General features: G+C 39.3%; 3 protein-coding genes and 1 long non-coding RNA gene across 14 annotated transcripts; 2 read left to right on the top strand and 2 right to left on the bottom strand.

The window, feature by feature from the left end:
• Positions 1-1079: 1079 nt before the first annotated feature.
• NT5C3A (5'-nucleotidase, cytosolic IIIA) lies at positions 1080-58791 on the bottom strand. 6 transcript variants are annotated; one of them, XM_049894071.1, is made up of 11 exons: positions 20739-21386; positions 19908-20002; positions 16502-16556; positions 10363-10461; positions 8900-8969; positions 7461-7507; positions 6646-6731; positions 5092-5181; positions 3763-3925; positions 2933-3133; positions 1080-2282 (listed from the first exon to the last, which is right to left on the bottom strand). In XM_049894071.1, exons 3-11 carry the CDS (start codon positions 16535-16537, stop codon positions 2181-2183), a joined length of 894 nt encoding a protein of 297 aa, XP_049750028.1. In that variant the 5' UTR covers positions 16538-16556; positions 19908-20002; positions 20739-21386; the 3' UTR covers positions 1080-2180. The 6 variants fall into 6 exon arrangements, with proteins under 6 accessions (XP_049750028.1, XP_049750025.1, XP_049750029.1 ...); XM_049894068.1 differs by having other exon boundaries at positions 19908-20005; XM_049894072.1 differs by lacking the exons at positions 19908-20002; positions 20739-21386 and adding an exon at positions 58527-58612.
• Positions 58792-66788: 7997 nt separating this feature from the next.
• LOC126081896 (uncharacterized) lies at positions 66789-78419 on the top strand. Its single transcript, XR_007518464.1, has 3 exons — positions 66789-68361; positions 69033-69185; positions 78240-78419. It is a non-coding gene; the product is annotated as an uncharacterized LOC126081896 (long non-coding RNA).
• Positions 71561-111347, bottom strand: RP9 (RP9 pre-mRNA splicing factor). 4 transcript variants are annotated; one of them, XM_049894074.1, is made up of 6 exons: positions 100669-100862; positions 94671-94701; positions 93386-93515; positions 90649-90740; positions 88911-88972; positions 71561-74555 (listed from the first exon to the last, which is right to left on the bottom strand). In XM_049894074.1, exons 1-6 carry the CDS (start codon positions 100818-100820, stop codon positions 74318-74320), a joined length of 705 nt encoding a protein of 234 aa, XP_049750031.1. In that variant the 5' UTR covers positions 100821-100862; the 3' UTR covers positions 71561-74317. The 4 variants fall into 4 exon arrangements, with proteins under 4 accessions (XP_049750031.1, XP_049750034.1, XP_049750035.1 ...); XM_049894076.1 differs by lacking the exon at positions 71561-74555 and adding an exon at positions 87046-88060; XM_049894077.1 differs by lacking the exons at positions 90649-90740; positions 100669-100862 and adding an exon at positions 111123-111347.
• A 346-nt stretch (positions 111348-111693) lies between these two features.
• On the top strand, positions 111694-622879 carry BBS9 (Bardet-Biedl syndrome 9). 3 transcript variants are annotated; one of them, XM_049894336.1, is made up of 23 exons: positions 111694-112200; positions 124429-124551; positions 130985-131135; positions 134721-134785; positions 140057-140170; positions 231514-231688; positions 241828-241912; positions 249319-249502; positions 250148-250277; positions 299193-299374; positions 304331-304407; positions 307295-307348; positions 313390-313492; positions 315129-315233; positions 317579-317593; positions 322919-323059; positions 345161-345256; positions 370327-370499; positions 372012-372164; positions 506898-507080; positions 538532-538754; positions 622133-622243; positions 622466-622879. In XM_049894336.1, the coding sequence occupies exons 2-23, from the start codon at positions 124440-124442 to the stop codon at positions 622495-622497; spliced, it is 2664 nt and encodes an 887-aa protein (XP_049750293.1). In that variant the 5' UTR covers positions 111694-112200; positions 124429-124439; the 3' UTR covers positions 622498-622879. The 3 variants fall into 3 exon arrangements, with proteins under 3 accessions (XP_049750293.1, XP_049750294.1, XP_049750295.1); XM_049894337.1 differs by lacking the exon at positions 317579-317593; XM_049894338.1 differs by lacking the exons at positions 506898-507080; positions 538532-538754; positions 622133-622243; positions 622466-622879 and adding an exon at positions 506314-506391 and having other exon boundaries at positions 111695-112200.
• Positions 622880-1028541: the final 405662 nt, after the last annotated feature.

Below are 1028541 nucleotides of genomic sequence, written 5' to 3' on the forward strand. Positions count from 1 at the left end.
CTCTTTTGCTTTCTTGCAGCGTTGGCTTGATAACTGATGGTTCTCATGGTACTGGCTAGAAAGCACTTTACAGAGTGCATGCTCTCAAGGCCTTCATTCTGAAGCTCTGGGGCTGAGCCAAGAACGCAGGTCATAACTTTAGTATGCTTTACATTTCTACCATGCAGCCTTATTTATGGAAGCGTATTATAAATTCCCTAGGGGAATCTTTGGAAAGAATTTCAAGAAGCTCTGCTGGCAGGGGTAGAGCGCTATCATTAGATCAGTGTTTCCCAACTGGTCTTCCTAAGTAGAAAATTGCTCCAGGTAATTCTGATATTCACATGCCGTGCTATCTGGTTTAATGCAAGGAGTTTGGCTTTGAGCTTGATTTTGAGATTACCTAAGTATGGAATAGGCTACTTTTTGCTACTGCATACTTTCATTATTTACTTTACATAGAAAGAAGTAGTAGAGAATATAGATGTTCTGCTGTAGGGAAAAAAGGTTTGTCATGTGACCTTGCCTTCTTGTCACATCTGATTAAACTAAAAATGGTTGACTAAATGACCAGACCAATCAGATCATGTGTGTATCACAGTTCAGTAGCCATAAGAAAACCAGTTAGTTGCTAATAGGCTCTAGAGCTCAAGGATTAGAGTCAGGGTCAAATTTAGCACAATGGCAAGTCTAAGCCTTGTGCAAACCAATTATGGGGCTGCATAAATTCAGAATGGGAAGTTCGACTGCAGAGGGGAACGTTAGTTCCATGTGAACCAACTACACTTTGTTTCCTGACTGTGGCTGTTTCTGAAACTCTGCTAGACTTAAACAATAAAGTCCCCTATCTTACTGATGTATTTTCAGTGTGGGAAAATTTTTACTGGCCCCAATATTTTCTAAAGGGTAGATTAAATTTTCTCTGCAAATTATCTTTTTATCCTTAACCTTGATAATGTATAGATTTTGAAAATATTTAGTCTAAACAGCCATTACAAGGACATTATGATTTATATATCACCAAAAAGAAAGGAAAGAAAAACATGAAAGGTGCTCAATAAATATTTGTTGAATGAATAATGACAGTCTTAACAGTAGGATTAAAAAGATTTTCCATTTCATGTTTATTATCAGTGCTTCAGTATAGAACATTTGTAATGATTAGTGACATGTGGACACCAACAGTTTTTTCACCAAACACCAAGTGCCAGTCTTTTCTGGTAAATATTGATTTTCCCCAAACAAAATAACCAAACGTAATTTCAGAAGATGGTGATACCATCAGCATAATTCACTCAAATCATGCACATTATCTGACCATTTCACAAAATTTTTTAAAACTCCCACAAACCTTCCCAGTGTAAAAAGGACTCTTAAAAAATGCATGATAAAATTAAAGTACAAAATCTACTTTGGAAAAGTAGGGAGTTATTTTTCTAGTTTTGCTTTTAAGATTTTTTTTTTTTTAAATCTGTTAAAAAATATGATGGGGAGTGTGTTGAGAGAAGCGGAGAAAAAAAGGGCTTCCAGTTGATGGAGCTTTGAATTATGGTATTGGGAAAGAATACTGAATATACCATGGACTGCCAGAAGAATGAACAGATCTGTCCTGGAAGAAGTACAGCCAGAATGCTCCTTACAAGCAAGGATGGCAAACTTCATCTCACTGGATATTATCAGGAGCAAATAGTTTAAAGCTCAGCTGCTAACCAAAAGGTCGGCAGTTCGAATCCACTAGCTGCTCCTTGGAAACCCTATGGGGCAGTTCTACTCTGTCCTACAGGATTGCTACGAGTCAGAATCGACTTGACCACAACAGGAGAGGAAGGATCAGTTCCTGGAAGAGGATATCACACTTGGTAAAGCAGAGAGTCAGCAAAAAAAGAGGAAGACCCTCAACAAGATGGGCTGACACAGTGGCTGCAACAATGGGCTCAAACGCAGCAATGATTGTGAGGATGGTGCAGGCTGTGGCAGTGTTTCTTTTTGTTGTACATGGGGTTGCTATGAGCCGGAAGTGACTCAACTGCATCATAAAACAACAATTGATGGATTCGACATGTCTGAAAATACTTATGTAAAGGAAAACTTTAAAAGCAAGGGTATATTATAAATAAGATTCTTTCAGAGCAAGATGAACAAATAACAGTTTTTGAATCAACTGCTCCCATGGGAGAGAGATCTTCCTGATGAATGCTTATTTATAGAACCTTCTGTAAGATAGAGTTGGCTATGTCCAAGGATTCGTCTTTTACTAAAACAATATCGTAAGAGTCCATGTACTTTTCTAAAAGTTCATCCACCTAATCAACAGAAAACAAAAGTGAAATTAACACACAGGCAGGAGAAGCAGCAAATAATTTCAGTATCAATCTTACTGTTACGTTAGATCTGTTGGGCAAAATGTAGTACATTTAATTTAAAAAAACATTTGAAATGAAGAAATACTTACAAACTTTCAAGGCTCATTGACATAACAATTTTCCCGAAATGATTTCTCTCTAGTCCAGTTGTTCTCAACTGGGGTAATTTTGTCCCCCAAGGAACATCTGGCAATGTCTAGAGACCTTTTTGCTTCTTACGAATGCGGGGTGCTACTGACATCTAGTGAGTAGAGGCCAGGGATGCTGCTAAACATCCTACAATGCACACAGGACAGCTCCCCACAACAAAGAATTATCTGGGTCAAAATGTCAATAGTGCCAAGGCTGAGAAACTCTCTTCTACTCTAATCTCCACAATGGACTTTGCTGAGAGGCCTCATATAGAGTGTGCACCCTCTCTCTGTCCAATACTTACAGCATGCTTGTATACATAACCAAAGTAAAGGAGGAAAGAGAATCAAAATATCTCTAGACTAACTACTTTCTTAAAGGGCTTTGGCAAAAATTACCTATCAAGTTTCACATTAATTTTTCCTTAAAAGAAAATTAAGTGGCAGATCTGCACTTACTCTGTCATTTAGATATCCAATTTTCAAAATATGTTCAACATTGGTTACTCCATCTGCCATTCTTAAGTCTCCTTGGGAGTCTCCCAACAGAATTATGTTGCTGTTGTCTTTGAGTTGACTGAAATATTCTGTGTTTTTCAAGGCACCATCATGTTTGTTAAATACATGAATTAATTCTCCTTTAAATCCTCTGAGTACCCCCTATTAAAAAAAAAAAAAATCATTTGAAATAATAGCTTTTAACAATGTATCTTCATATTTTGGCATTCTCATCTTAACAGATGGCACTATTATTATCAACATATTTATAAATTTATAGTGATCGCAAAAGCACTTAAATCCAAAACATTCACAATAAGTAAAAAGGGCTCTAAGAGAAAATGGATTTCTAGAGACTTCTTTAAATGATAAAACACAATGAATTGAAAATCCAATTTTAAACATTCATTTTATTCCTAAAAAAATGATCCCACTTTATATATTCTATAACATACTATCTTGACTAGCAAAATTCATACTTTAATAATAGTTCTAATTCACTTCCTTTTCCCCTCATGGATGTTAAGTTTTCAGAGTTACTCTATTAAATTGCTATAAAAGAAGCTTTACTAATTTTAATATTATTCTATAGCTAGCAGAACAAAAGTTTAAGAAAGAGTGTATTATTTTTAAAACTTGGGTATAAAATGGGAAAGATAATGAGTCCCTGAGTAGCCTATCAACTTGGTCTAATTTAATGAATACATTAAACACTAAGTAACAAATACATTTACATGATTAAAATATTTTCAGGTTACATGTCATTATAAAGAATGATTTGGTATTCTTACATTTTCATCAAAATCCATGAAATTGGACACTACTTTGACATTTGGATGATAAACACCAGCTTGACGGATAACTTCCTCTAGTACATCACCAATCCCAGCCGAAAATATGAACACCGGGACGCTGTATTGTTGGAGCTTATCAAAGAAATTTTCATATCCTTCCCTGCAACGTGGAGGTACAAACTTATCATTAAAGAGCAAGATATATCTCCTTTTTACTTAGAAGCTAAATATTTCTACCCAGTTCTATGGCTTATTTATATTCTTATTTCAAAGGACTGTCCAAGAGGGCTCTTACTGATATCTATGATATTATTAGTAGAAGCTTTTCACAACTGTTAACTCTTTGTCAAATTCAATCAACCGAGCAGTCTTTAAACTCACAGTGAATATGGATATAAGCCTACAGTTCAGAATTTACACCACTTAACAGAAAATAATTAAACCACATCTTAAGAAACCCATTTCGGGGAGAGCCTGCTTATCTATTCTGTACTGTTTCCTACTGTGAGGAAAGCAGACCAGCAGGGATTTAGCTGTGTTCTCTCTACATTTGGCATCGTCCTTCCTAAGATCTGGGAGCTGGAGTGATCTTAAAATTTTTTCTTTATTTTTTTACTCTTCCTGGGAACTAAGTAAAGCTGTTGCTGCCTACAAAGGAATGAAATACTGTCCTTACACTCTGAGAATTTAATTAATGCTTTCCTACTTAGAAACAGATCATCTTAAAATGCAGCATCATCGTATTCGCCTAAGAAGATGAAAATTTTAAAAGGTGGTAAAGAGTACTTAAATAAGTCTGAAGATTTTTACATCTTATACATTCATGCATTATGAATATTTTAATTATTTGTTAAAACACATTCACCTTCCTAGAGATAGTTTTCAAGGAAGTTTGAGAATTCAGAAAAGTAGATTCATGTAATTTTGCAAAAGAGTAGATGGGTAAATTCTTTTCTATGGTTTATAAACATTCCTTCCATATTTCATGTCTTACACAAAAGTACTCTGCAAGAAAATTTGAAAATCATCTTGGCTTCATAAATCCGTAAATTAGTCTTAAAATGTTGACTCTAAAGAAAGGAAATGCAAATGAGTACTTAAATCTCATATGTCTCTTATTCCCTACACCAAGATCTAACGTTATTCTAAATGCCTTATCTCACCACTATCTATTTGGTAATAAGTGGCATACTTTGGATGTGTTTTTAGGTGGCATAGTGTTATAGATTATTTTAACAAAAATACATATTTGTATTCATATATAACAACAAAAAAAATTGTTCAAGTTTATAGATGACGACAACAAAAAACACCCAACAAACTTACTTGAGCATAACGTCAGATTCTTCCACAATTTCTTTAAGTTTAGCTTTTGGTAAAGCTTGTTCAACAAGCAAACCATGTGACTTAGTATACCTGGAGTTTATGACCAAAGAAAAAAAGAATATCAATTAAAGCAAACTAAAACTACTATCTTTATTACAATGTATTTTTCAGTGTGAAAAATGCAGTGTTATATTCATCATGTGTATTTCTGGATTTAAATTTTAGAGACTTAAATTCATAACTAATGAATGTATACGTACCCAGGTATCTCAAAGTGTGATATGGAAATTCTTACTGTATTTCCCAGTTCTCCTGAACTCTGACTTTGCTTAAATATGTTCATAATGTAATGAAAGAAAGATAACTCTAAACCTGTTCTTGGTCTACAGATACGAACTGAGTCTGACGTAGGACAACATTAACCATTTCTCTGATTAAGATAAAAAGAATTAGAGCAAAGCCATTTTTTTCCATCTGTGTGCAGTATGTATTTTCAAGAACTGCCTAAATACTCAAGATACTGCCAAGTAAGAAAGAAGAATCCTCGTTATGGGAAGTCTGAAATATAGGTTACCCTGCTTTACAATTACTTAAAAGCATCTATAACCAAAGCATCCCAGTGTAACAGGCCTTCAGAACCTAACTCTCCACTGGATACCTAACAGTCCCCCTGTAAGATCCCTAAGCGGGAGATCTCCCTCCTCTGCCTGGGTCAGCTCCCATCATGTCCATGAGCTCATTCTCCCAGAGAAACTGATTTCACTGCCAGAAAACTCTAATCCTTAGGTAGTCCTTTCTTCTGTCACATTGGAATCAATCTTCTTAAGCCTTCTGACTCTAGTTCCAGTTCTGCCTCTACAGACATGTAGACTAACATCTCCTCGACATTTAATAGCATAACACTGATTAAGTGTGCAAGCTACCTGTTAGATGATAGGATAATGAAGATAAATAACATCATTCCTGGTCTCTAAGATTTAAAACCCACAAGTTGTTGCTTCTCGAAGCTAAGCATTCCCTAGTCCTTGAAATGTTCCTCAAATGGGTAACTCTAATTTCTCTGATCATCCTGGTAGACTCCCTCTATGCACTCTTACGTTTGTCAACATTTCTCTTAATGACATCCACCCAGAACTCAACACCTCAACACAATGCTGTCATGCAACTAACACCAATAGTCACTGATTTATATAACATTAAGTTCAAATAAATTCAGAGTCAATTAAAAATCCTAGTTCTTTTTCTATAAATATTTACCTACATCTTATCAATACAACTTTTTTTTTTTTTTAATATACATGTTTTTATTGAAGACTTAGTGCAGGATTTTTAATTTATTCCTACTGAACTTCATCTTAACACAAACAAAAAAATCCCAGACTGTTAGAGTGACTGGAGAATTGAGTTCATTTTCTTATATTTAATTCATTACTCTAACTCACTGGATAATTTTTGAATCTATTTATATATAGGAGGAGAAAGCAAATCCTTTGTTGTAACTGTAATGTTATTTTATTGTATTTCTAACCCTCCTGCCCCGCAATACACACTTACCATTCTACCATGTAAGGGTACTTCTCTTCTATGGTAAGAACAGGATCAATTTCAATAGCATAATATTTTTCCTTTAGTTGGAATAACTAGAAATAAATGAATAACTTCATCATGAATGAGATGGCACAGTTTTGTCATTAATCTGCTTAGTCTTACAGAAAGCCAAACAGTGTAAACAAGTGTTCTCCATAAACTGCTTTACAGGTAAAGATTAGATCATCAGTGCTTAGCTAATGCATATATTGAAGAGATCTTTGTTGATCTTACGTTTACACGTAATTAAATATACCTGCAGAAAGCTACCTTTTTTTTCTTTAAGTACTTTCAGGCCAGCAATCTGTTGAAACCATCAAATAGCCAAATTATCACATACAAAAAAACAACTTAAGTCCTCATAAAAGTATTAAATTTGATTCACATTTTGAATATTATTTTAAGGTTTATACAGATAGACGCATACTAAGCAAAACAGATCAATTTAAGGGACTGAAGCCTACATAAAACCAAAGTACTTTTGTTTTAATTTTTCAGTTAACAGAAGGACACCAGAGTATTTTGCAAATTGTTTTAAAAATTTTAAAGTATTTTTTTCTGATTGTTGTTAAAAAGTTACTGCTAATTTTTACTTTAACATATGTTGAGCGTATATCACGCATACAGCAATCAACCCAGCATTTATGGACTGCTTACTATGTGTCACGGATGGTTATAAGCATTTGACATACGCTCTTGTTTGTGGGAATACCCTGAAGAAATTCTCAGGCAAAAAGGGTAATGAAGTCTTTGAGTAACTCTGGATTACTGTTAGTGTTTACCTTTTTTCGACATTCATCTGTAACCAGTTTACAGTTGTCAATGATATCTAAAGAAAGAAAGCAAAATAGGTATTAAAATAAACACTGTAACTGGTGATATCACTACAGTCAATAATTTACTATTTTTCTTTTAAGTTTAAATGCAAAGTCGACTAGCATGGTAATTACAACTTTTGGTTTTAATGCTATAATAATTTATATGCCATTGCTAGAGAAGTTAATGGTTTAAAATCTGAGGTTTAATGAGTGCTCCTTTATACCGCTGGCTAGACAACTCCAAGTCTTTAAAGACTGTGAATTGTGTTCTGACTGTTCCCATTTTCACCCTTCTTTTTAATAGGAGTATATCTTTGAAATACACTTTTTCTTAATAAAAAGATAAGAGATGCTTAATGTGAAAATCCAGAAAACACATTACTGTAAAAAAGGAAACAAAAAGTACTCAAAATCTTAACATTCGATAATATATTTTAGTGTATTTCGTATCAGTCTTAGAATTCTAGAATATCATTTAGAGAAGAGATTATACCAGATCTATAAATTTGAATTGTTTTCTTTTTTTAATTTTACATTATAGCCTAGATTTTCCCATGTAATGAAAAGCTCTCCGTAAATATCATTCATAATGGTTACATATGCTGTCTTATGTGGGTATGACATAATTTACACCATTTTCCCTAGTGTTAAACTTTTCAGGTTGTTTCCAAGCTTTTGCTATTATAAATAATTTTATGTTGAGCTTAATTACCACTATTTTTATGAATAAAGCCTTTTTCCTACATTTAGGACTACATGCTTAGAAATTTTCCGAAAAGGAATAACTGGGTCAGAAGTTATTAAGATTTTTACCAGTTTTTATACAAGTTATCAAACCGATTTCTCAATCTATAGATGGACCAATAGTAAATGAAAGGGCACTTTTCACTGCTTGTCAAGTTGACAAGTATTATTAAAAAACCCACAGCCAATTTGGAATATACAAAAGGCATATTTTCCTAGCAATACATTTTAACTGGGAATCTATTTAATCATTGACCTTTTTTTTAACTTAATTTACACATACACAACATAAAAATTTGGTAGAATTCCTAGAAAACACAAAGTTTTTGATAAATGCTGTTTCCTTAGGTTAATGCAAAATTTAAAATTCATTTAAATATTTCTTGAATAATCAAGAGGCCACACTTAGAAAAAATTTCAGAAGTCTTCATTCCTTTTGTAACTAAAACCATATATACAAATAGCCATTTTATACAATACAAGGCAAACAAATCCTCAAAATATAATCAAGAAAAAGCAGGTCCTTTCTTTCCCAGATCCCATTACTTTCAATGTCCAAAAAGAATAAAAAAATCAGTAATCTCTCAGGTAATACAAGTCAAAGAATCTTAAAATAATGGTTACTTTATGAATAAGTTGTTTCAGAATGTCACACTTACTATGACAAGTTGGGCATCTCTTCCCTTTGTAGGAAAATCTACTTAGTGTCATATCAAAGTCTGTTATTATCTGTAAGGAAAGGGAGAACGGCATTACATAAACACAGCCACCAGGGCAGAGGTCTTGTGTGCTCCCCACATGCGTACTGCACGCTTCCTAAAGGTACTCACTGTGCTTGGTCCTGGCCCCTAGTGCAGAGGTTATTCTCTGTATCTGAGTTTTCAAATGCAGCTCATGTATAAAGTTCTGGGAATGATCCTAGCTACAAGGTGATACCTTACGTGCCCTAGCCCTGTCACCAAATAAAATCTGAATAATCAGTATAGAAACTTCCAATTATAGGTGATATGGTTACTATTCTTTTTAGAATAAAGCATTGCATAATTTCAACCCACTTGGGTCAATGTACAAAAACACAGAGGAAGCAATTAAACTCTCTTAGTTACTCACAGTGGTACTTTATTTAAGGAACCCTGATGGCATAGTGGTTAAGAGCTACAGCTGCTAACCAAAACGTTGGGAGTTCGAGTCCACCAAGCACTCCTTGGAAACTCTATGGGGCAGTTCTACTCTGTCCTATAGAGTCACTATGAGTTGGAATCGACTGGACGGCAACGGGTTTGGTTTTTTTTTAATACCAATGAATGAACAACACATGAAAATAGTTTGCCAGCTCTTAAAGCTCATTTTTTCAAAAATGTTTAAAAAAAAGCAATATTTTTTACTGAATATCCAGATTGTCCTGGTTTTATTTATATTTAAAACATTCTTTTAAAAAAGGAGAATTAAAAAAAAAAATCAGCTACCCTCTAATCAGATTATATCTTAATTTGAACTATAATGATTTACTTAATTAAAAGATGGAAGAACAACTTGAGAGTGTATACTTTTTAGTATTATTCTTAAAATGATTTAATACTTGTGCACAGCAGTTTTATACTTTAGTCTGAAGAATAAGATTATTTCAAGTCTTAATTTTTTTGTCTTATTGTGGTAAAATAAATATATATACATATACATACATACATATGTAAAACATCTGCCAATTCAACATTTCTTCCATGTACAGTTCAGTGACATTGATATACAACTACCATCAATATCCGTTTCCAAAGTATTCCACCACCATTAACAGAACCTCAGTGCCCCCGAAGCAATGACTTTCCCTTTCTCCCTCTCTCCTGGCCCCTGGTAAGCACTAATACACTTGGTCTCTATACATTTGCCTAATCAGGATATTTCACATAACTGGGATCATTTAATATTTAAGGCTATTAATTTTTGTGTTTCCAATGGGGTATTTTGTATATTTTAGACCAACTCTAGATATATCTTTTAGATTTTGGGTTCTGGAAGGATAGGCAAAGCTTATCTAAATTTACTTTACTTGGATTTTAACAAAATATGGTATAAATAAGCCTGATTGAATATTAACAATAAAGGATTCTTGATAATTATTCACCTGAAGTTTGGCAGCTCCTCCTTTGATAAGACCACAGATAATTTCTTCTACTCTTGCAGGGTTCTTGATGCGAACAGAACCTTTCTGGAATTCTGGCATCTAAAAAATAAAAGGAAATTAATTAACTTTTTAATTCCTTTTTTTCCCAGATTCCTCTGATTACCCAAACAGAAGCCTGTACTATGTAAAGATGTAATGTACATTATATCTTGTGTATAAATTACCACTCACACAGAAAAAGTCTACAGCACATCCGCGGTTTGCATACAGATTAGGATATAACCACATTTATAACTCATTTACTTGATCAGAAAGGGTACTTTTTTCTAATTAGAAAAATAATGCATGCTTACCACAAAAATTACAGAAAGTATAAAAAAGAAAAGTCACCTAGAATCCTACTACCTCAAAATAAAACAAGTAAACATTTTAGTTTATTTCCCATTAGTCTCGTTTCTATGATTACACACACCCAAGTATATGCAGTTTTAACTCATTCTTGTTACATGCTTTTGTGTCTGGCTTTGTAAAATTAATGTTATTACATACGTAGTTAAGAAAATATGTTTTCTCAGAATTCATTAATCAAAGCAGAACGCCAGAACTAAACAGAGATTAATATTTGAACTTTGTGATAAAGTGCCTTTCTACTTAAGATTCGGCTTATATCCATATTTACATATGGATTTCTATTTCCGAACAGAAAGTGAATAAATATTACATGATTATTCCCCATAAGTTTACATCTTTGTACAAATCACTAAAATATATTTAAAACGTTTTAAAATTTGACGAGCTGCTTCAAGATATTTGTTTCTTTGTGGTTGTTGTTAGATGTTGTCAAGTCGGCGCTGACTCATGGTAACTTTATGTGTAACAGAACCAAACGCTGCCCGGTTCTGTGCTGTCTTCATGATTGCTGGTATGTTGGCGTCCACCGCTGGAGTTACTGTGTCAATCCATCTCATTGACGGTTTCCCTTGTTTCTTTTGGCCCTCTACCAAACGTGATGCCGTCTTCTAGCAATTGGTCTTTCATGATGACATGTTACAAAGTAAGTGAACTAATGTCTTGCCATCCTCACTTCTAAGGAACATTCTGGTTTTATTTCTTCTAAGACTGATTTGTTTGTTCTTTTGGCAGTCCATGCTATATTCAATATTCTTTGCCAACACCACAGTTCAAATGCATCAATTCTTCTTCGGTCTTCCTTTTTCACTATCTAACTTTCACATGCATATGAGGCGACTAAAAAGACCAAGGCTATGTCAGGCACATCTAGCCATCAAAGTGACATCTTTCCTTTTGAAAACTTTAAAGAGATCTTTTGCAGCAAAAAGTTTTGTCCAATGCAAAAAGTTGTTTGCTTTTCTGACTGCTGCTTTCATGGATGATTGTTGACCCAAGGAGAATGAAATTCTTGACAACTTCAATTTCTTCTCCATTTATCATAATATTGTTTACCGGTCCAGTTGTGAGGACATAATTTTTATATGCATCCTTTTCATGGTACTATGTCCCAAATAATTTGTTCATTGTTCTTGGCATAAATTTTATGACAGATTTATTTCAAGTTAAGACAACTGCCCAAAAGTAGTAGACCACCTGGGTTTAGGCTGTTAACTGGGCTAGTTTATATAGAGGGCTTTAGAGTTACTCAACAATCTAATGTTAAATATTGTTTCTTATTTCTACCCTATCACTAATACGATCACTGAAAAATCAGTACAAGCAACACAGTGTTCTCACAGCACATCTATAAGAAGCCTGGGAGGAGGAAACTATGGATCACTTTATAATCAGTTCAGCAGTACAGACAACAGCAGCACCTCAGATCAAGGTTCTATATTGTTTGTACCAGGTAATCTTTGTTTATTTTCAAGTTTTTATTCTGGGTATGTTACTGCCAATACTAATATATTTCATTAGTATTATGGACACAGTTATGAAAAATTCCCTAAAGTGTCTATCTCTGCCTATAAGATAATCTGACCAGGTAAGTCTATCAAGTCCTATATTTTTCCTATATAGCAGACAAAAGTAGAAAACCAGAAAAAGGTTAGAATGTTTTCCAAAGACCGGAAGATGAAAACAGAAATGTAGAGGAAAGATAAGTTATGACATTCATTAACCTATTATTTGTGAAACAAATATCTGCCAAGTGTCTGCTTTGTGCGAAACGTTCTTGCTAGTTGCTAGGGATATGGTGATGAGCAGCACTTACAGCTTTCCTGTTATGTTTTGGGGACCACTGCTCTTTTGGAATATCACTTCTGTAACCCCCTTTATAGATACTTCAGCTAGTAAGTTCATCTCTTAACAACTAATGTCTGTTCTTACCTCGCCTTAACTGACAAATGGACAGTAATCAGCATACCCTTGGTTCAATAATTAACGTACTACACGCTGGAAGCAATGGAGGATATATGCTGCTGACTATTTTTACCAAGAAAATTAAGCATTTTACTTCCGTGTATTCATTCTGGGTAAGATGTCCTCCCTCAAGCAAATCAGATCAGAAAAGCAACAGGACCATCTCGGGGTATACTGGTTTTTGCTAGGCCAACAACTATTAGATTGGTTTATTCTAAATTACTGAGGCCTGAAAGAGAACCAGTGGCTACAGGCATATGTATCTCTGCTTCTGCACATCATACAACCATTCATTTTCAGGTAAATAAGTAGTGAATACCCAAATAGCACTAGAATGAAATAACAGTGATGAAAATAGTAAATGCCAGAGCAGCTACTTTCCCCAGAGAATACATTAAATTGGAGGGGGGGGCATAGGTGTAAAAAATATAAAAATGATATTATACGTGCCTTGGATTATATAATATACTACACCCTCCCTCACACAATATCCATACAATGACACTGCAATGTATGACAAATACATCTCAGGAATTTGAGATACTGAGCATTTTACTCAAATATTTTAGACTGTGGCATAGGCGATCTAATCAAAGGATACCGTATGAAATATGTCAAAAACACCAGAATATCAGAACATTAAGCAGCATACTGCAAGAGTATGCCCTTCATCATCCATCATCCTTTTGTTACCTCCCCAAACCCTTTCTTCAATTGCTTGTGTTGTGACACATAAAAATAACAATACTTCAAATGTGAAGGGCAGCATAAAACAAAATGAGACTAAAAGGGCACACTAGCCCAAGGGCAAGAACAAGAAGGCAAGAGGTGACAGGAAAGGTGGTAATAGGGAAACCAAGACTGAGAAGGAGGGAGTGCTGGCATGTCATGGGGTTGGCAACCAATGTCACAAAACAATATGTGTACTAATTGTTTAATGAGAAGCTAGTTTGTTCCGTAAACTTTCATCTAAACTACAATAAAAAGAAAAAGGGTTAAAAAAATGTGAAGGGCAAAATGTTTTGAGTTGTCTGAAGACTTTTCAGTTTGATTTTCAGTCTAAGGATAATAAACAAAAGGCCAAAACTTTCTACCATTTGTGATAAAAAGAAAACCATTTTATAATAAGGCTGTAATGTAAAATTTTGGGGGAGGAACAAGGCGTTCCTGACAAGAATCAGGGTTCGTTGGATGACTGGCACCTAATCTGAATCAACACTAAAGATGATCAATTTGGATTACAAAATGAAAGATAATAATACATAAATGCATACTTTTTATACTAATAGACTGTTATTCTTAAGTGAAAACAAATCACAAATTAAGGGTTAGTATTTTTTTATAGGCAGTATAATTCATATTCTAAACACAGACAAAAAAAGTACTTATACTTTGAATTTATATATGTGCTCATTTCCCTAAGTTTTAATTACTTTAATATTACCCTAATAATGTTTACCTGTATTTTTCTAAAACTGACCCACATCAAAATTAGCTTAAATCACTTGAGAATCTTGGTCAGAAGCTCTTAGGAGAAATACTCTTTCTTGGTTTTCCAGAGTTCACATTTTGTATTGGCAAAAGACCCCACTAGTGCACTGGTACAAAAGAGCTGGCACCTCAACAACAGGGTGAGCAGGATGGGACTACAGAAAAAGTATGGACTTAAAGTTACATATTCAGGCAGGCACATTTACTCACGTATATAGATGACTACGTGATTATTTGGAACGTTACGCATTCCTAAGTTTTAGTAACAGCCATCTCCCCCTGCCTACCAATTATCTCCCCATTAAGGTAGTGTAGGCCAAATTCTTTCATTCATTCACCAGATATTTATTAAGTGGAAGGCACAGTATTAAATGGCTCTGTAAGGGATACAACACTTTTAGTACAATATACATCTTACCCTTAAGATACACATTCTCTAACATGGACTGTAGTAGAGGAACCCAAGTAATAAATACACGTCCAGATAAAATTCAAGGAGAACTCAGTTTTTCTGAGATAACTTCTGCTGGGGCCAAAGGAAGAGCAGCTAACTTAGCCAGGCTTTGGGGGAGAAGCAGGGTTTGGATAAATTAAAATTGGGGGAAAAGAAAGAAAGGAAGGGACTGAAGTACAAGATTAATGCGGGGAAAAGATAAACAGCTGTGTTTGTCTGGGACACAAGAAGTGTGTAAAAGGTTTGGAAGGGGAGATTTAAAGCCAGACTATTAGAAGTTAAGAACAACATCCTAAGGAGCTGTCAGTCTAAAATAGTATCAATAATTTAGAAAAGCAACCCCATGGTAAAAATTGTCTAAATTAATGCAATGATAGTAAAAAACAAAAACCAATCTTTTGGCTTATTTCCCTTCAACAGTCTGAACAATTGTGGGTCGACTACATTGAGACTTGCTTCTGAAAGAGACACATACTAAAGAGAGGGTTCTAGGACCCAAGTGACAACAAACTACCTAAATTAGGGTAACCATTACATTACATTGTTTTCGTGGTACGGAATTCTTACACACTTGTATTCATTTTGGTTAAAATAAAAAATCAACTAAAGCAAGAAAATAAGTTTTAGGTGGGCTTAATTCTACATATCAGAGAAAAATGCTCTAGCCTGATGAACCAAACGGTAATTACACAATGGATGCAAAGATCATGTCTATGTATTATGTCAAACCATTTGAAACTGCTGATACTAAAATATATTTGACCTATAAAAATGGCAATTTCATATGTTTCAACCTAACGGCAATAACTAAACTGATGACTTAACAGCACTTTGAATCAGCTTTTACCTTCACTCATGCACTGGTTGAGGGAAGGTAAGATGAACAAGAAATTTATTAATTGTGCCACAAAGCTATCTGGTTGCTAAGTTATGTTCTGGTTTATAAGCTCAAACCAGAATAAGAGAAAGAGAAAGAAAGGGGTGAGAGGAGTGGGAGAAAGAAGGATAAAAAAATAAAAAGAGGAGAAGAAGAATACAAAAATAAGAAGAAATCTCAGGGACAGTTGTCCTCTTTAAAAAGAAAGGGAAAAACTATGATTTTTAAGATTCTGTCATCACAGTAAACAGAATGGGTATATTTTCTCCCCACATGTACCAATAAATATGCTGCCTAAATGGTTAAAACATTTACTAACATAATACACAATAATACTCAGCAGACTAACATTTACTGAGTGCTTACTATGTGCTATTAAAAACTTTACCTACTTTTCATTAGATATGAATAAGAACAACACGGTGGTTTCATATCCCATGTCTTTCATATCCAAGAGTATTACCTTTCTTCAAGGGTATCACAGATACCTTTGAGTTGAGATCTGAAGCCATTATGACCCCTAAGCCTATATTTTTCCCTACCATATCCTAGCATCTTTAACGCAATGAACTCTACTGTCCTACAAGATGTATTTTTTTAAAAATTGAATCCTTGTCATTTTATTCCAAAGGCCTAAGATAAAATATCTTACACTGTATTGTTACTGAGCAATGAAAATTCAGCATTAAAAGGAATAAGGTAACAATTTTATATGGTGAGAAATACATAATGCACACTGTATTTTTAGCAAAAAAAAAAAAATACAAAGGTAAGTTGAAATTCAATTCAACAAATATTTAAGGTTTCGTTGTGTTGTGTCAAGCACTGGGAAGAAAGACCTGTATAAAGTTATGGTCCCATAATTAATTACCTGGTTACAGACAGATTAAAGTGGTGAAGAGTCACCATTAATAAATGGAACTGGAAATATTTCAAATACCCACCATTTTCACATGTACAGCAGACTCTTGATTAGTCATTTCTTGGTTATCCAATCTTCTGGATTTTCCCAGGTGATGTCACAGCAAAAGAGGGGAAAAAAAAAGGTACATGTGACATGCATACATTTCAGGCTCTTCATGTATGTTGATACACATTAAGGTGGTAACTGGTATGATTTAAATACCAAGTTACTGTACGCATCTTTTTTTTTTTCTTTCCTAAGAAGCTCATCAAAGGTTTTATTCTATCTGGCAAAATTTTGGGTTAAAAATTTTATATGGGGAATTGGAAGTCTCCCATAACAACTCATATTGTGTGGATAAAGAGTTAAAGTACATATTTGTAAGAAAATGCTTTATTGAAGAAACATTTTATCAACTTTTTTCTACATGTAAGAATGAAGTTTATGGGAAAACTATATATTACTACTATTAAATCAATATAAATCGAGCAAAGTAAGGAGAAATAATACATGAGTTCAATTTTTCCTTAAAATTTCTAATTTTGTGAAATGATGTGACTAAGATCTCAGTTGTACATGAATCTACCAGGAAGTCTAGCACACAGCGGGAGTGTGATAGTGTCTGTCATATGAATGAGCATTTTAGGGGTTTGGGTGAAGTTCATTCATTGTTATTCATTAAATCAAAAAAAGTAGTTTCTAAAACATCTTTCATCATTATTTAAATTTTTTTTAGTAGGGAAAATCACTTATTTTTCTTCCATATGACTTTACATTTAAATTTATTCTAAGAAAGTAAAATCTTATAATCAAAGCACAATCAAAAAAAAGGCAACCTATTTGAAGGGAAAAAAATCTTTTTTTTTTTTTCTTAAACTCAAGTAACAGAAATTGGACATAAGATTGTGTTCTTTATGATTAAACATATTACAGCAGAAATACCAAAGCTTCTCAGATTCTAAAAACCAGCCACCTCCTCTTCCATTTTAAAGTCTGAGAAATTTGGAAACGTCTTATAAAACGTATTTTATCCCCTTTCCTGTAAGAGCTGCTAGTAAGTTGATGGCCTTATAATTGAGGGCATCTTAGAGCTGAATAAGCATAGTGTTTCCAAATGGTAATATGATACTTCCAATTTTTCACATCTGAAAAATAATGTGATGTCTATAAAAGTACCTATCTATCTGCACTCTATCGGCTTCATAAACATTTGATCACCACTCCAAAAGTGAAATCATAATGGTAGCTGGGATTCAGCAATCTTTTGTTGAGATGATTACAGCTAAGTAAAACTTTACTTGGTCTAACTTCTTTCTGTCATAGTCATCTATCTTTAACAAAGAAGAAGATATCATAAACTGCTTGCGAATCCATTTCTTTTACAGAAAGTAAAACATACAATATTAAATGTTTATGGCTTTTCTTTGATGTTTAATATCTGAAAAGGAGACTAGATTTCTCAGATAGTACTAAATAAAATCATTTTATTAACCTGAAAAAGAGGAAGAAGAGTGTGGAAAAGTACAGTAGTTTATAAAAACACCACATAATCTATGCACCATTTGAAAAGCCCAAAGGAAAAGAGTTCATGCAGTGATGAATATATTTTGTATCTGGCAATCCACGATCTTTTTGTTGCACACAGCCAGGCAGCACACAATTTCTCTACACTTCCCCCCAAGTATGGTTTTTTTTTGAACTTTAATTTTTTAGTTAACAACATCAACAACAAAAAAAATCAAGCCAGTGCTGGTAGGTTAAAGAATATTCTTGCTCATGGTCTCTTCTAATTTTATTTAAACAAAACAAAAACAAAAAAGTTATCAGAAATTTGATAACGGTCAACTTTAGCAGGGCATTATTTTTGATAAGTAAACCCAAATGCTCATGGATAGAATGCAAATTTCAACTAAAAGTCTTTTATTTCTTCTGCATCTTCAATGGCAATCTGACCAGCATTTATCTGTGGTTAAAGATAATCTCAAATAAAGTGATACTATAGTCCTTATACAAAAATTACTTCTAGGTCTACATCATTATGAAAGTATAAAGACTAAGGCATAATAAATGTCAGCATTCTGGCATTATACTAAAGAAGACACTGAAATTTAGGGCGAGTTATTTTTAAACTAATAGACTTGTAAACCTATACTTGGTATATAAAGTTCTGGCTTGCTTTGCCAACAGTCATCTGTTGCAGATGCTTTATTTAAGAGAAGAGTTGTTGGAAAAAACACATCAGGGGTAGAAGACTTTTTCAAAAATAGAAAATACTACCCTTGAACTATGAACTCTCTTCAAAGGAAGTTTTAAGTCTTTGGAATCCTTAAATGTGGACTACCACATCTTTGAAACTGGAAAACAATTATTTTGTATGCTTTCGGATAAGGTTAAGGTCTCTACTACAGCAGTGTTCATTACAAGGAACATGTAGGACAAGGCTAAAGACCAAACAGGAGGTAAGAACTTCATTTAAATAGCAGAACCTTGATAACAGAAAGTTTTAGCTATCATGTTATTTCATTTTCAGATGAGTAACTTTATTTTAAAAATATAGTTTACAAATTAAGGAAAATTTGTGTGTCTACATGAAAAACTTACTTACTTTAAAACAAGTTTTAAAGTATCTGAAGAGAATTAAATACTTTTAAAGGCTCGTTTGATTTCGTCTCAGGAAAAGTAGAAAAAAAAAGATTAAATTCATTAACATGTCTTCAAAAGTTGTGTCTCTGCTTTTGATACCTGTAGAAACATTTATACTACACGATACTACACGAGGTAATGATATTTTGAATGGTAAGCTGTTTACTATTTAATTAAGAAAAGGCATGTATTACTATAATGTGGACAGGGGTCTCAGCAACAGTACTAAATTTTTACATTTGTACTTTTCCAGCAACCTGTAATACTTATACTAAGCTTGGGTTTTAAAAAATGTCACTATCTTAAGGTGATGAGGGGCTGGGATTGAGAAGTTACACTTCCACACATGGAAAATCAAACTGTAAGTTCAAGGTTATTTCGGTAAGGGTTGTAAATCAGCTTCTTCCGGCATTTAAATAACTTCCCTAATTAGATTTTCAGCACTGCAGTGGAAAAAAAAAAGTCAAAACACAACACTGGAAAGTGAAACTTTCTCGATAAGGACAGAAAAAAAAAAAAGCGAAACTGAGTAGCAAAAGGTGGGAGGGGAAGATGAGGAAGGAAGAAAGAAAAATAGATTTCAAAGGCTAGTTATTTAAAAATTGACAATTTATACCAATTGTCTTTAATAATACCACCTGGCTTCTCAGTCAGAAGTTTATGAATACTAATGAAAATAGAGAATTTCAGAGCTGGTAAACTTCAGATACTTAGTCATCTACCCTGCCTTCAATATCCAAACTGTTTTTCAAAGATGAAGAAACTAAGGCACATGGCAATTGCAATCATTTAATACTGATTACCCTTAAGGCACTTTGAGTTCTTCTGTCCTTGTTTTGTCCTAGAACAACAGCACAGGTGGCAAGCAATACCCAGAGACGGAGGGCTTGGATACAGGCTGCTAATAAAAAACCAAGCAAACTGCTTTAAGAAATGGTCTGCTGCATTATCTAACTTTTCTGACTTAAAGAAGATAAAACTATACAAAATACGAAGAATTCAATGATCTAAATCCAACTTAGTCATAAGCTTAGTTCTAGGCTTTTACTGTAATATGCATGTTTGAATCTTAATTTTCAATACACAATTTGTTATAAGTCTTAGGGGTAGTAATCCATCTTTTATCAAGTCAGAAAAATACTCGTGTAATCCCATTCCGTGATATCCTGGGCAAAACTCAAAGGCACAAAATTAAATTTAATCATTTTCATTACTAGCGGTAATAAACAGTTGCCAATCCTAGGGCACAAAGCATGTGGCTATCACAACAAAGCTGAGTTACATAGCAACTGAATGAACAACAAAATTGGATCTTATAGTTTTGCTTTGTTTTTCTCCCCTCGAAAAGAGATTTCTGAGGGTACTTTGCTTTTTCTTAACATTAACATGTCAAACAAAAAGTCCTTAAAATTAGATCCTTTAATTATAATTTCTAAGACCTAAGATACTCTAAAGTTTCATACATTCATTTATTTGCAAACTAAAGACACTTTTACACAATACTGGATCATTCCACTTTCATTTCCTAAATTGGTATTTTTAAACGCCTGAAATTTCAACAAGATCATCAAATAGGAATCATTTGAAGTTAAACAAGAGAAGCTCATGTGTTTACATGAACTGTATATACTTACCCAAAGGTAACCGGACCAGCTACGCCAGGGAAAGAAAATTCTTCCTGTCTGAGAAGTACTAATATAGCACAAGGTGCAACTAAGGGCGGTTCCAGAAGCCTTGACTAAGCTCTATGCAAAGTCAGCCTAGTGACGCCTCGCTACACAGTGCTGTGTTATGCCCTGGACTATAGCCTTGCTAGCTCTCAGCCAGTTACTAGTCTACAGAACATTATCGGTAGAAATAACTGATGGCTCGGGGCAGTAGGATTTCAAGTGATTTTATATCTTTCTTTGTATTTTTCTATATTGTTGGTTCATTTTAATAGAAGCATGCATGGATTTACAACTAACATCTGGAATTTTTTTTTTTTAAATAAAGTTCCTTTCTTGTTAGATGTTAAGAGCAGTGAAACTGCTGTTGAAGAAAAGTACTTTTATCTTTTCCAGAGAGCTAGTTTTGCCTTTAACCTGAGTAGTAGGAAGGCAGTAAGCTAATACGAAGGTCAGGACCTGGTAGATAAGTTAGGCTACGGGCTCTGGGAAGCTTTATCATTAAGGACATGGGTGAACTACATTTATGTAAATACATTTTTATATCAGCCTTCTCTCTACTGTGCTGAGGAGAAATCTAACCCAGGCAGTATTTCAGTAGTCAAAGTTTGTAAAGTAGTATTTTCTATTAAAAATAAAACAAACAAAAAATTTTAAAAGGCCATTAACAAATTAACCAATCTGGTTCCTATTAAGTATGAAGAATGTGGCACTGCTACCTTATTTTAATATGATTAGAAGATTCATAACCAAACATTCTTCTAAGAGGAAAACTTAAATTCTAAGAAGTAATGGAGGATATAGGTAGAGTAAGAGAATTATGGCTCAAGAGCAGCCAGGTGCTCCATTTTGAAAATCATGTATGAAAATGATGACAATAACTGTCCTGTAATATATTCATATAGCTAAGAAAAGAATTTTAAATATATCACTTTGAAAGATGACTCAAGACAAACTGCCTTCAACAACAAAGAGTGTTAAGCGTTAGGGTTTCACAACCCTTTTCGGAGGGCTATTTATTCAGTAATACTAAAATCGTCAGTGGTGATTACACACATGATTGATGTAACTGTACAAGCGAAAAATGTGGAATTGGCAAATGTGTTCTTTATTTATAGCAATGTGGCAGCTAGCTTCCATAAAGATTACAGCCTATAGAAACTCCACGGAGCAGGTCTACTCTGTCCTACAGGGGTTGCTGTGAGTCAGAACAGACTTCACGGCACACAACAACAACCTTCTTTGGAGCAGACTGCCAGGTCTTTCTCCCATGGAGCCACTTGGTGGTTAGAACTGCCAATCTTTCGGTTAGCAGCTGAACATGAAACCGTTGTGCCGCCAAGACTCCTATACAGCCCTTAAGGATGATTATAAACAGCTAAAATTTATTATACTTTTTACTATGTGCCAGATACTTCTGAGCACTTGCCATTCCTCATCGTGGATAATATAAAAACCCTAAGAAGTATATGCTATTATTATCCTTATTTTACAGGTGAGTAAATTAAGGCTTGAAGCTAGTAAGTGGCAGAAATGGATTCCAACTCAGATCTCTAACTCCAGGATTCATGATTGTAACAATAGAACAATACTGCTCCTCAAGATCAGTATTTACAAATGTTTACTCACTACTATTGAGTGAAAAAAGTTATGAGCTTATCTATAATAAAAGTTCAATTTTTGGGGGGGGAACCCATCTTCATATACAAGCATAGAAAAATCTGAAGTAGAATACGTAAGACAACCGGTGATGGGATTTAGGGGTCATTTTTATTTTCTGAGCTTTATAAAATAAATGAGATCTTTGGGGAATAAAAATGGCCAGTTAAAAAAGTTACAGTGTAGCATCTATGGTGTCCATAATCAGAAAAAAGAAAAAAAGTTAGCAACAATAAAACAAGCAGAATCAGTCAGTGTCACATAAATGGATTCTGTAATATAGTGTTTCTAAAGGAGAAAGCAAGGAACTCAGCCTGCTTACTCTATGCTAAAACAAAATAAAAACTTTATGGCATGAAAAGAAATTTGGCTAGTATCATATCAAGACAGGTATTTTGGTTTCTAAGGGAAGAATATGGTTTGAGCTCTGCTGGTGTTCGTACAAATTAGCCAACAAGAAACCTCTTTGCCTTTTAATTCCACCCAGTAAGTATATGTATGTGGTGGGGGCTTCGGGGTAGGGATGGGGTACCTGGTGAAGTGCCCCTCAAAGAGGGACTAAAATTTACTATGCACTGTCTTAGCCTGTATGTCAGCACCCCAGAAGGATGAAAAGGCCCTTTATAAAATATACACTCTAATTTAATCAGTGTAACGTTAAGAGAAAGGTAATAGTTTTCTTATGTAGATAAAGAACCTGACATCCTGAGAAGTTACTAATTACTTATATGACCCTGTACAAGGGTCAGAACACTGGTGTGTCTCTCTTTTTTTTTTTTACTGTATCATGCTGTCTGTAGGTGATATTCCAAAAATTGGAAGTGAGAAGGCTAGAGACATTTATAAGTAAATAATGTTATGAAATCGTGTCACAGAAAAAGAACAAGGACACAGCAAAAGACTGAATAAAAGTAGCTGAAAATTTTGTTTCAAAGAGCTCCAGGGCACTTTTTGAGAAGGGATATAAAGGATCTAGAAGTGAGAAGCAGCATAATGGACTTTCATCTCTGTACACAATCACTGGGCCCTGTTGCCTTGCAGTTTCTTTTCTCGCTGTCATAGAAACAGAAACCACTCATATCCTAACGGCAAAATCTAGATCTGAAACACATATGCCAAAGAGCAGAGAACTTTTCATTAAGGGCTCAAGTCTGTGGAAGATTATTTTTCTCCTTTTATAATATTAGACATCGGATGTCTTTATCAGTGGAGAAAAGAATACTCTTCGGTATTTCTGAAGAGCTAGATAGAACATTTGAGATTCTGTCAATTGTTCAATCAACTTGAAAAGCTAAAAAGTATCCCTTCATTTTTTACCATCAGTAATCATTCTTCTGTACATAAGTTTGCTATGAGTCAGGACTAACTCAATGGCACCTAACAACAACAACAACCAAGTTTCACAAACACTTAGGTGCTCGTTAAGCGCTTGGCTGCTAACTGAAAGGTTAGAGTTTTGACTCCACCTAGAGGCACCCTGGAAGAAAGGCCTGGACATCTATTTCCAAAAGGTCACAGCCATTGAAAACCCTATGAAATGCAGATCTACTCTGATACACGTGGGGTCATCATGAGTGGGAATCCACTAGATGGCAACAGTGTTTTTTTTTTTTTAAGCTTCCCAGAAATTAATGGAAAAAACAAAAATCCCACAAGAATCAATCTATCAATTTAAATCTTAATAATTTATTAATTGATGGATTTGGCCTTTAATACTGGAGCAGGGAAGTAAAGGGAATAAAGGTATTTCATTAATACTTGCATACAGTCACAGAGAGAAATTGATAGCAGATATCTTGCTTTTGAGTTTTTTGTTTAAATCACAAAATAAAATACTCACTTTAAAGAAATTCCTGACCAAAATTAATCTGACGGTGGCTTTTCTTTCACCTAAAGTTGCAAATCCTTTCTTTCCTATTCAAAGCCAGGTTTACTAAATTTGAATTTCAAAATATATAGCTGAGTGGAGGGGCAGAGACCATCTTGTAACCTGACAACAGTTTGATCTCAGTAAAAGGGGGAGGACAGGGTTCAATCACGTTAAATTTAGCCAATGGTTGATCTTCTATATTTCTTCCCTCCTCTTTATGCCCCTCATTGTACCTTAGCTTCTTTCAGCCATTTACTTTTTCCAGAATCAAAAAGGTCTCCTTCTATGCATACAGAACAACTGTTCAGAATAAACTTTATGTTCAAATTTCACCGAGTTTTATTTTTAACAACACGAAAGAAATCACTTATAATACCACATAAAAACTGTAGTAAATATAATTATTTCTCAATAATACAATCTAAGATTTAGCCACTAACTCATAGTTATCAATTACCATTTGGCTATGGAATGTATTTTTAAACTTAAACTTAAATCTAAATGTATTTTTAAACTTAAATCTGAATAGAAGTTGACTGATGCTCTAGGAAGTTATTCCAAACAAAACAATGAAGCCATTAAAGACAGAATTCATAGTAGGTGAGACGCAATTCTCTCTCATAGCAGCTCTTGTGAAACTTGTTCCTAATTGCTTCCTGCATGCTGTAAATAGGGGATTTCCTTAAACACACACATCATCAGCCTGGGCATTTGACTTCTGTGAAAACTTCCCTGAAGAAAACAACAGTCAACTGTCTGCAATATTGTGACTGTTCAAAATAGAGCTGAAACAAGATGCTACAAATGTTTGTCTGAATATGGGGTTAGTTTTTTAAATAAGGATCAAAAACAGAGATGAAACAATGATTACATTTTTGGAAAATAAAAGGAAAACAGATTTTCTTGTAAGTTTTTCTCATTTAAAGTTGTTCTAAAAATTTATCCTAGTAGGTGACTCTTAGTGAACTTGACTGCTGCCTTTATGAATTTACAGACATGAAACTGAGGAAAACCTGTGATTCCAATCTTCATGCAGTTCTTAAGAAGTCTGGGCAAAAATCTAGGATTGAAGTAACTTAATTTTCAGAAAATGAAACGAAATTCTCAAACACACCCTATACTTCATTTACGTCAAATTCTGTAGCTTAAGCTTCTTTAGAGGAAATTGCATTTATGTTCCAATAGGTAGGGCAGGTTCAAGAAAATAGGATGTAAAACAACATCAAGGCTTTCCTTTCAAAGGTACTGTGTTTTAATACGTATATCAAGGTGCTTAGCGCTGAAACTGTTATTTCCATTTTATTACAGCTCGGTCTCTGCTTGAAATGGAAGATGACAAACCTTCTGTTTTAATTTTGGACTCCTTCTACATTACACAGTTGATATTCTGTCTGGTGAAAAGTAACAGTGTTGTTTAGAATTTCTATTTTGTTATGGTTATATATTAAAATTGGCAAAAAAGGTTATGCAACTTAAGCCTTTATCACTGGTGCCTTATATCAGCACATCTAAATGGAGCACAGTACCAAGTTAGACTTACCTTACTAGCCCCCCTTTTTGCTATACCAGATAAACTCATTTTTATTAAGAAAGGAAGGAAGGAAGGAGGGAGGGAGGGAGGGAGGGATGGAAAGAGAGAGAGAGAAAGAAAGAAAGGAAGAAAATGATATGGAAAATTATTTAGAAAGAGACTCAAGTTCATAAACTAATAACTAGCAGTGAAGGATTATTTGAAATGTTATGGAAATCACTGGGTAGTAACTTGAGCTTAAAAACCCTACAAATAGAAGAAACCAGAAAACAGAGCCCTTTCTTTTCCTCTACTATTAAACCAAAAGTTTACTCATTACATTGAAGCAAGAAATGTGAGTTCATCAGGATAGAACCTACAAAAGAAAGTTTTATCAGAGTATGGCCTTCTTGGTGAGATTTTATTCTGGTGAGCGCCTTCAGACTTAAAGAACAGACTGGCTCCCCTGCTAGACACACTGTTCAACAATACATGAAAAGATGTCAAGCTATCTACTTCCATTTAATTAATATAAAACCCTGAAACACAAACCTGACAAAGATAGGATAAATAGAGGAAGCATATCTAATTTCACTTATGAATACAGATACAAAAGTCTGAAATAAATCAGCAACAAACCAAATTCAATGATGTAATTAAAAAAAATTTTTTTTTTGATAATACAAGCATCTAACACGACAAATCAAATATGTTCCAAGAATACATGGAAATTCATTAATGGTGGTCACAGAGGCATAATAGGATAACATGGAACTGCATTTTCTTCTTCATATTCTTTGACATTTTCTAAATCTTCTGTAATGTCTTACTCTTATATCCAGGAGAAAATAAACACAATTATCTTTTAAAAACGGTTACAATACTTTGTTGTATTTCTCAAAATACAACCAAGTGAAGTGTATATAATGCTACTAATCTTTAGAAGATGACAAGTTAACTCATGTTTATGAAGGTAAAATGAAAATAATCTCCTGGAACAAAGTCGTGCCTTGCTATTTCTTTTTACAACTGCCTTCCATTCTATAGCTGGAAGGATACACAAGCTAATCAAACAATATACTGTATTATCCTCCCACTCTGACTATAGACTGATTGAAGTCATAATGTATAAATGAGAAGTCATGTGCAAATTAAGTCCAGTAAAACATTCTAAAGACGGAATTAACACACTGGTTTAAAGAAGTCATTCAGAGGTCTGAAAAGGAGAGTTACATTTCAAAAAAAAACAAACCCATTAAGTTGATTCTGACTCATGGTGACCTTATAGGACAGAGGAGACCTGCTCCCAGGTTCCCAAGGCTGCAATCTTTATGGAGGCAGACTGCCACATCTTTCTCCCAAGGAGCGGATGGTGGGTTTCAACCGCTGACCTCTCAGTTAGCAGCCGTGCGCTTCAACCACTGAACCACCAGGCTCCTTCAGAGTTACATTTAGGATGCTAGAAGATGGAAGCAAAACAAAAAACTTGGAAAAATATATTCCCAACATACTCTAACAGTTAAAATCTTTTAAATCAAGAAAAAGAACCCAGATAATTCAGAAAAGAAAATAAATGGCCAATTATTTAGAAAAAAGCTCAACTTCAAAAGTAATATGAAATACTTAAACAAAAAAAACCCCGAACTATCACTTGGCAAAGATTAAAAAAAGAATGAGAGACCAGAAAAAGAAACGGAAACAGGTGCTACTGGTGGAAATGTAAATTGGTAGAACCTTTCTAGACGGAAACCCTGGCGGCGTAGTGGTTAAGTGCTATAGCTGCTAACCAAAGGGTCAGCAGTTCGAATCTGCCAGGCGCTCCTTGGAAACTCTATGGGGCAGTTCTACTCTGTCCTATAGGGTCACTATGAGTTGGAATCGACTTGACGGCACTGGGTTTCTAGGTTCTAGGTGGCAATTTGGCAGCACATTCAAAAGCCTCGTTTGTGCCTGCCCCTTTGACCCAGCAATTCCATTTAAACAATCAAGGACATGCACAGACAATACAAGGATGTTCACGGATCCCTTACTTATTGTAATGAGAAACTGGAAAATATCTAAATGCTCAACAACGAAGAACTCACTAAAGCGATATAAGGATAGCCATTAAAATGCAAGTATAAATTCATTATTAAGGACAAATGTTTAGGATAAATTAACAAGTGAATAATTATGTTAAATGTTACAGCAGGATTTCATTTTGGGAAAAATTATGTTTATATGAATAGAAAAAGAAAAGAACTTACTAAAAAATTATTTTCTCTAGGTGATGAAATATATATTACCTCTTGTTCTGGAAACCCTGGTGGCATAATGGTTAAGTGCTATGGCTGCTGACAAGAGGTCGGCAGTTCAAATCCGCCAGGCACTCCTTGGAAACTCTATGGGGCAGTTCTACTCTGTCCTATAGGGTTGCTATGAGTCGGAATCGACTCGACGGCAGTGGGTTTGGTTTTCTGGTTCCTTACCTAGATTCACTAATTTTTATATCAATATGTATTATCTGAGAAATAAAAAGAGAATCAAGGAAGAATGCAGCTAAAAAATAGGTAAATAATTAGGAATGGGCAAATTCCTTACCAAGAGCTGATCTTAATTCAGGTACTCACGAGTCCTTAATTATTCAAACCTCCCTAAGGCTGAGTTACACAATCAGAAATCCATGTTTGCAGATCCCAGGAGTAAATTTTTTGAAATCAATAGTGAATCACAAGATTTAAAAGTAAGTCAAGCACATATGGAAGCTTTGTCCTTTATAAGAGCCCAGGTTTCTTGTATAATTTCAGTGAAATTAAATTTCCACAGCTTGAAATGACATAATTATACAGCCAAGCCTCCAAATGTGCTACACCAATGAGTCTAACCATCCCCAATGATTATGCAGACATGCGAGAAGGGGCCCTGTTCTCTAGAGTGCCAGGTGCTCAGATTAAAAACTATTGTTCAGGATTTACTGGACATCTCCCTATACCCAATCTTCCTAACTTTAAGATGCATGATATACCTAGACATTCTTCTTTTCTCTCCATATCTGAGGGCTCAAACGGAATATTGTTTAGAGATAATTTTTTTTAATGCACTTAATTGAACCTATAAGAGAACATCACGTCTTCAAAGAATATAATCGTCAATGAACTGTACATGTAGAAACTGCTGAATTGGTGTATGTTTTTCTGTGTATATTCTCAACAACAAAAAATAAACCATACATAAAAAAAGAGAACATCATGTCTAAAACAAAGTTGGACAAAGAATGGCTTTGTTTATTAATAGAAAGGGAGAAAGTAAGAGAATTAACATTTGTTGTTGAGTAACTACTATGTAGTAAACACTGGCATTTTATGTACATTATCTCTTCTTCAATCTTAATAACCTAGGAAGACATTTAGAAATAGTGTACAGTTGGAGTTTTCTCAAAGTAACTATCTGAAACACCAGCTGAAATAAAATACAAACACAAAGGCAGAAGATATTTGCAAGATAATACCCTGAAGAAAGAAAAGGGCAGATTACTTAGGTGAATCATTTCACTATAGAGAACTGGAAGCCGAACCTTAGAAAAGTAACCTGGTGAAACCATTAGATTATGGCAGTGCTGAGATTTGAACCCAGGATTTACCATTAGAACTCTTAAACATTATATACCACCCCATTCTCTTAAAGATTGTCTAGTGTCCAAACCATAGATTACAGCACTTATTAAAGAAAGAAAATACTGTATGTATATCATTACTAGATAAGGCATAATACTTGTAAGAACACACACAGAATTACAGAATAATTATGGAGCCCTAGATAGGTTTCCCTATCCTACCAAAGGAAACCCTGGTGGCGTAGTGGTTAAGTACTACTGCTAATCAAGAGGTTGGCAGTTCGAATCTGCCAGGCGCTCCTTGGAAACTGCATCGGGCAGTTCTACTCTGTCCTATAGGGTCGCTATGAGTCAGAATTGACTCGACGGCATTGTTTTTTTTTTTTTTTTTTTTATCCTACCAAAGCTAGGCACCCAAACTCTAATGTCAAGTTGATTCCTTCTCAGAGGGCCCCTACAGGACAAAGTAGAACTACCCTACAGGGTATCCAAGGCTGTATATTTTTGTAGAAGGAGACTGCTACATCTTTCTCCTGTGGAGCGGCTGGTGGGTTTGAACTACCGACCTTTTTGCTTAGCAGCTGAATGCTTTAATCACTTGCCACCAGGCTCCTGAAACTAGGCACTCATGTGACAAAATCACGTACATAATGTGTTATACTGGACACCTCCCTATACCCAATCTTCCTAACTTTAAGAAAGATGCATGGAATACCTCAGACGTTCTTCTTTTGTCTCCAAACCTGAGGGCTCAAATGGAATATTGTTTAGAGATAAACTTTTTAAACACACTTAATTGAACCTATAAGAGAACATCGCGTCTTCAAAGAATGTAATCAAAGTCACTGAATTGTACACGTAGAAACTGCTGAATTGGTGTATGTTTTTCTGTGTATATTCTCAACAACAAAAAAGTTATATATAAAGAGATAATATCATGCATAAAAGGAAGTTGGACAAAGAATGGCTTTGTTTATTAACAGAAAGGGAGAAATGGTTATATACGAAACATAATATCAAATCAGGTACCTAATTAGAAAGTCATAAAATTTTTAAAGATCAGCAACACAATGACGTTTTACTAAAGAAAAAGTAATTCTCATTTCTGATTGGGAGGTATGCTTTACCCAAAAGCTTCAGAGAGCTAGAATCAGATTTGAATGCTGTCTCTGCTACTTACTGGCTAGCTTCTAAGCTAGCTGAAAGACAACTATGACAATCGCTACCTGCTGGTGTGTTTTAAGGATTAAATAAAGTAAAAATGTAGGGTGCAGTTGGACAGGGGTATGTACCCAAGCGTTAGTTCCTTTTCCCTGGTTACAGAATAATAGGGCAGTGCCAAATTAACCCAAACGGGAAATCAGTTTCCAACTGTTTTCCCAGTGTAGCCTCTTTAAGGTAACTTTAGACTAAGACAGACTAGAAAGAATGGCCTGGCCATTTACTTCCAAAAATTGGTAAATGAAAACCCTATGGATCACAACAGAATACTGCCTGAAAAAGTTCTGGACAATGAGCCCCCTAGGTTGAGGGGAAAAAAAAAACTAAACCCATTGCCCGATTCTGACTCATAGCGGCCCTATGAGCCACTCAAACGGTGGCTGCAATAATGCACTCAAGCATACTGACAATCATGAAGACGGTGCAGAAATGGGCCACACTTCCTTCTGTACAACAGAGCTGGTGCTGAAAGGAACGGCAATTAACAACAACTTCAGGGCCTTCTATCCACTCGACGGCAGTGGGTTTGATTTTTTTATACTTAGTTCTCAAACTTTTACTGTCTCCTCCCATCAAAATTTATCTAGTATCTCATTCCCTTAAACCCTGACCATTTGACACAGAAAAACTGACCAACTGATCTCTGTTAATGGAGGGAGCTGCATAAGAACCATCATTTTTTAATGATGGTGTCCTGAAACCAATCCCTAACCTTAATACCAATGATGAGAAATCTGAGGGAAGGTAAATGACAGGGCTGTGTGAGGACAAGGCTGCAGAGAAGATACACTGATGGGGGCAGGAAGGATCTTGCAGGCATCCACATCATGTCAAGTATGTGACTATCTACTTCCACCCACTTACGAGAAGGAACTTGCCAAACAAATTAAGCAACCCTGTAATCAACTACTTGTGGGGTAGTGGTTAAGTGCTACGGTTGCTAACCAAGAGTTCGGCAGTTTGAATCCGCCAGGCGCTTCCTGGAAACTCTATGGGGCAGTTCTACTCCGTCCTATAGGGTCACTAAGAGTTGGAATCAACTTGATGGCACTGGGTTTGGTTTTTGGTTTTTGTAATCAACTACTACTACCAGTGTTTTGAAAATGAGGAAGATAAAAAACATGTATAGGGAAAAAACACACAAAATGGCAAGTAAGTCCGTAATGGCAGAAGACTGTCATATTTGGTTTAAATTTTACAGATTAATGGTTTAAGCAATGCTGACAAAGTCAACATAAAAGGGCATAATGCCGAAAGGTAATTTTGAAATGTAGTACCCTGGGTTTTTTTTCTGGGTAGTACTGTAGCGTAAAGAGAAGTCCGCCACCTGCTGACAGAAAAACTAAATTGTGCAGATTTCCCTGATGCTGCTTTAAGAGGAAAACAGGTTGGTATCAGGTAGGCTTTATGACGGAGTCCCTGAGTGGTGAAAATGTTTAGCACACTGAGCTGCTAACCAATGGCTGGGGGTTCAAATCCACCCTGAGGCACCGGAAGAAAGGCCTTGCAATCTGTTTTGGAATTATCAGCCACTGAAAAAACCCTATGAAGCACGGTTCTACTCTGGCACACGTGGGGTCGCCATGAGTAAGAATCAACTTGATGGCTGCTGGTAAGATTTATGACATTAGATTTCAAATAAATCGTTATACTGTACATATACATTACAATCTCTAATTTAAAAGAAAATTAAAAAAATAGTATTTAAGGCTCTTATGCATCTTAATTCAGTAACGCTAAGTAATGTGCTGGAGCCCTGGTGGCGCAGTGGTTAAGAACTACAGCAAGCTACGGCTGCTAACCAAAAGGTTGGCAGCTGGAATCCACCAGTCGCTCCTTGAAAACCCTATGGGGCAGTTCTACTCTGCCCTATAGTGTTGCTATAGGGTCACTATATGTTAGAATAGACCTGACGGCAAGAGGTTTGGTTTTTTGTTTAAGTAATGTGCTACTTAAATTATTTTTAAAGCAAACAAATGAAGAAACTATGGAAATGATTCAAAATAGACTACAGGAAAAATTCAAACTATTATGAAAAATTAAGGATAATCCGAAACCCTTTACAAAAATTAGCAAGTTCTACAGATTCCACCTTTGTAACCCATCTCTTTTCTGTCTTCCTTTTTAGTCCTCCTATTAAAGTTTAGGACTTCATCATCTTTTACACAGGCTTATTTTCATACTTGCTCCCCACCTCCAGTTTTTAGTCATGCTAAATTAGCCTATGCTCAGCTAGCAGATTAACTGTACTAATATGCATCCCAGATCATATCACTTGCTTATTTAAAACAAACACACTCAAAGGCTCCTTAGTAAATTAATTACAATCACCGTCTACTGATAAAGTGGCCCCAACACACTTTAACAGCTGCATAATACTTTACTATGCAAATGCATCATAATTTATTTAATCAACATATACTACCTCCAACAGAGTAAATGAAAATGCCCGTTCTCAGACATCCTCATCAACCTTCTGCTTTCTCTCTCAATATAACAATTGTTTGGCAGCCCCAATTTTGACTATTTGTAAGAAAGTAACTCCGACATTTTGTGACATGTAAAATTAGTAATTTTGCTGTGGGTAAGAATTTGAATTGTGTATTTATTTCAATGGTTCTCAAACTTTAGCATGCATCAGAATCATCCGGAGGGCTTGTTAAAACACCGATTACTGGGTCTCACCCTCACAGTTTCTGATTCAGTAGGTCTGGAATGAGGCTTGAGAGTTTGCATATCTAACAATTCTCCACACCACTGGTGGACTTCAACACTAGTACGTGGGATCCTACGCTTTTAAAAGTTTTGCTCTCTATTTGTTACGGTTTATACAGCCAGCTCTTATGAGGTTATAAAAAGCTGCTCTTTTGCGTGGAAAAAATACCTACCCCGACCCCCACCCCAAAATCAGTGGCTAGTGTCACTAATGCAAGTGAAGAAAGAAAAATGATCTAAAAATGTGATGGCTTTTAGCCAGAAAAGAGAATTTCTGGATAGACAACAAACCCAAAAAACTCAGCGCCGTCAAGTGGATTCCGACTCATAGTGGCAACAAAAGGAATAAGAAAAAAAAAAAAAAAAAAACTACAACTGCTACAGGAAGTATTCTAGCCTACAAAAACAGCCCATTAGATAAGAAATCAAACTTTTCGTTCAATTTAAAATGTGGTTAACTTGTGGCATGAGGATAAAACACAGGAAACACATGACAAGTGTGATTTGAAAGGACAAAGTCATGTGCCTGGTACAAATATTTCCATATTTGTAAAACTTGAGATTCAATAAGATCTTCTTGCCAATGTTAAGAGTTTAATGTATTTCCCTTCTTTTATTTATACTTGATTCAAACTGGGCCAATCTTACCTCTCAAATACCACCACATCCATGAAACATTACCCAGTGTCATCTCCTATTCCTTTGAACTCCACATAACTCTTTGTTGATTCTCTCTAATAACATTTATATTCATTCATTCCTGGAGTACTGTTAGGATGCTAGTTTTTCAAGTTAGTTGGGAAATAATCGGAAGACTGCTTCTAAATCTCATCAGAATGTATGAAGGCTGGGGCCATGTTTCCATTTAAAACTAGATATTTCTGAATGAATAAATCTTTACTCTTGGGCTGAGCAGAAGGTAAAAGCTATTTTGACTTCGCGTTCTCACTGCTGTGTTACTGAATACCTGGAAGAGTTGGAATGCTCTAGTTTTTGACAGCCCAATGATCACCAAGAATATTCGATTATATGTATGTGTTTTCATCTGAATCAAATATCCATATTTACTGAATGGCAAATTATATGAAAAAAAAAAACAAAACAGGTACTTAGAGGAGTGTGGCAGACTGCTAATTACCTAATTAATACTCTCCACTTTTTCCTTACTAATAGACTCTCAATTTTATTGGAGAGTTGGCAACGTGCTCATCTAAGACAACATTCTTCACACCTTCACTTACAGTTAGGGTGGTCATTTAACACTGTTTCTTCTAATAACATCTAAGCAAAAAGCTCTGCTTTCCTGAAATAGGTGACCCCTCCCTACTTCCTTCTTTCTGTTGCTTGGAACATGGATGTGCTGTTCACAACTGCAGCAGCTAGCCTGTGACCATAAGGAAGACAAAAGGAACTGATATTCTTGTACCCCTTAATTAACACCATTAACATTCTACCTTTTGGGACGTCTTATTACATTAGTAGTTAACAGTGGTTCAGTGGCAAAATTTTTACTTTCCACACAAAGACCTGGGTTCGATTCCCAGTCAGCACACCTCACGCACAGGCACAGCGATGCTCGTTTAAAGCTATGGTACTGAATAGGTTTTACTATTTTATCTTGCTGGTGAGAACATACACCAATTCAACAGTTTCTACATGTACAATTCAGTGACATCGATTATATTCTTCAAGTTGTACAACCATTCTTACCCTCCTTTTCTGAGTTGTTCTTCCCCATTAACATAAACTCACTGCCCCCTAAATTTCCTATTTAATCTTTTGAGTTCTGTCATTAATTTGATTTCATATAGATAGATATTAAAACAGCCCAATGCTCAAGGCAGACATTTTTTACTAGGTAAGCCAGACTACTGTTTGGTTTTAAGAAGACTTCAAAGGGATTTTTTTGGTTTAAAAATTATCACAAGGCAATAGTTTCAGGTGTTCATCCAGCCTCCACAGCTCCAAGAAGTCTACAGTCCATGAGCATTTGAAATTCTATTCTGCATTTTCCCCCTTTTGATCAGGATTCTTCTATAGAATCCAGGATCAAAATATTTAGTAATGGTAGCTGAGTACCACCCAGTTCTTCCAGTCTCGTGACAAAAGAGGCAGTTATTCACGCAGGCAATTAGCCATGAATTCCAATTCCTCTACCTATTCCTGATTCTCCTTCTTCCTCTGTTGCTCCAGGCGAACAGAGATCAATTGTTGTGCTTTGGACAGCTGCTTGCAAGCTTTTAAGACCCCAGGCACTATGCAACAAACTAGAGGTAAAACAGAAGCACTAAACGTTATGAGGCTAATTAACTGGGATATCCCATGAAACCATGACCCTAAACCTCTACATCAAGGAATCAAATCCCATGAGGTATTTGGTTGTGCAAAAGCAGCCTCAGCAGCTACTTTTTTTTTTTTTTTGGTCATTGTTGTAAATATATCTATCATACAACCTTTGCCAATTCAACTTTTTATAGATATACAATTCATTGACAGCAATTACATTAATTGGTTGTGCAACCCTAGCCTTAATTCGATTTTTCCATCACCATAAACTGAAACTCAGTATTCCATAAGCAATCACCTCTCCCTCTTTTCCCCTCTCTCCCACCCCTGGTAACCACTAAGAAATTTTGGTCTCTATACATTTGTCTGTTCTTGTCTTTTTATACAAGTGAGATCGTATAATAGTTGTCCTTTTGTGACTGACTTATTTCACTAAGCATAATATCTTCAAGCTCCATCCATACTGTAGCATGTATCAAGACTTAATTTCTCTTCTGGGTGAGTAACATTGCATTCTATGTATGTACCACATTTTGTTTATCCATTCATCGATGGACATTTAGGTTGTTTCCACCTTTTGGCTATTGTGAATAGTGCTGCAACGGACACTGGTGTAATGTATAAGTATGAGTATCTGTTCGAATGTCTGCTTCAAGTCTTTTGAGTATATACCTAGGAATGTTACTGCTGGGTCATATGGTAATTCTATTTTTAGTTTTTTGAGGAACCGCCACACTGTTTTCCACAACGGCTGTACCATTTTGCATTCCGACCAGCAATGGATAAGGGTTCCAATGTCCCCACATCCTTGCCAACATATGTTATTTTCTGTTTTTTTTTTAAATCTCAGCCATTCTAGTGGGAGTGAAATGGTATCTCATTGTGGTTTTGATTTGCATCTCTCTGATGGCTAATGACATTGAGCATCTTTTCATATGTTTGATGGCTATTTGAATGTCTTCTTTGGTGAAATGTCTATTCAAATTCTTTGCCCATTTTATGATTGGGTGGGAATAATTTGGGAAAAGGATAGTGATAATGGTTGCACGATATGAAGAATGTAATTAACCTCACTCAATTTTACATGTAGAAGTTGTTGAGTTAGTGAATTGCTTTGTGTGTATAATTTCACCACAAAAAAAAAAAAAAACTTTGGAAGAATGAAAAATGAATAAATAACTTAAAAAAATCTACGGATCACAACAGTTCGATCTACAACTGATTCTATATAGGGATGGCACAGGACTAGGCAGTGCATCATTCCTTTTTGCATGGGGTCACCATGAATTGGGGGCCTGACTCAACGGCAGCTAACGACAACAACAGCAGTATGAAGTAGGTATTTCTATTATCTCTCGGAGAGGTTAAGTGACTTGCCTAAGATCATAAGGGCTGTTAAGTGAGGAAGTCTGATTCAAAGCTGGTTTATGTGGCTCCAGAGTCTGTGCTGCCAGGGAGTCCTGTTGATTTTATCTCTGAAATGTTTATCCCCTGATTTCTCACTTCCATCCCTATTGCTGGTGGCCTAGTTTAGACTCTAATCATCTTTCAAGAGGAATACTGTCAACGTCCTCCTAAATGATTTCCCTCTATCCAGGCTCTCCCCTTCCAATTCTACTTGTCTAAGTTATCTTTACAAAACATAGATTTAATCATACAACAAAATAAAGGACAAATAAACTCCTTAGAATGGCTTTACAAGAGTCCTTTAAAATCTGGACTCTTAAAAAAAAAATTTTGGCTTCTTTATCCATCTCTCCATCTCTTCCCTCCAAATATACACCTTTATGCTACAGCCACACAGAACTTTCTGTAGGCTAGCCCTTCTGCCTAAAATGTCCCTCCCTCTTTGTCTTCCTGTTACTCATGTTTGCAGGTCCTGCTTAACTGCCACTACAATTTTGCAGCATTACATGTATAGTCTAGGTAGAATTAAGTGTGTCCTTTATTTGTGCTTCACGGCACTTTCTACATATTTCTATTGAGCTCTGTGGATAAGAGCACTGGCTCTGGAGTTAGGGAGACCTAGTCTGAACATGGCTTTCCTTCTCACTAGCTGTGTGACAATGGACAAGTTCTAGTTACTTGAATTCTTGGAGTCTCATTTCAACATCTATAAAATGGAGGTGGGGGTGTAGTGGCTTGTGATAACAATCATGCCTATCTCAGAGAACCGCTGTGAAGAGTAAATGACATTGGCATATAACACATTAGACCTAGGTTTTGGTAACATATGAAGTCCTTAATAAATATTAATTATTATTATTGTTTTAGTTACTCGCCTGTCTTCTATCCTACACTGTAAGCTCTTTTAGGTTGGGACTGTGTTTTATTCAACTTTATATCCCAAAAGTGGTAACCACAGTAACCACCCAACCAATGTTCGTTAACTGAATAATGTATTTTTAATTGAATAATGCATATCTCATCTGAATATATAAGTGGCCACATCTGTATCTGCCAGTTTTCAAAGCAGTATATGAAAATTTACAAGTTTTTAACCTAACATCTCTTCTTATTCAAAAATCACAATGCCCCACAGAAACAGCAAAAAAGTACCTGTATCTCCCTCAAAAAAACCCAAAATAACAACAACAAAAGCTTCACCTTGAGAATAAAATCACAAAATACCTGTTAGATAAGTCAAATGATCCAAGGTTTTTAAAACACACTCTTAAACCTACACGCTATAGTTTGGCCAAATAACTTCTGAGATATAAGTTCAGAGAACAAAGTATGGTTAAGTCATATCCTTGTTCAGTGGGTAGAAAGTACCTATAACTTGCTGGACAACGCAATGATTCTGGTTAAGATGTTGTCTTAGCTATACACTGCTGCCACAGCAGAAATACCACAAATGGATGGCCCTAACAAACAGAAATTCATTTTCTCACAGTTTAAAAACCCACCCACTGCCATCAAGTTGATTCTGACTCACAGTGACCCCTACAGGTCAAAGTAGGAATGCCCTATAGAGCTTCCAAGGAGCACCTGGTAGATTCAAACCGCTGACCTTTTTGGTTAGCAACCATAGCTCTTAACCACTCTCAGAGTTTAGGAGGCTAGAAATCTGAATTCAGGGCACCAGCTCCTGGAGAAGGCTCTCTCTCTCTGTCACCTCTGGGGAAAGTTCCTTGTCATCAATCTTCCCCTAGTCTAGGAGCCTCTCAGTGTAGGGATCCCAGGTCCAAAGGATACGCTCCTCTCTAGGTACTTCTTTCTTGGTGGCATGAAGTCCCCCATCTCCCTGCTTGCTTCTCTCTTTTATATCTCAAAAGAGATAGACTCAAGGTACAACCTAATCCTATAAAGTCCTGTGTCATTAACATAACTGCCTTTAATCTCGCCTCATTAAGAAATAGAAGTTAGGATTTACAACACATATGGAAATTACATCAAATCACAAAATGGAGGACAACCACACAATACTGGGAATCATGGCCTAGCCAAGTTGACACACATTTTGGGGGGACACAATTCAATCCATAACAGATGTGAAGGTTTCCAAATGAAATAAATCATCTGTGTCAAAGGATGGTCTTGCTCTAGAAATCCTGACCCAGAATCAAAACAGTATGTTGAAATAAAATCACTAAGACAAACAAAAACAAGAAGATAACTCCTAAAATGAATTTGAAACAAATTTAATAACTCACTACATCTTTAGTCATGAGTCTGTATTATTCTGACTCTTCTACTTCATATAAAGAACTAAGCATAAAGTCTCGCTGTACAGAATATACAGAAGGTTTACCATCCACAGTTCAAAACGCTATGGTTAATGCAATGGAAGTTGAGATGTCATGTGTTAAACATTTGTAAGATTCGTCAATTATACCATGAACGTCCCTTTATCACAAATTAATTTTGCCAGTGTTAGCAGCCATGATCGTAGGGCAAGATTTTTAACTAATAGAATACCAACCATGATTATGTTTTATCATATTTTATCCTTTCAATTTCTTGATGTCTTAAAATTGTTATATGTGAATATACCAAATCTCACTGTTTTTTTTTTTTTTGGCCACTTCTAAAAATGCAGGGGGAAGCTCTTTCCAGAACATCACTGCCACCTCAAGCACCATAACAGGAATAGTAAAAGGATAACTAGAAGTAAACAGTCACTTCACTCTTAGCAGAGTACCAAAACCAAAACCAAACCCAGTGCCGTCGAGTCAATTCCGACTCATAGCAACCCTATAGGACAGAGCAGAACTGCCCCATAGAGTTTCCAAGGAGCACCCAGCAGATTTGAACTGCTGACCCCTTGGCTAGCAGCCATAGCACTTAACCACCACACCACCAGGGCTTCCCTTAGCAGAGTGCATTAGGGAAAAAATAAACAAATAAAAGCTTGCATTATCCTAAAAGTACAGTAAGATTTTATATATTATATTCTTAAAAATTACAATGTGAATTAATTTTTTTTAATTACTGGTAATTCAACACACAATTACAACTTATAGTCACAATCACATTTAAAAGTATAATGACAATTTATATTTTATACAAATCAGGAATATCAGACCCTTTTCTAATATTTTCAACTTTTTCTTCTGGGGAGAAAAGAATTTTTGCTTGATTCTGGCTTTCCCTGATTACTGCCCCCTCTTCCTTCTGTCTCTCTCTCTCTCTCTCCCACACACACACGAAATCTCAAATGAGCAGTCTACAGTGGCCACCCTACTACCAACCCACTCCACTAAAACTTCTGATTCACTAAATCTCATGACGTCGCACCCCACTATTCTCTTCCAAAGAAGCCCTGGTGACATAGTGTTAAGCGCTCAGCTGCTAACCAAAACATTGGTGGTGTGAACTTACCTGGGACTCCATGAGATAAAGATGTGGCAGTCTGCTTCTGTAAAGATTTATAGCCTTGGAAATCCTATGGGGCAGGTCTACTCTGTCCTATAGTATCACTATGAGTTGGAATAGACTCCATGGCAATGGGGTTTGGATTTTCTTCCATCTTGACTTTGGTAAAGCTATCCACACTTCTGAAACTCTTAAATCCATGCTTCTCCCTTCAACTATAATTTTTCTTCAGCCCCTTAACTGAGAAGTTTCTACAAAATTCAGCCCTGGCCTTCAGTTCTCTCCTTTTCAGAACTCATCCTGGACTCTTTAAATTTTAACTTCTATCTAAGTGACTCCCCAAACGCTTATCTCCATTTCTTCCTAGCACAGTCCTCTCATGGCCATTTCCACCTGAATGTCATGCTGTCACCTTAAACCCAGTATGTCTGAAAACAAACTCCTCTTCTGCACAAAACTGGCTCTCCCTCACCTGTTTCTGTCAATTCTATCTTGTCACTCAGAGACAAAGAGAGATTTTAGAATCATCCTTGAACCTCACTTTTACCTGTCTCCACATCAGTCAAGTAGAATTTATAAAATGTTAACTTTGATGAGCAACTCTCCATTAAATACAAGACAAAAATTACAAGCATGGTATTAAAAGCTCTCTGAAATCTGACTCCAAATTGCTTTCAAACTTTCTTTCCTACCACCCCTTAACATTTAACAGGCATCTTTTATTCCAACCAGTTTTGACTACTCTTTACCTCCACGGCTTTGCTCACTTTACCAGGCACCTCAAAGCTCTCTCATGTCTTTTATTCTCCGAATTTCACTTAACCTTTATGGCCCAGCTAAACGCTGCTTCTCCCAATTTCCCTAAAATTATTAATTAATTCTCCTTTCTCTGACCATCCCCAACCCCAAGCACCATGAAGGCAAGGAGTCTTGTCATGTTCTTAATTGCTGTACCCAAAAGGCTAGAACATGCCGGCATACAAAGGACAGGAAAATAAATATTGGTTGAATGAACAAATGAATTTTTATAGACTTGTCTTACATACATGCTCATGTACTATCTTACTCTGCTATTTAACTTCTCGTGTTTATAAATGCCTGTCTCCTCAAAGGCAAGGGCTTATGCATTGTGATAGATTGCTTTTATACGGCTTTTCTCACTATGGCCTTGTAACTCCCACCAAACGACTGGGTGGGACTATATAAATGACGTGCTTGTGACCCACCAAGAGGATTGGATAGCTTGCTAATAATGCAAATAAGGCACCCTTGTGGGGGTGGGACCATGCAAATAAAGTGTATGGAACACTAATGAGGAGATTGGTCAGTTTTGGCATCCTGCTACATTAAAAATGAGCCATCCCAGAGGCAGAGAGAGGAGACCTCACTACCAGCAAGAAGCAGAGACAGGAGCGGAACATATCCTTTGGATCCAGGGTCCCAATGCTGAGAACCTCCTAGACTGAGGATACAGACAGAGAGAGGAAAAAAGCTGTAACACCGGAGATGGCACAAGACAGTGAGAAGCAGCGGCAAAGAAACGGCAGTAGCAGAACCAGGAGACCAGCAGGAGATGGCACAGTGGGCTTCCTGGCCCATGGAGCAAGGTGGTTACAGTGGGTGTGTCAACTCATGGAGCAAGACAGCTGAGGGCCTTCAGGGTACTTAGTGGCAGAGCTAAACAGCTTTGTAACACTTGCCTAAACAGGACAGAGGCCAGGCCAAGGGGCCGAGAACCCAAGGGGGAGGCCTACCTTCAGGCACAGCTAAGAGGCTGTCCTGACCAAAGAAATGTATCCTGAGTCATTCCTGAACCTGAATTGTAACCTGTTACTTCCCTACTAAACCCGTAACTGTGAGTATGGTCTGTGGGTTCTATACGGCCACTGCAACAAATGACCAAACCCAGCAAAGAAGCAGAGACTGCCCTGGAAGGGATAGTTGGTGTGAGAATTGGTAAAAAGGTTAGAGAGAAAAAGGCATGTCTGACTCGTCCTCATAGGAATCAGCCTTGGGGTATTGATCTTGAATTCTCCTTCCCCCTTGTGAAGTCAGACGCCCCCGACACGCCATTTTTACAGCTTAAAATTCCTCCTTAGTGTTTCTTACATTTTTTCTTTTCCTAACTGCTACAGAGAGTGGGACCCTTTCTGCTGCATTTTCCAATTTGATTTTGCTATATTAGGAAGCTACAGATGTTTGTATTTCAGTTTTGGTTTCCAGTCACTAAAGAACTTCTACTAATTCTAAAAATTTTTTTTTTTTTTTTAGTTTGTTCCTTCGGATTGTCTAGGTAGACAATTATGTCTGTAATTAGGAAATTTAGTCTCTTCCTTTCAAGCATGTATACTTATTTCTTTTTGATTAAGGTACTGGCTAGATTAGTGTTAACATTCTTTACACATCATAAGGCATAAGCAAGGTGCCAATCATATGTTAAGTACTCAATAAATAAGCTACATAACACAGTGGTCATCATATTGTGCTGCAAATAAAGAGTATCTGATAAGCAATTTTAAAACAAGCTTCTCAAATCATTCTCAAACTCATTTTAATTTGCAAGCCACTGATACAAAGAGTGTATAGAAAATATACTTTACAGCTTTCATTGTTTCTGAGGTAGAACTTATTTTCCTTACATTGTACATAAAACATATCTAGCTTTCTAAACGCAGACAGTGGAAAGATTGATTTTTTAAGTGCTAAATATTGTGTCTGGGGAAGGGTAACTTTAAAAGTTTCCTTTTGGAAAAAAGAGTGATGATATATGTTCTAATAAGAAATAAAGTCAAATACATCTGCGAACCCCTTTAAACAAACAGAAAACAGGTATCATCTAAAAAAAAATTCATAGAATGTTAGATTTACATAAACTCACCAAACTAAACCCACTGCTATCAAGTTGATTTCAACTCATAGCGACCCTACAAGACAGAGGAGAACTGTTCCATAGGGTTTCCAAGGCTGTAAATCTTTACCGAAGCAATCTGCCACGTCTTTCTTCCATGGAGCAGCTGGTAGGTTCGAACTACTGACCTTTCACTTTAGCCACTGCACTGCCAGGGCTCCTTAGACCTATGCAACAGGTTGTTAAATTTAATTACGGTTCTTCTGGAATGATGAGAAAGTTTTGAACCCAGAGAGAGGTGGTGGTCGTACAACACCGTGAACGCACTAAATGGCACTGAACCGTATGCTTCAAAACGGTTAACAGTTTCATAGAATTGTACATATGAAAAATGTTGAATTGGCAAATGTGTTCTTCGTATTTTTAAAAACCCCCAAACCAAACCCATAGCTGTCTAGTCGATTCTGACTCATAGGCACCCTACAGGACAGAGCAGAACTGCCCTGTAGGGATTCCGAGGCTGTAAACCTTTATGGAAGCAGGCTGCCCGAAATTTCTCCCTTGGGGTGGCTGGCGTGTTCAAACCACCAACTTTTCAGCTGGCAGCTGAATGTTTTAACCATTTGTGTCACCAGGGCTCCCTTCTTTATATTTTTATAGCAATAAAGATAAAACGGTTAATGGTATGTTATGCGAATTTCACCTCAATTTAAAAAATTAAATTAGGAATCTTCCTGGTTCAGTTTTAATACAAGAACCAATATGACAGATATCAGATATAAGGTGAGGGTGAGTCAAACCCCTGTGTACATTCTTTATCTGCCTTCAAGGGTTGGGTGTACTACTTGCTACCTTCTCCTCACCAAGCTAGCAAGAGGAGCCCTTCATGAAGCCAATGGGAGAACTTGAAGTGTGTTTGCTACAGAGGACTGATGCCTCAGAAACGGCCCCAGGATGGAAGTGGCTCTGTTGGAATGGCCTGTACTCCTGGAGTTTGTCAGAGCTAAGGATGAGTGAATGTTTCTCATAGACTGGATATGTGCCATACAGAAACGAGAACCAGCCTGGGTCAATTTATGTCCTGCCCCAAAGAGCCACCTAGGAGGGATGGACTTTTAAAACAAGGGCCTGAATGGACTGGATTGCTAAAAAAAAAAAAATCAAGGGCTGAGAGGGAGTAGGGAGCCCAAGAAAATGCACTGCCCCTATCAAACGGCTGCAATGAAGGACAACACCCAAACAGCACAAATCTATTCAGTCAAATAACTATCTTGTTTCTTCCTTGATACTGTCCCCTCTCTCTACCCTGTTGTCCTGGAGTCTGAATCAATGGCTAACAGGGGAACGAAGAGGAATAGGGAACAGAAAAGTTGAGCATGACCTCTTCCTCCTTCCCAGATCACCTGCTACCACATTAGTTAGGGAGGGGAGAAGCCACCTATAGTAAGCCATAGCTTGGGTTTGGTGAAGAAGTCTGTAGTAGGGTAGGTTATGGAGCAATAACAAGAAAATCTGAGTGCCTAACACCAGTTTCTTCCTCATTTGCACAAACTCTGCCATGGGTCCAGATGATTCTCCAGGTCAGCTATCTTCCATGCACTGGCTCAACATCCTAGGCTGCCTGGATATTGTTTGTCGCTTCCATACCAGTAAGAAGTTATGGGTTCTGCCCTGGCTGGAGAACAGAATATGGACAACTGTGCACCTGCCCTTGATGATGTTAGCCCAGAAGTAACTGCATTATCTCTGAACACAGTCTGTTGGTCAGAATTAGTTACGAACTCCTGCCCAACTGCAGTGAAGGCTGGGATACATACTCTATCCAAGAAGGGGAGAACTTAAAATATTGGTGAGCACTAGTAATGTCCACCTCAAAGTTTTAACTTTGATTTCAATTAATACTGAAATCATGAATAATATATAAAACGGGCTATTTTTATTTATAGAAATGATACTACTTGTGATTTAAAATGAAAGACTGTCTTTTGCCTGAGCTTGAGCAAAAATGTCATGGGCTTATTAGAGCTTTCACCGGGGGTAGGGATGATCATCACCACTGAAGAAATTTTAAAGGGGCCAAAAAAGAGACAAATAAAATTGTATTTTATTTGTATCTCTTGTGTCATGCCTGTTCAACATAGCAATCACATTTGGAGGAAATCTTAGAAATCATCTAATTTAATTCTTTCATTTCATAGATAAACTCTGAACTGCTCTCTAGTTAAAAATGTGTAATTATATTCCCCTCAGTAAATAGGTGAGGTTGGAAATGTTTGTTTTCAAACGTTTGCAGCTCTTCTTGTCCACTGAACAGTACAGCAAATGAAGTAATTCTTTTCTGTAAATGTAATTTAGTTTGGGATCCCATATTTATTTTAGCTTTTAAGTTCCTAAAGGGAAAGGCTGGGTCCTCTCACTTTAACAGCACTCAGAAGAATGCCATACATGGAAGGGTCTTAAATTTAAAAGTCAGTTTTAGAGCTTTCTTTCAACACTTTGGATTTAAAAATAAAATATTCTCAGCCTACTAGAACAACTTCAAAAGCACAAATTAAGCATACGAAATTTTAAACAACTGAAAAATCTGACTGGGCATCAGTATTTTAAGCATATTATATTTTCTGTCCTATGTTATGCCACGTTTTCTGGAACGAATACAACAAAACACCAAATTCTAAGTTGGTTTACTGAGAGATACTGAGGAGGATGGGAGGTTGAGCTCTGTGGAGGATGATAACTGCAGCATAGGAAAGATTTGTTTATCTATGAATGACTGGCAAAAACCCTTGCAAGAATTCTACTACCATAATCCAGAAAGAATAAGACCAATTCTTATAGTGTATATGTGTACTTTTTTAAAAGTGTTTTCACTTTAAAATATATTTCCTGTTGCAGATGATTACATCTTATCCAGAAAACAGGAAGGAGTTTCACTAACACAGTCTCCAGTCCCTTATGGCTAACCACATGAACTTTTAAGTAGTGTAAAGATTCTCACAGCTGCCCTTCCTAGAAGATACATTTAATACTTAAATTCGTACATTGCTGTCTTTTTAATCACTGATCAAATACTAGGTTTTTCTTTTATAAGAAAAAAATAACAGTTCCTACTATTTCCCTAGGAGCCCTAGTGGCGTAGTGGTTAAGAGCTCAGCTGCTAACCAAAAGGTCAGCAGTTCAAATCCACCAGCTGCTCCTTGGAAATCCTACGGGGCAGTTCTACTCTGTCCTATAGGGTTGCTATGAGTAGGAATCTGTTTCCCTAAAAGTTTGTTATTGTTAATGCATTTATATTTAGGTCAAATTACTTTGAAAAGCAGATAAATTCTTTCTGGAAGCAATGTTCATGAATAAAAACCAACTGAGTAAAAATAAAAACACTAGTTGTTATGTATCATTCAACATCAAAATTACATTTTTGTCTTTCAAAGTCTAACCTCTGTGTTGGAGCCAGTTTCCCTCTGCCTGGCAAGAAACTTCCAATCAGTGCTCAAGCTTTGTCTTGGAATCTGTTTTCACCAAGAGAGTAGAAATTCCTGGCTGATAAGGGTACAGAGAGAAGAGGTCAAGTCTTAGGTTTTCTAGAGAATCAAAACCAGTAAAGCACATAAATATATATAGACAGAGATTTATATCAAGGAAATGGTTCACGTGGTTGTAGAGGCTGGAATGTCCCAAGTCCATGGGTCAGGATAGAAGCTTCTCCTGATTCAAGTAGCAGGCTGGTGAACCCAAGATTGGCAGGTCAGAGAGCAGGGCTCTTGCTCACAGGCTGTGAAGATCAATGAATCCCAAGATCAGCAGGCAAGACCACAGGTAAGCTGCTAGCTCAAGTCCCAAGAACTGGAGGTCAGACAAACAGCAGCAAGCTGCAGGGTCCAGAATAAGCAAAAGCCCTGCTCATACCACCAAGAAAGTAGTACCAGAAGCAGAGCACATCCTTTGTACTTAGGGTCCTTGCACTGAGAAGCTCCTAGACCAGAAGATTGACGACAAGGATCTTCCTGCAGAGCTGACAGAGAAAGAAAGCCTACTGCTGGAGCTGGCACCTTGAATTTGGACTTCCAGCTTCCTAGACTGTGAGAGAATAAATTTCTCTTTGTTAAAGGCATCCACTTGTGGCGCTTCTGTTACAGCAGCACTAGATGACTAAGACGGAATGTGGTACTGGGAATGGGGCACAGCTCTAACAGATACCTAAAATGTAGAAGCAGTGTTGAAACTGTGAATGGATAGAGGCTGAAGGAGTTTTAAAGTGTCTAATAGTAAAAGCCTAGATTGCCTTGAAGAGGCTGTTGGTGGAATTATGAACATCAAAGACAATTCTGATGAGAACTCCGAAGGAAATGAGGAGAGCTGTTACACTGGAGATGGTGCGGATGGTGAGAAGCAGCAGCAAAACCAGAAAACCTGTGAGAGACATTACTGGAGCCAACCCACAGAGCAAGAGACCTGAGTGCCTTTGTGCAGGAGGCTTCCTGGTGGAGTGGGGTGCCTCCAGGCACTTATCGGTGGAGCTGAAGAGCTTTGGAACACTTGCCCCAGCAGGGCAGATGCAGGTGATGAGGCCCAAAAGGCCGAGAGGTCAAGGAACCAGGAAGCTGAAGCTAAAGAGACAAAAAACACAGGTAAGCAGAGCCATCTCAGTCTCAAAGTGTAGGACCATGACCTCTGGGGTCTCAAAGGGTAGAGCAGCCACTCAGATGGACTAGAAGAATGGGGCCCACCCAAAGCCAAGGGAGCAGAGTGGCCATTCCAGTGTGCCTGGAAGATGGAGCTGAAGCCCAGGGCCAAGGGGCCTCCACCCAGAATCCAGAGAGTGTGGACAATACCCAGTGTCTGGAGGGTAAGGCCATTGTGTAAATGGTCTCAGAGAAGAGATTATTTTCAGGCCTTGAAGGCTAATGTAATGTGTTTTGCTGACTTGCTTAGTGCCTGTTATCCCTTCTTCCCCCCAATTTTTCCTATTTATAATGGAAATGTCTACTTTGTGCTTGTTCCACCATTATACTTTGGAAGCAAGTTAACTTGTAGATTTTACAGATATGAGGAATTTTTGCATTTTGGACTAGGAGTTGATTTAAGCCTTTGGTTATGATATGATGGGCTGAATATGTTTTACATGTGGCAAGACATGAATTTTTGGGGTCCAAAGGGTGGAATGTTATGGATTGAACTGTGTCCCCCAAGAACATGTGTAAACTTGGCTAGGCCATGATTCCTGGTTTTGTGTTACTGTCTACCATTTTGTCATATCATGTGATTTCCCTATGAGTTGTAAATCCTACCTCTATCATGTTAATGAGCTGGGATGAGAGGTAGTTATGTTAATGAGACAGGATTCAATCTACAAGATTAAGTTGTGTCTTAAATCAATCTCTTTTGAGATATAAAAAAGGAGCAGGAAGAGAAATAGAGGGGCCTCATACCACCAAAATGTAGTGCCAGGAGCAGAGTGTGTCCTTTGGACCTGGGGTCCCTGCATTAAAAAGCTTCTAGACCAGGAGATTAATGACAATGACCTTCCTACAGAGTTAACAGAGAGAGAAAGCCTTCCCCCAGAGCTGGCACCCTGAATTCAGACTTCTAGCCTCCTAGACTGTCAGAGAAAAAATTTCTCTTTGTTAAAGTCATCCACTTGTGGTGTTTCTGTTACAGCAACACTAGATAACCATAACAGGTCATGCCTAAGGAGGCATGCTTGACTGGACTGGTGAGTAAAAAATGAGTAGAGTAAAAAAATGATGGTCATTAGATATGAGAGAGAACTTGAAACTGCAGGAATCCAAGAGAAGCTGGGGGGTAGGGAGGAATCCAGGCTCAAAATTATATTGTAATTATGTCATCATTCATCCCCAGCCATCACTAGTTTAATTTATACAAAATCCTTCTATATGTATATAAGCATATATACACTATACATATATACACGTTTGGCAACCTTTATGTTTTTGGTTCCAGTTTATGGAAACTGCAAGTCCACCCTACTGGGATAATTACAAAAACTAGGAACACAGAGTTTGGGCAGGAAATATTAAATGGATGGTTAAAGAAAGAGTAGAGTTTTTACAATGAAATCTCGAGAAAGATAAAGAAAGATGACAGAAAATAAGACCAGGGTTTAAAAAATTATGTCCCACTAGAAGTCCCTGGGTCCCTAGACTACTAACCTAAAGGTTGGCAGTTCGAATCCACGCAGTGGCTTCGTGGAAGAAAGACCTGGTGATTTGTTTTGTAAAGATTTCGGCCTAGAAAACCCTACAGAGAAGTCCCACTCTGTAACACAGAGAATTGCCATGAGTCAGAATTGACACAGCAGCAATGGGATTGGCATTTTGGAGGACAGGAGTCCCTGGGTGATGTAAATCATTAATTTGCTTGGGTGCTAACCAAAAGGTTGTAGGTTCAAGTCCACCCAGTGGCACCCTAAAAGGCCTGAACATCTACTTTTGAAAAAAAATCAGCCATTCAATACCCTACAGAGTACCGTTCCACTTTGATACACATGGGGTCGTCATGAGTCAGAACCGACTTAACAGCAACTAGTTCACTATTAAACAGTTGCTATTTTTTTTTTTTATGGACCAGATGAGAGGAGCCCTGGTGGCACAGTGGCTAAGTGCTTGGCTCCTAACTGAAAGGTTGGTGGTTTGAACCGACCAGCCGTTCCACAGGAGAAAGATGTGGCAGTCTGCTCCTGTAAAGATTACAGACTTGGAAATCTTTTAGGGCAGTTCTACTCCATTCTACAGGGTTGCTGTTATGGATTGAATTGTGTCCCCCCCCGCCCCACCCCCAAAGTTGTGTCAACTTGGTCAGGCCATGATTCCCAGTATTGTGTGACTGTCCACCATTTTGTGATCCGATGTGATTTTCCCGTATGTTGTAAATCCTCCTTTTGTGATGCTGATGAGGCAGGATTAGAGGCAGTTATGTTAAAGACGCAGGACTCAACCTAAAAGATTAGGTTATATCTTGAGTTAATCTCTTTTTGAGATATAAGAGAGAAGTGAGCAGAGAGACACAGGGACGTTCTACTACCAAGAATGAAGAGCCAGGAGGGGAGCACATCCTTTGGACCCAGGGTGCCTGTGCTGAGAAGCTCCTAGACCAGGGGAAGACTGATAACAAGGACCTTCCCCCACAGCCGACAGAGAAAGAAAGCAATGGTTAAGAGCTACAGCTGCTAACCAAAAGGTTTCAGTTCGAATCCAACAGGTACTCCTTGGAAACTCTATGGGGCAGTTCTACTCTGTCCTATAGGGTCACTATGATTCGGAATCAACTTGACAGCAATGGGTTTGGTTTTTTGGCTTTTGGAGTTGGTGCCCTGAATTCAGACTTTTGGCCTCCTAGACAGTAAGAGAATAAATTTCTGTTTGTTAGAGTCATCCACTTGTGGTATTTCTATTATAGTAGCACTAGATAACTAAGACAGTTGCTATGAGTTGGAATCGAGATGATGGCAATGGGTTTAGTTTTGGCTATGGCCCAGATATTGCTACATGTTTTACATGCTTTAGTTCATTTTGTACTCACAATCCAAGGTAGATATTAGCATTTACCATTTTATAGACACAGTAAATAAACCGAGGCTTAGAGAGGTTAAGTGACTGTTCAAGGTTAATAGATAGGCAAGGGTTTGAAGCCAGGTCTGTCTGACTCAAGAGCTCACAACATTCTTAATTACTGAACTTCAAAGGGGCATCCTCCGCCTTCCTTTTTTTTTTTTTTTTTTACCTTTCAATACTTTATGTATTTATATTTTGCCAAGCTTATATATGAAAAAAGCATAGTTTTAATTGGTAGTTTCAGCTAACCATCTGTCTTATTAATTTTTAGTAACTTTTTTCTTAGAGATATTATTTGTTGGATATTATGTATTACAAATATTCTATTTATCATTTCTTTTGCACCATTTAAACTAAATTGCCAAGTACATGATTCAAGTGTTTTATACAGTTATATTTGTCTTTTTTTCCTTAGGTATATTCTCTATGCTCTTGTTAAAAAATATTTTTGTTTTTTATATTCATCTCTTTAATTTCTATTTTTTTTAATAATTTTTATTGAGCTTTAAGTGAACGTTTACAAATCAAGTCAGTCTGTCACATATAAGCTTATATACACCTTACTCCATACTCCCACTTACTCTCCCCCTAATGAGTCAGCCTTTCCAGTCTCTCCTTTTGTGACAATTTTGCCAGTTTCTAAGTGTCCACCTGATACAAGTAGCTTACTCTTCATCAGCATCTCTCTCCAACCCATTGTCCAGTCCCTTCCATGTCTGATGAGTTGTCTTCGGGAATGGTTCCTGTTCTGGGCCAACAGAAGGTTTGGGGACCATGACCGCCGGGATTCCTCTAGTCTCAGTCAGACCATTAAGTCTGGTCTTTTTATGAGAATCTGCGGTCTGCATCCCACTGATCTCCTGTTCCCTCAGGAGTTCTCTGCTGTGCTCCCTGTCAGGGCAGTCATCGGTTGTGGCCGGGCACCATCTAGTTCTTCTGGTCTCAGGATGATGTAAGTCTCTAGTTCATGTGGCCCTTTCTGTCTGTTGGGCTCATAGTTATTGTGTGACCTTGGTGTTCTTCATTCTCCTTTGACCCAGGTGGGTTGAGACCAATTGATGCATCTTAGATGGCCGCTTGTTAGCATTTAACATCCCAGATGCCACATTTCAAAGTGGGATGCAGAATGTTTTCATAATAGTACTATTTTGCCAATTCACTTAGAAGTCCCCTTAAGCCATAGTCCCCAAACCCCCGCCCTTGCTTCGCTGACCTTTGAAGCATTCAGTTTATCCCGGAAACTTCTTTGCTTTTGGTCCAGTCCAGTTGAGCTGACCTTCCGTGTATTGAGTATTGTCCTTCCCTTCATCTAAAGTAGTTCTTATCTGCTAACGAATCAGTAAATAACCCTCTCCCACCCTCCCTTCCCCTCCCCCTGTAACCATAAAAGTATGTGTTCTTCTCAGTTTATACTATTTCTCAAGATCTTATAACAGTGGTCTTATATAATATCTGTCCTTTTGCCTTTGACTAATTTCACTCAGCATAATGCCTTCCAGGTTCCTCCATGTTATGAAATGTTTCACAGATTCGTCACTGTTCTTTATCGATGCGTAGTATTCCATTGTGTGAATATACCACGTTTAACCATTCATCCGTTGATGGACACCTTGGTTGCTTCCAGCTTTTTGCTATTGTAAACAGAGCTGCGATAAACATGGTTCCTCCACCTTCTTAGAACATCAATTTTACCCAAAGTATTTTTTGGGGGAGGGGGTGGGGGCACAGTTTTAGAAATATGAAAAAAAATCTAGTCTGATAATCCCAGTTTAGAGGGCAAACTCTAAATGAATTTTAAAGCTAAAACAGGGTACTTTGAAAAAATGTGTATGAAGTAGTCTATTTTGTTTGGGTTGTACGGTTAGACTTTACAGGTATAAGGGTTCACTCTCCTCTGCTGCTGAGGTTAAGAGTTCATTTAGTGGAAAATTTCAAGAAGCACTACCTGGAGAGTACTGCCATGTGCAACCACAGACACCAGGGAATGACCCTGGGAAATGTCTGAATGTAAAAGTTACTATGAATATTATTACATAATAATGAATATGTAGTAATCTGTTAAAAGGATGTTTTAACCAACGCCTGAGCATAAGATGTGGAACTGACAAAAAGTAATATCTATGGTCACTAGGGGGCAGTTCTACTCTGTCCTGTAGGCTCGCTGTAAGTCGGAATTGACTCGACGGCACTGGGTTTTTTGGGTTAGTTTACTGACAGTTCACAGAGCACTTCCAGAGTCTTTGTGACTGATTATCTATGCTCACCAAGCAATCATTTTGTTACATAAGTTTATTAGGTTCCTTGATCTTGGAAAAATGGTGCTCTGGACATAGTATTACGGGCATTATAAATTTAAAAATTGGAATTCTGATCCAAATTCCAATTGCTGTGTATTCCATTAACATAAATCTGTGACAGATAATAACCAGATTTTAAATCTTTAAAGCAGCAACCAGGCCCTGAATCAGAGAACAAACTATTGACACCTTGTAAAGCTCTGAATATCCAACAAATCTTTCTCTATGACATTTCTATTTATGATGTAATTTTAGTTACACGTCTTTATAACAAACAAAATACGGTTAAAATAGAAGCATTCACACTTCACTTCATAGACTAAAACTTTGGTCTAGAATGCTTATACATATAAATTGCTTGTTTGAGTATACCTTCTGCTTTCCCCAACCAGATATAAAATTTTAGGTAGGAATCTATCTACTAATCCAGGGGTCGGCAAAATTTTTCGGTAAAGGGCCAGTCAGTATTTTAGGTTATGCAGGCCAAGTGGCAAATTTGAGGATATTATATAGGTACTTGTAAACAAGAGGAAACCCTGGCGGCACAGTAGTTAAGAATTCAGCTACTAACCAAAAGTGTGGCAGTTCGAATCCACCAGGTGTTCCTTGGAAATCCTATGGGGCAGTTCTACCCGGTCGTATAACGTCGCTATCAGTTGGAATCGACTTGACAGCAATGGGTTTGGTTTTTATGGTTTTTATAAACAAGAGAGGAAGTCCTGGTAGCACAATGATTAAGCACTTAACTTCTAACTGAAAGACTGGAGTTCGAATCATTCAGTAGCTTCACAGGAGAACGATCTGGTGATCAACTTCCATAAAGATTGTTGCTGTTAAGTAGTGTTGAGTTGGTTCTGACTCATGGCAACCCTCTGTACAACAGAATTAAACACTGCCCAATCCTGCATCACCCTCACAATCATTGCCATGTTTGAGCCCACTGTTGTAGCCACTGTGTCAACCCATCTTGTTGAGTGAGGGTCCTTCAGCCTAGAAAATACCATGGGGCAATTCTACTCTGTCACATGGAATCCCTATGAGTTGAAAATTGACTTGACAACACCCCAAACAATACATAACAAGGAGAAAACAAATTTTCACAACTCTTCGATGAATTAGAAATATAATAATAATAATGTACAATTTTGGGGGAGGTAATTCAGGTCTACTAATAAGAAGCATGGAATTCTTTTTTGGATAACATTTCACTTAATTGGGGTTCGGAATTACATCAAATTGACTACAAGTGCTCATTTGTAATGCTGATCTGTAGTAAGATATTATGTGTCCCATCTTTGAAAATGTCTTTTCAAACAGATAGGTAATACCAGTAGTACTTGAAAAGCTGTCAAGTTTTAACTGCGTCAGTGTGATTTGTAACGCATTCAGAAGCAGTGTGAAGGGATAAGTGTTGCTTGCATATGGTCAACTACTCAATTTTGCTCTTGCAGCAAGAAAGCAGCCGGAGACAATATGTAAATGAACAGGCCTAGCTAGCCGTCTTACAGTGTTCACTCAGGAACACTGAAATTTAAATTTTATATAATTTTCACGTGTCATCAAACAGTATTATCCTTTTGGTTTTTTTTCAACTATTTAAAAATAAAAAAACCATTAGCTCGTGACCATACAAAAACAGGCTGTGGGATGGACCTGGCCCACCAGCCACAGTTTACAGACCTGTTTTCTAACCCTTTTCATTCTCACAGTGTCATATGCCTGGCATCTGTCATGGACTGAATTCTGTCCTTCCAAAATATGTGTCAGCTTGGCTAGGCCATGATTGCCAGTATTGTGTAGTTGTTCTTTTTGTGATTTGATGTAATTTCCCTATGTGTGATAAATCCTAACCTCTATGATGTTAAGGAGGCAGGATTAGAGGCAGTTATATTAATTAGGTAGGACTCAGTCTACAGGATTAGGTTGTACTTTGCGTCAATCTCTTTGGAGATATGAAAGTGAGCAGAGAGATTGGGGATTCATGCCACCAAGAAAGAAGTACCCAGAGTGGAATGTGTCCTTTGGATCTGAGGTACCTACACTGAGAGAAGCTCCTAGACCAAGGGAAGACTGATGTCAGGGACCTTCTCCCAGAGCCAACAGAGAGAGAAAGCCTACTCCTGGAGCTGGCACCCTGAATTTGGACTTCTAGCCTACTGGACTGCGAAAGAATAAATTTCTGTTTGCTAAAGCCATCCTCTTGCAGTATTTCTGTTATAGCAACACTAGATAACTAAGACAGCACTTAATGCTTCATTCTTAGTTGGTAACAATCTGTTAAAAAGAAAAAAAGGGGAAAAAATGTCTACTGAGATGACCGAGGTATGTCACAGGAAGAGAAGTCAACTGAAAGAACATCCAATGGCCAAAACTGAACAACTGCAGCAGCAAATAAACTAGCCCTGGATTATAACGCAAAGTATAAAATAAGTATCCATGAGTCCATAGTGATATAAGTAAATGATTGAAAAAATAAATGAGCATAATAGACAAATTTCCCATATAGATGAATTCCAAGTAATTTATGTAGATACTTCACTCTCAAGGATACAGGGCTTAACTCCCCACTCCTTGGGTGCGGTCTACACGTAATAACTTTCTTCCGAAGAGTACAGTAGGGAAACAGCAATTAAAGAGTAACTTTTTTTTTACAGTGAAACCTGATAAGCACTACCTCAGCCAAGTGATCAAGGCCAACACAGCAGTCATAAATCAAGCTGACAGTATATACTCTTTGTGATGTGATAAGAATGACACTTTACCTCTGTGGTCTTCTTCCTCAAAAATCTAAAACCTGTTAATCATGAGAAAAATATCAGACAAATTCCAACTGTGGAACATTCTACAAAACATCTGACCAGTACTCCTCAAAACATCCAAGGTCATCAAAAACAAAGAAAGTCTGAAATTGTCACTCCTTAACCAAGAGGAGCTAAGGACACATGACAACTAAATGTAACGTGGTATCCTGGACAGGATCCTGAGACACAAAAGAACATTAGGTGAAAACTAAGAAAATCAGAATAAAATATAAATTTATTTAATAATTATATATCGATACTGGTTGGTTAATTATAACAAATGTACCATACTAGTATAAAACATTAGTAATAGGGGAAACTGGATCTGGAGTATATGGGAACTCTCTGTACTATCTTTGCAATTTTTCTGTAAATCTAAAACTGTTCAAAAATAAAACGTTCATTTAAAAATAAAATCTACTATGAAATTTAATTAGTAATCTTAAAGACTCTGTTTGCAAGGAAATCTACCCAAACCAGTTTCCTTAATTAAAAGGTGAAGGTGGTTGTTATAGAGTCTCAGGGAACACACAAAAGTATGAATAACTAGGCTTGGAAAGACACAAACAGCAACTCTGAAATAGCTCCTTTTCTCTCTGCTGCGCTGAACCTCTCCAGTCTGTTTTCTCTGTATATTTATCTTGCTGCCCCACAAGACATTTCAGCTCTAGCATCCACAACTCACTAGCAACACCATCTCCACCTCTGTGTCTCTTAATTAAAAACTCTTGAAAGATAGCATATCATTTTGAGCCAAGTCCCAGAAATCATTTGTGTTCTTGGCCTGTTACGGATAGGCCCATGGAGGTGAGGTAGTTACCTCTAATTCCATTAGCTGTGACCAGTGTCTGCTATGCCCACTGGACATCAATGGACTTGTACAAATTCTCTAAGGTAGGGTGGGGATAGAGGTATAGGGTAGAGCAGGGTTCCTAAAACAGGCTATTATAAAGAGATAGAAAGCAGGATTTGAACCCAGGTCTTCTGATTCTCAATCAAATGCTTCCCCCATTTGAGGAAGTAATCTATTAAAAGTAAAAAAGGAAAAAATATGAACCTGTCTTCACTTTTCCATTTAAAAGCTACTAGCTTTTTTTTTTAGCAGCCTGTACATATATTACAATCTGAATTAAGGTATGTACAGAAATAAGGAAAGCTGGTCTTCCTGATGGGTATTCGTTATTTTTCACAACAATGACCAAAATGTTCCTATGACGGTAGCATTGTGAGATTCTGTAAAAGCATTAATTTTTAGTCCTACCTGGTTTAGAGCAAAAGTGATAAAACAGACCATCCCCCAGTTTAAGTACATGTAAGAGAGTATGGCCATTAGTTTCCTTTCACATATGTATTAAAAACTCATGGAGTTTTCAAAGCAGGGCAGCAATATGAACAAAATGAAACTTCTCAGACAAAAACATTTGCTGCTGTGGGTATACAAGTAGAGAATAAAGCTTATAATAAGATAAGAATAATTTTAACAACAATTAATTCAAAACCTAGGAATATTTTTGGAATATGAGACGCGGGAGTTAGTTTCTTTTCCATTTAATTATGCAAATATTTTGGTAGTCAACCTGTAGCCAACAGCAACCAAAAGACAAATAGTATCTTTGATTAGTGTGAATCCATGACTGTGAATGAACCAGTCTAAGTATGATAATCTAAAATGTTACTATTTAGTATAGTGGCAGATTCTCAATTTATTTCTGTCGTAAGTATTTGATCCCAGCACAATATCGGGAGGACATTCAGGGTTATGCATGCCAGTGAATACATTAAGATGCGAGTCAGTCTTGTCTTACCCAGTCTGCTCGAATTAGAAAACAAAACTAAACAAAACATCCCCAACTCTGGAACAACAAATTACTTATAATGTACCTCAAATAGAATTTTTTGAAGTTCACTTGTTCAGTACGAAAATAAACGTCTTCTAAAACAACGTTATGCAAGAGCTTTGGAAGAAAATGAACACAAGGAAACTTCTTGGCAGTTTGAAACAAGAAGGTAGTAACATTCAAATACACGATAAGCTATTCTGCACTCCCACGGGGCCGAACGGCATTCTTTGAAATCACTGAAGAAACGGCATCTTTTAATAATCTGCCTTATATCTGCTGCGCTCACAAAAAAAAAAAAAAAAAAGAAAGAAACTGTGTGGGTTTGACGCGGGATGGGGATTGGGGGGAGCCACCTGCCCAGGACCTGCAGTTAGTCACTCGAGGAACGAGTTTTGCAGCGCAAGGTAGTTTCAGAATTATCTATTTGTTGCCTGGCTATTTCAAATGGCGCCATAACAAAGGCGACTGGAACCCGAGTGCCCGTTGGGCATCCAGACCGGTCACGGATTCCGCAAGGTCGCCGCACGTGGGCCAGCCGAATCCGCAAGCCGTGCGCCCCTCGCCCACCGGACCCCACCCGACAGGCGACGCCACCGGCTCCTCCTCGCTTCCAAACAGCGGCCCAGCGCGGGAGAGCGAGGCCGGGCGGGCGCTCCCCAGACCCGCAGCCCGCTCGCCCCCGCCAGCCCCTCACGCGCTTCAGGCGCGCCGAGCCTCCGCACTCACCATCTCGATGATCTTAGTTTTCCGCCCCGTCTTCCTCTTCAACGTGAATATGTACTGGGCCAGCACCACCCCCGCCACCAAGGCGCACACGCTGGCGCTCGCTACCGCTCCAACCCTCACCACGGCCGCCCGGTCCATGGACAGGGCCCTTACGCGCCTCCCCAACACCAAATTAAAAGGCCACTCTCGGCGCTGCGAGACTCGGAAGCTCGGGACCCGAGCGCGCGCTACGATGAAGCCGCAAGGGCCCGCTCCGCTACCGCTCTGCGCGAGCCCCGCCCCCGAGGAAAGCCCAGCCTGTGAGCGCCGGGGGGCGGAGCCAGGAGGGCGGAGGGGCGGGGCCCTCGTCGGGGCCGGAGCGGGAGGTGGGCCTTCCACAGAGCCTGGGTCTGAGGAACTGGTCCGAGGGCGGGAAAGAGGATTATAGTGCTCTCTGCTAAAGACCACTACGGAGTAGCTCATTCCAGCCCCGTCCCGGAAGAAATCTGATTCCATCAGCGGCCCAAATTCCAACTCAGATGTAGTTCTCCGCCGCCCAGTCTCCGGAGGCACCCTGGACTACCACCCCCAGAAGGCGTCGCGGAGCAGCCGTGTGACCTGCGCAGTAGCGTGCCTTGGAAAGTGCTTTGACAACGGGGCGAAGATGGCTCGGGGCTGTGCTGGGATGGGGAATGTCCCTTCGGAGCCGCTGCTGTCCGTTTTCTACAAGATCCCAGTCACCGCCTCCTGCATCATTTCCTCCTCTTCTTGAGCAGCAGGACTTGCCGCTGCTCCCGCCTGCCTGGTTTCTTTCAAGGGATGAATGCCGTTTCCCTGCTTTATCTCCTGGGGGACAGAAAGGCGGTGCAGGGAGCTTCTTGGAGGGTCGCTCCAGCTCTGCGGAGCTAGTGGTGCTCCCTATGTCCGTGACCTGGAGTAAATTCGAGCAGGAGAAGAGGGATTAGTGAAGTTATGTGTTGCCTTTCTCTGTATTCTTCATTCTTACTCCTGCTCCCGCCCAGGGATCCTCGGCAAGCCTTCCTACAGGGATGTCTGGGGAAAGAGGGTATGTAGAAAGATGGGTAGGACCCATCTGATTCAGCATCGGGTAAGAAAGAATGTCCGGAATTGAACTTCGGGTGTCTGCGTGCCCTCTTCATGTTTTGTGAGCAAGACTGATCCTCTAATGCCATGTAACTAATGGTTTTGTGGATGTAGAGTCATCACTTTCTTAGGAAGGATGTTTACATTAAAAAAAAAAAAACACAACGTGTGTGAGTCCTCTTGTGACGGACACTTTAACAGGCCTCGAGCAAATGGTAAAGCAAATTTCAGCCTGTGATTGAAGTAGGGTGCTTGTACTAAAAAAAACCCATTGCCGTCCAGTCGATTCCGACTCGTAGTAACTCCGTAAGATAGAGTAGAACTGCACACAGGGTTTCCAAAGCTGTAACTCTTTATGGAAGGAGTCTCCCCCCAGCGGACTGGCTGGTGGGTTCAGTTAGCAGTCCAGCGGTTAACCGCTCCATTGTGCTTGTACTTAACCTACTGCCATCAAGCCGATTCCGACTCATAGCGACCCTATAGGACAGAGTAGGGTTTCCAAAGCTGTAACTGTTTAAGGAATCAGTCTCTCCTGCTCCCCGCGGAGAGGCTGGTGGGTTTGACTTTTCCGTTAGCCGCCGAGAGCTTAACCACTGCCCCACTGGGGCTCCTGGGCATTCCTACTTGGGATAGGATTATTGCTGCTGCTTATTTACGTAATTGGCAGACCACAGCGGTTTAATTTAACTAATTTTAAGACTAGAATTAAGTAAAAAAAAAAAAAACGAATTATACACAAACGTATTAGGAACACAATTGTTGGGTGCAAGGAGAAATTGTTTTGTAGGTGTGTTTGCTTTGTTTTAGTAGAAGGATTGTGTCTCTCTCCCTGCTACAAAGATCCTTTCGAAGCCAAAAAGGGAAAGAAACTCCTTGAAACCTATCGTCCTGCAGCTTAAGTCATCATTTTAAAATCTATCAATTTTTTAGAAAAGGAAATTAGTGGCATGCAATTTTTCCACAAATGAGACGTTGTGGTTTCTGTCTTTTAAGTCTTTGGCAGAATTGGGAAACACATGGTGGCTACTGACCATCAGTCCAAATGATTGGTTTTCCTATTCTTTAGTTCTTTAAAGGCGTAAGACCTTATATTTGAATAAATTATTGTCCACAGTGGTACATGAGACCAGCTGGAACAGGGGGACCAGTAGGCAGGAATTCGATGTAATGGAATTTATGAAATTTTGCTATGCATTACATTCCGTGTTGCTGTGGTATGATAACTGAATAGCATTGTTGGAGGTAGTTAAGTAGTGATATTGTGAGGAAGAGCTATTTGATGGACCTAGGTTTACATCTGCCACACTAACACTCCTGTTACAAATTAAAAGAAAACAAAGCAAAACTAAAAATGCACCACTGACAGTTGCTTTCTTGGTTTTTTGTTTGTTTGTTTTTTTATATTAAATTCTGGGGTGGTAGCAGCCTTATAAGAGGAGGGACTAGAGACCAGGGAGAGGGTATGGAGAAGCGAGGTTCTGCCTTAGCTGTGTGACTTCCGGGAGCCATAGAACCACTCTGGGCCTCCTCTTCCTATCCTGTAAAATGAAAGGAAGCTGTACGTAGACCAAGAGGAAGTTGTTTAAACAGAACAAGGGGATACTGTGTGGTTTAAAATTGGAAAAGTGTGCGTCAGTGTTGTATTCTTTCACCATACTTAATCAATCTGTATGCTGAGCAAATAATCTGAGAAACTGGACTATATGAAGAAGAATGCAGCATCAGGACTGGAGGAAGACTCATTAACAACCTGCAATATGCAGGTAACACAGCCTTGCTTGCAGAAAGTGAAGAGGAAGCACTTACTGATGAAGATCAAAGACTACAGCCTTCAGTATGGATTACACCTAAACATAAAGAAAACAAAAATCCTCACAACTGGACCGATAAGCCACATCATGATAAATGGAGAAAATATTGAAGTCGTCAAGGATTTCATTTTACTTGGATCTACAATCAATGCCCATGGAAGCAGCAGTCAAGAAATCAAACGATGTATGGCATTGGGCAAACATGCTGCAAAAACCTCTTTAAAGTGTTAAAAAGCAGAGAAGTCATTTTGATGACTTAGGTGCACCTGACACAAGCCATGGTATTTTCAGTTTCTCAAATGGATGTGAAAGCTGGACAATGAATAAGGAAGACCGAAGAAGGATTAATGCCTTTGAATTATGGCATTGGTGAAGAATATTGAATATATCATGAACTGACAGAAAAACGAACAAATCTGTGTCGGAAGAAGTAAAGCCAGAATGGTGAGGATGGCGAGACTTAGTCTCATGTACTTTGGACATGTTATCAGGAGGGACCAATCCCTGGAGAAGGATATCATGCTTGTTAAAGTAGAGGATCAGCGAAGAAGAGGAAGACCCTCAGTGAGATAGACTGTCACAGTGGCTGCAACAATGGGCTCAAACACAGCAACAATTGTGAGAATGTGCAGGACTCGGCAACATTTTGTTCTGTTACACGTAAGGTAACTATTGAGTCAGAACTGACTCAAAGGCTCCTAACAACAACATGCAAGGACCTAGTGATCGATGGGCACCTTCTAGCTGATAAAGCTCTTTGATTAAAAAGTAATTGTCTTTTTCATGTCCTGGAAAGGTAACTGGTGGCAGAGGTCCTAGGAAAAGGAAAAGGGAATGTAGAGCCATGGTATAAGAAAACATCCACCTAGATTTTCAAATACAGTTAAACCTATACTTCTCAAGATTTAAGGTGCTTTGGAATCATCTGGGATCATGTCTGAGCACGTTAGAGAGTCTCCATTTTTCCAAGTTCTGGATGACTGATGCTTCTCATCCAGGAACTACACTTTGAGTAGCAAGGAGCTAAACTGTGAAAGGGGCGTTTTAAGGAGCTAACTATGTGTGGTTTGAATAAAGAGAATTGATAGAACAGCAGAAAAAAGGAAGGAATTAAATGTTGCCAATGTTATTTTGGGACCGGCCCCAAGAGATTTTCTCTTCTGCCTGCATGAGGCAGAAAAAAGAACCTTTCATGTGTTGACCAGATCTTCCCCTTCCTATTTTTCCTGCTTGAGATTCCTTTTGGGCTGGACTGATACAGAACATAGGCAGAGGATCACTTACTCTTTGGTTAGTCTATTGGATTCTGTTCTTGGCTGTCTCCAAACGGAGCTTGTTCCCCGAAGTCTTCATCTTTTACGATATATCAGCCCCATTTTATATAGCTGGCCACTCTCTCCTACTAGATACACTTTTTTCACTTGGCTTCCAGATAACTCATGCTTGATTTTCCTTAGATCTCATTGGATGGCCATTTTCAGTTTCTGGTGGGTTCTTCCTCTTCTCTCTGACCTCTGGAGCACCCCAGGGCCCAATTCTTCTACCTCTTCGTTTCTCTATGTCTCCCTCCCTTAGAGATCTCCTCCTGTCTTATGACTTTAAATATCATGTATATGCTAATGACTCTCAAATTTTTCTCTTTCCGAAAGAAGGAAACCAAAGTTTCAGAGAAGAAGTCTACAGAGCTAATAGCCTGTATGAGCCACAGCCTCACCTACCCTGAGACCGCAAGAACTAGGTGGTGCCTGGCTCCCACTACTGACTATTTTGATTAGGACCATAATAGATGAAACCTGATGGGGGAGAAAAAAGTGGAACAGAATTTGAATCTTTAAAAAAATCCAGACTTCCCAGACCAATTGAGACCAGAGGACTCCCTGAGACTATTGCTCTGAAATACTCTTTAAACCTTTAACCGAAACTATCCCCTAGACCACCTTTTAGCAAAATAACAAAGTGGCACACAAAACTAAGGACATTACCTGTGAGTATGGTAAAAAAACCCCACTGCCATCGAGTCGATTCCGACTCATAGTGACCCTATAGGACAGAGTAGAACTGCCCCATAGAGTTTCCAAGGAGCGCCTGGCAGATTCAAACTGCTGACCTTTTGGTTAGCAACTGTAGCACTTAACCACTAGGCCACCATCTATTAAAAAAACTATTTGAGACCAAGAGGTCAGCAATTACTCTGCAGCAAAGATGAGAAGCCAATGGGGCAGGGAAACTAGAGTACCAGAAATGGAACAAATAGAAAGAAATGACATAAAATGTTGACTCATTGTGAAAAATGTAACTAATGTCACTGAACAAATGATAGAGAAATTATCAAATGGGAGCCTAATTTACTGTGTAAATTTTCACTGAAAACACAATATTTAAAAAATTGTCTCTTTTCCAGAGCTGCATCCTGCACTACACACCAGTATATCCAACATTCTCTTCCACTTGGATGTCTACCTGTCCTATTGCTCAGGCCCAAAACCTTGGAGTCATTCTTTTTTTTTTTTTAATTTTTATTGTGCTTTAAGTGGAAGTTTACAAATCAAGTCAGTCTCTCATACAAAAACTTATACACACCTTGCTATATACTCCTAGTTGCTCTCCCCCTAATGAGGCAGCACGCTACTCTCCACCCTGTATTTCTGTGTCCATTCAGCCAGATTCTTTCCCCCTCTTCCTTCACATCTCCCCTCCAGGCAGGAGCTGCCCACATAGTCCATGTGTCTACTTGATCCAAGAGGCTCACCCCTCACCAGTATCATTTTCTGTCTTACAGTCCAGTCTGATCTGTGTCTGAAGAGTTGGCTTTGGAACGGTTCCTGTCTTGGGCTAACAGAAGGTCTGGGGACAGTGACCTTCAGGGTCCTTCTAGTCTCAGTCAGACTATTAAGTGTGATCTTTTTACAATAATTTGAGGACTGCATCCACTGTTCTCCTCCTTCAGGGATTCTCTGTTGTGTTCCGTCATGGCAGCCACTGGTTGTAGCCAGGCACCATCTAGTTCTTCTGGTCTCATGCTGATGTAGCCTCTGACTTATGTGGCCATTTCTGTCTCTTGGGCTCATAATTACCTTGTGTCTTTGGTGTTCTTCATTCTCCATTGCTCCATGTGGGTTGAGACTGATGCATCTTAAGTGGCCAATGCCACTCTTGGAGTCATTCTTTTTTTTATTTTTTAATAATTTTTGTTGTGCTTTAAGTGAAAGTTTACAAATCAAGTCAGTCTCTCACACAGAAACCCATATACACCTTGCTACACACTCCCAAAAAAAAAATTTTTTTTTTTTTTTTAACGAGACAGCCTGCTCTCTCCTTCCACTCTCTCTTTTCGTGTCCATTTTGCCACCTTCTAACCCCCTCCACCCCCTCATCTCCCCTCCAGGCAGGAGATGCCAACATAGTCTCAACTGTCCACCTGATCCAAGAAGCTCACTCCTCACCAGCATCCCTCTCCACCCATTGTCCAGGCCAGTTCATGTCTGAAGAGTCGGCTTCGGGAATGGTTCCTGTCCTGGGGTAACAGAAGGTCTGGGGGCCATGACCACCGGGGTCCTTCTAGTCTCAGTCAGACCATTAAGTCTGGTCTTATGAGAATTTGGGGTCTGCATCCCACTGCTCTCCTGCTCTTGGAGTCATTCTTGACCTCTCTCTCACACACACTATATTGATCAAAAATATATCCAGAATATGACCACTTCTTATGGCCTACTGTAGTCTAATCCACCATTTTCTCTTGCCTGAATTGTTACAGTAGTTTTATAATTTGTCCCCCAAAAATCTGCCCTTGTCCACTGTGATGATTAAGCTTTTGTATCAAATTGGCTGGGCCATGATTCTCACTGACTTGGCAGTTACATAATGATGTACTTTGGCAGTAATGTAATGATGTAATTTGGCAGATATGTAATGGTGTAGTTATCTTCCATGATGTGATCTGACATGATCAGCCAATCAGTTGTAAGGGGAGTTTCCCCGGGGGTGTGACCTGCATCCAATATGTATATGGACATTCTAGCAAAGCTCACTTGCTTGCTCTGGATCCTGCATCCTGTTCTCGGAGCTTGAACCAGTGGCCTGCTGTACTGCCTGTTGATCTTGCGATTCATCAGCCTCCGCAGCCTGTGAGCCAGCAGCCTGCTGTCTTACCTGCTGATCTTGTATTCGTCAGCCCCACAGCTGTGTGACTCAGGAGAAACCTCCAGCCTCACATCTGACTCATGGACGTGGGACTTGCCAGCATCTACAACCATGTGAGCCATTTCCTTGATATAAATCTCTTTGTATATATACATATATATATATATGTGTGTGTGTGTGTGTGTGCTGTGTATATATATATATATATATATATATATATATACACTTCACTAGGTTTGCTTCTCTAGAAAATTCAGCCTAAGTCATTTGATACTAACAGTGGTTCTAGGGAAACAAAATCATAAGGATGAATTTTCTAAATTGGTTCTCAAGTCTAACTAGTCTTAAAGGCACTGATGACTCCACCTCCAGTAATAAAGAGGGTGCTGCTAATCCATGGTGTGAGGTGGCAATATTAATACGCAAAATATCACCACCAATAGTCAAGTATTGGTGAGAAGCAAGGCTCTGGATGATCACGTCTGATACTTTTCTACAATTTTGTCAGAAGTATAGGGAAGCTGGTTGGTTAGTTCTACTTTCGCTAGACAAAGTGTGAAAGAAAGAGATGAGCTCAGGGCTTCAGAGTTACAGGTCAAACCTTGCATAAAAGATCTCAAAGTTGCCACTTGTACCCTGAAAGAAAGCCTTACTTCTTGTAGTAACAGAGCTGATATTGTCAAAAACCAAACCCAGAGTCTTATTGTAAGACTGGCTGAATTACAATGTCAACTGAATTTGCAAACTTGAAGGTGATCTGAAGTTAAAGTGAGGACATTGATTGGAAAGAAATGAGATCCTGAAACTTGGGATGGGGAGAAATGGGTAGATAATCAGGAAGATAGGGAAACTGAACCACTAAATTCCACTGAATCACTCCTACCAACAGATGCGGCAAACATCATTGCTGTCTTATCTTAAGATATTGCCATGGCCACCCTAACTTTCAGCAACCACCCCCCTGATCAGTCAGCAGCATTCAACACTGAGGCAAGACCATACACCAGTAAAAAGATTATGACTTGCTGAAGGCCGAGTTAATGGTTAGTATTTTTTAGCAATAAAGTATTTTCTTATTAAGATGTGTATTTTGTTTTTTAGACATAATGCTATTGCACACTTAATAGACTACAATAGAGTATAAACATAATTTTATATGCACTGAGAAACCAAAAAATTCGTGTGACTCACTTTATTGTGATATTTGCATTAGTGTGGTGGTCTGGAACTATACCCGCAATATCTCCAATGTATGCCTGTATTTGGTTGGTTTGCTGAAACATGGATTATGTGGTGACTTACACTAAATCAAGTAGAAGTACCAGACTTTTCTTGGTATAATGTTGAAGAAGGTATCCAAAGGCTTAGGGATATTGGCATGATAGAGTGAATTTATTGTGTTAGACCCACAGACCTACATATAGAGTGCCCAGAAGACACACCTTTTACCACACGGTGAGGAACAAATTTGTGAATGGAGCCCCAGCACCCTTGAAGATTGCTGTGATTGCTACTTTATGTAAGTCAGATTTGACAGTGGGAACTGTCCTAACTTAATTAAGACACCTAATTGCAGTGGTGCTGATTAGATCTGGTGGTGGTAGGGGCCAAGTGGCTGCACTCAACTTATAAAGACAAGGTGGGTATGGTTACCATAATGGACAGCGGAGTCAAAGCAGTAATCAAGATAGACCGACTCACGGGCTTATGGCATTGGTTCCTCAGTGGCTATTAAGTGGTGTTTAAAGTAAGGAAATATGTGTGTCAGAATTGTATACCTTTACCATACTTATTGAGTCTGTATACTGAGCAAATACTCCCAAACAATGTTCTGCTGCTATCCATAATGTTTTTACTGGCCAAAGTTTTCAGAAGTAGATCAACAGTCCTTCTCCCGGTCTGAGTCTGGAAGCTCAGCTGAAAGCTGTCCACCGTGGGTGACCCTGGTGATATCTGAAATGCTAGTGACATAGCTTCCAGTATCACAGCAACACGCAAGCCAGCACAGTACAACAAACTGACAGAGGACCAACAAGCAGGCCACCACAGTACAACGAACTGAGAGAGGAGCAACACGCAGGCCACCACAGTACAACAAACTGAGAGAGGAGCAACATGCAGGCCACCACAGCACAACAAACTGACAGAGGAGCAACACGCAGGCCGCCACAGCACAACAAACTGACAGAGGAGCAACACGCAGGCCGCCACAGCACAACAAACTGAGAGAGGAGCAACACGCAGGCCGCCACAGCACAACAAACTGAGAGAGGAGGAACACGCAGGCCGCCACAGTACAACAAACTGACAGAGGAGCAACACGCACGCCACCACAGTACAACAGAGAGACAAGCGGCAGCTTCAGACACTAACGCACTTACATATCTGCAGTTGGTACTGAATGCCCCTTCCTCTTCTGTCCAAAGCAAATCCTGGTATGCACGCTTGGCTACTTTGCCCTTCTGCCTCCTCAGAACATCAGCCCTAACACGTCTTACCTCCCCATGTTCTGTACTTTCCCTGTCTCTCCCTTTGGGAGATTAAAAATACCTGAATCTCTATGTTTAAAAGACAACAGGAGCAACAGCAAAAACCCTTTTCAGAATCGCAGACTCCCTTTAGCTACTGTCACATGCGAACAAAGAGTAGTCTGTATTTGCACCTCCTCAGACGATTACTTAAGTGGTTGTCGGCCCCCTTCACTTTCCCCAACCAACAGCTTCCAAACTGCCAGGGAACTGCCTGGTCCTCTGGAGGAGCCAATATCCAAGGTGGGCGGCGGAAGTGTCTACACACACCAGGTACGGCCTCAGGAGGGAAAACTCCGCATTGCCTTGGGGCGGGGTGCACAGGCCCACCTCCCACCCGGGTACTCAGGGAGCGTTTTGAACGGCAGGCGGAGCGCCCCGGCCTCGTCCCGCCCACGCGCGTGCGCACTGAGAGGGGCGGAGCCGGGGCAACAGGCCGCACGTGCTGGCGGCCGCGCCTACAAATGCGCTCGGTGTGGCGACGGTGCGGATTCTGCACCCACGGGTAGGTCTTTGGGTTTCGGATCGAGGCTTGGGGCGGAGACAGCGAAGCTAGGCCGGAGTGGGGGTCGCCCTGGGACTAGGAAAGGCTTCAGCCTGCGGGGAGGTTGGTGAGGTCTCGCCAGTGCTGGAGAGCCTGATTCAACCTGGGGAGGCTGCGAGCGGGTTTCCCTGGGGGTAAGAGGTGGCAGGCGAGACGGCCGCGGCTGTGCTTGGCCCCCTTGGGTTTGGGGTTGGAGGGCGTCAATTTTCCACAGCGCCGCTGTCTGGGGAGGGAGGGGAGACCTGCCAGGGCCGCTCCCTCGACCGGACTTAACGCAGCGGCTTTGGGCAGCCCAGGGCGGTGCTCTGTCTCACCATCCCAGGCCACTGGAGGCCTTGTCAAGAGTTTCGCACAGCAGAATGCGGCTTTCTTTTGCTTAATGTGGGAACCTGTCTTTCAGCCTAGAAAATGAACCCTTCTTAAGAAAACAACACACATTTTGAGAGCAGCAGCACCAGACCTTTTCTTTATGGGCAGCCCACAGCCCAGCAGCCTTACCCGGGCCCGTGGTACCTGAGTCCTGTCCATAATCCTTTCTGCGTCCTTGGGGCAGGTAAGGACTTCTGTAAGCAGACGCTTGAACGTTGTCTGATAACGTTTCTCCATTGTCTCCCTTCTCTTACCCTGCATCTGAAGCAAGCTGGATTGTGGCAGCAGATGGGGGCGGTGTTTGAGGTTAAGGTTAATAGCTAAAGTTTGAATGCTAGCTATATGGCAGTTGACTGAGTACTTGGCATGGATTCTCTCATTTGATCCTCACAGCAATTCCATGAGATAGGTATTATTGCACCCTCGTTTCACAAGTGAGGAATATGAAGTTTGGAGAGTCACTTGTCCCAGGTCATACAATAGTAAAGCCGAGAATCTCATCCTTATGTTCTGTGATTAGCCTGGGTGGGAGAGGCAACTTATTGAAATTTAGAGTCCCTGAATGGTGCCAACGGTTAAGTGTTTGGCTACTACCCCAAAGGTTGGCACTTGGAACCCACACAGACAGGCCTAGTTATATGCTTCTGAAAGGTCATTAAAAACCCTATGGAACGGTTCTACTATGAGTCAGAATCTACTAGATAGCAACTAACAACAACAAAGCCTAAAGCTTTGAATCCTTTCAGCAAAGCCTAGAGATTTGAAAGCTTCTATATGGAGGTCAAAAAAAGTCTTTAGGGTGATTGGATAACCAAGACTTTTTAAGATGTTTGAAGGTGAGCTTTATATTTAGAATTTTTTTTTCCGTACAATAACTTGCTGTAACGGGAAAGGGCTTCATAGAGAGATGGTGGCAAGCAGAGAGGGAGATGAAAGGAAGAGGTTACCAGAGGAGCCCCAGGGACATAAATAGTGATCTTTCTTTCTCACTTTTCCGGTAGCAAACCAGCTGCTGTCATGTCGAGTCTAACTTATGGTGAGTCCATGTGTATCAGAGTAGACCTGTGCTCCAGAGAGTTTTCAGTGGCTGATTTTTCAGAAGTAGCTTGCCAGGCACCTTTGGGTGGATTTGAACCTCCAACTTTTTGGTTAGCAGCTAAACCCGTTAACTGTTCTGCTACCCAGGGATACCTCCAGTAGCAAAAATAATGTTAAACTTAATATTCTGTGAGCCCAGCTGTAGATAAAAGCATGTTGTATGGTTTATGTAACTTTTCCAAGAAAACTAACTTACGATACGGAGTGTTGTTGAGATGATAGTCACAGTTCCCAGCTGGGAATTGGAATTCTTAAGTCCTGAGTAAGGAGCTGTTTGGGGCAGCTGTGACTGCTGTTTTGAGCAGAGGAAGGAATTGCATGAGGGAAGCTCTTATAGAGCGGGGAAATAACTGAAAGAAGTATACATATTATATCTTAAGCATTCTTTGAATTAAAAAAAATCAAACCCATTGCCTTCGAGTTGATTCTGACTTATAGTGACACTACAGGATAGAGCAGAACTGCTGCATAGGGTTTCCAGGGAGCAGCTGGTGGATTCGAACTGCCTGCCTTTTGGTTAGCAGCCCAACTCTTAACCACTGTACCACCAGGGATCCTTCTTTGAATTAAAGGGGTAGAATTTTTTTTCTCTCTGCTGTTGTTCTAACTAACCTTCCTATTCTATTCTACCCCAAGTTTTTAAAATATAATTTGTCTTTAGAGTTCTGGTTTATGGAGAATTGAAAAAACAAAACATAAGAACTAGGAGTTGGAATGCTTTCTGTATTAGATCCTTTTTTAATTGCATGTGACAGCAGCCTAACTCAAACTGATTTAAATGACAAATGGAATTAATAGGATTAACTGACTTGAAAGTCCAGGAGTGCAGTGACTTCAGGTTGGCTAGATATAGGGACTCAAGTGGAGTTTCCATTTCTAGTTCTGATTTCCTTTGATTTGGCCTCATTCTCAGCCATCATCTCATGGTGGCAAAGATGGTCCTAGCAGTTCCAAGCATGTACTGATCTTATAAAGGACCCCTGGTAGTGCAGTGATAAAGCACTTGGCTGCTTAACTGAAAGGTCGGTGGTTTGAACCCACCAGTCACACCATAGGAGAAAGATGTGGGAGTCTGGTTCCAAAAAGAGACAGCCTTGGAAACCTTATGCGGCAGTTCTACTCTATCTTTTAGGGTTGCTATGAGTTGGAATTGACTTGATGACAATGAGTTTTCGGTTGAGACTGATATTCTGGGTAGCGATCCCAGAGAAGGGCCCTCTCTTCCAGTAGTCCTAACGAGAGTTCCAGAGTCCCTCCCTGAACTGATTACCAAAGCCAGGAAGATGGGTTAATCTCATTGGCCAGTCTAGGATTTGTGCCCACATTTGGAGGTGGTGTGAGCCTACCCCATACCACTTGGAAAGAGATTGCGTTTCTTCTCTCAAAGGACACTTGCGGTGAGGAACCATTATTACCAAAGGAAGATAGAAAAGATGGTAGGTATAAAAAAAAAGTGTTCAGTATAGATTTATTGCTGTTAAATTACCTTGTTACTTTTAGATAGAGTTAGTGACTAGCTAATGAGAGGAATGTATTAGAAGTTGATCCATAGCTTGATGAAATTGAGTATTAAACAGCATGACAGTGTCATGGGCAAGATGTGGAGATGTGGTCTACGTGATTATACTACTACATGAGTTCACAGTTGGGCAAGTATGCTGGCTGGTATTAACCTAAAGGGCAGTTTCTTGCGACTTAGTTTGTTCCTAGTCACTTTGACTAGGAATTTTTCAGAACTGGAGGCATAACTGATTTCTGACACAAACAACATCTTTCCAGTTGAAATTGCATTTTTCTAAATTGAAAAGTAACCAAATGCAAATGGTTAAAAATTAAAATAGTATAGAATCATATATGTTTCCTTCTAAATCCCAGTTTTTCCAGTCTTCCAGTATCCTCCCCATTGACTAACACCGTTCCCAGTTTCTTGGGTATCTTTTCAGGTACAGTCTATGCACATCTACATCTTTTTAAAAAAGTTAATTGGAAATACAAAACACAGTGCAGCAAGATAAAAATAAGAGGACAAAGTACACATTTTTATAATAGGTTGCTTTGTATAAATATTAACGTTTCTGTGCTTCAGTTTTCTCCTTTGTAGAAAGAGCTGAATTAGATTTTGAAAGAAGCTGGGGAGGAGAGCAGGGAGGGAGGGTGACCCAGAGGAGGGCAGATCATGAGACAGCTTGACAGTCTACTGGAGGAACCTCACCTAGGCCTAGAACCTAGGATCTTGGTTAGAGACTGGTGAGATGTTAAAGTGAGAAACAAAGTAATGGCATCTCAGAACAGATGCCGGCTGTAGTGCTGGCAAAGTTCTGGAGGCCCCTTGTGCCTCTTATTGCATCTTTATTTGCTGAATCCTGGAGCTATCCAAGGAGGCCACCAGGAGGAACTGGGGACATTAGCCAGTTACCAGATAAAATGGAAGTAATTCAGTAGTTTAACAACTGGTGTGTACTGCTGGTTATCGGTACTGGCTTCCCAACCCAAAACCCATTGTCGTCAAGTTGATTCCGACTCATAGGGACCCTGTAGGACAGAGTAGAACTGTCCTATAAGAGTTTCGAAGTAGCATCTGGTGGATTCAAACTGCTGACCTTTTGCCTGCAGGTGTCATGAAGTGGCTAACTAAGTTATATACCCTCTCTAGGTTTCAGAAATGGAAATCCACATTTTCCATACTATTCACTGGCACTGAGTGAGTATCCTGGCTTTGTTGTGCCACAGTCTCCAGTGCCTTCCAGAGTTAACTGAAGACCTCCATTCCTTGTGTATCATCATACAGCACAATTCTGGCACTATAATGGCCTTGGTAAAAAAATGAAAACCAAAGGGACTCAAGCTGATCCTCAAAAGCCTGAAAACAAATACAGGAAACAAGATATCCACTCAGAAGCCAACAGCCACGAAATAGATAGTGTGGCTAGTGTTCCCACTACTACTGTTGAAACAGAAACTGGCAACGCCCCTGAAAAACAAATGGGGCTTTATCTTCTGTTGCTCAGGAGAGGGAGCTATACCCTAAGAGCCCTTGGAATACTACTCCTTATAGAAATACACCTCCAGGAAGCTATGCCTCTGAGAAGGAGGACATGAGGAGCGAATATGGCAGTGGATCCCCTGCAATACAGTCCTCAGAGACTTTTAAAGAAACTGTCCCTCCGTATGACTTGGCCTGTGGCACAGCCATGTCAGAGGACAAGGAACAGCATAGTCTGATTTCAGGGAGTTCTGGTGAAAGCATGGCTGGTGTGCACTATAACCGTCCAGAGGGTAAGGATGACATTACGTACATAGATGAGCAGAGAGCCTCTAGGGTGTTGGAGCAGTGTCCTGAAGGAGTACGAGACAAGGAGTCAGGATCTGGCATGGAGATGAGCTTGGATAAAGAAAAAATACTGTACAGGGCTGTTTTCAGAATCCTGTCACCACCAGTTAAAGTAGAAGCTGCAGATGATGGCCAGTCGATTGAAAACCAGAATACCCCAAGGTCAGAACTGTGCAAGTCTCCTGAAGATGTGAATGAGCTCCAGCAGGGGAGTCCACTCTGCTCCAACAAGAAAGCTGTTAATGACCTGAGCCTGCAGTCCAGCGCCCAGAACCCCCTCAGTGATGGGAAAAGAGTCCCGGACGTCAGTTTTGTCTCCCCTGAGACAGTGCCTCTTCCTTCCCCTTCCTCGCTGGCCCGGTGCAAGCACGTTGATGAAGCAATCTCTTGTGATATGTCCCGGTTCTCATGGAATGATCCTCTGACTTTATTTGAGGAAACATCCAATCAAGAAACAGTTTTGGATGAGGAATTTAAGGCAGCTTGTTACAAGGACTTTAGTAAATTTATGGAGTGTCTCCATCATCGAAGAAAGTATAAACTAAAAAAAGGCAAGAACCCAGACTTTGAAAAGGAGAAAGGCAGGAAGCCAGAGTATGAAAAGGAGAAAGGCAGGAAGTCTGAAGCCCCTACTAACTCTCCAAATCGAAGGACAGCTTATACGTTAAAGAAAAATGGTGCCTTGGACAGCTCGCTTTCTGAGGATTCAGAAGACTGGGAAATAGAAGAGGAAGGTGAAAATGATGATAGGGAGATGTATGAGGTAGAATGTCTTTTTCAAGAAGTTTGTCCACAGGGTTGTCAGAATCCTTCCAAAAGCAGGCTTTATCAAGAGGTTGGCAGGAGAATAATCTGGAAGCCTTCCGAGAGCTCTCTCTCTCCCCAGCTCATCCTCTGGCCCACCAGAAATAAGCTGAAGTTGAAGCTTGGTGCATATGAGAGCATCCCTCTGGTATACAAGGTGAAGGAGCAGGAAGGCTGTGAAACCATTTATGGAAGGCACCAGAAGAAACATAGCATGGACAGGCAGGAGTCAAAGAGAGCTTCTCATAGGTCTCCAGAAAGTAAGCGACTAACGGGCTAAGGTATCCTACTTGGTTGTCTGTAGGTGTTCCACACTGGGACCTGGAAGAGAAGGCAGCCTTGGGTTAATGCCATGTTTCTCAGTTTTGAAAATAAGTTCTCACTTAAGCCACAAGTGCCCATAACTAGGGGGCATACAGATAGGATTTCAAGTTAGGGTTCCTGCCTTCTAGGAGGTTGTAATATAGTTTGAGACAAAGAGCCCAGATAGGTGATGGTACAGAGCTGTGTGATGGTGGTAAATGAGTGCTGGGTTCAGGTGTTCTGAAAAGGACAGAGACACAGATGTAGCTGGGGTTGCTGAGCAGAGGCAGTCCACATGAAGGCAGTGACTGGTATGGACTTTGGAGATGTGGTTTGGAGTGGAAAGGATGAGAAGTGGGAATGGAGACAGTAGCAGGCGTGAAATGGGCAGCCTGGGCAGGGCAAGTGTGTTCCAGGGTTCAGCCTGAGACCAGCCGGCCAGAGGGGAGACTTGTGGTGAGGGGTTGGGATAGAAGCAAGGCCAAGCAGAATTCTCCTTTACTTCTATGGAGTTCTATACTGTAGGTAATAAAGGGCCAGTACAAGTAGGGAAGTGACACAAGGAAATGTGCTTTAGGAGTTTAAACTGGCCGTATTATTTAGGAGGGATTAGAATGGAGAGTGCCTGTATGCCTGGACCTTGTAGAATTCTGTTGGATTAATTGGATATAAGTTGATGAGAGTCCTAACTCAGAGTAGATAGAAGATATAGACAGCATGTGCCAGGAGGCTGGAGCACAGCTGTTTGAAGCTTTGATACTGAGTGGGGATGGCTCAGAGTAGAGCTTTGGGGCGGGGGAGTGCGGTGATCACATCTGAGGTGCACCAGATGAAGACCTGCCAGCCAGCACGGGAGGCACAGGGTGTATAAGAGCCCTAAAACAAGCAAACAAAAAATCCCAAACCCATTGTCTTTGAGTCAGTTCTGACTCATGGTGATCCCATGTGTTACAGTAGAACTGAGCTCCATAGCATTGCTAGGTTGTGATCATTATGGGAGCAAATCACTAGGCCCTTTCTTCTGTGGTTCTGCTGGGTGAGTTTGAACCACCAGCCTTTTGGTTAGCAGCTGAGTGCAAACCATTTATACCACCTAGGAACCATCATAAGGATCCTAGAGAGATTTTAATTAGGTTCTAGTACCAGCAACAAAAACTTCAGCTATTTGCCTACCTGTTCTAGTTCTTGAACTGGTTTTTCCTCTTAAGAGAAATGCTGTTTATGTTCCTTGTTTGTGTTTTTGGCGATTTCTGTGTCCAAAGATGCAGAAACTGCTCTATGGGAGTTTGGGCAAGTTTGTAAAGTTTTATTGCATTTGCTTCATGGTATGGGTCACAGCTAAGGATGAACTTAAGGAATTCAGAGACCACAGTCCCAGGGGAAGTCAGACTATTGTTAAATAGTTAAACTCTTGGCTGTTAGTTGTCATGACTTTGATTTATCCCCATTGATTTAGAAGGGACTTTTCAAAAATGCAGACTTCAGTATATGAACCAGAGTTGGTTTTTTTTTTTTTTTGGCTTTTGCTTGATTAAAACCCAAAAAACCAAACCCCATGCCGTCAAGTCTATTCCGACTCATAGTGACCCTATAGGACAGAGTAGAACTGCCCCACAGAGTTTCCAAGGAGCGCCTGCCAGATCTGAACTGCTGACCCTTTGGTTAGCAGCTGTAGCACTTAACCAGTACGCCACCAGGGTTTCCTTTGCTTGATTACTCTCTGCTTATAAGGAAGAAGGAAGGCAAAAAGGATCAATGTTCTGGCCACTATTTGGGGAGATGACTCCTGCACAATAAATGGAAGCATTTTCCATTGGGAAATATTTGTAAATCCTGGTACCCAATAGTTTACATCATAAAAATAAATAGAAACTTCTTTAATTACTACTTAAAATGGAAACGCTGTCCACCCTCTTTACCCTTGGTCTTCTCAAAATCTTCTTTGCCTCTGCTGGCTTTCTCAGTGTGTTTGAATGATTTTTCATAATTGGAGAATGTCATTGGTTCGTAGCTTTATTCTCTGTACTACCTTAATACTGCAATTTAGTATCTTCAGCATTTTCTTCCTTGGCTGTGTCTGAAAGAACATAGTCTTATCAAATAGCATTAACCTGGCTGTCAGTGAAGGATTGCGTGTTGTTATGATGCCAGATAGGTTTCAGCAGACCTTCCAGACTTAAAGGTACTAGGAAAAAAGGCCTGCCAATCTACTTCCAAAAATCAGCCAGTGAAAACCCTGTGGATCACAGTGGTCCAATCCACAACCAATCACGGGGATGGTGCAGGACTGGGCAGCATTTCGTACCGTCATGCGTAAGGTCGACAACAGTGTGCTGGTAGTTTCAGTTATATATATTTTTTTATTATATAATTATATTTATTTTGTTGTTGAGAATATACACAGCAAAACATACACCAATTCAACAGTTTGTACAGGTACCATTTAGTGGCATTGATTATATTCTTTGAATTGTGTAACCATTCTCACCCTCCTTTTCTGAATTGTTACTCCCCCAGTAACATAAATTACCGTCCCCTAAGGTTCCTATCTCATCTTTTGAGTGTTGTCAGCTTGATCCCATATAGATAGTTATTAAAAGAGCATAAAATTTCAGTTATATTTTCATTGAATCCTCACAGTAGCCCTGGGAAGAAGATACCAGGAACTGAGGTCAAAGTTAAAAAATTTACTCAAAATTACACAGTCAAAGATTTTATTTCCAGGTCTTTAGTTTCTCTTCCCCAGATAACGTCTATTAAGTAGTTATTCAGTTTCTGTCAAGTGAAAGTTTTCGATGCTAGGGCTGTAGGATGGAATATGAAGATAGAAAAATATCTTGAAAAAGTCATTTTCTTAATGTTTGTTTTTAAATTTTTTTCCCCTTTGAGCTTTAAATAACTTCTTTCAGGTAACTCTGTGAGATCAAATAGGAAAGTGCACTGTAGGGCAACAGATAAATCAGAGCTTTAAGGCTGACGCAGTGGAAGTTGGGGACATACATAGCCGATAACAGAGGTTGGTATCTAGCTTATATTAAATTTTGCTATTTTTAGGTTTATGTTTAGGACATCATTTGCTTGGTTCCTACCCAGTGTGCATTCTGCCTTCCAAATCTAGCATGGTTGTGATCAATACGCGGCAGCATTCTAATTAGGTAATAGACCTACCTGTAAACAGACCCTAAATAGCTTACCAGAAGGTTGCGTTAAAAACCAAAGCCTTTAATTACTGTCGAATACCCAGTGAGTTTTTTCTACTGGTTTCTCACATTTGATTCTGGATGCTGATAAGGATACTAAGTTGTGAGTTAAATGAGATTTTGCAAGTTATCCTGGTGTTTTTGCTATGGAAATGTTCCAGTTTAGAGATTGGGAGCTTAGCATAGCCCTTTAGACAGTAACATGAAAGGCCTCCCTTAGCACTGAGGCTTGACAGTGAGGATCCCTGCCTCGCCCCCAAACCCTAACCCTGGGGCATTAGGGCAGTGCTCCTGGAGTAGCAGTCCTTGATTGTAAAGTCCACTCTACCTGCAGTCATCAGAAAGGTAAGACTAAGCTCAGGTGAAATGATAAGACCTTTTGCATTATACTAAAGGTAGAAACTAAAGGTATATTGATAATGATTCTTTGCTTAACTTATATCTTGAGTGTTTTACAGCAGAATAAAGGACATGTTTTATTTGTTCCATTACTATTTCATAGGAAACAAATTTGATGTGCTTCAGCTACAAAGAAGAGCTTAACATTGCATGTGACCTGATGGGAAAGAACCTGTGATCTTTTTCTCTGTTGGACCTAATACTCTTATTTATTAAGTTAATAAAACGTGGCACATAAAGCCTTTTGAATTATAAGTTGTAAAATTGTTAATAAATGGAATTGCATGTGTGTGTGTGTGTTTTTTTAATTTTGGTGAAAGTGCACAACCAAAGATACACCGTTTCAACAATTTCTACATGTAAAATTCAGTGACACTGACTACATTCTGCAAGTTGTGCTACCATTCTCTCTATCCGTTTTCAAATTTTTCTACCACCACTGTCTTCAACTGATTGCCTCCTAAGCTTCTCATCCAACCTTTCGAGTTGCCATGGTCCGTTTGATCTCATATAGATAATTCTTTAAAAGACCACAATATTCAAAGCAGATTACTTAAGATATGCTATTTCTTGATTCAGAGAAGACTTTAGGGGATAATTTTGGTTTAAAGTTTAAAGATTATCTCAGGGCAGTAGTTCATCCAGCCTTATTGACTCCAGAATGTCTGGATTCCATTGAGAATTTGCAATTCTTTTCTGTGTTTTCCCGTTTTTGATCAGAGTTCTTGTATAGAATTTTCATCAAAACATTCAGTAATGGTAGCTGGGCACCATCCAGTTCTTCTGGTCTCATGGCAAAGGAGGCAATTGTTCATGAAGGTAACCAGAAACACATTTGATTTCCTCCTCTAATTCCTGATTCTCCTTGCTCTGTTGCTTCAGGTGAATGGAGACCAATTGTACCTTGGATGGCTGCTTGCTAGCTTTTAAGACCCAGGCACTATACGACAAACTAGAAGGTTGAAAAACCAACCAAACCCACTGCTGTCGAGTCCATTCTGACTCATAGTGACCCTATAGGACAGAGTAGAACTGCACCATAGAGTTTCCAAGGAGCCTGGTGGATTTGAACTGCTGACCTCTTGGTTAGCAGCCGTAGCACTTAACCACTACGCCACCAGGGTTTCCAGAAGGTAGAACAGAACCACTAAACATGTTTAGGCCAATTGACTGGGATGTCCCTCAAAACCATGACCCTAAACCTCCAAACCTAATCCTGTGAGGTTTTTGGTTGTACATAATCAGCCTCAGTAGCTACTCTTTTTGCTGTTGGAAATGTATCTATTACCCAACTTTTGCCAATTCAACCTTATACAGGTATACATACCACTTATTGACAACAATTACAGTAATCAGCTGTGCAACCCCTACCCTTAACACGTGATTCTTAAGCATTCTTAAGTGTCACCACCAATAGTGTGGATGAAGGTAGGTGCCCCATTCAGTTTGCTGTGTGTACTTCTGTCTTCTCATTTCGAGAGAAATTGATGGTGAAACTGAGGACAATAAATAGACTTAATGATTTCCCAGAGATTGGAACTGCCCTGGGGATAGGGACGATGTCTTAAATCATTTTTATAAATAATGACTAGGCACATAGTAGGTCCTTGATAATAACACTGATGGTTGTGATAAGGGGCAGGGGCGACACCTCATAGCCCTGCGCTGACTGGTCATTGTGATGCAGGGTGCCCCTGGCGACAGGGCATTATGTTGAGTGGCTCTCTTCAGGAAATGTCTATCCCTGGAAAGGAAAAGTCAGTTGTAAGCTGTCAACTGTCCACACTCAGCACTTGGGAGAGTGAATACTTCAGTCCTGAAGTTGGGGCGGTGGCGGAGAGGGTGAGTGCTACGCTTGGGAAAGGGTAAATACGGATGGTGCAACACAGGATATACCTCAACTTGCAAACCATGTTCTGAGTGAAGAGTCTATTCAATAAATTTGTGTTGAACGCTACTATGTGTCATTATAGGAAACCCTGGTGGTGTAGTGGTTAAGTGCTATGGCTGCTAACTAAAGGGTCAGCAGTTTGAATTTGCCACGTGCTCCTTGGCAACTCAATGGGGCAATTCTACTCTGTCCTATAGGGTCTCTATGCATCGGAATCGATGACACTGGTTTTTTTTAATGTGTCATTGTAGTGAAATGAGTTCCTTTATGTGGCCTTTTGCCTTGGTTCTTTGGAAAAACAGCTTGAGAGAGATTTTCCCTCTAAGCCCCGAGTTAACTTTACTCTAGTTTTTAAGAGAAGCAACTTGCTGAGAAGGCTCCTGGTTGTTTTCTACCCCAGATGGTTTGTTATATTTGTCCAAGTTGATTGACATTTCCTGGGTAGGGTGTAAACAACTTGATGGCTTGATACTTTTTGTCTAGCCATGGGCTGCAGTTTGCCATGTGATTAGTCAGTTTACTATGTGAATTGAATGGCTTGTAGTCCACCAAGGAGATTGGTCAGTGTGTGGGAGAGCCATGCTTTTGAAATTAACAAGGAGATTGCTTATATAAGCAGCCAACCCTGCAGAGGTTTTAGAGAGGTGAGGAGAGGAGATAAGAGGAGGTGAGGTAAGGTGAGGCGAGGAACCTTCTAAAAGAGATGTAACGTGTGTCAAGGGCTGTAACACTGAAGACTGCAAGAAGCCTGGAAGGGACCCTGTAGCAGAGTCATCATGATGGCAGAAATCTGCTGCTAGGTAGCTCAGAGAGCTGAGCAATTTGCTACACTGGCCATGAGCTAGGCCAGTCAGCAGTGGAGAGGCTGACAGCAAGGAAGGCCCAAGGCAGAGAAACGTGCACAGCTGAGAGGGTGCAGTGTACAGTTAAGAGGAGGCATACACAGCTGAGAGCAGGTATGCATGGCAGAGAAGGGCCTGCCTGCTTGCACAGCAGAGAGAAGAGCCTGCTTGCTTGCACAGCTGAGAGGAACTGAGAGAGCTGTCCTGCACTAAAGAAGGGATTTTTTTTTCCCACTTTGGGGAGGACTTCTAGAGTTTGCCTACGTGCCTCCCAACCCTGATTCCAAGTTGTAGCCTGTTGATCCCAGGTTGCACCTTGTTAATTCCTTAATAAACCACTTAACCGTAAGTACAATTTGTGAGTTCCTTGAGATGTTGCAGTGAATTGCCGGACCCACATGGGAGAGGGAAAAGGGCTGACGAGAGGGGGATGAGTGGTGTCAGATATCGACTGGCACAGCAGCTTGGAAAAGTTGGAAATCTGGGATATATTTGACCTCTGCCTCAAAGGAATCAGCTTTGTGTTGATTCTTGTATTTGAAACATTATCAGACAACACAGTCATGTACTGAACGAGATGTTCTCTGTCCCTCAAGAAGCTTCCAGATTATTAGGTAGTTAGGTAAGGAAACAGTTGCAATAGAGTGTTGTGATGGTTAAGGTTGGGCTATGATTCTCAGTGGTTTGGCAGTTATGTAATGATGTAATCTGGCAATTATGTGATGATGTAGTTATCCTCCATTTTGTGATATAATGTAATCACCTCCATGATGTGATCTGATGTGATTGGCCAATCAGTTGAAAGGGAACTTTCCTTGGGGGTGTAGCCTGCATCCTATATATATATATATATATAGATGTTCTGACAAAGCTCACTGATTTTTGCTTGCTCTGGATCCTGCATCTGACTCATTATCACCTGACCCCTGTGGTTCTTGGGACTTGAGCCAGTGGCCTGCCATGTTGCCTGCTGATCTTGGGATTCATCAGTCTCCGCAGCCTATGAGCCAGCAGCCTGACGTCTGACTTGCTCATCTTGGGTTCGTCAGCCTCTGCAGCTACATGAGTCAGGAAAATCCTCCAGACTGATGCCTGACCCACGGACTTTGGACTTGCCAGCCTCTACAACTGTGTGAGCCATTTCCTTGAGATAAATCTGTTTCTGTCTCTCTATATATACATAAATATATGCTTCACTGATTTTTCTTCTCTAGGGAACCCAGCCTCAGACAAGTGTGATGGATGTTCTGGTTGCAACAAGCTCCAGATGTTGGGAAAGCTTAGAAGACAAGTGCCTTACAGCTTCTGGGAGGTATCAAGCTAGGGTTCTGACTCAACCACTGAGGTGGCTAGTGGTGCAATTTGCAGAAGAAAGGAATACTAACAGCATTAGGTTTGTGAGAGGTGAATGGTGATTAGTTCAGTTTCAGACTAATGGAGTTTATAGTGTCCATGGGACAATTAAGTGGATAAATCTATGGCTCAAGAGAGAGGTCTGGATTGGCATCATTGGAATGTTGATGGTGTCTGATGCCATACAAGTTGATGAGATTACCAAAGAGTAAAGAGAAGGCATAGGCCAGAACTGTGAGAAACATCAATGTTTAAAGGACATGGAACAAGAGTCTGAAAGGAGTGAGAAAGAGCAGTCAGTGAGCTACTTAAGTGGAGAATATGGAGAGGGGTGTCTTGAAATCCAGTGGAAAGGATGTTTCAAGAAAAAGTGGTCGATGTTGTCAAATGCTAGAAAACTCAAGAAAAGGACTGAGAAGAATTTGTTAGATTTGATAACAGTGAGGTCACTGGTGGTCCTTAGGAAGAGCACTTTCAGCGAAGCTGTAGGGGTGGAAGCCAGAGCCCAGTGGACAAAAAGGGACAGAAGCTAATTAAGTAAAGACCGCAAACACAGGCAACTCTTTCAAGAAGGCTTGCTGTAAAGCAGTGATTCTTGACTGTGAATGATTTTGCCCCCCGCCCCAGGGGACATATGGCCATTTCTGGAGGTATTTTTCATTATCACAACTGGGGAGTGCTAGTGGTATATAGTGGGTAGAGGTAGGGATGTTACTGAACATCCTACAGTTCACACAATATTGATGTTTTTACATGCTGTTGACTTGACTCTGACTCACAGAGACCCTGTGGGACAGAGCAGAACTGCTCCATAGGATTTTCTATGCTGAAATCTTCATGGGAGCAGATCACCAGGTCTTTTCTACCACAGATTCGCGGTAGGTTTGACCTGCAGATCTTTTGGTTAGCAGCCAAGTGCTTAACAATTGTGTCACCAGACCTACTTCACAAGAGAATAAACCCACTGCTGTCGAGTCGATACCGACTCATAGTAACCCTAGAGGGCAGAATAGAACGGCCATGTAGGGTTTCCAAGGCTGTAAATCTTTACAGAAGCACACTGCCACATCTATCTCCCACGGAGTGGCTGGCGGGTTCAAACCATTGACCTTTCAGTTAGCAGCCATGAGGTTTTAACCACTGTGCCATCAGGGCTCTCTTCACAATAGAATAGACCTTTAAAACTATGAATTATCCAGTCCAAAAAGCAAATAGGGCTACAGCTGAGAAATACTGTTAGAAATGAGAGGAAACAGCTAGAGAGAGAGAGAGATGGGATCAAGGTAGGATTTTTTTTTTTTAAGAGGGACTTGAGCTTGTTTAAATGCTGTTGATTAGGGGAATGGACCCCTTCATATACAATAAGAAGATATGTAAATTGGTACAGTTTTTTTTGGACGGTAATTTGGTAGGATACATGAAAATTAAAAATATGTAATTCCACTATTAGGGTCTATGCTATTGGAATACTTGAACGGTGTTGTTTGCATAGTCAAAAAAAAAAAACAAGAAACCAAACCCATTGTCATCAAGGCAATTCCGACTCATACCGACCCCACAGGACAGAGTAGAGCTGCCCTATAAGGTTTCCAAGGATTCAAACCGCTGACCTTTTGGTTAGCCGTAGCTCTTAACCACTAAGTCACCAGGGTTTCTGTTTGCATAATAAAGCCTGCAAAACCCAGAACCTGTGTAAGGCAGAAACCTATCAGAAGGAAAGCTCAAATATTTCCCACTACTAGAGAGCGATAGAAAAGTGGTATGACTGCATCCTGTCAAAGGCGGAAAACTTTTGAGACCTGGAAAAACAAGGCAGTCTCATCAAGTTCCAGCTCTTACAGGTTTCACTGCAGTAGTGACAAGCTGGAAACAACCAAATTGTGATTAACGAATTATGGCACATTCAAACCAAGGAATCTGCAACCATACAACCATGCAGTAAATTTATGGAAAGATTAATGGTATAGTAAGTGAAAAAGGCACAGAACAATATTCATAGTGTTATTCAGTTATGTAAAATAAAAAAACTATGGGTGTGATATGTTTGGTAATGCATTTTAAAAAAGATTTGAAAGGTTATACCAAACTACTATAAGTAGACCCCCTTTTCTCTTTTTACTCTATGGCTCTGAACTGTGAACTTGTTGAGCATGTATTATTATTTATAATTTTAAAACAATTTTTAAATGCTGATGGCAAGATAGCAGTAGACAGGAAGGAGTTTGAAGACATGAGTGAGATGGGATAATGAAGAGAGACACTTGAATAAGTGGGAGTAGACAATGATGATAATACAGTAATAGTAGCAGGAGCAGCTAACATTCATTTAGCACTTAAAATGTGCCACTTTCTGTTCTAAATGTTTTACAAGTATCAAGTCACTTAGTTCTCATAGTGACCCTATGAGGTAAATATTATCTCTGTTTTACAGTTAAGGAAATGGAAGTACGGGGAGATCAAGTAACTTGCCCAGTCTTTCGGCTAGTAAATGGTGCAGCAGGGATTGAAACCAGTCTGGATCCAGATCCCCTACTGCTGGCTGATAGTCAGGGTCCAAAGCATAGGTGGATTGGCTTGACAGGAAGAGGGAAACCTGCTTAAACCGCTGTATTAGTTTTCTATCCGCTGTGTAACAAACTACTACACACTTAGAGTGGTTTAAAACAACAGCCATTTATTATCTTAGAAATTTGTGCAGGCTCAACTGGGTTTCTTGCTTAGTGTCTCACAAGGTTAAAATCAAGGTGTAGGCAGGGCTGGGCTGTTATCTGGAATCTGTTGAGAAAAATACACTTCTAAGGTTATTGAGGTTGCTTGGCAGAATTCAGTTTCTTATGGCTGTAGGCCTGAGGTCCCCATTTCATTGCTGGCTGTCAGCCAGAGGCTAAGTCTCAGCTCTTACAGGACGTCACATTCCTTGTCAGGTGGGCTCTTTATCTTTAAAGCTCACAACGGCATGTTAAATCTTTCTCATGATTGGACTCTTTCTGACTTGCTCTTTTGCCAACAGCCAGAGAAAACTCTGGTTTTAAAAGGGCTCATGTGATTTAGTTAAGTCCACACAGATACTCTCCTTTCGGTGAGGTCAACTGTGGTGTAATATAATATAATCATGGAGTAAAATTCATAATATTAACAGGCCTGGAGATTAGGAAGAGGAGCCCTGGTAGCGCAGTGGTTAAGCACTAGGCTGCTAACTGGAAGGTTGGCTGTTCGAACCTATCAGCTATTCCTTGGGAGAAAGGTATGGCAGTCTGCTTCCTTAAAAATTCACAGCCTCGGAAATCCTATGGGGCAGTTCTACTCTGTCCTATGCTATGAGTTGAAATTTACTCGAAGGGACTGGGTTATGTTTTGGGGAATTAGGAGGTGAAATCTTGGGAGGCCGATTTATAATTCCAACCACCACAACCATGTCGGTGTCGGGCTGGTCGGAGTCTTGGTGAAGGGAGGCCTGAGGGCTTATGTTGCTCTCCAGGATCGGAGTGGAGAGTACTGAGCCCGAGGGAAGAGTTTTGAGGATTGAACAAGGTTTGGATAGATGATTAGAAAACTGGTTTGCTTGTCAGCTTTATGGGGTCAGTTGAGTTTGGAGATGATGAATTCATATGGCCACCAATCTACACGGCAGAGAGATTTTCTCCAAACGTCTGGATTTAGGAGCAGAGAGCGAAGAGTTTGGCTTGAAGTTCTTATGTGTTAGCTGAGCAAAAGGACCACTGGTCAAGGGTGATGACAGGCAGAAGAGATGGACCATGGAATGTAGGCCAGAAACAGAAAACAGATAAAATTGGAGTGAGGGGGAAGGGAGATTACTTACAAGGGGATGGTCAGATTCCAGTTAAGGCAGTAAGTGGAGAAAGGCTTCAGTTAGAGGTTAAAGAAATAGAGCAGTAGTTTCCCAAGTGTGGTCCCCAGACCAGCTGCATCAGCATCGTATGGGGAACTTGTTGGAAATGCAAATTCCTAGGCCCAGACATACTGACTCAGAAACTGTGGGAGTGGGACCAGTAATTTGTATTTTAACAAGCCTTCCAGATGACTTTCATGTTCCAAAAGTTTGAGAATCAGTGATTCAGATTTTTCTTCACTGTAGCAGAACATGTTTATAACACAACATGGTTCCAGAGGGAATGGTAGAAAAGTTTCGGAAGAACAAGAGAGGCTCGGACTAGGTAGGATACAGAGATTTACGGGAGAGGACAAATGGCCTGAGGGGCTACGTCTTGCCTGCTGGGTCAGGATGACAAGACATAACTGAATGAACTTAAGGTTTTCAGAAATAAGTCCTGACAATTCCAGTCTCTGGACCGACTGTGTACCTGAGGTAGTACTGTAAGAGCAAGACTGGGGGAGTTTTTACTGATAAGTTGGAGAAGGTGTCAACCTGGGCCTGGATTGGTTATTCTTTAAAGAGGGGTGACTCCAACCCTTGGGAAATGAGGCAGGAAATGGGAGTAGTAAATTCCTAGGATTCTGACCAGGTGCTGAAAGCAGCAACAGTCCCTGCTAAATAACGAGGGACACGTGCTTATAAGCAAGAACCAGCTCTACTTTGGCTCAGGGGAGAACTGACTTACAGTCTCCTGGCTCCAGGCACCAACTCTCACCTGCTGAGCTACATCTGCTGTGGCAAAGTCAGAGCTTGAATAGCACAGGTGATGTGCTCTGCCAACTGGAAGTGAGGGATGTATTTAAACTGTGGGTAGCTGACCCAGTTCAGTAATACTTATATTTTTATAATTTTTCTCAATCACTCTTGGAAAATCTTGGGACTCTGGCAGTAAGGTCCAAGCACGTTCAATAGTGTGGAGGCACACAAGATTTCTCATTGTTATTACAAGACATGCACCCCCTCAAAATTATTTTGAGCCAATTATGCTAGGTGTTTTTAAAAAGACCTTTGGTATGTGGCAAGGCCCAATGTGCTTTATATTACGTTACACTCTTGGGTTAACAACAATAATGTGCGGACAAATGTGTAAAGTATGCTACCATTTGCATAAAAAAGGAGAAAAAAACCCTTGTATTTGTGGTACATAAAATATTTCTGGAAGACTTCACCAGAAACTGATATTGGTAACCATTGGGGTAGAGAACTGTGTTGCCAGGAGAGAGAGAAAAAAGGAAGATTTTTCATGATTAAACCTTATGTACCTTTTTAATTTGGACCATGTGAGTGTATTATTATTCAAACATAAAATTAAAAAAAAATTTTTTAAATAAATAAAATAATCAGCTTTTATTATCCTCAACATCAGAGAAAACATAAAATTTGTGGGAATTAACTAGCCTCACTAAGGCAGGGGAAAGCCACAGAAGAGCTTCCTCAGGGATTCCGAGAGTCCTGCCACCCTGGAGGAGGCCTTACAAGTGAATCACAAACTTCAGTGGTCAGCCGAAAGGAGGACACTGAATCAGCCTTCTGACTGGAATCAGTCACTGTCCAGAACTAGCACCTGAAGAGACAACTCCCTCTCCTGTGGGTGGCATCCTTAGTGGAAGGCAGGTGAGAATTCACAGCCTTGATGTCTCTTGGTTTCTCTCTCTCCCATGTCTTCTCCAATTGCCTCTTCCTCTGTTCTTTGGCCACAATGTTTAATTTTTGAGAAGAAAACGTTGAACAAGTCAAGTCCTTGTCAGTCTGAGTCTGAACTCTCATTTGACTTGGAAGACTTGTGCTTTCGTTTTTTCTTCTTTTTCTTTTCTTTCTTTCTTTTCTTATGCTTTTCTTTCTTCTTCTTTTTCTTGTGTTTCTCTTTACATTCTGAGGAACTGGAGCTGCTGCCATCTTCATCCGAGGTGGAATCCTCCAGTAACTGTTTTAACTGCTGTATCCTAAACATATAAAATTGGTCAAAGAACCATGCTTTTTAAATTTTAAACATTTTCTTTTTTAGGACGTAAGAGCAGTGTTGAGGTAAAAAAAAAAAAAATGTCATCACTAAACATAGTACTTAATTTATTTTTGCGTATTTTGCCATTTTTGTCCATATGCATGCCTCCTTCACATGACAAACCTGTGTTCAAGCTGTTTTATATTCTTTTCATGTTCCTAACTACTTCTGCATGTTCCGATAGTCCTTACAATTAAAACTTCTAACAGATGCCCAATTTCCTAAGTCCTTCTCTCATTGCTAAATTTTATAATAGATAATATACCTCTTCAATAATTACAAAAACTTCTAACAGATGCCCAATTTCCTAAGTCCTTCTCTCATTGCTCAATTTTATAATAGATAATATACCTCTTCAATGATTACAACCCAATGCAAACAATTGAAAAATACCCCCCCCCCATTTTTTCACCCTATCTTCAGTTCTAAGAATTAACAAAAACTCAGATCCTTAAAGACATCGGAGAAAATAAACTAAGTCACAGGAAAGATAATCAGATGTACAATAGAACCCGCCACAAGAAGGAGGGTGGCCAGTGTCAGCTGTCAGTGGTGTGTCTGGGCTGGGCCAAGTCCACTGCATTAAGCTAACCCAAGGAGAACGAGGCTTGCATGCTCTTTGCCACACACGACTCCTTCCTCACACACAGCGTCTTCACTGATTACTCTTATTCTCCAAATATTTCAAATTAGAGAACCATGTTTACTAAACCATTTCCTAGTATTGGACAGTTATTTCCAATTTTATATAATTTAAAAATTTGAGTATACTGTTATCAGGATGACCTCACCTTACATCCTTTTCATGTCTTTTATTCTCTCGTATGATGTCATACATGGGATCTTCATGTGCCTTGGGGGTCAGAGAAAGTTGAGGTTTGATTAGGCCTCACAGACCGTTAGTTAAAAACTAAATCCTTATTTTACTGAAACTGGTTAGTTTTTTCTCATTTGATGTAGCATGATGTTCAAAATGTTCTATTCGTTTCTAAGGGTCACCATCACAGCAAGCTCAGTGAGGCCGTAAAAAGGATTTTCTGATTATAAAAATACAGCAAATTAAGTATCCTTTATGAGAAAATAACTACATAAACCATGGCACAGTCATACTATGAAATACTACTCAGGGTTACTAGTAAAGTAGTAATTTGTTTTATGTGGATATTAATAAGCAAAACAACTGAGTTTCAAAATGATATATAAGAATGATTCATTTTAGGTACACAAAAATATATATAAGTACCTATCAAACTGCTTACTGCAAACTCCCTTTGGGGAGGGAGGCAAGATTGGGCTCGGTGGTTTAGTTTTCTTTAATAAGGTAAATGTATTTTTGTATTATTTGTATAACTTAAAATGACTTAAATGAATAGTATGTGAATTATCTCACTAAAAAAAGATGTTAACTGTACAAATTTTAGATATTACAGAAAAAAATTTAAAAAAATCTATTATTTTAACACCCAAGGATAACTACTACTAACATTTTAGTGTTTTTCTCTCAGTCGGTATTCATAATTTATGAAAAATTTTAATCATATTATATATACTAAGTTACTCTTTTTTTCACTTATGTTTTCATAAACATTTTTCCATGACATTACATATTCTTCTAGAACATAATTCTTAGAGACTATATAATTTCTATGTTATAGTAATTTATACTAGTATGTTGGACATCTGTTTCCTGTTTTTCTTTAGTTTCTATTTTTTCAGCAACATAAATAATTCTTAAAGTTACCTTATACATACATAAAAATTTCTGCATGCTGATATTCTACTATATTCTTAGGATATATTTTTAGTATTGGGATTTCTGAATTAAAAAATATGAATATGTTTAAATATTTTGGCGTTTATCATCAAAGCATCTTCTATAGTAGCTATAAAAACTGACATTTCATCTAGCAGTGCTTGATTCAGAATTATTTTTTGTTTTTAAAATGAAAACACAATATTTAAAATGTCTTAAAACTCTTAAGCAATGTCTGTAGACCCTAGTTTGCTATATGCTTATAATTTGAATATATCCAGACAGCAGCATTTTTAATTTGGCAGAAGCATATACTGAGCAGTGAATTAATACTAGTAAAGTGAGGAAGTGACAGATTTATCTTACCATCATCTAATGAGAATATGTAAGTTATATACACAGTTCTAGCTTATAATAGAAAGACATCTAATCATTAGGTTAAAACTGCGAAAATCCTAATTTTAGTGATGAAATAGGATTCTTTATGTAATAAATTTGAAAAGTGATAGAAAAGAACACAATATGTGCTTCAGAAAAAAGAATTACTGTCCCAAAACATAAGTAAATAACACTTTAAAAAGTTAGGTTTCTTTGGTAAAGAACTAATCTGTCAAACAAATGCCATTTAATACAGATGGCCATTAACATCAGGTGCTTTGGCCAGAAGGCTTCTGGGAATGTATTTTCTGTGAACCTTCAGTTCACTGACGACTGTTGATTGATCAACATTCACCATCTCTGATCAATGTAAATTGAGAGTGTGGGGTTTTACTTACTACTCTGAACTGTTCTAACTTTTGGTTGCCTTTGATAAAGAAAGGGCATTCTTTGTCGCCTGTTCGGTGACCATACCGTTTACAACGCCAACCTAAAAACAAAGAAAAAGGAAAATATTTCTGTTATTTTCCATTAAACTCCAATTATAAAAGCAAATGGAATCAATGGATGAACCACATAGGATCCCCGAAAAATAGAAGGAAACTAACTGCTTCCTAAGCATCTTTTAATCTTGGAGTCTCAGAAATGACTATTGCATCAACAAGCACTACTGAGCAATCGCATTTTTTAAATGTGTGTCTTACTGTATTTTTCAAAGAGTAAATCTTTTTCATTTATCAAATGGTATGTCCTCATTTATAAATTAGACACTAGAGCAAATAGCATCTTTCTCGGGCTGAGTCAACCACTGTACTAATCCCTTACCTTTAACTAAACGAAAATCACAGGTTCTCTTAGAATGTCAGTGACATAGAACCTTAATACGACTTCATCTGCTGCACAAGAAAACTGTCCTATTTAAAGAGTTTTATTATTAGAAGCACCAGAAGGCCCTGATGAGGAGCTGGGGAGACACAAGAAAAGTGCAGGTATATATCCCAGGGCAACAGAAGGAAACATACATGTTCCTGGAATTTCTGTGAGCATGAACTCACCTTTAGGCTGTTGAAATAGGGGAAAAAACAAGTAGTAGTAGGCAAAACAGGAATAGATGAGATTCTGTTACTTAACCTCTTTCACCTGCTTGCATATTCTCAGAACCATCTGGATTTGAGGCATATCAGGAAATTCTAAGTGAGACCCTGTATTTGGACATTAAGCAACTCCAATCAAGGAAATCAGGAAGCACAAAGAGGGACTATAGCTAAGATCTGCTAGTTTTGCTCCAAGCTGGCAGCTACTGAAAATATGTAGCGAAAGAAAAAGTTGATCCCTTTTTTTTTTGAGAGTTGGAAGGAGAATACCGTTGGAAGTCCACTATATGAATAGGATTGCAAATGCAGAGGGGAGAAAACAACTTGTAAAATTTCAGAACACTGGGACAAACAGATGATCTTCTAAGCTTCTAGAAAGGAAAAATAAAAAACAAAAAGCAGTAACAACAAAACCAGGGTACACCAAAGGATCAGGATTCTGAATTGCTTTGGATTACTCACCAGCAACTCTAGAAATAGAAGGTAATGGAGCAATGCCTTCAAAGTTCTAAAGGGAGATGATTTTTAACTGAGAATTCTATACCCTGGCAAATGGAAAATCTGTAAAATAGAGAGTTTCCAGAAAAAGAAGTTCTCAAAATATTTTATCTCCCATAAACCCATTTCTTGGGAAGCTACCAGAGGATGTGCTCCACCGTAACAAGAGAACATAACAAAGAAGATATGAGATATAGGAAATGGACGATCCAGTGCAGGAGAGAGCCTAAGGGAAACCACAGAATCATGGTGACAGGAGATCCCTGGATAATTAGCATGGGAGCATCCATCTTCAGAAAGATGAAATTGATAGAGTACCTCAAGCACCTGCAGGTCTTGAACAAGTGATCACTACACAGAAAACAAGGCAATAACGACAAAAGCACAATGGTTAATTGCCGGGAAAACAAAACTTGCACAGTGCATGAAAAGAAATTTAATCAGTTTACTAGATTTTAAAGATTTTTTAAGCTAAATTATGATACAACTATTATCAGGAAAATGGGAGGAAGAGAACGTGTGTGGTGGGGGCAGAAAAAAGAGTTGAATTTTAATTTTCCATAGCAAGGTCACTATGAGTCGGAATCGACTCTACAGCAATGGGCTTGGGTTATAGCAAGAAGTCAAAAGATAATGACTAAACTCGAAAAATCAAGGAACAGGAATACAATCACGGTAAACATCAAGATAACCGCCACCTTAAAAGAGGTTCAAGTATTTACCTTTGAGGTTAGGAGAATGGGGAAAAGGGGCTGCTATTTTAATTATGTACATGAATAATCTTTGTACAAATCAATGTTTTTAAAAAAGAGGCAGTATCCCTTCTTCAAATGCCATCTGAAATGCTCAGGGTGAAGGTGTTGCTGCTCTGATGGGGTGGGGGCTCCAGACCCACTCCTGTGGCGGACGCTCCTCTCACTCCGGTTACATGGATAAAAGTTCAAAGCAGTTACAAACCCATGGCCCTTGAGTTAATTCTGATGTACAGAAACCCTACAGGACAGAGTAGAAGTGCCCTGTAGGGTTTCCAAGGCGGTAAATCTTTATGGACACAGATTGCCACATCTTTCTCCCATGGAGCAGCACATGGGTTTGAACTGCCGACCTTTTGGTTAGCAGTTAAGCGCTTAACCACTGTGCCACCAGGGCTCCTCGAAGCATCCATAGAGGGTGATAACCTGGAATGATCCACTGAGGTATAACCCTAGGAGACCTGCATTGCAGTGTACTCCTTGCCTTCCCCATGGCACTGCTACCACAGAACATCCTTTGTGCTACAGGAATGTTACTGAAGATTGTACACCAAAGGCAGCTATGGAAAGACCGCTGGACTTGTAGTTGGGAGCTCTGGATTCAAAGCTTTGCTCTACCCATTATACCTTGGACAACTTACTAACATCTGTGAGTCTGCTTTCTTATCTATAAAATGGATCTTTAATAAGACTGTTTGAGAATGAAATAAATAAGGAAGTATGCATCGTTAATCATGTTTTATAACTGTACATATGTTGGGTGGTGTTACTTGAAACTCTTCCACACTCACACTGCATAACTTTGACTTCTTTCCCCAGTGGCATCCACAGTCCTTTAGTAGGTGCGTGAGCCAGAAATTCCCTGGCATGTTCATTGCCTGGTACATCTGGTATACAGTCTTCTGGCTTAGTCTCATCTTCCTAAACAAGGGAAACAATGTGTAAACAATAACGCAAAAAAAGCACTGGAATTCTCTCCTGCCTGCTTTGGAATGCACTACTGCCTGACTTTCTCATGGGCTGCAGATCCTAATATCACTGTCAACTACCCTGTCAGAGAATTACAAAGACACAGACACGCTATATCTGACCCCCCCCAAAAAAAGGAAATAAATATACCAGAAGAACTACATTAGAAAAAATTACTAGTGTTCTTCACGTAGGAATGATCTGTGAGCTCCAAGTTCTGGTGTTAATTAGACTCTAAGATCACAAATGGTTTTTACTACCTTGAAATCTTTGTGGAATGTGGCAAAATTTAAGGAATTAAACAAGTTAGCTCTTCTGGAGTAATAAAAATAGCAATGTTATAAAAAAAATAGCTTATTATACCTTGAAGGCCCCGTCACGTTTTTTATAGTCACACAAGCTGTGTCTTTGAAATGCATTTTCACCAATGAAGAGCTGCACTTATAACTAAGGTGCTATTTTTTTCTCCTGATTTTTTTTTTTAAGTTTCCATGAATATTAAACTTATAATGGAATAATGTGTTTTAAAAATTGATTTTTCTTTAAAGTTATCAAACAACTCTTTTGGCCTTTAGAAAAAAAAAATAACTGCTATTTATTCTATCTAAGTCTCAAATGCACAGAAAGACATGGACACTCTGCCAGGATGCTGGAGCGGGGGTGCCTGCACCGGGGAGGCTGGGCTGGATAAGTGCTCGTCTCCTCAGACGCTCCTGCTCTCTGAACTGAGGATAACTCAGGACACCAGGAGTGACCGGCAGGGCACAGGATGTACTGAGGGCTGAGTTGGCAAATCAGGCGAAATGAAAGAGCAGAGCTTTAAGATGCATTCGCACATGAGAGAGAAAGAAGGGGAGCAACTGCTAAGCAACACATGGGGGCCTGCACTGGTTCCTTGGGGAACAGAAATACTGCTGATTTAAGTTCTCATAATGGGACAGGCTGTGACAAAGCCAAAAATGTATGAATTGTCTGGCATCTGCAGGGAAGAAACAGGCTAATTAAAAAAGGAGGTTCAAAAGCCTTATGTGACTCTTCTGTACAACAAGCTACTAAGTTTGCACGGATGTCTAATGGAATAACCAAGAGTACAGAATTCATACTAACCTTGATAAGCCCAGGAGGAGGTTTTTCATAACTAGAAAGAAAAAAAAAATCCATCAACCATTTTAACAGGAACATAATAAATTTTAATGAGCAAAAGGCAGCTTCAGAACAAAATAAAAATATCCTCGGGAAAAAACTTAAAACTACATCACATCTAAAACAGTTAATACAACATGCGCCACAGTCACATATAAATAAGCTGATGTATCACCCTCTCCAGAGAGCTAGAACTTAAATTCATAGAAATACTAACTTGTTTTAGCAAAATAATTTTTTGGGGGGAAAAGGGAAAATACGAGAATACAAGGGAAATGTCAGGTAAAAGATGACCCGTGGGCTAATTAAAGACCTACGGGTATCTGGAAGGGAGTGCAGTGGTAGAGTCTAGGTAAATACCCAACAATCCATCCTCTGAGCCACAAGAATTGTACAAACAACATATGGCCAACTAAATTGAGATCCAGATTCCTGAAAAATATGTAACTGTTCTTGCCAAGAATGAAAAGGGGTGTGATAGGACTGCACATTTGGAAATCTATTGTTATTAGCAATGGGATTTCCTAAAAAGTCCGTTTTACAACTTTTTGCACAAGTTTAAAGGAAGATGATCGTTTTTTTTTTCTCTAGGGTCAAACAACTAGTTTATTTACTATATTTAAAAGGGTAATCCTCAAAGTTTAAAGTAATATTCAACAACGAGATTAACAGATTTGGCAAAGGGGTGTGTTTATTGTGCCGTCTGGCTTTTGTGTTGTTGTAACAGTTGAGAAACCTGCGTTTATCTTTCTAGTTAATTCCTAGAATTAAAAAAAAAAAGGCCGTGGAGGCCCATTTTTTTGTACCATCTGTGAAGCCTTGCTGTTAAATCATTCAGACTATAAATTGCTCTGAGCAGTACGTAGACTAAATTTAGGTAAGAGGGAGGAAACGTCTTTCCAAGGTATGGGGCAAGAAACCTTTATTTTGCCCAGTATTTTGAATTACTCTTTTTGAGTGCTGGGTGGCATTTCTTTTAGAAGTGGCCTTTTTCATGTAAGTATACTCCATTTCACAAAATTGTTCTTACAGTTGGTTCCTATAGGACTGGAAGGCAGAGATGAAACTGACACACGTGTATAATCTTTAGGTTTTGCCAAGCAGCCTAGGTGCTTTGGAAAGGGAAAAGGGAAGAAAGGGGAGAGGGAGAGGTGAGAGACAGCACTAGCTCGGTAGAGCACAGGGGCTAGATTCAGATGCCTTCAGGGGCCCGGTAGGTATGGTTAAACAGATCAGTAGAGACAGAGAAAACTTCAAGAGGGCATGTCCAGGGTAAAAGGATTTTAATTCAACTTAAAAAACCACTGTGGGGGCTTCTCATTTAACATGGAAGACTGACCACCCAGACTCCCTTCCAAAAAAAACCCAACTTGTTGCTGCTGAGTCGATTCTGACTCTTGGCGACCGCACGTTACAGGGTAGAACTGCCCCATAGGATTTTTTTGGCTATAATCTTTATGGAAGCAGATCGCCAGGCCTTTCTTCTGTGAGGCCACTGCGTGGTTTCAAACCACCAATCTTTAGTAGCCAAGAGCAAACCATTTGCTCCACGCAGGGACCTCTTGAATGCCTTAAAATGACATTAAAGGAATTAAAAGTTAAGAAGTCCTTTTGAAGAAATTTAAAAATCCTGAGAGGAGATAAAAGCAGACAATAATTTCAACAAATTTGGGAAGACAGAGAAATGTGTAAAGAAGTAGTAACTGACTTCTTCAGGTAGAGGAAGTTACAACTCTTGGAAGATGAGGGTTGGGAATATGGACACTGAGTGGCTGAAATCACCAGTACTTTCCTCCTCCTCCAGGGCCAGAAGACTCTGCCTGTCCTGTCCTTGAAGGAAACTGCCGGTTTGGTCCTCTATGAAACATAACGGCACGGGCCCTAAACATGCAGGATTACTGGCATAGCTGAAGAGGAGAAATAGGATAAACTCTGGCTGAAAACAGGTGTTGAATGTTAGTCTGAACACTAGGTTGCTCAGCTCTCTCCCTCCCTACTGTCCTGAGAACACAGACCACTGGGAGGCATTTATCTCTGGCCCCCAGGCCAGAGACTAGAAGCTTCTTCTTTAGAGAAACTAAACAGGCCCCAGAGAAAAATTCTGCCTACTGACTTGTGGAAGACTCTTGATAAAAAGAGATCACGATCTTATCTCCCTACAGCAAAATTTACCAGTCAACAAACCAGCACCTTCTGGTGTGCTCTCTTTCACCAAAAAAACTAAAACCAAACCCATTGCTATCGAGTCGATTCTGACTTATAGCAACCCTTTAGGACAGGGTAGATCTACCCCACAGGGTTTCCAAGGCTGTAATCTTTACAGAAGCAGGCTGTCACATCCTTCTTGCAAGGAATGGCTGGTGGGCTTGAACTGCTGACTTTTCCTTCAGCAGCCGAGCGCTTAACCCACTGTGCCCCTTCAAAACAGCTTTATAGTGCTTCACTCTTAATTAGGAGAAATCCAAGGATTCCCACACAATAGAAAAAAACTTGCAATAAGACAAGATCAAAAGAAAAGGTAAACAAGAAACAGAGTTAATGAAGGGATTAGAAGAAAGCAACAACAAAAAAAGAAAAACTGAGTATCTTCAAAGAGAAGAGGAGTTATTTCATTGATGAAACAAGAAGGGAACGCTATAAAATAAGACTTCTCAGAACAAGAAAAAGCTCTTGAAAATAGAGTAACTGAAAGTTACAAAAAGTGTGGTGGAAAGATTGGCAGATAAATCTTTCAGAAAGTAGAATAAAAGGACAAAGACACAGAAAATAGAAAAGGTAATTAGAGAACCAACAAAAAGTCCAAGAAAAAGAAAAAACCAAAATGGAGGGAGAAAATGAAAACACAAATTCACGTATGCATTTAACATACTCATGAAGTATCAAGAAAAAAAAAAAATGAAGTGAGAAAAGATCCACATCATCCTCAAATTCAGAAAACCAGGGATAAAGGAGACCTTGATTAAAGCTTCCAAAGGTGGGCTGAGGGAGTGCAGGTAACACATAAGATAAAGGCACTCAAGGCGGCATCAGACTCCTCAGCAATCCTGTAAGCTTGAAGGTGGCACGCTACCTTTGAAATTTGAGTGAAAATAACTTTTAACCTAAAATTCTAACCTAGCCAAATTACCTATCAAGTTTGAAGGGAGAATAAAGATGTCAAATCTGCAGACTCAAAACTGCCCCTATTGCACTCGTTCATAGGAAGTTACAGAATGTGCTTCAGAAAAATGAGGTAGTAAAGACAGAAAGGAAGAAGCCTTGGTGGTGCAGTGGTTAAATGCTCGGCTGCTAACTGACAGGCCAGCGATTCCGACATACCTACTGCTTTGCGGGAGGAAGGTGTGGTAGTCAGCTTCCACAAATATTACAGCCTTGAAAACCCTATGTGGCAGTTCTCCTCTGTCCTATAGCGTCACTATGAGTCGGAATAGACTCCATGGCAAAGAACAAAGAAAGAGAAAGACATGGGATCCAGGATATGGGATCCAGGACGGGAGAAGGGAGATGCAGTTCCAGCAGGGCTGCTGCATACCAGGCCTAGAAAGCAACCAGTGTCTACTGGAGAACAGGAGATTCTAGGTAAAAAATGAACTGACAGATTATCTACTAAGTAGTAAAATGTGGGAAGAGTGCTCTCAGCTTTTGGAGCTTTTAGGGAGAAAAAAAATAGCAGCTAGTAATAGAAAATTAAGCAAATGAAAAAAATGTAGGCTCTTATTAACTACTGGAAAAACAAGGGTTGTACTAGAAAGCAAGAGATCATAGAATATTATTTAGCTCGAAAGTGAGCAATACTACACAGTTATAATAATAACGTTAATACTATTGATTTAACAAAATTATTATAAGTCAGCTATATTGGAAGGATAGAAGAGTAGGGAATGAAAACTAAACCCTTACCTACTATGACATGAAGTAATAATGTCTAAAATTGACTCAAGCAAGCTAACAAACTACGTAAGCATATAATTTAAAAATAAAGGAGTTAAATCCCAGACGCAGTACTAAGAGTTTGCTCATGGGAGCCCTGTTTTGGGTGGGGAGTTGGGGTGGCAGGGAGTGTGTGGGATGATAAGTGTCCAGCAGCAAACCACTATTTATTGAAATCAGCCTTTTAGTACTATTTGAGTTTTTTTAAGTACATGAAAATAGTGTGGTATGAATAAAATTTAATTATAAAAACAAAAAAGAGTCTGAACTAGCCAAACCATGCATGTCAACAGTCCTGCCAGTTTTAAATCTCTGTACTGGGAAAACCCCACTTGTCTGGGACTCAGACACCTGGGTTTGGCTCTCGGACTCCTAGTTTACAGGTCAGTGTATCATTGATCACGCTCCTGAACGGCTGAACCTCCATTTTCTCTCTGCAAAAGGAAGTTATAATCTCTCTCTTGTCTGTGAGCCACAAAATAAATGTGTGGTATTAACCACTGTCTGACCTCCTACTGGGGGCAGAGCAGGGCCTGCCTGAGCCTATGTCAGGGGAAGATATTTGAACGTTTCACTTGCACAGGAGGCTGAGAGAGCCACAGAGTGCCTTGAAGCCTTCAGGGCTGACCATTAACAGTTTTCACCAATGCAGGACGGCATCCCGCAAGCACTACCTTGCAGAGGTAGGAAGTCATTCAGCTCTTGGGCCACCGAGAAAAGAGCAGGCCAGGTCCCAAGAAAGGAATGCATTTTGCATGAAAACATCCAGGTTAGTTATGAGGATGTTAACCCTTTGAGGACCTGCTCCTTACATGAGCAACCTAGCATAAGTACCTATAAGGAGCTGAAACAGATGAATTATTTGTTGAATAACTCAGTGAACTTGACACTTAGAAATGTTTGAATTCTACAGCTAATTATAGGATCACAGAATCTCGGAAAAGAACCTGGTCATTAGTCCAACCTCCCACCTGGTCTGTTAATCTCCTTTACATCTCCTTCTCCCAGTGGTTATCTGGAATCTCCTTGAACCCTCTGGCTGAAAACAAACTGAACCTTTAGGATAGAGTGACCCTTTAGGACAGATTAGAACTGTCCCATAGGGTTTCCAAGGAGCAGCTGGTGGATTCGACCTGTGGACCTTTTGGTTAGCAGCCTGAGCTCTTTACTAGGCCAGCAGGGCTCCAGGGTGGGGGAGCATAGTGCTTCGGAAATCAGGCCATGCTGACCACGACAAGTATAGGACTCTAACCCTAAGTTCTCCATGTTTAGTTGGAATTGGCCTCACTATAGCTTCCATCTGGGATGCTGGCTGGTAAAAATTCTCAGGCCTAGAGAGAACAAGTCTACACTCTTAGGGACAACTCTCTGCCTAGTCCCTCACCCCAATCTATATTTTTTGCTTCCTCACCACTAACATCACACGACTGGGTTTTCTCTTCCATTTTTAACAGCAGAGGATGAAAAGGATGCAGTTTTCCCCCATTTCATAGTGGACCCTTTGAACTGAAACCTGAAATGACCAAAGGGCTCAGCCGAACTTCTGATTTATTCTGTCCATAAATACTCATTGAGCGTCTAATAATGCCAAAACTAAACACAAAACTGGCAGCACAAGGACTAAAAAACTGTCTTCAGGAAGAGCCAAACCCACCGCTCCACGTGCACCTCGGAGGAGCTGCCCGGGGTGGAGCCTCCATTTCCCCCTCCCAGGCCGAGGCCGGGCGCCGAGGACGCCGAGGGAAGGGAACCTTTCTCTCCACCGAGGACGAAAGGTGAAAGGTGAAGTCAAAGGGCCGCGACACCCGGGCACCAGTAAACGGCGGCTAGGTTACCGCTGGGGTCCGACGGGGAGAGCGAGGGTGAGACTGCAAGGGGAACAGGCGGGCGGCCGGGCCCACCCGCCCACCCGCAGGGGTCCCCGAGGACCCCCACCTAACGCACCAACACGGAGCCCGGGCGACCCCCAGGCCCCACGCGGGAAGCCGACTGCAGGCCCGGATTCCTTCCAGAAGGTCGGGCGGGGACTCACAAGGACTCCAGGTGCTTGAGCTGCTGCAGCTGCTGCGCGTCGTGGCGCCGCCGTTTCTGCTCCCGGCGCCGCTGCAGCTCCTGCTCGGGCGGCTCCCGTGGCCGCCGCGCGCCCCCAGCCGCCGCGTCGTCGCGCCCCGGCCGAGAGGACATCGCGGCCTGCGCGGCGCTCGGCGGCCCCTCCAGGAGGCGCGGCTGAAGCGGCGGCTGCGGCGATGAAGACGGCACTTCCTTCGCACGGCGCCCGTTCGGCCCCGCAGCGCCCCCTCCCGCCGCCGTCCCGCGGCCCGCCCGGGCAGATGCCGGCCACTCAGCCGAGGCCGCGCGACCCCCCGCCTCCCCGGCAGGCCGGCCCAGCCGCCTCCCCGCGGCGGAGCCCCCAAGTCCCTGCCCTGAACGTCCGGCGCCCCCCGCCGCCCGGCCCGCTGGTCCCGGAGGTCGGTGTGCGACCCCTGGCGGCGGCCCAGAACGGCATTCGCAGCCCGCGGGCCCCGGAGCCCTTCCCAGCGCGCCTGGGCCTACCTGTCCCGCCACACCCACTTCTTTGAGCCGGTACTGCAGCTTTCTGGACACCCAGCCCTGGAAGGGGAGGGGAAGGAACCCTGTTCATAATCTCCAGCGGCCACACACACAGGAGCAGCTCAATACCTGTTAGTAGGATTCATTCATTTTTGGAAGAAAGCAGTATTCACCATATAGATTCTTCAGTTTTCCAGAATGTGGGAACTACGGTTAAAACACAGCCAACGTACATTGTACTTCGACAAGCTTTGGGTGCTGGCAACCAAAATAGAAGCTAACTGAGGACTTACTATGTGCCAGTCCTGGAATCTTCAGAAACTTTATAAGTACTATTACTACTCATATTTATCATCCATATTTTATAGAGGAGGAGAAGGCCTAGAGAGTTAAGTGATGGAGCCAGGATTCAAAGGTGTAACTTAACTAGGTCGTATTTATAAAATGTACCTGATTTGTGGATTTAACATGATAAAAACTTTGAAATAATGCTTTAACTTCAAATAATGTTTTATCTTTTAAATAGTGGATGAAACCACAAAAAGTAAAAATAACAGCATAGGGAAAATATTAGCCTCGAAATGTCACATTCAACATGGTTAATATCTTTATGAGGAGCTCATTCAAATTTATTGGAGAATATCTACATAGACAAACACAATAAGGCTATGAACAGACATAGCAAGTTACACTGAGGTGTTCCAGAACTTGGAAATACAATTTCCCTCTGAGAGTGAAGCCAGGAATAATCAGTGCATGAAGGGAGGATCCAGCCGTTCATGGAAGTTACATGAGCCATACAGTCTAGATGAACTATATAGTCTTGGGAAGATGTGATTGAAAGGAAAAGAAAATGTAACAATTTCAGAAGATAGTCTACAGAATCAAGAAAAGGAGAGGGGGGAAAAAAAATCAGGCATCATGTCCAGCGTTGTCCAGCGGTGACACAAACACACATGAGTGTTCTGGTCACTAGAGAAATGTGCACTATTTGGAGAAAGGGGTAAAATTGACTAGACTTGTCCACAACTTACGGAGATATCTTTCAGGACTAGCCAAGTCTGTGTGCTCTGATTCCACTCTCATATAGCAACGTTCTCATGGCCATATCTCATATCCTGATATGACGAGAAAGGTTCTGGTTGTGTTTGAGTACCAGGATTACTGGAACAGTGGGTTCCTACTAAAAATTAGCAACAACATTGTCATTCATAAGTTAGTCTCTGGTGACTGTAATTATTGTGGCAGATTGTATTTTCCAAAATAGTTGCAATAATATTTCCCATCCCACTTATTCTTCTACAATGTGACCTTGACACTCCTCCCATGGAGAGGTGGAGTCTACAATCCTTTCTTTGAATCTGGCCCACACTTAATGACTTGCTCTGAACCAGCTGAAAGCAGAAGTAATGCTGCATGATCTCTGAGGCTAGATCAGAAAAGGTCATATAACTTCTACCTGATTTTCTTGGATATTCGTTCCTGAATCCTTTAGGGTCAAGGTAAACTGTTCAACTGCCTTGAGGCCACCATGCTGTGAGGAAGCCCAAATTAATCCATGGAGAGAGATTACATGGAAAATCCCAGACACGAAATAAAGACAAAGATGCCAGGCCAGTTCCCAGCTGCCTAACTCCCCCACCTCCCATTGCAGGAAAGAGCTCCAGTCAGAGCTGATAAGCCCTTCCTGAATTCCTGATCCACAGAAACTGAGATAAAAAAATGCTCATTGTTTCACGCCATTAGGTTTGGGGTGGCTGTTACGCCTGTGAAGCCAAGGACCAGATCCTGAACAATGGTGTCCCCTTTGCAGCTACTGGGTAGACAGATGACTTCCCTAACATCTCTATTTCCTTGCTCTTCAGCCTTAACACAGAAATGCAAATTACAGTAAGATTAATGTACAAAATCACATCTGTTGAACGACAACATTTTAATCTTCAATTATTATACCCAATAATGACGACGCAGTAGTGCAATTGTTATATTCACATATTGTTGGCATATTTTGGGAATGAAGATATTTATATCTTTCCAGCTAATAGCTTTCATCCCTTAGGATAATCTAAAAGGAGAAAGAATTTATATACGCAAAGATTATTGTCTTAGTTACCTGTTGTTAGGTGCTGTTGAGTTGGCTCTGACTCATAGCAACCCTACAGGATAGAGTAGAACTGCCCCATAGGGTTTGCAAAGAGTGGCTGGTGGATTTGAACTGTTGACCTTCTGGTTGGCAGCTGAGCCCTTAACTGCTATGCTACCAGGGCTCCTACAGGATTCTTAGTGCTGGTATACCAGAAATACCACAAGTAGATGGCTTTAACAAAGACATTTATTCTCTCAGTCTAGGAGGCTATAAGTCCGAATTCAGGGCACCAGCTCCAGGGTAAGGCTTTCTCTGTTTTGTGAAAAGTGTCTTTGTCATCAATCTTCCCCTGGTCTAGAAGCTTCTCAGGGCAGGGAGCCCAGGTCCAAAGGACATGCTATTCTCCTGGCTCTTGTTTCTAGGTGGTATGAGGTCCCCTCTCCTTTCTGCTTGATTCTCTTTTATATCTCAAAAGAGACTGACTTAAGAGACAACCTAATCCTATAGATTGGGTCCTGCCTCATTAACATAACTGCCTCAGATCCTGCCTCATTAATATCATAGGGGTTAGGATTTAAAACACAGGATAATCACATCAGATCACAAAATGGTGGACAACTGCACAATACTGGGAATCATGGCCTAGTCAAGTTGACACACATTTTTGGGGGACACAATTCAATCCATAACATTCTGGCCTTTGGCCCCCCCAAAATTCATCCTTGCCACATGTAAAACACATTCACCCCATCATATCATCCCAAAAGTCTTAAATCAACTCCAAGTCCAAATTCCATCCTGGCGCAAAATTCCTCTTTATCTCTGAGATCTAGAATACAAGTTACCTGCTTCCAAAGTACAATGGTGGAACAGGCACAAGGCAGATATTCCCATTACAAATCAGAGAAATTGGAGGAAAAGAAGTGATAACAGGTACCAAACAAGTCATCGGAACACATTACATTAGCTCTCAAGGCTTGAAAATTATCCTCTGTTCTCAGAGACCATTTAGGCAATGCCTCTGACCTCCAGATTCTGGGTATCAGCCACACTCTCCTGATTCTGGGTGGAGGCCCCTTGGCCCTGGGCTTCAGCTCTGACTTCCAGGTCCACTGGGGCAGCAACTCTGTTCCCTCGGATCTGGGCAGCTACGTTCTCCTAGTCCACCTGAGATGCAACCCTAACCCCTCGGCCCCAGCAGGCCCTGTTCTTCTGTACCTTGGACATGGCAGCCCTGCCCTCTCAGCTTTGGGCAGTGGATCTGGCCCATCGCCCTGGCAGTTGTGAATGGCAGCCCCATACTCTGGAACCGAGTTGGTAAAGATCTCTTTAAAACCTAGGAGACCGTGGCCCCATCCTTTGAGGCCTCAGAAGTTGTAGCCCTACCCTTTGAGACTGAGGCAGCTCTGCTTCCTGTGTTCCTTGTCTCTTCAGCTTCTGCTTCCAGGTTCCTTGGCCTCTCAGCCTCTCAGGCCCTTTGGCCTGCCCTGCATCTGCCCTGCTGAGACAAGTGTTCCAAAGCTCTTTAGCTCTACAAATAAGTACCTGGAGGCACCCCACTCCACTAATAAACCTTGACCACAAGGCGCTCAGCTCTCTTGCTCCATGAGTCGGCAATCCTAGCTTCTGATAAGTGCCTAGAGGCACTCCACTCTACCAGGAAGCCTTCTACACTAAGGCATTCAACTCTCTCCATCTGTGGGTTGGCTCCTGGGTTGTCTTGCACCAGTCTCCTGGTTCTACTGCCACTGTTACTCTGCTCTTCTTCTTGCCATCTGCACTGTCTCCAGTGTTACAGCTCTCCTCACTTCCTTCTAAGTCCTCATCAGAATGGTCTTTGATGTCTCTTCAAGGCAATCTAGGCCCTTACTATTACCCATTACCCACTGCTGTTGAGTCAATGCTAACTCATAGTGACCCTATAGGACAGAATAGAACTGCCCCGTAGGATTTCCAAAGAGCGCCCAGTGGATTTGAACAGCCAACCCTTTGTTTAGCAGCCATAGTACTTAACCACTATGCCACCAGGGTTTCCACCACTATTAGGCACTTTAAAACTCTTCCAACCTCTACCCGTTACTCAATTCCAAAATCACTTCCACACTGTGGTTATCTGCTAGAGCAGCATCCCACTCTCGGTACGAAATTGTCTTAGTTATCTAGTGCTGCTATAAGAGAAATACTACAAGTGGAAGGCAAACAAAAATTTATTCTTTCACAGTCTAGGAGGCTAGAAGTCCACAAATTCAGGGTGCCAGCTCCTGGGGAATGCTTTCTATCTCTGTCATTTCTAGGGGAAGGTCCTTGTCATCAGTCTTCCCCTGGTTTAGAAGCTTCTCAGTGCAGGGACCTCACACCACCAAGAAAGTGCTAGGAGTGGAGCGTGGCCTTTGGGCCCAGGGTCCCTGTGCTAAGAAGCTCCTAAACCAGGGGAAGATTGATGGCAAGGACTTTCTCCTAGAACTGACAGACAAAGCATTCCCCCGGAGCTGGCACCCTGAATTCAGACTTCTAGCCTCCTAGATTGTCAGAGGACAAATTTCTGTTTGTTAAAAGCCATCTACTTGTGGTATTTCTGTGATAGCAGCACTAGAAAACTAAGACAGATATTTATTGCAGCAATATTTATAAACTAGAATTAACAAATACCTAAAATTTGGGGAATGCTTGAGTAAATATGGACCATATCCTGATGGAATATTATGGAGTCATTAAATATCATAAATCCATAACAATACTGACAAAATACTAAGTAAAAAGGTGGAATACCAAAATACACAGAATTGTTGTTGTTGTTTTTAGTTGCCATTGAGTTGCCTCTGATTCATAGTGACATTATGAATAACAGAATGAAATGCTGCCTGGTCCTGTGCCATCTTCATGATTGTTGCTATGTTTGAGTCCATTGTTTTGGCCACTGAGTCAATCCATTTCACCAAGGGCTTCCCTTGCCTTTGCTGACCCTCCACTTTACCAAACATGGATTTTCTTTTCTAGTGATTGGTCTTTCCTGATGACATGTCCAAAGTAAGCAAGCTAAAGTCTTGCTATCCTGGCTTCTGTCTAGGATTAAATTTCTAAAAATATCAATGAATTAAACACACTGGAAAACTGAATATAAAACAAATATACATCATTGCTTTAGGGTAGTGGATTAGGGGTATTTATCTTGTAAATTTATTTAAAAATACAGCATTTTGTTTATACTGAAAAATTTTTAAAGAACAAAAGTGAATATACTTTATTTCTATAAAAACATAAAAATACAATCTAGTCACTCATCATTTTAGAAGTTGTGACAGGCAATAGAGGTGAAAATGAAATTTTAATACCTGTAGATTGGCTCATTCAACACCCACTCCAGTCCTAGTTTAGCTAGGTTAGAAAGATAAAAACATTTTTCAGACTCCCTTGTAGCCTATGTTCTACATGTGACCCAGGTTCTACCAAGCAAAAGTACCCCCAAGGGACTAAGAGGTGGCAGCTGCATGGCTGATGTTGGCAAGCACAGAGGTGCTGTCTTGTTCTTTTGGGCAACGGTGGAAGTTTCCAACGTCCAGTCCCTCAAATCCTAACGTTCTAGTGGAGATGGCATCAGCAGTGGTTTTCCATGGAACAGCCCCACAGTGACTAGGTGTTTCTCCTGGCTGCACCACCCTGGCTGCATTTTTCCTGGGGCTCCCAGAGATTCAGTGAGCTACCTAATTTCCTTTAAACTAGCTGGAGTTTCTGTTTAGCTAGAGTACATCCCGTTGTCTATGACTAAGAACTCTGTCAGATGACATTTGGTTGCAAAGTTAGTTTTTTAAATCAATCTTCTTAGATTTCCTGATGCTAAAGGGAAAAGAAAAATGATAGTGTAATTCACTATTTGAAGGAGCCCTGGTGGTGCAATGGTTAAGTGCTCAGCTGCTAACCAAAAGGCTGGCGGTTCGAATCCACCAGCCGTTCCTTGGGAGCAAAGACCTGGAGATGTGCTCCCCTAAGGATTTCAGCCTAGAAAACCCTATGGGGAAGTTCTACTGTGTCATACAGGGTCACTAGGACTCAGAACCAACTTGACAGCAAACAACTCACTATTTAGAAATATAAGGTTTCCTCTTAATACACTGTAACCTTCAACAGTATCACCTGTGGGGAGGTGCAGTGCTTGAGTCTCATCTGCTCAGGCATCTGAGTGGTGGAATCCCTGGTCCCAATCTGTGTCTGGGCCAAGGCTGCTGGTGGCATTCCACGTTTCAGCATGTCTGGCTGACTTCTGAGGTGGACCCTCCAGGACCCTGGCCAAGAATCCACCCTAAGAGCAGTGGGCATCAGCTGTGGAAAATAAACTTTTCAGGCCGCAAATGGGAAAAAACTTAGGTTTTCCAGCAAATAGTGTTCTTCATACTATACCACACTGTAACTAACAAAGGTTGAATCTGACATCACAGTTTGCAGAAACTTCCCTGGTCCCAGGAATTTTTAAAAATAAGCAGTTGTATTTCTTACATGGTTGTACTATTAATAACTCAAGACAATTTTCACTTATTTCAAATACAATATTTTATTTTATTCTATTATAGAACTTTTATCCTAATTACAACAGTGATATATGGCAATGCATAAAAACTGGAAAACAGAAAAATGCAAAGGAAAATTTATTCACTCACAAGTCCACATAATAAAAAAAAAAAGCCACTGTTAATATTTTAGTGAAAATATTTCTAATATTTTTTTCCAAGTTTTGTCTTTATAAAATTGATGTCAAATGGCGTATGGTGTTTTAGATGTTTCTTCATCTATAAGTATATCAGAAACATTTTTTCAAATAAAAAATATTCCAATAACTTGAATGTTAATGGTTGAATAATATTTTTTTCCTAATGTGCTTCAGCTCCTATTATTGGCAATCCATGTAATTTCCATTTTTCTTTTATAATCCATGTGTGATGGTTTAATAATACCAAAGTATTAAGAACTAAGGGTTTTGATGATTTTCATGACAGTCTTCTTTTATCTTTAACAAATGTAATAATTCAGAATTATATTTTCTATTGGGAATGTGGATTGGTGGTAAAAAACAGGATATTTGAAGTCTAAGGTAGAATCTAGTGAGAAAAGCAAGAACAAAAACAAAAATTTCAAGGCTGGTGACTGACAGGATATTATCCCTACACTGAATCTGAAAGTAAAAAAGAAAAAAAAAAATCAAAGTTAACAAAAAAACCCAAAACCAAACAATTGGCATTATGTTGTGAAGTTAAATATTTGAATACTCTATAAACTAGCAAATCCACTCTAAGTATATACTAAAGATAACACTTAGAACATGTGTATCAGGAGATAACTACCAGCAGTTTTACAGCAGCACTGCTTCCATTAGGAATAAAGGCAAACAGAAACCAGAAATTGTTCAAAATGCTCCCAAAGAGGATTTTAACAGTCAAGGGTGGTCGTTAGGAAAGGGGCTCAGGAATCCACAGAAGGCGTGGCCCCATGAAGTGGAAAGGTGGCTATGGCCTTTGGTTTTTAGTAATGATAAAAGCCTGGGTGAGAAGATGGGGGTTTTCCAAAGAATGCTGGAACCAGCTTTGGTCAGTATTCTTGTGAGCTATTTTCATGAGGGTTTTTTTTTTTCTTAAACAGTGAAACAAATTTACACTTAGAGAAAAGTAGTAAGACCAGTACAATGGACTCTCCTCCCCACCACAGCAGAGTAGGTGGCCAACGTGATATTCCATCACCCCTGAAAACTCAGGTGTGCATTTCATGAAAACAAAAATTCTCCTACATAACTCAATTGTTAGGTGCCATCCTGTCAGTTCCGACTCATAGCAACCCTATGCACAACGGAACGAAACGCTGCCCGGTGCCACACCATCCTTACAACGTTGTTATGCTTAAGCCAATTGTTGCAGCCACTGTGTCAGTCCATCTCATTGAAGGTCTTCCTCTTTTTCGCTGACCCTCTACTTTATCAAGCATGATGTCCTTCTCTAGGGAGTGATCCCTCCTGATAACATGTCCAAAGTACATGACACGAAGTCTTGCCATGCTTGCTTCTAAGGAGCACTCTGGCTATACTTCTTCCAAGGCAGATTTGCTCGTTCTTCTGCCAGTCCATGTAAACTCAATATTCTTGGCCAATGCCATAATTCAAAAGCATTAATTCTTCGGTCTTCCTTATTTGTAGTTCAGCTTTCATATGCATATGAGGCGAATGAAAATATCATGGCATCTTAGTCCTCAAAGTGACAGCTTCGCTTTTCAATATTTTAAAGAGGTCTTTTGCAGCAGATTTGCCCAATGCAATGTGTTGTTTGATTTCCTGACTGCTGCTTCCATGGGCACTGACTATGGATCCAAGTAAAATGAAATCCTTCACGACTTCAATATTTTCTTCATTTATAGTGATGCTGCTTATTGGTCCAGTTATAAGGATTTTCATTTTCTTTATGTTGAGGTGTAATCCATACTGAAGGCTGTAGTCTTTGATCTTCATCAGTAAGTGCTTCAACTCCTCTTGGATTTCAGCAAGCAGGATTGTATCATCTGCATATCGCAGGTCATTAGTGAGTCTCCCACCAACCCTTGATGCTTCTTTCTTCATATAGTCCAGCTTCTCGGATTCTTTGCTCAACATACAGATTGAATAAGTATGGTGAAAGGATACAACCCTCATGTACACCACTCCTGACTTTAAACCACGCCATATTCCCTCGTTCTGTTCAAACAGCTGTGTCTTGGTCTATGTACAGGTTCCTTATGTGCATAATTAAGTGTTCTGGAATTGCCATTCTTTCCAATGTTATCCATAATTTGTTATGATCCACACAGTTGAATGCCTTTGCATAGTCACTAAAACACAGGTAAACAACTTTCTGGTATTCTCTGCTTTCAGCCATGATCCACCTGACATAAGCAATGATATCCTTATTCCACATCCTCTTCTGAATCCAAGTTGAATTTCTGGCAGCTCCTTGTTGATGTACTGCTGCAACCATTTTTGATTTATCTTCAGAAAAATTCTACTTGCATGTGATATTAATGATATTGTTTGATAATTTCCACAGCCTGTTAGATCCCTTTGCTTTGGAATGGACACAGTTATGGATCTCTTCTATTAAAATCAGGAAGTTAACATTAATACCTTACTGTCATCTTGAGATCCCTCTTAAGTTTTGCCAAATATTCCCATTCTCTGGAACAGCACCTCAGCCTTTCCTTTCACGACCTTGATACCTTTGGAGATTACAGGTTGATTGTTGTGCAAAATAACCCTCAGTTTAGGTTTATCCAATGTTTCCTCATGATTGGAATGAACTCACCCATCTTTGGCAGAAGTATCACAGAAGGGATGTTGTGGTCTTCCAATGAGAATACTCTCAAGTGCCGATGGGTTGATGACCTCAATCAGGCACTCTTCTCTTTCATTTTAAAGTGGAATTTAGGCAAAATGTATATTGTTTTGCGGCCTGGACAGGTCGTGTTGGGAACAGATACGGGTCTGAGAGAGACGTGCAATAGAGAAAAATGTGATCATTCCGCCCCAGCTGGGCTATGGGGAGGCTGGTATAGTTAAAAGGTGTTTGGCGCACATTCACCATCTGAATTTTGTGGTTTTTAGAATGTCATATTTAGAACCACAATATACTTTTTAAATTTAAAACCAACAGTTCGTAGTTTTAAATTTTTAAAGTATCTACCTTTTTTGTTTTAAAGACCCGTGTGAATTCAGGGTAGCATGTTAACGCTCCAATGCTTTATTGAGATAGAAGAGATTTAGGTGCAATAAACCTTGGATCTTCAAACCCACGTGTGGGAAACGATCCTTAAGCGCTCCAGGCGCGCTGAGCCTTCACACTCACCATCTCGATGATCTTCGTCTTCCGCCGCCCCGTCTTCCTCTTCAAGGTGAATATACACTGGACCAGCACCACCCCCACCACCAGGGAGCAGACGCTGACGTTCGCCACCCCGCCGATCCTCGCCAAGGCCGCCCGGTCCACGGACAGGGCCTTCCTTCGCCTCCAGACCACGAAAATAAGAAACCATCGGCAGCGGCTGCGAGGCTCAGATGCGCTTCGCCAGAAAGGGCGCCGCAGAGAAGCCGCAAACGCCCCGCCCCTCTGTGGCTCTCCGCGAGCCCCGCCCCTGCTGAAAGCCCAGCCCGCCAGAGCGGGGGGCGGGGCCTTTGTCAGGCGCAGGAGCGGGAGGCGGGCCTTCCCCAGAGCCCGAGTCTGGGGAACTGCATCAGGGACAGAAAAGGGAATTGTATTAACTGTCTTTCTCTGCCAGCGAGAACTACGGAGTGGTTCATTCCAGCCCTGTCCCAGAAGAAATCTGATTGCAACCACGGCCCACTCAGAAAGCATTCTCCACCTCCCACTCTCTCGTCATTCTGGACTACAACTCCCAGAAGTCGTCGCGGCGCAGCCCTGTGACCTGCGCAGTAGAGTTGGTTGTAAAGTGCTATGACAACAGGGCGAAGATGGCTTGGAGTTAGGTTGGAGTGGGGAGGTGCCCTTTCCGCCGCTGCTGTCCGTTTTCGGCTACATCCCAGTCACCGCCTCCTCCATCATTTCCTCCTCGTTTTGAGCAGCAAGACTTGCTAATGCTTCCGCCTGGCTGGTCTCTTCCAAGGGATTGATGCTGTTTCTCTTGTTTGTCTCCGGGGGTGACAGTCAGGAGAGTGCAGGGGGAAGCTTCTTAGGGTAATCCTTCCAACTCTGTGGAGCTGGTGCTGTTGGCTAGTGGGACTGTCTTTTGGCCCGGGACCTGGAGCAAGTTCCAGCAGGAGGACAACAGGGAGTAGTGAAGCTAAGGGTAGTTTTCCCCTGCACCCCCTGTTCTTGTTTCCTCTGCTCCAGCCCCGGGACCCTGGGGAAATCTGCGGAAAGAGGGTTCGCAGAAAGGTAGGGCAGGTCCCACCTGACCCGGCATCAGGTAAGAAAGAAAATATGTCCGAAATTAAACTTCGGGTGCATGCATGCCCTTTCCGTGTTTTGTTTTGTGGGCAGGACTGATCCTCTGATGCCGTGTAATTGTTTTGTGGATGTAGGGCCATCAGTTTCTGAGGAAGGATGTTTGCATTAAAACAAAAACCAAAAACGAGCGCAATGTGTGTAAAAATCCTGTAAACATCTTCGAGAATTGGGTGACAAGAATTTTTAAGGATTCCATTAGGAATGTCACGTGGTGCATGTCAACAGGTCCTGTGAGCAAATGGTCAAAGCGAATCTCAGCCTATGAGTGAAGTAGGATACATGTAGTACTAATACCCCCTAATTCCTTCTTGAAATAGGATTATTGCTTTTCCTTCTTTCTTTACTTTGCAGACCACAGCAGTTTAGATGAACACAGTAGTAGCACCGTTCTCCGTTAATCAAATACTGTAATTAACTTCAATTTCTTGAAGAAATTCATAGCTTGTTGCTATTTCACTTTAAAAATGAAACCACCTCTCACAAGTACACATACGTTACATGTACGCATACATACATAGTTAGAAAGATGCTGGGGGGGAAAGTATGGGTCTGAACTAAAGCTGGCTTGCATTCAGAGAGGGTAAGATTTTCTAACTTGTTAGCAAATTGTAAAAAGAATAATTGCTGAGATTTTTCTTTTGGTGAATAGACAACCATTGTTTTTAAGAATTAAAAAAAGATACTTTTTTAAATTTTGCAAAATTTACAAATTATTTGTGAGGCTTAAAGAATTTTTCAGTAACTTATGCTTAAATTGTAACTACACACTTATGTTTATGGTACAGCTTGTTGATGGGAACATTCATGGAAGAGAAAATATTCAATAGCATATAGTAATTTTAAAGTTTTTCTTCTTCAATGCATGTATCAAGTCTTATCCCTTAATCCCTTAGAATAGTCCAAATCCATTGCTGTTGAGTTGATTCCAGCTCATAGTGATTCTGACTCAGAGTGGAACTTAATAGAGTTTCCAAGGAGTGGATGGTGGATTTGAACTGCTGACTTTTGGTTAGCAGCCAGAGCTCTTAACCACTGCACTACCAGAGCTCCAATTTTCAGAAAACTGTTGCAACACATGAAGTTATTATAAAACATCTTTGCTCATTAACAACATTTCCTTTAAAGATTACTAACAGTTTTTTTTTTTTTTAAATAATATTGTGTTTTCGGTGAAGGTTTATATAACATTTTTGGTTTCCATTCAACAATTTCTACACAAATTGTTCAGTGATGTTGGTTACACTTTTTACAATGCTTGAGCATTTGCATTATTTTTGTTCTGGTTGTTCCATTTCCATTAACCTAGTTTCCCTCCCCCCTTCTAGGAGTCCAGGTGGCACAGTAGTTAAGCGCTCGGCTGCTAACCGAAAGGTTAGTGGTATAAACCCACTAGTTGTTCCATAGGAGAAAAATGTGGCAATCTGCTTCTGTAAAGATTACAGCCTTCGAAACCCTATAGAACAGTTCTCTTTTGACCTGTAGGGTCACTATGAGTTGGAATCAATTCAATAGCAAAGGATTTGGTTTGGTTTTGGTTGCCTCCTTATACTCTCATCTTTGTTTTAAAGTAGCCGTTGACTGTTTGGTCTGCTATAGGTGAATTTTGAAGGAAACAGTACTTATATTCATTATTTTTTGAGCCAATCTGTTATTTAGCTACAAGGTGACCTCAGGAGTTAATTTTGTTTCAAGGTTTGAATAGTATTAGGACAGTAGTCTTAGGGATTTCTCCACTCTCAACCAGTCTAGTAGGTCTTTTTTTTTTTAAGAGTTTGAGGTTCTGTTCCACATTCTTCTCCCATTCTATCAGGATCCAGCTATGTGGCACTGATTACAACGGCTGGTAGTGGTAGCTGGGCATCATCCGATTCTTCTGGTTTCAGGGTAGATGAGGCCACCACCTCATTGTTCTGGTTTCAGGGTAGGTGAAGCTGTGGTTCGTGTAGACTTTTGTCCTGTAGACTAGTTTTTTCTTTGAGCCTTTGTCTTCCTTCACTTTCTTTTGCTCTGAACTAGTAGAGACCAATAAATGTATCCAAGATGACCTCACACAAGCTTTTAAGATCCCAGACATTACTCACCAAACTAAGATGTAGAATATAACTTCTTAAAGTTATTATGTCATTTGACTTAGACGTCCCACGAGATAATGGTCCTAATCCTTCAAACACAGAAATCCAATCCCACAAGGTGTTTGGTTATGTATAGGAAGTATCCATAACTGTGCTCTCTATGTGCTTTATTATGTAAATGAGTATATGTGCATATAGTCCCATAGATACATATACATATGCATACACCTATATATACACCTCTGTGTTCCTTCTAGCAAGGTCCACATGTATAGTTTTCGTTAATGTTGTTGAAAAAGGGAATCAGCAATGAATAAGTCGTTGGACTTGAAAAATTCTGTCATGTGATTTCTGGCATAATTTCTATCACTATGGCCATATTTTCCAACTACCAACCCTTCTTTGTTTCCAGCTTTCACCAGTAATTATCAACTCATTTTGATTCCATGTTTGATCAATTTTAGACTGCAGAAGTTGGTAAATATCTTCAGTTTCTTCTTTCATTGCAAATCTTCAACTTCTTTCATTGCAGATACGTTTTTTTTAACAATATAAATGGTGACCATACAGGTGGTCCCCAGCAGATGGAATACACAAAAATCAAATTGACTGCATCTATGGAAAGAGACGACGAAAAAGCTCCATATCATCAGTCAGAGCAAGGCCAGGGGCCAAATGTGGAACAGACCATCAATTGCTCATATGCAAGTTTAATTTGAAGCTGAAAAAAATTAAAGGAGGGCTACGAGAGCCAAAGTACAACCTTGAGTAAATCCAACCTGAATTTAGAGACCATTTCGAGAAAAGATTTGATACACTGAACACTGATGTTCAAAGACGAAACAAGTTGTGGATGACATCAGGGACATCATACATGAAGAAAGCAAAGGTCGTTAAAAAGACAGGAAAGAAAAGACCAAAATGGATGTCAGAAGAGTCTCTGAAACTTGCTCTTGAACATAGAATAGCTGAAGCAAATGGAAGAAATGATGAAGTAAAATAGTAGAATAGAAGATTTCAAAGGGCAGCTTGAGAAGACAAAGTAAATTATTGTAATGAATTGTGCAAAGACCTGGAGTTAGAAAACCAAAAGAGAAGAACATGCTCAGCATTTCTCAAGCTGAAAGAACTGAGGGAAAAATTCAAGCCTCGATTTGCAATGTTGAAGGATTCTATGGGCAAAATATTGACCAAAGCAGGAAGCATCAAAAGAAGATGAAAGGAATACATAGAGTCACTGTACCAAAAAGAATTGGTCGACTTTCAACCAGTTCAGGAGGTAGCAACGGTCAAGAACCAATGGTATTGAAGGAAGAAGTCCAAGCTGCACTGAAGGCATTGGTGAAAAACAAGGCTGCAGGAATTGACGGAATACCAATTGAGATGTTTCAACAAACGATTGTAATGCTGGAAGGGCTCACTTGTGTATGCCAGGAAATTTGGAAGATAGCTACCTAGCCAGCCAACTGGAAGAGATCCATATTTGTGTCCATTCCAAAGAAAGGTGATCCAACAGAATGCAAAAATTATCAAACAATATCGTTAATATCACACAGAAGTAAAATTTTGCTGAAGATAATTCAAAAGCAATTGCAGCAGTACATAGACAAGGAACTACCAGAAATTCAACATTCAGGAGAGAATGTGGAATGAGGATATCATTGCTGATGTTAGATGGATCTTGGCTGAAAGCAGAGAATACCAGAAAGTTGTTTATCTGTGTTTTATTTACTATGCAAAGGCATTTGACTATGTGGATCATAACAAATTAGAGATAACATTGTGAAGAATGGGAATTCCAGAACACTTCATTGTGCTAGGGAGAACCTGAATGTAGACCAAGAGGCAGTCATTCAAACAGAGTAAGGGGATACTGCGTCAGTTAAAATTAGGAAAGGTGTGTATCAGGGTTGTATCCTTTCATCGTACTTATTCAATCTGTATGGTGAGCAAATAATCCGAGAAGCTGGACTTCATGAAGAACTTGGCATCAGGATTGGAGGAAGACTCATTAACAATCTGCGATATGCAGATAACACAACCTTGCTTGTGGAAAGCAAAGAGGATTTGAAGCATGTAGTGATGAAAATCAAAGACTGCAATATGGATTATGCCTCAGTCTAAGAAAAACAAAAATCCTCACAACTGGACCAATAGCAACATCATGAGGAATGGAGAAAATACTGAAGTTGTCAGGGATTTAATTTTACTTGAATCTACAGTCAGCACCCATGGAAGCGGCAGTCAAGAAATCAAATGACATATTGCAGAGGGGAAATCTTTTGGAAGAGACCTCTTTAAAGTGTTAAAAAGCAAAGATGTCACTTTGAGGATTAAGGTGAGCCTGTTTCAAGCCATGGTATTTTCAATTGCCTCATATGCATGCGAAAGCTGGACAATGAATAAGGAAGACTGAAGAATTGATGCCTTTGAATTATGGTGTTGGTGAAGAATATTGAATATACCATAGACTGCCAGAAAAACGAACAAATCTGTCTTGGAAGAAGTACAACCAGAATGCTCCTTAGAAGCAAGGATGGCGAGACTTTGTGTCACATACTTTGGACGTGTTATCAAAAGGGACCGGTCCCTGGAGAAGGGCATCGTGCTCGGTGTAGTAGAGGGTTAGCAAAAGAGAGGAAGACCCTCAGCGAGATGGACTGATGCAGAGGCAGTAATAATAGGCTCAGGCATAGCAAAGATTGTGAGAATGGCGTAGGACCTGGCAGTGTTTTGTTTTGTTGTACATAGGGTCGCTATGACTCAGAACTGACTCAGCAGCACCTAACAATACTCATATATGTCTACATACATACATATATTCCTGCATATACATTTTTGGTTGTTTTTGCTGTAGTTTCAAAATAATATGTGCCATAGCAATTACACACACCTATATTGTACTTTTTAGTGACATCATTTTACCTTCATCAAGCTGTATACACTTCACCCTCATTCTCTGTTACCTTTCCCATCACCAAAAATGATAGATGTCTACTATCTACAGTGTGAACCACTCCACCCGTAACCACTAATAATTTTTTGTTCGTGTCATTTCATAAAAGAACATAAAATAATTTTTTTGTTGACGTATTTAATTCAACATAATGTCCTCCAGGTTTATCCATGTTCCAGAATGTTTTGGGAACTCATTTTTTTTTTTTTAACTGGTGAGTAGAATTCCATTGTATTTATGTACCACATTTTACTTATCTATTCATTTGTTGATGACACTTAGGTTGTTTTCAACTTTTTGCTATTTTGAATAGTGCTGTGATGAACATAGGTGTGCGTATGTCTGTTCATGTCACTTTTATTGGATCTTTAGGGTATACACCTAGGAGAGGCATCGCAGGGTCATTTGGCATCTCTGCTTGTAGTTTTTGGGGGAACCACTAGACTGTTTTCCACAGTGTCTGTACCATTTTGCATTCCCATCGGCAGTGGATGAGGGTTCCAGTTTCTCCACATCTCCTCGACACTTGTTATTTTCTGTTTTTTTTTTTCTTTTAATCTTGGTGATCCTAGTGGAAGTGAAATGGTATCTCATCGTGGTTGTGATTTATATTTCTCTGATGGGTAATGATGTTAAACATCTTTTCATGTGTTTGATGACCATTATAATATCCTCTTTGGTAAAGTGTCTGTTCATGTCCTTTGTCCAGTTTTTGATTGGGTTGTCTTTTGTTGTTAAGTTGGAGAGTTTTTCTATGTATTTTAGGTATTAGACCCTTATCATTTTTATTGTTCCCAATTTTTTTTTCCTACTCTCTAGGTTGTGTTTTTACTTTCTTGATAAAGTCTTTTGATAAACATAAGTATTTAACTTTCCTGAGGTCCCAGTTATCTATTTTGCTTTCTGTTGCTCGTGCATTTGTTGTTGTGTTTGATAATCTATCATTTAAAAAATTTAGATCCCAAAGCTTTGCTCCTATATTTTCTTTCTTTGTGGTCCTAGATATAACATTTACTTCCTTGATCCATTTTGAATTACTTTTTGTGTATGAGGTTTGGATCTTTTTTCATTTTTCTGCATGCGGAAATCCAGTTTTGCCAGCACCATTTGCTGAAGAGACTGTTTCTTCCCCATTGAATGGATTTGGCACCCTTGTCGAAAATCAGTTAATCATAGATGTCTGGATTTATTTCTGGATTTTCTATTACTACCAGTTTTTGAAGGTCTTGTTTAAATCTTCAGTCCAGAGGGTGAGGTTGACATTTGTAATTCTGGTTTGCTCAGAACACACCACTACCACTGGTGCTGCTACTACTATTATTCCTACTAGGTTTCTACTGACATTTATTGAGTGCTTGCTATGGGTTGGGCATTAGGCTAAGCAGTTACATGTGTTAGACCATTTTATCCTCCTTTTTTTTTATCCTGGAGAAAAATGAGAAAAGTAGAGTGTGAGGGACTTGTCTAAGATCATATAGCTGGAGTTCAGAAAGTGAACCTAGGTCTGTCTAACTCCATGCTTTTTTGGCTTTTGTGTTTTTTTAATGAAAAATCCAACACTGAACCCTTTTAATGTTGCCCCCTGTCCTAGTTATCTAGTGCTGCTATACCACAAGTGGATGGCTTTAACAAAGAGGAGTTCATTCTCTCACAGTCTAGGAGGCTAGACGTCCAAATTCAGGGTGCCAGCCCCAGGGGAGGACTTTCTCTCTCTGTCAGCCCTGGGAGAAAGTCCTTGTCATCAATCTTCCCTGGTTGAGGAGCTTCTTAGCGCAGGGACCCAGGATTCAAAGGACATGCTATTCTCTTTTGTTTCTTGGTGGTATGAGATCCCTGTGTCTCTCTGCTCGCTTCTCTCCTTTATATCTTAAGAAATTGGCTTAAAACACAACCTAATCTTGTAGTTTGAGTCCTGCTTCATTAACATAATTGTCCCTAATCCCACCTCATTAACATCATAGAGGTAGGATTTATAACACATAGGAAAAATCACATCAGATGACTAAACGGTGGACAGTCACATAATGCTGGGAATCATGTACTAGCCAAGTTGACACACATGTTTTTGTGCGACACAATTCAATCCATAACACCCCCCAAAGCTACATTATTCTGATTCTGCATGCGTATGTCTTCTCTCAGGACTGGAAGCCCTGACTCCTCCTTTCCTAAATTTTAGGCACTATTAGCATAACCTGGACAAAGCAAAGGTCCAAATTTCAACAATGATAGCTGCAGGATTTTATCCTCATAATTCCAGAATCTACTTTTGAACCCACATATTCCTCCTACTGAATTTTTTTGGATTATCACTGCCACAAACAGCCTTCTACATATCCTTCTATGTCGTAGGACTAGGCTAATGAGGTGTTAAAAACAACCACTTCTTAATTGAAACCTAAATCTGAGTAAGCTTAGAGTGGAAAATAATATGTATAACTATTAAAAACAAAAAAGAAAATATCAAGTGTGGCAAAGAATTTCTGAAGCTTAGAGGATAAAGAGATTATGTTTCATTCATTATTCTAATAAGGCTTTAGAAGTGGATGTTTTGTGTCTGTTGATAGGAATGCCCCTGTAAAAGCTGCATGTTGTTTTCTAATCATCCTCTAAAAAAGTTAATTAAATCTGTGGAGTACTTTCCTACAGTATGAACACTGCTGTTATTAGAATTAATATTAGCAGTTATAGCTTTTATGGTCTATGTGGGATGGCTGCATAGTCTATTGTTTAGGCTTTTGGAGTAGATGGCCTGGGTTTGGGTGCCACATCTGCACTTACTGGTTGTGACCACGTGGGCAGATCTTAACTTCCCTGTATTCAGGGATACCTGAATAATAGTACTTATGATTTACTTCATAGGATCTATTGTGAAGATTAAAATAGAATACTTCCAAAGAGCTTAGAATACTGCCTGGGACTTAGTAAGTGATTAATAAATGGTAGCTATTACTCTCCTTTTCAGTGAAGGGAGATGATAGCCATTGAAAACATGTTTTTTTTGGTGTGTGTGTGATTTTTTTTCCCTTACAAAAGAAAACTACTGAGGAAACCAGGAATCAAAATTGAATCACTAGGGGTAAAATGTAAACCCTAGCATATAAAAAAAACAAACCTCTTGCTGTGGAGTTGAGTTCAACTCATAGTGACCCTATAGGACAGAATAGAACTGCCTCATAGGGCTTCCAAGGAGCAGCTGGTAGATTTGAACTACTGACCTTTTGGTTAGTAGCCGATCTCATATAAAAACCAAACCCAGTGCTGTCGAGTCGATTCCGACTCATAGCGACCATATAGGTCAGAGTAGAACTGCCCCACAGAGTTTCCAAGGAGCGCCTGGTGGATTTGAACTACTGACCCTTTGGTTAGCAGCCGTAGCGCTTAACCACTATGCCAGCAGGGTTTCCGATCTCATATAGTAGGTACTCAATAAATATTTTTTGAGTGAATAAATAAGGTATACTAGTACATTTTGGCACAGTGCCGTAGATTGGATGTGTATGGCTGAACTTAGGTAGGCATCATATTCTCCCATTATAATTTGTTACTGGGTTTCTTGTATCTGAATGAAATGAAACCAGTTGAACAGTACATCGGAAGAGTAAATTGGTAACCTGATGGTCTTTGGATACACATGCCGTCAATAGGCATGTTGACTAAAATTTTTTATCTACTTGCCTGCTTTTTCTAATGTCTAATTTCAGCTCATTTCTGCTTTGTCTTATTTACTTTTTCTGGCCATTTCATTATTTATGATTTTTTTGTCTCTACCTGGGTAATGTCTTGGAGAACCTTTGAACTGGGAGCTTAGTGGCTGTCAGATTCTCAAACTTTGGTTGGAATGGGTTTAGTGATTCTGTTCCAATTTGAAGCTGTCCTATAATAGACCAGGTGATTTGAAACAGGTCCGGGGAAAACATGAGAATATCTAGGTTGATTCTGGGTCAGCAGAGGATTTGGAGTGGTCCACTAGTGTGGCACATTACAATTTCCTATGTATCTGGAGTACATAAATGAGAATATATGGCATTTATTAAATAATGTTACTTCCTACTCAAACAAATCCAATAAGAGTACAATAAAAGGGTTTATTACATTTCTTTAAGACTTGATGCCAGATTTTAAAGTTTAGTCATCTGCCGATTTGTATGGTTATATAGTGCCATTAGTAATAATTAATGATGCAGATGTTTTCAGAAACCATCCCATATATGTTACAGTTTATCATACATTTATTTACAATGTGTTTTTCCTTCATTTCCATCAAGACCCTGCCTTTATCTAATTTCTTTTTTCTTAGCATAAAGACAGGATCATAGATGGAGGCTTTTCTCTTTCCTCCCTCGCTCCCTTTGTCCATCTCTTTCTCTCTCTCTTTTTTTAAGCTTTTCATTTTGAATTAATTTTAGACTCCCATAGAAGTTGCAAAAATAGTACAGAGAGCTGTACTGTTCACCCAGCTTCCTGCAGTGATAGCATTTTCAGAACCCACCCAGTACAATTATTAACACCATTAAATTGACATTAGTATAATACCATAACTAAACTACAGATGTTGTTTGGATTTCACCAGATTCTAACATTACATATACCCTTTTTTTTTGTATACAGTTCTGAGAAATTAAGTTTAGTCATGTGAAACTACCACCAGAGTTAGGATACAGAACCGTTCCATAATTCCAAAGAAACTTCCTTGTACTGCCCTTTTACTGCCCCACTTTCCCCAGCCCTAACCCCTGGCAATCTCTGTTCTCTCTCCATTAGTAGAATTTTATCATTTTGAGAAAGTTTTAATAATGAGATTCTATAATATATGATGTTTTGGGATTGGATTTTTTGTTTTTACTCAGTATAATGCCCTTGAGATTCATCCAAGTTGTATCAGTACTTAATTATTTTTTATTGTTGAGTTGTATTCCATGGTATGAGTATACAACAGGTTGTTTAACCACTTGCACATTGAAGTACATGGGGTTTTTCCTGAATGTAGGTTTTATCGAAAGTCATAAAAAGAAATAAAAACTATGGCAACAACTAACTTTTACTGGGTGCTTATTAAGTCCCAGGTTTTGTACTAAGTGCTTCTACTGCATTCTTCTTTAATCCCTACAAGACCACTCTTATCTCTCTTTTACGGATGAGAAAGCTGTGGTATAGGGAGGGCTAGTAACTTTTAGTAATTTGCTGCTGGTTGTGTGGTTAGTATGTGGTGTGGAGCAGGGATTCAAACCGCTGGTTCCAGAGCCTGCACTTTTCTTTTTTCTTTTTGGTGAAGATATACATAGCAAAATACACATGAATTCAACAATTTCTACGTGTACAATTCAGTGCCATTGGTTACATTCTTCAAGTTGTGCCACCATTTTCCATATCCTTTTCTGACTTGTTTTGAATCATCAGAACAAACTCACTGCCTCCTAAACATCTCACCCAACTGTTTGAGTTGCTGTTGTCTATTTGATCTCATATAAATAATTCTTTAAAAGAACACAATGCTCAAAGCAGACATTCTTTTCTAATTAAGCTAAACTACTGTTTGGTTTGAAGATGACTTTAGGGCATAGTTTCGGTTTAAGCTTTAAAGATTTCCTCAGAGCAGAGTTTCGGAAGTCATCCAGCCTCAGTGCAGAGCCTGAACTTTTCACACCATATTATTCTCGGCTAATTTCTTGGCCAACTTCGTATGAAAGCAGGAGGCCTGGGTGTTTATGCTTAGCTCATGTTGAAGGTCTCATGTTGAGAAACAGGTGGACCTACATTAAAAAAGAAAAATCTTCTACTGACCATTTAAGTCAGTGTAGCATGAAGGAAAACCTCATTTATGTAAGATAAATGAGCTCTTTTAAGATCTCAGGCATGTGACGTTTGTATTGTGATTTCAGAGGTCCAGCGTGCTTTGACATGCACCATGTAGGTAACTCAGTGGAAGATACCAAACCCATTGCTGTTGAATTGATCGATTCCGACTCACAGTGACCCTATAGGATAGGGCAGAACTGCCTCATGGAGTTCCAAGGCTGTAATCTTTACAGAAGCAGACTGCCACATCTTTCTTCCACAGAGCAGCTGGTGGATTCCAACTGCCGACCTTTCCAGTTAGCAGCTGAGCACTTAACCACTGTGCCACCAGGGCTCCTTCAGTGGAAGATAAGGCTGGCATATCCTCATTCTAGACGAGGAATCAAAGCGCAGAAAGGTTATGTGGGCTGCCTAAGGACACATAGGTAGTTAGTGGCTTAAATGGACCTGTAATCCAGTTCTTCTGGTTCTTTATAGTATGACTGCCTCTCCTCCATCTTGCCTTTCCACAGCTGAGAACAGGGAGAGGCAATGAATGGTTGGGATGTGCCATTTTGGGCACTAGACATTTGACACGTTTCATTTCATTTGCTCTTCATGGCAACTCTTGAAACAGGAGATACTGTATTCTTTCCAAAGACAAAACTGAAGGGAAGTGAGGTAGTTTGGTAAGGATGTATGTGCTAAATATTACTGGTAGAATTTGAATCTTGACCCTTTAAAGAAAATACATACACATACAGAAAAACCTGTTGCTGTTGAGTTGATTCTGACTCATGGTGACCCTATAGGACAGAGTAGAACTGCTCCATCGGGTTTCCAAGGAGCAGCTGATAGATTCAAACTGCTGACCTTTTGGTTAGCAGCTGTAGCTCTTAATTACTGTGCCACCAGGGCTCCAACATATATACAACATAAAAAAACAAAAAACCTCTAACCATAGAGTTGATTCCGACTCATAGTGACCCTATAGAACTGCCCTATATGGTTTCCAAGGAGTGCCTAGTGGATTCAAACCGACAACCTCTTGGTTAGCAGCTGAAGCTCTTAACCACTATGCCACCAGGGTTTCCATATATATAGTTTGTGCAGTTGTCTCCTAAATATCCCAGAAAAGAGAATTAGCCCAATTTAAAAGTAGAATTTTCAGCCTGGCTTGCCAGTGGCATTTATAAGTGTGTTATAAATGTTTCCAGCCATTTGGATTTGTAGTTCCACATATGTCTACAAAATGCAGATATATAAAGCTAATACAGAATGGTTCTTTTGAAGATGTCTGAATTATTTTGGTATAGCAGCATTAAGAGATAATTCATGGTATGAAATGGATTTTTATTATAAATAAATGCTTTCTTTTTAGAGTGAAAGAAAATGTCTTTATTTAAAGCCCGTGATTGGTGGTCTACTGTTCTGGGAGAGAAAGAAGAATTTGATCAAGGCTGTTTGTGTTTGGCTGATGTTGACAATAGTGGAAATGGGCAAGGTAAGTAGCTTAAAAAAAAAAAAAAATGTATTTTGGAGCAAAGCTTTCCAGAGATGAATAAAAAAAATGCTTTCCCTTTTTAAATGTTTACTTTATAGAACTTAAGTGAACTGTCATAATTTTGGAAACCCTAGTGGCTTAGTGGTTAAGTGCTACAGCTGCTAACCAAAAGGTCGGCAGTTTGAATCCGCCAGGCGCTCCTTGGAAACTCTACGGGGCAGTTCTACTCTGTCCTATAGGGTCTCTATGAGTTGGAATTTACTCGACGGCAGTGGGTTTTTGGTGGATCTTAATTTTGCCCTAATTTCTCTAGTGAGGTATAGTTTTGAGTTGATTCTGCCATATTTGCTGGAATTCACAGAAAAATATTATAAAGTATTACTTTATTTGTTTTAATTTGTTGCAACATTAGGTTTCATAGGATATGTCTAGTAAAAATATTTTAAATTTTGAAAATTTTTCTTTTTAGAAATTACGTGACAGAAAAATTGTATATGTATTTTTATTGGATTGGAAAGCTACTCATCCCAGAGTGCAGAAATTATGTTAGCTCTATTCGTTGGTTGAAAACAATTGTTAAATCATTGCTTTCTTTTTCACATTATGATATTAAATACAACATCCTATCTTATAATTGTATTATTTTCTCTTCTGTGTATCATTTCTTTGCTTTTTTAAAGTGGTCTTTAAAACATTTCGGTTCTATGTTATTGCTATTTGAAATTTGTATTTGGTTTTAAAAATCCACAGTCATGACTTTTTGTAGTCCAGATAGTCTTTGACCTCTTAACAAGAAAACTTCTTACAACTATTCTTTTGTTCACTTTATGTAAAAATTGTCCCTTTACATTTTTCTTTATTCTATTTCTTTTGCCTATAATAAAAACAGCCCACCAGTAGAATCTGGGAAAAGAAAGTGAAATGGGAAAATGATTTTGGGAAAGAATAAGAGTGGGAGGTACTAATCTGCATTGAGCCCCTACTAAATTGTTTCTAAGGAAACTCTGGGCCCTCCCCGCTGGAGGAGGTAGGAAGGCCTTCTATTCAGAGGATGTCCTTAGGAGGTTTCTCAGAGATTGTCATCTGTGCCTCCAGCCCAACTCTTTTTTAAAGCTTATGGTTCCCCTATCATTTAACAACATAAAAGAGTCGTACCTGTCAGAGAGAACAATTCAAACCTACCTAATGTAGTTAAACCTCAGTGTGGTTGGACACTAGACTGCTTGTTCACCATCCGTTTCTATTAGAGCTCCCTAACTGGTGTAAGTGAGCCACCCATGGGTTACTGATATGCTGAGATGTTGCCTCCTCCCTAATTTGTGGCCAGCTGTGGGCAACTTCTTCTTTTTTCCTAAATATGTTATGCAAAAATCATTATGTGTGTGTATACCAACAAGAAAAAAAACAGTGACCATTATTTCCAAAAGCCTGGACCACTTGCATCAGAATTACCTAGTGTGATTATTATATGTGAAGATTTCCTTCCGAGACCTATAATAACCTAAAAGTTCATATTCTCTGGGGGTAGGGCTTAGAAGTATGCATTTTTGATGATCTCCAGAGCTGAATGGTATGCACACTAAAGTTTGAGAATTACTGTTCTTGATTTTATGGAATGGAAGATGATCAAGAGCAGTTTTGGACATATTCTGTTTGAAATAGAAATGTCTTACAGAACAGAGATACAGAGATTTGGAGGTGAGCAGTAAACAGATTGTATTTGAAGCCCTGAACATGGATAAACATACAAAGGGCAAGGAGGTGGAATAAAAGGGAAGGGAGTTTAGGACTGTAACCTGGAGAATCAAAACATTAAAGGGGGATGTTTGGGAAGAGGAGCCAATAAGAAATTCTGAGAAGGAACAGCAGAGAGGCAGGAGAACCACTTGGGCTGGCCCTGGGAGGCAAGGTTTAGTGATTTTTAGTAGTAAAAAATTTCCATGCCATTTAGCACCAAGTGGCTCGTTAGTGTCCTTGATGAGGCTGTTTTGCAGGCGCAATGGTAACAAAATCCAGATTTGCAGTCAGTGAAGGAGTGAGTGGGAGGTGAGGAAGACTGAGTATTTTATCACTCTTTTAAGAAGCTTAACTGTGAAGGGAAGGTTAGAGAATGATGATTTGAGGACGACATAAGGTAAAGTGAAGTGGGAAATGTCAATGTATATGATACAGGATATAATTGATGGGATTCAGGGAAGCCAGTTGAGATGGGATCAGATATGCAGATGGAGAGTTAACCTTGAACAGGTGTGGAAACACTTTTTTTCTGTGGTAGAAGGCAAAAAGGGAAGAATGGATACAGATGGAGAGAAGTTTTTAGGTTGGGTTGGGAAGTTAAGACAATAATGGCAGTTGACCCATCCTTACTTTCTTTGAGGTGATCAGAGAGTGAAAGGGAGGTTTGTAGGCATGTTGAAATTTTTTCAGGAGAAACTGACTTGTACATAAAAGAATTCCTGGCTCACCTTGAGAGCCCAGCTAAAACTGGCCAACATGTATTTAAAGTGGTACTTACTTTTCCTGATTTTATCAACTTAAGATTCAGATGAGAGAGATTGAGAGAACGAATGAATGAATGAATTAATATGAATCTGAATGGTCCATCTTAGATTACATATTAATCTGTCCAGGGGGCAGAGTTCATACTAAAACTGGAGTAGAAAATACATAAGGTTAACTAAAAATACAGCTCTTACATTTCTCTCTAAGCTACTAAGCATTTATGCCTCACCTAGGGCAACCATCCCTTGTACAACTTCACATACGTGTGTGCACATACACATGTCCTCACCCCTTTGCTCTGGGTGATAACTATGTTCGCGTCCCGCTTCAGAGGATTTCATGGAGCCCCTGCTCTGTGAAGCTAGGCTTTTTCTGGATGATGTCCACTTTTCTTGTTGTGTAGTCATTATCCCATTCCAACATTCTGTTCCCTCAAGACAAAGTGGAACCTAAAATCAATATTCATACATCCTGTATGTAATAGTTGAGACAGGGAAGAAGTGAAGAAAGAAATTTAAATTTAACTTGAATGAGTAGTAAAAATTGTATGTAGCTTAAGGAAGTCATGTTGGGAACTTCATTCCTCATTTTTTCGACTAGTTACCAGGCTGTATAACTACAGTACTACTATTGTCGTTATTGTTTGCCTTTGACCAGCCTGATATCTGTTGGGGTTCGTTCATGGTCCAGGGTGGGAGATGAGGAGACCGGGGATATGATCTAGTCCATCTTTCTTGAGGGATCTGGACCGTTGATGGTTGCCTGAAGAGGCTTACAGTAGTTTTATTTACCACTGGGCCAGGCAATATGGTGAGGGGCCATATGGATTTCACTCATATTTCCCCAGCCCCCGATGTGTATGAGCTGTGCTATTTTGTCTTTTTACAGTCAGACACCCAGCCAATACGTTTTCCTTTAACCTAGTAACATGAGGAGACAAAAATGTCATTGTGGGATTTTCAGCTTTCCATTTGGGGAACTATCATCATATCTTCTGGACACATTCTCCCAGTATCAGGAGTTTTAAAAATGGGTCGTTAAGTGTAATGGTGACAGGTGCTGCCTCTACATTCACCCCTTGCATTCTGAATTTGTATATATGCTTGTGTATTACATATGCTACATTTTAAAGACAAGAACCCAGCTTCCCAGCAAGTGATGTCATTGATCTTTCTAGAGATCATTCTTCCATTATATAGAGTTAGTTGATTCTGGGTGATGGGGGTGTATGGTTAGACTGGTGAATCCCCTGGACATCACTGCCTTTTTCAGTGTAAAATGAGTTCCTTGGTCAGAAGCTGTGATGTGTGAGCTTATATGATGGCATATAATGGCACTAAACACCATGAATCATGGTATTGGCTTGATGGCTTGGGGAAAGGAAATCTAGAATATGTGTTTTATCCAACAAAGGTAAATATCACCCCTTCCCTAATTGAGGGACTCTAAAGTAGTTGATTTGCTATCAGGTAGAAACCCTGGTGGTGCAGAGGTTAAGAGCTGTGGCTGTTAACCAAAAGGGTGGCAGTTCAAATCCACTGGGCATGCCTTGGAAACTCTATGGGACAGTTCTACTCTGTCCTATAGGGTCGCTGTCAGAATCAACATGATGGCAATGGGTAGAGTCCGTAAATAATTCAGGAATTGTTCCTTAAAAGGTGTATAATTTTCTGTTAAAAGAACAAGGCTCTATTCCGAAACTTTCAGCGGCACTCCCTGTCATTCTCATCTTGGGACTTTCCATACACTATCTGAGTTTACTGTGAAAGCCAAAAAACCCAAACCCATTGCTGTTAATTCTGACTCATAGCAACCCTATAGTATGGAGTAGAGCTGCATCATAGGGTTTCCAAAGCTATGATCTCTATAGAAACAGATTGTCACATCTCTGTCCTGTAGAGTGGATGGTGGGTTTGAACCACCAACCTTTAGTTAGCAGCCGAGTGCTTAACCACTGTGTCACCAGAGCGCCACAGTTTACCATAATCCAAACCAAACCCATTGCTGTCAAGTCAATTTCAACTCATATTAACCCTATAGGACCAGGTAGAACTGTCCCATAAGGTTTGCACGGCTGTAACCTTTACAGAAGCAGACTGCCACATCTTTCTGTCATGGAGCAGCTGGTGGGTTCGAACCACTGATCTTTCGGTTAGCAGTCTAATGCTTAAGCACTGTGCTGCCAGGGTCCCTACCATAGACACTTAAAAAAATATTAGATCTGCTAAGTCATAAAGGCCTATTGAGAGTACTTTAAACTGTACCAACTGGAAAGCCTTCTCTTGGTCTGAGCATTCAAAACTGTCAGGTTTTTGGGTCACGTGGTCAAAGTGCTAGAGTGTGTTCCACTTGGGATATGCTAGGTTATGTGGTCATAGAAAACAATCCCAAAATCTCAGTGGCTTATCGCAATACAAAAAAAAATTTTTTTTAATTCAGCAGGTGTTTATTGAGCACATGTGCCAGGCATGTTCTGCACGTGGTTTTACATGGTTGCATTTAGAACTTGCATACTCTTTTGTAGCCTGCCTTTTGACTTACTGTAGCATAAGCAACATTTTCCTCAATGTGTTTTGCTGAGCACAAGCTGCCCCATGACAAAAAGTTTCCATGGCCAAGAAGGCAGGTTACAGCCCTTTTTTTTGGCAGTTCACAACTCAGTTTCTTTTCTTGGTTCTTCTTCCTCTACCTGATGTCTAAATATTGGACAGCTCCAGGGCTCATCCTGGGCCATCTTCTCTTCTTCATTTATACTCACCCCCAGTTGAATTTATCTAGTCTCATGGACTTTAAACCCTCGATATTCTAAGGACCCCCACATTTCTGTGTCCAGCCCTAACCTGCCCTGAGCTGCAGTTCCAAATATCCAACATTCTTCTTGGCATTGCCCCTTGGATGTCTAACAGGCAGCTCAGACTTGATGTGTAAAAAACAGAGCCACTGATTCTTCTGTCCCTCCTAGGCTTACGCTTTCTCAAATCTTTGCCATCTTAATAAGTGGTACTACTATCCTTGTAGCTGCTGAAGCCGAAAACCTACGAATTATTATATATATATTTTTTAAATCAACATAAATTTATTATCTTATAGTTCTGAAGTTCAGAAGTTTGCAGTGGGTCTTACTGGGGTAAAATCGAAGTATCTGCAGGGCTGTGTACTCTTCTGGATGCTCTAGAGAGAATCTGTTTTCTTGTCATTTGCGGCTTCTAGAGGCTGTCCTCTTTCCTTGGCCCATGCCCCTTCTTCCATCTTCAAAGCCATCAACATCTGGCTGCTGTCATTTCTCTGGCATTTCTTTTTTGCCTCCCTTTTCTACTTTTTTTTTTTTCTCAAAAGAATTTTTTTTTAATTGTGGTAAATATTTGATAACAAAACAGTTGCCATTTCAACAATTTTCACATGTACAGTTCAGTGACATTAGGTTTGTTCTGTTGTTCAACCATCACCATTAACAGTTACCAAATTCTTCTGTCACCCCTAACAGAAGTTCAGTGTTCCCTAAGCGTTGTGTCTTCCTTTCCTTCTCCCTCCTGCCTGCCCCTAAAAAAAAAAAAAAAAAGTAACCACTAATAAACTTTGATCTCTATATACTTACCTTTTCTAGATATTTCATGTAAGTGGGATCATAGAATATTTGTTCTTTAGTGTCTGACTTATTTCACTCAGCATAATGTTTTCAAGGTTCATTCCTATTGTAGCATGTATCAGAACTTCATTTCTCTTTATTATGGCTGAATAATAGGAATCCTTTTTAATATAGCATTTTATTTAATTACATCTGCTATTGGCAGAGTGATCTTTATACATGAAGTAAGACAGGATTCTTTTAATTTTTAGATTTCTCTTTTAGGCATTAGAAAGATTATTTCCAAGGAATTTTTGTCACTAATGTTGGTTTCTTCTACCTTTAAAAAAAAAAATCTCTCTACAGATAAAATAATTGTGGGTAGCTTCATGGGATACCTAAGAATCTTTAGTCCTCATCCTGTAAAAACAGGCGATGGAGCTCAAGCTGAAGATTTGCTTCTAGAAGTGCATTTACGAGAGCCAATACTTCAAGTGGAAGTAGGGAAATTTGTTTCGTAAGTATATTCCACTAATTCTAGTACTTTATTTTATTTGAAGCATTTAAACTCTTACTGTGTCACTTTTGTGGAGTCTTCAAAGAAGAAAAGACTATCCGTAAATCAAATATATTTTCTAGATACTATCGCCGAGATGTTCCCTATGTGTTGAAAGCTTTTTATGTGGAAATCTGTACCTTTAAGATAAAACAATTTAGGGCCTTTTTATGGTAATAGAGACCTAAGTTGCCTGATGTATCAGAAGCATAAAGGAAAAAAGATAAGCTTCTGAAAATAACCAAATAAAGAAATAGAAAGTATTCGCTTACCTAAAGAACTAATGGCCCAAGGTATATAAATGTCTGTTTAAATAATTATAGACAAAGAAGCAGATAACCTTTACTTTTCGGCTCATAACTTTGAAGTTTTAAACAAATTACTTATTCCTACTATAGTTTCTGGAAAGAAGCCAGCTCAGCCCACAGAATGTTCTCCTTACAAGAACTTTGTTTCAAAGTACTTTGCTTTCAAACCTAGTTTATTTTAGAAAATCTTGTTAGTTTGCATTTCGTGTATATGTCTGCTTTTTATTTACTGTTGATATTGCTGATTTTATCTTATTTTCCTACATGAATTTTCTTAAAATCAAGCTTGTTGTTGTAATCCTTCAAAAATATTAACTGTGAAAAGGCTTGCACATAAAAAGAAGATATATTTGATGGTTATGAGGGAGGGGAGGAGTGGGGAAGGAAGAACATTAACTAGACAACAGATAAATGGTAACTTTTATCTAGATAAATGGGGAAGCCAGCACAACTTGACCAAGGCAAGGTCATGGACTCTACATAGACACATCCAGACTCCCTGAGGGACCAAATTAGTGGATTGAAGGCTGGGGACCATGGTCTTGGGGGACATCTAGCTCAATTAGCTTAACATAGTTTTTAAAGAAAATGTTCTATATCCTACTTTGGTGAGTAATGTCTGGGGTCTTAAAAGCTTGTGAGCGGCCATCTAAGATACTCCCCTGGTCCCACCCCATCTGGAGCAAAGGAGAATGAAGAAAAACAAAGACACAAGGGAAAGATTAATCCACAACTACCACAACCTCCACCAGACTGAGTCCAGCACAACTAGGTGGTGCCCAGCTATCACCACTGACTGCTCTGACAGGGATCAGAATAGAGGGTTCTAGACAGAGCTGGAGAAAAATGTAGAACAAAATTCTAACTCACACACACAAAAAAAACTAGACTTACTGGCCTGACAGAGACTGGAGACACCCCCGAGAGTATGGCCCCTGGACACCCTTTTAACTCAGTACTGAAGTCATTCCTGAGGTACACTCTTCAGTCAAAGATTAGACAGGGCCATAAAACAAAATGATACTAAACGGGCACACCAACCCAAGGGCAAGGATGAGAGTGCAGGAAGGGACAGGAAAGCTGATAATGGGCAACCCAAGGTCCAGAAGGGGGACAACCAATGTCACAAAACAATTAGTGTATTACTTGTTTAATGACAAACTAATTTGCGCTGTAAACCTTCATCCAAAGCACAATAAAAAAAAAAATATTAACTGTGAAAGTTATTATGTAAGGAGAGTTGGTCTTGTTTTCCTCGACCTCTTCTTTTTGAGCTCTCTTTTCTCTGCAGGAAGGTTCCTGGGTGGCACAAATGGTTTGTGCTTGACTATTATTAGCCCAAAGGTTGGTAGTTTGAACCCACTCAGTAGCACTGTGGAAGAAAGCCTTGGTGATCTGCTTCTGTATAGATTACAGCCAAGGAAACCCTGTGGAGCAGTTCTACTCTGGAGCAGTTCTACTCTGCACACATGGGGTAGCTATGAGTTGGAATCGACTTGACCGCAATGGCTTTTTTTTTTCCTCTTGTAGGCAATAAGTGTCCTCTAGAGTCAGAGCAATGCTCTGTGCACTGGATTCTGGCTCACCCCATTTGCCCATCATGGCCTATTGACCCCAAGTGCCATTTTTTAGAACCTTGTTTTCTTCCAGCAAACTGAACAACCGCTCATGAGTGTTAACTCTCTTCTAGCTTCATTCTGATGGGAAGTTGAAGTTGCAGCCTGAATGCGTTAGGCCTCAGGGTATGAGATGGGACTTTTATGCTGTGACAGGCTGGATGGAAGAGATTTTATGACTGATGTGGTTGGGAAATACCTACTCCATCTAAAAACACATAATGATTACGTGCCCATTGTATACCTAGCACATTAGGCATAATGGATTTATAAAGAGACCAAAGGATTCTTGCCTCTAAATAGCATTTTACTTTCCTGTTTTTTAAAAGTATGATGCCCTCAGAGTTCCAGCTGTGACTGTCAGCTGTGTGGTCACTAGTTGGAAGGGGAAGAGGTTAACATGAATGAGTGGATACCATTCTAGGCCCTTTGTAAATACCATCTCATTAATCTTATCTATAAGGTAGATATGACCTGCGTTTAAGATAAGGAGAGTAGAACTCAGAGTGTCAGGTCACACAGCCAGCATTCAGACCCAGATCTATTTAATTCCATGGTTTACCGTCTCTCCATGACATCATATTCCTTTCCTGATGGAAGAAAAAAAGTTGTTTTGAGGATCCAGGGTACATATAAAAAATTCTTTTGAAGGCAGTACAAAAAATGTGATGTTTTTACATATTTGTATTTTCTGGAGATGAATATATATCCATTGTAACAATGTTTTACAGGTATTCAATATTGCAGTTATTATCTAATATAATTCTTTTCTAAATGAGAAAGTAATGCTCTGAGAGATTAAATGAATTAACAAGGTGTAGAATCGGAACCCTAATCCAGGTCTTCAGGCTTCAGTTATAGCCCTGGTAGTTTAGATTTATATCACAGGTTGTACACTGGAGGCTTGCCTGGAGATGTGGATTAATCTCGAACAGGAATAAACTGCTAATATCACCACTACACTTCCTAGCCCATCCAGTGGTTTCTAGAGACAGCAGCATGGTATAATCTAGAAATCCCAAATCCAAAGTCTCCAAGGGTCAATTAGGTGGATGTAAATGAGTAAAGGGTGTCAATGGCTGTGATCAATTGAAGACTTGGGGCCAGACGAAAGGAGGCAGCTACTATTCAGTTCTGGGCTTGTGGCCAGATCTCTACATTTTAAAGGAAAAGCCAGAGAGCAGGGATTTTTATGGGAAGTTTCTTGTTTCTTAAATGTTGGCAAATCTTTAAATTTGAAACCTCTTATTTTCCAGCTGGGAAACAGGCTCAGAGAGATTAAGTGATTTGCCCAAGGTCCCAGGTTAATTAGTCAGAAAGCTAGGACCAGCCCTTGGATCTCTTTATTGTGGGAGAGCACTCATGAAGGGGCCTCAGATATGACTCTTCCTGCAGGCACCATTGACTTCAACCTGAAGGCAGCTCTTTGAGGTGGACTATTGACCCTTTGGGATTACCTAACTGGCTGTTTATTGTTAAATATATTTTTAAGTTCAGAATGTTATCTGTGAATTGTTTAGTTTTACCCACAGTAGGCTGAAGTTGTGATGTCTTTTTAAAATTATTTAAATTTTTTTTCATTATATCTGAAACTAAATTTAAAAACTTTTCTCATTTTTCAGAGGTACTGAAATGCTTCATTTGGCTGTTTTACATTCTAGAAAACTATGTGTCTATGCTGTCTCAGGTAAGAAACATTTTTTTCTAATGTAGAAATACTATTAGAAACTGCAATTCTAAGAAAGTATACTCTTTAACGTTGACTTGACAGAACACAGAACATTTGGCTGAAGATTTTCTTGTTCTTGGTTAGCACTTTCCCATTGTTCATTTATTCTTTCAGATACTTTGGCTATTACTTTTTCTGGGTCTGCTATTTTAGTGCATACTTGTATTTTTGGTAGAGTGTTCCATATAATCTCCCCCCTTCCAGGAATTTTGCCCATAATTGCCTATGGCTAATAGAGGCCAATTCTGAGTACTTAGGACAGTTAAGTCTTAAGAAACATTCAACAACAACATCAAAATTCATTAGATGCTGAGTCACAGTGATTTAAAGTATATTTTCTTTGGTGAACCTCAAGTGTTTTCTCTTTACAGTTCTGTTTTCTTGGCTTATAGTTGTCTTCACTGAACCAAATTTCAAGGCTCTTAGTTTGAGGTTTTGTCAGGTTTCGTCTGCTAACATGGCTCTCTGGATACAAGTATGATAGTTAATTGTGGTTTGGTTTCAGCATTTCGACCCGTATTAAATGTAAAAGGTAATCTTTTTGTTCTGTTTCAGTTATTAGATAAATGTTAATTCAAGTTAGGAAAGTTATTTTTGTGGATGTCAGTGTTGAGAAAAATTTTTATGGGCACAATAAAGTATCTGTGGCATGATATTTTATGTAAAAGATAGTTTCCTTTGGAGCTTGCCATAAGTATTAGCTTCTAGGATTTGGATTTCTCAGACTCATTCTCTTGATTTGGGCTTTCTTTGTGCTTTGCTTTTAGGTTTGAATAATGATTCATATTTATTGTCACTGAGCTGAATATTTGTAGGTTAGTCTCTTTTTTGTGTAAAGATCTATTAGATACCTAAGGTAGTGTTGGTAACCTGGGCTACGGTATATGGTGGGCATCTAGGAAATACTCATTGATTGAATGAGTGAATGGGTAGTAGTGGCTCTTTATTGCTCTCGACCATGTGCTGTTTTCTTCTTTTCCTTTTCTCTGACCACTATCATTTTCTTTTCTACTCTATTTGTATCACAGGGCTGATGTAGTGCCTCTCACTGTTATTGTTAAACATTCTTACTGGTTTCCTGGTAAGTGATATTGCTCCTCCACGTGATAGGGGAAGTATTTAGTGTTCCAGAATAAAAGGAAAAGGTATAATATAGGCTGCTTTATTACATATATCTCGTTGTTCCTCTATTTTTTGATCATAAGCCTGTTAACTGCAAGTGATATTTATACTAACTGGGCTACACAGGCCGTGAGGGAGGAGAACTTGACCCTAGTTACGCCTGAATACTCTGGAGAATTGGTCCCTTCTGGACGTTCCGTGGGGGTTCTACGCAGGACAGAGGAGGTAGACATCTTAGGAACTGGAAAGTAGGTTAGACTCTTGGCCTTCTCTGGTCCTGTTTGAATTATGGCCCAGAAAACAGAAGCCTCTAGAGTTCCATTGGGGCTTAGGGATAAATGTTTTTCAAAAAAGCCTAGTAAAAGAAACTGGCATGTTTGGTCACAACTTGTTTATGGGGCATTTGTATGCTCTTTCAAATTAGTGTTGAAAATGGAAGTTATTGGCCATGGGAATGGTGATTTTATTACTCTTTTATTCTTATTCATTTAAAAGATTTGTATTCTCTGGGGACTAGGAGTTGTCCAGACTACATTCCCTTATGCCCCACCTCACTTCCCTTCTTTGTCTCTCATTTCTTCGGCCTCTTATGATATTTGTAGGCTGATAATTTGTATTATTTTTCCTGGCTTGGCTTAAATTGAGAAGCATGGGAACTGAATGTTTTTGTTCTCCTGAATATGTTTTCTGAGGTTCCAGGCTGAACATTTACTGTAACAGGGAAGGCTGAAAATGTTCTTGTGTAAGTGAAACCACTGGTGTCAGCAGATGAAAGTATTAGCTGAACTTGACATCTCCCCCACTAAAAAAAAACTACCCCCCTCCAAATATTCTTTTTTTTTCTTTTATGCTGTGTGTGCTTCTAAGAGAGATTTGAGTTAAACTAGAGGAGACCTTTTAAAGTCATCCTCCTGGACATACCAAAAAACCCTTAATAGTCAGAGGCTACTGTGCTGACTTGTGTTTGGTGGCTAATAAGTCATCAAATGCATGCTCATATAGAGAACAGCAGGGTTTTGGTGACCTGCAGTTAGCCCATCTTAGCATACTCCGGTAAAGGGAAAGCGTCACATGGCATCTCAAATTCCTTTCTGGTAAATGGTTACAGATGTGTGACTTAAGCCATACTGATTATGTTCCCTTAAATTTTTTTTTTCCCCCAAAATCTTGTACTTCTAAACAAGCATTTACTAAGCATTTGACATATTTATAGAATTTTAATGGTTGCCATGAGAGAGACAAAAAAGATGTGGTTCTTTACTTTTGACAGGCTTACGATCTAATTTGGTTTTTTGATACAATGAACCTTTTAACTTACTCTGTAATGGCTTTGATTTCATTTAACATCGTTAGATTGCTCAGCAGTTACCTAAAATTGCACTGAAAGCTGTTGTCAAGGTGACCTTTGATTTTTCAGAGAATTTTTTTGTTTAAATTAGATCTTGTTTAAATAAAGACAACAATATAAATGTTCTAATATCCATTTACTTTCTAATTGATGAAACTTTTTTATTAACTTTAGTTATATATCCAAAATATAGACTATAATTATATATATTTACTTACTATACCAAGCCCAAAAAGCAAACCCATTGCCGTTGAGTTCAATTCCAACTCATAGTGGCCTACAGGACAGAGTAGAACTGCCTTGCAGTATTTCCAAGGCCGTAAATCTTTATGGAAGCAGACTGTCATATGTTTCTTCCATGGAGCGGCTGGTGGGTTTGAACCACCGACCATTTGGTTAGCAACCAAGGGCTATAACCACTGTGGCACCAGGGTTCCTATATTTACTATATTCAGTCTGTATATCCAAGGGATAAAACCTATGTAAGCAATTCTAATCTTACGTCGATGATGCTTCCAGAAAAATGCTCAGAATTTTTAGATCAGATATTACCTTTATTTCCAGATATTATCTAAGGAAAATAATTTTGCCTTTTGTTCTCATAGCTGTATGATCAAGTTGTAAAGTGACATAACCTGAAATTTTAAAATTTACCAGTGCATTTGTAGTTTTTAAGGAACATAAGTCTTAGTGTCTTTTCACACCAAGTTTGTTTAAATACTGCCTGCTGACTCCTGCCCTCACTGACCGAGTTCCTGGTGCCCCTGCCCATCAGTCAGCTAGCAGGCATGCTTATGTGCATTCTTTATTCAGGGGGGTACTCTGGTTTTAGGACTCCTGGGCAGCTCTACTCTGTCCTGTAGGACCACTATGAGTCAGAATTGACTCGATGGCAATGGGTTTTACGGGGTTTGGGTTAGCATGAATGGTTAAACATTTGGCTACAACTGAAAACCCCGTGGAGCACAGTTCTACTCTGAAACACATGAGTCAAAATTGACTTGATGGCAGCTATATTTTTTCTCTCTGGTTTTAGGTATTGTGTCAAGCTTATGATATCTGTAGGACAAACCAGGTACCTCTCGTAGCTTCTTTTTCTGATTTCTTGGAGGCTTGAGCTCTCCTCAGGTTAATGTTGTGATTACCTGGCTTTTTTTTTCCATGTGGCTGATTTGGTTGTGATTACCCCTTGGATTTTCTGGACCTCACTGATTTTAATACCTTTTCGAATCACAAAAGCCTTAGTCTCCTAGCAGAGTTAGCTGGCAAATTTGAGTCTTTCTCTTTGTTTTTTATTCTGTTGGTATGTGAAGTCTATTGTTACCATTCTCAGGGGCATAGAACTGAGTAGAAGTGATTCTCCTCCGAGACATCCTCCTCTGTCAGTTTTTCTCTTTCAGCCCTCCACCTCCTAAATGAGGAAGGGAAGGCCAGGCTGAGAAAGGTGGAGGTCGAAATGGCTTGTTATTGATGCTGCTTTCTTTTGGGAAGCGGTCATTGGCATACCAGGGGCAGGACAATCTTTACTGGGGTCAGGACCAAGTTTTCTCAAAGGCTGTTAAAACAGTGAACTGATGGACAACCAGGCACTAAAGTGTATAGTGCCTGACTCTCAAGACCTGATTTGAGTCCCGTGTCCTTTACCAGCTGTGTGATTTGGGGGAAGTTTCTTAATTTTTTATGAACTTAAGGTGTCACAGTTCTAAAATGGAGGTAAAAATAACTGTTTTTATAACTTCAGTACCTGTTGTTAAATCATTTTGGACCGCCAGCACCACCACAACACAGTAGCAACAACAACAAAAACCCAAACAAATAAGTGTTCATATGTAATTATATACACACATACCAAAAATTGAGGTTGTTTTAATGATCTAGTGCTATCTTCAGTTTGATAGTATTTCATTTTTTTAATGATACTTAAATTTTTTTTTTTTAGCTTTTGTATTTTTGAATGAAAAAGATGCTTCTTTATGGAATGTGTTGCTTTCTGAATCCTTTTTCTTTCCGACACCTATTTTAGCCATAATGTTCTTGCCCGGTCACTAGAATATAGCTCTACCTTTAATTTTTCTAGCAAGCCTATTACCAGGGAGTGAAGTACGGATAAAGAATCTTTTCTCATTTGGGAAGAACTAGAAACTGATTGTAGCATATATGATCTATGAAATGCAGGGTTACAATTTTTCTTTGTTTTGAAGGAGATTCTTCTCAACAGACTTCAAATAAAAAAAAACATTGGCTTGTTTACTTCCTAAGGAAAGCTTAGAAATCTCGCCATTAAATTAAAATATAATATACTAGGGGCTTTAGTATTTTGAGAGTTGGGGCAGGAAGTTGAATTGTATGAAAGTGTGGGAACTTGTCTTTTTTCTAAGACACATTGAGTCATTCCTTGGCTTTATTAATGTTTATAAGTATAAGGAATTTAACCTCATTTGTTTTAGAACTGAAATTTTGTTGTTATTTAAATAATTAAGCTTTACTCAGACATAATCTGTTTTACGAAAATAGATAATAAAATGTCACCAAGGGTAGTATTTCGTCTAATTGTGTAATCTATCTGAGACTTAAATTGTGTTAACTTCGCCAGCATTCTGTCTTTAGTATGCAAATTATTCATAATACGTAACGTTTTAGTGCTTTGACATTTTAAGTTTCAGTAAAATTCAATTACTTAGAATTGGTGTGGAGGATAAGAAGAAGTTTATGTTTTATAATGTAAACAAATACGAAACAATCCTTTTTTATTCCCTTAGGAACATTGGGTAATGTGGAACATGGGAACCAATATCAGATCAAATTGATGTATGAACATAATCTTCAGAGGACAGCCTGCAATATGACCTATGGATCGTTCGGTGGTGTGAAAGGTAATTTGAATGTAATTATGAGTGTGCAATTGCAGATTTAGAATATTTGGCTATATGTAAATGATTATGTGGTGTGAACATGAGAGTTAAAACAAATATTTTATTGAAAATTTTATATCCAAATACCCAAGCAAAATAATAAGAATAAAAAAGAAAACTTTAAGTAGTGAATATGTTTGATTTTCATGGAACCAACACTTTTGTATGGTCTAGAGAGATATTTCCAGAACTACCTTTTCTATAAATTTTGTCTTTTGTATATGAGTTATTTTTTGAGCTTTCTCGTGGTGGAACTGTGTGTCTGCCTCTCTCACTGGAAGAAGAGTTGACCTACCTCCTGGCAGGTAGTCTCTAGTATTCCTCCACACCGCCCACCTCTAGGGCTGCTACCTAGAGTTGTGCAGGTTGTTTCTGTACAAGGGTGCATGGTCGAGGGGGCAAGCAGGGGCTGAAATCCAGTCTTGCTCCCGCTTGTCAAACCATGCTCCCTGGCCTGGAGTAAATCCACCTAGAGGAAGGGGGCTTTTTCTAAATTTTGCAAAGACACCACATTTACCAAGGACTGGGTCAGTGAGGCTGGGTTCCTTCCACTCTGGGGGTGTATTTTTTAATTAGCATAAGGACAAGGTGCCTACTCTAGTCCCAGAGCTTCCAGAATTACCCAGGTTTGTTGCTTTCTTATATATACTGTTGTTATCGGTGTGGGAGTGTTTTTATTTTCAACCCAGCTCCTCTCACTGTACCGTGATAGGGTGGTAGAGGGGCTGGTGGTGCTGGGTTGAGGACAGGAAGCCAGGTGGTGATTCTTACCTCTATGATTTTGTCTCTGCATGTGTGTGTCCTACAGAAAGTATAATTAGGGATTTTAAAATGTTTTAGCTCTTTTAGGGCTCACATTTTTATGAGTTTTTTATTTAACATTTGCCTTAAAAAGTAGGCTACCTATATGAGATTTTTCTTTAGTGAGATGAGGAAAAGACTTTATTTGGAAATATCACTCAATCATGTGAACTCAGTGTTTTTGTACCTAGAGGTAAAGAAAAGGAGTGGAAGAATTTGGGTCCTTATAACTGCTTCAGTACCAAATAGCCATAAGGGTCATTTCTTGTGTGATGTACAAATAAACATTTTGTATAACTAAGGTGATATAAAAATATTTGATTGAAGCACTGCTTAATTTGAGTAACAGGAATGCTTGAATTATTTGAGGGATATGGGAGATGTCTAGAGTTAGATGAAGAGGGGAGAGAAAGAGCTAAGATTTAGATGAGGGGCTAACTTCCCTCCATCTTCTGCTTTTATAACCGATTTCCACCATTAAAAAAAATGTTTGACATGACTGGAGGAACTAGATCTCCCTAATTGAACTACCTTTTTTTCAATTTTGTTTCTAGTATCAAATCCCAAAAAGCAAATTACTAAATTCTATATATATACAAAACCTGTTGTTGTCAAGTTGATTCTGACTCGTAGTACAGAGTAGAACTGCCCCATAGGGTTTCTAAGGAGTGGCTAGGGGATTTGAACTGTCAACTTTTTGATTAGCAGCCGAGCTCTTAACCTGTGCTCCCAGAGCTCCTCTCTAAATATGGAGCCCCTAACATTATGACATTAGAAAAAAGTGCTTTGGCTTAATGAAAGTTAGGTTTGTTTGTTTTTGTGTTTTTGTTTTGGCAGATAGCATCAAGACAGCTCTTTATATTACATATTAAATGTTATTTATATAAATTGAATTATACTTTTTATTCTATTATCAGATCATGGTAACCCAATTAAAATAAATAAGTTCCTTGTTCTTGTGTGACATTCTTGCTGGATTTTGTAATGGACTTCCAAAGTAATGATACTTGCTAATAGCTTTTATAAGCACAGATATTTTTGTACTTATGTGATATCTTTTCATCTCTTAGCTTTTAAGTGATGGCTTTGTATAAAAAAGGTAACTTTTGGAAAAACATGAGGCCATTCTGACGTGTTTTGCTTTCCTGTGGTTAAGGAGCGGAAAATTTCACAATTTAGAACAGAGAAATATCAGAGTAGCAGAAGGAGTCATTTTATTTCATGCCTTTGAAACAATTATGTAATGCCACTGAGGTATCTACAAGAAAACATGAAAAAACAGTAGGGGGATCTATTAGTAAAAATAAGCCACATTGTGAGGAGGGAACAGGGAGACACTGCTAATGGCTACAAGGTTTCTTTTTGGGATGATGAAAGTATTCTAAAATTAGATTATGGCAAGGGGTTGTACAACTTTGTAAATACACTGACAACTGTTGAGTTTTTTTGTTGTTGTTTGGCCTTTAGATGAAGGTTTACAGAGTAGATTAGTTTCTTATTAAGCAACTAACATACATATTGTTTTGTGACATTGGTTGGCAACCCTGTGACATTGTCAGCACTCTCCCTTTCTTGACCCTGAGTTCCTCATTTCCATTCGTCCAGCCTCCTGTCCCCTCCTGCCTTCTCATCATTGCTCCTGGGCTTGTGCGCCCATTTAGGCTTATATACATAGTTGAGCTATGTGTATTATTGTTTATTATATGGGCCTGCCTAATCTTTGGCTGAAGGGTAAACCTTAGGAGTGACTTCAGTACTGAGTTAAAAGGGTATCCGGGGGCCATACTCTCAGGGTTTCTCCAGTTTCTGTCAGACCAGTAAGCCTGGTTTTTTTTGTGAGCTAGAATTGTGTTCTACATTTTTCTCTAGCTCTGTCCAGAACCCTCTATTGTGATCCCTGTCAGAGCAGTTGGTGTTGGTAGCTGGGCACCATCTAGTTGTGCTGGCTTAGCCTGGTGGAGGGTGTGGTAGCTGTGGTCCATTAGTCCTTTGGGCTCATCTTTCCCTTGTGTCTTTGGTTTTCTTCATTCTCCCTTGGTCCAGATGGGGTGAGACCAGTGGAGTATCTTAGATGGCCACTCATGAGTTGTATATTTTAAAGGGGTGGATGTTATGGTATATACATTATATCTCCATAAAACTGTTTAAAAAAATTAGCCATGGTATAAAACCTGAAACTGGAGAGGCAACAGTACAGTCTATACTATCATACACTGCTCATGGCTGGGTAAAATGCTACAACATTCTCGTAAGGCAGACTGTCGGTTAAAAACCATGTAAATGTTGTTGGTTTGGTTTTGGTTAAACATCGTTGGATGCCATATTAGGACTTATGGGAATGTATATTAAGAAATGATTCAAAACATGTAAAAGTCACACTGAATTGCCATTTATTTATTTCATTCCTCTTTCTGTCCCCCCTTCTGTATGCACATATATGTATTTATTTGTAATACAGAAAAATTAGAAGTTATCTAAATGAGTAATAGAGAAAAATGATTAAGTAAGTTCTAAAGCGTTGATTCACTGGAATATTATGAAGCTACTAAAATTAAGTTTTGTTTGCTGAAATGAATATCTTTGTATATAAATCTTTGTCCATATTTTTGATTATTTCCTTAGGATAGGATTTATTTTTTCCCAGTATGAAAGTAGCCCCATCCCTAATTACAATACACATAAATTTGTAAAAAGAACAGAGTTTAGGAAGAGAAAGTAAAAATCACCCCAAGATATGTACATTTCATAGGAAAGCCCATTTTCTAAGGTTGATGTCTCCAGCGCGCATCTAATGTGCCGTTCTTCTCATTTGAAAACTTCTGTAGAGTTGATCTGAGTTCAGCAAAGAAAACTTAAAAATCCTTGTCTTTACCTTTCACTTTTTTTAGAATGCCTTCCTGTGGAATTATTAAGTCAAGCATTGATGTCAGTAATTCTCAGGAAAGGAATTAAGCAAAAAGAAAATCTGGCATGATTTTTTTAAAAATTGTGTTTTAGGTAAAAGTTTACAGCTCAAGTTAGTTTCTCATATAAAAATTTATACACATATTGTTACGTGACCCTAGTTGTTCTCCATATAATGTGACAGCACACTCCTCCTTTGTACCCCAGATTTCCCCTGTCCATTCAACCAGCTCCTATCCCCTTCTGCCTTCTCATCTCGCCTGCAGACAGGAGCTGCCCATTTAGTCCAGTGTATCTACTTGAACTAAGAAACACACCCTTCATGAGTATCATTTTATGTCTTACAGTCCAGTCTAATCTTTGTCTGAAGAGTTGGCTTTGGGAATGGTTTTAGTTCTGGGTTAAAAGAGAGTGTAGGGACCGTGTCTTCTGGGGTTCCTTCAGTCTCAGTCAGACCGTTTAGTCTGGTCTTTTTATGTAAATTTGAGTTCTGCACCTCACTTTTTTCCCACTCCATCAGGGACTCTCTGTTGTGTTCTCTGTCAGGGCTGTCATTGATGGTAGTTGGGCACCTTCTAGCTCTGGTCTCAGGCTGAAGGAGTCTCTGGTTTATGTGACCCTTTTTGTCTCTTGGGCTGATATTTTCCCTGTCTTTGGTGTTCTTCATTCTCCTTTGTTCCAGGTGGGTTAGGACCAATTGATGCATCTTAGATGGCCGCTTGCTAGCTTTTAAAACTCTAGACGCCACTAACCAAAGTGGGATGCAGAACATTTTCTTAATAAACTTTGTCAGTTGACCTAGATGTCCCCTGAAACTATGGTCCCCCGACCCATGCCCCTGCTACTCTGTCCCTTGGAGAGTTTGGTTGTGTTCAGGAAACTTCTTACCTTTTGGTATAGTCCAGTTGCTGGCACGGTTTTTAACAAATGTGTTTAAAATATGGGAAGGCGGTGAGAGGTTTGTTTGTAAGTGTAGCAGGACAAACTGCCACTAGATGGCAGTCCTCTACAACCTTGGGTCTTGGTGCTGCCTTTGAAAGAGGTACCTTAAGAGGAGGATTTTTGATTCCAAAATTATGCTTTACCTTTTTCTAAAAAAAATTTAACTTTTTCTTCATGTTGAACTTAGAACACTGCCTGGTGCCGAATAAGCACTAAATGAACAGCAAAGTAACAGAAGTTTTTTTTTTTTTTTTTTTTTAATTATCTAACTGTAATAGCTGACATAATAGAATGTAATGTCAAAGTGCTTCCTAGCTGTGCTTCCTAGCTGCACTTCTCAAACTTTATTTTGCATTTGAATCATCAAGGATCACGTTAAAAATGCAGGTCTGATTCAGTAAATCTGGGGTTGGACCTAAGAGTCTGAATTTCTGACAATCTTCTTGGTGATGCCAAGTAGGAAAGGTCTAGAGGTGTGCTGCCGCCCTTTTGTCTTCTGTGCTTTTTCTGCACCAGGCAGTGTTCGAAGCGCCTGACAGGCGGAATAACTTGACGAAGGTATACTTAGTAAATGGTGGAGGAGGGATTCTGTCCTAGGTTCCCTGCTTCCAGAAGCTTGTGTTGTTAACCACACTAAACTGCCCTCCTATCTGGGCTGTGAGTAAATTGGCCATCTTCCTCATTCAGAACAGGAAGGGGTGTACCTTAGTTCGGCCAAAGTTAGTGCATAGCTTTGATTCTTCACAAACTGTGAAAAACATGTTGTGTAACTTCTGGGTTAGATATTTGCCTTTTCAATTTAATTTTTTTGGTTAGTGTTTTGGCTTACAAGAAACCCCCTCCCCCCAATTCATAAAACAATGTGGTAGGGTAATATATTATTTGAAACTTGAAAAAGAGTACTATTTTTTTAAAAAACTTTTTTGTTTGTTAAGAAAACCTTTCAAAAAATCTTAGGTATAATCATTTAATTCAGTAAAATTTGAAATTTGGCTTCATTTCAAGTGACGGGAAGATAGCTGTTAATGAGAAAGAAGAAATGATAAGAAATCTGGTTTTATAAAAACTAGTTGAAGAATATTTGCCCAGTATCTTCCATCATTCAAACTGTGTTTGTATAAAAATGTTAGTTTATTTTTGCTTTGTATTGGGGTTGTTTGGAGCCCTGGTGGTGCAGTAGTTAAGAACTTGGCTGCTAACCACAAGGCTGGCAGTGCAAATCCACCAGATGCTCCTTGGAAACCCTATGGGGCAATTCTACTCTGTTCTATAGGGTCGTTATGAGTCGGAATTGACTCAACAGCGACAGATTTGTTTTTTTAGTTTATTGTTGTTCTTAACTGTAGCCCAGTTGACCCTTACTCATATACAATGGAAAGAAATGCTGCCCAGCCCTGTGCCATCTCCATGATCCATTTTGGATTGGACCTTGCTTTCCAATTACAAATGAATGTATGCAAATTTAGTGGGCATCATAAGCATGGGCAATCAAGTTACAATTTGGAAATATACTAAATCAGTCTTGAAAAGGTGGATTTGAATTGATTTAAAAATATGTTAGTAAAATTGGTGGAATTTATTTGGTTTGATAATTTGAACTCTACTTGTTTTTGAAAAAAGGAACAAATGATATTTCTGCCAAATTTTCCTCTGCTTTTATTTCATTGTGTTATTATAATCTGCAATGGTTGTTGACATGGTGCTTTACCTAGTTAAGATAAGCTTGCCATTTCAAAATAGTATTCATGAAAGGACGGCATTAATATTTACTGACAGAAAGATAGTGATGGAGTGAAAAATGAATGTTAACATTTTAAGGTCAACAGCTACATACAGTTAGCTTTGTAAAATAAGATGCTTTATGTAGTCTATGTAATATATCTGGCTACTGTCAATAATTTGAGCTAGAATTTTCTTTACTCATAATCTGTCTTTCAGGCCCTATAGTTAGTTACACCTGCAGTCACCCAAAATTTACCCTATAGCACTGTGACAGGATGATCACCCCTATAATGTATAGGAATCTTCCACGTGTGCAACAGGGACATTGGGGAAGAATTGCTGATTTGTTGGAGGTTTATGGGGAGTTTCAGGAACTGAAGCAAGTCTGGTATGTTAGTTGTACCTTGTATGATCTGTCTTTCTATGCATGCATCCATTGTACTTTTACTGAGTGTTTCCTGAGTTTCCAGGCACTGTGCTAGCCCTGGTGGCACAGTGGTTAAGAGCTCAGCTGCTAACCAAAAGATCAGCAGTTTGAATCCACCAGCTGCTCCTTGGAAACCCTACGGGGCGGTTCTGCTCTGTCCTATAGGGTCACTATAAGTCGGAATCGACTTGATGGCAATGGACTTGGTTTTTGGTTTGGTGCTAGTTTCTTGGAGTAGAAAGATCAACAAAGGACAGTTTACGTTCTCAAGAGCTCACAATCTAGGGGGCAATAAAGACTAAGACTCAACTATAATATGAGGTGAATCATAATAGAGATGGATATGTATAAAGTTCTCCTGGAACCCTGAGGATAGAGCAGCTCTCTGCAGGGTGCATGAATATGTGTGTGTACGTATGTACATGCCAGGAGAGAGGAGTATGTAGAACCGGGGGAGTATGCTGTCTTTTTTTGTTTGTTCGTTTTAAAATTCCAGCGCTTCATTTCTATAAACTTTAATATGGAGGTTACTAATCCCAATTTCCTATAAATGAGTCTTCTAGAGAGGATTATTTTTCAGATTTCAGAGCACTTTCGTTATCACTTTGCTTTAAAAAACCTTGCTATTTTTAGCCTGCCAAATTGACTTTCTTTGCCCTTGGAAAGGCAAGATTATCTTCTTTAGCTACCAGTTGATTTTTAGTGGAAAAGGATATGGTACTCTTCAAGAGTACCATGACTATGTTGAGAACTACAAATTTAAGGGTAGGGATAGGAAGAGGAACTGACACAGGAGATTAAGAGATATAGATGGAGAGGCCGGACAGCATGGTGTCATGGGAGGGGAGGGAAAAGAGTCAAGAGGTAGGGAAAAGAGTCAAGAGGTAGGGAAGTGGTCAGGAGTACCAGAAGTTAAGCACTTGGAATGTTCAAAATTAAATGCTGGATTGGCCATTGGAGGTAATTGGTAATCATAGGGAGAGTAGTTTTAACAGAGGGCAGGAGCATTGGTCAAGTTACCCGAAGTGAGGAATCCATAGACAGGAAATGGAATCCCAAGTGAAAGCTGTTTTGTGAAGAAGTTTGGCCATGGAGTGTAGAAGAAAGATAAAGCCATAGCTAGAGGGGAAAGATTTTATAAGCAGGGTGAAGTACTTGAGGACTCTGGGTAAAATCTTGATCTGATGAACAAAATGTCTTATATAATATTTTGCTGAAAATGTTAAGTTGAATACATTGTTATTTTAAAAATACGCTGTTTGGATTACGAGGTACCAGTTTTGTTCCTTAAAATTTTGTTTCTCATCACATAATTTGTGCTTTATAGTCATGCTGAATTATTGCCTTCTTTTCATAATGAGTTTGTGGTTTATGGAAAAATAGGCTCTTTGTATACTTCACTAGAGATTATCACCACCATCTGGTTCTTTCTTCAGTTTTTACTCTTCCACAACATGTTTCGCTTACTTACTCTAATTTTTAAAATTAGTTTTCTTGATCATAAATCTTTGTTTTACACAAAACCCGTTGCCGTTGAGTCAATTCCGACTCATAGCGACCCTATAGGACAGAGTAGAACTGCCCCATAGGGTTTCTAAGGAGCACCTGGTGAATTCAAACTGCTTACCTTTTGGTTAGAAGTCTAGCTCTTATTCTAACCACTGTGCCACCAGGGCTCCTTGTTATACATGGCGATATTTATATTTTGAACTTGCCTGGTAACAGACAATTTAAACCCTTTCGAGATCCAAATATTTTCTTCTTTGCATTTTTTGATGATACTGTTTTCACTAATGAGGGCATGCTGATTAAAGGACCAATTCAGAAATTTTGTTATGAGTTATGGATTTCAATACCTATTATCTGGGATCAGATGTATCCGAGTGGACTGTGGGTGATGTAAATCTTGCTGATATGAGTCAATGATAAAATCTTTTTTTTCAATTAAAAAAATGTTATTTCTTGAAATTTTGTAAAACATGAGGTAAAACATGAAGGCACCTGGCAATGACTGCATATACATTTAATTCTAGCCTCCTTCTTCTTAGCCTTTTTATTGTTTTTCATGAAACTTTTCAAAACATGATACAATGCATTCTTCCTTACTGCAAAAGCAGTACTTACAGCCTAAATAAATAAAGCCATCATTTTTTACTTTATTTTTTTATCATAGAAAATTACCACTACTATGTATTCTTCATTATAACAGAAGCAGTACTAACAACTAGGAGCCCTGGTGGTGTACTGGTTAAGCATTTGGCTGCTAACCAAAAGTTTGGCATTTCAAATCCACTGGGCACTCCTTGGAAACCCTGTGGGATAGTTCTGTCTGTCATAATGGGTTACCATGAGTTGGAATTGATTTGATGGCAACAGGCTTTTTGGTTTTACTAACAGCTAAGAAGCAGGAACAGCCGCCCTGAAATACTGCAGAACTGTTCACAGTGGTGCGTTCCACCTGCTACGCATGGAAGCAATGATTGGGCCCTAAGATTGAATGCAGGGTAAGAATAATTGTAGGAGTTCCAACCTCTTGAAAAGTGCCACAGCAATGCATTATTCCTTATTGGAAAGGCATTATTTACTGTTCAGAAGCTAGAAAAGAAGGGAGCCAGTAACACCTGGAAACAATGAATGGTGTAAAGAAGAAAATGTCCACTATGATTGAATGAGGACTGGCAATAGCTTATCTTCATGACGTGTACATTCTCATGAGAGCATACTAACTGGGAAACATAGTGAGGAGGCTTATCTCACAGAAATAAAGGCAAACCTGTCAAAAGTTTAGAAAATGCACACATCTGGGTGGGATCACCGAAAACACTGCTCAATCTACACAAAAATGAGGCCCCTACTCAGAATTTTTGAGTTTTGCACATTTTAAAAGGTTCCCACCTTGAGGCTAAATGCGTTAAAAATGGGCTACCCCCTTTCTAAGTAACTCTACAGGCATAAAAAGTGAATGAAATACCGTATGTCCCATGGGTCTTGAAACAGTTTTAAGACAACTTAAGACTTAAAGAAATTTAAGATTTGACTATCAAAAACCCAAACCTCCCAATTTCTGCTTAGGCCACGATTCTGCTTTCCATTTGAATTTGGCTGTTCTTCTGTTCTCTTTCTAACCCTGCCTTTGGTACAAGAATTCTTTTGATTCTTTTGGTTGCAGCTGACAGCTGGCTTAAGCAAGAGCCGGAAATTTATTGGCCAACGTCATTAGGGTCTCCAGTGTTATCAGACCTCATTTCTTTTCATCTCTTGGATCTGCTTCCTTAGGTTATTTCCTTCTGTTTACAAGATGGCTATAGAAGCTCCAATCTTCTCAGAATCTATTCCATGTGAAAGAATGCCTGTTTTTCTCCCTGGAGACCCAACAAAAGTCTCTTTCCAACTCACTGGCTCTGGTTGGGCCATCTCTGAACCAATCACTGTCATGAAAGGAATTCCATTAAACTTGAGCCTGAATTACCTGTGCGGAAGGGTCAATTGAGGGGGTTGTGTTAGTGTGGTTCTCTAGGAGAATTACCAAAGGATAGTGAAATAAGTACTAGGTGACAAAAAATTGCAAATGTCCATTTTCCCTTTGATTTCACTTTCTCTCCTAGAGTCTCCCTGGGATGCTGCTTTAGCACTGAAAGGAGAGGCAAGCCGTGGTGATTTGAGAGTGTGCCATAGGTGTGTGTGTAGGATGAAGCAGTCAGGGTATAGGATGTGTTGTGTTCTGGGCTGCATACTCTCATTCTGGCTATGTTGTGGGAGAATAATTGCTCCAAATGTTTATTCACATTTAGAGATTTGTTGTAATTCAATTAAAAAAATTTTTTTGTTGTTGTTATTGAGAATATACACAGGAAAACATATCATTCAACAGTTTGTACATGTACAATTCAGTGACATTGATTACATTCTTTGAGTTGTGCAACCAATCTCACCCTCTTTTTCTGAGTGTTCCTCCTCTATTAATATAAAATCACTGCCCCCTAAGGTTCTTATCTAATCATTTGAGTTGCTGTTGTCAATTTGATCCAATATAGGTAGTTCTTACAAGAGCATAATGCTCAAGGCAGACATTTTTTATTACTTAAGCTTAACTGTAGTTTGGTGTTAAGAAGACTTCAGGGGATAATTTTGGTTTAAGGTTTAAAGATTTTCTCAGAGTAACAGTTTCATGGGTTCATTCACCCTCCATGGTTCCAGAAAGTCTAGAATCCAAGAGGCTTTGAAATTCTGTTCTACATTTTCCCCCTTTTGATCAGGATTCTTCTATGAAATCTTTGATCAAAATGTTCAGTAATGGTAGCTGGGTACCATCCAGTTCTGGTCTCATGGCGAAGGAGGCAGTTGTTCATGAAGGCAGTTAGCCGCACGTTCCATTCCATATCCTGCTCCTATTCCTGAGTCTCCTTCCTCCTCTCTTGTTTCAGGTGAGTAGAGACAAATTGTTGTGCCTTGGATGGCCACTTGCAAGCTTTTAAGACCCAGGCACTATGCAGCGAACTTGGAGCACTAAATGTGTTATTAGGCCAATAACTGGGATGTCCCATGAAACCATGACCCTAAACTTCAAAACCAAGCAACCAAATCCCATGAGGTGTTTGATAGTGCATAAGCAGTCTCAGCAGCTACTTTTTTTTCTTGTCATCATTGTAAATATAACTATCACACAACTTTTGCCCATTCAACTTTTACAGTGTACAGCTTATTGACAGTACTTAGAATAATCAGCTGTACAACCCTACCCTTAATCAGTGCTGTTTTCCATCACCTTAAACTGAGACTCAGTTTTCTATAAGCAATAACTCCCCTTTTTCCCTCCCTCTTGCCCCTGGTAACCAGTAATAAACTTTGGTCTCTATACATTTGCTTTTTCTTGTCTTTTTATGTGAGGTCATACAACATTTGTCCTTTTATAATTGATTTATTTCACTCAGCATAATGTCTTCAAGCTCCATCCATATGGTAGCATGTATCAAGACTTCATTTCTCCTATGCCATTGTATTTTTATGGACCACATTTTGTTCATCCACTCGTCTGCTGATGGGCATTTAGGTTGTTGTTGTTAGGTGCCGTCGAGTCGGTTCCGACTCATAGAGACCCTGTGTACAACAGAACAAAACACTGCCCAGTCCTGTGCCAGCCTTACAATCATTGTTATGCTTGAGCTCATGTTGCAGCCACTGTGTCAGTCCACCTCGTTGAAGGTCTTCCTCTTTTCCACTGACCCTGTACTTTGCCAAGCATGATGTCCTTCTCCAGGGGACTGATCCCTTTTGACAACATGTCCACAGTTTGTAAGATGCAGTCTCGCCATCCGTGCTTCTAAGGAGCATTCTGGTTGCACTTCTTCCAAGACAGATTTGTTCGTTCTTTTGACAGTCCATGCTATATTCAATATTCTTCGCAGACACCACAATTCAAAGGTGTCAGTTCTTCCTCGGTCTTCCTTATTCATTGTCCAGCTTTTGCATGCATATGATGCAATTGAAAATACCATGGCTTGGGTCAGGCGCACCTTAGCCTTCAAGGTGACATCTTTGGTTTTCAACACTTTAAAGAGATCCTTTGCAGCAAATTTACCCCATGCAACGCGTCTTTTGATTTCTTGACTGCTGCTTCCACGTCTGTTCGTTGTGGATCCAAGTAAAATGAAATCCTTGACGTCTTCAGTCTTTTCTCCATTTATCATGATGTTGCTTATAGGTGAGGATTTTTGTTTTCTTTATGTTGAGGTGCAATCCATACTGAAAACTGTGATCTCTGATCTTCATTAGTAAGTGCTGCAAGTCCTCTTCACTTTCAGTAAGCAAGGTTGTGTCATTTGCATAAGGCAGGTTGTTAGTGAGTCTTTCTCCAGCCCTGATACCTCATTCTTCTTCATATAGTCCAGTTTCTCATTATTTGCTTAGCATACAGATTGAATAGGTATGGTGAAGTGATACAACCCTGACGCACACCTTTCCTGACTTTAATCCCCAATGTATCTGTCAGTTTGTCGTACTGTGGGGACTTGTGTGTTGCTGTGATGCTGGAAGCTATGCTACCGGTATTCAGATACTAGCAGGGTCATCCATGGAGGACAGGTTTCAGCTGAGCTTCCAGACTAAGACAGTCTAGGAAGAAGGACCCGGTAGTCTACTTCTGAAAAGCATTAGCCAGTGAAAACCTTATGAATAGCAGCAGGACACTGTCTGATATAGTGCTGAAAGATGAGCCCCCCAGGTTGGAAGGCACTCAAAAGATGACTGGGGAAGAGCTGCTTCCTCAAAGTAGAGTTGACCTTAATGATGTGAATGGAGTACAGCTTTTGGAACCTTCATTTGCTGATGTGGCATGACTCAAAATGAGAAGAAACAGCTACAAATATCCGTTAAGAATTGGAACCTGGAATGTATGAAGTATGAATCTAGAAAAATTGGAAATCGTCAAAAATGAAATGGAATGCATAAACATCGATATCCTAGGCGTTAGTGAGCTGAAATGGACTGGTATTGGCCATTTCGAATCGGACAATCATATAGTCTACTATACTGGGAATGACAACTTGAAGAGGAATGGTGTTGCATTCATTGTCAAAAAGATCTATTTCTGATGTACAATGCTGTCAGTGATAGGATAATATCTATACGCCCACAAGGAAGACCAGTTAATATGACTGTTAATCAAATTTACGCACCAACCACTGAGGCCAAAGATGAAGAAATAGAAGATTTTTATCAGCTGCTACGGTCTGAAATTGATCAAACATGCAATCAGGATGCATTGATAATTACTGGTGATTGGAATGCAAAAGTTGGAAACGAAGAAGGATTAGTATTTGGAAAATATGGCCTTGGCGATAGAAACAGTGCTGGAGATTAAATGATAGAATTTTGCAAGACCAACGACTTCTTCATTGCAAACACCTTCTTTCACTAACATAAACAGCGATATGCACATGGACCTCGCCAAATGGAACACACAGAAATCAAATTGATGACATCTGTGGAAAGAGATGATGGAAAAGCTCAATATCATCAGCCAGAACAAGGCCAGGGGCTGACTGTGGAACAGACCATCAATTGCTCATATGCAAGTTCAAGCTGAAGCTGAAGAAAATCAGAGCAAGTCCACAAGAGCCAAAATATGACCTTGAGTATATCCCACTTGAATTTAGAGACCATCTGAAGAATAGATTTGGCGCATTGAACACTAGTGACTGAAGACCGACGAGCTGAGGAATGACATCAAGGAAATCATACATGAAGAAAGCAAGAGGCATTTAGATAATTTCCATGTTTTGGCTATTGTGAATAGTGCTACAGTGAGCATTAGTGTACAAGTCTCTATTTTGAGTCTCTGCTTTCAAGTCTTTTGGGTATATACCTAGGAGTGGAATTATTCGGTCCTGTGGTAGTTCTATTTTTATCCTATTGAGAAACCACCACACTGTTTTCCACAACAGCCAAACCATTTCACATTCCCACTTGTAATTCAATTCAATTAAATGCTTTGCAAGACCATCTATCATGTTTTTAGTACAGGTGGTGTTATGGATTGAATTGTGTCCCCTGATAATGTTTATCAACTTGGCTAGGCCATGATTCCCAGTATTATGTAGTTGTCTTCCATTTTGTGATCTGATGTGATTATCCTCTGTGTTATAAATCCCAACCTCTATGATGTTAATGAGGCAGGATTAAAGGCATTTATGTTAATGAGGCAGGACTCAATCTGCAGGGTTGGGTTGTATGTTGAGTCAGTCTCTTTTGAAATATGAAAGAGAGAATCGACTGGAGAGGAGAGGGACATCATGTTACCAAGAAAGAAGCGCCGGGAGTGGAGTGCGTCCTTTGGACCCAGCGTCTCTGTGCTGTGAAGCTCTAACCAGGGGAAGATTGTCCACAAGGACCTTCCCCAAGAACTGACAGAGAGAGAAAGCTTTCCCCTGGAGCTGGTGACCTGAATTCGGACTTCTAGTGTTCTAAACTGAGAGAATAAATTTCTGCTTGTTAAAGCCGTTCACTTGTGGTATTTCTGTTATAGCAGCACTAGATAACTAAGACAGGTGGCCATAGATATTTTAAATTTTGGGACACATCCCAAATTTTTCATAGATTGAAACTTGAAATAATTTTAGACATGATTTTTTACTTCTTCTTTTCTTCTCTTTTAATTCTCTCCACACCAAAATGTGTATATTTTTATTATGAAAGTAATCATGTTCACAAAGGAATATTAAACATAGTTTAGTGCCATATTCCAAGCACAGCCACTCGTCGGTGTACAGTAGAATGTAACCCAGAATGTTCCAACCTGAGATAACCCAAGGTAATTGCATATTTCTGTAACTTAGTTATCTCACCACCAAAAGGGCACAATGTTTGAAAAAATTTGTTTATCATGTAAAAAGTCTGGTACTGCATGATAGGAGAAGAAAGCAAGGTATGGCAATAAATATGTCAGATGGATATATTTCTTATAAAAGCTTTTACTTCATATGAGTATAGCATGAAGTCAATTGCATGTTGTTGTTATGCTCTGTCAATTTGATTCCGACTCATAGTGATCTTGTGTACAACAGAATGAAACATTGCCGGGTCCGTGCCATCCTCACAATCATTGTTATGTTTGAGCCCATTGTTGCAGCCGCTGTTGTCAGTCTGTCTTGTTGAGGGTCTTCCTCTTTTTCACTGACCCTCTGCTTTACCAAGCATGACTTCCTTTTCCAGGGCCTGGTCCCTCCTGAAAACATGTCTAAAGTATGTGAGATGAAGTCTTGCCATCCTTACTTCTAAGGAGCATTCCAGCTATACTTTTTCAAAGACAGATTTATTTGTTGTTCAGTGTTCTTCACCAACACCACAACTCTAAGGCATCAGTTCTTCTGTGGTCTTTCTTATCAATTGTCCAGCTTTTGCATGCATATGAGGCAATTGAAAAGACCATGACTTGGGTCAGGGGCAACTTAGTCCTTAAAGTAACATGTTTGTTTTTTAACGCTTTAAAGAGGTCTTTTGCAGATTTGTCCAATGAAGTCAACTGTAGAATTTATTAAATATTGGTACTTTTTCTATCAATTGAAAACATATGCATTTACTAGAAAACAGAAAAAAAAATTAAACATTACTTGGGTTTATCTGCATACAGAAAAAATAACATGTTGTATGATTTTCCTAAATACTTGGTGGTTACATTTCCTAGTCAGTTCTTGGCTCCCCACCCCCAATTTTGCATTTCCTTTAAAAAGTTTCTTTAAAAATTTTCATTTCTCCAATTGGAAAAAAATTTCATGAAATAATTAAAAAAAATACACACTTCGTATTCTAAGAAATTAAATAATTATTTGATAAATAATTAAAGTCAAACTAAAAATCCTTTTTTTTTGGCCCATCAGATTAACAAAAGGGGTAAGTTATTAAATATTGGTCCTGAGAAATTCCTGTTGAGATGCACATAGAGTGTGACCAAATCATGGATCAGGATCTCTCTCTTTTTTTTTGCAACATACTTTAAATTTTTTAAACAATAATTTTAAAAGTAATACATGCTAGTTAGCACAAATTTTGAATATTATAGAAATACATAATGGAGCAGGTGAGGGCCCCTGTCTGATAGGTCTGACAGATAATTAACAATTTTGGATAGCATTAAAAAAAAAAATTTTTTTTTTTCCAAAATAGGATATTATACATACTTATTTACACCTTGTTTTTACTTAGTTTATTTTGAGTATCTTTATCCATATAGGGTCACTTTGAGTCAGAATCAACTCGACGGCACTGGGTTTTTTTTTTTATCCATTAGAGTTTATTGCCTATTTATTATCTTTTAATGCCTACATATTATTTCCTTTATATGAATATTAAAAAAATATGAACATAGCATAGCTTATTTAGCCAATCCCTTACTGATGGAGAAATGGGACACTTCCACTTTTGTTCTACTATAAGTAATGGTGTTATGAGTGTCTTTGAACATTTATCTTTATATACTTAGAGGAATATTTCTAAAGAATTTGTTCCTAGAAGTAGAAATGTTATTAAAATTTTGATATCTTCAAATTGCCCTTTATAACAAAATTTGTGGTCAACTTCCCCCTTTTGTTAATCTGATGGGCCGAAAAAAAAAAAAAAAAGACTTTTAGTTTGAATTTAATTATGAAGGTGAGGTATCATTTCATTTCATGTATTTCTGAATTATATTTCTTCTGAGTAGTAGCCTATTCGTAGCTTTTTCTTTCTTTCTCTCTCTTTTTTTTTTGTTACAGTCTTTATTCTTAATAACTAGGAAGTTTAAAATTTTTTTTATGTATGCCAATCTGGCTTGCTTTTTAAAAATTAATCATTTATTATTAATTACATTGCATGGCATTAAACTTTCCCTTATAATACCACTTCTGTTGACGCTTATTTTGTAATGTAGTTTATCTACTTGGATGCTAAGTTTCCTATTTTTTCTCTATAAACAACAGTGTAATGAATATCTTTGATAAGTATTATCTTTTGAATACATCTGTGTATCCTTTGGATACGTTCTTAGAAATGGCATTGCTGTGATCAAGAGGTATAAAAAGTTTTAAGGCTTTTGTCCTGTGTCTTAGTCATCTAGTGGTGCTGTAACAGACATGCTACAAGTGAATGACTTTAACAAACAGAAGTTTGTTCTCTCACAGTCTACTAGACTGGAAGTCCAAATTCAGGGCGTCAGCTCCAGGGAAGGCTTTCTCTGTTGGCTCTGGAGGAAGGTCCTTTCATCAGTCGTTGCTGGACTGCTTCTCTGCGCAGGAACCCTAGGTCCAAAGGATATTTTCTGCTCCTGGTGCTGCTTTCTTGGTGATATGAGGTTCCCCCATTTCTCTACTCCCTTCTCTCTTTTATATTTCTAAAGAGATTGGCTCAAGACACAATCCAATCTTGTAGATTAAGTCCTGCCTCATTAACATAACTGCTGCCTATCCCACTTCATTAATACCATAGAGGTAGGATTTACGACACATAGGAAAGTCACATCAGATGACAAAATGGTGGACAATTACATAATACTGGGAATCACGGCCTAGCCAGACTGATACACATATTTTTGGGAGATACAGTTCAATCCATGACATTCCACCTTTTGGCCCTCCAAAATTCATGTCCTTGCCACATGTAAAACATATTCACCCTGTCATATCATAGCAAAAGTCTTAACTACAAGTCCAGAATCCAAAAAATCCTTTTCATCTATGAAATCTAAATAAAAGTTATCTGCTTCCAAAGGTACAATGGGAGAACAGGCACAAGCTAGACATTTCCATTACAAGTGGGAGAAACTGGAGGGAAAGAAGGGATAACAGGCATCAAGCAAGTCAGTAGTAGAACACATTACATTAGCTCTCAGGGCTTTGAAATTAATCCTCTCTTCTCTGAGACAATTTACACAATGGCCCTGTATTCTAGACTCTAGGTATTGGCTGCACTTTCTGGATTCTGAGCAGATGCCCCTCAGCTCTGGGCTTCAGCTTCGCCTTCAGGCCCACGGGAATGACAACTGCGTTCCCTTGGCTTTAGGTGCACCATTCTCCTAGTCCATCTGAGTGGTGACTCTAACCTTAGAAACACCAGAGGCCATGGCTCCACCCTTTGAAACCCCAGAGGTTGTGGCCATAACCTTCGAGACTGAGGCAGCTCAGCTTCCTGTGTTCCTTGTCTTTTCAGCTTCTGCTTCCTGGTTTCGTGGCCTCTCGGCCGCTCAGGCCTCATGTCTGCATCTACCCTGCTGGGGCAAGTGATTCAACGCTCTATAGCTCTACCGATAAGTGCCTAGAGGCACCCCGCTGCACCAGTAAACTTTGGCTGGAAGGCACTTAGCTCTCTTGCTCCGTGAGTCAGCAAGCCCAGCTCCACTGATTAGTGCCTGGGGGCACCCCATTCCACCAGGAGGCCTCCTGCACAAGGGCACTCAGCTCTCTCATCCTATGGGTTGGCTCCAGCGCTGTCTGGCACCCGCGTCCTGGTTCTGCTGCTAGTTCTCTGCTGCTGCCGGTTCTCTGCTGCTGCTTCTCACCATCTGCGCTGTCTCCAGTGTTTACAGTTCTCCTCACTCCTTCTGAGTCCTCTATCCATTCACAGTTTCAAACCACTTCCACATTTTAGGTATCTGTTAGAACAGCATCCCACTCTCTCGGTACCAAATTCTGTCTTAGTCATCTAGTGCTGCTGTAATAGAAATACCACAAGTGGATGGCTTTAAAAAACAGAAGTTTATTCTCTCATAGCCTAGGAGGCTAGAAGTCTAAATTCAGGACATCAGGTCCAGGGCAAGGCTTTGTGTGACGGCTCTGGGGGAAGTTCCTTGTCATCAATCTTCCCCTGGACTAGGAGCTTCTCTGCGCAGGAACACCAGGTCCAAAGGACATTCTCTACTCCTCGTGCTGCTTTCTTGGTGGTATGAGGTTCCCTGGATCAGGGTCTCTTGTAACAGTGTTTGCAGGTACTGACGGGATTATGCAAAACAGCAAGTGTGTGAACAGCCCTGTGCTAGTTCTTGCTACCTTGCCTGTTCAGGTTCCTATTTCAGTCTATATTCTGGGAGAATCACTTGTATATGACTTCTCTTCCATGAAATTTGAGATTTCCTCACATTAAACTGTCTCTGACAGTCACTTTAAATCTGTTCCTTTTACATCCTGCCCATGCTATGTGGATTTGGGCTGCTGTGAGCTTACTCACTGATCGTCTGAGATTTGGTAGGTGACACTGTGACAATGTCTCACCTGTTGGCAAATTTCCCCTCAATTATTACAATGTTTATATATATATATATATATATATATAACCACAAAAACCAAACCCAGTGCTGTTGAGTTGATTCTGACTCATAGCAACCCTATAGGATAGAGTAGGACTGCCCTATAGAGCTTCCAAGGAGTGCCTGGCAGATACGAACTGCTGACCCTTTGGTTAGCAACCATAGCACTTAACCACTACCCCACCCGGGTTTCCTATGTGTGTATATCTGTATCTGTATCTATATGGAGCCTGGTTGTGCAGTGGTTAAAACACTCAGCTTCTAACCAAAAGGTTGGCGTTTTGAACCCACAAGCCACTGTACAGGTGAAAGATGTGGCAGCCTGCTTCTGTAAAAATTTATAGCCTTGGAGCTTTGAAAACCCTATGGGGCAGTTCTACTCTGTCCTATAGGGTCACTGTGAGTTGGAATTGACTCGATGGCACAAAACAACAACAACAAAGATGTGGTACAGTGAATGGGTTATGGTAGTCACTGTCTCGCATAGTGGTGAAAGTGTGGATGATTACTTGGGCCTCCTGGGCTTACCTTTACTCAAATTATTTCTCAATATTTCAGTGATGCAGTACCTGTACAAGCCAAGCTTACCAATAGAAATAACTTGAGTTTCCTCATCTACTCGCAGGTGTGTTTGTATACAGTATTCAGCTTTTTGTTATTCCTATATTCTTCAGCATAAAATTTGGTATTCAGAAGTATTGAATATCTGTGATACTGTTAAACAATTCTGAAGCTTTTAATTAAAAAAATTAGTTTTAAAAATATTTAGTATAAAAAACATTTCTTCTTCTCTTTAATCCTTTCATTTTTTTCTGTCTGAATTGTATAACTCATTTTTATTTAACTCTTCCAGTTGTTTTCTTTTACTTTGATTTTTTTTTTAGTCAAATGGAGCCTCAGAAAAGTAGAATTTTTATCAAGAAAAGTTTAAAGTCAGAGTCAGAGACCTAATATGGGCATGGTACAGATTATCAAGGTCTGACAGCACAGTAGTCCCACGTTTGCGACTGAAGTGAAAAGAAAATAGTACATATAAACCATTCACTATGTTTGGAATATAAGTCTTAGTAAAAGGAGAGAACAGAATTTTACCGATAATATATATGAGCATGGTGGAATATTTTAAAATCATAAAATGACTTCTGTAAGCTTGTGTGGGATTATATTGTCACATAAATAAAAATTCATGAATTCTTTGGAATAAAAAGCCCGCCAAAGAAAACAGTGAACTGAAGAATAACCAGGCCGCCTTCTGCTTCATCTTAAGGCAACTCTAGACAATCAGATTCTCAGCCTTCAGATAACTTCTAATTGTCTAAACTGGGGCCTTTTGCTTGTCTGCCAAGGAAATGTGTTAGTGGCCACATGCAGTTGCTGAGAGGCTGTGCTTCCCAAAGCTGTCTGGATTCTTTGATTGCTATCCAGAGGGAGAACTGATATTCTCAGCTGGGGTGAACTAACAGCCAGAACGCAGCCTTGCTTTTTTGTGTGGGGGTGTTAGTGCTAATAAAAGATTAACCCTGTTTTCCTCATAGGGAGTCATGTTTTGATAGCCTTTGTCTCTACGTGAACCATATGGCCCCTATTTTCTAATAGATACGGTTGAAACATTGGAGAATAATGTTAAAGAAGAATCTATATGGTGCACTGGCTTCTGTTCCTTGCCTAGGTATTAAAGTGTAGGTGTTTTATAATATTGGAGAACTTCCCTCATTTGTTTTTAAGATCCTTTATGGATCCACAGTGAGAAGCCGGAAGATCAAGGGGATAATGGGATTGATTCTCATCCTGTACTGGGTTTTCTCATATATATGGCATTCATTTATAAAATCTCTGATCCAAGACCCATAAAGCAATGTTACTTTCAAGTAGCGTCTTCCTGTATGTTGTATAAAACCTTTGGTTCCTGGGGGAAGGTTATAAAGAAGGTTCCCTGTAGTCTGCAAATTTGTTTTTTACATGATCATTTACAAGTTGTTACTGAAAGGTGAACTCTGATTCCTTCTATACATAGCTCTATAGGAATTTAGTGGTTAAATGCCTCCTTGCCTGTTATTGCTAAGAGGGGGAAGGACTAAAAAGAATGTTTGAAGTTTCTTGGTGTTGTTTTAAAAAAAATAATTTCTCTCATGGTGGCTGAATGCCAAGGCTGGAAAAGTGTTAGTAACGTCTGTGGTCAGGACTGCTTTTGACAAGAGAATGGTTAAATATGGCAGTCTTGATAGGATTGGACAGCCATTTTTGATCTATATATATGTTTAAGCATGGTCCCCTTTTTAACAGTGGAAATAGCTGAGCTATTACATATTTCACTCAGTTGAAAAGGAAAATGATTACCATAAAACTACTTTTTTTTTTTTTAAATTCAGATGACACTGTGACATAAAGGGTTCCAACAGTTTCAGAATTTCATGTACAAAACCCATTGCCATGGGAAATGTGTAGTCTCTTCTCCCTCCCCCAATCTCTCTTGAATTAAGTTGATTCAGCAGTACTTTTCCATTTACATGGAAACTCTTGCTTGCAGATTTAAATTCCAAAGCACAAGGTAGAGATCCATGTTCATGTTTAATACGAAAAACAAATGTTTACATTGCCTACTACCATGTTAAAGATATCTTCAACGTGTATTAGGATTCTGTATAGAGGATAGATATACCTTGTAAATTTTAAATACATTATCCTTTTGATGGACCTCTGGGTGGTTTCCAGTTTTGGGCTCAAATGAATAAAGCTGCTATGAACATCTTTGGCTTTATGTGGACAGTACAAAAATAAAAATGCCGTGCAAATCTAGGGTGATTTTTTTTTCATTATATAATACTGTTAAAACAACTTTCCCAATTCTTTTTGCCATTATAAAATGCTAACGCACCCAGGAATATTGAGTTCTAATATTAGTAGGCATGAAAGAATGGAATTGTATTTGTTTACCTCTTAAACTTTAAATATACGAAATTTGTATTGTCAGTATTTCATCTAGCAGATAGTTTAAGTCACTTCTTGTTGAGTTAGAATACCAGAAATGGTTAAGCTTGGCATATCAAAATAAGTTCCTCCATATTATATTAATACTTGAACTGTATTTCTGCCTAAGTTAAAAATGAACTGGATTTTGAAACGAATTGCCTTGCTTTGAAATTTGTGAATAAGAACTTTTCAAAAAGCGACATTTCTAGATCTTTGCTAAAATAAGACAGTGCTATTTAATATGGAAACAATAACTGAGAAATATTCCTGATTCTCATTTGGAAAGTTATATTCATGATTTTAGGGGACTGTGAACATTAAAATGTGTGAGAGGAAAATTAAGATTTCATATGGCTTTTTGCAGCTGGTTGATTAAGTCGTATGCAGTTCATTGTCCTAAAGACGAAATTTGTACAAGGCTTTGGAAGGCAGGCGTTGTGTATTAAGAGTGCTTGTTTCCAAGGTGGTACAAACTGATTTTAACAATCTATCATCTTTCATTTACAAAAGGAAATATGTACAAAGAAAAGGACAATCTTCAACAAGAAGAAAATGTTGAGATGATGAAAAGCTATAAGGAAAGAAAAAAGACTTTAGAAAGACTACTAAAAAGAAACTAACTTTTTTTCCTCGACAACCTGTCTGAACTCATTTTGCTTTCATTATGTATCTAGCCTGGAGGCAAAGTATGTTGAGTATTACAACAAAGAAGGTGTTATGAGAAGGACTTTTTTTTTCAATAATAAAGTATAACATATGTGTAAACCATGCAACCTTGTAACAGGAAACTTTATAATAAGGGAGGACTGTGCTTAGCTTTTCCACAATTTTGGAAGAATGAGTTTTATTAGGTGTTACACAAAGAAATTATCAACTGACTTTTATGCTCTAAGGTTGAAGGATTTGTTATGACCATTTCTAGACCTTAGCAGTGGTTTTAATGTGGGTCCTGATGTATTAGGAACAGTGCCTAACACCATTAATATGTCTACTGTTGCTAGTTCTAAGGAATATGATGTTTAATTTTTGCCTTTCAATGAAAGATTTTTCAAAATTCTGTTACTCTGTGGTTTTCTTAGCAGTATAAGGCTGTTCTTGAATTGATCAACACATAATCTAATTTGGGAACCCAATCAGTGGTTCTTTCCTTTTTGAAAGACAGTGACAAATGCTTTTGAAACTTGGGAAATTGGCTCCATCATTCATGCCTTATTTTTTTCTTTGCTTCTTCTGCTTAACTTCTTGAAAACCATACTGTTTTAATGTCAATATGTAGAATAGATTATCTGTTGTAGAAGCATTGTGGATTAATTATGCTGGAATAAATGTAAGCTTGACAAATGATATAGGTTATTAGGTTTTGGTCTAATGATTACTCAGTTAATGAGGATGCAAAAATTAGAAACCTCTAATATCCCTGAAACATATTTCCTGTAAATTGTCTCCAGTTTCGAGATTAACTGGCAATGACTATGTTTTTTTGGCTTTTAAAGGCTAATATATAATGGTAGAGTTTTAGGATTTATATAGTGCTTTTTATAGAACAGTTATTGAAGTGAACTAGGAAAAGTGTCGAAGTCAGCCCTCTACCTTCTGGCATTTCAACAAGCTATTATTTTTTATATCACACTTACTCTTCCTCTCTTCCCTCTCCCAGTTAAAAGTTATTTCATACTATGCACATTTATGTACTATTTTAAATGAAGGTGAGGGCATTTAAAGACACCCTTTAATATGGGTGAATGCACTGTGTAGGGCTTTTCAAAAATTAGAGATGAAGTTCCAAGGTTTAGGTGGGAGATGTTAGGAGTATGTTAGCAAGGTGTATTATTACATCTTAAAAAATAGATCATTTAAAATTTAAACCCTGCAAGATCACAGAGGCCTCAAAACAACTTTTAACCATTGTACAATTAATTTGATAAAAATAGAAAGTCCAGTAGTACAGACAAGTTTATGAAGGACTTGTCTCCCTACTCCATGCCTCTATTCTCTAATACGATTCCTTTCTATCTTTATTCTTTCTGGCGTTAACTCCTTATATCCAAATAATATGAGTACACCACTATTTTTTGACTCATCAGATTTAGATTTTGTCTATTGATGTGCCACAGTGATAGATGAAGGTTTTTATTTATTCTTATCCCAGTTGATCACTATTTTCATTTCTGTCGCTGGTCATCTCTGCACCCTCCAACAGCAGACTTAACTCTTATTTCTTGTCCCATCAGCTTTCAGTCCTTTTATTCCACGTTGTATAAAATGAGGACATTGACTGTCTTTACTATTTCTCCCCCACCTTAAGTCTCTCAACTTCCATTGGCTCTACTTTTATTTTTATGTTGTTAAGGTTAATAATATTTGCATATTGGTGTGTAATTATAACTAAATCTTCCATCATTTATCGATACATACTTTGTTTGGCCTATATAAATATTGTTTAATAAAATGTACCAGGATCACATAGTCTTCTTTATGAACCCAATATCAAAATACCTGTGCTACTCAAAGGAATGTGTTCCTAGTGGATTCTTTTTTTTAAAAAAACACGTATTTCTTTATATTGGCTTTTAATTCCTCAAGGTTTTCCAGGCTTTCAGTCATACTACTGAATCTGTCAAATTCCTTCTATTTCCCTGAGAACCTTCCCGTTATCTTGGAGGTATGGGTTTTTTTTTTCTTCCTAATTCTTTTATCCTTTTTGAATAATCTCACTTTATTCTGGAGTAATTCTTTTTTTTTTTTTCTTGGCCTTTTCTTATTGCAGGCTTTCCTCAAATATCTGGTTCTCAGTTTGTATTTAAGAGTGAGTTAATAGAAAGGCTGGATGCTGTGAAAGTGGGTTGGGCTTTTTGACTATTTATATATATATATATACGTATATATCTTTATGGAGATATAATTTATATACCATATAATTTGCCCATTTTAAAGTATATAGTCAATGATTTTTAGTTTATTCATGGAGTTGTGCAGCCATTATCACAATTAACTTTAGAATATTTTTATCACCCCCAAAATAAACCCATAACCATTGACACTTACTCCTTGTTCCCCCTTAACCCTTCCCCCTCCATCCTGAGCAACCACTAATCCACTCTCAGTTTCTATGTATTTTTCTATCCAGGACATTTTACATACATGGAATCATACTAGCTTCTTTCATTTAGCATAATGTTTTTAAGGGTCGTCCGTGTTGTAGCATGTATTAGTACTTCATTCCTTTTTACTGCAGAATAATATTCCATTGTATGGATATACCACATATTATTTATCCATTTATCAATTGATGGATATTTGAGTTATTTCTACTTTTTGGCTATGATGAAAAGTGCTGCTATGAGCATTTGTGTACATATTTTTGTACACTTATGTTTTCATTTCTTTTGAGTATATACCTAGGAGTAAAATTACTGGGTTGTATGATTTAAAAAAAAAAAAAAATTTTTTTTTTATGATAACTCCGAGGAGTCCCTAGGTAGTGCAAATGGTTAAGTGCTGGACTACCAACTGAGAGATTGGCAGTTTAAACTCACCCAAAGATGCCTCAGAAGTAAGGCCAGGTGATCTTCTTCTGAAAGGTCACAGTCTTGAAAACACTATGCAATGCAATTCTACTCTGCATACATGGGGTCACTGTGAGCCAAAATCAACTCCATGGTGGCTGACAACAGCAACGTGATCACTCTGCGTTTAAACTTTTGAGGAACTGCTAGACTGTTTTCCACAGTGGTTACACCATTTTACATTCCTATAGCAATTCATGAGGATATTAATTTCTCCATATCCTTGCTAACTTTTTATTGTCTGTCTTTTTTTTCTTCTAAATTTTATTTATTTTGTTGTCGAGAATACACACAACAAAACATACGCCAGTTCAACAGTTTCTACATATACAATTTAATGACACTGATTACTGTCTATGAGTTGTGCAATCATTCTCACCCTCCTTTTCTGAATTTTCCTCCCCTCATTAACATAAACTCACTGCACCCTAAGGTTCCTATTTAATCTTTCAAGTTGCCGTTTTCAATTTGATTCCATATAGACAGTTCTTAAAAAAGCATAATGCTCAAGGCAGACCTTTTATACTAGTTAAGCTAAACTATTGTTTGGTTTTATTATGACTTCAGAGGATATTTTTGGCTTAAGGTTTTAAAGATTATCTCAGGGCAGTAGTTTCAGGGGTTCACCTACCCTCATGGTTCCAGAAATCTAGAGTCCATGAGAATTCAAAATTCTGTTCTGTGTATTCCTCTTTTTATTAGGATTCTTCTATGGAATCTTTGATCAAAACATTCAATAATTTTAGCTGGGCACCATCCAGTTCTTCTGGTCTTATTGCAAAGGAAGCAGTTGTTTATGGAGGCAATTAGTCATACATTCCATATCCTCCTTCTATTCCTGACTTTCCTTCTTCCTCTATTGCTCCGGGTGAGTAGAGACCAGTAGTGCCTTGGATGGCTGCACAACGAACTAGGAGCACTAAACATGTTAGTAGGCGAATTAACTGCAGTGTCCCACGAAGCCATGGTCCTAAACCTCAAAACCAAGGAACCAAATCCCATGAGGTGTATGGTATCAGCCTCAGCAGCTACTTTTTTTTTTTTGTGTGTGTGTGTGTCACTGTTGTAAATATATCTGTCACAATTTTTGCCAATTCAACTTTTTACAAGTGTACAACTTATTGACAGCAATTACAATAATTGGTTGTGCAACTCTACCCTTAGTGTGACTTTTCCATCATATTTTACTCCCCCCTTCCCTCCCTTCCGCCCCTGATAACCAATAATAAATTTTGGTCTCTATACGTTTGTTTTCTCTTGTATTTTTATATAAGTGAGGTCATACAATATTTGTCCTTTTGCGATTGGCTTATTTCACTCAGTATAACGTTTTCAAGCTCCATTTATACGTTTGTTTTCTCTTGTATTTTTATATAAGTGAGGTCATAACAATATTTGTCCTTTTGCGATTGGCTTATTTCACTCAGTATAACGTTTTCAAGCTCCATCCATACTGTAGCATGTATCAAGACTTCATTTCTCCTACTGAACGAGGGATATTATTGCCCGTCTTTTTGATTATCACCATCCTAGTGGGTGTGAGGAAACCCTGGTGGCGTAGTGGTTAAGTGCTATAGCTGCTAACCAAAGGGCCGGCAGTTCGAATCCACCAGGCGCTCCTTGGAAACTCTATGGGGCAGTTCTACTCTGTCCTATAGGGTCTCTATGAGTTGGGATTGACTCAAGGGCACTGGGTTTGGTTTTTTGTTTAGTGGGTGTGAAGTGGTATCACATTGTGATTTGGATTTGCATTTCTGTGGTGGCTGATGATGTTGAACATCTTTTCATGTGTGTATTGGCTATCCATTTATATTCAACAATAAAACATTTAAGGCTGACTGCAAGCTGTGTGTCTCTGGGGACAAGGGCTAGTCTTGTCAAATGGTGGGCTTCACTTTAGGGGAGTTAGGGGGCTACCTGGCTGTTTTATTGGGAACTCAAGTATCAATAGCTGTGGATCTTTTGTCCAAAGGTGATTTTCTTTTTCTAGAGATGTTTCTTTCACTTGTGTCTGGGGAGCATGAACCTAGTTGTGTGTATTATATAGCTGTGTGGAGAAGGGGATTGGAGGGTTGACCGTCCAGGGCTTAGACTTCTTCTTCATGTACATATTTTCAGGTGCTTGCCCCATTTCCATGCTCTTCTGTGCTTGATTTTCTCCTGACTTTGGAGTTCCTTGTCTGGTTCAACCTCTCCAGAGACTGTACTTTCTCTCTCCTGTGGAGTGGAGACAGGGGTATCTAGTTATTACTTACAGAGACTTTTAAACAACTTCCCTTTTTTCAGATCTCACCTCAACCAACTTTCTGTGGTACCAGTTCTCTCTTCCTGAGCCTTGTCAGAATTCTGTGGGGGCGAATCAGTATATTTCTGTCTAGGCATTTATATTTGACCTTGCCGTGTTCTTCTGTGCTGTTTACCTTTTGTCTTTTCACTTTCCATCTTCATAGATTGTGGTTAGGATTTGCCACAGGCCTTCTGGTTTCTTTGAAGGAGTTTATGTTTGTTTCTTTTACTCTTTTTTTTTTAGAGGAAAAGGGGACATAAAGATTTTTTTTTTAATTGTGCTTTCGATGAAGGTTTACAGAACAAATTCGTTTCTCATTAAACAATTAATATACATGTTGTTTTGTGACATTGGTTGCCAACCCTATGACGTGTCAACATTCTCCCCTTCTCGACTTTGGGTTCCCTGTTACAAGCTTTCCTGTCCCCTCCTGCCTTCTCGTCCTTGCCCCTGGGCTGGTATGCCCCTTTAGTCTCATTTTGTTTTATGGGTCTGTCTAATCTTTGGCTGAAAGGTAAACCTCAGGAGTAACTTCAGTATTGAGTTAAAAGGGTGTTGGGGCCATACTCTCAGGGGTTTCTCCAGTCTCTGTCAGATCAATAAATCTGGTATTTTTTTGTGAGTTAGAATTTTGTTCTACATTTTTGTCCAGCTCTGTCCGGGACCTTATATTGTGATCCCTGTCAGAGCAGTTGGTGGTAGTAGCTGGGCGCCATCTAGTTGTGCTGGACTCAATCTGGTGGAGGCGTGGCAGTTGTGGTCCATTAGTCCTTTGGGCCAGTCTTTGCCTTGTGTCTTTGGCCTTCCTCATTCTCCCTTGCTCCCGATGGGGTGGGACTAGTGGAGTATCTTAGATGGCCACCCACAACCTTTTAAGACCCCAGAGGCTACTCACCAAAGTAGGATGTAGAACATTTTCTTTATAAACTATGTTATACCAGTTGAACTAGAAGGGACATAAAGATGTTTAATTTATCAACGTTAAACAGGAAGTCATGCTTGCTCTTTTGCTATAATGTTTTAAATAAAATATTGGGGAAGAAACTTTTTCTTCTGGTAACCAGAAAGGTAAAAGAAAATATAATTGACTGTCTCCACAGGCTTTTAATTTCTGTCCTGAATGAAATAATAAAGGGGGTCAAAAATGTTGCCAGATCATGATTACAGAAGCTTGACTGTAAGCCTTAGGCAGAAAGATCTGTTGTCTGCAGGGCTTTGAACCATAATTTTTTCCATTCTAGTTGTTGTTCCAGTTCACCAAAATTTAAAAAATTTGATTCTGTGCTGGCTTTGCTTTGTCGATCATGTCTAAACCAACTTGAACTGGTTTAAACCTGTTTTTCACTCTCTGACTTCAAATTTATATTCTGTAAGTGGATAACCAGAAGCAATTAATATTGTGTTTTTTTGTTAACTTGAATTTTGTTCATCCCAAGGTTTTATAATAAATTTTAAAAGTAGCAATATTAAACTGTTTGTTTCTTCACATTCATTAATAATTAAATCGAAAGTGACAGTGATGTTCGAGTGGAGCACTGGTGGCATAGTAGTTAAGAGCTCAGGCTGCTAACCGAAAGGTCAGCAGTTCAGATTCACCAGTGCTTTCTTGGAAACCCTGTGGTGTGATTCTGCACTGTTCTGTAGGGTCACTCTGAGTTGGAATCAACTTGATGGCAACAGGTTTAGCATCTTGGAAACCTTGGTGGTGTAGTAGTCAGGTGCTATAGCTGCTAACCAAAAGATCGACGGTTTGAATGCACCAGTTGCTCCTTGGAAACTCTATGGGGCAGTTCTACTCTGTCCTGTGGGGTTGCTATGAGTTGGAATCGACTCGACGACACTGGGTTTGTTTTTTTTTTTCATCTCAAAACATTTCAATACAAAGAAAAAGGCAATGTAAAGTGTATACTTAAAAAAATTATATTAAAAAATATACTAGAATTTGCTGCAGCATTGAGTCACTTTAAAAATGGTGTTGTGATAAAAATGCTAACATACTGTATAAATATTAAATTGAATATTCCAAATACTTTTTTAGTGGGATATTCTCAACTTAATACTATAAAATACACTGAAAACAAACTTAATTTTGATGTAGACAGCATTTCACTACTAATATTTAAGTTAAAAAACCCGTCATCATCAAGTCGATTCCAACTCATAGTGACCCTATAGAACAGAGTAGAACTGCCCCATGTGGTTTACAAGTAGCACCTGGTGGATTCGAACTGCTGCCCTTTTAGTTAGCAGCATAGCTCTTAACCAGTACACCACCAGGGTTTCCCTAATACTTAATAGTCACGTAAAATTGATAAGAATTTGTTCATGACATACTCAAAATACAAAGTGTGCTATCATACCTAATATATCAATACATATAAAGGCAAAGAAAGGGCAATAAAATATTTAATACTTACCATAACATTGCATAAAATAAACATTTTATTACAAATATAGATTTAATTCATATGCAACTATACAGTTCACTTACAAAACATCATTGCAATAAATCATAATTATATCTAATTAAAAGAATGTCTTTTTGTATTTTTTCATTTAAGCTATCCCTATTGTCTTGCAAGATGAATTTCAAACCTGAGAAGCTCTCTTAACACTGACCAGAGTAGCTGGTGCACCCAAAACTACCCTAGCAATTTCATATAACTGGGGGTATTGTGAACAGTTTGCTTTCTGAAATTCAAGAATACCTTTTCTTTTCTTCTCAACTCTTTGTACACCATCAAAGCTTGTTAATGTAAAGTATTAACAGTAGAGTTGTTTGATCTCAACTTAACTTTTTTTTCCTTTCATTTTGACAAATAATTGCATCTCATCAACATTTGAAACCAGGGTTATTTCCTGAGGTGCTTTCCTTTGTTACACTTTGAGTATTGCTCCTTTTCATATTTCCTATCATTTCTCAAATGCTTTTTAAATGTAACATGGCTTTCGCCTGAAGTTTAAAACTAAGTAGAATTTGATAACGAGGATCTAAACTGCTCCTAATATGCTATTATTTTCAATAACTTTTTCCTTGACGTTAAATTTTTCAGTGTGTTTCCAAATGTATTATTAAGAGTTCTTAATTTTAGCTTAGTTTCCACCCACATACCAAAAACATCAGTCATGTTCACTTTGCAGTCTTTCCGTAACTTTCTTTAAAGGTTTTAAAGTTTTCCAGAATTAAGTTGACATATGCCCATTTGTCATTAGAAAAGTAATATTTCATATTATTCTCAGCTAATACATCGCAGAGATTTTTGCATCTTAGTAAGGTTTCTAACATTGTGTATAAACTGTTCTAACTTTTTGGGCAATCCAATACAGATTTTCTTATTTTCTGAAAATTTGGTAGACAATATTGGAATACAAAGTAGTCGAAAGAGTTCATGACATTCTCCTAAAAATTCTTCCAGTTCAGCACCCTTTACTGTGTCTTTAATAACTAATTGAAGTGTGTGTGCATCACGTGTCATATCAGTCAGTCTTTTCTTATAAACCTTGCACTAAGTTGGAGTCTTCAAAGTTGTCAGTTTGCCTTGACGTTTGCCGTTTAATTTCCCTATCATTTCTGAGCAAATCAACAAGTTTGATCGTATCAGAGCCATTATCTGTGGTTACAGAAAAAAATCTGTTGTAAATCAATGTCATACTTATCTAAAATTTGATACATCGTGTTTTTTATGTACAGACCTGTGTGTCTTTTTTTTCATTCTTTCATTCCCAGTGTCAACATATGCATTTTACCGTCTTGTGCAAACTAAGAGTTAATTTCTAGAATTTCTAGAATTGACCAACTCAATCTATTGGCAACATTCACTTTTAAAAAGTATATTTGTTTTTCTAGATTACTGCTAATTTTGGAGCTAAGTTTTAAGGACAGGCGAAGTATCATTTTCCTAATATTCTCTAAGTTGATTGAAAAATCTTGACAAATTGAAGGAATATTTGGATTTAAAATTTTACAGAATCCTGAATATTCAGGATAATCATTCACAGTAACTAATTCAACACATGCATCGACAATTGTTTGTTTATCTAATTTCACATTAAGGCATTTTGGAATGGCAGACTTGTCTGATATTTTTTTGTTGTGTACTCGGAGCACTTCTGACACTTTCTTTAATCTTTGTCTCCTTGCTTTGCACTGCATTGTATTCACCTGTATGGTGACGCTTCAGGTGTCTTCCTAACTTTACTGCATGGTCTCCAACCATATCTATGTTGCAAATTTTACACATGCTTTTTTTTTTTTTTTAAATAATTTTTATTGTGCTTTAAGTGAAAGTTTACAGATCAAGTCAGTCTGTCACATATAAGCTTATATACACCTTACTACATACTCCCATTTACTCTCCCCCTAATGAGTCAGTCCGTTCCCTCCTTCCAGTCTCTCCTTTCGTGACCGTTTTGCCAGTTTCTAACCCTCTCTACCCTCCCATCTCCCCTCCAGACAGGAGATGCCAACACAGTCTCAAGTGTCCCCCTGATATAAGTAGCTCACTCTTCGTCAGCATCTCTCTCCAACCCACTGTCCAGTCCCTTCCATGTCTGATGAGTTGTCTTCGGGAATGGTTCCTGTCCTGGGCCAACAAGGTTTGGGGAGCATGACCGCCGGGATTCTTCTAGTCTCAGTCAGACCATTAAGTCTGGTCTTTTTATGAGAATTTGGGGTCTGCATCCCACTGTTCTCCTGCACCCTCAGGAGTTCTCTGTTGTGCTCCCTGTCAGGGCAGTCATCGGTTGTGGCCGGGCACCATCTAGTTCTTCTGGTCTCAGGATGATGTAAGTCTCTAGTTCATGTGGCCCTTTCTGTTTCTTGGGCTCATAGTTACCGTGTGACCTTGGTGTTCTTCATTCTCCTTTGATCCAGGTGGGCTGAGACCAATTGATGCATCTTAGATGGCCGCTTGTTAGCATTTAACACCCCAGATGCCATACTTCAAGGTGGGATGCAGAATGTTTTCATAATAGAATTTATTTTGCTAATTGACTTACGAGTCCCCTTAAGCCATAGTCCGCAAACCCCCACCTTTGCTCCGCTGACCTTTGAAGCATTCTGTTTATCCCGGAAACTACTTTGCTTTTGGTCCAGTCCAGTTGAGCTGACCTTCCATGTATTGAGTATTGTCCTTCCCTTCACCTAAAGTAGTTCTTATCTACTAACTAATCAGTAAATAACCCTCTCCCACCCTTCCTCCCTCCCCCCTCTCATAACCACAAAAGAATGTGTTCTTCTCAGTTTATACTATTTCTCAAGATCTTATAATAGTGGCCTTATACAATATTTGTCCTTTTGCATCTGACTAATTTCACTCAGCATTATGCCTTCCAGGTTCCTCCATGTTATGAAATGTTTCACAGATTCGTCACTGTTCTTCATCGATGCGTAGTATTCCATTGTGTGAATATACCATAATTTATTTAACCATTCATCTGTTGATGGACACCTTGGTTGCTTCCAGCTTTTTGCTATTGTAAACAGTGCTGCAGTAAACATGGGTGTGCATATATTTGTTCGTGTGAAGGCTCTTATTTCTCTAGGGTATATTTCGAGGAATGGGATTTCTGGGTTGCATGGTAGTTCTATTTCTAACTTTTTAAGAAAATGCCAGATAGATTTCCAAAGTGGTTGTACCTTTTTACATTCCTACCAGCAGTGTATAAGGGTTCCAATCTCTCCGCAGCCTCTCCAACATTTATTATTTTGTGTTTTTTGGATTAATGCCAGCCTTGTTGGAGCGAGATGGAATCTCATCGTAGTTTTAATTTGCATTTCTCTAATGGCTAATGATCGAGAGCATTTTCTCATATATCTGTTAGCTGCCTGAATATCTTCTTTAGTGAAGTGCGTGTTCATATCCTTTGCCCACTTTTTGATTGGGTTGTTTGTCTTTTTGTGGTTGAGTTTTAACAGAATCATACAGATTTTAGAGATCAGGTGCTGGTTGGAGATGTCATAGCTGAAAATTTTTTTCCCAATCTGTAGGTGGTCTTTTTACTCTTTAGGTGAAGTCTTTAGATGAGCATAGGTGTTTTATTTTTAGGAGCTCCCAGTTATCTGGTTTCTCTTCATCATTTTTAGTAATGTTTTGTATTCTGTTTATGCCTTGTGTTAGGGCTCCTAACGTTTACACATGCTTTTATTTTCAAACTTGAAAAATTCTTGACATGAATTTTCTCTGGTTTGTCCCATACTAGAATTCAAATGATAATATTAACATTAGGGCATATTTTATAGTCACTAAATTACATTAGACTGGTATTGGCCATTTTGAATCGGACAATCATATAGTCTACTATGCTGGGAATGACAGCTCGAAGAGGAATGGTGTTGCATTCATCGTCAAAAAGAACGTTTCAAGATCTATCTTGAAGTACAATGCTGTCAGTGACAGGAAAATATCCGTATGCCTACAAGAAAGACGAGTTAATACGAGTATTATTCAAATTTACGCACCAACCACTAGGGCCAAAGATGAAGAAATAGTGGATACAGTCTGAAATTGATCGAACATGCAATCAAGATGCACTGATAATTACTGATGATTTGAATGCAAAAGTTGGAAACAGAGAAGAAGGATCAGTAGTTGGAAAATATGGCCTTGGTGATAGAAACAATGCCAGAGATCAAATGATAGAATTTTGCAAGACCAACAACTTCTTCATTGCAAATACCTTCTTTTACCAACATAAATGCTGACTATACACATGGACCTCGCCAGATGAAACACACAGAAATCAAATTGACTACATCTGTGGAAACAGACAATGGAAAAGCTCAATATCATCAGTCAGAACAAGGCCAGGGGCCAACTGTGGAACAGACCATCAGTTGCTCATATGCAAATTCAAGCTGAAACTGAAGAAAATCAGAGCAAGTCCACGAGAGCCAAAATATGACCTTGAGTATATCCCACTTGAATTTAGAGACCATCTGAAGAATAGATTTGACTCATTGAACACTAGTGACCAAAGACCAGACGGGTTGTGGAATGACATCAAGGACATCATCCATGAAGAAAGCAAGAGGTCACTGAAAAGACAGGAAAGAAAGAAAAGACCAAGATGGATGTCAGAGGAGACTCTGAAACTTGCTTTTGAGCATCGAGCAGCTAAAGCAAAAGGAAGAATTCCTGAAGTAAAAGAACTGAACAGAAGAGTTCAAAGGGCCTCTCGAGAAGACAAAATAAAATATTATAATGACATGTGCAAAGAGCTGGAGATGGAAAACCAAAGGGAAGAACACGCTCGGTGTTTCTCAAGCTGAAAGAACTGAAGAAAAAATTCAAGCCTTGAGTTGCAGTACTGAAGGATTCCATGGGGAAAATATTAAATGATGCAGGAAGCATCAAAAGAAGATGGAAGGAATACACAGAGTCATTATACCAAACAGAATTAGTTGATATTCAACCATTTCAAGAGGTGGCATATGATCAGGAACCGATGGTACTGAAGGAAGAAGTCCAAGCTGCTCTGAAGGCATTGGCGAAAAACAAGGCTCCAGGAATTGATGGAATATCAATTGAAATTTTTCAACAAACAGATGCAGCGCTGGAGGTGCTCACTTGTCTATGCCAAGAAATATGGAAGACAGCTTCCTGGCCAACTGACTGGAAGAGATCCATATTTATGCCTATTCCTAAGAAAGGTGATCCAACCGAATGTGGAAATTATAGAACAATATCATTAATATCACACGCAAGCAAAATTCTGCTGAAGATCATTCAAAAATGGCTGCAGCAGTATATCGACAGGGAACTGCCAGAAATTCATGCTGGTTTCAGAAGAGGACGTGGAACCAGGGATATCATTGCTGATGTCAGCTGGATCCTGGCTGAAAGCAGAGAATACCAGAAGGATGTTTACCTGTGTTTTATTGACTATGCAAAGGCATTCGACTGTGTGGATCATAACAAACTATGGATAACAGTGCGAAGAATGGGAGTTCCAGAACACTTAATTTTGCTCCTGAGGAACCTTTACATAGATGAAGAGTCAGTTGTTCAGGCAGAACAAGGGGATACTGATTGGTTTAAAGTCAGGAAAGGTGTGTGTAAGGGTTGTATTCTTTCACCATACCTATTTAATCTGTATGCTGAACAAGTAATCCGAGAAGCTGGACTATATGAAGAAGAACAGGGCATCAGGGTTGGAGGAAGACTCATTAACAACCTGTGTTATGCAGATGACACAACCTTGCTTGCTGAAAGTGAAGAGGATATGAAGCACTTACTAATGAAGATCAAAGACCACAGCCTTCAGTATGGATTATGCCTCAACATAAATAACACAAAAATCCTCACAACTGGACCAATGAGCAACATCATGATAAATGGAGAAAAGATTGAAGTTGTCAAGGGTTTCATTTTACATAGATCCACAATCAAAAGCCATGGAAGCAGCAGTCAAAAAATCAAAAGACGCATTGCATTGGGCAAATCTGCTGCAAAGAACCTCTTCAAAGTGTTGAAGAGCAAAGATGTCACCCTGAAGACTAAGGTGCAGCTGACCCAAGCCATGGTATTTTCAATCGCATCATGTGGATGTGAAAGCTGGACAATGAATAAGGAGGACCGAAGAAGATTTGATGCCTTTGAATTGTGGTGTTGGCGAAGAATATTGAATATACTATGGACTGCCAAAAGAATGAACAAATCTGTCTTAGAAGAAGTACAACCAGAATGCTGCTTACAAGCGAGGATGGAGAGACCGCGTCTTACGTACTTTGGGCGTGTTGTCAGGAGGGATCAGTCCCTGGAGAAGGACAGCATGCTTGGCAGAGTACAGGGTCAACGGAAAAGAGGAAGACCCTCAACGAAGTGGATTGACACAGTGACTGCAACAAAGAGTGCAAGCATAACAACGATTGTAAGGATGGCACAGGACCGGGCAGTGTTTCGTTCTGTTGTGCATAGGGCCGCTATGAGTCAGAACTTACTTGACGGCACCTAAGAACAACAACAACAAATTACATTATGTAGCCCTGTTGGCACAGTGGATAAGAGCTTGGCTGCTAATGAAAAGGTCAGCAGTTCAAATCCACCAGCTGCTCCTTGGAAACTCTATCGAACAGTTCCACTCTGTCCTGTAGGGTTGCTATGAGTTGGAATAGACTTGATGCAACAGGTTTTTTTTTTATATTGCATTATAGTAAAATCAAGTCTTAGACTTTGATAACAAAGAGAATAGAATGCATAAATACATTTGTAGAAATGAATTAGAACCAGTACATTTTAAAATGCTTCTAGCCATATATCGTCAATATATTAGAAAAACTGAAATGACTTCTATTTGACATTCACAGGGTTTGTGGATTTCTTCCATCTGAAGTCCTTCTTTATAACGTTGTGTATTTATCTAGCACCTTTTGAAGAAAAATCTCACTTCATAGTGATGCCACCATGTTGTTTTCAGTGAAATGAAATCTTAATTTTCTTCCACTAGTTGCTGATGTTTGTTAACATTTCAATTTGTGTGGTAAATATCAAATTTAAACAAAGGATGATACCCAAAAAGCAAACCAAACCCATTGCCGATGAGTCGATTCCGACTCATAGAAGCCCTATAGGACAGAATAGAACCGCCCAATAGAGTTTCCAAGGAGCGCCTGGTGGATTTGAACTGCTGACCTTTTGGTTAGCAGCCATAGTACTTAACCACTACACCACCAGGGTTTTCAGTATATGAAAGTACATTTAAATTGAGATCAAATATAAGAATGTAATCATCAAAAAGTTATACTCTATTTTCTATTTCTTGAATTTAAATATCACACTTAAAAATGTGAATAATGTACATATAAATGTTTATGCTCATCTGACTACTTTTCTAAGTTTCCATATATATTTTGTATTAGTATCTCAGGTGGAAATCTCAAATGAAGAGATTTTAATATGAAGGTAGTATTGACTGAGGTGTAGTCAGGGTTAAGGGAACAAATAGGGAAGCACCCAAAGATTACCAGCAGTGGAAGCTGTTACCACTTCTAGGGCTAAAGGGACAAGAAGAGGAAATAGTATTATTTCCAGCTTATTAAAAGCTGGAGACATGGAGAAGCCATGGAGCCTCCTCTTAAGCTTTATCAGATGAAAATCTCTTAACCCCAACCTGAAAAAAAGAGGAGACGCAAATTCCCATCAGTCACCTTATTGTCACAGGGTGCTATTTCAATCATATTCCTATCTGAAACCAAAACTCCAATATAGCCATCACTAGTACCCTTCACACAAAATAGCAGGGAAAGGGGTGGGATGTGGGAAGAAATAATTGATTAATATAAAATATGCTTAGCCTTAACAGTCTTCACCTTTGTGGCTGGTTGAGGGGCCGAAGTAGGTAATCATAACTTTCTTTTCCGCCATCCATTTCATGTTCCTTTAATATTCTTCCAGCACCTTGGCTGGTCAAGATTGTTTACCTTAGTATACTAAAATATCTGAGTCCTTAGTGGTTCTGTGTTTATTGGGTTGCCGTAATTTTCCGTTGACTTTTATTAGTAGACATGAGAATACTAAGGGGCAGCCCAGTGAATTCCCTGGATTTTAGACATAACCTATCTGTTCCTGTTGTGCAGCAGCCACCTGATTTCCTCTCAGTAGTACGGTTCAATCATTCTGTCAGTACATTAACTCCTTCCTCTGCCTGTCACTTCTATAGAATCCCAACTAGGGGTAGTCTTAGCTTCCAACTTAGTGAAACCATAGCTGTGTTCCTTGGCGGAAGCATTCTTTCCTGGGAACTAGGAGCTCCAATGTATTCACAATTTTGAGAAGTCCTTCAACATACCTCCTCCTTAGTCCTCTGTTTTACCAACATTTCAATCTTATTCTTTCCAAGTCATTGACCTCTCAATGTATCAATGTAAATTTGAATCTAAGGCCATCTTGCACTCCCGGTAAAGTGATCACCAGATGTACGGCTCAAAGTTATACCCACTGGCAAGATTTTCCTTTATTACTGTTTTTCAAGGAGAAACTGATATTTCAGCTAATCACTGGTGTCAGCATATCATGTAGCCTCATCTGCAAACCTGGTCTATGATTTCTCTTTTTCTGTTCTTTGATCACAGTGAGCACCCCATGAGATCATGGGAGAGGCAGTGAAGCAGCAGGAGTAGGGAATATGGGAGTTTGAGCCACTTGCTCATTTAGTTTATACCTCCTTAGCCTATTCTTATATTTAATTTCTGTTTAAATAAGAGATATGTATCATGTTTTTGGATTAGAAGATTCAGAATTACCGCATTTTTATGTAAATAGTGTGCACCTTCTATGTTTGCTTGTCAACTGTGCCTTCTCCCCAACAAGATTTTTTTGTAAGCACCGCTATGCCAATTTTTTTGCATGTTATTGTAAAAAATTAGCATAGCATGCTTATGGAAATTAATTTATACATTCAACTGCATTCCCAATTAAATTTCAGAATTTTTTTTTTATAGAAATTGACAAGCTGATTCTAAAATTTATATGGGAAAAGCAAAGGACCTCAAACTACCAAAACGATTTAAAAAATGAAGAAAAAAATGGGATTAATCATACTGCCTGATTTCAAGTTGACGAAAAACTACAGAAATCAAGATAGTGTAAAAAAAACCCAAAATGTTAGGTATATAGTCAATAGAATAGAGATTCCTGAAATGGACTTGCACATAATGTGAAGTGATTTTCAACAAACGTGCCAAAGTAATTCAATAGATTTTTTCAATAGCCATGGTCTTTTTCAATAGCCATAGTCTTTTTCAAGGAATGGTGCTCAAACAGTTGTATATCCATTTGGAAACAAATGAACTTCCACCCCTATGTCATATGATACCCAAAAGTTAACTCTAAATGTATCATAGTCCTAAATGTCCTAAAATGTATCATAGTTCTAGAAGTTTTATAGCTTATGCTTTTAAAATGAGCTTGTAGAATGAAAAAAATAGGATACAATCTTGATGACCTTGAGGTAGGTAAAGATTTCTTTGGGAACAAAAACCACTAACCATACAAGAAAGAAAATGATAAATTAGACTTTATCAAAATGAAAACCTTCTGGTCATAGAAAGACAACTGTTAAGAAAATGAAAAGGCAAACCTCAGATTGGGAGAAGATATTTACAATGCATATAGCTGACAAATAAGTTGTATCCAGAAGATATAGTAATGAACTCTTATAACTCAATAATAAGAAAGCAGACAATCCAAGTTTTTAAAAATGGGCAAAGGTTTGAAGAGACACATCACAAAAAAAGATACACAGATGGCCCGATAAGGATGTGAAAAGATGTTCATTAGCCTTAGAGAAATTCAAATTAAAATTGCAATGAAATACCGAAGAGTTAAAATTGACAGACTAAAAATACAAAGTTCTGTGAACTGGCTGATTACCTTGAACTTGTGATGCCTTGATTTTACATTTTCTTAGTTGGGGAATCTGTGGAAAGTCAAAAATATTTCCTAGGGCCCCCTGACTTGGGGTCTCTCATTTCCCAAACTCTATCTTCACTTGTTTTAGGCTTTGTTAGGGTGGGTCTAGACCAGGCCTTACTCGGGGGCATGGTCCTTACTTTTAAGTTATTCTTCTGGAGGTTCGTAATACCCAGGATATTGACAAGGTGTTGATGAAGTCTTTCCGCTTTATCTGGGCCAGACCTTTACCATCCCCCAGCACTGCTGGGCCTTGATATCTCTTCCATTTTAGGGCCTGTAGCATCCCTTCTCTGATAAACCTTGTACAGTCTCACCATGTACATACACAGCTCAGTGCTCAATCTAGGACTCACTGGGAACCCTCTCTAGGCCTTCTGTGTCCCCCACTACGTAGCTTCCTTTTCCTGGTGCCCTCCCCACAGATTTCAGGCTCTGCAGCTTTTCTGAACTCTGATTTCTATCCCCTCCTTGGGCCACTGTACTCCGCTTGAACTCCAGCTTGCTGTGCTGAGTCAGAAATTGCATCTTGACAGAGAGCTTAGGCAATGGTGGGGCTCACCTTATGAGTTTCCCTTCTCCTGAGGATCATAGTCAAATCCCTGAAGACAGTAACCTGATAAATTTTGTCCAGTTTATGGTAGCTAATGGAGGGAGAGCTAGTTATGCTGTCTTAGCTGGAAGTTGAAGTGTTCTAAAGAGCCTGGACTTTATGATACCTGGAGAATGAGATTATTCATGGTTTCTTGAGAAAGAATAGAAAGCTATAGCATCTGCCCTAGATCTCATCCAGGAGCAGGGAATTCTACAAAGCAGCTCTGAAGGAGCAGTGCTGAGAAAGAATAAAGTCATTTACTGCTTGTACACTGCCTAGTCCAGGTCATCTAGTAAAGTGTTTATATCTGTGTGGAGGGAAGAGGAACCACCAACACTTGCCGAATAAATTCTTTTTCTCCAATAGTTCCCTAATGAATTCTTAGTCTCCTCCTATAAGCTGAGAGGTGGATGATGGGCTAATGATAGAAGAATCAGTTTTGGACCACCTCTTTCAATCTTGCAGAGATGGTAGCACTTTGCTTTAGAATGTGAGAGTATGTGGCATTATTTTATGCTTTGGTAGTGCAGTTAAAACTTTGCGACAGGAAAAGTCCAACTGGAACACACTGTTACACAAACACGTGCATATGACCTAGTTTTTCCTGACATGTGTAGAATTTTTAGGAATTCTTGATTTTAAACAGGAGTGGAGATCAGAGGCCATGATTTTGCACCTTTCATTTATCCAACTTGGTAATACAGATACATGTTCACAAATCTATTCCCAGTCCTGAAATCCGTTAGAGCTCCTCAGAATAGTAGATCATTGAAATTCTTAAAAATAATAGATTTTAGAATGTGCAGGTTCATTTATTCAAATAATTACTTATGATATAATAGAGCTACGGTGAGCTACGGTGGCTAACCAAAAGGTCGGCAGTTTGAACCCACCAGCCACTCCTTGGAAACCCTGTGGGGCAGTTCTGCTCTGTCCTATAGGATCACTATGAGTCGGAATCGACTCGATGGCAACAGGGTTTTTTTTTTTTTTTTAATTACTTATGTTAGCCACATTAAAAAATTGCTTTTTAAAAGCACATTACTGTGAGATTCAATGGTTTTAAAGTATTAAGAATATGGTTTTACACTTACTTTTCTGTCAGGGAAGTTGTTAGAATGACATGCAAATGATTAAATTTGTTGTCTCTGCTCTATAGCAGTGATAATCAACATCTCCATTATATAAATTTAGTGACCTGCCAATTGCATAGTTAGATATTTTTTGTAAGTTATATGGCAGTGATTTGATTTTTCTCTTTCATGGTTGTTAGGTGCCATTGTGTTGATTTCGATACATAGTGACCTCATGTGACAGACTAGAACTGCCCCATAGGATTTTCTTGGCTGTGATCCTTACAGAAGCAGATTGTCAGGTCTTTCTCTTGCAGAGCTGCTGGGTGGGTTTGAACTGTCATCCTTTTGGTTAACAGCCAAGCACTTAACTGTTTGTGCCACCAGGGCTCCCTTGGAGATACGTTTGTATGTGTCAGGAGACTTTAGAATCTGGAGTGTCTCCCTTGGGTTTATATTTAGGAGAAGGGAAGAAATCCTTTGACTAACTGCCCTTTAGAGCTACATTTTTGATTTGGATAAAGACCTTAACAAACTTTTTGGGTGTACTGGGACATTCCTGTAGTGAGTTTGAGGTGGGTGTTTAGGTAATTTTGAGTAAGTCCTCATTATTTTGAGTGATTAAAAAAAACCATATCCGTTGCCATTGAGTTGATTTTGATTCATAGTGACCCTATAGGACAGAGCAGAGCTGCCCCGTAGGGTTTCCAAGGAGCGGCTGGTGAATTTAAACTGTTGACTTTTTGGTTAGCAGCTGAGCGCTTAACCATTGTGCCACCAGGGTTCCATTTTTAGTGATTACTAACCTACTATTTCTTATATTTCTCCTGAATAATTGTGATTTTTGCATAGTTGTGTAGCAGTTATGGAGGAAGATTGCTTTTTCCCTACCCTTGGCTTTTTAGAAACTCTTGGGGCAGTTCTACTCTGTCCTGTAGGGTCGCTGTGAGTTGGAATCGACTTGATGGCAGTGGGTTTTAGATTTGGAATTTTCCACATGTTTTTGCTTATATTCACACTAATACAAGAACAAAAAGCTCTTCTCCTTCTGATAATAAGCATTTTATAGATAGTTTTGTTTTTCTATTAAATCTTAGGTGCTCTGAATTAGGTCAATTATAAGCTTTGGTTCCTGAACCGCCTGTATCATTGGTCTGTGTATAACCCTATTCTGTATTTGTTTGAAAGTGGTTTTATATGTATGAATATGTGTATTTAGAAAAAATAATATCATAAACACTTCTGAAATTGCCACTGAACAGAAGAACTAGGATATTATCAGAAAATCACATCATCTTTTCATTAAAAAGTAAAAAAGCAAGTTACAAAGTAGGAAAAAAACATTTGCAACACATTTAGCCTAGAGTGTATTAGTATTAAGAATGTATAAGGAATTCTTAGAAATCAATAAGGAAAGCACAAAAAGCCCGTAATAAATGGGTGAAAGCTATGAACAGGTATTTCTGAGAAGACATACATATGATCAATAACCATATGAAAAGGTATTCAGGCTTATTAGTGATCAGCAGAGTACAAATCAAGACCACAACGAAACACCATTTACATAGGCAAAACTTACAAAGCTTGTCTAACGGAGAAGTTGCTTAGTAAAATCTCTTATACCCTCCCTGGGTGAGTGTAAATTGGTATAACCGCTTTGTAGAACAGTTTGGTATTGTCTTGAAAAGTTGAACATTCACATACTTAATGACCCAGTAATTCTATTTTGATATATGTATCCAAGAGATACTCTTATATGCAAGGAGACACATATAAGAATGTTTATTTAAGTCCTTAATCTGTATTTAACTTTGACCAACATTTTCTTGGACTTCGTAATTGTCAGCTTTTCTGGTAACAAACAAATCACAAGCCTTAGTAGTTTTCAAAACCAACGTTTATATCTTGCTCCTGTTTCAGATAGATTGCAGGTGGGTTATGGCAGTGCGACAACCTGGGCCTCTGCGCCAGGCAGTGTCTGTGCTCCAGGCTATAGCTCTGTTCCAGGCAACAGCTCTCCTTCCCATGTCTTCTTATTCAGGACCCAGCTGAAGGAGCAGCCTCTAGAAGGACATACCCTTTTTTGTGACGGGGGAAAGAGCAAACTAGCTTGTGACGCCTGTTAAAATTTCTAGTCATCACATTTGCTCACATTCCCTTGACCTAAGCATGGCCACACTCAAAGTAAAAAAAAAAAAAAAAAGTAAATAAGGCGAGGTCATATACTTTTTCTGTAGAAGCCATGGCAAGTCAACTAGCAGTGAGTGAAACTATGTAATCCCCTTAAAGAGAAAGGAAGGAGATAAGAGGTAGTGAATAATTGCAAGCAATAATACAATCCAAATTGTGTGAATTTATTAATACAACATCTATTTGAGTCCCTGTCATGTGCTGCAAATACATCAGAGACAAGAACATAAAAAACTTCCTGCCCGTTGAAGCTTACATTCTAGAAAAAGCTTTCATGAGGAGGTCAGTTACAGACAAATACACAAAAATTAGTAGCTTCCCTAGACACCGGCACAGCTAATGGAAATCCAACTAATGAATTGGCAAAAAGATTTCAGTCACAAAATTCTTAAGAAAGAAAAATCTGTCTATATGAAGAAAACTTAAAAATATTATTGAAATGCATGGTCCTCAAAGAGAGATTCAATATTGTAAAGACTTAATTTTCTGTGGTATTAATGTAAATGCAGTACATATCCTATCAAAATTCTAAGGAGAAAATTTGATATATTACATCTAAAGTTCTTAAAACTCAACAAAGCTAGGAAGTGGAAATGAGAGTAGGAGGGGGGAGAATTTACCTTTTCATTTGCTTCTTTTCTGACTGTTCAATTTTATTATTTGATTAATTTTGTAGTTTAAAATGGTTAAAAACAAACCAAGTTTAATAAAAAGAGTAAATGCCTGAAAATAGGCCTACCCCGGAAATGTAGACCCTCACATGTAACATGATTGGCTTCTATGATTTTAAAGGTGATTTTCAGCTAGTTCTTTGATAAGCACTAATAATTATGTTTATATAATGCAAGTGTTATACAAACACTACGTAACTTCAGCAAAAACAAAAGAGATACTAATTTGAAATCTTTGTATTAGACTTCTGGCAATCTTAGCTACTTCCCATCCAAGAAGTAACCTACTTAGTCAATTAAAATGAAAACATATGATGTGCTGACTAAGAATATATAAACATTGGAGCTCATAGGCTTCATAAGCTTCTTCATTATTTATTTTTAACATTAACATGATTAATGGTGGTTACAATTCATAGAGTATAGTTTGAAGTACTGTTCTAGTCGCTTTGTAATCCTATTTATATACATTTAAGAAATAGGTATCCATAAGAAACATCACCCCAATTTTTCATATGAGAAAATTCAGAGAGGTTAAGTAATATCATCAAAGTTACCAAGTTAATAAATGGCAGAGCCGAGATCTAACCTTTAGCTGAGTCCAGTGTTGTGCTTGGGGACTCTGGGTGGCACTGGATAATAGAATGGTGGTTAAGTTCCTAGTACAGGTAGTCCCCAACTTATGACGGGTTTCTGTTCTGATTACTCCATCATAAGTTGGTTCTGATATAAGTAGAATACATCATTTTTTTTAGTTTTCTTTGTTATTGCCTTTTATTAACAACATCTTTATAAATCATAACATTGAACATCTGCCAGTAAGCATCAGCAAATTACACGCTGCAACATCATACGTAGTGCATATTACTTATGATAAGATGTACAATAAACAAAAACAGACGGACGTAAGTGCAGTTCCTTGTAACTCTAATATGTTGTAAGTTGACAACTACCTGTACTTTCCTTTTAAAGTAGAAAAGAATGATATGGGAAGTTCAGGATGCTGTGTATCTAAACTGGTTTAGGGAGTCAGGGTGGGCTTCCAAGAAGGTACTCAAAGCTGGCATGCGAAAGAAGGGTAAAAGGATATAGGGGAAGGGGTAGGGGATGAAGATTATATTCAGAGAGAGGAACAACAGTCAAATTCAGGAGGCAAGACAGAGTCTATTTCTTTGGGAAGGATGATTTCTCAGAAACTTGATTTCAATGGACTTGTCTAAAGTTGAGTTTCCCAAAGTATGCTCTGCTGAATGCTGATTCAGCAGTGAGCTAATAGGTATTCCTTGACCAAAGAAATCTGGGAAATCCTGGTTTAACAAAGTTATATAAGAGTTCTTAGGGCCATTAATATGCTCAAATGTTTATCTTGACTCCCGGAGGGGTATAGGATATGCTGTTTCCCACATCGTAATGAACATGGAACTCTTGTTTTTCGCTGAGTTTTTTTTTTTTTTTGCTGTAGCTGAAAGTTCACAGCTCAAGTTAATTTCTCATACGAAAATTTATACACATATTGTTATGTGACCCTCGTTGCAATCCCTATAATGTGACAGCACACTCCCCCTTTCCACCCTGGATTTCCTGTGTCCAGTCAACCAGCTCCTATCCCTTTCTGCATTCTTATTCTGCCTCTGGACAGGAGCTGCCCATTTAGTCTCATGTATCTACTTGAACTAAGAAGCATACTCTTCACGAGTATTATTTTATGTTTTATAGTCCCGTCTAATCTTTGTCTGAAGAGTTGGCTTCAGGAATGGTTTTAGTTCTGGGTTAACAGATGATCCGGGGGCCATGTCTTCTGGGGTTCCTCTACTCTTAGTCAGACCATTGAGTCTGGTCTTTTTACGTGCATTTGATTTCTGCACCACACTTTCCTCCTGCTCCATCAGGGACTCTCCATTGTGTTCCCTGTCAGGGCAGTCATTGGTGGTAGCCGGGCACCATCTAGTTCTTCTGGTCTCAGGCTGATGGAGTCTCTGGTTTATGTGGCCCTTTTGTCTCTTGGGCTAATATTTTCCTTGTGTCGTTGGTGTTCTTCATTCTCCTTTGCTCCAGGTGGGTTGGGACCGGTTGACACATCTTAGATGGCTGCTTGCAAGCTTTTAAGACCCCAGAAGTTACTCACCAAAGTGGCATGCAGAACATTTTCTTAATAAACTTTGTTATACCAATTGACCTAGATGTCCCCTGAAACTATGGTCCCGGACCCCTGCCCCTGCTACTCTGTCCCTCAAAGTGTTTGGTTGTGTTCAGGGAACTTCTTAGCTTTAAGTTTAGTCCAGTTGTACAGACTTCCACTATATTGTGTGTTGTCCTTCCCTTCACCGAAGATAGTTCTTGTCTACTATCTAGTTAGTGAATTCCCTTCTCCCTCCCTCCCTCCCTCCCTCCCCTCATAACCATTAAAGAATGTTTCTTCTGTGTTTAAACCTTTTCTTGAGTTCTTATAATAGTGGTCTCATACGATATCCTTTTGCGGCTGACTGATTTCACTTAGCATTATGCCTTCCAGATTCAGCCATGTTGTGAGATGTTTCATGGATTCATCATTGTTCTTTATCATTGTGTAGTATTCCATTGTGTGAATATGCCATAATTTGTTTATCCATTTGTCTGTTAATGGGCACCTAGGTTGTTTCCATCTTTTTGCTATTGTGAACAGTGCTGCAGTGAACACGGGTGTGAGGGCTCTTTTTTATCTACGATATAGTCTAAGGAGTAGGATTACTGGATTGTATGGTAGTTCTATTTCTAGCTTTTTAAGGAAGTACCAAATCAATTTCCAAAGTTGTACCATTTTACATTTTTTTTTTTTACCAGCAGTGTATAAGTGTTCCAGTCTCTCTACAACCTCTCCAACATTTATTGTTTTGTGTTTTTTGGATTAATGCCAGCCTTGTTGAGGTGAGATAGTATCTCATTGTAGTTTTGGTTTGCATTTCTCTAATGGCTAATGACTGAGAGCATTTCCTCATGTATCTGTTAACACCTGAATGTCTTCTTTGGTGAAGTGCCTCATTAAGATTTTTGAGACTCGTGTTTCAAAGTACAAATTTTTGAGAAACCAGTTAAAAGAATTTTATCTTCCCTACATGTCATATCAGAATGTCAATAGAAAATCATATATAATCATTGCAATTTTTATATGGGATGTTTTTAGTGCCCTATAGGTGCACAGTGGAGCACTGGGGCACAGTGGTTAAGAGTTTGGCTGGTAACCAAAATGTTGGCAGATCGAATCCACCAACTACCTCTTGGAAATCCTGTGGGGCAACTCTACTCTGTCCTATAGGGTCACTATGAGTCAGAATCTACTCAAAGGCAACAAGTATATGCACCGTATCCCCCTAATTATGTTTGAGTTGTGTTCCAAAAATTTATTCCTTAGTTACTTTTTTGGCATTTTGATATAATTCTCGTAGATATATTACTAGTGATGATTAGATTCCACAAAAACTCAATCTATAATGAACCCAGAGTATATGTGTATTAATCAATATTTATAATGTGATTTCTATGAAGAAATGTCTTCTGAATTCTAACTTGGAATGTAGGAGCATAGTTATAAACATCAGAAGGTGAGTGTTTATAAGCTAAATGACAGCGTTACATAAATCAAGATACTTCTGTACATGATATTGTTTAAGATAAATGGTTCTTTAGGTCAGTGCTTTTCTACCTCTTTAGAACTGGGAGCAAATATTAATTGTCCCCAAGAGGACATGAGTTCCTTGCCTCAGGATCAGTTATGTATTACTGGACTCTAGGTAAATAAGAAGGTACTTGTATTTTTCATTTTGGTCTATTTACAGTGTCTTGACTTGGAAGAATAAAAATACCCGAATCGTAACATTTATTCAGATCTTTAACTCTTATGAGAGATATTAGGAAAAGAATAAAAGGGTGATTAAGTGGGTAGATTACCACTATTCCATATAGGAGGAAGTGAAGATAAAAATAGCATCAAACTACAAAATAAAATTTCTCTTCTTTGATCAGTTTGATAAAAACCACCTTCCCTTCCCAGTAGTTATGCAGATATTTAGAAAGATGGTTTTTTTCTTTGTTTTTGGAATTGCATTAATGGTAGAAAATTTAACACAGAGATTTTAAATTACATACTTGTTAATTGAGTTTTTTTCTCCTTATTTTCTTGTTTTTGTTATTATGGATTGAATTGCGTCTCCTGAAAAGATATGTTGAAATCCTAACCTCTGGACCTATGGATGTGACCTTGTTTGGAAATAGGGCCTTTGAAGATGTTATTAGTTATGTTAACATCAGGCCATACTGGAGTAGGGTGGGTTCTAATTCTGTATAACTGGTGTCCTTATAAAAGAGAAGAAGATACACAGAGCCTGAGAGACAGGAAGGATACTGTGCAACCCTGCAGTTGCAAGCCAAGGAATACTTGGAGCCACCAGAAAAAAAAAAAAAAATTTTTTTTTTTTTTTTTTTTTTACCAGAAGCTAGGGAAAAGGCCTGGAACAATTTTTCTCAAGTCGATTCTGACTCATAGTGACCCTGTAGGACAGAGGAAACTGCCTCATAGGGTTTCCAAGGCTATAAATTTCTATGGAAGCAGACTGCCACATCTTTTTCCTTCAGAGCAACTGGTGAGATTGAACTGCCAGCCTTTCAGTTAGCAGCCGAGCACTTTAACCACTGTGCCACCAGGGCTCCTTGGGATGCTTGACAAAAGGAAATAAAATTACTTTGAGGGTCTGGCATATCCAACTCAAGCGATACTAACAAAACTACATCTCTAAGTTTGATCCCTTTATTGGCTAGTTAAATGTGCCTGTTCAGCCTTCTTGTCCATTTTTGCCACGTGGGGATTAAGTAAAAGGCTATGAGTTATTCCATAGAAACTTATCCTCACGGTAAGAAAACAGTTCAGAATGCATTTATTATTGACTGGATCCATATTCTCATATTCATATGTGAAGAGAGGTATCTCTTCTGAAATAAGTGGTCTTAAGAGCCCCAGTTTGCTATAGCTTCCACTCTCCCATTTGGGTAAGAAAATTAATTTGGCATTTTTCTCTCACATTTGTTGGCTCCAACATGGTGAACCAATAGATGCTGTTGAAGTTGGATGAGAGGAGAAGCTCTACAACCATTAGATTCATTAATTAAAAACCAAACTGGTTGCCATCAAGTTGGTTCCGACTCATAGCGACCGTGTAGGACAGAGTAGAACTGCCCTCATAGGGTTTCCAAGGAGTGCCTGGTGGATTTGAAGTGCAACCTTTTGGTTAGCAGCTGTAGCACTTAACCACTATGCTACCAGGGTTTCTTATTCTTTAATTAGATTAGTTAAATATATGTAAATATAGATTATGAGGTATTTTCTCTTTGATTTGTGTGGTCTTTTTCCTTGATTTTTTTTCTATCCTAGAAAATTTAGTTTTAGGAAACTAACATAAAAGGAAGGAAAGATCTGAATGCTAATTCCTGAAGTAGGTAGGGAAGGAGTTGCTATTACCATCTGTAGTTCATCATTATTGGTTTCCTCATTCTTGCCCATTTGAGGATCAAAGACTATGTTTAATGTCCTTGAACTCTTATCCCTTACAAGGCAGTGCACACTCCTGACACTAGGCCACTTAGCCTTCTGCGTTCTTGTTAAAAATACAATGTCATAATGTATGCTGTGTTCTTTTGGCTAGTATAATGACATTGTCTATGCCAGGAAATTTTTTTTTGAACGTTTTGTTATGCTTTAGGTGAAAGTTTACACAGCAGATTGGCTTCCCATTCAACAATTGATGTACAAATTGTTCTGTCACATTGGTTGCTATCCCTGCAATATGTAGCACTCTCCCCATTTCCACCCTGTCTTCCCTGCTTTCATTCCTCCAGTTTCTCTGCCCCTCCTTGCCTTCTTATCTCTGCTTTTGGGCAAATGTTGCCTGTTTGGTCTCGTTTAGTTGATTGTTCTAAGGAGCATATTCCTTCTGGGTGTTATTGTTTATTTTATATGCCAATCGATTGTTTTGCTGAAGGGTGACCAGTTGTGGAGTGGCTTCAGTTTCAGGTTGAAAGGGTGTTTTAGAGTAATAGTTTTGGGGGTTCCTCTAGTCTCTATCATTCCAGTAATTCTGGTCTTTTTTTTTTTTTTTTATGAATTTGGGTTTTGTTCTACATTTTTCTTCCATACTAACTGGGGCCTTTATCATTAATTATTATAATTTTTTTTTTTTTGCTTTAGGTGAAAGTTTGCAGCTCAAGTTAATTTCTCATACAAAAATTTATATGCGTACTGTTATGTGACATTAGTTGCAATCCCTGTAATGTGACAACACATTCCCCCTTTCTACCCCAGGTTTCTTTTGTCCATTCAACCAGTTCCTGTCCCTTCATGCCTTCTCCATCCCTGCCTCCAGACAGGAGCCACCCATTTGGTCTTGTGTATCTGCTTGAACTAAGAAGCACACTCTTCACTAGTATTATTTTATGTTTTATAGCCCAGTCTAATCTTTGTCTGAAGAGTGGGCTTTGGAATATGCCAAGAAATTTGGAAGACAGCTATGTGGTCAAACTACTGGAAAAAGTCCACATTTGTGTCCATTCCAAAGAAAGGGGATCCAACAGAATGCAGAAATCATTGAATAATATCATTTATTAGTGTTGCCCAAATGATTAGGATGCTTGATCCCAAAACCCAAACCCATTGCCATCATACAAGTAAAATTTTGCTGGAGATAATTCAAAAATGGTTGTAACAGTATATCAGCAGGGAACTGCCAGGAATTTAAGCTGGATTCAGAAGAGGACATGGAGTGAGGGATATCACTGCTGATGTCAAATGGATCTTGGCTGAAACCAGAGAAAGATATTTATCTATGTTTTATTGACTATGCAAAGGCATTTGACTGTGTGGATAATAACAAATTATGGATGACGTTGCAAAGAATGGGAATTCCAGAATACTTACTTGTGTTCGTGAGGAACGTGGTGCATAGAACAAGAGGCAGTTGTTCGAACAGAACAAGGGATTCTGTGTGGTTAAAATCAGAAAAGGTGTGCGTCAGGATTGTATCCTTTTACCATACTTCTTCAATCTATGTGCTGAGCAAATAATCAGAGAAACTGGACTAATATGAAGAAGAACGTGGCATCAGAATTAGAGGAAGACTCATTAACAGCTGTGATATGCAACCTTTCCTGCTGAAAGGGAAGAGGACTTGAAGCACTTGACGAAGATCAAAGACTACAGCCTTTAGTATGGGCTGCACCTCTACATAAAGAAAACAAAAATCTTCACAGCAGGACCAATAACCAACATCGTGATAAAAGGAGAAAAAATTGAAGTTGTCAAGGATTTCATTTTACTTGGATCCACAATCAACATCCATAAAAGCAGCAGTCAAGAAATGAAACACATTTTTGCATTGGGCAAATCTGCTGCAAAAGACCTCTTTAAAGTGTTAAAAAGCAAAGGTGTCACCTTGAGGACTAAGGTGCGCCTGACCCAAGTCATGGCATTTTCATTTGCCTCATATGCATGCAAAAGCTGGACAGTGAATAAGAAAGACTTAAGAAGAATTGATGCATTTGAATTATGATTTGGCAGGAATATTCAATATACCATGGACTGCCAGAAGAAAGAACAAATCTGCCTTGGAAGAAGTACAGCCAGAATGCTCCTTAGAAGTGAGGATGGTGAGACTTCATCTTAGGTACTTAGAACATGTTGTCAGGAGGGACCAGTCCCTGGAGAAGCACATCATGCTTGGTAAAGTAGAGAGTCAAAGAAAAAGAGGAAGACCCTCAACAGGATGGAATGACATAGTGGTTGCAACAATGGGCTCAAACATAGCAATAATTGTAGGGGTGGCATAGGACTGGATGGTGTTCATTCTGTTGTACATAGGGTCGCTATGAGTTGGAACCGACTTGAAGGCACCTAACAACAACAGTGGCATCTACACTTCTGCTTTTAATAACACCTTTCTAAAAATTGCCATTAAAAATAGAATGTTTCTGCTATTAATAGCAGTTCTTTACTGGTGGTTGGCACACAGCTGTTTGGTTCCCAAATTTAGGCCTCGGTCTTATCCTTGGGGAAAAAACAAACCAAACTTTGTGTTTTCTGTTTACCAAAGGAAGAGATTAACATCTCTCTGTACAAGGAAAAGCAATTCTTTTTCATACAAGAAAAGTGTAGGTTCTGTGATCTATTCAAGTAAACAAACTACTGGGTGGGGGAAAGACTTGCCTTTTAATAGTGAAAACAGCCACTGATGTTTTAAAAAAGAATCTTTAAAAAAAAAAAAAAGAATGTATGAGGTGTATGAAGGCAATCAGGTCATAAGCCAAAAAAAAATCACTTATTGGATCAGTGAAGTTTACTATGCATGGCCTCTTCATAGCGCCATGGTTTGTGGAGAACTTTGACTGTATTTGTTGTAGCAGATCCATGTGTTTGCTTAGCCTATTGATATGGTATGAAAGAGTCTCTTCAATGGATCAAATCGCCTTTTTTAAAAAAAATCATTGATTTGTAGAGTTGAGATTGCTTTTCTTTTTAAAACAATCAACCAACAAAAAATGCAACCCTTGGAAAAACAAGAAAGATATCTGGTGAAAGTTGACTTTTTTTTTTTTTAATAATTGAATGTTTCTCATACATTGATGTCTTTGTGATAATTTTTACTAAAAAGGCTGTAGATATTTGTTATGTGACTGAAAAGAGCATAATTTAGGATTCTTTGCAGTTTCTAGTTTTTAACACCAAAGATACTTTTTTTTGGACATTGAACATTTCTGTTTACATGAGCCGTTATTTTACGTGTGAAACATTTTGGGCTTAAATGAATTTTGAAAACAGAGGAAATAATTAACATTAAACTATAGCTCTCCAGTACTACCTGCTAGTTATTTAAATTTTATATTGACTCCATATAATGTTCATTGTGCAAATATATTCCAATTTTATTTTGATTCATAATAAAGTTCGTAATTCTCAGAATGGACATGTATTTCAACTATGCTGAGATAACACTAGTGTTCAAACAACAGTAGCTGGTCTGACATTTAAAAGAAACACTTGCTGTCCAAAGGACATTCCTTTTGAGGCATGGACTGGAAACCATGTTGAGTACGTTAAGTGATTCCATCTGATCTGCAGAAAATCACTATGGGTTACATTTTCACTTTGCACATATGTCACTGACAAAGCCAACTGGCTGGAGTAAGCTTTTTGAAATGGACATTTCTGGCTGAGCTCTTGGAAGACTGCATTTTTTAAAGTGAAACATAAAAAACCACTATTCACTGGTTGCACGTTAAAAGCAAATGGCCAAGGGAAACAAGATGAACTATAAAAAGCATGTAGGATGAAAATGTTAAGTTTTGTGTACTATTTTAATTTATTCTATTTGCGGTAGGTTTTAAAAATAAGTATGCTTAATATAATAAGCCAACCTCCCTAAGACAGCAAAAGATTTAAAATAGACCTCAGACATTACAGATAAGAATACACTGGTATGGCTTAATAAAGAAAAGATTTGACATTGTTCTTTTTGTAAATGTTTAATCATAACTGTGTATAGACTGCATATTTACTGAGTGAAGTCTTGGACAATTCATATGAATCAGTGTACTTTGTCCTTTGAGGAAATGCAGTCTGGATTGGAACTCAACTTGAGGCAAATTTTTCTGAGTCCCTGCTTTGCTTTTGGCTAACTTTGTCAGTATAAAATGATACTCTTTTAGCCCTATATTTCCCTCAAAATTTTGTTGTATATTTCTTCATCCTGCCATTGTCAGTAATGAACTGATACCTAGAAGTGGCTTAAGCTCTGGGTAGGAAAGCCGTTTTTGTAAATTTGGGGTATTATTTTTATAGTGTGTAATAACTGAAATGGCCAAGCCAGAGTTTAGGAACTGCGTGTGGTATTGGGGAGATCCATGGGTATTCAGAAATAAACACAAACTTTTTAATTAGTTAGGGTTTACCATGGGCTTCTTTCATGAAGCTCTTTGCTAGGCACTGTTGGAATTATAAGATAAATACATGATAGTGTACCAGCCCTAAGGAAAGAAAGAAACCAATGTAAGAAATGAACATGAATTAAATGCTGATTTGTGCCAAGTACTATACAGGTGATTTGACATATACAGTATTGTCTTATATAATCAACAATATTAGTTGAAGACCTCTCAACAGCATTTTACTGAGTGCTTACTATATACCTAGCATTGTGCTAAGAGTCTTATCTTATTGTTTTTGTTACTTGCTGTTGGCTTAGCTGCTACTCATGGCAACCTTAGGTATAACAGAACAACATATTACCTGGTCCTGTGCCATCCTCATGATCATTGTCTGTTGGAGTCCATTGTTGCGCCTATTGTGTCAAACCATCTCATGGAGGCTTTCCCTCATTTTAGCTGACTCTCTACTTTGCCAAGCATGGTGTATTTTCCTAGCAATTGATCTTTCCCGATGACGTGTCCAAAGTAGGTGAACTGAAGTCTTGCCATCCTCCTTTCTAAGGAGCATTCTGGTTGTATTTCTTATAAGATGGATTTGTTTGTTCTTCTGGCAGTTAGTGGTATATTCAATATTCTTTACTAACATCACAATTCGAAGGCATCAGTTCTTCTGTCTTCCTTTTTTATTGTCCAGCTTTCACATACACATGAGGCTGTTGAAAAGATGATGGCACACCTTAGTTATCAAAGTGACATCTTTGCTTTTTAAAAATTTAAAGAGGGCTTTTGCAGCAGATTTGTGCAATGTAATACATCACTTGATTTCTTGTCTGCTGCTTCCATGGACATTGATTATTGACCCAAGTAGAATAAAATCATGGACAACTTCATTTTTTCTCCATTTATCATGATGTTGTCTTTTGGTGCAGTTGTGAGGGGTTTTGAGTGTTATAAGTGCAGTTTATTTTATAGATGAGGAAACTAAGGCTTAAAGAATTTGCCTAAAGATATGTAGCTGATAAGTGGCAGAGCCCACATTTCACATCTGTGTTGCCTCACAGTTAGTAGCAACAGATCTTTATGGGAAATGATGAGAAGAGTTTGAAAGTTAAGTGTGATGATACAGTTAAAAAAAAAAAAAGCAAATTTTCATGGTCAGAGCGGGGTGCCACTGATTCTTTATAACTGATCCTATGTTGCCAGACTCTCTAGGATTGGGATGTTGGGGCTGTTACCAATTGACCTGCACTTGGGATTTGTTTTGGTGTTTGCTGGAGTCTAATTACTATTAGATTGAGTGTCACTGTTGTGGTGATTCCTGTTATACATAAAAATACTTCATCTGTACATAATTGTGTCTGTTAGGCTAGATTAAAGCAGGTTTGAGCACACTCAGATTTATGAAATGTGAAGATAATAGATTCTCAGGTGGACACACTGTAATTTTATTAGTTAAGAAATCAGTTCTACATGATACCTTCCTTTATACATATATGCCTATTAATTTATCCAATTCATGCATTTATTAATTTATATTTAATCTCACACTGACTGGTATTGAAGGAACGTCGATATCCATCTTAGTTCTGAAACTAGCATGAAGAAATAATAATAAAATGAAACACTCCAAGTCCACCTTTTAAACAGAAGTTATAAAATTTCACTTGGCTAAGGATAAGGGGAAAGAAATAATGTTTTATGGTTTTGATTTATACTAAAAAATTTGTTTTACAACTGGAGAATTAAAGCCATGTACCTTTCTAAAGTATAAGAGAAAAATCTAAAGCATCTCTTAGAAGTTGAGCTTTTTGTACATGCGGCTTTTGCCCCATTGCCTTTACTGAACGATGGCCCGTCAACAGCAGCCAGTGCCTCCTCTCGTGTCCAGTTCCAATGGTGTCACTTTCTCTGTGAAGCTTTCCTGGTCTGCCCCCATGAGGTGGTTGTTCTTGCTTCTTTAGTCCTACAGAATTTGTGTCCCACAAAATTTGTGTACAGACAGAATTTGTTTACAATTATTGCATGCATGAAGTTATACTGCAGTGATTTGTTTTAGTATTTTTCCATCCTAGCATTTCTTTCTGGAGATCAGAGACCATATTTTATTCATGTTTTTAATCTCTACTGCATAGCCCAGTTCCAGACATGTAACAAGTACTCAGTGTCTGGAATGAAGAATATGCTAATTATATTTTGATTCTTAAAAATTATGTATAAGTTTGAAAATGCCAAGTTCTGTGAACTCCACACAAAAGTGTTTATTTTGAAGACAGCTTGTTCAATTTGGAATTAAAATGATTTTTCTTTTGGTTATTTCATTTTAATAAGGAAAGAAAAAAATTAGGGAAAACCGCTTTCTACTGTGGGAGGTTATGTCCTTGATTGGAATAATTCCCTTGCTTTTAAATTACCCACTTTGTTGCTAGACAGAAATTGTAGAGCGTTGTATTTTTGGAATAAATTTAGAGTGCTTCAGGCAATTCATGTAACTGAAGACAAAGATTTTGTGCAGTTCATGTATCAGAGTGAATTTTTAATTGCTTATAACCTCTTTAAAAAATTTTAATAACCCTGCAAACCTTGACATAGTTTCTGTTTTCATTGAGATATGTGGCAAGTATGAATTTGGAAGTGCATTTGATTTTTAATTTTAAATAAGGAATGTTCTTAAGAAAGGAAAATCATGTTTACATTTAAAGAACTTGGAAAAGACAAATAAAAAAAACCCAATATTGATATATATTTAAAAGAAGTACCCTTGGTTAAAGACCAGATACAGTATAGGAACTTTAACCCTAAAAGAAAAATATTATGATTTATACACAGTGAAATCAGGAGATCTTTGTGAATTAATGGAAGCCAGTGTGTACCATGCTATGGCTACTAACCAAAGGGTTGGCAGTTCGAATCCAGCAGGTGCTCCTTGGAAACTCTATCGGGCAGTTCTGCTCTGTCCTATAGGGTCATATGAGTTGGAATCAACTCGGCTGCATTGGGTTTGGTTTTTGGTTTTTTGGTTCAGTGTGTAATTAGCAATAGCAGACACTGTGATACTTTTTAATATATTTTGGCCTCTTGTCTATATAGCATGAATTCTATTGAAAATTGTTTTTTTTCCCTTATTTCATATTGTATGTATGTGTGTCCAAGACGTCAATGACTCTTCATGCACATGAATTTCTTTTTTTTTATTGTATTTTTAGATGAAGGTTTACAGAGCAAATTAGTTTCTCATTAAGTAATTAATAAACATATTGTTTTGTAACACCGGTTGCCAACCCCACTCTCCCCTTCTCAACCTTGGGTTCCTCATTACCAGCTTTCCTGTCCCCTTCTACTCCTTGCCACTGGGCTGGTGTGCCCCTTTAGTCTTATTTTGGTTTATGGGCCTGTCTAATCTCTGACTGAGGGGTGAATCTCAGGAGTGACTTCAGTACTGAGTTAAAAGGGTATCTGGGGGCCATACTCTTGGGGATTTCTTCAGTCTCTTTTTTTTTTTTTTTGCTGCACACAACTTTTGATGGGAATGATAGAGATTATATGGGGTTCTGCCTTTTAAAATTTTCCATCTTCCTCTTTTTTGCTGGGCCTCTGCTTTACCAAGCATGATGTCCTTCTCTGAGGACTGATCCCTCCAGACAACATGTCCAAAGTATGAAAGACTCAGTCTTGCCATCCTTGCTTCTAAGGAGCATTCTGGTTGTACTTCTTCCAAGACAGATTTGTTTGTTCTTTTGGTAGTGCATGGTATATTCAATATTCTTCACCAACACCACAATTCAAAGGTGTCAGTTCTTCTTCGGTCTTCCTTATTCATTGTCCAGCTTTCACAATCATATGATGTGATGGAAAATACCATGACCTGGGTCAGGCACACCTTAGGCTTCAAGGTGGTATCTTTGCTTTTCAACACTTTAAAGAGGTCCTTTGCAGCAGATTTATCTGCTGCTTTAAGGTAATCTTTTCGAAGCACAAATCTGGTCATGTCTGCCTGCTTAAAATTTCTCATATGTCCCATTACTTGTAAGAAGAATAAACCAGTTGCCATTGAATTGACTTCAGCTCATTTGTGATCTCAAGTGCGTCATAGTAGAACTGTGTTCCATGGGGTTTCAGTGGCTGATTTTGGGAAGTAGATTGGTAGGCCTTTCTTCTGAGGTGCCTTGGAACAGGTTCAAACTTCAGTCTTTCAATTAGCAGTAGAGCAAGATAACCATTTGTACCACCAGGGACTCCAAGAAGAGTTAACAGGGCTTGTATAAAGCTCTAGCTCTGCTCTGGCCCTGCTAAGCTCTCTGGTCTGATCTCACGTTAGGCCCCAATTCAAAACAATACTTTCTAATGCTTGTGTGTATATTCAATAGAATATACTTTTCCTTAGTTCTTCATCTAACCAACTCCTACTCTTCCTTCTAAATTTAATTCAGGCTTCATTTTTGGGGGGAAGAGAGCTTTGAAATCAATTACACCTATCTTCCTACCCCACCCTGACCCCTGTTCTTGTTTAGGTATGGCTTTTGTGTGAAACTGTAAGACCCTTTCTGTGCTCCCATCATATCACTTACCACATGGTCTTATGATTTTTTTTATCCATACGTTTCTTTCATAAGACTATGAATTCCTCCAGATCAAGGACTTGTTTTATCCCCTCATCTATGATGCCTGATGTAATTTCCATTTGATGAATGGATGAATGTTGTTGTTGTAGTTGTTAGTTGCCACTGAGTAGGCTTTGACTCATAGCAATCTTATGTATAACAGAACTGAATCATTGCCAGATCCTGTGCCATCTTCATAATTGTTGCTGTGTTTGAGTCCATTGTTTCCACCACTGTCTTCATTCATCTCACTGAGGGTCTCTCTTGTCTTTGCCAACCCTCCACTTTGCCAACCATGATGTGCTTTTCTAGCAATTGGCCTTTCCTGATGATACATCTAAAATAAGTGAGTCAAAATCTCACCATCCTCACTTCCAAGGACCATTCTGGCTATATTTCTTCTAAGACTGAATTGAATAAATGGGATGAATGAATAGTGTTATGGATTGAATTGTGTTCCCCAAAAATGTGTGTCAGTTTGGCTAGGCCATGATTCCCAGTATTGTGTGATTGTCCACCATTTTGTCATCTGATGTGATTTTCTTGTGTTTGGTAAATCCTACCTATATGATGTTAATGAGGCAGGATTTGAGGTAGTTATGTTAAAGAGGCAGGACTCAATCTACAAGATTAGTTGTATATTGAGTCAATCTCTTTTGGGATATAAATGAGAGAAGCAAGCAGAGAAGAGAGGGGGAACTCCTACCACCAAGAATGAAGAACCATGAAGGGAATGCGTCCTTTGGACCTGGGGTCCTTGTGCCGAGAAGCTCCTAGCTCAGGGGAAGATTGATGACAAGGACCTTCACCCGGAGATAACAGAGAGAGAAAGCTTTCCCCTGGAGCCGGCACCCTGAATTCAGACTTCTAGCCTCCTAGACTGTGAGAGAATCAGTTTCTCTTTGTTAAAGCCATCCACTTGTGGTATTTTCTGTTATAGCAGCACCAGGTAACTAAGATAAATGAACAGATCCCTAAAAACTCAAAGGTTAATTTTTGTTACATTTTAGTCTATTTTGCCGATAGCTACTGGTCAAAGGCTAGTGCCACACTGTACTAAGACAAGTAGTAACAGTTGTTTATTTGATTTACTAACTTCTTAATTTAGGTTGGCGAATGTTTGCCCTTATAGATTTAAAGTTGACTGAGAATATTTAAACATTAATTTTTCCCTCTTTGATGTTTTTTTAAATGGGCTTAGTGTGTGTGAATGTGGTGAGTGTGATATTTATTTTAGAATAGGAGGTTTGTGATTATTCAGATTTGTATTTTTAGAGTTCTGACACGAGACATTTATTATTAATACTACTACTAGTAATAGCTACATTTATTGAGCATCTTTAAATGAGTGACTTGTGCTAAGTTCTTCACATACAATATTTTATTCAGTTGTTAAAACAGTCCTGTCAGTGTGATTTGCCTCAAATTTTACAGATGGGGAAATTGATGATTATGGAAGTAAAATTACTTGCTTGAGTTGACACAGCTACTAAGTGCAGAGCTGAGATTTGAACATAGGTGGGCCTGACTTTGTAGCCTGAGGTCTTAACTATTGTATGTCTCCCAGGTGCATTTATGATAGTAATTGGGATTAATAATTTGAAAGCTGTAAGTTTATTTCCAGGTAAAAAAAATTCCTACAGCAAACTTTTCAATTAGGCTTAACCTGAGAGTACTGTGGTAAAATAAGTTTGATTTGCTTTTTACTCCTATAAAATATGTTAGTAGGTTAAAGTAGGTTCTCTCTTTGCTCTCTCTGTTTGTAATTTGTTTATTGAAAAGTCGTTTTGTTTGTCCTGAGTTTCCCAGTCTGGATTTTACTGACTGCATCCCTTTTAGATGTGTTCTTTTGGATGTGTTTCTCTGTCCTTCATATTTGCTGTAAATTTGTAGTTCTAGAGGCTGGATCAGATTCAGATTTGAATTTTTGGCAAGACAATTTCATAGCTGGTGGTGTGTACATTTATCAAAACCTCTTTCTGTAAAGTCAATTCCGACTCATAGCAACCCTATAGGACAGAGTAGAACTGCCCCGTAGGGTTTCCAAGGCTGTAATCTTTAAGGAAGCAGATTGCCACATCTTTCTCCATGGAGTGACTGGTGGGTTTGAACTGCTGACTTTTTGGTTAGCAGCCGAGTGCTTTTACCACGGCGCCATCAGGGCTTATATGTATCAAGAGGCTCACAGTGCCTGGTTGTCTCTTTTTGTGATGTCATCAGCCATTGGTGATCATTGCCTCTAAACCTAAAAAACCAAACTGTTGCTGTGGAGTCAATTCTGACTTATAGTGACCCTATAGGACAGAGTGGAACTGCCCATACGGTTTCCAACGTTGTAAATCTTTATGGAAGCAGACTGCCACATATTTCTCCCAAGGAACAGCTGGTGGATTTGAACCACTGACCTTTCATTAGCAGCTGAGCACTTAACCACTGTCCCACCAGGGCTCCTTTTTGACCATGGCCTGGAGATTATTATTTCTTTAGGGATTGCAAAATTATTACATTCTTTTTCTGTCATTCCTTTATTATGTATCAGCTGAAATACATCTAAAAGGAGAAATCTTCCTTTATCACCTGTTTGGTTACTCAGAGATGCATTTCATACAGGAAAGTAGGGATACATGCTTGCTTCTTTCCCTTTGTTTTCAAAGTCCAGGGTTGGTTGCTTAGCGTCCTTCCAAAGGTGACAAATTTGTTGTTGCTGATATTGTTTGCATATTATTATGAATTCATGGATTTAAATATTTGATTTATTTCAATTCATTGAAATTATTATTTTTATTAATGCTTAAATTGTCACTTTTGTGTCCAAGGGAGCTTTTCAAGTTGACTCCCGAGCCCTCTTGATATAGCATCAGTTGTCTTTGTTAGCTTTTTGCTTTCTGCTATAAGATATTAAAGCCTCATCTTTTACCTTTCTTCTCCCTGAATGGAAGTCAGTTGTTTCTTTAAGGAGCTGGTTCTTTCTTTGTGGGAAATAGTATTTGAAGGTCACAATCTGGGTGCCAGTGGTGTTCACTCCTCCTGGTGGGTCATTGCTTTTGGGCTGCTTGGATGGATAGAGCTGGGAAATACCTATAAGTAATTTTTAAAATATTATTAATGTTGTTCTGATGATTGTAACCAAAAAATAAGGAAGGAAATCAAAATAAGAATTATAACAACTAATAAGGAAAAAAATCACTGTTGGGGATTATAAAATTGAATATATAGAAAACCTATTTGAGGAAACTGATCGGTTACAGATTTAGAAAGATAAATGAAAAAATTAAAATATGTCAAAATCATATAAAAATAGTTTTTAAAGGTAAACATCTTTATCATGGGTTTCTATCGCTACTTACAATTCATGATCAGGACTATAGGAATATTACTTACCTTCACTGTTCTTGCATACATATATGTATGTGTATATGTTTATTTATTTGTATATTTATTTGCTAGAAGCTTCATTTTTAATAAGCACCTTAGGTGGTTTATGAACTACTTTGGGAAACATTGTCCTTGTCATTGGTTCTCACCTTTTTTTCTTTCCCAGCAACGTCCAAGGGATATAGCACACTCTTTTTAGTAATAATAGTACGATGGTAGTGATTCTTATTCTCAAAGGAAAAAAGAGACAGAGGGGGAGACTGTAAATTCTCACTGGTGGGTGCATGGCAGTGCAGTTTGAAAAAAAAAAAAAAAAACCTTACCCTCACCTCCTTGTGAATTCATAACCCAGAAGAGAAAAATAAATTCGATAGTCTCCAAAATCAGATTTTTTTAAAGGAGTAATTTGCATTTTCGCATCCTGTTGCCATTGAGTCAATTCTGACTCACAGCGACCCTATAGGGCAGAGTAGTACTGCCCCATAGGGTTTCCAAGGAGTGACTGGTGGATTCGAATGACCAATCTTTTGGTTAGCAGCTGAGCTCTTAACCACTGTACCACTAGGGCTTTGCATGTTAGCATAGGAGACCATTTTAAATGGATTTTTAACTGTCAGATTATGATCAGCTTTAGAGTTTAAACAAATTCACAGGTCTTCTTTTGTTAGACTTCTTGTGATCTTAGAGGTGTACCTTGTAGGTGTATCTTGTGTATTTTTTTTGATAGGTGTAAGATAACTACTGCTGGATTAAAGAAATCTCTTCCCCCCCCCCACTGTAAACATTACGCAGAACAAAGAAGAGGATGTAAGATCCATGTGAAATATATATTTATGTTATCAAGAGCAAATGAATAAATTTCAAAAAGTTGTGATAGAAATGATATTATAACATGTAGTTTGTTTAGAGTCCTTGAAGCCTCCAATTTTTTTCAATACTGTTGAATTAATTCTACAGTATTTGGGATAATTTTTCAAAATACAAATTTTATTTATTTGAAGCAGTTAAAAATAAAATAAATATTAATTTGAAATAAAAATACTAATAGCTGGATTCAGTGATCTTTGCTCAAATTCAGACATTTTTCATATCCCTGCTTCCAGAAGGTATAGTCACAAAAGGAAGAGGGGAAGACTTCCTGTCTAGGTATACAGGTCTCTCAATACAAAGGTATCATTGATTTTGGGTTAAGAGTATGTTGAAGGAGATGAGAGTAGATTATTAAAATTGAGAATGAAGGAAGAATTAGATTGTATTTAAGAACATAATCTTTAAGAAGTAGATTGTTTATATGCTTGGAAAATCTGAATTACTCTATCTTTTAAAAGAAGCAGAAATGATTTGGAAAGCTTTTTTTTCTTAATTGTGGCAAAATATGTATAACATAAAATCTGCCATTTTAGCATTTTAAGTATACAATTTAGTGGCATTAATTATATTCCCAATGTTACACCCATTACTACTATTCATTTCTAAAACCTTTTCATCACCCCAAACAGGAACCCTGTACCCATAAAGCAGTTACTCCCCATTCCTGCTAGAAAGACTTTAAAATTAATCACCACTGTTTATAATTGAAACGCAAGAGATATTTTCCTTTACATGAAGGTTTCTTAACCTTGGAACTATTGACATTTTGGGGCAGATAATTCTTTGTTATAGGGGCTGTCCTGTGCGTTGCAGGATGCTTAACAGTATCCCTGCCATCTGTCTTCTAGATGTCACAAGCACCCCCACATTCAGTTGTGACAACCACTGGGCAATATCATCCCTACTGATCTACATTATAGGACCCATATTAACAAAATTAGGGATTGTTAGGTATAAGGAGTCCTGGTGGCACAGTGGTTAAGTGCTCGGCTGCTAACAAAAAGGTCAGTGATTCGAGCTCACCAGTCATTCCATGGGAGGAAGATGTGGCAATCAGCTTATGTAAAGATTAACAGCCTTAGAAACCCTATGGGGCAGTTCTCTCCTGCCCTATAGGGTCACTATGAGTTGGAATCGACACAACGGCAATGGATTATGGGTATGTTAGCTATAACTGATACCTCTCTTTGCTGCTTCTATTACAAATCTTACATCTGAATTATAATTTATGTCCCTTTTGAAAGAATCCTGAGAAGCCATAAATTTTTAGATTAGCCTTTTGATATTGTTACACTTTTTTTTTGTTGAGAGAGGATAACTCACATCAATACCAGGCTTTCTGATTTATATTTTATACACAAATGTTTTAATTCTTGCCTTCAAATTATTTCCTTTTAAATTATAAAAGCCACACTTAGTTTGTAGAAAATTTGGAAAAATACGGAAAGTTATTAAGAAAATTAAAATCACCTTTTTGGGTTTTATCGTAATATTTAGATTTAAACAAAAATACGTGTACTTTTAATTCAAGTATTGATGAAAAATACAGTGCGATTTTGGTGAACACTTACAGACTTTCTAGATTAAAATGGAATCCTCCCTTTCTGGGTTAAAAATGACAAAAAAGTGATTGTAAACAATTCCTGATAAAAAAGTAAAGTGCTAGAGCTCACCAATATTTTCACTTAATTATGACCAAATTCTATAAAGAATTGTGATAGGAAGCACTAAGCTATCTGTGAGATTAAGGAGGTCTTGTTTATGAAAGAATTATTCATTTGAGAGATTAATGTTAATTTCTTCACGTGTGTAAAGTGGCTTCGTATATGACACATTAAACCTTTCAACTGTTCATATACAAAATATGGCTTAGGTGTATATGTTTATATATGTGTATGTAGATATCTATATATGTGTATCTGTTTCTAATTTTATAAACAATAAAATTTAGGTTTGAACAGAAGCCATAGTCTTTGCTATATAATTGAAAAAACATGTGTTTCGGTGTAGGCAAACCTAAGGAAGGTCGTAACTCTTTAACAATTCGTCTGTTTAGAAAATGCTTTCAGGACTTTACATGTTAAACCCATAATTCTATTACAATTATTGAATTTTGTAATGAGAAGCATTTGTTCATTGACTTAAACTTTTAACAGAATTTAACAATTAGAAGTTTCCCAGAATGATGCATGCTGTGTCTATTGGAGAAATAGAGGGTATTGAGAAATGAACCATTGTCTGGAAAACTGAAATAATCTTGTAGGTTAAACATGAATCTTGGCACTGATGGTTTGGGTAGCTATTGAAGATGCTGAAATGTTAATTTATTTTTGTCTTATTATTTTCTCTTTAGAATGTGTCATAGCAAGTTTCACTGATTCCAAGTTGCTAGCAAAATGTTACTAGATCACAAATACATTTTTATAAATTATAAATAATCTGTTCAGAGTCTCAGTTATTTTAACTAGGAGAGGGTGGCTTTTCATTGTTAATGTTTTGCTGAGTTACTATTTGGAGCCATTAGAAATTTGTGGATTAATGGCATTTTACTTTATATGATATTTATTAAAGGATATAGACTTTCTACAAGGAGGAAGAATGTTGTGCTTCACACATTAATTCATGTTATTGTTAACCCAAGCATCTTTTTTTTTGTATTGAAACTAATGGTATTGTATAAATGGTATCCCAAAATGTGAAGCAAGAACTGTTAAAATATCTTAGATGGAAAGTGTATTTGGTTTAAGAAGAAAAAAACCAGGGCAACTACAGTTGTTATTTCTTTTTCTTTTGTTAAAGATATCTGAATAAAAGTTATTAGCTTTTAAAATTTCTATTGTCTTTCCAAAACCTAAGAAAAATAAACATTTTTATTGACTGCAGGTTATGTGTCTGGGACTGTGCCAGATGCCTTCACATATGTTTCCATTTAATTCTTACAACAACTTCAAAGTAGGTATTATCCCCATTTTACAGATGAGGGAATTGACAGCTGGAAATAGGTAGAGTCAGAATTTAAACTTGGGCATGACAACAAAGACCACAATTGTTCCATCTCACATGTTGTTTTATAACAACATGTCTGTTTAGTATATGTATATTTAGTATGAAGGAGTCCTGTTGGCGCAGTGGTTAAGTGCTGGGCTACTAACCAAAAGGTCAGCCATTCGAATCCACCAGCTGCTCCGTGGGAGGATGATGTGGCAGTTGGCTTCTGTAAAGATTTTGTTATTGTTGTTGTTAGGTATGGGTTGAGTTAATTCTGACTCATAATGATGCTATGTACAGGAGAACGAAACACACGGCCTTGGAAATGTTACAGGGCAGTTCTGCTCTGTCCTACAGGGTCTCTATGAGTTGGAATTGACTCAAAGGCAATGGATTATTCTCTGTCTCTGAGACAGGATTTAGATCTGAGGTCTTTTGAAAGTCCGCCTGAGGTAGGTCATGAAGGACTTCACTTTTTCTTCAGCAGGAGGTGGCAATCTTAGCACATTTACTTCTAATTAAAACCAGAACCCAATGTTTCACTAGGGAATTTATTATTACTTTTAAGCAATGAGAGTTTTGAATTTGGGAGCAGAGTTTTATATTATAAACCTTACAGTGCATTAGGGCCTCAGCATTTTAAAAAAGCTGTTGACTGCCCATTGTGGACTGAAAAGGTTAAAAGTCATCATTTTAAGAGTTAGTTTTGTGGCATTCTCTTTCATTGTAATGCCTGTTTTATAGGCCTTGTAAAGGTGCATTAAAATTCAACAGCTTCTGTTGGGATGATGTTAGATTAAGTTCTTGGCTTTATTGGCGACTTTTTGTCCTTGACAAAATTGATTGGACTTTCAAACTTAAGCGCATAACTGAAGATGAAAATATTTGTGCATTGACATATGTAAAGTAACTGAAGTTATGTGTGTACAGGTATAGGAAGTAAAGTGGACAAGCAGAGTTGCGGTTCACACTCTGCTGCCTTTATCTGAAATCCTTGACTATTGTCCTTAAACTTTTTGTTGGTTTAAATTATGTAAGTAATCTCTTTTATTCTTCAGTCTTAAAAAACTGACTTAAGATTTATACATCTGTGAACTTCAACTAGATAGCTCTTTTTTAATGTAATGAAACTACTTTAAGAGGTATTTTTTCCTTATCATACTACTAATATATCTCAATTGTTTATAAATTAGAGAATACAGTTACATGAAATAAAAAAGCAATCATAATAGTAGTTACTGTGAAATTTTATGACTTATTTTGATTATTCATTCAGACTTTTGTATGTTCATTTATACACACATGCATATTTTAAATAAAATGGGATGCTACTATATATACTGTTTGTTACTGTTTTTTTTTTTTTTTGCCTATTAAAATATTGGTAATATCTTTCCATGTCAATAAATATAGATTCACCTCATAATTTTTAGTGGGGTAAAATTTGTGTTTTGTGGTTACGTATACAACATAATTTCACCAGTCTTCTGTTGCAATATTTTTTCTTTTTGTAAATCATCAAACTGATTTTTAATCCTTTATATTTTTGTTTAAAAAAAAAACCAGAAGACTAATACATTCTTATTAAAAAAGACAAACAACTGAAAGTTTCTTTCATTTCCCTCCTACTAATGAAATCTCATTTTGAGGAAATAGTCTGGTGAGCAACCATGCTTAAATGTAGTCAATGCATTTACAAACATATTTAGTTTGGTTTAATTTTGTTTTGCATAAATGTGATCATTCTATACATATTATCCTCTGACTTGTTCAATTTATTTACATGGACATCCTTTTGTGTCCAAACACATAGACTCATCTCATTCTTGTATGGGTTACACAGCATTTCATATTTCATAATTCATTTAACCATTGAGATTTTTTTCCGAAATTTGCTGTTGTGGAAATCTCTTTTTGCATTGGTTCACTCTGCTCTGATATACAGGCTCAGAGTGAAGCCCACAGGTGACTGTCCCACTGGTCTGACTGTGACAAGTGTTTTAGCATTTACATTTTATTTTGCTTAGGTACAGTTGTATTTGTTGATATTATGCTGGAGAATAGAGGCAGTCGACAGAACATTTTAGAAGGTTTTTAGAGAGCTTGATCAAATAACCTGAATGCAGGAGGTTCCTCACTTCTGCTTTACCACGTCCATCTAGTACATTCTTTAACAATCGTTTTAATTAACGTTTTCACCAAAAGCCCATTCGAATAATAGAAAAGTCCCAGAAGGGTACTGCAGAAAAAAATAACAAATTAGTGAGAATAGAAAACGAACAAGATTCAGTTAGACAAGTATTTTTTGAATGCGTGTTATTTCCTTCCCAAGGATCTTCCCATAAGGCTGTGGAGATGATAGTAACATACTTAAATCTGATGTGATACAGAACAGTAGAAGTCATCTTGTGCTATTTTCTGCTGATTAGTTTTTGAGCCTAATCTTTTCAGGAGGAGCTGGTAGAATTTAGCACACTTAGGCCCAGTTATTCTGCTGTTGGGTACCTTTAAACTCTAGCATCTTCTAGAGAAATAGGATTACATAAGTTGTTTTCTGACTTTTGTTGACTTCACTCTGTGAAAAGATACTGATAAACGTTCTAGATGTATCAGCTCTCTCTAGGTAGGCTTCTCAGTAATTGATGCTAATTCAGACTTTTTTGTAAACATCAAGATCAGTAGGAGTGGCCTCTTGATGGCTCAGATGACGATTTACAGTGGGTAGCTATAGGCCTTCTCTAGAAGTTGTCTCAACTACTTTCTGATGAGGTGAATGCATGTCCCCTCTTTTCTCTCCTCTTGGTCTCTTCCTCTCCCTCCTCCTCATCTGAAAATAGGACGGTATTTCATATACAAAGGGCATTGTTTTATTTCATGAAATAAGATATTTCAGGGCTGTTTGTTGTATAATTACTTCTTGACAAACCAACAAAAAAACAAACCAAACCCATTGCCCTCGAGTTGATTCCAACTCATAGTGATCCTACAGGACAGAGAACTGCCCCGAAGGGTTTCCGTAAATCTTTATGGAAGCAGACTGCCCCGTTTTTCTCCTGTGGAGCTGGCTGGTGATTTGGAACTGTGGAACTTCTGGTTAGCAGTCGAGTGCTTTAACTACTGCACCACAGGGTTGGCTGTTTAAAAATTTAAATTACCATCTTTGCCACAAGTCTTTTAACATATTTGCCTTCTTGTCAAAGTTCAATTTATTGATGTTTGAACCTTGATATTTGGATACGTGGTATTATTTTTGTTTGCCTAAGCTTTTTTTTTTGTGTGTGTGCGTGTGTGAAAATGTACACAATAAAACATATACCAATTCAACAATTTCTACATGTACAATTCGGTGACATTGGGTACATTCTTCAAGTTGTGCCACCTTTCTTGATATTTTTTTCTAAATTATTTCACCATCATTAGCACAAACTCACCGCCCCAGACTTCTCATCTAACCTTTAGAGTTACTGTTATCAATTTGATCACACATAGATAATTCTTTAAAATAGCACAATGCTCATACAGACATTCTTTTCTTATTAAGCTAAACTGTTTTGTTTGGTTTAAAGATGACTTCAGGGGATAGTTTCTGTTTAAGGTTTAAAGATTTCCTTAGGGCAATAATTTTAGAAGGGGGGTCATCCATCCTCCATGGCTCCAGAAAGTCTGGATTTCGTGAGAACTTGAAATTCTGTTCCACATTTTTACTCCTTTTGGTAAGGATTCTTCTGTAGAATCTTTGATGAAAACATTCGGTAATAGTAACTGGGCATCACTCAGTTCTCTGGTCTCATGGCAAAGGAGACGGTTGTTCGTGGAGGCACTTAGATAAGCATTCCAGTTCCTCCCATGATTCCTGACTCCCCCTTTTCTTCTGCTGCTCCAGGTGAATAGAGACCACTTGTTGTACCTTGGATGACCACTCTTTGTTTGCCTTAACTTTGATCTTCATAACCCATATCAGAGCCAGTCATTGGTGTGGCCTGAGCTTCAGGAATAGTGAGGAGTTTGATGGATCCATGCTCTTCTACACAAATGCTTTTTCTTTGTTTTAATATACATAACGTGTTCATTGTAGAAAACTGGGGATATATAGAATTCTGAGGTGAGAAATTAAAATAATCTTTGCCACTGAGAGCTAACTAATCATTATGAATATTTTAGTGTATTTTTATTTTTTTACTTTTACTTGTAGTCTTTTTACTCTGAATGTATATGCTGGAAAATTGGATTCATATTGTATTTATTCTTTCAAGGTATTTTTCTCACTTGAGAATATTGTGACCATTTTCTCATATCAGTAAATATTCTATTGCAATATAATTCTAAGTGGTTGCAGAGAATTCCATAATATACCCCTGTTGATAGAATTGTTTCCAATATTTTACTTTTGAAAGCACTATGGCCATAAATTTACCTGTATTTGAATCTCTGTGAGTGCTCATCTCTTATATTTCTTTAGGATAAAATCCCAGGACTGTATAACTGGGTCAAAAAACTTTTGATACATGTTTTAAAATTGTCTTCCCTCAGAGAGATGGGTCCAATTTACCCTTTCATCAGCTATGTATAATATTATGTTCAAAATTTCCATTTGGTGTGCAAAAGTGATATTTTGTTTTATTTTGATAATTTATAATGATAGTAAAACCAAAACCAAACACATTGCCACTGAGTTGATTTCCAACTCATAGTGACCTTATAGGACACAATAGAACTGCCCCAGAGTGTTTCCAAGGCTGTAATCCCTACGAATGCAGACCGCCACATCTTTCTCTCATGAAGCAGCTGTTGGGTTTGAACTGCCGACCTTCAGTGAGCAGCTGAGTACTTAACTACTATGTCACCAGGGCCCCTCCTATAATGATAGTAACCAATGTTTATTGAGCACTAAAAAAAAAAAAAAAAAATTTTTTTTTTTTACTAGCTGCTACCACCTAACACTATGTTAAGAACAACCTGAACTTTATCGTTTAATCCTTATAGCAACCCTGCGAAACAGATCATTACTCTAATGAGAAAATTTAGGGTTAGAAAGAGAATAAGCAATGTGCTCAAGGCCACACAGTCGAGTGGTGGAGTTGAGACTCAAACCCAGATCTGACTGACTACAAAACCCATATATTTAACTACTTAAGCTATACTGGTTAGTAAGTTAATCTAAAAATTTTCACCTAATTTTTGTATTTCTCCTTTTCTGAATTACCTCTTTGCCTAGTTCTTATTTTTATAGCTGTTGTTTTGGGGGTGGGGATTTGTTGTCAGATTCATTTGTTATCCTTAATTTATCGTCTAACTTGGATCTTGCATCCAATTTATTCACAAGTCCTCTGGGTTTTAGCTTCAAAACATAAATGGAATTCAGCTATATCTCACCACCCCAACTAGCACTAACGTGGTCCAAGCTACTGTCATCTCTTTCTTGGGCACAGTGCTTAAGAGTTTGGCTGTTAACCAAAAGGTCGGCAGTTTGAATCCACCAGCCACTCCTTGGAACTGCTGTGGGGCAGTTCTACTCTGTCGTATAGGGTCTCTATGAGTTGGAATCGACCTGGTGGCAACTGTTGTTTTTTTTTTTTTTTTTTTTTTTACTGGTTTTGGGCTACTGCAGTACCCTCTTAACTAGTCTTTGAATTTCTACTCTTACTCCATATAGTCAATTCTCTACTCAGGTTGTGGCAAAGGAAATGTAAATCATATCATGTCACTCACCGCTCTAGATCCATTATACTTAGACCAAAATCCAAAGTCCTCTCCATGGCCCATAACGGGTTCCATAATTTGGCTCCAGTTACTGCTCCACCTCCATTTTCTACTATTCTTTTTTCCCTTACACAGCCAGGCCACCCACAATGAGATTCATCCATGTTGTGGGTTGCAGTAGTTTATTTATTTTCACTGCTGTATAGTGTTCCATTCTGTTATTGAAAGACATGTGGATTGTTTAATAATCACTTTCTTGTAGTTGGTATTTGTCTGTTTTGGCTTTGACTTCCCATCTTTTTGTGTCCTTAGGTATGTATCTTGTAAATTGTGTTTTAACTCTAGAGTTTAGTCTATTACATACATTATTATTGACATAATTTAATTCCCACATTTTATTATGTGCTGTTGGTCCTTCCTTTTCCATTATTTTTTTTTCCTCTTTTCGTGACATCTTTTGAATTGAGTTTTTTTTTTTCCTCCTTTCTTCTCCTTCAATATATTTCTGTCCAGTTATTTGGAATTTTTTAGTTTGTTTCCAGTTTCTTGTATTATAAACAGTGTTGTAGTTAACAACTTTGAACGTACATCTTTTGTGTACATGTGTGAGTATTTCTGAAGGATAGAGTCCTAGTATTGGGTCAAATGCTATACACATTTTACATGTAGATAATGTCAAATTGTTTTCCAGAAGCATTGTACCAATCGACTTCCATTTCCACCAGCCATGTATAGTGCCCTTTTCCACAGCCTCACAACAGTGCGATCCTTTAAATTTTTATTTTCTCTCAATATTAGTTGAACATAATATATTGTTTATTTTGTTAGGGAGTTGACTCATATCCTTTGACAATTAAAAAAGTATTTTTCTTTTACTTTTTGATTAGTAGGAACTCTTTATGTATTCTAGTAATTATATTTTTCTTTTTTCTCCTCTTAAGGATATTTTATGAATTATTTTTTTTCCAGGTTGTGGGCTATTTTTGTCTTTTTTAAACTTTGCTCATTTGTTGTACAGATGTTTTAAATTTTTATGATGTTAAATATTTTAATCTCTTTCGTTATGACTTCTGATCCTTGTGTCTTGCTTATGAAGTCCTTTTCTACACTAATATTCTAAAAATATTTGTATATCTTTTCTTAAAAGCATATTGTGGTTTTTATATTTAGTTCTTTAATTCATCTGGAATTTATTTTTAGATATGGTACATAGTAGGGCTCTATTTTGTTTTCCAAATGTGTATCCAGTTGTTCAAGCACCATTTGTTGAAATCTTTTTTTTTTGTAATTTGAAATGCCATCTTTCTCATATTTTAAATTCCCATGTAATCTAATTTACTTTTAGATCCTTTGTATTGTCTATAGAGAATGCCAATACCACATTAAAAAAAAAAATGTGATATGTGGGAGGACTTCTTCATTGTTCTTCCTTTTTCAAAAATCTCTAGGTTCTTTTTGTTCTTCTTCCTCCTGAACTTTAAAAATAGTTCATTGAGTTCCATGAAAAAATAATGCTTTTTTTTTGTTTGACATTGTATTAACTCTATAGATTATTTTGATGTGTTACTAATGTATTTATGATATTGAATCTTTCCATCCAGGAATACAATGTCTTACTGTTTATTCAGGGTAAATTTAGAATCAGAAAAGGATTTAGGTATTATGTCATTAAGTACCTATATGCATAGCACTCAGTTGGAAACACAATGTGAAGATTAGAAAACATGAGGTTGAATTCTGGCTTTGCTACTTACGAACTCTGTGTCCTTTTAAACATCATTGAACTTTCCTTAGCTTTAGTTCTCTCTATAGTCAAATGAGGACAATAGTTCTTGCCCTTCCCAGGTTACAATATAGTTGCTAGAGTTGGATGAACTAATAATGTATGGACAGTGCTTGGAAATTGCTATTGTATTAATTTTGAAGTCTTTAATTGGGTTCTACTAATCTCATGGGATTTCTGTGAGACAAAGTCATCAGTGTGTTCATAGATTACTACCTTTTCCTGCATAACCTCTTATAACTCACCTAAATTCTTTAGCCTTCCTTGTTTTGATTTTTTCTTTGTATGACATTGTAGGTCAGTTAACTTTTAGAGCATAGAACAGAAGTCAAGAAATTTGAAAGCTACTTTAGGAAGATTTATTGGAATATTTTTTTTTTTTTATAAGGAGCGTTATCTAGTTAGATATGTCTTTCACATTCATATTGATGGCACTATATTCCAGTGTTTTAAGGCATAAAGAAAAACCAGTCTTTGATAGGGAACAGAAAAAGCTCATGCAGTATCCATTAGTATTGGGAAGATTTTTTTTTAAAAAAATCAATTGCCTTTTGATAGGAATGGATTCTTTGTCTATTTGTCAGCAGAGGGAGCCTTTGCCTAAGTTTTTGATCCTACAAGTCTAACTGTGGTGCATTTGTAAAGAACTAATGTATTTGTGTAAAATGCTTGTTTTCTCACCTAGGCTTGAATAAATTTTTCCTTTGTTCCTGGACAGGAAAACTTCTTGTGCTTGATTTCTGAGTTCTTTATCATGGTGGTTCTCAAATGCTGTTGTGGGGAGTTCTTTAATAGTGGTTAATACTAGGCTATAGTAGTGGTTTCAAATACTGCCCTCTGTTAAAATTTTGAATGATCTCAAGGCAGTGAGAAAAAATATACCTAATGTAGTAAGTTTTTCATAAAATTTTTCTAAAATTTGTTGAGTTAAAAGGCTATACTTAGTGCAGACATTATCTACTTCCGACTTATTTGTAGGAGTATTTTAAAATGTGTTGGATGATGTTAGTCTATTAAAAAAAAAATTCTCCTTATTGGGTAGCTCACAAAATTGAGAACCTGAAGGTGCTACTCAATAGTTTTTGATGTTTTACAGGTCAGTGAAATTCAGAAGCCTGGGAATCACTGCTTTAGCAAGTGCTTTAGCAAATAAAGATAGAAATTTCTGAACCAAACCATTCCCAGCTTAATCTTTTGTCCTAATTTTCCTCTGAGATATTTCTATCCTTTGATACCTAAGGAGTGAGGCTTAATGGCCAAAGTACCATATATGCAAGATATAGATACGTATAGGCACTAGGGGACACTGGTTTGATTTTTTTTTTTAAAGCATGTCTTTATTACTTGACTCTGATACCATGTTAAGATTGGAATTAAGATTGGCTTTAATTTTTGCTATGTTCTAGTACTACACTGTGCAGTTTATGTACATTTCCTCCTTTAATTCTCACGGCACTCTAATGGTTACAGAAGTTGTGGTGAGGTTTATTTTATACTTGAAGAAGCAGACTGAATGAAATTAAACAGAGTACCCAGGTCATACATTTAGTATGTCTCAGAGCCAGGATTCAAAACTTTATCTCATCTCGTCCTTCTGATTCAAAATCATTGCTCCTTCCACTACTTATTGATACTTTAATCTACATTTGAAACTTTCCCCCATATGCTCAATTCGTTCTTTTATGATATATCATCCTGCCCTTGGAGTAAGGAACAGCCAGAAGAGTATCTAATCAGTGCACTTTGTTGGAGTGCTTTGCCTGCTGGTATTAATCCCTTGTTTTGTGTTGCCCAGAAAAAGACTTTATACCCAGGGCTCTAATAATTAATAAAGCTTGAAGGTTTAATTTGTGTATGTTTTTGAAGCTAGATTTTTATGAAATACTGATGAATCTAAAGTATCATTCTGGTCCTTGAGCACCTTTCCTGTTTCTACAATTAATTCATTGTGGTTGAGTGATTTTCCCTCTTGTTTATATATTTTATTTGTGTGGCCTTCCCCCTCCACCTTTATTTCCTATGTATTTTTTAATACTGTCTTTCTATTTGACTTTATCTTTCTTAAGAGCAGAATTATTTTTAACCTTTTCCCTCTCTTCTTATTTCTTACTGTTTCTGGGGTTGGGGATGAAACAAGTACTTAATGTTTTGGCTTACTTCTATGTTTTGAAAGCCCTGAAATAACTTTGAACCTACATTTCATATGTGTCATATACTAAAAGTAATTATTTCAGGACTTGAACTTTTAATGCTAGTCGTTCATCATACTCTGATGCTATTCACTCATTTATTCACTTAAATATTTTTTGAGCTTCTGCTGTATACTAGGGAGGGGACATGTGATGAATAAAACATAGTGCCATCCCTCAAGGGGTTTTCATGTTAAAAATCTCAATCCACTTGATGATCATTGGCATTACAGTTCGACGTGGTTTCTTACTTTCATAAGGATTCAGTTTAATTGAACAGGTATTTCTAGAGCATCGCCATTTTATTGCCGTGAGCCAGACAATAAAACAAAATAGGCTTCTTCAAGGGGTTTATGATTGACTTGTAGAAGTTGGAGAGGGGAGAGAAAGTTACCAAATTTAGCTGTATCACCAAGAAAAATATTATAAGTACTAGTAGGGAAAGAGGTGAATGTATTGTGAAAGAACAGAGGGCGAGTGAGTTATTTATGCCTGGCAGGGTTTGGGGAAGTCTTCATAGAAGTGGTGGTGTTGGAGCTGTGAATTGAGGATGTATAGAATGATTCTTTGAAGCTGATATGGGGGAATGGCACCTATAGCGAATCGAACTAGACTACCAAAGGAGGAACATTTAGGGCAGGCTTATTTTACCTTGAGTATTTGGCAGGTAGGACTGGATGAGAGAGAGTAGTTAAAAGTTTATTTAGAATAATAGGCAGCAGCCACATTGAAGAGTTCTTCAGATGTTAATTCTGTAGACACTGGAGTACCTTTGAAGATTTTTGAGAGGGTTGATAACACAATTACATCTGTATATTAAAATGATTACAATGGTAGAAGTATGAGAGACTGGTAACTTAAGTGACTACTGTAATAGTCAAAGTAGGTGATAGTGGAGACCCCAACAAGGAAAGTTGCTGTGGGAACCAAAGGAGGGAACCAAAGTAAGTAGAGTTAGTAGGCCCTTTTGACTGGGAAGATGGCTTTCAAGATGACTTCTTGGTTTTGAGTTCAGCACTGAGAAGGTGCTGAAATTATTTTTATTATCTGTTTTCTTCACTGGACTGACTTCTTTAAATTCCAGCACAGTGCCTTGCACGTAGGTAGCACCTTAAATGTTTGCATAAATGCACAAATAGAGTAATGGTTGCAGAGGGAGGAAGATGATATTAAAAAAGATTGAGAATTCAGGGCAAGAAAGAAGAGTATAGAAAAGGAGGGAATGTCTTTAATGCTTCTTAGTATTGCATGGACCAGGAATCTGGTAGTCTGAATGACAGTCTCAGCTGTCGTTCTAACTAGCTTCAAAACTTTTGGTAAGTGGTTAAACCTTTTGGGGACTCAATTTCCTAATAGAAAAAAAGAGGATTGTTGTCTCTGAGCCTGATTCTTACTAGGATGTTTTTTTTTTTTTCTGTTACTCGATTATATTTTAATATTGACTGTATTTTGTTTTCCTTGCTGATATAAATACATGTTTAGGGGTGCTAAATTTTTAATACTAAATTTTTGATGCTATCTTCTGTTCTTTATAGGCATGGTCTTTGGTTATTAGGTATACTTTCATACATGTTGGGTAATACATTTATATACCATATCACCTTCCTTCTTCTCCCTCTCACTTAACTGAAGTGATGGTTTCATGAATGTGTGATTCAAGCTCAAGAAATAAGCAGCTTGGTCTAAGCAACTAGGTAACTTGCTTTAAATATGGATGGCCTTTATGCATCAAGTTGTATTGCTGTATCATTAAAATACTGTACTTATATTTCAGGTAAGGATGAGTGTTGGAGTGGCTTTCATTTAGATTCATGTTACAGTAAAATTATGACAGTCCAGGACATTTTATTAAATGGAAGTCAATTCATCTTCTTTTCTAGGTGTCACACACACACACATTTGTTTTATGACTTTTATTAAAGTTTGGTATTTTAACTGCTTCCTTTAGAAGAATCCAAAGAAATTTAATAGATTAAATAATGGTTAAATAGCACATTGAACTCTGTGATAGGAATTGACAATTCAGGAAGTTTAAACTTACCTCTAACTCACATTGCTTTGCCTTTTAAAATTGCGTGAGTTTAGATGAAGTTGAAGCTCAGCTGAGAATTTCTTGGCTTTAATTTTTTTGTTTGCAATTTTTAATTGTTTTGTTTGCAATCTTCATTTGGTTATAGTGAGTTCAGTGTAGACTATAACTTTTCCTTGTTCATTCTTTTGATATTCTCTAGATTTTAGGATTAAGAGGATTAACAATATTTAGCTTTTGGAGTCATTGCTCTACGGGACTAATATTATTGCAAATGAGAAATATTTGCACAAAATGAAGAAACATTTTAAAAATGTTCCATTTTTAAATACTTTTGGGGAGAATTCTCTGGATTCCTTTTCATGATTGGTTATTGCCTTTTTGGGAAATTTATATTCCCACTTTGAAGCTATTTTTTTTTTTTTTTTAACTCTACCTCCAACATTGCACTCACTGTTTTAAGAATTTTTGTTTTGGATGAGAAAGAAGGAAGGAATGCTAAATACATCGGCTCTTCTGTATGATATCATCTGTCTTTCTTATGCTACTCAGGGTCATCCTGCAAAAAACATCAATAAAATCTAGAAAGAATGAGAAGACAGAGAGAGAAGAGAATGTGTGTGTGTGTTGGGGGAGGAGTGGAGGCAGAGACAGCTCATTCTCAAATAGGGCTTTTTGGCACACTCACAATATACTTCTTGGGAGGTTTAAATAGTTATGTTAGGGAAATTTCTGTTCTAAAGAGAGTGAAACTTAAAATGTGTAGAAAATCTTGAACAGCAACAGTTCACAGAGAACTAAATTCTGAGAGATTTTCCATAGTTCTTAAAGCCTTTAAAACCCTTTTTTTGCTTTGGCAAAAATGATGAATTTTTGTTTGTGTGCGTGTGCTCCTTATCCCGTTAAATTTTATCCTTTTTCCTCTAAATAATTTTTTCCTCAATTTTAAGTTTTTTTTTTTTTTTTAACGTAGTCTGATCTTCAGGAACAGGGTAATCCAGTTGTATTAGTTATCTGGGGCTGCTATAACAAGGCACCACAAACTGGGTAGCTTATAAAAATACATTTATTGTCTCACAGTTGTAGAGAGTAGGAGTCTGAATTCAGGGTGTCAGTGGGGTCATGTTCTCCTTGAAGTCTCTAGGGGAAGATCCTTTCTTGTCTCTCTCAGCTTCTGGTAGACCCAGGTGTTCCTGGGCTGCTGTTGTAGTGTAGGTCCATTGTCAACATAGCCATCTTCCCTCCCTCTCTCTGTGTCTCTTCTCCTCTTTCATAAGGACAGCACTCAGATTGGATTAGGTCCCACCCTACACTGGTATGACCTCATGTTAACCTAACTGATCACATCTTCAAAGACTCTATTTCCAAACATGGTCGTGTTTGCAGCTACTAGGGACATGTATATTTGTGGGAGACACAATGCAATCCATAATACCTGGTACCAGGCAGTATGTATTTTTTTTTAATCATTTTTAATCCTTAAAAGAGCATCATGTAATATTCTTCTAATACCACTGTTTTGCAGATGAGGAAAATGATAAAGCTCTCAGGGCTAAAGTTAGGATGCAGCTAACCTGAGCTCAAGTTGCAGCTTTGCCCTCACTTCTCGCTAGTATGCTGTCTTCATCAGTAGTGTCTCCCTCTACCCAGTGCCCTCCAAAGTTCAGAGATCTTCCTACTCCGCTCCAAACATGCTAACTCTTTCATAATCCATATCTCTGTGCATGGTGTTCCCTCTGCTTTTGCTTCTCTGATTACCTGGCAATCTTCCTTAGCCTTCAGCAGCCAAGTGTTTTTTTTTGTTGTTGTTATGAAGCTTTTCCTATTTTCTCCAGACACTGTTAATCATGCTCCCACATAGCCTTTATTTCCTCTTTTTTAAAAAAAACTTGTTGTAGAAATATATATAACAAAACATTTGCCAGCTGAACATTTTTCATGTGTACAATTTTGTGACACCAGTTACATCAATCATGATTATTTTAATATAGCCCTGTTTTTACATTTTTGTAATATTTAATTGTTGAGCTCCCATATTTACTGAACTTTCTGAGGGAAGAGACTATGTCTCTCCTTGCACATACTAGATATACAGTGGAATTTGTTGAATGAATGTGAGTTCTGGAGAATGTAATCAAATCTTTCATGATCATTGCACCAATATTTTGTGGATACCAGTGACAATATAATGTTTAGGGCCTTCTTTTAAACTCTAACATTGTACTTGTATTGAATCCATCACATATAATGCTAATTTAATGAATGGTTATAATTTCTTCATAATATGTTATTAACCTTGTTCACAGTTCAGGGGAAAAGATTGTGATAAATAGCTTGGTAGAACACACAGTAGTGCTCTTTGTAAGGCTATTAAAAAGGGGCACATTAAAATGTCAAAAGGCAAGTTCATAAGAAGAGTTAGTGCATAGACCCAATTTCGATTTTCTTGGGTCTTAAAGTAATTAGTCTCAAGAAGTTATTTATTAGGGCAACACTCTGATAATAGTTGAGAATTTGTGTAATTTTTCCCTGGTACATAATTTAAAATATTAGCTATTTAGCTCAACACATGTATTCTATTTATTAATTTCCTCTGTTAGGTTAGGGTTTAAAAAATTACTTATTTATCTCAGTTTTGAAAATTAGAATCTACGTGGACATTTTAGTGTCAAACACTAATTATTTTTAGAATTCTCAAACTAAAAAGCAGTTGAGAGAGTGGTAATAAGAAAGAAGCTAACTTTTTTCATTCAGCTGAGGCTAATTATTAATTTTTAAGCAGAGCCAAATTTTAGTGTGTATCTCAAAACAATGTGGTAGTTTTATTTGTATGAAGATATAAATGAAAAAGTGCCAAAATGATATTTAATGGAGAATTTACCATCCTGCAAGCTCTGGAAACCATCCACCGTTAGCTTTTAAGAGTTATCTGTTGGAATTCTACTCTGAATGTTTTTATGCCCTTGCTCATAGCAAACTTGTTGCATCATTTTTGAGTTAGGTTTGCAATAAAAATTAATGAGTTAGTGTTTCAATTTTTCTGTAACAACAACAAAAATTTTTTCCATGCGTGAGTAAAATGAACGGAAGTTCCACAGACTTTTGGACTCTTTTGGTCTTATGTATCAGTCTCTTGATGTTTCTTGTCTGCCTTTTTGACTACCTATACAGCTGTTTTTCATGTGTTTTTCAGACTTGGAGAAAAACCAAACATTTTTGAGAGCTGCATGTTGAAGTGCAATATATGCTTGGCCACAGGTCACGTTTGCATTTCTTCACTTGTATTTTAACTTAATGTATAAAAGAAATATGAGCATAGAGAGATTCAGAAAACGTGTAGCATGCTGAGTAATGGTAGTCTGCTTTCATGTGTGCCACTCCACTTGCTATGCTGCAGAGATTCCACAGGAAGAGAAAGACAGCAGAAAAATGGAGGAAATGGCATTGAGGAGTGCCCTCAACGGGGCCCTTGTTGCCATAATAATGAATGATGGAAAATGCTCTGGATCACGCAAGGTAGAAAGAACGTCTAAGCATAGAGATATGCGTGTGTGCACATACATGCATGCACACGCACACAATTTCTGTCTTCTACACACCATTTTTAGTGAATAGACTATAATTTAGTGGAGAAAACTGTTAATCCAGCAGCCACTTAAACATGTCATTGGTTACTGGTTTACACAGCATGTTAAAGCTTTGACTACATGATATTTTAACACCAGGAAATGAGACACACTATTCAATAAATATTCATTTCATGACACTGCCATAATGGAACTTTCCTGCCTCCATCTCCCAACCTCCACAGGCACAAAATTTTTTCCTTGCCTCTGAAAATGCAAAATATGGATTTTCAAAAGCCCCTTCAAAATGGTCTTGGTAGGTCTGTTCTTAGTTTATTGCCAAACCTTGCAAACAGATTTGAACTCACAATGGTTATTTTTCTCTCTTCATGGTCATATTTAATGAAAGATATGAGATTTAAAATTTTGAGGAAATTTCCAAACTGCCTCATGATTTTGACTTAAGAAATACTTTATTATTATTTTATTTCTGTGTAGTTCAGGTGTAATTTTTCAGGAAGCATCATTAAGGCATTGTTATCTTTTCAGTCTGTTGGTTTTATGTTTCATGCTCTGTGAATCAAGTCTGACTGTCTGTGTATCTTCTTCTAATGTGTTCCTTTTCTCTCCCAGAAATTCCTGTACTTTTTCCTTTGATCTTATTTATTCTACCCATTCTTCAGAGTTTAGGACACATCCTACCTCTATCATGAAACTTCCCAGGAAGTTTACTCTAGTGAAGCTCTTTGATTTTCTGTACCACTTATAGTCTGTTTTATAACACTTAGGTTTTGTATAATTACTTGTGCTTTTTTAAAAATAGACCTAAGTTATGCCTCTTGGAAAACAATGTGGTATAATAGAGCCAGATCCAGATTTGAGTACGGGCTGTCATTTTTCTAATTTTTTGACCCTAGACAAATTGTAGCTCTGTGGGGTTCAGTCTTCTCATCTATAAATGGGACTATTGTTCACCTTTTAGGGTTATTGAAGATTTTAGCTAATTTGTTGATTAAATATTTTGTACAAGGATAGGAATATAATAGGTACTTAGTAAATGGCAGTAGTAATTATTGCTGTTGTTCTATATTTCTTACAGCTCCTATTATAATATTGAGCATGTGGTAAGGACTTATTGAGTATGAGTTCATGGCTAGGTCATTAAAATAGCTTCTGAAATCCCATTGCTTTCATGAAGGTTTCCTGTTGGCTCTGTCCTATCAGAACTACAAAACTTTCACCGCTTCTGGCAGACTGTTCTTTTTGTTCCCATTATCTGCAAGGAGAGTCTTTGGTATGTATTCTGAACTGGCTTCCAAAACAGTGATTTGAAGGATTTATTTATTTATTTTTTGGAGTAATGTTTTGGATTGATCCCTACATTTTTTCTAAACACCAGCAGCCAGGATTGTAATAAATAAAGCATTTTTTACATACTTCAGATACAGTGTGAAACACATAGAAAAAAACTCAGCCAATCTAAGCTGCAGATGAATAAATTATTTTTCCCAGCTTACTTCAGCTCAACAGACATTTATTATGTATCTTTTATGTGCCAGGCAGTCTATAGGTGCCACATTTACAAAGATGAATAAGATACGGTTCCTTTTAGTCCTGGACAAACAACAGATTCAAAACCAGGTAATATGTGATGACTAGCTCTAAGGTGGAGGTAATGAGGGGCTGTATGGAATCATAGACGGAGGGTAACTGAGGGGGAAGGGAAGACTTCTGGGAAGATGTAAGCATCAGCCAGTGATGATGCTTAGAGGAAAAATAAGGTTGATCCGTTTGATTCAGGGACAGCGACCTCAACTCAGGTGGCTTCAATAATCTATTGGCTGCAAAAATTCAGAGAGAGAATTAGCTCCAGGTGAGGCTCAAACAGTGCCTTCCAAAATCCTTTTACTGATGACTCTAGACCTTAATCTTTCTCACACATGACTCTCCAGGAGAAGAAAAAATTTTTCTCTAGCGCTAGCACCGGTCTAGGGATTTAGTTTCTTTCTTTGGCTGTAATAATACCTGTCTCTGAACCAATCACTGTGACTAGTGGAATACTAATTGGTTTACGTAAGTGAGGATCTGCTCTCAAGCTTAGAATGGGGTCAGTCTCAGACGTCTTGGCTAAGGACGGGAGGAAAGGAAAATGGATGATCAGGAGGCAGCCAACATTTGTTCAGTCTACCAGGGGAAGAAAAGTGAAGGAGTTTTTTGGAGAAAGGAAATACTATAAGCAAAAACAAAGAATGCACATCGTGGTGTATGTTGGAAACAATAGGTAGTTAAACATTAATACGGCATTCAGCATGAGGCTTAGAAAATAATTATGAAAATAATAATGTGACTACTACCTGATAGATGCAATTTGCGTACATTACTTCACTTAGTTTTCACAACTTACTGAGAAAGGTGTGTCATCTTGCAGATAAAGAAACTTGAGCTTATGTAGCTAATAGTTGGTGGAGCTCAACTTCAAACCCAGATTATCTGGATCTAGAGCTAGCTGATGTAAATACTAAAGCATGTTAAGCACTCTTCTCTATATTGTTAGAGTTTCAGGAAATAGGACCTTGTCCAGAATGCTCCATAGAAGCAAGGATGGAAAGACTTCATCTCACATACTTTGGTCACATTATCAGGAGGGACCAGTCCCTGGGGAAAGACATCATGCTTGGTAAAGTAGAGGGTCAGTGAAAAAGAGGAAGACCCTCAATGAGATGGATTGACACAGTGGCTGTAACAGGGGGCTCAAACAGCAACGATTGTGAGGATGGTGCAGGACTGGGCAGTGTTTTGTTCTGTTGTACTTTGGGTCACTGTGAGTCAGAACTGACTCTATGGCACCTAACAACAACAAACATACCATGCTAAAGAGCCAAGTTTTCTCTGTGGCTCAGGTTTTCTTCAAACCTTAATTCCTTATAATACCAAGCTAAGACAGTGGTTCTCAAAGCATGAATTAGAATAGCCTCCAGAGCCTGTTAAAACCTTGAATTGCTGGGCCTTACCCCTAGAGTTTTTGATTCAGTATGTCTGCAGCAGGGCCCTAGACTTAGCATTTTAAAGAAGTTCTTTAGTGATGGTGATGCTGGCCCAGGGACTACACTTGGAGAACCACTTCATTAAGGTGATCCAGCTTTGGAAGACTGAAGATTCATGGCTCAATGATACCAAATATTGAAGTGAACACAAATTTTATTGGTATCTCTGCTTCTTAGAAGTGCACATGCTCTGACCTCACGTTCTTTAATAATACTGATATCAGAAGTATATTTTGATTATAGCAATATCAGTATTACAGTTATAGTAATACAGTCAAGGTTCTTGCTCAGGTGTTTTATTGATTGAATTTCTTCTATCTCTGACTGTGACTTAATGAGATTAAATCAATTGGTCTACCCTCAGGTCTGCTCAATTCCCTAAAGGTCAATTCTTTCCTTGATTGTTAAAAAAAGTACATCTATATACAAAATGCGTATATTGAAACATTTTATTTTTCTACATTTTTATTATGAAAACTTTCAAATACACAGAAGAAGTAACATGAATACCCATTGTTCACCATCTAGAGTCTATAGTTATAAATGCCTATTTGTATGTATGCACACACAGATTTTGATGAACCATTTGAAAGTAAGTTATGGACCTTGTGCCACTTTATCTGTAAATACTTCAGCATTCACCTTCCAATAAGGACATTCTCTTGCATAACCACATTACTATGATTACACTTAAGAAATTTAACAATAATTCGTTAATGTTATTCAACATGTGCTTGTATTCAAATTTCTCTGGTTGTCCCAATATGTCTTCTATAGCTGGTTGTTTTCTGGAACCAATAAGCATCTGATGAAGGAAACTAAGTTTTAAGAGGCAACAATGCTAGGTGGGTCTTCTGGCTCAGTATTGTGTTATTTAAAGAACAAGTCTGATTGCTTTATCACTCAGCTTAAATTATGGCTTAAATAAGAAGCATGTATAGTTCTCTCTCATTTAAGCTCCTGGATGTAAGGTGAGCCTGGGTTGGTAGGGTGACTCTGTTGTCCTCAGTATGTGGCTTCCATCTCTGAGGCCAACATCACTACTCTACCCCTACCATTATGCTGGGGAGAGGAGCAGGGGAGTGCATACTTGGTCCTTTTAAGGGTGTATCTGGAAGTTATACACATCGCCTCTGCTCCCATTCTATTGGAAAAAACAACCACATGGTTACATGTACCTGATGGAGCCCTGGTGGCACAGTGGTTAAAGCACTCGGCTGCTAACCCAAGAGATCTGCAGTTTGAACCCACCGGCTGCTCCATGGGAGAAGGATGTGGCTTCTGCTTCTGTGAAAATTTACAGCCTTGGAAACCCTATGGGACAGTTCTACTCTGTCCTCTAGTGTCCCTATAGGGTCGTTAGGAGTTAGAATCGACTTGATGGCATGGAAGCATGTATTTGTGATTAAAAAAAAAAAACAAAAAGCCAGTTGCTGTCAAGTTGATTTCTGACTCATGACGACCCTGTGTGTGTCAGAGTAGAATTATGCTTCAAAGCGTTTTCAGTGGCTGATTTTTCAGCAGTATATTGCCAGACCTTTCTTCTGTGTCACCTTTGGGTAGACTTGAACCTCCAACATTTTGGTTATCAGCCAAGGACATTGACTGTTTGCACTATCCAGGAAATATATGTGATAAAAAAAAAAGGTCTGGAAATGTGAGGTTTATTCTGTATGGCCATAATTCACGGCTTCTGGTACTAAAGAAAGACTGATTACTGAGGGAGCAGTTAGTATATCTGCCATAGGTTCTTTTTGGCAAAGGAATGAGTTATACCAAACTGTATTCAATCCAGTTTTTTTTTTTTTTTAACCAGCATATTATAACATGACATTTCTCTGTTTGAGGTAAATAGGGCTAATTGTAGCTACACTCACTGAGCCCAGACAGTTGTTCCTTTCTGAATTATTTTTTTTATTTTATATAGATTTCTGACTTCTTCCTTTTGTTAGGGTTCCAGCTGTCACTATTTGCAGCTGTCAGTGTCTTCCCCCCTCCTTTCTAATTTGTTGCTTTCTTTTCCTTAGACTGGGGAAGCAGGCAACAATAACCATCATAAAAGTGTTTTTATTATGTGATTTATGTGTGTCATACAGTGCGTCTTGGTTATCTAGTGCTACTATTACAGAAATACAACAAGTGAATGGTTTTAACAAAGAAAATTTTATTCTGTTGTAGTCTAGTAGGCTAGAAGTCCAAATTCAGGGTGTCAACTCCAGGGGAAGGCTTTCTGTCTTGGCTCTGGAGGAAAGTCCTTGTCATCAGTCTTTCCCTGGACTAGGAACTTCTCTGTGCAGGAACCCCAGATCCAAAGGGCACACTCTGCTCCTGGTGCTTCTTTCTTGGTGGTGTGAGGTTCTCCCCCTCTGCTCGTTTTCCTTTCCTTTTATCTCTTGTAAGATAAAAGGTGGTACAGGCCACACTGCAGGGAAACTCCCCTTACACGTTGGATCAGGGATGTGACCTTAGTAAGGGTGTTACAATCCCACTCTAATCCTCTTTAACATAAAATTACAATTACAAAATGAAGGCCAGCCACACAATACTGGGAATCATGGCCTAACCAAGTTGACACATATTTTTGGGGGACAGAATTCAATCCATGACACAATGTTAGGGATTTTTATGTCTTTAACTTTGGACCTCTTCTACAAATATACTCATTTTTCAAATGATAGCTTCAGGAGTATCAGTAACTTGTTTATGAAAAGTACAATTGTTAGAGCTATAGCTAAAATAAGAATATATGTTTCCCAAGTGAGACCTGGGACTCTTACCTGTAAAATGTTTGCATGATCTTCATTCTAAAGACCTTGTGGCATCTATTTTGATACTTAGAGGCATTATTATACTTTTTCATCTTTGCTGGTATGCAGGCCAGTAGAATTGCCAAATAGCTAATTTCTGGCTAGGTGAGGTACTCTTTGTATAAGTGTATATCTCAATGCACATGTATAGTGTGCACACGCGTAACAATGTGCATATGAACTCACTCATACATTTTTGAAACCTTCAGTAGTGCAGCCAGTCGCCACCCAGGGGCTCCTGACGTGGGATCCCGTGGGTGTCAGAGTGGAGCTGTGCTCTGCAGGGCTTTCAGTGGCTGATGTGGGAGGAGTAGATTGCCAGAGCCTTCTTCCAAGGCACCTCTGGGTGGAGCGAAACACCCAACGTTTTGGTTAGCAGCTGGGCGTGTTAGCCATTTGCACCACTCAGGGAGTCCTTTAATAACACAGTAGATAAGTGTTAGATTGAAAAAAACCCAGCTTAAAACAGTGACTGCAAGACCTGCTGTGCATTATGAAAGACTCTGAGCATGGGAGAAAACTTTTTAAAACAGCATTAATATGAACAGTACTTTTCTTTTTTTATTGTACTTTAGATGAAGGTTTACAGAACAAACCAGTTTCTCATCGAACAGTTAGTACACACATTGTTGTACCACATTGATTAACAACCCCACGACGTGTCAACACTCTCCCTTCTCAACCCTGGCTTCCCTATTACCAGCTTTCCTGTTCCCTCCGGCTTTCTAGTCCCAGACCCCAGGGTAGGTGTGCCCCTTTAGTCTTGTTTTGTTCCATGGGCCTGTCCAATCTGTGGCTGAAGGGTGAACCTCAGGAATGACCTCATTACTGAGCTGAAAGGGTGTCCGGGGCCATACTCTCAGGGTTTCTCCAGTCCCTAATTATTCTACCTCCAATGAGACAGCATAGTTCTTCCCTCCACTCTCTCTCCTCGTGTCCATTTGGGTAGCTTCTGACCCCCTCTGCCCTCTCATCTGCCCCTCCAGACAGGAGATGCCAACATAGTCTCATGTGTCCACTTGATCCAAGAAGCTCATTCTTCATCAGCATCATTTTCCATCCCCTATTCCAGTCCAATCCCTGTCTGAAGAGTTGGCTTTGGGAATGGTTTCTGTCCTGGGCTAACAGAAGGTCTGGGGACCATGGCCTCTGGGGCCCCTCCAGTACCAGTCTGACGATTAAGTCTAGTCTTTTTACGAGAATTTGGGGTCTGCATCCCACTGCTCTCCTGCTCCCGCAGGGTTTCTCTGCTGAGTTCCTTGTCAGGGCAGTCATTGGTTGTGGCCAGGTACCATCTAGTTCTTCTGGTCTCAGGCTGATACAGTGTCTAGTTTATGTGGTCCTTTCTGTCTCTTAGGCTCATAATTACCTTGTGTCTTTGGTGAACAGTCCTTTTCTAAAGAGATTCCGGAATGGTTCAGATGTATGTTTAGTGAATACTCATGTGCTGAGACGGTATTCAACCTACAGCATCTCACAGACTCTTTAAGACTGGTAAACCTGTTGTATCAGTCAGGATGGGCTAGAATATGTTGCAGTGATAATTTCAGTATGTTTTGTTTTTTGGAAAACCTCATTGCAGTATGTTTTCTTTTTAAAAATTGCCCAACAATATGAGTGTCCTTATTCACATATACAAATAAGAATATCATCCATTTTTATGCAGTTTGATTTCTTTTTGTGCAAAGTAACTTTTTAAATTTCAAACTAAGTATACTATACATAAGATTGGGACTGATATCCGGGGTAATATGAAATAGTTTCTTAAGGACTTACTGCATATATGGGTTAATATGGGCTGAAGATGTGAAGTTGATTAGAGTGGTGACCTTTGATTTATTCCCTTAATGAGTAGCTTAATTTTTCTCTGACATAGTTGCTTCATAAATAATAAATTATAGGATATGCTAATCAAAATAACAGAAAATGAAAAATTATAGCTACAAGATGTTTCTCAATTTAGGGACACTGTGTTGTTGTTATGAGGAACCTTGGTGGTGCAGTGGTTAAGAGCTATGCCTTGTGACCAAAAGGTTGGCAGTTTGGATCCACCAAGTGCTCCTTGGAAACCCTACAGGGCAGTTCTACTCTGTCCTGTAGGGTTGCTATGAGTCGGAATCGACTTGACGGCATCAGGTTATGTTGTTGTTGATAGGTGCCATCGAGTTGGTTCCAACTCATAGTGACCCTGTATACAACAGAATGAAACATTGCCCAGTCCTGTGCCATACTCAAAGTCACTGTTGCATCCACTCTGTCAACCATCTATCTCATTGAGGGTCTTCCCCTATTACTCTGACCTTCTACTTTAACCAAGCATGATGTCTTTCTCCAGGGACTGATCCCTCCTTATAACATGTCCAAAGTATAAGAGACGAAGTCTAGCCATCCTTGCTTCTAATGAGCATTCTGGCTGTATCATAAAAATAATCATTGTTATCATCATTTCAGTATATTTTAAGAACTATGACTATCATAGTTAATACAGATAGACTGATAGAAGATACTTCAAAATCAATCTATAGATTAGGGCAATGAATGGTAAGTATTTTCCAGGGATGTAAAACTTCCAACAGTGCTTAGCACAGTGATTTGTATGAAACTGGTACCTAATATAGGCCTATGGGTTTGGTCTGTTATGTTGACTGATGTCTAAGTCACTTAACTTTTGAGGCCCACATTTGAAAGTACAAGGCTGACATACTAAGAAGACAATAAGCCCCATGAGGAACAGGTTTTGTTATATTTTTATATTTGGAAAAATGGCATCTTAGAAGGAGTTATGTTTGTTCACAGGAATTATCATGAGTTAGGAGATATTTTTTTTTTAGGAGATATTAGCATGCAGTAAGTGAAAATAAATGTACTTAAAATTATTGACATCGTCTGAGTAATCTGACGGTTGGGAGATGTATGTATACTGATGTACAATAACATGATAGCTTCATCAATTTATAATTTAAAATGTAAACTACTCATTTTTCCCCTTGGGAAAAAACCAACCACCCATTTTTGTGGGGAGAAGTGATAAATTAAAACTATTGTTTATAAAACAATATCATCTAATTCCTCTAATGTTTCTTTAGGTCGAGATTTAATTTGTATACAGTCCATGGATGGGATGCTTATGGTGTTTGAGCAGGAAAGCTATGCTTTTGGGAGATTTCTGCCTGGGTCCCTTCTGCCTGGCCCTCTCGCTTACAGTTCTCGTACAGATTCCTTCATTACTGTCTCTTCCTGCCGACAAGTGGAAAGTTACAAGTAAGTTTGGATGTTAAATCTTTGGAATCATTATGATTTTTTTTTTATTGTACTTTAGATGAAGATTTACAGAACAAACTAGTTTCTAATCAAACATTTAGTATACCCGTTGTTGTATGACATTGGTTAATAACCCCATGACATGTCAACACTCTTGTTCTCAACCCTGGGTTCCTTGTTGCCGGCTTTCCTCTTCCCTCCTACCTTTCAGTCCCTGCCCCAGGGCTTGTATGCCCCTTTAGCCTGTTTTTTCCATGGACCCGTTCAATCTTTGGCTGAAGGGTGAACCTCAAGAGTGACCTCGTTACTGAGCTGGAAGGGTGTTCAGTTGGCCATACTCTCAGGGTTTCTCCAGTCTCTGTCAGGCCAGCAAGCCTGTTCTTTCTTTTTTAGTTAGAATTTTGTTCTACGTTTTTCTCCAGCTCTGCCCAGGACCCTCTATTGTGATCCGTGTCAGAGCAGTCAGTGGTGGTAGCCGGCACCATCTGGTTGTACTGGACTCAGTCTGGTGGAGGCCGTGGTAGATGTGGTCCGTTAGTCCTCTGGACTAATCTCTCCCTTGTATCTTTAGTTTTCTTCATTCTCCCTTGCTCCCGAAGGGGTGAGACCAGTGGAGTATCCTAGATGGCTGCTCACAGGCTTTTAAGACTCCAGACGCTACTCACCAAAGTAGAATGTAGAGCATATTCTTTATAATCATTATGATTTTTGGTGTGTGTGTTGCTGATTCATTCTTTTTCACAACAAGCTAGAATATTACAAATGAAAAAAGCGTGGTTTCTTTGAGAAAATATAATTCTGGTGACTTAGGGCATCATTGATGTATCAAAACATATTTGAAAGACAGTGTAATGTAACGATTTGAGAAAGCAGAGATTTTGGGGAGAGAAAGACCTGGGTTAGAATCCTGTTTTTAGTACTATAGCTGTGTGGTGGTCAATGTCCTCATCCAGCCTGTAAAACCAAAAAACCAAACTAGTTGCCATCAAGTTGCTTCTTCCAAGGTGCCTCTAAATGGCTTTGAACCTCCAACCTTTTGGATAATAGCCATGTGCCAAGTGTTTGTACCACCCAGGGACTCCTCTGGTTATGAACCCGGATAATAATGTCTGTTTTGATAAGTCTGTTACCTGGATTAAATGAGATAATGTATGTCAAGTTGCTCGGCCCGCCCAGTGGCTAGCCCACAGAAAATGCTCAGTATTTACTGTGACTGGTCCCCTGATACCATAAATAATAAAATACAAGGTTGAGTGAGGAAAGCCAGATACGAAGAGGCATATATAGAATGATTTTATAATGAAAAAGAATGTATGTGGCATAGGAAGACTCCTGGCAAGAAATACAAGTGTTGTTATGAATGTCTATTATTATTATTTTTTTGGTTAGGTTTGCATAAAGGGAGCTTTATTTTCTTCCCTCATTGCCCCAAAGCTTCCATCTCTTTTAAATCTTTTGAATATATAATTTAAGAAGGAATTGATTGTTACATGTCAGGCCTAGTATATGTATAATTTTACAAAGAAGTCCTATAGGTTTAATAATATTTTTAAAATCTAATGAATCTTCTCCATTGATTTACAGTCACTGGAAACCAAAACAGCATTTTGAATATAATTTATAGATAATGCTTACTTAAGCTATTTCTCTGGTTTAGATGTCACAGACAACTTGAAAAAGTGTATTCATCTGTGTATGTATACCTCACTTTGTAAAATCAGATGTACTAACTTGGACCTGGGAGGGGACAGTCTGAATTATTGAAACGTTTGAGTTACAAGACATTTCAAAAAATTACAATTTTTCATGTACCTTCAGTAACCCTTGTTTTCTCAGGTGGGTTAAATCAGCTCACCTACCAGTTAGGTGTTGCAAATTCATTTTTGCTGGGTAGTACAAAGTTTTCCTCATTTTGTCTGTGAAGCTGCAAGACGAAATCCTTTATAATAAGGGCTTAATAGATCCACTTTAAAAAGACAACAGTATGTTAATTTTGTAAAAAGACAATTCATAGTAGAGGTAAAGTGTGAAAATGATCCTTTGAAAACAGTTTCTAGTTTCTGCTGGAAATTCTTATTGATCTTGGTGACTTGTGTTTGAGAGAGATCTTTTTTCCTCCACCAGCTAAATTTCAATACATTTAAGGTTTTGAGTTGTTGAAGGGTGTGTTTTTTGTTGGAAGAGAGGATGGGCAAAAGAAAATAAAAACCAGCGCTGGGACACCTGAAGCACAATAAAAAAAGGAAAAAAAAATCAATGCTGGGAAAAGAAATAGACTTGGAAGGTTTCAGTATATGCAGTAATGTTATTGTTGTTATCTTACTGATGGCACCATTTCAAATTTAAACATTTAAGCAACACATCATTACAGCTTTTCAGTATTATTTTTGGCCACATGATTTTTCCCAAGGCAGGAAGAAAATATATATTCATCATGCAACAGCCGTAAATTTTTATCTTCAGTTTTCAATATTGAATGTATAACCAGTTAATGCAGTTTCTTCCTTTGTAGGTGGCAACCCCCCTTTTGTGAATTATTGTCAAGGCATCTAGGGTTCAAAACTCTGAAAATAAGCAACTGTTTATGACTACCCACCAAGTGTTAATTGATGGCAGTAGTGTATCATCATGTCATAATCCTTCTAGGACTCTTACGGCTCTTGTTCTCCAAAGGAGATGAATGGGTTTTGACAACGCTACTGGTAATAAATAAAATATTATGCTTATTTTGAGAGTTTGGGAAAAATATCTGTATAAAATACTCATGCCTGCCAAAACTTCAGCAGTATTGAGGAGATCTGCTTTTCAGCTTTCCACGCAGTTCTGTGCCTTCCTCCTGCCAAGTAGTGATATTGGCAGTGCTACCTGAGGGGTCACAATACAAAGATATGAATGCTCCATTACTTACTCTTTGAAATATGTGCATTGGAATTAATTTGGTAATAACTCCAGCGGTGATTGGATCAGGAAGCAATGTGGAGGTTTCCTTAATGGTTGTGAGTTTAATCTCACAGAAGCCCACACTGTTTTAACTGTGGTAGTTCTCCAACATACGAATCTATTAAATTCATCTCCATATAAGGACTAAAAAATGCACCCTTTATCCATCATGTGGATCTTTTTAAATGGTAAAAATGCATGGGATATGTGATTATTATGAAATGATCACAATCAAGGGGATTTATCACATTAAATAGTATGTCATACTTATATATGCTTTCAAGTTTAATAGATTAAATGATAATTACCGGTGCAATTTAGGATGGGAGAAAGCATGAAAAACGTAGTTTTGATCTTTTGAGCCTTCGTTAAATCTCTCTATATTCAGTTAATAGAATATAATCAGTTAATTTGATATTAATATTTAATTACTTTAAAACTAGCTCAATTGTACTCAAATAGGAACTAGCTAAGGCTGTGGAAGTCAAGCTTTAGTGTGCATAAGAATCATCTGGGCAGCCTGTTATAAAATGCACATTTGCAGATTTCTACCAGGTTTTGATTTAATAGATTTGGGGATAAGACCCATAAATTGCCATTGTAAACACACACTCTTGGCAACCCTAATTCAGGGGCACGCTTTGAGTGTTGTTTTTCTGTTGAAGTGAGAGAATCAGTGGCCTCACTAAGGTTGGTATCACCCAGGGTGGTAACTCATGGTGTCACCTCCCCGCCACGGACCTCCTCCATACCAGACTGTACAAAATACTTTGTAATGTTTTTTGTGCTTTACTTGTAAATTGTAATTCCCAAATATTGCTCCTTCTTTTCCTTTAATTACTACTTCATTCTCAAAAAAGTCATTAACATAGGCTCACAAATACTAATTACCACAATATTGTAAATAAAACATTAGAAATTTTGACAAAATTAGCAACTATAAAAAAGTAATGAAAACAACAGCACCTGATTGTAGTGCATTCAGATGAAACCACATGATTCAAAGTATGGTTGTAATTGGGTAATAATGACAGCTCTGACGGAGGGCATTAGAAGGTTCTAAAAGTAAATTAGCATAGAACTTTAGCCTTATAGGTATGTAAAAATGGTTTGGGGACAGTGGCAGACCTCCTCTAACTTCACAAGGGGAAAGGAGACTCAAGATCAATAGCCCAAGGCTGTCTTTACTAATTCTGACACCAACCATCCCTCCCTCGGCACTCTCTACTTCTCTGCTGGGTTTGATAATTCATCGCAATGGACGCACAGAACTCACAGACAATTCTCATGATTATGGGGTTTATTGGGGAAGTAGCAGGTTACAATTTAGGTTCAGGAACACTCAAGGATACAGTTCTTCCATCAGGACAGCCTCTGCTGTGCTTGCAGGCACACCTCTCCCTGGCCCTAGGCCTCTGCCCAGTGGCGCTCAGCTTTCTCTTTCCGTGGGCCAAGAAGCCCACCATGCCATCTCCTGCTGCCAGGTCTTTCCTGCCACTGCTTCTCAGCATCTTCAGGGTTACAGCTCTCTCTCTTTCTCTCTCCTACTTCCAGGAGCTTCTCGGCCCAGGGACCCTCGGTCCAAAGGATGTGCTGGATCCTAGCTGTTCTTCCTTGGTTGTGGTGGTTTCCTCTCTCTTTCCCGCCTCTGGGTTGCTCATTTAAAGCCCAGTGGGATGGCAAAACTGACCAGTCCCTTTTGTGGGCCACAGGTACCCTATCACATAGTACTGCCCAATCACTTTGGTGGGATTTACAAGACTATGGTTAGCGAGGCCACACACAAGTAATCAATCACACCGAAAGGTATACTGACACATGTAAGTTGTGGTTACGAAAAATGTTTTTTGTGCTATAACTATCAGGATATTTTTATAAAAAATAATAAATTTCTGCTAAACACTGCACAAAAATTTTATAGACAATCATTTTGGTGTCATGCCTTCTGATGGTGTCACCTGGTATGGTCTCACCCCCTGTACCCCCTTGGTGATACCCTGGAGAGAATTGTCTGTCTTTCTTTGCAGGGGGAGGCTTTGGTACCATCACTTTCTTGGGCTGTATGTGTCCAAAGTTTGAATCATCTTCTATTCTCTTTTTCTTTCCTTTGCCTGCCAGAGTTATTTAGTCAGTAAATCCTGCCCTCTACCTTTAACTTTCTTATTCAGTCTTTGCCTCCCCTTCCCACTGGTTCAGGTCTTTATCTTTTCACTTGGATTTCTCATTTTCTTATCTCTAATCTAGATGTTGAAGAGTACTTTACATTAAAACACTTCTTTAAGCCAGAATAAATATTATTGTCCATTAACAAATATAGAACTTCTTATTTTGTACGTTCAGGGCCTTTTATAATCAAGTTTCACTTTACCTCTATGATGGATAGGGACTTTCAGATTTGGAAGGCACTTTTAAAGTTAACTAGCTCAACTGTCAACCTTTCTTCACCTCCTAGATATATTTCATGAGTTGAAATCGACTCCATGGCAACCAACAACAACAATAACAAGAAGATACATTATTGTTTATAACACTGGTTTTTGCCCAATACCATATATTGCTTTCTTGTGTTGTATCAAAATATTACAGAGTGTGCCTTATGATATCAGGTTCCTGAGAGCAGAATTTCAGTCTTAAACCTCTGTTCACTGACTGAATAGTTAATTTATTTAACCGCTCAGTCATTCATTCAGCAAACATTTTTTTCAAGAGTCTTCTTCTCTGTGCCACTGTGGTACTGAAAATGCGAAGTCAAATAAGATCTGTCTGTTGTCCTCCAGCAGTCTCCCAGCAAGTGTGCGAGGCAGCAAATCAAATAGCTCTCTCAGTCCATTGTGATACAGGCTACAGCAGAGCTTTACCTGGGATATTGAGGCGGCCTAGAGGCAGGATCTCTACATTAGACTTGAATTTAGGGAGGCTTCCTGAAGAAGTAGAAACCTTGGTGGTATAGTGGTTAAGAGCTACAGCTGCTAACTGAAAGGTCGGCAGTTCAAATCCACCAGGTGCTCCTGGAATCCCTAGAATATGAGTCGGAATCAACTCGATGGCAACGGGTTTGGTTTGGTTGGTTTGTTCCTGAAGAAGTAGATTGGCTACAATTTTTTTTGTTTCTTTCTTTGTGTTACAAACCTCTTCTGCATCCCTGTAGCTTCTAATACATTGCTAAGCAAATAACAGTCTTTAAATAAGGATTTTAACATTTATTTCTTTAATTTAATTGATAAGTCTGTTTAGAAAAAACAAGTCTTATGCTCCAGCCAAATTGAAATTTTTGATGTTCTCCATGTGTGTTAAGGGCTTTTTTTCTTGCTCTCTTCTTTTGCTCATGCTGTACACTATGTCTGAAATGCTGTTCCCTCCTTCTCTGCATATGAACATGTTTGAAGCCTTCCTGCTCCTCTTCAGTTCTTCCCTGATCTAGCTGTACAATATCTCTTCCTTCTTGATTCTAATAGTACAATTCACACTTTCACTGATATTAAATATTTACTTGTTTACTTTTCTCCTTGACTAGGCTAATTGCTCCATGAGGGTAGGAATTTTGTATCCCCGAAAGTACCTAGCTCTGTAGAGTAGGTCTATAATAAGGACTTGTTGAAGGAGTGAAAAGTTTGTTGCTGGCACCCTTCACTAAAAATGACTCTCCTATGTGTAATCAAGAATATTTTAGCTATAGTTGAAATGAACGTGGTAATGCTTTGTGTCCAGAACTTCCATTTCTTGTAAAGTTCTCCAGGTTAAATATCAAGATTCCAAAATTTTCTGGTACCCCGTTGAGGTGACAATTATGTTCATTTGAAAATAAATGACTTTGGAGGATTTACTTTGGTGCTCCGTGGCACCTCAATCCATATTTTAGTCATTTGGTGCTATTTTTACGATGTGATATGGAAGAGCATTAAATTATGTGGTAGAGTTTGTCATTGGTGCTCCACAGGACCTGTGGTTTTAAACATTTGTGGTTCTTGGGTCAAAAAGCACCACTGTTCACGCGAATGTGCTGTATTTGTGATTAGCGCATTTCTGTTCTGAGAAACACCTATGGCACTCTTTCATAAGTTCTTATTACACTGAGCCTAATTATTCTTTCAGCAATCTCAACGAGGGAATTTTATTCTTTAGCTTGTATCACTGAACACTTAAGTGTTTTTTTTTTTTTTTTTTTTAAGATCCAAGTGTTTTCTTTATTTCAGAATTTCCAAGTCAGCTTGAGGTTGTTTGGTTTTGGATATAGATTTTCATGTACATTATTGGTCACAGTTAAAAGGAGTTAAGGAAGAACCCTAAAAGAGATGCTATTGTAAGTTTGTTGTCATCTGAATTTACTGTCAATTATGTTTGGATAATAAAATACTCTTCTGAGTTGTCTTCCAGGAAGAGAAATGGCCTGGATTTGGAAATCAGGAGTCACTTTTGGCTTTGTCTCTGCAGGGTGTCTTGATGCTAATGAGGCACTTTAGGGACTCACTTATTCCTCAGATGAAATAGTACTCTTTGTAGTTACGTAAGAAGCTTGAAACAACCCAAGGAGCTTTGGATTTTTGCAGTGATCTCATTAATCTCCATATCATCTCCCAGGGGGTTGGTGTCATTAATTGCCTGAAGTTAGATCCATAGCAGGACCACCTTTGGGCTGAAGTTCTTGTCATCAGTGCATGCTCTGTTACTTTGTACTAGGAATATGCAACAATGCAATTTGGAGGTTGGCACTTGGGGAGACTTTGAGATTTTGAAGGTCAGTCTCAGATAGTATTGAGACATTTGCTGCAGTTGCCTATGGAATTTTTTAGCATGGTTTTACAAGGCTGTTTGAGATCTTTGCCCTTCTACCCTTTTCATCTTATTTCACATGACTCTCCCCCTCTCTCATGCGTCTGCCCTGGCCTTTCGTGTCTCTTTTAATGCTTCATGCTTTTGCAAGTGCTATTTGCTTTGCCCATAATGAGTTTTCCCTCTTTACCAGCATGATGAATTCTCACTCATTCTTTAAAATCTAGCTTTTTCCTTCTGAACACATACCAAGAGCATATCTCCTCCACCCCAGTTACTTGTTTCTGCCACTGTGTTCCCTTGGTACTAAACCAACCAACCAACCAAACAAACAAACAAAAGAAAGAAAACCAAACCCATTGCCATCGAGTTGATTCTAACTCCTAGTGACCCTATAGGACAGAGCAGAACTCCCCCATAGGGTTTCCAAGGAGCAGCTGGTAGATTCCAACTGCCGACCTTTTGATCAGCAGCCAATCTCTTAAACACTGGGCCACCAGGGCTCCTCCCTTGATTAAAAAAAGCCCTATTGTTGTCCAGTTGATATTGACTTATAGCAACCCCATAGGGTCCTTTGGTACTAGATACCAAAAAACAAAACAAATCAAAAAAATCCAAGCCAGCTGTTATAGAGTCAGTTTTGACTCATGGTGATCCCATGTGTCAGAGTAAAGCTACACTCCATAGGGTTTTCAATGGCTGATTTTTTTGGAAGTGGATTGCCAGCCTTTTTTCCAAGGTGCCTCTTGGTGGGCTCAAACTTCTTTAGCAGCCAAGCTAACAGTTTGCATTACCCAAGAACCCCCTGGAACTATGTACATACCCTCTATTAGTACAGGGCACCCTGAGTTACATTGTTTTGTTTGCAAATTAATCTCCATAACTAGTTTGGGAGCTCCTGAGGAGTACAGACCATGGAGTAGTTTTTTTTTCTTTTTTCCCATTTTTCCCTTTGTCAGTTAGAGCCATAGTGATGTTTATTGAATGAATGAATGGAATTGATATATGTTAAGTTTTCAAATTAATGATAAGACTAATTTTCATGAATGCTTGGCAAAATCTGTCTTAATTCATAGTCATTCTGTATCCAACTGAAATTTGATGTTTTTCTAAATAAACTATTACAGATTGAGATAGGAAAAGCATGATTTTAGAGTTGGTATGTGACACTTGAATATCACTGCACATTTCAGTTCTTATTTAGATATTCCACATTGCCTTCATTCATGCAGGTCCCTGGTTTTTATACTGTCAGACATTCTTCTCTTAGGCAATATGAGATGTCTGAATATATTTACTTACTGATTTTTCTATTAGCTATGGGAAAACAATGCAAGGTGTTTTGATTCAATAAGAAACATGTGAGCCTGAAGTTAGAGTGAGATTATTATTATAATAATATATCATTAACCTGTAAACATAACCCATTGCTGTGAAGTTGATTCTGACTCATAGTGACCCTATAGGGTAGAGTAGAACTGCCCCATAGGGTTTTCAAGGAGTGGCCAGTGGATTCGAACTGCAGACCTTTTGGTTGGCATCCCTAGCTCTTAACCACTATGCCACCATATCATTAATTAATATGGCATTAGTTATGGGAATATTTCATAGGCTAAATTAATCATTTCTGGATTGAATGATATTTAGAATTGTTGGTAAGAATGATTTGAGCTGAATTTTATTATTGAAATAGAAGCTGGAAAATGCTTATAGAAAGTCCTAATATCCCTTGAGAATTTATTATATACTCTGGATAAACTAGTAGGTGGTTGATACTTATCTGTGTATGAATCTCTATCTGCCTGTCTGTTTATCTGTCAATCTATTAATCAGTAGTTAAGCATGTAATATATACCAGCTACTATACTAGGTACTTTTTATACATTATTTAAAAATTTTAACAATATTTGGGTTACAGATTATTATTCTCATTTTATAGATGAGGAAAATAAGATGCAGTGATTAATTTGCCAAAATTCACCAGTTAGTAGGTGGTTTAGCTGGGGATTAAACTCAGGTTTTGTTGTTCCCAAAGCTTATGTATTCATAATTCCTATTACGTTAGGCTGTCTTGCATTGTTCAACTTTTTTTTTTTCTATATCTTTGATGTTTAGGTGCTAGATAGTTCTTGAATACTGAGTATTGATGTTTATTATGTAAAATTCTATTGGGAATGCTTTGATAGTGTGCAGAGCTACTTTCTCAATATTGATTAGTTGGGACATATGGTTTTAATTTCTTTATCATGTCAGTTTTGCAGTCTTATGTCACAGTATCTTTCAATAAGAATGCAATTAAATTTTACAGTTTTTAAGAGACAAGAAGAAGTGATTCAAAAGGTTTATAGCTTATGTGCTTTTAAAGTTTAAAATAATTTATACATTTTAAATTTAAAGTCACTTATAATTTTCCCATATTTTTCAAATAGATATCAAGTACTTGCTTTTGCGACGGATGCGGATAAAAGGCAAGAGACTGAACAGCAAAAACTTGGTTCTGGAAAAAGACTAGTGGTAAGGCCCTTTATAGATAAAAGTTTCCGTAATGTCATATCTCATCACAGATGTTCAGAATAAGAATTCCTGAGGAGAAAATTAAAAAAACAAAACAAAACATATATGTATATATTTTTTCAACCGTTTTCTTTTCTATGTTGTTATTATATCAATGATCAGAGAATTTAGTTGATTATTGTTGAACAGTGGAGACACATGTCTGATCATGATCAAAACACATCAGATGATAAAATTATACCAGTAGAACTGTAGATGTCCAGATGATATCACTTGTAACTGAAGAAATTATGTACTAACACATTGAAAAAAGAAAAAAATTAAAAACATCCCTTCAAAAATAACATTGCTACTAGTGGACATGTGAAAAATACATGTTGTTGTTGTCAGGCACCAACAATTTGGTTCCAACTCATAGTGGCCCTGTGTACGACAGAATGAAACACTGTGCAGTCCTGCACCATCCTCATAATTGTTTTGCTTAAGCCGGTTATTGCAGCCACTGTGTCAGTTCATCTCATTGAGGGTCTTTCTCTTTTTTGCTGACCCTCTGCTTTACCAAACATGATGTCCTTCTCAGGGACTGATCCCTCCTGACAACATGTCCAAAGTACCTGAGACATAGTCTTGCCATCCTTGCTTCTAAGGAGCATTCTGTCTGTACTTCTTCCAAGACAGATTTGTTCATTCTTTTGGCAGTCCATAGTATATTCAATATTCTACTCCAATACCACATTTCAAAGGCGTCAGTTCTTCTTTGGTCTTCCTTATTCATCGTTCAGCTCTCGCATGCATAGGAGGCGATTGAAAACACCATGGCTTGGGTCAGGCACACCTTAGTCTTCAAGGTGACATCTTTGCTTTTTGACCCCTGTGAAGAGGTCCTTTGGAGCAGATTTGCTCAATGCAGTGCGTCTTTTGACTTCTCGACTGCTGTTTCCAGGGGTGTTGATTATGCATCCAAGTAAAATGAAATCCGTGATAACTTCAGTCTTTTCCTGGTTTATCATGATGTTGCTTATTGGTCCAGTTGTGAGGATTTTTGTTTTCCTTATGTTGAGGTGTAATCCATACTGAAGGGTGTGGTCTTTGATCTTCATCAGTAAGGGCTTCAAGTCCTCTTCACTTTCAGGAGGCAAGATTGTGTCATCTGCATAACACATGTTGTTAATGAGTCTCCCTCCAATCCTGATGCTCTGTTCTTCACGTAGTCCAGCTTCTCGTATTATTTGCTCAGCATACAGATTGAATAGGTATGGTGAAAGAATACAACCCTGATGCACACCTTTCCTGACTTTAAACCAAGCAGTATCCCCTTGTTCTGTTTGAATGACTGCCTCTTGATCTATGTACAGGTTCCTCATGAGCACAATTAAGTGTTCTGGAATTCCCATTCTTCGTGATGTTATCCATAATTTGTTATGATCCACACAGTTGAATGCCTTTGCATAGTCAATAAAACACAAGTAAACATCTTTCTGGTATTCTGTTCTTTTCAGCCAGGATCCAGCTGACATCAGCAATGACACCTCTGGTTCCACGTCCTTTTCTGAATCCAGCTCGAATTTCTGGCAGTTACCTGTTGATACGCTGCCACAGCCGCTTTTGAATGATCTTCAGTAAAATCTTACTTGCATGCGATATTAATGATATTGTTCAATAATTTCCACATTCGATGGGACCACCTTTCTTGGGAATAGGCATAAATACAGATCTCTTCCTGTTGGTTGGCTAGATAGCTGTCTTCCAAATTTCTTGGTATAGACGAGTGAGTACTTCCAGTGCCACCTTCGTTTGTTGAAACATATCAATTGTTATTCTGTAAATTTCTGGAGCCTTGTTTTTTGTCAATACCTTCAGTGCAGCTTGGTGTTCTTCCTTCAGTAATATTGGTTCCTGCTCGTATGGTATCTCCTGAAGTGGTTGAATGTTGACCAATTCTTTTTGGCATAGTGACTCTGTGTTCTCCTATCTTCTTTTGATCCTTCTTGTATCATTTAATATTTTCCCCTTTGGATCCTTCAGTATTGCAACTCAAGGCTTGGATTTTTTCTTCAGTTCTTTCAGCTTATGAAATGCAGAGCGTATTCTTCCCTTTTGGTTTTCTATTGCCAGGTCTTTGCACATGTCATTATAATACCCTACTTTGTCTTTTTGAGCCACCCTTTGAAATCTTCTGTTCAGCTCTTTTACTTCATCGTTTCTTCCTTTTGCTTTAGCTACTTGATGGTCAAGAGCAAGTTTCAGAGTCTCTTCTGACATACCTTTTGGTCTTTTCTTTCTTTTCTGGGTTTTTAATGACCTCTTGCTTTCTTCGTGTATGATGTCTTTGATGTCCTTCCACAACTTGCCCGGTCTTCGGTCATTAGTGTTCAACATGTCAAATCTCTTCTTGAGTTTGTCTCTAAACTCAGATGTGATATACCCAAAGTCGTAGTTTGGTTCTCCTTAACTTGTTCTAATTTTCTTCAGTTTCAACTTGAACTTGCATATGAGCAATTGATAGTCTGTTCCACAGTCAGCCCTGGCCTTGTTCTGACTAATGATATGGAGCTTTTCCATTTTCTCTTCCCACAGATGTAGTCAATTTGACTCCTGTGTATTCCTTCTGGCTAGGTTCATGTGGGTAGTCACTGTTTATGTTGGTGGAAAAAGGTATTTACAGTGAAGGAGTTGTTGTTCTTACAAAATTCTATCATGCGACCTCTGGCATCATTTATATCACCAAGGCTATGTTTTCCAACTACCGATCCTTCTTCTTTATTTCCAACTTTCATATTCTAGTCTCCAGTAGTTATCAGCACATCCTAATTACACGTTTGATCAATTTCAGACTGTAGAAGTTGGTAAAAATCTTCAATTTCTTCATCTTTGGTCTTAGCGGTTGGTTTGTAAATTTGAATAATAGTTATATTAACTGGTCTTATTTGTAGATATATGCATAGTATCCTATCACTGACAGCATTGTACTTCAGGATAGATCTTGAATGTTCTTTTTGACGATGAATGTAATGCCATTCCTCTTAAAGTTGTTGTTCCTGGCATAGTAGACCTTATGATTGTTTGATTCAAAATGACCAATATCAGTCCATTTCAGCTCACTAATTCCTAGAATATCAATGTTTATACATTCCATTTTATTTTTGATGACTTCCAGTTTTCCTGGATTCATACTTCGTACATTCCAAACCAAAGAAAGCCCAGTGCCGTTGAGTTGATTCTGACTCATACCGACCCTATAGGACAGAGTAGAACTGCCCCATAGAGTTTCCAAGGAACACCTGGCAGATTTGAACGGCCAACCCTTTGGTTAGCAGCCATAGCACTTAACCACTACGCCACCAGGGTTTCCTTGTACATTCCAGGTTCCGATTATTAATGGATGTTTGTGGCTGTTTCTTCTCATTTTGAGTCGTGGTACATCTGCAAATGGAGGTCCCGAAAGCTTGACTCTATCCAAGTCATTAAGGTCAACTCTACTTTGAGGAGGCAGTCTTTCTCCAGTAGTCTTTTGAGTGCTTTCCAACCTGAGGGGCTCATCTTCTGGCACCATATCAAACAATGTTCTCTTGCTATTCATAAGGTTTTCATTGGCTAAATCTTTTTAGAATTAGAATGCTGGGTATTTCTTCCTAGCCTTTCTTAGTCTGGAGGCTCAGCTGGAACCTGTCTGCCATGGGTGACCCTGCTGGTATTTGAATACTGGTGGCTTAGGTTCCAGCATCACAACAACATGCAAGCCCCCACAGTATGACAAACTGACAGACACATCAGGGGGCGAATATATAGGAAATAAAAATTCATAGCCCACAAAGATGAAATTAGCTCAGAGACAAGGATGAAAGCTTTAGAACTTGAAAAAAAAAAAGTTTAAAGAATAATTGTTAATGATAATTTCTCAGTTTGGAAACTGGGGAATAGGTGATGATTGTGAATTCATCTTTATCCTGATAACCTCCATGGACAACAAGGCAAGAAATAGAAGGAACTGAGAATTACGGTGGAAACAGTGAAGTGGATTTGAGAAGGACACAGACAAAGGAAACTAAATGAAGAAATATGTAGAATTTAGAATACTATGGAAATAAAATGTTAGAGAAGATGATATAGAATTTTCTGTATTAATAAAAACATGACAGTTTTATATAGAATTTGGAGGTACCATAATGATGATTAAAGTGTAGACTTTGGAGTCAGACCTTGATTCCTAACTATATTTATGGCTTATTTTGAGCGGGTTTGTTAACCTTGCTAAGGCTTCGTTTTCTCATTTGCAAAATAGTGATAAAACCTTTTTTAGAATGTTGCCATTAGAAAAAAATGCATGTAAAGCATTTAGCACAATTTCTAGATGATGATGATAGTGATAATGGTGATCAAATTGACCTTGACCTCCTCTTCAATAGTAGTCTTCTGATTGTTCCTTATAGGCATTATTCTGGATATTCCATGGCTTTTCTTGATTCTAGGCTTCTGCGTATGATTTTCCTTCTATTTTGAATATCCTTCACTCATTCATTTGGTGATATTTATTGATATCAGGGATATCAATAAATCATATCAGGGATATATTCTGAAGGCAATTACAGTTGAGTAAAGATTGAGTATAATTGATCCAGTTGAGTACAGGGAAACCATTCTCCTTTACCTCTTCCCTGTGCTGTCTCTATTGACGTATAAAGTAAGAAATAGCAGTAAAACTTCTGTTTATTACACCACAGACACTTTGTAAGACTGTGATGCCATGGAGCATCAGAAATTATCCAGTGAAATGCTTTTAATAAGGTTGTTGTGGGAAGGCAGTTAATAACTACCTATGTTACTCATAGCTGCCTTTTACTATTTGTGGATTTCTAATTTAATTCCATTGTGGTCAGAGAATATACTGTGTATGTCTTAAATTCTTTCACATTTATTGAGATATGTTTTATGGCCTAGAATATGGTCTGTCTTTTTAAATATTCAGTGTGTACTTGAAAAGAATGTATATTTTTTGCTGTTGTTGTGGAGTATTCTACAAATGTCAATTAGGTTAAGTCATGTGATAGTGTTATATAAATCTTCTATACTTTTATTGGAAACCCTGGTGGCATAGTGGTTAAAAGCTACGGCTGCTAACCAAAAGGTAGACAGTTCGAATCCACTAGGCGCTCCTTGGAAACTCTATGGGGGTGTTCTACTCTGTCTGTCCTATAAGGTTGCTATGAGTTGGAATTGACTTGATGGCAAGAGGTTTTTTTTTTTTTTTTAATACCTTTGTTAATTTTCTCCGTACTTGTTCTACCAATGTTGAGAGAGGAATATTGAAGTCCTGACTATAACTGTGAATTTATCTAATCTTCCTTGCCATTTTATCAGTTTTTTGCTACATATGTTTTGAATCGTTATGTCTTATCATGAAGTGACCCCTTTTTCCTTATGAGGTGACTTTCTTTTTCCCTTTGATCTGAAACCTACCTAATCCGTTACTAATATAGCTACTGTAGATTAGTGTTATCCTGATACATCTTTTTCCGTGTACTTCATTTTAATGAGTTTGTGTCTTTATACTGGAAACTGTGGTGGTGTAGTGGTTAAGTGGTATGGCTCCTAACTAAAAGGTCGGCAGTTCGAAGCCACCAGGCGCTTCTTGGAAACTCTACGGGGCAGTTCTACTCTATCCTATAGGGTTGCTGTGAGTTGGAATCGACTCGGTGGCAGTGGGTTTGGTTTTGTCTTTATACTTAAATTGCATCACTTGTAAGCAGCATATAGTTGGGTCTTTTTTTTTGATATAATATGATATTCCCTGTCTTTTAATTGAGGTTTTTAGACCATTTACATTTCATGTGATTATTGATATGGTTAGGTTTAAATCTATTATCTGGACATTTGTTTTCTATTTTCCCATCTGTTCTGTTTCCTTTTTCCACTTTTGTGCCTTCTTTCGGATTAAGTCAGTATTTGTTATGATTTCATTTTTATCTTCTTTGCTTATTAGCTTTATCTTTTGGTTTTGATACTTTAGTGTATGGACATTATGTATCTTTTATTTATGACGGTCTACCTTCATGTGATATTATACCACTTCATGTATAGTATAAGAACCGTACTTCTATTTTCTCCCTCCAGCCTTTGTGCTGTCGTGGTCATACATTTTAATTTCACATATACTATAAACTCCATATTACATTGTTATTATTTTAATTTTAGTCAATTATCTTTTAATGAGGTTTAAATCAGAAGAAAACAATCTCATGTATTTACCCATGTAGTTAACATTTCTAAGGCTCTTCTTTACTTTGTGTAGATCATTAATTCAAATGTGTTGTGTTTCTCTAAGGGGAGGCCAGAGAGAGTGGCACTCAATACTTAGTGAATTGAAAGTATTTAGTGGCTGGATATCAGCCTGTGGCTTCAGAAACTTGATTTGCTTGTCAGCTCTGAATGAACCATCATCTCTTAGAGTCAGACATACATCAGCCAAAGTTACAGATGTGACATATAATGCTAGAATGTCAACATGTGTCCTGTGCAGTCTTTTTAGATAGGTGGGATACATTTGAACCAAATGGCAATTGAATAATTTCTTGGTGTTGACTCCTAATTTAGATTTACATAGTTGGATGCATCTACCTATATTCGCTGTGCTGTCCCCCTCTTCCAGATGATTCATACACAGACACACACACAGACACACTGATGATATTTGCCTTTTTGACCAGCTGTCTAGATTTCATACTTTCTTCAGAAATTTTAATGTCTTTTTGTTTAAATAGATGGATAATGTCTTATGGCCTGTCTTGATGGCCAGAAATCTTGATTTAGAAATATTAATAGCTTGGAGGTTGAAATATGAAAAACTATTACTTTACATGCCCCTTTTAAATTCATTCCTTCATTATGTTAAGAAGTGTTTATTGATCGTCAACCGTGTTACAGAGACATGAAGGTGCCCTGGAGGAGCTCCTGTGTGCAGAGGATCCCAAGTATATGACTATATCAGCTTGGTGACTGCTCTGTATATGACTATTGATATGTTTTTTAATCATTTTGTATTAAAACATTATAGTTCCAACAATATTGGCTATAGGTTTTACAGATTGTTAAATTATATTTTCAAAGTAAACATAATAGGTTTTCTATGGAACTTTTCAGTGAAGTTAATAACTTTTTATGAGTACTTTTTTTTGAACCACTGAATAGCTAATACCATTTGGAAGAAGATAGAGCAACCAGGGTTTCCCCAAAACTTGCTAGAATCTATAAAATATTAGAAATACAGTTGTAGCCAAAAAAAAAAGTAAGTGAAGGAGGAGAGAGTACGACTCTTTATGTTTCTGCTCTATGGTAAAGCCATTTCTTAATTGGATTTATTTGAAAGTGGCTGAAAAACAGTTAAATTGATCTTGGGTTTTGCTTTGCAGGTAGATTGGACTCTAAATATTGGAGAGCAAGCCCTTGACATATGTATTGTCTCTTTCAATCAGTCAGCATCTTCTGTTTTTGTTCTTGGTGAGAGAAACTTTTATTGCCTTAAGGATAATGGACAAATTCGGTTCATGAAGAAACTTGATTGTAGCCCAAGTTGTTTCCTCCCCTATTGCTCAGGTGTGTATAAAGAAGCTCTTTTATCTTTTCCATATGTGAAGCATATGTTATGTGCATCAGAAAAAAACTACACTCATACACATATTTTCTAAACATCTAGAGAAATCGTTTAATACTTAACATGTAATGGAAATTTTAACTTTTAAAATTTGAACAGAAGTTTGATACAAAGGACACATTTGGTTTTATCAATCATTTTACTTTGTACAAAATGACTTGTACAGTTGTCCTTGAGTATACTTTAATGCCTTCTATAATGTAGCTGCTCAAAAGGCTTCCAAGAGAACATCAGCCTCTTTTAGAAGCAGAATGGGGCATAGTAATGTCGAATAGAATGACTTATCTGTAGTGAATGCCCAGTAAATCATTAGCTTAAATATGTTAAATATTAATGAAATTCATGCTTTCTAGATGAAATGCAAAAATGTTGGCCACTGTCTAGTTATAGTTTCCAAGTCTAAACTGCTTTTCGCTTTGTGATCCTGGCAGCTTGATGTTGAAAAATAATGTCTTATTACTTAAAAATCTTTATGCATTAAAGTCAAGATATTAGAATAATTTTGTGTAATAAATCCCCTGAAAGAAATATAACGTATTGTTGCGAATGACTGTTTTCTCACTCTTCTCTGTATCTTTAACCTATAGTTTCTGAAGGAACAATAAATACATTGATTGGAAACCATAATAACATGTTGCATATTTATCAGGATGTGACACTGAAATGGGCCACTCAACTTCCCCACATTCCTGTAGCAGTAAAAGTGGGCTGTTTGCAGTAAGTGATATAACACATTTTTTTAAGAAGAAGATCTTAGTCAAGGAATTCTCTAGAAGTTTTACTAAACAACAGCAAGTAATTTTATTAAAAAATGGCTAGTGATGTGGTACTCAGAATGTCAATAGTAGAAATAAAAAATTTTATTGGAAATGAAGCATATAGGAAAACTTAATTAGTGCCATTAATCATCTTTATGTAGTATTTCTAACAAGATAGCCTTTGTTAATTAAAAATGAAAGCTTTTGAGGTTTCAAGAAAATGGTTTTTCTGTTAGATTATTTTCTTCAAAAAAAATGGATTTCTTCAAGCATTTGATGGGTCCCATTTAAAGATGATTTGTTGATGGACTGTGAGAATATTACACTTCAGAACTTATTTCACACCTTATATCAAGTGGTGCAGAATCGCTAATGATCATAAGGCTACCTTGCATTTAAAATGAAAGACAAAATCCATATCCTAACTTTACACTTACAGAGAAATGAAATGAGATAGAAATGAAACTTCTAAGTGTATAATATTTCTAGGTCATTGGTATAAAAGGGAGGATCCTGACAAACTCTTTAACATCTCAGTTTATGTTTAAGAATTGAAACTCTAAGCGGATATATGAAAACACAACTTTCTGTAGAGCTTCATAGGTTTCCAGAGCTATTCAGTCCTGCTTATTTAGGTCATTTTATTGCATATTTAAACATCAGATATACAGTTCTTTAATGACACCTAGAATGTCTGATCAGAACGAGTTTTACCTCCAAAATAACAGGTCATGTGCATAATATTATTGTGGAAGCTCTAGGAAGGGCATCCACGTTTAATATAAAGCCTGAATTAAAAGAAAAATGGAAACGGTGTTTTGAAAACATTGAGTATTTTTAAAAGAAGTTGTTTCCTAATATTTTCTGAAAAAAGATCATCATATAATTAAAATTACTAAGCATTTAATATAAATTATGGCTATTTTGCATCTGAAGAATAATTTAAAAATTTTGAGATTTGTTTTTGCAATGCCAACTATTTGGACTCATCAGATTGCATCATATTTATTTAGCAGGATTTAGAATAGGCAAAATAGCTTGCCAATAGGGCATCGTAAAGCATTTCTTTTCTTGGAGAGTAATTTTTGTAACATTCCATATATCCGTTCAATAGCTGTTCTGTTTGGCTCCCCCAAGTGATAGCTCAGATGCAAGAAGACAGATCCACACTGGTGGGTATGTGGTCCAACTTGGCTTGTAATTTCCAGGTTCCTCAGGAGCCAATATCTTTAAATACTTAAAAGTCGTTCTGGTTCTTGTATGTATGTGGAGTGTTCCAGACTGATGGGTAGAAAGACCTTACTGAGCAGCTAGTTGAAATATTTGTATTACCCATATATTATTTACAAGGGACATGCCCAATTTCAAGAGTAACCACACTCACAGAAGATCAAAGGTATGGCCTCTCAGCAGATATTTATTGTTTCTTGTCCAGATGCAACTTACCAATAAATGATCCAATAGTTGTTGTAAATATTATAAGTAAATACTCTAGTTTTCATGTAGTGTGCATCACGATGTTTATCTTCCTAAGTAGCCCATCACATCTTTTCTTAGGTACTTGTGAATGAAGTTTCCTATTTCTCATAGCTTTTTCAAGATGATGATTAAAAACAGATACAAATATCACCATTAGTGTTTTCCACAGTTAATTAATATGTAGCAGTAAATTCTAATTATTCAATTTATGATTTTTCTTATTTTTATATACTTTAAAAATATAAGGATAACCTATATTTGAAACAATTTCATTATAATTTTTATTAGAATTTTAAAAGTGGTTATCACTGATTTAGCTGTAACATTTATATTTAGAAGTTATTTGAAATTAAGAGCACTGAAATAATTTTCCTCCTGCTTCTTTTTATCTTTAGTATTAAACCTTTGGTAGATGCTTCCTTGGCTGAATGCATTTATTTGTAAAGGAAATTGCTGCTATTTTAATATGTTTCTTTTCAATGAATAAGAAATATGGATTTGGATCAAGTTGATGCAGTTTTACTTAAGAGCAGCATTTTGTTCAGAAACTGAGATGCGTTATTCCTCCCACTTCCCCCCATTTGGCAGTCATAGTCATCTCTACCTTGTTTATTATAAACCAGTTCTAAATCTTTCTGTGTTTTCTTCTTTCTTTTCAGAGTAAATATCATTCTTGATTAGATAGTATTGCTTTAGTTTATTTTAATTTTAGTGAATTAGACTATGGGGATGTGAAATAGTCATAGAGGTTACAGAATCAGTAGAGCTTGAATGTGATAATGGTCTTTAAATTTCTTAGCTATTACTGCTTTTCTCTTATTGCACAAAGTAGCCACGGGGCCTGGCCGAGTATCTTACCTCTACTGTGGTCAGTTTCCCAAATGACCAATAAAGATGATCATATATCAGAAATGCTACTCTCTCTAGAGATACCAAATCTACCTCAATGTGGTAGCCTATTGGAATGAAAGTTCAAAATGATGAGAACCTTTCCAAGCTCTAGCTGGTAGCCCACAACATAGTGCTTGAAAATCTTGTTGCAGCTCATTTTTTAGTGTAAACAATTTGGTCTCTTTCATGTTTTTCTTCCTAAGCTATTTCTACAATAATCACTTATTGTAACTTCAATATTACATTTTATTCTTTAGCTTTCATTGTTACAGTGACCTTGACCATAGTGTTTCCCCCATTTTTCCTTTGCCTTCTCAAAGCTCTTCTATCTTTAAGGCCTAACTCAAGTCGATAAATAAGCCTTCTGTCCCTACCCTGATCTCCGCTTCTGACTTTATATAACATTTCTAATTAAGTTGGTGACTACTGTTTGATTTTCTTAACTCCCCAACTGGATCATACACTCCTTTAATGTAGGAGTGTATGATCTTTTTGCATCCAACATGGAATAATCAGTCAGAAAGCTAAACATATGGTATATGTTTGATAAAATTGAGACTCATAGAAAGGACATTTCTTCTTTGAAAGCAAAACGATTAGGAGAGTATTTTTAATTTCAAATTGACCTTTTTTTTGTTTAATTTTGGTGCCAATTTGTCTTTTTTTTTTTTTGCACTGTAGAAAGAGAATGTGGGCCTACACATTTTGCTGTGTTTTATTATAAAGGATTTTCTCTGTGACTTCTTGTTGTTAGGTGCTGTCGAGTAAGTTCTGACTCATACCGTGACCCTGTGTACAAGAGAATGAAACACTGCCCAGTCCTGTGCCATCCTCATAATCATTGCTATGCTTCAGCCCATTGTGGCAGCCACCGGGTCAATCCACCCCGTTGAGGGTCTACCTCTTTTTCGCCGACCCTCTACTTTACCAAGCATGATGTCTTTCTCCAGGGCCTGGGCCCTCCTGATAATATGTCCAAAGTACGTGAGACAAAGTCTCGCCATTCTTGCTCCTAAGGAACATTCTGTCTGTACTTCTTCCAAGACAGATTTGTTTGTTCTTCTGGCAGTCCAGGATATAGTCAGTATTCTTTGCCAACACCATAGTTTAAAGGCATCAGTTCTTCTTCAGTCTTCTTTATTCATTGGGTAGCTTTTGCATGCATATGAGGCAATTGAAAATACCATGATTTGAGTCAGGTGCACCTGAATCCTCAAAGTGACATCTTTGGTTTTTAACACATTAAAGAGGTCATTTCCAGATTTGCCCAATGCAATGCATCTTTTGATTTCTTGACTGCTGCTTCCATGGGCATTGATTGTGGATCCAAGTAAAATGAAATCCTTTACAATCTCAATATTTTCTCTCTGTATCATGCTGTTGGTTATTGGTCCATATGTGAGAATTTTTGTTTTCTTTATGTTGAAGTGTAATCCATACTGAAGGTTGTAGTTTTTGATCTTCATCAGTAAGTGCTTCAAGTCCTCTTCACTTTCAGCCAGCAGAGTTGTGTCATCTGTATATTACAAGTTGTTAATGAGTCTTCCACCAATCCTGATGCCACTTTCTTCTTTATGTAGTCCAGCTTCTCGGATTATTTGCTCAGCATACAGATTGAATAAGTTTGATGAAAGGTTACATCCTTGATGCACACCTTTCTTAACTTTAAACTACATGGTATACCCTTGTTCTGATTGAATGACTGCCTCTTGGTCTAAGTACAGGTTCCTCATGAGCATGATTAAGTGTTCTGTAATTTCCATTCTTCACAGTGTTATCCATAATTTGTTATTATCCACACAGTCAAATGCCTTTGCATAGTCAATAAAACACAGGTAAACATTTTTCTGGTATTCTCTGCTTTCAGCCATGATCCATCTGACATCAGCAGTGATATCCTTGTTCCATGTCATCTTCTGATTCTAGCTTGAATTTCTGGCAGTTTCCTGTTGATGTACTGCTGCAACTGCTTTTAAATGATCTTCAGCACAATTTTACTTGTGTGTGATATTAATGATGCTGTTTGATAATTTCTACATTCTGTTGGGTCACCTTTCTTTGGAATAGGCACAAATATGAATCTTTTCGGTCGGTTCACCAGGTAGCTGTCTTCCAAATTTCTTGGCATAGACGAGTGAGCTCTTCCAGTGCTGCACTCGTTTATTGAAACATCTCAATTGCTATTCTGTCAGTTCCTGGAGGTTTTCTGCCAATGCCTTTAGTACAGCCTGGATTTCTTCCTTTAGTGCCATAGGTTCTTGATCATATGCTACTTCCTGAAATGATTGAACCTTGACCAACTCTTTTTGGTACAATGACTCTGTGTATTCTTTTCATCTTCCTTTGTTGCTTCTTGTGTTGGTTAATGTTTTCCCCATAGAATCTTCAGTATTGCAACTCAAGACTTGAATTTTTTCTTCAGTTCTTTCAGCTTAAGAAATGTCCAGTGTTTTCTTCTGTTTTTGTTTTCTATCTCACAGGTCTTTGCACATTTCTTTATAATACTTTACTTTGTCTTCTTGAACCGCCCTTTGAAATATTCTGTTGCACTCTTTTACTTCATCATTTCTTTCTTTCGCTTTAGCTACTCGATGTTCAAGAGCAAATTTCAGAGTCTCTTCTGACATCCATTTTGGTCTTTTCTTTCTTTCCTGTCTTTTTAATAACCTGTTGCTTTCTTCTTGTATGTTATCCTTGATGTCATTCCACAACTTGTCTGGTCTTCTGTCATTAGTGTTCAATGCATCAAATCTATTCTTGAGATGGTCTCTAAATTCTGGTGGGATATGCCCAAGGTTGTACTTTGGCTGTCATGGACTTGTTCTAATTTTCTTAACTTCAACTTGAACTCGCATATGAGCAGCTGATGATTTGTTCCACAGTTGGCCCCTGGCTTTGTTCTGACTAATAATATTGAGCTTTTCCATTGTCTCTTTCCACAGATGTAGTCCATTTGATTCCTGTGTAGAGTGCTGTTTATGTTGTTGAAAAAAGGTACTTGCAATGAAGAAGTCTTTGGTCTTGCAAAATTATATCGTGCAATCTACGATCTCATTTCTATCACCAAGGCCATATTTTCCAACTACCAGTCCTTCTTTGTTTCCAACTTCTCATTCCAATTGCCAGTTATTATCAATGCATCTTAATTGCGTGTTTTATCAATTTGTGACTGCAGGAGTTGGTAAATATTTTCAGTTTCTTCATGATTGGCCTTAGTGGTGGTTGTGTAAATTTGAATAATAGTCATATTAACTGATCTTCCTTATAGGCATATGGCTATTATCCTATCACTGACAGCATTGTACTTCAGGATGAATCTAGAAATGTTCTTTTTGACGCTGTGTGTGACGCCATTCGTCTTCATTTTGTCATTCTTGGCATAGTAGATCATATGATCGTCTGATTCAAAATGGCCAATACCAGTCCATTTCAGCCCACGAATGGTTAGAATTTCAATTTTTATGTGTTCCATTTCATTTTTGATGGCTTCTAATTTTCCTAGATTCGTACTTCATACATTCCACGTTCCTATTACTAATGGATGTCTGCAGCTGTTTCTTCTCATTTTGTGTTGTATCACATCTGCAGATGAAGGTCCCAAAAGCTTGACTTCATCCACATCATTAAAGTTGACTCTACTTTGAGGAGACAGCTCTTCCCCAGTTGTATTTTGAGTGCCTTCCAACCTGAGGGGCTCATCTTCCGGCACCATATCAGACAATGTTCTGCTGTTATTTTAAGTTTTTCACTGGCAAATTTTTTTCGGAAGTAGACTGCCAGGTTCTTCTTCCTAGTCTGTCTTAGTCTGGAAGCTCCGCTGAAACCTATCCACCAGGGGTGACCCTGCTGATGTTTGAAATGCCAGTGGTAAAGCTTTCAGTATCACAGCAACGCTCAAGCAGCCACAGTATGACAAACTGAGAGACAAATGGTGGTCTGTGACTTAACTGTCTATATAAAATTTTTAAATCTTATTTGGAATTATAGAGAATAAAATATAAATTCTGATTTTCATCACTTCTGCGTTTTTGCCTGTGTTTTCCTTTGTTAATCTGTGTAGATCAAGAGTAGAATGTTAGTCTTTCATCATCATATTTTTCTCTTGTGTATCTAAGCATTTTTAATTTATATATTTTGTTCTGTGTTATCCAGGTCATAAGTATGATAGTTATTTTATTTTTTTAATGAATTTTAAAAAGTTATCAATATAAATTGAACTTTTTTTGGGTTCCATTTCACATTTTTATACTTTCTTCTTTGTTTTATTTTGTTTACTTTTTTATTAGTTATATTTTGCTGTTGTGTGTGCGTTTTCTTTTAACCTGTTACTTTCTTTTGACTGTATCTCTTGTAGTCAACATTTGGTTGTATTTTTCAATCTGTTCTGAAGAAGATTATCTTTTAAATAGCCCATTTACATTTGTTGTTATAATTGATATATTTGGCCATTTTTATTCTGGTGGCATAGCTCCTGGCATCACAGCAACACATAAGCCACCACAGTACGACAAACTATGCCACTGATATTCCAAATAGCTGTCATTCATGGTGCACAGGTTTCGTGGAGCTTCCAGAATAAGATAGACTAGGAGGAAGGACCTGGTGGTCTACTTCTTAAAGAATTGGCCAGTGAAAACCTTGTGAATAGCAGTGGATTGTTATCTGATATAGTGTTAGAAAATAAACCCCTCAGGTTGGAAAGGAGTCAAAATATGACTGGGCAAGAGTTGCTACCTCAAATTTGAGTTAACCTTAATGAATTGGGCAAATCTGCTGGAAAAGACCTCTTTAAAGTGTTAAAAAGCAAAGATATCACTTTGAAGACTAAGGTGCACTTTAACCTAAGCCATGATATTTTCAGTCACCTCATATGCATATGAAAGTCAAACAATGAGTAAGGAAGACTGAGGAAGAATTGATACCTTTGAATTATGGCATTGGCGGAGAATATTGAATATACCATGGACTGCCAGAAGAACGAACAAATCTGTCTTGGACGAAGTACAGCCAGCATGCTCCTTAGAAGTGAGGATGGTGAGACTTCTTCTCAAGTACTTTGGAAATATTATCAGAAGAGACCAGTCCTTGGAGAAGGATATTATGCTTGGTAAAGTAGAGGGTCAGTGAAAAATGGGAAGAACCTCAATGCGATGGATTGACACGGTGGCTACCATGATGGGCTCAAGCATAGCAATGATTGTAAGGGTGGTGCAAGACCTGGCAGTGTTTCATTCTGTTGTACATAGGGTCACGATGAGTTGGAACTGACTCGATGGCACCTAACAACAGTAATAGTCATTTTTAATCTTGTACGATGTTGTCTACTTTTTATGCTACTTCATTATTTCCTTTGGTTCCTGAATTTTGCATATGACCTGAGGTTATTTGTACATATGTAGAATTCTCCAATGTGTTGCATGGCACACGTATCTATGTCTTGTGTTTATTTCAGTTTTGCCAGAATTGAAGAATGAAATGGATCTGTTCCTCATGATAGGCAGTGTTTTGTCTTTCTTCTTTCCTATTTTCTTACTGCCACCTTCCTACCACACACAAACATGGGTGTATACATGTGTTTTTGCACAAGTGCACACACACACACACTTTCTCTCTCTCTTACTTTTTGTCCTTTATCATAGTAACATAGGGTTTTCATTATAGGTTATTATTATTAAATTATTTTATGCTTTTTTTCCAAAAATAAGTTTTGAAATCTGCACTTCATTTTTTTAATCTATGCTGATTTATGGTTATTTTTCGGTATCAGTTGAAGATTGCAAATCTTTTTATATCATGATTTCTTATTTTTTTAACATCTTAATTCTGCTTTATCTCTTAGTAAAAAACAAACAAACAAACAACAAAGAAACCAGTTGCCATTGAGTTGATTCTGACTCAGAATGACTTCATGTGCTTCAGAGTAGAATTACACTCATAGATTTTTCTCTTAGTAGGTTGGTTTAATTTCCCCTGGAATGATATAGGGTGTTATATTTTTTGGTGAAAATGTATTTTACATTTAATCCCTGAAACTGTATTGATTTTCCTCAACTCTGTTATTTGTTTTTAAAATATTCTTTTGTGGAAAAGTATAACTGTGAAATTTGTAAAAAGCATAGAACTGTGGTATTAAAAACTCAACCATTATATAAAAGTGCAGAGAAGAAAACAAAAGAGAAAACTAACAACCCCTCCACCAAAGTTGTCTTAATCTTACCATCCAGAATTAACACCTGTTAGTACTTGTTGAACATCAAGCCTGATATTTTTGTTTTTTAATATGCAAATTTAGGCATAGAATAAAATATACAAAACAGGATCATGGATTTTAAATGTAAATTTACTTTATTATCTTCTAACAGAAAAAAGAAACATGAAATAGAAGGGATAAATGAACTTTACATAAATGTATTTTAGTTTTTAAAAGGTTCCTTTAAGAAAGAATAATAAAAAAAAAACAAACCAGTAAAAGGTTGAGATTTTTCTCTTTTTTAAGTTACATTTCAACTTCTGGTGGTGTCTGTTGCTTTAAGGGTTGTTGCCATATTGAATAAACATTTCAGAGGAGGCTTCCCATCATATTATTAAATTGCAGAAAAATCTAGTTGAGATTTGGATTATCATAGTACTAAATTTAGGGTTTTTTTTTTGAGAAATTGGCATCTTTTTCATTCTAATTATCTCTTAATTTCCAAAAATAATTTTTGCTTAAGGTAGGGATTGAGCGATGTAGTTTTTTTTTTGGAAAAAAATAAAAAATAAAATTTTAACATCTTTAGTAAGGTTGAAATTGGTACTTGAATAGCTGCTTAGCTTTTGATTTCATATAGCAAATATTGTCGTCTTTAGTAATTGGACCTCCCATTGTCCCCCCTGCCCAGTTAATATTTGGCTTTATTTTGTGCAGCATTTCCTGTAGCTAAATTATAATTCCCTGAGGGAATTTGGATATCTTCATGAAATTTGACACAGTGGATTTTGACATTAAAGTGATCATTTCCCTACCCCCCCCAAAAAAAAATTATGATGTACTTTTATGCTTTTGGTGATTAAAAAAAAAAGTGTTTCAGATTAGAACTGATGCTTTGGGCATTGTAATTAAATTTTAATTTGGCTCATTTTACTGTGTTTAAATGTAGTGAGTTTCAACGATGTCACCTTTATTTTTTCCTGAGAAACCCACCTCCCTACTCATGTTTTTGTGTGTGTGTGTGTGTGTTTTCATTCTGTTTTAAGAAGTCAAAAATATCTTCTCTCTTTGTTTATTAATAGTGATAAATCAGCTTTTAGAAACACACTACGTGGCATAAGATTATAATTTGTGTTTGTAGTCAGGAATCTTAGAAAGGCTGAGAGAGCCTGTGGCTTTAATGGGCTCCTACTAGTAAAACCCTGGTGGCATAGTGGTTAAGCATTTGACTGCTAACCAGAAGGTCTGCAGTTGGGATCTACCAGGCACTCCTTAGACAGCCTATGGGGCAGTTCTACTCTGTCCTACAGGGTTGCTGTGAGTTGGAATTGACTCAGCAGCAATGGGTTTGGTTCTGGTTTTTGACTAGTAAAAGGGGACTTCAGTTTGGGGCCTAGTGAGCCCGTTAGTGTAACGTGATAGACTATAACATAACACAAGGAGTTGTGAGGGATGAAAATGCAGAATTATATCGTATTTGGGACTTTTTTCTTCCTGTTAGTGTTGGTACTTTAGTAACCATGATTTGGACATACTGTATATGTCAATCTCGCTGAAGTATTTTGGGGTAAAATGTGTTGTGTTATTTTTGGTGGTCCTCTTTACTCTCATGTATTTCCATCGTGTGAAATCAAAGGTCTTTAATGAGGTGATCTCTAGACTTTTTATTTCTAGATTTTGTATCGACTGAGCTTAAACTCGAAAAGCACACACACGTGGCTAAGTCATAGTTGACAGATGGACAGTTATTTGGCATGCTACAGTTTTAAACTATGGTATATTCTTTAAAAAGTGTTTTATTCACATGAAAAAGACTTTCAGTAATCTTATAAATAAATTAAAAAGCAATGTCTTTATTGTTATTTGTAGTTGGGGTTATAACCCTCAGAAAAACTCTCCGTAAGAGAGTAAGAAATCTGCTTGGTCTCATGTTTTCATTATCATTGTATTTTTTATGTAGTAATGTAAAACACAGCATCCTCTACTCTCATGAAGAGTGTAATAGTAATTACAGTTCCAGATTGTTTGACTTTGCTACATTCCATAGTAAATCTGTTTAATTTGCCTGCCAGAGGTTTGAGAAACACTGAATACCAAGGGTAGGGAGGTGTACTTACAATGCTAGTTGGGTTTGTACCTTTCTGTTTTATAAATTAAAGGTTTTAATGGTAGAACTCTACTTATTACAATGTATTTCCACTGAAAAACTTCTTTAGATGTACTGTCATTGAGACTGTGAATGTCTTTTAAAAATGAAGCTCTCTATCTTAAAGAAAATAATCTGTACTGGTGGAAAAAGTGCCTTTGTGTGTTGTCTTCCTGATTCTCAGTCCTTAAAGGATATAGGAGTTCATTTCGTAGTGACTAGGTGGAGGTGGGTCATTTGTTCAGTAGGGTATTAACCAGCAGGAAAGCGTTTTGCTTTTCACAATTATGGTGGGTTTTGCTATTCACTAAGCACACACCTCCTGGACCCTTTGGTACTGGAGATCATTTTGGTATAACGTTGGTAACTTAGCTTTTATCCTTCCTGGGAAATGTATTTAATTTTACAACTTCTCTTCTTTCAAATACTGGACTCTTCTGATACCTGTAGTTTGACCCTCTGGTTTCACCGCTAAACCAGTTGCAGTGGGGTCAGCTCTGACTCATGGCGACCCCATGTGTGTCAGAGTAGAAAGAACCGTGCTGTGTAGGGTTTTCACTGGCTGATGTTTTGGAGTTAAATGTCAGGCCTTTCTTCTGAGGCACTCCAGGGTGGACTTGAACCGCCAACCTTTTGCTTAACAACTGAGTGTGTTAACCGTTTCCGCTACCCAGAGACTCCAATTTAATAAAAAAAAAAACTTTTTTTTTTTTTTTTTTTATAGACAGAATGAATTTATGTTTTTTCTGTATGTCTGTTTCCCAGAGGAAAATACATTTTCTTAGTTGCTCACTAAGGGAAACGAAGTGATTATTTGTAACATTAGGTTCATAGCCTGCAAATTCTTCTGCAGACAATTTAGAACTTTGAATTTAGAGCACTGAATGGACTTATTTTTTTTACTGTGTTAGCTAGTATATGGCTTATACTTCAGAACTAGATTTGGAATATAAATCTGGGTTATTAACAAAATAAAATAAGTGTTTATGAATATATAAATCTTAGCATATAGACTAAAGTTGCATGACTTAAAATAGAATTAACTGTTACCTGAAAGGAAATTCAGCAATATTTATTGCTTGCTGTGCACTGGCATAAACTCTGTGGTTTTTGGTGCACTGGCATTATTGTATCTTTAGAATCTTATATTCTAAAAAGAGCTGTATTGAGAGCTCATTCAAAAACTTTTAAAGTGTGTTCAGATTTAGTAGTTTAGAAACCTGCACTAACTCCCTACAGCTTGAAAAAACAGATTTGGGAGAGTGATGGTACATTTTTTCATTTCAAGAGAATGGAATATTAATTAAATTGCTATAAAGGGAATTGAAAAATGTAATCAAATAATGATGTTGTCATTTAAATCCTCTTTATTTCTTTAACTTAAAAATTTTAAGTAAATTAATTCTCACCTGGTAAAATATGGACTTTAACTTTTAGTCCCTGGGTAGTGCAAATGGTCAACATGCTTGGCTGCTAACCAAAAGGCTGGAGGTTCAAGTTCACCCAGCGGTACCTTGGAAGAAAGGCCTGGAGGTCTATTTCTAAAAAAAATCAGCCATCGAAAACCTTACGGAGCACGGTTCTACTTTGACACACACGGGGTAACTGTAAGTTGAAGTTGACTCAATGGCAACTGGTTTGGTGATTCACAGGATCTGCCACGGTACAGACAGGAGGGTTCTCACACGGTCTCACATGGAAAACTGTGTTCAGTGGTTTCCTGCAGTTTACTCCTTAAAATTAAGTATAAAATGGAGTTACTACCTGCTTTATTGATGTCCTAAAAGGAGGTAGATACCCATATATACGTATAATATTTAAAATCATAGAGGAAAACTATACTTGTTCAAAGTTAAAGTGTTTTTATTTTAATTGTCTGCTAGCTAACAAAACGTCATTTTTAAGATTAAGTCATCAATTTAGAACCTATGTTCAAACTAGAACTTATGTTCTAATCTTAATAAGTTTTGGTTAAATAAAAATGATTTTGCTTAGTGCAAGAAAGAAACATTAATTATCCTTTTTTTCTTGTAGTTCATCAAAAAATTATCTTTAATTTTCAAATGTTTTTAGAGTGAGAGCATTTTAATATTTATGGATAGGTTGCATGTATTGTTCCTGGGTGGTGCAAATGGTTAATGTGCTTGGCTCCAACTGAAAGGTTGGAGGTTTGAATCCAACCAGAGGTGCCTCGGAAGGAAGGCCTGGTGATCCACTTCCAAAAAATCAGCCAGCGAAAACCCTGTGGAGCACAGTTCTACTCTGACACATGAGTTTCAGTCCATTTGAAAACAACAGGTAAATTTTTAGCATGTATTATGTGTTATAAAGATGTTTTATGAGCATACTTGTATTGGCTATTAGTAAAATGTTCTTTCTCCATAAACTGTTCTGGGAATCCATATAATGGTAATAGCTAATATTGTATCACTTCTATGTGCCAGGCATTATTTGAAGTGCTTTGCACATAACGACTCATTTAATTCTTATAAGAATAAAACAACCAAACACCTGCTGCCATCAAGCTGATTTCGACTCATAGTGACTCCATAGGGTCACAGAGGCAGTAGTCTCAGAGAGTCCTCCAGTCTCAACCGATTCAGTAAATCGGTTTTTTTTTTTTTTAGGAATTTGAAGTTCTCCTCTACATTTTTCTCCCATTCTATCAGGGTCCATCTATTGTGTCCTGATTAGAATGGTCAGTAGTGGTAGCTGGGCGCCATCTAGTTCTTCTGGTCTCAGGGTGGATGAGGCCATGGTTCATGTAGACTATTTGTCCTGTAGGCAGATTATTAAATATTTTAATTGAGAAGAAAATGTTGTAAAAAACTTTAACTTTTCATTTAAAGGAAAAATTGTGATTTAAGAATTAGAAATTACTAGTATCTCAGTAATTAAGATACGATGAAAAAGTATAGCACCCTTTGCTTTTAGATATGGCATTTGAGAATGCTACCCTTATCTTTCATTAATATTTATTTCCAACGTGATTTTTTTCATCATTTCACCTTGTTACCTTCATATTTTTAAATCAGTAGATACAGTTTATGTTACTTGAACTTTTTTTTTTATATAGGTTTCTTAGAAGGAAAATTATCCTATTTTGAGCATTTACAATTTACATTTAGGAACGAATCTTGCAATAACTTTGAAGGTTTAGGATTGTAAAAATTCTTCTTATAAAAATTCCACATCCCTTATTAAAAAATGTGTTAATGATGGAGTAAGCAAATATGTATCTGTCAAGGGCTACAGTTGGAAAAAAATACCGCCTACTTTTGAAAGCCTCAGCTATGTCCATACTGTGTGAATGCAGCATGGTGCTCATGTGGGAGCAAGCAAGCAGCAGGGACACTGTTTCTGTGGAAATGATTTCCAGGTCCTTAAAGTTTAACAGAATTATATACAAAATTAAGACAGAATTGCGTTGGGAGTAATGGAGGGATGGAGTTTAAAAAGTCATAGCACTGCTTTTTCGATCTCTGCGGGCTTCCAGATGGTAGGAAATGCTTTGTTCTTCCCTCCAAACCATCCGTTGTTCTTTAGTGTAACTGACATCACCATGACTACTGCAACTGTTAAAGCATCACCATGTAAAAATGGCAAAATTTAGAACTTATTACACAGTTTTATGGAAAGAAAATTATAAGAATCATAGTTTGTTGAAAGATTTGCTCTTTTTAAATTAAAAAAAATTTTTTTGGGTGTGTGGTATAGTGGTATGATAGAACTAATGCCTAGGAATGATGCACTCTCAGAATAGAACAGATTTCTCTTTATTTGAATTGATAATAGATTTTTTTTTTTTTTTTACAATTTAGAATTTAACATAGGGATTTCTTTATGTATCATTGAAATAAATTACTTTTTAGTAAGATATACATTATAGGTGATCCATTAAATGTATGTGTTTGTTTTAGTCCCTTTTTTTTCAGACTGTTTTATCTTTGTCAAAAATGGAAGTATGTATTAAGATTTTATTCTCAAATATTACTTTCAAGAAAATAGTGTTAGTTATTTGTGCCAATTTAAGTTCAGCAAATGTGCCATTTTTATAGTTTTTTAAAAAAATAGGGTGCTAAGCAAAATAACTTTCTCTTTAAATAATATAAAATATTATAAACTAATTTTTTATTTATTGGTACTTGCCTAAAGGCAGATAAATACTATTTGTTGCTGTTTTGGTGCTTTTGTCTGACAGAACTAGTGTTTACCAGTATAAGAATTTAGATATTCAAATCTTACTCTTAATAAACAAAGTCACAATCCTTAGGGTAATTTTGGATTGATTATTTATCTTAACTCTCTTTCTCTTCCATTCCTTAATTACTCAGTGTCTGAAACTTAGCCTTTTAAGGAAAATTAAATAAAGTTTTATTAAAATCAGAATAATTTTTTCTATGGATGATGGAATTTGTGGAAACATATTTATGTTTGGGTCAAACATTTTACTAACCTTTTTTTATTCTGTCAGACATAGATGAATAGTTCATGAAGAGTTTTAGATCCATATTTCATAAAAAGCATGATTGCAACTTGAATTTCTTATAAGCATAATTAATGTTTACTCTGCTGAGTGTATCTTTACTCTTACCTTAGACATTGTATTGTTCAAAATTGTTAGAACATAATACAAGTATTGTAGAAAGGAAATTTCAAACAAATTATGTTTTCGTTGGCATTAACTTTATTTTATGTCAGCAGTTATGGATGCAAGTATTTGAAAGGTACAAAATTTCTCATACTACTTTCAGGAAAGCAGATTTGGTTATCTTCTAACAGATTATGCCAAAATTTCATTCATGTATTATTTTACATAAAATATATTATTATCAAACTTGTATATATACATATCAACACTGATCACTTGACATGTCATTATTAGATAGTAAAAATAGAAGAGGTTATAACAGAAAAAAAAAAAAAGATATCAGAAGTATACAAGTACCCCGTATGCTCTTTGGAAAAACCTCAGACTTTTAATGGTGAAATGGATAAGCAAAGGACTCACAGTCACAGAAAAATAGATCTATAATTTGTGGTAAGACAGGAGATGAATAAACACAGGTCAGAGTATGTATAGATTTCTACCTTGGCACTGAGCAACTTCATACCTTATAATGGAAACTTTTATTATTTCTACTGAAATACTGCTTTTTGAGATCACATAATATTGTCTAGGAAACAGTGTAAATATAGCAAATTTATAGTAAAATTAAATAACTTGTAGAATAGATAAGACCAAGTGTAGTTGTCCATGATTTCTTTCCATTTACTCTCTTCTGTCTAAATAGCATTGTGTCTTAATTGATCAGTAGGTAGAATTGAGGCATATAAACTACTCAGCCATAGTAATTCATATTTAAAAAAAAGAAAAAACCAAACCCACTGCCGTCGACTTGATTCCGACTCATAGCAACCCTATAGGACGGAATAGAACTGCTCCATAGAGTTTCCAAGAAGCTCCTGACGACCTTTTGGTTGGCAGCTGTAGCACTTAACCACTATGCCACCAGGGTTTCCAGTAATTCATATATTTTCCTTTTTTTAAAAATTCTTATAAAATATATGTTAACACATTTGACAATTCAATATTTTTCACATGTACAATTAAATACCAGTTTACATCAGTCATGTTGTGCGACCATGAGAAGTAGTTATTGCCAAAACTTCTGTCGTCATAAACAGAAACTCAGTGCTTCCTAAAAATTGCTACAATTATTAATGAGTAATGTACTTCACTTTGCTTCATTAACTCCTTTCATTTTTCATTATATACCACTTCATTTAATCACATTCTGCTTCTGGAAGACTTGGTTAGTTTTTTATCTACATGAAAAAGCCTGAACAAAATTTTGTGTGTGTCTTTAATGTGACTGCTGGAAATATATTTATGTTACTTCATTTCTCAATGTAGCACAAGTTACACTGCCCTTTTGTGAGGATTTCTTTTTTTTTTCCTTCGTTATGGTAAATATATATGTAACACAACATTTGCCATTTTATTTTGTGTGTGTACATTCAGTGACGTTAATGTTAATCATGCTCAAACATCACCACTATCTGTTGCCAGATTTTTCCATCGCCCTTAGCAGAAGCTCACTGTCCCCTAAGAAATGATCTCCTTTTCTCCTTTGGTCCCACCTGCCCCTGGTAACCACTAACTAACTTTGGTTTCTATACACTTAGCTATTCTAGATATTTCATGTAAGTGGGCTTGTACAGTATTTGTCTTTTGGTGTCTGATTTATTTTATGCCGTATAACATTTTCAAGGTTCATTCATGTAGTAGCAAGCATCAGAACTTCGTTTCCCTTTATGGCTGCATAATATTCCATTGTATGTATATGCCACATTTTATTTATTCATCTTTCGATGGCCAGTTAGGCTGTTTTCACCTTTTGGCACTTGTGACTAGTGCTGCAGTGCACCTTGATATACAAGTATCTGTTGGCATTCTTGCTTTTAGTTCTTTGGGGAATATATCTAGGAGTGGAATTCCTGGCTCACATGGTAGCTCTTTGTTTAACTTTTTGAGGAACCTCCAAATTGTTTTCCACAGCAGCGGTACCATTTTACAGTTTAACTAGCAAAGGATGAGGGGTCACATCCGTGCCAACACCCGTTGTTTCCTGTTTTTTTTTTTTTTCTTTTAATATTAATGGGTGTTGTCTTAGTTATCTAGTGTTGTATAACAGAAATACCACAAGTGGATGGCTTTAACATAGAGAAATTAATTTTCTCACAGTCTAGTAGGCTAGAAGTCCAAATTCAGGGCGTCAGATCCAGGGGAAAGCTTTCTCTGTCTGTTGGCTCTGGAGGAAGGTCCTTGTCATCAATCTTCCCCTGGACTAGGAGCTTCTCTGCTCAAGAACCCTGGGTCCAAAGAACTCGGTCTATTCTTGGCATTGCTTTCTTGGTGGTATGAGGTCCTGCTGTCTTTGCTTGCTTCCCTCTTTTATATCTCGAAAGACATTGGCTCATGACACAGTCCAATCTTGTAGATTGAGTCCTGACGCGTTAACTGCTCTCTATCCCACTTCATTAACATAATTGCCACCTATCCCACCTCATAGAGGTAGGATTTACCACACACGGGAAAATCACATCAGATGACAAAAATGGTGGAGATTACACAATACTGGAAATCATGGCCTAGCCAAATTGATACACATATTTTCGGGAAACACAGTTCAATCCATGACAGGTGTGAAATGATATCTCATTTTGGTTTTGATTTTCATTTTCTTAATGACTGATGATGTTGAGCATATCTTCATGCACTTATTGGCCATTCGTATATCTTCTTTGGTGAAATGTCTATTTTTTTGCCCATTTTTTGATTGGATTGTTTGTCTTTTTGTTGTTAAGTTGTAGGAGTTCTTTATATATCCTGGATATTAAACCTTTATCAGATATACAATTCTCAAAGTTTTTTTCCAAATCTGTAGGTTATCTCTTTACTTTGTTGATAAAATCCTTTGATGCAAAAAAGTTTTTAATTTTAACAACGTCTTATTTATCTGTTTTGTCTTTTGCTGCTTGTATTTTTGGTGTCATAGCTAAGAATCCATTGTTAAAAATGAGGTCCAAAGCATTACCCCCATGTTTTCTTTTAAGAATTTTATGGTGTTAGCTCTCACATTTAGGTCTTTGATCCATTTGGAATTAATTTGCCTATACGGTTTGAGGTGTGACTTTTGTGTGTTGACTTTGTATCCTGCCACTTTGCCAAATTCATTTATTAACTCTAGTAGCATTCTTGTGGATTCGTGGAGTTTCCTATATAAGGGATCATGTCATCTGTGAAAAGGGATAATTATACTTTTCTCCTTCCAAATTTGGACACTTTTTATTTCTTTTTCTCGCCTAATTGCTGTGGTTAGAACTTCCAGTACACTATCGAATTGCAGTGGCCAGAACAGGTGTCCCTATCATGTTCCTGAGCCTAAGGAGAAACATCTCAGAATTTCCCTATTGGATATGATGTTAGCAGCGTTTTTCATAAAAACCTCCCTAGTCATATTGAAGGATTTCCCTTCTTTTCTTACATTGTTGAGTGTTTTTATCATGAAAGAATGTTGGGTTTTGTAGAATGCCTTCTCTGTTAATTGAGAGGATCATGTTTTTTTTTCCCCTTTTTTCTACTAATGTGGTGTACTACACTGATGGATTTTCTACAGTTGAACCACCTTTGCATTCCTGGGATAAACCTCACTTAGTTGTGGTGTGTAATCTTTTTAATATGCTTTTGGATTCAGTTTGCTAGGACAGTAAAACCTGCAAAAGCTAGAACCTGTGGAAGGTGAAAACCTGTCAGAAAAGGAAAACTCAAATATTTTCCATTAGAGAGCAATAGAAAAGTGGTGACACTGCACCCTGTCAAAGGCAGAAAACTTGTCAGACCAGGAAAAACAAGGCAGTCCCATTGAGTTCTAGCTTTCACAGATTTCACTGTATTTTGGGGAGGATTTTTACATCTATATTCATAATTTTTTTTTTTTTTATTCATAAGGGATGTTGGTCTATAGTTTTCTTGTGGTGTCTTTACCTAGCTTTTGTGTCAGAGTAATTATAGACTCATACAATGAGTTAGGAAGTATTCCCTCCCCTTCTATTTTTTGGAAAAGTTTAAGAAAGATTAGTATCACTTCCTTGGTCAACGTCTGGTAGAATGTCTAATTATTCAATTTGCAAAGTTATGTTATTGAGTCATGATCTTTTTCATTTTTTAATATAGGCAGTTACAACTATAAATTTCCCTCTGAGCACTGCTTTTACTGCGTCCCATGATATGTTGTACTTTCATTTTCATTCAACTCAAGTATTTTCTGATTTTTCTTTTGGTTTGTCCCTTGACCCTCTAGTTGTTAAGTAGTGTGTTGTTTAATTTCTATAATTTGTGTATTTTTAGTTTTCTTTCTGGTATTAATTTCTAATTTCAGTGAAGCCATCTGGTTTAGGACTTTTCTTTGTTGGGAGGCTTTTTTTGATTATTGATTCAATTTCTGCACTTGTTTATGGGTCTGTTAAGAGCTATCTCTTCATGAGTCAATTGAGGTAGTGTATGTGTTTCTAGGAGTTTGTTCATTTTATCTAGATTACCAAATTTGTTGGCATTCAGTTTTTCATAGTATTCTCTTATGAACCTTTTTATTTCTGTTGGGTCAATTGTGATGTTCCTACTTTCATTTCTGATTTTAGATATTTACATCTTCTCTCTTTTTTTCTTTGTCAGTTTAGCTAAGTTTTGTTGACTTATTGGTCTTTTCAGAAAATGACTTCTGGTTTTATTCTCTATTTTTCTTTTCTGTATTTTCTTTTATCTCTGTTCTGATCTCTATTATTTCCTTTCTTCTGGTTGCTTTGGGTTTGGTTTGCTCTTCTTTTTCTAATTACATTGCAAAGTTATGTTATTTGCAATCTTTTAATATAGGTGTTTACAACTATAAATTTCCTGCTGAGCACTGCTTTTACTATGTCCCGTACGTTTGATACTTTGTGCTTTCATTTTTTAAAAAAAAATTTTTTTTAAATAATTTTTATTGAGCTTTAAGTGAACGTTTACAAATCAAGTCAGTCTGTCACATATAAGCTTATATACACCTTACTCCATACTCCCACTTACTCTCCCCCTAATGAGTCAGCCCTTCCAGTCTCTCCTTTCGTGACAATTTTGCCAGTTTCTAACCCTCTCTACCCTCCTATCTCCCCTCTAGACAGGAGATGCCAACACAGTGTCAAGTGTCCACCTGATACAAGTAGCTCACTCTTCGTCAGCATCTCTCTCCAACCCTTTGTCCAGTCCCTTCCATGTCAGATGAGTTGTCTTCGGGAATGGTTCCTGTCCTGGGCCAACAGGAGGTTTGGGGACCATGACTGCCGGGATTCCTCTAGTCTCAGTCAGATCATTAAGTCTGGTCTTTTTATGAGAATTTGGGGTCTGCATCCCACTGATCTCCTGCTGCCTCAGGGGTTCTCTGTTGTGCTCCCTGTCAGGGCAGTCATCGGTTGTGGCCGGGCACCATCTAGTTCTTCTGGTCTCAGGATGATGTAAGTCTCTGGTTGTGCTTTCATTTTTATTTGACTCAAGTATTTTCTAATTTATCTTTTGATTTGTTGCTTGACCCTGTTTAATAGCGTATTTTTAAATTTCCATATTTTCTAGTTTTTTTTCTGTTATTAATTTCTAATTTTACTGTGGTCAGAGAAAAAAACTTTCAATCTTTTAAAATTTGATTTTAGTCAAATTCAGTCTTTGTTTTAAGTCTTTTAAAATGTATTGAGATTTGCTTTATGACCTATCATGTGGTCTATCCTGGAGAATGATCCGTGTGCACTGGAGAAGAATGTATATTGTGCTGTCGTTGGCTGGAGTGTTCTATATATGTCTGTTAGGTCTAACTGGCTCATTGTGTCATTCAGGTTCTCTATTTTCTTACTGACCTTCTTTCTAGATGCTCTGTCCATTGTTGAAAGTGGCGTATTGAAGTTGCCAGCTATTATTGTAGAGCTGTCTATTTCTCCCTTCAGTTCTATCGGTGTTTGCTTTATATAGTTAGGAGCTCCAGTATATTTAAAATTGTTATATCTTCTTGATGGATTGACTCTTTTATCATTTTATAATTACTCTTTTTCTCTTCTAACAGATTTAAAATTGCCACACCAGCTCTCTTTTGGTTATTATTTTGCATGGAATATTTTTTCTATCTTTTCACTTTAAGCCTGTTTGTGTCTTTGTGACTAAGGTGTGTCTCTTGTAGATAGCATATGCTTGGATGATGTTTTTTTATCCATTTTGCCACTCTCTGCCTTTTGATTAGGGCACTTAGTTCATTTATGTTCAGTGTATTACTGATAATGAAGGGCTCACTTTTGCCATTTTGTTATTTGTTTTTTGTGTGGCTTAAACCTTCTTTTTGGTACAGAGTAACAGTACTAAAAAGAATTGGGCAATGTTCAACCATTTCAAGAGGTGTCATATGATCAAGAACCGATGGTATTGAAGGAAGAAGTCCAAGCTGCACTGAAGGCATTGCTGAAAAACAAGGCTCCAGGAATTGATGAAATACCAGTTGAGATGTTTCAACAAATGGATGTAGCACTAGAGGCGCCAAGAAATTTGGAAGACAGCTAGCTACCTGGCCAACCAACTGGAAGAGATCCATATTTGTGCCCATTCCACAGAAAGGTGATCTGATAGAACGTGGAAATCATTGGACAGTATCATTAATATCACATGCGAGTAAAATTTTGCTGAAGATAATTCAGAAATGGTTGCAGCAGTACATTGACAGGGAACTGCCAGAAATTCAAGCTGGATTCAGAAGACAGCATAAAGTGAGGGATATCATTGTTGATGTCAGATGGACCTTGGCTGAAAGCAGAGAATACCAAAAAGATGTTTACCTGTGTTTTAGTGACTCTGCAAAGGCATCTGACTGTGTGGATCATAACAAATTATGGATAACATTTGAACCATGGGAATTCCAGAATACTTAATTATGGTCATGAGGAACCTGTACATACACCAAGAGGCGATCGTTTGGAAAGAACAAGGGGATACTGTGTGGTGCAAAATCAGGAGGGTATGTGTCAGGGTTGTAGCCTTTCACCATACTTATGGAATCTGTATACTGACCAAATAATCGTAGAAGCTGGACTGTATAAAGAAGGTGACATCAGGATTGGAGGGAGACTCATTAACAACCTGCGATATGCAAATGACACAACCTTGCTTGCTGAAAATGAAAAGGACTTGAAGCAATTACTGATGAACATCAAAGACTACAGCCTTCAGTATAGATTATACCTCAACGTAAAACAAAAACCCTTACAACTAGACCAATAAGCAACGTCATGATAATCAGAGAAAAGATCAAAGTTGTGAAGGATTTCATTTTACTTGGATCCACAATCAACTCCCATGGAAGCAGCAGTCAAGAAATGAAATACTGTATTACATTGGGCAAATCTGCTGAAAAATACCTTTTTAAAGTGTTAAAAGGTGAAGATGTCGCCTTGAGGACTAAGGTGCGCCTGAGCCAAGCCTTGGTATTTTCAGTTGCCTCATATGCACGTGCATGTGAAAGCTGGACAATGAATAAGGAAGACGGAAGAAGAATTAATGCCTTTCAATTATGGTGTTAACGAAGAATATTGAATATACTATGGACTGACAGAAGGATGAACAAATCTGTCTTGGAAGAATTACAGCCAGAATGCTCCTTAGAAGCAAGGATGGCGAGACTTCGTTTCACGTATTTTGGACATGTTATGAGGAGGGACCAGTCCCTGGAGAAGGGACTTTATCATGTTTGATAAAGTAGAGGGTTAGTGAAAGAGAGGAAGACCCTCACTGAGACAAATTGATAGAGTGGCTGCAGTGATGGGCTCAAGCATAGCAACGATTGTGAGGCTGGTGCAGGACCAGGCAGTGTTTTGCTCTGTCGTACATAAGCTTGCTATGAGTTGGAACAGACTTGATGGCACCCAGCAACAACATACCTTCTTTGTCTCTTATTTCCTCTATTACTGCCAACATTTATTTATTTATTTATTTATTAATATGTAGTGAGATCTGTCCTATTTATTTCGGAGCCAGAGCTCAGGGCTTTTCCTTGTGCACTGGCAAGCCCTGCACAGGCTGGGGGAGCAGCAGGCTGTATGGTAGCTGTCGGTGCATGCCGCTGTAGCAGTCCTGGGCAGCAGACTCTGCCAAGCGGGAAGGTGTGGGCTGAGGACAGTGGAAGAAACACCTTTCCTATAATGTGAGGCTCACCATTGTCTTGGTTCCATCTGCTGCTCCTTGCTGCTGTCATCTGATTCAGAGTCCCACAGGTCTACAGCACAGACGTATCACTGCATTTCTTGGTGTATGTCTAGTGAGGGTCGAGAACCTAGACCCGCTTATGCTACCATCTTCCCAGAATGCCCCTATTTCTTAAAGACTTTTTTCCCTTTGCTCTCAGACTGAACTAAATGCACGGAAGCATAAAATTTGCAAGTCTTAGTTTAATATATACTTTTATCTGGTCAGTTAGTAGCACGAACACTACTTGTAAGTATTTTTCCATTTGGAAATGTTTAGTACTATCAGCAGCAGCACCCCTCTCTGCCCCCCCGCCCACATACAACTTTCATTCGTTCATTCATGCATTTATTTACATGTTTATCATTCCTCCTCTTCCCAGTTGATGGGGTGTGGGCGTGGGTGGTTTGTGGGAGAGGGGAGGTGGAAGGAGGCCTTGGCTGCAGGCTGCTGCTGATTTAAGGCAGTGGGTATTATTAATAAGCAGGATCTGTGCTCTCATTTCTGGTAATGCAGCTGACCCTTTTAGCTGCTGGATATCCAAGCTGTAAGTGGCAGTCTTTAATGTGACACCGTAGAGTTATGTTCTTACTTAATAAATTGCCTTTAGAAGCTTTTGTACAATCATTATCATTGTATAAGAAAAAGCCTAAACATGATAAACATTAAAAATAAATAATTCATATTCATGAAGCCAAATTTGATTTTCCAAGTAATGACCAATTCATCTGGAAATTCAGATAGTTGCTTTTACTGTTCCTCTATGTAAACTGATATAATAAAAAAATGGTAACTATTCTGTTATGCTCTGTGGTATCTTGAAAGGTTTTCTTAAGGATATATTTCTAAATTTAAAAAAATAGTCTCTTTTTTCTTAAGTAGTTGCTCTAGTTGGAAATAACCTAAATGAGTATGTTTATTGTTATAATGAGACCAATATCATCTTTTATTTAGTTGGCAGCTTTTTATTTAGCTAGTACCACCTGAGTGGACATTGAAGATCTGAAATATAATTCTAGATTAAGGGATGTACAGACACATTATTTAATCTTACTTGTACTTAAAGCAAACAGCATTGAAATCTGTACTTAAATGTTACTGGATCTAAAATAGGATCCAAAGGGTAGACATTCAGAAGGATTTTGTTCTGCCTAAGTCAGAATGTTAGATTGACAGATATGAGTTGTCTTTGATTTTTAAGAGAGAAATTCTTAACTGTAATGGGGATTTTCTGATTTTTTCTTTTGTATCATTCTCTTAATATTCATATACAGCTTTTGGTATTTAGATTTGAAATGGGAAATTGCTAAAAGGCATTTTTAATATTGAATCTTAAAGACTACTACAGACTACATAGTTAAAATTTTAGTTATTTAAAAAAAGGAATGATGTGGGCAAAATTAATAATTTTTTTTTAGAGAAACCGACATTTCATATAGTACTTAAACTTTAAACTCTTTCAGGTCTGCTTTCATTCCTTAATTACATATCTAATTTTTTTGTTTGTTTTACTCCTACGTTTTTTGCCTTTCTACAACAATCCACCCCTCTCCCCCAAATCTAGATCTCTTTTTAAAAGTCTGTGAATACTTTAGTTTGTAGAATTAAAACAAAACAAAATACATAGTCTCAGAATGTATTTGAATGAGGCTGCTTTCTATTTCAGAAAACACTGACATTGAAGAAAACACAGGAGAATTTAAAACACTGTGATAGTAGGTAAATCAATCAAGGACAGTTTACCTGTATTGACAAGTGTTTAATGTGGACTGTTGACAAATTTCCCCGAAAATATTATCATTGAATTTTCTTTTTTGTTCATTGGCCACTTTTGATGGTAGTTTTCTGAACTTATCTTGGACTTGGTTAGAAGTTTAATATAAATACTAAAATGACATATATATATAATTTGTGAGTAGATGACATTTGATCCTATTTTGATAAAATTTTGTTGATATTATAAACAAACTGCATGCCCAGTTAATTTAAAGCAATTCTTTTATATTTACAAATTGCATTATTTGGCATGCTTTCATTTTTTGTTTATAATTTGGAAAGTCTTTTAAGTCAGGGAATGATCACCTGCTTTGTTGAGACCATGGTAATCTAAAAGAGTAAGCTTGAACTCCTAGTTAAATTAGACCCCTGACCCAAACTTGGCAGTTCTCTCAGCTTGCCAGGGAAAACACTTGCAGGGTTCATTACTTTCTTCCGTCATCTTAAGGGATTCTACCCCATTTTTCTCCTCCATTGACTAACCTTTGACTTCCCAGGCCTGCGTTTCTTTCCAACAGAGGTGAGTAAACATTCTTGGTATGTGAAGATTAAAGGACCATGGGCCCTGCAGGTGCCCTCCAGCAAGTTTGTTCTGAATTAATTTGGCACCTCCCATTGTGGTTTGTTTAGGATAGGAAACCAGATAGAATTCAATAGTGTGTCTTGGTTCTTTGGGCTTAGTACTTTTGTTACAAACAACAGAAAGAAAAAAAGAAAAGAAAAAAACAATGACCAAGTGCCAGTAACATTTACTCTTCAAAGGAAAGTTCTTGTCTTTCTGGGCCTGGTTATCTTCAAGAGTTGCAGAGTAAAAAAGAAAATTTCAGTGGAAGTATATTTGTGCCTCTGATAGAAAAGGCCTTTAAAAGAGTCATTGTTGACATGAAAGGAAAACATTCTGATTTTCTGGGATGTAAGCCCTAGAAAACAAGCCAAAGTAAAAGAACATGTAGAAATGAAAAACTTATGGCTCCAGGAGGTGACCTGTTGTGAATTATTTTAAAATCCAGTGGGTATCTCAGATGATGGGCTTTTCTCTGTATCTTTTCTCTGTATCAGCTCCTCTGAACTTACTTACCTTACCGAGTTAGGCTTCAGCTTTGTTTTACACTGAATATGTCTGTAATGAATACCACCGTTCTGAATACATAAACTAGTTTCTACAAAATGTACTACAAAGAACAAAATACGTTTCTATATGACTAAAAAATAAAAAGAAACATTTCTCTAAGAAATTATAACCCTTGATTGGTCCTTAGTAGAGGGTGACTTGGCTTATAGATTTTAGAATATAGAAGGCATTTTTCTAATTGCAATAAGGTGATTCTGGCATCAGATGTAGTAATCTGGAAGCAATAGAGGAATTAGGAAGCAGAGAAGCAAGAAGGAATAGATCCATTCTTAGGCACAAACTTTCCACGTTTTCCTAAAATGAAATGGGCAAAAAAGAGATACTACCGATGCAGCTGACTCCTAGAGGTTAGTTGATTATATTCCATTTAGGAACAGAAGCAGCTAAAAGCAGGCATCTGATAATAGTTTTGTGTAAGGCTGAAAAAATAAGTACGTACAGAATCATGAATGGATATTTCTCTTTAAAAATTGAGCATAGGGCAGAATGAACAAAAATATCATCTTGTTATTGAAAATTTAATGAATATTTAGGTACCTTATAAATAGTTATCAAAGGCAATCTTCCAGTCCTCTATACTTTCACCATAGAGAACCTTTTGAAATTTCATTGGCTAGAAATGTTATTACAGCCTTCTCTTTCCTAGGAGAGAGATACTCAGTTCTCTTATTCGTTTGTACAAATAATCTTTGAACTGTTAATTTGTAAGTAAATAGAAGAGATAGGGGAGATTGGAGTCACAGCCCTGGTTCAGGAGTATCAAGAAAAACCATATTTGTAGTCATGGGGATATAATGGCTAAAGAGAGAACTCTGGACTGTATGCTTACTAGCTTGCTCACTAGCTCTGAGACCCTGGGCAAGCTATTTAAATTCTCTGTACCTCAGTACCCTTTTCTTTAAAATGGAGCTAATTCTAGAACCTACCTAATGGGGTTGTTATGAGGATTAACATAAGCACTTAGAAGAGTGCGTAGCACATAGCACTGTGTGTATTTTAGCCAAAATTATTATTAGTTTTGGTGCATTTGCCAATTTGCTCACTTTGTTATTATTTTACTTAGAGAGCCTTTAACTATTGAATGAAATCCTTTGCCGAAATAGAGTTGTCTCTGAATTATATCTCTGTTAGAAGCCGAGGCACAAGATGGGAAAGCTGGGCAAAGAGCTAGGAGCTAAGTTTTTCCTGGTAAATATGTAATGGGTCACTTAGTCAGCAACACCATTTAGTAACATTGTGTGCCGAGTTCTGTTTTAGCCTCCTCTATCTGCTGGATTACATCAAGTTCAAACAGCTTAAATCAGAGGAAGTTGGAAATTGTGTTTCTTAGAGGGATTTGATTTAGGAAGGCAGCTAGTTATGGTCTCTAAGATCAAGGACTTGAACTGCACTCCACTTGGAAGCCAGGTTCATCTGGTACCTTGATGCCGTACCAAGGAACAAGTCATATTTTCCTTCCTATCTATTGAATCTGTACCACTACCAACCTGGAAAAAAAATTTTGTTTGTGGTTTGAATAACAGTCAGCATAGTCTTTTATTGTTGTTGATACCACTTTTCACTTAGAGAAAATTTGGAAGACGGTTATCTGTTTAGTACTGCCAAATATATTATTATGCATACCCTGAAGGCAGCAGCTGCAGTTGTTTTCCAAGGGACATGCAACCAATCTAGCTATCATGCACCCAGCTTTCGTATTGCTGGTTATATTTGGTCTTTTTACTCACACTTGCATGCATACTAAGCAACACTTTCAGTTACAACATTAAAATTGAAGGTTGGGTACTGTATTTTGATGGTCTTTATCTCTCATCTGTTTTTGGGTTTAGTCCTCAAATTACTGTGATAATTCTTGAGCATTTCTGATCATAAGTATACATTCTATTTCTATCTAATATTACTTTTTTTTGGGTTCAGGTCAGTTATATAAGTATGTGAGGTACTGAAATGATTTGCTTTGACTTGACCCAGTTAGGATTTACTTTAGCCCTGAGCCAGCTGAAATAAGATTGAGCTAATTTATGCCACTATTTTTTCCAGTAATGGTGAACTGGAGCAGAACCACTTATTGTGCTAATACACTCTTCTAAAACATACAGATGCTTATTTACATAGACAGAGGAATCATGCACACTAGTGGCATTTTAATCTTGTAGTAAGCAATGTAGAGTGTTGTAAAAGGCATTGTTTGCCTCTTTGACATGGTTTTCTGGTAGAAACTTGATCTGTTAAATATTAATCAAAATAAAAAGCTGGAATGAGATGGATATATGCACCCTATAATTTACAGTGATGTAGTCAATTTTTTTCCATACTTATAAAGTTTAGAATGCTAATGATAATAATAATAATGACAATAATAATAATATTTATTTAACCCTTACTTTGTACAAGCCACTGGGCTAAAATCTTTAATAATTCACCATAAACAATAATTTTATGAAGCAGGTACTACTGTTATTTTCATTTTACAGATGAGAAAAGAGAGAGATGTTAGCAAACCATTCCAAGGTCACACACACAGCTACTGAGTTTTCAAGCAGAGATCCAGTTATAGTTGTTTCTGATTTTAGACTCTAAACTCTTAGTCTCTGTCCTGTTTTTATTACCTTACCATGTTATAAATTGGCATGCAGATTGTATAAGTCAGAGTCTCAGCAGCAAATAGACAGCACACTCAAATGGGATAGTTGAGAGAGTGGGTCTGGAAAAGAATAAGGAACACTAACAGGGGATGGTGAAGCATCTTGGAACTAGCAACAGTGGGAAACTATTATCTCTAAATCTGAAGGGGCAAAAGAACGAGTTGATTGTTGGATCCTAAAGAGTGTAGCTGTATCCATAAGAAAGGCCATCTGACAGGAGCTGTTGCTTTCACTTGAGTGACACAACCAACCTTGTTGAACAAGCCAGGAGAGAGCTGAGGGAATACATACCCCAGCCTCATATTCCTTTCTCCTTTCAGCCTCTTGCAAGTGCTTCTCATGGACCAAATTCAACTGGGAGCCACAAAAAAATGGGTCCTTTGATGCAGCACATACAGGTCCGGTTCTTTCAGGACACAGCAGATTGGAAAGAGGTGGAAAGTTTGCAGGGGCAAATGGAAAATATCCGGTTCACAGATGCACTACCAAGAAAATAGTTTCTCAATGTCAAAGCATCAGTGAAACTAAGATTTTTTACTTCTGACTCTAATCATTTGACCTGCTTATTTATAATTTTTTGATTATCTTTTTAATTACAGATTTCGGAAACAGCATGGATTGATTGGTAGGGAGAATGTGGACTAAGATTATTTCTTTCCAGTTGCTAGCTAGGATTACCCTTAGGATTTTGGACAAATTATTTTAGATACGCTTCTCATTTTCTTCTTCTTTCTTGAAATATGACTAACAGTATTAGTAATATCTCTGTTTCGGGTATAGTGAGGGGTCTTGAGATAGTAATGAACTTAGGAAAGTTAATATTCATTTAGATATATCTACATTTTTTTTTTACATTTTAACCTTTTTCCTTAGTTTTTTTCCTTCCTGTGTCTTCAAGATTCTAAGACCCGTTTTCATTTGCCTAAAGAATACCCTTTACTATTTCTTCTATTACGAGTCTGCTGGTAACTAAGTCTTTCAGTTTTGGTTTTTCTTGAAAGACTTTATGTTACATTCATTTTGGAAGGATACTTTTGTCGGGTATAGAATTCTAGGTTAGCAGTTATTTCGGCACTTTGAAAATACCAATCTGTCGATCATCTGCCTTTGATAGATTCTGTTGAGAAGTTAGCTATGTCATTCTACTTGTTGCTTCTGTGAAGGTAGTCTGCCCTTTCAGGGCTGCTTTTAAATTTTTCTTCTTTTGATTTTAAGCAATATTACTATGATGAGTTAAGGTTATGAATTTATTCACAACTTTCTTCTCTTCAAATGACTTATTCTAAGTGGACAAAAAAGTTGGGATACTAATTAATTTTCTATTTTTTAATGATAAAAGAAAGATAGTGGGGGTTGATGTTAGGTAAATTAACAAGTTCCTCTTTTAGATACTTTTATGTGTTTCTTCTTAACACCACAGAAAAATGATAGTAGCACAGGAAGTCAGGAAAGGTCAAAGAGAATCTAACAAGGTTCCCACTTTCCGTTATCTAACGCCAGGAAAGTAGGAGAAGAGAAGGAAAGAGTAGATTTTTTTCTTTAATCTAGGCTTCCAGGAAAGAAGATAGAAGAGAGCCAGTGATTGTTAGAGATCTTATTGCTTTGACTGTATAATATAGACTTGTTAGCATTCTTTTTTTGTCTTTGTCACTTCATGATGAAATAACACATTTTGAAGGGACAAATGCTTTTAAATAAAATTATATCAATTCAGAAGCATTATACAGAGTTAAAGTTCTTGAAAATGTATGTTGTTTATTGTAAAGGACAAATTATTTTATCCAATGAATGTTAATCTATAGTGAAGACCATCATGTTACTGAATTATTTTTTCTTCCACACACCAAATTTGTTTTATGTTAGGATCAATAAAATGTTCCATAGCCAATCCTGTTACTCAGGATAAGAAAATGTAGCAAAAGGAAAACAAGAAGTTTTATGATTTAAGATATAAAAGGCTTCTTACAGTCACTAAACTGTGTTAAAGATGATGAAATGCTTTTCTTTTGATAGGAATCTGAAAAAGTTTGTGTACTGAATCCTGTAAGCCAGGTATTTCAGTTATTGGATTGATATTGCATGATGGAAAGTATCTGAAGCATTTTGATTCCTTGAAAGGTTATGTTGTGAAAAATTTGTTTTGTAAGACTAGATGTACAAAAAGCATATGCCATTGTTATTACCTAGAATCCAATAAAAGATAGTTTTTGCAAATTATTACCACATGTGTGTAGGAGTTGCTTTCACAGTTAGGTTATTTTAGATACCAGAGTAATTTGTTACATATTTTGAGCATTTTGTTATTGAAAATGCTCCTTCAAATTCAGTATCCCTGTGACTCTAGAATGATATATGTAATAGAAATAGCACAGAATAAAATATTTTGGCAGATAATTGAAATTACAAATTCTATGGACAATCTTGGAATGAATAATGATAATTGCAGGCATACTGTATGAATACAGTATCTGTGAGGAATTTACCCTAAAAGCTATTAAATGTAAAGACTTCTGTCTTTAACCACATAATTAAAAAGGGCAAGAACACAAAGCAAACTAATGGAATGACAAGTAATTCACTGGTGAATGCAGTACAGTGTAATTTTCAATTTTTGATGTGCATTTACCCTTAAAGTACCACTTAGCTGTGTATATGTAGTAATGAAATTAGGATTTTTTTTTTCTTGTGGTCTGCATTTATTGGATTTTAAGTGATGGCAAAATTCTGAAGTCTTTTGAACCCAAAGGGAATTTACAGCAGCAACAGCAGCAGTAATTAGTAACCATGAAGATGGCTGTCCTCATTTCTCACTCAAAAGATTGCATACTTTGTGCAGTCTATTACTATAGATGACTTGTCACAGGCCAACTCCAATTTTTCAAGATTTCCCCATTAGTAATGAAATGTGTTAAAGATGGCAGTCTAGTTTATAAGTACAATTTTTACACTCTTTGTATATTTTTTACTAGTGATTTCCCATATGTATGGGCTAATAGAAATTGCAAGAATATTTGGCTCTTTTAACTTAAAGATCTTACAAATTTGGGCTAAATTCCAATAGATTTGGATAAACTGTTTATTGCTAAGTATGACTGCAAATAAGTAAGATCTGTAGGCCCAAAGGAAACCCTGGTGGCGTAGTGGTTAAGTGCTACGGCTGCTAACCAAAGGGTCGGCAGTTTGAATCTGCCAGGCCCTCCCTGGAAACTCTGTGGGGCAGTTCTACTCTGTCCTATAGGGTCGCTATGAGTCGGAATCGACTCCACGGCACTGTGTTTTTTGGATAGGCCCAAAAGAGGGAGACAGAATTGTTTCTCTTTTGGTTTCATAAAATGAAACCATTTGATGCTGTTCAAATCGTATTATATTTTGTTATGTTATTGTCACTTTATACTCTTCTCTAAATGAAGTTCTAAAACAAACCAATTGTTAGATGTTGTTAGCAGGTCTGCACAGTGGTCTCAATCACTGAATGAGAAAAAATCAAAAGCCAGGTGGAAATGAAGTGATACTAGTTTATTGGAGAGTGCATGTGACGGAGATGAGTCAATATCATCTTCTGACTGACAAAAGGTGGGTAGGTAGGATGTTAATAGTTTGCTATTCCCAGCAGCTCATTCAGTTAACTGACTGTATGCCTCAAAACGAACACATTAGTGGGAAGCAAAGCAAGAAATAGTCTGCAGCATCACCTAAGAAGCAAGGCATCAAGCTAGGAAGGATTGGAGTTGGAGGAGACAGTTCATTGCAGAACCCTCTGGCCACCTTTGAAGGAGCGCTGGCGACACAATGGCTAAGGGCTCAGCTGCTAATTGAAAGGTTGGCTTCTCAACCCCCCTGGCAGCCCCCCAGGACAAAGACCTTGCAGTCTGTAAAGATTACAGCCAAAAAAATCCTATGGGGCATTTCTCCTCGGTCACGTGGGTTCACTATGAGTCAAAAATTGACAGCACCTAACAACAACAACAACAACCACTACTACTACTGTCCTTAGAGAAGTTAGTAAGGCCAGAATTAAGGGCTAAGTTGCCCAATGGGAATTGTGAGAGCATGTTTAGACTGAGGTTGTTTGTCAAGGTTAGCCTAAACTGTCAGGCAGGAGTCCACTAGACCAGAAAATAGACATCAGTGAGTTTCTGAATTTTTTGATTTAACTGGACTGTAATAAAGAATTATCATTGCTGAGGTATTCACTAAAGGCCTGAAGTTTGGCAGCTTGTATTTATAGAAAGCACCATGCATTACCATATTGAATTTAGAAATAGTCTTTCCCTTCTGAATTTGGTACCATTCTGATTCTCCATCTCAGTCAGTTGACAGTGTGTCCAAAATTGTGGTGGCAATTTTCAAGAGATAAATAGATTTTTCCTTGAAAATTTGAACAAATCAAATCAGCGTTTTATGAGAGGTGTTTTTAACGATAGACTTTGCACTTCCTGTGCTGTCAGTCCCTATTGTAGTATTTATGGGGGAAGTCAGAAGACTCCATCTCTGACCTTTGGCCTGTTAGGCTACACTAGCCATACACTCATGGGGAAAAGTAAGCACAAAAAAGCAAGATAAAGTAAGTATTACATCAGTTGATATACATTGTATGTTTAAATATCAGTTGCTTTTTTTGGCAAAGTGAAAGAATATGGACTTTGAAATCAGAGACCTCTTAATTCATTTACTAGTTATGAAAACTTGTACTAATCTTGTCACTTTTCTGAGCCTGTTTCCTTATCTGCAAGATGGAGGTGATAATAATGAGGGCTTAGACGTGTGTTTCTCAGTCTTGGCAACATGTTAAAATCACTGGGGGACATCTTTAAATGACTGATTCCTGGGCCCCAGAAGGACCCACATATCAGTGTTTTTTAGAAGACCCAAGTGATTCTAAAGGGCTGTTAGTATTGTGAATCACTAGCCTACACTAAGGTAGTGGTGAATTAATCCAAGAAGAATTTTCAGGATTTAGAATCCTAGCACTTTTACACTAGAAGGAGCATTAGATCATCTGGATTAACTGCTTCATTTTGCAAATAAGAAAACTCAGACCCAAGTAAGTTAATTGATTTGGTGGCTTTTTATATAGAGGCATGGAGATAGAAAGAATTATGGTCATTATTTAGAAGATGGGTGATGGGGTTAATTGTAGTGGTATTTGAAAGAGATGAAAAGTTTGGAAAAGGGATCAGATTTATAAGAAAGAAACGTTTTGTTTAATTTAAGGCGATTGAGGTAAATAGAAATAAATGCATGTTAAAATCCTTTTTAAACTGGAAAAGATCTGTACACATGTCCATTGATATAATTCAAGTGGAAATACTCAGAAGTGAGCAGGCCACAAGGTATTCAAGGTTATAGAGGAAGGGTCAGGTTGGCAGTTTTCGGCATTGAGGTAACAGCTAATACAGCTTTGAATTCTCAGAGTCAGATGAGAGTGAAAAGAAGAAAGGCGTGATTAGTGTTTAGGGAGACTTTTTTTTTTTTATAATTCAGAGTCAGGAAGAAGAGCCCTTGAAGAAAACCGAAGAGTAGTTAGAGAAGTAAGAGAAGGACAGCAGTGTTGGAACAAAAGGAGCAGTGTATCATGACAGAGATATGTATGTCTACTAGACCTGTGTCCCAAATGTTTGGTGGGTACCACCTGGGTGTTGAGAAGGTACCTCAAGATCCAAGCTTGCTTTTTTACCTCCTCATCCACCCCATAAAATCCAAGCCTCCTCCTGCTGTATATCTAATCTTGATAGATGGCTTCATACCTAGATCTCCGAGGCTAAAGCTTAGGAATCTTTGACTTCTTTCCCTCTCTTTTTCTACATTAACTTGATCATCATGTACTGTTGTTCATTCTATCTCTGCTATATTTCTTCTGTCCACTGTCATACTATTTCTACTAATTATAAAGTTGAGTATATTTTTTAAAAAATTAGAAAAATTTCTTGGAAATAATGTTAATGCTATCATTCCTTCTATGTTGTAAGCAAAACCATGGTCATTGTGTACATGAAAGTTCACTCTTTCTGGACAAGAGAACCCATAAGGACACATTCAGATAGGCTATAGGTAGGATGACAATAAAAGTTATCATTCAAACTTTTGAGAGTGAAAGGGGGTGCTGATAACAATTTCACCAGGACAATGGGCATAAATAGGGATTGTCCTGTACAAACCAGGGAATATGGTCCCCCCGTAACTCAGTGATTCTCAGTGACGAGTGATTCTGGCAATGTCTGGAGACATTTCTGGCTGTCATAACTGGGAAGGGGCGATACTGGTATTTAGTGGGTACAGGCTAGAGATGTTGCTAAACATCCTACAATGCATGGGGTAGCTCCCGCAGAAACCCTGCCTTAGCTACAGGACATCGTCACTGTGCCGTTGCCTGGTCATATCTTTACTAGACCATTGAAAAATCCTCCCAGCTGGGTTTCCTTATTTAATCAATTCAGCAAGTATTTTTTAGTTTCCTTTTCTGTGCCAGGTACTGTGCTAGGTTCTGGGGATACATTTATGAGTAAAGCAGTCATGGTCACTGAATTCATGGAGCCTCTAGTGGGAGAGACTAAATACATAATTGCACAAATGAATGGAACCTCTAGTGGGGGAGAGATTAAATACACAAGTGCACAAATAAATATATCATTCCAACAGGGAAAAATAGTACAAAGGAATAATATCTGACCCTTTGGGAACATGTAACAGGGGGCCTGACCTAGATTGTGTGATCAGGGCAAAGTTTTCCTGGCACTTGAGTTGAAGTCTGAAGGTTGAGTAGGCCTGAACTAGACATGGATCCTATTTAAGGGGAGGGGAGGAAGAGCATGCCAGGTACCCAAGGGCATGGAGAATGACAATTTCAGAGAGTTGGAAGAGGGCCAGTGAGCCCCGACAGAGAGGGAAGGGGGAGGTAACTAGACAAGACCCGTGAGGTAAGCAGGGGTCCAATCATAACTTTGATGAAAATGTTTTGATTTTTAAATGGGTAGCCATTTGGGGTTTTTAATAAGGGAGTGATGTGATCAGATTTGCTTTTAAAAGAAAATCCCATTTCTAGAACATCATCTAATTGTGTTACTCCCTTGCTTGAAAGAGTGCTCACAGCATCAAGACCTGTCATGGTCTGGCTCATTTGCATTGGCAGCCTCCTCTGGCCACGTACACTCTCCTCACATACCCACCTTGCTTACTAGATGACCTGTTGGTAAGCTGCCTTGATTTTTCTTCTCAAAAATGTCTACGTATTGACATTTCAGTGGCTATAAAATATTGGCATTTTTTTTCCCCCACTGACATTCTTCTATTCAATGGAATGCTAACCTAAATTTGTAAGAAATGTATTTTCCCCCAGGAGGCATATTAAAAGCTGTTTTAGTTTTGAAAGAAAAACGTTGTGGTCCAGAACCATTTGTATTTTTCCTGGATTGACTCTCATACAAAATAGATTTCTCTCTATATATTGTATGATTCCATTTATATGAAATGTCCAGAATAGGCAAATCCATAGAGACAGAAAGCAGAGTGGTGCTTGTCAGGGGCTGAAGGTGGTGGGGGGTGGGGGGAGAAGGAGAATGGGAAGTGACTGGTAATGGGTATGGGGTTTCTTTTGGGGTGATGAAAATGTTCTAGAATTAGATAGTGGTAACGGTTGCACAACTTTGTGAATGTACTAAGTGCCACTGAATTGCACGCTTCAAAATGGCTAAAATTGTAAATTTTATGTTATGTGTATTTTACCTAAATTTAAAGAAAAGTGTTCCTTCAAACCCTGTCATGCTACTTTTCCATCTGAAATGTTTTCTTCTATCTCTTTTTGTTTAAATACTAGTTTTTTCAAGGCCAAGTTCAAATCCTCCATGAAGCCTTTCTTGCTGTTGTGAGATTCGCCTACCTTTTTTATTATTGTTGAAATACACAGCAAAACATAACCAACTGCATAATTTTTACATATACAATTCAGTGACATCGATTATCTTCTTCAAGTTGTGCAACCATTCTCACCTTCCTTTTCTGAATTGTTCCTTCCTCTTTAACATAAACTCACTGTCCCCTAAGTTTACCATTTGACCTTTCAAGTTGGTGTTGTCAGTTTTATCCCATATAGATGGTTCATTAAAAGAACATGATTCTCAAGGCAAACATTCTTTACTAATTAAGCTAACCTATTGTTTGTTTTAAAGAAGACTTTAGGGGATAGTTTCGTTTTCAGATTTAAAGTTTAAAGACTACTTCAGGGCAATAGTTTTGGGTGCTCATCCTGCCTGTATGGCTCCAGAAAGTCTGGATTCCATGAGAATGTGAGATTCTGCTCCTCATTTCACCACCCTTTGATCAAGATTCTTCTATAGGTTCTTAGATCAAAATGTTCTGTAATGGTAGCCAGGCACCATCCATTTCTACTGGTCTCATGGCAAAGGAGTCAGTTGTTCATGGAGGCAATAAGCCACATGTTCCATTTCCTCCTGCTATTTCTGACTCTCCTTCTTCCTCTGTTGCTCCAGGTGTCAGAAGGTTTTTTACAATGTCCGTTTCTATGATACTTCTGAACTTTGTTCATCCTTTGTATTACTTGGCACATGTGTGTTATGTTATCTAGAATCAGATATAGGTATCTGTCTTCCTTGGTGGCTGGAGATGGTCCACATCTCTGCAGCCTTTATGACATTTAATTTGTGTCCCTTGAAAAATATTCTATCTAACACAGTGTCATGTAGCTGCACAGTGAATGCTTGTTGAATGAGCACATGAGAAGACCATGGTTTACACTGTCAATACCACATAGAAGTTGAGGATGACTGAGGGAATATATTGTTTCTGCTTCATTGGGTTCTTTCCTTGGTCTACCGTTACTTGTAGGTGAAGTCTACAACCTTTTGCTTGTTTTTCAAAGCCCTTGTATACCTTTAATTTTTATGACCAGCTACTTCTCTATTTGAATCCTCTTGGGAGAAATAGGTTTTTCTGGCTGATAGAAACACATCTGTCTTAATGCTTATGCCCATGCTATTCCACTCTTCTGGAATGGCCTCCCAGGTTTAATATCTATGCAAATCCTACTTTTCCTTTGAGGTCCAGTTTGACTCATAATTTACCTGCTTAATTTTTCTCCACATCGTTTGTCCCCTTTGAGTGTGTGATATGCCTCATCATTTTTCTCTTCTCTATAGAATGTGGGCTTCTTGAGGGCAGAGATTTTTGTGTGATTTCTTCACTGATAGCCTCACCCTCTGGCACATCATCAGTAATCAGTAGATATTTGTTGAATGAATGGTTCTTGCCCTTCCCGGAATGTGGGGGATGTGTGTGTGTGTGTGTGTGTGTGTACGTGTGTGCAAACAAGTGCATACATGTACAGTTGTACCTCTTGGTGACTGCTTTGCTAGGATGCCCTACTCCCCTCTTATCTAATTCCTGCTTGTGTCATGTCCTGGAGGAAGCATTCTCTCCCCTCACTATCTGGTTTGATGTTCTTTCTCTTCGTTTCTGCAGTGCCCCTTGCTTATGTACATCTAAGTGTGCCTTATACTTTCTTGATTTACATATCTGTATTACCACCTGTACTTTAAGTTCCTTGAGAGAAAACACCAGTGTAACCTGTCTATCTTTAGCATCTAGAGTAATGCCTGAACATTAAAAACAAACAAAACCAAAAACCTATTGCTGTCGAGTTAATTCTGACTCACAGCAACCATATAGGACAGAGTAGAACTGCCCCATAGGGATTCCAAGGTTGTAATTGTTATGGAAGCAGACTGCCACATCTTTCTCCAGTGGAGTGACTGGTAGATTTGAACCACTGACCTTTCACTTAGCAGCTGAGCATTAACCACTGTGCTCCTGGGGCTCCTTGCCTGAACATAGTAGGTGCTAAATAATACATTTTTTTAAATGGTGAGAGATGTTATAATTGAGCCAGATCCTTATAAATATGTTTTGCTTCCTGAGTGCAAAATAGGAACTTCTAAAAGTTGTATCATTCTTTTTTTTTGGTAAGCAATTTACTTGTTTAGTCTGTGAACATAATTAGTCAGATTTAGTAGTCTTGTGTTAACTTTCTAGCAAGAGTTAGTTTTAAAAGAACAAGCTAAACCCTGATGTCTTCATGTGTAGAATTTCTATACTACAAAAGGTATTTTGTTCAGTCTCCCCACCAAAACTTCTGTAATTTGTGTAATTTGCTGTGACAACTGCTTGTTGCAGAGTTCTTGCTACTTTGATATGTTTGGAAGCTGGCCTTGGCACCCCATTTTACTTGTCCTTTTTTTTTTTGGACTGCTTAATTGCCACGTCTCTCCCATTAAACAATCCAGTTCTTGATTATTGAGGGTAATTGTGAGTATCAGTAATAACTGGAAGCCATTTAAGCAAATCTCAAATTTCACTTAAAAAAAAATAGGTTTAAATTTTCTGTTTTTGGGAAGGCAACATGGAGTGGTGGACAGAAAACACCTCAGTAGGAATCAGGAAACGTGATTCCTCCTGGCTCACAGATTTTTGTGTTCAGTGTGAACTACATATGTTAAAATGTATTGATGTGAAACTTTGCCAGAGACATGATCATGCAAGAAAGGACGAAGGCATAGTTATTTAAAAAAAATTACAAAATTAACTCCTTAATACATACGTTCTCTGATTTGCTTGATGCCTCACTTAATTCTAGTAAGGGAAAATTCTGGCCCAGAATCATGTCTTCTTTTAGACATCAGACAAAGGCTCCAATATCTAGTTTGCTTTATGAAAAGATGCATTGCCTTGAACTCCTGCTTTAGAAAAAGCAACTTTCTTTTTTCCTTTGGGAGAGGATATACCTTCACACCAGCTTTCTTGGCATGTGTACATTCAAGATGTGATTATATTTGCTGCTGGATTTTTAATGCCCTTAATTTTTTTAATATGAAAATTTTCAAATGTATACAAAATAAGTGGATAATATAATAAACTTTCATGTATTCAACACTCAACTTCAACAATTATTGGTATTTTGGCATTTTTACTTTTTCCATGTATCTACCTACTCCCATTTTTATTCTTTTTTTAGGTAAAATTTACATAATTGAAAGGCACAAATTTTAATTGTGCAGTTTTGACAAGTGGATATACCTGTTTAACCCACACGTCTGACAAGTTATAGAACATTTTTCATTACCCTATAAAGTTTCTTTGTGTTCCTTTCCCATGAAAAAACCCTCTCTCTTGCACCCCTAGATCACCACTGTTCTGATTTCTTTCTTTTTTTTTTTTTTTACAGTAGATTAATTTTGGTTATTCTAGAACTTTAAAAAAAAAAAATAAAACTTTAGGTAAATAAAATTATACAGTATGTACTTTTTTTATGTCTGACTTATTTCATTCAGCATAATATTTTTAAAAAATATTCATCTGTGTGGTTGCCTTTAGCAGTAGTTCATTCTTTACTGCTGAGTAGTGTTCCATTAAGTAAATATACCGTAATTTGTTTACTCATTCTTCTGTACAAGTCTTTTTGTTTTCATTCCTCTTTGGTAAATAACTAGGAGTAAAATTCCAGGCCAAAGTGTTGTTTGTATGTTTAATCTTGTAAGAAACTGCCAAACCTTTTTCCTAGGTGGTTTTTACCAATTTATACTCCCACCGTCATTGTGTGAGATTTCTGGTACCGTCACGTCTTTTTCAACATTGGTGCTGTCAATCTTGTTAATTTTAGCCATTATAATGGAGTGTTGTTGTTAGTTGCCATTGAGTCAACTCAGACTCATGATGAATGAATGTACAACAGAACAAAATGTTGCCTGGTCTTGCATCATGACCCTCACAGTAACCAGCACGTTTGAGTCCATTATTGCAGCTTCTGTGCCAATCCATCTCACTGAGGGTCTGTCACACCCTCGTTGGGCCCCTTCCAAATACAATGTTCTCCTCTAGCAATCAATTCCTCCTGATGATATCCAAAGCAAGGGAGTCAGATATTGTTCTGTTGTGATCTCTAAAGTTTTCATTGACTAATCTTTGGAAGTAGATCATTGGGCCTTTTTTCTTAGTCTGTCTTAGTCTGAAAGCTCTGCTGAAACCTGTCCACCATGGGTGACCCTGATGGTATTCAAAATAATGATGGGATACCTTCCAGCATCGTGGCCACACGTAAGCTACCACAGTATGACAAGCTGACAGATAGGTGATGGAATGGAGTGTAGTGGTATCTGATTGTGATTTTAATTTGCATTTCCTTGATGAATAAATGCTATTGAGCATTTTTCATAGCTTTTGGTCATTTGTATACCTTACTCTGTGAAATGTCTGTTCTTCTTGCCAGTTAAAAAACTTTTTTGTGTGTGTTGTTTTGGCATTTGGTATAAAAACCCCAAAATGAAACCCATTGCCATTGATTCGATTCCGACTCATAGTGACCCCGTAGTACAGAGTAGAACTGCCTCATAGGATTTCCAAGGAGTGGCTGGTGGATTTGAACTGCAGACATTTTGGTTAGCAGCTGAGCTCTTAACATTGCCACACCAGAGCTCCAGTATTTGGTATAGGAGTTCTTTATATACAAAGCATATGAGTTCTATGTCAGAAATTTGTTTTGCGAATATATTCTCCTAGTCTTTTGTTTACCTATTCGTTTTCTTAACAATGTGTTTTGATGAGCAGAAGTTTTAATATTTGAATAAGTCCAATTTATCTTTTTATTTTATGAGTGTTCCCTTTTATATCCTAAAGAATCTTTGTTTATCCCAGGTCGTGAAGATAATCGCTTTATGTTTTCTTTAAAACGTTTTATAAATTTAGCTCTTATATTTAGGTCTGTGATCAAACTTGAATTAATTAAAAAAATTTTTTTTTTTTGTTTTAGATGGAAGTTTATAGAGCAGATTAGTTTCCCATTCAACAAATTGTACACAAAGTGTGCCATGACATTGTTTGCAATCCTCACACTGTGTCAACATGCTCCTCATTTTTGCCTTGGATTTCCCATTTCCTTTCGTCTGGTTTTCCTACACCTTCCTACCTTCATATCTTTACTTTTGGGCAAATGTTACCCTTTTGGTCTCGTATAATTGTTTGTTCTATATACCAAAAAGATTGGGTGTTATTATTTATTTTATAGGCCTGTATATTGCTTGGCTGGAAGGTGGTTTCCAGGAATGGCTGCAGTTCCAAGTCAGAGGGATGTCTTAGGGCCATAGTCTCAGGTGTTCCTTCAGTCTCTATCAGTCTAGTAATTTTTTTTTTTTTTTTTTTTTTATGAATTTGACTTTTTGGTCTAGAATTTTTTTTCTGCTTTGTCCGGGACCCACTGTTGTGATCTTTGTTAGAGCGGTTGGTAGTGGTAGCCGGGTACCATCTAGTTCTTCTGGTCTCAGTGTTGTGTAGACTGTGGTACATATGGTCCTTTAGTCCTTTGGACTAATTGCTCCCTTGAGTCTTTGGTTTTCTTTACCCTCCTTTGCTCCGGATGGTGTGAGACTGCTGGATGTATCTTAGATGGCCACTTGTAAGCTTTTAAGACCCCAGATGCTACTCACCAGTGTAGGATGTGGAACATTGTTTTTATGTACTATGTTATGCCAGTTGACATAAATGTCCCCCGAGTCTATGGTTCTTAGCCTTTGAGCTTAGTATCTTCATCCTGGGAGGCATTTGGTTGTGCATAAGAAGTTTCCATGACTGTGCCCTGTGTGTGTTCTATTGTCTGTATTAGTATATATTGGAACATCTACAAATATGTATGTAGAAATATCGATAGCCTAAGCTATAGGGTCGCTAGGAGTCGAAATCGACTCAATGGCAACGGGTTTTTTTAAAGCTGTATTTGCATCAAATTAATTTTTGTGTATAGTGTGAGGTTTCTTTTTTCCCTTATGGATATCCAGTTTTTCCAGCACCATTTATTAAAAAAATTTTTCATTTCCCTGTTGAATCACTCTGGTATCTTTATTAATGATCAATTGACCGTATGAATGTGCATTTGTTTCTGGAGTCTCTATTTTCCATTGATCTATTTATCCTCATGCCAATCCCACCACTGTCTTGATTACTGGAGGTTATATTAAGTATGGAAGTTAGTTCTTGAAAGGAATCTCTTTTCTTGTTTCAAGATTGCTTCGCTCTTCTAGATTTTTTGCATTTTGATGTAAATTGTGGAAATCAACTTGCTGGTTTCTACAAAAAATGTCTGTTAGGGTTGTTTTCATTGGGATTGTGTTGCATCTATGTATAATTTTGGTGAAAAATCAACATTTTTAACAATACTGAGTCTTCCAGGATATATTTTTTAAAGCAGATTTCTGCTTATCTCAGTCATCAGCTCAAAAGCCTTCACTGGTTGTACAGTTACTTAGAATAAAGATTGAGATCTTTAGGGACTTTACAGCCCTCCTGTATTTATTCCCAACAACCTCATTCTTCTTTTTTACTTACTGCATGTTGTATCCAGGCTGCTTGATCTTTCTCAGACATATTCTAAACTTTTCTCCCTTCATGCTTTTGTTTTTTCAGGACCTTCACTCTGGATGTTCTTCAAACCTACTTTCGAAGTCCCCAGGCTCACACATTATGGCATTTTTACTATAATAAATTATAAATTAACAATTATAGGGGTTTTAAGAAAAAATAGTATTGGAGGAGATTACTCAAAATTTATATAACTTTTTCAATCAGAGCGCCAAAAAAAGCAAGCAAAGCAGAACCAAAACAAATACATACTTGTCCTTTGATCTCTTTCTGTTGTAACATAATGTTATTTTCATTGATTTGTAAGAGTTCTTTGCTTATTAGGTAAAACATATGATAAAATGGTTTTTATAAGTAGAAGATATCAGCAACTTTAAATGGATCAACCTAAGATTATGTATTTTATATTGGTTGCCAATATTTTTCCAGTTTGTTTGCCTTTTGTTCTTTTTACTGTGTGGTCTTCATAATCATATAACACGTTTAAAATTTTTATGTGGTTTAATTTAGAGATCCTTTACTTTGTAGTTTCCTCCATTGCTTTCTTGCTGCAAAAGTTCTTCCCATCTTAAAGGTAGATAAATATTTTTGTAGTTTCATATTTTAAAACTTGACTTTTAAGTCCATCGGGAAATTTGGTTTAATGTACTGTTAAGTCAAGAATCTGTTTACTGAGTGATGAAACAATTACTTTCAGATTCCTGAGCAAACTCTATTGTTTGATTTCATGCCTCATTGCTAAAATCAGAGAATAATTATGTATCCTGGGAATATAACATCCTTGACCTTGAATCTTCATAAAGTACATTATTTTGGTGCTTTGGATTAGCCGATGTATTTCAGGGACCCAGTAATAACCCAGAAACTTTACTTTTGGCAATGTTAACTATACATTAAAGATGGGAGCAATAGGATACACAATGGCAGGTCTAATTGATGGCTCCTTCCAGTAAAAATTTTATCATTCACAGAATCTTATACATTTGCCCATGTGGACAATATTGTTAAGATTTTTTAAAAAACTTCGTCAATCGTATATTATTTTTCCTCTTCATACTTAGATTGGGTTTAAGTTAAATTAGTTTAGAAGTAATGTCTATCTATCTATATCTATGTCTGTGTCTATATATGTATATCTATATGTATCCGAACACCTAGATCTATATCATCTCCTTGATTTGCTCTTTTCATTGATGTGCTGAGTAATGACATTACTTGTTAAGTAGCACTCTAGACTTGACTCAAAGTCCCGCTTCCATATATGTGTTTTAGGCAGAAATTCCACTCATTTATCCTAGCGTTTTCAGAGGTAGTCTTTGTGCTCCTGTGAAATAAAAAATGTAATGTTAAATGAATTCATCTGCAGCCTAACTTTCTGTTATTTGATCTAAATTATATGCAGTGTTTTTTTTTTTATATGCAGTGGCTCTGATGACATTGATAAGAAAAAAGTAAATTGTTTAAGGTTTGTAATTACTTTAACCATCAAGACATTCTGGTGATATTTTGCAAGTTCTTTCAGTGAGGGAAAATCCTGGTTCCTCCCTTCCTGGTTTGGACACCTGAAGCACCTGTAAAGAGGTTTTTTTTTTTTTTTTTTTTGAGTCTTAAGAAATGCATGTATCCCCCACTATCCAGACTTTTGCTATCTGAACTCAAAAACTTAATAGGTTTAGATAGACTTTTGAATAAATTCCTTCTATCTAATTTATAGCTGTTTCCTGTCTAAAACAGAAGAATGAAATGGATTCATAACAAGCTATTCCAACTCAAAGACTAAAACATTTGCATGGGGAAGGATATTTTTATTGGGTTATGCTAGGCTTTTTATAATGTGGACCACTCAAAGGGTAGAGATGAGATGGTAGAAATGAGGTGCAATCCACAATGAAGGCTGCAGTCTTTGATCTTCATCAGTAAGTGCTTCAAGTCCTCTTCACTTTCAGCAAGGAAGATTGTGGATGACTCCCACATTTTTTGACAAACCAACTAAATATCTCCCCTTTAGTACTCTAGAGTTTCCTGAGGACTCACTGGGTTCTCAGACCTTAGTGGGGTTGGGTGGGATAGAGAATGGGGAACTGACTACAGACCACCTTCCCAACTCAGTAGGAATTTTTTGCTCTCTGAAAATGAGATCATCAGAGCTGGGAGTTAGAATTTCCATAGCCACTAGGTGGCTACACTTGCCTGCAAAGAAAGGGTCAAGACCAAAGGTACTATGGGGTTGCTTTTCATACTTTATTTTATGAAAATAATATCACTTTGGGAGTATTTATTTTCTGAGCTATATGACAGAACCAATTCATAAAACTTAAGGACCTTTGAGAATTATCTAGTCTAACTTTCTCATTTTAGAGGTAAAGAACATTTAGGAAGAGTTTTCCAAGTTGACTCAGCTATAAAAGGGCAGAGTCAGAGCTAGAACCCAAGTCCCAGACTCTTAGTCTTATTCTTTACTTGTTGGATCAGTGGTCCTAATCTAGTTTTTATTTCTCTGAAATCATACCACCGGATTGATTACGTGGCACTGACCATGCCTAAGCCCTCAAGAAGGTATATATAGGAATGTTTTGGTTAAGGTAGGTGGTGGAATAGATGGTAGTGACCACTTTATGGGAAGGATTGAGTAGTATCTTCTCTAATCTCACATCAGTTGAGTGTTAAAATTAGCTAGCTGATCACATGTCATGACTCAAGAGTTGGGAAGTTTTAAAAATCCTTATTCATCCTGGATAAGGCCTAAACTTCTGTTATATACCTTATCTCCCTTTCACTTCTTCAGATGTATAGTACCATTTTTTTTCCCATGATCTTTTGTAGTATTTCTGTTGATTGTAGATCCAAGTAAAATGAAATCTTTGACAGCTTCAGTCTTTTCTCCATTTATCATAATGTTGCTTATTGGTCCAGTTGTGGGTATTTTTGTTTTCTTTATGTTGAGGTTCAATCCATACTGAAGGCTGCAGTCTTTGATCTTCATCAGAGAGTTCTTTAAATCTTCTTCACTTTTAGCAAGCAAGGTTGTGTCATCTGCATAATGCAGGTTGTTTATGAGTCTTCCTCCAGTCCTGATGTCACATTCTTCTTCATATAGTCCAGCTTCTCAGATTATTTCCTCAGCATACAGATTGAATGAGTGCGGTGAAAGGATACAACCCTGATGCACACCTTTCCTAACTTTAAACCACACAGTATCCCTTGTTTTGTTCTAAGGGCTGCTTCTTGGCCTATGTGTAGATTCCTCATGAGCACAATTAAGTGTTCTGGAATTCCCATTCTTCACAATGTTATCCATAATTTGTTTTGATCCACATAGTCAAATGCCTTTGCATAGTCAATAAAACAGAGGTAAACATCTTTCTGGTATTCTCTGCTCTTGGCCAAGATCCGTCTGGTCTCAGCAATGATGTATTTCATTCCATGTCTTCTTCTGAGCCTGGCTTGAATTTCTGATAGTTCTCTGTCAGTGTATTGCTGCAACTGCTTTTGAATTGTTTTCAGCAAAATTGTACTTGTGTATGACATTAATGATATTGTTTGATAATTTCTGCATTCTATTAGATCACCTTTCTTTGGAGTGGGCATAAATATGGACCTCTTCCAGTTGGTTGGCTAGGCAGCTGTCATCCAAGTTTCTTGGCATAGACGAGTGAGTGCCTCCGGAGCTGCATCTATTTGCTCAAACATCTCAGTTGGTATTCCTTCAGTTCCTGGAGGGTTGTTTTTCACCAATGCCTTCAGTGCAGCTTGGACTTCTTCCTTTACTACCACAAGTTCTTAATCATATGCTACCTCCTGAAATGGTTGAATGTTGACCAATTCTTTTTGGTACAATGACTTAGTGTATATCTTCCATCTTCTTTTTGTGCTTCCTGAATTTTTCAATATTTTCCACATAGAATTCTTCAATATTGCAACTCGAGGCTTGAGTTTTTTCTTCAGTTTTTTCAGCTTCGGAAATCCCAAGCATCTTCTTTACTTTTGGTTTTCTAGTTCCAGGTCTTTGCACATTTCATTATAATATTTTACTTTGTCTTCTTGAGCCACCCTTTGAAATTTTCTGTTCAGCTCTTTTACCTCATCATTTCTTCCGTTTGCTGACCCTGCTTTGTTTCCAACTTTCGCATTCCAATCACCAGTAGTTATCAATGCATCTTGATTGCATGTTTAATCAATTTTAGACTGCAGAAGTTGGTAAAAATCTTTAAGTTCTTCATCTTTGGCCTCAGTGGTTGGTGAGTTAATTTGAATAATAGTCATATTATCTGATCTTCTTTGTAGGCGTGTGGATATTATCCTATCACTGACAGTGTTATACTTTAAGATAGCTCTTGAAACTTTTTTTTGATGATGAATGCAACACCTTTCCTCTTCAAGTTGTCATTCTCAGCATAATAGACCATATGATTGTCTGATTTAAAATGACCAGTACCAGTCCATTTCAGCTCACTAATGCTTAGGATATCGATCCTTATATGTTCCATTTCATTTTTGACAACTTCCAGTTTTTCTAGATTCATACATTCTACATTCCATGTTCCAATTATTAATGGATGTTTGCAGCTGTTTTTTCTCATTTTGAATCATGCCACGTCAATGAATGAAGATCCCAAAAGCTTGACTTCATCCATGTCATTAAGGTCAACTCTACTTTGAGGAGACAACTCTACCCCAGTCGTATTTTGAGTGCCTTCCAACCTGAGAGGCTCATCTTCTGGCACTATATCAAATAATATTCTGCTGCTATTCATAAGGTTTTCACTGGCCAATTTTTTTTCAGATGTAGACCTCCAGGTCCTTCTTCCTAGCCTGTCTTAGTCTGGAAGCACTGCTTAAATGGTACAGTACTTGAAAAGCTCTAGAGCAGTATTAGCCATGTAGTTAGGTTTCAATAGAACCAGTTGCTGTGAAGGTGATTCCAACTCATGGCAACCTCTTGTGTTTCATAGTAGAACTATGCTCCAGAGGGTTTTCACTGGTTGATTTTTCAGAAATAAATCATGAGATCTTTATTCTGAGGTGCCTCTGGAGGGGCTTGAATCTCCGACCTTTAGGTTTAGCAGCTAAGCATCATAATTTTTCCACTACTTGGGAACTCCTAGGTTCTGATACGTGGTAGCTATTATGATTGCTAGGGGGATTGTTTTTTTTCTTCTGTAATAAACATTGGAAGCACTTCTATAAGTATAAATTATGTTGAAACGTTTGAATCGAGTCTTTGAAGTAAAATTTTCAAACTAGATATAAATAATTACAAACGGATATTATAAATATATAATCTTTCTCTTTATGATATCTTGAAGCTGAGTTGAGTAAAAATGTAGTTGGTTAAGACTAAATCCACCTAAATTTTTAATTATGTCTCTTTTTCTCTTCCTTTATGTAGTGATTTAAAGGGAGTAATAGTCACTCTGAGTGATAATGGTCACTTGCAGTGTTCATACCTGGGGACAGACCCTTCACTGTTCCAAGCTCCAAAAGTTGAATCTAGAGAACTAAACTATGATGAACTTGATGTGGAACTGAAGGAGCTTCAGAAAATTATCAGAGATGTTAACAAAACACAAGGTATGTCATTTGCAGCGTTTTTATCATTTGATTTTTATCAGTATTTGTTGCAAAATTCACATTGTCTTTTTGTATATGAATATAACATTTTGTACATAGTTATTTTTCTTCTTAGAGTTAATTAAAATCACGTTTGTAAAAAGTGTCGCTCATTAGCACACAAGGCCTTAATTTGCATGGGATAGCTTCTGAAAAATATGTTGTATTTAAGACAATGCTTTTGTAGTGTGCTTTAGAGTTAGCACTACCTTGTGTTTTTCTTTAAATGTTGAAGAAAGGAACAAGTACTCCTTTTGGTAATGGTTTTAGGTCTTGAGAAGAGCATTAATGCTTAGAGTGATATCCTTGAGAAATTTTTAGTGGCGTCTTTTAAAAAGATACCAAAGCAGTACACAGTACATGAATTACCATTTGTTATTAAAAACGTAGTCATTTACAGCTCAGTGATATGATTTATGTTTGTAGTTAATTAGCTGTCCAAATGGAGTGTAGCCTTTGGTGTTCTGATATCTGGTGACTCAGAGACTGATGATATTTTCAGTTCCTGAATTTTGAATAACCCAATGTTATCTTACTTTGGGATTCACAAGGGCATAATTTTATTGTAAATTAAAAGGAGAAACAAAACACCAACCCTGCAGTTTGAGTTGGACATGTGAAAAGCATTACTTTAAGTTCCCTTTTCAGGGTCAGGTAAAAGTATTTTTTTAATGAGAAAAAATATGGACTATTTTCACATAAAAGAAATGTAAAACAAGTAGGAATAATAAAAGAAGCACAGCATTAAAGCCAACCAAAGCAGCATGGCCAATCTGAATCCTGATCCAGTCACTTTACGGGATTTATGTATTTTTTTGAGACTGTTACCAAGATTGTATTCCTCTGATCCTGAGAAATTTAGATAATATATTTTAAAATTGTGAATTTTAAAATAAAATTATTATACTTTGGCTTCACACTTTCTTTTAGAAAGTTTTGAAAGTAAACTAGTGAACTTAGGTCTCAAGTATTTTCAATTACTTAAAAACCTTTTTGATGTCATCACCCCCATGTCAAGTAGAGAATGGTTAAAATTTGATGTGTCCTATTACAATATACAGATTTTTCCCATTTTCGGTGCTACTATTTGTGGGATTAATGAAGTTAAAAATCTCATTTTGTCACTTAAAAATATAATCAAGGGAAGAGTGGCATACATATGAAACATGAAATTTACAAGGTTCATTTAACAAAGCCATTGTGGCTTTTCACTCCAGATTTTGTGTCTTGAGATTTTTCCCTTTCCATAAACAATGTGCTAATGATATTTTGATTAATTGTGTATAAAGTTTCTCAGAAAATCACTTACAGCTAAAAGTAGTTTCTTGGGTGAGAAGGTTAAGGCTGTTTTACTTGTCATTATCTTGATCCGTATGTGTGTCTTGAAATAACTGCTAATTAAGCTAGGGATGTACCCACAGACTTGGGTGCAGAGTTCATTATTTACATAACCTCAAATTTCAGTTAATATTTGGAGTTCACTGCCCATTTCATACTGCTGTCATTTGGTTTTATTCCTGAAAAAGAGACAGAGAAACGTTTGAAAAAGGGAGGCTTTTAAAATATTTTATTTCCCAATATGAAAAAAAAGTTAGTATTCTGTACTCAAATAAAACTGTACATTTAAAAAATTAAAATATCTGTAATTATATAAAAATACCACATTATTTCATTACAGCAGATTATGAGAGTTAAAACTCTGAACTTTTTGATTACCTTATTATTCATATCAATGGCACTTATTTTAGTACAGTGTCTTTAACTTGCAAGAATAGTTCATAGTCTTGTGGGTTATGTTCAGTACTTTAAGCTTTTTTTTTTTTCAAAGCAAGAGTCTCAACAAAATTTAAAGCCAATTTAAAGAGTACATTTTGTTGTACACATGGTGAATATTATCTACTGTAATAAAAGTTTTTTTGAAGCTGATTTTATGTGTTTAAGTTATATAAGGAATGCATGCCATAGACATGAAATTATAGTAGTAATTCCTGTATGGATCATGGATCCTGAAGCTTTTCGCATTCAACTTATTAGTGTGAATCCTGCCTAGCAGTTTTGTTACCAGTAGTCAACAAAATATGCTGGTAGGCACTCACAGATGGAGTTTCCTTAAGATTTAAACAGTTGGTCATGTTCTCTACCTGGGGAATGCATGAAGGAATGGGTGCAGTGATGAGATAGACTCCGGCACAGTTGTGTCGTCAAGAAGAGAGAGCGGTAAGACATGGGGCATATGAATAAAAATCTGTGTCCTAGTGGGAATAATGTTTGGGGTAACTAAGTTGCCTCTAACTTTTGAGTATTAGAAACATTTGTACTTGGTCACCTTGTTGGAAGATATGTCATTTAGGATTATGTTTGGCCACATATAACAGAATATCCAAGTAAGGTAGCTTAAACAAACCAAAAAAATCAAACTTGTTGCCATTAAGTCGATTCTGCCTCATTGTGACCCTGTAGGACAGAGTAGAATTGCTCCATCGGGTTTCCAAGGAGTGGCTGGTGGATTGGAACTGCTGATTTTTCAGTTAGCAGCTGAGCTCTTAACCATTACACCACTAGCACCAGGTCTCCAGCTTAAACAAGGGAGAGGTTAATTTCTTTCTCATGTAAAGGACGTCCAAAGGTGGGGAGTGTAAGGTTGATTTGCCAGCTCCGCAGTCATCAGGGACTCAGATTCCTTCTTCTTTAGGGTCATCATTCGGTCAGGATAGCTTCTGGTGATCCTGTCATCACATCTACAGCTGTGTCAACCCCGTTAAGGAGCCACTCTCTGGGCAACTTCCACTCACATCTCAATGGCCATTCCAAGCTGCAAAAAGGACTGGGAAATTACACGTTATAGCTAAGCACTTTGTTGCTCATTATAAAATGGAGGTTCTTTTAGAAAAGAAAAATGGTTATTGGGAGAGCAGTGAGCAACTTTTTATATTCTTTCTAACCAAATTATAGAAATTCCCATTCCAAATCTTACAGTATTGGTGGGAATGTTGTTGTTAGGTACCGTCAAGTTGGTTCCGACTTATAGTGACTCATAGTTCCCTATGAGAATGAAACATTGCCTGGTTCTGTGCCATCCCCACAATCTTTGCTATGCTTGAGCCCATTATTTCAGCCACTGTTTCAATCCATTTCGTTCAGGGTCTTCCCCTTTTATCGCTGACCCCGCCCACTTTACCGAGCATAATGTCCTTCTTCAGGGACTGGTCCCTCCTGATAACATGTCCAGAGTCCATGAGATGAAGTCTCACCATCCTTGCATTCCAGGAGTGTTCTGACTGTGCTTCTTCCAAGACAGATTTGTTGTTCTTCTGGCAGTTCATGGTATATTAAGTATCCTTCGTCAAGACCATAATTCAAAGCTGTCAATTCTTCTTTGGTCTTTCTGTTTCATTGTCCAGCTTTCACATGCATATAAGGTGATTGAAAATATCATGGCTTGGGCCAGGCGCTTCTTAGTCCTCACCTAAGTCCTGATGGCAATTGTAGGTGATCCTTGTTTTTGTGAGGCAGCTAATTCATGTGGCATCATCCAAGTGCTTTCCATATTTTTCGTCAGCCATCATCATCATGTAGGGAATCTTCCCTCTCACAGTCACAGGATGACTTCAGCAGTTCCAGGCATTATGTGCAGATACTGACTTCCAGGGAAGAGAAATATATCCTGGGTCTTCCTTTTTATTAAGGAGGGATAGTTTTCCCAGAAGCATATGCCGCCCCCCCCACTCGGAACTTCCCTTATATCCCATTTGCCAGGATTTAGTCACATGCTCATCCCTAAAACAATAAAGGGTCTGGAGAATGGAATCACCATGATTGGGTTTGACCAGTTGGGATACTCCTGTGGGACCTTGCAGAGATAGCTTTCCCTGAGATGAAGATGAATACCTCAGCAAAATCAGGATTCTGCCAACAAAGGAGTAGGGAAGAATGACTGTTGGGTAGGTAGCCAATCGTGTGTCACATACACACACATATATGTGTATAAATACTATTTATGTTTCTTTTTTTCTTTAGGATCTCTGTCACTTGTTCAAAATATCTTATATGCATAAACATTTTTAAAATTGTAAAAATAACATGTATGTGATAAAAATAATTCAAGTAGTGCTAAAAGAGTAAACAATGAAAAACAAATTTCCCTTCAACCCCAAGTCTTAGTGCTACTCCTTATAGGCTATTCCTATCAGGTATTTTTGGGTAGTCTTCTACATGTATATGAATTTTTTGTGTTTATTAACTTTTTACACAAGTATGTACATACTGGACACATTGTTCTATATCTTACTTTACAAAAAAATTAATGAGCATATCTTGGAGTTCTTTTCACATCAGTGGTATAAAGATTGACAGTGCTTTCATTTACAGCTTTGGACCATTGCACAGTAGGAATATTCCATCATTTTAGTTAACAATTTCCCTATTAGGGGACATATAGCTATTTAAGTTGTATTCAGTTTTCTTTTTTTAAAATTTTTTGTTTAACAACTACCAACAGTATTGCAGTGAACCTCCTTGGGTATGTTTGAATATTAGATAAATTTTTGGGAGTAGAATTGTTAGGTTGCAGGTTGATATGTATCTTTTGCATTTTAGTTATAGCCAAACTACTGTGAAAAGAGTTGTACTAATTTGGACTTCCATCAGTAGTTCAGGAGAGTACATTATTCCCCACTACTGATCAATCCCTAGGTCACACCCTAGCGAATATTTTTGAAGACAATTTTCCCTTACAAAATTATTGAGGACAAGAATTAGCATCAAGTTTCTAAATCTGTAGTTCATTAGGGTTTTCAACTTGTGATTATGTCTCTTTTTTTTTAATTTAAAATATGGTATAAATAAAGTTTTAGAAAAAAACTATACATTGCAGGTTAATTTAAATATATTCTTTTTTTTTTTTTTTTTTAACTACAGGTGTTTGGCCCATGACTGAGAGAGAAGACGACTTGACAGTTTCTGCCGTGGTTTTGCCTAATTTTGATTCAGTGTCTGTAGGTGTATTTGCACATATTAAAGGAGTTTATGATAGTAGTGGACTCTGGTGAACTGAAATCACAGTATCAGTTTAAATTCTGGGCCTCCAAATAGAAACTTCTGGGTGGATAAAAAATTGTAGGCTTTGTTACTTTCTAGATAAAAACGTTTCTAGCATCTTAGATCTCTTAGGAGATCCTTGGGGAGAATTTCTATTTATGGGTGAGCAAGAAAAAGGGGAGGAGGAACAGGAGCAAAAGAGATTCTTGCCTTGTTCTGATTCTATATTGTGTTAATATATATATTTTAAACTTTCTTAATTCTACAATGTTAAGTTAATCCTAATCCAGATGAGTAATACTGACCTCACAAGGATTTTTTCAGATTCATTGACACATTTATGAACAACCTAGCTCAGGGATTGATAAATTAGTCCTTAATACATTATTGGGTAGTGGGGGAGTAGTTAGTTGGTCCAGGCACTATTTTTTGCCCACTTTGTGTGACTCAGAGCAAGTTACTTGAATTTCTTAGTCTCAATGCTCTCTTCTGTAAAATGGGAATAGTAAAAGAATCCACTTTTTAAAATTGTTATGATAATTAATAATCATCATCACATCTTATTTCTTCTAACATTATCATCACTATCTACATCCCAATACTTGTCTTGTTCATTGCCATGTTCTTAGTGCCTGTCACACAGTGGGCACTCAATATGTATTTATTCTATGAATGAATGAATAAACTGAGAAACAAGAGGAATGAAAGGAGGACTGTTCTTGGTTATATTACCCCATTTCCTTGTTTACTTTTCTGTAACTATGTTTGGCTATGGTTGATTGTATCTTATTGCTTACAGTTTGGGCAAAATCTATTGTTCATCTGTGTCTCTACCAAAAGTTGATCAACGTAGGCAAGGGCTTGAATTCACTGGTTTTGCTGTATTTGGAGTTCATATCGTATAATTCTGCCTGGGACATGACTTCAATATTTGGGCATCAGAGCATACTATAATGACTGGCTGTCATGAGTTTTTTTAGAGATTTATCTTAGTATAAACAGCCAAACTGAGTTGTGATAAAAATTATGTTACCATTGCCATAGTATAGTAAATTGGGTACAGTTAAAAAAAAAAAAAGGGCTATATATGAAAGAAACATTCACCCAGCTGAGTCACATAGTAGAAGCACTGTTTTAAACGTTGGCCATTCAGCACACACCATTTCTCACTCTACCTGAAGGGTGTAGCCTGAGTGGAACATTTCTGCTTAGTTAGCTGACAAATGTACACACGTTTTCTTGCCTTGGAAATGATTATCTTTTTCCTTTGGGCAGCTTATATAGTTTTTTCTAGATTCTGTTAATCATAGGCTATTTGGAATAAGGAATTCCCTTTCTGTTTTTTAGAAACTTTTGGTCTTTAAAGGAAAGGACCTTATATAGTAGCATTAAGCATTATATTGTAGCATATATTTCCCTATTGGTAACCTGGAGTGCTGTTTCCTCTCAAACTAGGTATCTCTTTCCAGCTTCATTTTCTGTGTCTTACTATTTTTCTTTTTTAAGAGATTTCTTGAGAATATCATATTCATCCCATTAGAAAACGTTAACCCAATGATTTATGTGTCTAAGGTGCCATAGTAGCTTCTTATGGCCATTTCTCTCTGGCTATAATTTTATGTTCCAAAGAACTTCTGTTCTTGAAGTATCTAGGTGTTTAGAAGTGGGCAGAGAAGAGCAGGAAACAGGAGATGTTGGTTTCTCTTCTAGATCTGTGGATGGCTAAGTGTAAACCATTTCCTGGATTTTAGGTAATACTAGCATAGGAAGTCTGGCTTAATATTTATTTTGAATCATTATTATGAAAGCACACATCTCAAGAAAGTAATGTAATTTATATTAGAATGGAGTCTTTTACACAGAAGACAAGCATTGCTATCCTATCTCCCTCATTGAGACACTGGATCAGAGTCCGAATACTGTTTCCTGTGGAGCCATAAATAAAATATGAATTGCCCATCTCTTAATTTTGGTGATGCCCATTACAGCATAGTGATCCTTATTGCTTAAAGTGCTTAGTTTTTCTGAGTAAGAAAAATTCCAAACAGATTAATTTAAAGCCTAAAGGACTTGATTTCATTTAGTTTGATAGGGACTTTATGGGAATTCATATAGGTATTAGTAGAAAATATGTTACTCCTTGGTCTTATTCTGTTCTAGAGAGAGCATTCCCCCCCTCAATCTACCACTCTGAAAAAAACCATTAAAAGCTATAAGGAAATATTTGTTTTATTATATTATTCTTGGGCTTTACTGTGAGTTCTTTAAGAGGAAAGATCATGTCTTATTCTTCTTGGTAACTGAAGCTGATTCTCAAAGGATGCTTATTAAATTAGTTTATGATATGCACTAGTAAAAAAAAAAGGCTCCTATTTTAAACTTATTTTCTAGGTAAGGGCACTCAATCCCTATATCATTGTATGTCATTAATCAGAATAAAACATACGTTTGGAAAGTTGAAAATACAAGGGTCTGAAAGAGTGGCATTATCCTTATCTGGGAAATATCAGGGGGCCTTCTTCTATAAATGTAAAGAACAAGTTAATAGAAATAATTTGTTTCAACATTTAAGTAAATTTGGAAATAAAGTGGTTTGATAAAACATGTGACCTTTGCTTCGCTTCTTATGGGGTGGCTGTTTTAAATATTAGTGCATGACTTTCCAGGTAAAGGTACCCAAAGTCACATTGACTCTTTTAGTCTGTCATCACAGTGATAAATTCTTTATAGTTAGTTTCCTGTTTTTTGGGTGGAAAGTATATATTGCACCCATTGCGTTCACTCATAATGTATAATATTGAAATCACTCTTTCCTGCTTTCCCTTCTTGATTCTGTGTTTACAGCAAGCCACCAATGTTGAAGTGGGAACTGACCTTGTCCCTTCAGTCACAGTGAAGGTATTGTACCATGGTTTTAGACTGTAATATGCAAACACTAATACATATAATATCTCATCTGTCACTCTTGTCACACTCTAAGTAGCTTATGGAAATGCAAAATAAACACTTGAAAAGTCTATGTTTTCCTCAGCCTTGGATAGTGAGTAGATAACCTTTATTGTTACCTACATATCTAAAACTGATAATTGCATTTATAGCGATATGTATGTAAGCATTTATTATGACTTATTCCTACCATTATTTAAATGCTTTGCATGATCCAGAGCCTTTTTTTCTAGAAAGAGAATTAATGTTTTAAATCTGCTAAAGGAATTGTCTTGTTACCATTCATAATAGACCAGCTGGTTGATTACAGCATTATAAATAGTACTCTGTGAAATGATATTGAAGATTGTATAAATGCTAATAGTACATTCTTCTATGTATGATTGTGTGTTTGTTTGAAAAGAACTCCTAGTCTTCTATCTGCCATAATATTAGCTTTAAATGGATATATTTATAGCAAGAATATGTTAAATGAAGAAGCCACAAAGTGGAGTAGTGACAAATTGATAGCACTGGAATAATAGAATATGAAGGATGTGGTTTTGGTTAAGATTTTTAGTCCTGTCATTGTAGAATTTTAGAACTAGAAGTCAAATGTAGAACTCTCTTAAGGCATTTAGATTAAAGTGTGGTAATCAGTCAGCACATTATTAAGCCGAAAATATTTATCCCTGCCCAGACCTTGGAAGCCAGGAAAAGTTGTGGATTTTGGCGATTCACTTAGTCAAAACTTGGACGGGGCTTTATATTTTGTTAGATTATGGGTTGCTGTCCTTGGAGGAGCTTGACAGGGAACTAGACTTTACCAATTGTGTTCGCTTACACTGGATCCAGCGGGTGGCCCAAGCGTGGAGATCTTTGGTAGAAGTTGAAGGGAACCCAATCTTATAACAGTTTCCTAAGCTAATTTTTTTGGATTCTTGCCACTGGAAACAAGGGTGGTCTTTCCCCAGTCCCCCTTCCCCTATCCAATCAAAGCCTCTATCTCATTAATACTTTTGAGTCTGGAAAAGCATTAGTGGCAAGAAATCAAACACTTACGGGGAAAAAAAAAATAACCGCTGAGTTCCAGGAATGATCTATAGACTTTTGTGTAGGGAAACCTCTTTTATACCTGTCTAAATTTTTTTTTTTTTAATGATATTGTTCAGACACATACACATAACAGTTCAGAAATACACTGTAAATTGCAAAAAGAAATCTTGTACCTAAACCAGATAACATTGCTCATGCTAATTTTTTTCCTGACCATAAATTATTGCTATAAATAAATACACCTTCCCTCCTATGCGTTCTTAGGCTTCCACGTGTAATAGCCACCTTAAAAGGATGGCATGACACTCCTGGAAAATTCTCCTTCGTAGTGGAATTTACCGTATTTGAGAATGACTGACTCACATCTCTCTTTATCATTGCCGCTTTAATGCCCAAGAAAGTATGCAACACACAAGAGTTGCACAAAATCGGCTGGACTTACACAGCAGACACAATGACTTCCTGATTCTGTCTGACAGTTTCTATACAAATTTCTGCTATAAATCTCTCCTTATGGCCTTTTATAAAAACAGAGGCCAAGATATATAACCATGCAAGTTTCCATCATAATAAATCCTGTTAATTGAGAAAATTTTTCCATCCGTTCCAAGTGAATGAAGATGTGGCTACCTTGAGTTTGTGAGCATGATGCGTGACCATCTATTCCAGGCAACGAGGCAGAGTGGTTGTTCATACCTGACCTTTGGAGTCATATTTATATATCTAGCATAAAACTTAAAATTGTATTTCCAAAGGATCATGTTTCATTTTGTTAGAAGCCGAAAATCGCATGGAAAATTCTCAAATTAGTGTTTTATATTTTCCTCTTAATATTCTATAATTATTTTTCTCTTAAAATATGACGTTTATGATGTAGCCAAGTCTTTAACTCTTTTCTTGGCTCAAACACAACTATTCTTTGTTACTGCAGTTATTTTCATCACATGCCTCCTTGATTCACATTTTGAAAAGGCCTTGCCCATTGTTGGGGTTTAATAAATCTGTGTATGAGAGAGATCTTGATCATGCATCTAAACCAAATGCAAACCCTCCTTACTTGTAAAAATGTCAAATTGTGTGATCCTTGTCTAAATAGGTATCGCTATGCCAGGCAGAGTCAGAATGTCTGCTGTTTGACAAACAGCTTATTACTAGTTTAAGGCTTTTTCATTTTCACTTTTAAAACTAAGCTCTCATGAGATGGGCCTGGTCACAATTTTCAACTGTAGCACTTATTGGCTCTATGGTCTTGGACATGTTATTTAACTTTTCTAAACCTCTCTTTCCTAAACTGTAAAATGGGGATGCTTTTTTCAGTTGCAGGGTTATTTTGAGACTTAACCATAGTAGGTTAAGTGCATGGGTTCTGGATTCCTACGAACCACATTTAAATTGTGGTTCTTCTGCTTATAATCAGAGTGGCTTTGGGCAAATTACTTAGCCTCTCTGAGCTCCAGTTTTCCATTCTGTAAAATAGTGTATAATGGCAGTACCTGTTTTATACTCTTCTGAAGATTAAATGAGAAAATGCACACAAATCATTTATTACCATGGTTCCACAATTATAAGAAACCTCTAATGGCTGTTACCATTAATATTATTTTAAAATAAATATGCCTACTAGCATCATATTATCATTAGTATCAAAATACTTAAATTGCTTCCTGTTTACTTAGTGGGCTAGCTATCTGAAAGGAAATTGTCTGTGGAGCTTTCATAGTTTTTTCTTCCAATAAGTACCATCATGGTTTTATTAAAAAGGTAATAAATATGTCACTTAATCATTGTCAGACATCACTGAGGAAGCTTTGTTTGTTGCATACCTATTTCCCATGTATTCCCAGTGTTTACAGAGTGAAAATTGAGGCTTCATTGTTCGCTTGCTGTGGTTATCCAATTTATTTGCATAAATAGCTGTCTTTACAAAATTTTACTCTGCAAGTAAAAAAATTTGTTTATTTTTAAATCGTACAGAATACCCACATACCTAAAATTAATATAAGACATTTACTCAGTGTAATTCTATATATAATTAAGGAATGATGCATGCCTTTTGCATAAGAAAAAATTCAAAACCACTTTTATTAAAAGTAGGTATCCATTACAAGGGCAAATATTACGTCAGTTAATAATGAAATGTATCTGTCTAATATACTAGAGTCTGGTAAACTAGACTGAACTATTCCATAGGAAGGTACCATATAGAAGAATAGTTCTCAGTTCCTGTACAGAGGAATCACTTGAGGGGCTATTAAAAAATACCAGTGTCCATGTCTATCCCAGAGATTCCGACTTGATTACTCTAGCAACCCTTTGTAGGTAGGAGATTGTACCAAGTCTTCACCAACCATGGGGGATGAGGTCATCCAAAAGAGACCGTTCAAAGACCTGAAACTACAGGAAACCAAATCTAAAGGGAGAACATGCCCCATGGGAGCTGGGTCTTTAAGCTTTTTCTTTGATAACCTGAGAATGGCACCCCTTAGCACTATGGCCCAGTAAAAATCCTTGGGCCTGTTGTTTTCTACTGACACTCCTTCTCAGGGAGAAGTAAGAAAAGTCCTGGCCTTTTCTACTCAAACCCACCCAATCTGCCAGGCAAACTGTTATCCCAAAGTTCTTAGCTATTGGTTCTTATTGGGTTGGGAGGGCTTTCTTAGTGTCATCAAGAAAGAGCACCAGTTCGGAAATATAGCCAGCTTGGCAATGCAGCAGTCAGTATTGACATTCTTTGATATTTTCTAGAATTAGCAGTATCATATGTTTTCATGTTAAACCATGGAAGAAAATACACTGCTTTGATATTTATCTAGACTACTGTCCATCCTTCATTAGTAAGTGCTAATGAAGATCAAAGACCACAGCCTTCAGTATAGATTACACCTCAACATAAAGAAAACAATAATCCTCACAACTGGACCAATGAGCAACATCATGATAAACGGAGAAAAGATTGAAGTTGTCAAGGATTTCATTTTACTTGGATCCACAATCAACAGCCACGGAAGCAGCAGTCAAGAAATCAAAAGACACATTGCATTGGGTAAATCTGCTGCAAAGGACCTCTTCAAAGTGTTGAAGAGCAAAAATGTCACCCTGAAGACTAAGGTGCGCCTGACCCAAGCCATGGTATTTTCAATTGCATCATATGCATGTGAAAGCTGGACAATGAATAAGGAAGACTGAAGAACAACTGACACCTCTGAATTGTGGTGTTGGTGAAGGATATTGACTATACCATGGACTGCCAAAAGAACAAACAAATCTGTCTTAGAAGAAGTACAACCAGAATGCTCCATAGAGGCAAGGATGGCGAGACTGCTTTTTACATACTTTGGACGTGTTGTCAGGAGGGATCAGTCCCTGAAGAAGGACATAATGCTTGGCAGAGTACAGGGTCAGTGGAAAAGAGGAAGACCCTCAATGAGGTGGATTGACGCAGTGGCTGCAACAATGAGATCAAGCATAACAACGATTGTAAGGATGGCGCAGAACCAGGCAATGTTTTGTTCTGTTGTGCATGGGGTTGCTATGAGTCGGAACCGACTCGATGGCACCTAACAGCAACACAACACTATACATCCACCTAGATACATCATTGGTAAATAAAGCTTTAGAAAATAATTAACTTGTATAAAAGGAAATATACTGATACTGGAAAAGATTAGTAATTCATTATAGTTCTATTACTGTAGGTGAGAAAAAGAATGAATATATATATATATAATCTTTCATGATGTGGTTATTCAACAGCCATGAGGGCAGATAGCATACATTTTGCTTTTGATAGAACAGGTTTAATTCACATACTATACGGTACCATTCACTCATTTAAAGTATGCAATTTAATGCTTTTTAGTATATTCACAGGGCTGTGCAATCTAATTTTAGAACATTTTTGTACCCTTTAAAAGAAACCCCATACCCATTAGCTGTCACTTCCCATTTCGTCCCCAACACTCACCCTTTATAGGCCTAAGGAAATGCTAATCTACTCTCTATTGATTTGCTTGTTCTGAACATTTTCTATAAATGTACATTACACATTTTGTAGTCTTTTGTCGCTGCCTTTTTTTGCTTAATATAATGTTTTCAAGGTTCATTCATGTTATAGCTTGTATCAGTACATAATTTCTTTTATTGCTGAATGAGATACCATTGTAAGGATATAATACATTTTGTTTATCCATTCATCAGTTGATGGATATTTGAGTTGTTTCTACTTTTTGGCTGTTATAATGCTGCTGTGAACATTTGTGTACAAGCTTTTTGTGTAGACATGTTTTTGTTTCTCTTGGACGTATACCTAGGAGTGGAATTGCAGGGTCGTGTGGTAAATTTATATTTAACTTTTTAAGAAACTGACAAACTATTTTCTTTAGTGGTTGTTACCATTTTAAATTCCCATCAGCCGTATATCAGGTGTCTAGTTTCTCCATATCCTCACCAGTCTGTCCTTTTGATTATAGCTATCTTGGTGATATATAGCGGTATCTCACTGTGGTTTTAATTTACATCTTCCTATTGACTAATGGGAGCCCTGGTGGCACAGTAGTTAAGAGCTCGGTTGCTAACTAAAAGGTCAGCAGTTGGATTCTAACCAGCTGCTCCTTGGAAATCCTTTGGGGCAGTTCTGCTCTGTCCTATAGAGTCATTGTGAGTCCGAATCTACTCACTGGCAACAGGTGTTAAAGACTAATGATGTTGAGCATCTTTTCATGTGCTTATTAGCCATTCGTATATCTTCTTTGGAGAAGCATTCATTGAACTACTTAACCAATTTTTAACTGAGTGGGACATTTTAATCCACTACTTATGTTACACATTTTGTGGCTGTTCATTTTCCCTCAGGTGATTTTTTTCCTAATTATATGCCAGTGATCTTTTAAGTAGCTGTGATATTCTGTCAACTTGGATAAGATGTCCTTTTCTGTTACTTACAATCTGTGTTTCCTTAGGTCACACTGCAGAGTCGACTGGCATTGCAAAAAGCCAAATTATCACTTTATGTGCAACCACCGTTAGTACTGACCTGCGATCAGTTTACCTTTGAATTTATGGGTAAGGCCTTTGTTTTAGCTTAAAGTTTATCATGGTGTGAGCCTTTTTTATTAGTGCTTTTTTTTTTTTTTTTTCCCATGACTGTATTTCCTGTCTGAATAGTGAGACTGGGAGTTTCCTGAAATCAATGCTTGTGTTATGTTTTGCTTGTATTTTTTCTCTAAGCATCAAGCCTGAGCATTCAATCTGTAGCTGCTGAGTCCAATTAGTTTTTTAGGATTATAGATTTCCAAGTGCTTTCTTTAACTAGTTGGATCTGTAATTAATACAACATTATAGTTTGAAAGGCTTTCTTTTTCTGTTTGTCTCTAGTGACCTATTTAGTGAATCAGTAAGGGTTTGAGGAAAGACTATTGGCTTTGGAGTCTGAACTGAATTTGAATTCTGGCTCTGATGCTCACATGATATGTAACCTTGGGCACATTACTTAGTAATTATTCAGTATTTACTTGGGGCCTCAGTTTTTTTAATATGCAAAAAGGTCATAATAATATCTGTCTTATAGGCTATTTTGAAGACTCAGTTAGGTAATATATCTATGTAAGATATCTGTGATAATGCCTAAAATAGTAGACACTTCATAAATGGCAACTTTTGGTAAGATTTCTTTGTTTAGACTCCCTCATCCCCAACTGCTTATATCCAGGTTATCATCAAGTCCTGTTAAAACGATCTCTGAATTCTCTTTCCAGTCTTTTTCTTTTTTGTTTACTGCTGATGTGCAGTTGAGACTTTTCTTATTTATGAAGTTAAGAACTGCCCCGTCTTTTCATCTCCGTAGCTGAGTATCTTGCATTATCCAAGTTGATAGACCATCACAACTCCTTAAGAAAATCACTGGCATGTATTTAGAAAAAAAATCATCTGAGGAAAAATGAGTAGCCACAAAATATGTAACATAAGTAGTAGATTAATATGTTCTACCCAGTTAAAAATGGCCTAAGGAGTTGAATAAACATTTTTCCAAATGGACAATAAATACTCATTGAATGAGTGAATGGTTGAATGACTGAATGACGTAACCTTGTAGGTGATTCCCTACCATTGGTTTTTTACTTTATGTTCTGATTTCTCACAATACTTCCCAATTTATCTTTCTAAAGGATATTCTGAACAATTCATATTTCTAGTTAAAAATCTCGTGTGGCCCTCTGAATCAGGTTAGAGGCCAAATACCTTAACATAGAAGGCCAGTCACAATCTGCTAAATCATTATACCCAGAAAAAAAAAATCACTATAGCTAAATACATTTCAAAGCCCCTGTTCCATTATCCCTTGCAGCCTTTTTTCTAGGCATGATAAAGTAATATTTTTTTGCTATTACCTTGCTCTTTTGTATACCTGTTTCTTTGTTCATTCTGCCTCTTCATCTGAGTAAAGAAAATTCAGTGCAGCAGAGTGTCAGGTGTCCTTGTTCTGGAGTCAGTTGCCCAGCTCTGATACTAGCTATATGACCTTGGACAAGCTTTTATAACTCTCTGTTCCAGTGTCCTCATGGGTAAAGAATGGGGACCATAATAGTACCTACCTCATGGAGGACAGTATCTGGCATGCAAGGAGTACTTAATACATTTTTACTGTTGTTAATAAAATTAGCCAAAATTGTGTAACCTGTTACTTTTGCATTGCTTATAGCACCAGAGATGACTAGAACAGTAGCCTTTTCTGTTTATCTGAAAGGAAGTTATATACCATCTGAATTGGAAGGAAATGCTGTTGTTTCATATTCCAGACCAACAGGTAAACATAAAATTGTTCATGAGTTTACAAGCCTAATTACTCATTTTAAATTATTGGAGATATGAGTTAAATGTTTAAGTGTTTAAGATGGAAAAACACATTGTAAAATATTAAATAAAAAAATTCTTTTCTAGTTTTAAATAAAATTGCATGTCCGCGTTATTGTTATGTGTTATGAGTAATTAGCTATTTAGCTGATTTCCATATATAATGTTTGATTTCATCTTTGCAGTTAATTGCAAATTTTATATATTTTTATTCCTATTAGAAGAATGGTACCTAGTCAGACTTAATTTATTTGAACTAAAGAGAAAAAGGCTAGTCTGAGTTAGTGAAAAAGAATATGATTACTCTAAAATTAAGGCATTCAAAGTTTGAGATGCTGTTTTAGTTACTAGATAAAACTCTTTAGAATCTTAAATGTTAAAATATTTAAGAACAGATATTTAAGCAGATCTACTAAAATTTGGTCTGTTTTTCTTAAAGCTCTTTTTTGGATTATAAAAGGTTATTTTTAGTTCAGTTGAGATTTGATTATTGCAAATTTCAACTTAGTTGAGTCTAATTTTATGGTCCTTTTTATTTCCATATAAAAACAAAACACCAAACCCGTTGCCATGGAGTCAATTCCGACTCATAGCGACCCTTTAGGACAGAGTAGAACTGCCCCATAGGATTTCCAAGGAGCGGCTGGTGGATTTGATCTGCCGATCTTTTGGTTAGCAACCGAGCTCTTAACTACTGTACCACCAGGGCCCCATGTTTCCATATAGTGAATTCTTTATGCTAACAGTCTGATAATCAGTTGATTGGTAGAAAATAAGAATTATTAGTTACTGCTTTAAAAAAAAAAACAAAAGCAAACTTTTTATTTTTTTAGTTGCTATATCACATGGCACTTCTATTAAAAGCAAGCTTTCTAATGTAGTGATACTTGATAGCATATTTCAGCAAATTTGTATTTGTGTTTTTTTTCCTTAGTTTTTAAATCTTTTAGAATCTTATTTATTCTCCATTTATGCCTACTTTGTTTATTTGGCAGTGTTTTTAATAATTGAAAAAAATATTTTCTTAGTCTAAGTGAATTTTCTGACTTTTGCATTGACAACTCCATATGCTCTGAGTTGATTTTATACCTTTGGTACATACTTTGAAAATCGATTTCTTCTGCTTTGTAAGATATTTTGCTTTGAATTAAAAAAAATAATTTTTAGCTGGAAGTGACCACTCTATTTACCTATATTTTCAACAATTTGGGTTATATAAATATTTTTCTGTTTAAAAAGCTTTGGTAAAGCTGGCTTCATAAAGAAATTCAAAACTTCTGTAGGGGATTAAGGAATGATGGACATTTTGGTTGGATATTCCTGAAGAGAACATTGATATTTTTAATGTTATTTTCACTTTGAGTTATAAAATAAAAGAATGAGAAACGTTTGTCTAAAATCTTAAGATGATTTATCATTAATTGAGCGTTTAATAGTCATAGGTATTTGTATACCTTTTCCCCTTGTTACATTACCAATACAGGGTTGTAGATAGTGCCAATACCTTAATTTGGCTGTTTTATTCTTTCTCAAGGAAAACTAGTGACATTGATTGTAAATAAATTTAAAAGAGAAAAATGGGTAACAGAAAGTGAACAAATGCTTAAAAATACATTATAGAGTTGTAAAATAAGTCTGTGAATTTATGGTTGCAGATAGCATTTTTGGATGCTTTTCTGTAGACAGAATTTAAAAGGTTATGAATCGTTGCCAAACTAGCAGAGTGTAGGCATTAATTGGTTCAAAGTGAACTCATAATTAAAGTTGAAGAAAGTCTGTAAAGTTAAAATATAGTAAGACAAGCAAGAAAGGGGGGTGGGAGAGACGTTATCCCATAGTAGCATCCATGTAAGTTACAATATTTTAAACAAGAGTGTCTGGAAATATTAATATTCTGTAATCTGGCATTTCACTCCAGTTTTTTCTGTTTGTTTTTAACTAATTCATTTAGTGCTCTCAATGTCATTTACATACTGAGTCTGATTTGTGCTTAGGCTCGATCAATTCCCTTTTCCTCCTTTTGCTGCATTTACGCTTGACTGACACTCATGAAGATCTTCTGAGAAAGGAAGTGCAAATACATTGTTGGCTTTCATCGGTTCATGTTACTTTTTGATTGTGATTTGAGTTCACTTGTGTTTGATCTGGTTGCCATTGAAACCATCCATGGGGATCTTGAAAATTTTAATTTATGTTTTAAAATAGGTGTGTTAAATTTGTGTTGTAATTTTACTGCAGATAATTTGTTGCCTTGCATTCCCTTTCCCCTACCCATTTTGCATCGCTTCTGATGGATAGACCGAAATCCTGATGGTAAGTGAAAAGATAATTTAGGAAAAAATGAATCTCAATTCATTTAAAGTGAAATTTGGTCAGTAAATTGAATTTGTATTATACCGTAAATGTGCTCCTTATGTGCTGCTTTTTTATCTATAGAAACGTCCTTAGGATGGTATAGTGTCTTGATCTGGCTATGAAGAGGAAGATAGATGTTTCCTCTTCATAGAGACTGGTCAGCATTAGTTTGTTCAGAATCATGAGAAGGAATGAAGCTAGGAATAGGAACAGAATGACTTCTGAAAAAAATTCAAAGGTATCATTGACAACTTATTTCTGTAAGTTGTTGATTATTTACCTGTATGCTCTGTTTTCTAATTTTACTTAAAGAATAAGAAAAAAAAAAGTTTGTCATTGAATTCTAAATTATTTATTTTCTACATGCCCCAACAGATCCACCTCTCTCTGATAAAAATGCTACATATACTCACTCTGTGGGCCTATCCGTTGACTGGTTTAGAATTTGTGAGGGACTAGCATCAAAAGTCTGACCCTTTGAATTTACCTGGGTCAGTGTTAATTGTTACTCATTTTGTTTTCCCTAACCCATTTGTTTATTCCTCTGCTATAATACTTATAATATGAATTTCAGTAAGTTGTCTCTTAGGTTTCTCAAGTAGATTTTGAGCTCTTTAAATGAGGAGATTGAATTTTGCAGTGCCCAGTTCACTGTCAGTGTACATAGCTTACCAGTTGCTATTGAGTGGATCCCAACTCACTGAGACCCCACGTGTGTCAGAGTAGAATTGCGCTTCGTAGGGCTCTCAATGGCTGATTTTTCGAAAGTAGGTTGCTAGGCCTTTCTCCCATGGCACCTCTGGGTGGACTTGACATCCAACCTTTTGGCTATCAGTCAAGCACGTTAATAACCATTTGTACCACCCAGGAAGTCGGGTATATAGCAGGCCCTCTAAAAGTATCTCTTTGATTTTATTTCCCTTCCTAGACAGAGCCCTGGTGCACAGTGGTTAAAGCACTTGGCTGCGAACCGAAAGGTTGGCTGTTCGAATCCATCCAGCGGCTCTGCAGGAGAAAAGATCTGGCGATCTGCTCCTGTAAAGATTACAGCCTAGGAAACCTTATGGAACAGTTGTATTCTGTCACGTGGGGTCTCTATGAGTTGCAATCGACTTGACGACAATGGGGTTTGGTTTTTTTTGTAGACATAGACTGATAGAAAAACAATTTTTTTATTAATGTGGTGTTTTTTTTGTTTATTAGCTATTTTAAGATAAATTTTAGACATTATAACATCAGTTAATAAGGATTAAATAGATAAAAAGTAAAATGCTTTAAAAAATTACGGGTGTTGACTCATACAGTTTTCGTGATGTCAGCAACCTGAGTTACATAGCACGTATCATCTTGATTTCTGGGAGGTGAAAATGTGCTTGTATGAGAAATATTTTAATAGAAGTAAGCATTTAACTTAATAACATGAAGTACAGTTGTCAAATTAGAATTTGGGTCATTAAAAATAACCTGGTATTAATAATGAATACTTATTTACATGTAACTGTTAAGATTTTAGACTAAATTTTGTAAAGTACCATATTACCATTAAATGATTTGTTTTAATTAAAAAAAAATTAGTAAAGAGCATTGTTAAAATAATTTTTTTTTCTTAATTGTAAATTCAGCCCAAACCATGAGAAACAAAAATCACAATATATGGGAATTTTAGTATTCCAATTCAAAGCTAAAGCTGGTTTTAATCATCTCTTATTATATATTTTAAAATTATAATGAAGCTTTAGGGAGTAGAGTTTAAATATTCAGCCTCACCTAGTAGGCAGGAAAATAATATGTTGCCGCTTAGGTCCTACATACACATGAGGCTTCAGATTTCAAAGGCTGATTCATTTTACTGGCCTGATCTGTTCACGCTGTATCGCAGATAAGCAGTTCTGCTTTTACGTGTGGAAAAAGGGAAGCAAAAGAGGTTTTATGTTGTCCCATAAGAGTTAGTCTCCATTATTTCTGCATTAAAGTTACATGACATGGGCCGTGTAAAACACGAGTGCAGATGCAGCACAGTACGTCGCCAGACATAACAGGAAGGGATCAAGGAAGTTCTGGCTCCCAGACATTGCTACTGCTTTGGGGTTCCTTGTTTTCAATATGAAATGACTCTAGCAGACCCCTGGAAAGAGTTATAAAAGCATTATATAGATGTGTAATATATAGATACAGTTATTCTACTCTAATATACGTTTACTTTTTTCCTTTTCTTTTTTTAACACATTTTGGCTTCCCACTTGACAGTGATACTGGGCTCTCAGGTGTGCCAGGTGTAATTAGTATTCTCTTCCCGGAAAAAATGTTCTGCCAGGAATGGTTTTGATGTGAGTTTTCTAAGTGTTAAAGAATTTTGTGATTAATCGTACCATAGTAGTTGCAACTATCCGTTTCCCCTTGTAGACTAGGAAAGGAAGTGTTTGAAGGAGAGGTGATTATATTGGGTGAAAAACAGCAGAACAGTTAGTCTGATGAGTGAGTGGCCAATATTTGAGTAAAATAAATGACAACTTTTTTTTTTTCTTATTTCTTAGGATAGCCTTCAGAGAGTTGAATAAGCCAGGTGTAGAGGCTGTTTTGTCAACTCTGTAGAGAAAATATTGCTGATGGTAGGCAAAGTTTGGACCAATTAGACTCTTTCAACTAAGTTGAAAGCTTTTCTCTTGGCAACCTTGAAAGGCCTTTAAGTAGATGTAATTCTTTCCTTCCTTATTTCGGACATACACGCATACACCCACACACACCTCTGTTTGTCTTTGGTTTCAAGTTCTTAGATACAGTTATAGTGTCTGAAGAGTAATTGGTAGCCAAATTTACATTTGAAATTTCTCAAGAAAATATAAATCCCCATAGAAATGTGCCTTTGATAAGCACTGTGCCTAAATAATTGAGGTTGTATTTTGAAATGCTTGACTTTTAATTTGATGGGAAGTACTATAAGATATGGGTATTCTAATTTTTCTTTTTAAAGGTAAAGGTTTCTTAAACTGGTTTCTAAAGAATTTCATACTCTTTTTTTTTCCCCTAATGGTAAAACTTTTCAAGCTGCCATCATTTAAAAAATAGCTGTAATAATTTTATTAAGTATAAGTGTCATCATTTTTCAAAGTAATTTTTTCCAAATGTCCTATGAAACAGGTTCACAATTCCTGGAGAGAAAATTCTGGAAGGGTTCTACAAATCTTAGCAACAAGAGACTGTTGCCCTAGTGTGTGATATTGTTGTTAACTGACCCTGACTGAATTGTGAATTGAGTTATAATGTTTTTCCCTTCTGGTATTTATTAGTGCATGCGATCCATTTGTTTTGATTTCTGAAAACATTTGTATCCCCCCAGTTTCGTTTTTTTGAGATTTTGGGTAATAATCTTTAAATGTATAGACTCAGCAATATAGGACCAGTGCTGGTCACATTGTTTTGTTTTTTTTCCTACCAGAAGTTCAGTCAGCAGCTGGTCCAAGCAAAGTAGAGGTCACAGTATGGTTTTAGCAGAACATTTACAGCCAAATTTTGTTTGAACAATTAGCTCAGTCTTTGGTTGAAAGGATATAGAGGACAGCTTCCCTTTGCGCGCATAGAGTTGTCATACAATGAAGCATTTCCCCCCCATTATTCTGTGTATTAAAAATGAAAGAAAAGGAACCAGGTTTCAGTTTTCTTGTTCTTCCCAGACTGTACCTATTAATTGAGCCTGTAATTTATGTATTGTAAAGAAACATAGTCAGTGAGAAGAGTTCCATAATTTGGAGATGTATAGAATATATGGAAATTTTCCCGAAGTTGAAAAACTGGTGCTTTATAATATTTTGTGGTGATATTGATAGTTGCGGTTTGGGCAGTAGCTTAGATCATATTACCATAATATTTTGAGTCAAAACATTTCATCATTGTAAAGCACAAATACATATGCTTCTAAAAACCTTGCAGAATGTCAGGAAATAATACCCTGGGACTTTTCTTAAGAGGCACCAGTTATAATTTGCATCTAGGATTCCAGGAGAAGTGAATTTAACATCTGTTGGTTATAAGCAAAAAATGAGCTGTGTTAAATTTGATGGATAATAGATTATGTTGAAGAGAATGACAAATATGCTCCACATGCTCTGAAAAAGCATTTAATTAGCCTCATATATCAATATGCTTGCCGTTGTTGAGTATCTCTCACTATCCTAGCGAATAAATGGTACAGAGAAGTGTACTCTCAGTTTGAATGTGGTGTAAGCCATACAACTCCAGCTGGCTTTAACAAATACATTGCTGAGTAGAACATTTTGAGTTTTCCATTTCTCTACAGAAGTATGCTGAGATGTAGTCTTCTTTATACTATCTTTCATCTTATCCAGTGAAAAACAGAGTCCTAGAATAAAAAAAAAAAGAATAAAAGGGAGAGAAAAACAAGGTTGTAGTGTTGCTTTTCTAGATTTTTAAGCAGAGAGCCTTAATTTGCTTTGGTTTCAATTTCATCCTTTGTAAAAATATTGAAAGGAATGATTTAAAAAACAAAAAATTCTGACACAAAACTCTTCATTGTTATTGTTTATTTAAGTACCTATACCAATATGCATGTATGTGTTGAAAAAATTTTACATTTGAGTAACTATGTAAGCCTTTGAAAATGCCGTTAACAGCGGTATGTAAAGTTAAATGGCTTCGGAAAAATTTAATTCATATAACAGCCATATTCTTAATATTAATGTGTAAAATGGACGTGAACTTCAGTAGGGCAAATTCTGCTTCGTGTTCATAATTTATTGAAAATTGTTAATGTAATTTGAATCTGAAATAAGTAAAAAGGCTAAAGATTTAAAATATTTTTGAGTAGAGAAATTATTAGATATGGTGATATAGAGTCTTAATGATATAAGCTTCATATTCTTTGCTCATTGTAGATGATGGTCTTGGATTAGGGCTAGGGCTTTGAAGGTCTTAGTTTAAAGACAATTCAGTAATTGAATATAACTGTTGTGTTTTATATAGTGTCCCAATGTGATTATTTAAAAAATATGATATTAACTTTAAAGGCAGATCTCATGCCTGTGTGCCTTTTAAGATTTTATTTTTGCCTTGTACTTTTTGACAATAATATAAAAATATAAATTATGAGAATACTTCACAGTTATTTCAGTTAGATAAATGATATGAACGGGCAACAAAGTTTTAAACTAATATGTTGCTATCGAAACTATTAGTTGTCCAGCTTTTTTTTTTTTTTTTCTGCCATATTATTTATCAAGTCTATGAGTCTTTTTTATGAGTCTACTTTTTTCCTTCTTTGTATTTCAGGTATCCCTCGAGTTATCCAATGTAAATTTAGACTTCCCCTGAAATTAATCTGCCTACCAGGTCAGCCTTCAAAAACTGCAAGCCACAAATTAACTATTGATACCAACAAATCTCCAGTCAGCCTTCTCAGTCTCTTCCCAGGTAGGACTTTTGAAGTAACATGCCTGTAGCATCAGAAATGTGAGGAATTTAGAATCAAATCCTTCATCAGCAGGTAATGATGGGGTAATTATCAGATAATTGTTAAGTGAGAATATAAAAATGCCTCAAGGATTTTCCCCTCTTGTTTGCCTGTTCAAAGGCGAATAGCTTATATCAACAAGGTAATAAGACGCACCTTTTAAGTTTGATTAAAATTATTATAATCATTATTTTGCTTCAGTATTCAGAAATGAAAACATCAAATGTTTCTTTTTAGACTATGGAATTTTTTGACTTGGAATGTAAATATTTATTATTCACCTTTATTGTAGGTTTTTGGATATATTCCTTTTCTAAGTATATAAATATTTTATTATTTATCTTCACTGTCAGTGTTTGGATATGTACTTTTGAAAAAATGTGTTCGTATGCCCCTGATAAGTAATCTCATAAGTAGGTGCTCTTTTTGGTTCTCTTGTCCCCAGCAGCTGGAGTGGGCAAATGTTCGTTCTTTGGCCCTGGCTGTTTAGAGGGGCTTCATATTTAAGGCTTGACTATCACAGTGAACATTGGGGGTAATCTGTGAAGGTGTGACTTTCTCCAGGTGTTAGTTTTTCTTCTAAGTAGCTTGGAAAATAGAGAGGCTTTCGCTGGATGAAACATCTTTAGTAGACAAGGTTTCTAATGTGTTAACGCTTATTAACTTTCTTGGTGATGGGGTGAGATTAAAAAAAAAAAAAAAGCTGGGGATTAAACCAACTCTTTTAAATCCTTTATTAAAAATCAGCACTGTTGGCTATGACATGCATCCTCAACCTTGCATTAGTGGATAGGATTTAGAATACAAAGAATATTTCCCACAAGGTTTAGAAATTTATGGTAAGTCAACTTTTGTGTTATTAACTACTTAAAGTGCTTAAAATTTATTTTTCATTAGTTTGAAGTGTTTAAAAGTTTATTTATATATAACTCTGAAAAATCTCTGAAACTGAATGCTTTTTATTACAATTTTTTCTATTCTTTAGTTTAATTGAGTTTGGGTATATTCATATGTATGTTGTGAACAAATAATTTTGTACCTTTTTTTCTCTCTCTTCCATTCCCTTCTTTCTCTCACTTCACTTCATGTCACTACCTCACTTCCTTCTACTTCTTCCTTAGTAAAGTTTCTTATGACAAATTTGGATTATAAAAAAGACAGAAAGAGTTACTACTTTTGTAACATTGCCCACAAACTTAACTTAGTTCCTAGGGCCTTCTATATTACCCTGGGAGTGGAGTTGGGAATTACTTGTTGAACGCCGAATTTATTGATGCCTTTGAAAAATGTTAAAGCACCCATCTTTGCTGTAGATGGGTGAAGCCCAATTAGAGATTGACTAAAAATATATTCCTTAGACAAAAGAGGTTGTCTTTGTAAAATATGGATTGGATAAGACATGTTAAGGAAAGCTTAGATAACTCATCGATTTTCCTCCTGATTTTGGGCTCAAATGTCTTGACATCCTGGATATCTTAGCATACATTTGCTTCTTATCCACTTTAGAAATGGGACTCATAACAAATTAAAAAATAAAATTGGAAGACCAATGACTAAGTTAAAGTGTAACACATTTGAAAACTTGGTTCAAATACCAAACTGTCTTCCAGAAAAATTGCCCTAGTTTACACTCGCAACATCAGGGTTCGTGCCCAGGGTAGCAGCTGGGTTGTTAAATCTTTTTTAATTTTTGACATTGCTAGGTTAAAAATGACATTTTGTTTGCATTTCTAAATTATTTATTAGTATGGACTTTTTATTATCTTTATTAACTATTTGCATTCCTTGTTTTAACATGTAAGATTTATAATTTTATATAGAACAATCTTCTCTATTCTAAGATTGTGAAATATGTATATTTTTTTCCAGTACTTTAAAAAATATATTCTTTTACTCTCAAACTTAGCTTCACTGCATTTTTTTTTCAAAACAGCTTTATTGAAGTGCAGTTTACATGTAATAAATGGTACATGTTTAAAGTGTACAATTTGGTAAGTTTTACAATTTGCATATACCTGTGAAACAATCACTGTAATCAAGATGCTGAACATACCCATCACTCCTAAATGGTTCCTCGTGTTCTTTTTAATACCGCTGATCCCCAGACAACCACTGATCTACTTTGTCACTACAGATTAGTTTGTATTTTCTAGAATTTTATAAAGTGGAATTGTGCAGTATGCCCCCTTTTGTCAGGCCTCAGTCACTCCTTTACCAAATATGTGATTTGTAAATATTTTCTCCCTGTCTGTGGCATGTTTTTGCATTTTCTTAACGGTCTTTGAAAAAATGGAATTCTTAATTTTGATAAAGCCTTATTTATCAATTTTTTCTTTTATGTGTCATGCTTTTAGAGTTGTATCTTAGAAATCTTTGCCTAACCCAAGGTTACAAAGTTTTTCTCCAATTTTCTTCCTAGAAGTTTTCTAGTTTTATGTTTTATATTCAGGTTTGTTATTCATTTTAAGTTGATATTTATGTGTGGTGCAAGGTATGAATAAAATTCATGTTTTTGCATATAAATATCTAGTTTCTGCACCATTTTTTGAAAAGACTATTTTCTACTTAATTGTCTTTTGCATGTGGGTCTATTTCTGTTCTCTTTATTTATAGAGTCTTAAAATCAAGTAATGTAACCGTTGTTCTTAGGTGCCGTTGAGTTGGTTCCAACTCATAGCTACCCTATGCACAACAGAATGAAACACTGCCCAGTCTTGCGCCATGTCCACAATTGTTGTTATGCTTGAGCCCATTGTTGCAGCCACTATGTCAATCCATCTCATTGAGGGTCTTCCTCTTTTTCACTGACTCTCTACTTTACTGATTATGATGTCCTCCTCCAGAGACTGGTCCCTCCTGATAACATGTCCAAAGTATGTAAGATGTAGACTCGCCATCCTTGCTTCTAAGGAGCATTCTGGTTGTACTTCTTCCAAGACAGATATGTTTGTTCTTTTGGCAGCCCATGGTATATTCAATATTCTTCGCCAACACCACAATTCAGAGGTGTCAGTTCTTCTTCTCTCGTCCTTATTTATTGTCCAGCTTTCGCATGCATATGATGCAATTGAAAATACCATGGCTTGGATCAGGCACACCTTAGTCTTCAAGGTGACATCTTTGCTCTGCAACACTTTAAAGAGGTCTTTTATAGCAGATTTGTCAACTAAAATATGTCGTTTGATGTCCTGACTGCTGCTGCCATGGGCACGGATTGTGGATCCAAGTAAAATGAAATCCTTGACAATGTCAATTTTTTCTCCATTTATCATGATGTTGTTTATTGGTCAAGTTATGAGGATTTTTGTTGTCTTTATGTTGAGGTGTAATCCATACTAAAGGTTGTAGTCTTTGATCTTTATCAGTAAGTGCTTCAAATCCTCTTCACTTTCAGCTAGCAAGGTTGTGTCATCTGCATAATGCAGGTTGTTAATCAGTCTTCTACCAATCCTGATGCCACATTCTTCTTTATATAGTCTAGCTTCTAGGATTATTTGCTCAGCGTACAGATTGGATAAGTATGGTGAAAGGATACAACCCTGACGCACACCTGTCTTGATTTGAAACCATGCAATATCCCCTTGTTCTGTTTGAATGACTGCCTCTTGGTCTGTGTACAAGTTTTTCATGAGCACAGTTAAGTGTTCTGGAATTCTCTTTTTCATTATGTTACCCATAATTTGTTATTATCCACACAGTTGAATGCCTTTGCATAGTCAATAAAACTCAGGTAAATATCTTTCTGGTATTTTCTGCTTTCAGCCAAGATCCATCCGACAATAGCAATGATATCCCTTGTTGCACATTCTCTTCCGAGTCTGGCTTGAATTACTGATAGTTCCCACTTTTGAATGACCTTCAGCAAATTTTTTCTTTCATGTGATATTAATGATACTGTTCAATAATCTCTGCATTCTGTTGGTTCACTTTTCTTTGGAATGGGCACAAATATCGATGTCTTCCAGTTGGTTGGCCAGGTAGCTGTTTTCCAAATTTCTTGACATAGACAAGTAAGCACCTCCAGTGCTGCATCCCTTTGTTGAAACATCTCAATTGTATTTCATCAATTCCTGGAGCCCTGTTTTTTGCCAATGCCTCCAGTACAGCTTGGGCTTCAATACCATTGGCTCTCGACAATATGCTACCTCCTGAAATGGTTGAATGTTGACGAATTCTTTTGGGTTCAATGACCCTGTATATTTCTTCCATCTTCTTTTGCTGCTTCCTGTGTCATTCAATATTTTACCCATAGAATCCTTCAAAATTGCAACTTGAGGCTTAAACTTTTTTGTCAGTTTTTTCAGCTTGAGAAATGCCAAGCATATTCTTCCCTTTTTGTTTTCTAACTCCAGGTCTTTGCACGTTTTATTGTAATATTTTACTTTGTCTTCTCAAGCCTACCTTTGAAATCTTATGTCCAGTTCTTTTACTTCATCATTTTTTCCTTTAGCTTTAGCTCGTCTGTGTTCAAGAGCAAGTTTCAGAGTCTTTTCTGACATCCGTTTTGGTCCTTTCTTTCCTGTCTTTTTAACGACCCTTTGTTTTCTTCATGAATGATGTCTTCCCACAGCTCGTCTGGTCTTTGGTCATTAGTGTTCAATGCATCAAATCTATCCTTGAGATAATCTCAAAATTCAGGTGGGATATACCCAAGGTAGTACTTCAACTCTTGTGGGCTTGTTTTAATTTTCTTCAGCTTCAACCTGAACTTGCATGTGAGCAATTGATGGTCTTTTCTGCAGTTGGCCACTGGCCTTGTTCTGATGGATATTGAGCTTTTCCATCGCCTTTTTCCACAGATGTAATAGATTTGATTCTTGTATTTTCCATCATGTGTATAGTTGCCATTTATGTTGTTGAAAAAAGTATTTGCAATGAAGAAGTCATTAGTCTTGCAAAATTCTGTCATTCGACCTTTGGTGTTGTTTCTATCACCAAGTCCATTTATATATATATATATGTATGTATATCTTTTTTAAATGTATATATATATATATATTTAATTGTACTTTAGATGAAGTTTTACAGAACAAACCAGTTTCTCATCAAAAGTTAGTACATACATTGTTGTATTACATTGGTTAACAACCCCACAATATGTCAACACTCTCTCTTCTCAACCCTGGATTCTGTATTACCAGCTTTCCTGTTCCCTCCTGCCTTCCAGTTCCTGCCCCAGGGCTGGTGCGCCCCTTTAGTCTTGTTTTGTTCCATGTGCCTCTTCAATCTTTGGCTGAAGGGTGAACCTCAGGAGTGGACTCATTACTGAGCTGAAAGGGTGCCCAGTGGCCATACTCTCAAGGTTTCTCCAGTCTGTGTCAGGCGAGCAAGTCTGGTCTTCCTTTTTGAGTTAGAATTTTGTTCTACATTTTTCACCAGCTCTGTCTAGGACCCTCTATTGTGATCCCTGTGAGAGCAGCCAGTGGTGGTAGCTGGGCATTATCTAGTTGTCCTGGACTGAGTCTGATGGAGGCCATGGTAGATGTTGTCCATTAGTCCTTTGGACTAATCTTTGTCTTGTATCTTTAGTTTTCTTCTTTCTTCCTTGTTCCCGAAGGGGTAAGACCAGTGGAGTGTCCTGGGTAGCCGCTCACAGGCTTTTAAGACCCCAGATATTACTCACCAAAGTAGAATGTAGAACATTTTCTTTATAAACTCTGTTATACCAGTTAAGCTAGATGTTCCCCGAGACCATAGTTCCCACAGCCCTTAGCCCAGCAGTTTGGTCCCTCAGGGAGTTTGGATGTGTCTATGGAGCTACCATGACCTTGCCTTGTACAGGTTGTGCTGGCTTCCCCAGTATTGTGTACTGTCTTATCTTTCACCAAAGTTACCACTTATCTATTGCCTATTTAGTGTTTTTTCCATCCCCACCCCTTCCCTCTCTCATAACCATCAATGATTGTTTCTTTCTGTGTGTAAACCTTTTCGTGTGTTTTTATAGTAGTGGTCTCATAAGATATTTGTCCTTTTGTGATTGACTTATTTCGCTCAGTATAATGCCCTCCAGATTCATCCATGTTATGAAATGCTTCACAGATTCATTGTTGTTCTTTATTGTTGAGTAATAATACTCCATGGTGTATATGTACCACAGTTTGTTTATCCATTCACCTGTTGATGGGCAATTAGGTTGTTTCCACGTTTTTGCTATTGTGCACAGTGCTCTAGTGAACATGGCTGTGCATATGTCTATTCGTGTGACGACTCTAACTTCTCTAGGATATATTTCTAGGAGTGGGATTGCTGGATCATATGGTATTTCTATTCCTAGCTTTCCAAGAAGCGCCATATCGTTTTCCAAAATTTTTGCATTCCCAGCAGCAGTGCATAAGAGTGCCGATCTCCCTGCAGCCTCTCCAACATTTGTTATTTCCCGTTTTATTTATTCATGCCACTGATGCTGGGGTGAGATTGTATCTCATTGTGGTTTTGATTTGCATTTCTCTGGTTGCTAGAGATCGTGAGCATTTCCTCTTGTGTCTTTTGGCCACTTGAATGTCTCCTTTGGTAAAGTGTCTTTTCTTTTCCTTTGTCCATTTTTTAGTTGGATTATTTGTCTTTTTGTTGTAGACGTGTTGGATTTTTTTGTAGATTTTAGAGATTAGACTCTTGTCTGATTTGTAATAAAAATTTTTCCCAGCCTGTGGGTTCTCTTTTTACTCTTTTGGTGAAGTCTTTCGATGAGCATAAGTGTTTAATTTTTAGAAGATCCCAGTTATCTAGCTTATCCTCTGGAGCTTGTGTGTTGTTGATTGTGGTTTGTATCCTGTTAATGCTGTGTATTAGAGCCTCTAGCGTTGATACTATTTTTTCTTCTACGAACTTCATTGTTTTTGGCCTTATGTTCAGGTGTTTGCTCCATTTTGAGCTAGTTTTTGTATATGATGAGAGATATGGGTCCTGTTTCATTTTTTTGCAGAAGGACATCCAGTTTTGTTGGAAACACTGCCTTTTGATGGACTTTGGACCCTTGTCAAATATCAGGTGACCATAGATGGATGGTATCACCAAAGCCATATTTTCCAACCACCGATCCTTTTTCGTTTCCAACTTTTGCCCTCTAATCACCAGTAATTGTCAACGCATCCTGATTGCATGTTTAGTCAATTTCAGGCTGTAGAAGTTAGTAAAAATCTTCATTTTTCTCAGAGTTGGCCTTAGTGATTGGTGTGTAAATTTGAATAATAATAGTGATAGTACTGGTCTCCCTTGTAGGCGAATGGATATTATCCTGTCAGTGACAGCGTTGTACTTCCACATCTTGAGATGTTCTTTTTGACGATGAACGTGATGCCATTTCTCTTCAATTTGTCATTCCTGGCATAGTAGACCATACGTGTTTTATTCTTTTGGGGGCTATTGTAAATGGTGCTGTTTTCTTGATTTCCTTTTCAGAGTTCTCCTTGTTACGATATAGGAACCCAACTGATTTTAGCATGTTGATCTTGGACCCTGCCACTTTGCTGAATTCTTGTATTAGATCCAGTGTTTTTCTTGTGGAATCTCTGGGATTTTCTATGTGAAGATTCATGTCATCTGCAAATAGAGATAATTTTACTTCTCCCATTCCAATTGTTGATACCCTTTATTTCCCTTCCTCAAATTATTGTTTTGGATAGTTCTTCCAGTATAATAATGTATAAAAGTGGTGATAGTGGTCATCCTTGTGTCTTACCCATTCTCAGGCAGAAGGATCTCAGTGTTCATCTTTTGAGAATAATGTTGGCTGTTGGTTTTGCCTATATCCCCTTAATTATGTTGAGGAATTTCCAGCTATTTCTATTTTGTTAAGAGTTTTTATTAGGAAAAGGTGTTGGATTTTATCAAATGCCTTTTCTGCATTAATTGAGATGATTGTGTGATTCTTTGTTTTATTTATGTGGTGAATTAACATTAACTGATTTTTGCATGATGAACCGTCTTGTATTCCTGGTGTGAGTTGTACCTGATCATGATGTTTGGTTTTTTTGATATGCAGTTGAATTCTGTGGGCTAGAATTTTGTTGAGAATTTTTACGTCTATATGGATGAGGGATATTGGTCTGTAATTTTCCTTTTTTTGTAGTGTCTTTTCCTGATTTTGGTATCAGGGTGATGCTGGCCTCATAGAACGAATCGGGGAGTATTCTTTCGGTTTCTCTGTTTTGGAAGCATTTGAGTAGAATTGATGTCAGCTCTTCTCTGAATGTTTGGTAAAATTCCCCACTGAAGTGATCTGGGCTAGAATTTGTTGTTGTTGCTGGGAGTTTTTTGATGACATCTTCAATCTCTTCCTTTCTTATGAGTCTATTTAGACTTTCTACCTCTTCATGTTAGTTTAGGTAGTGTGAACATTAAGGTTGTGTGTGAACTTGGCTGGGCCATGATTCTCAGTGTTTTGGCAGTTATGGTGTATTTTAGCAGGCATATAATGATTAATCACCTCCATATTGAGATCTGATATAATGTAATCATCTCCATGATGGAATCTGCTGTGTGTAGCCAATCAACTGAAAGAGAGCTTCCTTGGGGGTGTAGACTGCCTCCAACATAGGTGGACTTTCTGGCAAGGCTCGTGGACTTCTGTTCCCACAGGATCCTGCAGCTGGCTCCTGTTCATCTGACCTCTGTTTCTTGGGACTTGAGCTAGCAGCTTACCTGGAGATCTTGGGTTCATCAGCCCCTGCAGCTAAGTGAGTCACGGGATGCCTCCAGCCTGACCCACAGACTTGGGACTTCCGAGCCTCTACAACCTCATGAGCCATTTCCTTGATATAAATCTCTCTCTTTCTCTATCTCTGTCTATATATATATCACTGGGTTTGCTTCTCTAGAGAATCCAGCCTAAGACAGGTAGGTATTATGTTTGTAGAAAATTGTCCATATATTCTAGATTTTCAGATTTGTTGGAATAAAATTTTTCATGATATTCTGTTATGATCTTCTTTGTCTTAGCTGGATCTGTTTTAATGTTTTCACCTTCATTTCTTATTGTGGTTATTTACATCCTCTGATTTTTTTCCTTTGTCAGTTTGGCCAGTGGTTTGCCTATTGTATTGATCTTTTCAAAGAAGCAGCTTCTAGTCTTGTGGATTCTTCCTAATGTTTTTTCTGATCTCTATTTCATTTATTTCTGCTCTGGTTTTTATTATTTCCTTTCTTCTCCCGGATTGGTTTTCTTTTGCTCTTCCTTTTCTACTTGTTTGAGTTGTTGACTTAAGTTATTTATTTTGGACCTTTCTTTTTTAATATATGCATGCATTGCTATATGTTTGTCTCTGAACACAGCTTTTGCTGTGTACCAGTGACTTTGGTATGTTATGTTTTCATTCTCATTTAGTTCTAAGTATTTTTTTTAAGTTCACCTTTGATTTATTCTACCTAGTAAAAAAAAAAATTTTTTTTTTTTTTTTTTAGTTTTTTAGTAATGTGTTGTTTAGTTGCCATGTATTTAATTTTTTCCCTTGTTCTTTCTGTAATTGATTTCTCGTTTCATACTATTATGGTCAGAGAAGATTGTTTGCATAATTTCAGTGTTTTTAAAGGCTTGCTTTATTTATTGAGGTTTGCTTTATGTCCTAAAATATGATCTATTCTAGAGAAGAATGTGTATTTTTCTGCTGTTGGGTGGTATGTTCTATATATGTCTGTGAGGTCAAGTTGGTTGATAGCGTTATGTCTTCTGTACCTTTGTTGATTTTCTCCCTAGTTGTTCTGTCCATTGTTGAAAGTTGTGTGTTAAAATCTCCTACCATTATTGCAGATCTTCAATTCTGTTAGAGTTTGCTTTATAAACCTTGGTGTTCTGGCATTGGGTGCATAAATATTTATAATTGTTATGTCTCTTTGGAGCCTTAAATTATTATATGGTATCCTTCTTTGTCTCATATAATGCATTTTGACATTTTGTCAGGTATTGATATTGCCACTCCTACTCTCTTTTGGTTACTGTTTGCTGGGTGTATATTTTTTATATCCTTTGATTTTTAACCTGTTTGTCTTTTGTGTCTAAGGAAAGTCCCTTGTAAACAATATATTGATGGATCTTGCTTTAAATACATTCTGCCACTCTCTGCATCTTCACTGGTGCATTTAACCCATTTACACTTAGTGTGATTATTGGTAAGTATGAATTTACTGCTGCTGTTTTGTTGTACTTTTTTTGTGGTGTTCATGGATTTTTGTTTTGTTCTTCTTTACTTGCTGTGATGAGTTCTTTTTGTTCTTGGATTTTCTTTTCCTTTCATTTCTTTTCTTTTTTTTATTGCACTTTAGATGAGTAGTTACAGAACAAATTAGTTTCTCATTAAACAGTTAATACACATATTGTTTTGTCACATTGGTTACCAACCCCATGACATATCAACATTCTCCCCTTCTCGACCTTGGTTTCCCCATTACCAGCTTTCTTGTTCCCTTCTTTTTTTTTCTTTCTGCCTTCTTGTCCCTGCCCCTGAGCTGGTGTCCCCCTTTAGTCTCGTTTTGTTTTATGGGCCTATCTAATCTTTGACTGAAGGGTGAACCTCAAGAGTGACTTCAGTACTGAGTTAAAAGGGTGTCTGAGGGCCATACTCTTGGGGTTTCTGCAGTCTCTGTCAGACCAGTAAGTCTGGTCTTTTTTTGTAAGTTAGAATTTTGTTCTACATTTTTCTCCAGCTCTGTCTGGGACCCTCTATTGTGATCCTTGTCAGAGCAGTCGGTGGTGGTAGCTGGGTACCATCTAGTTGTGCTGAACTCAGCCTGGTGGAGGCTTTGGTACTTGTGGTCTGTTAGTCCTTTGAACCAACCTTCCCCTTGTGTCTTTGGTTTTCCTCATTCTCCCTTGCTCCAGACAGGGTGGGACCAGTGGAGTATCTTAGATGGCTGCTCACAAGCTTTTAAGACCCCAGCTGCTACACACCAAAGTAGGGTGTAGAACATTTTGTTTATAAACTATGTCATGCCAATTGAGGTAAATGTCCTCTGAGACCATTGTCCCCAGCCCTCAGCGTAGTAATTCAGTCCCTCAGGGAGTTTAGATGTGTCTATGAAGTTTCCATGACCTTGCTTTGGTCAAGTTGTGCTGACTTCCCCAGAATTGTGTACTGTCTTACCCTTCACCAAAGTTACCACTTATCCATTGTCCAGTTAGTGTTTTTTCCTCCCCTCCTTAGTAACCATCAAAGATTGTTTCTTTCTGTGTGTAAATCTTTGCATGAGTTTTTATAATAGTGGTCTCATACAGTATTCACCCTTTTGTGATTGACTTATTTCACTCAGCATAATGCCCTTCAGATTCACCCATGTTTGAGATGTTTCACAAATTCATCATTATTCTTTATTGTTGCATAATATTCCATTGTATGTATGTACCATAGTTTGTTTATCCATTTGCCTGTTGTTGGGTACTTACATTGTTTCCATCCTTTTGATATTGTGAATAATGCTACAGTGAACATGGGTGTGCATGTGTCTATTCATGTAATGGGTCTTATTTCCCTAGGATATATTCCTATGCATAGGATTGCTGAATTGTATGGTATTTTTATTTCTAGCTTTTTAAGGAAGCGCCATATCATTTTCCAAAATGGTTGTACCATTTTACATTCTCACCAGCAGTGTGTAAGAATCCCATGCTCCCTGTAGCCTTTCCAACATTTATTATCTTCTGTTTTTTTGATCCATACCAGTAATGTCAGGGTGAGATGACACCTCACTGTAATTTTGATTTGCATTTCTCTTTTTAACAGCCACTGATCTCAAGCGTTTCCTCGTGTGTCTGTCAGCCACCTGAATGTCGTCTTTGGTGAAGTGTCAGTTCATATCTTCGCCCATTTTTTAATTGGATTATTTGTCTTTTTGTTGTAGAGTTGTTGGATTTTCCTATATATTTTAGATATTAGATCTTCTTCAGATTTGTCATGGCCAATTTTTTTTTTCCCAGTTTGCAGATTCTCTTTTTACTCTTTTGGTGAAGTCTTTTGATGAGTATAAATGTTTAATTTTTAGAAGATCCAGTTATCTAGCTTATCTTCTGGTGTTTGTGTATTATTAAGTTATGGTTTTTATGCTATTTATGCTGTGTATTAGGACCTCTAGTTTTGATCCTATTTTTTCTTCTATTTAGAGTTTTTGGTTTTGTGTTTAGGTCTTTTATCTATTTTAAATTAGTTTTTTTGTACAGTGTGAGGCGTGGGTCCTGTTTTTTTTTTTTTTAACAGATGGGCATTCAGTTTTACCTGTGCTATTTGTTAAAGACTGTCTATTCCCCATTTAATGAATTGTGGGCCTTTGTTAAAGATCAGGTGTCTAGGTGGATGGATTTACATCTGGGTTCTCAATTCTGTTCCCCTTTCATTTGTTAATTGTTTTTGTGTTTGCTGAGTCTTTTTGGTTTTCTTCGTTTGGTGTGTAAATTTTTACTTTTCTTTGTTGTTACTTTGAAATTTATATTTATCACGGTAATTTTAAAACAACCTGTTATATCTTGAGATCTCCCTGACTCCCTCTCCATATGGAAGTTCTATAACTACATCATTCATTCCCCCTTTTGTTTTGATGTTGTTGTTTACTTTTTAATATCTCTTGATTCCCTTTAATCTATTTTGTAGCTTTGTTTTACTTTTTTTGAAGTCTGCTTGGGTTGTTATCTGGGCGATGCTGTCTTGTGTCTTTATCTCAGGTAGTAATGTGATGACGTTGGTTTTCTATCCAAAGCCAAAAAGAAAGAAAAAACCAAACCTGTTGCTGTTGAGCTGATTTTCACTCATAGTGCCCCTATAGAATAGAGTAGAACTGCCCCATAGAGTTTCCAAGGAGTGGCTGGTGGATTTGAACTGCTGAATTTTCCATTAGCAGCCATAGTTCCTAACCACTGTGCCACCAGGGGTCCTTCTATCCAAAGAACCCCCTTTGATATTTATTGTAGGGCTGGTCTGGTGGTTACAAATTCATTTTAATTTTTGCCTATCTAGGAATGTCCTAGTTTCTCCTTCATTTTTGAAAAACAGTTCTGCTGGATATATAATTCTTGGATTGCTGTTCCTTTCTTTCGGGGCTTTGTGTATGTCATCCCATTGCCTTCTGGATTGCATGCCTTCTGATGCAAAATCAGTGCTTCATCTTATTGAAGCACTCTTATAGGTGCTATTTTGCTTTTCTCATGCTGCTTTTGAAATTCTTTCAGTATATATGATTCTGCAAAGTTTGATTATGATATGTCTTGGTGAATTTCTTTTGAAGTCTATCCTCTGTGGGGTTTGTTGTGCTTTTTGGATGGAAATCTCGTCTTTCATGATTTTTGGGAAGTTTTCTGCCATTATGTCTTCAAAAATTCTCTCTACCTACCAGAAGAAAGGAAATAAAAAAAAGATCAGAGGAGAAATAAATGAAATTGACATCAGAAAAACAATAGAAAGAATCAGTAAAACCAGAAGTTGGTTCTTGGAAAAGATCAATAAAATTAACAAACATCGAGCTAGACTGACAATGAAAAGAAGAGAAAAGATGTAAATAACCAAAATAAAAAATGAAAGAGACATTACAACTGACCTGATAGAAACGAAGAGAATTATGACAGATTATTATAGACAAGTATGTGGCAGCAATCTGAGTAACCTAGATGAAATGGACAAATTCTTAGAAATACACAACCTACCCAAACTCACTCAAGAGGAAAACGGTAGTCTCAACAGACCCATAACAACTGAAGATATTGAATCAGTGATCAAAACCTCCCAACAACAAAAAAAAAGTCCTGGACCAGATGGTTTCACAGAAGAATTCTATCAAATGTGTAGAGGAAAATTGACTTCAACACTGTTGAAACTCTTCCAAAAGGTAGAGAAGGTGGAATATTCCCTAACTGATTCTATGAAGCAAACATAACCCTGATGCCCAAACCAAACAAATACACCACAAGAAAAGAAAGCTACAGGCCAATATCTCTTATGAATATAGATGTAAAAATCCTCAATAGAATACTAGCAAACAGAATCCAATATCATATTAAAAGTGTCATGCACCATAATGAAGTGTGATTTATTCCAGGAATTGCAGGGATGTTTCAACATTAGACAATAAACATAATACACCACATCAATAGAACTAAGGAAAAGAACCACACGATCATCTCTATGGATGAGAAAAAGCATTTGATAAAATCGAACACCCTTTCTTGATGAAAACCATAAGGAGGATTGGAATAGAGGGGAAATTCCTCAATGTGATTCAGGGCATATATGAAAAGCCTACAGCCAACATTATATATAACGGAGAATGATTGAGAGCTTTTTCCTTGTAATCAGGAATAAGATAAAGGGTACCTGCTGTCACCACTTCTATTCAGTATTGTATTAGAAATCCTAGTCAGAGCAAGAGGACAAGAAAAAAAAGAAACAAAAAGTATTCCTATTGGAAAAGAAATTATCTGTATTCATGGATGATATGATCCTACCTATAGAAAATCATTACATAACTGCTAAACCACTGAGAATCATGGCCCAGCCAAGTTGACACACAACCTTAACCATCACGGTCCACCCCATGTCAGCTTTGCACCTGTACACATCTCCTTAAACCATACACAATCTCTAAATAAAGACAATTACAAAGTCATACTTGCTCCTAACATGCTACAACTATCATGTGTACAACTGAAAGCACACTAGCCCTGTTTACATCTTATATTTTATGAGTGAAGAAAACAAAAAATATTTGATGCACAAATACAAGGAAGGAATACTCATAACAATTGGAGTCCTTGTTTCTGCACCTGGTCACATGGATGTAACTGGTATTTAGATTACCTTCTTCCACCATCCATTCTGTATTCCCCTTGCCCTCAGCAAGCACCTCAGCTGGTCATGGTTCTTTGGCTGGTGGGGTGACACAAACCTTCATTCCTGAAGGGTCTGGGCCATTAGTAGTCATGTTAGAAATGGGCCGTTGTAGTTTTCCATTGACTTTAATCACTGGGCATGGTAGTCTTGAGAGGCATCCTAGGGGATCTCCTGTATTCCAGACATACTCTTCTTTACCTCCATTATGTAATATCAATCCAATTTCCCTTTGGTAATCAGGATCAATCATACCAGCCAGTACAGTAACTCCCTTCTTTGCCTGTTGATCTAGAGTCATGAAGAGCCCAAAGGTGGCCAGGTGGCATTCTTATCTTCCAGTTCAATGGAATCAGTGTTGTGTCTCCTGGTGAGAGCACTCCTGTCTTTGGAATTAAGATCTGTAGAACTGCAGAGCATAGTGTCATGGGGACAGGAGACAGAAATTTTGTGAGTGGGTCACTAGGGGTAATAGCGAGTACTGCCACTTCCATTTCCACACTTTGCTTCCTGAAACCATGAATCCTGGCTATGGGAGAAACGGCACCACATATTCGACACTGGTTTAGAGCATATACAGCCTCCTGGAGAATATTGTTCAAATCTGCAAAGTATTGCCACGTTGCTTGTGCTGTAATTATGTCTTCAGAAGGCCATTCCATTGTTCTATCAAGCTAGCTGTTTCAGGCTGATTGGGAATATGGTAAGTCCAGTGAATTCCATGAGCATGGGCCTAATGCTGCACTTTGTTTGCTGTGAAGTGCATTCCTTGATTTGAGATGGTGCTATATGGGATACCATGATGGTGAATAAGGCATTCTGTAAGTCCACGGATTGTAGTTTTGGCATTAGCATTGTGTGAAATTCAGGGAACGCAAATCCATATCCAGAGTAAATGTCTATTCCAGTAAGAACAAAACACTGCCCTTTTCATGATGAAAGTGGTCCAATGTAGTCAACCTGCCACCAGGTTGCTGGCTGATCACCTTGAGGAATGGTGCCCTATCCAGGACTCAGTGTTGGTCAGCGCTGGCAGATTGGGCACTCAGTAGTGGATATAGCCAAGTCAGCCTTGGTAAGTGGAAGTCCACATTGCTGAGCCCATGCATAACCTCCAGCCCTGCCACCATTGCCACTTTTTTAATGAGCCCATCGGGCAATGACGGGAGTGACTGGGGAAAGACGATGACTGGTTTCCACAGAATGCATCATCCTATCCACTTGATTGTTAAAATCCTCCTGCTGAGGTCACCGTTGGTTGAGAATTCACATGAGGTACAAATATCTTCACTTCTTTGACCCATTCAGAGAGGTCTGCCCACATACTTTTTCCCATATCTCCTTGTTTGCAATTTTTCAATCCTGTTCCAAGTCGCTGACCATCCAACCAATCCATTGGCCACATGCCATGAATCGATACACAATCACACATCTGGCCATTTTTTCTTCTAAGCAAAGCGAACAACCAGGTGCAGTGCTCGAAGTTCTGCCCATTGAGAGGATTTCACTTCACCACTATCCTTCAGGGAGTTCCCACAAAGGGGCTGTATGTAGTGCTGCCACTTTCCACTTTTGAGTGATGTTTGCATATCTTGACTTGGTCTGCCTGTGCTTCAGGGTACATGGTAAAGCATATGGCAGGTGTGTCTAGGAAGGGAGGGGAGTGAAGAAGAGTTTAGTAGGGACAGAAGGGGATGACTGCCTGCACAGGACTGATTCTGGTGAGGGTGGGTTCCAGTTGTCACTGTGTGGGTTGACTCCTCTCTGGGTTTCTCCTGTATAAATGGCCAGGTGCCTCTACTGGCAGTTCCTGCACTAATTCCTAGCTTGCTCCCTTCTTGCACTTAGCAGAGGGGCTGGAGCTCTCTTATACCCTCTGTTCCTCCCCTACATGCCACTGCAAACGTGCACTTCCTGTCTATAGTTTCTTCATAAGGCTCTGCTGACTCAGTCTGTCTCACTTTGCTCCAGATGCACTTCCCCTGGTATTGAAGTTATACCACTCCTGTGGTTCCCCTCTCAGAGGTGCCCCATCCTTGGCCACATCCTGCCAACCTTCTCTGATGAGAAAACAAAAAAATTTTTTTCTTCCATTTTTTAAATGATTTTCCCTGCTTACTTTGGGCTTAATTTTCTTTTTCCTTGTTTCCTAAAGTGAAAACAGAGATTTCTTATTGTTAATATAATTGGTTAGTGCTATAAATTTCTATGTAAATACTGCTTTAGATGCTTTCCACAAATTATGAAATGTTGTGTTTTCACTTTCATTCAGTTCAAAGCACATTTTTTATTTTGGTAAATATGTAGCAAAACACTTGCCATTCCATCTATATTAACGTGTACAGTTTAGTGACATTAATTATGTTCATTATGTTGTTCAACCATCGCCCTTATCCATTCTCAGATTTTACCATAACCCTTAATAGATACTCAGTGTCCCCTTAGTATTGAGTTCTCCTTTCACTCTTTCTCCTGTCTGCCCCTGGTGACCACTAATAAACTTTGGTCTTTATACATTTGCGTGTTCTAGATATTTCATATAAGCTGGACAATATTTGTCCTTTTGCAACTTACTTATTTCACTCAGCATAATGTCTTCAAGGATCATCCATGTTGTAGCATATTTCAGGATGTCATTTCTATTTATGCCAGAGTAGTAATATTTCACAGTATTGGTGCAGTGGTTAAGTGTTCGGCTGCTAACCAAAGGTCGGCAGTTTGAATCCACCAGCTGCTTCTTGGAAACCCTTTGGGGCAGTTCTACTCTGTCCTGTAGGGTCGCTGTGAGTCAGAATCCATTCAACGGCATCTGGTTTGAATGTACTACATTTTATTTATCCATTCATCTGTTAATGGACATTTAAGTTGTTTCCATCTTTTGTTTGTTGTGAATAGTGCTGCAGCGAACATTGGTGTACAAGTATCTGTTTGTGTTTCTGCTTTCAATTTTTTGTGTATATGCCTAGGAGTGGAAACCCTGGTGGCGTAGTGGTTAAGTGCTACGGCTGCTAACCAAAGGGCCGGCAGTTCGAATCCGCCAGGTGCCCCTTGGAAACTCTATGGGGCAGTTCTGCCCTGTCCTATAGGGTTGCTATGAGTCGGAATCGACTCGACGGCACTGGGGGCACCGGGGGGGTATGCCTAGGAGTGGAATTGCTGAATCATATGGTAATTTTGTGATCTACCTCCAAACTATTTTCCGCAGTAGGCATACCATTTTATAATCCCACCAGCAGTGGAGTTCCTATTTCTCCATATGCTTGCCAACACCTATTGTTTTCTTTTTTAATCATAGCCATTCTAGTGGGTGTCAAGTGGTATCTTATTAAAGTTTTGATTTGCATTTCCTGAATGACTAATGATATAAAGCATCTTTCCATGTGCTTTATTTGAGAGATTTATTTATTTATTTGTATTTCTTTATTTGAGAGATGTCTACTCAAGTCCTTTGGGCAATTTTCCGATAGAGTTCTCTGTCTTTTTTTGTGAAGTTACAAGAGTTCTTTATATATTTTGGATATTAGCCCCTTATCTGATACATTGTTTTGAAAAATTTTCTCCTGATCTGTAGGTTGTCCCTTCATTTTGTTGATAAAGTCCTTTGATGAACAAAAGTTTTTAATTTTGATGAGGTCCCATTTATCTCTTTTGTCTTTTGTTGCTCAAAAGATTTACAATTTTTCTTTTTGTTTCTTTTTTGACCTCAGTGTTGCTTAGAAGTGTAGTATGTAGCTTAGAAGCGAGGATGGCAAGATTTTATCTCACTTACTTTGGATATGTTATCAAGAGGGATCAATCCCTGGAGAAGGACATCATGCTTGGTAAAGTAGAGGGTCAGTGAAAAAGAGAAAGACCCTCAACGAGATGGATTGATGCAGTGGCTGCAACAGTGGGCTCAAAAAACATACCTAATATTGTGAAGATGGTATAGGAGTGGGCAGTGTTTCATTCTGTTATATGTGGGGTCCTATGAGTTGGAACTGACACAACAGCATCTAACAACAAACAACAACAGGTAGTTTCCAAACGCTCGGGGATTTTTCATGGATTTTTTTCTTATTGATTTATAATTCAATTCCATTGTGGTTGGAGAATATGTTTTTATGACATGAATCTTTTAAATTTATTAAGAATTATTTATGGCCCCGGGTTGGAACTGTGTTGGTAAATGTTCTATGTGTGTGTAAAAAGAACAGGTATTCTGATTTTGTCGTATAGTGTTTTATATAAATGTCAATTAGGGCAAGTTTGCTGGTAGTGGTTTTTTTTTTTTTATTGTGGTTAAATATATATAACAAAAATTTCCATTCTAAGCTTTTTTATGTGTACAATTCAATGACATCAATTACATTCATAATGTTGTGCAACTGTCATCATTATCCATTTCCAAAACTTTTCCATCACCCCAAACAGAAACTCTGTGATCTTGTTATCAGTGTTTTTTAAGTTTTCTGTCTTTACTGATTTTCTGTCTACTACTATCAATTATTGGATAGTAGGGTGTTGAAATATCTGGCTGTATATTTTTTTCCAATTTCTGCTTTATATATTTTAAATCTCTGTTAAGTGTATTAAAGTTCACGATTGTTATGTCCTCTTATTATGAAATAATCCTCTTTATTCTTATTAATATTTTTTGCCCTTAAATCCCCTTTAATAATTTGACATAGCCTCCTCAGCTTTCTTTTCACTAGTGTTACAATTTTATGTATACATTTCCTTTTAAGTTATTATGGTTCTTTATATTTAAAATAGGCTTGTTGTAGGTAGTATAGAGTTGGGTCTTGCTTCTTTTACACAGTCTGATAGTAAAAATGTCATGTTGTGACCTTTTACATTTTATGGGGTTGGGCTTAAATCTGCTATCTTGCTCTAGGTTTTTATTTGTTCTGTTTATTTTTTATTCTTAAAAAAATTTTTTTTTTGCATCCTTCGGTATTGAGTATATTTTATGATTCCATTTTATGACCTTTGTTGGCTCATTGTTGTTTTAGTTGTTTGTTTTGGTTGTTTTTAAGTTTACAACAGTGTTTCTCAACTTTTTTTTATTATTGCCTGCCCCCCAGGAAGGCTATATAGACATCTCCATAAATTTTTAATAATGCAGATATATTCTATATCTATTTATATTTTGTATGAGTATCTGTGCTTTACAGATAAAAATAGTAAGATTTTTTTTTTACCCCATCAAGAATCTATTTTTGCTTCTGTGGGGACAGTATTTCCCATTGAAAATATGTGGTTTACAGTATATATCTCTAACTTCTTGCAGTCTATCTTTAGGTGATATTATAGCAACTCACTCGTAGCATAAAAACCATACAGTAGCCTACTTTCATTTGTCCTGTCCTGGCCTTTGTCCTATTGTTGTCATATATTTTATATCTATATATGCTATAAACCCCACTACATATTTGTTATTAAATGCTCTTTAAATAGTTGATTATCTTTCTAAGAGATAATAATGATGATAATTTTATATATTTATGCTTGGAGTTACATTTTTTACTGCTAGTCATTCACTTCCAAAGTGAAAGTCTCCAATGTTATGATTTTTATTTGTTTGTTTTTGAGTTAAATGTGATTCACTTATTGCAATTTTTTGACCCAATTTTAGTCTCTCTCTCTCCCTTTTTAAAATGTTTCCTCCTTCATCTGTCTCTGTCTTTTTAAATGGCAGTTTATTTGTTGAAGGGTACTGTGAGAAACTCTTGTGAGTTTCCCACAGCCTGAATTTTGCTGATTACATCCCTGAAATGTTGTTTAATATTTTCTTCTGTCCCTTGTGTTGTCTGTGGATTGGCAGTTGTTTCTAGAGTTAATAGAGTCAGATTTGATTATTTTGACCAGGCTACTTCATGTGTGGTAGTATACAGTTTTTACAGGGGGCATGTTATATCTGTTTGTCTTCTCTTTTTTCTTTCGTGATGGTAGCAGCCATTGATGTTCAATGCTGAGCCCCACTTGTTTATTAGTGGTTGCAAAATGGTAATATTCTGTTTATTTTGATCTTCGTTTATTAGCTGGAATATTTTTACACTGAGACCTTTCCTTTATCTACTGTTGATTACATAGTGTAGTTTGAGTAGGGACAACAGGATGATGTTTGTTTCTTTCTTTTTAGGACCAGTTTTTGAAATAATGAGTTAATTCTAGAGGATAATCCAATAATGACCATTTGTTTTTTGGTTTTGCTTTGATTTTATTGTCAGTATTAATTCATGCCACTAAATGTATTTTATGTATTTCATTTCATTGCAGTTATCATCATTTTTTTTAATAACTTGTATTAAGCTTCAAGTGAACGTTTACAAATCCAATCAGTCTGTCACATATAAGTTTACATACATCTCACTCCCTACTCCCACTTGCTCTCCCCCTCTTGAGTCAGCCCTTTCAGTCTCTCCTTTCTTGACAATTTTGCCTGCTTCCCTCTCTCTCTATCCTCCCATCCCCCCTCCAGACAAGAGTTGCCAACACAATCTCAAGTGTCCACCTGATATAATTAGCTCACTCTTCATCAGCGTCTCTCTCCCACCCGCTGACCAGTCCCTTTCATGTCTGATGAGTTGTCTTCGGGGATGGTTCCTGTCCTGTGCCAACAGAAGGTCTGGGGAGCATGGCCGCCGGGATTCCTCCAGTCTCAGTCAGACCATTAAGTTTGGTCTTTTTATGAGAATTTGGGGTCTGTATCCCACTGATCTCCTGCTCCCTCAGGGGTCCTCTGCTGTGCTCCCTGTGAGGGCAGTCATCGATTGTGGCCGGGCACCAACTAGTTCTTCTGGTCTCAGGATAATGTAGGTCTCTGGTTCATGTGGCCCTTTCTATCATCATTTTTGATGCTCAAATATTTTTGTCTAGCCAGTGGTAGCTTCTTTAAGTTGACCCTTAAGTCCTTTTCATATAACCCTAATAATTATTGATAGCTTCCTTGTTATCTGTATGACAAGATATTCTGGGTTCATCCTTTATGTTTCCTGCCTCAGATCTGAAATCAACCAGGTCTGATAATAGAAGAAAGAAAATTAAATGATTCTAGAACTATATTGTAAGTCAAAAATTTTAGCAATTGGAAGCTACTAAGGAAATGAAGTTAACATAGCATTGTTCATACATATGGGCTGTAATCATGACTACTGAATTTAAAAAAACAAACAACAAAACCCCCCAAAAAACTGGTTATTCAGCTAAGCTTCCTATTTCCAATGTAGGCAGTTAATCTGCCTTGTGTTTATGTAACATGATTCTTTTTTTTCTTCGTAGGCTTTGCCAATCAGTCAGATGATGATCAGGTGAATGTAATGGGCTTTCGCTTCTTGGGAGGCTCCCGAGTTACTCTTCTTGCTTCCAAAACCTCTCGTAAGTAAAACCGTGTTACTGTTGCTTTTGAAGTTTTCTACGGAGGACTAAACATTGCAAAGCACCATTACATCAAGAATTTCTGGGAAGGGTGATTATCAGTTTGATACTGCAAATTAAAAGCCATGGTGTTAAGTATATAAAAAACCCAAAACCCGTTGCCGTTGAGTCGGTTCCTACTCATAGTGACCCTATAGGACAGAGTACAAGTGCTCCATAGAGTTTCCAAGGAGCAGCTAGTGTATTCAAACCGCTGACCTTTTGGTTAGCAGCTGAGCTCTTAGTCGTTGTGCCACCAGGGCTCTGTTAAAATGTATATAAGGTATAGAAATTATGAAGATTGAATCCTGTTTTGTTAGAGATATGTACCTTCAGTTTGAAAATGAGTAGAGTTTGAGAGAGGATTTATAGAACTGAAAAAATGTTTTTGAGATAGGTATATGGTGAACTAGTTTTTATGGTTAACTAGAAATTGGGATTGATTTTTTTTTTTTTTGTAAATACGTTCTTGTAGCTATCTGTTCCTGTAAAGGTTACAGCCTAGGAAACCCTGTGGGGCAGTTCTACTTTGTCCTGTAGGGTTGCTATGAGTCAGAATTGACTTGATAGCATGCAACAACAACAACAACAACAAGGGTACTGGGAGAAAAAGTGTATGTCCATACATACATTGAAAAAGTCTGGCTGGGTACATTTCAATTTTTTTTTTTTTTAAATCTCCGTAGTTTTTGCAATGATCTTTTACTTTCTACTTTATGTACTTACAGTTTTAGCTGATTATTAATAGTGAAAAATAGTAAAATAAGGCTATCCTCTTTGAAAAATAAAGCTGTTGTATACATCCCTTATTTCTCATAACTGTAATTATGTTTCTCTGGCTAAGATCATAATGACTTCTAGAATATGTAGATTGGTGACTGGTGAAAAATATTAGAACACAACTAAAGAGTCTAGAATAAGGCACTTGAATCAAAGATAATTCAGAGAAAAATGAAAGAATTTTGTGTTTTTCATGGTCTTTGCAATTGGTCAAGATTTCTGTCTTTACATTGGCACCATTTTATTTTTATTAACTTTAATCTTCAAAGGGTGATGGAATCATTTTGGTGCATTTCTCTTAGTTAAAATATTCCCTTTAGTTATACTAAAAAAAAGTCACATTTCTTTGGAAAGTGGTACACATCTTTTGAGTTTGCTTGATGCGATAAAATGAATCTGCAATTGAGACCACTAAAAAGAAAGGCAAAATGTTATTCTTTGTGCAAATGGGGATGTTTGTATCCTAATGATAAATTGTTAAAAAAGCAAAGATGTCACTTTGAGGACTAAAGTGCATCTGACCCAAGCCATGGTATTTTCAATTGCCTCATATGCACCCAAAATCTGGACAGAGAATAAGGAAGACTGAAGAAGAATTGATGCCTTCAATTATAGTTTTGGTGAAGAATATTGAATATACCGTGGAATCCCAGAAGAAGGAACAAATCTGTCTTGGAAGAAGTACAGCCAGAATGCTTCTTAGAAGAGAGGATGGTGAAACTTCGTCTCACATACTTCAGACATGTTATCAGGAAGGACCAATTCCTGGAGAAGGACATCATGCTTGGTAAAGTAGAGGGTCAGCAAAAGAGAGGAAGACCCTCAATGAGATGGACTGACACGGTGGCTGCAACAATGGGCTCAAACTTAGCAAAGATTGTGAGGATGGCACAGGATTGGACAGTGTTTCATTCTTTCGTACATAGGGTAGCTATGAGTCAGAACTGACTTGATGGAACCTGAGAACAACAACATATCCTAATGAATGAATTATATTTATTCTTTTTAAGATAAAGTAACTCTTAGAGCATTGATATGACCCATGACTACCTTACCTATATCTAAATTTCGCCAAATATCTACGAATGTAACTGATTTATTCGTATTAATCTGAATATACAGCAATGCCTTGTCAGAGCCATAGTGTGGGTGTGGTAGCCCCCCAAAAACCCCATTGCTATCGAGTCAATTCTGTGTGGGTAGAAAGACTAACTAATGGAATAGGACAGGACCTTTTAAATACACAAATGATCCATGCTAACTAAAACCTAAAGAGTAAACCATCACACTGCCTTCAGGTTTTTTTGGCTGTAGTGACACAGAGACTTTTACCTAGGAAATGCCCTTGTACTAAAGGCAGGAGAATCTGGGGAGAAAGCAGTTTTCTGGGGATGAGGCAGATGTTGGTGCTCCCTATTACTCTATCAGAGTAAGAAGGAAATGAAGTAATTTACACTCAACCTGTCTTTGATTTTTTTTCTTTTTTTTTGTGAAGTGCATATAAGCTTAACTCTAGAAATTTGGATTGACGGAAAAATTCTACATGTGGAAAGAACCCAGTAGTCCTTCCATAGTAAACAATCAAATGCTTCGTAAGTCACATAGAGTTGCTCTTGGTTCTTGGGTGTTATTTTCCGTGGGCTCTAGATATTCATCTCTTTTTAAAACCTCCTTGATATTCAACCAAGGCTTCAAATGTGCCGTACGGTAATTTAAATTCAATTTCTTGACTCAGTAAAGATCAGTCAAAGCAAGCAAGAGGAGAGTGAGCACAGCTCATTGTCTCAGATTTCAAGTCACATCCTCTGGGGAAGTGAATAGCTTTTAATTTTCAGAAAGGGGAGTAGTGCTTCAGTGCAATTATAATTTAGTATGTGAATTCTGAGAAAAAAATGAAACATTTCAGATAAATACATCTAGGAAAAATATTTTGCCCTGGCAAAATATCTGAAAATTTTTATCACAGTCCTAAATTGATAGTAGTAAAACAGGTCCAATTTTATGAGATTAAATATTTTTATAATTAGTACTGTAAACTATTTCTATATTTAAAAAACCCATTACAAACCCCTTGCTGTCAATTCTGAGTAATAGCTACCCTATAGGACAGAGTAGAACTGCCCCATAGAGTTTCCGAGAAGCACCTGTTGGATTCAAACTGCCGACCTTTTGGTTGCAGCTGTAGCACTTAACCACTACACCACCAGGGTTTCCATTTCTATATAGAACCTATTTATTTTGAGTGATTGGTAGGATTTCAGCAAGAAATATGTTGATGCCTAAATACATAGGCATTCCTCCCACACCCCCTTTTAAGATCCACATCCTCATAGTGATTTTCTACCTCACACAATGGACACTGACACCTATTTCTCCCCATTCCACCACCCCCATCAGTCTCTATTTTCCTTTTCTATTTCCATTTTTGTCTTTATCTCTATCCATATCTATTTCTATCTTGTCTTGTTCTACTTGTTCCTCAGAGGATTTAAAATGGTTTATAAAATTAACCAAAATATGAAAGGAGAAAATAGTTGAAAGAAACAGGGAGAGAAAATAAGGGCAGCAAATTAATAAAGGTAAAAATAATATTAACACAGAAATGGAGACTGTACAATTGGTAAGGTGCTAGTGGCCTTAAAAAAAAAAAAAAGAGAGCATTTTAGTTTCATTCTTCAGAATGTTAAAAAATATAAAATAAAACCATTTGTTTAGGGGATTCATAGGTTTTTCCTGATGCCGAGTCCAGGATGAAATTTCTCTTGAATATTCACAAAGACAACACCAACACTGTCTCTATATTATATAATTCTCTTTTATAGTGAAAAATTTCATAGAGCTTTTTTAAAAAAGGAAACAACTTTAGTAAATATAATTCTATCAGAGACCAGGTTAGTGCAGTCTATGCTGCAGCTTATCCGAGGATAAATTTAGCATATCTAGCATTTCAAGTTTTCAGTATCTAGTGTTTTCATTGAGGATTGGACAACAGAATTCAGTAATTCAGAAGTGAGAGATAACTGGAAAGATTATTTTTTTTTTTTTTAATTTATTTACTGTGGTAAAAAATATATATAACAAAACATGTGTCAGCTCAACAGTTTTTACATGTACAAATAAGTGACATTGATTACATTCATCATGTTGTGCAACCATCACCACTATCCTTTCCCAGATTATTTTGTCACCATTAATGGGGTTTGTTTTTAAATGAGCAATATGAGAACATATTTGAATACTAATTGAAATGATGATGTTCAGTAGAGAGTCTGATGATCAAGAAAAAGAAGCAATCACAAAGCAGTGAAGTCCTTGAGGAGAAAGAATGGGATGCAGAGCCCAAGGGAAGAGATTGAGGGATAGACCTTTGTATAAAGAGAAACACTTCTTCCACTTTGTCTAATTGGACAGAGGTCAAGAGAGATTTTCTAGATTTGTTGGTAAAAAGATAAGGGAACTCTAATAATGTCTAAATTTGAAAAAAATTAAAAAAAAAAAAAGGTTGACATTGGTATTTTGTTGAACAAGAAAGCAAACTCATGAGGTGATGAGGCAGTGTTGAGTTCCCATTTGAGGTGTGAGAATTTTGAAGTGAAACCAGTCATCCTCTTTAGGTGATTTTCCCTAGAAGTATTTTCAGCACCCAAACAACTAAAGCCAGGTTGGGATTTTGATGCAGAGAACTGCAGATAGTGTGTTTTAATGAGAGTGATTATAATAATGGACCGTAATGATAAGGAGAGAAGTAAAGATTAAAGAGAACTGATGGATGGTGAAAAATTAATAGAGTCAAAGGATCAGAAGTCTACATAAGGTTGAAGAAGTGAAGTACAAGGATTTCTGGAGCAAGTGAACTAGAAGGACAACAAGTAGTAGTCAGAAACAATGGAATGTTGATGTCAAGAGTTCAGAGAGGCTTCAGATTCTGAAAATGACAAGCTCATCAGACCAAGTGTGACCTTGGAGGAGTTGGTGGCTAAGACAAAGAGGAGACCAATGACCATAAAGATTTCAAGGAAATAAGATGTCACAGTTGTGGGTATTGAAAGAGCCTGCTCGAATACTTAGCACATTGAATAAGAAAAAGAAACACACTCAGACACATCCCTATGACGTTTCAGAAGGCTGAGGATCAGGAACATATACTCAGAGATTAGAAAGGAAAAGCAAGTTACCGAAGGAAGAGGAATTAAGATAAAAGGATAACATTTAATTTTTTTTTATCAAGGTCATTGGATGCTAAAGGACATTGGAGGAATTTCCCTGAAATTCAAGGGAAAATGATTTTCAAGTTGTAGTTCTTTACTCTGCTAAATTTATAATCAGCAATGAGTGTTGGATTAACACTAAACTCTCAGTATTATGGATAGGACTAGGCATTTGCAAAATAGAAATTTTGTGTAGCTTCAGGTAGGCCTTTGAAAAATGGAAAAGATCATTAATATACTACATGTTTCAAAACTCTGAAATATTTAACATACTGGAAATATTTGCTGAATAGAATAAGGTCGAGTTTGCTTGTCCATTTTAATTGTCTTTGGTTTCAGGCATAATGAAAAAATTGTAGTCATACATGTGATAAAAGCTTGGGCCTTGAAAAATGTTCTTTTTGCAACTGCCAAAAGAAAGCATATGGGATCCTGAGCTGTGTTAATCAAAGATGCCTTCAGAACAAGCAAAGTGAGAGTCTTGCTCTACTCTGTTCTGGGAAGACTATGCTTTTGTTCACTCATTGATTCAACAGATAACATTAGGTATAAAGGCTGTTGTGACTCTCGTGGAGTTCCTGGAGCAACGAGAGAGACGAACGTGTGGAGAACCGGTGATAGACTGCTGCATGTACTGACAGAAGCAGGCTTTAAGTGCCACCAAATCTGAAAGGAGTGAGGCTCCATAAGATTTTATTTGTAAAGGGTCTTGAGGAGTGAGTAGGAGATACTAGGTGAAGGCATTCCAGGGAGAGGGGACGGTATCTGCAGATGTACAAAAAAGCACGGTTTTTTAGTAGTCATTGTCTTGTGTGTCTGGAGGTTCTTAAAGTGGGGGCTCTGCGATAGTCCTTTAACGAAGCCAAGAAATTTAGGACAAGCATAATGATCAAATCAAAAGTCATCAGATGCCTACCCATATAAGTGGTTTAATGTGCACACTGATTCATCAGTATAATATTACTCTAATATTTATTTTAGAATTTTTTAGCAATATTATCAAGAGACAATGAGAATATTACATAAATCCAGCTTGGAAAAAAGCCTTCTGAAAAATAAATTTAGAGGAACTGTTCATAAAAAAAAAGAAGCTTCATAGACACATCCAAACTTCCTGAGGGACAGAGTTACTGGGCTGAGGGCTGGGGACCATGGTCTCGGGATCATGATCTGAGGGGACATCTAGCTCAATTGGCATAACATAGTTCATAAAGAAAATATTCTACATCCTACTGTGGTGAGCAGCGTCTGGGGTCTTAGAAGCCTGCAAGCAGCCATCTAAGATACATCCCAGCTAGAGCAAAAGAGAATGAAGAAAGCCAAGGACACAAGGGCTAGATTAATCCAAAGTACTAATGGACTGTTCATAGTTTCCATTTATATTGAAGAGGTTATATACTCAGTATATTATGACAGACTTCTACTGAAATTGTTTACATTATTTCTTCCAACTTTTTGGTTTAAAAAAAATCATCTGTTTTTCTATGTCACATTTTAAAATCTCAACATAAGTTACACAAATGTGTTGTTTATGATATGAATACAGTCACTATTTATATTGATGAACCCAAAATGTTCTGATGTGAGTAGAGACTGATGTGTGGTGCTTTTTTTGTGTCCTGGTTAATTAAATATATTCTTTCTCCATTTGTAGTAGCGGGGAATGGCAACTGACATGGCTTCAGTCATCCAGATATATTTCATTTGGAAGCTGAAACGGCTGTATCCACTGAACTGCTATTACAAGATCCAGAGAAAAGAGATGAACAGAAATAGATTGAATGTTCATTTTGGCAACTATTTTGATTACTAATATTTTAGGGGGTATTTTAAAATACGAGTTTCTTCTTTCATGTTATATTATCAATAGAATTTGTCTTTTCTCCTTTCCATGAAATGTATACCCTGGAAAGTCTCCAGGGCCAACGTTAACCATCCTGGAGTTCTAATCCTGAGAAAATGTTTAGTAATCAAAATAATGCCTTATGAATCTTTGAGTCATTGATTCTTGTTGATCTTTGGTAATCTGAAAAAGTCAACTTAAAAATATAGTGTTTATCTTTCTAAATCCCAAGCCTAATTGCAAATTTTTCAGTGCAGAAAAATTTAGTTTTTTTTTTTTTCCCTGCATGTGTTGATGAAAATAAGAAAAAATAGAAGCTAAACCGACCAGCTGCTCTGGGAGAAAGATGTGGCAATCTTCTTTTGTAAGCCTTGGAAACCTTGTGGGGCAATTCTACTCTGTTTTATTGGGTCGCTATGAGTCAGAATCTATTTGACGGCAAGGCGTTAAAGTTTTAAAATTACAGAAAATACCACACGTGTTTTAATGTTTATTATGATTGTTAAATTTCTGTTATTTGGTGACATTCATATGTACTTGATCACAGAAAAGAACCTATTAGATATCTAGAATTTTACTTATATTTGAGTTTTTCATTGTTATAGATTTTTCACTGATTTCCCTCTACACTTTTTTTTTTTAAATAATTTTTATTGAGCTTTAAGTGAACGTTTACAAATTAAGTCAGTCTGTCACGTATAAACTTATATACACCTTACTCCATACTCCCACTTACTCTCCCCCTAATGAGTCAGCCCTTCCGGTCTCTCCTTTTGTAACAATTTTGCCAGTTTCTAACCCTCTCTACCCTCCCATCTCCCCTCCAGACAGATGCCAACACAGTCTCAAGTGTCCACCTGATAGAAGTAGCTTGCTCTTCATCAACATCTCTCTCCAACCCATTGTTCAGTCCCTTCCATGTCTGATGAGTTGTCTTCGGGAATGGTTCCTATCCTGGGCCAACAGAAGGTTTGGGGACCATGACCGCCGGGATTCCTCTAGTCTCAGTCAGACCGTTAAGTCTGGTCTTTTTATGAGAATTTGGGGTCTGCATCCCACTGATCTCCTGCACCCTCAGGGGTTCTCTGTTGTGCTCCCTGTCAGGGCAGTTATCAGTTGTGGCCGGACACCATCTAGTTCTTCTGGTCTCAGGATGATGTAAGTCTCTGGTTCATGTGGCCCTTTCTGTCTCTTGGGCTCATAGTTGTCGTGTGACCTTGGTGTTCTTCATTTTCCTTTGCTCCAGGTGGGTTGAGACCAATTGATGCATCTTAGATGGCCGCTTGTTAGCATTTAAGACCCCAGATGCCACATTTCAAAGTAGGATGCAGAATGTTTTCATAATAGTATTATTTTGCCAATTGACTTAGAAGTCCCCTTAAACCATAGTCCCCAAACCCCCGCCCTTGCTTCGCTGACCTTTGAAGCATTCAGTTTATCCCGGAAACTTCTTTGCTTTTGGTCCAGTCCATTTGAGCTGACCTTCTGTGTATTGAGTATTGTCCTTCCCTTCACCTAAAGTAGTTCTTATCTACTAACTAATCAGTAAAAAACCCTCTCCCACCCTCCCTCCCTCCCCCCCTCGTAACCACAAAAGTATGTGTTCTTCTCAGTTTATACTGTTTCTCAAGATCTTATAATAGTGGTCTTATACAATATTTGTCCTTTTGCCTCTGACTAATTTCGCTCAGCATAATGCCTTCCAGGTTCCTCCATGTTATGAAATGTTCCACAGATTCATCACTGTTCTTCATCGATGCGTAGTATTCCATTGTGTGAATATACCACAATTTATTTAACCATTCATCCGTTGATGGACACCTTGGTTGCTTCCAGCTTTTTGCTATTGTAAACAGTGCTGCAATAAACATGGGTGTGCATATATCTGTTTGTGTGAAGGCTCTTATTTCTCTAGGGTATATTCCGAGGAGTGGGGTTTCTGGGTTGTATGGTAGTTCTATTTCTAACTGTTTAAGATAACGCCAGATAGATTTCCAAAGTGGTTGTACCATTTTACATTCCCACCAGCAGTGTATAAGAGTTCCAATCTCTCCGCAGCCTCTCCAACATTTATTGTGTTTTTGGATTAATGCCAGCCTTGTTGGAGTGAGATGGAATCTCATCGTAGTTTTAATTTGCATTTCTCTAATGGCTAATGATCGAGAGCATTTTCTCATATATCTGTTAGCTGCCTGAATATCTTCTTTAGTGAAGAGTGTGTTCATATCCTTTGCCCACTTCTTGATTGGGTTGTTTGTCTTTTTGTGGTTGAGTTTTGACAGAATCATATCGATTTTAGAGATCAGGCGCTGGTCGGAGATGTCGTAGCTGAAAATTCTTTCCCAGTCTGTAGGTGGTCTTTTTACTCTTTTGGTGAAGTCTTTAGATGAGCATAGGTGTTTGATTTTTAGGAGCTCCCAGTTATCTGGTTTCTCTTTGTCATTTTTGGTAATGTTTTGTATTCTGTTTATGCCTTGTATTAGGGCTCCTAATGTTGTCCCTATTTTTTCTTCCATGATCTTTATCGTTTTAGTCTTTATGTTTAGGTCTTTGATTCACTTGGAGTTAGTTTTTGTGCATGGTGTGAGGTATGGGTCCTGTTTCATTTTTTTGCAAATGGATATCCAGTTATGCCAGCACCATTTGTTAAAAAGACTATCTTTTCCCCAATTAACTGACCCTGGGCCTTTGTCAAATATCAGCTGCTCATATGTGGATGGATTTATATCTGGGTTCTCAATTCTGTTCCACTGGTCTATGTGCCTGTTGTTGTACCAGTACCAGGCTGTTTTGACTACTGTGGCTGTATTATAGGTTCTGAAATCAGGTAAAGTGAGGCCTCCCACTTTCTTCTTCTTTTTCAGTAATACTTTGCTTATCCGAGGCTTCTTTCCCTTCCATATGAAGTTGGTGATTTGTTTCTCTATCACCTTAAAAAATGACTTTGGAATTTGGATCGGAAATGCATTGTGTGTATAGATGGCTTTTGGTAGAATAGACATTTTTACTATGTTAAGTCTTCCTATCCATGAGCAAGGTATGTTTTTCCACTTAAGTATGTCCTTTTTAATTTCTTGTAGTAGAGCTTTGTAGTTTCCTTTCTATAGGTCTTTTACATCCTTGGTAAGATTTAAAGTATTTTATCTTCTTGGGGGCTACTGTGAATGGTATTGATTTGGGTATTTCCTCTTCGATGTTCTTTTTGTTGATGTAGAGGAATCCAAGTGATTTTTGTATGTTTATCTTATAACCTGAGACTCTGCCAAACTCTTCTATTAGTTTCAGTAGTTTTCTGGAGGATTCCTTGGGGTTTTCTGCGTATATGATCATGTCATCTGCAAATAGAGATAATTTTACTTCCTCTTTGCCAATCCAGATGCCCTTTATTTCTTTGTCTAGCCTAATTGCTCTGGCTAGGACTTCAAGCACAATGTTGAGTAAGAGCGGTGATAAAGGGCATCCTTGTCTGGTTCCCGTTCTCAAGGGAAATGCTTTCAGGTTCTCTCCATTTAGAGTGATGTTGGCTGTTGGCTTTGCATAGATGCCCTTTATTATGTTGAGGAATTTTCCTTCAATTCCTATTTTGGTGAGAGTTTTTATCATAAGTGGGTGTTGGACTTTGTCAAATGCCTTTTCTGCATCAATTGATAAGGTCATGTGGTTTTTGTCTTTTGTTTTATTAATATGGTGGATTACATTAATGGTTTTTCTAATATTAAACCAGCCTTGCATAAAAAAAAAGCCTTGCATACCTGGTATAAATCCCACTTGATCGTGGTGAATTATTTTTTTGATATGTTGTTGAATTCTATTGGCTAGAATTTTGTTGAGGATTTTTGCATCTATGTTCATGAGGGATATAGGTCTGTAATTTTCTTTTTTTGTGATGTCTTTACCTGGTTTTGGTATCAGGGAGATGGTGGCTTCATAGAATGAGTTGGGTAGTATTCCATCACTTTCTATGCTTTGAAGTACCTTTAGTAGTAGTAGTGTTAACTCTTCTCTGAAAGTTTGGTAGAACTCTGCAGTGAAGCCGTCCGGGCCAGGGCTTTTTTTTGTTGGGAGTTTTTGGATTACCGTTTCAATCTCTTTTTTTGTTATGGGTCCATTTAGTTGTTCTACTTCTGAATGTGTTAGTTTAGGTAGGTAGTGTTTTTCCAGGAATTCATCCATTTTTTCTAGGTTTGCAAATTTGTTAGAGTACAATTTTTCATAATAATCTGATATGATTCTTTTAATTTCAGTTGGTTCTGTTGTGATGTGGCCCTTCTCATTTCTTATTCGGGTTTTTTTTTCCTTTCCTGTATTTCTTTAGTCAGTCTGGCCAATGGTTTATCAATTTTGTTAATTTTTTCAAAGAACCAGCTTTTGGCTTTGTTAATTCTTTCAATTGTTTTTCTGTTCTCTAATTCATTTAGTTCAGCTCTAATTTTTATTATTTGTTTTCTTCTGGTGCCTGATGGATTCTTTTGTTGCTCACTTTCTATTTGTTCAAGTTGTAGGGACAGTTCTCTGATTTTGGCTCTTTCTTCTTTTTGTATGTGTGCATTTATCGATATAAATTGGCCTCTGAGCACTGCTTTTGCTGTGTCCCAGAGGTTTTGATAGGAAGTATTTTCATTCTCACTGCATTCTATGAATTTCCTTATTCCCTCCTTGATGTCTTCTATAACCCAGTCTTTTTTCAGGAGGGTATTGTTCAGTTTCCAAGTATTTGATTTCTTTTCCCTACTTTTTCTGTTATTAATTTCTAGTTTTATTGCCTTGTGGTCTGAGAAGATGCTTTGTAATATTTCGATGTTTTGGATTCTGCAAAGGTTTGTTTTATGACCTAATATGTGGTCTATTCTAGAGAATGTTCCATGTGCGCTAGAAAAAAAAGTATACTTTGCAGCAGTTGGGTGGAGAGTTCTGTATAAGTTAATGAAGTCAAGTTGGTTGATTTTTGTAATTAGGTCTTCCGTGTCTCTATTGAGCTTCTTACTGGATGTCCTGTCCTTCTCCGAAAGTGGTGTGTTGAAGTCTCCTACTATAATTGTGGAGGTGTCTATCTCACTTTTCAGTTCTGTTAAAATTTGATTTATGTATCTTGCAGCCCTGTCATTGGGTGCATAAATATTTAATATGGTTATATCTTCCTGATCAATTGTCCCTTTTATCATTATGTAGTGTCCTTCTTTATCCTTTGTGGTGGATTTAAGTTTAAAGTCTATTTTGTCAGAAATTAATATTGCTACTCCTTTTTTGCTTATTGTTTGCTTGATATATTTTTTTCCATCCTTTGAGTTTTAGTTTGTTTGTGTCTCTAAGTCTAAGGTGTGTCTCTTGTAGGCAGCATATAGACGGATTGTGTTTCTTTATCTAGTCCGAGACTCTCTGTCTCTTTATTGGTGCATTTAGTCCATTTACATTCAGCGTAATTATAGATAAATAAGTGTTTAGTGTTGTCATTTTGATGCCTTTTTATGTGTGTTGTTGACAATTTCATTTTTCCACTTACTTTTTTGTGCTGAGACGTTTTTCTTTGTAAATTTTGAGATCCTCATTTTCATAGTATTTGACTTTATGTTTGTTGAGTCGTTACTTTTTTTTGGCTTTTATCTTGAGTTATGGAGTTGTTATACCTCTTTATGTTTACCTTAGTATTTACCCCCACTTTTCTAAGTAAAAACCTAACTTGTAGTGTCCTATATCGCCTTGTATCACTCTCCATATGGCAGTTGTATGCCAACTCTATTTAGTCCCTCTTTTTGATTATTGTGATCTTTTACGTATTGACTTCAATGATTCCGCCATGAGCTTTTTTTTTTTTTTTTTAATCTTAATTTGTTTTTGTGATTTCCCTATTTGAGTTGATATCAGGATGTTCTGTTTTGTGACCTTGCGTTGTGCTGGTATCTGATATTATTTGTTTTCTGACCAAACAATTTCCTTTAGTATTTCTTGTAGCTTTGGTTTGGTTTTTGCAAATTCTCTAAACTTGTGTTTATCTGTAAATATCTTAATTTCTCCTCCATATTTCAGAGAGAGTTTTGCTGGATATATGATCCTTGGCTGGCAGTTTTTCTCCTTCAGTGCTCTGTATATGTCATCCCATTGCCTTCTTGCCTGCATGGTTTCTGCTGAGTAGTCTGAACTTATTCTTATTGATTCTCCCTTGAAGGAGACCTTTCTTTTCTCCCTGGCTGCTTTTAAAATTTTCTCTTTATCTTTGGTTTTGGCAAGTTTGATGATAATATGTCTTGGTGTTTTTCTTTTTGGATCAGTCTTAAATGGGGTTCGATGAGCATCTTGGATGGATATCCTTTCGTCTTTCATGATGTCAGGGAAGTTTTCTGTCAGCAGATCTCCAACTATTTTCTCTGTGTTTTCTGTCCTCCCTCCCTGTTCTGGGACTCCAATCACATACAAGTTATCCTTTTTGGTAGAGTCCCACATGATTCTTAGGGTTTCTTCTTTTTTTAAATTCTTTTATCTGATTTTTTTTCAGCTATGTTGGTGTTAATTTTCTGGTCCTCCAGATGTCCCAGTCTGCATTCTAATTGCTGGAGTCTGCTACTTTGACTTCCTATTGCGTTGTCTAATTCTGTAATTTTATTGTTAATCTTTTGGATTTCTGCATGCTGTCTCTCTATGGATTCTTGCAACTTATTAATTTTTCCACTATGTTCTTGAATAATCTTTTTGAGTTCTTCAACTGTTTTATCAGTGTGTTCCTTGGCTTTTTCTGCGGTTTGCCTTATTTCATTTCTGAGGTCATCCCTGATGTCTTGAAGCATTCTGTAAATTAGTTTTTTATATTCTGTATCTGATAATTCCAGGATTGTATCTTCATTTGGGAAAGATTTTGATTCTTTTGTTTGGGGGGTTGTAGAAGCTGTCATGGTCTGCTTCTTTATGTGGTTTGATATCGACTGCTATCTCCAAGCCATCACTAAGATATAAAAAAAATAGTAGTGGTTTATTCTATAATTGCTCACTGAGTCTTATCTTGTTTTGTTTTCTTTCAATATATGTGGATGGGCTACTAGATTGTGCTGTCTTGTTTGTTGTAGCCCTTGACTTACTTATGACCTATTACCAGCTGGTTTGGGCTGTTGCCAGATATATATGCCTGAGTCTATTCACTATTCTTGAGTAGAATCTGATTTTGGGTCATCAAGTGCGTGCTGCACCCTAATACCTATCCACCTCGAGAAGTAGTGGTGATAGTTGTGTGCACCAGATTCTGTTAGCAGCTGGGGTTCACACTCCAGGGGGGGCAGGATGCTGACAGGCTTCCCCCAAGTGTCAGTGAGGTAGGTGTGTCTCTATTCATATAGCACCTTGGTGGGAGGGCACTGCAGCTGTACCTTAGGCCTCCAATGTAAGTACCTCTACTGATTGGTAGGTGTCACCCTCCTTAGACCCCTAAGGTAAGAGGCTAGGTGGTCTGGGGGAAGCTTCAGCCCTCAGTTCCCTGTTGTGGGTCAGTTAGGACTCTGTTGAATAAGCAGAGATATCAGACCTGGGAAACTTGTTTTTCCAGTAAATCCGCTAAAAAAAAAAAAAAATGCAGTCAGATCCCTATCAGAACTGCCTTTGGATTATAACCGCCACTTTGTTGCCTGTAAGGATGAAAGCCCGAGATTTGGATCATATATGCTTGGCTGGAGCTGATTCTGTGTTTTTAGTCCAATTAGGGAAGGATTTTTGGTCTCTGGGTTTTTTGTGGTTGCTTCTCTCAGGCCGGAAGAATGGGTTAGGAAGAGACCAAAAAAAAAAGGGAAAAGCAAAGCTGCTGCGGAGCCAGAGCCGTTCTCCCTCTGGCTCAGGAAATTCCAATGTTAATGAAGTCGCCTGGGAAGGGAAGGGGGGGTGATTCAGAAAAACAGGAGGGTAGCACCCCGGAACATAGCCAAAGTTGCTTATCTTGCTTGGGATGACTATTTTATCTGTCGCCTATATGTGCTGGCTGTGTGGAGATTGCCCCCGAGGGTCTGGCCCACTAAAGCCGCGGTCAGATCCTCCGCTGCCAGTCCAAAGCCCAGCGTCAAGGTTCCCCTGCTGGGACGCTGCACTCCCGGCTCCAAAGCCAGTCACTGCCTCCCGGGGACTTCTCGTCCCGCCAGCCGCGTCGCTGCGCCGCCTCCACGGACCAGCTGTGCCCCCTCCCGGGGTTAGTTTAGGGGAGTAGGGCTGCGCCCCGTGTTTGTGCCATGAGTAGATGCCGTGTTCAGCTCCCCTGCGGCCAGTCCAAAGCCCGGCGCCAAGGTTCCCTGGCTGGGGCACTGCACTCTCAGCTCCAAAACCAGTCACTGCCTCCGGGGGACTTCTTCCATCAGCTGCGTCGCCACGCTGTCCACGGGGACTGGCTGGGCCCCCTCCCGGGGTCAGTTCAGTGGGGTAGGGCTGTGCCCCTTGTTTGCGCCCTCACAAGATTTTGTGTTCAGCTCTCCTGGGCCCAGTCCTAAGCCTGGCGCTAAGGTTACCTGACTGGGACGCTGGCTCCAGGCTCTGAAAACAGTCGCTGCTTCCCAGTATTTGTTTGTTCTCCTTCTCTGTCATTCAGGTCAACTCTTTAAATCTGTGTTTGTTGTTCAGGGTTCGTAGATTGTTATGTATGTGATCGATTCACTTGTTTTTCCGAGTCTTTGTTGCAAGAGGGATACGAGGTAGCATCTACCTAGTCAGCCATCTTGGCCCCGCCTCCTCCCTCTACACTTTTTGAATCAGTTTTCGTTTTTTCAACCAATATTTTTTGATCATCTAATTTTGTTTGATCTAAATTTTAATGATACGAAGACAAGCTGCATTTGTATAGTCTTTCTCATTCAGTATTATATTTGATCTCCATAATAATCTTGTGAAGTACGTTTTATTTTCTTCTTTGTGTAGATGAGAAAATAGAAGATTGGATAGTTTATTCTTACTGAAGTTACAGATTTAAAACTTAACTAGATTTTAAGATTTGTCCAGATGATAAGACAAGAAAACTAGAAATTTCCTGTCTAACCTGATGCTCTTAATTGCTATGTATGCCACCAGTACCCTCTCTTGTATCATGGTTGTAACGTCCTGACCCTAAGTCCGTTCTTTGCCTTTTCCAATTCATTTTTAACTTAGCAGCTCTCGTAAGCAAAAATAAACAAATAAACAATTGCAAATCATGTCATGTCACCTCCAGTTTAAAATCCTTTGTGTTTGTAGTAATATCTGAACTGTTCCCCAGCCTTACAGGCCTCCCTGTGTGTTCTGGCATCAGCCTAGCATGCAGTCTCATCCAATGGCACTCTCTCCCTCACTCCCTTCTGTCTGCTTTGACCTTCTCCCTCTTCCTAGTACATTCTCACTTTGTCTGCCTTGAGGTTTTTGCACTTGCCATTCCCTCTAACTGGATGATCTTCCCATCCTAAGGTCCAGGCTTTATCCACAGAACAATTAGGAATGTGGAGTCTAGACTTAAATTAATAGTTTAGATTTCAGCTCTGGCTTACAGTTCATCTGAATGACTTTGGAAAAATTACTTAACCACTTTAAACCTGCTTTTTCATCTATAAAATAGTATAATATCAATAATAGGTTGTCGGAATCATTGAGATAATCCTTTAAAAAGCACATAACAAATTCCTTGTGCATTGTAAGTACTAGATAAATTTTAGCTGCTAATATAATTTTCATTATTATTACAGTTAGTACTACCACTGAAGTCACCCTCTTAGGGGGGCTTTCTCTCTCCACAATATCTCAAGAAGGTTACCCATTAGTCTTTCTCACAACACCCTTTATATCTGCATCAGAGCCCTTTCAAAATTTCTGTTTTCTTTGTTTATTTACTTGTTTATTTTCTGCCCTTCCCGCTAGAATAAGAGCCAGGGCCATGTATGTGTTGTTCACCATTGTCTTCCTAGCACTTATTGCCTAACAATATTTTTTGAATGAATGGATGTAGTGTTACCTTGAATCTTATTGAGACTATAAAATAAGATAGTCTTGAATTACCTCCCATTCACTAGAGGAATTGCATTTCATTTCTCTGATTTGTCCCTTTCTTTTGAACCTACCATACCTGACTTTTGTCTGTTACTTTATATTTAGAGATAAGTAACAGAATTCTTTGTTTGCGCGATATGGAGAGGCTTAGATGGGTCTGTCTTAGAGTTCATAGACCCCTGTTTGGATAATTCAGACCTGAAGAAAAGGAGAAGGGAAAAGGTGAGACTTGCTCACATTTAATTTTTTCAGATTAGAGTTTTTTTTGTCTGCCAGGAGTGAGGAAGGAGCTCTAGCTGTAGGCCTTTGGGACAGATTGCTTTGTCTCTCTGCAGAAAGGGCTCAGGGCACTGCTGCCTTTCTTGGCCAACTCCTAACATTCCCTGCTTTCCTTAACACAACATCAAAGAAGGAGATGTAACCCAGTGTAAACTGTGAATGAGGAGTAAGGCCAGTACTCCCTAGGAGGCATCTGGGTAGGTGCTAATTGAGTTTGTCTTGGCCTCTGACCATCTGACCTTGGTGGTACAATTGGTGTCCTGCTGAGAATCCTGCCCAAGTTTTCCCCAGTGGTCAATTCTAGTAATTTTCACACTATCCTTTGGTGGACAGGCTTGCCTGGATATACTTGAACGTGCCTCGTTCCCAGATTTTCTTGTACTGTCTTCATGGGTGATTTAACAGAAACTGGTATAAAATCTTGTTATTAAAAACAAAACAAACAAACAAAAAAACAAACCCATTGCCACTGAGACAATTCCAACTCATAGCGACCCTATAGGACGGAGTAGAACTGCCCCATAGGGTTTCCAAGGCTGCAATCTTTATGGAAGCAGACTGCCACATATGTCTCCTATGGAGAGGCTGGTGGGTTTGAACTGCTGACCTTTCAGTTTGCAGCCAAGTGCTTAACCATTGTGCCACCAGAGCTTCTTAAATCTTTTATAGCACAGGACAAAAATTATTCAGTCTGTTTTAGCCATGCTGGCCTCTCCAGTGCTCCTAAAAGCACGTTCCTGCCTCAGGGCCCTTGTACTTACAGGTCTTTGGCTTGGAATGTTCTTCCCACAGATATCCCAATGGCTTGCTCCTTCACTTACCTTGAAAGCATATTTTTTACATCTTGGACCAGATGGTATAGCTCTTTTAAATATGTCATAATAATGCCAGTTGTTCATGTGCATGTCTTTTAAGATGTGTAAATTGTGATAAATTTTTATCGAAAAGTTGTAGTTGAATAGAATAACTTTTCCTCTGTAGTTTCATTTAATTTCATGTATAAGAAATTTTATCTTTAATATATATTGAGGCTATGGCCCAGATTAAATTCTGTTTGCACTGTGGCAGCTTAGTCAAAATACAACCTAGAATGAATTAAATTTTCTTTGAAATATTAGCACTGTAATATTTTCATGAAAGTTTATAGCTGTATCTAAAATAACAGTAAAATCTATGCTAAGGAAAACATACTTCATTAGAGAAAAAAACCTTTTTGTTGTTATCTGGTATATGACAGTTACTTGGTTAGTTAGGTGCTATGTGGGTCTAAAAAAGTTTATGATGGAATCCCTGCCTTTTGGTTTACTATAAAAACCCAAAACCAAACCCATTGCCATCGAGTTGGTTCTGACTCATAGCGACCCTAGGTGCTATGTGGGTCTAAAAAAGTTTATGATGGAATCCCTGCCTTTTGGTTTACTATAAAAACCCAAAACCAAACCCATTGCCATCGAGTTGGTTCTGACTCATAGCGACCCTATAGGACAGAGTAGAACTGCCCCATAGATTTTCCAAGGAGCGCCTGGTGGATTTGAACTGCCAGCCTTTTGGTTCGCAGCTGTAGCACTTAACCAGTACGCCACCAGGGTTTCCTTGGTTTACTATATCCTTGGGGAAATAATGGCAATAACAATGATGTAAGTAATATTTATTGAGTACTTAATATATGCCAAGCACCATCTTAAGTACTGTATTAAAAGATAGCATCTTATGCGTGTGAAAGCTGGACAATTAATAAGGAAGACCAAAGAATAATTTATGCCTTTGAATTGTGGTGTTGGTGAAAAATATTAGATATACCATGGATTGTGAAAAGATTGAACAAATCTGTCTTGGAAGAAGTACAACCAGAATGCTCCTTAGAAGCAAGCCTGGCCACACTTCATCTTACTTACTTTGGACATGTTATCAGGAGTGAGTAGTCCCTGGCAAAGGACATCATGCTTGGTAGAGCACAGGGACAGCAAAAAAGAGGAAGACCCTCAACAAGATGGATTGACACAGTGGCTGCAACAATGGGTTTAAGCATAACAAGGATTATGAGCATGGCGAAGGACCGGGCAGTGTTTTGTTCTGTAGTACATAGGATCCCTATGATTTGGAACTGCCTCGACGGCACATAACAACAACAACGTTAAAAGATACACACACACACACACACACAAAACACACACATCATAGACATAGATATAGATTATAGGTATAGGTATAGATATAGATACATGGAAATGAGCACATTTAGGCAGTGTGTCTTTTCAGAATCTCAGAATATGGGAGTCGTAAAGGATCTTAGCAGTTGTAAAGGATCTTGTTTAGCCTTATGAACCCTGGTGGAGCTTTCTTTAGTGTTCTTGATGGGAATTCCTATAGGTTCTCCTTAAGCACTTCCAATGATAGGAAGCGACCTACCTTCTGAGGCAGTTAACTGTTTTATGAACATCTGTAATTATTTACATAGTCCCAAACAGTTAAGTGCTCACCTGCTCACCAAAAGGTTGGAGGTTTGAGTCCTCCCACAAGTGCCTTGGAAGAAAGGCCTAGTAATCTACTTCTGAAAAACCAGCTACTGAAAGCCCCGTGAAGCACAGTTCTACTCTGACACACATGGGGTTGCCATGAGTCAGAATAGACTTGACAGTAATTGGCTTTTAATTATTTGAAATTCTAATTTTGACTTTCTCTGGGGTTCCTTTGCTGTTGTCTGATTCTTCTGCTACATGATAAGCCTTCATATTCTTGAAAATAGTTATCTATTTCTTGTGGGGAAAGTCTTGGCAACACTGTGGCAAGGTCAACTCTAATGGGGTAGCTACTATGAGTTCCTTGAGGTTATAAATCCTTGGCTTATCGTGGTTTTATCCTCAGCATCTTTCACTGAATTACATAAGTGAAGAAAAGAGTAAATAAATACCAGTCTGGGTTTAGGATATTGGATCCCAACCTTAGCTTGGATAACACTCTAGATTTAGGGAATTCAAATACTATACTTTGTCATCATCATTCTCCCTCTACTATTCTACCCCTATCTCACAGTAATTATGTTTTCTCTACTCTTCTGCTAAAGGATAAAATCGTCAGTAACATTTATAAAGAAATATAAAGGCTGTTATCTCTGACCTTGGTTCTAATAGCTTTAATGGGGAGAAATGAAGAAAAAAATCTGATCAGCAACTTGGGCAGAAACCAGTGTCAAGAATAATTAGATCGAAAATAAGATTTTGATTAAAGATTCTACAGAAGAATCCTGATCAAAAGGGGGAAATGCAGAACAGAATTTAAAATTCTCATGGAATCTAGACTTTCTGGAGCCATTGAGGCTGGATGAACCCCTGAAATTATTGCCCTGATAAAATCTTTAAACGTTAAACCAAAAGTATCCCCTGAAGTCTCCTTAGTAAAACCCAATTATTTTCTCTTTTGAATTTTTGTCCATACTATGTGTTTTCACTAATGAAGGCATGCTGATTAAAAGACCAATTCAGAATTTTTGTTATGAGCTATGAATTTTGATACCCGTTATCTGGGATCCCATGTGTCCCAGTGGCCTCTGGATGACGTGAATCCTGCCAATATGAGTCGATGATAAAATCAGTTAAAAAAATTTATTTATGGAAGATTTGCAAAACATGAGGTAAAACATGAAGGCACCTGGCAGTGACTACACATATATTTTATTCTAGTCTCCTTCTTCTTGGCCTTTTTATTTTTCATGAAACTTTTTAAAGCATGGTACAATGCACTCTTCCTTACTGCAGAAGCAGTACTTACAGCCCAAATAAATAAAGCCAAGGGATTTTTTTTTATCCAGGAAAATTACCTCTACAGGGCATTTTTCATCACTGGAAAAGCAGTACTAACAGACCAAATAAATAAAACTAAAGGAATTTGAATCTCAGGAAAATTATCACTACTATATATTCTTCATTATAACAAAAAACCAAAAAAAAAACAAAAACAAAAACACCAAACCCAGTGCCATTGAGTCGATTCCGACTCATAGTGACCCTATAGCGACCAGGAGTACTAATAGTTAAGAAGCAGCTGCCCTGGAATATTGCAGAACTGCTCATAGCGGTGGATTCCACCTGCTACACGTGGAAGCAATGACTGGGCCCTAAGATTGAATGCGGAGTCAGAATAACTTATAGGAACTCCAGCCTTTTGAAAAGCACCACTGCGATGCGTTATTCCTTATTGGAAAGGCATTATTTACTGTTCAGAAGCTAGAAAAGTAGGGAGCCAGCAACACCTGGACAGTGAATGGCATATAAACGAGAAAATGACCAGTATGACTGAATGAAGACCGGCAATAGTTTATTCTCATGATAAGTACATTCTTACGAAAAAAAAAGAACATAGTAATTGGGAAACATAGTGAGGAGGTTTATCTCACAGAAATAAAGGCAAACCTGCCAAACGTTTAGAAATTCACACATCGGGGAGGTGTTGCCTTAGACAACGCTCAATCTACACAAAAAATGAGGTTCTCCCAGGATTTTGAGTTTCACACCTTTCAACAGGCTCCCACCTTAAGACTAAATGTGTTAAAATTGGGCTACCTACTTTCCAAAGAACTCCAGAGGTATAAAAAGTGGGTGGCACTCCTCGGAATATACCCTAGAGAAACAAGAGCCTTCACACAAACAGATATATGCACACTCATGTTTATTGCAGCTCTGTTTACAATAGCAAAAAGCTGGAAGCAACCAAGGTGTCCATCTATGGATGAATGGGTAAATAAATTGTGGTATATTCACACAATGGAATACTACGCATCGATAAAGAACAGTGATGAATCTGTGAAACATTTCATAACATGGAGGAACCTGGAAGGCATTACGCTGAGCGAAATCAGTCAGAAGCAAAAGGACAAATATTGTATAAGACCACTATTATAAGATCTTGAGAAACAGTATAAACTGAGAAGAACACATACTTTTGTGGTTACAATGGGGGGAGGGAGGGAAGGAGGGAGAGGGTTTTTTACTGATTAATTAGCTGAAAAGAACTGCTTTAGGTGAAGGGAAGGACAACACTCAATACATAGAAGGTCAGCTCAACTGGACTGGACTGGACCAAAAGCAAAGAAGTTTCCGGGATAAACTGAATACTTCAAAGGTCAGCGGAGCAAGGGCGGGGGGTTGCAAACCATGGTTTGAGGGGACTTCTAAGTCAATTGGCAAAATAATTCTATTATGAAAACATTCTGCATCCCACTTTGAAATGTGGCGTCTGGGGTCTTAAAAGCTAACAAGTGGCCATCTAAGATGCATTAATTGGTCTCAACCCACCTGGATCAAAGGAGAATGAAGAACACCAAGGTCACATGACAACTAAGAGCCCAAGAGACAGAAAGGGCCACATGAACCAGAGACCTACATTATCCTGAGACCAGAAGAACTAGTTGGTGCCCGGCCACAATCGATGACTGCCCTCACAGGGAGCACAATAGATAGCCCCTGAGGGAGCAGGAGATCAGTGGGATGCAGACCCCAAATTCTCATAAAAAGACCATACTTAATGGTCTGGATGTGACTAGAGGAATCCCGGCGGTCATGGTCCCCAAACCTTCTGTTGGCCCAGGACAGGAACCATCCCTGAAGACAACTCATAAGACATGAAAGGGACTGGACAGTGGGTAGGAGAGAGATGCTGATGAAGAGCGAGCTACTTCTATCAGGTGGACACTTGAGACTGTGTTGGCATCACCTGTCTGGAGGGGGGATGGGAGGATAGAGAGAGTTGGAAGCTGGCAAAATTGTCATGAAAGGAGAGACTGGAAGGGCTGACTCATTAGGGGGAGAGCAAGTGGGAGTACGGAGTAAGGTGTATATTAACTTATATGTGACAGACTGACTTGATTTGTAAACGTTCACTTGAAGCTCAATAAAAGTTAATAAGAAAAAAAAAGTGGGTGGGACACTGTATGTCCCATAGGCCTTGAAAGGGTTAAAACCAAACAGCAGTTTAGTTTAACTAGTAAAAAATGTCTGTCTTGAGCGTTGTACTCTTTTCAAGTCTATGTAGGATAAAACTGACAACAGTAGCTTGAAAGATTAGATAGAAAACTTAGGAGGCAGGGAGTTTATGTTAACGGGGAAGGAACAATTTGGAAAAGGAGGGTGAGAATGGTAGCACACCTCAAAGAATGTAATCATTGTCACTGAATTGGACATGTAGAAATTGCTGAATTGGTGTATGTTCTGCTATATATATATAATATATATATATAATATATATATTATATATATATATTATATATATATTCTCAGTCTTAGAATAAGATTGGGGTGAATGGAAGGCTGGGGGAGCCCTAGAGGAATGGCTCAAGATATCAATTGAAGTTTTGATATCCAATTTGAACATTTAGTAATACAGTTATAGAATTTGCCAAGGTATTGTGGGGAATATAAAGAAATATTGCGCGTATCTATGTGTCATGTTACTCTAGCTAGACTGGAGGCTCTTTATAATCAAGAAAAGTGAGTTCATCTTTGACTGTCAACATTTCTTCTTTTAGGATATTGTACATAATAGGTGATGAATAAATGGTGAGTAGAATAGAATTGAGATTCTAGGTCTCAAAAAAGTATATAATTCCTTTGAAGGGACTAAATATTATCATCTGGCAAGATAAATAATAATACATGGTTTTATGTGGTTAAGTGCCTAGTGAATTGTAGACATCCTAAGTCTCTAAAAATTCAGAGAGATGCAGTATTGTGAAGTGGTTAAGAGAAATAGCTAGACTTTGAATTAATAGCAAGAGTTCCAATCCCTTATCTGTAACTGACTGGTTAGATGATCTTACAACTCACTTAAACCCTTCTATGAATGGATTCCCTCTGCTGTAAGTGGGGAATAACAATATTTTCCTCATAGGGCTGTTGAGGTTTAAGTGAGAGAGTGTATGTAAAGTGTTCAAGACAGTGCCTGGAACATATTAGGCTTCTATTTTTTTTTTTTTTATAGGTGGTAGAGAAATAAAAGATTCTTGGGATAGGAGAGATTGAAGCCAGGTCTTGTAAGAATGGGTAGAATTTAGACAGGTGGGGAAGAGGGACATATATCATGAATTGAATTCCTAATTCTGACATTTATTTTGCTTCGTGACCTTTGACAAGTCACTGAAATCCTCTGTACCTTGTTTACCTTATTTATTAAAAAGGGATTTTAGCAATCAGTGCTTGGTAGTTGGTGCTCAATAAATGACAGTTGCTCTTATAAGTATTGCTATTGCTGCAGCCTTTATCATTGTCATCTTCATCATCAGGGTAGGGGTGGTCTGGACTCTGGCTTTTGTGGAGCTGAGGTTTCAGATTTAGGATTGGAAGGAAATGAGGTTTATATTTAGGGAAGGATCTGATTATAAAATCATTCTTCAAATAAAAGAACTATTATGAAATTTTGATCATGATTAAATTTTTATGAGGATTTAAGCTGGCTATAGTACCCCAGGATGTGGGGCTTTCTATAGAATGAATTTTCTTTCACATCAATATTCTGAAATAAACCATGATTCCAGATTGTACTTTTGCAGAGGTTTTCTTTCTAAGTAATTTTTTTTAAAGGACCCAAAATCAGGCATTTTTATTATACTGAAACCTCTTATAGGATTAAAAAAAAAAATTTTATTATAGGATAACCCCCCCCAAAAAAAACCCATACATAGTAAAAAAAGAACATGCCACTACAGCATGCCACTGTGACCATATAGCTTTGAAATTCGATTTGAAATGTTAAGCGATTGATGCATAAAACAGCAATAAAGTAGTGGAAGTATGTTTTCTAGAGCCAGTAGAAATCATGTCTGTATTACAGAAAAGAAATCATTGTAGCTTTTGTCCTTTTAGTTTTGGTATTCATGTCAGGGTTAATGATAGTTCATGTCGTTGCAACTAGTAATTGTGTTAATAAGCATTTATCCTTCATTATTTTTTCTCTTGTAGAACGATATCGCATTCAGAGTGAACAATTTGAAGATCTTTGGCTCATAACAAATGAGCTTATTCTCCGCCTCCAAGAATATTTTGAAAAACAGGGAATCAAAGACTTTGCATGTTCTTTTTCTGGATCTATGCCCCTTCAAGAATATTTTGAATTAATTGATCATCATTTTGAGGTATATTATGATCATAACCTACATTGTCTGTTATTTTTCAGTATGTGAGAGAGAAGTTATTGCATAGACCCACCAGAAGAATTCTACTGTAGTGTGCATGGGATTTGAGTTGTTATTCTTATCTGGATGGTGGATTTTGTGCATCAGTTCCTGTTCTCTTGCCCAGTTTGTGATCAGTTGCAGGCATTTAGAGAGTGGCTGCCTGGAGCTAAGCATGTGGTCTGGCCTTGTAATAGCTGATTTAATTCTCCCACATGGGGATTTAACCCTTGACCCCAATAACCCAGTGTTAAAACTATTTGAGCTTATCGGCAGCCATTTGGCTAACTAATTCTAGCACGCCATAAATGAGGTGTGATTATGAAGCAAAGTGATTTTTCTTTTTTTTTTAACAAGCACACCAGAACTTCTACATCTGAATGAGGGTTAACCGCTTAAAATACTCCCCAGTACCTGGCACAGTGGATGCTTAGTAAATGCTGAGTGATTAAATGTCTAAATAAATGAGACCTGACAGGGACTTTGTTGCTCTGAATATTTCCGCATTTCCTCTTTGGAAATTCCTTCAGCGGCTGTGTGAGATTCTGTTGAGTATCTCTATGGTGTCAAATCTTCATCCTTCCAGGACTGATTTGATCTTTGGAAATAGCCAATAGTCATATTTTGTGAATGGATTAGACAATGACAGTCATTGTTTAAAAAGCCCTAATATGTTAAAACAAAGTCACCAGGCCCACTTACTTACTCATTTGCCTTATAAAGAGACTCTGTAGACCATTATAAAAGGGAAATTTCAAAAGAATTTTGAACATCATTCCAGTGAACATTGGTTCCCTAGAGTGACTGCTTTTTAAGGAATCAATACACATTTCAGTCCAGAAGCTATGCTTGTGTATGTTTGTGTGTATATGTATGTGAGAGAAAGAGAATATCACTCACCTCACTTGCCTACCACCCCCTGAACATTCTAAGAGTATTGACTTTCACTTATTAAGACTAATTTTTTTAATGCAGTGTTAATTAAAGGGACAATTTCAGGTGACAAAATCCAATTAAGAATAATCCTGCCATTATCAATTGACATTATTTGGATTTTCCCTCATCTTTGTATGCACATTTTTTTTTTGCAAGCACATCTTTGGGATAAATTCCTACACAGGTATTGCTACGTCAAATAGTTATTTGTATTAACTTTGCGGCAGAGAATGGGAGAAATTCCTATTCATTTTTTCCTCTAGCTATTTAATCAGTTATCCTACAAACATTCATTAAATAATCTAGCTTTTCCTTAGCGATACTGTCATTTTTACATTTCCACTTGATCTTTTCTGCTGTACTATCCATGTATTCATGTACCAGTACCACACTGTTTTAATTATGAAACATATTAATTTAAATAATATGTTTAACTCTCTTCATTACTCTTTTTCAAACTTTTATTGTCATTGCCTGTATCTTTGAGCACGTTTCATTATACACATTTAATCTGAATTTAAGAAATCTTCTTTGTAGCTGCGGATAAATGGTGAAAAATTAGAAGAACTGTTATCTGAAAGAGCTGTACAGTTTCGGGCCATTCAAAGACGACTGTTAACAAGGTTCAAAGATAAAACACCTGCCCCACTCCAACACTTGGACACCTTGCTAGATGGAACTTATAAGCAGGTCAGAGTAATTTTAATGATATTTTCCCACTACTGGATATAATTTTTTTTTTCTCACCCTAGAGTCAGGTACGAGAATATCAAGATAAGGTATTTCTTTCCTGTGCAGTATAGAACAGTATCTTTCAGATTGTTGTGAGGATTTCTGATCATGCATGTAAAGCAACTAGGCACGTAGTACATGCTTGTAAATAGTAACGATTAGGTTGAAAATGGAAGCTGTTGTGATGAAAATTATTAGAATGAAAATAAATTATTAGACAGTTTTTTTGAACATTTTATTGTGCTTTAGGTGAAAGTTTACATAGCAAATTAGTTTTCCAATCAATTCATGCACAGATTGTTCCATGACGTTGGTAGTAATCCCTGCAATATGTCATTACTCTCCCCATTTACCCCCTCCGTCCCTCCCTGCCTTCTCATTTTTGGTTTTGGGCAAATGTTGCCCTTTGTGTCCGTATAGTTGATTGTTCCAGGAGGCACATACTTCACCAGTGTTACTGTTTATTCTACAGCCGTATCTAATTATTTGGCTGAAAGGTGGCCTCTGGGAGTATTTTCAGTTTCAAGGTAGAAGGTTGTCTCAGGCCCATAGTCTTGGGGGTTCCTCCAGTCTCTGTCAGACCAGTAAGTCTGGTCTTTTATTTGCCCTTGAATTTGAATTTTGTTCCACATTTTTTACCCATTCTCACCAGAGCCTTCTACGGTAATCCCAGTAGTGGTAGCCGGGCACCATCTAGTTCTTTTGGTAACAGATTAGAAGAGGCTGTGATTTATATGGGCCATTATTAGACAATTCTTACTGCATCCCATAATTATCACCATAATTCTCTGATTGTCTTGTTGAACTGCTGGTTTATACTTCTAGTATTAAATCATTTGATATTTGCAGATGAAATTCTTAGGCAGCCCTTTGTCCTAGTACAAAGATTTTTTTCTTCCTCTTCCTGACTTTCTTTCTACTTAGGTCTTATGATTTGCATGACTAGGGTTATCTGGAGGCCACTTTTAAGACATTATCTCCAAAGCTATTCAAAATTATTATCTCTGGGTTGAAATTATAATTTAAAATTTTTTAATTTTATGGAAAATGTCTCACTATAATGAAATCTGCTTTGAATGACTATATAATATGTTCCCATATGTGTGCATATCACTATCCTGTTTCAAAATTGGTGGTGTGAATGTTCTGTTGATTTTTTAAATGAACTAAGTATTGAGATAATTTCACATTCATATGCAGTTGAAGCTAACAATACAGAGAGATCCTGTGAATCCTTTACGCACTTTCTCCAAAAAGGTAACATTTTGCAAAACTATGGTACAATATCACAACTAGGAGATCTGAAATCCATAGATTTTATTTTATTCAGATTTCCTGGTAGTACAGTGGTTAAGAGCTTGGCTGCTAACCAAAAGGTCAGCAGTTCGAATCCACCCGCAGCTCTTTGGAAACCCTACGGGACAGTTCTACTCTGTCCTATAGGGTTGCTATGAGTCGTAATGGACTCCATAGCAATGGGTTTGGTTGTTTTGGTTTCATTCAGATTTCCAGTTTTACTTGTAGTATGTGTGTGTATATAATAAGTTCTATACAATTTTACCACATGTGTAGGTTCGTGTACACCACCACCACCGTCAGGGTACTGAACAGTTCCAAGACCACAAGGCTTCCTCGTGCTGCCCTTTAATTACCATGTCCTCCTTCCTACTGCCCGCCCCCACTCCATTCTGTTGATTTTGAAAGGTTAAATTAGACTTTTTTTTTCCTAGAGTTAGTTTTCCCAGAGGGGGAAAAGAAGTAGCTTACGATGTTTATATTGATAATATATTTGTCTTGGTATTTTCATGGTTATTTGAAACTTATTAACAATTTGAGGGACAGTCTGTAGCAGCAGTGGCACATTGGAAAGAACTTTGGGCTTGAAGTTCAAATATCTCAGTTCTGTCACGTATTAGCTTTGTGGCTTTTGGCAATTCCCTACTCTCTCAGAGCTTCAGTTTCTTTCCATAAAATGGGATTGATACTCACTATATTGCTATGAGGAGCTGTGGTGATGAAGTGATTAACAGCTTGGCTGCTAACCTGTGGCAGATCGAATCCACCAGCCGCTCCTTGGAAACCCTATAGGGCAGCTCTGTCCTGTCCTATAGGGTTGCTGTGAGTTGGAATTGACTCGACGACAACAGGTTTGGTTTTTTATATTGTTATGAAGATTGTATTCTGTAATATATGTGGAAATACTTAGTAAATTGTTGTCCAAAAATAATCTGCCAATTTCTTTTGTTCTGGAGTGATTATATGATTCCTAGTTCAGTAGACACTGATGCCCTTTCTGCTCCACAGCCCCTTCTCTCTTTAGTATACTTTTTGTTTTAGTTTGCTCCCCCTTCACCCCTCGTACTTCTTTGATCAGTTGTCTATTTCATTCTTAGGCCTACTGCTATACCTGTATGCAAAGCTGTTGGCCTTTGGGGCTAAAGAGATACTGAACCTTATCTTTAATGATTCTGTATCTTTTTGTAGATACAATGGCAGGCGGGCATCTAATACTTGATTTAATGTTTTCCAAATTTTCTGTATAGTAAGACTTCCTTTGTATTATATGCAATTAAAGTGCTGTTTTTATTTTTTCCTATCAGTACCTAGTAGTTCTGCAAAATATTCTTCTTTAGTTAGCCAGTTCCCCTATTGAAAGGCATTCCCCTACTGATTGTAAATAATATTTTACTATAATAACAATAGGACAAATAATTCTATAATGACTATCCTTGTATGTACATTACTTTTTTGCAAGCGCATCTTTAGGATAAATTCCAAAGGGTTGGAATTTTCCATGATTTGTAATGTTATAGACAAGATGATCCAAACCATATGTTTTCACTTGAATGTATATTTTTAGATCCTCACTTTTTTTAGATTAAAAATAATGAACACACTTTTGAAAGGAAAACATAAATGCAATAAGGAATTTGACTTAGCTTTAATGTTTTGTTTTAACTCACCATTCAGTTTTATTGTATATATTGATGCTATTATAGTGAGAAAGATGTTGATTGTTCACTTAGTTTCTCCAGCATAATAAAGACAATTTTAATTCTTTTTAGTTAGTTTTTAATAAAATGGTTAATACATGAATATAATTTCCCTATAGAAAATTACAACATTCTAGATAATGCTAAATCACCATTTGGTCTCTTATCTTCTGAGAAGTATAATCATCATTCTTATCTGTTTTTGTCTTTCTAGACCTTTTTTTTTTTTTTTTAGTTTAGAAATGAGATATTGTATTCTGATGTTAAAAAAAACAAAAACATAAAGTTTCATACAGTTTATATTAGTTTATCTTTTTCTCCTAATGGTATATGTTGGAACTCTTTCCATGTTAATGTGTAGATCTGCTTCTCTGTTGGCAGTGGTTGCATGGTATTCTATAATACGGATGTTCTGTAGTGTGGACAAACCATAGTTTATTAATGGACAGATCTTAATAACATAGTTGTAAAGTTGAGTCTGACACTGAAAAACTCCTTTTTAGACAACTTACTGTGACCAAAGAGGCACATCTCGTAGCTCCCTAACACATACCTTCTGTTTAGTGTAAGTTTTTCTTATGTCATTATACTATACATGGATAGGGCACATGACCCTTGGTGGATTCGTCAAGCCTATGAAATAATGAGCCATGCTGTTTCCTAATGTTCCAATTTAAAATTAGTTTTGCTACCTCTTTGGTGTTCTTGTTTTCTCATGTGTGGGGAGCTTTTCATTTTTCTTTTGGTCCTTCTGTGGGTCTTCCAAAACCCAGTGCTGTCAAGTTGATCCCGACTCATAGTGACCCTATAGGACAGAGTAGAACTGCCCCACAGAGTTTCCAAGGAGCGCTTGGCGGATTCAAAATGCCAACCCTTTGGTTAGTAGCACTTGACCGCTACGCCACCAGGGTTTCCTCTGTGGGTCTTAGTGCCACTTAAGTTCTACCAGGAGCAGTAAGATAAGCATGCTGAGCTGTGCGATCAAAGATTTTCGTTTTTTCCCTCTTGTCACCATGCACCTGGAAAATTCTATATTGTCACCATTTAAGGAAGCAATGATAATTGGTTTATGTGAGAATATAGGCAGAATCCAGTATCCTCCTAAAACTAGAATGTAAATGCTATTAAGGCAGGGACTTTTTTTTTTTTTTTAATCTTATTTACCACTATATTCTCAGCACTTAATATACTTCTTGGTACATAGTAGGTGCTTAGTAAGTATTTGTTCTATGAATGAACACTATTTCCACTAGCTATGGTAATTTCTTGAAACTGTGTGTCTCTGATAAGGATGACACCACAAACAACAGAGCAGCAGAGAATTCTTTCAGTCCAGGCTCAAGAATCGTTGGATGACTTATTCTATGCTCAAAAGCTACTACAAAATGGAAACTCTCTTCTCTCTTCCTAAATAATATAGTTGGAGGACTCAGGCAAACTGTCATAGCCAGGAATGTTTTATAGCTGAAAAATTCATGACTGAGAAATCTTTTCTTTTTTTTTTGTGAGTGCGTTTGTACATGCTGAAGTTAAATACAGAACAATCATTTCTCGAAACACCTGTATGCAATAGATAGTTGTTGGGGTGGAATTCATCAGAGTCTTACTGGCATGAGAATTAATTGGGCCTTTTCAGTATTAACACATGTCCATGAGCATGAGAAAAAAGTTGATTCTCTTCTTTTCCTACTTAGAGAATTTTTGAGCTCTTCTTCTTGGAAGGCAAAATTTCTTTCTTAAAACATACCGTTTGAGCAGCTAGAACAAGGTATAGAAATGTAGGACTGGAGGGAGTTTGGGAGTCTCGTGGGTCCTAGACGTTCCAGAAACTGCCATGAATTCCAGTAAAGTCCTTATGACAAACTGAAAGTGAAGCCCAAGGTCCTTTGTGTAGGAATGCTTAGGCACTGATTAGTTGGCTGTCATGTGTAATAGAGCTAGCTCATGGTATGTTTGCAGGTTCTGGGGTCAAAATTTGGTTTACTAGCTCTTCAGTCAGTAATGGTAGCTATTATTACTTAGGCACCAAAAGGTCAGTTTACCAGGTACAGAGGTAACTAAAGGGCAGTGAGGGCAGTATGGGATCTTTGCCCTTGGTGTTAAGCAGTAACTCTGGGTACCACTAGCTTATATAGCAAGAGAGTGAAGTAGGTCTCTAATCCCTGAATGACCTACGGTTTAGGTGCCTTTGATTCTGACCCAGCAAGAGCCTCTTAGAAAAAGCTACTGTTTCTAAGGTTGCGGTAGGAGATTCAACATTGATTCCTTGAAATTAATGCTAATAAATGCTCTAGGGTTTGAAGTGGCACATCTGACGTATTATAGTGTAATGATTACTCTAGAGTCAGATTGCCTGGGTTCCAGTCCTGACTTTGCCACTTGTTAGCTGTGTGGCCTTGTGCAAACTATTTAAGCAGGCAAACAGAAAACAAAACCCTCTCCAAGTGTCAGTGTCCCCACCTGGAGAATAATAATTATGGCTTCCTGCGTGGGATTGTTGTGAGAGTCAAATGGAGTAAACACATAAACCACCCAGAATATGGCAGTAAGTGAACTCTCAGCAAATGTTAACTACAATTCTTGGGAATATTCTCCATCTTTATTTGACCAATAAGTTATGCCATCTCAAACGTGATTCTATGAATTGATCAGTCAAAAGAGGTTATAATAATATATTATCTCCCTGAAACTGTTATCTGGTAACCTTACAAATCTAGAGCTCAGCTAAGAACCAGGAATATCCTGTGTCCTCAGGTACATCCCTCAAACTACTTTAGCCTACCTGCTTTGTATTTTGTTTAGTTCCAGAGAAGATATCAAAAGAGAAGGGGCATCAGGACCATGAGCTCAAGTGGTCATCTTCCCAGAATCCCTGATTGTTTCATTTGAATATAGTCCTAGAAAGAAAATTGCCTAACCAAAAAATATTTTATATACACGACTTCTGAGATTATATATATATGCATGCACATATACATATATACATATATTATGTGGGTTTATGTATATATACATATATATCCTTCCGGAAATGTTGTATCAAATTGTAGTTGTACCAGCAGTATGTGAAAATGTCTGTTTTTCTAAGTATTATTACTTGTTTTGACTTTTAACTGGTAAGATAATATTATTGCTGTTTACTCTTCATTTCTTTGCTTGCCAGTGAGGTTGAGAATTTTTCACAATTATCTTTTTCTTCTTTTGTGATTTACAAATGTATGTTGTTTGTTCAATATTCTTCCAAGTTCTTCATCTTTTTCATGTTATTTTGTGTATATTAGGAATGATAATCTTTTATCCTACTTTTTTATATATAAAAATGCTTTGTGTATATTAGGAATGTAATCTCTCATCATATAGAAAAAAAGTTTTACCCAACTTATCATTTGCCTTTTATTTTTATTTATAGTAGTTTTCTGACATAAAAAGTTTTGTTCATATTTACATAGTAAAATCTATCAATCTTTTTCCTTTAGATTTCTCTGCCTAGAAAAGCCTTACCTATGCCAAGTATACATGAAAATCAACCTGTAATTTATTTTAACATTTTTATGCTATAATTCTTTATATATATATATGTGTGTGTGTGTGTGTGTGTGTATTTTAATGCACCTGGAGTTTATTATGCAGTTTAGTGAAAATCTAATCTCCCGCCAAAAATGGTGAGAGCTGTTTATCTGAGCCTCTGCTTATTGCATAATCCATTCTTTCCCTACTGAACTAAAATGCTACCTGTATCATTTAACACTTTCACTGTACATACAGCAAACCATCCCAAAGCTTGGTGACTTAACATAACAACATTTATTATTGTTCTTGAGTCTCTGGATCAGTTGGGCAGTTCTACTGATCTGGGCCATAGTTGGCTGATCTCAGCTGGGCTCACTCGTATGTTTGTGGTCAACTGGTGGCCCAGCTGGGGACTGGATGGCCTAAGATGAACTCACTTTTCTGGCAGTTTGTTCACAATTAGCTGAGGTTGATTGGGTCACATTTACCTCATGGTCCAGCAGGCTACCCTGGGCTTGTTCTCATGGTAGTTATGGGTCCCACTGCATAAACCCTTTACAAGGCTCCACTTGTGTCATATTCCTAATGTCCCATTGACTTTGGCCAACCCAGATTATAAAAAGGGGTAGGGAAATGGACTTTGCCTCTTTATTGGAGAAGTAGAGTATTGTAGGTATTTTTATAATCTATGCTACTTCTTTTTAACATATACCAAATTAATGATATGCTTAAAATGAAAATATTTTTAAAACTTTTCTTTTTTAAACTTCCCTAACCCTTGAACTTAGATTTTCTGTATTGATGGAAGTCTTATCTCCTGTATTCTTGACTTTCAAATCTAAGTTTTTATTGTTATTAAAACCTTATTTCACTCACTGTCACAATCACTTGTGGTCTATGGACTCTAAAATAATTTATCCTACAATTAATTATGTTTGTAAAGAGTTGTTTACAAGCAAATAGCGTCTATGGTGTCCCCAGGGTAGTGAGACTGTCCAAGTACTTGCCCACATGCTTAATTACGGTCATTTGCTTTAGAGATGAAATCTGTTATCCAGCCTCCTTGTAGGTCCCAGCCTTAAACCTGTCTAGGACTGGCTTCATGGGCATGTGACCTGTGTAGATGCACAGAGCCTCATGCTGGATTTGATTCTCTGCAGTGGCTATCTTGAAATTCTTATTAATTTTTAAGCAATTAAAAAAAAAAAACACAAACTCACTGCTGTCGAGACAATTCCTACTCATAGCCACCCTACAGGACAGAATAGAACTGCCCCATAGTGTTTCCAAGGCTGTAAATATTTATATAAATGGACTTCCATATCTTTCTCCCACAGAGTAGCTGTTGGGTTTGAACCAGTGACTTTTTGGTTAGCAGCCGAGCGCTGTGCCAGCAATGGGCCCCACATTTTTATTTTGCGCTGGGTCCCACAAATTATGTGGTTGATCTTGGCCCTGCCAGGATGCCAACTGATTTCCTTCCTTCCTTCTTTCTTTCTTTTTCTTACTTCCACTCTCTCTTTCTCTCTCCCTGTTTCTGTCATCCGTGTCGCTCTCTGTTTCTGTGTCTCTCTCTGACTGTTCTCTCTTTCCCCTCCCTCCCTCCCTTCCTTCTTTTTCTTTTTAAAGAGTGTATATATTTCACCAAATAAGTAATTGATAACAGAAGCCAACTCTTCCGACAGGGATTGGACTGGACTATAAGATAGAAGTGGGATACTAGTGAGGAGTGAGCTTCTTGGATCAAGTAGACGCATGAAACTATATGGGCGTCTCCTGTCTGGAGGGGAGATGAGGAGGCAAAGGGGGTCAGAAGCTGGCTGAATGGACATGGAAATAGAGGGTGGAGAGAAGGAGTGTGCTGTTTCATTAGGGGAGAGCAACTAGGAGTAGGTAGCAAGGTATGTATAAATTTTTGTATGAGAAACTGACTTGATTTGTAAACTTTCACTTAAAGCACAATAAAAAAAAAAAAGAATTGACAACAGATATATCAGAGATCAACCTTATATACCACTTAATTTCTGATGAGTACAAGAAGACAGCTGGGAGACCCAGGATTCAAATACAGAAGAGCTTTATTCCCACTACGCGAACACCACATGGACTTTTTCTAAAAGATCAGAAAAAGTAGATACAGTGGGCATCAGGGAGAGTTCTTCTCTTGACAGCCCAAGGGCATCTTTCTGGAGAAGGCATCTTAGTTAACTGGCAAGGAAGCAACCATCCACAAACGGATACCTTATTTGGGAACATTATACTGCAACCAGGACTCCTTAGATCATCTCTGGGTGGCAGCCTCCTTTTAGACTTTCTGCAAGATGGGTCACTGGCTTTACTATGCATCAGCAATCCATATGTGTTTTGATGCACTACTGGGTCAGCCAACCATTTTTCTCCTATTTACAACTTTAAGCCATTTCCTGTATCCTGTATCTTTGATATAAGAAAGGGAGGTAAGGAAAGAAAGGAGAAAAATCCATGTTTATTGAGCATCTGTTGAGTCTAAGGTGAATTTCATTAATTGTTTCATTTAATCTTCATAATCATCATGTGAGAGTGGCATTATTGCTCCTATTTTATGGAGCAAGAAACTGAGCCTTTGAGCAAGGTTAAGAAACTTGCTCAGCGTTGCATAAATATTAAGCAATCTGTTCCAAAGCCCATGCTTTACAATATCATGTGGCATTTTTAGTTTAATCATTTCCAGGTGGGGCATAGACAGCCTAGGTTTTCTTTGGCAAAACAGTGGTCAGGTTATAGAAAAAGGAGATGCACACGAACTATGTGTACATATTCATGGTGTGAACGTGTATATTCATGATTACATAAGAGTCATCGTGTATACACCTATCAGAAAGGTAACAGGATCTTCTGGACAGTTACCCAAAGTCTGATCTTACATCCGGAACTTGAGTTTCCGAGGAAGAGGTTGCTTCATTCATTTGTTAACTTATCCTGAAGTTCACTTTCTTTGTCACCAAATGCTAATGCTTATTGCATTTGGCAGAAGAGCTTTGGAAAATACATTCACTTTCATGTCATGAAATTTTCACGTCCATTTGTTAGTTGAAGCAAGACTGATTGGTTGAGTAAGTTGAGAGAGGGGAAATTAGACTTACTCTAACGGTTTGGCCCGTGTTTTGATGCTTTTATGTGTGCTGGGATTTCTTCCCCTCTCCCCGCCAATTTGAACACTAACCCTCTGTTGTAGCAGAGAGGAAATGTTTACTGATCTAAAAGTTTAATTGTGTCAGATGACATATGTGTGATGTAATGACTGACAGTCATTAATGGTTGAGAAAGGCACTTGGCTGATTTTTCTCTTCTGCAAAACAGAGGCTGTATTAGGCATAATTTTAAACAGAGATCCTGTGGTTTGGAGTTTGCTATTTGTTACTTTTTCTGTACTTAAGACTTCCTTCCACTCTGTTTATTTGTATGGTATTGATATATAAAAAATCATTTTAAGTCACGCAGAAGTCTGAGAGCTTTTTGGTCCATGGCTTTTTAAATGAGCATGCTTTTGGCTGATATCACAAAGGAATATGGTCTGATGGAACTGTTCAGAGGCCAGCTGTGCTCATTGCCATTGCAAGTAAAAACAGCATGCTGCAGATTGAGAAGGTGCTATCAGGGATGTAGCGATATTGGTGGCTTTGTTTTCCTTAGGACCATTGAAGGGCTGAAACCATGTTCTCTCCCTGAAGGATATAGAATAAACAGGTGAGAAAGAGAGGGTGCAGAAATTTGCAGCCATATGTTTAGGGATTAACGAAGGTGGCGAGTTAAAGAAAAAGAGTGGAGTGGCAATAAAAAAATGGAGTATGACAAAAAAAGGTTTGTATGCTCTTACACCAGAATTCTACTCTTGGATATTTAAGAAAATAGTTCTCAATTAAAAAAAAAAAAATCATGAAGGTATTCATTTATAATATTAATTACCTTTGCAAAAAATTGCAAACCAGCTTTCTATAGTTGGAAAATTATTAGGTTTATTGCAGTACTACCGTTTGATATGAGGTAAGTGAGGGAGCCCTGGAGGCACAGTGGCTAACCTCTCAGCTGCTAACCGAAAGGCCGACAGTTTAAATGCACCAGCCACTTCGAGGGAGGAAGATGTGGAAGTCTGCTTCAGTAAAGAGTAGAGCCTTGGAAACCCTTTGGGGAATTCTGTTCTGTCCTGTGGGGTTGCCATGAGTCGGAATCGACTAGACGACAGTGGATTTTGGTTTTGGGTCTAATTATAAGTGACTGTTATTTTTAAAAGTGGAATAGTGTAAAACTTTTCATATAATTTTTTTAAAAAGCAGATTATGAAATAGTGCATATTAAATTACAGAAAATGAAATAAATGTTTCTATAATAGATGAGCATACAAAGATTTGAGAAAGGAATAGAAAAAAAATTCAAGATGGTGTACATTTGTTGGAGAAGACTTTTAAATTCTTAAGTACTTTTCTTTAATGTTCTGATAGTAATTTGATGAGCATAAAAATGTTAACTCTTTAAAATATGGGATGTGGCTTCCTGGCCTTCTTTGGGCTTTTCTGATCCAAATTGATGTGATTCTCTCTTTTGTATATATCCTGTAAACTCGTTTATTTACTCTCAGAATGTTTAGAGCTTTGGATTATCATTCCATATATGAGTTAGTTTATTTCTATTCACAGAAAAGAGAGCAATTAGATAACTGAATGGTATGCCTGAGTGATATGTGATATGTGAATAAAGGTGGGTGTTCTCTAACCCCACTAGTCTCTCAGCCATACTAGAGAAGGATATAGAGGTCTTTCCAAATTATGTAAATTTTCTAGATCAGAGTCAACCATAATCCACAAAGTGTGTAGGTTACAAGTATGTTCCTAACATATTTAATATATACACGTATATTTTTTATATGGCTATAGGGTCTTGCCCAGTGCAAGCCACAAATGCAATCCACATATGTAATTTTTAGTTTTCTAATGTCCACATTAAAAAGTAAAAAGAAAGAGGTAAAATAAATTTTAATGGTATATATTTTATTTAGCCCATATGTCTAAAATATTATAATTTCAATGTGCAGCCAATATAAAAAATATTAATGAGACATCTTACTTCCTTTTGTATTCAAAATCTGGTGCCTGTTTTACATTCACAGCACATTTGAAGTACTCAGTAGCCACATGTACCTAGTGGGTGCCTTATTGGATACTGCAGTTTTAGAAACAGATGATTTTCAACTCATAATTTTGTATTGTTTCTTACAGTATCTCTTTTCTTTGTTTTCTTCCCTTTAGTCCTTTTAAATTCTTTTTCATGCACAGATTATCACTGACCCAATGATTATCACTATCTGGGATGTGAATAGCAGGCAGTTGGAAAGCATTTTTAGGTGGCCAGTGGGCCACTAGGAATGTTTGCTCCTATAAACTATACTTTCAGGTATTGTTAAAAAAAAAAAAAAAAAAAGATCAAATTTTTTGTTACAAGACTTGGGTCCTAGTCCCAGTTCTTTCTGGCTCTTTGATTATAGGCAACTCACTTCACCTCTTTGATTCTTAGCTTCTTTACCTTCAATGTTGGGCTCCTTAGAACCTGTGCCAGCAGTATCCACCATGGTACTTGTAGTAAAATTCTTGATAAATGTTTATTGCATCTGAATAATAGTTGTGGTAAGAGACTTGGAATCTTACATTTTTATTAGTTCAGCATTTCAGAAACAGATGGGACCTTCATGGTCATCTGGTGCCAGCCCCTAGACTGGGGTGTGGTTGTTGGTCAGTCAGCATGTGTTGGGTAGACTGTAATGATAGTGATCTAAGTTCTAGGACCCTATGAGATGGAATTAGTTTGCAGATGAGATAGGTAAGTACAAATTATTATAACATTGGAGTTATGCTTCCTTGGATTTAGGTACGTAATGCTAATTGACATTAATGGGGGTTATACATAGAGCAAGGAAGAATGGACCTATACTGATAAAATGCATTCTAATTTTAATATCCTTCTGGTATGCTTTACTTGCCTGGGGCATGTGCATTTTTTTGTTTGTAAATTGAATGCATACTTCTTTATCTCCATGCTCTTCAATCAGTATTTGAGTTTTCTGCTTGGTAGTGTTAGCTTGAACAACTGCCTAGATTGTAACTTTACTATTAGGATTTTATCTTGGCAAATTCATCAGATCAGAAATTTGATCATCTGTCTGAAATAAAACATTCTAAGCCAGAAGTAATCAGGGAATACCTTTTTCTGCTAGAATTTCATTCTATTTGTTGTTTGATCTTTAAAAAAAATTAATCCTTTGAGATACACTCAGAAGCAAGATGTTTCTAATATTACAATAAAACTATTAATGGACCCATTATAAGGAAATGAAAAATCTTATCTTTTTGTGTCAGTGATGAGAGAAAAATATATAAGTGGCCTCTAATTATCTGTAATTGCATGAGGTTTTCTTTCATTTATGTTATCTATCTTCCTGTTTAATCCCATCTAGCACAATTATTCCTTTTGTATTAGCTTTCTGTAAATGGAGTTCTGAATGGTTTCAATTGTGAATCAGCAATTATTACAAACCTTACAACCCCACCCTCCGCTATCCTGCCTACCCTCCTTTGTCTCTCTCTCTTTGAATAAAGAAAAACAAAGCCAGTTTTCTAGAGAGGTTATTTTGTAATCTTTCTCAATAAAAGAAAAAGATATACTGTTTTTATAAGAGCATCTGTGAACAGCTGAGAGTTACATCAGTCCTGGTATATGTGTCTCAGAGTATGTTAGTGCTCTGAGTGTCCCTTGAAAGTACCAAATGTAACCAAGGCTGATGTTTCTTCAGAAACGTATTTTTGTGAGACCCAACTGTATGAACAGGAACGAACTAGTAGTAGGTAAAAGGAATTTTATGTAATTAAAAGAAATGAACTTTGAACAACAGACTTTATATGAGAATCATTAGTAAAATTAATAAAATGTAGAGTAAAATCAGCAGCTATCTGATTTCACTGTGCTTTCTGATGGGCCACCTGCATTGTTGTTTTTAAGTTTCCTTTTCCAAATCTCTTATAGCAGGATGCTTACGCCCCTGACCCCCCCGACCCCCCCCCCCCCCCCCCGCCGACCAAATCTGGGACTGGCTTCTCACCAGGACTTAATATTCTTGTTTGGTTGAGTCCCCATTTGAGTTTACCAATCATAGCATGTTACCCTTCGGTTAGAATGGTAGGTTCAGTGGCCATATTCTTTTCACTGGACCATCTCCTTTTCATTCTACCTTTGTGATTCAAGGTAGAGGTGTATAGGAGGGTTGGTCCTGGTAAAGTCTAGGCCCATGGACCAAGAAAGCCCACGGGGCCAGCCATTATGACTTTAACTTTCTACTTCTCTGACATATTATGATAAGACTAGTCTGAATTGGAATTCATTTCTCCCCCCCCATCCTATTCTCATATCTTTAGGGGAGCCCTAAAAAAAAAAAAAAATTTTTTTTTTTTTTTTTATTGTCTATAAGATTAAATTGAGACTTCTTATTCTGGCATTCAAAGGTGTCTAAAAAGTGGTACCCAACTGCTAATTTTACCTCCTACTCTTTATTTCTGCAGAACCTACATGCCAATCAAGCTGTATTATTTTCTTTATTAAAAAAAAAAGCTTTACTGATGTATAATTTGCATACAACAGCAGTCATCCACTGTAAATGTACAGTTCAGTGATTCTTAGTGATTTTATAGAGTTGTTCAATCATCACCAGAATTTAATTTTAGAACATTTTCATTACCCCCAAAGCTCCCTTGTGCCCATTTGCAGTTAATTCCCACTCCCACCCCTGCCTGTTGAAGTTGAGTAGATTCTAACTCATAGCAACCCTATAGGACAGAGTAGAACTGCCCCAGAGAGTTTCCAAGGAGCACCTGGTGCGTTCAGACTGCCGGCCTTTTGGTTAGCAGCCTTAGCTCTTAACCACTACGCCACCAGGGTTTTCGACTCCCACCCCTAGTACTAGGGATTACTGGTCAGCTTTCTGTCTCTATAAAGTGGCCTTTTCTGGACATTTTATATAAGTGGAATCAAATAATATGTAGTCTTTTACATCTGGCTTCTTTCATCTAACATGATGTTTTTGAAGTTCATCCATGTTGTAGCATATATCAGTAGTTCATTAGTTTTTGTTGCTGAATAGTATTCCATTGCATGCATACACCACACTTTTGCTTATTCATTCGTCAGTTGTTGGGCATTTAGATTGCTTCCAGGTTTTAGCCTTTATGAATAATGCAGCTATGAACATTCATGTACACATCTTTGTGGGAACGTGTTTTTATTTCTCATGGTAGATTATTATGAGTAGAATTGCAAGATCATATGGTAAATTTATGTTTAGTTTTTGGAGGAACTGCCCAACTGTTTTCCTTAGTAGCTGTATGCATTTTATATTCCCACCAGCCATGAGGGTTCTGGTTTTTCTATATCCTTGCTAAGCTTTGTTATTGCTTTTTTTTTTTTTTTTAAATTGTACTTTAGATGAAGGTTTACAGAACAAACTGGCTTCTCATTAAACAAGTAGTACACATATTGTTTTGTGACATTGGTTGCCAACCCCATGACATGTTGACACTCTCCCCCTCCTCAGCCTTGGGTTCCCTATTACTGGTTTTCCTGTCCCTTCTGTCTTTTCATCCCAGCCCCTGGACTGGTATGCCCATTTAGTCTTATTTTGTTTTATGGGCCTGTGTAATCTTTGGCTGAAAGGTGAACCACAGGAGTGACTTCATTACTGAGCTAAAAGGGTGTCCGGAGGCCCATACTCTCAGAGTTTCTCCAGTCTCTGTCAGACCAATAAGTTTGGTCTGTTTTTTTTTTTTTTCTTTTTTGTGAGTTAGAATTTTGTTCTACATTTTTATATGATCTGTCTTTTATTATAACTATTCTAATCAGTGTGGAGTGGTATCTCATTGTGGTTTTTAATGTGCATTTCCTTAATGGCTAATGATGTTGAGCCTCTGTTCATGTGTTTATTAGATTATCTCCTCTTTTGACCAATGCACCTTATACATTTCTTCCACCATGCCGTTGCCTGTGCTATTCTCTCTACCTGTATTCTGCCTTTCTTTCCCCATATTCCTTTGTGGAAACATCCCACGAAGTCCATCTTCTCCCTGAAGCCTTTCCTGATTTCATCCTGCCCCTCAAAGTTATCTGTGATCTTTCCCGCCTTGTCATGGACTGCATTGTGTCGCCCAGAAATATGTGTTGGCTTGGTTAGGCCATGACTCCCAGTATTGGATGGTTGTCCTCCATTTTGTGATTGTAATTTTGTGTTAAAAAGGATTAGGATGGAATTGTAACACCACCCTTGCCCAGGTCACATCCCTGATCCAATGTAAAGGGAGTTTCCTTGGGGTATGGCCTGCACCACCTTTTATCTCTCAAGAGATAAAAAGGAAAGGGAAGGGAGTGGAGGGGGAGACCTCATACCACCAAGGAAGAAGCACAGGGAGCAGAGTGCGTCCTTTGGATCTGGGGTTCCTGCACGGAGAAGCTCCTAGTCCAGGGGAAGATTGACAAGAAAGACCTTCCTCCAGAGCAGACAGAGAGAGAAAGCCTTCTCCTGGAGGTGACGCCCTGAATTTGGACTTCTAGCTCATTAGACTGTGAGAAAATGAATTTATCTTTGTTAAAGCCATCCACTTGTGGTATTTCTGTTATAGCAGCACTAGAGAACCTCTCATAGCATTTATATTATTTTGCCTGATATTACAGTTACTTGGGTCTTACCTCTTTTCTCCTAGTGAGCTATATACTCTGGTGACTGGGACTGTTTCTTTGCTTGCCTGTAAGTACACAGCATGGTGAATTGCTTGGAGGAGTACTCCATGGCTGTTTGCCAAATAGACTTGCAGAGAAAGGTGTATGTAAGGAGGCTTCATTAGTTAATAATAAAGGTAGGTAGGCAGAGTGGGTTCAGTTTCCATTCTGCATTAGTGACAGCAGACTACTTCTCCCTTTGTGAGGACCACCCTTCAATTTATTTCTGTGTTCTTTGCTCTCTTTGGGACATGGAATCCAGTACCGATCATCTCAAATGTTTTCTTTCCTATAGCCATGAGTTCCTTGCTCTTTACCTTCCTTTTCTTTGGAAAGCCCAGCCTCATCAGAACACTGTTTGTGTTCTTGCTGCCATTAGAGATTTGTGGCTTTCAAACTTGTTTGCCTAAAATTTCAGCTTCACCTTGGTCTCCCATTTCTGTTAGCCAGTCACCCCCTTCCCTCTTATTCCCAGGAGTCTATTTTTATATCCTATTGTTTTTATTTTGTTTAGTTTAGTTTGGAAGATTGAAACCCTCAAGGTTGATCTCCCTCAATAACTCACCAGCCCCTCTAAACTCTTGTCTATATCCATTCCCAACTCTCCTGCCCTCCTTCCTGTCTTAAAGGATGAGATTCCTTCCTCCTCTTTAAGACCAGACTCCTCTTCCCTTGACCCCTTTCACCCTCCACTAGCTTCTGGAGTACTGATTTATTAGTCAGTTGCTCTTGCTCTTAAGTTTTCCATCTCTCCCTCTCTCTGCTCCTTCTCTGCAGTTTATAAACATGCTGAAGTTTATCCCAACATAGACGTGCCTCCAGATTCTTTTTGTTATTTCTCTAATGTGAACCATCCTTTCTTTTTTCTTTCCACACATCATCTCATAAGAACTGTCTACTTTTATATTCTCTGCTTTCTTACCTCCCACTTCATTTTTCCACCCATGCTTAATGTGACTTTGCCTCAACTGCTCCACTTGACCTTTTGATTGCCAAATCCATGAATATGTTTTGGTTATATTACACTACCTTTCTATCATGTTTGACACTGTTCATTCCTACTTTTTGAAACTCTTGCCTGGATGCCTTAAAACTGTAGCCATTTCTACTACCATTTCTTTGTTCTCCTCAGAGACTACTCCTCCTCCTGCTTTTAAATGTCTGTGTTCTATCTGACCAGTTGATCTCCTCACTTGACATACTTCCACAGTCTAGATAATTTCTAAATGATTCATGTAGTCCCTTGTGTTACATTTTGATGAAAGAACCCTGGTGGCATAGTGGTTAAGCTCTTGACTGCTAACTGAAAGGTTGGCAGTTTGAACCTACCAGCTGCTCCGTGGGATAAAGATGTGGCAGTCTGCTTCCGTAAATATTACAGCCTTGGAAACCCTATGAGGGCAGTTCTACTCTCTCCTATAGAGTCGCCATGAGTCCAAATTGACTAGATGACACACAACAACAACAACACATTTTTGTAACAAAACCTTATTTTAGATAGTGTAGAGGGGGTGATAAAAAATAATCAAATTAGTTCTGCCTTCTTCCATATTCATTGAATATATTTATCTGCACTAGAATATATCAAGTTATGAAAGATAATATGGGCAATGGAGAAATGGAGAAGATTTTTTTATGTAATTTTATTTTGAAGCATATTTTATACACCATATAATTTACACTTTGCAAGTGTTAAATTCAGTGACTTTTAAAAATAAATTTACCAAGTTGTGCAACCATCACCATAAGTCAGCTTTAGTATATTTACAACATTTTGATCATCCCAGTATGATTCCTTATGTCCATTAACTGTTAGTCTTCATTCTTTACTCACACCACCTCAGGAAACCACTACTCTACTTTCTGTCTCTATAAACAACAACAACAAAAAGCCCTAAAGCAATTTCAGTAGTCAGCTTTGACTCTTGGCGACCGCATGTGTTTCAGAGTAGAACTGCACTTCATAGGGTTTTCAATGACTGTGATCTTTCAGAAGTAGATCACCAGGCCTTTCTTCCAAGGCACCTTTGGGTAGATTTGAACTACCAACTTTTCGGTTAATAGCTGAGTGCTTAACCATTTGTGCCACCCAGGCACTCCGTTTGGTCTCTGTAGATTTGCCTTTTTGTATACATGGAAGCAGACAATATGTGGTCTCTTACATAGGGCTTCTTTTATTTAGCATAAAGCTTTTGAGGTTCATCCATGCCATAGCATGTATTAGTACTTCATTCCTTTTAAGGCTGAATAATATCACATTATATGGGTACACCACATTTCATTTATCCTTTTATCATCTGATGGACATTTGAGTTGTTTCTGCTTTGGGGCTATTATGAATAATGCTGCTGTGAGCAGTCATGTACAAGTTTTGTGTGGACCTATGTTTTCATTTCTCTTGAGTGGAATTGCTGGGTCATAGCCAGGCGTTCCTTGGAAACTCTATGGGGCAGTTCTACTCTGCCCTACAGGGTCGCTATGACTCGGAATCGACTCGACAGCACTGGGTTGGGTGGGATGGCAAATTTATGTTTAATTTCTTAAAAAACTGGTAAACTGTTTCCCAAAGTGGCTGCATTATTTTACATTCCCACCGGCAATGTATGAGGGTTCTTGTTTCTTCCCTCACTAACTTTTCCTATTGTCTCTCTTTCTTAGTATAGCCATTCCAGTGAGTGTGAAATGGTATCTTATGTAGTTTTTAATTTGCATTTTCCTAATGACTAATGAGGTTGAACGTCTTTTCATGTACTTATTTTCCATTTGTATATCTTCTGAATGGATAATTTTATATTTAGTGGAATAATTATTAAATAATGGCTTACCTTGTTCAAAAGGAAGTTGCTAGAGCTTTGGGTAGCCACTGCAATGAAAACAGGTTTAGTATACGCTTTTTAAAAGTTCATCTTTTACAGTTCTACAATGAATCACACCCACACAGCTTCTCCTCATTTCCATTATTTCCCTGCTGTTTTCCCTCCTCTTTATTTAGTCTGGGCTTTCCCTTTATGGGATACCTCATTCTGTCTTCTCTTTCCCTCCTGTTCCCCTTTACCCATGGAAGCCCATCTATCTTTCAAGGCCCGTCTTCTGTGTCATTTTCTCTATGAACTTTTACTGTTCCCACTCCTCACATCCTACCTTTTCCACCCTACCTGGGAATGGACCCTGTTTCTCTGAATTCCTATAGAATTGAGTTTATGATTTATTTATGGCCATGATCATATGCTGTATCTTGTAGTTATCAGCCTTTGTGTTTCATTCCTTTATATATTCCTTATTCTATTACTTCATAGTTTGTCAGCTTTTTGTGATCAGAGATTGAACTTGATGTAGCTTTGTGTTCTTGGAGTTCCACATAAAATGCCTTGTATGTTGTAGATGTTGACTATATGTTTACTGAATGAATAAATGAATGAAGGGCATGAAAGAAAATATTCATATTTAATGGAACTAAAGCTTTTAGTAGAAATTATGGTTAATAGTTTCAGAGCTTATTTTGTGATTTTGGGGCATAACCAAAGTCTTCACATTTGTTTTAAAACTGTTCACTAGATATTCACCCAAACTTGAAGACTTCCTCTCTTGCTTAAGTGTCTTAATTAATTCGACCGTCTTCCATATTATTAAGATTTAATACTGCAGGTCTAAGGAGCTTTTTTATAACCCATCCTTCATGTTTTTCAATTCCTTTTCTTTCACCAATTTTATTGTCCAGGTTTTAGAGATAAAGAGGCAGTTTAAATCATGCCCTTCTAGTCCTGGCTGAGTAATCCTGGACATACATGTTTTTTAACTCTCTCTTCTTCACTTTCCTTATCTGTGGAATATGGACAGTCATACCTGTCTATAAATATGTTGTGAGCATTACTTGAGGCAATGTATGTGAACATCCCAAGCATGGTGCCTTCTTAATCAGAAGTACTGAATAAATGTTATTACTACCTGGACCCTGGCTCTGCCATTACTTCATAATCTCTCTCAAGGAACAAATCATTCTTGATAGCTAAAATTGTTTCCTCTTACCTTAAGAATTTACTCTTTTTTCTTTACTCCCACATTTAAAAAGTAATGAACATTTCAGATGAAATCCTTCTAACACACAGGAACAGATATGTAGAACTTTGGCTTTTTAATTATATAAATATAGAAAAATAATTTGACTTTTCCTTGTTGAATCAGGACCATCAAATGAACAATTCTTTGTTCATTTATTGTTTTGATGTCCTCAAGGCCTGGGCGTAGTCAACCAATCTTTATTGGGTGCTTCGTATGTGCCAGGCTCTCCTCTATGTGCTTAAACTTAGCAGTGAACAAAACAGATAGAGGCCCTGCCCATATGGAACTTCTCTTCTAATTGGAGGAGACAAAGAACAAATAAATAAATGAGTAATGTATAATATGTCAGGTGGTGATCAGTGCTATAGAAAAAATAAAGCAGGGTAAGGCCATAGGGCATGCTGGATGGGGTGGGTGGGTTTGGAATGTATTTTATTTAGGGCTGTCAAGGAGGGCTTCACTGATGAGGTGGCATTTCGTTAGAGGTTTGAAGGCAAGTGAAGGGACTAGCTGTGTGGTTTAGGTAAAGAATCTCCCAGGCAGAGGGAGCAGCAAATGCAGAGGCCCTGAAGTGGAAACATGGTTTTCACTTTCTAGTAATAGCAAGGAGTCCAGTGTGGCTGGACTGGAGTGAGTGAAGGGGCCTGTGGAAGGAGATGAAGTCAAAGAGATGGGGAAGGGGTAAGGGAAGGTCATGAAGGGCCTCATAGCCAAGTTCTGGGAGAGATGGGAAGCCACTGGAGAATTTTGAGCAGAGGAGGGACATGACCTGACATTTGTTTATAAAGAATCACTCTGGCTGTTAATTTGAGAATAGACCATAGGGGCTGAGACTAGAGGTAGGAAGGCCAGTTGGAGGCTGGTGTATGGTAGCCACGAAGAGAGTGAGAAGCAGTCGGATTCTGGATGTATTTCAGAAGTAGAGCCTGTAGGAGTTGCTAATGGTTTGGATGTGGATTGTGAATCAGGAATGAGGATGACTTCTTGAGCAACTTGAAGGATGGAACTGTCATTTGCTGAAAAGGAGCTGCAAAGGGGTTGTAGGAGCAGAAGTTTGATTTTGGATATGCTGATTTTGAGAAGGAGATGTAGATTAGGCAGTGGGAGAGGTCAGTCTCAAGTTCAGGTGAGAAGTCCAGGCTGAAAATATGAAATTGGAAGTCAGTAGGGTAGGATGGTATGAAAGCCATGAGGCTGTAGGAGATTACTGGCAGTTTTTAAAACTTTTGACCACTCACTACAGTAAGAAATGTATGTTCTAGTGTGCATACAACACAGAGCAGAAGTTTCACAAAATGATACACGCCCATTTATATGTGACAAACTCTGATATTTTCTATTATAACCTTTCCCATCTGTCCCCTCCTCTCCCATTCCATTAAAAAAAAAAAAAGTTCACAACTTGTTTAGTTGATTTTGCAAACCATTGATGGGTCATGACTCATGGTTTGAGGAGCACTGGGGATTAGGTATGGATAGAGCAGAAAACCAGTCTGAGGACTGAGCTTGGTGGTCCTTCAGCACTTACGGCTCATTAAGTATTGTTTGTCCCTCTGCTGCATGGTCCAGACAAATATGTTATTTAAAATTCTTCTACTTTTAAAAAATATATGACTTCTTGGTTTCTATTGGATTTTTGTGTATTATTTTCTGTTCCTTTATTTTCCTTATTTGTAATCGCCTTGCTGGTTCCTAATTTACTGGCTCTAAGTTTACAAAGTTCCTGGGTAGTGCAAGCACTTAAGTGCTCAGCTTTTTACCAAAAAGCTGTTGGTTCAAGTCCACCTAGAGAAGCCTGGGAAGAAAGGCCTGGCAATCTGCTTCTGAAAGGTCACAGCCTTGTAAGCCCTGTGGAGCACAGTTCTATTCTGCAACACATAGGGTCGCCATGAGTTGGAATCGACTTGAGAGCACCTGGCTTGGCTTTTGGCAAGGGGGTGGAGTTTCGCAGGTTTTGAAAACAAGTTATCAAGTTTGTTTTACATACAAATTAAGAATAGTAGATGCTGAGAAGGGGTCTAAGGCTCTTGTCAGTGACTTACGTGCGTGGGCTTTATTTATGAATCCATTTAGAGAGCTCAGGTGTGTCCTCCCATCTTTCTCTGCCCTTCCCATAATTTTATTATTGTTCTGGATGAACGACATTACAGAAAATTGAGATCCAGGTAGCTGATATTTTACTGAATATATGACACCTTCACACACATTTAGGAAACCCCAGTGGTGTAGTGGTTAAGAGCTATGGCTGCAAACCAAAAAGTCAGCAGTTCAAATCCACCAGGCACTCCTTGGAAACTCTATAGGGCAGTTCTACTCTATCCTATAGCGTTGCTATGAGTCTGTATTGACTCGACGGCAGTGGGTTTGGTTTTGGTTTTGGTTTTCACATGTATTTATGTGCGTAATTATATTCTTTTAGTTTGTTACAAAGGTGTTTACCTTTAGAAAGTAAACTGAAAGCAGTTTCCAAAGTTACACACTACGTAATGCTCCCTTACTGCCACAATGATATTCTTTGCTGGTTCTAAATAAAAGTCCTAGTCAGAAAAAATAATAATAATAAAAAAGTAATATGCTGTGTTAAATAATGTAACGTTAATATAAAATTTGACATCTGATTAGGTGACCCAAGATGAACTAAATTACAACAACCTCCAGCCACAGGCACATATGCTGTGCTAGCCATGTTTTCCACCCTTGAGAATTTCTTCTTCCATTTGTAAGGAGCTTCTGCTGATTGGTAATGAACTTGATCGTTTCTCCTGGAAGCCACTCTTGCTCAGAATGTTTCCCCTGAAATTAGGGGAGCAATGTAAGTAAATAATCTGGCTCAGAATATCTGAATTGTATGTAAGCTTTAGGGCAATATTTGATGATGAAGCTGTGTTGTGTTTGTAATTTTTGGGTAGAACGAAGTGATTTAGGGAGTGCCTTTCACATTTGTACCATTAGGCAGTTTGAAACACCCAAATTAAAAAAAAAAAGATTTGTGTTGGCACGTTTTTAATTTAGTAAAGAAGATAGAATTATGCAGGAGGTTAAATTTAGATTGTGTACATGCAAAAGTGGACCACAGAATTAAAAAGTTTTCTTCTTTCCCTCTGCTTTATGTACTGCTAGTATAATGTAGACCCTATATATGCACATGGGAATAATTAAATACAGAAATGCAGCCTATTTGTTAGCCAGAAAGGATGCCTGGAACATGTGGATAAACTTGAATATTTGTCTAATGTTAATTGGAATATTGGTTTTCAGTTAGAGATGCCAAACCTTCAGAAAAGTAATTGGATTTAGCTTCCTATTTAGCAAACTACTTCAAATCCCTGAAGTATCCCACATCCGAAACTAATTTTTCTTGATTGTCATGAGCAGAACAAGAGTTGACATAGTTTTTTAATATTTAAAATATTTCTTGACAAGATTTCAACACTGCTGCTTGTCCATAAATCTTATTGTTAAGCACAGTAACGACAGATGAAATTTTTGCGTTTAGTGGAACTAGTTTTAAAACTTTGTAAAACTGTCTTCTTGAAATAAACCATGTTTATTCTTTTTTTAATATATATATTTAAATTTGAACTTTGATTTTGATCACATCTCAAGAAACAGCACAAAAATAGTGTATTTCTTGTCACTTTTGATACAAATCAATGAGTACTTAATTTAACTCCTTTAGATTCAGCTTAGGAAATGTATTTTTTAGTTATTCTTGAGTTTTGAACATGTTATTCAATTTATAAATGTTTAATGTGATGTGTCAAAATATTTGGGGATGGGCAGGGGGAACAAAAACTTCTTAGAAAGAGTAGGTTATTTGGCCATTCAAATTCGACTTGATATCAACAGGTTTGGTTCTTTGGCTTACTGTACATTTCAGTTAAAGTGAATTTTCAGTGCTTTTTAGTCTAACTCCAGGGTAAGATTAACTGCCAGACATAATGCTGTTTACTGCTATGCCCCAGTGTGTCAACCTGATGCATAGAGGTGCTTAGTACATATGTATTGAACTCTCGTCCTACCCCGAGGGCATAGTTGGCATTTCTTTAGGGAGCTCCCAAAGGTATGTCTTCTGTCTCTGCCAATAATTTCCTTTGGGACCAGCATATTACCTTGCCAGTGAGATGCGCACTTTATAACTTGCATATTTAGACCTACGTTTATCATTCCTACTCCTGGAGTTGAGCAGTCCTAGGAGGTGCAGTGGGCAGTGCTTCTAAGCCTCCTTTGCTATGGTTGTGCTTTAACTATGGAGTTGCTCGGGGAATCTCTGTTATGTCTTTGTGGAATTTTTACAATCCCTTTGTGTTTAAAAAGCAATGATCACCTTGGAACAAGAGTAGCTCTGTCAACTTTCTGCTGGTGTGTTGCAAGGGTTTATGCTTTATATCATTTGAGGTAAATGATTTTCTACATTCTAATTATGTGTACTGTTCTTTTTTAAACCCATTTTTCATAAGCCTAAATCATAGGGCTAGAAATGACATTTTAAAATACTTCATCTTTCCAAATTTTGATTTCTAGTTTGATAGTATTTTTCCTTGAGTTTAGCTTTTCTTAAAATAAAAATTATTTTCCATAAAATTTTGAAAGCTGATGATTATAATATTTGATATAGTTTACTGGGGATGTTAGGTGACAGTTGGGTACCCAGGATTTAGAAAAAGAGTCAGCTTTTTTTTTTTTTTACTATGAATTAGTTTTTCTGGGCTCTGCAGTCTATGCTAGGTGATAGATTAAATCACGTTTCTTTCAGTCAAATGCTCGTTCAGATGAAATGTTGTTTCAGTAGTTAAAATGTGGAGAAACAGGCACTCCTATAACTCTTGGTGCCCAAGAAACTCTATAAGCTCACTAACTACTCTCAGTCATATTAACTTTCAACTTTGTCTAGGTATAGAGTCCACTGGGACCATGAAGGATAATTTATCATGAAGACTTAGAGTTTGTTTTTTTGTTTCGAACATACTTTTGTTTTTTTCTAAATAAATTTTTTTTTCTTGAAATCTATCCATAGTAGTAATTACAAGGCTAAAGAGTATGAGTATTTTTAAGGCTCATGATCTAAATTATCAGATTACTGCTAATTTTATGAATTGATGGTACTACCAGGAGCTTAGAAAGTACAAGGGAGATTTTTAAAATTATTCTGTCAGTAAGTACATCAGCATCATTGCAGAATACCCTATAAGGATTCACCAACAGAATGTGTCTTCATGGTCCTGTCTTAGAAAACCACCATTGGAGAGACCAAGCAGCCATGTATGATAACAAACATGGAATGCTGACATGAATATCTAGAGATGAGCTGGCTATCAGCCCCTTACTTAAACCAAAACCAAAACCCATTGTGTGTCAATTCTGACTCATCGCGAACCAATGTGACAGCGTAGAGCTGCCCCACAGGGTTTCCAAGGCTGTAATTCTTTAGGGAAGCAGACTGCCACATCTTTCTCCCACGGATCAGCTGTTGGGTTCCAACTGCCAACTTTTTGGTTAGCAGCCAAGTGCCTAACCACTGTACCACCAGGGCTCCTTGGTCCCTTATTTACAGTGAATTGAAAACCAAACTGTCTCAGTCATCTAGTGCTGCCATAACAGAAATACCACAAGTGGATGGCTTTAACAAAGAGAAATTAATTTTCTCACAGTCTAGTGGGTTACAAGTCCAAATTCAGGGCGTCGGCTCCAGGGGAAGGCTTTCTCTCTCTGCCTGCCTTCTCACCAATGTTCACCGGATGAGGAGCTTCTTTACGCAGGGATCCTGGGTCTAAAGGATGCGCTCTGCTCCTGGTGCTTCTTTCTCAGTGGTATGAGGTCCCCAACTCTCTGCTTGCTTCCCTTGTGCAGGCCACACCCCAGGGAGACACCCTTTTACCTTGGATCAGGGAGGTGACCTGAGTGAAGGTGGTGTTACAATCCCACCCTAATCCTCTCAACATAAAATTACAATCACAAAATGGAGGACAACTATACAATACTGGGAATCGTGGCCTAACCAAGTTGGTGCACACATTTTTGGGGGGGACATAACTCAATCCATGACACCAACCAAACAAAAGCCCAGCTTCCCAGAGTGCGCTAAGAAGGAGCCAGCATATGAGTGCCTCTGTAAACCTGTTGCTATCGAGTCGATTCTGACTTGTGGTGACCCGTGTTACAGAGATAGGTGCCAGCCATACCTAGAGGCAGAGTCTTTGATGTGGTAAAAATAATGTGAAATTGTTTGCTGCAGATTAGTAAATAAGCACAAGTAAGCCCATGCTTACCTTGCTTAATGGATAATCTGCACCTGTGGATGGAGGTGGTGGTGGAAGTAGCCAATTGTCTCCTTTTAATGAGTCAAAAATGAAACTGAACTCTTATTATCTCTTTTTCCTTTTATGTGGTTAGAACAGAGTAGGGGTGTTTCCCTGATGCTCTTAGGTTTCCTTCTAGGAAAACATGTCATTTATCTACACTTGCTCCGTAGATATTTATAGGGACACTGGAGTGGGGGGAAAGATACAAAAATTTCTTAGAAGCGGTTTTTCTTCTCAAGTAGTGTTCAGTCTAGTTGGGGAAATGAGGTCTATATACTCCCAGCAGCTACAACAGACACAGTGTTTTAAGTAGTTAGATTTTGGGTCTAGCTCACAAAGCCATTTTAACCACCCATTAATTCTATTATTTTCTACTAGTTTTTTCATTTCACATGTATACAGGTTCAGTTCCATTTTGGCACATTATGAGCTAAAAGTCTTTTGAGGACTAGTTTGAGAAATAAGCATGATGTAATAATAATCTTTTATTATTAATAGTATTGTCTCACTGGGGAAATACCTTCTATGGTTTTAAATACCCTACTAATAAACACATTTTTGGAATACAATAATTCACTTAAGGTGAGTACCTTCTGTTTTTATAATTTCATACTCATAGATTCATGGCATTTAAAGTATTAACACATTTGCTTTTTAATATAATCACCAGTAAACCCAGTGCCGTCGAGTCGGTTCCGACTCATAGCGACCCTATAGGACAGAGTAGAACTGCCCCATAGAGTTTCCAAGGAGCACTGGATTTAATATAATACATTTTCTATTTAAATTCATTGTCACCTATAAGGTTAACTGACCTTAATCATCTAGTCCAACCCTTTATTCAATATAGAAACGTTTTATTTTAATTCAATCTAAGATTATGCTAGCAAATTATTTCATCTCCTTTATGCAAACTCTGATCAATTGATGGCAGCTGCCTAAAGTGCAGAGCTGAGAAGGGTTCTGAGGTTCGATCCAGGTTCTTGGGCAAAGATGACCACAGCTGAGTCTGTTAAGGGCATGGGGATTAGGACTGTTTTAGTATATGCCTGACTATAAGAAAGGAGATTTTCTGGCTATTCAGAGTGAGTTTTCATTGTCAGTCTTTGGAAACAGAAGTTTTAGTACCACTCTCTAACAGCCAGCCTTTTATTCAACCACATTCTTTGGGAGCTTCACCAGTGGACTAAAGCAAAGAGAGTACTTAGTGAAGAGAGATGCTAACAGTGAAGTTTCTCCTGACCTGCTACGTTCACTTTTTGAGTTTGTTTCCATTCCCCTTTAGCAAAGGCGAAGCCAGTAAGTCCTAAGTCCTGTGAGGACAGGGACCACAGCCACCTTGTTCACTCTGCCAAGCATAGTGCCTGGCCTATGATAAGTACCTAAAAGTTTATAGAATGAATGAATACAGTCCCTGACATCTTTGGAGGAAATTTAAGGTTAACATTTAGTGCTCTCAAGAGCAGCAGAATATTTGTTCCTCTGGATACTTAAGCAGGTTTTTGATTATGAATGTGTGTTAATGGCCAGACCCATGTGTTTACTCCTTGCTGGTTGTGATATGACCTTTGAACTTTGTACACTGTGTCCAGGACATACAACAAGTCTTTTCTGTGCAAGGTTGATGGATGCATTTTCACCCCTGATGAGGAGGAATGAAAACTGACTGTGTAAAAGCCCTCTCCCTTGGGAGACTGAGTGTGTGGCCTGTGTCTGACGCTGTGACTTTTTGCCACGCAATTCCAAAGCTTAGGCTCATATTGCATTCCTCTTTTGCCAGGCTTTGGAGCCAGGTCATGAAGGGTCTTTTCACAGTGGAAACCATTTTGCTCAATTAATTGGATAAAAACAAAGGCTGGCCCCATGCCCTGTGGTTATTGCTTTACAAGCAAAAGGCTCAGATTGAATTGCAGGCTCCCTAGGTCGGTGGGGACCTGAATGCCCTGGTGGCACCGCCCCCACAGAGGGGGCTGGGTTTAACAGCATCTTTTTGGTACCTTTCTGGTTGACTTAATAGGGGAGAAGGTGACCTGCAAGAGGAGCTTTTCCCCGTCTAAGGAAGTGTTGAGAAGAAATTCTGGGAACATGGTAACAAAACCTCCTTGAAGGTTTTCCATCTTTTTACCTCTTTTAAAAAGAAACGAGTAACAAAACATGCCAATCCGATGGCAGCATACTGTCTTTGATGTCCCAATGTGGCCATTTACTACAGCATTTCAAAAAACCCACAGCATTTAGTAGGCCAGTAATACGGTTAGCTTGAAGTAGTTAACAGGCATACCTTGCAGTGTTACTTTTATTTTCTGCTCCCTGTAGCACTTAGCAAAACCCCATTATGCAATTGGGTAGTATTAAATGTTAAAAAGTTAATTTGTTCTGCATTCCATTAAAATTGCACTTTTTTTTTCATGTGCATTGGTCCTTACATCTTGTTTAAAACCTATAATTTAAGCTCCCACTGTAGTAAAGTCTTAAGTGACCTTTTGCCCTTGCTAACTTAATTACTCCTCATCACACACATTATTTTAGGAGACTGTGGCAATGGGTTAACTATTTGCTAGTTAATGAAAATATCTGTCATTTAAAAAGCAAAATGTGGACTTGGAGTTTTAATGAAAATTGTACCTCGGTAATGAAATAAAATGTGCCTTCTGTTGAGGAAGAGAGATTTAAAAATACTGTTGCTTTCTTTATGAAATAATCACTCTTTGGTTAGACGAAAAATTGATTAAGAAATCGATGAAAACAGAGATTATTTCCATTTTAAAACATTCACTTTTGGTTTTTAAATGTAATACATTTCCTAATTAAATTCATTGTCACCTATATAAATGCACTTAGAGTTTATGATACCATCATAAAACTGTTGGGAAAACAGTTCTTAATGGCGCTGTGATGAAACGCCGCTCATTATTTGATCCCAAATGTATTAGATAACTTGTTTATTTGGAATTAGGAAATGAGACTTCCTGAAACCATACAAAATATTTAAAATCACTTGGTACTTTCTTTGATCCACTTTTATTTGATAACTAGTATATGCCGTTAAAAATCATCAGGTTCAAAGAGAACATCTCTGATAACTGCAAACTATATACTCAGAAGTAGATTGCCTGACACATGAAGCCCTTAGGATTGCCTTGAATTTTTCCACTTTAGAGAATTTACATCTCTTTATCACATCCAAACTTTTTCTTTTTGAGGTGGATGGGTGGAGAAATACATGAGCAGGTCCTAAGAATATGGACTTTTGGAATTTGAGGAAGTTTTGGAAATTAGGTTCAGTCATTTCATTTCACAGAGAATATAAAGAAGCCCCGAAGACTAAATGTCCTGCAAACACCAGAGATGAGATTGGACAAGAATCAGGCTCTCCAAGGAAGTCTGTTGAACATAAATGAGATTTTGAGGTCAGAAAGATCTGAGTATGGAGCCTGACTTTACCACTGGCTACCTGTTTGATGTTGAGTAAGTTATTGGTGCTCTGAGCCTCAGCTCTCTCTTCTATAAAGTAAGAATAATCCTAAATCTTAGGGTTATTGCTTGATTCCATGAGATAAAGGACTTGAAGGGCTGGCTTCAGGCCTAGTCTCAAAGTGCTTGGTCAGTGTGGACTCCTTTCCCTTTGCCAGCCTGGTGTTTTCTCTACAATACAGTGCTGTCTTGTAGCAAGTCATTTATCCAAAATGAGACTTGATTTTGGCTATGAGGTCTGGGTTTGCTGCCACCCTAGCACCAAACACGGGGGCACTGGTTTGTGATGATGATGCTGTTGGAAGGTTCTGGCAGAGGTCCACACTGAGGCCACTCTGTGCTTTGTACTGTGGCCTATCAGCTCCTGAATTTCCCACCCTTCTTTGATAGAGGAGCAGAGAAATCCACAGAGAGGGAGATAAGGCTGAGGAGGCCTCTGCTTTTATTTTACTCTTTGCAAAAGAAACGCTCCATGGAAACTTTCCCTGTGAACCCTCTTCGAGAGATTTATGCAGATTTTAAATTTAAAAGAAGGGGTCATTCCATACTTTTCTTTCCACGCAAAGAGGCCAAAACATAATTTTAGCAGGTATTAGTAAAAATCGAGAAGTATTTTGTGTATGCTGGGACTCTTGCCAACATCTGTGTTTGCAACTCCCAAGACAGGGCTAAGGTGAAAGTTTTTCCTTACTGCCCTTGGAAGATTGTTGAAACAAACCGGCTACGACTCTTTTCCATTGCGTCTGTGTCACCAAGGCCTCTGCAGACCCTGTTTTGTGGAATCTTTACCCAACACAAATTGATTAACTTTTCAGTGAAAGAGACTCACGCTACATGTTGACTGCAGGTGTGTTTTAGGGGCGGAGTTATAGAGAGTAAAAATTGAGGGATTGGTAGTTAGACAAAGCAGGTGCAAGTCATTTGCAATTTCCCAACAAACTGAAAAACTCCTTTAATTTGGTGAGGATTTTTTTTTTTTTTTAATCTAACAAATGGTTCTACAAATTATGAGTCCAGTTAGGTACATCCAGGGAATTCACAGCAACTTTTACAATGTCAAAGTGTCTAGAAGAGATCTAGCTATGAGGGGATGAAATAAATATTTAAAAACACTATCTGTACCATCCCCCATGTGTCTGTCAGTTTGTCGTACTGTGGGGGCTTGCGTGTTGCTGTGATGCTGGAAGCTATGCCACCAGTATTCAGATACCAGCAGGGTCACCCGTGGAGGACAGGTTTCAGCTGAGCTTCCAGACTAAGACAGGCTAGGAAGAAGGACCTGGCAGTCTACTTCTGAAAAGCATTAGCCAGTGAAAACCTTATGAATAGCAGCGGAACATTGTCTGATATAGTGCTGGAAGATGAGCCCCCCAGGTTGGAAAGCACTCAAAAGACAACTGGGGACGAGCTGCCTCCTCCAAGTAGAGTCAACCTTAATGACGTAGATGGAGTAAAGCTTTCGGGACCTTCATTTGCTGATGTGGCATGACTCAAAATGAGAAGAAACAGCTGCAAACATCCATTAATAATTGGAACCTGGAATGTATGAAGTATGAATCTTGGAAAATTGGAAATTGTCAAAAATGAAATGGAACGCATAAACATCAATATCCTAGGCATTAATGAGCTGAAATGGACTGGTATTGGCCATTTTGAATCAGACATTCATATAGTCTACTATGCTGGGAATGACAACTCGAAGAGGAATGGTGTTGCAGTCATCGTCAAAAAGAATGTTTCAAGATCTATCCTGAAGTACAACACTGTCAGTGATAGGATAATAGCCATATGCCTACAAGGAAGACCAGTTAATATGACTATTATTCAAATTTATGCACCAACCACTAGGGCCAAAGGTGAAGAAATAGAAGATTCTTATCAGCTGCTGCGGTCTGAAATTGATCGAACATGCAATCAAGATGCATTGATAATTACTGGTGATTGGAATGTGAAAGTTGGAAACAAAGAAGAAGGATCAGTAGTTGGAAAATATGGCCTTGGTGATAGAAACAATGCCGGAGATTGAATGTTAGAATTTTGCAAGACCAACGACTTCTTCATTGCAAATACCTTCTTTCACCAACATAAATGGTGGCTATACACATGGACCTCGCCAGATGGAACACACAGAAATCAAATTGACTACATCTGTGGAAAGAGACAATGGAAAAGCTCAATATCATCAGTCAGAACAAGGTCAGAGGCCGACTGTGGAACAGACCATCAATTGCTCATATGCAAGTTCAAGCTGAAACTGAAGAAAATCAGAGCAAGTCCACGAGAGCCAAAATATGACCTTGAGTATATCCCACCTGAATTTAGAGACCATCTGAATAATAGATTTGACGCATTGAACACTAGTGACTGAAGACCAGACGAGTTGTGGAATGACATCAAGGACATCATCCATGAAGAAAGCAAGAGGTCACTGAAAAGACAGAAACTTGCTCTTGAGCATCGAGCAGCTAATGCAAAAGGAAGAATTGATGAAGTAAAACAACTGAATAGAAGATTTCAAAGGGCCTCTCGAGAAGACAAAGTAAAGTATTATAATGACATGTGCAAAGAGCCGGAGGTGGAAAACCAAAAGGGAAGAACATGCTCGGCATTTCTCAAGCTGGAAGAACTGAAGAAAAAATTCAAGCCTCGAGTTGCAATAGTGGAGGATTCCATGGGGGAACATATTAAACGACGCAGGAAGCACCAAAAGAAGATGGAAGGAATACACAGAGTCATTATACCAAAAGGAATTAGTTGATATTTAACCATTTCAAGAGGTGGCATATGATCAGGAACCGATGGTATTGAAGGAAGAAGTCCAAGCTGCTTTGAAGGCATTGGTGAAAAACAAGGCTCCAGGACTTCATGAAATATCAATTGAGATGTTTCAACAAACATATGCAGCGCTGAAGGTGCTCACTCGTCTATGCCCAGAAATATGGAAGACAGCTTCCTGGCCAACTGACTGGAAGAGATCCATATTTATGCCTATTCCTAAGAAAGGTGATCCAACTGAATGTGGAAATTATAGAACAATATCATTAATATCACACTCAAGCAAAATTTTGCTGAGTATCATTCAAAAACGGCTGCAGCAGTATATCAACAGGGAACTGCCAGAAATTCAGGCCGGTTTCAGAAGGGGACGTGGAACCAGGGATATCATTGCTGATGTCAGATGGATCCTGGCTGAAAGCAGAGAATACCAGAAGGTTGTTTTGTGTTTTATTGACTATGCAAAGGCATTCGACTGTGTGAATCATAACAAACTATGGATAACACTGCGAAGAATGGGAATTCCAGAACACTTAATTGTGCTCATGAGGAACCTTTGCATAGATCAAGAGGCAGTTGTTCAGACAGAACAAGGGGATACTGATTGGTTTAAAGTCAGGAAAGGTGTGCGTCCGTATTGTATTCTTTCACCATACCTATTTAATCTGTATGCTGAACAAATAATCCGAGAAGCTGGATTATATGAAGAAGAACAGGGCATCATGGTTGGAGGAAGACTCATTAACAACCTGCATTATGCAGATGACACAACCTTGCTTGCTGAAAGTGAAGAGGACTTGAAGCGCTTACTAATGAAGATCAAAGACCACAGCCTTTAGTATGGATTACACCTCAACATAAAGAAAACAAAAATCCTCACAACCGGAGCAATGAGCAACATCATGATAAATGGAGAAAAGATTGAAGTTGTCAAGGATTTCATTTTACTTGGATCCACAATCAATGCCCATGGAAACAGCAGTCAAGAAATCAAAAGACGCATTGCATTGGGCAAATCTGCTGCAAAGGACCTCCTCAAAGTGTTGAAGAGCAAAGATGTCACCTTGAAGACTAAGGTGCAGCTGACCCAAGCCATGGTATTTTCAGTCTCATCATATGCATGTGAAAGCTGGACAATGAATAAGGAAGACCGAAGAAGAGTTGACGCCTTTGAAATGTGGTGTTGGCAAAGAATATTGAGTATACCATGGACTGCCAAAAGAACGAACAAATCTGTCTTGGAAGAAGTGCAGCCAGAATGCTCCTTAGAGGCAAAGATGACGAGACTGCGTCTTACATACTTTGGACATGTTGTCAGGAGGGATCAGTCCCTGGAGAAGGACATCATGCTTGGCAGAGTATGGGGTCAGCGGAAAAGAGGAAGACCTTCAATGAGGTGGATTGACACAGTGACTGCAACAATGAGCTCAAGCATAACAACGATTGTAAGGATGGTGCAGGACTGGGCAGTGTTTCGTTCTGTTGTGCAGGTGGTCGCTATGAGTCGGAACCGACTCGACGGCACCTAACAACAACAGCAACAACAACATCTGTACCATACTATAAAAATGAGCCCTGTTGGCACGGTGGTTAAGCACTTGGTTACTAACCAAAAGGTCAGCGGTTTGCACCCACCAGCAGAAAGATGTGGCAGTCTGTTTCCATGAAGATTACAGTCTTGGAAACCCTATGGGGCAGTTCTACTCTGTCCTATAGGATTGCTGTGAGTCAGAACAGACTCCTCAGCACACAACAACAAGACCATGCCATAAGTAACTATTGTCTGCATAGCAAATTATTAATATATGGGAGCATCGTGACGTTTGGCTTGTATGTGTGTAAACTGTATCCCACTTACTAGATAAATAGTATTCCTAATTTTCCATAGAAGTGTGTAGAACTTCTACGAGAACTTTTTAACCAGTTGTAGCAAAGACCTAGGCATTTTTATTGATCATTGTGCGCAGAACACCAGGGAATGTTCCAGCAGAGTGCAGCAAAAGCCAATTATTGCAAAACACATCCTTGTCTCTGCTTGGTCAGCGTGGAATGTGGAGACATAGAAGAATTTCAGATTTAAAAAAACCATGGAAACAAACAATAGAGATTCTGGAACAGTGTGCAATGTGCATTTCTTTCTCAGCCCCCAAGCCCTTAGCCTTCTATGAGTAGCCCTCAAACAAGAGACCCTGTCTGTACTTTGTTCAACAACACCGATCTTCCTTTAACAAGGGACATGGTGGTAGCACAGGATAATACTTAAAACAATTGTGTTGTTGTTAGGTGCCACATCAGTTCTGACTCACAGGGACGCTATTAGCACGGTATTTTTTACTTTTTTTTTAAACATAAGTTTTTAAAAGTACTACGTGTTGGGGCAGAATTCTTTGTCAGAAAGTACAGATAAGAGAAGGAAATAAAAATTAGTCTAATCCCACTACCCAGAAAGAGATCTTGTTTTAAATTTAGTGTATATATTTATAGACTTGTGAGTGTGCTGTATAGTGTATAAATATAAATAAAAATATCAAATATTTTTAAGTGGGGTCGTACTGTACATAATGTTGTGAAAGTGATTTTTTCCATGTAAAAAAGTGAATTATTAATAAATTCCACGTTAATATATACTTATAGCTACTATAGTTTTTATTAGGAGTCACGGTGGCACAGCAGTTAAATGCTTGGGTGTTAACCAAAAGGCTGGCAGTTCGAACCCACCAGCATCTCTGTGGGAGAAAGGTGTAGCAGTCTGGTTCTGTAAAGATTTACAAGCCTTGGAAACCCAATGGGGGCAGTTCTACTCTGGCCTGTAGGGTTGCTATGCGTCAGAATTGACTCGATGGCAATGAGTTTGATTTCGGTTTATAGTTTTTATTAAATATGGTTACTCTAGCAGCTAGTCTCAATAATGTTTATATGGTATGCCTCTGTCTTTTGAAAATATGCGGCATACTGCTTCGTAACATGTAATTCATTTCACTTCGTGAATAAATATTATTCTAATGCAGACCACTGTATATTTGATGTGTACCACAAGGAATAAATATTTACTGTTACAGATTAGCTGATTTTTCTTGCTGTTGGTGATTTACTTTAAGAAGCTTCCATTTCTAACATCTAGCCCATTTTTAGAGAGAATGATATTTTTTACTAGTTTATGATTAAAAAAAAAATTTTACATAGTGATAATACTTTAAATTTATTTGGTGATTTTCTAGTATTGGTAAAGTAGGAAAAGAGATGCCTTTTCTTGTTTTCTGTCTGCTAAAATTCAATTATTTTTGATGATCCTACTTAAATCCCAACTTTAAAAGAATTGTAAAAATAATACCGTATGTTTGTAATATGGTAATAGAAGAATCCTAAACTATCATTTCCACAAAGAGAAAAAAGGTGATCACCAGAGAAACAGAGCTATCAGGGTTTTAAAAAAATGTAATTAATAAATTCTAACTATTTGGTTTGTATATTATCACATCTTTTAAAATTTTGTTTGGCCCCTGAATATCCCTGAAGAAATCCTGAGGGGGAGAGCACTTGAGGTGACCAAGCCATGGACCCTCTCAACAGAAATGAGTGCCACTTCCTGAAGAAGCCAAGGTAGTGGTCAAAATGGGTGCCTGGGATCCAGAGACTACCGATTCAATTCAGGATCAAGGAGGTCAGCAAAGTGGGAAGCTGTAACCAAATCAGAGCGATTATGGAAGTCACTGGCCAAGGGGCTGAGGATTTAGCAGTCCCGGCTGAGTGGTGGTGCAGTAGTTAAGCGTTCCGCTGCTAACCAAAAGGTCACCAGTTTGAATCCACCAGCTGCTCCTTGGAAACCCTATGGGGCAGTTCTACTCTGTCCTATAGAGTTGTTATGAGTTGGAATTTACTCAACGGCAGTGGGTTTGATGGTTGGTTTGTCTGTGTGGTAAAACAGGATGCAAAAAGCACAGGTGTGGACCTCATCTCTGGCTCCCCAGAGGCAGGAGTAAGGCTTCACCTGTAGGAATACAGTGGGTGAGGCATGCAGAGCTCGGGCCCACAGGTGGGCACACCCTGTTTGTAGTAGTTAGCAAGAGCTAAAACTAAGGAGTCTTTTATACAGTGTGTAAAGCATATACAAATGTTGTAAACAAAACAACCATAAAAATATTCTGCATTGTTTTGGCAACACATTGCAAAGTCAGTAAACTTCAAAAATTGTACATGCCCCTGGAAATGAATCGAAGGCCCCAAGATAGTCACTTTACAAGAATGAGTATACTAGGGCAATCAGTAACTAGTTTTTATTCTTACTTCAAAGATGAAATTTGAAGCCTTCTTTGAAAACATTTATCTGTTATTGTTAATTACCATTGAGTCGATTCTGACTCATGGTGACCCCGTGTGTGCAGAGTAGAACTGCTCCATAGGGTTTTCAAGGCTGTGACCTTTTGGGAGTAGATTGCTGGACCTGTCTTCTAAGGCACCGCTGCTGGGTCTGAACCGCCAGCCTTTTGGCTAGTGGTAGAACATTTAATCATTTCTGCCACCCAGGGACTACCCGGACTTTGTTTGTTGTTGTTGTTGGGTACTGTGGAGTCATTTTTGACTCCTAGCAAGTCCATACAACAGAGTAGACTGCCCCATATGGTTTTATAGGCTATAATCTTTATGGATGGAGCCTTGGTGGTGCAGTGGTTAATCACTTGGCTGCTAACCAGAAGGTCAGAGGTTTGAACCCACCAGTTGCTCATCGGGAGAAAGATGTGGCAGTCCACTTCCATAAAGATTTATAGCTTTGGAAACTCAATGAGGCAGTTCTACTCTGTCCTATAGGGTCACACTATGAGTTGGAATTGACTGTAGTGGGTTTGGTTGTTTTTATTATTTTTTTAATCTTTATGGGAGGAGATCGTCAGGCCTTTCTCCCTCAGAGCAGCAGGGTAGGTTTGAACCAACAACTTTTCAGTTAGCAGCTGAGCACTTACCTGTTGCACCACCAGGGCTCCTTAGACCTTTGTTTGTTGTTGTTGCTAGGTGCCATCGGCTTGGTTCCGACTCGTAGCAACCCTATATACAACAGAATGAACACTGACTGGTCCGGCACTATCCTCCCAATTGTTGTCATGCTTGAGCCCATTGTTGCAGCCCCTGTGTCAACCCATCTTATCGAGGGTCTTCCCCTTTTTCACTGACCCTCCACTTTACCAAGCGTGCTGTCTTCTTGATAACATGTTCAAAGTATGTATGAGATGTAGTCTCGCCATCTTTGCTTGTAAGGAGCATTTTGGTTGTACTTCTTCCAAGACAGATTTGTTCATTCTTTTAGCAGTCCGTGGTGTAGTCAATATTCTTTGCCAACACCACAATTCAAAGGCGTCAACTCTTCTTTGGTCTTCCTTATTCATTGTCCAGCTTTCGCATGCATAAGATGTGAATGAAAAAACCATGGCTTGGGTCAGGCGCACCTTAGTCTTCAAGGTGACATCTTTGCTTTTCAACCCTTTAAAGAGGTCTTTTGGAGTAGATTTGCCCAATGCAATGCGGTTTTGGTTTCTTGACTGCTGTTTCCATGGGCATTGATTGTGGATCCAAGTAAAATGAAATCCTTGACAACTTCAGTCTTTTCTCCGTTTATCAAGATGTTGCTTATTGGCCCAGTTGTGAGGATTTTTGTTTTCTTTATGTTGAGGTGTAATCCATACTGAAGGCTGTGGTCTTTGATCTTCATTAGTAAGTGCTTCAAGTCCTCTTCACTTTTAGCAAGAAAGGTTGTGTTATCTGCATAATGCAGGTTGTTAATGAGTCTTCCTCCAATCCTGATGCCCTGTTCTTCTTCATATAGTCCAGCTTCTTGGATTATTTGCTCAGCATACAGATTGAATAGGTATGGTGAAAGGATACAACCTTGACGCACACATTTCCGGACTTTTAACCATGCAGTATCCCTTTGTTTAGTTTGAATGACTGCCTCTTGATCTATGTACGGGTTCCTTCTGAGCACAATTAAGTGTTCTGGAATTCCTGTTCCTCACAATGTTATCCATAATTTGTTACGATCCACACAGTCGAATGCCTTGCGTACTCAGTAAAACACAGGTAAACATCTCTCTGGTATTCTCTGCTTTCAGCCAGGATCCACCTGACATCAGCAATGATATCCCTGGTTCCACGTTCTCTTCTGATTCTGACTTGAATTTCTGGCAGTTCTTTGTTGATATACTGCTGCAGCTGCTTTTGAATGATCTTCAGCAGAATTTTACTTGTGTGTGATATTGGTAAAAATATTGTTTGATAGTTTCCGCATTTGACTGGATCACCTTTCTTAGGAATAGGCATAAATGTGGATCTCTTCTAGTCAGTCGGCCAGGTAGCTGTCTTCCAGATTTCTTGGCATAGACAAGTGAGCACTTCTAGCGCTGCATTCGTTTGTTGAAACGTCTCAGTTGGTGTTCTGTCAGTTCCTGGAGTCTTGTTTTTCACCCATGTCTTCAGTGCAGCTTGGAATTTTGTTTAAGGCTTTGTTGAAACCTCTCTCAAAAGCTTCCCAAGCAGCCTGTGGAGTCCCTCGGTGGTGTGAATGGTTAACGTGCTTGGCTGTTAACCAAAAGGCTGGCTGCTCCAGTCCACCCAGAAACATCTTGGAAGAAAGCCCTGGTGATCTACTTCTAAAAAATCAGCCACTGAAAACTCTGTGGAGCACGGTTGTGTTCTGACACTTACAGGGTCTCCATGAGGTGGAACCAACTCAATGGCACTGTTTGTTTTTTAATCCTGTAACTGGGGTTTATAGCCACCAGGGGGCAGCCACAACTTAATTGAAATCACATGTCTGAAAAGGAAATCTTTTTTCCCCAGGTGGTAAAGGACTCCTTTTATTCCGTTTTGAACTAAAACAAATAAAATAAAAGTTCAGTAAAATTTACAAATCTTAATTTCTTAATTTGGTTTCAACGATACATTCTTTTGACTTTTCAGCTACTCAGAGGCATGTTTTTACTTTAGCCACCAGCAGTAGTCTTTTTCTCAGAATTGACATCAATTGGTGATGACCTTTTTCTAATCACCTTGTAGCTAGGAACACACACATACATTTACATGCATATACTTAAAAAAACTGTAATTGTATTGTGGCAGTATGTATATAACAAAAAGTTTGCCACTGTATTTTTTAAGTGTACAAATTCAGTGACATTAATTACTTTCGTCATTTCCAAATGTTTTACATCACCTTAAACAGAATCTCAGTACCTAATCCTTAGGCAATAACTTCTATTCCCTCTTCCTCTAGGCCCCTGGCAACCAGTGATAAACTTTTGCCTCTCTGTACTTGCCTATTCTAGCTATTTCATGCAATATTTATGGGATCATGCCGTATTTGTCCTTTGGTGTCTGACTTGTTTCACTCAGCATAATGTTTCCAAGGTTCATCCATGTTGTCATAGCATGTATCAGAGTTTTATATCGCTGTATGGCTGAAAAATAGACAATGGTATGTGTATACCACATTTTGTTTATCCATTCTTCTGTTAATGGACTCTTCGGTTGTTTCTACATTGCAGCTATTGTGAACGATGGTGCAGTGAACATTGGTGTACAATGCTCTGCTTGTGTTCCTGCTTTCAGGCCTCTTGAGTTTATACTTAGGAGTGGAGTTTTTGTATCATATGGTAATTCTATATTTAACATTTTTGAGGAATCTCCAAATTATTTTCCTCAATAGCTGCACTATTTTACATTCCCACCACCAATGCAGGAGGGTTCCATTTTCTCCACATCTTCCTCAACACTTCCTTTCTGTTAATAGCCATCTTACTAGGTGCGAGGTGCTATCTCATTGTGATTTGGATTTCATTTCCCTAATGACTAATGACTTTGAGCATCTTTTCATGTGCTTATTGGCCATTTATACAAATCTTCTTTGGGGAAATATATATTCAAGTGTTTTGCCCATTTTTAAATTGAATCGTTTGTCCTTTTTTTGTTGAGTTGTAGGAATTCTTATTGTTCATATATTGTTCCCTATATGCATATACCTTTATTTTTTAACTCTCTATTTTGATATTAGACCTGAAGAAAAAGTGGTTACAGCAAGGTGATATGTGGAGGAACACAGGAAGACTCCTTGGCTTATCATTTCAAATGAGATGGTTGCTGTCTACTTTTCTTAAGAAAAGGGTGAGCCATCATCTCTTTTCCAAAGAGCAGTTTTCTGCAGTTTGCTAGATGCTGCTTAAAATGTACATACATGATCCTTTAGTAGTTCCAAAATTTGTGTTGGCTTATGAATCTTTATTTAAAATTTAAAATATATTAGAACGCACTAAAACATACAGATTCCTGAGCCCCACCCTAGATTCACTGAATTTCAAGGGCAAAAGTGTGTTTTTAAAAGTTTACCTGGTGATTCTGATGCAAGGTCTGGGAAAATGCGTGGCAACTTTCTCTCTTGTAACTCATAAGAACTACACAATAAGAGAATTCTTCAGAACTAATGTTTTAAAAAAGTTTGCATTATCAGAAACAGGTATTATAAAATCTTACAAATAGTACATGTGGTAAGGCTTTGTAGCAGAAGTTTTAACACAATTTTGTAGAAAACTTTATTATACAGATATTAAGTATATATTATGTATAAAAATATATAACATTTTAATGAAATTTCTTATTTGTGGGTTTCTTCTTCACACTGATAGCCATATAATTACAAGATTTGTATTTAAATTTTGCAGAGGTAAATGTACTTTCTTGCTTAGCTGCTATTCAAGAAATATCCAGAATGCCAGAGTAATAGATAGCAGTTACTTTTTAAGAGATTTGATGGCTTTTTTTTTTTGAATGGCCCAAGATGACAGCTTAGCCATACCATCCCCCACCCCCCTGCAGTAAAGAACCAAGAAACCAAGTGAAACAGATACAGATGACAATCTGGGAACCCAGAACAGCAAAGGGAAGCTAAAGGAATTAGGTTGAAAACCAAAGGGAAGGAGAGAAACTGAATGAAAACAGTGAATGAGGAGACTTAGGGATTGTAGGCGCCCTGCCAGCCAGCCTGGTGCAGCATGGCCTTGTTGAGACAAAGTGAATAGCACTCTTGGGTGAGGAGCACAGGAAGGAAACTTCACAGAATCCTCAGTAGGAGACAGATTTACTTTGTAGACAAATGTGGAACAAACCAAGGTAAGCAGAGTATGAACTGAATCTAAGGAGAAAAACTGCAACGAGGTGGACGAGAGCCCTAGGGATCCAGGTGACCACAGAGCAGGAAGGGAGTCAGAAAATAGGGACAGGATTATTCACCATCAGCAGTCTCTGCTGGACTGGAGGATCCTTGGAGTGGCGGCTAGAGATTCCCACACAAGCGGACTCTGGACAGCCCTGCCTGCCCATAACAATTAAAATAATATAAAGGAAGAAAGACATTCTAAAAAAAAGGAAAGAAAAATAACTCTGGATACATCAAAATAAAAGAAAGGAAGAAACAAACAAAAAAGCACAAAACAAACATACATACACTCAATAATGAAATAAATAAATAAAGACCTTAATGCCTCAGAAATAGCAGACAATAACAAATCATATGAAAAAACAAGATAAGATGGCTTAAACAAGTCAGCAAAATGAAGAGACAGAAAGCCTTCCTGAGAAGGAAGTGGTAATAGAATTACCTGATAAGGAATTCAAAAGACTTATATATAGATTCTTCAAAGAGGTCAAGGAAAAAATAGATAAAACCCTAGAAGAATTTGTGAAAACAGTATAAAAACAAAATGATAAAATAGACAGAAACCATTAAAAAAAAAACAAAACTGAAAATCCAGAAGATTAACAATAAAATAGCTGAAATAGATAACTCAGTGGAAGGACAGGGAGGTAGAATTGGATCAAGGGAAGAAAATCAGTGAACTAGAGGACTAACCCCTTGGTACTAATTTGTTTGAGGAAAAATCAGAAAAAAGAATTAAGAAAAATGAAAGCCTAAGAATTGTGTGGGAATCACTTATGCTAGGAATTCCAGAAGAGGAGCAGGGGGAAAAAAAGGACAGAGAGAAGTTTTAAAGATTTATTAGCAGAAAACTTCCCTAATATCATGAAAGACAAGAAGGTTTCCATTCAAGAAGCTCAACAAACCCCACACAGGGTAGACCCCAAAAGAAAGTCACCAAGATGTATCATAATCAAAGTTTCCAAAACCAAAGACAAAAAACGAATTCTGAGATCAGCTTGTGATAAATGAAATATCACCTACAATGGGGCGCCAATAAGACTAAGCACTGATTTCTTGGCAGAAACCGTGCAACAAGAAGGCAGTCGTATGACATATATCAAACCCTGAAATAAAAGAATTGCAAACTCTCATGGATTGAATTGGTTCATCCAAAATTATGTGTCGGCTTGGCTAGACCATGATTCCTGGTGTTGTGTGGTTTTCATCCATTTTGTGATCTGTTGTAATTATCCTCCATTTTGTAATGTGTTTTAAATCCTAACTTCCGTGTGTTAATGAGGCAGGATCAGTGTGGGGTGTATGTTGAGATACAGCCTTATGAGATGTGACTGAAGTCACACCCTTTCTCAAGTCATACTCTTCCTCAAGTCAGACCCTTACTTAACTTATACCCTTACTCAAGTCACACTCCTGCTTGAGTCACACTTTTTATCTTACAAGAGATAGAAGAAGAGAAAAGGGAGCAGAGAGGATAGGGACCTCACTACTACCAAGAAAGAAGAGCCAGGAGCAGAGTGTGTTCTTTGGATCTGGGGTTCCTGTACTGAGAACCTCCTGGACCCAGGGGAAGATTAATGCCAAGATATATGGAGATCTCCAAGGAACTCTGGACCCATGGATGTTGAAAGGAGACAACAATCTTCCCCGAGAGCTGACAGAGAAAGTCTTCCTCTAGAGCTGGGACCCTGAATTCGGACATCTAGCCTCCTAAACTGTGAGAGAATAAATTTCAGTTTGTTAATGTCTTCCACTTTTGGTGTTTCAGTTATAGCAGCACTGGACAACTGAGACACCAACCAAGAATCATATATCTAGCAAAATTGTCTCAAATATGATGGCAAAACTAGGACATTCCCAGATAAACAGAAATTAAGGGAATTTGTAGAAACAAGACCAACCTTATGAGAAATACTAAAGAGAGTCTTTTGGACAGAGAACCAGTGACATCAGACAACAACCTGAGAGCAAGACACATGACAGCATCACCCAGATAGCAACCCAGATAAAGAATTCTCAAAAGTAACATAAAGCTGCAAAACTCAAAATGAGGAACCAGGAATGGCTATCTCTAAATGAAGACAACTTTAAAACAAAAAGGAATAAATGGTGTAGTTATAGAACTTCCGTATAGAGAGGAAGTCAAGGTGATATTAAGATAAAACAGACTGTTTTAAACTTAGGAAGATGAAGGTAAATTGTAGGGTAACCACAAAGAATTAATAAATCTACTCATCAAAATGAAGAAAAAAATAAGAAAGACTCAGTAAACACAAAATCAGCAACAAAGAAGCATATGAAAAGAAAATCCATAAACAAAAAGAACTCAGCATAAAAAATTAAAGCAGAACAAAGAAATCATTAACGTCACACACACACAAAATAACAAAATGGCAGGAGTAAATTCATACCTATCAGTTACCACAGTAAATATAAATGGTTTAAATGCACCAGTCAAGAGACAGAGAGTGGCAGAATGGATTAAAAAAAAATCAATATGCCACCTACAAGAGACACACCTTAGACACTAAGACATAGATATGTTAAAGATAAAAGATGAAAAAAATACATCAAGCAAACAGTAAGCAAAAGAGAGCAAGAATGGCAATAATACCCTCTGATAAAATAGACTTTAAGTCAAAATCTACTCTAAAAGACAAAGAAGGACATTATATAATGATTAAAGAGTCAATCCACCAAGAAGACATAACCATTATAAATATTTACACACTCAGTTAAAGAGCTACAGAATACATAAAACAAGCTCTAACAGAACTAAGAAGAGAAATGGACAGTAATAGGAGACTTTAGCACACCACGTTCGATGATGGACATACCAATTAGAATGAAACTAACAAAGATAGAGAAGATCTAAATAACACAGCAAAACAACTGGACCTCATAAACATATACAGAACATACCACGCAATAGCAGCACAGAACACATTCTTCTCCAGCGCACATGAATCATTACCCAGAGTAGACCATATTTTTTTCATTAACAATGTTTTTTTATAATAATTTTATTGTGCTTTGAGTTTACAAATCAAGTCAGTCTCTCACATAAAAACTTACATACAACTTGCTACATATTCCCAATTACTCTCCCCCTCCATGAGACAGCCTGCTCCCTCCTTCCACTCTCTCTTTTCGTGTCCATTTTGCCAGCTTCTAAGACCTTCTACCCTCCCCTCTCCCCGCCAGGCAGGAGATGCCAACATAGTCTCAAGTGTCCACCTGATCCAAGTAGCTCACCCCTCACCGGCGTCCCTCTCCAACCCATTGTCCAGTCCAATCCATGTCTGACGAGTTGGCTTCAGGAATGGTACCTGTCATGGGGCAACAGAAGGTCTGGGGGCCATGACCACTGGGGTCCTTCTAGTCTCAGTCAGACCATTAAGTCTGGTCTTTTTCTGAGAATTTGGGGTCTGCATCCAACTGTTCTCCTGCTCCCTCAGGGGCAGAATAGACCATATTTTAGGCTACAAAACAAGTCTCAATAAATTAAAAAACATCAAAGTAATATAAAGTATCTTCTCTGATCATTACATTATAGAACTAGAAATCAATAATATAAAGAACAAGGAAAAATTTAAATACATGGAAACTGAATAACACCTTATTTAAGAACTATTGGGTAATAGAAGAAGTTAAATATGAAACTAAAAAATTACTAGAATCAAATGAGAATGAAAACACAAGATACCAAAACTTTTGGGAGATAGCAAAAGCAGTGCTCAGATGAGAATTCATAGCAATAAATGTACACATCAAAAAAGAAGAAAGGGGCAAAATGAATAGCTTAACTGTACAACTCAAGCAAATAGAAAAGGAGCAGCAAAAGAAGTCCATAGTCACCAGAAAAAAGGAAATAATAAAGACCAGAGGAGAAATAAATGAAATAGAAAACAAAGACAATAGAAAGAATCAACAAGACTGGAAGTTGGTTCTTTGAGGAGGTCAATAAAATTGACAAACCACTAACTAATTGACTGTGGAAAAAAATGAGAAGATGCAAATAACCAAAATAAGAAATGAGATGGGTGACATTATAACAGAACCAACTGAGATAAAAAGGATCATAACAGAATATCATGAAAAATTGTACTCTAACAAATTTGAAAACCTAGAAGAAATGGAAAGTTTCAAGAAACATATTGATAAACCATTGGCCAAAATGACAAAAGAAAGACTGGAGAGGAAGCAAATAACCTGAATAAGAAATGAGATGGGCGATACTACAACGGACCCAACTGAAATTAAAAGAATCAAGCTAACACAAATAGAGGTAGAAAATTTGAACAGACCCATAACAAAAGAAGAAATTGAAGATGTCGTTTAAAAATTCCTAACAACAACAAAAAGACCCAGCCCAGACAGCTTCACTGGAGAATTCTACCAAACATTCAGAGAAGACTTGACACCAGTTATACTCAAACTGTTCCAGAACATATAAAAGGAAGGAAGAATACTCTCTAATTCATTCTATGAAGCCGGCATAACCATGATATCAAAGCCAGGCAAAGACACCACTAAAAAAGAAAAAGACCAAAATCCCTCATGAATACAGATGCAAAAATTATCAACAGAATTCAACAGCATATCAAAAAAATAATATATCATGATCAGGTGGGATTCATATGAGGGATGCAAGAATGGTTCAACATTAGAAAATCAATCAACATAATTTACTACAAAAATAAAAGAATCACATGGTCATCTTGATACAGAAAAGGCATTTGATAAAATCCAACACTATTGCCTGATAAATACTCTTACCAAAATAGGAATAAAAGGGAAAATCCTCTGTATAATTAAGGGCATATATGCAAAACCAACAGCCAACAGTGTTCTCAATGGAGAAGAATGGAAAGCATTCCCCTTGAGAATGGGAATGAGACAAGGATGCTCTTTATCACCACTCTTATTCAATGTTTTACTGGAAGTTCTAGCTAGAGCAGTAAGGCAAGAAGGGGAAATATAGTCTACCCATATTGGAAAGGAAGAAGTAAAACTATCCTTATTTGCAGAATACATAATCCTATGCATAGAAAACTCCGGAGACTCCACAAGAAAGTTACTGGAACTAATAGAAGGATTCAGCAAAATGGCAGAGTATAAGATCAATACACAAAAAATCAGTTGGGTTCCTCTACACTAATAAGGAGGACTCTGAAAAGGAAATCAAGAAAACAATACCATTTACCGTAGCCCCCCAAAGGATAAAATACCTAGGAATAAACTTAACCGGGGACATAAGAGACTTATACAAGGCAAACTATAAAACACTACTGTAAGAAACTAAAAGAGCTCTAAATAAATGGAAAAAATTCCATGCTCATGGATTGGAAGACTTAACATTGTGAAAATGTCAATACTACCAAAAGTGATCTATAGATGCAATATAATCCTGATCCAAACCCCAACAACCTTCTTTAATGAAATGGAAAAACTAACCTCCAACTTTCTATGGAAAGGAAGGAGACCCCAAATAGCCAAAGCAATATTGAAGAACGAAGTGGGGGGCCTCACGCTTCTCTACCTCTAAACTTACAATACAGCTGCGGTAGTCAGAACAGCCTGGTAATGGTTCAATGGCAGACACATAGACCAATGGAAGAGGATTGAGGACCCAGAAGTAAATCCATCCATCTACTGGCAGCTGATCTTTGACAAAGGGTCGAAGTTCATTCAGTGGGGAAGAAACAGTCTCTTGAACAAATGGTGCCGGCAAAACTCACACCATGCACAAAAACTTAACTCAAAATGGATCTAAATATTAAAGCTAAAACTATAAAGTTCCTGGAAGATAACAAAGGGTCAAAACTAGGGGACCTAATTTTCTGCATAAATACTAAACTTAAAAATAAACCTGCAGGAACAACAGAAGGCATATTAGATAACTGGAACCTCCTCAAAATTAAATACTTAATGCCTATCAAAAGACTTTACTGGGAGAGTAAAAAGAGGACCCACAGAATGGGAAATCTTTGGCAACTACATATCTGATAAGGGTCTAATCTCTAAAATATATAGAAAATCTCAACAACTCAACAACAAAATGACAAACAATTCAATCAAAAAATGAGTAAAGGACATGAACAGACACATCGCCAAAGACTACATTCAGGTGGCCAACAAATACATGAAAAAATGCTCATGATCATTAACCATTAACCAAACCAAAACCAAACCTGTTGCCATCAAGTCAATTCCGACTCATAGTGACCCTATAGGACAGAGTAGAACTGCACCATGGGGCTTCCAAGGGGTGCCTGGTGGATTCAAACTGCCAACCTTTTGGTTAGCAGCTGTAGCTCTTAACCACTATGCCGCCAGGGTTTCCTGCTTAAAAAAAAAAAAAAAAACCACTAGAGACATGCAAATCAAAACTACAATGAGATTCTATTTCATTCCTGCAAAAACGGCAGTGATCACAAAACAAAACAAAACAATAACAACAAATGCTGGTGAGGTTGTGGGGAGATTGGAACCCCGCTCCACTCCTGGTGGAATTGCAAATTGGTTCAATTGCTATGGAAAACAGTATGGCGCTTCCTCAGAAATCTAGAATAGAAATACTCTATGACCCAGCAATCCAACTCCTAGGTATATAACCTAGAGAACTAAAACTACTGACATGGACAATATATGCACGCCTATGTTCACTGCAGCATGATTAACAATCGCAAAAAGATGGAAACAACCTAAGTGCCCATCAGCATATGAATGGATAAACAAATTGTGGTACATACATGCAATGGAAGAGTACACAACTATCAAGAATAATGGGGAGTCCGTGAAACATCTTCTAACATGGATGAATCTGAGGGACACTATGCTGAGTGAAAGAAGTTAATCACAAAAAAGATATTTTATGGTCCCACTATTATAAAAGGTCAAGAATAGATACATATGCAGAAAGCAAAGTTCTTCAATAATTATCAAGGATAGGAGAGAGAGGAAGGGGGAATCACTTTCTAGATGGTGGACACTTGTTACTTTTGGTGATGGGAAAGACTATCCTAAATATGGGTGAAGTCAACACAACTTGACCAAGGTAAATAAAAACTGTAAGAAGTGCACAAGAAAAAGGAACAGTTTTGGTAAATGCTATAACATATACAGTTTTGCCACAACAGTAAAAACAACCAAAAAATATATGTGTGGTTACGTAGGTCGCTACGGATACATATGCACATATAGACAGGCATCTGTGAGTAAACGCACATTCATGCATAGGTGTATCTGTAGACATGTATATACATGTTTGTGTCTGCCACATGCAGATCCACATATATAACAAACCACATAGAGGGCACGGTTATGGAGGCTTCCTAGACATATCCAGACAACTTGTAGGATTGGGTTACTGGGTTAAAATGCTTGGGACCATAGTCTTGGGGAACAACTTGGTCGACTGGTATAACATAGTTCACAAGGACAATGTTCTACATCTAAGTTTGGTGAGTAGCATCTGGCGTCTTAAAAGCTTGCAAGTGACCATCTAAAATAAAACTATTGGTCTCTACTTATATGGAGCAAAAGAGAATAAAGGAAGTCAAAGGCTCAAAGAAGAAACTAGTCCACAGGACTAATAGCCCACACAAACTACAGCGTCTTCTAACCTAAGATGAGAAGAACTAGATGGTACCTGGCTACCACTACTGACTGTTCTGACAAGGAACACAATAGATGGTCCTGGATAGAATGGAAAAAAATAACAAAACTCAAGGCCAAGCCTACTGGACTGATAGAGACTAGAGGAACCCCCAAGACTATCGCCCTAAGATATCCTTTGAACGTGGAATTGAAGCTATTTCTGCAGGTCACCTTTCAGCCAAATAATAGTTTGGCTTCTAAAATAAACAATATCACCCGTGAGTAATGTGCTTATATAGTTAATGAATTAACTATTTGAGACCAAATGGTCAACATTTACCCAAAGGCAAAGATGAGAAGGCAAGGAGGGGAAAGGAATCTAGATCAATGGAAACAAAACAGAATGGACATAATAAGAATACTGACACATTATAAGAATTGTAACCAAAGGCAAGGAACAACTTGTATAAGAATTGTTGATGGGAAACCTAATTTGCTATAAACTTTCACTTAAAATACAATAAAATATCATTAAAAAAAAATTTTGTCTCTCTGAGAGTAACAGATGTGCAAATGGATATTCACTATCATGTTATGGTAAAAAATATTTATTGGATATAAAATTAATATTTTATAAATGTACATTAATCTCTAAACTATGAAATAAACCTAAAACCAAACCAAACCTCTTGCCATCGAGTCAGTTCCAACTCATAGCAACCCCATAGAACAGAGTAGAACTGCCCCATAGGGTTTCCAGGAAGCAGCTGGTTTACCTTGTGGTTAGCAGCTGAGCTCTTAACCACTGTGCCACCAGGGCTCCTACCTATGAAATAAAGGGGGTGTAATCTCATTCTCATTTACAGAGAAGAAACTGAGCAATGAGCAAGGGAAGAAAAGCACTAATCTGAGGACACTGCAGTATATAAAAAAAAATACTCAAGGTAAACTCATAGCAGAGTAATACTAGAGTATTTTGAGTTCCATGTCATTTTGTTTTACCCATCATTCTACTAGTAATTGAAGAAGAAACCCCCTTCTCTCCAGCTGCTGTTGAGTTGATCCTAACTGATGGCAATCCATGTGTGTCAGATTAGAACCGTGCACCATAGGGTTTTCAATGGCTGATTCTTTGGAAAGTAGATTGCCTGGCCTTTCTTCCGAGGAGCCTCTGAGTGGACATGAACCTCCAACTTTTTTGTTAGCAACTGAGCACATCAACCATTTGTACCACCCAGGACCCCCTCTTCTCCATCCCATGTCTAAACTCAAAAATTGGTTATAAGGGCAATTGTTAAGTCTTTCTATATAGACTTCACTTTATCCAGCGTGTTACTGTTGATTTAATTCCAAGCATGATGATAACACAACCAGGCCTGATTTTGAGAGACAGTCTAGTCAGGTGATGGATGCCTTGTAGAAATGGATGCCAGCTTGCCTGCCAGATCTCCCTTTCTCAAAGGGCTCAGAAACTGAAAATACTGTCATGAGAGGAACCAGCAGAAGCAAGGGATTAAGAACCCCGTTTGGGACCTAGTCAAACTAAGTTGACATTGCCTTGGCTTTGAAATACCCAGCAGGCCTCGCTGTCTTTTATTTTGGAGTTGAGGTTCAGATAACTAAGCCAATGTCATCTGCCACTTGCTTATGAGAGCCAGCTTGACCTCACAGTGGCAACCCTGCTAAGGGAGAAAAAACAGAAGGAAGCACAGCACAGAAACTTTGAATTAGTTCTTCTAAACAAACGTTGATCTAATTTTTTTTTTACGTTAAATGAAAACGAAAAGGAAGACTGTCTTTGGGTAACATTTATCAAATTTAGACGAAAATAAACCTAGAAGCTTATAAGGTCCAGTGTGTGGAGTAAAATATTGGCATGAGGAGAATGGAAACATCGCATGTAGGAAAATGTACGGTAGTAGAATTAGAGAGGGAAAAATCACTAGTCATGACCTGATGTTACTACAGCCACACCAACTGACTTATAATAGGAATTCAGTGTGCTACAACAAAGAGGGTTCTGTAAATGCACCATGATAAAAATGCCTAGTACTTATAATAGCTGCTATTTTTTGACCACATACTGTGTGCCAGCTAGTGCTAAGTACTTTAACCTACATTATCTCAATTATTTTTAAGGCTCCTGCTGCACAGAAGGACTCCACGATTTTTTTTTGCCTTTAATAATTTAATACTTTCAAAAAACATTTCTTTATGTAAACACTTCCTTGTGGATTTGAGATTTTAGGAAATAAATGGGAAAATATTAGCTAACCTTGTACAAGAGAGAATGATGGTATTGGGCACATGGTATAAGCTTTCCCCATATTTCCCAAACTGTGATCCAAGGAATATTCCTCTGGGAGATATTAATAGGTGTTCCATGAAAAATGGGTTTTGAAGCACTGCATTCTATATCCCCCTGTTGGAGAGTCACTAAGTCACATTGGGTTTTTAAAGGCTCTGAGAAGTTCTCCTCTAAAGAAACTTCAAAAAAAAAAAAAAAAGCTATGTGTTGTATTTCCCCAGTTTACCTGAGCACAGAACACTCTGTGTGTGTGTGTGTGTGTGTGTGTGTGTGTGTGTGTGTGTGTGTGTATGGGGGGGCACATTCTGTGAATGCCTGGTTGGTGTTGGGAGACAGTTCTACATGAGTGTTGTCATTTCTGCACCTCTTGTGAGCAGATGCACTGACTCTGTTTTGGACTACCTTTACAAGAATATTTTTATAACAAACAGCCTTGGAAGATAGAGTGTCTCCCTCCAGAGCAAGGGGCAAGTACGTTTATAGCTCACTGTAATAGAGACTATGTCTTCTTTCAGGATAGTTCAGGCAAGCTTATTGCCTGTTATAAAAGCTTTGGGTTCCCTAAGCTCAGGGCTCTTCTCCTGTTACACAACCCACTGTGTGTGCAGGTGGCATCTGGCCCTTTTTGTTCCCTGTGGGAATTGAGGCTTGGGGAACCAGAACAAATGCTGACATTCTGGCTACTGCTGTTGCTCTGAGTAATAAAGTTTTTTGTCTCTAACCCAGGAGTCTTGAGCTTACTGCAAGCATCCATGAAACTATGACAGATTAACTTGTTAGCTTCGAAGTAGGAAATGCTGAAATATGTCCTTGGAGATACATGGGTCATCTTTTCAGGTTGAATATACCTACTTCTGACTGTCTGGACTAGAATGGGATAGGGGTGGGAGTAGAGTGGCTGAGGGAAAGGGCTTACAGCTGTAAAGAATAGAAAAAAAAAAAAGTTCAACAACGTATAGCTTCAAATTCAAGTAACTTCTAAACATGGAATATTGAATTTCCTTGTAACTTTTCTCTTCTGAGCCAATTAATCTCTGTTCCTGTTACTTTTCTTTTAGGTTTTATTTTCTAGACATTATCTTTTGCTAAAGATAGTTCTTTACTGAGCTTCATTTTTCCAGGAGTAGAATTTCTACATATATATATAAAAGATGAAACACCAAGTGGTGGTAGTGGATCATGAGCACTGCAAAGACAGTTGCCATTGAGTTGATTTGAGCTCGTGGTGACCCTATGTGTGTGAGAGAGGAACTGTACTCTATAGGGTTTTCAATGACAAATTTTCTGGAAGTAGATTGCCAGGTCTTTCTTCTGAGGTGCCTCTGTGTACATTCAAGCCATGAACTTTTTGGTTAGCAGCCAAGCATGTTAACTGTTTGCATGTTAACTGTTTGCATGATTAGTACTGCAGCTGTTTTAGGAAAGGCAGAATGTATTGTATACTTGGTACTCTTGTTAGGCACTTTACATAGGTTTTCTAATATAGTCTCCTGTATCACTCAGAGTGTTGGTATTATTCTTCCCAATTTAGGTATGAAGAAACTTGGGGCTCTGTGAGATGATTGTTATAATATTCCTAGCTAGCATTTATAGAGAGCTTACTAAACACCAGCTATAGTGCCAAGCATAGGATATTTTCTTATTTAATCCTCATAATGACCCTGAGTAGTTACTATTATTTACCTTATTTTGTGCATGAGGAAACTGAGGACTAGAGAGGAAGTGATCTTCCCAGGGTCAGATAATAAGCAGGCCTATGATTTTTTTTTTTTTTTTATGATTAGAATCAGGAATGTATGTATGATTTCAAAATTTAGCCCCACCCATCAGGTTTTATGAATCCCCCACTTTTGGAGGGGTAGTTTTGCCTTGGGATGTTTATTTATTTATATATATTTTTACTGAATCAGAGCTTCTATTTGTTTATCAAACCTACTCTAAGTCATTAGAATCTGGATCTCTAAATTTTCTTTTTCCTGCCTCCCATGATTTGCTTTGTTCCTTTTTCAGACTTTTTACTTGAATGCTTGCATTGTTTTTATTCATTTAGAAAACTGGGAGGATGTAAGGCTATTGGGTTTGTCTTTGACTACAGCTTTGCCAACATACTACATATAGTGTAGTGACAGTGCAATATGGCATGGTGAAATAGCATAGGCTTGGAGGCAGCTAGACCTTTGTTAGGATCCTGCCACCTATTTCATGACTCTGAGCCTCAGTTTCTGTTTTTATAAAATGGGACTATTAACATTTGGCTTGAGCTCAGGGTGACCATATAGTTACTGTCCTAAATAATAGGGAAAGAGGAATGATTTTAGTAATCACACCAGGACAACAGGTATAAGCCCAGACTATTGTGGAAAACCAGGGTGTGCGGTCACCCTACTATGCACAAAGAAAATACTCAAGTAAATAGTAGTATTGATTTCAGTCATATTTGTACTTCTGATTTTTGACAGTTGTGGTCCTAGGGTGTTATCTCCCATTGAGTCAGTATGTTGAATTCAAATACTTTTAAATATTTTATTGTGCTTTTAAAAGCATTTTATTGCCAAGGTAGAACCACCCTTATTGACAGCTCCAATGTAGATAAAATGGATTACTGCACATCCTTTTCTCACACCTCAGTGTTTTGTGGGTTTCCAGAACTTAGTGCAGTCCAAAGAGGAGGGAATATTTATGACATTTTAAAGCAAAACAGGAGAGCATTACTCTCCTCTCTCTTCCCCCACCTTCTCAAACTGAGGATCATGATTGACTTGGCTTTATAGGGTCCACATTCCTCTTCTAAATGAAACCCAGCTGAGGATGGAAAATTGCAACACTATCTTGTCTTCCCAATGTCAATTGACAAAGGTTGAAATATTTATACTTTGCTTTCTTTGACATTTTCAGTGGTAGTTACAACAAAGAGAGAATAATGCTTAATAAAGTTCTGTAATGACTATGTAGTTTTCTCGCTGTGGTTTATACGGAATTGTTTAATTAGCCTCTGCAGGGCACTATAGTGGTTTTCAATTGATTTTTCTGTATTGTACTAGATTGTTAGATTTTTTGATATCATGTTAGGCTAGCTTTATAAATACTCTTTGTGCGTTTTTTCCATATTGAAGTACATTTTAAGAGTATATTCTGTGAAATTTATCCCATTGTCAAGTAATATCTCTTTTGGAGGTTAAGAATATACTTTACCATGTTAAAGATTAGGAGAGATGTTGGAAGTAACTTGCTGACTTTGTTTAGTCCAGCATTTCCCATACTTAGACACTGAATGCTTTCTTTTCTTTTCTTTTTTTTTTTTTTTCTGTGAAGCATCAATTAAGTTTCTATAGAACATCAGACGCATGCTTTGGAACACGTCACATGTGTAGTTCTCCCTTTTAAAAAAAAATAATTCTTAGGTGTTGGTATATCTCCTGTCTCTCTCCTAATTTCGTGTTGGCCCCCACTTTTTTGGAGAGGTAGTTTTGGCCTTGGGATCTTTTTTTTTTTTTAATTCAATCAGAACTTCTATTTATTTATCAAACCCATTCTTAATTCAGCGCCCTGGTGGTGTGGTGGTTAAAGAGCTTGGCAAAAGATAGGCAGTTCAAATCTACCAGCTGCTCCTTGGAAACCTTATGGGGCTGTTCTGCTTTGTCCTGTAGGGTCGCTAGGAGTTGGAATCCACTCGACAGTAACGGGTTTATTCTTAATTCATTAGAATCTGGTTCTTGAAATTTTCTTTTTCCTGCCTTCCATGATTTGCTTTGTTCCTTTTTCAAACTTTTTACTTGAATGCTTGCATTATTTGTTTTTATTCATTTAGAAAACTGGGAGGGTATAAGGCTATGAATTTGTCTTTGAGTACAGCTTTGCCAACATACTACATTTAGTTTAGTGATGATGCAGTATGGCTTTGTGAAATAGCATAGGCTTGGAGGCAGCTAGACCTTTGTTAGGATCCTCCCACCTATTTGATGAACTTGAGCCTCAATTTCTGTTATTGTAAAATGGGGCTATTAATATTTACCTTTCAGTTTTTAAAAAATGATTTTAATTATATTTTGCCTATGGAATTAATAGCACAGTGCCTGGAACATAGTAGATTGTTGATCAATGGTTATCTAACTTTATTATTTTTGTGATTTTACAAATACTCTGTAATTTCAATTTCGATTTCCCTTTTGATACAATACACAGTAGCTGCTTAGGAGAGTAATTTTACTTGCCAAATTTTTGTTCTTGTTAATGTTGTTAGTTGCTGTTGAGTTAATGGTGACTCACGCGACCCCATATGTGCAGAGTAGAATTGTTCCATAGGATTTTCAAGGCTTTGACCTTTTGGAAGCAGATTACCAGGCCTGTTTTCAGGGGTGTCTCGGTGAGTTGGAACTACCAATCTTTTGGTTAAAGTCAAGTGTTTAACCATTTGCACCACCCAGGGACTCCTCATTAGTTATTAGGGAAGTACCAGATAGCAATACTTAAAAACATATGGTTTTCTTCTTAATTTTTAGTTGTTTTATAAGCTGACGAGAGCACGTGGTCTTTAAAATTTCATTTAAGTAAACCCACATAGGGTGGGGGTAGATGTGACTTCTGCAATAGCTGGGTCCAGGAATTTGAACACCATAAAGGATCTCACATACTCTCTCCTCTGCTTGTCAGTTTCATTTTCTGAGATTAGCTGCTTCATGGAATGAGGGTCTTGTCTCTAGGCAGCTCTGAGACCACATCAGCTTGTGACTCACGAGGAACGTATCTTTTTCCCACAAGATCAAGTCAGTAAAAAATCTAATTGGTGCAGTGTGGGGTTTACTGGTACCAGGGGAAGGTGGTACCATGATTGGCCTAACCGGAGTCATGTGCTCGGCCTGTGGCCAGAATGGTGAGGTCTGTTACCAATAAGCTGAAGAATGTAGGTACTTGGCAGTTAAAAAACAGTCAACATGGCCTCTCTACAATGATTGTGAGGATGGTGCAGGACTGGGCAGTGTTTCGTTCTGTTGCACATAGGGTCATTATAAGTTGGAACGGAGCCTGTAAGAACTAACAATAGCAACAGCAACTAACTGGAATTCACTCATTCATTCATTCAACAAACATACTGAGGGCCTTCTGTATGCCAAGTACCATTCTAGACGCTTGGGATTTATCAGTGAACAAAATGAAGATCCCATCCTTCCTGCAGCTTATGCTTTATGTTGTTATTGTTGGTTGCTGTTGAGTCGGCTCTGGTTCATGGTGACCCCATGTACAACAGAATGAAATGTTGCACTGTCTTCTCAATCACAGGTACGCTCGAGTCCCTTTTTGTGGCTGCTGGGTATTTTGAGTGCTTTCCAAACTAAGGGGCTTATCTTTCAGCACTATACCCAATAATATTCTGTTGTGATCCATAGAGCTTTCATTGGCTAATCTTTGGAAGTAGATTCCAGGCCTTTCTTCCTAGTTTGTCTTAGTGTGAAAGCTCTGCTGAAACCTGTCCACCAAGGGTGACCTTGCTGGTATTTGAAATATTGATGGCATAGCTTCCAATATCATAACGATATGCAAGTATCCACAGCATGACAAACTGACAGACAAGTGGTGGATGTTCAACTTAATGTTCTCCTATTTACTTATTTAGTTGCTTTTTGTGTCTACCCTCACTTGATGCAAGCTCCATGAGATCAGCAGCTTTGTCTTGTTCTCCACTGTATTCTTAAAAAACAAACAAACAAACAAAAAACCAAACCCATTGCTGCCAAGTTGATTCTGATTCATAGCGACCCTATAGGACAGAGTAGAACTGCCCCATGGGGTTTCCAAGGAGTGGCTGGGGGATTTGAACTGCTGAACCTTTGGTTAGCAGCTGAGCTCTTAACCACTGTGCCACCAGGCCCCCACTGTACGCTTAGCACCTAGAAAATAGCTGGCATGCATTAGTACCTGAATAAATGCTTGTTGTGTGAAGAAATCTTGGGGACTCTTCTAGATGAATGGGTGGTCTTAATTTACTTTTATTGCCTGATCAATTAATCCAAACCAAAAACCAAACCTGTTGCTGTCGAGTTGATTCCAACTTATATCGACCCTATAGGACAGAGTAGAACTGCCCCACAGGGTTTCCAAGGAGTGACTAGCGGATTGGAACAGCTGACCTTTTGATTAGCAGCTGAGCGATTAACCACTGTGCCACCAGGGCTCTGCTTGATTAGTGGAGGGAACTTATTTTTTTCTCTGATCCTTTGAAGAACTGTGGTTCTTTATTTGTCAAAAGCAGTGAATGAGAATCCACACATTCTGGAATACACTCTTCATGGCTTTCTCCATCTCTGCCCCTTTCCTTTATCAGTCTCACATGGGGTATAAGTATAAGATCTGGGACAATGTCATTCTTGCTCACCAGTGCCCAGTATATAGTGGAAGTTTAATACATATTTGATGAAAGGGTTTCAAATAATTGAAGCAGTGTATTTTTACCTCTTTCTTGTTGGCCCTGGGGCACAATTGAGATTTGCGTTCCTGAATGTATATGGAAACAGAATTGGTGATGGGTATATTTTTTTTATATGTGAGGGAAAAGACAAGGTTTGAACAAGCAATGGCCACCTGAGAAAGCAGTTTCCATCTAATAAGGGAGTGGCTGTTGGCATTCTGGGCCTGGGTTGCCACAGGTTTTTGCAGTGGAGGTTGGTGGCTATCTTCCCCTTTGAAGGTTCAGTCCCCCCTCTACCTAACCTGATTTTTCTTTTTGGAGCCAGAGCCACGTAGTTATTAGAAATTACTCTTGATATGTGGGGGTCGATTGATGAATATTCTTACTTTGCACTGCTTTTAACTGGGCATCCTTTTTTTGTGCTTTCAAGTTAATTTATATTGAAATAGGAGAAAAGAGCAAATCAAGTACCACTTGCTAGCTACCATCTCAACTGGAAAGCCTCTTACATCCATTTGTCCTTATAAAGATTTCCAAAGAAAAAATAATTTATAATATCACCAAGAAACTTGTTCCAGTTGGTCAAACACTTGTGTCAGGTATTTTTTCTTAAATTTTCTCAAAAATCCTTATTTTGAGTGTGATTCTATTATAATATGATTTTATGTTTTTATTTTATTATAAACACGTTATATTACACATAGGTTTTTCTTTTATATAAAATGAGTCTTTCTTTGATGAGTATACATAGTACATGCATCTTCTTTTCTTTAATGTAAACCTAACGGGTTTCATGGAGAAACTAGCTAATATAATTATATAAAATAATTAGTATAATATAATCAAAGTCAAGGCATTCTTTATGGCAATTATGCTAAAGCGTTAAACTGTTGAGCTGTTTCCTTGTCCTTAATTTATGAGAAAGAATTCAGTAGAAAAATGCTCTTGGAAAATCAAATTTGTGTATTTGATTATTCAGAATGGAGGATGGTTTGAAATAAAAACTGTATCATGTGTATTAGGCCTACCGGAGCATCTCTAAACAATAACACACTTTTCCTTTTTTCCAAGGTATTTTTATGTATCATATGTAGAACCTTCTAGGATTGTAGAGTTAAGGAACCTTTTACCTGCTAGCATCCTCTCTCCCTCATTCTTTCCTAGGGCGCTGGTCTGATCTATAATTCAGACCCTCAGTTGAAAAGGAACTGACACATATGTGAGTAAGAGAGGGCTTATGTAATTCCTTGAGGCATGCTCCATCCATCATCTAGCCACTTTACCTAGAGGCTGAAAACTGTGAATCATTTCCTCTAGTGCCACATGTGAGAAGACCCTTAATTTAGGAATATGGATAATGTGGGTTATAATTAACTCTTTTATATCTGTGTTATTTCTGTTCTTTAACATAGAGTATATAATTTTATACTAACGGAAGAGATGGGCAATTAGAATTTTGCATTTTCTAGTATTGCAGTGAGTTTTTTGTTGATAGTTAATGAAAACACGTGTTTATATATAATGTAAATATATTTAAATAATATAAATGATATATAAATATATAAATGATGTATGTATATAAATATATATATATTTAAAAAATCAGTAATTTACCTTCAATCACAGTCACCTGTAAAATGTCTCTCGTCTCTGATACATCGTGAGTAGAATACAATTGGTGATGAGAAAGCAACAGTTGTTACCGGTTTTGCATTCTTGCATTCTTTTGGCAGAGTTGCAGCAATTCTCCCAGGACCCGGATGCAGTAGAGATATTAGATGGAGTTGTGTGCTGTTTGCATTTGAAATTTCTTCCTCTGTTTTTACTCTGAGTATTTTCCATCAGCTTGTAACATCATAACATTGATTGGTGCAAGCGATGTATTATTCATGCCATTCTGGTTTCATTCCATTAGTGCTCTCAGTGTTCGTATTCTGTCTGAAGAGATACGCGTATGTCAAGAGCTCCCTGGATCAGCATTCGTGGAGGAGACTTCTTTTTTATAGTAGAGTTTTTTTATTTTGTTGGTGTCAAATGGAATGAAATGAGAAGTTACTATGAGGCTGATGTAAATGCCACTTTTTAAATAACCTTTTAAAAATTACAAGTAATCATTGTGAAAAATTTGAAAATTTTGGAAATGTTTAAGGATTAAAAATGAAGCCATCTGTAATTTAATCACTTTATTAGTTGAGACAGTGCCTTGCCTTCTAGTTTTTTATTTCTTAAAAGCTAAAGTAATTTCATGCTGTATAGTTCTGAAGCTGACTTTAGCATTATAACATTATAATGTTTAGCGTTATAATGTACACATTTGCCATGTCGTAATATTTTTGAAAACTTAAGTTTTGGTGTACTTATGCTTGCTCATATGGCTGTATCCTTTTTCAAGCATTCTTAATTTTCAAATAATTTATATTTTTCTGTGGCTTTATTTTTATCAGTAGCGATGCACATAAATCTTTCAGCATATCTCCGATTATTTCTTAGGATAGATTTCTAAAAGTGAAATTATTGGGCCAAAGAATATAAACTTTACAAATAAGTTCTCCAGAAACATTGAACCAAGATCACCTGTTTGGTGAAGACACGTAATCTTCCTGTTTTAACTTACGTTGCTGTAATCATTTTTAATGCAGCATTGTATATCTGTCTTTTCAATAATATATTTATTAAAAGTCAAGATAGGATATCGTTACATCACTAATATAACCAAAGCAACTTTATGGATAGTAGCTTCCTAATACTAAAAGCTGCCTGACAGCTTGGCGGACCATCTTTCATAGGGTGTAATTTTTGATGGCTTAAATTGCTAGATCCTCCAGCTAAATGTATGAACAGAAATATGAGCATTTAGACAGGTAACAACTGTTCTGTAATTTGTTGTGGAAAAGTGAGAGCTGCTATCTACTGCTTCATAAATAATACCTTAGATTTTATTGTTTTACCTAGTTCATAAAACCATTTAGTAACCTAGTTTCTTATTTATAAATATATGAAAATTAGTAGAAAATCTAGGAAATTTAATTAAAACAAGTTGCATTTGAAATAACATACCTACTCATTTACTCACTGGGTCATAAGTAATGTGCAATGATGGTCATGATATAATATTATATAAGTTTAAAGTAATACTGCATTCTCTGACCTCATAAAATATGCAGAAAATACTAAGTTCACAGGAAATGTTTTAGTTAGAGTGCTGTGACTCCATTACTTTATTTTCGTCTTCTATCACAAGACATTTTAAAGACTAGTAGGAAATCTCACCTCCTCTATAAAGACTATGTGAAATGAATAATGATTTCTGTTCCTTTGTCCAAGCTGGCAGGAACACTGTTTTCATTACATTGTAAAGTAACCCTAAAACTTGGGCATGATATAAATACTGACTTTTTGGGGAAGGTTATTTGGTTGATGCTCTTTCTACTTGAGTATTTCCCTTTAGATCCTGTATTGGTAGACTTGTTACGAAAGGAAGTACTGGAATTATCAGAAGACTTGAAGCCGTTTAAAAATTCTCTCTAACATTTACTGGCTGTGAGACATCTGTCAAGTTCTTGACCCTTTCTAAGCCCCAGTTTTCTCACTTGTTTATGAGAAATGACATTACCGTAATCATTTAATAGAATAGTGAGGTAAATGCCCCACTTATAGACCAAACCAAACCCATTGCCATTGAGTCAATTCTGACTCACAGCAGCCCTATAGGACAGGGTGGAACTGCCTCATGGGGTTTCCAAGGCTGTAGTCTTTATGGAAGCAGATTGCCATATCTTTTGTCTGTGGAGTGGCTGGTGGGTTCAAACCACTGACCTTTGGGTTAATAGCTGAGCACTTAACCACTGCACCATCAGGGCTTCTTACCCTGTTTATAGAAAATCCTTAATACAGGTTTGTTCCTTTCTTGTCCTTGTGTGTAAAATATGTGGAAGGTTGGGGCTAGACTGAGGACTTTGTTGAGAGGAACCAAATTCATTAAGCATGCATCGTGCAGCACTCAGAATTGTATTGCCTTCAAAAATGTTTTTGTCTTTTCCTTCTAATACAGATGCATCAAAAGACAGTGAGTTAAATACCAAGCTTAGTCTGTGGGTTAGCAACATTCTATATTGGCAGCTGTAGGAACTGATTTGCCCCATTTGCCAAGAACCATAATTATAAATATGTTATTCACAAAATAGCAATGCATGTTCATTATGGAGACATATTTTCCATAAAAGTCATTAAACTGGTTCCAAGAGAATTTTGTGTGTTCTCTTGTAACACTGAGCTCTTGGTCCCTTGTATTTCTGACCTGTGAAAATGCAGATGCTCGGAATTATCAGGGTGATTCCACCATTCATCACATTACAGCAAGAGATACTATGAAGAATTATTAGGGAATTCTTTCGGGCCAGAGATGGCACCAAGTGTTCATTTGGGGGAGATGGCTTTAGTTTTTCTATGACCCTCATCCACCCTTCCAAATTCTTTAATTTAGAGAGATGGCATATTTGCAGTTTTTTTTAACGTAAAATGATGTGCAAGGGAAGCTTCAAGACAAGCCAGTCCCCTAACTTCCAAACAGATTTATCCCCAATTTTCTTGGAAGATTTTTTTTGACTTTCACATTAATTCTTTAGCTAGACACACAAATTGAATTGTATTGAGAATTACTACATAAAAGAAATGAGAGCTTCTCAGATGGTGGTGTTCATACATTATCATTGTATCTTTAATAATAGCTTTTACACTGTAACTAATAATTCATTCAGTAAGTATCTTTTGCTGGACATGATGTTGGGTTCTGAAATATAGAAATGAAAAAGATACAGATTTTCTTCTTTAAAATTTCTAATCTGCTGGTAGTAAAATGTAAACAAACACATTATAATACCTTGTGATAAGGGCTACAACGCAAGCTTTAATTTCTTGTTTTTTTTAAACTACCACAAAACTAAACTATTCATGTGTAAAAAGAATGCAATTGGATCCTTACCTCACACCATAAATTCTAAAGTAAATTCTAAGTGAATTATATGTGAAAGGGACAGCTTTTATAAGAAAAGAGAGGCATATCTTTATAAACTCAGGTTAGGGAAGGATTTCCTTAACCAGATACAAAAAGGACAACCAGCCCTTAAGAGAAAAGGTTAATAAATTTGACTATATTAAAATACAAAACTTTTTACAACAAGGGTAGCTATGAACAAAATTAAGACATTTCCAGTTCATCCTACCAACAAAAGAATATGTAAAGAAATATATATAAATAAGAAAAACAAATTCATTAGAAAAATGGGCAAAGAATATATGTAGAAAATCCCAGAAAAGGAAAAGTAAGTGCTCCCACCAAAATGTAAAAAGATGCTTAACCCCAGTAATAATCAAAGACATGTAGATGAAAACCACAATGAAATTTCATTTCACACATATCAAACAGAAAAAATTAAAAGATCTGCTAGGATGAAGTGTTAGCAAGAGTATAGAACAATAATTTCTTATACGTTACTTGTGGGGGTACAAATTAGTACAATATTTGAAGAGCAGTTAAAATAAATGAGGTAGGTCTACATATGTAAACATTTAAAAACAATGTAAAAACACAATGTTGAATAAAGAGAATGCAGATGGATACATATGATGTTAACAGCATCCAGAGCAATCACACATATTGTTTAGGGATACATATATAGTAAAAGTATGCAAACATTATATTCAGGATAGTGGTTACCTCCAGAGGAAGAGAGGGTAATGTGATGGGAATGAGGCCCAGAAAAGACTTTGGCTGTATCCGTGATATTTAATTTCTTAAAATGAGTCAAATACAGGGTAATGTTAAAACTTGGCAATGCTAGTTGTTTGTTGTATTATTTTCTGTACTATCTTTTATGTTAAACTAAAGCAAAAGGGAGAAAAAGCAAAGAGAAGAAGGAATTCTCTGTGGGAAGGTCAGGGAAGGCTCCCTGGAATAGGTGACCTTTAAGCTGGTTTTGGAAAACTGGTACAGTGTGTGGAAAGGCATGGGGTTATGAAATAACATTTTGTATTCAGGGACCTATACACAGTTTGGCGTTTCTGCAGTTTCAAGAATGGGATGGGGAAGACAGCAAGGTTATTAGAGATGAGCCTGGAGGATGAGTCAGGGATCAGATCTTCTAACATGATATCCATTTCCCAAAGCAGGTAAATTTTCTCATATGCTGTTATTCTTTATTTCAGTTGGGACAGTCAGTTCATTGAGCCACAATGACTCAAGCTACTGAAGAAGACTTTTATAACCTTAGTTCATAACATTTGGTATGTTCTCACAGGGTTTTGAGCACTCTCCTAGTGCTTTGGTAGATAGGCCATCAAGAATGAAAACAAAGATTTTGAGCTTTGGGATGATTTACAAATTATAGAGTTGAGCAAGCTTGATGAACCAGCCAGTCTTAAAGCCTGGAAGCAACCATTTTGTCTGAGGGACATGTTAGGCATGGCTGTAGTTTTCTTCCCAGGGCCAGTGGGGAAGGACTTTTATACATTCTCTTAATGCCACTCACATGGCCCTGTCAGTCACATATTTGTTCCACCCTTTTAAAATTCATTTGTTTCTTGCCAGAACTTTCTCTTGGGTTTCTCTGGAGTGGAGCGTTTTGGTTTTTTGAGTGACTGCCTGTGTGAGCTCCTATTACTTTTTACTTATACCAAATGGACTTGTCTGAATTTTGAAGAATGCCCTTTCCTATATATTTTTTTTTTTTTGGAAATGCCCTTCTCTTTTCTGTGCCATTATGATTTCATAATTTTTCCTTCTCAGCTTTAACTTTTTCAAACTGAAGCATTCATCTCCATATGGCTGTGCCCCTACCCACTTTCCCTCTTTCTTATCACTTATAAAGGAACGCCTTCCTCTCTAGTTTTTTCCAGTACCTAGAGTAGGGCATAACTGGTTGCAAGGTGGACAAGGCAAGTGAGGGCAACCTTAGTGGTTAGGTTTTGCATGAAGTCCTTGCCTAGAATAGTATATGGTATACCAGGTGAAATTTGATATGAAATAAGAGTGGTTTTGGTGGTATAGTGCAAAAAAGTTAGAGTTTAGAGCTGACTGTTTTATAGCTATGTGATTTTGTAAGTCTTTTAGTATCTCTAAGCCATAGTTACATCCACTGAAGGATGGAAATAATAAACCCTGTCTTATAGAGTTGTATAATTTACTATATTTGAAAGTGCACTGTAAATTATAAAGTACTGTAAAGACGAGGTTATATTGGTGCCATCAATATTCTTCTTAATGATGTCTAATAATATTTTGGCCTTTTTTCACTACATCAATACATAGTGCCAGTGTGCTTATAGCTTGACACACAGTAACTTTCATCCCTATTTTTTTCATGGCCTTTGCTTTATAAAGAGTGGGTTATGTATCTATAAATGGATTGCAGCGGGGTGTATTCCATTTAACACATAAAAATTACTAAATATGGGATAGTGCTGTTTGGGCTGCTGCTTTGTAATACATGTAGGGTCATGGGTCACAGTTCCAGTTTGGGGGTTCTATGGAGACAATGCTCAAGGAAAGCTGCCAGAATTTCTGTATATCCTTCCGCAAAAATGTCATTTTTAAAGAACCTAAAACCTACTGAATTCCAAAGCATTGTGTTATGTTATAGAGGCCTGACAAATTCTTGAATACGGAAAATTTCATCAACATATGATTGCATGACGTAGGTTAAACTCTTGAGAGGAACCCAAGAGGCTTCGAAGAGTAGTTCCATGAAGTAAAGCCATCTCAATCTGACAGTCTAGTGTTTTTGTGTCTAGCTGGAGTGAGAAACAAGAAGGCTTTGGACACAGCGGTATCTTTGAGCTTTAACAGTGCTCAGCACTATGCTGGAGGTTGGAAAAATGGGCAACGTGAATTTTCTGAGAATAAACAAGGAGATTGAATTTTGGAATACAAGTCAGCTCTTTCTTTGTATATATGCAACCTAGGATTGTGGAATGAGCAAAAGAAAAAGGAAGAAATATGTAATGTTGATGTCACCAGTTAGTTGGTAGAGTGATTTTGGGCAAGTCAGTTACTTTTTATATCTTTTGCTCACCTGTCAGTTGAGAATACCACTTACCCCTGCCTATTTCCAAATGCTGTTGAGGAGTGATTGAGATGATTTAAGTGATTTGCCATGGAAATATAAGGGTTAGGATTTAGTGTTTATGTAATTTAGAATAGTTCAGTCATATTCTGAATGATCAAGTTACCTATGTTACCTAATCAAGAGTATGGCCTTTTGTATTAGTACATTGTTTGAAATGTATGTGCTAGACCCATAGATCAACAAGCAGACTTGACCATGAAGGATATGAATCTGGGATCCAGAGAAGCAGAGGAAATTTGAACATTAAAAATACATTAGCAACATCCATGGACCTATGGCATGATGTATACCAATGTGATGGTGATATAATTTATAACTTAAAAAAATGGATATGAACTACCAGGATAAAAATTAGATGAGTGGTTGCTTTGGGAGGAGGGGATTAACTAGAAAAGGAAATGAGGGAATTTTGTAGGGTGATGGAAATGCTGTATATCTTGAGTAGGGTGTTGTTTATACATATATAACAACAACCCAGTAACCCAGTGCCGTCGAGTTGATTCTGACTCATAGCGACCCTATAGGACAATACATTTATCAAAACTCATTGAACTGAAATCTCTGCATTTTCTGTATATAATTATATTTCAACCAAAATAATAAAAGCAGAAAAATGTTTAAATGGGAAGAATTACTAGTTATGAGAACAGTAATCAAGCAGAGATAGATTGTCATAGTACAGGTAAAATATTTAATTGTGCTGGAGAACACAGTGAAAGAACCATCAAAGTCAGTTGGAATGGAGTTAATCCAGGAATGCCCCCTACTTGGTGAGTTCTTGAGCTGGGTTTTGAGGAAAGGATGAATTGTAGATTGGCAGGAAGAAGGGAAAGGCCTTTTAAACCTTGGAAACCATATGTACAAGGGCCCAGAGGGAGCAAAATACAAACTGAGGCAGGACACCAGAATGATTTTCAGAGAACTTATGATGAGGAAATAATGCTTAAAGTATCTATTCATAGACTCAGAATTCTAATAATAGCTTTTGGAAACTTATTTTGATATGTTGCAACATAAATTATATTTATTTCTTTAGAATATTCTTTTTAAGATCTTGAGTATTCCGGTTACTGAAGCCCAAAACCTGAAAAGCCACTTTTGCTTTTATAATACCTCTATTATAACAGGAGGTTAGTGTTTGTAGGGTAATTATCTCATTTAATTGGAACTAATGTATGCTTTGATGATTTTTCTTTTATCTGATTACCTTTTTGATTTGTTTCCTAAGAGTCCATTTTGAGGACTTGGACTGATTTTTTGTGGAGCTCAGAAAGTTAGGATGTATTAAAGGTATTCCTTTTATATGTTAGCTCAATAACATAGGAATATCTCAGTAACATATAAATATTTCAATAGCCTATAAATATCTCAACCTATAGAGGTTGCCTATCAAATTGTAGGGATGTTTTTAACCATCCCTGGCATATACTTCTAAGAAATTTCCACATTTAGCCAGCTTGACAGTTTGAATCCGTGAACTCTTGGTCTAAAAGCCCTTGATACTAATTATTGTATTATGTTCGTCAAAGAACAGGAAAGAGATTAAGATAAAAACAGTTTGCATAATTCAGGCTGCAATATAAAGCCTAGAAAAAGAATATTGTGGTTTGTGGTGGGTAAGCTGTATGCAGAATACAAGTATGAACCCTTTCAAACTAAAAATGTTCTCAAGAAAGTATCAGTGGCATGTATTTGAAGTACTTCAGAGATATTTCATCAAATTATTAAATTTACAGTGGAAACGAAGGGAGTGAGAATTAATAATGTTCGAAAGTTTTTTTTTTTTAATAGCAAGCTAAAGTATTACAATTGATTAAAATGAAAAGCAAGTCTATTTTGACCTGGCAAATTATTTCTTTCTTCTGGTTGGGAAGGAAAAGGTAATTATCACCTCACAAATCAACAGAGATGATGGGAAGCTCCACTGTAAATACACCAAGTTTGAGACTTATGATCCCGCAAAAAAGGTATGCTTTGAGGATGGCAGGATCACTGCTATTTGTCTGTTAGCTTTGATGCTTATCATTATCAGATTTCTATAGTTAACCCCAGGTCTGGTTAGAATTATAAGCTGCTTTCACATGGATTGGTTCTTATCCAGTTTTCACACCGTGTAAATATAGGCAGAAAAAAAAATTATATGAAATAGCTTTGAAAACTAAGGAAGTCTACTGGAAATGTAAAGCACATTTGGCGTCATATATGTCATATATGAAAAGTTAGGGGAGTTGGTTTTTATGACTGACTTATGGAGCAGTCTCATTATTGTGCCATCACACCTTGTATAAGGGTAAATGGGTAGATTAAGTACTCATTTCTAGGGATAATTATGACTGCTTTGTAATAGCACTGCAGTATTATCAAGAATTTATGAATTGGGGATTAGTTTTGCTAAAAATGGACTTTGTCTTAAACCAAATGCCTTTTAACCAAAACCTTTAGGCTAAGTGGTTCACCAGAATTTCTTGATATGGGTTTGATAAAAGGTAGAGATGGGAAAGGAGACTTGCTTGTCATTATGTCTGCTGATTCATAAAGAGAAATATGGACAATTTCATCTCTTTCTGAGGCTTGGCTAGCAAAGGACTAGTTTTGTCGCTTGGATTCTTCTATGCTCCTTACTCCCACCCTGGCAACCCCTATACTATTCTTTCCTATAGACTTCATGCTTTAAAATTTATGTGTCTCCCAAGGATATCATGTCAATTTTTGCATATTTTTATTAATACCATATAAAACTATATATAAGAGTTTCTGATCGTGTGAAATAATCTGTATTTCTACAAAGAAACTTGACATTTTACTTTGCTTTGGAAGTCATAGTATACAAAAACATGTACTTTCTATTTTTTTTATATTGAAAATAACTTGTCGATTCTCCATGTTTGGACTGTAAGGAGTCATGTTGGAGACATTTGTTTATAGACCTATTAGCAAGAATTGAACTGTAATCCAGACAAAATGGGGTCCATATGGCACCAGACCCCTTCTGTGTGAACAATGGATTATAACTTTTTTTTTTAAGTGGCTTTAGTTGAGATAAGTTTAAGGCAATAAAGCGAATGGCTAAGAAAAGAAGTCATCAGCAGAGGTTTATGAGCTACCAAAACAAAGAGCTCAAACCGTGCTTACCACAAGTAGAAGTAGTTTAAAAAATTAGAGGTGTTTCAATTCATGAGCTGGTTGAATTGGCTGTCTGACCTCTGAAATGACCTTTCCCATTATCTCCTCAGGTTTGAAAGATAATGACTCTTCTCTTCTTTCCCCCTAAGGCAGCCCTGGCCAGAATTTGAACTTTTCCTCTTAAAAGGTGTTAAAAATAATCAAAACCCAACAAAATTTGAACATGAGGTTTATTCTGAGCAATTATTCTATTTGTATGTAGGAAGATCATTTTGATTCCAGAAACAGCAAATGGTTCAAAGAAACTAGGTACAAATAGGCATATAAAGAGAAGAGGAAGGAGAAATATAGAAGATCAACCACTGGTTAATGTTAACATGATTGATTGAACCCTGCCCTCCCCGTTTTACAGAGATCAGACTGGTATTGGGTCACAAGATGGTCCCTGTCCCCTGCTCAGCCGTATCTTTTGAAATTCAAATTTCATAAACCTGGCTTAGAACGGGAAAAAGGGATTTGTAACTTTGGGTGAGAGAAAAGCCATTGGTGGGTTAATTTTGGTCAGGAATTTCTTTAAAGTGAATGTTTGATTTTGTGAGTAAGAAAACCCCAAAATCAAAGCAAGATATCTGCTGAGAGTGTCTCTCTTTGACAAGAGTGAAACTTGTGTGTCTTAGTTACTTAGCGCTGCTATAACAAATATGTCAAATGAGTGGCTTTAACAAACAAATTTATTTTCTCACAGTTAGGATTTTTTGGAATTAGATTGCCAGGACTTTCTTCTGAGGTGCCTCTGGGTAGACTCAAACTGGCAACTTTTTGGTTAATAGTCAAGCACATTATTTGATATGATTTGTTGTTGTTTTGTTAGTTGCTGTCAAGTTGATTCTAACTCATAAAAAAAAACTCATAGCTACCCTATATATGCAGAATAGAACTGCTGCATAGGATTTTCAAAGCTGTGACCTTTCAGAAGCAATTCACCAGGCCTGTCTTCTGAGGAGCCACTTGGTGGGTTCGAACTGTCAACCTTTCAGCTAATAGTCAAGTGCTTAACCATTTATGCCATGCAGGCACCTGATATGATATAAAAAACCAAACCCGTTGTTTTCGAGTCAATTCTGACTCATAACCACCCTATAGGAGAGAGTAGAACTGCCCCATAGGGTTTCCAAGGAATGGCTACAAGATTCACACTGCCAACATTTTGATTAGCAGCCAAGCTCTTACTCACTGTGCCACCAGGGCACCTAATATGGTATAGATGTTTTAAGACTTTCTTCTATTTTTTAACATGTCTAACCACTGTCTTGTCATCACAGCACTTCTGAAGTTGCCACAATGAACAGCTTAATCAGGTCATATAAATTTGTTGTACACTGCTGAGGACTTTAATTAGAAATATAATAAATCCCTTAAGTAAGGAGTAGTCATTATAGAAAGCTGATTTGCAATAGCTAAATGTTCACATTATCCTAAAGTGAGTATAAACACTCCTTTGTAACTTGCATGTCATTACAACACACAGATGTCTTGGCTCCAAGAGCACATGCATTAAACGAGTGCTGGCTTGGAGGCCTGCCAGCGTTGAGGATTAGTGATCTTTAGAGCCTAGAACATTGCATGATGGGAGGCCAAGCTAACTGCCTTTTTATTCCTAGAATTCCATTCCATGCTTTGGAGTCTGTCTCTGTGCCTGGTGGAGAGTAGATGTGCAGTACAGTCCGTTCTGCTACACTGTGTTTCAAATGATCAGGGGCAGACTTTCTTACAATTAAAGAGAAATCCTTATCAATACATGAAGCCTTTTAAGATAAAAGTTGGAAATTTTGCAGAAGGCTCTTCCTTTAGGGCAACAAGTGGCTGGGTAGTTGCTTCAAAACTGCTGCCTTTCTTACAATATTTAGCTTTCTGGGGAAGTTGAGAGTGCAAGGGTGCATCTTTCCTTATTTTTTTTTTAAGTGGAGCATGTGTGTGTGTGTGTGTGTGTTGGGGGGGAGGGGATGACTGATTTGTCAGGGAGAGAGGAAGAGGAAGAAGAGTAAGCCTCTACCCTAGGTCAGATCCCTAGGTCAAAATTTTAATTTTGATGAAACTGGTCTCTGATGGGAATGACCAATAACCAGTTGCTGTTGAGTTCATCCCACCTCATGATGATCCCATGTGTGTCAGAGTAGAACTATGCTCCATAAGGTTTTCTTCAATGGCTAATTTTTCTGGAGTAGATGTGTTAGGCTTTTCTTCTGAGGTGCCTCTGGGTGGACTCAAATCTTCAACACTTTGGTTAACAATGGAGAGTGTTAACTGTTTGCACTACCTAAAGACTCCCTAGTGGGAATGAGTACACATAAAGGCATACATTCTATAGGAGGAAGCATGAGTCTGGGCTTAGCACTGACTGACTGCCTGCTGTGTGCAAATGCCAATGGACATTTAAGTGTGCTGGTATTACTGTTGGAGCCCTGGTGGCTCAGTGGTTAAGAGCTGTGCAGCTAACCAAAAGACTGACAGTTTGAACCTTTCCCCCCTGACAAGCCATGCAATTTTGCAGATTGTGAGGTTTTTTCAGTAACACATCCATTGCATTTATAGCAGAAATGCCTGTACACCATGGTCCGTATCTACTCAGTAAAATACTTGTATGTTGATGAATAAAGTTAAATTTTGTAGCAAGACCCCTGTGATCAGAATGAGAAACTGAGGTAAAAAAGTTTGTGCTGTTATCATTTACTTGGAATGTTCTCTGCTGATTAAAATACTCACTGCTTTGCTGAAGCAATTATAACCAATACTAAATGAAATTAATATACTTTTAAACAGATTATGTATAGTTGTATCATCATTCTTTCAAATAATATATTAAGAACTAAAGTCTGAGACTTCTAGTATATGGTTACTTGGGATTAAAACCACACAGATCCACCTATCATGGTGACAGAGTCACAATGATTTATAAGTGAATAATGGAGAGCCAAAAAAAATGCAGTCTTTGTGAACAAAGAGAATAACTTGTATGAACCAAAATTTCTGTGTTCCTGTGTCTAATATTTAGGTATAATTTTGAGTCCACAGTGTTCCTATTGGGTTAGTATATTGAGGTATTAAGGCTATTTTCTTGAAAGAGTCCGAACTTTCCCAACAATGTTAGGTGTCACAACTATCATATCAAATCTAAAACCAGGCAAACATCAGGTATTGGTTGCTGTGTACCAGGATCATATTTGACAAACAGCACAGCTAAAAGAATGTTAAAGCCTTCATTCTTCATTTAAGCTTTCATACGCTTTGGTTTTTTTTTTTCTTTTTTTGCATGAAGCTGAACAAATAACCTGAGAAGCTGGACTTTATGAAAAAGAACACAGCATCAGGATTAGAGGAAGACTCAGTAACAGCCCGTGATATGCAGATGACACAACTTTGCTTGTTGAAAATGAAGACGACTTGAATCGAAGACTACACCTTCAGTATGGATTATGCCTGAACTTGAAGAAAACAAAAATCCTCACAACCACACCAATAAACAACATCATGAGAAATGCAGAAGAAATTGAAGTTGTCAGTGATTTCATTCTACTTGGATCAACAATCACTGCCCATGGAAGCAGCAGTGAAGAAATCAGATGATGTATTGCATGGGGTAAATTTGCAAAGACATCACTTGGATGATTAAAGTGCACCTGACCCAAGCCATGGTCTTTTCAATCACCTCATATGTATTCCAAAGCTGGGCAATGAAAAAGGAAGACAGAAGAAGAATTGATGCATTTGAACTGTGCTGTTGGTGAAGAATATTGATATGCAGTGAACTGCCAGAAGAACAAATGATTCAGTCTTAAAAGAAATACAAACAGAATGTTCTTTAGAAGTGAGGATGGTGAGACTTTAGGTTGCTTACATTGGACACGTCATGAGGAAAGACCAATCTCTAGAAAGGGATGTCATGTTTGGTGAAGTACAGGACCAGCAAAATTGGGGGAAACCCTCAATGAGATGAATTAACACAGTAGTCAAAACAATGAGCTCAAACATATGAATGAAATGGGGCAGGATCAGGCAGTGTTTCATTCTGTTATATATAAGGCCACCATGAATCAAAGCCAACTGGAGAGCAACTAACAACAACAATGTCAATTAATGTTTGTCCCAGTAAAAGAAGAAAGTGAATAAATGAGAAAGTGGCTTAATTTCTGCCTTCTTGTATGCATTTCTCCTATTTCTCAAGAAGATGATACCCTATTTTCTAGCGGGGAGCCTCTCCCTCTTGTGTTGTTGGGGCAAGTGGTGAACAACACTAGTGAGAAGACTTAGGTTGCTTGCCTTTCCAATCTTTCGGTCTGATGCACACCAGTCCGTAGACTGGATCTGGTGCCGAGCATGGTGGAGGCCTTCCAGCTGGCATCCAGGCAAGGCCTGAACATGTGGAGAATATATTCAGTCTGAGTTGACTGCTAAGTAGACCGAGGTAGCAAGTCCTGCTACCAAAAGGAGATTGCTTAGTAGTTTAGGAAAAAAAAAAAAGTCAGACATAGGCAAGAAAGAAGCTAATGAATTTATAAGATGAGCAAAGAAGGATGTCACATTATCAAAGTCAAGGATCAATCCTTAGAAGCCTCTCTCCACTGATCATACGAGTATTTTTAGGATTGTGTTTCTTACATGTTATTATGGAGGAAGAAACAGAACAATAAAGATTGCTAAAGATGTGCAAGAAAAGACACACCGGAATTATTCCACTTTATTCTTAGCCGGCAGGCTTCTTTCTTCACTTCTAGGCCAGATGGTCACGGATTGATATTGTAACATGAGCCTGAGATCTATAATTAAGTGTTGAAGCTACAGGGACACAGTCCATGGTGGGCACCTCACAAAGAAACAGACTTCAGAGGAACAGTGAAACAGACTTCAGAGGGATAGTTTGGTCACACTTGGTATTTCAGAGGATAGACCTCATTATAATTAGCATTTGCAATCCTTAATACACTAAATAAGGACAAACAATAATCTGCATTTTCAGTAGTTATAGCTTGAGTTGCGTTTCAGTGCTCAGACATTTCTTAAATTTGCATATGGAAAATTTAAATCAGATTTGAATGCTTGTTAGAAGGTTAGTGTCTTAGGCTGGGTCCTCTAGAGAAGTAAAACCAGTAAAGAGTGTAAATATATGTAGAGGGAGATTTATATCAAAGGAACAGCTCATGCAATTTTAGAGGCTGGAAAGTCCCAAGTCTATGGATCAGAATAGAGACTTCCCTCAATTCACGTACCTGCAAGGGCTGGCAAACCCAAAATCAGCAGGTTGGAGAGCAGGGCTCTTACTCACAGGCTCTGTGAAAATTGATGAATCCCAAGATTCGCAGGCAAGACTGCAAGGCTTCTTCTGACTCACATAGATGCAGTGGCTGGTGAACCCAAGATCGGCAGGTCAGAGAGCAGGGCTTCCACTCACAGGCTGTGAAGATCGAGGAATCCCAGGATCTGCAGATAAGCTGATAACTGAAGTCCCGCAAACCAGAGGTCAGACAAGCAGGAGGCAGCCGCAGGATCCAGAGCGAGCAAACAGCCAGAATGTCTGCTTATATTCAGATGCAGACCACACCCCCAAGGAAACACCCCTTCAACTGATTGGCCACTCACAGCAGATTCCATTATGGGAGTGATCACGTACAAACACTGAGAATCATGGCCCAGCTTAGCTGACACACAATCTTAACCATCATAGTCATCTAATTGTTTGCCAAAGTGACTTCTCCACAAATATCTTTCATAATTTACTGCTACATATGCTTACCTTTGCTTTAGAGAAATTTATCATTGAGCTCTTAAATATTTGATGTCTGTGGAATGTCTAGGTTAGTGATATGAGATGGTTGCTGTCATGTGTTCAGTGGAGAATTTCAGTGATTTTGGATAACTTTTGCATACATACATACAATATTTCTGGGACTTTCCAAAAATCCTAACTGATTTTAATGAAGAAGGAAAGTGGATAGCTGTTGTTCAGGGACTGCAGGTTGTCTACACATTAACTAGCACCCCCTTCTCTTAACTAGCAGAACTCCAACTTTTTTTTTGGGCAAAAGTATTAATGGTACCTAGTTAAAAAAAAAAAAAAAAACTCCATTTGCTAGCCTCTATTTCAGCTTAGGGTGGACATATACAGTTCTGGCCAGTGAGATGCAAGTGGAAGGCCTCTTGCCTTCTTCAATTTGCATCATTCTGATTCCTGGCTCTCAGGTTTCTGGCTTCTACTTGCCCTGACAATGGTGGTGTTGCCTGCCTTACCAGATACTGGGTGCTTGCTCTAATGCGTGTATGTACCAGGCCCAGACTACTTCTTTGGCTCCCAACCACCCCAGACACAGCTTTACTCAGATCTCCAGTTCTTTGCCCAGCTCAGACCCCTCACCCTCTTGTTTCCTAGCCTTTCTGATGTCATACACATGCCCTCGTAGGCTGAGGTTGTTTTTTTTACGGATTAAGATATAGTCAGAGGGCATTACCTTTGCGTTGACAATTTTCCACTTCGGTTCTTGTGCCTAGTCTGTCATTTGTAGTTATGAAGGCAGCATAAGGTAGGAATCCAGATTAGGTTCTAGACTCAGATAGATTTGTATATGAATGTTGGAAGTTATTTAATCTCCCCATTTCTCATTTCCTGAGCTATAAAGTGAGGATAATGATATCTATGTCATGATATTGTCATGAAGATTAAATGAGATAACATGTATAAGGCAATTGGCTTAATGCCTAGCATGTAGCATGCACTCAGTAGATATTAAATGATTTTATTATAATAATGATTATTATAATAAACCAACAAAAAACATCAAATATAGGTTATTTTCTTCCTTCTAAAGAAAAGGAATCTGAGACAGTTTGGTCATACAGTGAACTGGTCATACAGAACTGGTGCAGATCTGCTAGTCAGAAAGCTCCGTAGGGTGGGAACCATATTAGTCTCATTCACTGCTGTGTCTCTGGTATCTGATGTTGGGCCTGGCATGCAATGATAAGAAAAATAGTTGATTTCTATGATTTTTTTTTACTCTAAATGCTTTACACATACTAACTCATTTTCTCTCACTAAAGTTTAGTTTTACCACTAAAACTTTTGCTGAATAAAATTGGATATTACTGATATCTCTATTATTAGTAGTATCCCTATTTTAGCAATAATCTCAAGCTGAAAGAATTTAAGTAACCTGTCCAAGGTCACATAGCTGTTAACTGGCTGAGCAGAATGCCAGTTGTCTGGCTCCTGAGCTGGTGTTCTTAACTACTTGGCTCTACTGCCTCTCAAGAAATATTAATTGGATGTATGAGAGAAGGAAGGAAGGAGGAGAAGGAAGAAACCGAGGTGTCCTGACTCCTTGTGCTTGAGGTTGGTGGTGGTAGTTGTCACTGTAGAATTGGGTTTTGTTGCTGCTCAGCCAGCGGTATCAACCCTGAATGCAAAGCCTCCTGACTTTGAGGAGAACCATAATACACTGTTTATCCTCTGGAACTTTTGTAAGGTTGACAGTAAAGAAGTGGTAAATGAATCACCAGCCATAGCCAATAGGTCATCAACAAAATGGTGCTGACTACAGGCAGTTCTCAATTTATGGACAATTGGTATCTTAAAATGTGTTCATAATTAGAAACTCAGCATGCTTCATCAATAAATACGTAAGTTAAGCCATAGAATAGGTGGAATTCTAGGGCCAGAAGCCATGCAAAGGCATTGGGGCTGGGTGGATGGAGGCCTCGGTGACAGTCAGGAAACTATCAGTGAGGGCTTGGAACGTCTTCCAGTTGTATTATTTCTGAGAAATTGCTATAAACCTGGTTTAAAGAATATTTGTATCACTGGAGAGTACAGCATGTGTCTATGTTCAAGTGCAAAGACATTTTCAGGACATATTTCTCCATATATAAGTTGGAAAAGAAACATACTTAAGGTGAAACAAGCAGACCCGACTGATTGCATTTCTTCTTATGCCTGTGTCCTGTTTACCATAGGAATTAAGGAAACAAATTGTGTCACATTTGGCTAGTAACAGAAATGTCGTTCTTAAAAAGTAGTTTGTAGAATTGAGGTTGTTTCCAGGTTTCTACTTATACATTACCCTTTATCTTTCTGAAATTTAGCTTGTTTTTTCCTTACTCAAGAGCCACGGTCCTTTGAACAGTTAAAATCATGTTCACAAAGCCTTGGCATTTTTCTTGGAATAAAGCCCTATACATTGTCACTTTGAGCTTTTCCTTTAACAGTTGTCTAACCTTAGAAAGGAGGTCCCTGGGTAGCATAAATGGTTAAGTGCTTGACTGATAGTTGAAAGATTGGTGGTTAAAACTTTCAGAGTCACCCAGAGGTTCCTTGGAAGACAGGCTTGGTGATCTGCTTCCGAAAGATCACAGCTTGGAAAACCCTATGGAGCACAGTACTACTGTGACACACATGGGGTCATCATGAGTCAGAATTGACTCAACAACTATTAACAACACAACAACCTTGGATAAGTTACCCAGCCTATTGGAGCCTCAGTGTTCTCATTTCTCTAGTGGAAATTATGCTATCTCCCTTTGAGTATTAAATGAGATAATGGACAAAAACCCTGAGCGTAAATGGAACATATTAACTGCTCAGTAAATCATATTATTAAATATTATTTAAAATAGTGCATTCTTATATGTTTCATGGAGCTCCAAAATCCAGGAGGACAGATGTAATACATTATGAGGGTAGAGGAGTTATTATGGGAAGGCACTCTCACAACAGTGGGAAGTAACAACTGATAGTGTAATTGAAAGACCCAAGAGCAACAATTGGGCAATAGTTATAACCCGCCATGGAGAATAGGATCAAAAGAGCTTTCCATTTCTCAGTAATTTCTTCCAGCTGAATAAATTTACAGCCTAATACAGTAATTGATGTCCATAATGGTGACTTCTCTGAGTCATCAAGGAATGATTAAATTACATGAAGTGCATTCCATTTAAGAAGGCAGTGGAGTTGGCAGTACAATTTAGAAAGGTTTTTCTCCAATATAGTTCATGTTTTACTGCTAGCTGTAAGAACCCTCAGCTTACCTAGAATTCCCTGTTGTGCCATATGACTCAGATTTTAAAGGACTGGAAATCAGGCTAAGTCTCAACTGCAGTACTAAGTAAAGAATGGCAGTGCCATTAGTTGAGACATGCTCTTTATGCCTTCCAGAGGCTGCCATGTTCTAGAGGATTCAGATTCTCTGACTCCCTTCACACAGCAGCAGAGTTAAAGAGAAGAAGAGACTTAGTGGTCCTTGGCTGAGCCAACAGTGGGAGGCTGGATCTAAATACATGTTACTGTGGATTTAAGCAGGACTTAAGAGATTTTTTGGCTCTTCAGTGGAGAGTAAAGGCTTCCCCTCAATCCCTCCTCCTTTCCCTGCATGGGAGGCAGTATTGTATAGTGGTCAAGAGCATGGGCTTTGAGACCTACTAGCTATAGATGCTTTGGATTGTGCCTAACTGAAACTCAGCTCAGACTGGCTTAAACAATAAGGAAATGTATGCACTCGTATAACTGGAAGTCCAGATTGAGGGTTGTGTTTATCCAGTGGTTCCATTCTGCTTTGCTGTGATTCGCTTGGCTTTTCCTTCCTCCATGATTTGTTTCATTCTCAGGCTGGTAGTAGTGAGATGCCTACAGCACTGCTGGATCCCATAGCTGCCCATGCATCTAGAGGCTTACTCTTAGATGGAGTCAACCCCAAGAAGCCCCCAGCAAATTTTACTCATTTTTCTCTGGCCTAGATTGGGTCACCTAGTCATTTTGGAAACAATCTCTAATGCCAAGTCCCTGAACTACATTGTCAAGGGGGATGGGATTATTATGATCGACTTAGACAAATCATGGCTCACCTTTAGAGCTGCTGTCAAACCACCTACATCACAACGGCTGCTGTGCTGTGGGCAAGTGAATGTTGGGGATAACACTATCCTCTGTAGAGTCAAACAGACTTGTTCTCAAATTTCAGCTCTGCCATTTACTAGTTGCAGTCCCGAGCCTAACATTTATAGGGCCTGAGGGAAGAATACAAATGGTGGCTCACATACTCTTAAGTTTAAATATTCCTTTAAGTTGTAAGTCAAGCTAATTTCTCCCATACTGACAAATAACCCCATTATAATGACTTGGAAGTCCATGTCTGATTTTGAATTTTTGAACTCCTTGGAGTTTTTCCCTGGAAGGTGGCTGCGCAAGGAGAGCAGCCCCAGGCCTTCACCCTGTGCCCACAGCTTGCCCCTGCCTCCATCCCACATTGCAAAGTGATGCCAGCCCATAAGTCCAGGTTCTGTCTTGCCTACCCAAAATGCCCCCCTTGGCCATACGTTGGGCCTAGGCATGTGCACGCCTGCAGTATACTCAGCCCTGGGGAGGGCTGTCTGGGGGAGGAATTTAGTGAAGAGGCCCACAGAGGCCCTGGAAGGAGGCATGGGACAGTTGGGCAGGAAATTCTGAGCTAATCAGGGTACCCCTAGAGCGGAAGCACAGACTCTGAGTAGGAACATCCCCTTAGCCTATAGACTACCCATAGGGAGGGTTCTGCCAGAGTGGGGGCATACCCTGGCCTTTCCAAGCTCAGGGCCCAGGGCAAAGGCTCATCTTCCTGGTGTAAGGGCAATTCTGAAGCAGTTTCCCTGACTCATTTTTCTCCTGTAAAGGGATAATCTTGGTAATCTCCAGTTTATCTAGTCGTGAAGGTTAAGTGAAATGGTACATGCAATGTACTCACTGAATGCTAGCTGCTTGTATTGTCCTTAAGTACCCAGATGCACAGACGTTCCCTGGCTTGACCCTCACTAATGGGAAGATCTTGAGCAAGTCACTTCATTTGCTTACACATCAGTTCCTCACCTGTACAGTGTGGACAGTGATGTGTGCCTCAGAGCTGCTAATGGATGTAATGGGAGGGAGCATGTAGACACACAGCACGGTGCCTGGCACAGGTGGTTGCAGCATTCCCTGCCTCTGTAGCCATCAGAGGCATCAGGTGACCACTGTGTTCCTGAGGAAATAAGGTAGAGATTCTGGGCCATTACTGCCCTGCATATTTTTCCAGATAAAATGTAAGTACTTGACAATCTGCCTCTGACCAGACAATTTGTTTGTATTATACATATATATAAAAAATCAGTTTACTAAACCAGAAAGAAATTCTTGACAAGATATCTGCTTTTTTTTTCCTACTTCAAAATATTGCCTTCACTCTCCACCTGCACCTAATGTAGTCTGATAAGTTAGCCTTGTTTTTTCTAAACTTTATTTCAGCAAGTTATCCTCATAGAAATAATTCATAGGCTACCTGTGGCATTAGAGAGTGTGGAAAACCATCAGTGGTGAATCTTTAAAAAAAGAAAATCAATGGCTGACTTAAAAGAAAAAAAAAAAGGCAATGTCTGAATTGGGGCTCTGACTAAGCCAACAACGGAACCGTGGGAGTGTTGGAAAATCTGGGTTGGCCTCTTTTATGTTCTAACAGCTAGCTGCTAGTGATAAAAAAAAAAAAAAAAAAGTGATAAGTGGTTGCTTATTTGGCTCAACATATTTTGTTACAATATTAAAGAGGAAATCATTTATTTAATTAGTACATTGAGTAAGCCAATATGTCTGCCTTTTATATATTTAATAACAAGTAATTATAGAAAAGTTTGTAATATGTGGAGATAATAAAATTATCGTGCTGGGGAATATTTCACCATCAAAGCAGAAGCATGGGATCAAACACACACACACACACACACACACACACACACACACACACACAGCCCATTAATCCAAGATGTGAGTGTTTATGTGATATCACTGTCCTTTGGTAAACAATTTTTGTTTAATCATAGAAATAACAAATATTTTTAGCTATAGTACACAGAAGGTTTGGGGCTAAATATCTTGGGGTGGTAGCTTTTAAAACTTCTAACTTTAAATCTTTTAAACTGTTAGGTAGCCTCAAATTTCCTGCAGGCTCTGAATTTGATGGTAGGTGCTGGAATTTATTCCATGTCAAAGGAAAAATATGCATTTAATTAAGGAAGCATCATTTTAAAATTGGCAGCTGTAATAATTGCTGTAATGATGAATGCAAGGCAAAATAGATAACCAAAAAAAAAAGATGGTGTCTCCGTGTCTCCACTTCAGAGTCTTGCTTTTAATCACATGCCTGTACTAATTTATATTAGTTCAATACAAAAAGTCATTTTTGAGTTGTAATTGGAAGATTCTCTTTCGCTTTGTTCTAGATGGATTTTATGGCTCTTTATTTTTAAGTTATAAAAGCCAGTTCTTTCCTTGATTTTTTTTTTCCCCTTCTCCCCAGAGTATTTGTTTTCTGTATCTTAAATACCTTAAACGTGTCCTTTCCAAGTAAAACGCAAAGTTTGGGACTGCTATCATGGAAAACAAAACCGTGGATGTGGGATTGAGCTGAGTAATGTCCCTGCATTTCCTACACGGCGTCATGTGGAGCTTTTTGATTAAAAAGTGGCAAGATGAAGCACCATCCCAAAGTTCAGATCTTCAAATAGGAAAAATAGGCCATGTGTAGGAGGATTACTGATTGTCTTTTTATAACTGATTCTGATTATGAGACGATTTTCCTCAATGGAGTATGTTTGTAGAACAAAGGAGTCACACTGATAACAAAGTGGGCTGATGAGGAAGCAGGGCCTAGACCTGTCTCCATGGTGCGCGGTGGAGAATGTGTATGTAACCCCTAAGAGGGGGCCATAGGTGCACTCCAGGATGGTTTTTAAGCCAGTCCTTTGGGAGAGAGATTAGTATTTATCCTCTTGGCTCCTTTTCTGGCTTCTGTGGGCCTCTTCAGACATTGTTTACACAGGGGGTCATCTTTCTGGAAAATCCGTGGGACACACTGATTAATGAGTCGCAGAAGCAATTAGCCTTGTAATACTGAGTGCTATTGGCAAGAGGCCACATATTTTCCTAAGGTACAAGAGTAACGTCAAGAATGAAATAAATTAGCTTATGTCTTCTCAGAGGAGTTTTTGCCTCCACAAAACTAATCTCTTAATACTGATGCACTTTGAGGAATGGAATGGGGCAGATTGTGGAGCTTCTCTTCTGCTTGTCCTGAGGGCAAGGCTTTAATACTGTCTCTGGACCGAAGGATAAAGACTCGTGGAATCTTGGTCAACATTATTGGTTTAATAAGTACTTCCACTTCAACTATAATTGGTCAGTGAGAAATGTTACCATATTCATTTCTATACCTTATGAAATCAGACACCTCTGAAGCTTACTTGTGATGGAGTAAGACAAAATTTTTTTTTTTTTGTACTGAAAATATAGGATATACAGAAAGCAAATATCTTAGGATAAATAGAGTCCTTTGCGTTTTCCTTAGCTAGCTGATAATTTTGAACTCAAGATTAATTTGCCCAGAAACCTGAAAGATTTATCTGTGTAAAAACTTTAGTGAAATTGTGCCTGAAAAGAATTTTATTTAAAATACCTGATATCTCTACCTATTGTTTGAAAGTACAATTTAACTCTTATTTAATGACTTTTAGCCAACACAGCACTCTTAAAGCGTTCCTGCCATAAATTACCGTATCATCTGCCAAAGAGTTGCCATTTCTAGATCAATAAAAGTCCAGAGAGGTTAAGTGACTTGTCAAAACAACATAGCAAGCGGTAGAATCAAAACAAGATTCCAGGCTTTTAATTTCTAGTCTTCTACTCTAAGGCAATTAGCTAGTTCTCCCCTGAGGTCAACAGGAGCCAATTTAGTTGGAGCCTTCAGGTGTGCTTTGTAAAAGGGACAATTGTCTGGTGGCCTGAATGAAACTGTGCATGAATCTATGCCTTTTTTTCTTTTTTTTTTAAGAATAGTACTTGCTATAGAAAATGTCTGGATTTGGGTCAAGTGTTTATGTCACTTTTTATCTAAGAAGGAATGTAAAACTGCTCAGAAAAGTGTGAATTGAGCACATCTGTAAAGTTGATTTTCTGAATTAGAGAAAAATGCAAAAGTTGAAACAAACTTCATTTACCTTAAAAAATGTAACTATCAGAACACTGTGTGTGTGCCTGTTTATTCATTTGATCCATATGTTTCTTCCTGAGAGTATATGACATCAGTGATTATCCTTAGACTTAGACTTACAGATTTAGTCTAATTTAAGACTTTGTGGAATTAGTTTATCATTTAGGAGAGAGTGTTTATGTTAAACTATCCTTTGCCCATTTCTCTTTGTGGAAAGTTCTTCTCTGCTTTCAGGCTACAGTAAGCAACAAGAAGCTAAGGATTGTAGCTAATTATCTAGAACACAAGATTAGAAATCTAATTCTGGCAGGAGCCAAATAAGTTGCACTGAATTTGGCACGGGCTGTAAAAGAAACCGGCCCCTGTTAATGACATGTTCCTGTTTGTTAACAGGTGTTTGCCCAGGGGGAGTACACTTGCACTTCTTTGCAAATGTTTTCAAGAGCGATTCACCGGAATATGTGAATGTTTCTCAATTTCAACCCCCCCCCCGCCCCCGTGCATTCTGTCAATTCTCTTAGTGTTCTGGGATCAGCCAGCTTTTGCTAGCAGGGGAAGAGAGGGGATTCCTGAAACTGTAGCACTCTCATTATTTGGTGTTTCTGAGCCTAACTGGCAGGCTGTTGTCCTGTCTTTAATTAAATTGCTCTTCGGTGCAGTGTCTTTGAAAGATCGCTTTTGTGAAGCATGTTAAGCACCAAAGCTTTTCTCTTTTCTGTCATGAGTCTTGTAAACAGCAGCGGGAATGAAGTTAGGAGACCAGGAGTACAGTGTTAAAATGGTCATTAAAAAGACCTTATTGATGATTGCTGAGGGGGAAAGATCAGGAAGACAAAACCACACTTTTCCCCTGAGATCCTCTGCCCCCCCCCATATTGACTCTTCATACCAGCCAGAATTTCCAAGCATTATTCCATCACTTTTATTTTTTTTAAATCACTGTCAAGTTTTATTTAGTTCTGCCTTCTGGAAGTTTCCCTAGAGCAGTAGTTCTCATAGGAAGTGATTTTGCCACAACCCCCAAGATATTTGGTAATATCTGGAGACATTTTTGGTTGTCACTACGGGCATCTAGAGTGGGTAGAGGCCAGGGATGCTGCTAAACATCCTACAATGCACAGAACAGCCCCCCACAACAAAGAATTATCTGTCCCGAAATGTCCGTAGTGCTGCCATGGAAAAACTCTTCACTAAAAACTTCACTAGGAGAAGAAAATAAAAGGCTTTTGAAAGAACTAGCCTGTGTCTCTGCAGATTCATAGCCAGGATATGCAAACACATGATTGAGATATCCGCTGAAGGCAATGAAGGCACTGAAGTTTTTTTTGTTTGGTTTTTGACCACGTCCTTACTTTCTGGCGCTGTAAGATGCTCCTGGCTCATCATGTACATTTCCTGCCCTCGTCCTAGCATTCCGTAGCCATTTCTCTATGGAATCCTGGTTTCCTTTATTGGTGAATAGGCATAGAAACTAAGATCTGGGTGTGCTAGGTGTGCTTGTTGGCACTGAGTTTTTTAAATTCCATAATCTACACTTAGTTGGTTCATGAGGTCAGTTCCTATACCTTGGTCTTTACCATATAATACATGAGTGTACTTTACAAATACTTTTCGGATGTTTGAGCTTATGTGGAGCGTTCAGATTACCCAAGTAATGTTGAAATTTGAAATGACATCGTTATAAGTTAAATAAAATCTCTAAAAATGTAGTTTGTAATATATAAAAATAAAAATATGTGCATATATATTTATATAACATACTTATGGCATTTGAGACTGTTGCTGCTTTAAGTCAACTTTGTCATCTAACACTTTGACCACATGTAGATTTATTTCATAGTCTCCTACAGCCGTAAGGCACGTAGACCTGCCCTGTCTACATACAGATAATTTGTTCTCAAGTGTGTAAAAATCTGCGTAATGGTGAACCTTGCTACAAGGAGTTCTGCTGTGATTAAACTGAGTTTATTGGATAGTCTTTCATTAGGCAATGTTCATATCTCCATAGAAGCTTTAGGTTTAAATTTTCCTAAGATATTTTCTAACATTTCTTGGGTATACCTAACGCCTTTGCTTATTTCAGAAACTGTCTTCTGTGCCCATGATGGGTCTGCATCACTTGTCAGGGCTTTCTCTTTAAGTGGCATCATAGATTTTTAGAACATTTTAAGTGCAAGTGAAAACAACTTTGGTTTTAAAGCAAAACAGTGCAATGATTTTTAAAAATCATATCTGACTTTATGTCTGTTATGTAAATCAAAATATTAATTTGGAAACACTCTCCTCAATGCTTTGATTTTATTATTAAAAAATAGATAATGTTTCAACATATCTACTACTTTTTCCGAAGTGATTTTTTTTTTTTTTTTTAAGTCTTTGGATAATTCCCATGTTCCTCTCACAAGAGTTTGTAAGACTGTCAGATAAAGATTCAAGGCTTTTAATTTCTTGTTTTTTTGCTCTGATATAATGAGTTAGTTCTCTCCTGAGCTCAGCATAAGCCAGTTTAAATATTCAGGCACAGTATCTACTTTCTGTATGACTCAATTTAAAAAACAAAATGAAACGAAAAACTATACTGGGTATTTAATAACCTTTTATATATTTAAGGAAATAATAAATGTTTTGTTTACTCTGAATAGGAAAAAAGAGATTATCATTTTAAAATGCACCCACAAAATAGAATGTGAATGTTTTCTTCTTTGCTGTGTTGTTGAAGTTTATAAAGATTTGCCTGAAAAGATACTCTGTTGGATTTGACTCATAACTTTGTGCAGCATCTCTCATTACCAAGTGGGTTCAGAAATAATGTGCACATTCGATAGCATTTATTTTTAGCAATGAGTAGTCAATTTGTAGTGTTTTCTAAGTAGCTGATTTATATGAGCCATTTATTCCCAAGACTTAGAAAGGGAAATCAGGGGCCCTGTGTTAGCTTTCTTAGATCATTAAACGATCCAGCATCGTGCTGGCTTAGTACAGATGCTTAATAAATACTTGCTGACCTGAACTGAGGAAACCCTGGTGGTGTAGTGGTGAAGTGCTATGGCTGCTAACCAAAGGGTCAGCAGTTCGATATCTGCCAGGCGCTCCTTGGAAACTCTATGGGGCAGTTGTACTATGTCCTATAGGGTCGCTCTGAGTCAGAATTGACTCAACAGCACTGGGTTTGGTTGGTTTTTTGGACCTGAACTGATGGTAAATGCCCAGACAGGTGACTTCACGAGTGCAGAAAGTGCCTCTGACTGGTTCACGGGTATGTCCTTAGCACCTAGTGCTGTCTCTGCCACATAATAAATACTTATTGCACGAATGAATGACCAAACTCTAATGTACAGCATAAATATTTTCTAAGTAATGTTAAAGAGAAGTTTTCTGAAGCACATTCTTCCCATATAAAAGATCATTTTAATTTTACTTTTCTATCTGTTATCTTTATGATATTCAAACATGAAGATTTTTCCTTGGTATGGGTACACTGGAAATCCTGGTGGCATAGTGGTTAAGTGCTATGGCTGCTAACCAAGAGGTCGGCAGTTCGAATCCACCAGGTGCTCCTTGGAACTCTATGGGGCAGTTCTACTCTGTCCTATAGGGTCACTACGAGTCGGAATCGACTCAACGGCAGTGGGTCTGGTTTTTTTGGTTTATAGGTACACTAGGTTAATTGTTAAAGTAACTCTAAAGATAAAACCTTGACTCTGGTTTGATTACACAAGAACCTACTATTGGGATAAAGCTTAGTTACTTGCTGGTCTCTCCTATTGTGAAATGCTTCCATTCTAATAAATTATTAAAGTATTCCAAATTTGGATAATTGTGGCTGTCTTTTATATTCCAGATATGTTTTGCATTTGCATTTTAAGTATTTGAAGCTTTCCTTGCAGTCATTTCCTTGATTAAGGAAATATTCGAAGTTTCTGACAAGACATGTCAGTGTAGGAAGTGAAGTCATGCAGTTAGTTCCCTTTGGGGCTCGGTACTAGATGTATCAGTACATATAACTCTAAGTTGCCACCATTATTAGATAACCAGAAATATTCTCCTATAGATGTATACACTTTAAAAGAAACCCTAATCTGAAAACACTGTGGGCTGATAGTAAAAATCACTGCAATATACTGGCTTGAAAAATTACAGTAATTCAATTTGAAACTATGAAGGTTTGCATCCAGTTCACGTTATTTCTGGCAATGACAAAAAAGTGATGGTGAGCTCTACTTGCCTTTAATTAAACTTTAAAAAAAAATCTGTGTTTAGGCACATACTTACGTAAAAACATTTAAAGATGCCGAGTGGATTCTTCAAAATCTACTCTACACAAATGAAGATACTACTCAGAACGAATCAGAATGTGATTACCCAGGAAGGATGAAAGGACATGTCTTGGATGGGCAGCTCTTCTTGCAGAAGCGAATGGCTGTCTGGGTTTGGTTCAAGAAATGTCCATGAAACTCATGCCCTGTCCCCTTTTTAAAAATTTTGTTTTGTCAGGAAATAGTTAAAGGAAGGCTGAGTGAGTAGATCAACCACAAACCCATTTTGTGTTTTTGAGGATGTAGGACTGTGGGGACAAAGCCAGGTGAAGAGGGATGATAGAAGGATGTGTGCTTGTGTGTGATGAGTGAAATAGGAGGCTTGGGCCAAACCCAGGCCTGGGGAGCCTGAAGAGTCTGCAGAAAAAGTAATGGATTTGTACTTTGTTGGGATTTGCCAAGATTTCTTAAATGGAATGGTGTGCCCAGGCTTTCCTTGTGTTTAGTTGTCTCTGGCCACAGGATTGAGGCTATGTTGTTCAGTTGAACAGCCAATCAATTATTTGACAAAACCAAACCAAATTGGTTGCTTGGCATCCTGTAGACCAAAACACAGGTATGTGATGGCTTAGATTTTCCCTTTGCAACCAGTTGTGCTGGCCCTGTATACTCAGAAGTGAACGAGCAAAGGGAGTTTCTACATTAGCTTCCCGACATAGGGCTGCTTGAATCTTGCCCTGTAGGTTCAGTTTCAGTTTGGGACTTTGTGAAGGAAAAAAATAGCCATATTGTTTGGAGCAGCGGGCGAAATGGGTTCCAAAGCATTTCCTTGTTACACTGATCCCTCCCAGTTCTAAAAATTCTGTGATTCTAGACCATAAGTTTATAGTGTCTCTGTGAGCCGTGGTGTGCCCTTACCACTGCCCTTAATCTTTTCTTTTTGTTTGAAATAAAATTAATCAAATTCCTCTGTATTGGAGCAAGCTTCGACTAGTACAATGGGGCTGTTGCACCCAGATGTAAACAAAGTTCAAATCATGTTTTTCAAGTATTTTTAGGCTTTTAAGCTATTCTGTTAGCCAAAGCAGAAGAGCGTAATTTATAAAATGAAATCCATCAAATATTACAAATATTGTTGTTGTTAGATGCTGTCCAGTCGATTATTGACCCATAGTGACCCCATGTGACAGAGTAGAACTGCCCCCAGGCTGTAATCTTTATGGAAGCAGGTCTTTCTGCAGAGCCCCTGGGTGGGTTCAAACTGCCACCCTTTTGGTTAGCAGCCGAGAGCTCCTTATACTTGTGCCACCACGGCTCCTTATACAAATGTAAAGATGCTAAATTTACTTATGGAGAGATTAAACTTAAAACTGAAATTTTGATCTCCCTGTAGGCCCAGCCAGGCCTCTCTGAAATTTTGAGTTAATGTTTATGTTATATGGATGTTTGAAAATTTTTACTGTAGAAACATACTTAAATAATTTTCTAAGTGTATCTATTGCTTGTTGTTCAATGAGATTAACAAATACATGGTGTAATGCCTTTAAGTATTTTGACGTGCTAGTTTCATGCTTTTTAAATGGCAATTCTTGTGTTCCGTTAAATTAAAATTATACTGCATTTATAAGATATCCAAATTTGTGTAGTGTTTGATGGGACTCATTCTATAAATCAGGCTATTCTGCTTTGGCAAATAGAATAGTGTAAAAACCTAAAATACTTAAAAAACATGACTTTAACTTTGTTTAACTAGAGGCAGACATCATTATCAGAAAAACTAGGTCGAGATAAAACAAAAAACAAGCCTCATGAAAATGAAGAAACCATTGTTTTAAGCAGCCTGGGGAATGTAAAAAAGTAGGAGATGTGGATTTGGGGTTTATTTTTTGCTTTTCCACTTACTCCCTGACTTAGTTTCCTTTTTTAAAAAATAGGAACAATAATATCTGTTTTCTTTATAGTGGATAGAATGACAACAGTGACTATGTAATGGATATAAAACTCAAAGACTTCTTTACAAATATGTAAAGACTTTTGTGGGGCCAGGAATAGTTTTCTTCCAACTTCAGTTTTTCCCCAGAACTTTCAAAGGTCTTCATTTAGATAATCCAATTGAAAATATAATAACATTCCTTTGGTAATTTTTTCTACATTGAGATACAGGAAGCTACCTTAATTTTTTTAGATTGCTCTAGTAGATTTTAAGAATCTAGATTATTTTTAGATTGCCCTAGTAACAACACAATATTTAATGTTTATAAAGCACTTTCACTAGTTCTTCTTTAATTTTATTTAATTCTCATAATGAGCCTACTACATAACCATTATTATCTCCATTTTACAGATGAGGAAACTGAGGCTTAGAAACTCATTCTGTTTTATTCTTCATTGCTTTCTCTACCAGCCCCAGGTGCCTCTGATAGTAAATGCCAATTGATTAGACTATAATTTGTTAACTATGTAGTTCTTTTAGAGTTTTGCTAGTTTTTCTATAAAATGTAAAGTTCCTGTGTCTTTCTCAGTTATTTGGCAGCAGCTCCATGTAGAGAAGGGATCTGTGGTTAAACCCATTGCCGTCGAGTTGATTCCGACTCATAGTGACCCTATAGGACAAAGTAGAACTGCCCCATAGGGTTTCCAAGGAGTGGCTAGTGGATGCGAACTGCTGACCTTTTAGTTAGCAGCCAAGCTCTTAACCGCTGTGCCACGATTGTGGTTATTACCTGCAGTTTTGCTTCAGGGATGATACTTTCAGTGCCAGAAAGCCACAGTCTGTAGAGGAAAAATAAGTATGAAGTGCTCTGCTTTCTTCAGCTTTTTCCCATTAATGCTTCCATGAGGCATATTCATTTTATGATCCTTATGATACCCTTCCCAATGCGATTCTCTTCTTGGGGTGGGAGGAGTGGTAGGGATGTGGGGGCACTATGAAATGGGCATTGGCCGAGGAAGGCCAGCAGAGGGAAACGTCAATGTTAGTGTGCTTCAGTTAACAAAGTGAAGGGTTGTTCTTTTGGCTGTTTCTCATATTGAAAAGGTGGGATGAACTTTCCATAAATATTTTAATAAGTAATTTCAGTACACTCTTTTTCCATCCAAAATAAGTGATTGGCTTTGAATGATAAATTCCTTTCTGGGACCTGTCTGGGTCCTGGCTCCTGGGTCCTGGCTCTCACTTACTAGCTATGTGTCTTTGGGCACATTGTTGTCTGTATCTCAGTTAATTCATCTGGAAAATGGGGTAATATGAGGACTTATCTCATAAGGTTGTTATGAGTATTAATTGAGTTAAAATAGGCAAAGCACTTAGAACAGTACATGGCACATACTAAATGCTCAATAAATCTTAACTGCTGTTTTTATTACTTTCCTGCTTATAGTTAACTAGACTAGTAACTTTAAGTAATGTCCTTTCTAGAAATGAAAATAATGATTTCTTTTATTACTATATTGATGAATTATAAAAATAAGCCAAGATGATATAAATCAAGGAAGATCATTTAATTAGGAGTAATGGTAGTCTTGAAGGACACTAATTGATTACTAAGTGGTAGAGTAGGAATCATGGCCACACATTCCAGATCCTAAAAAGTCAGAAGAACACTCAGAAAAGAAGGTTAAATGGCCGTTACAGAGAAGGAGTAATTTCACAGCCAGGAAGAAATGGGACAATGCCAAGGGTTGATCAGATATGAAATAAGTCACAGAATCTTGCTGGCATCGTAGTTAAGAGTGCCCAGTTCTTCATTCAGAATTCATTATCTTCCCTCCTCTGGTTATTCTTCTCTCTTCTAAGCATGACTCGTCTGTCTGTCTACATTTTTGTTAAAATATTCATCATTCATTATACTAGCTGAAGACATTTTATTGGTTTCTTTGTGACTTATTACAGGTAACATGGATGACAAAATCCATTAATAGCGTTTTGCCATCAAATTTGCATCTAATTAGGTCAGTGTTATCCTTCTGGGAATTTAATGTAATCCTTAGTCATTTTGAAATTTCTGACTTCTGTTGACACAAAGCAATAGCTGGGACTTATGATATTTTAGCTGTTTCTCCTATTTTGTGATTCTTTAAACTCTTTTTATCACATGGAAAATTCTGTCCTAGACTACAACTCACTGTGTCTAACCCCAAGTGCTGTCCTCCCCCCAAAATCTATTTATCTCTTATACATCCTAAATCAGGGCCCAGGTGCCCAGAAGCCTGTTCTATTTCCCAGTACTTAAGCAGTGAAATGTAATTCAATAATTAAAACCCAGAAGATTTTGAATTGAATCTGTCCAAGATATCTGGTCAAAAAGATTTTTGAGAGTTCTTTTGCATGAACACAAACAAGCAACAGAACATACGTTGCATGTAACATTATAGCATCCTTAGATACTAACCCACTAACCACTGCCATCGAGTCAATTCCGACTCATAGCGACCCTATAGGACAGAGTAGAACTGCCCCCATAAAGTTCCCAAGGAGCGCCTGGCTGATTTGAACTGCTGACCTTTTGGTTAGCAGCCGTAGCACTTAACCACTGCACCACAAGGGTTTCTGTCCTTAGATGGTAGAACTTAAATTGAGAATCAAAATCAGCAGTGTCTTAGTTTCTTAGTGCTGCTGTAACAGAAATGCCACATGTGGGTGGTTTTGAAGAATAAAAATTTATTTTCTCAGAGTTTAGGTATAGGGGTTAGGATTCCAATATGTAGTTTGAAGAGGACACAATTCAATCAATAAAAAGCAGTGAATAAATAGATATTTATTGTGCTAAAGGTAATAAATGATGCTAGACCCTTAATGTGTGGAAACTACTAACAGATTCTGGGTGGCCAGGGCACCTGTGTGAAAGAACGGTGAAGAGAAAACATGACAATTTCTGTTACTGGGGAGAGGACGCAAGTGATAAGGGAAATGAAACCAGTCCTGTGGCTAAAATCTACATATATAGCTACCTGATTGGCTGAATCCCCAACTGAAGAATACGTGGTTGCCTTGAAAAGGATTTTGTCCATCACTTTGCTGATAATTGACCAAACCTCAGACATAATGCTCTGTGATCTAAATGTAGAAGTGGTTGTTCGTATTTAGGAGAAAATGTAGCCATAGGAAGATACGTGTGTTCTTTCACTCTGTGTTAGAGAAAATAGTGGGAGGAGGCAAGATGAGAAGGGAAGTCAGGGAGTGGGTAAAATAGTACATAAGCAGGGACGAGGCCAAGAAAGACTTTTCTAGCATTAATGGGGGCAGTATGGACATAGTGGAGCCCAGGTGGTGCAGTGGTTAAGAGCTCATGTGCCAACCAAAAGGTAAGCATTTTGAATCCACCAGCCACTCCTTGGAAAACCTATGGGGCAATTCTGCTGTGTTCTTTTGGGTTGCTATGAGTCAGAATCAACTCAACGGCAATAAGTTTTGGTTGGTGGACATGGTAGGCCGAATCAAGTTTTCTCAATCCCAAATCTTTTTCAGTACTTTTTGATAAATATTCTAATAGATTCACTTCAATATTCACAATAAAGGTTGACCCCACTAAACGGTCATAAAGGCTTGCATTCTTCACTTCTGATCTGAATTTAAAGGCCACCTATCCGTGATCTTTTATTTGGAGGTTGTAATAATAACTACGGTAACCACATACCACAATGAGATGGATTGGCTGTGCTTTGGTAAGTAGTGTAATTATACCGACTGGTCATCACCCAGTCCAGTGAGTCATTTGTGGAATCCCAGACAGAATAGAGAGACTGGGGAATGCAGTGTTCCCTAACTACCTTAGCACAGAATGGATGAATAGTACATTTACACAAAATGGAATGAGATAATAGACTACCCTTGTCTGGGGTTCCACAAGCTGTAGCTCATGTTGACTTTTTAGCTTGTGTTGATTTTTCTTCCCTAGCTGGGAAGAGTATGCAGATTTCTCTGCAAATTTTTGGACAATGAGATCTTGGACGTTATTTTTAAAGCCTGCTGTTCCAATCAAGACATCAATTTTATTTGGCTAAGTATCTTTGCTATGTACTGTATCACAAAGTCCTATCTCTTTACAGACGTAAGGGATATCATTACCGAATTAAATGAGAAATAATAGAGAAACGGATAAAGAGGGGAAAGATGTTCTTTCAACTAAGATGCGAAATGAGATAGTTGACAAGTGGGAAAATATCTGGAGGGTTAAACAAAGTACAAAAATATGAAGTCTATTTGAAACCCTTTTTATTTTTGCAAAACTAAGCAAAGCCAAAAAATAAGTTTTTTTGGACCAGGCGCCTTACCCCACAACTTTCGCAGCTGTTTAAAGAAAAAAAAAAGAAACAAAGCTGCTTGGCCTGTTGTGGTTCCAGAAAGCAGGTAACCTTGGTTTGTAACTCAAAGCACCCTAGGCTTTTTTCCTTGCTTTCACTTTACCTCATTGGGTGACCTTGGACAAACCAGCTGGCTTTGTTGTCTTGGTTTTCATACAATAATATCTTCTTTTTCTCAAGAGTATACATTTGTGAGCACATTTGAGGCCCCTTTATTTTAATTACCATAACTAGCAGATGAAGGTTTGTTAGATTGGATTAGTTCTGAGAGTCGTTGTTGAACTTGGAACTAGAGTGTAAGCTCCTGGAGGGCAGAGGCCGTATCTTGTTCATCTTTGGAATAGAGACTTTAGCACAATGCCTGGGGCCATGGCAGGCCCTCAAAGAATGCTTGTTGCACTGAGCTGAACTGTGGTACTATCTGCCCTTTCATACTAAACCCAACCCAACCCAACCTGTTGCCATCCTGTAGATTCTGACTCGTAGTGACCCTAAAGGACAGGGTAGAACTGCCCGTGGAGGAGCTGGTACGTTCAAACCACCTACCTCTCAGTTAGCAGCTGAGCGCTTAACCACTGCACGACCAGGGCTCCTTTTTTGCCCTTTCATAACAGCATAGAATTACATGAAATTTTTTTTTTCCCCAAAAAATGTCACATTTATTTTAGCATTAGCTTCCTAGGTCTTCGTAAACAGTGAATACCAGCATCCCTCTTTTCAGATAAATTATTTGATACAGGTCACACAATTAATTGTTTTTTTTATATGGGGAATTAGAACCTACGTTTTTATCATTTCCAGGCCTTTACAAAACATTCCTTTTCTATTGATATCGAGGCTCTACCCCCCCGGATATTCAGGCTCTCCCCCCTGATATTCAGGCTCTCCCCCCAGATATTCAGGCTCTCCCTGCTGATATTCAGGCTCTCCCCCCGATATTCAGGCTCTCTCCCCTGATATTCAGGCTCTGCCCCTGATATTCAGGCTCTCTCCTAAGCTCCTAATTTAAATGATAATCCTTCCCTTTTGCCTTTGTACCACTCGTATTTATTATTCTCCCTTAAATCATCTGTAGTTTTTCATGAAAATAGCAAACTTTTTTCCTTCACTTCTAAGTATGATGCCAGTGCTCAGTAATAGATTAAAAAAAAAAAATACTTCTCTTTAAAGTATTACTGAATGTCTACTGTAGCTTGATAGACCTTGGAACACGTGAAGCCAATGGAGGCAGAAAAATAGCAGTGATTGCATCCTTACCATGGGCTGTGATAAGACATTACTTCTGAAGAATTTAAAATCTTCTATGGAAGAGAAAAGGAGCCCTGGTGGCACAGTAGTTAAGTACTTGCCTGCTAACCAAAAGATTGGTGGTTCGAACCCATCAGTCACTCCGCAGGAGAAAGATGTGGCAGTTTGCATCTACGAAGATTTGCCACTGTGGAAATCTTATGGGGCAGTTCTCCTCTGTCCTTTATAGAGTCACTATGAGTCAGAATGGACTTAATGGCAACAGGTTTGGTTTTTGGTTTTATGGAAGAGAAATCACACACAAGCTCAACAAAGCAACATTTGAAGAATATCCGAGAGTACTTGGACCATCTGTGTTCCTAAGGAGTTTGGAGTGGCTAAATAGACATGCACAAGGAAATGGATCAGGGAGGGTGCTACCGGGTAGAGGGATGGTGGGTTTTGAGTAGGCTTTTCAAAAGAGGGGATGAACATTAATCAGCTGAGAAACATAGCAATGATTCTTAGAAGATTCTATAATGACATCATGCCACATACAGGAATTGGTTGTTATTATCCTGTGGATTATTCGTTCACCAGTTTTCAATGTTACATCTTCACATGTAGAATAGTCTGAATTTTTAGTGGCGCAATGGTTAAGAGCTCAACTGCTAATCAAAAGGTCAACAGTTCAACTCCACCAGCCACTCCTTGGAAACCCTGTGGGGCAGTTCTACTCTGTCCTGTAGGGTTGCTCTGAGTCAGAATCAACTCTACAGCAGCGGGTTTTTTTTTTTTTTAATCACTATAAAGTATGTTTTTCTTCAACATCAATTCAGGCAATTTTTTGTTGGCTAATTATCTAATTGTTGGCTTATCCAAGATTGTTATTTCTTCTTTTACCTGATTTTCAAATGAATAATCCTAGTGGGACAAGAGAAGAAAGCTAGAAATGATTTTTTTTGTTTGTTTATTCTAAAGTTGTGACTTATTTGCTTGTACAGAATTGGTGGAGAAGAAGTTTTAAAAGAGTTGGCTAAAATGAGACGTTGGGGTTGATTTTGGATTTATCAGTGGTATTTCTTTTTTCAGGATAAAAGATGGCAAATTGGCTGTGTATACAGTCAGAGGATCATTCATTAGACTATGAACTCTTTGAGGATGGGGCTTGTGACTTTCTCATCTTTGTATCCCTTGTTACACCTAGAGCCCATAACCAGGCTTAGTAACTGGTTGTGGAATAATTGACTGACCAGATCTAGAAGAGCACTTAGAGACACAGAAACTGAGGTCCAGGAAATTTGAGGGCATTCTCATTAGTAACAGAAGTAGGACTGGTCCTGGTCTCCTTACCTTCCATCCACTGTGCTTTCCATCACACCACATTGCCAGAGGGAATGGCACTGCTCACCCTGTAGAGCCCCAACAGCCAAGTGCAGACTGTGCCCAGGGACAGTAAATCTGAGACAGCTGGGGCGAGAGGGGTTTCTTGCCAAATTTGTAAATGTTGGTTGTCAGCAAACCAGGGCTACAGAGCCATTTTAGAAAATTTCCAGTTAATGTGGAATTTTCAAAACAGTGAACTGCCACCGGGTCAGTGGGGTTGACTTTATGGGAGGCCTGGGTTCTGTACAGATGGTTCCACGGACTGGTAGTGGTGGCTCAGGCGGAGGACTTCTATGAGGGATGATTGCCTCTGACCACAAGTATCTAAAATCACCCACTCCCAGAGATTAAGCTCCCAGTAATTTCTTAGGGTGAAACCTCATTTTCCCTTTAGGGCTTTTCAACTCACAGAACAACTTCCTGGAATCATTTTGTTTCCATGGAGCCATTTATCCATCTCATCTAGAATTAGTAAAGTAAGCTAGAGGATGTTGGAGTGATTGCTCACTGGTAAGTAATGCCCTGTACAGAGAAATGATATTTTTATTCCTTCAGAGTCAATGGGCATATCAAAAGCTCCGTAAAGATGTTCAGGTGAGTTTATTAAGTTTTGAGGGAAAAGAAATAGATGAGGAGCAGATGAGAATCTTGGATGAAGGCCTAGACCTTGATCATGGAGGATTTTATTTATTTTTTGATATTTAGAGTGGATAATAGCAAAGTAAAATTCATAAGCAGGATCATTTCCCAGAAAAAAAAAAATGTAGGACTGAATTTCTTATGCAATACTTGAGAAAATATCTCTCAGAGAAGATTCTGGAACTAGTTCTAGTAAATGGGCCAAATGTAATAAGTAAGCCTGAAGCTGGGTGACCTCTCAGATCTAATAAGATGAGGGTATGATGTTAGATAACCTGGAAGTGAGGTAGCATTTATGGACCAGCTGTCCCTAGCAGGTCTGCCATTAGTTAATTTGAGAGATTCTTTATCAAAGAGGCAATTGCAGAATACATTGAAAAGCAGTTTATAGTTGAAGTTAATGGCATATTTAATTGTGAGAACCCTTTGGGCCAAATGGCCTCTTCTTATCCTGTGGTTTCTTAGGTCCTAGCATTCAGTAGCATTAGTCCCATCCTTTTAACCACTATCACTTTTCTCTTGTAGTGAACATATAAACTTTATTGTTTGTAGAACTCACCACATGATAAACATTGTCAACAGTGTCAGTGACCATAACCACATAACAAATTGCTTCTCCACTTGGTCAGACATGTAACAAAATGATTCATCCCAGATCTCTTCTTTGTGGTGACTTGGTTGGGTATTGATCTAGTTCGTGTTTCACAGGCGAACTCTACCTCGCCTGAGGTCCTGACTTGGCCATGTGGACTCTGGATGGCCCTGCTCAGCTCCAGCTCCAGCTACAGGGATGGAGTATTCTTTGCACTTGGGAAGACTTTGTTATTCATGAAATTGGGTCCTTGGAATGACAGCCTTGAAAGATATCTTCTGTTACTGCTGTACACTGAGAACTTAATGAAGATAAATCTCCAAGTACAATGACCTTTTAGGAAGAACAGTGTATGATAAATCTAGTATTGCCTGTAGACCAATGTATTTTAAATAATGATATTCAAATTAATTTTTCTGTGCAAGCTTTATAGTCCTCTTATGGGACATTTTCCAAATAGTTTCTAAAAGTCTTCACATTTGTATGGTAAATTACAATTTCTACAATATTTTATCACTCCGGACTTTGATTCTTACTAGAATATCTGCCCCTCCCCAGTGTTTCCATAACACTCTCTGCAAACGTCAACAGTATGTTGCCTTCTATACAATGATAATTTATCGTCTTCCTCACCAGACAGAAGCTACTTGAAGGCAAAGGATCATGTCTTCTTTGTTTTTGTGTCTCTAGAACTTAGCGCTGGTGTATTATATGTTATGTAAATATGTGGTGGACTACATTATATTCTGTGGAAAATGAAGTTGTTTCTACTTTGAAGATTTTAAATATCCATTTGGATTTGATGCATCACAAATTCAAATTGATTAAAATCCAAGCTGTGGTCTCTTTAGTTGCTGTTGATTTCTTGGAGAAAATGATTGCAAGTGTAGTGAGCTTGTGCTGTATGTTCTCTGTGGTAAACCTGTGATTATATTTCAGCAACTAATGTGGCCTGTTAGTTTAAATTGCTCTGGTTGTGATGGAAAAGGAAATCGTCACCCTTTACTATTGTCGGGGAAAAATTTAATTTACTTCAAACCAGAATTGTTTTATGTTAGAATTTGAATGGATTGTGCATCCAAACATAAAAAACACAGACTTCAGGTAATTAAAAACCCCTGTTGCTATTTGGTTTGGTGCTTTTTTTTTTTTTTTTGCCTTGGCTTCTCATTTGGCTTTTTGACCCTTAAATTTATTTTTTATTATTACCCAAATAATACAGGCTTAAAGTGGGGAAAATTTTTTTAACATACAGATATCAGAGCTTTTCCATCTCTCACTTCCCTTATATTTGGAGTATTGTTCTTGCCCTCAGCCTGGCCTTCCTTATGGTTGCAAGATGGCTTCTGCAGCTCCAGCTATTACATTCAGACAATATAATATCCAGAGGAAAAGAAAAGAGGACACTCCTGTCGGTCTTTCTTCCTTAGAAATAAGGAATATTTTCCCTCAAGTCTCACCCTTGTTTCCAGCAACATTTCTCTTCCATCCTTTTGATCCTAATGGTCTTTTGCCTTCCTAAGCAATCGACTCCTAAACCCATCACTAACAAGAATATTACCATGATTGGCTCCAGGAGTTGACAGACCTTTTCTTAAAGGGACAAATAGAAAATATCTGGCCTTAATCTAGGCTCTGTTGCAACTACTCAACTCTGCTGTCATAGCAGGTATGTTGTTGTGTGCAGTTGATTCGATTCCAACTCAGAGCGACCCTGCAGGACAGAGTAGAACTGCCCCATAGGGCTTTCTAGGCTGTAATCTTTACAGGAGCAGATCGCGAGGTCTTCTCCCCTGTGGAACCACTGATGGGTTGTTCTAATGGTTAGCAGTTCAGCAACTAACCATTGTACCATCAGGGCTCCTTTGTATGAGGTTGTTGTTGTTGTTGTTAGGTGCCATTGAGTCAATTCTGATTCATAGCAACCCTTTGTACAACACAATGAAACACTGCCTGGTTCTGTGCTATCCTCACAGTTTTTGCTACGTTTGAGCCCATTTTTGCAGCCCCTGTGTCAGTCCATCTTGTTGGGGGTCTTCCTTTCTTTCGATGACCCTCTACCAAGCATAATGTCCTTCTCCAGGGACTGGTCCCTCTTGATAACATGTCCAAAGTACCAGAGACAGAGTCTCATCGTCCTTGCTTCTAAGGAGCATTTTGCCTGTACTTCTTCCAAGACAGATTTGTCCATCTGGCGATCCATGGTATACTCAACATTCTTAACCAAATATCATAATTTAAAGGCATCAGTTCTTCTGGGTCTTCCTTATTTGTTGTCCAGCTTTGGGGTGCGGATATAAACAATATGTGAACAAATGGGTGTGGCTATGCTCCAGTAAAACTTAATTTACAGAAATAGGTGGTAGAACCTACCATCACCATTGTTTGCTAACCAGTGGAGCCTTAGCCTAAAACCTTAGCATGCTACTTGGACTTTGCCTTGATTATTTATGTAGGTAACAAAGCTATGGTAGGAACTTGTGCAGTTACTGAGCCATTCCTTACCCTCCCCAGCTCCCCTCTGTATCCCAGGGGCGTGCAGGCTGCATCTCTCAGGCTCTTTGTCAGCTGGTGGTGGCTCAGGGCGGGGGCACTGGTAGGAGACCAGTAGACAGCAGGAAGGTAGGAATCAGAGTTCCTCCTCTTCCCTCTCTGCCTTGGGCAGTGTCTCAGTAATGGCTGCATCTCCTCCAAGGCTCCAGCCCCCACCACCTCCCAACAAGCTCATCTTTTGTGTCTACCCATTATCCCTCTGGCCAGAGGGGTGGTAGTAGCTTCCTGGTGTTGCTAATCTCTAGGTTACCTTACTACTACCCACTCCTGGCTAGCTTCCCAGCTCGTTTTTTACCTTTTAAACCCCGCATTAAAATTCCTTAATTGTAAATCTCAAAGTGGTTTATGTTTTCCTGATTAAACTCAGACTGTTGAAAAACCCTGGAGTATCTGGATGGTGCAAATGCTCAGCTACTAACCAAAAGGTTGGAGGTTTAAGTCCACCCAGAGGTACCTTGGAAGAAAGGCCTGGCAATTTACTTTGAAAAATCAGCCATTGAAAACAGTTCTATTCTGAAGGCATGGGATCATGATGGCTTGACTCAAAGGGTAGGGTGATGAAAAGCCCACCCCCAACTGTCTTGTCATATAAACATAAAAGATTTATATCTCATCATGAGATTGTTTTTTGGATAAAGTACCTATACCTGTTGTTTTCAGTCATTTCCAACTCATAGTGACCTTGTAGTGATTGTCAATATACTAATTTAAACTCTTGATATGTGTTAGTTTCTGGTTCTTATAAATAGAAACAAAAGTTAAATAGCTGGTAAATTTTTTCATATGGGGACCTGTTGTAGCCTACAGACAAAGAAAGCTAGTTCTGAATTTGGACTTCCAGTGGGCCCTTCCACTTACCAGCTTTGTGGCCTTGACCAAATGACCTAACTTCTCAGTACTTCAGTTTTCCCATCTGTATGATAGCGATAATAATGGTTAACAGATCTCATAGGGAACAACTCATACAGGGTCACTATGAGTTGGAATTTGACTTGACAGCAGTGGCTTGGTTTGGGTTTTGTTTATCAGGTCTCAAAAAGATCGCTGGGAGGATTTAGTGAGTAATACACCAAAAGCACTTTAAGCAGTGTGGTTGGCATATGATGAGCACCCAATGAATGTTAGCCACCATCATGATTGTTGATAGGCTTATCCCAGCCCTAACTGACGGAGTCAGGCTATTACCATGGAAATGAACGATAGGCCATAAAAATGAGTGCCTACATGGAAAAAAGATGAAAATGTGCATCTAAGCAAAAAGTCCATTTGAATGTATGTTCCTCCAAATACCTTTTTCTTTCTAATTTGTTCACTCTGCACCTGACTGCTTTCGAACGTACATAAACACGCACAAACACACCTCTTCATATCTCATTGTTGTTGTTAGGTGCCACTGGGTCATTTTCAACTAACAGTAACCCCATGTGACAGAGTAGAACTGCCCCATAGGGATTTCGGTGCTGTAATCTTTACAAAAGCAGAGAGCCAGGTTTTTGTCCCAAAGAACAGCTGGGTAGGTTCAAATTGCCAGCCTTTTTCTTAGCAGCTGAGTGCTTAACCATTGCACCACCAGGGCTCCTTTAATATCTCACAGTAGGGGTTATTTTTAGAAAAGCTTTTGTGAATGTCAGGACTTTAATTTTAAGGAGACTAAAAAAGAGTCAGTGACGTGGATTTGATTGACCAATGGCAAGTACTGGCTCAGCACGCTCATTCTGTTATTCGCAGTGTCCTGAAGCACTGTGAACCAATCAGCAAGTATAAGTTTAGGTTGTTCACTGTGGACACATTGCTAATCATGGATTGTAAGCACTGGCCTCTAGAAAAATATTGCACATACACACACACCCCCACACAAAAACCAAACCCATAGTCGTCAAGTTGATTCCAAATCATAGCGAACCCTATAGGACAGAGAAGAACTGCCCCATAGGGTTTACCAAGGCTGTAATTTTGGAAGCAGACTGCCACATCTTTCTCCTTGGAGCAATTGGTGGGTTTGAACCACCAACTTTTGGGTTAACAGCCAAGCACTTAACCATTGCACCACCAGGGCTCATTAGAAAAGTGTTAGGTAAGTTATTAAAGTTCGTTTGGTGGCCACAGATTGTGGGAACACAGGAGGAAGTAGATGGAATAGACTTCAGGAATGGAGAGGGATTATCATTTGAAACTTTGCAGGTTTGTTTTTTCTTTTAGAAGAGAGAAGTTGCCAGAGAGAAATGAAAAAAAAAAGTAACTTGCTAATTATTAAAATGGTTATTTAAAAATAAAAGGCTTTTATTTAAGATTTTGATGTATCTATCCATGCATTAGTTCTAAATTTCTCAGATTAAACATTTTACGTGAGATGTGAAAGTTGTTTATCACTTATATTTTGCTTAGTTCCTAAAATGGTTTGGGTCATCTGCTACATTTGTTAAGTAAATTGCCCCAAAGAAAAATAGAAGTAATAAAAAGGTAAAAAAGAAACAATTGCTTAATTTATTTAATATTATACTTATTATATTTGAATTTTAACATTAATTACTATTGTGTAAATTTAAAGAGATTATTATTAGGATTCATGTTACAGCTGAAGATGATCCCATAGGAGTTGGTTCTAGACCTGGTATGGTGTGACATAAAGGGTAATGGAAGGCTGACCTGCCTTAAAATACCCTATTATTCCAGCTTCAGGTGCTTATAATTTCTATCATTAAAGTTATTTATTTTAAGAACTGTCCTTTGGAACATAGCTACCTGGGGGAGATAACCCAGAAACACCCTGCATGAATGTATTTGCCCAAATTAGCTCAAGCAGAGTAACCTTGTGTCCTCAGCTGGTTAGCAGTGCTATCTATCAGCAGCTGAAGATTGGTAAAGCAGATACACCAGGGTGAGCTGGGTCAGTAAGGCCTGGTGGGCTAGGTGATGGAGAGGGAATGTCAAAGAGAGCTTTGTTAGGGATAAGATAGGGCATTTTGAGTGAAGGGAATCGTGTCTCCTGCTTCAAGGCAGCAGGTAGATTTTCTTTGCCAAAAATTCCAGAACTGTGAAATAATAATGGATGTGGGCCATTAAATATGATGAAGGTGATGAAAGGGGAATATTAAAATTATAGTAGTGAACCTCTTTTGAGGTCAGAGACTCCAATGGGACTCTGAAAGCTTTGGGCTCTTTCCCCCAGAAAAATGCATAAAAACAGACAAAATGCTTCTTTCAGTTTCAGGGGGTTTTCAGATCCCTGAAGCCCATTTCTGGGCCCAGGTTACAAATCTCTAGGTCAAAGGGAAAGTTAGGATTCTTAGGACTATGCCAGAGTTTAAGTTACATTATTCATTTGGGAAGCGACTGGGAACCACTTTCTTTTTCTGATGGTGAGATTGGCATGGTCATAGTAACCTTACATTAAAAAAAAAAAGTTCTCTATTAATACTTGATGCAAGGTGGAATAGAGTTAAAAGTAACTGAAAAGGAGCAAGAACTTCAGTATTTCACCAAGGGAAACACAAAAAAGCAAATGTAATTTTACTTTAGGAATGAAAGGTGCTCTTATCAGAAGCCTTGGTCTAGTCAAAATAATTAGGAACATTTGTTAGCAATTTACTTGTAATTTTTTTGACTTGAGAGATGGTTCCAGGCTTTTCATTTGTTTGTTATTTTTCCTTTCATTTTACATTAAAGAGAACATGATTCATTAGAGCCAGATAATCACGACTTGTTGGCAAAACAGTGAATATAGCTTGTTCTTCCAAATAAGCAAGAAAAGCAAAGTTGATATTAATGTTTATGGAGCCATTTAAATATGGTGATCTTGTTCCCCCAAATATAATTTATATTTGATTCATATTGTTACTTTCTTGTCCATTTGCTAATAACTGACATTCCTGAAATCAATATTAGCAGGCCAATCAGTTTGAAAAGTGGAATGGAAAAGACTTGGAGTCTTACTTAAAGATAAAAGCTAAATGGTGAGTTACATATCATATCAAGGTTTTGAACAAGCAAAGTTGGGAGGGATGTGCACTCTGCAACTTGAGACAATTTTTCATGGGAAAATTGACTTATTGATGTCAATATCTTGACATATGGGTAAATATATGAAGCAGCAGCTGGAGTGGTAGCTAGTAGTGAAGCCGGTCTGATAAAGAAGATAGAGTAAGCCAAGGCTGGTGCTACGTTGTGATTTTTCTATCACAGAATTCACTGCTTTTGAAAAAAGAATAGTCTCCTCAATTCTAATGTTTTCTGGAAGAGAACGGGGCAAGTACTATGTGTCCTCATTTTAGGGAACTGAGAAAGCAAGACTGAGGAAAGTGGAGAAAGTTATGTTCAGGTACTTGGTGATGGCAGAGGGAGGGCCTCCCTTTTGGTTGACTACTGTGTTGCCTTTGATGGGAGAAAATATCCATCAGTGGTGCTCATAAATCTCATTGTGATTGGTACTTTGATATAACTCTCTCTTCTTTTCTAATTTAGATATAAAAGGGCTCTGTTTCGCAAAGCCGTGGTGGCCTATTTTTTAAGGTTTAACTAATAACACAGATGAGATGCTATGAAGGATGGCTCAAAATAGGAAATACAATTGTATAATTGAGACAAAAAAGGATATCCTTGAAATAATATTATGTTTAGTAGTAAGTTTTAGAGTTTCTAATTATACTGGTCTTTTCCGTCCCCTGATTACTAATTTTAGAAAATGTTTCTTTCAATTTAAGAGTTAGTCAGCCTTAAATTTGTCTGCTGAAATTATTTTAGAAACCACATTATTTCCAGTTCAGTTGAAATTATATGTTATTAAACCTGTATTATTTCAGGTTCTATACACTTTGGCAGAAATGTTAGGGTTTAAAGCATTGGTACTTTAGTGACTTTCAGAGGTTGTAGCTCTCCTGTTGTTTGGGCCATATACACCTTGCCATTTCTGCTTCCGGGCTGTACTGGAATTCCATTATAAGGATGGGTTAGTAACCCAGATACTAGGTGGAAATTAAGGGGCAGTTTTAAATTTCAATCTCCTAGTTTGAATACATTCATGAATTCTAAATGAAGAATTAACACTTATTTTCTTCTGGGAAATACATAGAGCCTGAAATGTTTGGTAATTGATGACCTGTACTAAAATATTTTGGTCCTTCACCTTGCGCAAAAAATCTTTACGTTCTATAAAAAGTAGTTATCCGTGTGGACCTGGCCTAAAATGGAAAGACTGGGAGCCCTGGTGGTACAGTGGTTAAGAGCTACAGCTGCTAACTAAAAAGGACAGCAGTTCGAATCCACCAGACGCTCCTTGGAAACCCTATGGGGCAGTTGTACTCTGTCTTACAGGGTCGTTATGAGTTGGAATCAACTCGATGACAATCGGTTTTCGTTTTTTGGGGGGCACCCTTCTTGGACTTAGAAATCGCCACACACCAGACTCTGTAGCCATCTTTGTGCTATTCGTTAACTGCTTCCATAATTAAATTTTCCAGAACTGTCTGTCTTACAACGTCTGATTTTGTCACATGAATCTCTTCACTGGCCTCTGAAAACAGTGTCAGTCTTAACTTCTATGCCTTCACTGGCATATACCTTGCCTGGATCACCTCCAATCTTCCACTTCCCTTCCTCAACAGAGCTAATTCAGGTTCTCCACCCTCTGATGAGTCTTTCCTAACAACTATCTCCAGCCTTCATTTATCAATCTCATCAAAATCATTTCTAGGAAACACTTTGAAGTTTACCACTGAATTCAGCACCATGTGATACTTGCCTTTGTTTAATAGATGCTAGTTTGGTTGCAACAACAGACTTCTACTGAGTGTCACCTTTAGAATTCCAAGGACAAGAGCCTTCTTCTTGAGCCAAAATGTTGGGCATACACTAAATAATCAATGAGTATTTTGTATCAGTATTGAGGTGATATGTAGAAAAAGTCCTGAAATGCAACTTTTTGTACTGGCCTGAGACCCAAGTGCTTGCTAATGCTAATTGAGCCGAGTTGAGACTGTCTTTATTGAGCTCAGCCTGGCCTGAGCCACTTAAATCAAACATCTTCAGCAAGAAGTCACCCAAAACCCACTGCCGTCGAGTCGATTCCGACTCATAGCGACCCTATATGGCAGAGTAGAACTGCCCTGTAGAGTTTCCAAGGAGCGCCTGGAGGATTTGAACTGCCGACCTCTTGGTTAGCAGCTGTAGCACTTAACCACTATGCACTCATTAGCAAGCAAGAAGTTATATACCTGCTAATGAGTAGAGTCAGCCCATTAGTACACAGGAATATTGGAAGGAAAAAAAAGGTTATCATCAAAGTATATGTCTCAACAAGCCTCAAGCCGTCTGGATGAAAAAATATTTTTAGTTATTTCTATAAAACACGTAACAACAACAACAACAACATTGCTAGCAGGGGCAGGTCATCCAATAGCCAAGGTAAGCTTTACCTTGCTTACCAGATCATCTGTGGTGAACAATTTCACCTTTTTTTTTTACATCAAATGTTCTGCTTGTAGATAGGCCTGGCATTTGTCTCTCTCCCATGCCCACAGCAACTTCCTACGGTATCACAGCCTCTTCAAATTTACAGCCCCTGGCAGAGGAGGATGATCCAGTAAGCAAGGTAAACACGGGTTTTCTTGTACTTATGTATTAATCTCCAGTGAAATTAGTAATCTTTGATGTGGTTAAACCCATATGAAATTGTATGCTACAGATGATCTGGTTAGCAAGGTAAGCACTGTGCTTACCTTACCTATTGAATAATCCACCCCTGCTTGCTAGACATGGGCTGTAGATTTTACTTCCCTCTAATTAATACAAAGTTAGAATTACAGTCATTTACAAGATAATTAATGTCTTTAGAGAAACAGAGCACACTGCTTTTGGTTTGTTTTTTGCTTTTTGTTTGCTTGGTTTTCAATAAATAGCAGATTGACTTCTAATACTGAGATTTGAGAAGAATTATTCTACTGGGTCTTTATAAAAGTAGGTATTGTATGATATTATGAATAACAACTTTGACAAAAGTGGGAAGATGTGGTCAAAATGGTTGATACATTCAAAGCCAAAATTAAATAGTTGATTAGGTGTGAACCTTAAGAACACCATTGGTTCACTTTATCCAACTCACTCATTTTTGCCAGTTCTTTGCTGCAGTAGAGATAGCCAGTCACCTCCATTAAAGAGGAAAAAAGATGAATTCATTCGCTGATTGAATCCAGTGCCTGACTCATGAGTAAAAAAATGAGTAGTTGGGTGTAATTCTTATGACCACACAATGGTGGGTTGAAGCCTGATTTCCTAACTTTGGAAATTAATCTTCTTTATGCTCTTTCACGAGGAAATTGGGGAATAAAACCAACCAAAGCTTCCTCTGTCCTTTCCAAAATTCAGGGACATAATTTAACCTTATTGTTTAAGACTCCCTGCCAAAGGTGAGCCTGGGGCAGTTTTTTCCCTTAGTCTAAATCATCTAAGCTAAATTTAATTTTCAGCTTACAGTCAGAAGCAATCTTGGAATAGAGGTGCTCTCCACAGCTTCCCAAATTCATAGTATTTAAGTGGGCAGTAAATAGCCGCCTCATGGGTGTGTGTGAGTCCGGGGCAGGCTTGGAGAAAGCCTGTAGGTGAGGAAATGCTGTTCGCGAGGGAGCGGGCTTTCAGAGACTCTCCTGATCACCTGCTTCACAGTTATGCTTCTGAGAAAAAAACCTTAAAGAGATGAAATTTGTTTGAATTAAATTCTATTTTCAGTGCACTTATGGAGTTTCTGAACATAAAAGGAGTCTTGTTAAGAATCACTCTAAAGTGAATAAATCCTTCCAATATTTTAACAGTTTGTATTTTTACATTTCCAAAGATCCTTGGCTAACTTTTTAAAGTGTGGATTTAAGGCCCAGGTTTGTTTCAGCATTGTGAGGTTTGGGGGAGAAAGCAAAGATCCTACTCCTTCCTGACCCAAACTAGAAGCCAACTTATTATATTGTTATTGTTGTTGTTTTGGTAGGTGCTGAAAAATCCCAGGGTTCTTTGCAGTAACTTCTCTCTTTGGGCAGCAAATGGGTTGCCTGCTCAGAGGCAGCCCTGGTAGCCAATCAGGTAAAAAGGAGAATTGTCAGGGGAAAACCTTTTTTCCCTCCTAATAACCTCCAGTTGCTCAAGACAATACCTAATACTCACAGATGCTCTCACTACCCAAGAAAACATATTTCGTTTTCTTAGCTGATAATGTCTTTTCTTGAGCACAAGTCAAGTTTTCGATGCTGGGTAGTGCCTTCTACCATGTCTTCATCACATACAATAACCACATTTTATTGACTGAAATTCGATACTAATATTACAAGTTCTTCCTATGGAATATTTTGGTATTGAAACTTCTTTGATCCTCACTTTGTGATTATTGAATGCCCCCTTTACACCTGTATAATCTGGACACCTTTACTCTTATATAATACCTTTTGTTAAGGACATAAGCCAAAGATTCATTGTAATTCATTTTGGTTTCTCTGTTTTTCAGTAAATTTTTTATAGATGCTATGGCTTTTTTTTTTTTTTCCTGATGAGCTACTAATTTTATACTCTTTCCTTGTAAATTAGTTGAACAGTAGGCCTCAGTTTTGAGGATATTAATTAAGATGATTCGAAGATGTTAAGTTCCTTATTCTTCTAGGATAATAATAACTAACATATTATATATCATAGATAACTAAAAACTCACGTTATTTTAATTGGTTCTCACAAAATAATTTGGTGTGGTAAGTTAGTGTTACTTTGTTATTTTTACATTAGGGGAAAAGAATCTTCTAGAAAAGTAAAATTACTTGTCTGAGGGAAACAGCAAAATTGGGACTCAAACTGTTAAGTCCAAGGCCTGTGCTCTTTCTACCACACCGAACAACTCTTAGGCAGGTTTTGCTTCACATTTTTCCCCCTGCCCATGACCTATATGCCTGTCGCATTTTGCCCCACCCCTCCATCCCAGTAACTCTGGCCAAAATGGCCAGATGTGTCTGGGTCTCTACCCTTTAGGAATTGTGTTATCAACCATGAAAGGAGCTCTCCTCACCCTCACCCGCTTATACCTGTGCCCCCTATATCAGTTTGTTTTCTTGCTATGTTTCCCTTTTTTTTCTATCACTCCCTCTATTTGCACACATGACTGCACTCACTTCCTGCTTCCTAGCCCATGCTTTGTAGGTAAGGAGTGGTATGTTTAAATCCTATGTGCTATAGGAGCAAATGCCCAGGCCAGAAGTCCTAGTCTAATACCCTCTTAATCTGCCACGTGACCTTGGCACATTGTATTTTTTTCCCTCATAAATGGGGATGTAGGCTCTGGCCCTACTTAAGTCCTGAGGTTGCGAATACTTAATAAAACACTGTAGGTAAAATCCTTAAAACAGGTGGGCGGGAGGGGTGTGTGAGGAATTAACCCCGCCTCTTAACGCATAAAAAAAACCTATTGCTGTCGAATCGATTCTGACTCATAGTGACCCTATAGAACAGTGTAGAACTGCCTCACAGAGTTTCCAAGGAGCGGCTGGTAGATTCAACTGCCGACCTCTTGGTTAGCTGCCAAATAATTAATGATTGCGCTACCAGCACCCTACTCTAACGCATAGTATCATCAAAAAATTCAAAGGAGAAAATAATTGGGTCTTGAAAGGGTTGTCTTGAGTTGACTGTTACCAGGTAAGTTCAAAATATAAACATCCCCATGTAAAATAAGGCGCTCTGGTGGTACGGTGGTTAAGAGCTATGGCTGCTAACCAAAAGGTTGGCAGTTTGAATCCACCAGCTACCCCTTGGAAACCCTATGAGGCAGTTCTACTCTGTCCTGTAGGGCCACTATGAGTCGGAGTCAACCCATCAGCAACGGTTTTGGTGTTTTAGTTTGCTAACACTGACCTCCTGTGTGATTTTGGTCAAGTTACTGAACCTTTCTTGGTTTAGAATTGCATGTATAAATATAAGGGGCTTGGGCTAGATGATTTTGGAGGTCCTTTAAAATTCAATTCAGTAAAATTCGGATGAATGTATTGAATATTTACAGTGTAATGAACTGCAAGTAAGGATATAGTCCTTGTTCTCAAAGAACATAAAATCTAGGGAATGGAGACAGAGATATAACTCAATCAATGAGTGTGATGCAGTAAATGCCTTACAATCTAGTCCTGAAATTCCTTTTCTGTGACTGCAAAATTTTTCTCAGCCTCATTGATTTTAGAGCTTATTTCTCTCCAAAGGAAATGAATTTACCAAATACCTAGATACATAGTTTTGATATTAGGGAATGGAAGTTGCTTGGTATTTAGCAGAACATTACTAGTGACTGTTAATACATGTAAGAGGTAAACCTATATGGGGCACCATGTAATATTCAGGATGAACTTGTTTTAATTAAAGTAATTCTGTAATTCTTATCTAGTACATAGGAAAAACTTTTTTGGTAGCTATTCCTAGTAAATATTCTCTTCTTGAAAGAAATTAAATTTAATCTGGATAAGAGTCAGTTAATATAGCTTTGATCTAGTAATTTGGCTTTTTTTTTTCTTTTCTTTTTCTAATTTTATTGTGTTTTAGGTGAAAGTTGATAGCACAAATTAGTTTCTCATTCAAAAAATTGTACACAAATTGTTTTGTGACATTGGTTGCATCCCCACCATGTGTCAACACTCTTCCCCTTTCCCTTTATACCCTGGGTTCCCTGTGTCTGGTCCTCCAAGTTTCCAGTCCCTTCCTGCCTTCTCGTCTTTGCTTTGGGGCAGGTGTTGCCCATTTGGTCTTGTATACTTGGTTGAACTAAGAAGCACATTCCTCATGTGTGTTACTGTTGTTTTATCAACCTGTCTAATCTTTGGCTGAAAGGTGGACTTTAGGAGTTGTTTCTGTTCTGAGTTAGCAGGGTGGCCAGGGGCCATAGCTTCGGAGATTCCTCCAGCCTCTGTCAGACCAGTAAGTCTAGTCTTTTTTGTGTGTGTGTGAATTTGAATTCTGTTTCTACGTTCCCCCCCACCCCCAACTCTGCCCTGAACTCTGTATGGTCATCCCTGTCAGAGTGGTTGATGGTGGTAGCTGGGCACCAACTAGTACCATGTAGGTGGTGCAGGCTGAGGTTCATGTGGTCCATTCATACCTTGGACTAATATTTTCCTTGTGTCTTTGATGCAGATAATCTTAGCTTTTTCATACCCCTGTTGTTTTATGTGTAAAAGATTTATGATTATTGCAGGAGTTCCAAACTCAGATGACTTCAGGGCCAGGCAGCTAGCAGAGATGTAGATAAAAGACAATGTGGAGTAATCTGCAAAACTGGACAGCACTTTTCTGAACTAAAAGTATTAAAATGCAAATTCATTTAAAAGAGGGACTGCCTTGGACTGAATTTTGTCCCCCCCAAATATGCATCAACTTGGTTAGACCATGATTCCTAGTATTGTGTGGTTGTCCTCCATTTTGTGATATAATTTTCCTATGTGTTATAAATCCTCATCTCTGCCTGTGGCTAGTGAGGCAAGATTAGATTATGTTAAAGAGGATTAGGGTGGGGTGTAACACCCTTGCTCAGGTCACATCCCTGATCCAGGGTAAAGGGAGTTTCCCTGCGGTGTGGCCTGCACCACCTTTTATCTTACAAGAGATAAAAGGAAAGGGAAGTGAGCAGAGAGATGGGGGACTTCATACCCCCCAAGAAAGAAGAGCAGGAGTATGCTCCCTTTGGACCGGGGTTCCTGTGCTGAAAAGCTCCTAGACCAGGGGAAGATTGATGACAAGGACCTTCCACCAGAAGCCGACAGAGAAGAGAAAGCCTTCCCGTGGAGCTGACACCCTGAATTTGGACTTGTAGCCTACTAGACTGTGAGAGAATAAATTTCTCTTTGTTACAGTCATCCACTTGTAGTATTTCTATTGTAGCAGTGCTATATGACTAAGACAGGGACAAAAAAAAAAGGAATCTGTGGGCCCTTCATCCCTAGAAAGTCAGGTTGGATGCAGGATGGCTTGTTTATAGGTTTTTCTCACAGTAACTGAGTTTGGTAGTCATATGTATAGTACTTATCGCTTAGTATAAATTGGGGTGTGTGTATGTGTGTATGTCTTAAGAGACAGTGTGGTGGGAAATGCTTGGGCTTTGGAGGTTTTAGACAGTTTTGGTTTGAATCTTAACACTGCTGTGTAACTTTGAACAAGTTGCTTAACCTCTCTGACCATTCGTTTCTTCATCGGTAAAAATAAATATCTAGAGGAGTTGTTGACAAGTTTAGAAATAATATGCATGGAGTTCTCAGGACTGTGCCTGGCACATAGTAGACACATAGCAAGTATTGCTGTTGTTTTTTATTATTTGTACATTTGTTTTTCTTGCTAGGGTGTTACTTCTTTGCAGGCAGCACTTAAGTCACATGTCTCTGCATCACTCAGCACACCGACCTTGGCCAATATGGTCATATACAACTCAAATTATTTTCAGTAAGTAGCAGTGGCCGTCAAAAATCTTGCTGTGGACGAAGATGAACTACTATGCTGTAGCCTGATTATAATGAAAGCGTCACATCAAATTTTGCCACACATGAAGACATTTATTAAATAAACATTTATAAGCAGGCAGACATGAGACAATTCATACAGCCTGTACTATAGGCTAGATAAAGGCCTCTATTTCTTTTAGGTACTAGGACAACACCTTCCTGGGAAGGCTCACTTGAGGCAGATAGAACGGTAATCCCAAACAGGATCCGTTTACCCTCATAATGGACCTCAGGCAACTAGAAATCTTTTGCTCCAAAGGCAGGATACAAAATCATTTAGGCTCAAGTCTTAAACTCCATCCCTTCAGGGCCTTACTGTATTCCTATATCCTATGAGTCAGAATCCACTCCATGGCAACGGGTTTTTTTTTCCCACGCAAAGGAGAGCAGGAGTGCAGAATATTCAGCCAATCCACATATGAATACCATTACACCTACTCCTTACTATCTTGTTATCTGATGTTTTCCATTTACCACAATGGTAAAAAACCTACTATCCTATTATTTCGCACATTGACGACGAATGTCTGGCAGTAATGAACACCAAGGTGCAAGGTGAGGGTAACTCTAGCTGTGGTGGTTAAGATTATGTGTCACCTTGGCTGGGCCATGATTCTCAGTGGCTTGGCAGTTATGTAATGATGTAATTTGGCAGTTATGTAGTGATGTAATCTGGCAGTTATGTAACGATGTAATTTGGCAGTTAATGTAGCCATTCTCCTGCAGTATGATTGATTACTTTTGTATGGCCTTTCTAGCCATGGTCTTGCAACTTCCACCCAGGTGATTGGGCGGAACTGTGTGATAGGGTAATTGTGGCCCACCAAGGGGATTGGTCCGTTTTGCCTTGAAAGAAAGCCAATTCCAGAGCAGAGAGGAGGTTCCTACCACCACCAAGGAAGAACAGCCAGGAGAGGAGAGCACATCCTTTGGACCCAGGATCCTTATGCTGAGAAGCTCCTGGAAGCAGAAGACAGAGAGAGAGTGCAAGCTGTAACCCTGAAGACACTGAGAAGCAGTAGCAGGAGAGACCTGGCATTAGAGACTGGCAGTACGAGATGGCGTGTTGGGCTTCCTGGCCCATGGAGAGAGAAAGCTAGTACCTTTGGGGAGAGGCCTAGGGCCAGGGAGAGGCGTGTCTTCAAGCACAGCTAGAAAGAGGCTATTCTAATGGAATAACTATCCTGCCTGTTCCTGAGCCTGAATTGTAGCTATTACTTCCCTAATAAACCCCATAATCGTGAGTATGGTCTGTGAGTTCTGTAGGGCCATTGCAATGAATTATTAAACCCAGCAGAGAAGTAGAGAATGCTGTGTGAGGGACAGTTGGTGTCAGAATTGGTAAAGATGGGAGAGAGAGGAGGCTTGTCTGGCCCCTACCTCATGGGAGTTAGCCTTGTGCTGTTGATCTTGGTTCTCCTAACCCTTGTGTGCTTGGAGGAGGTCAGACACTGCCCCCACACTATTTTTACACTTCCATTTTGTGATCTGATGTCATCTTCTGTTTTCATATAACACTGATTTTTGCATAACAACCTGGTCTTTAGAACCTAACCACATCGATAAGCGAGGAGTGGGTGTAATTTTGCCAGTGAGTTCCTTTCTAACATCCAAAATGCTGGTTATCAATCTCTAATCTCACCAATGAAAACCTGTTTCTGACAGTTGTTATGGTAATTAGAAACTCTTGTGTTTTGGAAAATATGAAGAGCATAAGGACTTCTGGCAGCCCCTCCACCCCCAGCATATGGGCTTTGCTTCTGTTTAGGATGGCTGTTTTGAACCACGAACTCACTGACTAGAGCAGTGGTTCTCAACCAGGGGCAATTTTGCCCCACTGGAAACATTTGGCAATGCCTGGAGAAATTTTTGGTTGTCACAGCTGGAGGGTGGGACGGTGCCGTTGGCATCTAGTAGGAAGAGGCCAGGGATCCTACTAAACCTCCCGCAGTGCCCAGGACAGTCTTCCACAGCAAAGAATCATCTGGCCCCAAGTGTCAGTAATAAGCAAGTTGAGAAGCCTTGCTCTAGAGTACAGGTTAAAGTGACTCACACACTTACTTCATATGACCGTGTCTGTGCTGATATATTTTAAAGTTAAATCACAGAGTTCATAGTACTCGGGACATAAACTTAGCAGTAAAGACTTGAACAAACTTAGGAGTTCATTGTAATGCAATTCATGTGGAAGGTGTGAATTTAGAGCCTAGTTATTTACCAACTGTGGTAGATCCAGTAAATAACAGAGCCTCCAAAAAGTTTTAAAATCGGCAGGCCTTGGTCATGTTCACCTGGAATGTAGGGATAGGTTTTTTTAAATTACTATCTTAATGGACATCTCCTGGGCTACTGAGTTGTAATGCTGATAATGCCTTTTTGATGTACTTCAGTACAACAAACATGCATTGAATGCCTGCTGTACACCACAGACCGTGGGAGCAGTACAGAGAAAAGTAAAATAGTCTCTTGTCAGAAAAGTTTATGGCACAGTAGAAATTAGGCACAACATATGTTAGCAAGGCCCCTTCCAATTATAATGCCCCAACAGCCTATGATTGTGGGAACATCGACAGTTAACCCTAGTTTCACTCTATAAAGCCTGCTGCTTCACTCCTTGCCTTTTACGTTATTTCTGTGCACAGGCCTGTACATGTCTTGTCAAAGCACTACTAGAGAGTAGTGGTATAACTATGTATTTTATCTAAAAAAGCCAAAGCATACAAAAACCACTAGTGTTCTAGAGAAAAAAAAAAACCAGTTGCTGTGGAGTTGATTCCAACGTGGTGACCCCATGTGTGTCAGAATAGAGTTTTCAGTGGCTGATTTTTTGGAAGTAGGTTGCCAGGTCTTTCTTCTGAGATGCCTCTGGGTGGACTCAAAACCTTCGCCTTTCAGTTAGCACTAAGCATATTAACCGTTTGTACTACCCAGGGACTCCTCAACAGAAATAGACTCTCTGAAAAACTGTATGTCCTAAAAGAAGACATACATAGAAAAAACCTTTATTTTCACTTTATTGTGACAATGTTACTTTCACCATATTAACCTCTGGAACCAAAGAAATGATCGATAGCATCACCACCACTGTTGGGGTCTCCCTTTTTTTTTTTTTTTTTTTTTGATGGGTCATACTTGATTGCTTACATGAAATGATGTGTCTCAGCAGTGCTGCCTTAGCTAAAGGAATGCTCTCAGTACGCCCAGCCAACTGCCCATCTATCCATCATTTCTGTTCATTGTAGATGGCACTCAAGGCTGTGTGGGTGGCTACATAATTACTGACATGTCTGCGTATAGGAATGTGGCCTGAAATATTCTAAACTTAGAAACTATTCAGATCAGACCTGGTGGATGTTGTTCTTGGAGAGTGATAACTGTGGCATTCTCCAGGGCTTGTAAAACGAGTTCTGACATTGCCAACCATAGATTCCAACTTTAATAGCGATCTGTTCAATGAGTAACCTTGGTCCGGAGAACATTCATTCTCCTTTTTACAACTTGGTGCCATTAATTATTTTTTTCAAATTGGGGTTTCACTTGGCTATAGGTAGGTAATTTTATGGGAAGGGGTAAAAATTTGGTCAGCCAGGGAGAAAAAAGGTAAAAATAGTAATCGGGTTTGAGATCAGTTGTATTTTTAGCATTATACTAGCCACACATTACACTAGCTGATAGTTTTCCTTTCAGCTGATTAAGTTACATGTCTGTTTGGTGAACAAACTTTGTAGAAATAGCAAAATTTGTCTCTGTGTCACTTGTAAATGAATTATTATCTTTCTCATTTAACATTTTTATGTATCCAATGGTATATATTTTCAAAATCCCAGCCAAAGTCTGTATTCCAGCACTGCCTACCTTTTATATTCTTCTGGGCAGAACATTAAAAAAAAAAAAAAAAAAAAGAGGCCCCTACAGTATATAGTATAAAGAAATTGCTTGGGAATAATTTTTTTTCTAAAACTAGCTTTATATGAATTCTCAAGGTGTTTGGCAAGTATAAACTGATGTCAAGGAAAATTATAATTCTAGAACACAATAGCCATCACCACTTACAAGAGTCACAACTGTCATATCTTGATGTTCCGAAGCATCAGGTAATTTAGCCAAGTAGCAGATCTCTTTTTATGAAAACAAAGTCACTTATATGACTGAATTTTTTTTTTTGCCAAATGGGTACACTTTTCCTGTTGTTTTAGTAGCTACCTAAAATGGTACCAAGGTTAAAAATGTCTTCTAATCCTGAATTTGCTTTAGGAATTTAGGCTAAATGCATATTATGGGAGAATTTTAGGCATTTGCACCACGCGAGGCACAATAGAATGTAATCCAGTCCCTCGCCCAAACATACAAAATATCGTGGTAGCAAAAGAAGCTCTAATTAGATTTTTGCTAGGCCTTGGAAGTAAAAACCCAAGGGTCTCTTATATCTAGCTGTTATTATTTATTATCTATGTTCAGCCCATAGGTAGTTATAAGCTTGTTACCCAAACACTTCTGTAATCGACTGACATTTAAATTGTCTTCAGTGCCCTTTCTCTTTTAACTTGAACCTTATTTCATTGTTTTTTTTGTAAAAGAACAATTCTTTTGGATATAAATTGGATCCTTTCAGCCAAAGTAAAAGTTTAGACCTGGTAAGCTTACTTATTGCAAGGGCTCTGCCATGTTGGAGTCTGAAGCAAATACCATCGCAAATAACATCATTGAGTGGTAAGCATGCCCTGTTTCTTGCCAGCTTCCAAACCTCTCCTAGACTGAAAGCATGTGTTTCTAAGCAAAGGGCTGCCATCTGAAGAATAAATTAATTTCAGCAGTCATTAGAGCCATCTGTAGCTTGGTGTTGGGCAGCTGTGGCTAAAGGTGAAATGGAGCAATTTTTTTTTTTTCTTTTTTAAGTAGATGACAGATATATTGAGGTGGGCTTGTTGTTTCTATGTGACATCACTTGGGTTCCATTCAAACTGGAAGCCTGACAGTGCCTTATTCAGAGTGTCTGGGATTTAAGAGCCAGTTTAGAATGGCTCTGAGTTGTGCTGGGTTTTAAGCGGACTGCAGTTGAGGTACATCAATTCAGCCAGCATTTATGCGGCACCCACTGTGTACCTAGTACTAGAAAATTGAGAGCATATTGGGAATTCATTGATTGCTCTTTTTATGCTGCTGTTTTCTGGACTTTCTAAGTATGAGTTTTGTTTTCCCTCTGTCTTGTCTTAAAAAAAAAAAATTTTTTTTGTCTTAGTGCCACATCTTATTCAAACTACCAAACTTTCTGTTATTTTCAATAAGGCACCAAAGAAAATCAAGCAATATCTAACTCCATGAGTAACAAACCTCAGAGGATTTCTAGAGAACAAATCATCCCAGGCAAAGTTGTGTGTCTGTGTGTGCACATTTTAATAGAAGTGCTAAGAGTGGAGAAAGGGAATCCAGTAACTATAAGTCATGTAGTTTTTAATAAGATATTTGATACAGGGTCTTATGATATTTTACTTTGAAACTTAATTAAATTTGGCTACAAAACAAGCAGTGTCACATTGAGTGACCACAGAGAGAAGGCCAGAGAACAGAGTGAAGGATCAGCTGTCCTGGGTCACATTGGGAGGTGGTGCTTGGTAGCATGTTTTAAGTACCAGCAGAAGGGCCCTTCTTTAATGTAATTGTCAACCTAATAGAAAAAGCAGAATTTACCAGATGTTACCAAATTGAAATAAGGCCTAAACTGGAGGGAGTATTAAGAAATATCCATGATCCGAGCATGACTAACGAGTAGAAGGAATTTTTCACTAGCTTTTGTTGAGTATTATTTTATAGGCGAGAAAACTAAGACTTAGGGAGGTAAAGTAACTAAGCAAAGGTTGTACAGATAGTAAATAGCATTCCCAGTATTCATACTTAGAGCTGATTGACTCCAAAGTCACATGATTGTTCCACTATCCACAATGCCCGCAAGCCCTGATTATAATATAACCATTAATATATTAAAGTTGTTGCCTAAATAAAGGTGACTTTACTTGTGTTAATTTAGCTACATTACACGAACTATAATATGTAAGTATTTCCTGCATTGGAATGGTACTATGTAGTACTTTCTAACTACTTTTTACCTCTCTTAGTTTCAAGTCAGTTCCTCATACAAAAATTTATACACACATTGTTATGTGACCCTAGTTGTTCTCCCTGTAATGTGACAGCACACTCCTCCTTTCTACCCTGTATTTCCTGTGTCCATTCAACTAGTTCTTGTCCCTCTGTCATCTCATCTTGCCTCCAGACAGGGGCTGCCCATTTAGTCTCATGTATCTACTTGTTGAGCTCAGAAGCTTACTCTTCACAAGTAAATTGTTTTATGTCTCATAGTATAGCCTAATCTTTGTCTGAAGAGTTGGCATTGGGAATGGTTTAGCTTTGGGCTAACAGAGAGGTGAGGGGCCATGTCTTCTGGGGTCCCTCCAGCCTCAGGCAGACTGTTAAGTCTGGTCTTTTTACTAGAATTTGAGTTTTACACCAAAATTTTCCCCAGCTCCACCAAGGATTCTCTGTTGTGTTCTGTGTCAGGGTGGTCATTGGTGGTAGCTGGGCACCATCTAGTTCTTCTGGTCTCAGACTGATGGAGTATCAGGTTTATGTGGCCCTTTCTGTCTCTTAGGCTTGTATTTTCCTTGTGTCTTTGGTGTTCTTCATTCTTCTTTGCTCCAGGGGGGTTGGGACCAATTGATGCATTTTAGATGGCTGCTTGCTAGCTTTTAAGACCCCAAATGCCACTCACCAAAGTGGGATGCAGACCATTTTCTTAATAAACTTTGTTATGCCAGTTGACTTAGATGTTTCCTGGAACCATGGTCCCCAGACCCCTGCCCCTGCTTCTCTGTCCCTTGAAATGTTTGGTTGTATTCAGAAAACTTTTTAGTTTTTGGTATAGTCCAGTTGTACTGACTTACCCTGTATTGTGTGTTGTCCTTCCCTTCACCTAAGGTAATTCTTGTCTACTATCTAGTTTTTTTTTTTTTTATATCTGGTTAGTGAATACCCCTCTCCCTGCCTCCCCACCTTTGTAACCATCAAAGAATGTTTTCTTCTGTATTTAAAACTTTTCTTGAGTTCTTATAATAGTGGTCTCAAACAATATTTGTCCTTTTTGTGACTGACTAATTTCACTCAGCATAATGCCTTCCAGATTCATCCATGTTATGAGATGCTTTGTGGATTCATCACTGTTCTTTATCATTGCATAGTATTCCATTGTGTGAATATACCATAATTTGTTTATCTATTCACCCATCGATGGGCACCTAGATTGTTTCCGTATTTTTACTACTGTGAATAGTGCTGCAGTGAACATGGGTGGGTGCAATGTTTTGTCTTCCCATCCATGAGCAAAGTATGTTTTTCCACTTATGTAGGTCTCTTTTGGTTTCTTGCAGTAGTGTCTTGTAGTTTTCTTTGTATAGGTCTTTTACCTCTCTGATTAGATTTATTCCTAAGTATTTTATCTTCTTGGGGGCTATTATAAATGGTATTGATTTGGTGATTTCCTCTTCAAAGTTCTCTTTGTTGCTGTAGAGAAATCCAACTGATTTTTGTATGCTCATCCTATACCTGATAGTTTGCTAAAATTTTCTAATAGTTTGAGTTTTCTTACGGATTCCTTGGGGTTTTCTGTGTATAAGATCATATCTGCAAATAGAGACACTTTTACTTCTTCCTACCAATCTGGATGCCCTTTATTTCTTTTTCTAGCCTAATTATTATTTTTTTAATTACTCTGGTTGGACCTCCAGCACAATGTTAAATAAGAGTGGTGAAAAAGGACATCCTTGATAGTTCCTGTTCTCAAGGGAAATGCTTTTGGACTCTCTCCATTTAGGATGTTGTTGGCTGTTGGCTTTGTCTAAATGTCCCTTATTATGTTGAAGAATTTTCTTTCGATTCCTATTTTGCTGAGAATTTTTATCATGAATGGGTGTTGGACTTTGTCAAATGCCTTTTCTGCATCAATTGATAAGATCATGTGGTCCTTTTGTTTTATTTATGTGAAGGATTACACTGATGTATTTTCTAATGTTGAACCATCCCTGCACACCTGGTATAAATCCCACTTGGTCGTGGTGGATTATTTTTTTGATATGTTGTTGAATTCTATTGGCTAGAATTTTGTTGTGGATTTTTGTGTCTAAGTTCGTGAGGGATATTGGTCTGTAATTTTCTTCTTTTGTGATGTCTTTACTTGGTTTTGGTATCAGGGTTATGCTGGCTTCATAGAATGAGTTTTTGAGAATTCTATCCTATTCTATTCTCTGAAATACCTTTAGTAGCAGTGTTGTTAACTCTTCTCTGAAAGTTTGGTAGAATTCTCCAGTGAAGCTGTCGGGGCCAGGGCTTTTTTTTTGTTGTTGGGAGTTTTTTAATTACCTTTTCAATCTCTTCTTTTGTTATGGGTTTATTTAATTGTTCTACCTCTGTTTATGTTAGTTTAGGTAGGTAGTGAGTTTCTAGAAATTCATCCATTTCTTCTAGGTTTTCAAATTTGTTAGAGTACAGTTTTTCATAGTATTCTACTATAATTCTTTTAATTTCAGTTGGGTCTGTGTGATATCACCCAACTCACTTCTTATTCAGGTTGTTTGCTTCCTCTCCTGTTTTTCATTTGTCAGTTTGGCCAGTGATTTATTGATTTTGTTGATCTTTTCAAAGCACCAGCTTTTGGTCTTGTTAACTCTTTCAATTGTTTTCCTATTCTCTGTTTCATTTAATATTCCTCTGATTTTTATTATTTGCTTTCTTCTGGTGCCTGAGGGCTTCTTTTGCTGCTCTCTATTTGTTTGAATTGTAGGGTTAATATTTTGATTTTGTTTTTTTTTACTGCTGTAAAATGACCTCTGAGCATTGCTTTTGCTGTGTCCCAAAGGCTCTGGTAGGATGTGTTTTCATTCTCATTTGTTTCTGGGAATTTCTTTATTCCATCCTTAATCTATAACCCAGTAGGTTTTGAGCAAGGTGTTGTTCTGTTTCCATGTGTTTGATTTTTTTTTTACTTGCTTTTTCTGTTATTGATTTTGACTTCTTTGGTTTTATGGTCAAAAGAGATGCTTTGTAATATTTTGATGCTTTGGATTCTGTTAAGACTTGCTTTATAGCCTAATATGGGGCCTGTTCTAGAGAATGTTCCGTGTGCATTGGAAAAAAAAGTATACTTGGCTGCTGTTGGGTGGAGTATTTTGTATATGCCTATGAGGTCAAGTTGGTTGATTGTGGCATTTAGATCTTCCATGTCTTTTTTGAGCTTCTTTCTGGATGTAATGTCCCTTACCAAAAGTGGTGTGTTGAAGTCTCCTGCTATGATTGTGAAGCTGTCTGTCTCTCTTTTCAATGCCGTTAGAGTTTGTTTTTGTTATTTTGGAGCCCTGTCATTGGGTGTGTACATATTTATTATGGTTATGTCCTCCTTTAATCATTATATGTTGTCCTTCCTTATCCTTTGAGGTGGATTTTACTTTAAAGTCTCTTTTGTTAGAGATTAATGTTGCCACTCCTGCTTTATTTTGATTATTGTTTGCTTGATATTTTTTTTTTCTATCTTTTGAGTTTTTGTTTGTTTGTGTCTTTAAGTCTAAGGTGTGTCTCTTGTAGGCAGCATATAGATGGATTGTGTTTTTTGTTTTCCATTCTGCCACTCTCTGTTTCTTTAGTCCATCTACATTCAGTGTAATTATTGATAGGTACGAGTTTAGTGCTTCATTTTGATGTCTTTTTTTATGTTGTTGACAGTTTCTTTTTTCCACTTAATTTTCTGTGCTAAGTCATTTTTCTTTATATATTGTCTTTCCCTCTTTTTCATTATTGTTGCTTTTGTATTTGCTGAATCTTTATGTTTTTCTTGTTTTTTATTTTGATGTTTGGGATTGTTAGTTTCCTTTGAGGTTACCTTAATATTTACCCTTATTTTTCTAAGTGTAATCCAATCTTTTATTTCTTTATATCACCTTGACTTCCTCTCCATATGAAAGATCTATGACTACATTTTTTAGTTCTTCTTTTTTGTTTTAACATTGTCGTCTTTTACATATTGACATATCTGTTTTTTCTATTTTCAGTGTTTTAGCTTTGTTTTATTTTTGTGACTTCCCTATCTGGGTTGCTATCTGGTTGCTCTGTTCTGTGTTCTTGGCTTGGGTTGTTATCCAATGTTACTGATTTTCTAACCAGAGGACTCCCTTTAGTATTTCCTGTAATTTTGATTTGGTTTTTGCAAATTCCCTAAGTTTCTGTTTATCTGGTAATGCCCTAATTTTGCCATCATGTTTGAGAGACAGTTTTGCTGGATACATAATTCTTGACTGGCAGTTTTTTTCTTTCAAGGATTTGTGTATGTCATCCGATTGGCTTCTTGCCTTCATGGTTTCTGCTGAGTAGTCTGAGCTTAGTCTTATTGACTCACCTTTGTAGATGACTTTTTGTTTATCCCTAGCCTCTCTTAAAATTCTCTCCTTATCTTTTGTTTTGGTTAGTTTGGTTATAATACATCTTGGAGATTTTCTTTTAGGATCTACTTTGTGTGGGGCTCCATGAGCATCTTGGATAGATACCTTCTTATCTTTCATGATATCAGGGAAGTTTTTTTTTTTTTTAATTTTTATTGTGCTTTAAGTGAAAGTTTACCAATCAAGTCAGTCTCTCACACAAAAACTTATATACACCTTGCTACATACTCCCAATTGCTCTCCCCCTAGTGAGACAGCCCACTCCCTCCCTCCACTCTCTCTTTTCGTGTCCATTTCACCAGCTTCTAACCCCCTCTACCCTCTCATCTCCCCTCCAGGCAGGAGATGCCAACATAGTCTCAAGTGTCCACCTGATCCAAGAAGCTCACTCCTCACCAGCATCCCTCTCCAATCCATTGTCCAGTCCAATCCCTGTCTGAAGAGTTGGCTTCAGGAATGCTTCCTGTCCTGGGCCAACAGAAGGTCTGGGGGCTGTGACCACCGGGGTCCTTCTAGCCTCAGTCAGACCATTAAGTCTGATCTTTTATGAGAATTTGGGGCCTGCAACCCACTGCCCTCGTGGTCCCTCAGGGGTTCTCTGTTGCATTTCCTGTCAGGGCACTCATTGGTTGTAGCCGGGCACCATATAGTTCTTCTGGTTTCAGGCTGATGTAGTTTCTGGTTTATGTGGACTTTTCTGTAAATTACCTTGTGTCCTTGGTGTTCTTCATTCTCCTTTGATCCAGGTGGATTTAGACCAATTGATGCATCTTAGATGGCCGCTTGCTGGTGTTTAAGACCCCAGATGCCTCTCTCCAAAGTGGGATGCAGAATGTTGTCTTTAAGATTTTATTATGCCAATTGACTTAGATGTCCCCTGAAACCATGGTCCCCAACCCCCCCGCTACGCTGGCCTTTGAAGCATTCAGTTTATTCAGGAAACTTCTTTGCTTTTGGTTTAGTTCAGCTCTGCTGACCTCGCCTATCAGGGAATAAGTCTTCAACAAATTCTGTCTGTATTTTCTGTTATCCATCCCTGTTCTGGTGCTCCAATCACTTTAAGGTTTTTGCACTTGATAGAGCCCCACAAAATTCTTATCTGATTTTTCCTCAAAGAAGTTGGTGTCAAGTGCTTTATCTCACTAATTCTGACTTCAGTTACCTCAGTTCTGCTCCCCTGACTTTCTATTTAGTTATCTAATTCTGAGATTTTATTGTTAATCTTCTGGATTTCTGTTTGCTGACTCTCTATGGATTCTTGCAGCCTGTTAAATTTGTCATTATGCTTTTCTATAATCTTTTTAAGTTCCCCTGTTGCTTTGTCTCTGTGTTCCTTGGCTTGTTCTGCATTTTGCCTGATGTCCTTCCTTATCTCTTGAAGAGTTCTGTATATTAATCTTGTATTCTAACTCTGTCAATCCCAGGAAGTTCTCTTCTGTTGGAAGATTTCTTGAATCTTTGTTTTGGGAGCTTGCTGAAGCCATCATGGTCTACCTCTTTACATGATTTATTATTGACTGTTGTCTCTGAACCATCAATAAGTTATTATATTTATTTTATGTTTGTTACTGTGTTTTAGCTTCTTGTTTTGATATGCCCAAATGGGTTGCTCCTGGGAGCTAGTGTGATTATTGGCACTTTTGAAGTCACCAGGTGGTTATATCTGTTACTAGGTATAGGAGCCCAGGAGTCCATTTACTTTTCTTGTGTGGATTTAGCTCAGATGTTTTGTCCAGGTAGTCAGTCACGAAGTGTGTGGTGCAGGCCCTCACCTACAGTCCTAGATGGGCAGGTGTGATTGGAGTAGGCACAGGTATCTGGCTTTAGTAGGGGTCAAGTGCTGAGCAAGGCAGGGTGTTGACAGCTGCCCCTGAGTGTCTGAGAGGAAAGTGTGTCCCTGTTCCCCTCAGGGCATAGGTGGGTGAGTTTTGCAGCCAGACTATGGGCACCCAGTGCAGTTGGCTGTAAGGACTGGGAGTCATCACTTATTCCTGGGCCCCTGTCACAGGTGGCTAGGCAGTGTGAGTGGAGCCGGTAGTCCTCAAGCCCCTGATGTCGGTAGGTGAGGATCCTGCTTAATAGGCAGAGCAGTGCCAAATATCACAAACCTGTCATTCCACCATATAACTGAAATAGTTGAAGTTAGCCTTCAGGTATATACCTTGTTGTACTGTGTTAATGACGGCCTATGCTGCTGAAATGGGTCCACACATGTGTATGCAGGGGTGGAAGCATTCAAAATCCATGGCACTGTATGTCTGTGCCTAGGCAAGGGAGCTGTGCCTGCCCTGAGTTCCTGGCTTAGGGGAGCTGGCAGATATTTTTCCTGTTTGTTAATTTGTTTCCTCTCCAAAGCCGGGAGATTGGCTCAGGGCGTGTGACAGGTCCTACTTCCAGCCCAGGAATTGCAGCAATCTCTGCAGCTGTCTTGGGTCCCGATGCAGAGCAGGAAGGGGGCAGGTAAATCGGAGAGAGATTTTTCCCAAAGGGGTGTTTTTTGATCCAGTTGGTAGGTTAGACCCAAGTACTTATATTTTGCCAATTGAGCTCCACTTTTCACTGATCTTGGAGGCTTGAGTAGACTCTCCATCTCTCCTGATGTGGAAAACGCATCCTGAGCACCACTACTTGCCTCACCTCTACCGCCAGCTGATCCGGCCTGCAGGGTGCTGGTTCCTGCTGTGCCAGGTCTGGCGACTCCTTGCTGCTTCTGAGACATCTCTTCCTTCCCCTGCTGCTCAGTCCTATTCCTCAGCTTTGCCTTTGATGTTCAGGGCTCCTAGGTGTTCATATATAATCGATTCACTTGTTTTTTTTTCAGGTCTGTGTTGTAAGAGGGACCACAGGAAGTGTCTGACTACTCCGCCATCTTGGCCCTGCCTCTCAAAAGATCTCTCTTAGTTTTTTAATAGTTTTTTTTTTTTTTGAGATAATTTACATACTATACCATTCACCCATTTAGAGTGTGCATTCAGCATTTTTTGGTCTATTCACAGTGTTGTGCGATGATCACCACAATCTAATTTTGAATATTTTCATCTCAAAAGAAATCCTGTGCTCATTAACTGTCACTCCTCTTTATTTCCATCTGCCACTCATCCCCAGCCCTAAGAAAACACTAATCTATTATTTACTGTGTTTATGGATTTGTTGGCTCTGGACATTTCATTTAATGGAGTCATGTAATACGTGATATTTTGTGACTGACTTCTTTTGTTTAGCATAATGTTTTCAAGGTTTATCCATGTTGTAGCATGTATATGTACTTCATTTCTTTTCATGGCTGAATAATATTCCATTATATGGATATACTACCTTTTATTTATCCATTGTTGGGCATTTGAGTCATTTCTACTTTTTTAGCTAATATGAATAATGCTGCTATAAATATTCATGTTTAAGTTTTTATGTAGACTTATGTTTCCATTTCTTTTGGGCATATACCTAGGAAAGGAATTACTGGGTTATACGGTAACTTTATGTTTAAATTTGAGGGACTGTCAGACTGTTTTCCAAAGCGACTGTACCATTTTACATTCTCAGTAGCAATGTGTAAGGGTTCCAGTTGCTCCTCATCCTTGGCAACACTTTTCAGTGTCCATCTTTTTCCTTCTCTCATTTAATTCTTATAACCCGATTAATTAGCCAAAGAAGAATATTGTTACTGTTGTTTTAAAGATGAAAACTCTAAGTCAATGGACAGATTAAATTAAATGAGATACCTAGCATTTATGTATATACAGGCGAAAGCTGGATAATGAGTAAGGAAGAACAAAGAAGAATTGATGCCTTTGAATTATGGTGTTGGTGAAGAATATTGAATATGCCCTGAACTGCCAGAAGAACAAACACATCTGTCTTGAAAGAAGTACAACCAGAATGCTCCTTAGAAGCGAGGATGGCGAGGCTTCGTCTCATGTACTTTGAATGTGTTATCAGGAGTGACCAGTCCCTGGAGAAGGACATCATGCTTGGTAAAGTAGAGGGTCAGCAAAAAAGAGGACGGCCCTAGAGAAGATGGATTGACACAGTGGATGCAACAACGGGCTCAAGCATAGCAATGATTGTGAGGACATGCAGGACCAGCCAGTGTTTCGTTCTGTTGTACATAGGGTCACTTTGAGTTGGAACTGACTTGAAGGCACCTAACAACAATAAAAGCATGTATGTGAATAAAACTAAATTGGCATAGGTAGTTCAAGATGACAAATCATCGAAAAGTAATTTAAAAGTTTTTGATTCAGACACTCAACTATGTTGGATGCTAGAGATCGTATTTCCCACCCCCTACATTTTAAAGGTGATGAAACTAGAGCCCAGAAAAGAGGAAATAAATTGAACACAGTCATAAAGCTGCTTGATAGCAAAGCCAGAATTAGAAGCCCTATCTCCTTGGCTGTTCCAGCACAGCCTATTGCATTCTGCCTTAGGGGATAAATAAACTCATCCATATCATTAGAACTCCATTTTCTTAACTCGTTCATTCATACCGGCCTTCTATTAAAATAAACCTATCTTAATTCGTATAGGGTATTGGAAGGTCAGTAAAGCGGAACCTCCGGTTGGGAAGCTTCTGATAGAATTTGTTCCACGTATTGCCTGTAATGAAACTGAGGTGGAGGCAGAAAATTAATGCCGACAGTGTTTCATGGTGACATTTCTTAGGTCAGATTACTTGAGTTTGAATTCTGGCTCTACCACTTACTATTTGACCCTTTCTGTAATTCCGTTGTATTTTTAAAATGGGAACAATAATAGTCTCTACTTCATAGAATTGTTTTGAGAATTAAATGAAATAACTCATGTAAAGAGGTTAGTACAGGCTTCTAGAAACCCTTAATAAATGTTGACAATTGTCATTATAGAACATCAACTTGCTCAGACCACTGAAAACATTATAATCTGATAGTTATAGAAAATAAATCAATTATCCCTATTTTAAAAATAACTTCACTGAAGGAGCAGGCCTAGGAAATAGCTATTTTCTAAAGTCTATAATTTAGCATACGGAACCTAATAAAATTCTTTGTTAAGAGAAAGAACTTACTATGTTAACTTTCCATCCTTTACAAATTATGAACTAATTTTTATACTGTAACTTTGGGCAGAGATCTACCTGGAAATTTCAGCTCAAGTTAAACTCATGTTAAAAGCCCCAGCAGTCAGAAAACTAAAGCATATATGCCTCTGCTGGATAGAATACATTAGTTGTGTTGTTCCTTATTATCTTTTTTTGATTGTGAAGATAAAAATCCACTGGATTATTCTGTGGGCCAGTGTAGAAGAAAGGGGAATCAGAAGACAGGGTTGGAATTCCGGCGCACCGCTGCCCTAGTTCATGGCCATGGGCAGTGTGCTTGGACTTCTCTAAGCTCTTATTTCCTCCTTAGGCAGTGGGGGCAGACGGGCCCAGAGATTCCTATCTTACACAGTTGTCATGAGGACCAAATGATAGTCTGAGCGTAACAGCACTGAGCATAGTGCCAGGTCCACAGTTGGGCCTGTGTAAATAATAGTTAAACAGCGATGTTGTGATTTTCCATGCACCACACAATGAGATTTGGAGGCAGATTCAACAGTAAGTTTAGGTGAAGAAATTGGACATTTCCGTGTTCACATAGCATGATTCATGTCTACTCTGTTGTTGTTGCTGCTGCTGCCGCCGCTTTTCTGTAACCAATTTTAGAGCCTATCTTGGCAGCTGGAAGTATTTGAGATTAATTTTACACTTTATGAGTTGAGCATTTTCCTGCAAGCAGCTCCCTGGGTCTCTGCCTCATTATTTTGGCATCAACTGATATGGCAGTTGGACAGAGGAATGTCCTTTGGGGTCTCCATTTTATTTGGAAACCTTCAATTTGAAAAAGCAAAACAAAGGCCATCAACACATTGTGCTTGAAATCGTTAGCATTTATTGTTTCCTAAACCTCTCCCTTTGTGTAGTTGTGTGAACACCAGGGAACACACATCTTGCCCAGCCAGCAATGAGCACTGAACCATCCCCCTTCCTCAAATAAGTTCTAGCAGCTGGTTGGCCTCATTTCTCCACTCCAGGTGAGCTGCAGGATCGTCTAGGCCTCAGTCAAACAGATCTGAATCTTGATAGGTCTAGGTTTTCCAGCTCTTTTTAGTATGTTAATTCTGTTAAATTCATTTGGCGCTCTTGGAGAACAGTGTAAACTTGGCTGTTACATGTAAAACTAAATTGAGAACATGGAGATCTGGTTAGTATTTCACGCTGGCCAGTAGGTCAGGAAGATTTTCCTTGGAGGTAATTTACATCAGGAATTGTTTATCCCATTTCTTTCCAATTTCTGTGACCATTTGGGGATAGTGGACTCTTTCCACAATGGCAGAGAGAGATATACAGTAAGACTGAAACTTAGAGGGATGATGCATCTCCTGGATTGATATATTTTGGGCCTTGCTCAGGAAAGATCTTGTGGCTTGTGCTGCTGTCTAACTGAGAAGTCATTTTTCCACCACAGCTGTGTTTAGCAAGTTGGATGGGGTCATGAATTGACATGCCTTTACGCTTAGTCAGAAGTTTCCTTTGATAGTGAAGAACATGCATAAAAAGCTCACTTAAGTCCCAGCAAGTGTCGCAAATGTTTATGTGCTCAGATAGCTGCCTTGAGTGCCACTTCCATCAGGAAACTCCCAAGCTCAGACTACTCAGTGGCTCCCCAGTGCCTACAGAATTAAGTGTGTGATCTTTACCCTGCCATTACGGTTCCTCTACAACATCGGCCCAGCTTACCTTATCAAATGCTGTTCCTCAACTGGAATATTTGCTTTTCCCTGAACAACCAACCTCAACTTTTCTGCTTTAGTATATTTGCTCAAGTTATTTCCTTCACTGTTTTATTTTGGTGGTAAAATATACATAAGATTTGCCATTTCAACCATTTCTAAGTATAATAAGAAAAAAAAATGCAGTGACATTAATCTCACTCACAGTGTTGTGGAACCATTACCATTATGTTTCTAAAACTTTTTATCACCTCCAAACACAAACTCTAGAATTATTAAGCAATAACTTCCCATTCCCCCCTCCTCTTAGCCCATGATAACCACCAGTTTACTTTTAAGATCCATTTTCTGTCTCCATGAATTTGTCTATTCTGTATATTTCGTATAAATGGGATTATATAATATTTGTCCTCCTGTGTCTGGCTTATTTCCTGTACCATACTGTTTTCAAGGCTCATTCATGTTGTAGCATGTATTAGAACGTTATGTCTTTTTATGGTGGAATAATATTCCATTGTACCTATATACCACATTTTGTTCAGTTATCTGTTGATGGACACTTGAGTTGTTTCTACCTTTTGGCTATTATAAATAATGCTGCCATGAACGTTGGTGTACAAGTATCTGTTAGAGTCCCTGCTTTCAATTCTTTTGGATATATACCCAGGAGTGGAATTTCTGCATATGGCAATTCTATGTTTTCTCCACTTTTAAAGCCCCCTACCCAATATCTGGAAACCCTGGTGGCGTAGTGGTTAAGTGCTACAGCTGCTAACCAAGAGGTCGGCAGTTCGAATCCACCAGGTGCTCCTTGGAAACTCTATGGGGCAGTTCTACTCTGTCCTATAGGGTCGCTATGAGTCAGAATCGACTCGACGGCACTGGGTTTGGTTTTTGGTACCCAATATCTAGTCTTAGTACAGATTGCAGGTGCCTCTTCTCAGAGGTGTGCTGGTAAATGTTTAACAACTGGTTCTGTAGAGGTGGAGGAGAAGCCTGGCTTTGTATCATTTGATTTCCATGTTGTAAGTACTTCCACTATGGCCAATTTCAGCCTACCAATGCGAGGTCACTGAATGCAGAATTGAGAAGAGATGGGCAGTAGCCCTCCATTACAAAGTATTGCCAACATGCAGATACAATAGATACAACCTCAAGAGCCCAAAGACAATGAGGAAGCAATGAGTTTTAAGTATTTGTTACCATTGTCTTTAATATAACTTATTTAATTATAACTTTATACAATTTGATTTTTAGAAATGGCTGTGTTTAACAATTGGCTTGCAAAATTCCTAAAAATTGGCTCTCTCAAGCTGATTGGAGCTGACTAAGCCAGCTCTAGCACACTACTGCTTCTTTTCCCACTTTTTCTTTCCTAAGGCCCTCCACACTTCATTTTTAAGCTAGTAGTGGTTACACTAATCCCTGTACCTGCAAGGTGCTTAAGATCTCATGCAGGTTTGGAGTCATTTACTAGGTATATGGTCAGGGCCTACTACATAATACGTAGGACCCAATGCACAACAAAAATGTGAGGCCCCTTGTTAAAAGAAGAACAAGAAAGTGCTGTTAATTGTACTAAACTATAATTTTCTTCCTTTCTTCAGCATCTCTCTTTTGCAAGTTCTCCTGGTGTTTTTTATTGGTCATTTCATGTCATTCCAAGTAAAAAAAATTAAAATTTTATATTATTTAGCATGAATTTTACCGTTAATCTTTATATCATGCAATGCCAGTTTTAAATGCAAGTATGTTGTTGTTAGTTGCAGTCAAGTTGATTCTGACGTATGGCAACCCCGTGTATGCAGAGTAGAAATGCTATGACCTTTCAGAAGCAAATTGCCAGGCCTGTTTTCTGAGGTATCTGGGGGTGTGTTTGAACCACCAGCTTTCGGCTAGTAGTCCCACGCTTAACAGTTTAAGAACATTTAACTCGTATGAGTTAATGCATGTATCTCCTCTGATTATGTGTGTGCTCTATTGTCCCATCAGATTTCACTTCCGAAATACAAATTCAAAGATAAAATTACTAAGGATTTCAATACAGGAGGGCATTCAACCAAGTGCAGGGCCTTTCTGAGTGTGGGTTCTTGTGTGATTGCCCAGTTCACATGTCCTGTGTGCAGTACTGGGGAAGTCACTTTTGTTGAGCCTCAAGGTCCTCATCTGTAAAGTAGGGATAGTGCCTAAGTTATTTCAGTTATCTCAGTCACCGAGGAGCTGTGGGGATTGAAAGCACTGATACCTGTATGGCGCAGAACATGGTGCTGGACACACAGTCTATGCTTAGCTATTTGGAGAAATTACTATTAATGTAATAATCATCATGTTAATGGCACTGGATTTATAGTTATATGGCTTACATTGTATTGCCAACATTTGCCTCCTTGACTTATTTTCCTGTCTGCATTTTAATCTCTTTGCAGGCAGAGATTAGATCTTAGACACCATGGAGTTCCCTGCAATACTTCCCAAAAATTCTTACAGATACCTGGCACCCAGTAGGTGTTTATAATTTTGGTCTTTGCCTGATTCGGACTTCTTGATGATAAGCATCTGTGTCATAATATGATGGCCTTCACGACAAGGCTTAATTGGTAACATTCACAGGAAGAAAAAGAGTATAAACTAAGACTTTAACAGGAGTCAATTGTAATCATGGTGAGGGTAGGGGAAGTAGATGATTCCAGGTGTTTTGGTTAAAGGAATGTGGCCTCTCTTTATCTCTTTGTGGGGGCCGCTTTATGAAATGGGGAAGGGATGAATTCCAAGTCTCATTTTAGCAGAAGAGGCCTTAGGGATATTAACTCTGGCCCATAGTAATCCGTGCCTTTGCTAACTTCTTTCACACTTACTTTCTGTTCTGCACAATTAGGACGTTATTATAGTAATGCTTTTTCCACTAATTGGTTGTATATGTGTGTTTTCTTTCCAACAAATTATAAGATCCTCGTGAGAGATATTATGTACTTCTATTGAACTGAAATGGAAGGTAGCACGGTGCTAGACACATAGTAAGCAATGCATTTTATTGTAATTCTGGCCTTGGTCCAAATTCCCATGGATCCATGGAGATCTGGATGTGAATTGTGATTGTCTTTTACAGCCCCTGCAAGACCTCAGCCAAGTGGCAAAGAAGCCTGGTCTGCCCCAGCATTTTTCAGGAGAGGAACTTCAGTTGCTTTTTCTTTCCCTAACTTACATCTTTTTTTCCAGTGTCTCCCATCCTGAGGAGTGTCCCCTACTAACTGTCTTCCCGCCTGGAATTTGGAACACCACACATCCATAGACTCTGCTCATTTAAATGATGATTTTTGAATAAGCCCTTTGGGCTAGTATCAGTAGGCCATGAAATATCACCAAATGGACCATCTGCACCAGATTTCTGAAGCTCATCTGAGCTTAGTCCCTCAAGCTGGTGAGAACTTGTAGAAAGGAGATCACGATGTTGCCCTGCCTTTTGCTATTCTTTTCTGGGGACTGTCCAGATGCCTTGAGCCTCTGGAGCAGTCAGTTCATTACTTTTAATGAGCACAGACTTCACCAAGACATTAAAATAAAATAAAACACCAGTGGGCAGTCTTGGATATTACTTCCAATTGTTGCTTTAATTCTTTTTCCACAGGATTATTCAAAACGATGGGGGAAAAAAAAAAGGCCAATTTTACTCACTCCTGCCAATTTTATCTCAAATAGATTTGGCATTGTAAAGTTAATACACCCTGAACTTTTTTTCTTTCAGATCCCTGACGTTTGTGTTAAAAATGACATTATTCAACTGATCATATGTTTGAACATTCTCTAACTTTTGGATATAATAAAGAACTAGTGAATACCCCGATATTATGTAACATATAAAGACTAATGTCCAAGGAAGACAGTTATTTTTTGAAAAGGGTAAAGTTGTTATTTTAAATTATAAGACAAATACAGTAACTTTGATAAGAATTTTTTAATTGATAGAGCTACATGGCATAGACTGTGAGAACTTTATTAGGGGTTATTACTTATATTACCATATATCGTAGAAGGTCAGTCGATGGTGAAGCAGACACTGAACAATGTCCCCACTAAGCTGATTCGTGGCTATTTTCATCTCCTGGCCATATGGATTTGGAATTACTTTGGGCAGTTTTTTTTTTTTTTTTTTAAAGAAGGAAGTGAGCAGATGAATGATAACTCTTTTATTACTCAACATAGCTTGTGTTTGTGGAAGACAAAGTTCATCAAGTTGTTTTAAAGAAAAACTAGAATGTGCCAAACATAATTTGTTGAGGGCTCAAGAATTGTGAAATTGTCCCTAACCGAGGTTTGTAATTCTTGCAGGTAATAGCTCTAGCAGATGCCGTAGAGGAAAACCAAGACAATCTGTTCCAGTCATTCACCAGACTGAAAAGTGCCACCCATTTGGTGATTCTGCTGATCAGCCTGTGGCAGAAGCTTAGTGCTGACCAGGTCACTATTCTGGAGGCAGCATTTCTGCCGCTGCAGCAGGACACTCAGGAATTGGTAAGGCCCCACAAACCTTAAGTGGTAACAGCCAGCATTATTTAAAGAATTTCGGTTTTATGAAGATATCACATGGTTATCATGTTTTGTAAGGTACCAAACGAAGGCTTGGTTTTTTTACAAAAATGCTGTTCTCCTTTTCTTTAAACCATAATAAAAATGTCAAATTAAGGCCTTTTTTTCTAGAGCTATTTTAAAAATATGCACATAGTCCATTTTTCTATGTAGTGTTCAGTCTGTTTCTTTATGTGCTCTTCAATCACCAAGAAGCCAGGGAAATAGTCATTTGATGGTTTGAGTGATGGCAGTAAACCTTCAGATTAGCTAATCCTTTCCTTTTCCGCCAGAGAAAACAATTTCGCCATTTTTATTTGCTCAACTTTCTTAAATTTAATGTCAGTTCATGAGTTAGAGAGAACTGAGATAGCCTTGCTAAATAACAGTGATATTCCTTTACATTTATATGGTTTTTTATTTATAAACTCTCTTGCCCTCAATCCTAGAATAGGCAGTTTAGAACAAAAAGGTAAAAAACGAGGGTAGTACTTGGAGTTTTCGGTGAAGAATTATTTAGATAAACATTTCAGGTCCCTTGAACCCTAGATGTCTGCATGAGACCACTAGGTACTTTTTGGAGGGACTTTTTGCATACCTTTATTTACAATGAAAAAATATACCTCTTGAGAATTAAAGATCCTTGAACTTATTTTTTCTGGGGGAGACCTGAAAAATCATTTCAGATCCACTTGTAAACCTAGATATGAGAACATGGTACTAAAAATAATAGTGCTTAAGCTGAAACTTTTGGAGTGCTTACTATATACCAGGTGCCGTTTTGTTTCACAGGATTATCTCTAATCTTATATATCCCCCTATAATGTAGTTAAGGTACTGTTTTCATCCCCAATTACATATGGGAAAATTTAGGCTTTGAGAGTTAAGTTGTTGTTTTTAGTTGCTGTCAAGTTGACTGACTCATGGCAATCTCAACGTATAACAGAACTAAACGTTGCCAGTCCTGTACCATCTTCATCATCATTGGTATGTTTGAGTCCGTCGTTGCAGTTATTGTGTCTGAAACTCTTAGAACTAGTAAGCAGTAGAGCCAGGATTTAAACCCAGATTTGTCTGCCTCCAAAGCACGTGTTTTAACCACTACATTGTATTTTAATGAACAGAGTCATGAACATAATTTTGAAAATCGCAAACTTTGTCAGCTGAATCTAATTTTCTAGAGTTAGATCAAAGGATGGGCAGATAATTTTTAAAAAATTAAACTATATTTTATTTCATAAATAAATTAGAAAAAGTAGAATACACATTTTCTTTTTTAGTGGCAAATGATATAAGGAGATTGGTAAAATAAAATTATAACTCTAGAAATGTAGACAGTTAACTATAATAATTGAAATAAAGAATGAGCATGATAGTTTTCACCTTTGACCTCAGATTTGGTAATCAGAAGACTGGATTGGATTCAGTTCCTTGTTCCACCAATTAATGGCAAAATCACTCTGATCAAGTTTAATTGTTCTAAATCTCTGCTTCCTTCACTGTAACCAGTTGCTGTTGAGTTGATTTTGATTCATGGTGACCCCATTTGTGTCCGAGTAGAACTGTATTTCATAGAGCTTTTAATGACTGATTATTGGGAAGTAGATTGCCAGGCCTTTCTTCTGAAGTGCCTCAGGTGAACTTGAACCTCCAACCTTTCAGTTAGCAGCTGAGTGCACCACCCAGGGACTCCCCTAAGCTGTAAGGTGGAGATAATAATAGAACCTACTCAATAAATCGTAATAAGAATTGACTGAGATAATTGAATGAGAGTGCTGAAGGTTAGCAATGAATACTGATAGTGGTTTGTACATTTATGTATTGTATTTATGTTGTGTACCTGTTGTGTGGAATCCAACTCATAGTGACCCTATGTGATACCGTAGAACTACCTCATTGGGTTTCTAAGGAGCAGCTGGAGGATTCAAACTGCCGACCTTTTAGTTAGCAACTGAACTCTTAATCACTATGCCACCAGGGCTCCACTGTATCTATAGTCCTCACTAAAGTCTTGCTAAGTAGTTGTTCTTACCTTTTCATGGTTATTTGTCCATCTCCCTGACTGTACTTGAGGGCAGGGACTATATCTTATTCATTTTTGTATTCTCAATGCCTGGCACAATGCCTGACCGTAGCATAGTCAGTATCTGTTGGGTGAATGAATGGAGAAAAGGGTGAAGGCTAACAAACCATGACTTAGCAGAACAGATGCCGTGGATGTACTATATTTTTTCACAAATAACACATGCTTTATACATTTTTGTCAACCTCCCTCCTGCAGCATTATTTTTGTAAGCATGCTATGTCAATTTTTTTTTACATGTTGCTGACTGCAATTGATGCTAAGAAGACATAATTAAACTATGAAATAAGCAGACCTAACATAATCTAATGGTGTTACTTAAGATGATCTGATAAGGTTTTAGCATTCAGCTGTTGAGCCTAATATGCTATAAATATAAATTTAAATTAGTAGAAACACACACACAGTTTCAATTCTTTATTTTGTAATTACTGGGGGACTACCAAGCTAGATCGATGACTTCTTGACAGTAGTTTATACCTTTATTATACAATTATGATCAAAAGTAGCATTTTAAGGTTATTTTTATATACCTAAACATGAGATGAAATAAAACCGAATGAAAGAAAATGAACAGAACGATAAGATTTACCTGTAATATGGGAGGGCAGGTGAATGAAGCTGATATTCACTCCTGGAAATGTTACGAGACGTGTGTGGTTATATGTATGAGTGTGCCATGCCATACCTATTTTACTTAATTTCATCATTTTCATACATTAAATGTGTGGGTACATTATTTGCAAAAAATACAGTAATCTGAAGTATGAGGAAGCAGGGTAGAGCTAGCAGCATAATTTGCAGGGCTGTGTGCAAAATGAAAATGCAAAACCTCCTTGTACAAAAAGCTGAAAAAAAGTGCTGTTAAAACAAATACTAAAATATAAAGCTTTTTTCATTGTGGCCTCTCTCTCGACTTGTCATGGTGTTAAAAAATTTTAATTATTGGCTTGAATTTTACCATTAATCTTTATATTGTGTAATGTCAGCTTTAAATGTAACTATAAAAGCATTTAACTCATATGTGGAATCACCAAAATGACACAGTTTGTATTTCATAGCTTGTACATGTGTATCCATAATGCCTTACCAGAACTGTGAGAATGGCCGCACAAAACTTAATTGCTTTTATTTCACTTCTCGGTATGTGTGCACATTCTACTAATACTCTACCTTTGGCTTGCTGATTCGTAAGGCAGACTGAAAGGAAAAAGAACTAGGGATTGCCCTACCTTTCCTTTCCTTCCATGTCATCCGATTCAGTGTAAGTGATTAGCTAATATAGAGAAGTAACAGAAATGAAAAAGAATCTACTAGATTTCCTTAGTCACTTTTCTTTCTTTGATCCGTTGCCTTTTTTCTGGGTTTGAAGCAAGGCCTGGTTCTGATGGAAAGCCTCCCAGGGCTATCAGCACCCCCACCTACTCAGTGGTACATGTAATATGCTTTCCTTGTACTTGCTTTGAGTTTCACTGAACTCCCATTCATCACGGGACCACTGAAATGCTGAGCTCACAGGGCCACGTGCAAGTAGTGAGGAACAGAGGACAGGCCTATCGTGCATATCTCCTCACACACATGTCCATTGTCCCATTGGACTTCACTGACAAAACGCAAGTTCAAAGATAAAATTACTAAGAATTTCAAGATGGTGACAGCAAAGCATTAAACCGAGTGCAGAGTCCTGTGTGACTATACAGGTCTCACGCTCAGGAAGCTGGCTCTGAAGCCAGCTTTCTTCAAAGGAAGAATGTCCTGCAAGTAAAGGTTCTTAGATGTAAGAACTGGAGCCCTAGTGGCACAGTGGTTAAGAGCTCAGCTGCTGACCAAAAGTTTGGCGGTTGGAATCCACCAGGTGGTCCTTGGAAACCCTATGGGGCAGTTCTGCTCTGTCCTACAGGGTCGCTATGAGTCAGAATCAACCCAACAGTAATGGATTTGTTTTTCGTTTTTCCTTTTTTAGATGTAGTAATTATTTCCCGAGAGAGATTGTGGTATCCCTTACTCTAGAAATTTTTAAAAACAGCCTTATTTGGCTAGAAATATAAATGGACTTCTTACTAAATCCATTCACTTATATAGAAATATATATATAGGTGAATGGACTTTGTATCTTCTCAGAGCCCTTTTCTACCCTGCCTCTGTATTCTGTGCTGTTGTATCTCCCAAAACATATAGGGGGGAAGTTCTTTCACTTCTCTTTTGCATTTTGGGAAATTAGAAGGTGTGTATACTTGATATGTCTGTTGCGCTCATTAATGAGACAAGGCATTTGATAAAAATATGACTTGGAGAAGAGTGAATCACAAAAGACATTTTAATACTGCTGGTTGTGTGCTTCATCTCTAATTAGGCTGTGATATTCACTTTGGACTTATACTGGTGAGACAGCTTATATGTCTTAAGAAAAAAGGAATTCTTATTCATTCTTTTAGACATATGCATAGAGTATGTGGTTTTGACATGCTAGTTCACAATCCCCCACGTTATGCCTTTAGACCTCACAAATAAATGTTATGTGATGGGTATCCCACTGAGATGTGAAAATGAAATATGCAAACCTGAAATAACTTGGAAGGAGGGTGAAGCAGGGAAGAAAGGAGTCTCTTACCAGAATGTTGAAAATACATCCCATATTGAAGTTATTATGATACCACAAAAATCTGAATGTAATTTAAACGGTTTCGTTGAATGTGGATGGCAGAGTACACGTGTGAGGGGGAGAACTTTCAACATGTGGACAACATTTACAGAGGAGACTCTCAGCTCAAGGTCAGATGTCCCCACAAGCATTGAGAAGTATAAGAAAGTGCTCAGGAGATGTATTGTTACCTTACGAACAGCTCTGCATAATGGTTTGCTGTGTCGTTGTTTAGATGGAGTGTGTCAAAGGCAGGTTGGATGCAGTTGGCAACTCTGGAATATTATTTCCCTCATGATGTCAGGTTCACAAAGGAAAAATTTATTACTAATTTAGAACTATTATTCTAAAATACTATTCTGATTATTATTAACATAGAATTTATTATTACCAATGAGAAATAATGTTCTTCACAGTATAGTATCAGTATTTTTTTAATACCGTTCCATTTGGAATAGAATTTCTTTTTTTTTTTTTAATCTGCCTCTTTAGTGATGCTTTTCCATTTTATTTTGGAATAAATAAATGCTGGTATTGTAGACTGTTACATTGATTTTTTAAGGTGCTGAATGTATGCCAAATGTGTCTCTTTAGGAATACTCCCTTTTCGTTTTAAGAAAAATATTGAATGTTCGATTGGGCGTCTGCAAAACGAGCTCTTAAACTCAATTCCATCAGTGGATTGGATAGTCTGTTGCTGTCCCTGCCATCTCCCTATGATGATCTAGAAGTTTTGCCCTAAATAAGTTATGTCAAAGTATGGGGCAATTCTGAAACTAATCATTTTCATACCTCCCGGATTAGGGACTGAGGATATTTCAGAGTATTTGAATCGTCAATGCAGAATTTATTGACCCTTTGTCTACTGGAAGTTCTGTGGAAAATACTATCTCTCCTAAGATAAACGAGGGCTGTGCTGCTGGTTGGAGTCTGAGGGGGTATTTTCAGTATTATACACATCTCTCTCCAACATGCTATATACCTCAGGATTGGCTTGATAGGGTAAATCTTTTATCCATTCATTTATTTGAAATTCAGTGAATATTTATTGAACACCTACTATGTTTCAGGCAGTGTTCTAGGCATTTAGCATACCTCAGTGAATGAAATGGACTTAGACCTCCTCCTTTGTGAATTTACTTCAACATTGCAAGCAAACATGTTCTAGTCCTGTGCTGTCCAGTATGGTAGCCACTTGCCACCTACGGCCTTTTAAATTAAAATTTCAGTCCCTCAGTCTTACTAGCCACATTTTAAGTCCTCAGTAGCCTCACCATACTGGACAGCAGAGACAATTTTTCCATCATCACAGAAAGTTCTATTGGATAGCACTGTTAGTCATTAAGAGGGGGAAAAAAAAAGGTTTTGTCAGTTGAGTTAACCATCTCAGCACATTTTAACAAATGACTGAAAGTAGGGTAGGGTATTGGAATCAAGTTATGCCATGGTATTAGCACTAGTAACCCTTATTTCTGGTTGCTTAGGATAAAAAAAAAAAAAAAAAATTTTTTTTTTTTAGGATAAGCCTAATCATCTATCCAATAACCAGAAGTTTTCCCAGGAACAAGAAACTTCTCTAGGGGCATTTATACATCTATATAAAGGGGAAGCAAGATTCTGGCACAAGTGTTGCTGTTCCCCCTTCATGTGGCCTTGGTAGATATTGTAATGACCATGGAGGCTTCCTAATGAGCTTGCCCATGGCCTCGGAATCGCTCTGAATCCTTAGTCTAGGTGTTACAATCACTCAGAATTGGAACGTACTGACTCCTCTTTGACGTTCTTCAACTCTGCTGTAGATCTGCTTCTCACAGTCCTAGTTTACAGTCTACTTCTCAGAGGGATGAGGTTCTTTAATGTGAAGTTCAGCAGATTCCAAGAGAGTAAAGGAGGTGCAGTACTGATATTTCCAAATGGGCTGTCTCAGACTTCTGTTCTAAATGAAGTCTTCACCTTACATGAGAGGAATCATTAATGAAGAGAAAGTGTGCTGGCTTTGGGACCTGATTACGTAGACTCTTAGAGCTGGAAGGAATATTGGCACGTTCCTTATTGTCCTTTTTCTTTTCTTTCAAAGTACATTTAATATCTTTAGTAGATACTACTATGTATTATTTGAAAAATAAAAGCTTTCTTGTGTTCTTTAGGGTTTAATAGTTACCTTCCCTGATACTGAGCTTTAAAATCCCCTGGGAAAGTTAAGATGGAAATTTACATCCGTGGGGAAAGAGGGCTTGAACCTTCAGCCTTACGTTTTGATTGATTATTCCTTTTACAAACTGATATGGAAAGAGAAACTTATTTTTAACATGTTCAACATGGTTCATGTGAGAAAACAGATGTTTATAATAGGAAATCCTATTGTGTGGAGGCGCTTATCAAGGCTCACTTACAAGGCTCACGGACTTCTAGCGTCACAGGTCAGATCTGATGTAAGGGCCATTGTGCCTCCTGTCTTGATTGAGTGATGACTGAGATGGCTAATCATTAGTGTTATTAATGACCTCTTCTTAAAAGACAAACAAAAGGAGGAAGTGTGGTGTCAGTATTAAGCCCGCCTTTATGATTGTTAAAGTATCATCGTAATTATAACTGTTTATGGGAACATAGTGCAGAAAGTAAATATTTTGGTAATTCCCCTGATCTTAACTAGTGAGATAAACATGAAAGAATTGGTTTCATGTTCATAATGGCCACTTTCTCTGTGTTCTTACTGGTTATAGTGTTGATTTAATTGTATAATATTCTACATTACCAGAATTGAATATAATTTATATTTCAGGGCCTTTCTAATGAATTTTTTTTTTTTTTTTTTTGTAAATTGTGCTTTAGGTAAACGTTTACAGCTCAAGTTAATTTCTCATTCAAAAATTTATACACATACTGTTTTGTGGCATTGGCTGCAATCACCACAGCATGACAGCATGTTCTCCCTTTCCACCTTGGGTTTCCTGTGTCCATTTGTCTAGTTCCTGTCCTTTTCTGTCTTCTTGTCCTGCTTTTTGAACAGGAGTTGCCCACTTGTGTTATTTTTTGTTTTATAGGTCTGTCTGATCTATGTCTGAAAAGTGGGCTTTAGGAGTGACTTCAGTTCTGGGTTAGCAGAGTGTCCAGGGGCCACAGTCTTGGGGATTCCTTCAGTCTTTGTCAGACCAGTAAGTCTGGTCTTTTTAAGTGAATTTGAATTTTGTTCTACATTTTTCTCCTGCTCTGTCTAAGACTCTATGTTGTGATCTCTATCAGAGCAGTTGTTGGTGGTAACCAGGCAGAATCTAGTTCTTCTTGTCTCAAGTTGGGGGAGTCTCTGCTTCACATGGTCATTTAGTCCTTTGTTAGTATTTTCCTTCTGCCTTTCATTTTCTTCATTCTCCTTTGCTCCAGGTGGGATGGGACCAATAGATATATCTTAGATGGCCACTTGCAAGCTTTCAAGAGCCCAGATGCTACTCACCAAACTGGGATGTAGAACATTTTCTTCATGAATTATGGTATGCCAGTTGACCTAGATGTCCTCTAAGACTATGGTCCCCAGGGCCCAGCCCCAGCTACTTGGTCCCTCAAAGTGTTTGGATATGTCTAGGAAACATCTATGCTTTTGCTTTGGTCCAGTTGTGCTGATTTCCCCTATATTGTGTGTTGTCCCTCCCTTCACCGAAGTTGACACTTGTCTACTATCTATTTAGTGATTTCCCCTTTCTCTCTCTCCCCACCCTTGTAACCCTCAAAGAATTTTTTTTTTTTTCTGTGTATAAACCTTTTCTTGAGTTCTTATAATAGTGGTCTCATACAACATTTGTGCTTCTGTGACTGACTTATTTCACTTAGCATGATGCCTTCCAGATTCATCCATGTTGTAAAATGTTTCACAGATTCTTCATTGTTCTTTATTGTTGCACAGTATTCCATTGTCTGTATGTACCATAATGTTTATTTATTCATCTGTTGATGGGGATTTAGGTTGTTTTATCTTTTTGCTATTGTGAATACTGCCGCAATGAACATGGGTGTTCATATGTCTATTTGTGTCACCACCTTTATTTTTCTGGGGTATATTTCTAGGAGGGGGATTGCTAGATTGTATAGTATTTCTATTTCTAGCTTCTCAAGGAAGTGCCACATCATTTTCCAAAGTGGTTGTACCATTTTATATTTCCACAAGCAGTGCATAAGAGTTCCAATCCCTCTGCACCTTTCCAACATTTGTTATTTTCTGTTTTCAGATTAGCGACAGTATTGTCAGGTGACATGATATCTCAGTGTAATATTGATTTGCATTTCTTGAATGACTAAAGATTGCAAGCATTTCCTCTGTGTCTGCTAGCCACCTGAATGTCTTCTTTGGTGAAATGTTCGTTCATATCCTTGGCTCATTTTTTGATTGGATTATTTGTCTTTTTGTTGTTGAGGTGCTGCAGTATCTTGTGGATTTTAGAGCTTAGACCCTTGTTGGATACGTTGTAGTCAAAATTTTTTTTCCTAGTATGGAAATTTTTTACTTTTTTGGTGAAGACTTTTGATGAGCATAAGTGTTTGATTTTTAGGAGTTCCCAGTTATCAAGTTTGTCTTCTGGTGTTTGTGCATTGTTAGTTATGTTTGTGTCCTATTTATGCCATGTATTAAGTCCCCTAGCATTGTCCCTATTTTTTCTTCCATGGTCTTTATCATTTTAGATTTTATATTTAAGTCTTTGATCCATTTTTAGTTAGTTTTTGTACATGGTATGAGGTATGGGTCCTGTTCCATTTTTTAATAGATGGACATGCAGTTATGCCAGCACCGTTTGTTAAAGAGGCTGTCTTCTCCCCATTTAATGGACTTTGGCCCTTTGTCAAATATCAGCTGATTATGGATGGATTTAAACCTGGATTCTCAATTCTGTTGCATTGGTCTATGTGTCTGTTGTTGTACCAGTACCAGGCTGTTTTGACTACTGTGAGGCCTCTCACTTTGTTCTTCTTCTTCAATAATGCTTTACTTGTTGGAGGCCTCTTCCCTTTCCATATAAAGTTGGTGATTTGTTTCTCCACCTCATTAAAGAATGCTGTTGGAATTTGGATCGAGATTGCATTGTATCTGTAGATTGCTTTGGGTAGAACTGACATTTCACAATGTTGAGTCTTCCTATCCATGAACATGGTATGTTTTTCCACTTATGAATGTCTCTTTTGATTTCTTGCAGTATTTTGTAATTTTCTTTGTATAGGTCTTTAACATCTCTGCTTAGATTTATTCCTAAGTACTTTATCTTCTTAGGGGCTTTTGTAAATGGTAGATGTGATTTCCTTTTCTAAGCTCTATTTGTTGGTGTAGAGGAATCCTACTGATTTTCGTGTGTTAATCTTGTATCCTGCCACTTTGCTGAAATCTCCTATTAGTTCCAGTAGCTTTCTTGTGGATTGTTTGGGATTTTCTGTGTATAAGATCATATCATGTGTGAATAGGGATTGTTTTTCCTCTTTTTTACCAATTTTGATGCCCTTAATTTTTCTTGCCTTATTGCCCTGGCTAGGACCTCCCATACAATGTTGAGTAAGAGTAGTGATATAGGCATTCTTGTCTGGCTCCTGTTCTGAAGGGGAATGCTTTCAGTCTCTCTCCATTTAGAATGATGTTGGCTGTTGGCTTTGTATAAATTCCCTTTATTATGTTGAGGAATTTCCATTCTATTCTTATATTGCTGAGAGTTTTTATCAGGAATGCGTGTTGGACTTTGTCAAATGCCTTTTCTGTGTCAATTGATAAGATCATGTGGTTCTTTTGTTTTACTTATATGGTAGATTACGTTGATTGATTTTCTAATGTTGAACCATCCCTGCATCCCTGGTACAAATCCCATTTTGTCTTGATGTTTTATTATTTATTTATTTATTTTTGATACTTTGTTGAATTCTTTTGGCTAGAGTTTTGATGAGAATTTTTACATCTATGTTCATGAGGGGTATTGGTCTGTAGTTTCCTTTTTCTGTGGTGTCTTTGCCTGGCTTTGGTGTCAGGGCTATATTAGATTCCTAGAAAGAATTCATGAGCATTTCTTCCTTTTTTATGTTCTGGAATAGTTGGGTAGTACTGGTGTGAGCTCTTCTCTGAATGTTTGGTAGAATTCTCCAGTGAACCATCCAGGCCAGGGCTTATTTTTGTTTGGAGTTTTTTTTTTTTTTTTTTTACCTCTTCAATCTCTTGTCTTGTTAGGGGTCTGTTTAGTTTTTCTACCTCAGTTTATGTTAGTTTAGGTAGGTAATGTATTTCTAAAAATTTTTCCATTTCCTCTAGGTTTTCAAATTTGTTGGAGTATAATTTTTCATAATATTCTGTTGTGATCCTTTTTATATCAGTTGGATCTGTTGTGATATCTCCCATCTCATTTCTTATTTGGATTATTTGCATCCTCTCCTGTTTTTCTTTTATCAGTTTGGCCAGCGGTTTGTCAAATTTGTTGACCTCTCAAAGAACTAACTTTTGGTCTTGTTGATTCTTTCAGTTATTTTTCTATTCTCTATTTATTTCTTCTATAATCTTTATTATTTCCTTTCTTCTGGTGCCTGAGGGCTATGTTTGCTGTTCTCTTTCTGTTTGTTCGAGCTGTAGAGTTAATGTTTTGGTTTTGGCCCTTCTGTCTTTTTTGATGTGTGTGTTTATTGCTATAAATCAACCTCTAAGCACTGCTTAAGCTGTGTCCCAGAGGTTTTGGTAAGATATGTTTTCATTCTCATTTGATTCTAGTAATTTTTTTATTCCATCCTTGATTTCTTCTATTACCCAGTAGTTTTTAAACAAAGTGTTGTTCAGTTTCCATGTATTTAATTTTTTTTCCTTGCTGTTTCTGTTATTGATTTCTACTTTTGTGGCATTATGCTCAGAGAAGATGCTTTTTATTATTTCTATGTTTTAGATTCTGCTAAGGCTTGCTTTGTGGCCTAAAATGTGATCTATTCTGGAAAATGACCCATGTGCATTGGAGAAGAATGTATACTGTGCTGCTATTGGGTGGTGTGATCTGTGTATTAGTGGGAGGCACCACTAATTCTCAGACTCCTGTCGTTCACATCCCTGTAATTCAAATCAGTAAACAAAACATTAACTTCTTGGAAAATTTTAAGCCTTACTAGTGATGAATATATGCAAGTGAAAACAACTATTAGATACACTTTATATTGATTTAGCCAGGTTTGGTAGTAAACAGTGTTGACAGACATGTAGTGAAATAGACATAACATTTTATTGTGTTTTAGGTGAAGGTTTGCACAGCAAATTAATTTCCCATTCAACAATTTATACACAGCTTGTTCCATGACATCGGTTGTTATGACTGCAATGTGTCAGCACTCTTCCCATTTCCACCCCGCCTTCCCCCATTTCTGTCCCTCCAGTTTCCCTGCCCCTCCTTGCCTTCTCATCTTTGCTTTTGAAAAATGCTGCCTCTTTGTTCTTGTATAGTTAATGGTTCTAAGGAGCACATTCCTCACAGGTGTTATTGTTTATTTTATAGGCCAGTCTATCATTTGGCTGAGAGGTGACCTCTGGGAGGTGCTTCAGTTCCAGGTTAAAAGGGTGTCTTAGGGTGATAGTCTTGGGGGTTCCTCCTGTCTCTATCAGTCCAGTAAGCCTGGTCTTTTTTATGAATTTGAGTTTTGTTCTACATTTTTCTCCCCTTCTAATAGGACCTTCTGTTGTGTCCCTGGTCAAAGTGGTTGTTAGTGGTGGCCAGGCACTATGTAGTTCTTCTGGTCTCAGGCTAGACCAGAAGATGTGGTGTGGGCCATTAGTCCTGTGGGCTAATAGCTTTGGTTTCCTTCACTCTCCTTCGCTGTAGATGAGAAAAGACCAGTAGTTGTGTCTTATAAGGCTGCTCTCAAGCTTTTAAGACCCCAGATACTGCTCACCAAACTAGAATGTAGAACATTATCTTTATGAACTATGTTATGTCAATTGACTATGGTCCCTAGCCTTCAAGCCCAGTAATTCAGTCCCATGAGGTGTTTGGGTATGTCTAAGAAGTTTTCACAACTGTGCCCCCTATGTACTCTAATATATATATATGACCATATATGCAGCACATATAAATATGTATATACAAATGCCCACAACTATACCTGTATGTGCCCTCTCGTGTACTCCCATATGCCCTCCCACACCTATATAGCAGATGTATCTACCTATGCAACTACTCACAAATTTTTGGTTGCTGTTAGTGTTGTTACAGAATTGTGTGTGTATACCATTTACCATAGTTGTCTTTTATTCTCGTATACCTCTCTGTGTCTTCATTTACCTTGGTCACGTTGTACTGATTTCCCTCATATTGTGTATTGCTTTCCCTTCACCATATTTAATATGTGTCAACTATCTAGTAAGTGATTCTCCCTCCTTCCTCCTCCCTTTCCTAGTAACAATCAAAGAATTTTGCTTTCTGTATGGAAATCTATTCTTGACTTTTTATAAAAGTGGTATTGTACAATATTTGTCCTTTATGATTGACATATTTCACTCAGCATAATGTCTTCCATATTCATCCATGTTATATTTTGTGGGGTCTTCATTATTCTTTATAGTTGCATAGTATTCTGTTATATGTATGTACTACAGTTTGTTCATCCATCCACTGATGGGCACTTAGATTGTTTCCATCTTTTTGCTACTGTGAATAATGCTGCAATGAACATGGGTGTACATATGTCTATTCATGTTACTGCTCTTATTTCTCTGGGAAATGTCATATCATTTTCCATAGTGGTTACACCATTTTAAATTCCCACCAGCAGTGTATAAAAGTTCTAATCTTCCCACAACCGCATCAGTGTTTGTTGTTTTTTTCATCAGTGCCATTCTTGCAGGGGTGAGATGGTATCTCATTGTAGTTTTGATTTGCATCTCTCTAATGGCTAATGGCACCACTCGCCTGTCATTTTTTTTGTACTGTAGCTGCATGAGTGTTGCTGTGATACTGAAAGCTATGCCACCAGTGTTTCAAATGCCAGCAGGATCACCCGTGGTGGACAGGTTTCAGCGGAGCTTCCAGACGAAGACAGACTAAGAAGGACATGGTGGTCGACTTCTGAAAAAAAATCGGCCAGCAAAAACCTTATGAATAGCAGTGAAACATTGTCTTGATGTGTTTTTAATTTCTTCTACTACCCAATAGTTATTAAGTTATTTAAGTGTTATTCAGTTTCCATGTATTTATTTTTTTTCCTTCTTCTTCCTGTTATTGATTTCTGGTTTAATAACGTTATGATCAAGGAAGGTGCTTTGTATCATTTCAGTGTTTTTGAATTTCTTGAGGCTTGCTTTGTAGCCTAAAATATGGTCTGTTCTGGAGAACAAACCATGTGTGCTGGAGAAGGATGTGTACCATGCTGCTGTTAGGTGGTGTGTTCTGTATGTCTATGAGTGAAGTTGGTTGACTGTATTGTTTAGATCTTCTGAATCTTTGTTGAGTTTCTTTCTAGTAGTTCTGTCCATCATTGAAAGTGGTGTGTTAAAGTCTTCTGCTATTGTAGAAATGTCTATTTCTGTTTTCAGTTCTATATGAGTTTATTTTATGTTTTGGAGCTCTTTCACTGAGTGCATAAATATTTATTATGGTTATGTCCTCCTGGTGGATTGACCCTTTAATCATTATATAATGCCCTTCTTTTTGATTTGAAGTCTGTTTTATCAGGGATTATTATTGCCACTCCTGATCTCTTCTGGTTACTATATATTTTTTCCATCGTTTTATTTTTAACCCATTTAATGTCTTTGTGTCTCATGTAGGCAGTAAATTGTTGGGTCATGTTTTTTTATCCACTCTGCCACTCTCTGTCTTAAACCATTTATATTCAGTGTGATTATTGGTAGGTATGAATTTACTGCTACCATTTTGTTATGCTTTTTTTGTGGTGGTAATGATTTATTTGTTCTCATTAATTTTCTGTGCTGAGTTCTTTTTATTTATGGATTTTCTTTTTGTTGTTGGTTTTGTGTTTACTGAGTCTATTGGATTTTCTTCTTCATTTTGGTGAGTAGATTTATTTTTTTGTCATTACTCTGAAATTTACCTTTATCTTCCTAAGTATAAAATATTCTGTTTATATAGCCTCCATATGGAAGTTCTGTAACTACACCATTTATTCCCCGTTTTTGTTTTGAAGTTGTCGTCATTTACATATTGATATCTCTGGTTCCCTACTTTCAGTTTTGCAGATTTATTTTACTTTTGAGAATTCTTTTCTTGGGTTGCTATCTGGGTGATGATGTCGTGTGTCTTGCTCTTAGGTTGTTGTCTAATGTCGTTGGTTCTCTGTCTAAAGGCTTCCTTTAATATTTCTTGTAAGGTTGGTTTGGTTTTTACAAATTCCCTTAATCTTGTTTTTTCTGGGAATGTCCTAGTTTCGCCATTGTGTTTGAAAGACAATTTTTGTGACTACGTGATTCTTAGTAGGCAGTTCTTTGCTTTCATAGTTTTATGCATGTCATCCTACTGTCTTCTAGCCTGCATTGTTTCTGCCGAGAAATTAGAACTTAGTTTTATTGGTGCCCATAAAGGTGATACTTTATTTTTTATGAGCTACTTTCAGAATTCTTTCTTCATTTTTGGTTTTGGAAAATTTGATTATGATATATCTTGATGTCTTTCTTTTGAGATCTTATCCCGTATGTGGTTTGTTGAATTTTTGGATTGAAACCTTCTCGTCGTTCATATTAGGGAAGTTTTCTATCAATAAATCTTCAATAATTCTGTGTTTTTTTCCCTTTCTTCCTCTTTTCATATTCCAATTATTTGTAATATTTTCCTCTTGAGAGTGTCCCACATAACTAGGCTTTTTTCATTTTTCTTTGTTCTTTTTTTCTGATTGCTCCTCAAACAGGTTGGTATTGAAGGATTTGTCCTCTATTTCACTGATTCTTTCTTCCATTGATTCAATTCTACTTCTGTGTCTCTTCCAGTGAGTTATCTATCTCTGATATTTTACTGTTACTCTTCTGATTTCTAGTTGTTGATTTTATATGGTTTCTAATTGTCTCTTTTTTCATTTTGTTTTGTTTTGTTTTCTTGAATTTTTCTAGAGTTTTGTCTGTATTTTCCCTGATTTCTTTGAGGACCCTATATATAAGTCTTTTTAATTCCTTATCAGATAGTTCTATTACCATTTCTTCTTCAGGAAGGTTTTCTACCCCTTTATTTTACTCACTTGTTAGAGCCATCTTATCCTGTTTTTTCATAATTTGTTATTGTCTACTGTCTCCCAGGCTTTAAGGTGTTACTTTATTTACATATTTATTTATTGTTTGTATGTTTGTTTGTTTTGTCCCGATGTTTTGTTTTGTTTTAATATGTTAGGATGAGTGAGGTGGGCATGTTCTGCTGATTGCTCATCTGGTGGCACAGGAGTGCTTTCCACCTATCTCTGTCTCTGGGTGAGTGGGGCACTGGTGGGCAGGGAGAGTGCATGTTGCTGTTCATCAGGTGTGCCAGTCAGCTGAGGGTGGCCAGGGCAGGGGCAGGCTGCCACCTGTCCTCAGTCCAGTGGCACAGGAGCACTCCTTCCTGCTTGCTAAATGGGTGGGGTGGTGGGCAGGGGTGTGTCAGGTGACTGGGTGGCAGAAGTGCTCTCTGCCACTCACCATGTAGGTAGGGGATTAGGGGAGTATGGCAGGTGACTGAGAGTGCAGGGTACTCACTCTACCACTTGCCAGGTGTGTGGGGTGGCAGACGAGGTGGTGTATGGCAGATGACCAGGGGCGCAGTGCTCTCTGTTGCTCACCAGGTGGGTGGGGAACATGTAGATGGTATGCAGGGTGACTGGGAGCATCAGGCACTCAGTTCTTCTCACTGGGTGGCTGGGGTGATGGGCAGGGGGTGATGTGGCTGGTAACTGCGAGAGCAGCACTCTCTGCCAGTCATCAAGTGAGAAGGATGACAGGTGGGGGGATGTGGCGGGTGATCAGGAGTGCAGGGTGCTCAGTGCTGCCTGCCAGGTGGGTGGAGTGACAGGTGGAGGATGTGGTGGGTGACTGGGAGAGTGGTGCTTTCTGCTGGCCACCAGGTGGGAAGGGGAACATGTTGGGGGATATGACAGGTGACCAACAGCGTGGGAATGCTTACTACCACTCACTGAGTTGGCAGTGTGGGGGATGGTAGTGGACAGGACAGATGGGGGAGAGGAGGGGCTCATTCTGTGGTTCCTAGATGGGTAGGGTGGTAGTGATGGGGGGGTGTTCATGCCACTAATCACCAGGAGGATGGGGGAGGAAGAGTGTGCTCCTCTGATCATCAGGCATGGGTGCCTGGGGAATTCTTGTTGGCTGCAGCCAGCAATTTCAACCTGGCCCTGACCAAGTCTGAGGAGGGTGGGGCTGCCCATAGTCTGGTCAGGTGGGGGACCTCCTGCTGACACTTTATGGATTACTCTGCGTGTACTACCCACCCTAATTGTCAGGGGCCTGCCTCTACTGAGTACCATATTTTTATGCAAATAAAATGTACCTTCTATGTTTGTTTGCCAACAGCTTCCTCCCCCCTCAAGGTATTCTAATAAGAATGCTATGCTAATTTTTTTACAGAACATGTAAAAAACAATCAGCATAGAGGTGCTTATGAAATTACCTTGTGGGGAGGGAGCGGTTGCTAAACAAATGTAGAAGTCGCGTGTTATTTATGTAAAAGTATGGTAGTCCTGTCTCTGAATCCTGGCTCCCTCCCTGCTCTGTGCATGCCAGGATACCTGGAGCTCTTGCCCTCCTTCTTTTACTTCTTCCTGAGGTCTGATTTTTGTTCTGTTCACCTTGCTTCACTCCAGGTATGTCTACATAGTTCTCTGTCTCCTATTGGGGATTCCGTGAAGTTTCCTTCCTGTGCTGCTCACCCGGGATTGTTGCTGGCTTTGTGTCAAGACGGCCATGCTGTGCTGGGCTGGCTGGCAAGGCACTTCCACTCAACTCTCCTCGTAATAGTTTCTTTTGTTCAGTTTCTTTTCCCAGTTGGTGTTAGATCTAATTCTTTCTCCTACCATTTGATGCTCAGGGTTCCAAGATTGTCCTCTGTATCTGTTTCACTTGGTTTCTGTAGAGGGACAGCATGGTGTGTTGGACTAAGCCGCCATCTTAGGCCGTCTGCTCCCCTATTTCTGATATAGTGTTTATGGAGAATTCTCCAGGAAAATGTGGGTCATAAAACTAATCCTACACTTGACATTGTTAATCTAAGTTAATGCACCGTAAGTAATAAACTGAAATCCATTTAGTACCTTGATATTTATATTTATAATGATGAGATACTGAAAACAGCTTTAACGCCAATAGTTGGTCAGATTGAGGTTCAAATCCCGTATCAAGCATATGTTTAACTAGCTCTTTGTCCTTAGGCAAATTCTAGAACTATCTGAACATTGGTTTCTTTAATCTGTACAATGGTGAACTAGACCAGACCCCAGGAACTGGTCCTGCTTTGAAGGTGTTGGGAGTGGCCATTCAGGTTCGTTCTAAGGCTGTTGCTTTCATTTTTTTTTTTTTTAATTAACCAGCAAACAAATGGTACAGAGGAGGTACATGAGATTAAGAAAGTGAGTGAACCTGGCTTCCCAATGCCTTCCTCATGAAGGCATGTCTGGAGTTAGGTGGAAAATGCAATCTGTACAGAATGAGGAATCTGCCAGCTCAGAGGTGCTCATGCTCAGAACGAGAGGCTTACTGCCTTTCACATGGGGAGGCTGGGAGAAGGGCCACATCAGAACATCTGAGGAGCTGTTACACATGAAATTTCTATCTACATTTCAGGTACATTCTTTCCTAGACTAATTTTTACTGCACAGTCTGGCCTTCAGTGGATCTGGCTGTGGCCTACTACAAATGACTTAGTGAAGCACAATAAATACTGAATGTATATAATATTTTCTTCAATAAAACATATCCAAATTATATTTTTACACAAAGTAACAGAAAATTGCATTGCTTGCTTTGTCTCAATGAACTTGATCACATATTGCACCTCTCTTGGGTGACTTCATCATTTTAAATTTTCAGGTTTTAGTGTTGTTTAGTTATCTATACCATCTGCAAGGCCAACGCAGCAACAACCATCAAGAACACAGAGGCACTATACCATATTTAAAAAAACTCCGTTATACATGTGACCCCATTTAGAAACTACTTTTCAAAGGAATGCATGTTCCTGAGGACACCCTTTATATACCGTTTTAAGGTTCTTATGGAGACTGATTGACATCACGTCCATAACGTGCAGGATGTGGTACCTGTCACATGGCAGGCATCCAAGAATTGGTAGCTGTTGTAACTATTATGCTTCAACAATAAGATGCCATTGATTGTAAGGTGGTGTAGCATAATTTTATGGACCAATTAGAAAAAAGCAGCTTCAATTAACCTTTACCATAGTATTTTATAGTATTTTTAATCACTTAAAATTGTTATTTTATAAATACTAAAGAGCTCTTTTAGATTTACTTAGACATAAACTTTTATCATCATTCATTACTCTTATGCCTGAATAATAAGAAAAAAAGTAAGCAGAATCACTTGGTTAAAGTATTCCTGAAACCTCTTCACATTTAGTTTGATTCTCTTAAATCACTTTTCAGCTGAAGGTCATTGCTATCCATGTTTTCCCATGTAGTGTTGTTTTGTGTACCATAAAGAGCATTGTTGCTGCAGCATTTCTTCAGAATTTTTTCTGGACTTCTGATACCCATTCTGAGAAATTTTCCTTTTAGACTAAACCCAAAGCCTCGTTTTTTCCTTAGTTGAATCACAGTTGCTAGACGTTAAGCTGCTCCTGTCCAAAGTAAGCAGGATATTTTAGGAAAATTGATGCTTACTGCCCTAGCAGTAGTCTTGTATGATACATTAATTAATCAAACCACATCTATTTCAGAGATTTGGTGATTTCTCCTGACTTCAGTTGTATTGCTTGGCATAGGATAGTAATCTATATGAATGTATCACAGTAACAGAACATAACACAGTTTGATCTACTTGTGGGTATCTTCTTGTCTTACATCCCAGAAAACACTTAGCTTTTGCCTTGCCAAAAAAAAAAAAAAAAGGAATTGCTGTCATTCTTCAATCATGAATGTAAAATCACTGATTTCAAATTTATACTTCTAACTGCTCTGTTTATATGACTATCTGCGCACACAACTTTTTTGTTTAATGTTGAGCCATAGTGTAATCTTTAAAGATATTTTAAATAGTAATTAAATTCAACAGGGGAGTATGAATGTTACACATGAGTAAAATGAAGTGACATAATATGAATGGCTAGGACAAAGGCAATGACAACTGTAGCATGACTGGCACCTGGCTGCCACAGGTGTTAGATGCCACTGAGTATAAGACATAACCCTATTTCAGAGATGTTAAAATGTGAAAAAAGAAGTATATATTAGAATCGAGGTAGTACAATTGTAAGCTCTGAGTAAAAGCATTATAGTCTTTTGCTTGTTCGTTTTTTTTTTTTTTTATTAAGGGGGAATTTGTGAATGGTTTGAATTGGGGGCAGGGAGTTAAAGAGAAAGATGACGGCTTGGCTTTGCATCTTGGAGCAGACATCCTTGACCAGAAGCAATTTTCTTATAAATAGGAAAAATATTACCAACTGTTGCTTTTTGCACAGAAAGACACACACGTGCGTGTGTGCGCACACACATGCACACACACACACACACACACAAAAACCCAAAAAACTGCGAGATGTAATGATGGTTGTGTCTTTATTGCTATTATTTTAATCTGGTAGATTGTGTAACATTATGTGGTCTAAGTTTAGATCTCACTTATGTGTAGTTTATATGAACTATGGGGACACAGACTTCTTCCACCTCAGTAAATAAAAATCTGTTGATGAAATTACTGATACTCTTAGGAACATACTTCATTTTCCATAGTTAGGGTGGTAAAACTTCCCACCTTCCTGTGAAATAAAATCTAATGTCTATGGTTTAACAGCAATGGTTACTTGCAGGGATTACCAAAAAAAAAAAAAGACCTGAACCCTAACTCACATGCATACTTGTGCTTGGTTCTACAATAGAAAATGCTGACAGATATAATCGATTTGTTTCGCATAGTGCTAAAATAAACCAAAACAATATAGTTCATCTTTGCACAAAGCTGGTGGGGGAGGTACCTTATTGTCTAGACAAGTATGAAGACCTTTCTGTCTTGAAAAACTTTTATTATTTTACAGATAATCCTCAATGTTATCTGAAGAAGGAGGCTGGGGGTTAAAATAAAATAATTCCTGAAGCAGTTTACCTGTACCTCTCTCTAAATGTATTTCATTTTCTACACTATTATATTTTTTAATATATTCTTGTACTATCAGTTGAATGTAAGCTCTTTGAGGGTAGGATCCATATCTGATTAACCTGTTTCCGTGAGTGCTCTTTTAATAACTTCACAGTATTGAGTGTAATGTCTTGTACCAGTTGAGTCTAAATATTTTTTTAAATAAATCAATGACTACATGGACTCAAACTAGTGCTTTCTTTAATGTACAGACATTTGCAATTAGGACCAATGTAAGTATAGACAAGCTATTCCATAAATAGTTACTTTATTATTCAGCTTTAAGATTTGTGCTGTTATACCATCATGTTAGCTTGAGTAATGTGAAAAATGATACTAATATTGGATAATGTACAGCTCAGTCATTGCAGACACCATTCGATGTACTTTTTCTCCAGAGTTGAACTGTATTTGAAAGAAAATAAAATAGAAATATAGCATGTGCACCTTCCTGTAGCTGTTTCATATCTATTGGTGGCCCCAACCAAGAAAGAAGTAGGTAGCCACATCTTAAAAGAGTGAAGCTTCTGGGTGGTCTTGAAAATCCGAACTAATTAAAGGGAGGAGAGAGAAACAGAAAGAAAAGGATCCTGTACAGCTTTATACTTAAATCAGTGGTTTCATGTATTTTGGGACTTTTTTCCTGAGTTTGGTCATTCCTTGCTCTTTGAGTTTGCTAAGACCAAGCATTGTCAGAGGAGGAGTTGATGCCTTCAGTTCACTCGTGTGGTTCTTCTTGTCCTAGGCCTCCATAAAGTTTTCCCTGGACTCAATTAGATATGTGGGTACATGGAGAGTCTGTGACCCCATGTGTCCTGTGAGTTGATAGTATGAATGGCTGTTCCAATAGTGAGTCCCTGAAATGAGCATCTATAATCCACACTCAGCAAAGTCTGGCCATTGTTAGGTTTTCTGGGGCCATTGCTCAAGGCCATTTCTGGATGTCAGTTCGGTGGACTCTTCTAAAAAGTTTGTACTTAACTAGCCTGGCAGAAATAATTATCCTTCTTGATTATGCAGTAAAATTTTATTTAATCATATGCAGATTATTTACTTGGATAAAAAAGCTGATTTAAATTTTGGTTCTGTGAGTATGTTAACTGTAACCGTAAATATTCTGGGGTGGGGAGGGAATCATACAGTATTTTCTAAAGTCCAGTATAGTAAAATGATCCCAAACAGAACTGATGACAATAGATTGAAAGATGTTGTTGTTGTTGTTAGGTGCTGCCAAGTCAGTTCCGACTTATAGCGACTCTATGCACAACAGAACAAAACACTGCCTGGTCCTGCACCATCCTCACAATCGTTGTTATGCTTGATTGAGCCCATTGTTGCAGCCACTGTGTCAGTCCACCTCGTTGAGGGTCTTCCTCTTTTCAGCTGACCCTGTACTCTGCCAAGCATGATGTCCTTCTCCAGGGACTGATCCCTCCTGACAACATGTCCAAAGTATGTAAGACGCAATCTTGCCATCCTTGCTTCTAAGGAGCATTCTGGTTGTACTTCTTCCAAGACAGACTTATTCCTTCTTCTGGCAGTCCATGGTATATTCAATATTCTTCACCAACACCACAATTCAAAGGCGTCAACTCTTCTTCCGTCTTCCTTATTCATTGTCCAGCTTTCATGTGCATGTGATGCGATTGAAAATCCCATGGCTTGGGTCAGGTGCACCTTAGTCTTCAAGGTGACATCTTTGCTCTTCAACACTTTGGAGAGGTCCTTAGCAGCAGATTTGCCCAGTACAACGCGTCTTTTGATTTCTTGACTGCTGCTTCTATGGCTGTTGATTGTGGATCCAAGTAAAATGAAATCCTTGACTTCAACCTTTTCTCCATTTATCATGATGTTGCTCATTGGTCCAGTTGTGAGGATTTTCGTTTTCTTTATGTTGAGGTGTAATCCATACTGAAGGCTGTGGTCTTTGAAGATACACATGATGAAATGGGAAAGAAGTGCTGTATAGAGCCATGCAGACCTGGATCCCATTATAGTTCCACTCTTAATGGCTGTATGAGTTAGGGTGAAATACCTTACCTTCTAGAGCCTCAGTGGGAAGTTATAATACCTACCTCATAGGGAGTGGTGAGAATTAATGGAAATAATATCTATAAAATCCTTAGCACACAATAATATGTCCTAAATAGTTTTTACTTTTGTTACTGTTGCTGCTATTATTTCTACTGAACTAGCACAGAAAAGATAAACTTCTAGATCTAACTCTTGCAAGTAGAAAGTATAGCATGGAATTAAGTACCTACTATTGCTAAGTATTGACCACTTGTCTGTCTGTTATACTGTGGTGGTTCTCATGTTGCTTTGATGCTGGAAGCTATGTCACTGGTATTTCAAATACCAACAGAGTCACCATGGTGAACAAGTTTCAGTGGAGCTTCCAGTCAATGACAAACTAGGAAGAAAGGCCTGGAGATCTACTTGCCAAAAGTAGCCCATAAAAACTCTGTAGATCATAACAGAATATTGTCTGGTGTCGTACTGGAAGATGTGGCCTTAGGTTGGAAGACACTCAAAATACACAGTGGCTGCAACAATGGACTTGAGCATACCAACGATTATGAAGGCGGCATAGTACAGGGCAACGTTTTCGTTCTGTTGTACATGAGTTCGCCATGAGTCAAAAACAACTCTATAGCAACTAACAGCAACAGTGTTGCCAAATGTGTCTCATTAATTCTTAACAAGCACCTGACAAGGGCGATATTCTGGTATTTTACTGATGAGAAAACCTAGACCCACGGAGCTGAAGTAATTTTCCCAGAGACGACTTCTGAGGGAAGGTACCACAGTTCAGCCTAGGTCTTCTGACTTCTAACGCAACACACTTTTCACAGGCCCATGCTGCCTCTTATGTGGAAATGTATAAGCAAGTGTAAGTCACATTGTGAGATGGTAGTAAGTGAAGGATCAGTGTTGCAGGTTAGGCCAGGTAGCTAATGATTCCAGGGCAAAAAGCAGCCTCACACTCAGGGCTCATGTTGCTGAGCCCCCATTGTCCCCTGATCTTGACCTAATGATTTTTCACTATCTTGTTAGCTTTCTAGGACCTCTGAGGCCTCCAAAGAAATTATTTTTATATTTTGTCCAGTTTTCCTGGGGAACTTGGGATAATTGGTCCAAATTACCTAGTATACCATTACTAGAAGCAGCGTTCCCTGGAATCTTCATTGTCAACTTGATTTTCCAGTCTTAATTCTTTTGTGCAAGTTGCTTGTGAATAGTACTCTATGAAGGCAGCTTAGCATCCGTCTGTCAAAAGGTTTTAGATTTCTGTTTAATAGGGGTGACCGGAAGCTTTTGCCTGAAGCAGACTTCAATGCTTAGTTAAGGTGATTGCTTCTGTGGGGCATCGTTAATGGTTTTGTGTGTGTGTGTGTGTGTTTTACCATTGTGGCCATCTAGGTTCAAGTTTCATCATAATTCAGGTAATTTACTTTATGATCATTTGTCTAAAGCATTGGGGTCAGAGTGGGAGTACAGGTTAAATGTAAATCTTGTGGCAAAACAGAACCTAAAAAAATAAAGGGATCAGAATAGGATGGTTTGAAGCAAGGTACATTCTTGTGCTGTCTGTACTGCAGCTAAACTCTGTGAAGACAGTTTAGCATCTGTTTGTCAAAGAGGTTTTAAATTTCCATTTAATAGGAAGCACCGTGCTACATTTTTCTCAAAGCAGTGCTCATAACCCTGGCACCATGGTCTACTTTTGAATGAAACCTCAATTAGATTTTTACAACTTTTGAGTTATGACAATGAAATAAAGAACATTGAAAGCTTAACAAATCAGTTTAATACAAAATTAAAAGGGAAAATTTGGGGAGCAAGAGTGTTTTAGTTTGCTTTTACAATCTAGTAGATATCATCTCTACTGATTCAGCCAGATAACATAGAGAAGTCAGTGGTTTACATGTGGAATTTTCTTCATTTTATTAGTGATGAGTTGAAAAAATTAGAGCTGATTTTTCTCCAATGCTTTATTTTATAAAAACTGCTTAATATAATTTTAAACTTTTATTGAGGTGCCGTATAGACCTTACAACTTGGTTTCATTTTATTCTAGGGTCAAAGAGCTATTTTGTTTTATTTAAGGTAAATAGCTCAACATTTTGTGTGACAGGAGCACTCACTGATTACAATCTATGCTTTGGAAATAATCTGAACCTAGATAAATCCTGAAAGTTATTGTATTTTCTAAAGCACATAATTTTCAACTAATGTCCTGCTGCCACCAAATTTTTATTTGTACCTGTGTTTATAATGAATCTTCATATGATTATTTTTAGCTTATCTTGGTTAAGTAAAATACAATGCAATTGTTGTTGTTAGGTGCCGTTGAGCAGATTTCGTGTTTACAATATAATAATAAAAATAAGGCTGTGTGGATCAATCATAAATACTGAAGATTTTTTATTGTGAACCCTTTACTTAATTTCAAGAGGAAATTTCTCTTTGATTCAGTTACTTTTAAGATAAATGAATATGATGTAAAGGTTGTTTTGCCTTCAAATATCTAATGCAAGACAGGCCATTTCTGAGAACCTTCTCTCAAACGATACGTGGGCTCTGGCCATACAATCTCCATTTGTTCTTTTAGACAGACTTTCTTTTCTGCTTTGTCTCTTTCCCTCAGAGTTAACTGTGTGCACATTTGGTAATAAACGCTACCATGACATTCTGTGGTTTTCCATATACCACTGTATTTAAGGATGTGGTAGTGTTTCTATTATAAACGTAAGTTTGCAGGGGTTTATAATTTATTTGAAAAAATGTTTAAGGATGTTACTTTGCACGTTGAATTTCAATGGTGTATTTGTACTTTCTGATTTTGAGGGAAAAAAAAGTAGAATGGAGTACATTCTTATTCCACAGTAAATTCCACTTAGGATTTCAGAGTGTGTTACCACCATGTGAGATTGGCATGGCAAATGGTGTTATTCCCATTTCATGGAAACTTCATCTGTACCCTAAAAGGCTAAGCGAGTTTTCTAGGGTGACAGAGTAAAGGGGCAGTTGAGACGAATGGGGTTAAGTAGAACCCAGAAGCCTAGCGGCAGCTATATTCAACTCAGCTGTTTTAGTTCACAGGTGGCCTGGGGATACTCTTCTAGTTTAGCTTTTTTCTTTGGTCACTTTGGCTCATACTGTTGCTGGCTGGAAACCCCAGGTTCTGCTCGGTGTGACTTGTTACAGCCAATAAACAAGAGGCTGAGGTGGGAGAGAAGAAAGGCACCTTTATTTTGTTGCACAAGGAATGGAGTAATTGGGGCTGCGGCCTCCAAGTCTGCCCCAAGGCAGACTGGGGAGATGGGCTTTTTACAGCAAGCAGACAAGGAAATGCAAATTAATAATGAATAATCAAGATTGACCTTCACGCAGGCTCTCAGGGCTTGGGGATGACTAAGCATTTCCTTTAGACAAAAGTTTGATTCTCCTGGATGAAGAAAGAGGTTGATTTTCTTCCATTAGCATGTTAAGTCTCTACCCAGAGGTGGGGTGCTTATACGTATTTTGCACTTAATGAGCTAAGAGGTCACTTAAAATGCCAAGATGGTGTAGAAAACCTGCTAAAACTTATTGAGGCCATCTGTGGCTATTCTGTGGCTATCTTGTCAAGGACAATTTCAGAACAGTGTATGGCCTATTTTGCTTGATGTATGAGGATAAACCAGAGCAGGTGTCTCTTAAAAGCATTGGGCTCTGAAGCTGCCTGCCTCAATACCTTAGGAAATTAACAGTACAAAAAACTTGGCCAAACTTTCTGCTGTTTCTTATAAGCCACTTGCTTGGTACAGACATTTAGACATATAGACCAGTGGAGACTAGTGAGGCAGAGATCAGAAATTCAGCCATAGCCATCTCTGGAAGGCAAAAACCATGGCTTAGTTTAATTCACTCAGAAGGTAGACCAGACTAGGGGAGGCCAGGGCCTCAGATCTAAAGAAGTGGCACACCAGGTATCACACCGGGTACACAGAGGCATCTGGAACCAGCACGGAGTGGTAGGAGCCTTCTTATAGGCAGGCGAAACATACCAACCAAGAACTGGGCTGCAGCTGTGTTGGTGGATGCATGCAGAAGAACTTGGCTCCAGAGAAGTTAGTCAGCAGGCAGCAGGGCCACAGCCACTAGAGCTGGGTCCTTGAGGGGAACTGGCAGGAGCAAGGCAGTCCAGTCCATCAAGGATGAGGCAGAGGCTTACGTAGAAAAACTAAGACAAAAACGAAGTCATGGGGTAGAGCCTAGATCTTAGGAACAAAGGAAAAGGCCAGTTATCGCTACTAGATTAGACAAAATAAGTACCAAAGACAAAACAAAAAATACCTACAAAAAATCACCAAAATACAGTAAATAATTTTCAATAATGACAAGGACCATGAAGAAGGTAAAATTGGAGTAATTCATACATTTTGATTGACTGATTGATTTATCTCTGTACCTTAACACCTGGTGTTGTTTTGTAGAACTCATAGATGGATGAATAAGGAATTTTGAGAGGCTATGGATGTCAGAGAGTTTTTTTTTTTTTTTGTGGATGTCAGAACTAAAATCATTTCTCACTGAAGAGCCCATGCTTAGTAGTTTTCTCCCAGACATTTCTTAGCACTGTTTTCCCACAATTTAGGTTTTAATTCACTTTCACAATAAGAAGAGATAAAATTATTAGTACAAATGCCATTTAGCATGAGAGGATAAAGGTTGGGTATGTGCATGTGGGATGCGTGTGTGTGTAATGTGTGTATTTAGTTGTTAAAATTGAACATTTGGTTTATCAACTTAAGGGCTATAACTAAAGGCGATGGACTCAAACACCCAAAGAGTAGTTGAAATAGCTTAACTTGAAGGTATTTCTCACACTTGAGAGCCTGCATTTCCAAAGAGCTTGGCTTTCCATTTCACCGGGTGAGTTTTTTGACCACTGTTTGATCGTGTTTGATCAATGAATGATCACATTACATTTCTGTTTAACTCATTCAAAGGTTTCCCTTTTGTGTCATAAACATTTCTTTTTATTATTATATTTGAATTTATGTAGCAATTCAGACCCTCCAAAAAAATAACTCTGTATTTCAGTAGCACTCTTTCTGTAGTATTGGCATCATGCCTCATAAAAAGAAATAGCTGTGCCAAATACCAAAACATGACATGGTTTTTTACTTGATCTGGAGGTTGGCAGTTGGAAAGGAAATTCTGTCGTACTTTTGTATTAACTAAATGCCATATCTACTTCAATTATCTAACATGCTACTGTAACTTACTTTAAGAATACAACTAGTTTGCTTAGATGAATAGTCTATAAAATAGTAGGAACTGTTTTAATGTTGAAATGAGCATGGACCACACAAATGCCAAGTTGTGTTCAAAGGTCTTCCCATTTTATTCTCTGGAGATTTTCATCAATGGGTTTAAAAGCAAGTTGGGAAAATATCCTCTTCAATGAGATTTGAGTTACTGTTTTGTCTTAAATTCTCTCTTCCTATTATTGATGAAACACAAAGTCAGTTTTAGATATTTCTCTAGATGTTTTAGAGTAGTATAGAGATGTCTTTGTAGTAACCAGTGGCTTGTATTCTTTAGCGGTTTGGGCAAGGAGGCAGCTTTTACAATCTTTGATGTCTCTTGAAAGGATTTTCAAGATCACTTTAAAATCACTAATTTGTTTCCTAATTTGCCTGATGGCAACTCTAATGGGTCAGTCAAGTAAAAAATCCCAGTTAACCAATCATGGTAATCAGTGGGAAGCTCTGTAGTGTATGCATAGAGAGTCTGCACTTTGGCCTAAAGAACCAGTTGTATAAGTCTAGAATGGAGAAGGTGAGTATGGAAAAGGCTTGGGGTCCTTTGTAAGCTCCTATATAAGTTTGTTGTGAATCCAGAGTGTGGTGCAGCTGCCAAGAGAGTGGAGGTGCCTGGAGGCCCCACTGGCCGGTCGAATTCCCAGAAAATGAGCGGCAGAGCTGTGTCCTGCCCTACACTGTCAGCCCCAGCCTGATGCATTGGGTTCAATTTGGGGTTCTCTATTTTTTTTTTTTTTTTTCTACTTAGCCGTATAAATTTTTAAGTGTTTAAAATTGGAGTTCATTCAAAAAAGAGTGGTTAGGATGGAGAGAAAACTTGAAACCATGTTTATATAAGGAAGAGCTGGAAGAACTGGGGATGTTTATTCTGGAGAAAAGGGTACAGAATTTCTGTCTTCACAGATATAAAGGGCTGTCATGGAGAAGAGAGGTTAGATTTATTCTGTATGGCTCTGGAGGGTAGAATGAGGACCGATGGGGCAGATGTTGTCTCAGTATAGAAATAGCTTTCTGCTGGTTACACATGTCCTTAAAAAGAGTGAACTGCCTCAAAAAATAGTAGTTTTGGATCTTGAAGACAGTTATGCCTAGGCAGATAGCTGCTATTGTATAAAGGATCCTGGAGTTAATCCCAGAAGACTGGACTAAAGATCTCCAAAGTTCTCTCAACTCTTTAAGATCCTGGTCTATAACTCACCATCTTTCTGCCCAGCAAACACATCTTGACCACCCTCTGTTTACCAAGCACAGTGCTGGGGTGCGAAGAACTCCGGGCACTCTGATGGGGAGCCACGCATGGAAACAGAGACGATAGCTCAGTAAGGCGCTAGGTGCACCAAGTCAAGGAGCCGTGAAGAGAACCCACGGGTGTGATTCCCAGGATGGCAGTGCCTGAGATGGGCTAGGCTACTCTGCAATATTCTCTGCGAATAAAATCACTTAACGTCTTCCTTTATAATTTCACTTTGATTGTCATGCCCACAGTGCTCTAGGTCTTACCAGTCTATGTGTTCAAATGTAGTCATATTGACAATAAAAACTCAGATTGCACTGATGCTTGCTTTCCCACTGTACTGCTGTAGGACCTTCGGACTCCATAAAAACCTTACCCAGCTATCTCTGCAACCCCCTTGGGGTGCCTAATCGAAGCTCATAAGCTGACTGTCTTGTTCTCCCATGCCCCTGCTTGTGCTAGTATTGGTATCTGAACGTACCTGATGATGGTGCCTCCCATGCCAGTCCTGCTGGTGCTGATGCCCTTTGTGATAATGCTGAGGTCTCCACTGAGCATTCATGTTCCCAGATTTGTTCCTTGATGGTACCAAACAGATAGTGCACTTTTTGAGGTCTTCATGCAGCACATCCACACTTCCCAACAGAGGTGGGGTAAATGGTCTACTTCCTCACATTGTGTCCCTTTTTGTCACCTGGTCAATGAAGCAGGACTAGGCAGGCCCTTGTGTCTCACAAAATCACTCTTAAAATAAGTTCCTTCAGCCTCTGCCTGCAACCCCAAGGGATCAGGCTGTGGGAGCAGTAGCTGAGACACCAGGACTTTCTCTCGAATCCAGTTTCCCCCCAAAGTATGCAAAGGTCCTCTCTGTCCTGGCCACTTCTCCTTCAGCAGAAAGATATGGCAAAACAAACTAGCATCCTGGCAGCTTCACATACCAGATCATCAAATATACCCACACCCGAGATTATTATTACTTTGACTAATTACTCTGTGGCTGGCACAGATCTAAACACTTTTCATATATCATCTCATTCAGTCACTGGAACCCATGGAGGTACAGACTATTAACATCCTCAGTTTGTAGATGAGGATGACGCTTATAAGAATTAAGTAACTTGCTCAAGGTCAAACAGCTGACAGACCTAGAATTCAAAACCAGGCTGTTCTGGAATATTCCAGATACCAAACTCTCAACAACTACCCAACACGAGCATAAACACTCAATCTATATAACTTGGTTAACAGTAAAGTACCTACTCTTTTCTTTATCACCCGTCTTAGTTATCTAGTGCTGTTATAACAGAAATACCACAAGTGGATGGCTTTACAAAGAGAAAATTTTTTCTCTCACAGTCAAGAGGCTATAAGTCTGAATTCAGGGTGCCAACTCCAGGAGAAGGCTTCTTCTCTGTGTCGACTCTAGGGGCAAGTCCTTGTCATCAATCTTCTTAGGTAGAGGAGCTTTTCAGTGCAGGGATGCTAGGTCCAAAGGACGTGCTCTTTTCCTGGCGCTGGTTTCTTGGTGGTATGAGGTCCCTCCTGTCTCTCTGCTCACTTCTCTGTTTTATACCTGAAAAGGGATTGGCTTAAGATACAACCTAATTTAGTAGATTGAGTCCTGGCTCATTAACATGACTCCCACTAATCCCATCTCATTAATATCATAGAGATAGGATTTACAACACACAGGAAAGTCACATCAGATAACAAAATGGTGGACAACCACACTATACAGGGAATCATGGCAAAGCAAATTCATACATATATTTTTTGGGGACACAGTTTAATCCATGACATCATCTTTGCCTAAATTCAAAATTGACTTTTGCATCCAGGGCTGGGAAGAAACAGTGGATGCTGCTATTTCCCACCTATTGAAGACCTGCCTATCAAAGAGTTCAAAGGAGCAGGCTTTGAACCTCAGCAGCCAGCTGAACATACCCAAAGATACAAGCCGACTGAAGAAACATATCACCTTGCTCTGCGATAGATTAGCCAAAGGTGGACGCCTCTGCTTAAGCACTGATGCCGCCGTCCCACACACCATGGTCATGCCAGGTAAGTACAATTGTGCTTTCCCCAAATTAAAGGAATGTGCCTGTGGTTGTATTTGGAGTTTAAATTTCATATGAACATGATGATAGCCAAGAAAATTGCTTTCACGTTTTTCCTCAGCTATCCCAGGGTAACCACTTAGGTAAATATTCCTGGGGTATTTGCTTACTAGACATTTCTTGAATGGTATGTCCTTTTTCTTCCCTCTGCTTTTAAATATATGATCCATTTTGTTTTGCTTCTAACCCATAAAAAGCGGATTAAAGAATAAAATTATTTTTAAGGAAAAGTTTTACTAAATGTGATCTTGCGATACCATATTTCATACTACAAGCAGCAAATGTAATCCAGATCAGCCCTCTCCCTTCTCCTGTGTGCTTGGACTGTAGTCACCAGAATAAGGGGAAAGAGACAAAGGAAAAGACTGGGGACCAGGAGATGTGAGAAGGCACCCATGGGCCAGGGTGTGAGATATCCAGCTTGTCCCCCAGTGGACTGTCTGTCCATGATGACCATGGCATCCTGGTCAGCCCACCCCACAGTCCGAGAGGCTGTACTTGGGCCTCTTAGAGGTGGCAGCCCCATGTTGCGCTTCCCTCTTCCTAGCCTCTTTTTTTATGGCAGCGGTAAGGCACATAAAGGAAATTATTGTATTAAATGACCCAGCTGTAGCAGCTATTTCTTCCTAAAGCAAGGCCCCTAGTATGAGAAGTGGTGCGGTTTTCTCTTCCTCCTTCTCACATGCCTTTTGTGAGTCCCACATGCGGTTGCTCCTGCTATTGCTTCCTTTTTCCCTCACTCAGCATTCCTAGAAGTAAAAAGGAACGCAAGCAAAAATCTTAAAAAGATAAACATGGAGACAGCATAGCATAATGCAATAAGCACAGGCTCTGGAGTCAGACGGACCAGGCTTTGATCCTGCCTCAATCACTTAGTGCTGATGTGACCCTGGATATGTTACTTAGCTTTCCAGAGACTTGTTTCTTCCTTCAGAAAGTGGGATAATAATTGCCTACCCTTGTTGCTGGGACTTTCTGTGTTCGTAAAGCACCTAGCTCAATGCTTGAAACAGGAACACCTTAAAAAATTAAATCCAAACCCAAACCCACTGCCCTCGAGTACATTCCGACTCATAGCGGCCCTATAGGACAGAGTAGAGCTGCCCCATAGAGTTTCCAAGGACCATCGGGTGGATTCAAACTGCTGACCTCTTGGTTAGCAGCTGTAGCACTTAACCGCTACGCCACCAGGGTTTCCTCAAAAATTAAAGCTATAATTATTACCATTGTTATGAATATATGTATAATTCAGGTTGTAAATGTGGGGGTGGGAAAACAGCTGATTTGAAGGTCTTAGGATTCTATGTTCTATGATTCTATATTCTATGACAGCAACAATGGGCTCAAGCATAACAACGATTGTGAGGATGGTGCAGGACCAGGCAGCGTTGGCGTTCTGTTAGACGTAGAGTCACTATGAGTAAGAACCGACTCAACGGCACTTAACAACAAAAGCAACATGATTTGAATTATCTTTTTACTGTAATTGTTATTGTAAAAGAGTATTTCTAATTTGGCATTTCAGAATAGAAACAGACCCGACATGGTTTGACTTTATTTAGGCCCTCTACATCTTGCCCTTGTAACGTCCTCCTAACTGGTCCTATGACCTCTTCTGTTCATTGTTATAGGATTATTTTCCTAGAAATAAATATTTAGGATTAATAAGGGAGTAAATGAAAAATATTCACTGTAATTGGCATTCAGCACATGGCTCTCCCTCCCTGCCTGCCAACGGGAAAAACAAGGGATACTTGAGGAAGGAGGGCAATATGTAAAAAAGGAAATTTAGGAACAGATGGCATTGGCTCACCGATTGGCAGGTACCTCTGTCAATTCAGGCTTCAACAGCCCTGGGTTCTCTTCCCCAGGTCCCTGTCTGAGCCTCTTGGGGAATAGCCATTGGAAGTCCAGTGGCAATGCTTTGAGAGACTTGGACTCCTAGAGGGAACAGATATCCTTTAGTCACATTTATGGATATGGACCTTTAGTCATTTATGAAAATAACTAGATTTGCAAGCAACTTGAGGGCTGTGTCCATATCTAGCATACGGAACGCTTTAGCCCTCAATGCAAATTTTTTGAATGTGAGGAAAGAAGGGGCAGAGGAAGAAAGGAAGAAAAGAAGAAGGAAGGAAAATGTGTTCACAAACCAGGAGTCTATAAGCAAGGGTTGTGCCACTCATTTCTGTGATACCTGAGTTCATTCCACTGGGGAGATTGAAGCTATGTGTATTTGTATGTCACTGTCAGCCATAACCCCTTGCTTTTACTTACTGAAGACTCTCAGACTTTGTGATCAAGTGACTCTCCCTCTCACTTGCCCTGGTCTAATCATGACTGTGTGTGTGTGTGTTAAATCAGTGTTCTTCGTTATTAACATGCTCAATTACTGCCTATAACACTTTTCCTCCCTTGAACTCAAATGGTTCACATACTATATCCCTTTCTGAACATAGCACATTTTTGAGGCACAAAGAGACATGTAGAATTATCGCTGTTTTACAAATAGAAAACGGAGGCAGAAAAAGCTAAAGAAATATCTTATATGGTTACAGGAAGGGTTAGGTCTAAAATCCAAATCTCCTAGCCCACTGTGCTTCCCACTAGACCATACAGACCACAATGGTACAAATACTTTTCTAGCTAGACCCTCCTCCTGTGGAAGTTATTCTTGATCTGGCCATCTTTTCACTGAAATTGGTCTAACGGTGTGGGAGGAGAAGGGCAGAAATAGCTTCATGCAGTCTCTCTTCTTTGCTGTGAGGATTGTCTTAAAGATTTATCCCATGTTTATGTTGTACTTAATTTTTATTAGCTATATAGGTGAAATAATAGCATTATCACAGAGATAATTGGAAATACTGTGAGTTATTTCTGCTTCAGACAAGCAATTGTGCAATTTACATTAGTTTAGCTATAATAGTTGACTCAGAACATGTGAAGATAAAGTGGCATATTAGAAGGGAGTGGATTACTGAACATACAAGCATAGGAGCATTTTTCACAGACATGATCTTTTTTAAGGAACTGGACAGGAACTTAGAAATCATCTGGTTTACCTCCCTCATATAACAGCTGAGGTAACTAAGGCCTCGGAAGGTGAAGTGACTTAGTGGTTGATATTAAAAAGCAGGAGTGTGTATAATTTTACTATGTTCCCTATTAAATTGCAGATGGATAAACATCTCAGAATAAAAACCTCTTGGTCTTTTCTAGCCTTGGGACTTTACAAGCCCAGTACCTTGGATGTGTCCTTCCTTTGCTCTAATCTACTAAAGGCCACGATGACAACATCCTCTCTGGTGTCCAGAGTCTGAAAATTTTTCCCACTGGGAATTACCTTATGAGCTTCTTTGCCTAACATTTCGCCCACTTGCCTTTATCAGCCTCCAGACTCTGTCAGGTTTTAGCCTAACCTTTTCTGGTGAATTCTTTTTATTCCAGAGCCGTCAGACTTGGATTTCTCTTATCTGCAGCTCTGGTGTTCACATCTTCCTGCTGAAGGATATTGCTTGGAAGAGCTAGCTTGGCCGCCCTTTATCAGTTGTATGATAAAGGGCAATTTTCTTAGCTTCTCTACTTCTCGATTTTCTCAATTTGTAAAGTGGGAATAATAATGGTACTTTATCAGAGAGTTGTGGTAGAAATTAGAGTAGTACATGTGAAATGCATAGCCTGGCCTATAGCAAATTCTCAATAAATGTGAGGTTCCATTAATCCCAAAGGTATTTGGAGAACTTGACAAAAGGATTCTAGAATTCAATTACAGGAGAAACATAAGATCAGACGGGATAATTTTTAAAAAGATGTAAAATTTGCCTTTTCAGAACATTTATTATAAAGTAACGGTAAATGGCAATGTTACAATTATAGGAAGAGAGATTGATGCACCAAAATAGAAAGTTCAGAATTGATTAAAATATGGAAGGCTTGAAGAGAATTTGTATCCAGAAACGACTACTCAAAGCTGGGACCACCATTTTATTATAGATAGTAGGAAGACCAAAAGTTTGCTTGAAAAATAAGTAAAATTAAAATTAATAGTACATTTATTTTACATTTGTTAAAATTTAGGTTATAAAATAGCTGCAATTACATGCTAATTCTTGGAGACAACAAAAAAGTATTGAGTGGGTTTTTTTTGTTTGTTTTTCTTTTGTTTTGTTTTTGGCTTGATGCACACTCAGATTTGCCCTTTACAAAGAGGGCCCTTTTTAAGAAAAAATATTCCAAGGCACTATCAGATTTATAGAAACCCTGATGGCATAGTGGTTAAGAGCTACGGCTGCTAACGAAAAGGTCGGCAGTTCGAATCCACCAGGCACTCTTTGGAAACTCTATGGAGCAGTTCAGTGCCATTCCATAGGGTCGCTAAGAGTTAGAATCCACTCCGTGGCAACCGGTTTATTCTGTTTACAAAGGACCTCTCTTAATCCTTTGATATTCAAATCGTTTTCTTCAGAAACATCTATCATGTCATCACTCTTCTCAGTTTTCTTCTCTTCATTGTTGACGGGACTGGCTGCCAGGTTTTCACTGGCCTAGCATGTGGCCGGAGCAGTTCTCCAATAGCACTGCCACTGGATTAAATCTTGCATTCCTTGCAAGAGTTGTAGTTACCCACTGTGGCCAATTTACGCTGTATTTGCAACAATTTCCGATGGTCAGTGGGAGATTAACCAATAAAGAAGTTGGTAGCAGGCAGGAATTGACCTCCCATTAAATGAAGAATGATATTTGATTGAGACTAATTTTATATATGGTCAATTAGCTTATGAGTGAATATCTTTGTGTTATGACTTTTGCTTTTCTATAACATTTCATGACCATAGCGACTGGGAATTAAAACTTCTGTAAGTGGGGGAACCTCCACCCTCATTTTGTATGTAAGAATTTAGATAGAATGTGCTAACCCTAATTCTGACCTCATGTGCTAATGTGGCATTTCAAAGTAATGGGGAGAGGACAAGATGTATTAGTTAAAAAATGGTGCTGGGAACTGGCCAATCATTTGAGGGAAAAAATAATTTGATTACCTAGCTCATACCATATGCCTCAATAAATTTCAGATGAATAAGAGGTTTAAATGTAAAAAAAAAAAAAAAAAATCACAAACACAGGCGGAAATAAAAGTGAATACATACATATGAAAGTAGGATAGACCTTTCTAAATAAGTGAGCAAAGCCAGAAAACATAAAGGAGATGACTGAGCTTCAGCTATGTACTTATCAAAATCTGGTCCACAAGGCTATAAATGAAAGCATTGAATTAATGGTATTTATCACTGGGCAGTGGAGCTATAGGTGATGTCCAAGTCTGCTCCTACTTTTTCTCTTCCATATATTTTCTATAAATAGCATATATAACTTTTGTAAAATGGACTGTGACTAGAAAATACCAATGAGAAAGCCACTATAATTCTGTCAGAAATTATGGTAAGGGGAAAACAAAGGCCAATTTCATAAATCAGGAAAATGAATGGCTTTTCTTTTTCTCAAAAGGAAGTAAGTTATTGACAGCCATTGACCATGTGTTTGTGGGACTTGTTTGCATTTCAATTCTGATAAACTAACCCAAATCCTTCACAGAATTCTTTGCGTAAATGTGTACAACGTGTTTATGGATTCTGTCTCCTTCCCATCTCCTCATGGGTAACTGGCTAAATCATGGAGTTGTTGATTTCTGAGTAATTTTTTTTTTTTTTTAACCTTATAACAAAGGACTTCATAATTGCTAAATCTGGTAAGCATTTTATGTAAAACCCACTGGGCCACTTTGCAGCATTTTATAATGAGACCGTTCCCTTCCTAGGATGTTCTCATCCCTGGACCCCTCTTTTACTGCTGGAACCTCCTCCTGCCCCTCTCAGGCTTATCTTTTTCAGTCTGCTTTGTGGCTTCTTGTTCCTTTTCCTGTGTTTTGACTCTGAGTGTTCCATCTTCATGCTCTCCTGGACAGTCTCATCCAGTTTACTACCTGACCTCCATGTACTTTTCAGATTATACGTTTCTGTCTGGCCTCTCTTTCAGGCTTCAGACTCAAGTATACAAGATTGGCTTCTGGACATGTCTCACCAATATACCTTAAAAAAAAAAAACCCAAACCAAACCCATTGCGGTTGAGCCGATTACAACTCATAGCGATCCTATAGGATAGGGTAGAACTGCCTCATAGAGTTTCCAAGGAGCATCTGGTGGATTCGAACTGCCAACCTTTTGGTTAGCAGCCATAGCTCTTAGCTACTACACCACCAAGGTTCCCAGTAAGCCTCTCCGATTCCACACAGCTGAGTGGAATTTCTCTCTTCCTGTGTGTCTGATCTTAGACGCAGGCCTGCCCAGGCCAGGGACCTCAGAAACACCCTTGACCCTCGTTTCCTTCACTCCCCATGTTCAGTCTACCAATAGAATCTGATAGTGGACCTCCCAATCTCTTTTTTCAGTTTCCATGTTGCTGTTACCTTGCTTAACACCCTTATCTCCTATTCAAACTATTAAGATGATCTTGAGCTTAAAGCGACTTATAAAAAGCAGTGTTTTAGAAATAGAAATCTGATGGTGGTATACAGTATGGAGGAAGTATGAAAAATAAGGAAAAATACACAGGAGTCCATCCAAGTGTTAGTTGCTGTTGATGGAGATGGTTAAGTTGGTCAGGATATTTTGCTAGTTATGGATAATGTGTTTCCTTTCAAACACAATGAACTTGTTATGATGAAGGTGCATCAAAAAAGAGATACATGTCAATACCTGGATCTGAGGAATTTCAGCTTGTGGGAAAGATCGACACCAGAAATGTAGATTTTAATATCATCAGCCTAGAGGTCATCATTTAAGCTTTACAATTGATTGGACCTCTTAGGGAATAAAGGCATAAGGAAGGGAATGCAGAGTTTGGGGCTTAGCTGCAGAGCTATGGATTGGGGACAAGAGTGTTCTACAGGGAAGAGTGAAATTCAAGGAACTCAAGGGAGAAGTAGCATCGGCACTATCAAGGACAGCAGGAAGTAATGGAGGAATCTATCCTGTAACAGGAAGAAACTAAATAGAAAGGCAGATAGCAGAAAAAGTAGGACATTGTCAGGGTATGTATGCATGTATTTTCTTTTTATTCTCTTTTACAAAAAGATACTTAGAGAGGGCGGAGCCAAGATGGCGGACTAGGCAGACGCTACCTCGGATCCCTCTTACAACAAAGACACGGAAAAACAAGTGAATCGATCACATACATAACAATCTACGAACCCTGAACAACAAACACAGATTTAGAGACGGAGAACGAACTAATACGGGGAAGCAGCGATTGTTTCCAGAGCCTGGAGCCAGCGTACCAGTCAGGTACGGCACAAGCACAGAGACCTGCTCCACCCCCTTGAACTAACCCCGGGAGGGGGACCAGCTGGTTCCACGGGCGGCGTGGGACGCAGCCGGTAGGAGAAGTCCCCGGGAGGCAGTGACTGATCTTGGAGCAGAAAGAGCAGCATCCGAGCCGGGGAACCGTCCCGCAGGGATTAGGACTGCACGCAGGTACGCCATAAACACGGAGAGTTGCTACACCCCCTGAACTAACCCCGGGAAGGGGACCAGCCGGGTCGCGCGGGCGGCGTGGGACGCAGCCGGTAGGAGAAGTCCCCGGGAGGCAGCGACTGGTATTGGAGTGGGGAGAACAGCGTTCCAGCCAGGACACTCGGTCGCGGCACAAGCACAGGGAGCTACTCCACCCATCTGAACTAACCCCGGGAGGGGGCCCACCTAGTTCACGGGGGCGGCACGGCCACGCGGCTGGAGAGACGAGAAGTCCCCGGGAGGCAGCGACTGATTTTGGAGTTGAGAGTGCACCGTCCCAGTAGGGGAGCCTTGACGCTGGGCGTGGGGCTGGAAGCGGAGGATCTGACCGTGACTCCAGCGGGCCAGACCCCCCGGGGGCAATCTCCACACAGCCAGCACACATAGGCGACGCGCCCGCGGGAATCTCAGATATAACAGTCATTCCAAGCAAGACAAGCAACTCTGGCTATATTCTGAGGTGCTACTCTCCTATCTCTCTGTTCCCTCCCCCACCCTTCCCAGGCGGCTTCATTAACATCTGAATAGCCTGAGCCAAAGGGAGAACTCTGATAGGGATCTGACTGCAGTTTTTTTTTAGCGGATTTTCTGGAAAAACTAGTTTCCCAGTGATGGCTCGGAGACAACAATCCATATCAAACCACTTAAAGAAGCAGACCGGGACAGCTTCTCCAACCCCCCAAACAAAAGAATCAAAATCTTTCCCAAATGAAGATACAATTTTGGAATTATCAGATACAGAATATAAAAAACTAATTTACAGAATGCTTAATGATATCACAAATGAAATTAGGATATCTGCAGAAAAAGCCAAGGAACACACTGATAAAACTGTTGAAGAACTCAAAAAGATTATTCAAGAACATACTGGAAAAATTAATAAGTTGCAAGAATCCATAGAGAGACAACATGTAGAAATCCAAAAGATTAACAATAAAATAACAGAATTAGACAACGTAATAGGAAGTCAGAGGAGCAGACTCGAGCAATTAGAATGCAGACTGGGACATCTGGAGGACCAGGGAATTAACACCAACATAGCTGAAAAAAAATCAGATAAAAGAATTAAAAAAAATGAAGAAACCCTAAGAATTATGTGGGACTCTATCAAGAAGGATAACCTGCGGGTGATTGGAGTCCCAGAACAGGGAGGAGGGACAGAAAACACAGAGAAAATAGTTGAAGAACTTCTGACAGAAAACTTCCCTGACATCATGAAAGACGAAAGGATATCTATCCAAGATGCTCATCGAACCCCATTTAAGATTGATCCAAAAAGAAAAACACCAAGACATATTATCATCAAACTCACCAAAACCAAAGATAAACAGAAAATTTTAAAAGCAGCCAGGGAGAAAAGAAAGGTTTCCTTCAAGGGAGAATCAATAAGAATATGTTCTGACTACTCAGCAGAAACCATGCAGGCAAGAAGGGAATGGGACGACATATACAGAACACTGAAGGAGAAAAACTGCCAGCCAAGGATCATATATCCAGCAAAACTCTCTCTGAAATATGAAGGCGAAATTAAGATATTTACAGACAAACACAAGTTTAGAGAATTTGCAAAAACCAAACCAAAGCTACAAGAAATACTAAAGGATATTGTTTGGTCAGAGAACCAATAATATCAGATATCAGCACAACACAAGGTCACAAAACAGAACGTCCTGATATCAACTCAAATAGGGAAATCACAAAAACAAACAAATTAAGATTAATTAAAAAAAAAAAATACACATAACAGGGAATCATGGAAGTCAATAGGTAAAAGATCACAATAATCAAAAAGAGGGACTAAATACAGGAGGCATTGAACTGCCATATGGAGAGTGATACAAGGCGATATAGAACAATACAAGTTAGGTTTTTACTTAGAAAAATAGGGGTATATAATGAGGTAACCACAAAAAGGTATAACAACTCTATAACTCAAGACAAAAACCAAGAAAAACGTAACGACTCAACTAACATAAAGTCAAACACTATGAAAATGAGGATCTCACAATTTACTAAGAAAAACGCCTCAGCACAAAAAAGTATGTGGAAAAATGAAATTGTCAACAACACACATAAAAAGGCATCAAAATGACAGCACTAAAAACTTATTTATCTATAATTACCCTGAATGTAAATGGACTAAATGCACCAATAAAGAGACAGAGAGTCACAGACTGGATAAAGAAACACGATCCATCTATATGCTGCCTACAAGAGACACACCTTAGACTTAGAGACTCAAATAAACTAAAACTCAAAGGATGGAAAAAAGTATATCAAGCAAACAATAAGCAAAAAAGAAGAGGAGTAGCAATATTAATTTCTGACAAAATAGACTTTAGACTTAAATCCACCACAAAGGATAAAGAAGGACACTATATAATGATAAAAGGGACAATTGATCAGGAAGACATAACCATATTAAATATTTACGCACCCAATGACAGGGCTGCAAGATACATAAATCAAATTTTAACAGAACTGAAAAGCGAGATAGATACCTCCACAATTATAGTAGGAGACTTCAACACACCACTTTCGGAGAAGGACAGGACATCCAGCAAGAAGCTCAACAGAGACACGGAAGATCTAATTACAACAATCAACCAACTTGACCTCATTGACTTATACAGAACTCTCCACCCAACTGCTGCAAAATATACTTTTTTTTCCAGCGCACATGGAACATTCTCTAGAATAGACCACATATTAGGACATAAAACAAACCTTTGCAGAGTCCAAAACATCGAAATATTACAAAGCATCTTCTCAGATCACAAGGCAATAAAACTAGAGATCAATAACAGAAAAACGAGGGAAAAGAAATCAAATACTTGGAAAATGAACAATACCCTCCTGAAAAAAGACTGGGTTATAGAAGACATCAAGGAGGGAATAAGGAAATTCATAGAAAGCAACGAGAATGAAAATACTTCCTATCAAAACCTCTGGGACACAGCAAAAGCAGTGCTCAGAGGCCAATTTATATCAATAAATGCACACATACAAAAAGAAGAAAGAGCCAAAATCAGAGAACTGTCCCTACAACTTGAACAAATAGAAAGTGAGCAACAAAAGAATCCATCAGGCACCAGAAGAAAACAAATAATAAAAATTAGAGCTGAACTAAATGAATTAGAGAACAGAAAAACAATTGAAAGAATTAACAAAGCCAAAAGCTGGTTTTTTGAAAAAATTAACAAAATTGATAAACCATTGGCTAGACTGACTAAAGAAATACAGGAAAGGAAACAAATAACCCGAATAAGAAATGAGAAGGACCACATCACAACAGAACCAAATGAAATTAAAAGAATCATTTCAGATTATTATGAAAAATTGTACTCTAACAAATTTGAAAACCTAGAAGAAATGGATGAATTCCTGGAAAAACACTACCTACCTAAACTAACACATTCAGAAGTAGAACAACTAAATAGACCCATAACAAAAAAAGAGATTGAAACGGTAATCAAAAAACTCCCAACAAAAAAAAGTCCCGGCCCGGACGGCTTCACTGCAGAGTTCTACCAAATTTTCAGAGAAGAGTTAACACCACTACTACTAAAGGTATTCCAAAGCATAGAAAATGACGGAATACTACCCAGCTCATTCTATGAAGCCACCATCTCCCTGATACCAAAACCAGGTAAAGACATTACAAAAAAAGAAAATTATAGACCTATATCCCTCATGAACATTGATGCAAAAATCCTCAACAAAATTCTAGCCAATAGAATCCAACAACACATCAAAAAAATAATTCACCCTGATCAAGTGGGATTTATACCAGGTATGCAAGGCTGGTTTAATATCAGAAAAACCATTAATGTAATCCATCACATAAATAAAACAAAAGACAAAAACCACATGATCTTATCAATTGATGCAGAAAAGGCATTTGACAAAGTCCAACACCCATTCATGATAAAAACTCTTACCAAAATAGGAATTGAAGGAAAATTCCTCAACATAATAAAGGGCATCTATGCAAAGCCAACAGCCAATGTCACTCTAAATGGAGAGAACCTGAAAGCATTTCCCTTGAGAACGGGAACCAGACAAGGATGCCCTTTATCACCGCTCTTATTCAACATCGTGTTGGAAGTCTTAGCCAGGGCAATCAGGCTAGACAAAGAAATAAAAGGTATCCGGATTGGCAAGGAAGAAGTAAAGTTATCACTATTTGCAGATGACATGATTATATACACAGAAAACCCTAAGGAATCCTCCAGAAAACTACTGAAACTAATAGAAGAGTTTGGCAGAGTCTCAGGTTATAAAATAAACATACAAAAATCACTTGGATTCCTCTACATCAACAAAAAGAACACCGAAGAGGAAATAACCAAATCAATACCATTCACAATAGCCCCCAAGAAGATAAGATACTTAGGAATAAATCTTACCAAGGATGTAAAAGACCTATACAAAGAAAACTACAAAGCTCTACTACAAGAAATTCAAAAGGACATACTTAAGTGGAAAAACATACCTTGCTCATGGATAGGAAGACTTAACATAGTAAAAATGTCTATTCTACCAAAAGCCATCTATACATTTAACGCACTTCCGATCCAAATTCCAATGTCATATTTTAAGGGGATAGAGAAACAAATCACCAATTTCATATGGAACGGAAAGAAGCCCCGGATAAGCAAAGCACTACTGAAAAAGAAGAAGAAAGTGGGAGGCCTCACCTTACCTGACTTCAGAAACTATTATACAGCCACAGTAGTCAAAACAGCCTGGTATTGGTACAACAACAGACACATAGACCAATGGAACAGAATTGAGAACCCAGACATAGATCCATCCACGTATGAGCAGCTGATATTTGACAAAGGACCAGTGTCAATTAACTGGGGAAAAGATAGCCTTTTTAACAAATGGTGCTGGCATAACTGGATATCCATTTGCAAAAAAATGAAACAGGACCCATACCTCACACCATGCACAAAAACTAACTCCAAGTGGACCAAAGACCTAAACATAAAGACTAAAACGATAAAGATCATGGAAGAAAAAATTGGGACAACCCTAGGAGCCCTAATACAAGGTATAAACAGAATACAAAACATTACCAAAAATGATGAAGAGAAACCCGATAACTGGGAGCTCCTAAAAATCAAACACCTATGCTCATCTAAAGACTTCACCAAAAGAGTAAAAAGACCACCTACAGATTGGGAAAGAATTTTCAGCTATGACATCTCCGACCAGCGCCTGATCTCTAAAATCTACATGATTCTGTCAAAACTCAACCACAAAAAGACAAACAACCCAATCAAGAAGTGGGCAAAGGATATGAACACACATTTCACTAAAGAAGATATTCAGGCAGCCAACAGATACATGAGAAAATGCTCTCGATCATTAGCCATTAGAGAAATGCAAATTAAAACTACGATGAGATTCCATCTCACACCAGCAAGGCTGGCATTAATCCAAAAAACACAAAATAATAAATGTTGGAGAGGCTGCGGAGAGATTGGAACTCTCATACACTGCTGGTGGGAATGTAAAATGGTACAACCACTTTGGAAATCTATCTGGCGTTATCTTAAACAGTTAGAAATAGAACTACCATACAACCCAGAAATCCCACTCCTAGGAATATACCCTAGAGATACAAGAGCCTTCATACAAACAGATATATGCACACCCATGTTTATTGCAGCTCTGTTTACAATAGCAAAAAGTTGGAAGCAACCAAGGTGTCCATCAACGGATGAATGGGTAAATAAATTGTGGTATATTCACACAATGGAATACTACGCATCGATAAAGAACAGTGACGAATCTCTGAAACATTTCATAACATGGAGGAACCTGGAAGGCATTATGCTGAGCAAAATTAGTCAGAGGCAAAAGGACAAATATTGTATAAGACCACTATTATAAGATCTTGAGAAATACTAAACCTGAGAAGAACACATACTTTTGTGGTTACGAGGGGGGGAGGGAGGGAGGGTGGGAGAGGGTTTTTTATTGATTAATCAGTAGATAAGAACTGCTTTAGGTGAAGGGAAAGACAACACTCAATACATGGAAGGTCAGCTCAATTGGACTGGACCAAAAGCAAAGAAGTTTCCGGGATAAAATGAATGCTTCAAAGGTCAGCGGAGCAAGCGCGGGGGTCTGGGGAACATGGTTTGCGGGGACTTCTAAGTCAATTGGCAAAATAATTCTATTATGAAATCATTCTGCATCCCACTTCGAAATGTGGCGTCTGGGGTCTTAAATGCTAACAAGCAGCCATCTAAGATGCAGCAATTGGTCTCAACCCACCTGGAGCAAAGGAAAATGAAGAACACCAAGCCCACATGACAACTAAGAGCCCAAGAGACAGAAAGGGCCACATGAACCAGAGACCTACATCATCCTGAGACCAGAAGAACTAGTTGGTGCCCGGCCACAATCGATGACTGCCCTGACAGGGAGCTCAGCAGAGGACCCCTGAGGGAGCAGGAGATCAGTGGGATGCAGACCCCAAATTCTCATAACAAGACCAAACTTAATGGTCTGACTGAGACTGGAGGAATCCCGGCGGCCATGCTCCCCAGACCTTCAGCTGACACAGGACAGGAACCATCCCCGAAGACAACTCATCAGAAATGAAAGGGACTGGTCAGCGGGTGGGAGAGAGATGCTGATGAAGAGTGAGCTAATTATATCAGGTGGACACTTGAGAATGTGTTGGCAACTCTTGCCTGGAGGGGGGATGGGAGGATAGAGAGAGAGGGAAGCCGGCAAAATTGTCAAGAAAGGAGAGACTGAAAGGGCTGACTCAAGACGGGGAGAGTAAGTGGGAGTAGGGAGTGAGATGTATGTAAACTTATATGTGACAGACTGATTGGATTTGTAAACGTTCACTTGAAGCTTAATAAAAGTTATTATAAAAAAAAAAAAAAAAAGATACTTAGACATATTTGAAGGTCAGGGAGTGGTGGCAAGATGACAAGTACTAACATCCAGTGTTCATGCTAAAATGGAAGCTTTAGAGAAGCAGAAGGAGTAATCTAGAGTATAGGTGAACCGAAGAGGGCATTTGGGAAGAGAAAAAGTGAGAACACGGATATAAATTGGGGATATATGGAAATGAAAAAAGGAAAGTTTAGTGAAGGCCAGCTGCATGGGTTTTAGAAAAGTAAAATTTTATAATAATCTGTGAGAGAGCAAGAAGGAGTGAATAGTGAAATGGTAAATTTAAAGTTGACTTGCAGTAGCCAATGTGGGAAGGACCAGCTCAGCCATTTTTTAATTGTTTAGCTATTTATTCTTTTGGAGCCATAGTTTCCTCACTTGAAAAATTGAGAATAACACCCCTTGTTTTTTTTTGAAACAACTGATTATTTTTCAAAATTGGTTTTTGAAACTCAACTTGTACCCTGTAAGTAAAGGAAGCATTCAGTTATTAATAGGATGCTGATTCTTTAGGACTTTACAGGGAGTCCTTAATAAGATGAATGGAAGATTGGTGGCAGACTTAGTGGGGAAGAATATTTGAATCCAGGATTAGAGTTGGATTTGACAGGAGAAGCAATTAGGAACAACTATAGGGGAAGGTCTACCATCAAAGACCTAGTAGAATAACATTCTCCTTGTGTGTACTTAGCAAATACTTGTTGATAGACAAGCTGGCTGGTAACTAATTACAATGTGATGACCAAAGACCAACTTCTTGGAAACAGGATTTTAAAAACAGGAATAGTATACCAGGGGAGTTGGAGGAATTTCCTTCCCGGCAGATGTTTAAATAATGTGGATACTCAACAGTCTAAAGATATTTGGGGAAAACCCAGCCTTAAAGCAGGGGCATAAGTTAAACAACTTTTAAAAGACGTCAGTATGTCTATTTCTTTAATCACGTTGTACGGACAGATATGTAAAATGCCCATTTTTACCCTTACCCATCTATGGATATGAGCTTTTCTTCATTTTTTACTGTTCTTCTATGGAAACCCTAACTCTGTGTAGTTTTCAGTATCCTTAACGATTGCGTAAGTTTGCCAAAAGAAAAAGTATCTCAACTGTGGTGCATCCCTCAGGAAGAAATGTATCTCTGAGGCTTTGTATCATATCAAAAAAAATAACTTTCTCACATATTCAATTAACATTTGGGACTGTTTTGTCTTCAAATATGAGTATGAAAAAAATTGGTGTTTATTCCAGCAGTTGTTGGCTATAAAAACACATTATGAAGAGTTCTTTACTGGTTCACCACAAGCATGTAATAATTTTTTTCCCCACTTTTCTTCCCCTCAACTTTTGCCCCCAACTTGTGCTGTCTCAGTGGAAATAGATTTTCAATACTAAGTTTTACTGATTCACCTCAAACTTGTAGGAGCTTGTAGAAAGTTGTTTCCTTCCGTCAACTTTTACTGTCTCTGCTCTCTTTCTCTGAGGAATTAGGTCTTCAACAATAAGATGAATAATACATTTCTCTGCATTCAGTGGAAATTCATGAATATTTTAAAAGGTGTATTTTTTTTTCACTTTTTCTTTAGATTTTAGGGTGCCAGGCTAAAGTACGCTAATTACTTAAAAAGTGCTTCATTCATCAGTCAGGTAACTTATGTGAGAAACTCATTAAGCTTTATTTTGCATCACATTGTTTTCATCAAAAATTTAAAAATATGTGCAGAATGAGATTACCCATGTATAGATGGGGTAGACCCAGCCATTTGGCCCAAATTCTTATGGCTTAGTCATATTAAGTTCTTGCCGGTACAACTAGCCTAAAATGGGAATGAAACTTCACTTGTGGCACTGTTCAGCCACAATAAGACAAGATGACATTCTGCCAGTCTGAACTGCTGTTGTGGAATGAAGCCGGGTCCATGCCGCCAACTTTTTAAAAAATCTGTTCACGCTAAACTTTTCTTAAACCATTTCTAGTGGGTTTATTCAAATAAATTGGTTCAATAGCCAAACTCTTCTGATTTATGTGTAGTGCAGATATTTTACAATTAAAAAGTAAAGTGAAAATCTGTTCTCTTATTTTTGGTGGTGTCTTAGTATATAGATACCTGATTTTAGAAAAGTAAGCACCTTACATTGTATTCCATTGTACAGTTTTTCTCAAATCTTTTTTTTCTTTTATTTAGCTTCTTATTTTTTTAAATGTCTCTATATTTTTGCTTTAAAATAAAAATTTCAGTTAGCTAGACATTATTGTATTCCTTTCAAGTCTGCTTTCTGAGCCATACTCCAGTGTCACATGGAAAATGTTACCCAAAAATAATGTGATGTTACTCTGTAGCTTTCAGAAGCCACAATTTATGCTAATACCGATAGGATGGTTTTTAGTTAGTATAGGTATTTGCATGTTGATTGCTCTAAGGTGTTTTTGGCATTGGACAAAAATAGGCTTGGAGTGACTGCAATCATAACATAAGCAGCAAGTACATTGTACCGCTGAGTAGCATGGCAAGGGTGCAAGGCTGCCGTTGACCAGCATTCAGGTTATGAGCAAATGCAGTGGCAGATATTAAGGGTGCAGGTGTAGAAGTCTGGCTGAGTGTCAGTGAAAAAAATAAAGTCAGATGTAAATGGAACATTTAATCAGCGTATGTGACTGTGTACTTGTGCAAATAAATTACCTGATGTTTTAACTTGTCTTTTTTAAGAGAGAAAAAATTTTTCCTTTCAGAATTAGATAAAACACCCAGCTATGATAAATTTTTAAACTTACCATGTTGGTTCATGGAAAACCATTTAGCTAATAAATTATGCACTTTCTATACTGTTTTCATTGAAAAATACATCATACAGAAAGCCAAGAGGAGACTCCAAGGTGAAATTTGTTAAGTGCATACGTACTATGTTCCAGGCACTGTTCTAGGTACTAGGAGTCACAGTGGTGAACTGGACAAACACAGCCCCTGACCTCATAGAGCTTACATCCTGGCATGGGGCAGTCAATAAACAGGGAAACAATTTCCGACAGTGAAAAGTGTAATGCACAAAAATAAATCGGTAAGGGGAGAAAGTGACAGCTGTAAACCATTTGTGCCTACGTCTTTTTTTTGACTAAAGCGTCTTTCTCTTTTCCTTCACTTAGTGAAATGGGAGGATGCTGTATCTTTTGGACTGAGGCACATTCCTTCTGTGACTAGTTTAAAATAACTCTGGTGATATAATTTTATAGTTTATTGCTACTAATATTATTTGAGTACTTAGAGTTTTAAAGTTTTCTGATCCAAGAATGTCTTTCAGTTTTCAGGAAAGGAACCAAAGCAATGCTAGAGAAGTTTTCTTAATATATAAAATTTGATAAAATATTTGTAATGATCATTAAAAACTTTTGTACCATTGAAGTTTTTTCATATTATTTTCATTGTATCTTTATTTTGAGTTTCTTCTTATTTTTGTGTTATATAATCAGCCATTATTAGATCTCTACTGTCTGTTGACATCAGCTTAATAGACTGACATCCCTGAGGACAGAGACTTTGCCATTCGTTTTCCTGTCCCTGGAAGTTAATACAGTTTGACCATAGAAGATGCTGATTGAATTCAAATTGACTTGAATTATTTACCAGAACATTATCTCCCCTTCCTCAGTTCTTTATAATTCAGCCTTCTGCCCCTTACTCCCAATCCACCTCCATCTGGCCCTCCACCAGCCCTTTTTGCTTTGCTTTGTGGAATCTCATGGATTTCTGCCCTAGGTCCCTTGTCACTTCCCAGCCCTGAATAAACATTTGCCTTTTCTTTGACCTCCTCTGGACCTGGAAATTGTTGCTAAAATTCATCATAAAACTGACCAACTGTTTCTACCTCCTTTCATGTAGTGTGACGTCACCTGGGTCTGCCTCTGCCAATCAGAGTTCCATTTATCTGTTTTTGATTGATTTCCTCTCTTATTCCCAACAAAAGTTAATCCTTGTCATTTTGCTCAAGCCCCACCTCTTTCTCCTCCCCCAGACTCTGTGGAAGGCCTCACTTCTACTGTACAATGAAGATCACTATCCAAAGCAAACTCCAGTTCCCATTTGTTTGTTTCAACATTTCTATGGAACTTAATTCGTCTTTTGTCTTTCTGTTCTTTCTCGGAAGACACACTTGGTCTTAAAATCAAACTCAGACTTGCTACCTTGGCCTACAGGGTTCTTCTTCCTCCCCTCACCCCCCATTCACTTCTTCAACAGCAACGTCTTCACAGTTCCTCTTGTCCACTCTACTTTAGCCACATGGATGTTCTTTCAGTTCTACTCATCAACTTTTTCCTGCCTCTGGTCTTTACGTAAGCTGTTCCTTTTGCCTTGAATACTATCCACTATCTGTCCCCAAATGTTCCCCTCTACACACACATTCTTACCAGCTAAATTATATTCCTCCTTCAGGTCTCAACTTGCTAGGTAACTTTCCTGTAAAAGATTTTCCATGACCCCCAACCTAAAGGTTCTTTTTGTTGTTCTCTCTCACAGCTCTTTGGACTTTTTCTTCATAGCATATTCATATTTTATGTCCACTTGTGGTTTATTTAATATTTACCCATTATCCTGTGCCACCACCTGTCTGTCATTTGTCATACTGTGGTGGCTTGCGTGTTGCTGTGATGCTGAATGCTATGCCGCTGGTATTTCAGATACAAGCAGAGTCACCTGTGGTAGATAGGTTTCAGTAGAACCTCCACACTAAGACAAACTAGGAAGATCTACTAATGAAATTTATCCAAGGAAAACCCTGTAGATCACAACAGAATATTGTTCAGTATAGTCCTGGAGGATGAGCCCGCTAGGTTGGAAGGCACTCAAAACACACAATGGCCGCAACAATGGACTTGAGTATACCAATGCTTGTGAAGATAGAGCAACCCAGCAGTGTATAGTTGTACATGAGGTTGCCATGAGTCAGAGCTGACTTGAGGACAATAACAATAATAACATCCTTTAAGTTTCATGAGGGGAGAAACCATGTCTGTTACTCACTACCATATACCCAGCTTTGTGCCTTCCATATAAGGAGTGTCTGCAACACAGTTGATGAATGAATCTTATCCTCCCCTATTTCGCTGTTTCTTAGGGACCTTGTGGCATCATTTATTCATTTCATGGAACCTTTTGCCTTTTCTTTTCCACTGTCCCCTTCACATTTCTAAATGTGGCTCAGTTTTCCCATTTCAGTAATTCCCCCTAACACTACAAGCCCTTCATGCTATTATATTAACTGCCTGCCTTTCTCCTCCTCCGGACTTATAAACTGTACCAGTTATATATTGTGGCCTCTTAAGTATTAATTTGAGATGAAGCTAAATGGTAGCATCTGTAAACAGTTCGTCTTTTGGCCCAGGGTACAACATTAGGAGCATAGTTAACACATTTAGAGTTCTTAAGGAGGAAGGAATTTTATTTGTGAAATAGAACTACTTTTTGTTTATTTAACAGATATTTTTAAAAATACCACTGTGTGCCAGGTATTATATTAGGCATTGGGGTATAATGATTAACAAGAGACAGGATCTTGTCCCTCGTAGACCTTATATTCTGGTGGAAGAGACAGATTAAATAAACAGTTACACATCTAAATAAGATAATTGCAGGTAGCATTAAGTGCGATAAAACAAACAGAGAGGTGACAGGGTTAGTGGTGGAGACTGCTTTAGATGGGGTGATTGGGGAAAGTTTCTGTGAGAGAGAAAACCAGTTCCTGTGGCGTCAGCTCTGAGTCATGGTGACCCCATGTGTGTCAGAGTACAGCTGTGCTCCATAGGGTTTTCAATGATTGAATTTTTGGAAGTAGATTGCCATGTCTTTCTTCCAAGGCACTTCTGGGTGGACGCGAACTGCCAGTCTTTTGGTTAGCAGCCAAGCATGTAATCGTTTGCACCACTCAGGGACTCCTCTCTGAGAAGAAAGAGGAGAAAATGAGAAACTAGGGGAATAACATTCCAAGCTGAAGGAATAGAATTTAAAGGCCTCGAAGGAAAAAGTGGAGCCCTAGTGGCAAAGTGGTTAAGAGTTCAGGCAGCTAACCAAAAGGTTGGCAGTTCAAATCCACCAACCACTCCTTGGGAAACCTGTGGGGCAGTTCTACTCTGTCCTATAGGGTATCAACTCAATGGCACACAGCAGCAGCAAAAGGAAGAAAGGGCTTGGCATATTCAAGGACACATGACCTACCTGGCTTGATCTTAAAGAGGAAGAGAGTGGCAGGTAGAGCCGGATCATGTGGGATTCCTTATGCTCCATGGTGAGGAGCTTAGATGTTATCCTGTGAGTAGCAGGAAAGACATCAAATGGTCTTAGGCTGGGAAATTACATGACCTGATCGATTGTTTCAAAAATTACTATGGTAGCTTTATGGGGAATGGTTTGGAAAACAGCTGGAATGGAAACAGAAATCAAACCAGACCCATTGCCACTGAGTCGATTCCAACTCATAATGACTCTATAGGACAGAATAGAACTGCCCCATAGGGTTTCCAAAGAGCACCTGGTGGATTCAAACTACTGACCTTTTGGTTAACAGCCGAACTCTTAACTGCAGGAGACAGCTAAAAAGACTACTGTAGAAGTGTAGGTAAGAGATGACTTACATAGGGTTGTGGCCATGGAGATATAAGTGGACAGATCTAAGGCATATTTTAGTGGATAGAATACTTAGAAGTTGGTGATAGATTGCATTTAAGGAGCAAGAGAAAGGGAAGAAGCAAAGATGACTCCTGGAATTTGGCTTTAGTAACATGGGATGGTAGTGTTACTGGTGAAATGAGGAAGTCTGAGGGAAGAACCGGGTGTAGGTATGGAGGAGGCAGAATCAAAAGATCAGTTTTGGATATATTCCGTTTCAGATGTTTAGTTGGCATCCAGTTTAGATGTCAAGTGATCTGGAGCTCAGGGAGAAGGCCTGGGTGGGAGATAGAATATAGACAGCAGTCTATATGTTGTATTTGAAGCTGGATCGGATCACTTACATGGATGGAGAAAGAGAATGGAGGCTAATCTAAACCTTGAGGCCCTCCAGCATCTATAGATCAGGTAGAAGGGCAAGAGCCAACATCAGAAGCTGAGGAGAAGCAGCCAAGGAATGAATAAGAGGAAAACTGTGAGAAGGTAGTCACTTGGAAGCCAGGAGTGGGGAGGATTTCCAAGATCAGCTTTGCGATGTGCTACTGAGACGGAGCAAGGTGAGGGCAGAGGCAGGAGTGGACGTACTTCTATCTGAGATTTTTATAAATTTTGTAATACTTCTTTAATTTATTCTTTATCTTCAATGGAAATAAAGTTTTACACGTGTCTTGCTAACCTTTTTTCTTAGTCTATAGAAATAGAAAATACAAATACTGTATCAAATAAGCTAGTACTTTCTCCCCATATTGTTATTTCTTCAAAGGGACACAGTATCAGGCCATGTTGCTTAACTTGAACAATCCCAGGCTGCTTGTCTTAGAGGCTCAGCCCTAAAACCAACCTGTTGCTGTTGAGTTGATTCCGACTCATAGGAACCCTATAGGACAGAGTAAAATGCTCCATAGGGTTTCCAAGGGTATAGATCTTTACAGAAGCATACTGCCACATCTTTCTTCCGAGGAGTGGCTGGTGGGTTTGAACTGCCGACCTTTCAGTGAGCAGCCAAGCACTTAACAATTGTGTGACTAAGGATCCTTTTTTAGAGGTCCAGGCCCTTCAAATTCTGGCTTAATCCTGCCTTCCTCTCTTACTCTTCTTTATCGTGAGCCCTCTCCTCCAGGAAGGCCATTTCTTTACTTATTCCCTCCTCTGTTCCACGCCCTATAGAGGGCAATGAAAAAGTAATGGTGAGCAAAGCAGACATGATCTTTACCATCCTGGTATTTTGTTAATTAATGACATTGATTTCAATTAGTGAAATTTTAATTAACAAAAAAATCATACAGATATTTAGTTACAACATGAGGTAAATACTTGTGAAAACAGTATTTGTGTACTATGGAGACTCGACTTTGGAAGTAGCAATGGAAATGAAGAAGAGCAGATGGTGAGAACTTTTTCAGGAGGTAAATTCGACATGATTCGGTAATTTACTGAGATATGGTTGAGGGGGAAAGAGAGGTATCAGGAAAGATTCCTTGATCACTGGCTTCAGTTGGCCGACACGCCATTTGTCAAAGGGCATCTTTGAAAAAGGGAGATAGATCATAAGTTCAGTTTCGTCCATGTTGAATTTGAGTGTTAGTCTCATGTCTACTTTTCCTGAAGCAAGCCTTCCCTTTTGCTGATTTTTCTCTTATAGATAAGAAATTTGGGAATATCATATGCTGCAACCTAATGCTTATTGTCTATACTTCCTGTCTTAGTCACGTAGTGCTGCTATAACAGAAATACCGCAGGTGGATGGCTTTAACAAAGAGAAATTTATTCTCTCACTGTCTAGTAGGCTACAAGTCCAAATTCAGGGCATCAGCTCCAGGGGAAGGCTTTCTCTGTCAGGTCTGGAGGAAGGTCCTTGTCATCAGTCTTCCCTTGGTCTGGGAGCATCTCAGCACAGGCATCTCAGGTCCAAAGGATGTGCTCTGCTCCCAGCACTGCTTTCTTGGTGGTATGATGTCCCCATGTCTCTCTGCTCACTTCTCTCTTTTATATCTCACAAGAGATTGGCTTAAAACACTAATCTTGTAGATCTCATCAATATAACTGCCGCCAAACCATCTTACTACATCATAGCGATAGGATTTACAACACACAGGGAAATCACCTTAGATGATAAAATGGTAGACAATCATACAAGGGAATCATGACCTAGCCAAATTGACAGATATTTCTGGGGGACACAATTCAATCCATGGCACTTCCCAGTTGACATTTCATGTTATATTGTTTGGTTCCCTAATTGTTGCATGTGTGTTCTAAGTCAGTTATCCATGTGTGTGGGCACAAAATGCATTATACAACTGATAACATTTGTCAGGGCATCATAATGCTAATGGTATATATTGGTAACTGGATTTCCTATGCCTGTACATAAGGTTTTTGAGACACAGCCCAATTTCTTATGGGTTAATTAACAATCACAGGGGGTTATAAAATAATTAGCGTCTTTTGGGGCATGAGTGAGTTTATTCACAGAAGATGAACTACACACTCCTAACTTACTAGTGGAATATGTTCTCTATTTGAAACCACTTTATAATTGAAGAGGTGAAACCACAACTATTTATTGAATTGAATAGTATTTAACCGAAACCCAAGTAAAGTGCAAGGATGGTACACCCTTGAGTGTTCCCAGTCTTAAATTTAACTTTTTGTGAGTTTTTTCTTTAGCTTCTAAACCTGACCCGGTATGGTACCAAACATCACCTAAATTTTTGTCTTTAAAAGACTTTGATAGCCTTCTTCGTACTGTTTCTCAAATTAGCCTCGCAGATTTCAGCATTGGAAAGTTGGGATTTTATTTTCCCAGCTGTTTAACTGTAATATATTTGAAGACAGAGGCACTGTCCTGTGAGTTTATAGCCTAAATAAATCTATTTTAAAGGTGTGTTGGTTAGAAGCCAGGTGGCATAATGGGATGACATATGAGCTATTCACATTTGAAGACCTGGCACTAAATTCATCTCAGGATGCCAGGAAAATGACTTTAGAGGTGTAAATTTGCTGGAGTCCTTGGTGGGCATCTGAGAACATCACAGAACCATTGTAAAGTTTAACATAATGTATCCTCTGTAAATTATATTGCCATGTTAGCCACCTAAGGTACAAAAGGGCAATTTGAATGACTTAGTAGGCATTCCAAATCTTGTTTAATGAGTAATGGGAAGTACAAGCCTGTCTAGAAGAAGACTGGCCTAATCTAAAGGATTGTACATGGGATCGGGAGTTGGAATTTAAGTTTTTCTATTTCTCTCGTCTTTATCTGGCTTGTTGGTTTTTCAGCAAGTATTTACATAAGCCCCTTTATCCGAGTCTTCATCATTTTAGGCATGGGTTTTACAACCAGGTCAGCTACTTTTTCTCTCCCTGGCTTCAGGTTTCTTACAAATGCCAATAATAATATTTCAAAGAAGTTTTGTGAAGAACTTATTAGTACTCCAAAAACTACCATGATAACCTTGTCTTGAACACTGTGTAAAACCATCTCACAGTAATCCCAAGTAATCTTAAGTGAGCATCTTTTACTTTTTTTTTTTGCATTTGTATTTTCAAGGATGTCTAGTAATTATGCACTCAGTTTCCATTTGAGTACTTTTTTGAGTTACTTAAAAGACCATCATCAGTAATTCATAGTTAATAATATCTGAATCTAAGGTTCCTTATTGTAGTAACACAATGTGTGCTAGCCAGAAACATCACTTAATTTCAAAAAAGCATATAATGGTCAAGGATACCAGTCAGACTTTGCTTTTTATTGTGAAACTGTATTTTAATAGCTTGGATACCCTCTATTAACTTGACCCATTTAGTTCTTTTCTTTTTACATTTATCATCAACCCTTTGGGCAAAAGGGTTGGTTAATATTTTGTTGTAAGAAGAGACTCAAACCAGGTAGGCAGTGATGGTGACTGTGCCTGCTGCTGATGGGTCCTAGACGTAGTATGTTCTCTTTCTCTACCCACGGGGAAGGTTCTATCTAGACCCAAGAGCTGCACATGGATTTGAGGGGTCATTTCTAAGGAGTCAATCCAAGTTGATAGTGCCCCAGGCTCCTTCTATGCTTTCTTCTTTCCAAAGATCCTTCCGGCATCCTCTGTTGAGTGCAGGATGCTGAAAGACAGGCAAATGGTTTTTTACTGACCTCTCTGAACCTAAATTTCCATTTCTTTATCTCTAACTATTGGGATCTCGGGATCATCCTTTTACTAAGATTCTGATGCCACTCCCTGCCCTCAATATTCCCAAGTTCTAGGTCATAGCCTGTGGTCCTGATGATTGCTTGGGTAGACTCCTTTGATGCTCACGTAGTCAGTTAATGGAGTGAGGAAAATTGGGGACAACTGAACTTGTTTAATTAAAGAGGTCATTTGAGTTAAAGTATCTTAAATCAATATCTCTTGGAATTGAAAATTCATTTATTTTACAAATCTTTATTGAGTACCTGTTACCATACAGAGGCTGGGCATACAGTAGTGAACAAAAGACTCTGCGCTAATAAAGTATATGTCCTAATTGAGAAGGCAGAGAGTAAACAAACAAAAACCATCGTTACAAACTGTGATAAGTAATATGAAGGCAATGAGTATGGTGGTGTTATAAAGAATAACTGAAGGCGAAGGAGGTACTTTGGGGAAGCTTTTCTGAGAGGGGGCATTTGAGGTGAGCTTGGGATGATGAGAAGGAGCCAGCTTGGTGGATTTGGGAATGAGAATGGGCAGGATGGGTAGACATTCCAGAGAGAGGGAACCAGAAATGCAAAGGATTAAAAGAAGGTGGGAAAGAAGGGCAATGTGTCTGTGGGGGGTGACATGAGATGGGGTGGGAGGTGGACAAGGGCCAGATCACTAAGGAGGCTGGAGCCTTGGTTAGGAGTTTGGGTTTTATGAGAAATGAAAATTCTTGAAATAGGCCATTTTTTTTTATGAACCTCTTATTCTTACAGCACATGAAAGGTGATGGTCCCAGCCTCAAATAGCCAACCTGCATTTGTAGTTTTGAATAACTGCAAGCAGAAGCCAGTAGCATGCTGAAAAGCACTTTATTGTGTTCAAAGCCCTGTGATCACTCAGTTCTCTTGCATTTATCCCTTGAAAGTGGAGGAGCAGAAAAGTCTAAAAGGCTGCAGCAATAACATTTATGAAAATGAATAATTTAACAAGAATGGAATCATTAATAATGAATTTTGAAAAAAGAATCCATGCTTATTGTTAGAGATTCATAATTTTCATTTTACAGCAAAATGCAGTTGGCTGCCGTGCATTTCTGACTTGCTTCATCTCAGTACAATTAGGTCCAACACATTAGTGCCTTGATGTGCAGACTTACTACTGGCTTCTTGTGTCCACACCATTAAATTTTAATGCATTCAGCTTAAGCATAAGTGGTCACAGATGATTCATAACACTACTCTCTGCTTTTGGTGAAAATGATCGTCAGCAAGAGAATTGTCCCCAATGGCCACACTTATCTTCGTAGTTGATTTCCTAAACATTTTTGTGTCAGTAGGAGACCAGGAATAAACATCGCACAGCTGATGGTTAAAGCACCACGCTAATTGCTCTGAAACCACAGGGTATTTGATGATGATAAAGTAGAACTCTGTACCTCTTGACGTTTTATTTTTAAATTCCTGATGTCAGGAGTGTACAAGTGATATAAGCTGCTCTTTAAGAATAGACTTAGCCAACCATGAAATTTTGTTTTTGTTTTCATTAAGAAAATATATGCCAGGAGTTGCCCACAGTATTATGACCTCATTAGTTAGCTATCGGGCATACAGGTAGAATGAGCCAACAGGCTTGCCTGGCTTAAGGTTTAGACAGCAGCTTAGCCCAATAAAAATAGGATTGTGGCTTGGGTGTATGAAACTTAACAGTCTGGTAATTAGTTGAATGCTCACCTGACCCAGCCACTACCCAGGTACTGAGAAATCTTACCAAAAATGCTAGTGGCCAAGTTCACTTTTCTTGTGCTACCATGTAGACACATGTGATCTGATGATGTCCCTCAGAGCCTGAAGCCCTTCACTGCCTTCCCAATAGACTCCCAATCATCTGCCATGGCATCTGAGCCCTTCATGATCTGGCTTTTGTGTCTCCAACCACTTTACTGTCACTTGCCACAGCCATTCCAACCTATCTGCATCTCCCAGAAGGAAGTGCCTTGTTCACCAGTTCTCCCTTGTCCCCAAGCATGGTGCTCCTCTGCCTAGGACACCCATCTTGCCTACTCCACTTGTCCTTTGCAACTCGGATATTGTGAGGCCATTCTTAGCACCACTCTGCCCAATACCGCCTCTACATGAGGCATGACTCTCCCCTGTTTGCCCACAGAACCCCATATGTCCCCCCCAACAGTGATTGCGCTACATACATTGTAAGATCTATTTTCCCTACCGCACCCTGCTGTGGGCTCCTTGGAAATGTTGTTGTTGTTGGGTGCTGTTGAGTCAATTTCTGACTCACAGCAACCCCATATGACAGAGTAAAACTACCCCATAGGGCTTCCTAGGCTGTAATCTCTACAGGAGCAGATCACTAGGTCTTTCTCCTGTGGAGCTGCAAGGGAGGTTCACACTGCCAGTCTTTTGGTTAGCAGCTGAGTGCTTAACTGTTGTGCCACCAGGGCACCTTTCCTAAAGAATAGGGGCTGTGTTGTGTTTCCTCGGTACCCCAGCACAGAATCTGCACGTGGTAGATGATCAGCGCTGGCTGGGTGGGTGAGTGTGGTGTATACCTTTCTTAGCCCTGATCACATGATCTGAGACCACTGGCATTTCTCCAAACCAATCTAGATATTATACTGGATTATTCTGGGTAAGAACAGGATAATGAAATTTACTTCAGCCTCCCCATCACTTTACAAACAATTCGACTGCTTCCCTTACTAAATGAAGACATTTTTACAATCCTTTTCCTTAATGAAGGAGCATGGTCCAAACTTGCTGTAAGTCCGTAGAGACGCATTTACTGACTGTTATAAGATTAACCACACCTGGGTATAAGCTTTGGTTCAGGTGCTCTTTGAATTGCTTTTATTCAAGCAAGCTCAAAATAAGATAGTGCTCCTGCTTGCTTCACATATCCCTACCCCCTACCTCTATTCATTGTGGGTTCAGTGTATGCACTAAGGAAACAGTCTGTCACATTAGATAAAGCAATAGTATTTTAGGAGTGGAGGATAAATCTCAAAGTCTCCATTCTAATATTCTAGGCAATTCGGATCTAAAATCACACCAGGAAGATAGATGTTTATTCTTAAGCATCTCTAGGGATAGGCTTCCACAGCCCTCTCAATTATGTGTTCCATTATCTCACTAGCCTTCTCATCGGGAAGGTTTTTCCCCCCTAATGTCTAACTTTAATCCCCCCTGTTGCAATTGAAGCTCATTTCATTTTGTCCCAGCTTCAGTAGAAATAAAAAACAAATATCACCAGCACCCATATTTGCAGTTGAAGATGTCTGACTTCCCCAAGGCAGCTTCCTCTTTCTAGTGGTAGAAGGACCTGGTTTTGCTTGTGTCTCCTTCTGCCATTTTTTTTTTTTATTATTATTACTTTTAAAACGTTCATTGCTCTTATTGGAGCACGTATCAGGGACCACACATTTCAGTTCAGTCGTTTTAATCCTACAGTTTATTTTTTCAATCTACCAATCTGTATAATTTTAGTAAGCCACCTACCACACTGAAGAAGAATCTGTGGTACCGTTCCATTGTGGAGTTCGTCATCTCTCTAAGTGAACTACATTCACTCTTTTCCCCTCATTTCCATGCTCATGGGTGAAATGTTTTCCTGTCTTACTTCTGGCATCTTTGTGCTTAAGTTTGATGTGGCCACAAAGACAGCGTTTCTGGGTCCTGCTGTTGTTAGTTTCTGTTGAGTCAGTTCTGACTCATGGTGACCCCGTGTGCAGAGTAGAATTGTGCTCCATAAGGTTTTCAAGGCTGTGACCTTTTGGAAGCAGATTGCCAGGCCTGTCTTCCACAGCACTTCTGGGCTGGCGGGGGAGGGGGCTTTGAACTGCCAACCTTTTGACCAGTAGTTGAGTGAAACTGGGATAGCTTAGGAGAGGGAGGGAAAAGGAAAGGGAACAGTATTCTGCTTTCCTCTTGCCTTTCCCAGATCCTAGGGACAGTAGTCCCCAGAGTTGGCAGAGCTAGAGATTCTCAGCTCTGATCTTTTTGGTAATCTGAGGTAAGAATTTGGGTGTAATATAAAGAGGAGGATGAGCTGGAAAATAAAAATAAAACTTGTATCTACCACCTAAAAAAAAGAACTCTCCCTAAAAATTAGAAAGGAATAATGAATAAGTATGAATGAGGATGAAGTTGACTCAAACAACGAGACAAGAGAGAAGAGGAAAGAGAAGAGCAGGAAAAAAACACTGATGTGATAAGTACAAAGAAGAAAAAACTCTTTAATTTGTGTTCTTTAAACAATAAAGTATCATAGTAAGATTTCTTAGTAAAATTAAAAAGTAAAGAAGCTTCAAATTCTAGAATAAGAACTATGGCTCGAATTTTATCAAATCAATATGGCGAAATTTTCCACCGATGGGTGCGTAGTCTGTGTTATTGATTCAGACTCCTCATCGACTTGTTACCTGTAACTACCTATACTTCAATGAAAGTTCTCATACCTATTGAGATCAAGTCAATTCTAATTCACAGCAACACTATATACAGAGTAGAACTGCCCCATAGGGTTTCTAAAGCTATAATCTTTACAGAAGCAGACTGCCCCATTTTTCTCCCATGGAGTGGCTGGTGGGTTGGAACTGCAGACCTTTCAGTTAGCAGCCTTGCACTTAACCACTGCATCACCAGGGCTTGTTCGGTGTTATTATCTTGACCCCTAATCATTCTGCATAGTCTGACCCTTCAGTAACAACCCTTGATTGTAACTAGAGTTGTCACTGAGATTAGTGTAATTTCGAAGTAGGAATATAAGTAATATTATGTTATCTTCTATTAACTGAAGATTATACTAATGAAGCCCGATATCTTAGAAACTTTATAATAAAAGCCATAAGAGAAGTTAAAGAAGGCATTTTTGTTGTTGTTTAATTAGTTTTTTATTATTGTACTTTAGATGAAGGTGTACAGAACAAACTAGCTTCTCATTAAACAATCAGTACACGTATTATTTTGTGACATTGGTTACCAACCCCATGACATGTCAACACTCTCCCCCTCTCGACCTTGGGTTCCCTATTACCATCTCTCCTGTCCCCTCATGCCTTCTAGTCCTTGCCCCTGGACTGGTGTGCTGCTTTAGTCTTGTTTTGTTTTGTGGGCCTGCCTAATCTTTGGCTGAAGGGTGAACCACAGGAGTGATTTCAGTACTAAGCTAAAAGGATGTCTGGGGGCTGTACTCTTGGGGTTTCTCCGGACTCTGTCAGGCCAGCAAGTCTGGTCTTTTTTTGTAAGTTAGGATTTTGTTCTTCACTTTTCTCCAGCTCTGTCTGGGACCCCAGATTGTGATCCCTATCAGAGCAATCCGCGGTGGTAGCCAGCACCATCTGTTTGTGCTGGACTTAGTCTGGTTGGAGGCTGTTGTACTTGTGGTCCATTTGTCCTTTGGACTAATGTTTCCCTGTATCTTTGGTTTTCTTCATTCTCCCTTGCTCCAGACAGGGTGAGACCAGTGGAGTATCTTAAATGGCTGCTCACAAACTTTTGAGGCCTCAGACACTACTCACCAAAGTAGAACTTAGAACATTTTCTTTATAAACTAAGTTATGCCAATTGACCATGGTCCCCACAGCCTTCATCCCAGTAAATCGGTCCCTTGGGGAGTTTGATTGTGTTTGTAGAGCTTCCATAACCTTACCTTGGACAAGTTGTGCTGGCTTCTCCAGTATTATGTACTGTCTTACTCTTCATCAAAGTTACCAGTTATCTATTGTCTGTTTAGTATTTTTCCTTCCCCACCCTCCCCTCCTCTCCCTCATAACCATCAAACATTATTTCTTTCTGTGTGTAAACCTGTTCATGAGTTTTCATAGTAGTGGTCTCATACAATATTTGTTCTTTCGTGGTTGACTTATTTCATTCAGCATAATGCCCTCCACATTCATCCATGTTGTGAGATGCTTCTCAGAGTCATCATTGCTGTTTATCCTTGCATTGTACTCCACTGTGTGTTTGTACCACACAGTGTTTATCCATTCATCTGCTGATGGACATCTACGTTGTTTGAATCTTTTTGCTATTGTGAACAATGCTGCAGTGAACATGGGTGTGCATATGTCTATTCGTGTGATGGCTCTTATTTCAGTAGTATATATTCTTACTAGTGGGGTTTCTGGATCATATGGTATTTCTATTTCTAGCTTCCTAAGGAAGTGCCATATCATTTTCAAAAATGGTTGCACTATTTTGCATTCCCACCAACAATGCATAAGAGTTCCAATTTCCCCACAGCCTCTCCAACATTTATTATTTTCTGTGTTTTAGATTTGTGCCAGTAATGCCTGAGTGAGATGGTATCTCATTGTGGTTTTGATTTTCATTTCTCTGATGACTAATGATCACAAGCATTTCCTCATGTGTCTGTTAGCCACTTGAATGTCTTCTTTGGTGAAGTGTCTGTTCATTTCCTTTGCCCATTTTTTAATTGAATTATTTGTCTTTTTGTTGTACAGGTGTTGAATTTTCCCGTAGATTTTAGAGATTGGACCTTTGTCAGATTTGGCATAGCCAAAAATTTCTTCCCAGTCTGTAGGTTCTCTTTTTACTCTTTTGGTGAAAGCTTTTCCATGATGTGTAAGTGTTTAATTTTTAGAAGATCCCAGTTATCTAGCCTATATTCTGGAGTTTGTGTGTTGTTAGTTATGGTTTGTATCCTGTTAATGCTGTGTATTAGGGCCTCTAGCATTGATCCTATTTTTTGTTCTATGATCGTTATAGTTTTGGGTTTTATATTTAGGTCTTGATCCATTTTGAATTAGTTTTTGTGTATGGTGTGAGATATGGGTCCTGTTTCATTTTTTTGCAGATGGACATACAGTTTTGCCAGCACCATTTGTTAAAAAGACTGTCTTTTCCCATTTGATGGACTTTGGGCCCTTGTCAAAGATCAGGTGACCTTAGGTGGATGGATTTACATCTGAGTTCTCAATTCTGTTCCGTTGGCAAATATATCTGTCATTGTACTAGTACCAAGCTGCTTTGACTACTGTAGCTGTATAGTAGGTTCTGAGGTCAGGTAGTGTGAGTCCTCCTACTTTATTCTTCTTCTTTATCTGGGACCTCTTCCCTTTCCATATAGTTAATGATTAGTTTTTCCATCTTTTTAAAGAATGCTCTTGGTATTTGGATTGGGATTGAATTGTATTTGTAGATTGCTTTTGGTTGAATTGACAGTTACACAATGTTGAGTCTACCTATCCATGAGCATGGTATGTTTTAGATCTCTTTTGATTTCTTACAGTAGTGTTTTGTATTTTTATTTGTGTAGGTCTTTTACAATCCTGGTTAGATTTATTCCTAAGTATTTTATTTTTGGGGGGGCTATAAATGGTATTGTTTTCCTGATTTCGTTTCTGTCATTCTCTTTATTGGTGTATAGGAATACAACTGATTTTTGTATGTTTATCTTGTATCCTGTGACTCTGCTGAATCTTTCTATTAGTTCCAGTAGTTTTCTTGTGGAGTCTTTTGGGTTTTCTGTGTATAGTATCATATCATCTGCAAATAGGGACAGTTTTACTTCTTTATTACCAATCTGGATGCCCTTAATTTCTTTTTCTTGCCTTATTATTGTAGCTAGGACTTCCAGCACAACGTTAAATAGGAGTGGTGATAAAGGACATCCTCGTCTTCTTTCTGTTCTCAAGGGGGTTGTTTTCAGCCTCTCTCCATTAAGAATGATGTTGGCTGTTGGTTTTGTATTGATGCCCTTTATTATGTTGAGAAATTTCCCTTCTATACCTATTTTATTGAGAATTTTTATCAAATGCCTGTTCTGAATCAATTGAGATGACCATGTGATTCTTTTACTTACGTAGTGGATTACGTTGATTGATTTTCTAAGTTGAACCATCCTCGCATACCTAGTATGAATCCTACTTGGTCGTAGTATATTATTTTTTTGATATGATGCTGAATTTTCTCAGCTAGAGTTTTGTTGAGAATTTTTGTATCTATATTCATGAGAGACATTGGTCTATAATTTTCTTTTTTTGTGGTGTCTTTGCCTGGTTTTGATATCAGGGTTATGCTGACTTCATAGAATGAATTTGGAAGTATCCTTTCTTTTTTTATGTTCTGAGTAGTACTGGTGTAAGCTCTTGTCTGAGTGTTTGGTAGAATTCTCCAGTGAAGGCATCTGGGCCAGGGCTTTTTTTGTTGTTGCTGTTAGGAGTTTTTTTTTTTTAATTACCTTTTCAATCTGTTATTATGGGTCTGTTCAGATTTTCAACATCATTTTGTGTTAGTTTAGGTGGGCAGTGTGTTTCTAGAAATTTGTCCATTTCCTCTAGGTTTTCAAATTTGTTGAAGTATAGTTTTTCATAGTACTCTGCTATGATCCTTTTTATTTCAGTTGGATCTGTCATAATGTCCCTCATTTCATTTCTTATATTGGTTATTTGCGTCCATTCCTGTTCTTCTTTTGTCAATTTGGCCAATGGTTTGTTGATTTCTCGAAGAAGCAGCTTTTGGTTTTGTTGATTCTTTCATTTTTCTATTCTGTATTTCATTTATTTCTGCTTTGATCTTTATTATTTCATTTCTTCTGGTAGCTGTGGGCTTCTTTTGCTGTTCTATTTGTTTGAGTTGTGTAGCTAATGTTTTGATTTACCCCTTTCTTCTTTTTTGATGTATGCATCTATTGCTATAAATTGATTGAGCCCTGTCATTGGGTGCATAGATATTTATTATGATTATATCTTCAGGATGGATTGACCCTTTAATCATTTATATAATGCCTTTTGTCTTCTATGGTGAATTTTTTTTTAAAGTTCATTTTATCTGAAATTAGTATTGCCATTCTTGCTCTTTTTCGGAAGCTGTTTGCTTGATATATTTTTTCCATCCTTTGATTTTTAATAAATTTATATCTTTTTTCCTAAGGCGTGTCTCTTGTAGACAGCATATTGATGGATCTTGCTTTTTTTTTTTTTTAATCCATTCTGTCACTCTCTGTCTCTTTATGGGTGTATTTTTGTCCAGTGTAATTATTAGGTGTGAGTTTATTGCTGTCATTTTGTAGTACTTTTTTTTTTGTGTGTGTGGTGCTGATGTTTTCTTTGTTCCTCTTACTCTCCTGTGCTGAATTCCTTTTGTTTGTGGGTTTTTTTTTTCTTTCATTTTTGTAGATTTTGTATTTACTGAGACTTTGTGTTTCTTCTTTATTTTGATGAGTAAGTTTGTTAACTTCCTTTGTCGCTACATTGAAATTTGCCCTTATCTTCCTAAGTTTGAACCAGTCTTTTGTTACTTGGTATCACCTTGCCTTTCCCTCCATTTGAAAGCTCTATACCTACATTGTTTATTCCCTCTAATATTGTTCTGTCAGTGATGTCATTCACAGATTAACATCTCTGGTTCCCTGTTGTAAATCTTTTAGTTTTGATTCACCTCCTTGAGAGTTCATTACCTAAGCTGGTATCTGGCTGATGTTCTTGCATCCTAGATTCAGGCTGTCATCTAATGTTGTTTGTTCTCTAACCAAAGGACTCTGTGTACTAATTCTTGTGAGTTTGGTTTGGTTTGTACATAACCCCTTAATTTCTGTTTATCTCAAAATGTCCTAATTTTACCAACATATTTGAATGAGAGTTTTGCAGGATATATTATTCTTGGTTGGCAGTTTTTTTCCTTCAAGGTTTTATATATGTCATTCCATTGCCTTCTTGCCTGCAAAGTTTCTGCTGAGTAATCAGAGTTTAGTCTTATTTATTCCCCTCTGTATTTGACTTTTCATTTTTCTCGAGCATGCTCTCAGGATTCTTTCTTTGTCTTTGGTTTTAGTAAGTGTCTTTATATGCCTTGGTGATTTTCTATTGGGGTCTGTCCTGTCCTATGTGGGGTTTGTTGAGCTTTTTGGATGGTCATCTTTCATGATACTAGGGAAGTTTACTGTCAGTAATTCTTCCATGATCCTCTCTGTGTTTTCCATTTTCTTCCCCTGTTCTGGAACTCTGGTCACTTGCAAATTTTTGCTTTTGATTGTATCCCACATAATTCTCAGGGTTTCTTCATTTTTCCTCATTCTTTCTCTGATTTTTCCTCAAACAAAGTGGTATCCAAGTGTTTGTCTTCAATTTCGGTGATCCTGCCTTCCATTGTTTCAAACTTGCTCCTCAAACCTTCTATGACACTGTCCTTTTCTGAAATCTTTTTGTTTATCTTTTGAGTTTCTAATTGCTGTTTTTATATGATTTCTAGTTGTGAACTTATTTTGACATTTTGTTCTTGTATTATTTTCCTGAATTATTCCATTGTTTTGTCTGTCTTTTTCATGATTTTGTCTATTTTTTTCCCTATTTTTGCCTGCTTTTTCCTTCAGTTCTTGGATAACTATGAATGTTAGAGATTTGAATTCTCTATCAGGTAGTTCCAGTGCCTTTTCTTCTACTGGAAGGTCATCTGATGTTTTATTTTGGATGCCTGCTGGAACCATCCTTTTTTTTTTCTTCTGTATGTTTTGGTATTGTTTACTGTCTTCAGGACATTCAGTAGTTATTTTCTTCATTTATTGATTGTAGATTTGTTTCATTTTACTTTTTTGTTTTATTTGATTATGTCTGAGCAGGTGGGCTGGTTGTTCTTTGTTGTTTGCTTATCTTTCAGCACAATACTTCTCACCACCTTGTCCAATGGGCAGGGCCAGTTGCTCAGTTATGGTGTAGCAGGGCAGGTCCATTGGAAGAGGAGGGGCTGGAATGGGTCATTTGTATCACATACTGGGGCTGATAGGGTGGGGCCAGGGGTCAGTGCAGGACAGGTTCCAGTAGACCATGCCTGTGGTGCTCAGGGGTGTGATGCTTGGTGCATGGTGCAGATAGGCAGCTGGGAGCAGGGAGGTTGTGATGTGTGGAGCTAAGTGGGTGTGGGAAAGAAGAGAAAGAGAAGAAAGAAACAGGAGCCAAAAAAAAAAAAGTCCTGAGGGAGCCTGCTATTGGAGTGGCACAGACCTTGGGAAACTGTGTACTGGTGGCTTTCTAGCCAGGCGGTGAGGCACAGCCTGTCAAGAAGGGATAGATACAGCACACAGCCAGGTTGGCAGGAGAAAGGGAAGGAAGGGAGAGAGAGAGATAAGAAGCTAGATTAAAAAAGAGAGAGAGAGAGAGGCATACACAGGTAGGTTGTCAGGAAAAAGGAGTGGAAGGAAAGTAGAGAGAAGAATCTGAGGAAAAAAAAAAGATGCCAGGTGATTGGGAGAAAGCAAAGGGGGGCGGGGTGGGTAGAAAAAGACAAGAAACTGAGAAAAAAAGAAGATGAAAGAAAAAAATGCCTGCAAGTAGCCCACCAGAGGTGGGTCCCAACCAAATGACACTGCACAGCCGGTCCAGAAGAAGTGGAAATGGCACATGGCACCAGGCATTTAGGAGAAGGTAGGGAAGGAAGGTAGAGAGAGACAAGAAACAGAGGGAAAAACAGAAGAAAGAAAAAAGAAATGCTTGAGGAAGCCTACTGGTGTGGTGGTGTGGACCAAGGGTGACTCCCTAGCCATGTGACACTGCACAGCCCTTCTAGAAGAAGCAGAGATGGCCCATGGCACCAGATGTTCAGGAGGAAAGAAGGGAAGGATGATACGGAGAGATAAGAAATTGAGCAAAGAAAAAAAAATTCCCCAAGGGAGCCCACTGATACGGTGGTTTGGCCCAGGGATGTGGCTCCCCAGCAATGCGGCACTGTACAGCCCAATGAGAAGAGGTGGAGATGGCACGCAGCACCAGATAATCAGGAGATAGGAAAGAAGGAAAGTAGAGAGAGATAAGAAACCGAGAAATGAAGAAGAAGAAGAAAAAAAAAAAAACCCAGAAATCCCACCGGTGTGGCAGCCCAGCTGGAGAAGTGAGTCCCTAGCTGAGTGATGCTTCACAGCCTACCAAGAAGGAGCAGAGATGGCACATGGAGCCAGCTGTTCAAGAGAAAAGAAGGGAAGGAGGTGTGTGTGAGAGAGAGAAGAAACCAAAAGGAGCCAAAAACAGTCACAAAAAAATAGCACTGAAGGAGCCAGCCAGTGTGGGAGGGGTGAATCCCAGCAGCAAGGAACTGGCACCTCCCCAGCAGAATAACTACAGCCTGCTGGGATGCAGCAGAGGCTGAGCAGGAGGACGAAGGATAGGGGGTGGGAAAGCATGTATCACTGGCTACTGGGTGCTCTGTCTCCTGCTGAGAGCTTGTTGAAGCTGTCTTCCCATACTCCCTGTCTGCCGTTCTCGATGGCTGAGGAGTCCAAGATGGCGAATCTGTGCTGTGTTAGCTGATAGAGGACCTCCACTCCGTATCTCTCCTTGCTGTCTGTTCTCTGTCAGTTTCTTATTCCATGCGGTGCTTGGCTGAATTCTTTATCTTAGGGTTCTAGGATGGACATTTGTCTCCGTTTTATTTAGTTTTTCAGATCTTTGCTGTGGAGAGGTGGCGTGGTGATGCTGTCTATGATGGCATGGTGCTACGTCCATGTTGGCTTCACCGTCCGTGACATCCATTTTGGCCTTTTCTTTCTTTTAGGAGACATTCTTCATGTTTTTTATACAACCAAAAAATGCCCATTTGAATGGCATATTGTTGATGTAATAGAGAATAAAGTGTAATTATTATTGTTGAGTATATTTTTTTATTTACATTGTAGTTCAGTGGGCCTTCAGAGTGTAAATCTGAAAATGCCATCAAAACAGTACTCCAGATATGTTGAGTCATCTGTAGTATCAAATGATCCAAACAAAAACCCATTGCCATCAAGTTGATTGCAACTCCTAGTGACCCTATAGGACATAGTAGAACTGCCCTACAGGATTTCCAAGAGTGTAAATCTTTATGGAAGCAGACTGCCACATCTTTCTCCCGCAGATCAGCTGGTGTGTTAGAATCACTGACCTTTTGTTTAGCAGCTGAGTGCTTTAACCACAATGTCACCAGAGCTTCTTTGTCAAATGATAAATTTGGATAAATAATAATTTACAAGAATATAGATAGGTACTATCTTAGTCTGGGTTCTCTAGAGAAGCAAAACCATTGAAATGCATATAGCTATAAATAGAAGTTTACTTCAAGGAAATAGGTCACGCAATTGTAAGGAATGGCTCACGCAATTATGGAAGCTGGGTTAGGCAACAGGCTGAAGACCTCTGCTGGCTCATGTGGTTGCAGGAGCTGACAAACCCAAAATTTGCAGGTCAGGTTTCAGACTGGAGGCCTCTGCTGGGTCACAGTGTCATCAGGGTTGGTGTCTTAGTCATCTAGTGCTGCTATAACAGAAATACCACAAGCGGATGGCTTTAACGAAGAGAAATTTATTCTCTCATTGTGTAGTAGGCTACAAGTCCAAATTCAGGGCATCAGCTCGAGGGGAAGGCTTTCTCTCTGTCTGCTCTGGAGGAAGGTCATCAGGCTTTCCTTGGCCTGGGTCAGTGCTGGAACTTCAGATCCAAAGGATGCACTTTGCTCCTGGTGCTGCTTTTTTGGTGGTATGATGTCGCCATGTCTCTCTGCTCGCTTCCGTCTTTTATATCTCGAAAGAGATTGTCTTAAGACACTACCTAATCTTGTAGACCTCATCAGTATAACTGCTGCTAATCCATTTTATTACATCATAGTGATAGGATTTACAATATATAGGACAATCACATAAAATGGTAGACAATCACACAATACTGAGAATCATGGCCCAGCTAAGTTGACAGATATCTTTGGGGGACACAATTCAATCGATGACAGCTGACGAATCCAAAATCTAAATGTCAGGCAACAGGCCAGAGTATTCTGCAGGATTTAAGTGCCAAGAACCAGAGGTCAGGTGATGAGAAGTATGCAGGGTTGAGAAAAGAGAGCTAGCTTTGCCAGAACATCTGTTTCTATACTGGAGGCAGGCCACATCCCCAAGGAAACTTCCCTTTCAACTGATTGGCTGCTCAAATCAAATCTCAAAATGGAAGATGATTACATAGTGTCTGCCAAACCACTGAGAATCACAGCCTAGCCAAGTTGACATATAACATTAACCATTGCAGGTACTCACCCAGATTTAGGCTCCCAGATCTTAAGACATTTGTGTATTTCACTTCAGCCTTAAATCAAAGTCAAGACCACACGAACCTGAAATCTAGAAATGGATTTATTGTTAAGATTAGTATAGTGGATTGAATTGTGTCCTCCGAAAATATGTGTCAATTTAGGGCATGTGTGGTTGTCCTCCGTTTTGTGATTTTCTTACGTGTTATATGTCATAATCTCTGCCTGTGGTAATAGAAGGATTAGGGTGGGATGTAACACCCTTACTAGGCCACACCCCTGATCCAATGTAAAGGAAGTTTCCCTGGAGTATGGCCTGCACCACCATTTATCTTACAAGAGATAAAACGAAAGGGAAGCAACCAGAGAGTTGGGGACCTCCCACCACTGGGAAAGCAGTGTTGGCAGCAGAGTGCGTCCTTTGGACCTGAGGTTCCTGCAGTGAGATGCTCCCAGACCAGGGGAAGACTGATGCATCACAAGGACCTTCCTCCAGAGCCAACAGAGAGAGGAAGCCTTTCCTGGGAGCCAGCACCCTGAATTTGGACTTTAGTCTACTGGACTGTGACAAAATTAATTTCTCTTTCTTAAAGCTTTCCACTTGTGGTATTTCTGTTATAGCAGCACTAGATGACTAAGACAACTGGTAATAATTATTTAATTTTAATTCATTGTCACCCCATAGCAATCATCCAAAGACATTGCTTTTAAAAGACGCTTATGATCACCACAAATACAGGAGGTAAAGTGTAAAGTAAAAAAAAAAAAAAAATCTCTTTGGGTCACTTCAGATGTCACTCTGATCTGAGATCAAGACATCTGATTAGAAAATTGAACTTTGGTAAAGTTGTTTTTTTTTTTTTTTTAATATGGCCCGTTACATAACTATGTGCTGTCTTCGAATGGAGACAGTGTGGATGGAGCTTTTGCTGCCAAAGAAATAATGCATATTTTTGGCCTCTTTTCTGGCACTTTAAAAACAACTTTTATTCTAGTCTAGTGTAAAATTGATTCTTAAGTGAATAGCTCAACCCTCTACGCCCACTGAGTTCCATGTACACGGGTCAGTTTAGCTCAAGTGTGTGTTGCCAGTGATGGTGAAGGGAAGGAATGTCTGAGTAGAAGTGCAATGTGATATCTGTGCCAGTGTGCATGCAATGCTGAGGCAGAGTCATGAGATGCACAGTGAGAGCGTCTTTGAACGATGTTTATGGTAAGCCTTATTGCATGATTGGAGTGTCTGAAAAAGCAGCTAGCTTAAGATTTCAGATCTCTGTAGGTTGCTGCCAATAAGACCAAATACTTACTGGAACTTATGCTTTATTCATTCTAGCTTTGAAAGATTAAAAAAAAAAAAATTGCCTGGAATTCATCAATTTAAAAAATGTATTTCATTATGTTGCTACATCTTGCTTTAGAGATAGACATTATCTTCTTTTAAACTGTCCCCTCTCCTCTTTATTTAATTGGCAAAAAAAAAAAAAAAAAAAAGAGAGATCTTTTTTGTTTATGTCTTAGTTACATTATAATGTAACTTAACTGCTCTGGATCTGCTGTTACACCATTCACTTCTGGTGTCACAGTGGTTAAGTGCTTGGCTGCTAACCAAAAGATCAGCAGTTCAAATCCACCAACCACTCCTTGGAAACCCTATGGGGGCAGTTCTGCTCTGTCCTGGAGGGTCACTATGAGTCAAAATGACTTGACAGCAATGGTTTTTTTTTTAATGTGTTAGAGTTGGGGTTTGGTTTGTTTTTTTGGTATCACTATATTTAAGGAGCTCTGCTAGCTCAATGGTTAGGTGCTCAGCTGCTAACCTAAAGGTCTGTGGTTGGACCCATATGAGGCTCCATGGAAGAAAAGACCTGACTATGTGCTCTTGTAAAGATTACAGCCTAGGAAACTCTGTGGGACAGTTCTACTCTGTCCTATAGGGTCACTATGAGTTGAAATCAAGTTAATGGCACACAACAACGACATCCCGTATTTTTGGATTCTCTGGGTGACCAAGGGGTTCAGTGCTTATATACTAACTTAAAGGCTGGCAGTTTGAATCCACCCAGGGGTACCTTTGAAGAAAGGCCTGGTGATCTATTTCTGAAAGGCCATAGCCATTGAAGACCCTATGGAGCACAGTTCTGCTCTGAAACACACGGACACACCATGAATCGGAATTGACTCCATGGCAACTGGTAGCACCATATTTGTAGCTCTTATTTATAATAACTCTTGCTCATCTGATGTCTCTAACATTGGAAAGCATTTCAATATAAGGGAAGCAACAAATAACGTTATTGTATTTTAGGAGCCTGACACACAGAGGCACGGGTTGGTATTCTAGTCTACCACTTACTTGCAATGCGATTTTGAACAAGCAACTTAACTCTTCTGAGCCTCTGTCTCCTCATCTGAGGAGTGAGGGTAGTAATACTATAGTTGTGTTAGTAGAGCTATTTGAGATAATGCATGGAAGACACTTCGCATAGGACCTCACATATGGGAAACTCTCAATTCATGATGACTTTTTGTTTTATTATTGTTATAATGAGAAGTGATTTATTCCTTTGTTTGCGTCAGATGTTCTAAAACTGCCATGGAAGATTACCTAAAAAAATTCTTGGCTGTTACTTTAAAGCTTTGATCAATTTCTTCTGGAAAAGAGGTGAAAATGTAATGTGTGCTTCTTCTATAATGAGAATAACAATCTCACAAATATTTCTATGTTGCCTTACTAGGCATTTGAGATTGAAAGCAGATCCAGTCTGTTTTTCCAAAAACTGAACTCATTGCTGGGAGATAATCTCTCTTTTTGAGGTAAAGAATGATTTGTACTATTTTTTTGGAACTAACACTTAAGACTGCCTGGCTGTGGAACTACAGTGTAGCTATAACATCCAAAGGAAAGATTTGTGTAGAGTCGTGGGTGAGGCTATGTATAAAATAGAAATAGCTTAGAGGTTGGTATTGGGTGAACCAGTTTAAATCTGGGTTCTACCTACTAATTGTATATTTTTTTGCTCCAGTGTCATTTCTAAACTGGAGGTCATAATGCCTGCTTCATTAGGATACTGAACTATCAAAAAAAGATAACACATGTAAAGTACCGTAACCTAGTTTCTGATGCTTAGTAATTCCTAATTCTCCTCTGCCCTTTCTATAGTGTTTGACATATTTCCACATAAAAGTGCCTCTCTCTTTTTTTTTTTTTTCTTAACCAACATGTTCTGCTTTCTAGACACTCTGACCCCGAGCCCTTCTTATGTTTGCGTACTTGATATGAGGAAACCTGGTCCTGTCCTATAAGTTGTCTAGAAGAGTTTCAGGAAAGGATGACTTAAAGAGAAATAAGGAGGTAACTGCTTACTTGCGAGCTGGCAGAAACTACATTGGTGCCAGCTAATGACTTCCTTCTCACCAAGTCCACTGCAGTCAATGAAATGATGCTATTTGGTAGTTTATTTCCTTCTATTCTTTCTCTTGGTCCTGTGTCTCTGTCCTCCCGCTCCCCCTGCCCCCACACAGTGCATGTGGATAGCAAGGATTGTTTTAAATTGTATATTTAGTTCAGAGCTGCCAGGTTGTGGGTATCCTCCTGCCAATGAAGGAGAAAGATACACATGTCATCACTTAAGTTTTAACAGCCCAATCTTCAAGGATGACTTGGAGACTTGCTTAACAGCCAGCATCCAAGTAGAGTCCAAAGCAGAGCTGAGATCAATACAAAACACTAAAGCTATCAGCTCCCCAGATGAGGTATCTGTTATAAGTATGACTCTAAAATATAACTATGAATAAATCAGGACACCCCTTAGACAGCATTACAGAGTATTTATATATATATATACAAAGTTGGAAGTGGAAGGGACTGTGTCCCGGTGCCTGATTTGGTTCACTTATTGACTGTTGGAAAAAAAGCACAGGGAGTGTGGTCTGTAGCCAACATCTGGACCAATTTTATCTTCAAACGCCTGTTTATGTTAGTTCCATTTAGACATAGATTCTGTTGATTTCTGCCTTATGGGTCCACTTTATGCTTCAGACATTCGCATGTGTATAGGCATAAATATTGATTATATTTGGTGTGAAGGATTGTTCTCATTATTGTTAAGTTGTTGGCATAATGTTAGCTTGGTGATCAAGAAATGTGCAGGTCTCAACCCACCTGGAGCAAAGGAGAATGAAGAACACCAAGGTCACATGACAACTAAGAGCCCAAGAGACAGAAAGGGCCACATGAACCAGAGACCTACATCATCCTGAGACCAGAAGAACTAGCTGGTGCCCGGCCACAATCGATGACTGCCCTGACAGGGAGCACAACAGGGAACCCCTGAGGGAGCAGGAGATCAGTGAGATGCAGACCCCAAATTCTCATAAAAAGACCGTACTTAGTGGTCTGACTGAGACTAGAGGAATCCTGGCGGTCATGGTTCCCAAACCTTCTGTTGGCATAGGACAGGAACCATCCCCGAAGACAACTCATCAGACATGAAAGGGACTGGACAGTGGGTAGGAGAGAGATGCTGATGAAGAGTGAGCTAATTGTATCAGGTGGACACTTGAGACTGTGTTGGCATCTCCTGTCTGGAGGGGGGATGGGAGGGTAGAGAGAGTTGGAAGCTGGCAAAATTGTCACGAAAGGAGAGACTGGAAGGGCTGACTCATTAGGGGGAGAGCAAGTGCGTGTATGGAGTAAGATGTATATAAACTTATATGTGACAGTCTGACTTGATTTGTAAACGTTCACTTGAAGCTCAATAAAAGTTAATAATAATAAAAAAAAAGAAATGCTGCAAATAAGCAGGAATGTTAAAAAAACAACAATAACAACAAATCTCTGCCCTTTTGCCAATTTTGAAAGATCTTACATTGTAATGTACATTCAAAAAAAATTCCGATTGTAACTTTTTTCTGCCAGAGAGTAAATTTTGAGGGTAACATCACCCATTTAATGAAGAGAACCAATCATTTGTAATAAAGATCTTAAACCAAAAAAGCCAAACCTGCTGCCATCGAGTCGATTACGACTCATAGCGACCCTATAGGACAGAGTAGAGCTGCCCCATAGAGTTTCCAAGGAGCGCCTGGCAGATTTGAACTGCTGACCTCTTGGTTAGCAGCCATAGCACTTAACCATTACGCCACCAGGGTTTCCAATAAAGATAATAAAGATCTTAAGACCTAAAAATTACAAAGGAGGTATTTCTTTTGCTCTGTCATTTTGTTTGTTGTTTGAAATTGGTATCTATGATTTGGAAGATAGAGATAAAAGGATTAATATCTTTCTAATTTAAACACTTGTTTGCTGTCTTTGTAGCTGTATTATCAGAGTGCTATCCCTATTTTTAATAAGATGAATTAGTGATTTGTATATAGTACATTTTTGCCAAAAAGTTATAAAATACATACGTTATTAATGTAAAGACAAAACTTTCAAAGGAAAGATCCTAAATTGGCTTAAAATTTCATTGAAGAAGAATGGACATTTAACTAATTAGAGACACATTTTTCTGAAGAAAATTCTAAGAACAAATATTTGATCTTTTATGTGAAGAATATAAATAGCTAAACTTTAAAAACATTAAAAAAAATTAACTGTATAGTGAGAAATGAAATTTCCCCAGGTTGTAAGTTCCTTCCAGATGGTGGTTCAGTGGTATAATGTGGCCCGTAAAAGGAAAAGAAGACCGGAACTGTCCTCAGGTTCTGTTCCCTTCAGGATAGAAACCTGATGTCATGTTGATGTGGATTTTAATCAGATGTGTATTGCTTAAAAAAAATTAAGGAATCCCCAGATGAGATCCAGTTAATTCTTCATAGGGTGAGCATACCTGAGGCCCTATCTTTATGGTTTTTCTTTCCATCTCGTGACTCAGTGCTCTTTATTTGATCTGAAAATATATAAATTAATTCCTTCTCCCAACAACAATCAGACTCAGCCAAATCTCCCCCCTTCTTTAAATGTACACGTTGCATATATTTCCCACGAAACGGGAAGAACTCTGCAGAGCTGGTGCCATTTCTTTCTCCTTCCTTTCAAAGTCATACTTTTCTGAAATCATATATGTTGTTGTCTTCCTTGACCTTTGAGCAGCATTTGGTGCTGTTGACCAGTCCCTCCTCGTTCAAGTACTTTTCTTCCCTTGCTTCCATGATACCTTTCTCTCTTAGTTATCTCATTTTGTGGGCTGCTTCTTCTCAGCCTCCTTTGTGGGTCTGTCTTCCTCTGCTAAGCCTGAAAAGTTGGTATCCCTTAGGGTTCTTTCCTTGGCCTTCTGTGCATTTATTGGGTGATTTTTCTTTCTGTCATTAGTTACTTTCCGTAAGCTAATGACTTCCAGAGTTGTACCCTCACTGCATCCCCCTCTCTCTCCTAAACTCTAGATCCATATATCCAACCACTTTTTGTCTTCTCCACTTCAATGTGGCATAAGTACCTTAAGCTCAATATTTTAAGACACTGAAGTCATCATCTTCCACATCTCACCCTACCCAAACCTTTTTCTTTTCTTTGTATTAGTACCACCACCTATTTAGTTGCCCAAGCTAGAAACAAATTAATTCATAAAATATCTTTCTTGAACCATTTCTCTGTATCCACACTGCCACTGGCTTAGCCCACGCCACCACAATTACTGCCTTTGCTTTGTCTCTTCCTCTAGTCTTTTTTTCAATATGTTTCCTACATTTCAAAACATGTAGAAAGAACACCCTTGGCTTAAAATCTTACTTCAGTGGCAGTCATTGTCCCTAAGATTAAGCCCAAATTCTTTACCATGGTAACAGGCCCTTCATAACCTCATAGTCTCATCATTGCTTTCTTTTTTAGCCTTGTCTCTCACCACTCTCAGCACCACTCCATAACATGAACAAGCTGAATATTTGGTTTACTTAAACATTTGTAAATGGCTACATGTCTGGAACTCCTGACTCTTCCTACCTTACCCCTTTTGCCTGGCCAGTTCCTAACTGGTCTTCATTTCTTGGCTTGGATGATATCTGCTCCAGAAGCTGCTGCTGACATACCCACTGCCTTCCTCCCACCCACCTAGTCTAAGGTTTGTGTTTCTCCTCTGTGCCCCCAAAATACCCTGTGCTTATCTTTGTCATAACCTTGCCCTGCTGTATGAGAATTGCCTTTTTGCTCTCAGTTTTCCCACCTAGACTGTAAGTTCCTTAAAGTCAGAGATGGGCTTGTCTGCTACTGAAAATTGTTGACAGTTCCTGGAATAGAGTGGATGCTCAAAAATATTTTTTTACTGAGTGTATGCATGAATTATTGTGACTGTTCCTTACTATTTCCGTAAGTAGTTTGCCAACTTTTTTGTGTATCATACCTTCTGTCAGTTTCAGAATCTCTCTCCCAGTTTCTTATGAGAGTGTAACTTCAGAACATGTTGAACAGGATGTACTATTAAGTGAAAAAAGCAAAATAAAGAATAATTAAAAAAAAAAATTTTTTTTTTTTTTTTTTTTTAATTATGGTATGCTTCCCTTCAGGTAAGAAAGAAGGAATATAAGACAATATATATGTGTCTGTTCATTTGTGCAAAAGAAATACAGGAAGGATAAACCAGAAACTATAAAGGGATCAGATACTTTGATGGTTAAAATTGTGAATCAACTTAGCTGGGCCATGATTCTCAGTAGTTTGGCAGCCATATAATGTTGTGATCATTTCCATGATGAGATTTGATAAAATGTGATCACCTCATGATGGCATCTGCTGTGAGAAGCCATTTAGTTGAAAAGGAATTTCCTTGGATGTGTGGCCTGCATCAAACATGAGTGGACATTCTGACAAGGCTTGTGGGCTTTTGCTCGCTCTGGATCCTGCAGCTGGCTCCTGTTCATCTGACCTCCAGTTAACTGGACATGAGCTAGCAGCTTACCTCTGCTCTGACCTACCAGTCTTGGGTTTGTCAGCCCCTGTGGCTAGGTAAATCAGGAGATGCCTCTATCCTGACCCACATTCCAACTGCATGAGCCATTTCCTTGATATAAATCTCTCTCTCTCTATATATACATATATATATGCATATATACAAAACATGACCTTGAGTGTATCTCACCTGAATTTAGAGACTATCTCAAGAATAGATTTGACGCATTGAACACTAGTGACCGAACACCAGACGAATTGTAGAATGACATCAAGGACATCATCCATGAAGAAAGCAAGAGGTCACTGAAAAGACAGGAAAGAAAGAAAAGACCAAGATGGATGTCAGTGGAGACTCTGAAACTTGCTCTTGAGCATCGAGCAGCTAAAGCAAAAGGAAGAATTGATGAAATAAAAGAACTGAACAGAAGATTTCAAAGGGCTCTCGAGAAGACAAAATAAAGTATTATAATGACATGTGCAAAGAGCTGGAGATGGAAAACCAAAAGGGAAGAACATGCTCGGCATTTCTCAAGCTGGAAGAACTGAAGAAAAAATTCAAGCCTCGAGTTGCAATAGTGAAGGATTCCATGGGGAAAATATTAAACGATGTAGGAAGCATCAAAAGAAGATGAAAGGAATACACAGAGTCATTATACCAAAAAGAATTAGTCGATATTCAACCATTTCAAGAGGTGGCATACGATCAAGAACCGATGGTACTGAAGGAAGAAGTCCAAGCTGCTCTGAAGGCATTGGCGAAAAACAAGGCTCCAGAAATTGATGGAATATCAATTGAGATGTTTCAACAAACAGATGCAGCGCTGGAGGTGCTCACTCGTCTATGCCAAGAAACATGAAGACAGCTTCCTGGCTAACTGATTGGAAGAGATCCATATTTATGCCTATTCTCAAGAAAGGTGATCCAACCGAATGTGGAAATTATAAAACAATATCATTAATATCACACGCAAGCAAAATTCTGCTGAAAATCATTCAAAAAAGACTGCAGCAGTATATCGACAGGGAACTGCCAGAAACTCAGGCCGGTCTTAGAAGACGACGTGGAACCAGGGGTATCATCGCTGATGTCAGCTGGATCCTGGCTGAAAGCAGAGAATACCAGAAGGATGTTTACCTGTGTTTTATTGATTATGCAAAGGCATTTGACTGTGTGGATCATAACAAACTATGGATAATAATGCGAAGAATGGGAATTCCTGAACACTTAATTGTGCTCATGAGGAACCTTTACATAGATCAAGAGGCAGTTGTTCAGACAGAACAAGGGGATATTGATTGGTTTAAAGTCAGGAAAGGTGTGCATCCGGATTGTATTCTTTCACCATACCTTTTTAATGGTATGCTGAACAAATAATCCGAGAAGCTGGACTATATGAAGTAGAATGGGGCATCACGGTTGGAGGAAGACTCATTAACAACCTGTGTTATGCAAATGACACAACCTTGCTTGCTGAAAGTGAAGAGGACTTGAAGCACTTACTAATCAAGATCAAAGACCACAGCCTTCAGTATGGATTATACCTCAACATAAAGAAAACAAAAATCCTCACAACTGGACCAATAAGCAACATCATGATAAACAGAGAAAAGATTGAAGTTGTCAAGGATTTCATTTTACTTGGATCCACAATCAACAGCCATGGAAGCAGCAGTCGAGAAATCAAAAGACGCATTGCATTGGGCAAATCTGCTGCAAAGGACCTCTTCAAAGTGTTGAAGAGCAAAGATGTCACCCTGAAGACTAAGGTGCACCTGACCCAAGCCATGGTATTTTCAATCGCATCATATGGATGTGAAAGCTGGACAATGAATAAGGAAGACCGAAGAAGAGTTGACGACTTTGAATTGTGGTGTTGGCGAAGAATATTGAATATACTATGGACTGCCAAAAGAATGAACAAATCTGTCTTAGAAGAAGTACAACCAGAATGCTCCTTAGAAGCAAGGATGGTGGGACTGCATCATACATACTTTGGGCATGTTGTCAGGAGGGATCAGTTCCTGGAGAAGGACATCATGCTTGGCAGAGTACGGGTTCAGCGGAAAAGAGGAAGACCCTCAATGAGGTGGATTGACACAGTGGCTGCAACAATGAGCGCAAGCTTAACAACAATTTTAAGGATGGCGCAGGACCGGGCAGTGTTTCGTTCTGTTGTGCATAGGGTCGCTATGAGTCGGAACTGACTCGACGGCACCTAAGAACAACAACAACAACATATACAAATTTATGTGCTTTACTGGTTTTGTTTCTCTAGAGAACCCAGCCTATGACAGATACCTGCAGGGAGTGAGTGAATGGTAAAGGGGTGGAAAGAAATTGGGAGATGGGAACAGGATATTAAGGATGAGGGAGAAGTAACCCTTTTCTGAGTATCTTCTTGTGTATTGCTTTGGTTCCCGAAAAAAAAAAAAAGAACACATTTTCATCATATTGATTCTGACTGACAGCGACCCTGTTGGACAGAATAGAACTGCCCCATAGGGTTTCCAAGGAGCAGCTGCTGGATTCAAACTACCAACCTTTTAATTAGCAGCTGAACACTTAACCACTGTGCCACCAGGGCTCCCTTTGGTTCCTAGAACCGTAGTAATGCTTTACACACACCCTCCCCCAAACTAAGTAGGTGAATAAAACCAGGATGTTGGGGTACCCAAAATAGCATACAAAATATAACAAATGAACCTAACTCTATTATGAACTAATATCATAACCACACCAAACAAGAGGGGAAAGAAAAAAACCTAAGTAATTTTGGAACACAATATTTTGATTGTATACTGTGAGGCTAAAGGCAAAAAGAACTGTTCACAAATACTGTATTCAGGTTAGGGAATCTATTTCTCACAAGGTGTGAATTATCAATTCTGAAACGGCTTTATGTGTATATTACCAGTTGCCATTGAATGGATACCAACTCCTGGTGACCCCATGTGTGTCAGAGTAGAAGTGTGCAGCATAAGGTTTTCAATGGCTGATTTTTTTGGAAGTAGAATACCAGGCCTTTCTTCTGAGGTGCCCCTGGGTAAATCCAAACCACCAACCTTTTGGTTAGCAGCCAATCACGTTAACCATCTGCATCACCCAGGGACTCCATATGTATACTAAACCCACTGCTGTCAAGTCAGTTCTGACTCATAGTGACCCCATAGGGTTTCCAAGGGTGTAAATGTCTGTGGAAGCAGACTGCCACATCTTTCTCCCATAGAACTGCCAGTGGTTTCGAACTGCTGACTTTTCAGTTAGCAGTCAATGCCTTTAACCACTGTGCAACCAGGGCTCTTGTGTATACTAGGGTTGACCAAATCAGTGAAAGTATTATATATAATGTGAGCCAGGTTTCTCAGTTACAAATATGAAAAAGGAAAAGGAACCCTGAAGTGTTGAATTGAAATCAGAGGTAGTAGTTTGAACTTATAGTTTTAGTATGTCTACAGATATATAGATAATGTGTGCATGTGTGGGTTAGTATACATATATTCCCTAACACTGTCTGCTGAGAGGGTCCCGCAAGGGGCTTCGAATCAATTCGTTCCAGTTTGAATCCCTGTTGAGGATTTGCATTTCTAAAAACGTCCCTGCTAAGAATTTGCCTTTCTAACAAGTTCCTAGGAAGTTATACAGAAGAATCACCTGGGGATTTTGTTAAAATTTAGATTCTGATTTAGTATATCTGGGGTGGAAATGCAAATTATCAACAGGGAACTTGTTAGAAATGCAAATTCTCAGCAGGGGTTTGAACCAGAATGAACAAGTTCCAAGTCCTGGTCTAGAAGCAAAGGCATATTAATAGTAGTGAACATATCTAGCACCCAGAGCTTGGTTTCTAATCACCATCCCTGATAAAAGGAACAAGGGCTCCTAGGAGAAGTGATTGATTCCAGGGCAGAGGCATGGAAAACACAAGATGAGCCTAGAGCATCTTGTAGTGCCAGAAAGGCTGAAAGCATGTTCAAAACATTCAGAAGGCAGTCTGAAGGAGCTCCTTAATGACCAAAGCTGGAACAATTTGAGGAACAAAATAAATAATGATAATATTGAATTATAACCCATAGAATAAAATAAATATTCAGGAACCTATACTAATATAAGTCAATATTGAATAAAGGGGGAGAAGGTACAGCTCTTTCTTACAGAAAAATCCCAGTTAATCTTGTAGAAGGAATAAGGGAAATATAAAATCACCATTAGGCAGACACCACAGTAAAAATTACTTCAGACAGGATGCACTGCTGGATGCTAAAATCAGTGGGCAAAAGTTTGAAGAGAAATGGGAGATATGCATAGTTTCAAAGTATCTCCCTCAATATATTTATAAATATAGTAATAAACATTACTTTACAGTGGAAAATAGGGAAAAGTAATCACAGTGGAGTATTCTTTAGCTGGAATACTATAAAAGTGATATCATGTCTTCTCAGTCTGTCTTATCTGGAGATATACAGATGTTGGTGATGTTAATTTTGACCACCCTGTCAAAGTAATATCTAGTTTCTCCACTATATAGTTACTATTTTTCCCCTTGCAAGTAATAAACAATTTGTGGGAAGACAGCATAAGATCAGGTAAATGTAGTATTTCTTATCTAACTTACTTCCCTATATTTATCATCCATTGATGATTCTTCTCCAAACCAATTTTTACTCTGATGGTGGCAAATTATGATTTTTCAAATTTGCCACTTTGTCTACATGTATCAATCCATATCCTGCTCTAAAGAACACCCTCCTTTCCCTTTTATCCATCTGTTCATTCACCCTACCTTCTACCCATCCCCCCATCCCCCATCCCCCCATCCCCCCATCCCCCCATCCATCCATCCACCCATCCATCCATCTTTATATCTTTCTGTCTATGTATACATCTATTTGTTATCAGCATGGACTTGTGAATTTCTGTTTTATTCAATGGGTAATAATCCATACTGCCTTGCTTATTTTAGTACTCATTGTCTTAGATTTGGCCAGTAGGAACTCATTCAGACTCCTGTTTTCTTTCTTCCTTCCTTTCTCCCTCCTTCCCTCCTTTTTTTCCCTCTCTCTTTTTTTTAAAGTAACTTTATCAAGATATAATTCACATACCATAAAACTCACCCTCCTGTGTTTTTTCAGCATACTCCCATCATTTTTTAAATCACGTCCTTACTTCCTGGCAGAATAATATGTTCCAGGTCTATCTTGAACCTTCTTTACCTTAGACTTGGAATCGGCAGTTTTCCCAAGGAGCCCTGATTCCTTTCTTGTGGGGAACAATATTAAAAACTCAAGATCTGGGTGTTAGGTATGCTCATTGCTATTGGGGTATCATTGTTTTTAGGTCCTTTCAGTGGACAGAAAATACCACTACTAAGAAGTCAACATTTGTTTGCTGTTCTTTTATTCCCTAAACTGAGGGTACATAGTCAAAGCACTGTACCCTAAGCTGTTGCATTTGTCCCCTCCCCCTGCACCACTCACAGTGATTATGTTATTCATTTAAAATACAGTTGGACTCATTTGTTTGTTTGCATTCAATTTTAGTCTTTTTTTTTCCATCCTTGTTGATATAATTTTATTTTTTGAATGTATAGAGCACTAACATGCCTTCAAAAATCAAAACTTTATTACAAGGTATAATCTGAGAATGCCACTCCCTTTTTTATCCCTTCTACCTATTCCTCTTTATCTCTTTTTGGTAAACATTTTTTTTTTTGTTTGTTTATCCTTTATATTTTTTTTTTTCAAAAAAAAAAATTATGTATGATTTATATGTGCTTTTTTATATCTACAAAAAAGGTAACACACCAAATATACTCCTTTGTACTTTGACATTTCTTGTAACAATATATGCTGAAAATCACTTCCTGTCAGATTATAGAGCTCTTTCTTACTCTTTTCAAAGCTTAATAGTTCTCCATTGTGTGGATTCACCATGTTTTTTTCAATCACTCTCCTATGTTTTAACTAGTTTCCACAAATAATGCTGCAACTAACTATACTGTGCATATATGTTTTTATATTGTTAGAAGTTGTCTTAGTTATCTAGGGCTGCTATAACAGAAATACCACAGATGGATGGCGTTAGCAAACAGAAATTTATTTTCTCACAGTTCAGGGTGCTAGAAGTCCAAACTGAGAGCACTGGTTCAAGGGGAAGGCTTTCTTTCTCTGTCAGCTCTGGAGGAAGGTCCTTGTCTCTTCAGCTTCTGCTTCCTGGTTCCTTGGAGATCTCCATGTGTCTTGGCATCTGTGTTATCCCGTCTTTCCCTCTTTCTGGATTGCTTGTTGAATATCTTTTATATCTCAAAAGAGATCAACTCAAGACATGCCCTACAATAATCTTGTCTCATTAACATAACAAAGACAACCCGTTCCCCAGTGGAATTATAACCACAGGCATAGAGGTTAGATTTACAACACATATTTTGGGGGACACAATTCAATCCATAACAGATGTATTAGTAATTATTTTTTAAAACTTGATTTTAGCTATTTCTTCAATAAGAATTTACCAAAGGTCCTCACTAATGGCATAACTGATTGATTTGTTCCACCGTGCGTTTTATCCCTTATCTACTCTCTGGTAGAGGTGGTATTGAGCAGTAAAATGGTCAAGATGCAGATAGCCAAGGAGCAGAAGAAATTAACATACTTAACTCCGAAATAGGTTTATGTTATGTTTGAAGTAGACAGTAGTTCAAGAACTAGCAAACACTGTAGGTATTTCATTAACCTGCATTTACTCCTAAATAATTAAAATTATTCCCACTTCACATTTACGAGGCTATTTGCACCTGGCTTGTGTTGTGAATTCCTTGGGTCTTTAATTGCCAGCATTTGGTAGTGATGATGACCACCCTTGCCTTCCGTGATTCACTGGTAGAATATTAAAGCAGAAAGAGATCTTGGACACCATTGACTTCAGCGCCTTCATTGTGCACGTGAAATCTCAGAGCCCAGGCTTGCCCAAGGTCACATAGCTTTTTAATGGTGGAGCTGCAACTAGAAACCAGGTCTCCTGGTACCTGGTTATGTACTTGTCCCACCTACTCCACATTCACTTCTATTTTACAATCATCAAATCTGAGCATGTGGTTGGAAAAACTTTTTTCAAACAGTAATTATAAGAAGCAGTAGCTAAAGAACTTACTTTGGATTTAATCTCTAAGCTCTTGTTTTTGCTGCAGCCCTTTAATCCCTTGCTCCTTACCAACTCAGTGTCAACAGTATAAGCAAATACTTGCATAGCACTTACTGTGTGCCAGGCACTATTCTTAGTACATTGCATACATTAAGGCCTTTTTTCCTTATAGTCACCCAATAAGGTAGGCACAATTTCAGATGAAGAAAATGAGGCCCAGAAAAACTGAGTAACTCATTCAAGGGCACATACTTGCTTGGAGGTCCATGCTACTGACGGTATTAAAAGGTCCTGGCAACAGACAGGAAGGTGTTTTCCTGTTGTCTTTGTTCCTTTTACTGCCATTTTTGGTTACAGAGCCAGAGATTTCCTGAGCCATAAAGGTAATCCTAGTAATTTCTGGTATAGGAAAGAATAAACATACCCATAGCACTGGGAGTCAGAGAGAAAGAGAGAATGTGTGTGTATGCACATGCCCACCCAGTGCCGTCGAGTCTATTCCAACGCACGTGAGTGCACACATACACATAGATACACACACACACAGAGGCAGTCCCCTGGTTATGAGTGTCCTACTTACAGACAGTTTGTATTTAAGAACAGACTGCCATAAAGCCTATTATATTAAAAATTTGAGTTAAGTACCATGGTTCATAATAACAAATGCATGCAGTATTTTATGATGCTCAAGAAAACAGTGCATGTTTTGAAAGTGTTTCTTATGCTTAAAAAAAAATTATATGCTTAGAAAGGTAAAATATGCACTATATACTAAGGCAAACATTTGACTAAATGACGCTAAGTAAGAGCTGTACGTACTTGTTCTGACTTACCTACAAATTTGGCTTAAAGACAGACTTAGGAATGAAACTTGTTCACAACCTGGAGACTGCCTGTATTTGTTGTGGAGTGTAATTTTTTGGAGGTGCTAGAAAGATTATTTAAGAAAATTAAAAAAAAAGACATTTCTAAACTATTTTTTTCTTTTGGCAGTTACTTGATTATCCTTTTTTAACTTGAACTATGCAGACTTGAAATCCCTCAGGATTTCTTGAAGGTACAACTTGGGTTTGTTGCCTACTGTCATTTAAAAAGAAATGGTCTCTCTATTCAAAAGGAGGGTGCTTAGCTGGTGTCTTCTGTTATGTAACCTTATCTGACTTGACCAGAGCTCATGATAAGATGATTAACTACTCTGAACTCTAGGACTTCAGGCTGGTAAATATTTGTCTTAAAAAAAAAAAAAATGAAGTGATTAAAAAGATATGCAACCTCTCCCAAGTAGAGGAGGACAGAGAAGAATTGAGGCTACATGTTCTCTGCTGGCTCAATATTCTTTTCGATTTTTCAGAAGGTGAATAAGAGTGGCATACTCATGGATTCAGTCACCCCTGTGTGACACAGTTCCTCACTATTTTGAAAGTTTTCAGGAACAGTCCCCTTTCTGAGGATGCTTCAAGCTTGTTTTTCACGTACCTTTGCCTTATAGTTTTGTTTTTATTATCATTATGTGGAATAGTATTATATGATGATAGTGCTTCACATAAGTTATCACGTTTGATTTTCACACCAAACCTGAAATAACCAGGGAAGCCATTGCCACCATCTTCTAGAGAAAACTGAGGCTCAGAGATTTTGAGCAATTTGTCCAAGGTTGCCAAGCTAGTGGTGAGATGAAGCCAGCAGAAGGTAAGTAAGCCCGACTTGTGGCTCCAATGCTCATTCTACCCTGCCATGCAGGATAGCTGCCACATAGGATGTCTTCCAGACCCCAGAAGCAACAAAAGTTGTTCAGCTGTGGCCTGGGGTGGAACAAGATCATGTCAGAGATTGCTTGTCCTGGCCGTTTAAGAACCCTTTTGCACTTCTCTGCATGTTTCTCTTCTTCTGGTGCTAAATAAGTGAAGCCTCATTTTGGCAAGTTCTAGTTTTTTTTAGAAGGCAAATGGAGCCCTGCTGGCATAGTGGTTAAGAGCTCCTACGTTCGAATCTACCAGCCGCTCCCTGGAAACCCTATGAGGCAATTCTACCCTGCCCTATATGGTCACTATGAGTCAGAATCAACTCAATGGCAACGGGTTTTCTTTTTTTTTTTGGTTTTAGAAGGCAAACCAGAAATCACAAAGGAGGCAAAGAAAGAGTATGTTACCACTTTCGTTGCACAGTCTTTTGTGCTACCACCTGCAACAAAATCTTAACAGAATTTTAGGTAGGGATTTGTATTGCATTGCCTTTTAGGAAGGACTCATTATGGCCATGTTCTGACATTCATGCACTGTTAAAATCTATCCCATATCAATAAGCCTTCATATTTCCTATATCTCTGGACCAAAAGGAAATAGCCCAAATGTAGTCTTCCCTCTGAATTCAGAATATACTTAGCAAAGAAGAAGCATGTTCAAGAACTAATGTGAAGCATTGGAATAAAGTTTGAAGGGAGTAAGCATTAAAAGTACCAGCATATGAAAATTCTCAGTGTTCAAAGGTGAGAATTTGGCCTGGGTTTGGGTTGTTGCCTTTTTCAGCCTCTACTTTCTCATCAGTCCACAGGGCTGTCTGTTCCCCACGTTCCAAAGGCTAAAGCTCGTTCTTTGGCCCTAAGTCCTAACAGCTTGAAAATCTTAATGTTGGGCATTTATATTTGAAATCTCTAATCTAAGTGGGAAATTTTTTGAGGGGCCATCCTTTTCAGTGTTTAGCTTGGAACACATCCTGTCCTTCAGGGGCTTCCAAAGACTAACCACTTCGTCCTCTGAAACACTTCATTAGGAGCTGAGAAGAAGCCACACAAAAGACCCTGTTCTCTCTGAGATGGAACAGGACAGTGTGTTTGTCGTCTTTCCCAGCATTGCCAGGTTTTAGGGTCACGCAGCCACTTACCATCTCAAGTTGGTATTATTTATATGTGTCTTGCAAAGGGAAATTTATTTTCTAAGTTATTAAGTGTTTAAATATGTTTATTATGCTTTTTGGAAGGGTTGGCCCCAGAGTGTATCACAACCCTGTCCTGAGGCACTGAGGTTTGTTTTCCATCAGTTTGAGCCTCAAACATAAAAGCGTCTCAAAAGTGGCTGGGATATTACCTGTCATTTTAATGATCGGATAAAACAGAAGTTAAATTATGAGATGACCTGGACAGCAACCAGACTTCAGAATCCATTTCAATAGAGTGCTAGTAAGCTGTCCAGTATCCCTTGATGGTGGTGAAAAAAATAAAATGTCAGCCAAGCTTTTCGAGACAGATTAGAGAATTACCCAATTCCTTCCACCTCCTTACTCTAAGTCTAAGGCAAACATTTGTTTAAAAATGTAAAATTAAGCAGTTTATGTGCAACTGGATGAACTTCATATTTTGGGACAGAACAACATCAAAAACGGTAGGCTGCATGTTTGTTTCATAGCTAGTATATTTTATTAATGAACTTTTTTTTGTTTGTTGGTAGTCATACTTAGAACATCATGAATGTAGGAAAAAGTTTTAAGTTTCATTTGTTTTTGAACTCATTTATTATCATAATAAAAATAACACTACCTAACATGTATTGACAATTTTTGTCAGCCTAACATATCCTTACATAGATAACAAAACCAAACCCACTACCATCGAGTGCGTTTCGACTCATAGCTCGTAACAACAACCCTATGGGACAGAATAGAACTGCCCCATAGGGCTTCCAAGGCTGTAAATCTTTGTGGAAGCAGACTGCTGCATCTTTCTTCCACAGAGCAACTGGTGGGTTGGAACCACAGACTTTTCAGTTAGCAGCCAAGCACTTAACCACTGCACTACCAGGGCTCCTTTTTGCATAAATAGGTACTGTTATTTCTCTACTTTATAGATGACTCAACAGAAGCTCCCATTGGTTAGGTAACTTGCCTAAGGCCATACAGCTGTGGAGCTGGAAATGTAGCCCAAAGACACTAATGCCAGTGCATATCAGATGGCCTTTCTGGTATGAAGCGTAGTCTGTTTAGGTAGGTAATGTGGTCAGTTGATGACAGGTCTCCCCTATAGCCACTTGAGAACAGAAAGTCAATTATGAGACATTGTCTAGCAGAGACAAAGGATGAAAATGACAATTTTTTTAAAGTCTGTATTCAGCATCTATATAATCATGGGCACTTTAGAAGTAAGTTCATGGAACATTATGGAGAAACGAAGTTAAGTAATTAAAAAAAAAAACAAAAACCTGTTGCCATGGAGTCAATTCTGACTCATAGCAACCCAGTAGGACAGAGTAGAACTGCCCCCATAGAGTTTCCAAGGAGTGCCTGGCAGATTCAAACTGCTGACGTTTTGGTTAGCAGCCGTAGCTCTTAACCACCACGCTACCAGGTTTTCCCCGAAGTTAGGTAGCAATCATGAAATAATAGATTGCTTGTTTGCAATATTACTGCTATTCATTATGTTGCCAGACCAGATTTTATTTTTCTTTTTAAGCGATAGCTACCCATGTGGTGCTTATAAAGTACTAGAGAAAACATCCGAGAATTCTACTGAACCAGGTAGTGAGCTGGACAGTTGTTAAAGACTAACTTAACCAAGGGGGAAAATTTTACCCATCAGCCTGGTAGATGGGAGTTATTCATTTGTCTCTTTCAGAAATAGCTAAAAGGGGCACAACAGAAATCATACCAGTGTGAACATTTGTAGCGAGATGGATTCAGCCAGGATGCTAAGATAATTTTGGTCTTTTTCAGTTTTGTAAGTTGAGGGTTTCTTTGAATATCATTGAGATCCATGGTTCAGTAGCTTGGAGAGTTAGAGCTTTAATCCTCTCTGCATCATGAACCATGTCATTCAGTGCAGAACCTTTAGGAAAAGTTTTTTAGTTCTGCTTATTAACAGAAATACCACAAGTGGTGGCTTAAATAAACCGAAGTTTATTCTCTCACAGTCTAGTAGGCTACAAGTCTGAATTCAGGGCATTAGTCTCACGGGAAGGCTTTCTCTCTCTGTTGGCTCTGGAGGAAGATCCTTGTCGCCAGTTCCCCTGGGGGCTAGGAGCTTCTCTGCACAGGAACCCTGGGTTCAAAGGATGTACTGTGCTCCCGGCACCGCTTTCTTGGTGGTATAAGGTCCCCATGCCTCTGCTTGCTTTTCTCTTTTATATCTCAAAAGAGATTAGCTCAAGTCACAAACCAATCTTGTAGATTAAGTCCTGCCTCATTAATATAACTGCCATTAATCCCATCTCATCAAATCATAGAGATAGGAGTTACAACACATAGGAAAATCACGTCAGATGACAAAATGTTGGGCAATCACACAATTCTGGGAATCGTGGCCTAGCCAAATTGATACCCATATTTTTGGGGGATACAATTCAATCCATGACAAAAAGTAAAGATCTTTTTTTGTTTAACACTGGCAAGTAGCCTACCAAGTTGTGTTATACAACCAGTCATTGGCCATGGCCTTCAGAGAAAATGTTTGTCTACCATTTACTGAAAGTTTGTGTATGAGTGTGTGAGGAACTGTTTTTTCAGTGCTAAAATGCCCATTTTGGGCCAAGACATTTTATATTCCTTTGAAGGGAAAAGACTATAGTTTTCCTGCTAGTATTAAATGATAACAGAGTGAGTTCTTCTCACAGGCAAACAGGAAGTCCGTACTGTATGTCCCAAGTCTTTAATTTATATCCATAAACATTTAGGGCCCTGGCACATTAAGCCCATTTTCTTATTCATAAAAAGCCACTTTACTTCAACCTTAACTTTTTCCTATAAAAACAGAGGTTTGTTTTATGACCTGTCTAGCTGTATCTCTCCTTGACAAATAGACTTCAAATAAAGAATCAATTGTTGTAGAGGAATGCCCACGTAAATAGTCAGAGACTTTGGCTAGATCTACTCACCTGAACAGCTTTCTGCAGTAACAAACAGGGCCCTGCTGATAAATGACTGATTTTGTTTTTGTGGAAGTTAGAAGTATCACTGACGAGGAGGGTTTCTCTGAGAGTTTGGGGGTAAAAACCTTTACTGGTTGCAGAACGATGACAGTCACTTACGTTTATATGATTCTCTAACCTTCCCAAAATCATTGCTATAATATCATTTTATTGTTATGGGGTTTTTAGAAAGTAAAATCCACAACACACATAGTATATATACAGTTTCAATTTGCTTTTTCACCAACAGGAATTTAAAAACACACACACACATTTCCAGAAATACTATCCATTTTGTAGTAGTTTAATGTACTCTTACATTTTTATTTTCTCATTTTCCTTTTTGTTTGTTATTTTCTGGACAGTTTTTTTCTAAATTATTTTACACATACATTCAGGCATTCTTGAGCCTCAGTTCCAGAGAGCCTTTGCTGAACATGAGGATTATTTGTTCTTTTCCTTGATATAAAATTGTAACTTGGTTTTTTGTTTTGACTTGGTTTCCCCACCTACCCCCAAACCCTCTTCACCTTGCCAAATATTGACTCAAAGTTCTTGAATCAAGTGCACTCTGGGCCTGGGGTCAGGGAAGGCCTGTTGGATGTTTTAGGGGAGTTTGGAGGGCAAATGGGAAAAGACAAGAAAGCGGAAAAGAGATTCCAGGGAGAGTGAACTGTACATGCGCAGAGGCACAGTGGTATGGAGCAGTGGGGTGAGCCCAGGAACCTGTGTAGACCAGGGGGGCTGGTGGTGAGGAGGTGCTTCCCGTGAGGGGAGGCAGGAAGAGCCAACGTGAAGGCCAGGCCAGGCTGTGAGAACTTTACCTGAAAAGCTAAGTGGAGCTATTGAAGCCTTGTAAGTAGAAGAGCGATATGGTCAGTGCCTCATTTCACACTTATACCCTCTTTTCACACTTATACCCTTGTGCTATTCATTTTATGAGTCTGATGCTTATGAAGTCAAGGTTGCAGGGTCAGCACTTCAGCACACCTTTGTCTCTTTAGGTTCTGTTTCTACTCACCTGCCATGCTGCTCATTTCAGTTTTATCCAAGTTTAATCTGGAACATTTTGAAGCCCTTCAGGAGTTGATCTGGCACGTTGTATATTTACGTAGACTTGAAGAGAACCTGGAGATTTGGGTGATCAAAGACTTTTCTTGATTTAAACTTAGCAACCATCTTTCCCATCCTTGTGTTTGCCTTGTTAAATAGTTCCTGTTATGACAGCCATGCTGCCGTCTTCTCTTTTGCTGGGAGCTCCATACCTCATCTTTTCCTGCCTACTGTTTTGGGCGCCAGCCTTTGGAACAGGACTGCTGGACCAGTGTCAGTAATGTGGTGGCCAGAGTATCACAAAAATCCTCAGCATTGGCGTCTGATGCGGGAGATGCCCAATAAAGATGGCAAAGCTCGTGTGAAGTGCTATCGTAAGAAACACACAGAGGATTTGCAGAGCTAAGGACTGACTCTGGGGCCAGGGACTGGGGAGATTTCACAGAGGAAGTGACCTGAAAGGCTGAGTGGTAAAAACTTGAACTTGGAGCCAGGCCACCTAGGTTTATATCATAGCTCCAGCACTAACTGCCTATGTGACCTTGAGTAAATTATTTAACCCCTCCATGCCTCAGTTGGAAACCCTGGTGGCGTAGTGGTTAAGTGCTATGGCTGCTAACCAAAGGGTCAGCAGTTCAAATCCACCAGGTGCTCCTTGGAAGCTCTATGGGGCAGTTCTACTCTGTCCTATGGGGTTGCTATGAGTTGGAATTGACTCGACGGCACTGGGGTTTGGATGCCTCAGTTTTCTCATCTATAAAGTGGAAGTAATAATAGCATACCAGTTAATGAGTTTTGTATATGAAACTCACCTAGAGTAGCACTTGCCTCTTAAAAAACTCTTGATAAATGTTCTTAAGTGCTATTATTGCCATTATTTCTATAATTATTATCATAGTTGATATTATTCTTTAAACTGATTCATGAAGAATAGGTAGGAATTCTCTAGGCAATTTAGGAAAGCACATTCCTGGCAGAGGAGATAATTTAAATAAAATCAAAGGAGAGTGAAAAACCAGAACCTGTTCAAGAAAGTAACTGCAAAATATTTAAAATGAGAAATGTAGAACAAAGTGTGTGTACGTTGCACAGATTACTCAGCCAACTGTGACTGTTGGACATTTAGATAGTTTCAGTTTTTAATTATTATAAATACTGCCAAGTCCAACATCTGCCTGAGCATATCAAACCCATCTTTGATTACTGCCTGAGAGTAAAGACCTAGACTTGAAGGACACGCTCTGTTCCCAGCACAGTTTATTAGATAATACATCTTTTCCTCACTAATTTGGAATACATTTTCATAATATACTAAATATTTTTTATGTACATGGAACTGTTTCTAGGATTTCTTGAGGTTCTGTTTTCCCATGCATCTTTTCTGACACTGACACCATTGCTCTTGGAATTGTCATAACTTTATAATGCCTTTAAAAATGTACAGGACAAATCTCCCCTCCTTGTTAGTCTGTCCATTATCTCTTGGTTCTTCTCCGTCATTTATTTTCCTTATTAACATATACTGCCAAGTTTAAAACAACCTTTTGGGGGTTAGATTGGAATTTCATTAACTTTTTAAATACATTTGTTGACATTTGTATCTTTATTATTGTCTCTGTATAAGTATTTAGTTCTTAGCTTAGCTAAAACACCTGTTGCTGTTGAGTTGCATCTAACTCATAGCGATCCTACAGGTCCTGACATTTCTTTTTAAATTTTTCTAGTTACTTTTTAAATTGCTTTTATTTTACTTTTTTAAAATTAATGTTCTTTTGAATATAGTGATTTTGCATTATATTTTCTAACGATATTGTTAATACAGAGGAAAACCATTATTTTTTTATATTCATAATTTGTTATATTTTGTAACCTTCCATCTATTCTAATAGATTTTTTATTTAATAATTTGGAAATTTTTTAGGTAAATGATCATAAACTCTGGAAATTCTATCTCTTTTCTAATACATACATTTTTTTCCTTCATTATACTGCCCTGAATTTCTAGAACAATGTTAATTATTAGTAGTCATGGCTGGCTAAGATCCTTATCTTTACCCAGACTAACGTGAATATTCCTATCTGTTTTACTCATAAATTGTTGTTGTTAGGTGCCATCAAGTCAGGTTCAATTTATAGCAAGCCCATGTGATAGAGCAGATTAGGGGAGCAGATTGCGAGGTGTTTCTCCTGCGTAGCTGCTGGGCGGGTTTGAATTGCCAACCTATCCGTCAGCAGCCAAGCACCTAAAAATCGCACCACCAGGGCTCCATAGGTAGTTTACTAGGGAGTTGAAAAAAAAATTTTTTTTTTTAAATTAGAGCTGTACGTTGAATATTATCTTCTATTGGGATAATCAAGGAGCCCTGGTGACACAGTGGTTAAGCACTTGGCTGCTAACCAAAAGGTTGGTGCTTCAACCTACTGCTCTGTGGGAGAAAAATGTGGCAGTCTCTTACCTTAAATATTGATAGGCTTGGAAACCCTATGGGGGCAGTTCCCCTCTGTCTCATAGGGTCGCTATGAGTTGGAATGGACTAGATGGCAACTGGTTTGGTTTTGGAGTTTTTACTGGGATGATCACAGATTCCCTTTTGATGTACTGATTTGAGAAATTACACTAATCGAATCCTTTTGTATTACTAGGATAAGTTTTTTCTTTAGCATGCTGTTTTATTGTTTGATTTTGATCACTGAATTTGATTTGCTAATGTCTTGTTTAGTATTTTTGCATAAATATGTATATATGAGATTAGACTCAAGTTTTTTCTGTGCTCAGGGCTTTGTGAGGTTTTCATAGCACAGTTATGCTCACTTTGGAAAACAGAACTTCGTGTAAATATTAAGTGTTCTACCACTATCTAGCTTCTTGAGAAAGATACTTTCTTCCCCATGATCATTCTTTTAATCATTTTTTACCTTAATTTTTGTTCTAATTAAAATTTATTGACTGTGTACTCCTTTGGAGCCCTGGTGGCACGGTGGGTAAGAGCTCAGGCTGCTAACCAAAGCATTGGCAGTTCAAATCCATCAGCCACTTCTTAGAAACCCTATGGAGCAGTTCTGTTCTGTCCTATAGGGTCGCTATGAATTGGAATCATCTTGATGGCAACAGATTTAGTTTTGGGGTTTTGGTATGTACTCCTTTGAAATTTCCCAAGTTTTAGAAGACTGATTTTGTCTTTGTTTCGGTGTAATTTAAAAAGACATTATCTTTCACTTCACTACTTCACTTGTGTTATAAATCCTGTCTACTGTCCCACTTGTCTTTTGTAATTATATTCTAGATTTCTATAAAAAGCGTCCATCAATTCTGAATTCATTGTAAGTGGAGTCTAAAGATCTGTCTTCACCAGCAACTCTTTAAATTACTTCTGTGCTCGTCTCTTTTACACTGAGACGGAATATCAGTCATTTCCAAAAACCTTTCACTTTTCTTTGGAGCAACTGATCCGGGGGTGGGGGGGGGGGTTGAGGATTTGGAGTAAAAACCGTAATCTTATTTTTGCCAATCTAAAGCTCTTGTTCTTTGAACAGTAATTCACAGTCTTCACAGTCTTATTATTGTATATATATTTTTTTTTCCTTACAGGGAAAAGCAAGATAATCAAATGGGTTAGGACTTGGAATTTGGAGTCAGCATTTAACAGATTTGAATTCAAGTTCTCCCACCCACTATTGGATGACTTTAAGCAAGTTACTTAAACTTTTAGGGCCTAGTTTCATCATCTGTGAAATGAACCACTAATTACTACCATTTTAGGTTCCTATTAAATGAGCAAACATAATTAAGTAGCACTATTTCTGGCACAAAATAAGTACTCAGAAATTTAGGCCCCTAATCATGTCCCCTCAAGCACCATGGTCTTCCTTCTCATACTCTTGTACAAAAATTACATCCAGTTTATCATCCCTCAGAGCCCACAGCCTGGATGTGTGGTTGCCTGCAGCATGTCTGCACTGCATATTTCAGGCTTGTATGTCTCTACTTCTTTCGAGCTCCCTCAGTTTCTGCCTCCTGTGCCCCTTTCTCTACTGCAGTGGGCTTTGGTAGACAGTGCCTACAGTGCAGGAGACCCAGGTTCTACTCCTAATGGGGTCATTGATTTGTTGTCTGACCTTTGGTTAGTCAGTCTTCTTATGAGTTATTATAATAACTATCAAATATTGAGCATGTACTTTGTCTCTATTGTTTTATATAACATCTCATTTTTTCCTCACAATCATTTATTGAGGAATATATTATTTCTACTTGTAAATGAGGAAATAGAAGTCCCAGGTATTAAGGAACTTTCCCAGGGCCTGAGCGTGTATTCTTTTGGGGCATGGGGGTGCAGATTTGCATTACTCAAAGTTGTGAAGATCCAGGGTAAGGAAATTGTTTCTTAAACTGAGGAGCATGACGCAGATGGAATGGTTCTTTCAGCTCAGTATTTTCTCTTCTCTCCTTGCCACCACCCTTTTATTTCTAACCCTCTGGCGTGAGGGTCGTAGACTGGGCTGGCCATCCTCATTTCCTCTGGGTTTTCATGCCCTTTATTTTACTCCATTTTCTCCCTTCCTTTTATTATTCCCCTGTGGTATTCTCCAAGTGAGGTCTTACTCTATGTCCCTTTTCCTCAGCCAGACAGAGCTCTTCCCTCCCTTATGTGTTCTTGCCATACCTCCTTTTCCCATTTTTCATTTTAAAAATTGTCTTCATAGCTTAGCAGTAGGCAAACAGCTTTGCATTTCTTCTTTGTGATTGTAAAGGCTTGCTCTGAGAAAGGGTAGCACAGGACCTATACAAGGTAGGGAAGAAGAGAAAAGAAACTTCTGGGAAGGTCTGCTATGTTCCATCCTCAAAAGAAGAGCTGGGATTAGTCCAAGTTGTTTTACAATTGGAAGGGAGTCATAGTACCATAGTTTGGATGAAACCTGGCCTTTTACTGCCAAAAAAGTGTAAGATGGAAATGGAGGTAAATGTGGATAATTCCAACTAATGTTTAAACTTTGAGGATATTTTGCCTTCTCTGCCGTAAGAGATTTATGCTAGTAAAGAGTTAGGGAGGAATTTGAAATGTTTATGTTACCATAGTGTAAAAAACATTGTCCAGTTGTTTATCTAATCTTTCATTGGGCTTGCTTTTAAAAACACTTTTAGATTTGAAGTAGCCTGGGAAAAATAAACCGTTCCAGGCCATAACTTGATGCCCCAGTGGAAATAAGATGGATCCTTTTTCATTCTTTTTGAGAAAATTCCCAAGCAGACAGATGTCTTTGTACCCTCTTTTCAGTTCCTTCATCTGCAAAGAACTATTATCAAGAACTAGAATTACAAGTGCTCTGTTACTTCTTTTTGACTTTAGCTCCTGCAAAAATTACTACTAAGATCTTCTTTCTTTTCTCAGCTGGGTATTTTCTTGTTGTACCTACTCAGTCTCACAACTTCTCCATGAGTTATCATCCAGGAAGATTCATTTCTTAAAGATGTGTATCAACTGAAGCAAAGAACTTTTTGAGAATCTTTTTTGGTTCTAAAAGTAAACAGGTGTACTCAGGGATAGGAGTAAGACATTCTGTATTATGTTCTGTTGTAATTCCTTTCCAACCTCCCAATTTTCTAGGCAGATAATTTTATGTAAAAAAATAGAATTTTGGTTTCCATTGCTTCTTCCTAATCTCTTAGCCTAAATTCATTCATTCGGGTTAATAAGTAATTGCTGTGTGCTTACTATGTGCTAGGCACTGTTCTATGGCTTGCGATGTAGCAGTGAACAAAACAATGATCCCTGTCATTTTGGAGGTCTTATTTTGGCAGAGGGAGATAATAAACAATAAGCACGATAAATAAGTAAACTATATAGTGCATTAGAAAGTAATAATTGTTAGTGCCAAAAAGTAGTAAGTACTATGGAAAAAGGAGTGTCAGAAAGGAAAGAGTAACTAAAAGTTTATAATTTTAAATTGAATGGTCAAGATAGGCCTTATTAAGAAGGCATGTTTTGAACAAAGACTTGAAGGCGATGGATTTACCCATTCAGCTGTTGGAGGGATGAATGTTCCAGGCAAAGAGAGTGAGCAGCACAGTCTCTAAGGTGAGAGCCGGCCTGGCATGATCCAGGAGCAGCAGGGGGGTCAGTGAGGGGCGTGATAGAATCAGAGGGATGAGATCCTGTTTGGCCTTTGCAATTTCTTTTGCTTTTTTATCTGGTGAAATGGGGAGAACAGTTTGAACAAAGGAGCGAAATGATCTTATGTTTTAAAAGGATCCCAGGCTGCCGTTTTGAGAATAGACTGTAGTGGTCAAAGGTAGAAGTAGGAAGATCAGATTGAAGGTTATCCAGGCAAGTAAGCTAGGAGTAATTCAGATAAGAGACAATGGTGGATTGCACCAAAGTGGTAGTGTCTTAATCAAGGTTTCTCTAGAGAATCAGAGCCAGGATTGTGTGTGTATGTGTGTATGTGTGTGTGGAGAGAGAGAGAGAGAAAGACTGAAATTGGTTGATTTTAGGCACTTGGCTCATGTGATTGTGAGGAACTAGAATGTCTAAAATCTGAGGGTCATGCAACAGGCTGGAGTTTCCTGCAGGCTCATGTCCCAAAATTCATAGGTCAGGTGATGGAAAGAGTGAGGAGGTTTTGGAAAAATACCTGTTCATAGTCTGGAGGCAGAACACATTCTAGGGAAACTCCCATTTTGCTCTTAAAGTCTTTAACTGATTGGTTGAGGCACATCACATTATGCAAGGCAATCTACATTCCTTAAGGTCAACTGATGAATTCCCGTGTAACTACTTCATAACAGCAACTAGACTAGTATTTGACCAAACAAATGGGCACCATAGCCTAGCCAAGTTAACTCATGATGTTAATCATCACAGGTAGTGATAGTGGAAGTGATGAGAAGGGGTCTGATTCTGGATATATTTTAAATGTAGAGATAAGAGAATTTCCTCGCAGAGTGAATGTGATATGGGAGAGGTAGCAGGGAGTCTAGAATGACCCCAAGAGTTTTGGCCCAAGCAACTTAAAAGGTGGAGTTCAAGTAGAGCAAGTTACAGGGTGGAACAGGTTTGGGGGGAAGATTAGGCATACAGTGTGGGACATATTGAGTTTAAGATGCCTTTAGGTATTCAACTATAGATATTAAGTAGGTAATTAGATATATGAGTCTGGAGTTTGGAAGAGAAATCTGGGCTATAGTTAAAAAATTTGAAGTTGTCAGCATGAAAACATTATTTAGAGCCACAAGACTGGATGAGATCACCAAGGGAGTGGGTATAGAAAACAGATGAGGACCAAAGACTAAACACTGAGTATTGAATATTCCAACTTTTAGGAGATTGGGAAGAAGTGAAGGAAACAGCAAAGGATATCGAGAAGGAGCATGCAGTGAGGTATGAGGAAAGCCAGTTGAATGCGGTATCCTAGAAGTCAGGGGAAGAAAGAGTTGCAAGGAGAACAGAATGATCAACTGTGTCAAATGCCGGTGATAGATAAGGAGGACTGATGATTGACAGGATGATTTAGCAATGTGGAGGACATTAGTCGTCTTAAGAAGAACAGTTTTTGTGGATTGATGGAAGCAAAAGCCAAAAGGGTTATAAGAGCAAAAAGAAGAGAGAAGAATTGAAAACAGCAAATACAGACAAATTCTTGGGGAAAGTTTTGCTGCCAGAGGAGCAAAGAAACGGAAGAAGATGCTTGTGGGAAAGTGGGCTCAAGAGTTTGTAAATTATTTCTGATTTGATTTGATGTTTATTGTTGTCCGTTATTATTTATCTGGACCCTAATCTTTGCTCTTTCTTTACCAAGCTGTTATTTCTGACTGGCCGCTATACTTTTCCAGACCAGACAACCAATTAAGGTTTAACGAGCTGTCCCGATAAACAAACTCTTCCTTATTATAAACTCACTGCTTTCCTCTGCCTCATCTTACATGAGAATCTCATGCTAAGACTAGGAAGTTTTGGCAATATAAAGCAGAAATGATAATGATAACAATAATACTTATTATTCTAGCTTGTATATAATACCATTAAAACCCAGTGCCGTCGCCATTAGCCAGGTACTATTTGATGCACTTTACATAAAGTAATTCATTAAATCTTTACAATTACACTATGAGCTAAATACTATTATTATCCCCATTGTACCAATAAGGAAATTGAGGCAGAGAAAGATTAAGCAAATAGTTAAAAAAAAAAAAAAACTAATGGTGGAACTGGGGTTAAAATTCCAGAGTTTATGTTCTTGAAACAACTGGAGAATCTTGAGAGCAAGAGGTTGGCTAGACAGACTTCAGTTTACATATTACAGGAGTTTGCTAGAGTGCATGAGTTAGAATCTTTGAGAAACAAGATAGAATATAGGAGCTGATTGGTCATTTCCCAAAATTTACTAGCCTGTAGATTAGTGGGCTGAAACCAGCCCACAATCCTGGAATGATGTTGTGGAACATTTTTCAAAGATGACTTTTCTTTAAGACTGTATTTCCTATGTATTTCATCGAGTTTCATGGACTCCTTTTCAAGTCAACAAGTATATATTAAACACCTACTCTTTTGGATAAGAGAGGAAAAAAAATTGTACTTCTTCCCCCTGCGTGTGTTTATTTTCCTGTGGGAAGCTTATTTGTTTATCATGCAGGCTATAGAACCATCTGGAAACTAAAATAGAAAGGACTGTATATGTAAACTGTAATATTTTTATAATTTTTTAAGGATTCTTAAAATTTCTGTGTCTTTAGAGATGAGTTATGCACTAAATGGCTCTTTGTTAAGCATTATGCCTTAGAACACTAGTGAGCAGTTGCCACTGAATCTTTCATTAATAATCCCTTCCTTTTCCAGAAGGACTTGCCAACACCCATAAAGTATTCACTGGGAGAATTAAAGTCATATAAAAATAATTGGTGTTTGCTTCCTTGAAGGCATACATTTAAATACATTGCTCTATTTCTCTGTTCCTTGGCTGCCTCCTATGTTTAGTAACACTAGGTCAGCAGACTTCCTCTTTTAAGGTTCATCTGATGGCCATTTCAATTTCCCATGAGAAAGCAAACCTACCACTGTTTTACCCTTTCATCTTAATGTGTCATCCATTTGGGTCATATGATCTTGTGGGTTTGCATTTCTCAGGAGTAATGGCACTGCTGGTAAGTAGAAAACAATGAATGTGATTACGCACCCCTGATCATCATCCTTTGAGCCTCTCAAAGTGTTGCAATCTCGGAAGAGTGGTTATCTATGATAGTGGAATATCAGAGATTTCATCTTAAAAGAAAACATGTACAGTGTTTTCAAGTGGACTTACTTTAATGCCTCGTTGACAATTTTGGATTTGGCCATCGGGCCCAACTGGAAATGTTCTCTCACCCCGTCCTTAGTTTTTACCTGAGCATTTTTTAGAAAGTCATGTATAAATTCACTCTGTGCACATGGCTTGTAGTTTTGCGTGTTGTTGGCTGTAGCCGTAATGACTAATGTATGCTGGGGCTTAGTACTGAAAATAATAACTTGCATACATGGGGGCTTGCTCTGTGTCAGGTGCTATGATAAGCCTATTACAAGCATTAACTCACTTAATCCTCATTTCTCATAAAATAGTTGCTACTATTTTCTGCATTTAAGAAAAAAGGACACTAAGACTCAGACTTGTGTGACTTTGCTCTAGGCACAGTGATACCTGCCACAACCATGGCCCCCTGGTCAGGATGTCTCTTCCCATGGCCAGTGGGATACTTTACTGCCCTGTGTACATTTCCCTTTTCTGGAAAATATGACATTGTTTAATAGACCATTACGCTAATGTATCGTTAGATAACCGAGTTGCTTTGGAATGAGTCCCAAGTGTTTATTCAGTTTCCTCTTTGTATGTAAATAGAGTATGATGAACCAGGCACACTCCTAAGCCATTGTATTCTTCTTTTTTTTCCCTCAACCTTTTTATAACTGGGGTGACCCAGTTGAACTCTTGGTTCCATAATCACCACCTAGACTCTGTCCTTATTAAAAACAACACAATTTGGTCAAGATTATAGCTTTTAATTGGACTGTGGAAAGAAACTCAAGTTGGAGAAATGTCAGGATCATCGGGGAATTAATACCCACTTGACAAAAAAAAAAAAAGGACAGAAACTGTGAAGAACACTGGATCTCTTAGTATATGGTGTCTGGGCAAAGTAAAATTATGCTCTTAATATTTCATTTCATTTTTTTTTTTTTTAGAAGTTATTATTGCAGAACTATTGGCTTCCTTTCTTTCTCAACTGTAACTGTAATGTTTTATTTGTGCATGTGTACTTCTGAGAGAGTGTTGGTCTCTGAAGAGGGAGTTTGGAGAGGAAAGTATTTGAAATGGAAATGTCTTAAAATTATGTCTCTTTCCAGTTGTACACTGGATTTCCGTAGGATTTAGAAACAGAATGGAAATTAGAAACCATAACTACCCTCTTTTTGAATAAGACAATACTGTACGTATCAAAATAGAAAAGATCTAGTTGAAAGGCGATTGATCTTGCATTTCTTTGCAAAGTGCTCCAGCAGTTGATCAACTGGCAAGGAAAAGCAAATATTAACTTTCTCTTCTTCCTCACCTACTCACAATGGCTGGTACTGCGTTTGTATTCCTGTTTGGAGGATTTAATGGCCTTGCTAACATGTGTAAAAACATTGTTACTGGAGACTTTAACAAAACAGTGAGTAGGTTTTTTTCTTTTTTTTAAGTTCTATGTTTATGTTCTTACTGGGTGTGTGTCTTTCCAAGTGCTCCAGGTTAAGAACTAAATGTGTTAGAAAAAGAGATGTAATGCAAATAAATAAGAGAGTTTTCTTTCCTTCAGTGAACAAAGTTTGGCGTTCCTGCACAGTAATTTTATAGTACCTTCTCTTCATGTCAGAAAAAGCTGTGCTGACCCGAGCTTCTCTTCCCTGAGTTCCATTGTTATCATATCTGATTAATGATCTATAAGGCCAGACAACGACTCGCCTACTTAGGGTAGGGGGTCATAATGCACTGACATAGGGTAGAGATCTCTCTTGCCAACAATTAATTGGAGGATTCACTTTATGAAGCCCTGTTTACAGACTGACATCTGGAGAAATTCTTAACCTGGATCCATTCCAATTTATAGGATTTATGTACTGTGCTTGCTTTTTTGTAAATAGGACTCTTTTTCTACTTGGTACGTTCTGTTTATATAATTTTCTATGTTCCTGTAATTTCTTAATCCTCTGTACCAAGTGGACCTGAATTCTAACCAGTGGTCCAGCTAAAAGAATTTTTGGACACCTATCATTATTCAAGTTCTGGAAACATCTTAATGCCAGGAGCACCCTGGTTTCTTAAATCCAGACTCTCCGACTAGAGCCCTTACACCCTGAGGGACTTAGTGTTCAGCCTTTATGGGGGTTTTAAAACTTGTTGAGACACTTGCTGGACCTCTTAAAATCTGTTAGACTCCATTTTATTGACATGTTCGGTCTCTGCTGTGGGGTGTGAAAAGGAAATATTTTGAAACATAGGTACATGCATAGTCTTGAATACATTTTAAGTTCTCACTGTGTGTAGGGGGATCAAAGTTGGTTATTAAGCAAGGGGAATTCAGCTGCAAACATTCCGTAGGGTGCCATGTTGGATACACACTGTAGTGACCTCCTCCTGCCTCTCTGTGGTTAACCATGATCGTCTCTGTTTCCAGTGGACCAGCTACTGTCAATGTAGTCAGCATGGCATCTGCAAACACAGAAGGAAAGGAAAGCTGTAGGATGAATTTAAAAGGGATGTGTGAAAACAAATGTTGTAGATTGGAACCAGAAACTTAAGACTATACAGAAAGGCATTTTCTTCTGCCCTACTGAGTTTTGAAATTGTAAAATTATACCAGATTAAGAGTGATGTGTATGCACTTTATAACAAAGTAAAGGGTAGAATGGAAATGGAGATAAAAGTCATGGGCATATGGTCTCCTGTTTTGCTTTGAGAGTGGCAGCAGCATCATATGATAGCAACCTGATTTACTGTGCTGTGGTAAGAACACATTAAATCAAAAAAGTTGCCTTCCCAAGGGCTTTATATCAAAGATGTGCTTTCATGAGGTCTGTGTCTATTGTATTTATTAGCAATCTCATATATATATATATATATATACACATATATTTTTTTTTCCTGGAAAGTATCTGCTCAGTAAGCACTTTGAAAACCTAATTTCACAGAAATGTTGACTCTCCAAAATATGCCTTAATCACAGAATAGAGTCATAAACATACATGTATTTATCATTCAAAAAAAATTCCAGCAAGCAACCAACAAGCATAGCTTTACCAATTATGGTATGCTCTTAAGGAAATGTTAAGTCTAAACAAGGGAGAGGCTGGATCCTTTGATCTCAAGTCCAGTTTGGAGTGAGAGAGGTCAGGGGAGGATTGACCAGGGGATGTGCAGCCCCACTTTTTTTCAGAGCTGTTTATCCCCACCATCGCCCTTCTGTAAGCCCTTATCTGTTTTATCCACAATTATTTTTTTATACCTCTTTTTTTTTATATACCTCTTATTCTGATTTACATTTTTCTAGCTGCTGATATATTTTTTATGCTTTAATACTTTGTCAACAAATAGTCTGGTCTCTTACAACACCTTTAGTAAGTCACTTCAAACATCTTACATAGGAGTATGCTATTTTTATTGTGCCATTAAGTTGGCTCTGACTCATAGAGACCTTATTATATATAAAAGAATGAAAAAGGTGTATACACAGAGAAATAAAATATTTTGGTAATTTATCCTTTGCCTCCTCCTGTCTTTTTCTCTCCTTCCTACCCATTCCCCTTCTTTCCATTCTTCCATTTTGCCAAAAACTTTCTAAGCACTCAGCCAAAATTGCTACATGAATATATAGTAGGATGCTTGGCTTTCTATAGCTTACTTTCTCCCTTGGGCTAGAAAAAATATATTTAAAATAACAATAAAAATGAACAGAGTAGAAACGAGCTACCAGGAGAACTGTTTACATGCCTGTATGGGTACATATGTGTGAGTGTATACATACACACACACACAAAAATAAAATTTATCCAAATGAATATATTTACAAAGAATTTTGAAACTACTCATAGTCTCTTAGGGAAGCTTTTCATGTTCCAGATAGTGAAATACTCTTTTCCAAGTGCCCATTACCCACACTTCACATGAATTATAGACCTTTGAAATGAAAGCTGAATGTTAACCTCAAAAAACACTTTATCCATCAAGTAAATCTTGATTAAAAGAAAAATGTCACTGGTGTATATTTTTGAGGTTTCTACTGTATTTAATTCCTAGTGGCAATTCAGGCCATGTGACCAGAAGATTCTTTGGCTGGCAGTTCAGGGTCTGTGGTCATTTGGGATTCTCTGAAAGTATCTCCTTGTCTGAAGCCTCTTAAGCATTTGAAGAAAAAAGAAGAAAAGATTGTCTCCTTCCTGAAGGAGTGGAACATTTTCACCCAAACACCCAGTTGGCTGCCAAAATCACTATTGCAAAAAAGCAAACCAGCAAAGTCCTAAAAGATACCCAAACAAAAGCTTGCCAACCCTCTGGATTTTCTGTCTCATTGAGAGGAAATACCAGGTAGGATGGCCAACTTGCAAGCAAATCCATTGAGATCTCCCTGAGGAAAGATATGTTCCTGAGAAAGCTCTAGAGGCATAGGGAACAGGAGAACCAGGACTAGATATTGGGGCGTCAGCTAACCTCTCTGAGCTTCCTTTTTGGCATCTACTGCTAAAGGAAGGTGGTTGAATTAAAAGCTAAAATTCTTTGATTCCACAAAAAGGTGCAAACAGCACATCTATGCCAAGAAAATGAATAGAGGGCGGAGGTGGTCAAATGTACTGTGTGCTGAGCGCTGTGCTAGGTGTGCATGGCCTCATGCATTCCTCCCAGTAGGCCTGTGACAAAAGTATCATTATAACCCTTTTATCATGGATGGGGCAACTGAGAGACCAAATAATCTGGTTCTACAGCAATTCTGACTTGGGTCCACTGCTGTGACAATTTGGGACTTCACAGTCTAGGCTTTAGCTTTGCTGCTTGCCTTGTTCCCATTCATTAGGCTCTCCATTCACTGCCCACTTGGCTTTGACTTTGGATAGAGGAAAAGACAAGCACCTGGAGATTAAGTCCTAAAATATTAGAAACCGTAGGAATATATAAAAAGAAACCTTATTTAAAACATGTTTATCCTTGCCCAAGCAAAAAGACCATGCTTTAAAACTACTACTTCTGCTGATACTACCACCATCACCACTACTGCTACCACCACCCATACTATTGTTTCTTCTGTTTTTATTATTTTTTTAGTAATACTATAAGATGATCGCAAAGATAAATGCCTGTAGGCACTTTTAGAATTAGAATACTGTGTGCACAGTAGCTTTCCATAGGCTTGAATTAGGCCAAAGATTGTTAAAAAAAAAAAAAAAAAAAACCTACGTAGGTCTTGAAGGCCACATTCAGCCTGCTGTCTGTTTTGGTAAATAAAGTTTTATTGGAACACAGCCATGCTCATTTGCATTTACGTATTGTCTACAGCTTCTTCCACACTACAAAAGCAGGATTGAATAGTTGTGCCAGAGACTGTATGGCCGGAAAAGCCTAAAATATGTTTACAGGTTGGCTCTTTACAGAAGACATTTGCCAACCCCTGGTTTAGGCTGTTTGAGTTACGAGGTAGGCAGTGAGCAGGTAAGCTGGGCCACCAGGATTCACCTGGAATAGAATCAAATATTAGAATTCAGCAGCTCACATAGCAGGAGAGAGATCAGATAGGGCTTGAGTAAACATAAAGTGCCCATCCTTGGAGATGGCCACATGTTTAAGGCTTCTGGGCACTTACTTCTTCGCTGCATAGCTGTGTCTTTACTCCGTGGGTGTATCAGCTTATGTGAACCCTTCTCCTCCAGACTCTTCCCTTTAGTGGCTTTTATCTTGGCTTATTTACCTGTCTCTTCTTTTGGTGTTTCTGACTTTGGCCTGAAAATAGCAGGGCTTCCAGCTGGTTCAGTTTGGCTCAGACCATTAGTGAGAATTTTCATTTCCACCCCAGAGATACTAAATCAGAATCTACATTTTAACAAGATCCCCAGGTGATTCTTATGTATAATAAAATCTGAGAACCACTGCTCTTCTAGTGGTTCTCAGAATTGGTCCACAAGGAGCAGCATTAGCATCACCTGGGAACTTGTTAGAAATGCAAATTTTCAGCAGGAGTCTCAACCAAAACAAACCAGTTCTTCGAAGCCCTGGGAAATAGTCAGAATTTAATATGTGTTTCAATGTGCCAGGCACTTACACACATTCATCTACTTCTCCCTTGTGAAGGAGGGCTTCCATACTCTCTGTTTTATACGTAAGAAGACTGAGACTCGTTAAGTAAGATAACTTGCTCAAAGGGTCACTTAGCTAGTAAATGCTGAGCCATCGTTTGAACCCAGGTCTAAATGACTTCAAAGAATAACTTTAAACCCCCTGTACCGTACCACCTTCAATGGTGTGCTGGAGCTGTTTAGCACCAGCTCATGAGAGCCAATCATTAAATTTTTAGAAATTGTGTGAGCTGGTTATTAAATACAGCGAGTACTAAAAATTGAAGTATATAAACTTACAACTAAGTAAGTTATATTACAAAGATAACGCATACTCAAAATCCTTCGCCTACTAATTAGCTGACTGCATTTTACTATTATTACGCTCTTGGATTATTCACATCTGTTGAATTTGTTACAGTGGAAATACTCGATCTCTTCCAAACTTTACATTAGGTGATATCACGTTGGTTGCTTGAATTGTCCGTGGTAGGAGTATTTACACCATGGCAATGGGCAAATGCTACAGATCAGGACTTTACGCCCCCAGATGCCAGGTGTTACACATTTACCAGCATACCACCACTCACCTTTCATTCTGATTTTGACCTCCAGTATTCCAGATGACAGTCACATTTGTTTCTGCTTGACTTCCTAATTTGATCTTTGAACTCTGTAACTCCTACAGTGAACTCCACAGTAGCAACCTTTAGAGAGGGCCTAGCTAGTTCTTCTGACAGTGGGTAGACATTCCTCAGTGTGATTCCCTTGTTTGTAACGTATATTGAACCGAGTGAGGAGTTTCAGCCATTTTATGATTTGCCTTTGAATGTGGAAGCAGGTTTGAGGATGGCTTGGAACCCTTAAAATATCATAGTGTTTTCTATCTTTATAAATAGAAAGTAAATTTCCACTGCTCAGAATTTTAGGTGAGATTCTCTACTTAAATAGTTTTCTATCTAAATGAGGGTTGTTATGTGGACTAAATGGAAACCCTGGTGGTGTAGTGGTTAAGTGCTACGGCTGCTAACCAAAAGGTCGGTAGTTTGAATCCACCAGGCGTTCCTTGGAAACTCTACGAGGCAGTTCTACCCTGTCCTGTAGGGTCGCTATGAGTCGGAATCAACTTGATGGTAATGGGTTTGGTTTTTTTTTTGGTTTTTGTGTACTAAATATGTTATCAATCTGCAAGAAACATATTTTTACAGCAAGGTTTACTTAATCCAAATGGTAGTATACATAATTTGCTTGTTAACAGTTCAGGATAATAGGAATCATAGTAAAATCCTTAAGAGCATCCTTCTAAATATTTCTGGTGTAGTCTCCAGTTTGTAAATTGTTTTATTCCAAATGCTCCTTTCTGGTTGTTTGCAATTCATAATAGATACCTCACTATTTACAATTTCTCATACCGGGGTTAAGTTTCCAGATTGATACAGAAAAGCCTGTTTAAGCAATAATTTAATAGGAATAAAGCTACTACCTGTAACATTGTTCCCATGTGAAAATGAGTCCAGAGTTCTGACTTGGAATGCCAGAGTGCCTTCTTCCCTTGTCACCTTACAGGAGACCACAAAAATAGGAGTTAAGAGCTACAGTGGTTGAGAGCTACAATTGTTAACCAAAAAAGGTTGGCAGTTCGAATCCACCAGCCACTCCTTGGAAACCCTATGGGGCAGCTCTACTCTGTCCTTTAGGGTCGCTGCGAGTTGAAATCGACTTGAAGGCAACGGGTTTGGTTTTCATTTTTCTCCTATGGTTGTAGCAGCAGTGGCAAGTGGGGGAGGGGGTGGACCTGGACATCCCTATGTTGAGACACTGGCAGTGAGAGAGGATATTTGAGTAAATGGAATATATGTAAGTTGTGAGAAGCCCATGTTATTGCCAGATGCATTTACTGGCTATTTGAACCTTAGGTAATTTGGAGTTTGCTATATTATTGCTATTATTAACCCTAAATCCATTTGTGTGTTAATTAAGGTAGACCTTATCCTGTAGCCAGTGCCATGCAAAGTGGGCCCCAAAGACTAGCATCTGTCTGCAAAGTTTTCTCACCAGAAACTGAACCATTTGATGGAGTAATATAATAATAATTGAATCTAATACTAAAAGATGAGGGCTGGTATCTTGTTCATTTCATTTTGCTAGTAATTCTTTTCATTCATTTTTATTGTATTTTACAAACATTGGTTGAGATAGATTGGAAGTTTTCAAAGCTGGTCCTTTTAAAGGCTGACACAATTTCTTTCATTTAATAAATTGAGACTTCATAGCAAGCATGACTGTCTGCAAAGTCAAGTAAGGATGCCAGAAGCATTAAAATTTTTATTTTTTTTAAAGCAGAAAGTTGGGAAATTTAGCCTCGACCTTTGTTGCCCACCCCCTGCCTGCATCCAGGGAGGTTTATGTGGGGATGAGAAGATGAGGACACTGTAGTTGCCAGTGGCCTCATTGCCCAAAGCCACGGCGGAGGCTGGAACTTAGAGGCTGTCTCTGTTTGTAACAATGGCGAGCCATGGGAATCCTCGCTGAGGCCCCGCGTCCTGAGACTTGCCTTCCTTTCTCCCTCTGATGCCTTGTCACCTTGGTGCCTTGGACTTCTGCCTTGTGCCAACGCCTTGTGCTGACCAAGGGCCAAGATTGCTCTCAACCCGTAGGCTTTAACCGTCAGGTTTAAGTAAGACTGGAGGAAAGCTAAGATGATCTCTTCAGTGAGCGCAGGCTATCAGAAAATGAAGGCTAAAAAAAAAAAACAAACTTCCCTGGAGGCAAGGAAGCTCAAAATAGCTTAGGGAAACTTCAGGGGAGGAGGTAGTGGGGAAGGGACAGCAGGAAAAAAAAAATTAACATCAGTAACTTTACAGGTCCAAAATGGGGCGGTAAGCCCTTCCTTACAGGGTTGCTTGAGGATTGAGTTACTGTATGTAACGTGCGTAGCAGAGTGCCTGGCACACAGTAGGTCAGCGTGTTATTAGCTCTCTGCCTCCCTAGAGGCCCACTGCCTGATTTCCGGATCAGGAAGCCCCGGCTCTCACTTTTTGCCTGTTGGCTCCTCTGTGTCACACACGCGATGTGTATCTGGATGATTTCATCCAGCTGTGGTTTTCTTCCCCTTTTCCTTGTATGGGATAGGCTGTAAGCCAAGGGCACTTCATCTGGTGTCCATAGACCCCAGGCTCCATTTCCACGAATGGGCTTCAGGAGATCTCCCTTAATTTGGATGTTTCATATTTTATTTCTATTCTTTTAATACATCCTCTTAATTTTTTTTAACATTTTTTTTTCTAGCAAAAATTTCATCAGATGGGCTCATCTGTCTTTCTCAGCAGATTCTGATTATGGGGCTGGGCCTGGCATTCTGCATTTCTAACACACTTCCAGGTGATGTCCCTGCTGCTGGTCCAGTGACCACACTTACCACGGCAAGGCCAGTGAGGCCTCTGACTTGCAGACTGTGGTTCACATTGCCAGGTAACTGCACTGAGCCTGCCATTTGCTTTCGTAGGGGATCCAGTCCTCAGAAGCAGCTACTCTACTCCAGAGTCCTTGCACTTGCAATTGCTCCCATGCCACAGATACTGACTTCTCAATGCCTTGACATCCATATTCACATCATCACATCATCCCAGCTAGCCAGGGTTGAAGGTTCAAACAATTGCACACTAGGGGCTATTCCCACGGGCTGTGGTGCCCTATTTCTTTCCGATGGGTGGCAGTCCAACTCCAAAGTCGAAGCTTGATTTTTAGCACTACTTCCAGAGCCAGTGGTTTTAGCAAGAAAGCAGAGTCTGAGGCAGGGATTAAAGTGATGAAGTTTTATTTGAGAAGTGCAAGCCCAGGGAAGAGAGGGTGAGGAAAAAGGGAAGTGAGGTAAAGAAATGCGTGAAGTGGGGCAAAGTGACGCCCCCTGCAGGGTGACCAGTTCTCTCAGAGCCATGAAGAGACTCAGCGGGTACATGCACTCAGCTCACAGCACTTTTCTGGAAGGCTGCAAAAGAGAAATGATAACTCAGAGTAGTCTCAGTGAGAAAGGAAGGAGGGAATTCTTGCCCAACTCTTTCCTTTCTCCAATGTTCCATTGGTCAGATGCCAGATCCCACCCTCTATTATTCCTTCCCAGCTGGAAGTGGCAGGAACTCTAGGCATATGGCTGGTCAGTCTGGCCACAGGAAGGCACCCAAAGAATGGGGCAGGGAGGAGGACAGGATTCCAGGGCAAGTGACTGGCCAGCCCCTCCAATGACCTCATGGACTGAAAGTGGGAAGTACGAAAGGAAGGCAAAAATTTTCATGCCACCGCAAAGAGAGAAAATTACATTCGTCGTTGAAAGTCTATGGCAACTGACTTTTCGTTTTGTGCCCATATGATTGAAGAACTAGGAAGTGCTTTTTAAGTCTTCACACTTCTGTCTTGTCCCAGTACTGAGCTGCTGGAATAAAAAGTGAACATTCATTCATCAAAGGAGACCTGCTACTCCCCACGTACATGGCAGGCATTGCTAATGATCACTCCCCTCTTTCCCATCCGTTGCGTACTGGTCACTTCTTCCTGCTCCTCACGTTTCCTTATGTGTAACACTTGTATGTATTAGTATAATGTTCCTGGCTTCCCCTGCTCCCTTTCTCCCTCAGAGGTGAAGAAGTGACTTAACATAATTTGTGAGTCTGGAATGAGAACAGTCCTTGGGCGCTGCAACTGGCAGTTGCACTCGGCTGCTTACCCAAAGGTTGGAGGTTCAATTCCACACGTAGATATATTGGAAGAAAGGCCTGGCAATCTTCTTCCAATAGGTCACAGCCCTGAAAACCCTGTGGAACTCAGTTCTACTCTGACACACCTGAAGTTACCTGGTTGGAGTCCACTCCATGGCAATTGGCAGTGATAGTCTGTTGCCTTATTTCTTGCTATCAGCGTTCTGTTCTTGCAGGGGCACAGCCCTTCTTGCTGCTCTTCTGGCCATTATTCTCTGTTTACAGAGGTAGCCCCCTGGCCTTCCCACCAACACACACCATTTTCTTCTTTTCTCAACTGGGTGAGCCTCCAGGAGAAGGATGCTATTATCTGGGCTCTAGCAAAAGTCCCAGCAGCATGGAACCTACCCCTAAGCAGTGCCACAGCCACAGCCAGTGGGGCATCAGGTGAGATCAAGCCTGCTGGCAGCCCTGACACCTGCAGCCAGTGTCTCTTTGGCACATGCTGCTACTGACAGCCATATGGCACAGTGGCGATGAGCCATATAGTACAGTGGGTTAGGAGCATAGGCCAAAGGGGTATCAGGTGTGGGTGTGGGTTCTGTCATATTCCTCAGGAGCTATGTGACCTTGGCAAGTTACCAAATCTCTTGAGACTTCACTTTTCTTTCTTGCAAAATGAGGATACTAATATCTGTTCCATGGTGTGGTTTGTAGGAATTAAATAATATAGATGGAGTACTTAGAAAGCGGTCAGTAATGATAGTTATTGTTACTATGATCTATGAAGTTTTGAAAGAGGTTGTAAATAAGCCTGATTTCACCTTCTGTATGGGGCCCTTGCCATTTTCAGATATAACTGGGGAAGATCCATGGTGTTGTGGATAATTCTATCATTTCCTGCTTGAGGAACCTCTGACGCTACCCCTAATTCTTGTTTTATGAGTGTGGACTGCTTTTCTCTCTTTTCCCTCAGCATGGATTTTGTTTTCAGAGTTGATGCAGCGGAATGGGTAGTCGGGTATATTTTCCTTCAGACCTACCCTCTTGCCATTTCCCTCTCTCTGAAGTGATGTGGTTTTCAAATCATGGCTGCTGATATCCTCTTTCCTCAGAATGATATGACTTCATAAACCCCCTCATGTGTAAAGGCAAACTGAAATATCGAGGCTTTGGACTCGGTGTGTGAGAAGCCTCAGAAAAAGAAAAAAAAAAAAATCACACTTCATTAACAAGAGGAATGGCTTTGGAAAAAAATCTGTCCGGTACACAACATGTTAGCACGTTTACAAGAAATGGTGGCAAATTAGTCAAATCAAGTTGCAGATGTAGTCAGGAAATTGTCACATGATTTTGAGTTTCCCATAAAAGATTTTTGTGATTCAGTGAAATGACTTATACCCAGTGTTTCAAAAGCACAGTGGTGCCAGACCTTCCTCATGTCACTTGGAATTGAAATCTTCCACAATACCATTCATGGCCTTGCTGTTGAATTATGCAGTGTTTGTATCTGTCGTGTGGGCTGATGGGAATCTAGTAGAATCAAACCCCAGAAAAATACCACCACAATCACGGTCTCAGAACACCAGCAACCTTCCTCTTTGCCCAAGGAAGGCCTCATTCCCTCGTGGTTGATGTGCTTTGTTTTTTTAATAGTTTCTGGTGCTCTGGTATTAAAGGGAATTCCTGCTGAGGCCCCATCATAGCATGAATATCACATATGCTATAGGTTTTGTCCGTTCTGACTTTAAAAAAGATAAATCTAAAGACGACACTGTTGCCAAGTTATAATCAGTATAACATGTCTTTGGGGGCAATAACTCATCGTCGGTATTTTCACCAAAGAGAGACATTTAAGATTATTCTTTTTGGTCCACTCCTGAAAACTGTTGTCACATCATTTATTATCTTTATGGTTGTTACATTCCTAAGCTGTGGCTGTCGTGTGGAGAGGCAGATTTTCCTACACTTTGCTTAAAACGTTGTTTATATTTTTTTTTACTAGGTGGCTGTACTACAATCCCAGAATCAGACCTAGAGGAAAGATCAGTAGAACAAGACTCCACAGAGCTGTTTGCCAACCACAGGCACCTCCTTGCAGAGACGCCCATGCCTGGTAAGAGAACGGGTGGCCCTCACAAATGATATGTCAGTAACAGTGACACTCGGGTCGGTTTTTTTAAGTACCAGAGAGCATTTCACAAAGCTGCTTGTTTTACTTCTTCATCCTTTCCCCTCAGCATTGGTGCAGCTAATTCGATCATCTGTGTATTCTTTTCATTATTAAGACCTTTCTTCTCTCTTTCTTTCTTTTTTTTCTCTCTGTCTTCTTTGCCAGACGTTTCATCACTCCATGGTGTCTCGGATTAGTCCAAGTAGAGTTGTCTGAATGAGAGGAAGATGTCCTTCCGAAGGCTGACCCTGTGTGGATCTCATGCCAAGCACAGACGTTGGGCTGGCCCAGGTGCGCCATCCAGCTCACCATCCTGGAGATGACACTACCTAGAGATGGGGATTGGAACTTTTATTTTTCTAGGAGGACTTGTAATGTCATAAGCAAGTCAGCTGAAACTTGTCTTGCCAGGAAAGGATGTTACTGCCTTTTGGTCAGATGAATGCTGACATTCAGAGGATATGGTGAGATAACATAGTTTGGGGTCAGACTTTATAATGCAGAGACCCAAATAATTCGATACCCCATTTTTCACAGAATTCTTATATAGTAAGTGTATCAAGTTTAATAAAGCATCTAATTGGCAATTGATATCTTGTATTTGATTTATAATCATATGGTGATTTCTCTACAATATTATTTCTCCAAAGGAAAAGAATTGAAAACTTTGTCACTCTACGGTAAGACTTGAGTGTGATTATTTTATAAAATGAAAGGACACTATAAAACTTTTGTATGATTTACTCTACTAGGCTAAAAGTGGAAGAAGGTAAGTTTTCTAGTATTGTATGTCAAAATATTTTCAAGGAAGCTAGTACATTAACATCCTTTTTTCAACACTCCAATGGGTGACACCTTTTAAAAATTCAGGTTATAAAAGGATTCACACTTTATTACAATTAAAACGGAAGGTTTTTGCACGCGGAAAATAAGAACTTGTGCCAAACTGAAGTTAAAATTATAGTTGCAAGACTGTTTATTTAAACAAAAATATGTCTATGCCAGTTTTGGAGTGCCTCTCAGTCAGTACAAAGGGGAAAGTGGCTCATGGTTTTTCTGTTCGTGAAGTGTCAAAAAAACACAGAAGATGTATTATGTATTATTTCTAGCATCCCTTTTTAGTAGATACAACAGAAGATGTAACGGTTTCAATTGTGTAGTGTAAAAAAAGGGAGTGGACAATTGCTAGCCTTTGGGGCAGAGTTCACCCTTAGGTTAATTTCACCCTGCCTTTATGGGGTCCAGTACCAAGATGTAATGGCTCCACGTTTGCCAGTGTTTGTAAAAGCACAATACTTTTGATTATCTTTAGCAGCTTCACTTCAGAAAGGTCTCAAGAGAGTTGTGTTAACTTCTTGAAAGGTGTTTCTGTGTTCTGATTTTTTTGTGGGTATTTGCTTTCCGTGGATGTTATTTGCACTGTGCTTATGTCTGTGAGCATATCACCGTTCTCCTTTCTTGTTTTTTTCTATACGTATCATGTCCTGTTTGTGTGTGTCCTTCTGACTGCCTTTCTTTAACTAGTTTCTGTCTTTCCCTTGTACTTCTATATTCATCTGCCTTGGTCTGTCTTTTTCTCCCTTCACCTAATCCCTCAATCTTTTCCTTTCACCTTTTGATTCTCTCCTTTAATGTCCCAGGATATAAAATGGAAGCATGTTGTTTGATCGACAATGTTTATTTTAAATGTGTGTGAGTGCAGTGCTTTATATCGCTTTCAAACTCCTCCTCCATTGTTTTCCTTTTATATATATAGCCCATGATTGCTCTTAATCTGTGAGAGACTTGCTACCTATGTAAATTGGTGGTGTAGTGGTTAAGTGCTATGGCTGCAAACTAAAAGGTCAGCAGTTCGAATCCACCAGGCGCTCCTTGGAAACTCTAAGGGGGCAGTTCTATTGTGTCCTATAGGGTTGCTATGAGTCAGAATTGACTCGACAGCAACGGGTTTGGGTTTTTTTTCTTTTTTGCTCTTGTTGGGGAGTTTAAGGGGACTTTTTGTTGCTATGATTATATATTATACTGAGAGTTTTTATGTTGAGGAGTACCTTTGTAATTTTTTCCCTGGAAATAATTATAATTATCTCAGGCCTCTTAGCACTCGACCAATTTTACTTGACCAAATAATTTTTTTTATTTGAATCACTTTAATACAGAGCTCTATATACAAATATTGTACATGTAAATGTTTAAAATATGCTTAATTTATTACTTCATATTTTACTGGCTGTCAAAAGGAAAGAAGTTACTAATTAAAATTTTTTAAACATTATCAAATTTAAAATGTAAGTTCTAACAATCATTTAAAAAGTTGATTCATGACTTAAAAGTACCATTTGTTGAAATGTTTCCTGAATTTAAGTTGTACATCTGTCTTTTATCCCAGCTTCTAGTCTCATGGTTTAAAACTCATATAAAATTTTGCTATTAACAGAAAAATAATGAAGCTAGGAATTGTTATAACTTGGAGTAGCTTTTTAAAAATCAAGAACCAACTAATTGTTAAAACTGGTTTCATTAGTTTGGCACCAATATTTCCATCTTTAAAAACAGTCCTCATTATCTCTTTCCTTCCTGGACCTAAACACCTCCTGTGTGTATATGTGTGTGTATATGTGTATGGGTGTGTATATGTATATTTTTTTTGTGTGTATGCATGTACGTACGTGTGTGTGTGTGTGTGTGTGTGTGTATTCTGGAGCATCTCATAAAGTTGAAAGAATTAAGATGATGCAGGTTTATGAGTCTCCAGATACTCTCATTGTTATTCTATATGTCACGATAAAAAAAAAAAGATATTAATAAAATAGCAAACATTTATTAAATTTTTATTATGTGGCAGTCACAATAGTTAACACTTGCAAGCAAGATTTCATTCACTCCTCATGGCAATACTATGATGTAGGTACTATTTATCAAATGTTTTACAAATGAGAACACTGAGAGGTTTGTTGTTGTTAGGTGCCATTGTGTCGTTTCTGACACGTAGCGATGCTATGTACAATAGAACAAAACGCTCTCACAGTTGTTGCTATGTTTGAGCCCATTGTTGCAGCCACTGTTGGGAGTCTTCCTGTCTTTCATGATCCTCTTCTTTACCAAGCATGATGTCTTTCTCCAGGGACTGGTCCCTCCTGACATGTCCAAAGTACGTGAGATGAAGTCTCACCATCCTTGCTTCTAAGGAGCATTCTGGCTGTACTTCTTCTAAGATTTGTTTGTTTTTCTGTCAGTCTATGGTATATTCAGTATTCTTCACCAACACCATAATTCAAAGGCATCAATTATTCTTGTCTTTTATATTCATTGTCCAGCTTTTGCATGCATATGAGGGGATTAAAAATACCATGGCTTGGATCAGGTGCACCTCAGTCTTCAGAGTGACTTCTTCGCTTTTTTAGCACTTTAAAGAAATTTATGAAGGCTAAATAATTTATCCAACATTTCATAACTAGTCGTAGCAGAACTAGAATTTCAATCCAGGTTGCCTGATTTCAAAGTCCAAATGCACAGTATACATACAGAAAATTGATAAGACTATAATAAATTACATTTAAATGAAAGGCTGTCAGTACAAGATAGCTAAATTTCTTTGATTTCTAATATGGTTACATATTTTTAAAATACACTTATTTGCCATTTATACTTCGTCTTTGGTGAATTACCTGTTCATGTTCTTTGTTGTGCCTTTGGGGGAATTCATGCTGGCAATAATTATATCCTTATTGATTTATAAGAGCTACTTATATAGAAATGATCTTAATCTTTGGCCGATCATGCATGATATAGATACTGTCCTCAGTTTTTAATTTGCCTTTCATTGTTGTTTCTGGTTTGTTTTTTAAATGTACGTTTTCTAAATTTTAAGTAGCCAAATCTGTTAACACCTATCTTTGTGGTTTCTGCTTTTGGGGTTAAACCTAGATAGTATAATACCCTCTCTTGCTTCTTTTCCATGCCAGTGTCAAGTCCTACTCTGTGCGTTATGTTCTGTGCTATGACAAATTGTATCCTCCACTGTAATACCCTGGATTATATACTCCACAAAGCTGCGTTCCCTTCTGTTCTCATATCTTCAAGAATCTTAAATGAAGTGCCCCCTAGGTTTTATCCACTCTTTGTAACTCCCTCACTTTAGGGCAGACTGACCCTAGTGATAGTCACCACACTGTATTCAAACTCTCTGTTCCCCTTTATCCATGGACCTCCCTTGTGGGCTCTCCTTTAGGATGAATGGCTTTCCTTAGTGGTCATGTAAATAGCCCTGGCCCACTCCCACACCAGCCCCTCAGAAGTGACCAAACATGTCTCTATCCAACAAAGACACAGGTTAAACCTGGATTGGGCATGCTGTTCCAACTTAAATCAGTATGTACAGAGGCAAGAGGAGCAAGTTAGTGATCGAGTCTGCGTCCCCAATTTGTCAAGCTTTGTGTTTCCCCAGCCTCTCAAGGGCTTGTGAAACGGACGGTTAGTTCCATAGGTCAGGTACACCTGGAGTCACAGGCTTCACTCAGGTTTTATCATCTTATGTTAGGGAACATCAGGTTGTGTTCTAAAGGGCTTGGTATAATTTCATTAATTTCAGATAAGTTGGCTAAGTCAGGGGATCGCTATATATATATTTTTAATCTACTTCCGACTATTTGTTAGCCTCTCTCTCAGTCTGCACCATTTCCTCTCACATAATAATGTAAGGAAAGATAAGCAAGAGAATCAAAATGAAAAATATGTCAAGAGTGCAATGTAGAAATATAGGGCTGTCCAGAGGTCGTCTGCCACAGCACCAATATCCTTTTTGTGTGCCAACAGGCATCCTTCATGGATTCTGCTCAGAGATTAAGGGTGAGAGGCAAGTTGATGGGGAGAAATCAAAACTGATGACTTTCACCCTTGGTTGTATATTAGAATCTTTCATTTTTCTTCCTTTTGCTTCCTGGTATTTTCAGAATATTCTTTAATGAATATGTGTTGCTTTTATAATAAGAGCTTATGTCCTACTCTTGTATGTGTCAGTCAGGATATCAGTGATAGTGATATAAGTAATAATTGGTAACATCCTTATTCAGGAGCTCTAATGGCACAGTGGTTAAAGTGCTCAGCTGCTAACCAAAAAGTTGGCAGCTTGAATCCACCAGTCGCTCCATGGGAGAAAGATGTGGCAGTCTGCTTCTGTAAAGATTACAGCCTTGGAAACCCCATTGGGCAATTCTACTCTGTCCTATAGGGTCACTATGAGTTGGAATCAGTTTGATGGCAGCAGGTTTTTTTTTTTTTTTTTAAAAATATTATTATTGGTTAATGTTTGTTACATTAACAGCATGGGTTTTAGAGAATAATCTGGACGTTGTGCTTTAGTAATTCGGAAAGGTTCACGGTGTAACCTCTTATGTTATCATCAAAATAACATGATTATTATAATTTATAGCAGTAATATGAGCTGAAAATTATAGTTGTCTCTTTACTTAACATCTTCTGATCTAAAAAGCAAATGTGTCAATTAAGTACTAAAGCAATATTTGAAAGGACCCCAAAAGAGCAATAGAAGAAAGACTATTTAAATTATATCAGATGCTGCCTTCCCAATAGCCTTTCTTTTTATGCAGCGTTAAATTGGCTGGCGTTTTCTATATTAGCAGCTAAACTATGAAAGTTATGTGAACATCATATGTGTTAAGGCTTTTGTTGATTTGGACTTTAAAAGGTGTAACTTAAAATGTGATGCAACTGCGGAGACATAATCAGAATAAGATGCTCGTTAGAGTAATCATACCCTCCTGTCCAAGTGCTTATCCCTGGGCCAAAGAGAAGGTCTTTGCTCTGGCTCTTTGGGAAGAACAATGCAAAGCCCCTAATTGTCAGCTTTACTTCAATTCATTTCAATTATATGCACTGCAAACCCAACCCTTCCTTCACTACTCAGTTCAAATGTATTATCTCCTCATCTGGACACCAAAAACACATTTGAGGTATTCTTGGAACAGGTGGGGGGGGCACTATGAACTGCATTTTTAATCCCATTTTCAGCCTTATCATTACATTCTCTTCTTGTTTTTTTTTTTTTTTTTGCTCGAACATTTAATTTATTCATTCTTTGTTGTGTTGACAAGCTCTTTTAAGCCCCTTAAATCCTTTCTGTAATAAGGGAGACAATGAATAAATCAATATGATCACCTCTTCAGAGTTTTATAATCACCCTCACAGGCAGTCATCTTCCCCTCTTTAGAAGTTCTGGAGAACTCTATGCCTCCGTCTTAATGTACCTATCTCTCACTTACTGTATTTCAGGAGTCCTATTTTCCTTTCCTTGTGGGATAGGTTTACAAGCTCCTTGGATAGAACTGTTCTTGGACTTTTCCCCAGTGTTCAGTAAATATTTATTGTATCAGTAGGTCAACTAACTTTTTAAAAGAAGTCAACAAGCCATTGAGGATTGGAGAAACCAATGATTTTGAATACTGGCCTAATTTAGTGTTGCAGATTGTGCAAAGAAGAGGTTGATATGCCTACCCTACCAAATTTACTTAAATTGGCTTTAAAGAAAGGTCTGATTCTTAAAAATTTAATACTTCATGACGTTTTATTTGTGGGAGCTTAGGTGACTTACTGATTCAAACACAGGATTCAGATTTTGTGAGCATCTGAAGGTGATGCACTTTACAGCATGTTTAAATAAAAAGAATAAAAAAATGATAATGCAAGATTAAATACAAAAGTGTATATTTATTTAGAATGGGAAAAAAATCACAGCAGGTGAGGCCAACATAGACAGAAGCACCACACCGTCCCTCCACAGCAAAGACCCAAAAAACTAAGTACAACAGAGACAAGCGTCAGTCCTGGAACCCTAAGCGTCTAATAAGGGATAAAGAACTTAATAAGCACCAAATATAATAAGATATTAACACAGAACAGAGAGCGAGGAGAGCCATGCAAGACCACATCAGATACCAACCTAGAAAATGAACTCTCAAGGATAAAACAAAACCAAAAAATTACAACAGGGAACCAGAGAGGTTAATCTGTAAATGACAAACGGTGTAGGTGTAGAACTTTCCGATGGAGAGGAAGTCAAGGTGATACCAAGTATAAAAGACTGGCTCAAACATAGGAAGATAAGGGTAAAATGCAAGGTAACCACAAAGAAAGTTAACAAATGTACTCATCAAAATAAACACATAAAGTCTCAGTAAGCACAAAATCTACAGAAATGAAACAAACGAACAAAAAAAAATCCACAAGCAAAAGGAATTCAGCACAGGAGAATAAAAGGAAGAAAGTATCAGCACCACACACACACCAAAAAAAAAAAAAAAAAAACCCTACAAAATGACAGTATCAAACTCACACCTATCAATTATTACACTGAATGTAAATGCCCTAAATGCACCCATAAAGAGAAAGAGTGACAGATGGATAAAAAAATAGAACCCATCAATATGCTGTCTACAAGAGATACACCTTAGAAACAAAGACATAAATCTGTTAAAAATCAAAGGATGGAAAAAAGTATATCAAGCAAACAGCTATTTAAAAAAAAGCAGGAGTGTCAATACTAATCTCAGATAAAATAGACTTTAAAACAAAATCCACCATAAAAGGCAAAGAAGGGGATTATATAATTATTACAGGGATGATCCATCATGAAGACATAACCATAATAAATATCTATGCACCCAATGACAGGGCTCCAAAATACATAAACTCTAATAGCACTGAGAACAAAAATCAACAGTTCCACAATAATAGGAGGAGACTTTAGCACACCACTCTCAGTAAAGGACAGAACATCTAGAAAGAAACTCAGCAAAGATACACAAGATCTAAAGGCCACAATCAGCCAACCTGACCACAAAGACATATATAGAACAATCCACCCAACATCTGCAAAGTACACGTTATTTTCCAGTGCACATAGGAACATTCTCCAGAATAGACCACGTCTTAGACCACAAATAAACTCTGAACAAAATCCAAAACATTGAGATAATACAAAGTATCTTCTCTGATCACAGTGCCATTAAGTAGAAATTAACAACAGGAGGAGCAAGGAAAAAAAATCAATTACATGAAACTGAGTAACACCCTGCTTAAAAACCACTGGGTAATAGAAGAAATCAAAAGATGGAATAAAAAAATTCCTAGAATCAAACGAGAATGAAAACACATCATATCAAAACTTCTGGGACGTAGCAAAGGCAGTCCTCAGATGTCAATTTACAGCAATAGATGCACACATCAAAAAAGAAGGACAAAATCAAAACATAAGCTACACAACTCAAACAAATAGAGAACAGCAGAAGAAACAGCCACCAGAAGAAAGGAAATAATAAAGCTCGGAATGGAAATAAATGAAACAGAAACTAGAAAAACAGTGGAAAGAATCAACAAAGCCAAAAGTTGGTTTTTTGAAAGGACCAACAAAACCGACAAGCCATTGGCCAAATTGACAAAAGATAAACAGGAGAGAACACAAATAAGTAAGAAATGAGGGACATTACACTGGACCCAACTGAAATAAAAAGGGTATAACAGAGTACTATGAAAAACTATGCTCCAACAAATTTGAAAACCTAGAGGAAATGGACAAATTTCTAGAAACACATTACCTACCCAAACTAACACAAACTGAAGTTGAAAATCTGAGCAGACCCGTAACAAAAGAGATTGAAAAGGTAATTAAAACACACACACACACACACCAAAAAAAGCCCTAGCTCAGATGCTTTCACTGGAGAATTCTACCAAACATTCAGAGAAGAGCTTACTCCAGTATTACTCAAACTATTTCAGAACATAGAAAAGGAGGGGATACTTCTGAATTCATTCTATGAAGCCAGCATAACCCTGATATCAAAACCAGACAAAGACATCACATAAAAAGAAAATTACAGATCAATATCTCATGAATATAGATGCAAAAATTCTCAACAAAATTCTAGCGAATAGAATTCAGCATCATATATAAAAATAATACACCATGACCAAGTGGGATTCATACCAGGTATGCAGGGATGGCTCAACATTAGAAAATCAATCTATGCAATACACCATGTACACTATGTAATACACCAACACCCATTCCTGATAAAAACTCTTCTATACCTATAAGATAGGTATAGAAGGGAAATTCCTCTACATAATAAAAGGCATCAATACAAAACAGTCAACATCATTCTTAATGGAGAGAGGCTGAAAACATTCCCCTTGAAGAACAGGAAGAAGACAAGGATGCCCTTTATCACCACTCCTGTTTAACATTGTGCTGGAAATCCTAGCTAGAGTAATAAGGCAAGAAAATGAAATAATGAGCATTCAGATTGGTAACAAAGAAGTAAAACTGTCCCTATTTGCAGATGATAGGATGCTATACATAGAAAACCCAAAAGACTCTGTGAGAAAACTACTGGAACAACAGAAAGATTCAGCAGAGTAAAAAAAAAAATTTTTTTTGCAGAGTAGCAGGATATAAAATAAACATACAAAATCAGTTGGATTCCTATACACCAATAAAGATGAAAAGGAAATCAGGAAAACAATACCATTTATGATAGTCCCTAAAAAAATAAGATATTTAGGAACAAATCTAATCAGGGATGTAAAAGACCTACACAAAGAAAACTACAAAACACTACTGCAAGAAACCAAAAGAGAACTACATAAATGGAAAAAGATACCATACTCATGGATAGGTAGACTGAACATTGTGTTAACGTCAATGATACCCAAAGCAATCTAAAATACAATGCAGTGCCAATCCAAATACCAAAAGCATTCTTTAAAGAGATGGAAAAAATAATCATTAGCATTATACGGAAAAGGAAGAGGCCCCAGATAAGTAAAGCACTATTGAAGAAGAAGAATAAAGTAGGACTCTCACTACCTAACCTCAGAAACTACTATACAGCTATGGTAGTCAGAACAGCCTGGTACCAGTATGATGACAGATACATTGACCAATGGAACAGAATTAAGAACCCAGATGTAAATCCATCCACCTATGGTCACCTGATCTTTGACGAGTGCCCAAAGTCCATCAAATGGGGAAAAGGCTGTCTTTTTAACAAATGGTGCTGGCAAAACAGGATGTCCCTCTGCAAAAAATGAAACAGGACCCATACCTCAAGCCATACACTAAAACTAATTCAAAATGGATCAAAGACTTAAATATAAAACCAAAAATTATAAAAATCATAGGAAAAAATAGGATCAATGCTAGAGGCCCTAATACACAGCATTAAGAGGTTATAGACCATAACTAACAATGCACAAACTCTAGAAGATAAGCTAGATAATTGGGATCTTCTAAAAATTAAACACTTAAGCTCACCAAAAGACTTCACCAAAAGAGTAAAAAGAGAATATACAGACTGAGAAAAAAAATTTGGCTATGACCAATCTGACAAAGATCTAATCTCTAAAATTTACAGGAAAATCTGACATCTCTACAACAAAAAGACAAATAATTAAAAAACGGGCAAAGGACATGAACAGACACTTCACCAAAGAAGACATTCAAGTGGCTAACAGACACATGAGGAAATGCTCACAATCACTAGCTGTTAAAGAGATGCTAATCAAAACCACAATGAGATACCATCTCACCCCAGCATTACTGGCATGGATCAAAAAACAGAAAATAACAAATGTTGTAGAGAGAATGGAACTCTTAGGCACTGCTGGTTTGAATGCAAAATGGTGAAACCATTCGAAAAACAATATGGTTCTTCCTTAAAAGGTAGAAAGAAATAGAAATGCCATATGATCCAGCAGTCCCTCTTCTAGGAATATACCCTAGGGAAATAAGAGCCATCACACGAATAGACATATGCACACCCGTGTTCATTGCAATGTTGTTCACAATAGCACAAAGATGGAAACAACTTAGATGCCCATCAACTGATGAATGGGTAAATAAACTATGGCACATACGCATGATGGAATGCTACACAAAGATAAAGAACGATGATGAATCTGTGAAACATCTCACGACATGGATGAATCTGGAGGGCATTATGCTGAGTGAAATAAGTCAATTACGAAAGGGCAAATATTGTGTGAGACCACTATTATAAAAACTCATGAATAGGTTTACACACAAAAAGAAACAATCTTTGATGGTTACGAGGAAGGGGAGGGGTGTGGATGGAAAAACACTAAACAGACAATAGATAAGCGGTGACCTTGGTGAAGGGTGAGACAGTACCCAATACTGGGGATGCCAGCACGACTTATTTATTCAAGGCAAGGTCATGGAAGCTCCATAGACACATCCAAACTCCCTGAGGGACCAAATTACTGGGCTGAGGGCTGTAGAGGCCATGTTCTTGGGAAACATCTAGCTCAATTGGCATAACATAGTTTATTTAAAAAATGTTCTACTTTGGTGAGTAGCATCTGGGGTCTTAAAAGCTTATGAGTGGTCATTGGAGCAAGGGACAATGAAGAAAACCAAAGACACAAGGGAAAGATTAGTCCAAAGGACTAATGGACCACAACTACCACAGCCTCCACCAGAGAAGACTGAGTCTAGCACAACTAGATGATGCCTGACTTGCACCACTGACTGCTCCGACAGGGATCACGACAGAGGATACCAGACAGAGCTGGAGAAAAATGAGGACAAAATTCTTATAATAACAACAAAAAAGACCAGACTTACTGGTCTGACAGACTGGAGAAACCCCGAGAGTATGACCCCGGACACCCTTTTAGCTCAGTATTGAAGTCACCCCTGAGGTTCACCCTTCAGCCAATAAAACAAAACGAGACTAAATGGGCACACCAGCCCAGGGGCAAGGATGAGAAGTCACGAGGGGACAGGAAAGCTTGTAATAGGGAACCCAAGGTTGAGAAGGGAAGAGTGTTAACATGTTGTAGGGTTGGCAACCAATGTCATAAAACAGTATGTGTACTACTTGTTTAATGAGAAGCTATTTCTGTAATTTTTTTTCTAAAGTACAATAAAAAAAATTAGCAAAAGCAGGAGAGCAGTGGGATGCAGACCCCAAATTCTCGTAAGAACAGACTTAATGGTCTGACTGAGACTAGAAGGACTCCAGTGGTCATGGCCCCCAGACCTTCTGTTGGCCTAGGACAGGAATCGTTCCCGAAGCCACCTCTTCAGACATGGATTGGACTGGACAATGGGTTGGAGAGGGATGCTGGTGAGGAGTGAGCTTCTTGGATCAGGTGGACACTTGAGACTATGTTGGCATCTCCTGCCTGGAGGGGAGATGAGAGGGTGGAGGGGGTTAGAAGCTGGTGAAATGGACATGAAAAGAGAGAGAGGAGGGAGAGAGCGGGCTGTCTCATTAGGGGGAGAGTAATTGGGAGTGTGTAGCAAGGTGTATATGGGTTTTTGTGTGAGAGACTGACTTGATTTGTAAACTTTCACTTAAAGCACAATAAAAAATTATATAAAAAAAATAACAGAAAAAAAATTAGCAAAAAAAGCAGACAATTGCCAGAAAGTCACAAAATCCACAAAAACATATTCGTATTATTTGACACACCTTCTTAATTCTTTTAACTCTTTTCCTATATGTTTTCGGCCTCATCCGGCTTACCTCTTTATTTAGCAATAATTTCGCAATTTTATTTTCTGTTAAAAGAATGGAAATCCTGGTAATTAAAAAGATTCAGTTTTTCCTTTGGCTTTTTTTTTTTTTTAATTTCATTGTGCTTTAGGTGAAAGTTTACAGCACAAATTAGTTTCTCATTCAAAAATTTATACACAAATTGTTTCGTGACATTGGTTGCAATCCCCACAATGTGCCAGCACTCTCCCCTTTTCTACACTGGGTTCCCTGTGTCCATTCTTCCAGTTTTCCTGTTCCTTCCTGCCTTCTCGTGTTTGCTTTTGGCCAGGTGTTGCCCATTTGGTCTCCTATACTTGATTGAACTAAGAAGCACCTTCCTCAAGTGTATTATTGTTTGTTTTACAGGGCTGTCTAATATTTGGCTGAAAGGTAGATTTCGGGAGTGGCTTCACTTGTAATATAGCAGGATGTCCAGGGGCCATAGTCTCAGGGGTTCCTCCAGTCTCTGTCACAGCAGTTAAGTCTGATCTTTTTTTGTGAATTTGAATTTTGTTCTACATTTTTCTCCTGCTCTGCCTGGGACCCTCTATTGTGATTCCTTTCAGAATGGTCGGTGGTGGTAGCTGGATACCATCCAGTTCTTCTGAGCTCAGGCTGGTGGAGGCCCTGGTTCATGTAGTTCATTATTCCTTTGGACTAATATTTTCCTAGCGTCGTATTTTTTATTTGTTTTTTCCCATTTTCCTTTGCTCTGGATGGGATGGAACCAATACATGTATGCATCTTAGCTGGCCGCTTGTAAACTTTTAAGACCCCAGACGCTACTCACCAAACTAGGATGTAAAACAGTTTCTTTATGAACTGTGTTATGCAATTGACCTAGTAGTCTCCCGAGACTATAGTCCCTAGCATTTTTTATCACTGATAGTTTATGAAAAACTTTTTTTTCTGTTTTGTAACTGATTATCCATGCTTTGTAAATAGTATTAGTAATCTCATGTAAGTTTTTAGAATTGCCATATTTAAGAAAAGCTCTATCAAACTTCTTTTGTACATGATTTCAAGGCATTTAAAGTTTTTTTGGGCAGTGACTAATTTTACATACATATTAAATTGTCAGCTCTCATTAGCCAGTTTGTCATCGATGTCCTCATTGAAGCTATCTTCATCACCACCAGCATTTTATGTCAAATTGGCAAGATATTTCAGTATTTTTCCAACGTGTTTATATGATTCACTCTTCATTATTAGCTGGATTATTATATTAAATAACCCAAGAGCCTATTTATTACTTTTATTTGAAATTTATCTTTTCATTAATGAATTATTTTTGGTATGATTTGAAAATGTTTTTGTTACAATTTATTTGTTGACATCAACATAACTTTTATTGAATCTATGTAGGTGTAATGTGAAAAATTTTATTGTAGGATAGGTTTTGTAGTTGTATGCTCTGAATTATCAAGTATATTCCTGAAAGGCAAGAACTCCTGCTTTGACTTGGTGTCCATGAAACTGGAATCCTCTGCTTACAATTTTACAAGTCTATGAGTTGGAATTGATGCGACGGCAATTGGGTGATGTCCAGAACACCAGATTTAGTACACTTCAGACCGTGTTTTATCTCCATCATGCTCACTCTTCTGGTGCCAGGCACCATAGAACATACTCGTAGAGTAATACAACCTCTTTCTCTGTACCTTGCTCTCATGACACTGGGTGAGGAGGAGCAATGGGTGGTAGTGGAATTCCTGGAATCCATTCTGCCAACAGAACAGCTAGCAATAATTTACTCTTATTTGCAGTTGACTGCAAGCTACATAAATATATCCCACTAATGCAAATTAAATGTATCTCCAACTCAACTTCCCTCAGCCAGTTCTCCAAGTCTATAGCTGCCCAAAAGCCACGCCAGGGAAGACAAAATGGAGGAGACAGCAGTCTTTGCTAGTAATGATTAAAATATCTTTTTCAAATTTTAAAAAAATATATGACCATGTGCCTGGGCAAGGAAGGCACCCTGCAGTTTAAGCCACATTAGCTTCATGGTAAATCCACCTTCGTTATAGCATGGAAGAGAGTCAGAACAGAAACTATACTTTGACGAGTTGTTTTTGAATTTTTTTTCAATGCCTGAAATAACTCTAAAAACTGTGTGAGATGGAAGTGTATAGGGATGGGGGAGGGGCAGATTTTTAAAGGAAGTATTCAAAAGGCCTTTAGGAACATTCTAGATTGCTTCAAGTATGTCTGTGTGAACCTTGGCTTAGCTTTTGGCTCTTATTTAGGCACACTTTCACTTTTCATTTTTGGTAATTAATTTTTTCTCTTAGAGATGTCAGTAAACCTTTATGGGCTACAAGAACAACAATTCTCTAGTTCAGTCTCTTTGGTTCTGTGGAGAGGTCTTTCACTTAATATATTCAGGGCAAGAACTTCTGCTGACCCTCACCTCTTAGCAGCCACTCCAGGAGTAGTCCCAAAAGGGATTAAGTCAGACCTCCATCCCAGCTGGCTGAGTATCTATTTTAGATAAAAAGCACGCAGCAGGCTATCAAATTTAAGAGGGCTGCAACCCCTTCCTGGGCTCCAGGATTATCAGATTGGTGAGAGTGAGCAGCTTAAAGCACTATTAATTTGACTAAAATTTGTTTTGTTTAACTTGGTCACAATGATCATGTTTGTTCCATCTGGTACCAGTTTTCAAGAGCACAGCTCATGGTGCCACCTATAAACTCTCATTTCTATGTGCCAGACATCCCAAAGGAACATTGAGATCATCTGAGTAGAGGAACAATTGGAACCAAATCTTTTTATGTAAGCAAGCAATCTAGAAACTTTATCTTCTCACTCAGGACAGGATACTAATTAAGCGATGACTCAGAAAATCACTTGCCACTCAGTGAAGTTTGGGTCTGTAATATTTGTTGAGTCCTTTAATGTTATCTTCCTGCATTTAGGGGAACCGTTAGCTTATTTCTTTGAGGGAGAAAATTAGGAAGTCTCTTAAGATCCCCAGTCATAAGCAAGGAAACTAAAGATTTTATTTTACTAAGTCTTTTGGGATAAAATAAAGAGTTACTCATTCTTTGGGGGAAAGTGTGGTGTGTAATCCTCATCTTTCACACTCGGCAGCTCACAAAAATGAAAAAAGCAATCAGCAAGTAATTCCAAAAGAAAACATTAAACATTCCTCAGACTTTAATCACACATGGAATGGATAGAAGAAGGTTGGGATTTATTTTCAACTTTTCCCAAAATGTCAATAGCAAATCATTGAACATATACACACACACATGCACTTCACATTTTCTACTTCTAGAACCAGTGCCATCTGGATTTGCTCCCCCCTTTCCATCTAAGGGAGCCCTGGTGGCCCAGCAGTTAAGAGCTACGGCTGCTAATCAAAAGGTTGTTGGTTTGAATCCACCAGCCTCTCCTTGGAAACCCTATGGGACAGCTCTACTCTATCCTATAGTGTTGCTTTGAGTCGAAATCGACTTGATGGCAATGGGTTTTTTATCTAAGTAACAGTGATGTACTTTCCCCAGGCTGGTTTCCAATTTCATCACCTCCTCTGATGCATGGTTGACTTTGTTCTTCACTTTTGAGGCTGTCCCATCATCTGCGTGTATGTAATTTGCCCCTACAGTGGCACTGGCTCATGCCACCTCTCTCTTGTCTTGTGTGAGTAGTCTGCACCTTCACTCTTTCAATGTTTACCTGCTAAGAATCTCCTTTGCCTGGTTATGCCAGTATCATCTCTAGATGATTTTCCAAGCTTTACTCTAGCTTGGAATTACTTTTCTGGTTAAGGCTCAGCCTGTTTTCAGACAGCTACATGGAACCCACTTCTTTCATAGAAAATTCTCACCTGGCTAATTAAGGAGACAATGTGATATAATCTCCTTAATTAGCCAGGTACCAGGGGCCTTAGTTCTAGTCTTGGTCCTCCTGCAAATGTGCTTTCTGATATATTCAGTAACTTAATCTCTCTTCATGTCATTTTCCATATGTACAGAATGGAGATATATTTATTCACCATTTTATTCATTCAATCACAAAATTTTGTTGTTGTCAGACATCATGCTAACTAGGCACTGTGGCTACCGAAAAAAAAAAAAAAAAAACCCAAACCCATTGCCATGGAGTCGGGTCCGACTCATGTGGCTACGAAGAACAATAAAACATGGATCCTGTCCTCAAAGAGCTTTCAATTAAGAGAAGGAACAGACAGGAGAACAGACAATTACAAGGTAACCAATTCTCAACTGTAGAAGAAAGAGCATAGGAGGCGAAACCAGAAGACCTAGCTGAGCATCTCCAAGTTTTTGTTTTCTCATCTGGGAAGTAGGGATAATAATACCTGTGCTCACCATCCTCACAGGTTTGTTCTAGAAATAAAAATAAATACGTCACAAGAAAGGCTTCAAAAACTTGAAAGATCCCCAAATATAAGACTATTATTGTTCCTTGATGTTTGGAAGAACAATTGTCAATTCCACTTGAACAGAGTATCTCTTCTATAATCGTGAAATTCCCACAGGGTGCTTTTTCTTATCACTTCAAAATTTATACTTTTCATTCCCCTATAATGTTGTAGAGACAGCGTAGTGTAGCACAGGAGTCTTAAACTGGTAGTACTGTGAAATTGCCTGGGCAGGAGTGGACAGACTGAGAGGGAGAGGGTTGGGACTGGAACCATGACTTATATACATACTATGTAGTCTAGAACCACACATAAAAATAATACTTTGTATAGTACAACACTGATTCATTTACATGGATATTACTTGATCCTCTCAACAACCTCACTACCTTTGTGAGGCAGATAGAGCAAATATTAATATCCCACTTCAGAGATAAAAAATTGTAGGCTTAGAGAAGTTTAGTATTTCCTCGAGTTGGCCCAAGATTTAAACAGTAGTTGATGTGAGCAAAAAGCCAAGGCTTCTCATTCCCAGCCCAGGTTTTTTTTCTCTTATATAGAAGGTCTTATCATAAATAATACCTTTGACTTGTCTTTAGTCTAGCTGAAGAATATATTAGTATCAGGTAAAGTATTTTTTAGACTTTGAAGACTCATCCTATTTTTAGAAAGAAAAGTCTCATACTCCAGTTTCTGGCAGTATGGCAGTTTATATACCGTGAAAAACTCTACTGGTTAAAATAATTTACAGTGCTAGAAAAATGCAATAAATATATCTTGTTATGATATGCTGAGCTGTCATGAAATGCATGAAAGCAGAAATCCTGTGAGGTCACCTGTGCCAAAGCCAGCTTTGACCTTGATAATTTCTGTGAAAGTCCATGTCGAACAACTTTATGCCAATGAATTTGAAAACTTCAGCGAAATGGTTAAATTCCTTAAAAAAATATAATTTTAAAATGACTCAAAAAGAACTAGAAAATTTGAATAATCCTATAACCAGGGCCACATGACTTTACAGGTGAGTCCCACTGACATTCACCCTATAATTTCCTTTACTCATCCCCTTTTTTTTACTAGTTTCTTATGTATCTATATACATTAAAAAAGTTCATCAGACAATGCTATAATACTTCCTGTCAAACATATTTTAACTAACTTAAGAGGAGAAGAATTGTCCATTAAATATACCCAAATAGTTCACATTTCTGTTGCTCTGCTACATTCCTGCTCTTCCAAGTTTCTTTCAATAATCATTTCCCTTGTGTCTGAAGAATTTCCTTTAGCAGTTGTTTCTGGAGCAGGTCTACTGACAACAAATTCTCATGGTTTTTCTTCATCTAAGAATGTCCTTATTTCACCTTCATCCCTGAAGGATATTTTTGCTGGATATAGAATTCTGGGTTGACAATTCAAATTATTGTTCCTCTACAGGTAATGTCATTTTGGGGGGGGGGGTCTGGCTACTTCCAAGATATTTTTCTTTGTGCTTAGATTTTCTTTGTCCTTAGATTTAAACAGTTGGATTATTACATGTTCGGGTGTAGATTTCTTTGTGTTTATCCTGTTTCAAGTTCACTGAACTTCTTGAATCTGTAGGTTTGTGTCTCTTACAAAATTTGGGAAATTTTTTGCCATTACTTCTTCAAATATTTGTTCAGCCCTGTGTTCTTTTCTTCTTCCTGGACTCTGATGACGTGAATGTTAAGCCTTTTATTATTGTACCCCAGATCCTTCAGTTGCTATTCATTGTTTTCCTAATCATTTTTCTCTCTGTTGTTCATATTAGATAATTTCTATGGAATTGTCTTCAAGTTCACTTATTCCTCTGTCATCTCCATTCTGCTATTGATCTCATATAGTGAATTTTAAATTTTTATTATTGGTGTTTTTCAGTTCTAAGATTTTTATTTGGTTCTTCTCTTATATATTCTATATTTTTTCTGTGACTTTCTATTGTTTTCAGGCATGTTCTTGATTGATTGTTGGAGCATTTTTATATGACTGCTTTAAAGTTTTTGTCAAATAACTCCAACACTTGTGTCATCTGGTATTAGTCTATTGTTTTTTTCCTCCGTGAAAACTGAGATTATCCTGATTCTTCATATGCTGAATAAGTTTAAATTGTATCCTGGACATTTTGAGTATTATGTTATGAGACTCTGGGTTTTATTTACATACTCTGGATAATTTCCACCTGTCATTGTTGTTAGGTGCTGTTGAATCAGTTTTTAACCTACTACTTAAAAAAAAATAAAAAAACATAACCCCAATCTTATATACATTTTTCTGGAATAGAAAGAGACAACATTCTCCAAATGACATAACCTGATATCAAAACCATACAAAGGCAGTATGTCAAAGGAGGATTATAAGCCAATCTCAATGATAATGTTAGATGCAAAAACTCTAAACAAAATATTAGCAAACTGAATGCAGCAATTTTTGAAAACGATAATACATTTTGTCCAAATTCTGTTTATCCCAGGAATGGAAGGTTGGTCAAAATTAGAAATGGATTAAAACAATTCATAGTCTTTACATTAAAGGATAACGTTCTATAATTAATGCAATATGGAACAAATGTTTTATATAAAAAAGCATTTAATAAAAGTCAACATCAATTAATGAATTAAAAATTAGCGATTTAGGGATAGAAGGAGCTTTGTTAATGTGCTAAAAGTCATCTACAAAATCCAATACAAACATCATACTCGATGATTAAAAAAAAAATAGTAAGAAATAAAAAGAAGTAAAAGGTGTTTGATTTGGAAAACAAGGTACAAAACTGTCATTATTTGCAGACAATATGATTGTCTATGTAGAAAGCTCCCCATCCAAATAATTACAGATGAACGATTTGAATTGTTGCGAGTTACCAAGTTTGCTTAAGTGAATTTTATGACTACGCAGTGTTGATTAGAATTTAGAAAATAAAATGTTAGTAAAAAATAGATTAGTTCAGTAACCTAAAATAGCAATAAAAATATAAAGTACTTAGGAATAAATCTCACAAAAGATATATAAATGCCTTATGTAGAAAATCATAAAACTTAATGGAGAAGGAGACTACGTTATTGAATAAGAAAATTCAAAATAATAAAGAGCTATAAAAAAAAAAAAAAATGCTCCAGCAGGGTTTTTCATGGAACTTGACAATATGATTCCAAAATTTACATGGAAGAATGAAGGCCCCAAAACAGCCACTCCTGAAGAACTTGCTCCACCAAATGTCATGTCTAATTGTAAAGCTATAAGGCAGAGCAGTATTAATGCTGGGATATACTAATAGGCCAGTGTAACAAAATAGCGTGTCCAGAAACAGAAAGACCCAACAGAAAGGTGTTTGACATATGACAGGGATAATATTGCAGATCAGTGGGTAAAGAATGGATTTTTCAATAAATATTGTGGAAAAAATTGGATATCCATATCACCAGATGGTGTTTCCTACATTCTAGATATTAATATAGGTCTTAAAAAAAAGAAAAAAAAGGAGCCCTGGTGGCTCAGTGGTTAAGTGCTACACTGCTAACCTAAAAGTTGGCAGTTGGAATCTACCAGCCACTCCACAGGAGGAAGATGTGGCAGTCTGCTTCCGTACAGACTTCAGACTTGTAAACCCTATGGAGCAGTTCTACTCTGCCCTATAGGGTCCCTGTGTGTCAAAATTGACTCCATGGCAATGAGTTAGGCTTGGTAACCCTTAATCGGCTTTATCAGTAACAACAGCACGACATTACTTATGACAGGTAACAAGTGGGCTGCAGAATATAATTGGTAAAGGATAATTATAAATAGAATACCATGTAATTGATTAAATTGGGGCACTTTTAAGAGTGAAAATGGGCTCTATTAATAATTATGCTGGAACAATAGGCATAAACTAGAATGGTCCTGGGCAAACTAGGAAGTATGGTCATCCTAACTATAAAGGAGCCTAGCTAAATGAGTACCCAGCTGAAGACCTATCTGGTCAGATACAGGTCTCATTTCAACAATTAAAACATCATAAACACAAACTATCCTGGGTTAACAAATCTACCCTGACATATTGTAGTTCTCAGCCAGCACTCTTGGCAGATGCTTCTGCTAGACTTCATTGACACCAGCAAATTGAGTGCTTGATTACTGAGAAGGGATTTTCTCAGCAATCCATGTGAAGCAACCAGTACTCAAGTATTCTGTGAAGGAAAAGAGGATTTTGTATTTTCTTGTTTGTTTGTTTGATTACCACCTGGAGCAGCACAAAATATAGAGCCTTGCTTTATACGAGCTAAAAAGCTAGGCAGAGAGTCTAGAAAAATCAAAATTCTTTCTGAAGATGAGATAGAGGTGATTTGTACAAGTTTATAAGTAATAAATAATGAGAATGAGCCTTTATTAAATTCTTACTATCTGCCAAGCAATGAGTTCTATTCATATTATATCACTTAATCTTTTTAGTGGTCAGGTGATTAAGGTGTTATTTCTGTTGTTCAGATGAGGAAACCCTTAAGGGATTTGCCCAAGGTTACCTGAAAGGTAGCATTGAAGGTATAAATTCAGGTCTGTCTGACTGAAACCTATCTTCTACCTATCATGCTGACTGCCTGTATGATTTTTTTTTCCTTTTACTATTTATATTCCCAACTGTATCACTAGCAATACAGAGGTTAGGCTCCCTTTGCATATTCCTAAGATGGCTCCTCAATTTCCACTAAACAATACTGTTAGAAATATTAAACTGATTTTAGAAAGTGCCTTTCTATGCTTTGAGATCATTTTCATATCTGTCACCAATGGAGCTTAGCAAATCAAATTGTCCCTTTTAGGTAGAAAAATGCTGATATTTCTTTCTCCCTGTTCTCATAAAGATGCTCTCAGCCATCTGCTTAGCTAGAGTTAAGGATTTAAAGACAAAACAAAACAAAAAAACCAAACCCGTTGCTGTTGAGTCGATTCCAACTCATAGTGAACCTATGGGACAGAGCAGAACTGCCCTCTAGGGTTCCCAAGGAGCCGCTGGTGGATTTGAACTGCTGAACTTTTGGTTAGCAGCAGAGCTCTTAACCAGTCCACCACCAGGGATCTGAACTAAGGATTAATGGTTGTTGTTAACTTGTATCAGCAATCAGAATGATTGTATATGTAAACATTTCAGTAAAGATTGCACAGAATTTCTAAATTGTGACACTAAATCATATATGTCTGAAAATTAAAAATGAATTACAAGATGATGACTAGTTAGCATTTAACCTGACTACTTATGAACATATGTCCTTTTTGGAAGTATGCTCAAGGACTTCAGACTTAACTCTATCCCCCAGTTTCCTATGTCTGGAAAGGGGAAAAAAAAAATAGTGTTCAGAATTCAGGCTTTGAAGACCAGCTACCTGTGGTCCAATTCCTGTTCTTCCACTTAACACCTGAGACATCTCAGACAAGATATTTAAACATTCAGGTATTTGTTTTCTTATCTGTAAAGTGGGGATAACAACTGTATTTACCTAACAGAGATATGTCAGCATTAAATGAAATCAGATATAAAATATATAGAAGAGTGTCTGGCACATAGTAAACACTTGATAAATGTTAGCTTTTATAGGAAAAATGTTTCTTTTCCTCCAAATTCAGCAGGGGTATAGTGCTGTGGCAAGAAAATTTTGCTGAACAACTACTTTGACTCTAATTAGATATTTCATAAAGAATATTTCTTAAAGTTTGGTTTGTGAGGATACTTTAAGAGGTCAGAGTCCAAATCACAGGGTGTGGGTCACATCTTCCCAAGTCAAATGCTTACAGATCTGCTAACCTGACCAAGAAGACTACCTGGAAGACAAAGAAATTAAAATAGAGCTCAGTGCATCTACGTCGTGGCCAAAAGGAATCATTAAACTTACACTGATTACCAGCTTCATTTAGCCTGTGGAAGAGTATTCAGGCTGTTAGAATCTTCAATCTTGAAATTAGGGATGAGAGGTTAGGGAGAAGGGTACTGACTATATGTAAAAATTTTATTTCTTTTTTTAACCCCCCCCCTCCCGTCTTGTGGAGCCCTGGTGGCACAGTGTTTAAGAGTTTCGCTGCTAACCAAAAGGTCGACAGTTTGAGTCTACTCCTCAGAAACCCTATGGGGCAGTTCTACTCTGTCTAATAGGGTCGCTATGATTTGGAATTGACTTGATGGCAATGAGTGGGCTTTTTAGTCATCTTAAAGTTTTCTGACATTTATTCCATTGAATTGTGTGGGGGGTAGGGAGAACTGAAGTAAGCTTGACTAAAAAATGCTGACCTTGAATCCATTATGAAAAAATAAGTTAAATCTTAATTTTTTTTTTTTTCCATTCCCTGCCAAGGTTGTTGTCTCAGTCTGGGTTCTCTGGAGGAGTAAAACTAGTGAAGTGTGTATATAAATATATATATATATAGAGAGAGAGAGAGATTTATTTCAAGGAAATGACTAATACAATTGTGGAGGCTGGCAAGTCCCAAATCCATGGGCCAGGCAGCAGGCTGGGGGCTTCTCCTGACTCAGGTGTTTGCAGGGGCTGATGAACCCAAAATCTGCAGGATAGGTGGCAGGCTGTTGGCTCACAGGGTTGCAGGAGCTGCAGAATTGAAAAATCTGCAGGTCAGGTAGCAGGCACCTGGCTCATGTCCCAAAAACTGGAGGTAAGAGGATGACAAGAAGAATGCAGGATCGACAGGGAGTGAGTTTTTCCAGAACAACCATATATATTGAAGGCCACACACCCAAGGAAACCCCCTTTCCAACTGATTGGCTGCTCACATCAGTTTACAAAGTGGAGGATGATTAAATAATATCTACCAAGCCACTGAGAATCACAGCCTAGCAAGTTGACATATAACATTAACCATCGGAGTTGTCATCATTCATTCATTTATTCACTCAACGAATCTCCATTCCATGTGAATTAGATCCTTGAGATATAAAGATAAAAAATATGCTGTTGAGATTTCCACTTGCAGCCATGACAGAGTAACCAGTACCAGACTTGACTTCCTACTGTAAACAACTAGAAAACTTTGCAAAATACATTAAACACCTGTTGGCAGACATTCGACGATAGTCGTGACAGCACTATTATCCCTTAGTGATCAGAATCAAGTGAGTTGAGCCCTACAGTTTCCCTGGCTTTCTCTCTGGATGCATACTCTGGACTGCAGCACAAGGAAGGGAAAACCAAACAATGTAGCATTCTCACCAAGTTGAGGAGAAAGAGATCAGAGTTTGGGAAGGTCAAGGTGGCTAAAATTTTCAGGACAGAGACCTAGGGAAAGGGGAGCAACAAAGAGAAATAACTCCAAATATTTTATTAGGAATCCCCTGCATTCATTGAACATGAAGCTATACTTCCTTGGAGTACAACTCCACAATGAAGCCAAAGAACTACTGAGGAATAATACAACCAGGAAGTTGCAAACCGAACAATTCCCAGAGCCCAAATAAGACTGAGAGACATATTCAAGTTTCAACCAGCCAGAATGGGGTGAACTTGTTGAACACAAGTGAATTCACTAAAGACTTTGATGGCTCACATTTTACTAATAGCGCAAAGCCAGTCCTAGAGTAAAGGCTATACAATACCAATGCTAAGAAAACTTAAAACAAGTCTCGAAAGGATCTACATTATCTTCAAGTAACTTAACTGTTTGCCAAAATGAAACTGAACACTCTTTAAAGGAAGACAGCACAATCCAGCCACTCAAGAAAGTAACATTTACAATGACAAATGTCCAATCAAAAATTAGTAAACATGCAAAGAAGCAGAAAAAATTGCATTCTAGAAGTAGAAGAAAAATTAGTCAATAGAAAAAGGCAGAAAACCAAAAGGGAAGAACATACTTGACATTTCTCAAGCTGAAAGAACTGAAGAAAAAATTTCAAGCCTCAAGTTGCAATATTGAAGGATTCTACAGGGAAAATAATTAATGATGCAGGAAGCATCAAATGAAGAAGGGAGGATTACACAGAGTCACTCTACCAAAAATAAGTGGTTGACATTCAATCTTTTCAGGAGATAGCATATGATCAAAAACTGATGGTACTGAAGGCATAAGTCCAATCTGCACTAAAGGCATTGGTGAAAAACAAGGTTCCAGGAAGTGATGGAATACCAAATGAGATGTTACAATAAATGGGTGCAACGCTGGAAGTGCTCACTTATCTATGCCAAGAAATTTGGAATATAGCTACCTGGCCAACCAACTGGAAGAGGTCTATATTTATGCCCGTTCCAAAGAAAGGTGGTCCAACTGAATGTGGAAATTATTGAACAATATCATTAATATCACACACAAATTAAATTTTGCTGAAGATCATTCAAAAGCAGCTGCAGCAGTACCTCAACTGGAAACTGCCAGAAATTCAGGCAGAATTCAGAAGAGGACGTGGAACCAGGAATATCATTGCTGGTGTCAGATGGATCCTTGCCGAAAGCAGAGAATACCAGAAAGATGTTTACCTGTGTTTTATTGACTATGCAAAGGCATTTGACTGTGTGGATCATAACAAATTACAGATAATATTGCAAAGAATAGGAATTCCAGAACACTTAATTGTGTTCATGAGGAACCTGCACATAGATCAAGAGGCAGTCATTCAAACAGAACAAGGGGATACTGCACGGTTTACAGTCAGGAAAGGTGTGTGTCAGGATTGTATCCTTTCAGCATACTTATTCAATCTGTATGCTAAGTAAATAATCCGAGAAGCTGAACTATATGAAGAAGAACGGGGCATCGGGATTGGAGGAAGACTCATTAACAACCTGCAATATGCAGATGATACAACCTTGCTTGCTGAAAGTGAAGAGGACTTGAAGTGCTTCCTGATGAAGACCAAAGACCACAGCCTTCAGTATGGATTACACCTCAATATAAAGAAAACAAAAATCCTCACAACTGGGCCCTTAAGTAACATTATGATAAATGGAGAAAAGATTGAAGTTGTCAAGGATTTCATTTTACTTGGATCCACAATCAATACTCATGGAAGCAGCAGTCAAGAAATCAAGATGCATTGCATTGGGCAAATCTGCTGCAAAAGACCTCTTTAAAGTGTTAAAAAGCAAAGATGTCACCTTGAAGACTAAAGTGTAGCTGACCTAAGCCATGATGTTTTCAGTTGCCTCATATGCATGTGAAAGCTGGACAATAAATAACAGAGACCGAAAAAGATTTGACACCTTTGAATTGTGGTGTTGGTGAAGAATATTGAGTATACCACGGACTGCCAAAAGAGCAAACAAATACGTCTTAGAAGAAGTACAACCAGAATGGTCATTAGAGGCCAGGATGGCAAGACAACATCTCACATACTTTGGACATGTTATCAGGAGGAATCAGTCCCTGGAGAAGGACATCATGCTTGGTAAAGTAGAGGGTCCATGGAAAAGAGGAAGACTCTCAACAAGATGCATTGACACAGCAGCTGTGATAATGGGCTCGAGCATAATAATGATTATGAGGATGGTGCAGGACCAGGCAGTGTTTCCTTCTGTCGTACACAGAGTCACTATGAGTTGGAATTGACTCAACGGCACCTAACGACAACAACGGAAATAACAGAGAGAATGGAATTAGCAAACAAGGGCTTTAAAATAACTATTACATATAAGCTCAAGGATTTAGAAGAAAACATGAAAATAATGCAGAGAAAAATTGAAGACATACAAAAAGAATCAAATGGAATTTCTAGAGAAAAATACAACATATGAATTAAGAAATTCGCTTGGGAGGAGGGGCATAACAGAAAACTAGATACTGCAGAAGAAAAGATCAATGAAGACATAGCAATAGAAACCTTCCAAACCAAAGCTCAGAGAGAAAGAAGTCTGAAAATAGAAGAAACAGAACCTATATGGCCTGTGTGGAAAAATCAGTACCTATATTTTGAGTCCTCAAAGGAGGTTGGTGGTAAAGGGAGGTAAGAAAAAATATTAGAAGAAATAGTGGGTGAAATTTTTCCAAATTTGATAAAAATTGGAAGCCCACAAATCCAAGGCTCTCAATAAACCCCAAACAATATAGACACCAGGGCATATCATAATCATTTTGCTAAAAACCAGTGATAAAGAGGAAATGTTAAAGGCAGCCAGTGAAAAAGACACATTACATACAGAAAATAAAAATCAGAAAACTGCTAACTTCTCATTGGAAGAAATGCAAGCCGGAAGACAGTGGAACACCATCTTTAAAGTGCTGAAAGAATTATACTGTAAACAGAGTTCTATATTCATTGAAAATATCTTTCAAAAATGAAGTTGAGATAAAAAAATTTTTTTTTTCGGATCTGCAAACTGAGAGAGCTCATTGTCAGCAGATTTGTTTTAAAATAAATATTTAAAGATATTCTTCAGGCTGAAGGAAAATAATTCTAGATGGAATCTCATATCATCATAAAGGAATAAAGACTGACAGAAATGATAAATATGAGTAAATACAGGAAAACTTTTTCTGATTTTTAAAATTTATTTAAAAGAAAATTAACTGTAGCAAAAATGATAACATATTTTGGTATTTGTTACATATGTAGAAGTAAAAATGCACAATAGTGGAAAAGATAAAGAGTAATTGAAAGTATGCTGTGGTAATATTCTTACATTGTATAGAAAGTATATTTGAAGGCAGGCTGTGATGTGTTCAAGATATATATTGTAAAACACAGCAACCACTGAATAAAAGCAAACAAACAGGTACAGAAGCCAGTATAGAAGATAAAATAGAATGCAAGGAAATACTCAACAAATCCAAAAGAAGATAGAGAAAGGGAAAATTAAAAGAACAAAGAAAATATGGGAAAAATACAAAACAGGTTCCAACAGGGTAGCCTTAAACCTAACCATACTGATAGTTACATTTGATGTAATTTTTGCCAGACTGGATAAAGAAGCAAGATCTAACTAAATGATGCCTACCTTTAAATATAAAGTCATAATCAGGTTAAAACTAAAATGGAGAATGAGATATACCATGCTAACACTAATCAAATATAATCCAGAGTGGTTATGTTGACGTCAGAGAAAGTAGATTTCAAAACAAGAAATAATAGAGAGAAAGAGGGGCATTTAATAATAAAAGGAACAATTTGTTAAGAAGACATAACAATCTTAAATGTGTATGCACTACTAACAGAGCTTCAAAATACATGAAGCAAAAACTTAAAGAACTGAAAAAGAAATACTACATTTTTACTTAAATAAGGCACACTCTCTATGTTTGCTTGCCAAATGCTCCCTGCCTCTCCTCTCCCCCCAAGAGTTATGCTGATTTTTACAGCAACGTGTTAAAAAAAATTGTCAAAGTGGCACTTAGGAAAATACCTCACTGGGGGAGGAAGAAGTTGGCAAACAAACATAGAAGACGTGCATCGCTTACATAAAAATACTGTAGACAAATCCACAATTATAGTTAGAGATTCCAACAATCATTTCTCTGTACTTGGTTGAGAGAACAAACAGAAAATCAATAAAGATATAGAACACATGAACAATCCCATCAATCCAATTGACATGTATAGAGTACCACATTTAATAATGACAGCAAGCACATTATTTTTAAATGCCTATAGAATGTTCACCTAGGTAGACCATATACTTGACAATGAAATAAGTCTCAGTAAATTTAAAAGTATTGATTATTCAGTGTATGTTCTCTGATGACAGTGGAATCATATTGGAAATCAGTAGTAAAAATATAATTGGAAAATCCTCAAATATTTAGAAATTAAACAACACACTTCTAAATAACACGAGTCAAAGAAGAAATCTAATATGCTTAGTTTGAAATTATAGATTTAAATGCTTATATTAGAAAAGAAAAGAAAAAAACTCTAAAGTCAATGAGCTAAGCTTCTACTTTAAGCAACTAGAAAAGGAATAGTAGATTAAACCCTAAGTAAAAAAATAAAGGGAGGAAAATAATAACAGCAGAAATAAATGAAATATAAAACAATAAAGAAATCAATGATTAGTGTTTACATGGTATATCTTATTCCTCATTTTACTTTTAACCAAAAGCTATTATTTTTTTTAAAATCAATAAAATTGATAAATGATTAATCAAGAAAAAGACACGAATAGCCAACATCAGGAATAAAAGAGGGAACACGACTACAGGTCCTATAGATACAGATACTAAAACGATATAGTAAGGGAATATTATGGACTACCTATCCTCTGTCCATAAACTTGACAACTTAAATGAATGGACATAGGCCTTGAAAAATACAAATTACAAAAACTGACATAAGAAAAAATAAAAAATCTGAATACCCCAATAAAAAAAAAAAAAAAACTAATACCCCAATACCTATTAAAAAATTGAACTCATAATGAAAAACATTCTTAGAGAATTCCCTGGTAAATTCTACCAAACATTTAATGAAGGAATATCAACCCTACGCATATTTTCAGAAAACAAAGGAGAGAATCATTCCAGCTAATTTTTTGAAGCGTGAATTGTCTTGATACCAAACCAGTCAAAAATATTATTTAAAAAAAAAACAAACCTAGAGACCAACATCCCTCATGCATGCAGATGAAAAAATCCTGACCAAAATGTTAGCAAATAGAATCCAGCAACATATGAGAAGGATAATACATCGTAACCAAGAAGGATTTATCCTCTGAATGCAAGGTTGGTTTAACATTTTTAAATCAATAAAAGTAATATACCACAGTAATAGAATAAAGCAGGAAAACAGTATGATGTAGTTGAAGCATTTGATAAAATTCAATATCTATTATTGGTTAAAACCCCTTGGCAAACTGGGAATAGAAGGGAACTGTTTTAACTTGCTAAAAAGAATCTATAAAAAACCTACAACAAACCATTAAGGCACTTAGCTGCTATTTGAAGGTTGGACATTTGAGTCCATGCAAAGGTACCTTGAAAGAAAGGCTTGGTTGTCTACTTCCAAAAAATCAGCCATTGAAAACCCTATGAAGCACAGTTCTGGAGTCTCTGTGAGTCGGAATTGACTCAATGGCATTTTTTTTTTTTTTTAAATCATACTTAATGGTGAAAGATATTTTTCTAAGATTGGGAGCCAGGCAAGAATATGCCTGCTCAATAAGGAAAAAAAAAAAAAAAAGACATAAATTGGAATGGAAGAAATAAAACTATCTTCACTTACAAGCAATAGAATCTTCAAAAAAGCTACTTGGATTAATAAGTAAATTTAGCAAGTCACAGGAGACAAAGTCAATATAATGAGTCAATATTTCTGTATACTAGCAACAAACATTTGGAAAGGAAATGAAAAAATATTCTTCCTTGCCTCAGAAGATGGAGGCAAAAATGCAATGTGACACATGTTCACAGTGGCGTGCCCGGAGTGCCACGAGCCAGCAGAAAAGAACCCCCCAAATTGGCCAGGGGTGGGGGCAGAAAAGGTCATCCAAGGAAAGGTAAGAGGTGAACTCTGCTTGAACTGAAATGTTGTCCTCATCCAGGGCCTTGCTGAGTGCTCATTTGTGCAAACTGTTGAACAGACTCTGTACACAAAAAAGAAAATAAATTCTGGCCTCTTGGACTCAGTTTATTAAAGGCTGTACAGTGGCAAAAACACAAACAGGGAGAAGGTACATTTTGAATGAATTAGGGAGTTAGTGTAGACTCCAAAGAACGTCATTTACATAACTACTCTAAATCCTGCCGACGGGTCCTTGTTGGTTCTTGCTAAAATACTTAATGTGTAAGCTCTCATTTAGGAAATGGTTCAAGGATTAGTCTTTCTCTTGTTATTTATTTACTTTTTAATTCCAATGACAGTGGAAAAGGGCACAGGGTCTTAGGGGTCAGAGAGACTCAGGCTGGAATCCTGGCTCTGCAACTTGCTTGCCGTGTGATCCTGGGAAGTGTCCCCCTCTTTCTGAACCGCAGTTCTTAGCATATGTAACCAGTTGCAGTCGATGTGTGTCAGAGTAGAACTGTGCTCCATATGGTTTTCAATGGTTGATTTTTTTGAAGTAGAACATCAGACCTTTCTTCAGAGGCACCTCTGGGTGGGCTGGAACTTCCATCCTTTCAGTTAGCATCCAAGCTAGTTAAAAGTTTGTGCCACCCGGGAACTCCTAGTATATGTAAAGTGAGTATAATATCCACCCATCTCATCCAGTTGTTGTGCCAACTAAATAAAAAAAAAAAAAATAGAACTAAATATATATGTATATATATATACACACACACACACACACACATATATATGGAAACCCTGGTGGCGTAGTGGTCGCTATGAGTCAGAATCAACTCAAAGGCACTGGGTTTGGTTTGGTTTAGTTTGGTTATACATACATATTTGTTGTTGTTGTTAGGTGCCCTTGAGTAGGTTCCAACTCATAGCGATCCTATCTACATATGTACAACAGAACAAAACAGTGCCTGGTCCTGGGCCATCCTCACAGTTGTTGCTATGTTTGAGCCCACTGTGTCAATCCATCTTGTTGAGGATCTTCCTCTTTTTCATTATCCCTCTATCTCACCAAGCATGGTCTCCTTCTCCAGGGAATGGTCTATCCTGGTAACATGTCCAAAGTACGTGAGATGAAATCTTGTCATCCTTGCTTCTAAGGAGCACTCTGGCTGTACTTCCAAGACAAATTTGTTCATTCTTTTGGCAGTCCACGGTATATTCAATATTCTCTGCCAACACCATAATTCAAAGGCATCAGTTCTTCTTTGGTCTTCCTTGTTCATTGTCCAGCTTTCACATGCATATGAAGCAATTGAAAATACCATGACTTGGGTCAGGTGCGTCTTAGTCCTCAAAGTGACATTTTTGCTTTTCAACACTTTTAAGTGGTCTTTTGCAGCAGATTTCCCCAATGCACTATGTCATTTGATTTCTTGACTGCTGCTTCCATGAGTGTTGATTATGGATCCAAATAAAATGAAATCTTGACAACTTCAATCTTTTCTCTGCTTATCATGACGTTGCTTATTGGTACAGTTGTGAGGGTTTTTGTTTTCTTTATGTTGAGGCGTAATCCATACTGAAAACTGTGGTGTTTGATCTTCATCAGTAAGTGCTTTAAGTCCTCTTCATTTTCAGCAAGCAAGGTTGTGTTATCTGCAAATCACAGGTTGTTAATGAATCTTCATCTAATCCTGATACCCTGTGATTCTTCTTTATATAGTCCAGTTTCTTGGATTAGTTGCTCAGCATACCAACTGAATAAGTATAGTGAAAGAATAAAACCCTACAACATACCTTTTCTTGTTTTAAGCCATGCAGTATTCCCTTATTCTGTTCAAATGACTGCATTTTGGCCTATGTACAGGTTCTGCATGAGCACAGTGAAAGGCTCTGCAATTTCCATTCTTCCCAATGTCATAATTTATTATGACCCCCATAGTGAAATGCCTTTACATACTCAATAAAACACAGGTAAACATCTGTCATAGATTGAATTGTGTACTCCAAAAATGTGTGTCAAATTGGCTAGGCCATGATTCCCAGTATTGTGTGATTGTCCACCATTTTATCATCTGATGTGATTTTCCTAATGTGTTGTAAATCCTACTTCTATGATGTTAATGAGGTGGGACTAGCTGCAGTTATGTTAATGAGGTGGGACTCAATCTACAAGACTAGACTGTGTCTTAAGTCACTCCCTTTTGAGATATAAAAGAGAAGCAAGCAGAGAGACATGGGGACCTCATACTATGAAGAAAGTAGTGCTAGGAGCACAGTGAGTCCTTTGGACCTGGGGTTCCTGTGCTGAAAACTCCTAGACTAGGGGAAGATTGATGAAAAGAACCTCCTCCCAGAACCAACAGAGAGAGAAAGCCTTCGCCTGGAGCTGGCACCCTGAATTCAGACTTCTAACCTCCTAAATTACGAGATAATAAATTTCTCCTTGTTAAAACCATCCACTTGTGGTATTTCTGTTATAGTAGCACTAGATAATGAAGACAACATCTTTTTCGTATTCTCTGCTTTCAACCAAGGTCCATCTGACATCAGCAATGCTGTCCTTAATTCCATATCCTATTCTGAATCCTGCTTGAATTTCTGGCAGTTCCCTGTCAATGTACTGCTGCAACCGTTTTTGAATTATCTTCAGCAGAATTTGGCTTGCAATGTGATATTAATGATATTTTTTGATAATGTCTGCGTTCTGTTGTATAACCTTTTTTTGGAATGGGCACAAATATGGATCTCTTCCAGTCAGTTGGCCAGGTAACTGTCTTCCAAATTTCTTGGCATAGGTGAGTGAGCACCTGCAGCACTGCATCCGTTTGTTGAAACATCTCAATAGATATATGCAGTATGTTGTTGGTGTGTACTGTCGAGTCAATTCCAACTCATAGCAACATCATGCAACAGGGTAGAATTGCCCCATAGGGTTTCCTAGGGTGCAGTCTTTATGGTAGCAGGTCGTCAGGTCCTTCTCTGATATATGTGTGTGTGTGTGTGTGTGTGTGTGTGCACATATGGATCCCTGGTGGCACAGTGGTTAAGAGCTCAGCTGCTAACCAAAAAGTTTGGCAGTTGGAATCCACCAGCTGCTCCTTGGAAACTCTGTGGAGCGGTCCCACTCTGTCCTGTGGGGTCGCCATGAGTCGGGATCGACTCGATCTCAACAGGTGTGTGTGTATGCATATACGTATGTGTGTATATAGGTATATGTACATGTTTTTTTATATGTGTATATAGGCATGTGTATATGTGTATATACATACATATGTATATCTTTTGGTATGTTGCTTGACACATTGTAGGCACTCAAGTAATACTATTTTGCTTCTTTTCCTCACTCATATTTTAAAACTTAATCATTAAACATTTATCAGCAAAGAAGAACCTACATTTCAAATGTCAAGAAAGTGTAGTGACATATCCCTATTTAATGTAAAATTATATTTCTGTGAAACCACGTCTTTTGCCTAATATCCTTAAGTAAATACAATCTTTCTTACATTATCAGCAAATTAAACTTCAAAAATCATACTTGCTACTGTGGTTACCTCTGAGTTCCTCTAAAACGCCTCTCTGTATTTTATTGCTGTATAAATATTTAGAAGACTTGAAAAAGCTAATTTCAGATTTGAGCTTCCTCTGTTCAACAGTTTGTATTTCCAGACCTCTTATGCAGTTTGTATTCTCAAGTAGGAAACCTGGCTCTGTTCTCCCATTGATACTATTTACATTTTTTTGGTAATGTACCACAGGTTTGTAAAACGTTGCATTTAAATTTTTGATGTGATTAGCTGCTTTTAATTACATCTGAAAACCCCTTGCCAAATAATGATTAAAACACACAAAGACCGTATGGTTAAGACATAAGCAAAGCAAAACAAATCTTGAAGACTGCTTCACGCAGTGTAAGAAAAGTAAATCCATTTAATTTGTACATATGTGGAGTATTTATTTCAAATTGAAGTACAACAAAAGATAAATAAGATGAGAAAGGCAGGTAAGAGGACTTTAAAATGTACAAGTTCAAATGTTCTCTCTCTCTTTTTTTAAATCAGAGTATAATTGACTCTTCTGGAGACATTTGGGGAGTGAAAAATCAAACTCATATATAATTATGGTTCACAGCAAATTGCATTTACTGCCTGCTGAGCAAACTCAATTGGATTGCTAAACCACAATATTTCCTACCCTTGTGTCAGTTAAAGATCCAACTCTCCCATCTTACAGTTCTCCAAGGACCCAGACACTTAAGCACACTACACATCTTCTGTGTTTTAGGTTTTCCTGGCAGCCACTCCCCTGCTCAGGGCTCTTCAGTGGATCCCCACAGCTTCCAGTACCAAATTCTTAGCTTCCGTGGACCCCGGTTGCTTCCCAGCGTCGCCTTCTCTGGCTTCCTCTCAGTGTATCCCCTGCCCACCACACGCTCCCTTTTTTCCATCACACTGAATACCTCACACATCCCAGAATGCTGTTTCATACCTTCTGCACTCATTTATTTATCCATCCAGTCTTTCCACAAATTTCTTTCGCCTGCTATGTGCCAGGCTCTACTCTTAGTGGTGAGGACTCAATGGTAAGCTAGAAAAAAAACACCACCTGTGCCCTCAGAAAGCTCAGTCAAGTGGAGTAAATAGAGCTTAATCAAAGAATTCCACAGACAATCGTGCAATTACTGCGGGGCAGTGGTAGTTCAGCTGTAGAATCCTCGCCTTCCAGGCAGAGACCCGGCTTTGACTCCTGCCCAGTGCACCTTATGTACAGCCACCAGCTGTCCGTCAGTGGAGGTGTGTATGTTGCTATGTTGCTCAGCAGACTTCAGTGGAGTTTTCAGACTAGGAAAAAAGGCCTAGCAATCTACACCCAGAAATTAGCTAGTGAAAACCCAACAGTCTGATCCCCAACAGATTGTGGGGTTGGCACAAGAGCAGGCAGCACTTCATTTGATAATGAAGTGAGCGTCATTAAGTGGAGAAGTGGGCCTGTAGGAAAGCAGAGCTTAGCATGACTTTGGAGCTTTGTTTGCCGAGTACGTAGAGAGGCAACTTGGCCGCATGAGTACAATTTTCAGACACGCTCTCCCAGTGGGTGGCCCTAACTCATCCAGTGCTGGCTCAGGGGCCCCTTCCCTCAGAAAGACCCCTCCCTTCTAATTCAAACCAAATTCCAGCTTGATGTAATTTCAGATGGTAAGGAAACACTGGGTATGGCGTGGAAGCATGTGGTTTGTACAGAACAACTCAACCATGACTTTCTCCACACTACGGGTGCCATCCTGATTCTTGTCAGCTTCCCACACTCAGTGCTCCAACCACGGACGGGGATCTTGAGGGGGATCCTGGACGAGACACTGTTCCCTCTCTGGGATGTTCCAGTGAGCAGCAGGGGGACCAAGACGGGGACTCACCGTCACTAATTGGTGCATACGATGGAACAAATTCCCTCTCATCACAGAAGGGGATTGTGTTTCACGTGGAAGGAAAGGAGAGATTTGCCTACAAATTAGGCTGGAAACTGTAGAGAAGAAATTGTTTGCCGGCCAGGATGGGATGCCAGCGCTGGAATGAACTGTGACACAGGAGAAGGGGGTAGGTACTCAAATAAATAAGTGGGTTTTCTCTCGCATTTCCTTGACTGTCTTTCCAAGGGTTGATTTCCTCCTGTTATGGGTGTTTCTTGGCACTTACCAAGTGTTTCTCTTGTTGGCAATTGTTAGCCTCTTTGCTCCTGGAGAGGAAGGTGAGGGTGAGAGCTGCTTTCCATTTATTTCAGAATTGTAAAGTGACTAGAAAGGTTTCTTTGGACATTATTTTCTGTTTGAAAAAGGAATGATGAAGTCCTGGGTGGCGCAAATGGTTCATGTGCTTGGCTGCTAACTGAAAGGTTGGAGGCTCAAGTCCACCCAGAGGTACCTTGGAAAACAGGCCTGGTGATCTACTTCCAAAAAATCAATCATCGAAAACCCTGTGGAGCACAGTTCTACTTTGACACACATGGGTCACCGTGAGTCAGAGTCGACTCACTGGTAGCTGATGTGTTGTGTGTGTGTGTGTAAAAGGAGCAATAAGTAAGGCTAGACAGATACTGCTCACAGAACACCTGGGGCCACACCTGCCTGGCCAGCAGTTTCCTCTGAGCAAGGCTTCTCACACCCTTCAATCCTTCTAATCCACCCAGAGGCACACTCCCCACTCTTGGATGCCCCCCAAGGCTTGCTTGTTTGTCCTGGCTTGACTTGCCTCTTCTGCTCTCTCCTACCTCTGGATTTGTCTCTACATGTGTACATACAGGACACAGATGTACAGATGGGTCATCCCATCTGTTTATGGACTGAATTGTGTCCCCCATGAATATATGTTGTAAATCCTAACCCCTATATTTGTGGAAGGGAGCCCTGGTGGTGCAGTGGTTAAAGCCGTAGGCTGTGAACTGAAAGGTCAGCCAGCAGTGGCAGCCCACAAGCCACTCCACTGGAGAAAGATGTGGCAGCGTGTTTCAGTAAAGATTTACAACCTTGGAAACCCTGTGGGGCAGTTCTACTCTATCCTACAGGGTTGCTATAAGTCAGAATCAACTCCATGGCAATGGGTGTGGATGTAATCCCATTTGGAAATAGGAGTTTCTTTGTTATGCTAATGAGACCATATTAGCATAGGGTGTGTTTTAAGCCATTCACTTTTGAGATAAGAAAAGAGCAGACTAGGCACAGGAGCAAGGAAGCACAAGTAGGGGAAGATAGATACTATGCCACATGAAGATCACCAAGAAACTGAGGCACAGAAGCTGAAAAGAGATAAGGACCTTTCCCCCAGAGCCAACAGAAATAGAAAGTCTTCTAGAGCTGGTGCCCTGAATTAGGACTTCTAGCCTCCTAAACTGTGAGAAAATAAATTTATGTTTGTTAAAGCCATCCACTTATGGTATTTTTGTTATAACAACACTAAAAAATTAAGACAAACCATCTCAGAATGACCCATTTTGGCTTCCATGTTTGGTTTCAGAACTACCACTGCCCATCGCCATGCTCCAGGCCACAGCCCTTCCTCTCCCATCCCTCCCCTCAGTCTATGATGATAGAAGGAAATCATTACTTAGGGTCCTTTGTGTGTTGGGTTTAACATGTATACGGCTTATAAAAAGGCTGCATGTCTACACTCAAGCATCCTTTGTTCAAAGGAAAAAAATACAATGGAAACACAGACAGATGTCAATAAAAGCATTTAGCTGATTTTGTGGTTTCTTTTGGGATAAATCTGGACGAGGGGGATGCCTGGAGGCTGTTAAGGCAATGTTTTCATTTTAGCATTAAGGGAGAAATTCTTTGGTCTGTGGAAGAGATCATGAAAATCTCTCAACTGAGTAAGCTTTTGCCAGTAACCCTTTCTAAAGCATTTGTGTGTGACCCGGTCAGGTGTCCCAAATTAAGATGAACAAAAACCAAGCAAGAGCTGTGAATTCAGACATTTTGAACCCGGTGGAGAGGCCGCACTTGCCCAAATACTTAACCACTGAAAGAATCACTTACAGGCCACTTGTTGAAGCCTTGTCCTTATGCTACCATGTTCTTTTCTCTTCACCTGTGACTTTTGATTTGATTGAACTACTTGTTTCCATAGACAAAATGTACAAGTAGTCACCGATTTTACTAAAAAACTGTTTATATATTTTATTTCTGTTTTGTTCTAGAAAGACTTAAAGAAAACCTTAGAAATCTATGAGGCTGGCTTACTTGATTGCCATCTCTTCTGAGGAAACTTCCAGATATATATTCTGGGGCCTACATTTTGGAAATGTTTCTCAGGAAAAATTGTATTATTACTGAGCTGACAGATTCTGAAGGCTGGGAACTCGTGAACAATAGGAACAATTGGTTTTCACCGTGAAGTTGGCAAAGTTGACTTTTACTTTTTGTGAGGTTTGAAAAGTATTGGGATTGGGATACGAGAGAGGCTCTTTTAACAGGTAAATCCCCAAATATATTTATCATGTTATCTTCATGAGTTTAACTAATGTCTTCCTGAGATCTTTGCAATGGCTTACTCATGAAGTAATAAAGGAATATTTGTCATTTTAAACTTCTTTACAAGTTGAACAGAAGTGTTGCTCTGAGGAAAAAATTATTTCTTTTCCTCCAGTAAAAACTGTGTTTGTATAATTATCAAGAGAAATATGGTTTTGAGGTCAGTAAAATTGAGACTTCTTGCCTGTAGACTACCTCTCCCTGTATGAGTTGGAGTTTGTCATTTGGGCATCAAAGCTATTTTCCTAAATGCTCTGCCCCATAAGCTGGCAGTGTAGTGAATTAATATGGTGCTTCTAGCCATTTCTTTGTAACTCCCAACAAATGAGTGGGTGAGATGATGGAAATGAAGTGCTTGTGGTGGCTTACCAAGGGGATTGGATAGCTTGCTAATAATGTAAATAAGGTGCATGGCACCCTTGTGGGGGTGGGACCATGCAAATAAGGTGTGTGGAACTCTAATGAGGGGATTGGTCTGTTTCCTGATCTATGGAACTTAGATCACAATATCTAGCACTCAGGGTGTTCTGAGGATTAAACTGAATAAACCAAAAACCAAACCTGATACCGTCGAATCGATTCTAACTCACAGTGATCCCATACGACAAAGTAGAACTGCCCCATAGGCTTCCAACGAGCTGCTAGTGGATTCAAACTGCTGCACTTTTGGTTAGCAGCTGAGCTCTTAACCACTGTGTCATCAGAGCTCTAAATAGGCATAAAATGTTTGCATATTTCCTGGCGTGTATTTGGAATGAAAAAAGGACCATTTCTAGACCTTTCTTCTGACATCCTGTCAGATAGCCCACCAACAGTGATAACTTATATCAACCTCGTCTACCCCAGGTATGTGTTTCTGTCAAGTAAAACAGATTCAAAGACATTAGTAGGAAAGAATTCAAGAAAAAAATGACAAAGCACCATTTGAGAGAATCTGAGTTGATAATGTATAAGCAGAAAATATGTATGCTTATAGGCTATGAATCCATTGCTGTTGAGTTGACTCCAACTCATGGTAACCCCATGTGTGTCAGAGTAGAACTGTGCTCCACAGGGTTTTCAATGGCTGATTTTTTGGACATAGGTCACGAGGCTTTTTTTCCAAATTGCCTCTGAGTGGACTTGAAACCCCAGCCTTTAGGTTAGTATATATTTGCATCATCCATGGACTCAGCTATAAATAAAAGCTGAGGCAGGACCTGGTCAGACTTCAAAACCTGTCAGGTTAAAGTAAGATGATTTGATTCCACAATTTGGCTAAATGATGACATGAAGAAAAGGTTCTGCAGCTCCAGGCTCAGCCCTGTGTGATGGGTTAGAGATGGAAACATGGCCTCCTTACTCTCACACTCACTGTTCGTGTCAGACACAGAGAGACCCAGGTCTGTGCCATTGGCTGCCCTTCTCCACTGATGAATTTAGGGGGCAGAGCAGAATCTGTGGAAGAATGCGGGTGGAGTGGAAGAAATTCTCCTTTGATGTCCTTAGCTGTTCCCATCAGTTATCTCCCCTCTTTTACTTACTCTCTTTAATGCATCAGAAACTCACTGTCCTTTCCTTCTTCAATCAAATCCTGTACTAAGAATGAGACACTGCAATGCATATGATGGATATTGTATTGGTGTGTGGTGGCTGTTGTTTTTGGTTGTCCTCCATGGCTTTATCCCCACTCCACTCCTCTCTGGACTCTAAGGGTGGGCAGAAGATCCAGGCCTGGACACTCAGGGTGTTCCATCCCCTGACCAGAGTCTTTGGTTAACATATGGACTTGTAAGTCAAACTGGGCCAATCAGAGGCCTTCCCTGGGATGATTTAGACTGGACTGAGCCAGTGGAGAATGTTCTTTTGTCTTTGGCTCATGAAATTAGAAACGTAAGGGCCTTATCCTACTGGGTAGAGAGAGCCTGTGTGCTGAAGAGGAGCTAGGGCAGAGCCAAGGCAAAATGATGGCTGGAGAGGCTGCCAGTTTCAAGCCCCTAGCCCCAGTCCCAAGATCCCCCAGAACAAGCTGGTCTTCTTCTTTTTTTTTTTTTTTTAATTACTTTAATCAATTTACATGTGTTTCTGTATCTTCTATCCTATGTGCGTTGATCGACTCTAAGGTTTTTCTCCCTAAGATGAATTTCTTAAAGTCACTATTAAATATCAAAATATAAGAGCATCTGTAGGTATTTTTCTTTGACATCATTCTTTAATGAATGACATTCAGGAAATAAGTAGAAAATTAAATTCATTTTAAGAGTACCAGTCTGTTTGCATTTTTTGGTCTAAAATGCTCAAATTGTAGGTAATGGGCAGCTATGATAAAAGCACTTTACTTTTCAAGAGCAAAGACAATGATAATTTAATTTGAGATCATTCCAGACTGAGTTCAAGTCAACATGCAGATGACTGGAAATCTGCCAGAAAATTTAATACTGGTGATTGGGTCCCCACTTCAGACTATGACCCCAGTTAGGGTCACTGAGGGTATCCAAAGGGGCCGCAAGATGATCAGAAAAATATGTCTTTTCTACCTCAGAGCTACATATTTACTGGCGTGGGGGAAGAGGCTAATATTCTGAAGGAGATGAGCAGGCTCAATGCCAGAGTCCTGGTCAGGGGCAGGTTCCCTGAACGCATACCAGGGAGAGAAGTTTCTATATGCTCTGTTGATGTGGAGCAGGGTAGAAGAATAGAATTAACTTTATATGCCAGTTGTTAACACACAATAATGGAGAATATTGTCTAGAAAGAGTCCGTGGTTGAATCTGGGCTTAGTGGGTCTCTCATAATTATTTATTAGTGGTGTCTTCCCTGGGCACAGAAGTGGATTCTGGTGATACCACGTGGATCAAATATTTTCCATTCCCAGTTCAGATTATCAGGCAGCAGAGGGGTAAATAAGTCTAGTTCATCATATCATAGCCATACTTGATGAGGGCCCACTAGTTATGGAATTGGGCAGGAAGAATTTCATATCAACCTTCATGCAGATCTGAACAGAACTCAAGGGCGTAGCTAGCAGAACTACAGGAAGTCCATATACTGCTGAGCACTGGTAAGTAGAGAGTTTAGATAATTTACCCCATGAAGAATATTGCTGTTGTTAGTTGTCGTGGAATTGATTCTGACTCATGGCAACCCCATTGTGCAGAGAATTGCTCCATAGGGTTTTCAAGGCCATGACCTTTTGCAAGCAGATCGCCAGGCCTGTCTTCTGAGGTACTTCTGTGTATGTTCAAACTGCCAACCTTCTGGCTAGTAATTAAGTGCTTAACTGTTTGTGCTACACAGGGACTCCTTCTGTGGAGAACAGAAAACAAAAATACTCCAGTATAAAAAAAACTCAGTGCTGTCGAGTAGATTCCGGCTCATAGCGACCCTATAGGACAGAGTAGAACTGCCGCATAGAATTATCCAAGGAGCGCCTGGTGGATAGGCTGATAAAAATGCTGCAGTATGGAGGCGGAGCCAAGATGGCGGACTAGGCAGACGCTACCTCGGATCCCTCTTACAACAAAGACACGGAAAAACAAGTGAATCGATCACATACATAACAATCTACGAACCCTGAACAACAAACACAGATTTAGAGACGGAGAACGAACTAATACGGGGAAGCAGCGATTGTTTCCAGAGCCTGGAGCCAGCGTACCAGTCAGGTACAGCACAAGCACAGAGAGCTGCTCCACCCTCCTGAACTAACCCCGGGAGGGAGACCAGCCGGTTCCGCGGGCGGCTTGGGACGCAGCCGGTAGGAGAAGTCCCCGGGAGGCAGTGACAGGTCTTGGAGCAGGAAGAACAGCGTCCCAGCCGGGGAACCGTCTCACCGGGATTTGGATTGGACGCAGGTATGGCATAAACACGGAGAGCTGCTCCACCCCCCTGAACTAACCCCGGGAAGGGGCCCAGCCAGGTCGCGTGGGCGGCGTGGGACGCAGCCGATAGGAGAAGTCCCCGGGAGGCAGCGACTGGTATTGGAGCGGGGAGAACAGCGTCCCAGCCGGGACACTCGTCACGGCACAAGCAGGGGGAGCTGCTCCACCCATCTGAACTAACCCCGGGAGGGGGCCCACCTGGCTTGCGGGGGCGGCATGGCCACGCAGCTGGAGGGATGAGAAGTCCCCAGGAGGCAACGACTGATTTTGGAGTCGAGAGTGCACCGTCCCAGTAGGGGAGCCTTGATGCTGGGCATGGGGCTGGAAGCGGAGGATCTGACAGTGACTCCAGCGGGCCAGACCCCCCGGGGGCAATCTCCACACAGCCAGCACACATAGGCGACGCGCCCGAGGGAATCTCAGATATAATAGTCATTCCAAGTAAGACAAGCAACTCTGGCTATATTCTGAGGTGCTACTCTCCCATCTCTCTGTTCCCTCCCCCACCCTCCCCAGGCGGCTTCATTAACATCCGAATAGCCTGAGCCAGAGGGAGAACTCTGATAGGGATCTGACTGCATTTTTTTTTTTTAGCGGATTTTCTGGAAAAACTAGTTTCCCAGTGATGGCTCGGAGACAACAATCCATATCAAACCACTTAAAGAAGCAGACCATGACAGCTTCTCCAACCCCCCAAACAAAAGAATCAAAATCTTTCCCAAATGAAGATACAATCCTGGAATTATCAGATACAGAATATAAAAAACTAATTTACAGAATGCTTCAAGATATCACAAATGAAATTAGGATAACTGCAGAAAAAGCCAAGGAACACACCGATAAAACTGTTGAAGAACTCAAAAAGATTATTCAAGAACATAGTGGAAAAATTAATAAGTTGCAAGAATCCATAGAGAGACAACATGTAGAAATCCAAAAGATTAACAATAAAATTACAGAATTAGACAACGCAATAGGAAGTCAGAGGAGCAGACTCGAGCAATTAGAATGCAGACTGGGACATCTGGAGGACCAGGGAATCAACACCAACATAGCTGAAAAAAAATCAGATAAAAGAATTAAAAAAAATGAAGAAACCCTAAGAATCATGTGGGACTCTATCAAGAAGGATAACCTGCGGATGATTGGAGTCCCAGAACAGGGAGGGGGGACAGAAAACACAGAGAAAATAGTTGAAGAACTCCTGACAGAAAACTTCCCTGACATCATGAAAGACGAAAGGATATCTATCCAAGATGCTCATCGAACCCCATTTAAGATTGATCCAAAAAGAAAAACACCAAGACATATTATCATCAAACTCACCAAAACCAAAGATAAACAGAAAATTTTAAAAGCAGCCAGGGAGAAAAGAAAGGTTTCCTTCAAGGGAGAATCAATAAGAATAAGTTCAGACTACTCAGCAGAAACCACGCAGGCAAGAAGGGAATGGGACGACATATACAGAACACTGAAGGAGAAAAACTGCCAACCAAGGATCATATATCCAGCAAAACTCTCTCTGAAATATGAAGGCGAAATTAAGATATTTACAGACAAACACAAGTTTAGAGAATTTGCAAAAACCAAACCAAAGCTACAAGAAATACTAAAGGAAATTGTTTGGTCAGAGAACCAATAATATCAGATATCAGCACAACACAAGGTCACAAAACAGAACGTCCTGATGTCAGCTCAAATAGGGAAATCACAAAAACAAACAAATTAAGATTAATTAAAAAAAAAAATACACTTAACAGGGAATCGTGGAAGTCAATAGGTAAAAGATCACAATAATCAAAAAGAGGGACTAAATACAGGAGGCATTGAACTGCCATATGGAGAGTGATACAAGGCGATATAGAACAATACAAGTTAGGTTTTTACTTAGAAAAATAGGGGTAAATAATAAGGTAACCACAAAAAGGTATAACAACTCTATAACTCAAGATAAAAGCCAAGAAAAACGTAACGACTCAACTAACATAAAGTCAAACACTATGAAAATGAGGATCTCACAATTTACTAAGAAAAACGCCTCAACACAAAAAAGTATGCAGAAAAATGAAATCGTCAACAACACACATAAAAAGGCATCAAAATGACAGCACTAAAAACTTATTTATCTATAATTACCCTGAATGTAAATGGACTAAATGCACCAATAAAGAGACAGAGAGTCACAGACTGGATAAAGAAACACGATCCATCTATATGCTGCCTACAAGAGACACACCGTAGACTTAGAGACACAAACAAACTAAAACTCAAAGGATGGAAAAAAGTATATCAAGCAAACAATAAGCAAAAAAGAAGAGGAGTAGCAATATTAATTTCTGACAAAATAGACTTTAGACTTAAATCCACCACAAAGGATAAAGAAGGACACTATATAATGATAAAAGGGACAATTGATCAGGAAGACATAACCATAAATATTTATGCACCCAATGACAGGGCTGCAAGATACATAAATCAAATTTTAACAGAATTGAAAAGTGAGATAGATACCTCCACAATTATAGTAGGAGACTTCAACACACCACTTTCGGAGAAGGACAGGACATCCAGTAAGAAGCTCAATAGAGACACGGAAGACATACTTACAACAATCAACCAACTTGACCTCATTGACTTATACAGAACTCTCCACCCAACTGCTGCAAAGTATACTTTTTTTTCTAACGCACATGGAACATTCTCTAGAACAGACCACATATTAGGTCATAAAACAAACCTTTGCAGAGTCCAAAACATCGAAATATTACAAAGCATCTTCTCAGACCACAGGCAATAAAACTAGAAATCAATAACAGAAAAACTAGGGAAAAGAAATCAAATACTTGGAAAATGAACAATACCCTCCTGAAAAAAGACTGGGTTATAGAAGACATCAAGGAGGGAATAAGGAAATTCTTAGAAAGCAACGAGAATGAAAATACTTCCTATCAAAACCTCTGGGACACAGCAAAACCAGTGCTCAGAGGCCAATTTATATCGATAAATGCACACATACAAAAAGAAGAAAGAGCCAAAATCAGAGAACTGTCCCTACAACTTGAACAAATAGAAAGTGAGCAACAAAAGAATCCATCAGGCACCAGAAGAAAACAAATAATAAAAATTAGAGCTGAACTAAATGAATTAGAGAACAGAAAAACAACTGAAAGAATTAACAAAGTCAAAAGCTGGTTCTTTGAAAAAATCAACAAAATTGATAAACCATTGGCTAGACTGACTAAAGAAATACAGGAAAGGAAACAAATAACCTGTATAAGAAACGAGAAGGACCACATCACAACAGAACCAAATGAAATTAAAAGAATCATTTCAGATTATTATGAAAAATTGTACTCTAACAAATTTGAAAACCTAGAAGAAATGGATGAATTCCTGGAAAAACACTACCTACCTAAACTAACACATTCAGAAGTAGAACAACTAAATAGACCCATAACAAAAAAAGAGATTGAAACGGTAATCCAAAAACTCCCAACAAAAAAAAGCCCTGGCCCGGACGGCTTCACGGCAGAGTTCTACAAAACTTTCAGAGAAGAGTTAACACCACTACTTCTGAAGGTATTCCAAAGCATAGAAAATGACGGAATACTACCCAACACATTCTATGAAGCCACCATCTCCCTGATACCAAAACCAGGTAAAGACATTACAAAAAAAGAAAATTATAGACCTATATCCCTCATGAACATTGATGCAAAAATCCTCAACATAATTCTAGCCAATAGAATCCAACAACACATCAAAAAAATAATTCACCCTGATCAAGTGGGATTTATACCAGGTATGCAAGGCTGGTTTAATATCAGAAAAACCATTAATGTAATCCATCACATAAATAAAACAAAAGACAAAAACCACATGATCTTATCAATTGATGCAGAAAAGGCATTTGACAAAGTCCAACACCCACTTATGATAAAAACTCTTGCCAAAATAGGAATTGAAGGAAAATTCCTCAACATAATAAAGGGCATCTATGCAAAGCCAACAGCCAATATCACTCTAAATGGAGAGAACCTGAAAGCATTTCCCTTGAGAACGGGAACCAGACAAGGATGCCCTTTATCACTGCTCTTATTCAACATCGTGCTGGAAGTCCTAGCCAGGGCAATCAGGCTAGACAAAGAAATAAAAGGTATCCGGATTGGCAAGGAAGAAGTAAAGTTATCACTATTTGCAGATGACATGATTATATACACAGAAAACCCTAAGGAATCCTCCAGAAAACTACTGAAACTAATAGAAGAGTTTGGCAGAGTCTCAGGTTATAAAATAAACATACAAAAATCACTTGGATTCCTCTACATCAACAAAAAGAACACCGAAGAGGAAATAACCAAATCAATACCATTCACAGTAGCCCCCAAGAAGATAAGATACTTAGGAATAAATCTTACCAAGGATGTAAAAGACCTATACAAAGAAAACTACAAAGCTCTACTACAAGAAATTCAAAAGGACATACTTAAGTGGAAAAACATACCTTGCTCATGGATAGGAAGACTTAACATAGTAAAAATGTCTATTCTACCAAAAGCCATCTATACATTTAACGCACTTCCGATCCAAATTCCAATGTCATATTTTAAGGGGATAGAGAAACAAATCACCAATTTCATATGGAAGGGAAAGAAGCCCTGGATAAGCAAAGCACTACTGAAAAAGAAGAAGAAAGTGGGAGGCCTCACCTTACCTGACTTCAGAACCTATTATACAGCCACAGTAGTCAAAACAGCCTGGTACTGGTACAGGCACATAGACCAATGGAACAGAATTGAGAACCCAGACATAGATCCATCCACGTATGAGCAGCTGATATTTGACAAAGGACCAGTGTCAATTAACTGGGGAAAAGATAGCCTTTTTAACAAATGGTGCTGGCATAACTGGATATCCATTTGCAAAAGAATGAAACAGGACCCATACCTCACACCATGCACAAAAACTAACTCCAAGTGGATCAAAGACCTAAACATAAAGACTAAAACGATAAAGATCATGGAAGAAAAAATTGGGACAACCCTAGGAGCCCTAATACAAGGTATAAACAGAATACAAAACATTACCAAAAATGATGAAGAGAAACCCGATAACTGGGAGCTCCTAAAAATCAAACACCTATGCTCATCTAAAGACTTCTCCAAAAGAGTAAAAAGACCACCCACAGATTGGGAAAGAATTTTCAGCTATGACATCTCCGACCAGCGCCTGATCTCTAAAATCTACATGATTCTGTCAAAACTCAACCACAAAAAGACAAACAACCCAATCAAGAAGTGGGCAAAGGATATGAACACACATTTCACTAAAGAAGATATTCAGGCAGCCAACAGATACATGAGAAAATGCTCTCGATCATCAGCCATTAGAGAAATGCAAATTAAAACTATGATGAGATTCCATCTCACACCAGCAAGGCTGGCATTAATCCAAAAAACACAAAATAATAAATGTTGGAGAGGCTGCGGAGAGATTGGAACTCTCATACACTGCTGGTGGGAATGTAAAATGGTACAACCACTTTGGAAATCCATCTGGCGTTATCTTAAACAGTTAGAAATAGAACTACCATACAACCCAGAAATCCCACTCCTGGGAATATACCCTAGAGATACAAGAGCCTTCATACAAACAGATATATGCACACCCATGTTTATTGCAGCTCTGTTTACAATAGCAAAAAGTTGGAAGCAACCAAGGTGTCCATCAACGGATGAATGGGTAAATAAATTGTGGTATATTCACACAATGGAATACTACGCATCGATAAAGAACAGTGACGAATCTGTGAAACATTTCATAACATGGAGGAACCTGGAAGGCATTATGCTGAGAGAAATTAGTCAGAGGCAAAAGGACAAATATTGTATAAGACCACTATTATAAGATCTTGAGAAATAGTAAACCCGAGAAGAACACATACTTTTGTGGTTACCAGGGGGGGAGGGAAGGAGGGTGGGAGAGGGTTTTTTTATTGATTAATCAGTAGATAAGAACTGCTTTAGCTGAAGGGAAAGACAATACTCAATACATGGAAGGTCAGCTCAATTGGACTGGACCAAAAGCAAAGAAGTTTCCGGGATAAAATGAATGCTTCAAAGGTCAGCGTAGCAAGCGCGGGGGTCTGGGGAACATGGTTCGCAGGGACTTCTAAGTCAATTGGCAAAATAATTCTATTATGAAATCATTCTGCATCCCACTTTGAAATGTGGCGTCTGGGGTCTTAAATGCTAACAAGCGGCCATCTAAGATGCATCAATTGGTCTCAACCCCCCTGGAGCAAAGGAAAATGAAGAACACCAAGGCCACACGACAACTAAGAGCCCAAGAGACAGAAAGGGCCACATGAACCAGAGACCTACATCATCCTGAGACCAGAAGAACTAGTTGGTGCCCGGCCACAATCGATGACTGTCCTTACAGGGAGCACAGCAGAGGACCCCTGAGGGAGCAGGAGATCAGTGGGATGCAGACCCCAAATTCTCATAAAAAGACCAAACTTAATGGTCTGACTGAGACTAGAGGAATCCCGGCGGCCATGCTCTCCAGACCTTCTGTTGGCACAGGACAGGAACCATCCCCGAAGACAACTCATCAGACATGAAAGGGACTGGTCAGCGGGTGGGAGAGAGACGCTGATGAAGAGTGAGCTAATTATATCAGGTGGACACTTGAGATTGTGTTGGCAACTCTTGTCTGGAGGGGAGATGGGAGGATAGAGAGAGAGGGAAGCAGGCAAAATTGTCAAGAAAGGAGAGACTGAAAGGGCTGACTCAAGAAGGGGAGAGCAAGTGGGAGTAGGGAGTGATATGTATGTAAACTTATATGTGACAGACTGATTGGATTTGTAAACGTTCACTTGAAGCTTAATTAAAAGTTATTAAAAAAAATGCTGCAGTATGAGGGAAGAAAACAGCATCTTAAAGACTTAAAAGATCTACTGTGGATTCTGGAAGAAATTTCTGGAAATATGATAAGGTACCAGCAATCTGCTCAAAAACAAGCAAACTAAGAAATACAACATGGCTTCTGAAATAAAACAACACCCAAAGGAGAGACCAGGTTGAGGTGAAGAGACAATGGAATAAGATGAAATTTACTTCTTTTATTTTCTTCAGGCTTATTTTGTTCTGTTTTTATCTTCTTAGATGAAAGGTTAGTTCTTTTGTTTTCAATATTTCTTATTTCCAGCATATGTACTTAAAATGATAAAACTTCTCTGAGTACCAGTTTGGCTGCATCCCATAACTTTTGATAGGCAGCGCTGAAAATAATCTGAAATTTCAAGTTTGATTTTCTCTTGTATCCAAGTTATTTAAAAGAAAGATCTAAAATATTTTCTGAGCAAAGGAGTTTTTTTTTTTTTTGCTATCCTTTAGGTGTTACTTTTTAGTTTTATTACATTGTGGTCAGAGAATGAGTCTGGTCAGATTTTTACTTTTCAGAATTTATGGAGATTTTTTTCCTTGAGGACCATTCCATGGTCAATTTTTGTAAATATTCTGTAGATTCTTATTTTTGTTGTACATGGCCTGTTGATTTGTGAGACGTTAGGTTAAGTGTTCTGCTATCATTGTGGATTTGTTAATTTCTCTTTATTCTGATGATTTTTGTCTTATCGATTACTGGTTAGGTGCATAAAGATTAATAAATGTTTTCTTTGAAGAGTTTTGCCGCAAAGGGGAACAGAGAAACTGACTCAGTGGTTGGAGGAGAAAGTGGGATCAACAGAAGATTTTTTCAAATTTGAGTAAATTGACAGCATGTTTGTTTGCAGGCGAGGGTGATCCTGGGGAAGTTAAAAAAATTAATGATGTTATTAGTATGTCTTATATCATGCCTCTACTTAGCTGAAATTTCCTGACAATGCCTGCAGTATCAGGCATATCATCAATACATTTTTAGGATTACCTACAAGTTTTTCTGGGTTTTTTTTTTGTTGTTGTTGTTGCTTTATCTTGTAACCATGTTTTCCTTTTTCTTGGATTAATTTTTATTTTTATTTTGGAAGATATCTTCTAAAAATTATTACCGGTTTTTTTCATTAGTCTGTTGGCCATTTTTATATGTTCCTTGGAAAAAATATATATTCAAGTCCTTTGCCTATTTCTTAACTGAATTGTTTGTTTTTGTTGTGTTGTAAGAGCTCTTTAAGGGGTACTGGTGGTGCAATAGTTAAGTGCTCAGTTGTTAACCGAAAGGTGATTCAAACCCACCAGCTGCTCCACAGGAGAAAAGACCTGGTGGTCTTCTCCCATAGAGATTACAGCCTTGGAAGCCATACGGGGCAGTTCTACTCTGTTCTAAAAGGGTTGCTTTGAGTCAGAGTGGACTCAATGGCCCACAACAACAAGAATTCTTTGTTCTGGATACTAGACTCTTATCAGGTATATGATACTCAAATATTTCAAGAGCAGTTTTTTTTAATGTGTGAAAGCAATAGGCAAGGGCTCAGAAATTTATAGCACCCATGCATTATATTTTAAATATTTGGTTGGAGACATACATCAGACAATTGAAAGGTGAATTAATTGACAACTCAGAAGTAAGGGATTCATGAGGTAAAGATTTCGTCTCTCACTGAGTTTTGACTTCCTAAATTAGACTTCTATATGGATTATTTGTTGTCAGATGGGTTCTGCTCCTGTGGGGACAGCTTGGTCCCACGGTGTCTCAAATAAACATTTTTCTTCTGCTTTTATTCTTTTTCCACTTCAGAGGAATGTGTTTTTCGAACTCTGTCCTTCATCGCTAAAATTCAGAGGAACTCTCTTGCCTTCTTTAATGATCACTTAAAACAAGAATGATGCTCTTCTGTTCTAGCAGTTGCTAATATTGGCTAAATATTTTGCTGAGGGAGAGAGAAAGAATCCCATGCCGGTAGCTCCTCCCATTGGGGGTTCCCTCTTCCTTTTTGAAGGACTTCATTATTTCCCTTGTGTTTCCTTCTGTTTTGAAGTAACTTAATGCCTTCTCCGTCTCATCTTTTTTTTTTTTTTTTTTAAAGAATTTGTCCTCTTTTCAATTGATGGAAGCTAAAAACAGAACAATGGAAGAGCTAAAATTATATTTTCAGTTTCTGGTAATGAGGGTGTGAATAATTAAATAATGAGATAGATACAATTTCTACTTTTTGCTTTAGTAGAGTACCAGAAGGAGACAGAACTGAGAGTCACAAAATAAGGCTTCCAGCCGAGAAGAACAATGATTTTGTTATGCTGTCCACTCCAGGCTCAATGCTGCTCGTTGCAGGATCCGTTTGGCTATTTTCATAACGCTCTAAATGATTTCACATCTGCAAATAATATAGTTGCAAAATAATCTCTCTGGGGACTATGGGCTAGAGAAGGGTTGGGCAACAGAAGTTCCAACTATGGAGTAACGATGTGTAAATCACGTATTCCTTCGGCTTTTGTCCACATACAAAACTGTAAATAGATCATTTGGATGTAGGCTGATCCTGCAAAATTGAAAATGTGACCATAGCCCTTTGTTCGAGAAGCTCAGTATCAATAAACACAGTAGCAGCAATAAACCAGTTGCCGTCAAGACTCTTGGTGACCATGTTTGTCAGAGTAGAACTGTGCTCCATAGGACTTTCTTTCTTTCTTTGGAATTTTGTTTTTGTTGTTGTTGAGAATATACGCAGCAAAACATACACCAATTCAACAGTTTCTGCAGGTACAATTCAGCGACATTGGTTACATTCTGCAGGGTTTTCAATGGCTGATTTTTCAGAAGTAGATTGCCAGGCCTTTCTTCTGAGGTACCTCTGGGTATACAGGAACTTTCAACTTTTCAGTAAGTAATCAAATGAGTTAACTCTTTGCAGCACACAGGGACTCACAATAATATCTCACATTTATATATTACCTTACATATTGCAAATTCCCCTCCCAACATTATCTTAATACTTCTTCACAACAACCCTGAGAGGTAGAAGAGGATATGATTTCCATCTGATATGCAAGGAACCTGTGGTTTTTACACTAGTAGTCTGTAGGTGACATAATTTGGTTTTGTTTGTTGCAAACATTTTATTCTCAGCTCACTGACAGTAAGAACACATACCAAACCAAACTGAAACCCATTGCCTTTGAGTGGATTCTGCCTCATAGCAACCCTATAGGACAGAGTAGAACTGCCCCATGGGGTTTCCAAGGCTGTAAATCTTTACAAAAGCAGACTGCCACACCTTTCTTCCACAGAGCGCTGGTGGGCTCAAACCTCGGACCTTTCGGTTAGCAGCTGAGCATTTAACCGCAACGCTGTCAGGGCTCCTTTATTACACATATAGAGAAGTGCAAAAATCTTAACTGCATAGCTCAGTGATTTATCACAAAGCAAACACACTCATGTAACCAATACCTAGATCAAGATATAGAACAATATCAGCACCCCGTTCCTTTCCAGTCATCCCTCCCCCAAGGGCAGCCACTGTTGATTGCTAAGTGGCATAAGCATTTAAATTAGCTTTTGTATGGCATGTGAACCAAGACCTTGTCTTGCAAGGATGCATTATACTTCTTGATATGTGTAGGAATGTATCTTCGAGCAATGAAATGCATGCACATGAGGAAATGATAAAGGAATGAAGATTAGCCAACTCGATGAAGGAAGGCTCGTCTGAGTTGGAACTTAATAGTTGGCTCCACTGCGTGAAGGATTAATGTGCAGAATATGATAAAGCTTTCTCCATTTCTATCAAGAACTGATAGAAAGTCAGTTTACATCGAAAGAGAAAATGGTGTTTCTTTGATTCTTATAACTTTGCATACAAAGAGAGACCCGTTTCCTTCTATGTATACTTTAAAACTTAGGTTATAAATACTAACTCCAAGATGACTTCAACTCAATCTTAACCAGAGGCAAGGAATGGACAAAGCGATGTTTCGATAGTTTCTTTTCCCTCCCTATGTCTGGCAGAGCATTTTCATCAATTTGCATGGGAATATCAGCGCTGTGTTCTTTTAAGAGAAATGCTGTTTAGCTGGAATGGGGAGGCTAGTGTCTAATTCACTGCGCTCTTTTGGAGGTAAGAGTCTCCCCAGAGATGAAATCTTTGCTTGTGAATGTACTCTTTCTACATGGGCAGAACCAAAGACCACCTGTAACGGCTCCAGCTGGTAGCTTCCGCTGGAGGAATTTTGGAAACTTTGTCTTCCAGGTCCTCACCACTATCCTCCTTTCATTTTCTCCATCTTCTGGAGAATCAGATGCCAATGGGCAACCAGTGACTTGTTTGAAATGATTTGGGGCTCAGGCACACGGAGGAAGAAAGACTAAGACTGCACCTGGGTTCAGTGCTGCCTTTAATGGAAGCCTCCTAGACTTTGTTTAACAAAGTCTTTGTTGAAGTGGCCTCCATTAGAAAGGGCTTCTTTCTCTGTTGAGTCTGTGTGCACCTTTGCTTCATCCCCAGACCCACTGAGCTGGGAGCAGAGGAGTGTTTACATGAAAAGAGACTGCCAAAGTTTTAAATTATATCCATTAAGAGACAAATTATCCTCTTAATCGTCTTTTTTGTTTCATTCCTCAAAAGACTAAAATGCGTTTAATTTAATAAAGCTTTAAAAAAATAGGTAAGTTTATAACTTTACAAAAATGTTGTCAGAGAAGTAAGAATACCACAGGGAACCCTCTGGTGAGTTTAAGAATGACCTATTCAGGTCTTGCTCATCTCTGATTTCTGCAATACAAGGACATTGCCCCCTTTTGGCTTTCTAATTTGTTTTAGAACCACTTGAGCCTTCTCCCTGTCCCCCTCCCATGAATCAGTTAAGTCAGAGCATAGGTTGGAATCTTAAAAAACAGAAAAAAAGCTGACATTTCTTCTCTGTAAAAAATTGTTAATACTTTTCTGTAGAAGTAACCGTTTAGAGAGAAATACTATTTTTATTCCCTGTCTCACCTTGATCCAGCATATGCGTGAAAATGTGGATAGCAAATAAAATCAGCAGTGTGGTGTTGTGAGGTCAGTTCTCACATAGGAGACCGTAGGATAAAACCTAAACCCACTGATGTTGAAAGTCTATTCCCACTCAACGCAACCCTATAGGACAGAGTAGAATTGCCCCACAGGGTTTCCAAGGTTGTAATATTTATGGAGGCAGACTACCACATCTTTCTCCTGTGGAGTGGCTTGCAGGTTCAAACTGCTGACCTTTCTGTTAGCAGCCGAGGGCTTTATCCACAGTGCTACCAGGCACACTGAATGTAAGGATTGTTGTTGTTGTTAGGTGCCGTCGAGTCGGTTCTGACTCATAGCGACCCTATGCACAACAGAATGAAACACTGCCCGGTCCTGAGCCATCCTTACAATCGTTTTTATGCTTGAGCTCATTGTTGCAGCCACTGTGTCAATCCGCCTCGCTGAGGGTCTTCCTCTTTTCTACTGACCCTGTACTCTGCCAAGCATGACGTCCTTCTCCAGGGACTGATCCCTCCTGACAACATGCCCAAAGTATGTAAGATGCAGTCTCGCCATCCTTGCTTCTAAGGAGCATTCTGGTTGTACTTCTTCTAAGACAGATTTGTTCGTTCTTTTGGCAGTCCATGGTATATTCAATATTCTTCGCCAACACCACAATTCAAAGTCGTCAGCTCTTCTTTGGTCTTCCTTATTCATTGTCCAGCTTTCACATGCATGTGATGCGATTGAAAATACCATGGCTTGGGCCAGGTGCATCTTAGTCTTCAGGGTGACGTCTTTGCTCTTCAACACTTTGAAGAGGTCCTTTGCAGCAGATTTGCCCAATGCAATGCGTCTTTTGATTTTTTGACTGCTGCTTCCATGGCTGTTGATTATGGATCCAAGTAAGATGAAATCCTTGACAACTTCAATCTTTTCTCCATTTATCATGATGTTGCTCATTGGTCCAGTTGTGAGGATTTTTGTTTTCTTTATGTTGAGGCGTAATCCATGCTGAAGGCTGTGGTCTTTGATCTAGATTAGTAAGTGCTTCAAGTCCTCTTCACTTTCAGCAAGAAAGGTTGTGTCATTTGCATAACGCAAGTTGTTAATGAGTCTTCCTCCAATCCTGATGCCTGTTCTTCTTCATAAAGTCCAGCTTCTCAGATTATTTGCTCAGTATACAGATTAAATAGGTATGGTGAAAGAATACACCCCTGCTGCACATCTTTCCTGACTTTAAACCAATCTGTATCCCCTTGTTCTGTCCGAACAATTGCCTCTTGATCTATGTAAAGGTTCCTCATGAGCACAATTAAGTGTTCTGGAATTACCATTCTTCACAGTGTTATCCATAGTTTGTTGTGATCCACACAGTCAAATGCCTTTGCATAATCAATAAAACACAGGTAAACATCCTTCTGGTATTTTCTGCTTTCAGCCAGGATCCATCTGACATCAGCAATGATATCCCTGGTTCCACGTCCTCTTCTGAATCTGGCCTGAATTTCTGGCAGTTCCCTGTCGATATACTGCTGCAGCCGCTTTTGAATGATCTTCAGCACAATTTTGCTTGTGTGTGATATTAATGATAGTGTAATTATCATTAATATAATTTAATATAATATAATTATAACATAATGTATAATTTCCACATTCAGTTGGATCACCTTTTTTGGGAATAGGCATAAATATGGATCTCTTCCAATCAGTTGGCCAGGAAGCTGTCTTCCATATTTCTTGGCATAGACGAGTGAGCACCTCCAGCACTGCATCTGTTTGTTGAAACATCTCAATTGATATTCCATCAATTCCTGGAGCCTTGTTTTTCGCCAATGCCTTCAGAGCAGCTTGGACTTCTTCCTTCAGTACCATCGGTTCGTGATCATATGCCACCTCCTGAAATGGTTGAATATCGACTAATTCTTTTTGGTATAATGACTCTGTGTATTCCTTCCATCTTCTTTTGATGCTTCCTGCATCATTTAATATTTTCCCCATGGAATCCTTCACTATTGCAACTCAAGGCTTGAATTTTTTCTTCAGTTCTTTCAGCTTGAGAAATGCCAAGTGTGTTCTTCTCTTTTGGTTTTCCATCTCCAGCTCTTTGCACATGTCATTATAATACTTTATTTTGTCTTCTCGAGAGGCCCTTTGAAATCTTCTGTTCAGTTCTTTTACTTCATCAATTCTTCCTTTTGCTTTGATTATATTATGCATTGCAGGTAAATTCGCTCACATTTAGAAAGGAGCACCACAGGTCCTAATGCTAGTACTTTCCTAGTTGTTACTTTGCCCCTAGATCGCTGGGTGTGGGAAATGGTTACTGTTAAATGGGTTGATTTGTGTCCCCTAAAAAGTTATTTCTAAGTCCTAATGCCTGGTGCCGTGCATGTGGCTTTATCTGGAAATTGCATCTTTGCAGATGTAATTTATTTAACATGAGGCCATACTGGAGTAGGGTAGACCCTAATGCAATATGACTGGTGCCCTTGTAAGCAGAGAGGAAGAGACACAGAGAGATACCGAGATAAGAACGCTATGTGACAACATAGGAAAATATTGGAGTGGTTGCATCTACAAGCCAAGAAAGGCCAAGGGTTTTAGGAAATCAGCAGGAGTTAGGAGAGAGGCATGGGACAGAATCTACCTCAAAGACTTCCAGAAGGAACGAACCTTGCTGACACCTTGATTTTAGACTTCTAGCCTCCAGAATTGTGAGAGAATAGATTTCTGTTGTTTTAAACTGTCCAGTTTGTGATATTTTGTTATGGCAGCCATAGAAAACTAATACAGTTAATAGCCTAAATTCGTAAGAGTACACTTGGGGAAAAGCTCATGCTCATGTGCAATAGTCACTTTGGCCAAATATTTGAAACATTTCTCAAAAGCCTTTATTTAATCAGCATGAAATAAGGGTCACTTTTCCCCAAAGTCAAATGTTGAAAATGCAAACTGCCCTTGTCACAGGGATATACATAAATGCAGTGAAGTTTCTATTTAAAGATGTTGGTCAAGCCCTTCCTGAATGACGGGAGATGGTGCCTGGACACCTTGTTATACCTCAGACCATTTTCACTTTTATACATCCCTGAAGAGCAAAAGAAAGACTTACCCTTAAAATATATATATATATTTCTAAGTATTTGAATTATAAAAGTTAATTATCTAACTGAAACTTTGAAAAAAATATAAAAAAGAAAATAACTAAATCTCATTAACCAGATGATTGTTGCCTTAAACAATAACAAAATCTTTTCATTGAAGCATTGCTCACATACAGAACAGTTAAACTAAGTTTACAGCCCTAAGTGAACATCTCTGTGTAACCAGTATCCAGATCAAGAAAGGAAACGTCACCAGCCCCTAGAAGTCCCCTTATGCCACCTCCCAGATACCACTAAGCCCCTCCTTCACAGGTAATCCCTAGTCTGGCTTCTCTTCTGACACCATTGACTGTTTTTTTCTCCATATATTTTTTATTTTGAAAAATTTTAAACTTAAAGGAAAGCTGGAAGAATAATACAGTGAATGCTCCTATTGCCTTTAACCAGATTGCTAACATTTCATCATATTTGCTTGTTTCTCTGAATCATTTGAAAGTTGTAAATGTCATAATGTTTCACTCCTAAATACTTCATCAGGTATCACCTGAAAACAAAGACATTCTTGCATAACCCCAATACCACTATCACTGTCATAAAAGTAAACTTCAGTGAAGTAATATAATCAAATATTTTATCATATTCAAGTCTCTCCAGTTGTTTCAATAGTTTTTAAAAAACTTTTTCTGGTAAATATGTATGTAACAGAACATTTCAGTATTCTTCATATGTACAATTCGGTAACATTAATTATGTTCATCATGTTGTATAGGTTTTTTTTTCTCCCTCATCATTGATATAGCCAATAATCATGTATGCATTTTAATTGTCGTATCTCCTTTACCAACAACACAGTGCCGTCAAGTCGATTCCAACTCATAGCGACCCTATAGAACAGAGCAGAACTTGGTGTCCTTTAATCCATAAGTCTTTCTGATCCCTCATCTTTTTAAAAATAGTACTAGCATTTTTTGAGAATTCAGGCCAGTTTTGTAAAATGGTCCTCAATTTGAGTTTGTCTGACTACTTCCTAATGATTCAGTTCAAGTTAAATACTTTTGGCAAAAACATTACATGAATGAATGTGATGTCCTTCTCAATGCATCAATCAGGAGACAAATGTCAGCTTGTCACTTTATTGATGATGCTAAGTTTGATCATTCTTTAAGAAGGTGTCTTTCAGTTTCCTTTATCATAAAGATGTTCTTTGTCTTTACAATTAATAAATATTCTGCGGGGTAATATTTTGAGACTGTGTGAATGTTCTGTTCCCCTCCAAAAATCTTCTCAGTGGTTTTAAAACCCAGTGATGATCCTTGTCTGAATTACTTATTTACATTAACCTGTTAAACCCATTGCCATTTATTCTGACTCACGGTGACCCTATAGACAGTAAAACTGCCTCATAGGTTCTCCAAGGAGTGGCTGGTAGATTTGAACTGCTGACCTTTTGGTTAGCAGACGAGCTCTCAACTACTGTGCCACCATGGCTCCAAACTAGCTACAAAAGGGTTAGTTTTAAATTCTACCTTTCCTTCTCCAATGATTAGCTGGTGTTCTTCCGTAAAGAGTTTTCTCTTCTAATCTCCCCTCTCCCATCTTTGAGTTTCACCATGGACACTTTGGTTCTTCTTCCTTTTTTTTTTTTTTTTGGTAAAAATATGCAGTCATACACCATTTCAACTTTTACATGTACAACTCAGTGACATTGATTACATTCTCCAAGTTGTATAAACATTCTTGCCATCCTTTTCTAAATTGCTCCACCACAATTGGCTTAAACTCACTGTCCTCTAAGCTTCTCATCTAATCTTTTAAGTTGCTGTTGTCAATTTGGTCTCACATAGATAATTCTTTAAAGGAGCACAATGCTCAAGGCAGACAAAGTATATTTAATATAAACTAGTTTTTTGGTTCAAAGAAGACTTTAGGGGATAGTTTTCATTTAAGGTTTAAAGTTTAAAGACTATCTTCGATTCTTTTTTTACTCAGTGTTTTGTAATCCATTATCACCATTATTTGTTTTGATGCTCATATCATCCCAAATTTGGCCAGTGATAGTCCCTTCAAACTGATCCATGTGTCCTTTTGATGTGTCTGTTGTATTTTTTGAAAGTTTTATTGGGTTATAGTTTTAAATATTGGTCCTATTAAATTTTCAATGACTCCAATTATACATACATTGGATCTGTTCAATTATCCTCTACCTCACTCACTTCCTCTCAGGTTCTTGTTATATTTCTCTTCATTTTGTTTTCATGTCTTTCCTCGATGATTTTTTAAAATGTATGTTTTCTTTTGGACATATTGAAATTTAGTCATAATTTCTAAGATAATTTTGTCATTTTTTTCAATTTTCTCCTGATTCTTGTCAATTTATATTTTGAGGTTTTAAATTTCTGAGTCAGGGTATTTTTTCATATTTTCAAATGCTTGTTTAAGGATATTTAATTCAGATCATGGTGCTCTGTTTAAATTTTCTTCTCCTTCATTATTATTTTTTAGGGGGGAGGAGGGGAGGAAATATTCATGAGCTAAGAGGTTTTGATTTTTATGTTCTATTTTGTTCTTATAGTCACTTCATATGAATATTATCTGCTGTTTGCTCTTCATTTTGAGATGTATTATTTTTCCTGGACCAGCAATAACTGTCACATGTAGACACAGGTGAGGATTTGGGTAAGATGTTTTAATTCGAGAGCTCCCTTTTCTGTTTGTGGAGCATGGTTTCTTTAAAAAATGCACCATTTGGGGGATTAGTGTGTCTTTTGACTTTGTGATTCTCTTGTTCCTGAAGTACTCTTAATTTCCATCTTTTTCTTATTTTTTTCACCAACAAATATCTCAAGGTCACCCCTTCTAGGTCACCTGTTCACCTCCAGAAGTGATACATTCTGAGATTTTAAATTCTGTTCTTGTGAACTTTCAAGCCCCTTCATTTTTATTCCCCAGTAACCAGTGCCTTAATCTACCAGGTCTCATTCTTATGTTCAGTATTTTCCCACTACGGGTGAGACATTCTCTTTTGGGGGGGGGTATTATCTTTTTTTTTTTAATTTTACACCTAGGCATCTGCTTTCCTTTCCTGTTTTCTGAACTGGCTCTTCTGAATTTGGTGATCTATTTCTGTATTAGGACATATTTGAAGTTTGTAGTATTCTCTGTCACTTAGTTATGATATAGGTGTAAGCTTCAGATAATTTTATTTGCTCATCTTGTTGATCTGTATGGTTTTCTGGAATATTTGTGAAGAGATTCAGCACCTAGAATATTATTTCCTTTGAGTTTTATTCTTTTTTCCATCTTTTGTCTGTGTATAGTTTTATGTAGTTGTCATCACAGATCTATTCAATTTTGATTCTGTTTCAACTTAACAATATCATTTTAATTTTCCCAATTTCCTTTATAATCTTGTAGGTGCTGTCATTATTTGTCAATAGGCTGAGAATATTCTGCCAAGTGGATATGCCATGCTGTATTTTATTACTTTTCTATTATTGAATATTTACATTGGAAAATAAAGGTTACAAGTGTATTCAGCATCAATAGGTTCAGCTCAGGCCACTTTGGAAGGATGAGCACTTGGTACAGAATAAGCATGGAATCAATGATTAAAAAGAAGAAGAAAAAAAAAAAACTGGCAAAAACTGCCTAAATATGAGGGCAATTGAAGTGTCCTTTAAAATGTCTACTTAAAATATGTAAATCCCATATTCCACAGGAATTTCATTGACTTTTTAGGACATCACTTGGGGCATACTAGAAATAAATGCTGTAGGATTGTCAGAAGGAATAAACTTGATAATTAAGTTAGGTGTTTGGTAGAGTCTAAAGGCAACAACTGTGTCTTAGAGTGAAGGTCATGAAAAAGTATTTCAATCTGAGGGTAACTTTTATTCAGGTTGACTCCTGGGGATAAGCAACTGTGCAACCTTGTCAGTTTGTTCTCTCTCCATAGCACGGGTGGTGATGATTGAACCAGGGAAATGAATGAGGCTTGCAGCACTGGATGTGGTCAGTCTCCATAAATCATTTCTTCCATTGTCTGAACACATTTGGGCATCCAGAGTAGTTTATTTCCAAAGTACATAAAGAAGTAGAGGCCAAGGGTGTAATCTTGGAGCTATTTAAATAGAGTGGTTCCAGTCAAGACAAGCAGCTGTTCTCAATTATTAGTCTATATATTCTAGGTGCCAGGGAAAACCCACAAGGGTGTCACTAAATTGAATTTTAAAGTGACCTCCTGTTCAGATGAAATCTCCTAGCTGTTTTTTTTTTTTCTTCCCCCAAAGACTGGTCTCCTATTGAACAAGTTGGCAACACTCTTGTTATGAATGAATCATTGCTACTGCCTATGGTGGAAAGCTGAATTATTCCATAGGGTTTTCAAGGAACGTGGATTTACCTTCTAGGGAATCCTTTGTAAATGCTGTTAGGCAAAAAACCTGAACACATGAACAAGTCAGAAACCTGCAAAGAGACAGACCCTAGTGATGGGGGGTGGTTGTTAATATTTTAAATTGATTGTGTCAAAGGATGATTCCATGGGGTGGCTTGATTTCTGGAACACTTCCCCAGGGTCCCTACAGGGACATGGGATCTGTGACCAATTTCTACTTAGGGAAGCAGGTCTTTTTCTCTCCGGAACTTATCACAGGTTGTAGGAGTAGCTTCTGTCAGAGTAATCCCTGAGAAACACGGGCTTCTAAATAATGACAGGGCACGTTCTTTCACCACAAAATCTTACCATGGAATGTCCTGGTGTCCCTTCCACCTAATTCTGTATGCCTGTGTGCTCAAGAGCACAAGCTCTGGAGTCACATTGCCTGGGTTTAAGTCTTTAAGTCTCAACTTACTTACGAGCTTACTTACTACTCACTTACTACGAGCTGCAACATTGGGCAAGTTAGTTAATCTCTTTTTTCTCTGTTTTCTCATCTGCAAAATGAAGATAATAAACTACCAACTGAATACAGTTGCTAGAATTTAATGCACTTATCCATTTAAAGTACTTGTCAAATGTTTCTGGCTATTGTCCTCTTCTTGCTTCATTATCAATGGCCTTTGTCATTCCTCTCAAGGGATATATATATGAAATTAAAACACTGCTTTTATTTATCTGCTGCCTTTATTGAAGTTACCCAGTTGCTGAACATCAACTATTTAAATTATTCAAGGTAAACTATTTTTCTTCTCCTCCCTCCATATGTGTAAAGATTACAGAGAGATGTCTGAGCAGCTGTTTCATAATTCACAAAGCTAAGGTTGTCCTTTGTTAGGCTAATAGAAACACCTCCTCGGGTCACTGGTCAAGCCAAAATGCCACACCACACAAGGTTCGAAAGTGACATTAGGTCAGTGAAAAATTCCTCATTGTACACACTTTCCCTTGGTGATTTCAGAAACTAAAGTTTGGAAAAAAACACATCAGGTAAATGTTAACATAAAACATAAAAGCAATGTATATGATTCTATGTGCCTCAGAGAGATATATCGGTAGAATATTTATTTCACAAATATGAAAAAGACCCCTTTAATTAGTTGTCAGTGTACGTGAGTTTATGTCTGAAGCACATATGAAAGCTCTTTGAACAGCAGCACAGAGTTTATTTAGTTGTTCTGTTTTACTGCAGTGAGGTGCCAAGTTGACTCTAGAGAAATCTTGCAATGTGGTGCCTAAGAGTCTAAGTCCTCATTTGAATGCCCACACTGCTCTCTGTCCTTCCCATGTCATGAGTAAGCAGGCAGCCTCAAGAGAAGCTGGACTTTTATTTCACACAAACGAATTCTTAATAGTTGATGTTTATGATTGTTTTTACATGCAATTTTTATGACTTATTTTATGTCTATAAGGTTCTTAGATTATATGTCCCTGAGTTCATTTTTTCCACTTTATCCTCTCAGACCTAACTGTTTTTGATATGCCGCATTTGATATGCTATCTTTTATTATGCAGAAGCCCTTTGATCTCCGCAGAGGAATGGCGCCATATAAATGCAGAATTCCATTATAATCATACAGAAGAGTGGCTTTATGGGGGAACTCCAGCTTAGAATGGAAGAATGTACTAGGCTGTGGAATGCTAATGCCAAAGCATATATATTTAGATGGCTGGGATCGTTTTAGAAATGTATTTTTTAAATATCCTTTTGGTTGAAGTAAACATACATGTAAAAAGTATACTAATAATAACTGTTCAGCTAGATGAATGTTAACAGAGAATACACCAATATAACCAGCACCCAGATCAAGAAATAGAACATTACAGTACCCCTTCTGCCCCTTCCCAGTTCCTACACCCCCACAAAGGTAACCATTATCCTTACTTTTATCATTATAGATTAGTTTTGCTTGTTTTTGAACTTCATATAGATGAAATCATACAGAATGTACTCATTAGGGTCTGGCTTCTTGTTCTCAGCATAATGTTACCGAGATTCATCCATGTAGCAATGCTTCAGTTGTTCTTTTTGTTCTATAGGATTGTACTATACGTAAATACCACTATTTACCCATTTAAGTATTGAAGGACATTGAAATTGTTTCCAATTTCTGGCTATTACAAGTAGTGCCACTAACCTTTCTTGTGCATGTCTTTTGGTGAGCATACATAATGAATATCTGTTGATTATGTACTAGGAGTAGAATTCCTGGGTCATAAAGTACACATATGCTTGCTCAGATTTGGTAGATATCTCCAGGGAGTTTTCTTTGGTTGTGCCAATGTTGACTCCTATCAGTTGGTGTGTAGGTGTTCTGGTTGCTCCACATCTTTATCAACATTAGTAATGCTAATCCTTTTAATTTGATCCATTCCGTTGGGTATCAAGTGGCATCTCATTGTGGTTTTAATTTTTACTTCCTTGATAAGGATATTGGACACCCTTCCTTATGTTTATCGGCCATTTGTATATTCTCTTTTGTGAAGTGCCTGTTCAAATCTTTTGTCTATTTTTCTATCTAGTTGTCTCTCTTTTTCTTATGGGTTTATTTGTTATCGTTGTTAGTTGCTAGTTTATAGGAGTTCTTTATATTTGTATATGAATCATTTGTCAGATACATGCATTGCAAATATCTTCATCCATTTTGCGGCTTTTGTTTCACTTTCTTAATAATGTCTTTTGATATCATAAGTTCTTAATTTTAATGTATTCCAATTTATATATTTTCTCCTAAAGGGAAAAATTGCTTAATAATTTTTGTGACCTGTTAAGGAATCTTTTCCTCTTCCAAGTCGTGAAAATGTTTTATGTTTCTTCCAGCAGAGTTATTCTTGTTGTTGTTTTAGAGGTACTATTTTACATTTTGAATTTAGATCTACAAACCAACAGGAATTGATTTTTTTATGTATGTATGGTTTGAAGTGGAGGTCAAGATACATGTTTTTTTTCTATACAGATTTGCAATTGTTCCAACATCATTTATTGGAAAGGTTTCCTTTCTCCACTAAAGTTCACCTTTGGAACAAGTCCATGGTTGAAATTCACTTTAGAGATCACCCTCTTCTCACCCATACGTTTTCAGCCTGATGTGTATAAGAATCACCATGGAGTGTATTTAAAATGCGGATATCTAGGCCATGCTCCCAGAAATTCTGATTCTCTGCAGATGATTCTCGTGTCTGGGGGCCTGGCCCACAGTCTGAGGATCAGCATAGCACTCAGGACCGCCCTAAGCTAATCAAACCCTGCATCCCCCTGCCTCATTTGTCCATGGATGCCTCTTGTAGATTATTTGAGCAGGGAAAGTCAGCCAATAAGTTAATTTGTTGGGAACCTATTTATCATTTACCTACCAGCTCTAATGTTTTGTTTGATTAATATTCTCTTCCTCCCTCCATTAGTTATTCATCAACACTATCAACTTGCTTTCACTTGGGCTCTCCACCATATCCCTTACCACCCCATTCTGAGACAAGGTTCACTGCATAGCAAATCCTTTCAGACAATCTGTCTCCTAACACAGCTTAACTCAGTTGTCTCATCATTCTTCTGTTAGGATCTACCACATTCAATTAGCCTTTATTGAACACCTTCTATCTGCCAAGCATTGTCCTAGAATTGGAGTCCCTGGGTGGTGCAAATGAGTAATGTGCTTGGCTCCTAACCAGAGGTGCCTTGGAAGACTTCTGAAAAATCAGCCATTGAAAACCCTATGGAGCACAGTTCTACTCTGACACATGGGTTGCCATAAGTCAGAACTGGTCTAATGACAACTGGCTTGGTTTTTTGGTTTGGTCCTAGATCAGCTGTTTATCCTCAAGGTTCTTGCAGTCCCGGGGATGAAAGAGAGTGCCCAAACACAACTTCTTAGTAGATGAGTGCGATGAAGAGTGATATGTGCCATAACTGGGGACTGTGTAAGATTGCCCAGAAAAGGAAGCAATCACCGCTTCCTGTGGAGGTCAGAGAAGTCTTCGGCAGTGGTGTTTGATCTGGCTCTTGGAGAGTGTGTAGGAGTTTGGAGGGATGGGTGTTGAAAGGCATTCGGGGTAGAGCAAAAAAACATGCAGCTGCCTGGCACCATAGAGGAAATGCAGATAATTTCATGTGTGAAACCTCATCCATAACTTGAAAGGTACGTAAATTGGGTGGCAGGCACACGGTACCACTGAGATTTTTCAAACCAAAGCCAATCAAAATTTGGGGACAAAATTTCAATCTAAATTGGTGAAACTTTGGGTAAAGTGGCCTGTGAGCTGAATGTCCTTGGTCCTGGAGGTCAAAGTCCATTTCTCCTCAAAGTACAGGCATGTAGACCAACACAGAGGAGGTAGACCTTGATGATGAGTGCTTGCTGAAAAATTTCCTGGCCTGACAGATAACACCACTCAATGCTGAAGTAGGCTGGTATCCATCCCCACCCCTTTTGCTCTAGAGCTGTAGGCTTGGGGAGGGGGGGCACCCTTATTAAGCAAAGAAGACCTTACTCAGATGGACAGTGGAGGCTTCTGATGTTGCCCACCTTTCCTGATGAGGCTGGGAGGGCCTCAGTGCCATATGACAGGGAAGGATATGGCTGCTTTTGTTTCACAGATAATAAAAAAGGGAAAACCCTGCTAATTCGGTGTAAAAATAATTCAAAGTCATAAATATCCCAAACTGAAAGCAAACCCCAGAAAGGCTAGTTTTGAAATTGGAGGTAATTAATTCCTCATGCAATGTGCTGAAATTCAACCCAGACATGTCTTTTTCTGTTCCTTTCAGACAGTTTACAGTCCGGTGGAAAGTAAAACCATGCAATCCCTTGGTGTGGTGCAGTTTTACTCTGTGTCTTTTCTTATTATTTTGCTCATTTTGATCATTTTTTACTTGAACACGCATATAATGAATTCAGCTCCTCTTGTCCATGAGATTTATTTTACCCCAAGGGTCTCTCTTCCTTGCATTTGTAGTCGAATTGTTAATGCATCTCTTGGTAAAAGAAAAGACTTTCAGCTTAGAGAGCACTGAAGGTAAATGCCTTGGAAATGAATTGGAAATTTAGATGGTTTAAGTCAGAAAAAAACATGGCTGTTTAGCGAAATCAGACTGAAGTTTAAAGTTAGCAACATAAAGTTTAAATTCTGCATTCAGGGACTTAGGGTAGTGCAATGGTTCAGTGCTCGGCTGCTAACCAAAAGGTCAGCAGTTCGATCTCACCCAGTGGCTCAGCAAGAGAAAGACCTGGCAGTTTGCTTCTATAAAGATTAAAGGCTAGAAAACCCTATGGGCAGTTCTCCTCTGTCATCTGAGGTCACCATGAGTCAGAAATCGACTCTACGGTACCTAAGAACAACAACGTACAGCCTTGACCTGTCTCTTGAGAGGACACTTCTTGAAACTTCTTCTACAGTTACACTGAAATTCTTTCTCATTTCCAAATGTGTTGTTCATATTCGCAGCTCTGCACCCTTCCCTCATCATTCGTCGAGCCTGGCACAACCTCACCACCGCCCTCCTCTCGATGTAGTCAGGGGGTTGCCGATTGTAACTCAGATGCCCAGGAGAAAATATCGTTTCTTTTTCTATAACAATCTCTCATAGTTACCAGGTAACAGGAGAGATGCAAGTGACTAAATACAAAATCCACTTTAGACATTAACCCCAAACAATAATTTACAGCCTTTCTAGAGAAACCTCAAAACAAAGCAAAACAAAAAATACTAGTAGCTGTCAAGTCAATCCCAACTCGTGGTGACTGCATGTTTGTCAGAGTAGAACTGTGTTCCCTAAGGTTTTTAATGGCTGATTTAAATCAGAAGTAGATTGCCAGGCCTTTCTTCCAAGGCACCTCTGGGTGGACTCGAACTTCCAACCTTTTGGTTAACCACCAAGCCCACTAACCATTTGTCCCACCCGAGGACTCCCAGATAAACCTCACTTTAATTTCCACCCCATCCTCTGCTCCTCTTTAGATAGTGGCTGGGCATACAGCATGGGGTCTGCATTGGTGTTCACGGGCTGGTCCCTGGACCTATATCAAGATGGTGCCTGGATCTGCATGACGGACTCTGGTCCCTCTCTGGGCCCAGCTTCAGAGTGACCGCTGGTATCACCAGGCAGCCTTATCACTCACTTTGTGTTTTGCTGCCCTTGTTTCTGGATGTTTGCTGCTGATCAACTCATCATCTAGTCTTTCTCAGGTTGGTAAGTGCTGTGTGACCTCCCATTGCTCCTGCACTTGCTCCCTGACTTGAGCACTCTGTTTAGGCTCCACCAGGAGGTCAGCTTGTGCCCTGTGAGGTCCCTGGGCAGGCCCACTATCTCTGAGCAGTGTCTGCTCCACCTGGTATGAGTAAACACCGGACCTCTCCATCTGACTGTGTGCTCTGCCCTCTTTGCCCTGCTGGGTAGCCCCATGTCAGCACAGCCCCTGCATTGTGTTGTGCCACTGACTCTCAAACAGGGAGGGTGGCAAGAGTCCCTTCTGTCCTTGTTGTTTCTCGTAACTTACCTGACGACGTCTTCTAAAATTTCTCCTCTTAATCATGTTTCAAACAGAATGATTCTCCCTAGGAATTTTAGGGCTTGATCACTGCTTATAATTAATCTTTTAAACACATTTGGAGGCAAAAGGGGAATCACTATTGAAGTTTGGTGAATGAAGACCTAAATATTCTAAAAGGTTGCCTTGCGTGTCCTATTATGGTTACCTGTTCATGTCTCTCCTCTAGATAGCAATTCTGATTCCCCATTGCCAGGAGCAATGTCTGGCACAGCACAGATGCTAAATAAGATGTTTTTGAAATTGAAGTGCACTTGAATTCCTTTTGGTGAGCACGTCCATGCTTAAATTAGTAAATAGATGCCAATGACCACTATTTTCTCAAAATTCTATAAAGATGCTCAGCTCATTGGTCATACACCAGAGACAGAGGAGCTTTCACGTTACTGTGTGGCTCTGTGTGTTGTTTTAACTCTTCTAAACTCTCAGCTTTTGCTAATAAAAAGCCCTGTGGTCTGAAATGCTAGAGTTCATGTCTGCCTGCACGGTTGGTCCTTGGATTTTAAGAAATGGAAAAAAATCAGAAATAGAAAAGCCCCCAGAGGTTTCTGGGGTGCTTTGGTATTTTTGAATGTATTTGATGGGAGAGAGAAAGGAGAGTTTGTGATTTACTGATCTTCTGATTTCTTCTCCTTTGTTGCTGTTGGTTTAATCTGAACGATTGTAGAAAATGTTCCATAGGGCACCCGCACATGGAGGAACCTGAGGCATTCGTGGTTCAGTGGTAGGATTTTCACCTTCCATGTGGGAGACCTGGGTTCGATCCCCGGCCAATGCACCCAATGTGCAGCCACTGCCTGTCTGTCAGCGTGGGCTTGCATATTGCTGCGATGCTAAAAACCAGCCAGTGAAAATCCCATAGATCACAACGGGCCTATCCGCAATCAATCATAGGGACGGCATGGGATCGAGCATTTCATTTCATTGTACATGCGGTCACTGTAAGTCAGGGATGACTCAATGGCAGCAGCACGTGGAGGAATACCCAGTGTGAAAACTAAGCAAAGGAAATATCTAGGTGGTCTGAGCAGAAAGTTCCAGAGGCTCTGGGGAAATTAACTTCTGTTGAGTTGGAAGTTCAGATGGAAAAGACATTCTGCAGATATGGAAGTGTTGGAAAATTAATTTGCAAATACTGATGGAGTGTCTTCTGTGTACAGGCTGGGCACTGTTTAAGGTGCTGAGGGAGAGTGTTTGTCCCAGAGGTCGAGGCAGCACAGGATGATAGGAAAGGGAGGTGGGGACCAAGGATGACTGGAAATCGCTCCTCCCGAATGTTTGCTAAGAGGCCCATGCTTTGAACTCGGACTACTGCCAAGGTGTAATCTTATGAAAGAAGACAGCAAGAGGCAAAGTGTATCTGTAACACCATGCCTGCATAGTTAAATGTTTATTTTTGCGGAAATTTCCTTTAGCGGTTTTTCTTTTCTGGCGTTCTTTGTCAAGAGTACATGCACTTTTCATCCACTGGTTTCTTTCTGACACGAAACCACGGATGGTTAATTTTGGCATTTTGAAATTCAGTACTAGATAGAAAACTAATATTGAAATTAGAAAGTGATCTAGAGGAATCATTTTGAGTCTTATGTGCTTTGTCACTTTTAAGCTTGTGTTTGTCTCTAGTAAGGAAGGTGAAACACGATTTAACATCATTGCTGGATTCCAGGCCAGGCTTGGACAGTCAAAATACTATTCAAAATTAATGAGGTCCTCTCCTAACAAAAATGTCTTCTGGCCTTTGTGTTAGGGGCATTTAATTTTTAAGAGTAATGTTCTCTCCTGGTTTTATAGCAGGCTGTTGTTGTCATTGTTAGGTGCCGTCGAGTCGGTTCACTAAGTGGCTTTAAATATGAACACTTTTATTCTTTTTTAGCACAGTATTTCAGAGTTTATAGTGAGCTGAGTTTTTAAACTGCCAATTGTTGTGTGCTTAAGCTCTTTATAACAATGTCGAAATAGGAAAATGTAAACATTTGTGTTCAATTTTCTTCCTGTGTATTATCATCAGTATAAATTTCCACAGCAACCATTTCCATTCAGAAATATAATTTTGATGAGATGCTCACACACACACACACACACACACTAGTACCTACTGAGGAAGAAAAAGGGCAGGAAGGTGGAAAGATGGGGGCAGGATGGTAGGATCATTTTTAAGGAGCAGGAGTCAATGTAGGTGATCTAATTTGCTTCACTGCTGGTGCAATAATAGACCAAAACCAAACCCAAACCCACTGCCGTGAGTCGATTCCGACTCATAGCAACCCTATAGGACAGAGTAGAACTGCCCTGTAGAGTTTCCAAGGAGCACCTGGCAGATTCGAACCACCAACCTTTTGGTTAACAGCCATAGCACGTAACCACTACGCCACCACAATAATAAAAGGGGGGAGCTATTCACAAAACAGAAGATCTTTGTATCCATTGCATGTTTATTATTTCAGTTATTTAAATCACACGGTAAATGACACTGATTCACGGGTTTTGTGTGGGCAGGAGTTCGAGGGCCTCATCCCCAAAAGACCTAGGAACCGAAATGGAACAGCGCCCCCACCCCATGCCCCCCTAAGTGGACCCCCCAAGAAATTTGCTTCATCAAGCAACTTCATGACTTTTACTGAGGAGAAACTAGGAGACTCAATTCTCATCATTATCTTTCTCTTTTGGCATTCACTTTAAAGCATGGCAAGCTTACCCATTGCTGTCTAGTCGATTCCGACTCATAGTGCCCCTATAGGACAGAGTAGAACTGCCCCATACAGTTTCCAAGGAGCGCCTGGTGGACTTGAACTGCCAACCTTTTGGTTCACAGCCGTAGCTCTTAACCACCATGCTACCAGCGTTAGGGATTGGTTAATGGAAGAAAATTGGTACTAACAAAGAGCTGCTGTTGAAGGCAATCACAATTTCAATGAAAACCAAAACCAAAACATAAATCACAATCACTTTAAGGGTTAAGGAATATAATTGATTTATTTCAAAGTGGAACGATACGGCAAAGCTCCCTGGAAGACTTTAGTTGCAAATGGAGAGTCCTGAACCCCAATTCCAGATCTGCACAGACCTGCAGGGCTGGATGTTTCCCTTTCTGGCATTCAGGAGATGAGGTTTGGTTAGAAGATGTAGACATTTCAAGCTCAGGAAGGCTGTTTTTGGCAGTAGGTGAGCTCCATGATGGAGGCAGAATGACCAGTTCAGCCTCAGATTTTATTTTTCCCACACTTTTACCTAGTGCCATAGATTGAATTGTATCCCCCCAAATACATGTTGGAATCCTAACCCCTATAACTGTGGATGTAATCCCATTTGGAAATAAGGTTTTCTTTTTTACGTTAGTGAGGCCGTATCCACATAGGGTGTGTCCTAAAATTAATCATTGGTGATCTAAAAAAAAAAAGCAGATTAGACACAGAAACCAGTACAAATGAGGATTGGGGGTGGGTGATGGGTAAGAAGAGAGATGCCATGTGAAGATCACCAAGGAACCCAGGAACTCTGGGACTACAGAAGCTGAAAGGGACAAGGATCTTCCCTAGAGCCAGCGGAGAGAGCCTTCCCCTGTTAAATAGGTTGCCACTGATTCCGAATCATAGTGACCCTATATGACAGAGTAGAACTGCCCCACAGGGTTTCCAAGGAGGAGCTGATGGATTCAAACTGCTGACCTTTGGTTAGCAGCCGTAGCTCCCCACAGCTCTTAACCTCTCCACCACCAGGGCTCCAGTTCCCCTATAGCAGGCGCTCTGAATTTGGATTTCTAGTCTGCTGCAAAGGAGCCCTGGTGGTGCAATGGGTGAGCGCTCAGCTGTTAACCAAAAGGCTGGCAGCTGGAACCCACCCAGCAGCTGTACAGGAGAAAAGACCTGGCTACCTGCTCCATAAAGACTACAGCCTAGAAAACCCTATGGACAGTTCTACACTGTCACATGGGGTCACTATTAGTCAAAACGGACTTGACAGCACACAACAAACGACAACAGAATCCTGAATTGTGAGAAAATAAATTTCTGTTCTTTAAAGCCACCCACTTGTGGTATTTGTGTTACAGCAGCACTAAAAAAGGAAGACACATAACATCAGAGAAATTCACGGGGATCCTACCGCATTGCATTAGTCAGTTGTTACTGGAAGCCAGAGTGAGAGGCAGTGGGCTGGTCAGAGCTTCAGCCAGCACTGGCCACACTCCTATCATGAACTTACTGTCCCACCTGCTTTTTACCTGTTCATAGGGGGAATCTGAGAATAGAGTCATGGGTCAGGGTCCAGTCCCCTCCCCTCACCACCAACCATACAAAGCAATTTAAATATAGGCAGGCATCATCTCTCATGGGGGATATCATGGCAGAATATTAACATGGAGCTGATAATCATTCAATTATCTATTTCTAAGGGACTTTAAATTCTTCTGCAAGAACTTGAATTTTAAGTTTCTTTTCAGATCTTTTGTTTTTTGATTTTTTAAAAAATATTATTTTAAATTAATAAGCAATAAGCCATCAATCTTAAAAACTGTGAAAAAAATTTTGGCATCTTGAGCTTGTGTTTCTCAATAATGTTATGAGACATTTTTAGCCAAAATAGACACTGAGGTTTGTTGTGAAAGTCATTATAATATAATTGAAGTCTACTGTTATTTTGAGTTATTTGCATTTTTATTCCCTGTGGCCTGGTTTCAAATTTAATTAACTTGGAAAAGTAGGGTGCCATCACCTATGTGGTCTTGAAAAACACATTTGAAAGAAGTAATATCTTACACAAATGGACCACACAGAATGGGGTTAGTAATTTGGTAATTTAATAGGGAAATCATTAGATTTTAAATGACAGTTTACTCTGCCCATCATTAAATGGGCAGGAAGGAATATATACAGCCAGAGGGCAGAGGTCATACCATGAGCTTCAACCAGTGCCAATGTCACAGGTAAATGTACCAAGGTCACAAATCAAACGAGCCAGGGTTTTAGTTCTGCGACATGATCATTCCATATGGTATCCCTTTATCAAAAATTTCTCTACACTCAATCCCTCAAAGAGAGTTGTGGGAGAAAAGCATATATTTACAGATGAGGTTAAACTTCTTAATAAAAATCTGCAAAGGGCAAAAACAAGAGAATAAAGGGATTCTGTGTATTGATTCGGATCTAACTAATACAAAACCAGTCATTGATGAGGAAAGGAGTTTGGAGTGGTCTCTAGGCTTCTTTTCAATACATGTTCCTATAAAGTTGGGTATAGCCAACTTGCCTGTGGCATATGGTGTTAGAGGTATACATTTTCAAAAGAGAAGGAAGGAAATGACCCCACTATGTAATAAAAATGAGTGTTGAGATTAAAGCAACTTGTATAAATCACACATTTTAGGAGGATATAGACTGTACTTTCCTGGTTACTAGTCCAAACTGTTACATATTTAGAAATGCAAGACTTAAAATATTTTACAATCAATTACATCCTCTTGAGGCTAAGTCCTTGGAATGGCTGGTCTTTGATATGAAAGAAAATCTACTAAATATAGTCTTTAATTCAATGTTAAGGTAAATAGCCCTTTATGAGCAGCTTTTAGCTACTTTTTGGCTCTACTAGGATTTGTTTTGTACATTGGTGTTACTGAGATGTTTCTGCATTAGTCACTGGAAACCATTGTTATTTCCTTTTTTTTGAAATAATTTTTATTGTGCTTTAAGTGAAAGTTTACAAATCAAGTCAGTCTCTCACATAAAAACCCATATACACCTTGCTACATACTCTCAACTACTCTCCCCCTAATGAGACAGCCCTCTCTCTCCCTCCACTCTCTCTTTTCACCAGCTTCTAACCCCCTCCACCCTCTCATCTCCCCTCCAGGCGGGAGTTGCCAACATAGTCTCAAGTGTCCACCTGATCCAAGAAGCTCACTCCTCACAAGCATCCCTCTCCAACCCATTGTCCAGTCCAATCCATGTCTGAAGAGTTGACTTCAGGAATGGTTCCTGTCCTGGGCCAACAGAAGGTCTGGGGGCCATAACCACCGGGGTCCTTCCAGTCTCAATCAGGCCATTAAGTCTGGTCTTATCAGAATTTGGGGTCTGCATCCCACTGCTCTCCTGCTCCCTCAGGGGTTCTCTGCTGTGTTCCCTGCCAGGGAAGTCATCGGTTGTAGCTGGGCATCATCTAGTTCTTCTGGTCTCAGGATGATGTAGTCTCTGGTTCATGTGGCCCTTTCTGTCTCTTGGGCTTGTAACTGCCTTGTGTCCTTGGTGTTCTTCATTCTCCTTTGATCCAGGTGGGTTGAGACCAACTGGTGCATCTTAGATGGCTGCTTGCTAGCGTTTAAGACCCCAGACGCCACTCTTCAAAGTGGGATGCAGAATGTTTTGTTAATAGATTTTATTATGCCAATTGACTTAGATGTCCCCTGAAACCATGGTCCCCAGGCCCCTGCCTCTGCTACTCTGGCCTTCAAAGCATTCAGTTTATTCAGGAAACTACTTTGCTTTTGGTTTAGTCCAATTGTGCTGACCTCCCCTGTATTGTGTGCTGTCTTTCCCTTCACCTAAAGTAGTTCTTATCTACTATCTAATTAGTGAATACCCCTCTCCCACCCTGTCTCCCTCCCGCCTCTCGTAACCACAAAAGAATGTTTTCTTCTCAGTTTAAACTATTTCTCAAGTTCTTATAATAGTGGTCTTACACAATATTTGTCCTTTTGCAACTGACTAATTTCACTTAGCATAATGCCTTCCAGGTTCCTCCATGTTATGAAATGTTTCACAGATTCCTCACTGTTCTTTATCGAAGCGTAGCATTGCATTGTGTGAATATACCATAATTTATTTATCTAGTCATCTGTTGATGGGCAACTTGGTTGCTTCCATGTTTTTGCTATTGTAAACAGTGCTGCGATAAACATGGGTGTGCATATATCTTTTCATGTAAAGGCTCTTATTTCTCCAGGATATATTCCAAGGAGTGGGATTGTTGGATCGTATGGTAGTTCTATTTCTAGCTTTTAAGGAAGAGCCAAATCGATTTCCAAAGTGGTTGTACCATTTGACATTCCCGCCAGCAGTGTAGAAGTGTTCCAATCTCTCCACAGCCTCTCCAACATTTATTCTTTTGTGTTTTTTGGATTAATGCCAGCCTTGTTGGAGTGAGATGAAATCTCATTGCAGTTTTGATCTGCACTTCTCTAATGGCTAATGATCGTGAACATTTCCTCATATATCTGTTAGCTACCTGAATGTCTTCTTTAGTGAAGTGTCTATTCATAGCTTTTGCCCATTTTTTAATTGGGTTATTTGTCTTTTGGCAGTTGAGTTTTTGCTGTGTCATGCAGATTTTAGAGATCAGGCACTGACTGGAAATGGCGTAGCTAAAAACTTTTTCCCAGTCTGTAGGTAGTCTTTTTATTCTTTTGGTGAAGTCTTTGGATGAGCATAAGTGTCTGACTTTTAGGAGCTCCCAGTTATCTAGTTTTTCTTCTACATTGTTTATAATGTTTTGTATACTGTTTATGCCATGTATTAGGGCTCCTAACATTGTCCCTATTTTTTCTTCCATGATCTTTATCATTTTGGATTTTATATTTAGGTCTTTGATCCACTTGGAGTTAGTTTTTGTGCATGGTGTGAGGTATGGTTCTTGTTTCATTTTTTTGCAGATGGATATCCACTTATGCCAGCACCATTTGTTAAAAAGACTGTCTTTTCCCCATTTAACTGTTTTGGGGCCTCCGTCAAATATCAGCTGCTCATATGTGGATGGATTTATGTCTGGATTTTCAATTCTGTTCCATTAGTCCATGTATCTGCTGTTGTGCCAGTACCAGGCTGTTTTGACTACTGTGGCAGTATAATAGGTTCTAAAATCAGGTAAAGTAAGGCCTCCTACTTTGTTCATCTTTTTCAGTAATGCCTTATTTATCTGGGGCCTTTTTCCCTTCCATATGAAATTGGTGAGGTGTTTCTCCATCTCACTGAAGAATGTCATTGGGATTTGGATCGGAATTGCACTAAATGTATAGGTCGCTTTTGGTAGAATAGACATTTTTATAATGTTAAGTCTTCTTATCCGTGAGCAAGGTATGTTCTTCCACTTATGTAAGTCTTTTTTGGTTTCTTGCAGAAGTGTACTGTAGTTTTCTTTGTATAAGTCTTTTACATCTCTGGTAAGATTTATTCCTAAGTATTTTGTCTTCTTGGGGGCTACTGTAAATGGCATTGATTTGGTGATTTCCTTTTCGATGTTCTTTTTGTTGGTGTAGAGGAATCCAACTGATTTTTGTATGTTTATCTTGTATCCCAATACTCTGCTGAACTCTTCTCTTAGTTTCAGTAGTTTTCTGGAGGATTCCTTAGGGTTTTCTGTGTATAAGATCATGTCATCTGCAAATAGAAATACTCTGACTTCTTCCTTTCCAATCTGGATGCCCTTTATTTCTTTATCTAGCCTAATTGCTCTGGCTAGGACTTCCAGCACAATGTTGAGTAAGAGTGGTTATAAAGGGCATCCTTGTCTGGTTCCCGATCTCAGTCGGGCTCTCTCCATTTAGGGTGATGTTGGCTGTTGGCTTTGTATAAATGCCCTTTATCAAGTTGAGAAATTTTCCTTCTATTCCTATTTTGCCGAGATTTTTTTATCAGGAATGAGTGTTGAACTTTGTCAAATGCCTTTTTTGCATCAATTGATAAAATCATGTGATTCCTGTCTTTGGTTTTATTTATGTGGTGGATTACATTAATTGCTTTTCTAATGTTGAACCATCCCTGCATACCTGGTATGAATCCCACTTGGTCATGGTGAATTATTTTTTTGATGTGTTGTTGAATTCTATTGGCTAGAATTTTGTTGAGGATTTTTGCATCTACATTCATGAGGGATATAGGTCTGTAATTTTCTTTTCTTGTGGTTTCTTTACCTGGCTTTGGTATCAGGGATATGGTGGCTTCATAGAATGAGTTTGGCAGTATTCCAACCTTTTCTATGCTCTGAAATACCTTTAGTAGTAGTGGTGTTAACTCTTCTCTAGAAGTTTGGTAGAACTCTGCCGTGAAGCTGTCCGGACCAGGCCTTTTTTTTGTTGGGAGTTTTTTGGTTGCCTTTTCAATCTCTTCTTTTGTTATGGGTCTATTTAGTTGTTCTACCTCTGTTTGTGTTAGTTTAGGTAGGTAGTGTGTTTCTAGGAATTCATCCATTTCTTCTAGGTTTTCAAATTTGTTTGAGTATGGCTTTTCAGAGTACTCTGATATGATTCTTTTAATTTCAGTTGGGTATGTTGTAATATCACCCATCTCATTTCTTATTTGGGTTATTTGCTTCCTCTCCTGATTTTCTTTTGTCAGTTTGACCAATGGTTTATCAATTTTGTTGAGTTTTAAAAAAAAACAGATTTTGGTCTTGTTAATTCTTTCAATTGTTTTTCTGTTTTCTATTTCATTTAGTTCAGCTCTAATTTTTATTATTTGTTTTCTTCTGGTGCCTGTGGGTTTCTTTAGTTGCTCTCTTTCTATTTTTTCAAGTTGTAGGGATAGTTCTTTGATTTTGGCCCTTTCTTCTTTTTGGATGTGTGCATTTATTGATATAAATTGGCCTCTGAGCGCTGCTTTTGCTGTGTCCCAAAGGTCCTGATGGCTGACTAGGTAGACGCTACCTCGGATCCCTCTTACAACAAAGACTCGAAAAAAAAAGTGAATCGATCACAAACATGACAATCTATGAACCCTGACCAACAAACACAGATTTAAAGAGTTGACCTGAGTGACAGAGACTGAGATGCAGAGTGGGAAATCTGGAGGACCAGGGAGTTAACACCAATATAGCTGAAAAAAAAAAAAAAATCAGATAAAAGAATTAAAAAAAAGAAGAAACCCTAAGAATCATGTGGGACTCTATCAAGAAGGATAACTTGTGTGTGATTGGAGTGCCAGAACAGGGAGGGATAACAGAAAACACAGAGAGAATAGTTGAAGATCTGCTGGCAGAAAACTTCCCGGACATCATGAAAGACGAAAGGATATCTATCCAAGATGCTCATTGAACCCCATTTAAGATTGATCCAAAAAGAAAAACACCGAGACATATTATCATCAAACTTGCCAAAACCAAAGATAAAGAGAAAATTTAAAAGCAGCCAGGGATAAAAGAAAGGTCTCCTACAAGGGAGAATCAATAAGAATAAGTTCAGACTACTCAGCAGAAACCATGCAGGCAAGAAGGGAATGGGACGACATATACAGAGCACTGAAGGAGAAAAACTGCCAGCCAAGGATCATATATCCAGCAAAACTCTCTCTGAAATATGAAGGTGAAATTAAGATATTTACAGATAAACACGAGCTTAGAGAATTTGCAAAAACCAAACCAAAGCTACAAGAAATACTAAAGGAAATTGTTAGGTCAGAAAACCAATAATATCAGATATCAGCACAACACAAGGTCACAGAACAGAGCATCCTGCTATCAACTCAAATAGGGAAATCACAAAAACAAATTAAGATTAAAAAAAAAAAAAACGCTCAAAACAGGGAATCATTGAAGTCAATGTGTAAAAGATCACAATAACCAAAAAGAGGGACTAAATACAGGTGGCATAGAACTGCCATATGGAGAGGGATACAAGGCGATACAGAACAATACAAGTTAGGTTTTTACTTAGAAAAATAGGGGTAAATATTAAGATAACCACAAAGAGGTCTAACAACTCCATAACTCAAAATAAAAACCAAGAAAAACTTAACGACTCAGCAAACATAAAGTCAAATACTATGAAAATGAGGAACACACAATTTACAAAGAAAAACATCTCAGCACAAAAAAGTAAGTGGAAAAATGAAATTGTCAACAACACACATAAAAAGGCATCAAAATGACAGCACTAAACACATACTTATCTATAATTATGCTGAATGTAAATGGACTAAACGCACCAATAAAGAAACAGAGAGTCTCAGACTGGATAAAGAAACACGATCCGTCTATATGCTGCCTACAAGAGACACACCTTAGACTTAGAGACAAAACTCAAAGGATGGAAAAAAATATATCAAGCAAACAATAAGCAAAAAAGAGCAGGAGTAGCAATATTAATTTCTGACAAAATAGACTTTAAAGTTAAATCCACCACAAAGGATAAAGAAGGACACTACATAATGATAAAAGGGACAATTGACCAGGAAGATATAACCATATTAAATATTTATTCACCCAATGACAGGGCTGCAAGATACATAAATCAAATTTTAACAGAACTGAAAAGTGAGATAGACAGCTCCACAATTATAGTAGGAGACTTCAACACATGACTTTCGGAGAAGGACAGGACATCCAGTAAGAAGCTCAATAGAGACACGGAAGACCTAATTACTACAATCAACCAACTTGACCTCATTGACTTATACAGAACTCTCCACCCAACTGCTGCAAAGTATACTTTTTTTTCTAACGCACATGGAACATTCTCTAGAACAGACCACATATTAGGTCATAAAACAAACCTTTGCAGAGTCCAAAACATCGAAATATTACAAAGCATCTTCTCAGACCACAGGCAATAAAACTAGAAATCAATAACAGAAAAACTAGGGAAAAGAAATCAAATACTTGGAAAATGAACAATACCCTCCTGAAAAAAGACTGGGTTATAGAAGACATCAAGGAGGGAATAAAGAAATTCATAGAATGCAATGAGAATGAAAATACTTCCTATCAAAACCTCTGGGACACAGCAAAAGCAGTGCTCAGAGGCCAATTTATATCGATGAATGCACACATACAAAAAGAAGAAAGAGCCAAAATCAGAGAACTGTCCCTACAACTTGAACAAATAGAAAGTGAGCAACAAAAGAATCCATCAGGCACCAGAAGAAAACAAATAATAAAAATTAGAGCTGAACTAAATGAATTAGAGAACAGAAAAACAATTGAAAGAATTAACAAAGTCAAAAGCTGGTTCTTTGAAAAAATTAACAAAATTGATAAACCATTGGCTAGACTGACTAAAGAAATACAGGAAAGGAAACAAATAACCTGTATAAGAAACGAGATGGGCCACATCACAACAGAACCAACTGAAATTAAAAGAATCATATCAGATTATTACAAAAAATTGTACTCTAACAAATTTGCAAACCTAGAAGAATTGGATGAATTTCTGGAAAAACACTACCTACCTAAACTAACACATTCAGAAGTAGAACAACTAAATAGACCCATAACAAAAAAAGAGATTGAAACGGTAATCCAAAAACTCCCAACAAAAAAAAGCCCTGGCCCGGATGGCTTTACTGCAGAGTTCTACCAAACTTTCAGAGAAGAGTTAACACCACTACTACTAAAGGTATTTCAAAGCATAGAAAATGACGGAATACTACCTAACTCATTCTATGAAGCCCCCATTTCCCTGATACCAAAACCAGGTAAAGACATCACAAAAAAAGAAAATTACAGACCTATATCCCTCATGAACATAGATGCAAAAATCCTCAACAAAATTCTAGCCAATAGAATTCAACAACATATAAAAAAAAAAAAAATCCACAATGACCAAGTGGGATTTATACCAGGTATGCAAGGCTGGTTTAATATTAGAAAAACCGTTAATGTAATCCACCATATAAATAAAACAAAAGACAAAAACCACATGATCGTATCAATTGATGCAGAAAAGGCATTTGACAAAGTTCAACACCCATTTATGATAAAAACTCTCACCAAAATAGGAATTGAAGGAAAATTCCTCAACATAATAAAGGGCATCTATGCAAAGCCAACAGCCAACATCACTCTAAATGGAGAGAGCCTGAAAACATTATCCTTGAGAACGGGAACCAGACAAGGATGCCCTTTATCACTGCTCTTATTTAACATTGTGCTAGAAGTCCTAGCCACAGCAATTAGGCTAGACAAAGAAATAAAGGGCATCCGGATTGGCAAGGAGGAAGTAAAATTATCTCTACTTGAAGATGACATGATCTTGTACACAGAAAACCCCAACGAATTCTCCAGAAAACTACTGAAACTATTAGAAGAGTCTGGCAGAGTCTCAGGTTATAAGATAAACATACAAAAATCACTCGGATTCCTCTACGTCAACAAAAAGAACATCGAAGAGGAAATAACCAAATCAATACCATTCACAGTAACCCCTAAGAAGATAAAATACTTAGGAATAAATCTTACCAAAGATGTAAATGACCTATACAAAGAAAACTACAAAGTACTACTACAAGAAACTAAAAAGGACCTACTTTAATGGAAAAACATACCTTGTTCATGGATAGGAAGACTTAACATAGTAAAAATGTCTATTCTACCAAAAGCCATCTATACATACAATGCACTTCCAATCCAAATTCCAATGTCATTTTTTAATGTGATGGAGAAACAGATCACCAACTTCATATGGAAGGGAAAGAAGTCCCAGATAAGCAAAGCATTACTGAAAAAGCAGAAGAAAGTGGGAGGCCTCACTCTACCTGATTTCAGAAGCTATTATACAGCCACAGTAGTCAAAACAGCCTGGTACTGGTACAACAACAGGCACATAGACCAATGGAACAGAATTGAGAACCCAGATATAAATCCATCCACATATGAGCAGCTGATATTTGACAAAGGCCCAGTGTCAGTTAATTGGGGAAAAGATAGTCTTTTTAACAAATGGTGCTGGCATAACTGGATATCCGTTTGTAAAAGAATGAAACAGGACCCATACCTCACACCATGCACAAAAACTAACTCCAAGTGGATCAAAGACCTAAACATAAAGACTAAAACGATAAAGATCATGGAAGAAAAAATAGGGACAACCTGAGAAGCCCTAATACAAGGCATAAACAGAATATAAAACATTACCAAAAGTGACGAAGAGAAACCAGATAACTGGGAGCTCCTAAAAATCAAACACCTATGCTCATCTAAAGACTTCACCAAAAGAGTAAAAAGACCACCTACAGACTGGGAAAGAATTTTCAGCTATGACATCTCCGACCAGCGCCTGATCTCTAAAATCTATATGATTCTGTTAAAAGTCAACCACAAAAAGACAAACAACCGAATCAAGAAGTGGGCAAAGGATATGAACACGCACTTCACTAAAGAAGATATTCAGGCAGCTAACAGATACATGAGAAAATGCTCTCGATCATTAGCCATTAGAGAAATGCAAATTAAAACCACGATGAGATCCCATCGCACTCCAACAAGGCTGGCATTAATCCAAAAACACAAAATAATAAATGTTGGAGAGGCTGCGGAGAGATCGGAACTCTTATACACTGCTAGTGGGAATGTAAAATGGTACAACCACTTTGGAAATCTATCTGGCGTTATCTTAAACAGTTAGAAATAGAACTACCATACAACCCAGAAATCTCACTCCTCGGAATATACCCTAGAGAAATAAGAGCCTTCACACGAACGGATATCCACACCCATGTTTATTGCAGCTCTGTTTACAATAGCAAAAAGCTGGAAGCAACCAAGGTGTCCATCAACGGATGAATGGTTAAATAAATTGTGGTATATTCACACAGTGGAATACTACGCATCGGTAAAGAACAGTGACGAATCTGTGAAACATTTCATAACATGGAGGAACCTGGAAGGCATTATGCTGAGTGAAATTAGTCAAAGGCAAAAGGACAGATATTGTATAAGAACCACTATTATAAGATCTGGAGAAATAGTATAAACTGAGAAGAACACATATTTTGTGGTTACGAGGAGGGGAGAGGGTTGTTTACTGATTAGTGAGTAGATAAGAACTACTTTAGATGAAGGGAAGGACAATACTCAATACATGGAAGGTCACCTCAACTGGACTGGACCAAAAGCAAAGAAGTTTCTGGGATAAACTAAATGCTTCAAAGGTCACCAGAGCAAGGGCGGGGATGGTTTAAGGGGACTTCTAAGTCAATTGGCAAAATAATTCTATTATGAAAACATTCTGCATCCCACTTTGAAATGTGGCGTCTGGGGTCTTAAATGCTAACAAGCGGCCATCTAAGATGCATCGATTGGTCTCAACCCACCTGGATCAAAGGAGAATGAAGAACACCAAGGTCACACGATAACTACGAGCCCAAGAGACAGAAAGGGCCACATGAACTAGAGACTTACATCATCCTAAGACCAGAAGAACTAGATGGTGCCTGGCCACAACCGATGACTGCCCTGACAGGGAGCACAACAGAGAACCCCTGAGGGAGCAGGAGATCAGTGGGATGCAGACCCCAAATTCTCACAAAAAGACCATACTTAATGGTCTGACTGAGACTAGAGGAATCCTGGCGGTTGTGGTCCCCAAAACTTCTGTTGGCCCAGGACAGGAACCATTCCCGAAGACAACTCATCAGATATGGAAGGGACTGGATAGTGGGTAGGAGAGAGATGCTGATGAAGAGTGAGCTACTTGTATCAGGTGGACACTTGAGACTGTGTTGGCATCTCCTGTCTGGAGGGGGGAAGGGAGGGTAGAGAGGGTTAGAAGCTGGCAAAATTGTCACGAAACGAGAGACTGGAACGGCTGACTCATTAGGGGGAGAGCAAGTGGGAGTATGGAGTAAGGTGTATATAAACTTATAAGTGACAGACTGACTTGATTTGTAAACGTTCACTTGAAGCTCAATAAAAATTAAAAAAAAAAAAAAGGTCCTGATAGGAAGTGTTGTCATTCTCATTGGATTCTCTGAATTTCTTTATTCCATCCTTTATGTCTTCTATAATCCAGTCTTTTTTGAGCAGGGTATTGTTCAGTTTCCAAGTGTTTGATTTCTTTTCCCTGCTTTTCCTGTTATCGATTTCCACTTTTATGGCCTTATGGTCAGAGAAGATGCTTTGTAATATTTCAGTGTTTTGGATTCTGCTAAGGCTTGCTTTATGACCTAATATGTGGTGTATTCTAGAGAATGTTCCATGTGCACTAGAAAAGAAAGTATAGTTGGCTGCTGTTGGGTGGAGTGTTCTGTATATGTCTACGAGGTCAAGTTGGTTGATTGTGGTATTTAGATCTTCCGTGTCTTTATTGAGCTCCTTTCTGGATGTCCTGTCCTTCACTGAAAGTGGTGTGTTGAAGTCTCCTACTATTTTTGTGGAGCTGTCTATCTCACTTTTCAATGCTGATAGAGTTTGTTTTATGTATCTTGCAACGCTGTCATTGGGTGCATAAATATTTAATATGGTTATATCTTCTTGGTTTATTGTCCCTTTAATCATTATATAGTGTCCTTCCTTATCCTTTCTGATGGATTTAACTTTAAAGTCTATTTTGTCAGAAATTAATATTGCCACTCCTGCTCTTTTTTGATTGTTGTTTGCTTGATATATTTTTTTCCATCCTTTGAGTTTTAGTTTGTTTATGTCTCTAAGTCTAAGGTGTGTCTCTTGTAGGCAGCATAGAGATGGATCTTGTTTTTTAATCCATTCTGCCACTGTCTCTTTATTGGTGCATTTAGTCCATTTACATTCAGGGTAATTATGGATAGATATGAATTTAGTGCTATCATTTTGATGTCTTTTTTTTGTGTGTTGACAGCTTCTTTTTCCCACTTGATTTTATGTGCTGAGTAGATTTTCTTTATATATTGTCCTTTCCTCATATTTGTTGTTGTTGATTTTGTTTTTGCTGAGTCTGTGTTTTTCCCTTGTATTTTATTTTATTTTGATGAGTAGGATAGTTTTTCTCCTTTGTGGTTACTTTGTTATTTGCCCTTAATTTTCTAAATTTATAGCTAACTTTTATTTCTTTGTATTGCCGTATTTTTCTCTCCGTATGGAAGGTGTATTATTACATTTCTTAGTCCCTCCTTATTATTTTAATGTTGTCTTCTTTTATATAATAACATCGCCATTACCCTGTGTTGGGCTTTTTTTTTTTTTATTTTAAATCTTGCTTTGTTTTTCTTTGGATTTCCCTGTCTGGGTTGACTTCTGGTTGCTCTGCCCAGTGTTCTCGTCTTGGGTCGATACCTGATATTATTGATTTTCTAACCAAAGAACTCCCTTTAGTATTTCTTGTAGTGTTGATTTGGTTTTTAGGAATTCCCTCAACTTGTGTTTATCTGGAAATGTCTTAATTTCACCTTCATATGTAAGAGACAGTGTGGATGGATATATGATTCTTGGCAGGCAATTTTTTTCCTTCAGTTTTTTAAATATGTCATCCCATTCCCTTCTTGCCTGCATGGTTTCTGCCAAGTAGTCTGAGCTTATTCTTATTGGCTCTCCCTTGTAGGTGACTTTTCTTTTATCCCTCAGTGCTCTTATAATTGTCTCCTTATCTTTGGTTTTGGCAAGCTTGATTATAATATGTCTTGGTGACTTTGTTTTAAGATCTACCTTATGTGGAGTTCGATGAGCATCTCGGACAGATATCTTCTCATCTTTCACAATATCAGGGAAGTTTTCTGCCAAAAAATCCCCCAAAATTTTCTCTGTATTTTCTGTTATCCCTCCCTGTTCTGGTACTCCAATCACTCATAGGTTATTTCTCTTGATAGAGTCCCACATGATTCTTAAGTTTTCTTCATTTTTTAAAATTCTTTTATCTGATTTTTCTTCAAATATATTAGTGCCAAGTGCTTTATCTTTGAGTTCAGAAATTCTAGCTTCTACTTGCTCAATTCTGCTCCTCTGACTTTCTGTTGAGTTATCTGATTCTGTAATTTTATTGTTAATCTTCTGAATTTCTGATTGCTGTCTGTCTTTGGATTTTTCAGCTTATTAAACTTTTCATTATGTCCCTGAATAATCTTTCTGAGTTCTTCAGTTGCTTCATCTGTGTATTCCTTGGCTTGTTCTGTGTATTGCCTCATTTCCTTCCTGATGTCCTGAAGGGTTCTGTATATTAAACTTTTGTATTCTGCATCTGGTAATTCCAGGAATGCACTTTCATCTAGAAGATTCCTGGATTCTTTGTTTTGAGAGCGTGTTGCAGTGATCATAGTCTGTTTCTTTATGTGACTTGATATTGACTGTTGTCTCCAAGCCATCTATAAGTTATTGTATTAATTTATGCTGGCTTACTGTGTCGTAGCTGCTTGCTTTGTTTTGTTTTGGTATACCCTTATGAGTTGCTTGAGTGAGCTAGCTTGATTATTTTCACCTTTGGAGCTCTGGTGTCCTGTCCCCAGCTGGCTAGAGCTGTTATCAGGTATATCAGTCTAGGAGTCCATTCAGTTTTCTTGTATGAATTCAGCTCAGGTTTCCAGGTAGCTGATCATCAAGTGTTTGGTACAGGCTCTGTCCTACAGTCTTAGAGGGGCAGGGGTGATTGGCATATATACCTGTATCTGATCGCAGCAGGAGGTCACGCTCTGAACAAGGCATGGGTCTGAGAACCAACCCCCGAGTGTCTCTGAGGAAAACACGTCTCTGTTCCCTAGAGCATGCTGGTGGATGGGTTCTCCAGAGGGACCATGGGCACCCAAAGATTTTGTTGTAAGGACTGGGAGGTACCAGTTGTCCCTGGGCTCCTGTCGCAGGTGGCTGGGTGACCCAAGTGGAGCCACTAGTCCTTAGGTCCCTGTTGTGGGTAGGTGAGGACCTTGTTTAATAGGCAAAGGAATGTCAAATGTCAAAAACCCACCTCTCCACTGCACCGCTGTAATGGTTTGAGTTTGCCAACAAGGGCCTGTTCTCCTGAAATGGCCCACACAAGTCCATGCAGAAGGGAAAGGTGCTCAAGGTCCATGGACAGTTTATGCCTGGACAGGAGCTGCTTCTGTCCTGAGCTTCCACAGTTAACGGAGCTAGCAAATTATCTTTTCCCCCCAGTTGGAAATTTTTTCCTTCCCCAAGGCGGGAGGATGGGTCCAGGTGCTCACCAGGGTCTACCTCAGGCCTAGGGATTCAGCCGCTGAAGCTGGGTTGGGGGTGGAGTGGGGGGGGTGCGATAAAATATACGCAAGTATTTAGCTTTTGCTGAGAGTGCCCTTCTGCTCACGTTCCGGAGGTGTGAGTGGGCTGTGTGGCTGGCTGCTTCTCCCTGAGGAAACTGCAGCCGAATGCTAGGACCAGCCCACCGCCGCCGTTGCTGCTGCCGCAGCCCCTCCAGGAAAGGTGCCTGAGGGCTCCCCGCGATTCAGGTCCAGCGACTCCCCTCCACTTCTGAACGGCCTCTTCCTTCCCCTACTCCTCAGTTCGTTGTCTAAGCTTGCCTTTGATGCTCAGGGCTCCCAGCTTGTCACAAACACACTCATTTCACTTGTTTTTTTGGGTCTTTGTTGTAAAGAGAACAGAAAAAAAAAAAAAAAAAGAGAACAGAAGCATCTGTTTATTCTACCATCTTGGCTCCGCCCTGTTATTTCCTTTTAAGAGTCTATCCATTTCTGTAATTTTGCAGATTTCTGAGGAATAGGCTTCACTTTTTAAGCAGAGGTCACTGCACAAAGAAAATGGGTACTCATATTTACTCATATCCTTCCCTCCCTCATTTTCTAGGAAACAAGGAAGAGTGGCGCAGTCTCATTCAGTCAACAAATATTTGTTAGGCACCTACATGTACCAGGCACTGTGCTAGGCATTAGCACATTGATCTGGAACTCATGAAGCTTTCTGGAAGGTGTAAGAGGCTGAGAGTGTCTTCCAGATCTCCTACAGGTCTAAAAACCTTTCTCCTCTGGCCTCAAAACAGTATTTTATCAGTGTAAATTGTCTACTATTATAGGTAGTACTATGATGCTAGTTGATTCTTAACTGTTTTGTGCACTGGGCTGATAGTAAACTAAATGTATTTAGGCAGTGGGGCCAAGATGATGGAGTAGTCAGATGCTTCCTGTGCTCCCTCTTACAACAAAGACCCCCCCAAAACAAGTGAATCAATTATATATGACAGTCTAGGAGCCCTGCATATCAAAGGCAAAGTTGAGAAATCAGACTGAGTGGTAGGGGGAGGGCGAGACAGTTCAGGAGCAGCCAGGAGTTGCCACGTCTGATCTGGCAGGAACTGGCACCCTGCAGGCTTGATTGGCTGGCATGTGTGGTGAGGCAAACGATGGCGCTTGGGATGCATTTCCTGCATCAGGAGAGACTGAGCAACAGAGAGTCTACTCGAGCTTCTAGAACCAGTGAGAAAGATACTCAATTGGCAAAAGATAGGTATTTGTGTCTAACCTATCATGTGTATCAAAAAACACCCCCTTTGGGAAGAATATCTTGCCCATTTACCTGCCCCCTCCCAGCTCTGCACCAGGTCCTGGGCCAGCTTCAGCAATTGTTACATCCCCTGGGTTGAAAGTAGGACCCGTTGCACCCTGAGCCATTCTCCTGGCTTTGGAGAGGGAACAAATTAACAAACAGGGAAAAATAATCTGTCAGCTTCTCTAAACCTGGAACTCAGGGCAGGCACCTTTGCCTAGGCACAGGAATAAGAGGGTCTATAGACTTTGAATGCATTTCACCCCTGCATAGACTTGTGTGGGCCCATTTCAACAGCGCAGGTCCTCATTAGCCCAGTACAACAGGGTATATGCCTGAAGCTTATTTTCAACTGTATCAGCTATAAGGTGGAGTGGCAGATTTATGACATTTGAAACTGCTCTGCCCATTAAGGAGGGTCCTCACCTAGCCACATCAGAGGCCTGAGGACTGGTGGCTTCACCCATACCACCTAGTCACCTGTGGCAGGGTCTAAGAATAAGTGGTGCCTCCCCGTCCTTATATCCAACAGCACTGGGTGCCCGTAGTGCGGCTACAAAACCCACCCACCTACTCTCTCTAGAGAACAGGGACGTGCTTTCCTCCCAGACATTCAGGGGCAGCAATCAGCCCCCTGCTTTGCTCAGCGCATTACCCCCTACTGCAGCCAGATACCTGTGCTTACTCCAATCACCCCTGCCTGTCTAGGACTGTAGGTGAGAGCCTGCACCACGCACTTGGTGATCAACTACCTGGGCACCTGAGCTGAATTTGTACAAGAAAAGTAAATGGGCTCCTGGGCTCACATATCTAGTAACAGCTCTAATCATCTGGTGGCAGTATGTGAGAGCTTCAAAGGCACCAATAATCAAACTAGCTCACATGACCAGCCTACTTGGGCATATCGAAACAAAATAAAACAAGAAGCTAGGACACAGTAAGCAAACATAAAGTAAATAAGTATAATTTGTTGATGGCTCAGAGACAACAGTCAATAAAAAAAAAAAGAGGCAGACCATGATGGCTTCAGAAAGCACTCAAAACAAAGAATCAAGAAATCTTCTGGAGGAAGATAATTTCTTGGAATTACCAGAGACAGAATTCAAAAGATTAATATACAGAGCTCTTCAAGAGATCAGGCAAAACACAGAACAAGCCAAGGAACACACAGACAAAGCAATAGAGGAACTTAAGAAGATTATACAAGAGCATAATGACGAATTTAACAGGATGCAAGAATCCCTAGAGAGACAGCAAAGAGAAATCCAAAAGATTAACAATTCAATTTCAAAATTAGACAACTCAAAGTCATAGGAGCAGAATTGAGGAGGAAGTCAGAATTAGTGAGATTGAAGATAAGGCACTTGACACCAATGTATTTGAGGAAAAATCAGATAAAAGAATTAAAAAAAATGAAGAAACCATAAGAATTATGTGGGACTCTATCAAGAGGAATAACCTAGGAGGGATTGGAGTAAAAGAACAGGAAGGAATACAGAAAATACAGAGAGAATTGTTGAAGATTTTTGGCAGAAAACTTCCCTGATATCGTGAAAGATGAGAAGATATCTACCCAAGAAGCTCGACAGACCCCACACAAGGTAGATCCCAAAAGAAAATTACCAAGACATATTATAATCAAACTTGCCAAAACCAAAGATAAGAAGAGAATTTTAAGAGCAGCTAGGGATAAATGAAAAGCCAAGTGCAAAGGAGAGTCAGTAAGACTAAACCGGGACTACTCAGCAGAAACCATGCAGGCAAGAAGGCAATGAGATTACATATATAAAGCCTTGAAGGGAAAAAATTGCCAACCACGAATTATTTATCCAGCAAAACTGTCTCTCAAATATGATGGTGAAATTAGGACATTCCCAGACAAATAGAAGTTTAGCAAATTTGCAAAAACCAAACCAAAATTACAAGAAATACTAAAGGAAGTCCTTCAGTTAGAGAATCAGTAATGTCAGATAACAACCCAACACTAGAACACAGGACACAGAAACCAGACAGCAACCCAGATAGGGAAGTCACAAATAAATGAAAGTTAAAACACTGAAAATAGTGAAACAGATACATCAGTATGTAAAAGATACCAACATTAAAACAAAAAAGAGGGACTAAATAATGAAGTCATAGATCTTTCATGTGGAGAGGAAGTCAAGGTGAAATAAAGAAATAAAAGATTGGTTTAAGCTTAGAAAAATCGAGATAAAGATTAAGGTAATCACAAAGGAAACTAACAATCCTGCACATCAAAATAAAAAACAAGAAAAACATAAAGACTCAGCAAATACAAAATCAACAACAATGAAAAAGATGAAAAGAAAATACACAAAGAAAAAAGTCTCACACTAAAAATTAAGTGGAACAAAGAAACTGTAAACTGAATATATTTTTTCTGCCTTATGCTATTTACTGTATAATTTACCTAAGACACCTTCTACATTTTAAAAACAGGAGACCGTTAAATGTGGATGATTAGTTCGTAGTTGATGGTGTAGGTGCTCAGTGATGTTCCCTGCTGTCACTAGAACTTCTGCACATGAGGATCTACCTACTGCAGAAAGCCCTGAAGTGGAGGTTGGCTCTGTTCTGTAACACCAAGCTCACTAACACACATGGACTCTACCTGTAAAAAACCTGTTGCTGTTGAGCTGATTCTAACTCACAGTGACCCCATGTTTTACAGAGTAGGACTGCTCCACAGGATTTTCTTGGTTGTAATCTTTTGTCTTTTTTCAATCTTTTACAGAAGCAGATCACCAGGCCTTTCCTACATGGAGCTGCTGGGTGGGTTTGAACTGCCAACCTTTGGGTTAGTAAATGGACACAAACTGTTTGCACCACCAGAGGCCTTATGAACTCTACAGATCAGTAATAAAGGATGGCAGGGATTTCTTCTGTCATGTAGAGTTCTGGGCACTTCTAAATTATGTCTTGGAATCCTTAATGTGCTTTGGAGAAAGGCTTATAGATCCAGTAAACAAGACTGATGGTAAAAGGAATGATAAGAGGAGTCACTTAGTTAGGTGAGTATGAACTGAGAGGACATACACCCAGGGCCTGCCTGAGGTGGGTGTTCAGGGGCAGATCTAGGGGTGCTAAGGCCTAAAGCTTATACCACTTGGGGGTGTCCAATAAGAAAAAATACAAAATTATGAGTCACCTGATCTTTGACAAAGGCTTGTTGTTGTTGTTGTTGTTGTTAGGTGCCATTGAGTTGGTTCTGACTCATAGAGACCCTATGCACAACAGAGCAAAACACTGCCCGGTCCTGAGCCATCCTTAAAATCGTTGCTATGCTTGATCTTATTGTTGTAGCCACTGTGTCAATCCACCTCGGTGAGGGTGTTACTCTTTTCCGCTGACCCTGTACTCTGCCAAGCATGATGTCCCTCTGCAGGGACTGATTCCTCCTGACAACATGTCCAAAGCATGTAAGATGCAGTTTCACCATCCTTGCCTCTAAGGAGCATTCTGGCTGTACTTCTTCTAAGACAGATTTGTTCGTTCTTTTGGCAGTCCCTGGTATATTCAATATTCTTTGCTAACACCACAATTCAAAGTCGTCAACTCTTCTTCGGTCTTCCTTATTTATTGTCCAGCCTTCACATGCATATGATGCGATTGAAAACACCATGGCTTGGGTCAGGCGCACCTTAGTCTTCAAGGTGACATCTTTGCTCTTCAACACTTTGAAGAGGTCCTTTGCAGCAGATTTGCCCAATGCAATGCGTCTTTTGATTTCTTGACTGCTGCTTCCATGGCTGTTGATTGTGATCCAAGTAAAATGAAATCCTTGACAACTTCAATCTTTTCTCCGTTTGTCATGATGTTGCTCATTGGTCCAGTTGTGAGGATTTTTGTCTTCTTTATGTTGAGGTGTAATCCATACTGAAGGCTGTGGTCTTTGATCTTCATTAGTAAGTGCTTCAAGTCCTCTTCACTTTCAGCAAGCAAGGTTGTGTTATCTGCATAATGCAGTTTGCTAATGAATCTTCCTCCAATCCTGATGCCCCGTTCTTCTTCATATAGTCCAGCTTCTCAGATTATTTGCTCAGCATACAGATTAAATAGGTATGGTGAAAGAATACAACCCTGATACATACCTTTCCTGACTTTAAACCAATCAGTATCCCCTTGTTCTGTATGAACGACTGCCTCTTCATCTATGTAAAGGTTCCTCATGAGCACAATTTAGTGCTCTGGAATTCCCATTCTTGACAAAGGCTTAAAGTCCATTAAATGGGGGAAAAGACAGTCTTTTTAACAAATTGTGCTGGCAAAACTGGATGTCCATCTGTAAAAAAATGAAACAGGACCCATACCTCACACCATACACAAAAACTAATTCAAAATGGATCAAAGACCTAAATATAACACCCAAAAGTGTAAAGATGATAGAAGAAAAAACAGGGTCAATCCTACAGGCCTGAATACATGGCATAAATAGAATACAAACCATAATTAACAATACAAATACATCAGAAGATAAACTAGATAAGTGGGATCTTCTAAAAATTAAACACTTATGCTCATCAAAGACTTCATCAAAACAGTAAAAAGAGAACCTACAGACTGGGAAAAATTTTTGGCTATGACAAATCAGATGAAGTTCTAATCTCTAAAACCTATAGGAAAATCCAACACCTCTACAACAAAAAGCCCAATAATCCAATTAAATATGGGCAAAGGATTTGAACAGACCCTTCACCAAAGAAGACAGTCAGACAGCTAACAGACACATGAGGAAATGCTTGCGATCACTAGCTATTAGAGAAACGCACATCAAAACTACAGTGAGACACCATTTTGCGCCAACATTACTGGCATCAATCAAAATAACACAAGGTAACGAATATTGGACAAAATGCAGGGAGATCAGAACTCTTATGCACTGCTAGTAGGAATGTAAAATGGTAAAAACATTTTGGAAAACGTTATGGTGCTTCCTTAAAAAGCTAGAAACAGAAATGCCATGTGATCCAGCAATCCCACCCCTAGGAATATATCCTAGGGAAATAAGAGCTGTCATATGACTAGACACATGCACACCCATGTTCATTGCATCACTATTCACAATAGCAAAAAGATGGAAACAACCTAAGTGCCCGTCAACAGGTGAATGGATAAACAAATTATGATACATACACACAGTAAAATACTACCCAACAACACAGAACAATGATGGATCTGTGAAACATCTCACAACATGGATGAATCTGGAGGGCATTATGCTGAGTGAAATAAGTTAATTACAAAAGGATAAATACTGCATGAGACTACTGTTGTTATAAAAACTCATGAAAAGTTTGACACTCAGAAAGAATCTTTGATGGTTACTAGGGAGGGGAAGGGTGAGGAGGAATAAACATTAGATAAACAATAGATAAGTGGTAACTTTGGTGAAGGCTAATGCAGTACACAGTACTGGGAGAGTCAGTACAACTCGATCAAGGCAAGGTCATGGAAGCTTTATAGACACATCCAAACTCCCTGAGGGACCAAATTACTGGGCTGTGGGCTGTGGCGACCACAGTCTCTGGGAACGTCTAGCTCAGTTGGCATACCATAGTTTATAAAGAAAATGTTCTACATCCAATTTTGGTGAGTATCATCTGGGTCTTAAAAGCTTGTGAGAGGCCATCTAAGATACTCCCCTGGTCCCACCCCATCTGGAGCAAGAGAGAATGGAGAAAACCAAAGACATGAGGAAAGATTAGTTCAAATGACTAGTGGACCACAACTCCACCAGACTGAGTCCACCACACTGAGACCACAGCCTCCACCAGACTGAGTCCAGTACAACTAGATGGTGCCTGGCTATCACCACTGACTGCTCTGACAGTGATCACAGTACAGGGTCTGGACAGAGCTGGAGAAAAATATAGAACAAAATTCTAACTCACAAAAAAAGACCAGACTTACTGGCCTGACAGAGACTGGAGGAACCGTGAGAGTATAGCCCTGTGCATCCTTTTAACTTAGTACTGAAGTCACTCCTGAGTTTTACCCTTCAGCCAAAGATTAGACAGGCACATAAGAAAAAAAAAAAAGAAAAAATACAAAATTATGAATTGAAAATAGAATGAGAAAAATCTCAAATTCAAACTTTTAAAAGCTGACAATAGCTACAAACATCACAACCTCCAGAATAATAACGTATTTATTAATTAACTACTAGATAGTTGACCTGTTTAATATTTTTCCTCCTGTATTTTTGAGCTGCACACTGGTTGCCTCTTTCTATGATAGTTTTCTGTTAAACTTTCTGTGAAGAGAATAGGAAGATAATTTTATCTTCCCTCTGGCATGGGTGATCAAATTCAAATTAATTTCTTTTGTTACGGATAGTTTAAAAAGTTTCTTTCAGCTTCACAATTTGCTATTGGTAATGCCATACGAGTTTTTAGGATTGTTTTCAAATTTAAGAAAGCCTCTTTTAAACTTATTTCATGAATGTGCTGTAAGATTTCAGTACTCTTCAAGTTTTATTGTGAATTAAGGAGTCTTAAATATTCTTTGAATTGACAGCACTGGTGGATCAGTTTACCATCTGTCTTAGTCATCTAGTGCTATTATAACAGAAATACCACAAGTGGATGACTTTAACAAAGAGCAATTTATTCTCTCACAGTCTAGTAGGCTACAAGTCCAAATTCAGGGCATCAGCTCCAGGAGAAGGCTTTCTCTCTCTGTCAGCTCTGGAGGAGGTCCTTGTGATGTATCAGTCTTTCCTTGGTTGGGGAGCATCTCAGTGCAGGAACCTCAGGTCCAAAGGACCCACTCTGCTCCCGGCACTGCTTTCTTGGTGGTATGAGGTCCCCAACTCTCTACTTGCTTCCCTTTCATTTTATCTCTTGAGAGATAAAAGGTGGTGCAGACCACACCCCAGGGTAGCTCCCTTTACATTGGATCAGAGAGGCAACCTGAGCAACGGTGTTACATCCTACCCTAATTCTGTAACGACAGAGCTTACGATTTATAACACATAGGAAAATCACAAAATGGAAGATAACCACACATGGCCTAACCAAGTCGACACGTATTTTTGGGGACATAGTTCAATCCACTACACTATCGATGTTCTTATTTCAGGTGAACATCTTAAGTTTTAGGTGATCTTCATCCACAGCTGTAATTTCATGTCAATCAGCAAAAAAAAAAAAGCTAAATCTTCTTCCAATGTGTTCATATGATCATTCTTCTTTACTGACTGAATTACCAAGAAATCCAAACTCCTGTTCATTGCTCTACTCAAAATATATCTGTTCTCCTTAAAGAAGTACTGATTTTGTGTGCATGATTTTGCATACTCATTTTGCAGGTTTTGGTTACATTTTACTTTTTATGTCAGAATAGTTTCTACTGATTTTATGTAAAAATAAATGAACATCATTATTAGATGGATTTTTAATTTGTGTACTGCATATTTGAACTTTAATGTTGATCAGGCGTTGATGAGTACCGAATCCCCATTCTTACACTTCTGATTGGAAAACTTTCTGCAGAAAAGCTTCTGGCTCCATACATCAATTGGAAAAAAAAAAAAAAAAAAAATTTTTTTATTAAATTTTGTTGTTGAGAATATGCACAGCAAAACACACACAATTCAACAGTTTCTACACGTACCATTTAGTGACACTGATTACATTCTTTGAGTTGTGCGACCATGCTCATTGGCCCTTAAGGTTCCTTTCTAATCTTTTGAGTTGATGTTGTCACTTTAATCCCATATAGATAGTTCTTTGGAGAAATAATTCTCAGGGCACACTTTTTTTCCTTTTTTTTTTTTTTTTTTTTTGCTAGTTAAGCCAAACTATGATTTTAAGAAGACTTCAGGGGGTATTTTTGGTTTAAATTTTAATGATTTATCTCAGGGCAATAGTTTCAGAGGTTCACCCAGCCCCCTTGGCGCCAGAAAGTCTGGAGTCCATGATAATTTGACATTCTGTTCTGCACTTTCCCCCTTTTGATCTGGATTCTTCTACAAAACCTTTGAGCAAAATGTTCAGTAATGGTGACTGGGCACCGCCCAGTTCTTCTGGTCGCATGGCAAAGGAGGCAGTTGCTCATGAAGGCAATCAGCCACACGTTCCATATCCTCCTCCTATTCCTGAATCTCCTTCCTCTTGCTCCAGGCAAGTGGAGACCAATTGTTGTACCTTGGATGGCTGCTTGCAAGATTTTAAGAACCTGGGTACTACATCAGAAGTAGGAGGTAGAACAGAAGCACTAAACACATTATTAGGCCAATTAACCGGGATGCCTCATGAAACCATGACCCTTAACTTCCAAATCAAGGAACCAAATCCCATGAGGTGTTACATGAACAACCTTAGCAGTTACTGTTCCCCCCCACCCCCATTTGGTCATTGTTTTAAATATATCTATCTTTTGCCAGTTTAGATTTTTATAGGTGTACAGCATATTGACAGCAATTACAGTAATCGGCTGTGCAAACCTACCTTTAATCAATGTGATTTCTCCATATATCTTAAGCCTTGTTTCTCCTCCACTACTCACATACTTCAAGTATCAAGAGCCATGGACCCTTTCATATTACAAGTCATATCCCATCTCTGGCCTGGCAACTTTGTGCCACACCACGTGAATCAGCACAGAGGGCCGTGGGAGTATCCCTACAAGCTACCACTACCTAGGACAGCTGGGAACTTAAGTATGCACATGAACCATGTAAGTATATGTCATTGGACCCAAACTAAATGTATCCTTGACTCAATTTCCTTTTGGCCAGTGGTTCTCAACTGGAGCAGTTTTGTTCTCCAAAGGGCATTTGGCAATATCTGGAGCCCTCATGGCACAGTGGTTAAGAGCTCAGCTGCTAACTAAAAGGTCAGCAGTTCAAATCCACCAGCTGCTCCTTGGAAACCCTATGAGCCAGTTTTACTCTGTCCATAGGGTTGCTATAGTTGGAATCGACTCGATGGCAATGGGTTCATTTTTTGGGTTTGGAGACATTTTTGGTTGATACAACTGAGTGGGGTTACTGGCATCTAATGAGTAAAGCCAGAGAGGTAATAAACATCCTACAGTGCACAGGACAGCCCCCCATAACAAGCGAGTATCCAACCCAAAATGTCTATAGTGCCGAGGCTGGGATGCCTGACTAGATGGAGTCCCAAAATGTCACAGCCAATCTAATGTCACCTGGTGTGAGCAGAAGTATGACAGAGGGAAGGGAAAGTGGAAGACAGTGCAGTTGTAATTGATTGTGGTTTAAATGCCTTACTTTTGCAATTTGGGAAACAACGATTATGTGAACGCATTGTAGACAGCCCTTTCCCTGGCCTCGGAAGGGGCCAAGCGAGGCGCCCTGAAGCCTCAGCTTCATTAGTTTTATGGTAAATCTGCCTCTTTTGGTGCTTTGTGTTGGATCCTTTCTTCTCTCCCCTGTGTCCTTCAAAGATAGAATGTTAGTTTTGCAGATAAGATGGGAAAAGCCCATTAAGCACTGAGCTATGAGACTTGGCCATTTTTCTAATTGAATAATGATCTGCTGGAGACAGGAGATACCAGCAGCTAGTCTCCAATTTTCACTGAAAGCCCTGACTGATCCAACTGATTTCTCATAGGCCCCAGGTCTGGGGGATGGTGCCAGTTTCCCTGGCTGGGGAGACGTTAGCATCCTTTTATGGTTTTCGCCACCAGATGCCCTGAATATATTAAGCCTGAACACACAGCAGCTCTTTAAAAAATAAGGCTTTCCCACTTCTGACTATAAAAGCCACCCGTGTGTATGGACAAAAATTAGAAGGTTCAGAAAATATGAAGAATATGAAAACATTCTGAAAAACCATGATAACTGTCATAATTGATCAAGACTTTGGCATACTACCTAACTAATCTTTTTTTCCAAGGAGTGTGTGTGTGTGTATTTAGTTGGTATAAATATATAAAGTTCTATGTCCTCTTCACATTCCCTCTCCCTCTCTCTTTTTACTTAATATATCATGATAATTTCCCTGTCATTAGATATTTTTTAAAAAATGTTTCTTTAGGACTGTATGATATTCTATCCTATGATTGTACCATAATTCATAGTAGCAGTTTTTTCTTGTTAGACAGTTATATCCAACTTGCAGTGTTTCTACTTCTATAAATAATGCTGTAAGGAACATCCTTGTATATAAATCTTGGACCGTATCTTGATCTATTTCCTTAAGATAGATCCCCAGAATTGGAGAAATGGGCTAAAGAATGAGCATTTAAGCTTCTTTATACAAATCACCAACTTACTTTCCAGGCCACAGTGTGATTTTAGTTTGATTTCTGATGTCGTCTTGATGGTTAAGAGGAAGAATCTAAACCCTCAACATGCTGGTTTAATGAGAAAATTAGATCTCAACTGAAATAGGCGTTAGTACATACAGTGTATTAAACTGCCTGCAAGGAACATGTGATGTTCTACCTGAAAGTGACTTCAGTCACTACTCATTTTATGGGGAACTAAACTGTGGCCGAGAGGGGTGATGTTACCCCCCTGAGGTTGCGCAGTGAATTGGTGCAGAGGTGGGATTAGAACCAGCAGTGCTAATGCCAGCATAACATTGCTTAGTTTTAAGTTTTATAAGATCATACGTTTTGTGTGGTTTCAAATTATTATCTAATTTGAGCCTGCCAGCAACCCTATCAGATAAGTAAGGCAAGAATTAAGATGAACATTTTACTAGGAAGAAGACCAAAACCAAAAACCAAACCGTTGCCATCGAGTCGATACTGACTCATAGCGACCCCATAGGACAGGGTAGAACGGCCCCATATGGTTTTCAAGGAGTGCCTGGTGGGTTCAAACTGCCGACCTTTGGTTAGCAGTCATAGCTCTTAACCACTACTCCACCAGGGTTTCCTGGTCCCTAGAATCTGAGAGGTTTATGCACAGTCCTACAGCTATCATGGTCAAACTTGAATACTCTTTGTTCCACTAAGCTAGTGTTCTCAACCACGACTGTGCATTACAGTCACCAGAAAATTACAGATGCCTGGGCTCTACCCCAAACCAATCGAATCGGCATTTCTGGGGGGTGCAGCATGAGTACTACTATTTTTTAAAAGCTCCCAGAAGATTCCAAGCTAACGCCACTTGATGTGGGCAGAAGTACGGCAGAGGGAAGGCAAAGTGGAAGAGTAACCAGGGTTGAGAACACAGCACTACATTTAGAATAGCACAAGGGGTAGGGTCTGGGGTCATCTCTCCTACCACCTCTGATCAGTTGGTAGTGGCTGCCTGGAGCCTAGTGTTAAGAAGGATTCAGTGGCGTTCTTAGCAAGAAAGTAAGTATCATTATAATGTCTGTGGTGAGCATGGGACTCGGGAGGGACAGCACAAGTGTCCTTGTGATCCTGGCATTGTACCATATTGACATTCCACTCATAGTTTTTAGAAAGTATATTCTCATTAAGGACATACAAAGATAAGGGCACAAGTAAGAGTTAGTTTGATGTTACCAAAAAACCAAACCGGTTGCCGTCAAGTCGATTCTGACTCATGGCGACCCTATGAGACAGGGTGGAACTGCCCCATAGAGTTTCCAAGGAGCACCTGGTGGATTTGAACTGCTGACCTTTTGGTTAGCAGCTGTAGCACTTAACCACTGTGCCACCAGAGTTTCCAGTTCTACGTTAGTATGTTATAATTATGTTATGTTCTATGATAAAAAAAAAAAAAAGGAACCCAAACCTGTTGTCAGGTTGATCTTGACTCTCTTTATTATTCATTGTCGTGTCCCTTGTGCTTGACACATATAGTAGGCACACAATAAATATTTGTTGAATTAAAAAACAAGAGTTAGTGCAAGGGTATGAACACCAAGCCTTCCTAAACCATCTAAAGCAAAATTGCTACGGCATGGTATTTCAAGAATATTTTTCTAGCAATAGTTATCCCTATGCCTGTGAAAAGGAACATGGGTTATACACAGTATTGCCAGGTTATATTTTGGAATATCTCACTCCAGAACTCGTGAGAGGACCTTTTCCTTGCTAAGGCTTAGAACTTGATTTGAAACCTTCTAAGGGTCTGGAAACCCTGGTGGCGTAGTGATTAAGTGCTATGACTGCTAACCAAAGGGATGGCAGTTCGAATCCTTCAGGCGCTCCTTGGAAACTCTGTGGGGCCATTCTACTCTGTTCTGTAAGGGTTGCTGTGAGTCAGAATTGACTCGACAGCACTGGGCTTGGGCCTGGGCAAGGTGTTTTCTAGCCAAGATAGAAAAGTAAAGGCAGAAAACTCAGTTCGCTCCTTGGGGCTGATTCTTGCACAAACCTTAAAAATAATATGCCTATCCTTGTTTATTAGAAGTTCAGGCTGTGGGTTGGAGTAGTAGTTCTCAACCAGGGACGATTTTGCCCTCCAGGAACATTTGGCAATGTCTGGAGACGTATTTGGTTGTTAGAACCAGGGTGAAGGAGAGCTACTGGCTTCTAGTGGTTAGAGTGGTTAGAGGTCAGAGATGCTGCTACACATCTGACAATGACAGCCCTCAAAACAGAGTTCCAAATGTCAGTGGGGCCAAGACTGAGAATCCCTGAATTAGAAGAGCCTCAGTTTGAATCCCTGTTCTGATACCTAATAGATGTGTGACCTTGCGATGTGTTTCGTCTTTATGAATTTCCGTATCTGTAAAGTCCTCATCATGGGTTAAGTGAGATGACCTAGCACAGCTTTTAGCACCTCACCTGACAAATGGGAAGCTCTCAACAATACGTATGTGCTTTGCAGATGCCTCCCTTGAGTTTAGGAGCCAGAGTGGGAGTGAGAATTGGGAGGTATGCAGGACCGGCCCAGCCAGGCCCAGGTGGACAATTTCGGGCACAGGAAGGCAAAGGGCATGACATGAAGAAATAATTGAGTTCCATGTTTCCTTTGGATGTTTTCCAGTTTCATGTATGTCTACCACATTGGGCAAATTATAGCTTGAATAAGGGATGGCCCTTTATCTGAATGCAAAAGGTTACATCATGCATTTCCAGTATCTGTGCAGTCGGCTTCTTCCTTGAAGTCATTTAAAAAGAGGGTCTTGCCGGGCACTTAGATTTCCTGTTCACAATGTCAGGTCCAGAGGCCCTGGGGAGGTGGAGGGAGAGGCAGAAGAGTAGAAAGCATTTGTTCAGAGCAGAGGACTGTCTGACACACACCAATATCCCAGATTTTTCTCCTAATTAAAAAAGTGATTAGAATGCATTTCTAAATTAAACTATGTTAATATATTCTACCTTAAAGCACAAACCCACACTATTTTTACAGAAAAAAATGTACCTGAGCTACAGAGTGGCATTATCAGAGCTAAGTTTTATGCTCTCTTTCATCATTGTTAGCTGCCTTCGAGTCGACTCTGACTCATGGTGAGCTTATGTACAACAGAACTAAAAGTTGCCCTGTCCTGTGTCATCCTCACGATTACCAGCATGTTTGAGTCTTAAGTTGTGGCTACTGTGCCAATCCATCTCACTGAGGGTCTCTCACACCTTCATTGGTCTGCTGCTTCACCAAACATGATGTCCTCCCCCAGCGATTGATCCTTCCTGATGATGGGTCCAAAGCAAGGGAGTCAGACAATGTTCTGTTGTGATCCATAAGGTTTTCATTGAGTAGTTTTTGGAAGTAAGTTGCCATTCCTTTCTTTCTAGTTTGTCTTAGTCTGGAAGCTCCACTGAAACCTGTCCAACATGGGCTGTTATTTGAAATACTGGTGGTGTAGCTTCCAGCATCATGGCAACACATAAGCCACCACAGTATAACAAGCTGACATACAGGTGGTGGAAGGCAGCTGCTGTGGAATTGATTCTGGCTCATGGCAGCCCATCCGTGTCAGAATAGAACTGTGCTCCATAGGGTTTTCAATGGCTGATTTTTCTGAAGTAGATTACCAGGCCTTTCTTCTGAGGTACCTCTGGGTGGACTTGAACCACTAACCTTTTGGTTAGCAGCCAAGTGTATTAACCATTTACACCCAGGGACTCCTCTCATTCATTAGTTTCCTGTAGCTGTGCTATGAGGCATTGGTGGTTCAGTGGTAGAATTCTCCCCTTACATGCAGAAGACCCAGGTTTAATTCCTGGCTAAGGGACCTCAAGCGCAGCCAGCACCCATCTGTCATTGGAGGCTTGCGTGTTGCTATGATGCTGGAGGCTACGCCACCATTATTTCAAATACTGTCAGGGTCGTCCATGGTGGACAGGTTTAAGCAGAGTTTCCAGACTAAGACAGACTAGGAAGAAATGCTTGGTGGTCTACTTCGAAAAGTCAACCTGTGAAAACCCTGTGGATCACAATGGCCTAACCTGCAACTGTTCATGGAGATAGTGCAGGACTGGGCAATATTTCATTCTGTTGTGCAAAAGGGGTGGCCACGAGTCAGGGGCTGATTCCATGGCCGCTAACAGCAACAACAATAATAACCCTGCTATCTATTCAAAGCGTGGTCCATGGACCAGTAGCATTTGCTTCATGCAGGAGTTGGTTAGAAGTGCAGAATCTCGGGTTCCATTCCCAAGGACCCAGCAAAGCAGAAGGTGCATTTTAATAAGATCCCCAGGGAGTTTCTCTGCGGCGTTGAGAGGCTCTGCTGTCCTCTCTGCGTTGCTCTTGCTCCCTTCTCCGGTCTCCCTTTTACTCCAGTCTTGCCTTTCACCCTCGTTTAATGGCTTTATAGATTTCTTACACTTGTGTCTTTTATTGTGAGCCACCTGAAATGCATTTTGGGTCTTGATGGGGTATAAATAGCCAGTAAAGTGCGGTCTGTCCTCCAAACCAGAAGTTGGTATAGAACGTTTCTGTTGGAGAAGTCCAAGTACTTTCATATATACTAAGAGAATATGTTTTGTAACAGCTCTGTGAAGTAGAAAGAGGAGTGGTAAGAAGTTCTAATGCAATTCAGTGTTAATGAGTGGCTAACATCGATTGAGCATCTACTGTGTACTAACTGTATATATGCAAGCTCATTCAAAACTAGAAAACCAAACCCACTGTCGTCGAGTCGATTCCGACTCATAGCGACCCTATAGGACAGAGTAGAACTGCCCCGTACAGTTTCCAAGGAGCACCTGGCAGATTCGAACTGCCAGCCTCTTGGTTAACAGCCATAGCACTTAATTACTATGCCACCAGGGTTTCCAAGCTCACTCAGTCCTCACAAAATTCAATGAGGAAGTTATTTTTATCCCCATTTTATGGGTTAGGAATGGAAGCTCAGAAAGGTTACATACCTTGCATAAGGGAGGCACAGTGCTAAGCAGTGGTTTGAAGGGTTTCACTAGCTTCCTATCACCATCACCAAACCACTTAATAAAAATAAACAATCTAGGTAATAACCTGAAGTCCTGCGTAGCATACTTAAGCACTCGACCACTAACCTAAAGGTTGGTAGCTCAAACCTACCTAGAGGCACCTCGAAAGAAAGGCCTGGAGATCCGCTTTCGAAAGGCCACAGCCTTGACAACTCTAAGGAGCACAGCCACATACATGGGTTGCCATGAGTTGGAATTGACTCGATGGCAACTGGTTTGGCTTTTTTAAGGCAATAATAGTGTGCTTGCTTCTGGTTTATATAAACCCAATGGGCACTTTAAGCTGGGCTAAAGTGGCAGAACATTTCAAATTTATCTGAGTTACAAGTAATACTGCCTTCTTTCTATTGTTTACTTGCATCAAGGCCATTCATTCATTGATCCATGAACCGAGTTAGCCATTCATCCAACAATATCTGTGGAGCATCTACCCTGTGTAGAGGTGAAGGCATCATGGCCCCTGCATTAAGGAATTCTCGATTACTGATGAGAATGAGATGAGTGCAGTGAGGGGACCATGAAGTCCAGGACTGGGAACAAGGAGTAAGGATTCCTACGTGGTTTGGGAAGAAGACTGTCAGGGAAACTTTCCAAGAATTGGCGACTCTGGAGGAATGACCAAGAATAATCGGTTAAGTGTTGGCGCAGTAAACGGGAAAGGAAAGGGATTTCCGGGGGGAGAAAAGAGCGTGTGCAAAGTCCCAGAGGCAGGAACTGGGGTGGGTTTGTGGAGTGAAAAAGAAAGGAGGCAGTGGAATGCCACTGGATGTCATGAATTAAGTGCCATTTATTGTGACAAAAGAACAAAAGGAAAGAAATGCAGTCCTATGATTCCTTAATAAATCCATGCTTCCACCAAATTTCAAGACTTGTTTTCATGTGTTTAATCCCATATCTAGAAGGGTCTATTGTTCTCCATTCGCCAGGAAATGCTCCATAGTCGAAAGGTCACCGACATCCCATCCCCTTGGAAGAGGCAGGGTGGCTGAAGCCTACTTTGTCTTGTGGTTATGATCCATGACAATTATATTACCAAGAATAGCAGTCTTTAGGACAACATTGACAAATTTATCACTAGCGTTTAAATCAACGCCCAGCCACTTAAATAAATATCCGCTCGGCTAAATTACTTTCTCTGTTGGTGTCAGTGAGAAAAGTAGAGTCTGAGGGCTTTTGTTTGATGTGAGAAATGAAGACCTGGGTAGCAGGGATGGGCAACTGAAAAATACATTTCTCAAATAGCTAAAATATCAATGCTATGAAGTAAGTGCAGTATTTTGAACACCTCTGTGGAAGTATTTGGCTCCAGGCTGTGAGCCAGGGTCCCAGTCACCTGGAGGTAGAAATCAGAAAGAGAGAACTGTTAAAAAACACAACAAACCCATCTTAAAACTGGTCTGCTTGGAACAATTTGGAGAATTGTGAATGCCTCACAGGTGGCTTTTTAAGCTCCCTCTAATCTCTAATGTCTGCTTTCTTCTCTCACAACTGGGGCAGCTGCTGTTCCTCTCAGGCTCCTCAGAGGGCATTGTTTATAAGGTTCAACTGATGTGGCCGAAAGGCCTTCTGAGTGGTCCTTTTCTGTCTGCTAGATGGCCTGCCCCCTAATAAAATAATAGTCAGCCTTGTGTGGTGGTGTACCAGGCATTTTACAGATCTTATTGCATTAATTCTACATCAACCCTATGAGATAGGTATGGTTACCCCCATTTTCAGATGAGTGAACTCTAGTTCAGAGGAGTATAACTAACTTGCCAAGTCCCCTTAGCTAGAAAGTGGTAGGGCTGGGCTTGAACCCAGAGGTCTGACCCCCAAACCCATGTTTTCCCCCATAGCACACTAAATTCCTGTGGTACCTGGACCTGTAGCAAAGGATTTCTGTCCCAATCTCTTAAATTTCTAGACCAGGTTTCCTAGAGCATATACTTTTTCACCGAAACAAGAGTTATCCAGATAGAGACAGAGAGAGATATAATCTCTAATACTCATGACTGAGAAAGTGTTGTATATATAACAGAAAACATCCATGAATCTTCCCCTATAAACAATGTGGTTTTCAGCAAGTCACTTACCTCTCTGGCTCTGAATCTGCAAACTAAAGGAATCGAATCAGATGTTCTCTACAGTTTCTTCCAGTCTTTAAATATATAAATCTAATTTACTCAGCAAACTTGAGGGCAGGGGGAGGGGTGGGCTTCACACGCAGCGTCAAATTTAGCTTCTGGGTTTATATTGCAGGAATATGTTAATTGGGGTTCTTCAGGCTGCAGTTGTAAAAACCCAACCCGAGCTAAGAAGCTTGTGTTCAAAATGGGGGATTTGCTTGCTTTCGTGATTGGGCAGCTCTCGACTCCAAAGACCGGGAGACAGCTGTGCTTTAGGAAGGCGATCTGCAATTGAGACACTGAGGACCCCTGATCTCTGCCCTCTTGGCCTTTCCTCTCAGCCTCTCCTGGGTACCAGTCTTCTCTTTCCTACAGATCAGTCTTCCCTGTTTACCTTCCAGGTGGCAGAAAATAATTTTCCTTCAGATCTGATTGAAATTTTGCAGGGACTGATTTCCCTGGCTTGGGTGCTCCTGGACCAATCTTCTGCAGCCAGAGGTGGGCTCATGTTATAGGAACAAGGTAGCTTTTACTCACCTTTGGGGTCAAGGGAAGTCATACACTGACATAGCCAGGTGATGAGAGCCTTGGCTCCCATTTATCTGAGACGATGGCTAAGAGGAAGAGAGATTAAAGGATTTAGACATACTTGCACAGCAAATGACTTAATGGATTAAGGATAAAACACAGACCTTGGCTTTTAGTTCACTATGCCTATTTGAATGTGTTGCATTCAATCTCATTAAAACCCCAATGCCTTTGAGTCGATTCTAACTAATAGCCACCCTATAGGGAATCTATTAATTTATATGAGTAGATTTGTAATCACTTTGAGAGGTAATTCTAAGTACTAGGAGGAGGAATCTAAACAAATTACCACTGCCCCTCAAAAGATATATATTTTTCAATACACACTTAATTGGTTCAAAGTAAAATTAAATTGAAATCATTCCCTCTCCAGCAGGGATGGATTACCCAATAAGCAAGGTACGCATAGGCCTACTTGTGCTTACTTACTAATCTGTACTAATCTGTAGTTAGGATGTGGTGAAACCCAAGTGAAATTGAGCACTACAGATTAGTAAGTAAACACAAGTAAGCCTGTGTGTACTTTGCTTACTGTAAACCTGTGTGTACCTTGCTTACTGATTAATCTGCCCTTGCACTTCAGTGGAAACCGTGGTGGCGTAGTGGTTAAGTGCTACGGCTGCTAACCAAGAGGTCTGCAGTTTGAATCTGCCAGGCGCTCCTTGGAAACTCTCTGGGGCAGTTCTACTCTGTCCTATAGGGTCGCTATGAGTCAGAATCGACTCGACGGCAGTGGGTTTGATTTGGTTTTGCACTTCAGTAAGCTTTCATTCAAACCCTAACTTTATAAAGCTCTGAGGAAAGAATTTATCAAACAATTTCAGAGGTGAGCAATAAATTTATCCCTTCTGTCTTAAAAATCTTAAACCTCACATTTCTTAGTCTGGAGCCTTGGGCTACAAGATATTATTGTGGCTTTCTTTAAAGTGCCCATGTGTCTACCAGTTGGATGTGATCTTGTTTAGGGGACTATGGGAGAATTGGAACTATGGAACTGTGGAAGGATTTCCTTTGTGTGAAACTCAGCTCAAACATGCTCTGTCACGCTTGATGGACTTGTTTATGGCCTACTTCCTTTCAACCCCAACCAGCAGGCTCATGACTGCATTTCACAAGCTATTAAAAACATGAGTGTTCTTTTTGTGTGTGTGGCATCTAACCATTTATTTTGAACATTACATATTTGGAAAAGCATTTGAAATAGAAAATGATGGCTTTGGGGGATTCTAACTGTGCCCTGAGTAAACTAGATGTATAATCTGAAACATACCCACATTATGCAGGAATGATGGCCGTGGTCTGTTGCCACAATTTTTTCAATACTTGCAAGCTTCATTTTTCCGTTTTCAGGGAATTATGTTTTGATTTCTGTTTTCCATAGACAGTAGCAGACACTCACCTCCCATAATCATTCATGACCTTCCCTCGCTGTTTTTATTTGGCTCCAGAGAGTTTCTCCTCCTCCAAAAATACCCTCCAGAGCATAAAAAATTTTTCTTAGAATCACTTAAACCAATACAATCTTTAGTTAAATTACATTCTTACGGTTTATGAAACACAATCGGGGAACATTTTATCATTTGATCCTCCCCTAAACCCTGTGAAATAGTTATCGTTCTCATTTCCATTTTACAGATGAAGAAACTGAACTTCAGAGAGTTTCTGAAGGCCACACAAGCTGGGATTTGTGCCCAGTGCCTCAATCTACTTAGTCATTTATTTATCCATTCATTCATTTAGAAATAATTTAGTTCCAGTAACAGGGTTGGGGGGGGGTAGTGGTTGTTCAGTGGTAGAATTCTCACCTTCTATTTTTTATGTGGGAGATCCAGGTCTCTATTCCCGGCCAATGCGCCTCATGTACAGCTACCACCTGTCCGTGGAGGCTGGTGTGTTGCTATGACGATGAACAGGCTTCAGCAGAGCTTGCAAACTACGATAAGACTAGGAAGAGGCCTGTCGATCTATTGCCAAAAATCAGCCAGTGAAAACCCTATGGATCTCAACTGTCCGATCCACAACCAATCCTGGGGGTGGCGCAGGACTGGGCAGTATTTCATCCTGGTGCTGTCGAGGTCACCATGAATCAGGGGCTTACTCTCTGGAAGCTAATAACAACAATGTGCCAGAAAGATAAAACAGACAAGTTCCCAACTCTTGCTGCTGTAAAGGCTCAGGGTATCCCAAAACAATGTCAGGTCTTCTGGTGGGGTTGTTACTTGGGACTTGCTTGAGGAGGCAATAGCTAACTGTGACTATGTTGCAGGTTGTTCAAACCATTAGGAGTGCTTTTTCACATATTGCACTAGGCCTGTTGTTTCTACCAGCTCAGGTTAAAACCAGGCTGGTAGCTACAGAACTGAGTAGGAGGGACTCATTAGCCCTTCCATTTGGATTACTAACAGTATCTTAACCGCAATATTTTGTGACATCAAGACAAACATAACGCTTTCATTTTAATTTGCCTTTCCTTCAAGCTTACGCTTAATGGCTGCTGATTTTATTTCTCGCTAGAGAGACAACTCTGTTCATCTCCTCTACGTTCTAGCCAGGGGTTGGCAAGCTTTTTCTGTAAAGGGCCACACGAGCAGGACCAGATGAATAAGGCACATGTCTAGGGTGTAAAATTTAAAGGGTTCCGAAAAATCAATCGTCAAGATGTGTGACATTTTAATGCGGTATTTTTAAAAATAAAATTTAATGCAAAAAAATCCACGATGAACAAAATATTAAAATTTTTAAATAAAGACCAGATCAGTTACAGTGTCTAGCCAAGCTGTATTGGAGCCTAAGGCAAAAGGAACAACCAGTAATGCTGACCCTTTGCTAAACCAAGCTAGTTGTGGAGTTGGTTCTGACTCATGGTGTCTCCCCATGCATCATCATCAGGGTAGAACTGTGCTCCGTAGGGTTTTCAGTGGCTGCTTTTTCTATCTTCCTTTTCCTCTTTATCTATAAATGACCGTTTCTGAGTTATTTTTTGCTCATTTTAAGAATGACTGCCATGAATTGCCCACAGATTAAACAAGAAGCTACTTTCTCTCCAAGTCTCTGCTTTGGCAGAGAAATACAGGATCAATGGGTGCCCAGAGATGCCTGTGTTGAAAAGCAAACAAGGAAGGTGAAGCTGGTGGGGAATGAATAAACTCCAGCCACATCCCACAGCCCCATACGTTAACTTTTTACCATTGAGATTTAGGATTGGGGGAGCAAAGTTGCCAGAATCAGACAAAGTGAAGGTACAAGGTCTACCTACACACAAGGCATCTTCTCCTATGTGGTGGACAGGAGAAGTGATTTGTGGAACGTGAGCATGTTTGTTTAACTGTCGTAAAGCTTGCCAAAGGGTAATGGAGTCACCAATCAGTATTCTTGAGATGGATTTCAAGTTGGGGGAAGTAGTGCCAGTTCCTAGGTTTCCTTCCACTTAGTGAGTTCATCTTAAGGCAGATGTGTTTGCTGAGATCACTGCATTCATAGAGATGCGTGAGCTTTAGTCTTCATTCACTGCTTTCAGCATAAGTTTCTCCTTGAGTTAATGATTTTTCGGAAACCTTAGTAAAGGTGTTTGAAAATCTTTCCCTTCTGGGGACAAAGGGCCATGGGCTAAACAGAACAGGGGCTTTGGAAGAAACAGACCTGGCCTCAAAATTGTAAGTGTTCAGGCACGTAACTAACTGCGTGATCTTGAGCAAATCAATTTCTCTGGGCCTCAGTTTCCTTTTTTATCATTCAAATGGGTAGAATAGTGACCTCTTCACAAGATTGTTGCAAGGATTAAAGGAGATAATGCATATAATGTGATTGACATTAATTCATCCGCCTCCTGCCCCTGCCCCTGCCCCATTGAAATGTTTCTTAGCGTTGGCTAAACCTAGCCACGAGATTCTCTGACTATCCAAATAACAGTGACTTTGCTGATAAGGTTTGTTTACTAGCATTATAAACAAACTTACTCAATTTTTTTAGAGGGGGGAAAAAGGCAGAATGGAAAGAAACTAAGCCATGAATCCAACTTTGTTTTCAAATATTTCAGTTTTTATTTATCCGTTTGCATCTGGCTTTGTCTATTTTAGCTAAAAGCATCCTTGCTCTGGCAAGCATGTACCACCGTACTGAATATGTATTGTGTTTTGTATTCAGATACCTGGGACAGCTAAAACATTAAGGAAATGAACTGGCTTAGGTTAAAATACATTGTCTGTTTTAAAAATCCTCTTTCTGATTTGATAAATAAAGAAGAGGTCCAAGGAACTTAGAGACAGCCTGCAGATTTTTGGCAAAGATGCCCCTATTCCAATTTGGAACAGTGTTCAAACACAGAAGACACGTGTCTCAACTACCATCTTTTTTTCTGTTGTTGTTCCTGGTCTTTGCAGCAAAGAAAGGCATTGTTCACAATCCAATGTGCTGTTTTGGGATCATATTTGCCAGAATAGTCACATCTTGATGTTCAGGATCAGGAATATGTGAAATATATTTAGAATCTCAGTCTCATTTTAACCGCTGATTCCAATTTACCCTCACACCAAACTATTTTGAAGTTGCTAAAGAAAAATGAAGTGCCCCAGACATGAGACTTTCCCCTTGGCTTTGACTTGACAAGCCATTTGGGGTCTGGTATAAAGAGTATCAGAAGTCCCTGAGTGGTGCAAATGGTTAACACGCTCTGCTGCTGAACAAAAGGTTAGAGATTTGAGTCTACCCAGAGGCAACTCTGAAGAAAGGCCTGGTGATCTATTTCCAAAAAAATAAGCCATTGAAAATTCTATGCAGCACAGTTCTGCTCTGACACGTGGAGTTGCCATGAGTCAGAGTCAACTCTGTGGCAACTGTTTTCTTTCTTTCTTTGTTACAGAGCATCAAGCAGGAAAAACAAAAAACAAAAAACAAAAAAACCCAAAGGGCCAAGGAAGCATAGCCCGGTGAGGAAGAGATATGACAGGACAAGTCAACAGGCTGGATTTGTATCCCAGCTCTGCCACTTACTAGCTGCATGACATTTGGCAAGTTACTCAACCTCTTTCTCCCTCGGTTTCCTCATCTGTAACATAAGAGCAACAGAAGTAGCAGAAACATATTATTTACTTGTAAATTAATTGGTCAAAATGACTGAGTAGTTGAATATTGCCATTTTCTGCCTCCAGTCATTCAAATGTTAGTTATTTGAAGCTTTAATGTACCTCAAAAGCATTTTTCAAAAGAACATTCATTTTAAAGTCTTTGGTGGTTTAGCAACATTTAATGTACTGTAATGCTTTCTCTGTTCACTTTTGATATTTCTTATATTTCTAATTTATTTTCTGTCAGTTGTAAAAACTAATGAAGTTAGAAATAAAAGATAAAATGAAGCCACAGGAACTACAGAGACAAAAATCAATAGGGATAAAACCGTAATGCCTATTTTTATCTATTTAGCTATTATTTTCATAAATTTTATTGCACGATATGGCTAATTTTTGTTGGATATTCCTGAAAAGGTCACTAATATGTCATATTATATGTTCAAAATGGAGAGTGGAATAAAATAATGAGAAATATTTATTTAGATTATTTTCCATTATTTGCCCCTTCCAAGTGGCATTTTTTACCCTTCTCTCAGGTTCACTAATGTCCATTTAGATCACGCAGTTCTCTTTGTTCCACAGTAATTATAAGGCAAAGTAGACATGACTACCAGAAAAAGTGTTTAATTTTTTCAAAGAGCAAAATACTTAGAAAGTGGTGAAATGGCTAAAGAAAAATCAGAATTAAAAATGAAAAGTTAAAATTAAAACGTAAAATTGTCCTTGGGTACACAGGCATCATTAGTACATAAGCTACTGGTCAGAAACAAGAACATTTTGGAGCATTTTGCTTTCACTCAGTTCTTGGAATTGGATATAAGTTTTTCAAATTCACAAAAAATGTTGTCAGACAAGCAGAGCCGTCAGAATTGGCCAAAACTAAACTAAATGTTTAAAAACTAAATATCCGGAAAATGAACAAAAACACACATAGAATCTGGGATTGCTCCTCAAATTAAAAAAAAAAAAAAGCTGCAAAAAATACATAGAAGCTCCTGAAGAGCACTCAAACTGCTCAGTGATGCACCAAAACAACTAATTCGTTAAACAAACGAACAAAACTATGACCTCAAATGCCCACTTTTATTTAATCAATAATTTGGCCAGTTTTTTCAGTTCATTTGTTTTAAATCAGTTTATGAACAGCCATAATTCCCTACCTTGCAAGATGGAGAATGAGAATTAAAGTAAGTGTTTTGTAAAGTGGCTGAATTGAAATAGATCTTTAACAGAGCATAGCTTTCAATATTTTGAGAGGCTTGGAAAATAGATAAAAAAAAAAAATTGGGAAAATTGATAGCATACCAAAAAAGTGGTGATGGAGATGGTGTTGTGCGCCGTCCAGTGGATTCAGACTCATAGCGACCCTATAGAACAGAGTAGAAGTGCCCCGTAGGGCTTCCTAGGCTGTAAACTCTTCAGTAGCAGATTTCCAGGTCTTTTCTCCTGAGGAGCTGCTGGTGAGTTCAAACCGCCAACCTTTCAGAAGACAGCAGAGGTCTTAACCATTGCACCACACCCAAACTCTTTAACAAATGGAAATTGATTTTAGGATTTGAGAATGATTCCAGAATAGTTTCTGCATAGCATCTTTTATTCAGCATGTCTGATGCTTGCATGCCTAATGAAATTGTTCTTTTTGGCAGAAAGGGAAATGTATTACAGTCGATTCAGTTCTAAAATTGGTTGATGTATTTATCTGTCCATTTATCCAGTGAATATTTAGTAAGCCTTGTTAGACGCGGTGTAGCCAAAGGCTCAGGGGCTTCCAGGCTGCTCCCCACATTCTCTCCCTAGTTGTCCTGCTCTTGGGGTGTGGTGAGCAGCACGGGCACCATGTTCTATGACAGCTGGTATTATATGCAATCAGGTAACAATTTTGGGCTAATACACACATACACACCAGCAGAGCGAAATAATATATCATTTCTTTTTTCTTGTCTTTTGTTTTTCTGTAGTTAAAAATGATTTCATGTCTGCCTTGAGCATTATGTTCTTTTAGGATTTATCTATATGTCATCAAAGTGACCACAGCAACTCAAAAGATTACAGATAAGAACCTTAGGGGGCAGTGAGTTTATTTTAATGAGGAGGAGCAACTCAGAAAAGGAGGATAAGAATGGTTGCACAACTCGAAGAATGTAATCAATGTCACTGAATTGTACAGGTAGAAATGGTTGAATTGGTGTATGTTTTGCTGTGTATGTTCTCAACAGCAACGACAATAACAAAATTATTTCATTTCCTGCTCTTAAGAGAACTGTCACTCTCTGGCACTTTTGCCCAGCTGTTATCCTGGGGATTCACCCTGCCTCTCTCCTGTCTGTTGTTGTATCATCTTTTTTGGGGGGATAGGCTTGCTTCCTCGTTTTCAGGCTTAATCCCTGATTTTGTTGAAATGTATCCTCTTGTAACATCTTGAGAAAAAATTTGAATGTCTTAAATGGTCTTTATTTTATTTTTACAGTAGATTTGTGGTTTACCAAGATATAAAATTCTTGAAATGTTTTTCGTTCAGCATTTTCAAGCCTGGTAGTGCTCTTAATATTGTTATGGGAAGTTCAATGTCATTCTGTTTCCTAGTCCTTTACTCTTTCTTTCTCTCTGGAAGTTTTTAAGATCATCTGTTTATCCTTAAAAAAAAATAAAATAAAAAATTTTTTTTTGTTTGTTTATCCTTAGTGCTCTGGAAAAGTCACAATAATGTAATGTGCCTTGGTGAGGACCTTATATTTATTTATTTATTTTAAATAATATTTTATTGTGTTTTCAGTGAAAGTTTTTTTTCCTATCTGGAGTCTGGGAAGATTTTCTAGTATTATTTCTTTGATAATTTCTTATGCCACGTTCTCTATATCTGAAATTTCTCTTTCTGAAGATTAGGCTTCCAGAATAAATTTTTAAATTTTTCTTAGCTTTTCTATTATATTTCTCTTTAATTTTTTGTCACACTCTTGGGGAGATTTCTTTGACTTGACACTTTAATTGTTGCTGATGAAAAAAGTAGTAGTTATATTTTTAACATCCAAGAGATCCTTCTTCTTCTCTGATTATTCTTTTTGTATTGTAGCCTGTTTTTATTTCATGGTTCTGTCAAAATTTTCTTCTACTTCCTGCAATGCTTTTGTTATCTCTGCATTCCCTTTTGTGTCCTGAATAGTTTTGGCCTCTCTTGTTCATCTTGGAAGCTTCCCTCAAGTGTCTAGTTGTATGTAATATGAATCTTCATATATATGTTCATACGTAAGAATTGAGCTATTTAAAAGCTGATTGGAAGCGTGTACTGGTGTTACCTCACTGTAGTGCAATCTAGTTGCTAACTGATCTCTTCATCAGTGACACAAATGTCACTGATCTACAGAGCTCTTCTAAGAGACAGCTCTTCTGCGAAGAATCTTCCAGTCTCCTGCTTAAGGGTTTTAAGTTTGGCTACCATTAACCCCATTGCTATCGAGTCAATTCTGACTCATAGGGACCCTATAGGACAGCCCCATACATTTCCCAAGGAGCAGCTGGTGGATTTGAACCACCAGGGCTCCTGAAGTTTGGCTGCTGCTGCTCAAAGGTGGGTAGGAAAGTGAGCTTGGGGGTTTCACAGCTCAGCATTCTGACTGTGACTTAATAGCTGTGTTTTTAGTCTGATGTCTTCCTGGAGAACCTATGTTGCTTTCTCTAATTCTGTTTCTCCAGAGCCATATTGCCTATCTTTGGTGGGGGGGAGGGGGTTGTCAGTAGGTACAGGTGGAACCCTGGAGTTATAAGTGACTCTAACATAGAGTCACTGTTTCCTATTTCCCTCCTTATCCCTGGTTTCTTAGTGTTTCCAATACCTGGGCATTTCCAGAGCCTCACAGAGTGACTCAGCTTGCTTCTTATCGATAGTGCCATCTGGAGGCATTTACTTTTGACCTTCTTGTACCCTGTTGAGTCATTTACAATTCCTCTATCCTCTTCCTGTATTTATGTATTACAGGATATGGTTATGGAGTGCACATGGTTAATGCACTTGGTTGCTAACCAGAAAGTTGGAAGTTGGAGTCACCCAGAGGTGCTTCAGAAGAAAGGCCTGATGATCTACTTCTGAAAAATCATCCATTCAGAACCTTATGGCATACAGCTCCACTTTGACACATACAGGGTCATCATGAGTCAGAAATGACTTGATGGCAACTATTTCTTTGTTTATTATTAAGGTTATGTAAGAATCGAGCTATTTAAAAGCTGATTGGATATCTCTAATGCCATTGAAGATGGAGTTTATGTTTCTGTTTCTCATTCTACTTATTGTTTGGGGACAGTTTTCAAGAGGTGAATATCAACATTGTTTGTGTAACCCACTGCCGTCGAGTCGATTCCGACTCATAGCAACCCTATGAAGGTAAAAATGATTTATTATTAATGAATTGCCTAACAAAGACCCTGGTACTCCAGAAATGTTAGTCACCTCCTTTCCTTCAGCCCCTAAATGTGGTCTTACTAAAAATACAAGTGGTTCTCAATTCTTGCAGTCAGTGGGTAGAAGTACTCATACCTGTCATGTGAATCAGGTATCATCATGACAAGATGTGTGTGTGTGTGAGTGTGTGTGTACATGTCTGTATATAGGTTGTGTATAGGTGTGTGTGTGCTTTTGCTCTCTCATCTCTGGCTGATACTAACTTGGGTTTTGTTAGGAAGCCAGTTTCTTCCTCTTAGCATTTTCTATTTGACCTCTGCCGTTAGTATATTAGATTAGAGTATAATCTAATATGCATGTATATATTATACATGCAAAATATACCCTAAGTGCTCTATTAGGTTACACTCTGCTGTACTTCTCGATGGACTTTCTATATAATTCTTTATGAAAACAGCTGTCATGTTCTATGAAAATCCTCGTGCTCAGAGTGGTACCACAAAGGGAACTTTTTCTTAGCAGGGAGCTAGGCTTGCCCCTTCCTGAATTCCCTGAAAAGATACTCCTGCCAAGGGCTGTAATGGAATTGAGACATAACCCCCTCATTTGAGGCATACGGGTAGTCCTAGCTCAATATTAAAATGGCTGCTGAGGTTGACATGGATTTCTCTAATTAGATTGTTTCTAAAAGAGGATGAATTAATCACATATAAATTCTCAATCTTCTTAGACTCAGGGACTAGCTGACATGGATATCACCAAAGTGGCTCTATCAGTGCTTGTGGCATTGTTTTTATTTCCCATGGGGAGTATAGGGTGGCTGGGATGCACTGTGCTGGCTTATTTCAGAATGGCAGTAAGCACTTCTCCCATGAGGTGTATCCATAAAATACTCATGTAATAAAAGTGTGATTTGTAGCACGAGGTGCAGAAGTAAGTATATGACCCCAAAGTTATAAAACTATATGCAGTTTATCATGATGACTGACTTGAATTTGGAAATCTCCCAGGGTTGGACAGCTAGGTTTACATGTTGCAAAAGTGTGTGACCACAGCTCTGAAGTAACCTTCTGATACAGTATTGAATTTCTGGGCCTGGACTCCAGCCCAAGTAGTGACTGTTTAAAATTGCATATTTTCAAATATGTTTTCCGGACTGCCGTATGTTTTGGCCGTTGTTTATAGACATAAGCATAGGAAAAAAATATGTTTGATGAGAAAATTAACTAAAAGATTGACATTAAACATGGCGGGGCAGGCTGAAATCTAGTGAGAGATATGTGTAGTGAAAGGTGAACTAGGCTTGTCTTCAACATTAGGGGAAAAAAATCTCCTTATGTGTGTTCTTAGTTCCACAGACCAGTCCTTCCACAGAGTCACCATCCATACAAACCTAACATTCTTTGCAAGTCTTGAACAATCGACGTTATGAGAAGATGACGTAGCGTTGTGTGTTTTAGGTCAGGGGAAGGCATATCTGTGAATATCTTGGCCTGCAGCAGTTTTCTGCAGTTTAGTCCTGTGATTGACACGTACAAATAGTTTCTCTGGTGGCAGCACAATCAGGTATCTTGGCTGCTGTGTGTGGTGTACGAGGCTGGGAGCCTGAGTGAGGTGTTCAGTGGGTGGGGGTAATGGGGAAGGTGAGGCTGATATTTGTAAGGTGTTCTTCCTTTTGTTCTCATTAAACCTCTTTCTTCCAGAGTCTGTCAGAAATATAAGCTTTACATTGAGACAGATTATGCTGAATCTCTCAGTTAGCAACACGGTAGCAACTTAACAGTCCTGCAATGTGCTTCGGACTTAGCTAGCCGATCCCCCACTAAACGATATTTAATAAATCTCGAGAGACCAAAAGAAGTCCAGAATACTCCCAAAGTCCATCTGTAACTGAACTCTGCTTGTAGCAAATCTAGAGAAAGATCCTGAGTCGTTAAATTGTTTCCCTCTTGCCAAGCATAGCCTTAGACATTAAAGGTAAGAAAGTGGAAACAGGAACATAGGTCTGTAAAGCCCTGGGGAGCTGGAATGTCAATAGTTGGCACGAGGGGGATGCCAAGGCAATGTTTAAAATAATTTTGTTGCAATCCTCCACTCTTATTTTATTTTCTTGTAAAAGGTGGATCCAAAATTCAAATCCCTTCTCTGTCATGTAAGTCACCTATTCTGCCTTGTCCAGAAACTTCCCTCGCGGTCAAAGCTTAATCTAAAAAAGAAAAGAGGGATCGTGAGGTGACTTTACCTTAGATTAGTCTTTATTTTCTGCATGTTGGGCCTCTGACATAATTACCTTTTCTAATTTAATAAACATATGGAATTACTTTTCTAAACATGACTGAGGGGTCAGAGTTTATATTTCCTTAAATAAGATTACAAAACTTCCCAAAGTAGAGAGAGAATTTTCCTCATATGATAAAAACAAAACAAAACAAAAACAAAAAAACCATTCCTGGGAGATGTTTGATTTCTTTCTTTGAATGGAAAGACTTAAGCACAATGTTTTCACTCTCGTTAAGTACTTCTGTATCGTTTTAATTATTCTTCATTTGATGGTTTACATCCGTAGAAGACATTACAAAGTGTGCAGGTCCTAGTTCCCTCTTTTAATTTTACCCCAGACATCCAAATATAACTGTGTATATTTTTAAAATATATATAAAAATGCAATATAAAAATATTTCCTCAAATTAATTTCATTAGAATAGGATATGAATTCCAAATGTATGTGCAAAAATGTAAACTTGCATAACAGTTGATTAGGAGGTTTTTTTTTTTTTTTTTTTTTTTTTGCCGTGTAATAGAATTCTTTGGTTTATAAAATAGCTTTCCACAGAGTTGATTTAAGCAGCATTCCCCACCCAGTACGTTTAATAGAGGATTATAAATATGAAAAATTCCTAAGCACTTTGATGTACATTTAATTTCTTAAGAACATTTCTAGTGAGTGAAGTAAGGCATTTATATATTTGTCTTTCATTCAGCAGATATTTTTTAGGTACTTTCTACACGCTGAACCCTGGACTCAATGCTAAGCATGCTGTAATAGCAGACCTTGTCTTTGAGTCTAGTGGGGGAGACAGACAGGTAAGCTGGATTTACCGTTCAGCATGATAAGGGCTACGGTAAATTACACACAGAGTGTTGTGGGAGTGCAAAGGAGGGGCATCTAAATCAGACTAGAAGATAAAGGTGGGCTTCTTAAAAGAAGTGATATTAGAGCTTAGTTTTGAAGGATGAGAAGGAGTTGACCAGTTGAGAAAGAGGAAGAGTATTCTAGTTAAAGAAAACAGTATGTGAGGAAACCTCATCAAAACATGACACATCACAACGCTGTTAGGGCCTTCGTATATGACCAAGAAGGTGAACTTGGGAGAATGATGGAAGATGATAATCATCTCTCTTGGTTTTGTTTCTACTCACTGGTTACTCCTTCTCCATCTCCTAGGCTGGTTCCTATTTTTCTCCCTAAGCTATTAACGTCAGGAGTTTCCCAGGGCTCAATCCTTGCCTTTCCTCTACCTATACTCACACTTTTGGTGATCTTACTCAGTCTCCTGGCTTTAAATGCCATCTGTGTGCCAGCAATCCCCAAATGTATATAGTATAGCCTAAACTCTCTTCCAAACTCAATACTTGCATACCTACCTATCTTCTTAATAAATCTATTTGGGTTCTAATAGACCCTTTAGGCTCAACAAATCCCAACCTAAACTGTTAACCTTCCTTCACTAGCCTGTCTACCTACAGCCTTCCCGGGCTCAGCTGGTGGCAACTCCATCCTTCCAGTTGCTGAGGGCAGAATAGTAAGGGTTATTTTTGATGCCTCTCTTTCACTCACTCTCACATCCAATCCATCAAGAAATTCTATTGGCTCTATCTTCAAAATATATCTAGGATCTGACCACTTCTCACTTTCTCCACTGCTACTACCCAGGTGTGAGACTCTATCATGTCTCTTCTGAATTACTGCTATAGCCTCCCAACCAGGATCCCAGTTTTTATCCTCACCTCCCTTCCAGTGGATTCCCAACAGAGCAGTCAAGGGGATGCTTTATTATTATTTTTTCTTAATTTATCTATTTATTGTGCCTTAAGTGAAAGTTTGCAAATCAAGTCAGTCTCTCATACAAAAACTTATACACACTTTGCTATATACTCCTAACTGCTCTCTGCCTAATGAGACAGCACACTCCTCCTTTCCACCCTGTATTCCCTGTGACCATTCAACTAGCTCCTGTACCCCTCTGCCTTCTTACCACCCCTCCAGGCAGGAGCTGCCCACATAGTCTCATGTGTCTACTTGAGCCAAGAAGCCTACTCCTCACTAGTATCATTTTCTTATAGTCCAGTCCAATCCCTGTCTGAAGAGTTGGCTTTGGGAATGGTTCCAGTCTTGGGCTAACAGAGCGTCTGGGGACCATGACCTCTGGGGTCCCTCCAGTCTCAGTCAGATCATTAAGTCTGATCTTTTTGTGAGAACTTGAGGTCTGCATCCCACTGCTCTCCTGCTCCATCAGGGATTTTCTGTTGTGTTTGTTCCCTGTCAGGGTAGTCATCGGTGGTAGCTGGGCACATCTAGTTCTTCTGGTCTCAGGCTGATGTAGTCTCTGATTTATATGGCCCTTTCTGTCTCCTGGGCTCATATTTACCTTGTCTTTGGTGTTCTTCATTCTCCTTTGCTCCAGGTGGGTTGAGACCAATTGAAGGATTTTAGATGGCAGATGGATGCTTTTAAAGCCCAAGTCAGATTACGTCACTCCTCTGCTCAAAACCCTGAAGTAGATCCCCATTTCACTCAGAATGAAAGCTAAAGTCCCTTCCATGGCCGATGAGGCCCTTCATGGCCTAATCTCTGTTACCTGTCTGGCCTACCCTCCTCCATGTTCACTCTGAGCCACACAGGTCTTGTGCCACTCCTCAAATGCACCACTCTCCTTCTTTAAAGTCTTTTCACTGGCTGTTCACTCTGCCTAGAATGATAATGCCTCACTTCCTTCAGTTCCTTGCTCATGGATCCTCTACCAATATATCCTCTTACCCCCGGCACTCCAAAACCCCCTTGTCTTGCTTTTGTAAAATTTTCTAGAACACTTATCACCTTGTAATTTGGTCCGTCCGTCCGTCCTTTGTGTGTGTGACTCCCACCAGAATATGAACTCCACAAGAGCAGAGATCTTTGTCTGTTTTATTAACAATGTAGCCCCAGTAGCTAAAAAGAACTTGGCACATAGTAGTTCCTTGATACATAGTTTCTGACTTGAGTACACTGATAGTAGTAGTATAGTTTGTTTGTTTGTTTAGTACTAATCACCACTACCTACACTGTAACAACAGCATGTCCCAGGAACTCAGCTAAGGGCTCTATTGACATTCTTTATCCCATTTAATCCTTATAATAACTCTGTGGGATAGATGATAATTTCTCCCACTTCTGGATGAGAAGACGAATCTCAGGTAGGTCAAATAACTTGCCTAAATCTCATTGCTCTTAAAAACTCAGAGCTGCTGGACTGTGAATCATCTTAACACCACTTTGAAATGTTAGAGAAGTAGGCAGGATGGGATCTTGAAGGGCAGTGTGTGTTCTTAAACTCTATCCTGAGTTCTCAATTCGCCTCGGGAGCAAAAAAAAAAAAGAGAGAGACAGCTATTATTATTTAACACACTAGTTCAATGCTTCCTGAGTGAAAAGGGAGTCTTGGAAAAATTGTCAGCAGAGGAAAAATACAATAAACTTTGTTTTAAGTAGAGTCTGGTTGGCTGAATAGTAGCCTCCCAAAGGTGACCATGTCCTAAGCTTTAAAGCCTGTGAATATGTCACCTTACATAGCAAAAGGGACTTCGCTGGTAAATTAAGAATCCTGAGATGGGAGATTATTTTGGATTGTCTGGGTTGGCCCAATGTAACCACAAGGGTTTTTTATAGGAGGGAGGCAGGAGGATCAGAGTCAGAGAAAGAAAATGTAAGGGAGAAAGCAGAGGTTGGAGTGATACATTTTGAAGATGGAAGAAGGGGCCATAAGTCCAGGAATATGGGCAGCCTCTACCCCACCAAAAAAACCCAGTGCCATCAAGTTGATTCTGACTCATAGCGACCCTGTAGGACAGAGTAGAACTGCCCTGTAGAGTTTCCAATGAGCGCCTGGTGGATTTGGACTGCTGACCTTTTGGTTAGCAGCCGTAGCACTTAACTCCTACACAACCAGGGTGCCTCTAGAAGCTGGAGAAGTCAAGGAAACAGATACTTCCCTAGCACTTTCAGAAAGAATGCAGCTTTGCCAACAGCTTGAATTTAGCCTAGTGAGACTGATCACAGACTTTTGACCTTTAAAGAACTGTATCTTAAGCCACTAAGTGGTCATTTGTAATGGCAGCCACAGGAAGCTGATATATTGAAGTTTCCCCCATTTCTTAAAATTAATAGGAAAATTAATAAATACCAGGTATTTATTCCCAAACCAGGGATTAAAGGACATATTATTTGCAACTGCAGACATATCTTCAGTCATTCAATCTTTCTCTGTGCATATGTATTGAGTCTCATCTCTGTGCTAGACAGTGTGGGATACAAAAATGAATAAAACATGTTGCCTGCCCTCTCAAGTGGCCAGAATAATTTTACATGCTAAATCTTGCTTAATGGGCACATGTATCAGTACCTATTATTGAATTAGCTATAACCATTGGGTTAATTTAAAATATGTTGAATTAAAAGATGCTAAGTTTATACTGGTCCATTTTCTAGGGGTAGCTTTCTCTTTCTCTCATTCTTTCTTTTTTTGCCTTTGGCAGACTTGCCTTTTATTGTCAGGTTTGCCATGTGTTTCCCAGCTCCCTTTCCCTGGCAGTCCCACACCAGAGTTCACAGCTGAGCTTCAGAGCCTGGTCCCTCAGATCGTTCCCCACCTCAGGCTTCTCCAACCACCTCTCTTACCACAACCTACAGCCCAGAAAGCTGGTAAGAGGTAATAACCCTACTTACTGACATTCAACAAAATTTAATTATCCCCAATGTCTTTTTAGCTGTTTATAAAAAAAAAGTTTATATTAGCTTCAAAAGGTTACGACAGATAAAACAGATCACCAAGGAAAAACTTATTTGGGCGATTTAGTGCTGGTGTTACTTCATTGGAAGGGAAAAATATTAGAGAAGAAAACCAATGATTCAAATGAGTCGAGTCTGATTGTTATACGGTCTCCAAGTCTAATATCTAATGATTAGAAAGAAGGAAAAAAAAAAAAAAAGAGTGAAAAAAAAAGTATGAGAGAATTTTAAAAAAAGAACAAAGCACTGAATTTGAGGAGGTGGCTATGACAAGACTGTGACACATAATTTAGCAGGTCTTTATAAAAAACAATCAACAAGGTAAACTCCATGGTGATTAACACAAAGCCTGGAGAAAGCAGAAATTAAGGAGTGGCCCAAAGGTGTAGGGAGGAAGAAAACTTGACAGCCCAAAGCTTAGCAGAAAGGAGTGGTGCACGATAAGGTTGTAATGGATGGGACTACAGCAGGTTGAAAAATAGGGCGAGGCTTAAATATTCTGCAGGGAAGAGAAAAAGCCACTGAAAGATTGTGCAGGTTTTTTTAATCTATTACATTAGCACAAGTTGTGTTTGGCTTAATGCAGCCATAACTTTATCCCACATACCAGCTATTCAGTTCAGAGTCCTAAGGAAAGTTCTTACTGACATTCTTTCATCTCAGGATTTAAATATGTAAAGGGGTATGAGTCATCTCCCTCATGGGCCCTGGAAGGGCACGTTTCATATTGTGTTCTCACCACCATATTGTTCCCCTTCAAACATAACTGATCTCTTCAGAAAGAGAAAATAGAAAAATAGCTTCTTCTCCTACATGGTCAGGGCCTGGCTCAGTAAGCATGGTTTGTAGAACTCATGACAGTGTTACTGAGGTTAGGAGATGGGGTAGAAGAGTGGGGAGGGGTGGTAGTATGAAGGGGTTCAGTTCTCCATCTTTCAGTTGAATATCAGCTTTAACAGTGTCCCCCAAGGAACAAGAGAAGGGTTAGCTACACTTTAATTGACTAGTGTGTTAGAACATAATAGCTGTCTTTTCTCCCCCCCCCCAAAAAAAAACAAGGTGAAGGCTAAATAACAGAGCTCCAGAACGATGCGCTTAAAGAACCAAGTAGATGGGAGGCGAAGGGAAATATTTTTTTCTAAAATGCTTAGAGTTCTGATGGAAATGCTATCAGATAAGAAAGCAATATTTCTTTTCTTTTTCAGTCTGAAGAATGTCATCAAACTAAAATGAGCTTGGTCTCCTTACCCAGAGTATGGTGTCCTGAGATCCTGGGACACCTCCCTGAACTTCTTTCCAGTAAGTGCTTGAATTTGAATGCAAAGGTACCTCAAGAAGACACTTGAAGACAGTACCTTGGAAGGCAGTCAATTCAGCGCTGCCAAAAGTCCAACCACATGCTAAGCTAACTCAGAGATAGGAGCTGAAATGGAATCAACTTTTTCCCTCTTAGTGTCATTTATCGCTGATAAGGAGTTAACCTAAGCCTGCTGTTGCCTCCGATCCTAACCCCAGCTTGTGAGACAATTTAGTTTCATAAAACTAGAGAAAATTTAGAGAAAACAGAATTGCATTAGTAAAATAATGGTCCCTTTTTTTTTTAGTCTGGGATCATCTCGAAGATTCTGTTTATGTGTAAACACATTTTTAGGCTTCTTAGTGTTAGCTGATACAGTCCTTTTGGGAAAAACCAAATATGCCCAAATAAAATAGGGGTAAGTGCCACAGAGAAGTTCTCATAAAAGAAAAACTATTGCAAAAAGATAAATATATATATTTTTCCTACCAGCTTTGACTAGTCAGCAAAGATAGTTCAAGATAAAGGAGGGCAAAGATTAAACTGTAATACTTGTGGTTGAAAGAGACTCAAATTTATTGAAAATAATCTTTAACTCTTCATGATGGAGTCGACTATGGTTTCTACTATTTGATACGTAACTTGTGCGTTTCCCAGCAAAGGATCATGGCCAATAGCCATAGCCAACCACGGGGTAAGCAGGCACGGGGTGAGGACCTCAGTGCAGCTCAAGGTTCTCTATGCTTGTGCTCTTTCTGGTCTCTTCAGGAAAAATGGATGATGATCATGGCTCTGAATTCAGTAGGGACACTCAGGCATTTGCAGACTCTTGAGTTAAGATGACCAGTTTTTATTACTGTATTCTTTGTGCACTGGTTATAGAGATTAAACATGGTCTCTTTCTTCAAGGATTTCACAGTCTCTGGAAGATGACACACTAATAACCCAGAAATTACAACACTGAATTAGCTCAGCGTCCTGGGGAAGCAAGGGGAAGGTGCTAATTCAGGTTGGTAGGGGAGCAGAAGGAGGTTTCTAAGAAAAGTATCCAGACAAAACCATACCAGAGGTGATTTGTAATTTGAATTATAAGTGAATTGAATAGAAAAAGTCCCAAACCTGAGTTCCCAGTGGGAAACATCTGTCTGTCTTATTAAGTTATGGATTGTGGCTCAAGCTGAGTAATGAGTCTGAACATTACTTTACTGGTTTCATCCCCAATCTAACTCCCATCTCCCTTTGTTTCTGGGTGTTAGATGCTTACTAGGAACAATTTAAGCATCTCAGGTGTCAGGGTACCATTTTGTAACTCATGACTACACTGGTTTGGGGGTCTAATTTGCTCAGGGGAGGTAATTTGCTTAGGGGAATATAGAGATAATACCAGCTTAAATTTGTGTAATGCTCTTAGAAAGTATACTAATCTTTTCAGTGACTAGAGCCAACCTTTCCCAGGCAAAGTTTTGGAGCCAGGATGCTGACTTTCTGGGTCTTGATTTAACCCACCAAACCATGGCATCATGGCTTCAAGTAGAGATGACTGGTCCATTAACGTTTTCCCTCACCTGTAGAGCTGCTCACTTTCCTCTGCTCTGCCAGGAGAGGACTTGTGTCTTTTTCCCAGGGATGCTGAATGTGGGTGATGAATTCAGTATGGCCCAGCGTGGGCACATGGTATCTTTTAAAAAGTGGTATTGGAAGGGGTAAGAACTCACAGATTAGCTTTCTTTTATTTTGTGGAATGTGAGACATGGTAAAAACCATAAAGGAGCAGCCCCTGAGGCATTTTAATAATACTTACTTTTAATCAGCCCTGAAAACAATTCACAAGTTATCGATGGGTTATTTTTAAGAAGAGATGTTTTTGTGGATTTCCTTTTCTATTGACCAAAAGAAGTCACTGTCTTTTCTTGAAGATCTTTATTTTTATTTTCTTGAGCCTCATCTCAACTCCCTGACTTATTTTTAATTCGAAGTTCAACTCTTAATGGTTAGTATTTTTTTTTTTTAATTGCCTACTTAATTGTTACTGTTTACCCAAGAGGCACATAATTTACTTTGCCTCATTGACAAAGGGACAAATTGTCTAAGGGACAAATTATAATTCAACTCCACTTTTTATTTTATAACGCCATAAGCTACCATGCATACTGTAATTTGGATTTTGAATATGACCTAATAGGAAGCAAGCTAAAAAGAAATACAGTGTTGTAGAACGAGCAAGTTCTGATTCTTCCTACCTCTGGAACTGTGAACTAATCACATGATATCACTGAACATTGTTTAAAGCTTCGAGATGGCAGTCATATGTTTATTCTGTGAATTAAAATTAGATAGTGTACATTGAATTATCTGCCACGATGGCCACATACAGGTATGTTAAAAAAAAAAAAAAAACTATTGGGGACTTGTTAAATTGGAAGCTCTGATAGAGTAATAAATCGGGGTTACTTGCACTCCAGTTGTTCTCTTTTTTGAGAAATATGGTGCTCCCCAAATTTGCAAGCTCCTTAAAATTAATTAATCTATTTTCCAAGACACTTAGTTCTAGGAAGTAATTTAATATTTATTGAGGCTTTTTTTTACTATGTACTAGCTAGAGTTTGTTATCTGTTACCTAATTCAGTCCTTGAAACAACCCAAGGAGAGAGATGAAACGCTATCATTGTTTGTATGAGGAAACTGAGGCTTCAAAAGTAACTCTAAGGGCAAAGTCACCAGCCAGGAAGTGGGAGAACCAGCCAGGGTGAGTGTTCAAACCAAGGTGGTATGCTGCAGAGATCAGCTTTTAACTTCTGCACTAGGTTGCCTCCTTGTAATAGAAAAAGATCCACTACCCATCACACCGAGTATGCGTATAGCCTGTGGGTATGATGTTTTTTATTGAAAGGAATAACTAGAGAAGGAGTTTAGATTTATTATTACTGCATCATAAAGAATGAAGAACTCAAGGAAATCACTGCTGTCTTTAATCTCTTCTTGAAGGAAAAATCTTGGAAAAAGATAAATGAAAGTGAGCGATGCCCAGTCTTGAGAGAAGAATGGTTTCCCACATCTGAGATGACTCACGTCTTAACCTCTTTGCTCTAATTTCTCTCTTCATATGTATCCTGTGATATACTCTCTGGAAGATGGCTCTGTAGTAAATACCCAGCCAACTCACACAGACATCCATTTTAGGAGAGACATGCACTCTCCTTTTAAGTGATCACTTTCCCTCAGGCTTCCCATATTTCTTTTCCCCTGAGAATACATTATCTGCCATGAGGTAGGTTAGGAAGCCGAACCATTTTACCCAATAAAAATGGCAAGTCGATTTTGTGGAGATTTGCTGCGTGGGTTACAAGCAATTGATCCTAGGTACCTGGAAGCTTCTATAACTTCCTCCCGGGACTATGGTAGTTTGTAAGCAACACTGGGTTTGTAATGTGGTAGGGCTGACTGCTGTCCAATAATTAGGGGGCTCACACCCTTGATTCTGTCTCATCAATCTAGTTCATTTTACCTCACGCACATTTTTCTCCCTAAGATTATCTCTACAAATCCCAGTGCTGAGAAGAATGAATTCCAATAAAACCCAATAAATCTGACAGAAAAATGTAGCGTTCAAGCTCCACAGAGGCCATGAGGATGGTCACATTAAAAGCTCCTGGGGATATTTTTATGACCTTTTTTCCCTGTAATGCTTGGTCTCTTGCTTCCATAAATTGTGCAGGCTGGCTTTTCATTAACTCCAAAAGCTGAAATAATTCTTTGTAAAGAATTCTTTAGTCACACATGATTCAAAAGTTCACCAAGATCAAAGCCAGTCAGCTTTGTGGCGGGCCCAACACCGTATATTTCATGTAAATGGTGTGGCTTGCTGCATTCTCAGCTGGAGTTGTTCCAATTTCACATCCCTTCTGCAGATAATGGGACCCTCTGATACCGTCCCCAGTACAAGAGACTGCTCTGTGCCCAATCCCGTCTCCCTCAGGAGCCATACAGATGCTGTCTGCATGGGCCCATGAAGTCATTCTGACATTCCCCTCAATATTATCTGAAATTTCATGAAACATGGGAGTCATTCTTGGCCCTAGGGGGTCTGAGCAGTGGGGTGGGGAGGCGGGGAGTGGAGCAGAGAAATGCTTCATTGTTCAAGTTGCCTCTGTCTTATTTTCCCATTAGGAGGGTGAGATGTATTAAAGAGGCCCAAAGGTGAGATTAAAGTAAACCAAGAACAACACGAATGGACAGTCTTCCTTCTTGGGGATATTACTCTCTTGTTCTTAGGCTGTCTTACATTCTTAAGTTTTTCATTAAAAATATACGGGTGTGAGAGGAAATGATGTGTGAGAGACATGGGAGAAAGAGCTTGACAGTTTGGCTGTAACAATAACAGCACTGAAAAATAGAGGGCCTTTCAAGGGTCTGGCAACTTCCATGTATCCCCCACCATGGGCAGAGGCAGAGTCGTTAAGAGACTTGTCACATACACTCACAGAGACAGAAACAAAGGTAGAAAGGCATGAAGGGTAGCACATTCTTCAAGACGTTGAAGAGGAAGAACGGTGTTTGACAGTGTGAGCCCCAGAGGCTCATGGTTACTACTTACTGCGTGCTTGTTGGTTAGTGTATTGATTAATTGATGGCCATGTAAGTCAGTTTCCAGAAGAGGCCATGGAACGTAGGAGCCTTCTGTCCCACGTGTGGTCAGCAGTGCCTATAATATCTGAGACAGAACTTTCAGAGGCTCTGAGGAGGCTCAGAAATGAAAGACAAAGATAGGAAATGATGGAGAGGCCAGGCATGTACCTGAGACAAGGAGAGGAAGCACTCAGTAGAGGTGGAAAGTCAGCCAGTTGTATTAGGATGAAATGGATGCCCACACCCAGCATGTTGTGGTCTATTGGCTGGAATTGGCTGTTCTGTTTCCATTTGGTAATCTGGGTAATTCCTTGAGGACTTTACCAATCCAGATAAATTCAAGCTCTACCACTAAATTCAAACCCAAAACAAAAAGTCAAGTTCTGGTTTATCTTTGCCCCTGGCTTGCACGATGTAGGCTGAGACACAAACCCTTCACGCCTTTGTATTCTCATCTCCATAATGGGGATCATAATAACCACCTTAGCTTATGTCAGGAGATTAATAAGTCCAATAATATAGGAGTGTAATTTGAATTTGTGGAAAAACACACTGTTTGCCAATGTGGTGAAGATATCAACAGTAAAGTTAAAAGAACAAACGCTGTTTCTCTATTACTCTCAACATGAGCTCATACATCACAGAAGTTCCAAGTCAGCCTCCCCTCCCGCCTTTAACCTCCATGAGGAACAAAATATATTTTCAAAAATGGAAGCATCTGGTTAAATATTAAATAGGAGACTCATTCTTCTGAGGTCTCGCATTGCCAGCACTTAGGTAGCAGTTAAGTAAGATGGCCGTTGGCTTTGACAGCCACGCATTTATGGTACTGTATAAATAATAACTGACAGCAACTCCATGGCAATCTTTCCTCCAGTCTCGCCTCTCTTTGCACTTTCTTCAGCGGTTTATGCACACACACACTTTGCCTGACTATCATAACAGCTATTGTCTTCTGCCCTCCCCCCTCAACAGATGTGTCCATTTTTAGTTAATGCAAAGGAAATGGCAGCTTTTAAAGCTAGCCTTTCTCAGTGGGAAAGGGCTGCATTAACTGTAAAAACCTTTTAGTTGCACAATTTTTATTTTCAGACTCCCCTCCCCAGACATTGCTTCCCCATGCCTGCATTTCCCTTTAAGCTGATGGGCTATTAGAAGGGATTGCTTAAGGGCCTGCAAGAAGCCCTTCTCAGCAGCATCAACAATGGAGGAGCCTTAGCTATTGGTACCTTGGCCGGGGAATAAAAAACTATAAGGGCCTGCAAGAAGCCCTTCTCAGCAGCATCAACAATGGAGGAGCCTTAGCTATTGGTACCTTGGCCGGGGAATAGCAGCATGTAAAACCTTTGACAAAGTAATATTTGTGCGTTCAAAAAACGTTTTATGGAAAAGTTTGTTGTGCCAACCTGTGGTCAAAATGCTAATGGCATTTGTCTAGGCCATTTGCCAAATGAAGATGGATTCACACACATGAAGTAGAAGGACACTTGAAATAATAACTTGTGTTTTCAGATTGTCCAAAGTGTACTCAGCAGGTTAGGTGGCTGGACTGTGAGATCTACTAGGTCCCTGTGGGGAAACATTTTAGTCATAAAACCAACCTCAAATGGATCCATACGGGAGAGAAAATTTGCATGTTTGGACTACGAGAAAATCTCCTCTTAGAATTTTCAATGGGTATCATATGAGAGAATCCATGCAGGGGCAATGCTTCTTCCCATTAAAAACTCGTTGCCATTGAGGTGATTCTGACTCAATCGCGACTCTATAGGACAGAGTAAAACTGCCCCATAGGGTTTCCAAGGAGTGCTCCGTGGATTCGAACTGCCGACCTTTTGGTTAGCAGCCATAGCTATTAACCACTACGCCGCCAGGGTTTCCAATGATTCTTAGGTGTCTGGAATGTGAGGAAAGCTTTCTGTGCAACAGACAATGCCAGCTCAGGGTGCCAACTCATGAACAGGAGAGAAGGCCCAAGGATTCAGTTCACATGAGAAATTTACCCACCTGGTAACTAAGGCCTGGTACTTCAGATGGTGATCCTACAGACCTTACTCAACATAATGTATCGCCAGAAATACAGGCTTCCCTCTTGGCCATCCTTCCTTGATGCCCCAGTAGTGAGAATGCGTAAAACAATTTCAGGATTCTAAAGCACTTTCTGGAAATTTATAAATCGGGGAAGATATGCTATCTGCCCAAGTTGTAGAACTGTGAGTTCCACCATGGCTCAAGCTTTGACATCTTTGAAAAGAAACTCTCTACTGAGATACAGCCCTGTTGGTGTTCAGGCTTTGGACTAAGGAAAAGTCTTGTGAGAGACAGCCTTGCCACTCTACCCTCTTCTCCATTTTGGGGAAAAACCTTGCATGTGTTCCCGAAGACTCCTCCCTGCAAAAGTGAACAGAGGGCTGGAACCCATGGCAAGTGTACTTGACTCTTATACCAGGAAACTTTGCAGTGTTTCCATGTTCTTCTAATTGGAACCGAAAACCACCAAAAGGACCAAGTTCATTCATCAAACATTTTGACCACTTAAGAGTTCTGGGAGATACAAAAGTTTCCAAACAGACACTGTCTGTACTTTTATCTGTTGATTAATGCACATCAAAATCAAGATAAACTCCATAAGAACAACCCTCCACCACTTGAATATGAATCTGTTGTTCCTGAGCATTTTCTAGAAGTTCTACCAGCAGATGAAATCTTCCTGCAGCTACTCAGAGTTTCCCTTCCCTTTGTGTCTAATCAGCCTGCAGATCAGTGGGTTCCAAAATTGGCTCTAATTGGAGTCACCTGGGGGCTTTAAAATATATTAATTCCCACCTCCCTGAGATTTCAATGTTTGAGGTATAACCTGAGAATTAGCATTTTTAAAAGTTCCCCAAGTGATTCTAATGAGCAGCCAATGTTGAACACTACTGCTAGACCCTCATCATTTTCCTTGTGGCTGCTTCCAAGCAATAGGCCATAACCAACCTAGCCCCTAGGAACACCTTCTCCTTTCTTACCTGTGATGACTCTTTTCTCCCTGCTTATGCCCAGCATGTGGGTGCTCCAGGTGTTTGCCAATTAACTGGACTGAAACAAGATCTTCTAATGCCAAGAATGATTTTGTTTCTCCAAAAGGTTGCAGATTTCAAAAAACATTATGGGTAGCTGTATTAATTTTTTATTAGCAACTTAAAATAATACCCAATCTTACAGTTCTGTAGGCTAGAAGTCTAACCCAGAGCTAAAATCAAGGCATGGACAGGAATACGGTACTTACTGGCGGCTCTGCAGAAGAATCTGCTTCCAGGGTCGTTCACGTTGTTGGCAGAATTCGGTTCTGTGTGTTTGTAGGACCGAGGTCCCTGTTTTCTTGATGGCTGTCGGCAGGGGATCATTCTCAACTTCTAGAAGCCACCTGTATTCCATGGCTCATGACCTCTGTCCTCCATCTTCAAAGTCGGTAATGGTGGGTCAAATCTTTCTCATGCTTCAAATTTCTCTACCTCCCTCTTTCACTGTATTTCTCAGACTCACTCTTTTACTTTTCTCTTATGCTTTTAAGGACCCATGTGATTACATTGGTCCACCTGGATAGTCCAGGATATGCTCCATATTTTAACATCAGGTGATTTAAACCCATTGCTATCTCTTAGAAACCTTAATTCCATCTGGAAAGCACCTTTGTACTAGTACCCAGATTAGTTTTGGTTTGCATAGCCAGGGAACAAGGACCTTGGGAGGACATCTACAGAATTCTGCCTACCATATGTGTGATCTGTCTATCTGCACTGCATATGCAGACTGGCTGTACCTCAAACTTCCAGGAAGCCATAAGACTGCTAGGAGTGAGGTGCATATATCCGTTGGTGTCAGTCATTCCATGGATGTTACGTTCATTGTTATCGAGCTAGATGCACAAGACATTTACACAGTGTTGGAAAAGTGAAAGCCATTATCATTGTTTACTGAAAGGGAACAGTAAACAATAACCACAGATTCTCAAAGAGGAACTAGTTACTCTTCTGCAAATTTCCCATGCCAATTCTCATGTCATTGGGCTGGTGTGCCGTGGTTCAGATCAGATGCTGTCTTCACGTCACCACTGCCTCTGGCTACCACCATGCTACCAGAGCCTGTGTGGCCCATAAGTTCCTGCCAAGCCCTGTCCAGGGGAGGCATGCAGCTCCCGCATGGGGCACACTCAGGACTCTGCCCTGCTTGGGCAAATGTTACAGCTATTTAGTCTTGCTGTCAAGCTTCCTACCCAGAGGCACCCACCAGCTCAATCTCTCCGTGGGACAATAAGCTCACTTTCTTATGCCATGTCTCGAAGTGTTACGGCTCTTTGTTCTGGGTCTAGGAGGTTCTCAGGACAAGAACTCTAGACTTTTCTTGATGGCATTGAGGTCCCCCGAACCTCTGAGGGATTGGGCCTTATATAAGCATAGCAGGATGGCAAAACTGACCAAATGTCTAGCTGGACCACAAGGGGCTCAGTCCTATTGGGTGAATTTTCAAGCTTCTACTTGCATGGTAAACCAACCAATCGTTTTCTCAACTGTGGCCCAGCCAATCATTTTGTGGGAGTTACAAAACCATGGCTAGAAAAGCCATATAAATTTGATTCATTGCGCTATACCACAGTAGTGATTATTAGAACAGAAACTCCTTTGTGGACGTTAAGTTGTTAGAGGTCAGGATCAGGGTCAGCCACAGTAGATGATTGTTTTAAAATGATTATTATTTTAGTAGTGACCATAGAAGCCTACAGATGACAAACCCTGTGGCTGATAAAGCAAATCTGGGGAGAACAGACTCATGTTTATCCTGGGATTTATAGATTACAAAGAGCTTTTCTAGAATTAACATACAGGTTTGAATACTGGGCTCTGTGCAGACGGCTGGCAGGATACTCAGAGGTACCTCAGAGACTGCTGAGAAGGTGGTGAGTGTTTGAGGGACAAAAAACCAAACCTGTTGCCATCAAGTTGATTCCAACTCTAAAGGACAGAGTAGAACAGCCCCATAGGGTTTCCTAGTCTGTGAACTTTACAGAAGCCAACTGCCACATCTTTCTTCTGCAGAGCAGCTGGAAGTTTCGAACCGCCAACATTTCTTAGCAACTGAGTGATTAACCACTGTGCCACCTGGGCTCCTAGGGTTCGAGAAACAGAAGGCTAAACAGGCAGGGCTCAGCCCTCCACCGGGAACAGCTCTGCTGTGATCTGTCTTGTATAGTGGACTTTACTACAAATGGCCTCTGAAGAAATGTTTCTTTGTCTCAAAGAGTCTGAAAGCCACCCCATCGTCTTCAGAATTGCCTGTGAGGTAGATGGGACAACTGTTAATTTCCTTGCCTTGTCATTAAGGAAACGGAGGTTCCATGAAGTTCTACAACTTTCCCAGATTCCACTTAGTCCAGTGGTGCTTCCATCTGCTCAGAACACGTTGGCAATTGCTGCTCTGAACTGGCCTGTAGAGCTCACTTATAAGCCAGATGATGAAACTGACTTATTGGCTCTAGTCCAGTTTCATTTTGACCCTCAAATACTGTGCTCCAGCTTGATTATTATTTTATTATTTGAAGACATCAGATGTGGCACTTAGCATCGTGGACTTTTCCCACAAATTATAGCATGCTACCATACCCTGGTGCTGCAGTGGTTAAGAGCTATGGCTGCTAACCAAAAGGTCAGCAGTTCAAATCCGACAGGCACTCCTTGGAAACTCTATGGGGCAGTCCTACTCTGTCCTATAGGGTCGCTATGAGTCAGAAGCTATGAGTCAGAATCGACTCAATGGCAACGGGTTTGGTTTTTTTTGGTGCCATGAAGGATATTCAAAATGATGTGCTAAGTGCTGAATGCAATTCCAAAAGAATTTCTCAGGCCCATGGATGGTGCATTGGGCGTGTGTTGGTAGGGGGGAGGCAGGGGAGGCTTCATTAGAATAAGCCTAAGTTCCGTATAGGAGTCAACTTTGAAGAGAAACAGGGCTCATTTGATTGCATATATTTTTCTAGTCTATTTGCTAGGAAAAAAGTCATCTAATTTTACCATCAAAAAGTCATACTCAGGCTTCGATAGATTTAATAAAGGTCTTTGAAATCACTGGGAAAAGGACAAGGAGGAAATGGAAAATATTCTCAGTCCGTGGCATGTTATCAACCAAAATATTAAAGTTGTGCATTGCTGTGCTCTCAGAATTTTCTCTGGCTGTTGGAAAAGGATAGGCTTTCCTCCTGGCTACAGAGTTTACAGTATGCTGGAGGCCCACAATTCTTTCAGCAATGACTCTGCCACCTAAAAGGAAAGCGTTAACAGCAAGGAGTAAGCCAGCGGTTGATTGGTGGGGTATTTCCTAGAGAGATGGTGCTCATCCGTCTTTTCTTCCTTTGAAGTGTCCCTTGTGGGGTCTTACAGCCTTGGGGGGGGGGGGCGGGCTTTGAGAAGGAGAGGTAGCTGGGGTGGGGGAGGGAAGTCAAGCCTTGGAAATATATCGGGGAAGAATAACTTTCAGAAGCTGCTTCCAGCCACCCCCTCACTTGCTTGCTGTGTGCACACACAGACACATACACATTAGTGGTCAGGTTAGCTGCAACATTCACAGCACATTTGCTGGGGTGAAATTGATCGCTCCAAACAAGAGATAGAGTCAGCAAGGATGTGGTGCGAGAGACCTGGTACGCAGGGGCTTCCGCTCTCACACATCATCAAGCCCCATTTTGAAATGGTTTGAATTAATGACACTTATTCAGACAGACAAAGTAGGTAAATGGAAATATTCAACAAGGCTTTTCACCTACTTTGCTCAACATTTCCCGTTACCTTGAGTGCTGGAAACTCTCCACAGAGCCTTGCTCAGCCTGAACAGAGAGCTGCCTGAGCTCACGCCCGGTGCTAACTGCAGCCGGGACGTGCCTCTGCTCATGTAGAGAGGGTTCCATTAAAGGACGTTAATGCTGTCTGCCCACACGGGGCCTGGCACGGAGAGTGTGCTCAGTGACAGGAGTCCCTGTCCCCCACCATCAGGGCTACCCCTTATGGGGGAGTCATTCTTCTTGCTGATTTTTGTAACTACTATGACAATTTTCTGGTAGTTGGCAGCAAACTGTCTTGACAAAGACGTCTTTGGCAAATTTGTGCAAAGTGACCTTAGAGGCTGCCCGAGTGAACAGAGCTTGGGTTTTGGAGTCAGAACCCAGTTCAGAATCTAGCTTTGCCATTCACTACCTCTGTGGCTTTGAGCAAGTCACTCGAACTCTCTGGCCTTTAGCTTCATCATCTGTAATCACAGATGTTACGTGTGGCATGAGGAAGATGCTTATCATGATAAGCACTGTGTGAGGACATGGCAAACCAGTTGCCATCAAGTCAACTCCGACTCATGGAATTGACCTTATGTGTGTCAGAGTGGAGCTGTGTTCCATGTGTTTCCAATGGCTGATTTTTTGGAAGTAGATTTCTAGGTCTTTCTTCCAAGGTGCCTGTGGGTGGACTAGAACTGTCAACCTTTCTGTTAGCAGCTGAACATGTTAACCATTTGCACTGCCCAGGGAGTTAGAGCACATGGTAGGGGCTCTAACATGATTCTTTTGTCCTCCTGCTTCACTCTCTACTTCCTGATCCAGATACCCTGGAATCCAAGGATCGTGTGACCCTTACCCAAACCAAACCCACTGCCATCGAGTCGATTCTGACTCATAGTGACCCTATAGGACCGTGTAGAACTGCCCGATATAGCTTCCAAGGAGCGCCTGGCAGATTCGAACTGCCAACCTCTTGGTTAGCAGCCATAGCACTTAACCACTACGCCACCAGGGTTTCCATGTGAAGCCAAAACATCAGAGCCACTTGATGCCTCAGGAGATGCTTACTTGCAAGGCTTGAATTTGACAGCCGAGGAAGCCATCCTTTAGCTTGGCACAGGAATTGTTCCCACGAAAGAGTCAGCCTCCTTTCCCTGCTGAGCTGCACCAAGTCATCCTATCTCCACCTCCTCATCACAGGTGAGGACAAGGGAGGCCCCAGTCTAGGCAGGCACTGAAATCACTGGAAGGGCAGAGCAGAGTCTGCAGTGCAAAACGAGCAGGAGAGGAGGGCCCCTTCACTTCAGAACAGAGAGTGGTGGCCCCACAACCTGCTGTATGCTGGCTGGAGGGATGGACGAAGAGGGAAGGTGAAGGAGGTCTCAGGCCTGCAGATGAGTAGGTGGATCCTTCTCCCTCTACTACTAAGACTTGTTCTGGGAAACTTCTCCACGTTCTTGTTTGGCCTCTTTCTTGCCTGTTTCATCTATACAGGGGGCGGGGTAGAGGACAATCTGGAGACAAACTGCCTGGATCCCAATCCAGGCTTCCTGTACTTGTTGGCTATGTGACCTTGGCCAAGTTACTTAACCACTCTGTCCTTCAGTTCCCACATCTGTTAAAAAGAGATAGTCATAAGATACCTACCTCACAGAGTGATCGTAAGGATTACATGAGAAGTATTTAGTAACTACTTAATACATGTTGATAATTTTTATTAGCTATTTACCTGATATCATATCACTCTCTTAGATTTCTAATTTATATGATTTAAAAATGCATTCAGTGGGTTTTACATGCAGATTGTTATTTTTATCATATCACCAGGTTATTGATTTGATTCCAGCACCCATTTCTGGGACAGTGAAGAAATTCATCTGCTAAACCTGGGTTCCCCAAGATACCCCACTGTTCCCATGGCAATCGAACCTTTGGCTGACTTTCCTGAGGCTAAGCTATAAGACTCCTTTTACAGATCAAAGGATTTTTATTCTGAAAATATTAGTTTCACTTTCCTTTCCAAAGGGGGTTTACTCTTCTGTAAGGGACAATCTGAGTTTTCTTTTAGATCACATGTATTTAGTGTAATGTTCTAAGGGGGAAAGGACATGGTTAGATGAAAGAGCACTGTCTGATGTCCGCGGGTGTTAGTGGAGGATTTCAAATGCAAATATTTGATAAAAATATGTGGTTTCATTTATTTATGTATATCTATATATTCACTGGGTATATATTAGAAACGTTAACGTGAACTGAACCGTTTAACATGCTTAATCTGAGGCAGATGGAATGGTCAGTGAATTATTTTTGTAAACCACTTCTGTTGGCATTCAGAGCTTCCTCTCGCATTGATTCCATTCTGGCCAGCCACTCGAGGTTTCACCAGGATAAGCTGGTGCCAGACTCCACTTCAATGACATATGTGTTTGTTCCCCTGAAACATAACACAATTGGAGATTTCTTCAGCCCGTAGAACCACTTTTGTAACTAATTAGACCAGACAGGGTGCTGCAGAGAAACCGTGCACACAGCACTGCCTCCTGATAGATCCCCATACAGAACAGTCCCTTAACAAAGTGAACAATTGCCCAAATAATTATTTCCTGCTGCAGACTAGGTTTTGTTTTTTTTTTTTTAATGCTTTGTTTGTTAAATCCTATTTTTCTTCCTACTTTCCTGTTGACGGCAGCTAAATTGAATTAGGTCCAACCCATCTCACACTGGGTCAGCAAAAAACCGCTTCGTTCTGTAGGGGGAAAGGAGTTAACCCTTTTAAGGCAGCTTTTCCTGTCAGCTCGGGACCCAACATCTGGTTATTTTTTATTCCAACAGCAGAGCAAGAGAAGAGGAAGGGCTGTACCGATTTGGGGTGGAGGGGGAGGAGGGATGAGGAATGAAATAGAAACAGAGTATGTTATACTAGGACCATGGCCGTTTTTGGTAAAAAAAGAAAATAGAAGAAAAAAAAAAAAAGCTTATGTCACTCCTCCCACCCCTGCTGTCGTTTATTGTGGTAAAAATATAACAAAACATTTACCAATTCAACAATTTTTACATGTACAATTAGTGATGTTGATTACATTAATCATTCTGTACCACCGTTGTTACTTCCTTTTTTCAAATTGTTCCACTGCCATTTCATATCATTTTTAATACTGCCACTCAGAATGTGAAATTACGAAAAAGCACAGAAGACTGTGTACACAGGTTATTAGTGAAGTATCAAAAGGTCCCTGAGTGGCACAGTTTGCGCTCAACTATTAACCTAAAGGTTTGCAGTTTGAACCCCCCCAGTGATGCCTCAGAAGAAAGGCCTGGCAATCTACTTCTGTAAAGATTACAGGATACCCTTTGCCACTGAGTTGAGTTCAACTCATTGTGACCCTCTAGGACTGAGTGGAACCACCCTATAGAGTTTCCAAAGAGCGGCCGGTGGATTCGAACTGCTGACCTTTTTGTTCAGCAGCCGAGCGAGCTCTTAACCACTGCTCCACCCGTAAAGAATACAGCGAAGAAAATCCTAGGGACCACTGTTCTACTTTGTAACACATGGGATCCCCCTGAGTCGGAGTCAACTCCACCGCAAAGGTTTTTTTTTTTTTAATCGTAAGGAAGGTGGGTACTTGTGACCAAAAGCTTTCCCCAGAAACGCGGCAAGCTGAAGGGCACGTTGTCACCAAAAGCTACAAAATCTGCGGTAACAGAGTGGTCTGAACTGAAAAGGGGAAGGACAACTCTAATTCACATCACATCTTAAAGCAATTAGTGGCGAGAGTACACTTCTCGCTTGTGGTTTTTCACTGTTGCAAGACTTGGAGGTGTTGTGCTGCCGGCATCAGAGGGCTGGGTCTGCTGAGCAGCGGCGGATCCTCATTGTCAAACCCAGGAAAGAAAAGCAGCTGCGAGAACTGTTCTGGCAATATCAGCAAGAACACGCTGTGGCTCCTGCCCTGCACTGTGTGAAAACTGTCCCCATCTGGTGAGAGCAGGGATGTAAGCAGGGATGGGATCAGAGGCTGCATTTGGCTGTTGTTCCTGGCTGTCCCAGAAATTAGTGTGCATTTCTGCAGGTGGGATGTCTGGGTCAAAGCATTTTTATTTTTTGACAGATATTCTCAAATTTCCCTGCTTAGATATTGCATGAATTTTTATTTCCACCTGCAATATAGGAGATGGCCTGTTTTCTCCAGCCTGGCCCTGGAAGAGCGTGTAATCAAACGTTCACATTTTTGCAGATATATGTAAAACAAAATGGTATTCCTTCTGTTTAAATGTGCATTTCTCTTATGAGTGAAGTCCAGATCTGTTTGTGTGTTTAAGAACCATGTGCATTTTTTTTTCAGAACTATGTTCATATCCTTTGCTAACTTTTCTATTGGCTTGTTAATGTTTTTCCTGTCTGCTTATAAACACTCTTTTTAAATATCTCATACATATGGAAGGAATATTAGCTCTTTATTTGTTACATAATATTTTCCCAATTTGTTATCAAATGCTTGACTTTGCTTATGGTGTTTTTCTGCTATGCAATTTTTTTTTTTTTAATGTGGTAAAATTTATCAGTTCTTTCTTTTTATGGCTTCTGGATCGACTCGATGGCAACAGGTTTGGTTTGATTTGAATGTTAAGTCACAGGGAGAAAAGTTTTCCTTTTCTACTCTGAGTATAAACTAAAAAAAAAAAAAAAGACCTATTTTTCCACACGAAATGTAAAGTGATAAGGAGGAGATAACTAAAGAACTAGAGGAAATTAAAATAATCAGAAAGGACTATTTCGTTCAAATGTATCAACTAAATTTGAACACCTGGATGAAATGCACAATCTTCCAAGAAGCATAACTTTCCAAAACTGACCCCAGAAGACAAAAAACTTCAAACTGATCAATTTCCACAGAAGAAATAGAAAGTTCTCAAGATTAATCCCCCAGCACAAAGCACCAGGCACAGATGGTGTCACAGGGGAGTCCTACCACATCTTTAAACAAAAAATTTCATAGCCTAGAAGAAGCATGGGCCATAGAAAAAGGAGAAAAACTTATAAATTCTCTTTACAAAGTGCATTATATTGAGAATGAAACAAACAAAAAAAAACCACACACATACAAAAATGAAAGAGTAATATTTCTCATGAATATTGATTCCAAAATCCTCAATTAAACACTAGCAAACACGATTCAACAGCACACTGAGAGAATATATATCATACCTAAGTAAGTTTTTAAGTAGGTATTTTTCTAGGAATACTGGTTAGGCTCAGTATTAGGAAATCTACAAATATAATTCATCATACTAATCTAAGAAAATTATATTTCATTGATGCTGAAAAATTATTTGCCATAATCCTATGTCTATTCTTGATAAAGCCATATGTAATTTTTAATTAATAAATTAATAACAGATACTGTCATTGACATTCATCTCAAACCCAAGAGACACTACCACACTTAATGCTTAAAACATTCCAACCAAAGTCAGTACTATTACATAGGTGCCACTATTGTACATCATTTACTGGAGGTACAAAATGATGGGATCAGACAAGAGAAAAAAGATACAGGTAGAAAGATTGGAAAGGAGAAAATATAACTCACTATTTGGTGGGTGGATTTACAGAAGATGTTATTGTGTCCTTTCACCATACTCATTCAATCCGTATGCTGAGAAAATAATTTGAGAAGCTGGACCATATGAAGAGGAACGGGGCATCAGGATTGGAGGAAGACTCATTAACAACCTGTGTTATGCAGATGACATGACCTTGCTTGTTGAAAGTGAAGAGGACTTGAAGCACTTACTACTGAAGATCAAAGATTACAGCTTTTAGTATGGATTGCACCTCAACATAAAGAAAACAAAAGTCCTCACAACTGGATGGATAAGCAACACGATGATAAACGGAGGAGACTGAAGTTGTCAAAGATTTCATTTTACTTGGGTCCACAATCGACACCCATGGAATCAGCAGTCAAGAGATCAAATGACGTATTGCATTGGGCAAATCTGCTATAAAAGACCTCTTTAAAGTGTTGAAAAGCAAAGATGTCACTTTGAGGACTAAGGTGTGCCTGACCCAAGCCATGATATTTTCAATCGCCTCGTATGCATGCAACAGCTGGACAATGAGTAAGGAAGACCGAAGAATTGATGCATTTGAATCATGGTGTTGGTGAAGCATACTGAATTTAACATGGACTGCCAGAAAAGTATCACCTGAAAAGCAGTTAAAACTTAGAAAATTCAGTAACATATCAGGGTTAAAGTTAATAAAGAGAAGTCAATAGCTTTCATATGTAAAACAACAATCACTTAAAAAGTATAATGAAAAAGTACCGCATGTTTAATAGTTACAAATGAGATAAAACACTTAGAAATAAACATCATAAAAAAAAAAAAGATATTAAAAAAACCTTTAAAATCACTACTGAAGAACATACACACACACACACTTGAACAAATGGGAAGTATGCCATATTCTTGCATAGGAAGACTTAACATTATAAAGATGTCAATTTCTTCTAAGTTAATTATAATTTAACACAACCACTACAAAAAATAACCTACAGGGCTTTTAAAAATTAGATGAGGTTATTCTAAAGCAAGACGGGCAGGAAAATTATCAGAGAAAAAAGAGCAGTGGGAGAGGCTAGTCCTCCCAGATATTAAAGTATGTTTTAAATCCTCAGTACTAGCAATAATGTGGTACTGATGCATAAATAAGCAACTGGCCAATGGAACAGAATGAAAAGTCCAGAAACAAACCTGAGTATATGAGAATTTAACATATGCCGAGTCAGTGGAGGAAACACCCACTACTCAATAAACGGTGTTGGAACAAATCGTAAAGTGGGTAGCTGTCTTAGTTATCTAATGCTGCTATAACAGAAATACCCCAAGTGGATGGCTTTAACAAGCAGAAATTTTTTCTCTCACAGTTTAGAAGGCTAGAAGTCCAAATTCAGGGGACCAGCTCTAGGAGAAGGCTTTCTCTCTCTGTTGGGTCTAGGGGAAGGCCCTTGTCATCAATCTTTCCCTGGTCTAGGAGCCTCTCAGAGTTGACATCCCAGGTCTATAGGACACACTTTGCTCCTCGCACTCCTTTCTTGGCGATATGAGGTCCTTCCCCTCTCTGCTCACTTCTCTCTTTTATAACTCAAAAGAGATTGACCCCAGATACAACCTAACCCTGTAAATTGCGTATTGCCTCATTAACATTGTTGTCTGGTGCCATCAAGCCGGTTAGGACTCATAGCCACAGAATGCAACACTGCCCGGTCCTGTGCCATGCTCACAATCTTCGTTATCTTGAGCCCATTGTTGCAGCCACTGTGTCAATCCATCTCATTGAGGGTTTTCCTCTTTTTCACTGGCCCTCTACTGTACCAAGCACGATGTCCTTCTCTAGGTACTGATTTTTTCTACAGCATGGCCAAAGTATGTAAGACACAGTCTCGCCATCCCTGCTTCCAAGGAGCATTCTGGTTATACTTCCTCCAAGACAGATTTGTTTGTCCTTTTGGCAGTCCATGGTATATTCAATATTCTTCGCCAACACCATGATTCGAAGGCATCAATTCTTCTTTGGTCTTCCTTATTCACTGTCCAGCTTTTGAATGCATATGATGTGATTGAAAATACCATAGCGTGGGTCAGGCGCACCTTAGTCTTCAAGGTGACATCTTTGCTTTTCAGCACTTTAAAGAGGTCCTTTGCAGCAGATTTGCCCAATGCAATGTGTTGTCTGACTTCTTGACTGCTGCTTCCGTGTGTGCTGATTGTGGATCCAAGTAAAATGAAATCCTTGACAACTTCAGTCTTTTCTCTGTTTGTCATGATGTTGTTCATTGGTCCAGTTGTGAGGATTTTTGTTTTCTTTATGTTGAGTTGGAATCCATACTGAAGGCTGTGGTCTTTGATCTTCATCTGTAAATGCTTCATGTCCTCTTCAATTTCAGGAAGCAAGGCTGTGTCATCTGCATAATACAGGTTGTTAATGAGTCTTCCTCCAATCCTGATGCCCTGTTCTTGTTCATATAGTCCAGCTTCTCGGATTATTTACTCAGCATACAGACTGAATAAGTATAGTGAAAAGAAAGGATAAACCCTGATGCACACCTTTCCTGACTTTAAACCATGAAGTCTCTCCTTGCTCTCTCTGAACAACTGCCTCTTAATCTGTGTAAAGTTTCCTCATGAGCACAATTAAGTGTTCTGGAATTCCCATTCTTCACAATGTTATCCATAATTTGTTATGACCCACACAGTAGAATGCCTTTGCATAGTCAATAAAACACAGGTAAACATTTTTCTGGTATTCTCTGCTTTCAGCCAGGATCCATCTGACATCAGCAATGATATCCCTGGATCCACGTCCTCTTCTGAATCCGGCCTGAATTTCTGGCAGTTCCCTGCAGATACACTGCTGCAGCCACGTTTGAATGATCTTCAGCAAAATTTTACTTGCCTGTGATATTAATGATATTGTTTGATAATTTCCACATTTGGCTGGATCACCTTTCTTGGGGATAGGCTTAAATATGGATCTCTTCCAGTCGTTTGGCCAGGTAGCTGCCTTCCAAGTTTCTTGACCTAGACGAGTGAGCATGTCCAGCACTGCATCCACTTGCTGAAACATCTGAATTGATAATCAGTCAATTCCCTGAGCCTTGCTTTTCGCCAATGCGTTCAGAGCAGCTTGGACTTCTTCCTTCAGTACCATTGGTCCCTGATCATATGTTACCTCTTGAAATGGTTGAACATCGACCAATTCTTTTTTGAATAATGACTCTATATATTCCTTCCATCTTCTTTTGATGCTCTCTGCGTCATCTAATATTTTCCCTATAGAATCCTTCACTATTGTAACTCGAGGCTTGAATTTTTTCTTCAGTTCTTTCAGCTTGAGAAATGCTGAGTGTGTTCTTCCCTTTTGGTTTTCTATCTCCAGCTCTTCGCACGCGTCACTGTAGTACTTTGTCTTCTCCAGCCACCCTTTGAAATCTTCTGTTCAGTTCTTTTACTTCATCATTTCTTCCTTTTGCTTTAGCTGCTTGAGATTCAAGAGCAAGTTTCAGATTCTCTTCGGGCATCCTCATTAACATACCTGCCTCTAATCCTGCCTCATTAACATCAGAGAGATAGGATTTATAACATCAGATCACAAAATGTTGGGCAACCGCACAATACTGGGAATCATGGCCTAGCCAAGTTGATATACATTTTTGGGGGACACAATTCAATCCAAAACAGTAACCAAGTGGAAAGAGATAAATTTATATCTGTACCTCATGCCAATATACCGGAATAAATTCCAAATTAAAATCTAAAAAAAATCATTATATAGCTGGTGAATTTTTTGTTACTCCATTTTACTTAACAGTAACCGTATTACAAGCACATTTCTGTGTCAGCGAATATACTTCTGCTATTTTATTTTTAATAGTTGCATAGTACTCCATTTAACAGAATATCCTTATTTATTAAACTAAGATATTCTTGACTATTTCCAATACTTCATTTTTATAAACAAAGCTGAAATGAGCATATAACAGTGGCAGGGGTGGAGTGAGGTACCCAATAGCACAGCAAATTTCTAAAAATGGAATATTAGTTATTATGTTAGTTTCCTGTGGCTGCTGCAGCGAATTACCACAAACTCGGTGGCTTAAAAGAACAGAAATTTATTGTCTCCCCAACTCTGTGCAGTGGTGAGAGGTCAGCTGCTAACCAAAAAGTCAGCAGTTCAAATCCACCAGCCGCTCCTTGGAAACCCTATGGGGCAGTTCTACTCTGCCCTATAGGGTAACCACCATGAATCGGAATAGATTCTGCAGCACCTAACAACAACAACTCCAGAGGCCAGAAGTCAGTATTGTTGTTGTGTGCCAGCGAGTCAATTCTGACTCAGAGTGACCTTATAGGACACAGCAGAGCTGCCCCATAGGGTTTTCTAGGCCGTAATCTTTATGGAAGCAGATGACCAGCTCTTTTCTCCCATGGAGTGGCTGGATGAGTTCTACCTGCCAACTTTTAGGTTAGCAACTGAACGCTTAGCTATTGCACTACCAGGGCTCCTTGCAGTCACTTTTTCTGGGCCCAAATCAAGGTGTTGGCAGGGTTCTCTCTGGCGGTTCTAGGGTAGAATCTATTCTTTGCCTCTTCCAGCTTCTGGTGACTGCTGGCATTCCTTGGTTTATAGCTGCATCCCTGACTCTGTGGTCACCTTGGCTTCTCCTCTGCTGTAGTCAAGTCTCCTTCTGCCTCCCTCCTGCAACAGTATACGTGATTGTACTTGGGTCCACCTGGATAATCCAGGATAATCTCCCCATCTCAAGGTTCCTAATTTAATCACATCTGTACCCTTTTGCCATTTAAGGTAACATTCATAGATTTCAGAGATTAGGATATGGCTAATTTTTGGTGTGCTATTATTTAACCTACTAGTTACCCATGTCCTTGGAAATTTGTAGATGGTTCCAATCTTCGAAAAAACATTTTGAGCAGTGTTAATAATTCTAGGCTCTTACCTCATTACTGGACTCCTTTTTATTCCTTCATCCCCTTCTTCCCTTCCCCAAGCTCCATTGCCCCAAGCCCCAGTTCTTGCTTGGAGTGCTGTAGAGAATTACCACAAACTGGGTATCTTAAAACAACACAAATTTATTCTCTCACAGTTCTGGAGGCCAGAAGTCTGAAATCAAGGTGTTGGGAGGATTGGTTCCTTATGGAGGCTCTGAGGGAGAATCCATTCCATGCTTCTTCTAGCTTCTGGAGGCTGCCAGCAATCCATGGCACTCTTTGGCTTGTAGACACATGGCTCCAATCTCTGTCTCTATATCCACATCACTGTCACCTCTTTGTGTCTTCTCTCCTTTCTTTCTCTTCTAAGGACACTTGCCATTGGAGTTAGGCCCATCCCAACTCAGGATGATCTCATCTCAAGGCCCTTAACTTTATTACATCTGCAAAGATTCTTTTTCCAAATAAGGTTACATTCACAGGTTCTGGGTGGATGTATCTTTTGGGGACCACCATTCAACTCACTGCACTGTTCATTTAGAATGCAGGGCAGCTTAAGACTCCCCTGGTCTTGCTCCTACACCACCTGCTCATGCCCTGAGGGCTATTTTTTCAAGAGCTCCTCATAATGTTATGTTTATCTCTTCCCTAAAAGGATTTTTGGTTGGTGTTAAACTGATAATTTCTCCTCTCAGCTTCAGTTGGTATGCAGCTGTTTATTTTATAATCATAGCTTACTAAATGTTCCCACTCCGATGGTTCTTCAGTTGTTTCTCTTGCAGTTTCTAGCTAAATAATTCTATTATCTGCAATAACAATAGCACCGTCTTCGACTTACCCAACACTTGCACTTTGGATTTTTTTTTTTAATAGCAAGGAGAAGTAAAAACTTTTCACAAATCACATGTCCCCCCCGCCAAGTCCCAAGTCCTGGGCTTTGTTTTTCATGCTGGGCAGTCTTTGTCTACTTCTCATTCGTGCTCAGGAAAGCTGAGAAACCAGGGAGCCCCCTGAACCTGTAGGAGAGAACATTGCTGGAAATCTGCTGATTATGCTGTGGTTGCAGGGATCTGTTGGTTAACTTCCTACTCACTCTGTGTCCCATGTGGGCAGCCCTCAGGTTTGTCAGCAGAAGGTTGCTTAATAGGTCAGTGTCCAGTCCCCACCTCTGGGACAGCTTCTGAGAATAAGCAAGTAGAAAATTCAAGGGTGAATCCGTTCCAAGCTATGGTAGGTGCAGGCCCTCTGTCACCCTGCATTTCTTTGCTTATCCTTCCAGCATCTGTGCAGAAACTTCCTTTTTTTCTTCACTTCTAGATTCAACGTGCTCCAGTGTAAAGGACATGTGACTCGGCATCAAACCAGCAGGTATTTCCAATCTAGATCTTCCACTGATAGCAACATGATTTTGTCCAAATTACACAATCTGGTTGAACCTCAGTTTCCCAGTCAGTGAAATGGGCCCCATGAAATCAGGTTGAGGGTTGTTGTGAGGACTCACTGAGACAAAGGATATCACACACCTACACAATTCCTGACACATGGGAAGCCTCTCAAAACTTACTCCCCCTTTCACTCATGCTCAAACCTTGAGCCCTGTTCTTCAGTCTGTATTTTCCCCTGAAATTTCAGAGCCCCTGTCTTAGACTGTAAGCCCCAGCCACCTTCCACATTTATAATTATTATGATAATTTACATTTCTATTTATTAAACATTACTATATGTCAGATACTATGTGTCTTAGTCATCTAGTGCTGCTATAACAGAAATACCACAAGCGGATGGCCTTAACAAGGGGAAGTTTATTCTCTTACAGTCCAGTAGGCTAGAAGTCCGAATTCAGGGAGCCAGCTCCAGGAGAAGCCTTTCTCTCTCTGTCAGGTCTGGAGGAAGGTCCTTGTCATCAGTCCTCCCTTGGTCTGGGATCATCGCAGCATGGAAACTTCGGGTCCAAAGAACGTGCTCTACTCCTGGCACGGCTTTCTTGGTGGTATGAGATCCCCGCTCTCTGTTTGCTTCCCTTTCCTTTTATCTCTTGTAAGATAAAAGGTGGTGCAGGCCACATCTCAGGGAAACTCCCTTTACATGTGACCTGAGCAAGAGTGTTATATCCCACCCTAATCCTTTTAACCACAGGCAGAGATTAAGATTTATAACACATAGGAAAATCACAAAATGGAGGAAAACCACACATGGCCTAACCAAGTTGACACATATTTTGGGGGGACACAGTTCAATCCATCACACTATGCCAAGTGCTTTACATGCATTTTCTCATTTAACCCTCATTTTTACTTCCAATCTTTTTTTTTTTCCTAAATAAATAAAATATCATAGAAACAGGTGATGCTTCATTTGCATTTCATTTCTAAATTATGCCCTTTCCTCAAACATAATTTTGAAGTTGGTCATTTTTTCTGGTCATTTTCTATAATTTGGCTACATATCTGTCAACACTATAGAGTGGACAAAATAACACTGTTTTCTGTTTTTAAAATTTATATCAATGGTATTACATTGTACATTCCCTTCTCCAACCTGGCTTTTCAATTCAGTCGTGTATTTTAGAGATATCTGTGTCGTTCTACACTTGATCTTAGCCAAAAGATCAAGACGTAATTGTCCAGGTAGGTCTAGTTCATTCATTTTAACTATGGTATGATATTCCCTCAAATAGAAATACTACGATTTATGTACCCATTCCTTTATTAACGGACAATTAGTTTGTTCCCAAATTATACTTTTACAGGCAATTCTGTAATAACTATCCTTGTGTATGTCTCTTTGTACCCTAATTATTGTTATTTTTAAGGTAAATCCATAAGAGAGGAACTGTTGGGTACATTTTTAAGACTTTGTTACCTCCTACCAAATTTTACTCCATCTCTAACTCCATCATGGTATGAGAAAATCCATTTCTCCACATCGTTATGTTATATATTCTGACTTATTTTACTTGCTGCTGATTTGTTCAATAAAAACAAAACAAAACCAAAAAGCCAGCATCTTACAGTTTTAATTTTCAAATCTTTGATTAGTAGTGAGGCTGGTTATCTTTCCATGTATGTATCGGCCCTCTGTAGGCTTTGTTTTGTGAATTGCTCATTCATAGCTGGCCTATTATCTTTATCTTCCATATGTCTTGCAAATATTTTGCCTAGTGTATCATTCTTTAATCTTTTGACTTCGGGGTAATTTTTACACTACACAACTTTCAAAGTTTTATGTAGTCAAATGGTCAAATCTATCAACATTTCGATTTAGGTCCTTTTTAGTTTTTAATCGGTGAGCTCTGTTCAATTAGGCTCTACAGTTATGCTTACTAAGTAAAAGATATTGAAGGTGACAAATAATAACCATTTCTGGTTTCAGGGAACTTGTAATTTAACTGTGGGACAAGATACTCAAATAAAACTACAGTCAATAATACAAGCTGTCTGTGATGAATGTCAAACACTTGGCACAAAAGGTAGGTGATTTCACTTTGGCTGCCAGGAAGCTGAGAGCAAAGAGCACAATTGAACACTGGATCACAGTGACTAGATTGGCTTAGGTGACTCATGGAAATGCAGAATATTAGGGCTGGAATTGTTCTGAGAGCCATCTAATCCAATCCCTCCATTGTTTTATTATTGTCTTTCAGAGTTAATTGAATTCCCACCAAGATGTCCTGTCAGCAAACCTAAGAGCAGTACCAGCCCCCATCGAAGTGCTCTCCCGAGCGCCCCAAAAGGCCTCTATCCGTGTCCTCTCCAGGCTCTTCACCCTGTGGCTCCAGCTCTGAGAGTGGGTGCCGCCTGAGCCAGCACCAGAGGTCTGCCTGCCATGAGTAGACCCTTCAGGGTTTCTGGGAACTGTAACAGCTCTGGGGCTGTTGCTGCCTCTGATCATTAAGTTTGTGTGTCAACTTGGCTGGGCCATGATGCTCAGTGGTTTGGCAGTTATGATGCAGTTTGGCAGTAGTATAATGATGTGATTACCTCCATGATGGGATCTGCTGTGAGTAGCCAATCAGTAGAAAAGCAGTTTCCTTGGGGGTGTGGCCTGCATCTAACGTAAGTGGACTTTCTGGCAAGGCTCGTGGGCTTTTGCTTGCTCTGGATCCTGCAGCTGGCTCCTGTTAGTCTGACCTCTGGTTCTTGGGACTTCAAAGCCTATAAGCCAGAGCCCTGCTGCCTGACTTGCAGATTTTGGGTTTACCAGCCCCTGTGACTAGGTGAATCCAGCCTGACCCACATTCCAGCTTCTACAACCACGTGAGCCATTTCCTCAATATAAATCTCTCTCTCTATATATATTTATACGCTTTACTGGTTTTGCATCTCTGGAGAACCCAGCCTAAGACACTGCCCCAGGCCCTAGGGACCTCAGAGGAGCAGCATTGAAGAGAATGAAGGGTGAAGGATCTGTCCCAGGATAATGCTGCCCTTGTCCTCACTCTTTCTTCTCTACTGCATGGGCTGGTACCCCTTGTGTGGACTGAGTTTCCCAAGCAGAATTTTCTGCTTGATCTGAAAACTCAGTATTCTCTTTAGATCCTGATTTCTCCCTTCTTTATTTGTTACTGGAGCCTGGTGGCCTAGTGGTTAAGAGCTTGGCTGCTAACCAAAAGGTCAGCAGTTCAAATCCACCAGCTGCTCCTTGGAAACCCTATGGGGCAATTCTACTCTGTCCTGTAGGGTCACCATGAATTGAAATTGACTCGATGGCAATGTTTTTTTTTTTTTTATTTCTTACAATGATAAAACAACTCCTTCCTACTCACATGGTGTCGTTGTCACTGTCAGATTATTTGCACACCTTACATGCCTTTGAATGCCAGGACCCCAGAAAGCCCCTCTTTCCGGGGAACAGCAGGGCCTGAGTAAGTGGTAGGTCAGTTGGCAGTCCCAAGACTGCCTTCTACTTCTTATATTTTTTGTTTTTTAATGTTGAAATAATTATAAACTCACAATAAGTTGTAAAAAGAGTACAGAGAAGCCCAGCATCACTATCACACTCAGTTTCTTCCCAGTGATGACCTCTTATATAACTAGAGAGCATAATGAAGCATGGAAATTGATGGGCTCAAAGCCGTCATCTAGACTGCAGATCTCACTCATATTTTTATATGTACTCATATTTTTTGTATGTCTCTTTCGTCTATAATTCTATGACATTTTATCACATGTATGGATTTATATAACCACCCCTACATTAAGATACAGAACTGTTCCATCTCCACAAACAACTCCCTTGTGCTCACCTTTATCTAGTCACACCCTCCTTCCATTTCCTGGCCACTGGCAACCACTCAACCTGCTCTCCATCTTTATAATTTTGGCATTTATATAATATATATAAATGGAATTATAATTTTTGAGATTGGCTTTTTTTCCAACTCAGCATGATGCCCTTAAGATCCATCCAAGTCGTTGCGTATATCCATAGCTTGTTCCTTTTTATTGCTGAGTAGTATCCTATTAGGGGTGGATAGTTCTACTCTGTCCTATAGGGTCGCTATGAGTTGGAATGGACTCGATGGCACTGGGGTATTTTTTTAACCGGTGAGCAATGTATGCTCGGGCTTAATTGTGTTTACTGAAATAACCTGTAGTGCAAAATTTAACATGGGTTTCACCACATTTGGTGTGGTGAAAAACAGGTGAAATTGTGCACTACAGGTTAGTAAGTAAGCACAAGTAAGCCCGTGTGTACATTGCTAATTGGGTAATCCGCCCCGCCCCTGTTCCCACTGTATGAAGGTACCAGTTTGTTCTACCGTTCACACATTGAAGAACATTTTGGCTTTCTCTAGGTTTAGGCTATTATAAATGAACCTTCTATAAACATTTATATACTGGATATTATGTGGCCCTAAGTTTTCGTTTCTGTAGGATAAATGCCCAGGAGTGTAACTGCTGAGTTGAATGGTAATTGTGTCATTAATTTTTAAAGGAACTTCCAGACTGATTGCCAGAGATCCAGTATCTCCGTATGTTCATCAACATTTGGTATTATTAGCATCTCGTTTCATCTTTTTTCAGCCATTCTAATAGGTGTGTGGAGTCCCTGGCTGGCTCAAACAGTTAAGCACTCCAGTGCTAATGGAAAGGTTGGTGATTTGAACCCACCAGCGGTGTCTTGAAAGAAAGCCCTGGTGATCTGCTTCCAGAAGGTCACAGCCTTGAAAACCCTATGGAGTGCAGTTTTACTCTGATACACCATGAGTCAGAGGTCATGACGGCAACTGGTTTGGTTTAATAGGTGTGTCATGGCTTAGGAAACCCTGGTGGCATAGTGGCTAAGTGCTAGGGCTGCTAACCAAGAGGTTGGCAGTTCAAATCTGCCAGGCGCTCCTTGGAAACTCTATGGTGCAGTTCTACTCTGTCCTATAGGGTCGCTATGAGTCGGAATCGACTCGACGGCAGCGGGTTTGGTTTGGTTTTGGTTAATGGCAAATCCTTCTATTTTTTGCAGATAAAGTGATCAATGTAAAATAACATTCTCAAGGATCCATGGCTTCTTGAAGAACCAAGAAGACCATTTGTATAGCTAGAACGTAGACTATTTGCATGGGTATTACTCAAGTCATGTAGCTAGTTGAGTAAGTTTAAATGCGTAACAGTCATACCGATATTTTAGAAAGGAGGTCTCTTAGTGTTTGTTAGTAGAAATATATATATATATATATACACACTTCTAGTGGAGTTCTTTTCTACCTGCATACTTTAGGAAGCTCTTAAAGGGGTGTCTGAGCATATGACAGTTTGCAGACCACCCTTCTGATATCTACCAATGGTTTTCAGACTCATATTTGGGAAGCATAATGCTGGTACTTTTCAGTTAGAAGTCAGCTTTTTGAAAATTCTAGCTATCACCATTTGTCATCTGCCAAGCTCCTTTGCACTTCAGGGCCATTGTACCTTTTCATCTTGCTTTATCGCCTCCCAACCACTTATCACTCTGTGATGTGAACTTCCTTATTGATTTGTTTCCTTCTTTGTCGTCTGCCTCTTCTATGAGAGCTCCATGAAAGCTGAGACTTTGTTTTGTTTTTTGCTATTCCCCAGCTAATAGCTGGGGCCAGGCATAAAGCTTTTAAAAACTCTCCCCTGGAAGACTGAATTTAAGTAAATATAAATAAAAAAGCCCACCAATTAAGTAGAGTGGAGGAAAACCATTGCACGGCTTGAATTTAGAAAGCTGGAGTCAGATTCTCACCTTTGCTCCTTCGGGGCTCTGGAACTGGAAATGAGTGATTTAACTTCTTTGCCAAAGTCAAAGGTATTTTTGTAATACCACCTTCTTCTCAGGGTGATGGTTTGTCTTAAGTGAGACAGTTTGCATGAATGTACTTTGTAAGACACTGGAGTGCTATAGAAACCTAAAGAAGTTTCCTCCTTCTTCCTTCTGCCCTTCCCTTCCTCTTCCATCATCATCATCATCATCACCACCACTATGATCAATTCCACCCTTGGGAGAATAAAAACATCTGGGCAACTGCAAACACAAAATCATGGCCCTTTTCTGACATTCCATCCAGTAGAGGGCAACGGTTCCCATCTACGAAGTCCAATGCCTTGAAATACACATGACAACTTACAATCATTTATATTCATTTACTTTTAAAGAAAACACACATGTCCTTTCTGATCATCCCTCCATTCAGCAATCTCCAGGTCTTCAGGTAGTCTCGGTTAGTATATTACCTCCTAGCTCAAGTCTCCTTTGGAAATATCTGGCTGCCATGGAAGTAATCTTTTTTATTTTGTTTTATTAGGATTTGCATTCTCTTTCCCCCTTCCTGGCTGGCTGGGTGAAATGCAGAGTAGATTTTGGCTCAGGACTGATGAAGCAGATGTGCTTCTCTTTTGAGTATTTAAACCCTTGGAATGGGTTTTAGAAGACAGGACAATTCCTTGTGCTTGGCTGGGTTATCTGAGATTCTCTTACTCCTTAAGGTGATGCCCGTGTTCTCTGTTTGCTCAGCTGTCACTGTATGTATTTCACACTGGAATTGTGGACAGGGTTCTTAAATGAGCTTGATCTTCTGCGTATCCAGAGCAGTCTAGGAACTCCCCAATGACACCTATCTGTAGTCAGGTCACTGGTGTAGGGAAGGCAGGCAGAGACATTGCTGAAGGGCTTTACTCCAGGTGGTGTGGCTTGCTCTGACCACATGGTATTTGACATAATACTTTAACCTGCTTCCAGAGAAACTGCTAGAGTAAACCAGTGCCACCAACTCTGGAAAGCAGAGAGAGAGAAAGAAGCATATGAGGTAGCCTTGTTCTTTCCATTCAGTGAAAACCAATTGGGAATACTCAAACGCTAACAGAAGCTTACTCTGGAGGGGATCATGTTTATTCCATCATGGGATGGTGGGTGGTGACTGGGTAATCCTGGGATACCTCTCCTTTTCTCGAGAATTCTATTAACCTTAGCTTCACGCCGAAGATATTTATCTAACACTGAGTATCATTCATTCATTCACTCACCAAATGTATATTGAAGGGCTGCTGTATTCCAGGAATCAGAGATTCAAAATTAAATAAGACCAGGATCCTTCTTTGAGTAGCTCCCAGTCTCTAGGGGAGGCCGATGTAGACTATTAATGACCACACAAAAGAATGCATGCTACAGTGGAGTCAAAAGCTGGGGTCCACACAAGGACAGTAGAGATGGTAACTAGCTCTGCTCACAGCAGGCTTCTGAGGAGGTGGCATTGGAGCTGTGCCCACATGGTATGGGAAAGTTTCTGGGTGAATTTTTCATCTTATTCTACTCCTTGAGCAAAGCTTGGTTCATCACTACAGAAATGCTGGATGAGAAGTATACAGTCAGTTTTGATTGTTATCACTTCCCCTCCAACCTTCCCCGGCCCTTCCTGGTATAAACTGTGACTAGATTTGACAGTATCAGATTGGTGACTGCTCTGGTGTGTGCTGGCATCCACTACCAAAGGTTCACGGCTGGAAGCCAGATATTCAGTGTAGGGGGCCTTTGGGAAAATGCTATCTTCTTCCAACACCCCTATTCCTTGATCAAGGAGATAAATGAATGGGGTTTGTTTGGCTTTCTTTAGTAGGGGCCACACGAATTTTCCCCAAAACAGCGCACGCCTCTCAATACTTGCTGTGATTGCTTTTGGGCCACTTGGATAAAAGGCTGACTTAGGGATAGAACAATGCAAGCTTTATGGGTGTCTTGGTCATCTAGCGCTGCTATAACAGAAACACCACAAGTGGATGGCCTTAACAAACAGAAGTTTATTCTCTCATGGTCTAGTAGGCTACAAGTCCAAATTCAGGGCGTCAGCTCCAGGGGAAGGCTTACTCTCTCTGTCGGCTCTGGAGGAAGGTCCTTGTCATCAATCTTCCTTTGGTCTGGGAGCATCTCAGTGCAGGAACCTCAGGTCCAAAGGACGCGCTCTGCTCCCGATGCTGCTTTCTTGGTGGTATGAGGTTCCCATGTCTCTCTGCTTGTTTCTCTCTTTTATATCTCAAAAGAGATTGACTTAAAACTACCTAATCTTTTAGACCTCATCATATAATTGCTGCTAATCCATCTTATTACATCATAGTGATGGGATTTATAATATACAGGAAAATCACATAAAATGGTGGACAATCACATAAAATGGTAGACAATCACACAATACTGGGACTCATGGCCCTGCTAAATTGACAGATATTTTTGAGGCACACAATTCAATCCATGACAATGGAGGAGCGGGCCCTGCCCAACCTTTCCAGTGCTCCCACACCCTAACTCTCCCATTGAAGCCTTATGTGACCTTGGGTAATTTCTTCTGCTTTCTGTGGAATCTTACCATCCTGTATGTTAATTTGGTCACTTTGCCAAGCATTACCCTTTCGATGTTAGATCCCCAAGATACCTTTAAGATATTCTTGAGGGCAGGGGCTTGGCCCTCTAGCACCTTGTATCCTCTGTCACTTTGAGTCCTGGCCTTGGGAGTAGTGGGCGTTGAGTTGCTGCTCTTTGGTGAAGGAAGTGAATACAGCTGACACGCCAGCAGAGTGACCCAAACTACACACCCTCCAGCTGTGACCCAGCCTGGGGCAGAGCCCAGCCCCAGGGATGGCCCAGCCCACACTCCTGGGCTAGGAACATTTCAGAGTCATGTTGGCTCTGCACTTTGGTGGGCTGTAGCCAGCTGGGACACTGAACGATTTGCTTGTTCTGCCGGCAGCCCCAAAGTACTGGAGCCCTTCCCCTGTGGGTGAAGTCTAAATTTAGCCCTGAAGAAGCTGCCTTCCCATTTTGCTGGAGAAAAGCTCTTTTCACTGGAATGGGCCTCTGCTTTGACTAAGTGGGAGGACCCACATCTGGGAATACATAAACTTTATTGTCCTTGGATGACAGCACAGTTTCCTTGCCTACTGGTTTTCCGCCTTTTGAGCCTGGGGTGCAATATTCTCTGCTGATGACTGTGTTGGCCAGGGCAAGACATTTTGCTGTGGCCTGGACTCCCGGGGCCTGAGCCGAGGCTGGAGTCGGCACCTGGGGGACGTTGTCTTGTCCCCACTTCACCTCTTGAGGCCCAGCTCTGAGAGTGCAGAACAGGACAGAGAGCAGGAGTATAGGTCTCTCTGAATGACCCTGGGAGAATGTGTGACCCAGCTTTATGCTACCTTGGACCATATCCCAGGCTCATAGGAGGCCTGGAACACCCCAGAGGCTTTTGGAAGGCTGCAGGATCTCTCTTGAGACCAAGCCCTTAGACACCACCCTGTACTCACACTACAGTGAACACAAGACTCCTTCCTAGAATGAAAGTCTTCAGGGGTTCATCAGGGAGGTAAAGGCTTCTGGAACCTCTTCTGGGCCAGAGCAGGCTTCTTAGGGTGTTCCCACCATGGAACTCCTCTGTCATTTGAGTCTTATCTGAATAGTTTAGGGAGGTGTCAAGTGAATATTCCTTTAAAAATCAGCTCCCCTGGTGCATGGTCAGGTCCCTTTTGATAACTGTTTCCTTCGGTGCCCAATGACACAAGCCCTTGCTAACACATCTATGTACGAATAGCTGAAATGTAGGGCGAAAAACACTGGACTTGAATTCAGAAAACTGGGTTGCTGGGTGGTCTGGTTTTACTGCTTATTAGCTGCATGAGATTGGGCAAGATACCTTCTCCAAACTTCTGTTTCCTTGTCGGAAAATGGTAATAATAAGCCTGTACTCATGACTCTGTTGTCAGCATCAAGTGAGAAGATATTATGTCTTTTCAAAAGCTCTTTGTAAAAGTAAATTGCTGTATTACATGGTCTTGGCTGGTGGCAAATGTTTTCTTGGATTTGATTGGTTCTCACCTCTCTTCTTCTGCTCTATGGAAATCCTCTTTTCTCTTAATGAATCCCATAAACCAAGCTCGGTAGACCAAGGGAATGCCTGTTTTATTTATACCCGTCTATTGTCTTTTTTTTTTATTGTCTTTGGAGCCCTGGTGGCATAGTGGTTAAGAGTTCAACTGCTAACCAAAAGGACGGCAGTTCAAATCCACCAGCTGCTCCTTGGAAACCCTAAGGGGCAGTTCTACTCTATCGTATAGTGTCACTATGAGTTGAAATTGACTTGATGGCAACAGGTTTGGTTTTTGTTTATTTATTCTTTTTGATCTTCTTCTTTGCTTGACCTCTTGGATCTCACTTCATTCTCTTGCACAATGATGGTGAAGAGACTAGGAGCGAAGCAATATGGCCTTTTGGATGGATTCAGAATTTGCTTTGGTGAATATCCTTAAACAGATTCTATATGCTCTGTTTTTACCTCAGTTTGATTATCTGTAGAATGGATATAAAAGAACCCATTTGTTGTTGTGAGCTGCCATTATGTCATTCCCCTTCCCACTCATGATGACCCCATTCACAACAGAATCAGACTGCCATGGAAGTAGGTCACCAGGCCTTTCTTCCTAGTCCATCTTAGTCTGTAAGCTTCACTGAAACCTGTTCAACATCATAGCAACATGCAAGCCACCAGTGACAGACGGGTGGTGACCAAGCTTGAAGTACACTGGCTGAGAATCAGACTCAGGTCTTCCAAATGGAAGGTGAGAATTCTACCACTGAACTAGCACTGCTCCCATAACTTATCAGTTGCTGTTGAGTAGACTTAATGAGAACTCAGAGAGACAAACTATAATAATTTCAACGCTGCAGTCATTATCCAACTCTGGAGTATTTTTTAATCAGAACCAAGAGTTTGATAATTTTTCCTAGGCTATTCCATACTGTATTCAAAATTAAGTAGAGCTACACTCCATAGGACTTCATGGCTGTGACCTTTTGGAAGTAGATCTTTCTTCTGAGACACCTCTAGGTGGATTTGAACCACCAACCTTTCAGTTAGTAGCCAAGAGCTTAACCATTTATACCACCCAGGGACTCTGAGTCCTGGAACAAGCTCTCCCATTTAACAATTCATAGAAGAGAAAGAACTTAGACTAAGTCAGAAAGAAATTAGACTTCAAGTGAGGAAGATTTGGAAAGATACCCTCTTGCTGTAATTTTCCAGGATGCCCTGGACAGACCCCAGAAGTTGTCTGTATGGAAAGAGCTCAGGAACATTTTACAAGCTAGTAAAACATTGTCTGAAGAGTGATAGATTCTTTGGAATTTATCTGCATGGTTGACGTCACCTTCTCAGCACAGGGAGCCAAACTGTCTCGATGTCTGTGGCCCCTTTCTGAAATTATTCCACAGTCGTTAATCCCAAGTGACCCTTCAGGCCACTTCCTTGTCAGAAATAGTTGGTTTGCTGCACAAAGTGGCCCTTTCTGGGTCTCTGAAGTTGGTGATCAAGCTGCTCCTTCAAGCCGAAATGGAAGGGAAATTGATGGCTTCTCTAGGCTGAGGTCCTCTCCTCTAAACTCCCTTGTCTATGGACAGAGTTTGGACTGTCCGAGCCTCATATTTTCAATCTCTTTGCTTCGACAAGTTGTCACCATCAGCAGCCATAAGCCCTCCATAGCTGGTCAGTATGATTTTCTCCCCTGCTTGGAGAACCGGGAGATGACGTCTTCAACAATAGATTGGACAGTGCTCTGGCCTCTCTAGGATCACGTCAAGTCCCTGTCTTTGCCATAGTTGACAAGGTCACGTCATCTTTAGTTATTGCAAAATGGTGTTCAGTTTACTTTGGGCATTTGGAGGATGTGACATTGGATCTAGGGAAGGGAGGGAGCAAAGAAGGAGGACATGAATGAACATTTACAAGTCACCTCCTATGTACCAGGCACTGTGCTTAAACATTTTAATGTATGTGATCCCATTTAGTTCTTAAAACAACTCCCTAGGCTAGGACATTATGAATCCCATTTTACAGATCTGGAAACTAAGGCTTGCAGAGCTAAAAACAAAATGAAGGGTTACATGGCTTTTTCTGATTTTCTCAGGGTCTGCTTCTCACCACAGGTGATGTCATTCATGTGCTGGGAGAATTAGAAAAATGACTCCAATGTCAGAGTAACAGGGACCCACGGAGACCCTCTCGATAGGTCCAGTCTCATCAAGGGGCCAACAGGAGGCAACCCAAAAGCATGATGAAATTTTCTGAGCAAACCACTCCCCACCTTAACTCTGTTGCCCAAATGTTACTATAGCTCACCTCCAGGACAAGGGTGACTTTTGAGAGATCAGCTGCTCCCTAGAAGCTGCTACAGATCCCCAGTGCTGGGTGCCAGCAGTGTTCCAAGATCCCTGTGCTGCCCAGACTAGCCCTGGGAAACAGGCACGGCTCTCCAGCTGGCTGAGACCCTGGCTGTGACTCATCCGGCCCCTGGAGTCTGCACACTAGCACGCCTTCCCAGCCTGCTGCTGCCTTCGTTGCAACCCTGCTGCCAGAGGGGGTGGTGGAGGCATTTCCCCACCTGGGGTGCCGCTGGTGGCCCTACACCAACATGGGGCAAGCCCTGGAGGCAGCAAGCTCAGCTCGTGGGCCCTCGTCCTTCCATGGAGCCCCCTGGGCACCTTCCTCGCCTACCGGTCAATCCCCATGACCGAGGGTGTGGAAAATGATGACTTTTTCCAGAAGCCCTGTGACTAAACTGTGACAGAAGGGATCTGCTGTCCCCTTCAACTCAGAGACAGCAAAGATTTTTATGCCCAGACACAGGAATCCCCAGGGTGGGAGGTGGTAAGGTTGGGAGCGGCTGAGCTGGCTGTCCTCAGGAAAGGTCTGCTACTTTCTGACCTGGCGCTGACCTTCGCTCGAGTGGCAGCCACGCCCCTGCCATTTGCTCCTGCAGACGGAGTGTGGGACAGATGACACCATGGCACTTTTGGGAGCGCTGAAGTGGAGTTTTGACAGATTCCAAGGAACATCAAAGTGCACAACAACAGCCACTACATCATAACCTGTCACCAGGCCCCCACCCCTGATTATCACATTAAATCAACCAGTGGGCACATTTCAGCCAAGGCTCAGTGGACACTCACTGAAGCTCAGAGTTTCTCCTTCCAGAGTTAAACAAACATGGCAATAAAAACCTGTTGCCATCGAGTTGATTTCAACTCATAGCGACACCATGTATTACAGAGTAGAGCTGCTCCACAGGGTGTTATTGGCTGCCATCTTTATGGAAGGAGATTGCCAGGCCTTTCTTCCACAGCACCACTGGGTGGGTTTGAACTGACAATTTTTAGGTTAGCAGTCCAGCACAAGTCATTTGTGCCACCCAAGGAACTTTAATATGGCAATGGGTGCATTTAATAATCTGTGTTCATTGTTTTACATTCAGCAGCTGAGTCTTTGTTGTGTGCGTGTGGATGTGTGCAAGTGCCCTCCCTCCCCACAAGGTTACTAATTGAGAAACAGAAGCCTATTTCTAGAGAATACCAGGTAATTGAGATAATGGAGCCCGGTGGAATAGAGCACAGAGGTGGATTCTAACTCTGCCATTTAACAGCTTGAAAGCCTCAGCAAGTTATTTAATAGCTCTGGGCCTCAGTTTCCTCGGGATAATATCAAGACAGTAACTCTTCTCGTTTTGAAATTGTGATCATGAGTTCACGGAATGGTTCAACATGACTTCTGGCCTACTAAGTATTTACTATAGTAGCATTTCCTAATTATTTTTTTGCATTTATTTCTTGATGTGCTTGTTGTGTATAACTTTTGGTGCCTAAGGAAGATCAAATATTTGTTTCCACTCAAAGGTTACTGGGAAGTACCTGTGAGTGGAGAGGAAGTAGGCCACTCACTGCTCGAGTTGCAGACATGAAGGAAATTCTCGCAGGGTTGGTATTTCCCTGGGTAAATTCTCACTGGAGGTGGGAGCGGAAGGTAATTTCAGACCAGGCTTTAGAACCGTTTCCCCCAAACTCTGGAGCATCCAAAGAAAGCAGGATTATCTGCCAGAAATGTCCCAGAAAAACAGCAGACATGTGAATTATGTGAAATGGGCATAAGAAATATCACACTTCTTTTATTACTTTAAATCAAATTTGATATGCTGTTGTAGCCATCATGCCAGGTGGTGGGAAATTCAGTCTCAGACTTCATGGAATGCCCACTTTCCTCCCAGTTTCTGAGAATGTCCAAGGTCTTATGTATCCAGGACATTCAGGGAGGGCCCTGTCGTTCTTGATCCTCACATGGTTAAACGCTGATGTGCCCATTTGCTAAGTCTGCCTTGTCCTTGGAGGCTGGTGGCTCCACCATTTCTTGGCATAGTTTGGGGAAGAACCCTGCCACTTCCCCAGAAGGCTTCTAAGAGGTAGGGCATCTACCCCCCAGGTCAACAGGTTTCCATTCCCTTCCAGGCCTGAAGAAGGCCCTGGAATCCTTTTCAGGCTGCCTTCTCTTAACAGCACTGAATCCTCCACCTTGTGGAGAAGATAACCAGTAATCTCCCTTCAGAGCTCTGGTGGGGTAGTGGTTAAGAGCTTGGCTGCTAACCAAAAAGTCGGCAGTTCAAATCTACCAGCTACTCCTTAGGAACCCTATGAGGCAGTTCTACTCTGTCCTGTAGGGTTGCTATGAGTCGGAACCAGCTTGATGGCAACTAACAACAACAACAACAATCGCCCTCCAGAGAGCCTTTAGAAACACAATGATGGCTTCACCTTCATGGGCGTGGGGGAAAGATAGGTTACCTGGGTTAACTAGAACTAACTAATTCTGTTACTGAGATAGGTTATGAGATGGAATTGAAAAATTTGGGGATTGAGTGAAGGAAATGAAAGAGAGAGATTTAAAGACTTGTGTGTGAAACTGGATAAGACCTGCTCCCTCTAAAATACCTGTTACTTTCGTTCTTCCCACTCTGTCCTTACAAGATAACCAGAGTAGGGAGGGAAGGACTGGAAGGGAAGCAGAGGAAGAGCTGCAGAAGCAGCCAAAGATACCACCTGCCAATCACACAGTGACAGTGCTTGAAAGTTTAGAAGGTGCTTGCTCACGTATGATCTGATTTGACTGTCACAGCCACTCTGCAAGCCGGTGGGGGATTCATTAACCCCATTTTCCAGATAAGGGAAACTGAGGTTCAGATTGTTTAGAAGGCTTATCCAAAGTTGTAAAGCTGGTGAGTGACAAAGCAGGATGTGGCATTCAGCACTCCACTTCTTCTTCAAGACCGGCAGTCTTGCTTGGTTAATGGAGCCCTGGTGGCAGAGTGGGTAAGTGTTCAGCTGCTAACCAAAAGGTTGGCAGTTCAAATTCACCAGCTGCTCCTTGCAAGCTCCATGGGGCTGTTGTAATCTGTCGTATAGGGTCGCTATGAGTTGGAATTGACTCTGCGGCACCAGGTTTAGCTAGATCCAACAGTGACTTGGGATGCTTACCCTTTGCCAAGGAGAATGGATTAATGGCCAGTGGTCTGGCATGCTGGAAACTTGCTGATAGAGTTCGTCTAACTCTTGCTCCTATGCTATTCCTTGCTAATTTCAGGAGGAGAAGCTAGAAATAGAATACATTTCTTATGAGAGAATATGCTCTGGATTTTGATTCATATCAGGTGGGTCCCCAAAGACTAAGTTATTGCAAGTGTAAAACCATGTTGCTAAACCTATGTACTTTCAGTAAGACTATTCTAGCTAGAGGAGTAATCAGATATAGAATTATTATTTTATATAATAAAGAATAATTGCAGGAAACAGTTCTGACTACTTAGAAGTGACTCAGAATGGGACTGTTTGAAAACTATATATTATTTTTGTCAGTAAAGAGAATTGCCTTTATATAGTCAATGTTATCTCTTCCCATCCAGGGATTCTAAGATCCGGTTACCCACTTCCCTCAAAACAACTGGAAAGCAAAGCCAGGGGAGAGAAAGCCTACCACACCATCTGCAAAACTAACACCTCCCCTAAACCCTACTGCAAACTGATAACGCCACACCCTCCCCTGGATAATAACAGAGGGGCAGATAAGATGAGAATTTTCATGCCAGTTCTCGATAATTTCCACAGTCAGTGAGATATCAGGATCGGAAGAGGTTCCATGACCAGAAAATCTTGGCTGGAGTTTCACTGTCTGAAAGTCAAAAAGGAAAATTAAGGAGTGCCTCAGATACCCTTTCTAAGGGGGCTTTGTCAGGAACGGTGATTTTGAACATTTAAATTGAAACAAAGTATGGCTAAGAGTTCTTATTCTTCAGTCAGTTCCTGGTTAAGTATCAGACTGTTAAAAAGTCTTTTTATAGGAACTCGGTGCAAAGTACATAATCCACTCTTCGTTAGCTGATATGTGGCTTCACCAAGGTTTAGCAAGAGAATTAAACTCTTTACCCGCATCAGCCAGATTCACTCAGACACAGGTATCGACTGCGTGAGGCACTCTGGTCCCTAAGCTGTAACCACTGAAAGGACTCCAACTCATGGCAACCTCACGTGTATCAGAGAAACTGTGCTCCATAGGGTTTTCAGTGGCTGCTTTACTGGATGTATATTGCCAGGCCTTTCTTCTACGGTGCCTCTGGGTGGACTCCAACCTCGTTTTGGTCAGCAGCCGAGCACATTAACTGCATCACCCAGGGACTCCCTGAAAAATTCTAGGGTTCTCAATTTTGAAAAGTTACCTGATATAATGGAAAGGCCATGAACTTATTTTGCAGTTACTTTCTGCCTTTTCCAATCATGGCTGTGTGACCGAGACAAGCTAATTAACCTCTCTGCAAAACGAGATAATAGCTTCTCAAAGGCAGTGAGACCCTGAGTGTATTACCTGACACATAGACGGCTAAACAATGTTAGTTTTGCTATTCTTCTTGGAGTTACTGCCTCTTAACTGTGGGTTCTTGCAAATAAACTTCTGAATTCAATAGTTCATACCTAGTAGTTCAGATCAACTAAGGGAAGACAAATCTTAAATACATGAATTTTGGACCTGAAGACTACATTTTAAAATAAGGTCTTTCTTCTAAGGTACTTGTGGGTGGACTTGAACCTCCAGCCTTTCAGTTAGCAGCCAAAAGTGTTAAAAGGTTGCACCACCCGGGGACTCCTCCTAAATAACTGTTGTTAGGTGCCGTTGAGTCGGTTCCGACTCATAGCGACCCTATGCACAACAGAGCGAAACACTGCCCGGTTCTGAGCCGACCTTACAATTGTCGCTATGCTTGAGCTCATTGTTGCAGCCACTGTGTCAAACCACCTAGTTGAGGGTCTTCCTCTTTTCCGCTGACCCTGTACTCTGCCAAGCATGATGTCCTTCTCCAGGGACTGATCCCTCCTGACAACATGTCCAAAGTATGTAAGAGGCAGTCTCGCCATCCTTGCCTCTAAGGAGCATTCCAGCTGTACTTCTTCTAAGACAGATTCGTTCGTTCTTCTGGCAGTCCATGGTATATTCAATATTCTTCGCCAACAGCACAATTCAAAGGCGTCAATTCTTCTTCGGTCTCCCTTACTCATTGTCTAGCTTTCACATACATCCTAAATAATAGAGCATCTATCAACTCGACGGCACTGGGTTTCTGGGTAAACCCTAGTGAAGGTCCCTTCCAAAATGGCAACCAGAGGGCAGGGCTCCCAATTGGAGAGTGATGGGCCCAACCTGGTTAAGTCTCTGGGGCTTGCTCCATTTGAAGGGAGGTAATCGTCTTTCTCTTTCAAACAATCCCTGGGTTTGACACTTCTGAGAAAGGAGGGCTTGCTCCCTTTGTGTGCCACAATTTGGGGGAATGCAGCTCTTCCGGTTAGGAAGACAATGGTCTTTACAGGACTCCCAGGGAAGTAAGATTTAAACAGTGAAGAGAAGGGATGCAAGCTTTGCAGGCAAAGGAAATAGCAGACACAAATCAGGGAATGGGAATGCTAGGTGTGCCTGAGGGCCAGTAGACAATGGTTAGCTGGGAGCAGAGCACAGTGGAATGAGGAAGTGTAAGATAAAGGCTGTTAGAAAGGTTGCCTGGGGTGAGGCAGTTTAGAGTTCTCAGCATCAGCCTTGGCGATCTGGGACATATATGAACATGGTCCTAGGACTAGTAGCATCCCTATAACATAAGAGCTTGTTAGAAATGAAGAATATGAAGGCCTACCCTAGACTTACTAAATCAGAATTTGCATTTTAACAAGATGCCAAGGAATTTATATCCTCATTAAAGCAGTATTCTAGGCCAAGAAGGAATCCCTGGGTGGTACAAATGGTTAAGTACTGGTCTACTAACTGAAAAACAAGTGGTTCAAACCCACCCAGAGAAAGAAAGGCCTGGCAGTATATGTGTTTTCAGAAGGTCACAGCTGTGAAAACCCTCAGAGCACAGTTCTTGTCTGAAACGCATGAGTCGAGGTCTACTCAATGGCAACTGGTTTTCTAGACTAAGAGGAATCATGAAAGACTTTGGAGCTGGGGGTAATGTGATAGAAGTATTTGGGGGTGAGCCCACTGGAATAGTCTGGAAAAGCTCATTTAGGAATGATGACAATAATCAAGGTGTGAGCTCTGAGGGCCCCTGGGGCAGTGAGAGGGAAGAGTGAGAGAGATCAACCTTTTCACACAAGAAACAACTCCAGAGACTTTGACCTGCTGGGCTCCACCTAAGGTGGCAGGAATCTTGTTGGTGATCAGCCCAGACATTGCACATTAGAAAATATGTTTTAGGGGAATGGACACCCCCCGAAGCTGTGCTTTTGAAGTTAGTCTTCATTACTGTGGCTTCTTATATGCCCTACTCCCTGCCCCCCACCGAAGTTCTTGCTCCTGTTGCCACAGGGAGCCTAGGATAGCATCTAGCGCGGTCGGTGCCCTGCGGCCACACAGACATGTTCTCGTCCCCGCTGGAGACAGCTTCTGTGAAAGACGTTTCGGAAGTTGCCTGTGGCTGCAACAAATTCTTCAGGTCTGTACCACAGCACTGCTGTGAACTGCTTTTCTGAATCTTAGGGCATTGAAACAGGAAACTCACCCGTGATTCCCTCAGTCTCTGCTTCACAGGGCGTATGAGGAGGATTACCCAGTATATTTTGCTTTCCTGATCCAGCATGGCGGCTCTGCTGACTGGGTGGCACAGACTGGGTTTCTGGGCCTCTTGCACCCGGGAGGAGGCGGAAGTTCCTTTCATAGAGATTAGTAAGAAAAGGGAGGCAGTGATTTGGGTCTGAGACTGGGCCAGGTCTGAATCTGAAGACAGATAGTCTGGCTGACATGGAGAGAACACTTTGAACTGGAAAATTCTAACCAGCTGCTGTTTAGTTGATTTTGACTCATGGCCACCCCACGTGTGTCAGAGTTAATTGTGCTCCATATTGGAAGTATATTGCCAGGCCTTTCTTCTAAGGTGCCTCTGGGTGGACTCCAACCTCCTTTTGGTTAGCAGGTGAGTGTATTAACTGCATCACCCAGGAACTCCCTGAAAAATTCTAGGGTTCTCGATTTTGAAAATTTACCTGATGTAATGGAAAGGCTGTGAACTTATTTTGCAGTTAATTTCTGCCTTTTCCAATCTCTGCTGTGTGACCTTGACAAGTTAATTAACCTCTCTGCAAAACGAGATGATAATAGCTGCTCAAAGGTCGTGAGGCCCTGAGCATACTACCTGGTTGGTACATAGGTGGCTAAACAATGTTACTTTTGCTACTGTTCTTTGGAGTTACTGCCTCTTTCCTGCTGCGTTCTTGCAAATGAACTTCTAAATTCAGTAGTTCTTGCCTGGGGATTCAGATCAACTGAGGGAAGACAAATCCTGAATACACGAAGTTTGGACTTGAAGACTACATTTTAAAATAAGGGTGACCAATCGCTGAAACCAAAGGGTTTCCTAGAATGAAGTCTTCAGGGGACCTGCTTCAGTGAGCAAACCAGAGCGTAATTAGCATGCTCTTTGATAACACAAATGGGTTCCCTTAGGACATAAATATAATTAAAAGCAGTTTGTTCCAGGGTCTCCAGTATAAATGTTGCCCACTGCATTCTTGCTTCTACTCTTAACTTGCCTTATAAACCCACACTTTGGTGGTTCAAAAGCTAACCTCTGATTAGTCTTATTTATTCTAAATATATTCTCAAATAATGGGTTCCTCAACTTAAGGCATTTTCTGCTCTTTGCTTTTTGGAGACTGAGGGGTTATCAATGGTACGGAAAACTTCCCACAACATTTCCCCCAACTGTAGACCTCAAGAGCACAGAAGCCTTGAATGTTCAGATTTCCTTTTTGCAGGACTGTTTCCTACCCCAAACAGAGTGTAACTCACCTTTCCATTTTTCCTGGGAAATTGTGGTAATATGGGCAGGCCCGGGGGTCTCTGGGATAAAGCAGCTTGTAAAACAACTGTGGGGGATTCCAAATCTGACCTAATCAACATTTCTCGAGATCCAAAGACCAATAAAACTGTGTGCTTTCTTACCACGGTTCAGCCAGCTGATTTATTTCTCTCACTCTGCTGAAGCTGTCGCTGCTCAGAGGAGTTCATTTGTCAGGTCCAGAGAATTACAATTCACAGGCCCTCTCACTGGTGCTATCTCAGTTTATAAATTTCACGAATTACAATTTATTGCTGCACACCCCGCCGAGTCTCATATTAATAAATTGTGTCTCATCTGCAAAAACACGTGTATATGGCTCCCTTGGACATAGGCTTAGGGTCCTTTAGCTGTAGCACAGTCTGCATGTGGCCAACACACAAACGTCACCGCTCCGATTGAACTGCGCTCCGCGTCGCATTGCCACTGCCGCGAGGCCGAATTTCCCGTAACTAGCAATGGCTGTTCGTGAGCCCTGATTTCTTCTTATGTTTTCATCTCGGTTTGGGCTGCTGTGCAAAGGAAACCAGACACCCACCCATCTGCGTCTGGTCGTGCTTCGACAGGGAGGATTGGGAAGTACCCGTACCGGTACTTGTGGCGTCAAGTAGATTCCTATTCATGGTGACCTCATGTGTTCAGAGCAGAACTCCAAAGGGTTTTCTTGGCTGTAATCTTTAGGAAAGTAAATCACCAAGCCTTTCTTCTGCAGTGCCACCGGGTGGGTGCAAGCCACCAATGTTAGGCTGGTAGTCAAGTGCAAACTCTTTGCACCATCATCCACCTGTGTATGTTTGTGCTGTGGTGAGGGGGGTTGGGCAGTAGAAAGAACTTAATTCCTTCCGAAATGCACAGACTTTGACCTTATAGACTTCACCAGCCTGTGCACAAACAGGATGGCATTAATCATGAAAACCTTTCTTTCACCAATTCTTCTCCTTACCAGCCACCAAGACCTCAGCTCAAGCTCTCTGGGGGGTTGTTTCTTACATATTCTCAGAAGGCAGTCCAGCTGTCCATCGGAAGTGCCTGGCCACTTCAAGCCGTCCTCCATTTCCTTCCTTTTCCCCTCATCCCCATATGCCCTGTGCTCTAATCATACTGGACTAGGAACGGAGATGCGGCAAACAGGCCCCCAGGACCAGCGTACCTTTCCTATCTCTGTATTAGGTTCCTGAGGCTGCTGCAACAAATCACCACAAACTTGGTGGCTTAAAACAACAGAAGCTTATTTCCTCACAGTTCTGGAGTCTGGAAGTCTGAAATCAAAGAGTCTGCATGGCGTCGCATGCTCCAAAAGGTCTACGGGAGAATCCTTCCTCGCCTCTTCCAGCTCCTGGTAGCTCCAGGAGTTCTTTGGCTCTTGGCCGTGTAGGTCAAGTCTTTGCCTCAGACTTCACATAACCTTCTTCTCTCTGCATGTCCCTTATGAGGATACTTGTCTTTTTATCTAGGGTCCACCTGAATAATCCAGGATGACCTCATTTTGAGATCCTTAACTTAAATATATTTGTAAAGACCTTTTTACCAAATAGGGTAACATTCATAGGTTCTGGGGGGTTAGAACATAGACATATCTTTTTGGGGGACACAATTCAACCCACTTCAACCTCCTCCTTACCTTTGAGCAAGCTATTCCTTCAACCTTAGGTGTCCCCTACCCTTCTCTACCTAGAAAAATCCTTAAATCCCCATGCCGGTGTCACCTTCAGTATAAAACCTTGCCTGATGAGATTTACCACCCTGCCTGGCCCCAAAGTTGTTTGCTCACGGGCACAGAACTTATCATCTTGATAGTCCTGAAGGGCAGGGCCAATGTCCTCTGCCCCAAGGGCGGACTTTACTTCTTGCTTCCTCTCTGCTGTGGAGACCACGATCTTTGTCTGGGCACCAGTTTTCTCTTCCTGTTTTGAGTCAAACAGCTTTCCTTACACCTTCCTGAACCTGGCACATGGTCTGCCCTCCATTTGACTAACATGTGTTAAGCATCTCAGATGTCTATGACTGGAATTTTTCCTCACGGGTTATCTGAATGCCTTTTCTGGATCTGCATCACTAAAGGCTTCTCAGGACAGTCATCGTTCAATAAATGCTGCTGTTGAAGTAGTCTTGTTAGAATCAGTCATAGCCTGGACTAGAAGCAGGGAAAAGAAACATTTTATGGTCATAACATTTCTTGTAGAAGAACTTGATCTTGAATTTGGGATAAAGAATGGGTCTAGTCCTTAAAAAATCATTGAAAATTGATAGGCAGGTACTTTGCTCTATTGAGTGATCACTGCATTTCGATCTGAGAAGTACTTTAAAAGCCTTCTCAAGTCCTGCGGAGGAAAGTGTTGATTACCTGGAATGCTTGGGAAACGGGTGCTTTGTTCTTTTAATTTTGGAGTAACTTGGGGTTGACCAAAAAACCTTTTTAGTTTTTAATTCTTGAGGCTGTTTTTCCTAAAACACATATATTTTGCCTGGTGAAGGGCAGCAAATGGGATGAATACTTTTCGCTCATATGATAGAGAACTAGCCATACAGGTTTAAGGATGGAGTCTAGTAATGTTAGGACGGAGTTAGAATGATCTTTAACTTATTAAAGGATAGCCTTAATAAATCCCTGTATCTACTTGTTTTCTTTTTAATTTCCTTTTTTTTTTTTCTCCAGAAGTAGTAAATAGTTAAGTGAAGGCTTCTTTTGCTAACTCCCAATTAATTTTGGCTTTCCTTCTCAAGTGCTAAGATTATATTATCTTCATTTCTTGATTGCATATGTGTAAAGGATAGAGAATATTACAAATTTTGCAATAGAGAGAAGCCTTGGCTACTTTTCTGTTTCCTCCCGCTTGAGTACTTGCAGTGTTAGTTGTGTATGTGTGTGCGTCACTGAGTTAGTTAGCCTACAGTACATAAACACTATAGAAGAGTGAGTGAGCAAAGCAGTGGATTAAACATTAGAAGAAAAAACAAAACCAAATCCATTGCCTTTGAGTGGAACTGTATAGGGTTTTCAAGGCTGTGACCCCTTGAAGCAGGTCACCAGCCCTTTCTCCCAAGGCACATCTGAGTGGATTTGAACCACCAACCTTTCAGTTAGTAGCCAAGCAAGTACACCATTTGTGTCACCCCAAAAACCAAAACCAAACCCACTGCCGTTGAGTCAATTCCGACTCATAATGTCATCCAGGGACTCCTAAACACATGAGAAAACCCATGCTTTTTAATCCTAGCTTTATTATTTACCAATGATATGGCCTTCAGCAAGTAAATTTAGTATAACTATTTTAGTATATGTAAAAACGAGAGTAATTCCTACCACGACCTTCCTTTTCACTACCTGTCTGTCAGTTTGTTGTACTGTAGTACTTGCATGATGCTGTGACGCTGGAAGCCATGGATGGCATCAGTATTTCAAATAATAGCAGGGACACCCATGGTGGACAGGTTTCAGCAGAGCTTCCAGACCAAGACAGACTAGGAAGAATGGCCTGGTGATCGTCTTCTGAAAATTAGCTTATGAAAACCCTATGGATCACAACAGAATATTGTCCAATATAGTGCTGGAAGATGAGCCTCCCAACTGCAACAGTGGACTCCAGCCTACCAACAATTGTGAAGATGGCATAGGACTGGGCAGCATTAGGACCGGGCAGCATTTCATTCTGTTGTACATTGGGTCACCATGAGTCGGAGCCAACCTGAAGACAAATAAGAGCACCTGCCTTATAGGATTGTTATGAGAACACAATAAAGTGTTTTGAAAATTCTTTATAAATAAAATACTGTACAGACTTGGAAACCCTGGTGGTACGTTGGTTAAGAGCCATGGTTGCTAACTAAAACTTCAGCAGTTCAAACGATCAGGCGCTCCTTGGAATCCCTATGGGGCATTTCTACTCTGTCCTACAGGGTCGCTATAAGTTGGAATTGACTCGATGGCAATGGGTAATGGGTACAGACTTACTATGGCATTAGTACAGCACCAAATCCTCTGAAGAAGTTATGAGTGTTTTTATAAAGGACTACTATTGCTAATTATTACCGTTGCTATTTTATTTACTGACATCGGTTCCACTTTTACCACATCCTAGTTTCTGCTTTGGCTGTTTCAGGGCCCATATCTTCAGACTTGATCACCCCCTTCTTTGCCTTTTCTTTCTACAACCAGCCATGCATTGCCAACATGCTCCCCCCCCCCCCCCCGGTACACAGCCATTTGTTATATTCCAGGGAGAAGCTAAACTCTGCTCTTTTACCCAACAGAAAACCTTGGTGTCTTACTTGTGTCTTAAAAAAAAAAAAAAAGGACTAGACGCCAGAGGGACACTATATATAGTTTCTCTTTGACTGTTGGAGAAGATAAGTGTCTGCAAAGAGACAGGAATTGTTTGCCTATAAATTGAGTGCCAGCAGGTTTATCACTGAATGCTGTAGATTATGTTAAGTGGAGTAATCAGGAGGAAGAATGGGAGGCTACAATAACACTGCGATAGGGACTATTTGGACTCCACAATCAAACCCTCCTTGACTTTTGCCCCTTGGGTGGAAAGTGCTTATGTTACAAAACAACATGAGGTCCTGGCCCCAAGATACTTATATGTCTCCTGGGTAGTGAGGCGGTCCATTGCCAGCTAGATTGGTATGCTCCTTGGCTGGGTCAGATGTCACTTGAGAGGACTGAGTGGGATGGTGGGGATGGCAGGGCCTTCCTCACACAGGGCATGGCGGTGCCCCAGAGCCGGAACCCACAGGGCTGCTGAGAAGGGCAGTAAATGCCTGGTGCAGAATAATATTTGGGCAAGGTGTTCCATGAACCATGGGAGGCTTGGAGTTTTCTAGGCCTCCCTCCTCCTGCAATTCTGGAAACTGCATGTGGTAAATAATTTCTTCAGTCCTAGTGGTGCCCAGTGTCTCTGTGGTCCCAGGATGAGGCCACCGTGAGGCTGCAAATCGCATCTGTGGAGCCTTGGGGACCCATGGACCCCAGCACCTTTCTGCTCGGTTGATGCTGCTCATATAGTGAAATAGCCTGAAAGGTGAGGTTCCTCTTCCGAATAACCCTGTGCAATGGAGGGGAAGCAATAAAGTGTCAGGGAGCAGCGACTGGCTCTAATGTGTAACGCGATGACGTTAACGTTCCTCTGGCAACGTAAATCAAGTCAGGGAGCCTTCTACTCCCTTATCTTGGCAGTGCGTTTGCTTTCTTGATAAATCACCCTCATGATCAAGTGGGTCTGGCCCAGATTAAGTGTCTCTTGATCATATAGTTGACCCACATTATGCCTCACTTGTGACTCCAGGGGCTGACAGAAGGGACAGCCTCAGTCCCCAGTAAAATGGATACTTCACATTCACCGCAAGGCCCGCTGTGTGAATACGCTCCCTGCTGTAGGACAGGGCACACGCCGGACAAAGGAGCCCAGGGAAGGCACTTCTCCCAGGAGCCTAAATGCTGAACGTGTTTACCTGTATCCCAGGTACTCTCACTGTCTTCAAAATTAAGCCTAACCTCCCTTGTGGGCATCAAAACCTCAGCCTATCTTTCTAGCCTCATCTCTTGCCGTTCCCTGCCTGTGCGCCCTTCTCGCCGGCAGGGCCAAAATACTTTAAATTCCCTGAACAGCAAATGTATCTATGCCCCTGGGTGTTACTCATGTGAATACCCCTTGGCTCAAATGCCTTGCTTTCTGGTGAACTTCTACTCTTTCTTCAAATGTGCCCTCTATGTAACGTTGAGGCCCATGCATCCTCCCTACCACCACCCTGAAATAGACTGAAATGGTTCCTTGTATGTGCTCCTCATGGCAGGTTGTTTATCCTTTTGGGGTTGGGCTTGTCATCTGGCATGATAGGTATTCCTTCAAGGCCTGTCTTCCCCCACTAAATGGTGGACTCCTCAAGGGCTGAGATCTTGCCTGCTCATCTTTAAATACCCAATAACCAGCACATGCTATGTTCTCAATTTCAAAATAATTCAACTGTAATATTGACTACTGGCTGAAAGTTTGGGGGTTCGATCCCACCAAGAGGCACCTCAGAAGACAGGCCTGACAATTTTCTGAAAGGTCACAGTCTTGAAAACTCTATGGAGCAGGTCTACTCTGCACACACAGGATTGCAACTAACAACAATGTATATGACAAAACTAAGTCTCACTACCTTCTTACTCACTGAACAGTTAGGCTGGTAAATAAGATAGTCCATAAAACAGTATGGCACATACGGAATAGGGACTTGAGGACTGGGAGCAGGGGAGAAAAGAATGAAGATTATTTTGTGTGAATAATCCTTAGCTCTCGTTTTGATTATTCATGTTATCTTTCATTCAAGCTTCTCAACTTTTATTGTCAATATCAAAAAGAAGTGATGTTGTGATTGCTTGGCTGTGTGTCATTGCTGAGTAGAGCAACACTGGATTGACAGTCAAGAAACTCAGATTCAAATTCTAACTCTCCCATATACCACAATCATCTTTGCTTCAGTTTCCCCACCTATTAAGTGAACAACTCATCCCATTACCATCTCACTCACTCAGGAGTTTTGTGGGTAAATGAGATCATCATCAACAGAAAAGTTCGTATGTCACCCACCATGGACCAGACATTGGGCTAGGATCTTTCCACAGGTTATTTTTGAAGCTCACCTCCCTGCTATATGCTAGGCTTCATTATTACCTTTATTTTTCAAACTAGGAATCTGAGGTGCAGAGAGACTCAGGGGGTCCTCTAGAGTCAGGTGTCACCTAAGTAGCAGTTTGGTTCCAGCTGAGGTCTAAGTCTAGAGCCTGGCAGGCATGGTCTGCCCACTGGGCCACAATGCTTGTATTTTTAATAGGAGGCTACCAAAATTCTGTTGGCTTTAAGACTCTTGGAAAGGACCCTTGAATCCTGCAAAAATTAAAGTACCTAAATGTCATGTAAGGAGCCCTAGGGGCACAGTGGTTATAAGGGCTTGGCTACTGACCAAAAGGTTGGCAGTTCCAACCCACCAGCTGCTCTGAGGGGGAAAGATGTGGCAATCTGCTTTTTTTAAAAGGTTTACAGCCTGGGAAACCCTATGGGGCAGCTCTACTCTGTCCTATAGGGTCGCTATGCGTTGGAATCAATTTGATGGCACTGGGTTTTGGGTGGGAAATGTCACATGGTCGCCCATAATCATATAAACAGAATCTTCTTTTAAATGTTCTAGGAAGTTAGTGTATCTAATGTATGCTCCTCACTACTGTCAAGGTGATCATTCTCAGATGTAATCTGATCATGACTGTCCCTTCCTAAAAACCCTCACTGACTCCCTATTGCCTGTAAGAGAAAAACCAAAATTCTTTTTTTGGACTTTAGATGAAAGTTTACAGTACAAACTAGCTTCTCATTAAACAGTTAGTGCACATATTGTTTTATGACATTGGTTAACAAACCCACAACATATCAACATTCTCCCTTCTTACCTTGGATTCCCTATTACCAGCTTTCCTGTCTCCTTCTGCCTTCTAGTCCTTGCCCCAGAGCTGGTGTGCCCCTTTAGTGTCATTTTGTTTTATGGGCCTGTCTAATCTTTGGCTGAATGGTGAACCTCAGGAATGACTTCATTACTGAGCTAAAAGGGGGTCCAGGGGCCATATTCTCAGAGTTTCTCCAGTCTCTGTCAGGCCAGCAAGTCTGGTCTTTCTTTTTGAGTTAGAATTTTATTCTACATTTATCTCCAGCTCTGTCTGGGACCCTCTACTGCGATCCCTATCAGAGCAGTCCGTGATGGTAGCTGGGTACCATCTAGATGTACTGGACTTAGTCTGGTGGAGGCTGTGGTAGATGCGGTCCATTAGTCCTTTGGACTAACCTTTCCCTTGTGTCTTTAGTTTTCTTCATTCTCACTTGCTCTTGAAGGGGTGAGACCCATGGAGTATCTTAGATGGCCGTTCACAGGCTTTTAAGACCCCAGATGCTACTCACCATAGTAGAATATAGAACATTTTCTTTACAAACTATGTTATGCCAATTGAGCTAGACGTTCCCTGAGACCGTGGTCCCCACATCCCTAAACCCAATAATTTGGTTCCTCAGGGAGTTTGGATGTGTCCATGGAGCTTCCATGACCTTGCCTTGAACAAATTGTGCTGGCTTCCCCAGTACTGTGTACTGTCTTACCCTTCACCAAAGTTACTACTTATCTAGTCTACTTAGTGTTTTTCCATCCATACCCCTCCCCTTCCTTGTAACAATCAAAGATTGTTTCTTTTTGTGTATAAACATTTTCATGAGTTTTTATAGTAGTGGTCTCATACAATATTTATCCTTTTGTGATTGACCTGTTTCAATCAGCATTATGCCCTCCAGATTCATCCATGTTGTGAGATGCTTTGCAGATTATCATTGTTCTTTATCGTTGTGTAGTATTCCATTGTGTGTATGTATGTACCATAGTTTGTTTATCCATTCATCTGTTGATGGGCATCTAGGTTGTTTCCATCTTTTTGCTATTGTGAACAATGCCACAATGAATATGGGTATGCATGTGTCTATTCATGTGACTACTCTTATTTCTCTAGGATATATTCCTAGGAGTGGGATTACTGGATCATATGGCATTTCTATTTCTAGCTTTCTAAGGAGGTGTCATATTGTTTTCCAAAATGGTTGTATCATTTGCATTCCCACCAGCAGGGCATAAGACTTCCAGTCTCCCTGCAGCCTCTCCAATATTTGTTATTTTCTGTTTTCTTTTTTTTTTATTTGTGTCAGTAATGCTAAGGTGAGTTGGTATCTCATTGTAATTTTGGTTTGCATAACTCTAATGGCTAGTGATCATGAGCATTTCCTCAGGTATCTGTTAGCCACTTGAATGTCTTTGAGGAAGTGCCTGTTTATTTCCTTTGCCCATTTTTTAAAATTGGATTATTTGTCTTTTTGTTGTAGACGTATTGGATTTTCCTGTAGATTTTGGAGATTAGACCTTTGTTGGATGAAAAACCAAGGTTCTTAACACGAATTTCAGGGCCCTTACAATCCAGCTTTTGCACCTATCTCTTGCCTCTTCTTGTTCTCTTTCCGCCCCTCTGTACCACATACTACCATTAGACTGAAGAGAGATAGAAGTAATGGTGTCCTCTCCCCCATACCCAAACTGTCTATGGACTCAGTGAGTTGTTCCTGTACTTTATCTGAAAATGGCTCCCCACGAGTTCTCCTTCACAGTCTGACAAACTCCTATTTATTCCTCTAAAACTTACTAGAGTATTATTTCCTCTTCAAAGCTCTACCTGCACCCCAGCTCTAACAGAAAATTATTCCCTTTGTATAGTAGATCCTGCTAGTTGCCCAGTCAAAATCTCCTCCACTGCATCTTTATTTACTATATTTGTTATCCATTGTCACATAACAAACTACCTCCTAACTTATTTAAAACAATAATCATTTATAAGTTTGCACAGTTTCTGAAGGTCAGGGATCCAGGAGTGGCTTAGTGGGGTGGCTCTGGTTGAGGGTCTCTCATGAGGTTGTGGTCAGATTATAGCTGGAGCCGCAGTAGCCTGAAGGCTTGACCAGGGCTGAAGGATCTGCTTTTAAATGGTTCATAGGGCTGGTGCGTTAGTGCTGCCTGGTGGCCAGAGGCCTCAGTTCCTCACCACATGGACCTCTCCGTAGAGCTGACTGTGTGTCCTCAGCACAGGATGGCTTATGTGTCATACATCTTCTTTCATTTTGTTAAGTGCAGCAATCTGCCTGTCTTAAATATTTGAATTCCCAGGCTTACTTACACCAACAAGGGATGCTATGACATAGTTCTAGCCAGTGAGATGTAAGTGGAAGTCTACTGGGTGGAGCTTCCAGAAAAACTATAATTTTTCTGCTTAAAAGGGACGGGCTTGCTTGGCACATGCATTTTAACTTTCACCCTTGCCTGATTTTCCTGCCCAGAGCTCATATTTGACGTCTGGATGTGCAAGCAGCCGTTTTGTGAGCATGACGATGAAAGTCATGTAATAAAAATGGTGGGCAGGAAAGATGAAAGGAGTTTGGTCCCTGGTGACGTCATAGAGCTTCTATACTTGCCCTGGGCTGTCTAATTCAGCACTTATTACTTGAGAAAAGTGACCTCTATTTGATTTTGTTACCTTTGTCAGTTTCTTGTTACATGCACTTGGGCACAGTCCTAACCAATACATTCTTTTCTGATCTTCTGGACTTGTAAAATTTCTATTGCTATACATATCACACTGAATCGTCATTATTTATTTACATATATTCTCAACTACTCAGTGAACTACTTGAGGGCAAACAATGAGGTCCTAGTAGCCTTGTACAGTACATTTTTATCAAATGGATGAGCTTATATTTAAAAGAAAGGTTTAAGGAATTCTTTGAGTTTTGACTCCAGAGAATAAGCTCAATCATTCTACTGGTGATCAGCAAATCTGGTCTCATCCTGATTTCCTTTCCTGCTAGTGCCAGGACCTGGGTCAGAGAAGGGAGACATCAAAAGCAGTGGGGGTAAGGAGAAGATCTGTTTGATGTGAAAAAAAGAGGAAGGGGGTCTTTTCTGGGTCGACTACAAAGAAACACTTCTTCTGTGAAAGTGGCTGCTGGCTCACCAGGTCATTATGTTTGCCATTCACCTTGCATGGGTCAGAGGACTTGAAGACAGATTCCCGCAGTCAGAGAGTCTAAACTTCCCGCAAACCTGACTCCAACCTGTCACTGGATGCCTCCACCTACCCCCCTTTTTAAGGTCTCTGCCACAAAGGATAAGGAGGGAAGAGTCAAAGTTGATTCCAGGGTGACGAGGTGACTAGGAGGATGGCTTGTCAGGAAGAGAAATAGGTAGTCAGAGCAGGGGGTGGGGAGAACACTGTGGGCTAGCTTCTGAATGTTTTGAATGGGAGGCATCGGCAGGGCATCCAGCAGAGATGGGCAGCAGGGGTTTAACGTGGAGAGTTGTTAGGAGGGAAGTGGTCACTGAAAATGTGAGGGTGAAAGTCATCCCCCAGGTGGAGTGTAGAGCAAGAGAAACAGGACAGGATCAGAACTTTGGGGAATCTCTGAACTTGGGTGAAAAAAAGAAAAATGAGTAGTAGAAGAACAAAAACAGTTCGGTGTCTTGGACACCAAAGGAGGCGGAGGGAGAGGGGATATTCTGGGCTAACGGAACTGACACTAAATTGGGACTCAGGATAACTTGTATCAAGCCGCCTTCTTTGTATGACTTTGGGAGACTCACTTATTATGATACCTGGGATTCAGCATAATGACTATACGAGGTATTAGAGTGTTTCCCAAAGCTCAGTGAACACAGTATTGGTGGTTTTGGAGAAACTTGAATACGGTTTTCAATAAAACTTAATCACATGTTGTTGCTGCTGTTAGCTGCTGTAAAGTTGGCCCTGACTCACGGCAAACCCCGCACACAACAGAACCATCGGCTGCCCAGTTCTGCAGCATGCCCATGATTGGTTGGGTAGATTGGACCATTGCGATTCATAGAGTTTTTATTGGCTGATTTTCAGGAGCTCTCCAGGCCTTTCTTCCTAGCCCATCTTAGTCTGGAAGCTCTGCTGAGACCTGTTCAGTATCACAGCAACACGCAAGCCTCCACTGACAGACAAGTGGCGGCTGTGCATGAGGCGCATTGGCTGGGAATCAAACTCAGGTATCCCATATGGAAGACAAGAATTCTACCACTGAGTCACTACTGCCCTCCTCAGTCACGTAGTGAGGAAGCTATCTGCTTTCCTCTTCAATATCATCCTTGATTTTGTGAAGGAGAAAATCTCAATTTGGTGCTTGTATGTCTTTAACGCCTTCCTAACAATTGGTGATCTCATTTTTAAAAACGTGTGAATAGACTTTGGGTTCCAAGGCTTGAGGTAATGGTTTCTAGCTTAAATTCATGGAGGGCATTCTGGAAAAACAGCCGCCTCAATGTGGCCCCCATCCTATCTTTCCAATGTCCCAGTTTTTTGTTTTTTCTACGGGCAGTTGTAGAAACTTTGAGCTACCGGGTGTGAGTGAGGCCCTAGGTTCTGTTGAGGTCCTTATGGGGAGATTTGGCAAAGGGCATCCTCACTGCGGGCTGGACAGCGGTTGGAGAGCAGGGCCTGGGTCTATGTCCTGGGAAGGACCTGTCCTTTGGCGAGGGGGTAGAGGTTGATATTGACCCCTTTTGAGGTAGCCAAACCCGTATAACACCCAAAAGACCAGGAGGAAGCTGAACAGGAGAGCTGAGTCTTCCTGGGTTGGGAGCAGTGGGGAAACCAGAGCTGAGGACTTTCTCCAGGGGCTCAGGAGTCCACCTCAGACCCCAGGCCCATGGGCTAGAATCACTTTGACTTTAGAATTTAATAACATTGCTTTGTTTTCACTAAATTTCTTTATACTGATGCCTCTTACTTATGACAAATGATGTTTTTTTCCATTTTTGACAATGATATATATTTTTCTTCCAAAATAAATTCAAGGTAAAATAAGTGAGTCACTTTAAGAAGGATAGTAAATAATAATAATTCCAGCAGATGTTATTTGGCAAACATTGGAATGGTGGCATGATAATCTAGGCTGAAGTTTGGGGATCTCTGAGATTATTACATGCTTTTTTCACAGGGTGGTGAAGTTCAAATGACAAAATGTGTGTGGAAACATTTTATCAGCTATAAAGCACCCCTTGGATGTAATTTATCACCATTTTCATTATAAAAGCTGCAGAGTTGATTCAGGAGAGTAATGGGAGAAGCAGTCTCTTTGTGAAGAATTAAAGAAAGTAGGAGACAGAGAGGAGTCCCTGTGTGGTGCAAAGGGTTAACATGCTTAGCTGCTAACAAAAAGTTGGAGATACGAGTCCACCCAGAGGCACCTTGGAAGAAAGGCTTGGTGATCTACTTCCAAAAAACCAGCCATTAAAAACCCACACTTATACTCTGACACACATGGGGGTGCCACGAGTGAAGTTAAATGGTGAGGAGGTAGAGAATGAAGAGAATAGGTGTAGGCAGTAGGCTGAACAGATTTGGTGTTAGCAGGAAGCGAAAACAGAAGTGGCATCCTGAAAGATTTTATTTTTTAAGAATGGGGACCTTCCAGGTGTCTTTATAGATGGAGGGAAAGGAACCTCATATGACAGTGAGTGTGGGTTGGGGTACATGTGATAGAGCAATCCTGGATAAGCCAAGTACATGTGGGACATGGACAAGAGTGGGAAGGACACTCCTTTTCAGAGGTGAGGGCTCTCAGAGTGACACAGAAGGACATGGCAGTAGACAGGAGAGAAGCTGGAATGCTCACGGGTGGCCTTGGTGTCCTCAGGAAGTAGGAGGTAAGAATGTTGGGGCAAGCCTGGAGTCGTTCTTTTTTTAAATTTTTGTTTTATTGATTCTTTTAAAATTTTTATTTGTGTTGTTGAGAATACACATAGCAGAACATACACCAATTCAGTAATTTCTACCTGTACAATTCAGTGACACTGATTACATTCTTCAAGTTGTGCAATCATTCTCACCCTCCTTTTCTGAGTTGCTCCTCCCCTATTACCATAAACTCACTGCCCCCTAAGTTTCCTATCTAATCTTTTGAGTTGCTGTTGTCAATTTGAACCCATATACACCGATCTCAAAAGAGCGCAATACTCAAGACAGGCATTCTTTACTAGTTAAGCTAAACTATTGTTTTATTTTAAGAAGACTTCAGAGGTTATTTTTATTTTAAGGTTTAAGATTATCTCGGGGCAATATTTCAGGGGTTCATCCAGCCTCCATGGCCCCAGAAAATCTGGATTCCATGAAAATTTGAAATTCTGCTCTGCATTTACCCTCTTTTGATCAGGATTTTTCTATAGAATCTTCAGTGAATATATTCGTAATGGTAGATGGGCATTTGTGATGGGCGGGGAGACTGTCAGGAACGGAAACTCTTGAGCAGCCTTCTTCAGACTCTATGTGCAGAAGTAGATCTTGGGAAGATGTTCAGAATGCAGATTCCTGGGCTTTTCCCCCAGTTCTACTTCAAAACGCCTGACAATGGGCCTGGGAGTTACATTTTTTTAACTAGTACCCAGGAGATCATGATGCTGGTGAACAATTACACCCACTTGGAGGATACAATGAGGAAATAAAAGAGATTGTTGACAACTTGGTTAGAGTTAGAGAGCTCATAAACACACTTATTTATTTCATCCCATTTCATTTATTTGCCAAGTTATCTATTGGGCCCTGGTGTGTCTGTAGCACTATATGAAACACGATTTGGGGAGGTGTAGCTCCTGCATCCATATGTGGAGGAATGGCTGCAATTCCAGGTTCTGTCTACCCTTGGCAGAGGTCTGGGTTTATGGCTTGGAGCTCATACTGAAAGGTGGTTTGACTCTGAGAAATATGAAGGCCTGGAATCTGGCATCAGGGGAGGCATGGGGCATGGTGTCAGCCTGGGCAGTTAGTTTCCCCTGCCTGAAAGCACGACGTCTAGAGGGCCTGAAGGCAGGGTATGAAGTCTGGTTGGCAGAGCCAAGAGATCTGATCAAACAATAGTCAGATGGTGACTCAAGCACACTGGGAAGAATCAATCTGGGGTGCTGGGTCCTGGGTGATTTCTGCAACATCAGCTGGTATCTGTCACCCCGTTAATGTGCTGCAACTGTAATGGACACTGCTGGGTACCACTGGCTTGCAGGCCTGAGGCCAGACCTCATTACACGTCCTTTCTTAGGATGACATTGGTCCCTTCTGGTTTAGAGCTCACGGAGATGTCTTCTGGCGTTGATGCTAGCAATCTTCCAAATGAGATATTACTACCTAAAATGCATATTTAGTGTGTCTTAAAAGTATCTTACAAGCAGTCGGATTTGCTAAGATCTGTGTTCTGCAATCATCCTTGGGGATGGAATCTGGAGGTTTTAGGCAGGGGCAGATGATACAGTTCGGAGTTGGTGTTGAGGCTTGAAGACCGTAGCATTACAACTTCAGCTGGATGTGATTCAGAGCAAGTTCAGACAGTCTCCCCTTCAGAAATTTATGCAAATCATAACTCTATTTGCCAGGAGGCTTCTAGGCTGTTGGCTGTTAATGTACTCACATGGGGTTTGGACAGCAATGGCCTCTTGCCCACCTGGACCATGTCATTAGCATACACTCCCAATGCTTGCCTTGCTGGTTTGGTTTCCTCTCTTCTACTGGGGTCATTCTTCTCCTCCCCTTTCCTTCATGCCACATATCATGTACCCCTTCACCACCCTTCTGCGCTTGATCAACTGTTCACATGCAGCTGCTGCTGAGAAATCAGAGACTGTCTTTTTTACTCCTTCCCTGAAAGAGGCGGCAATGGTTCCAAGAAGCAGGAGCTCAGAGGTGGGAGGGCCCATTGCTTTCTTTGGAGGAGGTGGGACTGCCAAAACTGGTGGTTTTGGCACACAATGATGAGAAGGATGATGGAACCCTGGTTTACATCCTTTCCTGATGGGTAAAGAGCCATTAAAGGGTTTTGTGGAGGAATCACTCTGGAGTAGGACAGGGTCCCAGTGGAATAGGATTTCCACATCTAAAGGTACTCAGAAATACAGATCCCACATCTGAAAGAAGGAGCCCATTCTTGTTAGGTTCTGATTTGATTTGGGATAAATCTGTTCAATAGAGCCCCCTTGTGGAGAGTCACGATGTACAGGCGTATATTAAAGGCTCTGAGAAGTCCTGCAGCAGGGAAGGCTGTTTCCTTTAGCTCTGCGCCCCAACCCCCATATTATGAAGCCACCCCCCTTTTCCACATTTTACTATGTATTTCCTGGTGAACTAGTGTGCTACAAACTACTCTTTGGGAAACACTATTCTAAGAGTTTCACAATTCTTAAATCTCCTCTACCTTTAAAAACAAACACGTATCTATGTTCTCCTAATGATTAGTAATAAATTTTAAACTAAAAAAATGAGAAGAGCTTGTTCTTTCTTTCTTTAGAAGCATCAAGAAAAATGAGTGCATTAACGAGCATATGATAACTGCTGTGACAAACAACCCCCAAATCTCAAGGATTTAAACAATAAGTACTTCTCAGCCACGCCACGGTCAAATGCAGTTAGTGGGGAGTTCTGTTCCATGCAGTCATTCAGAGATTCAGGCTCCTCCTACTCTGTGACTTTGCCATCTTCAGAATGGGGCTTCAGAGTCGCTCTGGTGTAACCCAGTTGGCAGATGGGAGAAAGAGAGAGTGAGGTAAGCATACATGTTCTTACCTCCCTGGGTCTGGAAGTGGCCTAGCCAATTCTGCTCACTGTCAGTGGGTGAGACCCAACACCATGTCCCACCTAGATGCAGGTGCTAGGGAAGGGAGCTTAGCTGCATCATGAAACCTGCATGATGAACATCTAATCAGTCTCTGCCATAATCAGTTGCTGGTGAGTTGACTCCAACTCATGGCGACCCCATGTTTGTCAGAGTAGAACTGTACTCCATAGAGTTTTCAAAAGCTGATTTTTGGGAAGTAGATCTCCATGCCTTTGTTCTGAGGCACCTCTGGGTGGACTTGAACCCGCAACCTTTCAGTTAGCAACCAAGCGTGTTAACCATTTATATCACCCAGGGCTGCCTTGTCTCTGCCACAATGAGAAAAAATAGTGCCTTTAGGAGCTGGAATCCTATTCTGATGCCAGTCTTGGTGGAAAGCAGAGGACAGGGCCCCAAGAGAAGGTGGTAGGTGCTACTGAGAAGACATAGAGAGAAGTAAGCTAAATCTGTGGAGGCTGCGGCAAAGACAAAGGGATACCCAAGAGCTAGCCTAGGACACAAAGGGCAAAAGAATTCATGTCTCAATAGCTAGACTTTGAGAAGGGATTGGATACTTTTAAAGAAGCATGGGAAAAAATAAGGAAGAAGGACATAAAAATTGGATACTTTTAAAGAAGCATGGGAAAAAATAAGGAAGAAGGACATAGGAAAGCAGAAATTCCAAGAGGGATGTAAAGGTAGTAGTTATCTGTTATAGTTTCCACAGCAGGAAATTATTCTTTTTTTAAATAGTATAAAGAATATATCTTTCTTTGAAGGAAAACAAAAATATTTCTTCTGAAGTAGGTACAAGCCTGGGAAAAGTTTTTCTTTTACTTTAATTAGCTTTACATTTGCAAAGGCTTTTCAACCTGTGAGTCACAATGAGTTGCAGATATGCTGAGATAACAGTCTTCTCAGACCTTGGGGGGTGGGGCAGAACCTGAAGCAATAGAACCCCTCAGAGTCTCCCTTGGTTCTGAGCATCTCCTCCACCATACCAACGTTATCATTGTCAATGCGTGCCATCATGTTGAAAATTCTGGGAAGTACCACATTGGCTCGATATCTGTGAATGCTAAGGCACTGGGTGGCACCAACCATAATGAATCACAACCAACCCATCGGTTACCATATTTTTATTTATTTATACCTTGTATTGCATAAATGCCTGGAAAAAGATGTAATTGAATTTGAAACAGTGGAAAAAACATGACAAAGGGAAAGTAAGTGTTAGGAAGATAAGAAGGAGCCAAGAGTGAGGTTGGTACTCAAAAAGGCATGCTGTGAGGTAGAATAAACTTGCTGGAGGTTGAAAGGAAATTTGGCTCTGAGCTTTCTAGCTGTCAATGCAGAAAAAACAACACAAACAATTACACATTTAAAGGTATCAGTAAGATAAAAATAAACTGGATATTCAGAAGAAACATAGCTACTCTTTGTGCTAAAATGGCTCCTAGAAAAAAAAAAGACATTTCTCGTAATGACCCAGACCCTTACCAATATTCTTACAGCGAATATACGAGCTGTGTGGGACTCTTCCTTCAATGGAGGTTCAGTGAAAAACTCCACAATTCTGGTTGGGAAAAGTGGTTTGCGAAGGGATGAAGGTGGAAGGGGCAGGAAGAGAGCTGTACAAGAATATGTTCAACATCACCCAAACCCACTAAACCCACTGCTGTTGAGTCGATTCCGACTCACAGCAATCCTATAGGACAGAGTAGAACTGCCCCGTAGAGTTTCCAAGGAGCGCCTGGCGGATTTGAACTGCCAACCTCTTGGTTAACAGCCATAGTACTTAACCACTACACCACCAGGGTTTCCCAACATCACCCAGAATTCACAAAATGCAAATGAAAATGCGATACCACTTTGCAGCTATCAGATTGGCAGGGATTATAATCATTCTAAAGCATGATAATGCATAGTGCTTGTGAGGGTGTGTGGAAATTGGCCCTTTTTGCATAACTAAATTGACACCACCTTCCTGGATGGCAGTTTGACAGTATGAAAACGCATCAAAGCAAGGATGGCCTTGAGGAAGATTCTTTCTAGGAAATCCACTGATGGAAATAATCATGGGTGTGTCCAACAGTGTAGCTATGAAGGCATTCATCACTGTGTTGATTCCAATATTTAAAAATTAGAAAACAGGGAATGAAATAAATGGTAATTCACCCAAACAGTGGGATATCACACAGACATTAAAAAGCATATTTAAGGAAAAAGCTAAAAAATTATATCACGTTGGAGCAGTTTTGCTGACCTGGAAATATATTTGCAATTTATTAAGTGGGCAAGACAAGTATATTATCATACGTATGTACAATGTCATCTCATTTTCTTAGAAGAAAATTATGTGTGTGCATGTACAAACACATACACACACACACACTCACAAAAACATACACCATACGTACATCCAAACATATACTGAAATATAATACAAAATACAGTACGCAGTTTTTCATTTTCTTTTTTCCTTATTCCTTGTCTCTATTTTCTAAATTTTCTACACTAAGTAGTGAAGCTCCCTTTTTAAAGTAGGTGGGGTGGGAGGATAATCATTTTACACCATTGAGATTCTCTTTTCTAAAGATGGTAGAGAGCAGAGGGGCAAACTGTATACATTATTCTACCATCTCTGGGTAAGCGATGTGAACACTCTCTCCCCAGGCGTGTCCCTCACATTATCATTCAACACCATTACTTCTGTAGTAGTTTGTGGTAGAGTTTTCCATTTAGGTTAACATATCTGTTTACTAAAGGCATGCTTTTAAGGAACTGATATCTTTGTTTACCCAACATCCCTTCGGTTCCTTGACTACCTCTCCTCTTTCCTCTCCATCCAACTTCAGCTGTTCACTCCCATGGTCACACCCTGGTCCTTGTCATCTCCGTGAACTCCTCCATCTCAGAAATCTAGAAATCAAATGTCTCACTCTCTAACTTTGGCCTCTTGTCCTTTCCAGTAATTGTTTTTTTTAACACCTACCCCCTTTCAATTGTTCTCAGAATCAACTGGGCCCTCCAGTCCACTGAGCAGCCCCCAGACACACATTTGCTCACCATCCATCACTACCCCCATTTTTATTTCTTTATTATCAAGCCCCGATTTCATCAAACTACCCTTTTGCATTAACAACTTGTGTTATGCAGATGACACAGCCTTGCTTCCTGAAGGTGAAGAGGACATGAAGCATTTACTGATGAAGATCAAAGGCCACAGCCTTCAGTATGGATTACACCTCAACATAAAGAAAACAAAAATCCTCACAACTGGACCAATAAGCAACATCATGAAAAACAGGGGAAAGATTGAGGTTATCAAGGATTTCATTTTACTTGGATCCACAATCAACAGCCATGGAAGCAGCAGTCAAGAAAGCAAAAGATGCATTGCATTGGGCAAATCAGCTGCAAAAGATCTCTTTAAAGTATTAAGAAACAAAGATGTCACCTTGAGGACGCAGGTGTGCCTGACCCAAGCCATAGTGCTTTCAATCGCCTCATGCATGCAAAATCTGGACAATGAATAAGGAAGACCAAAGAAGAATTGACGTCTTTGAGTTGTGGTGTTGACAAAGAATATTGAATATACCATGGACTGCCAAAAAACAAACAAACCTGTCTTGGAAGAAGCACAACCAGAATGCTCCTTGGAAGCAAGGATGGCGAGACTGCTTTTCACATACTTTGGACATGTTGTCAGGAGGGATCAGTCCCTGGAGAAGGACATCATGCTTGGTAAGAGAGGAAGACCCTCAACAGGATGGATTGACACAGTGACTGCAACAATGGGCTCAAACATAGCAACAATTGTGAGGATGGCGCAGGACCGGAAAGTGTTTTGTTCTGTTGTGCATAGGGTTGCTATGAGTCAGAAATGACTCAATGGCACCTAGCCAGAACAACAGCCCTTTTGCAAATGCAGTCAGTTGACACACATTTCTGCCTTTCCAAAATGAACTTAGCAAAACCACAATTGTGGGTCAAACCAACATTCACCTTCTCCTGGCATCTGACAATCATCTAGGTATCTTTATAACACCATGTATTCTGGCATAATGATGATAACTGGGATCTCAATGAAGAGGAGCAAACTTCATTTTCCTAGAGAGTTCACTCTGTCCTCCACCGTGAAGGTTCCACCCCTTCTATTTTGTCTTTAAACCTTGGTTTTACCATCCCACCCAAAAACCCACTGCCATCTAGTCGATTCTGACTCATAGCGACCCTAGAGAACAGAGTAGAAATCCCCCATAGAGTTTCCAAGGAGTGCCTGGCAGATTCGAACTGCTGACCTCTTGGTTAGCAGCCATGGCACTTAACCACCACGCTACCAGGGTTACCATAAGCTTCCTCAATTATAGCCTCATAGTGGAGCCATCACAGGGAACCTGCTGCCACACCCACAATCCTGTCTGCACCCACACTCATCCTCTGCTTTTTGCTTCAGCCACACTGGAGGAAAGGTGCTCAGATCACCCTGCCCTTGCCCCCGACTTTCTCAGGGGACTCCTTCAGGTAAGCAGATCTTCTCCTTCATCTTTGCCTTTCCTCTCTACAGATCGCTCTCAGGATTCAAACATACCCTAGGCTCTCAAGTCTTAAATGTAATAGACAAGCAAACAAACGCAATGTCAAAATCCATCAGAGAATCCAGCTCCCCAGCCCCTGACCAGGAACTGGCTGAACTCCAGTAGAGGAATCTTCACTGCTGAGAGTCTAGAGTCGCAGGAATAATACATCCCATGCCCCTACTATGCAGCCCAGCCACTCGCTGCTGCGGCTTCACCTGGTGGAGCAGCGCACGCCAGATTAGACAAGTCAAACCCATCCTGCCAAAGGGGGGCATGACTGTTTCCTTACCAGGGTGGGGAGTCGACACACAGTGAGAGCTGCCAGAGTAGTGCTGAAGCGTGGCATTGGATAAGGCTAAGTGAGGGTGGTCTGAGGGCTTCTTAGAAAGGGCTAGAAGTTTCTTCACTGGACTGGGCGGGAACTTATAGTACTATATAAATTTATGCTATAGTGGGACCAAAGCTATCTTAGGGTGGGGATGTCCCTTCAGCAAAATCCTGCAAAAGAGTTCTGAAAGGAAAGGCATGGACAAAGAGATTGTCCATATGGGCCAAATCAGTGTTCCCAAAATGTGCCCGTGGACCACTTGTGTCAGAATCTCCTGAGGATACTTGACAAAAATTTTAGATTCCTTGACTTCACCCTAGACCTACTGGATCACAATCTCTGAGTTAAATTTGTGAAATCTGCATTTTTAACAGTTGCCTAGTTATTCTTATATGTACCTAGTGGCCTAGACCTTGAAAGTGGACAAATGAGCTTCAAGAATCCCCTCCCCTCAGAACAACATCTTATTCTCCCTTAGAAGGGCAACAACAAAAAATGGAGAAGCTCAGGCTTTAGTTACTTCGCAGTGCCGGAAAGCTTCACCAGGGGGACCTGGGCACATATCTAGGAAATCAGGTGGGTTTCCCTTTCTCTTTAATATCGACGTTCTGTGGGAGCCCTGCATGGGTTCTGACAATTTTTGAAAGCCTCTTATCAAAGACAGAATGATCCCTGATATCATACACACACTTACACACACAGTGTGGGATATTCTCACGGGGACAGCTTCTCCTTAAAGTTGGTAATGGAAAACGTGGCTGGAGAAACAGTGCAAAGAAAAGATCCTTGCGCAACTTTGCTGAGAAGAGAGGCGGAATAGAAACACTAGTGACAGCTGTGTTGCATGCAGGCTGGAATCCTGGTGACCCTCGTTATACTGAGAGTCTGTGTTACCTGACTTCTCCCCAAGGTTGGACCTGTGCTCTTGAATAAAATGCTCTTCCCCCACATGGTATCCTCCCTCACTCCTACTGCCTCTCCTGGCATGCTGGTGGCATTGTTTGCCTGAAATCGATGTGGCGCAGGACTGGGCAACGTTCCAGTTCGTCACACATAAGGTCGCCATGAGTTGGAGAGAACTTGACAGCAACTAACCACAATAGGAATATTACACACACACACACACACACACACACACACATCCATCCATATCCATGAATTCTAAACATGCAAAAATTCCTACAAAGCTTGGTGAATGAGGTGTCAAAAACAAAATTGATTGCAATAACTTCTGTGTACTATGGTCACAAACTATAGCCCTGGGAAGGGTTAAAATCCATCATTCCCTGGAGGAAGTTTCCTTCTCTCTCTGTCTTTTATGAAACCTGTTCTTAAAAGGGCTGGGCAGGCAGAAGGAGGGAGTTCAGGTTATGTCTTAGGGGTGGCTGCAAGGGCAGTTGGGGCAGAGAAGGGCAGAGGAAGGGACTCAGGGTCACCTGAGGGGAAGGGGGATGTACCTTCACCTCCTTTGTCTCTGGGGCAGCCTCTTACCATGCTTCCTTCCCTATCAGCATTGCCTTCCTGGACATAAAAAAACACCCCCCAACAGGGTCAAACAGAAGAAGAGGAAGGCAAAGAAGAGGAGAAGGGGGAAGAGGCAAAAGGGAAAGAAAAAGAAGAAATTCTTTGAGAATAAAAGGATGGTATAAAGGTACAAGGATAATAAAGCTAAAATATTACCACCAAGGCCGGGCAGGGGCGGGGGGAGGGCGAAGAAATGTAAAGGAATAAAGTACTAGTTAAAGATAAAGTCTAAATCTTTGTAAGATAAGGTACATGAGATAAAATAGGTGATATTTAAAATAGAAGATAAAAGGCTTGAAGCTAATAAGAGAAAAGGTTAAAAATGTAAAGGTAAAAAAAATGTAGAGGTAAAATGTTGATAAAAGGCTCATGAGATGAAAAGCTAAAAATGTAAAAGGAGATGGAATTAGATTAAGTTCAGGAATCCAAGACTAAAAGGGCTAGTCTGAAAATATTAAAACTCGGAGACTTCGGTAGTCTTTTAGAGATGAGCGCTTCAGGAGAATAATAGGTTTCCTGGTGGCTCCTGCAAATTCTCCAGCGGCTTCTGTGAGAGCTGAGGACTTGCAGTGGGTTAAATTGTGTCCCCCAAAATATGTCGAAGTCCTAAGCCTGGCACCTGTGAATGTGTTCTTACCTGGAAATAGGGTCTTTGCAGGTGTGATTAAATTAGGGATCTTCAGATGAGATCACGTGGATTTAGGATGGGTCCCAACTCCAACGACTGGTTTCTCTGTACGAGAAAGGAGAGAGTAGAGATTAGAGACAGAGAGACGCAGGGAAGAAGGCCATGTGAAGACAGAGGCCGGGATTGGAGTGATGGTGCCACAAACCAAGAAATGCCAGGAGCCACAGGAACTGGAAGAAGCATGGAAGGATTCTTCCCTAGAGCCTTTGGAGGCAATATGCCTCTGCTCGGAACTTGCTTTTAGGCTTCTGGCTTCCAGACTGTGAGAGAATAAATTTCTGTTGTCTTAAGCCAACTGGTTTGTGGTAATTTGTCACAGTGCCCACAGGAAACTAATACAGGCCTGATACCTCCCCACTGACCAGCAGCAATGGTGGCAGTAGGTGGTGTCCTGCCTGCAGGTTTCTTTCTTACCCATGACCCCATCAGTGATGTTTGGTTTAGATGGAAGAACCTACGGTGTCCTTGCGTGTTCTCCATAACTCACAGCATTCGGTGAGCATTGCAAGCTCCTCAGGGTAGCTCAGGAGACCCAGGATGACTGGACAGAGAAAGCGTCTTGAGTCCTTACTTGTCTGGAAGTTCAGCCACGCAGAACCACCTGACCGGAATGCACCGTGTCCTCGTGCCCCTTTGCCCCTATACATTCTAGTCCCTTTGCCTGGGATGCTGTTCCTCCCTTCTTTTGCCTGGGTAGGTTTTACCCATCTTACAAAGCTCAGCTCAAGAGTTATTTCCCCTAAGCAGCTTTTTCTGAATCTCACCACTGCACGTCCTTCCAGCCCCAGTTTGGTTTGGTCATGTACCGCACGTCAGAATAATTGTTGATTTGCTTGTCTGTTTGCCCCATGATATATCACAGGTCAGGGGCCACAGACTACTGCTAAAAGAGCAATAATAATAATAAAAAAAATCACTATCCGTCCATTGTTTCATTATAACCTCAACAGTCGTGCAAGGTAGGCCCTGAAAGCCACATTTTACAGATTAAGAAATGAAAGCTTTATTATTTTTTCTTCGACAAATCTTTATCGACCTCCTACTATGCACCAGACATTTGTTGTTGTTAGCTGCCATCCAGTTGGCCCTCAACTCGTGGTGAGCCTGTGTACAATGGAATGAAACACTGCCCAGTCCTGTGCCAACCCCATGATGGGTTGTGAGTTGGACCGTTGTGATCCATAGGGTTTTCACTGGCTAATTTTCAGAAGTAGACCACCAGGCCCTTCTTAGTCTGTCTAGAGGAGTTTCCGCCTCTTCTAACAATTAGCTGTGATCTCACTACCTGGAAGAGTTTGTGTTTGCATCTTTTGGTCTTTCATATTATTGTTAGGTGCTGTTGAGTTGATTTCAACTCATAGTGACCCCATGTGACAGAGTAGAGCTGCCCCATAGGGTTTCCTGAGCTGGGAACAGATCACCAGGTCTTTCTCCAGCAGAGCCTCTGGGTGGGTTCAAACTGCTATCCTCCTGGTGAGCAGTCAAGTGCTTAACCATTGTTCTACCAGGGCTTCTTCTATAGATTCTATTAAAAAAAAAAAAAAACCAAAAAAGTGCTGCTGAGTGAAATATGTTAGAAAGATCCCAAAGGTAAACACATAGGTTGCAATAAAACTTTCCTGGGAACCTTCCTTTGAGAAGGCAAACAGGACACAGACTCTAGAGTTTTCAAGTCTGTGAGATTTCTAGGATTGTTTTTATGGTTTGGGAGTGGAATGCATCGTTTAAGCAAACACAATCAAATCCAAATTACCCGTATCCTAGCAGCTACTTGCTACCTTTCAGTGTGAGGGAAGATAGGGCTTTTTTAGGGCCAGAAAATAACCTGAGAAAGGTATGAAACAACTTTGTCCTTTTCCTTTTGGAAAATGTCACTTTAAAGGACACTGAACTCCTGACAAGGCTGCTGTTTTATTTGTTCACTTTTTTGCTGTGTTCCTGTGATAGAGTGTGAATTCTTATTTATAAGCACTGCTTTTTGTGGAGAAAGGTGCCCAGGATTTGCATTCTCAGAGTCTAAGTTGAGACAACAAATGTATTTTCTGCCTCTTTGGGTCATCTCCGTGGTTGTTAAAATGTACTGGTGTATTTCCTGCCAAAAATTCTTCAGCTTAGGGTGCAGGCTCTTTGTTGCAACTCATAGCGAGTTGATTTATATGAGACTGTTGAAAGCAATCCCCCAAATTTTAAACACAATGTATCCTTTGGAATTTAGCATAGTGTTAGAGCGTCGTCTCCAAGTGACTGGTGTAGGCTATTTGAATAAGGGACCAGATGGAAATCATCATCCGGATTATTCCTTTCCCATCACCTAAATGCAAGCAGCAACACGGGAAGCCCATTTCCATAGCTTCCAAAACAATAATAATAATAACAAAAGGATTAAAAACCCTGACAGATACCTTCACCTGGTATGGTATTTTAATGACCGTAACTGCTATAATGGGGCCCTTTTACAGATGGCAGCCGAGGTAGATCAAACCCTTCATTAGACCTTCTAGAAACTGTCATATACTTTCTCTTCTTTATGGTTCAAGACACAAAAAGCCCTTTGTGCCTTTAGAAACTTAGCTACAGTTGCGAATAAAAAGAGAAGCACATTAGCTGCTATTATGCACGAGCCATATCATCAGCATAAAAATGAATTTGTAATATTTTGCCACATGTGATGTATTATTGCCGGGCTATGTAAACAATACGGGGTCTGAAATGGAGCCTTGGGGACTCCCTTTACAACTGACAAATTGAGAAACAAGGCCATCAACTCTCACACATTGCATCCGGTGAGTTAAATAACTCGGCCAAGATCCATTTCCAGCCCAGTCTGAGATAATTTTTGTCCTGTAATAATAAATCATAGTCAAGGGCGTTGGATGCCCCGGGCAGATCTATAAACCTGTAAACACTGCACTGTGACATAATTCTGATCTTGCACACAAGCTCAAGCCAAATCATTCATGGCTTTAATCTCAGCGCTGGTCATAATTACAGACACAGCTCCTAGGTCTGCCCATCAAAAACAGCGCGGTTGCTGTTGGGACACAGATCAAGGTAGTAGCCTTCTTTCTTTGCTGGTGCTTCTGCTTTCCCTCTGCACTCACGGAGTCAGTGAGAGTTGGTATCTGCTCTGAGAATCAGGAGAGGGAGAATGTGTAGACAAGCATATTCATTCCAGAGGAAGGAAGTGGAGAATGACTGAGTGGGGTTGCTGAGGCAAATGATTCCACTGTGACAGGACCTCGAACAAAGGTCTGGGCCAGAAATGGCCTCAGAAATGGTGAATTTGCTCAGTTCTGCTTCCTAATTACTTTTCTTCACTTTGCTTTGGTAGAGTATGTCCGCGGTTTCAGAAGTTTAATGGTCTGATTACCAGCTACATTGAGTAAAACAGGGTTGTTTACATTTTGGTTGTGTAGAGTCAAAGCTTATACGTGAATGACAATTGACAGCTCAAACTGTTTGGCATTTCTCAGCCTGTATTTAGTTCTTTGTTGTTGTTAGATGCAGTAAAGTTAATTCTGACTCATGATGTCCCCATGTGAGCAGAGTAGAACTGTTCCATAGGGTTTGCAAGGCTGTGACCTTTCGGAAGCAGATCACTAGGCCTGTCTCCCGAGGAGCCTCTGGGTGGGTAGGTACTGCTAACCTTTCAGGTAGTGGTCTAGCACTTAACTGCCTGTGCCACCTCTTTTTCTGCCCTAAAATTCATAATTATTGTTGTTGCTAGGTGCCGTCGAGTCGGTACTGATTCGTGGTGATGCTTTGTACAACAGAACAAAACACTACCTGATCCTGCACAATCCTCACAAACGTTGCTATGTTTGAGCCCATCATTGTAGCCACTGTGTCAATCCATTTTGCTGAGGGATTCATAATAGAGTTCATCTATTCCTCTTCTCAAGCCTTTAGTTATCTGCTGAACCCAGTACACACAGGAGCTGAAAAGCCACACTTAGGAAGATTGACAGAAGGTAGTGAGGAAAGGAGGAGCCCTAATAGTGCAGTGGTCAAGGCTGGGCTGCTAACCAAAAGGTCTGTGGTTCAAATCCACCAGCCGCAATCCGTGGGTAAAAGATGTGGTAGTCTGCTTCCATAAAGATTACAGACTTGGAAACCCTTTGGGGAAGTTCTGTCTGTCCTGTAGGGTCTCTATGAGTTGGAATAGACTGGATGGCAGTGGATTTGGTTAGTGAGGAGAGAATTCAGAGTTCTTGGTATGATGCAGAATTCCTTTTATGATCAATACTGGCAGAAGAGGGAATTAACATTTTTCATGAGTCAGGGTGACTCCAGGGCAGCTAACAACAAATAAAATAAAACAAAATACACAGTACTAAATTCCAGGCTTTGCGCTGCTGAGCCTAGAAATGTTATCTCACTTAATCCTCACAGTAATCCTATCAGAGGATGGTATAATCCTTGTTTAAGAGATAAGGAAACCAAGACCCACAGAGGTAAAATGCAGCAAAATCTGTGAGAGCCAGAACTTGGAAAGACTGTCTTGTTTTTCTGAGTTTTGCAAGTTTTCTGCCTTTGACAGGGTGCTGTCTTACCATTTTCCTATTGCTTGTTTTAGTGGAAAATATCTGAGTTTTCCTTCTCTGACAGATTTCTGCCTTACACACATTCTGGCTTTTGCAGTTTCACCGTAATTTGCAAAATTTCCCGGAGCTAGTTGAGTGACAGAAAAGGGAATTGATCCCAGGTTATTGTGATTATGGGCTCATGCTCTTTCTTTTATGGCTTATTGCCTTCCAAGAGTGATATCTTAAATTTATGTGACCTCTTTGTCTTAAGACTGGACAGGCAAAAGGGTTTATGCTAAATTTGTTCCATTAGTAGTAGAGCCTGAATGCTGTGCTGCGAGTCTTAGTGGGAAAGGCTCTATGTGGATTAGTGATGCCTGCCGTGTGTGCTGCTCAGGACAATGGCAGCATGTGTATAGACTGCATATTTGCTGACCCTGTCCTCAGGTTGTGCAGTCATTAAATGCTCAGGTGCTAATCGAAAGGTCAGCAGGTAGAATCAACTAGCTGCTCCATGGGAGAGAGATGAGGCAGTCTGCTTCCGAAAAGATTTACAGCCTTGGAAACATTATGGGTCTGTTCTACTCTGTCCTATAGGATCCTGAGAAGTCAGAACTGACTCAGAGGCAGTGGGTGAGTCTTCAGGTTCCTGGGAGGCATAGGCCATCTTCAAGCAGAATTGTGCACAAGTAACCTGGTGGTTATAAGTTGTAAGGGATTATAAACTGGTAATGATGTGTTTTTCATGTCCTGTTGGGAAGAAAATTCCCAGTTGCTGCTCTGGCAACTATCAAATTGTGGTCAATCTGCATTTTGGGGGCCTCATATTCTTGGAAGTGGAACACATCTGAAGGCATCCTGGCAATACAAATGGTATCCTGTCCTTAAGAAGCAAATTAAACCAGTCGCCCTTATGTCGATTCCAGTTCATAGTAACCCCATGTGTTTCAGGGCAGAATTGTGCTCCATAGGGTTTTCAACGGCTGTGTTCTTTCTTTCAGAAGTAGATCACCAGGCTTTTATTTTGAGGCACCTCTGACTGGATTTGAACCACCAATTTTTCGGTTAGTAGTCCAGTGCTTAGGAACCCTGGTGGCGCAGTGGTTAAGAGCTCTGCTGCTAACCATAAAACTGGCAGTTCAAATCCACCAGCAGCTCCTTGCAAACCCTATGGGGCAGTTCTACTCTGTCTTATACGGTCACTGTGAATCAAAATCGACTCAGCAGGAATGGCTTTGGTTTTGGGTTTCTGGTTTAGTCCAGTGCTTAACTGCACGCACCGCCCAGCAACTCCACCTTGCTCTTAGAGCACCCTATTTACAGGACACTTATTTTTCATCTTGGTTAAGTGGTAAGTGAATGAAAAGGAGCCCCAGTGATGCAATGGTTAAACGCGACTACTAACTAAAACATTGACTACTTGAACCCACCAGCTGCTTCGAGGGAGAAAGATTGGCAGTCAACTTCCATAAAGATTACAATCTTGGAAGCCCTATGAGGCAGTTCTACTCTGTTCTATACGGTCATAGGGTGGTTATGAGTTGGAATGAACTTGATGGCAATGGATTGGGTTTTTGATTAAGTGAATGAAGCCTAGATAAATGATCAAAACAAAAAACTCCACCAACCATTAGGTGGCGCTATAATCTATTACTCAATTTATAGACGCTTTATAGATTTTTTTTTTATAGATTCACATTTTCTTTTTATGTTTACTTTAGTTTCTCATCTCCTTCACCCACTTTCTTCAACCCTCCTTAAAACAAACCAACCAACCAGTGGTTCAACAAACACATGTTACCATCAAGTGCCTCTTATTATTAAGTTTTTCCTTAAAGGCTTCATATTTTAAATGCTTTGGTCTTGCAAACAAACTTCATGTAGTAATGAAAATTCAGTTTTGGTTTTTGATTAATCAAAGACTACCTAGCAGAGCTTCTGCTCAGACTATGATAACAAACGTTATGGGAGGAGCAGTTTCTCTAGCTAGAAACAAAGAATTCAGTGTTTTAGATCAGAGGCCTGGAGAATCTTATCAAGGATAAACATTCAGTTTCCGCTGGACTTTTTGAAGTAATGAAAATTGTTCACCAATACTCCTAACTGCCTTTGAAGACTTCTGGGAATGGGATGTCTTATAACTCCAGGTTGGGAACCAAATCATCGATTCCTGAACGCCTGGTGGGAAGTTTGTGGGTCTGGTGGGAATACCAGGTGGTGATGTTGTTTTCCTAAGTGCAATATTACTGATTATCTTTCTTGGTCAACTTTGATCATAAATTCAAGCTCCATCCCCAGGATTCAATTCTCCACTTCAGATGCTTACATGCACGTGAATGACATCTTTAATTCTTGAATCTTAGCACTCTCCAGAAAAACACATTTAGTTTAAATGAAATCACTAAGGGTCTTGTGTGATTAGTTGCTAATGGTAAAAGGGACTAGAAATCCAGACACTAGGGACCTCTCATAATTTTAACAATTAGACCACACCACACTTCCTCCCAGATGCAATTTTTAGAACCTTCAATTAAAAATAAACAGGCTTTCCTGTTGCAAGATTTCAACTTTCTTTATTTCCAGTTAGCCTGGACCCTTAAGTCCAGATGTTTCTGAGAGAAAGATGGTAAGACCAAATGTTGCTCAAAACCTTGGAGACAAGTTTGGTTGAGCACGAACTGGAGTTTTATTAGAATGTCATTGTGTGCCGTCCAGTCAATTCTGACTCATACTGACGCTATATGACAGAGCAGAACTGCCCCATAGGGTTTCCGAGGCTGTAATCTTTACAGGGGGTCCTGGTGGTGTAATGGGTAAGAGCTTCTTGAGAGAAAAGACCTGTCAAGGCAGCAATATTATGGACCTAGTGAGAGTCTTTCAACAAAGCTTTACTGAGGAGGTTGCAGGAAGCCACTGAGCACAGCCCCAGGATGAGATTTTTCAGAACTTGGTTCATTGTAGTCTAAGCATCTAGATTTTAGAGAATTCAGGAGAAGAGCAAAGTGCAAAAAAGCCTGAAGAACCAACCAAGAAGTCTAGAGGTTGATGGGTTTGGCAATTTAGACCCAAAACGAATGGACAGATTTCAAAGACATTGAAGTTATGATCAATGGAAATTTAGAAAATGAAGAGTGTGTGAACCAATGAAATTTGGTAACCTTCAAAAAGGAAAGGGGGACCTCCACTCCACAGAATGGTGCTGGATATGGCTGGGGTCTCCATGTGGATATACCATCTGCATTCAGGCATAATCCAGAATAGGAACTCTCTCCTGGTACAGAAGGTAAGAATACTGATCTACTACTGCTCTGTGACTTTCCTTCCCTGGGGCTGTGTCTGGCCTGAATATAAAGATTTTTTAGGAGATGATACATCCAGCCCATGACGCTGGCTACAGGCCAGTTCCTCTCACCTCCTTAATTCAGGTCTCAGAGCAACTTGGAACTTCACCCAGAGGAAGTTATTTTTTTCTGATTGTGGAAAATATTGGATAGTGAAGTAGATGACAAAGTGTGATTGTAAAATCCATTTAATAATTGGAAAGGGAGTGAAGAAGACATTCTTTGTCTACCTATGAAGGTGTGATGGTTAATGTTAAGTGTCAGCTTGGCTAGGTCATGGTTCCCAGTATTGTGGAATTGTCCTCCATTCTGTGATCTAATGTAATTGTTCTTCATTTTGTGGAATTGTGTAATTATCCTCTATTTTATGTGCTGTAAATCCTAAACCTCTATATGTTAATTAGGCAGGATTAGTGTGTGGTGTATCTTGAGTCATGCCCTTACTAAAGGGTATGATTCAAGTCACACCCTTACTCAAGTCACCACCCTACTGAAGTCACTGCCTTACTAAAGTATCTGATATAAGGGGAGTTTCCTTGAGAGTGTGATCTGCATCTAATATCTACAAATGTTGTAGCAAAGCTTGCTCTTGCTCTGGATCCTGTACCTGGCTCATCATCATCTGACCTCCAATTCTTCAGACTTGAGCCAGCAGCCTGCCATGTGACCTGCCAGTTTGGGAATTTGCCAGCTTCCACTGCTTCATGGACCAGCAGCCTGTCCTCTGACCTGCTGATTTGGATTTGTCAGTTCCTGCAACCACATGAATCAGAAGAGGCCTCCAGCCTGACCCATGGATTTTGGACTTCCCTCCTCCACAACTGCATGAGCTATTTCCTTGAGATAAATCTGTTTATACATATAAAGATATGTATATGTATGTATGTATGTATATATATATATATATATATATATATATATATATATATATATATATATACACACTTCACTGGTTTTGCTTCTCTAGAGAACCCAGCCTAGGACATTTGGTACTGAGCATCATTCTACAGAAACAAAATTGTAGACTATGTTTTATAAATTGATTCTGAAGTCTGGCTAATCTTAAAGGCACTGATGACGTTGTCTCCGATAGTAAAGAGGTCACTGCTAATCCACAGTGTCAGGTGGCAACAGAAATAAGCAAAATATCACCACCAATAGACCAAATATTTGCAAAAACAAGGCTCCAGGTGATTCCATATTGTATACTTTTCTACAATTTTGTCAGAATGAAAAGTATAAAGAAGCTCGTTGGTTGACCCTACTTTTGTTAGACAAAGTGGTGAAAGAAAGAGATGAGATGAGCTCAGAGCATCAGAGTCACAGCTCAAGTTCCACAGAAAAGACCTGAAAGTGGCCAATTGTGGCCTGAAAGAAAGCTTTATTTCTTGTAGTAACAGAGCTGATGTTGCTGAAAACCAAACCCAGAGTCTTATCGTAAGAGAGGCTAAATTACACTGCCAATTGAATTCTCAACCTTGAATGGTGTCTGAAGTTAAAGTGAAGGCATTGATTAGGAAGAAATGGGAGGCTGAAACTTGGGATGGGGCATATGGGCAGATAATCAGGAAGCTGGGGACACTGGACCCCTAAATTCCACTAAATCACTTCTGCCAGCAGCACCACCACTCCCATTGGAAGAGATTACTCCATCTTTGTCTGCTAAGCCACCCTCCCCAGGAAAACCATTATTCCTTCCACCCCCAATTGATGAGATTGACCCAGCTGTGCCTGAAGCTGAGATATCACCTGGGGAAGTGCCTGGGGGCATTTCCTGGGGTATTGCCTGAGGCAGATTTCTTACAAGATGTTGCTAAATGTTCTCAGAACCCACCCTCACCACCCATTTTTCTTCTAGACCTATAACTAGACTTAAGTCCCAGTGAGCCCCAAAAGGAGAAATACGAAGTGTGACCCAGGAAGAAATACACTACACTCCAAAAGAACTGCTTGACTTTTCTAACATATACAAATAGGAACCTGGGGAATGTGTGTGGGAATGACTATTAAGGTGGGGGATAATGGTGCAAGGAACACAAGGTTGGATCGGTCTGAGTTTATTGATATGGGCCCACTAAGTACAGATTGTTCATTCAGTGTTTCAGCTTGAGAGGTTAGAAAAGGATCTAATAGTTTATTTGGATGGTTCACTGAAGCATGGATTAAATGGTAGCCTACACTAAATCAAGCAAAATACCAAACCTGCCTTGATGTACTACTGCAGAAGAAGGTATCAAAAGGCTTAGAGAAATTGGCATGCTAGAATGGATTTGTCAGTTTGGACCTACAGACCCACCCATGGAGTGCCCAGAGGACACAATTTTTCCCACAATGATGAGGAACAAATCTGCAAAGGGAGCCCCAGCATCCTTGAAGACTGCTGAGATTGCTATTTTATGTGAGTCAGATTCGACGGTGGGAACTACCCTAACTACAATGGGGCTGAGTGGACCTGTGGTGGTAGAGACCAAGTGGCAGCACTTAATCAACAAAGACAATGTAGACAAGGTTGCTATAATGGACAGCAGAGTCAAAGCAATAATCAGAATAGTCTGACTCATATGAAGTTATGGCATTGACTCCTTAGTCACAGTGTCCCTAGAAGTGAAATAGATGGGAAATCTACTAAATATTTACTTGATATTTATAAGCAGATTTCTAGGCCAAGTGCATGGTAGTCTAACCTGAGTGGCTGGAATAGAGACCCAAGGTTCCTCAATCAATTCCCAGACTTGAGCTAGTTTATAGACCCATAATCCCTTGAATGAAGGGGAGGCCAGGTCCCATTAAGGAAGGACTCCATTGCACTGCCAAAAATTTGTACTGTTAATCTTTCTCCCAGCCTTCCCCAAAGGGATCTACAGCCTTTTCTGAGAGTGACTGTTCCTTGGGGAAAAGGAAATAATCAGACTTTTCAGTGATTACTGAATACTGGCTCTGAACTGACACTAATTCCAGGAGACCTAAAACGTCACTGTGGCCCACCAGTCAGAGTGAAGGAGTAAGGACATCAGGTTATTAATGGAGTCTTAGCTCAGGTTCGTCTCATAGTGTGGTCCAATGAGTTCCCAAACCTATCCTGTAGTGGTTTCCCCAGTTGCAGAATGAATAATCGGAGTAGATATACACAGCAACTGGCAGAATCCCTACATTAGATCCCTGCCATGTGGGGGTAAGGGCTATTATGGTAGGAAAACCCAAGCATAAGGCATTAGAATTTCCTCTACCTAGGAAAATGTTGTTGTTGCTGCTGTGTGCCATCTAGTTGATTCCAACTTACAGCGACCCTCTAGAACACAGTAGAACTGACCCATAGGGTTTCCAAGGAGCAGCTGGTAGATTTAAACTGCTAACTTTTACTGAGCAGCTGTAGCTCTTAACCATTGTACTACCAGGGCTCTGCCTAGGAAAATAGCACATCAGGAGCTGTACTGTATTCCTGGAGGGATTGCATAGATTAGTGCCATGATCAAGGACTTGAAAGCTGCAGGGGTGGTGATTCCCACCACATCCCCATTCACTCTCCTATTTGGCCTGTGCAAAAGACAGATGGGTCTTGGAGGATGACAGTGGATTATTATAAATTTAGCCAGGTTTTGACTCTGATTGCAATTGCTGTTCCAGATGTGGTTTCATTGTTGAACAATACAGATCCTGGTTCCTGGTATTCAGCTATTGATCTGGCCAATGCCTTTCTCTCCATACATGTTTCAAAGGAACACCAGAAGCAGTTTGCCTTCAATGGGCAAGGCCAGAAATGCCCCCTCCACTGTCCTATCTCAGGAGTATATCAATTCTCCAGCCCTACGTCAGAATTTAGTCTGCAGGGAACTTGATCACCTCTCCCCTCCACAAGATGTCACACTGGTCTATTACATTGATGACATTATGCTGACCAAACATAGTAAGGAAGAAGTATCAATGACTCTAGACTTATTAGTAAGATGTTTGTGTGCTACAGGGTGGGAAATTAATCTGAAAAAAATTCAGATACCTTCCACCTCAGTGAAATTTCTAGGATCCCAGTGGTGTGGGGCATGTTGAGATATTCTTTCTAAAGTGAAGGATATGTTGTTACATCTGGCCCCTCCTACAACAACAAAAAAGGCACAATGCTTGGATTTTGAAGGCAACATATCCCTTATTTGGGTGTGCTACATGGATTTCCACTCACCAAAGCTGACATGGGTATAGGCACTGCTGAGTGCTGAGTGCCCAATATGCCAGCAGCAGAGACCAACACAGAGTCCCTAATATGACACCATTCCTCAAGGCAATCAGCCAGCAACCTGGTGGCAGGTTGATTACACTGGTCTGCTCCCATCATAGAAAAGGCACTGTTTCTTTCTTACTGGGATAGACACTTACTCTGAATATATATTTGTCTTCCTTGCACACAATGCTTCTGGCAAAACTATCATCCGTGGGCTCACAGAAACAAGCATTGCTGGGCCCCACCCACGTAGTTTCTGATTAGTAGGGCAGGGGTAGGGTGGGCCCAATAATTTGCATTTCTAACAAGCTCCCAAAGAGCCCTTGTGCGCAGTGTTTGAGTGCTCGGTTGCTAACTGACAGGTTGGTGGTTTGAACTCAACAGCCGATGTGGCAGTCAGCTTCTGTTAAGATTTACAGCCTTGGAAACCTTATGTGGCAGTCCCACTCTGTCCAGTAGGGTTGCTACGAATTGGAATTTGATTCCATGGCAATGGGTTTGGTTTTGGGAACAAGCTCCCAGGTGATGCTGATGCTGATGCTGCTGATGGTGATAGGGGTGGGGCACTCTGGGAACCACTGAATTAGGTTGTGAGTGGGTTTTTCTTTTTTCTTCCCTCTGCAGTCCTCTCTTGGCCCTCCCTCAACTGCCTGGGGACAGGGGAGTGCTGAATTGGCAGCCTGGCTCCCACAGACAGGCAGAGGCTTACAGGCCAGTGAAATATGAGCAGAGCATGTGAAGCCTACAGCCTAAGTGGGCTCACTGTGGAGCTCAGCCAGCTTGCGTGCACTCCTGGTCCAAGTGTTCCCCACAGTCTCCTGGGAGGGAATTAAACTCATTTGCTGGTGACATAGGTGGATGAGCTGGTTCTGGGACTGGTCTAATCTGGGTCAGAGAGCGCGGGCTGATCTGTCATCTGAAATGCTGAAACCTCTCCCTGGTGTCTCCTGGGGGCCTGTGGCTGCCCTCTGTGCTTGGAGGCAACAGGGTGGAGGTGCAGATGGAGGCCTGTCCCTTGTCCCTTGTCCCCTGTCTGTTTGTCTGGCAGCTGCTCTCCTCACAGGGTGACTACTTCAGGCAGCAGTAGGTGGTCTGCTTAAGGGGCTGGAAAGGCAGGCTTTCCACAGTCCTGTGGGCTCCTTCCAATTTATTACCTCTGCTTGCTTGGAACATCTGATGTGCCAGAGGTCCAGGAATTTGTGATGAATCGAGACATATGCTGTGCTCAGACTAGTACTAAGTAGGCGAAGGAGGGAGAGATAGAAACTAGTATTTATTGAGCCTGATTATGTGCCAGGCTTCATGCTTGATGCTTGACAAACATCATCTCATTTAATCCTCACAACGGTCTTGCAAGTTAGATATTCTAAGGTCATATGAAGGCACTGGGGTTTCCAGAAGCCAACTGACTAAGCCCATAAACCTTGTAAGTGGAGGAACCAGGATTTGAGCCCGGGTAGCCTGACTCCAACAGTTGTTGTTATCTTACCACAGAGAGAGAGAGGGAGAGAGAGACAAAGAGAGACTAGTGAGCTTGAAGACTTGAGGTTCAGAGGAGATGGGGATGCCTTATGCTTTGTGATTTACTGGGCAGTTCTCCAGATCAACTTTGACTTTAGCTAATCTTTGTCGAGTAATTTCGGAAAAAGTCCTTCTTCTTTTGCTTGGTGCAGTGGAGAACAAATCAATATATGCTGTGAGGGGCTTGTTTTCCATCTTTAGGTAAGTGACATGTGGAGTGAATATTCCCGAAGAGCTTTGTAGGAGGCAAGGTAAATTCCAAAACTATTAAGGGACTTTTAGAAGATTGATAAGACAGGAAGGATATTAGGAAGTTGAGACTTGATCAGGGTAGATCAGCAATTTGTTCTGCTTTAAACAGAAGGTCACCATCTCTCTTTTGAAAATTGAGGTAAAAGTCACACAATATAAAATTAACTATTTTAAAATGAACAATTCAGTGGCATTTAGTATATTTACAATGCTGGGCAACTATCACTTATATCTAGTTCCAGAACATTTCATCATCCCAAAAGAAGGAAAACCCTGTACTCATTAAACAGCCACTCCCGTTTATACCCTAGTTCCTGACAACCATCATTCTGCTTTCTGTCTCTATGGATTTACCTATTCTGTATATTTCACATAAATGGAATCATATAATATGTGATCTTTTGTGACCAGCTTTTTTCACTTACATAATGCTTTCAAGGTTCATGCATGTTGTATCATGCATTAGTACTTCATTCTTTTCACCATCTCCTCTTAGGTATAGACAAAACTCCATTCACTAATTTTTTCTTTTTATGAATACCAAAGAAAAAAAAAAGCAAAAAAACCCCCCAAAACAAGACTCCTGGCCATTGAGTCAATTCCAACTCATAGCGACCCTATAGGACAGAGTAGAACTGCCCCATAGGGTTTCCAAAGAGAGGCTGGTGTATTCCAACTGCTAGCCTTTTGGTTACCAGCCCAGTGCTTAACCGCTAGTACCAAAAACAAAAAAACCAAACCCACTGCCGTAGAGTTGATTCTGACTCATAGCGACCCTATAGGACAGAGTAGAACTGCCCAAGTTTCCAAGGAGTGCCTGGCGGATTCAAACTGCTGACCTCTTGGTTAGCAGCTGTAGCACTGAACCACTACGTCACCAGGGTTTCCTAACCACTAGTAGGTAAGATAAATCAACTTTCACTCTAATTTTCCTGACTTGTGAAAATAAAATCAAAATGGATTTTCATAATTTCAACATAGCTCAGAGAAGATGAAAGAACCATGAGCCCAAGGGATTTGGCAACTGACTCTTTCTTTGGGTCCAATGCCTGGGTCTTTGCAAGTAGGAAGGGCACTTGAATTTTGAAGACTTTTTTTTTTTTTTTTTTTTAACATTCACTCATCTAGAGCAAATTGTGACATCTATGGGGTGGGGAGAATCAAGCCGTTACACGATTGTTTGGGTAATTGATCTTGAGCCCTCTAGTCCCATAATTTGCTTAGTGGTATCTGCCATAGGCCTCACCTCCATGCTTGGGATTAGAAATTATACACAATTCACAACATCACTAATAATATCTTTCATTTGTTAATGCCTTTTACAGTGCTGTAAAGCATTTTCAGTCGCATTATCTCATATGATCCTCAGAACAAATCTATGAAGGAGATATTTTATCTTTAATTTATAGATAAGGACACCAAGCCTTGAAAAAATCATACAGCCAGTAAGAGGCAAAGTATCAACTCAAAGTCAGACCTTTAAGGCATATCTGAGTGCTTGTCCGCTGTATTCTATTGGACTTTTTTGTTCCGTAAGTTTGACTTTGTTCTTTCAATTTAGTGATTAAAAAAACTTTTGTTTAAAAAAACTTCTTTTATAAAATATGCATTCCTACAGAAAACATAGAAAAATCAGTGCAAGAAAAACAAAGAATTTTATTACCTTAAGGTGATTGCTGTTAACACTCTACTGTATTTTTTTATTCTGTGCATAGATTTTCACTATTGATCCTCACCTCTTCATTTTGATTGAGTTCTAGTTGCATGCATACCTTTCAGATTTCTTTTCCCAAGCACAGCTAGCATAGTGTCTGGAGCTTTAAAATTGTTCTGAAGAGGTTTGCTGAATGGATAGAGGAGTAGAAAAATGAATGCATGTGTTCATTGGCTTGTGTGAGACACAAATGAATTAGAGGAAGTTGTTGTGCCCTTGAGATGCTTGCCATCTAAATACGATAAGACCAGACATCTATTCATGCAGCAAATTTTTGGAATAGCTAACTAAAATGTAAGGAAACATTCAAACTCGAAGTCAGTAATATGGTATGAAGGTCATACATAAATTTTGAGGATGGGATTAAGCAGCACAAAATTGGGACTAGTGAGGGAAATGTTCCTGGGGGACAAAATCTTTAGTTAAATCTTGAGGGAAATGATGCTCATGGTTGGCAAAGAGAGGTATGTGGCCATTTCTGGCCTTTTCCAAAATGAGTCACTGTTATCTGAATGTTGGAAGTCAGTTATATTTGACATTTGGATTCCTTGAGTGATAGCATAGTACATCTAGAGGGTCAAGGAAACCTATCCTTTTAAATCCATCTGTGGAAAATACTAATGTGGCCTGTGTTTCAGAGGACTGCTACTCTCTAATCACTTGGGGAAATACAAAAGGAAATGGAAATGGCTGCTTTACTATTTAAGCTGTGGGAAAAAGAAATGCTGCAAGTTAAATAATTTACAGATTAAATATCTGAGTGTTATGGAAGAGGTCAGCTTTGTTGCTTTTAGAAGAGTGATTTATGGGCCTATTTCGCTTTTAAAGACCTGCTGTGACATTTGGGAACATGCTTTTCCATTGATAAGTAATACTGTAGTGTGATAGATGAGGGAACAATAGTATGAGTGTGGCCAAATCGCTATTCTTAATGTTTGTTTAACAGATAAAGAAATCAGGTGATAGTTTTCCACCACTGTGTTGTGCAATCCTGCAAAACTAACAGCTCCAAGATTAAGGATAGAAAATGGGGTGTTCCCAGGGACACCCTCAATTGGCAGGTTGAAAACGCCATCCAACATGAGATGGATTCCTTAAATACCTCTTCCTATGGTCTTCATGGAGTCCTGGTAGCACAGTGGTTAAAAGTTCAGGGGTTAACCAAAAGGTCAACAGTTGAAATCTACCAGCCACTCCTTGGAAACCCTGTAGGGTAGTTCTGCTCTGTCCTATAGGGTTGCTGTGAGTCGGAATTGACTCGAAGGCAACAGGTTTGGTTTTTAAATTTTTCTGTATTTTTTTAGTGGTCCTCATGATTCAGTGGAAACAGCATGGACTTTGAAGTCTGATCTGTCTTCAAATCCCAGCTCTACCACTTCCATGCTGAGGGCCTTCAGAGCAGTTACTCAACCTCCATAAGTTCCCATTTCCTTAACTGCTAAATAGGATTACTAATAGTTATGGCACTGGGTTGTTGAGAGGATGAAAACATTACATGTGTAGCATGCCTTACACAAAACATGGTGCATTGTGGGCACTCAAAACATTCATTCATTCAACAAACATCTGGCTCTATGCTAGAGGCTAAGGAATACAAGAATGGTTGTATTCTGGGCTGTGGAATAGAGTCTCTGTCCTCAGAGAGCTAACATTCTAGTGAGGAAACTGATGAAAATATATAACAGTTACAAATTTAGCAGAATGTTATAAGCGAAACCAAGGCTGAGATGAAGAATATTTGGAGTATATGGGAGACTACTTTGCATAGTGTAGGAGAAAATGCCTTTCTGAGGAGGTTACTTCAAGCAGAGAGTTGAAGGAGGAGAAACAGCCAGTTTTAAAAGATATGGGGTGGTGGGGGTGGGGGGGGGAGGAGATAAAACATTCTAAGCAGAAGAAATAGCATATGCAGCAGCCCCAAGGCAGGGAATAGCCTGAAGTGTTCCAGGAACTGAACAAGGCTAATGGCTGGAGGACAGGGAGCAAAGAGGCTAACCGCAGGAGTTAAGATGGCAGAGGTCAGCAGGGGTAGGTCATGCAGGACTTTGATAGAGAGTTTAGGTTTTATTCTAAGTGCAATTTCACCCTTAGTTTTCTTTCCTTCACACTGTAATTTCGACAATTCTTTAGCAACAAGGAACTTGCCAGCTCTCATCCAATTTTCAAGAATTCCAAGAAGTATGTTCTCTAAGGCAATGCAGGGTGGCTAAAAAGGACACCCCACTACGAAGTTTCCACTGCCCAGAACCAGTAGTGAAGGGCTATTGTCTAGCATTTGTTTCACTAACTCACAATGTGTTAAGGGACATAGAGCTCCCCAGTCCTGCTTCCTTATTTTGTAGACAAGGTGCTGTGCATAGGGCATGGCTTTATGGGAACTGGGAGAAAGTAATTTAAATGCTGATTTATTGATAGTCTTCGGTTTGCCAGAAAAGTGCTGGGAGATTTTCTATTTACCGTCTTTAATTTTCACAGCTCCCCCTAACCAGTTAACAAAAACTCACGGTAACCCCGTATGTGTCAGACTAGAACTATGCTCCACAAGGTTTTTAATGGCTGATTTTTCAGAAGTAGATCATTAGGACTTTCTTCTGAGGAGCCTCTAGGTAGACTCAAACAACCAACCTTTTGGTTAGCAGTCAAGAATGTTAACTGCACCATCCAGAAATTCCACAGCTACCCCGAAGGTAGTCATTTTAGCCAGGTTTCATACATGAGAAAATTGAGTAACATGACTAAGAAAGTAACCCATTAGTGCAATTACATTAGAAAATAATTTATTTTATCTTGTTAAGTTGGACCTTCACTTTGCCATTCTGAAAAACCAAATCCATTGTCGTTGAGTCAATTCTGACTCATAGTGACCCTACAGGGCAGGGTAGAACTGCCCCATAAAGTTTCCCAGGAGTGGCTGGTAGATTTGAACTGCTGACCTTTTGGTTAACAGCCGAGCTCTTAACCACTGTGTCGCCAGGTTTCCCTCTTTGCCATTACAACCCTCAAATTTCACTTCTAGGTATATTCTCAGTGGAAATTCCCATACATGAGCACCAGGAGACATGCATAAGAATGTTCAAAGTAGTATTGTACTTAATAGCAAGGAACTGGAAACAACCAAAATGCCCATCCTTGGGGAAGTGAATAAATAACTGATATAATCACATAGTGGAATATTACACAGCAATGAAATGGAATTACGTACAGCTACCTACAACAATATGGCTTTCATTCAAGATAATGTTAAATGAAAGCAAGTCCTAGATGACTCCTTAGAATATTACACTCTTTTTATAAAGTTCAGAAACCAGCAAAACTAAACAATGTATCATTTTAGCATATATATATGTAATAAAGCTATCCCTTTAAAGTAAAGGAATGATCATCATTTAATTCTGGATAATGGTTACCTGTTTATGAGGAGGCAGGGGACAGGATAATAGAAGAGCACACAGGTAAATACTGTTCAAGTTCTTAAGTAAAGCATTTACGACATTATAACTGAATGAATGAATGAGTGAATGAAAGAAGTAAAGTTCACTTTACTTGAACCAATGATGACGGTGTGTCATGAACTAAGGATAATGACTAATTTAAATTTGTAATTGAAGTCCATGACAAGAAATGAAGAAAGAATGTGGCCCCAACTTTTATGGTCTTTACATTGTGCTAGGCTGCTTAAGGGGTAAAAACAAATATTTTATAATTTATTAATACAACCCCGAGCTACTTGATCATTTCATTACGTGTCCACAGTCACCACTACCTATATACCACAACAATAACAATATGCGCCTGTTGTCAGGTGCAGCCGAGTCGGTTCCGACTCACAGCAATCCTATGTACAACAGAACAACAGAATGAAACACTGCCCGGTCCTGTGCCATCTTCACAATTGTTGTTGTGCTTGAGCCCATTGTCGCAGCCACTGTGTCAAGCCATCTAATTTAGGGTCTTCCTTTTTTTTTGCTGACCCTCTACTTTACCAAGCATAATGTCCTTCTCCAGGGATTGGTCCCTCCTGATAACATGTCCAAAGTACGTGAGATGGGTTAAAATACACCTACTCTTTACCTATAGACTATCTTGTTATCCAACATTCCACATTTATGACACTAGTAAAAAACTACTATCCAATTATTTTGCGCATTAATGGTGTACCTCTGGTAGTAATGAATGCTGAGGTGCGAGGCGAGAGTAACGCTGGCTGTGATGGTTATGGTTATGTGTCAACTTGACTGGGCCGTGATTCTCAGTGGTTTGGTAGTTATATAATGATGCAATTTGGCAGGTATGTAATGATCTAGTCATCCTCCATTTTGGGATCTGATGTGGTCATTCTCCGTTTTTGCATAATGACAATTTTCACATAAAGACCCGGTCTTTGGCAGGGATCATGATAGAGGGTCCCGGACAGAGCTGGAGAAAAATGTAGAACAAAATTCTAACTCAAAAAGAAAGACCAGACTTGCTGACCTGACAGAGACTGTAGCAACCCTGAGAGTATAGACCCCGAACACCCTTTTAGTTCAGTAATGAGGCTACTGCTGAGGTTCACCCTTCAGCCAAAGGTTGAACAGACCCATGGAACAAAACAAGACTAAAGGGGCTTACCAGCCCTGGGGTGGGGACTGGAAAGTAGGAGGGAACAGGAAAGCTGGTAATAGGGAACCCAGGGTTGAGAAGGGAGAGTGCTTACATGTCGTGGGGTTGTTAACCAATGTCATACAGCAACATGTGTACTGTTTGATGAGAAACTAGTTTGTTCTGTAAACCTTCATCTAAAGTTCAATCAAAAAAAAAAAAAAAAAAAGACCTGGTCTTTGGAAACTAACCATGTTGATAACTGAGGAGTGGGTGTATTTTGGATTTCTATTTTTTTTTTTATTGTTTACTGTATATGTGATGTTCAAGTTTTTCTGATTGTATACTCCTGATTGATCTCACTTTTCCCATCTGTGAATTTATTTTAAATTTTGTAATCTAGTTTTTTTTTTTTTTACTACTGCCAATATGTCTATATATTTTTCCTTGAATATTTTCTTCCCAAATTCCAATGAATGATCTTGTGCATTCCATTTTGGGGAAATCTGTAGACAACTAAACCTTAATATGTGAGTACTTCTGTATTTGAAAATGCCTCCTATCCCCCACCACCTATTTAGTTTGATGTTACAATATTCCTGAGAAGAAAGAGAGCAGGTAGTATTATTTCCATTTCACGAATGGGGAAAGTGAAGCCCAGAGGAATCTTGGGTCTCCCACAATATAACCAAGAGGTGGCAAAGTTTGAAGTAGGAGCAGGATTGTCCAGCCCCTCCAAAGGGCTCGTCCCACTATATCTGGAAGTTTCTAGTCTAACATGGACATGATTCCTAAAGGCAGATCAGCTTGGTGTTAAATTCTAGCCCCAGTACTTAGTCACTAAGTGCTCTCAGTGAGATACTCTATTTCTCTGAACCTCAGTTTTCCCATCTGTAAAATGAAGATACTAATACCTGCCTCATATGTTGGTAGTAGGAAGTAGATGAGAAAAAGTAGGCTACAATCTAATACAGAAGACATGGTGAAGAGTCAATAAGTGTTAACTTTCTTTTCCTTCTTATTCCTGCTTGCCTCTTCCATCATCTTGGTGTATGAGATTTAGTATTTGTTGGAGGGCAAGAGGAGGAAACAGTCTTTGTAAACAACATATGGAATATAGTTTTAATGTTAAATGCAGAAACTTCTATGAAGGGTATTAATCTTCTCAGTAAACCTGTCTCATATTTAGATAGAATTTAGGCCCTTGAAGTAGCCAGAATTATCACTTTCAAAGAAAAAAGGGCCAAGGCTACTTTAAAACAGTATGGCTTCTCAAAATCCATCTATGGCCCACACAGACCTTGTGTCTCTCCCGTTTTTGGGTATCAAATATGATGCCAAACTGAAATATTTCCTTATACTTGTTGTTATGGATTGAACTGTATCCCTGAAAAATGTGTGTCAACTTGGCTAGGCCATGATTTCCAGTATTATGTGATTGTCCACCATTTTGTCATTGGATGTGATTTTCCTATGTGTTCTAAATCTTACATCTATGATGTTAATGGGAGCCCTGGTGGTGTAGAGGTTAAAAGCTGGGCTGCTAACCAAAAGGTTGGTAGTTCAAATCCACCAGACCCTCCTTGAAAACTCTGTGGGACAGTTCTACTCTGTCCTGTAGGGTTGCTATGAGTCTGAATTGACTAGACAGCAACAGGTTTAGTTTTGGGGTTGATAATGTTAATGAGACAGGATTAGAGGCAGTTATGTTAATGAGACAGGACTCAATCTACAAGATTAGTTTATGTTTAATTCGATCTCTTTTGAGAGATTGAGATATAAAAGAAAGAAGCAAGCAGAGAGACAGGGGACCTCATACCACCAAGAAAACAGTGCCAGGAGCAGAGCGTGCCCTTTGAACCCGGGACCCCTGCACTGAGAAGCTCCTAGACAAGGGGAAGACTGATGACAAGGACCTTCCTCCAGAGCCTACAGAGAAAGAAAGGCTTCCCCTGGAGCTGGTGCCCTGAATTTGGACTTCTAACTTACTAGACTGTGAGAGAATAAACGTCTGTTTGTTAAAGCCATCCACTTTTGGTATTTCTGTTATAGCAGCACTAGATGACTAAGACACCTATTATTTAGTTAAGCTTTAGCTCTTCAAGTTGCAATATAATGCTTTTCTTCCTTATCTCTACCTGAAGGAATGGGAAAGAGTTTTTGAGTCTAAGGAACCATACCCAGGAGGACCAGCTGACCTGGGCACCAGAGAATCATAAAATTTACACTCTGACCTTGTCTGTGAATAAAAGTCCTACCAACACAGGATATAATAACACATCTTTACAGAGCTGACCTATTGAATGCCTGCATGTGTTTCTAATTTGCGTGGGGTTGTTCTCTCAGTAGATTCCATTCTCCCTTAAAAAACACACATGTACATGCACAAAACTTGATTTAAATGAAACAGACACCTTAAGAATCTTAACAAGTAAAGTTGACCTTTGAACATAATTCTACAAAACTGTATTGTGCTCCCCAAGTGTTGCCAGAAGGCCTCAGACAGATGGATGGATGACAACCCTCTTCCTACTGAGCTCAGATATTGGATCCAGGGGGTAGCAAAACCCACAAGACCCAGAAACAAGGGTGGCTGGGCCAAACCAAGGGGTGCTGTTTTACCCACTGGGCCAGGCTGTAATGAAGAGCCTTTCTTTCTTCCTGGAAACTCATATCATGCACTTGCTCTCACTTGACAGTAGCACAGCCTTTCAGTGCAGAGACCACGGGGAGTGGCACTTCTGTGAAAACCAAACCTGTATGTACACTAACTTGTGTGTTCACATGTAGGGACATGCTTAGATGTATATATTTGCTCATACATGTATGTTCTGACTGATCAAGAGTTCAAGTTTATTGCAATGTCACAGATTTCAAGGAAAGAGATAATAGAGTAAAATGCACAAACTCTCCTTTGTGGGCAATTTTCCTAAAGGCCCATTGATAGAATGGCTTGGGGCATCTTTGCCTGTTGTTTCTCATGGTATTGGCCAGGGCCAAAAGTGCTGCTTAAGAGGGACCATTTATCTGAAATAGGCAAACCTACAGAGACTGAAAGCAGACTCTGGTTGCAGAGGGGAGTTGGGAGTGACTGCTAGTGGGTATGGGGCTTCTCTGTAGAGTGATGAAAATGTTCTGGAATTAGAAAGTGGTGAGGTCCCTGAGTGGTGCAGTTTGCCCTGGCTATTAATCTAAAAGTTGGTAGTTTGAACTTACCCAGTTGCACCACAGAAAAAAGGCCTGGTGATCTGTGCCATAAAGATTATGGCCAAGAAAACCCTATGAAGCACAGTTCTACTGTGAAACACATGGGGCTGCCATTAGTTAGAATCGACTTGATGGCAACGGGCTTGGTTTCGGGTTTTGAATGATTGCACAGCATTGTGAAAGTATTAAAAGCCCCTGAATTGTACACTTTAAAATAGTTTAAACAGTGAATTTTATGATATATAATTTTTACCTCAGTTAAAAAATAAAAAAAGAAATACCTTGAGCTAAGAGCTTTGAGTCATAGATTGAGTATCAGATCTCCCTAGAGCTAGAGAACAGGGGTCTGACTGCATCCTGGAGGCTGCTGAGAGCTACTCCCAGGCACTGGGGCAGCGCCAGGGAAGAGGACGGTCTGATTTCAGCATTGAAAAGAGGCAGAGCACGAATCTGAGAGCCAGGCCTGGCAGGAATGCATCGTACATCCACACAGGTGTGAGTGGTACAGGAGGCAGCCACTCATGTTTTCCTGGTCTTTGCTCCCTGCTCACCTGCCTTCGTTGGTTTTTCTGACCCGAAGTGATGTTTTGGAGATGAAGAGCAGGGACTGCTTCCTAAAATACTGAGGTCCGATGTCCCAAAACACATCCTCTGGTTTTCCTAGCCCAAGAGAGAGTCCAGGCTGGAGGAGACCTTGTTCTGATGCCATGAGGTGTCATTCATATCTTTGTGCAACAACTCTGGGATCATTGCCCTGTGTAGACGGTGCCAGTGGTAAGTTGTGGGATGCCAACTTCCATGGTTTCCTGGGCCAGGTGTTCACCCACACATGTTGATGTAATGTGCATTTTGCCCTAACAAGTGATCCCAGCTTCATTTCTGAGTTGTGCTCAAGAAGAAACCAGTTTATTTCTAAAGTAAACCAAGTTGTGTTTTCATTTGGGAAACTAGAAAGTTGGGGGCTGAATAACTAACTCATGCAGATTTTTTGTTTAAGTCTGCTCTCTTATGAAGCATTCATGTTAAGCCTGAATTTACAAGTGTCATTGAGAAGTTTTTTGTTTTTTCTCACACAGTGGGACGGAAATGATCTTCTCTGGGATAAGCTCTTTTGTCTTGAAATATACCAGCAATGAATGCTATGAATTTCTGTATCGGAAAATCTGAATCACTCTGGGAGCCACAGGAGCTCCTTGATGAAAATGTGAGATTAATTTTGTACTAAATAAAACTTGAAAATGGTTTCAATTACAGGAAGAAAAAAAAAAAAAACATAAAATGAAGACAGTAATTCCACTGTCTCATATTCTTGTTTCATTATTCTGGATTTAAAAAAAAAAGATCATTTCTAGATAATTTCCCATTTTATAAAGACACCGAGGTTGCGGATGTTGGGGGTAGGTGACGCTTATTACCGACAAGTCACCTTGTGAAGAGAGTCTAGGAAGGCTTTAGAGAGGGGGAGGGGAAGAGAAGGATGAAACAAACGTTAATGGAGCATCCATTTTATGCCAAGGTCTTTGGCAGGAAGCTTCACATGTTCTCTCATTCATAATCATGACTGCCTGAGATAAACATTATTATCTCCTTTTGTTTCAGATGGAAAAAGGAAGGGTCAGAGATAATATAAGACGTCAGAAGTGACACAGCTTGTAACTTGCAGACTTGGAATTCAAGGCCAGGTTCTCCTATGCTACAATAAAGCCCATTTTTCTTCACAACCGTATAACCTATCATTAAGGAAACCCAGACCTTCTGCTTCCCCACCCCATGAAGAAGGCCTTTCTCTAGTCCCTACCTCTACAGTATTGAACACTGGAAAATGATCTAATCTCTTCAGCCTGAGCCCACTCACCAACACCTTAAATCTGGCCCAAGTGTATCATCTTAAGCGCAGAGTTGTGTTAATCCATCTCATCGCGGGCCTTTTCTGGCCCCCTGCTTTACAAACATGGTGTTCTCCAGCAATTGGCCTTCTCTGATGATATGTCCCAAGTAAGCAAACTGAAACCCTATGGGAACATTCCAGGAGACATTGAGAGGCAAGACGGAGTTAGAAAGCAGACAAAGTTGGGGCTTTTCTTTCACCAGATGCTACCAAAATCTTGATGTACTTCCATAAGTGTGTGTGTGTGTGTGTGTGTGTGTATGTGTGTATGCATATACAAGTAGTCTCCAACTTATAACATATTCGAGTTATGACGAACTATACCTAAGACCAGCTTTTTTTGAGTACAGCTTGTTGTTGGTGATATACAGAGTTGCAAGGTGTAGTTTGCTGATGTCATCATATCTGTAAGTTTATATGTAATGTTTCCAACCCCCATAGACAACTAAAGATTGGATTTATAAAGATACTGATAATAAAAGGCAATAATAATGAAAACTAAAAAAAAAAAAATGAGGTGTTCAACTTACCTCAGAACTGGCTTACAAAAGAGCCATTAGAACGAAACCCATCTTAAGTCAGGGACTGCCTGTACATACATACTGAAAACTGATTGCAAATAACTTCTAGTCATTGAAGTAATTTCAAAAAAGCTTGGTGATGGAATTTCGTGATGACTAGGATGAGGCCTGAGTGGACATGTCTTAACGAACACACTTTGAAAGTGATGCCACTTGGGGTTCCAGCTTCTAGCACTCTGTCAAAAGAGGGTCAAAATCAGAGCAGGGCGTGGGGAACATTTTCCTCACTCTAACATTCTTACTAAACGTTCTGCTGTTTGTCAAAGTAAGCCATCCTTAAGGACCAACTTTTCCAGAATGAAATGGAAGCCTCTTCATTGCAAGTGTCCAATGCTACCTATCATACTGCTGACAAGTGAAGAAAAGATAAACATACCAAAGAAAGGAGGGAAGAGTCCCGGTGTGTGTTCACATGGAGAAGCCCAAACCTGCTGAAGGCAGAGGCCGCGGCAGTGGCCCAGTGTGGGGCTTTAGCAACGGTCTTGACTGCCCTGGGTGTTAATCGCTCACCTACTTGGAGTTTTCTAAATTATTCTGTGCACTTTCCACTCATGTTTCCCTCTCAGGCAGACGGAAAGACAGGAAAAATTATACTTTAACTTGAATTTTTAGAATGTGTTAGGCACTGTGCTAAGTGTTTTCACTTGACCTTATTTCATTTCATCCCCAGGACTCCTCTAGAAAGTGTACAGTGTTGCTGGTGAGGAAACTGAGGTTCTGTCAGATATGGGCTTTTTATCTTTTTAGATGTGTCTGCTTGTGAACAATTATAGTGTGTTGAGAGCTAGACATAAAAGACATCTGGGAAAACTATCCATTTAGAGATCATATACACATGTTGGAGAAGAACAAAGCAAAACCTTAAGATAAATCATCGTAATGTAATTTGGCATTTTGGGGGGTGTGGTGGGAAGTAACCTACTGTTATGCCTAAGCCTCACCGCACGAAGAATGTGTTCCCTAGTGCAGTCCTCAGTTCTGGGTTGTTGCTTGCTGGCCGTGTAATTTGGCCATTTGCCTGTATAGCAGACTCATTACTATGCAACTTAGAAAATGCTAGGATGGCGTGGTTATGATCCAAGTCCATTTAGATTTGGCAAATCTATCAGCTTTTCAGGTGGAAACCCTGGTGGCGTAGTGGTTAAGAGCTACAGCTGCTAAACAAAAGTTTAAATCCACCAGGTGCTCCTTGGAAACCCTACGGAGCAGTTCTACTCTGTCTTATAGGGTCGCTATTGATGGCAATGGGTTTGGTCTTTTGGTTTTATCAGTTTTTCAAGCTCAGTAAAAACAAACACAGACAAAACGCAAGGGGCTTGAAAATGATCAATATAATTTGGAAATGGGAAATAAGATTATAAACAGACTCTTTTCAGCAACAGGCCCCGGTGTCCTGAATTATGGAGCTCTGGGTGGTGTAAACAGTTAACGCACTGAGCTGCTGAAATAAAGATTAGAGCTTCAAGTCCACCAAGAGCTGCCTCAGAGGAAAGGCCCGGAGGTCTACTTCCAAAAAATTGCAAACTGTATGGCGCGCAGTTCTGCTCTGACGTATCTGAGGGCACCATGAGTTGGAGTGTATTTGACTGCAGCTGTTTTTTGTTTTTAATCTTAATGATAGTGATGAAACATCTTGTTACTTGAGGCTTACTTGGGCAAGTGGTTTTCAAACTGTGTTTCTTGGAATCCCAGGGTTCCTTGGAGGATCCTCCAGGGGGATTCGTTTGGGGGAAGGATATGGTTAATGTGGGGTGGCTCTCAGCTCTCTCTACCCGCCTTTCCCACCTCCACTTTAATCTGAACAACTCTGCTTTCATTGGCTTTATATATTGACCTTTCCCATTAGGTTTAGTTTGGAAAAACTACATTGTATCTAAGAACAGTTTAAAGTCAAAGTTGTAGGAATGGTAGCTCTTGGAATCCAATACAAAAAGCCCTCTTCCAAGGAGATTTACCTTAAGGTTAAAAACTTGGAGAGCTTCTCCTGAGACATATGTGCCAGAATTCAGATAAGCACACTTCTTGTCCCAAAATCATGTCAGCTTTCAGAACGAAATAAAAAAAGAAGGAAGGAAGGAAGGAAGGAAGGAAGGAAGGAAGGAAGGAAGGAAGGAAGGAAGGAAGGAAGGAAGGAAGGAAGGAAGGAAGGAAGGAAGGAAGGGAGGGAGGGAGGGAGGGAGGGAGGGAGGGAGGGAGGGAGGAAGGGAGGAAGGGAGGAAGGGAGGAAGGGAGGGAGGGAGGGAGGGAGGGAGGGAGGAAGGAAGAGCACACTGTGGACACAGCGCATATCAGAAAAAGAACAAAGTGTGGCGATATGACTACTCAGACTTAGCCCGCAGACTTGGTGATTGGAGTTTTCTGATGAGGCAGACAGAATCGTGGAAGCCTGCCAGGAAATTCTGGACATCAAATTGCTTTTGCTAAGCCAGCCCAGCGGTGTAGTAAAGAGCTAAGGAGTCCCAGGAGATGGGTGGGAAAGGATTTGTCTCTGTTTCTCTATCCCTGATGTGGGCCTTTTTCGATCAGGAAGTGGAGTGTGAAGGAAGTTATCGGGGGTGAAATCAACTCAGCAAGAAACCTTTTAGACTGAAGCCCAAGGAAAACTAATAAAACCAGCTGAGCTGCTTCACGCTTCTCATATATGTAAGTCAGCTCCCTTGACAGCAAAGACTGACACCCCTAAACAAAAACTCACTTCTACAAAAGGACTTCCAAACCCCAAAGGATGGCCCAATTCTTTCGAGGGACAATTGCTCCATGAAACTCTAGTGCAAGCAAATATGAGATTACTGATTGAAATGAAATGTTGCCTTTTATATGAATTAGAGCTTATGTTCAGCTGGGAGAAACAGAGACCCCCAAAAGCAGAGCCTTAAACAAATTACAAACTCTTATTTTTCTTAGGTTACAAACAGTTTCTGGAGGCAAGCAGTTGTTGATCTTGGAACTGCAGCTCAAGGACATCAGGATCCAGGTTCTTGTCATTCTCTTGGCTTTCTTCGTCGTAGACCAATGGTTGCTCCTGTTTCTTGTCTGGCATCTTCTCCATGTTCTAGGCAGGATGAAGGGGGCAGACAAAAGGTGAAATAGCAGGAGACAGCTGAGTCTGTGCTTTCTCTTTTCCTCACCCCATCTCTGCATTTTATGGAGATTTTCTGGAAGCTTCATCCAACTGCTTCAGCTTACGTTAAATTTGACCAGAATGATGTTGAATGGCCATTCCATTTGCAAAAGAGACTGGGAAATACACTCTTTTAGCCGGACACATTGTTGTGTCCAACGAAATTGGGGTTCTCTTCTAAGGGAGAAGGGGGGAGGATCTGCCAACTTGACAACTAGTAGCCTCTACCAGACCTATCAGAAGATTCCCTCCTTCTGAGTCCTCCTGACATGTCCATAGCGCCTCCTTGCCTGCTCTACTCCACCTTTCTAAGTACTTAGTCCGCACTGTGGTTTCCTTTTCTTTTTTTAATGGATTATACTCTTCTTCATGGTCTCAGGTTCTCACTGGAGTATCACACCACCCGAGTTTATGTAGCAGGCACATCTCTTCTCCGGTGAATGGTGATCACAAGTGTGGCTCAGGCTGAGTACCATCACTGTGTGTAGGGGATGGTAAAGCCCATCCTTTGCAAATGAAACAGCTGGTGCCAGGCTAGGGAGGATTGGCCATCGACCACTGGGCTCAGTTAAGGCTTTACTATCAGAGGTCAAAGGTGCACCAGCTCTGACATTCATACGGGTTGTCAAGTATAGTCATTGTTCTGCTGATGTAGCTGAGAAATGACACATTCCTGGCCTCAGTTGTATTGGAAGGTGCTTTTCCTAATTTCTTATGGATCCCCTGGCTTAATCCCCAGAGCAGATGTTTCAAACTTACTATAAAAAAAATACATTCCCCAAATTCTTACTATATTCTTGTCTCCTCACGAGCAGGTTACCTCAAATTCTACTTTACAAAATAAAAAAAAAAAAAAAAGATGAGGTCATTTGTCTTGAGCTCTGTCCTTTGCACCTCAGAAATCTCTCTGGAGTTTCACTCATCCTCTTTGTTTCATTTGGACTCTGAGGAATCCAGTTCTTTCTTCCTAACAAGGCTTTCCTATGACTTTCAACCTCATCTCTCTTGCCTCATCTAGCTTTACCTCCTAAACTTCTCTCCTTTGCACTTTCAATCTCTTCATCTCAACTGGAGCCTTCTTATTTGTCTATAAACAGACCATGGCTACTCTGGTCTAGTTAAAGAGTTTCTCTGTTCTACTACCCCATAAGTCTCACGCTTCCTCTGCTCGCTTTTTCAGGAGGCTGGCTGCATCCCTTGGCCTAAGGTCCCTTGCCTGTCGGATGGCCCCCACCACAATGTCCTCTTTGTCTTTCTTTCTTTGCGTTCTAATACCCACTATCTCCTCTCACCTCTTCACACTTAGGAATGGTAATGCTGGCCTTCCCCCTTAGGTTTAGTTCACAAAAGTAACTTTCAAAAACTATAAGTGAGTTAGTATAAAAAAAACCTGTTTCTTTATTCTTGTGTATTTTCTATTTTTTTCTCATTTTTTACACCAAGCATGTTTAGCTTTTTACAATCAGAAACATAGCTTAAAATTGGATAAAAAGTCTATTTACCTGGAAAAGTGAAAGAGAGAGAGGAACAGAAGCCAAGAGTGCTGGACTCAAATTTTGTTCTTTAATAACTCACCAAATACCACTGAACTTGGTTTCCTCATCCATAAAATGGTGATCATACTATTTCCATACTTCCCAGGGCTTTTGCAAGGATTAAACAAATTAATTCTTCTCAAACTGTCTGCAGTAAGGACAAGTTTTTTTCTTTTTTTCCTGTCTATCTGTCTGTCTATCTATCTATCTATCTATCTATCTATCTATCTATCTATCTATCTATCTATCTATCTATCTATCTATCTATCTATCTATCTATCTATCTATCTATCTATCTATCTATCTATCTCTATCTATCTATCTATCTATCTATCTATCTATCTATCTATCTATCTATCTATCTATCTATCTATCTATCTATCTATCTATCTATCGTCTATCTATCATCATCTATCTATCTATCATCTATCTGTCTGTCTGTCTGTCATCTATCAATTAACCTACCTACCTGCCTACCTATCATCTATCTATCTGTCTGTCTGTCAGTCTGTCTTTCTGTCATCTATCAACCTACCTACCTACCTACCTATCATTTATCATCTATCTATTATTTCTATTAACTAAAATCCACAGTTTATTTGGATTTCTTCTTTCTTTCTTTTTTTTTTTTTTTTTTACCTAATCTCCTTTTCTTGTTCCAGCATCCCATCCAGGACACTACATTGCATTTAGTTATCATATATCTTTAGGCTCCACTTGGCTGTGACAGTTTCCCAGATTTTCCTTGTTTTTGGTGACATAGACATTTTGAAGAGTACTGGCCAGGTACTTTGAAAAAAGTCCCCATATTTGGATTTGCCTGATGTTTTTCTCATGATTAGACTGTGGCTATGAGTTACTGGGAGGAAGACGACAGAGGTAAAGCACTATTCTTAACACATTGTATCAAAGGGCACATACTACCAACCTGACATCACTGCTGATGTTAACTTTGATCACCTGGCTGAGGTATTTGCTTCTTTTTTATTTCCATTTTATACATGGTCCTACTGCACACAACTGGAGCCCTGGTGGTGCAGTGGTTAAGAGCTTGGCTGTTAACCAAAAGGTTCGAATCTACCAGGTGCTCCTTGGAAACTCTATGGGGCAGTTCTGCTCTGTCCTATAGGATTGCTATGAGTTGGAATCAACTCAACAGCAAGGGGTTTGGTTTGGCTTGGTAACGCACACAACTAGTACGGAGTTCATGCCACATGCACACCACCATGCCAGCTCAACTAGGTTGAGGTTACGCAAATGTCAAACTGCCGTAAAAGTTTCTAAATGTTTACTCTCACTTTTTGTATTTATGACAGAATGGTAATAGTTTGCAGACTGGCATGGGTTCAGGAAGCCACATTTAGGTAGCATTTTGCTACAGCATATGATATTGTGTTAGTTGCTATCGAGTCAGCTCTGATTCATGGGACTTTATGTATAAAAGAACAAAACATTGCCTGGTTCTGTGCTATCTCCACGATCACTGGCTTGTTTGAGTCCATCGCTGTGGCTATCGTGTCAGTCCATCTCACCGAGGGTTTCCTTCACGTTTGCTCATGCTCTTCTTTACCAAACATGATGTCTTTTTCTAATGATTGCTCTTTCCTGATGACATGTCCAAAGTAACCGAGCTGAAGTGTTGCCATCCTTGCTTCTAAGGAGCATTCTGGCTGCACTTCCTTCAAGACCGATTTGTTTGTTCTTCTGGCAGTCCATGGTATATTCAATATTCTTCTCCAACACCACAATTTGAATGCATTAATCCTGTCTTCCTTTATCATTGTCTAGCTTTCTTACCTGTATGAGACAATGGAAAAGACCAGGGCTTGGGGCAGGTGCACCTTAATCGTCAAAGTGACATCTTTGCTCTGTAACACTTTAAAGAGGTCTTTTGCAGCAGATTTGCCCAATGCAACACGTCACTTGATTCCTTGACTGCTGCTTCCATAGAAGCTGATTGTTGATCCAACTAGAATGAAATAATTGACAGCATCAATTTTTTTTTTTTCTCCAAAAGCATGCAATTCAGGAGGTTTAAATAAACACTTTTAAATCAAACTGAGTATGATTCAGAAACAAAAGGCAAATTTGATTTGAAATCTTGGAATCATCGCAGTCAGGGTCAGAAAAGACTTTGGTGAGAATATTTTCAATCCCTTTATCCAACAGATTTGGGACGCTGAGTCTTTGAAGATGTGAGAGTCTGGCTCCATATAGGAATGCAATGGCAGGTAGACACTAAGCAGACAGGTCTCCTGTCCCCAGCCAGAGCTCTTTCCGCAACTGGATTCGGACCAGAATCACTTCAGGTACCCCTACAAAGAAGAGCAGGGAAAGAAAACGGATGGAAAGGGGAGGGGGCTTAGATCTCCAGTGGAACTAAATTTCTCCCTGACTTTCTGGCCTGCTGCTACCATGTTAAAACTTAGATGAGGTGCTGAGAAAACCAAAACATTTAAGGAGAGACACAGGTGCTTACTTAGATGTGATTGATATTCTTATAATTTGGAGGTCCTTTATGTTTGCAAAGATAAATAAGTTAGTCTCCCCTTTGCACGGTCCTATCTGCCCTGTCCCAGTGCAGGTCAGAGAGAAAGAAACCCAGGACTGAGAATGGAAAACAAATTAGTGAGTGGCTGAGTCCCCCTCCTAGCTTTCCCTGTCTGCCACTACTGCCTCTGGGGAAAAAAATAAAAATTAAAAAAGAAGAACGGAGATGTGGGTGAAGGGCTAGAGAAACAAGAAATCAGGGATGTAGGAGAGGTTTACTCATTTGGCCCCTTTTTCTGTGGAAATGTATTTAGGATTAAATTAGACATGACATTTAGTAGACTCCCAGTGGAAAAATATTTTCTTATGATACCTGAAGGGGCTCTGGGAAAATGTATCATAAGAGTCCTTGATGGAACAACTTGGCAACCAGGCATGGCCAGGCCATGATATGGTGGGAAAATCACATGGCACACAGTCCGTGTCCAGGGTGTGCAGTGGAAGGAAGAGGGATTTATGCAATTCTCTGCTACTCTTATTGTTGTTAGCTTCTGTTGAGTTGGTCCCTACTCATGACAACTCCATACATAATGTAACAAAAAGCCATCTGGTTCAGCACCACCCCCATGATTGGATCTTTGTGATCCATGGGGTTTTCATAGGCTGACTTTTGGAAGCAGATCACCAGGCCTTTCTTCCTAGTCTGTCTTAGTCTGAAAGCTCTGCTGAAACCTGTTCTGCCTCATACAACACTCAAGCTTCCACTAACAGATGGATGATGGCTGTACATGAGGTGCATTGGCCGGGAAGCAAACCCATGTCTCTTTTGCATGGAAGGTAAGTATTCTACCGTTAAACCACAATTGCCTCATTCTACTCAGCTGTCCCTAAATTGCTTTACTCTAATTTTGAAGACCCCCACATGTCTGTCAGTTTGTCCTACTGTGGGGGCTTGCGTGTTGCTGTGATGCTGGAAGCTATGCCACCAGTATTCAGATACCAGCAGGGTCACCCATGGAGGACAGGCTCCAGCTGAGCTTCCAGACTAAGACAGACTAGAAAGAAGGACCTGGCAGTCTACTTCTGAAAAGCATTAGCCAGTGAAAACCTTATGAATAGCAGCGGAACATTGTCTGATATACTCCTGGAAGATGAGCCCCCCAGGTTGGAAGGCACTCAAAAGATAACTGGGGAAGAGCTGCCTCCTCAAAGTAGAGTCGACCTTAATGACATGGATGGAGTAAAGCTTTCGGGACCTTCATTAGTTGACGTGGCATGACTCAAAATGAGAAGAAAGAGCTGCAAACATCCATTAATAATCGGAACCTGGAATGTACAAAGTATGAATCTAGGAAAATTGGAAATTATGAAAAATGAAATGGAATGCATAAACATAGATATCCTAGGCATTAGTGAGCTGAAATGGACTGGTATTGGCCATTTTGGATCAGACAATCATATAGTCTACTATGCTGGGAATGACAACTCAAAGAGGAATGGTGTTGCATTCGTCATCAAAAAGAACGTTTCAAGATCTGTCCTGAAGTACAACGCTGTCAGTGACAGGATAATATCCATATGCCTACAAGGAAGACCAGTTAATATGACTATTATTCAAATTTACCCACCAACCACTAGTGCCAAAGATGAAGAAATAGAAGAATTTTATCAGCTGCTGCAGTCTGAAATTGATCAAACATGCAATCAAGATGCATTGATAAAAAAAAAAAAATTATTTATTTTTTATTTTTTATTACTGGCAATTGGAATGTGAAAGTTGGAAACAAAGAAAAAGGATCCATCATTGGAAAATATGGCCTTGGTGATAGAAACAATGCCAGAGATTGAATGATAGAATTTTGCAAGACCAACGACTTCCTCACTTCCTACCTTCTTTCAACAACATAAACAGTGACTATACACATGGACCTCGTCAGATGGAACACACAGAAATCAAATTGACCACATCTGTGGAAAAAGATGATGGAAAAGCTCTATATCATCAGTCAGAACAAGGCCAGGGGCCAACTGTGGAACAGACCATCAATTGCTCATATGCAAGTTCAAGCCGAAACTGAAGAAAATCAGAGCAAGTCCATGAGAGCCAAAATATGACCTCGAGTATATCCCACCTGAATTTAGAGACCACCTCAAGAATAGATTTGATGCATTGAACACTAATGACCGAAGACCAGATGAGTTGTGGAATGACATCAAGGACATCATCCATGAAGAAAGCAAGAGGTCACTGAAAAGACAGGAAAGAAAGAAAAGACCAAGATGGATGTCAGAGGAGACTCTGAAACCTACTTTTGAACGTCGAGCAGCTAAAGCAAAAGGAAGAATTGATGAAGTAAAAGAACTGAACAGAAGATTTCAAAGGGCATCTCGAGAAGACAAAGTAAAGTATCATAGTGACATGTTCAAAGAGCTGGAGATGGAAGAACACGCTCGTTGTTTCTCAAGCTGAAAGAACTGAAGAAAAAATTCAAGCCTCGAGTTGCAATAGTGAAGGATTCCATGGGGAAAATATTAAAAGACACAGGAAGCATGAAAAGAAGATGGAAGGAATACACAGAGTCATTATACCAAAAAAAATTAGTCGATATTCAACCATTTCAAGAGGTGGCATGTGATGAGAAACCGATGGTACTGAAGGAAGAAGTCCAAGCTGCTCTGAAGGCATTGGCAAAAAACAAAGCTTCAGGAATTGACAGAATATCAATTGAGATGTTTCAACAAACGGATGCAGCGCTGGAGGTGCTCACTCGTCTATGCCAAGAAATATGGAAGACAGCTTCCTGGCCAACTGACTGGAAGAGATCCATATTCATGCCTATTCCCAAGAAAGGTGATCCAACCGAATGTGGAAATTAGAGAACAATATCATTAATATCACACACAAGCAAAATTTTGTTGAAGACCATTCAAAAACGGCTTCAGCAGTGTATCGACAGGGAACTGCAGGAAATTCAGGCCAGTTTCAGAAGAGGATGTGGAACCAGGGATATCATTGCTAATGTCAGATGTATCCTGGCTAAAAGCAGAGAATACCAGAAGGATGTTTACCTGTGTTTTATTGACTATGCAAAGGCATTCAACTGTGTGGATCATAAAAAACTGTGGATAACAATGCAAAGAATGGGAATTCCAGAACACTTAACTGTGCTCATGAGGAACCTTTACATAGATTAAGAGGCAGTCGTTTGGACAGAACAAGGGGATACTGATTGGTTTAAAGTCAGGAAAGGTATGCGTCAGGGTTGTATTCTTCCACCATACCTATTTAATCTGTATGCTGAACAAATAATCCGAGAAGCTGGACTATATGAGGAAGAACGGGGCATCAGGATTGGAGGAAGACTCATTAACAACCTGCGTTATGCAGATGACACAACCTTGCTTGCTGAAAGTGAAGAGGACATGAAGCACTTACTAATGAAGATCAAAGACCACAGCCTCCAGTATGGATTACACCTCAACATAAAGAAAACAAAAATCCTCACAACTGGACCAATGAGCAACATCATGGTAAACGGACAAAAGATTGAAGTTGTCAAGGATTTCATTGTACTTGGATCCACAATCAACAGCCATGAAAGCAGCAGTCAAGAAATCAAAAGACGCATTGCATTGGGCAAATCTACTGCAAAGGACCTCTTCGAAGTTTTGAAGAGCAAAGATGCAAAAGCTAAGGTGCGCCTGACCCAAGCCATGGTATTTTCAATCACATCATATGGATGTGAAAGCTGGGCAATGAATAAGGAAGACTGAAGAAGAGTTGACAGCTTTGAATTGTGGTGTTGGCAAGGAATATTGAATATACCATGGACTGCCAGAAGAACGAACAAATCTGTCTTGGAAGAAGTGCGGCCAGAATGCTCTTTAGAAGCAAGGATGGCGAGACTGCGTCTTACATACTTTGGACATGTTGTCAGGAGGGATCAGTCCCTGGAGAAGGACATCATGCTTTGCAGAGTACAGGGTCAGCGGAAAAGAGGAAGACCCTCAGTGAGGTGGATTGACACAGTGGCTGCAACAATGAGATCAAGCATAACAACGATTGTAAGGATGGCGCAGGACCGGTCAGTGTTTTGTTCTTTTGTGCATAGGGTCGCTAGGAGTCAGAACCGACTCGACAATAACAACAATTGTGACGGTTTCAAGTTAGAAGGCAAAAGTGGTATAAGAAGTAGGTGTCATCTGCGGGGGCACTCCTCTGGGCATACATGATAAAGTTTCTGCTCCTCGCCACTGCACTCTGCAGTCTGAGCCTTTGTGGTTTCACCTTGCTCTCCATGCCTCCATGGATTGCCATGCCTCTTTCTACCTCCACGCTTGTACTCAAGTTCATCATCAGCTGTGAAACTCTCATTCATTCTGTAAGGTCCAGCTCAAACATTATCTCCTAGGAGAAGCCTAACCCAACTTTCCAGGCTAAATTATCCCCCACTGTCCACTGAATGTGTCTGTTGTCTAGCACTTACAACATTGTGTTCAATATTTATTTGTACACCAAGCGTCTGTGGGCTTTACGTAATTTTCTTATTTAGTCCTCACCATGATCAATCAAGTATTGCTGTTAGCTGCTGTGGAGTTGTCCTCCGACTCATGGCGACGCAATGTACAATGGAATGAAACATTGCCCAGTCCTGTGTCTTTGTCATGATCGGTTGCAGATCAGATGTTGCTATGATCATTCAAGTAGGAACCACTATTACTCTCCTTCTACAGATGGGAAGTAGAGCTTCTGAGAGTCCAGGTAGTTTGTTCAGAGTGACTCAGTCTGGATAGCAGGGATTTAAACCCAGAACTCAGTAGTAGCTACTGTGCCTGCTCCCTTGCCCTGGCTAAATTACCTTACTCACTACCCTCAGCCCCGCCTGCATTAGTTGTTCATGTACCTAACTCTACCTTTAGCCCCTACACTCACCTGCACCCTTCTTTGGAACAGACTTCTCATCAAATTGCTGTCTGGTTTCCCCTTGGCCCTGGCCCATGGAAAGAGTCGGGGACTATTTGTTGGCTAATGTAAACTTAAGGAGCCCTGGTGGCTCAGTGGTTAAAATGCTTGACTGCTAACCAAAAGGTCAGTGGTTCAAACCCAGCAGCCACTCCACAGAAGAATGATGTGGCAGTCTTGCTTCCATAAAGATTATAGCCTTGGAAACCCAATGGGGTAGTTCTACTCTGTCCTACAGGGTGGCTATGAGTTGGAATTGACTAAAAGGCAAAGGGTTTCTTTTTTTTTTTTTTGGTTTTGGAATGTAAACTTGCTACTTGAGCTCCGCTACAAAATCTTATTGTGTAAAACCTTTGACTCAAAAGATTATAGTTGATGCTACACACCTAAAGAACTAGCTGTCAGGAAAATCCACAGTCGAGTGTTAGTGGTTGGAATGTAATTTCCTTGATACTCAAGGCTTTTGTGGTTAAAAACAGAAGGTTTTGGCATGCATGTGAAGCCTTTTTCTTAATGTCTAACCTAACTAACCTTGGCTCTGTTCATTGCAGATCTGATGCAAGGGTTGAAACTTCTGACACTACTTTCTCTCACCCCTGGCTCAGGCAGCACTCTATTTCGAGTCTAAGACACAACTAAGCAGCTGACAGCTTCTGCACCACCAGGGGATGAGTTTGGAAGCCACTGGATTGCCTCTTTTTGCTCTCTTTTGCCCAGGAACAAGGCTGAAACCCCAGACTTCTGAAGCAGGTGAAAGAATGTGAAAACAAACAAAAAAGGCCCAAACATGTTGTCTTCAAGCCAATTCTGACTGAGGACAACCCTATGTGTTACAGAATAGAGCTGCTCCATAGGGTTTTCTTGGCTGTAATTGTTAAGGAAGCAGATTGCCAGGCCTTTCTTCTGCAGTACAACTGAGTGGGTTTTAATCCCCAACCTTTGGGTTAGTATCATTTGTGCCACTCAGTGACCTTCAAAGAATGGGAAGGTATGTTTAATTAAACAAAGAAATTAAATGAATGCAAAAGAACACTTTTTGTGTGTGTGGAAGGGCTTATTTCATCAGCTGTTACTGGATCTCTGTACAGAGATCTTTGGCATGTCTTTGAGAGAAGGCAAAAGAAATGGAGGACATTGAGTTCAAGATTCATGGTGTCCCTCGGTCCAGAAAAGCCTTTGCTATCAAACTCTTAAGTATGCTTTACTTACCTCTGAAAAGTGCTCCTTGGCTAGTCTCAAGAATTTATTTTTTCTCATCATGTTACTAAGCTCCCCCTACCCCCAAATTCTATTGGGATCATAAATGGAATTATGTTATGGGTACATTTAGAGGAATGACAACTTGATATTACTTAAGAATATTGTGTGTCTATCTTTTCAAACCTCCTTTAATGCTCCTCAATTAAATTTTGTTTGTCCTCGTACAGGACTCACACATTTTTTTTTAACTTCATTTCTCAAGGTTTTATATTGTTGTGGCTATAGTTGGGATTTGATGTTTAGATTGGGTACATGTCCCAATTTCTTTTAAAAAAAGGTAGTAGTTGAGATGTCCTGGGATTAGGAGAGTGGGCTAGATCCCTGTGATAGAGTTTCAGCCTGCATCACTTCATGGGCATGTTCTTGTGGCCAGTAGGGTTCCTGGTAAAACCAAAAAAAAAAATAAACGTGATGTTGTCGAGTAGGCTCCAACTCCTGTCAACTACGTATGTTAAAGAGTAGAACTATTCCACAGGGTTTTTTTTGGCTGTAGTTTTTACAGAAGCAGATCGCAGATCTTTTTTCCATGTTTCTGCTGGGTGGGTTCAAACCACCACCTTTTAGGTTAGTAGTCAAGCATAAACCGTTAGTGCCACCCAGGGACCTTAGGGTTCCTGGTACGGGGTGTGGATTAGGGACCATGACAGTGATAGGTAGGTAGAGGGATTCTTAATCATCAAAAAGGTCTGTATCATCAGTGGCTTCAACAATCATTTCTTGTTACTCACCATCTGCAGGTTGGCTGGGGATCAGCTCATCTAGTCTGGGCTGAGCTGGATGCTCTGGTTCAGGCTGTGGCCACTGGGGTTGCTCTGCTTCTCACTTCAGTTCTGCACAAGACAGCACAAGAGGTTAGGTGGAACTTGTTGCTGTTGTTGTTAGGTGCCATCAAGTCGGTTCTGACTCAGAGTGAAACACTGCCCGGTCCTGTGCCATCCCTACAATCGTTGTTATTCTTGAGCCCATTGTTGTAGCCACTGTGTTAATCCATCTCATTGAGGGCCTTCCTCTTTTTCTCTGATCCTCTATTTTACCAAGCGTAATGTCCTTCTCCAGGGACTGATCCCTCCTAATAACCTGTCTGAAGTATGTGAGATGCAGTCTTGCCATCCTTTCTTCTAAGGAGCGTTCTGGTTGTACTTCTTCAAAGACAGATTTGTTTGTTGTTTTGGCAGTCCATGGTATAGTCAGGGTTTTTCGCCAACACCACATTCAAAGGCATCAATTATTCTTTGGTCTTCATTATTCGTTGTCCAGCTTTACATGCATATGAGGCAATTGAAAATACCACGGCTTGTGTCAGGTGCACCTTAGTCTTCAAGGTGACATCCTTGCTTTTCAACACTTTAAAGAGGTCTTTTGCATCAGATTTTCCCAATGTAACGTGCCTTTTGATTTCTTGACAGCTGCTTCCATGGGCATTGATTGTGGATCCAAGTAAAATAAAGTTCTTGACAACTTCAATCTTTTCTCCATTTATCATGATGTTGCTTATTGGTTCAGTTGGGAAGGTTTTTGATTTCTTTATGTTGAGGTGTAATCCATACTGAAGACTGTGGTCTTTGATCTTCAACAGTAAGTGCTTCCAGTCCTCTTTATTTTCAGCAAGCAAGGTTGTGTCATCTGCATAAAGCAGGTTGTTAATGGATCTTCCTCCAATCTTGATGCTTCATTCTTCTTCATATAGTCCAGCTTCTCAGATTATTTGCTCAGCATACAGATTGAATAGGTATGGTGAAAGGATGCAACTGCGACGCACAACTTTCCTGACTAGATCACATGGTATCCCCTTGTTCTGTTTGAACGACTGCCTCTTGATCTGTGTACAGGTTCCTCATGAGCACAATTAGGGGTCCTGGAATTCCCCTTCTTTGCACTGTTATCCATAGCTTGTTATGATCCACAGAGTTGAATGCCTTTACATAATCAATAAAACACAGGCAAACATCTTTATGGTATTCCCTGCTTTCAGCCAGGATCTATGTGACATCAGCAATGATATCTCTTGTTCCAAGTCCTATTCTGAATCTGGCTTGAATTTCTGGCAGTTCCTTGTTGATATACTGCTGCAGCCCTTTTTGATCTTTAGCAAAAGTTTACTTGTGTGTGATATTAATGATATTGTTCTATAATTTCTGCATTCAGTTGAATCACCTTTCTTGGAAATAGGCATCAGCAGAACTCAAGATTTCATAAGGTTTGGATGTAGAATTGGCATACTATCACTTCTGCCCACATGCTATTGGCCAAAGTAGGTCATATGGCTGAACTCAAAGTCAGGGGCAATGTGGTAGCTTAGTAAAGCTGAAACTACATTTCCCAGAAACCCCTTCCCTGAATATTTCTGGATTAGGGTTGGCCATAAGAGAAATTTGCATGACATTTGGAAGGTAGAAGTAAAGCCATAATCATATTTATCACTGTTGCAGGACATTATCAAGGATCTGCTGCAGCTCCTTAAGCTCCTACCGGATCTCCTTCTTTAGCTTCTCCAAATCCTGGGGCAGCTCCCTGGAGAAATGCACCAGCTCTCCTCCATCATCAAGATTGGAGGCTTGGAGACAGTGAGATACTCACTTGGGGTCTAGTTCATTCCTGTGGGCTCCAGATTACTGTTGCTCTCCCCCACTTCACATCCATCTTTCCTTGCCATCTGCTGGCCCTGCTGGCCTCAGGTCTAGCACCAGATGCAAGGACAACACCCTTACATGGACTTCTTACCACTCTCCCAAGACTACATATAGTCTAATCCCTATAATAAACCCATTATACGCTGCATGGTGGTCCTTCTTTTCTGAATGAGCCCTCACTGATGTGGGAGAGTGTTATGGTTTGAATTGTGCCCTCTCAGATTATGTGTTGGAATCCTAACCCCTATATTTGTGGATGTATTGTAATGTAATGTACTATAATTACCTTACCTGTAATGCACTGTAATATAATCGCTTTCCATAATGCAATGTAATATAATGTAAACAATCAATCAGTAGAGATCATACCGGTGTAGAGCAGAACCTAAACTGAAGTACTTTTGTATTTATAAAGAGCAGCATGAACACAAACAGACACAGGGAAGAGGCAGATGCTGTCTGACGATGGAGGCAGATGAATCGACATGACGAGGGACACCAAGAATTGCTGGCTACTAGAAGCTGAAATAAAGAAGGACTCCCCGTGCTCCAGAGACACATCCTGAATTTGGACTTCTAGCCTCCTAAACTAGGAGAAAATAAATTTCTGTTCTTTAAAGCTACTCACCTGTGATATTTCTGTTACAGCAGCACTACATAACTGAGACAGTGGGAAAGTGCACTCTGCCCACTAGGAGACATGGCAAGGCAGCGTGAAGAGCTAGGGCCGATGAGTAACTTTACCGTGGTCACGATACAGCCCTTACAAGACAGGCAAGTGGATGCAAACCCTTTCTGAATATTTTTTGTAAGGGTTAAGGCAAATGGGGTTCATGTTAACTTGCAAAGCACCAAAACTTTAATAACCAGTGACTCGATGGTAATTGTTATCTGCATGAGAAAGCTCAAAAATGGAAAACGAAAACAGAAGAAGAATTTATGCATTAGAATTGTGATGTTGAACATACTATGAATTGCCAGACAACAAACAAATCAGTCTTCAAAGAAATACAGCCAGAATGCTCCTTTGAAACAAGGATGGCAAGACTTCATCTTGTTATTTTGGACACGTCATCAGGAAAGAGCAATTGCTAGAAAATGACATCATGATTGGTAGAGAGTTAGTGAAAATGAAATAAAATCTTAATGAAATGCACTATCACAATGGCCACAACAATGGATTCAAACATACCAATAACCATGAAGATGGCACAGGGCAATGTTTCATACATGAGGTCATCGTGAACAGGGGCCAATGGCAACTAACAACAAACAGCGAAGCTCCCATATTGGTTAACTACAGATTTAACTCTGCTGCACTCAGCATTTTTAGATGATCCAAGAGACTTCTAGACAGTGAGCCCTCAAGAGAAGTTACCAATTCTTCATTATAAAGAGATTTTTAAGCATAGGCTTTTTTTTTCAATCAAAACTGAAGCTCAAATTGCATTCTAACCAATGCTCCCCCAAGAAAATTGTGTATAATAATTAAATTTCTACCGCCTAAATCCTGACCCACTTACTTCAAGGAATATTTGATAGAGTAATAGGGCAGGATAATTAAACAACCCCAGTTTCTTTAGAGTTCTTTTTAGTGGGATTTGATCTTTAGTATAAATAATTTCTTCTTTGATTTTGCCCACCGTCATCCTGGGTTCCCCATCCCTGACTGGTCCAAGCTATAGGCTTAAGTGACACTTTAAATGTGAATTTTCTAAGAAGCCTTTTGTGCCTTTATTTTTTCTTAAAACAATTATAATTTCCTTGGCCTGGGACACTGGCTTCGGGGCTTTTGGGGAGATAAGACACTTCAATGTTTTTCTGACAGCTGAACTAAAGAAAACCTCTTACACATATCATCTGATTTGCCTCATGTCATTTTGATTGCTCCTTCTGACAGTTCTGATCTAATTTTTCTCTCCAAAAAGGGTATCTATTTCAAGGTTTCAAGTTCTTAGGATTTAGAATCTTTGATTAAGAAAGTGAAATTTAATCTTGAATCAAGGGGAGGGAATGTGAGCAAAGTTAGCAGACTTCTCTTCCATGGAAGGCTCTTGTGACCAAGATTTATTACGGGAATGCTTTGTTATTATAAACCTCCTATGAATAATATTTTGGGGAAATACCACACAACAAGGCACACATTATAACACCCGGGTGAGAGGGGTGACATCAACTAACTGAGAAGGACAATTATCTCACGGTCATGCATGCCTATAAAGTGTGTTATTACTTTTGTTTTTTACAACTTGTAGAATATTTTCATTGTAGGTGAAGCATCAGGCACGTTTTTACTCAAAGGAAGAGAAACAAAACGAAGGTTGTGTCTGCTGTGTGTTCTGAATAGTACCCTGGTGGCCCAAATCCTCCGGTGGTGCCTAATTTATAACCAGAGCGTCTCACGGGCGCCAGGACATTCTGCTTTAATGTCTGTGTCATGGTCTTCTGCTAGCCAGGGCACAAAAAGAAACATTATTTGGAAACAGTGATTAGTAGGTTTGAACAGGAGGCTTTGCAGCTGTGCCTGCAGCAGGTATTGTTTTAGGTTGACTTAGTAAAGAAAATTTCCTAAAGCTCTGTCTCATCTGTTTGTTTGGCGTCCTGGAAAGCAAGCCACTATGCAGCTGACGTTTACTTGTTAGCCAAAAGTTTTAAGGCCATATAGACATAGCTCTAGGATAAATATAAGGCAATACTGAGGAAGGAAAGTGAATTAGAGAGTATCCAGTACTTAACGCGTGTCATATGGTTTATTTAAGGTATCTCTTTTAATCCTCCCAACAACCTACAAGGTTGATATTACTGACTAGATCTTGCAGAAGTGAGGAAACTCAGGTTTGGAAAATCCAAATGAGTTGCCTACAGAGCTAGAAAATGGTGGAGCAGATATTTAAACCAGGGTTTGCTGGATTCAGCAGCTTGTGTGAAGTTCCATTAAACTAGTATTTTCTAAAGTGTAATGGTGATACTGTGGATGCTGTGTGGAAAGGAAACTCAGGGAGGGATGGGCCGTGATCAGGCACATTTTGGAAATGTTGGATCTAAGATGTTTATATACTTAAAAAAAAAATTGCAGGATTTCTCAGGGCTTTTAATTACCACTACTCAGGACTTGCCAAAATTATTTGACTTGCATGTGCCTTTTCCCCAAAAGTGGATAGTAATGTTAGGGGCCTCACTAAGCCCTTTGTCCCTCACAGCTTTTTAATGGAGTGTTTGTTGAGGCTCATGTTCTCGGGAGCACCCTCACTGGGCATACGGCGTCTGCTCTGTTCCCAGCCTGCTGCTCGCCTGATGTTCCCCCACATCTGCTTGAAACCCCTCAGCAGATGTGCTTGATTTGAATGCAGAGGATTTTTTTTTTTCTTTTTCCTACTTAGATACGGTTCGGTGACCATGCTTTTCTGAAAACAGAGAGAGAGAGTAAGCAAGCCTGTGTCTGTATCAAAGGCAGGGGAGCTTAAGAAATCCAGCCATTTGCTTGTCTTTGCGTTGTAAATGCGAAGCACTATGTTAGCTGCTCTTGGATAGCACGCCCCCACTCTTGTCTTCTGTCCCACGTTGGCACGGGAGGCAGGCGCACAAATGGATAACAATGCTAATGTGTGTCAGGTGGTGGTAGAGAGATGCCTGGAGCCTAACAGCACAGAGGAATGAGTGACTGTGTTACAGAAGGGAAGGAGAGGCAGCAGGGGAAGACGAGAATGGAGGCCTGGGTCTTAAAGACAGAGTACGATTTAGTCAAGTGTAAACCAGTTGAGGTGGCCCTGACTCATGGCAACCCCACGTGTGTCACGGTAGAACGGTGCTCCATGGGTTTTCAGTGGCTGATTTTTAGGAAGTAGATCACCAGGCCTTTCTTCTAAGATGCCTTGGGGTGGACTCAAACCGCCAACATTTTGGTTATGGGGCAAGTGTGTTAACCGTTCACGTCTCCCAGGGACGCCTAGTCAAGAGCAGAGAAAAAAGGCAGTTTATGTTGAGGAAAAAGTCACAAGGGAATGTTTGGAGAATGAGACTCAAGTGATCTATTTAAGGAAGCAGTGTAAGTTTGATGTGGCTAGTACACAAAATTAGGGTGGAGTGATAAGAGCTGAGGCTGCCTAGATGGACAGAAGTCAGCCAAGGAAAACCTCGCGTGCTATTAAGAACTTTGAGATTTACTTTGTAGGAGATAGGGAGACATTGAGGTGTTTGAATGAGGCAAGTGGTGAGGTCAGATCTGGGTTTTAATAAGTTTACTCTGTGAACAGGGCATAAGCCCACCTCTAGGCATAAGCCTAGTGATGTAGAGAATGGTTGTGAAGTAACCTGTACTAAGGCAGTGCAAACTATGATGGAGGGAAGACGTAGCTTTGCTCTATATTTAGGAGGGGCAGAGATGATCTGGGGACAAGTTAGATTTGAGGAATGGAGAAGAGAGAGAAAAATTGTTTCAGTTAGAATATGGAGTGAGAATGAGGGACACGTCCATTTATTTTGATATTTTATATGAAAGGGTGTGAGATAATTCCAGATGTGGAAGCCCCTTTGCTAATATCCTCATATTCATCTTACTCACTTGTTTTCTGCTGAGGCCAGGAGAAAATTGCTAGGGCAGCCTAAATAGTCAACAACTCAACTTGGGGTACAGAAAAGCCACAGAATATGGTGTAGAACTCGGTCCCATTTTCCATGTGTACCATGCCCTGATGTGTTACCTTGGACTAGATCTGCGAGTTTTACTGCCCTCTTCTGCAGACTGAAGAACAGTCTCTGCTCTGGAGCACATGAGTGAGGGTAATCTCTTTGTGGCGTTTCTCACTCTCTTGTTGGCCAGTATTGATGTAACCAATCTGGCTGGTTGGCAAGTGGCTCTTTCCTTCCTCTTCTGAAGCTTTGTTCCTGGCTAACCAGGGCAGCCTGCTTCTCGATGGAGAAGGGCCATTCTTCTGACTTGGGTGTGTGGGAAAGTGTGCTTCTCTACTAGCCCTCCCAAGTGATCCCTCAAGGTCCAAGAAGGAACTTGCAGGGTGTTAGTGAGAGTTAGATGACATCACAGATATAAAACATGTTGTAAACTCTAAGGGTTTGTACAATTTGGTTGCTGTTATCTTAGACAGGGATTCTGTTCTGTTTGGTCATAAAACTTATTTGGAGATAATTCCCTGATAGTTTTCCTTTCTCTAAATGGAATCTCTTCTCTTTGCCTTATAACTGATGTAATTGACGGGGTAGTTGTGGTTTGTTGCCTGATGGCGGGGCAGCACAGCAGGACCTCTACTCACATGAGTCCCCTATCAAGCGAAGGAACCACTGGAGCCACTGAGGCAGCCCTCTAGATCTTCTAGGGGTTCTGAAGGTCAAGACTTGGAACTCATGAGTACCTTCACTGACGCCCTCCCTATTTGAGACCACAGAAATTTTGTATTTGTTTTCTTTTACTGTGTAATAAATTACCCCCAAACCTGGCAGCTAAAAACAACAAACATTTATTACCTCACAGTTTCTGTGGGGCAGAAATCCGAGTAAAGTTTAGCTGATGTACGATCTTTCACAAAACTACAGTCAAAGTGTCCGTGGGGGCTGTGGTCTCATCTGAAGGCCAAGGAGGATCCACTTCAAAGCTCACTCGTATAGTTGCTGGAAGAATTAAGCTTTTTGCAGGTTGCTGGACTTTAGTTCCTTGCTTGCAGTTGGCCAGAAAACTAAAAAGAAAAAAAAACCAAAAAACCTATTGCTTTCAAGTTGATTCTGACTCCTGGAGGCCCAGTGTGTTACAGAGGTAGAACTGCTGCATAGGATTTTGATGGCTGTAATCTTTATAGGGAAACCTCAGTGGTGTAGGTGTTATGGCTGCTAACCAAAAGGTTGGCAGTTCGAATCCACCAGGTGCTCCTTGGAAACTCTATGGGGCAGTTCTCTTCCGTCCTGTAGGGTCACTATGAGTCGGAATTGACTCAATGGCAATGGGTTTGTTTTAATCTTTATAAGAAAACGCTGGTGGCGTAGTGGTTAAGTGCTATGGCTGCTAACTAAAGGGTTGGCAGTTTGAATCTACCAGGCCTCGCTGGAAACTCTAAGGAGCAGTTCTACTCTGTCCTATGGGTTCTCTTTGAGTCAGAATTGACTCCACTGCAATGGGTTTGTTTTTCTGGTTAATCTTTATAGAAGGAGCCCTGGTGGTGCAGTGGTTAAGTGCTTCTCTGCTAACCCAAATGTCAGCCATTTGAAACCACTAACTGTTCCATGGGAGAAAGACGTGGCAGTTTGCTTCCATAAAGATTACAGCCTTGGAAACCCTATGGGGCCGTTCTACTCTGTCCTACAGGGTCATTATGAGTTGGAATCGGGTTGACAGTAATGGGTTTGGTTTTCTGGTTTGGAATCTTTATAGAAGCAGATCATCAGGCCTTCCTTCCTGGGCGCTGCTGGGTGGGTTTAAACCATCAGCCTTTAGGTTAGTAGCTGAGTGCAAACAGTTACCCAGGGACCAGTTGGCTGGAAGGCTTCCTTAGTTTCTTGCCATGTGAGCCTCTCCACAGGGCAGCTCACAACATGGCAGCTGAATTCCATCAAAGTGAGCAAATGAGAGACAAAGAGAAGGCATGCAAGACAGAAGCTGCATTTCTGTAACCTAACCTCGGAAGTAACAGCCCATCATTTTACTACTTTTTATTTGTTAGAAGTGAGTCACTAGGTCCAGTCCATATGAAAGGAGAGGGCATGAAACAATGGCCTTAATACCGGAAGGCTGGCATCATCAAGGGTTGTCTTAGAAGCTGTGTACCACAGGTCTTATAAGTAGTGGTCCTAGGACCCCTTCCCAGGGGCCATCTCACAGACTCTAAACTACTGTTGTACCCCAGTCGTACTCTTCATCCAGCCTCATTTGGGTTGATGGTCCAAGCTTTGGTTTTGGTGATTTCCCCACAAATCCCTCCCAGCGCCCATACCCTGAAGCCCCTTGGCTTCTGCCATCTAATCCGCACTTGGTTCCACACTCCTGCCTTGCTACTCTTTCCTGTGTGGACCAGAGCTCCCAGCTCCTGTTTGCCTGGGAGTGAGATCAGATAGGAGCCAGTCCCAGGGCATCACCTGGAAGAGTTACATTTGGACTTCCTGAGCTTGGAGGACTGTTGGTTCACAATCCATCTTTCTCAATACGAAAGGTCACTTACCTTTGTTAGGTTGTGGCAGATATTCTCTCTCACTACATGATGGTTCCACAACCCAGAGTTTATATTTACCACCTCCTAGGAGAGCCTGCTGGCTGAACCACTGAAGCCTATGATCTTGGTAAAATTCCTTAATGAATCTTTAATGCCCTGAGAACCTGGGGTGACCTGATATTTCCTCAACATGTAAGCCATCCTCCCTAACAAAGTTGAACATTTCCCTTTTGGTCTTGCTAAATTGTGGAAAGTAAATATGAAAGAGGTTTTAAGATGCCTCCTAATCCAGGGGTGAGCACAATTGCCCTTCTGTTTACCTTAATGTAATAGGATCATTATCTAGGTGCCCATTTGGATGAAGCCTTGAAAACATATTAATCTGTTGACTTTGTTAATCGTAATTTAGGAAAACCTCTCTGGCTCCAAACCCAGGGTTATAAAGTAAGTGTAAAGTGGTCTTTCCTTGTTTTCTGTGTTGACTTTTATTAAAGATTTGCATAAACGTAGCTGAATGGTGACTCTGTTACTTTTTGGGGCCAGCCAATTATGTAAATTGGCATTTGCTGTTGGAGGGTGTTTTTGATCCAAGGAGACTGTAAAGGGTGGAGTCTTTGGGTGTTGGTTGACCTTGACCTCAGAAAGGGGAGGATTTACCTGTACTTCTCATGGTTCAATAACGAACAGAGATGGCGATGCCAAACGTGGGGAAAGTATTTAAATAATCAGTTGCTTTCCACTCCAACTGTGATGGAGCCTCATTCCCCAGAGCCTCCACAGGGGCCAGAAGGAGGTTTCACGCCTGTCTTTTGTGGACCCACTGTCTGCCTCTGTCTGCCCAATTCAGCAGCTGAGGCTGGGCCCCTGGGGACTGGTGGAGGCCACAACTGCCTGCTGCCTTCACAGTTTCACTCTGGTGACCCACCCTCCCTGCCTTAGGAAGGCATGATGGATTGGGTTGAAACAAAACCATCTCGTTCCCAAACTGAAAGGTTCCTTTTTATGTTTGGGAATGACTTGAAACCGCTGGAGAAAATCATGTGCCCATTATGTATAAACTCCTTTACCACAAGGTATAAAGGAAGCCATAATTTGAGGGACTTAGGTTTGATTGAATTCATCTGTTTCCATTTTGTAAATAGAGAGGAGAGAGAATCCAGAGTGGTGGACAGTTGATATAATGCAGCTTCTATTCCTGGTCTAGGGAAGGGGTGGCCCCGTTGCTTTGCAATCTCAGACCCAGACTCCTTAGGTGTAGAGAATCACAAGAAACTCCTACACTGGAAGAGAGGCCAGCCTTGTACGTGGCAGTGCCAGCCTGTTCCAGAACCATAGACAGAGAAGAGAAGGGCCCTTGCTTTGTCAGTCCTCCCTCCAAGAACAACCACCTTCAACTGGAGATATACCCGCCCCTCCCCCCCATCCAGGATTTACACTGATGGCTCTGTGTTTGCCAGCAGCTGACAAGTAAGACTTTATCCTTAATAACATCCCTAAGTGTGTTGGGACTAATTAGGTGAAAAATGAGATGCATTGTTAAAAGTGACTTTCTTTTCCTGCTTGGCAGCTTGACATGATGGGACACTGAAACCTCAAATTGCCTCGCATAAACATGCCTGAGGGTAACTGTGGGTTATGGGGGCAGGGAGGACCCAGCAAGGGAAAGAATAAAGATCCCTTCATCATCATTCCCATCTGTCATTAATGAAAGACTGGCTTGTTAATGGGCATGGTGGAATAACTGATAGCCCTCTCCAAGTGTGCCTGGCTGGCGATCTCTGATTCTTGGATGCACTGGCTTGGAAGTCAGACAAACTTGGGTCCTAATCTCAGCTGTGGATGATTTTGGGGTCTTCCTTGAGCCTCAGTCATCTCATCTGTAAAATGGGGATACCTACTCCTTTAGGCAGAGTCCATGGGTGGTTCAAATAGTTAATATGCTTGGCTGCTAACCAAAAGGTTACATGTTTGCATGCACCCAGAGGAGCCTCAGAAGAAAGAGCTAGTGATCTACTTCTGAGAAATCAACCACTGAAAATCCTGTGGAGCACAGTTCTACTCTGACACATGGGGTCATCATGAGTCAGAGTCAACTTGACAGCAACGGACTTTTTACTCTACCCATTGCTGTCGAGTCAATTCCGACTCAAAACAATCCTGTAGGACAGAGTAGAACTGCCCCCGTAGGGTTTTCAAGGAGCACCTGGTGGATTTGAACTGCAGACCTTTTGGTTGGCAGCTGTAACTCTTAACCAGTGGGCCACCAGGGCTCCATTTTTTACTTTAGTAGGCTCTTATTATTTGAACAATATTTGAGACTCCTGTAGCACAGTAACAAAAGAAAAGTGAGTGGCTGGTCCTCTCCTTTCCATTCTGGGACTCTCATTTCCTCAGAAGGTCTTCATGGTTCTTGTGTCCTTCATTTTAAATTCTGTATGATGGGCCAAGAGGATTCCTTGTCATATAACAGGGAACGGCCATACTCAGGGGCGGCAAACAACTCTTTTCTAGATCTTTCTGCATTCTCCCCAGACCACTTTGGATCACTTGCCTCTATTTGGGCAACTGTGATACTGGCTTTCTTGAGCATTACCTTTTCGCCCACTTTAAACCATTTTATCTTTATAACATTTAAAATATGAAATTATTTTTCCCCACACAATAACTCTTGCTGCTGTTGTTTTTATGAGGTCAAATCTTGATTAGGGTCTTCAGGCTTCTCTTTCATGTATTATACAAACCCTTGTTCCTTCCTTGCCTTCCCCTCATCTCTAGTCCATTCTCTCTCTCTCTCTCTTTTTTAAATTGTGCTTTAGGCAAAAGTATACAGTGCAAATTAGTGTCTCATTAAAAAATTTATACAGGAATTTTTTTTGCGACATCGGTTGCAGTCCCAGCAACGTTTCAGCACTCTCCCCCTTTCCACCCTGGCTTCCCATGTCCATTCGTCCAGTTTTCCTGTCCCTTACTGCCTTCTCATCTTTGATTTTGGGCAGGTGTTGCCATTTGGTCTCATATACTTGTTTGACCTAAGAAGAACATTACTCACGTGTTTTATTGTTTGTTTTATAGGCCTGTCTAATCTTCAGCTGAAAGGTGGACTTCAGGAGTGACTTCAGTTCCGAGTTAGTAGGGAGTCCAGAGGCCATAGTCTCAGGGATTCCTCCACTGAGAGGAATTTGAATTTTCTTGTACATTTTTCCCTCATTCTGTCTGGGATCCTCCCTTATGACCCCTGTCAGAGCTGGGCACCATCTAGTTCTGGGCTCAGGCTGGTGGAGGTTGTGGTTCATGTAGTCCATTAGTTCTTTGGACTAATATTTTCCTTGAGTCGCTGGTTTTCTTCATTCTTTTTGCTCTGGATGTGGCGGGACCAATATGTTAGATAGGCACTTGAAAGCTTTTAAGACCCCAGATGCTACTCACTAAAATAGGATGTAGAACATTTTCTTTATGAGTTATGTTATGCCAATTGACCTGGATGTCCCTGGAGATCATAGTCCCCAGCTCTCAGCTCTAAGGAGCACTCTGGTTATATTTCTTCCAATACATTTCAAAGTTATTCATAAGGTTTTCACTGGCCATTTTTTGTGTTGGTTTTGTGTAAATGCCTTTAATTATGTCGAGGAATTTCCTTTTAGTCCTACTTTGGTAAGAGTTTTTTTATCAGGAATGGGTGTTGAACTTAGTCCATTCTTAATTATACTGTAGCTGCAAGCCAAGGAAGCCTGGGGCCACTAGAAGCTGAAGAGGCCTGAGACAATTTCTCTCTCAGAGCCCTCAGGAAGAGTCAAAACAGCTGATACTCGACTTGGGCTTCTGTTCTTATAAGCCACCTAGTTTGTGGTATTTTGTTACAGCAGCCATAGGAAACTAAGGCTTTTAATGGCAGAGAGGGAGGGAGCACACTATAGTTTCTCAGGGCAAATTACTCCTGAAATTCTAAAATACGCTTGGTTACAACTGCCTGCATCTCAGCACTGAAAACTGTATTCACTAGTTATCAAGATTTGTACTCCAGCAATGACTCCTCCCACTTCTCTGGAGTCTTGTAATTGTGTTTTTGTTCATGATTTATGCCACAACCATACAGCTGACATATTTTTCTTGTTATTTATTTTGGGCACCAGAATCTCCCAGGCTTTCTGTATGCCTGAGACTTAATGGCTCCATTTTGTTTTTAAGACTCTCCACCCTGGGGGCATTCAGATCTTCCTGGGTTTCTCTGGTGATTTTAATGCAAATTTTCTCATAGAGGTAATCTCCTGGACTTTTTGTACTGCCCTTTCTCCTCCACCTGTTTCGTGAGCAGAGGTAGCCTTTCCTTGGTGGGGCAAACCTATCCTTTCTTAGAGACTCACTTCTATCAATGTTTCCAGGGTAATTTGTCTTGTGAGATGGGTAACGAAGGGGTCTCAGAGACTGAATGGCTCAGTAATTTGGTCCTTTACAGACAAGGATGATCTTATCAGGGGATGGCGCTCCATGCTGCTAAGAGTGTGAGGCTCTGACAATATTTGCTTTTAAAAGGCTGGAAGCTAGTGAACACCAGCTCTCTGGGTCTCTCCAAGGCAACTGACCTAACCTTACCCTGATGTAAGCAATTTTAAGTTATATTCTTCCTAGTGATCCTGGTGATTTACATTGTTGTCATTCTTGAGTGTTATTATATTTTCAAAGAAAGGGATGAGGACTGTGGAGACATTTTCTTTTAAATGCTTCCTTTGAAGGATCCTGCTCACCATGTAAGGGAGAGAAGCAAAACAAGAGGGTCTTCTATGAGACAGACAGGGTCCCTCCTGACTCCGGAAGAATGGCATCCATTGTACTCACATGGCGTTTAGATACCTGTCTTTCCATAGCTCTTGTACTGAACCCTCAGAGCAAGGCTTCGGTCTGTGCGAATTTTTAGGGTATCCCCTTGGTCAGGCTTGACTTGACCCACTATAATTCTCCAAAGCAGGGTCCCCTTGATTCCACGGGAGGGGAGTTTCTCACATCTCAAGAATAGAGAAGGCACTCAGCAAAGCAGATACAGAGGGGATGCTATGAAGGGAAACATGAGGAACCTGGTGGTTATTCAAAGACTTAGAGGAACACTAGAGCAAGAAATGGGATGATATAAACTACTACTTGAGAGAAGGCCTCAAAACACTGACAGCTGCAGAAGGAAGGAGAAGATCTGGTCTGACTGAATGGTTAGAATATATCACAAGTGGATGGTGAAATGCCCTTTGGTGTTCTCCCTTCTACATTGATTAAGAATCTATCTACTCTAGACTAGGTGCTTGCTAGGGTCTTGGGTCAACAAGCCTCCATCACCTTTCACTTGGGTTACTATAATAGCCCCCTAACTGGTCTTCTTGCTTCTGTTCATGCCCCCACACCCCAACATCTGCTGTCAGCAGAATAACCAGAGTGATCCTAGTAAAACGTATGTTCAGATCACATCATGTCTCTACCCAAAACTCTCCAAAGGCTCTTTACATCTCTCAGAGTAAAAGTATTTACACGGGTCTACAAAGTTGCACAAGATCTGTCCTCTGACATCCCCCTCTCCACCCCAGAACCACTGAGACCAAGCTCAAATACCATCTCCTCCTGTAAGAGGCACTTGGACTTCTGTGTGCCCCTTGGCTCTTTGCTCATGTCTCAGTTTTAGCACTTACCCTGGCTGGTGCAAATGCTTAATGCACCTGGCTGGTAACCAAAAGGTTGGAGGTTCAAGTCCACCCAACATTACCACAGAAGAAAGGCCTGGTGATTTACTTCTGAAAATTCAGCCATTGAAAACCCTTTGAACCACAGTTCTACCCCGACACCTCTGGGGTCACTATGAGTCAGAACTGACTTGACTGTATAGCAACTGATAACTATTGCTATTATCTAATTTGTTTCTTATCTATTTGCCTCTTCCACTGGTCTCTGAGGCCTTTGCAAAAGGAACTGGGAATCATCCCAAGACCAAATGCTCAGTGTTGCATTGTTGAATGGATACATGGATGAAAGAACGAACACATGAGTACCGCTTCTCAATGGGTGCACACATGACTCTGGTTGTTGGGCTATGTGGCAGCCAGCACATAGGACCCACATACTAGATACAATTAATGGTTCCCGCAGCGCCTTGCATATTGTGATCCTCAATAGCCACATCCAACAGCTGAAGCACTTCGTTTTCCTGCCCCAAGAGAGACCTACAGCCTGACCATAGTTTCCATTCCTGGCCCCTGGAGAAAATAAGCATGGCCAGAAGATCCTTCCGTGCTTCCTCAGTCTCCGGACCTGGTCCAGGGGAGGGTGGGCGAGATGAGGAAAACACCTGTGTGTGTGTGTGGGGGGGCAGTGGTGCACCCTGCCAGCTGGCTCTAGGACGACCCCTCCCAGATGCTCCCTTGTTGAGCTTGGTCCCAGCTTTGTAGCCTGGCCCCCCACAGTCTGTGATTCTGTCGGGTAAATATTGTTTTTCGAGGCACTCCACCGTGGTGGGACAGGGAAGGAAAACCCATCACCTGGGACATGTGTCTGCTGTGCCTTTTCCAAAAGCTAGAAGTCAGGCTGCTGCATGCTGCTTGGGAAGAAAACCCCACAAGAAGCTCTGAAGGTGCCATTCTCGCCCCTCTCCCCACACACGCTGGCAGGACCTACCATAGACCAGGCCTCCTCGGGGGCAGGCAGACGGTGAGTTCCCGGCACCAAAAGCATTTGGAAAAATTATAGGGGGAAAAGTCATTTGCTCATGGCACACTGCCCAGGGGGGTTAATAGGATCCCTCAGACAGCTCTTCCTGCACAACTTGTAATTAATATGGAGAACTTACTGCTACAGGAGGTTATGGAGCCAAATTACTTAGTAGGTTTCAAAAAGGGAGTTGCTGCCCATGCGCAAGAGTGGCATCTTTTCTTAGACATGCTGGGGGTGAGCCTGCAAGGACCGTCAGTGGTTCTGTTTGGGGAAGAGAGCAAATACAGACAGGCCTGGGGTACAATAAAGGAGTCCCTGCTTGGTTACTAACTAAAAGGTTGATGGTGTGAATCTACCTAGGGGTACCTAGGAAGAAAGGCCTGGAGATCTAGTTCAGAAAGGTCACAGCCATTGATAACCCTGTGGAGCACAGTTCTATTCTGACACACATAGGGTCTGCATGAGTTCGAATTAACTGGTGGCAACTGTTTTTTTTTTTTTTTTTGGTGGGATGGCGCAGAATAAAGATAGAGGCAATGCTAATCCTTGCAGTACTTCACTTTTAGTGAGCGTTATGTGCCTGGCACAGTGCTAAGCACTTTCAGTGAGTCTGTGAAATTCTCATAAACAGTGGGTACTGTGGTCATCCTCATTTGAAAGATGAGAGGAAAGGAGCACAGAGACATGAAGTCACTTGCCCAAGGTCACACAGCTAGGACGTGCAGAGCTGAGATCCAAACTGAGCCCAAGGGGCTCTAGATCAGTCCTTTACAACAGGATCTTAGTTGTCCCCTCCCTCTGACTTAGCACAGTGTGTTAGAGTGGGTATGGATTTGGAAAATACATTTAATCATTAGCAGCATGACCCTATAGCAAGTCACTTATTCCTTGAGTTACCATCCTCGTTGAATAAAGTGGGGGTATTAGCATCTCTTTTATCTGTTTTGGGAGGTTAAATGTAGTTGCGTTGAAATATACTATAAACATGAACTTGCTATTCAGTTGTTTTGTGTTGCTATGAAATTGTCTATAATCGTTGATAAAATGAAAGCATTAGACACGCGCTGTCTGATAGGTTTTTCACCAATGATAGAAATACCCCTTATCTGCATTGTCCAGTGAGGTAGCCATTAGTTACTCGTGGTGGTTAGAACCTTGAAATGTAACTAGTGTGACTGAAGAACTATATTTTAAAGTTAATTATTTTAAGTTTAAACAGCCACATGTGGCTCGTGGGTACTATATTGTACAGCACAGGAGATGGTTTCAGCTGGACGGAACTTTGGAGATGACTGAGTCCAGCCCCTTTGCTTCACAGATGGGAGACTGAGGCTCTAAGTGGGGCAGGGACCTGTTCAAGGCCACACAATGAGTTAGGCCTGATGTTCTCCAGTTTAAAAATTCTGAATAGCCCGATTTAGACTGGGAGATTAGAAAAGAGGATTGATCACCGATGAAACCTAAAGCCCATGTGAAATAAGCAGCTAGCAAGGTACCAGGAAGGTTCGGTTTTGTGGGTTCCCTGAAGGCGAAAAAGGAAACCCTGGTGGTGTAGTGGTTAAGTGCTACGGTTGTTAACCAAAAGGTCAGCAGTTGAAATCCACCAGGCACTCCTTGGGAACTCTCTGGGGCAGTTCTACTCTGTGCTATAGGGTCACTACGAGTCGGAATTGACTCAATGGCAGTGGATTTGGTTTTAGTTTTTGAAGGCTAAAGAGTGGGCTAGCACAATCATGGTCACACCTATATGTGCAAAGTAGTGTGTGAATGTCCACTGAGAGCCTAACTCGGAGCTTCTTTGACAAGCAGAGGTCCTCTTCCTTAGGGACAACTGAAAGGAAACCCTCTCTTCATGGAAATCCATCCTGAAAGCAAAGAAGGCGACCTTGGAGGTAGGTCCATATCTCCGAGGACCAGCCGTGCTGGTGACAGTGGGCTCAGGACTCCAGTGGACTGTAACGGTATATCTGGGGAAAGAAAGAAAAAGCCTGTGGTGAGGCTGCAACCTCGGTGCCAAATCACAATCTATAATTGGGCCTGATTTTTTCCATATGTGTCAACAAAAACAGCCTTGCCTTCACAGGAGATGAAAGTGACCCCTTTCCTTGGTCATATTTCCTTTTTGTGTATAGTTCCTAGGTCTCCACTGGGTTCATTATTCTCTGTTTAAAGCAAACCAAAAAATAAAAAAAAAAAATCTGAAATTGGGAATATGGAGGGATTTATGGATAAATGATCTTCCTTTGTGTTTTCCATGGCTGAGAGAGATACCGTTTTGTTCTTCTCTTCCTTTTATTAACAAAAACTAAATTAATTTGTCAGAGTTTTGGTGAAATCATATTCTTTGGGTAGTGAAACTAGTAAGTACTTAATAGCGGCAGATTAATGTGTATGTGTGAACTATTGTTTGTAAAGGGCACTCATTTATTTATTTTAAAACAGATTTATTTCATTTTTGTTGTTGCTGAGAATATATACACAACGGAGCATACACCAATTCAACCATTTCTACATGTACAATTCTGTGACATTGATTGCATTGTTCCAGTTGTACAACAATTCACATCCCCTTTTACTGAGTTGTTCCTCTCCTATTAACATACAACATACTGCCCACTAAGTTTCCTATCCAAACTTTTGAGTTGCTGTTGTCAATTTGATCCCATATAAATAGATCATAAAAGAGTGCAGTATTCAATGCAGACATTCTTTACTACTTCAGCTAAACTATTGTTTGGTTTTAAGAAGACTTCAGGGGACATTTTTGGTTTAAGTTTTAAAGATTATCTCAGGGCAATAATTTCAAGGACCCTCATTTATTCATTCAACACTCCTGTATTGAGCACTTTCTAGATGTCCAGCACTGGGGATACAGAAAAAATGGCCTAGCGACCTGGCCTTTGGGGAATCTTCCAGACATTTAAAAAAATGCAAGGCAAGATGTAATTTATAGACACCAAGGGCTTCAAAGGAGAGAATCTACTCTGTTTTCGGGCATGGAGGAGGAAGAATTCGCTGAAGGTATCAAAGTAAACTTGCTGAGTGAGTTGAGTTTTGAAGGCAAGTCTGGCGTAAGTGGGGTGATGAGAAAAAGAATAAAGGGAGAAGGTGTCCTTTCCATATACACAAATAAGACTATTCTCTCTCTTGGGTCTGAAAGGTTCTGTCTGAAAATACTCTCCCTAACTTCAAAGGCCTATTAATGCCTAAACTTGGACAATTAGAGATGATTTCTTTTTTAAGTCATTGCTTCCTAAAAAAAAAAAAATTGTATTGGTAGAAACGCTCTTGGTTACAAACATCACGACACAAGCTGGCTTGAATAATAGGGACATGAGTTAATCCACATGATCAGTAGATCAGAGATGGGGTGGGTTCAGGGCATGGTTTGAACACTGGCAGCGATGGCATCAAGGACTCAGTTGTTTCTGTCTCTCCATTTTGCTTTCCTCAGCATTGTCCTCAGCCCAAGACTGGATCTTCTGGTCATAACGACTGCCCGTGAAAATTGGGTCTACACACTTCCTTCTTTTCACACTCTGCGCCAGAGAAAGAAAAGACTGCTCTGCCCATCAGTGGTGTGCTAGAGCTGGCTTGTGCTGGCTCATGAGATTTGATTTTCAAAGATTTTGCAAAATGGTTGTAAAATAGGACTGCTATTAAAAATCAAATTATATAAATTTACAATGAAATAAATTACATCAAAAACAAAGATATTAAATGCTCAAAACTCATTGCTTGCTCTTATGGATTAAATTGTGTCCACCCCCAAAATGTGTTGGAATACTAGCCCCTATACCTGTGGATGTAATGTAATATACTGTAATTACATTACATCTAATGTAAAGTAATATAATCATTTTCCATAATGTAATATAATTAATCAATCAATTGAGGCTATAGCAGTATAGGGTGGATTCTAAACTTGATCACTTTTGGGTTATAAAAAGAGCAGAATGGACACAGAAACATACACACATGCACACATGGGAGAAGACAGATGCCATATGAGGACTGCCAGGGAATCAAGACTTGAAGACTAAGGTTCACCTGACCCAAGCCATGGTGTTTTCAATCACCTCACATGCATGGGAAAGCTGGGTGATGAATAAGGAAGAGTGAAGAAGAATAGATGCCTTTGAATTATGGTGTTTGGTGGAGAATATTGAATATACCATGGACTGCCAGAAGAACAAACAAATTTGTCTTGGAAGAAGTACAACCAGAATGCTCCTTAGAAGCAAGGATGGCGAGACTGTGTCTCACATACTTTGGACATGTTATCAGGGGGGATCAGTCCCTGGAGAAGGACATCATGCTTGGTAAAGTACAGGGTCAATGAAGAAGAGAAAGACAGTCAACGACATGGATTGACACAATGGCTGCAACAATGGGCTCAAGCATAACAACCATTGTGAGTATGGCACAGGACCAGGCAGTGTTTCGTTCCATTGTACATGGGGTCGGTATAAGTTAGAACCAACCTGATAGCACCTAACAACAACAAAGGAATCAAGGAACACTGGGAACTACTGACCAGGAAGGAATTGACATGACTGAGACCCTGATTTGAACTTATAGTTTCCAGAACTATCAGAAAATAAATTTCTGTTCTTCATAGCCGTCTACTTGTGGTGTACCTGTTACAGCAGCACTAATTAACTAAGACCCTTGCGAATTATTTTACTCTTATCTGTGCCCTTGATGTGCTTTACATCTATTGTATCTGTGTGATAGTGATACTAAATAATGGTGTGCTCTTGCACATCTCTTCCCAACTGCACCTTCGGTGACATCATATTGATAGCTTGAAATGTGCCATGATGGCAGTATTTACCGCATGGAAATAGGCAAATGCAATAAATCAGATCCTGACTTACTGCATTGTTCGTTGTTTGTTAAGCACTGTTAAGCAAGTGATAGGGAAAATGTATATAATGCAGATTAAACTTTAAAAAAATGTTGTGTCTCTAACTTTTACACTGTGGGTAACACAGAATTTGAAGAAATATTCTTCCGGTATTATCTGATTCAGCAAAGTCACTCACATCATTAACAAATAGATAAAGCTCTGGCATACATCTTCATTATTTCACTTTCGTTTTAATTGCTAACAAAACCGGCCAATGTTCATGTCAATATTACACCCATTCGCCAAATGTAACCGTAGATCAGCCTCTAAAAGGAACCAAGGCCTTTTTAAGATCAAAGTTTATAAAAGAGTATCAAGTCCCCTGAGTTCCGCCTGCTAAAATCTGCAAAGTTGAGGAGATGTTAGTATCTGGACTCTTTGGCCTCCCCAAGCAGAGCCTACCTCTCTGGTAAGCCTACAGGTTTGCCCTCAGATTCAACTTCATGGAGTCTAGGGTTCCAACCATCCGAGTCTCTCTGAGTGCCACAAGAGTGGCAAAATGAATAAATGGATTTTGTGAAAATTAGTTGGTTATGTGGAATTTACAGTAAAGAGCACTGTACGTTTTATTTTATTTATGTATTTGTATATAACCAACCAGGTGCTGTCAAGTCAATTCCAACTCATGGTGACCCTATGAGTGCCAGAGTATAACTGTGTTCCATAAGGTTTTCAATAGCTAATTTTTTGGAAGTAGATTGTGAGGACTTTTCCCCAGGCACCTCTGAATTGACTCAAACATCCAACCTTTCAGTTAGCAGCCAACTGGGTTAACCATTTGCACCACCCAGGGACTTTGTATTTGTGTATAACATCTGTTATTTCACTACATTTACTGTTATATCAGTATAAATGTATCATAAAATTATGTATATATATATATACACATACATTTTTTCCTAGAGAGCTTGTTGTTAAACACCTTTCAGTACCACTGTCCCAATCCTTTAATCTGACTGGACCAATCTAGCTTATACGCTCACGTTTAAAAAAAAAAAAAAAATTAGCCTTTCATGATTGGGAATGATTTCTTGAATTAAATCAAAGATTTGTTAGGAAACGGAAATGGGGAATGGATTTTGAGTAGGCACTCAAAAGTATTTATTATGACTCTAAAGGTCATCGACCTCTTAACTCCACCTCTGACAGCAAAAACAACATATTGGTACAGTATCAGTCTGTAATATTCTGGTGTGAGTTAATGTATGGCAGCTTTACCAGCAGGTGTGTGGCTGAGCTAAGGTTTTGGATGAGACAATTCTTTGCACAGGCCATCCTGTGCAATGTAAGAAGTTTCTCATCATCCCTGGCCTCTACCCACTAGATGCCAGTAGCATCCACTCCCCAGTTGTGACAATCGAAAATGTCTCCAGACATTGCCAAATGTCCCTTGAGGGGCAACATGGACCTTGCTTGAGAACCCCTGGCTGAAACTCAGGACTTCTGGCTTCAAACCTGGAAATTTTTAGTTCTACCTCACTGTGTTTAAGATAAAACTACCTGCAATTGGATGTCAAACTGATGGTCTGAAGGTGCCACCAGATGAAGAGGCACATCCTTGAGGGCTGGATCTTGGGCAGTATGAAGGTGAGCCCGGGAGCGAACCTTTGGGCTTAGGAGAGAGAGACCCTCTGCTTGGGGAAACCAAAATCTCCAGATACTAGTATCTTCTCATTGTTGCAAGTTTTACCAGAGCTTTTTCCACCTTAGGAACTCAGAAGATGTGAAACTCTTTTATAAACTTAGATCTTAAAAGAGCCTTAGTTTCTTTGAGAAAACTCAAGAAGATTTTTTAGGCTGAGTTAGAAGGAGCATTTCATTTACATTGTGCTTGCAGAAACAGCAACCATCCAGACCATAGCCGTAAGTTCTGAAGGAAGCAAACCAAGGCATCTGGACAATTTGTAAACTATCCAAAGTCTGGGGAATGTCCTCATGCCAGAGTCGACTGACATTCATGTAAATTAAGTTTACTCAAAGCTCTCCTCTCAAGAAGGTCCCCCTTAGACCTGCTCCCCTTCCAGCTACCAGCTGGCCCTTATCTTTGATAGCTAAAGATTTCCAAGGATTAGTCTTCATTTGCTGTTGCAACATGTTCTCCCTCTGTTCATTCCTCGGATTCTGTCCCCAAATACCAACAATGTGCCTGATGTGCTGAGTCAGTTCCAACAAACCATCCTCATTCTATTTGAGCCCTTAGGACAGCTTTTGACTCTGCCAACTATTCTCTCTGCCTTATGTTTCTTTCCTCCTGTTACTGCCATGATACCAAGGTTCTCCTCCAGCCTTTTTTTCTTGTCTGGCTCCCTTTTCTTTGCCTGCTGGTTGAATGACCTCTCGGGTTCCAGCCTGTTCCTTTTCTCTTCTCTTCTCTCTGCACCACTTTATTGACATCACTGCTCATCTTTAGGCATATATTCCTGAAGCCTACGTCTCCAGTCAGAGCCTCTCTCCTTGGCTCCAGGTGCCTTAGACACCACATGTCTCACATATAACTCTTTACTTTTTCTCTTATGGCTGTCTTTCTGTCATCCCTATATCAATTAACAGAGTTGCTATTCTTTATTCTTCCCAGGCTAGCAAGCAGCGGTGGTTCAGTGGTAGGATTCTCACCTTCCATGTGGGAGGCTGGGTTTGATTACAACCAACGGACCTCATGCACGACAACCACCTGTCTGTCAGTGGAGGCTTGCATGTTGCTATGATATTGAAGAGTTTTCAGTCGGATTCCCAGACTAAAATGAAGTAGGAAGGAAGGTCTGGTGATCTACTTTTGAAAATGAATAAATGAAAACTCTGTGGATCGTAACAGTCCAGTCCTGGGATTGGACCATTGTGAATGGGGTCACCATGTGTTGGGGGCTGACTCAATGGCATCTAACAACAACAGAGATCCTAAAGACATTATAGGTTAAAGCTTCCTTGTGAATAAGTTCCACTGTGCCATCTGTTCCTGAATCCGGTGGGTTTCACCATCACGGTTTTCCTCATATGTATTCTACCATACCCACTCCCGCCACTCTAGTTTAGAAGAGAGGGCTGAATTTTTTTTTCTTGAAAGAGCCAGATAGTAAGTGTTCTAGGCTCTGCAAGTCATACAGTTTCTGTTGCCACTACTCAACTCTGCCCTTGTAGCATGAAAGCAGCCACAGACAATATGTAAAGGAATAGGCCTGCCTCTGTTCCAATAAAACTTTATATACAAAATCAAGCTTTTGGTATGATTTAGTCCTGGGGCTTTAGTTTGTCACCCAACTCCGTTGTTTAGACAACTGTTATCTCTTACCTGGATTATTTTATCAGGGAAGGAGCTAATCTCCCTGCTCCAGTCTTACTTTCTTCTTCTTCTTCTTCTTCTTCTTCTTTTTTTAAATCTTGCTGTCCAAAGTAAATTTTTGTTGAAGGAGGGGATGAATGCACTTTCCTAAAGTGAAGGCCCAATTAGATACATCAGACATTGGGAATCTAGATGACATAGCATTCTTTGAACATGCCATACATTTATACTCTATGAACCTTCCTTAAGTATATTCACCATCCTAGAGTACTTTTCTCTGCCCCTAGATCCTCATACTTGCTGTAATCGTTAAGGTTGTATGTCACCTTGGCTGGGCCATGATTTTCAGTGGTTTTGCAGTTATGATGTAGTTTGGCAGTCATATAATGATGTGATCTCCTTCATGATGAGATTTGATATAATGTGATCACCTCCATGGTGGGATCTCCTGTGAGTCATCGATCAGTTAGAGGGGAGTTCCTTTGGGGGTGTGGTCTGCATTCAACATAGGTGGACTCTCTGGCAAGGCTCATGGGCTTTAGGTCACTCTGGATCCTTCAGCTGGCTCCTGTTTGTCTGATCTCTGGTTCTTGGGACTTGAGCTGGCAGTTTACCTGCGGTCTTGCCTGCCAATCTTGGGATTCGTTGGTCTTCACAGCCTGTGATCCAGAGCCCTGTTGTCTGACCTGGAGATTTTGGGTTGACCAGCCCCTGTGGCTAAGTGAATCAGGAGAAACCTCCAGCCTGACCCATGGACTTGGGATGGTTCAGCCTCTACAACCTCATGAGCCATTTCCTTGATATAAATCTCTCTGTATATATATTTATGTGCTTTACTGGTTTTGCTTCTCTAGAAAACCCAGCCTAAGACATCTGTCAATGCGTAAGATCCAGCCTACAAGAATCTCTTCTATGAAGCCCTCCATTCCTCCATTCCCAACTCAGAACGCTTCTTTCTTTAATACTCATTTATATAATAGTCTGTTTCTCTCATGGTGTCATCCCATAATGAGACTCCTTATGGTGAAATTACTTTTACCTGTGCTTGTCTCTCTCAGCCAAAAGCTCATTGGAGGGCAGAAACTGTCATTAAAGAAAAAATCTTTCTCTTGAAAAATAATCCATTTTTGTAGTCTCCAACATATTACTGTATTCAAGTAGAGAAGTTCCTTTACTTACATATTCTCCAATATCGGATGCAAAGTATACACATTTCCCAATTTAAAGAGGCAAAGAAGCTATGGTGCAGAGATAAAGCAAGTCCACTTGACCCACCACCAGCAAAGGGCATTTGGGATTGGTCACTTCAGTCTCAACTACCTCTTGCAGGACAGCATGTTTGCTGAGTCTGTGATTAGTTTTTTCATTTTTTTGTAAATTAAAAAATATTAAACCATCACATAAAATTGGAAGGAGTGTGGAGAAGACTAGGGAAATGAGACCTATGATGGAAAAAACAAAATGAAACAAAACAACAATAACAGATGAAAATAGCAGGGGAATGGAGAGTATTATATGCATGGACCAAATCATAATTACAAAAAAAAAGGAACAAACCAGACAGTGTGTGAAAAGTGAATTGCCCCTCTGAAATCCTTGCCGAGATAATGTTTAAATCTGAGCCAAAAATATCCTCTGAAATCTTCTTAAAACCAAACAATAGTTTAGCTAGTAAAGAATGTCTGCTAAGCATTATGACCTTTTAAGATCCATCTACATGGAATCAAATTGACAACAGCAACGGGAAAGATTAGATAGGAACCTTAGAGGGCAGTGAGTTAATATCAATGGCGAAGGAACAATTCAGAAAAGGAGGGTGAGAATGGTTGCACAACTCAAAGAATGTAATCAATGTCACTAAATCATACATGTGGAAACTGTTGAATTGGTGTATGTTTTGCTGTGTATATTCTTAACAACAACAAAATAAATAAATAAAAAGTGAATAGCCAATGTGTTGTCAATGCAGTCAGCCATAAGCAGTAAGAGGAGAAGGTATGTAATGAAGAAATGGAAAAATATTTTGAGGATTTGGCACTGTTCAGTACAGTCACTACTAGCCACATGTGATGATTTAAATTTAAATTAATTGAATTTTAAATAGATATGTAATATTCAATTCCTCGGTTGCACTAGCCACATTTTAAGCACTCATTAACCACTTGTGGCTCGTGGCTACCCTGTTGGAAAGCACAGATGCAGAACATTTCCACCATCACAGAAAGTCCTATTGGACAGTTCTGGTCTATCCATAACCCATTGCCAGTAGAACTGCCCCACAGAGTTTCCAATGAGCGCCTGGCGGATTTGAACTGCTAACCTTTAGGTTAGCAGCCGTAGCACTTAACCACTATGCCACAAGGGTTTCTGAATGCTGGTCTAGGATCAGCTAAGTCAAGTGTCTTTTAGCCAAAAGTTAATTCAAAAAAGGGTGGAGAATTGTTTGAGAAGGTAAAGGAAAAACATGGTAAATATGCTGGTGATGAAACTTTGGTGAAAAACAACAGATGATTCACAGAGTTGAGGCCGACTGGAATCTTCTCAACCTCTATGAATGGGGGGAGTAGTCAGTGTTGAATAGATTACCTCAGAGCCTCAATAGCTTCCTCTCCTGGTTAAGAGTATCAGAATTGTTTGTTTTGTTTTGTTTTCAACGTAGATTTAAATGTATATTTTGGGAAAGGCTACGCTATAGGAGTATTTTTCAAACTGTGGACCACAATCAGTTAGTGGGTCATGAACTCAATTTGAAGGACAACAAGCTGCATATTTTTTAAATAAAAGAGAACAGAATAGAATCTATCAGGCTGTGTCCCATATTGTAAGGGCAAGTATTCTCCTGTGAAACTTTAGTTTTGGTTATATAAAACCGAAAACCAAACCTGTTGACGTCCAGTCGGTTACAACTCGTAGGGACCCTACAGGAATGAGTAGAACTACCCCATAGGATTTCCAAGGAGTCACCAGTGGATTTGAACTGCCAACCTTTTGGTTAGCAGCTGAGCTCTTAACCACTGTGCTGCCAGTTATATGTATACATATATTAATCCACTGCAGATCGTGGATTAGAAAGGAAGGGAAAAGTATGTCTAATTTTTAAAAAGACAGGCTCATTTCTTTGTGTTGGGGCTGCATCTGGGGACTGTAAACTCGAACCTCTCTCAGTCACTTGGACTTAAATCACAACAGACAAAACCCGTAGCCGTTAAGTTGATTCCAGCTCATAGCTACCCTATAGAGCAAGGTAGAATTTACCGATAGAGTTTCCAAGGAGCACCTAGTGGATTCAAACTGCCGACTTTTTGGTTGGCAGCCATAGCTCTTAACCACTACCGCTAGGGTTTCCCTACTTGGACTGAGAAAAAAAAAAATTTTTTTTTTTTTTTTTTTTTGGACTGAGGGGGGGGAAAAAATCAAACTTAGAAGTAGATTTTCAGAATCTAACCCATTTGCTCTTTTCTCTCACTTCCTGGAAATGTAATATGGATTGTTACAAATTCCTGTATGGTCTGCAACCCAGAAGGAAAAAAAAAATTTTTTTTCCCTGCCATAGGTGGTAGCTTGCTGCCGGGAACTGCTTGGGCTTGCTTTCTAGAAGAGGACAGTGCCTGGGAGTCAAGGGTTAGCAACTTAGAGAGTGAGTATGAGCCCAGCACAGACAGACAAGACCAAGGGTTGATGATGTATTCCCTAGTGGCACAGTTCTCCAGTCACCCTCCCACTTGGCAAAAACAAAAGCTCCGTTAAATTTTGAAATAAGAGAATAATGCTTGCCTTATTCACATATTAATATGATTTATTTAAAAACTCTGATCCCCTTGCCTTAGAATGACATATAATGCTCTGTTTATCTCTTGGAACGTTGACAATGAGAGTTCAGGTTTCTCCCTCTGGCCTTTTAAGTGATCTCTTTTTTTTTTCTTTTCAGAGCTGATGGGAGCCCAGTGTACTCGCTACCCTGTACATCATATAGCAACATGGAAACCTTGATTGCTGACTTAGACCAATTTAATTAAGAATTAAAAGAAAAATAACCCAGCTTAATGAAAATTCCTGTGGATGGCCACCCAAATTCGCAGAAACCTGGAAAACTTGATTAGCCACTTGAAAAACGGCATTGATTACTTATAATTGTCATTAGAAATTCAGTTTCAAAATTCTTTCCTCAGGTTAAACATCAAATTGGTTCTGACTGAAATATATACATCTACTTGTTCTAAATTATCAACATTTCCATAAGCAAGAACTTTTTGCTTCAGTGGGGGTAGAAATTAACTGAAATTTTGGAACTAATTTCCTCAGGGCATTTAGGTGGATGAAAAAAAAAAGATCGTCCTAAATTCTTTGCCCAAGATCTTTTTAAAAAAATTATTATGGTAAAATGTATATAACAAACAATTTGGCATCTTAACCATTTTAAAGTGTACAATTCAGTAAGATTAATTATACTCACCATGTTTGCAACCATCAGCACTCTCTACTTCCTAAAGTTTTTCATTACCTCAAATAGAAACTCAGGACCCCTTAATGCCCATGAGTTTTTATATGCGTAGTTCTTAAAATCTGGTGACTTGAGAATGTTTCTCTTTATCTTCATCTACCCTCAGTTTTCTCTATGAGATACTGTCAGTATTAACAGGGCCCTTTGTTGTCCTTAGCTCCCATTGAGTTGGCCCCTGACACATGGCAAACCCATGCACAACAGAATGAAACACTGCCCAGTTCTGCACCAGCCCCACAATTGTGAATCAGACTCTTGTGATCCATAGGGTTTTCATTGGCTGAATTTTGGAAGTAGATTACCAGGCCTTTTTCTTAGTCTGTCTTAGTCTGGAAGCTCTGCTAAAACTGTTTGGCATCGGAGCAACATGCAAGCCTCCACTGGTAGGTAAGTGGTGGCTACACGTGAGGTGCATTGGCTGGGAATCGAACCCAGGTCTATTGCTTGGAAGGCAAGAATTCTACTATTGACTCACCAGTGCCCACAGTCTAGCTACAAGCCCAAGGCTTAGCTACATGCATGAATTCCGAATTAAATTAGGCCGAAATTCATAGCACGTAAGACATATAGAGGTGTCCCTGAGTGGCACGAATGGTGAAGCACTTGGCTACTACCTGGAAGGTTGGAGATTCAATTCTACTCAGAGATGCCTAGGAAGAAAGACCTGGCAACCTACTTGCAAAAGATCTGCTATTGAAATTCTACTCTGAAACAGGTGGGATCACGTGAGTTGGAACTGACTCAAGGACAACTGCTGCTGTTGTGTGTCATCGAGTCGGTTCCAACTCATAGTGACCCTATAAGACAGCGTAGAACCGTCCCACAGGGTTTCCGAGGAGTGGCTGGTGAATTCAGACTGCCAGCCTTTTGGTTAGCAGCCTGAGCTCCTAACCACTATGCCATCAGGGCTCCAAGGGTAACTCATCGGTTTCATTTTTTATATATAGGCTCCAGGAGTCTACACATTCCTTTAAGTAAAGAAAGAAATAAAACCAAGAGCAACTGGTAGGTTTTATTTATTTATTTAAGGAATGTGTAGACTCCTGGACCCTGTATTCCTGAAGATATCTTCATCTGAGTCTCCACGGGCACCTCAAGTTCAACGTGTTGAAACCTGAGCTCATCCTTTTCCTGCCCCAAACTTCTGCATCCTCCCGCTATAATCCCTGTCTGGGGGAACAGTGTAAGCATTTATCTCACGTCTTAAACTAGCAGCCTGGAAGTTGGCACTGTTTCCCTTGTCATCACCCTCCACATTCAGCTCGTCACTGAGTTTTATCAATTCTTCCTCAGAAATGCCTCTTAAATCTCAGTCTCCCCCGCAGTGCCTGAGGCCGGGCCCACCGTCTCTTACCTGGATTGCAGCCGCAGCTCCCTGACTGGCCTCCCTGCCTGCTTGTAGTCTCCTCTCTAACCTTGTTCCTCATCCGTGCTTACTCTGTGTCATCTTCCTAAAAAGCAAAGACACATACTCGCGACACTCCTGTGTATCACATGCCCCTGTAGGACAACCCCCATTATCTATCTACCTGTTGCCTGTGAAGTGAAGCCTAACTCCGTAAGTAAGGCAAATGCCTTTCATAATTGTTCTCCTGCCAGCTTCCTCTCCTCTCTGCCCCTTCCAGGCTTGGTGCTTTAGCCACACTGCTTTTCCCTCCACTCCCTTCCAACGCCAGGGCTTAGCCTGTTCTCTGCCTTTGCAGAGCTGCTTCTGCTAGAATGTTCATATCCTTGCTCCCCAGAAAAACAATTTCAAGCCTAAGTTCAAATGTCAGCTCCTGTGTGACCAAAGATTCCCATAGGAAGTTTGTTAGGTTATTGCTCCCTCTTTTTTCCATTTCTCTATGTAGCACTTTTCACGTTATATCATAATTATTTCCTAGCGTGTGAGTGGCCTTTATTATAGCTGCTCTTCAAATGTTTCTGGATCTTCCCCAATCCAGTTGTAAGGTAGAGTTGCACCTCCTGGTTCCCTTGTGGATTCCTGGTTTCCTTAGGTGAGGCCAATGATTAGTCCTGGGCAGTGAATGGAGGGCAGAAGGAATGAGTGTCACTTCTACACCGAAATATTTAATTACTGGTGCGAAGCTCTTCAGACATTTCTTTTTTTCTAGCACGGTGACTGGTAAAGTCAAAGGTGGTGACTGCTTCATCAGCTTAGGCTCCTCTGACCCACAATGGGCATTCGACAGGAGCTAGAACCTTTACTAATTTTGTGCAGCGAGGTGTTGAAGTTGATTGTTACTGCAGCGTAACGTAGCCGATCCTTCCTGGTACAATGTGTGTCTTTTCCATAGGACTGTGGACTCTTCAACAGGGCTCAGGGTATTATCTTGGTATCCCTGTTGTTGTTGTTAGGTGACATGGAGTCGATTTTTGACTCATAGCGACCCCATGTGACAGAGTAGAACTGCCCCATAGGGTTTCCTAAGGTGTAATCTTTACAAACGCAGATTGCCAGGTCTGTCTCCCATGGAGCCAAAGGGTAGGATCAAACTGGCAACCTTTCAGTTAGCAGCCTAGTGCTTAACCATGGCACCACTAGGGTCTTGCAAATATGTGGTAGGTATTCACTGAAATGTTCACTGAATGAGTGTGTACAGAAATAAATTATTTAAATCCCAAGGAGATAAAGAGAAGGCTACTAATAAAAATATACTGTTTACATGTTTGTAAAAATTATGATCACTTGAAAAACATACTTAAATCATTCAACACTGCTCGCTTTGATAAGTTTTCAGTGCAGTTTTGTTTTCTGGCTCTGAACCTTGCTTTGCAATGAGGGGAATGTTTGTTAAAGAAATGGTACAAGAATACCATGTTTAATTTTAAATCTCTGTACAGTTGGCTGAATTGTCCTAATGGATCGTCAGTGCTTTTTAGAAAATAGCACTCAACGGTGTACACATTGCCTCCGTTAGTGAGCCCCTAGATGGGCCAGAATGCTGTGGAGACACAGTAACTGGCTTCAGATATCTGCCTAATTATCTCCACAGAAGTTAAGGACTAGCTGTTTTTGAAGTAACTTGTTACCAATTGTGATTGTTAAGATTGTGTGTCAGCTTGGCTGGGCTCTGATTCTCAGTGTTCTGGCAGTTGTATAATGTTGTGATCACTTCCCTGGTGAAATTTGATATGTGATTACCCCCATAATGGAATCTGCTCAGTGGTACCAGCAGGGGTGGGGCCTGTTGTGGCTCACGGCCTCCTCAGCCTTCATTTCTCTGCCCTCCACCACCTACTTCCTTCCTGCTTGCCTTATCAAAGCTTTTGGCTTGTTCTGGATCCTGCAGCTGCCTCTTGTTCATCTGACCTCCGATTCTTGGGACTTGAGCTAGCAGCTTACCTGTCCATCTTGGGATTTGTCGATCCTTACAGCCTGTGAGCAAGAGCCCTGCTCTCTGACCTGCTGATCTTGGGTTTGCCAGCCCTGTGGCTACGTGAATCAGGTGATGTCTCTATCCTGGTCCACAGACTTGGAATGTTCCAGCCTCTAAAATCGCCTGAGCTGTTTCCTTGATATAAATCTGTCTATGTATATATATTTATACACTTTACTGGATTTGCTTCTCTAAAGAACCCAGCCTAAGACACCGAGACTTAAATTTTTTTCAATGATGGAAAATGACATGGGGCCCCTGAACCAGCTGTGTGCTTGCCTTTGTAAGGGAACAAAACTGTGTCAAAGGCCCACACAAGCTAATCGCTTGCATTTGGAGCTGCTTCCTCTTTTTTCCTGGCAGAAGCTCAATATTAGGAAACTGTGACTCATGGCAAGGAGAAAACTCTTGGAGGTTTATCTAGTGGAGGAGGACTTCAAGGGGATCTTTATAGGAGCCAAAGAAAAGTAAAATATGGCTCACTTAACCAAGATAAGCTAGGAACGGGCAAAGCGGGCAATTTGAAACGGAACAGACACAAGGGACTCCCAAAAGGAGGCAGTTTCGGTGTCGTGATTATTATTTTATTGCATTGGAGCACGCACAGCTTGTGCTTCTTGAAACCTGTAATCCAGATAAGGGGTTCCAGAGCCTATACAAGCTATGTTACTCCTCTCAAGATGACCTCTTTCCATATACCAAGATGGGGCAAGGGAGACAATGCACTCATAGAAGAGGACGTGGCCTTGGAATCAGACACACCTGGCTAAGGTAAGGTGCAGGACCTTCGACAAGGTGCTTTACCTTACTGCTCCTCAGTTTTCTCATCTATAAAATACTGTATTTGTACCCTAGAGTTTATGAAGACTAAATGAGGTTACACATGTAAAACACCTACTATTCTTATTAAGCACCTACTAAATGTTCCAGCGGAGTCCCTGGGTGGTACAGACGGTTAATATGTTCCACTGCTAACAAAGCTGGAGGTTCAAGTCCAGCCAGAGGTATCTCAGAAGACACCCTTGATAATTTACTTCTGAAAAATCAGCAGTTGCAAACCCTATGTAGCACAGTTCTACTCTGACTCACGTGAGGTTGCTATGAGTTGGAAACAACTCAATGGCAACTGGTTAAATGTTCCAGTAAGTGTTAGTGGTTATTCATTTCTCAAATATGCCTTAAGAAGTTTCCTATTGTTTAAAAATCATGGCCTGCTCCTTAAAATGAATGAGAAGGAGGAGGCTGATGTGGTGGGTGCAGGGGGCAGACAGGTGAGGCATTGGAGGTAGGAAAGACTATTTTTTACAGCAACTGTGCTCCTAGTTCCCTACGAGTAAATTGTCTCACAAGATAAGCTTTCTGGTCTTGTCTCTGCAGAAGGAGCAGCAGCTCACAACTGCACACCTCCTGCTGACGGGAACAGCCTGGTAATTGAACAAAGCCCACAGTCTTTGCCTTCCTAAAGCAAAGGCCCAGGAATTGCTGTTTTTTCAAAGGCAGCTTTTGAGCTTTGTCAGCTGGCTGAGCTGACATTACCCTGTGTCCACTTCCCTTATCAGCGGCCCATGGCAGGCATACGTTTCTTTGCTCAGTGAATGGCAGAACTCTACGACTCCCTGTTGACAGAGTTAATCCATCTTTCTTCTGCTTCCACCTTGAGAGAACTTTGGAACTGCTTATTGGGGAAAAGGGAACTGGCCATGATTGCTGGGAAGTGTTCTCAGGCAGGGAGGAGCACTGACTTCTAGCTGCCTCTATCCCTGTGGACACTCCAATGAAGATATGTCAAGAATGTGGTCCAAAGCATCTGGGCTCATGTATGGCGGGAGTGGAGGCATTCATATTTCTCTTAACTTCCTATTCAAGGAGGAAATTTCTCACAGGTTGGCCCTATGTACCCTACTCATAAACCTTTATGCATTGTCTTAAAAGGAGGTTTAATAAATAGGAAAGCTCATGACAAGGTCCCTCTCTGTCTCTAGGAACTGGCTCTTACTGAGATCACCCACTGTCACTAGAGAAGTGGTGGGGCTGCCTCTTGTCCCTGGGATGGGACTCTGGCATTGCGCCCACCTCTGCACTCCAACACTTGCTAGACTTTTTGGAAGTATTCTGCTATGAGGTCACTTCCATGTGATCTCTCCTAGGTTTTGGGGATCTGTTTTCCTTTGACAACAGAAAACAAGGGATTGGGGATGTAGCTTCTCACCTTTAGCTCTTGCTCCTCTATTGGTAGACCATCCTCTATATTAAAGACCCAAGACCAAGTAGTCTTAAAGGCCTGTTAGAGTGAAGACCATCATTTCTGCCCTTCTTTTCTTCCCCACAAAGCCAGATATCTGGTTAGGGGACTCCTTTGTAGAAAACAGTCCATCTCGTTAGGCTAGAGAGAAGGTTCGTCAGGTAGAAGTTTAGTCTGGTCAACCTGGGTGTGTAGGAGGTTCCAAGCTGACTCCAAAGGCCAACCTGGCAGGGCTGTCTCATCACACAACTCCAGGGGCATCATTCACATTGTAGACTGTGTGAATGGCGCCCTCTGAAGTTGTGCTGTGCATAGCCTGTACAGAGGATGCAACAGCCTGAACGTGAGCCTCAGTTCCCACTAGACTAATGATTCTCAACTTCATTTACATTCAACATACTGGTTCATCAAAACACTAGGAGAGGATTGCAAGTTACTTGTTACTAATAATCAAGTATAGGGTTGCTATGAGTCGGAATTGACTCGATGGCAATGGATACAGGTGATAATCAAGCACAAACGTTTTCAAATAGTTATTTCTTTATTATAAGTTTTAAAAGTCAAGATCATCCCTAGGCCACTCTTATGTGAGTAAGATATACTGGTTTTATTTTCTTATTTAGACATGAGATAAATGTGTGTGTGTGTGTGTGTGTGTGTGTGTGTGAAAGAGAGAGAGAGAGTGAAATGAAGGTACAGGTCCACAATGGAAATTAGGCATAACTGAGCATCATGGTCATTTATCCCAGAGTGCCAGGGATATAAATGTCATTAGTCATGTATGTTAGTGTGGAAACAGAATCAAAGATCTCCAGACAAGACTAAGAGCTCTTAGGTCAAGGACTGTATCTCAGCCATCTTTCTTCCTCGAGTTTAGCATGCTGCCTGGGACTGCTTTAGTCAACACTGAATTTAACTGTTTACCATGACACTCCTGGCACCACTCAGCCTTTTGGGGTCTAGTGAGGGTTTAGCTTCCACATTTCAAAGGTGAGGAGACACAAATTATGAAGAACCCAACCCATTCTTTATTACTTGGATTATCCTTGTCTGTTTAGTACATAGCAATAAGCATTTTTAAATGAATGCTTTCAAAGAAGAATGATAACCTTGTTAAATTTAGCAAAACGTTATCATCAATGTTCTTTTTCTTTTTTGCTTGTGAGTGCCTGTGTGTTTTTTTAATTTGTTTGTTTAGTATAAATTTATCTCTCAAAAACATGGCATGCACTTGGAGACAAATAAGTGGTGGACTTGGTACAGAGCCATTTTTTTTTGAAATAGGAAAATTAGGGCCGTTAATTTAGAGTTACAGCAAGGTGAAGCTATAAAGGAGGTTTTCTCCTTCTAAGCTGTTTTGTGAAACCAGCCCCGTCTTGGCTTCAAAATCACGTTAAACCTCTGGCAGGGCTAGAGTTCATGGGGTCCTTGGAGATCATTTAATATGGCCTTCCTCTCACAGTGGAGGTCCTAGGAGGGCAAGTAAATTTGATCCTTAAGGAAAAATAATTTAGACAAAAAAGATCTGCCTTTTATACTGTGGGGTAGGAGAATCACTGCTGGGTTTGGGAGTTGGACAGCTGGGTGTTCAAATCTTAGCTCTTCTGCTTGCTGTACGCCCTATGACAAGTCCTTTAACTCTGTTCTTCTTGTATATAAAGTGGAGGCATGATCTTACCACGCAGGGCCGTCAGGAGACTTAGAGGACGTGGGAGAGTTATAGTAATTGACTAACTAACCAGTTGCTGTTGAGTTGATTCTGACTCACGGTGACCCTGTGTGAGTCCAAGTAGAACTGCACTTCATAGGGTTTTCAATGGCCGATTTCTTGGAAGTAGATTGCCAGGCCTTTCTTTCAAGACACCTCTGGGTGGACTCAAACCTTCGATTTCCCATTTAGCAGTGGAGAGCATTAACCATTTGTACCACCCAGGGACTCCAGAGTCACAGAAGTTATCATTAGAAAGCATGCTCTGCTAAGTACCTCCAAGTCTATTCCACGCCCTGATGAAGTTAGTGACTCTAAACTCTAAAAACCAACTTTCCTACGCAGCCAATAATTGACGAAGCTCTTTCTCCACCATTGCTACATATGTAATGTAGAAAAACTTCCTGGACTTGTTTAAAAACTGAGCGCATAGCCTTTTTCCATGGTTCCTTAGTGGTTCTGCAAAACATACCCTAGGAATTTTAAGGCCATTCCCAAATGAGGGCAATACTCCCTACTCATGTGTGACATCCAGGTTCGGCACGACCCTGTGCATTGCCATTTAGGGTGCTGAAATCTTCCAGAGGGGTGCAGCACATTCTTATTCTTCTTTATACTTCTGAGCAAAGACAGGCAATTGTAGACGCACGTTTGGGTGAGGTTCCATATTTTACCCAGGGCCGCTCATTAATTTTACAGCCTAGCCAGAAATCTAGGATGCAAAGCGGTAGACCGCGTTTCCTCCCTTCCTGCCACATGGACTAAGAAAAGCTCATGAAGCAGATGGCTAAAGACAAGTGACTGTCATGCAATTTGAGGCAATGCCAAACAAATGACATGCTCAAGTATGGAAGGATGACTTTCCCTGGCCTCTCTGTGTTCTTCCAGTACTCTTCCTGCCACTGTAACTTAGGTCTGGACTTGAACTTGGTCTTATATTTTAAGGTTTATGGTGCAGCATTGGTTTGTGTGGTGGCTTAATTGGTCAGTGAATATATACAAGACTAAAAAGAGATTTTGACAAATCTGTCTTGGAAGAAGTACAACCAGAATGCTCCTTAGAAGCAAGGATGGTGAGACTGCGTCTTACATACTTTGGACATGTTGTCAGAAGGGATCAGTCTCTGGAGAAGGACATCATGCTTGGCAAAGTTCAGGGTCAGCAGGAAAGAGGAAGACCCTCCACGAGGTGGATTGACACAGTGGCTGCAACAATGAGCTCAAGCATAACAATGATTGTAAGGATGGCGGAGGACCAGGCAGTGTTTCCTTCTGTTGTGCATAGAGTCACTATGCGTCGGAGCCGACTCGATGGCACCTAACAACAATAACAACAACAAGAGATTTAGGACAGTCTTCAAATTCTTCTGCTTAGCCGCCTTGTATTATAGCTGGTTGGGAGCATGACTGTTTGCTGTGCTGGAACTGGGAACCCAGGAATGATGTTTTACTATTTGCAACCTTGTATCCAAGATTTAGTTCTGAAATCTGAGCATAATAGGTACTCTACCATTACTATCAGAACTCTAATTTTCTGCCCTGAGTTGCTTCTTTTGCAGTCTTTCCTGTCTCAAGAAATGGTATTGGTATCTGCCCAATTGCCCAAGCCAGCCACCTTGATTAGAATACACATTGATTCCTCTCTTTTCTGCTTACCACCTTGCTATGTCCAATCCATTAGCAAATCCTGGTTAGACCCCCTCAGAGCTGGTATTGGCTGGAACAGATCAGTGTGCCCATACAAATTGTTAACATGTTGAAATCCTTCCAGACTATTGGGGAAATAGTCTCTTCCAAGGAGCCTCTCCACCCTACCACCTCAGCTCCCCAGTGCCTCCCCATGGAGCTCCCATGGTTTGTCTTCCCTCATGGTCTAACACCCAGATGATTAATGCCCAGCACAGGGAGAATGGGGTGGGGGAACTTCCAAGGCATGGTCTTAGTTACCTAGTGCTGCCGTAACAAAATATACCACAAGTGGGTGACTTTAAAGAGCAGGAATTTATTTTCTCACAGTTTAGGAGGCTAGACATTTGAATTCAGGGCGTGACACTAGAGGGAAGTTCCCTCTTGTCTATTTCAGCTTCTAGTAGCTGCCAGCCATCCCTGGGGTTCCTTAGTGTTATGTGGTGTTCCTTGACATCTGTCTTCCCCTGTATGTCTCTGTGTCTATTTTGCTCTTTATATAACTCAGAAGTGATTAGGTATAGGGCCTAAGCTACTCAGATATGGCCTAATTAGCATAACAAAGAAAACCTATTTCCAAACAGAATCACACCTACAGGTATAGGGACCAGGATTTCAATACATATTTGGAGGGGGGAGAGAGGGGGCACAATTCAATCTGCAACAGGAACTGATGAAGCCCTGTAGTAACTGGTGGTCAATATTTTAAATATTGCCCCTGGCTCTTTCTCCACCACATACCGTGACTTCATTCACTTCTCTCCATCTCTGCTTCTGCTACCTTAGTCCCATCCTTCAGCATTTCTCCCTGGGTTACTACAGGAGCAACCTGGCTCAGCTCCTTGCTTTGATCTTTGCTCCTTGACAAGCAGCCAGAGTGATCATTTTAAAACATAAATCAGATCATGTCATTTTTCTTCCCATGGTTTTCCAGCCAACCTGAAGTAAATTCTAAGTCCTTTGCAATGACCAACAAGACTCTGCGTGATCAGGCCCTGGTCTACTTTTTCAAATTCATTTCCTAACTTTCCTCTTTACTCGCAATACTTCAGCAATACCTAGATGCCTTTTGATTCCTGGAATAAGCCAAGATTTTTTCCCATCTTAGGGTCTTTGCCCTTGCTGATGCCTTTGCCTTACTTTCTCTCCCCTGATTCCTCTCTTTCCATTATTATTTTTATATATATAATATAGAGTAAAATGCATAGATCTAAAGTATTAAGTTTGATGAGCTGGGCCAGAAGTAACTCCCATGCAGATGAGCCTACAGAAAATTCCTTCATTCCTGAAAGCTCTCTCAATATCCCTCCACCCCACAGGCAACAGTTGTTTTATTGTCGTTGCCGTATATCAGTTTTGCCTATTCTTCAATGTCATAGACGGAATTATGTACTACACATTCTTTTCTTTCTTCCAGCATAATGTTGTTTTGAGATTCATTCATGTTGTTGCATGTATCAGTAGTTTATTTCTTTTTATGGCTGAGAAGAAATTACCTTGAATGAGTATACCACTATGTATTTATCTCTTCTGTTAGTAGCACTTGGATTGTTGACAGTTTTTGGCTCTTAGGATCAGGGACTTTGCCTATTTTGTTCACCACTGAAATTCCCGGGCCTGGATTAGTGCCTGACAGAGGTTAGATACTTAATAAATATTTGTAGAGTGAATAAACTTCCCTAACCTCTCTGACCCTCACAGTTTTGATCTACTGTAGATGGGGACAGTAAAGCCACTTTTAGGCTTATTACGAAGATTAAGTGTGAGAATGTATTTAGGGCTGTGAATGCATGGGACCTGGTCTTCTGCTTTGATTAACATGGTATAGTGTGAAGAACATAGACTTTGGAATAATGTAGCCATTGGTACAAATCCAGACCTCACATCTCGATAGTTTTGTGATTTGGAAAATTAACCAGCATCTCTCAACCTGTTTTCTTGACTGTAAGATATGAATAAGAAATGTCCAGTGGAGTTCCTGGGCTTAAAGGTATCCATCTCATTAAATATCAGTCTCATTTAATTGAGTTTGCATCATTGGATAGATTTGAAATAAAGAAATGTAATGCATAGGCTAAAGAAAATATGCGATTCTGATTTTTTCTTATTTTTCTAGTGCAAACTGGCCTCTCTCCTAAGAATTGCCTTAGAGATTTCTAGATTTTTGACAGAGAATTAGCGGATGCCATATATCCCTTGGTAGTAATTCCTCCCTCTCATCCCCGTGAAATCATAGCTCATTCCTCTTTGGTAAGCCCTGAATGAATTTACCTTGCAGATATTTTCCTGCCTGTAGTTAGGGTGGACATCACAGTGAATAAAAAGAAGCACCACCCTATGTTGGATACATTTTGTACTAGAGCAGAAATGTCAAGACAGAGTACCCTGAAACACCGGAGCATTTTCTAACTGGAGGCTTGCAGCTAGGTGGGGCCTGTTGACATACTGGAGACGACTGCTTCTCTGGTTTTGCCCCATGCTTTTTGTATCCTCTAGTTTGGGTAAAGATAATAATCATCATGGAGAGCTTCATCTGGGCCTTTGAGAATGAACAGTTATTCCACCTCAAATCCTTTGTGGAATTGAATTGAGGCAGGCTATAAATACATCCCTGTGTGAACAATTATGTAAGTAACACACATTTCCGTTGCTTAGATTTTATCATTCATATTATTAGGCTAATCTCATTGCTAGATAGAAGAGTTGAGGTGCCATAGTTTGGTAAAGGCTTTGGGGGATCTGAGTGGGTGGGACACCAGTATTTGCATGTGAACACGTTAGACTTGCTCATCTGTTGCTTACATCTGCCTCTTTCCACACTTCGGGGCTCCCCACTGATGTCAGGATGGTAGGTAGGAGAGTCTGTGCCTCCACCCCCATTCTATCTTGTGTATCCACGCCATTCTGCTCCTGGAGCATTCCTTCCCAAGTAATGAGACTACTAGCAATCAGGAGGGAAATGTGGTCTTGACACCAGCACAGTCTCAGTTTGCTAAGTTTGGATGCTCCAGATGTTCTCATGGAGAATTTTTCTTGTTGAGTAAATCCAGGAAAAGCACTCCTAACATAGATGCCATTAATCAGTAAACATCCTTGTGCTCTCAGGACCTTCCACCTAGGATTTGGATTCTCAGTCAGAGAAGGAGCATTGAGTCAGATGTAAGAATCTTTTTCACTATTGTCTTCTCCTTTGCTGAGTATCCCAATAAGTGTGGGGATGTTTATGAGTCCAAATGCTCCCCTAACACTTGAAGCTATAGACTGCTGCTGTTGAGTTGATTCTGACTCATGGCGACCCCATGTGTTACAGAGGACCATTTCTCCGTAGGGTTGTTTTGGCTGTGATCTTTATGGAAGCAGATCTTCAGGCCTTTCTTCTGCACCACTGCTGGGTGAGTCCAAACCACCAACATTTCAGTCAGTAGCCCAGTGCTGTCTGTCAGTTTCTCATACTGTGGGAGCTTGCGTGTTGCTGTGATGCTGGCAACTATGCCACTGCTATTCGGATACTAGCAGAGTCATCCACGGAGGACAGGTTTCAGCTGAGCTTCCAGACTAAGACAGACTAGGAAGAAGGACCTGGCAGTCTACTTCTGAAAAGCATTAGCCACTGAAAACCTTATGAATAGCAGCGGGATATTGTCTGCTATAGTGCTGGAAGATGAGCCCCCCAGGTTAGAAGGAACTCAAAAGATGACTGGGAAAGAGCTGCCTCCTCAAAGTAGAGTCGGCCTTAATGATGTGGATGAAGTAAAGCTTTCGGGACCTTCATCTGCTGACGTGGCACGACTCAAAATGAGAAGAAAGAGCTGCAAACATCCATTAATAATCGGAACCTGGAATGTGCGAAATATGAATCTAGGAAAATTGGAACTCATCAAAAATGAAATGAAACACATAAACATCGATATCCTAGGCATTAGTGAGCTGAAATAGACTGGTATTGGCCATTTTGAATCAGACAATCATATAGTCCACTATGCCGGGAATGACAACTTGCAGAGGAATGGTGTTACATTCATCATCGAAAAGAACATTTCAAGGTATATCGTGAAGTACAACACTGTCAGTGATAGGATAATATCCATACGCCTACAAGGAAGACCAGTTAATGTGACTATTATTCAAATTTATGTACCAACCACTAGGGCCAAAGATGAAGAAAGAAGTTTTTATCAGCTACTGCAGTCTGAAATTAATTGAACATGCAATCAAGATGCACTGAGAATTACTGGCGATTGAAATGCAAATGTTGGAAACAAAGAAGGATCAGTAGTTGGAAAATATGGCCTTGGTGATAGAAACCATGCCGGAGATTGAATGATAGAATTTTGCAAGACCAACGACTTCTTCATCGCAAATACCTTCTTTCAACAACATAAACAGTGACTATACACATGGACCTCACCAGATGGAACACACAGAAATCAAATTGACTACATCTGGGGAAAGAGACGATGGAAAAGCTCAATATCATCAGTCAGAACAAGGCCAGGGGCCAACTGTGGAGCAGACCATCAATTGCTCATATGCAAGTTCAAGCTGAAACTTAAAAAAATCAGAGCAAGTCCACAAGAGCCAAAATATGACCTTGAGTATATCCCACCTGAATTTAGAGACCATCTGAAGAATAGATTTGATTCACTGAACACTAGTGACCAAAGACCAAGATGAGTTGTGGTATGACATCAGGACATTATCCATGAAGAAAGAAAGAGATCATTGGAAAGACAGGAAAGAAAGAAAAGACCAAGAAAAATGTCAGAGGAGACTCTGAAACTTGTTCTTGAACTTCCAGCAGCTAAAGCAAAAGGAAGAATTGATGAAGTAAAAGAACTGAACACAAGATTTCAAAGGGCGGGTCGAGAAGACAAAATAAAGTATTATAAAGACATGTGCAAAGAGCTGGAGATGGAAAACCAAAAGGGAGCAACACGCTCGACGTTTCTCAAGCTGAAAGAACTGCAGAAAAAATTCAAGCCTCGAGTTGCAATAGTGAAGGATTCCATGGGGAAAATATTAAATGACGCAGGAAGCATCAAAAGAAGATGGAAGAAATACACAGAGTCATTACACCAAAAAGAATTAGTCGATGTTCAATCATTTCAAGAGGGGGCTTATGATCAGGAATTGATGGTACTGAAGGAAGAAGTACAAGCTGCTCTGAAGGCATTGGCAAAAAACAAGGCTCCAGGAATTGATGGAATGTCAATTGAGATGTTTCAATAAACAGATGCAGCTCTGGAGGTGCTCAGTTGTCTATGCTGAGAAATATGGAAGACAGCTTCCTGGCCAAATGACTGGAAGAGATCCACATTTATGCCTATTTCCAAGAAAGGTGATCCAACCAAATGTGGAAATTATAGAACAATATCATTAACATCACATGCAGGAAAAATTTTGCTGAAGATCATTCAAAAGCGGCTTCAGCAGGATATCGACAGGGAACTGCCAGAAATTCAGGCCGGTTTCAGAAGAGAACATGGAACCAGAGATATTGCTGATGTCAGAGGGATCCTGGCTGAAACCAGAGGCTACAAGAAGGATGTTTACCTGTGTTTTATTGACTATGCAAAAGCATTCGACTGTGTAGATCATAACAAATTATGCATAACATTGCGAAGAATGGGAGTTCCAGAACACTTAATTGTGCTCATGAGGAACCTTTACACAGATCAAGAGGCAGTTGTTCGGACAGAACAAGGGGATACTGATTGGTTTAAAGTCAGGAAAGGTGTGTGTCAGGGTTGTATCCTTTCACCATACCTATTCAATCTGTACGCTGAGCAAATAATATGAGAAGCTGGACTATATGAAGAAGAATGGGGCATCAGGATTGGAGGAAGACTCATTAACAACCTGCTTTATGCAGATGACACAACCTTGCTTGCTGAAAGTGAGGAGGACTTGACGCACTTACTAATGAAGATCAAAGACCACAGCCTCCACTATGGATTGCACCTCAACATAAAACAAAAATCCTCACAACTGGACCAATGAGCAACATCATGATAAATGGAGAAAAGACTGAAGTTGTCAAAGATTTCGTTTTACTTGGATGCAGAATCAACAGCCATGGAAGCAGCAGTCAAGAAATCAAAAGACCCGTTGCATTGGGTAAATCTGCTGCAAAGGATCTCTTCAAAGTGTTGAAGAGCAAAGATGTCACCTTGAAGGCTAAGGTGTGCCTGACCCAAGCCATGGTTTTTTCAATCATGTCATAAGCATGTGAAAGCTGGACAGTGAATACGGGAGACCGAAGAAGAATTGACACCTTTGAATTGTGGTGTTGGTGAAGAATATTGAATATACCACGGACTGCCAAAAGAACGAACAAATCTTAGAAGTACAGCCAGAATGCTCCTTAGAGGCAAGGATGGCAAAGCTGTGTCTTACATACTTTGGACATGTTGTCAGGAGGGATCAGTCCCTGGAGAAAGACATCATGCTTGGCAGAGTACAGGGTCAGCGGAAAAGAGGAAGACCCTCAACGAGGTGGATTGACACAGTGGCTGCAACAATGAGCTCAAGCATAGCAACGATTGTAAGGATGGCTTAGGACTGGGTAGTGTTTTGTTCTGTTGTGCATAGCGTCGCTATGAGTCAGAACCAACTCGACAGCACCTAACAACACAAGCACAGCCCAGCGCAAACTGTTTGTGCTACCTAGGGACCTCCCTTGGAGCTATATCCTTTGCCTTCAAGTCAAGTCCGACTCATAGCAACCCTATAGAGTATTACAAATATTCTCTCTCCCAATACTTGATGACCTGCTGGCTTGGTGTCACTGGGTTGTAAGGGAAATGGGTTTTCCAGAGAGATTTATCCAACCTTCATTTTTAATGCGCTGAGAAACTGGAACCTGTTAAAAAATGAAAGCAGCCCCTTTTCCCACAGGAAATCAGGTCTTCTGAAACTTGAGCGTCTTTGTTTGTGTTGGCATTGAGTTTTGGGTTAAGGTTCGGCTAGATTCTTGTTTTCCTTCAAATGTCCCTATCCATAGATATGCTAGTTAATGAGGTCCACTCATGTGATCCAAGTTGGCCCATGTTTTGCTGAAGTCACTAGGAGTTTGGCGTGAATAAGGATCGAACATGGATTTAGGATTAGCTTTCTTGGTCCCAGAAGGTGAACTAAGTTTTCAAGACTCTTGTGTAAAGGGTTTGCATCCAAAAGGCCATCCATCATATAGATAGTTGATAAAAGAGTTTAAATTTTTTAGGTATTCCCTTAGTCCACTCTAAACCCACATGAAAGCAGCTTGGGACTGGTCGGAGCCCCACAGAAAGAAATAGGAGACCCAGATTTTGGGATAAAACTTTTTCCTTTTTATGGAGATAATTTGCAATAATACTGACTCTCAGCATAGACTCCATAGCCTTTATCTTGATCAGAAAACATTTTGGATAGGGTGGAGGGGGTGGGGTGAGCTCACTGCCTGCAGTGACTCCTGCCCAGGGACCGTGAATAAGACATTCACTGGCAGAAAAGCAGTGGTTTCTGAAAATGTTGGTGGAAGGGTGGGGAGGAGGGGGTGTTAAGGGGCCTTGGGTTCCTTCCTCCTCAGGGGAGCTATTTTTTCCTTTACATGCAAAGAATTGCTTTGTACAGCCAAGTTGGTCTCAATCTTGTTTACATAAAAGAAATCGAACATTTACTTTGTGCCGGGTTATTTTTTTCTTCCTTTGCCAGTCTGAGGGTCCTAGGTAAATCAATAAACAAAGACCTTGCTCTGTTTTCACTTTGTGGCTGGGTTTGGCCAAGGTAACCCTTAAATGTCTGGATTAGCTACCTCTGTCAGGATTGGGGTTTGCTGCCTTGGGTCAGATGGGTAGTCAGTAGTGTGTTGGTCATGCTGGGAACCTGGTATTCTAGAGGATGGTGAAAGGGCCAGCAGTGGGCCTGGTTTCTTGTGTTCTGTGGCAGATGGCAAAAGGAGGAGAGGGAAGAAAATTTGCCTTGCTGGCCTCCGTGGAGATCAGCTGAAGCCCTGAAGTCTGTGGTTTGGTGACTCTAACCTTAGCTAATCAACAGTCAGGAATGCTGTTGGTTATTAAATTAACCAAATTGCTTATTGTGTGTGTGTGTGTGTGTTTAATTTTCTAAATTTCATTTATTTTGTTGAGAATATACACTGCAAAACATACACTAATTCAACAGTTTCTACATGTCCAATTTAGTGACATCCATTACAATCTTTGAGCTGCATAACCATTCTCACCCTCCCTTGTTGCTCCCTTATTAACACAAACTCACTGCCTCCTAAGGTTCCTATCTAATCTTTCAAGTTGCTGTTGTCAGTTTGATTCCATAGAGATAGTTCTTAAAAAAGCATAATGCTCATGGAAGAACTTTTTTACTAGTTAAGCTAAATTATTGTTAGGTTTTAAGATGACTTCAGGGAATATTTTTGGTTTAAGGTTTAAAGATTATCTCAGGGCTATAGTTTCAGGACCAAATTGCTTTTTAAAACTACAGCCTTGATACCTGACTCTGTAATGTTTCACTATATGGAATTCCATAGACGAGCTCCATGCTGGGGGGCAAAAAATATTTTCTTTAATTTTTTCTAAATCTACCTGCCATGAACTTGGACTGACCCTTTGTTCTCTTGTGTTGGGACACCAGGAAAAATAAGGAGAAAAGCATATTCATTGTAAAAACATTCCCTTAAGCAATGCTGAACGGGTTTGTTTCAAAGTTCACAACAGCGGCTTTTAATCACGATTTGTTATCTACAAATCCCAGCCATTTTTGTTCTTCTTTTATTCCTGTTAGTCTTGGTTAGAATAGCATGCTGGGGTACAGAGAACAAGGGCTTTGGTGTTAGGCAGGCTGGATTTGGATACTTACTCCATCCGTTACTAGTAGGTTGACCTTCGACAAGTTACATAACCTCCCCTGGTGGTGTAGCAGTTAAGTGCAACAGCTGCGAACCAAAAGGTTGCCAGTTTGAATCCACCAGGAGCTCCTGGGAAACTCTATGTGGTACTTCTATTCCGTCCTATAGGGTCGCTATGAGTCAGAATCGATTCGATGGCAACGGGTTTGGTTTTAAGCCCCATTTTTGTCATCTTTAAAATAGGAATGATAACGCTGACTTCAGAGGTAATATCTGTAAAGAGCCTAGCACAATATAGCGCACTACAGGCTCCCAGTAAATGGAACCAGCGATCGTTTTCATTTTGTCTTTGAAGTAGTGGTGACAGGGCCCCTTGAAGCAGGAGGGTTTGATGTCACTGATTGTACCTATTGTGGTGGCTCTTCACTCCTCTCAGGGCTCTAGAATCTTCAGTGGCATGATCAGTATCATGTCAGTCATGCACAGTGTATGTGTGTGTGTCTATAAATATTTGACGTGCTCTACAAAGAGCACCCACAAAATAAAAGTAAAGTGAATTACACAGTCTTTTCTTTTAGCCAGCTATATGTTATCACCCAGATTGCGCACAGCTCATTACTCTGAGTATACACATGCTTGAGCAAGTGTAAAATAGCACAAAAAATATTAACTACTAGTCGAGAGACTTATGAGTCCAGGTTCAGCCACTTTTTAGTTGTATATTTGGGTAAATTATTTAATCACTTAGCCAACAGGGAAAGTATGTAGTAAATAATAACTAAAATTTTAAGAAGGAGCCCTGGTGGCTGAACGGTTAAGCGCTCAGCTGCTAAACCAAAGGTGGGCAGTTTGAACCTACCTAGTGGTTTGCAGGAGAAAGACCTGGTAATCTGCTTCCTTAAAGATTACAGCCAAGACAACCCTATGGGGCAGTTCCACTTTGTCACATGGGGTTGCTGTGAGTCAGAATTGACTCTGTGGTGCTCAACAACAACAGCAATATTTAAAGAGGCCTTATTATTTTTTTTTTTATAATAGGCCATGCATTGTTCTAAACCCTTCACTTCCATCAGACTCATTTAATAATTACCTAAATACAATCCCATGAGAGAGATAGTCTTCTTATCTTCATTTTACAGATGGGGCCACTGAAGCTCAGAGAGGTTAAGTGTGTTTCCTGGGTTCACACAGCTCAGAAGTAGTGGAGCTAAAATTTGAATGCAGAAAGTCTGGTTCCAGAGTCCATTATTTCAGCCACTACATTATTCTCCCTTTAGAAGAGAGGAAAGATCTGTGGCCAAGAGACCTGAGTGTGAGTTCCAACAACATCCTTTCCACCTATGTGATCAGTGTGAGATTTCCACTTAGGAATCTCTCTGAGTTTAGCTCAGATAGTAGGCTCACATCACAGCAACTTGAGTGTTACAAAATGATACGCCAAAACCTATATGAAAGGACCAAGTGCAGGGCCTGGCACTCTAGTGAAATCATATCTCATGAAAGGATTAAAGTTTGGAAGTCATTGCCAAGGGCGAAAATCATGTAGAGTCAAAATTACCCTTGAAAACCCTTTTGATTGTTCACCAAGTTCAGCATACATAATTCTGTGCATACAACCTGTCATGATGATGATAAAGCACTAGGTACTGGGCTCTCTGCAAATTCCAGTGGGCACTCCACGTATCCCAATGACTAGCCTTCCCTCCCTCTAACAACACTATTCACACAGGTAGTTTTACCTTTTGCTGATATAACCAATAGGGCTCACTAGACTGCAAAGTTTAGCTGAACTAGAACCACTCCTTAATGATGGGAGCCTTCTAATATTTCCCACTCTCAGAGTTGTTACAGTGATCAGATAAGAAGGTGATTTAAGCCCTTTTAGGTTGTGTGTGTGTGTGTGTGCGCACGCGCGCTTTGGGTGAAAGTTTACAGTGCAAATTAGTTTCTCTTTCAAGAATTTATACACAAATTGTTTTGTGACATTGACTGCCATCCCTGCAATGTGTCAGCACTCTCCCCTTTTCCCTTTTCGTCCTGGGTTCTCTGTGTCCATTTGTCCAATTTTTCTGTCCCTGTCTGCCTTCTCGTCTTTGCTTTTGGGCAAGTGCTGCCCATTTGGCCTCGTATACTTGATTGAACTGAGAAGCATGTCCCTCACGTGTGTTACTGTCTGTTTTATAGGCCTGTCTAATCTTTGGCTGAAAGGTGGACTTGGGGAGTCGCTTCAGTTCTGAGTTAACAGGATGTTGGGGGCCATATTCTCGGGGTTTCCTCCAGTCTCTGTCAGAACAGTAAGTCTGTTCTTTTTTTGTGAATTTGAATTTTGTTCTACATTTTTCTCCAACTCAGTCCGGGACCCTCTGTTGTGATCCCTGTTGGAGTCGTCTAAAACCTTTTAGTTTTTAAAAAAAAAAAAAAAATTTTTTTTTTTTTAGGTTGGGAGCATGAATTTATGTTCACATTGAATCATCATTTTAGATCTGGGACGGCCAGCTCTCTTAGCTGACAGTCACAGCCATTCTGCCCACTTATTTTTTTAAGCTGATTCCTTTTTTGACTCTAGTATTTTTTCCCCCCTGTCCTATAAATGTAATGTTAGTAAGGTTTACGGCACACTTCTTCAATCTTTGCTCTTACACAATGTAATTTTCAGTTCCCTCTCACATCATGTCAAACCTACGTCTCATTGAGCTCAATGCCACAAACATTTATTGAGGGTTTTCCGTGTGCTTAGGTTCTATATTAGCTAGAATATAATCCTCACCCTCAGGAAGCTCCGGATCTCTAATCTCCTTCAGAGCATTTCCACATAGAAGCAGTTTCATCTGTTCAGTTCAGCCTGTTAAACCTGAGCTGGTCATCCCCCGGCCTCTTGAGAGCTATTTCCTGGCTCCCCTGTTTCTGTGGCTGGCAGCAGCTTCTCCCCGTCAGGCGAGCCTGACACCTCGGCAATATTGTGAAAGCCTCCTCCCTCTTGTCCCACACGCCTGAACAGGCACCAGGTTTTGACTTCTGTCGTCTATTTCCCCTTAACTATTACAGGAGACCGCTGTCAGTCCCTGGCCTCCTGTTTCTCTAGTTTCATTATGGCAGGCAACGTCTATGAGATGAATTTTCCTTAAAAGTACTTTACGCTGCTTCCAAGATAAATCCAAATGCAGTCTGGCCGCTGCTTTACAACCCGGTCTTATCTGTTGCTCTGTTTCTACAAGATTTTACAGTCATCTTTTTCTTTTTTTTTTATCACACAGTTGTGTTTTTTAGTATTTCCCCATATCTTTGGCCATTTCTGTTCTTATATACTCTGTGTTTATTGAAAAGATGTCAATTCTCCCCCAAATCCACCTACACATTTAATGGAATTGCAAGTGAAGTGCAAATGTTTTTGTAACTTTTAAAATGTATCTGAAAGAATAGTTGCATATGAATAGCAAGAATATAACACAAAGAAGGAATTAGAAGGGATATGTACACTGCCAGAGATTAAGATGTAATGAAACATTGAGTTGTTATAAACATACAGAATCTGTATCAGGATAGATGGAACAATAATATAGAATAGATAATCCAAGTATACATGTATTTTTAGAATGTGATGAAGACCAGCATTCTAAAAATCATGCGAAATAATGAATACATAATAAGCAACACTAGAATGATTTTTATTTTAAAAATGATCAATCTATTATCTCTCACCAGACCCCAAGACAAATCTCAGGAAACCAAAAAGCATAAAATATACTGTAAAAGTACGAAGAAACCTGAGTTAACTGTTTATGAAATCTGGACACATGGGAGGTCTGTTAAAACATAACTCCAAGGCCGAAATCACAAAAGGAATATTCAGATATGTAAATACACAGAAATGAAATTACGCATAGAAAGATATAAACAAATTTGACAGGCAAATGGCAAAACTGAGAAAAATATTTGTGACATAAGAAGAACAGAAGATTAATATCTTCAATATGTAAAGAATTACTACATGTCTACCAGAAAAAAATCACCACCACAACAGAAACAAAAGATGAAGGCTATGACTAGGCAATTCACAGTGAAGAAATATGGGCAGTCAGCAAAAATATGAAAATGTGTTTAATCTCACCTTTAATCAAAGAAATGCAAATTTAAATAAGTTGCCTCTGAGGAGGAGGACGTTTTACTTTATCAACTTCCATACTACTTGAAAATATTTTTAAAAGACATTAAAATAAAATTAAAAACTAAAACATGCTACTGTGAAATCAATATAGACATAAAAGCAGTTACCATTTTCTGAGCCTTTAAGAATGATCTTATAGAACTATACTTATTGCAAAGATGCCCTCCAATAAATTCGTTGTCAAGAGAAAAATGTAGGCTATAGATTAGATTGTGTGGTAAGATCTCACTTTGGTGAATATACACCTACAAATACAGAAATATGCAGAAGAAAATCTAGATGCATATAAAATACAATGTTAACAGGGGTTGTCTCCAGGTGTTAGAAATATGGGCAATGCTTAAATATTTTCTAGTTTTTCAACCATGATCACATACAGCTGTTAAAACAATAATAACAAATGTTTAAGTATAACATACATACAGAAAAAAACACAATTTATAAGTGCCAGCTTGATGCATTGTCACAGTGAGCACATCATATAGTTACCACCCGGGTTAAGAGACGGCATGTTCCCAGCAGCCCCTCCTGCCCCATGCCAGGCTCTATTCCTCCCTCCTCACCGTAGGTAATTACTATCTCTAACACAGAGGTTAGTTTCATTTATTTTTTAAATGTTATGTTAAACGAAGTAGTACACTTATAGTCTTTTACATCCGACTTCTTTTACTCAACGTTGAATTTATGAGATTCACCAATGTTGCTTCATCTGGCAGTTAAGTTGTTCATTTTCATTGACACATTGTATATTTCACTGTGCTTCACATACTTCACTTGTTCATTCCACGGCTGGTGGACATTTGGGTTGTTTCCAGTTTGGATTATTACGAATGATGCTGTTGAAATTCTTGCATTTGGTGCATATAGGTAAACACTTTTGTGAGCTATATACTTGCAATGAGTCAGAATCGACTCTACAGCGATGGGTTTTTTATGCTGAGGAGTAGAATTGCTAGGTCATGGGGTATGTGTATGTTTAGATTTAGTAGTTCCTGCCAAACAGCTTTCCAAAGTGGTGTGTAAATTTGCATTCCCACGGGGGCGTGTATGACCATTCTGTTGCCCCACCTCGTCATCTTCACTTGGTATTGTCAGTTTTTTTCATTTCAGGAAATGCTGGGTGTGTAGCAGTAACTTGCTAATTGTAGTTTCAATTTACAAGCTTCTGATGACTAATGAGGGTGAGAGCTTTTTCATAGGTTTACATATTACTTTTATATAAAAAATAAGAGAGTAAAATTACATTGAAAATTGCTTCTCTGTCATAAAGATTTCCATTGAGCCATCAGGGAGAGCTAACATTGAGGTGATATATCAAACACAAGCTGGTGAGATAAGGTGGACTTTACTCTTGGAGATAAATCATTTGTTTTGCCTGCCTGTCGCCGTTTTTCTCCTTTTCCCCCCAATTATCTAGGTGATGGTTGACAGTTGTTTTTTTTTTTTTTTTAAAGCTTATTAACAGCAAAGTACTCCTGAAATTTTCTGAAGGTTTTCAAAGGTTTACCTCTCCACATGCACACATACCCCACCCCTACAAGTAACAGGCTCCAACATCACAGAAGCCTAAGTGATTTAGGCCCTTGTGGCAAAGAGGTTAAGAGCTTGGCTACTAACCAAAAGGTTGGCAGTTTGAAACTACCAGCTGCTCCTTGGAAACCCTATGGGGCAGTTCTACTCTATCCTAGGGTCTCTATGAGATGGAATCGACTTGATGGCAGCAGGTTTGGTTTTTTGGTTTTATTTGGGGTTGGCTGTCATCTGATTTAGACTCTGCCTATTTGGGGTTGGCTGTTTTTCTATACCCACTCTTTGCTCCCCTGAGCTCCTGGCAGAGTTAGAGAGCTGCCACCTTCTCTGCGTTGGACTGTAATGAGTCACACCAGTTACAAGCATCTGCCTTGTTGTCATCAGAAGACAGGTAGGGATATGGATAATCCAGTGCTGGGAAAGATGGTGAGTATGTTAAATGACAGTATTGGGACAAAACAATGACAACTGCTAATATTTACTGCATGCTTGCCCTGTGCCAGACACTGTGCTAAGCACTTCATGGGCTTGACCTTAGGTATTCCTCACAATGGCCTCATGAATGCAGTGGTGTAAATTGCATTATTATTCTCAATTCTTCACTCTCTTTGGGTTGTAAAATAATACGTCCTTCCTTTTGCCATGTGGCTTTGCAGCATTAGAGTAGACAGAGTATCCTTCCCACTTTATTGATGTTGGCTTTGGCCAAGTGACTTGCTTTTGTCAATGACAATGTTAACATTATGGGAGCAATTCATACAAGCTTTGGGGACTTGACTTGGCTCCTTTTACTACCACATCTGCATAAGAAGAGCAAGCTCCAGGTGGCTGGTACTCCTTTAGCCTGGCACCAGCATGGAGTTTCTGGTAGAGCAGACCTGAACACAGCTGGAAACCTGGGGTTAACCTAAGTCACCAAAACCTCAAACAATCGGCAGAACGATGAATGTAAAAAATAAATGTCTGATGCTGTGAACCATCAAAATGTTGAGAATATTTGTTATTATGTGACAGAAACTAATACAGCAGTACTTGTTTTATACTTATTTCCTCAATGAGGATAATAATACCCGATGATAATACTTGAATAATACCCCCAAATTACACACCTAATAAGAGAAGGAGACAGGATTTGAGCCAAGACTGATTTCCTAGCCCCTGCTCTTAACCACTATAGTATATTTCCTTTCAAACTTGCAACAGGCTGGGGCAATGGACCAAAAACAATAGAATGGAACTTAACTGAAATGAATACGGGGCCCATTATGCCAGTTAAAACAACAACAACAATAATAAGAGTAACTAGGATACAAGCTGAGAAAGAGCAAGTTCTTCTTTAACTACAGGCTTAGTGGAGTGGCTTGAAGACTTGAAGCTCAACTGAGATGGAAAAGGTAGTTCAGTACCAGGCCATGTTAATGGGAGTAAACTGTTTGAAATAAAGAAAATGACAATTCTTTCTACCCTGGTTGGTCAATAAACACCTGAGTATTACCTTTAGTTCTAGGCAACACATTTTTAGGGGGATACTGACAAATTGGATTGTGTCTAGATGTGAGTGAACAAGATGCTGAGAAAACACATAGCTGTTGTAAACTAAAGGAGCCCAAGCATTTAATCTGAAGAAGAGAAGGCTCCAGAAGGAGATGACTACTGTCTCAGGACATCTAAATGGCTAAAAAAATGCAACAAAGAGGCCAAACTACCATCACCCTTCACATAGACTACTGCTATAGCCCTCTGCAGCCCAATTCATTCCTCATGTGCAACCACGAGAGCTTTTCAAAACACACCCTTCACCAAATACACCCACATGCACACCTAGATACAGTCTTCTACCTACAAGTTCTCCACCCCACAGAGCCCAAGACAAAGTTTAAGTACTAATGCTTTGTTGGGAGGTCTGAGACAGAGATTGAGGTAGGAGAGAAGTTAGGTATTGGAAAAAAATGAAGCAAATACAAACCAATGATATGATTATGAGGCTAACTACAACTCCACAAAAAGGAACAGCTTGTAGTCAGTCATGCAAGCACCTCCAGACAGGCCATATGGAACCACTTGGCCTCAGACATTCTATTGGAAAAAGGAAAGATGGGGCAGGAGAAGTTATCTGTTGATTCCTTCCCATCTCCTGTGGATGCATTCCCTGTGGAAGTAAGATCCTAGTTTCCATGGCATGGTGCTTCATCTGAATCTGGAAGTAGTAGGAGGAAACAGAGCCTCCTGGGCACCCAAGCCATCATGGAGCCTATGCTGGAGCCTGGCATACACCTGGCGGTGACCTAGGCAGTGGGTGATACTAAGGTAAGGTGACAACTCCTGAGGTTGTATCAACCAGGTGTCCATGAACAAGTAGCTAAGGGAATGGGAGAGGGTTGAAGTAGAAAGAATCTAAAGAGGTGCAGATATTGGGTCACACACAATTTCTCATACCACTTTTAGAAAAAGGGCAGAATCCTTTATATGGCCTGCTGGTTCTGCCCACTTGTCTTCACTTGTCTTACGTTGGAGTCGCATTGGCATTCTTTTGTTTCCAGGAGTGCATCTTGATCCCTCCTGCCCTGAGCTTGTTCTCTCTGCCACACTTTGGCCCCCACCTCTATTCACAGGTTAACTCCTATTCATTCTTCAGCTCTCGGTTCATCATCACTTCTTCTGAGGGGCATTTCCAGCTACCCTCTTCCCTGGCCACTTAACTGCAGCCTAGGTGGTACCATGTCATAGAACTATACTTTCTCTTTCCTTCAGAGTACATAGCTTCATACCCATCAGTTATGGATTGAATTGTATCCCCCCAAAATGTGTGTCAACTTGGCTAGTCCATGATGCCCAGTATTGTGTGATGGCTGACCATTTTATCATCTGATGTGACTTTCCTATGCGTTGTAAATCTCATCTCTATGATGTTAATGAGGTGGGATTAGAGGCAGTTATGTTAATGAGGCAAGACTCAATCTGCAAGATTAAGTTGTGTCTTAAATCAATCTCTTTCTAGATATAAAAGAGAGAAGAGAGCAGAGAGACACAGGGGCCTCCTACTACCCAGGAACAAGAGCCAGGAGAATAACTCATCCTTTGGACTCGGAGTCACTGCACTGAGAAGCTCCTAGACCAGGGGAAGATTGATGACAAAGACCTTCCCCCAGAGCCAAAAGAGAGAAAGCCTTCCCCTGGAGCTGGCACCCTGAATTCAGACGTCCAGCCTCCTAGGCTGTGAGAGAATAAATTTATCTTTGTTAAAGTCATCCACTTGTAGTATTTCTGTTATAACAGCCCTAGATAACTAAGACACCAGCCTTAATGTATTGTTATGACCGGTCTCTCCAACTAGACTGTAAGCTTCACGAGGGCAGGGGATATGTCTCTTATGTCCCAGTTCTTCATTGTACCTCCCAATGCCTGCCCAATGCCTTGCACCACAGAAGGTGCTCATAAGTAATTTCAATATGAAAGAAAAACTACAGATATTTTGTGTGGCAAACGAAGACTGGTTTATACATTATAGTTATCCCAAAGGGAACTGGGCTGCTTTGGGTGGGCTTTATCTCCATATTAGTGAAAATTTTCTGAGATTGATTCACACATCAGATAATGTTTGGCTCAGATGATCTTTAAAAGTCCACTCTGAGAATCTGTGCTTTGACTCGACCGATTCCAGTCATACCCTGGAAAAAAATCTATTTTGAGACTCTCTGCCATTCCATCCACTAGCGCTATCCCTTTCCTCTATGACTCTCCAGCCCGTGGAACATTTGAAAAGCATTTGACCAATTCCAGCTTGAGATTTGGGAGTCTTGACCCCACTGGTCTTTCTCGTTGGTCTCTATTTCTGGTGATTTGAGTCTGTGATCTGAAGAATGGGGCTAAATTTGTAATCAGTTCTGTTTATCCTGCCCATTCCAAGGCTTGAATTTGGAGAGGGTGTGTGGGTGTGGAAGCTCACAGAATATCAAATTCAGTCAGGGGAGGATGCCTAGTGGAGACAGGGGCTGGTGGGGGTTGGCATGAGGTGAGCAGGAGGCAAGGGGGCCAGAGCAAGGCAATGTGTCCTTAGCTAACAAATCTGAGAGGCATCTGCAACTTCTCCAAGCCTGGATCTCAGGTATCCCGAGGATGAGCACGTATAGTGTTGCATAGTACACTTCTGTTCTGATGTGTTGGCTCCAGCCAGCTCAGCAGTGTGCAAAAAGCAAGACTCCCCCAAGGCTGGCCTGTGTAGCAATGGATCTTTTTAAGGGTTTATTATTTTTGCAAAGTTCTAATGTTCATTGCCTATGGTTTGCCATAGTGAGTGCTTGTTAATGTAGTTTCATTGTTGCCTAGGGAAAAAGAACCCCAGTGATCCACTGTAATAACTGCTTTAATGTGGGGCCTCCGCTTTGGGCCTGTGTAGTATCCTTTAACAAATGAGCAAAAGTGGCCAAAGTTATATTAGGCAACATTGCCCAGAGGTTTCTGATAAAATCTCCAGTCACTGCCAGGGACAGTGTAAACCCTGTCAGTCTGGGGATTAACTTTTCTCTAGTAACAGCTAAGACTTTTTTTTAAAGATCTTACTGCACGCCAGACACGGTGCTGGGGGTGGGAGGCATGGGTACTTTTAGATGTATGATTTTAATTAGTCTTTATAATAAGTCTCTAAGGTGGGTATTATAATCATTCCTACTTTATTAATAAGAAAACAGAGACTCAAACTGGTTAGGTACTGGTTAAGTACTCAAAATCACACACATAGGTGACAAATATTGGGGCTGAGATTCTACTCCAAACCTATTATCTGCCCTGTACCAGGCTGCCCCAAGATGACTGTGAATATAAAATCGGACGACCTAAGGCTGGTTAGTGTCACCCATTAATCAACAGGAACTGAGTCTAGTCCTCCACTCCACCTGAGTGATCTAAATGTCAGGAAGATCTCTGTCTATCTTGAAAAACTGTATTTTCTATAGTTTTTCCTGATGAAAAATTGGCATCACATCCCCGACCTTGTTTCCCTTTTTACTTAGGCCAGCAGGAAACTCAGAACTAAATTTGTTGCTCAGTATTAAAAAACTGTGTAGGGTCAATTGCAAAAGTACAAATATTGTATAAGACCACTATTACAAGAACTGGAGAACTAGTTTAAGCAGAGAAGAAAATATTCTTTGATGGTTATGAGAGGAGGGAGGGAGAGAGGGAGAGGAGTATTCACCAATTAGATAGCAGATAAGTTTCGTTTTAGGTGAAGGGAAAGACGATACACAATACAGGAGAGGTCAACACAAATGAACTAAACCAAAAACAAAGAAGTTTCCTTAATAAATTGAACACTTCAAAGGCCAGCGTAGCAGGGGTGGGGGCTTGAGGACCATGGTTTCAGGGGACATCTAAGTCAATTGGCATAATAAAATATATTAAGAAAACTTTCTGCATCCCACTTTGGAGAGTGGTGTCTGGGGTCTTAAACGCTAGCAAGCAGCCATCTAAGATGCATCAATTGGTCTCAACCCACCCGGAACAAAGAAGAATGAAGAACACCAAAGACACAAAGTAATTATGAGCCTAAGAGAGAGAAAGGACCACATAAACCACAGACTACATCCGCCTGAGACCAGAAGAACTAGATGGTGCCCAGCCACAACCGATGACTGCCCTGACAGGGAACTCAACAGGGAAAACCTGAGGGAGCAGGAGAGCAGTGGGATGCAGACCCCAAATTCTCGTAAAAAGACCAGACTTAATGGTCAGACTGGGACTGGAGGGGCCCCAGAGGCCATGAATCCCAGACCTCCTATTAGCCCAGGGCAGGAATCATTCCCAAAGCCAACTCTTCAGACAAGGATTGGACTGGAATAGGGGATGGAAAATGATACTGGTGAAGAACGAGCTTCTTGTATCAAGTGGACACATGAGACTATGTTGGCATCTCCTGTCTGGAGGGGAGATGAGAGGGCAGAGGGGGCCAGAAGCTACCCGAACGGACACGGGGAGAAAAAGTGGAGGGAAGTACTGTGCTATCTCATTAGAGGGAGAGCAATTAGGAGTGTATAGCAACGTGTATGTAAATTTTTGTATGAGAGACTGACCTGATTTGTAAATTCTCACTTAAAGCACACACACAAAAAATTAATTAAAAAAAAAAACTGTATAGGACTCTGTTGCCTGTATATTTGCATTTTAACTTCCTGTATTTTCCACATCTTAATTTTTATCCATTCTCTGTATAGACGAGTGGGTGGTAGGTGAGAATATGATCTACTGACCACTTGTGCTGGGGTGGGTGTTTTGAAGCTATATTTGCATAGCAAGTACACTGTTTTCACTTAGGTTGTGTGGTTTATTTGGAGTGAATTTAGGGGAAATTGATGGAGTGTTCCCCAGGCCAATGCAGGTACGTCTTAGTTATCTAGTGCTATATCACAAGCAGATGGCTTTAACAAAAATAAATTCATTATTTCACAGTCTAAGAGGCTAGAAGTGTGAATTCAGGGTGCCAGCTTCAGGATAAGGCTTTCTCTGTCAGCTCTGAGGGGAGGTCTTTGTCATCAATCTTCCCAGGTTGAGGAGCTTTCAGTGCAGGGATTCTGGGTCTAAAGGACGTGCTGTTCTCCTGGCCCATGTTCCTTGGTGGCATGGGGTCCCCCACCTCTCTGCTCGCTTTTCTCTTTTATATCTCAAAAGAGATTGATTTAAGACACAACTTAATCTTCTAGATTGAGTCCACCTCATTAATGTAACTGCCCCTAATCCTGCCTCGGAAACCCTGGTGGCATAGTGGTTAAGAGCTATGGCTGCTAACCAAAAGGTCAGCAGTTCGAATCTACCAGGTGGTCCTTGGAAACTCTGTGGTGCAGATCTTTCTACTGTGTTGTATAAGGTCACTATGAGTTGGAATCAACTTGATGGCAGTGGGTTTGGTTTTTTGGTTTTAATCCTGCCTTATTAATGTCATAGAGACAGGATTTACAATACAGAGGAAAATCACAGCAGATAACAAAACAGTAGGCAATCACATAATACTGGGAATCATGGACTAGCCAAGTTGACACATATTTTTGGGGTCACAATTCAATCCATGACAAGGTGTTTTGTGTTTCAACTTCCAATTCACCTTAAAACTTCCAGCTGGGCATTCTCCATCTCTCCCAGATCCTCTGTCTTAGTTATAACAGAAGTACCACAGCCGGTGGCTTTAACAAACAGAAATTTATTTACTCATAGTTTAGGTGGCTAAGAAGTCCGAATTTAGGGCCATGGCTCTGGGGAAGGCTTCTATCTCTGTCAGCTCTGGGGGAAAGTGCCTCTTTACAGCTTGCGTTCCTCAGTTTATTGGCAACTTTCATGTGATATGGCATTTATCTTCCCCCATCTCCGCTTTCTTCTCTGTACCTAATCTGCTCATTTTATATCTCAAAGGTGATTGGCTTCAGACCTTGATATGACCTCATTAACACAACAAAGAAACCCCTATTCCCAAACGGTATTACACCTATAAGTATAGGGGTTAGGATTTATATTTTTGGGGGACACAATTCAATCCATAACATCCTCTAAGATCTAGCATATAGAAGGTGTTGACAAATCCTGGAATAAATAAAAAAGATTTGAACTGATCATCACTGTGCTTGTTCAGCTGCCTCTTCTTGTCTTATATTCCCATTCCAAAGCTCAACTACAAGCCGTCCTTTGTGGGACAGACTCCAATGTGTACTTTAAATCCCCCCAAGGAATACCCACTTCACTTGGTGTGGTGAGAAACTGAAAATTATAGTTAAAGTATAAATGATTGACTGATCATATTCTCACCTTTCATATCATTACAAAAAGACAGGATAAAAATTAAATTTGGAAAATGCAAGAAGTTAAAATGTGAATATACAGACAACAGACTCCTATATAGTTTTTAATACTGAGCAAAACCTTTGGCTCTGAGTTTCCTGCTGGTCAAAGTAAAAAGGGAAACAAGATCAGGAATATGATACCAATTTTTCATAATGAAAAGCTATAGAAAATATAGTTTCTCAAGGGAGACATATTTTCTTGCTACTTTGAAATAAATTTATCTAGAAGATTGAGAAAAACACTGAATTATGTAGTGACCATTGTCTCCATCAATTCCCTCCCCTTCCCCCATTACATTCATATTCTTACGGTGTCTTTAATATTACTTAAAGACAAAATAGGCTATACGCTGTTTTTTTTCCCTGATGAACCAAAAAAAAAAAAAAAACAAACCCACTGCTGTCAAGTCGATTCCAACTCATAGCAACCCTGTAGGACAGAGTAGAACTGCCCCACAGGGTTTCCAAGGAGCCCCCAGGGGATTCAAATAGTAGACCTTTTGGTTAGCAGCCATAGCTCCTAATCACTACGCCACCAGGCTGCGTATATTCTCTGGAATGCTTAAAGCCTTAAGCCTTCTCCTTCAGCTGTCTGCTTATCCCTTCTTGTGTGCTGCGGAGTCGATTCAGACTCATAGCAGCCCTAAAGCACAGTGTAGAACTGACCCATAGGGTTTTCTCAGTTGTAATTTTTACAGGAGCATGTCACCTGGTCTTTTCTCCCATGGAGTGGCTGGTGGGTTGGAACTATGGCCTTCCGATTAGCAGCCAAGCACTTAACCATTGACCCACAATGATTAAGCCTTCAGCTGCTAACGGAAGGGTCAGTGGTTTGAACCCACCAGCTGCTCCAAGGGAGAAAAATGTGGCAATCTGTTTCCATAAAGATTAAAAAACAAACAAACAAAAAACTTGTTGCCACTGAGTAAATTCTGACTCAGAGTGACCCTATGGAACAGAGTAGAACTGCCCCATAGAGTCTACAAGGGGCACCTGGTGGATTCCAACTGTTGATCTGTTGGCTAAACACTATGCCACTAGGGTTTCCCCATAAAGAATACAGCCCTGGAAACCCTATGTATGGGGCAGTTCAACTGGATGGCAACGGGTTTAGTTTTTTCTTTTTCTTCTCTTTTTTTAAGGCAAGATGCCAAAGCATAGTCCACTGAAAGCAATTCTTCAAAAAGACTAGAAGAGTATGATCTGTTGACACAAATTTCTGGAATTCCAATGAATCTAAGGTTAAAATCTATAATAAAAAATGGATGATATATGTATCTTCTAATCCGTCTTCTATAAATGGCATTTTTATCAGCGGAACTTCAGTCGAAACTTGGGCAAAAGACACTCCAGGTTATATAAGGGCAATGATGGCCTCAGAATTTCTTCCTTGGGGTGGGAGGGCAACTCAAGAGGGCAATCTGGTCGGAAGTGGTGGTAGGACGCTAGGTAGGGTCACCAATATTTTCTACTTTGCCCAGAACATTCCAAGTTTGGGCACTGAATGTCCTGCATTCCCTGAGCCCCCTTAGTCTGAGGTAAACCAGGACAGTTGGTCACCCAGCTCTAGGGCAGGAGCTTTTGAAGCTGTATTGGCACAGCAAACACATTGTTCTTATTCCAGCTGTGTGTTTATTTGGGGGCTTTGGGAGAAACTGATGGATTCTCCCCAAAGCCGACACAGGTGTTCTGTGTGGCCAAATCTGAATGCTTTTCCAGTCTAATGCTTGGTCGCTGGAGTCATATTCTTTTGTGAAAATGGATGGACCTACGCAAGACACTGTGGAGCCTAAACATGCATTTGACCTGGCCCAGAGTGGGTATACAAAAGCTCATCAAAACAAGCATGGAGGAGTGGTGGTTTCTTCTCTGGAGTTCTTTAAAACTTAGAGAGGGCAGCCCAGTGTAGTGAGAAGAACATGAGCTTTGGCATTGGACTGGCCTAAGTTAATATCCAGGTGCCAGCGATTAGCCATAGCTTTTGAGCCATTCGCTTAACCTCTCTGAGCCTTCGTCTCCTCCTCTGTAAAATGGCCACCGGGATGTTATGAAAATTAACTGAGATACTTGAAAGCCTGACAGAGTGCCTAGTCCAATAAATATGTTTCCTCGCCTTTCCCCTTTTGTGTCTAGGGCGGGTTGAGTGGAGTTCTGCCTGCATGTGGGAGATTTGAACCAAAACGATAATGTTTCGTTAGGTAAACCTCAGCAGTTAGAATATCCCCATGGCATCACAAGGATGAATGGAGAATGGGACCTCTCATTCTCAGTTTGGTTTGTCTGCTGGCAAAGGATATTAATTTTGCAAAAATGCTTTATAGATACTGTTAGTTCAGCTGGATCTAAAGCATTTTTCGAACTCCAGAACCTCTCAGCCAATAAAATATGTGTGTGTGTGTATACATATATATATATATATATTTTTTTTTTCTTTTTTGGCCAAAATAACTTTTTCTTCACACTAGATATGTTTATTTTTTTGTGCTGACCCCTCCTTTCACCTTCTATATTGTTAGATTTACTAGCTGTGGGCTCTTGAGTAAGCTATTTCCCTTTAGCAGACTCAGCCCCCTATCTGTAAAACAAAAAGGTGAAACCAGATAACTTATAATGTCCTTTATGGCTCTGGCATCCTGTGATATGAGAACTAATATTCTTTTATTCATTTAACAGGTATTGTTTGAGCACCTATTAAGTACCAAGCACAAATGTGGTGTCTGGGGATACAGCCATAAACAAAACAAGCAAAGTCTCTGCTCTTATGGAACCTACATGTGACTGAGGGAGACAGACAATAAACAAAACACAGATGAATATACAATATGTCAGGGGTGGTAAGTGCTGCGAAGGAAAACAATGCAGGGTGAGGGATCGAGAGTGACAGTGATGGTGGTGAGGACAGGGTGGTGGGGGGAATCTGTTGGGGCTATCTGAGATGGAATTGTTGAGAACGGTCTCTCTAATAGGTTGACATATGAGCAGAGACCTGAGTGAAGTGAAGAACAAGCCATACGGCTATCTAGGGAAGAGTGTCCCAAGCTGAGAATATGCAAAGGCCCTGAGGTTGGCACATACATACGTGGCATTTGCAAGGAATCAAGCTGGCCAGTGTGACTCTGAATTGTGTGAGCCAGAGGACAGTGATGAGAGATGAAGTCAGGAAGATGGCTGGATGACTGATTACGTAGGATAACATGAGTAGCTTACCACTGGCTCAAGTTCTGTGCCCAACACAGGTTCTCATGCTAATCCTGGCTGAGGATCAAAGGCCATCTGGGACTTACTATCTAATTTCTCGGTGCTGGCTTCTCACAAATTCCTCTTTACATATTTATCTGAAGCAGAAGGAGATCATCCGGCAAGCCAGGGGACAGGAAGCTCTGAGGTCTGAAGGTCTGGTGTGTTAGTCTCAGTCCTCATGATGACTAGGGCTTGTCTCTGCTCTCATCTCCTTCTTTTACTCTTCCCAGCCTGGAGTGGTCCTCAGAGTTCTGGAACACATCCAGTGTGTTTAGTAAAAAACATAACACATGATATTTTCCATCACATTAAAAATGGAACAGTGTGATAGAAAGCAAACTTTGAAAAAATTTAAGCTCCAATTTTTTTAATGCCTACAGGAAATTTCCCAAATCTATCTGTCCTTGTTCTAAGCTGGATTGACACTGGGTCCATCTCTCACGGAGCCTTTTACTCTTATAAGGGAGAGAAAAAAAATTGTCCAGAAAATCTGCACCGAGCACTTGCTGTGATAAGATGTGAAATGTCAAAATTTGACCTTCGTGGCCTCAATTATTTAGTAGTGAGGCAAAAAGGGCTGTGGGTAAGGCCGCCTACACCTTCTAATCTACACTATGCTTCTAAGGGGGTTCTGGAAAACCAACCCCCTATTTGTCAGAACACGAGGCAGTGGTGATTCTGAGACCTAAGTTTGGTTTCTGGCCAAGGCACGCCACGTGCAGCCACCACTTGTCTGTCAGTGGAGGCTTGTGTGTGGCTATATGCTGAATAGGTTTCAGCCAAGCTTCCAGACTAAGAGACTAGGAAGAAAGGCCTGGCAATCTACTTCCTAAAATCAACCAGTGAAAACCCAATGAATCACTATGGTCCAATCCATCCAACCAATCATGGGGGTGGAGCAGGACTCGGCAGTGTTTCCTTCTGTTGTGTGTGGGGTCACCATGAATCGGGACCAACTTGACAGCAGCTAACAACATTTGTCAGAGCAAACTGGGAAGATATTGATGGAATATTTCTTTCCATCAGGCTGATTCTTCCCTTCTTCTCATACTCCATGGATCAGGCAGAGTCCAGGAGAAAGGCAGGTAGGCCTCAACCCACTTGAAATCATCCCTAACCATTTCTTGTTCTGGGAATTTTCTGTGTTAAAAAAAAAAAAAAGGATGTTAATAAAGTTTTTTGAGTGGCTGCAAAGTTCTAGGAACAATGCCAGTTACTTTTTAAATAAGTCGTTTCCTCCAGTCTTGGTACGGTGCTGTGACAGCACACATGAAAAGCCCCACTTTTCAGATGAGGTAAATGAGACTCAGGTGAAGCAGCTAAAGCCATAGAGCTGGGAGGTGAGGAAACTAGGATTTTTTTCCTCTCACTGCCTCCCTTTGAAGGACCAACATTTTGTTATTCTTCTAGACTTTATCAGCCTTCGCTCTCGCTGGCTACTTTACCCGGCTGATTCTCTCTTTGACCGCCAGCTGGATGGGAATTGAGGTTTTCGGGAAGGCGTGGTGGAGCACAACTTGTGTTTCAGACCATGGTTTTTAAATACAGATGAGCCCAGCTTGGCGCCACACCTAAGCCGGGCTTCTCCAGCCAAGGCAGAAAGGGGCTTACACAACAGCCTGTTCTGCCTCCTTACCTTGCAAACAACCAGCAAGAATTGCAGGAATCTCACCACGGCTTCTCACTGATTTTCCCTCCCTCAGCCTCACTACATCCCTGAGAGGCTGTTCTTCATGTTGTTCTTTTTCCCGCAGAGCTGTGGGAAGCTGAAACCAGAGCTGTGACTGCTCTGGTTCAAACAGGGCTCGGGGTGGTCTTTGAATTTTGGTTCTCAACCACCTAGGTGTTTTATAAGCCAATACTTTGTCCATTCAGGTCCCTGGGTGGTGCAAACTGTTTGCATTTAGCTGATAATCTAAAGGTTGGCGGTTCAAACCCACCCAGCAGCACCCCAGAAGAAAAGACCTGGCAATCTGCTTCTGTCAAGATTACGGCTGAGAAAACCCTATGGAGCAGTTCTACTCTGTAACACATGGGGTCGCCCTGAGTCGGAATAGACTCCAGGACAGCTAGCAATGACTTTCTCCATTGGGTTTTAGCTGGGTTAAGTATGAGTTAAGAGAGTCCTGCTGTTTTGGAGACTGGGTCGGCTGACTTGTGCTTTCTGGCCCCTTATGCCAATTACTTTGTGCTGGAACAGAGATCCCACTGCATCTGCCTGCAGAGAGCTCAGCCGGTGTCATCACTGTCTTCCTGGATCCATCAGCACTCACTGACAAGCAGGGAAACTGGATCCATGTTGGACACAAACCTTTCCCAGCCGTGCACTTTGTCTCTCTGTAATCCCTCTGGTATTGACAAACAGCGCTCACAGCCTTGGGCGGCAGCGACGGCTCCTGCAGACAGCATGTATTAGCATCAGCGTTACGGTCCTTGGCCCTGACAGCTCGGGCACTAGAGGGAGGATTAAGTGATTAGTATTGTGTATGTTACAGCCATCTTTTTATTCCTCGCGTCTTTTCAGTTTTGCTCACTTCATAAAGATGTAAAAGGGGGCTCTGAGTAAAAACAGATGCATTCATACATTTTTTGGGTCTGATGGGGAGCATACATCTCAGACATTTGGGCCATGTTGCGATATTATCAAGTTTCTGGAAGCACCCAGACCAATTATCTTGTCTTTGAGACATATACTGGTTCAAAGCGGCCTTTGAGCTATAGTACATTAACTTAGAAGATGAAAAAAACAAAAGGCCCAGTTAAATCTCTAAGTTATTATATTTGATGGGTTGGTGTGTATAGGTTAGATAATCATTTAATGAACTGCGTTCCCTGGAAACTGAGTAAAGGGGATATTGATGTCAGGAGATTTTGCCCTGAGATGGGTTTAATATTAAAGTAGAGCTATTTTTATTTCATGTAATCCAAGTCTAGATCAAATTCTCTGAAATATTCATCCAGAAGAAGTGACCCAGAGAAATGCCAATCATATCTTTCAATGTCACTTTTATGAGTGATAGCATTTTATGCATTTTCTGGAGAGGAAAAGTCTATTATAGTTATTATAAATGTCATAAATTAAAGCCTTTCGAGTATGGATTTTAGATGGTTAAATGCTGACCTCTTTTATTCTGTTTTCCTGTATCAACGAACTTTTTGTTGAGGATCTGCTGTTGTTGTGTGCTGTCGAGTCGATTGCATGAAAGAGACCCTATATGATGAAGTAGAACTGCCCCATAGGGTTTCCTTTACAGGAGCAGATTTCCAGGTCTTTTCTCCTGCAGAGGGCTCGTAGGTTTGAACCACAGACCTTCAGATTAGCAGCCAAGCACTTAATCATTGCTCCACCAGGGCTCCTTCTGTTAGAAATCCAGAGAAGTCTGAAATGTATTTTTTGCTTCTCAAAAGCCCACATTCCAGTTGAGAAAAGGTATTAGCACTCCATTAATCATAGAGAGGTCACAAGATGATGTATAACTAAGAGCCAAATGAGCTAAAGAAACAGGATGTGGAATTGATTCCCTGCAGGGATGAGTCAGTGATGGCTGGAGAAAGGTAGATAAGGCTTTCTAAACCAAAACCCAAACCCATTGCCATCAAGTTTATTTCAACTCACAGCAACCCTAGAGGACAGAGTGGAACTGCCCCTTAAAGTTTCCAAGGAGTGGGTAGTAGATTCGAACTGCCAACCTTTTGGTTAGCAGCCCAAAGCTTAACCACTGAGCCACCAGGGGTCCTGAGGCTTTCTAGAAGAGGGGAAACGAAGAAGGCCCATGGAGAAGGAGAGATGTGGAGGGGAGAGGGTGGCTCTTGTTGGGGTACGGGAGGCAATTAGAAGTTCTAATCTGGGGATCATTTCAAGGTAAGGTTGGAAAGGAAGATCAGGGCAGATTGTGTCAAACCTTGAATTGCCGTATTTTGGGAGTTTGGATTTTATCCATAGGAATGGGGAGAGTCTAAAGGAGTTTCGAGAAGAGATGTGAAGGAGGAACGTTTATTTGACAGGAGTTCACAGGGTGGATTGGCAGAGGGAGATGAGATCAGGGACGGAGAGTCACTGGAGACCAGGTGAGAGACTGCTGCAATGGTCCAGGGGTACGGAGAGGAGGGTAGGGAGAGGTCTGATGTGGAGGAAGGAACTAAGCTGAGTTGTCAGTAGGAGTTGTTCAGGTGCCATTGAGTCAATTTTGACTCATAGGGTCCCCATACACTGAGAGTAGAACTGTCCCATGGTGTTTTCTTGCTGTGATCTTTACGGGAGCAGATCGCCAGGTCTTTCTCCCGCAAAGCCACGGAGTGGGTTCAAACTGCCAACCTTTCAATTAGCAGCTGCGAGCTTAACTGTTCGCACCACTAGGGCTTAGGAGTAGAAGTAATGACCCACCTTTATGGACCTCTCCCGTGTGCCTGTCAAACTGCTAAGCAGGTTACATATATTTAATCCTTGCAGTCACTCTGCAAGGCAGTAAATATCATTAGCCCTATTTTCAAATGTGGAAACTGAGCCTCAGAAGGGTCAAGTGACTTGATGAAAACCACACGGTAGGAAGTGAAAGAGCTGAAATTCAAACCCACACTCCAAACTCTTAACCGCTGTATATGCCTTACTGCCTCATGGGGGAGAGGAAGGGGACACCCACCAACCCATGGAAGGGGAGAAAGTCAAGTAACTTTTTTCAGGTATTAAAAATGTAACATTTCAAAAGACTGCTTATGATTATTATTATTTCCTTGGCCTGGGTTAAATAGCTAGCTTGAAATAGAAATGAATAAATTACATTTTCATATAGAAAAAAAAAATACCCTATGTGAAGTTCATCCAAATGGTCCTGTCTTAAAATAGATGCAAAATTCAGAAATGCAACTTGCGATGTTTATCTTAATCCTCTTTATTTACATGTTCTCATACACAGAGGTCTCCCTGTGTGTACATGTGTGTTAATGTCACAGAGAAACTCAAATTTAAACCTGATTCAAGCTTGAAGCAAAAAAAATGGCTGCAGTTTTGACTTTAAAAAACTATCTGTTTATTTCCCTTTCTCTGTCGATAACTCCTGGTTGCAATGCTGAAATCTTATAAATACGACACAGTTAACTTGCAAAATGAGCTTAGTGTTCTCAGGGCAGTCCAATTTGAACAACACAAAATTTGGCACAATTCAGTGGGCCTGAGTTTAAGGCAGATACAGAACTGAGACAGCATAGAGGCTGTATTATTTCTAAGTGAGTTCATGTAGTGCGCATAGGTCGAACTGATCAGAAACCCCCACATAGCCCTCCGCCCCATCCAAGGCATTCAGTCATGCTTTCCTAAGTATCATATCCACGGCACAAACTCCTCTCCTTTGGAGACAGGAATGTCTTTTCTTCAGATTACCATTTGTGTTCATGGCAAGGTTGTGAGTGCCATCTCCTTTTGCCTCTGTGCCCTGTTGGTGTCACTGAGAGGTTGGAAGGGCAGAACCAGAGCCAGCAGGAGGAGTGGGGATCTCACAGCTCTGGTTTCCTGCAGTTAATAGGTGCACAGAGCTGATCAAGGGAGGCTTCGCTACCCACTCCCAGCACTCAAAATCATATTTATTGCCCAGCAATCCATTCCTGCATGTACACCCAAAATAACTGAAAACAGATTTTGAAACAAAAACTTGTACGTACATGTTCATAATAGCACTACCTACAAAACCAAAAAGTGGAAACAACCCATATGTCATCAACAGGTGAATGGATAAGCAAAATGTGGTATATCCATATAATGGGATATTATTCAGCCATGAAAAGGAATGATGTTCTCACGTTGTTGCTGTTGCTAGGTGCCGTTGAGTCAGCTCCGACTCATAGTGACCCTATGAACAACAGAACGAAACACTGCGCCACCCTTAAAATCGTTGTTATGCTTGAGCTCATTGTTGCAGCCACTGTGGAAATCCACCTCGTTGAGGGTCTTCCTCTTTTCCAATGACTCTGTACTTTGCCAAGCATGATGTCCTTGTCCAGGGACTGATCCTGCCTGGTAACATGCCCAAAGTATGTAAGATACAGTCTCGCCATCCTTGCTTCTAAGGAGCATTCTGGTTCTACTTCTTCTAAGACAGATTTGTTCATTCTTTTGGCAGTCCATAGTATATTCAATATTCTTCACCAACACCACAATTCAAAGGCATCAATTCTTCTCTGGTCTTCCTTATTCATTGTCCAGCTTTCACATGCATATGATGTGATTGAAAATACCATGGCTTGGGTCAGGTGCACCTTAATCTTCAAAATGACATCTTTGCTCTTCAACACTTTAAAGAGGCCCTTTGCAGCAGATTTATCCAATGCAATGCGTCTTGATTTCTACACTGCTGCTTCCACGGCTGTTGATTGTGGTTCCAAGTAAAATGAAATCCTTGACAACTTCAATCTTTTCTCTGTTTATCATGATGTTTCTCATTGGTCCAGTTGTGAGGATTTTTTTTTTTTTTTATGTTGAGGTGCAATCCATACTGAAGGCTGTGGTCTTTGATCTTCATTAGTGCTTCAAGTCCTTTTCCCTTTCAGCAAGCAAGGTTGTCTCATCTGCATAATGCAGGTTGTTAATGAGTCTTCCTCCAATCCTGATGCCCCATTCTTCTTCATAGAGTCCAGCTTCTCATATTTTTTGCTCAGCATACAGATTGAATAGGTATGGTGAAAGGATACAACCCTGACGCACACCTTTCCTGACTTTAAACCACTCAGTATCCCCTTGTTCTGTGTGAACAACTGCCTCTCGATCTATGTAAAGGTTCCTCATGAGCACAATTAAGTGTTCTGGAATTCCCATTTTTCCCAATGTTATCCATAATTTGTTATGATCCACACAGTCGAATGCCTTTGCGTAGTCAATAAAACACAGGTAAACATCCTTCTGGTATTCTCTGCTTTCAGCCAGGATCCATTTGACATCAGCAATGATATCCCTGGTTCCACGTCCTCTTCTGAAACCGGCCTGAATTTCTGGCAGTTCCCTGGCTCCTTCAGCTGCTTTTGAATTATCTTCAGCATGCGTGTGATATTAATGACATTGTTCTATAATTTCCACATTTGGTTGAATCACCTTTCTTGGGAATAGGCATAAATATGGATCTCTTCCAGTCACTTGGCCAGGAAACTGTCTCCCATATTTCTTGGCATAGACGAGTGAGCACCTCCAGAGCTGCATCTGTTTGTTGAAACATCTCAGTTGATATTCCATCAATTCCTACAGCCTTGTTTTTCGCCAATGCCTTCAGAGCAGCTTGGACTTCTTCCTTCAGTACCATCGGTTCTTGATCATATGCCACCGCTTGAAATGGTTGGACATTGACTAATTCTTTTTGGTATAATGACTCTGTGTATCCCTTCCATCTTCTTTTGATTCTTCCTGTGTCGTTAAATATTTTCCCCATGGAATCCTTCACTATTGCAACTTGAAGCTTGAATTTTTTCTTCAGTTCTTTCAGCTTGAGAAACACAGAGTGTGTTCTTCCCTTTTGGTTTTCCATCTCCAGCTCTTTGCACATGCCACTATAATACTTTGTCTTCTCAAGACACCCTTTGAAATTTTCTGTTCAATTCTTTTACTTCATCAATTCTTCCTTTTGCTTTAGCTGCTTGACACTCGAGAGCAAACTTTAGAGTCTTCTCTGACATCCATCTTGGTCTTTTCTTTCTTTCCTGTCTTTTCAATGATGTCTTGCTTTCTTCATGTATGATGTCTTTGATGTCATTCTACAACTTGTGTGGTCTGGGGTCACTAGTGTTCAGTTCATCAAATGTATTTTTCAAAGGGTGTCTAAATCCAGGTGGGGTATACTCAAGGTCACATTTTCGCCCTCCTGGACTTGCTCTGATTTTCTTCAGCTTCAGCTTGAACTTGCATATGGGTAATTGATAGTCTGTTCCACAGTCGGCCCCTGGCCTTGTTCTGACTGATGATATTGAGCTTTTCCATCATCTCTTTCCACAGATGTAGTCAATTAGATTTCTGTGTGTTCCATCTGGCGAGGTCCATGTGTATAGTCGCTGTTTATGTTGGTGAAAGAAGATGTTTACAATTAAGAAGTCGTTGGTCTTGCAAAATCCTATCATTCGATCTCCAGCATTGTTTCTATCACCAAAGCCATATTTTCCAACTACTGATCCTTCTTCTTTGTTTCCAACTTTCCCATTCCAATCACCAGTATTATCAATGCATCTTGATTGCATGTTCTATCAATTTCAGACTGAAGCAGCTGATAAAAATCTGCTATTTTGAGGTGTGGAGCCAAGATGGCATAATAGACAGATGCTTCTGTTGAGCCCTCTTTACAACAAAGACCCGAAAAAACAAGTGAAACAAGTATATTTGTGACAAGCTGGGAGCCCTGAGCATCAAAGGCAAGCTTAGACAACAAACTGAGGGGAAGGGGGAGAAAGAGGCCGTTCAGAAGTGCAGAGGAGTTACCGGAACTGAATCATGGGGAGCCCTCAGGCACCATTCCCAGAGCAGCGGCGGCGGTGGGCTAGTACTAGTGTTCGGCTGCAGTTTCCTCAGGGAGAGCAGCCAGCCACATAGCCCACTCACACCTCCGGAGCCTGAGGAGAATGGCACGCTTTTGGCAAAAGCTAAGTACTTGCGTATATTTTAACATACCCCCCCACTCCCAAGCCAGCTTCAGCGGCTGAATCCCTGGGCCTGAGATGGACTCTGGTGAGCACCTAGAGCTGTCCTCCCTGCCTTGGGGAAGGAAAAAATTTACAACTGGGGTGGGGGGAAGATAATTTGCTAGCTCCATTAAAGAGGGGGGGAGCTCAGGACAGAAGTGGCTCCTGTCCAGGCATAAACCGTCCGTGGAACTTAAGCACCTTTCCCTTCTGCATGGACCTGTGTGGGCCCATTTCGGGAGAATAGGCCCTTGTTGGCAAACTCCAACCATTTCAGCTGTGTGGTAGAGAGGTGGGCGTTCGACATTTGACATTGCTTTGCCTATTAAACAAGGTCCTCACCTACCCACAACAGGGACCTAAGGACTGGTGACTCCACTCAGGTCACCCAGCCACCCGCAACAGGTGTCCAAAGATAACTGGTACCTCCCAGCCATCACAACAAAAACTTCAGGTGCCCATGGTCCCTCTGCAGAACCAACCCACCAGCATGCTCTAGGGAACAGACATGCATTTTCCTCAGAGACACTTGGGGTTGGTTCTCAATCCCTTGCCTTGTTCAAAGCGTGACCCCCTGCTGCAATCAGATACTGGTATATACGCCAATCACCCCTGCTCCTCTAAGACTGTAGGACACAGCCTGTATGACACACTTGATATCAGCTACCTGGAAACCTGAGCTGAATTCATACAAGAAAACTGAATGGACTCCTAGACTGATATACCTGATAACAGTTCTAGCCAGCTGGGGACAGGACGCCAGAGTTCCAAAGGTGAAAATAATCAAGCAAGCTCCCTCAAGCAACCCATAGGAGTATACCAAAACAAAACAAAGCAAGCAGCTAAGACACAGTAAGCAAGCATACACTAATACAATAACTTGTAGGTGGCTCAGAAACAACAGTGAATATATCAAGTCATATAAAGAAACAGGCCATGATCACCTCAACAGGCTCTCAAAACAAAGAATCCAGGAGTCTTTTAGATGAAAGTGCATTCCTGGAATTACCAGATGCAGAATACAAAAGTTTAACATACAAAACCCTTCAAGACATCAGGAAGGAAATGAGGCAATATGCAGAACAATCCAAGGAACACACAGATAAAGCAACTGAAGAAATTAGAAAGATTATTCAGGAACATAATGAAAACTTTAATAAGCTGGAAAAATCCATAGACAGACAGTGATTAGGAATTCAGAAGATTAACAATAAAATTACAGAGTTAGATAACTCAATAGAAAGTCAGAGGAGCAGAATTGAGCAAGTAGAAGCTAGAATTTCTGAACTCGAAGATAAATCACTTGGCAATAATATATTTGAAGAAAAATCAGATAAAAGAATTAAAAAAAATGAAGAAACCTTAAGAATCATGTGGGACTCTATAAAGAGAAAAAACCTACGAGTGATTGGAGTACCAGAACAGGGATGGATAACAGAAAATATAGAGAAAATTGTTGAGGATTTGTTGGCAGAAAACTTCCCTGATATTGTGAAAGATAAGATGATATCTATCCAAGATGCTCATCAAACTCCACATAAGGTAGATCTTAAAAGAAAGTCACCAAGACATATTATAATCAAGCTTGCCAAAACCAAAGATAAGAGTAGCGAGGGATAAAAGAAAAGTCACCTACAAGGGAGAACCAATAAGAATAAGCTTGGACTACTGGGTAGAAACCATGCAAGCAAGAAGGCAATGGGAAGACATATTTAAAAAATGGAACAAAAAAAATTGCCTGCCAAGAATCATATATCCATCCAAACTGTCTCTTACATATGAAGATGAAATTAAGACATTTCCAGATAAACACAAGTTGAGGGAATTCGTAAAAACCAAACCAAAACTACAAGAAATACTAAAAAGAGTTCTTTGGTTAGAAAATCAATAATATCAGGTATCGACTCAAGACTAGAACATTGGGCAGAGCAACCAGAAGTCAACCCAGGCAGGGAAATCCAAAAAAAAACAAAGCAAGATTAAAAAAAAAAAAAAAAAACAAAGCCCAACACAGGGTAATGGTGATGTTACTGTATAAAAGAAGACAACATTAAAATAATAAAGAGGGACTAAGAAACGTAATCATATACGTTCCATATAGAAAGGAAGATACGGTGATACAAAGTAATAAAAGTTAGTTTTATATTTAGAACAATAGGGGTAAATAATAAGGTAACCACAAAGGAGACAAACTATCCTACTCATCAAAATAAAATATGAGGGAAAAATGTAGACTCAGCAGAAACAAATTCAAGAGCAACAAGTATGAGGAAAGGACAATATGTAAAGAAAATCTGCTCAGCACATAAAATCAAGTGGGAAAAAGAAACTGTCAACACACAAAAAAAAGACATCAAAATGATAGCACTAAATTCATACCTATCCATAATTACCCTGAATGTAAATGGACTAAATGCACCAATAAAGAGACAGAGAGTGGCAGAATGGATTAAAAAACATGATCCGTCTATATGCTGCCTACAAGAGACACACCTTAGACTTAGAGACACAAACTAAAACTCAAAGGATGGAAAAAAATATATCAAGCAAACAACAATCAAAAAAGAGCAGGAGTGGCAATACTAATTTCTGACAAAATAGACTTTAAGGTTAAATCCATCAGCAAGGATAAGGAAGGCCACCATATAATAATTAAAGGGAAAATACACCAAGAATATATAACCCTATTAAATATTTATGCACCCAATGACAGGGCTGCAAGATACATAAAACAAACTCTATCAGCAGTGAAAAGTGAGACAGGTAGCTCTACAATAATAGCAGGAGACTTCGACACACCACTTCCGGCGAAGGACAGGACATCCAGAAAGGAGCTCAATAAAGATACGGAAGATCTAAATGCCAAAATCAACCAACTTGACCTCGTAGACATAGACAGAACACTCCACCCAACAGCAACCAACTATACTTTCTTTTCTAGTGCACATGGAACATTCTCTAGAATACACCACATATTAGGTTATAAATATTAGGTCTGCAAGCCTTAGCAGAATCCAAAACATTGAAATATTACAAAGCATCTTCTCTGACCATAAGGCCATAAAAGTAGAAATCAATAACAGGAACAGCAGGGAAAAGAAATCAAACACTTGGAAACTGAACAATACCCTGCTCAAAAAAGACTGGATTATAGAAGACATTAAGGATGGAATAAAGAAATTCAGAGAATCCAATGAGAATGACAACACTTCCTATCAGGACCTTTGGGACACAGCAAAAGCGGTGCTCGGAGGCCAATTTATATCAATAAATGCACACATCCAAAAAGAAGAAAGGGCCAAAATCAAAGAACTATCCCTACAACTTGAACAAATAGAAAGAGAACAACGAAAGAAACCCACAGGCACCAGAAGAAAACAAATAATGAAAATTAGAGCTGAATTAAATGAAATAGAAAACAGAAGAAAGATTGAAAGAATTAACAAGACCAAAAGCTGGTTTTATGAAAAAACTCAAGAAAATTGATAAATCATTGGCCAAATTAACAAAAGAAAAACAGGAGAGGAAGCAAATAACCTGAATAAGAAATGAGATGGGCGATATTACAACATACCCAACTGAAATTAAAAGAATCATATCAGAGTACTATGAAAAGCCATACTCAAACAAATTGGAAAACCTAGAAGAAATGGATGAATTCCTAGAAACACACTACCTACCTAAACTAACACAAACAGAGATAGAACAACTAAATAGACCCATAACAAAAGAAGAGATTGAACAGGTAATCAAAAAACTCCCAACACAAAAAAGCCCCGGTCCGGACGGCTTCACTGCAGAGTTCTATCAAACTTTCAGAGAACAGTTAACACCACTACTACTAAAGGTATTTCAGAGCATAGAAAAGGATAGAATACTACCAAACTCATTCTATGAAGCCACCACATGCCTGATACCAAAACCAGGTAAAGATACCACAAGAAAAGAAAATTATAGATCTAGCCAATAGAATTCAACAACATATCAAAAAAATAATTCACCATGACCAAGTGGGATTCATACCAGGTATGCAGGGATGGTTCAACATTAGAAAAACAATTAATATAATCCACCACATACATAAAACAAAAGACAAGAATCACAAGAATGATTTTATCAATTGATGCAGAAAAGGCATTTGACAAAGTTCAACACTCATTCATGATAATAACTCTCAGCAAAATAGGAATTGAAGGAAAATTTCTCAACATAATAAAGGGCATTTATACAAAGCCAACAGCCAACATCACCCTAAATGGACAGAGCCTGAAAACATTCCCATTGAGATCAGGAACCAGAGAAGGGTGCCCTTTATCACCACTCTTATTCAACATTGTGCTGGAAGTCCTAGCCAGGGCAGTTAGGCTAGATAAAGGAATAAAGGGCATCCAGATTGGCAAGGAAGAAGTCAAAGTATCTCTGTTTGCAGATGACATGATCTTATAGACAGAAAACCCTAAGGAATCCTCCAGAAAAATACGGAAACTAGCAGAAGAGTTCGGCAGAGTATCGGGATACAAGATAAACATACAAAAATCAGTTGGATTCCTCTACACCAACAAAAAGAACATCGAAGAGGAAATCACCAAATCAATGCCATTTACAGTAGCCCCCAAGAAGATAAAATACTTAGGAATAAATCTTACCAGAGATGTAAAAGACTTACACAAAGAAAACTACAGTACACTTCTGCAAGAAACCAAAAAAGACTTACATAAGTGGAAGAACATACCTTGCTTGTGGATAGGAAGACTTAATATGATAAAAATGTCTATTCTACCCAAAGCGATCTACACATTTAATGCAATTCCGATCCAAACCCCAACGACATTCTTTAACGAAATGCAGAAACAAATCACCAGTTTCATATGGAAGGGAAAGAGGCCCCGGATAAATAAGGCATTACTGAAAAAGAACAAAGTAGGAGGCCTTCCTTTACCTGGTTTTAGAAACTATTATACTGCCACAGTAGTCAAAACAGCCTGGACCAATGGAACAGAATTGAGTATCCAGACATAAATCCATCCACATATGAGCAGTTGATATTCGACAAAGGCCCCAAAACAGTTAAATGAGGGAAAAGACAGTCTTTTTAACAAATGGTGCTGGCGTAACTGGATATCCATCTGGAAAAAAATGAAACAAGACCCATACCTCACTCCATGCACAAAAACTAACTCAAAATGGATCAAAGACCTAAATATAAAATCTAAAATGATAAAGGTCATGGAAGAAGAAATAGAGACAACGTTAGGAGCCCTAATACATGGCATAAACAGTACACAAAACATTATTAAGAATGTAGAAGAAAAACTAGATAACTGGGAGCTCCTAAAAGTCAGACACTTAGGCTCATCCAAAGACTTCACCAAAAGAGTAAAAAGACTACCTACAGACTGGGAAAAAAGTTTTTAGCTATGACATTTCTAATCAGTGCCTGATCTCTAAAATCTGCATGATACTGCAAAAACTCAACTGCAAAAAGACAAATAACCCAATTAAAAAATGGGCAAAAGATATGAATAGACACTTCACTAAAGAAGACATTCAGGTAGCTAACAGATATATGAGGAAATGTTCACGATCATTAGCCATTAGAGAAATGCAGATCAAAACTACAATGAGATTTCATCTCACTCCAACAAGGCTGGCATTAATCCAAAAAACACAAAAGAATAAATGTTGGAGAGGCTGTGGAGAGATTGGAACACTTCTACACTGCTGGTGGGAATGTCAAGTGGTACAACCACTTTGGAAATTGATTTGGTGCTTCTTTAAAAAGCTAGAAATAGAACTACCATAAGATCCAGCAATCCCACTCCTTGGAATATATCCTAGAGAAATAAGAGCCTTTACAAGAACAGATGTATATGCATACCCATGTTTATTGCAGCACTGTTTATAATAGCAAAAACATGGAAGCAACCAAGGTGCCCATCAATGGATGAATGGATAAATAAATTGTGGTATATTCACACAATGGAATACTATGCATCAGTAAAGAACAGTGAGGAATCTGTGAAACATTTCATAACATGGAGGAACCTGGAAGGCATTATGCTGAGTGAAATTAGTCAGTTGCAAAAGGACAAATGTTGTATAATACCACTATTACAAGAACTTGAGAAATACTTTAAACTGAGAAGAAAACATTCTTTTGTGGTTACGAGAGGCGGGAGGGAGGGAGTGAGGGTGGGAAAGGGGTATTCACTAATTAGATAGTAGATAAGAACTACCTTAGGTGAAGGGAAAGATAGCACACAATACAGGGGAGATCAGCGCAATTGGACTAAACCAAAAGCAAAGAAGTTTCCTGAATAAGCTGAATGCTTCGAGGCCAGCGTAGCAGGGGCAGGGGTCTGGGGACCATGGTTTCAGGGGACATCTAAGTCAATTGGCATAATAAAATCTATTAAGAAAACATTCTGCATCCCACTTTGAAGAGTGGCGTCTGGGATCTTAAACGCTAGCAAGCAGCCATCTAAGATGCATCAATTGGTCTCAAGCCACCTGGATCAAAGGAGAATGAAGAACACCAGGGACACAAGGTGATTACTGGCCCAAGAGACAGAAAGGGCCACAGGAACCAGCGACTACATCATCCTGAGACCAGGAGAACTAGATTGTGCCCGGCTACAACCGTTGACTGCCCTGACAGGGAACACAACAGAGAACCCCTGAGGGAGCAGGAGAGCAGTGGGATGCAGACCCCAAATTCTGATAAGACCAGACTTAATGGTCTGACTGAGACTAGAAGGACACCAGTGGTCATGCCCCCAGACCTTCTGTTGGCCCAGGATAGGAACCATTCCTGAAGCCACCTCTTCAGACATGGGTTGGACTGGACAATGGGTTGAAGAAGAATGCTAGTGAGGAGTGAGCTCCTTGGATCAGGTGGACACTTGAGACTATGTTGGCATCTCCTGCCTGGAGGGGAGATGAGAGGGTGGAGGGGGTTAGAAGCTAGCGAAATGGACACGAAAAAAGCGAGTGGAGAGAGAAAGCGGGCTGTCTCATTAGGTGGAGAGTAATTGGGAGTGTGTAGCAAGGTGTATATGTGTTTTTGTGCGAGAGACTGGCTTGGTTTGTAAACTTTCACTTAAAGCACAATAAAAAGTATTAAAAAAAATCTTTTATTTCTTCATCTTTGGCCCTAGTGGTTTGTGCGTAAGTTTGAGTAATAGTCGTATTAACTGGTCTTCCTTGTAGGCATATGGATATTATCCTATCACTGACAGCGTTGTACTTCAGGATAGATCTTGAAATGTTCTTTTTGACGATGAATGCAACACCATTCCTCTTCGAGCTGTCATTCCTGGCATAGTAGACCATATAATTGTCTGATTCAAAATGGTCAATACGAGTCCATTTCAGCTCACTAATGCCTAGAATATCGATATTTATGCGTTCTATTTCATTTTTGATGATTTCCAATTTTCCTAGATTCATACTTCGTACATTCCAGGTTCCTACTATTAATGGATGTTTGCAGCTCTTTCTTCTCATTTTTAGTCACGTCACATCAGCAAATGAAGGTCCCGAAAGCTTTACTCCATCCACATCATTAAGGTAGACTCTCCTTTGAGGAGGCAGCTGTTCCCCAGTCATCTTTGAGTGCCTTCCAAGCTGGGGGGCTCATCTTCCAGCACTATATCAGACAATGTTCCACTGCTATTCATAAGGTTTTCACTGGCTAACGCTTTTCAGAAGTAGACTGTTGCGTCCTTCTTCCTAGTCTGTCTTTGTCTGGAAGCTCAGCTGAAACCTGTCCTCCATGGGTGACCCTGCTGGTATCTGAGTAGCGGTGGCATAGCTTCCAGCATCACAGCAACATGCAAGCCCCCACAATACAACAAACTGCATGATACGATATGATTGAATCTTGAAAGCATTAAACTGTGAAAGAAGACAGACACAAAATGCGACATATTGTATGATTTCATTTGTATAAAATGTCCAGAATAGATAAATCTATACAGATAGAAATTATATTAGTGGTTGCCTAGGACTGAAGGAAGAGTAAATGTGGAAAAAAATAAAACCAAACCCATCACCATAAAGTTGATTCCAACTCATAGTGACCCTACAGGACAGAGTAGAACCGCCCCATAGGGTTTTCAAGGAGCACCTGGTGGATTTGAACTGCTGACTTTTTGGTTAGCAGCCGTAGCCATTAACTACTGTGCCACCAGAGACCCTGTGACTGCTTAATTGGTATAGGGTTTCCTTTTGGGGCGATGAAAATATTTTAGAACTAGATAGTGGTGATGGTTGCATAACACTGTAAATGTACTGTCGATAGTAGTAAATTTTGTTACGTTTATTTTACTAAGATTGAAAAAAGATACCACAAGAATAAAAAGGAAAAACAAAAATACATTAACAAACAGAAGACAAAGGTAAAAATGTAGAACTGCTTGACTTCTTGAGAAAAAGGAAGAGAAAGAAAACTGAGATTTACCAAATACCTACGTTCCAGTGACTGTGTTGTGTAAGTGGTCTCAGATTTTGCCTGTTGGCCTAGCTTAGTTATTAACAAAACTGCCTTCATTTTCATAACCATGCTGGTTTGGACAATGTATTACATGACCTCCTATGTACAATCTGAACAAGACTTTTAAAGGAAAATCTCATTTTTCCACTGTTCCCATCCAGAAAGTGAGCCTGGGAGAGCTTGAGAAACGAGCTTAAAGTCACACAAGAAGAATCTGACAATGAAGATTATTTCTGTTTCATCCTGGCACCTCATCTAACTATAGAGCAAATGGATTTATTTTCAAAGCTATTTGAAAGAGGAGCGTGTTAATTTCTTTGTTTCCCAGGGTTGGGGAGTTGAATTTGTCCTGTTCTTCCACACACTCTCACCTTGTCCCTTTGTGGCCAGGGTGAAATTTTGGGAAATAGATGGAGAATTGATTATCTCAGTGGAGGTTGTAATATGGGCTGATGGACTACAAGAAAGCTGATGGATCTGTGCAGGAATCAGACCCAGCACTGCTGCTGTGTACCAGCATGTCAGAAAGCTAATATTTATAGTGTAGTGTTTCTGCACCATTTGCTGTCTTTAAGTAATAAGGTGCTTCTTCTATCCTCTATCCAGCCTTTAATAGATATTAGCCAATCATAGAACAGTAAGATTTTCAGGTCTTTTGGATAAAATTGCACTACAGGAAATATTTCAGAGAATAAAGAGCCCTATGGAGGGGCTCTGGGAACCTTGGTTCCACCTCTACCTCTTGACCTGTACTAGTCACATGCCCTCTTGTAAGTCAGTTGACCTTTCTGGGATTCTGTTTCCTTATTTAAAAAAAAAAAAAAAAAAGAGTATATATTTAAGGAGTCCTGTGGTGGGTTCAGACCCCTGGTGGTACAGTGGTTAAGAGCTTGGCTGCTATCCAAAAGGTCAGCAGTTCAAATTCACCAGCCACTCCTTACAAACCCTATGGGGCAGTTCTACTCTGTCCTATTGGGTTGCTATGAGTTGGAATTGACTTGAGGGCAATGGGTTTTGTTTCCATTTTGGTGGTGGGTTCTGTCTAGTGCCAGTTTTTGTAAATAAAGTTTTACTGAAATATAGCTACACCCATTCATTTACATATTTTCTGGACCATTTTTGAGTTAAAACAGCAGAGTTGAGTAGATGCAAAAGAGATTGCATGGCTCTTGTAAAGCCTAAAATATTTACTATCTGGCCCTTTATAGAAAAAGTTTGCTGACCCCTGGATTAGAGTCTTTGAGGACATTTTCACTCTTTGTAAGTCTCTAACCTCAAGAAAGAAGGGGACAAAGAAAGAGACAAAGTGACACTAGAATTATAAATCTGAGTCAAAAACAAAAAAAAAAAATCAGAAAACAGCTTGCAAGTAGTGCATTAGCCAATTATCCTAACAGTGACAAATTACAGCTCCCTCTACTGGCCAGGAGGACTTTTTGGATGTTTAAACCTAATCCCAAGAATTATCTTTATATGGTACCCACTGGTGACCAGTAGGAAAGCTTCTGTTTGCCCTTGATGCCTTTGAATTCATGAAGCACATGCTTTAAGTAGGGAAATGAGGGGAATTTTGGTCCTCTAGCTACAGTGTAAAGCTCCTTGGTAGAGAAGTAAACCAAGAGAGAAAGCATGCTGAAAAGAACTTAATCATGGTGAACGAAGCCAAAGTTAATAAACAGTGCTGGATGGTCTCTCGTGGCCTCAGACAGTGGGCGAGGATGGTTATTTTTGTGCTGCATTAAGTTAAACTAATTCCAACGCCAAAAGCCACTTTGAATGATGAAGTGAATGGGTCTGCAATGGCGACCAGGACTCTCCGTTGCTGCCCTGGATGGGGCGGAGCTGCTGTCAGCCCTCTCTGACCAGCTCTGGATCCTGTCTTAGTGGCCTCACTCTATCTTCAAAGGAGACTTGAAGAACTGGCGAAACTCAGTTTGGCTTGGAGGTTTTTTGTGTGTTTCTTGGCTGGAGGCAACCATCCTTCTCGTCCACGGAGCGCCCCGGATGAATGGCTAAAGTAACACCTACCAGCCTGGGAGTGGGGCAGCCTTTCTTCTGTTGACTCCTGACTCCTCTTGACTCACAGCCTCACTTTGTTTTGTTGGCTCTTTGAGACGCCTGCCCTAAAGCCCAAACTGCTCATTTCATTATATGAAAAGCATAATGAGTAGGCGTGCTTTCTGTCTACACAGTGGAGCACATGCTCCTTGGTGGGGAAACATTAAGGGAGTCAGAGGAAGTAGTTTTGCCCTATAGTTAATCCTGAAGCAAAAATAAAACTAACTTTAACCCACTAAATCTTGATTTCATTCCTTTCTTACCTAAGCTTACTTGTGGTTGCCAGCAAAACTTCTGCTCAAAATCTTGGGAAATGGTTGAGATAAAGGTCTAGAAAGACAAATCCAAATGGAGGCTTGGGTTTTTCCTTTTGGCTCCAGTGAATGTAGGTGAAAGTTGCCACAACCTTAGACTCTTTTCTTCTTTTCCATAAGTCCTTTTGGGAACAAGCTGGGATAAAAAATATATATATGGATATGGATGTATGTTTACTTATATCCTTTGGCCCTTTTTCCAAACCCAAGTTCTTCTGTATCTTTTTTTTTTTCTCCTTATTTGGTAGAAGTGTGGATATATTTATTTCCCCAATCTCTCTCTTGGGAATCTAAAGAAAATCAAAACAGGTTTCTTAAAAAGTTTAAAAATGGGTTAATTTAACTTGGAGCATGGCAGTTACACTCTGCTACATATAAAGCAATTATTTGTACCATGTGTAGACATTGAGTAAGGTGACTTCTCTTAAATTTTTGAATGGTGTAGCATTTTAAAAATCACCTAGTTCCCCTATTATAAGACACTAAAAAAGAGAAGAAATAGATATAAAAAATGAACTGAATTTCAGGAAAAAATAAACAGTAAGCTCCCACTATGCAAAAAACAGAGAAAGAAACTGCTAGAGCACATCACTCAGTGTGTGTATGCACATGTGTGCGTGTACGTGTGTGTGTACATATGCATGTGTATGGCAGGGTGAGAACTGAGGGAAAATTTGATCAAGGGAAGCAAAGGTGGAGGGCAGACATGAGGAAAAAGGGTTCTGAGGTTCACGGATGTTGGAGTAGGAACGGATTCCACGTCTGCCGGAGTTCTTTTGTGGCCCCATGCTTACTGGCTGTGTGTAAGAGCAATAACCCTCACTACTTCTCAGCTTCTAGGCAGGAAATCTGACTTGGTCCCCTTCCGTCCCCCTTATGGGAGAGCCCAAACGCTGGAAGTCTATAAGGGGAAGAAAATGGATTTGCACGATGGGTCTCTGAGAAGAGGACAATGAGATCTGGCAGGGAGGCCAACCCTCCTTACCACCTTTTACCTCCCTTGACCTGAGTCAGCTGGCTCTGGAATGTACTCTGGCTTTCCCAAATAAGACTTGGCTGAAAAGTCACTTGGTTGCCCTATAGTCTGGGGGAAAATTCTTAATTCAACTGAAATTTCCCCAATATGAGTCACCTGCATGTCAGGATCTCAAAAATGTCAAAACCACCTGCTAAAACTAATTATTTTCCAAGCGGCATAGACTTCAGAGAAGGAGATTTGTTTTCCTCTCACCTTCTCACCCTCTATAACTCCACGAGCAGCAGCAGTATGTTTACTATGGGAATTCCCATGGAGTCACCATTCCCGAAGGAGAACCTAGTTGGAGCAGTGACTTCGTCATTGGAATTCGTTTCAAAATTGACACTCTGGGGGAACTTTCCATATGTCCCATCCCCAAGCACAGTGCACACTTCTAAAACTCTCAAAAGACTTTATTATAAGTGTGTGACAAACAGTGGAACTGCACCAAGACACGTAGCTGTGGATTTTCCTCTTGCTGGTTGTACATGTAATTCTGAGCCTCCCAGGCACATGGCAAAGTCCTACTTCCTAAGAGAGCCAAGAAATATCATCAAGCTGATATTACCCGAAGGAACTGAGAGTTGAGGACTTTGTTTACAGATCGTAGGTGGTCAATACATATTTATTCAATCAAATATTTTTCATTTTAAATAGGAGTTGAGTTCATGGGAAGGGTGCTTTTTCAAGAGATGCAAAGTGAGTTGCAGTTGGGTCTACCCTCTTTAGTTGGCTCTTTAAACTTGAGTGGTATATTATCAAATTGACATTTTTTAAAAAGATGCTCCTCAATATTGGTAAGAGATTGGGAAAAGGACATACTCCTACGTTGTCAAGAAGAGTGTAAATTATGTGGACTTTTGAGTATCAAAGTCTTTAAAAGTATTTGTGTATGTAAATCCAGTAATGCCTCTTTTAATAACTTATCTTAAGGACATAATCAGTGATGTGCACACACAGATAGATAAAGATTTTCATAACTTCTTTCTAAAAATGAAAAGTTAGAAATAACAATGTTTAATAGAAAGGGAAATATGTGAAAGCTGGACTATGAATAAGGAAGACCGAAGAAGAATTGACGCCTTTGAATTGTGGTGTTGGCGAAGAATATTGAATATACTGTGGACTGCCAAAACAGCGAACAATTCTGTCTTGGAAGAAGTACAACCAGAATGCTCCTTAGAAGCAAGGATGGCGAGACTGTGTCTTACATACTTTGGACATGTTGTCAGGAGGGATCAGTCCCTGGAGAAGGACATCATGCTTGGCAGAGTACAGGGTCAGCAGAAAAGAGGAAGACCCTCAACGAGGTGGATTGACACAGTGGCTGCAACAATGAGCTCAAGCATAACAACAATTGTGAGGATGGCTCAGGACCGGGCAGTGTTATGTTCTGTTGTGCATAGGGTCGCTATGAGTCGGAACTGACTGGACGGCACCTCACAACAACAACAATAGAAAGGGATGATTAAATAAATTATGACATTCATATTCTGCAGACATTAAAATCATTTTTGAAGACTACCTAGTGAATGAAAAGGAATATTTTTACAATGTAATGTTAAGTGAAAAAAAGCAGGGAATAAAACTATAGTTAATTAAATAATTTTGGTAAATAATATACATATAGGAAAAATTAAAAGGACACAAGCATTGATACATTTTGATTTATAGCTGATTGGTGAAATTACAGATATTTTTCTCTACCTTTCTATATCATCATATTTTCAACAACAAACATGCATAACTATGATAATTAAAAAATTATAAATGCAGTTTTTTAAAAAAACTGAGCAGTTCATTCAAAGGTATTAGACAAAGGTTATTTAACTCAATCATGCCCTGTTTTATCCGCAAAAGATTTAAAGCTGCTTATAAGAAATACATGTAATAAAATAATTAAACATAATTTAAAAGATCAGGATCAAAGAAAAAACAAATTTGAATACAGTATCATGACCGAAAGGTAAAAAGAGAACCAAGAACCCTGGTCACATAGGCCTACTTCATTGCATTAGTTGATCTATAATTTGGGCAATGCTTCCCAATGGCTGAAGCCGAAAAGGAAAGCCATTTAGCCATGGCTGTGATTTTTACTGTCCCTGAGGAGTAAACATTCCCCTCCCCCCAAAAAAAAACAAACCAAACCCAGTGCCGTCGAGTCGATTTCTACTCATAGCGACCCTATGGAAGCAAAGTTTTTCCCAGCCCTCAACTTCGGAGAAACGAATGTGGGACTTTTTCTGGTAGACACAGAGAGATGCAGTGAAAAGGTTCCTCGACAATAGCTTCACTGCAGAAGTTGTAGCATGTGCCCTAAAACTGACTTGTAGCATCTCTCACTGAAAGTCAATAGTGGAACTCTAAAACATGATTCAAGGAGCAATTGCATGGGGCCTGTCCTAGTTTGGGTTCCTCCTAGAACAGAGTCTAAGACAAGGACTCGGGTTCAGTTTGCTTATTTGAGAGGTAATTCCAGGAGGCAGGAGTAAGGGAGTGGGGAGCATGAGGCAAGGAAGGAGGCAAAATCCAGGAAGAGTGTATTATTATTGTTATTTGGTAATAGCTTTATGGGCATATAATTCACATTCCATACAATTCATCCATTTAAAGTATATAATTCAGTGGATTTCAGTATATTAAAGAGTATACTATTGAGCTAGGAATCTTCGAGTGGTGCAAGCAGTTAATGCACTCACTACTAATCCAGAGGTTGGAGGTTTGAGTCCACCCAGAGGTACCTCGAAGAAAGGCCTGGTGATCTACTTCTGAAAAATCAGCCAATTAAAACCCTATGGGGCAGAGTTCAACTTTGATGCACATAGGGTCACCATGAGTCAGAGTTGACCCAATAGCAACTATTTTTTTGGTTTATTATTGAGCTGGTTACTGGAGATTACCAGATTACCAGTTCCTCTACTCTTTGAGGAACCAGATAGAAGGCACCTCAGAATTGCTTTTCCAAATCTGAGAGGCTGGGACGTTGTCTGCCACCTCCTGCCCTTTCTTGGTTTAGGATAGCCTCTGTGGTATTGACTCTGGGCTGTGCCTGGGCTGCAGGCCCAGCAAGCTCCTGCTGCCTCAGAGAAAGCCCTGAAACCAGAGGTTGTGAGGCATGGTGGGTATGTCAGGTGGGACCTGTCAGCATGCCCGGAAACTACTCTCCACAGCTGCAGCTAAAGTCTGTGTGGGCCAAGGGGTGCGGCATGGGGCACCAATGCCGTCTACGACTGTGACTGAGGCCATGCTGTCTGCGGCCTCAGTATCCTGGTCATCTGATTTGATCCAAGGCAGAGACCATGAGCATCTGCAGTTACAGGCCCAGCAAGCTCCTGCCACCTCAGAGAAAGCTCCTTAGAGATAGCCTCAAATATCTTTTCAGAGATATCCTGTGTTTTCTTTGTAACAAGTCCCAATTTCTCACCCTAACATCAATTTGGCTTTGCTTTATTCCTTTTTCAATGTTCCCCATCCCTTTCCTAAGCCACTCTTCCAATAACCCCTTTTTCTTCCTTCAAGAAGCCTCCTGAACCCTCTTATTCCTCACTGATCCTTTCCCAGATGGAAGCAGGGCCCTGCCCGAGCCTTGGCTCCTCACCCTTTCGTCTCACATTACATTTCCTTTCACAGAAAACAATTGTTTGTGCCTATAACTTATAGAAAACATTGTTCTCCTCCAGACAAGCCTTATTAGAACATACCGTTTTTCCATAACAGGCTTGTACCCATCCATGTTTTTATTAAGTGCCTGAGCAAGAAATGTATCTGCTTAACATGCCTTACTTACCTTGAAAAATAATCTAATATCCATGTGGCAAAAACCAAACCCAGTGCCGTCAAGTCGATTCCAACTCCTAGCGACCCTAGAGGACAGAGTAGAACTGTCCCACAGAGTTTTCAAGGAGCGCCTGGCGGATTTGAACTGTCGATCGTTTGGTTAGCAGCCATAGCACTTAACCACTACACCACCAGGGTTTCCCATATCCATGTGGGTAGGCAATAAATACTTTTTAAATGATGTAAGTTAAAGCACCTGTCGTCTTGGTCAGCCAACAACATCTCCAGTTCATCACAGGTGGCCCACCTCCCTCTCCTTTTGCCTTACTCACTTCCCATACAGCCTGTCTTCTAATACATGAACTTCTTTCCTTCCTTTGAATAGACCAGGTCCCAGCCCAACCCTGTGCCTTTACCCACGCTGTTCCCATGGGCAGAAATATATCCTTGTCCCTTTCTCTGACTCTTACACATTTGTAATGACAAGGACCATAGTAAAAGTTAACCTTTACTGGGCATTTACCCTGGGCTAAGCACTGTGCTGAGCACTTTATATGCATCATGTCACATAATCCCCACAAGGAAGCTGTACGGTTTTAACCATCGTACTATTCAGAGCCAACTAAACAATATTAGTAATAGTAAAATGTGTTGAGCTATTTGATGGCACCATTTTTAATTCTCACATTATAACCTGAGGCTTAAAAAGGTTAAGTCACTCTGATGGGCTGACTCTAAAATGGCCTCCAATGATCCCACCTCTTGGTATTCACACCCTTGTGTAACCTCCCTCCCTCACTGCTTCCTGAGCGTGGGCTGGCCTAGAGTCATGCTTCTAACTAATAGAATACAGCACAGGTGATAAGATGGCAAATTTATGATCAGATTATAAGAAATTGTAGCTTTCATCTTGCAAGCAGACTCTCTCCCTTGCTGGCTTTGATAAAGCAGTTCGCCATGTTGGGAAGGCCTGTGTGTCAAGGAACTGAGAAGAGTGACCTATGTACTACCAGTAAAGACCTGAGGCCCTCAGTCCAGAAGCAAAAGGCACTGAGTCCTGCCAACAACCATATAAGAGCGTTTAGAAGGAAAAATTTCCCCAGATGAGCTTATAGATGAGACCATAGCCCTGGCTGACACCTTAATTGCAGCCTCATGAGAGAACCTGAAGCAGAGGACCTGGCCAAGCCATTTCTGGACTCCTGACCCACAGAGACTGTGAGATAATGTGTATTGTTTTAAGTTGCCTGGTTTGTGGTAATTTGTTACACAGTTGTTGTTATTAGTTGCTGTCAAGCTGGTTCTGACTCATGGCAACCCCACATTTGCCGAGTAAAACTGCTTCATAGGGTTTTCAAGGCCATGACCTTTTGGAAGCAGATCACCAGACCTGTCATCTGAGGTGCCTCTGGGTGGGTTTGAACTGCCAACCTTTCCAGGAATAATGAAGCATTTAACCATTTGGGCCACCCAGGGACTCCTGTTACACAGTAATAAACAACTAATATAATCACATTCCCAGGATCCTGGGTTTTAAACTCAGGCCTGACTGAAACCAGAACCCATGCTATCAGTCACTTCTTTGCTACCTCAGAATTTACCCTCTTTAGGAAGTTTTCCTTAACTCCTCTAGATATAACTGGCTGTTTGTGGGCTTTATCAGTCTCTACCTCTATTTAAGCACTTTCCACATTGGTTTGGAATCTTCTGTTTACTTATCTGTCTTTCCTTCTAGAGAGTGAAAACTTTAGGGACGGGGACTGATTCTTCTCTGTAGTCCTGGCACCTAGCTCAGTCTGGACACTCAGGTTCTTTGGAAATATTTGTTGAATTAATGAATAACTACGGGCTTTGTAAGACAAAGAAATTGACAATTCAATTCTAAAGATGTTTATGACGTGAGATGCATGGTAGGCACTAGGCTAGGTGCCAGGGATGAAAGAATGAACAGGTTACTAATTCTCACTCTGAAGTTGCCAGAACTTAGCAGAGGAGATAAGCACATGGAAAAGAATGACAACAGTGACAATATTAGAGAGGTGTTACTTTGAATCATGTGGAACGACTGTCGTAGGTCAGAAACAGTTGAATATGGGCAATGTTATATGATTCAACCTACACAAGAGTGCTCTGCAAGGACACAGAAAACTAACCAGTGAGTTTGACACGGTCTTGATCTGCAAGAGTTTCATCCTAAGGCTTGGAAGAATGGCAGAAACTCAAATCCTTAACAGATGGTGGAGGGTACCTTCCGCAGATAAACTAGAGAAGTTATTACATCCCAGGCAAGCAGGTTGGTTGGTACACAGATGGAGGTGGGGAGTAAACAAGAATAGATTTTAGGCTCTCAACTTTAGAAGAAAATCGTATTTGCCAATTCAACATATTTGCCAGTTCATATTTTACATGTATAATTCCTTGACATTTGCCAATTCAACATATTTTACATGTATAATTCAGTGACATCAATTACATGAATCATGTTGTATAACTGTCATCAGTATCCGATGCCCAATTTTTCATCACCATAAACAGATACTCAATGCTTCCAAAAAAATGAATCCCTCTCTCCCTCCCTCCTTCCCACCCCTGGTAATCACTAATATACTTCAGTCTCTATACATTTGCCTGTTCTAGATATTTCATATAAGTGGGATCATACAATATTTGCCCTCTTGTGATTGATTCACTTTATTTAGTACAATATTTTCAAGGTTCATCCATGTTGTAGCGTGTTTCAGAATTTCATTTCTCTTTATGGCTAAGTAATATTCCATTGCATGCATATACCACATTTTGTTTATCCATTTATCTGCTGATGGATATTTAGGTTTTTTTTCTACCTTTCAGCTATTGTTAATAGTACTGCAATAAACAATAGCACTCCAGGGAACACTGGTATACATGTGTTCGTGTAGTTGCTTTCAAGTCTCTTGGGTATATATATACCCTAGGAGTGGGATTGCTGGGTCATATGGTTGTTGCTGTTGTTAGTGCCATCGAGTCGGTCCCAGCTCATGGCGACCCTATGAACAACAGAATGAAACACTGCCTGATCTTGCGCCATCCTTACAATCGTTGTTATGCTTGAGCTCATTGTTGCAGCCACTGTTTCAATCCACCTTGTTGAGGGTCTTCCTCTTTTCTGCTGACCCTGTACTATACTGAGCATGATGTCCTTCTCCAGGGACTGATCCCTCCTGATGACATGTCCAAAGTATGTAAGACGCAGTCTCGCCATCCTTGCCTCTAAGGAGCATTCTGGCCGTACGTCTTCCAAGACAGATTTATTCGTTCTTTTGGCAATCCATGGTATATTTAATATTCTTTGCCAACACCGCAATTCAAAGGTGTCAATTCTTCTTCAGTCTTCCTTATTCATTGTCCAGCTTTCACATGCATATGATGTGATTGAAAATACCAGGGCTTGGGTCAGGCACACCTTAGTCTTCAGGGTGACATCTTTGCTCTTCAACACTTTGAAGAGGTCCTTTGCAGCAGATTTGCCCGATACAATGTGTTGTCTGATTTCTTGACTGCTGCTTCCGTGTGTGTTGATTGTGGATCCAAGTAAAATGAAATCCTTGACAACTTCAATCTTTTCTCCGTTTATCATGGTGTTGCTCATTGGTCCAGTTGTGAGGATTTTTGTTTTCTCTATGTTGAGGTGCAATTTGTTCTGAAGGCTGTGGTCTTTGATCTTCATTCGTAAGTGCTTCAAGTCCTCTTCACTTTCAGCAAGCAAGGTTGTGTCATCTGCATAATGCAGGTTATTAATGAGTCTTCCTCCAATTCTGATGCCCCGTTCTTCTTCATATAGTCCAGCTTCTCAGATTATTTGTTCAGCATACAGATTAAATAGGTGTGGTGAAAGGATACAACCCTGTTGCACACCTTTCCTGACTTTAAACCAATCAGTATCCCCTTGTTCTATCCGAACAACTGCCTCTTGATCTATGTAAAGGTTCCTCATGAGCACGATTAAGTGTTCTGGAATTCCCATTCTTCGCAGTGTTATCCATAGTTTGTTATGATCCACACAGTTGAATGCCTTTGCATAGTCAATAAAACACAGGTAAACATCCTTCTGGTATCCTGCTTTCAGCCAGGATATATCTGACATCAGCAATGATACCCCTGGTTCCACGTCCTCTTCTGAAACCAGCCTGAATTTCTGGCAGTTGGATATACTGCTGCAGCCATTTTTGAGTGATCTTCAGCAAAATTTGGCTTGCGTGTGATATTAATGATCCCACCCAACCCACTGCTGTCGAGTCGATTCCGACTCATAGCGACCATATAGGGCAGAGTAGAACTGCCCCATAGAGTTTCCAAGGAGCGCCTGGCAGATTCAAGCTGCTGACCTTTTGGTTAGAAGCTGTAGCACTTAACCACTACGTCACCAGGGTTTCCTGTACATATTGTTCTATAATTTCCACGTTCAGTTGGATCACCTTTCTTGGGAATAGGCATAAACATGGATCTCTTCCAGTCAGTTGGCCGGGAAGCTGTCTTCCATATTTCTTGGCATAGACCAGTGAGCACCTCCAGTGCTGCATCTGTTTGTTGAAACATCTCAATTGATATTCCAACAATTCCTGGAGCCTTGTCTTTTGCCAGTGCCTTCAGAGCAGCTTGGACTTCTTCCTTCAGTACCATCGGTTCCTGATCATATGCCACCTCTTGAAATGGTTGAATATCAACTAATTCTTTTTGATATAATGACTCTGTGTATTCCTTCCATCTTCTTTTAATGCTTCCTGCGTCATTTAATATTTTCCCCATGGAATCCTTCACTATTGCAACTCGAAGCTTGAATTTTTTCTTCTGTTCTTTCAGCTTGAGAAACGCTGAGCATGTTCTTCCCTTTAGGTTTTCCATCTCCAGCTCTTTGCACATGTCATTACAATACTTTACTTTGTCTTCTCGAGACGCCCTTTGAAATCTTGTGTTCAGTTCTTTTACTTCATCAATTCTTCCTTTTGCTTTAGCTGCTCGAAGTTCGAGAGCAAGTTTCAGAGTCTCCTCTGACATTTTTCTTGGTCTTTTCTTTCTTTCCTGTCTTTTCAGTGACTTCTTGCTTTCTTCATGGATGATGTCCTTGATGTCATTCCACAACCCGTCTGGTCTTCGGTCACTAGTGTTCAGTGCATCAAATCTATTCTTGAGATGGTCTCTAAATTCAGGCGGGATATACTCAAGGTCATATTTTGGCTCTTGTGGACTTGCTCTGATTTTCTTCAGTTTCAGCTTGAACTTGCATATGAGCAATTGATGGTCTGTTCCACAGTTGGCCCCTGGCCTTGTTCTGACTGATGATATTGAGTTTTTCCACCGTCTCTTTCCATAGATGTAGTCAGTTTCATTTCTGTGTGTTCCACCTGGTGAGATCCATGTGTATAGTCGTGGTTTATGTTGGTGAAAGAAGGTTTTTGCAATGAAGAAGTAGTTGGTCTTGCAAAATTCTATCATTCGATCTCTGGCATTGTTTCTATCACCAAGGCCATATTTTCCAACTACTGAGCCTTCTTCTTTGTTTCCAACTTTCCCGTTCCAGTTGCCAGTAATTATCAATGCATCTTGATTGCATATTCAATCAATTTCAGACTGCAGCAGCTGATAAAAATCAGTTTGTTGTACTGTGGGGGCTTATGTGTTGCTGTGATGCTGGAAGCTATGCCACCGCTACTCAGATACCAGCAGAGTCACCCATGGAGGTCAGGTTTCAGCTGAGCTTCCAGACTAAGATGGACTAGGAAGAAGGACCTGGCAGTCTACTTCTGAAAAGCATTAGCCAGTGAAAACCTTATGAATAGCAGCGGAACACTGTCTGATATACTACTGGAAGATGAGCCCCCCAGGTTGGAAGGCACTCAAAAGATGACTGGGGAAGAGCTGCTGCCTCAAAGTAGAGTCGACCTTAATGACGTGGATGGAGTAAAGCTTTCGGGACCCTCATTTGCTGGTGTGGCACAACTCAAAATGAGAAGAAAAAGCTGTAAACATCCATTAATAATTGGAACCTGGAATGTACAAAGTATGAATCTAGGAAAATTGGAAATCATGAAAAATAAAATGGAACACATAAACATCATTATCGTAGGCATTAGTGAGCTGAAATGGACTGGTATTGGCCATTTTGAATTGGGCAATCATATAGTCTACTATGCTGGGAATGACAACTCGAAGTGGAATGGTGTTGCATTCATCGTCAAAGAGAATGTTTCAAGATCTATCCTGAAGTACAACAGTGTCAGTGATAGGATAATATCCATACACCTACAAGGAAGACCAGTTAATACGACTATTATTGAAATTTACGCACCAACCACTAGGGCCAAAGATGAAAAAATAGAAGGGTCATATGGAAGTATGTTTAATTTTTTAATTCTGTGATTAATTTTTTGAGGAATTGCCAAACAGTTTTCCACAGTGGCTGTACCATTTTATATTCCCACCAGCAGTGGATGAACCTTCCAATTTCTCACTGTTGTTTCCTTTTTTTATCTCAGCTATTCTAGTAGGCATGATGTGGTACCTCACTCTTGTTTTGATTTGCATCTCGCTAATGGCTAAAGAGAGGAGCCCTGGTGGTACAATGGTTAAGTGCTTAGTTGCTAACCAAAAGTTTGGCGGTTCCAACCCAGTAGCCACTCCTTGGGAGAAAGATGTGGCAGTCTGTTTTCATTAAGAACTACAACCTTGGAAACACTATGGGCAGTTCTACTCTGTCCTATAGGGTCACTATGAGTCTGAATCGACTTGAAGGCAATGAGTTTGGTTTTTTTTTTTTTAATGGCTAAATGTACCTGGGTGTCAAACCTACTCAGTAGTACCATAAAGAAAGGCCTGACAATCTGCTTCTGTAAAGATTACAGCCAAGAAAACCCTATGAAGCACCGTTCTACTCTGCAACACACAGGGTTGCTATGAATTGAAATTGACTGGACAGCAATGGGTTTGGTTTTTTGTTTTTTGCTCGGTGCCAACCACTGTGCCAGACACTGGGAATGCTGGGGTGAACAAAAACAAAAAATTTCCTGCAGTTCTTGAGTTTATGCTCTGGAGGGAGAGATGAATATTAATCAAATAACCAGATAACAAATGGTTAATTGCTAACTCAAAGAAGTGCTATGAAGAAAAGGAACAAGGTTCTCTGAACACGTATAATAACAGAAACTAACCTGGCTCTACTGCTATTACTACCAGTTGCCATTGAGTTGATTCTGACTCATGGTGACCCCATGTGTGTCAGAGTAGAACTACACTCCTTAAGGTTTTCAATGTCTGATTTTTCAGAAGTAAATCACCAGGCCTTCCTTCCAAGGCCTTTCTCCCTAGCCATACACACTTAGATCTGAAGGACGAGCAGCTATTAACTAGCTAAACAATTGCATAAATCTAGCACAAACTCCTAAATGATTCTTATAAGACCTTACTCAGGAAAATTTCAGCAAGGAAGTTTTAACACTGGATCCTTTGGGCTGCTACGCATTTCTAAGGAAGAAGTAGAAATCCCATTTCTTGAGCCATTTAAGACAGAATAGGAGAAAACACTCAAACGTCTATTCCAGGGAATTCTACACAGGCAGACAAGTGGCCATTTGATTTAACCTGCATCTTCTACATCTCTTCCTCTTGCAATTCCCTAGCTGATTCTCAAGTTATGACCTGACAGTCCAAACAGTGATAATGTCTCCTTTCTATAGGCATGGCATTTCTTTCTTCATAAAACTGACCACGTGGACCATGTAGGGCTAATAAATTAAGATTCTCTAAAATAAAATGAGGGGGGCGTTTAAAACAAAATGGAAGTTATTTTTAGCCATTTCACATTCTGTAGGAGGAATCAGTATGTTAAGAAGTTGAACATGGAGGTGAATTTGGCATTTGGCAACCTAAGAGGCTGTTCCCTTCTTCCCAAATGTGACGTGACTTGGCAGCCCAACTGTTTCAAAGTAGAAGCCATTCCTTTAGAAGGTTTCAAAGCCATCTTGACTATCAAGTTGATAATCACAGTGCTGATAGCTGATTCACTTGGCATATGAGTCATCTTGTGCCCAGCCTTTCTTAACAACACCCCAAATTTTGGGTGCTCAAATTTCAGTGGGATTGACCTTCAAACTCTGGGAAATGTGTCAAAGGGTTTTAGCAGGCCACAAGACTCACTTTCATTTCATTTCATTTCTGTATACCCCACCTCAGAGTGGATAAAGTTCAAAGGCACTGGTGGTCACTTTGCCATATGAATCTTGTCATTGCAATCTGATTCGTTGGTGATGTTCAGTTGTCTAGACCAAGGTCATGCTGGGCAAGGGCAGCCAGCTGGGACCAACCCCCAAATTCCCTCATTCTGAAACCAGAGATCCCTCAGCCTGAGCTATGAGGCAGGGAACAAAGCACTGATTCCAAGTCTTTGTCTTCCTAACCTAGCATTTTCCTGATCCACCAAGTTTTACCTGAATTTGCTACCTTCTCTCTGCCCACTGCAGTAGCAACCTTCCTTTCCCTCTGTAACCTTCTGGTTTTTGGGTTATTGCTGACGTTGAAGGCCTCCAATCTTACTTATATTTGATCTTGGTTTTATACATCTTCGCATTCCAACAAACCCTGTCCCCCATACCTGTGTGACCTCTGATGATTAAGGGCCGGAATGGAGTAGCCACTCAAGGAAGGGAAGCTCAAGTCCTTTCTGAGATCCAGACAACACAGTTTTGAGAACAGCTCTGTGGGTGGTCAAAGGAAGGCCATGGATGACTTTATACTAGTGTGTGCTTAGAGATGTTATGTCAGACCACTGGTGTTTAAAATGAGGCCTTGAATCCTGTAAATGTCAGGTAATGGTATCTAGTGCAACAAAGGGCAGCATGAAATCTGAGATTAAAAGTTTTATTTGTGGAGGAATGATATTACATGCTAGGTAGGGCCAGTTTTTTAGTATATTTTTTGTAGAAGTATATTTGAATTCACGTGTTTGTTCTCATTCTTTCTTCCTCTTCTGTCTTTCACAAACACAGACACACACAAAAGGGCCAGAACTAAGATAAGGTGAGTGAGGCTCTTGCCCCAGGTGCAAAATTTAAAAGGGCACCAAAAACCACAGCAATCAAGATAAATAACATTTTAATACATATTAAAAAAAATTCAAATTAATGCAAAAACCCCAGCATGACCAAAATATCAAAAACTGAAATAAAGACAGTCTCAGGATTTTTGATGTTGGTTTTGCCTCAAGTTCCAATATGACTCAACATGACACTGTAACTGATCCTTTCTTTGTTTAAAATTTTGATTTTTTTTTTATCCTGGATTTTTTTGCCCTAACTTAAAATTTTGAAAAATTGCATGAAAGTGATAAAGGTAAAAATTATTTACCTTGATTAATGTGATTTTTTTTCCTCCCACACATCTGTCAGTTTGTTGTACTGTGGTGGCTTGCATGTTGCTGTGATGCTGGGAGCTTTGACAGTGGTATTTCAAAAACTAGCAGGCTCACCCATGTGGACAAGTTTCAGCTGAGCTTCCAGACTAAGACAGACTAAGAAGAAGGTGGCTTACTTCTGAAAAAATTAGCCAGTGAAAACCTTATGAATAGCAGCAGAGGATTGTTTGATATAGTGCCAGAAGCTGAGCTTCCTCAGGTTGGAAGGTGCTCAAAATTTGCCTGGGGAAGTGCTGTCTCCTCAAATTAGGGTCGACCTTAATTATGTGGATGGAGGCAAGCTTTCAGAACCTTCCTTTGCTAATGTGCACAACTCAAAATGAGAAGACAGAGCTGCAAACATTCATTAATAATAAACCAAAAATCAAACTTATTGCCATCGAGTTGATTCTGACTCTATTAATAATAGCAATGTGGAATGTATGAAGTATAAATCTAGAAAAATTGGAAATCCCCCAAAATGAAATGAAATGGACAAATACCAATATCCTAGGCATTAGTGAGCTGAAATGGACTGGTATTGGCCATTTTTAATCAAACGATCATATGGTATACTATGCTGGGAACGACAAAATGAAGAGGAATGGTGCGGCATTCATTGTCAAAAAGAACATTTCAAGATCTATCCTGAAGTACAACAATGTCAGTGATAAGATAATATCCATACATCTACAAGGAAGACCAGTTAAGATGACATTATTCAAATTTACCTGTCAACTGATAATGCCAAAGATGAAGAAATTGAAAATTTTTACCAACTTCTGCAGTCTGAAATTGAACAAACATGTAATCAAGATGCATTGATAATTACTGGTGATCGGAATGTGAAAACTGGAAACAAAGAATAAGGAACAGTAGTTGGAAAATACGACCTTGGTGACAGAAATGACGCTGGAGATCACATGATAGAATTTTGTGAGACCAATGACTTCCTCATTGTAAATACCTTTTTTTTTTTAATAATTTTTATTGTGCTTTAAGTGAAAGTTTACAAATCAAGTCAGTCTCTCACACAAAAACACATATACACCTTGCTACACACTCCCAATTACTCTCCTCCTAATGAGACAGCCTGCTCTCTCCCTCCACTCTCTCTTTTCATGTCCTTTTCGCCAGCTTCTAACCCCCTCTACTCTCTCATCTCCCCTCCAGGCAGGAGATGCCAACATAGTCTCAAGTGTCCACCTGATCCAAGAAGCTCACTCCTCACCAGCATCCCTCTCCAACCCATTGTCCAGTCCAATCCATGTCTGAAGAGTTGGCTTTGGGAATGGTTCCTATCCTGGGCCAACAGAAGGTCTGGGGGCATGACCACTGGTGTCCTTCCAGTCTCAGTCAGGCCATTAAGTCCAGTCTTATGAGAACTTGGAGTCTGCATCCCACTGCTCTCCTGCTCCCTCAGGGGTTCTCTGTTGTGTTCCCTGTCAGGGCCATCATCGGTTGTAGCCGGGCACCATCTAGTTCTTCTGGTCTCAGGATGATGTAGTCTCTGGTTCATGTGGCCCTTTCTGTCTCTTGGGCTAGTAATCACCTTGTGTCCTTGGTGTTCTTCATTCTCCTTTGATCCAGGTGGCTTGAGACCAATTGATGCATCTTAGATGGCTGCTTGCTAGCGTTTAAGATCCCAGACGCCACTCTTCAAAGTGGGATGCAGAATGTTTTCTTAATAGATTTTATTATGCCAATTGACTTAGATGTCCCCTGAAACCATGGTCCCCAGACCCCTGCCCCTGCTACGCTGGCCTTTGAAGCATTCAGTTTATTCAGGAAACTTCTTTGCTTTTGGTTTAGTCCAATTGTGCTGACCTCCCCTGTATTGTGTGTTGTCTTTCCCTTCACCTAAGGTAGTTCTTATCTACTATCTAATTAGTGAATACCCCTTTCCCACCCTCACTCCCTCCCTCCCGCCTCTCGTAACCACAAAAGAATGTTTTCTTCTCAGTTTAAAGTATTTCTCAAGTTCTTGTAATAGTGGTATTATACAATATTTGTCCTTTTGCAACTAATTTCACTCAGCATAATGCCTTCCAGGTTCCTCCATGTTATGAAATGTTTCACAGATTCCTCACTGTTCTTTACTGATGCATAGTATTCCATTGTGTGAATATACCATAATTTATTTATCCAGTCATCCGTTGATGGGCAACTTGGTCGCTTCCATTTTTTGCTATTGTAAACAGTGCTGCGATAAACATGGGTGTGCATATATCTGTTCATGTAAAGGCTCTTATTTCTCTAGGATACATTCCAAGGAGTGGGATTGCTGGGTTGTATGGTATTTCTATTTCTAGCTTTTTAAGGAAGCGCCAAATTGATTTCCAAAGTGGTTGTACCATTTGACATTCCCACCAGCAGTGTAGAAGTGTTCCAATCTCTCCACAGCCTCTGCAACATCTATTATTTTGTGTTTTGGGGATTAATGTCAGCCTTGTTGGAGTGAGATGAAATCTTACTGTAGTTTTGATCTGCATTTCTCTAATGGCTAATGATCGTGAACATTTCCTCATATATCTGTTAGCTACCTGAATGTCTTCTTTAGTGAAGTGTCTATTCATAGCTTTTGCCCATTTTTTAATTGGGTTATTTGTCTTTTTGCAGTTGAGTTTTTGCAGTATCATGTAGATTTAGAGATCAGGTGCTGATCAGAGATGTGATAGCTAAAGACTTTTTCCCAGTCTGTAGGTAGTTTTTTTACTCTTTTGGTAAAGTCTTTGGATGAGCACGGGTGTTTGATTTTTAGGAGCTCCCAGTTATCTAGTTTTTCTTCTACATTCTTAATAATGTTTTGTATACTGTTTATGCCATGTATTAGGGCTTCTAATATTGTCCCTGTTTTTTCTTCATGATCTTTATTGTTTTAGATTTTATATTTAGGTCTTTGATCCATTTTGAGCTTGTTTTTGCGCATGGAGTGAGGTATGGGTCTTGTTTCATTTTTTTGCAGATAGGTATCCAGTTTTTTTTGGTTTATCCAGTTATGCCAGCACCATTTGTTAAAAAGACTGTCTTTTCCCCATTTAACTGTTTTGGGGCCTTTGTCAGATATCAGCTGCTCATATGTGGATGGATTTATGTCTGGATTCTCAATTCTGTTCCATTGGTCCATGTATCTGTTGTTGTACCAGTACCAGGCTGTTTTGACTACTGTGGGGTATAATAGGTTCTAAAACCAGGTAAAGTAAGGCCTCCTACTTTGTTCTTCTTCAGTAATGTCTTATTTATCCAGGGCCTCTTTCCCTTCCATATGAAATTGGTGATTTGTTTCTACATCTCATTAAAGAATGTCGTTGGGGTTTGGATTGAAATTGCATTAAATGTGTAGATCGCTTTTGGTAGAATAGACATTTTTATCATATTAAGTCTTCCTATCCACAAGCAAGGTATGTTCTTCCACTTATGTAAGTCTCTTTTGGTTTCTTGCAGAAGTGTACTGTAGTTTTCTTTGTGTAAGTCTTTTACATCTCTGGTAAGATTTATTCCTAAGTATTTTATCTTCTTGGGGGCTACTGTAAATGGCATTGATTTGGTGATTTCCTCTTCGATGTTCTTTTTGTTGGTGTAGAGGAATCCAGCTGATTTTTGTATGTTTATCTTGTATCCCGATACTCTGCCGAACTCTTCTGCTAGTTTCCGTAGTTTTCTGGAGGATTCCTTAGGGTTTTCTGTCTATAAGATCATGTCATCTGCAAACAGAGATACTTTGACTTCTTCCTTGCCAATCTGGATGTGCTTTATTTCTTTATCTAGCCTAATTGCTCTGGCTAGGACTTCCAGCACGATGTTGAATAAGAGTGGTGATGAAGGGCATCCTTCTCTGGTTCCTGATCTCAATGGGAATGTTTTCAGGCTCTGTCCATTTAGGGTGATGTTGGCTGTTGGCTTTGCATAAATGCCCTTTATAATGTTGAGAAATTTTCCTTCAATTCCTATTTTGCTGAGAGTTTTTATCATGAATGAGTGTTGAACTTTGTCAAATGCCTTTTTTGCATCAATTGATAACGTCATTCTTGTGATTCTTGTCTTTTGTTTTATGTATGTGGTGGATTACATTAATTGTTTTTCTAATGTTGAACCATCCCTGCATACCTGGTATGAATCCCACTTGGTCATGGTGAATTATTTTTTTGATATGTTGTTGAATTCCATTGGCTAGAATTTTGTTGAGGATTTTTGCATCTACATGCATGAGGGATATAGGTCTGTAATTTTCTTTTCTTGTGGTGTCTTTACCTGGTTTTGGTATCAGGGATGTGGTGGCTTCATAGAATGAGTTTGGTAGTATTCCATCCTTTTCTATGCTCTGAAATACCTTTAGTAGTAGTGGTGTTAATTGTTCTCTGAAAGTTTGATAGAACTCTGCAGTAAAGCCCTCCGAACCAGAGCTTTTTTTGGGAGCGGGGAGGGTGGTGGAGTATTTTGATTACCTGTTCAATCTCTTCTTTTGTTATGGGTCTATTTAGTTGTTCTATCTCTGTTTGTGTTAGTTTAGGTAGGTAGTGTGTTTCTAGGAATTCATCCATTTCTTCTAGGTTTTCCAATTTGTTTGAGTATGGCTTTTCATAGTACTCTGATATGATTCTTTTAATTTCAGTTGGGTCTGTTGTAATATCGCCCATCTCATTTCTTATTCAGGTTATTTGCTTCCTCTCCTGTTTTTCTTTTGTCAGTTTGGCCAATGGTTTATCAATTTTGTTGATTTTTTTCAAAAAACCAGCTTTTGGTCTTGTTAATTCTTTCAATCTTTTTTCTGTTTTCTATTTCATTTAGTTCAGCTCTAATTTTTATTATTTATTTTCTCGTGGTGCCTGTGGGTTTCTTTTGTTGCTCTCTTTCTATTTGTTCAAGTTGTAGGGATAGTTCTTTGATTTTGGCCCTTTCTTCTTTTTGGATGTGTGCAGTTATTGATATAAATTGGCCTCTGAGCACTGCTTTTGCTGTGTCCCAAAGGTCCTGATAGGAAATGTTTTCTCATTGGATTCTCTGAATTTCTGTATTCCATCCTTAATGTCTTCTATAATCCAGTCTTTTTTGAGCAGGGTATTGTTCAGTTTCCAAGTGTTTGATTTCTTTTCCCTGCTTTTCCTGTTATTGATTTCCACTTTTATGGCCTTATGGTCAGAAATATTTGTAATATTTCAATGTTTTGGATTCTGCTAAGGCTTGCTTTATGACCTAATATGTGGTCTATTCTAGAAAATGTTTCATGTGCACTAGAAAAGAAAGTATAGTTGGCTGCTGTTGGGTGGAGTGTTCTGTATATGTCCACGAGGTCAAGTTGGTTGATTGTGGCATTTAGATCTTCCGTGTCTTTATTGAGCTTCTTTCTGGATGTCCTGTCCTTCACTAAAAGTGGTGTGTTGAAGTCTCCTACTACTATTGTGGAGCTGTCTATCTCACTTTTCAATGCTGATAGAGTTTGTTTTATGTATCTTGCAGCCCTGTCATTGGGTGCATAAATATTTAATATGATTATATCTTCTTGGTGTACTGTCCCTTTAATCATTATATACTGTCCTTCCTTATCCTTTCTGATGGATTTAACTTTAAAGTCTATTTTATCAGAAATTAATATTGGCACTCCTGCTCTTTTTTGATTATTGCTTGCTTGATATATTTTTTTCCATCCTTTGAGTTTTAGTTTGTTTGTGTCTCTAAGTCTAAGGTGTGTCTCTTGTAGGCAGCATATAGACGGATCTTGTTTTTTAATCCATTCTGCCACTCTCTGTCTCTTTATTGGTGGGTGCATTTAGTCCATTTACATTCCGGGTAATTATGGATAGGTATGAATTTAGTGCTATCATTTTGATGTCTTTTTGTGTGTTGACAGCTTCCTTTTCCCACTTGATTTTACGTGCTGAGTAGATTTTCTTTATATATTGTCCTTTCCTTATATTTGTTGTTCTTGAATTTGTTTCTGCTGAGTCTGTATTTTTCCCTTGTATTTTATTTTGATGAGTAGGATAGTTTGTCTCGTTTTTGGTTACCTTATTATTTACCCCTATTGTTCTAAATTTAAAACTAACTTTTATTTCTTTGTATCGCTGTATCTTCCTTTCCATATGGAAGGTATATGATTACGTTTCTTAGTCCCTCTTTATTATTTTAATGTTTTCTTCTTTTATACAATAACATCGCCGTTACCCTGTGTTGGGCTTTTTTTTTTTTAAATCCTGCTTTGTTTTTTTGGATTTCCCTGTCTGGGTTGACTTCTGGTTGCTTTGCTCTGCCCAGTGTTCTAGTCTTGGGTCGATACCTGATATTATTGATTTTCTAACCAAAGAACTCCTTTTAGTATTTCTTGTAGTTTTGGTTTCATTTTTACAAATTCCCTCAACTTGTGTTTATCTGGAAATGTCTTAATTTCACCTTCATATGTAAGAGACGGTTTGGATGGATATATGATTCTTGGCAGGCAATTTTTTTCCTTCCATTTTTTAAATATGTCTTCCCATTGCCTTCTTGCCTGCATGGTTTCTGCCAAGTAGTCCGAGCTTATTCTTATTGGTTCTCCCTTGTAGGTGACTTTCCTTTTATCCCTTGCTGCTCTTAGAATTGTCTCCTTATCTTTAGTTTTGATAAGCTTGATTATAATATGTCTTGGTGACTTTCTTTTAAGATCTACCTTATGTGGAGTTCAATGAGCATCTTGGATAGATATCTTCTCATCTTTCACAATACCAGGGAAGTTTTCTGCCAACAAATCCTCATCAATTTTCTCTGTATTTTCTGTTATCCCTCCCTGTTCTGGTACTCCAATCACTTGTAGGTTTTTTCTCTTGATAGAGTCCTACATGATTCTTAAGTTTTCTTCATTTTTTAAAATTCTTTTATCTGATTTTTCTTCAAATATATTAGTGCCAAGTGATTTATCTTTGAGTTCAGAAATTCTAGCTTCTACTTGCTCAATTCTGCTCCTCTGACTTTCTATTGAGTTATCTAATTCTGTAATTTTATTGTTAATCTTCTGAATTTCTGATCGCTGTCTGTCTATGGATTTTTCCAGCTTATTAAAGTTTTCATTATGTTCCTGAATAATCTTTCTAATTTCTTCAGTTGCTTTATCTGTGTGTTCCTTGGCTTGTTCTGCATATTGCCTCATTTCCTTCCTGAAGTCTTGAAGGGTTCTATACATTATACTTTTGTATTCTGCATCTGGTAATTCCAGGAATGCACTTTCATCTAAAAGACTCCTGGATTCTTTGTTTTGAGAGCCTGTTGGGGTGATCATGGCCTGTTTCTTTATGTGACTTGATATTGACTGTTGTCTCTGAGCCACCTATAAGTTATTATATTAGTTTATGCTGGCTCACTGTGTCGTAGCTGCTTGCTTTGTTTTGTTTTGGTATACCCATATGGGTTGCTTGAGTGAGCTAGCTTGATTATTTTTACCTTTGGAGCTCTGGTGTCCTGTCCTCAGCTGGCTAGAACTGTTATCAGGTATATCAGTCTAGGAGTCCATTCAGTTTTCTTGTATGAATTCAGCCCAGGTGTCCAGGTAGCTGATATCAAGTGTGTGGTACAGGCTCTGTCCTACAGTCTTAGAGGGGCGGGGTGATTGGCGTATATACCTGTATCTGATTGCAGCAAGGGGTTACACTCTGAACAAGGCAGAGAGCTGAGAACTGACCCCCAAGTGTCTCTGAGGAAAATGCGTCTCCGTTCCCTAGAGCGTGCTGGTGGGTGGCTCTGCAGAGGGACCATGGGCACCCAAAGTTTTTGTTGTAAGGACTGGGAGGTATCAGTTATCCCTCGGCCCCTGTCGTGGGTGGCTAGGCGACCCAAGTGGAGCCACCAGTTCTTAGGTCCCTGTTGTGGGTAGGTGAGGACCTTGTTTAATAGGCAAAGCAATGTCAAATGTCAAACACCCGCCTCTCCACTGCACCACTGAAATGGTTGGAGTTTGCCAACAAGGGCCCAAAATAGGCCCACACAGGTCCATGCAGAAGGGAAAGGTGCTCAAGGTCCATGGACGGTTTATGCCTGGATAGGAGCCGCTTCTGTCCTGAGCTTCCCCAGCTAATGGAGCTAGCAAATTATCTTTTCCCCCCAGCTGGAAATTTTTTCCTTCCCCAAGGCTGGGAGGATGGCTCCAGGTGCTCACCAGCGTCTATCTCAGGCCTAGGGATTCAGCCGCTGAAGCTGGGTTGGGGGGGGCATGGTAAAATATATGCAAGTACTTAGCTTTTGCCGAGAGCGCCCTTCTGCTCAGGTTCCAGAGGTGTGAGTGGGCTGTGTGGCTGGCTGCTTCTCCCTGAGCAAACTGTGGACAAACGCTAGTACCAGCCTGCCGGCACCACTGCCGCTGCTACAGCCGCTCTGGGAATGGTGCCTGAGGGCTCCCCACAATAAGTGCCGGCAACTCCTCCCCACTTCTGAATGGTCTCTTCCTTCCCCCTCCCCTCAGTTCATTGTCTAAGCTTGCCTTTGATGCTCAGGTCTCCCAGCTTGTCACAAATATACTCGTTTCACTTGTTTTTTCGGGTATTTGTTGTAAAGAGGGCTCGACGGAAGCGTCTGTCTATTCCGCCATCTTGGCTCCGCCTCCCCCTTTTTTTAACCAACATAAGTTGTGACTATACATGTAGACCTTGCCAGATGTAATATACAGGAATCGAATTGACTCCATCTACGGAAAGAGGCAACGGAAAAGCGCAGTATCATCAGTCAGAAGAAGGCTGGGGGCAGACTATGGAACAGACCATCAATTGCCCGTATGCAAATTCAACTTGAAGCTGAAGAAAATTAGAACAAGTTCACTAGAGCTGAAGTATGACCTTGAATAAATTCCACCTGAATTTAGAAACCATTTCAAGAATAGACTTGACTCATTAAACACTTATGATTGAAGACCTGATGAGTTGTACAATGACATCAAGGACATTATACATGAAGAAAGTAAGAGGTTATTAAACAGACAGGAAAGAAAGAAAAGACCAAAATGGATGATAGAAGAAACTCTGAAACTTGCTCTTGAATATCAAGCTACCCTATAGGACAAATGGCAAGTGGCTAAAGAAAAAGGAAGGAATGACGAAGTAAAAGAACTGAACAGAAGATTTCAAAGAGTGGCTCAAGAAGACAAAGTAAAGTATTATAATGAAATATGCAAAGACCTAGAGTTAGAAAACCAAAAAGGAAGAACAAGCTTGGTATTTCTTAAGCTGAAAGAACTGAAGAAAAAATTCGAACCTCAAATTGCAATATTAAAGGATTCCATGGGAAAAATATTAAATGACTCAGGACGTACCAACAAAGATAGAAAGAATACACAGAGTCACTCTACCAAAAAGAATTGGCTGACATTCATCCGTTTCAGGAGGTAGCATATGATCAAGAACTGATAGTATTGAAGGAAGAAGCCCAAGCTGCACTGAAGGAATTGCCGAAAAACAAGGCTCTAGGAATTGACCTGATATCAATTGAGATGTTTCAATAAATGAATGCAGCTCTGGAGGTGCTCACTCCTTTATGCCAAGAAATTTGGAAGACAGCTACCTGGCCAACCACCTGGAACAGATCCATATTAGTGCCCATTCCAAAGAAAGATGATCCAACAGAGTATGGAAATTGTTGAACAATATCATTAATACCACACAGAAGTAAAACTTTGCCGAAGCTCATTCAAAGGTCGTTGCAGCAGTACATCCACAGGGAATTTCCAGAAATTCAAGCTAGATTCAGGAGAGGACGTGGAACAAGGGAGATCATAGCTGATGTCACATTAATCTTGGCTAAAAGCAGAGATTACCAGTATTTTATTGGCTATGAAATTGCATTCTATTGTGTGGATCATAACAAATTATTGATAACATTGCAAAGAATGTGAATTCCAGAACACTGAATTGTGCTCATGAGGAACCTGTACATAGACCAAGAGGGAGTCGTTTGGAAGGAACGAGAAGATGATGTGGGTTTAAAATCAGGAAAGCTGTGTATCAGCATTGTATCTTTTCACCATACTTATTTAATCTGTATGCAGAGCAAATAATCTGAGAAGCTGAACAATATGAGGAACAATGTGACATCAGGGTTGGAGGAAGACTCATTTACAGCCTGTGATATCAGATGACACAACATTTTTGCTGAAAGTGAAGAGGACTTGAAGCGCTTATTGATGAAACTCAAAGACCACAGCTTTCTGTATGGATTACACCTTAACATATAGAAAATAAAAATCCTCACAACTGGACCAATAAGCAACATCATGATAAATGGAGAAAAGATTGTCAAGGATTTCATTTTGGTTGGATCCACAATCAACGCCCACAGAAGCAGCAGTCAAGAAATCAAAAGATGCATTGCAGTGGCCAAATCTGCTGCAAAAGATCTCTTTAAAGTGTTAAAAAGAAGAGAATTCACTTTAAGGACTAAAGTGTGCCTGGCCCAAGCCATGGTGTTTTCATTTGCCTCATATGCATGGGAAAGCTGGACTGTGAATAAAGAAGATTGAAGAAGAATTTATGCCTTCGAATTATGGTGTTGGCGAAGACTATCGAATGTACCGTGGACTGCCAGAAGAATGAACAGGTCTGTCTTGGGAGAATTATAGCCTTAGAAGCAAGGATGGGAAGATTGCATCTCACATACTTTGGACATGTTATCACGAAGGATCAGTCTCTGGAAAAGGACATCATGCTTGGTAAAATAGAGGGTCAGTGAAAAAGAGGAAGACCCTCAATGAGATGAATTTACACAGTGGCTGCAACAAGAAGCTCAAGCACAACAATTGTGAAGATGGTGTAAGACTGGGCAGTGTTTCATTCTGTTGTACATAGGGTCGCTATGGGTCAGAACTGACTCGACAGCACCTAATAACAACAACTACGGTTTTTGAAGCCCCCTTTGATTTTGTCCTGGAAGCAAGTGCCTCGCTTGTCTCACCCTAGTACTGAACCTGAAGATATGTGTAGACAGACAGACATATGTAGACAGACACATGTAGACAGAAACATACACATATCCTCTTTACAGCTCACAAAAAATGTAGTCTTTTTTTTGCCTAAAACATTATACTAGCCATTATTTAGTTCTCTCTTTCTCATATTCTGATGAGTGGTGCTTCATATAAGTACTACCTTGCCAAGGGAGATAGATTATGTTGTTTTCTTGATCTAGATATTATAGCTTTAGCTTATATACAAATTGTGCCTTGGCTGTCAGGTATGGCTTCCTGCTGATGTAAACATAATTCAAGTTCTTCTGTCCAGGGTATCTAAATTTCTACCATCCTTCCTAACCCCACTGCACTGCCCATTCAGGCAGGCATCTCCGCTCTCCCCCAGCTCCAGGCCACCCTCACATTGCAGCCAGAGGGGCACCTTTAAAAGTCGGTTGGAAATGTTTCTATACTGGTCATCTCTCCCTTTGCCATGGTTGGAGGTTTGGTTGAGTTGTTTGCATTTATTGAATGCCTTCATAGGCTTGGCGGTAGTTTAGAGCAGGGAATACACAGATGGCTTGTCTGACTTCCTCTCCCACTACCATCTTCCATGAACTATATGCTCCAGCTACTCTGGCAACCTTACCAGATGTAGCACGGACCTTCCTATTCAGAATGATGTAGATCATAAATCACTTCATTGTTCTCTTGGCTTTGGTTTGCAGCTCACCATCTAGTATTCCAATGATTGGAATTGTATTTAATTTCACTGTTTCCTGAAGCTGGTGCATTTCCACCTGGACCTATTTGGTTTGGTGCAGTTATAGGTTGGAGTCCCTGGATGTGACAAATGATTAATGTGATTGGCTGCTAACCAAAAAGTTGGCAGTTTGAGTCCACCCAGAGGTGTCTCGAAAGAAAGGCTTGGCCATCTCCTTCTGAAAAATCATCCACTGAAAACCCTATTCTACTGTAACAAACATCGGCTCGCTATGAGTCAGAATCGACTTGACAGCAATTGGTTTAATTATAGGTGAGCTTAAGTTTTGGAGAGAGGAAGAAGACCTAGTAGGAAGAGAATAGTAAAGGGGTTGTTAGGAATGCTGTGTCCAGAGAAATTTGGCAAGGCCAGGACTAGAGCTGGTTTTTTTTTTTAGAGACCACAGAGGTTATCCTAAAAAAAAAAAAAAAAAAACAAAGATTAAACATAGCCTAGGACAGGATTGGGGGTGGGCTGAAGCTAAGTCTAGATCTTCAGAACTAGAAGCTGGAGATCTGCTAACTAAAAGGAGTCAGAAGTAGGTGTAAAAGCTAGAGTATGGGTGAGAAACCCAGGAACGAGGCGGAGGGAAGCAAGTGCAAGGAGGCCGAGCATGGCCTGAAAAGGCATTCAGGTTTGCCCAAGTTTCATGGGTGTGTTAGCTTCTGGCTTTTACCTACTGTCTGGGCAGGGTGCATGTATGGGCCAGCTGTGTCCAAAGGTTGGGGATAGGATATCTCAGTTATGGCCAAGGCCATAGCAATCCACTAGTTAGAGGGTCAGAAGGAGGGATATGCAGTGAGTTAGGTTAGTTGGACTGAGTATCTACTACTTATACCCTTGGAACAACAGTTTTCTGAAAGAATCTGCCCTGGATCCCTCCTAAAGCCACTGTTAATTAAAACAACAACAACGAAAAAAAACATTACTTCCTCAAAGGGCTCCAGAAGCCTGTTTGGAATCATAACATGCAAGGCTCCACTGACAGATGGGTATGGCTGTGCGGGAGGCTCACTGGCCAGGAATCAAACCCAGATCGCCCACATGGAAGGTTAGAATTCTACCCCAGGTGTATTTAGTCACTATAGGCATTTAATCACAGAAAAAATGGGGACATTAACACTTGCCCTGCTTTCTTTACAGGTTGTTGTTGGAAAGTGCTTTTTAACCATGTACAAATGTAAGGTATTATAGTTAGACTGCTCCCATAAAAGCAGTATGCTGTTTTATTATGAAGGCCATAAAAATGCCGCTAATGTCAGAAGAAAAAAATTATCCAGCAACAGGGTACTAAAACCTTGATTAATTAACCAGAATACTCAGAAAATGAGGTGTTCTAGTTAACTGAATTTCTGTTTAAGTAGGAGCTAACCAGAAAGCCCTTTATTTCAATCAACAATGAACCTACAGTTTCTTGCCTTAGGAGGCACAAACTGATCATAGTATTGCTTTAATGGCTAAAGATACCAATGTATTTTAAGGTCATCATTCTGCACATCAATTCTTCTGTAGCTATGGGAGTCATTGACTACAGAACACTGCCTAGACACAGTTCTGTTGTCCTGTGGGCAGGCTTGGTTTGGTCTAATGGATGAATACTAGAAATATACAGTGTCATAACCTAACCCACCCAGTGCCATCGAGTCAATTCCAACTCATAGCGACCCTATAGGACAGAGTAGAACTGCCCCATAGAGTTTCCAAGGAGTGCCTGGCGGATTCGAACTGCCGACCCTTTGCTTAGCAGCTATAGCGCTTAACCACTATGCCACCAGGGTATAGAAGGTAGAATTAAGTGTGTGTGGTCGGGGGGTGCGGGGGTTGACAATCTCATTGTGAAGTAATTCATGTGATATTAGAACAGTCCAATTCCCAAAGTCCAAAGAGCATCACTGCTGTTTTGTTTTGCTTTCCATCCAGCAAACGTTTGTTGGATGCCTACCACATGCGAGGCATTGGTCTGGGTTCTAGGATTACAAAAATGAAGATGACTTGCACTCTCTAAGCTCAGGATCTCATGGGAGAGAACCCAACAAGGTGTAGTGTGGAGCTGATCACAAGATAGAGCTGATCACAGGATGCCAGGTGAGTCCAGAGGTAAGGTGTGCTCAGCTGGACTCTGACAGGGAAAAAGATGAATCTGTCAGTTATGGCTCAACCCTCAGGAGTGGATTGATACTCAGGTGGGCCTGAAGCAGTGTGGTTCTGGGTGATGAGCTGGATTTCAGGCTAATGGCCTGGCAAGGTTAAAGTCATGTGGGCCTGGGGAAGGGTTCCGAGCCCCAAGTGGAACTAGAATCGTATGCAAGGACACCAAGGCACAGAGCATTCCACAGATTTGGCCAGGGTCATGGAGACTTGGTTGGCATGTTGGTCCTGGACACATCCAGTAACTCTGTTTAACATTGTGTTCATTCATTCAATCATTCATTCAGTAGCTTAACTCTCTGAATGTCTGTTATCTGTGATTTGGAGATAATAACATCATAAGCACTGTGGCTGGCACATAACAGGTGGTACCTAGTGACCTAGCCCCTTTTTCCATTTTTATTTTGAACTGTTTTCCCTTTTCACAGTTCTCCCTTCTCTCTTTCTCATCCCCCAAGGAAGATTCCTTGGTGCCTTAGAGTCTCTTTCCTTTTGAAGCACCACTTCATGGTATATTTTCTCTTTCTTATGTATAGAAAACCAGAGGGGAAGAGGGAGGGAGGTGAAAGAGCATTTTTCATATTCTCCTTGTGACATGCTTTTGGTTCTAAGAATATGGAGGCTGAACTTCATTAAAAAAAAAAAAAAAGAAAGGTGATCTTGGAGAGAATGTAATTGGTTTTATATGCTCTTAATGAACTTCCTTCACCAAGGAATGTAACTTGGAAGCAGTTCTCCAACTTTTTTTTTTTTTTTTAATTAGGTTGATACCACATCAGCTTCTGAGTGAAGAGGGGCATTTCCATTTTCAGGAGCAATTGCAATGGACATTTCTTGTTTCTTGGCTTTTAATATCCAAATCCCTTGACTTTTCTGCTGGCACCCTGATCTTTCTTTTGAGCAGAATGCCTTTTTGTGTAGGTTGACAGGAAAGCAATTCCAAGATAATGCTTCACATTATGGAATCTCAGAGTCCAGATTCTTCCCTTCTGTCTGCCCATTGGCTGTACAAAGGCCTGGTACACGGTACACGTGATCCCCTGGTACACATGATCTTAGGGGTGGGCATATCCCCTAAGTGCAACCAATCAAAAATTGTTTTGGGACTTAGCATCTTGAAAAAATGACACAATAGAAAGGGAATATTTCAAAGTCAGGTCCATCGCCACAGCAGTGGAGGTGACCGGTATGTGGTGGTTCTAGCTATATGACTCTGACTTGTTCTCACCTCCTGGCTTTTGGTGTTCCCTTGGTTATTGTCATTGCCCAAACCTGGTCCTTCAGTATCTTAGATTCTATGAGTCCTCCTGATTTCCTTTAAAAAAAAAACCTTTTCGTTTAAGTTAGTAAGAGTTAGGCCGATATGGCACTACTGTTTACGTATTAAAGAAAAAGCTGTTTAGGTACTGGCGATAAAAAAAATTAGGTGAAGAGGTTAATCTTATTTTTCTTTTCAGGTCTCTCTTAAAACAATAGTTTGTAAACTCTTCTGGATTGCATCAAGTCAATGGTTTGGTTGAAGAAAGTGAGGAGATTGATCCAGTTTCAGGGTGTGAGTCAGTGGGAATGTGTTGGTTAGAGAGAACTCTAGAATCCAGAGCCTTCTATATTTTATTTCTTCTCTGAAACTTTCCACCTCTAAAATGGTAAACATTTCAGGCAATTAGTAAGAATCTTTGTATTGGTCTTAATTTTAATTACTTTTTTTCCCTTTTGCCAAATAAACTATATTTACTTAGAAATATGTGTGAAGTGCCAAGATATTAAAGTTTATAAAATGACCACTGCTCATGTGATACAGGCTGGTCCACAGATGGAGGTTATTAAGAATATGCATTTGTGTGGTATGAATCAGTCCACTGCAGAAGAGAGAGTAGGAGGAGGAAGTCTTGCAAAGGCGGAAACATTGGTCAGCATTTGCTCTTTTAATGATACTTGGCTGCTTTCTATTCCAAGCCTTGTCAACCCTGGATTAGGTTGTTTCTGAGAATAAGATGCAGCAATGTGTAACTGAGATGGTGATGGAATGGGTCCCAAACACAATTCTTTTGTGAAGTCTCTTTAGATGAACTATATCTGGGATCCAAAAAAAAAAGAAAAAAATCAAGGTGAAGGACTTCTTCGTTCAACATAAATAAGTTCAATTGGAAATTATCAAGGCCCTCCTCTGAGCCAGACCCTGTGCCAAGCCAAGAAAATATGGTAATGAAAGATGACCAGTTCCTGTCCTAAAGGAACTTAGAATCTCTTATAACTTGCAAGTGTGGGTGAGGTAATTTTATTCTATGTAAATCACTTCAGACCAGAGGACTTGAGATGGATTTACATAGAAGCAGGGATTGAAGTCAGGAATGCTAGACCTGACGTGTCCCTCAACTCTGACCCTAACTGTCCTTCCACTGGCCATTGATCCTGTGGGTTGGCCAGCAAATTTGTGGGTGAAGGAGACAGGATAAGAGGAGGAAGAGTGAAAAGATAACTGTAAAGCTGTACAAACAAAGACAGCTCTGAAATGGAGAAGAAGCAAAAGCAGAATTAAAGGTCAATGCTTCCAAAAGTCACAATGATGGCCTGGTGCCAGCTTGGTGATTATTTATAATTGACAGCAAAAAAAAAAAGGAAAAATAAGGACAATGTAGTACTTTACCATATATCACTGTAAGGTTGTCAAAGGTCCTCTTTTGAAAAAGGCTGTCATTTTTTTTGGAGGGGGATGCCGTTTTCCTAATTTGGGGTTTATAATAGCCTCTATTTTATTAAATGATGGTGATATGTCTTCAACTGGCAAAATCGATAAGTTGGCAACTGTCTGAGAATCTCCCCAAATACACTACATAGTTGTGCAAGATCTGTAAATTGGGGACCACTGATTGAGTAAGAAATTAGAGCACAGTTCTTGCTACCTGAGCGTCTTCTGCTCTTCAGAAGACTGAGGCATTTCTCAGGGTGGAATGAAACAACCCTGGATTCTTTGGGTAGAAAATGAAAAGCAAATGGCAGATGGGATTCTGGAACTAAGCTTCCCTCACAGCCTGTGGGCATGATCTGTTCAGCCCATCAGTGGTTTGAATTTCTGGAGAAGCTGGCTTCATGGCGAATGGTCAGAGCAGTGTTTGCACTGCAAGTCTCCAGCAGCACTGCCCACGTGGAGAGTGGGGGGAAAGGAATGGGTGAGTCAAGATGTATCATTCTTTCTCAGCTATAGGAAAGACTAGGAAATCACTCCACAGCTGGGGAAAAAAACATGTTGCCTTCACTGCCCAAAAAGGGGTTAACATTAATCCTTCATCTACAGTAAGGAAGGCTCCTGAAACTAGCAACCCCTCAAGATGGGATGCGGCTCCAAAACAGTGGGCTTTCATCCCAAGACTTCCTCTTGGAGGATGGAGACATGAACTCTGTTTTCTTTGGGCATTGATAGAAGCTCTGAAGAAAATGCTGGTGTGCCTTATATAAGGCAGATCCACTCTGTTTCTCTCATTACAGCGCAGAAGGCTCATGCCAGCCTCTTCCTTCTCGATGATATGCCCAATTTAACTGTAGGCTAAAAGCATGGTACTGCTTTTCTCCAAAGGAGTAGATTATTGTTTTAATGGTGTTTTATTAATATCATTAATCAATAGCTATCGTAAGTGTTGATCTTTATTCCTTGGGCATGAAATAGTCACCCAGAGGAAGTGATTGAAGTGTCTTTGGGCATCACATTACCATTTAGAACAGGAAGAGTCCTCTGTAACAGGAATACTACAAGTAAGTGGCTTTAAAGAACAGAAATTTATTTTCTCACACTTCTGGAGGCTAACTATCCAAATCAGGGTCTCGGCCATGTCAATTCCTTCCTTGTAGATAGTTCAAGGTGTTCCTTGGTTCCTTGGGTTCCTCAGCATGGCATCTGTCTTCCCCATGTGTGTGCATTTCTGTGTTTAATCTGCTTTTTTTATAACTCGGAAGTGATTAGATTTAGAACCCACCCAACTGAGGTATGATCTAATTAATAAAACAAAGGAAATCCTATTTCCAAACAGGATATATCCACAGGCATAGAAGTTAGGATTCCAACACATATTTTGGAGGGACACAGTTTAATCTTTAATAGGCACTAACAATATTTTTATTTTTATCAATTTGCTAGGTACTGTATTAATCATTTAATCATTTTATATGCAATATAGATAGGATATAGAAAGGAAGGTGAAGGTCAGAGAGGTTATGTAACTTGCTAACTTACCCAAGATCACAAATTCAGTAAGTGAAAAGCTTGAATGGGATATGCCAGGTTTGCCTGGCTCAGAAGCCAGACTGCATCTCTGTGCTTTGCCTTCTGTCCAGCGGAGTTCTTTTTACCTTCCATGTCTAACTTCTCACTTTGCTGTAGAAATTGATACCACTTAATAAATTCACAAAGGTTCTTTGGGAGATTCACCCAGATCCATTGTTTAAATGTTCCCAATTTTGCAAGTATAAAGAAGAAAAGAAAATATGCACAGTATATTGTTGTTGTTAGTTTTCGTCGAGTTGATTTTGACTCATGGCAACCCCACAGATTACAGAGTAGAACTACCCCATAGAGTTTTCTTGGCTGTGATCTTAACAGAAGCTGATCGACAGGCCTTTTCTTCTACAGTACCAATGGTGGGTTTGAACCACAAGCATTTAGGTTAGCAGTCAAGTGCAAACCGTTTGTGCCACCTAGGCACCTAGAGACCATATGTACAGTATATGTTGTATGAAAAAAGGCTGGAAGATTGGCATCAGATCGTAATAGTGGTTGTTTCTGAAGAGTAAGATGAGTAGGAATTTTTTTACCAAAGTATTTTCTGAGGGCCTAATCCTAAATGTATTTATCTACTTTTTCCAGAAAAACAAATCTTAATAACAAAAAACAAGACTCGTCAGATTCTTCTTGTAGCACCGTGTGTTCCACCACCGGCTCTTGCAGTTCTTGAGCATATCAGAAGGGTCTGATGGCTCCTGGTCTCAAAGCCTTGGCACCAAGGTCAGGACTCTGGAGAACCACAGAAGGAAATGGCAGGAGCTGACCCCAAACAATCCCATTACAGAGGGCTGGGCGTGGGGAGGAGATTCTTACACTGGTTCAATTCCAAACCTAACGGGGAAAATATGAAAATGATTACCATCTGGAGCAGTCTGGTGATGGGAGGTGAGGTGGGGAGGTGGTCTGCAGCCAGGGAGGCCTCCAGCTGGGACTCCAACGCAAGCTTCGCCCCCTCAGGTGTCCTGCATTTGCCTCTGTACTGAGACATGGGAGAGAGATCCAGACGGCTCTGTGACCTCGAGATGACCCAACAACTCAAAGGGGGTGGCCACCTTCAAAGTGACATTTTCAAATAAGGAAGTGTTCCATAGAAGCTGATCTATAGATTTTGCAGATTCGCCTTTATTAAATAGGAAAGAAGTGAATAGCAAATTCCCTGTTCGTACTCTAGAGAGTGTGTGGCCAAAATGGATGTATTATCCATAGTTATCGTGGCAATAATCAGTCCTTGTTCCCCTCTTAGATTGTCTGAAGTGCCATTTTTGGCAAAATGCAAGAGAGAAATATTGTATGTTGAGGAAAAGGAAACAGAACAGTTCCCACCTCTCACCCTTCCCCACAGTTTTGTAATAAAAGATGTGAACAGTAGAGAGCTAGAATTTCTTCAGAAGGAACTCATCATGGTGAATGAAAGCTTCTTTTAAGTACTAGAATATTCTGAAGAGAATCTTGCACATTAGAAAGTAAAAGGGCTAGTGTGTTTTCTGCAGGGAAATCTTGGAGGCAGGCAGTGACCTGAAATCAGCACCACTTTGAGAAGGACTTCTAGCATCACCAAGGCAAGGCTCTCTTCCTTGGGTAACTGTTGATGTTGGAGGAGAGCTGGGAATGATCAAAGTATTTTCTGAGGGCCTAATTCAACACGAAATTTTCTACATTTACCATTAGCTTTTGTAACTCTTAGAGGGCAGGGGCCCTACGCTGTTATCCCATGTGTCCCTTCAACGACAACTATTGAACATCCATTATATGAAGAGTTCTGTGTGTATATATACATATATATATACATACACATATGTACATATATGTGTATATATATATACACACACACACATATATATTTTCAATATATAAATTATCAAAAAGCAAACTAGAGTCTCTGTTAAAATTAAAGCAAAGAGTTTTATTGAAGGAATAGAGCAATCCAGATCAGGCAGCACTTTGTGAGAATTCATAAAAGTACTCCAGCAAAAGGAATTTTTCATAGAGTTTAAGTACAGAAAATCTAGGAACTTACAAGGAAAACATTCTGATTGGTTAACATTTATAAAATCATGCTGTAACAAACACCAGACAATTATGAGATGCCTTAAGCATTGTTTCGTTAATCATAAAGTTTGAACCAGTAACACCTGGTTAATTCGTGGCTATTTTGGGGGCCAGCCTGAGTGAATACCCTTCCTGGGAGCATGCTGTGAGAGGAAGGGAAGTGGAGGAAGGCCACAGGCTTCTTGAGGTATCCTGGCTAGCTGACTTTTGAAAATGACCTCAGAATGAGCAGTAACAAAAAAATGAAGTTCAGCCTACATCTTTGGCAGAAGCCCCAATTTATGCCAAACACCTAGTGCTTAGGAGCTCTTTCACAACTCCCACTTCTGAGTAATAATTTCTATAGAAATTCACTGATCCCTATTATAAGAGTGTTTTCTTCTGTGTGAACTTATTTTCCTTGCATGTATTAGATGGCTACCTATTTAAAATAAGCTTTCAAGACCCCATATACTCTCCGTAAAAGGTAACTGGGCACCATCTGTTCCCTCTGCCATGCCATAGCTTTGACCTCTGCTTCTGTGATCTTTTAAGAAGGATATGTAAGAGCAGGGCTGAATGAATAGGAACACTTGTCAGAGAGGGACATCACCAAGGTCAAGACCCAAACAACTTTCTGAGGAATTGCTGTTTCTTCAAAATATATGATCTTTTGCATAGCAAGTAGTGCTGCACTGTGAGTACAAGCATTTGAAAAACCTTTCATAAAACATTTAATTAATCCTAAAATAATTGTTATAATCATTAAGAGAATTAACCCAGTTTGTAAAATTTAACACAGCCAAGAACCAATTTCAGTAGGTTGTTGTTGTTAGGTGCTGTTGAGTTGGTTCCCAACCCATAGTAACCCCATGCACAAGAGAATATAACACTGCCCGGTCCTGCACCATCCTCGCAATTGTTGCTATGCTTGAGCCCATTGTTGCAGCCACTGTGTCAATCCATCTCCCTGAGGGTCTTCATCTTTTTCCCTGACCCTCTACTTTACCAAGCTTGATGTCCTTCTTCAGGGACTGATCCCTCCTGATAACACGTCCAAAGTATGTGAGACACCGTCTTGTCATCCTTGCTTTCGAGGAGCACTCTGGTTGTACTTTGTCCAAGTCAGATTTGTTTGTTCTTTTGGCAGTCCGTGGTATATTCAATATTCTTGGCCAACACCACAATTCAAAGGCATCAATTCTTCTTCTGTCTTCCTTATTCATTCTCCAGCTTTCGCGTGCACATGAGGCAATTGAAAACACCATGGCTTGGGTCAGGCACATCTTAGTCCTCAGGGTGACATCTTTGCTTTTTAACACTTTGAAAGAGATTTCTTGCAGACAGTTTGTCCAATGCAATGCGTCTTTTGATTTCTTGATTGTTGCTTCCATGGGTGTTGATTGTGGATCCAAGTAAAATGACAACATCAATCCTTGACAACATCAATCTTTTTCCGTTTATCATGATGTTGCTCATTGGTCCAGTGGTGAGGCGTTTTGTTTTCTTTGTGTTGAGGTGTAATCCATCAGTAAGTGCTTCAAGTCCTCTTCACTTTCAGCAAGCAAAGTTGTGTCATCTGCATAACGCAGGTTGTTAATGAGTCTTCCTCTGATCCTGATGCCCCATTTTTCTTCATATAGTCCAGCTTCCCTGATTACTTGCTCAGCATACAGATTGAATAAGTATGGTGAAAGGATACGACCCTGATGCACACCTTTCCTGACTTTAAACCATGCAGTATCTGCTTATTCTGTTCGACCGACTGCCTCTTGATCCACGTACAGATTTCTGGTGAGCACAATTAAGTGCTCTGGAATTCCCATTCTTCACAATGTTATCCATAATTTGTTACGATCCACACAGTCAAATGCCTTAGCAATAAACATCTTTCTGGTATTCTCAGCTTTCAGCCAGGATCCATCTGATGTCAGCAATGATATCCCTGGTTCCACACCCTCTTCTAAATCCCGCTTGAATTTCTGGCAGGTCCCTATCAATATACTGCTGCAGCAACCTTTGAATGACCTTCAGCAAAACTTTGCTTGTAAGTGGTATTAATGATGTCATTCGACAATTTCCACATTCAGTTGGATCATCTTTCTTGGGAATAGGCATAAATATGGATCTCTACCACTCACTGTCTTCCAAATTTCTTGGCACAGATGAGTGAGCACTTCCAGTGCTGTATCTGTTTGTTGAAACATCTCAATTGGTATTCCATCAATTCCCAGAGTCTTGTTTTTCGACAATGCCTTCAGTGCATCTTGGACTTCTTCCTTCAGTACCATCAATTTCTGACCATATATTACCTTCTGAAATGCTTGAATGTCGACCAATTCTTTTTGGTATAATGATTCTGTGTATTCCTTCCATCTTCTTTTGATGCTTCCTGAATTGTTTAATATTTCTGCAGTAGAATTCTTCAGTATTGCACCTTTAGGCTTGAATTTTTTCTTCAGTTCTTTCAGCTTGAGAAATACTGAGTGTGTTCTTCCCTTTTGGTTTTCTATCTCCAGATTTTTGCATATATCATTATAATACTTTACTTTGTCTTCTCGAGCCACCCTTTGAAATCTTCTGTTCAGCTCCTTTACTTCATCATTTCTTCCTTTTGCTTTAGCTACTCGCCATTCAAGAGCAAGTTTCAGAGTCTCTTCTGACATCCATTTATGTCTTTTCTTTCTCTCCTGTCTTTTTAATGACCTCTTGTTTTCCTCATGTATGATGTCCTTGATGTTATTCCACAACTCATCTGGTCTTCAGTCATTAGTGTTCAACACGCCAAATCTATTCTTGAGATGGTCTCTAAATTCAGATAGGATACACTCAAGGTCATACTTGGCTCTCGTGGACTCGTTCTAATTTTCTTCAATTTTAATTTGAACTTGCATATGAATAATTGATGGTCTGATCTGCAGTTGGCCTCTGGTCTTGTTCTGACTGATGGTATTGAGCTTTTCTGTTGTCTCTTTCCACAGATGTGGTCGATTTGATTCCTGTGTATTACATCTGGTGAGGTCTATGTGTATAGTTGTCTCTTATGTTGGTGAAAAAAGGTATTTTCAGTGAAGTCGTTGGTCTTGCAAAATTTGGTCAGGAGATCTCCGGCATCATTTCTATTGCCAAGGCCATATTTTCCAACTACCAATCCTCCTTCTTCGTTTCCAACTTCCCCATTCCAATCACCAGTAATTATCAGTGCCTCCTGATTCAATGTTTGATTGATTTCAGACTGCAGAAGTTGGTAAAAATCTTCAATTTCTTCACCTTTGGCCTTAGTGGTTGGTGCATAAATTTGAATAATAGTCATATTAACTGGTCGTCCTTGTAGACATATGAAATATTATCCTATCACTGACAGCATTGCTCTTCAGGATAGATCTTGAAATGTTCTTTTTGACGATGAATACAACACCATTCCTCTTCAAGTTGTCATTCCCAGCATAGTAGTCCTATGATTGCCCAATACAAAATGACCAATACCAGTCCATTTCACCTCACTAATGCCTAGGATATCGATTTTTATATCTTCCATTCCATTTTGATGATTTCCAATTCCTAGGTTCATACTTTGTACATTCCATGTTCCAATTATTTACGGATGTTTGCAGCTGTTTCTTCTCATTTTGAGTCATGCCACATGAGCAAACCAAGGTCCCAAAAGCTTGTCTCCATGCACTTCATTAAGGTTGACTGCACTTTGAGGAGGCAGCTCTTCCCCAGTTGTCTTTTGAGTGCCTACCAACCTGAGGGGCTCATCTTCTGGTGCTATATCAGACAATGTTCTGCTGCTATTCATAAGGTTTTCACTGGCTAATGCTTTTCAGAAATAGACTGCTGGATCCTTATTCCTAGTCTGTCTTTGTCTGGAAGCTCAGATGAAACCTGTCCATCATGGGTGACCCTGCGGGGATCTGAATACTGGTGGCATAGCTTCCAACATCACAGGAACACATAAGCCCCCACAGTACGACAAAATGACAGACTGTGGGAGTAGGTAGCCAACTAAAAATATCAAGAAAAAGGGAGTTGGACATAGGGGATAGTTGAAGCCATGTAGCTTTCTGGCAGACTGGCTAATTATTCTGGAGGGTGCTATAACCTGACATGTATAGCCCAATTAAAGGAAATATTAGGATTTACAATAGAATTAGGTACAGAGCTATAGTTAAGCACAGCCATAGAAAAAGGGTCTGAATTCATATGCCCAGATTTTGGGATTTGATGGCAAATCCAACACTTAGACAGATTACTGGTATTAGCTACTGATTGAGCTACTCTAACAAAGGTGTTATCATGCCAGGCATCATTAAGATACAGTAAGAGAATACTTAAGAAAAGGTTCTTAGTGTAAGAATACAAACTAAAAAGCAATACAATCAGGCAAATATCAGAAAAATAATAGGTGTGATATAGCAAACTCTGTCTTCAGTTATTTGTATGGAAAAAAGAGGATATTAAAATAAGGGATAATACCACAAATGTGTAATAAGGCAACTACCATAAGAATTCCAGTAATCAGGAAACAAAGTACAAAAATTTCATCTGATTGCATGAAATCTTATTCCGTGATCTTGGGAGGAGCTGTCTGCTTTGATGTCTTCTGCTTCTGGCCACAAGGGCATTTAAACTTCAGTTTAAGTCCTTCCATTGGTTTAACAGTCAAGGCAGGGACTTTAGCCTTCTTAAGTTGGGATAGGTGGACCTAAGTTTTAACTCCCTATAATTTAGTGGCACAAAGATTAGTGAAAAGGACCAAATATAGTCCTTTCCAGTGAGCCTCCGTGGAATCTTTTAATCGGTGCCTCTTTGAATAAATAGTCACCTGGTACAATAGCAGATAATTTTTGTATTTGACAACTTTGGCTGTAAAAATCTTCTTTGACTTGTGAAATGTGCTCTATAGAGTACTGAATCAAAGACTGATGATAATTCAGCTTGAATAAAATTGGAATCAGAATAAGTTGAAAAATAAGTCAGAGTCATAGGCTTTATAGTAATAATTTCATATAGAGCTAATTTATGTGGCCCAAATGGAGAAGACCTCAAGTTTAGAAGGACTAAGTGGAGACTTTAGTCCACAATAAGCTTAAGGACTCAGAAAGCTTGGCTAATTTAGTTTTAATTATACCATCAGTTCTTTCTACTAGCCCAGAAGATTGCAGAGGTAAGGGCAATGAAGTCTTTGTTGAATAGGAAAAATCTTACTTGTTCAATGAAATGCCCCTCCCCACTCATCACTGCATAGAGTTGTTGATGCTCCTGAAGTGGAGATTGTATTTTTAAGAAGTTTCTTAATTACAAAAGTTGTGGTGGCACAGCAGCTAGGAAAAGCTTCTTATCAATGTGAAAACCTGCAAACTATCATTAACACATATTTGTAACCACTTGAATGGGGGAGCTGGAAAAAATCTAATTTCCACTCAAATATAGGTCCTAAAGGTAATGGGTATTTTCCAGGTGAAACTTTAAAAGGTTTGTTTGGGTTATAACAAGAACAAACAGAGCAATGAGGGGGAAAATGCTCAGCAACTTCAAAAAATTATCCGCCCAATATTTTTTCAAAATTTCAATAATTTCATCTAGTCCTAAATGGGATCTTTCATGGAGAGCTTTCAACATAGGGACATGAAATGATTTAGGTAAGACAAGCTTCTGATCAGATCCTAACCATAATTTGGTTAGGGGGTCCTGAGAACATTTCACTCACTTCCATTTTTTCATTAAACTCAGTTTTAGCTAATTGTTGGGCTTTTATTAATTTTTCTAAAGTTAATTCATTAAGGTGTGACTATTTATGAACAAATCATGGTAATCTCCTTTTTATATTTTCATTAGGGCTCAGGTAACTTGAGAGGTGACTTGTTTGGTTGCTTTATCAGCAAGGTTATTCCTTCTGACCTCTGCAGTCTGAGGGACTCTTTTAGGTTGACGAGCTTGTATCTTTATTACAGCAATCTCAAAGGGCAGTAATAAAGCATCTAAAAGTTCTACTATTAAAGCTCCATTTTTTATGGTAGTTCCAGAAGAGGTTAGAAATCCTCTATGTTTCCATAATATGCCAAAATCATGAATCCTTCTGAAGGCATATTTAGAATCACTGTATATATTCATGGACCTTCCCTCAGTAAATTTGTAGGCTCTAGCAAAAGCAATTGGAGCGCTGGTGGTGCAGTGGTTGAGTTTGGCTGCTAACCAAAAGATCAGTTCAAACCCACCAGCCACTCCTTGCAAACTCTATGGGGCAGTTTTATTTTCTCCTGTAGAGTTGCTATGAGTTAGAATTGACTTGATGACATGTTTGTTCTTTAATATTCTTCGCCAGCACCATAATTTAAAGGTATCAATTCTTCTTCAGTCCTCTTTATTCATCATCCAGCTTTCACACGCATATGAAGCAATTGAAAAGACCATGGCTTGGGTCAGGCACACCTTTGTTCTTAACGTGACATCTTCACTTTTTAACCCCTGAAAGAGATCTTTTGCAGCAGATTTGCCCAATGCAAGGCATCATTTGATTTCTTGACTGCTGTTTCCATGAGCATTGACTGTGGATCCAAATTAAATGAAATCCTTGACAATTTCAATATTTTTTCTATTTATCATGATGTTGCTTCTTGGTCCTGTTGTGAGTATTTTTTTTCTTTACATTGAGGTGTAATCCTTACTGAAGGCTGTGGTCTTTGATCTTCATCAGTAAGTGCTTCAAGTTCTCTTCACTTTCAGCAAAATGATGTGGTTAGTAGCCCTTAAATCCTGTACAAACCTCCTGCCCCTGTTGTTTCACTTCTTAACAGGGAGTATGGGGATATTACAAAGGCTGGTACAGGGAACAATTAGTCCTTTAGAAAGGAAGCCCTGAATAATAGGACTAATTCCTCTTTAGCTTCTTGTTTAAGAGGATATTGAGGGAGTCCTGCTGGAGATGTTTATCTGAACTTTAATGTGTTCTGCTGAAAAACTTGTCTCACATCAGTAGATGTGGTGGCTCATAAGGTTTCAGGAATTAATTTAAAAAGATCAGAGGCAAGAGACAGAAAGAGCCACATAAACCAGAGACTACATCAGCCTGAGACCAGAAGAACTAGATGGTGCCTGGCTACAACTGATGACTGCCCTGACAGGGAACACAACAGAGAACCCCTGAGGGAACAGGAGAGCAGTGGGATGCAGACCCCAAATTCTTGTGAAAAGACCAGATTTAATGGTCTGGCTGAGACTAGAAGGACTCCAGAGTCAGGGTCCCCAGGCTTTCTGTTAGCCCAACACAGAAACCATTCCCAAAGCCAACTCTCCAGACAGGGAATGGACTGGACTATGGGACAGAAAAGGATACCAGTGAAGAGTGAGCTTCTTGGATCAAGTATACACATGAGACTATGTGGGCAGCTCTTGTCTGGAGAAGAGATGAGAGGGCAAAGGATGTCAGAAGCTGGCTGAATGGACATGAAAATAGAGAGTGGAGGGAAGGAATGTGCTGTCTTATTAGGGGGAGAGCAGCTAGGAGGATATAGCAAGGTGTATATGGGTTTTTGTATGCGAGACTGACTTGGTTTGTAAACTTAAAGCACAATAAAAATTATAGACAATAAAAAAATAAAAAGGTCAGAGGGAAATGGGCTACAGGGAGTTAAACTGTCTTTGTGCATGACTAATGCTTGCCAACAGCAAGCAGCTTCTTCCCTTTGAATTAGTTCTGATTCAGATCCCTGCTTAAGGATTTTTGGGGCATCTGGAAAATTCAATAATGTTTCTCTTTTTTTCTGAAAATTCTTAATGACAGGACCACTTAAAAGGATTTGGCCCAACAAATTGACAGGAGTTTCAGGGTTAAGCAGAAAGGGATGTAAATTTCCAATATGGCCAAGGGAAATAGTAACAGGCTTTGAATGAATTAAAGTCTGTTCCTGATTTGTAACCCCCACAACTTTTGGTGTTTCAGTACTCCTGGACAGGGGCTTTTGTAAACAAGTGGGGTTTATGGCAGAAAGCATGACATCAGTGCCAATTAGAAATTTGCAAGGTTCTCCATTAATATACATGGTAGCTTCACCTTGCAGGTTAAGAGTCATCATAGGAAAATCTCCTGTTTTGTCCCTGGAGTGCCTTCATTCCATATCTGGCTGATGGGTCTCTGGCTTAAGCTATTTCTTTTGACTTATAGCAGTCTTTTTTCCAATGCCCATGTTTCTTGTAATAATTGCAAGTTCTGGGTCTAAGGTCTCAAAAACCAAACCAAACCCACTGCCGTTGAGTTAATTCTGACTCACAGTGGCCCTAAAGGACAGAGTAGAACTGCCCCATAGGGTTTCTAAGGATCACCTGGTGAATTCAAACTGCCAGCCTTTCGGTTTGCAGCTGTAGCTCTTAACGACTAAGCCACCAGGGTTTCCAGTCTTTATAAAGGGCTTGAATTTACTTTGTTAGGAGACTGTAATTTTTGTAAGGCCATTAACTTATTTGTCTTGGAGGCTAGTTTAGTTTCCAAGGTCTGAGAGAGTTTGTGAGTCAGATTTTCCAGTTTGGCAATAAGGTCTTCTTTCCAATCTAGTCAATGCATTTTTACTGGGGCTAAAAGTTCAAGTTTGAGGCCAGATATGAATATTGCATTGATGGATCAATCCAGGAATGTTCAACAAACTTTGGAAATAATCTGGTCTGGTAATCACACACACACTTATCTTTGTTTATATGTAAGAGTGAATTTTTGTACAATTATTGGAGGAAAAGCCTTTGGAATGGTCTGTAGCAATCTTTTACTGATAGCCTGAGAATGTTATAACAATTGGCAGCTGTTCTATTTAGGTCTAGAGTGAAACCATCTTTGGAATTTCTTCATTCAACCTGTTCTAACCACATTTGGGCCTCCTCTGGTCTGGTTATTACGTGGACTAGTTGAAACAAATCAGGGAGTCCAGGCTGGTAAGCCTCAACAAGGATTTTAAATTCCTTAGCAAATTCATAAGGATCCTCCAGTAGTTCTGGGAGTTTTTTTTTTTTTTTTTTAAAGCAATTTTATGAAATTCTGAGTGTGTCCAGGGGGTAAAAGTAATGTGGGGAGGATTCTCAATATCTGGACTGGGATAGACTTTAAAAGGCATTTCAGAAATAAGTTCTATGTTTCCAGTAGTTTCTTCAGCAAAAAAGGAATTCCAGACAAAGTGTTATTAGATTAATCTTTAGTAGTATCAGAGGAGTAAGAAGGCAGAGAAGGGTGAAAAGGAGTGGTGGCTGGCAAAGGATCAGATGGTCCCAGGACAACTTGGGTAGTTGGAAAAGGAATATTAAATTGCAATTAGTTAATCTAAAAACATCCTGTACGGAAGCAATTTAACTCTCATTACATCTTCTAGAAACTTCAAACTACCAATTAAAATAGGTGTCCCATTATTTCTGGTTAGTTCGGGAGCCTTTCCAATTTAATGCACAGAAAACTCAATTTAAACAATCCCAAAGTGGCCACATGCTATCCATGTTATCCAGACTGTCCTTAGTAAGGTTATACCAAACAGCTAGGTACAAGCAGGTAGCAGAGCCATATAGTGCTTGTCCATATATTGGGCAGGAGTCCCAAAAGGGAATTCCACAGTTCCCTGGACATGGCACTTCCCATTTTCAAAGAATGTTCGACCTTGTTTAAAATTTAGGATCCCTAGACTTAACAAAATCTTGTGGAGCCTAAGAGTCCACAAACACAAATTCAAAAACTTCTAGTAACAGTAAATTTTCCCAACTCTCGCCATACTACTGCTACTAGCAGAGGCAAAACTTGGCAAAAGTTATTGCAATGAAACCAGAGTCCTTTGATAAGTCTCAAAGAGCTCAACACAAGAAAGCAGAGCTCAAAATTCAAAAGGGCTTACCTTAGCAGCCCCAGAGAGTCTGTGGAGATGCATGAGCTCAATGGGCTCATGTTGGTGCCAGAACTCTGGGTCCTCACTTCTCAGGGTCACTGAAGATACGGCATCTTCTAATCCCACTTCTGACACCAAGAAATGTCAAAGAGCAAACTGGAGTCTGTTAAAATTAAAGCAAAGAGTTTTATTGAAGGGATAGAGTGATCTGGATCAGGCAGTACTTTGTGAGAATTCAGCAAATTACTCCAGTGAAAGGAATTTTTCATAGCTTTTAAGTACAGGAAATCCAAGAACTTATAAGTAAAAAAATCAAATTGGTTGACATTTACAAAATCATGCTGTAACAGACGCCAGACGATTTGAGTTTCTTTCAGCATTGTTTTGTTAATCACAAAGTTTGAATCAGTTAACATCTTGTTAATCTATGGATATTTTGGGTGCCAGCCTGAGTAAGTATCCTTCCTGTGAGCATGCTGTGAGAGGAAGAAGGGAGAATAAGGGAGCCTGAAGACTTCCTGAAGTATTCTGCCTAGCTGACTTTTGAAAGTGGCTCAGAATGAGCAGTAAACAATAAAAAAATGTAGTTCAACCTACATCTTTGGCAGAAGCCTCTCCTTATTCCAAGCACCTAGTTCTTTGGCGCTACTTCACAAAGTATACACTTATCTATATGATGTAATTATATTTAATTAATATATAATAATGTAATTAATATAGACCTATTTTATATATAAATACACATTCACACACATTTTAGTGATCTGAATGATGATCCAAAAGATATGTCTACACTTAATGCCCAGAACCTCTAAATGCAAGCTTATTTGGCAAAAGTGTCTTTGCAGATGTAATAAAGTTAAGGATTTTGAGATGAGGAGATCATCCTAGATTATCTGGGTGGGTTCTAAATCCAATGACAAGTATCTTTATGAGAGATGCACCAAGAAGAGAGACATAGAAGAGGCTATGTGACTACAGAGGCAGAGACTGGAATGATGCAGCCACAAGTCAAGGAATGCTGACAGCTACCAGAAGCTGGGAGAGGCAAGGAACTGATTTTCCCCTAGAGCAACCAGAGGGAGTAAGGCCCTGGAGACACCTTGACTTTGGAACTCTTGCTTCCAGAACTGTGAGAGAATAATTTTCTGTTGTTTTAAGTCACCCAGTTTGTGGTAACTTGTTACAGCAACCACAGGAAACTAATACATATGTATACACACATGCATGTATAATGTATGTCAGTGTACAATGAAGACAAGGTGGTGTCTGATCTCATGAAGCAATGGAACATAACACTTAATTATGGAGGGCAGTTATTAAACACATAGTGGGAATAAAGATTGCTGAGGGTTACAACAGAGGAAGAACAGGGGAATTGTGAGGACATATGGAAAAGAATCTTAATCTCAGATTAGGCAAAGCTTCCCTGAAGAGGTGTCATTCAAGCTGAGACTGGAAAGACAATAAGAAGAACCAACATTTATTGAGCACTTGCTTGGAACCAGATGATGTGTTTAGTGCTTTACATAAATTAGCTCATTTAATCATTTCGGCATCCTTTTAAGGTGGTAGTGTTGTGTGCCATCAAGTTGATTCTGACTCATAGAGACCCTATAGGTTTTCCAAGGCTGTAATCTTTACAGGAGCCCTGGTGATGCCATGGTTAAGCACTTGAACCTACTAGTCATTATGCAGGAGAAAAGATCTGATGATCTACTCAGGTAAAGATTACAGCCTAGGAAATGTTATGGGTAAGTTCTACTCTGTCCTATAGGGTTGCTATGAGTCGGAATCGACTCAAAGGCACACAACAACAACAATCTTTACAAGAGAAGATCATCAGGTCATTCTCCCATGGAGCCACCGGGACTTTCAAACTGCCAGGGCTCCTACCTTTTAAGCTAGGTACAACTATTATCTGCATTTCACACATACGGAACTGAAGCTCAGAGAATAAATTATTCAAAATTACATACAGATCAGGTGTTAGGGCTGGAACCTAATCCCGGACACTTGACTCTGTAGCCTTGGCTTTTAATAATTGGCCACATTGCCCCTTAGAAAGGAGGATGATAAATAGGAGTAAGCCTGTCTTTCTGGGTAGAGGCACAAATCAGGTTACCACTCTAGCTAACTGAAGCTCAATCCCTCTGTGGATCTCTGGGAGCCAGTGGAGAGCACAGCCTGGAGTAGAATGCATCCTGCCTGAAGGATGAAGGAGCTGGGGTATTTATATATAAGCACTCATTAGTCTTCTGTGAGGCTTCTTACTAAATAATTCCCATACTTTTGGCATACCACATAGCAGAGAAAGCCTCTGGCATAAAATACAGGTGCTGGCAGTTGTAATTTGGGCCAGGGGCTCTGAGGTGAGAGGGGAACGGGGACCATGGGCAAAGTATTGAGAACATCTGCTATAGGTCATTGGGAGGATTTATTTTCTAAGATTCCTGGCTCAAGGCTGCATATGCAGAAAGACGATGATGGAGAGTATTTCTCTGAAATGCTAAATCTCTAAACTAGGCATATTGTCATTTGGGAGTCCCCAGTCTCTCAGCTCAAACCCAAATATTCCATCAAAAGCCCTACAACAATGAGTGACCAGGTTGATTCTTTGGCTTTCTTCTTTCTTCTCTTTCACATTATTAAATTGTGTGAGTTGTGATTTGAAAGATGCCTCAATTTCAGGTGAGACAGTACAGAGAAAGAGGCAACCATGTTGGGGTGGAAGGGTCATGAGTGAGACAAAACTTAGATAAGGAGATAAATCCTTTATGTGGAAATAGTCACAGACACAACCAAATCCTGTGTTGTAAATTTGGCTTTGGAAAAATTGCGGGAAAAGATCTTTCTTTTCTTCTTCTTTTCTTTGGGAATGGTTAGGGAGAAAGGGGGATCTGAAGACAAGCATCTCCCTGTGTATCTTAAGTCCAGCGGGAGAAGGGTCTTTGGGCCTTATGTACCTTGTGGAAGCACTTACCTTGGCCTTCATAAAATTGAATGTGAAAGTGGTTTCTCTTTATGTGAAAAATTGTTGCCAAACCCTCCCAAAAGAAAGCATGCATGCTAGGGGGTTGGGGATGGAGGAAAACTGATCTCTTTTCTCTCTCACACTTTGTGGTGAGGTTTATTCCTCCAGGATATAGGGTCCCAGTGAAATTAATTGTTTGGGGAAGGAGGGAGAGAAATATTTTCTTTACTAATCCAAGAACCGTCAAGATCCATAGAAAGGGGATCATTTTCAGAGGCCTCAGAGGAATTGCAGGAAGAGGAGGTGCAACAATGTCTCAGTGATCCCTCTGTCTTGGTTCTCTGGGCTACCATAACAAAATACGGCCAAGTGGGTGGCTTTAAAAAACAGACATTTATTGTCTCATAGTTCTGGAGGATAAAAGTCCAAATCAGGGTACTGGCCATATTGATTCCTTCTGAGGGCTCTGAGGGAGAAACTGTTCCATGCTTCTCTCTCAGCTTCAGGAAGATCCTAACAATCCTCCATGTTCCTTGGCTTGCAGCTCTGTCTTCATATGGTGTCTTCTGCCTGTGTCTCTGTCTCCATATCTGTTCTACCCTTTTCTAGGCCACTACTCAGAAGGGATTAGGACCTATCCTAACCCAGGATGACCTCGCTAACTGATAACATCTTCAAAGAAAGAACCTATTTCCAAACAAGGTCACATTCACAGTTAGAGGGGTTAAGATTTCAACATACATTTTTGGGGGAGACAATTTAATCTGTAACAGCCTCCTACGGCTAAAATAAAATAAACTCCACACCTTTGGAAGTAGTGATAATTGTGAGCAGCTGCAGAAGGTTGGTTCTCAATCTTGGGGACCAGGACTCCCTTGGTAGTCTTGAAGGCTGAATTTGTCAGAGCTTCAAAGTATTGTCTAGTGATGCAGCAACTAGGAGGCAAACTGTCATGGGAGGAGAGGCTAAATGGGGCATAGGAAAGAGTTCAGAGGAACACAGAGAATTATGAAAGCCCTCAGGAAGAATCAGGAAATGAGAGCTGGAGATAAACTGCTCTCATCTGGTGAGAGAAGAAGGTGTCCAAGACCGCCAAGACTATGTAAATAAGAAAGCTAGGAGGTGGTGAAGGAGCCCTGATGGCACAGTGTTTAAGTGCTTAGCTGCTAATCAAAAGGACGGCAGTTCGAACCCACCAGTTGTGTCAGTCTGCTTCCATAAAGCCTTGGAAACCCTATAGGGCGGTTTTACTCGGTCATATAGGGTCGCTATGAGTCAGAATTGACAGCACTGGGTTTGGTTTTTGATTTTGGTATAGAGTCGCTCTTAGTCAGAATCAACTTGTTGGCAACAGGGTTTGGGTTTGGGAGGTGGTGAACATCATATTTCCTTTTTCTTTTTGAGCCTTTCATAAAGATTGAAATACTTTTAAATTTTAAGTGTCTGCCTCTAATAGCCACATAGAACAGTGGTTGGCCAGTCCTAGTGTATTTATCCAGTCCTGAAGGGAAGTGGTGATGTTTGCCCCAGGCCTCGTTTGGAAAGGAATCTGAGATCTTTCTCTGTAGAAGGCCTCATATGCATAAGAACAAAACCTTATTCATTAATAATAAACTTCAATGGAGACTTTTAATCATGTTTTTAAGGGCTACAGTTTCAAAGCAGTGCAGTCAAGCCAAAGCCTTCATTATTTGCAAGATGTTTTTATGCTAAGTTTGTTGATACCACACTATGAAAGCGAATTAATGATGAGCTTGGGTAAGTTGGGTATTCAAAAAGAAATTAAGGAAAGTCCCCTGTTGGAAATATGCTGCACAGTGTGGTATTAAATGGAGTCCCTGTCTTAAACTCACATGTTGCAGTTCTGAACTCTAGTTCCCCTTCCCTCTCTCGGCTTGCCCTGCCAAGAAGAGACCAGTCAGAGAATTACACATAACACAGTATTTCACTATCTGGCATTATTGTTGCTTCTATTTGCACATTAATTTTCTTTAAAATCAGATGACACTGCAATTACATACATATCACCAGGGAGTAGACGGAGATGGAGTGGGTGGTTATTCTGGCACATAGATTTCTGTGTTTGTCTTAAAAAAAAAAAAGGCAATAAATAGTGTTTTTAAATAGGAGTTTTAAACCTCAATAGACTGTGGTTCTTGGGCTTGTTAGAACTGTTTGGTCTCTGAATCACTGAGTGAGCTCTGAGGGAGAGCTGAGTGCTTGGAAGCTGGAGCAAATGCATTCAAAGCCAGCACTGGCGCAGAGAGCTAAGGGTATCCTGCTGCAGCGCAGCATCCAGAAAATAGAGCCAACAGTTCACTCATGTCCAAAAGTCTGGTGCTCACATTGGAAAAGTTGTCTCAGGTCATCTAATATAAAGCAACCCTCTTCAACTCGTGGCCTTTGGACTCTGTTAATGCTACCCAATTTTAGCCTCTGTCTGAGGGCTGCTTAGGGACAGTCACCTCTCTCAGTGGACTGTGTCTTCTACCCCTTACGTACCACTGCTGGGGCATGTTTCATGGAGACCATTGGAGTTTACTTCTTCCTGATGCTGCAGCCCCTGGACTGACCATAAGCTCTTATTCTTTCTTGTCAAAAGAATTTCAATAAGTGCCAAGTCAACTCTGTGTAGTAAGGTATGAGGTAGAGACTTTCATCTGAAGAAGAACACATTCTTACTCTCATTTGTTCAAAGAGTAGGAAATGTAGGATGAGGAGATAGGGAAGAGTAAGAAGGCTGGTCCACTCTGCTCAGCCCCATCAGCCAGCATGAGCCACCCAAATATCCAAACCAAAAGTCAAACCTGTTGCCATTGAGTCAATTTCTACTCATGGCGACCCTATAGGACAGAGTAGGCTGCCCCATAGGTTTCCAAAGAGAGACTGGTGGATTTGAACTGCCGACCTTTTGGTTAGCAGCTAAGCTCTTAACCACTGCACCACCAGGGCTCCACCCAAATACCCACTGGCCCATAAATACAGGCCATAATGACCTCCAGGTGTTCATGGTGTCATTCTTTAAGAAAATAAAAAATGGAGGTGGGAGTACTGGGTTGCTAAAGTTTAAATTTTTTCATATGGGAATTTTTAAAAAATTCCACCTACTATGCTCATCATTTCAAGAAAGAAAAGCTTTGTAAGAGGAAAAAATGTGAATACATTGTCCTAAGTTTTCTCATTTAGTCACTATCTGGTAAAAATGTTGGCACAGATTGCTGGGCTAGATAGAAATGATAACGGCTCATATTCATTGAGCGCCTACTATATAAGTTTTCTCAGTCACTATCTGGTAAAAATGTTGGCACAGATTGCTGGGCTAGATAGAAATGATAACAGCTCATACTCATTGAGCGCCTACTATATATCAGGCACTCTTCCAAGTACTTACATGCTTCTAAGCACTTATATACTCATTTTTTTCCTTTTAAACTTCTTTGATGGCTCCATATGGCCTCTTGTAGGGAAGGCAAATTGTTATTTCTGTCAACTTGGATTGATCAATAGTGCCTTGCCTAGGGCATTGTGTTGATAGAGATCATGAGGATTAACCAGGGCTCAGCTGGGAAGGGCATTTGATTGATTAACAATGCCTGACATGAGTATGTGTGTGTGTGTGTATGTGGGAGTAGGGGAGGTGGGTAGGAAAGGGTGCATATTTTCCACCTCACGGCTCTCTAAGGTAAGATTCAAAATCCTTAGTAGACAAGTCAGGTCCTTTACACCCTGGTGCTCGGGTGTCTTTCCAGACTTGCCTCCTGTTCCTTCTCTTTATATTTGGTCCCAGCTCTTCTCAAACTTGAAAGTACATACAAATCTCCTAGGGATCTTTTTAAACGCAGATTCTGTTTCAGCAGTTCTGAGGTAAACTGGTTCACGGCAATCCCATGTGTGTCAGAGTAGAACTGCGTTCCATAGGGTTTTCAGTGGCTGATCTTTTTTTTTTGGATGCATAGCACCAGTTCTTTCTTCTGAGGCATCTCTGGGTAAACTCAAACCTACAACCTTTAGGTTATCAGCCAAGCACATTAAACTTTGTACCACCAAGAACTCTAGATCTGAGTTAGGTTGAGGCTGTTGGTTCATGGACCGCTCTTGACGTGTCAAGGCTCTATGCCACATCAAACCACTTACCAGTCACTCCCTGAACCTGCCATTTGCTTTTATTCCTCAGTTAATAAGGGTTACCATATATTAATTACTAGGTAGCAGGCCTTGTGCTAAGCATCCTATATAAATTATCTTATTTAATCCTGACAACAAACCCCTCAGATATGTAAGATTTTTACCTTCCCATTTTCCAAATGAATAAACCAGACTTACAGTCTAAGTAACTAGTCCAAGATTAGACAGACCTGCCGGACCACAAAGCATATGCTCTCACTACTGGTTAATCAGCTTGTGGACCAGCAGCATTAACATCACCTGGTAGCTGGTTAGAAAAGCCGAGTCTCAGGCCTCACCCCAAACTTAATCAGAATCTGCATTTAACAATATGCCAGGTGATTCTTATGCACATTAAAGTGTTAGTCGCCCTAGTTTAAACAACTATGACTCTTCAAATCTTCTCGAAATAGGAAGTCTAGAATCACAATATTTATCAAGATTTTTTTTTTTTAATACTTTACAATTTTGACTCCACAAACTTGACCCAAAGTGCACTTTTACTAGATTGCTGGGGACATTTTTAACTTGGCAGAAATAATCAACACAAAATAATACTAACAATGTCTCAAGCTGGAAGTGGTAAAGCTTGTTACAAACGAAAACCTGTCTGAAGAATGCTGTAAGGATTGGCTCAGGAAAAAAAAAAAATTGACTTGGTAGAGATAATCAACATGAAATAAAACTATCAACAGCTAAAATTGCACTTAATAAGCTACAGACAAAAAAATAAATAAATAAAAAATGAAATTGTCTTAACAAAAGTGAAATTGCAAAATTGGACCCAGAAACATTGAACTTGATAGAAATATTGATGTCAAAAAGAAAGCTCACAAAGGCAGAGGCTATTACTTAAAATTATTTCTAAACAATGACAAAATCCTGATTAATAATTCAATATTAATTCCATGAGTGCAGGAATTGGAACCTGTCTTATTTGTAGTTACCAGCATGTAGCGTAACTCAATAAAACTGTGTTGAACAATATCTTAAAATTTACAAGGAAAATAATCTGGTAAAAAAAAATTCAGTAGAACAAAAATAAAAATGGAAAATATATTCAAAAAGGTTTAAATGTGTGGTTTAGAATTTGATCAAAGAGGTAAGATTATTTCATAGTCTTTGATCCAGAAAATACTTTTCATCCAAGAAAAATGTCATGAGAAGGTGATTTGTCAGTTTTGGCAAAATTTAGACACAAGATTCATAAACATAGGTTAAAATGGGTTAGAACGGTAGGATCAGCCTACCCTCCTGATCTGTATTCCTTCCTTCAATGCCTAGCTGAAATTTAACATCTTGCCCAAAGAATTTTCTGATCCAAAGCAGGACATTTTGACCCAATGTTTCCACCTCCACCATTTTGACCCAAGGATGTTTTGACTCCACCATACAGTCTATTGAAATTCATCAGAGTTGAAAGAAGACTTTGGAGAGAGAGAGAGTATTTTTGTAATAGAGTAACCTTGCAATATCTGAGAGGAATTGCTTACTACTTTATTACAGTGTAGCTAAAAATAAACACAAACTATCTGACTTTTATTCAGTACATACTGTGTACTACTACAGATAATATGGAAACCCTGGTGGTGCAGTGGTTAAGAGCTACGTCTGCTAACCAAAAGGTCAGCAGTTGCAATCCACCAGGCGCTGCTTGGAAACTCTAAAGGGCAGTTCTACTGTCTTATGAGTTGGAATCAGCTCCACAGCAACGGGTTTTAGAGATAATACATAAAATAAAAAGCATTATATGACTGTTTTAACTGTCAGAAAAGTTACATCTTATTAGTAACATTGAAAATTAGTCATTCACACACAAAAAAATTGTTCATAGTTGCACATAGAAACATTAGTTTTGACTAAAAATTGATGGCAGAAAAAGAACTTTCAAAATTTAGATCTGAGTAATTGAACTCAAGAAATTGTACTTGGTGGAAATAAATAATCACAGAATAAAATTTACAGTACCAAAAATGATAATCTGTAATATTTAATACAGACCAAAGAAATCTTGATTGATTAATCAAAAACTGGGTATAAAATTTATGGTTAAAGAATTGATTCTGGGCAAGAGAATGTCAGTAAAATAAAAACGAGAAAGAATTGGGAAATGTTTTAATTGCCTTGCATAGAAAATTGTTCAAAAGCTTTCTTTTTTCCGAAACCAAACCTGTTAGCATTGAGTCCAGTTCATGGAGACCCTGTGTGTCACAGGGAAGAGCTGCTCTACAGGGTTTTCTCAGCTGTAATCTCTACGGAAGCAGTTCACCACGACTTTATTCTGTGGAGCTGCTGGGTGGGTTTGAACTGCTAGCCTTTAGGTTAACCTTTAGGTTAGCAGTCCAAAACAAACTGCTTGTACCACTCAGGCTCTTTATTTTTTTACTAAGGAAATGCAAGTCAAAATTACAATGAGATACCACTTTATACCCACTAAACCCACCACCATCGAGTCGATTCCGACTCATAGCAACCCTATAAGATAGAGTAGAACTGCCCCACAGAGTTTCCAAGGAGTGCCTGGTGGATTTGAACTGCTGACCTTTTGGTTAGCAGCCCACTAGGATGGCTATTATCAGAAAAACAAAAGATAACTAGTGTTGGAGAGGATGTGAAGAAATAGGAACCTTCCTGCTTTGATGATAGGAATGTAAAACAATGCAGCTTCTATGGAAAACAGTATGGTAGTTCCTCAAAAAGTTAAACAAAATTAGCATATGATCCAGCGATTCCACTCTTAGGTATATACTCCAAAGGTTTGAAGACAGGGACTCAGAAGAATAAGTGTACATCAATGTTCATTGCAGCATTATTCACAATAGCTAGAAGGTGGAAACAACCCATGTCCATCAACAGCTGAATGGAAAAACAAAATGTGATATATACGTACAATGGGATGTTATTCAGCTAAAAACAAAAATGAAGTTCTGATACATGCTACAACATGAATGGAACCTGAAAACATTATGTGGAGTGACATAAGTCAGACACAAAAGGACAAATATTGTATGATTCCACTTATATGAAATATCTAGAAAAGGCAACACCTACAGACAAAAGTTTATTAATGGTTACAAGGAACTAGGGGAAGGGGGGAGTAGGGGTTATTGTTGAAGGAGAACTGAGTTTCTGTTTGTGGTGATGAAAAACTTGGAAATGGACAGTAGTGATGGTACCATAACATGGTGAATGGCACTGAATTGTACACTTAAAAATGGTAATGATGAACTTTTGTTACATATATTTTACCACAATCAAATTAAAAACAACCTCTTTCTTAATAAAAATTCATCAGTATTATTTCATTTATTGAATAAATATTTATTAAGCATTGATTTTGTGGTAGGCTGTAAGGACCTCAAGGACTTTATATTCTAGCTGGGAATTGTCTTTGTTTAAAATATTGTTACTCTTCTACATGGAGGCAAAGTATCCATTGGGTCAACTCTTAATCACCTCTTTTCGAAAGAAATTTAGAACTATGTATCAAAAGCCTTAAAATGTTCATAAACTTCAGTACTTATGATTTTAAGTATGTTCCACAAAGACATAAACTAAACATGAAAGAGCTATGTCCTAAAGGTTTTAAAAAGGAAAGATATTACTTTGATGACTCAGGTGCACCCAAGCCACAGCCTTTTCAGCCGCCTAATATGCATGCGAAAGCTGGACAATGGGAAAAAAAAGGGAGACAGAAAAAGAATTGATGCATTCGAACTGTGGCTTTGGTGAAGAACATTGACTCTATGGTGGATGGCCAGAAAGCTGAACAAATCAGTCTTAGAAGAAATACAACCAGAATGTTCCTTAAAAGCAAGGATGGCAAAACTTCAGCTTGCTCACTTTGGACACATCATCAAGAAAGACCAATAGGCAGAAAAGGACATCATATTTGGTAAAGTGGAAGGTCAGAAAAAACAAGGGAAACCGTCAATGAGATGGATTGATACGGCAACCAAACAACGGACTCAAACTTATCGATGTTCATGAAGATGCACAGGACCCAGTAATGTTTCGTTCTGTTACACATAAATCCACTGTGAGTTGGAGCTAACTCAACAGCAACTAACAACAACAAGTATCCTGAAATGTTTGTAAAAGAGACATCTATAATACAAAACCAAAACAAAACCAAAAAACAAAAACCAAACCTGTTGCTGTCAAGTCGATTCCGACTCATAGCGACCTTATAGGACAGAGTGGAATCGCCCCATAGAGTTTCCAAGGAGCGCCTGGTGGATTCGAACTGCCGACCTGTTGGGTTAGCAGCTGTAGCTCTTAACCACTATGCTGCCAGTGTTTTCATTTATAATACAGGTAGTCCCCAATTTACGTCATATTCGAGTTCTGATGAACCACTCTTAAAGTGTCCCATTTTTTAAAATTGTACTAATTATTGTTAGTAATATATGCTAAACGCAAAGTTGTAGCATGTCATTTCCTGATGTTAGCATTCCCAGATGTTCACTTCTAAATATTCAGTTTTATGATTTACTGTTCAAAACTCTGCCTTATAGATTTAGTTTTCTAAAGTAAATCAGGTGCTTCAGTTGCTTGAAAACATGAACCCAAACGCTGATTGATTTGCTAAAGTCGATAGGCAGGTTTGGGAAGGAATGAGACGTTACTGGAAAATACATGAGGAAAAAAAGAAAAGGACCATACAGACAACTCTCACTAATTTTTTGACTATAAACACCGTTCCTATTCCCAGCTATAATCCAGGTCATCTAGAACCTTCCACAAGTGGAATTATTACCAAAACAGACAAAATGTCAACGTCATCCAACTTTTCTTCATTATCAGAGCACATTTTTATGATTTATGTATTTTTATACGAGTATGTATATGTTAAAATATATCTGTAAGTTTATATGCAATGTTTCCAACCTCCAAAGACAAATAAAGATCTGATTTATAAAGATACTGATGTTGTTGTTAGGTGCTGTTGAGTCAGTTCCAACTCAAAGCGATCCTATGTACAACAGAACGAAACACTGCCCAGTCCTGTGCCATCCTCACAATTGTTGCTATGTTTGAGCCCATTGTTGCAGCCACTGTGTCAATCCATCTTCTCGTGGGTCTTCCTCTTTATGATGGCCTTCTCCAGGGACTAGTTGCCCTGATAACACATTCAAAGTAAGCAAGATGAAGTCTCACTATCCTTGTTTTCAAGGAGCATTCTGGCTGTACTTTTTCCAAGACAGATTTGTTTGTTCTTCTGGCAGACCACGGTAGATTCAATAGTCTTCATCTACACCATAATTCAAAGGTGTTAGCTCTTCAGTCTTCCTTATTTACTGGCCATCTTTCACATGCATATGAGACAACTGAAAATACCATGGCCTGAGTCAGGTGCATCTTCATCCTCAAAGTGACATCTTTACTTTGAAACACTTTAAAGAGGTCTTTTGCAGCAGATTTGCCTAATGCCTAAGACATCATTTGATTTCTTGACTGCTGCTTCCATGGGCGTTGACTGTGGATCCAAATAAAATAAAATCCTGTCAATATTTTCTTCATTCTTCATGATATTGCTTATTGGTCCAGTTGCAGGAATTTTTGATTTCTTTATATTGAGGTGTAATCCATACTGAAGGCTGTAGTCTTTGATCTTCATCAGTACTTCAAGTTCTCTTCACTTTCAGCAAGCAAGGTCGTGTCATCTGCATATCGCAGGTTGTTAATGAGTCTTCCTCCAATCCTGATGGCACATTCTTCCTTACATAGTCCAGCTTGGATTATTTGCTCACCACACAGATTGAATAAGTATGGTGAAAGGCTATAACCCTGACAAACACCTTTCCTAATTTTAAATTCCTCAGTATCCCCTTGTTCTGTTTGAACGACTTTCTCTTGTACAGGTTTCTCATGAGTACAATTAAGTGTTCTTGAATTCCTATTCTTTGCAATGTTATCTATAATTTCTTATGATCCACACAGTCGAATGCCTTTGATTACTCAGTAAAACACAGGTAAACATCCTTCTGATATTCTCTGCTTTCAGTCAAGATCCTTCTGACATCAGCAACAATATCCCCTGTTCCAGGTCCTCTTCTGAATCCAGCTTGAATTTCTGGCAGTTCCCTGTCGGTATACTGCTGCAACCATTTTTAAAAAATTTTCTTGCATGTGATATTAATGATATTGTTTGATAACTTCTACATTCTAGTGGATCACCTTTCTTTGCAATGGGCATAAATAGGATCTTTTTCAGTCAGTTGGCCAGGTAGCTGTCTGGAAAATTTCTTGGCATAGATGAGTGAGTACTTCCAGTGTTGCAGGAAGCACCAAAAGAAGACGGCAGGAATACAGAGTCACTGTACCAAAAAGAATTGGTTGACATTCAGCCATTTCTGGAGATAGCATGTGATCGAGAACCAACGGTATTGAAGGAAAATGTCTAAGTTGCACTGAAGGTATTGGCAAAAAACAAGGTACTGATAATGAAAGGCAATAATAACGAAAATGGAAAAAAGAATGGGGTATTCGACTATATCAGAACTGACTTACGATGGAGTAATCAGAATGGAACCCCATCATAAGTTGAGGACTACCTGTAAAGAAAATTAGCAGATGCCCTAAATATGGAGAATTAGGGAATATTAAGTAAACTATGTCACATTTCCTTGGTGGTAGATAGTTATCTTCCAGAGCTGCCATGCTGTGTTTATATCTGATCATTTATATTCATGTGGAAATGAGAATAATATTTTCCTCATGCTCCTTTTTTTTTTTTTTTTTCATGCTCCTCAGCAGTTTTACAAGCTGGTATTTTTGTGGGTGGGTGTGTGATGTTGCTAAGAGTGATAGAGCCTTGGAAATGCACAGACTACTGCTGCTGCAGTTTCACCTCTAGGATACCAAACAAGGAAGTTGTGTCAAGGGCATGAGTCAGGGCAGTATGGCAGGATCAAATTATAATCTCAGTGGCTGTCCAGTGCTCGAGACCTGGCTGATGGCAGATGGAGGGAAGAGACAAAGAAATACAAAACGTACTCCACGACCTCATGTACAGCCCCAACATTCTGCCTTCCATGCATTCATGTATTCATTCATTCATTCAGCAAAGATTTCCTTATGGGTGCCTACTTTGCTCCAGACGTTGTTCTAGAAGTTAGAGATCTAGCGGTAAACAAGTGAGACAAACATTCTTGCCCTCATGGAGCCTACATTTCAGGGAAAGAGTCAAAACAAAGTAAGTAAACTAAACAGTATGTTAGAAGTTGAGAAGTTACATGGAAAAAAGAGAGAAAGGGGCAGAGAAAGTGCTGAGGGCGAGGAGTGGTGAGGCTATAAGCTAATCCAGTGAGGAAATGACATTTGTGCAGTCTTGTGGGAGGTGGAGAGCCAGCCATGCAGACACCTGTGAGAAGGTGTACTAGGCAAAGGGAACAGCTTCCCTTTTCTAGCCTCGGGCTTCATCTCTGGCTCACTCTGTCTATGGTGCTGCTATGAGTTGAATAGTGTTCCCCTAAAAGACATGCTGGGAGCCCCGGTAGCACAGCGGTTAAGAGTTCAGCTGTTGACCAAAAGGTCAGCAGTTTGAATTCACCAACCACTCCTTGGCAACCCTATGGGGCAATTCTACTCTGTCCTGTAGGGTTGCTATGAGTCAGAATTGATTCAACGGCAATGGGTTTGTTTGTTTTGTTTTTTAAAAGGTATGTTGAGATTTTAACCCCTGTTACCTGTGAATATGACTTTGTTTGGAAATAGGGTCTTTGCAGAGGTAATAAGTTGACATGAGGTCTGAGCTGTCTTTATTAAGCCAGACATTAAAGAAATTTGCAAATACAAAAAAAAAAAAAAAAAAAGCCACTATTCTCACTAAATATTTTTTTGTTTTGGAAAATATGCATAAAAATATTTATCTTAACATGTAATGGGTTTATTTCAGTTATTTAAAATAAATCAATGAATAAATATTTTTTAAAAATTCTCAGTTTCAATTTAAAATATGGTAAATATTGTTAGCTATTTTTTTATAGCTAATAACCAGTTGCAGAGTCGACCCCAACTCATGGCCACCCCATATGTGTCAGAGTAGAACTGTGTTGTACAGGGTTTTTTTTTTTTTTTTAAACACAGCTTTATTATATAATTGACAGAATAAACTGCGTGTATTGTAATTAAATAATTTGACATGTTTTGACACACGTATAAAGCTAAACCAAACCCATTGTCATCGAGTTGATTCCAAATCATAGCAATCCTATATGACAGAGTAGAACTGCTCCATAGGGTCTTTTAAAAAAAAGGCTGTATTAAAAAAAAAAATTTATGTGCTTTAAGTGAAAGTTTACAAATCATTATTTCATATACCTTGCTATATACTTCTAATTGCTCTCCCCAAGTGAGACAGCCCTCTCCTCCCCTCCACTCTCTCTTTTCATATCCATTCCACCAGCTTCTAATCCCCTCTGCCCTCTCATCTCCCCTCCAGAAAGGAGATGCCAACATAGTCTCAAGTGTCTACTCGATCCAAGAAGCTCATTCTTCACCAGCATCTTTTTCTATCCCATTGTCCAGTCTAATCCCTGTCTGAAGAATTGGCTTTGGGAATGGTTCCTGTCCTGGGCCAACAGAAGGTCTGGGGGCCATGGCCACTGGGTCCTTCTAGTCACAGCCAGACCATTAAGTCTGGTCTTTTTACAAGAATTTGAGGTCTGCATCCCACTGCTCTCCTGCTCCCTCAGGGGTTCTGTGTTGTGTTCCCTATCAGGGCGGTCGTTGGTTGTCCTAGGCTGTATTCTTTATAGGAGCAGATCAACAGGTCTTTTCTCCCACGGAGTGGCTGGTGGGTTCAAATCGCTAACTGTTCTGTTAGCAGCCCTCCATACGGTTTTCAATGGCTGATTTTTCAGAAGTAGATTGCCAGGCCTTTCTTTGGAGGTTTCTCTGAGTGGACTCAAACCTCCAACCTTTTGATTGGCAGCCAAGATCATTAACTCTTTTCATTATGCAGGGACTCCATTGTTAGCTATAGCCCACATAAACTAAAGCTCTGGGCTCACTTATAATTTTTAAGAATGTAAAGAGACTCCGAGACCAAATTATTTGAGAACCACTAGACCACACTTTCCCAAGAAGTCAGACTGCTGGTTTGAGATTATGGGTCAATTGAACACAAGAATATATAGCACTGATTCTGCTAGAACACCCTTCTCTACCCTATGCCTATCCCTAAACTCAGAGGAAAGTGCTTTTGATTTTCGCCAATAGAATTAGTTTTAAAAACAAAACATTGCTGTCAAGTCAGACTCACAGTGACCCTACAGGGCACAGTGGAACTGCACATAGGATTTCCGAGGAGCTCCTTGGTGGATTTGAACTGCCAATCTTTCGATTAGCAGCTGTAGCACTTAACCACTATACCACGAGGGCTTCCTTTTAGTGAGCCCTAATTATCACTTCCATGTACTTTCCCTTCTCCACATGAGAATGCTGTTTCTGCCTGTTCAAAAATGCAGAACTTTCGAATTGCTACCTGCTCTCTATCCCATCCCAATTGAATTTAGTTTTCTGTCTTTGGCAAAATCTCATGTATCCCTGTGGTGTTGTTCTTACCTTAAAGTTGTACAAATATTTATTGAGTGCCTCCTATATGCCAGGCATTTTTCTAGGGAGTGGCGATACAGGGATAATAAAGGAGATGCAATCCTGGCTTTTGAGGAGCTAATAGTCCACTGGGAGAATACAAAGGGCCATATGTAATTGAACACTTACTCTATGCCAACTTCTGTGTATTTTACATATGGTATCTCCCTGCAGTGATCATAACAGTTATCTGACGTCAGTACTAGGACCTCCATTTTACGTAGAAGGAAACCTAGGCTCAGAGAAGTTTAGAAATTTGCCCAAAGTCACTGTAGTGTGGGCTTTTGGTGCTCCACCCAGACCCCTCTGATCCTCTTCATCAGTGCTGTGCATCTATCCCTCAGTTTCTGTGTGTCCTGAAGCTAATGGCCTATAGTTGAAAAATTCTTCTGATGAATGCCTGTGGGCTACAGTAGCTACCTCACTTGTATGCAAGTGCCCAGGCGTTTACTCCTGAAGCTTCTTCCGATAGCTAATGATTATTGTTGTTAGTTGTCATCAAGTCTACTCTGACTCATGGAGATTCCATGCTTAAAAGAACAAAACCTTGCCTGCACCCTCTTCACGACTGTTGGTATGCTCACGTTCATTGTTGCTGCCCCTGTGTATTTTGAGTGCCTTCCAACCTAGACAGGTCATCTTTCACCACCATATTGGGCAATATTCTGCTGTGATCCATGGGGTTTTCACTGGCTAATTTTCAGAAGTAGATCACCAAGCCTTTCTTTCTAGTCTGTCTTAAACTGGAAGCTCTGCTGAAACCTGTCCACCATGGGTGACCCTAGTGGTATTTGACATACCAGTGGTATAGCTTCCAGCATCATGCCAACATGCAAGACATGCAGTACAACAAATTGACAGATGGGTGCTGGAACTAATGACTAGCTGATGGACGAACACAAAATCTCAGCTTCTGTTGCTTCTGGATAAATTCTGGGCTACAATTTATAATTTCAGAGCTCCCCAGAGAGTAGTTTGAGGCTGGTCTTGAACTGAACTTGCGCCCTCGCTTAGCTTCTTCTCTTTCTTTAGGTTGCTTCTCAAACTTTAACCATTTTCTCCTGGCAGCTCTTTATTGGTAAATTGCTTGCTCCTTAATCCTTGGCTCAGGGACTGCTTCAGGGAGAATCAGACTTAAGACAATATCACTGCTAAGCAGCAGGTATCAGGATTTGAACCCAAGGCAGTCTGACTCTAGTACATGTGCTTTTAACCAGCACACTTGACTGTATGTTCCCAGTGTATTGGTTGTAGGCTTATTGATGGGTTGGCCCCTTCAGCTGCTGATCCTCTATAACCACACTTCTTCCTTGTCCACGTGCAAGGGTGTTTCTTTTTACCCTGAGGATATGTACTCTTAACCCTTTTAAAAAAGGCCCTGATGGAGGGGACATTAGCATTCAGCTAGGTTTTCATACTTATTGAAAACAAGTCAACTGAATACAAGAATATATAGGTACATGACAGCTTCCCTACCACCACCTTGCTGTAAAAATAAAGGAAATATTGGTAAACTCCTTTTTCCTACTACCCACGTTGGCAATAGATAAGTGAATGCAGAAGGAGTAGGCTGGCAGTAACATTCCATGGACTCTTTCCACTGGATCAGCAGCAGCAGTTAGAATTTCATAAGCTGTCACCACCTCAAGAGAGGAGAAGCAGTAGCCCGGTGTGCGTGTGTCGGTCGCACGTCCCAGTGCTGAGCTCTGCCTTCTGGGCAGTGTTGAAGGCACCAACTGTTACTCTACAATATCCCCTCACCACCCCTGAGTTTGGTTTCCCTAAACTGGGTTCAGGTGACTCTAACTACCTACCCACCGATTGCCTTTACAGCATAGCCCTTTCGGTCCTGACGATTCATTGCCCCTGTGTTATGAGATCCTGGAGTTTGTCTAGTGCTCAAATTTTCGGCAGGCACAGGAACACGCATCACCGAAACAGCCGTAGCAGCAAAGAGGTTTCTGTGGAAAGGGCCCTCTGCTACCACCACAGAACTGTTTATTTTTTCTATTAAGAAAGGATAAGGCGGTCCACTGGGGAATTTTGGCTTGGGACCCCAGAATTTAAATGTGTATGTTAAAAAGGTTAAAAAGACCATAGATTCACCTAACAACACCTGGGGGGCCTGGGGAGGTAGTGTTGTTCATCTAAGTGCTAACTTTTGAAAGAGCGCTTTGAGGCAGGGGCTCAGGCCACAGATGCAGGTCTTAGGTAAGTCATCTCGCTATACTTGGTTGACAAACACAGTGAACCCTTTGTCATCGCCTGGTATCTGGTCTCATCTCTCTATTTTACTTTCACTCTTGTCTTACAGCACCTTATATCTAACTTGTTCCTGCTGAAACAGACTTCAAGACTCAATCCATATTTCCATTTAAGGAAGAATTATAGACTTGGGGAGTCGGGTTAGGTGTCAGGAAACTCTCCGTGACCTATGCCCCCTTGGGTATGGGTCAACGCGGTATTTTTCTTCCTTCTTTCTAATAGGTCTGTTGGGTTTCGAGAGGAGATCAAACACATATATAGAAATTCAATAAATTCTGTTGCTCTGCTTTGGGTAATTTTCTATGGCAGAAATTAGCTAACAACAAAAAAAAAAAAAAAAAGAGGGAGACTCATCAGGATCTATTAAGACCGCTACCAGTTGCCATTGGGTCGATTCTGACTCATGGCGACGCCATGTTGTCAGAGTAGAACTGGGCTCCACAGGGTTTTCAATGGCTGATTCTTTTGGAAGTAGATCACCAGGACTTTCTTCCAAGGTGCCTCTGGGTAAACTTGAACCTCCAACCTTTCAGCTAGCAGCCAAGGACATTAACTCTTTGCACTACCCAGGAAACTCCTCTAAGACTGTTGTTGTTGTTAAGTGCCATCCAGTCAGTTCCGACTCATAGCGACCCTATGCACAACAGAATGAAACACTGCCCGATCCTGAGCCGTCCTTACAATCGTTGTTATGCTTGAGCTCATTGTTGCAGCCACTGTGTCAATCCACCTCGCTGAGGGTCTTCCTCTTTTCTGTTGACCCAGTACTTTACCAAGCATGATATCCTTCTCCAAGGACTGATCCTTCCTGGCAACATGCCCAAAGTATGCAAGACACAGTCTTGCCATCCTTGCCTCTAAGGAGCATTCTGGCTGTACTTCTTCCAAGACAGATTTGTTCGTTCTTTTGGCAGTCCATGGTATATTCAATATTCTTCGCCAACACCACAATTCAAAGGTGTCAACTCTTCCTCGGTCTTCCTTATTCATTGTCCAGCTTTCACATGCATACAATGTGATTGAAAATACCAGGGCTTGGGTCAGGCGCACCTTAGTCTTCAGGGTGACATCTTTGCTCTTCAACACTTTGAAGAGGTCCTTTTGCAACAGATCTGCCCAATGCAATGCGTCTTTTGATTTCTTGACTGCTGCTTCCATGGCTGTTGATTGTGGATCCAAGTAAAATGAATTCCTTGACAGCTTCAATCTTTTCTCCGTTTATCATGATGTTGCTCATTGGTCCAGTTGTGAGGATTTTTGTTTTCTTTATGTTGAGGCGTAATCCATGCTGAAGGCTGTGGTCTTTGATCTTCATTAGTAAGTGCTTCAAGTCCTCTTCACTTTCAGAAGCAAGGTTGTGTCATCTGCATAAAGCAGGTTGTTAATGAGTCTTCCTCCAATCCTGATGCCCCATTCTTCTTCATATAGTCCAGCTTCTCAGATTATTTGTTCAGCAAACAGATTAAATAGGTATGGTGAAAGAATACAACCCTGACACACACCTTTCCTGACTTTAAACCAATCAGTATCCCCTTGTTCTGTCAGAACAACTGCCTCTTGATCTATGTAAAGATTCCTCATGAGCACAATTAAGTGTTCTAGAAGTCCCATTCTTTGCAATGTTATCCATAATTTGCTATGATCCACACAGTCAAATGCCTTTGATTAGTCAATAAAACACAGGTAAACATCCTTCTGGTATCCTGCTTTCAGCCAGGATCCATCTGACATCAGCAATGATATTCCTGGTTCCATGTCCTCTTCTGAAATCGGCCTGAATTTCTGGCAGTTCCCTGTCGATACACTGCTGACGCCGTTTTTGAACTATCTTCAGCAAAATTTTGCTTGTGTGTGATATTAATGATATTGTTCTATAATTTCCACATTCAGTTGGATCACCTTTCTTGGGAATAGGCATAAATATGGATCTCTTCCAGTCACTTGGCCAGGAAGCTGTCTTCCATATTTCTTGGCATAGGCAAGTGAGCACCTCCAGCACTGCATCTGTTTGTTGAAACATCTCAATTGATATTCCGCCAATTCCTGGAGCCTTGTTTTTCTCCAATGCCTTCAGAGCAGCTTGGACTCCTTCCTTCAGTACCATCGGTTCCTGATCATATGCCACCTCTTGAAATGGTTGAACGTCGACTAATTCTTTTTGATATGATGACTCTGTGTAGTCCTTCCATCTTCTTTTGATGTTTCCTGTGTCGTTTAATATTGTCCCTGTGGAATCCTTCACTATTCATCATCCATGAAGAAAGCAAGAGGTCACCGAAAAGACAGGAAAGAAAGAAAAGACCAAGATGGATGTCAGAGGAGACTCTGAAACTTGCTCTTGAGCATCGAGCAGCTAAAGCAAAGGAAGAATCGATGAAGTAAAAGAACTGAACAAAAGATTTCAAAGGACCTCTCGAGAAGACAAAGTATTATAATGACATGTGCAAAGAGCTGGAGATGGAAAACCAAAAGGGAAGAACATGCTCAGCATTTCTCAAGCTGAAAGAACTGAAGAAAAAATTCAAGCCTCGAGTTGCAATAGCGAAGGATTCCACTAAGACTAAAAAACCTACTAACCCCAAAAACCCATTGCCGACGAGTAGATTCTGGCTCACTGTGAGCCTACAGGGCAGAGTAGAACTTCCCCATAGGATTTCCAAGGAATGGCTAGTGGATTCAAACAGCTGGCCTTTTGGTTAGCAGCCTGAGCTCTTAACCACTGTGCCACTAGGGCTCCATAAGACTACTAAGGAGGGGAAATAAAAAGAATGCACTCTGAAAACTTTCCTTTTAATTTTCTTCCTTACCCTATCTCCACCCCACAGAAAGTAGAAATGTTTGAAACTCCCCAAGGTCAGAATGACCAAACAGAACATGGACAAAGGGCAGACTTTGCCACTACCTTCAGCAGAGAGCCCCAATAAGATCTTTTAAATTTGCACACAAATTCACAAAACTGGGAAATATCTACATCATTTAGTCATTTATAGATTTGACTACGTCAGGTCTCTCAGAGGAGATAGTTTTTTCATTGTGACATTAATAAAATTTAAAATGGAGGGCAGCAGCCCCTTACTTTGCACCCCCCCCCCCACTGGGAAACCCTGGTGGCGAAGTGGTTAAGTGCTATGGACGCTGACCAAAAGTTCAGCAGTTCTAATCCACCAGGCACTCCCTGGAAACTCTATGGGGCAGTTCTACTCTGTCCTGTAGGGTCACTATGAGTCGGAATCCACTCAACAGCAATGGGTTTGGTTTTGGTTTTACTCCAATCGTATTAACATTTACTTGAAGGACCAGTCTCTTGAAAAAAATTGTGATATGCTCTCCACCCCTGAACAGACTGTGAAGTCTTCCTAGGACACCTGTCTTCTGGGAATTGTGTGCATTAACGTTTAAATAATAAAACTTTCAGAAAAAGAGAGTAGGAAGGTCTTCTGGATTAAAATTCAGGTTTGTGCTCCTACTACCCATAAAATGCTGTCAGCCTCCAGAAGGTGGATTTCTATCTCAGCTCAGAGCCTACACTCACACCTGTAAGTAGATCAGCCTTGTCAGTTGCTGACAGTCCCTCCCCTTCCCAGCAGGTATCCAGCTGTCTTCTTCCGTCTTGTCATTTCACCTCATCTCTTCCTGCTGCCCTCACACCCATCAACTCTGGTATTAGGTATGGTTGGTCTTTCAGCCCAGTGTCAATGAATTTAACCCAATGTGTTAACTTTCCCTCTGCATTCATGCCTTATCTTTAATTGTGGGTGGAAAGGTTCTGCCTTTTTAAAGGCTTTGAGGTGACCAAGAGGAGTATTGAGTTCACAGAAGGAAGCTTCTTCAGAAACTCCTGACCAAGAGGAACGCCATCTGAGAATGCCAAACGCTAACAAAACCGAGTTTGGGACATCTGCTTTTGGCCCATTCTTATTAACCATCAAGTCCCTGGAGACTGGTTTTCCTCCTAATATGGTGAAACATGCCCAAAGCAAGTAAATTCTCCCGTGGGATTTAAAGGATTTAACTGAATCACATGGAAAGTTACCGGATCTTCTGAATGATTTATGTGGCGGAGGCATGGTTCTATTTGGTTGAACTTCTTGCTCTATCGCGGAAAAAAAAAAAAAAGGAAAATATCAGTATATACTCACCAAGTGGTTCCAAGGGCCAAGCTTTGGGGCGGGGGGGGGGGGGGGAAACTAGCTTGTGTTGAAGGATAGATAGCTTAAAAATGTAAGAGAAAGAAATCATATTTTTATAGCAAGAGTTATTACATTGCCAATGTTTTTCATTGGCACTATAAATAATTTTTCCTATTTGTATATATTTAATTCCTCATAAATAGCAAAAGGTATATAAGTATGATCTTTATCTAAGTGTTAAGACACTGGATGGGAGTGTGGAGTCCCTCAAATTGATTCCAAACACTTCAACACATCAGATACATTTTAGAAGCTGGGAATGTGTGAGGATGCTTGATCACAGACACATGACCTTGTTCCCTCAGAAATCTACAGCATCTCCTAAAAGCTGAAGTTCGATCCCACTCAAAAAGGCATTATTTCTGTTCTCAGCCCTATTTTAAAATGAAACAGCAGACATGAATTCAACTGAGTTCTGCCCACATTGCAGTGACCCTAGAAAAGTCCACAGAAAGTACACTTCCCAATCAAACATAGAGTTACCATTTAGTTCCAAAAAAAAAAAAAGTTCAAAGGCCCTGGATATTTTATGGTATTTTTCAACAATGGAAGCAAAATCTATTGCTAGAGAATCAGGAAAAAATAGAACTATTTAAGTCTTGCTTTTCCAATCCTGAGAAATTGGAAAGCATCTTTAGCTGGAGAGGCAAGAATGGTCAAACAATATTCCATTATTATAAAAGAAAAGATTACTCATTTTTAAAAAAGAATAGAATGGGGTGGGGGGTGGGAACTGAGATGAATTCAAGCCATCATAATTACTGTCTGCACTCCAATGTGTGCTTCGTGTTTTGGCCGCATTTGGGAAAGCTGCAGGATCACTCTTGATTTATTCTTTCTGTGGTCTCCTCGGGTCCCTTGGCAATGCAAACAGTCTGCACTTAACTACTAACTGAAGGGTTGGTGGTTCAAACTCACCCAGCGACGCCATGAAAGAAAGGCCTGGCAATCTGCTCGTGTAAAGAGTACAACCAAGAAAACCCTCTAGAGCGGTGGCAATGGAGGGTGTTGGGTCTGATTTGGTTCTGTGCTCTGCCTAACAAGTTTCTATTCAGCGATGTTCCTCACAAAGTGCAAAAATCAGCCGTGGTTCCAAGGAGGGAACCTGGGTGCTTATATAGAGTAAGTGGCTAATCTTGGTCCAGTGATGTGGTTCTTAAAAATCTAAGGTTTATGGGTCATTTTGAGAAACTCATTAAAGTCAAGAAAAAGAAAACATACATAGCACATACACATTGCATTTTGCATTCGGTTCCAGGGTTTGAAGAACTTCAGACCTAAAACATCCTTATGGGAGGATTTGCACTAAAGAAAGCACATAATATGTGATAGGAAAGAAACTGGGCAGCAATATAAGTCCTTTTGTTTTTGTTGGTTGCAGTTAAGGCAATGCATGGTGACGTTATGTATAACAACAGGTTGCAACATTGCCTAGTCCTGCGCCATCTAGATGATCGGTGGTATGTTCGAGCCCACTTTCGTGGCTATTGTGTTAATCCATCTCATTGAGGGTTTCCCTTGCTTTCACTGACTCTAGTTTACCAAACATGATGTCCCTTTCTAGTGATAATTCCTTTTATTAATGATCAATTAATTCAACCCATCAAAATAAACTTTGCCCTTGCTTTTCATTAGTTTACAGACAGAAGCAACAAGAAATGGCACTCCTAGGAGCTTTTCAGAACTTGAAATTGTGCCAAATCAACCAGCCCCCCAAAACAAATAAGTATAATACAAGCCAAGTTGTAAGTTTTAAATGGTCTTCAAACCAGGGAAGCAAAGGAGGAAATGCTGATTATTTGGGGGAAAAGTGTGGGGGAGGGGCCGGAAATGGGAAGGAATGGCCAGATGTTCAATTTTCAACATCAATGTTTTTGAAGCCAAGGATATATTGCTGACCCAGGCATGATAAAACGTACAGGGATTTCCAGAAAGCCAGTCAGCTGACCCGCTTACGGAGAAAAACAACAATTTTAAAATAATAAAGTTAGGCCATAAATATAATTTTCTTATCTGAGATCCTGGCTATTTATACCTCAAAATGAATAGCTGCCTAAAAATCTTATTGTTTCTCATTGAAACAAGCTTTAAGCCCAGAGAATGCCTTGGCTTTGTGAGATTATTAGAATAAAATGCTGTATTTTTATGTGATAGACCAAAATGGCTTTTATTCAATGGCCAATCTGACATTTATCAAGATGCTATCAATAATAGCTAAACAAGTCAAGGTTTTTATCTTATTGCTGGTTATGTGACAGTACATTTCCTTCCAAGAACTGATGGGAATGATTTTTTTAAAAATTATTTTTCATTTGAGCCATTTTATATGTTTTGTTGTTGTTTTCAGGATAAAATGATTTTACCAATAACACTGGGTGAGTTACATGTAATCTTAATATTGGGCACTTTGTAGGTTTGGCTGCTTAATGACACCATTTAAAAGTTTGCACTCTGTCCATTTTTGATTTGACCTTGCAATGACCAAACAAGAAGTTGAAAGAAAAATGACTCTCGTAAGGACATGAATCCAGTTGAAACATTGCAGGATTGCAATCATTTAATTTTTGAAGGTTGCGTTCCATCCAAGAGCCCTCTGTGGTTTCTGTGCCCCAAGAATGATTTTCTATCCAAGTCATATTTGAATAACACTTTATGCTTCCAAGAAACCCAGTCTGTTGCAAGAGTGGGAGTCCATTCTCTTCTGCCACAATATAGGCTGGTTCAAGATTTGTTTGAGAGCTCATCTATAAAAAGACAGTTTTATTGTGTTCAGTCAAGTCACACAAGTTGTCAATTTTATGTCAAGCTTTTAAAATTTCCTCCTGAATAAGTGTAAGTGTACACCTACTCCTCACTTATTGACTCTCACGTTATCTGACATTTCGCATTTAAATGACAATAGTAAAAAATCTACTATCTATTTTGTGCATTAACTAAGTATGTCTGGCAGTCATGAATGCCGAGGTGTGAGGCAAGAGTAACTCTGGCTGTAATGGTTAAGGTTATGTGTCAACTTGACTGGGCCATGATTCTCAGTGGTTTGACAGTTATGTAATGATGTAATCTGGTAGTTATGTAATGATGTAATCTGGAAGTTATGTAATGATGTAGTCATCTTCCATATTGTGATATGATGTGGTCATCCTTCATTTTCACATAACACCTATTTTTGCATAGCAACCTGGCCTTTGGAACCTAACCATGCTGTTAAGTGAAGAGAGGGTGTATTTTCTTCTTTGTCAAAACATAAAGTTTTTATTTCCCAATACGAAACACTGAATAGATTTTTTTCAGCAGAGTAATCCTGTTATTCTTTTTTGTTGTTGTTTTGGTCCTCTACTCCAGGTAGACAAAACAGTTTTTGCTATTTAAGATTACAGTCTTCAGTATGGATTACACCTCAACATAAAGAAAACAAAAATTCTCAGAATTGGTCCAATAAACAGCATCATGATAAATGGAAAAAATACTGAAGTTGTCAAGGATTGCATCTTACTTGGATCCACAATCAATGCCGATGGAAACAGCAGCCAAGAAATGAAACAATGTATTGCACTGGGCAAATCTGATGCAAAAGACCTTTTTCAAGAGTTAAAAAGCAAAGATGTCACCTGAGGACTAAGGTGTGACTACCCCAAACCATGGTATTTTCAATCACCTCATATGCATGTGAAAGCTGGAGAATGAATAAGGAAGACTGAAGAAGAATTGATGCCTTTGGATTGGGGTGTTGGTGAGGAATATTGAATATACTGTGGATTGCCAAAGAACAACAAATCTATTTTGGAAGAAGTACAGCCAGAATGCTCCTTAGAAGTGAGGATTGCGAGACTATCTAGCATACTTTGGACATGTTATCAGGAGGGATCAGTCCCTGGGGAAGGACATCATGCTTGGTAAAGTAGAGGGTCCGCAAAAGACAGGAAGACTCTCAATGAGATGGATTGACACAGTGGCTGCAACAATGGGCTCAAACATAGCAACGGTTGTGAGGGCCACACAGGACCAGGCAGTGTTTCGTTCTGTTGTTCATGGGGTCACTGTAAGTCGGAGCTGACTCAACAGTACCTAACAACAACAGCATCAACTCTCTTTATCCATATATAACCTTTAGCAACCTGGATATTCACACGGTGATTTTGTGTTGTACCTTGTTGATTTAAACCCTTAATTTGTAATCCTAGGCTTGATTCATAACCCTAGGAAAGCCCAACTTTTTAAGGCTTGGGCTTATTATTCCTGCATTTTAACTTTCTCTTCCTTTTTACCAGACAGAGGTCAAAGCATGTCCCATCCAGGGCCTCTAAAACTGATAAGCTAATCAAAAAGGCCAGTGATCATAGGGAACTTCTAGCGAGACATAAAATGATTTTCAATAAAAACCTTTTTAAAGTGTGGTTTAGTGTCTTGGTAATGCTTGCTATACTGTCTGTAATTGACTTAAAAAAAAAAAATTCCAACAGAGACTTCAAGGTGATAAATAAGTTATTTTCATACCTTAAGGTTAGCTAGTTACTAATTGAAGTCACCTAATCAGGGGTGATTGGTTAACACTGGAAAGACTCTAATCAAGGGTCCACAGGAAGTTACTACAAGGTGTAGTAGGCAGCTTTCTAAAATGACTTCCAAAGATCCCCCTCTTCCCAGAATTCAGAATTCACATTCTTGTATAACGTCCTCCCCTCGACTGTAAGCTAGACCTAGCAACTTTCTTTTTAACAAATGTTGTTAGCTTCCCTTGAAGAGGCAGCAACTCATGGCCACTCCACACGCAATGGAACAAAATGTTGCTTGCCTGCACCATCCTCAGGATCAGTTGAGAATCAGACCATTGTGATACACAGGGTTTTCATTGGCTGATTTTCAGAAATAGATCTCCAGGGCTTTCTTCCTAGTCTGTCTTAGTCTGGAAGCTCTACTGAAACCTGTTCAGCATTAGAACACAGCAAAAGTCATGAAATGTCACTTCCGAGATTAGATTATAAAAGTTTGTGACTTCTGTCTTGCTAGCACTCTCTTTCTCTTGCCTTCTAGGCTTGCCGGCTTGGTGAAGCAGGCAACCATGTTGGAAAGGCTCACATGGCAAGGAACTGAGGGCAGTATTGGCCAACAGCCAGTGAGGAACTGGGACCTTCAATCCAACAACACTTGATGAACTGAATCCTGTCACCAACCACATAGGTGTGCATGGAAGCTGATTCTTCCCCAGCTGAGCTTTGAGATGACTATAGACCCAGCCTACAGCTTGATTTAGCTTGTGAGAGATCCTGATGCAGAGGACCCAGCTAAGCGGTGTCTGGAATCCTGGCCCACAGAAACTTAGATAACAACTGTTATGTTTAGCTATTACATTTTGGGATAATTTGTTATACAGCAGTAGATAATACACAAGAGCTACAGGGATCATGGTATAATCTACACTAGTTCATCCAACTGTACACTTATAATGGGTGATTAAATGGTATGTGAATTATACCTCAATAAAGTATTAAAAATTCTGTATTAGAGAATTTGTTAACTACTAAAAATAATATTAAAAACTCATGCAGATATACATGTATCTGTAAAAGGGATAGTTTTCAAAATGTGTGAGTTGCCCAGAAATAACACACAGTAGCTAGTTTTTTTTTTTTTTTTAGAGTACCTCTGCCTTTGCATGTCGGAATCCTGAGACTATGATAAGGCCAGGGCCAAGTATTCCTCTAAGTGGTGCCCTTGGCCTAGGACTCTCATTCAGTCCTGGGTTTGGCAAGTCATGGATAATTCTGTGGCTTTATCTGACTCAGGTTAGCTAAGATCTACAGCTGGAACACTGTGACTTTTGTCTCAAGTAAAATCTTCAAGCAACGTGCTTGTCAAGATGGAATCCCTGAGTGGTGCAAACAGTTAATGCTCTTGGCTGCTAAACAAAAGGCTGTGGTTCTAGTCCACCCAGAGGCACCTTGGAAGAAAGGTCTGGTGATTCACTTCTGAAAAACCACCCACTGAAAACCCCGTGGAGCACAGCTCTATTCTGACACACATGGGGTCACCATGGGTCTGAGTTGACTCAACCACAACTGGTTTTTTCTTGTCAAAGTATCTGAAGGACAGAACTGAGACTTCCCTGAGCTTCCCAGAGCAGATTCCTTGATATTTTTGTGCCTGCATGTTAATAGTTGCTTGTTTGTCAGTAGAATTTAGTCAGGGATTTGCTTCGATTGTAACCCACCATCTGTCTTTGAGGGTATGAGAAACCTGTAACTACATCTACTTTAAATATAGGCTAAAGAAGTCAATCAAAAAGAATCAAACAATTGTGAAAAACCAAGTTGACTTAGGCCATTCTACAACAGTACTGATGTGCTGAGCAGTTAATATATCAGATGACCAACTATATCCCTTGCAAGATAAAGTAGTTCCTCTGTGTCACCTAGCATTTGCTTTTGTTATGGCAAATAATAAATTACCCTGACCCCTCACCCCAGTCATCACTTCGTTTAACCATCCTTAGAGAAACAATGGTACCAGTCATTTTCTCACTCAGAAATCTTCCAGTGTGTCCTATTTCCCAGAAGTAAGTCCAAATCCTTTGCCAAGACATTTATATCTTTTATTTTCTACCCTCTTGGTATCCACCAAATTGGACAACTTCTGGAAAATGGACAATTCTTGTACTTTCTTGCTTCCATATTTCTGTCCATTTAATTTTGTCCATCTGGAATGATATTCCCACCATTAACTCTGGATAAACAGTCTTTATTATATTCCAAGCCCTTAGATAAAAGGATAAATAAAGCATAGTCTCCACCCATAAGAAGCTTATTTATTAGTGAGCGAGTCGGTCATATCGACAAATAATTTCAATACAATTTGGTGAGTGGTAAGATTGGGAAGATAGGTTTCTGTGGGTAGGTTAAAAAGGGCCACCAATTCTTGGTGGCTTCTTTTACAAAGTGGACTCTTTTCCCCTACCCCTTGAACTGGGCTGTTCTGTGTGTTTTGTTTGACCAATAGAATGTGGTGGAACTGACATCATTTCATTTCCAAGCATTGGTCTCAAGATACCTTGCAAGCTTCTGTACTCCTTGAAACTCAGCTGTTGTATAAAGCAGCCCAGTCTAGCCTGCTGGAGAATGAAAGAGCATGAAGGGGAGAGGTGAGGCATCTCAGCTGATGGCAGCTCCAACTGGCTAGACTTCAACTGGTCAAGCCTTCAGGTAATTGTAACCATAGAAATGATCTCAGAAGAAACCAGTACAGCTACCCAGTTGAGTACAGCCCAAGATAAATGATGTTAGTCAAAATAATTCTTGCCTTTAGACAAGTAAATGAATTCTGTCCAATGGAAGGATAACCCTCCCTTCCTCTCAGCTTTGTCTCCATTTGCACCCTCATTTCAACATTTCTTTCTTCCATATAAATTTATACTTTTTTGACCTCTCCTTTGAACCAGTTATAACATCTTCCATTTCCCTCACTTAATTAACGAGTTAAATAAACCCTTAACATGTGCTCATTTTCTATCTGCATGACAGTCACAGTTTTAGTTTACTTTGAAAGGTATCTTTTAACGATTATTTTAAAACCTTAAGTTTTGAGTTTCAGAAGTAGACGAATGTAGCGATAGATAACTAAATCAGTTGCTAGTATCACATTCGTCCGCATTTCTTTGTGGCATAGATGATGAGCATTTATGAAGTAACAAACATGGAAGCACAGCCTTATAACTAAAGAGAGACAGTAGAGTGATGAGGTTAAGGGAATGGACTTTCACCGTTTACAATATTTGGTTTCAAACACAGAGTCTACCTTGTAACAGCTGCTTAAACTTGGGCAAAGTTGTTAATATTTCTAAGCCTAAATTTCCTCATGAATCAAAATCATACATTCTGCACAGGATCATAGGAAGCATTAAATAATATAGTGCAGCAGACACCTATGATTGCCCACTTGATCCACTTCTTCATCTCTCAGCAGAGCATCAAGTTGGTCCAGGCATCCACGTCTCCAGCTCCAGAGAGGTACCTGAGTGATGTACACCAAGCAGTCCATGGGACTTTCCAAGCATCTGTGATTGTTTGAGGATAGGCACATGATTGAGGTGAGCCAGGATACAAATAGGAATGATTTGTACCCCATGTTTGAGGGAGAAGATTCTTTTCTTCTCTCTCTCTCTTTTTTTTTTCTTTCTTCTGCTGGATGTGAACAGGGAAACATATGAATACTGATGTGCTTGGCAGCCATCTTTGTAGCCATGAGGGGAAACAGCCCTTGGATAGAGCTTCTAAAAAAAGCTGGGAGTTAAAAGAGCAGAGGTCCAAAGCTGTAAGCACAGGGCCTGCCCTATAGTTGGTGTTCGGTAAATGTAACCTAACCAGCTGTCAGGTTCTGTTGAGTTGGATAGAAACCCTCATTTGAATCTGAACCAAAAGAACTCTGGACTGTTGGCCAGTGAGAATTGGAAGGGCTATTCTATTTCCCGTATATTGTGTAAGGAAAATGAAGTTTTCTCATGTGACCAGTCCTAAATGATTGTTCTCCTTAAACCCCAAACTCAAATACAACCGGGACATTGGCCTCTGTATTCATTGCTTGTAGCCATAATCCTTTGCTGTCAAAAATGTAGTCTTCTCTGACAAACTATTGAAATTACAAGTTTCAAGAGTCTGGCAGAGAGAGTTTTCCCATCAGAGACAGCATTTTTACTGTGATTTTTGCCTATTACGTTAAAAACAATAATAGCCAAAATCTTGCTTCTGGTAATAGGATCTCCTGAGTATCTGCTAGCATCACCACGAAGTGACACTTCCAATTGAAGTCCTCTTTTTGGGATGTGATAACAGAGGTGGAAAATTTTGCTGCTGATTAAAACTTGGCTTGCTGGACTTGAGCTTCCAAACATTCTTTTGAATAGTTTTGCCAAAATGCAGGCATGCATACACACACCAACACACACACACACACACGCATGCACACACACGCATACTCCATTTACCTTGGTTTTTTGAGAAAACAAAAACCAAAAAACCACATAAAGGAGAAAGAAACACACTTTTGACAAGGTGCTAAAGTCTTGCTTTCTCCCAGTCCCTTAAAAGCAGCAACCTGGTTCTAAGACGTGTGATGAGACAGGCAATTTATCCAAAGTGATGCCCGTTTTTGCTGGAGTTTTGAAATATGGAGACTAAAAATGGCAAATATTTGAAGTTTGGAAAAATGGCTAAATTTGCATGCCTTTGAAATGGAGTCCCAAGACTGATTCTTGTGTGATACTATGATGCGCTGTTTTAACTCCTAGCGAGATCTGTGAACTCATCCTTATTTGGCATTTCCACTGGGGCATGTCTATGGCATTTTCCAGTGGTATGCAGGAAACTCTCCAAGGCCAAATGTCAGCCTAGTGTCTATCATAGCATTTAGTCCTTTCATGATCATCCAGTGCCTGAGAAGAATTCCAAGTCCCAGTTAGGGTTTAGTGTAAAACTCTGTTGGTACAATTCATTAAAAGACAATTTGCTTATGATAGCTACTTAACGTGTCTGCAGTATATTTTCACTGTAGACAAAATCAATAGAGATGATCAATAAAAAGAATTATCACAAATTTCCTGACAACTCCATGGTGGCAGCAGCTGGGAAGCCTTGGCAATGGGGCAGGCCACTTTGTCGGGGTGCCCTGGGTGGGGTTTGTCTCTCAGCCATCAGAAGGCAGTCTAGACTGGTTATCTCATAGTGCCAGCCTAGTGGCTCTCTGTGAGAGCTGTCCATAGCTTGTTCCCTGGTTTATCCAGTAGATCCATTACCTTGATCTCCTGCTACTTCCTATCCTGGCTCTCAGCCCTTCCCTGGGTGGAGACGGGATTGGGTGAGGCCTGGAGTCTGGGTTGTTTTGATTTGCATTCTTGTTAACCCCAATAGAAAACTCTTCAGAACAAGAGTAGCCAACTGCTGGTTCAGGCTGAGGAGGTTGATTTTTGGAGTTAGAGCAGAACTGATATATTCTTTCTATTCCTGAATTCTCCACACTGTTTGTTTATTTGTCTTCACCTACTTTATTCACACACCAAAGATTTGAGGTATCTTAGATAATGGCAACACATACAATAAAATATAGATGGAATAGGAAGTCAAGGCCCCAGGCCTTGATGTCAGAGACTATTGAGTGGCTACAGCTTAGTTGCACAAAAGGAGATGAAGCAAAAAAAGGACACAAAACCTGCTGCACGGTTCTTGTCTAAGGGAAAAAAACATACCTGCTTATCAGCCATGCCTGCTTCTACTTCTTCCTAGCTCACAAAGCTAACTTTATTCAGGTAGTGGGTAGAGATAGCTAGAACTCAGGGAAGATTGCCCTTCCAAAAACTCCAGGGGAAGACCATCATGGAATCCCATTTCCAGTTACTAGAGACACTTTCTGCCAGCTCCTTTGCAAAGACGTGGCCAGATACTGACATAAGGAAAGGCTGCACAGGGCTTTTCTGAGAGTTATTCTCCCCACATAATATGACAGTGACTTTTATGGGGAAAGCTTATTACAGCTACTCTTTGCTTCTTTCTTATTCTTAGTATGAAAGATTGATGGCTGGAGTTTTGCCGCCATCTTGCAACCTTGAAGGAAAGACCAGAGGAAGTACAGAGCTGCTGAATCAGACTCAGATGCCTTCGAATGCTGAACCCACTCATCCTGGTACTACTCTCTCCAGACTTCTGGTTAGGTGACAGAATCAAATGCTTTATTATTTAAGACTCTACTGGGAATTCTATTCATTGCAGTTGACCATATCCTACCGATACAAATAGGTTTTATTATCATCTCCATTGTGTACGTGAAGATATTGAGGCTTGCCCAGGGTGATGTTACTGAGTGGCACTGCCTAGGTTTGAATCCTCTGTCTGACCCCAGAGCTACCCAAAAACCCATCCAGTGCCGTCAAGTCGGTTCCGACTCATAGCGACCCTATAGGACAGAGTAGAACTGCCCCTATAGAGTCCTAATTCCTCTCAGAGTAATTCTCTAACTTCCCCTGGTGTCCTTGCCAAAAATGCAGATTCCTTTACTTCATTCCAAAGATTCCATTCAGTACCTCTGGGTTGGGGTCCCAGGAATCTCCATTCTAAGAAAGCAGCACAGGCAGTTCTGTGCATGGGGCTCCTTACCTCTAGTTTAAGAAATACCACACTGTTATTGAACCCCTCAGTCTAGCTCATTGCTTTCAGTTATGGATTGAATTGTGTCCCCTCAAAAATGTGTTATAAATCCTAACCACTATACCTGTGGTTATAGTTCAATTTGGGAATGGGTTTTTCTATGCTATGTTAATGAGGCAGTATTATTACTAGTAGGGTGTATCTTAAATAAATCTCTTTTGAGATATGAAAGAACAGGTTAAGGAAGCAAGCAGAGATGGGGAAGATAGATATCATGCCACATGAAGATCACCAAGGTATCTAGGAACAGAAGCTGGCAGAGAGAGGAAGCCTTCCCCTAGAGCTGGCACCCTGAATTCAGACTTTTGGCCTCCTAAACTGTGAGAAAATAAATTTCTGTTTGTTAAAGCCACCCACTTGGGGTATATCTGTTACAGCAGCACTAGATAACTAAGACATTTTCCAAAGCAGACTCTTCCTCCTACCTCCTTGGTCAGCTGACAGCACTGTAACACCCACACTCCCATTCTTAGCCCTTGTGGCCAACAGCAGAATAAATTCAGAAACAGGTCTTTGTTGCTGTTGTTAGCTGCCCTTGAGAGTCAGCACCCGACTCATGGCGACCCCATGCACAACAGAAGGAAATGCCACTCCGTCCTGCCTCATTCCCATGGTCGGTGGTGAATCGGAATGTTGTGACCCACAGGGTTTTCACCCGCTGATTTTCAGAAGCAGGTCACAAGGACTTCCTTCCTAGTCTGTCGTAGTCTGGAAGCTCCGCTGAAGTCTGTTCAGCATCAGAGCACTGACAGACGGGTGGTGGCTGCACACAAGGTGCCTTGGTCAGGAACTGAGCGTGAGTCTCTGCATGGAAGGTGAGAATTCTACTGAGGAACCACCTTAGCATAAATGTACCAAATACCAGTTCTTTGGGATCTGAAGCTAACAAGCAAAAACTATCAAAATAGTGGTGGAGAGAGTGAGGGAGAAGACAATCTCCTTCCTTCTTGAGCTGCATTTTCTCATTTGTCAGCTGGACATCCTGGGTGGTCACAGGTTGAAACAACCAGTTCTAAGCCTTGCTTGCTCAACCAACTGGCCAGCTCATTACTTGATGTCAACTCCCTGAGCAACAGTGAAGTGAAGGGGTCATGAGTCCTTGTTTGTGGGGAATGTGTAGGGAAAGGTGGGGAAAATAAGCACACAGATTCATTTTTATTTCAAAAGAAACCCGTGTGTCTCTCTATCAGTCAGCATAGATCAGTCCTTGGCTTTGCTGGAGAGATGCAGAATCCAAACTTAATACTGCAGAAGGCTAGGAAACGAAAGTTTTGAATTTTTCTCAAGAATTTCATTTTTAAAAATAAAAAAATCACCAAGCCCACGTGTCCCATAAAAAGAAATGAACGTTTTCACTCTTGAACCAATAAAGCAGATGAAAGTTGGAAGCCACCAACGCTTTCTGTGCAGCTCATCCAGACCCTGCAGGGACTTGGAGGATAACTCACTTTATGTTTTGCAGATGGGGAAACTGAGGAAGCAACCTCAGGTCCCCACCCCTGGGTGTGGCTGTTGGAAAGCTGTCCACCAGCTGCTCTAATTTGGAAGAGCAGCTCTCTTGAGGGTTGGAGAAAAGCCCAGATTTTGTAGTGTGGATGTTCCGGCCCAGCCGCGGGTTCAGCTATGTTCTGGCTGGGTCCTTCTTGCACCCGAGGACTTGTGGTTCTTGGGAGGGTCATGCTGCTTCACGCCTTTGCTCATGCTGCTGCTTCTCACTGAAACACTCTTCCATTCCTTTCCAACTCAGCGAACACCTGCAAACCCATGGCTCACTAGTCACCAGAAGCTGCTGATCCTCCCACGTGGCTGCACTGTCTGACCATGCCACAGCACTCTCATACCGATGACATGTGTTTTCATGTATCCAGGCATCCCATCATCTCCACCAGACCACATACGAAACATCCTAAAGGCTGGACTCAGTTTAATTTCCTTGTGTCCCCAGTAATGGTCACATTGTTAGGTAAAGAACTGAAAAAAACAAAACCAGTTAAATCTTCAAGTCTGTTCCATCTCATGGAGACCCCATGGGTGTCAGAGTAGAATTGTGCTCCATAGGATTTTCAATGGCTGATTCTTTGGAAGTAGATTGCCAGGCCTTTTTTCTGAGGCACCACTGGGTGGATTTGAACTGTAGACCTGCCACGTAGCAGCCTTGCATGTTAACTGACCATTTGCACCACGCAGGAACTCCAGGCACAGAATAGATGCTCATTAAATCATGAAATGCTTGTTGAAGGGATGAATGGATCAACCAATGCAGATGTGGCGTAATGTGAGAAACAAGATAAAACCTTCAGCCCTAGAAGAAATTGGAGGAAGAAACTAGAGGGAGGAGGAAGCCCACTGAACTTTCTGGTCAGCGTTTTCCCAGGGGCTGTGTCTCCTCTCTTCGTCTAAGGAATGTAAACACTGGAAGTATAATCCAGATTCCGTTCACTGACATATAACGTCTCCTTTCATGTAAAGAAAAAAAAAAAAGGAAGGAAAACTGACAGACACTTTGGAAGAGCGACTTCTGAGAGGCTGCCAGAGAACATGTTTGTGGCTGTGACGGGTATTTGGGCAAAAACTGCACTCAGGGCTGGGATCACTTAAGGCCTTTCCCATTAGGGGGAGAATTTTTTAAGGCTTTTCTTTCCTGGGGAGGAAGCCTTGCACCCCGGCAGCTGCTATCACCCTGTGCCCAGTTTAGTCCTGAATGAGGAAACCTGGGCTTTGGCAATATTGCCCCTCTTGTTCCTCTGATACAAAGGCTGTAAATTAAGTAACAGTTGTACAGTAAGCAGGATTTTCCCTCGGCATGCGGGTGTTAGCCTCCCCACCAGGGGGCTGGAGCCAGGCTGCAGCGACCATATTTACCGAGGCCTCAGGCAACAGCCCACTGTGATAGGGGCTGTCCCCAGCCTAACCCCCGCTACCCTATTGACTTTTTTCTCACTGATCCAGTAGATTTTGCTATCTGTAAGCAACCTCCTCTCACAGAAGGTTTAGGTATTTGAATTTTCATGGTGGGAAACTTGGACATCAGGAATGGTTATTGACGGCAGAAGTTTATAGGTTGGGGAGAAAGTCCGGAATCTTTAGGAGAGCGAATGTTGCTCATTTCAGTGAGGCACACGAGGAACCAAAGAAAGATGTGCGTGGCGTGGGGGGATGAATGAGAAACGGAAGAGATTTAAACTTTGTGAGAGCCCATTTTATGCCTGGTCTGGTGGTGCTGCTTTGTATGTATGTTGTTGTTAGCTGTCATCAAGTGGGCCTCAACTCAGGCCGACCCCATTCACAATGGAATGGAATGCTGCCCATTCCTGGGCCATTCCCATGATCTGCTGCGGATCAGGCCATTGTGATCCATAGAGTTTTCATTGGCTGATTTTTGGAAGTAGATTGCCAGGCATTTCTTCCTAGTCTGTTTTAGTCTGGAAGCTCTGCTGAGACCTGTTTAGTGTCACGGCAACATGCAAACCTCCACTGACAGACAGGTGTTGGCTTCACATAAGGTGCACTGGCTGGGAATCGAACCCAGGTCTCCCACATGAAAGGTGAGAATTCTACCTCTGAACCACCACTGTCCCCATAATCTCATTTAATCCACCCAAATGCCCTTAAGGCCTATGCTACTATCCACTGTACACGTTAGACAAAGCTGAGACTAATGTGGATAAAGCAATTTGCCCAAGGCCACACAGCTGGTAGGTACAGGAGCCAGGGTTTGAATATGGTCTGTTTGGGTCCAGACCATGAACAAAGTATAAGGAGTAGGAAGACAGTTAAAAAAAGAATAATGAAAGAATTGTGGTATCCCAATTTTAAAAAAGCTCAGTGTACATATTTTGAGTGTTTTTTTAAATCAAACTTCCATTCTGGAGATGAGGAAACCGAGACTCAGGGAGATCATGTTACTTGTCCAAGTCAAATGGCTCGAACTTGCATCTGCTGGAATTCTCACTATTCTGGTAAAGACCAGGAAGAATGCAGTTCTGCTGGGGTGTAGAGAAGTCGGAGAAAGTAAGAATGAAATTGTAGATGATGAACTATTAACAAAATAATGTCTTCCAGAAGACAAAGTTAGGTAAGGCAGAACCCACAGGGACTCAGAGGGTAAGTAAGGTGGCCAGAGGAAAAAGAGCAGAGGAACAGATGGAAGTATTTCTCCTCAGGTCACAGCACCCACCCACTCTCCTAGCTGGTCTTAGAATAAGAGCAGGCTCCTCCAATGCCAGCATATTTTAGGCTCCTCTGTGCTGTTATTAAAACATGGATACAAAAAAAAAAAAAGGATACACATTCTGTGACATTTGTCCCATTGAGAGATTGGGTTTATGTCTCCTCCCCTTGAGTCTCACTTGTGGCTTGCTTGTAATCAATAAAATACAGTAGAAGTGATGCTGGGAGATTTCAGAGGCAGGGTCAGAGAAGGCAATGCAATTTCCATCTCATTTGCTGGAACACTACCTTTTGGAGCCTTGAGCTTCCAAGTAAGAAATCTGACTACTATGGGGCCAGTATGCTGTGAGGGAGCCCAGGTCACATGGAGAGACCGTGTGTAGGTGTTCTGGCCAACAGCTCCAAATAAGGTCCCAGCCAATAACCATTACCAATTACTAGAGATAGGAGTGAAGGCTTTTCTAGATGATTTCAGTCTGTAGGCATCAAGTCATCACTCCCAGTCTTTAAATCTTCCCAGCTGAGGCCCCAGACATCAGGGAGCATAGAAGAGTGTGGGCAGTAGGCTTAAGAGACATGTTGGGGCATGTCTGGACAAGTGTGGCTGTCATCTTCAGTTCAGTCTATAACGAGGGGAGCAGATCCAAGAGATAAAAAGACATTGTGGGCTTGACTGAGGAGGATAGTCATATCAGGATAACCAGAGAGAATGACAGACTTCATCAAGAAGAAACCCACATAATGTCATCACTCTTTATCAACATCAAACAGATGGGCTCAGAGAGCTCCAACATGTATAAAAGAAGCAAAAGAAGGAGATAACGGCGCTCGGAGCCTTCCCAGAGCCACTCAGTCATACGTTGAGAATTAGGAGGCAGTGGGCTGCGGCAGCTCACCTGGACTTACACCTAGTTCAAGAGATGTTGAACAGAACAGTCACGAAGCAGTGGGCAATGGCAGCTCATCCCGGGCTTACGAACACCTTCCTACTATCTTGCTCTCAGTCATACACTGGAAAACTTAGGAAGCAGTGGGCTGTGGCAGCTCACCTGGGCTTACTCCTAGTTCAAGAGACGTTGAACGGTGTGGTCACAAGGCTTGCTCATGGACCCTCCTAACACCAGGCTCACAAGCCCGCAGGAAACTACTCATGATTTAGAGACCATAGCTAACCACCGAGACTCGAGATCATCGCCAATCATGGAACGGCATCACCGAACTGCACCATCTAATTGCTGTCCTTGCTTGTCGTGAGCTTGACCTGTCTCTTCCATTTCTCGCCCCTTTGGTGATCTGAGATCTCTGGCGTCCAGGATAGCCAAGGACCTGCTGATGTGTGTTTGTGCTTAATAAATTAATGAAATTAATGTAAGACCTGAAACACACCATTTAATAAAGACATTGTGGTAAGACAGAAATCGTGTGGAGTAGTCTATAAGACTCTTCCTCATGACAAAGAGCCATTCCCATTGTGCCCTGTCTGAATTCCAAACACAGAATCCAGAGTCGTAATAAATTTGTTGTTTTATGCCACTAAGTTTGGAAACCCTGGTGGCATAGTGGTTAAGAGCTATGTCTACTCACCAAAAGGCTGGCAGTTCGAATCTATCAGGTGCTCCTTGGAAACTCTATTGGGCAGTTCTACTCTGATCTATAGGGTTGCTATGAGTTGGAATCCACTCAATGGCAATGCTTGGGCTTTTTTTAAGTTTTCGGGTGGTTTATTTTTAGGGGACAACCCATGTCCTCCCTCCTTGTCCCCATGCTGAGCTCTTAGTTTTCAATGGACTGTGGTGGCTACACATGGCAGCAGTCCTCTGCAGACTACATAGGCTGGCCTCAGTGGCCTTCTTTGATGAGGGTGTGGCAAAGATGAGGCAGCTCCTTCACAACAGCATCCCCTCACTGGGTTCCCAGGTCCCACTCCCAGCCCTTTTTCCATCCTTCAGTTCCAGCTGACAGCTCCTCACCCCCTCCCTTTCACTTCCCCACTGGGATGACAGATACCTTGCAGTCCATTCTGTCCTCAGGGCAAAAGCCTCCTGTCAACTCTAGAGCCATTTAAGCAGTTCAGGCCTCCATTCACCACAACCCCTGCCAGTAGCTTTGGGTTCCTGGAGTCTGGCCTTTTGTGAAAGTGGCTGGTATGAACCGGCCTTAGCTGGGTATCTATCTGGTCAGGTTCTATTTTACTGGCACAATCCATGGTTGTTAAGAATTCTTCAAAGATGAGGTGAGCTCGTTTCTCCTCAATCAATACCTGGTAGGAGACCTCTCATTTTCCCAGCACAAAGTTTATTATGATACTCCGGTGCTAACTCACTATCGGTGTCCCTTTCATCCACTAAACAGAATAAAATTTGGATTCCAAATAAGGCTTCTTTTTTTTGTTGTTGCTCTGTTTTATTTTTTTCTTAATTGACTCTGAAATCTAGCATCTACCCAACACGGTGTGCTGGAAAGATTTTGGATCTACGTAGAACAACCTCTCCTCTACTTACTAGCTGGTAATCTGAGCAAGTTACATAAACTCTCTGAGTCTCAATTTTGCTTGTAGTTATCTTTCAGCAAATCCCATCAGCTCTACCTTCCAAATAAATCCAAACCCAGCCACTTTTCACCACCTCCACTGCCAATAACCTGGTCCAAGCCACCGTCATCTCTATTTGTACGTTGCAAGACCCTCCTATACCACCTCCTGATTTCATCTCAGATGCCCTTGTCCTTCCACATAACAGCCAGAACAATCCCGTTAAGTCCTGTCATGTCACTCTTGGGCCTTAAACCCTTCAACTACGTCCCTTCTTACTCAAGTAAAGTTTTTACAGTGGCCTGTGCAAAGAGATGGACTGACACAGGGGCTGCAACTATGGGTCCAAGCATAACAACAATTATGAGGATACCGCAGGACTGGGCAGTGTCTTGTTCTGTCGTACGCAGGGTTGCTTTGAGTCGCGACTGACTCGGTGGCACCTAACAACAACATCCAAATTTTATTCTGTTTACTGGATGAAAGGGACACCGATAGTGAGTTAGCACTGGAGTATCATAATGAACTTTGTGCTGGGAAAATGAGAGGTCTCCTACCAGGTATTGATTGAGGAGAGACGAGCTCACCTCATCTTTGAAGAATTCTTAACAACCATGGATTGTGCCAGTAAAATAGAACCTGACCAGATAGATACCTTATAAGATGTGGCTATTTTATTACCTGTCCATCTTCATCTTTTCCTTCTGTCTGCCTTGCTATTCCTCAAACAGCACTCTCCTGCCTGCGAGGCTTTGCACTTGCTGTTCCTGCAGCCAAATAGTGCATGGTTTATGCCTCTACTTCCTTCAAAGCTTGGCTCAAATGCCATCTCATTGAGTTCTTCTCTGACTATCCTATTTAAAGCTGTCCTCACATACTGTTCTCTGCTTTATTTTTATGCAGTTTATCACCTCCTAACATGTAATTGGCTTAACATGTAACTCTCTGCTTGCTTCCCTTTCCTTTTATCTCTTGAGAGATAAAAGGTGGTGCAGGCCACATCCCAGGGAAACTCCCTTTATGTTGGGTCAGGGAGGCGACCTGAGTGAGGGTAGTGTTACAATCCCACCCTAATCCTTTTAACCACAGGTAGAGATTATGATTCATAACACTTAGAAAAATCACAAAATGGAGGACAACCCACACATGGCCTAACCAAGCTGATACATTTTTTGAGGGACATAATTCAATCCATGACAGTGACCCTATGTGTTATAGGGTAGAACTGCTTGATAGGGTTTTCTTGGCTGTAATCTTTATGAAAGCAGATTGGCAGGCTTTTCTCCTGTGGCCCCACTGGGTGGGTTCAAACCACCAACATTTAGGTTTGTAGTCAAGTGCATTTGTGCCACCATGTATTTCTCCCAACTAGAATATAAGCTACATGAGAGCAGCGATTTTCATCTCTTTTGCTCACTTTTGTGTTTCCAGTGCCTAGAACAGTGCTTGGCACATAGTAGACCCTCAGAAAATATTGACTGAATAAGTGAGTAGTATGGAATCTGCCCACAGACCATAGGAAAAACTTATTTGGCTGCTTGCTAATGTTTTATCTTGATGAAGATGATTGCTGTGCTTTTAGTGCATATCAACAGTGTCCTTTAAAAATATCATCACTCTGCTGCCCTTTTCTAGTTTGAGAAGATGCTAATGGTAAATGCCTTGAGTAAAACTCCAAACGACATCAAAGGACACAGGAATAATAAGACCTAAGTCTACTGATTGCTGGTTCAGAAGGGCCCCAAAAGCCAAGGGTGGACACTCATTTTCAGGACCAACTACAGAACTTGTGGTGTCCAGCACAAAATGAGAAAGCAGAGCCCCTTGTTTATAATTATTCAGAATTTCAAAATGGTGGCAGCGGAGCATTAAACCAAGTGCGAGGCCCTTCTAAGTGCAGGGCCCTGTGCGGCTGAACAGCTTGCACTTCCCTGATGTTGGCCCTGCTCATTTTCTATAACTATATATTTATTTGCATTCAATGAAAACAATTCTTAGAATGTTTGTTTACTTCGTGAACTTTATCCACACAAATATCTCTTTAAATTGCCATGAGGCTGGAAAAGTTAAGGGTAATCCATTTTTGTTTTGTACTGGATCACATCACAATCTCGGTTTCAGAGAAGCAAGAAAAAAACAACCTAAATTATTGTCCCTTGCCTTTGAATGGGTCACAATCTTTTTTTTTTAATTTTTGATTTTTATTTATACCATTACCAGCTTTCCTGTTCCCTTCTGTCTTCTCATCCTTCCTCCTGGGCTGGTGTGCCCATTTAATCTTATTTTGGTTTATGAGCCTTTCTAATCCTTGGCTGAAGGGTGAATCTCAGGAATGATTTCATTACTGAGCTATAAGAGAGTCCAGGGGCCATACTCGCGGGGTTTCTCCAGTCTCTTTCAGATCAGTAAGTCTGGTCTGTTTTTGTGAGTTAGAATTTTGTTCTACATTTTTCTCTAGCTCTGTCTGGGATCCTCTCTTGCGATTTTTGTCAGAGTAGTCAGTAGTGGTAGCTACGTACCATCTAGTTGTGCTGGACTTAGTCTGGTGGAGGCTGTGGTACTACTTATGATCCATTAGTCCTTTGGACTGATCCTCCCCTTGTGTCTTTAGTTTTCTTCATTCTCCCTTGCTCCAGAAGAGGTGAGGCCAATGGAGTATCTTAGATGGTAGTCACAAACTTTTAAGACTGAATAGATCACAATCTTGCTCTGAAGATAGTGCTAAGTGATGAGAATGGCAGTGTCCCTGGAAAAGGGGAGAGGTAAGCCTGGATTCTATCACCTGTCTGTCAGTTTGTCTGTCTGTCAATTTGTCATGCTGTGGTGGCTTGCATATTGCTATAATGCTGGGAGTTATGCCGCTAGTATTTCAAATACCAGCAGGCTCATCCATGGTAGACAGATTTCAATGGGACTTCCAGACTAACACAGACTAGGAAGAAAAGCTTGGTGATCTACTTCCAAAAATTAGCCAATGAAAACCTTGTAGATCACAACAGAACATTATTGTGGGGCTGGAAGATGAGCCTTCTAGTTTAGAAGGCACTCAAAATACACAGTGGTCACAACTATGGACTTGAGTTTACCAACAATCATGAAGATAGCACAGGACCGGGCAAAGTTTCCATCTGTTATACATAAGGTCGTCATGAGTCAGAGCCAAATGGATGGTAACTAACAACAACAAAAGCATGGACTGCTGCTTCTGAGTGAGATTGGGCCGTTTCTGATCCATCTTCACTGTTATCCATGATCTGACCATCAGCAATGATCTCTGGCCTGCTGCTTTGCAAATATGGACCAGCCTGAGAGGTGTCTTAAAGACGGAGTGAGAATGGGGCTGAGACTTGGCTCAGGGTAGAGGCTGATACAGGCCAGCATCCACCATGGAACTGTTCGGCCATGTCAGCTTCTTTCTTTAGGATTAATTTTTCTCCATCTTTCAAAGGAAGGTCATACTGTTTTGAGGTTATTTTTGAACATTAATGAGACTTTCAACATTCTGTTACATTTTGAGTGTTGGAGTTTTTTGTTTTGTTTTGTTTTTGAGTAAGGCATTATATAAACACTAGCCATTGGCTCATTTATTCACATTCCCCCCCAAAAACAAAGGGAAGCCTTTTGAGTATTTACATAACAGGTCCATCTAGACATCTGAAATTAAAAATGACCTGTTCTTTGGCTATGAATATGATTTGGTTGATTGAGGCTTCTTCCAGGCAGTCTTCCCTGAATACCCCCTGAATATTTTGTAACACCTAATTACAAAACTCACAGTTCAGTTGAAGAAATATGTAAATGAAATGCATTTATTTAAACCCTAATGTTATCTCAATTTTAAAGAGTTCCAAAGATGAGATGATTTGGCCACAAAGGTTTTAAAAGTATTAAAAGAAATGAGCAGAAACATTAGTTCAATATTTCAAGGGTGACTTATCACTGAGCAAACTGATTTGAACCTATGGAGAGCTTTCTTACAAGATATCAAAGTCTTTACATAAAGATTAGCTAAAATAAATATCATAAACTATTTTAAAAATTCTATGTACATTTTACATCTGTGAGCTATTTTTTGTAGGTCAGAAGTAATCCATTTGTACAGGAGGACAAATGACCATTCATATTTATAAGGGTAAACTTTACTTCCATTTTTGTCTTTGAGAGAGGCTGTTAACAACACTTCAAGGCAGGTTGGCTTGTAGTGACTGTTTAAATGTGTTTATTAAACTGTGGCCATCAGTTTAATAGGAAATGAAATGTCACAAGGTAATTGACATAAGAATTCCCTATTTAGCCAAGCTCATTTGGAATCACAGGCTATTATTTCTCCATCTTTACATAAGTATCTTGGGAATTTGACTTTCTCTCTGGTTCTACACCAGGTTCTCACACAAAGTAAGGACCTACTTTCATCCTGACTGTTCTGATTCAGCCATTGTCTAGAGGAAGGAGGCAGCCTACTCCAGAGGCTGGGGAATGAACTGCCTTGTTTCTGTGCAACGTTAACAGAACTGCTGTATTTTGGGGTGGTACAAATGGTTAACGCGTTTGGCTGTGAACTGAAAGGTTGAATCCATCCAAAGTCTCCTCAGAAGAAAAGCCTGGTGTTTTACTTCTGAAAAATAAGCCATTGAAAGCCCTATGGGGCACAGTTCTACTCTGACACACACGGAGTTGACTTAACGACAACTGTTTCTTTGATTTGGCAGAGCACAGTGAATTCTTTTGCCTGAAGAAAACGCAAGAGAGGTGGAGGAGTTAGTGATCAGAGAACCAGAGCAAGGGTTATCTTAATGGCAGTTAGCTTGGTTTCTCTCTCTCCACCAGGCAAGAAAGATATCCCTGCAACCCAGTGGGCCAGAAACAGCTTCTCCCCTCATATTTCTGCCTTATGACCTGCACATGCTTTCCTTAGGTATGTTAATGGCTTCTACATAGAAGTACCTTGAGCAGCTTCTCAGTCTCCTTGTGGAGACTTTATATCTCTATTCAGATCATTTATGGCTTCCGTTAAGTACTCAGAGGGCTACCTGGTTTCCCTGTTTCCAAGTTCTTTTGAGGGTTGTAGGCAGAGGGTACCACTTCTGTGCCCCGGATGTGTAGGACAGGGATTTTAGAGGATTCGTACTTGGATTATGCTAAATTAAAGGCTAGCTTCCTAAAAAGCCATTGATTTGATGATAAAAACCATTAGGTTGAAATATACGAAACTGCTAATATTTAACCATTTTTTACTTACAAAAATGGCTATTGCCATTTTGAAAAATTTTTGAAGAGATTTTGAAAATTTTTTCTTCTGGCCTTTCATTATATGTTTCGCACCCTCTAACTCCTGTTCTTTCCTGCACCTTCCATACCTGTACTAAGGCTGCATGCGCACATACAACGCGCCCCACAATATGACTTATTCTTCATCTTCTGGGACCTTAAAGAGCTAAGAAACCAGATGACAGCGAGGTAACAAATTTACTTGCATGAAAGTCTTGGGCAGTTCTTCTCACAATACTCTTGCCCTCTGTTTAGGGATAGTCTCATCCCCTCTCTCCCTTACCTCTGCATGAAATCATTTTAATTAACATGAAAGCAGTGAACACAGCATCCTGCAACAAGCTTAGGGGATGGCTGCATGCGTAGGGGACAAGCCCCCACTCTGAGTCACAGCAATCTAGGTTCAGTAATTGGTTTCATTATTTCTTGGTGTACGATCTTGAGTAAGTTCCTTTCCACAGTGTGTTTCAGTTTTCTCATTTCAGCAAGACGGGGATCATAGTATCTACTTTTTAGAGTTGTGGGGATAAAATAAGATATAAAGTGCCTAAAACTCTGCCTGGAACATAGCATGTGCTCTGAACTTATGCAAGACCAAGAAGATGAAATTTTCTGTCCCCTGGAGTTCACAGCCTCCACATGCCTGTCCGCCACACGTGGCTAAGAAACCAAAGAGCCACTTTACTTCAAGTGACAGGTGGCCTGGGACATGGAGTGTCTCAGTAGTAACTAGGCAGGTGGGTAAGTCATGGCTAGAGGGGCTTTGCTGCTTTGGGAAAGATAACTTGCAGCTGGGGAGGCACAGAAGTGGCTTTATGGCATCAGTGACATTTGGGTTGGTCCCTAAGGATGGCTAGGATTTAGCCATACCCTCTAGGCTAGCTCAACCTGATCAAACTTTCTGCTATGATAGAAGTATGCTATAATCTACGCCATCCAAAACATGAGGCTACTACATACCTGACGTAGCAAGTGTGAATGAAGAAAGAATTTTAAATTTTATTTTAATTGATTTAAATAGCCACATGGGGCTAGTAGCTACCATACTGGACAATGTGGCTCTAGCAGAGGAAATAGCAAAAGTGAAGTTGTAGAAGCACAACATCACCGATAGGCCTGGGACAGCTGCTTGGTTGAAGCACAGGTTATGTGAAGACATGAGTGCCAAAGGCCACTGGACAGGGACCTTGTGGCAAACACTGACTTGTCAGCTTAAAAACTTTAAATATTCTTTTTTAGGCCATAAGGGCTAGTGAAGATTTGTGAGCAAAGAGATGACAGAAACAGAGCTCTGTTTCAGAGCAGGGAGTAGGGGAGTGAGCCTCTGGCTGGAATGGATATAGTCTGAAAATGAGAACACTTAGAAAGTTTACTGCAAAAGCCCAGGTGAAGCTCACTCTTCATGCCTTGCTCTGTGCCAACAATTCTACCTGGAGTATTATCTCATGTCAGTCTGAGGTAGGTACTTATCAAGATATCCATTTTACAGACGAGGAAATGGGGGCTTCCATAGGTTAACGTACATGTCCTCAAGTAAGTGGAAATATAGAAAATTAGAATCCAGGTCTGTTGCATTCCAAAGCCTATAAAAGAATGGTCAAGTGCTGTGGTTGCTAACCAAAAAGTTGGCAGTTCATATCACCAGCAGCTCCTTGGAAACCCTATGGGGCAGTTCTGCTCTGTCCTTTAGGGTCACTATGAGTCAGAATTGACTCGACAGCAACAAGTTCGGTATGGTTTGGATAGGTCTGTTTTAGATCTGCTGGGGGAAGTAAGGAGAGTCAGTCTCCTCTGGCAGTGGGATGAGATAGATGACAGAGAATAAATGACATAGGCCATGACCTGATATTAATCTGACTGGGTGTGGCTTTTCTCAGAACCTTACAAAGCTCTCCTTTCTACATGCATTTCTGGATAGAACCCCTATTTTACTGTGGGACAAGACTCATCCCACATTTATGTATTGAATTGTGTCCTGCCCAAAAATACATGTTGAAATCCTAATCCCTGTACCTGTGGATGTGATCCTGTTTGGAAG

This window comes from Elephas maximus, chromosome 8, assembly GCF_024166365.1.
Source record: "Elephas maximus indicus isolate mEleMax1 chromosome 8, mEleMax1 primary haplotype, whole genome shotgun sequence".
In the NCBI taxonomy this organism is placed as follows: Eukaryota; Metazoa; Chordata; class Mammalia; order Proboscidea; family Elephantidae; genus Elephas; species Elephas maximus.

What these genes read in the sequence shown, in the direction of transcription:
- NT5C3A (XM_049894073.1), bottom strand. Translation starts at nt 58,664, where the DNA reads ATGGACCGGGCGGCCGTGGTGAGGGTTGGAGCGGTAGCGAGCGCCAGC. An exon ending in AAACTAAGATCATCGAGATG is followed by an intron (nt 10,462 to 58,526) that starts GTGAGTGCGGAG and finishes TTTATTTTTTAG; the next exon opens with ATGCCAGAATTCCAGAAAGG. An exon ending in GAATCTGACGTTATGCTCAA is followed by an intron (nt 3,926 to 5,091) that starts GTAAGTTTGTTG and finishes TCCACGTTGCAG; the next exon opens with GGAAGGATATGAAAATTTCT.
- BBS9 (XM_049894336.1), top strand. Translation starts at nt 124,440, where the DNA reads ATGTCTTTATTTAAAGCCCGTGATTGGTGGTCTACTGTTCTGGGAGAG. An exon ending in CTAATTTTGATTCAGTGTCT is followed by an intron (nt 304,408 to 307,294) that starts GTAGGTGTATTT and finishes CTGTGTTTACAG; the next exon opens with CAAGCCACCAATGTTGAAGT. An exon ending in TAATTGATCATCATTTTGAG is followed by an intron (nt 370,500 to 372,011) that starts GTATATTATGAT and finishes TCTTCTTTGTAG; the next exon opens with CTGCGGATAAATGGTGAAAA.
- RP9 (XM_049894074.1), bottom strand. Translation starts at nt 100,820, where the DNA reads ATGTCCTCTCGGCCGGGGCGCGACGACGCGGCGGCTGGGGGCGCGCGG. An exon ending in CTCCTCCTGGGCTTATCAAG is followed by an intron (nt 93,516 to 94,670) that starts GTTAGTATGAAT and finishes TCCCTTGTTTAG; the next exon opens with GAAGATGAGACTAAGCCAGA. An exon ending in AGACATGAAAAGGATGTAAG is followed by an intron (nt 74,556 to 88,910) that starts GTGAGGTCATCC and finishes CTTCTCTTCCAG; the next exon opens with GTCCCAGTGTGGAACACCTA.